This window comes from Phalacrocorax carbo, chromosome 21 (assembly GCF_963921805.1).
Source record: "Phalacrocorax carbo chromosome 21, bPhaCar2.1, whole genome shotgun sequence".
NCBI lineage: Eukaryota > Metazoa > Chordata > Aves > Suliformes > Phalacrocoracidae > Phalacrocorax > Phalacrocorax carbo.
Window position 1 is genome coordinate 2,704,121 of NC_087533.1, and position 1,103,357 is coordinate 3,807,477.

Sequence of the window (1,103,357 nt, forward strand, 5' to 3'; positions counted from 1 at the left end):
CCCCGCACCGATGGGAAATGAGCTAATGACGCGGCTCCCCCGGGACAACGCCGTTTTTCCTGGCAGGCCGGGCACCGGCCCTGTCCAAAAAGTGCATTCCTGCTGTAGGTTGTTTGCACAATTTATTTATCACGTGGCGTTTCACGGGCTGGAGCATCCCTTGAGGGCTGAGTGCCCACATGGCCGGTACCTGCTCCCTGTGCCCGGACCCCAGAGGATTTCTGGGTCTAAAGGAGGAGGGTTTGTTCTCACCAGCCCCTTCCCACAGCACCTGAGAGCTGTGAAATGCTCACTGGGGGCTGGAGCAGTGAGGAGGTGCAATGTCACTGGTGGCTCCTGCGTTATTTTCCCCGCTGTATGTTTTCTGAACAAACAAAACCCCGGGGATGCAAACAAGCAGCAGGACCAGGGGCCGAGGCGCTCGTGTCCGACCGCAATAAAAAGGTGCTTTCGTTAATGCCGCGATGGGTTTGTAATTAAGTTAGCACGCTGCAACAAAGCGTGCCTCACCTCGCTCTACTCGCGGTACTTCTGCGGCAAGAAATGCTTTTTTGATCCTCTTTCCGGACAGCCTTTTGCTGGGGATGGACCACTTTGTCCCAGCGAGGATGCTGCAAATTATTGAGCACCATCTGCTGGCACCTTATTTATTCACTCACTATTTACATGTGTGTGACACGGGGTCTCCTTTTCCTAATTGACCCAGCTCTGCTTTGCTGAACAGCCGAGCAACCCCTCTCCGTCTGGCCTTGCTCGTCACCGTGCATCCCTGCACCGGGGCATCGTGGAGGCTTTTTGTGGGTGTCGTACAAGGGCGGTATCTAAAATATACGTAAAAGTTGGGGTAAGAAAAACTGATGGGCAGCACGTGCTGGGTAAAATGTTGCTCAGCAGAGGACTAAGGCAAAATCTCCCACCGAGGGCAGGACTTCACCCATAAACATGATCGTATTGGTGAGATCAGAGCCTAAATTCATTAAGTTGGTGGTGTCCCTTCCCGAGCGCGAGATTAAAACCAGGAGATTTTGCAGGTCTTTATTGGCAGGATTCAGGACTCCAGTTGAAAGGGACATAAAGCCGTTTCCTCCTGTATAAATCACCTGAATATTTTAGCTCGCTCCGAGGCCTAAAACAATGATTTCAGCCTCAAGTTTGCTGCTTGGTAATTCCTCCTGGCAGCTGGCTCCATCAATCTCCAGCACAGGCACGTAACTCAAGCCTCTGACAAGTGCTGATTTACGGCTTCGGCTAGTAAATCAGCAGAAAATCATCGTAGTGCTCACTAATATTTTTCCAAGCGGAGCCTTCTCACAAGCAAGGCAAAAGGTCCTGGGACCCAGCGCGGCAGCCCTCGCGCTCATTTTGGGAGACAAACTCCAGGCTGTTCTCACCCGTGTCCTAGGTCCGACAGGCAAGGCTCCCGCTGCCCCGGTGTCGCTGCAGAGGGGGCGTCCGAAACAAAGCCCTGCGACGTGGGGGGCAGAGATGCTGGGAAATGAATGCAAGAGTGTTTTCTGCTGCGGAGGCCGTCTGTGCATGCGTTAAGTTGGCGCTGCACCGCTCTGGGAGTGCAGAGTGGGTGGACGCAATATTATTTTAGGGATTTAAGCACGGGGTCGATGGTAGTGGTGGTCCTGAGGGCTCCCTTAAAGGCCAGGAGCGTGTCCTCTGGAGCGTGCGTAAATCCGTGCGAGATCCAGCTCCTATTGCAGAGGAAGCAGAGGGTAACGATGCCCTTTAGGTGAATTAACTGAGTGTGTAACGTTATACGGGATGACGCTGGAGCAGTTTAAATGAGCCAGGGCCTGCGTTTCCCAGCATGTACGTCTCTCCTGTGCGCTGTTCTGCTGGCAGTGCGGGAACGTGAAATTTTCCTGCCTTCAAAGCCCCTCTTGCAGTCTGGGCTGCGTGATCCAAGCCAAAGTGCAGCCCTAATCCATCATCCAAAAAAATGGGATGTTTGTATATTTGTGTAAAATGACAGATTGGAGAGACCCAGAGCTGGAAACCAGATGCTTTCCCAAGAAATTAAAAGGGCTAAGGATTTAGAAATGCGGGAACACAGAAAGAGCCTGTGAAGAAAACACCATGGCGGCTACTGTCTTTAAAAATACTAATCCTTGGCTTTCCGTGGGGCTGCTGGGCTGGAAATGGCAGCATCTCCACCAGCATCACAGGCTGTCTTTTATGGAGGAGACAAGGGAGATGAGATGACATGACCAAGGTCACACAGTAAGTCAGTGCCGCAGCGGAGAGCCGCAGCCAGTCATCCCCCTGGACCACGGGATGTTCTATTTCACTTCCTGACCATTTCACCATAAATAAGTCCTTAACGAGGCCAGTTCTGCCGGCAAGTTCAAAGAAACTGCAGAATTCAACAGCCGCCACCATTTAGAGCTCACTTGCTTTCAAAACTAATAGCCGTCGGTTAGGGGAGACGTCTGATGAACAAGTTTGTTTCTGTGAACAGCCTCTTCATTGCACAGTCCCACCGGTTCCTCCCCGTCGAAAGCAAAAGGAAAGGGCAGAAGGGCTGAAGCTCATCCTGAAGCCCTACCAAGCTATGAAAGCACGTGGTGATTTAGTTCCTGGCTTGGATTGCATTTTTTCTTTTTTTTTTTTTTTAATTTAATAGTTTGGGTTTGGTCATAAGCAGGAAAAGCTGAGCTCATTACAGCTGAAAATCCCCCGTGAGAGCCAGAGCCGTGAGATCTGATGTCAGGCTCGGGCTGTGCAGGTGGAAAGGAAACCTCCCATGTGAGCCCAAACAGGGTTGCTGTCGTCTTCCAGCATCTCATGGGCACAAGCCAAAGTCCTTCGAACCCTCTACTGAAAGCTACCCGAGGTGGATTCAGATCCACCCAGGCACTTCTGCAGGGCCTTAATAGACCTCAGACAGCCCCTGGGAGGAGAGGTGTCTCCCCACCGCTGCCCCACCTGCATGGGGCGCGTTAGGAAAAAGCATTTCCATCACTGATCCAGCAAGGGACGCGGCTCCGGCCATCGCTGGGGACGCGTTCGCGGTGGGGTGGCGGCTGAGAGCCAGGGCAGGGTGTTAACAGTTTGACGAAGCTGCTAAAAACGTGCACGGGAGGCTGGCACACAGGCTGAGGCTATAAAAATAAAGATCGGTCCCCAGGTGCTATCCAGGAACGGGGGAAATTGCTTTTTTCAAGGTGTTTTGGAAGAGCTGGGAAGCTTCTCAGCCATCGAGATGGGACCAGCTGCCAGCTCCCGGGTCCTGCCGGTCCACGGGCGCTGGAAAACCAGTAGGATTTGTTGCGCTGGCTTGTGCCGTGCACGTAAGAAGGGGTTTCTGCGCTGACGTGCCCGGCGGCGAAGCATTCCCTCTACAGCACAGGCTCTGGCTGTTGTTCCCGAAAGCCCATGCAAAGAATCCTGTTTCATTTTATACGCTGCGATTAGCCACGTGTACGGCGGGGTTGACCACCGGTATGCGTGGCAATGCCAGAAGTAAATGAAACTCCTCCCTGGGGAAAAGGGTCGGTTGCTTTTGGCTGCAAAATTTGCAAAATTTTCATTATTTTTTTCCAAAATGCCTCCTTGGAAAATGCCTCTGCGTTTCGATTCAAAGAAAAATAAGCCCATGCTTTTGATTGTGCAAGAGGAAAAAAAAAAAAAATCATTTGTATTTTCGAAAGCTGGATAATTTTAGCCAAAGATGGAGAACAGCATTTGAATAGGATCCATGGCCATTGGAAAGCCTTAAGAGAGTTTTGAAGAGTCTGCTGACAAGGGTGTATTAGCCTGTTGACACCTTTCAGATGCAATGAGTTGAGCTCACAGCTACAATACAAATAAGCAGTACCGAGGATGACAGGCAAGCCCTTGCAGCAATAGGTGCTGCGAAAGCTCGGATCCAGACGACCATCCCTGCACTGAACTGCTCGCGTGCTGGGATCGGGGTGCTTCTGCCTTATCCTGAGCTTGTCAACCGCCAAAATAAAGGTTGGAATAAAGCGATGGTGGGGGAAAAGAGCGTAAAAGGTAAAAGGGCAGAGAGAAACACTGTTTTTTACAATTTAATTTCCTTCTTTGAATGGGAGCTGCTTTAATAATATGCACAAGGAGTGAATAATACTTTAAAATATTCCCAGAGAATGAATAATATGTAATAATATTCACAAAGCATTTATTTGACTAATATTCCCCCCCGTGTTTTTGGACCGAGATCTAACAGCCCTGGATCTTAAAGGGGAGATCGGAGTTTGACTTCCTTGGGTCTGGATCAGGCCCCGAACACCTAACGAACCCGTGCTCAAGCGAGCATCACCAAAGGGTCAACCAATATACCTCCAGTAACGGTCGGGTCGCTTTTCCCCTGCTGAGCCACAAATAAATTACCCGCCAATAAATGGAACCAGAAGTGGCTCGGCCAGATGTTCCACCGGGACCCCAGGGAGTCGTGGTGCGGAAAGGGTAAAATGGGGGGCGGGGGTGGGGAAGGGGGGGGAAAAAAAGCCAATAAAAAATAAAATATTAACATCCCAAGCTCGTTTGCCGCCCGGTGCCTGCATCGCGCTCCCCTCCCCGGCCGCAGCAGCTGTGCCCGTGTTAACGGAGCGAGGTGCAATGCCCCAGCTGGGGGGACGTGCCAAAAGCAGGATATGGGAAAAGACTGTTTTCAAACACAGATGGATTAAAGCCTTTATTCCTTTCTAAATTACATTTTAAGGCTACTCCGGAGGTGTCGGCAGGACGTGTACAGGTTTGGTTCGGGTGAGTGTCCCCAGGGCATCCTCCTAACCCCGTCCAGAGTGACTCGGGTGGCCCTGGCGGGTCTCTGCCCTCCCCAGCCCACCCTTCCCCGTCCTCCTGTTGTTTGCAAACCACTTTCGGCAGCCATCGCAGCACCCAGTCCTTGGGCCCTGCGTCACCCCTAACTCCTCCAGGCCCGCTCCGTCCTGACTTCGGTGCTGCGGGCGTCAGCAAAGCAGCTCCCCTTCCCGGCGGTCGGACGCCCCCGGGGTTTGTCCCGTGGGTACCTGCTCAGCTCCAGCCTCCCATGGGAGAAACACGCAGGTTTAATGTCTCTGCACATCCTGCAAGGCTCTTCCAAAACACACAACCGCCTCTTGGAGCATTTTGTGTCCTTAACGGAGCTTCTTGAGTCAAAGAGTCGCTGTGAATTAACCACGAATTAAAAAGCTTGGTTACTTTGACAGCATAAATCAGGGCTAAACGCATGCAACGCGTACCTGGAGCCCCCTCTGCCCTGCTGGGGGTAGCACCCTGCAACCCCAGACCCAGACGGTGACCCCTCGGTGCAAGGTGCCAGCCTGCAACTAAAAAGAAACCCGTAGATGTGCCTTGCGTGAGACGCGCAGACCGATGCGCTGAGCAGCGTGGGTGGGAAGGGGTCTCAGCCTGACACTGCTGGGGTGTTTTGGTGGGCGGTTTGCCTGAGAAGGGGCGATCGATGGGCTCTTTGGGTACCTCGGTCGGCATCTACGCACGGGTGGGAGAGCCGGCAGAGGGACCTTGCCCTGAGCTGCAAGCCTCGGCGTGTGTCTCGGTGGGCAACGGGTCCGAACGCTCTGTAACCCACCAGAAAGTGGAGATTTACAAATAAAGCAGAAGGACCTTTTATTTTGTTTTGTTTTTCCAGCTGCAAAGAGAAAGAGAAGGGAACGTTCCCACAGAGGAAACACCGTATTTACTTTTTTTTAACCTTTTTTTTTTTTCTTTTTCTTTTTTATTGTGGTTGAGCTGAACTGTACCAAGTCACTTCAGCTCTCTCGAATGCAGGATTTTCTCACTTTCCGGTACAGTGCAGTTACCATGGAGAGGGCTGAGACGAGCCAAATGCAAAACATTGGAAACTACACCCAAACTCACCGCAGCCATATCAAACAGTTAATTAGAAAGACCGTCCATGTGTTTCCCATTCCCTGGAATGGTTTGAATCAATTGCCCCGTGATTTATCACCTGTTTTCTGTGCGAACGGTTCAGCTCTGCTCTCGTGCATGTGTTGGAAAGGGGATTTGTGCTGTACAGTGAAGGAGGGAAGGGAGATATTAAGGACTTCTAAAAAAAACCCCAACCCAATCATCAAATAACCAATTCTGCCCCTTCCCCCAGTATAAATCTCCCACTGGAATGATACGCTTTGGATCTTGATGGGATTTCTAGCCCTTGGCAAGAAGGAAAAAGGAGAGACAGCTTTTGCCTTGCTTTGATTTTGGAGAGTGGAAGATCATAGCGTGCCTGGCCATTCCCGGGGCTGTGTTATACTGTGCCCAGATGGAAATTCAGACCAGCGTGTGTCCCCGGGGCTGTTTCCTTTCCCACTGCACATGCAGTTGGGCGGCTGGGTGGGAAGTGGGGAGGGGACGGCTGCAGGGGAGGGGGAAGAAGAAGAAATCCAAACTTCCCACAAGATCTCCTCTCGACGTGCGAGGCTCTCCACCCACTAAGCGGTAACACCTCGTTGCACAGCGCGTCGGTGGCAGAGGCGCTTCGGTGACACGGCTTGTGGCTGGAAAGTCATTTGGAGATGGTCCTGCGCTGCCAGGTGGGGAGCGGAGTCCTTCCGTCTGTCCAGAGACATGGCTCTTCTCCAGCCTGCCCACGGCGAGGCGATGGCTGCGAATCCTCCTTCCCTGGGTGCCACCTCCTTTTGATGAACGCATTGGGGTGACCCCTCCGCTGCCCAGGCGTCCCATCGCCGCCACGGAAAGCGGGTGGCCAGCCAAGCGGGGTAACAGCGGCAGGTTGACGGGAAAGCACCCGGAGAGATTCATTGCTGAGCCTGCTGCGTCCTCCCCACGCGAGCTGGGGCTGCAGCCCCGCCGTACCTCCGTCCCCCATCGCGAGCCACGGGGGGGAAAAACCACCCCTCGGCCTCGCCTAGCGTGCAAGTGCTTCGAAGATGGGTTGGTTCCTCCCACGGGGACAGCCCTAGCATCCAAAAGCAGCAAAAGATGTCTTGGAGGAGATCCCTCTGTGTTTCAGCCCTTTCCAAAGCAAGCTGACGTGGTTTTCTCTCTGCCATCTCCTTCGCGTCCCAAGCTGCCAAGTGGCACCTCTGCGGGTGGGTTTGCGAGCCGCGATCACCCGAGATGAACGCGGCGCTATCAGAGTCAGCCATTCCCCTGCATCCGTGCTCCGGTGAAGTCTTCTGGCCGCGATGTGTAGGGCTGATTGGAAATCCTGCACGTTTATCTAACCCATCCCCCAAAGCAGCTGTTGGCCTGAAAGGTGGCTGCTCCTCTCGCGATCCACATTCCACCTTTCCTGCCAAGACCGGGGGAGAGAGAGAATAAAAGTTGCTTTCCTATCATTAGCAGATGATTGAAAAACCTTGCAGCTCCCCCAGCCAAGTGTGAGAGATACCAGTCCCTTTAAGAGAGACCCAGAAGGGTTTGGCTGGGGGGCTTGGGGGTGAGGGACACACCTAAGAGGGCTGGAAACGGAGGTTTGTGGAGGATCCCACAGCGGAGAAGACGACAGAGAAAATCTCTATTCAAGGGGAAACTGAGGCAGCGACAAGAAGTGGAGGAGAAGCATGCCAAAACTGTCATTTACCCACACTCTACTCCCACAGTGAACATATAATGCACGGACTGGTTTAGCTTGAACTAAATTTACCTCTTTGTCGCTCTGATGGCAGCCAGTCTCGCTTCTGCCCTGATCCTGGCCACATAAGTGCTGGAAAATCCCTCTCTGGCACATGGGGGTATTTGCCCCATCTCTTCCAGTCATGCAGAGGTCTGGAGAAGGTCTCCTTCTTCAAAAGAAAAGGTCACGTCTGTGCCTCAGTTTCCCCTCTCACCGCAAAGGACATAGGCGGTGGCAGGGGACGCACGGGGCTGCCTGGGGGAGGCGTGAAGCAGTAACCCCCCCTCCGTGAAATGGCTGAAAGACCTGGTGGGACAGTTGGTTCTAGCTGGCGAGTTGCTCTTTGTATTGCCTGGGACCCTGCAATCTGCGAGGAAGGAAACTGGCCTCGAGCAGCAGGAAAAAAAGAGAAATTCCCCAGGGATTTCCAAAGGTTTTCCCACCCTGGGAAAAAATGGAAATGGTGTATGTGTGTCCTGAGATTGCTGCGACCCCTGGCACTACCCTAAACCCATGAGACCCCAGCCCCGGCGTGGCAGCTGTGCATCAGGGTCGAGATCCTGCAGGCAGCAGGGATGCTTTTGGTACAATCCTGCCAGATTTTGTGAATGTGCGTTGAGCTGAAGATACTTCTTGTTACCCCCCTCCCAGCTTTGCTGGAGCTGCTCCCTGGGAAGTGCTGTGCTGAGTTTCGTCTCAGCCCTGCAGCGGTGATCCTGCAAAACAGCAAAGAAACCACCGACGCCTCATTTCGGGGCTGTGGGATGCTCTCCCCAGCCTCAGGCTGTCAGCAAGAGCGAGCTCTGCTCACCGCTTCGGGCCCCTACGATGAAAACGGACCTGGTTTTTATGGCTGTGGATGGGCAGAGCTGCTCGTGGGAAGTTTCCCAGCAAAGCTGAGCAAAGAGCAGGAGGTTTTGTTGGGGAAAAGGAGGAGAGGGGCTCTGCTGAAGGCCCTGAAACCTCCCAGCAGGAGGGAAGAAAATGGCAGAGAGATTTGCAAGGCAAGAGGGAATGAGGCTTGCAAAGAGGAATGACCTCTGCAAAGTGCCCCGAGGAGAAGCAGCTTGGAAAGGAGGATCACAGCTACAGATGTGTGAGTGATGGATCCAAGATAATTCAGCTGGGACCCAGCTCAAATGGGCGGCTTTTCATCAGCGCATACGCTCCCTTCCACGACAGCTCCTCTTCAAACGCTCTGCTCCTATCTTTGTTTTCCAAATCCAGGCTCAAGTCACTGTTTGGTCGTTTTCCTTTCAAAAACGTGGCCGTGAAGTGTGTCGGCATTTAGGGTTTTTCCCAATGTGTGGGGGGGATGAAGCTGTGCATCAGGTTGCATTAAATTTAGTCGGTCTTACCTGTTTGGGTGAGCAGGTCTTTTAGGACTGTGACAGCGCTGCACGAAGCAAAGAGAAATCAGAGCTGCCCGAACTAGAAGCCTATACACGTCCCAGGGGTTCGCAGGGCTGGCAACAGGGTGTTTGTCACCCTTGCAACCTGCCAGGAGTAAGGAATATGGAGGAGCAGAGCCAGAATTTGCTTTGCAGGCATACGTATGCCTTATACAAAGGCAAAAAAACCCACCCCAATCTGCTTAAAAACATTAGGAGTTAAACCTGCTTGATCTGCAGGTCCCAGCGTGCCGCTGTGGCACGCGAAGGCTCTGCACAGGTGGGAGCGATGGTAGCGGGTGTTGGTGGCCAAAACGCCTGCGCTGTGAGATCCTGGACTCGAGCCTCGTGATCTCAGGCTGCAAAATAGCTTCGCTTAAGGGTAATCGTCCAGGTAAGCGCAGGGCACGCTACATCCTTGCTCCGGGCAAATGGCAGGAGGCAAGTTTCTCTGTTCGGAGTCTAGGTTACACTGCCTGTTCATTTATCAGGGAGACGCTGTGGTTTTTGCATTTTATTATATTTAATGGGGTATTATTTTTTTCTTACTGGCTGTTTGTTTGAGAAATTTCTCCCAGGGGAGCTTCTTTTGATCGCTCGGTTGCCAGACAGAATGACATCAGACAGACGCTCAGAGGAATGATAAAAAGGCAGAGCCTTATTTCTTAATAACACACTCTGGCAATACACAGAGCGAAGTTAAACACACTGGAGAGCACCAGGCCCTGATGCTGCTTGGGGTACGGGGCAGGGGTGAGAGGAAGAAGGCTGCTCTCCCCCAATTTCTGCACCAACACCCCCACATTAGCCAGGGACACTGCCAGGGTGTCCTATTCTTCATCAAAGCAAAGGAGAAGGGGCAGAAGAGGGTGCTAAGTCATGTAGGTTCTAACATCTTGCCCTGTCCTAATTACCCCTTATCGTTTCACAGGGAAGCTGTGCAAGTCCCCTCTACCCTGGTTTAACTTTCCATTTAATCCTTACACCCCACTGTAGCGCTGTTACTGACTTCTCCAGCGGCCACAGGCACCGACCCCACCAAAACGGTACCGCTTTAAGAAGCTCCGAGCCCTTATTTGCAAAGAGGAAATCCTGTGCCTTGAGCATCTCTCAGCCTCATCCCTTCATCCCTTACCCCCGTCCTGGCTGACGGAGGTTTAGCCAAGGATGTCCTCCTCAGAGGAGCGCTTGGCAGCTTGCTTGCCTTGCAGGAGCTGACTCCAGTTACAGGTGGGTGGGTTTCTGCCCTCCTCCTCGAAATCCACTTGCCCCCACTGTGAGCATTGCATCTTTCCTCCCCAACCCGTAATTATCTTGATGTTCCTCTCCCTAGCAAAGCAAAGGCTTGCTTGTGTTTCCAGATCAGTTCAGGCCGGAGTACAAGTACGTATTGAAGCATAACACGTGAGGTGTTGCTTACCTGTTTGTAATCATCTTTTTTCCCTGGAGCCAAGACGTACCTTCAAGAGGAACCGGTCTCTGCACGGCGTGGGGTGTTTTGCAGCTCCTGAGTCCAGGATTTCACAGCATTTCTACCAATTCCTACTGCTCTCTTCCTCATAGCAGCATCTAAAAGCAAAGAGTTTAAAGAGACGGTCAGATACTCCCTTTTGGAGACGGGCAGAAGACCAGAAAATAAGTGATCTAAAGTTCACGGTTGCCTCAATACCCAATTACAGACATTGCAGAAATCCGACAGTTCCCAGTCAGAGCCCCTACAAAATTTGAAACTAAACTGAAAGCCATCTAAAGCTGTAGTTACATCTGGCTTTCAGTTTCTTCTCACTGCCTTCTCTTTTCAAGTTGCTCATAAATTCTTTGGATAAAATTCCTTTTGGGCTAAAGTCTTCTATATTTGGACGTTCCTCAAAAGTACATTAAAAAAAAAATAATAGAAAAAATGAGGAAAGGGGTCTGGTAAATCACATATTTTGCATACAGAAATCCTGTCCTCCCCCTGCTTTCCCCAAATCCCTCTGCCCCTCGCTCTGGTCAGCCAGACCACACCAGTGTGCAAACTGGAATAACATGGCCAGTGAGCCGTGCGAGGCCAATGGATGTGGCGGGAGCGGGTGGAAGAGGGCTCGGATCTCCTTCCCGGCCCTTCCTCCCGGCGCTTTTGCAGAGAAACAGGCCAGATTATTTTCTTTACAGCTCCTCTCCCACGGTTGTTCCCTGCTCTGTGCCACCACGGGATGCAGTGCATAGAGGCAGGGGGATATGGGCTTTGCAGGCTGAGTAAGGAGGGGACAGAGTCTATAACAATTTTGAGACAGCATCAGCTAGAAGAAACCTCACCCTGAACTCCCATAATCATATACAGTCCCCAATATACATGTATTCCCCAACTAATACCCTGCGCCCTGACAGAGGTGGCATGTGAGAACGCTAAAACCTACGCATTCAGGGTGAATTTGTGCTCTCCCTGCTGTAAGAGGGAGGCTGAGATGGTTTCAGAACATGAGCCTTGTGCAAGATCCATCTGACAGCCTGGATATACCGGAGAGCTTCCCTTCCTCTCTGTTTCCTTGCTGTATGCTTATAACCATGCTTCATGGGGGACTGCTGAAGAGTAACCAGTAAATCAGGCTGTAAAACAATGTTTTCCCTCTCCTCTATTTTTTTTTTTTTAATGTACTGAATTATTCAGGAGCGGTAGGAAAATGCAGCGCAGCCAGCAGGAAGATCAAAGCAGGGATTGCCTGGGGTGGGAGCGCTCCCTTCACCCAGGAGCTGAGAACTTGCCCCGGGAACAGAGGGCCGGTTGTCAGCCCAACACAGGACATCATTTTCCATTCACCCTCCGTGACCATTGTCCGGACCACAGTGGCCATCCCCGGCCTCGGGCAAGACGGTGGTACCACGCTCGGGTGGGTGTCCTGCCCCGGGGAGGATGGCCCTGCAGACAAGAGATGCAGTGTGGTCGCTCCTGGGTCGGGGAGGAAGAGGATGCCTGTGTTAATTCAGACATACAGAGCGGGGTTTGTACGAGTCATGTATTTTCTGTTTTTATTTGTGTTGGTGCTTTCCTCCACGCTCAATTCCCACTCTTCTGGTCGAGCCTGCAGAACACGGACACAGCAGTTTAACATGTAACACACAAATACAGAATCTGAATAACTAAATCCAACAAAACCTAGTCCTTATAGATTTATCGGATCAAATTTGTCTTCCCGTTACTTCAAGGGCACCTGTAGGATTCGAGACCAGTGATATGAACCAGGATTTCTCCACCTGAGGACAAGTTTGGGAAGAGCCTTGATGTAATTTAGACAGCTTTGCCTCACTTAGATGACTTTGCCTCGTCTGCAGATGCCTTAAAAAACCTTGAAAATTGTGGGTTTGCCTCCCAGCTTTGGAGAGAGGGCAGGAAATGCTTTACCCCCTCGAGGATGCTCTCAGAGTAGGGATCCTGTATCCACACCCAGAACTGCCCTGAAAATTTAATTAAGGTCCTTAATACAGCACTTGTCTTCCTTGCCCCCTTCCAAGCCCTTCGACTCAAAGGTGAACACAGCTTTACTGCCGCCCACGAGCACACAGAGATGGCTTGACCCTGTGGTGTTAATAAATCTGGATCTGGGGAAAACAAAAAAACCTAAGGGGGGGGGGGGAAATCTCCAACCAGACCCCAGTCCCAATGCCTGGTATCTCATCCCCTGCTGTTAAAAACTGTCCGGCTCCAGCTGAGATGGACGCTGGGCTGCAGGCAACTGGCCTCATGCGAAACAGATGGACTTGAGAGGTCTTGGAAGAGCCGGCAGGGCTGGAGGCGTCCCTGGAAGAAGCGCTGTGGGGTGGGGAAGGGCAGCGAGAGGGTGGGACGGCAAAGGCTTCTTCCAGGAAAGAGCCAGCTGAGATTATTCCACACAGCTCGTCGTAATTTCCAATGAAAAGGGGCTTGGGAAGGCTGTGGTGAGAGACGGGCTTTCCTGGAAAGAGAGGGAGTCTGGGTGGCTGTAATCTGGACGACACGTGCACATCCCCTCTTTGCCCGTGTGAACCCCCTCTGCTTTCTCCCCCCGCTGCTTCCAAAAAGGTGGAAAGTTTCCACCCCCGCCTGCTCCAGTGCCTGTGGGCTTACGCTGCCCTCCAGCTCGACACCCCATGGGAACGGAGTCACTGGCCAAACTACCATCAGCTGGAAGAAACAGGCGCCCAGGTGCTGTGGGACAGCCCCCCGAAAGCAGACCTCGCACCCCCCACCCTGAAAGAGCCGGGCGAGCAAACACATACTCCCCAAAACCGCGGTTCCTGGGTCCGGCATTGCCCAGAAACATTGCCCAAGGGTTAGGCTATTAATAAAACGCAGCAATAATGCTTAACACGTGGACTGTGCCTTTTGCTGTCCAACTGCCTTTCCCGCATTAACCACCCAATTAACTGATAGGGGAAGGAAGTGGGGAACAGCTTTTCCAGTCGGAGCCACAACGCGAGATGAAGGACGCAGGATATATTCACCCAAATCTAAATTCGGCCCTTTTTCCTCTTGCCAAAACAAGCAAACAAACAAATATCTGAAAGCTCGGTGTAGCTTTTTATGGGACTATAAGCGATGGGGACAATGCTAATTTTATAACCCATCTGCAAGATCGCTTTGCTGGCAGCCTGCAGGGACGGGGATGGGAGCATCGGCTCCGACGGAGGACCTCTCGCTGATCCACATACACGGCTGCCCTTGCCCTGGGGACGCCGCGGGTGACGGGACACAGAACAATGGCCTGGGACGGAGCTGAAAGGTTTTGATAGCCGCTTACGTCGGGAATCAGCAACGCTCTTTCCCCTGGTGGCAAAGATTAAAGGAGGACTAAAGTTCAAGGAAAATGTGAGCCAGCATTGTACAATGCTGGCAAAAGGTCCCCTTTCGTGGAGAACGCTTTGAAAGCTTTGAGGATGTGGGCAAGAAGAAATGCGACCCCTTTTTTAGCTTTTTTTCCCTACTGCCGTGCCACTCCGGGAAGTCCAGGTGGATCTGCTGACCCTCCTGACGGCAGCCCCGCGATTTGTCGGTGCGAAGGGACGAGGCGAGGCGATGGGTTTGCTTTCTCTGGCAGCCCTGGCTGGCACACGACCTGCCCCGGGGACATGCAGCTCAGGAGAAACCAAGGCAAGAGGCTGTTCCCCACACATCCCACGCTTGAGATGCTGGTATAGTTTTGGGTTCCTTGGGTTTAGATAGAAAAAAGGGGCTTGTTTTCAGAGCAATATAGCACTCAACCAGAAATAGGGGTCCAGATCTCTTTGCAAATGGCCCTACATATCTACCTGCACCTCTGGGACCTAACCACCCATGGGTGCTTGGCCCTGTATCCCTGTCCTGGACTCGTTCCACCTAGCCTTCCCCCAGAGACCGTGAATATCTATTTTCTGAACCAAATCCATCTCAAACCCACCCTGCCGTTGCTAAGGGGGGGTTTGGGTTTCAGCTGCCAGAGAGATCACTGCCTACGCGTCCTGTGAGCTACTGGTGCCTTACAGACCCTCGTAGCGGGATGGAAGGCCCATGGTCCCCCTCTGTGAACCTCCCGGTTTGTGCTGGGTCACTCGATCCTGCGAAAGGGTTCGCAGCCCCGAGAGGGCAGCATGTCCTAGGTGGTTTAGGGGAGGACGGACCCGGAGCCCAGGCTAACCTCCCAGTGTCCACTGCAAGGAAACCTTGCAGAAACGAGACTTTCTCATAGGTTTTTTACAATTTCTTGCACACAGACCTCCATCCTGCCCCGCCGTCAGATCTCTGCAAGACCCCAAAACCATCCCACACCGACACACGCGCAGGCACGAGGTGCCACGGGTGAGCCCTCAGGTCTCAGCTCTTCCCCTCTCCCCGCTGCTGGAGTCAGCACAGCGCGCAAGCTGGGAGCCGCTGCCTCCGTGTGAGACGTGGAGCAGCCCCAGCCCGGCACCACGGCTGGACGGAGCCGGGGATGCTCACACCTGGGCATTGCACGCGATCCACGCCGCAGTGCCGAAGCACCCTGCCTCGTTTCCTTGTGGCGGCCCGGACCCGAAGCACGTCCAGTGATTGCAGCAAGGCTCTCCACCCCATGGAAAAATCACCCCTGGCAGGGTAGGCAAGAAGAAAGTAATGTGCCCAGCGTAGCTAGAATTAAGAAATTCCCTTCTCTCCCCACAGAGGCACAAGCCTCTGACATGCAAGACCGCTCGCTTGCGCCTACAGTTTCGCCACGGCTGGATGAAATCTAGGAGATAGGGTAGGAAAGCAGAGGCCTGGCTTTGATGTGCAACCACCGCCTGTCTCCTCTCTGTTATTCCTCCTCCCTTGTGCCAAGCCGCTATAATAGATGCTTCCTCTCTGCCCCCACGATTCGGGGGTCCCTGGGCAGATGAATTCATCACTCAGATAACTATCCACAGGCACGAAGCGGGGAAGGCCAAGGTAAACATGCATCCATCCATCAGCAGACACATGATGAAGCTCTCCCCCTCTTTGAAGGATTCACCCCGGGAGTTCAATCGCGAAGTGATGGCTGTAGCGAGGCGAGGTGGGAGGGAAGCCAGCGCTCACCAAGCCGGATCAGCCCTGCAAATCCCACGGAGCCGCAGAGGATGCTGCCAGCATCCCTGCCAACATGATTCACTGGGGAGGAGCACGGCCCACCTCTGAGGTGGTCCCAGCCTTTATCAGCCAAGCTGATCTTCTGCAAAAGTCACCGAGGGGAAGGCGTTGGTGCTGCACGGGCTGGTAGTTTTGGAAAGAAGGCAGCAAGGACAGCACAGATGCCATCAGCTCGTAGTCAGTGACCTTTTGGAACTGTAGGAAAAACAAAAATGGCATCCTTGTGGTTTAAAAAAATCCCCCAAAAGGCAAAAAAAAAGGAAAAGGAAAGCAAGACAAATTCCCATGAAGACAGCAAAGCCCTGAGCATGCCTTCACCGTGTCTTCCCATCTTGCCTTCCCACGGAGGCACGGATGGACCCTGGCTGATCTCCAAACCCCAGCTGGGCGAGCAGCAAAAACTTTCCAACGCAACAAACTGGCTGATCCGTGTGACACAGGGAGCCGCCTCCTGAGCAGAGGGGCACCGAGCAGGACGCTCCCTCCCTCCCCCAGCCCCATCGCAAAGGAGCCGGACTTTGTGGCGTGCTGGGCCAAGGGAGATAAAAGAGGTGCCATCACCATCCGGCACCGAGGGGCTTCTCTGGGGGATGCTGGGACTGAAGGGATGGGGTTTTTTTTGGCTAAGCTGGGAGGATGAGTCAGGCTCGGGGTTCACAGCCAGCCCAGAGGCAGATCGGGGTGGAAGGGGCTGGGCTGCCCGGTACCAGGCATTAGCAGAGGGAGAATGGGGCTGGTAACCACAACCCCACGCATGTGGCTCATGGCTCCCGACCGACCCTCCCGGCTGCTCTCATCAGGACTACTCTTAATCTTGATAAATCCATTTTTCCATAGGCTGTTAGCACATGACATGCCTCAAGGAGGACTCCTCTACCTCCCACCTCATACCAGTAAAGCTGCCTGGGTGCAAATCCCCCAGAGGGCTTCTCTACCTAGAGCTGTGTTGGTCCCTCTTGTGATAAGGGCAGCCTAAGCTGTGCGATACATTGGTCTTTGGAGGGTCAATCCTACAGGAACACAACTTTGAGACCTCTGTCTCTGTGGGATGTGGTGGGAGCTGGTCTGGGCTCAGCAGATACATCCACAGAGCAGCAAGGCCACGGGAGCAGTTGGCCAATGCCAACAGTGATACTGGGAGGGGAGCTCAGGCACTGGTTGGGAGAACAAGGATCAGACCATGACGGATCTGAAAATGTACCGTGTTTCCCTGGAGCTGTCAAGGCAAAGAAATTTATGTGCTGAGAGGGTGGTGGCAAAACAGAATAAGCTAAACAACAGGAGGGTGTCGCAGGTTCTCTCCAGGCTTTGGTCCACCCTTCAGTCCCACCCTTGGGTGGACTTGGGTCTCTTTGGATGGAGGACGCTGCAAGAGTAGAAATTTGGAGTGAAGTCAGGATCAAAGCCTTAAGAAGTTGTTTGCACTGGTCCTGTCTAAGAAATAGGTGCACAGTACATCATCTTCCTGTCACTGCTGTCCATTTTCCCCTTACCCTTTGCACATAACTTAGAGCTCTGCCCTGCGATTCTGTTGAGTTGGCTCCGATAATAAACCTAATTTATATCTGGTGGGAGCCCTGACTCTTCCCTCCCACCAACTCTGTGAGATACAAATGCTCTGCCTGTAAATGCTGATATAAGGGAAACGCGTTGCTTGCAGCGATCGCTCGATGCTGTTCCCATTGGCATGTGATATATCATGATTAACAGTCTCTCCTTCGTGATATTACTGGCCCCAACCCGTGATCTTGGGAAGAATTCAAAGTCTGGTTTATCAGCAAAAAAATAAGCTAGTTAAACTTAAAACAGCAAGACTCAGCTCAGGCTAGAGGATGATTTATTAAGAATTATGGACTTTGGAGACGGCGAGAGGGAAAGGAAGCCACAAACCCCACATACAGCCTGTAAAAGTTCCAGTTTATAATCTAACGCGAGTGACTGTACAGCTCAGGCTGAGAAATCATCTGGGATTCATCACAAGGTAGAGACAAGCAGCTGCAGCGAGTTCACGGACAGGAGCGTCGCTCCCGTGGGCACGACGCAGAACCCGGCTCCTCCTTTTGAGCCGCTCCTGTGCCCTCCCTGGGTACCCCCACCTGCTGCACTTCCCAGGCTCGGGGTACCGAGGGGGACATGGCGAAGCTCTGGGGCGCTTGGCCCATTTGGGCACAGCCTGGCTCTAACGGGACTTCACAGCATCCGCTGTTTCAGTTACGAGTAGCTGCAGTTCCCCGTTTGGGCAGCGCCCAGTTGTTCCCTGCTAAGTGGGCAGCAGTATTTCCTTTTGGCGTCTATTAATTTGTTAAAAGCAGGCACCTCCATTATGAATATGTATGTGAATATAAAGTCTCACCTAAAACCAGGCAAATGACCTGCAACAACACTTTACACTAAACCCAGGTTTTTTCACAACAGCAAAACAAAGCCTTGGAAATACAGTGGAAAGAAGGTATCACAAACAAGGGGTCATTTTCGCAAAGTCTTTTGATTTGGAGGAAACCGGCTTTTTCCACTACAAAGCCGTTACATCCCAAACCTTTGGCTCGCACTTACAGAAAGCACTGCAGGCATTATTAATGACCACTAAAATCTCAGGACCAAAGCATCCACGCTGACGCCTCCCTTTCTGCAGAAGGATTACATTCATTCATAAACCAGAAAAAAACCCAACCACATGCCAATCTGATACCATCGGCTGCTCTGAAAATCATTCAGGAAACAAAGTAGCGAGGCTGGATTTCTTAGCTTCAGCCGTATCATTCTCATTAAGGCCTTAAATTTTAATGCAGACCCTGGAAACAGGCGAAAACCTGAGGTTCCCTCAAGGGCAAAATCACAGCTCGGCTTTCAGAGGGGTCCCGATGAGAAGGAGACAGGTAAAATGTATTAACCAAACCAGAAACTATTATGGGAGCATTGATCAGGGGAAACCTTTCCTTCCCCGCTGAGTGCCCAAAAGGTGTTCTGCTGTAAAGGGGGTTACAGGAAAACGTGAGCGGTTGTGTGGGGATGGGAATGTGCTGTTAAAGGCAGGGCTTTAATTCCCACCAGGGCCAAAGCCTGGGAGAACAGCTGAGCACTGCTGCTGGCATTTAATATCCAACATCTGCATCCTTACTGCTTTGCCACACAAGAACCGAAGCCGTGGGATGGAGACAGATGCGGGTGGTAGCGGGTCCCATTGAGAAACCTCCCGTGTGTTGCTCCTGGAGGAGGCAGCTGCTCTTTGCAAGGGCTTCGGGGACTTGTTTTACCATTTTTTGGCAGCCAATTGCCAATCTGGGTGGAGGTTACCTTTACCAGTGCTTCCTCCCAAAGCTGTGAAAGCAGATATTGCTCGGCTTACTGGAGACATCCTACCTCTGGGATACCTCAAACCTGAAGTCAGCAGGGATGGGAAGCACCTGCCCGTCTGGAAAAGGGGGGGGCTGTCCCCCAGGAAGCAAAATCCTTCCTACCCGCCAGATCTGCTGCCTTTCGAGCTGTGAATGTTGGCAGAGACAGAGTTTGCTATCTCCTTCCCAGGAGAGCGGCGACAGCCCGGACCCTTGGCTTCCTCACGTTTGATCTGGAGCTGGCACCGGGGGAACCAGACGGGGTAGGCAGATAAGAGGGTTGAGTGCTGTGCTCGGGAGCAGTCATCTCCGGCCAGGAAGGCAGAGCGTCACGGACGAGTGGGAAGGGTTCGGGGACATTAAGGGCATAGGATAAACTCTCTCCTCCTCCCTGTGCCTTAGGGAACGGTGAGGGCATCCCGTCTCTGCCTCAATTTCTCCATCTCTGAAACAGGGATGGAGGAAACCCTTTTGCTTCTGAGGTTTTATCCCCAAAACAACAACCTGTCAGGAGACGCAGATAACCCAGACGCAGCGCCCTTGGTGTGCAGGGATGGCAGAAACCTGGGGGAAGAGCCCTCTGCTCCCCGGCTTGGTCCCCTGCTTGCTGGGACCCCGTGCAATGCCCCTTTCCTGTGATGGGGACCCCGTGATGAGCTGGTGAGGGCAAGGCAAGGTTTGCTCTCTGCAGCAGAGACGGCAAAGCCTCTCTGGGAAGCTCATTCCCCTCTGGCCCCCTAACCCGCTCCCTTAGCACGAGCTTGTGTTTGTGCATTCTTGTTTTATAGAGACAGAAAAGCCAACAAATATAAACTGAGCAAGCAGGGAAGCAAAACGAGCTGCTCTCAGGCCTCGCTGCCTGTAAAGATGGAGTTGCAAAAGGCAGGGTTAGCCCTGGGCGAGGGACCGGTGCCTGCGCAGCCCCTGCAGCATGAGGGTCTGCAAACCAGGGCTACCGTGCCGAGCTCGCGACACGCCAGACCCTGCGCACAGAGCATTTCTACACCCAGGAAAAGAGTTTACGTGTCCCTGTTTGGGGCTGGTTGGGTGCTCGGGGTCAGTACTGTGCCCACCCTCCATCCCAGCCGTCATCTGCAGCAGCAGAGCTTTTGCTGGGAGGACAGCCTGAACAGCAGACACAGGCAAACCAAGCAAGCGTCAGGGCTTTGAAGCGTTGCTCGCTGCAGCAGCTGCAAAGGGAGCAGAATGACAGCAAGCCTGCGTTTCCCCTCCGTCCCTCCCGTCTCTGAATGAGCCTGGGCAGGACGTTGGAGGACACTGTTTCCTCCACCGTTTTAATTTCTACAGCCAGGAATCAGCGGAGTCATGGGGCACCATGAACACCGTTGCTCCCTTGAAGTCGTAGCCAGGCTGGCGGAGCACAGAGGGGTCAAAGCGCCGCCCTCACTCGTTTTCTGCTGGGGTAACTCTAGTTATTTCCATCCAGCATTTATGCCACGCTGGCTGGGGGCTGCGCGTTTTGAACCCTGAGCACTAGGATGGTGTCTCCCAGACCTGCCCCCCGCCACCCCAAACTAGCAGGGACCGAGCTGGGAGGCTGAGGCACTTTCCCCCTTTGTGTCCCCGGCGTCTTCCCCGATTCAGCTGTCACCTGAATTTTCACCTCCAGCCCCAAACGCTTCTGAGACAGTCTGGTCCCTGCGAGCAATGGTGCGAGTCGGCCCTGGCCGGCCGCCAGCCCGACTGACCGCTTCATTTCCAAGTTATCCCCATCGACCCCCACGGTTTATGTAACTTCACTTCATGTGAAGTGGATCTACTTCCTTCTCCCCAGAGGATGAGATAAACAGTAAGGAGGCAGCTGCCGAGTGGCACGCAGCGAAACCGAGCCCAAACCCAAGGGACCTCGCGCTGCACCCCAGGACCTTCTTTGGACATTTAGACCAGCCCTGGGTTTTATTCCAAGTCCTCGTCTACCCTAAGGAAATATGCTTGCATCACTCTGACCCAGCCAGCACTCCGGTATAGACAGGTAAATAAATGACCAAAGCTAAGTAAACGTGCTGAACAAGAGTTCAGCAAGTGCAGACCGAAAAACAGACTCCTTTTTTTGCCTCCTCCTGTTTTAAAACTGGTCAGAGGACGTTGGCAAACTCTCTCCCCACGGCCAAAGAGCTGCACAACGTTTCTCTGGGACTTTCCTAAGAGGAAGCAGAGAACAGGCTTTGCTCCCTGTCACCACGCACTTTAACTCGAGTGGTTTGCACGAGAAATCACTTACACCTAAGAGAAACATTCAAACACCAGCCTGATGATCCTGAGCCGCAACCCCGTCTGAGGACATTAGACCCCACCCTTGGAAAGACCCAGATCTGAACGAAATCAGCACTGCAGTGAGAAATGGAAAACCACGGCATATTGATTTCTGCTGATGCCACATGATTTTGCTCTTCTTGTTCTTATCAGGCCAGAAAACCCAAGCTGAGTCTTGATAAAATTCTAGATAAATAAAAACCAGCTCCCCTGGGTTTAAACCTTATGACTCAGTGGCTTATGACTCCCTCCTTAGAGCTGAGCCTCTTACATCCCAAAACAGCGATTTGGGATCCCTCCTCACCCCTTCAATATTAATTTTTGCTTTTTTTTGGTGGCTATTCATCTCACATTCATAAAACACCCACCGCCGGGGCTCACGCAGGATTTGCAGTTGGGGGGGGCGGGATTCGGGTCAGCTGAATCCACTCAGAAAGAAAAGAAAAAAAAAAAAAGCCTGCCCCAGCCCCAAAATCTCTTCTTTCTCCTGCATTTCCAAGTAGAGGCCGGTGGGAAGCACGAGGCCTCAGCACCGCCGACCCCCGGGGCTCATCGGTCCCCGCGTCCCGCACGGAGCTGACATCAGTTCCTCTCGGTTTTATTGACGCGGTCCCAGCTCTGGCCTGATTTTTTAATTGCCTCGTAATTCCTGCAGCACTTAGAGTTTTTATAAGCCTCCTGCTTTCCCCAAGGTCAAGAACGAGTGCCCCCAGCTCCCCCGTTTTCTTAATCACCTAATGGCGAGTGAGCAGTAAAAGAGGAACGCGGATGCCATTTCCTTGCACCGACGGGGTACGCGTGCTGTGCGGGGCGCTGCAGTTTAAAGGAGGAAAAATTACTCATAATTTAAGTAGCTTTGTGGCCTTTCTTGCCTCTCCCATCTCTTGGTGCCAAGAGGTACCCAGAAAGGTGGAGGTGATGTTGGAAAATGACAGATATCTCGGATATCTGTTGGAAATGAGAGATATTCACACCCAAGGCTCCCATTTTGGGGAGGTTTTTGAACAATTTTTGCCAGGCGCTTTGGAAATGTCTTAGAGGGAGCTGGTAGCAATAAGAGGTGAGTTTAAACCTGTGCAGTTCACCAGGAGGAGTGGGCCTGGTGGACTGCCCGTGGGTGGTAGGAAGCAAGTGGGGTTTGGCTTGCTTTATGGCAATTAGGAACAGATCGAAACTATATGAGACCCTCTTAAGAAGGGTGTAAGGCCTGGTTTGAGTCCCAGCCAGGCGGGGTTTTCTGGGGAAGGTTTCTCATTAAAACAGCCACCATGCAACAAAACGGAGCACGGCTGAGCACAGCCAGCGCTGACGGAAGACAATCCCATCTCACACTAGTGATGTTCACATCGCACAAGAAGAAGCAAAAGTCTGTGTTCTGTTATCTGGGCAAGACAGAGAGAAGGTATTTTCCCCCCCAAGCAACGAGGAGGATCCCCTGGGAGGGCCCAGAGCCACCCCCTGCTCAGGGCAGAGAAATTCCTCTGCAGCAGACACCCAGCAGGCAGCAGCCCCAGGGAACGCGTTTGTGAACGGGAGATATAATATAACGTACGTTACTGGGTCACTCGGCCCTGTTTAGGTTGGCTGGGCGATGCGGAGTCAGCACACGTGCCAGGATCGCCCAGCTCGCAGCACGACCACGCTCCGCAGCGCTGGGAAAACTGGCATCCTCCCTGCAGAGCACTGCGCTGGGGGAAGCCGCAGGTTTCTCTGCCGTGAGCTATTTCAGCGACTGGTTTTGCAATGCAGCTCCTTAAAGGTGACGCGTGCCGTGCTGCACCCCCCCAGCCGAGGCTTTACAGAACAGGTGCCACAGGCAGGACGGTGGCTGGTTTTCAGAGGCACATCGAGACGGGCCAAAAGCGGCAGCGTTTGCAGAGATCTCTACGTCAGAGGTTATTACCTGGTGTTTGCTCAGCAGGGCGTAGATGTCTCTGCAAGACACTGTCCGTCAGCAGCTCAGCGACGGGAGAGTCAGCAGCCAACACGAGAGCCTGCACAGAGACAGATGCTGATTAATTTGATATGAAGCCAACACAGCAAACTGCTACAAATGGGTCTAACAGGCAAAGCCCGTGCTGGTTGCGGCATTTCACTCCAGCACCATGTCACCTCCTCCTGCTTTGGGCTCCTGTTCTCCCGTCGTTTGGGCAAGTGCAACCACGCCTGCAGATGCCCTCCCTGCATCAGCGGCGAGCGGTGGTCGCTGGAGAAGGGCGATGCCCAGGGGTGCCTGCACCAGCCCAGCTCCATCACCTGGATGGCAGCTGGAGGGAGGACGAGCAACACAACGTCTCCTATAAATACCGACTAAAGAAAGGCAGGTCCTTCTGAGCTGCCAGTCTAACCAGTTAGCCAGACTGGGATAATGGCTGGCCATGTGAATCCTCTGCTGGGACACTGGAGCTGCTGGCAACAGCTGATTGTGTTTGTTCAGATGAGAACAATTTTCCCCCGCTTGTGCTTTTGACAGACCCAACCTGGAGGCCTCCGAGCCCGCCTGCCAACAACAACAAGAGGGCGGGATGGGGACCATATCTATTTCCAGTTGAGCTGTCAGCTGGCCTTGGGGGCTGTTGGGTTCACTGGGCTGCCGACCGAACCAGCAGCCTCAGCCTCGAAAGGGCAGTGTGAAATCACACAGCCTCCAGCATGCTGCTGGACCCCCACCCTAATAAACCGCTTTAGAGCGGTGTCACCCCATCGCCGCGGTACCCGAGGCCACGGGGATGGACGGCGGGGGCTCAGCCAGGGACAGCATTTGCCATGGGGGAAGAGATGTCAGGGAAATTGCACATGCACAAATACACACAGGCAGGGGGTAATTTGGAGGTCTGGGCCTATTCGGAGGGGCCAAGTCCACTCTTCCCGTGAGAAAGTCAGACGGGAGCTTCCAATGAGCCCAGTTAAGTTCAGAAATACCTCTTTATCCCTAAGCAAGACCTCTGGTAACACTGGAAAGGGACACGGCTTCTCCTGACCCCTGCTTTCCCTGCGTACCAGGATGAACAGAAATAGCACGGGAGACAGGGACTGAAGCAGAGAGGTCCCAAACGGCCGCCCCCGTGCCCTGGGACAGGAGGCAGGGAGCCGCTTTCCTGCACCCGACTGTCCCCATCCCTTTCCAGGCCTCCCGGGAAGTGCCGAGAGCACTGCAGGCCGCCCGCGTGCGTCATCGCGGCGCTGCACCCCGAGAGCTGCTCTTACGGACACCCCGCTACGCCCTTCCCAAACCAAAGGCATGGACAGAGGGGGTTGCTCGTAAAACTCAGCCCGCACGCACCCTGAGCCCCTCCAGAGCCCGAAGGACTAAGTAGAGGAGACAGCCACATCAGACCCCGCGCTCACAGGCTATATGGTTTCGGGGTAACACCAGCTTCTCGCCGTTGTCCTATAACCCTACACCCAGGCAGCCCTATTGCAGTGCGGATCAACTCAAAGGTATCTAGTGTTGCTTGATTTCACGTGCTGGGGCTGAATAATTTCATTAGCATCTGAAGTGCCAACGAAGAAAACCCATTTCTAGCTCCGAGACTCACTGAGAAGCTCAGACGTATCCAAGAGTGAACAGAGAAGGAACAGGAGGAACAAAAATGAAATTAAAAAGGAAGTCCTTCGTGGTTTTTTAGCGAGTCCCTGGTGCTGGACAGGCAATTCATGATTTGTGGGTGCCTAGAGATGGAGAAGTGGAGACCATCTGAAAAGGGAGTGAATAAATAAGACTTTGTATGAGGTCTAGAGAGATAACTTGGAGGGAAGGAGAGCTAGACAGTGTTTTTCCAGCTGAATAGAGTTTTGCCAGACAGCATTTTGCAGTCATGTTTCAATTTGATGAAAACACCTATTCAGGATTATGAAAGCATTGCCTTTCAGGAGGGTTAGTGCCTTGTGCTGTGCCCTCGTTCCTCTCTCATATTCAGTCTTATTTGTTAGGACAAAAGGAAACATTTCTTGTTGCGAATATTTCTTTTTAGCTGAAATTCCAAACTTCTAAATTTAAAGGCGAACCTGACAGTGAGAAATTTTTGACTTTCTGACAGGATGGGAATTCCTTATTTCTTTAAGACCTTCTGCTGGCGGGCAGTCCTCAGGGGAGACCGAAGGATTGTGGTGCACCAGCTCTGGGACTCTCCTGCCTCAGTTTCCCCACGCACAAAGAAAGGATGAGGCTAGGCGTTGGGAAGGGGCGAACTCATCTTTGGCACACGCATCGCATCAGGGCTGCCGATCCCCTCCGGTTCCCTTCCAGATGGCCACGGAGATCCAGCCGGAGCCTCAAGCTGCTCGCTCCTGGCTGTGCAAATACCGAGGGGAGAGGGTCAGTGGAGGGCTTCCCCTTGGCTCTTGCAGACAGGCTCTTCCTTCTCACCAGACGTCTTGGCTGACGGCTCGCTGCTTCGCTGGCGGGAGGAGCGCCAGCTTTGTCTCCTGGCACATGCCGGCGGCGGTGATGGAGGGCGAGACGCGCGGCGATCGAAGGGAAGCCGGGCCGAGCCGGCAGCTCAGCCTCCCCTAAGTGCATCTCCAGCACGCGGCCGCCCGGACCGCGCCGCTGCCTCTGCCGACAGCTTTATTGCTGCTGCGGGCTGAAAGAGGTCCGTGGGGTGACCTGGCCCTGCACCATCCCTGCTCGACAGCTGCTCGGACAGGGAGAAGAGTTTCAAAGAGATGGGGGAAAAGTCTCCCAGAAAGCAGCTATGGAAATTGGGCCACCCTCAGGGAAGCTTCTGCTTGGTCTTCCTGCAGCGCAGAGGATGGCTGGCAGGAAAACCTCCCCAGATGAGGTTTTTCTAACAGGAAAGAAGAATCAAAAAAACCCCAGAGGTTTGCCAATGTCGCCCATCAGCTGCTTTCACCCCTTCCTGCACATTGCCTCCTAGCCCTGACCCAGGTCCTCCCACAGACAGTCTCACCCTCTCCCCCACAGCATTAGCCCAACCCAGTCTTGGATGGCCCCAGCCAACTTGGGGGGCCATTAATGCCCCCAGCCTGGAGCTACTGGCACAGCTCCGCTTCACTCAGCTCCCCCCTTCCCCCGGACCTTGTTCCTTCTGGGATTTTAGCAATGCAAAATAGATATTTCATTTTTTAGAGGTAAAGATAGCGTTTCGTGGAGGAAAAGGTCTGCATTGATGGACCTTGACTCAAGTCAAGCCAACCTTGACTGGCCTTAGTCAAAGCCTGGAATTCCCCCACCCACCCTTTTCTTTCCGCATTGCCCATAGCAACTCTTGGGCATCCTCGCTTGTGGCTGCAACCGCCTGCACCCTCCTCAGGCTCCTGGTACCCATCACACTTTGTGCCGTGAGCACCGTGGAGCATTTCAGATGGATCTTGGAGAAGATGCCAAGCCGTGTGGGGAAACATCTCACAGAAAGGGAGAGCCAGGGCTGCAGTGGAAACAGCCGTGTTGGATGGGATCACGGGGAGACGGGAAGGGGGTGGCAGGTCTCTCCAGCCATCCAAGCATCCCACCCACACACCGACATCTGCCGCCGTGGGGAGGTCAGGCACGGAAATAGCACCTGGTGATGAAAATATTTGGCCGTGCCAGCAGCCCAGGTAGCTGGTGGGTGCGACGAGCGCCGAGGCTGGGAAAGTTTATAAGGTGGGCTGCGGAAAACTGGCCGGCGGCTCCGCAGACAAAGCCTGCCTCCTTCCAAAACAAACAGCGCCTGCTCCAAGCACCAGCACGTGGGGCTGCGGGGCTCCCGGCCACCTCCGAGGCATGGCAGGGGTGCGAGGGAGACACTGCAAAGGGAGCTGGAAATAACTCCGTCCCTTAACTCTCGCTGCTCTGGCCGCTTCTGGGTTTTCAGCGCCGCTGGAGAAGGGTCCAGCGGGATCTTTCACTTGCACCCTCAGAAACAAGCCACCAGCCCAGAGCACCCACGCCCCTTCCCCCCATAGAAACGTGCATAGAACTAGTTTTAGGAAAACGCATTTAAAACTCCACGTCCGACACCAGTCGTGCTCAAGCGCTGAGCCCAGGACCCCTCTGCAGACCCCGAGGCCATCTCCCCATCCGCCACCTGCGGTCCCCGAGCCCTGACCCCGTCTCCCCACCCTCCCTCCGTGCGCAATTCACTCGTGGTGCCCGACGCAGCCCGGTCCCGATAAATGCCAGCACCCAGACGTGACCTAGGTGTGGAGGGTGGCGGTGGGCGATGGCCGAGGGCCAGCCGTGCTGCTATGAGATCGCCCACTGTTTTCTGCAAAGAATAGCCCCTTGTCCTGCCCCGACGGCTCCCCCTCGGCCAAGGGGGACGGGGGTAGTGGGGCAGCATGGTGTTGGGGACAAAAAGCATTAATTTGGAGACCCAGAGACAAAAGAGCTGCCAAAGGGGGTCAGACAGGGCTGTCCCAGCCCTTGGCCCGTACCCAGCGGTACCGGAGCGATGGCTCCACGCCAGGGTGCTGGCACCCCAAAAGGCAAAGGGCTGCTGCCCCTTCCCCGTGAAGCTTTGGTTATTCAGCACCGAGGGACACGGCGCGCAAGAGGCATGCTGGGGGACAGTGCCGAGGGGGTGACGGGGGAGCGAGGGGGTTCTCACACACATCTGCCTTTCGTTGGCTCGGCACGGAGCGGTTTATACGGGAGCGAGTCCTCCTGCTGCATGGCAGCATCTCACGCTAAGCAGGGGAGGCACCAGGCAGGCATTTGCTTCAAGCTGTGGCGAGGGTTTATTTTTCCAGCTAAGATAATTTAATTCAGTGGAAATTTTTCCCCTTCTCAACCTGCTTTCTCCTGTAACCAGCCCATCCTCGGGAATAGCTGGTCAGCTGGATGGAAACCAAGCTGGATGGCATGTCAAGTCAGAAGGCACATGAAAAGCCAGCCCAGGTTATGTCATTTATTTTCCAACTGAGCGGAGCTGGGGGGGTGCCTGTTTTCTTCTCACCACCAGAAACGTAAGGCCCCAAATGACATTGCTAATGGAATTTACTATTCCTGATGTCAGGGCAGACGCTCGGGAGGGGGTATGCGCTGCGCTATGAGCTACGCTGCGCATGCAGTAGCACGTATGCATGTGTTTGGTGCGCTTCTGCAAAGCTCCCGGTCTGCAGGGAAACACTGCTTCTGCTGCCGCACTGCACGCACGCACCGGAATAAGATATAATAGGTTTATTTCAGCAGAGCTCACCCAGATACCGAAGTTGTAAGCGGTGACGTAGCTTTATCCATGTTGTTTTGCTGCTCGCACAAGCTGAACAGATAGCAACGGCAAAGGTGGTGCGAGATGCGTTGAGCAATGCTGAAAATAAACAGGTAGCAAGTCCCCGGCTGGAGCGAAAGCCACTCACCTGCTAGGGTCTCAGCTAACCCCTCTCCCGGTGAAGGTCCTCCTACAGCAAGTGCAAGCACCAGCCGGGATCCTCGTGGGACGTGGAAGGGCCGGGCATCTGAGCTGAGCGCAAACGGAACAAAACTGAGCTGAACAAAATCTTACGGTTTTGTTAATATCTCCTGAGCAGCAGAAGTTAATGACCCTGTAGGAAAAAAAAAAAAATAGCTTGCAATTCTTTACAACAAGGCTGCCAGCTATACATTATATTTAATAGGACAGTTATTGTATGTTAAATACTGGCATGATTAAAAACATATTTATAAAGGATTAACAGCTCTGTAATGGCTACATGTCTGTTCCGAGGCTGTTAAATCTCCCAGAATATGTTTCTAATCATCTATACAATAACCATCTTAATAAATCAGAATTAGAGGCATATTCGGGTGAGCCTGGATTCCAGACTGCACCTGGTGGGGTTTTGTAGAGGGGAAGGGAGCGGGGAAAACAACCAACAGGCGTAAGAGGTTTGTAGAAAAAACCACAACCGCTGTTTGCGGAAACCCAGCGGCGCGTGAACACGGCGAGCATTTGGTGGGGACGCGCCGACTGTATCTGCAAGTGCCACCCCCCTGGATCACTGCTGACCACAGGTTCGCGGGACCAAGGGAAGGGGAGGCATCCCGCCCGCGAGCTCGACCACGCTGCCTCGCTGCTGCATTTCCCACCTGCTAAAAAACCAAGCGCTGCCAAGAGAGAAACCCCTCCGCAGCCCCCCCCAGGGCAGGAGAAACCCTTTGGGCTCCCAGGACGGAAGCACCCAGGACAGACTACTGCTGCCGCTGCTCCCAAACTTTTTCTTGCGCCTCTGTCCGGTGCGTTTCTCGCCCTGCATCGCAAGCTCCGGCTCCAGCCGCGCTCCTGGGGATGGATCTGGGGCAGCGGTGCCCCGCTGCTAGCAAAACGCCCAGGCGCAGCGAAGGCATTTAGCAAAAATAAACGCCGAGGCAGAGTTTGAAATGTTTATTTTCCAACTCCAGGCCATTCATCCAGTGACACCGCTCTGTTCCAGTGAGTCTCCCTCTGTTTATATCAGATGATTAATGAGACACAGATTGTCTTTAGCCCTGATGGATGTTGCAGTCACCAGGGGTAAGTATGACTTTGGGCCTGATCTTCCCCTTTCTCCTGCCACCTCTGGCGGCAGCCACCACGCCACCCTGACTGGCCTGCAGAACAGATTTTCTGCCCTTTTCATGCAATCAAACCCAAGATTTTATTACTTTCTTTTTTATGGCCTCTCCATCTACCCTCTGTAACCAGCCCTCTTTTAGCTGGAACCGCTGGTGACACGGGAACGGGGTCTGAGCTGCAGTGAGCTCGGAGAAAGCGAAGGGACAGGTCAAACAACAAGAAGGGAGCCAGAGAGGTAAGCAGAAGGCAACTTGGGTTTAGCCTGCCCAAAGCACTCTACTGAATTAGGGGAGGGAGATCCGCCAGGACGCATGCGGCGACGCTCAGGCGTGCCGCAACCACCGGCCACTATAACCAGTTGTAACAAACCAGCCTAAAACCAGCGTGGAGCCGTTTCCAGAGGACACAGGGCTGTCCCTGCTCCAGAAAACGCTACTTAGACCTTCAGCATCACCCACGTACTTTTTCCTTTTCCCTTTCCTTTTTACTGGGCTACTGACCTGCTCAGCCCACACCTTTCCTATGTGGCACCCATCACTGCACCGCCCATCTTCCTACAGAAGGAAGATCTCAGCTTTTCCCCCTTCAAGAAACTACTGTAAAACACTCCCAACAGTTTATTTCTAACAGGCTGACACGGCGCATGGAGAGGGACGGGTGAGCCAGGGCTGAAACCAGAGGCGCGGGGTCTAAACCAGAGGTTCGGTGGTTAATTAGCCCCGTAATTCTCATGGTGCATAGAGAGGGGGAAGCCGTAAGAAAGCACAGAACGTAAATTAATGAGCCCAATTAATAACAATAACAGCAAAGAAATCTTTGCGATGGCTAAATGGAGCTGGATTGAAACCAGCTTGAATGTATCATCGCAACAATGCCTTTGCATCCCCCCAAAGCATGGCTCGGGGCAGGAGCGGTTGACACATTTCTCCAGCACTCAAAGCTCAAATTGAAAAGCTGCCATTAACATTAAAAGGAAAAAATAGCTTTTTAAAAACTCCATACGTTTATATTCCACCCCCCCCCTCCCTTCCTTCCCTTCTTTCTGATTCACCCTTCTGATATTTTGCTTGGACTCCAGTCCTAATGCATTCGTCCTTCTTAGCACATTTTTGGGCTGCTTCCACCATTGTTCTTGGAAACTTTTTTTTTTAAAGGACATATATTTAGATATACAACCTGGTCTCCCACGTTAAAAAAACCCTACCTCAGGCTGGAAAGGGAAGCGCATACAGAAAGAGGGAATCGGCCGCCGGCCAAGGCGGCTGCCCAAGGCGGTGCGTGTGGCAGAAGGGATGCGCTACGGGGCCGTGCAAGCGCGTGCGAGGCGTGCATGCGGGTGGGGGGGTGTAGTTGTGCGCACGCGTGCGTGCAAGGGGTGCGCGGTAGCAGGGCCACGAGCTGGTGGTTACCTGGCTGTGGGTGACGGGGACCTCTCGGTGGCAGCAGAGGTGGTGGCATCGCCGGCGGGATGTTTGGCTGCGTGGGGCACTCAGGGCCTCCGTGTCCAGCACGGAAACGTCCCCCAAAAGCTTCGCCTGCACAAAGGGAGGGCTGGTGGCTGTGGATGTCCCCATGTCCTCATAGTCCCTGTCGGGGCTGGGAGCGGGGCTTCAACAGAGCATCACAGCTTCTAATCCTCCCTCTGCCCCTCGCTCCAGCCCCCAGCCCGGGTCAGGGGGATGTGAGCATTTCCTTAAATCATGCAACACACTCAAATATATTTGCAGCAAGGTTTTGGGGAATGGCTAGGGGTTGCACCGGCCGCAGTCACCCCACACCAGTCCCCGGCTGGAGGGGGCTCCGACCATCCAGTTTGCTACAGATAATCACACTTTGCCAATGGTGCGGGTGGGTTTGGACAGGCTGGTTTTAATAACCCACGAGCGCTCAGCCCGCACCCAAACATCTCATTTTGAAAAGGCAGGTTGGAGTCCAAGAAGCACTCGCAGGCTTTTCATAAACACACTTTAATAATCTTCATCAAGAATTTTAATACAGAGCGAGCTGCCTGCCAGGAAATGCATTTACACTGTCAGCTGCCGAGAGAAATAGCACTGCACCGCTGCTCAATACCAGAAACACCCTCTTTCCCCCCCTCCGAGCTTTTCCTCTCTTCCCTTTGCAGTGCCTAGGATATCGGAGGGGCTAAAAACGCTAGTGGGGAGCCAGGCAGCATCCTGTGGCATCCCTTGAATCGGGGTGCAGCCCCCTCGCCTTGCCGCACCGCACGCCCACCGTCATCCTACTCCCATCTCTTGCTGAGCCAGGCCCTTGGCTGGCCTCACGCTTCACCTCTCTTTTTTTTTTTTCATTTTTATTTTTGGGGGGTTTAAAGGCTGCAGCCAGCATCTTTCCTCCTCTCCTGTTAACCTGCCAAAGGTGCCACCGCGGGCTCTGCGTGGGGCGATGGCTAGAGAAAGGCTGGTATTTGGACTATGGGAATAACAGCGGAGTTTGCTAGCTATGGATACAGTTACAAAAGCTTTTATTTCACAGCAAAGATTAACGGGATCAGAAAACATTTCCTTGCTGGCCGCAGTATTAAACAATTACAGGGATTAGTCGAGGGCTTTACCATCCTCTGGCGCATCAGGTTTTGGTTTCTGCCAGAGGCAAAATACCCGATTTGATGTACTCCGAACCCAGAGGGCTGCTTATGGTGGGAATCGTATTTTACAGCCTTTTTCCCAACAGCTGAAAACACTCCGGCTGTAACCACCCTCCATATGCTGCTCCGAGACACATGCACACCCAGCTAAGCCAGCTCTCCCCACGTAGGGATGGATGTCCCCCCTCCGTGTCCCTACGCAACTGCCACCTGCATGGAAGGGCTCTGAGGCTGGAGGGGAGACCGGAGGAGGTTGGAAAAAATGCCCCAGGGTGGCTTCAGCATCAGCAACTCCTTCCACACGCTTCTTATCAAATCTTGTATTTCTGGCGGGGAGGATTTTTGAACACCAATTCCTGGCACGTCGGGCAGTTTGTCTATTTATAAGTCTGTTCCCAAGCGACTGACAAAAAGAAAGAACAAAAAAAAAACCCCCAAATCCAGTGAAATAAAATGATGAGATTAGAAATACACGTACCAGATGGCCTCTCTGAACCTCATTTAGCAGAGGTGGGGAATGCCAGCTTTCCAACAGGAATGGCACCGTCACCTCCGCCGCTTTCCCTGTCCTTGTGAAGTTCTTACCTTATTTATTTGCTTGAGATCAGAGAAGCTGGGGGAAGCCGCCCGGCAGAAATACCAGCCTTTTGCCAAGCGTTTTGAAGTTTCAGCACAAATTGCCTTTTACGGGCAGGGGTGCGGGGCGAAGAGGTAGAGAGAAGGTCATTTGGTCTTGAGGAAACCCCCCAAAATGCTTCGGAGAGCTGGAGGGGCCTTTTCATCTCGCAGGCAGCCGGCTGGGGAGGGGGGGGAAGGTACCGGATGGGTCTGGGGAAGCTGCGTTGGGAAGGATGGGTGGGAGGAAAGAGCCTGCACAGTTACTGCATGCCCAGGCTCCAGCTCTGTTAGTGCCAGGGCAATATAGGCTGTAAGATATCTTAATAATAAACAAACCTTAAAACCAGTATGAACATAAAAGATGCTACCCCCAAAAACCTCTCCAGAGCAGACGGAAATCTCCCACGGACTTTCTGAGTGGCAGGATCTGCCTCAGCTTATAGATACTTGTTATTCTCATTAAACGCCCTTCTTCAGCTCTTTAAGGCACCCACAAAAGTCGCTTCCACCTGCCCCAGGGCTCGCTCCTTTCCCCTGCCCGAGGGATGACACAGCTTTGGGGCAGTGTCCCTCTATCTCCATCTGCTCGCAGGCTGCTGAGAGCAAACTCAAGGCCATGGCACAGAGGCAGCAAGATCCCGCAGCAGCTCACGCTTGCAGGGAATGATAACCCCAGGCCTGGGAGGAAGAGAAATTTATAATAACCTTCATCATTGCCACAGGATTCTCTGGGCAATCGCTTGCAACCAGGAGCTTCCTTGGCTACGGGCACAGCATTTGTCCAGGCACACCCTGGCTTCTGGCTTCTCCCTGCACCAGAAGCATCCTTTTAAAAAAAAAAAAATTGAGCCCCGGAGCAATATATGAGCCAAAATCATGCACTGAGTGGCCATGGAGGAAATCCAGGTATCCTGGTGCCTCCCATTAAGCTTGGAGCAGCGGGCTGCACTGCCGCGGAGCCGCTGCTCCCCGGGGGCTCAGCTTTCCACCAGCCGGTAGAGTGAGATGTTGTACCTTGTTTATGTTTCTATGGTATTACCCTGCCTGCTGGCTCCCATCCGACAGCCCCCACCGGCTAAATCTCTGCGAGGTTAATTTCTAACATGAAAAACGGCCTCCCAAGAGCAAGTGCGGTTGATTTAAAATAATAAAAATGAAAATCTCAGATTTGATGACTAATCCCGGGAGACTAGCTTAAATTAGTGCTAACCAATCGGCCGCAAAAGACCAGAGGAAAATTCCTGCTGGACTTCTCTCCTCAGTCCACTCCCTGGCTTCATTTTCCATCCCCAGATCCTTCCAGCCTGCAAACATATACAGCGTTGCCTCGGCAACTCAGAGACGAGAGATATGTACATTTAAAAATGAGACAATCTCTTTCCTCGGCAATCGCCTGGAAGGTGGAAAATGTAAACCTATTCTAGTCTTAAAGCAACGTCAGCTTCCACCAGACACACTCACACCCCAGCCTGCCCCTGAACATGCCACCTCCAGCTCCCATGTGAACATAAATAACCAGCCTCTCGCGGGCATCCGTCCCGAGACGTTCCTGCTGTCTCATCCCGAGGGAGGATGCTCAGGACACGCAGACTCGCCAAGACACACACATTGCCCAAAGGGGTTTTCTCTCTTGCACGCGCAAACTGGCTTACTCCTCCATCTTCCAGGAGCCCGGGTTTATTTGTGAACCCTAGTTTAGAAGTAAGCGTGCTTTCAGTCTAGCCTGGACCAGATGGACTCTACTCAGCGGAGCTTTTACCGACACCATCCATCGGTGTCCCACCTGCGCTACGCTTGGTCTTTGAAAAGGTCCCGCATCTCAGGGCCTGCATGAAAAATAAACACGAAGTACACCAGGAGCTTAAAGCACAGTATCTATGCTGTATCCCCAGCCACCCCATTCTCGCCTTCAAATCCTGCCTCGAGTCCCTGCTGCTCTGCGCAGGGTCACCCTTTGCAGCCCACGGTCCCCTCGGAAGGGCAGCACGGCCAGCCGGGATGAGCCTGTCCCGCAGTAACGCAGGAGCGCAGGGACATGCGTATATCTCCCCCGTAGGCTGCCGCAGCCATCGCCACCAGCCCCTGGAGCCCCTCTTTGGTGCAGCACCCGCTCTCTCACCGCTTATTCCCCCTTAGCCTTGCGCAGAATGGATCCCGATACTGGAATTTTCATCTGCGTTATCAGCATTTTTTCCTCTCCAACCCCATACCCTAAGGGACCTGCCCGACCTGCAAGCAATTAAAAACACTGGGTCTCGTGAACTCCCTGCGATGTCTTGGCTGCAAAAGGACACGATGAAAAGACCAATTCCCCCGCACTCCACCTCGGCACCAGTCTCCGCTTCCCTACGAGCTTTGTTGCGAACTGTGGCTCTCGAAGCGCTCCTCACTCAGACGTTTCCCATCTGGAGCCAATCGCTTCATCGGTCCCCTCAACCGGCAGGATTCCTGCCGCACGGGCCTGATTGATTCAAGCCTGAACAACTTATCGCAAATAAGAGGAGGGCTGCAAACCACTGACAACAGCCGGCTGAAGAGGGCCGCTTGTGCATGCCATGGATACAACTGCCTTCCCTCCGGGCGTTTATGGCATCCTTCCCCGAGTCTACCCAACCAGAGCTGGGTCCCTGCGGCACTATTTCTTCCCTGCCCAGCCACACAGCGCTTTGACTGGTCTAATTCAGCGAGGGCAGTGTTTTGGGAAAGCCTGGGCAGACACTGCCCGCTAGCTGGTGATGCCCCAGTTGCAAAATAGTTGAGGAGTTTGTACCCAGGAGACATCCTTCTGCGGGGCTAGGAGGAGGATGGGAAACACCTTTCTCCTACTGCAGGTGAGAAGTCAGATGGAGTGGCCAGGGACATAGACTCAGCGGCTGCTGTCATGATGGAGCAATAAAGATAAAATCCCCTCCGCTATCCTACTACAGCTGAGCACGAGTCAAGCTGGAGGCTCTTGGGGAGCCGTTCCTTTGGCTCGGCCGCTAAGTCCTACGCCTGCCGCGCTATGAAAAGCTTAAAATGAAGTTGTGGTTCTTTCAAAAACTGTGCAGGCTTTGCCACAGGTCTCGGCGGAGCCAAGAAATCGCCCCTTGCTTCCAGTCCCACCACCACCTTTTCCAATAAAGCTCTTCTTCTGACACTTGTCCCATCAAACAAAGGATGCGCCTGTTAAAACCCACCCCGCCATGGCAGGGGCACAACCAGGTCCACTCCCCGGCTGCTCCGTCACTGCACCCCCGGATATTAAATAACCTCATCTCACGTCGAGATTGTCATTTGCAAAACTGGGACGGCAGCGTTACCTCCCGCCGCTGAGACATCGGGAAGCTTCCTTCGGGGGGTGACTTTGAAATGCAAAACTGGGCTAGCGGCACGTCATTACTCATAAAGACAAGGCGAAATACACTTTGCCAAAGTGCGAAAAATATTTATATCCAAATACAAAGCGTCTCTCAAATTTGCAATTCCCTGCACGCTCCGGAACCTGAGTCTTATTTGTGGAAACGGCTGCGAAGGTAAGCGGATTTCTTCCATTAAGATGTGCCAGTGTGGGGGTGCAGAGAAGACGAAGTGAAAAAGAAAAGGAAAGAAACAGAAAGGGTGAGATGATGTGATTTGATCTGCTTTTTAAAGCAATGACAGTTTCACTGAAAAGCCTCACAAACGGTAATGTGTAGGGTGGAGCAGGATTAAGATCATAAATAACTCCCAGAGAAGAAAAATGATGCCCTTTCACATGCTGGTAGCGTGTTATCTTTAAAGCCAAAAAAAAGGATAAAATAACTGTCTTCAAATATCACCACCTCTCATCCAGAAGGATTGTTTTTAACTTGTTTTACAGGGATTACTTTTTCTACAGCTGCAGCCCGGCCACCTCTGGGCTGGAATGCAGCAGTGGCTTTGCCACGCAGGACCGTGCTGCAGGAGGGGATGGGAGATTTATCCCATCGAAACGAGGAGCTGGCCTTGCAGGGGTTATGGATAACAACTTATCTGGAAGGGTAATTAAACATGGTGTCGAAACGCCGGCTGTGAGGCCAGCCTCTAATTAGCAGAGATGAGGGTGAGGCTTGACCCAGGGGCAGAGCATCTTCTGTGTTAGAAACCAAGCCGGGGCATGACTGGAGTAGGGATGCCAGACAGGGCACATGCTGGATCCTCCGAGCCCTGCTAGTCTTTTCCCCCCTCTGTATTTTTTGATAACTAAGCCTCCTGGGTTTCCGCCACAAGACCTGTTCCACCTCTGAACAAGCCTTTTCCCTTTAAAGATAAAGGCTTGAGATCCAAACCATCCACCCTACCCCAAAAGTGAGGCTTTCGCTGCCCCCAAAGGGGATGAATGCCAGACTCCCAGTGGAATTAGCCGCCTCGCTAAAGCGGTAGCTATCTTCTCACCGGTCGCACTGATGAAGGGCAGAGGTACTGTTCAGACCTATTGATCGATGGTTGGGAATGCAGACCCAGCACGGAGTTACAATGCAGGTGGAATCTGAGGTAGTCGGGATGCATTTCCTTAAATTGGAATTTAGGCAGGAGTCCAAAACTAACACCTCCCGCCTCCCCTCTCGCAAATAGTGCGGAGGGCTCTTTAACGACCACGAGTGGTCTAGGCCCGGGTTAATGTCTTATCCATAAGTTATTCAGTATTTCCTTTTAAAGACAAAATAGTTGGAATACCTCTCTTTCTCTCTTCAAATTGCAGTTGTGGCGGCTACAAAAAAAAAACCCCCGCAGCCTCTGCACTATTTCCATATGCGGCACCGAAGCTGGGAAGTGGCCGTTTCATGGGACTCCCACCTCTTGAATTTTTATGGGAACTCCAGCGTTATCACGTTTACAGCGGCGCTAATACCCGCAGAGATAAAAGCGGCCTCCTTGTTAGCATCAGAGCTTGGCGGGGCTGGGAAAAGAGGCTCCCCGGGACTGCTGGTCACGTCTCTGTGTATCCCGGGTAGGTTTTCAGAGTACGCGCATCTCCTGGTCCTTCCGCCGAGGTGACATCAGGGTGGGGGGATGACATCCAGGGCAGCTCCCCAGGGAGCGTGAGCTGCACCCGCCGCCCCAAACCACAGCCTGAGCGCTGGCCTCGAGGCAGCTGCGGTGATTGGATTTTGCACCGAAACAGCGTCCCATATATCGTCAGTGACCTGACTATATCCTGGCCCTGAACTCCCTGAAAACTGGGAAGGACTAACTGCAGGTCTGGATGCATCCAACATCTCCAGCCTGCTCAGGAAATTATATTTTCTTCCCATGGCAAAGCTTGATTAACATTCCCCCCCTCCTTCTTCCTTCAAGTTTTTCAGACCTTTATTGAAAAAATGAACACAGAAAAGCTTAAAAACATTTGTTTTCTGGCACCAGAGCTCCCCTTGGGATGCTAATTCCCACGTAATGGATCTCAGTGCTGGGGAGATACCGCTTTAGACACAGACAAATCGAACAGGCAGACTGAGCAATGCCCTTCGCAGCACAGAGCAGACGGGGTTCGGCCGGGATGATTACGAAGGGAATCTTTGCTAAGGCTTGAGGATACAGCCTAAAATTGTGGCTCTTTTTTGGCCCCCAAAGAGTAACATCTTTCCCAAGTGCCAAAGAGCCTTTAATCCTAACAGGATTTAGGGCTCAGGTTCTTAAGCAATTTGGAAACGCATCCCAGAAATGATTCTCACATATCAACTGCAAGGCTTTGTGCGTGACCTGGCATGGATTTAGGAAACACCACCGACCATCTCCTCCTCCTCTCTTGCAAGAATTATTTCACATGGATGCTTGCAGGTAACAGGGATTGGGTCTTTGCTTCGATGGTCCCAGTGCTACGGGGGCCCCCCTCTTTGATATGAGCTGCTAACGGCTCCTGTAATGTTACAGCCGCTACCGAGGAGCTGGAAAGGCCATTGACAGGAGAAGGTTTCCATCCATCCAGAGCGCAGATATCAACTACATTTTTGGAATAGCTCAAGCAACCGGCACTCCAGAGATATGTTGTTAGGGGGGGAAACAAATGACATGGGGTTTAACGTCCTGCGCCGCACTCAAGGCTATAAAACCTATATATATCCATACATGTGCATACACATATATATACATAAACATAAAACAAAGGAGATTCCATCCCTCTGGAAAAAGTGCTCACTAAGCCCAGTTCCCCTCTAAGCACTTGGTAAAAACATCAGGCACAAGGTTTGGCAAATTATAGCAAATAAGACTTCCCACAAATTCCTGACAGTGGCTTTTTTTCCCCTCTCTACAAAAGAGACCCATTTTCTGGTCCTTCTAACCTCATTGTTGTGAAGAGGGGAAAAAAAAATAACAGGCAGAGAGAAAAATGGGTACTCTGAAATGCCAGTCTCCATGATTTGCAGGGAGAACCTCTGCCTAATCCCTGCCTGCGCTGCCAGACACAGCTGAGCGCGCAAGCGGCACACGGCGAAGGTCCTTTGGCACCGGCTTGGAGCTCAGCTTCGCTGGAACAGGACAAACGTTTAAGGCACTGCGGAAATCAACCCCTGGTAAGGTAACAGGGATGTTTTAAAGCCGGTGGTTTCTCTACAGGCGTGCCGCGAGGGGGTTTGCAGGCAGCTAGGTGCTATGAGTGCACACATTAAGCAACCGTTCCTGTACCAAGGAGCACAAACGTAAGCCTCAGCCTTCCTCATTTACAGATGGGGAGCTAAAACACGAGGGAGATTCTTGCATCACTCCCTGGAGGAACCCCCGGTGCTAAATGCCGGGCTTTATGTTTTTGCTGCACTCAGCATTGGCCATAAACCCTCCCAGTTACAGCTTCAGGTGCAGTTGGAGCGACTCAGAAAGTACAGCCGCATGCTGTGCTTTAAGCCTCTGCTTGGGTTATTTACAAGTCACAGCATCCCTCTGACAAATGGTGGGGGGCACCAAGGGCTCAGAGGAAAAAAAATTGTCTGAAAGCACAGTATTTTCATGAATTTTCATGAAAGACGAACAAACGTTCATGTTGATGCGCATTTCTTTCTCGCCTGCCCTGCACATGTTTCCAATCTGCAGCAATACATGCGGATGGCACGTGGCAGCCTGGATGGGTCTCCTCCATCTCCCCCTCCTACGTGGCATTCCCGCAGGGATTTCCCACCCCAGGCTGGGCCGGGCAATTTGGCAGCGCTAGGACATACTGGTGTCACCTCACTTGTCCTTCCCCACCTCGCCCTGGTCTTGCCACGTTTTCCCGGGGTGGGGGAAAGGCTGCCAGCGGTGTGATGCAAACCTGCCGGGGCTTGGCACGAAGCAAACACGCTCCCCCACTTCTGCGACGCCTTCTGCGTGGGGACCAGCAAGGCTTTCGTGCACGCTACTGCTTCGGCTTGTTGGAGGATTATTGCAGATAACGTGGGGAAAAAAGCCTCAAGCCTGAGGGAGGGAAAGGACTCGCCCCGGGAGACGCGAGGCAGAGCTCTTTACAAAAGCCACATCCAATCCACAAAACCCCATTTCTTCCCCCAACCTCACCTTTTCTCAGGTTTTACTGCTGATGACTGTTACCGTGCTGGGACCTCGTCTTCTACAACACCCTCAAAGAGAATTTTTCCAAGGCAAAAAGAAACGAAACTACGCTCAAGTCACAGCCAAAACCCTTACCAACATGAGCCCCGCTGTTTCAGCCAGCAAATGCACCCAGGACGAGGGACGCCGAACAACTCTTCCAAGGCATTCACACCAAAAAAACGCACAAGGCGGCATTTTTCCCCTCCCTATTTTCACGTTTCTTGACAGGAATGGCAGCAGCTGCCGTGAAGGGAAAGGCCTGGGCTAGAGCTCTTTGATATGTTGGTAAGCTCTCCTAAATGCCCATTTGCGTTTGGATCGAGGATCTGGGTCACTTCATGGTCTGTCAAGAAATATATTTTGGTTTTGTGAAAAATGTCAGTGAAAGAAAAAACATTTCCTTTGATATTTCTCTTTAAAAGGTTTCAGGCTTCCTTTGAAAAGAATATGCCAGAACCTTGCAAGAGGGGAAATATCCAGTTTGGACATTTCCAACAGAAAACTTTTATGTGAAAACAGTATTTTTTTCCCCCCTAGGATCCCTCTCATCTTGTCTTCCCCCTCCCTCGGCTCGAACAGCAAATTGTTTCCATCCCCCGATTAACATGTACTCAGTCCAGATTAATTCCCTCATTCCTGCCAGGTGGAGCTTTAGTTTCGCTGCAGAAGCCAGTGGATCTAGAGGAAGGTCCCACAGTTCACTGAAGACATTTCACTGCTCTAATCCAGCGCCGAGCATTTATTGGCGCCAAAGGTACCTGTTGCTTTACCAAGTCACCTCCCTCTATTCTAGTCTAGTAAAGAGACGGATAATTATAAACCGATGATGGCACATCCTAGGATAGGCTCAGGCTCCCTGCTTCAGCGATACAACCTGCTTCTGAGCAAGGGTTACCGTGGGGCTGGCGGGGATGCTGATTTTAGATAATCTGGCAGGGAGGTGCTAATTCACAACAGTCTAAATTCAGCCAAAACGAAGCAGTTGCTCAAGTGAGGAGGTTGGGTGGGAAATACCTGGCCCAGCTCTCCCCCTTGCCTGACCCCAGCCAAGGATCTGAACACTGGGATGATTTTGCCTTGCACATTCGAGGCAGATGACTTGACCTGGAGGCTGCTCTGCGCAGGATCTCTCTCCCGCTGGCTGTTCGAGCTTTCCCACTTTGCACAAATAATGATGTATTCTTGGGGCTCTGTTGTCCTACGGAGCCCATGTTCAAGTCCCAGCTTTACTATCGTACTGCCTTCAAGAGCTTAATCTATAAAGGCGGGTCTGGAGAGGTGTAGAAGTTCCTGTGGCTCACAGAGATGGTCCAGGTTTAAGCTTGCGTCGCTTTACTTCTGGCCCAGGGACTCCCCCGCCCCCTCCCTGGACGCCTCGCAGCCGCGCAGCCACGTGAGGCTCCAAATCCTGCACCCTCCGTGGCATGTGCTGAGGTTTCTGCAGCCACCTTGGCTTTAAACCCCTGAGGGTTTAAAGGGAACAGGAACAGGGCAGGGAGCTCTTTCCGAAGGGTCTCTCCCATTTTCCGCCCTGCAACACGAAGCCGTGAGTCTCCTGCTTTTTTTTCTTGCTTGCACTCGTTGCCTCCTTCCCCAGTGCCCTTCTCCTACCTAAAGGTCACAGTCCTGCCTTATCTTAACATTTACAATTAAAAATAGTTGCTGTTATTGCTATATAACAACAATATACTGGTGTATAATAGCTTTTATAACCATTGCTATGCCTCAGCAGAGCTCGCATAGACCTAAGGAGGGTCTGCTCCAGCAGCCGAGTGTAGGGACAGAGATAAAGCAGCGGATGAGACGAGGGGACAGTGGCCATGGGCTGCTCCTCGGCCATGTCACCCCTGCTTCCCCACGGGGGAACGAGGAGCCCTCCCCTGCAAAGGGCTTCGGGCTCCCAGATGAATGGCACTATTGAGAAGCCCGTTACTAAACATATCGCCGGCTCCAAATCACTGCACAAATGATTTTTTTTTGAACCCTCCAGTCACCAGTAAAAGTTTCCCCTGTTTTCATCTTCCCAGCAGCTCCCAGCCACAGCAGAACGCTTTTCTGCTGCCAGCTTCTCCAGGAAAACAGGAAAGGCCAGAAAAATCACCCCAGAAATAGGTAGCGCGCTGCTCACGGCCACCCTCCGCCGGCACGGGGGTTTGCTGCCCCCATCGGCCACCCTGCGGGCACATCGCTGATGTTCGGAGACTGAAAAGGAGGAAGAAAGGCAGGCTGGACTTGTCATCTTGGCTACACCTGCATGCCGTTTCTGCCTGAAACATTTTCAGAGATCCGCAAATAGCGCAACAGACCGCGAGTTCACGCTGGTTTTGTAAATTGTTCCGAAAGGAAACAATTTTGAGAGAACAAAAATAGCCCCTTTGACTCTTTCAGATGACCTAGGGACAGGTTTGGTTTCTCTCACGCCTATGATTTTCCGATTCAAGCCGATTGCCGCTTCTAAATTTTCACCTTTTAAATTTAGCTGAAGGAAGCAGAATGGAAATGGGGGAAAAAGAATTCCCTACAGACCAAAGCGAGTCTTGATTCGATAAGAAACCCTTCAGATTTTTTTTACTAGCTGAGAAAAATCAACAGAATTATTTGGACTGAGCCACAAGCACTTTCTTAATTATTAAGCTTTTAGGAACTGCCTGTAAACCACATAAACCATTATTCACACAGGTCAGGCTTTGTATACCTGACCCGGGAAACCTCGCAGAGGGCAGAATTTAAGACTTCCTGAAAATTAAGTCAAGCCCCCCTTTTCAGAGGGGTCCTCACAGTCACCGGGCACTTGGGAAAAAGCTTTAAACTCAGCCTAAAAAGCTGCAGATGCCACGAGGGGGTTTGGTTTGGGATTCACTTGCACGAGAGCTTGATGGTTAACGAGATGACAGCATTAGCTCGAGTTTATAAGGCAGTGTTTAAGCTGTTTTCACGTAACGCTTGCACGTGTGGGAAGAGCAGATGGGCTGGGGACGGAGGTTTGGTCATCCTTGCTAGGCGTGATTTGGATGCAGGCGAGGCCATCGCTCGCCCTTCACGTCCAAGCCCGGGGTGTGGGAACTGGCAGCGGCGGAGGTCGAGAGGGGAAATTTGGGTGGACCCCACGCTGAAAAAGGTGGACGGGCAGCCTCCGCAGGGCTGACATCACCCCCACTTACGTGGGTTGGGGATGATTTAAAGCAGGCGTGGGGCTGGGTGGGCCTGGGTGCTAATTCGGTGGGCTGCTGCCTAGAGGAAGCCCGCCCGAAATTACGCCCTGGGGGGTTTGGGGCTGAAATATCATCGCAGCAGCCTCCAAAACAGCCCCGGAGCGAGCAAGCAGCGAGCCCGGGAGGTAAATAAAGCAAGGGGGTACTTATTGCAGCCACTGATCTCAGGGTCTTCCCCAAAATAGTTGGGAAATATCCAGTGCTCCACTTACTTAAAGGTAGCTCCTGTAACCAGGAGGTATTTTTTATTTTATTTTATTTTTTAACCATTACTGCCCTCAAAGTGGGTTTGTCTGACCAGAAAAGAAGCCAAAACATATAGGTGTGAGCAAGCTGGCTTCCCCCGGAGAAATAAGAGGGCAAACACAGAGCTCAAGCCTATAATTTGAGGAGAGCTTTTTTGCTCAACGTAACAGGCTTGTGGCCTCGGTGGTTAAAAGAGGAGAAGGAAAAAAAAATAACAAAGCAGAAGAAACTTGCAGTTTGGGTCAAAAGTAACTGACTTTTTGGAGAGCTTTCAGAAAAAAAGCCAAATATAAATGAAACAACTGCTTTGGGTCAACTTAATATTTTTTTTTCTGATTTAAAACAGTATTCTCTTTCACTTTGATTCATTCTTTTAATTTGGCAGCTTATTCTTTTCGTTCAGTAGAACATTTTATTCTCTTAGTTTGGTCAATTTTTGAAATTCCCCTATATAGAAAGAAGGGTCAAAAGGGTGTATTTTGAAAAATGTTGAAGCAAAACATTTCTACATCAAAAAAATGACCCCTTTCTGGCCTAAAGGTACCTGCCAAATTAGAGTGGTATTTATGAGTAATTTCTCCACATTTTTTAGTGAATTTACTATTTGTCAAGAAAAAGTTAACCTTACTCTAATGAGAGCACATATACATTGGGTTCACATAAACATACTTGGTGAGGAAGAAAAGGTATGGGAAAGATCTTCCACTTACTTTGCATTTGTTTCAGCATCTGGCCCTGCACAAATTAGGTGTAAAATAGAGGCGCACAGATAAAACAGAGACACAGACACCCCTCCCCGCCTCCCTTCCTATGTGTTTTTCTCCAGCAAGACCCACCCAGAAACATTTTCACTCCAAAGTCTCAGCTTCTGATGAAGGAAAAAATAATGGTGAAAACAACAACAGGGTCTAACTGTCAGTATTAAAAATCTAAGCATCTCCAGCTTCGAGATTTAATAAACCCCAAGTTTGCACGCTTGTCACCTCCAAATAACTCCGCGCAGCTGCGGAGGATGAGACCAGCCCGTGCTCCCTTGCACGGGAGAGCTGCAGACCCACGCTCCGGGGTGTAAAAGGGACCTTTCCGCTCCATTCCCATTCCCTGTACACCCACCCAAGTGCAAAGCACTTCTGGGGAGGCTCTGCTAGCGTTCACGGCCCAGGAATAGCCCACACCTCTTCAAACGAGCCCAAAGCCGCAGGGGATGCACGAGGCAAAGCCTCCAGCTCCCCAGGCTAGGATTTGCCCCTGGGATTTACAGGCACCTGTCTGAACAGTCCAGAAACAGACCCCAATGTTGGGGCAATCTGACATCCAGCGAAGGTGTTAAATGTAATTACAGGCTCTGATAACGCCCCGCTGTCCTGGAGCCCCCAAGCTCTGCTTTGCTCCGTGTTTCTTCTCCCGAGCTTCCTCTCTTCAGGCTGAACTACAAAAAATCCCTGCTAAGACAGCTTGAAAAATGTCCAATAAATCATTTTTCCAAGAGAAGACTGTGCTTTCATTTCAATGGAAAAAGCTCACAGAAAGCATCTGATGTCCTTGAAAGTGTTTGACTTCTTTTATTGGAAAATAAAAAGACCCAAACCTGAGAACTGAGAAATTCAATTTTGAACAGAGAACGATCAAGCTTTGGTCACCGATACCTCATTTCTTTTCCAACAAAAGTCAACATTTTCCTTCCCCCCCCCCCCCATCACAAATGAACGTTGTTCCTGGGCAGGGAACACATGGACCTTACCGTTGCATTTGGGTGTCTAAGTAAGATTGGAGGCACACAAAACTATGGTTTTCAACGGCCTGGACAAGGGTCTGAAAGCAATGCGTGAGCACGGCCACGTTTAAAGACCACCGGAGCCCATTCCAAGGCCAGTTTGTCTCCACAGAGACACAATCTGCCCCAGAACAACATTTTGGTGGTTGTGTTATTTGCAGGTGGTGAGGAGAGGGACCACCATGACCGTGTAGGCTGACATCAACATCTACCCCCAAGAGAGGCAGCTCTTTGAAGCTTTTTTGGGTTTATTCCACATCTTCTGCCTGCAGATCAGACCCAAAACAGAGCAGTTCCTCGCGAAGGAGGAAGGGCAAGACCTCTGTGCGTACAGAGATGCTGTGGGTACAAACAGACCCCGCGCTGCTCTCCAACTCCCTTGCTTTCACATTGACTAGTCCGTGATATAATATAAACACACAGCCTTTCCCCAAATCCTCCTTCCTAGCACTCTGTTGTTATGGGACGGGAGGCTATCTGCGCTAAGATTGATTAAACCCCCCACATTTGCAGGGTTAATGGCATAAAAAGCTTTAGATTCAGCTCTTCTGAAAGCAAATTTCCGTCTCCCCCACGCCCTGAAGCTCTCTCAGCTCAACCAGCCCTTCAGTCTCCCCTGAATAATTCATGTCGTTTCCCAAGGTTGTTGTTTTTCTTCTTTCTGTGAAGGCAGCCTGTGAATACACCTGCTTGTTCTTGATTTTGTTAATGAATAATCCTGAATTATCCATGAAATGCTAAATGGCACCATGACCTCATCAGGCATTAACCATGCATGAGACAAGCTTAGCAACAAGGCAAAACACAGCAGCCCAGGCTGGAGACCACTTCAGACAAAAATGGACTTTCTGAGTATTTAGGAAGGCAGGAAATAAAAATATATTTCCTGGCGATAAGGGCATCAGCACCAGGAGAGATAAAAGAGGCTTGGATGGGGCTGAGGCTGCGCGTGTAGCGCTTGGGGATTCCACTCCCACCCTGACGAGCTTCATCAGACTTGGTTAAATCCCATTTTTCTCTTCCATTCTTTTTTTTTTTTCCCCTTCTCCTTCCTCCTGCTTGTCCCATCTTCCCCATTTCTGGGCTGTCCGCTGCAGCAGAAGCATCTGCAGGATGAGAGTAACACTTTCAGTCGATGCTTCTTCAAGAGCATCGCGGGCAGAACAGTCTCCATGCAGGGACATTTTCCACTTCATTTAGAGTCAAGCAGCAGAGAAATTCTGATTACTGGTTTGGATATTGAGGAAAAAAAACAATTAAACACTTCAAAACCTTTCTTCTCCCTTTCCTTCCCCTGTTCCTAGTCTCGATTTCCCATGTTTTCACTGCAGGTTACACGGTTTCTCCCAGCTCCTTTGTGCACAGGCTCCCTGATGGGCTGAGGTTTCAATGCTCAACAGGGCGTACGGGGGGTTTCAGATCTGGCTGCAAGGAGCACCCAGCAAACAAGCGCTTGGACGTGGCAAACCCTGCCATTTATTCCCAATATAGACAGGATAGAAACATCTAACCTGCTCAGGTCTTTCCTTCTCACTGAACCCCCGACCCAAAGGACAAAGAGCACAAGAGAAAGGAGGAGTGGGGTGGCAATGCCCGGCATCTTTGCACGAGCGAAGGGACAGCCGTGCTGGGGAAGGAGGGCTGAGGCAGGGACCTGCAGGTGCAGGACCATTGTATTTCACCAGTAAGAAACCCATCGGCTCCTTAGCCCACCTGGCATCCCCCCAGAGACGGGTAAGTGTTTGCAAATGGGGAAACTGAGACACATGGTCACGGAGCAAGTCAGTACCAGAGCCAGGATCAGGATTTAGGAGGTCCCAGCATCCACAGCGGGGCTCAGCCCACCCAGCCTCCGGCAGCAGGCTTGGATTTCCTCTGCCAAAGCTCTGGGGTCTGAAAGGACCACCCCACCTGCTGTGGGGCACTAGTCTGCCCCAGCCCTCCATCCAAGGAGGTCCAACGATGTGCAACATAACCCACGGCAGCCCTGGGTGATACCAGGTGATAGACCACAGCATAGAGATGGCGCTGGGGAAACTGAGGCACTGAGGGAGACAGAGACTTGCCCAAGACCAGAAGCAAACCCTGCGGCCGGCTCGGGTGCTTCAACCGCAATAATCTGAGACTTCTTTTAATCACAAAACCATTTCTCCTCTCTGGCCCGGGAGCCTGGTGTGCTTCATTCCCATCCTGATCAAAGCCAGCATGAGCTGTAAAATAAGGATGGTTTAAACTTATCTAATCATCAGCTTTTCAGTCCCTAGACACACTGGAGCCAAAGGTTTGAGTCCCACCAGGATTCCCAACGTTGTTTTGCTTTAGGAGGTTCCCTTCTAATGAGAGCTTTAAACTCCAGCTCTGCAGCGGGGAGACGTTTCCTAAGAGGGAACAGAAAGGTAAGTAATTGCAGCCCAGCCCCGAATTGTCTCTTTTTCTGTACTGTTTGGAGGTCTATGATCTCCATCCTCTGCTCAACAGACGTCCTTACGCTCCAGGTCCAGGTTCTGCAAAGCTCTTCGTCATGTTTACAAGGGAAGAGGCTGCTCATTTCATATTCAAACAGGCCCCGATCCTGATATCCCGTGCCCCGCGTGCTGACCCAATGGCTTGCACAATACCTCTTGATCGTGAGGAAATGGAGTGATTAATGCTAAGCAAAACACTTTTGCAAGCTGTCATGAGAAAGAGATTGTGTTGAGGACAAGGGCTTAGCGAGTAACTTACCAACCTTGCTCGAGTTAACCTCACTCTACCAGTAAACCCTCGAACACAACCTGCTCTTTCTGGGCCGGGCATTAAGTCTGGTTTACAGCTGTGCTAGCAAAGCCCAAGCAAAATGCAGAAAGCTGGAGCAGCTCTTCCTGCTTTAAGCGTGGCCCTAAAGACTCAAGCGTGCATGTGGGCGCACAACAAGACACGCTCACAAACCAGTTAACCCCCCCTTTGCATTATTTTGATGCTGGGCTTACGGAGATACCTAGAGACAGACTCTGGGAGTGTTTTCCCGCTCCAGGACTTTGTCAAACAGCATCTGTGCTCAGAGCTGCTGACACACAAGCCAGCCCTGCCCTGGCATCCTTTGGACGAGCAGGGTGGCAGCAGCAACTCGTTGCACAGACCTAATCACGTCCAAGCACCAAAGTTCAGCAAAATGGGATGAGATAGTGGCTGTAAAACCCCCTTTTTCTTACCTTCTGCCTCTTCACTGTAGAGAGAAAGTCTTTTATTGCGTTTGTACATCAGCCTGCCCAGGGGGCTTTGGTCTCTTTGAAGTCTCCGGCTGATACTTCAGAGCCTCACTAAACTCTCGTTGATCAAGAATACAGTCAGAAGGGGGCAAAAAACTCCCACCCATCAGGATATTTTTTCCTCCAAAATATTTATTTTGTTATCCCCTTGCTTTTCTGGATGGCTCAGAAGAGCAGGAGTGAGATCAGAGTCTAACGCCATGTCTATTTAGCCAAACTGTTCTGCTTGCTATTTAGGGCTGCCATCTCACATTTTCTGCTGGAGCCAAATATTTATCACATCTGGAGTAACTACCTTGTGAAATACAGAGGTGGGAGGTTTGTTTTGCTTGTGGAAAAGGCTTTGAAGCGAAGTGCCTGCTTTGAAAGCCGAAGTCTAAAAGCCCACCAGAGGTAAGCGGTGGCGGTGGTTACAGCAGGATCTAAAAACATCCGCATTTTAGCTGGCGCTGAGGAAGCAAACACACAGACCCAGCACGTCTTAGACTACAGCAGCAAAGCTTAGCCCAGTTTCAAGCAAGGCAACTCATGCAAATGAACTCCACCTCGCTATAACACTACTAATACCCTCAAAATCCAGCCCAAAAGAGCAATACAAATAGCTTCAGCCAAAAATCATGTTTTCTTTTCCTTTGTTTTCAAGCCCTCCCCAAAAAGAAAGTCACAGCTGATTTTTTTTTCCATTGAACACCGAGATATTCTGCAAAAAACATCTCACATTTTCCAGCCAATTCAGAGCAACACTTGGTGCTAAAATGTACACAACCCATTTCACTGTAAAGTGGAATATTCAGGGAGCCAACTCTGCTGCAAAAAATCCTTATTGCTGGATCCTCTTCACCCCTGGCAAGGAGCTGATGAATTCGGGGAGGAATCTGGTTCTTTTTGTCCAGTATAAGACAGAGACGTCAGAAGGCACAGACACAGCAACTTCACAGCCCAGTTCTCAGCTGACAGCATCATTTCACTGATTTCAAAGCGTCCTCAGAGCTAGCAGAGAAATCACAGTCAGACCTGTGCTCGTACACGCCTGCGGGCGACACGCCGGGCTGACTTAGCTCAATGCATTTCCTCCGAATTATGTTCTTAAGTACAATCTTCTGTATTTAAAACACTGGAGACGCGGTCATCCGCTTCGAGTGGAAGTGGAGAGAACTGGGAATGATGTTAATTCCCAAAAGTAAATTGGAAAAAAAGAAAAAAAAAAAATAGCTGGAGAGTCGACGAAGGACCAAGACACAGGCCGGCCAGCCCGGATAGCAAGGGAAGCTGGAAGAGGGCAGCAAGGGCTGGCCGGGGACGCAGCTGGGACTGGGAGGATTACAAGGCTGTGGGAGAGGAGCAGAGGGAGTTCAAGGGGTCCAGGTCAGAGGGACATGTTAAGTGGATTTAAGGGAACAGAGTTGATGCAAGTCCCATACTTTGGGCTTGGAGGGAGGTCTGATTCATACCAACGCCGTCATTTTTCCAGGTCAGCCTAAGGTCTTTGAAAGCAGGCTGACCAGCAATCCTGTCGTGCCTTTTACCGACGGCCCTTTGGTGCAGGGACACCGGGCACAATCCAGAAGCAGGCGAGGTCTGAGCTTACCTGCACTGGACCATCTCCAAAGTCAGCTCCATCAACGCAAACAGAGCCTTGGAGATGCAACCGCAACACTGCGCCGCCAGGGAGGCGCAACCCGCTGCATTTATGGGCTGGATATTCCCGGGAAGGACTGGAGCTGATCGTTACAGGCTTGAAAGCCAGTTTGCAAGAGCAAGCTGTGCCAGGAAGACAGCACAAAATGGAAACTAACCCATCTAAGAAAGCAAACTGCAGAGCTCAGCGGTCACCGGGCGGCCAGGAGGATGTAGGGGTGGTAAAACAGTGGTGGGATAGGCTACGGTAATAGCTTTCCAATGGCTTGGGATTTTGTTGTAGGTTGTCCTGAGATTTTTCCAGCCAAACCCCTGCGCTTAATGTACTTCGGATATTTGTGCCCAGGTGTTATTGTTATTTTACCATGGTTTTATCATCATCTAATAAAGAGTGGGATTCCTTTTTGGCATCCTTCGCTCCTGCCTGCTCGCCTGAGTCCCAAAGCGACGCGGGGTCCCTGGCTCGCTTTCCATGCTCACTACTTGCTAAACGCAAGGACGACTGAGAGGTACCCGAGGCCAGACTCGCACCCCGATCCCGCAGAGACACACACAGCTCTCTGCATGCAAGCCACCCCCGTGATTTTGGTAGGCAGGGGTTAAGCAGCAGCAGCAAAGCTTTTATCTGACTATTCAAGGAGTTGCGGCCCCCACAATGAATTAAAGCTGCGTGGAAAAGGTCGGCTGTGTGCAATGCCCACCCATGGAGATACGACTGCAAGGTCGGGACCTAACATCGCATTGGGACAGGCTGCAACTGCTAGAGGCAGAGGCGGGAGAGAAGGAGCCTCCCTCCTTTGGATGCTGCACGGGGAATAGAGGGGAAGAGGCTCTCTTGCACTCAGTGGGCAGGATAGCAGGGCTAAAGCAGCCTCTCCCTCCTCCCAAATTACTATTGCAAGCAAGCCTTAAACAACATCGCAGCAACCTCAGCCGGTTTTCCTTCTTACCCTGCACCAACTACCCTCACCATGAAACAGGGGCTGTCTCCACTGCATCCCTCCCCCAAAGGATGCTCAAGCGCCCCTGGAATAACTCCACTCAGATGCAGGAAGATCCCAGGGCAGGGTCAGGCCTTCAGGGACTGCATCTTTTTCCCCACAACAGCTTGCAAATACTTGCTTGCAAGAAGTCTTAAAAGAAAAAAAAAAAAAGCAGCTGAATTCCAGTATATTCCATTACACCATATAGTCTCAGATTAAGGTTCCCAAGCATGCCTTTAATTTAAGCTTAATAAAGCTGTTATTGTCCAGTCATTAATGACTGCTTATTAAAAACATATTTATTACATATGGTGCTGAGAGATCTCACGGAGAGAGCCCGCGGCAACGATCCCTACCTCCACCCCGTAGCATTTAATGAGAGATACATGTGTACGGGGCTGTTAATTCACAGCAAGCATGTTTCTAATAAGCACTCGTGTCTCAGCTGAGGTAGCGGGCACACATACCTGTACGTGCACCGACACAAGAGGTAAATGAAAGGCAGATTTAGAAACTGTTTTGACAGCGTTAGCGGTTGCTTTGGGACGGGATGAAGACACGTTACAGTGTGACTCCCAGGAAAAGTCAGGTTTTGCCCTGTGTTAATAACGGTTTCAAACATTTCAGTACAGGCGATGGTTGGGGCAGTATGCGGGGAGGGTCCAAACCCCACTGCGCCCACCCTGCTTCCCTAATTAAAGACTGGGACTACAAGATTAAGTTCATTTTCAGGCCTAAGAGGCTGACAGACTCGGTGAGACCCAAAGATACATCAATATCAGGGAAAACATCCCGTGCAAACACCAGGTCTTTTGCTTTGCAGAGACCAAGGGTAAGAAATCACCTAATATTAATGCAAGGCAAGCTGGCATTGCTGAATTTTATGGATAGGATTTGCAGAAAACAAAAGCCTTCTACAACCCAGAAATTGAATTTTCAATTCCACATCTATAAAAACACAGAGATTCCTGATTTGCGCACCACACTCCCAATTATTCAAATATCAAGATCCTTAGCCACACTGCAGATAAGAAAAGTACACGAAGACGAAGAGGGAGGTGGGGTTACAAGGAATCTGCCGGGAATGGCATCCTGCCTTGGCACCCACCTCTCTGCTCTGGGTGCCCGAAACACCACGCAAACCCCAGGTCCCAAAAGGGACGGCTCCAGACCAGGAGAACTGCTCGGGATGGGGATTTACTGTGAATCTTACGGGTGCTCTGTGCCCAACGCGCTGCAGAACGCCTCGGGATCCACCAACCAGGCTAGCCACCAGCTTATGAGGAGGACATTCATCCCTTTTGGGGACTATTTACCCCACCAAATAACGATGTTTTGGATACATGAGGCATCGACTCCCATCTGCACCACTTTGCCCACCTCCCCAGAGCCACCCAGCCCTCTTGCCCGGGTTTATTTGCTCAGCTCAATGAGCCTTGCTGTGTCTGTCAGTGGGTTTTGGTTTTGTTTTGGGTTTCTTTTTCTTTTTTTTTTTTTTTTTTTTGAGGTCTGACTTTTGGAGCATTCAGAAACACTCCCCCTGCCCCCCTTCCCCTTTCTGTTTTCCCTCGAAGCAGCTTCGCCAGAGGTTGGGGGTAGGAGGGGAAACGCTGCCAGAAAAGCTCCTAACAACCCTCTTTGGAGACAGGGTTTATACACTCAGCTGTCCCTTGTAAACTAAGCCCTGTGTGAGATTTTTTCCCAAACCTTTCAATTCCCCCTCCTTGCCCTCACCCCTCCTGCTTTGCTCACGCTGCAACTATGCAGAAAAAAATACTTTGGTACAAGAATGTCCCTTTGTGCTGCAGGAGAGAGGGGGCAAGAGGAAAAATAAAACAATGCAGGCTGCAAAAAGGCAGGGAGGGAACATCTATATTGCCTTGGCTGTCCTTTCCTGGAGGGCTCTAGAGGGATTTTCTGGAAAAAAAAAAGGTCCCAACTCCAGACCCAGGTCCCCAGACCACAGCACAGCCAAAAACCTGTTGCTCACCACCATGGCAACATCACCACCACCACCTCCTTTAAGTGGAAGTGACAGCACGGAGGGTTTCTGCTGGGATCGTTTTCCTGCAGTGTGTGCACTGGGGGGTTCAAGTAATGCCTCAGTATGGACAAAGTTGGGGTCTACAGAAGGAGCAGACCTTGGTGGGCACTAATGATGCTGAGAGGGGGCAGGAAAGGGGAGCCCTGGGCAGATATTGCTTTTCCCTGGAAGCAGGGATGCTTCATTGGTGTTAATTGGGTGGAATCTCACTAGTTTTAGCTGCAGAGGGGACGTGGCCCACTTGCATCCCTTGCCAAGGCTTTCTGCGTGCACGGGGAGGAAAGAATACAGCCACCATCCCCACCGGACCTGATGTGGCCCAAACCCTGTGGAAAAGGGAAACACTAAGCCCTTTCTGGCTTGAAGCAGGATTAAAAAAAAAGAAAAGCACAATTTGCTCTGTTGTGGCCAAAGCGGATGTGTCAGCACAGCAAGTCTCCAGGGCGAAGGATTTCTGGCTCCAGCTGGGACTCATGGCGCAGAAAAGAGGGTCCTGGAAACATGTGTCCCTGCTGACCAGATGTGCGTTCTCTGGACACCCGGGAGAAGAAACTCCAGCTCATTCGAGCGAGCCGGGGAGCTGCTGTCCTCTCCCTGCCTTGCCAGCCCCAGGTGGGAGGAAGCGCAGGGGATGGCAGCAGGTGCCCCGCGGCAGCGAGGCCGTGCCGGCCGGCAGCACCAGGCATTACCCAGAGCATCCTTAGCACAGCCCGCATCCCCTCTCCCCGCGATGAGCTCAGGAACAGCTCAGGGCCAGGCGATGCTGTCCCAGGAGCCGTCACGCCATGAGAAGGCATCGCCGCTATCAAAGCAGGTGTGAGACTCCACGCTGGGGTCCTGCTGTCCTCCTGGCCGCTCGCTGACATTGGGGTGATGGATGAGCGCCGTTACTCCAGCTACGCTGCCTCTCCAGCATGGCCTGGGCCCCGAGCCCAAGAGTTTCGCTCCCTGAGTTAATGGAAATATTATACACATGGAGCTGGCCCCTTCCCAAAGACACTCCTGCCTTGCAGAGGGAGCCACTCCTCATGGCCCTCTGCTCTGCAGATGGATGCATTGGAGGGGACGGAGTGAAGCAGCAGCCAAGAGCCATTCGACAGGCAGCGGGACATGGCGAAGAGCACTTGGTCCGTCCTCCTCAGTGCAGGCTGTGTCTGTAAGGTAGGGGCAGGGAAACAACCTGCATCCCAGGAAGGCTCTTTCCAAAATGGTTGGGCAAGGAGGACGCCAGGGCTCACCCGTCACTTCAGGCAGGAGGTGCAAAAGCAGCGGCACTCATCTCTTCCCAGGTTGTCCTGCACTGAGGTGCCAACCAAGAGAGAGAAAAACCCCCTAACATTCCATGAGTCCAAGCTTTACGTGGTACAACGAGCCAAAACTCAAGCCAGAAGAGGTCAGAAGGAAATCTCTGCCATCAGAGCGTCCCTGACCGCTCCACCATGCCTGTGTCTGGTTTTAAACCACATGAAATGCACGGGCCTTCCGTCCCAGCTACGGAGTCCAAACCCGAGGAGGGTCTTGTTTTTATTAAGATGTTTTACATCTTTTATAACCTCTGCCAGCTGGACGGTTGCAGGTCTCAGGGCAATTATATGCATCATCTAAACATCATCTAAAAATGAAAGGACTTAATTTAATTAGGTTATTTAAATGACACGTTTGATGGAAAAAGCCAAGCAGACTTAACAGGGTATTTAATGCTCACGATAGTTTGCATGCATACAGAACATTATCTGAACGCCTTGGAAATTAACGGCAAGATTTCTGTTGATTTCAGAGGCTGCGGACCAGATGTCAGCAAAGAAATGATCAGAGAGATGATACAGGGAGCTGCCACCTGGAAAGCGTGGGCACCGCTGCCGCGCAGGAGGTTGCCAACGGGGAATTTTCACTTTGGTCAGGAGTCTGCGGTTTTTCTCCCCTACAGAAATAGTACCACTGTGAGTTTCACCAAATTGTTGTTGGTTTTTTCTCCTCCTGCTTTTTTCACCCCCCCGATTTCCTCTATGTGGAAAAGAAATTGGAAAGAGACTTTAAAATGGGAAAATTCCTTCCCTTCAGCAAAACCAAACCTAAAAGCACATCTGTTGTTGAAAAATAAGAAATCTGGTATTTTGTACCAAAACAAACAGAGGTCTAGTTCCGATTCTTTCAACTCCTACCTCCCAAATCTGAAAAGCCTAAACCAAAGTGCATATTTTAGGCTAATTTTAGAAGTGTGACAGAAAATACTTCCAATTTCATTAGCCTCTAAAAACTGCGCTCTGCAGGTGCCAAGGGCAGAAGACGCACAGGGCATCTGCCGACGGGAAGGTTCAATCTCAGGCATCACACTGACAAGCACAGCGTTGCACGGACAAGCTGCATTTAACCTTTTCAGATGGTATTGTATCCATCCTGCTGGAATACAGCTAGCCAAGCCAGCTTCTCTTTCTGCGTACGCAGGCGTAATCTGTGCTGAGATTTAAAAGCCAATTCCTATATGCCAGGCTCAATATTATCCCTCTGAAACACAGAGCAGCAACTGCAACAGAGAAACAAAGAGAAGACAGAATTGTTCTAAATGGCATCTTGAGAACCAGATAGGAAAGACACATCTGTAACACCTAAAAGGGAAGTTATTGGAAAATTTTCAGGTTTCATGAGCTGCGTAAAGTGTTTTAAAACATCTTTTTACTTTTTCCTAGCGGATGCTGCTTCTAACCGTTCCCAGTTTCTCATGGAGAATAAGAAACTAAGCTTTCATCTTTTTCCTAGTCGCAACCCAAAGTTATTACCATCAATAACGCAGCACCTAGAAGTCCTAGTGCTGGACCAAGACGCCTTCTGCTGCCTGGTGGGAAGGAACTGGCATCCCTCCGCGATGCCCCTCTCCTGCAGCCCCTTTGCCCGGGGCAGCGAGTTTTACATGGTGAGCAGCTCCTTTGCCTTTCCCTCGGCCCCTTCCAGCCCAGGAGGGCAGCCAAAAATGTCAGTGAGTCACCAGCAATGGAAAGACTTGTGCCGCTAAGCGCAGCTCCTGGCCCTGGCCCTTACAAGTGACACAACCATTTCGGCACTTGGCCCTCACTCTCTCTTTAATCTATAGCTCTATGGCCGCCGTCGCTTTGCTCCAGAGGTCTCTGTAATGTCGCATACGCACGCATCCCTTGGTCCCCTTCTCTCCCCACTGCAGCAGGACAAAATAGGCTGTGGGGCTGAAGGAAGAAAAACAGAGGTGCCTCTTGAAGCTGCAGGAGCTGGTCTTAAATCCCGACACTTTCTGTGACACGAAAAGCCTTGGGGGGGGAGGTGGGGGGGATTAAACCGAGCTAGGGAAAGTAGTAAAAGCCTCCCACTTGTCAGGAGGGTAGCAGGGAGCGTAGTGCCAGCCCTGGCAATTTCCTGGCCGTGGGCAGCCTACAGCTGTGGGACTGCCCTTTAAAATAGGTACGGAAGGCAGCGTGCTGGAGGCAGCCAAGAGCAAATGAAATGGGAAATCTTACACACTCATCGTCAGTAGGTAATCTGGGCAGACAGGGAGGGCTGCGGGCAGGGGAGGGAAAGGGCACAGGCATGGCAGCAGTGCTGGAGCTGCGACTCGTGGGGTGCAAACGCCCCCAGGAGGAGCCGTGGGTAGCGGGGGTGCCTTCGGCGCCTGATGGCTGCCGCGGGATTTGGACTGGAAGCACAGCTTAACGCTAATGGCAATGACATTACGACTCCTGGCACGCCACGTGCTCCCTGTACGACGTTTAGGCCCAGATGCTTACCCGTGCATCTTCTTATAAAAGATAATTTTCATTACCTTTCAGCACGCAGGCCTGGTCTGACACGCTACCCCACCTCACACTGCCTACTTTCCTGCGGTTTATTCCCTAACTCCACTTGTGCTGGCTTTAACCTCCAGTACTGGCTCTTCCTAGTCCATCTGTGAAAGCTCAGCATAATCTGTAAGGCCTGTGCGTTTACATGCAGCAGAGGTTTAAGCAAGGAGAAAGTGTTTCCAGCAGACTCGGGAGAGTTCAACACACCATTTCAAACCCAGCAGAATCCCAGGGAAACCTGTCCGTGGCACTTCGGGAGGTCTGTGAGGAGGAAAACAGCCCTGGAAAAAAAATAGGAGTCTGAGAAATTTACTGAGCTTGGCTTGGGACATGGTTGTGCATCAGAGCCGGGTGAATGAAGATCTCAGGAAAAGGTTGGTTTGGCTGAAGCCAAAACAAACTTTTTCCAAAAACGAATAAAGAAACCGAAAACCAGATCCACAAATAGCCTCAGTCCCTTCCCTGCTGTTTCCAAAACTGCACTTTTGGTGAATTAACTTTTTGGACCTCCTACAATGAAACAGCCACTGCCGAACACGGACGGAGGAACCAAGAGCACATTCAAATAAACACTCTCCTTGTGTATATTTGAATCTTTCATCATGTACTAAGTTTCTGTGTAGGGCTTTTATTTGTATTTGTAAACTTTGAGATAAAGGTACTTGGAGAGTTTACTTCTTTCTGATATCGCACATCCAAATAACCAGGGAGCACAAATCCCATACAGACCTGTTTACCTTTTCCCCCCATGTTTCTTACTTCAATATCCTCCTGCCCAAAACCACCGCCACCGAAGCAAACGAAGGGAATGGAACACAACCGACCTCGTTAGCACGATGCCTGTCTGCAAAAAGCTCAAGGATTCAATCTACAAAGTCAGCCAGAAGACCCCAGAAATGATTGCAGGATTGGCAGCAGCAAGAGATTAATCATGTTTAATGATACTTTACTTCCCCCCCCTTGAATTAATTTAGGTCTTCACAAGCCATTTGATTTCAAAACGGGTGAAGAAAACTGGCAGCAAGATCCACTACAAATGGGACTGCTGGGTTCGGTGTAAGCCCACGGTCATCGAATGCTACACCCATTTCCTCACATGCTGCAGAACATGCCGGCAGCCTGGCGGGGCATGGTGTTGGGACACAAGAAATCCCAAGCAATCACCAAATAGAGATGAGAGAAGGCAAAATATAGCCATCTAGCTTTGCACCGTGAAATGCAGGCTCAGAAAAAGACAGTCTGGAGATGCACATCAGCGTCTCCAAATTTTTCAGCCCAGCTTCCCCTGAAACGCAGACGTTACCAAAAGCATCCCAAGAATTATATCCAGTTATAATTTTACCTGTCAGCAGTGAAATAGGGCACTTGCTTTTTTTTTTTTTTTCATCCTGACAAACACTTACTGCAGAGAACAAAGTCTGAAAGCCGGTGCCCAAAACGCAGGATACGTGCAGACCTATTTCAAGCGCTTCTCACCAGGGAGAAGTGATTTCCACCACTTACACCTCACCCAGGCTCCTACCAGATGGGTTTTTAGGGGAAACCGAGGGGGTGCAGGCAACGCACAGCCTCCCTGACCAAAGGGGATGCCAAAGCCCCTCCTGTGATCGACTCCTCCTCTGTTTAATAACGGAACAAGAAAAAAAGAACACAGGGAAAAATAATAACCACGTTCCTTAAAAAAAAAAACTCCTCAAAGAGTTTCCTTGTGAATTATACGCACAGAAAATCATTTGTGTGGGCTCTTATTTTATCAAAACCATCCCACTTCCTATGTCAATAAAGGGCCATTACCGGTTACATGATATTTCTGGCTCGTAACTTGATGTCTTGCCCATATTTCTTTGCACTGGAATCAAAAATGTCTTGTCTGTGAAGTGCAGGTCAAGTAATCTGGGTTTTACAGTTGTTGGCAGCTCAGAGATTGGGTTTTTTTCCCTCCCCTCTTCACAATTGCTTGCTTTCTTAAACTAGTCAACATCTCTGCCCTTGGTTATCTCTTCTCTCCGGTAAAGTGAACACCCCTAGTGAAAACCCTGATATTACACACCATGCATCCAGGACAAGCCTCCCTTGATTGCGGCAGGAGCCGTGGGCATGGAAACCCACCCAGCCCTAAACACTTGCAGGTATTTTGGGCGACTGTCAGCAAGGAATACAACCAGGGACGCAGCAGGTTCCAAACACCTCGTACGAGGCTGAATCTAGGGGCTGATCCTGCTCCAAGAGACCACTTCCTTCCTCTTGAACACACAAACCAAGAGTAACTTCCCCCAAACTGGTGGCGTTACACTAGTGTAGGACCAACTGAGGAGGGGAAGGGATGCCCCGCTGCATCCCTGGCCCCAGGATTAGTTTTCTGACCACTTCAAGCTTTATGATAGCTTCAGATCCTGCGATAGCGGAGCTTTGCTGGCTCGCAGCAACAAACGGGGCTTTGTCAGGTTTTATTAATTGCACTGTAACTACCTCCGCGTTGATGTTTCTCTGTCTAGTGATTTCTTGGTCTCTGGGAGCTGCTGATATTGTGTCTCTCCTCTCGGGCTATTTGATATCATGATATATCTGATTCTCCTCAGCGCCTTTCTCTGCTTTCCCTGCTGATTGCGGTCCCTCCCATTGCCTTTGTAATTCTTTACCTCTGTGCACCAGCAGCGTAGAGGCTTCCTCCGACTTTCAACCAAAGCCAAAATTGTCCTTGTCCAGCTGGGTCTGCCATTAGTTTTATTTTAGTTTCACATCCGTCTCCCTCCGGCAGAGGGGGATGAGGCAGATGCTTTGCTGTGGGGCTCCAGCCAGGCTCCACACCCCCCTCCTTAGCTTAGGAAGCACCATAAGCAGGACCAGGTTATAAATTTCTCTAGATTGTTTTGAATCTGGAAGGGGGGGGGGAAGCACAGAATACCTGGGATGCTAGCTTTGCTGCCTCAGTTTACACTTTAAGGGAGAAATAAGGGCCCTTGTGTTTATTTCACAGCTCTCCAGAGGCTCTTCCAGTGCTACATTAAGTGAAAACAGATGAGCTGAATACACTAACCTCTTTGGGACACTGTCTCCAAACCTCTTGGAAGTCAACATCCTTGAAGGAGCATCCGATTCCCTGCAAGGTGAGGTTATTCCTAATGAATCTCTCCAGGGGAGCAAGAAAAAGGGGGTAGAATTTTTTGCTCATGCAACTGAAAATCCTGGAGATGGCTTTTGGCTGGGCCGTGCTAATAAATAAGGACTAATTTTTGAGAGCATAACTCATGCTGGTGGGAGATAAGAAAGGAATGCAAGTTCCCTCCGAGACCAGCCTAGGAGAGAGTTATCCTCTGAGATCAGAGGAGAAATCATCGAGTCAACAGCAGAGGCCAGTCACCAATAATAAATCCAGCCCTGGCAGAGCAGACCCCGAATCGGCGGAGCGAGGCACCGTCCCACCCAGCAGGCAGCAGGAAAGCAGGAGGCATGCCAAACTCTTGTCCCAGAGCAAGAGTTTGGTGTTTGCAACACAAACTCCATTTAAACAGCAGGCCGTTTATCTCGGTTATGAAACAAACGCATTCCTCCAAGGTGAGGCAAGGGCTCTGTGGATGGGAAACGGTGCTAGTCCTTCCAGTAGTGGTTTCAGGGGCACTCCTGTTTGGGGAACTCTCAGGGAGTCGGGCCCAAGTGGTTTAGAGCTGGAGAGTCTCCTAAGAAGGCCAGCACTTCTCTGCAACCGTAAGACAAGTGAGCCTCCTGGTTACCCTGCTCTTGCATGACTTCTCTGCCTGCATCTTGTTTATCTCCTTTACCAAGTGATGGGGGTTCAACCAGCATTTTGAGGAAGCGCACCACTACTTAGAGACCCTTATACTTCCCCTGAAGCGCTAGTCCTTTGCTCTCTTAGTTAAGCTTTTGCATTGATTCAGATTATTGTCCACCTTGGATCCTGGAGATGTCGGGTAACCTTTATCCCACCATCTCCAGACCTGCCTACATCACGCTACTGATGTACAGTCCCCATCCCTGATCACTCAGAAACCCTGGACAATGTGAATTAACCGTCTTGCCCTTTCCTTCAGGCACTGGCTGCCTAAATCTTCCCCTCTGACTTTCACCAGAGGAAGGTTTTCCCTGCTACTTGCCTTAGATGATACTGCAGTTCTGGCCTGCATGGCTAGTTTGTCCCACCCTATTCACTAATGACAAGGTGATTCTCAAGTACGTGGCTCAAGTATGTCCTGGCTCATATCCATGTGCCCAGTATTCATCCTGTAATGGAGAAGTTAATTTTTAGTTGGGAATCCTGACTGAAATTCTGTAATCTGAACAGCCTTGGGAAGTTCTTAGTGCCTGCCCTGACCCTTCCAAACCCAAATCTGGGTTTTAAAGGAATTTAGGTCTCCTAATCCCAGGTACACATTCAAAAACCTGCCAAATATGAAACCGCATCCAATCCATGGGTGTAACAAAAGCCAGTCTGCAAGGATGTTTCCCACTGCCCGTGCTTTTCCACAGCACCCCCGTTCCCGGTGTCCAGCAATTGCATATGCATCTCTCTCTCCTCATCGGTTGTGACATTTTTTTGGCAGCCAAGCCTTCGCCGCGGTGGGAGAAGTGGGCTGACAAAACTCCTAGGGCAGCCTGGTCCCTTCCTGCTGATTCAGGACACTCGCTGGTTTCACTCTTGCTGCTCTGTGCCTCGTAATGTCACTGCAGCCAGGTGACATCATGGTCAGGGATTATGAAATACCCTTCCCTGCTGGCCAGGCGGGGCACGACAGCAAAGAAACACACATTACGTGGATAGAAATAAATGACAACTACACTGCACAGCAGCAATCCTGCTCCTGGCACCGCTATAAATCCCACCAGCTACAGCAGAGCATCCTCACTCAACTGACACGTACAGACAGCCTCTGAGCACACCACTTTGGTACGGTATTGTAGAAAACAGCTTGTTCTTGCCTCTCACCTTTGCTATCAGGTGCAGTGTGGGTAGCAAAGCAGCGGCTTGTTAATGCTGGAGGGGCCAGCGGCTTGTCTTGTTGGATGCCTCTTTCTTGCTCTGCATGTTAGATGTTTGTCTCAGCTGCTTCTAGGATCCTGCCCAACATCTGATAAGGGCTTGTTGACACAGGACACTAAGGAATAGTCATCTGAATCCTCCCGGATTGTATTAGCTTAATGGTATCAAACTCCTGCGCAGGGTTACGTTCAAATCTTCATCTGCTCTGGGAAGCCTGGGGTCTACGCAGGCCTCCCACGTGCTCCGACTGTCTCACTTGGATTAACACCTTCGGTTAACTCAGAAAAACCTTTCTGAAAAGTTTTGGCACAGGCAAAGATCTTTGCTTCCTTTGCACCGCGTCAGAGAGAGCAGGACGCGCGAGGAGAGCGTTAACTGGGCATTACACCTCGTGCCCGGTGAGGCTCCCTCCCCAGCCGGATCCTCTCTGACGGGAGCGGGACCGAACGGCGGCAAAGCCAGAGAGTCAAGAAATCCCGACCTAAAATTGGATACCTGCCTACAAGGGAAGACAGCAGAAAGACAGTGCTGCTCCAGAGGGCTCACAGGTGTGCAGGGAGGAGACAACTGGGGGCTGAGTTTTCCTCCTGCTCCCCTACCGTGGCTGTACTGGGAGGGGGGGGAAAGGGACACCACGGAATCCTGAAAAGGGGAGCAGAAAAACCCAGCGCTTCCCCTCGGATCAGCCTGTGATGCTGGAGCGCTCGCTGCACCTGCTCTGTATTTATAGCTCGCTCTAGTGGGAAAAATTCAAGCAATGGGACTGTGGAGAAAGTGGGGTGGGAAAGTTTGATCTCAGCTATCTGACGCTGCATTTTTCTGCAAGCATATTAAATAAAATCTTCTCTATTAAACCAAAGCCACATTGCTGAAATCCTAAGGGGCTAATCCTGTTTCCTATCTAATCCCGCATCTCCCCAGTGCATCTTCTAACAGGCTGTCAGAGATGTGCTCTAAGTAAACGGAAGAACACGAAGAAAATTCACAGCAATCCTTTAGCCCACGTGTCTTAAGAAACATGAAAGGAAAGCTTCCTTGGAAGTGAGATATCTGGGGCTTTGCCGGAGCTTTTTACATACCAGAAGACATGTTGCTGTAAGACGGTTACCCAGTGTATCGTCAAATTGGCAGAGAGGGGCAATTCGGCCACAGCAGGCGCTGTGAAATCTGGTTCTGGAATAGGGACGCGTTTATTAACGAAGGTCACGGCACCTATGAAGCTAACAAACTGAGTTCCAGCATCAGCTTGCCCATTTACTGGTGGCCATACCCCCTGCTCAGCACACAGTAACTGCGATCGGCTCAGTAACACACTTGCAGGAACGGCAACTTGTTTCAGTAGAGACCGATTTCGGAGCAATGGGCTCTTCTTGGGACCTCAGATGCCAGCAGGGACTCTGTGGACAGATCTTGCAAGCCATCGGTCAGCACATCCCCACTGATCAGAAAAGTCACCTGCATCTTTTACTGTGGGCGCCGTGGCTCTCACTCTTAGAGTAAGAGGAATAACCTCATGCAAGAAGGGGAGGAATTCTTGGGACACACATCACTTAAAGCACACCTTGGGCTCGATGAACTGTCTTCCGAGTTTCAAATCCACCTTGTTAACTCCAGTGGGACCGTGCCAACACAAGTGAGGACCCAACTCGGCCCGTTACCTGGACTCCAGTGCCTCCAATGTCACTTTTTCCAAAGCCCCTTTTCCCCTTTCACCACCCTGCCGTAAAAAAAGACCTGCAAACACCCAACATAAAAAACCTGCTGGGAACACAGTGGGATTTGTAGCAGCAAACACTAGCCAAGGTGACAGAGACATCACCAAAAAGCTATGCAAAGAGCTTTATTTTTAAACCTTTGCCTTGGCTACCTATTAACTCCTTTTCTCCTGGGACGAGGCGCAGAGATTCCTCTAAGTTTGCAAAAAGCAACAGTCCTGATTCCTGCCTTTTAACCTTTACGATTTGTTTTCATCTCCAGGAGGGAGAACTGCACCCCCTGGACTCCATTTCAAGGCCCGGCTGTGTTAGTTTTGGACGGGTCCTGAGCCGTTTCATACTTTGCACTGGCACGGACTTGTTATACCAGCTGCTTAATAACAACACACCTGTATGCAAGCTGGGTCTGGGGGCTGCAAAGTAACCAAGCAGCGGTCTTAATTATTGCAGGGTGACACAGTGATGTCGGCATGACCTCATGGTTTACTTTAGCCGGATGATCTGATGCGATGAAGAGCACATGTTTTCTCAGCTGTCTGCGGCCCCTCCAGGAGACCGGACCGACCTGTGGGCTAAACCTCTGGTCTGGAGGTAGACACCTGTACGTAGGAGATGGAGCCTTCCACCCATCCTTAATGAAGTTGCATCTCTTCCCTGTTGATGTCTAATCAATTTCCCTCTTGGAAAGAATTACTGAGAGTGGTTTTGGGTTTGGTTTGGCTTTCAAAACTGATGAAAAGACCTTAATTCTCTCTTTTGGAAATCTGTGCCTTACAACGGCTGCCTACAACAGACCAGGAAGCTACAAACCCAATGGCATCCACATAAAGGCTGGGAAAACATCTCTGCGGCAAGCTGAAGGCTTGAGCAGGAAAATATGAGACACATTTACGTAATAATTATAACTCTCACTCGCACAGAACCTTTCAGCAGGGGATTAAAAAGCACTTTGCGAACATTATCAACCACAACTCTTCTATGAGGTAGGTATGATTCCTCCTTTCTCTATAGGAGAGGCCAAGGCAGAGAGAGGTGTTTTTCCAGCCCATATTTTCAGGAGGCAGCCTGCACACTCGGAGGCCTCGGTGCTCGGATGCTAAAAATGAAGCTGCAGGAGGCCTGAATCCCTGCTGGATTCAGGGCCTGCATTTCAGAGGTGACAGCTTGAGTTGTGGTGATCAAGCACCTCAGGAATCAGCTCTGAAATGTTTTGGGAAAGGCAACCGAGGGGCTCGTGCACTGAAGAGTAGCGGTCAGTTCTGCAAATAAGACTATATAAGAAACTTTTAAATTAGGACTAAAGTGCTGGAGTTGTAATTACCAAAGCTTGGGTATAAGCGCATTATTTCATCATTATTATTGTGCTACTAGAAGAAAACTAGCATTTTTTTTTTCAGTCTTCGTGCTTTAGGGAACAGCCAGATACATTGTGGAACACAGTCTACCCCAGCTTCATGTTTTGATTAATAGATTTTTGCTCTTCCCCCAAAAGCTAACCACTGAAGTAGAAGATACCAAGCCACAATTGACACAGAAAAACCTGGACTGAACCCATTTAAAATGCTCTGGAAGATCATCTCCTTCTTCTTCCCTTGCAAACAAGACTTAGACAGGACAACATGGAAACCAGGAGCTGCCAACAGGAGGGGAAGGAGCCACGGGCGCTCTCCCAGGCCATCTCCTAGAGCCACGGCCATCTCACGGCACCGGCGTCTGAAAAGGTCCGATCCAGGCCCTGGAGGAGTGTTTATTTACAGACCGCTCTTGGAAACCTTGAAAGGCCATGGGAAATCTGACATTAAGGCACGTTATGGCCAAGAGGAAAGGCGGCCCAGAGCTTGCTGCGAGGGTTAATTCACTAGCCCTGCTCCTAAGACAAAGATGTACAGGCCTCAATTATGCTACTCGCGTTTTAAGAGGGTTGTAAAACATATATTGCATTGGCAAGATAGTCAAAAGCACCCCTGGGACTTGTGCTCTGAAGTTCTTAAAGAGGCTTTACTTGATTTGATTTTTATTTTTTAGTTGGGTTTGGTGGGTTTTTTTTACTTATCTAATATATCTGCATTATGGCGAGGTATGCGCATAAGCTCTGGGAGGTTAAAGAGCGTCTATCTGTAAGTACTCTACCTATATAAATAGATCACTCCAGACCAGAGGGAGCATTTTCAAAATACCTGAGTATCTGTCACCTATCCCCACTGTCTGCCAGCACAGCGTAAGCTCCCAAGGCCCTAAAGCTGTGCCGAAATGAAGCTGGGGGCTCCCAACTCACCAGGTGCTTTTGAAAGCTTTGCTCTCGCCTATGCTGGCCTCGGAGCTTTTCCCCAATTTCAGCACAACTGCTCCTCAGGCATGCAAAGTAGCCTTAAAATGTGGCTGTATTCAGAAAAGTAACTGTATAAAAATGACACCTCATTACCACAAACATCTGCCCCGCATGTTTCTGGTGAGTCATATTCGCTCCGTTTACAGAGCAGAAACACAAACACATGTTTTTACTCCTCTGACCAACACGGTGCCAGTGCAACTCGGGAAAAGGAAAAGCCCGTGAGGGTCTCCGCTGCCTCGCGTTGTCATCACAAAACGGCCGGCTCCGCAGTCCACACGGTAACGAAACAGCAGCCTCCTTCCCCACACAACACCCTTCGCAAAATGCTCTTATTTCTCTTACAAGGAGGGAAACAGAGGCACTGGGGTCCAAAAGGGTTTTCTCAAGATCAAGAGCAGACTGATGAAAGAGCTTTTCGTAACATTGAAGTGCCAACGTCGGCAGCAACAGGGGTTGCAAAACTTCAGGTACTCTTGCTATGATCATCCCCTTCGTAAATTCGCAACCTCAAGGTATCACTGCTCTAGGCTTAATTGCGTGTTACTGCGTTAAGGCTAAGCGTGAATAAAACGCTGATGAGTGTTGGGAGCTGCTATTAGTGCCGTCTACTGAGCGGGGAAACCGAGGCACAAAGCCATGATGAGCAGCTGCCCACTGATTTAAGACAAGTTCAGAGCTCAATATAAAGAAGCATTGAGTAATGGTAAAATTCAAAGTGAAACTTATACACAGGCGCTTCTGCTTGAGCAGATGTGACCTTTTTGATTTAGATAAAACAGAAATACGATGAGTCTCACAATCCAAACTGCCTGACAAAACCCTGCTTTCCTGCACTGCGATGTGATTGAACAGGCTCTGACACTTCCCCAACTTGGGGAATGAATGATAATTGGTATCAGAAACCAAACTGAGTTCCCCATCTGCACCCCAGCAACTTCCAAAGGACTCTGGATAAGACATAGCAGCATAACCCAGAGCTTTTTGTAACAAAATGCTTTCTCCAGCCTTAATCTACACCATGGAGAGACCGAGGAGAGCAGGCTCAGCAGCACGCATTGCCTTCGTGGAAGCTGGGAGATCTGCAAGGGAAATGGACACTCAAGTTATGATTAATCCAGGCTGTTTCTAAACCTCTGTGCAACACAAAACTGAGGGCTAGGCCCAGACCTGCAGCAATTTAGGTATTACAGGTTGGACCCCACCTTGCAGCTGTGCCTCAGCAGTTGCTTGCTGATAGCATTCACGCTGCAGGGTTGCAGTAAAGCAGATGAGATATCCCCTGCTCGAATTTAACTGAGTAATATGAGATTATCCATCACTAAAATGCATCCAAAGCGTCTGCTTCAATCCTCAGATGGTTTTATCTTACAGTGCCAGGAGCCACAGCATCCTGGAAAAAGCTTTGAAGAATAAGCTTTGTTTCAACAAAATATTTGGGACCTGCAAAACAAGGCCCATACAGCAACAAGCACATCCTTAAACGCTCTGCTAAAAACAAGCCTTAAGTCACTTTCTAGAGCACCAGCACTACAGCATTTTGTCAGAGTTTAACATATCAGGTCAGCTAGTAGTTGTCTTTTAGAGGCAACACACCCCTGGTCCCCTCCAAACACCGTGCAAAGGCTCCAGTGCAGTTCCTGCCTCCCAGTTGCAACCAGACGCAGCATCAGCAAAAGGCAAGAGAGCTGGGACGGGGCAGTTTTTCAGGCTGAAAAGGACTGCAGCTGAAACTCAGAGGTTCTTCAGACCTGTACTTCATCACATGTTCCTCGTTTTGAGCCTTCCTAATTACGTACCCCCCTCCTCCACTTGCCATGGAGGGTGGTCACACAACCTCCGGGCTTTGATGGTATCCAGAGCCCATCCAAGATCATGCTTTGGCATCTACATACAGTCTATTCCAGCCAAAAATGGCATGCAGGGCACAAGCTCTGATTAGGAAAAGCTGTTGCACAATGAAATGCAGTTACAGGACAACTGGTGGATTCTGCCAGGAGGAGTTTGTTTGGGATTTTTTCAAAACAAAACTAAACCAGAAAAATGTGTGATTTTTATTGTTGGTGAAAGGTGCTGGATTTGCCCTCACACAGGAAGGACAGGATTGTGAAATGAGCTGGGGAGAACAGATTTCCCTATCTGATGAAGTTTTGCTGTACCCTGAATTTCTTCACATCTACATCACAGGAGCAAGAACTCAGAATTACCTTTTTTTTTTTTTTAAGGATTTTACATTAGCTTTGATAACAAAGTTATCAGCTTCTGACTGTAAATCAGAACATCCAACTTAAGAACTGTCAAAATTAAAGTGTTCATATTTCTCCCCATAGATTTTTTCAGTAGAAAACCCACATTTCCTACAGGAATTTTCAGGGGCTGAGAAACATTTAACTAAAATCCCTCAACAAGAGGCTAGTAACCAGCATGGTAAGCAAGCCTCAGTTGGGGTTGGATCCTAATTTTACATCTGCAGGAGTACTGTTGATGAAGACCCTCACCCTTGGCTGACACTGTCTTCCCAACTCTAATAGGGTAACGGCTGTGGTATTATCCCATAAACTGGTAAATAAGCCATTGGGGTTTCAAACACCCACCACCCTCCTAGTAAAAGGGCATCAGCTAACAAGTCATTTTTGGGAAACGGGAAGACGGAAGCAAACTTTTGCACTGATAGTGGTGGTAAAGGTGACGACTGAGAGGGAGGTGGGGTAAAGACAACCTCTGAACCCAACTCCTTTAGCTAAAGCCTCGCTGATTTCAACCTGAGAGTCTGCAACAGCAGCTTCAGCCGACAGCTCTAACAACTCACGGTACATGCATTTTAACTTGCTCTTCCATTACAGAGGCAAAAGAGCACGTAAGCAAATCCTGACCTACGGGAAAGAAAAAAGCCCATTCTGCTGGCTTTCAGCATGAATTCTGCAAGTCAGGGAAGCATCCCAGCTGCAGGGTCTCTGCAGTCCCTTCTCCAACACCCATCGTGTTGGTCAACCCGTGAGCAAGGATCTATGGTTTCAAAGCAAACACACAAAGCTGGGGTTGCTTTACACCAGTGGAGATTGTTCTCTCTGACATTTATCTTGGCCAGTGAAGAACTCGCACTCTTGATTAATTTTGTTTAGGGGAGCAGCAGTGAATTCCAGGCCACAGTGCTCCGATGCGTGGATGGAAACCATCACTGCTGAGTATGCAAGCGCTGCTAGGGAGTCGTCTTCAGAAAAGTCCCTGGAGCTGCTGAACCCTTCCCAGGGCACAGCCGGTTGCACCAACACTTTATCATTGCCCGACAAAAGCTGTGCCGCAAAGAACAGGGCTGGGAAAGAGTTTAGGCGGTGCCAGGATGCAATCGTTCCAAAGAACTCAGAAACCACAAAATAACTTCCCCAGTCATGTACAAAAACAATCATTTTGGAAGAACCTCCTGTGAGTACATATACTCATTTACACTCTGTTGTTATTATTATACATGTTATCCTCCATTGGTGATGAAATCCATATGTCTGCTTTTCCCCTTCGTTCTTTCTACATTACTATCTGAGGCTTTGATTTATTTCCTGGCTTTCTAAATTGATTATTCAGAGCCATATAGGAGGGAAAACGTGATACTAGAGACGCAGAGACAAAGTCATAAGCAAAAACAAAGGGCAAAAGAAAAAAAATGACCACAGTGCCAAGTATCACACATCTGTAGTGTCTCTCGACAGAGGTGGGGGAAAACATCGAGCTGTTCTCTGAAATGAAACAGACAGGGATTTATTGCAAAAACTACGGTAAACTAAACTTATTGGGCAAGGGTTAAGAAACTAAGGACCCAATCTTATAAACACTGAAGCACATACTTAACTTGATTTCAACATCAAAGACTACTCACGTGAGTAAAGTTATTGAGCATGTGTTTGCAGGGCATGAGGGGTTAGCGTTACAGTCATAAAAGTCTGAAAAGGCTGGGATAGAGAGCGCAAATAAGCAAGGATTAAAAATAACCAAAATAGAGAAAGCTGGCAAGGAAATCTTGGCAGCTAAAATAATAATAGTAAAAACCCCACATAAATTAAAACTGTTAACATTATATATGCAAGGGATCCTCAATCCGTTTGTTTGCCAGACTGAGCAATGAGATGGCCTTGCTGTTGGACCTTTGTTCTTTATCATCCCTCTTGTTGCACGTCTAATATTGGAGCCTTGTATATGAGAAAACAGCTTTATTTGCTTAAATCTTCTCACCCAAATAAGACAGCCTGCAGAGCAGGATCAGCACCGATGGTTGAATCTTCCCAGCAGGACCTTCTCTTCCTCAGTGTATTGCTTCTGCCGTAACAGTGCCTGATGCCAGTACGTAAATGGAGCACGATGTCGTGTAAAGCTAAATGACTCACGTACACAGCAAAAGCCAAGCTGCCCACCAGTCCCACTGCCTTTGCATCACCGGTAGAGCTCCTGCAGCTTCCCGTCATAGATGAGGGCCGTACACCAGCCCATCCCCAGCATCCTCAGCCTCAGGGTACACAATCACTGCAGTAAGAGCAGTACAGAGCAGTTCTAACCAAGCAAGCCTTAAGTGTTCCTGCAGGTACCACAACGCAGCCACCGTGGGCCACCTTACCCTCTGAGGGGCCAGTTGTCGTCTTCTAGAAAACCTCAAAGAAATAATACGTTGCAGAAAGCTTACTACGGTTCAAAAAATGCACTTTCAAATGGTGGACTCCTGCCTACTTCCAAACGGCTCTTGCTGGCAGGGAGGAAAAGGCTCACTCATGACTGCCCTTGTCCAACTTCTGCCAGCTCAGAACAGGAGTAACGCTTTGAAAGGTCAAGCTCGAGCTGGAAAAAGTTAGAGACAGCAAGAAAGCGAGGAAAAACCCACTTACCCACAACTTGCAAGTTTCCTGTGGGAAAATTAGAAAATTTTTTTTTTGTGGAAGGCTGTCAAAAAAGGGATTTTTCCCATAACTAACTTACTTTCAGGGGAAATGCTGGAGTTGCAGCCAGCTCTATTCTAAAGCTCTTAGGTTTCCAGTATTAGGCTTGGAATATAATAAAAATAAGCTTCTTTGGAAGAGCACTGGTATTTCTAACTCCTAATAGAGCTGATGTTCGGACCAGCATGAACAGCGATTAGTAGCTTTTAGAAAACGGTGCATGGGAGATACAGCAGCAGCACAGATTAAACATGACAGTAGGAGCTTCGGAGTACAGTTCAGCTTCCATTCCCTTCTCCAGGCTATTTCCTTCGCCATATTTCTCAGAGACAAATTATTAATTGTTCTCGGAGAGATGAGAAAGCTTTTGTGGGCGTCCGTCTCTGCTGTTCGACGTCCACTTAAAGCATGATCTACCAAGTTTTGGCTGAGGAGCTTCATCACTTTGCTTCTTCAGCCACCTCCACACCGCTCCCTCTGCTCAGCTGGAAGCACCCACCCGAACTAGTCAGCAGCCAGGTGTCCAAAGCAGCAACCCAACACGCAGGTCCCCTCTTAAGGGAAACGGTGGGAGCCGCTCACTGTTCTGGCTGCCGGCAGCAACCGCTCTCCTTAAATCAGCCCCCCACCTGCCTTGTTTAAACCTCCCCTGAAGTTTAAACCTCCCCTTGTTTCTTTACCCTGTTTCAGATTGGTGTAAGTTCCCACCAAGCCCACGTTGGGCTGGGAGAGCTCTGCTGCCGCCCCTTTGGAAGCAGAGGTGCACAAGAGGCAGCCTCTCCTGGTTATCACACATCAGCGGGTGCTGTTCCTGGGCCCAGCTTCTCCACCTACTCATTCTTAACAAGGCAGCAAGTCCCGTTTTAAGTATTTAAGGCAGTTAAGGGATGAAGTGCTCACAGCTCAGATACTAGAGGACAGTCCTTTCCATTGCTCCCACTAAAAATGAGCATCACACTAACAGAGCGGGGGTTGACTAGAGACCCCCATTTCCTGTATTTAAAGCAAAGCCACATCACTGTGCTAGGAATTTAATTGAGAAACTTGTTTAGAGGTTTGTTCCCACTGGAAAAAGCTAATAAAAATAAGCGGAAGAAAGCAAAGCTGGCCACAAAGAAGAAACGACCATCCCATAACACCGTGCCCCAGTAAAACCCAAGGCACGTTTGCTACAGCAGTCCATCCCAGGCAGCATCTAGGGACTAGATCAGCACAAACTACAGGCAACAAGGAATGCGATGCATTTTTATCCCCAACTTCTTCCAGCAACCATTAACTTCCTTCCTCTACTCTTGAACTGTCTGGGTTTTCAGCGTTTGGTACCATATCCCATACTCAGAGTTGGCAAGAAGATTAAAGAAGTCTGTAGCTCTTGTCTTCACAAAGCATTGCAAAGGGATCATGTCATGGCTAATCCCTCCCCCACCACCTATCACTTATTATTACAAGAAAACTAAATCGCCTTGGAACAAGGAAAGTCCTTTTTTTTCATCTTAAGATTGTCTCCGCTTACAATCTACAGCGTAACGTTAAACCTGTCTCTCTCCAGTAACGCTAACCCCGCCGGGCATCTGATCTCACCAGCGCAGAACCATCCCACCAGAGCCGCGGAAGCGCCGGCAGACAGAAATACAGGATCCAGACTTCGGCTCCATGGGACAGGGAGACTACCTCGAGCTCTGATAAGACACAGCAGAAGGAAGAAAGAGCCTTAGGGATTTCCAAGAGCCCGTGAAGCCTTACAGCTGGATGAGAGAGCACAAACGCAAGGCTCTTAGAGCTGAAGAGATATTGCAAAAGAATACATCTCTTCCCTTGGAGATACCATCTGGGCCAATAAACAGTAACCTGAGAGGGGCCGTGGTTAGTGAACTATGCTAAAGAACACCCTTGTACTGTCACCGAGACCTAGACCCACCCTTCTCCAATCATTTTCCCAGAAGTCTAACCTTTTTCCAGGCATTGCTTTATTTTTTGCGGAAAAGTTTGCTTGCCATTGCCCTGCAGATGGTTTGTTGCAATAGACTTTTGTACCCGCTCCAACGAGGGCATCCTCTCAGCTCCTTGATTAGTCACGGCCATTTGCAGACGCCCTGAATGAAACCCTGCAGGATCCTTTCGCTTCTTTAACCACGACAGGTATAAAGCAGTTGGTACTAGCCGCGTTGAAGTGAACTAACACTTACCAAGGGGAGACCCACGACTAGATTCAATGTAGGGGTAAACAGAGAGAACCTATTTGCCCCCCGTTGCAATGCAGAGGCGTGAGCAGATGCCAGGGACCCCAGCTTCCAGCCCTGTGGTCTGTCCAGCCTGGGAATACCAGTAAATTTTGCCTGCTCCATGGCTTCGTGCCACATATAAAAGTGATTGTGCTTCAGGGGCTGCGCTCTCTTCCCATAGACAAGCTGCCTCTGCACATTCCCAAACAAAGCATTACACTATGTGAAAAGAAGGCACAAGCCCTGCAAAGCCCATCCCGCTGGCTAAGACAGGAAATATCTCCCATCATCTCAGCTAATCCTCCACCAATACAATGAGAAATGATGTCCAACAGCCGCCAAAAGATTATTAAGTGAAGAACAAAAATACTGCACCGCCCATTGCAACAGAGCCAAAGGCAATAAAAGGGGAAATACAAACGGCAGCCAATGGCTGGAAGGAGAAGGGGGCGAGGAGAGGCAGCAAACAGCAGGCGATGCCTTCAGCGAAGCCCCGGTGTTGGAGTACAGGTGGTTCAAGGACATAACAGCTTAACCCCGGCTCCCCAGGAGGCCGTATCATCCTTTTCGCTGCACCAATGCGTCCTTTTTGCTGGAAAACAGGCTTACAGTCCTGACAACTTGACAAATACACAGGAGAGGGCAAGAGGACCAAAAGCCAATGCACTGTCACTAAAATGGAGCAGGCTTGAGCACGCTAAGGTGCCGGGTTCAAACCGGGTAGCCAGAAAGGTCTCCCTGGCTATGAAAGCCCAGGTAACACCACATTTCACAGCAACACGCCAGCTTGACGTTACATTTTGTGCATGCTTGAAAGCTTCTCCCCTTAGGTATGGCTAAAATGAAAGGACACATAGGCCATGGCTTGAGTCTACGGTATATCCCGAGACCTGCCTCCAGCTAACACAGAGCTTCCAGCAACAGGAGGCATCACTAGCAGTGTCCTACCAGCGCATCCTATCACGGAAACACTATTTTCCCCCCGTTTCTCAGCATACTTGACTAATAGATCGGGTTCAGCTGCAAAGATGCGACCAGAACGGCCACTTGCAAATGCTTTGCGAACCACTTCAGCAAGCTGACGCTGCTTACCTATTTCAGCACCAGGATATCAAGAGCTCTGGGTTACCTGGGATAATCGCACGTAGCCCCGCATTAGCATGCCAGCTACTCTTAGGAGCAGGGCGTTTGGATGCTCAGGACAACATTCTTGCAGTACCTCCTACTGCTCATCTCCTGGTGCTCGGGAAGGTCTGAAATTAAACAAGGCATTTGGACGGACAGCACTGAGGGAAACTTGGCGTCTGCTTCAATACCAGCCTCCAAAAAGCATTTCCTAGCTTGAATAACTTGTTTTTAAAGGCAGTATTCCTTGAGATTGTTTTGTTTTCTAACAAGTACATTTAAGGCAAATAGATTTAACTCTTGCAGAAGCAGCACAGAGAAGCCCCGTCCTTTGCTCCCTCTTGGAGAAAGTCTTCCACTTTTAGTGTTTGTACACACACAGTCCCATCATACTGCTGCCACGGGAAATCTTACTTGGGGGAGTTCATCAGGAAAAAAAATTATCCCACCACGAAAGTTTAGACTTTAGATTGATTTTTTCTTTCCACATGACAAGGAGAATAAAACCCTCTACTTCCACCCTCGAATTCACTTTCTCAGTTAAAAGCAGTGTTTTGAAGCTTTGCGTTCTATCTCACTAGAGAACATCCATAGTGGCAAGTCCACCCCTTCCATTGGGATCTTCCGTTTGACCTTCTCCACACACCAAACTTGCTCCCACCCTAGCCAGCAAACCCGACCCACCACCGACGGCCACGCCATCCCCACAGCCAAGGAGACTCATTAGCCGACAGCGCCGAGCGAAGCCAGGCAATGCGGTGCTTTAGCCTCTGTCACCTGCGTAGCTCCTAGTGGCAGGGAATATTTAAAAAAAATGAATTTTCTCCAGCCTACAGCTCGCAGACACCCCAGATAGCCTTGCACACCTGATGTTTCATCGGCTCTTCAATATCTCTGCTGGTTTTACACTTCTCTTGCTTTAGCCAGCAATTCTTCCACTGCCACAGAGCAGACCTCGGACTGGGACTGCGCGCCGTGCTCTGCGGCGGTCCGCAGCGACAGAGCAGCGCTGCTTGCCAATCCCAACAGCTGAAGCCAGACTTAATCCCCTGTATAGACAAAGGCCTGGGAAACAAACATAATTGGTTTTAATTTGTTGTTTGCTTACATTTTTGATAACACAGAGATCTTGGCACCCTGCAGAGCACAGCCTCTCCTTGGTGAGCTTTTCCTTGCTGTCTCTCGTTTCCATGCAGGGATATTAAGTGATCCCCTCACTCCAGGGAAACATTTCTTTCGTGTGCTTTGGAGCATGCTGACTCATTTCCTGCTTCACAACGCCACCGACCATTCACTTTCCTCCAAAACATTTGGGATCACCTATAGATAAGTTTGGGCTCAGATGCAGGGCAAGATAGTGTGGAGAAGTTAAGATCAGTGGAGCCTGCATAAACCACGCACTCCTGCCCTTAGTAGAGCCTAAATCTCAGCTCCCCAGGCTATTTTCACCCGCCCAGATCTGGGGGCAACCACGCATACTGCATTCAGTTCTGCAGTCAGATGCTCGCAGAAGTGTTTGGGGAGACCCAGGGACCGAATGTCCTTGAGCACGATAATTGCCTGGCTCTCATTTTCAGCAAGGCTGAGCTCCCAACGATTCTGGTCAGAGCTGCACGTTACTGAAAATTGGGCAGTTTCGTTACAGTTCAGCAAAACACAGGAAGATGCGATAAAGTCTGTGACTGGGCCCCCTCAGTGGCACCACAATTATGCTAATAACGGTAATAAAAAGAGGATGTTCCCTCCCAGAGAGGGAGGAGACAGCCAGACAAGACTGGAGCAAAGGTTTATCATTATCACTAGTTTCTGTGACTCAGAGGGGCTTAGCCAGAAGTCGCACACAGACTGCAACAGTGCTGGGAAGGGGTTCAGCATCCCAATTCCCACACCCGTATCTCCCACTTGCCATGCTTCAGCAGCCCTTCTCCCTACACCCTCCCCACCAGCGAGACCATCCAGGTTTGGAGACTAAAGCTACCTTTTAGAGGGGAGAGTCCTGCTGCTACTCAAGTTATTAAAAATGCCTCCATTTTCATAAATACCTGAGACGCTTGATATCAAAGCCTGGTTATGACAACTCCCGGGTCAAACACCTTAATTTCTGCACATACGACACTGCCAGTTGTTCTATGAGACAAAGTTAAAATCCTACGGGAACACTAAAGTGATTACAACAAAACTGAAACACCCAACACCTTCCAGGAAATCTTAAAGGTGTTTCCCTTAAACATACTCAACAAATCCTTTGCAACAGAGTGACCTATTGCAGTGTTTGGGTATTATTATTCCTATTATATTGCCAAACTTTCCACATGAGTAATACTGAGTAGGTGGCACAGAGGGAATGCACATATTTGCTTCTCATCAGGCTTGAGATCTGCCACAGGCTCCGAACTGGCAGAGTGAGGTAGGCAAACCCAATTCCCGCCTCCGCTGGGCCACTGGAAATCATCCGCCCTCCAACAACGTGCTAGCCCTGATGCTTTGGGTGCTACTGGGTAGCTTCATTGCTTGGGACCAGTCCGAGTTCAAACCCCACAGAACCGTATCCTCACCTAAGCGCTGCTGTTACTGTTCAACAGAATCATTTTCTCCTGGTGGTCTTGAAAAGAGGGTGGTTTCCAGGGGAGGTTGCTCCCTATTAAACTGTCAGAGTTGTTCCAGGCCTTGCAGCAGTGAAATCAAGTTTGCTATGTGGGGATGGCTTTTATTCAAAAGCCTGATGACTAGACAGACTCCTCATGCAGAAGCTTCAGCGGTTCAAAGCTCCCAGGGGAGTCAGGGGAGAGAGACAAGGTGCTGCCAGGCAGCACACACCGCTGTTATTCTCCATCGCTCCCTGCAGGCGCTTGTAAGTCTACGGAGAGCCTAAGATGCACATATTGCTGACTCTGACACCTAAGCGCGTAGGTACACGCAGCACACAAAGACAATCCCCCCATCACCCAGCCTACGCTGGCAACTCCTACAGGTGACAGCTGACAGCATGCTAATGGGGAGTTTGAAGGCTTGCAAGAGCCCTATTCATACATCCCAGCACGATACTTGTCTTTTTTTATTTGCAATACAAAACCACACGCGGTCCAGGCCTAGGTCAACGCCAAACCCTCCCAGGCAGAGCTGTTAGCTGGCCAGTCTTTCTTCCTCCGCTACTTATGCACCTGGTGATTTATGTGCAAGCCTCATCCATGACAAATTATATCCAGGGCTTGTTCCCCACCCAGAAGGGAGGGTGTTTCTCTCCACTGCGACAGTCACCCCGAATGCTAATCTCATCCTCCGGCAGGCTCGCAGCACCTCCCTGACTGGCAGCACTGACACACGTATTCCCTCTTCTATCATCCAGAACCTCAGGGATTATGAAACACTTTGGGTTTGAGTGGGGTTTTTTTCAGGCCTGGCAAAATCTCACTTAATAAAGCTTGCTGTTTTGGCAGCAAACCATTAACAACTGTTCTGTGTCTGGTTTTCTCCTGCTTGCATCTACCTTTTAGCAGCAGCCTCCAGTCTGTGTTTCCCAAACTAGAGGAAGGTCCGTAACACAGTGCCAATGACCTTCAAGTCAAAGGTATACAAGTTTACTCTTCCCTGTCCTCGTATCTGGTTACCCATTAGGAAAGACAATTAAATTACCTGTAGAGAATAAACCCCCAGTAACAGGCATTATTCCTTGGCATTTACTTGTTTTATTCTATGTCACAGCAAGCACTTATGCAAGTAAATATCAGGCAAACTGCTACAACAATTCAAACATTCGATTTCAGAAGAGTTTCTGGAGTCATCACAAGTAACACAGGTCACAGGGGTAGAGTTTCTTTGCACTGGTACTGCCACATGTTTATTTGCAGGATGCTCACAGGGCAGATTTATGTGAATTGGGCTCTATTGACGTTGAACTTGCCCAAAATGTCTAACTCTGGATCTATTAAACGGGCTAAACCCTGGGGCAGCAGGTATTCAATTAACGTGGAATCAGAAGAGACAACAAAAGCATGCATAGAAGCTCTGGGCATTTTGTTTCCAAACCCAAGCAGCTCACCTGTTGCACTAGAAGACTTCCAGTCTCTGCGTATGCCTGCAGAGAGAAAAACATCATTAGAGGAACCTGGAAGGCACCTCTGCTTATTATCGAGCAGTTATTGAGCTCCCGTTCTGGGAACAATTGCTTTTCACCTACAAAGATTGTCAGAAAAATACTTCCCACGTAGGATACGGTACTTCATTTCAAGAGATTCAGACCATGGCTGTGACAAAGCATAAGAAGTAGCACCAGAAGTGATCCAGCAGATGTTTCTCTGATATTTTTCCAGAGTGATGCTTGTCTTTAAGCAACCACCTATCACGCTTACAGAGCGGTCACTCTGCCCACCCATTTGGCCAGACAGTATCAGACACCAGTTAATATCCTACTTCCTATTTCACGCAGGAATCACTGAGTTTTCCATAACTAGAGACCTAAACACCCACATCATACCGTTTTGCCCACTTGCTCCCACTCCCTGTCTGTGGCCAATGATTTTTCTACATTCCACTTCTGTAAGTCTTCCCAGCACATTGCAGTAACAGCTAGGTCAAGCTCATACTCAGACATGCAATGACAGTTCCTCCAGTGGTTAGCCAAGCTCTTCATGTCCATGTGGTAGCAACTAAAGGAGGACTTCCATTCCGCAACTGTTTTGCTGTTGCTTCCCTGGCATACTGCTAAATCACTGTTCCTTTCTCCTCACCCTTTTATTTCCATGTTAGCAGAGTCTCCACGAGACTTCCCGGAGTACCCTCGGGGTTCGGCTGGTCGTCTCTTTGCCTACCCCTTTTACACGTGTGGACGCTTTCTCTCGCACCAGCAAGGCACACAGATCTCACCGCAGCGCATCCCAGCTAGCCTTTCTATACCTCCTGCCTCCACCCGATCATCGTCTTGCTGTGATCCGAGAGCCCGTTCTCCTGGAGCCATACGCACCCCACCACCCATCCGAACATCTCACAGAGGTTTCCTGAGCCTGGAGGTGAACGCACCTTCTGTCTTCCCACTGTGCCATATTCTTTACTGCAGAAAAGCTTCCTTGCCCCCCTGCCCTGTGCTACCTACAGTGCCTCACCTCACAACACTGGGATTCATTCCCCACCTGGAAACAGGGACAATTTCTGCATCGTTCTCTTTGGGATAAACACCTCAAGTAACTCTAAAGGAACAACCCCCCCCCGCCAACAACAAGAGTATTGGCTCAATGCAATAAATACAACCACAATTAGCCAAGCAGAAAGGGTATATCCACAGCTCCAAGGTATTGTAACCATATGAGCAGCCATTCTATATTTGAGAGAAAGCCACGGGATTTATTTGTATCATGCGATGATGAAATAGCTTCTAATCCAACAGTAACTAAGAAGGATGTTCAGCCACAGCTAGTAAATGAGGTATTTTGAAGTCAGCAAGCCCAGAGAACTTGTATTCGAGATTTAAAAGGGACCTGGCCAAGGAGTGCTTTGGATCATTAATGTTGACTTTTAATAAGGCTTTGGAACACTGAGGGCTGAAAGAAAGCTTGTGTTGTGCCAGAGGTTTAACAGGATAGAAACAGGATGACCCACATAATTATCCACCTGTGACCCTGACTCCTATCCCAGGTGAAATAATGGAACAGCTGTAAAAGAACTTCATTAATAAAGCATTAAAGGAGGGTAACAGCAAATGCCAACAGCCTGGCTTTATAGGAAGCAGATTTGTCACTAAGTTGAGAAATTTTTTTGGAGTTGAATATGTTCCTTAAGTTTGCAGGCTGGATGTAAAAAGAGTACAAAGTTTATACAGTTTAAAGCCAACTGAGGCCTTACAAAAACCTCAGCCTTCCTATCCCTGTATAGAAGGACTACCAAAACAGTTACAGAAACTCTGATGCAAGCCAGGAAATTGTGGGCTAAGATGGGCAAGCGATCCTTGAGTCTCCGCGTGCTGCAGAAAGGCACAACTGCATGAGCAAAGGGAAAGGAGCAGCCATCACAGGAATTTCCCTGCTCTGGAGCACAGATCATCATCACTCCCTGCTCTGGATTTCCTTGGCTCAACGCTTCCACCACTGAGAAGCCCATTGGCTTCTAATTAGTTTTGTCTTCAGTGCAACATCAACATGACGTTCATAAAAGCTTCATTTATTTGAAACCAAATCCATGAACTGAAGAGCAAGCGTGAATACCAGAGATGCTTCCAGGTACACACCAAAAGATGTGCCTCTGACGCTCAGAAATGGCAGCGAGAGCAGAACAATATCCTACTGGTAAGGGACTAATAAATTCATTACACATCATGAAGGCTTTGGGTCCTTGCCCAAGGGTAAGAGGAGAAATGTGGGGAGGAAAAAGTAAAGTTGCTGTTCGTGTCATCTTCCGGCATGAAGCAATGGGTGATGAACAGCCAAACTGCCTAACGCTTTTGGGTCCGAAATTACACAAAGGATGCGCTTCATCTCCAGCAACATCTCTGCCCTGCCTGAGGCTTAGCGGCAGCCCTCCTCCCTCGCCCCTTACTGGGAGGTCAGCTATGGTCTGACCTTTATGAAAAGGCCTGTTTTCCAACCCATGAGCCAAAAACTCTTCAGCCACAACCCTGTCATCTTCCCCTTGATTTATGTCGGCGTGGGAGCCCCTGCCAGCTCCAGGTGGAGCAGTGGCAAGTGAGGGAGAAGAGTCATTCTTTACTCTCAAATCATTAGCACACAGCTACACACATCAGATATCACTCCCACTCTGCCAAACAGCTGGGCTACCCTGGGCATCTCGGGGACAGACAGAGGGTCTGTGAACAATTTCAAAATCCCCCTGATGGTCATTGCTGAGCCTACATGACTTCATCCCAGTTACCGTTATGTTTTTGAGAGTCCAGAATAACATTAAATTTCCATATCTTGTGGTTTTTGGAGGGTGTGAATAAATTCTCTTGCTGTGAGTTATTTAGGTATCGGTAAACCCAACCCCGCAGTGATGAAGCCATTGAGCAACACAGAAGGCCCGTGACGGAGATGTGGCAGGCAACGACTCACCAGTATGACACATCTTGAGGTCCCAAGTGTCAAGTCAGAACCACCAAGAAGAATTGCAGATACTTTTTACGGTCATGATAGGTCTACTCAGAGAAGTTACCTAAACTCAGACCTTGTGAAACATGAATTTACCTTCCTTTCCTACATTTGGTTTCATACATTATACACAGGCCTGAATAGAAAATGCCAAGAGACAACAGACTTGTGCCCTTTCAGACCACCAGGAATCAAGCAAGCTCCCCAGATCCTTCAGAAAAATAGCTTGTTGGCATATCAACCAGAAAAGCTATGCCCTATGATCTCCCACCACCGCGCTGTCTCTTCTTAAAGATGTGTCTCAGCAGGGGCTTTGAAACGAAGTGCCATTTAGTCCGATGGTCGCTGAAAGTTAGGCGCAGCTCAGAAGGACTTACAGCTAGTATCTCACAGCCTTATTTGCCTGATGTTGCCTGCTTGAACTACAGAGCAGCTACAAGCTACTACTACCTGTTAGGCCCTGTCAATCAGAGGACAACAAAACATCCTCCGGAGAGCCAAAAATCAAAGCTGGTTTTGGTCTCACGTTTGATCCCACTCATCCCCGTGCTTGGGACTCCAGTTGCACATATTTTCACCAACTGATCCTTGTGAATTCTCAGGGTTGGAAGGAGCAGGGAGGGTACAATGAATGGTGTATCCCAAAGTCCGAATGCTTCCTGAAGGCCAACTCGTACCCATGGTGGTTAGGGCTGTTTCCTCCCTCACCTCTGAGCTTCCCTTCCTTCCTCCAAAGACATCTTGGTTTGGGGTTTTTTTTAGCTCCTCAGCTGAGCTAAAGCCCACAAAAACACATGAAAAGCCACCATTTTACTCAATGGATTTTTCAACTCCAGCTCAAGAGGAACAAGCCTCCTACATGAACAAGTGCAGAAAGAACAGGAGGATAAGGAGAAACCTCATTTAAGACTATACAAGGGGAAATTGCAAAAAATTACCTAAACCTTTAGGAACATATTTATATTTTGATTTCATGTAATATTACTTCCTGGTTTCCAGCACATATTCCCTGGGCGTCCCCTATCAAATATCAGGCAGTATTAAATCACTGATCCCTGATCCCCGTAGCTCTCAGAAAAACATCTGTACTAATTTGTTGGTTTTCCTTAACATGAGGGCCAGATGAACTCCTCCAGGGCTCAGCCAAGTGAGATCGCTGACAGATGCAGAATAGAAGTGCAAAGATTTTTCCTTTATTAAAAATAAGGTTCCACACTCCAAGCCCTGAGCTTGTCGCTTGCCAGAGTGATGAAATGACACGCGGCAACCTTGATCCAACACTGTTGTGGATACAAAAACAGGGTTCTTACCTAATGCTACTCCACGAGCAAATGATTTCTGACAGCACATCCAAATTGGCACGGGCCGACAAGGTGAGGGGTCTGGCAACTGGATACAGACCTTTTTTACTAGGGGTCTCTGAAATGTCTCAAAGGCATATAGTTATTTAAGTTCACTGACCTGTGAAGGCAACAAATTTGGCACCCTGCTCACCACTTGCAGGACCCCGACTCCATTTCTGACAAACTCTGCTGCAGCAGTTCAACACGAAGCCGCCTTCCTAACAGCGGAGGTAAGGCAGCTTCGTCCTTGCTGTTCACGACCAGGCACCTCAGTCCAAGTCACCAACGGCTGCTGCTGGAATAAACCGCAACGCCCCAGCGGGATAAGCTACCACCATCTTTGGTGGGCGATCCCTGACGCCTCCCAACTCCTTTCCACGCACATCCAGCAAGTCAAACTCATGCTAAAGGTGTACCAGGGAGTTTGCAGAAGCAAGCAGGAGTTAAGAGGGGCAAGCTGCAGCTTGCTCCTATCACCTTAGCCACGATGTTTTGCACCAACAGCCTCATACGCCCCAGCAAGGGGCTCACACAGGCTTTTATTAATGATCATGCAGTTGTTCACCTCAGCTACTTCAATTTTCAGCCACCACAATAAGCAGACCTAGCCATACTCCTATGATGCAGATGAAGCTGTGGTCCTCTTCTGCTTTTGCCCTGGCTTGGGGAAGGCACTGTACTCCAAAAACAGCTAATTGCAACTCAGCTGAACAGCTTTCCCTTGAATCGAGGAGTAATTTTCATAGGAAAAGCTCCCTTCCAAGTTCAGAAGAGCCCCGAGAGAAGGTGCTGCAGGCACACAACAGTACAAGACCTCGGTTTTCTCCCAGTCTGGTGGGCTTTGTGATTTGGATGCCTCTTTTGCAGAAGAGCTTGTACACTTCGTACAGGATGCTGAAGGGATACCGGAGGCTGGCCTTGCATTAAATATCTTAATCTAAGTGCTTAATCTAAGTGCTAGCTGGCTGCCAGGGAAAGACTTACTTGCACGTATAACCTCACGCATGTGTTGAGCCCCAAAAGACTCACCACAGAACTTGTCAGCACCACGTATCTCTGCACAGGAATGACTCACAGCCCTTTGCCAATGCTGGTGGTTCACCGTGGGCATTCCCCCCTCAGGAAATTCTCCTTGGCCACGACCCAGTCCAAATGCAAGAAAACCCCACAAAAACAGATCCTTCCACCAGAAGCCTGAGGAGGCATCCCAGCCAGGGGCATTGGTCAGCCCATTGACAGGCTGTATCTGCTTTCAATAAACTTTTATAGCCTGTCAATTCGCTGAATCCTACGCAGTAAAACTTGTGTCATTAAAAAAGTCTTGCAGTGCCAGTGTCTCTTTTTTTCCCTCTTTTTAATTTGAGGACAGCTGGGAGGGATTGACTCAAGGGCCAAGTTCATAAGATTTTTTTTTTTTTTGCGGGGGGGGGGGAAGAAATCACTTCAAATTACAACGGGAATTTTCAGAGCCTCCTTCTGGGGAGAGCAGCCATTTTCAAAAGTGACTTCATTTCCAGAGCTGGCTTACCTCCCAGCATTTGAACAAGCAAGGAAAGAAAAGTTCAGAAAGGAGATAGGTTTCAAGTTTGGCTTGATTGGTTTCAAGTTTAACAGTCTTAAACCGGCCTTTAAAGTTACAGGCAAATTCTAGGGTGGTTCAGCTTATGAGGCTGCCAGTCCTGAACTCCAGCTCACTGGCCAGAAGAGAAGATCCAGCACAGCACTGCTTTCAGTGGACATCTTAACGCATAAATCTGGCGCCAACAAGGAACCCAAAAGCCCTCACCTGGCAGATCCGTAGATTTAATCCTGCAAGGCTTTTGCGTGGACTTTTACAAGGGGCCAAGGTCTGAAGCCCGTGGTTTGCATCCTTCCCCTGGGATGCACCGTTGTGACCATCGTTAAGGGCCATATTCAGCCAGCTTAAATCCTTTTCAAGTCTCTGCACCTAGTGAAATGGGGAGCAAGGGACATTTAAGAGCAATTCAGACTCCAGTAAAGCACCAACTGGAGACACGGGGACCAAGGAGACTGTAGGGCAGTTAACAGTCTCTTTATTCCCTACCTTTAAGATGCAGATAACATTGTTTTCTTAACGAGCATGTTAGGAAGATAAATATGCTGCCAGTGGTTAACAGGCTCCATAGCTCTCAGGATATGCAGCCCAATTCCCAGTCCCACTGATGGCCGTTTAGGGTAGTTTTCACCCCAGCTGATGGTTGTTTGCAATGCCTGCTTATCAGGCAGAGTTTTCCTTGGGAGGAGCAGGGCTTTGATAAAGCTCCGGCAAAAACCTATGAGTAAGCAAGAGGAATTTTCCCTGCTCTGCATTGTTTGGACTGTCAGTCACCCCTCGCTTTGCTAGGAGTAATACATGAGCCTACGAGCAAGCTGTAAATACCATGTCCCAGCATGTGTCTAAGGGAGGGGGATTCACACATGGAGGGTGCAAACAGCTGGAGCTATAGACAGCTGTTCTCCACCACAGCACATTGACTGATGGGGTCTCTCGCCGAGATGTCAGCTTTTGCTAGTGTTTTAGGAAAGATAAGTCGCTAATGACCGCTGTTTAAATGATTCTTGGCAGGAAGAAAAACACAGAGGTCCTTTATGAAGAGTTGCTCTTTATCTGTCAGAACAGCAGCGCCAGTTAATTCTATTTTTTTTGTTTCCACGCTACGTCTTGTCTCTAGGGTGGGTTGGGGGATGCACGTGGGGAAGAACTGCTTTCCAAGTCTTCTAGACTAGATATTAATGTCTAAGACATGATGGACTGCCTGCTAGAGTCCCATGGCTGTATCTCCTAATATCACCTCCTCAATTAAGTGCTTTTGTTTCTGGTGAAAGGTAGGGGATTGACAGCAATCAGTCGGAGCAGCCACGGGAGAGGCAAGGAAAGCTGCTCTGGTCTGCCCTGACACAGAGGGACCAGCTCAGACTGACAACACTGCCTGGCGATCCATCCATCCATCCATGAAGGGTCATTTATACCGACGGGTGGCCTCTGGTCAGGCTGGTTTCCCACAGGACCCCCAGCAGCAGCTCTCTGGGGAGTTCTGCTAGCAGTCCTGGTGGCCAGAAAGCACGTTAAATAACATAATCCATGCCTATTCTCCAGGTGGCATCACAAGAAAAAGCAAATACAGCAAGCCACACGGCAGTGACAGAAAGCTTCCTCCAAACTGGCACGCCTTCAGAAGCCACTCAGTCTTGCTTTCCTCTTTTCCCTGCATGTCCCATACCGCTTTGGCCTTCAGCCTTCACAGCGCACAAGCTTTTTGCATGGCAGCAAACCTAAGTTGCACGCTTCCTGATCCAAAATAAGTACACAGAAGCTACGTTTGCCGGATCTCATCATAAGGAGCAGGGGAGGTTCCTACGAGGCCAGTGGCAAAGTTGCAGTGAAGGGGCACTGGGTGACTGCGCCCGGGAGAGCAGGTTCTGCAGAATGTGGGTCTAATCCCCTCCTGTGTGACCTCAAAAAGGTCACGCTTCTCCTCCTCAGCTGCACAGAGATGGATAGCCAGACTGCCCTACCAAGTGGTGAGAATTAACTAGTGCCTGTAAAGCACGTTGAGAGACTCGGATGACAGGTACTATATAACTGCAAACTCTATTATATCATTCCACCATCCCCTTTGCCAAAAACCTGCCTTTGCGGAAAAGATCCAGACACCAAATACATTATTAAGTGAGGATGTCTGACAGTAGTTCAGCTACGTAGAGATGTTAAATAGTAATAATAATGAAACAATACTCAGCATTTGAGGATGCTGTACATCTTCAAAGCACTCCACCAAAACATTAACTGATTATACCCAAAATAAATTGCTCGCAGCTGTTAGAGATCCATGAGGTATTCAGAAGAAAAGGAGCGAACATCATTCATCCTGGATCATACGGGAGACGCATGTGCTACAGTGTAATCAAGAGCTCAAAGGAAATAACTTGCAGGGAGTTCAGCTTTTAGTGCTCTTCTGCTATACACCTCAAAGCACGGTTTATTGTTAGAAAAAGCACAGAGGCCGGAGCTACCTCCTCTCAACCGCAGAAGAAAGTTGTGATAGAGCCAAAGCCTTATTCAAAGTTCAATGTCATACCATTAAAACTCCTATTTCAACTTAATCTTAGCAGAAATAGCTGCATGCCAGACAGCTTAAGGCATCTATGATGTTTATAGCCGCAACCAGGAGAACATAGATCTGGCCCTCTTGTAGTAAACACCGCTAGCTCATCCAACAACGCCTTTGCACTCATCCGTCTTGTCTTGAAGCGCGGACCTCACTACTGCAATTCCACGTTATGCTGAAGAATTAAGGCTACCTCCCCGCAGTCAGTTCACATCCGTGGCTTATAAAAGCATCACATCCCACTCCCCTGCCCACCTCTCCCACCCCCAAAGCAAGCAGCTGGGAAAAAACAACGTCAGGCGCACACCGAAGAGCTTGTTGCCGTAACTGCCTGGTAGTGCTCAGAACACCAGGGCACTCGCATCTAAATAAACCCAGGAGGAGTATTATTTCCACATACAATTATTGGCTGGCTTTCCAACACTTGAGCTAGTTCCTGGCCCGTTCCCTGCCAGAGCACAGCATCTGCCTGGGCAGATGCCTGGAAAGACACGAGCGGGGACCTGGCATCTGCAATAACCATTAAGGTATAAAAGGTTGTTTGTTCACAGAGCTGCAGACTTGCTCATTTACAGCGCACGGCTGAACGCTGCCATGGCCCAGCGTTTGCCACTGACCCGCTTTGTGGTTTGCCTACGTTCTCTCGCGGTCCCAAAGGGCAGAGCTCAGAAGAAAACAAGCCCTGAGAATCCCAAAAACAGCCACCAATTTAACACCCCTTTACCACAGCATTAAGCTTGGCGTCTTTAGTCTACCCCTTCCAAAAGGGAGGCAGCCCGCTCAGTGCGGCACGAACACCTGATCTCTCATCATCTCACCCCGATCATCTCTCATCGGGGCAGATGTGCCGCAGCACAGCGGTAGAGACAGGGTGGAGGGTGCCCCAGGCCCGGGCTGGAGTGGGCACAGAGCATCATCCTTGATAAAACCCGCGGCAACCAGCACAAATCAAAACCGAGAGGCCCAGCAGAACTTCATTTCAAGGGGTGAGGCTAGCAAAGGACAGAAGAGCAGTGTCACCACGGAAAGAGCAGGGAAGATGCGGGACAGGATAAACACACACCTGCCAACACCGCACAGGTCCAAGCCAGCAGCTTTCCAGATGCCAGTGGCTAAGAGGAAGGCAGAGCCGCCAACTTTGCGTCTGCACAGGACTGCAGCATGCTGCGAGGAGCTTGTATCAGAAATCGGGGAAGTCAAGGCTTGTCGGAAAGAGGAACAGCAGAGCAATAGTGAAGACACATTGACACAGGCTGCACCTAGAGGAAAGAAAAGCAGCCCCTCGTTTTCATGAGTATTAAAGCTCACAGCCTGCACAGTCTCACAGGAGCTTTGGTTTCAGCCTTCTCTGCCATTTGCACGCTGCATACTGGAGATCATCCTGCCACACATCATCAACATCTCCCAAGAATCCCGAGGCGACTGCGTTTAAAATCCAACCTCCAGTACCCTCCAGGAAAGCCGACATGCCCTTGGTAACAGAGACAGCAACCTATTTAAAGATGAGCTATTAAAAAGCAGTAGCCTGTGGTACTTTGCCAGACTCTTGGCTCTTGAGGAGAACACCATAACGCATTTCTCTGGTTTGCCCCCAGTTCGCAACACACTGACCCAGAAGCGGCAGTTTCTGCAGGCTAGGGGGTTTTGTTTTACAAACCCTATTTTAGTGGGGTGTCACTATGTCTATTGAGTGCTTTAGGCTCTACAAGACAGGAATCATGCCCTCACACTGTGCTACAACTTAACTGGGTATATACAGATTATTTTAAGGAAACACACACCCCGCATACCACATCAGCTTGAGATATACGAGGGCACGAGCATGAAATAGGGGCTGAAAAGCTCCTCCTGCCTTGCAATTGGTAGAAAATATCCTCATATCATCACGCAGTACATCAGCTCGAGATATTAGGCACGGTCTGATACCAAGGGACAGTGCTGCGCTGGCCAGAGGGATGCTGCGAGAGGCGCTGCGCATCTCGGTCAAAAGAAATATCTTTAGAGGCAGTTCTGTCGTTTAGGATCTGTAGCATAAAACATAAGGCAGGCTGCCAGCAAGGTTGCATTGCTGAAGTCTAAAAGCACAGCTTCAAACAGATCTCTGTGCGGGGCATCAGAGTGGAAAGAGCCGAGACCTGCTGCAAACCAGCACCAGAGTACGTTGGCAGAGCTACGTGCCGGCTCCCAGGGCAGGTGTGAGCCGTGCCCAGAGCCAAGCGCAGCAGCCATGGGTCGGACACAGGCTGGGCTTGAGGCGTTTCTTGTGACCGTCCCACACCAAGTGCTGCAGGAGGGTCCGTGAACCCACACGGTCAAGGGAGGGGAAACGTGGATGGGCAAAGCACACACAGCACCTGCTCGGGCTGTGCTTGGATCCAGTCAACAGTCAGCCTCTCACTTAAAAAAACCACACCACAAATACATTTCTCCCATCCAAGACTCTCTCCTTCCCCCTCTGAGCTCATTCATGGCTCAGGCTCCGGGACAGCTGCCGGGTTGCCAAGTCCCCCCAGCTCACTGAAGCACAGAGCAACACGATCAGGATGATAGCTGGGCCAGCTGTTAGAAATCACTGCAGGACTCAAAACAACTACAGAAAAGAGCAAGCAGGGGAAAAAAATAAACCAGCAGAAAGCCCCTTACTCCTTTTCCTCTGCCTGAACATTGTGGTCTCATTGTTACCACCATCCTTAAATCGCCAAGTAAGCCCTGGCCAAAATGACAGCTCATCAAGAATATTTTAAAAATACCCTGGGTGGGGACTGGGAGCCCAGGGAAACAGGGACCAAGGCAGTGGATTTTTTCACACCTAGGTGATGGTTTTGAATGCAGCTCAGGTCAATAGAAGTGACCTTGATCCTGACGGGGACCAGCGCCAGTGGACCCCAGTGGGAAGTCGCCCCCCTCCAGGCATCAGAAGAGCCCCACTGAAGTTCCCAGTACTGGGGGAAGGTGAGCTGCGTGCCTGCAGGACCTGCTGGTACAGGAGGGCTCCTCTACATTTCTACAGAGGCTCCACTTGTACGGAGTTGCCCAACTCAGCAACCTGCAAGCTTAACTCAAAGCCAGAAGCGCTCTCAACAAAAATTAAAGCCCCTTCTAATAACAGTGAGTTACTGTCTCCCACAACAAAATCCAAACTCATTTGGAAACACAATTCTGTTTAAATTAGAGCACATTAAAGCAGGCAACAATGCCCTTGTCTATGTTTATGGGAAGCATGTTGTCTTGCACAGTGGGCTACCAAATGTCCTCAACTGACACTAAACATCAGCAAAGGGACATTGAGAGGATGGAGAAGAGCAGGATGGCTGCTCCCTGAACACGTCGGGACGAGGAACAACACAAGCTCAGCAAGGAAGATGGGATTTTGAGATGCAAACATCCACAGGACCCCCACTGACAGCAGCTGGGCTGCAGCTGTCTTGCTCTCCCTGAGACAAGAAGGCAGGGGCAGCTGATTAAAGGCATCCGTGCCCAAGCACCCGGTCCTGCCTGAAATACCCCTCACCAAGGGCGGGCAGAGGCCTGTGCCTGCACGTCGGGGCGGGATGGGGCTCGGATGCTGTAAACCCTGGTGATGGTGGCAGAGGACCGCATGGGAAGCCAAGGAAGAGCAGCAGCGCTCAGGCAGTTAAAAACATAATATTTTCCCAGCATATCACCTTACTGCTTCTCCACAGCCTTTTAGGCAGGTCTTCCCAGCCCCTCTGTTTTTGACAGGCAGGATGGGGCCTTGCAGCTGATTTCAATTTTAAGCCATCACCCAGGGATAATGTTATTGTTCCACTTTCCCTCTGCTCTCTGGCTGGCAGGGGCTGTCTCAGTGGCAGCGCTAGGCCACTCTCCCTCTGCATCCCACTGCTTGCACAGGACCCAAGCCAAAACACAGAAGCCTGGCAGTTTCCCCTCAAGATTTGAGGTGCCTCTCCACCTCTGGGGTGGAAAGGGGGCCAGGCTAACGTGCTGCTCCATCTGCACGACCACTGCCAGCCCCACAGGTGACCAGCTATATCCTGATCATCAAGACTCTTAAGACATGTCTCCACACCTCCTTCATGCTGCGCTAGCTCCAGAGAAATAGCAGAGCCCCACTCTGTCAGCTCTATTTAGCTTTGCTGCAGACACATCTGATGAAGCAAAGCCAGAGGTTATGCTCCCCATTACAAAGCTGGAAATAAGGTTGCAAGAAAAAAACCCCAGAGCGGACACAGTTCTAGGCTGTGCCTGTCATCAAGATGCCTCCTGAGCTGTTTCCACCATCATCTCCCTAATGCACAGCTGTGTTTCAGTGCCAAGTGTTTCTCCAGAACAGAACCCTCCCCACCTTTGCTCCCCTCTTCAGGGCAGCATATTCACCCCGGTGTGTGGCCATCCAAAACACCCTGCCCCTCCTGGCTGGAAGTTAAGCAGAGTGTTTCATGGGGGAGAGCAAGGGGACTGCACCTCCGTTGTTCAAGAGGCTCTTGGCTTTTCAAAAGGAGCAATCATTGCACATGCACTTCAGCAAACCCATGGGCTCCCACGTCCTCTCAGCACATTAAGAAACAGCTGACTAGTTAGTTATTAGAGACTCTGGTCCAGATGAACTCCTCCCTTCCTGTCCTCTGCCTTCCAGAAAGCTGGTCTCTCCCTTTGGAGAAGTCTCTCACCTACAGCAAAGGCTCCAGCTAGGGAGCCCAAGGCTTCGTTGTTTTTGGTGAGAACAGGAGCCACTACAACCTCTCTCCTGCGATTGCTTTTCTTCACCGAGCCTCCTGCAGACGCATCCTGACAGCTTACTACCCTCCTTTCAGCCCCAGCTCCCTGCGCCGCTTCTTCCCATACCACAAGCTCACCCCCACTGCCTCCAGGTGCATGATACAAGCATGTTTCTGCCTAAACACTACTCCTGGGCAACTGGCTTCTTTCTCTTCCATTCCTTTATCCTCCGAGGCTTTGCTGCATGCACAGAAGACAGGACAGATGTACAGGCTGCTGCAGCCCAGGGTGCCCTGTGGGACAGTAATTGCAGGATGAGGTAAGGCAGAAGGAAGTGGGTGCTCTAGGCTGAAGGGAAGGACAGCTGTGGCTGTTCCCAGGATCTGGAGCAAGTCAATTGATAAATACCAGAGCTGGACCTGAAGGAAAGCTGGGCATTCACAGCCAAGAAAGCCTAACTGCTTTGGAAAAAGCCCTGGCCTTTGTTGCACAATCTCTAGGCAAGGCACTCACTGTACTTGCAGAGCAAGAGGCAAACTAGGGATAAGCATACGCACACCCCCTCACTCAGTCTTGCACAGCCCAAAATACAGCTCAGCACAGGCCTCCAGCTTCCCACCTACCAAAACACACGGCCTCCAAAAGCCAGCGCTGCAGCTTATCCTGTGCAGCTGCCCCCGGAGAACCTGGTGTAATAAGCAGCAAGATTTCAGCCTCCTTCGGTGCACAGAAAGTGAGAGGCACGCACCACCCGGCACAGCCAATGCCTGTCCCTCTCGGTGCCTGATGGCCTTTGAAACCTCAGGAGAGAGTCAACAGCAACAAAGACCTCGAGCATTCTTTCTAAAATACCATTAAATATACAACCAACTGCTAGGTCAACAAAAAACTACAAACCCTTTAATCTGAAGCCTCACAACATTCAGCAACAGCTTCTCTAGACGCTTGCAGCTGACAACTCATTCAAAGAAAACTCCATACGGTTCCCACTATCCCATAAGTTCATCCAAATCCTACCTTATCACACAAGCTGCAACTCAGATCCAGCCAGGACTTTCTGTGCTGCACCAAGCTGCCACATGGTAGCTCAGGATGCTCTGACTGTTACAGAAAGGACCTGGAAACAGAGAAAAAAAGAAAGGGGTAAGTCTTCAGAGAAATCAGGATATTACACACTCACATCCTCTTCACTAATCTTCAAGTCTTTAATTTCCTAGGTCCCTGCAAACTTCTTACCACAAACAGGACATCAACCATGCCAAGAGAGCCGCCTCTCTCAATCCTTCTCTGAAAAACTCAGGCTCAGCTGAGCCTGATTTATATAAACTCCTTGCCCTCCCGCCCCTGTGAGGACAGGTTAATGGGAGTCATGGGGGTGACCCCCCTCTCTTATGTAGGTGGGAGGATTTACTTTGTTAGCCCTCTTCTTTCTTGTTCCCAAAACAGCCACAGATGGCCCAGGGAACTGCCTTTTAGGTGCACTTTAAAGCTTCTGTGGCTGACTGATACTGGAAGGCTTAGGAAGCCCTGTATTTTTCCAATTTATCTAAAAAGCTTCACAGGGCTTAGAGAAAGCACAGGGCATTACTGTGCAAGAGATCTTATCCGAGTCACAGCCATGCACCTGGAAGCAGGCACCTAAACCACCTGCACAACGCACATACATTAGGCTTCCCTTCCTGTATGTGCCAACGCATCCACAAAATCACGTATCCATTTCATTTCAACCAAAAAGCACTGATGCGCACTTCCAGCTGCAGCCGCGGGATATAAACACAGCCTGCGTGTATACACACACGCATATGTATGCGCGCACACACACACAATACACGTGCACACCCTTGTGTGCAAATTATCTGTCTTCCGTTTGTATTTGGCTTGGCTGCACAGCCTGCTCTCCGTGGGCTCGGCCAGTAGATATCCAGGCTAAGATAAACACCAGACAGCTGCTGGGAGCCAGAGATATTTTGGTGATTAACAGCTGTGTGGGGCTATACAACAGAGACCCCCGCGATCCCTCCAGAACAGGCTGTTTCATTTCAGATTTCTGTTTGTCAGGCGAAAGCTGGAAGCGCTCAGAGGAGATTCTCTGCAAAAGGCGCAGGTGGGAAACCTGGCGTGGAGAAGCCGTTGCCCAAAATCCCATCCTTTCCCTGGCACGCCGGCCGCGGCAGCCTGCGTTGGCTTTGCCCGGCGCCTCTTGTGCGGCACTTGCAGCCACAACTGCAAAAACACGGTTGCGTACGGCAAGGTTTCTTGAATCCATGAAGAAATAGCAAAAAGCTTACAGGGAAGCCTCCCCTCACGGGATTTACAGTTTAACATAACCGAATACTTCAGAAGATGGTCCTGCAAGTGTTTCGCTTTGGGCCTTTTGCAAATGGGCTCTTCTCCGCTTAGTGCAGGCAGGCAGCGACAGCCTTGTAGGAAAGGAGAAGCTGGGAAAAGGAGACAGACCTGGGCTTTGGAATAAGAACGGGGCTGACACATGAAGACGACAAATATTATTACCCCTTCATACCAAGAGGGAAAGGGATGCATAGCGACTATAGCTGATAATTTCCAAAGAGCACAAGGAAATTCCCAGTCCGACTTTCCCCGTTAGAAAGGGGAGCTGCAGCCGCAGCGGGAATGCCGGGTGGAACTCCATCCCGAGCAGCAGCGGGGTCTCCGACGGCTCACACGCAACTGCGGAGCTAAAGACGTTTTGACGGAGAAAAGGGGCAAAAAGTGGGAAGTTGCTCACAATGCGACTATAAAAACAAAGCCTAGGGATTAGTTAATAATGTGTGGTCTGAGAAAACAAACACATCTCCCCATAAAGACCCTAGTTCAAATAAACTGGTGCTCTTGTCATTAAAACCCACCATCTGCATCTGTTTTCCACTGGGTCTAGTGTGAATTTTAAAGGGCCACTGCGTGGAGGAACAGTCCCCCAACGTCGTCCTTTGGGGCACTTCAAAATCCAGATGTGGCCGAAGGACACCGTGACTGGGACTCATCCCTGCATAGCATTTGTACTGAAACTAAACGTATATAGCTGGAAGTGCTAAAGCTTTTATGCTGGAAGCCTAAGTTGGAGCTGCTGAGTTACAGCAAAGGCTTCTTGTCTTCAAAACGATGAAGCCCGCAGACCCTAAAAAGCCAGCAAAGGTGGGTGTGTGGGAAGACGGCTGGTTGTGCCCAAGGTGATGCATGCCCCCTGGAGCCCTCCTCGTCCCCCTTTCCCGCTCTGCTCCCAGCTCCCTCCCTGCAGTGCAATAGGTAAAGCCCCAGACCTGAGAAAGCGGGTCTAGTACTGAAGTCCCCTGAGCTCGGTGGGGGAGTGGAGACCTCCCTGCCTCCGCTCAGGTCGCACTTTCATGCCTGATTGCAGCTCATCAAGGCCCAAAGTCTAATAATGAAACAACCGAGGCCGAGAGCTCCCTCTGACAGCTTAACTGATGGTTGTAATTAGGGACTAGCCCACACAGCTTTTCATTAGCACAGCACAAGACTTATTATGGCTGTTGTGGAGAGACTGTGCTTCACGTCCAGCAAAAAGGCATCAAGGCCCCCAACCTTCCTGGAAAAGGGGAGCAGAAAGGCTTGGTGCGAAGAAGGAGCTCTCTGTGCTCCTACGGACTCGTAAATGGCCATCAGCGCCCATTTTCAGTGCCGAGCGAAGTTTCATTTACATGGAGTTTGCATTCTGGATACAGCCAAGCACATTTTTATTTCACCGCGCGTGGCATATTCAGCATTTTTTAAACTTCTGCGGCATCCCGATTATTCCCCAGACATCGGTGACTGCAGGCAGTCTCTTGACTTCTCTCCAGACAATCTACATATCTCTGGAGGAGCCTGACCATCTCTTTCCTCAGCCCATGGGTCACTGCTTTTGGCTCTCATGCACTCACCGGCCTTCTCTGAGTACTGGCTCAGATCTCCCGCCGCACCTGTGGTGATGCCGGGTAGCTGGGGTGTCTACATCGCTTTCTCTGTTTTGCTTCCAGAAAAATTAGAAAATATTTTCGTACGCAGCAAAAGACTAACCATACTAAGAAATACCCTCATTTTCTAGATGAGAAGTAGAACAGAGTCCTCTGGGGTCCCTACTTTATTCCTCCCTTCTGGCTTTCCAAGCAGAACCTGCTGCTCTCTCCTGCACTGCAAACCAGATTTTGGTTTTTGTCAGTTTGATTCTGCAGCTTCAAGTTTTCTTACTCCTGGGCAATGTCTGCTCTTCTCAGAGCTGTTTTATAGAAGAACTTGTGATTGTAAATGGCAAAGTGAAGGAAAAGGAAGTAAACTGGCTATTGTGCCAGAATCACTCCTGGCACTCCTCCCATTTCTATGTTCTCTTACATTATAAAGCTGGAATAAATCAGAAGTGAGCAGTACACCGGTAAACTGGTGAAAGGGGAGCAGGAGCAGCACTCCAGTCCCTTGCACTGGTGTAAAAAGGTGTAGTCCCATGCAGGCAACAGTTATCCTGAATTACAAGTGGTGGGGAAGGAGAATAGACTTAGAGTGTTTATTAGCAGTCATAACCTTAATCAAATAACACTCAAGGATATGTAAAGAAATCTGTTCCACTGCAGCCTCCCAAGCCAAATAAAGGAGTAAATAGGACTTCTATCAAAAATCTCTTTTAAAACTCATGCACGTTGGGTTCTAAAAAATATATCCCAGTTTCCTGGGGAACAGCCAAAGCTCCAGAGGAGCCGCCCTAGGTCAAACCGGTGGCCTATCGCACCAAGCTTTCAGCCCCCTGCTGTAACCAGCCCCAGCGCACTGGAGAAAGGTGATGCCCCAGGACGAACCTGGCCGCTTGGGCAACGGTGTCCATGGAGGGAAGAGGATGCTCTCCCCAAAGCATCGGCCCTTTGCGTCTCATGGGGTCTTTGGGTGACCTTTGCCCCCCCAGAGCATCTCCTGGCTCAGAGATCTCGATCTACCCATTTCACTTTGCATAGAAGGAGCCTCATTCACTCCTTCTCCCCCATCTATGGGACTGCTTTAGTCAACATTTACATATTATGTAGAATTACATGGGAAAAAAAAGAAAAAACAGCAGAGAAACAGACTCTGTGTAATAGAGGTGCACGTAAATAATCACTGGCCTAATCCCCTTTGACAATGAGAGATATCCAACCAGAAAATGTTCACGTCTGTAACTCAACCTGAAATTTAAGCACAAGGAAGTGGTGTCAAAAGGGGACTTGGGTTCCCATAAAAGCCTCTCTACTTCCAGACCCTGGGCCCCCTAGCCAAAAAACCAGAGCAAACTTCCAGACATAACATCTGAGAAGTGCAGGCCTCACAAAGGGACTTGCTAACCTCTGCCAGAGAGACAACCACCAGGAAAACAAGCAGAGCGAAGCAAGCCTTCAAGCCCAGATGAAGTACCTGCCACCGAAGAGAGGCACGCTTTCCGTCAGAGACCTAGCAGCCTGTGGTACATTATCCCACGAGGGCTGGTGAAAGCCCTCTCAGGGGAGTCATTCAAAACCAGACTGGACAAAGCCCTGGAGAAGATTCGTGGCTGGAGTCTGTTCTCCACTCTCGTGCAACTCTGAAGTTTGATGCATGTCAGAAAAATCTAGCTCGGTGTAGGAAGAGGAGCCCCTGGGCAACAAGAGGTGGATTAAATAACCTAATTGTGGTTTCAGGTCTCTTGCTTGATCGCTTCTACCTCACTAAGGACACACAACACGTGAGGTCCACCAGCATCGCGTGGGCAGGACTGAAAATCTTCCTGAAAGCAGCACACATCAGCTGGGGAGCGGCGGGCACCTCCAAGGGAGCGGGTACTCATTTTTGTGTGAGGATGCTTGTGGTTAATGCCTCCTTTGCAGTCAATGAGGACGTTAAAGAAGAGAAGCAAGAAGAGCCAAATTCTGGGCTACTTTTACGAGCAGAGGGCCAGGTCAGGACCTGGCTTCTGGTTTTTTTCATGAAGGAAGGGAACCCCTAAGATGTCATCGTCTTTTCCAAGGCAAGCAGCTCGTCTGCTATATTCCCTGCCTTAAGTAACTGTGCCTTGCCTGCCCACACCTCAGCAGCTCCTCATGGACCGCCAGAGCACCACGCTGCCAGAAACCCAGATCATATTCTTCCAGCCACAAAGCGCCCAGGCAGGCACCTGCCAAGGGTGGGTGAGAGCCCACCCCCACCACAACGTCCCGTGGTCCATCAGAAAGAGTCCTCGCGGGGCAAGAGCCTCCCCTGATATTGCTCTAGGGGAATCTTGAACTTAAACAAGAGCTGTCTCCAAATCACACACAAATCTTTCCTCCAGCCTGGTTAAGCCACCGGACTAGGGACTGGCTGGGGATTGTGACCACTGTAACTCAACAATCAGGTCTCTCTGAGAGCAGGTAACTTGCTCATCTCAGTTTCTCCCATCATCTCGAACTGCATGGTCCCCCTGTAGCGCAAGACCCCTACCACAGGCGGGGGAACCACTGGAGCTTCAGCTTGTGCTCTCTTTGCCTCCATGCCCCTAACAGGTCCTGCCTGTGCTGCCTCCGGTCCGTAACGCTTTCACGCTGCACCCTCTGCCTGCACAGAAAGCAGCAACACCCTGATGAAGGAGAAATATTAAGGGGAAAGCATAGGGAAAACAGGCAGCCGGCTGCAGAGAGCAAAGCTGCTCAGTTGCAGGACTTCACAGTTTTCCCTCTTGCCATGAGTGGTGCTGGCTGCATTTCATCTTTCTTTACCCAGAGCCTCCAGACACAAGACTCCACTGGTATTAAATTCCCACTGCGTGCGACAGTATCCCTCCCCTGATACACTGGGGAGTTTCTCTTCGCTGGTTGGGAATTTTCCGATGAGATGGTTTCTCATCGGAAAATGCCGATACACTGAAATCAAAGCCCTTTGTGGGAATGTACCAGTTTCAGGGAATCTTTCATGGGAAAATATTCTTCGAACCCAGGGTGGAGCTTTCTGCCTGAGAAGCGTGAGCAAGGGCGCTCCGCATCCAGCATCCCCATCACCTGGCAAAGCCGGCATCCCCCTGGGATGGCGACACCAACACCCCTCTCTATTTTCTTCTCCCCACCCCTAGGGCCTCTCACCGTGAGGTTTGTGTTTCTGCAGAGCACGGTCATGAGACTTATATTACTTCTTATAAATGCTGTAACCCCCAGGGACACAGACCCTCCAGCCCTGTGGGCAGGACATTATCTCAGGCCACAGGGAAGGGCAAATCTGGATGCAAAGCCACGCTCGCCGGCACGTGTCTCTTCTAGATCACTTGCCTGCCAGCTTTGCCTGAGAAAAAACAAGCAGAGCCTTGGTTTCACCCTGAAGGAGGGCTGGAAATGGGCTCAAACTTGGGAGAAGTTCCCACCCGGGAGCTGGGCCGTGTCCTGCACAGAGCTCCGTCTTGCACTGCAGCGTGGTGGGATTCACCAGTGTCCCCCTGCCCACGGTGGCTTTCCCATGTCCCTCGCAGGCTCTGCGATGGCTGAGACAACAGCACCATCTTGTGCCTCAGCCTGGCCTGGGGAGAAAATTTGAGGGACAGCCCCGAAGCTCCCTCTCGCGGCTCCTGCAGCGATCAGGTCGCCCCATCCAGGAGCAGATGTTTCTCTGCCATTCCCTTGATGCGCACGGTTGAGAGTAGGTGCGAGTGCAAACCAGACCTTGCGGCTTCCCTGCTTCCCAAACCACAGCATTTCAGAGACACCGCTTCTGAGCATGGCAGGACACGGCAGGTTCGTGCCCCGTTTGACCCCAGACCATCCGCAGCCGCTGGGATCCGTGCGAGGACATTGCGCAGGCAAAGGTTTATCTTCTGGGCAGGCAAGTCTGGATTTGATAGCTCAGGCCTGCTGCTGCAGAACACGGCACATGATTTCAGGAGCCAACAGGTTTCACTGAATTTGTTCCCAAAAAAAAACCAACTGAAGGGCTGCGGTCCTCCAAGAGATGTTCAAAGCCAAGGGAGGTGGCTCCATCCGTGACCTGCAGCTGCAGCGTTGGGGCCCGTAAGCGCCAACCTTACAGGCAGTATAACTTGCGCTGCCAACTCCTTTGGCAGTTCAGGGTTGTTTCAGGAGGATGCTCACTGCAAACATGCTGTCGCGACGTTGACTGCGGCTGCAAGGCTTTCAACGCTTGTGGTTTCAAAGCTGGCACTTTTAACCAATTCGGCACAGAGCTGGCGGGGATTTGCTCATATAAAGCTGTCCCTAGTCCTTCCCAAGTGGTTTCTTCCCCTACTGCAACCGCTTTCTAATTTCACATTGTGATGAAATCGGGCCCTTCTGAAGTTCTCCCCCAGAATGGTCGAGGGGGCTGACAGATTGCAAAACCTCTTAGAGCCGTCTTATCTGCCAGTGCTTGTGCTGCACTCCAGGCTAAATACAGCTGCTGCCAAGCAGAAAAGATGAACTTTTTCTTAAGGACAACATGATCTACAGACCAAGCATAAGGAGCTTTTTAAAGGGTATTAGTAGCTTCAGATGTAGCTTTAGCTCCATCTTTGCCACCCAAGAAAGGCAATGACAAGGCAGTAAGTCCTGTTGCCTCACGCTAATCTTATATCTGGATGTTTCAGGGTGCCTGATCCGCATTCCTCTCTCTCACCTGCATAATTTTCCACTCAAGCCACAATAAAGACGTGCAGCTTTTGGCCCCGTTCCCCTCACTCCCTCCACGCAACCCCACTGTTTCATTCCTAACCACTGCGTGGCACAACCACCCTCAGCCCTTCTGCGTCCCCTGCCGCCCACGAGCACGGGGCCCTTGCCTACGCTGCTCTCCAACTTGACGGACATCCTTCGTCGAGGCTGCCCGCCAGGATCTCACCACGCTCGACTAGCGCGAGCTTAGCATTGCGGGTTAAGCCTGCCTTCCCGCGTCCCTCGTCACGCACGCCGACCTTTCCAGGGAATATCGCGCCTGACGGCGTGCCAGCCTTGTTGTTCGCTATCGATGAGATAATGTCTCTTAAATCTGGATCCCTGACACGAGGGCGTTCAACCCCCTTTTGCCTGCGGCTGCATTCCAATTTCAGGACAGAAATGATCAGGAGAAATATGAGAGGTTAGTGACATTCTTGGCTTGGAAATCGTCAGCCTGTCGTGGAAAGGAATGTGATCAAAAAGAGACATCGCTGGTGTTTATTTTCAAGCCCTTGATGTGTGATGCACTTTAATACACGCTGTTCTAATGCAGCTCTTGGGCTTCAGGTGAACCTTGCCGAAGGGGGTGGAGCAGGTTATTTTTGTTGGTGGAGCATATTGGGTCAAGAACAGCCCTTAAAAAGGATCGCAGCGCATCGTGCCTATTTATACCCTGGACGTTGTTTTCCTTGAGACAGGAGAGCCACGGGATGGACAGGCCCAGCATCCCGCTTTTCCATGCAGGTGGCGGCAGGAACGTTGCCAAATGCCATTTTGGGTTCCCGCCTCGAGGGATAGGGGGGTTTTCAGACAGTCCATAGAGGCTGCTTTGGGATAAAGCTCTCGAAACGTGCAAGGATATGTTTGTGCTGAAGTGTGTTGAAAATGACAGCCATAAGCGAGTTTGTTAGAATTCGCTTGCATGGACAAAAGCGAAAGCTTGATGGGGTGTACAGAGCCCAGAGCAGACTTGCTTCAATAAAAGCACATGCCTTTTGAGAAGGCAATGAAGTACAGTGCTGGGAAGGCTCTTTACCAGTCAGTCACGCTGGGCAAGCTCCTGCAGCTTCGTCTTCATGGCTTTGTCACAAAAGGAGCAACAAGAAGCAATCTCCATCCTCTCAGACTTGTTATTCACTTGTTTCAACAACCCTTTTTCTAGAGGAGCAACTTCCTCTCTCAAGGCCACGTCCCAAGTGGCACAAGAGGTAGTCTGGGTAAGACATAAAGCATGCTGTTTGTGTGCTGGTGCTTGCAGCACGTGCATGCTGGAGACCAGGGAGGAATCCAGGAATTTTTATTGGCCTAATCAGACAAAAATGTTGACGAGATCCCTACCGGCGCAGGAGCACGCTCCCATCGCACAAATTAATTCCTCCAGTGGCCCTGACTATACGGGCAGCAGATAGCATCAGAGCATCTGTCGAGAAGAGCAGATTACGGAGTGCTAATGCTTTAAAAGGCCTCAGTTCCCCCAGAGGCAGCAAAGACGAGCAAACTAGAGAATATGTTGCGGACAGACCATCCGACAGCGTTTTTGCAGTAAACAAGTCACAAGCGCTATCAGCCGTCGGATGGAGGGCGCTAGCTGTCGGCCAGCTGCGTCGCGAGCAGGGTGCCCTGCACCCCGTGCCAGCCAGACACAGAAAGGATGAGCCACCAACCTGACAACCTGATCTTAAGTAATACAAGCTCAGCTCACGTGGCTCGCTCTCGTCATCCTAGATTGCGATAGCTCCCGAGGCACCCAGAAACGGCAGCGGTTCTCCAGGGGAGACGGCTCGCAGCTGCCCTTATGGTGCTGGGCCCGTCACCGCCTTGCAGCTATCAAGTGAGGCTATTAAATATCAAGTACTTCCCACGAAGCTGACATTTCTAATCCCCACGCTGCCTTCCCTTTTCACACACTGGTGGCTGGGGCCTTTCCCCGCTGCGAGGGGCTTCCCCCCCCCCCCCCATTTCTCCAGTCTTATTGCTCCCTCCCACTCGCAGCTGAGAATTAAAAGACATAATAAAGAGCCCTTGAACCAGAGGGGGAGCGTCTGGGGGGGGGAAGGAAAAAAAGCAGGTCCCTTGTTTGAGCCCGGGATTCATCTGCCTCTCCCCGCGGAGATAAAGAGGCCCTTTCACCCCAGCAACCAGAAGGTTGAAGCTGGATATGTGCTTACTAGCGCGGCCGTGGCTGGGAGCTGCCAGCCTGGGGTCTGACGGCAGTGACATTTCTCCCTCAGATTAGACGGTACGGTGCAAAAACGTATTAGAGTTGCTGGGGAGACTGCCCCTTCATAAGGCTGCGCGCCTGGGAGCGAGCGGCTGTAGCTATGAAACCGGGCCACGGCGTGGCTTCAGCCCCTTTCTGCAGATTAAGGTTAATAAGAGCCTCCCCAGCCCGCCGTGCCCACCGCGCTATCCCAGCGGAGAGCAGACCGGACGGAGGTGGGAGCCCAGCGCCTCTAATATCCCCACCGGCGAGCGCGCTGTGCCCCCGCTTTTGTTCTCTGCTTCTGCCCAGTGATTTTCATTACAAATATCCTCTTATCATGCGCGCATGGGGGGGAGAGAAGGGGGAGACCGGGCCCACACAAAGAGAAAGAAAAGGCTGCTTGCTGGAAAACCAGTAATTACAGGGCTCGGGCTTTCCTTGCGGAGGATTCATACGGATTCGACATGGCAGTGTTTCACACGTACGGCCCCTCCGGGGGTGAGCTCCTGTTTTGATTTCATTATCGGCAAGCTGGGCTGCCAGGGTAACTTTTGCCCCGAAACGAGTTCCCAAAAGGGGACAGTTGCACTTCTTTTATTATTTGCTTTGAAAGCAATTTCGCTGCTGCCCCCAGAAGCCCCCGCCTTCGCTCGAGCGTGCGATGGGAGAGCACAAATGCCATGAGTTGGTTTGTCATCTCAGCGCTGCTGCAGCCAGTAAGTATGGGAAATTCTGGAAGTGGCCACCACCTATTTAGCTAAATCTGGAGGCGTTGAATCAACTCTTCAAACACCTCCTAAGCCCACGCACGACTCGTGAAGGACATGCTCTCAAGGTGCTTATAAAGAGATGTAAATTCTGTGTTTGTCCTTTTACAAGGGAGGTAAAACAGCCCATGTATAAATGGATCCAAGTAAAGCCTTACAGGACGGAAACTTGACCTTTCGTACTCATTTGCCGTAGGTATTGCGTGGTTTCCGTCAGTTCAAGCTCAACGGGTTAGCATAGCACCCAGAGCTTTGCAGCGCTGGGACGTCTGCGCAGCTCCGGCTCAGGTTATCAGCCCTATTGTACAGCTGGGTGAAGCGATGGCTCAGAACAACCGGGCCAAGATCACGCTGGAGGCCCAAGAGAAGAGGAGACCAACCTGCCTCCTCCCTGCTCAGAGAGCGCGTTCGCAACAGACACCTCTCCTGTTCGCTAACGCATCCTTGTGTATCGTATGTGAGCCCGGGAGGGGCCCTGTTCGGGGTAATTTTGCACCATTTTTCTGGGGAATGTATCTTGGGGCCAGTTTTTCACCTGCCCTGGTGCTTCGCCAAAAACTCTGGGACTTTTGTAGAACGCCTTGCAGCGGCCGGACTGATGCCGAGCGCCAGAAAAGGCTGTAGGAAAGATGTTTCTGCCATTAGCGCACGCACTTTTAGGCAAGGTACCCCGATCCTTTCTGTTTTTATGATGTGTACAAGACAAGGACCAGCACATCGACCCACTCTGCGATCTCAGAGGTGAGGTACAATCATTTGACGACAAATGCTAAGACATCCCGTCGTGGACAGAGCCCTCTAGTACCACAAGTCACTCCATTCCCAAAAGGCTCACAAACTCATCTACCCGCGCGCTTCTGCGCTCCCGGATCCATTATTCCTGGGCCGAATGCAAAGCGCGGAGTTGGACTGTAGCTTAGGTTTCAGGTAACCCCGATTTGCTACTAAAAAGGAGTCCCGGGTTTGCGTGCTCCTCGTAAAGGCGGGACCGTTTGCAAAACTCAGACCCGAGCCCTGCATTTGGTTTCCAAACGCGCTGAATTTTGCTCTGGTTCCGTCTCTTAAATTCCCGTCATCTTTTCATTCTTTCCTTATTTACTTGTTAATTTCCATGGGTCTTAATTTCCTGCACCCCGAGCCCCACTGAGACCAGCCTCTGCCTACATGGGATTGCACGCTACAGCCCTTCCCTCTTCAGGGAAAGGTCAGGAACGGAGGTTTAGTGTGCTGAGAAAGAAAGGCAGCAGCAGACAGACAGAGAGCACTCATAAAGATCTGGCTGTGAGCCTCTCTGAGAAAATATCAGGTTGGGGAGGCTATAATAGCTTTAATCTGCAGTACAAGGGGATTAAAAGACTCGTTCTCACAGGACAAAAAAGAAAGGAGCGGAGCGGAAGGAGCAGAACAAGGGGAGAATGAAGGCTGCAAGGGGAGGAAGGGAGAAAGTTAAAGAGCTCAACTATAAAGAGCATCGGGATTTAAAGAGCTCTGTCTCCTAGCGTAATAAATGTGAAGTGGCCTGTATGGAAAAGGGGCTTTAGCCAATGGCTTTGCTTTTGCTTTTTCACACTAAGCACACACACTTCAGCCTTCTTCAATCAAGGCGACTTGTTATGTTTGGCTTTGTTGATTTTCAGGGGCAAAGGAGTAGGAGGGGGAAACAGAAGGTTAATGAGGCTCTGCCAGATGCGACACTCGAGAGAAGCGGTGGGCATTATATTTTTTAAACAGTGGTTTATGGCCTTTGATCTTCACCCCTGCTGTCCCTCCCCCAGCACGTCCCTCAAACCCCCCTTGTCCTCGAGGGCCGTGGAAGAGCGAAGGGGCCTGGGAACAGGAAGGAAGCATGCCAAATTGCGGGACGCTTTCCTCAAGTAGTGCTTGAGCAACCTTTTCAGCTGCTCAGCAAGGCCAGGAGATGAAGAGAGCATAATTGAAAGGGTAAGGGAAGAAGAAGGCGACTTAAAATACGTTTCAAAGGGGAAAAAACATCCCAATGCATCAACTGCAGGAGATGTAAGGGCCAGCGAGCCACCAACACAGTCAAGTGAGCTGCGCTCCAAAAGGGAAACCAGGTGCTCAAAGCCAGCTTTTAGCATTGCCCACGTACGGCAGGAAGAAGGGTTTCTTAGGGCTGGCTGCTAAACCCACATCAAGGCAGGACTGCTCCGCTAGATTAGCAGGGAGGATTGGCCATATTTACATTAGGACACCGGCAATATTCTCCTCGAAGACAAGGGGACTCTTCCCCACCTGGAAGTAAGGACATACTTTAGTCTTCAAAAATCTTTGAAGCAATGGCAATACAGAAGGTAAGCCAACCACACCAGAGTCCCGAGCTTCCTCCCATTTATACACTCGCCAGCCTAAGACACCCTGAGAAGCGAGACGCGGGTTTCGAGCAGTCCACTGCATTAAACAGGACTGCAACATTTGCTCTGATCTTTTGTGTCATCCACCTTCCCAGCTCAGCAGGCTTACAAAAGTCAGGAGAGGTGCTCCAGGACAACACCAGGCACAGTCAAACGTCTAAGGCAAGTTGTCTCGACTATTTTAGCAGCTCAGCAAAGTGCTGGGGGCTGGAGAGTGCTCTGTGCACAAGTACTCAGAGAGGGGGGAAAAAAAAATAATAAAAAGACTTTGTAACATAATAAGCAAGTTCCAGACAGGAATTAGAGCATAGCATATCCAGTGGAGACTGGGGGCTGGAGTGGCATTAAGGAAGGTAGGAAGAATATAATTACCTGAGCTGGACTGTGGCCAGGATAATGGTATTAATTTATCTGAAGAAAGCCAGAAGTGCCACAAGCTGGATTTTACATTTAAATCCAGAAGATGGCAAATCACAGCACCCCGATTCTATTCTTCTAGCGTTCGGCTGGACGGAAGGGTCTCCTGATAGGTTTTCACCCCTAAGGCCTACCGCCTGTGGCCGCGATGGGAAAACTCACCTTCAGCTCCCTTTGGGAAGCCTGACGCCATCCCGGCACGCAGCCCTGTAGCTACCGATGCTCTGCTACAAGGCACACGTCACCGAGGCAATGCCTGCGCATCACAGGACAGAGAAAACATTATCCCACTCCCCATAACTCGACCGCAGGCAACAAAGCCACACTCAGCCACCAATACAGTCACAAACTCTCTCGAGCGTAGCCCCTGCTTCGATCTGGTATTAATTATCTACTGCTCTGCAGAGATAAATGCTTAATCCTCTGGCTGTTGACACTGGAAATGGACCAGCCTACCCTGGGGCGGATATTATGCAGGGGAGCTTGGCTTCAGCTAAGATCCCCACATCATGTGCTGTACAAACGTTCGCTGGCTTGTAGGTAATGGATTTCATAGGGTGTATGGGATCTTTCCGTAGCAGAGCTAATCCGGAATAACACATGACTCAAGCATTCATTGTATCAGGTTTTTCTTCCTCCTCTACTTTTTCTTCTTTGATGTAATATTTCAAATTTCATGTGGAATTTCTCATTTTCAGACATTCTCTATATCCTTATAGCTTACCAGCTCTCCTCCTCCAGGACCGATATCAAGCTGAACTTCCTAAGCAGCAGTGCCCAAGGGATGTGAAGATGAGATGGGTCTGCACAACCCCTGCTTCTCTGGGTGTCTTTCCTCCAGGAGAAAGGCCCAAGATCTCCACATTGCTTCTCTGGTTTCATGCTCCCTGGAAAGCCCAAATCAAGAAGTTCGCTTGTCAGGGAGGAAGAAGCAATGCTGATTCCACCGGAGATGGGAAAACTGATCTCATTTCTGACCAAGCTGCTAAGGGCTTTGGTCTTTCCCCTGTCTGAGCAGTCCCACTAATGCCACCGTGCGCCAGGCGGGGAAGCCAGTGTCCCAGATCCATTGCCACCAGCCCTGCTACCCCTGCCAGGCATTTTGGGGCACTTGGGGAGATGCCTGCTCCCACCTGGGCTTTCTTGCCTCTCCCCTACTTGCTCTTCCCTCCCAAGGGCTATCTTACAGGCAGTTTCTTGGCAAAGGCAAATTTTAAACTCAAACACAGAAACAAGTTTGAAACAGAGTATTATTGTACACAGAGTCAGAACGTAAGTCACAAGGTACTTGGGAGCACCCATTTGCTCCGCATTTAACCACAAAATACGTTTTCAAGACAGCGCTCTTCTATACAGACTTGAAAGGCTGCACCCACAGACAGCCAATACAGGGGTCCGAGCGCAGGGAGTCGGTACACGGGGGCAGCACTCGTTTATCCTGAAAACATGATCTAAAAAGAAGCTCTGGCTCGACACAAAACCTACTGTTTAGCTTACGGTGCTGCTTTGAAGCTCTGTACCACTGTGCTGCATGTCGTACATGCACACAAGCAGCCCCTGCTTCCAGTGAGCTTGCACTCTAACTAGCCAGTGCTGGGGGAAACCGAGGCGGGGAACAAAGTGCTTCCCTCAGTGCCAGACAGTCAGCAAGCGGTGGGCTGGGAGCAGATCACTGCGTCCAGTAGGACCTCGAGAGCTGAGCACCCGCCTGAAGCACGTGCTGCTCTGCACCTAATACGATGACAGAAGCATGCAACTTTTCCTTGAGATCAAATCTGGCTGCTCTCACCACCCGCCCTTTAGTAAGAGAGGGCTGACGCCTCCTATACAAATCCCTGCAAAAAAAGGGAGGTTGCTGGGAGTATTACACACACAGGGCAAGTTAAAGGGTTTTTTTGTTGGCCTTGTTTGTTTTATTAAAGAGTTTTTGGACTAAGACTGGAAATACTATCAACCCACTTGAATGCAGAAGTTTGCCTTTGACACCATCGCGCTCATTTTAATCTGAAAATTACAGTGAGGCAAAAAACTGGCATTAGAAAAAAGCTGAACTTCTACTGGATTTTGTATCCCTTAACAAGATACAGAGAGGGGCTTCTTGTTCCTATGCTGCTCCTGGGCAGCTTCACCCAGTGAGAATGGACTAAGACTCATGAAGGAGAAAATGGGAGTTTGAAGCCTAGCCAGTAAGTGCATGAGAAAGGGCTCTAGCAACCCTGGTTTCTGTTTTCCTCACTCTAAGAAAGTAAAGGGGGTTCTGGAGATTGAAACAAAGATCTTGCAATCCAGACGCCTGGGATCTGTTCCCAACTCTGCCACTGGCTTAAGAGCACACGCAAGTAAACCTACTTCATCCCTCTGCCCCAGCTCCTCTGGTGTACCCAGAGAGGAGATGTTGCTACTTTGCCAGGCAAGTCTGCAAAGTGCAGGCTTCGAGGTCCCTCCGTGAAAGGTGCAGAGGCTGCACAGACCAAGCAGTTGTCTGGTACAACCACGAGTCATTGTCGCACCACCCCAGCGAAGCCCCGGCTCGCAGGCTACGCTCCTCAGAGCCCGCCAGCGGAAACGGCAAAGCATTCCCATCAGGCCAAACGAATATTGAGTCATTCACATAATGCCAGAGGTCAGGGTTAAAGGCAGGGATGCTAGGGCTTCCCAGCAAAGGAGTAAGCTTGTCCTTCCAACTCCACATCGTGTCTGTAACAGTTGTGCCAGACCTTTGCCCTCATGTGGAGCTGGCAGCGCGCAGTTTGCAGTCCACCTCTGAACGATCCTTTTCAGCAAACAGTCTCTTAATGTTATCCCTAATCAAGGACAGATTACAGTCCTGGAGCTCCAAACACATAAAATCAATGAGGAAGCAATAGCACGCAAACACACCTAGAGCATCTGGGAAGCCACCAAGCACAACAGGACTATGATACATCATCCCTGGCCGATGGCTCCTTCTCCCGCTCCCCAGGACAGCTGATGCACTAAATGGAAGTAGTAGAGAGGGGAAAAAAAGGGGAAAAAGGAACCTGGCAGTGAAGGAGAGGGTGAAGTGGCCGCTCCAGGCTGATACTGGCTTGAGGCATATGGGAGTCCTGCTTCCCAACCTGCTGCTTGGCCACTTGGGATTATCCCATATGGGACACTCTCCGATGCTTTGCCTAATCTACTCTTAAGGAGTTTAGTGTAGATGCTCCCTTCTTTTCCAAGGAGGTGGCAAGTCTACCATCTCAAAAGTGCCATTAATGAGAAATGGCCCTGATAAACGATGCAGAACTGCTTTGCTTCGTTACGTTGGATTCTGCCTCGTCTTGGGATGTCCTTGGAGCTCCCTAAAAATACACTTGCTGGCAGCAAGCTAATCCTTCCCCGTACTTTCACACAACACCCCCACCAGAAACACAAAGCAGCACACACACCCCTTCTCCCCCCGAAACAGCACTGTTTGTCCATTATTAAGCAGCTGCCTCTGGAAAGAGCAGAATATGCTTCCAGTTGTACGCATGTTGGAGCTACGTGACCTTTTATCCAAACACGCCACAGAGTCTCCAGCTCCGAGAGACAGCATGGTGTATGAAATGCACCATTTGGTACTGTAACGTGGAAACTAGCTGTGATCCTGCCGCTCCCCTCTTGCGAGGTCTCCTCTCCTAAGCGCTTCAATCTGTAGAGAACACCAGGAGCAGCATTCCCTCGATCAGCAAAGTCCGGCACTGGTCAGTTCATATTTTTTTCCAGGAAATACACCAAAACGGGTCACCAAACTGGACTGTTGGTGCATATTCTCCGTGTCCATATTCTCCATGTCCATCTCCCCTGTCACAACTGACAGCTGGACAACTTAAGCTTGCAAAACCACTGAAGTCTTGGATGATCCGGAAAAGCAGCTGCCAATTCGACATGCCATTCTGTGCTGGGCGGCACTGGACATCGTGAGCTGACAAGCTTTCTGGAGCCCTCTGCACACAGCTGTTGCAATAGCAGGCATAGTAAACCAAAACATGGTGACAGTGCAATCAACACCAGAGCTAAGGTGGTGCTCTCAAGCCCATCGCTGCACTCTAACCTCCTGGCTGCCCACGACATGCGTCCGGTATTTGTCCCAGGCTCAGAGGTGCTCCCTCCTCTCCCAGAGCTTACTGTGACAAGCACTTTTGTGTGGAAGCTGATTTACATGCTGTGTGTCACATATTGGTCAGCTCCTTTTCTCCTGGGCCTCCCAAGTGACAGCCTCTGGGACTGAACCGTGACTCAGCAGGCAAAATACAAGGTAATCCTGAAGTCCAGCTAAGCTGCCATTCCCCTTTAGCCTGGGGATAGTTCTCTTTTCCAGGACCACAGCCTACCCTACTTGCATCCTGCTGTTCAGGCAGCAAAAGATGCCAGAACAAGACCACATCAGAGCAGTGGCGGCAGGAGGCAGCTTATCTTTGTCCCTAAGGCAGAACAGCAGCTTTGATTTCTGCACTGCTTTCGACCTCCCAGTTATCTGGGCTGTGGGGATGGGTCCCTGATGCTGACTGCAGGGCTATCACCACATCTCCACGCTCCATTCGCTCCCTGTGTTCCTTCTGGTAAAACAGATGGTGCAGCGTAGGCACAGGGCAGGCTGCTTAGAGAGCAGGGACAGCCATCCCTTCACCCATCCTGGAGAAATATCTATCAATGAGATACCCTCACATCAAGTCTCTGCACGCCAGTGTCAGGTGGAGCCTGAGGCCACAAAAGCAAATCTTGCGTGCTGGCTGCCTTCAGATGTTAGAGGTGTTCAGAAACACTGGGGCAAGACAACGGGGCTTGTGGGCAGCCTGCACATCCTTCTCAGGTTGTCCAGCTCAGCAGACGTCAGGCATCTTCATTCCAGGCTCTCCATCAGGTCAGCAATGGAACAGACACTACACGGCAGAAAAGCATCTTCAGCTCCTTACACTGGGTTTAATCCATCACCCAGCCAAAACAGAGAAGCCTGGAAGCTGCCTCATTTAGCACCGGCTGGAAAAATTCATTACAAGAAGCTCCCAGACATGTTCAGTAAATACTGAAAATCAAATCAACCCATGCCTGTGGCTGCTTCTCTCCTCCACTGCTGGCTACACCAGCCCCAGTTAATGTGCTGAAATGCCTGTCTTGTCCAGGCTGCTAGAGGCAGACGGCGCGACAGCTGCGGTCTCGAGCTCATCACTGGAGCCCTTCAGAACCAAGAACTCCAGCAGAATATCCAAGAGGCAGAAAACCAGGTGCCTGAAATGGAGAGAAGACAAAGCTTAGGCTGGTCAGGAGCACAGCGGAGCTGGGAGATCAGCTCCAGATACGCAGAAGCCAAAGCTCACACAAGGAAGAAGTATTCTGACTGCCATCAGGGAAAGGCAAGAGATCTTGTACTCTAGAAGAAATGTTTGAAGAGATGGTTCAGAGTTTTTTGCATCCCTGAAACCAGCGGGTGTTTGAAGCTGCCGAGCAGCCGAGAAAACACAAACGCATCTCCTGGAGTGAGGTGGCACAAGCGTTTCCCTGCAGTTATATCACAAAAACATCGCTTGCCAAATGCGCGGCGATGGGTATACAGAAAAACACTATCTACATATACATGCAGCTCCCTAAGCTCTTCTAAAAACAACAAACTAAATCAGGATTTGGTCTTATTTCCTCTGACAGTCCCCTGACATCCACAAACTAGGCAGGCCCAACAACATAATTAACAAGACTGACTCAATAATCTCCAGCCAGACCGAGGTCCGAGACATGCACCTTCATAATAAGCGAGCCAGATGCCCTTTGATGGGATAAGTCTAGGAAAATTGGCCAGATACATTCTGTGCTAAGAAGCCGGCAGCGTGAATCTCACGGCGAAGCCCTGAGCTTAGCTTACAGGCCCCACTGCAAAGGCTATCAGGGTAAAAAGACTATAACCCACGTACCTGTTTATCACAGGCTGGCCCAGGGACTCCAGTACCAGTTTCCAGCTCATCCGACATTTACTGGTTCCAAGGATTTCTTGGATCACATCTGTCAACGTCAGAGACAAAGCTTTATGAACTGCACGTTTCCAGGGTCAGTCTTCTGCTGGTGGGTACTAAATCAAAGTCTGAGCCCGAGGCATCCCATGCCCAACGTTACCATGAAAGAGAACAGCCAGGGACAGGACCGAATGCCAGGAAAGTGCTGCAGCCTGGAAGGGCATATACTGGCAGCGCTTTTTCATCCCCAAAGGATATGTGCTGGTTTTGGCTGGGATGGAGTGCATTTCTTCACAGTAGCCAGCGTGGGGCTGTGGTTTGGATTTGTGCTGGACAGAGCGTTGATAACCCAGGGATGTTTTGTTACTGCTGAGCAGTGCCTACGCAGAGCCAAGGCCTTTTCTGCTTCTCACCCCACCAGCGAGTGGGCTGGGGGCACAAGAAGCTGAGAGGGGGGCACAAGAAGCTGAGAGGGGGGCACAAGAAGCTGAGAGGGGGGCACAAGAAGCTGAGAGGGGGCACAGCTGACCCCAACTGACCCAGGGGATGTCCCACACCATATGGCATCATGCTCAACATATAAAGCTGGGGGAAGGAAGGAAGGAAGGGGGGGACGTTCAGAATGATGCCATTTGTCTTCCCAAGTCACCATTACAGGTGATGGAGCCCGGCTTTCCTGCTTCCTGCCTGCTGATGGGAAGCAGTGAATGAATTCCTTGGTTTGTTTTGCCTGCATGCACAGCTTTTGCTTCACCTGTTAAACTGTCTTTACCTCAACCCATGAGTTTTCTCACTTTTACCCTCCCAATTCTCTCCCCATCCCACCCAGGGGGAGTGAGCGGGTGGCTGCGTGGGGCTGAGTTGCCGGCTGGGTTAAACCATGACAGGATAGTAAGGGCCCCTCACTCTGCAGTGAGGAGTTAAAAGTTCAGACTGCACTCACATGGATTAGGCAACAGCTGCTTTAATGTCAAAGGTCCCCATGTCAAACTTCAAGAGAGGGAAAGCCAGTGCAGCTGGGCTCATGAGTTCAGTCCAGTGGAAAAGCCACTCTTTAGAGCGAGAAGCCCAAAGGCTTTGCCTTATGACTCTTCTCAGCAACGGTACCCTTTGGCAGCAGGCGGGAGCACAGCGCAGCACTGCCTTTCCTGGGCACCACCAGCACCAAGCACAGAGTACGTGGCCAGTCTGCATCTGAGAATCACCGAGACACGCGCCCTTTCTCTCTGAGCCACGCCACTTCCTGAATGCTTATACAAACTATCTAGAACTGGGAAACTGTGGTTTTTGCTTGCAGGAAGCCATTCAAACCTCAAAGGTCATGAATGTTTCCCAGTGCCTTGGCACGAACAGGCTCCATCTCTGTGTTTAACTGCATTTCCAGAGTTGCCAATGAACTGGAGGGTTCCCCAGCCTCCCCCACTTCTCCTTTCTCAAGGGCAGCTGACACATCTCTGGGGCACACTTACTAGGCAATATCTCCATCAGGCTCTGCAGGGCCTGCTCTGCTGCTGCTTTCTTCTGTTCCTCTGTCCTGGCTGGTTTAGGCACTGCTGGTAAAACTCCTCCAGGCCAGATGGACTCCTGCAGCAACTGGAGGTACTGGACCCAACGCTGGGTGCAGGTCAGGTTAACGACCTGGACTTCCAGCCACCTGTGGGTACAGAGAAAGAGAAAAAGGTCAGGAAGAGTCAGGCTTGGTACCAACTCAGGGGCTTTCTGCCGATCAGAGGCCCTGCAGGGGAAGACCAGCTTGCTGGGTAAGTTAACATACAGTTTCCAAGTCTTTATCTTAAACATTTTCACAAGTATTAATTAGCTGAGTTTCCCCTTGCACCAGGAATAGGTATATGTTCCCTATCTTATAAACAGAAGCACATATGCAAAGTCACAGGGGAAGAGCTCTTCATGGCTTTTATCGCCCTGCTGCCTGCAGAAATCAAATGAGTAACTGGTCCCTAAAGGGAGCACAGCTAAGGGATATGACTGGCCTTAACCTCCTAAGTTATGTCCATGCACAAGCAGACACAGAGCTGGAAGAACCATCAAAACTAGGGTTTTAACTCTAAAACAACCCCCATGACTGACTGGGAAGGACATGAGCAACCAGTGCTCCTCTCATCAGCCCCTCTGCTACCAAGAGTGTCCAGGGTATCTCGCCTGGAGACCAAAACGCATGCTCCCAGGATGGCAAGGCACAAATATCCTGCTGCTTTGCGCTCCTCTCAGCCCCTCTGCTTCCCTCCTGTCCAGCCCTGCTGCTCCGTCCACTGGTGGCAAGTAATGAAATTATCGCCGCTCCCATCCAAAACCCCGTGCTGCACATCTATTAAAAGGTGAGTTAGGTAGCTGCCAACAAAACTGCCGGTCAGCCCTCCCGCTGGGCCAAGACCCTGCCCTTTATACGGTAACAACCTGCAAATCCCGAGGCCGCGGGAATGCCGCTCCACATAAGGGCTCGGAGGCATTTGCAGCACGGGGAGATACATCCACACCACCCAAGTGCTGGCCAGGGAAAGCTCCTAAATCAATCATGCGGACCCTCTTTCCCAGACATGAAATCACTTCCCCGTGTAATAGCAAAAGCCACAGCCGTCAGTCAAAACTTGCCACTGCCTAAAAACTTTCCCCCCCCAAGGATAAGGAGAGGCCAGCGGATGGATCCCCAGTGCCACAGAGGCCAACAGGAGGGACCCCATCAATTTAGCAAGACTGGGACTCGGTGGTGCGGCACCGATGGCGATGGCCTGCTGCCGCCGTCCCCACCAGCGGGAGGCTCCGGAGGAAAGAGGGGAGCGTCGGCACGGGGTTGGGGTAAGGGGAAGGCTTTGGATTTTGCCAGTACTTCAAGAGTCCCAGAGGAGAGGAGTCCACAAGCAGGGCCAGGAGACCCGTTCCTCTTGGCAGCTGGTGTTCGTGCTTGCAATTCCGTCACCACTACGCCCCAACAGCTCATAGTACATCCAAGAGCATGGGCCCTGCCAAGGCAAACTTTATTTAACCTGCGCTCTGCCAGACTGTCTGCATTCTTCTCAGGCGAGGCATTCGGGCCAAGGGCGTCTTTCCCCACACAACCGGGACAACACAAGCACAGAGTCACGAATAGCAACACCTAAAGGTAACCAGCAGCAAAGGAACGGCAGGTAGCCATCGTCGGGGCCAGGGCTGCAACACGATGCTCCCTTCTTCAGCACGAAATGAGGTGCCTAGCTGCAGCTCTTTAATGATGCACACCTAGGAAATGCCAGCTGCAGAAGCAAAGACCATTAAGAAACCTGAAAACGAGCCTTGGTGCAGCAGTAAGGCCTGTCAATGTCTAAGGGCAAGGACTTACTGGAGCATACGCAATGCTCCTGGTGATCCCAGTAACAGCACTGGAAATGGGGAGACACGGCCTTTACGCTCGGCCTCGCCAGGGACCCCCAGTACTGATGTTGCTACAGGATAGTGCCAGAGATCCAAAGCACCTGCCGTAGAGGACAAAATGTCACAGCACAGTCTCGCCTGGGAAAAGGCCTTGTTTGAAATACAATTGCTTAAAAGGGTTTTTATCTCCAGCCATCAGTAGAGTTTAACACCCTGGATCATGTTAAACCCTCCAGCCATCCCCAACCAAATTAAAGTGTTGAACTGTGGCTCCTCTAGGGGCAAAAGCTTTCATTAACATGGTTTTTCATTAACATGTTTTCTTATACAACCTGCTTTCCTAATTGAGAAAACATTTGACAAGCAACAGAAGTTCAGAGGCTTGGAGACAGAGCTGCAAACAGTACAACCCTGCATCTAGGGAGGTCGGATTGAATGTTGACTTGAAATTCGTCTCAGCAAAAGTCACTCACCATCCTTTAAAAGGTTGCAGAAAGCAAAGAACAAGCTTTCTTTTTCTTTGGAATGCTCCTAAAATAGCAAAAACAATCAAGCAAATAGCGGGCAGAGTGAAAGCTGAACGTAGAGAGGATGGCACACGTTTCCAGACAGCTCAAGGGCAGACTGAGAACTGACGAATGCTGGAAGGCCCCGTACAAACAACCTACCATTTCTAGCTCATTTATTTCCATAAAGCCACCAGAACTAGGCAACAAGGCCTAGAAGCAACACCTATAAATCTGATCACATGTGCATGCATCGCGATTACGCGAGCGCTTGCAGGTCTTAGTTCCCACAGTTGCAAAACACTGCTGATGGATTTTTTTTTTTATTTATTTAGTCTGGCAGCTTGCTGCCTTCCACTTTGGGAAGCAAAGGGCAGGATCTGAGGACGGCTCCGTGTGTTTTGCTCCACCTGCGCTGATGCCTGCTACAGCTCCATGCAAGCTCCTGAGAAAAGCATACAAAAAAAAAGAAGAAACTAGACAGGAAAGAGGACACGAAAGAAGGAGAAACCAAAGCTGGGCGCAAATGGAAGGAAGACTAAAGCCACTGTGCTCTGGGTTCCCTTTTGCCAGTCTATCAGTGTGGGAACCCATCCCAAAAGCACTGGGAAGGGCAGAACTCTCAAGACTGGCCCATCTGGCTTAGCATCCTCCCCATGAGCGTGACTGGTGCTCTCAGATGCTCCAAAAGACAACATCAGAAAGAGAATAACCTGCCATGAAGAGTTTTCCTCCCTGCTCTCGCTTGCGCAGCCCACAGAGGGGCACGCATGAGCAACAGGTACGAAACAGCGAGGAGCAAAGTAACTCCTCAGCTCTCATGACTGTAGTTGCAACTCAGGGAGGGTCACACCAAGCTTCATTGACAAATGCTACCTGAGCAAAACCCATATTTCTATGGCAAATTGACCTTCCCATCGGGCAGGTTTGCTGCACCAGGATCGGGACTAACAGCCTGCACTTCTCACACAGGAACTGCAAATATGTGCTGGTCCAAAGTGGACCTTCGCCGGCAGATCACGAAGGATTTTTTGTACTATTAAAGAACTAAGCGTGCCACATTGAAAGCACACACACTCCTTCTCCCAGGTAGGAATAAATCCAGCAAGAAACACAAATAGACCTATCTCCTCTTTTTTTGGATGGCTGATGAGTTACTATTTCCGTTCTGCTATTTCATGAAGAAGTAGCCTTAATAAGAAAGAAAGAAAAACAAACCCATCACTGAACCATCTCCTTACACTTCAGCTGAGACCAGAAATAGATAGAAAGTGACCTCCTGGGCTCAGACGTTCAAATGCTTTGATAATGCCCAGTGCAAAGAGACAGACTGCAAAGGCTACGAAGTCCTGGACGTTAGTCTGGAGGTGCATAACTTGCCCATGCCGTAAGGGTCCTCTGATTGAAATAGCTGCTGATGGAGGAATGAAATCGCTGCTAAAAAAGAGCTGATTTAATGCTGTGGCTTAAGCTGGAACTCCAAAGTCAGCTGAAGGAGCCCATTAGGACAGGAACGGCAGAAATGCTGTGGGAATGAGAAACAAGGTCTGGGGGGTACATACCTTGGCCCTCCTCTGGCACCCAGAAGCAACAAGGGCTGCTAAGATGGAGGAGCCTACGGTAAAGACAGGCTGAGAAGTCAGGAACAGGCAAAACGCAGTTTTTTGTTTGTAAACCTAAGCCTGGGTTTACCTGGCTGCTGCGAGCTGGATGCACTCACTTAAGGGGACTACCCAGACGGTTCACCTGCAGAGAGAGCGAGATCAGCTCAGCAAGTAAAGGCTGGAAGGGTTGAATTTGCTCAGTCTGGAAAATAAAGGTGGACCAGGAATGGGCAAAAATATACGGTGCTCTCCAAATTTACAGACAGCTGCTAGAACATGGTAAACCTCTCCTTCTCTCATCCATCAAGGTTAGGATAAGAACTGCTAAGTTCACTTGAGCTGAGGAATGGTTGAGTTAAATATGCTGATTACCATTAAAATCTGAAGCAACAGCAATTGTGATTCCCCCAAAATTGGGGATTTTAAGGATTTAGACACACACAGCCTGGAGACCATGTTAGGAAGAAGACAAAGACAAGAAAGCCTCTACTAGTCTGCTTTAGCTTTATAAACACAAATAGCTCTATAAATATACATGAGCTGTACATAACAGTAGCAAGTCCAGCTCAACATCTACTGCCTTCCACCCCAGAACAAGGCCTCCGTTTCCCCGAGGTCAGTTAACACGGCATGGCTAACCAGAAGCTCAAAAAAGGCCCGTGAGACCAAGGTAGTGAAAAGGATTTAAAGGAAAAAGCAACATCTGGAAACGCACAAGGCATTCAAGCATCTGACTTAGGAAATCAAGAAAGGCTGGTACTTAAATCACCAGACCATCCCTCCCTTCGCAGTACTTGTCCCCCAAATTCCTCCCCAAACTGTGCCTCAAACCACAAGAATATCCTTAACTCGAGGGCTCAGAAAGAGCAACATTTCAATGCTTTGACTATAAAACATTTCTGAGCAAAGCTTGTAAAACCAAAGAAACAGCTGCAGCAGGCGCAGTTAGAAGAATGGAAAAACACAAATGGAGAGCTTTCGCCCCCGGGCTCGGCTTTTAGCACCTGCTACTTGAGCCCACGTCCACCTTCTCCGCACAGCGCCAGCAGAAACACGTGCAGCCGACTGCTGGCACGCTTGGCTCAAACACCTTCAGAGCAAACCCACACTTGTCCAGGCCATCGGTAAACCCTTCCCAGAGGAAGGAAACAGGAAAGAAAAGGGAAAGAAAAAGCCCTCCATAAATCAAAGAATATGAAGCATCCTGAGTCCTTTTAAACTTCTGGCCAAAGACACACACGTAAAAAGTAAACTATCCTTCTCGCCTTACTGGAAGTGTTCCTCTCCTGCCGCCCTATAAAACATTTAGAGTTGTATATGCGATGAACAATACGTCCTGTACCCCTGTCTGAGCACAGGGTAATGAAGTGTTTGACCAGCAGTGGCCCCGTGGCCAAGTGCCTTCCCCTCAGAGCATCTTGCCAGCCTCACACCTCCCAAGCACAGCTCCACTGAGGGCAGCTGCACCAAAGGAAGAAACAAACCAAGCCGCACGGAGTTCATGCCGGTAGCGTTTGCGTCCAACGTGTCCTGATCAGACTCACCCGTGCCAGCGTAGGGCAGTGGGGTTTTTCTACCTGCTTGAGCCAGGCAGTGAGAGGTGGAGGTGGCAGAAGCCCTGCGAGAAGCGGGTAGGCAGGACATTTTACCGTGGGGCAGAGAGAAGGAAAAACAGATCATCCCCTACTGCCTATAGGCACAAAACCACACCTTGGTGCTCGGATTTGGGGTACTGCTCTGTGCTGCTCCTTCCAAAACACACCTGCTGCAAAAAGAAACCGTGTAAACACAAAAGGCTCCAGCTCTTAAGTCTTCTCCATCCCCCCGGTGAATTAATCAAGCTGTGGTTTTTGCTTTTCTCAAGTTATATCTCCCTGCGATGCCATGGGGTTCAGAAAAGGGGGAGAAAGCTACGTGATTAAAAGCAAGCATCCCAAAACCCCCTTGATTTTTAACAAAGCATCTCAGCTTTCGATAACATCTTCATCAAGTATTTATTGAGCCAATTAAGCTCTCAGCGGTGCCCCAGGGAGAGGCCAGGCTGTCTCAGCCAGGTCCTGCTCAGAGCAGATTGCTTCATTAGCCCACTTCAGAATCAAAATACATAAAAACACCATTAACCCTTCACAAGCCAAGGAAAACCAAAACCAACCAGGAGATGTTATTTCCTCTCAATCCTTTTCTTCTTTGTCTCTTCTATTTGAAACAGGAAGTTGTTGGAGGGTTTTTTTTGTTGGTTTTTCTTTTGGCTTTTTTTAAATCTGGGAGAAAAGTTGGCCTGTATCTAATTGCTGAAATGGAGTCAAAAGAAAAGAGAGATGCAGTTAAAATAATGTTGCAATTGTTATCAAAGCACAGAGCGCTTGCTTCATTCTAGCGGCTGTTTTTGGAAGAACGCTGCTTCTAGAAGAGGAAAAAAATTTTGTTTGGGACAGAGATTCAAAGCCGGATCCAAAATTTCCAGGTGCTTGGAGACAACTGAATCGAGGCCCATTTCCAAGTTGATTTTTATTTACTTTACATACACACACAAAGACACACACAGCCCCGAAGATCGCTTTTGCTGACATACCACAGGCCCGCAAGTTCTACCGCTCCTTGCGGCTACAATACAAATAGCCAAATCCAGAGACGAGGAGGAAGGTGCCGTAAGGTTGGTCCCCCTACACGCAAACTCTGTTGCTGGCTTTTTGGCTGGGCTGCGGCACTTGCACCACCACGGGAGAGACAGGACCTTTGCTGCCACGTACCCGGGCCTGCCAGCCCAGCCCATCGATGTGCAGTTGCAAAGCTCCTTAACTAAACGTGCCCAAATCAACTCCCCCAAGTAACAAGCCGGAACAGCGAATGGATTTAGTTGCTCCAGCTGCACTGATGTTGCAGTTTTGGCAGCTCGCTTCTGCCAGCAAACCCAGAGGTGCTGCCCAAACCCGGCGTGGTAAGCTACCTGCCAGCTATGAAGCCAAAGGAAAGTGGGAGCAACCACGCTGGGATCAGCTTTAGCATGAACCTTCCTGGCTTCTCCTGGTGCCTGAAGAGCACAAGCCAACCCTCGGCTTTAATGTCTTTTTCAGAGATAATGCAGGGAGGGAACGGGGAGCCTCGGCAGCGACCGCCTGCCCGCATGAGGCCACATCCCACCCTGGGATACCCCCTACGCTGGGTGACACACGTACAGCCCAGCTTTGCGCCAACCCTCGGTGCAACCCAGCACTGAGACGGGGTCTGTCTCACCGCCTCGGCTGCCGGACACAGCCCCTGCAGAGCTCCAGGCGGTCAGGGCTGGGCAGAATTGCTTGCCCACAGGCAGTGCATTCCCAGCACACCCAGGGCTGCAGGTGCTTGGCTGCCCGAGCGGGACAGGGACGTTTAAGAGGGTCAGGCAACACTACATGCCGGTGGCACTTTCAAGTCAAGAGGATCAAGGAGGCTGCCAAGGGTCTCAGTTTTTGCCAGTTCTGTTGGCACAGAGATCAAGGAAGAAAGAAGAGAAAGAAAACAGAAAATAAACCACCCAGCAAGCAACTCCCTGAAGCTATGAGCTCCTTGACTCACACCAGCAGTTGCACAAGTGCCCGTGACACCTGGCCTGACATCGACAGGCTCCGGCACAGAGCCCTGAAGCCAAGATGCCAACCCCAGGCAGCCCAGGGTTGCACACAGGGGTAACCCCCAGTATCAGCCCACCCGAACCCACCTTGTGCAATGGTCGGGCGCCACGCGGCATCCCTGCCGAAGGAGGGATGGGGATGAGCCACAAGAGCAAGCTACAGCACCTTTTGGCCATCAGAGGTGTCCGGACTGCTGAAGGGACCTCAGGCTTGGCTGGACAGACCCTTTGTTGCTCCATTAAATTGACAACCTGGGGCCTTTGTCAATCACAGGCCGTGGATATTAGTCCAAGAAGTTTTCCACATGGTGGGTCTGGAAGCTGGGCGAGCCCCCAGTGTGAGGGCTAATGAAACCAGCCATCCTGCTGAACCGTTACCCCTCAACACACGCAGTGAAACAAGGATGGGGAGGACACGAAACCTGATGGCATGGAGAACTGAGAACGGACAGAGAAGGGGCCATGGCAATGCAACAGTTGCCCTGGAGACCAGAGGCCCCATTGCTGATGGTGGTTTTTCCCTCTGCAGGGAGCAACGGCCATAGCAGCCAGCTCTGAGGCTGCTTCAGGGGCCAGGGAGACGTACCCTGCTTCCCTCAGCCTTGCACCTCCGGTCAAAGGGGCACCGAATGTGCAGGACAGCGTTGGAAAGAACAAAATCTGGGGTAACCCACAGCCCTGCAGGCTCCACCTGCATGCACAGGATGCAGCACCGTTCACGTCAACCGCGTCCTCCCTGTACCCACCTCAGAGCATGGCATCGGCTTCCTTCACATGCTGTTGCCATAGCTTGCCCAGATCATTTCCAAAGGCTGCCTGCATCGAGGTGTTTGCTTTTTAGACCGGGACCTAGCCGAACTGTTTATCGAAACCTGAACAGACTGAACCCTCTGTCAAAATCTAGGCTGCAACAAGAATTCAGATGCTCCAGACCTACTGCCAATAGGATGAAGACTATTGTGCCTCTGTGGCCTTGCCCAGCTCTTGACCCCCAGCAAGGCTTGGCAAGATCTAGCACCCCAAATCAAAGACAACCCCTTGCTGCTGCAGGCTTCCCAGGACCGCTCAGCCCCATTTTAGTGTACGTGTTCAAAACCTGCCCAAGTGCCCCTCCTCTCCTCTGCTCCGACCCCAGGCCTCAGCTTCCCTCACCACAGCACCCAAGAGCCTGGCTCCCTGCAAGACCACAGCCCAAGACTCAGCTCAGGGATGGATCTGAGCTCAGACAGACTTTCCTTTCCCATGCAAGTTCAGCAGTGGCTGAAACCTTGGGAGAACCAGCTCAAGAGAGAACACCCTACAAGGAAAACAAGACAAAGCTAGCCAGACTCACAAGCTCTTCTAGTTCTAGTTCTCTTGGCAAGAAACCACTCTCATAAAAGCCTGACGGTCACCTGTAATCAGTCTCAAAGCATCCCTGGCTCTTCACCTACGTCTCACGCAAACTGGAACGTCAGCTCCCCAAATCCACCCGCTTTGCTGAGGAATGACGGGACAGGGGCCGAAGCCTGGAGGAGCACCACAGTGACCCAAAGAGAACACCAAGCCAAGCGGTGCTTGGCAAGGCAGGGATGCTTTGCATTTATTTTAACTCGTGCTTGGTGGAACATGACACCATCAAAGCTGCCTGCGTAGGTCCACACACTCCCTTTTATACACACAGGCGCTTCCGAGCCCCGACACGGGCTCTGCGCCCCAGCCCCACTCAGGTTACAGGGTGCAGACAGCTGGGGCGTGCCGAGACACCTTCTCTCCGCTCGGCGGTTTGCATTGCCACAATTTTCTGTTGTGATGCATGGGAAGGAGCTAGGAAAAGCACACGGACCTGGATCCACGTCTGAAATCCTCCCAGGTCCATCCCTGGGACCCTGGCAACTCTGCTGGGACTCACTCCAGAAGGGGAAGCAGATGGGGATGGGAGAACCTCAGCAGCCGCCGCCGAAGGGCACAGCGAGCTCATACCATCGGCTGTCACCGCGGCTCCGTGGCTGCCCCCGGCTTGTCGCAGTGCTGGCAGACCACTGACCTAGTGACCATCACACCACTGGGGACAGACTGAGGGCAGGGCGCGGGGTCACAGCCATGGCGCGGTTCGTGTATTTTTAATGCGGCTTTGACTCACAAGGCTCTAAAAAGCACACGGATTCTCCAAATGCTTTTTAAGCTCTTCCACCAAACACCCCCAGAGCCCAGAATAGCCCCACCTACTCCCCTTAGCAAACAGGTCCCTGTTGCAGCCTCCTCAGGAAAGAGAAGGGATCTGTGTTTCCAGCCCATGGGAGGGAAGCGAGCACCAGACAGAGGAGGGGTGCGGAGCCGGAGCGGGGCAGCAGGTTTGTTTACAGGCACGGACCCAGCACATGGAGAGGCTGCTGGAAGCAATCCTCGGCCCTGGGGTCGTCTTTACTCGCAGTGAGCCTCCCGGCCCCTCCACCCGCCTCTCCTTTCGGCTCCAAAAAAGGATCACTCCCTGTTACATAATGGGATGAGCGCTGCACGGATGCAGGCTTGCACACGCGACCTCCCTTTTACTTAACAATACCTTTTTCGGTCATACAGCCTTCCTCTCCCCGGCTGCCATTAAACTGACAGTCAGGAGAGACTGATAGCGCCTGGCTCCAGCTATTTCAGCTACAGAGAAGAGAGGAAAGAAGAGTGTGGTGGGATGCCCTGTGCAGAGAATGGCAAACAGAGAAAGGTAGGGAGGTCCCATAATCGGCAACAGCGCAGTCACCAGCGGTCACCTGATGTCACGTGGGGGATGCTGTGGGCACTGCAAACCCAAGGCAGAAAGTCCCCAAAGAAGAGGGGGACTGGCTCTCTAGAGAAGCTGGACCTCATTCTTGGTGTTTTTTCTGTTGATTCTTCTGCTCTGGGACGAGGCACACTCTGTGCAGAGCAGCAGTGATGCCCATGAAAGCAGCTGTGAGAAGGCTGCAGGAGCAACACGCTCCTCACCAAACAGAAGCTGGCAGAGGAGTATCCATCCAGCAGCAACCCCCTCCCTAACACGCAAAACACTGCTAGGAGACCTCCTTTCCACCACCTAACCCAGCCACTGACGGAAACAGAGGAGGACTTCATCTCATGGAGAGATGATTCCTACTCATACTTTGTGACCAGCAACAGTTAGAGGCAGGATGCGTGCCCATCTGCTGCCCCATGTTTGTCCGCCTGTCCTCAGAGGTGGGAACAACGATGCCTTGAATAGCACATGCTCCCAGAACAGCTTCTGGTATTTTCTCCACCTGTAAAGGGTACCCAGGCACAGTGCCAGCCTGAATGCCAGTGCCAGGGCTGTGCCAGGTCTGGCTGAGCAGTGATCAAGTTGCAAATACTTAAATGGAAGAGAAATGCCACCAAATTGATGCTGTGCCCCTGGATAGGCAGCAGGTCTGAGCTAGAGACTTCTCGATCTGCTCAGGACAGCAGTGGCCACGTGGGCCAGCTGCGAGTACAACGTGTCTCGGCCACCCTCTGCACGGCTCAGGGACAGGGTGTGATGGCAAGCCAGCACGGAGCTCCCCCCATTCCCAGCTCTCCTCCGCTGTGGAGGTAACTACATGCCTCATCTCGAGGGTCCGTCTTGGGCTTTATCTGAACTCTGCTCTTACACCAGATCACAGCTTTCACAACAGGCAGACACCGACGGCTCTCAGGGCGGTTCCTGCGCCTGCTGCACTATCCTGCTGAGCCCCAGCCCTCCACAAGGGCTCCCAGGATCACTAAAAGCCTGCCACCCTTGACTGGAGATAGGAGAACCTCCACCCTAACACTCCTCCGTCGCAGGAGACTGAAGCGCTGTCCCAAGCACAGCCCTCTGTGTTGGGGTGGCGACTATGGCAGCAGAAGCAGGGGAGGAAAGCGTTCCCCATAGCAATCCAAGAGCACCACCATCCTCCTGGCAATGGGCCAGTTAGCGCTGTGCAACTCCCTTCTCCTGCCACCTTCGCACCAGACCTGCGGATTCCTGACTGTCCCAGAACAGAGCCAGCGTCAGGATGTGGATTTCAGCACAGGCACGTACAGCTCCAGGGCCACAGGGTTAGCTCAAAAGGTTGTATTTGCACCCTGTCCTGATCACAACACCAAGGAATCATGGGACTTCCTGACACGACCTCCAGCCGAAGGTTTGCCTGCAGCACACGTGGGTTCACCCAGACCCGTTGAAGCGGAGCAGCTACAAGCACATTCACCCTCACGCTGCTCCGCTAGCACAACTTGCGCAGCTCCTCCACCTTCCAGAGCCAGGCACGTGCTGTGTGTATGACAGCTTCTCTAGTGGAAAATACCAATGCCACGTGTTGGTGCTGCAGGCTCCCCGGGTGACTGGGACACAGCTTATTAGGATGTGATGACATGCATATTCAAGCCCTCATGCTTCTGTGCTAACACAGAAGGATTGGGTTCCAGCTCATTCCCCAAGAGACCAGAGCCCATTTGGGAGAAATGGGAACAACACCCACCTCCTCCCACCCAAGGAAACAGACTTGCGAGTGATGGCCAGCAGCCCCAGACCTCAAAGTGCTCCAGCAACCTCTGCTGAGGGCAGCTTAAATTACCAGCTCAGTTCTGATGTGCTGCCCTGCACATTCTGACACTGGCTTTGAATGCCTGAGAGAGATGAAAGGGCGCAGGAGCGGAAAAAACACTGCTCTGAAGCTCCCCCTAGCCAAAGTCCTTCCAGGAAGCCTTTGCTTTTACTCTAAAGGATCACATCCTCAGCTAGTGATAGTCACCGACCTCACAAGAAAACAGAAATGCTTTCTTTTTGTGCCTTCCCATACAGAGGCACTGGCCTCAGAAAATCTTGGCAGGTACATACCAGCTGGAAAGGAATTCTTTCCCTAATATATCTGTGGGTCTCTGCCCAAGGCACAGGCACTACTGGCCCACCGCAGGTCAGAGAAGGGTGTATCAGTGAGAGCAAAGCTCCTGGGAGGCCGCATTCCAAGCTGTTACTTGTCAAGCTGCTGTTCCCTGTGCCTGTTTATTCTCCTTTTGTAGAAAGAGCAAGCTGAGCCCCTGGGCAGCGAGAGACCAGGAGGCCAGCAGAGGCCAGTCTCTCCCTGGAGAGCCATCGAGCTGGGCACTCCTGCCTTTTTATGAGGAAAGAAGCTTCCCATTCCCAGGGCTGAATCCCTTCTTTCCCCTGTTGTTAAAGGACAGGAGGCTGCCTGCTAGAATTATTTGCTGCTCACGGGGAAAACAGCTCCCGGTGCAAATCTCCGAGACCTTTACTCTACAGCCATGTGATGTCTTCCTCACAGCACCTTGTTGTCTGACACGACTGAAAGCATTTATCTGCATTCAGGCGAGAGCTCCGTTTTAGACTGTAACTCCAAAGGCAATGCTACCTCACAGAGCTGTGCGGTAGGTCACCGAAGCCTTACCTTTGAATGAGGGTCCCGAAGAGCAGGTGGAAGACCTTCTGGATGTTCTCCGTGCACAGCCAGCTCCAGTGATCCACCAGCAGCAGACGAAGCACGTCCAGGGCCAGGTCAGCCAAAGCTGTCTCAGAGTCTGCCAGGAGGAAGAGGAAGGTCAGATGAAGAAGCCAATTCGGCATGTAAGGAAACCTCGTGGAAAGCATAATCTGCAACTCTTTTCCCCAACAGCTCTCTTCTCCCCAGCCTAGCACCTTGTGCCACGCGCAGGTGACCTGCTGCAGCACGGCCTGGGGAGGCTGCCCTCCCAGGCTCCTGCCCTGATCACTCTCATTTCCACTGTCATCAAAGCAGCCCCAACCTCCCTACCAAGGGGCACAGCAGACCACAACGTGGCTGCTCCAAGTGCTTGCTTCCTTCTCAGTTAAGCTAGGAGATTCTCGAACCCTGTTCATGCATGGGGATAGCAGTGTGTCCAAAACAGGTGAGAAAGAAGGCAGTGACTGTGTCCAGGAGAAAGGTACATTGCTGAGGACTATTTTCCTATTCTTCACCAACACTTTCCCCTCTTCCAAACTGCGGTTTTCCAGGCACAAGGCTCCGGTTGGTGTCTGCAGGCTGCCATCGTGTGGCAGGTCCAAGCCTCAGCAGGAAGAGGGATGAACCACATCTGGATAAACCAGATACGTCAGTTCAGGCAGAAACCTGCACACATGCCCACATATCCCTGGTGACACAGACCTGGGACAGCAAAACCTCTCTCTGATCCTCAGGAGGATGTAAAAGCCTGCAGCATAAACACATTCTACTTGCTAGAGAATTACTTTTATGCTGCTTGGCCCCAAAGCGTTATAGGGGTTATGCAGAACAAGCTTATTAATGCACCACAAACCTGCCCGAGACAACCACGCCAGGGCCAGCGCCCCAACCTGAGGCTACTGCGTCGGCTCTGCCAGCAGAGCGAGCTCCTGTACAGCAGCTTCCCCTGCTCTGCTATTTCCTGATCTTTCAAACACTCTCTGCCTTCAGAGAGCCAACGAGACTGTTCAAACACAATTTACTCCTGGAGATAAAGAGGAGAGGGATTCTGGACCCCAGCACGTCTCCCTCCCTCCTCTTCCTCTCCCTGCTGCATAGGAGCTTGGACTAATTAACTCCAGGGCGTTTCACTTGGAAAAGACGGCGTGCGAGCGCGTTTGCCACCTCTTGCTCTGGGCCATGCACAAGTCACTCCTCGCTTGCTTTGCCCTTTGAGACTTGACTTCCCTGTGCAAAGACTGGAGCAGGTTGTTTAGCTTCACCATAACCTCACACAAAGAGCACTGTCAGCAAGCCCTGTTTATTCCTGTAGCATCCAAGTCCCCTTCCGCCGAGAGCTGCTGGCCAACCTCTTCCGAGAAGTCACCAGCGAGCAGATATGGACACTGGTTTCCTTTTCGGCCAGCTGCTCCCCAGACATTCATTCCCCTTACCCTGCCAGACCAGCCTGCCCTGTCTCGGCTCTGAAGCATCACAGACCTGCCGGCATGTGACATCATTTATGTTAAATTTCCTTAAGAGTTCAGCTAACTTGGCCTGCCTGTATCTCCCGTGCTCTGTGCAGAGCACTGGCCTCCAAGTCCCCAGCAGCCCCAAAACAACCGTGGGCATGTGTTCAAAGATTCTAGGCAAAGCTGGTAGCACAGGCTAGGTTTCAGAATACCAGACCCATCCTGTCACAAGCACGCGCTTTTAGGCAGAGCTTGCCAAACTTTAACCACTGGAGTGAAATTTTTGGAAAGTTCCTGCTGATACAGTTCAACTATTCCAAGAAAAAGACGAGAGAACATATTTTTGCTTGTGTTCAGGATAATCTTGTAACTGGCCTGAGAGGCTGTAGCACCCCTGCGCTTCAGAGGAGGGATCTATAATCAAAAAGGGAACATCACTCCTTGAACTAGGATTATTTATTTGCTATTCCCATAGAATCTATCCAAACTTAACTGAAGCTCAAAAGGTCCTCAGGTTAGCCTTGTATAGCCATATCAAGGCTAACCTGAGACTACCAAGAAACTCTAATTCGGCCAATTTTCAGTTTCTAAGAGCTTGATTTAACAATGGTGGCAGTTTAAACAGTGTGTCCTTAAGAAAATTCTTTGTGCAGTAACTGTGTTGAGTGGACTAAGGTGAAGATCTGCAGCGACACAACTGAGCCAAGACCCAATTTGCTTCCAATAGCAATAAAGAGCAGAGAAATCACCTAACAGGACTGGAAAAAAACCTCAGTTTGCCTTCCCTTTAATCAAAGTGCAACAGGCAGGAGATCAGGTCCTCATACTGAGGATCTTGCAAGCCACACCTGCAGATGTCGGAGCTGTGGCAGTGCCAAGGGAGATACAGTGAAGCACTGACAGAGGGGCAGAGCTCACCAGAGTCTGTGTCCGGATGTGCCCCCTGCTCCAATGCGCCCAGCCCGACCGTATACTCCCGCACGGAGCTTTCCTTAGTTTCTCTGCCTCCCTCGCCTTCAGGAGCTTTGGTGGGGACTGCCTCCAGCAGCTTCTCCTGCTTCTGGATGAAGGACTCCATAGAAGCCAGCGACAGGGTGCCAGAGACCTGTGAAAGCACCGGTGTATTAGTACCTCAGCGGTGAGCTGCATGCAGCCAGAGTGGAACAGATATACAAGATCTCCACTACCCAGACAGCCTCCCACCACTTGGTTTACACCTTGCTGTAGCCAACAGCACAGCTTGGGCTGCTTATTGCCTTTCTGCAAAGGCATGCGGAAACAAGGCTGCAGCAGCCACAACCACCCTGCACCTGGATTATTCCAAGCCAGCACCCAAACAGGGCAATGATTAGGATCATGAAAGGATTGCAAGAGGGATCTGAACTTACAGCGCTGCCCTCCCTGATAGAGTACACGATCCTGTCATGTGCTTCACTCACACTCAGCACTGGAGCAATTTTACTGGATGAGAACCTCAGCCTGGGCCTGAAGAGGAGAGACACAGCACAGTCAGGGCTTTTTCTCTGCAAGCTGTGGGTGATGAGTTTCCCCAGCCTCAGCCAAGAACCCGGACTACCTATCTTTCTCCAGTGTCACATCCAAGCTAAGAAGCCTGATTAGACCTAAAGTAGTTCAAAAAAGCATCTGCCCTCAGGATAACTGAGACGTGGCAGTAAAACGATGCAACAAAAGCATTAAAGCGCTTTTCCTCAACGACGCATGGGCCTAGCCAAGGCTTTCCAACATCCATCGCATACATACACCTTCTTCAGCAGGCACGTTACACATAAGCTTACATGCAGATGTAGGTGTTTCTGCTCAGCGAGGTGTGAGCGTTGCAGCATACACAGGAAAGCATAAAGAAAAGCCTCTGAGATTAAACATACTCAGCAGGATTGTGAAATCCAATAATAAACACACACACACAGAAAGGAGGATATGAAAGGGCGCTTGGAATTGTGGGACGAATTGTAAAATAGCCTGTTTATCATTAAGGAATGTCCTTTTCAGCCAAGACGCTTCAAAACTTGTACTTTTTTGGTTTGTCTTTTTGTCCAAAGCAGCTTTTTCTAGCAAAACATCACTTTTCTGGAAAAAAAAAAGCCATACTCGTGCAGAAATCATCTCTCTTTCTGTAAGGGAAGAATCACTGATGAGCACAATTGGGCTCCTCACTGCCAGCAACACCAAATAAACACTTGGTGTGCAACGTATGCACGATGACCTTAAGCACTACTCCTAAAGAAATATGCAAATGTTCGCTGGGCAAGACGGCGTGTCGCTGTGTGAAACACACGGGAGAGGCAGGAGTGAACCTTCAGGGAGACCACTTATAGCTGTGTTTTGCAGTGACTCACCACATGCCTAGGTCATGCACATGTTTCAGGGTAAAAAGCAATTCTCCAGGAGCATCGACACCTTTGCTGGCAAATGCCACCACTTCCCAGCTCCCTCAGGAGGAAACCCACCTTCTGTGAAAACCTGAGCATTCTTATTCCTTTATCCCGACAGGAACTCAAACACCCTTGCTTGGTACGTGAAAGAGAAAGCAATTCAGCTACAACAAAACAGCAACGTATAATCCACAGCAGGTGAAGCACCAACTCAGTCTTTCCCCACAATGGAGTCAGTTTATGTACGAAATTTATGCGTAAAGCACGGGGGAAGCTGAAGGAGCCCTTACTTGTTAGCCTTTTTCCCGTCTGTCTGAGATTTCCCATCCACTTCAGACTCGCTAAGATCCTCCGTGGGGCTCTGGGGCTCTGACCTGGGGAATGCCGTCTTCAAGGTGTCCACAATGGCATTGACAACGATCTGCAAAAGTCAGCAGCTCCGTGCAGGATTATTAAATATATTCCTACTCCTTGAATATGAATTAAGAGTTTTCAGACTAGCGCGCTCTCTGTTTTCCATTATGACCCCCAGGCTCTTTGAGACGGGCTCTGACTCTTCCTAGCTTTATGGCTTTCTGGGCAAGCTGAGACCAGCGACACAGACAGCGTTTGAGTTTTCTGGCTACTGCTACAGCAGCCAGCCGTATACGTAGACACTGAAGCCCAAGAGGCATGTCTACATGCAGCCAAAAGCGATTCAGATACCAGTTTCCCACTTGTCTACCTTGTCTATCCTGGAGACAACAAAGGGCTTCTTGACAAACGCGATCCTGGCGTCAGTGTTCAGGGCGAGGAACTCCTGCACCTCCTCACTGTTTGCAATCTCAGGGACTGCACACAATTGCTGCAAGGAAAGATGCAGCTTTAGGGGGTTTTTGGTGTCAATTTCCCAGCTTGAACATGTGAAGCACAGGTGGAAGAGATTTGACATGCGCCACCATCTGTCAGCACAGAGCTGACCTTAGCACTGCTTTCTCTCTCACAGGGGCACACAAGCAAGCACCTCACCTTCAAGAAAGATTCTAGCAGACTTTTTCTGGCTTCCACTTTATCGCTGTCCATGTTCCCAAATGGGAGATCAGGGAACAGTTTCTTTGGGCCTTTGATATCTACAAAGGAAACAAACCCATTAGCAAGCTTGAGAAAACTGGGACAGTTGTTTTAAAATCTTAATGCTCTCATGCTTTAGACCACCACTGCACACTTCCCAGCATCAGCCCGAGAAAATATGCCCTTCAAAGCAAGGTGGCTGAATCAGACCTTAAATCCATACAGAACTTGTGTTGTGCTGATACCGCGTCACCCGTGCCTTTAATGTTAAAGCAGCAAGAATACCGGTTTAGAACAAGGACTTTAGATCACACAAAAGCCCCAAAATTCTCAACAAAGCAGCTTTCCAGTCAAAACCCCAGATCTGTCAAAACCAAAGGATTACATGCTAAATTCAATGAAGTTTTATACATCAGTAGCATTAGAAGAAATGTTGTTTTCTTTTTTTAAAAAAGCTTACTTTCAACACATATTACTCTTCTTTCTTAGATGCAAACAAGGTGCTTGCAGACACCAGTGTTTCTATTCATTGCCAAAATGCAAAACTACACAAGCAAGTGTTGTGAGCTGAATGGCAACAGGATGTTTTGAAACACTGGAATTGTTGCTGAAAGAAATAAATTTCTCCTCTGCCAGCTCTGCACAGAACACGGACATGGGCATCACAAACAGCCCAGCATCCAGAGCTGCATAGGCAGGACAGGATACCCTTAGAGCAGAGGAGCACAGACTGGGGTGAGAGGGAGAAGTATTTTCTCAGGAAGCTAATGCAGGCACTGACTTTTCAGGAACTTGCGGAGCTCTGGTTTCTCCTCCAGTCTGGTCTGGAGGTTGAGGAACTCCCGGTAACGGCGGTTCACGGTGTGGTAAGCCATTTGCTGAAGGCTGCCCGCGCTCTCACTCTCCAGGGCCGTCTCATACTGAGGAGCAAGGCAACAGTTAATAATCCTTACAGACCCCAAAACAATCTCCCTGTGCTGTGATCCCTCTTGGCCCCGCAGTTGCCAGACCCCACAGAGGTCCCATGCAGCAGTTCCTCAGACTGACCCTTCCTGAGAAACAGGGGCTGCACAGCACACAACTCCCTCAAGATGAAGGTGAAAACAGGATACAAAAGACTCAACCAGCCCCACACGATCCTTGGACAAGAGTGGGAACCCCAAGAGTGGGAACCCCTATCCCACACCAGAATGTCTACAGGGAAAACACTGTGCCAGATATTCCCCTGCTCCCAGACGAAAGTTATTGCCAAACGACATGTGGCACAAATCCCCATCTCCCAACACCAGCCCGTGCTCCCACGGCAGGGCAGGGATCTTGGAAAAGGGGTGACTTTACCTTGACAGTGTACAGGGTGTAGGGGTGGAAGCCAGTCCCGCTGTGCTCTCGGGCAGTGATGGTCCCAGTTATCCGCAGGTTCTGGATGACGACCGGCCCGTCGGGGCTGCTGAGGGGCTCAAAGCTGAAGGTGCTGATGGAAGCCGTTGGGGAGGATGACAGCAAGGGCAGAGTCTGCCCTGGGTCTGGGGAGGTTTGTGATGGGCCCTCTGCTGCCCCCAGATCTTTCCCCAAGCTAGAGGGCCTCTGCGAAGAGGACTTTTTGAGCACAGCCAGGCTTTCCTCTTCCTTCTCAACTGCGGGGTCAATTTGGATGTCAGGGCAGGAGCTCAGTACAAAAGCAGAGGTGGGAAGGAGGCTGGCATCCAAGCTGGTAGCGATGCCCTCCTCCAGGTCACCCATACCATCCTCAGAAACAGCCGGTCCCTCCAGCACAGTGGAGGTGTCCTGGAGGGGTTCATCAAGGAACTCCCCTGCAGGTGATGGTGCCAGCAGGTCCATGTCCTGGCCTGCATCAGTTGCAGGGGACTCCAGCTCCAAACCCTCACAGGGGAAGAGGGAGCCCAGGGCTCGTGGGTGGAGGAAGGGCTCCTCTGTGTGACACAGCCTGCTTGTCCGGTCCTCTCCATCCTCACCAGCAGCACCCGCCTCTCGCCTGGGCACCTCTGCGGCCCTTGGGGAGGGGGACGGCCCAGCAGCGGCAGCGTCCGTCTGCACTGTGAAGGGCAAAGAATCAGGCACTGGGGGTACAGGGGGCGGCTCCTCACTCCGTAGCTTCTTGGAGAAAGCCCCGATGAGCAGCAGGTTGATCCAGTCAGGATCAGCCATCTTCCTGATGGCTGGCAGGAGCACGTTGCAGGTGACTAGCTCCACCACCACAAAGCGTCCCGTCCGCGTCTCCAGGTGGGGTGGGGGCACCAGTGCCCGCAGCAGCTTCTCCACAGCAGCCCGGGTATAGCCCACCTCAGCTGCTGGGCTGGAGAGGGCAGGGTGCGGCTCCATCAGCCGGCTGTACTCCTGCCACAGGGTCTGGCCACCCTCCGGATCGCCCTTCAGGGCCTCACGGGCCTGCAGGTAGCTCTGCAAGTGGTGGCCGCAGAGGAGAAGGAGGCGGTGGGCCAGGGCTTGCCGGTCCACTTGCCCCATCCGCTGCCTCAGCTCGGTAGCCAAGCCCATCATGGCCTTTTCCACCTCAGCCTCAAAGGCTGGCTCACTGCTGATGGTGCGGTACCAGGAGGCAACAAAGTCCCGCACCACTTTGCGGATGGTGCTGGCGATCTCCCTCTCCAGCCGCCCCTCAGCTGCCGGGCAGTGGGGCAGGGGCTGCAGGGAGCTGACAAAACGCTCCAGCCGGAGCCGCCGGCCAGGGGGACTGAGGGCCCGGGGGCCCAGCCAGCTGCCCAGCACCGCCAGCACCCCGCACAGCAACCCCAGTGCCCGCAGGTCGAGCAGCAGCTGCAGGGCCAGCAGCCAGCCCAGCGCGGCCACCAGCACCACCAGCGCCCGACGGAACCCTGATGGCCCCTGGGCTGGCATGGCGGGGCTGGCGGAGCCGCCCTGGGGCTCTGCTGGCTGCTGCTGCCTTGGTGGCTGGACAGCGGGGTTTGTCGAGGCTCAACCCGCTGGGGTCCTCACTGGGCACTGGGGCTCATCAGGGCTCAACCGAACGGGCTCCTTCACCGGGCACCGGAGCTCGTCGTTCCTCAGCTCAGCAGCGTCCTTAACAGGCACCAGGGCTCAACACACCGGGCTCCTTCACCGGGCACCGGGGCTCGTCAGGGCTCAACCGAACGGGCTCCTTCACCGGGCACCGGGGCTCGTCGTTCCTCAGCTCAGCAGCGTCCTTAACAGGCACCAGGGCTCAACACACCGGGCTCCTTCACCGGGCACCGGGGCTCGTCAGGGCCCAACCGAGCGGGTGCCTCACCGGGCACCGGAGCCCAACCGCCCTGTCCCCTCCCCGGGGTCTCCCCACAGCCCCCGGAGCTCACGCTGCTGCGGGGCACAGGGCCGTGCCCAGCCGGTACCGACACCCGGAGATCCCCCCGCCCCGCCGCACTCACCGCCCGGGGCCGACAACCACCGCCGCGGCAGGGCCTCGGGGGCACCGGCCGCCATTTCCGCCGCCGCTTCCGGTACCTCCCCCGCGGGGGAAGCGCCCCCCACCCCGCGCTTAGCGCCCCCTGGCGGGCGGGAGGGCCGGCGCCGCGAGAGCGCGCGGCAGTACCGTTAAGATTTAAAGATTCCAGAAAGTTTCCAGAAAGGTCCCCATCCCCCCCCCCGTGTTTTTTTTTTTTCCCCATGCTTTGGAAAAAAGGGTGCAGCCCCGCGGTGGCCTTGTCCTGTAGGTGTTAAAAGCGACTAGAGTTTATAGCAATTCTATATATTTTATTATCATTTTCTGAAAAAAAAAAAGCATCAAAATTACTTTGCGCGTGTGAAAAAAAGAGGGAAAGTTAGCATTTCTCCACGATTTCAAATAAAAAGGTGGTGTAAACAGGCAGTTCTGGTGCATTCGAGGTGCTGAGAGCTCTGGAAAACACCTGGCCTACGTTACCTCATGGAGCATTGCCAGCAAAAAAACCCAAAACAAAGAGACTAAAAACAAGGAAGAAAAATGCACTGGGGTCAAATAGGGATGGGAGGATCACCCCCAGCCTGCAGACAGGAATTAATCGGGAGCAAAGTGTGGTGATGGTGCCCACCTGTGGTGGGGCTGTGGGTACCAAAGGGGCTGGGGTGGGAACCTTTTGTTGTGGGTGGGTTCCTGCTTGCAATGTGGGGCTTGGTGGTGTGCTGGGAGGAGTTGGGGCTGAAACGTGTTTGCCATTGTGGAAAAAATACACCTGAATTTCTGCCTGTTGCAGCTGAGGAGGTGCAGAGTGCCTGGGGTCCCTGGTTTCTACATATGAGGGGCTCCCCAGAGACACCTGTGGAGCTGCTGGGGACAGCCCCCACGAGAGGAGACACGGGATGGTGGCAGGAATGAGCCCGCTCTGCAAAAAGGTCAGGATAATTTAAAAAATCCTCTTGAAGTCATGTCAGGAGGGGGGTGTGGGCAGGAGGCTTGGAGGGGTCCCCACTTTGTCATTGGCTGGATGCATCCAGATTCTGGAGATTGAAGGTTGTGGGAAGGTATTACTGCAAGGTCTGTTTGTCCCCAGTGATGATATTTGTGTTGTGTGGTTAAATAAAAGAAGGGATGTTTGGGGCTGATAAACTCCCTGGATGCAACATACAAAACGTGTTGGGGTTTTTCTGTTTCTCCTTCGTGTGTGGTTGTGGCTCTTGGGCTCATGTGAAAAGCAGAAAAAAACCCAAACCCCAGAATTGAGGAGGCAGGGGATGCTCCTGTGTGTGGGAGCTGGTGTTGGGTGGGATTCAGGTGCTGTAGATGGCCAGAATGAGGAGCGTGGGGTGAAATTTCTTCTCCCGGGTGAATAATTTTGCAGTATTATTGAAATTGCCCAAAATATGCCAGTTCTGAGAATGTCTTTTAGCTGTGTGTGGGTACTGCAGGAAGATTGGGTAGCAAGGAAAACTCGATTTAATTAAAATCCTTTAAAAAACCTATCCCTTTGGAAAAGACTCTTAAAGGGGATATTTGCAGCCTGAATCGCCTGGGAAGCAGGGGCGAGGTGCTGGTCTCGGGACTGGCTCGGTGAATCCCTGCCGTTGTTGCCCATCCAGGGGTATTTCTGGGGGCTGGAGCTGCTCGTGTGCAGGGTTGTGCTGTGCTCCTCGTCGCCTGGGTGCTCCCATCCCGGCTTTGGTGTGTTATGGCGTAAATACGTACATTAGACAAGCAGCAGTACCCGGTACCGTATGTTAGATGGGTACGGGTCAGTGAAGCAGGTCTGATATTTTTGGAAGTGAGCAACACGCAGGTCTTGCAAACTGTTGCTGCCTCCTAGGCATGCTCCAAAATACACGTGTGCAAGGCAGAGCTTGAGCTGTTGGCGTTAACAAAGCTGAAGAGCAGAGCCTGCCTTCTCCTGCTCCAGCGTTAGACCTCCAAGAGGTTCACAGCCTCCTCCTTCGCTGGAGCACACCACGCTTGCCGCGGGGCAGTTGAAGCCTCGTGCCTCAGTCTCCCCCTTGCCTCCATCTGCTCTGGTTCCTCTTCCCTCTTCAAGAGAGGTTTTGGGGAGAGGAGTTTCTGCAAGCTGTGGCGTGGGCTGGGCAGCCTGCCCTTACGTTAGGGTACCGGAGCTGGAGGATGCCAAGCTATCAGAGTGATGCCAAAGCATTTTAATCGTGATACCGGTGGTGACAAATGTCCCTGTTCCCCCACTGGCTTTTTTGCTGCGGGTGGGAGTGGGGTGGTCGGGTCCTCTGGCAGGTGCTAACTCTCAGTGCTATATAACTGTGTGGCGTAAAGGACCCGTGGGGAGCTGTTACTCCCGAGTTGGGCTAGGAAGCATGGCCAATTAGGAGATTAACGGGTACGAACCAGGAATCTGACAGCTTCTTATTAATGGATAAATCCAGAACAGAGTGCACAGCGCAGAGAGCCTTGCTGATCTCCACGAGGTAAGATGCTGTGTACAAACCAGCTCCCACCTGCCCTCGAGGATGAGGGTCCTCCCAAAATGGCTGATATTTGGGATAAAATCACCTGCCTGATATCCTTTGCCTTTCTCAAGCACCTGGCTTCATTTGGATCACAGATTTCCCTTTTTGCAAGCATGGGAGTGGCACAGGGAGAATTTCTGGGGTCCTTAAATATATACGTCCATCTTAGTTAAATAGTGCTTTGCTTAACAGGCCGCTCTTGGGAAGGGAGGTGTCTCTGCAGAGATGCTTTTATGAAAGTTACATCCACCTGGAAGCTTTAATGGGGGTGGATGTAACTGATGTAGGGAAAAATGAACTGGCTTGAGTGTGCTGTCTCCTAGAGCTCCTCCCAGGACAGTAAAACTCCCTCCTTCATCGTGGCTTCGATGCTGTGGCCTCCTGCTACTGAGGAGGGATAGCTGCTGCTGGCTGGGATCAGGAAAAATATCTCCAATTCCCTGTTTTGACAAAGCTTTCCTGTGTGGGAAATGACTTAAAGTGCCATTCCTCTTGCAGTTTGGATGCAGAAGAGGTGATGGCATGGCAAGGTGCTCTCAGAGCAAGTAGCTTCATCCCCAGGCTGATTTCCACTCCCTTTCCCTCCCCAAAAAAAAGGCAGGAACAGCTTGCTTGGATGGATGGGGAAGGGTGGTCACGTAAACCCCTTCCTTGGTCATTCCCCATAGCAAAACTGGGGCTGTTGCCTGTGTTGCTGTGCTGTTTGGAGGGCGAGTATCTTATGAGCAGCGCTTCAGTGGCCAGAGCTGCCTAAGTAACTGCGAATAAATGGACTTGTTCGTGAAAGTAGGGTCTTGGAGGTCAAGTATAGAAGATTTAGACACCCAGCTCCTCTTCTGTGGACTTGGAAAAGGGGAGTGTGAAGCTGTTGGGGTGAATTTTTGTGAGTCTAGCTTTGACATAAGCTGCAAAGCATCCCCAGCACAGCCCTGGAAGCCTGGTTATAAGGTCCTTTAGATGCCTACACTGAATACTGGTGTTTGGCAAGCTTCCCCTAGCTGCATCCCTCCTTGCCTAGGTATTGGAGCAGACTGGTTTCTTACATTTTACTTTGTGGGTGTTTTTCTTCATGTTCCCTGCTGCTTTGGGAAGCAGGGTTATTAATATGGAGACAGTCTGTACAATGTCTGGAACAAAAAGACCATGGTGGGACCCTAGTTGCTATAGAAATGTAGTAATTTGGAAGGTCCTTTGCCTCCTACGTGAGCCTTGAAGTGAACAAAGCAGCATGGTGTTGCTTTTCTGCAATGCTCCACTGGGTTTGAGCTTGGCTTTGCGCTTGCTGTCCTATGATGTTGATTTTGAAGGGGCTCTTGGGCCCTGGAAGCTATTCCTCATGCAAATATCCTGAAGCTGGGAGCCTTTCTGCTAGGGATGTTAGCTCTGATATACCTAGTTGGTTTAGCAGTGCAGGTCTGTCTGCCAGGGATTGCAAGGCAATAAAAGAGCTGTTGTCATGCTGAGATGCTCAGGAGTTGGCCAGCCCTTCCCGGTGCCAGTTCTGGACTGTGCAACCTGAAGATGTCCATGAGCATCACTTGTATCTCCTGGAGGGTCAGTGCTGGTAGATTAATTCCCTATGGAAATGCATCGGAGCAAGAGGGGAAGAGTCTCTTTGTAGCCAGTCCCGACCCTGGAGGGATCTTGAGGTGTGACCAGGTTGTCTGGGTTTGAGATGAATCCTGCACTGGAGAGGTGGGAAGGGGCAGGATGAGCGGTCCTGACACTGTCCAGGTATATGATTCCTCCTTAGAGGATCTCTGGTGCCCCATGGTTTGACAATCGTGAATCACCATTGCATCCAAGCATGTCTGCTGGACCGTGGCTTGGACACCTTGCAGACGTGAGCCACGCAGGGGTCAGATAATACCACATTATCATATCATATATCCCTGCTTAAACCCTGCACCCTCCCGCCCTGCTGGGAGGAAACATCTTGGCTGAATCCTCCACTTTGGTTGATTAACATACTCGTAGCTCATAAATCTAAGAAACTGGATTTGGGGAAGAACTTTCCTGCCTCCAGTAAAACTTGCCTTTAAATTATTTAACAAGCTTCTTAAGCAACTCAGCCATTTTGCATGGAATTTGTCAAGGCTCCATCAGCTATACGCAGTGCAATGTGACAGCCATACTTTTATTATGTGCAGCGTATTAATCTTGGAATAGTGCTATTTGTTTTCCTCTCTTGCTTTTATGGTGCTTAAAAGCATGTATCTTCTCCTGAAAATCAATAACTAAAGCTATGAATAATAAAAAACACTGCAGTGAATGGCTCATAGAGATCCTATGGATGTAAGTTGCAGCAGTAATGACTCTGTTTGCTATCCATTAAGTATGTGAACTCAGAAGAATTATGCAGATTATAATAGCTGTATCAACATAAGTATGTTTTGCTGATAGACTTTCCTGATTGGATCCACGGGATATAAGCCTGCTAATCCCCTGTGCAGAGTACCTGATTATATTAGAGTGCTCTGCAGATAGAAAGTTATGAAACAATTAAAAAAAAAAAAAAAGAGTTGGCCGGTGCGTGGGGTTTCTCAAAAGCACTCGGGCTGCAGCTGTATTTGGGTTTTTCTTGAGGCAGACGTGCATTTTCTTGGCATCTTTGGAAGCCAAGAGCCCGGCTCCAAGCCCTGGTGAAAATGCAGGCGTGGATGCTTTATGTACAATAAGTGAAATTTGCCCCGCGCTGAGCGGTAAATGTCAGCGCAGCTTTGCGTTGCAGCCACTCAGCCTGAGGCTCGAGCAGCGATTTGGTGCTGGGAGGGGACCTCAGCCGGCGCACGTGTGGCGTAGCCTTGGTAATTGCTCATCTAAGTGGCCAACTACCGTCACGCACGCTGCCGGCGTGTGTAGCTGCTAATTGCACGTGGATGTTAGATGCGTGCCTATGGACCTCTCTTGCTCACCTCCTCTCCCACAGCCTTCCAATTTGTTAGCTGAAGCTAATGATGGAGCTGCAGTGGGGGGGGGGGGGGGGGGGAAACCCCAACCTAAAACACCCCCCTGTAATTAAAAAAAATCAGCTTGCTGTGCACTCGACACGAGGTTGAATGTCGTGCAATTTTGCATGTAAAATTTTGCATGAAAGATCTGCTTATTAATATCACCTTGCTAATATAGCGTGTCACCTCAGTAGGTGACGGTATGCTCTCAGTAGATGGCTATGCTCTACAAAGTCTTCTCCACTCTTCTTTTACAATTCTTCAGCTTTCTTAAAGTTGGGGAAACTGAGGCTGTGCCACGGGGAAGCGATACATCTTGCTTGCATGGCTCATCCTTCCGAACTGTGCTGCTTCCCTGATGCTATACGGTGACCTAAATCAACCAAACCATTCCTGTGGTACACGGGATGCACAGCCATGTGTAACGTGTCGAAATCCCACATCCATGTGTCTAAATCTCCTTGGTCCTCTAACTTCTTGTGCTGCTGTGGGCTATTTGGTCGCAAGCCTCTGGTGCCTGACACCTTGGCTCCCCTCTCCCTTTTGCATCGATGTTTGGAGAGCCTCTGGCAGTTGCTGAAATGAGTGTAAAGGAGGTCGCTGTGTATTAGGACTCAGCAGAAAAAAGATCCCCCCAGTCAGTAGAGATGCATACAAAATTTGAAACATGATCTTTTTTTTTTCTTGAGGAAAGATGAAAGCACATTTCCACCAGAATATCTTCCAGCATCTCTGCTCCATGCTGAGTGATTGCCTGTGAGGTAGGAGAGAGCAGCATCTCTCCGGAGCTTTGGGTATCGCAGCAGGAACTCGTTTGCTCTGTGACCTGAGTGAGTCTGGGGCAGCGTTTGCAGCAGAGCTCGCTTGGCTGTTGGGAGAAATCAGGCCTGGGATGGACGGTTTCAGTTGTCCCTCGGTGCGGGTGAGGCTGGCAGCCAGCAGAAGTAGTAACGGGAGTGACATTTTTGACCTTGCTTCTGTCTCCTGGCCACCACTGGGCTTGAACTTTTTCCTGAAGTATGGCCAAAAAGGACGTTTAGGGCTGGCTGGTGCCTCAGGATCCACAGGACAAACATTTATAGCTTGAATCCCACCTGGGACGTGAATGCACTTAACTGTAGTCTCCAGGCTGTTGGGGGAACTATAAAGAAGGGTGCTGCATCTATATGAAAGCATCAGCCGTAGGGTTGGCCTCAACTCCCCAGTAGAGAGAAGAGCGGTGGTACGGTTTGGGTTAGCATGGGGAATTTATTATCCATGCTGGTTATTCTGTGGTTGGGGAACCCGTGCTGCTTTATGCCGCACAGACTGGGAAGCCGTCGCCTCGTGGAGCAGCAGCCTACCCTACACCGGCTAGCATCTCATTAGCAAATAAAATTGTTATTTTCGGGATAATGCTGGGAGTTAATGTGATGTGCGCATCACGAAACCCCAAACGTGCCGCATGCAGAATCGGGTGAGTTGCAGTGATGAATGTCATGCAAAACTCGGAGGCACTAATTGAAGGTGGTTTCAACAGAATATTCAATTAATGCTCTCTGCGTCGCAGACAGTCTGGAAAAGGCGCTGTTTTCTCCCGAGGATCTCTGTTACTGTGCAACAAACAGATGAAAATGAACCGTTTTACGGCCTTCTAATTGAAAGTCGATGCACTGGTTTTATTAAAATTTTCATGGTGGGGGGAACTGGATGCCTCAAGGGCCCAGTAATGGGATGAATAAGCTCCCTCTTCTCTGCTGCTTCGCATCCAGCCTCGGGCAGAAGCGTCTGAAAATAAATGCCTGAGATATCCCTTGTGGGATCTGTGGCCTCAGCATCTCTTCTTGTGCTCACAGAGCCATTTTATCTGTGTCCACTGCACCTTTGGCGCACCCTCGAGAGGAGCGAGGATCCCTGGGAAAAAACTGCTTTTATGGAACAAAGTAGGGGACAGCTGCGTGAGGAGAGTGGAAATGATTTTTCCCATCCCTCTCTGTGGGCAGAAAGCTAGGTTTCTTCTGACTTTGAGGCTTTTGCCCTTTTTCTTGGTGCCATCTTTCCAGGCACCAGGGAGCTGAAGCTTCTTAGGAGGAGGATGGAGAGGAGGAGGTTCTCTCCTCTGCCCTGTCACCTATCCAAGGCAGGCTGTGCCTTAAGGTGGGGAATGAAATAATTAAATGAACTTTTTTCCCCTCTAGTCTGGCCTCCTGTCAGCCTGCAGCAAACCCTGCTTCTCTGCATTTTCCAGCCTGTGTTTGGCTGCCTGCGTATCTGCATCTCTTCCCGGCCTGCCCGTGGAGTCATGGCAGCTCTTGAAAGCGTAGCTGGGAACGATTTGTTTCCTCCCTCCATCATTTTACCAGCTCCTCTGTTGCCTGATGTATCAATTCCCTAAGGTTATTGGTGTGAATTTGCTATATATATTAAGGAAAATGCCCAGACCAGTGTGGTGGTTGCTTCTGGCGCTGTCTGGGTGCTATGAGGCAGCAGAAGGACGATGGTCTCCGTGCAACTTCCAAAAAAACCAAAAACAATCTGTGTGTTTACTGGCTGATGCCTGGAAGCCGTTAGCTGAGGCCTTCCCTGCCGTTGCATATGGGTACTAATTTATGCTCTTGTGTCCAATGATGATTTAGCTATTTTAAAGCATTATTTACGATGAGTTCCTATACCCATTTTGCCATGGTGATAGTCTTGTGATAATGGGAATTTACAGTTCTTTCCTACAAGAGACCGTAAACCAACCGGCTGGATATTTTTTTTGTATTCCTACAGGCCTAATTTGTAACATAAAGCACTTAATAATTGTTATTAATGAACCTGCTGCGGTCGGTCTATAGACCCAGCTGGAAATCACATCTGCTATCAGATTTGCAGCAAACTCTTGCGAGTTGAGGGAGGCGCGAGCGGCCGACGTGGCCGGGAGGAGATGCTTCAGCTGGCCAAAAGAAGCGCCCGCCGGCTCAAGGGGAGCCGTGCTCAGACAGCACGGTTTTGGGGAGAAACATGGAAATCTTAAAATCTGAATGGCTGCTGGGTGAGGTAGGAGCATCGCAATAAAGAGGAGAAAAAAGGAACTGCAGGTTTCTTAGGGACAGGGTATTTGGGACAATTAAATGCTTGTTGATAAACGATTGCCAGGGACTTTAGTAAACATCCTCAGGGATTTTCATACCCATTCCTCACTTGAACGGAAAACAGCCAGGATACTTTACAGCCACCTAGTGATTTCTGACTGGTTCCAGTTTTGGTTATCCAACCTGGGATGGAAAGATGAAGAATGCTTCTCATTTTTCCCCACCTCTCCCACTGGGTCGTGTGTGACCTTGAGAAAGGCATTCAATCTCCAAGTGCCTCGGTTCCCGGCTGAAATAAGGCGATGTTGTAGTCCTCTGGGCTGCAGCCAAAATGGTGTAAAGATACAGGCAGCGCAAGCTGCTTTGGCAATGTCTTTTATTAAACCTTGCAAATCTGGCTCCCAGTAGTCCTTCCTGTTTATTTTGATTTTGGAATACTCACTGACTTGGGATAACGGCCTTGGATCTGGGTGGAGGCACCTCCATTACCGGCATAGAAACGACAAATTAGAATTTTTTTTTTTTTTGGAAGGCGTACAGCTGCTTTCAAGCAATGATGTCAGTAATTAGATGACTTCAGAGGGTTTAATCATCCAAGCATCCCCCAGCTAAGCCCTCATCTCCTGATTCACAGCCCTGTGCCTTGTCCACGGTGGTTGAAATGAGGTAATGCTTTGAAGTATCACGAGCGGATCTTTGCAAGGAGGATATTTTGCATAATTGGTTTCTGACAAGGCCTAAAATACTATTTAGAGTTACATGGCTGAGTGTTAATTTATGCCCGTACTCCTAAGCGTAACTTTGTTACATGAAAGTGTTATTTACAACGCGAGCTCAGATCTATTGTGTGTTGGTGATAGTGCCGTGATAATGGAGATATATAGCTCGTTGTGGCAAGAAGCTATAAAAGAAATGGGTAGATGTTTCTCTGCAGTTATGGACTTAATTTTTTAATGTGAGATATGGTAGTGATTGTAAGTGATGTGATCTGATAGTCGGTAGGAAGCACGATGGCAGGGAGCTTTTTCTTTTAATTTTTTTCTAATTTTTTTTTTTTTTGAGAAATAACTTTATTCTGGAAGATGCTTTTTAGCTCATGCTGAGTCTGATTGCTTCTACCAGCATTTTAAGTGACTTGAAATCAAAATAGTGGGTACTGACTTGTTGCTTCTCTTTGTTTCTCTTAAATATAATTCTCACATTTAATTAAAGCCTAAATCATATAAAAATTAATTCTATATATTTATGATGATAAAATTTAGCGTAGAAGTAAAAAACCCCTGTGTTTAGCTGTAGTCATTTTGGTGCTTCTTGACTGTTTAAAGCATTTCCACTTGGTGCAAAGGGTGACTCTAGCCTCATCCAAGGCATGCATTTTGAAATACATAGCTATTTTTATGCCCTTCCACCAGCGAAATTCTGTCTTCAGCTGTGAGTTTCGGTTACGGTGGCTTTGTTTTGAATGGGAGCAAAACGCTGTGTTTCCAAACTCCTTCAAAACATTACAGGCAAGAATTTATCTTGTTTTTGCATTAGCTTATTTACGTCTTACTTGACAAAGCGCAATGGGAAACAATTGAGGGAAAAGAAGTCTGAGGTTAAAGTTGTTTCAAAACAAAGAATGAAAATACCAGATTTTGAGGAGTATCAAAGCAGGATGATTCAAAGTTGTCGGATGTTATTTTTTTCCACCTCTTCTGTGAAATGAAATTTCTGCAGTAAAAGACCTGACTCTGCGGAGTGTTTCACTTCCAACAAATCTCATTTCTCTGACGGAAAGCTGTTCCATCCCAGCTTTTTCCAGTCAGACCTGCAAGTTACCCTTTTCTGGGCCAGATTTATTCCTTTGCTCAACATGTTTCCTTGTAATCGAGACGGCCCCAAAGCTCTGGGAAAGGAATCAAAACAGCTTCGGGTACTTCAAAGGGTGGAAGTCGCTCTAGCGCGTCGTGTTAGATATCCTGCGACAGCTAATCCAGCGTGTGATGTGACCCCTTTCCAGGTGTCCCTGCCTTCCTCAACGACCTTAAAAAGAGCCCTGGTAGACTGAACTCAACTTCTGCTTAAATCACCTGCCTATGATACTTTCCCTGTGAAAACGCAGGGGACTGGGGAATATGAAAGACACACGAGACAGATGAAATGAGAAACAAGGGGAAAGCAAGCAACATGCATGGGCAGGCAAGGTGTTAGCAAGATGGAAAGAGTAAAGGCTTTACTGCAAACAGTAAAAGCCAATATGAAGCTATCACGCTGGACATAAAGCTAACAATTTACCGACTGCCCTCTGGCAGTAAATCACGGTTGAGCTCAATCTGAATATAAGGAGTGCTGCTGTGTGGACTGCCTAGGCAGCTCGGGATGGGGGAGAGAAGATGTTTGCATGAGCAAGAAGGTCCATGTGCCCTTAGAGGAGAGTGTACGGGCCAAATGGGTGCAAAACTGAGGCTCATCTCGACTGGCTCTGTAAAAGGCAAATCATTGGCTTCATGGGACAGCCTGGAGAAGGCAGTGAGACTGCTTGCTCTTGGCTTCCCCACAGGCTTTTCTGCTTATTCATAATTTCCCGGGAGCTACTCGTGGGAGTAAAACTACATCTGTGCTTTAGTGTATTGAGGATTAGAGTAATGCCCCTGAGAAATGGAAGAAACCTATTGTTTAGCCTTGAAATATCATCCCAAAGTGATGCAGAGGATGCTTGTTAATATTCTCTCTGAAGGCTGTTCATGATGAGTCTTCACTTTTCACATTGCGTTTAAAAATTTCTTTAAACTGCTATCATTTAAAATCTTCTTAGCAATTATGGTTGTTTTTTAAAAAAAAACCCCTTAAAGAAAATCCCCAAGGTCAAAGCAGTCTCATCTTTATATGGTTTGCAATAAATTACTTCAAGTCTATTCATAGGATAGGGAAGACCTTTTTATGTAGAAAGGATCATTATAGAGTTGCCAGGTCGTTAATTACATTGGGTTCTTCCACTTGCTATGTGAGTCATTTCCATGAAGCAGCTAAGATCATGGTGAGAGATAATGCAGTAAAAATTACATTAAAATGCTTCAAATGTCCTTTCGCTCATATCTGTACATCAGTCAGAACGACAACTGATTCAGAAAGGGCACTGCCAATTTAAATCAATAAACTTTTACTGGTGTGGCTGTGGCCCGTATAGATATTTCGAGTCAAGGCAGGGGGCTGGTAGCATGCTCGTTGTTGATGCTCAGAAATATTAAACTTTAATAGACTCTCCAGTCCCATTCTGGCTGCCTGTCATGTTGGTGCAGATCCAGAGTCTCTCCGTCGCAGTCAGTGGAGGGGTGCAGGTGCGAGAGCAGAATCTGGCCCTCTGTGCCTTATTTACCACTCCAACCACCTGCTTTAGGAGATAAAGCAGCTGCTATCTTTCTAGCTTTAAATGTGACATTCAGCCAGTTAGATGCCTGGTCCCCTCATCACTTTAGATGCTTGTTGATTTTTCTTAAATGTCAGAAGAGCTTTTAAACTTCATTTGAATTCGGCTGCCAAGCTTTGGTGGCAGCGCTGTCACCTCCCGCGCGGCTCTCCCACGAGGGCTGTCTGCCGTGCGCGGGAGTCCTGTTGGCACACGGTTGTCTATTAAAACGTTGAGGTGGGGGGAAATTAGCCCTCGCCTTTACCTGCAGGGAGAAATTTTTGCTGCGATTTACCTCCCTTAACATTATCCCTTTTTGTAGGCACTGGCACATGGCTGGGGATGGGCTGTTCTCACCCCCTTTTCCTTCCATCCCGTGGTGGCCAGAGAGGGCACCAGTAGATAAGTGCAGCTTGGATTTTTTATAGTACTTGTTCTTAAAATGGTTGCCAAAATAAATATATTGCAAGGGAAACCTCAGCACATGTTGTCTACATTTTTCTCCTCGAGCTCTGTCGGACTAATTCAGTGGTGGGGGAACTGCCTTTGCTTTCAAGTTGAGGCATGCTGCTTCTCCGGGTCCATCTGCTCACCTCGGAGGTGATGGCTTCAGGAGGAAGAGGAGGCTTCACCTTCCAATCTTCCTTTCCAGAAGGATCCCTCGTGATGTGTATGGGGGGGAAAGAGTCAAAGGAAAGCTCTTTGAAGCTCTCGGCTCCGTCTCTGTCCGCTCTCTCTTCAGGTTAGTCTCCTCCTGAGAACCTGCACAGGCTCTCAGGAGGACACTATTTAATTCTGGTTGGTATAAGAAATACGTACCAGCTTGCCCAGGCAGATCCAAAAAGCAATGTCGGTCCGTGGAGCTGCAATGAATCCATTCTGGATTTGGCTCCCATGGGAAGGGTTGCATAAGGTGGCTTCACTTGAACGCAGGCAGGTCTCCTTCTGCCTCCACCAGCCCTGAGCAAGGTGTGTTGTGGCTGGGAAGGCAATCCATCCGAAGCCATGCTCTCCCAAGGTCTCTAAGCCCCAGTGGATTGCTGAACCCTCATTAGTGGGTCTATGAACCTAGAGGAGACCTTTCCTCTGCATGGAAAGGACCATTATCATCGTGAACGTGGCTATCTAGAAGAAATGACACTTTTTACTGAGGTCTTCAAAGCATTGAGCTGATCAGTAGCCGCTCTAAATCAGCGTTTCTTTTTAGGCTTAAAGGTTTCTATCAGCTGGAGATCATCTCAAAGCTGGAAAATGGTGGTTTTTCTAGGGCTGTGAAGACAGACACGTGGGCTGTGAGCCAGGGGAGGAGGAAGCAGCGCGGTGTATGGCCGCAGCGTACCGGGCACGACTCTTGTGCAGGTCAAGCAGCGTTTGCAGCAGCACCCAAGTGCCTGACCAGTGCTCTGCTCACCACTCTTGAAAGGGGCAGGGTGGCCGTGGGGCAGGCACAAATGCGCTGTGCCTAATCACAAGCTCAAAGCCTCCGCTATCAAACCTTCAGCTCTTCACAGTCTAATTACAACTTGCCTGGTGCATTGGTTACGATGAGCAATGAAGATATAATCGCTGCTGTTATTTGTCCTTCCCGGCTCCAGCTGTTAAAACAATTCCTCCTTCATAGCCCAGCCAATTTCATGGCTTTAATGTGTCCCCACCACTCCCAGCCCGCTCCCAAATCCCGTGCGTGAGGAGCGATGCACCAGAATCTCCATGAAAGCAGCCTATTTCCTGCATGAAGCCCGTGAAATTGGGGAAGATAATATTTTCAGAGCTGCTGGTACCCTGATTGCATGTTTGTTTGAAATGACAGTTTATGTTGTCTCTCTCTTTCATTAGGGAGGTTCAGCGATCGCGATGTTATTAACTAACAACAGCACTCACTGCATATAAACATGATTCCGCAGAGACACTCCAAGGAGCACTTGAAGGCAGAGGGGAGGGAGATGGAGAAGGAAGAGAGATGTGATGTTTCTTGCCTCTTCTTTTTTTTTTTTTTTTTCTTCCCCCCTTCCAGAGGAGGGAAGGTTTGGAAGAGATTTTTAACTAGATTAGAAGCTCAGAAGAGTTTCATTTTGTACAGAATCCCCTGATGGCGAATTAGAAGCGTAGCGCCGACTCTCCAGTGTGAGATGTCTGGCAGCTCCTGCGGCCCTGGGCTCTGCCAGGGCTCGAGGACTTCCAGCGTGTCGGGAAGTTGCTTTTTGCATGGACTGATGTGTTAAAGATGGGTCTGAAAAAAGCCCTTATATCTCCAAATGCTTGCTGCTGGCAGGGCGCAGGCTCTATTAGCCACTTATGCCCTGAGGGTGGGGAGATGAGGGTCCTTCTGTTCCCCCAGCAGATCCTTTCCAGTCCAAATCATCCTACAAAGGGGGATTAGCTGCACCTGGTGAGATCCAGTGCACCTCATTGCAGCTGTATGTACCTTCCAGTGTCCGTAGCATCTCCTGAAGCAGGCCTTGCTTCCCCCAGATAACCCCCCCACAGCTCCACCTCTGCACCAGGCGAATGCTGCCACTTAATGGATTATGACTCCATCCCAGGCAGTCGCTAGCCGAAGCCTCATCGCCAGCCCTGTGAAATCCCCTGTGACAGGGCTGCGTTGCGTGGCATCTGCGAGGAAAGCCGGGGCTGCAGGCTTGTCTTCTCTTGATGCAATTTAGAGATGGGAATCAGTCTGGTCTAATGAAAGTATTGCCTGGGGAGGAGGGACCTTTTAGATTTTATAGGTTAAGGACATTCTTGGATGCTGAGTTGCTGGAGTTCTCATGCACACAGGCTTCTGCATCTACAATACCCCACTCAAAGCACCAGCTAAATCTAGAAGCTGTAGCTTTCCAGGGGTGCCTCAAAAGCTCCCTGTCCCCCAAGTCTTGCTGTGCAACCTAGGGGCAATTGGCCTGTGAGAAGAGTGTCTTCCCTGGGCTCTGCTGGCACCATGGGCTCCATGATAAAAGAAATAATCACGTCTGGGGATTGAAGGCTGTTAGGATGAAACGAAGGTGTTCAGCTATGGCAATTGCCTTGGGAAATACCTGAGAGGCAGCAGAGTGGTAGGAGCTGTGTCTGTTACAACCTTTGCTGCAGTTGCTAAGAAAATAGAGGAGACTCTTATACTGTCAGGACTGGGGCTTGCTGGGGGGTTTTGCCCTTGTATCTCTTCTGTCCGTGTGATGGAGGAATGCGATGAATCAGTTTGGCGTGTGCATCAGCACCCAACCTGCATCGCGGATGTGCTGCTGATTTGCCATGCTGCTGGTGCTGCCTCTTATTAAACATAAATAGCTGTGAAATGGACTGTGGGGAGGAGGGGGGGTTATCTATCTCGAGGTATGGAGCTTGCTTTAAATGGAGCCAGCAAAGTTGCTTATAGCCAAGACTGCCCATTATAAGATCCCGTTTGCAGCAAGTTAACTCTCTGCCAAGCGATAATTGTTCAGGCTAAAAATTTCCATGCTGTAAGTCTGCCTCGGGCTATATGAAATTGTGGGAGAGGGGGTGGGTTTTGTCTGTTTTTTTTTTTTTTTTTTTTTTCTTTTAGAAAAAGGTAACTTCACAACGGAGCTGAAGAGATCCAGTCTCTCCATGAGATGGAGGCAGAGACTTGGAGTTAGGCAGGGGGATGCGAAGGTTGTGCAGAAGCTGAGATTCAGTGGTGGGTAAGAGCCAGGGAGAGGAGCAATGGGTCCAGTGAGAGATAACTGTCTATTTTCATTACTACTGACTCTCAAACAGGAGGCTCTACTCTGGGTCTAATAGCTGCTGTCTTGTTCATTCCCGTATGGGCTGGTTGGTTAATGTGGTTCTCCTGGCTAGATAGAGAAAATGTTCATGAGAGATTGTTAAAGGAGCTTGATTAAAGGTATAGCAATTTAGGAAATAGCAGAAGGCTTCTCATTCAGCCTTAATTTGGCCATTTGCATGGGTTTGTTCACTGTGATTGTTTTGAATGATGTAATTGGGTGTTATTTTCTCTATGGGAGCGCTTTATCTGTTGCAAGGAAGTGCTAGCTACAGCACAAACATCCCTCCCTGGGTTCTGGTTTGTCTCCGTCCTGCCTGCAGGAATAACTGTTGACAAGAAAAAGACAGGACAGGCTGGAGACATCCTTGGATGCTGGTTTCCAGCAACCTGCAGGTTAGGGACTTCCTGAGCTAGATGTGAGATTCAACTTCCTCTTCCAAAACCCTTTTATCCCTGAATTTGATCTCTTACTGACCTTGCCCGCACCTCTGCCTTTCACTGCACCCTGTTGCAAGAAGTTTGACGATCTAATTGTGCACGTGCACAGACACAGCACTTGCTTTAGTTTTGCACTGAAGCCTGCAAAAATCAGTGTCTGAACTTGAGACCTGCTCATCCCCCGTGACGCTAGTGGAGAGAAGCAGCAGCCTGCATCCTTTCCCCTCTCCCCCGGGAGGGATGCTGGGCTGCGGTGGTACCCGAGGCCCCCTCCCACAGGCGAGGCGGTGGGCTGGTGCTGCCGCAGTGGAGCTGGGTGGTGTGAATGCGTCCCTGCATGTGCCAGCTGATTAGAAAGCAGAAGAATGGCAAGAGAAAATGAAAATGGGAAGGAGCTTGACAGCCCATGGAGAGGTATTTCAGCTGCAACACAAAACATTTGGTGGTAATTATAGAATAACCTTCATTTAAATGCAAATAAGCCTGTAATTAAGATAAGGGCTCTGTCATTTGCCAGTATTCCTCCTTCCCTCCCTTGCCAGCCATGGGTTTTGAGATGTTCCCCATCTCACTGTGGCACTGCCTGTTTGTCCGAGGGCTCCTATGGCGAGGGATGCTGAGATAAGCAATAAAGGAAACAACTTCTGCTGTACTTTGAGCCCATCCCAGCCAAGCAGAGGAGTCTGAGATGGGACCGCTTGTCCTACTTGGACCCTGTGGCTGAAAGCCTCACTCCAAATGCTTCTCAACTCTCCAACGCTTGGATTTGGGCTGTGCGTGGGTATTGCTGAGGTGCAGATCACCTCCACAGGCCACGCTGGAGTCAGCGCTGGGGTTGTGATGCTCAGCAAAGGCTGCAGGAGCAGAGTTCCTCTGCCATGTCCTGCTGTGCCGGGGGAGAGCTTGGGGGAAGAGCTTGGAGCCTGATTCAAGCCAAGGCCAGGGCGATCCACAGTTCCCATTGCAAGTGAGGTGCAAGCAGCATCGTGGAGAGCTTTGCTTGTAGCTAGGTCTTTCAAGAGACTGGCCTTCACTGGGAGAGAAAGATGTTACCCTTGGCCTCATCCAAGACACTAAGAACCAGGGAAAGACAAGCTGGTAGGGTGAGTGGGAGTGAATGTGTACATCACACAGAGCTGGTGGACAGGGTGTAATAATGTCAGAACACCGTTTTGATACTCTATCCTGGAAGCATCAGTGTCCCAGCGCTGAAAAATCACAGATGATGACTTGTAGTGCTGGGAAAAAATGGTGAGGCTCCATCCTGCCATTGAGTGCTGGGAGTGCTTTCCCAGGCAGCAGCTGGGCTTGCACTGGGTCTCCTTGCTGGGGAGGGAAACTGGAGCGCTGGAAACAGCCGTTGCTGGAAAGGTTAGCCAGCAACCTTTGCTTAAACTGTCTCAATCTGTATGAAATGTTATCTCTCTGCCTGACTAAAGATATGTGAGCCGAGGGAGCGGAGATGCTCCCAGATTGTATTTATCTAGCCCTTTGAAAGGGCGTTTGAGGAATTAACTCAGCAGCTTAGGAGAACTTTAATGTTTCGATAAGTGGCTGGTGCCGCGTCTCCGCCTGCCGCAGCGTGACACCTGCAATGGGACACCTCCGAAGCAGATGTGGCCTGGTAAAGTGGAGACAAACTCCTCATCCCAGTTGTGCAAAAGCTGCCGAACTCCCCAGTAGCACTGGTGCTCCTTCCTTCCCGGGCTCTTCCCTTCCCATCCCGCTGGGAGCAGGCACTGCTCAGCGCTGGGAGCAGGCGATGCTCTGGCTGTATCGGCTTCCCCCAACCCATCTACGTTGCAGATTCCCCTGAAAATGATCCCTGGTATGTTCATTCCCTTTTTCTTATCCTGCCTTCTCCAGGGCCTCCTGCAGGTGTTGGGGGAGGAGGAAAGGCAGGCTTGACCCCATTGTGGTGGAAGTGGAGGCAACTCCAGTCTGCTTTAGGAACAGGGTCTGGGGTGCTTTCTTGGGATGATGGTGGGCTTTGGGAGCTTAGACCTTGCAGCATCAAGGTCCTGTTCAGAGGCTTCTGGGGGTGGAGACAGAAAGGCAACTAGAAGCAGTTGGAATAGGCGGTGGTGTAGATGATTTCTTCTGGACTTCAGTAATGTATTTACAGGGGGAGAGGAGAAGACCTTGTCATGTCTAAGATGAAATGGTAAAGAAGCCATGTTCCTCTTAAGTGGAATTTGCTTAAGTGGGATTTGCTCCTGAGGCAGCTGAGCGAGGCGGGGTGGGAGAGGCTGGAGAGGGTCAGAAACTTCCAGCTTGCTGGCCTGGATGATTGCTGTGCTCCCAGCAAGCTCCAACCAGTCTCCATCCGGAGAGAGAGCGTGGGGGAGTGTAAAGGTGCAATTAAAGAGCAAGACAGATCAGCAGGCCCTCGGGCTGCTTAGGAAACAGTCCAAAGGAGGGGAAAAAGGAAAGAGCAATTTACTGGTGAAAGAGTTCTTGAATATACAAAGAATATGTCAATATAACTCTGCTTTTAATATTTGATACTGGCCTATGAATAATTCACCAAAATGTACAGCCAACATGGTGACCTCTGAAGCGATGTTGTGTGCGCCAGGGGAGCAGAGAGTGCGCGGATTTGGGATAAATGCTTTATAATGGTAAAGGGGACAAAGAAGCCCCAGGGGAATCCGTAGAGGAAGAGTCCCAGTGCTATCACAAGTTGGCAGACAGTGCCCATGCGGGCACCCGTGCCTGAGCACCCACCGGCGAGGGAAGTGGGGGCTGGGTGGGTGGTGGTGACACCTCACCTTGGCCCAAGCTGCCTGGCTTGCCAGAAATTCAGCGCTTCGGGCTCTTCTAGGGCACCCGAAGTTGTGCATTGCTGTTGCATCCCCAAAGGAGTGAGAAGCTGAAGCAGCTCAGCCCTTTGGTCCCCTGTAGGTGCAAAGGAAGGGACAGGACTACAGCTAGAAGCCGGACTTGTTGCTCGGCGAGGCCAAGCTCCTCAGCTGAGATGCCTGTGCTTGGGATCCTCCCAGAGACAGAAAGGACCCTCCATCAGTTTTTCTGTAAGGTGGAGCTAATGCTCCTTCCCTCTCTTTAGGCTGGCAGATGGATCTGCTCACGAACGCTGGCGAGGAGCCTTTAGCATGGTGTTGGACATGGCAGGGGAGCCCTGCTCCCCCGGGGAGGCGCTGCCAGCAGTGCTGGGGGGAGGTTCCCATCATTAGCTGTCTGATTGCACTCCCAGGCTGAGTGGAGGTCTCAGTGTTGGGCTCCTGATGCTTTATTGATTACTGCCAGTTGTAACACTTCATTTTCTCCATTTCCTCCAAATCCAAGGAGCTGATGGATTTCTTCTTCCTCCTGTCCCCTCTGAAATCACTTTGAAGGTTTATTTGTGATTTCCTATGCATTAAGTCTGTATTGAAGTTGAAAAAAAGGGTCGTGAAAGGCCTCGACCCAGTGCCTGCCTGCAGAGGGGATGCAGGCAGGCTCTGCCCGCACTGCCGGGGGTCCGCAGCCACCTCCCCTGGGGTGGGCAGGGGGGATATTTGGTTCTGTACGGTTTGCAGCAGGAAGGCTGTGGGTTCGTGCTCCCTGTTAGTGCATGAGGGCTGCAACCCCATCCCCATGTCCCTCACCCATGCCAAACTAGCAAAGGAAGCCGCCGTCCCCCATGCTGTGCAGCACAGCAGAGGGCAGCAAGCCCCTGCTAAGCCAGCCCGTCCTGGTCTCCCCCCCTTTGCATTGCCCCTATTGCTACAATAGTTCATGTGCTACAAACAGGCCCAATTACAGTATTGATCTCCTACACGCTGGGAGCTGATGGTAGGTCCCTCCCCAGCTGGCTTGGTAAACAGAGCTCTCCATCAGCAGGCACTTCATGAATGTCACAGAGCAACTTTCTCATCATCCCCCCGCGGCCGCAGCAGGCAGAGTGCTGTAAGGAAAAGGCAAACCATCCTGCAAGGAGCAGGAAGGAGTTGTGTGACTCCTTCCTCAGCCGCTGTGCGTGATTCATGGTCCTAAAACTGGATTTGTTTACTAGAAAAAATGCATGTGGGGGCCTGCAAGCAGCAGGGGGACGATGGTGTCCCATTTATGCTATGGGTTGGTGACTTGCAATGGTACTTTATGGGGCTTCCCATTTTCCATGGGTTACTTAAATGCTAAGAAAAGTGAGTGGTGCCCACCAGAGAAACCCTTCTTGGAGAGGTGGGAGAGCTGGTCCTTGCTCTGGTTCAGGAGGAAATGTGCTCAGGTTTTCCTGTAATGCAGTCAGCCTGTGGCTGGGGGTGTGAAAAGGGGATGTGGCCCATGGCCCAAGTTGGGGGATCCAGCTTTTTTTTTTGCCTTGCATCATGTACCCCAAAATGAAATAATTTCCTCTGTCCTAAAGGGTTTGATCACCATGAAACTCATGTTTTGGTGAGGAGGGGGAGGAACACTGAAAGTTGGTTTGGTTTGCTCTATCCCAGTCTTTATTGCTTTCAGGACTGAGCCAAAATAATCTGTGACCTGCAAAGCCCTGGTGGCAGGGCAGGCCCTTGAGGGTGGGTGAACAGAATATCCTTCCTGGAGCGCTTGACCTTGAGTAGACGTGACTAGGCAAGTGTGATATGTAGTGATGGGCCATGGGTGGATGAGACCTGCATTTCTTTTTCCTGGCTGGTAATGCAGTGTACTGCATGGAAGGCCTTTTATATATATATATATGGGGCATATTAAATTGCCAAGCCCCTAACTGGAAAGCCCCTTGTGCACTTGGGAGCTGGACCACAGCTCAGGAGGGTGCTGTTCTCTCTGCAAGCCCAGGGCGAGTGACTTTTCTCATTTTACCTGCTCACCCTGTGCTGCTGATATGGGGTGGGGGGGCGGAAATGGGTGCAATGTTTGCCTTGGAGCAGTTTCCTTGTACAGGTGGTCCTGTGGGAAAACTGCCTCCCTGCTCTGTCCCCTTGCAAGGGACGCTGTGCTGAGCGAGTGGTGGTTTTGGAGGCAGTGGCTGAGCTCCGGTGGAGCTGATCGCATAGCACTGACTAGGCATAGCCAACAAAAGCCACGTCCATTAAGAAATGAAGTAGAGGGTATTGTTTTCACTGACTCCAGGTGGAAATACTGTGGAAGGGCATGGGGACATCCTCCTCTCATCGGGGTGAGATGCTTGAAGAATCGAGAGGAGGATGCCCCTGGGTCCACGTGCTGCTGGAAGCAACCTCGCGTTCCTGAGCTGTTAATACCCGATAACCGAGTGTTTGCGCACAAGGTGGTAAGGACACACGGACAGGAAAGCCCTTGGTTTTGGCTTCTGGGTGTGCTCCTACATCAGCTGAACTAAGTGGTCCCCAGGCAGGCCATGCAGTCCTGCTTGAACACGGCATCCTCATCTGGAATGGGTTGAGTTGACCTTAGCTTGACTCCTGGTATGTGTCTCATTTAAGTTATTACTAAGAAACTGTGGGAAAACTGTCACAGTAGGTGTGAGATGAAGTGGGTGACATTGTGTATTCACATCTACTTGATAATGAGGTCCCGCTCAAGCTCCTTTGGGGTAGGAGCGTGCCGGCAGTCTTAAAGCATATCGTTTCCTGCCTACCAAGGGGTGCAGAAGACTCTGCTCTGGCTTTGCAGGCTGCTTGAGTAATGACAATAAAAGCAAAGGCAAGCCAACAGGACAGCTCTCTTTTCTTTTTTTTTGGGGGAAGGGATTCACCAGGAAGCAAGCAAGAAGGATTTAAGACCCCATTTGTATTCGTCCAGTGTTGCAATTTGCAGCCAAATCCTGAGAGTTGGATGCCGAGAGAGAAATCCATAGTTGCCATAACAACCAACAAACTATAATTAGTCAAAGACTTGAGGAGAGGGGTCCAAAGAACAAATGGAAAAAGGAGCCGCTCTTCGAGGGATGCTGATAGAGATCAGAAAGGCTGGTCACAAGCGTGTTACGGGAGAACTAATCTCTCCAGAAGCCGTTCAGTCTTTAGACCCCCAGTGGAGTTGTTTGAAGCTATATAAACTCTTGGATTTTCTGATTTTTTTCACTTCTAGAGGACAGAAGGATTAGAAACACCCCATGCGTTGAGGCTGTCGCTTTTGAGGCGTGATTGGGTTGCACTGGCGGAGCCGTGTAGGCTGATAAAGGGGTTGCAGAGTTTTTTCTTGACCTGGAGAGGTGCAGTGTAAGATGTGAGGAAGAGCAGAGCTTGAGGAACCGGGCCGAGCTGCAGAAAGGACTCCCTTAGCTTGGCAGACAGATGAAGAGTGAAGGTTTGATGCTGCCAAGTAACCAAAACGCGTGTTCTTCCACTGCGAGACAGACAAAACTCGCTGTAGCACAAGCAGCAAAGCTCCGTGTTATTTCAAGCAGTTGGTTGAATGCATGCTAGAATAGTTGAAAGGGAGTGTGTGTGGGTAGAGGAGGAAGGCACAGCCCACCTTCTGCCCGCTGAACCTGCAGCCGTGCATGCAGCAAAGTGCATCCCACCCTCTTGCACAGGGCTGTTTGCCAGAGGGACGTGGCTGTAGCCCCTTTCTCTTTGCTTCCCATGGGCACCGTAAGCGGCTGCTGGCCTGCCCAGGGAGGCTGGAGGTCCTGGGGTCATTGGTGCTTGTGTTTGGTGTTCCCTGCTCTGAGTCTCTGCTCGGTCCTCCTCGGTGTGATCAGGGCGATGGGGATCCCGTTCTCGCTGGCTCCTTCAGTGGCACGAGCCTCCTGCTGAAACTGGGTTTAGTATCCTAGTTTAACTGGGGTCTGGCAGGGCTGGTGGGCTCCCTTTGCGCTGCTCTGCTCTCCTACCGCAGGTTCCTGGAGCCTAAAAACTGCACTTTTTTTTTTCTCTCCCCTAAGAACCTCTGCTCCTCTCCAGTTATGCTCATTTGGGACTTTGCTGCTGTTAAGATTGAAAATTGTTACCGAAGTTACACGAAGCAGTAGCAGAAACAGCTTTTAACAGCGGGAAACAATCCTGTGGCAATTTAGGTCAGGATTGGCAGAAAAGTCCTTTCATGGACCCTGGGACAGAAATCCCCAGTTGTTTTGGTTTTTTTTTTTTCCTTTTGGTCTTATTTGCAGCCTGGCCTGGTACGAGCTGTTCTGCGATTTGGTGTCCCAGTTCCGCAAAGGGAGCGCCGGCAGTAAAACCACGTGGAGTGTGGGGAAAAGAGAATTAGTTCAATCGCGACCCCGGGCAGCGCTGCCCCAGCTCCCTGCCCTCTTACCCCTTTGCATGCTCGTTTCTGAGGAGGCTGTTCTCATGTATGCAGGGGCAAGAGCAAGGCAGGCAGCATCCACGTGGAAAAAGTCATGCTAGCATGAAAAACTACCCATGGAACCCCTCACAGACAATATAGAACAAAAAAATATATTATAATATGTCTGGAATACAATAGAAGCAAAATCTCCTGGCAGCAAACATTCATGCACTTGACTGCCAAGAAAAAAGGACCTTACAGAAGATGAGACATGAAAGGGATCCCTGCACAAAAACTAAAAGTCGGAACACAATAGTATATATTTCAGGCATATGAAAAGGAAGTGCGACAGCAATACTAAGGAGACAAGATACTCCAACAGAACCGGGAGCCAAGGAGAGAAGAAACTCAATCAGCAGTGACACAGGAGGCTTGGAGAAGGCAGCTCTTTGAATGGATCGGAGTCCTTTAAAAAAAAAAAAAAAAAAGAGAGCAATCCTGCTTTTACTTTAATTTTTTTTCCCTGGGAATTAATCTTTCTCCATTTTTCTTGGCTTGTACAGCAACAAGGGAGCACATGAATAATACATTGCCAAGACCACAAAGATAGCAGGTGCTGTATGCACGGGAACTCACAGCATCGATAAAAACATTACGTTGTACAAGAATTATGCTGCTGGCTTTTGGCGGCGGCAAGGGGTGTGCAGGGGAAACTGGAGGTCTGCTGCTGGGTGGGCTCCTCGGGGGAGACCGGAGCATGTAGAGGAGTGGAGCAAGATGGGGTTGGGTCCAGAGCGGCGCAGCAGCTCATGCTTGCTTCTAAGCTGGGTGGGTGCCTATCAAAAATAGGCTGCTTTCTGTCAAACAAGATTTTCAGCGACTCCTATTGCGGTCCTAAGGATTTCGCATCTGTGCGGGGCTTGCTGTGGTGCCAGCAGGAGCCTTTCCAATGCAAAAGGCGCTGGCGTTGCTCATGTGGGTGCTGGGGTACCACCGACAGTGCTGCGAGGGAGGGATGCTCGGAGAGAAATCCCCAAGCTGCTTCCTCGCTGTCATCCCGGCGACAAGGAGGGAATTCCCCGCTGGGTGTCTTGCACACCTCTCCTCTGTCAAACCCTAGCAAGACTTCCCACCTCGCCTTAGAACAATTTTATTTTTGGTGTGCGTATATTTTCAAAAGGGACTATTTTCATCCCTCTAGAGTGACTTGAGCTGGTGCTTCAAGGGGAAGAACCTATCGCTGAGCTAAAACTGCAGGAGTTGTCAGTGCCTTGACTCTCCTGGTCAAGCAAGTTGGTGCCAAAGCAGTACAAGAGCTGATTATTTTTTTTTTTAAATTAAATATTCAGATACAGTTGAAGGGCTGAAGTCTGGAGTTTTTCTGTCCTTGAAAGGTACGAGAGCCCAGAGGCAGAGACTGGGGCTTTCCAACAGTTTGATGGCTCTATGTGAAGCAAAATTCCTTTTTAATAGGTTGTTCTCTCTACCCGAGATCAGAGAGCTCGCCTTTCCCCTCACTCATTCCCAGCAAGGCCCTGCTGACTGCACTTCAAGCACATACATTATTTTTAATGATGTCCTGTAACAAGAAGCCTCCTGCCATCATCCCGTTTAGATCTGGATCCTATAAAGCATGGCTCAGAAAATCTGAAGTGCTGAAACACCTTAGGAAGGGACAAAAACCTCTACCAGGCATTACCATGCTGTGGCAGCGCCGGTGCCACAGCCCTGATGCCACAGCCAAAGGCTGGGAGTGGGCATCGATTCAACTACCTGTGATTTCCCCAATCAAGCATCATTTTGGACCCCAGAGGGCAGCAAGGGAGATTTTTTGGTCTGACCCAGCATGGCTCTGTTGATGCTACTTGCCCTAAAGCAGGCGTTTGGCTGAAAACTCCAGGCCTTCAGAAACAAAATACTTGGTTCAGAGTAGCCTTTTATTATTATTTTTCATTTGTTTTGCAAGGAGTGAGTCTTCAGAAAGAGAACCCTGGTGCTTATTTTAGTTGAATTTACCCCGCAGTGCAGGAGAGGGATAGGTAAGGATGAAAGGATCCCCTTCCCGGGCCAGAAATTCTCAATAGCTAGAGCTAAATGCAGCGTCTCTCCAGCGATGGGCTGGCCGGGGCTATAATCTTACACAGCTCGCGCTGAGGATGAGTCTGCAGAAATGTGAGAGACTGGCAAAGGCAAGCACAGCTTCTAGGAGCATCCCGTCCCCGGGGACGTGCGGGGAAGGTCCCCGTCTGCCAGCTGGTAGCGGGCTCTTCCCACGCTGGAGGGCAGCCGGGAGGACGAGGGGCTCGAGGAGGATGGCACCTTGTTCATTTGCCTGGCTGTTACTTTGTTTACCTGTCCTAATGCTTTTTTATGGGGCTGCCATAAAAAACACTCATTAGACAGTGTTGATTTTCATTAATGTTGATTCACCAAAACCTTAATCAATCTTCTGTGACCAACGACCCGGTTCCCGAGGGAGAACAAAGCTGTTGAACAAATTAGCCTTACAGATTGGAGGCAGAGCTTGCAGATGCGACAGCCTGGGTACCAAAGCGGGCGGTGTGTGGATTCATGTAACATGCCCAGGAACAATGGCACTCAGCTGCCTTTTTTTTCCTTTTTTCCTTTTTTTTTTTTTTTTTTTTTTGCAATTTACATTTTGACTGAAGCGTGCTGGCAAGGCAGCTCAGCCCTTCTCTTGTTTCGCCTTCCCTGTTACGAGCCCTGTCGTTTGCAGGCGCGGGGAGACGGAACAAGGAGAGTTGTTAATGGACTCAGCCGAAACGCAGCCGCTCTCCCTTTGCTACCAGGCTCCGCCGCAAAGTCCTGGCGCGGCCGCCAAGCCCCTCATCTCTCGGTGCCGTGGTGCTTTGCCCTTAATGATGAGTGCAGTGCTTTTCCACCTCCTGGGGGGCTGAGAGGGTATAACCGCATCAACTGGAGAGGGGTTGGTTTTGCAGCGATAGGTTGTTAAAAACAGCCGGCATCAAAGTGTACTCTTCATCTCTGCTAGACCAAACTGCTTGTGGCGTGCTCACTGGGAGAGGAGCGTAGATGCTTCAAGTGTTTTCCATGCCGGGAGGGGATATCCTCATGCTGTACCCAGGGAGGGGATGAGATGCTGCTAAACACATCTAGGAGGACTGATCTGGACCCCATGCTCTGGGGCGGGGGTCTGCAGCATCCCTCCTGGCAGAAAGAGATGGCACTCAGTCACGGGGAGCTGGGGAGGATGCGCTGTCCCGCTCCCCCTCTCTGACACCAAACCGGTGGGGCTCGGAGGCTCTGCAACTCGTTCCTCGTGCTCCTCGGGGGGTTGCAGACCCACCGACTCATTTCACACCAGCTGCTGCCCGGCCATCAGGTTAGTAATGACTTTCCTTCTCCCTCCCGGGCTGGATTTGAATGGCTGGTCCAGAGGTGAAAGGCCCCCGTTCCCATTACCGATCCAATTTCCTGGACTTTTACCGGGTAGATAGGAATTGCCGGAGCGGAACAGCCTGATGGGCCATCGAGCCCAGTGTCTCCTCTCTGACAGCAGCTTGTGTTTGGTGTGTAATTAAAAGCCTTTGTACTATTTGACTTGTAATTTAATATCACACTGCCACATACGTGTCTCATTCAAGAAAAAATAGGCCCTGACATGTGCAGAGATGAAGACGAGCTCCCTTTCTCACATCCTGCATCCGCGGGGCCGGCTCTGCGTCCATGCTGCGCATCACTCGCTGTGCACGGGCAGGGACTCGGCGCCCTGAGTGTGTTACGTGTGAGATTCGGCACGCTAGCGGGGATGTTTCCCTTTGGCATAGGGGAAAAATCTGGGGAGAGCGGACTTTGCAGGGAGCAGTGCTGTGGCTGGTGCTGGGGGAGTTGCTCGGTGATTTATTGGGTTCTGCTGCAAACACTGAGATTAAAGGAAGTGCCTTAAATGGTCCTTAAAAGCTGGCTTTGGTAGAAGAGATGAGCCCGTATGATTACACCCTGCCTGCCTCGGCACGGGCTCGCTTGAGCCCCTCTCGGCTGACATTGCTGCCTGACTTTGCGCTGGAGCAGATAAGGAGAGCGCACAGCCCTATCCATCAGCTCTGCTGTGAGGGCAGGACGGGGAGCGGGCGGCAGTACCGCATCAAGCCGCGCTCAGAGGGTTTGCTGCCACATGCGTGCCGACTCCCTTAGCTAACAGAGGAGTTGGGTTGCTCTGCCGTGCAGCGATAGCCTCCTGGGAGACAGCAATCTCTGCGCTGTGGGTAACGCGATGCTGCTCCATATGTATGTGCTCGGTGAGGTGCTTTTCCTGTAGCTTGCCCTCGCTCTGTTGACGGGCTGGTGGCCACCCGCGCCGGAGCGGCTGTCAGTGGTGGGAATTGCACATCCAAAAATGGGTACGGGGCCAAGAAGGTGCTGCTTGGGTCAGAATGAGACAAGGTGGGTGCAGAGGACTGGATGCAGAAGCCTCTGAAAGAAAGCTTTACCGGTCTCACATCACTCTGCTGTTGATCAGAGCAGGGAGAACCTCTGAAACTCAATTTTAGTGGGACTGAGTTGACGCTGAAAACCTTGCGCTGGCCATTTTGCAAGGGTAAAGCTCACCTCAGCGGGAGTTGCTCGGTGAGTGTTTGCATCGGCACCAGGGCTGGCCAAGCCTGTCTCCATAGGAAGGGGTCTACTTAAGACTGATTAATTTGCCCACCTGAGAGCTGTTCCATCTAACTGACTGAACCTACAAGAAAACAAACCCAGGCTGATCAATAGAGAAATAATTTTGCAAATTGTGGGCATAAATCATTCCCGATTGGCGTGTGCTCACGTTTGTTAATGAATAAACCAAACTGCATCAATTCTCTATATTAAAATACAATTGTTTCATCTATTATTACTTTAGACAGGTGGTGTGAGGAGGGGGACAGCGGCTGCTCACCTACAGCATGTTTCTGTGCTGAGATATCATCGGGGAAGCGCTGGTTCTGCTGTGTGCATCGCACAACTGGCTGCACCGTGCCTGTGGTCCGTGTGTGTCCTGGGGAGCAACTCCTTTTGGGAAGCCCTATGCCCAGCCACCCAAGTGTTGTCAGGTATTAATTAGCCTTGTTGCTGTGGTGTTTCTATCTGCAAGGAGGAGATAAAGGAGCCGGGTGCCTGCGCTGGTGTTTTGCGTCACCCATTGCTCACGCTGCAGTTGCTCAGCCCCTGGGATGGGAGCCCCGTGGGCTTTTCCAGCCCCGATATCGGGTGCTGGGTACTTCAGGTGGCTGGTCCCGCTGCTCGCTTCCCTCCAGGAGATCTCCCTTCGTGGTCTGTGTGTTTTGTTGCTGTCAGAGCTGGAACAGGCCAGCCGGGCAATTGATGCCTTGCTCTGTCCTTGGGCCTTTCCCATCATCAAACAGTGGTGATTTTCTCCCTGTAAAGTGCTTTCAGGTCTGGAAGGGCTCTGATCTGCATCTGGGCATCCAAACCACTGACCTGCTTGGAGGTGAAAAGCAATTTTCTATTCCCTCAACAATGGGAAAAGGATCAGGGCTGCTTTGTGTCCTGATTTACAGCCTTTCTGGCCAGGAGGAGAGTTGCTCTGGGTCATTTGCCTCTTGCTATATGTGATAACTGCCTTTGAGAGCTGTGCAGGCGCCCTAAGTGTCTGTTTAGGGAGCCCCATCTTTTTATTGATTTTTTTGAGTAGTACAAATGAACAAATAACAGTGCAACAATAAAAATGGGGGGATAAATAATCTGCTATTTGGCACACTCAGCTGAACGGGGCTGAGCGAAACGCAATGCAGACGCGTGTGCCCAGAGAAGGTCAAGTTTTTAAATCTAAACTGGAGCTAAGTAAAATATTGGCTAACTAACTGGATTCCAAAGCTCATAAAATGTTGATAGTGCTGAATGTCGGCTGGAATATATCGCCTCATCTTTTAGACAGGGAGCCGGTGCTTTCCTTGATCTTCCCTCCCTGGGGAAATTCTCCTCGGGAGCAGAAGGGAGCCTGTCAAGTGGCTTGTTTTCCTTCGTGTTGGCAGGGCAGAGCTGGAAAGGTCACTTGGGTTAAGAGCAGCAGCGAAAGCTAAGCTACAAGCAGTGCTTGCAGTCACTGTGCTTTGATTTCTTAAGCTGAGCCGTGGGCTGAGGTGGTTGCGGATGATGCCTGGGAGAAGCGCTCTGGGCTCAGACCCTGGCCGAGCATTTCCCCGCTGGTGTTGAGCGTAAGGAGAGGGGGTTTGGGTGCAGGCGGTGGGAAGGTGTGTGCATGTCTCCTTAGGTGGTCCCTGGTGTCCTTCTGCAATGCGGGAGAGCACCCTTGGAGTTCATGTCTTAGACTTTTGTCTGGCATAGACTTACCATGAGGATGGATGTTGTTCCAGATGAGATCTTCTGCTAGGTCACCTTATGACTTAATAAATCTGAGGGTTCAGGCCAAGGAAGAAACCACTTGTGCTCCCCCTTTTCCACCCGAGCAGTGCCCGCCAGCTCCTGGGGAAGGGCAGGTTGGTACCCAGGGGACCCGCCGCTCACTTGGCTGCTGAAGCAGTGTTGGATGCACAGGCTTCAAACTGCAGAGCCTGCAAAGCTTCTGGCTGAGAGGCCTGTACCAAGCTGCTCCTGCAGTACAGAAAATAATAGTGCCTACCACAAAGAGGTGTTGGGGAGACAAGTCAGTTAATGTTCGTGCAATGCTTTGAAACGGGGAGGCTTTTGAAGTCGGCATTCGGTTCTTTTGCTTTTCTTTCTTCTTTGTTCCCTTCAATGCTCTGTAAGGAGTGTGGCTCAGTGGTGTGCTGGTATCAAGGTTTGATGGCCTCTTGCTCCCTGGGAGAATTACGTTCTCCCTCGATGGCTTCACTTCAAGGCAGTGTGTTCAATTGGTATTCTCTGTATGGCATTTGCTCTTGCACATAGTGCATTTTTATTCAAATAACGGTATTGATTGCTGAAAATGTAATGGAGAAAATAAATGAAAACAAATAAACACAGAAGATTTGTACTAAACTTTTTCAAGGTCTGGTTCTGAAAGTCAAGGAACCGTCTGTGTCCTCTGTAGCAGGAGTGACTGGCGATGCAGCTGGTGTATCCTTTATTAGACTTTAGTTGCAGGATGCCTGTGGCAGCAAAGGGGTATAAATATGTGAATGGTTGGGGCAGGCACCTGCTTGTAAATACCAATCACAACTGTATGTGGTCTACCCCAGCAATGAAGATGTCCTGGCACATACACCTAGCAAATGGGGTATTGCACCAGCTCAGGTCACGGGAGAGGAGATGGACTGCTGCATCTCCGTGCCAGGGAGCTTTGGATGGTCTGCTTGGCTTGGTTTGGCCAGGCTTTTACCTTGCAATAGCCTTGAAAGGTCTAGGCTTGCGTGTTGGGTCATGGCCCATCTTCTGTCATTTATTGACTTACAGGCTGGCACAACAGCTCTGCTTTTGTATTTGGTGCCAGGAATATCATCAATAGATTGAAGCATCATACCCATCTCATACCAGTTGAAGATGATGACTCCAGCATTGAGCAGAAGTACAGCTTTAAAAATCACTCTTTCCTCCCTAGAACAGACATTTCACTGATATTTCTTGCTCCTTTGAGAGTTTTGTGGTGGGGAGGGACTCACATTTTGTGTTAGAAATATTTCCAGGCCTTGTGGTTGATTTGAAGGCAAAAGGCATCGTCTGCAACAGTTGGAAGGACTAATTTTAAACTTCTTTTTTTTTAAAACTAGCCCATTGTTAGGGGGGTGTTTAAAGGTGAGTTGCTTCAGCAATACTATATTTTTGCACCCAAAGGGTAGGACTTCCTTCCTTCTTGTTGTGGTTTAACCCCAGCCAGCAACTAAGCCCCCTCGAGCTGCTCGCTCACTCATGCTCTGGTGGGATGGGGAAGAGAATTGGAAGAGTAGAAGTGAGAAAACTCATGGGTTGAGATAGAGACAGTTTAATAGGTAAAGGAAAAGCCAGCATGCAAGCAAAGCAAGCCAAGGAATTCATTCACTCCTTCCCTAGCCAAAACCAGCACATTCTCCACTCCCTAATGCCTACATTTACATCACGTTCAGGGGTCACGCTATCCAATACATCCTCGTTACCTACCACCACCCGTTCCATCCTTTGATACAATACACGGATATCATTCCCCTAGTCTATAGACCACCCCTGTGAAATGACTGTAAAATGTCCACTCAGTTCATTCAGTCCACGACTTTGGGCTCCGCCTGCTACGGTGGTCGCTCAGGGCAGGAGAGGTGGAGTCGCGTGGAGTTTCTGGGCACCGAAGCCAGCTCAGGCCGTGTCACTGCTGCACTTGCACTGCTTCTTGTAAGGCTTGTCCGCCAGTGGTTCAGGTGGTTTCAGCTACAGTAATTCCCATAATATGCAACTCAAATCCTGGGCTACAACAGTTTAAAGGTATCTCCATTACAATCTCCACCCCTGGTCCCTTTGGACCAGACCGTTGGGTTCAACGTTGGAATGAACTCCTCCCCTTGCCCCTGCTCCAGCTTGGGCTTATCCACAGACTGCAGTCCTTTAAGGTTGTACCTGTTCCAGGTAGAGCCTTACCTATGAGCCACAGTCTCTCCAGGGCCGTTACCTGCTGCAGCAAAGACTTACCCACAGCCACAGTCACTTCGAGGTGTACCTTCTCCAATGTGGACTTATCCTTGGGTCACAGCTCCCTCAGAGGTACACCTGATGTGGCACAGACATAACCACGGCCACTTCGAGATGTACCTGCTCTGGCATGGCCTTATCCACAGCTTGCTTTGGGGTGTCCTGCTCCCACATGGACTCATCCGCAGGTCACAGTCCCTTCGACTCGAGTTCACACTGGAGTTCCAGCCTGCCCGGTGCAGCAGCGATGCCCTGGCCATCTGCCAGCCCCGGCGCTTGGCCGTCGCCGTTATCAGAGTGTTCCCAGGCCCGGCACAGTCAGATGATCAGCAGCACAGCAAACAGCGAAAGCAAAAAGCAGCCGCTAACGAGCACTAGACTCTAATATACAGTAAGGCAAGCAAACCCCATGGCATGAGCAGGAGCCAGCCCATTAATAGTGCTGTTGAGCTAACAGCTATAAATTCAATCTAGCACATTCCCATCAAATATGTCGCTATCTCGAACCCTCTGTGTCCCACGTTGGGTGCCGAAAAGGACTGTCGTGGTTTAACCCCAGCCGGCAACTCAGCCCCACAGAGCTGCTCACTCACTCCTGCCCCGGTGGGATGGGGGAAGGAATCAGAAGGGTAAAAGTGAGAAAACTTGGGGGTTGAGATAAAGACAGCTTGGTAGGTAAAGCAAAATCCATAAGGAATTAATCACTCCTTCCCACGGGCAGGCAGGGGCTCAGCCACGTCCAGGAAAGCCGGGCTCCATCACCTGTAATGGTGACTTGGGAAGGCAAACGCCATCACTCTAAATGTCCCCCCCTTCCTTCCTTCCTTCCTTCCTTCCCCCAGCTTTATATGTTGAGCATGATGCCATATGGTGTGGGGCATCCCCTGGGTCAGTTGGGGTCACTGTCCCGACTGTGCCCCCTCCCAACCCACTCGCTGGTGGGGTGAGAAGCAGAAAAGGCCTTGGCTCTGTGTAGGCACTGCTCAGCAGTAACAAAACATCCCTGGGTTATCAACACTGTTTTTAGCACAAATCCCATCTGCAGCCCCACACTAGCTACTATAGAGAAAATTAATTCTATCCCAGCTGAGACCAGCACACCTGTTTATACTGGACTGAACATTTTTAGGTTAAAAAAAGCAACCAAAGAAACAAAAGTGTAGTATCTACCTGAAAGCACCAGCTGGGTTCAGGGATGCCCTTTCCCAGCTTTTGGTGCAGAAAGGCTGCCGGGGTGCAGCGTTGGGTCAGCACAGCCAGCGAGGAGCAAATGCTCCGAAATCACACTCCAACCCTTCCTCTAACCTGTTCCTATCCATGGGGGACCATTCTCTTCCCCCATCAGATGGTCTTCAGATGGTCTAGGTGGGCTTTTTACCAGGGCCTTGTGCATGGCTTCTGCAAGGGTTTGCATGGCAGCATGCGAATGATGGAGTGTGCTGGGGGAGCCGGCTGGTTCCAGCCTGACAAGATAATGAACTGCCAATAAAGCTTGGGAGAAAGGGAAATCCATGATAAATCCACCTCTCATGCGCTGTGGAGGAGATGGATAAACTCCCTCTCTCCTCCTGACAGTGGGATTTTTCTCTCTCGTGCCCGCCGCAAGAGGCACGGCGAGGATGCTGCTCCCGCCGCTGCCCCTCGCTGCCCTCCTCCGGCGCGGACAGACAGACGGACAGACACGCTGGGGTATGTGCATCATCACACTGTGTTGCATCGTGTTCTCCTGGAGGGCTGTGCGTGGTTAGGGACAACAGAGCCGTCCCCCGGCAGCGCCGTGTCCCTTCGTAGGGCTGTGTCTCCCTTCGGCGTTGCTAAGGGACCGTCAAACCCTTGTGCTCGATGGGGGACAAGTCATTGTGAGGCTCTTGGGCTCCTGTTCCCCTCCTTTGGAGTGTGTGTGCGTGGTCCTTCCCCCTCTCCCCTCACTGCGCAGTGGCTGAAGCTGCTTCCCCAGCTGGATCCCATCAGGTCTAAATGTAATCCCTGCTCCCAAATCCAGATCCTGCTGTTCCCGTTTCTTCCACTGCTCTCTTCGTGGAGATGTGATGTAGTCTTAAATTTTCTCTGAAATCAGTGAAATGCATGTGCTGGTGAGATAAACTGGGGTCAGTTGGGACGTTTGGAGGTGGAGAGCTGGGCGATTTTGGGTGCGGGTCGCTCACTGCATGGGCTGTGCCGGCAGTGCATTAGCAGAGAAGCAGGGCAGGACATGAGGTGCATCAGAAAAGCAATTTAGCGCGTGGGCCACAGACTGGAATAACGAGGGCGGTGGCGGGTCAGCGTTGGGGTGCGTCGCTGGAGCTGAGCAGCCCCCAGAATAGTGCCATTAGGGGTGTCCTGAAAGCGTGACGGAGCCGTGCCGCCTGCCCGGGCGGGGGTCAGGCCAGCTCTCAGCTTTTCCTGGCGTCGCCCAGCGGCTCGGAAGAGGTTGGCCTTTTATTTTCATTGTACTCATTCTCCCAACTCTTTTTTCCATGTCTGATTAATAAATCATGAAGTTTGCCCAAGACTGCCTCCGTCCCCACCCAAATACAAACATTCCCCATCACTGCCACCTTGCAACTAGCAAAGCTGCTCCCTCTGACAATCAATTACCCTCCGGAGATGAAATTATTGTTTAATAGCTTTTGGAACAGGCTCCTGCTCTGACATTCTTCACAATCAATAATGCATCAGCGGGGACAAAAGAAATTACCTGCCTCCTGCTAAGTGAAAGAGTCCATTTGTATTCTGCACGGCCCCTTCACGCCCACTGAGCCGGCAGCCACGGGTGGATCGCGCCGACGGCACGGAGGGCGGCCGCCTCCCGGCTGAGCTCCAGCAAACTTTGCTAAAACTTCATCGTCGGCGCTCTTATTAGCAGGGCTGAGTGTGAGAGCCAGGATGAGGTGATGGGGGATGCCTAGGGATGGGGTGCAGGTGAGGGTATGGTTTGGGACAGGCTTTCCGTAAGATAAGTTTTAGATTTAGGTTGTGCCTTGTTGAAAATACAGCTGGGGTGGAAAGCCTCGCTGCTGGACTGATGAGGGCATCCATGGTGTGGAGTTAATGCATCGGGGCAGGGTGAGGGGTGGGTGCTGGGAGGGCAGGGCTCTGGAGGCACTGGGAGGGCTGGAGGGAGAGAGAGGACCGTGGCGGGGGAGCCGAGGAGGTGGTAGGTATCCCCGAGCAGCGGTATTAATCCTGGCCAAGGTTGCCTTGCAGGCATCCTCTCCCCGTGGGGATCGCTGCTCACCATGGTGGTAGTTTGGTCCTTACCTCCAATACGGCAGGAAGCTGCTTTGGTCTTTGCTCAAAGCTAAGAGGGCAAAGCGTCCTCCGAGGGTTAGCTCTGATCTATCTAACTCATCTCCTGAGATGTGGTATGATATCAGTGTGTCCCTGCAAAGGGATCGGCGTGATCGATGCATCTGCAATGTGAGCAGCGTGTCTCTTAATGTGTCTGCAACACGGTGTGTCTGCAGCCGGGCCTCCGGGTTATTCAAGGTCCTCGGTGGGGGGGACCGCGGGGTCCAGCGTGTGTTGCCGCAGCATTAGGGAACCGTGCTGCATCCCAGCAATCCCAAACCAGTTGTTACAGCAAGCTGGGTGTCTGCAGAGAAAGTTTTGCTTTCTCTGCATATAAATCTTCAGATAAAAAGCAGAAATACTCAATAGACAGAGGATGGTCCTGGTGCTGCTTCCCTTAACGTGACTTTCAAGGTACCAGGTCTCCAGCAGCATCAGTCTCCCAGCGTATGCCCTGGCCTGTGCCCCCAAGGATCTCACAGTGATTAGGTAGCATTATTTCATTTTAAGTGGCCGTCCCAATTAGGGATGAAGTGGCCAGCCTCATCAGCTCAGCACCTTGAACACCGCTTGCGTTAGAGCCACTTGATTGCTATTGTTTGTTTTCCCACCTCAGCTGCTGCTTTACCCTAAGCATAACCGTGGGAGCCGGGATCGAGTGTGCTGGGCAGGCTGCCAAGGGTCCCGCTGCCCGCGGTGCTCTGAGCGAGGCGAGTCCCTGCTAGGGGATTCTGGAGCGGGGAAAAAGCCCCCAGTTCCCCCACTGTTTCTTCTATTGCTTGAAAAAGAACATCTTTGATAGGGAGCCTGTTTCCACAAAGAGTTTGAGGATTTGGCAGCCTCTAGGGCTTCCCAGGACACAATCTGGCTCCCACTGGGAGACGGTGTATGATCAAAAGCACTTAAATTCTCAATTTCCCCTGCCAGGCACTGGTGTTGGCTCATAGTGGGGCTCTTTGCTGCTGGTTTCAGCACACGGGCACCTTTTCTTGCGTATATTATATAAGGTATAAGCCCTGAAGAGATCCGGGATCCCTCTCGGGGCCGGCACTCTTTAATCTCTTTGTAAATAACTCGGATGCAGGACTGGAAGGAATACTAATTAAGTTTGCTGATGACACAAAATTGGGAGGAGCTGGTGACACTCCCAAGGGCAGCGAGACCCTGCAGGGGGATCTGGGCAGGCCGCAGAGCTGGGCAGTCACCAGCCGCATGGAGTTTAACAAGGGCAAGTGCTGGGTGTTGCCCCTGGGGTGCGGCCGCCCTGGCTGTACGGACACCCGGGGCGTGAGGGGCTGGGGAGCAGCTCTGCAGGGACCCGGGGGGCTCTGGCCGATGGCAGGCTGAACACGAGCCCCCAGCGTGCCCTGGCACCAAGGGGGCCAGCCGTGCCCTGGGGGGCACCGAGCCCTGCATCGCAGCCGGGCGAGGGGGGGATTGTCCCGCTCTGCCCCGCGTTGGGCGCCGCAGGACATTGAGGGTATAAAGCTACTGGAGAGTGTCCCGAGGAGGTCACGGAGCTGGGGAAGGGTTTAGAGGGGAAACCGTACGGGGAGCGGCTGAAGCCCCTGGGGTTGTTCAGCTGGAGCAGAGGAGGCCGAGGGGAGCCTCATGGCGCTCTGCAGCCCCCTCCCAAGGGCAGGAGGAGGGGCAGGGCTGGTCTCTGCTCTCTGGTGCCCAACGCCAGGCCCCGAGGGAACGGCAGGGAGATGTGCCAGTGGAGGGTGAGGCTGGGCATTAGGAGAAGGTCCTTCCCCTAGAGGGTGGTGGAGCCCTGGCACAGGCCCCCCAGGGAGGCATCACGGCACCAGCCTGGCGATGTTCCAGAAGCACTTGGCCAAGGCCCCCAGAGACACGGTGTGAATTTGGGGTGTCCTGTGCAGGGACGGGAGCTGGGCTCGATGGTGTCTGTGGGTGCCTCCCAGCTCAGGGCTTTCTGTGATTCTAAGAGCACCTTGTGCAGCATCAGTGCTGCGTGGTCCTGAGTAACACCACGCTTCTGCACGGGGAGGATTGCGCAGCAAACTGGGGTTTTTTGGGGGACCCCGAATGGGCTCCTTGCTGGAGGTGGGTTGAGCAAAGGGGTTCGCCTCCCCGTTCAGCTCCAAACGCGTTGCTTCGAGGGGTATCTCGTGGTTTTGGGGCTTGCTGGTGATCAGCCCTTGCTCTGTGATTCCCGGGTGGCAGCAGGGGGATGTCGAGCGAGGAGTGAGCAAACACCAAGGCTGGAAAAGGGGACAGAAGGTAACGAGAGAGGCAAACGGCGTTCACACTGGCACCGTGTTTAGCTGTAATCTAACATGACTTTCCCCTCTGTTGGCAAAGGGGCGCACATGATGTTAACATTCATTATCATGTCATATTCGATTGACTGCCAGAACGCATTACGCTTTCTCCCGTAACGCGTTGAACACTGACAAAACCCATTCGCTCGCTCCGCAAAGGTCTGCGCCTCTGAATCGTCGCAGCGTGCCGGGAAGGTGGAAGGCCATCGATACAAACGTAATGAGTGTCGTTCCCGGGCGGAGGGCTCCCCCCCGCCGCCACTTGCGACGGGAGTTCCCGCTCGGATAGGATGCAGCTGTGCGAGACGGCTCCTTTGCAAAAATAAATGCATAAAAATAATAATAAAAAGAATGAAAAGATAGGGTGCTGCAGGAGAGAGAAGGCTCTGGGTGTGTGCGTGCGTGAGTGTGCTACCGGACTATGATTAGCGTGGAGCAAGGCGGGAGGGTGATGCGGCAGTTTGACTCCTGAGGCTCGGGAATGGGGGATGTCAACTGCTGCCCTGCTGTGAAATCCTGCCTGCAATCCGGGAGGAGACCCTGCGTTTCGGAGCAAGCTCCGCTCAGGGTTTAGCCCCTGGGTTATCACCTCTGTGCCCCAAGCGGGGAGCAGGCGCTTGCAAAGGGAAGCAAAACCCCGTTTGCTCCCTGTGCAATAGCCGCTAGGGAGCAAAACTCCTTTTCTTCCCCTGGGTCAAATTTAAACCCGGCAAAGGGGAGCACACCCCTGGAGTTTGCTGCGCAAATGTTATCACCAGGTGCCTTATGCGGATATACACATATATGCTTCCACAGCATGTGAGTACCTAGCGGCGACTCCTGCACCGTGCCTGCCTATACTTCTCCCTCCGGTTGTGCCTTCCACCCGTGGCACCTACGGGCTCGGGTTTGGTCTCCAGATGGTCCGTGCAGCAGATATGCAGAAAGCCCAAAACCTCCAGAATCCCCTCCGGTGTTCCCCCCAGTGCAGCCCGATAAAATAACCACCTTTGCCCTGTTTTCTCCCAGGCTGAGGTTTCTACAACTCTACAAACTTTGTCCAAACTCGCTATTGATTGACTCGGTGATTAAGCTGTTGAATCAGCGCTGCCATATTTGTAGTGTCTAACTGTCATTTTTCTCCCAAGATCTTAAATGGATTTTTAACTGTCAGCTATATCCTGCATATTTGCTCCTAATAATCAATATTGATTTTCTCGTAATACCATCCATCTAGATGCCATGCCTTATTTGCTGTAAGATTAGAATCTCGATGAGCTTATAAAATAAAGCACATATTTTCCTCATGCGTCTGCACACGTGCATATGCAGAAATACCATGTTAAGATAATTACCTTGCTCTGCTGGTAAAAAAATTGAGTCATGCCCTGGAGTTGCCAAAAAATTATCCATCTCTGGGTACTTTGCTCTTGCTTTAAGGTGACTTGTCATTAACATGAGGGGATAGAGACCTTGGCCTGGGGATGCTGCTGCCCGTAGGCAGGGAGCTGGTCAGGGATGCAAGTCCTGGCTGCTGTCGTTGTGGTCTTCTTGTGTGTGTGATCCCGTCCGGGGAAGATGTTGGCTGTTAGACTGCAAGTCCAGGCTTCTAAAATAAGGATTTTCTTCCGTGAAGGGACTAGTTGGCATAATGATCGTCTCTGATATTGAAGCCTGCTGGAAGTTAGTGTTTCTAAGTGGGTTTTTTTTGTATTTTTTTTCCTGCAGCGGGCACTGGTGTGGTGTTAGAAACCATGAAACTGGATTTACTGGTTGTGCTTAATCCCCCGGTGCCTTGGGGCAGGCCAAGAATGAAACTCTTCTGCTAAGCAATGAATACAAGACAGTAACGCTATCCCAAATATGTGGGTACTATGTTCTGCATGGCATTACCTGCCTAAGCAATACATGACGTTCTTATGTTGGTGGGGTTTTTGGGGTGGGTTTTTTGAGGCTTATCAGTGATTTCAGTCAGAGTATGGTAGGATTTGACTGGAGATAAGGTCCTGTTTCCTAAGCAGAAAAAGATTTTCTATAAGGAGATGCAACAGAGATAATGTTAAAACAAAAGATGATGGAACGTGACTAAAAATGTGCCTAGGTAAATACAGGGTTTTACCCAAACTGGTGGAAGAAAAAAGTCGATTCTTCCCATTTTTGACAGAGGACTGCCAGATAAGATGCTTCAAATCGGCTTATTGAATTATAAAACACCGACATTTCGAAGCAGAACACTTGGCTTTGAAGTGAAATGCTGAGATTTTTCATTCTGACATTTCCCAATTTATATTTTTGGTAACTTTCTGCACACCTGGTAAAAGTGAGATTGGGGGAAAAAGAAAATGCAAGGCATTAAAAAACCCTCCTGAATCACTGAATGGGTAAAAACGCCATTCTCTAGATAATTCGCATTAAAACCAAGCTGTTTGGTTTCTGCTTCATCTCTCCATCACTGTTCATAATTGTGTCTCAAAGTACCTACAGGCCTAATCTTTTTTTACCAAGTGTGGCAAAGATCCCATTGACTTTTGCATCTCTGAACCATTGGAGGGACTTTAACAAACATGAAGATTTTTCTCTTCTTTTCACTCAAAACTTCCTGATTATTAAAATTAACTCCCGGGGCGGGGAGGGAAGGGGGAAATCTCTTTTGCTTTGTGATGGTTTCATATTCTCTTTTTTGGTGGTGTAAAAATATTGTCTCCTTTTGGGTTTGCTGCGAGGGGGATTTCTGAGAGAAAACTTGATTAATACTCTCTATTCCACACAATTCGGTTTGGAGTTAAGCAGGATAATAAAGTTGTTGCTCTTGCCAGAAATAGCTGTTGCAGGAGAGACAGAGTTGAATTGCTTTGGTTCATGTTGGATTTTTCTAGTTCCCTGACGTTCGTCTGGGATGGAGGGAGCAGAGCACAAAATGGGGTCACCACAGAGCCTGGAAAGTATTTGAGGGAGGAAAACAGATTGGAGATCTCTCTGATTCCTTCAAGCAGTCCATTTGTGTGTGCTGGTTTCAAAAGCTCTTCCGGCAGAGGATGTGCAGCTGTTTCCCATAGGGCACGTTTGGACTCAGTCTTTCCCTGATGCTCGCTCCTCATCACCCCCTCTATGGGCTCTTGGCCATGGGATGGGATTTGTCTCCCCCATTTTTGCTACAGCGATGCTTTCTGCAGCAACCCAAAGAGGGGAATGGGCATGGAGAGAAGGCTCAGGGTTGTAATATGCACCAAAAAGTACCTTAAAAAAAAAAAAGAGAAGAATAACTAAAGCTAAGGAGAGAAGGAAAATTCAACATCAAAAGAAATGAAAATGCAGTGACAGACAAAGTGAAGTTCTGCTTCTCAAGCGTCTTTTGTGGTGCGCTCTGCACATCCCGCTTGGATTTTCTCTTGGTTTTGGGGGCTGGAGGAAGGGGGAGAAAGCTGCAGCTGAGCAAAGCTGTGCCAAGGATGCTTCGTATGGTAATAACCCCTCCTGAGAGTCCCTGAGCACCGTGCACATGAAAGCCCTGCCCCTGGCACTGCTGATTATACAGCTTCTAATTGTCTCCCATGTCTGCTCACAACATAAATACTGGAGAAGAGAGAAACCTAGATGCTGTTTGCTGCGCTGGCCAAGCCAGCCAAGCTCCTAAAACAACCCCCATAGCATTTGGGAAGGAAGAGTCGGGTACGAGCGAGGCACGGGTCCCTCCCACGTGGGGGTGGGTGGGTGGGCTGAGCACAGCTCTGGGCTATCGGCGGTGATGCTGAAGATCCCCCTGGCTCGGTGCCTGCGGGGAGAGGGACGCGTGTTTGGGTTAGTTTTGGGTAAAGCTTCAGCTTAGCCACATGTGCTCAATAAAGCTTTTAGTTCAATACCTCCTTAATGCTAAGCCTCAGTGTATTAACTCAAGACTTCCCTGCAATCGGGGCATAAACATACGCAAGCTCTTACCGCAAAGAAAATATTGGATATTTCCTCAATATAAGATAAAAGTGGGAGATATCTTCTCTCCTTCTGCCTATTGTCACACAGTCAAAGTGCCCATTTCTCCGACCTTTTTTGGTCCCAGGAGGACCAGCATCGTCCCGGGGGTGACGAGGAGGGGGATATCCCTGTTGCTGCGTTGCCCTCCCTTGCTCTGAGGGTCCGTTTGCAAAAGCCTAGCCAGACGCTCAGCTCCGCATGACAAATATTTCAGGCGAGTGTTGTTCTCGCGTCCTGTGCGTTTGCAAAGGAGCAATTCATCAGAGCGATTTTTATCCTCATTAAGGCAAATTAAGCCCACAAAGCTGGCAACAGAAGGGGAGAGAGGAAAAAAAAAAAAAGTAAAAAAAATTGGTGTTCATGAAATATTTATTAAAACCAGTCATTGTAATAAATATTTGAAACCTGGTTATTAATGTTAAATCATATCATTGACAAGTGCGTGTTTCACATCGTCTGTTCTGCTAATTGGGTGCAGGGGTCGGCAGACCCGTCGCGCCGCGGGGTCAGCCGGCGCTGGGCGCCTGGTGCCGATGGCGATGCTTTGCTTTCAGAGGGTGAGGGCGAAGCCTAAAAGGCAGTAGATGATAGAAATAAGTGGAAGGAGAGCGAGCCCAAGGGCTTGCTGCAAGTGGTGTGGCTCCTCCGCACCCGTGTCCCCCGCGCGCGCCCCGATCGTAACCCAAACGCCTCCGCCTGAGAGCTGATGATTATTTTCCAATACGGTATGAGAACCTTGGTTCACCAACGGGGCGAGATAATTATCGCGAGGAGGCGTAAAATAAGGGCTTGTGCTATAAACCGCCCGTCTCTACGCGATGCAAAACAAGAAAATAAATCTCCAAACTGGGATAATAACACAGGCAGTAAAATCAATATTGATTATTAGAAGAGGGGGCAGGAGGCAGTAAAACTCGCTGTGGGGAAAAGGTAAGATTATTGTGGATAGCCGCTGTTGAATTGATGAACTGCGTGGGGGGACGAGGGCTTTTCCCGGGGGACGCGCCTGCGGTTTGGCTCTTTATTGGGACCTTTGTCTTGATGCGCGAGTCTGTAAAGGATGATGGGGTAGAGGAAGGGGCTGCGTTTGACCTGGGAGGCTCACAGTGGGTCTGGGGTGACTCCTCCTGTACCGTGGGATGGGCCAGCCCTCAGATGGGGCTGGCAGCAGCCAGGTGAGACTTTTCAGAGGGAGCCCTGCAGAGGGGAAGCCCAAACATTTGGCTATTTTGCATCTTTTTCCCCAAGCTGTCGATGTCTGGGAAAAAATAATTTTAAAAAAACACATAAAAGTGTCAATTATTAACAGAAGCAGTCTTTGGTTCAGCTGACCTTTTGTTTGAAACATCCTTTATATTTATTAGAAAACTGAAAAGCAATAAAAGCTTGAAATGGAAGCGAAACGCTTCGTTAAATCACAAACCTGATTCCCATCTTTCTCCCCTTTCTTGCAATAGCTGCTGGAGTTCGAGGTGCCTCGTAGTTGGCGCTCGTGGACGTGAATGCGCTGCCTCGAACGGGTAGGGTAGAGGCATGGACATCCTTTGCTTTTCTTGCATACCTACCCCTGCCTTACTGTAGGGCCTTTGGCAAGAAATGCCTCTCTCTGCCTCAGTTTCCCTGCCTTGGAGGTGGTTATTTAATGCATAATTATTCAGAGACTGGTGGTAATTACTTAATGCAGAGACTAGTGGGACCATAAAGCATGCCAAGCAGCCGGACAGGCACCCAGGAGCCGCAGGTGCGGAGCTCCTGGCTCCACATCAGCCTGGTCCCGCTCATCCTTTGCAGATACCGGGTTGGGGAAGGAGGATCCTGCTGCCGTTTCGGCTCAGCTCAGCCTCCTCCCAGCGCAGGTGGACCCGCGGTGGCTCTGCTCCATCCAGTCCCCTTTGCAAAACACATTTTATTCATGCCAGCCCTCCAATCTGAGTGGTAGCAGTTATTTTTTTAAAAATATTTGAAGCGAGCAAATAAATAAATGGTAATTTAGTCATGGACCCAACCCAGCCTCCCATAAAAGCTGATGTAGACCAGATTTACAGCACCGTGCTGAGATGCTTTTATGTGAAACAGAGCTTCAGAGGGGAAGCCATCTATCAGGCAAGGAGCTGGAGTGAATGAGATTTAAAAGGCAGCTTCCTTTTGTTCCCTAATAGGTTGGACACTTCGGTGTGAAAGTGGGGGAGGCGGGAAGGGGAAAATCAGAAGGTGTTAGGAGTGACATTTATAATGGCAACACTGCGCACCTATTTTGATAATAGGCTTTAAACATTTAAGAAGGTGAATCCTCTTATTTCCTGTGTTTATTTTCTCCATTGCTGTAAATTTATCAGTCGGGGTCGACTCTGCTGCAAGCTGTGAGGAACCTGATGCCAAATGAAAGACCCTGGATCCTCGTTAGTGCAAGGCACCTGTAATTTCCCAGGTTGCAAATCTCCTGTGTTAATTTGAGTTTCCTTTTTTAAACTTAGCGATCGCTGCCGAGTGGCCATGGGCAGCTTTCCTCCTCTCCCGCACCTCTGCTCTCCTCTGGGTACTTGGCTGGGGCTAGGAGGCGAGATCCCTTGGCTCAGTGCGTCTGGCACCAGCACCTTGCAGGACTGATGCTCTCATCATCTCTATATCTGGAGGCAGGGGCTGGCCGGTGGCCACCTTCCTCACCTCTTGGGTAGCCAACCTTGGGCTGAAATCCCTGTGCTGGTGAGCCGAGGTGGGGCTAGACATCCCCCCAACCTCCAAATTTACCAGTAAAGCCCCTTCTCCTGCCTTTTAGCTGGGAATCAGGGAGCTATAGCGTCATTTTCCTCAAAACTAATTTTCCCCTGGGAAAACCAGGCCGTTGCCCTGCCTCATTTTTGGGCTGAGGTTGGGGCAACACTCGTCCCCCCATTCCTGAAGCCGCTGCTGCTCCCTTCCACACGTGCAAAGGTGATTTGCAATGTCATTTGCACTTGCTACAGGCTTTTTCCTCTGGAGGAGTACAGGCCAGTAATTCCAGTCTGCCAAAGAGAGGGGGAAAAAAAATCATTAGCTTTAATCTTTGTGAAGGGAAGAGCAGGTGAGGGAACAAAGAAATGGGGAAAGCAGAAAAAGAAAAGGGTGGACGAGAGGGTGTGGAAGGAAGGTTGGTGCGTGGAGAGATCAGATGGGAGAGACGGCTTTCAAGGGCATAGACGTGAGGAAGAGGACAAAGGGCTGAAGGCAGGGGCTGACGGTGTGCGGGGAGGCAGAGCACCAAGCGGGAGCCCCCCGGGACCTCTCGTTTTGGGGGATCCCAGTGCCACCCACATGGGCGCCACCTCCCCGCTGGGTCCAACCGTGGCTCTTGCTGCCCTGTCTGCGCGCCCAGGTCCGTCCTTTGCTGCGGCACGTCCCCTCCTGGGTGGCACAGCATCCCCCCCTCTCCTCGCCCCTGGGCAGCCCTTGGTCCGTGCTTCCGCTGGCTCCTTCCCAGCGCCAACAGGATCCAAACGCAGCGGTCACGAGCATCGCTGGTGACTCAGACAGACCTGTTATAAAGCTGTCCGTAGGCTGTAATTCTCTAAAAAGCCTGGGCTCAAGCTGGGGCTATTTATCTCTCATCCCCTGGTAGAGCCAGGGGTTGGGGAGGGAAAAAAAGGAGCGGGCGTTGCGGGAAGCTGGGATCCTGCAGAAATTGGAGGCTGCGGCTGTGGCTGATGGGATTTTGTGCTTTTCCCAGCAGCGATACGCCACGAACAGAGCATCTTGCTTTGCTGTCAGCCCTCGGGATGGTCCGAGCAGAGCTGGGTCCCTCTGGTCCCTCCCTCCACAGACCTGGTGTTCAAGCGAAAACAAAGCCTGCTTAAACATGAGCATCGTTCCCGTGTGCCCCTCCCCAGGGAAGGGATGGGAAAACCAACGTTTCTATCGGCTGTCACGTAACATCTAAGGCACGGCCGGAAGGTGCTCGGGTGCTTCTGCGATAAGCATGTTACAGGGGACTCTATTAAGGGGAAGGCGTACAAGATCAGCTGGGAAAATAAGTTGTCCCTACAATGCAATATCCAGGTGATTCAGATTGACACAAATCAGCCCCCTGAATGAGAAAACAGTTTCTAAAAAAGACAAAAGGCTTTTTGGTTTAGATTTGAAATGACTCCGCAGCGCAGGTGGCTGGTTTCTCCATGCTGGCTAACAGGTAAGAAGAGAAAACAAGAAGGTGGTGGAAATGCAGTGTTTCGGGGTGATCAGAGGCTATTCCCCACTGCCCCCTTCGGTTTCCCCAATCTCTCCACTTCGCCATAGGCCAGAAAATATTGTTTTTGCAGGAGGACTGGAAGGGTTGTCTGGTTCGGGACATCTCTGTCCTGAGACCAGGGTCTCTGACGGGGAAGCAATTCCCCATTCAGCTCAGAGGTGCAGGCTGGAGCGACGTCTGGAGCAAGCGCTGGCTGAACGTTTATAGGATATGATTTCAACTATTATTATAACTATCCTGTATTGCATCGTCTAATAAAGACATCAATTTAAACCTCTTACAAGTGGCAATTACCTAATAAAATGCAGTAAGGATCTTCCAACTTGGCAGTAAAATTAGCATTACTGGGTTTTAATTAATAGCCCAAGCTTGAATGGCTCTTCTATGTCCTACGCAAGAGGAATGGCTGCATGATCGTGCATGCAGACAGGACAAGATTAGGAAAAAGAAGGTGATTAGCCCCGAAAGGGATCCGTGCCCAAGAGACAGATGGGTGCTGGAGGCGTTGAGCGGCGGAGGGGACGTGTGGGGCCCAGTTTACGGTACTGGAGCGAGCGGTGGGAGTGCTGTGCTCTCTCTGTGGGTCATTTGCTCCTGATGCCACTTCGCCGCGGATCGAGCAGCAACGCCGTTGGCATCGCAGCCCTGTCACACGAGAAATCCATGCGAGAGCCCAAAAGCTCCTTGCAACTGAGCCAGCGGCTTAGGGCTCTTTGCAAAACACTTGTTTGAAGAGCCGCAGGGCTTTACCATCACCCCTTCTCCCCCGCCAAGGCTGACATCGTGCTCTTCCACTTATTTTCCCCAGATTTGCCCACTATCGCGCAGCTCTCATCCGGGCTGGATGCCAGCAGGGTCCCTTCCCTGCCGGAGCAGAGCTCAGCCGCAGCGGCGACGCTGCCTCCGGGGAGCTGGGTGAGATCTCCCGTGCCGTCACAGCGGCACGCACAGACAATATTTGATCCAGTGTAAAACGGGCTGCTACAAAGTCAACCTGTCAAAACCCACCGAACAAATTTGAAATGGCAGGGTGACTTTATACCTCGCCGGCGCTTTGTATCGTGTAACTGCAGGATTTTTGATGTGGTACAAGAAGCCCTAGAGCTAGGCTGACTTGCGCTGTTAAACCCTGGTCCTCCCTGTCCTTTTTCCTCGCTCCCCATCCCGTTTTCCCCTGCAAATTAGTAGCTCGTGGCTAGCCGGCAAGCTGCCTGGTGGAAGCAAATGGCAGGGGGGACGCTGCGCTGATGGAAGGAAGGACCCCCAGCGCGTTTCTCAGGGGGGTGGCTCCATCAGATGGAGAAATCGCAACGCTCTGGCAAGATTGCTTTTCTGGGGTGGGAGGAGAGAGAGCGCGCAATCTGCCTGCAAATGTGCATGTTGGAGAAGGGAAAATCAAACTGCTGCGTTTAGCAAAGCCAATTTCCTCTCGGACCGGGAGGCGGCAGGGCGAGGGAATCGGTAGCTCGGATTGGTGCTTTCTGAGCTAATTGTATTGACAAAATAATGAAAGTATTTGTATGCACTTGCTCTTGTTGTATATAAATAATAGCAAATAGAAATCCACACTTTTTTTTTTTTTTTTTTTGGGTATTGCTATTCTCAGGCAATTTGGAGCTGGGAAATGCTGGGAATTCACTGTGCTGGCGGGTCAGCAGGAGACTTCATCTCCCACCGTACTCCTGCCCTCGCTGCCCAGGGACGAGCAGGGGGCCGGAGGGATGGGGTTTAGTCCCACCTGTGCCACCGACACGCCTCGTGGCCCCGCAAAACTCCCACGCCATCTGTTTTCTCCCCCGATGCCCCTTAATTTAAAGGGTGGCTTTTGATTAAGGAGCACGAGCTGGGTGGATGCGTTGGCTCTGAGGCAGAGCCCTGGCGCGGCGGCGAGCGGCTTCCCAAGCCCTCGGGATCTGTGCAAGCGCAGGGCTGGTTTCTAGCAGAGCTGAACGAAATGCCATCCCGAAACACATGGTTCCCGTACCCACAGCAGCTGCGCGCCTTCCCTCTGTCAGAAAACCTGGCCGCTTCTGCTGAGTGTGTACTCCACTGTGATTGGGGGGTTTTTTTTGAGGGGTGGTGTATTTTTTCTCTCTTTTTTTCTTTTTTTTTCAGCAAATCTGCTCCTTTAGCCCATTTCTAGTGCAGCGTGGGAATCCCTTCCCTTCGGCTTCCCCTGTTTTGTAGGGTGGTTCATAACACCCTTGTGTGGGAGCGTGATGATGGAGAGCGGTGCTGCGTGAAGAGTAATTGCTCATTGTGCTTGCTGATCCCAGATCTGGGATCGAGCTGCCAATATTCAGGCAGTTTGGAGGCGGGGATGGATCCTGCATCTATTTGTGGTCGGTTCGGGGCTGCTCATTGCTTGCAATGTGGTAGCATATGGAGCTGCAGGTGTAGCTCTGTGGGGCAGAGCCTGGCATCTTCTGCTCGTTCAGGGTTGCGGAGCCCAGACCTGAGACTTCTGGGTGCTGTTGCAGGATGAGACAAGGGATCTGCTCCAGGAAAGCCTTGCAGCCGCTTGAACGAGGGGGTTACTGCGAGTGTCTCTGCTTTGCTGATAGAGGGATGGAGAAGAGGAGCTAAATGACCTGTGCTACTGCTTTCCAGACACCTTTTCAGTCTTCTTTGCAAGTCCTTGGCTCCTTCATCCTCTGCCAGTGCTATGCAGGAGGGAGCCCTGCTGCTGCGAACAGCCCTTTCAGTATTTCCAGCCACCCTCACTGCCCAGCTTATCCAGGGCAGCGCTGGCAGAGGAGGGACCGATAACTTTGGAGACAGTAAAGAGAAGCCAGGAGCCCTTCATAAAGTGTCACTGATGTGGAAATACAGGATCAAATGAGTAGCAATTCGTGTGTCACCGCATGACAGAACAAAACCCTCTACCGAGGAATTAAAGCCATAAATATCCTACAGGGCCCCTTCCTGCTAACATGTTCCTGACATCTGGAGTGGCAGCCCACTGGAACCTATCTGCTGTCAAAGAGCTGTTGCAATTAAGTCATGAATGCAGAGGGGAGAAGGGGGAAAACAATTTTTTAAATGACTTGGCAGGTGATGGAAAACCAAAATACCCTTTTCCATTAACGCGAGCAAATTTACCTTAAAAGGAACTGGGTTAGAGACTAAGTAAGTTAATTGCTGGAGTCATTCAGTCAGTTTTCGGTCTCCTTGGGGCCAGCGCGGGAGCGATGGAGGGTCTATGGTTGGGTTCCCACCTAGGTCTATGCTGCTGCAATATTTAACACTTTCTCAGGCTTCTGTGCTCCACCGCGGCTTGATGGGCACACAGCGGTGTGGAAATGCAGCCGTGGCCAGCCATGGGGAGGGAGGTGAGGGTTTTAGTGAGGGTCTGCTGGGGTTTGCTGTGCCAGGCAGGAGCTCTTGGGGTTCTGGCTGTGGGGGGTACTGCCTGCTGCTCCCATCGTGTGGCAAAGGATGGGGAGGGACTAAGGAGATCTGCTGGGTCTGGATGATGTTGGCTGGGACTAGAGAGGAAAAGGGTATGGGGGTGGTGACCTGTGGTGCAATTAGCTTGAGTCGTGCCCTTAGGAAGCTGGAGGAGCATGTCCCTGCATCCCGGGCTCTCCAGGAGCCTGGTGGGTGCAAACAGCCAAGGCCCAGGGATCCCCCTCTGGGTGAGCATTGCCCCCCGTCCTTGCTCCAGGGGTGAGCTGAGGCTTGCAGATGAGAAGGGCCACATGGGGGTCACCGTGCTGTAATACCTGCCCCAAAATTGCCGTTCTCCTCAAAGTCAGCAGGTTTTTTTCTCTGCCAGCCTAAGGAGGTGCTATGCAGTCCCTTGCAGATGGTCCCACCCTGCTGTCCCTCCTGCACTGCAGCGTTTCAGATGCCTCAACCTGGCATTGGCCACAGCATCCATACAAACCTTTACCGCCCTGCAGAGCATCACGAACGCGGTCCCGTGCAAGCGGGGCGTGCGAGGCTGCCCCGGCCTGTCCGTCTGTCCCGGCCATTGGCAAATGCTGCAGCAATGGTGCCTGCAAAGCCTCATTTGAATTCTGTGTGGCTGCTCGGTGCCATCCTGCTCGGCCGCCTTTCGGTGCTCTTCGCAGAGGTGGGACTGCGCTCGATGCGATTTGCATTTCTGGAGTTTACAGGAGGTGTCACGAGGCAGATATACTGGCAAGCTGTGTCTCGCAGAGAATTTATTTTGTCGAGGTTTTGCTCCCTCCTTTCCAATCTGGCCGGCTTGATTTCGATTAAAGCATCTAGCTGCTCCGCTAGATTATAAGACACCAAACCCAACAGCAGGCTTTGTGTTGGGCTCATTTTTTCCTCTTCCCTGCCCTGCCGTTTGGCTCATCTCCAAAGGCCCAGCCGTTCTGAGACTGCCCTGTATGTGTCTTCGCTGGAAATTTTTCTCACTGGCCATCTAAAAATCAGGAAGCAGAATTGATCCCGTATGCCTCAGATGACCAGGCTGAGCTCAGAAATAATGAATCGCAGTTAATCAGAGGCCGAGAAGTTCAAAAGTGCTTCTGCCGTGACTCGTTCTCTTCATCTTATTTAAGGTACCTGTGAATGGACCCAGCTTTCAGAAGGGAAGTGCCCGGCCCTGCCTGAAGATCGGTCCTTTTCAGATACTGAAGAGGCTGTTTGAAAGTTGCCGGTCACTTTTGGCTGCAGTTTGCTAAACATTCAATTATTCCACCGGCAGCCTGGTCTTGATCAAACTGTTCTCCTTAATTTTTTGCCCCCCATAATTTGCACGAACAGGGAGAAATAGGACGTAAGCTGAATAACCTGCGGCAAGCGGTTGGAGCCGCTCTCCTGTTCCCTCCCTTTTGCTTTAAAAGCGATGATATTTTCTCCCCAGCTCTGTCTGATTCAGCACGTGCTCTCAAGGGCTGTTTTGGGAGGGTTGGGGTTTCTTGTATCTGAAATCAGCACAAGGGCTGGGGCTCCACGTGGAGAGGAGTGTCGATTTTGCTGTCCTCCAGTGGTTGGGTCCGTCTCGCAAAGGCAGGGGAGAAGCCTGTCCTTTCTCCTCGAGGGAACTCCTTCCCTGCTGCCCTGCAGGCAGCGGCGGAGAGCTGATGCACTTTGGGCATTTCCATATGCTTTAAAGATGGGAAAATTGCAGCTTTAAAGAAGTTTCTTGTGATTTTGTAGGAGGAAAGGGACTGGAACAGCCCCGACTGAGTCCTGCCATGCACGCAGGTGGCACGGGAGGGCTGAGCGAGGAGCAGGGGTGGGAGAAGAGGAGCGGCGCGCTTTCTTGCGGGCTCTAGCCAGCAAGGCAATTGCAGGCTCGCTGCAGCGGTTTCAAGGGTAATGCCTCCATTACGCAGCATCCAAGCTGTTCCTCGCCGCGTGCACCTGACCGCGGGTCCATCTCTAAGCTCAAAACACCCACCAAAACCAGGCAAGACTTTGCCTCCTCTTCACACTGCACCTCGCAGAGCCTGTGCTGGAGCATCAGCCAGGTTGCCCGGGCTACTTGGCCACCCTCTTCTATTATTCTGGGTAAATAATGTTTAATTTCTCACTCAGAGTGAACGGCTGCTGAGTCCATGTGGTAATTTCAGGCCAGCTTGCAGTGTCGGGGAGTTTAACTCTCCAATTTGGCCTGCAGCGACGCTGGGTAAATTGCTCACAGCAACTAGTTTATTCACCCCCAAACACGGTTTTGTGCTGACCCAAGCGGTCTACTCAGCACATGTTTTCAGCCAGGAAAAAAGAAATTAAAAAAAGAGGCAAATTGTTTCCAAATGGTGCGTGTTTTCTATACAGCCAGCTACACAGACCTGGGGTTTTTTTTGTTTTTTTTTTAGGGGATGGTGAAAGAAAAAAGCCATCTGAAAGCAGCGTATTGCAGTTGGTTCAACTGTTCCAGTTATGTTTTCAGCCCTAGAAACACATGTACATATTTTTAATTGACCCATTATGTTGGTGGCTTGTTCTTTTGGGTTTTATCAGGAGGCCAAACATTCTGTATTTCTTCCCTGTGTGGGAAAACTGAGGGGAAAGCGCTAAAATAGGAACTACCTTATTTTGCACGTGCTATCGGAGAACCCTTTAGATTGATTTTAGATTTAGACCTGCATGATGCAGGGTCCCTAGGCATCCTGATGTTTTCTTTCAGTATGAAGAACAACTGGCTTTTAAGGAGTAGCTTAACCCTTTCCTTCAGCCCCAAAGATGGAGGTCCCTCCCTGCTCCAGCTGTTTTCCAGCTGTTTTCTGGACAAGACCCCCCCTTCACCCTCTCAAGGTCACTGCAGCAATGGCATTGAATGCTTTTCTTCCCCAGGAGCCAGCTTTGGATGGCTGTTTTGCTACGTAAAGCTGAAGGACATCTCTGTTCCCCCCCTCTAAGCCCTCCTGGCTTGTATCACTCACCCGTTAGGCTGCTCGGGAGATTGGGAACTGGCAGCTCCCTAACGAGAAAGGACCTGGAAATGCAGAGCATGGGGACTGCGGTGTCTTGGCAGAGTTGTCTGGGCATGTTTATTGCACAGAGTCTGATTATTTATAGACAGCTCTGCAAGTCTTTCGCTACGTCTTACTAAGCAGACCTGATGTTTCCTCTGAGAAGGGCTGCTCAGACGAGAGCTGGAGCCGGCCACACGCCGCTGCCCAGGGCACCTCCTGCAAAATCCCACCTCTGGGCACGTGCTTTTAGTGCTGGGGTGGCACCGCTCTGCGAGGGGCAGCCGGCACGTCTGGTCACCCCCTAAAACATCTAAGGGCCACAGCAGCCGGCACTGGTGGCCTTTCCCATGCCGAGACATCAAAAATGCATGCCAAAGGCTGCGACCCCAGCTCCTAGACATCGCTCTCCATCCTGGGGCCATGCTTCGGCTTTAACCACTGCTCCGTGAATTTATCTATGGCAGTCTGAGCCTGGGGGGCTGCCCCTCAGCATGGGGGGGGCTGCCTGAGAAGTGCTTGCATCTGCTCCCCTGAGTCTGGGTGTCTTAGAGCAAACGGGCTCCCCAGAGAGAGGTGGCTGCAGAGATGAGGCACTTTGGAATGGGTGAAACGCTGCGGCAACAGTTATGATTAAAAAAGAAGAACGTTGTTGATGGTTTTGTCTTATTTAATGCTGACATCCTGAGGTCAAACTGTTCCTCTCCAAGGAAAGCACAGCAACATTAGTCAAACACAGAAACCTCTAGCTTTGTCGTTTTGCTGCATGATTTATAAGCCACAGGGGTAAAAAGAAGTTTTTCTCTGAAAATACTAGGGAATATTTTGATCCTTTAGTTTCCTTGTTGTGTCCCCTTGCTCATTTTACCTTCAGTTTTATGACATCAAAGCGCTGGAGTTCAGCTCTCCTGGTACCCGTTTGCAGGATTCGGTGTCCTACCGCAGCTGGCCGCTAGCTCTTGCCAACCGTACAGCAGTAATACATCACATAGGCACCATCCCACGTCCCTCTAGGTTTCTTTAAATGAGTACCTCCTGTTCAAAATAGATGGTAAAATACTAGTAATGTATATAACGTGTTGCGTCATCTGCCACAGGAGCAAGAAATCCATCTTCAAGCCACTTGGCAAAGACTGGCATGAGCTTTGTTGGTGCTCAGCTGAAATCCAGGTCTCTGCATCCTGGTCCCAGCATGGGGACAGAGGATTACTTTTCCAGCCCTGAGCCCCTCCGTGTTGTTAGGGAAATGTCAGGTTTCCCTCCCCTTGCCTGTGACCACAAAAAGGGTGTTTAAGGGACTGGGCGGTTATTGCCGCTCTTGACTGGTCCTTGCATTTCGGCTCGGAGACCAAATGGCACCGCGTGAACTGCTGATCAGGTCAAAAAGTAAAACTCCCTTTTCGTAACGATTTCAAAGTGATGGAGGGCTTTGTTTCATTTTGCATTTGCAGCTCTAATGTATTCTTCCCCCTACACTCCCACCCACTCCTCACACTCAACCCCAGACTTTCTACTCACTTGGCTATCAGTGTCACTTATGAAACATGTCTTTCCTTGAAAATCCAGCTTTTCATCAATTAAACATTTTTGACAGCTTTTCTGAAACAAATCCTCTTTAAAAAAATATTCAAAAAACCCCTCTTCACTTTCATGCTAAGTTTTGGTGGTTTTACCTTAAAAGACTCCAGCAGCCCTACTGGGAAGGGGGCCGGGTGATGCCAGCTTGGACAGCAGGATTTTGGGGCAGCTTTGGGCTGCTCCCATGGGTGCTGTGGGGCACAGGCCCCTGCCTGTAGCTTGTCACCATTGCTGTTAATCGAGTGCCACTTAGTGCTTGTGCAAATCACTGGCAGGGCTGGGATGGAGGCGTGTGTGCTGGGGGTTTCTTTTGCGCAGGGCATTGCTGGTATGTCCTCAGGTCCCCCGCTGGCTCATTTGCAGGATGTTTTATTTCTCCTGCTCTTGCCTCACCTTCCTTCCTCCCCTAAAAACCCACCCATCCTTCCCACATAGCCAAACCTCTCCCCATCCCCTGCTGCGAGCCTGGGTCGGCGCATCCCTGTCACTCCTCCTGTGCTGGTCTGCCTGGTTGGGGTCTGGCTTTCTCCCAGTCCAGCCCAGCTTGCTGCTGGCCGCTTTTTGCAGTGACTTCGAAGCACAGACAGATAAAATGTGACTGCATCGTTTGTAACGAGAGGCACGCTTCTGGATCCACGCTCCCACGGTGTGAACCTCGTGCAGCACGGGCTGCAGGCTGCGCAAGGTGTTCCCTGCCTTGGCTCTGATCAGGTGGTGAGCTGCTTGTTCTTGGAAGAGCAGGTAAATCTCTCGCTTAATCACCTTTATCCTCTTCTGCTGCCTGAGTTGAGTCCTTCAGCGTGACAGAAGAGTCTGTGATCTGAAATCAGTCTCTCTCTCGCGCATCCCCTCTGGTGGTTCTTCTCCTTGCTTGTATTTACAGCACCCCGCGGTTGGGGAGCAGGGGCTGAGCGTCGCAACCCAAACACGCCAAGCGCCTTATAAACCGGAACTACAGCAATCGCGTCCTCTTGGCGTAAAGCAGAAAAACTAGCAATAGATTTGCAAATCTAACCTCTGCGGCCAACTTTGCCCAGACCTTGCCCTTTTGCCTCAGAATAGGTCCCATATGTTTTATCTTCTATAAATGTGGTTTAAGACAGCCTGTGCCCTTTCCATTTGCTGAAAATACTTCTCTCTTTCATACACCCTTCTCTTCCCAACTGAATCGGATTTAATTTTCTTGCCTAGTGGCACTTTGAGGCCCCTAATGAACAGAAGGTCCCATCCCTTAATGCCAGTCATACAAAATTGGTTTTGTGGGCATACAAATGCTTAAATGATGAGACTGAACTGGCAGGACATGATGGCTTTGCAATGACTTGCAGACTCCTTTAATTAAGGTGAACATGTTTAGCTGGAAAAAAGCACAGTCCATGAAAGTATGCTAAGCATGTTGATTTAATTGGCAATTACTGAATTTAAAGTAAGCATTCAAGTGTAGCCAAACCCCTTGTAAGACAAAGTCTTAGCCCAAAGTCCTCCAAGGCAAGCACCAAGAAAATGAGGCAGTGAGAGATTAAATGCCTTGCCCAAGGTTGTGTGGAAGGAGGTGCCAGAGCTGGGAACTGAGCTGGTTTTTGCTGGAGCAGGCAGTCCTGTGGGTGGCTGTCCTCTGCAGCATCACTCGCGTCCGGGGAGCTTTCTCCTCTCTCCCCATCGAACCGTGCTGCTCCAGCAGCGTCGTAGAGCCCGAGGAGGCTTTTTTTAACATACATTTCTCTTGTAAGTTGGCTTTAATGACTTGGTGTTATTCCCTTTCCCCTTTTGGGTGGTGTTGGGAGCAGCATCGAGCAGCTGGCGTGAGGCTTGCGGTCAGGCTGAATCTGTCTTCTGTGCTACTGGCCCAAAACGGTCTCATGCCGTCTTTCCCCTCCGAATGCATCGGTGTTTCGGTTCTGAGGCTGTGTCTGCGACAGCCACAAACCAGCATACCAAATCCCGGCCCCCTTAACCTTAGAGGAGCTTTGCTTTTTTCGTTAGCAGCGGGTGCAGAATTATAATTATGCTCATTAGGGGTGTTTACGCTCCCCACTATTTTCGAGCAACCTTCTGCATTAAACATCCCTTACAAAGCGGGCGCTGCGGGCGGGGAGAGCTGACAGTCGCTTCCATTCCCTATGACACAGTAACCTGCCTCCTCCCCGCGGCGCCGGGAGCCCGGGCGCGGATGCGATGCCGTGGCACCGAGCGCGTTCGGAGGGACAACGTGTAAGGAGAGAGGCTGCACGCAGCCAAGCCGGGACAGCGAGCACCAGCCAAGGACCGACAGAGCTCAGGGGCGCTGGCCAGAAAGTGGCATTTGTGCTTTTTATTCAAATAGGGACATTTCTGCTATAAAAATGACTTATTTGTGAGTTCTCTTGAGGTTTTCCCACAAGCTCGCTCCAAGCTGCCCTTTGGGGAGGGAACGTTTCAGTAGGAAGTTTTCAGGGAACCCCAGAGCTGTTACGCTGAACACTTTATTTGCTGCAAAGGATTATTTAAATCATACTTTTGTAGCAGGGAAACGTGCACCTTGCAGCCAAGCATCCGAGACACCCAGTGCATCCCTGAGCTTTGCAGAGGAGGAAAACTCCCTCCTGTAACAGGTGCCCTTTACTTTGAACAGCAGCGATGGTTTCTGGGACTGCCTTAACGCTTGCTAAAGTAAATATAAAGCCTTGCCAACATGCCCAGGCACAGATCAGCCCCTGCGCGGCTGCTCCTCTGCACGCCACCGCCGACAGCACCCATTATGGTTCTGCATTTCTGACCTTCCCAGCTGAACTTCACTGGAGGAAACGCGGAGAAATCAATTAAATCCAGCACCGTTTAGATTTGTTTTCCTGCGCCTCCGAACAGCAATAAGCCGCGGCGCAGCTGGGGGAAGGTTTTTGCATTTTGAAGCGTTGCATCCTGTATCTGGACAGAGTGGGAGCTGCAGATAGTAGCAAGCCGCGAACATAGACCAGGCTTACGCAGGGACAGGGATGATAGAAAAGGCTTCTCCAACGTAGCTACTTCTGCAGTTAGCTATTTGGGACCTAAAGGAGCAGGAGGTTCTGTGCAAAGTGCTGACCTATAGAGGCGATGGTGCCACGCGTGTGAAAACCGGCTGGAAGCCAGGCAGGCGTGCAAGGAGGGGCAGGGGGCTTTGGGCAGAGGTGGAGGGGCTTCCAGCCCGGCGAGGAGGCGTGCCAGGGAACGGGGCCAGAAATACAGGGAACGGGGCCAAGGCAGGGTTATTACAATTCCTTGGGGGATTGATTTGCCAGCTACTAAAGCAAAAGCAAGCAGCACCCTGAAATGGAGACTAGCTATTTTGCAGCAATTAGCTGTCACTGCCGGCTGCTGCTTTTGGAGGGGAGCCAAGGGCAAGCCGAGGGGCAGGGGAGGCGAGTGGCCACGTTGGTTTGGGGTGGGCTGCTTGCACCCCTCGCTGGGGGTGTCCATTGGGCCCTCATGCCATGAGGCTGGATGCGTGCGTCGTTTGGAGAGTTTAGAGGTTGTTGCTGTCCTCCAGAGTGCCTCGTGGCCAGGAGCTGCTGTAGGATGCTGCAAGACGTGATTTTAGGTCCTTGTGGGCCACTTATGGGGGTCCCCAAATTAATAAATTGGAGTCTGCTTGGTGAGGCTGTGGGCATCACGGTGCGGGAAGGGATGCTGGAGGGCTGTCTGCAAGGGTTCAGCCCTCTCCGAAGCCCCTACAAACAGGGCTTCCAGCAAGCAAGGAGTTAAATGGACACATGTATTGCTGTGAACACCTGTACCAACTGCCTGGTGTTAGCTATATATGTGCCACTTAAGTTTTGACACGACGACTGTGCATATGGCACATGCAGGAAGGCGTATGTGCTTTGCAAATACCTGCCGGGATGCCGGCGCTGTGCTGCGGGAGAGGGAAGCGCGGGACGAGTCCGTTGATGGGGGTGGGAGGATGATGGCAGGAGTCTCTTCTTTTTACAGAAAGTGAAAAACCAATCCTTGACCTTTAAAGGAGTTTATGAATTCCTGGCTTAGGGATCGATGGGCATTGATTTTTGTGTGTCTGCGTGGGCTCGCTGTGTACACTATCAGGTGATGAAAGCTGAGTTTTGCTGAGTCTGGAGCAGGCGGAAGCAGGCGATGTCTCTGCCAAGTTGCCAGGAGTGAAAACATTATTTTTTCCTCTTTTCTCCCTGCCTTTTTCTCCGTGGCAGCCGTCTGTCAGGGGGGTCAAGGTCACCTGGGGGTGCTGTGTTTGGTATTTCAGTGACATTACACCTCCTGCCTCCTCCACGGAGGCTCTCCACCACACTGCAGAGCATCCAGCAGATGCTCCTTCCACCCTCTGTGTCCCACAGACCTGCCTGGGGATGCTGCCGTCTATCTCACCTCATTATTTAAAGACTTTGCAAGAGGGGGAAGCTGCCGGCTTCTGTCCCGGGGTGCAGCACCACTGGCTGTCCTCCCGAATCATTCAGGACGGGGCCATGCCTGCTTGCTCGTGGGGGTGATTTTTGGCATCGTGCAGGCACGGCTGCGTTGTGGTGGTGGAGGAGAGGACAGAAAGCTGATCCTGGGCACGTGTCGACATTGCAGAGACGTGGTGGCAGTCGGGGTCATCACATTTGCGTTAACCCTTGGATGACGTGCCCAAGGCCAGGCTAGCGGAGGAGGTGGGAGCCCAAATTCTGGTGATGGCTGCCTGGGTAGCAGCAATCAAAGATTTCCCATTTCTGCCCCAATAAAACAGCAGTTTTCTCCATGACTGCAGACTGAAGTTAGCTTAATGAATTAAAACTCCGCGTGGCTTGACCTCGGAGGTGTGACGTTCCTCCTTGTGAATGAGGATTTAAGGGAGGAGATACGCCGGCAACCCGTTTCCCGACCTGCTCCCACGAGATGTGTGAGCAGGAGCAAGGCCCTCCTGTGCACATTTCTATATATATTTGGTGTATATTCATGTCCGCCCACCGATCTCCCGAGACGAAGCCGTGTGAGCTGACAGCTGCAGAGGAGCCAAGAGGTGCTGGGGGTGGGATGGGAACAGAAGGCTCTGAAGCCTGCTCAGCTGCTACGGGCTGGGGAGGGGAGCAAGGAAACAGAAAGGCTGACGTGTTTCAACTCACAAGTGTTGAAGAAGGCATGGCACGAAATATCAGTACCCAACAGCACAGGCCTGAGTCGAGTCTCTGGCATAGCATAAGGATAATTGCTGTTTTCTGCAGCAAGCCCCAGTTCTTACTGGGACTGTGCTGGGGCTTGGCACAGACGGGTTTCAAGAGCTATTTTCCCATTCCATAAAGTGTGGGAAAATAAAGTGACGAGGCTTGCTCTTGTAATGGGGAAACTGAGGCACAGAGAGAGAAGTAACCCAGGGAGTCTGCAGCAGAGCCAGGAAACAAAATCAGGCCCATCTCAAGGCGTTTTTCAGAAGATCCATCTTTTTCCCTGGCATCGCCTCCCTTGGCATAGTTTCCACATCTTTGATCTGCAGTGAAACTTGGTAGGAAGCATATTTACCGCTGCCGTCGTAAAATCTACCTTTATTAACTGGTAGCGTAATGGGGTGCCAGAAACGTCCTGAAACGTTTCAGCTTTTCTTGGTTTTAGCCATCTTTGATACCTATGGTGGATCCATAGTGAAATGCAGAGGCTCCCCAGCCTCGTCCCTGACCATTTTCCTTTACCGTGGCGCGTACGACAAGAAGAAGATGCTTTCCTGTCCTCTGGTGGTTTTCTCACCGCATCCGCAGACCCTGGCTAATGCACGCTCCAGAACTCGGCGTTGGCAGTGTCGTGCCAGATCTTCCCTTGCAAAAAAACCGCCGACTCCCCTGAACCCTAGAGCTGCCAGACCCGACGTGGTGGGAAAGGGGCAGAAGGAGCAAGTGGACTGGGAGATGGGAGGTGGGTCCTGCTGCCACCGGGGGTTTTATTCCCCGCCTCAGGACCCTGCTGGTCTGGGCAGGATCTGACGATCTGCAGGGTGGGAGCTGCGAGGGAAAACAACCCGCCTGGTCGGCGCTGATTCTGACGCCACTTTTATTTAATCCGACAATTTCTCCAGCCTCTCCTACTGTCTTTTCTAATGTATTCTTATTTGTTTGATCTCCTACAAACTTCCCCTCTCTGATCTTCTGATGAAATAATAAATCTGGGGCCCTTGAAGACACTTCGCGGCAGGAGAGTCTAAACGAAAACCCTTTTAAGCATTTAGAGTTTTTTAATGTGACAATCCCCTCCTGCAAGGGTACCGTATATACTGGATTGCTCGTGGCTGCTCCCTGTGAAATACAGGGTCATAAAACCTTGCTATTTCCAAGGCTGGATCGGCGTCCCTGTCTGTGGAAACACAAGGATGTGGAATATCCTCCTGCCACATGGCTTAACAGCTGATGAGCAATGCAGAGGATGCTGGTACTTACCTTTGGAAAGATGTGCATCTGTATCGGGGGTGAGATAGGTATGAGGCAGACTCACTGTACGTACAGCATGATGGGGAGGAAAGAGGAGTTTGAGGGAAGATATTGCTTATTTTTGTTCCTTAAACTGCTTTAAAAGATTTAAAAAAACCCCAACAGCATGGGTAGGAATGGTTGTTGTGATACCTGACTGGTGAATTAAAGGAATAGGGGTAATTACGGGCAGCTCTACTCGCTATAAATAGCGATAACAACCTTTGTACAAGCTGCGGTCTGATCTGTTTGCAATCCTCGTGACTCCAGTTATAAGGCAGGAATTAATTAAAACCAACAGCCTGGGAACTGCAGGCAAGTTGGATCCAGGTCCTGAGTTTTACTGGGAGCTCCTTAATGGCACAAAAGCTCTCGGAGTACCCACAGATGACACCAAAGTCTGCTTTTATTTGACTTGAGACATTAGAAAGTGCCCGAGTATAAACTGGTCGGCTGCTACGAGAACGCCGAGCGCTCGGTGTCCTGCCGCAGAGCTTCCTCCTGCCTGCGGTGTGACGGAGAGCACCTCTGCCCTGGATTGAAATGGAGTTTAAATGATGCTGTTAAAGAGACGGCTCTGTGCTGCTCCGCCGAGGCTGCCGGAGCAGTGATCATTAGAGCTGCCAAGCGGTGACCCCGGCTCGAGCGTTTTCCAGCACTCGGGCACGGATGCTCTGCAAAGCCTCTCCTGAGCCCCCTGCGCTGAGCCTGCAGCGATTTGTGAGGTCTATGCAACTTCCCTGCAAAACCTGAGCTTTTCCTTCCAGCTGTTCCTAGAGGCACAACCTGGGAATGGCTGTCTTTTGGCTTAATATTAATATTTCAGGAGCGTCGTGCTGTGCTGCCCTTGCGGTTTTCTCCTTATACCACCTCTGAGAAGCAAAGCAGCCATCCCCCTTGCTATTGCAAAGGTAAATGCTGCATTGTGTCTTGCACGGTCAGGCACTGCTGCTGAAATCAGAGGGCTCTGGAAGACGCAGTGCCATCGTGTGGCTTTTCTCCTGGCCCTTGCTTCCAAGGCAGGGATAGAGGCTTGGCGTCCCCACGCAGCTCCTCGGAGCTGGCCCCGGGATGTATTCCCCATCTCTTATTTCTTTACAGTGTGTAATGATATTTAGTCCGTTTAGTTGTTTTGGCTGCTGCTGCTCCTCATTGCATTGGATCCCTCAGTCCGCCCTGTCTGATTACATCCGTGTCCGGAGCCCCCTAATCGCGTTTGCTGGCATTTAGGTTTCGCTGAGGAGGAGGGCAGGTCTGGGGGAAGCCAGCAGCAAAAAAGCATCTAGTGCAGGGAAACGACGCAGCCCTGATGCGGGTTGTGTGTTTTTGCAGGGCAGAACCACGTTTAGGGAACCTCTGGAGCATGAAGCTGCGTGCCGTGGCAGCCCACGGCAGGTCCTGGGTCTGTGGTGCTCCGGTACTGTGGGATTTTGAGCTGCTGGGCACCTGGAGGGTAGCAGTAGACTTTCAGAGCACATCTTAGCTCTGAAATGGTGAGTTTGCTCTGCACCGAGCTAGTGCTGTTGGGTATCAGCCCCCCTAGGTGTGCACCCAGAAGCCATACCCAAAATGTCTTCAGCCCTACGCGCGATGCCCTGCAGAATGATCATGTGCTGTAAAGGCAGCCACAAAGCCCTCCGAGCTGTAGGGAGACGTCCTGCTGCCCTCTCTGCGGTAAAGGGAGGGGAGTAGCTCCATCAGCTCTGGTGACGTGGTCATACAGGTAGAAACACCACCAGGTGGCTTTGGGAAATCTGTCGTGTGCCAGCTCTAGACCGTGAGCCATGCAGGACTCATGGTAACCTCTGCAAGGCCCTGCAAGGAGCCGTCCTCTTGCCTGGAAGGTGGTACAGCCCAAAGGTGCATAAAAATTGCAAATCCTTCATTTCTAGCCAAGGGGATGTACCTTTCCCTCCTCCCGCCTTGGGGCGGAGACGGTAATTCCCTTTCTGGTGTGCTAATGGACGTCACTAAGTGCTTTGCAAAAGCATGCATGGCTGCAGAAGCGCCAAGCGCTGTCATTATTCACGTCCCAGTGGCATCGCGAAACTTCGGTCAAGAGCAAGAGCAATACTTCGTGTCGGGTTTTGCACGCGGGCTGGCTGCAGCGCTGCATAGAGAAAAAGGGGGAGGCAACGGAGATGGAGAAAATGCCTTTCCCAAGGTCACTGAAGGAGACAACAGTCCAGGTATTTTATTTCCAGGACCGATAGCCTTTCCTTGTGCTTCTTTTTATCGTCGTAGTTCTCCTTTTTTTTCCCCTTTTCTAATGTTGGCACCTGCTGTTTCGATCCCATCCGTCGCAAGTGTTCGGGCAGTCAAACACCCGGATTGGCTAAACATCCTTAAGTGATTTTAAAATGAGGGGAAGAACAGGAGCTAGGAGGAAAATAATGAAGTTGGTGGCTCTGAATCTTAAGCAGTCGCTTTGGTCGGGGCTGCGTGGTGCACACAGAGGAACTCACCCCTTTGCGAAGCCTGCCAGCCAATTGGCGGTTCCCTCAAGCCAAGCTGCTTTATAATTAAGTGATAATTGTTTTTGCTGGGGAGCACACAAGAAAGATAAACAGCTTGAAGAATCAATAAGCATCAAGGTCATAGGCTGAGTTATTTACTGAATCATCTGCAATTTATCTCCCAACTTTTCTGTACAGAAGAAAACAGTGACTATTTCACAGAGGGTTTAGAAGTACTGGCGTGAGCATCGTTACTTCAAAGCAAAACATTGCCATTTTGGTGGCTTTGCTGGGAAAACCTTCTGGATTAACCAAGGAGGATTTGGGGGCGAACTGCCAAGGTGCTATAGAGTTATCCACGCACATGCATCCACACGTCCACTTGCTCTCTTACGTTGGTTTAACCAAATCGATGTGAAGCCCTGTCTGGACACTTACTTCTCATTATCTTAAATTTGTCCTTAATTGACGTAGGCCAGACCGTGGTGAGCTGGGTTTCAGCTGAGCTGCGAGCAGCCCCTCGCATCCGCGGATGTGAATTGCTTTGGAGCTGAACTCTTGCTCGGCAGAGGCCGGCATGCAGGGCCGGGCAATCGATGAGCACGGCAGAGGGGCGGAGGGAGCAGGAGGACCTGCGGAGATCGACAGCGACGGGTCCTTTTCTGCTAGCGACGGCTGAAAGCGGCCTCCCCGTGCGAGGGCTGTGTGGTGGTCCCTCAGCCCTCGGCTTGGTCTGGTTGCAAATGGGTGGTTATATGCATGCTACCCTAAACGGAGAGACGGCTCCTGCAGGGTAATTAATGCATCGATGCCTGCAGGTGACAGGTTTGTTGTCTCCGCCTTTGTGGTATTTCATGCAGGCTTTGCCGGAGACCCTCCGCGTGTTCTCCAATCCCTGAAATAACAACTACGGAGTGCTTTCCACTGGGGGACCTCAAGTCTTTTTAGTATCCCTCTTTTACTTATAAGCCAGTAGAGGGGACCCAACGGGGGATTTAACTCGCTCAGAGTTATCTACTGAGCCAGCAGCAGAGCGGAGACCCCAGCTCCCAGCCCAGCACATTATCCACCGGGAAGCACCATCCCCTTGCACTGTGGTCTAAAGGGGATGTTCAATTTATACAGCCTCAAGTGAAGTGCAGGAAAGACTTTTCCCTGGGTAGCGACATGCGTTATCCTCATTCCCTTACATGAGATCCAAATAATAGTGAGCCGCAGGACTGCTAAAGGATTAAACAGCCCAGATATAGGACCCATATTTCCAGCACTCTGGTGCCTTGAGTGCTCGGGTGGTAGAACATCTCTATTGAAAACATTTCCCCTCTGCCGAGGTCTGGGAGGAAGGCGTTGCATGCCGCTTCGCCTACGGCAGCACCACGCTGCCGGCTGGCCCCAAAATAGATTAATGAGATCAAAATCAATCTGGCAGCTCGCTTGCTGGCGCGGGAGGGCTTTTGCCAGCGCCGTGGCTGAGAGCAGCTCTCCTGCCATGGTAATCTCTTCATGCTGGATTCCACCTCCCCGCGTCGCCCTGTATTGATTAAGTAATGTCACTGCTAGGCTTGTTCTAGATAAAGTACCTTTGTGGATGGCAAAGGGCCGGGTGGATACAGGTCCTCCTGGCTGTCGCGGTGGCAGGGAGGTTTGTGACAGGGGGTTTCTGGAAGAGCCTGAGCCCGATCTGCTCCTCTCTGATCTCTGAGCTTCGGTCTGCTGTGGGGCCTCGCTCCGTGGCTTCCCCACTCTCCTCCGCACGGGCTCCCTGCATTGCCCTCAGAGACGCTGCTCTGGCTTTTAGCATCCCTAATTTCTTACCAGCTTTCCTAGCTCTTCCCCCTGTTCTCCGTAAGAGCATCTCTCCCCCTTTTTCAGTCTCCTGCTTTGTAATACCCTGACGGTCTCCATCGTTTTGCTCCCCCTCCGACCTGCAGCGCCATTAGTCTCCCTTACGTGGCTGCCAAAGCATCCTCCTGTTTCTCCATCCTGATTTTCTGTGAGCAAAAGCACTGGAGCAGGTACTCAGAGCCTGCTGTGCTCGTTTCCCCGTGGCGTTGGAGCTGAATTTAAACGAAGGCTGGAGAAGGCCGGCTCAGTGAGCTAACGGGTCCCCAGCGCTTGGGGATGGAAGTGGCAGGAGCTGGCACATTAGCAGGGATTACACAGCTCGTGCCTGTGTCCAGTCCTCTGCATCCAGCCTGGCCAGCAGAGCAGATTTATGGCATCAATTTTTTATGTCTCTACTAGCTGCCTTGTGTAGTAGCATTTCAGACAAGGTCCATGGTCCCCTTGGACTTAGGGGAATGATATTGCATTTATCCCATAGTCTGCCCGGTCTCTGTTTCGAGATGCTTCCCATGCCATGGAGTTCACGGGTTCAAGTAACCATCAGAACGATATTACGTGGCTATCTCTGATGGGAAAAAGTAGGGCCGCTTGACCCAGAGGTCCCTTCCAGTCCCCTGTACAACTCTCTTTTGTTCATCTCTTTTCTCTAACGTAGACCCGGCGAGCCACGCCACGACCCCCTTTCCTGCGCATCTGCGCTTCGTGCCACCAGATGCTTTCTAAGTACCGTGCCTGTTATCTTGGGTTCCTTTATCTAATGAATTTATCATATCAAGGAAGCAATTCACACACCTCCTTCACTCGCAGCAAAGGCTGAAGAGCATTACCCATCATGCTAGCGTCCGAAATTACAACTTGGCATAGATCAATCCCGGCTTTTGAAATCCATTTAAATGGATGTAGCGATCTCCAGCAAGTGAGACTCGAGAGAAGAGATGCTGTGTTAATCTGTAATGAAACAAGAACTAACCCTGAAGGGAAAGACAGGCCAGGGTGAATGGGGCTCTTGTTGGAATGAGCATTTCCCGCGATGTTCTCATTCTCTTTCCATTTTTGCTATATACCCTCTATTTTTCTCTATCCTTTCTTTCTATGCATCGCCTTTTTCCTTTGGAGATGCTCTATATAATGATCCCATCACTTGAGTTTTCCTGAACAGAAACAAGCTCTTTCTTTTATTTCGTTTGCTCACGACCCTAAGAAATTTTAAATGGAGATGGTGTTAGTGAAAAGCAAGCTGTAAGCGTGAAGATGACAACCTTATATTATATTTATAAAGTCTGCCTTTAGATGAGCTTGAATATACTTCCTGTACTTCTGGAAAGAAACTTTTGAAATTACTCTCCCGCATTACGATTAATTTAATTTCTTAAAGTTGAAGTGTTTGCAAAGTCAAAACGTGCTTCCATTCGCTGTGTCTCTGTGTCATAAACTTCTCTGCTTTACAACACAAATTAAGTTGTTTTGAAGCTGGAGACTGAAATTTTCAGAAAATGCCTAGAGCACTTTGATTAGAGCTGGTTGAAAAAATTTTCTAATGAATCGGTTTTCAAAATGATTCACCAAAATCAAATCATTTCATGGGGCCATCATCATTTTCTCATTTAAAATTCCATCAAAATGTTTTATTTCAATGAAGCCAAATCCCTTTGGTTCAACTGATCATTCCACGTGTAGCCTATGTCGCTGTTTGTAGTAGGAAATGGTATTACAAGAGGAAAACAAAGCCTTTGAGATTGTTGTGATATTGCTGAGGTCAACTTTTTTTTAAAAAAAATATGTTTTGGGGAGGCAGGAAACTTGCTTTTTCTCATTAATGAAGAAAACAATGCAGGAAGGAATTTCCCAAGGACAGAAATGTGGTGGCTGCTCCAGCGGTGGGCCGGGTGCCTATTTCTGTTGAGATCTCTCCTAGCACTGGCCCCATCCACCCAACGCTTTCCCATCTCTCCTGTATCGGAGGAGCTCAGCTGTCGCCACAACTCATAAATCAAAATTTGGTCTGCAGTGTAGCCGGGTCGAGATTGCTTTGAAGATTAATTCCTTTGAAAGATTAGGGGTGAGAGCAGGATTAGGACCTTTCTCACCCCTTGAAATGGCAGCAGAGATGTGAAATGTCTCGAGGTCTGAAGGAAATGGCAGGGCTGGATGGTTGCGGACGTGGTTGTGGTTGTGTCTGGGGAGGGCTCGCCTGGCGTGGTGGGGCAGCGGGTCTCCAGCGAGCCGGGGTTATGTTGAGTGGTGGGTCGCCATAAGCCACGCGTGCATACCCAGCATCCTGGTCTCCATCTGCTCTTGAGGAACATGCTTCCGTTGGAAATTTGGGAATTGCACCCTGGAGGCTGCGCTCTCCCGGATCCTGTCCCCGTATTGATCCATACGTTTCTCAGGGCAGTCGCACGTGTCCCTACAGTGCTTTCCCACGTCTCTGTTGCACTTTGGTTGAAGCCCATGAACGTGGTGCCACCGGTTTTGCACCACAGTCTCTCCGTTTGCAACAGCAATCGCTAGTTCTCTTTAAATGTAGAATATTCTGGGGTATAGTCTGCATGATAGGACTCCAACCGAGGTCAAACCTTCCTGTGCTGGTTGTTGAAAAAATGAAGGAATCATCCACGCCTTGATGAGTTTCTTGTCTAGTAGGTGATCAAAGCACGGAGGAAGGTGCGGGAGGTATTGCAACCCTATAATGTATGCTGCAAAACAGTGCTGGGCTGACTCACAGAGAAGCCACCATCCGAATAAAAGACTTCCCCAGCCTCTTCAGAGCTCAGCCTCGCTGCTAAGCTCCCGCTGTGTGCAAACCCCGCTCTCGTACATCCCTCATGCCCGTGCCCTTGGCGTTTGCTAGTTTCCCCCATTTTTTTGCATGATACAGGGGCAGCAGAGTGGAGGTGAGAGCCCCATCCCTGAGGGCCTCTCCCAGTACTGCTTCCAGTGGACCTTGACACCCCTGTGCTGCAAAATCCCACGAGCATGCTGGGCTGGCTGGCCAGGAAGCTTTTCAATTTCCCGGTGCTGGCAGTTGCAGCGCAGGGTTGGGATTTAGGGCTTGGCCCAGCCATTTCTCCTGCCTGCTTGCCAATTAATCCCCTGCCGAGTAAATACATTCCCTACGCTTTATCATCGTGCAAAGAGTCTTAAAGACAAACAGAAAAGCAAGAAGGAAACAAAACAAGCCACCCGCCAATAAATTAAATGCACCAAGGAAAACACAGAAAAGACCAAGCAAACCCCAAGCAGCCCCTTCCTCCAAGTTAATTAATTGGAGCCCTGTTTGAGGACAAGCACCCTCTTAAATCCCCCATTGCTGAATGCAATTTTCTCAGTACAATCACTCAGCGTCCCTGACGGACAGGAGCCCAATCACTTCTCGACAGAAGGCAAGTGGTGCTGCAGCGCTGGAGTGAAAATAATAGATTTTTAACACTCTACTGCAAGGCTTGTAAATACCCAACGAGAAACAATCCCCCCACCAGCCACCGCTCTGTCCCTCCGAGGAGGCCGCCACTGACGGGAGGTGTTGCTGGGCTTCAGCTGGTGTTTCCTACAACCGGAGGCAAGGCGGTGGTTCTCCTCCCGCCGGTGCTTGCGGCGGGTGCGGGCACCCGCAGATGGCTGGGCAGCGGGATGCGTTGTGCTATTTCATGCCGAGGCAAAGACCATGCTGCTGCCCCCTGCCCGTCCCTGGGGTGGGAGGGCAACCTCTTGGGGTGCGCACCATGCCGAAAGGCTGGGAAGGAGAAAAGCTGGATGGGAGTTGTGTACGTCCAAGCAAACGGCCGGAGTAAAACCCCGGGAGGCATTTCGTATAGCTCCGAGCGGCTTTTAGCTGTTAAATTGCCGCCTGCGTCCTTGACTATGAACCAGCCCCGAAGATTTTGGTGGCTGTATAGGCAGCGCTGGCCAGCCGGCGTGGGTCGCCCAGGTCAGCGCTATTAAAGGCCTAATTCTCAGGCACGAGGCTAAAGACTTAACTATGTTTATAATATCAGTGAGAACCCATGTCAAATCCATTGTTGCATGATGTGACCAAATCCATTACTGCTCACATGGAAATCAATTACTGCACATTAGGGAACATTTAACACTTGAGCCTTTTCCGCCGTGTTGTTTGCACGGTGTAGCTGGAGGAATCGTTATCTGCCACTCTGGAAATGGATTTTCTTTTGTTTTTTTTTAAAAATATCTGTAACAAATGTGCACAGGTACGAAACAAAACACATGCAAAAGCGCTTGGCTAATGGCGAGGGGCTGCAGCAGAGCCCGTGGAGGATGGGGGTGATGGGTGGTGCACGAGCCGCAATTACTGCTGCCAGCGCTTACCCCAAATGAGCGGGAATAAATGTTTTCCTCTGCCATGTTCACACATACTCCTCTGTCTGATGTTTCTGTCTCTCAGAGCCACCTCTCCCACACAGGCAGCAGCCATCCACGTGTTCATTGGCCCACTCTTCAGCATTTCTTTTCTCTTTTCTGTGTATTTAACCAAAAAACCCCTGACAAACAGACAACCCTGCACGTTCATGCTGGTGTTGCAGGGGACTGAGTAGGAAAACCATGTGTTGGGACATATTTTGGTGGCAGTAGGTGGGGGAGAGCCTGTGTTTGGTGGTGCTTGGGGAGCTTTGGCTTCCCCTTCCTCCTTAAAGCACTCGCGTCCTGATGTTTGCAAGGGCTGAGAAGGGATCTGAGGACAGGGATAGACAAAAGCAACGCGTAACAGCGGGGAAGGAGAATCCCCCTCCTGCGTAACGGGATCGGACAGAGCTCTTTCCCACCCTGGAGCATCCCTTCCCATGTCAGGGGTGGGGGGGTAGGGGGCCCCTGAAGCATCTCTCCCGCCGCAGCAGCCCTGTGCACCCCTGTCCTTGCACAACTCTCCCAAACGCTCAGCCCCACGTCAGCTTTTCCCTTTCTACGCCTGCTTGCGCATCCCACCTTTCCCCCGGCGCTAATGCGCTCGCTTAGCAGGCGCTCGCCACCTTTCTTCTCCCGCGCACACCCTCGCACACGCACGGAGATGAAGGAAATGGATGAAGGTTAATTTTTTTGGTCCTTCTCATAATGACTCATCCATAACGATTTCTATTGGTTATATTTCCTTGTGTGACAGAAACAATTTACTGCATTCCTGCAAAGCCTATTTTCTCTGCATGATCTGCTTGTGTGGAGGTTTGGGGAAGTAATTTACAGATTTTTGCCTCAAAATAGCTTACAAAGACAAAAGAGGCCTGTTGACACCTAGGTGCGCTCCTCGTGAGCTAGGGAAACGGGATAAAACAGCTTAAAAATAAAAACACTTTATTATAGTCACTCAAAGTCAAATTCAACATCACACACCGTGATCAAAAGCTCCTTTTGCCGGTAGGGACTCGGGGAGGCTCAGGGCTTCTCCGAGGATCGCTTTCACTTTGGGCTTGGGTTGTAGGAGGATCCTTGGTGACATAAATCAGCAGGACCTGATTTATGGGGTTTGGGATGCTCCTTATGGATCGGGCCCTATATATTCTGCTATAGGGGAATGCCAGCCACAGGGCTGCCGTGGGTCGTGAGAGCACAGCGATCCGCAGCCTCCGTCGGGTACGATTTCTGTGTGTCTCGCTGTAGGATTGGGGCCAGAAGCCTGGGAAGAAGCAGGGGGTCGTGAAACAACATATTTTGGCAGAACCCAGCTTTTTTTCCGTGTCAGGGCCCACCGACCCTGCCATAACCCACCTGCCTCGCCAGGCTGCTGCCTGCGCTTGCAGATCTCTCCCTGCTCCGTGACCCATAAGCTCTAAGATAATGACTATTCAGGGTAATTTGCTCTGGCAAATGCTTCTGCTAATGTGCTCGATGCTCTGGGATGGATAGCTCTGTTATTTCTTGGGTGTCCACTACTCCAGGACCTAATCCCCCCTCCCTGCTTGTTTCTGCTGCCCCACGAGCTCAACATCTCCTGTGCCTAGCAGGGCATGGGAATCACCTGTGGCCGATTCAAATGGAAGCAGTGGGGGGGCGTTTCATGTTTGCTTCTCCATCTGCTCGTGCACTTGGCCTTGAATTTAGTTAGTGGGCACGGTGGCAGAAAGGTGAGCGCTGCCATCCGCTGTGAAAGCAGGCAGGGTTTTGCCTTCTCCTGCAGTCCCTGATGTAGATAACAACCCCCCGGGCTGGGAGCAAAGGCCACTGTCACGCCAGAAGCTGCACGGGGCTGGAGGCAGGTCGATGTGCCAGGTGCTGGGCACCTCGGCCTGGCTTGGGGGGGATAAATTAGGGAGGGCGAGAGGAGGGGGACAAGTTTCTCTGCCACAGAGCTGGGATGCACTGACAGTCACGGCTGGAGTCCAAAGGATGCGGTGCATTTGGAACCTGGGAGCCGGAGCAAGAGCTTTTGGCGTGAGCCTGTGCTGGTTTAGCTCGAGATAGGGATCACAGAAAGAATCACCTGGCCGAAACTTTGCACCTGGCACCCACACTGGATCTAATCTGGATGCTGCAACTGGTCTGTCAGTGATACCTTCCTCCCAATTGTTTGGGATTTACTGGGAACTATTAGTGGCCTTTTTGCTGTCCCTTATCTCCACGCTCTGTTTTTGGGGAAAGAAAATGCTAGTTTTGTGTCTTATTTGGTGCTGGGAAACCTAAACCAGCCATTTTTCTTAACATGTGCTGCTTTAACACACGATGCTCTTAGGAGAATCGCAAGCTAGTTGCAGGTGTCAAGGTCAGGACAAGCATTGACCCTGTCTCTACATGCCACTTAAAATGATCCACCACTCTTCAGCCTAACCTAGGGGTGCGTTTTGGAGGCAGAAGGATAAAGGGGCTGTGTGTCAGCAAGGCGGTAGGGGCTGGCACAGCCCCTCTCTGTCCCACTGCATCCCACAGGGCTCCCCATCAAATACCGTGCCTGGAGGTGGATGAAAACCAACGTTTGGCTTTTGCTTGGACCCCCCATGTTTTTGCGTAAGGTGTTGGTGTTGTGCCCCAAAAAATGGATGAAGACAAACGGTAGAGCTGTGATGCTCGAGGGAAGCGCTTGTGCTGCTGGCACTGCTCTCCCTGTGCCCTGGAGAGCCTGAGCCAGGGACTTGTGCGCGGTACCTGCCTCCTTCCAGCATCCGAGTGCCCCTCGGTGTCCCCTCGCAGTGCAGCAGCGTGATGCTGGGCTGTGGGAGGGGGTCAGGGGAGTCACCGATCCGGGCGTGGGGAAAGGCAGGCGCTTGTGTGTGGGAGCGGGTCAGCCGGTAACGCCGGCGGCAGCAAACACTGGCTCTTTATCCGCCTCCTGCCCTGCAAAACATAAGCCCTCTTGTTGCTGCTCATCGCACTCGCAGCAGCGCCCGGGGAGCGGGCTCGAGTGCTGCTGCAGGCTCGGGCCAAAGGCTATCGTTAACCGAGCCGTCAACGGGCCCTTTGTGCAGGGAGCAAAGGCAGAAGGCTGCGACATGAAGCCCTCTGCGTGCTTTGGGTGACCAAATACGACGTGGCTTTGTCACATCAGCCCCCACTGCAGAGCAGGGTCTGGAGGGACTTGGTTGTACCGAGTGCCTGCAGCCCTGGTTGTGTTTGGTGCTGAGCAAAACTAGGAAGAGAGAGAAGCAGCATCCTCACTCTCCATCTCTCCCCAACATCACGTTTCACCTCCTTTTGCTTCCTTGCCTGCGCGTGGTCCTGGGAGCTGCCTTGGGGAAGGCTTGGGGCTGCTTTCGCAGCGCCTGTGGATGTTGTCCTCCCTGCCCGAGGGCTGCAGAGCTGGGTTTGACCATCTCCAGGAACCTCCTGGAGTTGAGAAAAGGTGGTGCTTCTCCCTCTGAGAGCAATGGAGGAGAGCGCATCGAGGTTTTAACCCCTCCTTGGTGAAAGGCATGCTGAGGGACAAACGCCGGTCCCCATGAGGGGCGAGAGGAGGGGGGAGGCGGCTGCTGCAGACAGGCAGTAGGGCAGCTTCACGCTTTGCTGTGGCTGTGCTGGTGAGCCCGATTACAGCCCCGCTCTGCTCATGCACCTCTGGCCATCGCGTGTCCTCATCGGCTCTGGCTGCTGCGTCTCTCGTCGGTGCCCCAAGAGCACCGGTGAGCGTGTGACGGTCTGTACCAGCACGTGCAAATAAGCTCCATCCCTTTGAAGGCAGGGAGCTGTTGGCAGTAGGTACCACCAAGCGAGCACAAGCGGTGGCAGCGGTTGCCGCCGGACCCGGGTTGAGGTCTGAAAGCAAGCCCGGTTTGGACTCAAGGATAACGTCCAGTGGGCTGGTTGCTGTGCTACTTTCTCATTTTCTGAGGGAAACTTATTTGAGGTGCTGCACGTTGGCCCAGCCCAATTAAATCCATTGCAGGCAATTAGGGAGCATAATTGGCTGATTGGATTTGGGAGGCATAAGGCCACAAGTCACCTTTCTGCTGGTGTGTTCTGCATCCGATGGGCCTGAGGGCAGGGCTCCTGGAGTAAATCTACTGAGCTGGGGTCCGTTCCTAAATCCAAAAGAACTGTCTGATGCAACCCTCCTCCCCTAGAAAAGTGATAAATTCTGAAAAGTCATTATCAGAGCTATTTGGACCCAACTTTCCTCGTGCAGTATCAGGGGGTGATTGATCATAATTTTGCCCATTTTGAGTTTTTAGACCATCCTTCCAGCACAGATGCAAAATTCTCACCTGAAACTTTTGCAATCAAAAACTCCGCCTTTTGAAAACATAAAGCGAGTTCCCTGGATGCTGAACACGTTTGCTGCAAATGCAGTTCAAGCACATTTCTATTCAGGGCCCTTTTAAAAAAAATCACACATAAATCTGGAGGCTCTCTCCTTCCTCGAGCCATCCTGACCCACTGGGAAGATTCGCTTTGGTCCCAAATGACACCAGACTCAGAGCAGGTATAAACTTCACCTCTGCGCTCTTGTGCTCATTCCCTTGAAGCGTTCAGGGAAGGATTTAAGGGACGCACACACCTTTTGCAGGTTTGCTGGCAAAAGGCTGATTTTCTCCCCAATTTAGGCAGCTTTGATGATGTTCAAGGGTCTGCGTTTAATCTCCTTTTTTTTTTTTTTATTCCTATGCCTGTTGCAACAGGGCAGAACCCTGAACTGCCAGCATGCAGAGCAGGTAGCAGGGATCTTGCATAACCGAGCCCCAAAAGAGCAGCCTCGGCCGGCGAGGCTTCTTTCTGTGCTAATTTGAAATGAGGTGAGCGATGGCAAATTGAGTTTCAAGGGCAGCAGAGACAACTTGTCAATTTAGCCTCGGCTCCTCTCTGTCGGTGCAATCCTTAGGAGCTGGATCTGAAGCTTGTTTACGGCAGTGGATATAATAGCTGCAATCCCCCAGGTAGATTAAGCAATTTCTTCATTTAGGACTCTCAAAACTCTATGACATTTTGAGGGATTTTTCTTGACCTTGCGAAGGGCAAGTGCCGCCTTTCCCCTGCCACCCTCGTGACTTTTTCTAATGACTCCAGGTGGAAAAACAGAGCTTGTCAGGATGGGAATTGCCACGGGATTGGGTTTGTTGGGGAGGTGTGGGTCTGAGCCGTGCTGGAGCGCAGGGAAGGCTTCCCATCTCCTTTGTTGGGTTTTAGTGAGCATAGTCCCAGCTGGGGATGCTGCTCTTTGCTGAGGGGTGGGTCAGCAAGTCCTGCCCTCTCTGTGTGCCTCAGTTTCCCTGTCTTAAACCACCCTTTGTTTAAAAAAAAAAACAAATAAAACCACTTAGAGATTTACTGGCGACATGCGTTGGGCAAAAGGAAGGAAAGACTATTTGCTCCCACTGTAGCATCCGAAATCAAACAGCTGCTTTGTGAATATAAGCGTAGCCCCAGTCTTAGCAGTGAAGCACTTAAAGCATCAGATAACGAAGCACTGGGGGAGACATCGAGGCAGCGGCAGCGTCGGGGAGAAGAGGCGTCAGCCAGCTGCGAAGGCCGTTCCTCCGATGCAATTTCAGGAAGCCCCAACCTGTCGCTTCAGTCTAAAGCCCGAGTTTGTGCTTGTTGAGCAAAAGGGCTCTCCTGACCCCCTCGGTGCTAACGCCTGGTCCGCAGAGGGGATAAGCAGCTAAACCTGGAAGCAGCCGCTCACGTACTAATTTCTTGCAAGGTCTACGCGCTATCGAGGGCTGGAGCCTGGTTGCAATGTGAGCTGTAGACGGTGTTGTCTTAGCTCCTCCCGCGCGAGGAGGCAGCTGAGAGCTGCTGTGGGGTTTTGCGGGGGGACTTGCAGGGCGCCCAATGGAGCAGAGACCTGCAGAAATCTCAGCAGCGCTTGAGCGGGCAACACATTCGCTTCCTGCAGGGTTCAGTGGGGAATAGGCGCCTCTGGCTTGTGCCATGTGAGAATCCCACCAGGCAACCGATCTGCATCTTTAGGTACCTAAACGCCTTTGCAAATCTGTCTCTCGGTAGCTGCCAGATGGGATTAGAGCAATAGCACATCCAGCCCAGGACCCTGGCCGCAGCTGCAGGCACCCCTGCGTGCCCAGGGAAAGGGGGAAGGAGAGTTTGCCCTGGAGCAGGCAGAGGAGGTCAGGGTAAGGGGTGAATTGCCATGGGCAGTGGCATCGCTGGGGAAAATGGGCAATGAGGAGTCTCTGCCTGGATGCTGAAACTCCTCGAGCAGAGAAAAAAGCAAATGGAACTTTTACAATTTTAAGGAAAAAAAGCCCAGTAGCAACCTGAAAGCTTTCAAGGCAGGGGAGCGGTTGGTGACATCCCTGCTTACCTCCCCGCTCCGCTTGCAGCTGATACGCTGTCTGATTAAGTCTCACTAGCACGAATGTTCACAGCTGCATGTAGGACATGGAAAGAGCCTAATGACTGCTCGAGCTGGCGTAATTCCTAAGTAGGTATGGCATGTGGTTGCTCTGTAAAGGATTTTGGGACTGACAGTCTGTGAAAAGTGATAGAGGAGAGAAATGCCAGAGCGGGGAATTAAACACATGCACAGATTAAATGAACTCAGTACTGACAAAGCAGGACTGCTCTGGTATTGCCTGAGCCTGGCTTGGGCTCACAGGGCCGGGGAGCAGCGGGTGTTTTGGGGTGCTTGCATGGAAAGCGGGCGAGGACGGTGTGTGGGTGGGAGGGGATGTGCAGGGTGAGCCCTGGGTCCACCCGATCCTCATCTTTTGGTGATGCTTCCTGGGGTTTCTTGCATGCTCTGGACATTTCCACGTGGGGCACGGACCCGTCGGCTGCCTGCTGCAGACGCCAAGCAGCAGCTTGCCTCCTAACAGCTTTCTGTGCCTTCTGAGCCAATATTTAGGGTAGAAAGTTGCAGGATCCATCCCCCCAGCCTTTGGCCCGGGGCTGTCTCGCCATACAAATGCTTGCTTGGGGGAACTGTGTCTTGTAAACCTGCTTCCCTGCCCATCTTAGCCTCTCCTGCTGTCCTACCAGCCCTCCCTCCTCTCCACACACGCAACCTCTCCCCAGGTTTTCATTACGATAATTAGGGAATTAAAATAATTTTCAATATTTTTAAACCAAATGATGAACTCGCGGGCTGCTTTTGCTACTGCCATATTGCTAAGTGTCTTAATAGGCCTATTTCCTATTTAAATATACTTTGTATGTCATTGCTCAGATGGTCAATGTGCAACAGCCACAATAACCATTCCTGGTTGTGCAGTGAGAGTAAGTGACCAGTTTGTGGAAGCCTAATAAAAGAAATTATCAGCGTTTTGGAACAGAAATAAATACCTGGCAGGGACTGTGTAGCTTAGGAGGACAGTAAGTGGATGCGGTGATATTTTAGCATCAGGACACCGATTGAAATGCAAATGAAAACGGGGTCCTCCAGGCTGTGCCTGCCCTTGGGGGGGCTGGCTGGGTCATTTGTTCCTTGTCCCCCCGTTGGCAACGCAGGTGCACGGGGAAATGAGCAGCAAACGGGACGTCAGCAGGGAAAAGCTTGCGTGCTCTGAAGATGGGATCTTAAGTTCCTATTTTGGGGCAGGATGCTGCTCCGGGCTCTTGGGCCCTTGGAAAAACCTCTCACCGGCTTCAACGAGCTCCTAAAGCTTGCTGAAAAGCAGGAGGTTGGTTTGCTCTGTGACTCCTGGGTGCTCCAAAGGGCGAGCAGGAGCCCAGCCTGGCTCTTAACCCGCATGAAAGGGGCGTGGGTAGGTTTGCTCTCAGCTGGAGCAGGCTTTCTTCCATCCCTCCCTTTAAGGCTGTCAGGGCTCTGATGAAGCAAATGAAATCAGTAGTTGGGGGGGGGTGGGGTGCGTGTGCAAAAAAAAAGCCAGACCCCAAAAGAAGTCAAAGGTATCACAATAAAGCGTAAAGTGTTGGAATAAATATTATTAGAACACCTTCGGCAGCAATAAAAAGATTAATTTGCTATTGCAGGAAAGAAAAAAAAACCAACAATGTGTTTATGCTAAAAATTGCTGCCAAGAATTGCTTTTCATCTAGTGCATTCTATTTTATTGCTTTTTTGCCTTTTCGCCCTCCCTTTCTTCCCCCATCTCTCGGAGATATCTGTACTGCTGTAGGTGATCGTGAAGGTCTGATCTATTGGTAGGATATCCCTCAAACATCTCACACGCATCTCCCCAGGGCCCTGTGACTCGGGATTTTACTTTATTTTCCTCTTTATTTCTATTTTTTTGCCATTTTTTTTTTCCACCCTGAAGAAACTGATTTGCCACCGGCTGCTCTAAGAGGGTTATGCATACTAGACTGGCAACATCTGATGTATGGCCACATTTGGAGCCACAGACTACACCAGCCTTAATAACATTCTTCTTTACAAAGTGCTTACTGTTAAATATTTATGAGGCGATACAAGAGCAACCACTGCCATCGTCCACGAGCGCACGAGCATCCCTCCTCCCTGCGGTTTAATGGGCCTGTGTTTTGGAAGGCAGGTGGGCAGCCTCCTCTTTATTATTCCTACATAGCTCTGGGCTCGCCGAGCCTCGACCTGCCCTCGCTAATCGCATTTTCAGTGGCTGACTATTGGGCATTATAGATTTACTCGGGGCAAGGGACTGTGTGCGGAGTCAGAGGGCTGTGGTTTTTAAGTCCTCTTAACTGTTCCAGCCTGGCGTGGGTCCAGGGGATGTGACTTTTGTTGATGTGCAGAGGATGGAGGCTCGTGGCGAGCACTTGGCTGTGGAGCGGGAAGAGTTGAACTGAGATGAGGTCCTGTTACGAGATGCTTTTTTAAAAATATATTCTCAATTTAAGGTCAAACTCTTCGTCTTATCTCAGCCCCCACCAACCCCTGGGAGGTCTCCAAGGCTTTTTACGCTTCCAGTTTGGCTCTTGTCCCACCCATAAGTCTTTTAGCGGCTCCAAGTGCCAGTTAGGTGCTGCCAAAGAGTGGCTGAAGGGACAGAGGTGGCTTTTTTCTGCCCGTGGGGAGGATAAAAGCACCGCTGCCGCTGGCTAATGTTGCCTTTCCTTTGGTTTGGGAGGGTTTATTTTGACAGTCGCGGATCCTGGCTCTGCTCTCCGCGGTGGGAATGTATCACTGCCGGCAATTCTAGCGTTACTTACACGCGGCATCATTAAAGCATGTATTGTATCCCAAGGGGAGATGGTCTAAGCTCAACATTTCCAATTGTTTTAAAGTTATCTGATTTTATCGGAGCGATAACGATCTACAAATTGCGCTAGTCATCTCCGAAAGCGGGCTTTCCTGTAACGTCCTCTTTGCGTCGGCTGCTGGGGAATTGTTTTAATAAGCATAACTAGCTCTTATTAGCATTTCCACCCGTGGGTTTGGAGCTTTGTTGATGGAGGAGGTGGCTTCACCCATCGCCTTGCAGAGAGGGAAAGGGAGGCGCAGCCGGTGAAGCCCGCTGTCCGGGACGCTGCCGGAGCACCAGGCTGCCTCGAGGCGCGTTGGCACTTCTGCCGGAGGTGCCAGCCAAGCTCCCGAAAACCCTCACGAGCGTGTGAAAACGCACAGAGAGGCTTTAACTCCTTCAAACGTTGCCTGTTTAATTTTTAACCTCGGGAAGGGGGTTTTGGTTCGGCGCCAGGCTGACTTTCCAGTTGGCGCTCCCTTATTTTTTTTATTATCTGAACACTGAAACGTGAAACTACACGTTTGTAGCCTCCAATTCAGCCTAAAGTGATAACGCCGCGCGACTGAAAGGCTCTTTACTCCCGTAACTTCGGTTTGACGATGGGGAAAGAGCTCTATACCCGGTCACGGTGGCAGAGCAGTGTTTCTGTACAGCCCAGCACTGCAAGCCAAGGTGCCTTTAATAAAGAAATGAGATTACGGCAAGGAGGCTTTTAGGGTAGACAGATTGGGGTGATTCTCTAGCTTGCTGCTTGCTACCTATTAATTCAGGCAATGGGCTGGATCATAACAATTTACGGGGAATGCTGGATGCGGGGTGTCGCTGCCACCCCCTTATCTCTCCCTCATGGCAAGCAGAAGTGGTCCCTCGGGATTGCCCGTGCTCAGACGAGACGCAAAATGCAGTCAGGGCCGTGCAGTCCCCGCTCCTGGGCTATTTAATGTGAAATTGTGCCTTTAATCTTCCCAGAGGAAGTTTTTAACCCTTATAAGAGAGCATAAGGCAACTGCTGTCAAAGGCCAATGAACAAGGGCCATGCCTTTATGTACTCTCATGATTTTTATGATTACCTGAGGACGTTTGGGGCATGGAAGACTTAGCACGTATATATTTATTTATTTCCTTGGTGTATCTGTATGGATGGTGCATACACGGCATGTGTGTGTGGCAACTCGGTGCCACGGGGTTGACTGCGCTAGAAACCTCCTCTGCCTCCCAATGCTTATATTACCGTGGCAGGGGCACAGTGAGTGACAACCGGGGGACGTCTGGGTGGGTGCAGAGGGGAGAAGGGACGAAGGACCAAGGCCTGAGATTGAACAATTTGACAGGACACTGGTGCTGGAAATGTCACCTGGGCTGACAGTCGCTGCTGTAGGCTTGAAACTATCCCAAACATTAGATTGCTTGTTGCTGCCGGGTGAGCCCCCAGGACGTGTGTGTTGAGCTGTAAGTGGGACACATAATATTACTAATAATTTCACAGACAGCTCTGTTCATTTCTGAAGTGAGAGGAGACACTTGTGCTATTCCGCCTGGCTCTCTTTATGGTATAATCTCCCATTGAGATTCAAGGCACAGCTTCGCTAATTAAAATGATGAATGCCGGAGGAAGGCTTTGGGTTTGGGTCTGGATATTTTTTTAGGGTTTTTTTTTCCCCTTCTTCTGGTAGGTCTAGCTGGTATCTGCACACACAGAGACTGCTTCAGGCAGAGGATATTCGCTCGCTGGATGAGTACCCAATATAGATAGAAACGCTTCCGTTCCCACACACGAATACTGGATGAAAGATAGCCGAGCCCCGCTGAAAGCTCACGCACGCCTGGGTTTTGTGTCGGTGCACGCAGCCGTTGTGGCATCTTGCGCTGTGCTTTTTGGAGCCAGCTCTGTGCAACGCGAGAGCTGCCGTCCCGCAGCAGCGATCTCGCCTGCCTGTAAGGAAGGTGCTGAGCTGAGCTTTGACGGGGCCGGGTGGCTTCGTGGGTTGAGCATCCTTCCCAAGGCGAGATGCTGCTCTCCTGGGGACACCAGCCTCGGGATGTGGCGGGGTTTAGGGCCGCTGCTGAGCTGGGGTAGCTGTAGGGCTGCTGGCACGATGCGCTGGAGCTCCTGCGGAGAGCAGGACACCCCTCCGCTGCTGTCCTGTGCTCCCCTGTGTGTTTTAAAGAGCTGCCGTCCCACTCCCTGCTGGAAGCCATGACGTTTTGGGTTTTGTAAGTGAAGCTAGAGCTATAACTTGCCTCGTCCCTGCCCCGGGGGCAGAAAAGGAGCATGGGAAGCAACCGCTTACCTTCCCAAAGCGCTGCGGGGGGCTTTGCTTTCGGTTGCCCACCAACACTTTTCTACTTTAAATGCCCTGTGTTTTAATTATTAAAAAGACAGGCTAAATTAAGATATCTGACGGGCTCTCTTCTCCTGTAATTAAAGCCTTTTTTTTGGAGTACAGCCTTGAGTACAGTCATGGAGGCACTCGAGAGCAGTGTTTCCATGCGGTGGGAAGATCTGGGAGCAGATGTGTACTCCGGCGGGTTGCGAGCGAAGGGAGGGAATGAGCAGCAGCGCATCAGGGTGGTTTGTGGGGGGGATTGAAATGTCTGTGTCACGTGCTGCCACCAGAGCAGAGCTTTAAATAGGAGCACTCTGTAAGGTGCTTGCATAACCCATGTGCTAACATTAGCCACTGCACAGGGCAGGGAGGCTACGTGGGGAAAAGGGGCTCATCTAGAGAAAGCAGGATTATTTTTCTCGGTGGGTTTCGGGTTTTGCCCCTTCTTCTTTCCCCTGTTACATCCTTGTTGCTCTCCCCATGTTTCTAAACAAGAGGATGGGTATGATGGTCAGGTTGGACATGCCCCCGAGGGTTATGCCTACAAAGGATGGCAGGAGGCTGCCACATCCCTGTGGTGCTGGAGGGCTTGCCAAGACAGCCCCGTGTGTGCACAGCCAAGGGGCTGCCCCGGGCGTTCACTGTTGTTTCTCCTCCTGACAAAGCGGCTCTTGTCCAAGCGCTGGCTCTCAGCTGGAGCATCCCATAGCCCGTGTCGGAGGCATCCCAGGGCTGTGCAACTCTCCCCCCCAGCCCCAAGGGATGGACAGAGCTGCCTCCGGCTCCCTGGCCAGTTTTGCCTGCCCTGGGAGAGGTTTGCATTCAGCTCCTCCCTTCTCCAGGACAGCAAGGGCTGGAAGGGTTCGCTGATTTAAGAGTAAAGCAGAAAGAAAATCATACCTGGGCTAGAGGGAAAAGATCGCACTTGGGATCGCTCTATCAGTGCCTGCTTACCAGCGCGTCCTCTGAGCGTGCAAGGAACAGCCTTGGGAAAGGGGTGACATGCATTGCCCCAGGGTCCCAGCCCCTTCTCTGAGCCCAGGGAGCAGAGGGGGTGAGCGTATTGCCCTGTGGAAGCTGGCTTCCCAGCTCAGGAGCTCCTCCCTTGCATCGTCTGAATTGCATCCGAGCGGGCAGCAGCCCTGCACGTGCTTTTCTGCTCAGCCCCTCTTCAATTCTGTAAAACCCTGGAAATGGTGAACTTGGATCCTCCATGTGCTGTCACCTAGGTGTCCCCTTGGGACGCAGCTGAGCGGGGGGAGGTGTCATCCCTACGCACTTGGGAACGTGCAAGCAGATAGTTTCCAGCTTAGGTCTAATTTCCATCAGTCTTCTGCTGGCGATTTTTGCAGCTAGCTCTTCTGCCTGTGATCCAAACAGCTGTGCTTGTGGGGGCATGGAAAGGCATGAAAATCTTCAGGCAGATGCTCTAACTTGAACTGCTCTTTAATTCGGATGATTTAAATGGAAATTATGAGAGCTTACTGCGGGATGAGTCCAGCCGCTCCGCAGCAGTTGAGCGCTGTGCATTTTATGATTTGAGCTTTTGCAGGACTGGATTAGTTTGTTTTCATTTCTCCTCTTGCCTGCTGATCATCCAACTGTCTCAGTGCTTGGGTGAGATGCAAAGATGCTTAGAAATACCAATAATAATTAAAAATAACAGGCAGTGGAACCAAAGCTGCAGCCTGCAGTTTGGCTAGCGGCCATTGGAAGCAGCTCAGTCCTGAGGCACAGAGATAGGACCTGCGTGAAAACCTCGTGTCCTGGAGGCTCTGGGTGAGTGCGGTGGGGTTTCGATGGACAGCAGCCCCCAACCCTTTCTCTAACTCTCCCCGGAGCGTGTGTTTTAAGACGTGTAAGACACATTTCCTATCTACATGGAGTCACTCGGCTCCCGCGTCCCACCCTCTGAATCCACCTGGCTTTCTGCCCACAAGATTATGTTATATAAAACACCCCTAAATGCAGTGTCTGGGAAAGTGCCTTTATGTTTTAATTTCCAAATAGGCAGGCAAAATTGAGTGCTCTGATTGGCATCTGCAATCAGAGCCCCATTCAGCGGGAGCTGTGAAGGGAGCTGATTGCAGCGAGCGCTGCTCTGACCTTCTGGGGCCTCTGCTGCTGCCTCTGCTTCATTAACAGGATAAATATTTTTCCAGAAACAACATTTCTGAGCTGCCAGGAGTCATGACAGGGATGGGGACTATTCTATGGCATGGTCTGCGTCGAGGCAGCTCTCACACACTCTACGGCTTAAGATTTGGGGGATAAACAGGTATTTTTAGCAGGCTGGTGCTGCTGCCTGGGACATGGCTGGGGACACCTGGGCTCCGTTCCCGCAGTGCCACCGAGTGGCACAGTGTGATCCTCCCTCCTTCCGTGCTTGCCTTTCCTCAGCAGCTTTCCTCCCTCCTTTTATACCGAGCTCGTGAGTGATGCAGAACAAGGACCCTATTTTGGGATGTTTTGTCTAATGGAGCCTCGATACGGTCCCAGCGCCTTGGGATGACGTCCAGGCACTTATAGCGGGGATGATGGTAACGGGACAGTAAAGAGCAGCTGGAGATCTGTGTCCCAGGAGCACCTCAGGGACTTGGGCATTGCTGATAACCCCCAACCCTGTGCTGTGACGGTGCTGCAGTGCCTACGAGTTGGTACAGCATCAAATGCCACAGAGCGCCAGAGCCTGGTACTCTGATAACAGCATCTGCGGCATCAGCTGAGCCCCACCAGTGAGTTACAGCCTGGTCTCTGCTCCAGGGGCCTCTTAGCATCCTGCAGCCGGTAATAGATGTTTTTAATTCTCAGGGAATTATTGAACAAACATCAGGGAAATATGTTTTACAGTCCAGAGTTGGCTCTGAGCATCGTTAACATTGTTATTGGAGACGAGGCGGATGATTTAAGCAGGGACCTCTGACAAAGATGTACACCTGTCCATGAATAAAAGGCTGCAATTTAATACCCACGCTGTTAATTAAGAAGAGGATGAGGGTCAAGTGTGGTGCCCATTTCAAAGGTCTCCCAAGGCGGGCAGGCAAGGTCGCAGCACCGATGCCTCCTTCGCTGTTCCTTGGCATGCTGAGCGGGCATCGGCTGCGAGAACGGGGGTCTCGTAAGGGCTCGCAAGTGTCGGGCACCTCATGTCTGCTGTGGTCTGATGCCACGTAATCTCAGCACAGAGCCAGGCGGTGCGGCGATGGAAATGAGCAGATGCTGCCAGCTTAAAGAGCGGGAGCGCATCCGCCTCCTATCAGAGCAGAGCAAACTGCCCTTCTGGCCAGGCGCTGACAGCCGTCAGCATCCGCGGCTCCGGCTGGAGCGGGGAAAGGCTGGCGCGTCCCTCCATCGCACGCCAGTGCCTTGGCGGCGACAGCTTCCCCCCGACCTGCCAGCCTGCCCCGGCGCTGGGGTTTTGGGGTTTCATCGGTTCGTTTTGCTTTGAGCAAAAGACACCCCGTCGCCCCGCAGCGGTGAGCTGGTGAGCCCCTGCACCAGAGATGGCTCAAGTCACCTCACCAGTGCTTCTGTAAATGTATTTAGCTTTGCACAAGTGAGGGGCAAACGCAGCCAGCTGTGACTCGGGCACCCACGTCCCTTTGCAGAGATCCTAAACCCGAGCGGTTGCATCCACTTCGGAAACGCAGCGCTGCCTGCAAGCGCTCAGGCCAGTGCGTACCCTGGCCGTTAAGAAGAAACTACTCGCTTTAAGGGTGGCATTGCGTGGTTGCATGTCATTGCTCCTTGCTCTGGAGCTGGTCGGGGCTTTGCTAGGCACGAGTGCAACGAGATGATTACATCTCCCAAGCGATGGATCCCCGCTGGCCCTGGCTGCTGTTGCAGATGCAGCAGCACCAGAAATGTTGTGTTTGTATCAGTTGGGTGTGTTCGGTATAAATTGTCGTAACCCACGTGCCAGGGCCCTCCGCAGCAAGTGCTCCAACAGCCAAATGATGCCAGAGCAATGTCCCTGTGAGCTGAATTCAGAGAGAACGGTGAAGCAGGGAATTGCATCTTCACACTGCCGTGGGCTGAGATGGTAAAGGGAGAACTTGTGCAACAGACTCAGGGCCGTGGCTGGGGAAGAAGCTCCGTTTCGCCTCCCTGTACGTCCTCCCTTGGTCTGCTGAGGTTCCTCCTGGTGTGCTAGGGCTTTCAAAGACTCATCTGGGCTGCTTGAACGCACCTCCCTCGGTCACAGCGGGCACACACCAAGGTATGGTATGTCCTGCTCATCCCCAGACTTCCCCAGTTAACATCTTTGCTAGTGACTGAAAAGGTTGATTAAAAAGCCAGTGCTAAAACCACGATAATCCTAGGAGGGCTTCAGAAGCTGAAATCTTGTATTTTGGCTGTCAGTGAGCTCTAGAAATGCTGGTAAACACTGATTGGGCTTCATTTGGATGCAGAGATGAGCCTATGGGAGATTCTGGAGAAGCAGAGCTTGTTTGCATGCATGTTTAAGTGCACAGGCGTAGTGGTACACATGTCGGCGTACAGTTTGGTTCACTTCACTTGCATCCTGCGTAGGCAGCCATGCAAGGAAATTACTTCTGCATCGGTTGTGTTCCTCTATTACAATAAAGCACCAGCAGCTGGTGAGCTCCTACCGCTCCTCGTCTGCCTCCCCTCGGACCAAACATCATCTATTCTCCAGCCTAACTTCTCTCTCCTCCACCCACACATCTCAGATTGGTTTTGGTCTCCTACCCTACAGCTCTCCTACTGCCCCTAGTTCCCAGGAGAGGAGGGTGATGCAAATGCACGGTGGTGAGATGCTGGGTTTTGATTAGGAGAAGGGCTCTGTCCTGCTGCCTGCAGCATCTATGTTTCCTTCTCGTGTGAATGACTCGGGTGCCCATCTTGCATGCAGCCGCGTAGCTTGGAAAGTCTCTGGCAAGCTCTTTGCAGCTGGATTTCTGGGGAAGCGGCTCCCGTGGGGCTCTGCACGAGTCTGTGATACTTTTAAGCGGCTTCAACCAAATCGCGCCCAAAGGTAGAGGGTTTGGTGTAGGCAGCTTGGAGGGGAGGGGAGAAACCACCCAGTGAAAGCCGTGTGGGAGGAGAGGCAGCGGCCTGAGCTCATCCTTTACTAGAGCCTTGGAGGGTCCCCAGATGAGTGTATTGTTATGAATTCCCCGATGGTGGGAAAAAACTTTGATCAGAGCTTGCACCTCATTAGACATCAGAGAATTGAGCCGTGAGACACCGATCCATAGGCAGCCAGGCTTCATTAGTTTTACTGCTCATGGGACCGCCTGTTTAAGGAACATGTAGATGCTACAAAATTGACTTTTGTTTTTAATTATTTTTATGAGGGCTTTGCCGTCGTCCCCCCCTACCCTTATTTTGCCCAGAGGGCTCTAGCGAGATCTTTACAGCAGGCTTTGGGCGGCTGAAATCGGTATGTTTTGCTTCATCAAAGCAAGCCAAAAGTTTTTAGTTGAATATTAATGTGGGTATCCATCTGCCTGTGTCCAAGGGACCTTATTTTGGATGATGGGTCCCATGCGCCAGGTTCCCAGCTCGAGCTCCTGATCCCGTGCCACATGTCCCTCTTTCCCCTGATGCTGCATTGCAAGAGCTGAATCCCAACCTGTGCCGAGCTGCTGTTTCGATTCAGCCCAAAAAGCCCAAGTCAAACACCGCAGTTGAAGAACGCCAGGCAGCAGAAATGTCAAAAAGAAACATTTCGACATTTCCCAACCGAACCTTTTCAGAACTTGCTGAAAATAAATAGATGGAAAAGGCAGAGGGACTTGTCAGCGCTGTTTTGGGGGCAAGCAAACAGATCTCAGAGCAGCAGAAGTCCCCGCGGGGTGGAAATCCGCGCTGGCATTAGCTCTTAAGGCAGAACCGGCTGCAGTTCGGGGCCGGGTTTGGGGAGTTTTGCATGACGGGGTTGCATGAGCTGAGCTGCCTGGTTTCTGTGCTCAGCGCTGCCCTGCCCGTGGCTTCAGGGGAGCCTCTGCCTGAGCATCCCTTTCTGCAGAGCAAGGCTAAGGACAGCCCTGAGCATGGAAGGCGCGTCCGTGAGCGTAATTCCTGTAAAACACCTCGGTTGAAAGATGTGGAGGAAGATAAATGGGACTCTGAAAAGCCCGACTTGCGCCATTCTCCTTCTCAGCTGTGCTCTGAGAAGAGAAGCGGCAAAACACAGAAGCCCCACGTGCTACAGACGGACCCCACAGCTGAGGGGAAGGAATTACTCACTCGCGGAGCGCGTTCCAGTCAAGATCACAGCTCAGTGAGAAAATAGAAGCAGACAAGGTAGTCCTGCTATTGCCTCCAACCTACTCGATACAGAAATGGAGAAGAAAAGCTGAGTGCAGAGCAAATGAGAGAGACATTTGCCTCCTTGTGTGCAGGCTGACAAGAACCGGGGATGGACGAATTCATCGCAGGTTCTCTGTTGAGTGGAGGGGGGGAATAGGAAGCCATCCAAGCTGATTAGTGAGAGGTCTCTCAAAGAGACAGGCTGGCTGGATTTAATTCCCTAGTCAGCATTCCCAGTACATTGATCTCCTCCTAAGTAGGAGGGAGGGGGAGCAGAGAAGAGGGGTGGTGGGGAGGGGGGAGAGGAGAGAAAAATAGGTTAGGAGGTGGTGAGAGAATGAAGGCAGAGGGAGAAAAATGAGGAGTGGAGGAAATGAGGAGGGAAACGGCAGGGATGCAGGGGTGGCAGGGATGCAGAACCAGCCTTGGTTATGTTCCAGCCGTGCCATCAGCCATCGCCAGAGCTGCCACATGTGACGGAGGCGTTACTGGTGAACGATGAGGCAATCCAGCTTGGCTCTCCTCAGCTCGGTCCTCCTCGCCCATGGTGGGGATGGAGCAGCCCTCTGTCACGCTGCCGGCCGTGGCTGGGGAAGGGCAGGGGTTGCAGGAGCAGTTGGACACGCTCCTGAACTGTCTGGGTGGGGAAGGAGGATGATCACTTGCTTACAGATGTCATCCAGAGCATGGAGCAAATGCAGGTAGCTTTATCATCCGATACCTTCTGCAACACTGGGGCCGGAGATGAGAGAGATTAAGTCTTTGCAAGACAGGATCCCCCACTTGCAACAAGCATGAAGCTTTAATTTCTAGCCCCAGCTGGTTGTGAGATATTGGGCATTAAAAGCACATTATTCTGATTACTGTCTTACTTCTTTTTCCACTTTTATTCCTCACTTGGATTCCAGCTTGATTTTAGTGTGTACTCCCTCAAGATCCACCAGTGCCAGAAGTCAGTGCCATATACCATTCGAAAGCTCAGCCTCCCAGCTTTCAGATGGTATAATTAAAGCATTAATCTCTTACTCCAGCAGTCTGTAAGACAGCAGCTGCTAAAAAACCACAGGAGGACTGCTAGAAAAAGGTGCTTTGCTTCCAGGATAACTGCAACGACTTTTAGGGTCAGCAAACATCCTCTCGTGCTGGGGAGGGTCCAGGGGCAAGAACAGTACTGGCCTTTGAAACTAGAGGCTGCTGTTGAGTCTCAGATCTGCTCCTTTCTAAACAGTTGCAACCTGCCATAGGGCAAAACACATTTGAATCTCTTCACGCTTTGCTGAGCTTGGATTGGGCTGGTGGCTTCTTGCATCCAAACCTGCTTCGCTGTAGTTGAAAGACCTTTGGGAAATGCAGCCTTGAGCGTGGCGTTGCTGGGAGAGACGGTGCCGTGCGAGTCAAGGATCCGTAGCGATGCTGTTGGATGCAGTGTCAAAATTTGTTGGGCTTTTTCTTGATGTGGGAACATTGATTATTTTTAATTTTTTTAATCATCTTTATGGGAGCCCCGTTCATTGTTTTTTTTTTTTTTTTTTTTCTAAGATGCTGTTGCAAGTAGCTGGACTTAATCTCTGTGAGGAATACTAATCTCGGGCAATATTGAGCCCTAGGAGAGAGAGGGCTCTGATACCCCGTGTGGGAGCTCTGCAGTAAGGGACGGCTCCCTGCTGTTTGGCTGCAGCAGGACTAAAAAGGAGGTACTGGAGCGTGACTTTCCGGAGATTACTGCTCACCTGTGAGGCCGGGGATGTTTGTTGCCACTTGACAGAAAGGTGACAGTGAGTGTTTAAACACCGAGAATTGGCTTCAGAAGTTCCCCAGCCCCACAAGACCCCCAAGGGAACCTGAATCCCTTTTCTCTCCTGTTCCTTTGGCATCCAGCTGCACGGGGCAAAAACCTGCAAGGTACAAGGGGAGGTCTGAGATCTTGACTCACCTCTGCAAAGGTCCAGTTTTGGGCTTGTGTAGATGTGGAAAGCTGAGCAACCTGTGGAGAAACGATACCCCGGAGCTTGTGGAGACGCCCTGTTCGCTTGCGGGCTGGGGTGGCACCGTGCCCCAGGTAGCAGGACCTGTGGCTGCCCACAGCAGTCCTTGGAGAGGAGAGAAGCCTGTGTTCATCTCAAAACACAAGCGATGAGCTCTGTTAGCGGGACAACAGACTCCTGCCAAGGTGCTGTGGCCTCTGAACCCAAGGAGGGTTTCTCTTCATCAGGGTGTGAGCTGCCAACGATTTTCATAGCTTGATTAACGCTCTTCAGACCGATTTCCATTGGCTGCTGCAGAGGAGCAGGAGAAGATGGATGTTTTCCATTACTTGATGTAATGACTGTGAGGCAGCCTAATGAAACCTTTACAACCAAAGTTTACAGAGAGCCTGCAAACAGTGATCAATAGCCAAGCCGGAGCTCCAGTGCATAGATTAGTGGGGGCCATGCTGCAGGAGACCAGCGGGGAGAGACGGCAGATGGAGTCGGGAGCGCTGGAGCAGGGAAAGGAGGGAAGGAGGAGAGATGTCTTGGGTGTGAGATGGGATTTGTAGGGAGGGGAGGTGGGAGTCGGTGGGTTTTGCTGCTCCCACAACACATGTCTACTTTGTTCAGCTCTCCAGTGCAACGCCCCTGGCTTTTCCGTTCCCTCTGGGGAAAAATCATTGCACCTCCAGGTTCTGAATTGCCTGCAGATCTCTCGTGCCACCTTCCTTTGGCTGCAGTACCCTCAAGGAAGAAGGAAGGAGCACAAAATCTGTGGGAACTGGTAAAAATTTCTCCCAGAAGAAATGAGTCTAGGTCTGCACTGAAAAAAAAATAAAAGGAAAATAAACCTCTTAGCCACATCCAGGAGCCACTTTAAGCTCCTTGCTGCCCACGAAACCCAGGGGGACTGTGGGCAAAAGCAAGACCTGACCCAGGCTGTTCCATGGCTTGGATGAGCTGTTGCATCAGTCTCCTCTACGTACTGGCTTAGCAAATGCTGCTGGGTGAAAAATTAGTGCAGCACAGGCAGTTCTAATTGACTCGCCTGTTGGTAGATGGAAAACAACCCTGGGAAAGCGACCTCAGTGTACACTTAGGGCCACCTCCGCATACATGGCTGCAACACGACGCTGGAAACTTGCTTTACGAACCTGGACTTCATTACACTGAGAGCAGGGAAGTGTGTTCCCAGCTGAAGAGAGGTTAGTCTGTAATTTTCAGCTGAGTGAACAGGTCGGGCAGGGTGTCAGCAAGACAGCATCTGTGTTAAGCAGGAGATGTCCTAGCTTTTGCTTGTTACAGAAGACAACTTCTTCAGGCTCAGATCTTCTCCCTCGCAGCTGGTGGCTCCCACCTGCGGGAGCCGTGGTGTTGGGAGGGAGGGACGTGGTGCCGTCAGCATCGCCAGGCGCAGGCAGTAATGGGATCCACCTGCTAGCACACAATGCTGGAGGGATAAAAAATGCTCCATTGTGCCTCTGGAATAGCTGCAATTAACAAAAACTGAACAGCCAAGGGCTGGATTCATCTCACGGAGGCTGTGGGAGACAGCTTGAAACGTACCCACGAGCACTGATCGGGGTCTCAAGCCTAATTAGCCCTCAGGAGGCACCCCGTTAGGATGCAAGACTGACGCGGTGTGAGCTCCAGGCAGGTCTTTCCCGCACAGGAGCACGGTGAGCCGCTGCGAGGAAGGGCTGAACGCCGCCCTCGAGATGCTGTCAACGTGCAGCTATAGCAAAAAGGGCACGTGGGCAGTATCAGAGCCTCTGCTGTGCTGGGCAAAGCCATTGCTGTGCTACCTGCTGCTGAAATGCTGCAAAAAGCCATCCCCAGCCCTGAAGATGGGCTCGGGCTGTCTAGACTAGATCACTAAGCTGTCTTGAATGTGATTATCTGCAATTTTGCTGGCAGGCTGTAAGCAGAGGGGCTCACGTCCACACCCCAGGACATGACTGCTCTGAGCTCGGGATGGAGGAGATGCCTCCAGACCACGCACGCTTTCATCCCTCTCGATTAACAGCAGCCAAGTCTGTGAGTCCAGATGTGGCACAACTGTATCCAGGCAGGTCTCTGTGCTCCTGGGAAACGGTGCTGATGTCAGGCAGGGCCCCTGGGGTTGTACCGAGGAACGCTGCGGGTTATATATATTTCATAGGGACAGAGCAGTAGATTATGGCTCTGGACCTGTGTTTTATTCATGACTCAGCCATTTCCCCATCTATAAAATGAAGATAATGATACATTCTTCCTTTAGAAAGAGCTTGTCGTCTCCAAGTGTGCTAAAAACTCTGGCAACAATGCACGTTAATTGAACATTTTCACTTTCTCGAGTTCCAAGAGAAAGTTTTCAGGGAGGATAATTCTTATTTTATCTGTATTTAATACTGTGAGGTGCACGGCAGAGTAAAGACGGTTGCATCTAGGACAGGAGGAGAAGGGAAGAGGAGAAAGGATCATTTGGGTCCACTCTGTTGTGGCATTGGGGCTCAATGTGCTGAGCAAGCACTTGTAAATCAAGCCAGCAAAAATTAAAGGCCACGGTAGCAGGTTGGATTAATCTGTTCTGACTTCCACATCTAAAAGTTAGATGTCAACGTTGGGGCTGGTCGCCTCGGGCTCCCTCCTAGTCGGTGGAGAGAAATAGGCATCTCCAGAGGCCATTTATCTCCTCCCAGACAGGCTGGCTGGATGAATTGCCCTCTGGAGGTGCTGGTCTCTCTCCATTGACAAAGGGAGCTCTGGGTATATCTTATTTATTTATATTAAAAATGGGGGGGGGGGGGCAGATGAAGGTGAATCCTGCCTCTTGGGACTGAAAGGAGGCAGATCCGCAGCTGTACAGGGTCTTTGGGTGCTCTCAGTATTTGGTGCGAGGCTATACCTAAAGCAAGGGGATAACCAGCATTGTAGGCATTGCCCCATCCCGTGCCTTTTGCATGCCGAGAAGTGTTTCCCCACTGATTCTCCCGACCGAGGGTGGAGTTTCTTTTGGCATTACATTCAGCTTACACTTCATGGCTCGGCATAAAAACTGGACAGACGCCCTGCAAGCGTTTGCTGCGTAGCTGCACCTCACACGTACAGGCACAGGACCCTCGAACTACTAGTCGTCAGGAATATCAGCGAGCAAATAACACAGGTTCAACTAGCAAAGATTTGCATGTAGACACTAGAGCGATGGGCAACATTATAAAGCCATAAAATGGAGAAAATGGAAATACCAGGCTCCTAACTACCAAACCCCCAAGCTCTGTGAGTTTTGTCTTCCTGAAAGCTATTCCAGGGATGTCAGAAACAAACTATGTACTTCCACAGTCTCTCGTGTCCTCCTTCTGTATTTCAAATGAATAATAGAGAAAGGAATCATTTTATTTAAAGAGAATGTGTTGAACGGAGTTTGCTTTAAAAAAAAAAAATGCACACAAAAAAAGCACCGCGGCACTCGTCCCTGATTGCTATTATAAAAGAAAACTTCCCTTTTTCATTTATTATTGAAGTAAATTAGGTTGATTGTCAGAAACTTGCGCGTCGGGTAAAAACGTTGCCATTGTGAGTGGTGGTGAGATGAATGCATTTAATTTACCCCTTCGGTACGTTCAGCAGGCGGCCGTGAGCGGCTCCGGCTCTCGGCTCCCCTGCCTCCACCCGGCAAGGCGATTGCCAAGTTTCCTAGGGGATTTTCCATGGTGGGATCTTGTCTCTTCACAGGGGCATCTTGTCCCCCTGCCCTAGGGCTGGGTAGGGAAAAAGAGGACAAAGAGACATGTTGGTTTCTTCCCTCCTCCCGCTGACAGCGTGCCATAGCAGCCAAGTGCTCGCCTGGTTTTTTCGGAGCCAGAAAGCTGCCTGAAAGCTGCTCAGAACAGGCAGGAGTCAGGTGTCGCTTCCAGATTGCCTTGGCCTGCGGTTTCCTCCGTCGGAGCCGCTGCCCGTGGGGGAGCAAGGCTGCATCCCCGGGCAAAGGATGAATCGGCAGCCGGAGGGGGAGGCAGGTGGGCTGGGTTTTGGGAGGCTTGCCGGGGCTTTGCTGGGTACCACGGGTGTGTAACGGCGCTCTATCAGAGAGACAAAAGTATTCCGGTGCCGCCGGGGGCAGCCTGTGACTTCATTGGAAGTCAAGCTGCGGATAAACACTTTTCAGCTTGGGACAAGGCACGACAGATCTGTTGGTAGCCCTCCAAAAGCACCGTTTCTGATCTTGCTTGGATCAGAGGGATGCTGCTGACTTCAGGCCCGCATCCAGCTCTTCCATGGGCAAATGCAGCCCCCTCCTAGCTTGCGATGGAGAAGGCATCACTCCTGTCTCCCTCCACTGCTTCCAGGTGCCAGGAACAAGTCAAGAGAGTGTTCGCCTCTTGGAAATCAGAGCGGTGGGATGCCATCAAATGTGCTGCAGGAGTGCGTGGGCTGTGAGCGGAGCTTCTGGTGGGGACAGTGCAAGCACTAGTGTGCCTGAGGCAGGGAAGGGTGTTCATCAGCCAGGGTTAATGGGGCTGATAGAGAGGGAAGACGCCGCCGTTGAGATTTCAGCCCCAGCGCACGGTGAAGGAGCCATTGAATTTCACGTTATTGCTTGTTCACTGCTCGCGCTGTGCAGGCCAGCCAGGCAAGGGCTAAATCTCTGCATTTCCACTCGCTGCACACCTTGAGTGCGTGCACATCCATGTCTGGGTCAGCGGCGGTGGAGGCTGAGATAGGTGGAAAATTCCTGGGGGAAGCCCAGCTCAGGAGAAGGCACAGGTTGAACCGTGCGCTTTGCTGCTAAATACTGGTGGTGCTGGGAAATCCTCCGCTGGAAGAGCAAATGAACCCAGAACAAATGAAGGGCAACATCTTGAAGCGGAAAGGGAGAGAAGAAGGGTTGCAACCAGGTCTGTGCTAGAAGCGGTTGCTGATATAAATCAGCGGTGAAGGGAAATCTTAAGAGGAGGGTGATGCTGTGTTCGTATGTGTTAGCTTAACTCGCAGGTGAGGACCACGCGCCGTTCCTGTGTGTTTGTGCTTAATTTGAGTGTTGGAAGCTCCCCTCTCCCACTACTGTGACCATGCAACGTGGCCTGGGTGCCGTCCTCCACCCCGTAGTCGTGCCTTTAGGCTGTGCAGGAGCCCCGGGTGGTTTTTGGGTGGTGCACAGAGCAGTAACCACGAGGTGAGCTACATAAAGCTCCGGTGACTTCTGGTAATCACGGAGCATGAGAGCTCAGGGCAAGAGCAAATGAAGGGCATCATCTTGGAGAGGAAAAGCAGAAAGAAGGAGCCACAGCAGACCTTGGCACTCAAACTGTTTGCCGTTATAATATTGCTGGCTGGAAGCATGATTTCTCCCTCTGCCAGTAGGTCTATGTACACAAAACTTTCACCGTGGTTGCAATTACACCGCTCTAAAGTGTTTTTCTGTCATTACTTGTTCTGCCCAAGGAGCAGGACAGCCTGTCCCGGTAACCTGTCCACACCGTATAGCACAGGGACACTTGTACACAAACAGTATTTGGGTGCCTGACAAAGCCAGGACAGCTGCTTGGGTCCATTTATTTCTTGTTTGTATTTGCAAAATCGGAGCCAGAAGCAACTTCCCGAGAATAACCTCTCCAGCCACCTTTTTTTGGTTTATTCTCACCAAAAATCGACTGCAAATGGGCAGGAGGAGAAGGCAAAGGGGGAGAAGGTTTGGTCGAACCTTTCCCACATTTCATCGTGTTTTGGCTGAGCCTGAATTTCAGGCAACGCGCGGGCAGGAGATTGTGACAGCAGAAACATAGTGAGCAGCTTCAATGACAAACTTTGGGTTTTGATTTCAGGGTTGGCCGCGCAGGATTGTGCTTCCCAAGATCAATTGAGGATCAGCTGCAGCAGCGCAATGAATTTAGGGCCAGAAGGGACTTTTAGATCACATAAACAGGCCCCGGAAAGTCATTAGATACCTTTTTTTCTGAGCCTAGGATTTCGTGTTTGTCGAACATAAATCTTCCAAAAAGGTGTTCAGGGTTGATTTAAGGATCTCGGGAGATGCTGAATCCAGGACTGCTATTGGTAGTGGATTTTAAAGGTTAATCACCCTTGCTGCTAAACATTTGTGCTGTATTTAATTTGTCTGTCTTTAACTTTTGGTTGTTGGCTATTGCTCTGTCTTTCCCTGCTAGGGGAAATCGCCTGGCATTTTCTCCTTTGATCAAACCGGGCCTTCCCCTTCTCCCCTCCCCCAGACTAAAGAATTTCTCAATGTCCTTCAGCTCAGCTGTTTTTTATCACCCAGTTTGCCCTCATAGCCCTTCCACTTTTCCCTAGCTTCCTTTTTTTAGTCTGAATATTAGAAGAAAAAAAAAATATCAGAAGGGCCCTGCAAAACTGAGGGGTGATTTTAAAAGCCAGCAGGATTCAGGGGATGGGAGAAGGTAAGGTCTGTGTCGTGCTCCTCCACAGCAGAAATAGTGCTGCTGAGCTCAGGGGGAGCCTGGCTACTGCTGTGCTTGGGCCAGAAACAGGGGGAAAAGCTTTGTGTTTTAAAAAAATGTAATAGATTTTAAATTGCACTTCCTTTAATGAATGAGTCACCCAATTACCACAGCCTGAACACCTGTGCCTGAGATTTGAAGTCTCCAGAGAGACTTTCACTTTTAACAATATTTATTATGATGAGTGTTATCGCATTAGACGGAAACGGCAGAGGAGGGGGGCTGCGGTCACGGGCAGCACCGGGGCAGCGGTGGGTTTTCTTCCCCGCAGATGCTCCAACGCCGCAGCGGTGTCACGCGTGGCATGAATTTCCAAGCGTGCATCGCCCGGTGATGTCCCCAAAGCACTTTGTCCCTTTCCACCTTGCTAAACCCTTGCCCTTACCTTGCTCTTAAAGGGAGAACAGGAGCATGCTTTGCCCAAAACTCTGCATGTTGTGGGTAGGCTGATTCCCCAGGTGGCTCAGGACCATCCAGGTGGGGAAAATTTGCCTTGAGCCGCTACCTGGAGACACCAAGGGATCTTTTTTTTTTTTTTGGCTTAACAAGTGGGAAAAACCTCAAGGAGCAACAGCCATGCAGCTACATCTGGTTTAATGCCTGCAAAGTTGTGCAGTCACCAGGGAAAGGGGCTGAAGAAACCCGTATCTGCAGCAGAAACACAGAGAAAGCAGGGGCTTGTCTGCTCAGCCGTTGGAGCTGCTGCTCCCTCATGGCTGAAAAAGCCTGTGGAGTTTATCAATAACCACAAACCACCTGAGCCTGATGCGGCTCGTTGTGCTGTGAGCTGCAATGCCTGTGATGCTGCTGAGGAATTGGGCTTTGCCTTGCCCCTGGGACTGATTAATTGCCTCGCAGGTGGAAGGTGTTTGGGGGCCACCTCCTCCTTGGATAAAAGGCAGGCAGGCAGGCAGGCAGGAAGATGGTTTGGGTGGACACACATCTCTTTGAGAGGAGTGGGTGCTGTCTGGCAGGAGAAATAACTTCATTTTTGGTGTCCTGGGCTGTGCTCAGGAGCTTTGCCAGCAGGTGAGTTTGGCCTCTCCTTCCTATCTGCTGTCTGGAGACCTGGTTCTTGCAAAATGGGAGGGGGCTTTTAGGCATTAACCCCTCTCCTCGTGGCAGCTTGCTTTTTGAAGGTTCAGCCAGACCTGGTGGAGTTGGTAGCATGCACTTTGCACTGGTTATCATCCATCTGCTCTCCCCCTTCAGGTCAAGGGATAGCTCAAGAGATGCTTTTGACTGTGCTCACGTGTGTGGACAGGCTGCTAGCCCGGGAGGTAACAGGCTCTCCGGCTTGAGCTATTGGGTGTGCGGCCAGGGGTCTAGGGTGAAGCGAGAAAGGATGGGGAAGGTGAATGTGCAAGAGGCAAATGCTCTTTGCTCCCCATGCCCTGCTAATTTTGAAGCATGTCCAAGGCTGTGCTTTCTCCTGGGGCACCCCTGCAGAGCACAGAGGCTACCCGTGTCCTCTGTCTATGTGCCACACCAGAGAACCTTCCCTGGAGCAAATTAATGTTGCATCCTTTAAGGGAGCAGGGAAGGGGCTGTGCCGTGCTGTGCCACCCTCTCCTCACCCACCGTGAGCAGCGAGAGAAGGCAAAGACAGGTCCCAGCTGGAAAAACCGGCTGTGTCTTAGATGTAAAACTGCTGGGGGTGTTGGTGGGGAAGACGTGGCTTTGCAGCAGCCGGTGCAAGGAAGCCGGGTGCCGGTCAGGGTCAGAAAACCCACGCCACGGAGGTGCGGGGGCCGAGACGGCTCAATTTTGACATCTCTTGTAAACCAGCGGATGATTTGAGAAAAGGATTGCATAGCATCTTGCCCGGTAATTTCACATCCCTCCCACTCCAGCTTCGACCGGGTCAGGGCCAAAAGCCCGCTGCGTGGGGACGGGCGAGCTGTGGCGGAGCACAGCCCCGGCAGTGGGCTGCAGCCGCGCCGGCTGTATGGAGACAGAGGTATAATTATCCCAGCTCCTGTCGCTCTTCGTGCTCTGCCAACACTTCTGCAGGCCAGAGGGCTGAACTGATGTATTTATGCACCTTCCCCTGCCTGTGTTTAAACAGCACCTTGGAAAATGCAGTAAAGAAGCCGCAACTCTTTTCAGTGTCCTCTAGGGGTTTTAATTTATTTTTATTGTGTTGGATGCTTGTTTCATTGTGGGTTTTTTTAGTTGGTTGGGTGTTTTTTTTCCCCCCCAGTGCTGGAAGTTGGCTTTACTGCAGAGCAGAGGTGCTGCAGAGAGGCTACTGAATTGCAGAGTGTTAATAGGTATGATAAGCCAAGTTAGCACGGAGGGATGTGGTAGAGCTGTCAATAAGCCATGGGGTTACTTTAGCTTCATGTTTAATAGAGAGTCTGCATTTTTCCTCATAGTTTTATGGGTTTGGGCCCCTGTTTTCACCGGGGCAGAGCCTGAATTCCCTGCTCTGTTAATTTGCACAGTCAGGCGCTTCTCTTGCATCCTTGTGTACAGGTCCTGGTGCTGGCTGAGGATGCTCCGTGCTTGAGGACAGTGTTGCCCCCCTCCCAGAAAAAAACAACCCAGAAATTGCTGTGGAGTTTATGTTTTCCAGCTCAGGATTGGACTGTGCAACGGGGAAGGCTTCTGTGTGTCTCCTTAGGCCATTTTGTTATGCTGATTAAAAAAATTGTCTAGAAACGGTTTCATTTGCTCCCCCAGTAACTAAACTAGCAAGAAACAGTTGAATTCTCTGCACCTTGTGTGAATGAGCATCCTCTTCTTGTTGCAGGCAGGGCCAGCCTGGCTTGCAGACACGTCGACTCTCCTGGCCGTGCCGGACTGCTGCATCACCTCGAGGAGGAGACACCTCCAAGGTACCCTAGACTGTTGATTATGGTTTTTTTTTTTCCCTGATTACAAGATGATACGTGTCTGAAGGGTGTAAATCTGTTTTTTAAAGCATTGAAGGTGCTTTATGCTGCGTCTGTGATGTGTGAAGTTGCCCACATGGTGAGTTTTTGGGAGCGTGGTTTCACCTGACTGGCGTTCAGTAACCCTGCTTAATCCAGAACTGGAAGCTTTTGAAAGTGATTTTGCAAGCCTGGAGATGTTTCAAGCTTATGAGGCTTTTGACCCGTCTCATTTATGCTCGCCTCTTGCATTGCTAAGGGAGAAGCTTAGAAATGTGAATTATGTGAAATACGGTGTGAAATCTTTTGAGATATCTAAGTCGTGTGCGTATACACATTGGCGCTTCCATCTCCTTAAGACTTCATCTCTCCTTCCTCAGTCGATCCATGTCTGGTTACATTATGCCGCAGCAGCTGGGGGTAGAGTGGGTGGGAGCAGGTGAAGGACGTGGATTTATGCTCCCCATCTCCCCTCCCCAGCGGCATCCTGCCCCTCTTTCTGCTTTCCTTTCCTCGCTCCCCAGGACCCAAATGCAACGTCCTCATTCGTAATCCTGACTCAGACGTGGGGATGGTGGGAACAACCTCCAGCAGCCTGGGGGCTGGGTATTTCTGAGGCTTATGTGGTTTTTTGATCTTTTTTCTTTCTGTCCTATTTTGTAAAGCTGAGAGCCGTGCTAGAAAACATCTATTAGGCTGAGAAATTAATACTTCTTCCTAAATATAAGTTTCCAGAATCTACCTGGTTTTCATACAAGGGTTGTGTGCTTTTCTTAGTACTTTTCCTAGCAGATGTTTTGCTGTTGCAAAGCTCAGACTTGTTGGTCGCGCTCTGGACCTCTCCTTTGCTGCACAGCCATTTTATATGTCCTTTGGTCTTGCTGAAGAAAGAAGAAAGTTGAAAGTTAAGTGGAGGCCTGGGGGTGCGGGTGGGCTGTGCATCGTCTTTCCCAGGATATTAATGAAAAAACCCAGAACTTCAAAGCTTTTGCAAGTTGCAGCTGATAAAGGGCGGCCCTCTAGGTGCTGGCTCTCCAAGTGCCATCCCACCTCGGTGTCTGTCATCCCAGCGGCTGCTCCGGTCCAGCGCCGGCATCCCGCAGCACCGCTGCAGTGCCCGCGGTGAGATCTGAGGGCAGGGGCCATCTTTCTTCCTCCCATGGCATCAAAGCTGTGTGAGAGCCCCTTCCTGAGGCTGCTGCAGTTGAAAGGGAAGGAGGAAGGAAAAGGTAAGGAAAGAGGGAAAGAAAGAGAGGCAATGAGCAAGGTGGTTTGAACAACCTTAATGATCCCAGGCTTTCCCAATTGTGCAGTGATGCCGTGTATTTGCCACCGGATTTCATCCCAAACACCCTAAACTGAACATAAAGCGCTGTTTAATAAACACCAGTCGGCATTTCATTTCCCTGAATGTTCTGGAGGCAACTGCTAATTATTCCAGTGATTCCACTGTAATTACTCGGAACCCACTATTCACAGATTCCTCCATTGACTTCTATATCCGTACACGCGCATGCTGAAATATGTATATATTTTGGTGTCCTATTGAAAATTCAATAGGATCCAATTTCAGTTGCTATTGCCTTCCCCCCGTGCCTCCCCTCTCCAATTTGCCGATGCTACAGCTGCACGATGGAGAAGAAAGGATGCAGCGTCTAGCACGGACGTAAACAGCGACGTCCAACTGAAATGGGGAGAGAAAAATTACTTCCTTGTACTCTGCGCTCTTGACAAGAGCTGGTTCTTTCTTTTCTTTTTTCTTTTTTTTCACCCCCTTCCCTTCTTTTTCTACCACGTTCAATTTTCTGACTCTGCCGGGCAGGTTGCAGAACTAATCTTGAACATGCTTTGAGCCTACTGTATAACACCACAAGCCTTTAAAGATTGGGGTGGGGGAAGAAGGAAGAGGAGCATGCAGGGAATGCAATTAGTTTGGGGCAGCGGGACGAGTGGGAGAAGCTAAAATTGCAAATGCTGGTTATTTGGGGAAAACGAATCTCATTCCTCCCAGGGCTGGCTTACCTGGGTGTTTTGGGTAGCTGGAGAGTGGGAGACGTGAATTAGATGGGGGGGGGGGGAAAATCCCTAGACAGTCTGCAGGGTCTCAAAAGGCACTTTCATCACAAAAAGTGTGTTGTAACATGCACATTTATTTTACCCTGTGCCTTTGTTTGGAGTACAAAGGCTCTCATGTTCCAGGCATGCCAAGGATTGACCAGTAACCAGAGGCTGGGCTGGATTCAGAGGTGTTGCATCGGCTCTTGAAAGTAAAATAGGTGCTGGGTGTGTTTGAACGCTGCAGTAAAGGCTTCACCTCTGCTGTGCTGAGGATGGCCCTTCCAGAATTGAGAATGTTTGTCAATAAATAGTATCTGGTGGCTTTCCGTGTGTTCCCAGGTGCTGGCGAGTTTGCTCAAGGATCTCACCTGTGACATCAAGGTGGCTGCAGGCTTCTTGATTGCCCTCAAGGCAAACTGGTGTGCTGGGTCGCCTGCTGAGCCCTGGCCATCTGGCTGTGACTGCTAGCTTCAGAGGGGCCGGAGCTGTGCAAGTGTCTTCACCCCCAAAATCAGTATCCTGTTGTCAGTTTTGAAAAGGTGGTTAGAAATGTAAAAATCGGAGAGCTCTGGGAGCAGGTATTTTAAAACCAGTGTGTCTTGCAACATCATCTAGGACTCAGCTGGCTGAGTCTTTGTCTTTGCTCTCCAAGTCCCGGAGAAGGTGGTAGAGAGCCTGATGAGGGAAAAAAAAAAGAAGAGAAACATAGGGATGTGCCAGGGCTGTGTCACCCTCAAGCCCAGAAGCATGCACAAGGTAGTAAACATCCTCTATCTCCTCGAGCCATCTGTTTGCAGAGTCTCTGCCCATGTAACAGTGCCACTTCCCTGGGTGTACTTGTTGCCTTCTTGTAATCCGTAGGTAAATAGACATCTAATCAACTGGAAAGCAGGGAGCGGCGGCAGCGAGCCGCGATAAGAGTCCTGTTGGGACGGGGACGAACAGCAGCATGTACTCTGGCGGGTGGGATGCTGGAAGATGTCCCTGCAAAATACTTGGAATAAGGGGGAATCTGATTTGTTCGGGGGGAAAGGAATAAATTAAGGGGATAGTGGCCGTTGAGCACCTCCAGGGACTCTTAGCACCTTGTCTGGTCAAACCCTGTTTTGCTTCTGGGTCGCAACGTGCTTGAAATTGGGAGAGTATTATTCTCCAGGTAATGCAGATAACGGGTCCGTGTGCTCTGAGCGAGGGCATGGTTTGCAAGCTGTGTGCAGGGACGCCGGTCACTGCTCCCTCCGAGTTTGCAGCTTTGAGGAGGAGTTCAAGGAGTTTGGGGCTCACAGAGTGCCTCACACTTGGGCAGGTGTTTTGCCTGGCTGAGCCAGCTCCTTCTCCACTTACCCTTTCTTTGTGCTTCTTCCGCTGTGAAGATCACGTTGCCCCTCGGTGTGTAATTTGCCATCAGTTCAATTTTGATGGGAAGCAAGGTGCGCTCAGCACTGGAGCTGCTCTTTGCTGGGATTTTTTTATCTCTGAAGGGTTCCTTGCCACGTGCCGCACTGGGGCTGCTGCTTTGGAGAGGCTGGTGTGCGTCAGGCATTGCAGAGCAGAGCTGAAAGCTGGCCCAGCAAGGGGCACCTGTTTTTGGGAGGGCGTCGTGGGGCATTCGGAGCTGGGGTGGTGCCCCAGTGCCCTTTAGTACATGGCATTACCGTGTTTAATGTACTCGGCGCTAATCTTTCTCTAAACAGAAGCGATCTTGCTGAGTTCAGCACTGAAGGAGCAATAACCAATGAAGGAGATGAGATTAAGAAAACTCACAAGAATTAAATGTGCTAGAAAGGGCTGGGGAAGTGCCAGGGGCACTGCAGTAAATGACCTCCCTGGGAATCGAGGACAAATAAAATCCATGCCCAGCCTCTCTCCTCCCAGGCGCCTTATGCCGATGCCTAAGCCCTCCCCTCCCTGGTGTGACCATAGATGTTGCTTTCAGGGTTATTTTTTGCACTGGAGTACAACAAATCCTCTGTGCTATGGGGCCGAGACGAGGATCCGTGTCGCTGCATTCAGAAAAACTAACCTCTCGAGCTCAAGGAGAGCTGCTTCAGTTGGCAGTAGCATTAGGTGCTTTATTCTGTCTGGAACAGCCTTGAGAGGGCAAACAAAACCTCTGTGCTGTGGCTCTTGTTTCCAGAGGCTCTCTGCAGGCAGGGCTGCCGGCGAGCGTGGCTTTTTTTCCTGCGAGCCAGAGACGGAGCCCAAAATTTGCCCAAATGTCATCAGACTGGGATGAAAATGGGGTGCAGCAACCCAGGTGAATCAGCCGTCCCGGTCTGAGCTCTGCTGGGCTCGGTGGGGATGTAGGAAAGTCTTCTGCTCAACTTGCTGTTTGTGGGGCTTTCACCTGAAATGAGGTGGAGGAGGTGGGAGTGGTAGGGTTTGGTTTTGTTTTTTGTTTTTTTTTTTTTTTCCCCCCGCCTGAAAGCATTGGGGGTGGGAAATGTCTCAGTGGTGGGCTGGGTGGAGGTCTTCCTACCCCCCCCGTGGGTTTGCTCGCCACCAGCGTGGTACCCGCGGCCACTCGGCAGCGTGAGGATGTCCTTCACGGAGCCTGGGCATCTCAAAACGTCTCGAGAGCAGCCGCTGCCTCGAATCCCTACCCCTAGTGCCGCATAGGCTCGGAGGCTGTGAGGATGACTTTGCAGTGATATATTTACTACAATTACCATCTCTCTTCCCAGAGGAGGAAAAAATAGATGAATATGTTTTGAAGGTGTCATGGAGTGAAAGCAAGAGAGGAGCTTGAGCCTGAACTTATGAATAACTTATAGGCTTCCTCTCTTCTTGAAGTCACTCCATTTGGGCTTATCTTTCTCACCCGTAGGAGGTGTAATTAAAGGAGCAAAGCCAGGCATCCGTGCGCACAGCGGCTGCCTGTGGGCACTCGTCTGTCTGGCTCCGTGTGTCCCATGCACGCAAGGGCACGGCAGTGCCAGAACGCCCTTGTATGCAGACGTGAGCCGGGGTACGCGTTGAGCTGTGGTTTTACAAGTTCCCCCCTCGGTTCCGATCCCTCGTGAAGGGAAGGGGTATTTTGCAGGTATCTCTGATATTTTTAGGATAGCTGGTGGAAGCGTTCCCTCAACTCTCCTCTTGCACTGGTGAAACCAGAAGCAGAAGTCACCTAGGAAGGGGAAACACTGCAAGAGGAAGCAGGCAAACCCTGCAACCCTTACTTAAGATTTGGGAGGTTTTTGTTCAGGTCTTGACATGGCTGGAAACTCCCTCCGTGACCTCATGCGTTGAGTTAGCCTTTCCGAGCCTTGTATTTCTAGCCATAAAATGGGGAGTAATTTCCTCTTGTCTCAACACCCTTTTCTGCTTTCTCTATTTTGACTTTAAGAGCTCAAGGGAGGGATTGGTGGCTTTTTTTTTTTACCCGGTGTACATACAGAGTCTAACATAATGGAACCGGGATCTTATCAAAGGCTTGTGAATGCTATTGTAATGCATATAGTAATTATAGGTATGTATATGTAAGGATGATGAAAAAAAATCCAATGAAACATGGCATTTCCCTCTGGAAAAATGTTAGCGGAATAAAACCACGCCTGGGAGTATGTCAGTTCCAGCAAAAAATGTCTATTAAAAATTATGCAGTGCTGTTCAGCAAGGTCACAACGCTCCTTTTAGAGCCAGTTAGAGGTTTCCTTTCAAAGCAGCATGTCACTTTTTTTTTCTCCCCCTGCAGACTTTTAGCTAAGGTGTTGTATTTTGGCCTTCTGTTCGGATCTGGGCTGTGGGGGGGGGGGGGGAATCTCATCTAAAATTTTGCAGAAATTTCTGCCAAACGGGGCCTTCTGTGGCTCAGTACACGTGGAGGCATGGTTTCCCTGTTCAACACCATATATATGTGTGATTTCCAATGAATAACTTCTTCCCCCCGTCCCCCTATCTCGGGAGTGCAGCCCCGCTATCTGTATGTTCACATCAGCCCGGCACATAGATATGTATGAGTGTAATGGATATTAGGCATTTATTGCAAGGCATTCTGTTGAACATCACCTGCTGTTCAACATGAAAAGTTGATGTTCCACAAAGCCACAAGCCAAAGGCTCCTTAAGAGCTGTTCTGGTGCATCGGGTAAATATACGTGCTCGGAACAAGTGCTGTGTGAATTAATAATGCATAGAGCAAATCTGTAAGAAGAGCAGCTACTGCGTAGGGCCTTCTTATAAACTGCTCTCTCTGCTTAGGCAAATAGACAGGGAAGTTGTGTTGGGTTTTTTTTTAAGCATAACGGGGAGGTAATAAACCAAACTAACCTAAATAACTGCTTCCAGCTGCTGGAGGTACGGTACCTGCCTCGGCAGCCGGGGTCAAATCTAGAAGCGTTGTGAAAGGTGATAAAAATTGCGATGTAGCAGCTTGCGTTATCACGGGTAACTTGTGTTGGTGGGGAAGTGGAGGGGATGGGATGACGTGATGGCGCTAGGAATCCTTATCCCTTACCCCAGTCCGTCACCAAGCATCTCCCCATCCAAAATGTATCAGCTGGAGGTCGCCGGGGCAGGGGCGGATGTGTGCGTTGCTCCGACCCGGAGGAACAGCTCAAGCCCTAACATCACTGGGTGGGTAGGACCATGTATTCAATACCTCAGAGCCTGTATTTTTTTCCTGAGAAACATCCCGCTGACCGAGTGGGAGCAGGGACTCCCTACGCAGCCCGGGACTGGATCGTTAGCAGTACCATTGCTGTTAGCTCTCCCCATCCTAACGCGCTGGGAGGTTGTGCGGACACTAGTAGGCTGTAGGCTGCTCTGGTGGTACCATAAACTGGCAGTGGAGAGCTCTGGATCAGTCGGACCTCCTCGAAGTGTTCGGTTTGAACCAAGCCTTGGGGGAGGAAGAGGAAGGAGAGCTGAAACCTCCCTGCATCAGGCCGCAGCTTTATACCAGCTGGTGTTTTGGCAAGACCCCCATGAATATTACCGGATGATGGGTTTTTTGGGGGAAACCCGAGGATGGTGAGATGCACCGCCCCGGTTAGGGACAGCGTCACCCTTTGGCTGGCCAGTGGAGGGACGTGCAGGCACCTGAGGGGGCTGTTGGGGACATCCAACCAGAGCTGCCGATCCCTCCCCAGCTGCCAACTTTTGACGTGTGGATCGTTATTGCCAGACCTGTCGATGGGACTTTGGGAGAGGGACTGGTGCCTGTGGTTTGTCGCCATCCTTCAGCAGAACGGCTGGCCCAGATCTGACTCGGAGAGTCTCTCTGGGCGGCAGTGATAGAGAGGAGAGAGAGAACCACAGCTGTTTTTTTTTTCCAAGAGTTTGCAGCCAAATCTTCTTCTGAATTGCAAAGTGAACAGCTCAGATTTTGGAACCCTCTGAGGAGGAATAAATACAAAAAGCCAAGATACCTTTTTTTTTTTGCTTCATCATTTTTCTGCCTATAATGTTGTTTTAAGGGGCTGTGAGTCACCTCGAGCAACAAAATGAGACATCCTCTACCCCTGATGAAAATAATGAATATTTAACAAGATATTATTTATTGGGGCTGTGTAAAATAGGGGCCTGGGTTCAGTACCTCTAATATTCTCCATATTGGACAAAAGGGCTTAATAAAATGAGGTCTTGAGGACCTTGTGTGGGCATGTCGGTGTCATGCTCTTGCCATTGGGTTGTGGTATGGACAGATGGGGTGGGTTTAGGTATCTGGAGTTGGAGGAAGGTCTGTCTTGTTTCCATTGTTGTGAAATAAGCACCAGAAACTGGCGTGTGGAGCGGAGTTTAAGTAATGGGAGCACATTTGAACCTAAGCAGGGTGCAAGCGGCCTGGGTGCTGCTCAGAGGGGTAGGTGGTCTTGGTGTGAGGCATCTGGTGAGTGTGGTTACAGCACAAAAAAGCTTTGGTCTGGAATAAAAGTAGATTCATGCTACAAATTGAAGAGTTATTACCTAAAAATTTGCCTTTGGAGCAATTTTCTATATGGGAATTAGCATTATAGGAGGAATCGGCTTGTTCAGCCAGTGCTGGGGTGGACACCAGCCCCCTGAAAGCTGAGGCAGGTGCTGTGGGTGCTCCTCTTTGGGCTGGGTGGGGGGGGGGCGGTTCTCCCTCCCATCATCACGCAGGTGGTGAAACTGAGTCACGGCACCTCTGAAGTCACCCAAGGGGCGTGTGGGTGTGTGTCACCCCGGGGTGGGGGGGTGTCACCCAAGGGGGGTGTGGGGGGGTGTCACCCAAGGGGGGTGTGGGGGGGCGTCACCCCCCGTTCCCCGGCGGGGAGGGGCAGTGGCGGGCTGGGGGCGGCGGGGGAAGGGGGGTGCGGATGCCGGTGCGGGGGGGCCCCCGCAGCCAATGAGTGCGGCGCGGGGGAGGGCTGCCTGCGCGGCCGGCGGCGTGTTGCAGCCGGGCGGCGTGTGCGGGCCGGAGCGGCGGGGACAGCAGCGCCTGTCCCTCGCACCTTGCCACCCCTTCCGACCCCCCCTTCCCCCCCCCCCTTTTTTTTTTCCTTTTAATTTTTGTGGGTTTTTTCCCTCCCCCACCCTGCGGTGCATTATTATTTTTTCCCTTCCTTCCCTCCCCCCCCCCTTCCCCAACCCTTTCCTGCGCTTTGCTCCGGGAAAACGCTGGATTTTAAACCTCTCCCCGCCAGGCAGTGAGCGGGGAAGGAGGGGGAGGGAGGAAAAAAAAAAAAAAAAACCCAAACCACGCAACCGGCGGTGAAACATGGCCCAGGCGAAAATGCACCACCCCGTCTCTTGGGTGATCTTCGCCGGGATGGCCGCTCTCCTCCTCTCCCAAGGTAGGGCCGGGCGGGGATGCTGCGGGGGATGCGGGCGGGGAAAGGGGGGCGGCCCCACGGCAGCACCCTCCGGGGCGGGGGGGGAGAAGATGGGGAGCCCCCAGAGCAGGGGCAGAGCTGGGAGAGGGTCCCCAGCCTGCTGCTAAGTTGCGGGGGGGGGGGGGGCGGTGTGAGGATGCGGGTATGGCACGGCGGTATATCCCAATTGGCGCTGCGTCCCCGGGCTTTAGGGGAACTTATCCCATGGCGCAGCAAACCCCACCCCCCCCCCCCCCCCCCCAATGCTGATTTTATTTTTTGGGGGGGGATCCGGTGCAGAGGGACTCTGCCGTCTCAACTAAGTTCCCGCAGGAGCAATATATCCAACAGGCTGGGGGCGGGGAGGGGGGTGTTGGAGCCCCCCCCCCCCCCCCCCCTTTGCGTTGCCGGACCCGCCTGCAAGGTCGTCCCAAAAACTCGGTGCAGCCCCCGGGGTCCTGCTCGCCCCCCGCCGGGCTGGGGAGTTGGGAAGTCCTTGTCCAGCCTGTCCCGGGCGAGCACGGCTTCCTCCCCCTCATCCCCAAAAGGGGATGGTGCTTTGGCGAGGGCGGGGGTTGTGGAAAAGCGGGGGGGAGAGCAGAAAGCGAGGGGAGAAAAGGTAGGGGGGGAGGAGGAGGAGGCAGGAGCCAGCCCCATCTGGCCGGGAGCACCGAGCCTGTCAGCTCGCGTTAGGCTCCTCGCAGCCATCTGGAGGGGCTGTGGGAGCGGGGGTACCGCCGTGGGAGGGGAGGAGGGGGCCGCATCCTGCACCCCGGGGCTCCTCCTGCGCCGGAGCGCCCGCCGAGCCGGGGCTGCGGGGGGAGAAGCGCCCGGGGGGCTGCATTGCACCGAGCCCGCCACCATCGCGGGTGGTACCCGGGGCTGTGGCGGCGAGGGCTGGATGGATGCGCCCCCTTCCACCGCTGTGCTGCCCCCGGTGCCCACCCAGGGATGGGGTTTGGGTACCTGCGTGTCTAAATCAGCCTTGCCTGGGGTGTCTCCCCCCCACCCCCCCTGCCTTCAACCGAGGTGCTCTGCAGCAGGGCTCCAGTGGGGCGTGAAACCCCATCCTGCGTGGGGCAGGGGGCTGCCCGAGCCGGGGGAGATGGCCAGCCGCCATCTCCGCTCAAACTTCTTTCTCCTGGGCAAGCTGGGCCCGCTCTTGCAGAGAGCCACCCCTGCTGTATCGACCGGCGCGGGCTGCTTAGCATGCACATCACACGCCAAGGCATTTCTCCTCTTCGCCTTCCTCCCTCTCTCTCCCTCCTCAAGCTTGCTCCTTCTCCCTGGGTTGCTGCTTCCCGCTCGCGCTGCGCGGGATGCTGGCGTCCCTGCAGCCCTGGCTCCCGAGGGGGGCTTCCTGGGGGTGGGAGCCCTGGCCCCCTCTGCCAGGAGCCCAGGTGGGGCGCTGGGGGGCGAAGCTGCCCTTCCCCGCCTCGTTTCTCCTGTCCAGAATTTGTGGGTTTTTTAATTTTTGTATTTGATGCTTGCTTTTTGCTCGTGGCTTGGCTTCCCTGCAGTCTTACTCCCTGCCTCTGGTCATCTCTCATGCTTTTCCCTGCTCCCAGCAAAGCTTACAGATCAGAAAGTAGTTGTGCTTCCCCCCCCCCCCCCCCCCCCTTTATTTATTTATTTTTATTCTCCTTGGCAGCAGAGCGGTGGGGAAGAATGCGCTGCCTCCCCCGAGTCCCCTCTTTGCAAGGAGTCTGATGTGGGTGCCAAAGTCCCTGAGTCACTGCTGGGGCGGGGGGAAGCAGGGAGCCGTGCTGCGCCGTGGTCCGGGGGGACCCAGGGCAGAGCTGGGGGGTCCTGGGCAAAGTATCGCACAGGGCAGCGTTCGGCAGCAAAAAGTTTGGGCCTTTTTTGGGCTGGGAGATGTTGCGTGCGCAGGGTTGTTGGAGGGAAGGAGTCCCCTGGGGAGGTTTTCTTGCATAACCGTGTTTGAAAGAGTTGTTCAAAATCCAGCAAAAATCATTTTGCTTTTCAGTAAAATCTTTCTAAGAGGGTTTTGAGAAATCGGGGGTCATTCAGCCCCAGAGGTAACGTATAGGTATGCATCCATTGCCACATATCAGCAGTATGGTGCTGCTGCTTCATGAACTCTAATATTCAAAGTGTTTTCTTTAATTTCTAACTTCTCTCTCACTTGGCACACAAAAGTGGAGCTGGCTTCTGTTTGAAAATGCAAAAATTATTGTCATGCAGGAAAACTGTGTTTTGCACAAATCTACTACAAATAGCTCAAGAGATCTGTGCTGCCCTCTGCAGCAGTTTATCAATACTCCAGGTCATTTACCTATTTACAGCCAAACAAACAATAAGAAAAGTGGTTTGTGAGTATGCTTGAGAGTAAAGTGGAGCGTGAAGTGGGATAATTCCGAAGTGCTTGACCGTCTGCCTTTGTGCAAACACCCATAGATCCTCCAAGTTTTGCAGATTTGCTGTTGGTTTTGGGGAAACGTACCCCCAAAAAGGGGGGGTTCTTGAGCGTCGTGTCCTTTAGGAAGGAGCCCTTTGAGCCTTGAAACGCCCAGCCTGGCTTTGTGCACGGCGCTGCCGCCGTTCCCAAGGGAGCTGCTGACTGCCGGGTGTTGGTGCTCGAGGGCAAGGTCGGGGCGCTTGCTTGGATGCTGCATCTCCATGGGAATGAGATGCAGGCGCCCATCGCATCGGCACGTGGGAAGGGCAGGGCCGGCCAGAGGCTGGGGAAAGGAGCTGGGAAGAGGGAGGCTACGGAGGGCTGGGACAGCCCTGGGTGTTGGGAAACGAGTGGCTGTTTGGCAGCACAGCTCCCGTTGTGGCCGCTCTATCTCTTCTGTAGGATTTTTAAACAGCGACAACAAATATCTACAGCATGATTAAGGACCCAGCAGCAGCGTTTTCCCTCTTTCCATGTTTCAAAGTAGAGGGGTGGTCTTGTGCGTGCCCGGTGTCCCTGACTCGCACCCACCGGGGTTTCTTGAGGAAAAGGAGGGCTTGCGCAGAAAACCCACCCCAGCACGTGGGAGTGGAAGAGAGAAGAAAACTCTTCGCTCAACCATGTGTAAAAGGATTAACCAGGCTAAAAGGTCATAGAAGATTTAGCTGGGCCTTTAGCATCAGTAAGCCAAGAATTATGGGAATTTGATTTATAAATTAGCATAAAGACCTTATTCTAATAAGCATACAAGCTGAAATAGGTATGTAAAATAATAGCATATGTCAACATCGTACGCGGAGCGTTCCTCATCCGAAAGAATTCCTCGCTCCGTCGATGTGGCTGGGTTGCAGATAACTCCCAAACCGAAGCACGGGCTCCGCTCGCGTGCGATGGAAAGGCTGGATCTGGCCCAGAGAGGGGCCAGCTGCCTCCCCTCGGGAAAGGCAGGATTTGGGAGCGTGGGTCGGAGCCGCGCGTCCCAGGAGGACTTTTTCTCAGCAGAGGCGGGAGGGGAGACCTTGTGCGAGAGGGTAATTGCGCTAATGAATGTGTATAAGAAAAATTACGTGTATCGACATCTCTCTGTGAATACCCGGATTTATTGTTCCCCGGGGGAAATATTAGATGTGGCTTCGTGGTGGTTAATAGTTACCGTGCAGGTCAATAAAATGTGATATTCACCCCAACAGCAGAAAATAGCTATTTAATAGGTAATAACAGTAATAATCAATACCTACATGATTAGATAACCCAGTTATATGTAGTACATAAAAGGAGGGGAATGCGCTCTGGTTCCTCAATGGCCTGATTTGGAGCATTGCTGAACATCTGTCATTCTTGTTGATTTTTAGCCGCAGCTGTAAGCAGGTATCCAGCACCTCTGGAAATCAGGCCACCGCATGGGATTAATTGGGACATTTTTAAGACCTGGGGAAAATAAACAGGAACACAGGCAGACCTTTGCCATTGGAAGGATGCTTTTGAAAGCAGGCTGCGTTGCGTGAAAACGTGGGATGGTACCTAAAATGCTGGGTTGGCGCTTGGGACCTCGGCTTGGTCGGTGGCTTTGCCGTGGGCGCTCTGCGGAGCGTTGCACGTGGGGTTTTGCATGCGCTGGGGTACCGCTGCTGCCCTGGGAGCATCCCTCCGCTGCTGTGGTTGTGCAGCGGTGGGCTGGCAGGATATAGCGGGGAGTAAACTTGTGGTTGCTCTACACGCTGCGTGTATGGAGAGATCTCTATCAAAAAGGTTGTCATCTGTAATGAGGTGCCTTACGGCGCGCCGCGATGGGGAGCGCGTGCTGGGGTTGGCTCATGCTGGAGCTAAAACAGCTTGACGAGCCCCGGTTGTGGTACGGAGGTGTGCGAGGTCCCGTGCACGCGTTTCGGGACGTGTAGCTGCTTGCTGTTCTTAAAATGCAGGCGGGAAGAAGGCGGCTGCGCTTATCTACAGCGGGGATACACAAGGAGGCAGTGAAGGCTGCACAGCCAAGGAGGTATGGGACTGGTCTTTTGTCCCCACGTTTGGGATGGGACTCGCGAACTGGTCAAGAGGAGATGAATATGAGCTTGATAAAGCAGAGAAGATCAGGTGGTAGCTGTGAGCTTGGGGAAAAAACCTCCCCTGGTAAAACTAAACTTCTGAAGCATCATAGGGCCCTATGTTTATGAGACTTGGTGGTGCTGGGTGCTCTGGAGTCTGCAACCAGTTTTGGGACGACCTAGTGCTTAGGAGAAACTGCTTCTTTATCCGTGTAGACATTTTGACCGTCGTAGTAACCCTGGCTTATGCTTTTTTGGTCTTCCTCATGTGCCAACCCTGCCTTGCAATTGAGACAAGTGCATTCCATATTGCAAGTGTCTGCTTCAAGAATTACTCTTGCTGCTTTTGTTTAAAAATATCCATGTTTGTGATCTCCCCCATTTTATTTTTTTCCCCTATGGGGAAAAATTGATCAGTTGGCAGATGTAGGTCAAGTTGGCTAGCAGGGCTTGCTATTTTCTGTGATAAAACTGGGGTGGAGGTGGAGGGGGAGAGCTCACCAGCCTGCTTCCCAGGCAACCTGCAGTCGGACGGCGAAGGTGGGCTCCAGCCTTCCTCTGCAGCCTGCGAAGCGCCGTGTGGGGAGTGTCTTGCTGGCCATGGGAACCGGGGAAAAAAAACCCTCTTTTGAATCTGTCTTTCCTTCCCAAATGTCAATAGTGGCAGGAAAGAGAAAAATTTTCTTTGCTTGTTCCCCAGTAGAAGGGACGAGTTACTAGAGGAGAGCTTTAGAGAGGGTAAATATTATTTTTTTCCTTTTTTCCAGTGTTACTCATAGCGGTCCTTTGATGTGCAGTAGCAAAACTCCCACTAGACTCAGTGGGACCCAAACACAATCCGTCTCAGATGTTCATGGCAAAGGCTTGGAGCTTCGACTTGGACTTGGAGTTGAGCCCTTGTTTTCAAATAGGGGCCAAAATGAGCAAAGTGCCAGATTTTGGGATTCTGTAGTAGAAGTCCAAGCCTTGCTGCCATCTCCCATCTTCAGCCAGTGTCCTGCACCTCCACACGTGGGTCTTTCTATGCCTTTAGCAGCTTTTTTTGGGGGGAGACCAACTTGCAAAGGATGAGCTGTTTGTCACTGCATCTCCTGGGGGACCCTGATCCCACCTGGGGCACCCTAATCCTGGGGGGCCTCCAGCCCTTTGCTGGGTGCTGGTGCATCCTCTGGACATCGCCCACACCACGCTCCCAGCACGTTTGGACCTGTGGCTGCTAGCCCAGAGGAGCTGGCCACCTCCCTCCTCCTTCCAGAAGCGCGTACCTTGCTCTGAGTTAATAATAAATCAGAGGTGCTGCCTTCACCGTGCTCTGTTATCTCCCGCCAAGAAGGATATCATGGATTTCTGATGCGTTTACAGTTAATATGTCCAATACTGAAAGCTGTTGTAAATTAATTGACCCCTTGACCCCCTTGTCCCATTGACTGTTCCCACTAAAGACAGTGTTCGGTTCTTGGCATCCTCCCCCCTCTGCTTTCCCTTCCTCCAGCTCTTCCACCTCACGCATGCTTTGCTTACTAATCAGGGGGAGCCGAAAAAGGCCCTCTGAGCAGGGCTTCACGCAGCCGAGGAGCCGCGGCTCCGAAATGCTTTGTAGGAGCCGTGCGGGGAAGCCAGGATCCCGGCGACCCAACGTGCATAAATTACGGGTGGTTGGAGCATTTCCTTTAAAGCACTGGGGAGGCGGTGATGGAAGCTGGCACGGCATCCTCCGCCTTCCCACGGGGACGGGGGCAGAGCGATGCAGCTGCTGCCAGGCTAAAAAGTCACGGTGCAGCACTGAGGACCTTCTGGAGGCGGGTGGACCTCCATCAGCGGGGTGCAAAGGTGCTCAGCACCTTGCATGAGGGCACCTCTATATATCTAGGGAGCTACGGCTCGTGCCAAGCGCTTACTTTTGGAGCTGTGGTGGGTCTGGCTTGCAGGGAGGATGGGAGCGGGTGCTCGGCAGGGGTTTGGGGGGAAAGGAGCAGGAAAAGATGCTGGGAACCTGGAGGTCCTGGACTGGGACGTGGGTCCTGAGTTCGCATCCTTTCCTCATCCTGCAGCGATTTGGCCTCATTGCACGGTCCTTCCCTCTCCTCGCTTGGCCACGCGCTCCATAAGGATACCAGCCATCTTTCCCCTCTTGTGTCTGGTCTAGCTGGATTTGCCTTAAAACGTTTTTTTTTCCCCCCGCTATGTAATTGTACATCACTGAGCATAGGGAAACCCTGATTTACCTTGGAAAGGAGCTTGCGCGGCTGGTTTGTGTCCTCCCGTGACTCGCGATGGGAGACAGCAGCTGCTAAGAAGTAGAAAATGCCACAGGAAACTGTGTAATGTTAGAAACGCAGCAGAGCGGGGTGTTTTTATTTACTCCAAAGAGGAATAAAATAGAGCAATCGCAAATTCCCAGTGAAAGTAAATTCTGGGGAAAATAGGGATTGATCTTGAAGTATTTTTGTTCTGATTCGGAGCTTGCGGAAGCCTTATATGTACAAAGTAGTGAAGGGATTTCAAACAAAAGAGATCCGAAGGCTGTGTTCCGGCGGTATCAAAAGAGCCTGGAGTCTCGAGCCTTGTTACTTTTGGTTTTTTTTAATTGTTATTTCTTCGAAACAGATCCTCTGCTAATGTTTTGATTTTGCCAGAAACGGCATTCTTGATTTAAAGAACGGGTTTGAAAGCCAAATCTGACCCGCCTCGTTGGAAGCGTGACAAGCACTTGAAGCAGAGCAAGGTTCATTAATACTGTAATATTATCTCGCCGTTTTAAGTGGGTGTTCCCCCCCCCCCCTTTGTAGGAGTTATCTGGTGAAAAGCACTAACTTCCTGGGTTGGTTTGGCTGTTTTCTAGCTTTGTTCCTTTTCTGCAGGACAGATGGTATTGATAGATCCGAGGGGGCCTGCATTAGACTTTTTTTTTTCTCAAAGTCAATCCCCAAAGCCCGCGCCGGGGTTTTGATAGCGGGCCAAGGCACGGGAGAGTGGCAGGGCTGGCTGGCAAGAGGTGAATTTGGATTTAGCATGAGTGACATCTCTCTTAATGACGAAGCCCTTTCTGGAACGAGGCTGGCGGGGAGCGGGATCCATTAGAGGCCGGGGTAGCGGCAAAGCCAAAGCCGCCTTGTCATTGAAGACAACATTTAAAAATTTGTATTATTTATTGTTTACTTTTTGTGCCCGTCAACACTTCCCATTGTACGTTTTGGGCTTCAAAACCTGACATCACATTAGAGCCAGCTCCAAAGCCCCCAAATAATGCATAAACTATGATTATTCCTTCTGATCCGGTTGTGTTTATGTAAATGGCTGGAAAAGCGGTTTTCAGCTTATTTCAGAAGCTTAAGGGATTCATACCAAGCCTATTATTGAAAAAATCAGAAAGTGAAAAGCAACTTCTGAGACAAGGAATTAGCAACTCAATGGCAGCGAGCGTACGGCTGGCTGTACGGGATCCGGCGGCATCGCAGCCCGGAATTCCCCCGGGATTGTAAAACTCAACGCGTGGCAACAGGTTGTCGGGCTTTGCAGGGAGGGGGGACTTGAAGGAGGTTTGCACTTGATCCAGAGGGGCCAGCGTGTGGGGTGGGAGGCTGGAGAGGGAGCTGGGGTGCAAAACCGCTGGTGGGGGTCAGGTTTTTTGGCTGATGCTCCTTGCGCACCATCGCTGGCGGCAAAAGCCACCAGCCGCTTGGCTGGTCACCCTGGCTCTGTGTCCCTGGGGCTGGGGGTCCCCTCTGTGTCCCCAGCGTGGCTCTTCCCGCTGAGTGCAAGCCTTTTCCCTCTGTCCCAGGAGAGATGGGAACAGATTGAAATCCTCTTTGGGGCGCTGGCCCCTTCCAGCCGGCCCCGCAGCATCTCATCCCTCTTCTCCTGCCGCTTTTTTTTCCCCTGGTTCAGTCCCTTTCCCCCTTCCTTATGTTAATTTCCCACCTGAGCACCAAGTACTTTATAAATAGCAAATCTGAAATGAATTTCCTAGCAGCAATCATTATCTCCCTCGACAGCCATTAAACATTCACACAAGCAGAGCAAAATGACAAAGGGGATTGATTTTTACAGTATGTCGGGGGGAGGTAGGAGAAAGGAAATATGTTGACAGGGCTTTCCCCCCCCTTTCTACTCTCCCTTCCATTCCAGATCCTCTGTCTTGAGGAATTCAAAATCACCCAGCGACTCCTTTTTGAGATCAAGTTGGAAAGGGGTGGGAGAAGCAAAGTTGGAAATAAATTAAAAAGGGAAAAAAAAAAAACAATCCCTATTCCCTGCTTCAGCCTCTACGAGCTTCTCTCCGATCTGTCGGCTGCATGCGGCTGGTAAACATGAAGTTAGTTACGCGGCCCCGGCTGTTGAGATGAATATGTCAGAGTTAATGCCTCCGAAGATGGAGGGGTAGGGTGGGGGGGCCCAATCTCCGCAGCCTTCTCAGCAGAATAAATGTGTTGATGCAATAGTTGGGAGCTGGCGAGCTGCTGCTGTACGAGGCACTGTAGCTGAAAATTTAACTTTGATTTCAATTTTCATATTTGTCAGCAATAATTAGATTCAAGAAATGTTTTTGCCGCTGTTCTAAAATACTAATAAGTAGGAGCCTTTGTAGTATGGCTAATGGAGTCTTTTTTTTCCTAGTGGGCTAGAAAAATTCCATTAAAGGGAAAAGTCATACTATATTACCATGCTTCAACATGCATTGACTTTGCTGCCACAGGAATATCTGTGCTGGGAGACAGCGGTCCTCGCGTGGAGCTGCGGGGACGGTGCCTGGGAATGGGGCTGGTGTCCCACGGTCCTGATCTGATGGGGCTTCCAGGGGAGGGGCTGCTGGAGGGGCCCCCCCTGCCCCACACCTGGCTGGGGGCGGCTGGAGGCTTTCAAAGCGCTCGTGAGATGATACTGCAGTGGTAGCCTGGCTCTCATCCAGCCTGCTCGCTTTAGCAGTTATTTTTGGTTTTGGAAGTTCCCGTGGGGTTTAAAGCCTTTAGGTCAATTAGGGGTCTCCCCTCGCTGGCTCTGCCAAAGGCAGAAGGCCCCTTCTCCCCCCTCCCCACCCTGCTGCCTGGATTTCCCTGATGGCATGCGCCAGGTTTTATCCCAGAGCAGCGCCGGAAAGGAAAGCGATATTAAATTTGCTGGCGATATGCACAGCAAATGGGGGAAGCTCTAAGTTGTGTCATTCTCAAGTTACTTCAGCCTATTAAGCAAACAAAAGCACTCGTGGAGTGAGAAATGGAAATGGCCAATGCGGCCCGATTAATCCTGGATGTACAATTCCATTAATAAGCCAGCTTTTAATAGGTGGCTCTTTCCAGGAGCTGCTGGGCCTAAGAATTGATGTATTCACTGTAATTGTATTGCAACTAATAGGATATGAAGAAAATTGTATGGAGAACCTGTTCCTTCGCCACCGTTTTCCAATCGGTTGAAATAATGCTTCCCCTGGAAGAGCCCAGTAAGGTAATGATACTTACATCTAAATAGAAACAGGAATATTTTTAATTTTAGTGGAGGTGACTCTGGCTTCTGCTTTTCCTTCGCCACAGAGCAGGCAGAAGCTGAAACAGCAGTCTGCTGATGTGCTGGAGAAAATAGGGATCCCAACCCCAATGGAAACGCTTTGCGGCTGGATACTGGGGCTGCTGTCCCAGGCTAGGCAATGGGATGCCGCGGCAGAGAGCTACACCGAGCCTCTTGAGAGCGAAGGGGGGATGTTTCTGGGTGCTGAGGCACGGGGCTGCCCCTCCGGTGTCTCACCCGGAGCATTTTGTTCTCTTCATTGGCAGCGAGAGGGGCCTTCACCCTCCGCAGTCGATGCGATTCACTGGGAGAGCTCATTAATGAGCCCGAGGTTCTCACTCCATTCATCCTCTGTGTTTATTCAGAACCACGATCCCAGGGCTCTGACAGTTTGCTGATATTCTCTTTGCAATGAACTCCTGTTTTCATACCCCTGCGAAAACTCGCCTCCTGCCTTGTGGAGCAAACGTACCTTTGTGGCTGCGGCTCGGGGTCCCCGAGGTATTCAGAAAGGGATTTGGGCTTTTATCGGCGAGCGTCTCGGCGATGCCGTTGGTACGGCGCTGCAAATCCCAGGCAGGCTGGGTGGATCAGCGCGTCCGAGGTAACGCACAGCGCTGCCCCGGGATGCAGATCTGCGTAACGTCGACGCAGTTGCGGAATAATTCAATCATACAGTTAACGTTTCCTTCCTTTTAATGTGCAAGAGCTGACTGATTCAAAAATCCAGGCCCCTGATTATTGCAGCCATTGCTTTGCTAATGGGCTGGGGGATTTGGAGAAGTTTGCAGCTACTGTTCGTCTGTTCATCACCGAAGGCCGCTGGTTCGGGGTTGTTTGTTTTTTACTCCTCCTCCCTATTTGTATGCATGCTCTGACCCTTCTTTGGTAGCAGGCTGGAGAGTAAATATAAAGGGGGGGGGGGGGGGGGAAAAGGAGGGGAAAAAGAAAAAGCCAAGGCACAGTTCAGCTCAAATCCCTGAGGAAACAGATGTGATTGCCTTACAGAAATGGCTCCAATAAGGCCAGAAAGGAATATTGCTTTTATAGCTTTTGGGATATAAAACATTTAGAAAATGCGGTTGACTGGCAGGGCCTAATTTATCATTTGCCCATTCCTCTCCCTCCCTCCATCCTCGCATCCACCCAAACATGGAAGCGTGCTCGGACGGACTCGCTTCCACTTTCTTGCTTTCCGCCTCTGTCCCGCACGTAGCGCGTGCAAAGCCGCGCTTCCTTGCACGCCGAGCTGCGTGCGTGCACACGCAGGCACGTGTTCCCCTGCGCTCCTGCCTCCTTGTCCCTCCACCTGTGTCATGGATTTATCATCATTCTGCTAAGCACTCGAACTCCTGTGGCTATTTATAATTAATGCTCAGAAACCTGCCAATCCATTTAATGACACTAGGAGGTCACGGCCTCCCTTATAGCTTCCCATTAATCATCATTAGAACAGTTCTGGGTTTTTTACATTCTTTTTAAATGTTAATTCACCTTTATAATGCTCCTTTCAGCTTTGACTGTAAAGGGAGACTCTGTAGTGACTCCAGACTGTCTTGCAAGTGTGTGCAGGTGAAAGGCGCAGTGGGACAATTGCACTTGATAAAGTCTCTTGGATGTCTCCCGCTGGAATGAATTACACTCACAGACTCTGCGAGATGGGATTTCTTCACTGCCCTCTGCTGCCTGCTCCTCGCAGTGATGCTGGCACGGCTTCCCTCCCTCCTGGCTCCGTCTCTCGGGTACCACCGAGCCCCTCGTGATCACTCCCTACCCGCAGAGACCCACGCGCTGCTGGCAGCCGTGCAGCAAGCAGTTCCCGGAGGGGAATAAGCTCATCGATGCTGGTGCAGAGCTTGAAAGGGCCACGTGTGCTCTGCCAGGTTGCGCTTGGGCACGTCTTTGCTGGGTAAACTTGCTTTGACATAAGGCGGGCTCATGCGTAGCTTGGTTTTATGGGGTTCTGGTTGTTACATCCCCTTGGCACCTTGGTCTGGGCGGAGCGTCAAACTCGTCCCTGGTGAGGGGTAACAAAAATCCCAGTTCCCAGAGAGCAGGGCTGCTCGCAGCCGTGGTTCCTCGTCCTCTTCTTTCCTGCTGCCGCCCTGGAAGCAGGAAACCCCCAGTCCTTCCCCTGCATCCCAAAGCACCTGCTGTCATCGTCACAGCCCCACGTCCTCCGGGAGCCGATGCGACGGCACAGCAGAGGGGGCTTAGCAGAGACGTCAGGCAGCAGCTTGGAGGAAGGAAAGCTCCGGGTGCAATCTGGTAGCTTTTGGCAAGCAACAGCTTTTCTTAAATAGCCCTCTCCTGGCTTGCTGTCAGAAGTAATCGTCCCCTGTCTGAATTCAATCTGTGCTCGTCATTAATGGAACGGGCCCGAAGCGGTGCGTGCCCGATCCGGGTTCTGGGTTTGATCCTTTCGGGGGGGTCCCCGGCGTGGTGGCGCGTGGCTTCGCGGCGGAGGCTTGCTGCAGCGCGTGGGGTCCCGTGAGCTGCTTCTCTGACAGAGCTCCTGGAGAGTTTTCATGGCCCTGGTTAATAAACCTGCAAAGCATCCCACGGTGCTTGCTTCACGATTGCTCAGCGAGATGGGGCGAGGCAGCCCCGACATCCATCCCCTTTGGTGGGAGGCAGCGCACGTAGGCTTGGGGTGGGCGAAGGTTCGTGCTGGCCCCTCTTCTCAGGTGAAACAGGATTGCTCCTTTGGGGAGTTCTGGTCTTGGTGAGAGCCGAGCCCAGCCCCGTTTCTCTGAGTAAATACGCCAGCAGCATTTGGCTTAATGAACTGTGGCTTTTAATAAATGGCTCTTATCTCGCTGAAGTGCTGCTAAATTGTCAGGATTTAAAATTAGCCTAATAGATTTGCGGGCGATGTTTTATTCACTGGTTAGTTGGAAAGAGACAGAGAGAGGGGGAGAGATGGCTCCGCCCAATTCTCCCTGAATTATACAAGAGTTATTTATTTGTTTGGGCCGAAGGGGAAATGTTCTGGATTAATGTGCGATGCCTCAGCACCTGACTTAATGAGAATTTAGAGACCTATCCCAAACTGATAGTCTCCAATTAATCACTTGGTGGCCCCTCTGCTTCGCTGTCTCCGGAATATATTTTTTTCAAAGTGGTAGTTGGGCTGTGGTACCCGCTGCTGCGTGCCTCGAGAGGGGGGATGAGGATGGAGTGCTGTGGTGGCTTACGGGACCACTTCTTGCAGCTCTGCCCCGTGTCGACGTTGAAGTAGAGCCCGTACATCTCTATACCGCATGCGTACCTGCGCACCTCGTATTCTTCCGCACAAAGTTGAGCTGGTCCTTGCTCGGCTTCTGATACGTCCAGTGAACTTGCACGAGCCTCTTGGCAGCGCAGAGCCGGTTACGACCCTGTCGGCAGTTGGGAGACGTTTGGAGAGTCAAGACAGGACGGTGTTTTATAATAGAGTAATATGAGTTCTGGTCGGGATGAAAGATGCCAGGGAAATGTCAATCACTATCATTATCCTAACAAACTGCTGTACCTGCAGAGAGGATAATAATAATATTTAGCAATTATATAGCACCTAACAAGCTCAAACAGCAGCTAATTAAATCTCCCAAGACTTCCTTTGGGTGGGTGTTTTCCCAAGAGCACGGACTGGCTTCTGCCCAGAGCATTCTGTGCGAAGTTAAACGCGATTCTCCGCCATTTCACGGGTAAGGAAAGGTAGCGATCCTGCCGAAAATCCTCAGTAAGGGCGAGCCTGGGCTCGGGAGCAGGCTTGCAGCGGGCAGTCTTGGCACTGCATTGTGCCTTTGGCTCCGTTTGCAAGAGCGCTGTGGGGCCTTAACCAAATGACCCAGATGGCCAAAGGTGGTCGGATGCCGAATGCCTTGATGAGCTCGTTGCTTGTCCTTTCTGAAGTCGGGGAGAGTTTGGGTGCTGGGCACCTGAATGAGGACCCCACCAGCATCCCTCGGAGACGCAGAGGTGGTGGTACAGATGATTTGCGGTGCTGGATGGTCAGCAGTGTGTCTTCTCCCTTGTCCTTCTGGCTTTCTGGGCTGTTCCCCCCAGGTTCATCATTCCCCTGCCCAACCTGCATCCCTCTTGTCTGAGCTGCACCCTGAGAAAGCTTTCTAGAAGGTGATATTTCTCAACCAACATCCCAGGTTTGGCCTGAGCATCCAAGATCACAGCAACTGAATGTAAGATGTTCAACTTTTCCCCATTTGTGGTGTTCTCACCTTGCCCTTTCTGGAAAGCAGCAGGTGAAACGATATGGGGCTGCGCGGATCCAGCCGGGATCCTCGACCCGCGCCCAGCGGTGCTGCTGCTCCAGCCCGGTGAGGCAGCGGTCTCCCTGTGACTTTGTGAAGGTCAGCGTTTGTGTCTGAAGTGGGGCTGGTCGTAGCAATGCGTGATGCACAGTGTCAGCCATAAAGGAAATATTGTATATAAAAGATAAGTTTTCTCCTTTCTTGTGGCAGAGGAACAAGGCGCCGAGTTCATTTAGCATTCATAAAGTCTTGCTTTGGAAACGCCTTTAAGTACTGCTGAGGGAGACTTGAAGGAGCGTGTTTGAGAGTCAAATGCACATCTCCTTGGGCTCTCCTTTCATCTGCTTTAAAAAACACAATCTTTTTTTTTAATCTTTTTTTCCCCCTCTGTAAAAATACTAATCTTCTCCAACAGCAGCAGACACCCAGGGTGCAGGCGCTCAGCAATTAGTTCAGTGAACAGAATAAGCGAGGAGCAGAGGGAAGGGGAGACTCAGCCAAGTACCGGGAGGCCAGCGAAATGCAGCCTGCTAATTAGGAGGCAGCACAGCGCTGCACGGGGGGACGGCGCCGGGGTAATTCAGGTGCTAAGTCACGATGCGTGTCGTCTTCCCGGGTGGCAACGTGCTCGCCGGGATGCTGGGTTGACCTTTGGCAGAGAGGCGCGCCTAGCAGGGAATTTGGGTCTTGGTCTGGATCCGAAACCGAGTGGTGGAAGAGCCCAGGGAGGCTGAGGTGAGGATGAAGCGTGCGATCTGGCTAGATTTACAACCTAGCAAGCGTATTCCCAACTCCAAGCTGTCCACGAGCTTCTGTTGGGAGAAACACATGGAGCTTTTGGCCTGAGTCCCCTCTGGACTCTGAGCCAACGTGGGGAGAGGAGTGGCCATCCTCCAGAGGCAGGGCTTTCCCCGCAGAGAGTCATCGTGTTGGCTTTCATGTTGGCGTGGAAATTCAATGGGTGGTTCCTGTTATCGTGGGAGGAGCTGAGACAGAAGGATCAAGCGTGGAGAGGAAAGCAAGCAACAAGTGGTGTCGTCATCCAACCTTCTTCAGATTGTGAAGAGCCAGCTTCACGAGAAGTGTCGGAAGGGCAGAAGTTCCGCTCAGCCCCTTCTTTTGGCTGCAACTTTTCTCGTCCTTGAGACCTCTCTCCTCTGCCCTTCGCTTGAGGGAAGGGAATTTATTGCAATGAAATATGTTGTCTTGTGGCTTTTTATGAAAACAGCACATGTCGCTGCCCCTATTTCCTGGAGCCAAAGGATGTGGCTGGATTTCAAAAAGGAAAGGACTAGATGATTTCATTATTGCTAACAACTGTTCTCACCAAGATAAGGGCAGTCTAATCACATTCCCTGTGCAGAAGTACCAAGGGAACCAAAAGGGAACATTTCCATACGGTTTTCTGCATTGTCTTCTGTGTTTTGGTCGTCTTTGGTACCGTAGAGTGCCAGAAGCAGGCTGTGAGGCTAAATGGGCTTGGGGGGGGGCATCAAGGCAGCCCTACATGGGGGACTGTTATGGTTATCAGGGCCCTGGTGTCCCAGACTGGAGATGCTCTGCCGGCAGCAGCCGTCATCCAATTTGATGCATGGATTTATTTCCATTGACCGCCTGCGGTCAGGGCTTGAGCTCCACTGTCCTAAACTCCTTGAGCAGAGCCTGAGCCAAAGATGGAGGCTCAGCCCTGAGCAGAGGGGTGGTCTTTCAACCTTGTTTTTGATTTGTACATCCCCCAGAAGAAAGGTGCCACCCCTGCATAGAAAAAAAAATAAATAAAAATCAGAGCTTGCTGCCACTAGGTTTGCTTTTCTTAATTACGGGTTGCAGACTCCCTCTGCAGATACCCCTGAGAACCGATCCATAGCTGAAAATTACCTCCACAGCGAGCACGCTCCATCTTGTAGTGCCACGAGGTGATGCTGGCCGTAGCGCAACCCAGGTAGAGCCGGTTCGGCTCATAACTGCCTGCCCAAGGGAAGGTGAGGCCTGGGGAAGAGTAAAGCCAAGGGGTGGATGGGGCACGTTTTGGCTCTGCCCTCTAACGTGCTCTTCCTCTGCCTGCGTGGAGCTGAGCTGCCACGTGTCCCCACTGAAAAGCTTCGTGTCTCTAGGCTTTGATTTGCCTTGTAGCAAGAGAGAACATTATTGTCTTGTCCTTTAATGATCTGAGGACGGAATATTTTTCACACCAACTTATTTATCTCAGTAGCCCCGATTCTGTTCTTGTGCTGCTGGCTGGTGTAAAAATCAGTGCAAGTGAGGGGATGAAGTAACTCAGTCTTCCTCGTCACCCTCTCCCTGTTCGTGTGCCCTTGGTGCTTAGGAGCTCCGTAAAGGCACTAATTGCTCGGTCCCGTTAGCACAGTCGGTGAGGAGCCGTCATTGGGCGAGCAAAGTGGGGTGCGCTCTCGTGGAGCAGAGGGTCACCGATTCGGGTCCCAGCAGCGACCACCCAAAGAGGAAAAGATGACTTATAATTACATTCGTAATTGAAAGTGATTAATGGTAGCAAAAGAACTTCGAGCGATTTCTTGTAATTAAATACTAATTTTAATTCCTTTGCAGTGCTGAGCACCATATTTGCTTTACTGGTGATATTTATGGCTGTGCCTTAACACAGTTTAATATCTTAAAAATACATGCTAAGTGATTAACGTTTTTTGTAACTGGGTAAACAAGTAAATATCAATTAATTTGTTTACTTTGTGTCTGCAATTAGTGATGATTATTTCGTATTTTTGAGGCTCTCTATTCTGGAGGATTTGTGGCTTTGAGTGGAAGCAGGGGAACCCTTGATTGTTTCCAAGCCAGGGGAGTTGTGGTCTCTGCTCCAGGCTGCCCTAGCTGCAGGGAAAAAAAAAGCTAGGAGAAGGTGGCCGTGATCACACCTGCGCTGGTTTAGGCTCAGAGGACACCATGGCCGGGTTTTGAGCCTGCTGGCAGTGAAGCCTCTTAGGAGGGCTCGGTGCAAGAAGGGAGTTGTCTGCGCATGGCAGACGCTCGCTGGCTGTTGCTTGGTCTTGAACCGAAGTATCATGAAATCAGCTGCTTTTGCCAGGTTTTTGCTGTCTGTAAGTGACACCTTTCAAACTCAGCTGCTGCTTGCGGTGCTGCGTGCCAAGGGATGCTCAGGGCTTCCCTCCCTCCCTCTCTCCTCGGTCCAGCTGCCAACCTCATCTCCTCCCCACCGCTCCTCGGAGAAGGCGCTTCCCCTGCCGATGCATGCCGTAGCCTTGGCTGGACCTTTGGGGATATATTTGCAGAATTTAATACTTCATCCTTAAATAAATACAATGACAACATTGGTTTTGAAATTTGACGTGGCAAACAGGGCACGCCCCCGCTGATTGGCGTGGTTTGGGGTTTGACCGTGGACAGGGAGCTGACGGGTGCCCTTTTGCGTGGCTGTACCTGTGTGCAAGCGTCGGGGGCCACAGAAGCGGGCAGGATTCCCACCCTGGGAAGCGTGGGGTATGGCAGAGACCTGCCAGTGCCTGGGGAGAGCCGCAGTGATCTGCTCTAACGGAAAATATCATTGAAGCTGGGTTTGGCATGGGCGATGAACAGCTGTATGGCTTTCTTTCAAGCACTATAGGATGAGTGTTATATGCCTAGATGTGCTCATGTCCTTCCTGCACCTTGATAAAGTTGTTTTCGGATGAACCAGGCTGGGAATCTGTTTTCCGAAAACTTGGTCCTGCTCACATAGCAACACACTGGGCCAGAAAGCACTTGATGGAAATCATGTCTCTTCCTCACCAGTTCCTTGATTCCTTGCTAATGCTTTTCATTCCCTCTTGCTGCTTGAGAGAGCTGATCGTCTGATTAAATTAAGACAGACACAAAAGCAGCTGGCCTGCCAAAGCCTAGGATTTTATTAAAAATAATATTGTTTACAGAGTTCTCTCCTTTTATGGCGCATATAAAACAGTGTGTTCCACCCGAGCAGCCGGCAGGCTCGCTGCAATTTACCCGGGAAGAGGGAAGAGATGGAAAGACATTAAACCTTGTCTTGATGGGGAGTAGGGAGGGCATAGAGGAAAGTGAGGTTGGGGATAAGAGATGGAGCGTAGCTGAGACAGCAAATGAGAGGGAAGGAAACGCAAGGAAAAAAAGGAAGGGTGGTTCCCTTTTCCCCACCTCCCCTTGTCCCCTTGCATACCCGTGCTGAAATGAAGCATTCCAAAAGGAAGAGAGATCATGGAAAACAAGAGAAACTAGGCCAGAGAGCTTCAGCTGGGGACCCAACCTCCACCTGAGCGAGGAGGAGAGCTGCTTGCCCCCCTTGCAATATTCAGGGGCCCTTCCTGGGCTATCTGTGCAGGTGGAAAGGCTCCTCTCCTCTGTTCTTGGGTCGTTTGAGGTCTTGCAGATGGTTTTGCGAGCCCTCGGGCAGTGGGGCAAGTCAGTACTGGAAGATGCTGGAAGCACTGGCTCCGGTGCACCCAAGCACTCCAACCTACCAAGACCTCACCAAAGAGTCCTTGTGGTTTGTAAATAAAATTTATTTGTAATTTATTTCCACTTCAGGGGTCTGCCGGGGGCAAAGGGAAGGGAACGGCGTACAGCGGTGGGTCACGGCACGTAAAGTGAGGGGAGATGAAGAGGTTTTTCCAAGGTCACAGGAGGAGCTTGACATAGTACCTGAACTTGCACCAGGGCCCCCACCTCCAGCCCACCCTTGTGCTGGCTAAAATGGGTTTCGTGGCTTGCTTTGGGAGGCTCGGAGGAGCCTTGCTAATGCCCCGCCGCAGGAGTGCCCTGTCTCTGCTTTGCTTTTCCCTCTTCCTTCTGTGTCGTCTTCTGTTTGTTTGTTTGATTTGGTTCCAAATAATTAATTGTAAAAACCCATGGCTAATGGTTTGAAAGAAGGATGGATGGGTACTTTAATTAACTTGTGAAAGGATTATACACTTACATTTTCAGTCTCCCTGACCCCAGCCGAAGTAACAAGGCTTGAACATCCCCACGTCTGGGGGGAGCCAAGCGCCGCTGAACATGAAAGCGGGCTGGGGAGGGGGGATCAGCTGGAAATCCCCCGGCGAAGCCCCTCAGGCTGAACTGGGAAAACGCAACTGGGATCCTGACTGTAGTTCCTATGCTCAGCACAGCGAGCACCTTCTCACAGCTGTTCACGTGCTGGTTTTGCCACCTTAAGGGGTTCGGTGCAGGTGAGGGAGGTGTCCCATGAGTTGTACAGAGACTTTAGGGATTGAATAGACTCGAGACATAATTTGGGCTAATACGTGTGAAATTTGGACTGAACATGAGCCGTCTGCCCCTTCTTTATAAGGTGGTTATCATACAAGCTTACAAGGTCTAGAGAGAAGAGTTGCCATCTTACTTTCTACCCTAAACCAGGCAAAATTCAGTCTTTGAGCTGGGTTGGAAATAAGCTCAGCCCACCATTCCTGGGGAGCTGAAACTGCCACTGCTCCCCGGTGCAGGAGGGTTTCTGCAAAGCCAGGAGGCGAAGGGGTTGCTAGACAGAAGAGGGGTCTTGGCGGAGGTGGCCCCTTGGTAGCCTGTAGGCACGCTGAAGCTTGATGGGTGTCAAAGCCTGTATCGATTCCTCAATCTGAATCGCTGAGTAAGACCCTGAGAAGATCTTTGAAGGAAAGCACTGACCTCCCACCGTCCTCCCAGCCCTTCCACGCACCGTCCCTCCCAGCGCATCCCCAAAGCTAACTCCTCCCGATGACCTCTCTGCTTTTTAGGACAGGGCTAAGAGGCGAAAGGTCTCTCCTGCATGGACATTTTCATGAGCAAATAAAATTGAGAGCTGATTCCAGCACGATTGGTGAGGGAGCAGGACTTTCGCAGCTCCTCTGCTGCATGGTTTGGGAAGCTGGGACCAGGCTGTGTCAAATAACTTTGAGTGAGTCAAAAGCACTTTGAATATCTATGAGAGGGAGGGGGCCTCTGAGTCACCGGGCAATTTCCCATCCATCCCAGTGCAAAACACTCCAGGTGGGAGCTTCAGCATTGCTGCTTAAAACAAGGCTGATTGGGCTGTTTCTGTCATGGAAAATGCATGAGAAAAAATGAATTTCCATGCTGTATTTTGGATCAAAAGCCATTTTTACTCTAAACAAGGCCTTTTTGGCCTTTTTTCAGTAATGGTATCTGCCCCTGGAATCCTCCACACTTATCAGTCCCCCAGCAAGCTGCTCTGTTTGATTGTTAATCTGCCTTATTATGTTTTTAAATGCACTTTAATATTTTAGTTTTAGTGACTTTTTTTTTTTTAAGGCCAAGTTCTAGCTTCTGAAGTGCGTACCTCTCTTTTACTTCAATGGCAGCCTTTCACGTTTATCCGGAGGCATAACATGGTCCTTACACTGTTTGAAATTAGATGCACTGATTAGAGCATCTCTCAGCCACTGCCGCCGTTCTGCACCTCAAAGGACGGCTCAGAGAAGAGGCTGGAAGTTGGAGCTGGGAGTATTTATGCGCTCAGCATGTCATTTCTTGGGACTTCACGCCTGTTGTAGCTCTCTTCAAGTGACCTGGAAATAGATGTCTGCTTGTAGGTCATGAAATGTCTCGGTGGTGGTGTTGATGCGTTTGGTAGGAGGTCTGTGATGCGTGTGGGTCACGCCGGTGTGGATACATGTGATTAAGCCAGAGAGGAGAGATGAACACACAGGGTCAATTGGAGTTCTTGCGTTTGTCCTGTCTTTTGGGTTGTTTTTTTATTTTTTTTTTTAAAGCAAGAATGGTGAAATACTGAGCAAGTCACTAAAAATTGTTGCACCTGATATTCTAGGTTGAGTGTGCTTCTGGCTCAGGTATTTAATGTTTTCAGTTCTCGCTGAAGCCAGCAGCAACCTCAGATCTGCTGTGCATGCTCGGAGGTGCTCAGCACCCATTGCAATAGGGTGCAAGCCTTGCAGAGCGCTGTCTGACAGGCAGAAATGCGTGCCTGGAGCGCTGTCTGAAGCCTGGTTAGGCTGCTGCTCTGATTGTAATTGCTCCTTGGAGAAACCTCCCTTTGCTTAACAAGAGTTAAGTATTGAGTTAAGCATTTTGTTAAGGGAATGCATTCGGTTGTTTTGCGGTGGGTTTTTTTACTTATTATTCCTCCCACCTCAGTGTGGTCTTGGGGAAATGGTTCGTGCCATAGGGAGGAGGCACGATGGAGGGGACAGATGTTGCAGATCTGGGTTTGAGCTGATGGCGATGCTACCTGGAGGCGCAGGATCCGCGCGGGGCTTGGCAGAGGAGCAATCACAAGTTCTAGCAATGACACACTTTGCTTTTAGAAACACCTTTTCTTCTCTAAATGCTTTCTCACAGGGGGTGAAACTTTAATGTCAGCACTTCAGACAGGGAAACTGAGCTCTGCAGAGGAAGGAGGATGTGTTTCACGGAGCTGGCTGGCTTCGGGAGGCACCAGTCCCATCCACCTTGGGCGATGGGGCTTGTCTGGGAGGTAGGGCTGTGCCCAGAGGTCTGACCTGGGGTCTGCTCGCCTTGGGGCAAATGGTGGGATCTAAGTTAGCTTGGAAACAGGTGCTGACCCACCACAATAACCTTTCAGCCTTCAGATCTTTGCAAAACAGATAAAAGTCCATCTTTACTTTGAGGCGCAGGCTTAAAATGAGGGTGATAAAAACACTGTGGTGCTCGGGGATATGGAAATATGTTGGATATCTCTATCGAATTCAAGCCAGCAGCCACCCTGCTCTTAATGACCAGCCCTTGCAGTCTCTCCAGGTAGGAGTAATATTTGTCTGAATTGGTTTAGCTTCTTCAGTTTCTATAGTTGGACAGAAAACCTGGTCTGATTGAATTGCCTCGGGAAATTTTCAGTGCTTCTGTCAGTCTGCGCCTGAGACTTAGCTGTCATTTTTGGCTGAGCGTTTTCAGTCCTGCCCTTGTCAGAACCCTTGGGTGGTGTGAGAGAGGGGACAAACGAGCAATGGGATAGTCACCCATGATGTGCTGAGACGGGTGGGATGCCTCCCTAGTCAAAGCCAACTTTATTACATGGACAGTGGTAGCACCGTGTCCAAATACCCTGTAAAGGGGGACAAGGGCTGGGGGCGAGTAGGGAGGAAAGACTATGATAACTTTATCCAGCGAAGCGGGTTGTCCCTGGAAATAGAACATGAATAAGTAATCTGGATAAATAATGGAGCTGTCTGAACTGTAACAATAAAGAATAAAAGTGCTGAGTGTGGCTTGCTGTGATTTGTGGGGTCACTCTGTCTGGATGGTGGAGCCCTTGGTCCCACTGGTGAGCAGGTGCTTGCAGACGGATCTCATTGACATTGCAGAGGTTGCCAGTACGGCGGTCACTGGCCAGCGGGTGGAAATGGTTTCGTGGTCCAGTCCGTTGTTACGCTGCCGCAATACGTTTGTGAAACCTGAAAGCTTGCTGCGTCTTAGTCTGCTGCTGAATAACCTCTGTAGGATCACAAAACCATAGGGCTAGGTGGGATCCCAGCTGATGTCACCCTGGAGCGGAGCTGGGCGCATGTGGGACATCCTTCATGGGCAGCTGAGCTGCTCTTTGGTGATGGAGGTTCTTCCTGGAGACCCTCTGCAAGGGTTTCATGAGCATGAATGGAAGTCATTCCAAGTACCCAACCAAAATCTTCTCTGCAGCAAATTAGGCTGTTTTCTTCTTCTGCCTCTTTGAAGGGATGTGGCAAATAATTATTCACCACTTCCTTCATGTGATATTTATGTATGGGAAGAGTGTTGTCATGTCTTACTCAATCTTTTATTTTAGTGACAAAGCAAACCCCAGCGCCTTTCATCTTTCTCTAGAGTTGTCTGCATCTCTCACCAATTTCATTGCTATTCCATGGACTCAGCCCCCCCCCATCCGCGACTCGGACGTGCAATCAATTGCGTCGCACCGGTTAAAGATGTGCATCTTGCACTGTGGCAAACGCAGCTTCGATTGATCTGAAAAGAAAGGGAACCTCCACCTGCGGGTTCGGCGGAGGAAGACGCCGCCGGTTAGCGCAGGTCAGCGGGTGGGTGCGAAGGGGTCAGCCGCCGCGACTTAACCTTTGGCTTTCTGAAAGCGTGACATCCACATGGGGATGAAGTACTGCAGCTGAGGCCTTGAATTAAACCAAGTAGAGCAAAACAATTCTCCTTTGTCCTTCTTAAAACACTCATGTTATCATAAGGTTTGCCATCTTTTGTAGCCTGGTCGATTCCTTTGTAGCTTGTGGTCTGCTGTAACACCCTGGTCCTCTTCTGCACATGGTTTCCTAGCCGGTCTGCCTCGTTTTTATCCCTGCATTTGATTTTTCCTCCCGAAGTGTATCGCATCGCGCTTGTCCATACCGGATTTCCTATTGCTCGTTCCGGAGGTGATTTGAGATTCTGGTCCTACCCTCGCAGCCCTCCCAGCCCCTCTCCTCCTAGCTTGGCGTCATCTGCAAATTTTAATAAGCATGCTCCTGGATCCGTAATGCAAGCTGTTAAATGCAAATGTTGGAGAGAGCGGGGCTCGGGACAGGCCCCAGAGGAATCCCACTGTAGGTTGCCCTCTTAGCTTGGTCGTAAATAATAGATAAGAGCTCTTTGAGAGTGCTTTGTCAACAGGCTGTTATCCTTCCTCCCCTCTGCCCCCAGCCTCAGCGATTACACCAGACCGTGTTTCCTCAACTTTCCTCGGCAGGTGCCGTGTGGGACTGGCATCAGAAGCCTTATTAAAGTCAAGGCATATCATGTCTACAGCTTTCCTCTTATCCACCAAGCCTAGTTATCCTGTCAAGGTGGAAATTAGGTTGGTTTGACATGATCTGTTCTTGACAAACTCATGTTGGTGGTGGTTGTGGTTTTTTTTTTCTCCTCACTTTATTAAATTCCCGGGACTTACAAGCTGTGATAGTTTCATCGTTTGTTTTAGTAGCTTCCTGGTGATTGAAGATGAGCTGATTGCCTACAGCTCCCGGCTTTTTTTTCTTAAAGATATGAAGATTTCTTGCCCTTTCTGCTGGCCTCCACAGGCTCCCAAAGAGCAGCGCTGGTGGCTCAGGGATGATTCTGCCTGATTTTTCAGCGCACTCAGGAGAGTTTCCTCAGTCTCAGCCAGCTTATTTTTTGTTAACCCTCTTCTTTCCCTCCCCGCTCTGGCGTGAATGCCCAGGTCCCTGTTACCGTGTATTTTGGAGCTCTCTGCTTACCATATACCTTCCTTTATACAGATACAATCACACAGGGCAGTGAGGTCTCTGCTGCGTGCTTTTCTCTCCTGCTTGGTAACGGACCTAACCTTCCTTTTCTTCTTCCTTTGAACACATCCAAGAGCGTTTTGGTTCTCCTCTCGCATCCCTTGCTAATTGAAACTTGTTTGGCATGTTAGTGCTGCTGACTTTATCCCTGTATGCTATTGCAATTCTGTTATACCCATCCCTAGTTATGAGCCCTTGTTTCCATATTTTTTTTTCCTGTGGTTCCTTCTTTATTTCTAGGTCATTGAATGGCTCCTGATTCAGCCATAGCAGCCTCTTACTATGCTTCCTATCTTCCCTTTGCATGGGGATAGCCTGCTATTGTGCATGTAATATAGTCTCTTTCAGTAACTGCCAGCTTTCCCCTTCTTTGTACCTTAGATTATTTTCCCAGGAGACTCCATCTACCAGCTTCCTGAATTTGCTGAAGTCTGGCTTTTGAAGTCTGTTATCCTTATTCTGCGGCTTGCTTTCTATCGGGTTGTGAACTCTATCATTTCATCAGCACTCTCACCCAAATTACCTTCCCCCTTAAAGCCTGCAGTCCGTCTTTACTAGGCACACCCCAGTCTCAGGCTTTTCCCTGCACCTTCCCAAACACCGAGTTCCCTTGAACTTAACAGGGGCTCGATGGACCGTGTCCTGCCACATTGTGCTTGTGCTTTAAAGTACTGTGCGTCCTTCTGTCTGTCCCTCGGTCCTTGCTTTGGTAAGGGCTGGCCAGGGATGGAGCACCCATGCCCTCGGCTCTCATCCGCTCCGTGCTCTCCCTGCCTCACGCTCGCACGTGGCCGTTTTGGGTTGGGAGCTCTCCCGGTTGTGTCCTGCTCCAGCTGAGAGCATCGGGCACTTTGCAGCCACCGCCTCGGCTGCTTGTCCAAACCACGTGGCGCCCGTCTGCGTGTGTCCAGCACCCTGAGGGAAGGACTGGCTTACTTCTCTGCTGCTGGTTGTGCTGGCAGAGCCTGCTGCATCAATGCCCCGTGCTGTGAGGCTCTGGTGGCCGTGGCAGACCCCGCAGGGCTGTGATGGAGCACTGGGCATGCTTCGTGTCACCGAGCCGGTGACTGTCATAGAGGCTGAGAAGGCAAAAATAGCTTAGACTTGACTCTGAATTTTAAGGCAGCAGACTTGGGTGAAGCGAATCCCATCCTCCATAACAAAGATATGTGGGGCCAGTTTGGCAAAGACCTTTACATGTCAATAAAGCAATTCCGCAGAGCCCACAAATCTTGGTGGGGAGCTGACGGGGACTGCAGTGCGGAGCGAGCTGCCTGACTCCGGAGCAACGGCTCTGTCTTGGAGCAGCCTCTGGCAGAGATGAGACCCGCGAAGTAGACGTGGTTGCAAGCCAAGGGGTCGTAGCAGGGTGCACTGATGGGTGCTAGAGCAGATCTGTCTGCTTGAGTGGTTTCTGTGGAGATAGTGGGAGGGATCCCCCTTTTCCATGGGCTTGGGGTAGCTTTTTTTGAAAGCAGGCAACGCCAAGCTGTGGCAGCTCAAGTATGGCTCGTACAGAGCTTGGATGCACGCGTGGTTATGGTGCAGAGTGGCCTGACGGTGTCAAAAGACACCCAGCAAACTCTGGGGTTGCAACAACACAGCCAGTCTGAAGTAGCTCAGGAAAACAGTCCTATTCACTTCAAGTCTAGGGTGAGAATAAGGGCAGGATTTGCCCCTCCAGCAGTGCCCGAGAAACCTCAACTGCTTATGCTTTGCTTGTGCAAAATGCTGGCACCACCCACGGCAGACTTAAACCCTGCGGAGACCCCTGGCTGGCTCGTGTGTCAGGTTGGTGTTAAACATGGGGATTTCAGGGCTGAGCCTCCCCCCAGCTGCTCTCTGTCCGGGTGGAGCACGGGAGCCTAACGCCCGGTTAGCCACGCACAGTGGGTGCAATTTGGCACCTCCTCGGAGGTCGCAGCGGGGGCTGTGCGTGCCGCAGCGGCGTCCCAGCATGCCGACACGGCACGGTGGCAGGGATGCACGCGGGCTCGTTGACAGACGCCTTCCCAAAACAGGCTCTTGTGTCCTCAGCCCGCCCTCGGGGATGTGTCACGGGCGCCCAGCCGCTGACAGCTGGATGTGCTGCTGCAGAGGAGGCACCAATGCACAGGCTTGGAGCTATGCTGCAGTAGAAAATATATCCCCTCTGCGCACAAAAGATCGGGCAGACATGCCATGGGGTGGTTTGGCCGTGCCTGGATCCTGCAAAGCCAGCCAGGACCTCTCCCCCCTGCGCACGGGGTCAGAGAGATGCAGTCCTTCTCAGTAGCCCATGAGGCTATTAAATTTAATGTGTTGATGTCCAGAAATTATCATATTTGGGAAACACTCACTAATCTCTGTCTGCCTCCCTGGCTTTTACTGTCTTCCCTTCTTATGAGCCCCCCCTCTGCTGCGACTCTTGCTCCTGGTTCATGTCATCGTCTTTCCACCCAAGTTTTGTCTCCCACCCCTTTTTCCCTCCCGCTTTGCTCCCGCTGCACCTCTGCACCCAGGGAAGCTCTTTGCAAAGTCTGCGTCCCAGAGCCCATCGACTGCAAACTGAGAGGTAGGGGTAGAACTTCTGAAATACATCTGGATTTTATTGGTGGTTGTTTTTATTGCTTTGTGAGGCTGCAAGAGCAGAAGGTTGATAGCTTGTTAGTTCTGGCTGCGGGCAGGTGACAGGCAGAGGGCTGGCGAGCACCTCTCTGCACCTCAGCCTGATGCCCAGCATTGCCCGCTGTTTTTGGCATGGGGATGCTCTTCCACACCACCGGCTGTGCTCCACTGATGGCACCTTGTCCCCAGCATATACCACAGGGAATGGTCCCTCCTTGCCGCTGCTGCTCGGCTGCTAACCCTGCAGCCCTCCGCCGTAGCTCCAACCCAGCGTGCGCGCCCTACTGCAAATACACAGCGTCTCCTCGCCTCCCCTGTATCCAGGCCCTGAATGAGCCTGGATTTATTCCTATCCCATCACATATACAGTGAATTTTCCCTGCTCCAACGGGGCAGCGTGGGGAAGGGGAGAAGGCTTACTCTTGCGCGGCTGGGGCTCCTGCCAGCTTGCAACCGCACTGGGCACATCCCTTCCCTGGAAGTTTCCCAACTGCTAAACACGCTGATTTGTAGAAGTTGAGCAAAATAGGCTTCTTAACTTAACGAGTAAACTAATTTGTCAGGCGGGTGCTGTTCTGTTTCCCTCCGCAGTGCAGGTCCTCTCTGCCAGCGCTGCACATCTTGACACGGCGGTTACTGTACGGTTGGGAATAGCTGGGCCCCATCACCAGGGCTGTCATTTGGCACCAAGGCTCTTTCCACACAAAGACTTTTGTTTAATAAAGCATAAGACTGAACAGTTTGCTCTCACTTGTAGGTTCTGAAATATGCATTTAATTTAGGCTTAATGGGGAAATTATTGTATATAAAATGAAATGCCTGCGATGACTCTCCAGGACGGAGCTTCTGCGGGATGAGAGCCATTGGGACAAGTGAAGCTGGAAGATGTTGGGGATGAGGGATGCTGAGGGCTAGACCTGGAGTGATGAGGATGGACCTGCAGGGCAGGAGGGAAGGACGCCTGCGGTGACCGGGATGGCCGTGCCATCCCATTCCTAGGATGGGAATGGCTGCAGGAAAGGAGAGCAGAGAGCTGTCTAGAGGAATGACTTGAATCTTCCGAGCACTTTTAGGTATAGGCAAGTTTCCTCGTGTAAATGAGCCTCACCAGCATCAGCAGAGCTATTGCACGGGCACCGGCCTCCCTGGCGCGTGCGGTCTGCGGGCCGCAGAGGAGGAGGTCTGGACCCAGCTGCATCGGAGAAGCTCTGACGGCGCTTGTCGGGCGTGCAGAGCTGCGGCAGGGAGTCAGCGCAGGGCTCTGTGGTGCAGAAGGTAAATGCCTATTTTCAGGAATGCATGGGAGGAATAGCAGGCAAAGAATTTGGAGATCTTTAGCCGAAGGTGGGCGTTAATAGCCAGGCGGTTTGTTCCCCCCGTACCTCGACTTGGAGCACACCATAGCTGTGGAAAGGCACAAAGGATCTCAGTGGCTGCTTGTGATTCTAAGCAGGACTGGATTATTTCAGGTATTTAGGTATTTATTTTGATAATTTGGCAAATACAGCAGCATGCCTGGGGCTGCAATGGTCTGTAAGGAAAGAGTCTGGCTAGCTGAGGAATAGCTTTCGATGAAAGGGCCTAAAGATGCAAGCTCCATCCATCCCCTCCAGTTACGTGGTTGGAGCAGTGGGGACGAGTTCAAAGCCGCTGCACAAATAAACTCTAATAGCTTTCCTCTTGCATTTATGTTATTAGGGGGTTCGTTTGACTGGCATTATGATGATAAATGAAAAACGCTTTGCACCATTACGTCGGGCGCTAATGCGTAGTGGGAAGAATTTCTACTCGTTTAAAAAAAAAGAAGGCGGCAGTGGGGAATGCAATGGGTTCGTGCAGCGGCTCTGAGCTATTTGCATGCAGCACGAACCTTGCACGCGTGCCCCGTCGCCCCTCTGCTCTTGCTGCGTTGGGGCAGGGGGAACTGTAAGGAGGGCCATTGCATGGAAGTAATCCTCTGAAGGGTCGCTATTGCTTTGTAATGAATAAATAAACGTATCCACAGCACGGGGCTCAGCGTTGCTCCTGGCTGGTAGGTTGCACTCCCTTTTGCACTGCATCCCGCCTCATCCCTGCAGGGTTTGGGATGCCACCTTCGTCCCCAGGTAAGGAACCAGGAGCAATAGTTTTAGGGTGAGGCATGTGCTGGGCCCCCAAAAGCTCGTGTCGGAGTCTGCAGTCACCCTTGGAAGCCAGAGGAGGAGTTTGACAGTCCAAAGGCTTTCCTTCGGTTTTAAAGCCATGGAGCAAATTGAGTTCAGAGGGTCACTGTTACTCCCAGCTGCTGCGACAGAAATCCCTAATGCACCGTATGCCAGCTTTCTCCAAAGCCTCGGCTGCTTTTTTATGAGGCACTGTCACTCTATTATCTGTCTCTGAGTTGGTCTTTAGCTCTTTAACCTCATGAGAAGGGAGGGAAAAGGAACCTTGGGAAGGCAGGGGGGAAAGAGAGAGAAAACAGGACGCTCTCCAGAGCAGCTTTTCATCCTTGGCCACGGAGCCGTAACTGGGTGCTTGGTGAGAGCCTCCCTTGAAAGGGGCAGGTTTGAAAGGGTCCCGGGGCGGGAGGGAGAAGGGGTTCGCCATGTCCTTTGGCAGGGGAGGCGGGTGCAGGGGGTTGGAGCTGATCAGAGACACCGGCATCAAACAGGGACCCGCCGCCCTCGGTGACGGTGTGCTGCCACCCCTTTTGGTCCCCTCCCCGGTGTGGCCTTGGAGGCAGGCGGGGAAGGGATGAGGGTGGGGATGCTGGTGGCAGGTAAGGCTCGGAGGGGATGAGCCCCAGCCTGCAGCGGAGGAGGAGGAGGGCTCAACACTGGGCTGAGGGCTGTGCCACAGGGTAGGTGCTGGCCAGGATGCATCACCCATGGGTGCTCAGGTGCTGCCGCTGTCGTTAGGGGTTGTGGGTCCCTAGTGCAAGCTGGCAGGAGCTGCAGCTGGGGAGGAAAGGATGGGGCAGAGAGGTGGGTTCCTCAGTGTTCCTGCCCAACAGTTCAGGGCTGTAGCAAGAGGGGTGGTGGGATGCCAGCATCGCCCCGCTGCTCTGAGCTGCCACTGCTGCTTTGCAGAGGGAAACTGAGGCAGAGAGGTTAGGTGCCAAACCCTAGTTTGCAACCATAAGCTAAATGGGAAGAAGAGGGGGAGCAGTGGAGGGGCTACGAATTCACCCGCCTTCCCACTCCTCCTAGCAGTGTTTTGCTGCTCCTGGCCAGCTGCTTGGCAGGCCCTGTGCACTGTGGCACAAGGCAGGGCTTTTGCTCGGCGCTCTCTCCTGCATGCTAAACACGCCGTCTCCCTGCAGGATCCTGCAGCCTTCTGCACTGCTCTGCTGCAGAGGGGGTGGGGAGATGGCTTTCGTCTTCTAGCACAGCAGCAGGCGGATGGCAGGGAGGGGGAAAGCAGCAAGACAGAGCCCTCCTCCCTCGGACACACGTTCCTGTGGGTCCGTTCTCCCCCAGAATGATCCCAGCTTGCGCGCAGCGAGCGCCCGACCCGAGCTGCTCTGTGCCGGTGTGCCGCCGCTGCATGTTAACAGCAGCTGCTTTCCCTCTTGCACACTTGCTCTACAGGGATGTTCAACCCCGAGCATCATGTTGCTGCCCACCCCACAGGTTTCTGGCTGCCTTTCCGCTCCCTGGCGTGTCTGCAGGTGGCGATGTCCTGGATTGGGGTTTGCAGACGCCAGTTCTTTGCTTGACCTACAGCACCAGTTGCCGGTGCTGCAGGATAAGGTGGTGCTGACGTTGCCTCCTGACCAGGGTGCTGAGGCCACCCATGGCATCTAACCATGGGTGCATGGGGTCTTCTCTGCACACCCGAGTTGCAGTTGGTCCTGCATCACTCAGAGAGTTTCCAAGAGAAGTTTGGAAGGAAACAAAGCAGTTCCTAGATTTCTCAGGGACCACATTTTTATTCGTTGAGTGAGGTCCTCTATTGAGCTTGTTGGGAATCCATTGGGTTTGGTCTCATCTCTGGGAGCACAACCCCCTTTTTTTCTTCCATTCATGGTCGTATCAATTTTTTTTCAAAATCCGAAAGCAGGCCCTTGGACTGGATCTCATTCCTCCGCCGCCTCCTCCAAACCAACTCGGAGATGGCTTTCAGCCAGGGCCGGGAGCTGCTCGCTGTGAGCCAGGGACGGCTCGGTCTGTGTGTGCTCTGGGGCTGAGCTCTGGGGCTGAGCTCTGGGGCTGTGGTGGCCTCTGCTCTGCCGAGGTTCGCGTTGGCTGAACGGCAGGGGAAATGAGCTGCTGAAAGGATGCGTGGCTGGGGGAGGAAAGGGGATGAAGGCTTTTGTCTTGCAAGAAGCCTTCAGGAGAGCAAGGCTTGGCAGGCGTGGGAGAGTTGGGAAGGAGGGGAGCGATGGGGTGGTGTGTTTGGGAGGAGATTAAGGCTCTTGGCTGATTTACAGGGTGGAAAGAAATGGGCAGCTGCATGGGGGAATAGCCAGGGCAAGGTGCCTGGGAGAGATCTGTAAGTCTGGAGGCCTGCAAGGACCCTTGAGCAGTGAGACACGCTGGTGTCCGCGCAGGATTGGATCTCTGCATCCCCTGATAAACTCCCGCAGCCATTGCCTCTGGTTACCGGTAAAGGTGATGTTGCACAGGGCTCTGCAGGGCACGGGGACACGGAGAGGCTTGTGGTCTTCAAAAGCATGTCCCTGGTATTTCCATAATGCTCCATATTTTTAAGCCAGAAATTGCACTTTCTCCTCCTTTCTAATAATTCCTTCTCTTCAGGGCTGAAATGAAGCACTGAGAGAGGTAGAGGACACCAAAAATGGAATTTAAAAATAATAAAAAAGTTTTTATTCATGCCTAACAAAGAAACCACTATGGAAATGTGTCTCCTGTTTGGGGGAAAAAAGACATTTTTGAATGGGGTGAGGGTAGAGAAGGAAAGAGAGATCACATAAAAATTTCCACCGGCTCCAGTAATGAGATTAAGGGAGCTGCCAGATGAAACCATCTGCCTAATCTTTTACCCAGAGCCACTCTGTTCCCAGCTTCCATCCAAGGATGGGACCAAAGCCACCTTCTGCCATGGACTGGCCTGACAGAAGATGCTTTGGTGCCCGTGTCCCCGCAGCCAGGGAAGGACCACTCTCCGGACCGAGCTCTTTGCTGCCAGGCGCAGCGACGAGCGCCTGAGGAGGAGGGGGAAAGAAAAAGGAGAAGGAAAAAAAAAGAAGAAGAAAAAAAAAAAGGCACTCATAAAAAAGACAGTTTGACATTTTCTTGACTGTTTTGAAATTTTCCTAGCACAACAAGCTGTTTATCCGCCACTCCAGCTCTTATTGAATTAAAGTGTGGAGGGGGTGTTAGGAAGAAATCAATTCGTGCTCCATATGCTGCTCTGCCGAGCAACGTGGCTCTCTGCACACTATGGAATATGTAGGGAAGGGTGGGGGAAGGAGAGATAAATCCATCAGCTAACAAGATAAGTGCCTTGTTCCTCCATCTGTTACTGCTGTGTCCTTATCTGGGATTGCGGTGTGGCAGCAGCGATACATCTTGTGTCAGGTATTATATTCCAAATTCATATGAATGAATTTTCCTGCTCGCAACAGTCCATGATCCACCCGCAAGCCCCGCCGTGGGCGCAGGGTTTGCTGCGGAGCGGCTGCGTCCTGCAGGCTTGTCCTCACCCGGCTCCTCTTTTGCTGTTGTAATTTGTGACTTGAAAGGGATCAAGTAGGCACAGCACCGGCTCGGCGAGGGGATGGCACAGCCGGGAGGAGGACCTGGACGCTATCCAGCCTTGGGATGCCGACAGTGCGGACATGTGCTTTACAGACAGGAAAATCAGCCTGGGAATTAAATGCGTGTTTAGAGGTGGCAGGAGGAACAAGAACTTCTCAGGTCTTTGCTTTTCTGCTAAGCCTCTTTGGCTGGTGTATCGCAATTAGCTGCAGCAGCTCTGGGGCGTGGAGGCTGCGGTCCAGCCCGCGTTAGGGTGGGTGGCAGGGAGAGAGGCAGAGCCAAAGCGCAGTTCATATCGTCCTTAGAAAGGGGTTTTTCAGAGGCATCAACTTCCCCTCCTGACGGATGAGCCAGATTTCTGTGTTGGACCAGCTAGCCAAGTTTTGGGAGCAGAAGCTGGATGAGATGAATCCCTGCCCTGCTGAGCAACCTTGGGGAGCTCATTTAGCTGTACATGCCTGAACTCCTAATGCCCAGCTGCAAACCGACTTCAAACGCATCTGGCTGCGAAAGCGCCCAATTTCTAGATGGTGCCTGTGTTTAAAATCAATTTAGCTCTGGACTGGCCTCAAGACCTGTACTGGATTCGGTGGCTCGATATGCAATGAGCCAGGCTCTTCAGAGCTGGGAGCTGCCCTCAAAGTCTAGTCTTAAGGCTAATCCAAAGCTGTCCTCGCCAGATCGCTGGCGTACTCATAATTGACTGTACAAACAAAAGCTACCGAGGAATTTTATGGGTGGTCTTCAAAACTCTGGTCTCTGTGTAACCAGATCCCTGCCTGAAGTCTTGGTTGTTACAACTACCTAGTCAGCTCGGTGTCTGCAAAGCTTTCTGCAGCTTGGAGGTATAAATCAAAGTCTGGCCGGGATGCAAGGAGGCTTGTAACATCCACAGCGTCCTTGTGGAGCCATGCAGCGGGGTGAACGGCAATATCGGCGTTTGCTGCTGTGTTGTTTCGAACGCACTCGTGTCTGCTGTCGTGCCAGCTTTTCCTGGAGAGGACACTGTAGAGATACCGAAAGTTTAGACAGGGAGTAGGAATGCATCTAAGTCATCCCTAACCGGCCATACTCGACAGAGTCTCTCTTGACCTGCAACCCCTTGGGTTGCGCTGGAGGACCTGCCGCTGCCGAGCAGATGAATTAAGTCTGTACGGGCTCGCAGGCGGCTTCGCAGAGGGTTTTCCTTCTGCCTCTCGGCTCTGGAAATGTGAATTTCCTGGCTGGGCTTATTGCACAGCGAGGCTAGAGGCAGGGGAGGCTGGAGGTGGGGGAAGCCAGAGCGAGGCTGGTGAAGGTAAGAGCCGAATCCGAACCATTGCTGGGACCAAGACTGTTTGGAGCTGGCTGATTCATTTTGGGCCTGCTGTTAGTCTAGGCTTGTATTTGCTAGCGGAAGGCACAGGCTGTGGCACCGTTCCCAAAGCCAAGAATTTAGAAACCTGTTTTTAGAAGTAAAGTCTAATTTGGAGTTAAAGCACAGAAATTGCTAATAGGCTTCTGGAACTAAACTGTGGCTGGGCCCTTATTTTCCGCTTCTCGTAGTGTGTGAGTCTCCTTTGAGTAACAAAGGAGTAACTTAGGGCTGGGCGAGAGACGGTAAGAGGATTCAGTCCATCACCAGAACCTTCGGAAAGAGAGATGCTGCCATTAAGTACCTGGCTCCTAAGTGTCCCTTTTGCCTGGGTCTGGGGTTTAGGAAGAATTCGGCCCCCCTGAGTACATGGCAGATGTTCAAATGTGTGTAGTTTGGGGGCTGCTTGTTGGGGTGAGCCAGCAGGTGATGAAGTTGTGTTTCTGCTGCTTAGGATATCAGTCCCAGGGCGCAGAGGGATGCGGGAGTTGGAGCAGCAATAAAAGCAGGAGCTGTGTCTCTTTTTCTGGTGGCCTGTCCCTCGCCTTTCGTGCCCGCACGCCTCGGCTGCAGAATAAAAGGAATAAAATCGGGGGCACTTATCTTTGCTGGCGTGAGCATCAGGGTAAAGAGCAAATTTCACGTGTGGAGTAGTAAAAAGTTTCAGGGAAGGGTAGGGAGCAGGACCACGAGCTCAGCTCGCCCTGGGTTTCATCAGAGCGCGGGAGGCACGGTTTGATCTTGAAACATCCTTTCTGAACCCGCGCTCGAGCTGAAAAGGGAGAGAGGTGCCCGCGCGAGAAGCGGGAGCGCATCATCTCTGCCCTGCCTGCAGGAATCGGCGCTGGGACAAAACCCAGCCTCAAAAGCGAGGGCTGTGAAAACCAGGTGTGCCGAAGCCAGAGAGGATCTTTTTTTCCTCATTGCCCACCTTCTTGTTCTCGAATAAAGATGCTATTTTTATTTCCCTTCTGTTTAGCCCCGATGGGCTTAACCCATCTCTGCAGAGGCACAGAAATCCCAGCTCTAATTTCAATTAAGAGCGCTCCTTTTGATTGCAGCCCAGGCTGGGGTTTGGGATCTATTCCTAATCCCTATATTAGCACTGATTCATCTCTTCCATGAGTATTATCATCAGCGGCCCTTAGGGAAGGGAGGGGAGGGATCTTTCGGGAGGATAAATACCATTTGTTTGTGTTTGTATCAGCTTCCACGCCGCATCCTGATTACATCCCGCATTTTGACACAACAATTATTATTAATTTCCCGGCGCCTGCGTTTGGATTCTCGCCGACACAAAGGGAAGATGACGGATAATGTCAGGCTCGGTAATTGGGTGGGGGAGGGATGGAGAAGAGGGGTTGGGGGGGGCGCAGATGGGATATTATTAGATTGCCATTCTCATTGCGGAGCGGGGAAGGTATTTCTCAGCAGATGTTGGCACCGGCTCTTTATCCGCACGTTAACGCTGGTGGAGCAATTGTCTGGGATGCGCTCGGCTCCCTCACCCCTGCCCCTCTTTGCCCCCTTCCACATGGAAATCCCTTCAGCTCTTTATTGCGGGAATTGGCTTTTCCGGAGGGCCCCGACGGTTGCCTTCTGCTCAGGCGCCGCCGTCTTTGCAATTAACTTTGCAAAGGTGAGCCCCGGCCGGTGAAGAAGGCAGCCACGGTGCTGCAGGAGGGCTTTTCTCTGCAAGCAAGGGTTTTGGAGAAGCCCTGGTGGGTTTGAGTCCCTTCAGTGTTGGAGCGTAAAGAGTTGGTGCCCGTTGCAGAGGAGCAGGAGCTCCTGTGACTTGCCGAGCGCCGCTGCAGGCAGAGCCAAGACGGGAACCTGCCAGTCCTGCCTCGTTTCAGAGACGTGGTCCTTGACCTAACGCATCGGATGCTTGGCTGGGGCAAAGGCGGCAGCTAATGCGCGGCAAGGTTGATGGAGAAACATTGCTGGTGAAGAAAGCAGAGCAGGACATGTGCCCCGGTGCTCCTCTGTCCTTGCTGCTGGGGATTTTTGATAACTGCCAGCTTTTTCCCTTTAACCGGTCATCATAGGAGAATTGCAGCAAGGCTGGGGCATCGACCGCAGCCCAGGTGCTTTAAAATCTAGGAAAATACCCAGGAAATCCCGTGTTTAACAGCCAGCGTGCAGAGGCTCCCTTCTTCTCCCGGATCTTGCATCTCTCTTGCATCACTGGCTGCGTTGTACCTGGTGGCACGCGAAGCAGGAAGGGAAGGTCTCCTGCCCTTCCCACGTCTCGGCGTCGTCTCGCCCCTCCTGCAGTGTTTGTGCTTGTGAAGCGCTGGTGGTTCTTCCCCTGCTCTCCCCAGGAGGAAGGAGGTTTGAGTTCAAGCTGGGAAAATAATAAATAAATCAAAGGAACTAACTGTGATTCAGTGAACATTGATTTCTGAGGTTGCTTGTGAATCACAGAGAGATGCTTGCAATGGAGGAGAGGAGGAAGAGGTGGGCCTTTGAACCTTTGGGAAAGCCTTCCTCCTCTTTAGTATAAATCTGTGCAGGGTGGGTGATTTGCTGGAATATCTCCTCCTCAGCACAGATACCAAAGGTGGTGATGGATTTGCTCTGGTGGCTCGTGCACAGGGATGGCAGGGGGCCCACAGCTTTGGGGGCCTTTAGCAATGAGATTCCCTGGCTCTGGCTGGAGCACGGCAGGGATCTGGGGGGTGAGAGGAAACGCTGCTGCTGCCCGACCCTTGCTGGGGTTGAAAAGTGCCTTCGCCGCCACGCTTAGAGCAGCAGCACAAGGTCAAGCTGCATCTGTGCCCGAGAGGACCAAGCGCATTGACCTTGTAACTTGTAAAATCATTCAGAAGAGGTGTGGGGGTGGCTTTTGTTCTCAGCGTCTGAGCTTTGGCTGTGCCTGGCATCCACTGCACAAGCTGTCCCCCTGTGCTAGCCCCTCGCCTAGACCCTGGTGTCAGCATCTTGCGGCGATGGGGCAGGAGTAATGCTCTTTCTTTTAGATTTGTGGTTCTTTTGCTAGCCATGCCCTCCTTGGACGTAGCCGAATCCTTTTCCTTCTGCTCCCTTTGCGTAGGGTCCTGCCCATCCCAAGCCCTTTCCCTTCAGCGTGTCCCAGAGCTGAGCCCCGGCTCCCCTTCGTCTCTCCTACAGGGCTGGCAGCCGCAGAGGTTTTCCTTATAGGGCAGGATGACAGGATCATGGTGTACCTCCAAGTCGGTCAGGATTTCTCATGCTGATGAGCTGGGCCTTCTCGGTCATCCTGCAAAACGTTTAACCCCCGAGGCACCACTGCCAGGGCTGCCAGGTTTCACGCAGAGGGACGTCTGGTGCATCGCAGTGATGTCAAGGCCGTGTGATGCCAAGAGCTGCGTTGCTTGGAGGTTGCACCTGACCGCTGGAGGGGTCACATGCATACGTCCATATGCTGAGCTGTCGTGCTTTGAGCAGTAGGTCACGCGTAGGGCTCCTGATCTTGGTGGGGCCAGAGCTGGAATTGCAAGGGAAGATCCTGGTCCTGGCTCCAAGTTGGAGTCCTGCCCATGGATAGAAGCAGAGGGTGCTTTTGAAAGCTTTTTATTGAAATAGAGCTGCTTTCCCGCTGCTCTGGCCAACGCACAAAGCTGGGCCTGCCGTAGCAGCCGGCTTTGCCTCCACCAGCGATGCAGAAGGTGCTTTGCAACGAGCCGAGCAGCTGGGCTTGGCTTGTAGAAGCAGGGCAAAGCTGTGCTGGGGAAAGAGAGCCTGGTCTGCAGAGACTGGAAAAATAATTGGGAGATTTGTTTGGGTTTTGCCCCTTCCGGTAGCTTGCGAGGGAGAGCGAGCTGGGCTGTGAGGGGCTGGAAGCCTCTCCTGGGTGTAGTTGTGAAGCATTTACTTATGGGTTGGAATGGGCATGGCTTGACACTGCTAGAAAAAGTGATGGGTTTGATGCGTTGCTTTGAAATTGGGCCAAATAACAATCTCTGGAACTAGCTGTTGAAATTAAAGACCATGTATGCATCATGATATTTAGTCTTTTTGGAAGCAAGACAAGCTGGAAGGGCAAGAAAGGCTAAGTTAGGCAGGGGTGGTGCAGCGCGGTCCCACGCCAGCCTGACTGCGCGCTAGGGCCTGGGGGATGAGGAGCATCTTGGTCCCTGCTGCAGACCAGCCGTGTGATCCTGGCCAAGCCCCTGCTCCTTGTTTTCCCTCTCAAACTTTGATCTTTTCTCTTCAGCCTTTAAGCTTTTCCAGCCGTGGATTTGTATGTTCAATATCCAGCACCACTCCTGCGGTGCTGCTGGGGGTGAGCATAATGGCAATTGCAAGGCAGGGAATTATCAGAGACGTTATCAGCACAGTCAAACCCAAACTTTGCAGCTTTTCCCACTCGCCCCTGAAGCAGGATCGACTTTCTGTGTGGCGTGACCTGTAGGTGCTGGGGCCAGGCCGTCGGGTCATCTCATCTAATAGCAAATCTTTTGTCCTTAGAACAATAAATCGAACGTTTCATTCCCCCTCTTGCATCTTTTTATGTCCATTTGCACATTGAAATCTCTTCAGCTGACTCCTGCCAGTCTTTACAAAGAGCTTTTGCTGCTTCAGATGTTTCAAAGATTGAAGGGTAGCCCATCAACTGGAGAGCTTTCCTTGTAAGCAGCTCCGGCTCTGCGGAAGGCGGTGGGAGGGAGGTGAATGTATTTGGAAGAAATGGGAAATGGAGGCAGAAAGAGAAGGGGTTTTGTACCCTGTTCTCCTGGGGGAAGCATTTTTATCTCTAAATCTGTGTAATTGATGCCCAGATACTCTGATGATGAGTGCCTTAGAAATGCATCTGCAATAATAATCTAATATCGTTTGTTAGAGCTCGGAGGAAATCTAATAATACTGATGCTTTGCCTAATAGAGCTCCTTTCATCCCAGGATAAAGTGCAAGGAGTTTGAGACAGAAAAGACCAATTTTAGGTCGTGCAGTTCATCTCCCTTCCAATGCAAAGTCTTGAGGTATTTTACAGACATTAAATAATTAAAGAGCAGTTATGGTCAGACAGGCAACTAGGTGAAGAAAGCAGCAGCTGCTGAGCGCACAGCCCAGCTCCCCGGGTGAGCTGCCAGCGCCGGTCGCTGCGAGGAGGGGAGCCGGGAGCTCGCCGGGGTTGCACGCTCCGATGCCGCTCCCGCAGCGAGGTGTGAGCCAGGAGCACTGGGTTTTGCTGGGACCTTTGTTGGTCGTGTGCTGGTCCAGACTCTGAGCCGTGCTGGGGGTGGAGGTGGTGCCTGGCTCAGGCGATCCTGCCCAGCCCAGCTGGGTGCCGCTGCTGCCACGCTGGTTAATGACGATGACTGTTCTGCGACATCATCCCTGCTAGATGGGGATTTATCAGTGGCCTTAGGATTGTCCTCTGGGGCAGAGGGGCAGCTTGATGCGTATAGGAGCCTTTTTGCTGACTGTCCACGTGAGCGATGGAGGGTGGCGATGGCTGACGGAGCTTGCCTGAGCTGGAAGCCAAGGTGTCGCTCCTGCAGGAGCAGCTCCAAAGAGGAGCTGCAACCCGAACTTCCAGTTCACCGGCAGCTTCTGGTGGTAATAGTAGCAGAAGAATCTCCTTCGGTTTCTGACAGTTGTAATCACTTTGTGTCAGTTGGTTATTTTTTGAAAGAAAGTGTGTAAAGGCCTGGGTTTATGTCTGCAAGTGCTGCTTTTTGGCTTTGCTCGGCGCGGGAGCGGGACCAGCCCCGGATTTGGGTCCCTCCATCGCCAATCCCCTGCTCTTCCCCGCCTTGGTTGCTCACCGCTGAGAAGCAATGCCATGGAGGGTCTCACTCCCTCTTTGTGCAATAATTCCCCTAATTGCCCGTGGTCCGGGCAGGATCTGGTCCATGGGGCTCCCCCTGCCCCTGGGGCTCAGCGGGGAGAGCAGCTCCTGCTGCAGCCGGGGGAGGCAGAGGCAGCGGGGGCTCCCACGGGGCTGCGGCCGCTGTCAGTTTTAGCACGTTGTACCTCCACATTCCCCAGGACAAGGGCGGTAGGAGGGTGGGATTTGGGGATTTGCAGAATTAATGGCATCTGCAGTGAGGTACCTGGCTCCTGCGGCTCATGCGGAGTGGAGCTGGCAGTGAGGGGGAATCACCTGTGACCGTTCCTCGGATCTGCCCTCCTGTAAATAATCATAAATGAAAACGTCAAGCCCAAAGCTCCTAATGCCGGGCTAAAGGAGAGGGGGTAAGCGGAGGGAAATGTGTTTGTGTGGGAGGGCGAGAGATGGAGGGAGTGATGGAGGAAGGCGGTCAGTCCGTGATGGAGATGTAAACCCTGGGCAGGGAGGGCTGGAGCCGACCTCGTCCACAGGTGATGGGCTGGGGGGAGATCCCAGGAAGATGTTTATGATCGAGCGTGGGACTCTGCGGGGACGGGAAGGTGTGCGCCGTGGGGCGGCTGGGCGGTACATCCACCTCGGGATGGGGTCCCTGGGACCAGGGTCCCAGCTTCAGGCCAGCTCCCGCTCCCAGGAGTCAGCCTCGGAGAGGGGATTTTTGTAGTTAAACACCCAGAGTTTAACCCAGAGAGAAACACACAGTGTGGAGGGATGGCTGCTCCTCTTCCCCCAGCCAAGGCTCCGCCACCTCCTCTGAAAAGTCAGTCTCCTGGTCCTTTGCCTCTCTGCTGAGAGTGCTAATTAGAGGGCCAATTAGTGTTCAAGGTCAATTTGATTTGCACACTCATTCCACTAGGAATTGGAGGGAGCCCGTCTCCTCATTTTGCACAGCAGACGCTGCGGTGACGGGGGGTCACCACCGAGCCAGGCTGAATCGGAGCGGGGGAGCGGGAGGTGAGACGGCTGCTCCCTCTCCGTCGCCACCCCGGCAGCCTGGCGATGCGCCGCGCACATCTGGGCTGCTGCTGCGCACATCTGTGCAGCACTCACGTGGCTGACGGGAAGCGGCAGGTATCGGCGTGCTGCGAGGAGCGGACCTCTGCCACCGCGCATCAGCGTTTGCTAATGGAGCGGAGCTCAGAAGCACTCAAATAGCAGGGAAAATAAAAGATTTGGGAAGCTCAGAGAGGTGATAGCGAAATGAAAGAGGAGTGGAGAAATGAAGGGTTTGGAATTGTTTAATTTATACCTGAACCCCAGAGGCTGCGGTTGTGCTGGAGAGGATAGCAGTAGGGTGAGGAGCAGGTGTCAAACAGCCTGCGCACGCAGCCCTCAGTTCCTCGTGCCGAATCCTGCTCCAGCCCCATCAGCAACCCGGACAGGAGCGCTTTGTCTTGGCCGGGAGCTCTGATGGCACTTGGGGGTGCAGTGTCCCCTCCAGGAGTTCCTGCGGGCAGGGATAAGCCTGGCAGCCCCTGTGCAGCACGGCTGGGTGTTGCACCATCCCAGCTGACCTGCAAATTTGGCTTTTTTGGGTATGGGACAGGTAGCAGCGCTCGCTTTCCACGACTGCCCCAAGTGCAAGGGCACAGCAAAGGCACAAGAAAACACATTCTCGTGGTTCTCCCCCAGACTCGAGTTTTCTGTCTGGGTTTGGCGGTGGATAAGGTGCGTAGGCTGCCCTGCGGTACTGATGTCAGTGCACAGAAACTGGGGGTTGCCCCTCTGCACAGCCAGCGTGCTGACAGTCCCCCCCACCCCTGCCATCAGGATTTCTGGGCACGAAACAAGGAGCAGACGGAGCAGGAACCTGCACGGCAGCTGTTGCCTGCACCCAGCCACGAGCACCCTGCCCACCCAGCTGCCCCATCCCCGCACACACACGCACACCCCCTCCCCAAAACCTCATGGGTGCAGAAACACCCATACGGCATGCGGGAAGGTCTGGGTATGTGCCCCAGCAGATGCAGGCACGTCCGCAGTCTCCTCGGCCCGCGCCTGCCTTCCCCACAGCCAAAGCTGGCCGTGTGAAACCTGTGCTGGGGGCATCCGCTTGATACCAGCTCCAGTCCAAAGCCGATGAGAAATGCACAGACTGGCAGTGCCGGACTGCATACTAATGGTGCGAGAGCTCGCAGGGAGCAGGGAAGAGAAAGGGAAGGAGCCAGACTGCAGCTCCTGGCTACCCGCGATTGATTTATTACCAGGTTTGCTGATGAATGTGTGAGAAACGCTATTGGTGATAAAGCAGAAAGCCCATAATTAAAGTAACAGCTTTCAGTTTTTAAGCACCGCTTGTGTGTTTTCTTCTCCCTGACAAATTTTGTGTCTCTGTGCTGCTCGGCAGCATCACCCCCACCCACCATCCCGCACCGAAGCTGCCTTTCGGCTCCAGGCTGGAGGTGCTGGCAATTGGCGAGGGGCAGGTTACGGCGTGATTTGGTCAGCTGGTTTGGAGAAGGAATATGGGATTTTGGAGACGTGGGCTTTGCCATGTCATGTACACCTGTGCTGTGCATCGGGGAAATTCCCCCCGCTGCCCTTGGCAGAGCGCTGCAGAGGGACTAGGCAGGATTTGGGGGGATACAGGGCACTGGTGCTCTTACCCCACACGGGCATCGGGATTTTACTTTAAATCACTGCTGCACGCTGGTAGAAAGTGCTCAGCGCCTTCATTATAAGTAGTTGTCTGTGTTTTGTGGGCTGCCATGGTTTGCTCCTGCCCAGACCAGGAGTTTGCTCCTTTCTCCTGTCGGTGCATGCGTGTGTCGTGGCATGTGCAGGTCCGGCACAGCCCAGCGGGCTCGGCGGCCTGAGCACTCCTCATCTGCTCCAGCGCCGAGTCGCTGTGGCTGGCTCAGAGCATCTTTCCCAGCACTAACCCACTCGAGCCCCTCTCCGGGGCTGCCGCCGTGTGGGAGAAGGGGACCCGCCGCTTTGCAGGGCATGGATCTGGTGCTCCGCGGCAAAATATCTGGTGCCTGCGGGTGGTAAATTGAGCAGAGAGGCACCCCAGGCCCTGCGAGTGAGGGGCTGTGATGGATGGGCCGGCAGATAGAAGGATACCTGCGGTGAGGGATGGGGGGGTGGAAGGGGAGAGGAGGTGAGCGCTCTGCTGATGACAGATGGACAGACGGGGAGGTGTGTGTGTAGATATATTTGTGTATATATATGAAGGTAGGTAGGAAAAGGGTCTCTCTGATGAGAGATAGATTGGGAAAGATGGATGGATGGGATATTTATAGTGATGGCTAGGTAGATAGAGCTGGATATGTGTTGATGAATAGGTGGATGATGGATAGAGGGCAAGGATTGTGAGAGCTGGTGAGCTAAAGGGTATATACGGTGCTAGATAGATTAGATAGAAGGATATATGTGATGATAGGGAGATGGTATAAGCAGCAGCCTCTGAGTCCCCAGCAATGCTGCTGCTTTTAGCTACTCTGAGCTGCGGTGTAATCTCATTTTGCCCTGGTAAATTCCTTATCAAGGCAGCTTTTTTAAATGAAATCCCCTTAAAAGAAATGAAAAAAAGAATGAACAGATCACAACCGGCAGCACTCCCCGGCTCCTCCGCCGACAGCCGCTGACCGGGGCTGGCTGTTTCCATGATTACAGATTAACGGATGCTCTGCAGCAGCCCCAAGTTTTTCCCAGCATCTGTGGCGGGGTCTGCCCGGGTGCCGGCGGGGAGATGCCGTCCCTTGGCTGCCTCCTCCGTCCCCGGTTCGGGGAAGCCTTTCTGTCCTCGGGCAACCTCGCCGTGTCCCCACGGTGTCGTAGGCTCATAAGGCATCGATGCGTGTGACTCCGGTGCTGGCTCGTGGGGGATGTGGGTGTCTCTCCGGGCTCAGCTCCGGCGCTCGCATGTTTTGGCAAGCCCTGGTGCGATTCCGGGCATTCGCCAAGAGGAGGGCTGGGAGACGAATGTTGGCTCCTTTCCCTCTCCCTGCCTCCTCCTGCAAACATCTGAGGAGCCCCGGGGACAGATTGTGCACGGAGGAGACCGAACTTCCAGCCTGCAGGATTAGGGCTGCGCGCCGGTGGTTTTTCCTTATCCCTGAGCAGGCAGACAGACTCGGCAGACGTGCGAAAGTCTGTCGTTCCTCTGTGCCGATAGCAATTAAGATGTGCTAATGGGTTCAGACGAGCCCCTAAAAAATGTGGATGTTTCGCTGAGCCTTCTGGAAGCTTTCGCTCATCTGCAAACATTTCTGCTGGTGGGAGACGAAAGCTTTCCGCGGCAAGTCCTAGCACAAACACGCCTTCTGCGGTGGCATGCGGAGTGACCCTCTTCATCTCACGCGTGGTATGGAAGGTCGGGGAGCCCTTGAGATGTTTTCTCAGCATCCCCAAAGAGGTTTGACCTCAGCCTGCTTTTGAAAGCTGCGGGATGCTATTTTACCCGTCACTCTGTGCTTGGTTTTCTGCTGGGCAAGGACACGGGAGAGAGACAGGAGTGCTGGACCTACCGCAGGCTTTGCCTCTGCTTTACTGCAGTGAAGTGATTCCCATGGCAGCTGGGCGCTATTTTTAAAGGGTTTGGTGGAAAATACAGCCCAGACCTGGCTGGCTTTGCTGTCTCAGGTTGCTGATGACAAGGAAGGTAATTAGGCACTCTCTGGCTCTTAGCTTCACCCAAGAGCTGGCTGGGGGGGTGGTTTCATCTGGTGATGCTCAGCACAGCAGCTGGGGAGTCCTGGCAGATAGCGCAGGACCTGGAGCCACGGGCGTTGCAGGGAAAGGCTGTAGTTGATGTTTCCTGGCTGGTGGTCACTGATGCTGGATGCAGGGTCTGTGGATCCACTGTTTTCATTGGAACTGAAAATACTTCCCAATATTTTTTTACTATTTTATGTGAGCAGTGTGGTTGTGCTCCTGGACGGGGAGCTGGCAAAGCACCTCTGCTGCAAGCGAGTCGTATCCCACCTCCCTGGTGAACACCCTGCTCAAAAAGAAAAAATAAAAAAAGCTGTTACGCTGTTGCTTGGTTTATTTTACGTGGTGGAGGGGTGCGGGAAACGCTGAGCAGAACTAAAGTGCCCACGCTGGGATTTCCTCTGCTATTCCTCCATACAAACAGCCTTGCAAACTAAACCTGCTCGGCCAGACGCATGTGGATCGGAGCGTGAAGGCTTTGCGTAGCGTCGGCTGCAACCCTCGGCCAGAGTCTTGCATTTTATTTCGGTGGAGGGGCTCAACCCTCCAGCACCCACAGCCGCGCGCTGGGGAGAGGAAGGAGAAACGACAAGTCTGTTACTGGTGGGGAGCTGGGGTGCGGTGGTGTAGCAGGGGTGTAGCATCACCTGCAGCGCCTTGCTGGGCTGTTACGTGGTTCTGGATGCTCCGTGGAGGGGTTTTGAGCTGGCACAGAGGTTTCTGCCCAAGGACTTGCTGGTAGCCAGGTAAATGAGTCACGACTTGCTGTGCCTTCACGCGTCACCAGTGGAAATAAAAGGATGCAGGGGAATGAGGTTGGCTCCGGCGGAGGGTGCATGGCGCTCCCGGGACCCCCATCCTACACGGACTGTGCCTGGGGGTGCTAGCCCGAATCCAGCCCCTCACCCAGCAGGGTGGGTGAAGCCTCTGCCTTAATCAACACACAGTAATGATGCTCAAATAGGCAATGCCAAGAAAGTGGGATGGGGTGGGAATGTAGATCCAGAGGGCCCAGAGCCTTTCTTTGATGCTCCATCGATTGGAAACGTCAGGGGACGCTTCAAGAGCTCGAGGGGAGGCAAATATCAGGTGGAAACAGAGACAGGATTGCTTAGGAGGGGAAACTTTCCATGCCAGTGGGCAGGTGGTGTGATGTCCTTTGTACTAAGTTTTCAGCCCCTGATGGTAAACACTTAGCTAACCTTATTATTATTTTTATACGCTTATAGTTTGCTTCAGTGATCTGAAACAAAAGCTGTGGTTTTCCGCTACGCTTAATGGGAACTATTTGAATTTCTTTGAATTTTTTTTTTTTTCCCCTTCCGCTTTGCAAAATGCCCGTGCTCCTTACGGAGACGCGGGCTGTGCTCCAGGCATCCCTCTCCACGGAGTGCTGCCTGCCTGCTGCCTGCCCGCCGTGGCGCGGCCCCTTCCAGCCAGCTCCTCGCAGCCTTTTGATTGATTGATCGGCGTGGCAGTCTAATAAGCGATAACAGCACATATGACAAACTAAACAACCGTCTAATGAATTGATTGACATCCGAAGGATTTGACTTGATGCACAACCCCAGTCACAGATAAGGTTAATGAGGGAGAAATTAAAATGTAGCTCAATGGGTAATGAATACAGCATGTGCCTTGTTGTAACACATGCCAGATCCATCACTCTGAATCAAGCGATGGTAGCAATTTCTAAATTATTTATTGCGCCCCCTCATCCTCCTGTCTCAAGGGAAGAGGGACTCGGACTGGCTTTTGTACTTTTTTTGTATGTATATAACTGTATCCATCTATCTGTGCATTGTGAGGATCCATAGCCAAAGAAAATTGCTTTGAGTTTTGCAATTTTCATGTTGGGTTTTTTTTGTAAACTCAATAGCAAAAAATACAACAATCCAGAACCTGTCATGCCATTTGAATCATAATAGCTACAAATTCACTCCCCTGAATAAATGGAGAGGCTTATTTATCAAATATATACAAGATGTCTGTCTGGTTGTTAACACACAGAGGTATGAGTAGGCAGAGGAAATCGAGAAAGTTTACATATTCACTGCTATCTCCAGGGACCTTTCCTTTCCTCCTACTTATTCCCTCTCCCCTCCCCCAGTCGCATCTCCAACTTGCTTTGACTTGCTCAGGTTTTCTTTATTTCTTTTCCCCCTTTAAATACTTCTGGCTGACAAAACTTGGGCTGTCGGAAGTGATCAAGAGATGAAGTTGCCAAGGAAGGGGAGAGAGATCCGCGTGGAGCTTCCATCTCCCCATGCAGGCTAGCCAGGAGGAGCGCCAGGGACTGTCAGTCTGCCGGAGACGTTGCTTATCACGTGCATTTGTTTCCACTTTAGGAAAGGGGAAGCAAGATTCACTAGAAGTGGGTCTATACTGGTTTTCAAAGGTCATCCTCAGGGCCAGATGCAGATGGAGAAAGAAGCAGCCAACAAGCATCACACGGGCGCCCTATATTATTATTTATTCCTGAGCTGGGGTATGTGGAGCCAGGACTAGGTGAGGTGTTGCCCCAAAAGGCGGTGAGGAGTCGACAGGGACTGGGCAAACACTCATTTAGGTTTGTGCCTTCTTGTGAAGCTGCTGTCGGTGAGAGGGTGTTTGCCGCCCACGTCGGCGGCGTTGGATGCTGCACGCCTGGGAAATTATCCCTGACGTGCCTTGATCCGGGCGAGCTGTGAAGTCCTTGGCACTGAGCCGAGCTCTTCCCACGAGCCTGGCGAAGCCTGCCCTGTTCCGGGAGGGTAAAGCCACTTCTCCTCCTGCTTTGTGCCCCGTCAGCAGCTAATGAGTTCATTTTCGACCTCAGCATCCTTTCCCTGATCGGGAGGCAGGGACAGAAAGGACCCAGGTAGCATGACTTCATCGCAGATGGAGCGAGACTGGGCAGCTAGAGGGGAGGGGGGGAGGAATTCATCTCTTTGCTTATTAAGTGCAGCTGGGTCTGAAGCCATTCAGAGGAAATGGCTGTGGATCCCCCCCCGTGCCATTCTTCAAAAATAGAGCCATTCTCCTCCAAGCACTCTTCCAGGATTCATTTGAAACCCCCCATTGTACTTCGGCGGCTATTGGGTTTGGAACGCAGGAGTTGGCGGCTATTAAGAGGTCTGCTCCTGCCACAGGTGTCCTTTGGAGACAGTGCTTCTCTATTACGGTGCAGCAGGTAGATGCCACCACCCGGCATCGGGGAGGCCGGGAGAAGCAATCTTAGCAAGGCGCCGGTGTTTCAATTAACTGGCAAGACAGCCAACATTTCAGCACCTGTACATCTCTCTCCCTAGCAGCCGGGATGTATTGTATTATAAATAACAATAAGCAGGCCCAGTCAAAGGCTGTAATTGAATCTCTTCATTTTGCTGACTCGGGCGAAAAAGCCCCTTTGAGTGAATTACAACGCGCGTGTATATAATTTGGGCGATGCGTAAAGGTAACACGCTCGGTGTAATTGAAGTACGCATCCCTCCCAGTCGGTGTCACTGCCCTCGGGGCACCCAGGAGCTGCTTTGATGGTCTTACCGTGGGGAGCATCGCTCCAAAGCTTTCCCTTCCCCTGAAGGGCGGGCACCGGCGACTGAGCTTTTGAGACCTGTTGAAGAGGAAAGGCAAATTCCCTCCTCTTCTTGCGGCGTGGCACTCAGACCCCAGCTCCTTTCCCTCCTGTCCCTGGTGGCCTTGCCTCCCTTGCGATGGGAGGTGAGATGGCCCCCCGCCTGGGCCAGCGGTGGGAGCAGCAAAAGCTGCAAAGCCACAGGATTGCTCCTTGCAAAGGGGTCAGGAGCGGCGTCCTGCAGCTGCATCTCACCTGTACAGGTGTCTCAGGGTGTCTCAGGTGCATCACCCTGGTACGGGTGTATCTGTAGTGGTCCCTTGGGTACAAATGTCCGCAGATGGTGTTCATCAACCTGCCTCACAGGCTTTTACTGGGCTCGGGGATGAGTATTGTCCCTGGTGGTCCTCATCCCCTGCGCCCGGCAGGGAGGGACCCCACCTGGGGTGCAGGAGCACCCCCCTGCCGTGCTCGCCCGATGGCAAGAGGCTGAACCCTTGCTTTGACGGTGTGGAGGCATTGCACGGAGCAGTCCGGTGAGTGGGGATTCGCAGCTCCTCCATCCTCTTCCAGCTTTTCCTTGTAGCGGTACTGCAGCCTCCTTCCCGTGTTGCACAGCAGTTCCCCAGTCCCCAAAATCCTCATTTTTGTCATCACGGAGACCCCCTGCCTGCTCGCGAGCTCCTGGGAGGTGCCCATCATGTGCACCCCAGCTGTGAGCCCAGTGTTAAGAAAGTTTTATGGATTTAGGGGAATACTAGATTCCTTTTGTGGCTGAAATCGAGTTGCGCAGATGATGTCGCCGTACAGGAATGAGCAGTTCCGTCATCCTTCTCTTTGAGTAGTAGCCAAGGATGCCTTTTGGCTAACGGAGAGAGCCAAAAGTTGATGCCTTCCAGACTTTCAGTTCTCTTCCATCTCTTGAGCCTGGCTGCAACACTGATGCTCAGCATGCACCCTCCTCCTCTTTCCCCTCCGATCCAATCCAGACATCTCCTGAAGGCCGGCACATTTTTCAGCCCAAATTTTGCGCTGACAGAATACATTATATCTGCATCGAGGCGGAATATCTAGTGAAGAGGAGCTGGTGGGGGGAGCACAGTGAAATGAGGTTTTGCTCCGCCGCAAGAGCACGGGGTTAAATTGGCAGCTGCAGCCAGTCGCTCTTGGTCCCCGCTTGCTCCCTCTGTGCTGTTTCAGGTTTTCTTGGAGGTTCGTGTTGAGAACGTGCTCCACCTTTTTTTCTTTTTTGTCTCTAGAATCCACTTTGTATGCCACTTGCTTATTTATTTATTTATTATTATCTTAAACATCCATTATTTAGAAACTGCTGGAGCCTGGAAACCAATTTCCGTGCTTATTTCAAAGAGTTTGTGGTGTTTAGGTGCTTATGTACAGGCTATTACATGAACTGACCACGGGGAAACAGAGCCTAGCAGGGCTGGGTGCCCCACGGGGAGGGGTGGCAGACCCCCGGCGGGCAGGCGTGGGGAGAAATCTGGGATAACTCTCGCTCGATGGACATCTGTACCTCGGGCTGACTGGAGGATGAAAATTAGTGTGGCTTTTAGCACAGGGTCCTGTGCCGGGGGAGGGGTGGGAGCCCAGATCCCTCCCACCCCCCAAAATGGGTTTGTGGTGGGAAGCGATGCCTCTGGGCATCCTCACTCCTGGGGTGCTGGGCTCCTTCCCCGGGTGGGGGTGTGGATCCAGCAAGTGTCCTTTGCTGTTCTTGGCTTTGCAGGGCTCAGCGTGTAAAGCAGCGGATCCCTGAGGATGCCTTAAGCTACTCAAGGGATTAGGCAGGGTTATGAGCAATCCCAGGACGTAGGAGCTGTCAAGGCAGTTTGCAGCCAACCTCCTCCTCTCCTCTGGCCAAGTAAAGGAGTGGAGGGGCATTTTCATCTCGGTTTTGTCGTTCGTGGGTTGAGGAAGCCCCAGGTGCCGGAGGATTCCCTCTTCCCAACAAACTGTGCTGATCACATTTAGGGTCAGGGAGCTGGTGGGAGGGAAATCCAGGATTGAGGGATTGAGTTCATCCCTCTTGTAAGCCAGTCAAAGTCAGCGGAGTCACGGCAAGAGCGGGGCTGGCCTGGTGCGTTCGCGGCCCAAGAGCAATCCCTAAATGCTATTGACTTAGCGTAACCCTCTGCTGAGCTGGCTGGCAGTCGTGCCGAGCTCCGGCGTGGGTGTCCGAGTCGCAAGGATCCCTCAGCACACCCCAGCGCAGGCGGGGGGCCCCTGGGCCACTTGGGTGCCCTGGTTTGGAGGCGAGGGAGCACCGCAGAAGTCACCATCGCGAGGGCGTGCGGACAAAGGGAAGAGCTGTCCCAGCAGGGCGTGATCCTTTTACCCTGTGTTAAGCCGTGAGTCTTTCATCCTGAGACATCAAAAGGGCTGAAAAAGATCAGGCAGTGGCATTATCTCTGCTTTTTGCAAACAGGGAAACCGAGGTAGCAGAGCAGAGACGGGGTGAAACAGTCCCTGCCCGCCCTGGGTGCTCCAACCCCTTTCAAAACCTCCCAGGGTGCCAGCGTATACAGCCCTGGGGTTTGCAAAGTGTTTTATCTGCGGGGCTCCTCTCCCAGTGCCCTTTATTAAAACCACAATGTAATTATTGAACTCCTGAGCAAATCTGGGGAGCGCTGTAGGGCATTGCAGCAATTCCTCCTCGGCGCCCATGCTGGCACTCCTCCCCGGGAGACGCCCGCTGAGCGTCCCTGACCTAAATTTGATGAGTACCTTGACATGAGCGTGTTGGGCCAGCTCGGTTTTGCGTGGCGCGTGCTGTAGCCCAAACCTGGAGGCTTTACAAGCAGCCACACAGCAAATCCATCCATGTCGGAGCTCCTGGAGCCACAGCGGTCAGCCCCTTTTACAGGCAGCAAAACTGAGGCCTAGTAAAGGCCCTCTCCAAGCGGCTACCATCCTCATCCTCGCAAAACAAAGTTAAGGCTAAAATCTGAGCCATGCTATCGATGGGTGCTGCTGGTGGGAGGCAGGCGGCAGCGGTGTTGGAATTTTCTCCGCGTCGCTGCGAGTTAATTCATTCCAGTAAATCATCCAAAATAATTTGTGGCGAATATCAATTTTCTGTGTGAACTTCTCGCTGGCTGCACAGAAGTATCTTCTGCCGACACGGCTCCCTAATTCTGCTGATCTGAGACAACAAAGCAGCTGGGGAATAAACAGGAGGCAAGCTGGAGTCCCCAGGGCTGCCGGCACGAGGGAGGTGCCAGGGCTGAAACGCGCTCGCGGGTAAAACCCAGCGAACGCAAGCGATGATTAAAGGCTAATTTGCTGTCTGTGTAGTGTTAAGTGCCCCCTTTTCCTAACGAGCAGAAGGCACTGCCAGCCACATTCTCCTTTGCTGCCTCTCTTTTTTATTTACCTTTTCAATTATTTTAGTGCTTTTCCAGCCATCGATAATGAGTGCATCTCCTGAGCTGGGACTGCTGAGCCCAACTCTGAGCCGGGCTGGTGGCAGAGGATACGTCTTCTGTGCTAGGAAAGACTTTTACAGGCAGCAAATGTCTCCAAAAAATGCCCAGCCTGCTCCACCTGTCTCGCGATGGATTTCAGCCCACAAGCGCCAGTGCTGGCTGTCGCTGGGCCGACCTTTCTCCCCACCAGCTGGTAGAGCAGAGCTGTCCCGGAGCCAACGGCAAGGCTGTACGGGAGCTGTGTCACCCCAGGATGGCGGCTGCAGGGTGAGGGAAGACTACCCGTTAGCATCTGAACCACCATCTGTCCCCCCAAAAAAAATTTTGGGGAAGAGTTTTGGATTGGTTTGGTTGTTTTTAAGGATGGTATTTCATGGTCTGTCCTTCCGAGGTGTAACACGAGTGGCGTGGGATCCTGGGCGTGCACGCACAGGGTGATCCTGGGTGCGGGATGCTCTGATGGAGCCACCCAAGAGGCACGTGTGCTGCTGCTGCACCCTAATCCCAGCTTTTTGGAAGCACAGTTGTTTCTGCAGCTTCCCCGTGCCCTCCTGTCGCCTAGAGCACAGGTGTGAGCTGAGGATGGGTCCAGGGATGGGGAATCGAGGGGACACCAAGCACCCCGTAACGCCGCGTTGCTGATGATCAGCAGGGCGTCGTGGCAGCCGGTGCCGCCAGCACTGGGGCACAGAGGTTTGCCTGAGCACGGCAGCGCTTTCAGGGCTGTGATGGATTAGTCCCTGGCTACACCGTGGCTGTGTTCGCACCGGGGATTGGAAAACCCATTTTGGTGTTTTGGCTTTTGTTCCTACTGAGATGGGAGCAGGTTTGGGGAGAGCTGGGATGAAGGGAACCCCTTTTCCCACCTGTTGTCACGGAGAGGATTTGCCAGGTGGGAGCTTACCAAGAGGAGCTGTAAAGGAGAGAAAGGAGGAGTAATTTCCCCACTAGCAAGGTCTGATGCAACTTATCTCCATATTGCAAATGTTTTTAGTGTCACTTCTCAGCGGGTCTCTCGCCCTGGTTTATCTGCTGAGGGTACGAGCGCCTTCCTCTCCTCACCTGCAGGAGCCAGTGGCGTTGCGGTTTGCATCCCAGGGGGAAGGAAAATTGCTCCTTGCTGATGCTCCCTGTGGATCAGGCAGCTCGAGCACCCTCTCCCACCCCGACCAGGCGAGGCAGCTTGCATTACCGGCGTGCACTGATGACGGGTGCCCGCCAGAAGCGCAGCCCTCCAGGGAGCTCGGCCCAAAATAGATCTGGGGCACCCATTTGCAACCGGTGCTAGGATTGCACATGGGCTCCCAGTGGGGGAAGCGGCCCTGATTAAAAGAACTATTTATAAAGAGCCTGGATGCAGGAGAGGAAGAGGTGATAATTAGCTGGTGGCGGCGGCTGCGCTGCAAGCTGGGGCTCGGGGTGGGTACCTGCACAAACAGGCAGATCGGTGCTCCCGGGGCAAACGTGGCCAGGATGGGGGAAGGAATAACTCCTTTCTCCTTCGCCTCTCTCCAAGAGGCCCCGCTGATTAATGTGATTTTATTATTGCAGTTTTATTTTCATAGTTGCATTATCCACTCCTTGTTCCTGGCGGTGGGAGCACTAAGGGCGTCGAGGGCTGGTTGGGAATTGTGTCTGTTCTTGTGGCAAAGGGGATTCATCAGCAATGGTTTGGGTGATGTTTTCCACCAAGAAGAGTTTGTTTGTTTGTTTGCTTATTTGCTTTTCAGATGGCTGTGAGACAGAATGAATTTTTCATGCAGAAAATCTTCAAGTGTGTTATTGTTTGAAAAATTGGCTTTAAGTACATGTGTGTATATGTGCATATAGGAAAAAAGTGGCGCTCTTCAGTCATCTCCACTTATTTATTTATTTCTTTGATGTATTGTGCAGATTTATTTAATTGATGGCAGCACCTAGAGTGTGTTAGGCACTTCATAAGCTCTCCCAAAGGCTGGGCTTTGGGTTTGCTTCAGCGGCACGCAGCCTAAGGACAGACAGACGCGGCGGTAGAGGTCAGCCGAAGGGGAAAAGCCGTAGACGATTTATGTACGAGCTAAATCTCTTCCCACTGAGCTGCCGAGAGCCGATACCTGCAGCCTCTGGGGGGCTAGATTAGCTCCCTGTCACCTCCCCAGAGTGGATTTGGTTTTTATATATATATGTGTGTTTGTGTGTGGGGGTGTATTTCTCTTTCATTTGGCTGGGATAAAAATTGCTGAGTCAAAGATTCATTTTCTTAGTGAGCCCGTTGGAAGGCAGATAAAGGGGACGATGGTGCTAGGAAGGGCTATAAATAATGCATAGAGCACAGGAGCAGCCCGAGCAGCCCTCTGCTTACGAATAAAAGATTTCTCAATAACATATTACCCTGTTTACTATCCCCAATGCTGTCACTTCTTTGCTCACCTGAGGCTAACACCTATTGCTCATCGAAATAAATAAATAAACAAGCCTAATAAAGCCTCTAGATATCACTAGTCCTGCCTGATCCTACTGTTGCAGCCCTTGTAATGCTCTGCTTGGCATAGTATCCTGGGTTTAACGCTTCTGAAAGTCACCGTGCTCAAGGTGATGTGAGGACAGGGGGGAAAATGTGCCTGGTTATCCTTCTGCCTGTCTTTCTGCCTGTCCCCCAAGGCTTTAAATGCCACCTTCCCACCCTTTCCCTTCGTCTTTGGGATAAGTTCACCTAAATACAAAATAGGCCCGCCTGTGTGCGTGGCTGTACCAAGCTGGAACGCCAAATCCAAGGCAGCCGAGGATACGGAGGAGGTTCAGATGTAGCTGAAGTTGGGTCTTCAGCCACAAGGGTTGTGATGCACAGAAATGCATCATAGGATCTGCTCCTGCTCCATATCATTGATCAAATTACGTTCAACCACTCGTTTCAAGGTCCAGCCCTTCGTGCCCTGAGCCACTCTGATGTTGAAGATGACTTGGAAAGGCTCGCTGGTGGGGAGGGTGAAAGCCCAAGGCTTCCCGGTGGCTCAGCAGCCCGCCTGAAGCACAGTTCAGTCTTGGCTGCTCTGCACGAAGCACTCGCCTGCTCGGGGTTGTAACTGGCTCCGGCAACGCCGTGGAGCAATGAGGACTTGTGTGGGCTCAGTCCCGAGCTCTCAGTGATGCTCTGCGGAGGTTTGAGTGAGCCCCGACATAAAGGGAACGGGGGTGTTATCAAGCTGGCAAGGGCTCGTGGGGGCTTTTTCATGGAGTCCCAAGCCACGGGGGGCTTCAAAGGCCCTTTGAGCTGCCTGTTCATACAAGCCTCAGCCCTCAAAGCGAAATGCCGAACAAAACTGTTGCATTTCATCTAATTCCCATCAAGTCTCGATGCTGAGCCATAAATAGGTCCCAGGCTGGTGCAGGGGATTCGGGTGGATAAACAGAGCTGCTGTCCCACCTGTCTCCTGGTGTACGGACAGGACACCGTGAGCAAAACCGAAAAGCAGCAAATGTCAAACAGATGAAAGAAAAATCTTTCTTCTCCCCCTTTTTTTTTTTTTTTGGCCTTCTTGCAAAATACACTGTCGCTTCTGAAGTTTCTCACCTTTTTTTCCTTGGTCTTTGGCCTCAGATTCATTGTCACGAGCCACCTTTGAAACCAAAAGTAAAGCTGTGGGAGGGCGGGCGGGAAGGACACATTTCATGGCCAACCTGGACAACCTTGGAGCGTTCGGAGGAGCTCTGAGTCATCCCGCTTCAGGGCACTGGGCAACCTCTCATTAGGGAGGGTCAGGAAGGGAGGTTGGCTTGGGAAGGGTAGCCCATGAGTGCCATCTTCAGGATTGTCGTTACCTTTTTTTCCAAAGTTATAACGAGCAGGTTGGGTGCTGTTACTGCAGTTGGCTGCTGATTTGAGCATGCTAAAAATCCGGAGTGGCTGTTTACCCTAGTCTTCCTCCCCAGCTCTTGCTGAGGCCGTGCATGCTGTGGGTAATACCTCTTTGGTGACGTTTCTTTGGGTATCATTGCGCTGCACTGCACTTAATTGCCTGATTCAACATTTTCAAGGGTATTTGGAGGAAATGTGGATGGTTCGTTGACTGGTATTTGAAGGAAGCGGAGAATTTAATTAAAAAACATGAGGGAAAATTAGTAGTAAAGGAGACTGATTGCAAGGCTTGACAGAGGGAGGATTTCGGTACGGCAGCCCAGCCGGCGCAGGCAGGGGGACTGGGAAGTGCTGGCTCCCTGCTCCATCCCAGTCCTCTGCCCTTGGGGAAAATAATAACAAGGGGAAATGGGGTGGGGGGGTGGGGAAAATAGCTGTTTTTTATTGTTGCTTGTGATTTTTACATATATTTTGCAGATTGCACAGCCTGCTTTTTTGGTTTGTGTGGTTTCTTTTTTTTTCTTTTTTTTTTTTTCCCCTCCCTGTCTGCTCTGTTTAATGCAAACGGCACCTTCTCACTGATTGCAATCACACGCTGATTGAGAGAGGCTTGCTCTGCCTGGGCTGGGGAGGGAAGGAGGGAGCTTTAACCCTTTCTCTTGCCTCCTCTTGTCCCTTCTTGCTAGCTCTCTTCTTCCTCGCTTTCTACCCTTGCTCTGTGACTCGAACGCCCACTCCCAAAAGGCTTTCTGCTTATATATGCACAAGGCGGTCCACAGCTCTAATAGTGAATTTATTTTAATAAGCGAAGGCTTTGAAATAGATACAAACCTGCCCGCTTCAGGGCACGGGCCCAGCTCTAGCTAATGTGATTAGGAAGAAACTTTTCTTGCAGAGAAATCATCGCCTATCTGCCTGCTGCAGACCGGTGCCCCGGGAGGCAGGGAGCAGCGGTCACCGCGGGAGGCGGATGACTCTGCTCGGCGGATCATTGTCTGTTCTGTCCCGGTTCTTGTATCCTCCTCATCAGCTCAGCGTCGCGGCTCCTTCCTATGGTGCATTAAACAACACCCAGCCCATATGGCCCCCTTGCTCTTACCCGCTCCTTGCGGGCAGATTAATGGATGCCGTGGGAAGCCGCCTTGCAACTAATGCGCACGCTTTGTGGCGTGCGCGTGTGGACCGGCACGGCTCTGCGCTCCCGGGGGACCGGGGCTGGATCCAGGAACCGGGGTTACTGGTATATAAAGAGCATTTTGGAGAGCGGTTGCTTTGGAAGTGGCTTTGCACAACCGCTGCTGGAGCCGTCCGGGCTTTTTGCAAACTCCCACCCTGTGAAAACTTGTAAAGGCTCTTAAACCTCCGTAATCCTTAACGCAGCGGACACAAACGTTTTTCACGGTGGAGACGCGCAGGCTGTGGGCACGGCATGGGAGTTTGATGAGTACAATAGCTGCTTGCTTGGGTTTATGCCTGTCAGCTGTGATCTTGGATCTAGATCCCACGTGTTGCCTTGGGGCTTGCGTTGCGGCACGCCGAGATCTGGCAGGCACCCGGTGCAATGAATCTCCTCAAAAAAATAACACTCCACCAGGGAACTGGGATGCGGTGATTGCCCCCGTTTTGTTACAGAATGCCTGTGGTTTGGGTGGGGGAGCTCGAAGCTGCAAGGACACGCTGCATGGGGCTCCTGACTGCGCTTCTCAAGGGTTAATGGCTTCATGACGAGCAACGTCGCCTGGTTTTTGTGCGTCATGCTAAAATATGAGCAAAGGTGGTCCTGATCCCTTCTTGCAGGTGTCTGGGGCTGCGATTCCGCTCAGCGAGGCCAGGCACGTGCATCCCGAAATTCAGCTGTGCCGGTTCCGCCCCCTTCTCTTGCTCTGCGATAAAGGCGCCGTAAGAGATAGGGAGTCGAGCGCTTCACAGGCGCAGCGATGCCTGCACCGAGGTCGGGAGCAAATATGGTCCACGGGCTGATAAGTTACCTGTGAAGGCAATGACTTCGGGGATTGGATTGCGTTGCCCAACTCGGTTACGTCTAGATAACACCATGGTTTAAGACATCGATCATTTCAAAGGAACCTGCAGAGGGATTTTAATGCCTCGCAAATTGCTTTTCCTTCTATTCAATTTACATTCACGATTGCACAGAGCATATTTAGGAGCTTTCCAAACCACCACAAACAATGACAAATCTCCCCTGAAATGTTCTCCTGTTGCAGTAAATTTGACCTGACAAAAGAGAGGGAGAAACTTCAGCCTCCTTCTGCACCGTAAGGGCCTCTTAACCCTGCAGCAAGCTGAGGCTTGGGCTCGCCAGCTCTGTACCTGCTGCCCTCCCTAGTGAGCGCAGGGGAATGTTTTGCTGCGATGCTACAGCATCCTAGGGCTGTGTTGGGATGCGCTGCCAGGACGCATGAGACACGCATGAGAAAAGTCACTGATCCTGAAATCACATGCCTGTAGAAAGCCTTATTAATGGAGCTGCAGTCTCTCAAATTAAAGGGCTGCTGGCTTGGATCCATAGAGAGGGGCTCTTCTACAGGTAGTAGCGAGTCTTTAAGCAGGTTTTTCCAGGGATGCTGGCCGTGGCATGGGGTACGAGAGGTGCCTCTGGATTGACATGCGTTTCTCGCTGTTAGGCGGGCTCAATAGCACTGCCAGCCCCGTCGCTGCCTCTCCAGTCCTGCCCGGCCCACTGCCTGAATGGGATTCTCGCTAACTGAAATGTAATCAATACGGCGGTGATTGGTTTGCTCGCGAGAGAGGATCCCTTGCTGCTGCCGGAGGGACGGGCTGCGCTGCGATCTGGGGAAACACACAAGTCTGTGGCCTCACCTGGGCATCTTGGCCATGCTATTTTGGGATTCCCAAGCTGTCCCAGCACGGCTGGGTCTGATCCTCGTGGTTTAGGACATAGAATGTGCTTTAAACCTTTGATCCTTACGCGCCCAGTGACCTCTTTGCTCCCATACCTATAGGTTTGGTGTAGGTGTCTTTCCTGTGGCTCCCAGTGGGATCGGTGGTGGGGAGAGGGCTGGAAGAGGAGTGCAAATGCCAGGAGGAGGGAAGGACATTTTTGCCAGGGAGCCTCCGGGGCTCGCTTCACCCCGGCGTGGCTTTTTCCCATGCTGCCCCAGCCATCAAGCAGTGGCCAGGCAAACATGTCTCTCGCCTGTGTTATTATAGCATTAAAGATGTTAATTTTGGCTGGCTGTCTTCCTGCCCTGCCTCTGCGTATTCGTGAGCACGTATTGTCCCTCCGCTGCCGTGGACAGCCAGGAGGAGCTGCCGTCAAGGCCCGCAGCGGGTGCGCTCTTACCTGCTGGTTACTGGGGGCTTTGATAGCCCGTGCAGAGATGCAATGGGTTTGCTCCGAAACTCTCTTTGGGTTTTTCCAGGAGCATCTGTTGCCCCAAAGGAAGCCTGCGAGCCCCCATGGCTCCTGCTTGCTCAGGGGCACCTGGGTGACCCCACAAAGCACCCCTAAGCTTCTGCAATGAGTTTCCCAAATGGAAATCTGAAGATCGCAAAGAGGCCAGCTGAGCTCCTTGTTCACCACGGCCAAGACATCCGAGTGAAGCATCTCGCTGCGTGAATGTCCTCTGATTTGCTATCTGACGCCTGCCACAGCATCGCTTGCTCTGATAGAGCCGGAGATTTCAACTGGAAAATGTCAACTAGCCTTGGACGGATTAAGCCCAGGAGTTTTGGCATTGTTCCTGGCACCTTTTTATCTCGTTCCTCCATGAAGCTACGATCCCAGGAATGACCATGCTCGAGGGGAAAGAAGCAATCAAATGTGGCAAGGACTAAAGCTCCTAGAACAGAACAAAACCTATTTGCCAAGGCCCCAAGTGTGGACAGGCTTCCCCAGTCCTTTCATTTCGCTGTGCTTCTGTTTGGGGATGGTGTGCTTGGCTCTCGCTCTGATTTTCCTGCGCTTTGGGGGTCTGAGATAAAGCCTTTTGGTATTACTCATCTGTCCCGGGAGCCTGGGAAGGGTTCTGAGGCTGTGGTGGTGTTTCTGCTTTCCAGCTAGAGGTAGACGCGGTGCTGCAGGCTCTCTATGTGGGGCTTTTAAGCTGGTATCTAACATTGCTGCATGCATCTCTGTCCCGGCTCTGCACCTCATTCCCGCTTTTTATAGCCATGCAATAGCTGAGCACAAAGCTAGTCTGTCCCGTGGGCCCTCTTGCCCTAAGATGGCTCCAGAAAGCTGCAGCCCCATTATCGTTCTTGATTTAATCCTGGCTTTTGCGTTACAGTCTGAAAATCCTCGTGGCTATTAGGGCACATCACATCAGGGGTTTGGAGACGCATGTTCAAGCCTTGCTCTGGGCTCATGCTGAAGCACTCCCACGGCTGTCACAACCACGGAGGCGTGCTGGGATGCTCGGGCAGCGGGAGAGGACTTGCTGCATTGCTCCCCTCTGCGCTATCAGCCGCCGAAGCCGGTGAGCGGCAGGGCTTTGGCTGAGGAGCGAGATGGCGTAGGTTGGGGTAGCTGGGAGAGTTGCTGCAGTCAGCTGTATGTGTGCTGAGCCGTGGGGCAGAGCTGGCTGGGATGCTCTTGAAGGAGCTGCTGAACTGCCAGGAGTCACAAAGCAACATGGGAAAGGAAACATCAGCGAGCACCGGGTTGTGGTCGGATGCTGGGCTTCGATTCGCGATGGTTGGGAAGCTGCTGCGCGAGCAGCTCGGCTGCATCCCAGAGCACTGGGATGGCTGGGGTGAAGGTACTAGGGCAGGAGCCCATCTCCAGCAGTGCAATGTGTCACGCTCAATCTGACTGACCTCTGAAGCTCATCTTTCCCAGATGGTTGGGATACCCAGAGAAAATAAAGTGGTTTCATGCCGGCATCTTCCCCCAAGTGCTGTGGCTAGACTGAGAGGTAAATCTGAGGCTCCTTAGTCTGGAGGAACTTGACCCATGAGCATGGGAGCAGCAGGGCCCTCTCCTGGCTGGGCAGGCTGCTGCCTCCAGCACCTCTGTGTGAATGTGGGGTCGTCCTGTGCAGGGCCAGGGGTTGGACTTGATGATCCTTGGGGGTCCCTTCCAACTCTGTGACATTCTGTGACATTTTCTTCACATCTTTGATCTGCTCGTAATGCTTTTAGGGGCTCAACCCCTTTCCCTTGTGTAGCCCTAAAAGCCACAGAGGAATTCTGATTTTTTTTCAAGTCTCTGCTGCCTTGTCCATCCGAACCCAAGTTGACACTATGAAAAATACCATGATTATATTTCCTTCCTCTGCCTTGCCCCTTCAGAGCCAGCCCTCTTGTTGAATTAGTGGACGCACCACGGCTGATCATTTGTCTTTTGTGTTTCTCGAGCACCGCTGGTATATCTGCTGGGGTGAAGCTGCAGCGTCCTCTCTGCAAAGGGCTCTGGCCCTGCTTAGGCCTTGAGGGGGTCCCCGAGGCGTCACCCAGCTGGTGGTGACAGTGACACGGCGTCGCTGTGCCGGCTGGCAGGGAGAGCCAGCACTGGGCGCTCTCCATCCCTCTCTCTCTCCTCTCCTCTCCTGCCTGGAGCTTGCCAGTTTGCATTGCATAGGAGGAAATGGGAAAGTCATAAATCAATCTCGAGTGTTTCTCTTCTCTTTAGGGGAAAAATAATAACCCCAAACAAAACAAGCTTGCAGTCGGGAGAAAGGAATTCCTAATGACAAACTTACTTCAGCTAGGACACCAGGGGCTTCAGCAATATGAGATTAAACCTGCTGTGCTGAGACTCTATTACTCCATATATTACTGTGTGCTGCTGGACTGATGGTTCTCGCAGGCGGAAATATAACCCTTTGAAATGTCAAGGCACATAATAAAGAGACCTAGCAGGGGAGGCTGGATGGCTCCGGGGATTGATAAAGCCTTTACAGTGCTGGCTGTGCTGCGAGGAGGGGTGGGTGCCTGGTGGAGCTCCCACGCTTTGCTGGCCCTTTTGTTAGGTGGCTCAAAGGGAGAGGTGGCATGGGAGAAATTCTCCTGCAACAACCCTGTCTGGCCAAGTTTGCTTTGAAAATAAAGCAGGGACCTCAAAATGAAGGCTTGGATGAATAGTCGACTCCTGCAGTCCTCAGCTGTAAGCGTTTGTCCCTGGGGTGGCTGTCACAGACAGTATGGGGAGGAAAGCTCTTAATACCTCCCGCATCCTCTTTGTGTTGCAAATCTCTCATGGATGGACCGTTTCCCTGGGAGCCCGACTGGGTCTCCTGAGTTTGTATAAGACCTTGCTGTAAATCTCTTGAGAAGGGTCTTGCTAATGCCTGGTGCATACAGCCATTTCAAGATGAAGGTAGGAGCGAATGGGATCATCATCGAGGACCCCTTAGCAAATCCCTAAGGATTAGGAAAAGCATTTGTTCATCGGCTGGTGGATCCGTAATGCCTATTTTTGGGAATGGGCATGAGGAGCAGGAGCTGCTGGAGGAGCCGATGCTGGTGGGTCTGTGCCTGCTGTTCCTATGAGTCCCGCTTGCCTCAGCCGTGCAGCACAGAGCTCCCTGATCCCCCCAAAAATGCTGGTCCGCAGCTGTAAACCATGAACCTTCCCATCTCTCCATGGCTGCTGTGGGCTCGTTAAGGCGAGAAGAGGGGGCATAAATCTCATGGAACTCATGAACTATTTACAGCTGTGCTGAGCAAGCAGTCTGCAATTATTTATTTATTCTCCCCAGCCAGGCTGCACTTGTGAGCCCAGGGAGTGGGGAAGGCTGCCAGGGCTGCCCACATCCAGCCCCACACTGTCTTCTCGGTCCTGGGGAGACACGGGGCTCCCTGTGGGCAGGCAAGTCCCCCGGAGACCCTGGAGCACGTATGTCCTGGGAGCATCTCCTGTTTGTGTCTTGGGAAGGAAATAAACCCCAACCCTCCCTTGTGCTGAGTGTATGTTCAGCCCTGCTGCGGCTGGGCACCCTTGTGCCCAAGGCCACAAAAAGGAGGAAAAACATATTGCAGAAGCGGACAGCATTTTGCACGGCAAGGAGATGTGTTGGAGGAGCCTGTTGCATGTGAAACATATCTGCAGCTGGTTTGGGGTGTCAGGGAGTGTGCTGGTGTGAGCACACGCAAGCAGTTCTGCTCAGGCACATGGGTAAGGGCTGGAAGACAAATTATTTTGGTTTGCATGAAAGTTGCTTCCCCTCTTTGGACTCTACTTCCCTGTCTGTAAAATGGGCTTTCGGCTCAGGGGAGCGTGCGGTAAGCGAAGGTGATGAAGGCTTGTCACATGCCCTCTGCCTAAGCTCCTACTTCCTCGTGCAGATGATGAAGACATGCAGTGTCTCTAGGGAACGGAGTAATTTTGTTAGCTTGAAACTCAAAGCCTGTCCTTGAGGCGCTGAAAGTTTAATGTTCAACCCCTGCTCTGGTCCTTTCGGGAGGGATTGCCCATTGGTGCTGCTCCGTCCTCTTACTTTTATTAAATAGCCTTTTTTCCCTGCAGCATCCCCAGACAATCAATAGATATTTGAGTGATCATTACAATAATTATGCAGCTGCTTGTGTTTTGTGAAAATGAGTCTCTAAAATGGTCAGGAGGTGAGACAGGCTCCGTTAGGTCATACCCGCAGCACCCTGCGTTGCACGTGGATGTGTACGAGAGGCAGCACCAGCCCCTTTCTCCTTCCTGCCACGTCTCTGTGGTGCAGCACCAGCCGTGAATCTTCCCCCCCCCCCCAGTATTTGGGCTGAAGGAGGGGAATGGTGCAAAGAAGAAGAAATGGCCGCTTTCCTCTCCCCTGGAAGCGCTGGTGCCTGCTTACGGGCACTCCTGTTGCTTCAACGGTTTTTTTTCATCGTGGGGCTTATGGGCCAAGGACATTTCTCGCCTGCAGCTTTATATCTGTCAGTTTGATCAGCAAATGGGGGAGAGGGCCATAAAACTGTGGAGGCTGAGTCCTAGCCCCTTTAATCCCGCCAGGAGGGCTGGCGTTATTTCTCCGCCGGGAGTGCTAATAGGATTCTAATACGCTGGCAAATGGGATTTTTTACAACTGCCATCCTGCAGTTACTGAGACGGTGCGTCACCAGGACAGCCCTATAAATTCTCCTGGAGATGGAGGGGGCTGGTGGCCTGGGAGGGGGAACAGTGCCCACCACCACCCACGGCATCCCTCGCTGAGGATGCTTCTGTGGGGTCTGCCGGCTCCCCCATCGCTGCTTTCTGCGCCCTGGGGGCATCGCCGCAGCTTGGCTGGGCTCAGTGTTGCTGGGCAATATGTGCTGGTGGTTGGGCTGATGGCGCAGGGGTGGCTTGGCTGTTTCTAGTAGTCTTGTAGGGTTGGTATCTGGCACTGTGGGCTTCCTCTCCTTGCTCCCTCCTTGCACACGTGTGCCAGGACTAACCATCTCTGTGACTGCTTTCAGCAAGCAAAGCAATGAGTTGGGTGCCCAGTGGCCTTGAAGGGATTAATAAGCCCTAATAAATGTGGGGGAGGTGCTGGCAGGACCCATTTGTTCCTCCCCTCCATTGCCAGCCCCTGGGTGGGTCTCCTCTGTCCCCGGGGCTCTGCATCGCTGCCATCAGCCTTGGCTAGGGCGGCTGGGGAGGTCGCATCCAGCTCCGGTGCCGGGGCCCGCGGCAGTGGGACCGTTAAGTCTGTGGCATCACAGGATGGGGGTTTCTCAGCAGTGCCAGCACCGTGCGTGGTTGCTGCAGGGTGGCCGTGCACAGAGCACCCGCCCCGGACTGGGAAACCCCTGGGTATAGCAGGGCTCATCTTCAGGGCCCTATTCCCTCCCTTGCTTTCATGCATATGGAAATGATGATGAAGTTGTAGGACTCATTGGTAGGAGGGTGATGCATTTATGGCCTTGCCATACATCCTTCAGCTAGCTCAGGGACGGCAGAATGGGCAGTACCCATGGGCGCAAACGAATCCGACTCCATTTGAGCATCACTTGGGCACCCACGGGGCACGCATGGAACCGCACTTCATCCCTTCCTCAGCGGGCAGCACCCGACTCGAGTGCCAAAGCCATAAATATTGTATTACTGTATCCAATCTCAGCTCCGGATTGATTTTTCTCCAGCCCTGATTGAGGAAAGCCAGGAAGATCGGATTATTTTCCAGGGCAATCACAGGTTGATGGGTCCTTGCAGCTGCTTCCACACTTTTTGACATCAGTAAATAAGCAGCTCCCCACACTCTTCTCTGAGTAGCACCTATTTCCTCGGGATGTCCGCTGGGGTTTTGTCGTACTTAGCTGCAAATTGGTACAGGAGACTGGCCCGACCCTTCTTGTTTTACAGCAGTATAGGCATGTATGCTTTATCTTATCTATTATCACCTCTGCCCGGTAGCTAACAAGGTCCCCCATCTACCTCTCTTGCAAGTCCTATTAGTCATCACATTTTCACAGCTGCCCAAAAGTCCCAACCTGACGTCAGGCATCCCCGTGCTAGGTGCACAAGCAGATTGCACGGGGCAGACCTGCCCCACAGATAATAAAGCAGCTATCTTTATTCCCATTTTGCAGACAGCTGAGCCAAGGGGAAATGCATGGCCTAAGTTAATAAAAGCTTGCGGAAGAATCCCCCATGATTTATCCAAGGTTATAAAGAAAGTCTGAGCTTTGAAAAGCGATCTCAAGAGCGCTAAACAGAAATTTGCCTATCTGTAAACAGCTCGCTCCAGGTTTCCAAATCACTGCTTCAGGAATGCAACCAAAGCAGCAGAGTTTCTTCCCCAGTTACAAAAAATATTTTGAATAGAAAAGTTCTGCATGTGAGTCGGCACCAGAGAACGAGATCGTGTTGTGCAATAAATAGGTGAAGGCAGGAAAATGTCACATTTTATGGAGGCATAATTTGTGACGAGAGAATATCTTATCCTAGACTAACTGATACGTTTGGGCAAAAATAAGACAACAGCAAGCCAGCTTTTGCACAGAGTAGCAGCTGCAAGAGGAGGCGGAGAGGGAGGAGGCGGGTGTCCCTGGTAGGGACATCGCAGGTACCTCTGCAGCAAGGACATGGGAACAACACGGGGAAGGGCTCCTGAGCTGCCACCGGCTACGGCAGAGAGTTAATGCAAAATGGGTACCATCTGCTGCCCTTCAGCATTTGCTTCCCGTGCTGTTCGGTCCTGCCCGCGCACATCTGTGCGAGGAAGGGGTGTCGAGAGGGCTGCTGGGGGGGCAGCAACCCTTGTGCTTACCAGGCGGCGTTTTAGCTCAGGCTGCTCCAAATTCAGCAAATTCCAAGCTTTTCTCAGCTCAGACCAGTGGCTGCAGCTTCCCGTGCTCCTGAAGCGCTGGAGCTGGGCTCGAATCGATGCGAAGTCTCACAGGCTGTGATGGGGACGGGTGAGATGTCCTTTCCTGGACCAAGGTGCTCTGCAAAGCTGCTTCCTGGGCTGCATCTCCCCCTGCTCCCTTCTTCCCAGTGAAGCCAGTGGAGATATGTTCCTTGGACAAATGATTCCTATTCTGCCACCCTTCTTTTTAGTCTTCAGAGTGAGACTTTCTAAGAAATCATCTGGTATCGTGGCTCTTGGCTTCCTGACTCTCATCAGCTAAACACCACCCTTTCCCAAGATGCTAAATTAAAGCAAAAAGAAAATCAACACCTGAGCTACGCCGGCAGCTCGGTGTAAACAACCCGGCACCTGCTGCGTTAATAGCACGGAGGAGAAGCGATGCCGGGGGCTTCAAACGCTGCCGAGCTGTCGGTCGGAGAGCTTCGGCTGCCGGGCGTTCATGCAGACTCCCCGGCTGGCCGGGTTTTGCAAAGCGGCGGTGCTCCTCACGCACCCCTCGCCGCTTCTCGCACCGTGCTGACGTGGGGGCAAGGCGATGGGATGCTCAGCTTGAATTTTGGGCCCGTGGGGGTAATCCTGGCTGAACCCGTTGCAAGCTTTAAACGATGTGTGTCTGTGTTTTGGTAGGTCCTACCCTCCGTGTGCTTTCAGGGGGTATATCCCACTCGGTGCCCACGCGATGGGCACAAGTCACTCTGTCTTCACGTGCTTTGTTTTCTCTCTCAGTGAAGAAGAAATACCAATATGAAGGTATTATCCTCTTTTCCGTATCCAGCGTCCTTTCCTAGCAGCCATCTGCTCCTGTGTCTCTGAACATCACCCAGCGTAGCAGGGTCCCGCCTGGGGGGAGAGCTGTGGTTTCTGCCTTCGTAGAAATTAAATAGTTATATCAATACCGCAGAAACTGTTCTGTTCGCTGAATTAGTCTTTCTTCTTTTGCATATGACCGAGTGGAAGGTCTCCTTATGACAGGTCTAGAGAGCGGAGTTTTCTGTCTCGTGGTGAAGATAATACCTCCCTGTTGGGAAGTCCCCACGTTCAGCTTGTGCGTGGAGAATTTCCACGTTCCTCCCTCCAACCCCCAGATTATCTCCATCCCCCTGCCCAAATCTGCCAGGGCGATGCATCTGCATATGCTTGCGTTTGCAACGCTACAGCAGTGTGCTTGCAGCCTCATTTTCCCCCAAGGACTGTGCCTCAAGGGGCAGGCAGGGATCAGGGTTGCGGAGGCCAGCTGCTGCAGGCTCTCCCCGGGGCTTAGCTTTATTTCTCTCATCCCTCTTTTCCCTCGAGCTTTGGGGGGGAAGCGTTGTTTCCCCTTGCAGGGCCAGCGGCGTCGCAGCGATGCCATGCGGCGCAAGGACCGACGCCTGTTTCATTGCCGGTCTCTGGGGGAACTGACCGCAAGAGGAGCAGGGAAGGGGTAAAGAGTGTGAGAGGCAGCAGCACGGAGAAGGGAGGTGGGTTTTTTCCCTGCCTTGCCCCCCGAGCTGGCTGTGGCCAAATCCTTTGGCTCACCGAGGAGTCGGGGGATAGAGGATCTGGGCTTTGGCAAGGAAGAAACTCATCTTCCAGTGCAGCAATGCGCACGGGGTGGGTCCTGGAAGGGGTTTTCCACCTCCTGAAGCATCTGGCGCTGGCCGCTGCTGGCAACGTATCCCAGAGCGATGGGATTTCAGCGGAGGCATCCGTTTCTGCAGCTAGGGAGCAAATAATAGCAACAAACAGCTCAGCGATGGGGGCAAGCAAGACAGAAGAAACGTGAATACTTGGCTTGGAGAGGACCGTTTCATTCCTGTCCATGCCAAAATAGCATCCTCCTTTCTAGGACCCTCCTTTCCCATCAAGAATGAAAATTAGGTTGTAGAGATGATCTTTGGGTTTTCTTTGTTAGAGGGGTTTGTATGGCAGGAGGAGAGTGAAAACATGGAACTGTCTATGCTCTCCTTGAACCTTAACATATTTTTTTCATTAAATAATGTTATATTAAAGAATTTCTATTGGTTTTTTACTAATACTTTTTTTAAATGCATGCTGGATAGTTGAGCTTGGAAGAGCCTGAAGCTCTGTACCCCGTACCGAGGATACGGTGGGTATGAAAGCCGCGCGTGGCCAAGCCTTGTTAGGAGCTGAAAACCATCTACTTGACAGGAAATGGAGAATAAGACAAATAGATCAATTTTCAGTGCAGCAAAAGCTGAACAGTAGAGGGCCTCAAATTTCCTCTGGGGTCTAATGTTGTTTAACTTATTTCTTAATGGCCTGAAACACGGGGTGACCGGGGCTGTGGCCTTTGACTACAAGAGAAATATAAAGTTGCCCTAATAATGGAGCACTTGGAGTTACAAAAAGGAATTGGATAAATCAGATTGCAGTTTTTTGTGTGGCAGCAGCCGTGCCCTCCTGGAGAGGTAAATATCGGTATTAAATAAGGGGAAGGGAAAAACAGGGCAAATTCGCTGTATATGAAGAATTTATTCCAGGGAGAGAAATAGTGGGTGGGCGATGCTCTACCCATGGGATTTCACGGTGAGCCGCGCGTCCCCGGGGCTTGCAGAGGAGCAGCTCCGAACCGCGGAGCTGGCAAAAGATGGGCAAGTTTCTGGGCTCAGCAGAGATGTGAGGAAATTAAAAGGCTGAGGAGATGGGTTCTGTGTGCAATTTTACGGCGAGGAAAAGCTCTCGGTTAGTCACTGGCAGGAAATAGCGAATATCTGCCTGCTAACAAATGGTGCTGATGTCCTTAGTCACGCTGGGTGGAAGTGACCCGATGCAAAATAGTTATAGATTTCTTGTGCTGCTGGACATATGGCTAGACTGGTATGTAAGCGCTGCTTTCGCAGCCTGTGGGCTGCAGCTGTAAATGGAAAGAAATGCTGACACAAAGATGTTTCTGGAGATTCCCCACCATTTCTGAGAAAATAAAAATTTAAAAAAACCCACCAAACCTACTTTTGCAATGCAATAGTTTAAAAAAAAGAACCCTAAAGTGAATTTAAATACTTAATAAGAATAAATATTTTGACTTAAAGGTGACTTTTTTCTCCCCACAACCATTTCACGAAGCCAGCAGAGGCTCAGCCGGACCCGCTGGGGCATTTCTTGGTGCACAGCCCCGCCTCACCCTGCCCAAGGCTTGTCCAAACCTGATGCTCCCGTGGTTCACGTCCCATCCGCTGTCCCGCGGGCTGGCGTGAGCCCTTGGCACGTCGCACGCACGCTGGCCCTTAGGGGAAGCAACAGCATCACCAAACCTTGCAGACCACCTGTGTCGCAGACGCTGTTGCTGCCTGAAGTTCTTGCTCTGTGAATTCGCTCTGTGGAAAGGAGCTGTAGGGGACCGTGATTTATGTTCCCTGCAGCAAGCGTTTGGGCCCGTGTCCTCCTAGATTTGGGTGATTTGGGACATTTCACCTGTCATTTAAACTTCTGAAGTTGTTGCACTTGGGCAGAGCAAACTTCAATGAATGGTGAGAGGGGAAAAAGAAATTAAATCTAGTAGGTTTGTGTTTTTCTTTCCCTGTCAACAGCTTGTTGAATATTCTCCCTCATCAGGAAGTGGGAATAAAGTTCACGGCGTCGGGAGCATAATCGAGCAAATGGCCTTTGCGCCATTTGCTCGATTATGCTCCCGACGCCGTGAACTTTTATCAAGTGCCTCTGTTCTGCTTGGGCATTTAATCACCCACAAAAGCCATTTATTGCCTCGTATACTCCTCTTCTATGAACATTAGCCCTTAAATACCTGGCATAATTAAAGGTGAAGCTGCAGCGCTGTGCTCCGTCTCCTGCCCATGGAAGGGTAACAGATGAGGTGGGAGTTCTGGCGGAGTTCAAGGTGAGAGCCGTAAAGCCCATTTTCTGCATGTGTCAGGGACATTATTTTAGGAATGTCTAATTCTGCTGGCGAAAATTGAGGCTGGCTCAAATAATAATTCACGCTTAATGAACTTAGAGTTATAGCCCCAGCTCTGCGATTCCCTCTGTGCCTGGCGCGGTCGATTGGCCTTGTCAGATGTTTAAAGGATGGTGAAGAAATGACAAAAAGGATTTGATGGAATTAGGCGGAATTCCCCCCCAAACCTATTTCTTTGTGTTTAGATCCCTGTCTGGGAAGAGAGAGAGAAATTCGCCGCAGCTTTGGCTGTAATCCAGTCGGCTCCTTGATCGGGACTTTTCAGGGCTTTAACCTTGTGCATTCTTCTTGCAGCTCAGCTCTTCAAAAGGCTCGTGCCCTTTCTTTATGTGAGGGGGAAAAAACATAAAGTATTGATGAAGGGTTAACACCCGGCGCTGTGTGTAGGTAGCAAATTTAAATACTTGTCTGTCACATTCCTTGACACATCCTCAGCTGCCCAACAATCAGACGTTCAAAGGCTTGATCATTAATGCAGTTATCCTTGTAACACCCCTTTGATAGTAAATTAATGGGCTGTGGTATGTAGAACATCAGCCTATTGCTAGTGCTGGGTCTATACACTAGCAAGATGTATCCCAGGGAAATATTCACCCTCTGATGGGTTTGAGGAATGGAGGCAATTGACCTAAAGCCATGCCTCGATTTATTGCCAGGAGGAAGCTACGTGTGAGTCTACCCCAAACTCAAACTCTCTGTCCCAGCTGCTGGTTAAATACCGACTAGGTGACCGTCTTGCTTCACGCGCGAGGGATCGAGGCATCATCTGCTGATGGGTAGAGGTGTGTGTCTGTACGAGTTGTCCCATGACGGGTGAAACCTTGGTGCTAAGGTAGCTGAAGATCTCCCCAGCAAGGTGCTGAACCAGCTAGTGGGGTGTTTCACGTGAATTAAAGGAAATATGTTTTTTTTTGGTGGTGGCGGTACATTAGCTGAACCGCTGGCTGTTTGCTCGGCGCTTGTTCCTGCCCCCCGAAAGCCCTCCCGTGGAGGTAGTGACCTGCTGAGGAGAAACGGCTGTGGCGCTGGGCTGCCGGCGCTGCTCGGGAAGGCAGGTAGACCCGCCGCAGATTGCATGTCGGGCTTGGCCGGCAGTGCGGGCGAGGGTGACCTGGGTGCATCTGGCGGCCGGGCGCCGCGGCCCCGGCGTCACCGGAGGCTCTTCCCAAGGTTGCAGCAGACCTTGGGTGAAGGAGGGGTTTGCATCGGGCTGGGGCGAGGGGGGATCATCAAGACCCCAATAGTCACACCTCTGTCATCCACCCCTCTGCTTCCCGAGCGCACCTCCCGCTGAGCCCCCCAGCGCTTCCTAGAAGGGGGGGTTTTTCTCACTGTAGAAAACACTAGGCATCTGTATAAACAATTGTAATAAGCCGCTGTTGTAGTAATTGTGTTTGTAGAGCGAAGCAAAAAGGCTCAGTTTACCCCTCTGCTGTCTGGAAATGATTCCTCCAGGTTATGTGCAAAGCATTTTTTCAGTGTACTGATTTCATTCAGGGGAAAAAAAAAGGTACTATTACAATGACATATTCTTCCCCAATGGTAACTTTATCCCCGCTTCTGGCTCAGTGCAGAATCATAATTCATTTTGTCACAAGGATAGCAAATAAATAATAAGAATAAATTGAGCAGATTATCTCATCTTTAAGCTATGCCCAGCATTCATCAAATCCATGCCAAGAAGCAAGACTTATCTGCAGTCAAATTGATCCTACAAGAACACCTACCTTAAGCTCCATTAGTGTACCTCGGAGCCGCTCACCCATCTCCCCGGTCCTCGGCTGCTTAAAATGACGAGTCATTAAAGTGACACACATTCCCAAAGTGTCTTTCTTATAAAAGGTCTAGTGAAAACGTATGTGTTGCTATTTCTCGCCATTGATTTTTACTGAAAGGACCAAAACGTACAAAAGCTAAATTCGACTCGGTAGAAGTTTGCTACTCACGCTGCAGAGGCAAAAACATCCATTTCTTCTCTCACTTCAATGGGGTTTTAATAACAGATGCTGCGGGGAATTTCCACAGGAGTAAGGTCTCATTACTCTTAGAGGAGATGCTACTGTACATTTACTGGTGTACTGCAAAGTGTTATTAATAATTAACGTGGAACTACGCCGAATAAACCTACTGCAGTCCTACTAATTGGTAAACAGACATGTATTTCACTTGGAGTATATGAAAAGTATTGCCACTTTCAGTGGGATGATTCACTTGTATAAATTTAAGCTTATAAATAATGGTTTAAAGGGTTGAGGCTTGCTTTTATTTATTTCACAGCGCTCTAAGAACAGTAGGTGCATCATATGAATAAAGGTGAGATTAGTTGCCCTAGAAAATATTGACTCTGAAGCCTCACCTAAACTAAAACTGGAACTGAAGGAACTAACTTTGTTAGCGAGTAACAATTATTTCACTGGAAGCCTGTGTGTTCAATTGAAATAACGATCACCGAACCTACTCTAAGCCCCCTTCCAAGTTATTGCAAAGTAGCACACGTTGAATGCAAAATCAGGTTGTTAATTTGCAGGCGTGCTCTCGAGGTGCGTGTAACGAAGGTCTTGCCGACAGCACGAGACTTGTCTCCCTGTATGGTTTAATATGAATTTAACCTGATATATTTAAGCTGGAAAACACGCAAGGGCGAATGGCTCCACTTCAGCTTGACTTGATTGGGAACATATTTAGGATTAAACTGGAACAAACCCTTTTTAAACTGAAATAGATTCGCACTCACAAGAGTGTTTGCCCCCATTTAGGTGTGTTGGTTTAATAACTGGCTTTTGCTAAAAGGCACAGGCTCCTGCTTAGCTCCACACCCCCTATTATTCCCTCCGGATGGATGCCAGGAGCATTTTCTGCCTCAGGTTTGAGTTACCCTTGTGCAAAGGGAGCACAAGCTGGACACAAAACCATTACCCGGTCGCGGGAAAAACGCGCTGGCGTGGGTTTCGTGCAGCAGGAACAACGAGCCGAGGCGAAAGCTAACGTGGCAGCGGCGCCAAAGTGGGAAACGTTAAGAGGGGTGGACTTGCAAAATATTCGGGTTTGCAGCAGGTACGGCAAAAAGTTACGCTGCGAGTCAAAAAGGCAAGCTGCCAGCATGGTGGCACGCAACATTTCAAGACTATATATAAATATCTGACCTATTTCTTATGGATAGCACAATAAGGACTCGATCAAAACCCCATTGAATTCTGCAGGAGCCTTTCCATTGACTTCAATGGCTTTTGGATTGGCCCCTATAAATGGCTCTTGAGGAGAAGATAGTGGTGCATTTGCCTGACTATTTTTATAATGTGTTTGATCACTCACTTGGTGATTTTTTAAACTTTAGCCGTTCGCAATGGGGAGCTAGTGCAAATTACAATGTTCGATGTCCAAAGAAACGTCTCTTGAAATTGAACTGAGACTCATAAAACAGATAAATGTGTTGGCATCCCATGGCCGCTGAAATGAAAGGAGAGCATTAACACTCATTAAAAGGGACAAGTCAGTGCCACGCTTCCAGTGACCCTGTCACAGGAACACGAGGGGTTTGTCATTTTATTTTTCAGTTCTTCCAGCTTTCGGACTGGCGTGGGGCTTGTGGGATCAGTGGGCCAGCTTGTCCCCTGTCCTCTTTCTGAAAAATGGGAGCCTGGGGAAGGTGCGAGAAGCTTCTCGGGTTGCGGCTGCAGAGTAACATCCCACTTAGAGAAGTTTCTTTCTGGCCCTGAAGCACAAGGGCTTGTTTTATTCTGCCGTGGAGCTATGCAAGTTCTCGTTGCTTATAAAAGTCCTCCATCCTTTTGCTTCCATTTTAAGCTCTTCTTTTTAACGATACCCGGTGACAGGGAGGTTAATTATGCCTTGCAGAAAAAGGGGTCTCATTTCCTATCTTTGCATGGTGTTGCCTGTTGAATTTCGTGGAGGGGTTCTTCTCTGTCTCCTCTCTGACAACTGGGAAGTACTAAGCAGCGGGTTTGGTGGAAGGCTTTTCCATCACCAGTTACAGTGAAATCAAGGGATCTGGTAAGGTTGCTTCTCCTGGAGCTTTTGCAGGGTGTCACCAATGGGTATCATTTTCACAGGCTGGAATATTGTATTCTAGCCGTGTCTTTTTGTCTTATAGAATCATCATAGAATGGGTTGGGTTGGAAGGGACCTTAAAGCTCATCGAGTTCCAACCCCCAGCCATAGGCAGGGACACCTTCCACTAGACCAGGTTGCTCAAAGCCCCGTCCAGCCTGGCCTTGAGCACTTCCAGGGATGGGGCATCCACAGCTGCTCTGGGGAGCCTGTTCCAGTGTCTCACCACCCTCGTACTAAAGGATTTCTTCTTTATATCTAATCTAAACCTACCCTCTTTAGTTTTAAAGCCATTACCCTTTGGCCTGTCGCTACGGGCCCTTGTAAAAAGTCCCTCTCCAGCTTCCTTGTAGGCCCCCTTCAGGTCCTGGAAGGCTGCCATAAGGTCTCTCTGGAGCCTTCTCTTCTCCAGGCTGGGCTGAACAACCCCAACTCTCTCAGCCTGTCTTCATAGGAGAGATGTTCCAGCCCTCTGATGATCTTCATGGCCCTCCTCTGGATCTTCTCCAACAGGTCCGTGTTGGGGGCCCCAGAGCTGAATGCCGGCGTGGTCTCACGAGAGAGGCAGAATCCCCTCCCTCGACCTGCTGGCCACGCTGCTTTTGATGCAGCCCAGGACAGGGTTGGCTTTCTGGGCTGCAGGTGCACGTTGCTGGGTCGTATTGAGCTCCTCGTCAACCAACACCCCCAAATTGCCCTCCTCCGGGATGCTCTCAATCCGTTCTCCACCCAGCCTGTATTTGTGCTTCGGATCACCCCGACCCACGTGCAAGACCTTGCACTGGGCCGTGTTGAACCTCATGAGGTTCGTGTGGGCCCATATAATAAAAAACATTGGAATCAAAGTGAGAGCATTCAGCGAGGTCAGGAGGCTGTTCCTGGGAATATTCTGTGATGTGAAGGAAGTCCACAGTTTCAGAGTTTTGCCCCAGATTTCAAAGTCTTAGTATTTCTTATAAAAGGGAATTTACGTGTTTTGCCTTTTTTTTCCAGGGAGTAAAGAAGTCTGGCTTTACCCTATTGTATCATGCTCATCTAGACAGTAATATTCAATCTTTGTCAAACCTAGAAATTTTCGACTGAAGGCACAAAGCATTTGAGAAATATTATGTGCATAGATTGCTTTATATGATAATAATGGAGTTTGTTGGGTGTTTTTTTTCTTTTTTAAAAGCCTTTTGTGGATGTCTTGGAAGCAGTCAGTGGATTAGGTATAGAAAACCGGCTTGAGGGTTACTCATCACGTCTCAGCCAAATTGCTGGGTTTTTCAAGGACGCCCGCTTAGTCTGTCATCCTTGCTTTTTTTCAGAGGGATACAGCATTGGCTTTTGGTCTCAGCATTTGGCAGTTGGTTTCAAGGAAGAGACGATGAGTTTCAGTTGGAATAAGGTGGCTGAGGCTCCCGCCCCACCTGCGACTGGAGGTCACCTTCTCAATGTCCCCACCCGTCCCAGGGCTTGTCATTTAAATCTTTGCTTCCCGCTTCGATCCTGCCAACGATAATCCCCCCTTCAGTATGCGGAAGGGGCGAGTCTGGGACGGCCGCCTCCCCCGTGCCTGCTGTGGTGAACATGACCAAGGAATTTATTTAATTTCTCCTCCATGTCCTTACGCTCTAATTGCTCCCCAGCAGACCAGCTTCGTTGGAAAGCTTCCTGCTGTCGACATTCAGGGATTCAGCTGGTTTGTGGAGGTTGTGGGTCGGATGGGAAAATCCCAGGGTGCTCTCTCTGGTCTGACCTTGCTCGCCACCCAGCAGGGAGACCCTCCTGGACGTGGGAGCGGTGCCTGTCCTGACCCCCTTTCCCTTGCAAATATGCTATTTTTCCTGGGCCGCGGTGTATTTTTCTGCTATTTACTGAGCTTTAAAGCCTCAATTTTCTCAGCAAATCCAACCTTTCTGTAGCTTAAGACAAACAGGGGAAACTTCTCCATCAGACCTATGTGAGTTTATGTCTGTATTTGTCTTCTAAAAATCACTGATGGATCCAAAAAGCAGTGCCTGACCCAACAAGCAGGTCTGGCTGAACCCTGCCCCCCACCCCCCCGCCCCATTTATAGGCTGCTTTAGGTAAAGATATTCAAATGATGCTTCTAGATCTTGCGAAAGGCTGGGATTATTTTGACCACGAGGAATTTCAGTGACTGTGCTTATGTATTTTATGCAGCGGTTGGTTGCCCGGATGCTCTTTGGAGAGAGCTTCTCCTTTCCAGGATTTGATATTGCTGCATTTTGCCACTCGATGCTGGAATGGGCTGTTAGAATGGACTGACCAGAGACTTGGGGTGTTTCTTTTTGGTTTTTAATTAAAATTAACTAATTAAGACTAATATACTTAACTCAGTTTGATGGGTGAATAGCGATTTGTCAAAGATCTGATCCATGCAGCTGAACAGGGAATTAAACTGGTTTTATACTCTTTTTAAACTAGGTGGGAGAATTATGTCCTATGCTTAACTTTTAACTCTCTCTGACCTGCTGAAGAGCAGGATCTCATGTTTCTGCGTGATGCATGATGTTGGTGCCATCCTGGAGGGCGATAAAGTGCTGCTGAGCCTGGTGCTTGCGTGTCCTCAGGAAACGTCCCCGTCTGTCCCCCGGTCCCTCCTGCGCAGGGTCCCAGGGTCTGGTCTGGTGCAGATCCTCCTCCGTTAGCCACAGCAGGAATTTCTCACTCATTGAAACGCGCTATTTTTTTTGCCTGAAGGAGAACTGAAAATTAAGCGAACTGATCTGTTTAAACCTTTATAAATACGTGTTTTATATCTGCTTAATGTGAGCTGGAATTTATGAGCCGTTAAGTGATGCTAGATCGTTTTTATAAGAATAGAGAAGTCTGGTGGGAAAACTTCCTCCTGGGACATAATCTCATATTATTATTTTTTTTAAGAGAGAGAGAGATTTAATATGTTATAGTTGACGTTTTCAGTGACACTGGAATATTTCCTACGCGGGAGCTTTCACAAGTGCTTTATAAATCTTTAAGGGTTTAAGTTAGTGAAATCTTTATGGCGACGGTAAGGATTAAGCCTCCTCTGCACATGAGGAAACTGAGGCACAGCCACAGAGACCGGCAGAGCCAGAGATGAGGCCCATGAGTCCTGCTCTTGGTTTATGGTAGTCCAGCCACTTAACGGCTTTCCCCTAAATGACAAGACAACGCTGTGCTTTGCATTTCCCCATTTTTTTTTTTTTCTGTTTGCCTTTAGTGTGGTTTTGCAGGCATTGGTGCAAGCAGAGCACGTGCTGCATCTTCCTGGCAGCCCCCCGGGTCCCTGTCCTCTGCCCCACTTTCCTCCCACTAGGTTTTTCCTTTTTGTTTAATTTTTTCCTTGCCCCCCTTTTTCCGTTCTTGCCCCCCTTTTTCCTTTTCCCTCCTTTTCCATTTTTCCCCCATTTTCCTTTTCCTGCCCCTTTCCTTTTCCCACTCTTTTCCCCCCTTTTTCCTTTTTCCCCCTTTTTCCTTTTTCCCCCTTTTTCCTTTCCCCCCTTTTTCCTTTTCCCCCCTTTTTCCTTTTCCCCCCTTTTTCCTTCCCCCCCCTTTTTCCTTTTTCCCCCCCTTTTTCCTTTCCCCCCTTTTTCCTTTTTCCCCCTTTTTCCTTTTTCCCCCTTTTTCCTTTTCCCCCCTTTTCCTTTTTCCCCCCTTTTTCCTTTTTCCCCCCTTTTTCCTTTTTTCCCCATTATCCTTTTTCCCCACATTATCCTTTTTTTCTCCCATTATCTTTTTTCCCCATTATCCTTTTCCCCCCCATTATCCTTTTTCCCCCATTATCCTTTTTCCCCCCCTTTTTCCTTTTTTCCCCCTTTTTCCTTTTTTCCCATTATCCTTTTTCCCCACATTATGCTTTTTTCTGCCATTATCCTTTTCCCCCCTTTTTCCTTTTTTCCCCATTATCCTTTTCCCCCCATTATCCTGTTTCCCCCCCATTATCCTTTTTTCCCCATTATCCTTTTTTCCCCCATTATCCTTTTTTTCCCCCATTATCCTTTTTCCCCCCCTTTTTCCTTTTGCCCCCCTTTTTCCTTTTTTCCCCATTATCCTTTTTTCCCCATTATCCTTTTTTCCCCCCTTTTTCCTTTTTTTCTTTTTTTCCTCCTTGCTGCTTTGCCATGTCTGAAAGAAGCCATTGATCTCTCCGCTCCCGCCTCCCGCTCCCTTTGCTGCTGGGATTCAGGGCTCGGATGCTCTCGGAGCCTCTCGGCGCCGGCGGCGCGGCACCGACCCTTCGCCTCGGAGCCCTGCGGTGGAGCCCTGCTGCTGCAAGGGCAGAGACTCGCCAGTCGCAGGGCTCGGTGGGGCACAGGCCAGCCCAGGGAGCGACTCAGCTGTTGTATGTGACGTAGAGATTTTAGCCTTGGCAACTTTGGGGGTGGCACTGCTGCTTTGGGGAATGAAGAGCTTTCTGCTTCCTGCAGCTGCTGCTGAAATGAGATTTTTTTTCTCTCTCTCTCTTTTATGTGAAAAACATCAGTGAAATCCCTCTGTTGCCCTTGCAGTTTGCCTCTAACATTTTGAGTGTTTCTGAAAGAGCCCCAAACATTTTTGATATGAAACGTCAATATTTTTCCTTCTTTCCTAAACCTGCATTTTGAGGAGAATACAGATTGACGGGTGGGGGATGGATGGACGGACAGGGGAGATGCCACAGTTTTCATCTTATTGGGTAGCTTCTTCCCATCAAAAGAACTAACTGGGTGCTGAGTTATTTTTCCAGCTCCAGCCCCATTTTCTCCCCTTCCCAGGAATGCCTCGGAGGTCATTAGCCGGCTGAGGCTGGGAGGTAAATCCCAGAGCAGGGGTTGCATTTTCACTGAGCAGATGCAGGTCGGAGGCTCCCTGGCACTGCCGACAAAGCGTGCACCGTACCAGCGGTGTCCCTGTCCCCGTCTCCAGCTGTATTTATCATTCAGATCCTGTTCTGGGTTCATATTTGGTCCCTGGCCTGCAGCTGGCGCAGGGCATTGAGGCTTGCATCCCAGCTTCCTCCTGCCTGCAGCTAATTAGGTTCAGCAGAGCCTCATTAGGATCTGCTCCAGACCAGGGTTTTCACCCTTTCCCCGGGGGAGGCTCGGATGGAGGAGTCGGGATGTGGCCCGTGAGGGTTGAGTGTTGCAGTTGGGAGGTCTCGCTGCGTCCTGCCCCCCATTTTAGGGGTGCTGGGGGATGGCAGCAGCCCAGCAGGATGCTCATGCCAGCACCTATCGGGGGTGGAACTGAGAATTACCAATAACCCCATGGCGGAGCCGGGCTATCTCGGACTATCGTCAACCGATTGTCGCGTTGCTTATGAATAATTAAAAAAAAAAAAAAAGGAGGGAGGCAGAGAGAGCTGAAAAAATAATCTTTTTACATTTTAATCTGAGCAGTTTTCAAGCGGTTTGATAAGGCGGGTTGTAGAAATGTCAGCTTCTCCTTATCTCTAATTGACTTAAAGTAGAAGCAGGCTTTAATCCTTGCATGCAGAGGAGCTTCTGATGGGGAGATGAGGGCAATTGATTTCTGCCTTTTTAATTAACAGTCTGGCTGCTTTTAAAAACAATAGGGAAGAGAGAAGGGAAGGGGCAAAGCACGTGGTGACGTTTGGAGCTGGCTGCGTGGGCTGGGTGATGGGCAGGTGCTTGGTGGGATCTTGGGGAAGCTCGAGGTGCTGCCCAGTTCCCAGACGCAGGTCGGATGGCCCCAGTTCAAGAGGGGAATTGCTTCCCGTGTCTCTGGGCAGAGGAGGTGGGGACTGGGGCTCTGGGGATTCCCACAGCGCCATTGCATGAAGCAGACGGTGAGGGTTAGGGTTATCGGTCCGGCTGTGCCACGCTTCCCTGAGCCGAGGGATTGGGCGTGCTGGCTCATCTTGGGCTGCGGGAATCGATGGAGGGTGCCAGGCTGTCCTGGGGCACGTCCCGCGCCCACCGCATCGGGGCGAACCCAGAGGTGGACGGCGAGGGGGCTGTGGTCCCCGCCGTCCCCTCCTGCCTTCATGCAAAGAAACTCCCTGAGCACGAAACCCACGTCCTGGAGCTGCTGCGATGAGCAGGACCCTGTTTTCGGTAGGGATGGGGCAAAATCAGCCCCTTGGATGCCTGCCCTTTGCAAGCTTTCCTCTTGCCTCCTGGCCTTGCTCTAGCTCTACTCGCCTCCAGCCCACGCACAGACAAGCGCATGCACACACGCGTGGGATGCATTGTGGCATCAGGATAGATAGACAGCACTTTCCGCATGGGCGGCCGTGCTGGGTCCCTGACGTCACCCAAGTGAGCTCCAGGGAGTCGTCAACCTCCTGCAAACCCCAGAGTTTGCTGGACCCCACTGGGCGGGACGTCAGCGGCACGAAGGGATGCGAGTTTTCTGCTGATGTGGCTCTTCCAGCCGGTTTCTGGGTGGGCAAGCAGCACAGATGTGCCAACGATAATGGCTTTCGCAGTGGTGGGAGCTCGCTGCTGTGACTGTTATGGCTCCATTTGCTGTCCTGCTGCAATACACTTACACTTGTCCGCTTAAGTGTCAGCCACGCAGCAGAGAGGGTTGTTTATGCAGCACTTAGTAACATCTACGGGGTAATGGGCTGTGCAGAAGACCCTGGGATAATTGGTAAAATGTCTGGAAGTGGATTAGCTGTGTGTCTGGGTGGCAGATATTTGGAAATATATGCGTACGTTCAATCTTTAAATACATATTAGGCTAAACTCCTGTTTCTCCCAGGGATTGCGGAGGTGGGGTTAATGTTGTGTGAATGAAAAGGGTTAAAATCTCGTATCTCTGGGCGAAGCTAGGAGAGGCAGTGCTGGGTACCACGAGGGGCTGCATGCCGCTGGTGAGTCCCTGCGTGGTGGGATGATGGGGTGGGGGTGGACCAGCCTCTTCTGGGATGACCCCCCCCATATCACTGTGGCTAAAGAGCTGCCGAGACGGGGTGGTTGTGGCTTGAAAGAGAGCGGGGAGATGCGGGAGGCAGCCACGGGAGCATCCCGGGAACAGGCAGCTCCGCGCTGCCTGCAGCTTGTTTGCACTTTGCTCAGGCTCTTGGTGGACGAGGTCAGGCCCGTTATCTGTCTGCAGTGCCCCAGCTCCCCTGGGCTTTTTCCTGCCCTTTTGCATTTGTCAAGCTTCTTTTTTTTCTTTTTTTTTTTTTTTATACATTATTTTCTTCCAAGCAGCCAGCTCTCTGCTGGCAGGAGATAGAGAAATAAGTAAACTTGCCCGCCCAGGGACGCGAGCCACTCCGTACCGTGCCGAGCAGGAGGTGGTCGCTTCCAGATGTGGGTTTTCAGGCCAACGCGAGCGCCGCAGCTCTGCACAGACGCCGGGGGCGCACAGCCCCGTCTGCCTGTGGGCCCCAGCCCGCCAAACCCTCCCACCGCTCATTATATTCCAGGCGCTTTCAATGAATTGTTTAACGAGCTTCCTGCGAGGCCGAGCAGGCGAGAGAAGCGCGGAGCTTGGAGAGGAGATGGAGAAACGGGGGAATGCTTTTGATTTGCAAAGAGCAGTCCTGAGCAGGAGGGGAGTCGGAGCTGGAGCATCCTTCCTGACGGTGTGGCATGGAAACAGGGCTTAAAAACAGAGACTGGCCCTGTCCTCGCTGGGGTTTTTAGCCCAGGGCGCAGCATTGCAGGACCCACGTTGTAGCACTGTGCAAAGGCGTTGCAAACCCCAAAGGGGTTGGCAGCTAGTCCTAGCAATGTGTTTTCCCTGTGGTTTATAGGTATCAGTTTTTCCGCTTTTAAAGCTACCTAATAATTCATAATTTCTTAATACCGTGTGCTGTCTCTCTCCTTCTGACAAATCAATTTGTTACGGGTTATATCTGCTGCTGAACCGTGATGAGGAGGAAAAGGAAGAACACTGTTTTCTCTCCGCTTTTCACATTCCCTTTCATATCCTAAGGGTTATCAAGTCAGCCACCAAAATGCCACAACCTACTGTGACGGGTATTTAAAGGAAAAAAAAAAAAAGAAAAACAACCCAGCAACAAAGTAATTCGGTAGCAGAAACTCTAAAACACATCTGAAATGATGAAGCGAGGTGCAAGTCCTTCTTCCCCGTGTACAGATGTAATAGAAAAGCATTATCCTTGTGTGAGCCGCTAATATGTCCTGATGGAAGGAGCCTGCAATTCAATTTATATCGTGCGGTTCCAAATAAATATGAAAATGCTGCCAAATCTGCCCAGATAAATCTTTGCCAACTCCAGCATAGTCTGCAAGGGAAAATGAATAGGGGAACAAGCATAAGGGCAAAGGTGTAGACACCCAGGGTACAACAGCCGGACGGGTTGGAGGCTTCACTCCAAATTTCCAAAGAGATTTGCCAGACCGCAAGGTTTCCTTAGAAGTTAGTGGAGTTTAGACTCGGAATTGTGTGGAAAAATGGGAATTAGACCTCTAAAATCACCTAGGTCCTTCGGGAAGTGTTGTCCTCGCGGTGCTGTAGGTAGGCACGCAGTTCCCATGCCCAAAGCCCGGCGCGGGTGCAAATAGATACAGCTCCGGCGGCTTCATCGATTTCACGTCATGATCCGGCCGGAGGGGCTTTTTCTTCAGCCAGCCTGAGATTTTTGCAGCTTTGTGGTTCAGTATAATTAACCTCTGGGAGGAATTAAAGGGGTCTTGAGGGAGAAAAGTGAGATCTGAAGTTTAAATAACAATTTAGTTTCAGTGCAATTAAAAATAAGCTGCTTTGTGATTACCGGGGCGGCTGCTTACACGGAGAGGTGGGGAGGGTGGTTTGGGGCGCGTTTACCCGGTGTAAACGGGAGCTCTGAGGAGGAGATAAAGGTAGTGGTGGGCAAGGAGAGGGCAGGAGGCTGAGTAAGGACTAAATCTGATCCTTGAGCTGCAAGGAATAAATCCGGGTTGCACGAAAAAGTAGTTTCACATAGAACTCAGCGATGCAGGTGCTTGCTTCTTCCGAGGATCTCGAGAGCATCATTGTCACCCTTTGTATGCAGATTTGGACAGATCCAGGCTCCAAGTCCTTACAATAAAAAAGCCTAAGCCAGAACTCACTCTAGAAAATCAAATATTGTGCATGTTGGGTGCCAAGACCCTCTTGAAACCGAGTGGTATCCATGGCCATTTGTGAATCCCATGCGATTCCTTTAATTGCTTTATTTTCACTCCTCTGATTGCATCTCGCCATACAGAATTTGAAGGCAGGAGAAACTGAAGCAAACAGAAATAGTTTTGTGCAAATGAAATGCTCCAGTTGCCCGGCAGCGAAACGTTCGGAGAAAACTTCAAATCGCTTCGGGTCTGATTTTTGAAATGCAGCCAAACTTTTTACAAATTTGAAGAAAATTAAGGTTTTTATGCCATCTTCAGATGGGGTGAGGCTTTGCTGTTAGACACACACTAAGGAACAGCCCTGAAATAGCTTTTTGGGGGTTTTGGCCATCTCCACGCTGGCGGGAAGGAACAACAGAGACCTTGGGGAAATGATAGAGCAAGAAATATGAGTGGTCCAAGGCAATGCCATTTTAACCAGGGTTTAGCTGGCCCGTGGAAAATATTGGTAGCAGTTGAAGGGGAGAATTGAATGAAGCTTCAAACCTACCAGCTAGCGACGGGGTGGGTTTGTGGAGGTGCGGATGCTCCGCCACATCCCCCCGTGCACCCACCTGCCACCTCTCTCCCCCCCGCATCCCCGCCGGTGATGGACCGGCAATAACACGAATTAATCAAAGCCCAGTGAAGGAATAAACCTGCTCGTTTCCTTACGAAGCCGTGCTGTACTTTGTTGGCATGAGACGCTGGAGTCCCTGTTTTTGTTGGTTTCACAGGTTTCCATATTTATTACTTGTTTTGTGCTGCGGGGGGGAAGAACGTTTTGCAATTGGAAATTTCAGCGGAGGATGCGAGGGTTTGGAGATGCCTGGGCTGCTCCTGGCATCTTTAGGGTGGCGGCAGCGTTTGTTGCTGGGTAATTAAATACAGTCTGTTAGGGTGATGTTTTGGGTTTGCTTTATTTATTTTTTCCTTCGTGGTTGTGTGTTTAGCTCCTTGCTTGGGCATAAAGCCCTGAAGCACAAATGCAGCCTCTGCTTTGTTTTGGGGGGATGTGCGCGCGGGAATAGAGTGGTTTGGAAATGTTTAGGTTCCTTGCATTTGAAGGGTACCAACCATGAGTGGACGAGGTGTTTTGGAGAAGAGGAGAAGCAAAAGTGAGCCTAGACTTTCTTAGCTAAACTCCCAAGGGTTCTCGTAAATATGACTATGTGCCTTTAGCCCTGCGAGCTCTGTGCAGGACTGCGGCACACACCCTGCCGCCGCTGCTTTGGTTCCTGTGTTGACGGTGACCTTTGCATGAAATAAATATGCTGGATTTATGGGAAGCTTGAAAATTTTAGTTTTAGACCAGAAGGCAAGTAGAGAATGCGGCAGGAGAGGTCTCCAGGCCAGACCCTCTCTAAAAGTATATGAAAACTGGAAATCTGATTATTTTTTTTTTTTTTTTCAAGTGGCAATTTTGTGCATTAAATAATGCTCCATTGGGGGGAGGTGGCACCTCTGGGTAACTTTTGTGGTCCCTTCAAGCTTCTCCTCTAAAATTATCAGCAAGGACTGATACAGGCCAGAAATGACAATTATATTTTATTTTGGAAGATATTGAGACTTGCTATAATTTCCCTGCGATTTCCCTCTCTTTTTTTCACTGCAAGACATAAATAAATGAAGAACAGAGAACAAACCAACCCCCCGGAACTGCTTCAGGTGGAAATTACAAAGGATTTTTTAAATGCCTTTCTCTTCTAAATTTTATTTCTTTTTTTTCTTAAGGAGAATTTGATCCAAATAGTCTCCAGAGAAGTAGTTATTTTGTACAGAAACCCAGTTTGCATTTCCAAAATGCACTCAGAAGAAATGTTACCAGATTCTACCAGCTATTGCTGATTTTTATTTCCTATGGGAATGAGCATCTTATTTGTCTTTTAATTTCTCCGAGCTCACTTAGCGGTTAGTTTCGGACCCAGGCTTATTGCCGTGATCATTTCCGCAGCAGTTTGCACCCGTTTCTACACGGAATAGTCGGTGTCTGCCCTCGCAGGCAGCTTGGGCAATCGTGGTAGTCCCGTTCCTCGAACAGAGCTTTGCAGCTGAAGCTGAGACCGAGTCTTCTGGGCGCTGCAGTTGCCCAAATAATAAATATTATTAGCAGAAATCAAGAGTACTGGGTAATTGGTCAGTGACATACTTTGCGTTTGGAACCCTTGTGCCGCTGCGATAGACTTGTTCTTTTCCTTTATTGACCCTTGATTAAATTTTTGTAACAATTACAGACCAATAATAGGCAGCTATTGATTTCCATGGAGGTGAGTATCATGATTTACCGACGGGAGAGTGGAAGCTATTGACTCCGACGAGAATAATAGCTGGTATTGAGCAGAGGGGTTGCTCATCGAGGCACGCTTGTTTCCATGCCTGGTTTAATGTCTCTCCAGCCTCAGGATTGACAGATCATAGAAATACGGAGCCTTGGTGTGTCTGTCTGCCCGGTGCCGGCGATTTCCGTCTGGTGGGTTATCAAATGCGCGTTGAGACTGGAAATCTAATGTATATCTACATTAGAACCGCTTTTGTGGGAATTGAACCTTTTCTTGGCAAAATCCCACTTTGGTGAGTTCCCAAATTGTCACAGAAGTTGGGACCTGCCAAAAATCCCTGCAGTGGTTCCTTTTGGTGTTTTTCAAGTCAGCTCTTGCGTTGAATTCAGCTCTTCTGTTCAGGAAGTGGTTTGTGCTTTTCTCCAAGATCTTTCACTTTCTGTTGCGTTTGGGAAGAAAAAGTGCTTGTGCGCTCGCTTTTCATCTCAAAAACTCTCATAAGATCCCACTCTTGTGCTTATCACCTTTTCAAATTGAGGCAGCGCGTGTCATCCCGGCCACTTGAAATTAAAAGGTACTTTGAAATAGTGCCTTTAACGGCATCGTAAGGATAATAGGCAACTTGAAATCGGCTGCTTCATCTCTGAAATGACAAGAACCTGCTGCTTGAACCGCTGATCTGTATCTGCAGATGATGCTATCTCCTCCATCACCCGAGTGGATGTGCCAATAGGTGGCAATCTCTCCACGCACACGGATGGGGCGGGTGGCACCTCTCCTCGCACATACATCATCCCCGGTTTGCCGGGCGTTGTGCAATGGGAGCAGGCGCTACCGTGGGGATTGTGTGTGCGCTGACGTGCTGGGTCTCACATGGAGGGAAAGAGGAGGGGAAAAAAGGGATTTCATCCTGGTTTATGATGCTGCTTTAGGACTCCTTGTAAAGTTTGGTGGCTTTGCTGGGAGGGTGGGATGGAGGAGGAGGGCAAACCAACCTCCCTGTCCCTTTAAGAGCCTACGCTGGTGTGATGGGATCCTTGATCTTGCAACTGCATAAATCACAGGCAGCCAGTTCAAGTCAATTCATATTTTTGCAGTTCGTTAGCAGCTCGGGAGGAAATTGCATTTATTATAATTGCCTCTAATTGCACCAGATTAGTGATTACAATTATTGATGGTGGCTGATTATTCATTAGGCTTCAAATCAATTCCCCTGCTTCATCATTACCCAAAACAGTAACTCTGATGAAGAGAGAGAGGGGTCTGGAGGAGTCCACGTCCACGCTCCTGCCGGGGAGCCCGCCTGCCTCCAGAAGTCATGTGAAATCAGCACTCGAAGCTGATTAGTGCCTTAAACACGATGGGAGAGTTCGTTAGCCAGGGCTTGGGATGCCTTTGGTGGCCGGGAGCTGAATTAAGTTAGATCTTCTCTGCACGGCTGGTGCTCCTCCTGTCTCGGGTGGCTTCCTTAGCGGGGCTGGCTCTCTTTTGCACCGTGATTGAGGTTCGTGGAAAAGTTGCAGTAAGTCGTGCAGGATCTTGAAGTGATTTGAGGTCCCGATACCACCCTCCGAGGCAGGAGGGCAGTTGGAAGAAGTGAGGCGAGGGGAGCGGCTCCCCCACAGCAGCCCCCAGTTTCCCGCGGCGGCAGCCCTGAGCACGCAGCCCCAGGTGCAGGCAGCCAGCCACCTGCGCCGCCTCCGAGAGATGCCTAATTGTCACGAAAGCTGCCTGACTCGCATAATAACCGGCGCTTCGGGTCGAACGCGTCCCCGAGCAGCCCCGCGCCAGCCTGTTTGGATATTCAGCTAAGATGCTGCGTGATGCAGAAGTCCGGGCTTTGGAAGCGCGTTGCAATCCTCGCTGTGCGGCCCGTTTCTCACCGCCCTCTCTTCAAGCGGGCGCCCAGGCTGCAGATGGGGCAGCTGCTTATCTTGGCGGGGCTGCACTGCCTCCCTACCCGGATAGGCATGGCTCTGAGAAGCCAAAGCTAGTCAGGCTGAGGCCCAGGAGCTTGTTCTAGGTTGGCAGCTGTGCGGTTGCTTCGGCTGGTATGGGTGGTGTTGGCTCTGGCTGGAGGTGCTGCTGCTCACGGGTCTGACCCATCAGACTGTGCTCTTCCTCCATCTGCAGCTGAAGGTTGCGTCAAAACCCCAAGCTGTCCCAGTGGCAATTGGCTCCTCTGTAAATCTTAATTATATATTGCGCTGACTGGTGGGTGCTAATATTGGATATGATATTGCAGAGCTTGAACAGGTTCTCAGAAGCGATGGGTGGGTCAGGAGCCCTCCATGTGCTGGGGTCAGCTGCCAACCATCCCTCCTGCTGCCCCGTAAAGCCAAGATCCTTGTTATCTTCCTGACGGGGGGACCAAGGGACGACCTCAGTCCCTGAAGCAACACCAGTCGTTGGCCTCTCTCCAGCGATGGAGCCCCTTTGCAGGAGTCAAGGGGACTGCGTGCAAAAATTATGCCCATCAGGCAGGATTAGGATCTGTAGTTGAGCAGGACATGCAGGTCCCAGATGTCTTATTAAAGGCCAGTTATTATCTACGTTTTTCCCCCATTGACCCTAGTTCTGCTGCTGTGCTCAAACATTGCTAGGAAAAAAGAATCATTAAAAAAAAAAAAAAAGGGGGGGGGGGCAGGGGTGGAAAAGAGAGGTTGGTTCTGTTCATTAATCTCACCCATTCCTGTCGTCGGGAGGAGCGAGGCCTGAAGGCTCAATTAGCCTTGGTGGCTGCGGCTCGGTGACACATGACAGCTTCCATCGCTTTCTTCCCGGAGACTTTCCCTCCCCACGTCTGTCTCCAGCTGTTGATCCCCCACAGGCGGCCCTGTCGAGGCTTTGCAGGGGGAGGCGAGGCGGGAGGCACTGGTGCGATACGGGCATTGCCTCCTGCACCCGGACGGGTGAGGATGGGGGCATGGTTGGAGGTGACGGGCAGGAGCCGGCTCTGCTGGGCGAGATGGGGTCAACGGTGCCTGTTCTCTTCAAAGGCAGGACTTGGGACCGCTGCAAGGTCTGTAGGGATTTTTTTTTTTTTTTAATCTGTTTTTTTTTAATCTGAAAGTGGAAGGATCAGGACTTGTGGGTCCCCATCCTGCCCTTGCAATGCGAGTCCTTGATGCGGGTGGGTTGGAGCCTGGCGTCGTGCTGTCAGCATCTGTCTGGTGTGTCTGTCACCCACCAAGGCGTGGAAGGTTTTACACAGGTGATGGATCAGGGAGGTGGGGTGGACATCTCGCCTCTCACTGCCAGTGTCCCACTTGGAGAGATATAAATCTGGGTCCTCTGGACCTCCTGCAGTGCTAGCAATCGTGTTTGGCCTGGGGGCGGTAAGTTCAGATTGCAGTGCTAATGCAGCTAATATCTCCTGCTGGGGCTGAGGTAGAGCTTGCTATGTTTTGTGCGTGTCCTAGCAGCATTGCTAAAATACTCGAGCATGCCAGAAACGATATGAACAGGCACCAGCGCCCCACCATCTCTCCTGACACCCACTTGCAGCAGGTGGGTGAGCAGCAGGAGAGGGCTGGATGCGCACTACGAGCTCGTCGTGGCTTGTGACTGCTTCCCCAAATGCCCGCCGACTCCCACCTCCTCGGTTGTCCTCCGCACCTCTCCTGGGCTCAGCAGGACTGAGCAGCGTCTAGTCATTTCGGAAGTTTCTACCTCTTGCATTGCGTCTAACGTGGCTGGCCTGTTTGTGCCTCTCTCTGGTTTTCCTCCTAATTTGCCTGAGAATACGCTCAGGAGTGATTTGTTTTGGTGATTGCTCCCAGAAAAGAGTTATTCTTTCATCCTGCTATTTCAGATAGCTATGAGCATCTCAAGCCCTCAATTATTTTGCAGTTTACATTCAGCAGGTATCGCCACAGCAAAATTCAGACGCTCGGATTCCTCTCCCAGGGTCTGTAAGAGTCCGGCCTGTGCAGTGCCCTTACACAGCACTTTGCAATCGGCTGTAGGATTTTGGTAATGCCGTGGAGAGATCTCCTCTTCCACTGAGGTGGAAACAACTCAAAACCATGGACCTAAAGCAGTTTTCCAGGTCAGAAAGGTGTTGCTAAAGGGAAAAGACACTTCAGTATTTTCAAATCTCCTGATTTTTGGGGCTAGACTCCTGCTGGAGGTTTGGGATCAACAATACCGTGAGCATCTTCCACAGGTTTGCACGGAATTACTTGCCATTAATATGGATTTACAGGAAGCGAGTTTTGAGCATGTCCCTGAAAACTTTAACTTGCAAAAGTAAAGAAGAAATTAGATACCAGTAGGGAACAAAAATGGCATCATCAGAGCCTTTCTAGTAGAGCGACACAGCTTGAACTTGACTAATGAGCCAAAGAGTTTAAAAATAGATATATATAGAGAGATATATATATCACCTTTGTAACTTTGAAGTATTGGCAGTTGGATATCTTTGGGTTTTTGGCTGGTCTGCAAACACACAATTTGGCGTGATGTTTGATGTCCACTATTTACTCCATGTTTTCTCCATCTTCCTGCTTATATCTTATATCTTCCTGCTAGAAGCTCCTCTCCCTCTTGTGATACTGTCCAGTGCTCAGAAGTGGTGCTCAGTTCCTCCCAGGGGTACCTGTGACCTCGGTGATGGGAGAGGGATCGCCCCCTCCCCGTAATGCTGAGTCAGCACTCTTGAGGAAGTTGAATAAGGAGATCCACAGGCTTTTGGGGAACTGGGATTCTCATTTTGGGGTAGAAAGATCTTTACCTGCAAATAAAAGAAATTAGAAAGTGAGCTAACAAGCTGAAATTGTTATATCCGAGAAGTGTGCTGGAGAATTAGCCTGCTTACGGGCAGTGTCCGTGCCAGACGCGAACCCTAAGAGAGGAATGTAATCCCTGCCTCCTTCCCCTCTTGCCAAAATGCTCCGAGGGACTTTTCAGGCGATTTACAGCTGACTTAGGAGATCAATCTCTCCCAGCAGATGGGAGGGAACTCATCTTGGGGTTTTGAAGCAAACACAGTTAAATCTTCTTTTCCCAGCTGAGCTGCTTGTCTTTGGAATGGCAGGAGGGCTCGAGGCTGGGAGCTCTTCCCCACTTCTGCCACGGGGCCCGTGGAGTCACCTTCGCCACAGGTCTCCAAACCGTGCGTGGCTTCACTGGGGGGGACGGGTTTTGTAGGGACCACGTATGGAAAGGGGGCTCCTGCAGCCCCATTGCCACATGCACTATTGCCACTGTTTTTCGGGCAAAAACACAAAATGCAGTGACTTCTCTGGGCGTGCACAGCAGAGCCCAGAGGGGAACCTGCTCATGGGAGTCCAAGCCTGATGGGCTTACTGCTAAGCCATTGCTTCTCTGTCGTTTTCGGACCACTTTCCCTTGCATTTCCTTGATGGTTCAGAGTAAAGTTACTTGGAATTGTCATGGAAACGAGCTCTGATGCAGGGCCGGGTTGTAGCATGTGACGCAGAGCCACCTGACCCTTGCCTGCCTCTGATTTCCCCGTTTGCCCCGATATCCTGAGTCCGAAACCGCCCCAGTGCTGCCGTCGTGCTCTCGCAAACTGGCTGTCTGAGGAAGGATGCTCAGCGCGGGGTGAAAAGCGGTGGGTCGCTTGTAACTGCTGCGGGAGGGCCTGGCTTTCTGGTGGCCTTCCTGTGGGCTGAATTCACAGTAGGTGGTTCCCCCACCCCAAATTCCCTCTGTCCCAGGCACAAGAGAAATTTCTGAATAAGTGGAAGTTGTCAGAAAAAATACCCTGTGTCAGAAATGGGGAAGTATCCATATCAAATTGTATCTGAGGCAGAAATGCTCCGTTTTGACTAATGCTGCAGGGGGAAAATCGAAATGAAACACTTGGAGTTTATTGAAGAGATGAGAATTGTCAGTTTTGCCTTTTTTTCTTTTATTTTTGATGCCATCACTTGGGTTTTGGGAAGCACTTCTATTTAATAGCATGAGCATTTTCTGTACATGCGTATGTGTTCAGTTTGGGGTTGTGTTTTATGGTTTGGAGCAGTGAAGGGGGTCCTGAGGCTGCTTTTGTCTGGCAAAGGCAAGGTTTCCAGTGAGCTGCTTTCTGGCTATGCTGGGAGATGGTTATTGCAGGAGTGCTGGCTTTGTGAAGGGTAAAAAGGCAGGATCTGCGGATATTTATTCCCAGCTCTGCCACCGGGACAGCCAGACCCCATGGGTGTCAAGGAAGGTGCTCCGTACCTCCGTTTCCCCTTTCAACATCTCTTCTCCTTAGCATTAACACCGCCTGAGCCATGCAGCATGTTCCTGGGGCACAGCCCAAGAGGGAGGGAGCAGTTTGGGGGATGGAAGGGTTCAGAAATAACTTTTGCTTGGTGCCCAAATCCCCGATACGACCGAAAGCACTTCGGAAAGGTCCCAGATGCTCACAGGGAAGCGGGCTGCTCAGCCGAGCGGGACGGAGAGGCGGATGATACAGCGATGCGGTGCTGGAGAACGACAGCCTTGTCATGCTGACTTATGATGGATGAGGAAAAAACCTATTTCTCATCGGCGGTGGGAAGATGTGAAGTGTAAAGAAGGGTGCGCCAGGAGTCTCTGGGCGATTCATCTTGTGTTGGGCACGCTCCTGGAATCGGCAGAGTTGAGAGAGAGTGTGCGCCAGCAAAGCCAAAAGGCACAAAAGGGAAAAAAAGAGGAGGGGCTGGAGAGGAAATTCATTATGTGAAGGATAATCTCACCGGGAAATATCAAAATGTCAGCAGCACCCCAGATAGGGATAGAGGAGAAAAATTAACTGGGGGCATTTGTCAGCTGTTAAACCAGGCGTGGATTTGGAGCAGAGAGGCTGGATGCCGAGGCGACGGCTGCCGGAGCGGTGCGGGACGGGAGGCCTTACGGAGCGGGGCAGAAGGGGACCCGACCCCCCCAGAGCGGGGGGATGCTGGCCTCTGCCGGAGCCGGCGGCCTTGTGGGGCGGTGTCTGCTCGCTGCCCTCGCTCTGCCGTGTGCCGTGCAGCTCTGAGCTTGGCTTTTTCATGCAGGGAAGAAAAAATTACCACTCTCCTACTCCCCCAAGAGCTACTTTTCACCCCTCGGGAATTACTGTGAGTCTCAAGATTTTTTTTTAATTGCAAAAGACGGTGCCTCTCTGCTCCTAGAGCAAGGGCCGGTGACCTCCTGGCTTGGCCACTGGTTCTGGCCCCATTAAAGCGGCGTGGAGCCCCGTTAGCCACAGCGGAGAGCTGAGGGGACGAGCGGTCTGCCAGATGTGTGCCATTATTTGCACAGCTGGAAATGGCCTGACTGCAGCCTGTGTGAGAGCCTCATTTCATCCTTGGCCCTGAGAGTACCACTTTCCAGCAAAGGAGCTGAGCTCCCATCTGGACTGCAATAGCTGTTCGAAAGAAAGTTGAGACCGAGCACTGCCAGAAGATGAAAACCTTGATTTTCTTCCTGGCCGGGATACTTGGGGGGGGTTTAGTGTTTTATCTCATCCTAAAGAGATGTTACATGCTGTGTGGTAGGAGCACAGCACCGAGCTGCCCTCAGCATCCCTGTGGGAGCTGGGGAAGGGTCTGCACTCAGGGATGCTCCCCATGCCTTGTTTTCCATTTGGCAAATCTAAAAGGCGGTTTTGCTTCGAGAAATCTCCTGGGTCAGGTGGCAGCAGTAAATAGCCGAGGCATTTAGAAATGATTGAGCCATTATTTCAAAGTGTCACCAAGCCTGCTGCCCCAGCAGCGCGTCTGGCAGCACTTTCTGCTCAGTATGCACATAGCACAGAGAGAAAGTTTAATAGCTGGAGTCCCAGGGCACAGTATTTGGTATAACAGTTGGGGCTTGACACCAGATAAAAATCCCCTATTAAAGAAATCAGGTTAATTTACTGTGTGAAATGAACCAACTTAAACTGCTCCCAAATAGACAATATATTGTACTTTTTCAGTGGGAGCGAAAAATTGTTGGAAGCCTCCGTAGCAGCCTGTTGGTCTCCTCCCCGTGCCGATCCCGGGCTGTGACGGCGGCTCCCTGCCTTCACGTGCCTCTCTGCCGGGCCACGGGGTGAAGCCCTTCCTCGGCAGGGGCTGGGCGATGCGGAAACCCTACGGACGGGAGCACTCGGCGTCTCGGAGCTGCTCTCTAACGGGCTCTGCAGCACCCGGCGAGCTGCTAGGGCTGACCCGGGAGCTTTTAGAGAGGAGTTCGCGTGTGCCTGAAACCAAATCCATGCTGATGTCCAGGAAGAGGTTGAAAAACTCTATATTATTGTTCTTATTTTTTGTGGTGGTCAGGAGCATGCAAAGCTCAGGGCCCTGGGAGGAGACCCCTGCGCTGGGCCGCATGCAGACTGTGCGGGGACCCAGCATGAAGCGAGGGAGAGGTGGGGAAAGCTCTGGGTGCAAGACGTCAGCTGCTCTGCTGTAAAGTGCCTGGGTACCACGTAGGGCCCCAGTCAGCTCTGAAAAATGGGCTTGCAATGCTGATGGGGCTTGCAGCAGGCTGCCTGCTGGTGGGCAGCTCCCTGGGGGAGTGCCGGGCATAGCTCTGAGAAAGCTGGAGGAGCAGGGCCGCTTGCTGTGACCACTGAGGGACCCCTGGGATCGCAGCTCTGCTGCCCTTCGAGGCGGGGGGCTGCATCCTGGGGACCCGTGGTGCAAACCCTTTGGTTTGGGACTTGCAGGAGTGGGTGGGGGATGAGGCACAGCCCGCTCTGCATCGGGGTGTCTGGCTCCGCGCCTCGTTTTCTCCATCTTCCCACCCTGCAAGGACGCTGTTTCCACCTGCGTTGACTGAAACCTCTTCTCCAGCTTGGGGCTGGAAGAGCCTGCCTGTATTTGTGTCCTTTGGCAGAGATAAGCCCCAAATGACTTCTCGTATCGATCCTCACCATAAGCAACGCAGGGAACCAGAGGTGTAAGTGCCACTCTTTTTCTCCGCTGCTCTGTTAAGTGAGATTTCTCTTGCTGAATCCTGAAAGGAAAAGACAGTCTCCTCCGCAACCGGAGACCCTCTTCTCCTTCCCGCCCCAGGAAACCGTGATACAACTTGAAACCGATTAATAATACACAAAGGGATGATGTGGTTGGGCAAAGTGCGGCGGTTTCCTCGGCTAGCTTGTGTTATGCTTTTATTAAGCTGCGATCTAAAGCAAAGGAGAGGGAGTGATTTTATAGCCTGCAGCGTCTTGTTTGCAGTTTATTTTCCAAAGATGCTCGGTAGAATATCAATTGCCTGCGATGAGAAATCCCGGCAGGTGCTGCCTTGAACAGAGGAGGCTGCACAAGTCGGCGCAGTCCCTCCTGGCATTGATGTGCTGGTGCAGGCAGGACTCGAGCCGCTGCTCGGTGCCACGCTCCGACCTGGTGTAACGTGGGCTGCCACGGGATGGAGATGGACCTTGGGGCTGGGGAGAGGCCTTCAGGGTGGGCAGAGGGCTGGAAGGGCAGGGGATGCAGGCAAAGACCCCCTGCCTGTGCTGTTCCTGTGCCTGCAGACCCCTAAATCCAGAGGTTTTAGTGGAAGCACAGATGTTCAGCCCTGCATGTCCAGGTTTCAATGGCATCGCTCATTAGCCCTTGTAGGGAGCGGTGCAGCGGCTGGGGTTTGGACAGGGGACAAGGAAACAGCCCGTGTGTCAGATGGCAGAGAAGGGCAAAAGGAAAGGAAAACCAAAAAGGGAGTCGGAGAAGCGCGGTGACTTGCCCAAAGTCACGCCGCAGCACGTGGGGAGGCAGCCAGGTGCCTGGCTGCTCTCTCAGCCCGGTGACCTGCCTGCTAGATTGTGCTACGCGAAGTAAAAGCATCTTTACCCTCCCTCATGGGGATGTATCGAGGACAGCTCACGGTTATTGGCGTGTTTCCTAGCCGCTGTGGGGAAAGCAGCTGAATTCCTGAATACAAGGCAGGAAAAAAAGGGGTAAAAAGAAGCTAGGCAGGGGTTTTGCTTTAAGAAAATAATAGTCTCTGGTTCTTTGCCATGCTCTGAACCCTCCACGATCCCTTTGAGCCCCCTTAAATGCCAGATGATGGAGGGTGCAGACAGACTCCCGCCATCAAGCTGAAGCTCTCCGAGAGCCACAAAGCCCAATCAGCAGGAGAGGAACAATCGAGGCGCTGGCGGTCTCGGAGCTCTTCTGCTGATGAAGAGCGGGGTCCGGACAAATTTGGAATAAGAAATCAGCCACTGAGGAGGAACACCTAGTGACCTAGCTGGGGAGAAGAGGCAAAAAGTTCTTATCTATTACTTCTATGTCTTCTCAGAGCATCTTTAATCATATCCCGCATCATCTTCATCAGAGGGAGGGTGGTAATCAAGGCAGCTGGCTGGGGATCATGCTGTTTCTATACGCTGCCAAGGCTGTTCTTTTTGGGGTAGTCATGAGAATAGCTCTGGAGCATGGGGAATGCTTTTGGGATGTGTTTGGCCTTTTTTTTTATTTTTTTGTAGCCACTTAGGAGTTGGCTCATATTGTGCTAAGGACAGGCATTGAGACGCTCTTGCACGGGGAGCTAACGAAAGACAAATGCAATGTAGTCTCTTATTTATTTTTTTTTCTCCTGCCTTCTTTCTTTATAGTGGTAAAATGATAGAATTTCATGCAGTCAATTGAGGCTATTGAGTTGTTTTGCCACTAAAGTGCTGGAGCATTGACTGTATAGATTCACAGTGTCCCCTCGGAATAACATCCCTTTTAACAATGTGCCATCAAGGGAGAGCTGTGCAGGCTTTAAAAGGTTTTCCAGGGTAGTATTTCTCTCTTTCTCTCGCTCTCTCTCTCCACTCGATGCACTGAAATAAGACCTGAAGCAAGTTTCAAGTGAAGCAGGAGGCCCTGAGCCGTGGCCAGGAGGGAATCGGTTGTGCCTGTGCCCTGCTTTATGTCAAGACACCAAGTCCCAGCTTTGCTCGGGGTTGGGGCCAGCTGGAATGCTTGTCTCTTCCTTGCTGGGTCCATCAGACCAACTCGCTTGGCTCCTCCAGGACTCCTGGGGGGATAGCTGATGCTTGGTAGTTACAGTAAAAGTAAGGGATAAATGGAAAGCAAACACAAGGTTTGGAGGGAAAGGACACCAGTGAAGAAACCATGTTTTCTCTGAGTTCCTGTGATTTCCCCCTCTCTGGGAGTGCTTGCCCTCACTTTCTGTTAGCTCTTGTCTGCAGCTCCTCTAGGAGAAACCTTGCTTGAATTGAGCAGCAAAGGGATGTGCCAGGTCCGTGATTCATGGGCTGAAATCCCACCATGGTCCTTATCTGGCTGTGGTTCAGTGGTGGCGTTGGTCTTTGTTCTCCGTAGGCAATTAAAATGAGATTTCCTCCAAAAGAGAAGAGTAGCTTTGCTGCGCATCGCTTGGTGTAGTCCTCGTGACTCTCACCGCTCTTGGACGTGCGTGGAGGGCTTCAGGTGGGGCTGGCCTCGCTGCGCAGACCCCTGTGGGGTTCAGTGCCTTGGGGGATAATAAGTCCCTCTGTGTGAGATGACCTGCAGCCCAAAAAGGGCTCAGGAGGTGCCATCCAGGGGGAGCATCAGCCTCCTGGGTACCTGCTGGGCCCCCGGCCTTATTCAGTGGGGCAGATACCCTGGGGAAGCACGGTGCCCGTGGCCCCACGCATGTTATTGGAGCATCTCCCCGCTGCGCCGCGCCTCCTACCAGCCCATCTGTAATGCAGATCTCTCCGTGTGTCCTTGCCGCATTAGCCCTGCTGCTGATCAGGCTGTGGCTGTGATATTTATGAAACCCAGCTTTCCAAATTTCGGCTTGTTTTAACCTTCAGTCCTCGGTTTCCTGGCTCTTCGGTGTGTGCTCTTTTAATAACTGTAACCCATCTGATAATGTTGTTATAAATTAATGATCTGTTTACAACCTTAACTCTGTTTTAATGAAGACTTTTTTTTGTTGAGGAAAATAAAAGCTGCTGTAATTATACCTCGTAACTGCAGGGTTTTATAGCCGGTGAACTCATCCAACAAGCAATTTCGATTAGTTTATCCAGGCAAATATTCTGGTGTTGATTTCATATATATAAAAAACACACAGCTACTTCCGTGAGCAGCAGAAATAATTATTCCTGGATCCCTGTGCGTCTGTGTCTCGAGAGCGAACTCGTGCTAGATTTTCTGATGTCTAAGAAAAGTTGAATTCACAGTCCTGCCTTTCTCTCGGTAAGAGCATTAATAGTATCTTCCATCTGACTAGCTTCCTATTTTCCCCAAACTTGTATCTTGGAGATAAATGTGTCCTTTTATCAGATTTTATTGAAATGGGTTATAAGGTTTAGAAATCACTAGAGATGGAGAAAGGAAACAGCCGGGCAGGCACTGCTGGCGTGCAAGCCTCATTTCCTCAGGAAACCAGGCTGAAAATACTTCGGGTGCCATTAAAAAGTTGGAGCTGCTGGTGAGTGTCATTTAAGGGTAAAGCTTGCGAGATACTTGGAAGCTGTTTTCCAAGTGCTTAGTTCAGTCTGCGTATTCCAAAGTGCTCAGCCTGGACAGTTGGACAACTTCCACAATTTCCAAGGAACGCAACAGCCAACTTCTTGAGCACCCTGGAAAATTGAACTATTTCTTTTGGTACCTACATAGAGCCAGATCCACAAGATCATTCTGAAGATTTTGGCCATCACAGACGCTGGTACCTTCATTTCATTTTGCCAGGGACTTCCCGTTGTCCTGAGGTTCACCAGCGAGCCTTTGCTTTCCACTAGCTGAGGTTGAACCCAATTGCCAGAACATGTATGGCAAGGCAAAAGGTGGAGAGGAAAGGCAGCGGGTTGGGATTTGGGAGACCCCAATTTTGCGTGGCCGTCAGTGCAGTGCTTTCGGCAGAGGTGCAGAGGTGACTGCAGTTGGGTGTGTTCGCTTGGGAGCATCTGTTGCTGCATGTCCAGAAATGGCTATGGGATTGGGAAAACCAGGTTAGTCTTCCACGCGGATGCTGCTATGGAAGGGTGCGCAAGGATGGCGATCCCACCATCTGAGGAGGCTTCCAGGAAGGACATGGACCTGTTGGAGCAGGTCCAGAGGAGGCTACAAAAATGATCCGAGGGCTGGAGCACCTCTGCTATAAAGAAAGGCTGAGAGAGTTGGGGTTGTTCAGCCTAGAGAAGAGAAGGCTGCGGGGAGACCTTATTGCACCCTTCTAGTACTTAAAGGGGGGCTATAGGAAAGATGGAGACAACCTCTTTAGCAAGGCCTGTTGTGACAGGACAAGGGGTGATGGTTTTAAACTAAAGGAAGGTAGATTTAGACTGGATATTAGGAAAAAATTTTTACTATTAGGGTGGTGAAATGCTGGAACAGTTCCCCAGAGAGGTTGTGGAGGCCTCATCCCTGGAAACATTCAAGGTGAGGCAGGACGGGGCTCTGAGCAACCTGATCTGGTTGAAGACGTCCCTGCTCACTGCAGCAGGGGTGGACTAGATGGCCTCTAATGGTGCCTTCCAACCCAAACCATGCTATGATTCTTTCCCCCATCCCTGAGGCACACCTTCCGCTATCTGCCTGGAAATCCTCCCCCAAGCAACCGCTCCTTTCTCCCAGCCCTGCTGCGGATGGACGCGGGGAGGCTGTGAGCTTCCCGGCCGTCCTGGGCACCTCTGCTGCTCGCCGATGCCACTGACACTGGGGATTGCGCTCGCCCTGGTCTACAGCGCTCCCATCCTGCCTCAGCCCTGCTCCCCTGTTGCTTCACCCCCCGTGCCACCGTTGGCCATGGACCTTGCTTTCTCCCTGCCCTGGCTGGAGCTGCTCGTCTTCTCAGTTTTCTGCTCACGTTAGATTTGTGAGTTTAAAAATAACCAGCGCTGGGCATGAAATATGAATTCTGCCTAATGAGGACATCGGGGAATCGGTGCCACTGCGCCCATAGTCGCTCCATTTCACACCTGGCATAAAATATGCAGGTTTTCTGCCTCAGCAGCGGGTTTTGCAGGCCTGGTGGTGGCGCCTACCTGGTGATTCTTTGGGCACCTCCCTCCTTGTCTGCAGGGTGTAGAAAGAGATGAGTTGTTTGGAGTTTTTGCTTGTTTTAGTTGGGTGGTTTTGGGCGGTAGGACCCTGGCTCTGCCTTCTGGGTTCTCAGTGTTCCCATGATATCAGTAACAGTAGTAGGAGAATAGAATAGAATAGAATAGAATAGAATAGAATAGAATAGAATAGAATAGAATAGAATAGAATAGAATAGAATAGAATAGAATAGAATAGAATGAGAATTTTGCTTTCCTGGAGGCTGTCTGGAGAGGACCCTGGTGCGGGGATGTGCTCTCGCGGCTGGCACGCTGGCCTCAGCTCATCGAGCTGCCTCCTTGCCCTGCCATCAATTCCTCCAATTCCAGCCCTCTGTTGCAACAAAAAGTTGGTCAAAAGCATTTCTTGCCCCTGAAAATCCATTACTGCCCCATCACTGTCCTTTTTTCATGGTTGCTTTTGGCTTTTTTGGGGGTTTTGTTGGATTTTTGTGGGGGAGTTTTGTTTGGTTGGTGGTTTTTTTTTGTTTTGTGGTTTGTTGGTTGGTTTTGGGGTTTTTTTTCCTATTTCTGGGTCCAATGGGGCTGTTTTCCCGCACTGATTACAAGCAGTTATCAGAGAAATATTTTGCCAAGTGTCAGCCTGCAGCCACCTGAGGCTTCAGGGCTGAGAGTTATCAGTATTTGAACTGGTATGAAATAGGATCCTGGCCACAACTGGCGCAGCATCCTTCCTTGTGTCCTTGCGATGGGCAGGAGAGATAATCTAATTAAAGATACTGAGCATGGATGGAGGAATTGGGGTTCGGATCTGAATTTGGGCAGCCCTTGGTGGCTTGCTCCGTGAATTCGATTTCTCCGGGTGTGGGATAAGGTCCCCAGATGCTCAACCAGGACCATGCGTCGTGGTACCAAAGCTGCTTTTAGATCTATCATCGTGTTTTTAAATTCTTTCTCCCTTTTTCTAAATGCAGAGCTTCAGGCAGTGTTTTCCTACCATTTTATTTTACTTTTTTTTTTTTAATTAATTCCCACACGGTGTTGGTATCTGAACCTTGGGGATGGGAGCGGGAACGTCATGGGAAATCTGTGCCTTAATTTTCTATGTCTTCATTTTATTTTTTTTTTTCTTCCTATCTCCACCAAGAATCTGCATAAACCGCTCCTCCACGTATCATTTATTCATACGTATTTTAGCAAGAGAGGCTCTGCCTTGCGACGGAGATATCATTTGCAAAATAATAAGGTCCCTGTTGCTGCAAAAAGAGCACCCCCACTCTTCCCCCAAGAGGTCATTCCCTCTAAATTATAAATCTTTTTAACCATTACCTGTGGGTATACATGAGCACAGCACTTAGATTAATTCCAGGTCTTCTTCCTTGTCGCCTCCTTTGCTTTTTTTTTTTTTTTTTTTTTTTTTTTTAACTTACACATAAACCATTCAGCTCTCTTGAATGTCAGATCTGTATTCCTAATTGGTTTGCATCAAAGGATCTCTTTGCCTTCAGCTGCTGAGGTCCCTGCATTGTGAAGGGACGTAAGTCATAGATATCATCAGATAATTAAGCCGGTATTAGGTGTCGGGAAGTGGTGCTTCCCTCTCTGATCCCCTCCTGTGCCGTACGCAGCATCGCAAACACCCGGCAAAGCCCCAGCACACGCTTGTCCCCTCGACTGGGGAGGGAGGGGGTGGAGGCATCGGTGCTACCAAGGAGGTGAAAAAGGGCATTATTTTGCTTTATGGGATCTTTCCTGCAGCAGGTCACCTTGCACACACAGGGGGAGAGCGGGGCACTGGTGTTTTGGTGTGCAAAAGGCTTTGTTTTGGGCATCCTAACCAGCAGGACACGGTGCAGACCCTCACAGAAGGCACCCATGGGAACCTGGGATGCAAAGCTGGCTTTACATCCCTTCTCCCAAAGGCAAGACCGCAGACCCAGCCCTGAGCCCTAATTTGGATCCGCCCTGCCGGAGACAAGGGAGCCCTGCTGGCTTACGCCGGCAGTGAATCCCTCCCTATGCTTACGGCGCGTCGGGGAAGGATGCTTTTATGGGACATCTCCCTGGAGCCCACCCAATTGGCCTCTTCCCGCTCCCTAAACTTTGGACTTTGTTCCCTGCATCTGCCTCGAAAACCACCTGAGGCTGAGCCAGCTGCATCCCAGAAGCTGCTCCCGTGGCCGCTCTTATGGACGGGAAATTATTAATAACCCAAGGTGTAATTATATATGTCTTAAGCCTCGCTCGGGCTCCGCCGACATCTTTCAAGAGGAGGGAGGAGGGGTTTCAGGGAGACACCTTGCTGTTTAATAAATAAAAGAAGAGGTTCATAAATTGTCTGGCAAGCACATTCCTCACATAGAAATGTTACGGAATAACACAGGATGAATAATAGAAAAGGTTATTGAAAAATTCATAATTTCCAAGCGCCAGTGAAGGCCAGGCTTCCATGCCGTTTATTTGCCAGTAGAAAAGTGATTAAAATATATATTATTGTCCCGTCTATAGGAAAATCTATTATTAAGTGGATACTAGTACGACATTTGAAAAATCCATTTCATTCCATTTAGTGGTGGGAGGTGGGAGCGGAAGGGGGGGGTCTTTCTCCTGCTTTCATGGAGGAAGGTTTTACAGGCGTTTTAGTCAGGCCTTTGGAAAAACAGCAAAAAAATAAAAAGGGGGAGGGTTTAATTACGGCCCCTTGCCTCTCAGCAGTGCCATTTGTTCTGCATTTTCATGCCTTTTGCATTAAAAATGCAATGAGATTCCTTCACCTTTATTTATTACTTTAATTGCCGAGAAGGGGAACCGAGGACGGACGGCGGCTTTGCTCTGGGTGGGGGGGACGGCAGATTTTCTCCGTGGGCCACTTGGGTGATGGGTGCGTTTCTGCCAAGGTTTTTGGTGCTTTTCAGAGGTTCTCATTATCTCACTGGACATCAGGTCAACCTCGGAGGCCTGCACGCAGATGGGGCTTTCCTGCCTGCAGGTTGTGCAGGTGGGGCCGGTGACATTCAGGTCATCGCACTGCTCATCCCTCTTGTTTTTAGGTGCTTTGCAATAGCTTTATAAACAATGAGTCTGTGCACAGGTAGTGCTCACAGACCTGTCCTGAGCATTGGCTTGGGAAGCTGGAGGATTTGGGGTTTTGGGGGGGGGTGCTGGGTTTGTTTCTTGGGCTTGATCCCTCTCCTAACCCATCCAGGCAACCCAGCTGTGCAAAGCCGGGTGGGAAATCATGCCAAGAAGCTTTCTTGACAAAATGCCAGGATTTTGATCAAAATGCCACAATGGTTGGGACTGAAAATAGCTCCGAGTTATCCTCGGTCTTGTCCTCTTGAACAAGTTGGTGAGTGTCTCCCCCCCAAGCGAGCCGCACCCCTGCTGCGTGTTGAGGGCGGGCGTTTTGGGGATGGGAGCCTGGGATGCAGGGGTCTCTGGGCAGACACCCAGGGCAAACCGGTGTGTAAACTTGTGTTGCACCCACGGGATCCGGTTCCCACAGAACTCCGTAGAAAAAACACCTTTCCGTAGATGAAAGATACATCATCCAGCAGATCTGTTTGGGATATTTGGGCTTTTTCTCCAAAAGCTGACCTAGGAGATGGGCCTTTGGGCAGGGAAGCTGTGCCATGCATAGCCAGAAGCCCCTACCCCTCAGGGAATACATTTTATATACTGCCTGTTTACACTGCATTTATCTGGGGATTTAAAGGGAAGAGCCAGACCCTCTGCTCTGTTAATGTCAGTGGGGTTTCATCATTCCACATCAGCCTGGATCCATCCCCCAGAAGAGAGGTGGACGCTTTTCTTCCCCCGTTCCATGCCTTAGATCTTGAGCAGTGTCTATATTTGCCACGTTAATGACTCGGAGCCTATCTCCAGCTCCTCTTTAGTTTTATTCATAGATCCCATCTGGGACTGTCGGAAATAGAAAGGCAAAACCTGCAAAGGAGCCATGTGGCAGGAGGGGACACGAGGCAAATAGTTGCTTCTAAAAAGAAAACAACGGTTGGGATTGACTTAAACTATTCAATCTGGAAGGATTTGCGACGTATCTTCAATTAAAATAATTTAAAAGCCAGAGCCCTCTTTTTTTTTTTTGTGGTTTTTAATGAAACGTTTTGATTTTGAGGGAATGTCCAAAATTTAGCAAGGCCTTGTGCAGCTCCAAAAAGCAGCTGACGTCGTTCATCTCTGGAGGTACCTCCATCCGTCCTTCCCTTGCGTGGCAATCCTCAGACCCTGCCTCTCAAATTAGATACCTGAAAGTACATAAAACCCAGCTCTCCTGCCTGCGTCGCAGCAGCGGCGTGCCTGAAATGTAGCGGTGTTCATTGTGTAGAGCTCTTTAAATCTGCATGGAAAATCGGGTTGGGAGGACAGGAATATAAAGATCTCACTGCAAAGGAGAACTTAATGTACCCAGAAGCCCTTGATAGACTGCCTGATACCCGGCAGTCGCAGCCGGATGGGCAGCCTTTTCCTCTCCTGCCTAGAAAATATGTCTCTGAGCAGGAGAGGAGACTGTGCTCAGGAAAAATGGCAATATTTGGCAGCAGGGGGCTGCAGCTCAGTGTTCACCCTGGAATTGTGAAGGATGGAGGGGGATTAGGTGGGGAAGGAGCGCGGGCAGGCGTCCAGGCAGAGGGACGACAGCGGGCCTGTAGTGTGTGCGGGGCTCCGTGGTCAGCATGGCAAATTGCTGGCCACAACTTCTGCGATCAGCTATCTCTCCTTTTTTATTTATTTGTCTTTTCTCCCCTGCTCTTGCAATCTGGAGCTAAGCTAGCCTCTTTCTCTAGCTCTCCCTCCCCAGCCCCAGTACCCATCTTGGACGATCTAAATTAAAATCTGTTATCATTTCCCGGATAATCCCCTTTGATGCCCTGAATACAGCAGAATCTGTCCTGCTTCAACCTTGCATGTAAGTGCTGATAGCTTTTGAACAGCTAAATGGCTTTGTATATCTCATACAAATGTCTGTCTCATCCAGGAGCTGGCAAGCACGGTGCAGTCGGCTGGGGAAGCTTTATGAGTTACAAGTGGAATTACTTCGGAGAGATGCTAAGGAGGCCAAACCTTTCAGTACACGTTCCCTTGGCATCTTCTGTCTGGCAGGGACGGGGCTTGCATTGTCTTAGCCTCTCGGAGCAGCTAATTGGCATCGCGGTGCTGATGCAATTGAGGCTTTGCTGTGTGCAGCTCGCTGTGCTGGCACAAATCTACCGCTCTTTGCTTGCCTGGGCCACAGGTTTGTCCCAAACTGAGCCCCTGGGGAGCTTTGCGTTCAGGAGAGCTCATGCACAGACTTTGTTCATGGACTTTGTGCAGAGCCGAGGCTGAAATGAGTGTTTGTGCATCTCTGCCAGCCTCTGTTCAGCCCGGCTCCTGGTGCAGTTGATGTACCCGGCTCGGGTACCAGTGCTTGTTCTCCCAGTAGAGCTGATGCTTGTGTTCCAGAGTCGCATCCCCAGCGTGTTTGGCTCTGGTGGAACCATGTGTCCCTTTCCACGCTGGCTTTTCTCATCTGGAATGGGGTTGAGGCAGCTCTCCAGACCCTCACTCCTCTGCCTGCCTTCCCTGGGGAGGTGGTTTGTGCTCGGTTGAGCTGAGAGATGTCCTTAGCATTAAACCTGCCCATCTCACCACCGCCTCTCGGGCTGCCTTCCTCACAGAGGAGGTAGGAGGAGATGGAGCCTTGCAGAGGGGAGCTTTCCCCGACGGGAGTGCATTGCAAATCGGCAGATCAGGGCGGGCGTTGGGAGGTAGCAGGCTGCCAGTGCCCCCAGCACATCCCAGGCCTGCAAGCGTGCCTGTCACCTGCTGCAAAATGCAGAGTGTAGCACAAAAACTAATTGCCTGCCTAAAATACAAGCCTCTCCATCTGGGAGAGCAGTCTGAGGAGCAGCCAAGAATCGCTGTAGCTGGTGACGTCTTCGGGCCCCTTCTGAGAACCTGGTGAGATCTATCGGCATCTGGGGAAAGCAGGGGGAGAAAAATCCGTGAGAAGCTGGAAATAGTTTAGTAATGGCCCGATGACTTGAGCTGATGTGGCAGGGTACAGCTGTGACTGAGAAGCATCTTTACAGCTCTTAGCCCCAGGTGACGGGATATGAAAATGCAGCCCCCTGCTTGAGGAGCTGTGCTTAGCAGAAAGGCCAGAGGAGAGAAGCTTAAGGGGGAAGGAGCCAAAGGGAAAGAGAGGCAGGGTTTTATTTTTAAAAGAAAAAAAAACCCAAACCCAACCATTTTGGTTGAAATCTCTTCTCTCTCTACCTTGCCACCCCCAGCTCCCTCAGCCGCCCCCCAGCACACTTGTGCTCCAGACCCTGCCCCAGCCCCGCTGCCCTTCTCTGGACACGCTCCAGCCCCTCAAGGCCCTTCTTGTCCCGAGAGGCCCAAACCTGAGCCCAGCATTCGAGGTGGGGCCTCACCAGGGCCGAGCACAGGGGCCCCATCCCTGCCCGGCCCCTGCTGGCCACACCAGTGCTGACACAAGCCCGGGGGCTGGTGGCCTCCTTGGCCACCCGGGCACTGCTGGCTCATGCCCAGCCGGCTGTCAGCCCGCACCCCCAGGGCCTTCTCCGCCGGGCACTTCCCAGCCCCTCTGCCCCAGGCCTGGGGCGTTGCCTGGGGTGGGGGGTGACCCAAGGGCAGGACCCGGCACTGGGCCTTGTTAAACCTCATACAGTTGGACTCAGCCCATCGATCCAGCCTGTCCAGGTCCCTCTGCAGAGCCCTCCTGCCCTCGAGCACATCAACATGTAGCAAATGTGTCTGCATCTCTTGGTTAAATTATGGGAGCATCGGTGGTGGGCGCTGGGCCGGGCAGGGGGCTGCCGGGGGGGCGAGTTTGCTGCGGTGTGGATGGGAGCGGGTAAGGGGGGGGCTGTGTTTCCGCAGGTCGATAGGCTTGTGATTCGCTCGGCAAGGAGAGGGCAGGAGCACACCGCGCAGCCAGCACCAGCTGCATTCATTTCTCAAAGCTGCCTGCTGCGCAGGAACTCATCTGCCAAACCGGCCGGAGAGCCTGCAAAGAGCAGCTAAGTGGACTTAACCTTCCACCCCTGCTTGTGCTTCCTCAGCAAAAAAAAGAAAAAACCAAACAAACTGATCTTGCTGAGCAGGAGCTTTATCTGAACTAAGGGCTAGGGGAAAGCAGGCAGCTGGGCTGCGGTACGCTTTTGGCTCAGAGCAGGCAGCCCTGGCTCCTCCAAGCATCCAGTGTCCCCCTGGAAAGGGGGATTAATGCTTTATTGCTCCTTCTTTCTCTCCAAAGGCTCTGAAATCTCCCAGCTGTGCCAGAGGGAGCTTCCCCTGAGAGGGGAAACCCAGAAGCTGGATGTAAGAGAGGTGTCACAGCTGGTGGGGTGCTTCCAAGGCTGGGGCAGGAGCTGACCTTGCCGTGTCAGACCGGAGCTATTCCCTGGGCTTGGCTGGATCACGGCACAGGTCTGCCACAGGATCTGGCTCTGGATGGCACCGCTCTGCCTCCCTTCTGGGGGATGATGATTTTCCCCTTCGGGCAGATGCTCGTGGCTGGGGACAGCAGCTGGTGCGTGAGCGTCTGCGGGAAGAGCGGGGCTGGATGCAGCCCGTCCTGTAGCATCCCTCTGCAGAGGTGGGTTGGGATGGCAGAGCCGCGGGCACGGTGCGCGCATTGCCCCGCTGCCGAGAGGCAGATGCGCGTGTCCTTGTGGCTGGTGACTCGGGTCCATCGGTGGCTTCTGCCAGTGATGCTGCAGGTGCCCGTGGGCAAGGTCAGCGCTTCCCAGGGCTCTGCCTCGGCTCCTCCCCACTGCAGGGCTGGGATCTTGCGGGCGAACACGGTGGTGGGTATTTTCAGGCTTAGGGATCAAAGCTGGTCACTGTTGTGATGGTTGGGGGGTGTGAGGGAGAGCAATTCCTTGCCTGGGGTGTGAGGATGCTGGGGACAGAGATTGAAGCCTGAGCCCCAAAACAGGCAGCATCCTGATGCCGCTGCGTTTCAGGGGCTGATGCCAATGGGTTGGGTCGGATACTGGTGTGCTGAGCTGCTTCCATCCTCTGCGTCCTCTGGTGTGGCCTTTCCGCTGACGGAGCAGATTTGCTCCCCGCTCTCTCCCCTGCCCCTTTCCCCATATTGAATCCAGAAGAAAAGAGAAAGCACTCACACCCCCCTTAATGAACTCAGCATTAATCGCTTGTGTCAAATCCTTGTGCTAACAAGCTAACGAAATCAAACAGGCCTCCCCGGGGAGAGCCAGGGAGTCAACACACATCCATTAAAATGGTAATTTTGTATTTTTCACCAAGGCATTTGTCACCTCTTGCCCTTGTGCACTCGTTAGTGCCTTGGCCTTTAAATTATAAGGTTTTTTTTTTTTTAAAAAAAAGAAAACCAAAACAAAAAAAAACCACCCCCAAAACCCAAACCACAAACCCAGCCTTCTTCAGCCTTTTTCCCTTCTTCCTCCTCATTCTGGGAGAAGCTGAGCTGTGCGCAGGGGAGCGTGTCTGCCTATAGACCATTATTTTGGCTTCAGTAATGGAAAGCGCCTGTTGCTTCAGAGACAACCGCTTTTCTCCTGGGGGATTGGGAAACTGATCCCACCCCCTCCAAAAAAAAAAGTAACTTGTGAGCATTTTGCTTGAATCCAAGTGGTAATTTAAGGTCACCCGTTTTTCGTGGGCTTGTAATAGTTTCTTGCTTGTGAGGTTTCTGCGGACCGCTGGGAAATCATAGAAATATTTGCAAATCCCAGGGGATTTTGCAAATGTTGTCTGTGGTGTGCTGAATGCAGGAGGTAGGGGCTGGCTGCTGTTTGCTGCTCCCGTTATACAAAGTTAGTTAGCAGGGAAGCGTGCTGAAGGAGCAAGCTTTTATTAGGCAGCCAGAGAAGGTGGACGAACCCAGCGTTCCTTCACCAGGGCTCAATCAGATCTGGCTTTTCAGCACAAAAGCTGCTTTTTCCAACTGCCTCAGCTGCTCTAATAGAAGATATCACTTCTCCCCTGCAAACCTCGCTGCTTCATCACAGCTATGGTGGGAAGGCTGTTAAAATTGCCATGCATGCAGCAGAAACAAGGACTTATTGAAATGCAGCATCTCGAGAGCAGCCCAGGAGAGGAGGCGCTGCCCTGACAGGCAGGAGCCAAAGCGCTGCCGCTCGGGCTTTGCACGGGTTAGGGAAGGCCAGTTTGCTGCCCAAGTGCTTCGGTTTCCCCATCAGTAAAACAAGAACAAGGAAATATCCTTCCTGGTGAGATCTGCATATGGAAAATGCCACAGGAGGGCCTGCAGATCGCTGTTGTGTCGGAGATGCTGAAAACCAATGTGGTTTTAAATCAAAATAGCCCTTGCTCGCTGTGAAATAGTCATGAGCACAAGGTAGGGCCTGGGTTTGGTACGGGGGTCTCCTTCGCCTTTTCCAGTGTGGGTAGCTGCTCAGTTAAGTGACGGGTTCCCTGTGACTAAAGTTGCTCAGTGCCCGGCCTCTGCTGAAGTGGGGAGGGTTTTGTGGTGAACCTGCAGCTCTTTGAGGCGGGGGCTCTCTCATCTCTCAGCTGTGAGCACAATTAAATACACCTTAACGACGCGTCAGGCGGTGTGGGGATGCGAGCACGATGGCAGCATTTCCCTGTGGAGCCTGCCATGTAGAATACAATGAATAATCATGCCTGTCCTCCTCTCCCCACACGGAAATATTCCAATAAATAAATAAAGTAAATGACATTTTTCCATTTCATTAAATTTTTCCTCCTTTTTTTTTTTTTTCTCCCTTTCTATCTTTCATCAAAGCTCTCCCTCTGGTGAGCAATTTCCAGGCAGCGTGGCACGTAGTGGCTCAGAGGAGAGGATCTGCCATAGTTGATGCGTCTCTCATCTTCTCGTCGTCCCATTTTCCGGGACGAGGGGGACTGGTGGTTCTCCTCCCCGGACTGGTTTTGCTTGCCGTGATCCAGCCGCCCACCACGCTCTCCTGGAGCTGCTGCCACTTGCACCCACGAGCTTCTGCCTGGCTGATAGGGGAGGAAGCCCCGTGTGGTTAGGAGGGGCTTGATTTTACTTATTTAATGTTAAAATGGGGCCAGGGAGTGGGTTTCAGTGCGGGGATGGCTGTAAAAGTGCAGGAGCCAAGGAGGGTTATGTGTGCGTGCACCGTGGCAATGCCATGGGCATTCTGCAGGGCTGTGGAATCAGGATTAATGGCTCCAGCATCCTTCAAGCAAACTGTATCTCAGAGCGCTTTCTAGAGTTAAATGACACAAGACGGTGGGTAATATATGGTGTAAATCGCAAGAAAACAGCAGCACAAAGCTATGGCAGGGGGAATAAATTAAAGCCTTCCGTCACAAAGCCAATAACGGGGAAAGGGGGAGTGGAGAGGTGGAAACAAGGGAGAGGGATATTTATTTTCAGATGAGGTATGAAAGCAGTGGAGAATCAATGACTAGAACATATAGCATCTCATGCGTATCACCAATATATACACAGCCCTTGCTGCCAGCCCCGGCCAGATGCTCGGGGGGGAGCTGAGGGTGCCCGGTTTCATCAGCCAGTGTTAAAAGTGATGCAGCGTGTGCCTGGCTCATGGCACCAGGCTCCTGTGCTGAGGTTTCTCCCCTTTTGGGCTTTTTTTGGGGGGTGTTTTTATAATTTCGTCTTTTCAGAGGTGCTGACAGCTTTTGAAATACCCCTCCTTAAAGTGTCTCAAGCTGGGTCCATCTTCCTTCCTCTTAGTTGGCCCTTCAAGGCCAGTCGTGTCTGGTCTCACCCAGCAGATGCTGTGAACCTCATGTAGAAAACTGGATTTAGCCTCACACCTTCCCCAAACCTCCCGGAGGAGGAAAGTATCATGCGTCAGGCTGGTAATGGGATACTAAAGGTGAATTTTTACAACATAATTGAGGTAGCAGCATGGTTGTAGTGAATCTGTAGAGCCTAAATCACTTGGGAAAGCAAGGCATGAGTGCCCCACCCCCTGCAATGCCAGGATGTCGGCAGTTTTAATTTATATGATCTATTCAAGGTGGTATAGTGGAGCGGGATGAGTTCCTGGTGAAGAAGCAGCATCTTTTCCAAGCCTGCTTTTATCAAGGAGGGGATGGGGGGGGGGGGCAGCAAGGGGAGGAAGATCCCTCGTGCACCTTGTTCGACAAGTTTGCAAACCAGGGAGCAGGTTTGCAGGCGTCCTCACGTCCCTGGCTGTGCCGGGGAAATCTGTCTGCTGCTCCCCGGCTCCCCGCTCGCTCCTTCTGATAAGGTAATGAGATGCAAGTCTTTGGTGTGTTTGACAAGCTGCTGTCCTACAGCGCGAGAGCCGAGAGTGCTCAGAGGCTGGGAGAGGAGATTAATTAATGCTAAAAGACACAGTTTGATGTGGCAATGAAATTTCGATTATAATAATCTCTAATTATCTTGTAGCACAAGTGCCTCGGCTCTCCCAGGTGTCTTCCCCAGTTTGAAATTGTTATTTGTCAGCATCGGAGAGAGGAGCCGGTGCAGGGGGTGCACGTGTGGTCCCTCGGGATGAGGAGCCCGTCTTCTGCCAGGGCTGTCCCTTAGCAGGGACGTCTGTCTGCCTCCGTGGACCCCGTCAGTACGCGCTGTCCCAAATCAGGCTAAAATGGGGGAATTTGGGTCTTTAACGTGCTTTCCATAGGGTGTAATTTTCGGAGCGTAGGGAGCCAATCTGAGGTCTGTGCAGCTGTTTTGTGGCACTTCCACTTTGCCTTTCCAAAGCGTGTCATTCAAACACCTGGTGCCTCATGTTTTTTATTTTTTTTTCTGAAGGATTTTTCTCAAAATCAACTCCATTCCCAGGGAAAAGGTTGGTCTTGACAAAATGACCCTTTGCCCAGGAATGCCATTTCCTTCAGCAGGCTTCTAGGTGCTTTATTGCCTATCCTCCAGGCTCAGCAAGCTTTAAAGTCCTCCTCTTCCTCTCCCATCAGCCTGAGCCTTTCTACCCTAATGTCTTCACTGTGAAACTGTGACCTGTCTCCTCCCAGAGGGACCGTGTGGCCTTTCGCAGAGGGCCCCGTGAGCGGGGCTGGACAGTCATGCTCCGTGCGCTGAATAGCAGATGGACGCGTTAGCATCTCTAGGAGCAGGAATAATTGGCTGCTGCGCTCGGTGAGGGTTGTAAGGGGGTCTGTGCTGCTCCAAATAATATTTATCTATTTAAAATGGTCTCAGGAGAGGCAGCATCCTGTTTTTGAAGTCGCTGCCCCTGTGGTGTGCTCGCCATACAGAGTCTTAATTTACCCGGTGCTTCTTGGGGTTGCGGAGGCAGGAGGCATCCTTTAGCCACCATCCTCCTCCAGCCCTGCAAAGCCTGGCTGGGGTGCCCTCCTCCCCAGGGGCTGCAGCAGGGTGGGGGAAGGCAGGGTGCATCACCGAGCCCGGGGTGGGGAAGGGGTGCAGCGTGTTTCTGGCCATCATGACCTGTTGCATATCGTTGGTCAAAGCATCTTTGCACTTGCTAAGACGCAGAAGCATGGGGGGAAAGCGGCCAGCTGCAAGTGAAGCAGCTTTCCCGAAGCCCTCCCCACGCCTTCACCCTTATGGGTGATGGAAAGTCGCCCTCTGGTCCCTCACTGCCCTCTGATGCGTCTCTGCTGCAAGGGGGCAGCTCCAAGCCCCCCAAAGCTGCAAACAACAAGCCTGCTGCATCCCACCCTTGCACTTCTGCATCTACAGAGAGAGGGGAAGGGAAAACAACATAAACCACACACACACACAAAAAAATCCCTGCGTGCGTTGTTGTGAGTCGCAGATCTGTTTGTAAATGAGCTTGGGGGCTCGCCGGGTAAAAAAGGGGATGCTTTGTAAATCCTATTTCACTTCACCAATGAGCTGAGAAACTCTTGGATAATGGGTTATGAGTTGTAGATCTGTTTGACTGCATTGTTGCAAAATGGGAATTGTTTTGCAACATAGATTCTTAATCACTGAGGCATCTATGATTGAATGCGTCGAAAATTGGTTGAAATTGAAAGTTAACTATACTGCAGACGGCTTATTCTTGTGTATAATTGAAAATAAATTCTAATAACTCTTCTTGAAAAGGGCTGCCAGGAGGAAAATTCCAACCTTGTCCTGTCCTCAGCCCCCGCCTCCAAACCCACAAACCCTGTCCCCTCCCATCTGATCCTTCTCTTCTCCATCCCGTGCAGCTGGGAAATAAAATCCAATCTCTGCATGTCACTCCCTGCATCATCAGCTGTAAAATATATAACTTGCAAATAGTTCCTGTCGTAGTGCCCGGGGATGGGAGCGGTAGAAGGAACGGGAGGAGGTGGTTGGTTGTGCAACATGTGATTGCACCGTGGGGTAAGGTGCAAGAATAAAATGTCAGCAAAGCGAGCGTCAAACCTTCTTGCAGCCTCTTGCATGGGCAGCTGCAAATTTGCAGGAGCTGAGGGCATGGCCACTCATAGCCTAAAAGCATTTCCTTTGGTGTGTGACCAAGCACGGAGGTGCCTGGCCATCGCCGAGGCATCTGCTCTGGGCGCAAATGAATTACTCCTCGGTTTGCCCATGGAGGTGATGAAGAGATCAGGGTCTTGCTGGCCAAATATTTCTGTTCTTCTCTGGAGCGTTTTGCAGCGTTCACGGGATGGTTAACGGCGGAGAGGAGGTCAGCTGCAACTCCTACATGCTCTCTCGTAATTCAAGATCCAAGGGATGTCCTATGGAATTGAAAATTAACAGAATTAAGCCTGATGCAGGGGAATTTTATATCCTTAATAAAATTTAAGTATGGATGCAATTGCCCTGAGACACCTGCTGCCCCAGGTTATTATGGAGGCTGAGAGTTTAGCAGACCTCAGGAAGAATTGACTGCTCTGGAGAATAACGTCATCTGGCGTGGTACGGTGCGGGGGAGAAATCTCTGACAACGTGGTTCCGACAGTACTCAAGGGATAGCAACGGCTGACTCAGGTCTCAGTGCACTATACGGTCTTCTGGGACGTCTTTCTACATTGACTAGACCTCTGCTACCCCCATGCCAGGTGACTCCTCCATCCTCGTCCCACCTGTGTGCCTGCTGTCCCTGAGGACTGCAACGTAACCGTTGCCTTGCCGTTTCCCCTCCAGCCACCTCCACGGCTGGGCTCCTCGTGCTCTGGGAGTTTTGGGGTTTGAGAGATGATGATGTACAAAAGGTCCTGCCTCACCATTTTATGCAGATCACAGGGGTGAGAATCAAATGGTACCTTGCTTTTTGCAAGCTTGCGGCAGTCTGCTGGGGTTATTGTTCGTGGGACGAGAGGTCAGCGTTGCTTGACAAAGAGAAGGGACTTCTTTTTTTCTTGCAGGGCTCTGCACTGTGCTCGAGCTATTTTTATTCCTTTTTCCACCCTCGTGATGGGATGAGGCAGTCAATACGGTGCTTTCATGGCCTCGTTTCAGAGAGGGCTTTGCAGAAGTTGAAGAGATGAGTTATTATTAAGTCCTCGTCGTGCTAAAGCTGCTTTGAAGCCACACCTGGACCCGCTCGCGATCTAAGCCTGGACCACCAAAGAAGAGAGGGCATGGCGGTACCCAGGGATGGGGAACAAAAAAAGAAAAGCTTTTTTTGTGTGTGTTGACTCTCCTTTGGTTGCTTGGGGAAAGCAGGTTGGGCTCTCTTCTGTGCTGCCCAGAAAACTTTGGGCAATGCTACCTCCTTCTGGAAGAGTACCATGACTTTTATAGGGGATAATACCTGTTTAAAGTTGGGTTAACTATGGAGTCCTTCATCATTACTTAAAGTTATCATCAAAATTTGGCATTTGACATCTTTTGGGAAAGCGCCAGCAGTGAAATAAAGCAAGCAGTAGACCGAAACTCAGCCTGAGCTTAGCGACATTTTTGCTTGTATCAGAAAAGTTGCACAAAATCAAGTAAATTGATTTTAAATCAATTTATTTAAAATGGTCCAAACTCCTAATACAGACAGAACTAGTTTAACCTTTGCTTAAATTGATTTAGTTTGCAACAGTAAATTACCGAGTGAGACTGAACTGATTTAATGGAGGGTTAAGCCTGTTTAAGTGTGTCCATTTTTGGGGTTTTCATTGGCTCAGAGAGCGAGGATGGCCCAGTCATCGGGAGCTTGTGGGGGACTCGGGAAGCCTGATTTTTCTTTCTTGCTCTGCCACAGATGTTGGCAAGTGCCCCTCTCTGGGCCTCGGTTTCCTACATGTGATGGGGGATTATAAAGTTTTCCTGTTTTGTAGGAACGTTGTTGCCTTGGGACCTCGGTGGTGAGAAGTGGACGCCCGAGGGGTTGTCGGTCCTGAAAGAAATGGCTACTTCTTTACTAAATCAAGTTAAAAGCAGTTATAAAGTAGCTGCAAACAATTGTAATTTGAGTTGGTCAGGCTGAGCCAGGGCCATATTTTGGTTTGCAGGGTGGAAAAATGTACATTTTTCTAACACGAGCTCTAAAACCCACCCTGACTCACTGCCAGCATCCCTCCTCCGCCCATCCAACCCTGTATTTGAGGACGTGTTTGAGCATCTCCTCCAGGATGGGGGAGGGCTGCGTGTTCCGCAGTCGTGCACCTTTTGTTCTGACATTTGTCTTTTGGTGCTTTTCAAAGAGATGGAGGGATGAGCTGGGGCTGCACCAGCTTAAGCTGGCTCCTCCAAGGCTCGCCACTGCTGAGATCTGGCGGAGAGTTTAATGTTAAGGTGGTTTTCCCGTATGCCGGAGCAGCTCAGACCTTGGTCTTTGGGAGCGGAGGAGCCTCTGTCCACCTGAACAAGTGTTTTTCAGTGGATAGTAAATTCGCCATGTTGCTTGTCTGGGAGTGATGTGATTTGAATTAATCAAAATGCTCAACTGCAGGAGGAAAAAAAAAAAAATAGGGTCTAGATTGATGGAAGAAATGGAGTGGTGATAACTGTGTTTTAATCCAGTAGCTGAGGGCTTAGAGCGGCCGCCTGGGAATCAATCCTCCGCTTTGCCTGGGGAATTTGGGCCCGCAGCTCGCCGGGAAGCACTGAAGGACATTGGCGGATGGGAGGTGCTGGGCTGCCCTCCTGCTTGGAGCTCTCTGCTTTGTATACCAATAGGTATTTATTAATTAGGAATCCAAGTGGCTCCCTCGTTCAGAGGTTAGGCTACTCGCTAGGGAAGCTCTGGTCCCTATTCTCATTAAGGTTTAATTATACAAAGTAAAATATCATCAAGAGGAGGGAGAGAGTCCCCCTGAATGCTATATGAGGGGTGGCTGGCCATATGTCGGTGAGCGGGAGATGGACACGTCTTGGGGTCCCTATGGATGGGGGAAGCTGAATGGCTCCATCTGGGGCAGAGGGTCTTGGGCAAAGGGGGGTGCCTTTTGACTTCTCCCCTTTGAAGAGCTGCGGTGTGAATTTGGGGTATCCAGCCTGCAGCAGCGGTGGGTGTAGGAGAGCGCTAATGCCACGGAGGTCGGTCGGCGCCCAAGCAAATCCAGGTATTGCCGTGGAATGAATGGCAGAGGATCCGAGGCTGCTGTTAACTTAAATACCCATCTGTGTGCATCCTAGAAGCCTATAAATTTCAAGGGATAATTAGTAGCTGCCATACAGAAAGCAATGGGGTGCTAACCACTTTCACTCGAGTTTTGGAGCATCTTCTGCCTAGGCAGTGGAGCCGTGGGGAGGAAGGACAGCGTTGCCCCTCCTTGGACCCACCGGAGGGTCCGACACCAGCTCAGCCACTTGCACAGGGGGCTCGTCCCTGGGTGGGGGGGATTTAGGGCATGGGAGGACTTGGGGTGTGGCGTGTACATGGATGGCTTCATTTTGAATTGGAGAAATGGTGCTCGGTGAGTGAAAGCGTCTCACCTCCCTGTCCGAGGTCACCCCAAGCTCTTGCTGCCTACAGCCCTTGCCTCTGCCGCATCTCCAGGTCCTTTACCGTGGCAGGCACCTTGATCCTGGCTTTTACAGTGTGAAACTGAGGCAAGGAGCTAGACAGTTGTTTTACTACCAAGATAAAGACATCTTTCTTAATTTCTTGCTGCTCCAGGCACCGGACTGCAGCTTTTTGTTCCTGGGGTGGCTGCGGACAGGGCAGAGTCAGACGGGCATCATGGGCTCGGCCTCGCCGCGAGGAAGGGAGGCTTTAATGAGTTCATGTTTTGGAAGCGCTCTCGACTCTTCAGGTGAAAGTTGCTCTCCAGGAGAAGTGCAAAGAGCGCTGATTTGCATTCTTATTGCTGGCAATATCCATAGGGAGAGAATGTCAGAACAGCTGTTATGTCAAATTACCTTCCTCCAGTAACAGGGGATTTTATCTGTCATCTCGTGGAGGGCAGAGGCATTTGCACCCCTTGGGGGAAGCCTGGTTGTGCATATTTTTTGTATCTGCTGCTTTGCGAAATGACTTAGCCTAGCCCGGCGCGGTGCAGGAGAGGCCCTGGGCGAGCAGCTGAGCGAGATGGGCAGCAGGTTGAGGGATGGAGTGGAGCAAAGGGGACGGGGCGGGGGCTGGGGGGCAGCCCAGGACGATGCCCAGGTCCTTGACCAGCCTGGGCTGTCGTAGCAGCTCAGTCTGTCCTGTGTCATGAAACGTTTATTACAGGCTTTCGATATAATTTCTTAATTAACTCAAGCGATGGCTTTATTTCTTGCAACTCATTTCCAAAGGCTTAATTTTATTTCTACACAAAATTAATATTTTATTTTTTTTCTGCTCAGAAGTAGTACCCGTGACCATGCAAGGGGGAAGAGGAGGAAGCTGAGCCAGCATGGCTTCTCGCACCAAAATGTTTTTGCTGCTGTCTGTGTTTTCCTAAGCAGCCATCAAGTTCTAGTGACCATTTGCAGGGAGGAAAAAATAAAAATAAAACCAAGCCTGGATCAAGATCATTAAAAGGCTCCATCTGGACTGAATTAAGGATGGGCGATGGCAGCAGGACTTGGCCCTGTCTGGTCTCTGCTGTGCCCATTGCAGCCAGGGGACAGCCAGCCAGACTATTTTTATATTTAGGCAAGGTCTGGGGGCTCACAAGAGCCTCCAGATGTCCTTTGTGCCTCTTGGCTGTTTGGGCAGTAAAACCTTGCAGTGGCGGCGGGGTGCTGAGCACGGGTTTGGTGCATCTGGACTCTCTGTGCCTGCGTGTGCAGGGCTGGCTCTGGGGCAGGGATTGCCCTTTGGTTTCATGCTCCTGCAACGCAAGGGCTGCGATCCAGGGCAGGGCTGCTGAATAGCAAAATGAGGTGCTGATGGTCTCACCCCCCGCCTTATCCTGCCGCGAGCCCCCCATGCAGCCCTGCCCTCCCCTGCTGCTAACGGGGCACACAGAGCTCGGGCTGGTTTCATGCGTGGGGACCCATCGTAAAGCTCCAGCCTGGGAGCGGAGGTTCAGTCCCAACAGCGATGAGTGGTGCCTCAGTTTCCCCTTCCTTGAAGTCGTGCTGATGCGTTTTCTTAGGTGCTTTGAAACATATCAGGGCCCTTAGGAGAGCAAGGTACTTCTGCTGGAGTCCACGTGAAAGGCTCCAGGCTCTTGAGCCTCTTGCTCGGACAGCAGCTTGGAGCAGCTCTAAGCCAAGTCGCATCTGATGGGGAATCTCTCCCTTCCCCTGCCGCTAATCCCATGTGCGCAGTCCAGCCCTAAGCTGCTCAGTGGCATTAGGTTTCTAAATAAGCTTCAGATGGGATGGGGCACCCCTGGGGGAGGGCCACAAATAGAGCTGGGCGTCCCCAGACGGGTGAGCCAGAGAGCCCCGAAATAGCCACAGCCCGGGTCAGATGGGTTCGATGTCCACGGCTTCCATTTCAAACACTTTGGGATTAAATCACCTCCCCTAAATCCCAGCCTGTGGCCAAGCCTGGGAGCTGGGACTGAGTCCTGCAAGGGCTGGGACATCCAGGCTCTGCTCGACATTGCCTGCGTCCCTGCTGGCGGTACCCCAGGGATGTGACTGTGCCCTGCGCCCCCGGGTCAGGTGGTGTTAAATGTTCTGTGTTATTAATTGTAGTGCCTGGATCAGACTTGCAAGCTTTGATGCATAATTCCTTTGCTGTGCTATTGTTCCCGTGCTCCGAACATAAAGAGTCTAGGGCGAGTTAAGCGCTGGAAGTGAGGCAGAGGGACACTGGGAGTTATTAAATCTCTGTAGTCTTTCACAGGCTCCATAATTCATAATCCTGAAACGCACAGGCTGATAATTGCCCTAATCACTGGAGAAACATGGCCAAAATGTACTGAAATAAGCCATAAAACTCATTACAAGATAACAAGATTCTATCTATTCTCGAAGGTCGCGTTAAAGCTCGGCAGGTCAGGGAGTTAATCACCTCCTCCAGCAGAAGCAAGGCCGATAAGCGGCGGCGTGGGGCGCGTGCCCGCAGCCTGCCTCTGCCCGGGTCTCGCCTGCCCCTCGCCCCGTGGCACCCGCCCTGGGGTGGAGAGGGACGCAGAAGGGATGGGGTGCAGGTGGGCTGGGGAAGCTGGCGTGTGGTTGCTGACATTTGGCTCAGTATTTGCCCTGGGGAGACCAGGGACAGGGCTGGGGGGACTGAGTTTTCCCTTCTTGTCCAGAGAAGCAGCAGCCTTTCCAGAGCGGTGATGCTTCCCTCACCGTCTGCTGCAGCCCAGCGCTCCTGTAGGACCCGTGTCCCATTTTCTGCTACTTTCCACGAGCAACCAAGCCTTGGTAAAACACAGTTTCAGGGAGGGATCCCTCCGCAAAATTTTTTGGCAGGGTGTGATGCCGTGCGCCCTGTTTTCCAGGGGATGGATAGTTCAGTTGCTTTCCTCTCCTCCGTTGCTCCTGGTGCGTATCGGCTTTGCTCCAACCCAGGTCCGTGCTACGTTATTTGTGTCCTGGCTGCTGAAATGTTGCCTGGGGGGGGACCCACTTCAGCTCCTATTTGGGTAATGGTCCCCACAGGGGGATCTCTTTGAGCCAGGTGACGGACTCTGCGCTTATGCCCCTCGGAAGCAGCTGCAGGTGCTCCTGTGCCAGGGGATGGCCGTGTGCTGGCACCACCAGCAACCGCATCCCCGCTGGATTTGTAGTGATGGATACCAGGCGCACAGCTAATCCATAATCCTCGGTAAATGCTGCTGATGAGTCAGTGCTCATTTAACATGAAATAGCCCTCCTGTGAAATCCATCTCCTCGGATTTAGCAGAGCTGCTTGTTGACTAAATATTAATTGGTTATTAAAAGTATCGGTGAGGGGGAAGAAATTATAAGTTTCCCCAGAGCTGTGGCTCATTCTGCCTCCCCTGCGCCTGCCCTTTCGTGCCCTCTGTACACGGGGACCCTTGCTTCTTCTGTGCCTGAGCCCTCCTTGCTCAGATTTGTTATCCTCCTTTTATTTACCTCTCTTAGCCTTGAAGAAATTGCAGGGAAGCGAACCGAGGTCCCCTCGTACTGATACTAGCAACACCTCCGCGCATCCCTCCTTCTCTGACCTAATCCTCCTTCCTTTTTCCTTCTTTTTTTCGTGAACTTTTAAAAGACAATTCGTTTTTCCCTCTCCCCTGCCTCAGGGGAGATAAATGCAACAAGAGTAAGGGTTGGTACATGTGATACTGGGGAGCAAGAGGGGCTGGGAGGAGGGAGAGGGGTGGTGGGATAGGAAAGTGTCTTCTGATGTCTTCCAGATCACACCAAATCCTGCTGTAGCTGTGGATGGGGCTGCTGGAGGGAGCTGTGGGTCTGATGGGAAGCTGTGAGCGTGGGGACTATGGGAGCTGTGCCTCCCCCTCCATTGTGCTATAGCTGCAGGACAGAGGCTTTCAAGCCTCGAAGGGGCTGAGGACCAAAGCATCTCCTCTCCTGGTGCTTGGGCGGCGGGGGGGTGAAGTGAAGAAGACCCTGGGGTTGTTTACAGATGTTAGGAAAGAAGGTTGTTGCTTGAAGATTAGCAATAATACTCCCTAAGGGACGTAGCGTCCCTCCACGTTGCTGCTTGGGGAGGATCCATTTGTTTTGCTGTGGCTGGAATTGAGCATTTTGAGCAGAGATTTGGGAGAACTATGTGCACCCAATGCGAACTTCGGTTGCTTATCGGGAGGGCGGTCAGTGGCAACCTGGCTCTGCGCTTGGTGCCAGCCTGAGCGGACCCACCACAGCATTCGCGGTGATTTGCAGTGATTTTCTTGTGGACAAGCTGTCGGGTGGGATTTTAAACGGGAAAATCATGTCAGTTGGGAAAACACATCCCTTTTTTTCAGTAAGAAATGAATAAAATGAATGCTTTTTGTGTGCTTGCACGGACCTGTGTCCTGCTGGGTGACAGGAGCAACAGTTTAAAGCTGTCATGCATTTTTCTGTCCCCTAATCCTCCCTCCTGTTCCATGAGAGATGGCGGAGAGCCCCATGGGTCCTGCAAATGAAGGTCCCCACAGGTGCAGAACGTGTTGCTTTGCCCAGTGTGAAAAATCAATAAATATGCTTGCTGCAAAAAAACCCACAATACACAGGAAAACTTGCTACAGAGCGGCGAGGAGGGAGAGCAAGAGCTCCTCTCAAAGGAATTACTTGTTTGAGAGGGAAACCCTAGAAAACCAATAATAAAGCCAAGCACTTTGCTGGGGAAGTAGAATAGCATCAGACTGGGGATGCTGCGGGCACCCTGCGGGAGGACACGTGCCTGGTGAAAAGGTTTTGCCTCTCGCTCTGGGTTTTCCAGAAGCGTTTTTCTCATGTTTCCACTCAAGCTTTGCAGCCGTGAGTGGAGCCGCTCAATGAAAAGGGGTTGGTCAATGAGAAGGGGCTGCGGTCCCTCTCTGCATTCCTGGAGCATCCCTGCAGCCGGGCTGTGGGGATGCTGGGCACCTTCCCCGGCTTCGGCGGGACTCTGTCCCCATCTAGCGATGGCTGCGCCGTGGCTGGCACTGCCGCAGCCTCAGCTAGCCCAGGAGGGCTCCGTGCTTTTTTTGCTTGATTGCTCCCACGCAATGGGAAGAAGCTAAACTTGACCCCTGCCTGCTCGGGGCTGCCTTCACCTCCCTGCCCGGCAGCACCGAGCGCTCGCCAGGCAGCACGGGGGAGGAGAGTTCATCCCACCGCAGGAACGTCTGCTGTTAACGCTAAAATTGGGAGAAACCCCATGAGTTGAAGGGGATGAGGAGCAGCCAGGCTGTCACCACTCCTGGTTTTATGGTGGTGTTTGAAAAAGCAACTGGTAATTCATTAGAGCGGGCTTTGTTTGCCCTGCTCCGGGCTGAGGCGGCAGAGCAATTAGGGCATCCTCTAAGCAGGTATCGACCACGGGTCTTTGCAGGAAAGAGGAGGAGAGGGGTTTATATCTCACGTACCCACTAAAGCGAGGCGCGGGACCAGCAGGCAGGGTTGGGGTGTCAGGCGTTCGTGCGTCTGGCGAGGGGGGGAGGAGGGAGGTGAGGACGGAGCTCCGGCAGCCGACCGTGGCCTTGCGACCGCAGGTGACGGAGCGCCCGTGCTCCAGCCTCCCGTTACGAATGGGGGGACCACCGGACCATGTCAGTCTGGCGGTTTGCAATAAAACCCCACCGCCCATCACAAGCACAGTGAATTAAGCCAGTCTCAAGGATTTCTTTTGTGCACGTGTTACTCTCGGTAGCAGCCATTGACTCTGCCCAGGAGCGGGCAGGTACCAGGGTCGGTGTGTTTGCAAACAGCAGACAGGAGGCCGGGGTGGGCTTTTGCAGCAGGACGTACTCTCCTCCTGCCAGAGCATCCTGCATGCCCCATCTGTCGCGCTGCTGCTTCGGCATGCGCCCTGCCTGCGTGCAGGCAATCACTGTCACCGCTGTCAGCGCCGGCAGCCCGCGCCCCTGCCTGCTGAACGGCGGGGCAGGCAGGCAGCAGGCAGGCTCGGAGAGGCATATGGATGGGTGCAGGCGGTTCTACATCTGTTCCTCCCATCAGCTCCCTGCAGGAGCCTGCGCTGCCACGTTAGCGCGATGCTCAGCCTGAACGAATAACCCCCACGTCGTCAGCAGGTCTTAAATATACCCCCAAACTTCCCATTCAGGCAGCACACGTGGCTGCAGATGCTTTGCAAAGGGATGAGGTGGGATGAGGCCAAATTTCTCCCCCCTTCTGGTTAGAACAAGTGAGACTGTACATCGCATTTGTACACGTTTGAGGTTTTCAATACGTAGCTCGTATACCAGCAATAAGTGCGCTGTAAAAGCGGGCAGGTGGATGGATGGAGATGGTAAAACTTCTCTTTAATAATAAAAATCTCTTTTTGTACTAAGCTTTCCTTAGCATTAGGGCCTGTTAGGCTGCAGGCAGCACTGTAAAAGATGAGGTAGGATCCTTTTGCTTGAATTGTTCAGGAAAGAGCTGGTAAAAGCCCCGCGTGGGTCAGTCCTGAGCTGCAGGAGGAGCGGGAAGGCTTCTCAGATTCCCCTTGTTCTTGGATTTCCCATCCCTTAAATGGGGACAATCGGTTGGGAAGCGCCGCGGCATGCAAAGGCGGAGGCCATCGAAGCGCTCAGCTTCGGTGCATTGAGACGAACTCCTCCGCGTCACCTCCCCACCACCATTTCTCCCCCTTTATTTGTTATTTTGCTTTTCCCCAGCTCTTTCCTTAGAGGGGAAGCAGCTACGTGCACACGTGCGTGTGTGCACGCGTGTGCCTGCGTGTGGCAGGGGGAGGTGGGCATCGGCGCAGCGAGGAGCGAAGAAAGCCATAATGGATAGAAAACTGGACTCAAGGAAACACTTTGAAAGTAGATAGTCCTTTAAAAGGGGGGAAAAAAGAGGAAGGGAAGTGGGAGGAAAATGTCTTTCAATTTTTGCCGTTTCAAAGCTTCAGGCTGACCTGATTTCAAAGAATGCGTATGGAATACTTTCCCTTTTTCTTCTCTTTTTTTTCCCCCTAATAGGTAAGTGACATTTGATTCTACTCATCCCTATGGCAAAGTTGGATTTTTGTTTCTTTTTTTTAAAGTGGGGGGGATAAGACGTGCAGGAAAGGAGCCGTACAGGCACAGCGGCCGGTGGCGCCGGGAGAGAGGGATCAGAAAGCTGCGCAGGTAGGTGGCTCCGAGCGGGGACCGCCGCCGACCCGGGGAAGGGGCACAGCCCTCGGGGGACACGCAGCCACCGTGGCTGTCACAAAATCCTCCGTTGTGTCCAGTTCTGAGAAAAATCATTGGGAAGAGCTTCAGGAGGGGCCTTCCCGGCAGCCCTTGGGAAGCAGAGGGAGATGCTGGTGGGCAGGAAAAGCACGTGCCTTGGGGTCAGGAGCGTGGGCACGGGGCTCACCCCACATTTCTGGGTGGTGCCGTGGGTTTTTGATGGGCTGGATGTGTTGATGGTCAAGTGTATGGATGTGGCGGCTCGCTGATGCTTTCGCAGCCTGCTGCTTGTTCATCCCTTTTATTAACCATGTTGGGTGTAGCAACACTTTTGGTGCGCTGGAGTAGGGGAAAAACACGAGATACACGGAAATTACTCCAATTAGCACAAAGAAATACTATCTTAGCTCCTGGACTAAGTACTGCAATGAAACTAGGCATCTCCTTGCCTTTCTGCGCATCCCCCTCAGCCCCAAAAGCTCCTAGGGCAGGGCTGATGGGGCAAACCTCGCGCTCGCGTTTCTGGGCTGCAGGCAACGCGGGAACCGCGCCACGTGAATATCTGGGATGGTTTAGTGGGAGCTGGTGGGTTTGCTGATGGTTTGCGGTAGGAATGAGGTAATTTCTTGGGGGCCTTTCCAGACTGATTTTCTGCGAGCGTGCTGACTTCTGAAAATCTGGCCTTGCAAGGCAAACCTAAATTACAGCAGTAAATGCCCTGGGCACCGTCCAGGAATGGGTGGGAAAGAATTATTGTTTCCTGCCCTGCTTTGCTCTGCGGCAAGTTATCTTTATAACCAAGTGTATATGAGCAGGACAGGGTATTGCTGAGCGGGTATGCGGCTGCAGGGCTTATCTGGAAGTCTAGCAAGAAAAAAAAATAGCTGTAAACAACAGTGAAAAATCCTACCTAAGCCAACAGCAGCACGTTCTTTCTCTCCCGGCATCCCCGTGGAGCCCAGACGAGTGTGGAACAGCGTGTTGTAACCCTTGTTGTCAGCTCTTTCTTTATTTTTCATCTCTCTTTCCACTTCTCATCAACCAAGTTGACCGCCACGTCGCGATCCCTCTTGCTTGCGCTCATGCCAATGCTCCAAGCAACCGGCTGTGCGGCTGGGTTATTCCAAAGCCCGGCTCCAGCTGAGCTGCTGGTAGGGGAAAGGCAGGGAAGTCTGCATTTTTGGACTTGAAATTGAAGGCAGGGCTGAGAAAAGAGGCTGATAGAGAATAAATATGGGCTGTGGAGTCCTCAGGTCTGTACTGAAGTTGTTTTGCTGTCCGTGCGATCCCACCCCCGGACTGCACGGCTCCCTGGGGCTCTCCAGGATAACTGATCTTCATTAGCAGCTTGCTGTGGGGGGAATATTTTTTAAAGCATATCCTCATTTGCCAGCTGCTTATTTTCTTTACCAAAAGGAAGTCTGGAGCCCTTCTCCAAGAGCGTAGCATTTTGCTGCTCTAGCGTGGGGGTGTTAGGAGGAGCAGGGATGGAGGCGTGGGGATACTTTGGAGGAGACAAGGTGTGTGCAGTGGGGGTGAAGCATGTTCCTGCAAACAGATAATTAATTTGTATTAGAAGCACAAATTGAACCTTTATTTTTTGGGCTCGGAGGAAGAAAGGTCTGAAAAAAGTCAGTGTTTTGATCTTCCATTTTGAACTTCGGTGTTCTTTTTCCCCCCACCCAAATTTGCTGAATAAAAGGGAAAATAGAAAGTAAATGGCTTAAAACCCACTTTGCTCCAAGAAAATAATTTTCCCTTTGCTTTGATGTTTTGTTTCAGGGAGGGGGAGGGAGCTGATGTGTAGGCACGATGTTTGCTTTATCGGGCGACACTTGAGATCTCATCCCTGCGGTACCCGGCCTGCGGCGCTGGCCTGCGGGACCCGAGATAGATGTGAAACACCCCCAAGGGGAGCCGAACTGAGAGGCAAAACACAAAGTGTGTTTGAGGCAAATATTTGGACAATCTCAAGGCTTTGTTTAAACGAAGCGTCAACTGTTAATAGCTGATCCCGCAGGGAAAAGCGGATCCTCCTGCCGTGCGCAGATTAGAGCGGGAGAACGTTGCCGATGGGGGGACGGCAAAGGCGAAGCGGTCCCAAGCTCTTGAGTTTCTGCTCAGATCCCACTTGGAAAAGCCACAAATCGAGCAATTTCTTCCCCAAAAACATGAGCTCGTGCATCCCCTCGCTGTGGTTTGGCGTTGGGAATATAACACGTGCCCTGCGGCGCTGGGGCAGGGACTGCGAGGGATGGGTTTGGGGCGGCGCTGGAGGGAGGATTTCTTGTATGGTTTAACAAGTGAGCTTAATGAGATCGTGGGAATATAGGGGCTGGGAGACTGGTGCAGCGCTGAGGCTGTTCCCTCGCCCCTCCAGCCCCGTTATCAGACTTCAGAGGAATTAGGAAGCAGCACTATATAGATTTAAATAATTTTTCCTTTGATCTTGCTTGTCCTTGTGCCTCTCCCGTTCACACCCGTTTTTGATCTCTCTTGTAAAGTGTTTACATCCCACAATAATTGTAATTACCTGTAGGAAACCCAGGAATATGCTGCCAAAGCTGGGTAAATCAATGGGCTTTTAACCCTTCCCGTGCTGAGCTGACAGCAGATGCCTGAGCACACTCCCCGTTGCGTTGCCCTGCTGATCCTGGCTTTGCTGTATTAAATGTGTTAAATACTGCAGGTGTTAAACTCATTCCTCAGGTTTTAGCACACGTGAGGGGGGACTAAAATAGCTTTTTCTCCTTCTTTTCCCCTAATTTTTCCCCTAATTCCCCCTGCCTGTCCCTGTACCTCTACCTTATGCCCCCAAAGCAAAGGCTGAAAGCAGTTCCTCCTCGGCCGGCTGCTTGGGGCTGTATAAATGTAAGAGAAGAGCCCGTGCCGTGCTTTGGAGACTGCAGCTGGTAAGAAGAGGGTCTTGATCAAGAGCCAAGGAGAAAAAAAATGGACTTGCTGCTTTTAATACCTTCCCGCTCCACACACTAGTGCCACCGAGTGTTCGCAGGTTTTTGCTGGTTGATGGGGGCAGCTCGGCTGTGGTGGGACCACGCGGGGTCCAGGTGCTGCCTATCGATCCCATCCGTTCCCGTCAGCAACTCTTATCCTTTCTCATTTGGGATCAATTTCCCCTCTTCCTTGGCCATCCCTTTATTTCTTTGCTGCTCCGGGCCAGCTCCTTGTGGCTTTTTGGGGATGCCCGGCTGGAAATGCCACCGTGAGCACGACAGTGAGTGACAGCAGCGATGCAGAAATGGCTAATTGTGAAATACGGAGCTGTAACTCCATCACACCGAGGTGGTAAATCCCCAATAGCGAAGTGTATTACAGGTGTTGGTGGAAAGGGGCTGGGCTCAGCAGGACCTGGCGGAGGTCTGCTTTGCTCCAGCTCCAGCCAAGTTAGGGGTAGCCGGTTCCCTGCCTCCCTTAAGCGCACCCAATGCGAGAAATTCAACTGCAGCCCGCTGCAGAGAGCCTTGTGCTCACAAGCCAACATTGCCCAGGCCATAAAAACGCTTTAAGGCTAAAGCCCCAGCCGATGAGCCATCCCTGTATGTGTCTGCCGCTGCAGAGACGCGATGGGCTCAGCGACGCACGATGCCTTCTCCCCCCCAGGCGAGAGGGAAAGCACGGGGGAAGCACGGAGCACCGCAACAGGTCGTGTTTCCTCCCTCCCCTTTTAATCCCTGATTTCGGACTAACACCGACCCAGAAAGGGAGAGAAGAGGAATTAAATTAACGAACACAATTTCTCCCTGTCATTGAACTCTGACTAATGAGTCTATTTCTGGGTAATAAGAAGGAGCAGGAAGTGACAAGGCACTGTAATGAATTAGTGGCCCAGAACCTCGTTAGTCAGAATAATCTTTCCATGAAATATAAACGATGCAAACATTAATTATGAAGCCGCTGCAGAAATGCATTTTGTTATTTGGCATCTCAAGACATCTCTCCAAGTTATTACTGGAGTGAGGTGCTTTAGGGAGGGCCAAAATAATAAAAAAAAAGAGATATTATAGAAAGAAGAGGTGATAATATGTTGGTCTCCAAGCAGGATCACTGTTGCGAGGTGACGCATAAGCCGAGCAGCAGGGTGATTTCCAGGGGACATCACAGATTTCCAGGGGTGTCCCTCCCTGCTTGCATTAATCATCTCTCTTGCCGTGGTGCCTGCGGGTGCCTGCCAGCCCGGAGCCCCATGCCAGGCGCTGTGCAAACCCGTGGGCATGAGGGAAGGCCAATTCAAAGACACGCGTCCTAGGAGGGTTTAAAAAAATAGTAGTAATAAAAAAATAGTTGGGTGTAGGATCCGGATTATTCATCTATGCTGCTCGGCAAACGGGGGTTGCAGAGTTTTGGCTGCAAGGGTTTTAGCGAGCTCGTTCTGTCCGTAGCTTGGTCATTAATGCTTTCTGAAAAGGATGGCTTAAAACTGGGGCAGGTACATCCCTGTGAGCCACAGTCATGCCTCAGATTGCTCTGGAGGTAATGGCACAGCAGCAGGCTGGATTTTAAGGCGGGGCGGGGGGAAGAAGCAAGAACATCTTAAAAAAAAATTATATAGATATATGTATATGTACGTCTGTGTATCTCATGAGGGAATAAGGAGAATCATTCCACCCCCACTCTCCATTCCAGCTACTGGCTGCTCCCACCTCCACTGTATTAGCGCGGCTTGTCCTAATTTCCTTCTTTGTTGTTTTTATTCCCGACGTATTCCAGCTCTGCTTGCAAATTTCAAAGAGGCAGCGCCCGGTGTTTGGTCGCGGCGGCGGCTCTGCCTTCCAGGTGCAATTACTTTGCAACACAACTTTATTTTGTGCGGTGTCTTTCATACCGAGCAGCTGGGGAAAACGCGTTGTGGGGTCTCGCAGGGTTGGGGGGAAGGCAAGGGAGGGGTGGAAGGAGATGTTCTGCGCTGTCAGTATCTGCATCGCGTTTTTATTCGGCAGCCCAAGCAATGTCACCTTGTCGTCCCCCCCCGGTGCTGATGCCAGGGTGGGTGGGATGGATCTGGCGGACATGAGGTTCTTCTGGGACTCTGCTTCCCTCCGATGCTCTCCCTCTGATGTCTTAAGGTCCCTTGGAGGACCTTAAGGCTGTGTCACTTGTGACCAGATTTAGTACTGATGCCCTGGGCGGGTTTTATCCAAGAAGCAGAACAAGTCACATACTCGCACAGATGCTTTTGTAAATCCTGCTGTGCATTTCCAAGATTATGTAAGTGTTATTTTACAAACCCTTCTCGTCGCCTCCCTGGATCAGAGATCGCTGTCTGTTAATGGGAAGTAGCAGTGGTACGTTGCCTTTGCAGAGGGTTGCGAGGATACAGGCATCTGTAATTACAAGGTGCTCAGAAAGAGCCGTAATGTGGCCAGCTACGTATTGTGGCAATGCAAAGACTTCATAATAATATCTGTGCTGCTTCTAAGAGCCTGTCTCCAAACGCATTCGTACCGCTCCAGCTGCATTGCTCTGAGATGGGTCTAGTTAACGCAGTACAAGTCTAATAGCCTCTGTGTAGCTGTGCTGCCGAGAGGGTGTTTCTGGGTCTGGGTGAGAGTCAGTCACGCCAATTTAAGATGTCTTTATGCTCCTCCCCATCCCTGGGGTCCGTGTCCAACCTACTTAACTCCTGGGGCTGGGTACAGGGTGGGGATGGAGAGGTGGAAGCCCTCGCTGGCCGTCCTGGTTAGCCTGGCCCTGCCTGAGCCAGGCGTTTGCCTGCAGCAAACCTAAGAGCAAGAGCATTAGTGCACCTGTCTTTCCCTGGAAGCATAAGCAAACGCGCTCAACTTTGGATTGCGAAAGGTTAAGAGCAGTCAGTTATTGCAGCTCTGCCTCGTCCACAGAGCCCGCGTCCGAGCCCTTAAATCTTTTCTGAATCTCAGCCTGGAATCCATTTTCTTCAAGGTATTGTAGTGCTAGGCTTCCACTGATGCCAGAGGGTGGCAGTTGCCTAAAAGCTCTGAAAAATCTTTGGTGGGGTCCTTCTCCTGCCCATAAGGATGTAAAAGGAAAGCAATGAGGGGCAGGAGGTGTGGGGATGCAGTGGCATCAGCCCCAGTGCTGAGCTGGGACCTGCTGGGTAGCTATATGGGGACAGATATTTGTTCCCCTGGTAGCTGGGAGAGATGCTATCTGTGCCTGCTAAGGCTTGCTTCATGTTTCTGCCCTGCCCTGGCACCTCCTTGCCCCCAGGAGGCCAAGGGAAGTGGGTGGGAAGGATCAATGAGTGATCATGGCTCATAGTGAGCCCTCAATGACAGCGTGAAATTACTTTAGGCTCCCAGTAATCATCACCATCGTCATCAGTATTGTCTCAAGGAGGGGAGAGAGACAAGAAATAACCCCGACCTTGCCTTTTTCAAATGTTGTTATTGTTTTCCATCAATTGCTAGCCGGTTGTGCCGGTACTTGAGTTAAAGGAAGAGAGAAACAAACTGGAAATAAGCTGAGAAATCGTGCTAAAACACTTCTAGCCAGAGCTAAAGAACTCTGGTGCCTGGATAATTAAGGAGCCCAGCAAGCCCCCTACGCATCAGGTTATTGTGTTTCTGCCTCAGGTGCTCTTCTGCATTTTCAAAGTGCACAGGAATGGATCAAACGGGATTTACTCCTTTCTGCAAGGGCTGGCTGACAAGCCAGGATTACGCTCTGTGAAAGCATCTGATGAGGAATGAAATGAGACATTGCAAAAAGCGGTCTTTGGAAAATACAGCGAAGCAGGTGGGAGGGGAAGGGAAGGGAAGCAGCAAATGGGGATGTCATCCCGGCTTCCCAGCCGGGTGGCTCCTTGGGTGGCACGGGGATGGGAATGGTGACCCACGCTCCCACCACCCAGGGCTGGCTGGGATGTTGTATCAAGGAACATTGAGGTTTTGGTTGTGCTTGATTTTCAGAGGGGGCTTGAACCTGAATTTCCCGGAAGGGGTCCTAACCTGCTGGGTGGGCTGGTGTCTTCTCTCCTAATATTCCTGCCACCACTTTCTGCCTCTTTGAGACCTTCTCCAAAGCCCTTTGAGTCCAATAAAGCAATCTTGTATTTTGGTGGGTTGAGGACACATACGATAGAAAAAGGGGAGCCCTTAACTCTAACAAGCCACGCTGAACCCCAGGGGGGGATGCCACAGCTGGAAGGGGCGTTTCTGTAAGGAGCATCGTTATGGCCCAACAATCCTGTCCTAATGAAGAGCATAACCACGGCGCCCTGGGGAAGCTTGCATCCCATTTCCCCTCCTGCTGCCTACCAAAGGGTAACAATTTAATGTCTGGATAGGGCTGGAGATGAGCTCCTTGCCTTGGTGGGACTCAGCCTAGGGGCGAGACCTGGAAGGGGGGCTGCAGCCCTCCCAGCTGGGCTTTCTGTGCCGGTGCAGGCTCTTGAAGCGCTCGTGCGCTGCCACTTGTCTTTTGCAAGCGGTTGTTGCTCTGGAAGCTTGACATCCCCATCAGGGGATTGTGTTTAACCCCCTTCTCGTCTCCTTTTTATCCCCCACCCCAGTTTCTGGCCCCCCCTCCCGGCGTGGCGATAGATGGCTGACGTGCCATGAGGCAGAGCCGAGTACATGTGCGGGGAGCACAGCCTCTGGGAGATAATTGACTTCGGAAGTGCTTTGTATGAGATCTGGGAAGAAAACAAGTGAAAATATGTTATTTTACAACCTTGATACTCCTGACCTCATTGGAAATAAATATACACATAACAGCCTGGAGAAATCAGATGCTGCATTTAATGGAGAGGCAGGGATGGGAGTGCGGGGCTGTGGTGGCCTCGCACGGCTCTGCCGGGTACTACAAGGCTCCGCTACCAAGAGAGATGCCTGGGAGGATGTGCGGGGTGCTGGGTTATCCGAAGGCAGAAGGGGAGCAAGCCCCCTTTTCCCCATCTTCCTCCCCAGCTGCAGCCTGGGGCTCTGGCGCGATGCTCTTGGTCCTGGCGCGGAGGTGGGTGTGCTCCGCTGTGCTCTGTGTTCGGAGGGAGCTCGGACCCGGGTGGGCTGCAGGACCTGAAGCAAAGCTCCCTCATACTCCATGGTCCAGCTGCGGTTGCATCCCCAGAATACAAAGTTTTGGCATTGACACCCTGGTGCACCCAAATCCCCTGGCCCAGGGGGGTGTTATGGGTTCGGGGGGGTGTGTGATGCTGTGCTCCCCACCAAGACCACAGCCTGCCAGGGGGACCAGGGCACCTTGGCTGCCCCTGCCTTCCCGGGGTCCCTCTCTGCCATCTGTGCCAGCGTCGTTAAAGGTGTGAATTAGTGCTTGTCGTGCGGCGCTACTTAAAGGTAATGAAGTTTACTTGGCTGAGTAAATTACCAGCTCTCTTTAAATGGCCCTTTTTTCCCTTCATTGCTATGCAGATGTATGCTAATGCGATGGTCTCCAAACACAACTTTGATGACCTTCTAATTTTTATTTATTTATTTACTTGACGAAGCAGTTTCGGCTGGCAGTTAATTTAATTATCGTCCCCATTTCAGAGCTGGCCTGGCAGGCAGGGGAGAGGAGCTGGGGCTGCTGCGAGGCTCTGGTGAAGGAGATGGGGGGCTCCTTGGGGGCGGGGGGTGGTTTGGCAGGTCTGGACCACCCAGGGGTGTGTTTGGGGAGCAACTCTGCACCGGTGGGGTTTATTGCATTCAGTGGCGCAGATCTTGGCGTCTCTGGGGTTGTGCAAAAGGAGGGTGCCGAAAAAAAGCTTAATATAGGGAAATCTTTGCATCTAGGCTGAACAGGGGCACTGCAGGGAGCATCTCCTGCAGGCAGAGACAGCCTGTGCTGCGCTGCGCTGCCTGCCGTCCCCTGGCCGAGCAGCTGCTGTGAATTCATTATCTCAGTGTGCGGAGCAGCTCCGGGGACAGGCCAGCCCCAGGGACAGGGACTGCGAATGAAGCAGTATCGCCTCCTCCTGCAAAGTGTCTGCCTTGCTGTAATGAATCGCAGCCCAGGAGGAGCACCTCCGACATCTCCGGTGATATATCTGGAATTTCTCTCCTGCAAGGGAACGTGTGGCACAGCAGTAATCAGGAGCTGTCTTGGGAAAACTGGGGCTTGGACGTGCAGGCAGTGACCGAGTGCCTGTCGATAGGTTTGAGAGGGGGCAGCTTCCCAAATCCCCCTCTCCTGCTGGACATCCCCTCTTTTTACCCCATCAGTCCTTTACTTTCACGCTGCTTTGCCACATCCTGTTCCCCAAACCCCTGCAACCTTCTCCCGGCCGCAGAGCATCCCTCCTCCTTCCCTCCATCCCTGTGCCTGCACTGTATCGGCGGCAGGCAGCATGCCGCCGGTGCCCCGGGGCGCCCAGGCACGCCAGCTCCAGCTGCTGCTGTTTAGGTATAAGTGTTTACATTTGTTTATCGCAAAGACGCCCCTGAGATTTCCCCGCTCATCCGCAAGCAGGGCCGGAGTGCTTAGCGAGGAAAGCCATGAAAGGCGTTCGTCAGCAAAAACACCCCCAAGAACCAGCCCCCGCCTGCGTCCTCTGCTTGTAGGTGCATGGAGTGGGGCTGGGTGCCTGGGCTGGGGCTGTGGGAGGTGCTGGGACCCCCCAGCCAGGGCCAGGGGGGGACCTGGCACCTGTCCGCACTTTTTAGGTGCTCTTGGAGCGGGACCAGGCACCGCCAGCCATCCTCCCTTCCCTTGGCTGTGTGGTTTGCTTGAGGTGCTCATCTTGCAACTACCACTCCCTGAGCCTGGTGTAAGGAGAATAATAATAATAATATTAATAACGAGAATAATGCGCTGGCTGCGGGACTGCAGCCTCTCCCGCCCATTTGTTCCGCCTGGTTAGAGGCTAATGTGAAACCCAGGGGAGGGCACTGCGGCCAAAAGGAGCCTCCCACCACCGTCCTCTGCCCTCGCAGATCCGAAGCGAGCCCAGGCAGGGAGCCGAGCAGCTCTGCGCATGCAGGTGTATGTCACAGGTCGCCGACGTGTCGCTCTTGGCCAGGGAAGAGCCTCAAAGCCCGCGAGAAGTGGGGAGTGTTGCTTCTGACCCTTGCGTGGGTGCAAAGTGTGATGTCCATGGGGTACAGAGCCACGGGGCTGAGTCTGGAGGGGTCTGTCGATGTCCGTGTGGATGTACTGAAGTTCTCCTGCTCTGAAGAGGATGAGCTACCCAAGCCCCTCTTACTACATGCTGTTCAAGGCCTCCATTCTCTGCCCAGTAAATGTAAGCAGCCCCGTGCCAGGCGGGCAGAGAGCACTGGAGAGGAGGCTGCACGCTTCTCCCCAGCCTCTCATCTCCCCGTTTTGTCCTCGGCCAGGAACTGAGCAGCACAAAGCCATTTTGGTGAGTGCCTGGTCCCCCTCCAGCCCTGGGCTGGGCCAGAGCCGGGATGCTGCCAGCAGGGAGGGAGTTCAAACTTTTATTGGCGTATTCATGTCCTCCGATTGACTGATAAACTGGCTCCTCATTATGTTTTTGTGTTCTACTCGTCTTTTTAATTAGCCTAAGGGCCTCATTAGCAGCAGCAGCAATGACTCTGTGATCAGCCTTGCCTGGCATCCAACCTGCATAATGTCACACAGGCTCCACGCAGAGGAGTTACCTGCGAACGGGGCAGAGCCACTGCGGAAAGCCGCCCTCCTCCTCGCCGGACCCCTCTCCCCAAGGGTGGAGGCATGGGGATGGTCCTGGAGGTGGATGGGGAGCGGCGGTGTTGGCTTCGTGGGGTGATGCTGCACAAAAAGAGGATGCAAGTGTCGAAATGCTGCCCAGGGCTTCTGGATCCTCTGCTTTGCTCTTCTCCGAGTTCATATGGGATGGCTGTTTCATGCCTCAGTTTCCCTGCCCTTGTATCGAGTCCCTTCCCCTCCTCCTGCCCTCAGATAGGTGGAGGCTGAGGGTCCCTCAGGGCGCTGAAAGGCTGCAAACTGTCCCAGTCCTGGGGAATGGGGACCTCAACTTCTGCACCCGGCTTAGCTGGAGGAAGCCAAAGCCTCCGGCGCCGTGTAGCAGCCAGGCAAGGCACTGCTCCGGCAGCCAGCTGGTGCCCCCTTGCTCTGCCTGTGCCATCAGGCAGCCAATTAGCAAGAAATTAATATTGTGATTAGCAAATATTATGATTTTCTATCTGAATCTGTAATAAGCTGATTATTCACTCGTGAGCAGCAGCCGCTGCCAGTAGATGCCGCTGCCTTTCCCCCGCGGTGCCGGTACAGGGCAGCATCCCGGGCCAGGGGCCTCATCCTGCCCAGGATGCGGGGAAGCCACCCCGTGGCTCGCGGGACTCCAGGAGAGCGGCGGAGAGCAGGGTGCAGCCATCCGCTCCATCCCCAGCAAGGGCCGTGCCTGGAGGGAAGCGGGCAAGCTGCAGGAGCGTGCAAGGGCTGCGGCTTGTCAGCAGATGGCAATGCCCTCCTGCAGCACCGCAAAGCAGCCCGGTGGCACTTTGGGGACCCCAGGGTCTGCTGGAGACCACCTTCTCCAGGTAGCCCTGCCCTGCCCGGGCGCTGCTGGCAACTCGTGAAGCAGCTGAGCACCCCACAGCGCTTTGCCGTGGGGAGAAACGGGCTCAGCGCGGCGGGCTGGGCTCCGATGTGTTGTTTTCTGCCTGATGTGGTTTCTGCTGCAGCTCTGGGGCTGTGCTTTCCTGCTCAACTTGGAGCATTTGCTGTGCTCCTCCCCAGAGGGGGTCGCAGGAAAGGCTCGCTGTGCTTTCCGTATCGATTTAAATGCTCTATCGTTTTTGAGTTAGCAAATGTCCGGGCTGATGTGAGGCGTGCTGGTGGATATCAAAATCTGCTTTTCCCTTGCACGGTCTGTTGGGGAGGGGTATATATTGCAGGCCTCATGGAAAGCATCATGCTTTCAGGCATGATCCTTCAAGAAGGCATCGGCAAACTTTCCTGCCGTAAGATTCCCAGCATACCGATGATGTATGAAAATAGATAATTTTCTCTGCGTTGTTCAAGCGAGTTTTCCTCCCTCCATACTGCTCTTTTTTTGGTTGGGGAAACCGAGGCACTCACAGTGGTTCCTCAAAGCCAAGGAGAAGAGGGCAGCACCGTGGGCATGGGGAAAGCAGCAGCAGAAAGCAAGATTTCAGGTACTAAAACCAGTGTGTCCTCCCCGTACCTTTCCTTTGCTCATCTGGGACTGCTCAGTTCTGTTCTCTGCATCCACATGCAAAAATTACTCCTTAAAAATGGCTCAAACGTGAGCATTTATGACCATCTCCAGGGCTTCAGGTGCACAGGGATTGGGTCTGAACCGCCTCAGGGTCTGGTTTCCATCCCGGGCAGTTCTGTACATGTGAAATAATCCGTATTTTCGCCCGTCTCTCGGTGGAAGAGGATGCGGGATCGCTTTTCAGTGGAGAGCTGAGCACTAGATGGCGAAAACGAGCCGTGGAAAAGCCCGTGGTCCTCACCCTGCCATCCTCCCGGCTCTCACCCTATCTCTCTCCTGAAGACTTGGGGGGGAAAAAAAGAGATAAGTTTGGAGAACGCGATTTTTCTGAGCGTGGCTGCGGCGTGGAGCTGCAACTCTTCCCTGACCTTGAGCGTCCTCAGTCCGGGACGCGATGCCTGTGCAGGTGGTTCTGCTCTTCTCCTCGTTCCTTTGCTCTGCGATACCCCCGGATCGGCGGCTTGCAGCAAAGCCCCACTGTCCCCGCTTGCATAGGTCGCAGCAGGTGGGTGCAGGCGTGGCATGGTGCAGGGCTCTGAGGCCGGACAGAACTCATTGCTGGAGTGGGAGCTGGGAGCAACGAGTACCTGGTTCGAGAAGGCGTGGCGGGAATTTTTCTCCAGTGGTCAGAAGATTTAGTGCTCAAACTATGCAAGAGAGATGGAAGGGTTAGAGGGGGGAAGCCGGAGGAGAAGGTCCTGCAGCAGGCTGGGCACGGAGCTGGGCACAGCCTTGTCCTGGGCTCCTGTAACGCTCCATGGGGGAAATCATTGCGCCTCTCATGGGGATCGTCCCCTCCCTGCCTGTCCCGGGGTGTCTACACCGTGTCTCCAGGTTGGACCTTCGGAGGTTTCCCATTTATGGGTGTGGGTCACTCCTGCCAGCGCCACATCGCCTCCGCCCCATGCAGACACGCTGAGCGTCCTTGTACACACAGCAAGGCAGCATCATCTCCTCTCCTCCTTCCTCTTCCTCTCCCATCCAGCACTTGTGTCGCAGGGTTTTGGGGCTCCTGAGCCCAGGCAGGCCCGTCGCTGCCTCCAGGGCTCTCCCCTCCGTGTCGGGGAGCGGCTGGCTGCCTGTGCTGGGCAGAGCCCTTCCCGGCTCTGCACGCCGTGGGCAGAGCGGGCTCCCGCTGGTCAGCCATTTGTTTGCTTTCCTGCCATCAGGCTATGCCGAGCCGAAATTACTTCTCATCCGAGCAGCTTCGCCACACGTGTGTTTACGACCTGTGCCTAAGGCGTGTTCCCTCCCGTCGAGAGTTGGCCGGGGCTCTTGCAGCTGCTTTTCCTCCCGATGCCAAGTCTGTAAGGAGTTTGCTGCATGCTAAACCACGACAATCCATCCCAGCGGGGAGCAGAGGCAGAAGCGCCGGCTCAGGGAGGGCCTTATGGCCGTCTGTTTGTCTGTCGGCACACGTAGCCGCCCTTCTCCGCAGTCTCTTCCTAGTGCCGATAGCCCTGATGCTCCCATCTGCCCTGGGGCCGTGGAAGGAAAGGGGTGAAGTCATTGCATGCCGCGGAGCCAAGAGGCATTGGTGGCTTTTTGGATGGGAGCTCAGGGGAGCCGACATCTTCTCCAGAGCAAGACGTGGGATGGCTGCATGAGTTTTAGGGGGAAAGAAACAAGAGTGGGTGCAGTGAGGGGTCCTGCGGTACATGAAATTGGGATAGGAGAGGTGCTGTGGTGCTGCAGAGGAAATGCGTCCTCTCTTTGAAGCATTCTCTTATCCAGCGAATTTATTTTCTGCTGTAGGTTTGCCACAATCTGGAATTTAGAATTGAGAATTCCAACTGTCTCTCCTTTTTTTTTTTTTTTTTAATGAAAATTTTCTTCTCTGGTGGTTTCAGTGAAAATCTGCAAAATAAGGATCTAAACCACCCTGAAAGCTCAGCAGTTTGTAAATGCATTAAACCCCCCTCCCGCAGCATAACGGGGCAGGTGACTGTGGGGTTGGCGACGCTGCAGGAGCGACACGGAGCAGCCAGGCGAACAAAAGCCAACCCGATGGGGACGTGGGTTCTCGTATCCAGGCTGAGTTAGAGACACCAGCTCTGTAATCACTGGCAAAAAGGAGATTAAGAAGGGGCTTCATTGAGGGCTTACACGTTTCTGAAGGGAATTGAGTGGATTGATGCCACGAGGCTCTTTGAGCTAGTGTCAGATTAGAGGAACAAGTGGGCATCAATTTAAGCAAGACGCTGCAAAGCAGGACACTAAAGGAATTTGGGTGAATATACATATATTTAAAATATTTTCCTATGTGCTGTGATTAGTTCATCTAAGTCATTGACTACCCAAGGCAGCAGTCGGAGTAATCACTGCAAATGACTTTAAAATGAAGCCAAGCTGGTAATTTGGGATAACAAATGTCATGTCAGGAAAGCGGTCACTTGGCTCGGTGGTGCTGGAGCTTTGCAAAGGTTGTCGGGACCCTGTGTTCACCCAGTGTGCAGGGAGGAAGAGTAGGAGATAACGGCGGGCTGTTTCGTGGCTGTGGGGAGCTGACGATGCGGAGGATGTTGGGCCATGCTAACAGTGTGCTACCCAGCTCTGCGTGGCTGCTGCCTCGGGGTTAATGCTCTCTGAGTGCTCTTTTTGGGTCGGTTTGTGGGTGCTAAGGAACCTTTACTTAGAGAGGAAGCAGTAGACTGTGCAGAGAGCCAAGGAGGAGCTGAGGAAGTCAACCGAAAAAACAAGATGATTTAGCTTGCCATCGGTATGCTTCAGAGTTAACATCTGTCGGTGTGAATGCGTGATAAGACATCCAGCTTGTCTGCAGTGCTTAGGACCAAATCTCTGCTGTCTGTACTATAATTCAGAGCAAGTGCAGACCTTTCCTGAAGGGAGGGACCATTTTTGCATGTTTGTGAAGTGCACAGCAGGGCCCTGATTTCAGCTGTTATCTCTGGGGCTCGCTGGAACAATAACAGTGTCTGAAAGCGTGGAGTTTTGTCATGACTATTTTTACAGAGTCTTTTCTAGTTGCGTTTGAATTTCTTTTTTTTTTTTTTTTTTTTTATATTGAAGTTGTTCTGCGAATAAATTTAACGCAGACAAAAACCACAGCCAGCCCCCTGGAAAGTGTCACCTTCACAGTGACGCCGACCGTGGCACTGACAAAATCGCCTGTCGGGGTGACGCGCTGGCAGATGGCAACCTCCGCTGGGACGGAGCAAACGAGCAACTAGAAATCCTGCAAAGAAACAGCCAAAATAACCCCCAATCCACCCAGTAATGAGCGTGAGGGCTGTGTCTGCTGGGAGAAATGGGTAAGGAACCGCTGCCGTAGGAGGGTCTGGGTGTAACGGGCTGCCTTGCACCCTCCCAGCCGACATTTCCCAAGTCTCCGCTAAGCCCAACCACCTTCCAGCCAAAGACAAAGCTGGAAGTAGCCTGGGAGTGTTTTTTCTTCCTTTTCTTCCCCTTCTTTTTCTTCTTCCTCCGCCCCCCCCAAGGCTCTTGCCTGCCTGTGACTCCAGCAGACATCTGTCTAATGAATGTGAAGGCATTTATACTGGCCAAAGTGAAATGTATGAGGCTGATCGCCTTCATCTTATTACCGCTAATGGGAGCCCGCGTAGATAAATCCTCATGGATCCTGATGGAAACTTACCTTTAAATATCTGCTGTTCAGTGTGAAATATGGTAATGCTGAGTCCAGGGGAAGGGGGAGACACGCTATTGCCTGCTGCAAACCACAGGGCTTAATTTGCTCCTGTGGGGATTTTAAGAACGTTCCTGGTAAGCTGCGGTCGCAGAGGAGGAGACGGCAGCTCCGGGCTTGGTTTTTGGGAGATGAGGGTTCAACGGCTGCCTTTGTGGGTGATCAGGGCTTGGGCGTCCCTTGGCTTGACCCTGCAGCCACGTGGGGCTGGTGTCCCAGGGCTGGGTCACAGGCGCTTCAGCCCCCGCTGTGCTGATCTGAGTGGGACAGCGGGGCAGGTGAAGCCACCATCTCACCCTCCCGATGTCTCTGATCCCTCCTTGACACTGGGCACAGACGGCAGCAAGACCATGCCCTCTGTGGATGGCAAAGGGGGAAGCCCTGTCCCAGGGCTGTCAGAGCTACATCCCTCTTGGTATTCCCCCCCCAATAAGCCCTGAAATCACTGCCTAATTAAATAGCAAATGGCTAATAAGCACATGCCTAGGACTAAGGTTTAATAAGGCAGTAATAGGTACTGTGTATTTTACATGTGTACCCAGCCTTAGGTGGTAAACCTCAGCCCAGGTGCTCTTTAAATAATCAATAGTTATTTATTAAACATGGTGCAGCTATCCAGCTAAATTTAAATTAAAGGCCTAGCTGAGAGATGAGCTTGGATTTAAAGTATTAAAGCGTTAGCGGTCTAGCACAGCATGCACTGGAATCCTAAAACTGCTTATCTTAACGCGCCCGCGTTCCTGCACGCCTTCCCGCACCGTGCCCAGCTGCCTGCTCGGGCAGCCCAGCGGCGTCACAGGGCTGGGACGCCCATCCCCGTGGCCTCCCGGCTCCCCAGGGGCAGCTCGGTGTCTCGGTCTCTGGGGTGCCCAGCAGCTGCCGGGGGAATAGCAGGGAATAGAGGGAAGCAAAACACTGCCATTTAATTCGAGCGAGCTCCCTGTTTGCTCTGTAAATACCATCGGAGGTTAATGTTTTTAAAAGTTTTGGGCTGGCTTCTTTCCCTCTGGCACATGAAAACCCGAATCAGAGCTCTCCTGGTGCTGCTGCTTCACACCAGAGTCCTTGCCTCCTCGGTGCGGGGCTTGCTCGCACGACCTGGGGTGTGTAAGCCACGTGCAAAAGCCCTCTTATCTCTTTGGGCTTTGTCAAATGGGCGATGCCCAGCGACCTGCAGGAGCGATGGGGCAAAATACCCCAATTAGGGCAGCAAATTGCACCCCTGGGGTGGGTAACACATGCTCAGGGCATGCAACGTTGGTATAAACGCAGCTCTCAGCATCACCTTTCCGTACCTTGTCTTCACTTTCCAGCCTTTGAGACGTTCGCTTATTTTTATATTTCTTTCTGAAGGGGGGTGGTCTGTCTTGCTGGCACTTGAACCAGATGCTTTCTGATACCTGGGGACTTGCAAACCTCTCCCCACGGAGCAGCTCTCCTCTGGGTTTTGTCTTCACCGCTTAGGTGGCCGGCAGAGCTGGTTCCCAGCAAGTTGTCTGCGCCTAGAAGCAGCCCGCTGTGTGTCAGTAACTTTGCTGCAGTTGGTTCAGCATTCCTTGAGGAAAAAAAAAGAGGAGGAAAAAGAAAAAAAAAAAAAGTGCCTTAACTGCTGCTGTTTATCCCTCTTATTTTCTGTTCATTTTATGCAGCTTCAAACACAGCCGACACTCACCCGGGTCCATTAATGGAAAATAAAGGTCAGGGCTGGAGGCACCGAGCGCTGCCGTCCCTGGCTCCCGCGCGGTGTGCGGCGTGCGTGCGAGGGCCGCAATCTTTTCAATTTTCTTTCTGATCTGGTGGAAGCGATCGGAAGCTGAATTGGCCCCGAGTGCCAGCAGCAGCAGCGCTCGCTCCGTGAGAGCACCCGGCGCGGCAGCTCCCAGCCGAGGGACGGCGACGGGACCGGGCCGGATGGCTCCTCGTCACCCCTCGGTCCAGGCTGGATGTTTAGCTGTGTTTTCTCCTGGGATGAACAGAGCGGGTAAATTTAAGAGCCAGTCGCAGCTCATGGCTCTGTTTCAGGGATCTGGGATGATGTTGTCCCAAAACCTCACTTGTCAGGCACTGTCACGGGCTGCCCAGAGAGGTGGGGGAGTCACCATCCCTGGGGTATTTAAAAGACATGTAGACGTGGCACTTCAGGGCACGGTTTAGGAGACCTGGTGGTGTTGGGTTGGCAGTTGGACTTGATGATCCTAGAGGTCTTTTCCAACCTTAATGATTCTATGATTGTCCCAAAGTAGTGCTATTAACCTTCTCCTTAAGGGAGATTTACTGGTGTTAAGGGCTAAACCAAGCTGAAGGTTATCTGCTGATGTGCTGGTGGTTTAAAGGTAGGTCCCTTCGCTTCCCCGGAGCATGCCAGGAGCTGTGGTCGGCTGAAATATGGCCGGTGAGCGGCGTGAGTTGCCGTACCGCACGGGGGTAGGGTCTGGGACTGAGGCTCCTGGGCTCCGTCCCCTCCATCTTGGTGGGAAGCATGGCTGACAAAGAGGCGCTCTGCTTTTGTCAGGGTGATCCGTAGGGCTCGTTGCCCTGGTCGGGTGCTCTCCAGGGAGTCTGAGGCAATGAGGCCCTCTCATCCTCCAGGAGATACCCATAGCGATGAGTTGTTATGCAAGGATGGGCTCTCGTCCCTTCGCACTTTGCTGGTGCTTTGGTGAACGGATCCCACCTCTTCGCACAAAATTAGGGAACCCTCTATGTACCCTTTGGGCTTTGCCCAGCCTGCATTGTTTCTTTTACTGCCTTATTCTTCTTTCTTTTTCCTCCTGACATTTGCCTCTAGGCCCGTTGCAGAGCAGCTGCAGAAATGGCTCTGCTCTTGCACCGGGTGGCCTCGGGGCTGCGTGCGGGGCCTGGGGCTCCAGCAGCCCCCCAGCGGTGCTCCTACGCCTTCCTCTGCCTCTCACACCTCACGTAGCTCTTCGCTTTATTGCCTTTGACGTGTAAACCGGACCAAAGAGCCAACCCCAAATAAAAAAGTCAATAGCAACAGGTTAACAGGAGCTGGTGACAGCAGGCTGTAGCAAACCTGGGTGGGCAGCAGACCTTTATAGAGCTGGGGGTTTTCCCCACCAGCCTGTCACTTACCCAAGGCAGCCAAAAAGCTGGGTTTTTTTCTTATCTTGCCTTTGTTTGTGGCTTTTTCTCCTGGTTTTAGCAATGTGTGAAGACAGCTCTTGCCTCTCTTTCATGCATAGCCACCATGTGCCGTCTCTATCAGGCAGCAGCTTGTGCCAAGCACCCTTCCCCAGCGTGGCAGCACGGCTCTGACCGGCACTCCCCTGACTTCCCAGCTCTCTCAGTCACTTTGTGATGTCTCTACGTGACAAACTCCTCCTTGCCACTGCCCTCAGGCTCTGCCTTACAGCTGTGAGAGAGGCTTGGGGGAAAGGGGAGCTGCTTTTTGAGGTCGGATACAAACTCCATCACGCTTTAATCCTTCCAAGGCATCCACCCGTCAAGGCTTCCCTGTGGTCAGGTTGCTTCTGCTTTCTTGCATCTCCCTGTCTGCTTATCTCCCAGCTGCTCCTTGCACGAGCTGTGATGACCACCCCTGCTTGGAGACCCAGCTCCAAGGAGCATCTCTGGGACCTCCCCGTGGGTGGTGAGCCCCAGGGCGGTGGGCAACGCGCTTTAGGACCAGCACATCCTCCTGTTTGTGTTTCAAAGCACTGGTGGAGTGAGACTGGGATTTTTGCCAGAGTCTTGCTAGAGGGAAAGTTTTCTCTGGCTCAGTTCACATGATGAAGGAATTTTTTTTTTCCCCCCTCTGCTTTATTCTGATACCTTTTTAACAGGATCAGCTAACTAAGCAGATAGAGTATACCAGTTCACAGGCCCCTAGAGGTGAAAAGCCACAGCAGATTAAAGTATTTTTTGTGATTTCCAGAGCAGCTGTATTTTATATACTGACCCTGTTTTGCTGATCCTATTAAGAGGTATCGTGAAACACAGCACCTCATGGCTATACGTGTTTGGCTTTCTGTAAGCAGGGTTTTTTTCGGTCTTGTTTCATTTTGGGGGATCTCGTGCCTTGCCTCAGTTCCTGACTAACCTGACCCCCAGGCATAAGGTCTCTCCTTGGGCTGGAAGGGGATTTCCATTAACCCAGGACCAAATTCCCAGAAGGTCCTTTGAGAAACCTCATCCCCCACATCTTGAAGGTCACCCTCTGCTCTTCTGGAGTGGCTGATGGTCTGTTTGGAGAGGGGGAGCTGTGACAGTGCAGGGGCCAGGCTGGGAATTTCTTATTTCTATTAATCCCTGTATGGGATGCAGATGCTGTGGGCGAGGCTGGGGGACGTGTTCTCCTCCCTTTACCAACTCTCCCATTTCTGGAGGGGGGTTGTAGCCTCATTACACCCTACCAGTGGCCCCCCAGGCGCATTACTGCTCCTCCCAGCACATCTCCATTCCTCTTCTGTTTCCATTGCAGCCCTTGGTCCAGGGACTGTGCAGAGATTTTGGGAGTCAGCATGACCCGGCGATGAGAGTCATGGACTTCCCTCCTCCCCACCCCCTCCTTCTTGCAGTGCTGAAAAACCCAACTACTGATCTGAATATTTAAAACCAGCCCTCCTGCGAAGCCCTGGACCCAAGCACCCCTGAGCTACATGTCAGATCCAAAGGAGCCTGTCCAGGGACCCCCTCTCATGCTAATGAATAAGGACAGTAATTAATGATCATCATTATTTGTGTTGAGGTCTATGAGCGCTGTCACCGCTGACTGCGCTGGCAATTACAAAGGCTGCTCCCGCATTACGCTGGCCAGTGGGAGAGGAGGAGGAGGAGTGACCGCGATGCTCGGGGCTGGCCAACCCAAAAGTACCCCTCGGCATCACCCTGCCAGGCACGAGAGTGACCGGCAGCAGGTCCCCGTGGTGCTCCAGCCACCTCACCATCCTCCTCCTCCTCCTCCTCCTCCTCCTCCTGGTATCAATCAGCCCAGCAGAGCCTGCTTCCCCAGATGGGTCTCACTTTCTGTTCCATCTCATTTGACACTTCATCAGCTGTAGACGGCAGAGACACATGTCAGCTCCTGAGATCCATCCCCTACCTGCCAAAAGGCTTGTGCTCCTTGGCAAGAAATGTGATTAGTCTGGTTCACGGCAGAGATTTCTCTCGGCGTTATCGTGGGGGAGGCAATCGCAGCCCCCATCCAGTTTTCTTCCCCTTCCCCAGCCCAGCAAAGGTTTGTCTCTTATTCTGGCCCAATGTAGAGGTCACACAGAGCTCTCCGTGCTCGCTAAGCCGATTTGTGCGTGCGCATTGGGACGCTGGTGCCGTTCCTATACAAAGAGGCTGTGCCTCTGGTGCAGGATGCAGATGTGAAGGGCTGCGCTCGTTATTCGCTGGGTTAAGCGCAAGCTGCTACTCGCTGTGCAAAAATACCAGCAGCATACGTACGCTCGTGGTCCAAAGAGAGGGAAACCCCTTTTCTTCCTATGTGAAAGCACCCTGAGCATGGAGATCTCTCCTGGAAGCTTTGAAGCCCACTCGGTGCAGAGGGAGAGGCTGGGCAGCAGACGGCTGCCGGCAGATGCAGCCGTACCACGCCAGCAGCCTCGTACCTTCCCATTTCATCCTTCCAAATTCTCTAGCAGCCAGGGAGATGCTGAGCCGCCCCGCAGACTCCCCCAGAGATCCTTCTGCTCATCCCTCTCCGTAGCCGGTCCCCACCCACGTGTCCCTGCTGCTGTCTCGGTGGCACCGCTGATGGGGAGGTCCCTCTGTATTTCTCTGCGTTTCGGAGGCTTTCTGCATGTGTGTCGGTGTCCCATAAAGAGTAACAACAGGCGTTATGTTTTGAGGCCGTTTGAAGAGAGAATGTAAAACCTGATAGGTAAAAATATGCTTCTCCATGTGAGTTCCTTCAGAAATTAAACACAGCCTGGCTTTCAGCGGTGCCTGCGTGGGTTTGCCGACTCCCCTTTCCATGGGGCCGGTGCTCCTGGGGGCTCGACTCTCCCCCATGGAGCTGGGGTGCAATTCCTGAACCCTATGGCAACCTGCTCAAACCAGGGGGAAGACATTGTCTCTGGAGTCGTTGGCAGGTGGAGAAGCTAAAGGAAGTGAGGATTTAAGAGCCTCGATTCCTCCCGTTGCGCACTGGGGCTGTGACTTGTGATAATGCCCCTAGGCACCGACTGTAATGCACGTAATAAATTAAAACCAAAAATGTGATTACTTTGTTGCTTGGAAGACAAATGCATGTGCCTGGGGAGTAACAAAGCATGTTTGATTTGTTGTTGTTTTTACTATGTTTACTATTATTATAACTTATTCCAAATTATTCCAGCTTGAAACGGAGAGGAGGCCGTAGCTTGCAAACCTCCTCGGAGGAGTGGGTTTGGGGAAGGAGGCAAATCCTATAAAGCCGAGTGATGTGGCACGGAAAGGTCTTGATTGTCTGGATGCCGGTGGGGGAATTGGGAAGGTCTCGGATAATGGAGGGAGTTGAATGGAGCTGGTACACATCAGCTGGGTTATTTACATTCGCACGGCGCTGGGGACTGGCGCGGAGAACAAAGGCGCGATAGGGGCGAGTGCTTCGCAATCAAAATGGGTCAGGCAGAGTCATCACCCCCCTTTCTGGGATGCAGAAAGCTGAGGTGGAGCCTTGCTGGATGCCTGCTCACCCTGGGTAAGCTTCAGCTCGGAGATGAGTCCTTGACTTTGGGTCCGGCTTCCTTCTCCATCCCTCGCACCACGCAGCATCGCCCGGGGGGCAACGCTCTCCCGAGACCCTACAAGGCTCCCATGGGGACGACTAAAGGAGGATCTGCTCTTAGTTTTCTTCCCTGTAGGAGCAGAAATTTCCAATGAAAGCCCCATCTCCCATCATTCCTGACTAGGGAAAAAAGAAATGGAGCTTCTAATACCCATCTCCACAGGAGTCTCTAATGCTAAAGAGCTTAGAGGGAGCACTCATGACTTTGAGAAGAGTAAAAGCCTCCCTTGTCCCCTAAGCGGTGTCCGGCTCAGTGAGCCAATACGCTCTGATAACATGGCAGATGGGTATTTCTAGCATTTGTTTTGATGATGAAAGTGTACATTGTGCTCAAAGATGCCCCCAGGACACATTGTTCTCTGGATAAAGTGATGAAAATTAAAACTAAGTTTCCTAGGTCAAAGGGACGCTCGTTAAACCGTTCAGGCCTAAGAGGAAAAAGAAGGGGGGGAAAAAAGCCCAGCTAACAAAACCCAATCCTTTCCTTAAAGGAAAGTGCCTCTGGGGGAGCCGTGCGGGATGCGGGAGCTGTTTGTTGTTTGCCTGCGCTGGTTTTGGACGATGATCTCGGTGCATCAGGTACCGTGCACATGGTCCCCTGTTAGGGAGCAGGGCTGGGGCTGGGATGCTGGAGGGGCAGAAAACTCTGGGGTAGCTCTTGTTTTAGGGTTGTGTCCAGTGCCCTCGTGCCAGCCAGGAAAATGCAAAGCGTGGGGTTTAATCTAGGGGAGAACACGTCAGGACGCGGTTCGCTGCAGCAACAGGCAGTGGGAAGCTGGGGATGTGCCGGTCGGTAGGGCTAATGGTGGGAGAAGGACTGCAGGAATGGGACCACAGACTGTCCCACTGTAAGGCTACTGATGCGTGCTGCTCTCTGCTTTGCAAAAAAAAAAAAACCAAACAACCAAAGAAGGGGCAGCTGAAGGAAAATGCAGATTTCACATAGGTTTGGGTCCAAGCAGGGACTACGCGTGCTCCTTGCGCGGCTGCTGGGCTTTTGTCGTCTGCTTTCTAACCCCCTCGCTGTTCAAGAGCAAGCCCTGAACCCCTAAAGGACCGCGTTTCCCTTGGTGAACGGGAAAACTCCACGTTGCAGAGAGGGAAATGCCAATCAGTGGGAGCGAGGAGCAGCGTGTGGCCTCTGCGAGCTGCAGGAAAAGCAACACAGCTATTCAGAGCAGCTCGGGCGGCTCAGGGAAGGAGTTTGGGTTTAGTGGTTAGATGGGAAAAGTGGTCTTGGATTCTTTTATAACCACATTATTGAGACAGCAGGGGCTAATTGTTTCCCTTCTTTGTTGCCCCAGTTTCTCCAGTTATTCAAAATGGGGCTGATTTTTACCTGCTGCCTAATGGAGGTGTGAGCGAAGCTCGGTTTGTTCTTGCCAAGTGCTTGGGCACCCCTGAAAAAGCGATGCCACGGAAAGGCAGAGTACTTTTTGGACTCAGTAGCAGAGTATTAGACACATCAGCTATTGTATTTTGGCTCTACACAGTTGTTACCCCATTTACGAATATGCAAATCCAGCCAGGCCACCCACCAAATAATCATACCTCGTTATTCACAATGTTTAAGGGATCAGTTAAGAAGAACTGAGTGTTGGAAGCGACCTCTCTCCCCTCCCTCTCTCCCAGAAACAACGCCAAACCAACAGTCCCTGTGCTTATTTTTCCATGTGTCTATTTTTATGCGATATAAGCCGTGCTGTGTATCTCTGACTGCTTTTCCCCTTGTTTGTTATTTGATTTGCCCTCCAGAGATCAGCAAAGAGCGTCAAATGTCATTTTAGCTCTACCCTCCAGATCAAGGGAGAAGATTAATAGATGAGGGCTTTTATTGTGTGGGTACGTGTGCGTGCGCGCGGGGGTGTGGAGCTCTCTCTTCCTAGAAGTTTTCTGCCTGGAATTGAATTTGGGACTCTCTGCCCCAGAGTCGAGCACCACACTCCTCCTCTCTCCCTGCAAAAACCCATCAGAGATATTAATCCACTCGGTGGCACGACGTGCCCTGGGGCCACGGGGTTTTTTCGTCCTTTCCTCCATCCTCCACCAACCCCCATTTATTTTCTGTCATTAAACGGTCTCCTTTTGATCCGGCGATTAATTTCCAGACGAACCCAGAAAGTACAGAAGCCTGCACGGGCGCGCGCATCCGCGAGCAGGAGGCGGTTTGGTGGCACCAGCTGTAATTACGCTGCGGATCGAGCAGGCTTCTGCTACATCCCTGAACCACAGCGGGCACCAAACGCAACAGGTGTTTGTAGGATTAAGCTGGTCTATGGGAAAAAAAATATATGAATGATGAATGCGTGTGTGTGTGTGTGTGTATATATATTTTTTTTTTAGTTCCCCCACCCCCTTTCTCTGCAAAATTTTTCCTCTGGGGAGCGGCAGGGCTTTTGTTTAGGAGCAGCATACCTTTCCCCGTGAGGCATGTTTTCAGCGCACGGAGCTTGCTCCCACCCGCTGCCCAAGCGAAGCCCGTTTTCCTGACGCCCCGGCTGATAGGGAGTCCTGCTGTAATCCCAACTTTCTGTTTTGCTTTGAAGGAAGGCTCTATTCAGGGTGGTTAAGCACAAAAGCTCGAAAAGGCAGATGCTGAGGGCTTAAAAACCAGGAGCAAAGAGAACAAAAAATAGGAAAAAGGCTGCAAGTGCATCTTTTTTTAATCCCCTTGTATTTTAAGGGCTGTGTTCACCTAATGAGGGATGCCTGGGGGCAGGGCAGCCCTTCAGACAAGCAGCGAGACATGCGTGATGGGAAGAGGTGAGAGCTGGAGTTCATTAATGCATCTCCTTAACGGCAGGTCCTGCCTCGGTTTCCCTTTTTCTGCTGTTACCTGCGGCGTGGGGGCGAGCGCCGGGGAAGGGTCTGGGGACCGCGCACGGCCTTGGGCGATGCTGGGGGCCCAAAGAGGCGTCAGGATGGGGGATGCAACCCGAATGCAGGCGTTTTTAAAAAAAAAACACACCCATCCTTTCCACTTGACTTTAAAGTGGATTTATTTGTAATTCACTCTCCGTGTACGTACTATTAAGGATTTGGGCTCTCGGAGGTTTTTCTTGTTTAAGATGTATTACTTTTTTTTTTTAAAAGGGAGCACGTGAGGGGAAAAAGCAGCGAAGTTCACCTTTAAGGATTTATTATCGTTCCTCTAGAGCAGGTATTTACTAGGGGTATTTCTCCGAGGAAATGACTGTCGATTATAAAAAATAAAATAAAATAATAAAAAAACCCCACCCTCTCTCCTGAAGCCAGTAACCTTGCAGAGTGATGGATTGTCTTGCTGAAAGTGGAGTTAGGGAGAAATAGAGAAGGAGAGGAAGAAATGTAGATACCGTAGTATACTCCAGGGGGTCGGGAAAGGGATATGAATTATTAAGTAAAATTAATAATTGAAATAATTAACAGCTGCAAGAGATTTTTGTCCATCCTCCACATAATAGGGTAGCAATGTTTAGTATCAAGCTGTAGTAACCACTAGTAATTTGATGTTAATTAATTCGTTGGCTCAGCATTCCAAGCATTTATGGGTGTTTTCTTTCCTTATAAATATATTAATAAGTCTAAATAATTCTACAAAGTAATTTCGAAAATAAAAAAAAAGAAAGTCCTAGCAAATGGCAAGTCATTTATTTTTGATCAGTAATTAAAATGGCTTTTTCTCCCCATGAATGTACATCAGAGGAAAATGGCTTTGTTCTGAGGAGCTTCTAATTTTTATTCTTCTTCCTCTGATACGAATCGATAACGTTTGCTGTTTGGGGCCAGGCCGCTGTGCTGTCGGCGTCGTGATTCTTTTTTTCATTGCAGGCTTTTTTGGAGTTTACTGCTGGGTCTCCTAAAGACCAGAGGTTTTCCCTCCCCTGGCCCCACAGCTCTGACCCCCGTGGGTAATTTAGGAGGGGCTGAAGCAAAGGCTCCAAAAGACGTAGCTCAGTGATGGTGGCTTGTACTGGGGGCAGATAGATTTGGAGGTGCCGGATAGGTGGGTGATGGCGGTGGTTAGGAGGAGCTGAGCCCTGCTGGAAGCCCTGCGGGGACGTCCATCCCCCTCCCTGCGATACGGAGGCAGATAAACGGGGGCGTGACGGGGTTTATTGCAAACCCGAGCGCTCTGCAACGGGGTTGGAGGTGCAGGATGCAAATGGTTGTGGGGGTTGTGGGAGGGTGCAGCACTGCTCTGCTGACCTGCACCTCCCTCTCTGGTGGGGGTAGAACCCCAAATGTCCCTGCTTTGAACGGTGATGGTGTCAGACCCTTGTCCCCAGGCTCTGGTGTCCCTTGCTCACGTGCATCTCGCGCTATTTGGTGTGGTGGCGTTGCTCTTTGCTGATGGCTCAGGAAAGGGATGGTCTGGATGAAGTCCTCTTGGGTTGTTGAAGCTCTGCAACTTCTCAGGGAGCCCTCACCGCTGGTAAGAGCGGCGCCAGCAGTGCTGAGCCCATGGCCCAGGTAACGGCAAGCACTGTGGCTGGTTATCTCCACGGGTGAGGCTGTGCTAGGTCAGATGCAGGTTGTAAGGACCTTCCCACGGGACCAAACACTGCCATACCTCGCTGAGCGGAGAGGAAAATTGGGGTGCATAGGGGAAGGTGGGGTACAGGGGGAGGCTGGTAACAGGAGGTGAAAGAAGACCAGTGATACAGGGAACTTTTTTGCTGGGCTGGACTCAGAAGCATCATCACCCTTCTGGGTTTGTATGGGGCTATGGACTAAAAAAGGCATTTCCTACACAACAACAGAGAAGGGGTTTTCTATGGGCTGGCGGCACCAAATTCAGTCCCAGGCCATGCTGCTGGATGCAAATTCCCTTTCAAAGCTGAGGCAGTAGAGGCTGTGCCCTCTGAGCCGTGCTTTGCTTTCCACCTGGGGAAACTGAGGCCACACCAACATATGGGTGAAAAAGGCTCAGGGCTCCAGACAGTGTTACTTCAGCACTGGATTGGGGTCTGGGAGCCCGGTGGGTTGGGATGCTCAGCGTTTGGGATGCTTGGAGTGGGGCTGTGTGCTGGCCACGGGGTCTGTTGGATGAGAAATGGCATCGCTGCCCTCGGGGAGCGCCAGCATCTTATCTGCAGGCGGCAGCGGCGGTGCCTCCCTTTGCCAAAGCTCAGCAGAAATAGCGGGGCAGGGAAGGGACTAATTCCCGTCCTCATCAGCAGATGGGGGCGAGATGTATTTCTGGCCCAGCTGGTGGGAGAGGAGGTTGCAGGGCGTTATGGATATCCAGGCCGGTTTTGTGCTGGGTAGCAGGGGCAATTTAGGTGCTGAGCTGGAGGGATGGAGGAGAGCGCTTCAGGAGGTGGAGCGAAAGGTGGGAAATACTACTTCTTTCCCCCCATCCTCGCTTCTCACAAGCGCTGTGGGAGCTGCGAGGCGCCTGGCAGCAGGGACCGACTGCTCCTGCCCCAGGGAGCGAAGGAGCCTTGAAAGTTTGAAGGTAAACTGATGGGGCTCGGCTATAGCAGCAGACTTCTGCGTGTTTCTCCCACTCGGGGGTTTGCCCTATATTTAATTTTTTTTCCTGACTGCTTTAGTGACTCTGTAAACGTTGCAGAGTTTTTGTGTATTTTTTTTTTCCCCTTCCTGCTAGATGAAGTGGGTTTAGTTTTTATTGAATCAGTTTCCTCCGAGGATAGAGGTTGCGAGTGGATAAAACCTCTTTCAATCCCATAAAAATGCCGTCAGGGGATTCACTTAAATTTATTTAATCCTGTGCACTTTATCGTGGTCACTTCATCATGGCAGGTAAGTGGATGCTAATGGATCCCTTCTTTTCATGGCCTGCAGCCTCCTGGAATTAGATCCCCCAGCTGCAAATCTCTCGTTTGTGGTTGGCATTTTATCTTCTTTCTTTTATTTGATTAGTTGGGGGGGGAGAGCGGAGAGGCAGGGCGCTCATTTCAGGGTATTAAGGCCAGGAGAGCTTGTTGCTCTAATCTAGTCTGACCTTCTGGGTAGCACCAGCCAAAATTTCACCCGGAGGAGATGCTCTGCGAATGTCAGGACATGAAATCCTCCCTCCACCCCTCCCATCCGAGCCCAGTGAGCTGGGATCGCTCGGTCCAGGGTTGCATTGCCAAAGAATAAGGGAAGCTTGTGCTCTCCTTTGCCTCGGCGATGAGTCAGAGTTGATGTGAATATGCCTCTTCTGATGGCCTGATTCACTATCCCCCAACCTGACAAGCCCTTTTCATTGAAACGTTCAACTTCATTGTCACTAAACCATTTTCTTTTATAAAGTCGAAGTGTTTGGATGCTTTCAGGTGAAGGTTGTTGAATTGCCTGCTCCATTAATGCTTTTAAAACAGGGAAATTTTTCCTTTTGCTGTCACAATTCGGCTTTTTTTCTTTTCTTTTTTTTTTTTTTGTGACCTGCTTCGGTATTTAGTTTTGGCTGCTAAATCCGAAGCACTTGTCCTGTCTGACCTCTGAACTTCAGCCTGTGTTTGTCTGCTCGGGCCCAAGGCTGTGGGATGCTGCCCCCGTCACCGTGTGGTCCTGGCCCCCCTCGAAGCTCCAGCACCTTGGCTTAGAGAGGCAGAGCCGCGTGGGCTGTCCCTCGTGATGCTCTCGAATCCTTTCCCACAGCAAAAATATATCTGTCCAGGTTTAGCATCATGCCAGCGATGACATGTGGAGCTCGGATGGAAATTCAGACCAACTTAGGCTTCGGTGAACCAAAGAGCTTCAGGCTTTGTGCATCGGGGTATCACCGTGTTGTCCCCAAGGGCAGCAGGAGGGACTTCTGCCCTTTGCAAATCTGTCCCAGAGCACTGAAAGGCAACCTCAGGTAGTAGCTGAATGTGTTGCAAGGTCTTATCTCTAGCAAAACCTTAGCTGGGGGCTATAACGGAGAGTTTCCTGAGAGCAAATTAGCCTTTCACAGTACCAAGCATCAAAATTGGGTCCTAACTCCAGAATACTCTGCAAAGGAAAAAGCAAAGCCTGACGTGGGGAAAATTAATCTGGCAAGACGCTAGTCATCAGTAACATGGGAGGAGCGGTGTGTGCTGATCCCCGAAGGGATTTATTGCCTCTTGGAAGGGATCCCCCGCACGCCAGAGCATCCCCTGGCACGCACTCTCCTCCCCGTGCCTCCCCGGGCAGGGGAAGGCTGGTGTCAGAGTGTTAATGAAAAAACTAAATAACTCTTGAAATGCAAAGCCATCGGTTGAAAAAACAGAGGCTGATTTTGAATTATTAAGGAGCCCTATCGCTGCTTGCTGCCGAGAGAGGGGAAGGGAGGGGATATTGGTGCTTGGGAAGTCCAATTATTTCTGAACTGCAGACAGTCTTATTAACTTGGGCAGAAAATTAATTAGTCTAATTAGAAAACCTCATTGGAATTTGGTGAGGAGTTACTGGGGGAGATGATAGTGGTGGTGGGGAGTTGGGGAGTGACAACAGCCGTGCGAGGGAGAGGACGGAGGGAAACGCGAGCGACGGGGGAGCTGGTCAGATTAATGGGAGCAAAGGAAGCCTGGGAAGAGGTGGGAGAGAAGCGGGAGGATTTGGGTTTTTCAGGCGTAACGGTCTAAATTTGGCTATTATTTTTTTAAACATGAATGTTCCTATACGTGCACATTCATATATATATTATATATATACACATATGCTATATATATATTTTATATATAGAATATAATGCAGAGGAGATTTATCGGAAGGTTTCTGTGGGTGGCTGTATTTATTTCTGATACGCCAGTCCGTCAGCACGGGGTTTTGTTAGAAAGTGCTGGGTGGGTGGTTTTTTTTTATCTTCACGGATTTATGAAGTCCTTAAAACATCTGTTCCGTCCTGATTCCGCAGTCCTTTAGCGGCTCGGGGAGAGAGAGGGATGTTCCTCGGCGGAGCTGTCTCGCTGCGTGCGGTTTGGATAGAGACACGTTTGCTGAGTGTTGATAGCAGTGATGGAGGAAGGGAGCCGGATCCCTCCTCGGAAGGGATGGGGTGAAGAAAATTCGTCCTGGTGGTCCAGGCTTGATGCCGGTGATGGGACGAGAGACGCTGCAGCATGGGAGGGGACGATCGGGATTTGGGGTTATTGGGCTTTTTGAAGGAGAGCTGTAGGAATTCAGTAAGAAATCAGCCTTTTACTCCTTTCCTCCTGTGAGCCGTTGGTTACAAAAACGAGCATGCTTTCACCGTGCACCACGTAGGCGGGAGATAAACACTTGATTCATGACCTTTTTGACTCAAGAGTATTAAAGCCGGAGATGGGCAAAGGCCCTGATCTAGGAGGCAGTCTCCCCAGGCCATCGCAAAACCCAGCAGCCAACCTTCTAGTATTGAAACAGCTCCAAAAAAAGTACGATAAAACACAGATTTGGATGAACCCGAGCGCTACGGCGTTTGGGATCTCAATCTGATCTTTGGGCCGCTGCTTTCCCAAGCTGAACCCACGCGCAGGCGTAACATCCATCCTACCGGTAGCAGGGGCTATGCCTATATTTGCAGCTCAACTGCCTGCGAGTCCACCCCTCCGCGGGACGGCACCGCGTCCCCCCAGCCACAGCCCCCGGCCGAAAGCTGCCGCCCGTAGGTGACATTGCGGGCTTTCGCGGCGGCTGAGCCAACTCTCCAGCCTCGCAGGCTGCACGGCCCCCGGGTTTTCCCCAGTGCCTTTGCTCTGCTGGCTTTTCTGCCTGTTACTGAAATAACCTGTCAAGCTGAAGCTAATAATGAGCCATAAGTCAGATTCTCTCTGGTAGGTTGCCCTGGGTGTCTATCACAATCTTTAGGGGTGACCCAATTATGGTAATTGGCCAATCTTGCTACTGGTGTTTTGAAAAGAATTGCCAAACAAAGGAGGAGAACTAAAAGCTCCCTGGAAATTCGCAGAAAACCCAAATATAGCGTTTTCGGGGCCCCTTTTGGCATGAGGTGCCTTTCATATTAACGTCTTCAGTCTGCCCTGCTCCGATCCCTGCCGAGAACAGCAAAATAAAACCCCAAATGCAGCGGATCGCGCGGGTGATGCTCCATCCGAGCGGAGCATCACTTACCCCGTCCCCGGGATAGCTAGTGACCCAGAGATACAGCTGTTTGCCCAGCTCCATGCCCAAGACTACACGTTTAGAGCAATAGTTTCACTCCCACTCGGTCATAAGACCCTGATTTTGCAAGAATATCTCAGATTATTCAAGGGCGGACCCAAGGGGGAAGGGAGGAGGAGTGATTTCTTTTCTGCCCGGCTGTGTACGACATGTACCTCCAGTTAGTCAGAGCGAGATAAAGGGAATAAAGACAATTTTAGCCCCATCCTTGCTCCTTTCCATCCCCCACCACCCACCTTCTCTTTCCCTACACACTGGCCTTGTGTAGTGCACCGGTATTATTTCTGCATCAGAATAATAATAATAATACAGAGAGAACATACTGTTATGACTGCTGTGACCTCCTGCCCAGCGTGCTCTGCTGAAACGCTGCTGGAATTGCAACTTGGCAGCGATCTTCTTAGTGAAGGATCGCTTCTGGCTAATCTATAATTTACAAAACACACTCAGATTCATTTTTATGGGGTGTTTTGATACGATGCTATTTAAAAATCGGAAAGAAACGACGCACCTTTTGAAAGGTTGCTCCCGATTCCTCTTGCTCTTTTTTTGCGGGGGGCGGGAGGGATGTTATTTTTCTTGCTGTTACCATCTGAGCAGAGAAAGGGAAGTTCTCGCTACCGCAGCTTTCTGGCCTATTCCCTGTAGTGCCGGGGCCAGAGCCTTGTGTTGCACCTACGCCTTCAGCACCCAAGCTAGCTGTGCTCACTGCGACCTCTGTGTGCTCCTGTCGGCTTCCCCCCTCCCCTTGGCTTGTGATACATATTTAGAAGCAGGAAAACGAAGCGTTTATTCCACCCTCTGCTTTTGCTCAGGAAGGCCGGGCAGGGAGGGAGAGGAGGGCCCCCGTGACACCCCCCCAGGTGATGCTTGGACTTTCCGCTGGTACCTGCTGCAGCCTCTTAGGACTGGAGTGCTGAAATGTCCTCGCGGAGCAGGGCATAGAAAGCTCCTGATATACCAAATATGAGTTTCTGCTGGCGGTAGGGTGGCTCGGCACGGAGGGCAGAGCCTTTTTGGGCGGACCAAGTCTTGCTTCTCAGGTGGCAGTGCTTCTCCCAAGTGTTTTACTGCCTGCAGGCTCCTCTACTCTTCCGTATGCTGTTTTATGGTGCCCCTTTCTGACTAATGCAAATCCCATCCGGCATATATTAGCAGGAAGGGCATCGTTAGCAGGAAGAGCAGCGCTGTAAGAAACCAACCATGAATCTTCTCGGGCTCACAGGGCTCTGTGAATAGCACAGGAGGGATTAAATATGTTCGTCTTTATAGTCCAAAGGGAAGGGAAGAGGTTTCTCATCAGACCCCGGCTGCAGCGTGTCCGTGGTATGATGATGTAGCTATAATTAACCTCCTCCCCGATGGAGACTGAGCTGCTTTTCAATCACCCATGAGTTGCCCAGCACGGGAAGGCAGTGTCTTGAGCAGGAAAAGCTTCATATCTGCTGATAAATAGAGGCCATGATCTTCAGCAACCAGGTACTTGAATGCAGGGAGCGTCGGCAGACCTTGTGCTCATTTATATCAGCGTGCAGGCTGAAGTAGGTAGTGTTTTATGCCTGCCTTCATCCATGCAAATGGGGAACGCCAGCCCGCTGGCAAGGAGATCTGCGCTCTTTGAGAGATCTATGGGAAATAGCTTAACTTTTCTGACATTTCCATGCAGTCCCAAAGAGCTTTAGCTGTTATTTTATTAAAACCTCGAGGATAGAGTTGGACAAACCACTTTCTGCCACCCCTCCCCCCCAAAAAAAGATACTTGTTAATGCAGCTGGGTGGGGGATCTCCCACCAGGTGGGTTGCAGGGAGATGCACGATGGGGAGGCAAGGATTCACACGTAGAGCAGATTGATGAGCCCTCAGTCACCTACAGTGGGATAGATGGATGCAGCAGGGGGGTTGATGCTAAAAAACGGGCTGAGGTGCCCCAAACCTCTTGAGGAAGGTGGATTGCGGAGCGAGAAGGTGGTCTGGAAGGCAAGACGGAGCGACGTGCCGGCTGGTAGGGGCTGGCAGGACGGGACGTTGGGCTCCACGTCCTTGGGGATGCCGTGATCCCAATTACCGGGTTAAGAGGCATCAAGCTCAGCGCGATGTCTGAGGAGGAGTAAACCAGGCTCTGGGGAGGAGCACGTGAGTGAGGAGTGTTAAACAGAACAAAACTGATAATGAATGCTGCTGTTACAGCACCTGTCACAACTGCTCAGGAGTTTAATACTGTGCAATTTCAGAAGAGAGAAACATCTTTCCGTGATGATTTCTTTTTTTTTTTTTTTTTAAAGAGGAAAAATATTCCTCAGTCTCAATGCTTATCTTCCATTTTAGCCTTTTTTTTTTTTTTAACCCTTTTATAAAGGTGAGGGAACTGAGCCAGCCTATTGCACAGGCAGGTCGGGAGCGAGGGCTGGTGTGGGTTACTGCAGCGTCGCTCCATCTCCTACCCAATCGCCTCAGTAAGGAACTGTGCAATCTTATTTTAAGAAGCCCACATAGCCACAACTTGCTGCACAGTTAATATTTAGGTCAGCAGAATCTAATTCCTTTTAAAATCATAATATTATCATGGTAATTGCAAATGTTTTCATTAGGCGCTTGCACTTGGGAGCCTGGCACATGTCTGCAAAGGGTTTTTGTTTCTCGCTCGGGTGTCCTGGCTGCTAAGCAATAGCAAGAAATACTTTGTCCCCCTTTACTCTCCACCTTCAAAACCCAACTGCTCTTCCCTGGGGCAACCAGCTACGCATCATCCTCCAGACACTCCTACAGCCCCGTACGATGACCAGGGATTGCAAAGGACCTTGGTAAATGCCACCACAGCGCTCAGTCCCAGTGCGATATGGATTATTTTCCTTTTCTTATGCGCTACCTGCCTTCAAACAGGCCTTGCACCAAAGGCTGAGTGAGCACCTGGGGAGCTGGGGATTTGCAGCCATACCCCGCGAGCATCCGAGCACGGGCAAGGAGAGACGGGAGAGGTGTTGCCAGGCTGTCATTTTACTGTCGCATTTCTGCCGCGCTTTAAATTCACCGGCAGAGCGAATTAGCTTTCCTTAAGTGAGTTATTGTGTCTCAAAGTCAGGGCTCTGCTTCCCGAGAATAAAACAAAACTCTCTGGAGATCCGGTCTTAATACCACCTGCCTGGAAGTCCTGATAGGGGACTTAATGCCGAAATGAATATTCATCCTTTGCGGTGGGAATTCTGATCCCGCTCCCCATCTCATGGGGGATTACAGCCCTCTCCCGGCGGGGTGGTGTGGAGAAAGCTTGCTTTGAGATGGGGAGCAGAGGAGGGGCTGTCTGTCCCCAAATATCCGTGTCCCAGGGCTGTAATGCTGCAAGCTGTAGTCCTGATTTTCAGGCCAGATGCTGACTTGAGTTGGGACAGGGCAGAAAAAGCGAGGCCACCTTCCCCCTGAGCTTGCTTCTTTCAAGTCTAAAGACCCCGGACTGGAAGATAACGCCATGCTGCTGCTCGCAGTCATCCGTCTGTCCGTCTGCAATGCCTGCATGAGCATCTCAGGCGCGTTGCACGGTCGCGCCAGGAGTGACCAGCCGCAAATGCCCGTGCTGTGCAGGAATTGACCCTGCAGCTGGGACTACTAGTGAGAAAACCGCAGGAACCAGATCCCAGATAACAGAGCTCCTCGCAGCTCAGTTGTCCCTAGCCGGGGCTGAAGAAAGCTCTGCCAATCCCTGCCGCAGCCCGCAAGAGATAGCTGGACTTCGTTATGCCTTGTTTAAATAACATTTTTGTTTCTACAGTGGCTAATCTCTCCAATTCCCCTAATGTGTTGCTGCTCGGCGATATCCACCAGGGATAATTGGGACGGTGCCGGGACGTGGGGCATCTCCCACCCCCTCGCCAGCGCTGGAGGATTTTGAGTGCAATTTTGTCTCACTCATCAAACGGCAGCTTTCCTCGCCAAAATCACAACCTGTGCAAACTCTGCCCTAATCAAATCTATCAAGCCCCAATTTAGAAGCCTAGCTGCTGTCTGTTTATCAGGGAAATGGACTCGAAATTGGCCCCTTTAATGGAAACCCGGCTCTCGCACAAGTGTTTGAATTAATGGCAGTGCCTGCTGCGAGCCGGCAAGTTGGGCATTTGATTCCAGTTACAGGAAATTGCCATAATTTCTGCTCCATGCTCATCTCAAGTGACACTAAGCATCTATCTTTTTTTATTTTTCCTTATTTATGTATTTTGGGAGAGGAGGATGGCATTGTACGTGGGCGCTTTTCCCCACCTGAAGCAGCTGAGGGGTTGTCTTGTTATCATGGCAACCCTTGCTTAGCAGCAGACCTTTTGTACACTGAAAAAGGGAGAGAGAAAGGAGGTCTGGAGGAAGAAAAGGATGGTTTGGAGGAAGAAAAGGATGCAAATAAGATTGTAAAGGCTGCTTTCAGAAATGGGACCGTTGATGCGTGGCTGTTGGGTACTGCCTGCAGCTGCTGTGCTTCTCTGGTATAACCAAGCTAGGAGAACGGAGGGGTAGCCCAGGGGATGTCCGTTTGCTGGGGCTGGACCTCCGAGGAGGTCCTCGGAGTGCCATCCCTACAGAGCATCCCTCCTCCTGGTTCCTCAGAGCCATCCTGCCAGGCAGCGAGGGTGCCTGCTCCTGGCAGAGCTCCTCACCCCACAGCAGGCAGGCATCTCCTTGGGTGACCTCCTGGAGAAGCAGCGCTCGCATGCGCATCTTTGCGGAGGGAGAACGGCTTCTTAATTTAGACGCCTGAATATAAAAGTATGTAAATATCCCACCCTGTGCTTCAGATGCTGCGGGTCTGAACTGTTTGCTTTAGCCGTGCCTGAAGGTCATGCCCATCCCCCTGGATGCTCAATTGGGTTTGGTGCTCTTTTTGTTCCTCCCCTTCTCCTTTCCTCTGGCAAAGGTTACACGGGGAGAATGAGCAGCCGGGGGCTCGGGGCTCTGTTCCCGGCTGTAAAACAGGGAAAATATTGAAACCAAGGGAGGGATGCGAAGATGAATGCGCAGATTTCACGAAGCATTTAACACTGTCATGAGAAACACCAGAGAAAGGCTGAGGAGGAGGTGAATAATTTTGTCTTGGGAGCGGGTTTGAACAGTGTAAAATAAATAAGGCCTGGAGCCACCCGAGCAACGAGGACCCCTGCCGAAGCCTGCGCTGGGACGGGGATGTGCCAAGAGCTGTAATTCACGCCTGCCCCGATGTTCGAGCACTCGACTCATTGACCCTCGCGCTGGTCGCTCAGCGTGTCCTGGGGTTTCTCTGCAATGCAAAGCAGAGGGATGAGCTGAAATCTCTGGGCGCGGGATGCGTCTTTGGGTGTTCAATGACTGCGACGCCAGAAGATGGAGGGGGATCCCGCATCTCCCGGCACAGGGGGAGCACTGCTGCTGGCTTTTTCCTTTTCGCCCTTGGGTGCCTCTCTCTGTAGCAGGCTCTATCTGTAAGACCCAAACAAGAGAAGTGAGCTTCCTTCTCCACCCCTTTAGAATTATTTATCTAGCTGTTGCTTTGCCTGGGTTCAGCACGGCGTAGGATGACTTACATCTGCTCAAGTTAGGATCCTTTTATTTTTAACCAGACCTGGCCCTAAGTCATGCAGTACTCCTTGGCAGAGCCGTAAATTTTCAGAGGCAGCCTGGCAGCCAGCAAGCGGGGCGCGGACACGGGGAGGAACGAGTTTTTGGGTGTATGGAGGGGATGAAGAGCTGTTGGCATCTGCTTCCACGGAGGCAAGGGGCTGTGGGGAGGGATGTGGGCAATCGTGACGGTGGCCCAAAGGCCCCAAAGCACTTGCTTGGGCTGTTTGTGTAGGAAAATTGGATGAGGTGGTTCTCTTTTCTCCCTGAAGGAATATTGTTTTAAGAAATGTTGGCAGGATGGCAGTATAGGACAGCAAATAAAATGCGGAGGAGTATAGCCTACAGGTGTGTGTTGTGAAATCTGTAAATAAGGCTTAAAAAAGAAAGAAAAAAACCATGATATGCAGCTGCAGAGTTCCCAAATTGGCTAAGGCGGTGCATACATCGGTGTTAGCTGCGTGCCAGTGCTGCCAGGTCCCAGTGGCTCAGCCCTGCCTTCCCCAGGCAGAGGTGGTGTAGGAAGGAGGGAAGAGGGACCTGCTCCTGTTTTCTCCAGGGAAAACCAGGGGAAAAACCACCACTGTGGGTTTGGTGGTGCCTTAATAGAGTTGGCACCTGTGGGGGAAGAGATGGTTTGTGGGTTTGGGGCATCTGCTTTGTTTTTCTGCTGGTGTGTAAGTACTGGTGAGCCCTTTTGGGGCACGCAGGTAACCCTTTTTCTGGAATAATGTGCCTCTCCTTTGTCCCGGGGGATCTGCCAGCAAGTCTGCACGAGGTCTTCGCCCTTGTGTGGGTGCATGCATCTGTAAGGGTGTCTTCCATCACTGTTTTTTACCACTAAACCCCACGTTTAAGCAGCAATGGACGCTGGGGCCGAACGCTGCTGTGCACATGGGAGGAGAAACCCAAGGGTATCGTTAATGCCTCGGCATCCATCGCCAGCCAGCAGCCTGATTCGGGCCGTGCTCCCTAGGACGAAGGTTGCAGCTATCTCTTTCTGCCCCCTCTTTGCCAGCCAGCATCGTCCTATGATCCTGACTGACCTCCTTAAAAGGGATCAACTGGGTAAAATGAAGAGATGAAGAGTAGAGGGAGGAGCCGGGGAGGGGGAGGAGGAGGAATGAAATTAGGAGCAGATATTAATAACCATGTTAAATATTTATCTGACCTCCTTTCACATGATCCTTTTTAATGGTGACCCAAAAAGCTGATGCGCTAATATTCACTCTGACTCTCCTTTCTGCCTCTCTGTCAGAGGCTTTGGGTTTGAGCAGGGGAAAAACCTTCCTTCTCACCTGCCCTGGGAGGAGATGCTGGGCTATGGGAGAGTCCCGAAGGAGCCTCAATTAAAAAGTGACACTGCTGATGAAGGGGATTGTGATGGGAGTAAATGTCCTTTGGGGAAAGACAAATAAAATTCAGAAATACGAAGCGATGGATCGAAGGGGCGGGACAAAAGTGAAAATATCCCGTGGGAATTGTAGCGGATTTGTCTGGCAGTCACCAGCACCGCCGCACATCTCCCGGCCCGTTTCTGGCACGGATCGGCTTCAAAGGTGGGACCCTGAGCCGAACCACACGAGCTCCTGAGTCTTCTGTGGGCCTGGGGCTTCTCCATCTGTCCGGGCAATGCTGCTGGGGGTTTTTTTGCACTCCAAACCCTTTTCTGCAGTGAAGAGTTCCTCGGGTCTCTTCTGTCCCACGTAAAAATACAAAACCAATAAAGTTTATTTGGAAAGACAGCCTCTAATTAGACATTTGCTGGAGACACAGGTGCTAACCATGTAGTTCTGCTTTAGTATTGCCCATTCCCATCCGACTGAAGGATTTGTGGTTTTTGCTTAATTTTGATTTTTTTTTTTCTTTGTTTAAGCAGACCTGTTCTGAATGGCTCCCGGCATTTTGAGCTATCCCTGTGGGTGACGTTGCTACCTTTACTGGGCTGAGATCTCAGGGGCCGAGAAGCATTACCAGCTCAGTGAATTACGGGCGATGTACAAGTCATTAGCGAAGGCCTGTGAATTTCTGACCGGTTTTCCTTCCCTGTGCCTGAAAACATTTTGTGTTTGAGGGCAGAAATATGTGCCGTGGTCTGACCCGTAGCTGAAGATGAGAGTGGGAAAGTGCACAAGAGCGGCGGGGTTTCGGCAGTGGCTGCGGTTAAGTTCTCCGAGGCAGGTCTGAGCTGGGGTGCAGGGGAAGACCAGCAACAACTTAGTGTAATTTTAATGCAGGGAGCTCCTTCGTGTCTTTCTGATCACATATTTGCTGCTTTTCCATTCATCCCGTCAGTTTCCTTCTCCTGAATTGCAGGAGCATCGACTGTGCATCCAAACTGGTCCGTGCTTTCCATCAAATTGCCTTTTGTTGCTGAAGTGCCTGCTGTGCTTTCTCTCTTGTTTTGGTGGCTCCAAGCCCATAAGAAGCCCTTGAGAACCCACGTGAAATATCCTCTCATATTATAATATTTACCTCTTTAAAGGAAACTGAATTCATTAGAAGCGGGACCGAATACAGTGGGATCTTGCTAATCTCACCACCATCAGCCCCCTGGGACGACACCCTTTCAGTTGGCTTGACTAGATCCTCTGATATGTGATTTGTATTTTCAATTTAAGCATCAGTGAAGTCGTAGCATTGCCTCAGTTTCCCCTTTGCAGGGAGCTGGCGGCACTTACCCAGCTCTGTAAAGTGCATCGGAGATCTAAACCTGGTGACTCCCTTGCTCCGACAGCCTGAAGGTTGGGGAAACAACAAGCGTTCTAATAGCACGGCGCTTTTTGGGGGGTTAAATTAATGGAATTAGGGACAAAAGGTGGCATTGGAGCCCAGTATGAGAGCACAGTGTGGCACAGGACTGTATTTTTCCAGCAGGATGGCGCTTTCCAGGCCCTGTTACAGGAGTGTGACTTTAAAAATTAATTGCATTTATTTTTTCGGAGAAAACACCCCATGTTTTTTGCGCCTCTGAGCTTGTCCTGGATGGAGAGTGCTGCTGAGAGTCTTTTGCGAAGTCCCTATCGCCACCGCCGCCAGCAAAACAGAAATGCGTTTAATCTTACTAAATGTAATCTTGTTGTAGAACAGGAAATTCTCCGCTGGTCAGAGAGGATATTAAGATGCCTGCTCTGAAAAGTGTTTGAAATTATCATCATTAATCTGGAAATGATTATTGCTTAGTTCAAGCTGAGTAACGTGAAAAATAAAGTTAACCTGAAGTGTATATGGTGAAAAGTAAATTGGATTTTTAAAAAGCCCTCGTTGTCCTAATGGAAGATAAGATTAATAGCACGGCTTAGGAATTTAGAAAAAGTGCGGATTTCCAAAATTTAAAAGCAACTGGCATTTAAGATGTTCGGAAACCGCCCAGTCGGGGAGGTTTCTGTCTGGTGCTCACCCAGCAGCGGCTCTGTGAGAAATCAGATCTCTGTAAATTGTACGAAGAGCACCCCAAATCACTCCTCACCCAGAAAATAACTGGTCACCCAGATAAAACGCTTCGTGGGTTTTCTTAGTGCGGGTAATACGTGTGTTCTCCAGCTCCATTAAACGTAGTGATGTTTTAACCCAGGGCGAGCAGGGGAAGGCACTGTTGCAAGGTGTTGAGTGCAATTACCCTCGGGCCCTTTTGCAACCACCGGGCTCGTTGCAATGAGGAAACATCAACGTTAACAGTCTCTTCTCTTTTGCGTCTCCGGTTCAGCACGACGCGAGGCTGAACGGGGTGCGTTGCAGCTGGCAGGCAGGCTCAGGCAAGGGTGCAGATGTGTGAACTGGACTGCAGGCGCTTGATTTCATCTAAATTAGTGTAAGAGGGGACCTGAGCCTCTCTGATGAGGAAAGCCAAGTCGTCCAGGTCTGACCTCCAATAGAGGCGTGTTAACGCAGAGTAGTTGGGAATCCCTATCTGTGGACCCGGGGATTCCTCCACAATCCCTCTCTGAAGGTTTCTGGCACTAATATAGCCTTTTCGCCATCATCTTTGACCGGGTTTGGGTTATGGATGTGTCCTCGTGTCTGAGCTGGAGCCACGCTCTCGTCCTCGCAATGGGAGCCGCAGTTGTTGACTTGTGTTTCGGAGCTGAGCCAGCGCCTGGCAGATGGAGAAAGGCACATGATGAAAAGGAAGGCTTGGGGGTGAAGTTTTTTTCCTTCTGTTTTGAGCAGAGAGATTTGAGATAATCTCTGATATTCCCCTCTTGCTGTCAGTCCTGTCTCAAGTTTGTTGCTGTGAACTCTCCCTGGTCTATTTTTTTTTTTCTTGTTTTCTCTCTGATTTGGATCTGAGAGCGATGTCTCCTCCTGACACCCACTGATCTCTGATAGCACCGCACTAATAAATCCTGGGTTTCTTTTGCCTCCTTGATCCCCACTGAGGCTCCCATCTTGCATGGGCCTGATACCCAGGCCCATGGGGCTGGCAAACTCTTGTCCCCACACAAGCCCCAGAGCCCGTGCTTGCACTGATAGAAGGTTAATGCCGATGGGGTTTCACAACTTTTTGATTTATTGTCTTTCGGCATTCATCACTCTTTTCTTTAAATTAAAACTCCCTCCAGATGGGGTCTCTGACACAGATTTATTGATCTGCAATAAAACCTCCCTCATAACCTGTACAGCTGCCCATTCATCTTTCAGTGAAGGAGGGATCGTTTCTCTGTGGATGTCCCAAGAACGAAAGCGAGCTGCTAACTTTTTCCCTCTTCTGCCTGTCTTGTTTCCCTCACGATTCCCATGCCTCATCTCAGGTGGTTTGCAAGGCACTCGCTGGGAACGACATCATCTCTGAGCTGGCCCTCGTGCACCTTCTATCTTCAGGTGCCCAGAGGGTGACGTGGTGGCAAAAAGGCCAGCGGGAAAGGTCCCAAGTGATGGGAAAGCCGTAGGAGTCTATTTTAGATACTGCAAGTCCTAATGAGGCTTCTATCCCCGAATGCCGTGGGGGTGTGCAGAGGGAGGGCATAGTGGCAATAAGTTATGGCTTCTCTGGTGCAAAAACCAGCTATAATTAGATGCTTAAAGAAATTCTAGCAAGATAAGTTGGCTGGAAGCTGTAATGATCATCTTGTTTGTGACTTCTCGCTTTCACTTATGGGCTTTTTTTGTTTCCACAAATGGTTCAATTTCCTAACCTCAGATGGAGGAACCCATCTGATAACGTTGTCTTTGTTGGTGATGTGATTTTGCTCAAGTTTGGTTTTTTTAGCGATGCGATCGCACCTTCCAAAATGCTTTCAATCTTGGGCTGGAGTTACTAGCAAAATCAGTTGTTCTGAGAAGCGCCTTTTTCCAATGACAGAAGAACGAGCGTGTGTGCGTGATACAAAATATGATGTGGAAATATTGAGTTTCTGCAGTTTCAGGCAGATTGATGGAAAATGAATCACCAGAACAGATTCTGATGTCTAGACTTGCCCAGTTAAACTCTTCTTCCTGAGTTCCCCACCGCAGGAAGATGAAAATGAAGTGGAAGGCCAAAAGGTAGCCTGAAGCTAACCTCTCTAACTTGCATTTGTGTTGTGAAGCCTGGTCCCTGGCTTGATAGACCCGGTACCTAACGTTGTCAGGAATCACGCAGTGTCACTCGCTCTTCGGGAAGCAAATGGGATTAGGGAAGGATCAGTCGTTCCGACAATTGAGACGGGCTTTTTTTAGGCGCCTCAAAGCACAATGCTGCATGAAGCAGGATTATGGTATGCCTGACCGAAGTCACCTGATGCATTGAATGTACATAAAGATGCCTCCATGTGCACATCTGTCAGACGTTGGCTCAGCACATGAAGGATGACTTTGTGTTGACCCACGTACATCCACCCAGGTCACAGTCATTCCCAAGAATGTCTCTTCTGACGCTGTACCTAAACGCCAGAGATGGCCAAAGCTGCGCCAGCGGCTTCTTTGAAGGACGTGGGGGCAGGTGGAGCTGCGGGAGAAATGTACCTGCTGGCAGAAAGGTGAATGAATGGATGAGGTGGCCCAGAAATGGTGGAGACCCAAGAGCTGGACTGGGGGAGCGAGCAGTGCCCATGGGTAACTCGGGATGAGTGCCAGCCTGGGTGGGGGCGATGAGGGGAGGATGGGCGAGCGTTGAGTCAGAAGGGAAGGCATCATCATTTATCACCATAATCAGGAAGCCAGGCTGAGAAGGTTTTAATCACTGTGCACAGAGCTGGAATGCAGAGCAAGTTTATGGTTTACAGTGAGCGGACTGACACAGCTGATTGATGTCAAATATGTCATGATGTATATTGTAAAGCCAGGAGATTTAATGGCGTAACTCCATGGTAGTCTTGGAAGTGAGGCGCTGCAGAGCAGGGAGTGATGGATGGGCTCATTTACATGTAAAATTGCCGATGGCATTGACAGCGCTGGTATGCAGAGGGAAGATAAGAGGGAGACAGTGAGATTCAGTCTGACCCTGGTATTGAAATATTAAAATACAGCTGTAGGATCATCTGGACTTTGCAAACTGAATATATGTCTGTGTGTATTTGAGCATATATATACACTCGTGCTTATGGTTATAATTATGTGCACAGTATGCCTTTGCAAAGCAGGCAGCTCCATGTAGTATTATCAACTCTTGGCTCGGGCAGAAATAGTTTTGCTACTCCTACATCCTCGGGGAGATGAACTCCCGGCGAATCCAGTTATTGCTCAGCTTCGGAGGAGCCTTGGTGCCGGTGCTTCTGGGGGTAGCATTGCAGAGCAGAGGCAGCCGGGTTCATGCTGGCAACTGGGCTCAGAGGAGCTTGCTCCAGGAAAGCAGAGGCTGGTAGCCCGGGGCTCAGCATGTCCCATGGCACGAGGCTGGGTTTCCAGCTCCACTGCACCATTAACCCAGATTTCAGCGCACTCCCGTCGTCGCCGCTACGTGTCAGGAGCAGGACTGGTGTAGAAGTTGCCCTTGTGGCTCAGGATCTCCCTTCTAATTTTGGTTAACTCAGGGGGAGGATGGGGGGAAAAAAAAGAAAAGAAACAGGAAAAATTTGGCTGCTGAGGTGATACAAACTGAACGTGGCAGAGCAGAGAGCTTAGCCTAAATAAACTGTCGAAGGAGGTTTTGTTTTCATTATGCCTGCTGCAAGCCCTTAAAATTCCTGGTTGTGCTTTGTAAAGTGATGCTCAACTTCCTTCTCCAGGATAACGTCGCTAAGATTTGGTGAGCGGCTTGTAGGGAGCCTGGGGAAGGTCATTAGGAGAAGCAAGCCTTTTGCTTCTGGGTGCAACTGCACCGCCGCTGGAAAGCCTGGAAGGGGTGCAGGAGTCCAAGAGGTTGAAGGTCCATGTTTAGGATGGTTTTATAAGGATTTAACTCGCCTGCAAACCTCTCCAGCTAAAAACCTATCTGCTGTTCCCCAGCTCAGGCAGCATACCTTTCTCTGGTGCAAATGACTCCATTGAAGCAGATGGCTTGGGCTTGGGCTAAGTCATCCCGGTTATCTCTTGCAGAAACTTTGAGGGCTGAGAAGCGAGGGAAGAGGAAAATCTCTCTCTGCAGCAGCTTAGGCTGGCTCGGGGCAGGATCTGGGAGCAGCTTGCCGAGGGGACGGGTGGGAAAGAGGAGGTTATAAAAGGCCCTTGCTCCATAATGAGGGTTACTTACATGGCATTTACCTTCATCCACTTGGTCCCTGTCGCCTTTGATCCCATCCCTCATCTCAGCCTACTTGACAGTCAGCAGAAGGGCCTAAATTGGGATGTTTTTCAGAGGCAGGTTGACTAAGCACCAACTGAGCTGACCTTGATATAAACTCTTAAGAGGCTTTGCAGGGGATTAAGTGACTGTATTTTAATCTTGCCTTTTTTCGTGGGGATGTGTCGTGGGTCCCAGCACGCTGCCTGGGGCTGCAGGTTCGCTCTCCCTCCCTGTCCCTGGCCGCTGATGCTCCCGGGACAGATGGACTGAGTATTTCCAGGAATTAACTTGAATTGCTCTTTCCTTAAATGAAAAGCCTAATATTAAAACCATCCTTGCAAAGGACTTTTTTTTTTTTTTAATTTATGAGCTTCTCTGTCATCTTTGGAGACAATGTATAAATTATAGAATAGCCATATATCTGAGCCAGAGTTGGAGGCAAAGGGTGCTCTGTTAGGGAGAGCGGTCATGGGGGTGAGGGGAAAAGGATTTAGGCTTTTTTTTGACTTTCTGAGCTCATTTTGTTTCTCATCCCAAATCCTTGGAAGACAGTGTGAGTCCCATTTTTCCATTAACTCTCACAAGCTCTGGAGGAGAGAGCCCTTTTCTGAGCAGAAATAGGGATTGCAATACCACATCAGCGTAGCGTCCTATCTCCAAAAGCTGCCAGTGGCAGATGCTCAGGAAAAAAGTAATAGAGAGTTACACTGGAGTAATAAATTTTATCTGGGAAGCTGTGATGGGGGCTGTGCAAACAATTATGCCAAACCAGTCCTTGCCCAGATGGGTTCCTGAGATAAAATAGAGGGTCACCAGTATTTGAAATGTCGTCGCCCGTGGGAGAAGTGAAAGGGTCATCTCTGTCCCTGTATAGCCCCAAGTGTTAAGAAATGACAGGGAATAAAGAGGTGTTGATGCTGGTTTCTTATTTTCTTGCAATTCCCCTGCGTGGCTCCTTGAATCTGTCTCCAGGGCAAGAGCATTGGTGAAATCGCTGGAAGCACCTCATACAACATCAGTCCTGAAAAATGGAGATTTTTGTGGACTTAGGCCCTGCAGGGTGGGGTCTGTCAAGCATGGTTGCTTGCAGGAGCTCTGTAGCCATCCCCTCACTCTCTCCTGTACCTTCCTCCAGGTTTCATGTGGTACAAAATGCACCTGGGGCTGCCCTAACCCTTACGGATGCTCTGGGATTGCAGCTGCAATTTGCTCCTTTTTAGAGGGTCTGGTTGTGTCAAAGCCACTTCAGGTCTAGCTGCCCCCCGTGGGAAACGTGCATTTGTAGCAGAAGCTGCCTGAGGCTTGGGCCACGCGTCCCCTCCTGCAGCCTGCACCCCAGCTTGTGGCAGGCAGAGATCTTCCCAGCTGGCTCAGCTATTCTGCAGTTGGTCTCCTGGTGCCCACCAGAAAGGGTTGTGCTTCTCCACCGTGTCCTTGGCTCGTGCCACGTTAGCTGCCAGACCATCCTTTTTAAGAAAAAGAGACTGATGGGGTTTAAATCGTGTTTTGGTGCAAGACTGCCTCGATTTAGCCCGAGCAAGAGCTGGAGTTTGAAGTTTTTCAGTGAATCAAACAAGAGATCAGAGATGTTTAGGGGGGACCTGGCGCAGCCTGCTGATGGCGGTGTGTTTGGCCGGGTACCAGCCCAGCATCTCCAGTCCTGCAGAGCGGGGCAGGGAGGATGCCAGGGGGCTGGTCCCTGCCGTGGGGAGCAGCGCCCATCCTGAGAGCGTGCTCAGCCCTCGCTGGGGTTTGCTCCAGGCTCGTGATGTTGCATTTCGGCATGTTGCATTCAAGATGTCATGATTTAACCATCCTTCAGGTGCTGCTGCCCTTTGGCAGCTTCTGGCAACAGGGAAGGGTGACTGTCCCGAGTGTGCAGGGACCCCCCACCGCCTGTCCCCTAGGAAATGCCTCCTCTGGGGACCCGATCCCCCCCTAGCTTCATCTCAGCTCCCCCTTCTGCCCTCCGGCACGTCCCGGTGGCAGCCAGCTGCCCCGCCATCCCTTACCCACGAAGTTGAGGCCACTATTTTTTTTGTTTATTTTAATTATCATCTTTCTCACTGGCTCAGCGCTCCCGCAAGGGAGACGGCGTCCGCGTTAATGGGATTATGCGTGCTGTTTGCTGATGTGTACATGTTTGCAACTTCCTCTCCCTTTGAATTTCACCCAGATAATTGATTTCTGTCTCTTCCTTGGCACTTGCTTTTGCGGCGCGGGGTGTTATTAGTCCCCTTTTATTTCATTGCTGGGCGACGAAGCCTTTACAAGGCAGCCCGAGCAAAAACAATTGTTGAATCTCTTGCTTTCTTTAGGAACTAACCGGGGATTGCAGGTGGCTTGAAGCCCTCCGAGAGGCGTACTAGCATCAGTGATGGCTTGGGAGCAAAGTGGCTCCTTCCTACCGCAAGAGGTTGGGTGGGTTATCCAGGTCTCCGTTGCTGGTCATCCACCTAAGTTGACTCTGGCTGTCTCTTGTCCATCTGTCTGTCCCAAGATGCTGGGAGTTGAGGGACAAAAATCCTTCCCTGTTTTGCACGTGGGGAGCTGGGGGTGGGCTGAGATTCGTGGCGCTGGCGTGGACTCCCCTTCTGCCATGGTTGGTCAGGAGGTCATCATGGAAGGTGGTTCGTTGTCCTTAAGCTGGGACACCAGGCTTTCCAGGAGAGTTTCAGAGGAGCACTTAGGCAGAAGTAACAAATAAAGGGAAAATTAAAGCATTTTGCAATGTTTTAAAATAGAATTGGGTTTTTTTTAAGGAAAAAAAGTTATTTTCTGGCTCAAAATGAATAATTGAAGCATAGCTGAATTTTTCATTGAGTTAATAAGTAAAAATGGTTGGAACTTAAAGATCGCGTTGACTTTGGCCCAATTTTTACTTGAGTTTAAATAATTTGAGAACTTTGGTTTCTGAATTTTTAGGGCTTCTTCCCCCCTCCTTCCCTTCACTGGAAAGGGCAAAATTTTTATAGAGCAGGAACAGTTATTTTCTGCCCAGCTTTTTTCAGACTGCAGAGATTTCCAGAAGAACATCCTGTCTAATGTCACACAAGCACTCTGAGCATGGAGACGAAATTTAGGTTGTTGAGCTAAAGAATAGCTCAACTCCGTGGAAAATAAATACAAATGAGTCTTAACTACCTAAATTCCCCCTTGCTCCATTGTCTGGGCAGAAGTAGGATGTGCTCCCCGAAAACGCAGGGAACTGGCTCCTCTCTCTGCCCTTCTGGCTCTTGGCTTTGTTTTTCTTCTATTTGCTTAATTTCTCATTTTCTCTTCCTATTGTCTTTTCTCTTTTCCCTACTTTTCATTTATTTTCTCTTCTCTCACTGCCTATTTTCTGTTTGATTTCTGTTTTTTTCTTCCCTCCTTCACTAGCCTAGAATGTGGCTAGCATGAATGAGTGATTTCTAGAAGGAATAAAATTGTTTAAGGAGGGGGAAAAAAAGCAACAACATTTTCTGTGCATCGCTGTGTAAAATGTACAATAATAAAGCAGAACCACACTAAATGAATTATGGTAAAAAACCCAAATTACCAACATGTCAAATACTATTAGCACTCAGATTTGTAGAAAGAATGTGTGCACAGAGGGAGCTTTTCTTATTTTTTCTTTTCCTTCCCCCGCCTCCTCTGTAAAGCAAATGCCAACCACTCGTAACAGCTGGTTTTGGTGCCTTGAATGAATAACTGATAAAAAAGAAGAAAAGCAAGACACATTCCCCAGAACCATTTTTCATGATGTCAGGGTATCAAGGTAATGTGTTACTCGCAGGAACTTCAGATGTGTTCCTATATGTGAGTGAAAGTCTCATTTCCTTTGACGGGATTAATGATCGCTTGTTCCACTGGAGAAGGGAGATGGAAGACAATCAAAACCAAGAGGGCCAAGAAAGAGAAATTCTGTCAAGGAATTGATTTGCTGGCATGGAATAGCAAATCATGGAAGGACAGCTTTAATAAGAGGACTTCCTAAAGGACCGGGTGTCTTTGAGCATCCTCGAGGCCTGTACTTATAGCTGGTGCAGTTCGCAATTAGTTGGGTGGCCCCGACTATCATTGGAAGAGACCGCCGTGGCTGCTCTTGTTCAATAGCCCAAACAGCTGAGCTGGAGCACCTCAGGGGGGATATTTTCCTCATCCAAAGCGTTTTTTATTTTATTAATGAAAACTGCTCATGCGATTATTATGGATATTTTTACTTGTGTGGTTGAGTTTGGAAGGATGAGTTCAGCCAAGAGATGAAAACATTCTGAGTTCGACCAACAAAACCACATGTCCACGTTCTCAGTGTTTGCTCCTGGGTGAGTTCTCTGAAGAGCAAAAGGACGGAGCGTGACTCCGTCTCTCTTTTGTTGAAGCTGCTCCATTTTGTATGAATAAATATTTGTTGGGCCAGCAGAGATTTCATAGCCCATCAGCTAGGGCACTCAGCCGGGATGGAGGAGATGTGTGTTCAGGTCCCTGTTCCAATGTGGTTTTAATTATTTATCTGCAGCAGAATGGCTCAGGGAAGAGACCGAGAGAAAGAGCCAGAGGCCAAGTCTGTAGCCTGATAGCTGAGAGATTTACTTGCCAAGAGAGGCTGTAGTTTTTTGTTACTGCAGATAACTGCCTTTTTTAGGGTTCAAGTGGGTTTTCTGCTCTAGGTCTGAGCCGAAAGGCTGTACCGGATTTTAGAGATGGCTCCTGATAAATGGGGCTGGTTTGGGGACGATGACTGCGGGGTGTTTGTATTTCTCTACATGGGAATTTTCCAAGGTCTAGGAAAGGTGGTGGTTCTTTGACGTGTCCAGTGTTTTCCGGGGTGGGATGACTCTTTCCCTTCACGTGTTATCTGTTGGACCTCTGTGCTCCCTTGCTCCTCAGATGCCTTCTACCAGTTTCCCTCCTCAAAGAACAACTTGCACAACCCATATTAGGTCTGTCCAGGCAAACATACACCCAGCTTCCCAACCAACACTGCAGAAGAGGGCATGATTCGTGCAGGGATACTGGAACATTTCTTTGAAGAGCTTTCCTCCTAGTCTAGCTGCTAGAGCTGCCACAAAGCTCGTCTGAGGTAGCTGCCAAGTTGTGTGTGTCCTGGACCAAAGGTCTGCGAAGAGTTCACTTTATTCTAGATATAGGCATTTAGCTTAAAGTGAGTTAATTAGCAGCTGAATTAAAATGAAAGGAGAAGTTCTAGTCTAACGGACCCATGACTTGCAGAGGTTTCTTCCGTCCGTGCTTTCCCAGAAGGGCTAGGACTTTGGAGATGTCGCGTAGCTTGTGACGAAGACACACTCTGAAGCCTGCACGTGTCCAGCAGTCAGACTCTCATCCTCTGCTATTAAATGAGAAGAGAAAGTCACCCTCTCTGACCTTCCACTGGGCAGATCGTACACCGAAGGAAAGCTGAAGCTCCTTGACAGAAAGGCCGTGAAGCAAATTAAACGATACTTTGAGACTAATTCTTTACCGATTTGCAAAGGTACGCTCCCCCCACTCCAAAATATCTGGGATACTTTTAACTAATTACCCAAATCAAAACAATTGCCTCAACTAGAAAATGTTTTAGCAAACACATTAGTTAGGCATCTTCTTATTAGGCAGTGGTTAATAAGAAATAATGCATTAATTGTGCAGTTAGTAATGGTAGGTTCCAGCCTTCCCAAACCTTTGCGTGGATTCAGTACGTGAATGAGAGCAGCTTCACGGTGTAGGCTTCATCTAAATTTGGAGGGAGTTTAGGCTCAACTTCAGGTTGAAACGTACCCTGGCTTAGAGTGGGGGGACTAGATCGGGTGATCTCCAGAGGGCTCTTTTGACCTAAAAGGTGCCCCTGGGGGAGATGTTCCTTGTGTCCTCGTCATGTTGCTTGGGATTTTTTCTTCACAGTCAGTGGAAGGAGGTCTCTTAGCAGCTGTGAGAAGTTGATCTTTCTTATTACCATGCTTTGGTTTCCTCTCTTTAAGTGCTGGACTGCTGAGGAGTGCCAGAATGAAAGCATTGAGATGGTCGATGGGAGCGAGAGAGGCATCCTAGCCAAGGCATGGGTACCACTTCCCAGTGATGATGTCCTTGATGGCTTAGGAGCCCCAGAGGTGACGGTGACTTTATCCAGCGACCTTTGTCTTGTTGTAGCAGCCCACCTCAATGTATGAACGTGTGCTCCTGCCAGGGTGCTTACAATGGAGGAAGCTTGAGGAAGGCCACGTGTATAGGGCTGCATTTTATATTAAACAAAAATAAATTCCCTCTAACGTGAGTTTTTCAGACAGGTTGTCCTAATATATTAACTTCTGTCTGTGTTTTGAATAGTCAATTTCACGGTGAAATGAGTTCTTAATAATATATTTACCACCTGGGAGAAATCTCCCAGCCATCTGGAAAGGAGTGGGGATTTAGTGCCTCCAAATGGAGATTGGTTTTTTATTTATTTATTTCACCCATGTTTCCTCTCCTCCCAGAGGATGCTTTGGGTCTGAGCTGACCATTGCAGCAGGTTTTTGGGTCTTTTGCCCCATCTCTTTCTGGCGTGGAGGTGTCAAGAAGCATGTGGAGGTTCTCCGCAGCTTCCCAGGCTGGAGACCGGTGTTAAGGCAGCGTGGGGACGTGTCCCCATCACCAACCCCAGGCTAGGATGGCTTCTGTCCTGGGCACTGAGGGGCTGGTTTGGAGGAAGAGGAGTTTTGCTCGTAGGTGCTGGCAAAGCCTTACTCTTTAGATGGAGATGTCAGTGATGCATGGCCTAAATCCAGGCTGGTTTGTGTAATACATCTTTTGAACTCTAGTAAAACGGAAGCCAGATGCAAACCAAGCTATCCCTTGATTACATGGGGAAAATGGTAAATTCATCATCACTTGAAGTCTTTTAAGCAAGACTGATTGTCCCTCTAAAACCTATACGTTGCATCAGCAAGAAGTTATCGGGTTTGATAGTGTTTGCCTGAGTGCAGGGGAATAATCCTCCTGTTCGCTACAGGGCTTACAGAGTGAAATTGTGTGGTGTGGCATCTTCAGGCTGTCAGATTTGATTGTCTCTTCTGGCCTTTGACATTGTGGATTGATGGAAACTCATCATGGCCTTTTTCTTGTGTCCTTACGTAGCTTCCCTGTGTGCTAAAACCTCATCTTTTATATCGCTGGAGTATGAAATTCCCCCATGCCTCAATATTCACGCAAGTCCCTGCAGGAGAAGAGGAATCTGGTGGCTCCAGAGCTTGAAAAGCATTAAATTTCTTTGCAAAAGTGATAGCATTTAGCATATCCTGATCCTCTGCTTTAATACTCTGCACAGGTCGCTCGTGTGACACTAAATGAAGCTCTCTGCTGTGGAGTTTTGCACAACCCACGTGCGGCGCTATCAGAATTTCCCTGGACGCGTTTGCACGTGTCATTGCAGGGGGGGAAGCTCAGCAGCCCTGCTGTCCGAACGATCTCTTTGCTGTCTAAGTAATCTGCGCTGTGGAAATGCGCGTCATCTGGTGAATTTTGGCTGCCAAAATCTTCTCGTTGGGAATGGTGGGAAAGCCAGGAATATAAGGCTCTGAAGTGGTGGGGGCAGCAGGGTTAGCACTCGCCCGTCTCTCCGTAGTACCTGCTCACGTAGCCTCTAATGCCGTCGCATATACAAGCGAATGTGGTGTACGAGGCCCTTCCCGACGATGTCGTAAATCTCCTTTGCGTTTTTCCTGGGATAAATGAGTACAAGCAGGAAAACAGGTCTCAACCTGCCATTTTCTGCTGCTCGACTCACCCCTTTGCAGGCTGTAAAAGGTAGGGGGGGAAGGGTCAAAGGTCCCCTTTGACTGAGGTTGAAAGCAATAAGGTTTTGTTTATCCGTCCTATTTATCCCATCCATTTCAGCTGTACGTGGCAGGGGATGCCTCTAGCAATGCACCCCTTTGAACTCTACAGTCTCTAATTTGGTGCAGACGCCCAGCTGCTCCTGAAATATGTATGGGGCAGGAAAGAAGAGAGCCCTTTTAGGAGCTACATTTTACAACAGGTTGCACCAAACCCCTGGATTTAGCTCTCCTTGAACTTGTAGTTGGCAATAATTGAAGACCAGATTTTGCAGCTGCTGTTCTGACATGATATTGCTGCCGGGTGTTATGAAAACCACTAGAGCTAGAAACCAGCGCTATATACTCTTCTTGGAGTTTTAGCTCTCAAACATATGAAGCATCAATCTCTAGCTAGCGGCTCATGAGCTATCAGCTCCTACAATCAAGTGGAAAAGAGTATTTCAAAAGTGCTTAGTTACTGGAACAGTACAAATGCTTTCTGGACCAGTAAATGCTTCCATGTATCGGTCCCGGACCATGATTAGGAAGATAAAAAGCTGGTCCCTGAGAAGGTACGCTGCCTGGCTGCTCCTGTTGCAGAAATGTCAAAATAAACAGGAGGATGAGGAAGGGCGCAGGGCCTCCGGGATCAGTTAGGTCGTCCTATGGGGCTGCTTCCAGGTGTGTTGGGGCACGGTGATTTTATTTTTATTCTCCCTAGTGGCAAATAAGTAATTTTTCTCTTTTGATCTTATAACGTGAAATCTTTGTTCTTGAATCTGTGAATAGGCTGATTCCATAGCCCTCATCATAAGGGTTTATTTTCAAGGCTTAGGATATCTCAGACTGCACCTGAAATTTTTTGAGACATGGAGGAGCTTTGCAGGGGGGCGTGGGGCAGACATACTCTCGGGTGTAGCTAGAGAGCATAAAAAGTTTATTACTCCCTAGCTGATGTTGCCAGCACCATAGCTGGGCTATCTTGATTGACCAAATGAGCGTGACCCGTGTGCTTGTGTGCAAAGGCAGTGTCGGTGTGGCTTGAGCTGTAGCCCAGCTCTATCTGCCCAGCCTCTAGAAAGCCACCATGCGGTCCTACGTTGAGGAAGCATTCCTGCAAGCATTGCTTTTATGCACTCAAGCACCTCTCGTACGCTTTGTTTGTGGTATTGCCATTGAAACTACCAGTTACACCAAGCCGCTGCTGTGATTTTACCTGTTATAATGAGAACTGTGGGCTTGAAGCCACCAGGATGGTGCTTTGGGGGGGGTGGGTATTGTTGCTGTCTGTTTAAACAAGAGCTGGGTACCAGGTCTGCTTTTGAACATTGCATTTTGTATGTACGGTAAAGACCACATTTTATTGCATTGCTGGCTATTTGGCGGCTGTGCTATTTTCTTGCATAACTGTGGTGTTCAAGGACAAATACACTCGTAGGCTTTTGCTTTTAAAAAAGTTTGGCAGCTGCAGCTTGGGCAAAGAGAGCCTTTGCTTGCTGGCAGGTGAGCGATGGTGTAGGGCTGGATTCGGTGGAAGGAGCAAGAGAAACTCCTCCGGGGACTCGTTTCCTACCAACGGTTTGGGATCCACTGCCTCAACCTTGCCCCTGAAACGACCCCCCAGTCGCAGGCACCGTCGGGGTTGAATTTCCACGTGTGACGTCACTGTGCATTAGCTTGATTTATCTTGAAATGATGTAAAAGGTCGGGATGTTTTAAATTGAAACCATCTCCATTCACAGTCCATTTTCCATCAGCCGTTTTACTGGTGATGTGACATGATATCAATAACAATGAGGTTTCTTGCTGCCTGCTATAGTTGTTTATGGAAAGGAGTTTCAGAAAACATATTATTATAGAGAATAATGGATGGGCTGTAGGGAGACAAGGAAATAATTGCATTGAGGGGGCTTGAAAACATCATAAAGCCAAGAATGGAGTTTGGTTGGGCTCTCATGTCACAAGGTCCCTAGGACTAAACTAATTCTCCATAAATCTGTGCAGCCCATTTAGGCTTACGGGTTTTCTCCTATTCTATTCTCTTGTCTGCTAGATTTTCCCCCTCTCAACTCTTTTCTTTGGAAGAAATACCACAGAGGAGATTGAAGCGAATAAAACCCACCCAATCCACAATTATGGTGATTAATTATCCATTTGCATTTTGTTAGCACCTCTGGATTCTCTGTCAGGGGGCTGAGAATCATCCAAGCACAGAATAGAAAAAGACGCGTCCTTTTTCCAAGAGTCCCAAGCTTTGTTTAAAAAGAAGAATAAATAAATCTTAAAAAATAAAAACAACTAACAAATTAAAAAAGAAAGAAAAGAAGCTGCTACAGAGTTGACATCCAGATCAGAAACATTGCCGGCATCTCTGGCTGCTAAAACCACCTGCCTTTTGCTCTGGTTTGAATTTTCGCCGCTGTTGGGAAGAGCCGAAGCTTTTAAAGCAGTTCATTTATAAGCAGAGCCAGTTTGAAGTAGGTTGTAAAAAATAAGCCTCTTCCTCTCAGGTGCTGGGGTGGGAGGGTGATGAGAGGGCAGGATGACAGCCTCGCTGTGCCTCTTCCAGGGGATGGTGAGATCCAACCACGCGTGAAGTTGGAGGGAGTTGGGTCCTTCCCCGGCCGCTCCTGCCTGCCGAAGCTGCCCGCGGGGGGAACCGCCGGCTCAGCAGGTGCCCGGAGAAACGCAGGGGAGGGCAAACATCTTCCTAAAGTTGAATATTTCCCCTCCAGTCGTCTTCTCGTTGGAAATTTCAAATTGATATATCACAAAAGACCCATTGACTGCCTGTTTCACAGAGAAATTTTCCCTCTATTTTCCAGTCAATCATTCCACCCCGGCCCTGTAATTTTTATTTGCATTACATCAGCGCGGGGGGAAACTCAGAAAAATCAGGACTTTGACCAGTTCTTTCAGAGGTTGGATGAAAGGGCCTTTTCTGCCTCGGCTTGGGCGGGGGGGGGCGGGTTGTTTGTTCAGATTTCCAGGGTCTGGGGATAAAAAAAAACAACCCGGCCTGGAAGCATGGCATTATAATTGTCGTAGGATTAAATCAGTGGGAGCTGGTTACAATTCCATGGGCTTCCTGGGTTCCGGGTCAAAGTCAGGAGGGATGGGACAATTTACATTCGCCCGTCGTGCTGGTTGCGTCATGTTTCAGCCCCATTTTGTCCGGCGTTTGTGGGGTTTGGCGCGATAAGGGCTCGTGCTGGTTACGCTCCGCGAGAGCTGCTGAAGCCTGTGATGGCTTTCCAGGGGGGTCTGCGCACCTACACTGCTCCGAAAGATTCCCTCCGGTGGGAATCGCTCCGCGCAGTCGTCTAACCTCATTGGTGCTCTGCGCTAATGCTGGGTGAATAATGGCTTTTTAAATTATTTTTCACAGCTTCCTTGGTGGCCAGAGCGAAGAAATAACATTGGCTTGGGGTCACCTCGGAGAAAAGTAGGGAGGTTTTTTTTTATTAATGACATAAAACCAGTGTTTCTGTCAAATCATAATGAAACAGTTTATGCAAACCTGAAAATAAACCCATACGCTTCACTTACATAGCCTTTTTTTAACCTTTATATAAATGTCAATTTTTTGGAATGACAATGACATTTCAAGTGAGAGATTGAAATGTAACACACAAGAAACATCACCGTGAGATGTTTTGACTTCTCTTCAGCTCCCTCCTCTCCCCATTCTATTTATTTTCTGTGAAAACCGTTCGCTAAACCTGACTTGAATCCACAGATAGTTTCGGTTCCTGAGAATGACATTTTCTAGCAAACACGCCGTCGGTCGAAAACAACAACAACAACAAAAAAACCCTGCAGGCCTCGCTCAGCCGCTGGTGCCAGCCCCAGCCCCACGGGCTTCGGCGGGTCTTATTGCTTAGAAGCAGCTGGGCTGGGAAAATCCTGCCTGAGCGACACGAGGGTCTTTTGACCCCTCCCTGGCACGCAGGCTTTTTGCTTCTCCCTTTTTGCAGCCCACAAATTTCACGTTTCTGACCAAATACTGAGCTTCGGTGGCTCTCTGCAGGGTTGGAGGAGAGCGTTTCAGGGCTTGGTCGCCATCCTAGCTGATGCAATGCATTGACCGGGCTTTTCTGCAATCGAAAGCCGGATCCAAAGCCAGAAAGCGGAGTGTATTTATCGCGTCTCGGTGGCACCGAAGAAAAGCTATGCGTTAGCGTCGTTAGTGCCGGTCTCCCCGTGGATTAACAGAGATGAGGGTCAGCCAAGTGGCATCCGCAGCCTTACGCGAGATGAGTCGGTAGCAGGACCAAGATGCAGGCTCTGACTCAGGAGAGCAATGAAGTGCAAACCTTGAGTACTTCATCAGTCAGGCTATCGCTTAACTGCTGGCTTACACATCAGTCTGTGCCCACGTGCCTTCCTGAGTCACTGTCTAGGAAGGGAAAAACGCTGCTCCTCAACGTCTCCGTCCCAAGTGTCCTCCTTCACCCCCTGCTTTTTTCCTGCCGTGGACCGTGTTGTGAAATAAAAGCTTTACTTTGCTTTCAGTCATTGGAAGGAGGGGATAAACCAAGTCTTTGCAGCGCTGGTTTTCTTCTGTTTCGCCCCAAACACTGCACAGTTTTTCTGCCGACCTGGGGAACTGGCTGCTGCGGGAGGGTTGGGGGAGCAAGGATGCCCCCGTCCCCCGCTGCCGTGCGGGTCGGTAACGCAGGGCAGGGTGAAACCACGCCGCTCGCTGTGTCCGGTGCGAGCACTCAACCTTATTTACAGCAGGAGAAAATTAACGGCAGTCAGCTTTCGAAGGCAGATTATTTCATTATCATTGTAATTGGTACTTATAATTAGTTGTTACTCTGGTGTGTGATGTGCCCTGAGCGCTGTGGCTGCAAAGTGCAGGAGCAAAAAGGAAAGGTTATTTTTTTTTTTTTCTTTTATTAATTATGATTGCTGTTTATTTTGCTGGATATTTACGCACTTGCTATTTCAATCAAATAACCTCAGCGTGTTTTGCTTTGCAGTAGGCAGATGGTAGGGCTTTGCCTGGCGTGGCTCCGGTTCAGATCCGGCTCTGCCTCCTGCCCTTCGGTCAGTCATGCCTCTCTTCACCCACAAGCAAATTAGGAACACCTCTGCCTGCTTTGCTCCATGCTCGGGCCAGGCATTGTGGGAAAACTTGCTGCTGGTGTTATTGAATGGCTGCAAAGCCTTGGGTGGGGATTCGGGGAGGCACCACCGCTTTCCCCTGCGGGAGCAGGTGAGGGGGGACCCCGGCACCGCCATAAGCCCAGGCATCTTGCTAGAGGACAGAGGCCTCTTGTCAAAGCCAAATCATCCTGGAAAGCCCCCAGATATTTGCAGGCTGCCTGCTCCGAGTCAGGCAAAGGGCCTTCTTTGTGGTGCGTCAGCCTTTCCACTGCTGAAACAATAAATGGCCTTATCCTCGTTAGCTGACGCAACCTAACAAAGCGCCATTGATTTTGGTAGGTGCTTCATCAGTGACGGGGATGCGAGGGATGGGGTTTGTGACCCCACCGGCTTTTCCAGGCATCCGCATACATGCGGTTGGGTTTTAATGAGCGCTTTGGGCCGCGAAGTGGGTCAGCGCTTTTATCTGCTCTGGCTTGGCCCCCTCCCACCGCTCCCTCCTGCAGCAGAGACCCGAGGAACTCGCCACACGGTGGCACGAGCTGCTGCATCCCCGGGGCTGGTCCTGGCTGCGGATGGAGGGAGGGGCGGCCGCGGCGGAGGGGGTCCTGCTGGGACGCGGGGCTGTAACCTGCTGATGCGGCTCCCCACGGATCCGTGAGCTTTGTGCAAATGGCAGTCGTGATGCGCTTTGAAGCTTGAAACCTTGAGCACTTCAAACAGGCAGAGGACAGGCAGATGATGTATGGGAAATTAACATCTAACAGGGCTAAAAATTGTTCTCAATGTCGCCCTAACTCCCCTGCCCAGCTGAGCTCTATTTACTTTCATCCCATCCAGAGCATTTAGCACAAAGAGACCCCTTACACCCTTAATTTTCTAAAACACAAAGCCTTCCATTTCACTGCATCCAGCTGAAACGTTCCCCTTTTCTCTCTCATTTTTCTGGCTCTCTTTTGAAACCCTCCTCTCCCTCGCCGCAGCCTCTCAGGGGAGGAACAGAAACCAGCAAAGTTTGGAAAGGAGAGCAGGTCGGTAACCCTTTTTTGGCCGGTTTGGTGCAGGGAGGGCGGCAAGAGGCATCCTGCGCCCCTGCTTTGTGCATCAGCCTTGGTGTGAGCAAAGACCTGCCGACACAACAGGCACGTTTAGCACCGGTCAGTGCACAGCGGAGGATTTGTAACTGGAAATCGGGATGCTTGAAATCTCATTTATGTCACAGTAGGGGGAAAGCAACCGAGAGCTGCCTCTCTGCCACGGCATAGAGCACAGCATCCCAGCGGAGCTCTCCATAAGGTGAGGGAGGATGGTTTCAACATCAGGGCACCGGCCTGAGCCCAGGGGTAGCTGGGTTCAGCCCTGCCCTGTCCCAGGCTCTCAGCAGCACGTTGCTCGTCCACCTCTGCGGTTTACACCCTGTCTCCTCATCGGTGGCGAGGGGATGAGTTCGGGGAGGATTTCTGCACGCCGGGTGGGAACGGTGTGGGCTGGAGCGAGGCCGGCACTTCATACCCCACCCTTGCGTGGACAGGGAGTGCCTGGGATTATCAGGGCTGGGTGGAAAATAAAATACCCACCAGAAAACAAGCGATGTTTCAAAATACCGCCAAGCAGATTTTCCCAGGCTGATTTGCTGACCCTTGTTTCTGGGCTGGTGCAAAAACCACCAAAGGGAAAATACTGACAGGTTGGAGCTGGGTGTTTTGGGATGGTGTCCTGGGGGCACCCCTGTGCCGAGCCGTGACCAGGGCTGTGATAATTGTGTTGCCTCCGGTGGGGCTGAGAGCCGGCTGCCTGGGTTGGCTTTGAGAGGTGGCTGCAAAGCAGGCTGGTGCTGGGAGGCAGAGCCCGTGCCGGGGCATCAGGCCCCCATACTACGGCGTGATCCTTGCGAGAGCTGCGTCCCATCGAGCACCTTCTCCGTACACACACGTAACGCTGCCGGGGCTGGCGTGCTGGGGTTGCAAAACAGGGAAGGGTGGGATCGTCTGTGCCGTGCAGGCTTCCTGGCGTCCAGCTTTGCCCCGGGGCCTTTGATTGCTGCAATTTTATTAATGTAGATCTAAGAGAGCTCGCAGAGGTGTGTGGGTGCACAGCACGCACGTGCCGCTCCCTCCTCCCGGTGCCACAGAGCCCGGCTGCTGCTGCAAACGGGGCTTGGGCTGGGGGCGCTGACCCTGACAGGGGACCTCTTCTCTGCTAGAAGCACCCAGAGGATGGAAAAGAGCCACTGGTGCAAGGGCTGGGGGTTTTCTAAACACCTCCTGGGTATACGCGTGGGGCGATTGGAGTGCTTGGAACCTCCGCGTGCCATATGGGGTAGCACCGCAGTACGTTTGGGTCCCACACGTGCTCTGAGAGCACCAGACCAGAGTTGCAGGGGAGTTCAGGACATGGCTTTGTAGCGTGGTGCCTACCTGTGGTGCTCTTCCTCTGCACTGGAGTGGAATTTATAGGTTTTCACCTTTTGCTGCTTCTCAGCAGGCCCTGGAGAGCCCCTGCTAGCGACGCTGGAGGTCTGATGTCCTCTTGGACGTGAGCTGGGATGTGTCACTGACCTGCCTCCCCCAGCCTCCACAGGGACAGCTTACATCTGACCCAAAAGGGGGTCTGTAAGCAGGTGCAGATGCCGGGCTCGTGTCCCTGGCCGTGGCATCCACAGCAAGGCAGCGCCGAGCCCGACATCTGTCAGTCGTTGCAGATCCATATTTCCCTATGAGGCAGCAGGAACCAGCGGCTCGCGAGCCGTTCCCACAAAGCTGGGATGTCTTCCATTGCCGGAGGGCCTGATCCTCAGCTGGTGTAAGCTGGCACCGTGTCACCGAGCAAATGGGCCAGCTGCTCGGTCGGTGGATGTTGGTGCCCATCCCCGAGAAGCCAAGCCCGCTGCACCGCTCTGCAGCTGAGGGCCAGTTTGAACTGCTCTCCTCTCTCTCCCTCCTACTCTTTTCCTCACTTCTCCCTTTTAATTCTCTCCCCGTCTGTTCATCCCTCTCCCCTTCTGTTCATCCTTCTCTATTCTCAAGCCATCCTTCTTTTTCTCCATGAAGAAAGCTAAAGGGAGGAAGCGGGAGGAAAGGAGAAAAGCGGTTCGACTCAATAGGTTTTTCCAATAACCTTCCCTAAAGTCTCACCAGGTTATATTATGCTCTAATAGACTTTAAGCCAATCTGCCTAATGCCACTGCAAAGGTCAATTAAATTCACCCTAAAAAATTTACTCCTGGCTCATTATACATTTGGAAAATGAATTAGAAGCACAAGCTGCCCCAGAGGTTTCTGATATTTTGCTAATGAACATGTCTCCTAATGGAACAAAAAGAAAACCACCACCAGAAAAAAAAAAACACACCCAAACCAACAACTTTAAAGGACTGTTTTGCTGCTCTGTTGGAGAGGGTAGTGTAGAGCTGAGCATCTCCTGATCTAGGAGAGGAGGAGGGGTGGGTGATGCCATGTCTCAGTGAGGTTGTTTACACCCGGCCGAGGAATTTGTTAAGTCTGACTCTCAACCAAGCATTTGGGCAAGATCTTGGACCTTGCGTCCATGCCCGGCCCTGTTTGCAGGGTGCTGTGGGTGGCTTGGCTTCACGTTCCCATCAAGGCAGCATCGACATTGATTACTCGCTCTGGGACTTCCCGGGCCGGTCGCGACCGCGCGGCACAGGCTCGGCATGCTTGCGGCCCACCCGTGGAGTAATTGCGCCGCGCCTGTAGGGACTGGCAGGCAGCACGCCAGCAGAAAAGGAGGCAAAATTAATCAAGGGAATGATTAATTGCAAATTGTGACCCAGGTTGCTGTAAGTGACAAGTTTTGAGGGATTTTCAGGCTGAAGATGCTCAACGTGAAATGCCTTTAAGGAGCCCGAGAGGTTTTTTGTTTCGGGTTTTTCTTGAGAGAGTGGTTGAGAGGGCTCTTTAAATCCCTGTACCTTTGAGCTCTCAGAGTCACTTAGTGCTCATCAGATTTTCATCCTCTTCTCTAACGTGCAGATCCAGCCAGGTGCAGGACAGAAATAAATGCAAACGTGCTCGCTAGTCCTTTGAGCACCCAGCTGTGGTGACATGAGAAACTGCTCCCAGTAATGCCCAGGAATGTGTTGATTTTGAATCAATGTTAATATTGCCTAGGTTTGTGTTACTGGGTTTTTGATTTTGGACTGGGTTTTGGATTTTGGACCGGTTTTTGGATTTTGGACTGGGTTTTGAATTTGAAATTGGATTTCCTGTCCTGGAAATGGAGTTCTGTGGTGGGGAGATGGAGGGGGGTCAGCTGGTTCCGTTCGCAGTGCGCCTCTCCAAAAGGTTGGCTAGATGAGACTATAAACCGGGGAGAACCAACAAAGGTACCTGGAAACGAAAAGAGGTGAATCACGGCCAATAAAAGCACAAGTGTGATTTTGTCAAAATGGTCACATTCCCATGGGAAGTTTGAATTTTGATAAAACAGCATTTCTGACCAAACGTCCCACATCCTTCCCACCTGCACAGGGGTTAAATGACCCGGGATGGTTCGCCGATCGTCTCTTGGGGCTGAACGTGTGCCTTCCACCGGTGTCAAGATGCCATTAGTGATAAATACATGGGCTGGGTTTCAACACAACCAGGCTTAGTCGCTTAAATTGTAGGTGTCAGGTCTAACCTGCTCACCTGTGCTCCTCCCAGGGCGGACAGTTCATCCCCTCCTGAAGCAGCTGGCTAAAGGATGTGGGATACCTGGACCCGGTCTCCCTCCCCTTGGCTAGATGGGAAGCCTAGTCTAAATACCGTAATCCGAAACAGGTTGCAACTCCAGTCTGAGCTGCTGCCTTTTTCCAAGAAGCTGCCGGGAGTTTTCTTGCAGATATTTTTTTGGCAAGGGGAAAAGCTTCAGGGAAACTAAGAGACTGGGCATAACTCCCTTCAGTTTGTCTTTAATTACAGCTAGGGAAGAGGTGGTAATTACAACACACCCTTCCCTTGCAAAGATTCTCAGGTGAAATCAGTGCTCGGAAATATGCATACTAATCAGGAGAGCGGTTTTTGCCAGGGTTGCTGTTGTGTTGGTTGGGATTGAGCAGAGCGAGGCTGCCCAGATGGCAAACAGGATCGTGTCTGGCAGAGGCGGCTTTGCAGAGCGGCTAGGACAGGGAAAGCTGTTCTCTCCCTCTTGCTACGGGTATTAGGCGGGAGCTGGGGACAGCGGTATGGTGCTTGCAATGTCAATTATTAGCGTGTTTAGTAAATTACCTAGTAAATTGGCCCTTAAAATTTCCAACTGCGTGTCCTCTCTTGCACTCCAAGCCTGCAGCTGAGTTGTTTACACTCTTTCAGCAGGGAAGATGGATCAGCTCTGTCTCAGCTTCTGGATGTCTTGCAGAGAGGAGCCTGAGCTGATCCTGCATGCCGCTGCCGGGCTGGGAGGTGGAGGGAGGGTCGTGCCCACAAGCTCGGGGGCCCTCACCCTGCTCCAGGTTAAAGCCGAAGCAGCCGTGACGGGGAAGGGCGGACCCCAGGAGCCCGTGTGTCCTTGCCATACGCACGTGTCTGCAGGTTCCCAGCAGGTTCGCTGCTGCTTGCGTGTGCGAGCGCATCTCCCGCGGTTCGCCTGATTGCCTTCCCTCTGTGGGCTTTTTCTTGGCAAGGGCTGTGCCTGGTGCGGCGAAGAACCGCTGGCACGGGGTGGGTGCGCTTGTCCTCCTTTTCTCACAACAGCAGGATGGGGGAGTGACTGGTAAAACAGAAAGGCAGGTATCCACGCGACAGGGAGGGAAAAGGATGCTCTGCCCACTGCCTGAGATGGGCGAGCCAGCGCTGGAGAGACTTGGCCATGGTCTGCTCCAAAAGCCAACTTGAGGAACTTACCTTCCTCAGTATCTCTACCTGTGGCTAATTAAATAGCTGAGTGTCAGTGTGAATGAGCCTTAGGGACGCTTCCCAGCAAGGATAACCCTTCTGATGGGGCTTTGTCCCTTGCTAGACTCATTTCAAAGCTCTGGGGGAGTGCGATGAGGGTGATAACAGGTCTGCTCAGCAGAAAAGCTGGTCCCAGGGGCTTTTGGGCTAAAGCCACTCAAGGTCTGCCCTTGAGACTTCCCCTTTGGGGTCAGAAGGGCATTGAAATGAAGGTTTGGTGAGGACAGATCCTAGTCCAGACACCCTTCCTCCCCCTTCTCCCCTGTTCTGCTAGCTGGGATGTGCATGGTCTGTTTTCCATCACAAGGCCTATTTTTCCTTCTGTGCATTTCCAACTCTCCTTTTGCCTTTTCATGTGTACTGTAAAGGTCAGCCTATATCTTGAACATGCTTTAAATTTGCACAGAGAGCAGGGGGCAGGAGGAGAGGGGAGGGTAGTGCTGCAGCAGCTCCAGTCCTTGCAGAGGGAGGTTTACTGCTTTTTTTTGCTGCTTCTATGAATGGATAGGATACAGGACCATACTAAGGCCCCCAGACCCACCTGGAACCCGAGTAAACAGCCTTTTCTTAGCAGAAATCCCCCAAAGCACTGAGTGATTGCATTGTGACCCCACAGGCTGTCGCCAGTCGCTGTCCCTCCGCCAGCTTCAGCTTATTGGGGCTGCATCAGCCTCGTCCTTCCTCTCTCCCCAGGGAGGATGCTCACCTCCGCCAGCCCGCTGCTGTCAGCTGAACCGCGTGCCCTCTCCTCCTCCGAGCCCCACCGCGCCGGGCAGCACGCACCCGACCCGCTCCCCCTTCCCGCTGCCCACCCGCCGCATCCTGCATCCCTTGCACTTTTCCCGGGAGCGCGGGGGGATGCCTCGGCGCAGGTTGGCAGGCGCAGCGCCGTGCCCCCTCTTGTCTTCGCGTCAGGCCCTTACCTTGCCTGTCAGCCGCTACCTCCTCTCACCAGGACCTAATGCCGCTTCGTTTCTGTTTTAATTTTGCTGCGGTTTCGCGACAGCCACAGCTAGGTCAGGAGTTACAGAAAGGTTATTAGTGAGTGATGGGTATCGACATCCTTAACAGTGCCCTGACCCCATCAGTCTCGCTCTGTTCTTCTTTTTCCTCACACTTGCCCTGTTTGGTTTTTTGTAATTGGCCTGTTTCATGCATAAAGCTTGCTTCATCAGAATTTTTTTACCCGAAGCTGCGGCTGACAAAGTAGGGAGGGAAGCGCTGGTTTGCCCTGCCTGAGTATAGGCATTAAGGGTTGTTTTCATCTTCGGATTATTTTGCTATCCCAGAAACCTCGTGTGCTACTTTTTCTCCCTTTGTTTCCCTGATCTGCCAGTACAGCTTTGTAAATGCCCACCTGGATTGTCTTGCCTGCGTCCGGGACTGCCGTAGCACTGGAGGCTCTCACAACCAACCAGCTCCCCTCACCCAGGGGCCAGTCTGCATGCTGGAGGCTCAGCATCAGGAATAAACTCATCCTTGCTCCCAACCCCCAGCCCGGCTCTTTGCCTGGTGGGTGCCCTCTGCAAAACGCCGCTCCGCGAGGCGGGGAGCGTGCCCAGCGACGTGCGCTGGGCTGTGAAGTCCCAGCGCGACAGTTCAGGTGCAGCCTGTGATGCGCGGGAGGAGTTCGGGAGGGCAAAGCAGCATTTCTGCACAGTAATTTAAAAAAAAATAGATATATCCTTACTTAATAGGCGTCGATGCTATTTCCTAGTGCTTTCCCCTGGTCGAGGCACACTGCAGAGCCCAGCTCAGTGGGGTCCCCTCCACGGTGCACCTCGTAAGCCCCAGCCACTTCAGTGCCAGGGCCACGGTGACTAGCTGCTCCCGATGGGCAGATAAATACGGGCCAGCAGCTCCCAGACCTGGCAGCCTATCATTGCTTCATCTGGAAGGATATAAACATTCACACAGGCTATTTGGAAATACGGCAAAGCTCATTTTAAGCGTGTCTTATCTCCCCATTGAGAAGCTCCTGTGGCTTAGCAAGGGTGGGTTTGCCTCCCTCCCGCAGCTTGCCCGCGTCTCTGCTCCCCCTCGCAGCGCTCCCCTTCCCTCGATCCCGCGATAAGCTGGCGTGACGTTATCAGATGCTTCAGCAGTAAAACTCTCTGCACGCAAACTTTTTTTGCTTTATTGTTGCATCCATAAAACTGGCTGGGAAAACTGCTGAAGCAGTAACCCTGCTCGGTTTTAAAGGCAGCTGCAAATCAGCCCCACTCTCTGGTGCAGTACTGAGCCGTTTTTACGAGCCCTAATTAAACAGGATCTGCCCTGTGGTCTACCTTCCACCCAGCCTATCTGAGAGATGGGATTTAACTGCTGGGGTAATGGTTCTGCATCCGTGGGCTTTGGTTTCCCTGCAAATAAACTGCAGTAGGATAGTGAACGGATTAAGGTGAATGGAAACAGCCCATGCAAAGCTATATGTCACATGTGTTTCTGCAAGGGTCGTAGCTGAAAAATGCAGGTTGGGGACCAAGTCAAGCAATTCTAGGGTTGGAGAAGGAACGTCGAATGCTCTTTTATGACTCTCAAAAATGGCAAGGCTCGCTTATTTTGGAATGAGCACCTCTAGGACATGGCAGGGCTATCGAGGCTCTTGGGTACTGCTGCCTGCAAAATATCAAGGCTGTCTATCTGCTTGTTTGCCCACGGGAAACTTCTCAGGGTTTGCTTCTCCTGACATTTCTTCGTGATGGCAGGAGGTACAGCTCGGTCCCTCTGCATGTCCCTCTGCCCTGGGATGATGAGGGAAGGGGAAATATCAGCTACAAGAGAAGCATCGCCATCCTGCCGGGGCGGCGAGGGGAAGCGCTGGTGACTGACACTGCACAATTTATCTGAACCCTTGAGTCTTTCCAAGAAAGCAATTTCTTTGATATTTCTCTTGGCATTTGAAGGAGGGGGAAAGGTAGTATTTCCCACATATGTTCACTGTTTTCGTCCTTCCCTTCCTCGAAGCGACGCTGATTTCTCGCTCTGCAGAAGTCAGCAGCATCTTGTAACCCCTAAACAGGGTGTGGAGAGAGGTGGAGAGGAGAAGCGGTGCCTGGGAGGGTGCAAGTGTCTGGTGCGCCTGAGGAAGGCAGCGTGGGGACCCCGTCATCGTGTTTGCCTGGGCAGGAGCATCTGTAGCGGTATCCGTAAGGACACCGGGGAGTTTCACGGCACGGCAAGCTGCCTGGCAAGAGGCTCCTTCCAGGCAACTCTGTGCACCCAAAGCTGGGCTCCCACAGACGTGACATCCACAAGCAACAGTGAAATATCAGCAGCATCATGGCTGAGCTTAAATCTTTACTGAGTCTCCATTTTTCTTTCTTTAAACGCTTACAGAATAAATGGAATTTATAATCAGAAACCATAAAATCTCTGATTTATGGTTCATCTTGATGACAATATTTAATAACTCGTGTATATTTTATTACATCTTTTTAATGCCCTGTTGTGGAATTTTACTTAGGCATTTCGCCCTCTATATCAACCTGTCGCAGCACAGATGGGCTGACTTTTTTGCTTTGGGCTGACGACGGAGCCAAACGTGCTCCGGGCTGTGCCTTCCCAGGGCTGCCGTCAGTCTGTCCAAGCGGTCTCCAAAAGCGGGGCTGGAAGTCCAGCCGTGGTCCGGCTTCTTCCAAGAGCTGCTTCCCAGATTGCAGATCCAATGTGTTTCCTTGCCCAGGCAGCTCTTTTCCAACATCCCTAGCCAAGTTATGGTGCAAACGGGGAGAGAAATTCAGCTGGAGGGCCTCTCTTCCCTCCTCAAGGACTTTTTGCTTGGAAATGCGTATCTATTTAGGTTATCGCTCAAGTGCATTCTCCTCTGGAGAGCACTCCCTGCCTTTCTGGGACCATTAGTGCAAATTAGCTGATGCATCTGATCAGCCCCCAGCCTGCTGCACCCAGGGTACCAATCGTCTTCTCGGCACTTGCACGGGGAGGGGAAGCTCAGAGCGCCGTAGCTGTGTTCTGGCTTTGTCGAAAAGCAGCAGCTCCCTCCCTCCCAGCTGGCTTTTATAGGCGGCTGCTTCCCAGCCCTGTGCTGCTGGATGCGGAGAAAGGAGAGGGGGCTGGAGGGGATGGGCGGCACCTCGGGGTGGATGTGTCTTGAGAGTCTGGACGTGAGAGTGGGTCGCGTGTTGGGCACCGGCAGCGTGTTTTGCACACTCAGCCCGTGCCGGCGTGGGGACAGGTCACATCGCTCTTGATCTGCTCTGGGCTGGCTCTAGAGGGGACCAGAGGCTCGGGGCCACATCGCTGAGCCTGGCAAGTGAGCTGGGAGCAACGGGTAACATCCATATTCTTCCCGCAGAGCGTGGTCCAGCGGTTTGATTTTCTTGCATCCCCAAGAAGGATGATGCCACAGCAAGCAGCCGGCTGCCCAAGCAAGCCGGGGTGAGGGGCTGGGGCCGGAGCTGTGAGCACACCGGGTCCAGAGCTGGCAGGCACCCCTAGGAACTTGTTCAGCACGTCTGTGAGACGCTGGCCGTGCTGACAGTTGCTGCCCATCCATGCGGCGCTCCCCCCCGCTCCCCTCGCCTTGCTGCTCTTGGCAGGAGCCAGGCCGGCAGAGCAGCCAGGTGGAGAGGAGGAAACGGGGCGAGACGGCTCGCTGGCATGCCCGGCCGTGCGCAGGCAGGGCTGCCCGCACGCAGCCCCCGCGTGCTGCAGGGGGGCCGGCAAAGCCTCCCCCAGGCTCCCCGCAGCCATCTGCACTGCTGGGCAGCGGCCAAGGGTCCCGAGCTGGCTGGGGGGGTCTGCGGGGACCAGGGCGACCTGGGGACAGCAGGAGAGTCTGCAGGCATGAGCGTGACGGGAAGAGGGGAGAGGGTGGAAAGCAGCATCTCATCAGGCTCATCATATTTCGGTGCAGCAGGGTCCGGCTCTTTTTTGGGTGCGATGGGACTGGGGTTTCAGGTGCTTTTTGGGGGTTTCATGTTGGGGCTGCAGGCAAGGACAGGGGCTGTCCTCCTTGAACGCTATCCTCCTTTCTGGAGCAAACAATTTTAAGACAAGCTAACGCTGGGTGAGGGTAATTTCTTTCCAAGTCCCCAAAAAATCAATGACCTGAGAGAAGCTGGCCATTAACCAAGCGACGCCGGCGGGGCCGGACTGAATTGCACCTGCAGGCTTTCTCTCCCGATTGCAACGGCGATGGGCTCGGTAGGGCCGTGCCCATTTATTAAGTGAAGGAGCGCTTGCAGAGCGATGCTACTGCTGAGGGTGTTGTTCCCTGCCCAGGACAGGTGACCCAGTGCTGCCTCTCGAGCCAGGAGCACTGCAACTGCTTGGCTCTTGCACAGAGAGGGCAGAAACACCGACTACCTGATTTACATGCACTTCTGTGCATCCACTGCTCTGCTGGACAAGCAGGTGCTGATGATTTCTTTTTCCACCAGAAAATTTCAGCCTCCTTCACAATGTTTTGACAGTCTTTCGGTGTGGTTTTTTGGGTGTTTTTTTTTGTTGTTTTTTTTTTTTTGTGGGGCTCAAACAGTTTTGCAGGGAACTCGGAGGGTTAGATGAAATGTTTGTGCTGGGAAATCAGCCATCTTCAAAAGGGCTCCTGTTCCCTTGCAAAACATTTGCAGAGTTTTCATCTATGCATTTTGGCTCCTCTGATACGAGGCAGGAATCGTCCTGGGAATTGTCTTCCCATTGGTTATTCTGCTGTCTCTGCTCCTGCCTTGCCTCTGCTAGGAAATAGAAAAAGGCAGAAATGAGAATAACTCCAACCAACCACCACCAGGAAAACATTGTCTGCGCTGCGGGTCTCGTTGGGCTTGGTTGGTTCTGGTCTAAACAAGGTCATCGATCCCAAACAAAAACCTGCCTGATGTTAGTTCAATGGCCGAGGTCTCAGATTACAGGGGCTTGGAGGAATTTTTGCCATCCCTGACTGCAAAGCAATTTCCCTAAATTTCCCTTCCTGGCTGCATATAATTTTAAAAAATGTATTTATTTATTTAAGACCATGACCAAAAAGGACCCAAACCTCTGTCGCTGCCTGGGGGAGCAGGATAATTCCTGCACAGATATGGGGGGGTGGGGGGAAATCACTGGCAGAATACAACTCCTTCCGTGGTAGTCAATAGCGAAGCCGGGGAGGTGGCTTCCCCAGGCATGCACATCGTAAGGCTGTGCTGCCGGGCTCTGATGCTGAATTATAGTCTAGCAAAGCAGAAGCCTCCTGAGGAGGTGGGAAGTGATCACAGCCTATAAATACCTTCCAGCCGATGTTCAAAATGAAGAAAGGGAATTATTCATGGTCTCCAAAGGTGGTAGGACAAGAAGCAGTGGCCTGGAGCTAAGGAAGTGAAAGTTTTTCTGCCTGGCCATTAAGAGAGTGCCCTGCAGTCGAGCAAGCGGGCAGCCGGGAGAGTCCCCGGGGAGGGAGCGCAGGCGCCGGCCGGCAGCATGGGAGATGAGATGTTAATGGGGATGATGAAGGGAAGGATCTTTAGAGAATGCGAGAGGTCAACCCGTTGACCCAAGCCAGTTCTCTCCTGGCCCTATAGTCTATACGGTGCCATGATGAATTCCACTTACCCTACTTTACTGCGGGCACTTTATAGCTTGACTTAATGGCTAGGAAATCTCTTCACTTGACTGCTCCCCTCAAGACAAGAAGGCTGTCTGTGATCCTCGGGTTTAAGCAACAATTCACTGTCTGCGGAGGGATGATGCCTTTCTATTAGCTTCCCTCTCAGAGCACGGACTCTTGAGGTCCTGGCTCTTCTTTGCCACCGATTTTTCCCTTTCTGGCCTCGCTCCAGCCCTCCCGCCTTGCGGATTTGCACAAAAGAGGGTGCCGTGCCCCCTTTTGATATCGGCCAGGAGAGCAGAAATCAGCCACCAAATGTGCAGAGGATGTTGCTGGCAGCAGATGCTCGCAATGCTACCAGCCCTCCTGTTTTTACTGCAGGTCTCGTAGGTCTCATCAGACTTGATGCTTTTCTTAATGTTACTGGCATCGTGCGATTGCGCAGGAATCTGGGCTTTCGTTTAGCAGCAGGTTTGAGATGCTAGGGTTGCAGAAAAAAGCACGGAAACATGACTGGAACGTGGAGGCTAATAAAACTGGCCCATCTTAATTATGGCCGTTTTTATTCTAGATGTCAAAATGAAGGTTGGGGGGGGGGGGTCTAACTTGGAGCGGTGGAGGTATGGAGGAGCTCCGAGGATGGGTTTTTAAGGGGTTTGTTTGGTGCTGTGCGGGCTTGGGTTGTGGTGATGGAGGGAGAATCCTGTACTGGAGGGCTGGAAAGGAGCTGGGGAGGTGCGAAGCATGGGGAGCTTCAACTCGCTCTTCCCTGGAGGGGAGCTGGCCGTGCTGGTTGCTTTTATTTAAGAAAATCAGTGATAGGCAAGGGAAGGACAGCATTTGAAGCGGTGCCGAGGCTGGATGGCTGTGTCCCCAGGCTGGGACGAGCAGCGCGTCCAGGAGCGATGCCCCAGGGTGGGGACGAGTGGGTGCTGGCAGCATCCTTCCAGCTTGCCTCAAGGCTGCGCTCCCCAAGGAGCCTCCACCTTCCCGGGGACTGAGGAGTGTATAAATGCCACAGGAATGTGTGTCCCTTTTCAGAGGCTGTTACGGTAAATTGTTAGCAGGCGAAGGCACAGCAGAGGAACTGTCGCCATCGGCAGCTTTTTGTTAATCTGATCTGAAGGGTCCCCTTGTGAATGCGTCTGGAGCGGTCCCCGCTCTCCCTGCGAATGCAAATTGCAGCGTGCAAGCTTTTGTCAGGTTAGAGGTAGACAAGGGAGGCCGATGCATGAGAGGTTTCCGTGTCTCCACCCAGGCAGGGTGCTTCCCCGCTTTCACGTTTGCATCTTGTTGCTTTACCCCCCTTCGCTGATTCCCAGATGCACGTCAGGGCACGGCAAGTAAGGATGGGCAAAGCCACCTTTGAAACTCTGCCTGCGGATCTTCCACTGAAGCACATTTCCCCCCCCCACCCCACCCCGCCGAAAGTGCCTTTATTGCAAAACTCACATGGTTTCTTGGAACAATATCCATTTTTCCAGATAAATTGATTTTCTGTTGGGAAAAACCTGAATCTAGGTGGTGGCTGGCTGCCTGTAAGGAGCTCAGCGGTTTGGCTGTCTGATGGCTAAGCCAGGAGGAGTTGTCCTTGCTGGCCAGGGAGACCTGCTGGGAAGCAGGGGCAGCCCCCCCAAGCCCACCTGGAAGGCAACTTGCCACGCTGTCTCCCATCTAAAGGGAGTTTGTGAAACCCAGGTGACTTCCAGGAGCTGGGAGCTAGCTGAAATGCCCTTCTTGCAGTAGCTGAAATGGGACTTCCACAGTGGGGAAAAAAAATCCATTCCATGGAAATTTTACTTTTTGGGAATTTCTGCTGGGATGGGGAAGTTAGGGGATAATTTTTTTTTCATTTTAAAAATATATATATTTGACTTTCAGTGGATTTCCATTTTCTAGTCAGCTCTGTGTGAGATGCCGTTTCTGCAGGCAGCGTACGACTTTTTTCCCCCGCAGGAAACTTTGTAATATCAATTTAATTTTGACTCTCACAACTGCATCTATTCTGTGGGGAACCTGCTCTACGGCCTCGCCGAGAAAGTGTTTCCTCTTAGCTGCGAGTTCATTTTCCAGTTTAAAAACATCATTCAGTTCATTCCTAATGAAAGATATAATCAACTTTCAGGCTTCATGGCTTAGCTGAACCCTTAATGGAGATGGGGAAGTCATTGCTGCAGTAGCTCAGCCCTCATTTCCCACGGCAGGTGGGAACCTCGCAAAGGATGGGTTTTACTGGGTGAAACTGCACTCAGAGGGACTAGAGCCGGTCCACGTGGATGCAACTCCAGGAGGATGTGGTCTTGCATCCCGCAGGGATTTGCCCTCCTCTGTAATTGGGGTGATGCTGTGCTCCACAAATTCTGCATAGCTTCTGCAGAAGTAGATGATAAAGAATTTGGCCCAGCTAGACTTAAAACAAAGAAAAAGGAGGGGGGGGAAAAAAAACCCAAACCTAAAAAAAAACCCAGCAAAAGCACAGTTTGTGTCCCATCTGATTGTATTTTCATGCCCACACGTCTGCTCTGCATAAATGTTTTTGGAGCACTGGGGGAATAGTCTCTTGTTGCAATGACATGCTGTGCAACAGAAAGGGTTTGGTTTATTCGGAGACCTTGCTGAATTACACCACGGAGACCGTACCGCACGTCCCCTCCTGTGCCTGCATCTTCGCCTCCGCCGCCTCGCGAGGAAATGGAAATACGAATGCAAATAGCACCAGGCAAATAAGATCTGGTGGAGATACGGAGCAGAAGGAGACCTGTAAGTCACATCAGGTCTGTCTGCCTGGCTGGGACTGGGCTGCGTTGAGTAACCCGAGTTAGTTTTAAATAAGCTTGTGCAGCACCGGAGGCCCAAACGGGACCGGATGGAGCCAGGTGGAAGTTAATAAGATGAATATTTACCCTTGTGGTGGAGGAGCCCGGTGCTGGTCTGGGTGTAGGCAAACCCTGGAAATGTGCAGGCTGAGCTCGATGGGCAAAAATCCTGTTGACTTGAAAGGCGGAAAGTCATGGCAGCATCCAGAAAACTCTGGTGGTTTCTGGAAAGGTGGCTCACGGTTGGCATGTTGAGGGGCTGCTGCTCCTGAGCTGCCGGAGCCTGTCCCCTCTTTGGGGTGGCCTCATGAGCTAGCAGATGGCTTGTCCCTCCGTCGCTGTGTCAGAGGAGAGCGGACCATTGCCACCACGCGAGGGTGCTGCTAGAAAAAATGCCCTAAGGATGACAGCGTGCTCAGACGTGACACGGGGCAGGGGAAGGGGCTGCAGGGGCAAAATCATCCCTGTAGCTGAGGCTGGGGGCTTGCTCTCTGTGATGGGCTCTTAGGTTTCCCTTCCACTCATTCACTGGAGAATGAAGAACCAAACTTTCAGAAATGGAGAAATAAACAAAAGCTCCAAGTCCTCCTCCCCCAAAACCAGATGAGCCAACAGAAAATTTTAATTTAAATGTTTGGGTACAAATTACCTGACAATCCAAGCAGAGAGGCATTTTGAACCAGCACTCAAGCTTTTCGTTCAGAAAATATTGAAGCATCTCGACCTGACAGTTTCAGAACTCACCCATAAAGCTTCTGAAGTGAAAAATTAATCCCAAGTAACCTCTTTTTCTGCTTTTCAAAAGCAGATTGGCTTTTGATGAATGCTTATACCTCCTCGATAGATCCCAGTCAACCAAGCCCAGCTCTTCCCCCTTGCCTGGCCCGAATCCCTGAAGCATCGGAGGGTCAGCGTGCCCGTGGGGCTGGTCTGGTTGTTAGCGGTGTGTCCGGACACCTGTAGATTTCCAATCCAACCTCCTCTCCTTCTGCTGCCCGTGTCAATCTGTGTCCGTCCTTCCTTCTTGCAACATACAGGTGTCTTTTTTTCTGCTGCCTTTTATCCCTCTGAATCTACTTTATGGGATTAGGCATGAAATGGAGGGTTGTAGCACATAATAGCGGGGCTGTAATTACCTTACAAATACAGTGTAATTACACCGTGGTAAGGCTGTTGAATAACCTCATCACCACCCACGAGTCCCTGTAACTGGAATTTCTCTACGTTTCAGCTATAAAGTTACCTACATCTCCGCAATTGTGGCTTTGGCCTCCTGGTCACTGTGGCTGTGTGTTTTTTGCGCTCAGCGGCACCACCGATCCTGCATTTACACTAATTAATTTGCAGCCCCGGCGCTAGCCTTGGCGTTGTATGAGCGTGGTGAAAATTGCAGGTGTGGAAGGCGTAGCTGCTGTGTAATCGTCCCGCGATTGCTGGGTAATTGCACGCCTTGTGCTGTTAGCGTGTAACCGCGTTAAAGTTTCTGGTGGGACCTCCTCTGGGTCTCTTGGCGCGGGTTCGGTTGGGCAGACAGAGCCGAGCCGCAGCAGATCCCTCCAGCCAGGCGCAGACCTCCTTCGATTAAATGCTGTGAAACAGCAGTTTGCCCAATCCATCCTGCTCGTGGCTTCGAGCCCATCAGCCCAGCCTGGACGTGGTTTAGTGGCACCACTCAGGAAACTTCGTGTGCGGCTCGATGAGCAACCTGAAGCTAATTGTTGACCCCCTCGTGCGTCTCCATCCCCCCACTCCGTTAAGGCAAGCCTAGCCATTTCCCTGCCTTTTGGAGCTGGTTGAGATACACAGATGACGAGCGCTGTAACATAATGGATTTTTATTATTATTAAGCTCCCAGTGACTCTTTCCCTGTCAGTGTTAATAGGGCTAATGAAATGTCCCCACCGCTCACGGGAGCTGGGAGGACAATTTGGTCCGGTTCTCTGTAGCATTTGGAAGAGGCGAAATGCTGGTTGTTGTTATTTATTACAGATCTGGTTTACTTAGTGCTGTGTTTATTGAGTCTGTCTCCCACTCGCAAATGCCGAATACAGTTCCCAGCGCTGCTCCCGGTGCCAGGGATCCTTCCTGCCGCTGCTGAGCTGCCTGTGAGTTGCCAGCTGGACTTGTTGTGGACTCCAGCTCAGGACAGTGGGCCAGGTTCCTCCCTGGTGTAACATCATTGACTTTAATTAAGCTACGCCAGGGAGAAATTTGGCCCGCTTCGTTTGCTAGCTGTGCACTGATGCCAGTCAAAAGGCACGGCGGGTGCCAGCAAGGGCTTTGACAACCCAATTTCAGCGTAGGACAAAAGTCCCTGAATCTTTGTTTGGTTTGGGGCACCAGTGTCTGCTGATGGGGAGAGAAGGGGAAATCAAGCGATGTGCTCATTGCAGGGCTTCACATCTCACGGTATTCCAGGTTTTGTCTCCCTGTCCTCTTCTCTCACTACCTGAGGTATACAGGGAAAAAACAGGCAGTGTATCCTTAAATAATATGAGGACTGTCTCGAAGCTGAAGAGCTGCTGCTCTCAGGCCCTCTGGACCAGACCCAATTTGCTCATTACATCCTTGTAATTGGCGTCAGAGACGTGAGCTTAGAAGCAAAGCCTTGTTTCCTGGTGGCAAAGTTTACCCGGCGACAGGCACCAGCCTCACCACCGCATCCCCGCGCAGGGCAATTTCGGGAGAGCTCCGTCTCTCCTTAACGCATCCCTCGCAGGGTGCTGAGTGCTGCAGCCCCGGCATCGCCCGGCTTGGTGACAGTCGCTCCCGCAACACCACCTCGGCCACCGCCCGCCGGGCAGGCGCTGGACCCCTCCATCATCCGGGCTGCGCTTCCCCATCGCCGCCCGATCGCTGCCCGGAGGCGGCCGCTTCCCGGGGAGATAATTCAGTTCCCCCGTTCAAAGCGGAGTTAAAGTTTCTGTGCTGCCAGATCTGGGGCCGAGTTTTAAGAGCGTCTGTATTTTCTCTTGTACCGTCTGAAGCGAGGCACATCCAAGGCTCGCAGCCCTTGGCTTTCATCCGACTCACCGCAGGCATTTGTGAACTGGTCTCCTCTGAATCGGCTCTCCCATTTTAATATTTCCTGGGGTGTTTTAGAGAGTGGCTTTTGCTCTTTAAATGCAGGGGCATTTTTAGAAATATGTATATAATTAAGTCTAAATGCAACAAAGTTGTGGCCTTTAGCACATGCCCCTCTCAGCCTGCTGAGAAGGGCAGCGTGTGATGTGATGAGATGGTGCTGTTGCGTGCAGAGGGGTATATCTGAGGCTCAGACGCATGGAGGTTTGCATCTTCCACCACCTCCTCTGCCGAGCTTAAAGAGCTGCCACCCTGCTTGCTTCCCTGCTGGCACTGGGGCCTCCTTCCCAAAGGCTCGAGGTCCTTCTGTACCCGTGTCTGCACATCCCGGGTTATCTGAGGGCACGGGGCGCAGAGAGCAGCGGGTTTGATGAGAGCAGGGATGCGCAGGGAAAAGCTGTGGTGCAAACAGTTGGAAGCTGATAACTTGCAGTCATGGTTTTGCCAGGAGGAAAAGAAAAAAAAAGAAAAACAACCCAAAAAACCCTGTAAATTCACTTTGTTTTGATATTCAAATACTCCTTTCCGTGTGGTGTGTGTGCTAATGTGTACCATGGTGTTATGGCATTATCAGAACAAAATATTCAGATGATTCCTAACAGAATTTGTGTTTCACAAGCTGCTTGGAAACAGAAGCGTAGCATTTGGAGCCTGTTTCTTCCAGGGGGTAATAGCTGGCCCTGAGCTGATCTGCAGGGCTGGATTTTGGTGCGTGGGATCCGGGTGACTTCTCCCAGCAGGCAGGGACAGGGCTCCAGAAATCCCTGCGAGAAAGGGGCACAGTGCAAATGCCCGTCCCCAGCACGGAATGAGCTCCCTAAATAAAGGTCAGGAGGAGCCCCCAGCCTCTCCTGCCCTTGGTCCCTCTTCCACACGTGCTGACCGGCTGTGGCAAAGATGCAGCGGGACGTGCAAGGCTGTTTTGAAATGGCAGCTGTGCTTCTGCTCTGCTAAAGGCAGAACAGAACCCGTGTCAGCATCCCAGCCCATCTTTCCCCTCTGCTCTCCTACCGGCACCATTGGCTCCACGCCTGGATTCCTCAGCTGAGAACTGGGTCGAGGCTCTTAGGCCTACATTCCCACCAAAGTGAGCAGCAAATCAATGCAGGCCTAATAAAAGATGATTGGAAATTGCTAATAGGAGTGTGGGAGGGCAGCCCTGCTTCCCGGAGCCAGGATGAGTATGGATTTTCTCGCGCTAGGGACTGTAAACACTTCTGAATTCCCTGGGGAGTGCCGGATGCTCATCTTCTCCCTTTGTCCTGTTGTTCTCCTGCATCCTTCAAAAAGGAACCTGGTAATGGTAATTAGCTAGATTTATTAGCCTGGTGGCGGCAGGGAGGGCTCAGCCTGCTGGCAGGGGTGTGAAAGTGTGAGCTGGGGCAGGGTGCGTGGTGGGGGTAAGGAGCCTCTTGGTGAAAGCACGCAAGGTCATCCCTGCTTCTGCCCTGGCCAGAGTTTGGTCCCCATCCCACAGTACATGTGGAGAGGCAGGGGGATAAATTGGGTCAGGGAGTGGGGGCACAGACTGGAAAGGCTCTCGCTGCCTTGGTGCTGGGCTTCAATTTTGGCTCCTGATAGCTGCTCGTGCAAGGCTTGTGTTATTTATGGGCTCACATCTCCCCCCCCTCTCCCTTCGGCAGCGTCGTGCCAGCAGCCACGGTCCCAGCGCCCCGCAGCCTCCCGATCACCAATAGATCACCACTGATAAACACGCTCCTCTGCTCTGTATTCGGTAGCTGAACCCCATCCTGCCCTGCATGTTGGTGGTGCTGGGGAATGATGTATGAAATCCAGGTCGGTTTGATTCATACGAGTTGTGTTCACCTTGCAGAACAGGCTGTCACAAAAAATAATAAACCTCCTTGTTTTAATGCCCGGAGAGGCTGTTGGACGGGTGGCAGGATGGGTTTAGATCCTCTTCCAAGGAAAGAGTCACTTTTGAGAAAGACTGATTGCGAGCCACGGGATGGCTGCACAAACGGTAAATAATAATTAGAGCCGTGTCTGGAGGCTGTGGTGGGGAGCAAGGTCCCGTCACGCTACGCACAGCACTGATGCTCTGAAAGGGACGATCCCTGACCCACGGTCCGTCAGGTCTAAATGGATGTTGCAAAGAGCAGGGGGTTGCCAGCGAGCGGTGAAGCGACATGTCCCTCGTCACCCAGGAGGAAAGGTGGCAGGGTCCTAGCTGCTGCGGCTTGCCAGCTAGTTCGTGCAAGGATGCTGACCAGGATGGCTGCAGTTTATCATCGCTTACGTTCAAGGGAGCTTTGCCAGGAGATGCAAAACCCTGCTGGGCAACTGCTCACCCCTTGATGTATATAGTCCGTCACTTGGTCCCTTGGAATTTTTATCGTGGTGTAGCATAGCCCTTCCTTGGCTCGCACCAGCTTTCAGGAGGTGTTTTCTTTGGAGTAAACGCACCAGCCCGGGATGTCCAGTGATTAGTTTCTCTCTGTAGCCTCATATCCCTCCTCTTTGGGCAGCAGCTGGCGTCACGATGCCCATCTCTGCTTGGCATCAGACCTGCCTGGTGCCCTCAGCCTGACCCGGGCTCGGCCTCTTGCTCCTTCCCCCTTGGGACACGATGCCCGAAGCCCCGTCCTCCCCCGCGCCCTGCAGCTGCCCGTGCATGCGCATGGCACCGAGGCAAAAAGTATTAATGGGGGGAAAAGTTAACCACATTTACTGAACTGCGAGAAAGGTTGGTTTTATATCCCTTTATTGGAATATAAAGACAGCTTTTATAACCTTTTAAAGGGGCATAAAAGCAGCTTGGAGACTAGAAAGCTCGCTCTCGTTGAAGGCAGGCAAAAAGAGAGGGGGAAGGGAGGAGAGCAAACATCTGCTACGTCCTGAGGTTGGAAACAACTGGGGTGGTGGTGGATGGGGCCGCTGGGACCCCAGGTCCGAGCTGGTTGTGGTGTTGCCCTCCTCGGGGAGGTTTGGAGCCCTTGCTGCCGTTAGCCGTGCCAGCTCTGGGCTTTGACTGTTCCTCCTCTCAGCGACCTCAAAGCCAGTTCTTCTGACCTCTCCTGGGAGGGGTGGGCGTCGTACTTAATGAGCTAACCTCTTTTATTTCATTTTTCTCCCCGGTCCTCTGTGAATACGTACTGCGATGGCTTCGTTCCTCCTGGAACGAGGGAGGAGGGAGTCTGTAGAGGTCTCGCTTTGAGGCTGGAGGGAAAGGTTTGCTCTGCAGACTGCTCCAGCCTCACCCGTGACACCCGACCTCTCCCGTGGGCCTGCGGGAGTCCAAGGTGGACCAGCTCACAAACTTGGTGGCCCCGGGCAATGTCGATTAATCTGGGAGCCGTTCGCAGAGCGACGGGAAGGTGCGGTTCCAGCTGGCTTGAGCACAGCTCGCAGCAGCAAGGAGCGGGAGGACCTGGGCAGCTGGCGTGTGACATCCCGAGGTCTGGGGCTGGCACGCTCAGGACCAGTGCTTGCTCTTGTCCCCCACCCCCCAGCATTTTGGGGCAAGTGCAGGGATGTGTTGCAAACCCCCTCCTCCATGGCAGGGGATTCGCTGCCTCCTTGCTCATCCCAACCAGCGGGTCCGTCTGCTGGTTGGGATGCGGTTGAAAGCAGCATCTTCAAAGCCAGGAGGAAGCTCCTTCCACCTCTTCCTGGGCTCCTGGACAGTGGTCCGAAAGTGTTTGGTGTTCTAGGCGGTTACAGCCCAGCCACCTCGTGCTAGCACGCTCCTCCCGAGACGGAGACGGGCTTTCTCCATCCGGTGAGGGAGATGTGCCTTTTTCCTTCCCTTGTTCACGCAGTGGTTGGTCTGATGCGACATTAAAAGAGGAGAGTGACCTTTACATGGGTCTCCAGCTCAGGGGAGGGCAGAGCTGAGCCCCCATCTGCAGCAAAGCACATTTTGAATATGGATAGGTTGTGAGTCTCGGTTATCCCCATGCCATCTCCCAAATAATAAGCTTCCAGAGATAATGCTGTAGGGCCGTAAAGAGGATGGGAATGGGAGCAGCTGCTTCTAATTTTGCTTCATGGGGAGGGAGGTGATGCTGAGAGCACCCCGCATTCTCTGCACATATTTTTCATCATTATAGGCAGAAATGCCAGAGTGGTGACAGATATTAATGCAGTTCACGCCGGGAGAAAATCTTCTTTCCATCAGACTCAATGTGCAGCAAGAGGGCAGTGCCATTTGCAACCCTAGGGAGGATATGTTTGAAAGGTGATGTGTTTTTTACTCAGGAAGTTTTATTCCAAGACAAAGTTCAGTTTGGAGAAAGGGCACCTGAAACCGTCCTGCTGGGGGCTGCGGGATCACTCCCCACCCACAGCCCGGACCTGAGCAAAGGTGCGTTTGCAGCAGTGCCCGGAATTAATTTGGATTTCGGTGTAACTCAAATTACCCTCCGCTGGCTCTGCAGTGGCTGCATGTCACCACAGGGATGTCATGGTCCTGGGTGTCGGTTTTTGTGACCTGGGGTCCCAGCCTGCCCCCAGCCCCGACCCGCGGCGATGCTGTGAGGTTTGCAGACTTACTCTGCAGAGGGCTGCACTTCCTCGCGCCCCTCAGCCTCCTTTTATTTGCTTATCCCACTAAATATTCATCAGTAACATTTAAGACAAAGGAAAGAGATAATTACAAGGGGAGAGTTTTTTTGCAGTATTAAAGGTTAACAGAATTCTTGGCATTTGTGCCTTGTCGATCTCCATGTAATTATGCTCATTTCCCAGAATTCAGAGGCGACTGTGCCTGTTAACGCTCAAAGATGGTACCCCGGGAATTAAATTTATGAGATCATTTCTCAAAATCTTCAGATTCAAACCAAGCATCTTGCTTAATGGCATGACTATTATTAATATTATTCTTGGATGCATAGCGCCGCAAGGGTCGGAGGACCGGTGACAAAACTCAAATTGATACAGGCAGACAGCAGCGCGCCCGGCTTTTGTTCCTGAGGAGCGCTCGAGTAATTTGGCAGCCTCGGTGCCTTGGGAAATGAGGCTGAAGGTTGGCAGAAGACGGGCCCTGCAGAGGTGCAGGTGTTCAGGTTTGAGGTACATCTGAAGGAGCCCCTTCTTGGCTGTGGCTGGTCGGGAGTCGGAAAGCAAAGCTTGCCTCTCACCAGCCTGTTTTTGAAGGCGTGTGATCCACGTCCAAAGCCAGCTGCGGGCAAGAGGCAAATCAATGTGTCCGGGAGAGTCTGATTTTCAAAGATAGCGAACACCTGGCAGTGGGCTGGGGTTTCACTGAGAGCCACTGAGCATGCTCGGTGGTTTCAAAAGAGGGATTTCAGGGGCTCTGCTCTGATTATCTGCTTTTGATTGAACTTCATGGTCTTAAGGTATCTACGCCCCTCCTGGTACCTGCCCCACCTGCTTTGCACGGACCGAGCAGCTTTCTGGTAGGAAAGGGCTTAGCTGGTGAAAAAGAGGTGAAGGAGGGGTGGATGTGGTGATGGGCCAGCGTCAGCCAGGGATATGCTTCCCCCGGGGTTTAGGGTGCGTGCGCCGATGTCCAGATGGGCTGGGGAAGGTTTGGCTTGGTATGTCTTGTTTAGGACCATCTTTGCTCCCCGGGAGAGGCCACAGCAGCTCTTAGAGCTGCTCTTCCAAAGCGTTATCCAACGCAGAGCTCATGAATGCCCCCAGACTGTGGGCAGAAGTTCGGGGGAGAGAAACTCATGTGTTTGCATTTAAGGTAGCCGTGCTGGAGCTCCCAGATATCTGCGGTGGGACCCGAGGCACGGCTGGCTTTGCTTTTCAGCCTATTCAGGTTTTTTTTTTTGCTCTTCCCGTGCGCACTTATTCCTGTTAAAAGGCAGAGTGGATTGAGTTGTGGAGCACTGGGTTAATGTCATACGCTTATAAAATGCTATTAGATGGCTAATGGCATGGTTTTATCCCATGTCGTCAGCTGTGTCTGGCACCTGATTCATCCCAATCCAACTCTGCTGTGGAGGCAGCGCACGCGTATAGGATGCCTTTTGGGGCGTTAATATAGCAACATGACAACAATGCAACTAGAAACAGATTTATATAAAACCAATATTGATTTGAACCAAGAATCAATCCCTCCTCATAACTTCCACTGTGCCAGCGTGGCTCAGTATCTCCTCGACACTTTTTTTTAACTCCCTGTATAGATGTTTAATATTAAGGCTGCACGTATGGAGGTGTCACTTCATAAATACTCGTGTTGTGTTGGCTGGGCTGTTGAAAAAGGTTGAAACTCTGAGAACTGGGGGGGAAAGGAGTAATCCCGAGGGAAAAGCCAGGCCTTGGGGACCGCTATGCATCCCTTCCTTCCTGAGCTCGTGTCCAAGCTGCGGCACTGCCTGGCCCATCCGTAATGTACATCAGAGCATCCTCAGGCATGCTGTCATATAGCTCTGCGTATGTAAGGGATGGCAGTGCTATGGGGTACTTTGGCAGCTAGTGATGGGGTCTTCCTCCTGGCCGTGCCACCTTCCTCTTCCTCAGGAGGCACTTCTGGGTTACCTCTTGAGGCGTTGTAGGGAGGTGAATCCTTTGCTGGCTTTGGCTTTGAACCGTGAAATCAGGGCAGGCTTTTGCAACCTTTCACGGGGTGTCTGGTCCTGCAGCACAGCGAGCGCCAGGCGGTGCCGCTCAGCCAGGGGTGCCCTGGAAGGAGTTAACTAGTGCTTGAAAAAAATCCCCAGCCTCTGAGAACCGAGCGACAAACCCAAGCCCGGCAGTTTTTTAAAGGGCAAACAAAATGTTCCTTTTTACGGCGAGGCGCCTGGTGCAAAGTGCAGGCAGGGCAGGCAGCAGGGTGGCGGATCCCGGCGTGGCTTTAGGGGAAGGCTCCCAAAAGCACACTTTATTCGAATTTAATAGGACGGTTACTGTAAGTTGGTATAAATGCTAGTTAAATATTAACGGCATCTTTAGCGGGGATTAATGGGGTCTCCTGCGTTGTTTTTAAAGACCATGAAGAAGGTGCTGGTAGTCACTGCCTGCCTTCAGTGCAAGGGACGGAGGGCCGAGTGCCCGTGACGATGCTCTTTGCATTCAGAAAACTGGCCTAGAAACGTCCCCAGTCGGGCAATTTTTCCAGCTCGGTGCAGGAATGCCTTTGGGGCGAGAAGGGCTCAAAATGGCTCCAGCCAAGTAAGGCTCTCGATCATTGTATCTTAATTGGGGCCACCGTTAACGAGGGGATAAATGAGTCAGCGTGGTGAGCTGAGCCGGAGCCCACGTCCTTTGTGTCTGCCGTGAATGGTTGTAGGCATTGAGGGCTCAGAGTTATTCAGGAAAAGCTCCTCCGGACTCGTGTGTCATTCACCTGACTAATGCCAAGAAAATTAAGCACTTTTTTGCAACTCCGGGCTTATTGGAGAATAATGTGGTATGTGATAGCACGAATGGGGTTATGAAATCATGTTTTCATTTTGAAGGAACGAGAATGGCTCGAGCATAAATTATGCTTCTGATCATATTTGGCAATTTCAGATTAAAAATAAATTTCCACTTTGGGGTTATAGATTGCCATCTATCAGCTTCCTGAAAAGGAAAAAAGGAATTAAAAGAAAAATCTGGCCGTACAAATTGCCTTGCTATGACCTACTTATTGAAAGTGATTTTTTTTCTCCCCAGGAATGGAGTCTTTCGGTGTGAGGAGATGTAGTATTGTATGTATATAAGTTTGCAGGCAGGTATATAGGCACGGGTTGTATGGGAGGATCTATCGGCCGTCCCTGCAAGCAGCTACATGCAAAACAGGTGCTGGAATTCTGCTAGATATGTCTGAGAAAGCCAAAAAAAAAAAAAAAAGCGGCAATCGTATTGTTTTACTTGATAGAGGAACCTTAACTGCAATTTTGCATCTGGTTATCAGCCTTCGGGACTGCTTGAATCTGCAGATTAGACGCTTAGGCTTGCTTTTGCGTAAAAAGCCTGAGATTGGGGCGGCGTTTGCTGGAAGGCTCCCGGGCCTTGCAGAAGGAGCCAGGGTCCCTCGCAGCCAGCTGTGGGAAATGCTGGCCCAGGCCAAACACTGCGGTTCTTCCCTGGGGGCATTTCTGGGGACCGATTTGCTTAAAATCTTAAAATGAAAGCCCCAGCTGGCTGGCAGGAAGGCCCACGTGAGCCAAGGACAGAAAGAAGATAACGGGAGTCGCTGTGAACTGGCATTGCCACCTTCTCACAATTGCCACCAATCTCTTTCTAGAAAATTGAGTAAATATCTGCTGAAAATGGTTTTGCTTGGCTGACAAACTGCCGGGCTTGCAGTCGCTGCCCTCTGCTCTGCCTGCAAGACTCCCTCTCCCTGGCTATCGCCTCTCTGATTGCTCCAACAGAGATGCTCTTCTGCAAAGCAAACCCACAGGCTCTTGCTCCTTCTAACCCCTTCCCCGTCCCTGGTTTGGGCATCCTCCCTGCCAGCTGCCATCTCCCCAGGGGAAATCCTTCCCCCGCCTCCATCCGTGCCGCTGCTCCTCTTGCCACCGCAGTGCCGAGCAATGCCAGCCCTCGCTTCCCTGCCCGCGCTGCTCGTGCTACCCTGTTTGTGGTCTCTGCCAGGAGAGGGGGGCCTTTAGCCTTGCTGGAAAGAAGGAGGTTGAGGAAATAGATACGGAGATAAATATACACCTGGAGTGTGCCTGTGCTTTGCTCGTTGTGTTTGTCTCCTGCCTGTTGCTTGCAAGGGAGAAAAAAAAAACAAACCCGACTTTTATCTAAGTAGGAAGAAAGGGAAGAAGCTGAAAGCAAGAGGCTGTGTTTCGCACTCGGATAGGTGCTGCTTTGCGAGTGGCTTAGCCCATGTACGGCAGACTCTTCTTCTGCTGTGGTCAAAAACCAATGAAGGAAAAAAGACTCTCTCATCCCCAGAGGAAGCTACAAAGCTCTCTTTCTCTTGCTGCTGAACCTTCACAGCTGGACTCAGTTGCTGGCTCCTCTGCTGCTGGAGCAACTGAATTATTTAAAGGAATCTTGATTTCGTTTTCTCTTTGCTGTTTTCGTGCATTGTGTTTATTGTCTATAGATATTTTTATAGTCTGAAGCAATTACAGCTGTCAGAAAAGAGACGAGCTGTGACAGGCTGATTTATATGGACATTGTATGTATGCAAGAGAGGCAGAGCTGGAGACGGGGAGATAGCCCAGGGATTCTGCTGGGCTTTAGTATGCAGGAGCCGGCGATATTGGATTTAAATTCCTTGGGATTTTCAACCAATGCTGATGATCTCTTAACAGTGGGCCAAATTCAGCCCTCGTGAGGGCTGAAGCTGCTCAGCAGCTCACGTTCTGCCCCAGCCTCGCACACTTTCAGCATAGGCGGGTGCTTTCTCTTGTGATTTAAGATGCTCCTGGCAATCTGGGCTGTGTTAAAAGGTTAACTGGCTGTGGTTATTGGAATCCCTTTGGTTTTGCTGACTCAGGAGATGGTCTCTGCCCATCCAAAGGAGCAGCCTCACAAAGAGAGCGGGCTCTTGCATGATGAGCCTGGCGATGGCTCGTAGGTCCTGCGCGCAAGGGTGTTCCCCAGCAGCGAATAGGTAGCACGGCGGGGTCCCCATCCTGCCAGGGGTGCTTGGATGCTGCAGCAATGAGCAAAAGCAGTGTCTCTTTTTTGTCTTCGCTGACTTGCGCACACCCAGTGCAATGCCATGACCCTGTACGGGGAGTTCCACGCTACCGCCCATGGTCTCGCTTTTTGCAGTCGGCTTTCAGAGACCCCTCCCATGTAATCTGTGGGCCCAAAGAGGGTCTGCTAAAGGCAGGCGTTTACCCCTCCCCTTCCAGACCGACCAGGAGAGGAGTGAACTGCGGAGATTAAACTCCTCCTGCCAAGAGCCGGGGAAAGCTGCTGTCTCCTCTGGGGAAAAGTAGGGCTCGAGGCAGCATGTCACACCAGTGCTAAATTCAAGGAGCAGAGCCTTCAGAAGAGGAAGAAGTAGAGTGACTTGCAAAGCAATCCCCTTCTCATATGACCTATCAGCACGCACAATAATAATAAAGCTTTATTTGATTGAGTGTTTCCTCTGCCCGGCACAGCTCATAATGTTTGGGAGATTAAATAGCACAGTTAGTGAATTAAGCAGTAGTTTACAGGGGATTCGGAGACTCCAGGGATTAGTAACGGGCTATGGATCCTTTCACATCTAGGTCACCAGTTGGAATCCAGCACAGGTTGGCAGCGATTTCAGGGAAGAAGAAAAAAAAATTGGTGCCGTGTAATAGCTGCAGAGCACACGGTGGGGAATGGAGGGAGGGAGGACTTTGGATAAGGTCCCGTGTCGCGGAGAAGTCACTGGGGACGGCGGGTGGAGGAGGCCTGGTTTCCCCTAACGCTGGGCTGCCGTGGCTCTGGGGGGGGGCTTCCAGGGGCGCAGCGCCCCGAAAGCTGTGGCTTGGCTGCTCACTCAGCGTTTGCTCGGTGGCTCCAGGACTTCGTGCTCTGAGGATGGCTCCCCGGCACCTTTTACCAGCATGAAACTGTGCCTGGAAATATTAATGTGTTTAGCCGCTAGCGGAGGAAAGGAGGAATTACTAGGCATAAGCAAATGTGATATTTGTTAAATTATGAGCTGATAAAAAAGTACGCGGGGACCGTGCTCACGTCTGGGGTGGAATTTGCCACTTAAGCTCATGCTGTGCGTCTGCGAGGCTCAGAGGACCAGGAGGGCACACTCCTGCCTCTCCTCGTCACCACCTGCCTTCTTGGGGGGGGTGTGTGGAATTGTCCCGTGCCTCAGTTTCCCCTCCTGAGTAGTGGCTTTGCCACTGGGGAAGGGGATGGTGCAGAGGTAGAGGAGGGCAAATGTTAGAGGTAGTCCGGTGCTGGCTGCTGGGTGCAGGTAAGCATGCCGGGGAAGCGAGGGGAAAGAGGGGGGGTCCTGACATGCCGTCCCCCGAGGAGCGCGGTGCGGCAGGGGTTAAAGGCTGGCGTGTGAAGTGTGCGCCGCCGTTCCGCTCCCCACTGGTGGGTGTGCGGTGGGTGTTGCGGGGTGCTCCGGTGCGTGCGGGAGTGCGGGAGCCAAAGTGCCGGTCAGTGATGGAGCCGCTGCCATGACAACCCCGGGAAGTCATCCTGCGCGCCGCCCAGGGATGCTGCCGGCCAGCCGCGCCGGCGGGGCTGGGATGCTGCTGCCGCCGCCTCGCCCGCTTCCCCGCGCCCTGTTCTCCCTCCGCTGAGGGCAGCTGGGGGCTCCGGCACCCCGCGATCCTGACATCCCCGCGTTCTGCATCCCGCCGCCCTGACATCCCTCCCATCCGACATCCCGCCATCCTGCATCCCGCCTGGACCAGCCCGCCTTCGGGACCCGGCAGCAGGGCTGGAGGAGAGGAACTGCCGGGCATCTCGGACGCCTTTGCCCGCTGTGCCTTTTTGCATCTGGACCCGTTTGCTAGCTTGCTCCGGGGGTGGTTTTTTGTTTTTTCCTGGTTTTTGGACTGCCCTCGCTCCGCGCTGCGGAGGGGAGCTGCCAACTCGGGACAAGTGTGCGGGGCGGGAGCGGGGCGCAGCCGGGCGGCTCCCCCGGTGCCTCCTCGCCCAAGTGAGCCTCGGACTGCTTCCCGGGAAGAGCCGGCTCGCCCAGCGTCCAGCACCTTTGCCACTTCTCCTCCTCCTCTTCCTCCTCCCCCCCGGCCCTCCCGTCCTCCTCCCTCACCCAAGGATACTGGGGACTCCCTCCGGATGCCGCTCGGCAGGCTCAGTGCTCGCAGGCTGCCTTGCCGGGGGCTCTCCTGATCTCCGTGGAGCTCCGCATCGCTCGCCCCGGTGGTTTTGCTCCCCCCCGTCCCCCCACACACGCACCCCCTCCCTCCTCCCCCCCCCTCCCCAGTCCCCCTTTTCGCTCCCGGTGGCCTTGTCGGGTGTGTTTTTTGCCTGTTGGAAAAGTCCCTGCTGCCCAGGATGGGGGTCGGTGGGTGCTTAGCCCTGCCCTGGAGGTGCCTAGTCGTCCTCTGTCTCAGGCTGCTCTTCCTTGTGCCCGCAGGAGTGCCCGTGCGCAGCGGAGATGCCACCTTCCCCAAAGCTATGGACAACGTGACTGTGCGGCAAGGGGAGAGCGCCACGCTCAGGTAGGAGCAGCTGGATTTCTGCCTTGGGGGGCACGGGGGGGTCCTGCTGTGTGGGGAGGGCAGCCGGTGCATTTGGGGACGTGACTCAGTTTCCCCAAGGGGGCTGCATCATGTCGACCGGTGGTGCAGGACAGGCGCCGGGCAGCAAGCGAGAGGGAGATGTGGGTGCCAGGGGACCGGGCTTTGGCTCGGCCCCCCTAGTCACCGCTGGGAAAGTTACTGGGGGATATCAAAAGGGGAGTGCAATTCCCTCTTGGCCCCCTGCCCTGCACCGGTGTGAGGCACGGGCACGGCTCCTGCTGTCGGTAGTCATGGCTCAGGCAATTTGGCTGCGTTTGGTGGGGGTAAACATCGCTCTGCTCCTGGGGTGCGGTGCCGGGGGTGCCTTCGTGCCTGTCAGACCAGCCTGGGGAAAGGGGGAGCTGTCGACCGCCCAGTGGTGTTTTGTGCCTCTTCCCCATGCCCAGATCTGCTGGGATGAGGGGGGTGCAGGATGGTGGCTGGCTCCGGGTGGTGGATGCTGCCCTCCTTAAAAATCCCCTTGCTGGGAAGGCAGGGGGTTGGTGCTACCTGCCAGCGTTAACTCTTTGGGGTGGGGGGAAATGTGGAGCTGGGCGTTGCACCGGGGTCCTGTCACCTGCAGCAGCAATCTGAGGGGTGCAGGGGCTGCCAAGAAAACCATAATTTTGCTCGGCATAACTTCTGGGACATCTTATGCATCCCTGTCCTCGCGGCAGATGGGTGCAGTCATCCCAGAAGAGATCCTGGCGAGGACGTTTGATAGGGACATTAAAAATAAAAAGCCAGGTTTTAATTGCAGCGCTGGGAAGCCGCGCTTGCAACTCCGGTGTGCTGGGGAGTGACTTTCCTCCGCCGGCGCGTTGCATAGGTGACTCGAACATCTGCGGGGCCAGCTGGGTGTGTGCGGTGAAAGCCGCACTCCTGCTTTACGCCAGCGAGTGGAGCAGGGCCAAGCCAGGGCAGAAAAATAAAAAAAAACATACCTAAGGAGGAATTTCAGCCAGGTCTTTTCTCCAAGCACTGGGAAGACTTAAACTATGGCTTGGTTTGGCCCCCTGGAAACGTGAACCCCCTCCCCGTGTCTTTCCTGCAACTCAGCTGTTTGCAGCCGAGCATCTTTCCCCCCCCCTCCCCAGCCCTTGCACGTTCCCAGGAGGAAGGGAGGGAGCTGTGTTGTGGCGGTCCCTCTGGATTTGTCTTGCGTCATGGCACGACTGGGCAAAGAGGCTTGAAAATAGGTGGCCGGGGGTGGAGGATGGGGTGTTTGCTTAAGAATTTGCCCCACTGAGCTGGGCTGAAAAGAAAAAGTAGAGCTTTTCCTCTCCTGAATTGCTGGGCTCTCCCAAGCACCAAAAATCCTACAGTTCTTCCCCGGGGGGGGGGGGAGGGGGGGTATCAAACAGGGAGGGGTTTGGGTTACTGGAGGTCTGGGCAGCAAAATACACAGGAGAGTGGCAGCAGCAGGGTGGTACGGGCACGGGTGCTGTGCAAACTTACTGGAAGGAGGTAAATTGCTCCAGCTGTAGTGGGGGCCTGCAAAAGGTTTCTGGCACAGGGTTTGCAGCGCAGACCATGCCGGTGGTGTGCCCCGGCACTGGCTGCTCACCCCGTGTCGTGGAGAACAAAGGGATGCTGGGGTGAGTCAGCAGGAGGGATGCTTTTCTTCTGTCCGTGAGGCCTGGAGGGAAGAGGGACAGATCCTGCCCTTGGGAGGTGGCCCTGGAGAGGGGGGGCAGCGGCTTGTCATTGCCCCAGAGCTGCCGTACGCATCCCAGTGCAGCTGGGGAGCCTGTCTGGTGGCAAGGGGTGTCCGTGTCCCTGTGCAGGCAGCTGGCCCGTACTAGCGTGCCCCAGGAGACGGGCACATGGGCTTTGTGGTATGCAAACTGTGGCGATGATATTCCTGCTGTGCCAGTGATATTCCTGCTGTCCCGCCCCTGGAGTGGGCATTGCTCTTGGAATTAATGGCTCGCTGCTGCTGCTGCCAGCCCAGTGCGCTGGTTTGGTAGCCAGAGAGGTGGAGGACTGTGTTTTGCACTGGCATTTTGGGGTATTTTCTTTCTGGTTTGAGGTGGGAGCGGTTAGTTAGTCCGGCAGGCAGCGGTACACTGCTGCATCCCGCAGTAGGTCCCGGTCCCTGCAGCCATGCTGCACCGTGGCAGGAGCCGAGAGGAGAGCACGTGAAAAAACACACATTTCCAGAGAAGGAAATCAAGGAAGCGTGAATATTCCTGCCTGCTCCCCTCCTAGCCCCAGCCCGGCTCCCGGCGTAGCCATCGATCTGTTGTGGAGGAGTTAACTTGTTCAGAATAGCAATGCCGCTCAGAAAGGCTTCGGCGGACCCCGCCGCTGCTCCCGGCCACCTCCTGCCCAGCACACAGGCAGCAGCCCTTCCCTCTCCCCAGCCCTGCCAGGGTGGCAGTCAGGGAAGGGTACATGGGAAGGGAAAGTATAGGGTCCCCTCTTTTCCTATGCGTTTCCATGTGGGATGAGAGGATGGTGAGTCGCAGCCAAGGATTTGGAAGGATGGAGACGTTTCTAGAGGTCCCTTCTTTTTCACCGCTGACAAAAGGGAGAGCAAGCTAAGAACTTAGCAGCAGAAGTTGCTGCTTCTCTGAAGTGCTCGGGAAGTCCTGTCCCCCCGAGGGAGAGGGCTTGGCTGTTGGAAATAGGTTATTTTATCTGGGGTGGCGGGGCGCCGAGAACCCCAAGCTGCTGTCGAGCAGCGGCGCCCTGCCAAGGAGGCTCGTTTCAGCTCCATCCCCGCCACCCCTCTGAGCAGAGCTAATTCAGCACTGGAGAAAGACACTGGATTGACGGCTGCGAGGAGACTCCCCCATTGTAAAGGGCGCAGGCTTTGCTCCGTGCAAACCCAGCTACCGTAAATCTACTGTTAGGAGTCAGTTTAGGATCAGAGTCGCCAGAGATGCTCAGATATTTCTTTCTGTCTCGTGACGTCTGCTGGAGGGCTACAGTCATGTGTCTTGCTTTGGTAACAGCACTTCAGATCACTGTATTAAATTTAAATCTAGGGTTAGACCATGGGATAGAGCGACCGTCTGGGATAGGAGGGGCAGATTTTACTCCTGGAGGCAGCAAAACCTGCAGGAATAGGAAAAGGGTTTGTGGGCGTTGGGTCCAACAGCTTGGTGTTTTTATTGGTGCACGCTCTAGTCCCTGAGCTGGGGCTGCTCCTGCTCTTGGGGTTGTACCAAGGGCTCGCGTGTGTGACAAGCTGGGTCGGAGCTGTCTTTCTTGCTGGCTCTTGCAAGGGCACATCGTGAGGATGAGGCTGGTCTGCATCCCCTCCCACCACGTGCGGACAGCATCTGCCCTCACCGGCAGCGAGTGCTTCGTGCTGGAGAAGACCTGTGCTGAACTTTCATCCAGCATTTGAACCACATCCAGGCGTTGCTGAGACCTTTGGAGCCGTTCTCTCGGCCCCAAAACAAATGGCTTGATTATAATTTCACTTTAATTGGCATCAGTCAGCGCTTTCCACGGCGAGGCTCTGACGATCCCACCAGCATGCCCAGGCACTCGCGTGGTATCCCCCCGAATTCGCCGGTGCCCCAGGCAGATGGCGTGCAGATCTGGCTGTAGGACGGGGGCCACTTCTCTGTACGTTTCCTCTGGTTTTCTTGGCAGGGTGACGCAATTCTGTTCGTTGTTCCCCCTTTCATTCTAACGCTAAAATTCAAATCTGAGTTTAATATGAGTCAAATCTTTGTTTTTAACCCTGATGTTTCCTGTGGTTTTCACTTGGGCTTTGAAAAGGGCCATGCTCTTTGCCGCTAAGCTCTACCATGGTTTACCTAAGCCTGTTTTGCAAATTTATTTTGCCCCTGTTGTGCTCTTGAAATAATTTTGGAGAAATAATAAGTTGGCTGCGAAACAAAACAAAATTAAGCGTGTTTGTTTGACAGATGCAAACAGAAAGTGCTTGTTTGCTAAGCAGCAAAGAATCTTTCTCAGAAATGGTTTTGCTGCAAATCTTTGCTGCCTCTTTATCCACGGGAATTTGCCTTTTCATGTTGTTATGGTGTAATATGAAAAATAGGGCCGGTCGCTGATGGATAGCAGCGTGGTGTGTTCCAGCATGCTGCGTTCCCTTGGGTCCTGGGGGATGCTGTGCGTCTCCCCCCTATTCCGTGGCAGGGCTGCTTCTGCCGGGACTTGAGCGATGGCTATTCTCAGCTGAGGTTTTGGGCAGCTGCCTTTGTGGTTTGCACTCGATGAGTGCAGAAAGCCTGCTGGGGGGCAGGGGAACCCACTCTGGGCTCTCTGTCCCTGACAAAGTGGCGCTCGCCACCACCGTAGCCTCAGGGCTGAGCGATGGGGGGCTCGCAGGGCACTCTTGGCACCCGGCTGGGCTCCTGGTGTGAATAAAGCAAGCAAGACAGGGCAGAAGCTGTTCATGAAAGGGTCCAGCCGTGATTGCTAAGGCTTGTTTGGAAGCTGCACAGCTCTGTCTGTTTTGCTCGAGGCTCCCCACTCCCACCACACCCTTCACGGGTGGTAGGAGCTGCGATAACCCCAGCGAGGGGCATGGCTTCTCCAGCCCTTTCCCACATGCTGTCAACCCCATGGACGCCCTGAGTCATGCGCTGCTCATCGCAGACGTCCCATCTCCTGCCCTGCTTGCCCAACACACCCCATCCTTGCACAACCGCCAAGCTCCTTATTACCGAATTGGCACGCATCTCCCTCCCCAGGGCTCAGGCCTGTGGCAAGCTGCTCCCGTGAAATACTCACCCCGTTCTGACGGCCTCCGAGCTCAGTACCCGGTATTTTTTGTCCTGCTACAATTATTTATTTCAGAGCCTCAGCCAGCAGAGAGCGAAGCTCCTGTTTTTTTCCCTGTCCACTTCCCAAGCCCAGACCAGGGGGACATAGCCTGGAGTCCAAGGTGTAATTCCTTTGCTGTCGTTGGTTACTGAGCGCATGGGCTTGGTTAGGACCAGCCCCAGCAGTCCCGCAGGCCTGGGGTGAGGATGGAGACTCATACACTAACAACCAAGGTTTATCCTCCTGACTCCAGCACGCTCCCCTTCTCCTTCAAACCTCTCTCCTTTTTGTTCCTGAGGGTTAGGGCATAAATTCAGGGCTGTGGTGACCCCTCTTGTATTAAGGTGAAGGAAGGGGAGAGCATGTTTTTCTGTACCTGTGCCCTTACTCAGGAAATCAGTGGAAATATGAGCAGTTCTGAGGGTTAGGACTTGAGTTTCTGTTCCCATCGGTGCGTGGTGCCACTTCACCCCTGCCCCTCTCGTCCTCCCATGACTGCTGGGTTCTCCTTTCTGGCCAGGATTTCGTTTCCATGTTCCTGGAGATCCTCCATCAGAGGGGCTGCAGAAGCCCCGAGCGGTGCCCACGTGCGATGCTCGCGGCTGTTTGTAGCTTGCGAGTCGATTGCTTTGCTTGCGATGGCATGTTTTTGAAAGAGGAGTTTATTGCTAAAGTGACATGTCAGCAAATCTTCGCCACCTCTCTCCCATCTCAGAGATGGAATCAGCTTAAAGTGGGGAAAAAAATTGTCATATGCATGGATTTTTTTTTTTTTCCCTGAGTGCAATTTCCATCTGAGATGAGACAAGCTCCTGATTGCTGTGCCAGAGGAGGGTTTCCCTTTATAGCTCTCCCAGTAGGGCTGCTGCCTTTAGTTCACTGGAGCTGTCTGGGCTGGGGTCTCCTAGGGGATAAGCATGCCTTTCTGGAGCTGTCATCTCCATCACAGGGTTAAGCATCTCCGATCTACCAGCTCTGGAAAGATTTAAGTCCAACAGACTTGTATCCTGCTCCTCTGGGATGGGAAGGGCTGATGAGGAGGAAGAAAGATGAGGAAGAAGGGAGGTCAGAGCGGCCTTGCATGTGACTGCTGGTCAGTGAAGAGTTGCTGGGGTGGCTAAGCTGGGGTTATGAAATGGAGGTTCCATTCTTAGCCCTGCTATCGACTCCTTATGTGATGTTAGGTGCCCTCCTAGGTCCTATAAATGTGTATATTCGTGTGCGGCAATTGCAACGCTTCCTTTCTCTAGCTCCGTGAGTCATCTGCTTGCGTTGCAGTCTTTTTGCAGCAGGATGTATCCCTCTGTAAGGAAAACGCAAAGAGTGTCCTACTGGAGGGCACCATGGATGTCCACCAGTGTCCTGCCCTTGCTTGGAGTTTAAAGGGGCTACCGTGAGCGTTTTCCAGTTGGAGGTGCCAGGGAATTGTCATGGCAGGGGTATATGGTGTAGGGTTGTGGTACTGCAGGGCTGCTTGGTTGCTGGATGACCATTAGGTAGGACCTGAAGCAAAATCAGGGGTTGGGGCCAGCAAAAGCAGTGCCATCCCCAACTGTGGGACTACCCATAGCCCCAAACTCTGCTGAGAAGATGCTCTCATCATGACTGTGAGCTAATCTAAGCCTCGACGCTTGTGGGTGACAGTCCAAGAGGTGGCAACCGGCCTCACGTCTCGCTTCCTCATCTCTTGGCCACCCTGATGTGCCGTCCCTGTGCTGCCCCGCTCCACCTTGGCCCAGTCCTTTGCAGCAACGAGCACGCCACTTCTTGGCACTGCATGTTGTGAACTGGCAGCTCCATGCGTGTGTTAGCAAGAGGTGGGCTGGGGATGTGGGTCTTCTCCAGCTTGCCTAAATCATTGTCTGTTCTGTTGGCTTCACTGGAGTTACTCCAACTTACGCTGTTGGAAAAATGCTCCTCTTTGTCTAGCAGAGTTGTTCTTTCCTCCTCCCAGACCCACCCAAACCTGCCAGTCTGTGCTCAGACACCCTTATTTTCCTTTAGGAGAAAAAGGGAAAATCAGGAAGGAACTAATCTACAACCGTATCAGTGGGAGAACGGGCTAATAGAAATTGTAATGAGACTACAGAGCCAAACAAACAAGCAAATGGGAAAATGCAATTCCACCAATGCAATAGAGAGATTTATGCCGACAAAGGGGCTGATCCAGTGCTCATTAATGTCACCACAAGTCGTTATCCTAACTGTAATGGACTGTGGATCAGGTTGGAAGATGGCGTTTTAGTCTTGCTACAATATGCAAACTGTTAACGGGTTGTGCGTGGAATAGCAATGCAGAAGAAGCCCTCTCCTACCAGAAAGAGCTTGCTCGTCGTTGCATGCGGCGCCCTTGCAAAGCAAATGGGAAATACCTTCTGCTCTCCTTAGGTTTAATTTTCGGAGGTGCAAGGCTGTGAAGGAGCCAAGTCTGAGACTTGGGCTTAGCCGTCTGGATGCTGCAGCATCTGCTGAAATGCCAAACGCGTCTTAATCATTAGTATATTAAAAAATCTTGCTTTAAATAAGGATTCTTCAGCTGGCGGTGAGTGGTGTTGGCTCTCACCACCAGCAGTCATGCTGGGAAGCAGTCATTAGTTTATACGCAAAGTGAAGAGGCAGAAGAGCAGATGGGTGGGTACGGAAAGGCTGAAGGCAAACTTGGCTTTGCAGCTGGATTCTCCCCTGGAAAAGCCAGTGTCAGTGAGACGGAGACAAGGTCTGGAGAGCTGAGCCTGGTCTGAAGGTGGGGACACCTTTGGGGAGAGTGCTGAATAGGAAAGGACACCAAGGGTCAAACAGGAGACGTGCGAGTCCAGCTCTGCATGTCAATGAGGACAGAGTAAATAAGGAATAAAACCACCTTCCAACATGAGCAGCTGGTGAAATATCACAGGTTTGTTTTTTTTTTTTTTCCCAGAGATCGGAGATTTTGACCGGCTCTGCGCCTGCAACCATAAATGGCTCTGACACCTGCGTCTGTTTTATCAGACACATGCAGAGCCCCGGACACGATCCAAACGTTCATTACTTTGGATTTTTGAGTCTGATTTGGGTTTTTTTCCTTTTTTTTTTTTAATCTTCCCTCCATGGTAGAATCATTATTTTCCCAGCTTCACATCCTCTGTCCGGCAAAACCACTGTTTCAGACTTACGGTTCTTACACATCTCTAATAAGAAGCATGATAGAAAGCTGTCAAGAAAACCAAATTCTCAAAGGTATGAAAGAAGAGCAGGGCAGCTCCAGGTTCAGAGCTGCTTCCGAATCTCAGGGTGGTTTGGACCTGCAGATAGGCCAAGCACTAATACCTGAGGGTATATTTGGGTTCTTACCCTTAAGTCCTCCAAATTCAGTGAATTATAGCTGTAGGGTTTATTCCAGGATAATCTTTATTATCTTACATCCCTGTTCTTCTCTTATAGTCCAGTGGAAAGCTTTTGAGGAGTTCAAAGGAAGAGTGACCTAGGTGAAAACTTGAGTATTTTGCAAGTCTCTAAAGGCTTGGTGCTTTTCTTGCAATGCAGTTCAGCGGGAGCTAGGCGAGCACCTGCTTCTCATACTTTCATTCAAAAATTTCAGGCTTGTACTATCCGTTACATAAGAAACTAATATTTTTTATTATTTCTGAAACAGGCCTTTTTACTAAACGATCTGTTTCTTTCTTGCGTACCTTGACTGGAAAATATTTACCTCAGAATTTCCTTATGGGAAAAGGGCAGGTTTGGGTTTGGTTGGAAAAATAGTATTTCTTTCTTTTAATCTGAGTTTGAGTTCATTGAAGCATCTTGTCAAATTTTACAGGAAACGCTCTGATTAAGCTAAAGCGAGATTTTGGGTTTAAAAGTGTCTTATAGGAAATAGTGTGATTTTGATTTCACTCAGTCTCAGAAGGGAGGGATTTCTGGATGCACAGAGTTTCCCTTTAGCTGAAAAAAAAAGATCTTTCCATGCTCATCTCTGAACCGCTTTACATCTTGGAGTCAATTTTTCCGTCATACTTCATCCCTCCTATTTTATCCTTCTAGTTGGAGGAGCTGTTCTGCTTTGAATCGAACAAAGTTGATGTTGAATATATGTTTTCCGAGGCCGCATTTCAGGCTGGCCAACGCACGTCATGACCCTGTTTGCTCAGCAAACTTGCACAGTGTGAGAGTCAGGGCAAAACGCGGCAGCGCTGGGAGGGAGCGGTTTGGAGGTGCTCTGATGGTGTGTGTGTTATGTGATGTGATTTAGTCCTCTACAAACACGAGGATCAGGAGGTATCCATTAGCCTTGACTTGTGTACTCGTGAAATTAAAGGAAGCTTCTTCCCTCTCTAGGTGCTTATACCCTGTGGCAGGGTAGGACACGGTCAGAAGGAAGGTCAAAATCCTGTCTTGGGTTGTTATTGCTTAGTCATGGAGGTGGTTGGTTGAGGGAGATGCCTTCACTGGTGCATGTCAGCTGGGTCTCCTAAATTTTTCTGGTTGTCCTTGGCTCGTGGAGGACAGCAGCTGCAATTTCCTTGCTGGTTTCAAGCCAGCAGCTTGCAGACATTGTTTAGAGAGACATGTGGCCCTTCACCTCAGATACCTCTGTGTGTCTGAAACCAGCATGCCAGACGTTTTTGGCCATTCAGAGGTCCGCTTGGTGACCTCCATCCATTCAAGTGGCACTGCCCTAAGTTGTCTCAACAGACGGCCAAGGCCTGAAGAGAACGCAGGGTGATAAATACCCTCTTGGTCCTTCTAGAAAAGACTGAAGGCTTGATGGCAGTGCATTGGGTAGGAGAAACTTCACCCACCCTGCTGGGGCCGACCCTCCGGGGCCGGTGGGGGTTGCAGCACGAGCCGCTTGCAGGGGCAGTGGGAAGGGAAGGTGCAGAGCGATGTCCTGAGCACGAGGGGTTTGCAGCCCGCGGTGGAAAGGGAGGCTGAAACCCCGCGGGGTGCGGAGAGGCACCGCGGGGCTGCCGAATTAGTGCGATGGGGAGATGTCAGCTCTTCCTCTCAGCTTCCCTTTGCAGTGCCAACTGTCAGTAATTTAACTAACGTTTTGTAAATAAATGTGGCATTCGGACAGCTGTCACTGCGCCTGTTATAAACACTCCTTTTGTCACTAAAAGCTGGCAGTACCGCTCCGTTTCCCCTGCAAATGCAGCTACCACTGCCAGTTAGCTCCTGAAGCCAGGGCTGTCAAAGAATCGCATGCCGGCCGGTGGCTGGGAGACTGTGGCTTCGCGCAGGGAGCCCAGCGAGGCATTGCCAGGGCCTGGTGCGAAGGCAGCTTTTGCAGCTCGAAAATAAATAAATGGCCTGATCAGTGAGCAAGAAAACCGATTTGAATGTGGCCGTAGCGCTGGTAGGTTCCCAGTGAGGATGCCGGGCGCTCCAGCTGCCACGCCGGTGGTGGCACCGGTTCCTCTGCCATCTTGTCCCAGCGCCGTGGGAAGCACAGGTGGGATGAGATGGAGAGTCCAGCCAGACCTGGGCTTTGATGCTCCAAGGGAGCAATTTGGCACTGGCACCGCAAATGCTTTTCGCTTTGGAGCATGGGCTTCTCATGCATCAGGCTTCGGTTTTGGTAAATTCGGTCTCTCTGGGACTGGGTTGGATTTGAGTGGAGAGATCTGTCCTTTGAGCTCATCAGTTTTGCTCAGCGTGCTTGTCCTATTAGGAGCATATTCAAACCCTTCAGGCAGTCTGGATGCTTCTCTCCTCCTAACGAACCAAACTGGAGAGGGGATGCTGTTGTCTTTCTCCTGGCTGGGAAGCCTCAGTCCTGTGCTGCTTTTGCTCCTTTCATCTTTCAGGGACTCTTGCAGCTCCAAACAACCCTCCCTTGGCCCACAGCGCTCCTCTCCCAGCATCGGGTGGTATAACTTTCAGCAGTCAGCACCTATAGTCTTGCCGTGCTGCACTGATGTGTGATGCAGGCAGTATAGACATCAGCACATGACATCTCTCTCTCTAAGCTGCTGTAAAATTAGCCTCATCTCAAGTGGCAGAAAATGATCATATCCTCGCTTGAGGGCGATGAAGAATATTCCTGAGTCACTGCTAGCGATGAAACAGGCAGAAAATCCAGAGTGATACACAACTGCCCACTCAGTTTTAATCGCCGAGACCATTTGCTGCTGCAGAGCCTTAAGACGCAGCTTCCTCCTCCTCTCCCTCCCTTTCATCCATCACTCCCCTTAGTGATCCCAGCAGGGGCAGAGCAATTTCCCGTCCCGCTGGCGAGGCTGCAGGCTATGAGCATCTCGTGCTGCTTCACCGTTCCCCTGGGAGGAGAGGAGAGGAGGTCAAAACCTCCTTTTCTTAAAGCAAGCAGAGGAAAAAGATGGAGCCTGCCCTCCTCAGTTCTCCTCTTTCAAGGCTGCGATCCTGCAGCCTGGGAAAAATTCTCCTCCAAGCTCACCCTCATCTCTACACATTTTCCCTGCTGCCTCCAAAGTAGCTGCTGTGTCCACAAGGACATTTCCTTCCACGTTTCTCCCCCGTCAGCTTTAGTTCAAAGCTATCTCCCCGGATTTCTATGTCTTGGATAAAGCCACCCTCTTCCCTACAACTGCCAGCTCTGTGCTTGGGAAACCTCTTGCCAAATTTGCTGGTGACTAAGGCCAAAGAAACCCTTCAAACACCGACGATCAGAAGCAAAGAGCTGTAACGCTTCCCTTCCTTACATATGCTCCCAGGCAGCATGTTAGTGCTAAGGACTCCTCGAGGGGGCTTCCTGCAAGCCCTGCCCTGCCAGCGTCCCCCCCAAATTCAGATGGAAGCCCCCCATGCTCCGGGTGCAGGCTGAAGGGTTTGTAAAACTCCGGCAAGATTCACACCAGTCCTTCAGCTTGGGAATCGCTTCCTTCCTCTGGTCGTCCATGTGGCTCAATCATCGCCGACGTGGTTCAACATCATTTTGGGGGAAAACCATAACAATCTTCCAGTTTGTGCAGGCGCTTGAATAAATGCAGGCGTTTGGATGAACGGTCTCTTTCCTCCAGTCACGGCTTGTCAGTATTTATCCCTTAACCTGATTTTTAGATGTTCTCTATCCTGCAGATTTGCCGGGATATGCTATTCACACAAAACTCTCCTGGTGTCAGACTTCTGCTAGGATAGCTTAATAGCTCCTACCAGCCTGCGAGGGGAATACGCAGGACTGGCAACAGTACAGACGCGCAGGCAGAAATGTGTCAAAGCAGGGGTTTTGCCAGCGTCAAAAATATTGCAGGAGCTCACTCTCCCACGATGGAGATTGCTGTACCAGTGGAAGTTTTCTGCACCGGTTGGCCAAATCTGGGCAAGTTTCCGTGAATCCCGCTCTCCTCTCTGTAATCCCCGGCAGCTTTGCACGCCGTGCATTTATTTGTCAGCACAAGCAGGTGTAGAGCTGCAGGACATGGGCTGAGCATCTCGCTTTGGTGGTTATTCCAGCGTACAGCCGCTTTATTCTCACGTCAGGCAGCACGATCAGCACTCCTCCTCAGCTTAATTTCCTTTTTGCTCATCTCTTCCCCAAAAAGTGGAGTCTGGATGGCGCCTTTTGGGTTAGGTTCAGCAGGAGCCCAGGAGCCAAGTATCAAAATGAATAGATGGGTGGTAATTTGGGGGTTTTGCGTGTTATAACCAACCACCCCCGAGAGCATGCTTGCATTCTGCACACGCCAGCCGTCATCACACACAGAGACCGAATTTGTGTGTATGTGTGTATATTTATATACCTTGTGAACGGCTAATGAACGAAGACAGATATAGTACACGGGGAGAGTAATTCGTGCTGATACCTGTCGAGAGAGGCAGGATTCAGGGATAAAGCCAGTGGGGGCCCGTGCAGATATGGCAGCCGTGCCCGGGAAAAGCGGTACCTTGGCAAAGCAGCGGCGGGGGCTGCTTTGAGAAGAGGTGGGGGGACAAGCCCATGAGTAAATGCTCTAATCTTTTCTCTGGGTGGTGCCAACTGCTGCTTGTTTCTCCTGCTGTGAGTCTGAAACGGCCCCGCTAACCTCTGGCAAAAACAGGAGGATAACAAGGGAGGGAAGGCTGACTTTGCTGCAATTATTTTTTTTTTTCCTGGCTTGGGAGGGAAGAAATAAAGTTGGATTTCAAGTGGGGTTGTTGCAGTAATGGAGGGAAATGAGAAATGCTCTTCAGCTGCCTTCTCCTTCCTCGTGTCCCCATAAATAACCCTTCTTGCTCAGAGACAGCTCGGCTCTTACTTAGAGGAGAGAGCTGGGTTTTGGCTGTAATTTTTTTGCCGCAGCTCAGGGGCCCCTTTCCCATCCCTGCCTGCAGTGCAGCTCGTCGGAGCCGGCTCCCCCCTGGGGCTGCTCTCCGAGAAAGCGGTTCCTCTTCTGCCGTGGGCTCTGGTTTGCGGGGACCCCCTGCGGCGGGCAGGGCTGCTCCCCGGCGGCCGTGCCTCGTGGGCACGGACATCGTTGCTGGCACCTTCCCCTCTTTACCGCCGTGCTGCTGATGCCAAGGAGGTCCCAAGCAGCGGTGCTACCTTGGTGTCACTCCTGGCTTCCCTGAGTCCCGGCTTCCTTCAGTCAAATGCCAACGACGAGTGAAGTGTGAGCCTTTGTGGGGATGGACAGCAGCAACCCCAGGTGCCTGCTCCTTGGGAAACAGCCAAAAACTGCTTAAAATGCCAGGATATTCCATGATCCTTCCATGACCGCCCTCTTTTAAGAAAAGTATGTCCAGCCATGCGATAGCTTGGCTCCAGCAGTGAAGTGTTGTGCTGTGGGCGAGGCAGAGCTTGCAAACTGCGTCTGGGGGCCGAGGGACAAAAACTATCGCTGGAGGGATGTTTCTCGATATCTATGGGATGCTCCTCTAAGGATTTTTGGCCGGGTTTTGCGTGCATTTTAGCCACCCTCTCTCTAGCTCGCTTGCCTAGAAGTCGTTCGGAGCTTCTTTGTGAGCTCGTGGAAGCAAGGTACGGGCAACCTCCCTTCCTCTCTGCGGCCCTTTCCCCCTTCACCGTTTCTGCTAACTTTGTCAATCAGCTGGCTGATTTCGGTCAGGTTTTACAGAGGGCTGGTTGTTAATGTTTCTACAACTTCCATGAAGGTCGGCAGGTAGAGGTTGAGAGACCTCGTTAGTCCTCTGAAATAACGACAGAATTAATTCAATTCTTGTATGAGACACATGAGAATCCACGTGGGTATTGGCTGTATGCAAAACTCGAGGGAAGAGGGAGCTCCCGCCTGAGCTCGCGTCATTTAAGACTAAAATGTGTAGGAAACCACGCATCCTCCATGGTATATGTATATACTCATTAAAGGCAGCAAGGGGTCCAGGTGGGGAGGGGTTGAGCGTTCCAGATTGCATGTAAGGAAAACCGTGACGATGATGGTGCTTTGATGGAGACAGCCTGCCAGTCCTGGCGTCAAGGAGAAGAGACAAAAGCTCAGGGTTTCGTTCATAATGCAGCTGATATCAAATGAGGGATGCTGCACTTTGCTTGCCTGAGTCGGAAGACTGCAACAGCTGGTCGCTGTGGCATTGCTGAAACCGGCTGGCTCACCCTTCCCTTCAGTTAAAAGAAAAATAAAGGCAAAAAAAAAAAAAGCACTACAGCAATGACAAAAAAAAAAAAAAAAAAAAAAGCCAGTAACTCGTTTTCCAGAAGTTCCTAATGCTGCAACAGGCAAAGCACTGGAGATAAAAGAAATAAAAAAGCAGGGGAAAGAGGAGAAAATGCATTTATGAGCTCTCAAACTAACAGCATGCAACTCTCATATTATTTTTCCTCCTTAGCCTTTGAAACAGAACAACGGCCCGGAGCCTTCTCGGCAGATGGACAATGTGCGTGCCTTAACCACTTAACAGCCATTAGCCTAATTTCACGTACTGGAGCCAAATTAAATAATAAGTAAGAGGCTATGAAAAGCTGGTTTGGAGGCTGCGTTACTGCCTTTCACTTGATAACCTTCTCATAAACAGATGCTTTCTCTCTACCCTATTAACCTTGTCTGAGAGCAGGGAGGGGGGCTTTGGTGAAGCAAATAAGCCAGACCTTGGTGGGGAGGGGGGAGGCGAGCCGGAGGGGCCAGATGTGGGGGTCCTCCGTATTTCGGAGGCTCCTCTTGTTTTTCTCCCTTGATGCCCCGGCTGTGGAGGAGTCGCTGAGCAAGAGCCCGTTCTGCGGTTGCGTCCAGGTCATTTTAATGTGCCAAATGATTCATCTTGATCAGCGAGCCCATCTGTACCTGCTGGGCGAGGCTGCGCCACCCGGAGCTGATTTTGTGGACAAATCTGTTTTACTTGGAGGAAAGGGGAGATGGTGCTGATAGACACGAAAGGGGCGGTGGCCCCGTGGCTCGATGCCTAATCCCTCCCCGTTTTTGGCTCAGGCAGGGCATGGGGGGCTGCGGCGTCCTCCATCCTGGGTGTACCACTAGCTCGCCCTTTCAGATGAAGTCATTTTGCTGCTCTTTGCCTCTTCCCCCCCTGCGTTGGAATAGGAACAATAGTACTTGGCTAAGCTTTGGGAATTTGTGAGTATTAATGAGTTTGCAAAATGCATTTGACATTCCTTTGGTGATGGGAGGGTGAGGCGTTTGCAGGTATGTGCAGGTGGTGCGTATTTTTTGTGTGTTGTTTTTTTTTTCTGCTAAAGATTTGGAGGTGGCTGCCTTTTTTCAGCGCCAACCTCCCCACCACTAACTAATGCTCTGTGCTTTGCATCTCGACTTTGGGCCTTTTTAAGTTTTCAGGGGATTATAGATGACCGTGGAGCTATTTTTAGTGAAAGGTTTTATTTATTAAAAAGCCATCTTCCTTCATTAAAAAGATACATTGATGGGAAATAGATGAGCAGCTCTATTAACGGCGTGTAGCGTGCCATGCAAGCCTTATGCCGCCAAGATGATGTGCTGCATGCCCTCCTTTGATGCAAGGAATGTCTTTTTGTGGAGCCACCCCAAATTTGGTGCGTGAACCATCCCCTCGCCCCAGCTGCAGGGTCTAAGGCCCTGGGATAGATGTGAGAAGGTTTGCTCTGGGTGCAAGGTTTCCAGCAGCTCCTTGGGGCCGGCAGCGATTTGACTTTCCTTCCTTGTTGGTTTTCCTCCTCCTCCTAAGTTGTCACGCAGGCTCTGCTTTCATATGCAAAACCCGTCCTCTGACTGGCACGGAAGCTGGTAAAGCCGGGTTTCTTACAAGTTTGCTTCATTTTGGTCCAAGTAGGAGTAAATGACTTGCCGCCTGCGGCGGGGACGTTTGGAAAGGCTTTGTGCTGTGTGGATTCTCTGAGGTTCAGATGAGGATGAATCTCATTTTTATGTGGCCTTTCTGTCCGTGGGGCACTCGCAGAGTCCCTCTTCTGTACCTGGCTGCCTATCTGTACTAGACTTGCAGGTACTTAATGTCTTTGAGCCATCTGTTCCTCTGTCAAATTTAGTTTAAATTGGCCAAAGGCTTCACAAATTATTGGGGAAGATTGCTAGACAGAGGCACACAGGCAAAGAGCACGATTGCATAAGCTCATTCCAGTAGGAGTCAAAGATAAAAATATATCGGGGTATGTTATTTGGAGACAAGGCAGCTGGGAAGATGGGATCCACATCCAACCTTTCCCCAGTACCAGAGATATTAGGCTTGGCTCTGGTTTTTGGTACTGTAGAAAGCTCCCCCGTGGAGATCGACTTTGCTTTGGGTAGGGTGAGCTGCCTTATTTTTTCTGTCTTGTACCGAGTGGCTTTCCATCCAAAACGGCCCCCGTTCCCCCTCTCCTGTTCCGAGGCGCTGACCCTTACGCCGAGACGCTGCAGCTGTACTTTCAGGCAGCTGTTTGTTGAAGAACTCCTCCTCCAAGTGAGGGATGTGGGTGTTTGCTTGGCGGTGGCTTGTAGCATCGCTGGCGCTGCACGGGCAAGCACGCCGCTTGGCCAGTTAGTCGCGAGCTTCCCTTGCTGGAGGGAAGGAAACGGGAGGGTCGTATGCGGGTAAGAAGGTCAAGCGAGCAGGAGTCCCAGGTCGCCATCTCCCCCAGTCGAGTCTGAATGGGCTGAGCTTTCTGCTCGATGTGCTGGGATGTGCCTCCCGCAGACTTTCTCAAGAGCCTGTCTCTGGTTTTGATGCTCTCAGTGCAGTATTTCTTAGGCTGATGTAGCTTTGGGAGCGCTGGCACTTTCTTCCGTGAGCTCTCCTCCGGGTGTTGGCTGGATGCGGTCCTCCTGAGTGCAAAATCCTGAGCGGGCGCCAGGCGGGATTGCCCATGTAAAATGGCTAGGGGGATCCTGCTGGGGACCACGGGGGAGCAAGAACCCTGCGGAGAGGCTTCGTGCTCTTGGGATGGATGGAGTAAGCAGCTCCTCCTGCGTGTGCTGCGCATTCCCACTGTGAGCACCGGCTAACCCGAAGCCCGCGCGGCATCGTCAGGCGTTGGCCAGCGGAGCTCGATGTGCTCCTGTCACTCACTGCTTCACCTGCGAGTATGTTTTAAAATAAGGATGTTCCCAGACAGATAGGTCTTAGCTTTGGGCATCCAGAAATTAGGTGCCTGATTTAAGCAGGTCTTGGGAAGAGAGGGGGGAGCAGCCCATCTCCCAGAGTCCTGTCTCTTGTCATTGGACACAGGGGGACACAGACGACCAGCGCCGTCTGAGGTGGGATGAAACGCATCTTTTAGAAGAGAGGAAAAGCAAAGAAACCTGCAAAACCCCCCTCAAAGACTGGGTTGCTCTCGATCCATTAACATTTCTGTAGGAGCCTAGTAAAGCACGAGCAATCTGGGTTACTTGCTCCTGTAACTGCAGGTGTCCGAGATGATGGATGTCTGCATCTGAGCGTGTTGTCTAGTCCCCCTTTGTAGTAGTTGGAGAGCAATGGGTGATTTTAGGGTGCAATTCATCCCAGTCTAAGGCAGATGTCTAAAATAGGTCAGACAGATTGTGTCCTAGCATTGCCTTTTTCTCTCCATTTGCTATAAAATGGGGTCCAAATGGCTAGCTTGCATGTCAAGGTGATAAATCCCAACCCAAGTGTTTAGAAGAAGCCATAGGATCAAAATAGGAAATATCTGACATTGATCAGGGTGTGGTTTTAGAGCCAGGAGAGGGTGTTAAACTGCAGAAATGCACCTGATACTTCACCAAGCAGAAATTGGGGAAGAAACAGGGTTTTTTGGTGATTTTTTGGGGGGATCCTGAGTCCATTTGCATCTAATTCCTCTAAACTCTGGGAGACTTAGCTAAGCAATTCTGCATGCGGCTTGTCATTAGGTACCTCACCCAGCAACCTGCAAGTTCATTAGTATTCTTTTTAGTGCTAACGAAATGTCCGAGCTGCATCTTTTCTGCATGAGAGGCTAAAACGCCTTAGCAGTTAAGGGAAAAATCAGACTCCAGCACTATGGAGACCACCTAGAGCGGGCCCCTTCTGCCAGCGAAGCGCTGCTTGTGTCAGCGTGGCAACAACAAAAAAAACCCCAGAAACCCAAAAGTGGTTGGAAGAGAATTTTATCTTTATAATTGCATCTGCAACGGGGCCTCTGCCAACGTGGCAGTTTGAGCTGAGGATCTTCCCACCCCAGCACAGCCGTCGCTGCAGAAATCCATAGGCATAAACATCTGCGGGTAAAGAGACAGTGTTGAGGGTTAGGCGAGGGCTGCTCCGCTTTCTCCTGCCCCTGTAGGAACCTATAGGGCTGCTCGGCTCTGCTTTGTGTGTCGGGTAACCGGGGTGCGAACTCCTTTTCTGGCTGGGGTGGTGGGTGCCAAAAGGTGAGGCAGCACGAGGGCCGTGGCTGTGCCCTGCCTGCCTAAGAGACTCTTATTGATTTTTATTTTCTTCAATGGAAACAGAACTGACATCCATTAACCAGCCTCCCGGCCTCTCCAGAGCAAGGGATGGAGGCAGCAAAGGCTTTATTGCTAATTTTTTCTCTTAGGCTTGTGTGTTTCTCTCCCACTGCTCTTTGCTAATGCTCAGCAGCTCCGGCTGCGGCCCAGGAGATGTAGAGGGCTTTGAGAGGGGAGCAGAAGAAAGGTGAGGTGGAAATGAAGCTCCCCTAATCTGACTTATCCCCAGTGTGTATCTGCGTTTCGGGAGGCCCCCTACTTATTTAACCAGCTTAGACGTCCACAGATAGCTCTGTGAAATAGCTGTGGGGAAGATGGATGGGAGAAGCTGTCTCTTCTGGCTTTATTCAGCGGCTCTGATGCTTTCGCTGCTGCTCTGCAAAGCTCTCCCTTAGGGATGGAGCATGGCCAGGCTGTGAATAGTGGGGTACGGAGTGAGCTCTTGGGGGTGCTAGCAGGCGCTGGGAAACGGGGCGCTGCCCTGCTAAAGGCCTCCAGACAAAGAGGTTTCTTTCCTCTCTGTCCCGGTTTTGTTTGAGGGAGGGGCTGCCAGGGCTGGAGGTGAGAGATGAGGGGGCCTGAGGCTGGGGGGGGGCAGCAAGGGGCAGGATCTCGCTGCAGAGGTGCCCGAGGTGCTGGTGGCTTCTCACCAGCTTTGTCTTCATCCTTCCCGTCCACCACCTGACCGCCCACCACCCCCGGGAATTATCCCAAATTTCTGTGCAGTTCTTCAAGGAAAAAAAAAACAACCAACCTTTTTCCTTTCTCAGGATCTGTGGCAGGTAGAAGAGAGCAAAACCCATTTATGGTTGAAAATGGACTTTTTAAATTAAAGTTTTGCAAAATAAATAATATATATTTAACGCTGTATATCTATATATGACGTAGATTTATGAAGCTTATGTATATTTTATATATACACATTTGATGTTAGTGATTTAATGTCTTCTCAATTCTCAGCAGAATATTTTGCTCGGTGTTTTGTTTATTTACTTTTTTTCCCCCCTTACTTTTGGTGCCGTTGTTTCTCTTCACTAGCTGTCACTGTGCAGCTCTTCAATAACCGTGCTTTGTATTCAGTTGCAGAGTTTTCTTTGGGGGGTTGGTTTTTAATATACTGTTTATGAAGAAGCCTGATTTTTGGGAACGATCTACGTTTGCAGCAGAACGTTTCTGCAGCGAAAGGGAAGGTCTCAGAAAAACAAAGGCACGTACAAACAAGAGGGGGAAAAAAACCGATTATTGGGCCTTTTTGGACAGTGAATACTGCAGAAATACCTTTGACATTTTCCCAGACTTATTAGGCAGGTCCCGAGCTGACTCTGGTACCCACTTTCCAAATGCATCTGCCTGGACTGGACCTCAGCTGCTGATTTAATGGCAAACCTCTTGTTGCTAGCACCATTCCCTGCTGGAAAAGCAGCCTCTGTTCGGGTTTTTAATGAAGGAGTTGTTAATGCTGTGGTGGGTGTAAAGGTTCCTGCCTTTATTAGGGAAGGACAGGAGCTCCCTCATTCCCTCACCCATCCCCACGTGCTTGAAAGATGCTCGCAGTCCCCATGCACGCCGTGCATCGGCCCCACTCCCGTTCTGGATGCTGGCACAAGCTAATTAACTTGATCAAAGCATCTCTCCTGTAGATCAGGATCCTTGTCAGGATGCTGTGTCCTTGGCTTTCTGGGTGGTGGGTTTTGTTGTTCATCTCGCCCTCGCAGCTGCTTCATCAACTTGGTGGGACACGCTGTTGTAGCCAGCACAGGGCTGATGGGAGCACTGGGATCGTATGAAAAATTCAGATTCGGGAAGTGGAAGCACTGGGAGCTGTGGGCTTCACGCTTGATTGCTTTCCTGATTGGTAGTATAAAAAAAAAATGCATTAGAGAAAGAATGTTGGATTTAAAGAGTGCCTGGATGCTGACACCATCTCTGTTTGTTTTCCTTCCTTTGGCAGAAACCTTGTAAAATTTTTATGAAGCATTAATGGATCAGAGATTTTTTTTTTTCCAGCAAATTTTACGAGGTGAAGGTAGCCCCTCCAAGTCCAGCCTGGTTTAACACTCCTGAGAAACGTAGCTTTGGGGTAGTCCCTTGAGCCGTGGGAAGGGAGGGCAGGGCTCATTCCCATCCCCGTGTGGGCAGTGGCATTGTGGTGGTTGGCCCTGGGAGGGCAGGAAACCGCTGGGAAGGGTGGGCAGGAGGCGCAGGATGTGTTGAAGAAGTGGAGGGATGCAAATGTGGATATTGAGCTCAGTGTCGTAAACTAGCCCTGAACCTGAGAACACTTGAGATTCGCCTCCTGATTCGCGGTGAAGAATGTGTCACGGTTAGCGAGGGTCAGGAGGAGGAAGAGTGAAACGGGGCATCCCAACCATCCTCGCCTGGCTCTCCCCGAGCACGCTGGCAATGCGCTCGCAGGCAATAACTGGGTCAGAAGTGATGGATAAGAGGTTTCTTTCTTTTCTTTTTCATTTTGTTTAAATCTTCTCTGTTGAATGCTGTCGTCCTCCTTTGAAGGAGGAAGTCCACTCTGGCATCGGAGTGAAAACTCAGAGGTTGTGGTTTCTCTGTCCAGCTCTGCCAGGGATTTCCAGGCAGGGCTGGTGGCAGAGAGCTTATTTTACAACAGTGCTTCAAGCAGCATCCCTTCAAGAGTTAGCTGGGTAAGGGGAGCAAACAAGCCCTGGCAGCAGCCCTGCAGAAAAGCATGGAAAACATCCAGCTCCGAGGAGCTTAATGGGAAGTTATTAGCCTGAATATCCTCCTTATTGTGGAGGCTGGGCTGCCTTATCATCCTGACAGCCCTGAGTAATTGATGTCCCTTCAGAAGAAAGCCGAGCTGAGGTTTTGTGGTTGGGTTGGGAGCCTTTGCTCTGCTCGACCTTTCCCTTGAGGAGCAGCTGGGCACCGTAACGCCATCGGTGCAGCTCCGGGAGCTGGGCACGGAGCAGCGGCCGGGAGCGAGGAGCTGTGGGCAGGGAGGGGTAGCAGAGGATGGGCAGAGGGCAACTGAGGACACCGATGGCTCGTGGGGGCATTCAGAGCTGGGGTCGGCATTTGGTCCTGCATCGAAGCCTGTGCTCAAGTCCTGTGGCAGAGGCAGGGGGGAGCGTTTTGGCATCGCTAGTGATTGCTCAGGCTGGGGGGGCAGCCCACGGGGCTTGCTTACTTTGCTAAATCAATACTCCGATGGAGCTCGCCGCCTCGGGAAATTTAGAGCCTGGCCAAGGATGAGTTGACTACGAGTTAAAGAACATCTGCGGTTACCACAGGTAATGGGATGTAAACCTGCCGCTATGAGCAACGTGGTGCCGAGAACATCTGTAAAGGGCTGGCGGGGGGCTGCTTCAGCGGATTCTTAGGAATTTTTTTCAAAGAAAGTTTCACGGGCTGCTACAGAAATGGTCAAGATTTGCGTCTGCGTTCTGGTAAGGCTTTCACGGGCATAGCGCTTACTTTGGTGGCAGGAATGAAAAATAAGTCAAATGCCTCAGATATTAACTCTTTCTGTGCTGGTCCCCGTATGGCTTCTCGTTAGACTACCCTGTCTCGTATTTTTTCCTTGAACTTTCTTGAAATATGCAGTAGCAATCAAGGCAATTAACTGTAATTGCAGAGAGACTACCTTGCGAAGGCGGGACGTAGAAAGAGGCAGGTAATTACAATGAGTTATAAATGGATGGTTATTTACATCAGGAGTGATGCACAGGGATTTAGTTATCGGAAGTGTGAACTGGTGGTTGCAGCAAAGGACAGTTGTCTGGGGTCATTCCTCCAAGACCCTTGCGTGCCTAGGCTCCCCTCTGGTGCTCAGCTTCTGCCTCTGTAACACGGGCAATACGTATTCACCATCTCGGGATCATTAGCGAGCTGTTAGGGTCTGTAAGAGTGCTCCGCTAACTTCAAATAAAATGCAAAAGGTTATTTAATTAGGCACATATCTGAAGAGACACGGACTTTTTAAGGCAAGCTGTTAAATCTGATTTCCGACTTGAGCGGTGCCTTGCCGGCGTCCTGCTGGCTGTCGGCGGTAGCCTGCTGCTGCGCGGCTCAGGGTGGGCTGGCGGCGAGGAGCTGCGCTCTCCTGACCGAGCAGCACCCCGAGTTGACCCGTGCTGCTGACCTGACCGGTGGCTTTCTCCTGGTTGCAGTGTCCTTGACCCCTCGTAACTGTAGAGGAGTTCCCTTCCTCATATATGGGAAGAAAATATGCCTTTTAGGTCGTCTTTCCTCATGGGGAATTCATGGGGCAGAAAGATGTGAACTACCAATCCATTGCTACGTCTGCTCTAGGCAGGGTAATGCATGGTATAAGGGCCAGCCACGTGTGCTGTGCTTTTCTCGGGTTGACAGAAACCTCAAGTTACCCTGCTGCCACTTCTCTCTGGAGGAGCACTTTGTAGACATCATGCTCTACTCTGAAATGATTTTTTTTAAACTAGATTTGAAAACGCTGTTATGAATAAAGGAGGACGCCTTTCCCGTAGTAGCGACAGGCGTCCTGAGAGAGCAGCCATTAAGGCAAGCAGCTTGGAGGAGCGGTGTCGTTGGTCTCATTTCAGGAGACAAGGTACTTTGGTGGCAGGACATCTTGTGAGTTGTGTAGATTTCCTGGCCCTGGCCTCCCCAGAGAGGCTTAAAACTTTTAGTGCCCTCTTGCTTGTACTTAGCAACGAAGAGATTTCAATTATTTAAAGATACAGGAAGACATGAAAGCCATTAGGAAGGGACCTGGTGCCCCCCGGAGATATTGCAGTCTTCTCCATGCTTCCCCTGGACAGCTCGCAGGGCTGTCTGCAGTCACCAGCGCTGATGCAGGGGAGAGGAGGCGTGTGGGATGAAGCAAAGACGATAACTACCTTGGCCTAAAGTTGGAGCTGGTTTTCAAGTGGCCCCAAAGTTCTGTCATGGAATTGGTTGGCTGGGTGCAATGAGGGGCAGCTTGCAGCTTGGCGTGGACCCCAAAAAAGGGAGACTAGCAAAGCCCACGCAAAGCAGGGTGATCCCAAAGGAGGAGACCAGGCAGAGGGTCGGTAGCCAGCCCTGCTGCTCCAGCTCTAGGTTATGTGCAGAGAGTCAAGACGTTGGATCCCTTGCGTTCGTCGTTCCTCCACTAGACATAGGACTTGATTCCCGAGGACAGTCAGTTCAGCGCCTTCAGGGATGCGATACGCAGCGAGGGTCGTCTTTTCAGCAGCTTCTTGAAGGAGGATTGAGCCTGTGCGATACGCACACGCGCACCAGAAGGAGATAGTCTCAGCTGAACGCGTTTCTCGTGCTTCATTGACACGTCATCCTAGTAAGAGCCTGAATTTATGTGACGCCTGTTCAACTGCAGAGGAATCTCAGACCTTGTGCGAAGCAAGGCATTAGATACTGTCAGGTTTGTATAGGCAAATGCGGAGCTGCGATGTGCTCGGAAATGATTCATACTCTGTCTTACATGTTGAAATCCCTTTTAACAAGACAGACAGCAGGTCAGGACGATGTTAGCCTTCCCTTCTGCAGGTCTTGTGGAGTTTGTTTCTGTTCCTGTAGCTCCTAGCTATGATCAGAAGGGACTATAGCCTAGGCTTGGCACGCCTTCCCCTCTGCTGCCTGGTGACTCGCATTGGGGAAACAAGACCTAAACCTAGCACCTTCTCGGTCACCAGGTCCTGCTGACAAAAAAGGGCTTCGTTGCCTGTGACACAGCTCCATCTGTGACACACCATTCTGCATTTTCCTGTGATTAAGGCTAATGAGGGAGATTTCAACTACATGGCTTCTTTTTATTCTTATTTTATTTTATTTTTTTTATATAAGGTGGGGCTGGCTTAAAGGGAGGTCTTCTAGGAAGCTGTTTCATACCCAGAGGGGAATTTCTGATCGGAGAGAGATCCCGCTGGTTTATGATGAGATTAACCTCACCTACTTCAGCACTATAAAACCTAGTCATGTAATCAGCCTCTGCAGGGATTGTAGAGGAGCAAGCAGCTCATCTTTGGAAAGGTAGCTGTGATAGTTTAGAGATGCCCTCTTTGGACAGTGAAGAAAAAGTAGGCTGCTAGCTTGGGTGCTAAGGGCTCCTAGGGCTAGGCAAGGTGAAGTCCTTCCCAGCCCCCCTGTGTAGCATGGATTTAAGGGGGATCTGAGCACAAGGAAATGCTAGCTCAGACGGCTGGGGGAGTTTCGGGCAGGCTGCCTTCCAGCCGGACCGCAGGAAAGCCTGGCTGCTGCGGCAGAGCTTGCTGTATCTTGTGTCGAAGCTGTAATTAGCTCAATCACAAAGCTGGCGTCTGTGATTTAAAACTCTACATTAATACGTGTTCTCCACGGAGCACGTCAGGTTTGTTCTTCTCGTGAGCATGGCGGCAGGTCACACTGCTGCAATAAGCTCCGTTGTTTAGACAAGAGTAAACCCAAAGTTTTTGATGGCTTACCACGTTCCAGAGAGTTGTTTTTGTATTTCTGCTGGCAAAGGAGGCAGTTTTAGTGTCTTCCAGATTTTGCCATTGTTCATTTCTAAATTATTCCTTCGTGTCTTTCTGTTGGCTGTCGTAAATTGCCATGTAGTTGGCATCAGGTTGTTAAATACTGGGGCTTTCACCCCAGAAGTGGCTGTGTTTCGCTGATGGAGAAAGGAAGCCACTTGTTTATTAGCTTGTGTTGTTGGATCCGTCGTGATGGAAGGTGATGCACAAAGAGCAAATGGGTTTAATTACAATTTTAACTGTAGCTAAGGTATCGTTGTCAGGATGGTACAGAGCAGGCAGGGATCTCCCCGGCTGGGCTGAGGACAGGTGAAGCGGGTACGGTGGGTGACCAGCAGGTCTTCCCCAATCGCAGAGTCTCCTCTTCACGCAGAGCGAGTGCATTTGATTTATTACAACTGTGACTGAAAATAGTACTGGAGCAGTAGGAGAATTAAGAACATGCGTGGCATGTATATGATACAGAATAACTAATCTTTCCTGACATTTACTGTCAGTCATGGGTAAGGAGAAGATAACTAACTCTGCCTCTCATGTTCTGTGGTCTACAGTCTTCAGTCATGAAGATAAATGTCAGGCATCAGCTGTCCTTTAGTACAGCTGTATTCCAGCAGGCAGCAACGTTTCAACAAATCTTATGCTGGAAGGAGAATCTTCGTGGAGCCTGGATAACATGTCCAAAATCCTGTGGACTTTGTGTGAAAAGGTTTTGGTTCCAAAAGAGAGGAACCCAAAGCGTCCCCTGCACCAGGAGCTGCTGCGGTGGCCTTGGTGGCCGCGGTGCTGTTCCCATGAGCCAGATGGAGTTTGGAGGAAGCCCTTGTGCTGCTCTGATTTCCGTGAAGTGTTTATGTCCTACATAGATCAGCCTTTGTAGTCAGTTGGACGTGGGATCTTCCTTCTTGTGGCAGCCGGGAATGCAAGTTCCACATGCTTTTTTACTGAAGGAGTATTAATGCCCTTTTAGGCCATCTGAGATCATTTCCCCATTCATACCAGAGCTCTTAAGTTATCTGGGGGAAAGAGAAAGCATGGAAAAAAAATTGACAGAAATGGCTTTTGATTTTTGAGTGTGCCATTTGAAATGAGGGGGGGCAAACACACAGTCCGTGTCGTTTTACATTGAACTGCTTAATTCGGAGTTATTTTGGAAGGAGCATTAGGTGGAGGAGGTTCAGGTTCAGCCACCATGGTGGGAAAAATATTTTGTGGCTAGTCTGAAGGGATTTGTTTTTCTTCTATAGGGGGTGAAGGAAGCATCTACCCAACTGTATACTCCATGCAAAAAGAGCCAGAGTAAGGACACTGAGGACCAGAGGGGACAGAAACAGGGATGTGGCCCCACTTAATGGCACAGGGAAGGAGCACGGCTGCTTTGCACGCCTGGGCATTTTGGAGAACTGCTTATTGACATTTACAAACACTGTTTCCCTCATAGAGGTGCCTACAAGGGCAGAGTTAGCATTACTGTTATTAATAATAAATAACAGTAGTACGGTAAAATGTGTACTTATGTATCCTGTGTCGTTCAGTGCATCTCCCCGTACTTCACAGAGGAAAAATTCTAAGCACATATGAGAAGACTAAATATGAGACAGGGAGGCAGGGACTCGTAGGGAGATGAGATGAAGATCAGGAGGTTGATCTTTTTCCTCTTCTTGTCCTTTTTCTTCTTGGCTTATCTATTATAATTATATCGTTCTCAGTTAACCGGTATCCGGGAACTATTTAGGGCTCACCGAGGGTTGGTCATTTCTGCATGCAGAATAAGTCCAGGGTGGGTGAAAACATGGAAGAAAAGGTCATGTAACATTCCTGTCATACCAAATCTGCTGGCGAGGGGGGAGAGAGCGGGGCTCGCATTGCGAGCTACAAATAGAGCTGTTAGCGTGCCATCAGATAGCTGCTGGACATCGATAGCGGTTTATCAATGGGATAAAGATAAATGTGAAGATAAGAGAGTCAGTTTTGCCTTCAAATCCACTTGCAGTTACCAAAAGGGTTTGTATTCATGTTGATTTCTTCATTCTGCTCCTGTGGTAAATGCCAAGTCTTGAAATCTTATTTATGGTGAAGCTAATGAAAAAATGTCCAACAGAGCCAGCGCTTCACCCAAAGGATATGAAGATCTTCTGTGCTGTCTTAATTAAGTGAGGTAACAGGGAGACTTTTGACGCCACCTGACAGTGTTTGCGTGGCTAATTCCCTCCAGCATTGAATTAAAAATTAGGCGCATTTAATAAGCGGGGTTAGGTGCCCCCGAGTTACGCTTTCAGCAAGATGCACTTAAGCTCAGTCTTTCTGCCTGTTTTTGAAAGTCTGACTCATATTTCCCAGCACTTCTCGGCAGCTGTGAGGGCATGAAACTTTTTTAGATGGGAGATAAGATTCTTGCTGTTATCACATGATTCAGGGAGCTGGCGCTTTAAGGGAAAGGGTGCTAAAAATATCCAGAATTGGTGACAAGATAGTAGCAATTTTGGCTTTTTGTACCGTGAAGGGCTGGTTGCCAACTCTACAGAATGGAGTCGAGGGCTTCGTTCTGCAGCATGGCTCTGAAATGTCATTACCCCCACGACAATTTGGGGGTTAAAAAAAGAAGGGGGAAATGATAAGGAGGAGAAAAGATGGAATGAAAGTGAGAGGAAATAATGAGAAGAACGGGAAAGGGTAAATATTGCAAATTATTTTAAAAAGGGGGCAAAGGAAGCAGGGCTTGAACTAGTGCTGCATGGGCTAGAGTGGTGTTGGAGGAAGGCAAAAGCAGAGAGACAGAGCGAGAAGCACAATGACTTTAATTTGTAGGCAGACACTGTTAAGAGAGAGATTGGGGGAAGAAAAACAAGGTGATTTGGGTTTTCTTATTCATTACTCACCATAAAAGGCCCAGACTGTGTTGCCAGTGGCTTTAAAATCCGGGACCCCATTAAACCTTCCTTGATAGTAACTCAGCACTTGGAAACAGAGTTAAAGAAGGAGCAAATATGTGCAGGCAGGAGGGACGGGGGATGGGGGAGCAGCTGAACTGAGGGGGGACTCAGGGCAAAGACCTCGCCTTTCTTCTGGCAGCGCTTTTGGGGGATCAAACGACTCAGGCTGCGTGTTTGCCTGGAGAAGCCTGATGGGGCTGGCAGCGTCCCGGTACCCCCTTGCGAGGGAATCGCCCCGGCTGCTGCTCCCCAGCAAAGGGCGCTGCCCCCTATTCCCAGGCATTAAATCGGGATTTATGCCTGCTGCTCACAAACCAGCTGCAACTCCGGGGAGGCTGCGCTGAATGCGAGATGAGATGGGAGAGATCAGCAGATAAATGCGATGGATAAAACCAGCAGCAAAAGGTTCTTTGGATTAAGTCCCGTTATGATAAATAGCAGGCATGTGACTGTCTCGTTGGAGGTTCACACCAGGGTAAGGAGAGGCACTGGCTGTGCTGGGCGGCCGCTTTGCAGCGAGGCAAGGTCAGAGCTGGGCAGTCCCCAGGTGGGACTGGGAGAGCACTGGGGGAAAACGGCTAATTTCCCACCCTTTTGCCTCCAGCATCACCGATGCTGGCCCTGGCCCTCATACAGGTCCCCCCAGGGACTCTCCTTCCCCGTGCGCCACTTCAAGCGCCTCGCTGCCAAACTGCAAGCCCTGCCCCGCGTCCAGCTCGGGGGAGAGTTGTAATTAAAAGAGCTGTTCCCTGAGACCCAACGACTTATTGATTTTTTGTGTGTGTCTGTGCGGGTGTGCGCTTCTTTCTCCTCAGGGGAAATAGAAGAAACCATTCATTTCTGAGTGAGACTAGGACGTGCCATGCCACATCCTTTGCTCCCTTTGACACGCGCGGAGTGGTGCAGCAGGGCGAGGAAATAGCTCTCTCGGGAGATGCTCACCGTGTAGCCGAGGGTGATCTCAACCCTCCAAGGATTTCCCTTCCCTGCTGGAGTTTTGGTTCAGAAAGGCAGTGGCCGAAATAGAGAGATGCCTGCTCGACACCTAGGATCTCCGGGCAGGGAGCCATGGGTTTGGGGAGCCTCTGTAGCCCTAACAGAGATGTTGCTTGGTTGGGAAAGGGGGAGAAGGAGACAGGGATGCTCTCTCCCTGTTTGAGCATCCCTCCTCTAAGCCAACCCGGAAAAAATGGAGAGGCACAGGGAGCTGCTGCGGTTTGCTGCGGTTCATGAAGTGGGTAATCAGCCCTTTTTATGAAGTCCCGACTCCAACCTCTTTGAATTTCACCCCATGTTCTCCCTGTTGCAGAATAGAAACGGCTGATAAAGGTCTTATCTGGTTGCTGTGCTTGAGGGAATTGGCGCTGCTGGAGGAGCGTGGCTGTGACCAAAGCCTCGCTGGGGATGCAGCGTGCTGAGCACGGCAGGGGGATGGAGGCCAGAGCAGGGGCAGAGCGCGAGGGGACAGCCGGAGAGGCGTTGCTGAAGTAGCCAGGAGGGTTAGTGCAAAGAAATGCTTTTTGGGGCGAGCTGCTTTCCCTATGGAGTTTGGGAATTGCCTCCTGTAGATGCACGCCTTTGCCTCTCCCAGAAGGTTGTGGTGAGTTTGCAGATCGCTCCTCTCTTTGCTCTAAAAGGAAGGTGACAAAATGCAAGATTAACCCGAAGAAATACGTGGCTCTGTCATTGCTTTCACTTCCTAATGGAAATACAGAGGATCCGGCGTAGTAACTAATCAGTCAGCGGAGGAGTAAGATGGTTAATGTGGCAAAAATACTCATCTCAGTGACTTGTCTGGGAGGGACTAGACAGCTTCACGCTTAGTTATCGATATGAGAAGTGGAAAGAGATACTGGCAGCTTTGCCATTTCTGCGATGAGGAGAACATCAGCGTGGGTGGATCTGGGCATTTGGATCCCTGAAAAAAACGCTGTCGCAGAATAAAGAGATCCTCGGGACCTCTCCCTCCTTATAATTGTAAGGAGGACGAAAAGAAATGCTCCAGTCCACAAGGTCTCACCCTAAATCAGAAATTTCTGAAGGGGCTGAAAGGAGAGGAAGGAATCTCATTAGGCGCCGTTTGGAAGCTTAATTTCAGGCGAGCGTGCCAAAGCGCTGGTTGCCCCTCGGATAGGAAGCGTTAGCAAGCTCCGACGGCAGCTTTCCGCGTCCAGAGCCGAACACCCTCCGCGAATATCTTTAAGTATTATTTGAGGATTTGGCCTCTGGAACTGGGCAAGCTCGTAAATCCAGATATCGTTGTACTTGGCAAGAGCATCGCGCTCCTTGCGGAGAGGAAGGCTTTGTCCTTTGCTAAAGCTTGAACAAACTTCCATTAAGAATTAAGCAGAGTCCTCTGCATTTCAGCAGTCCCTCGCAGCAATCTCGGATGGCTTCGTTTGCGTTTGCCCTGCTTAGCTCATGGACATCTGCAGAGCATCCATTTTCCTAGAAAGCTTTGCGTCCATCTGCTCTATCGACTTTGGTAATGGAGTTAAGACCCCCTTGCTTCCTGAGCCAGGGCACAAAGATTATCCCTCTAATATAATTCAAGGAAACCCCTCAGCTCCCAGCTGGCTCAGGCAGTTGCTGGGTGATAGAATTAGCTCCAGAAACAAAAAACTGGTCAATCTGCTGGAGATAGAGGGCCTGCCGTTGGAGACGAATCTGGAACAGCACTTTACACAGCTCGGCCAAAGTTTTTCTCATTTTCTCTTGATTTTGAGGCTGAATGAGCTTTTTTCACTGTGGATACTGGGGTTTTGCAGAGAGGTCTGGGGAGGTGAACTCCAGTTCATGGAGTCGGTCCTCCAACTGGATCGACGCAGAGGCGATCTCTGTGCCTCGCTTTAGGCATAAAACCTTCTCTGCTTTTCCATCACCTGTCTTGTGGTTTCAGACGTTGTGGGGATGGGGCTCGGGAAAACCCCGGGTATTTGAGCGTTGAGCAGCGAGGGGGGTGCAAATGGACGGCATCCCCTTCCCAAAGCCTCTCCTGCAGCTCCAAGCAATGCTGGCTGAAAGCTTCCCATCGTGTCTTTGGCATAGAAAATTTTCCATGGAGACTTTATTTTTCCTCTTTAAGGGCAAATTTTGCTTTGTAAGAAATGGCCTCAAAAAAAAAAACCAACCCAAAACAAAACCAAAAAGGAAATACAAAACCATGGAGACAAAAGAAAAAGATATTGATTTTTAGTTTGGATCCTTCCAGAGAGGAGACTATGCAATCATGCAGTCCCTGTCTGTCTGCCATACCCGCTCCTTCCCTTCTGTAGTTTTTGAGCCCTTTGGCCAATTTCTACCCACTTTCACAGAAGGAAAGAGGTCTCAGAGATATTAAATTTCTTCTAAACTTCATTAAAATAGGTGGCTGGGTAGAAGGGACCGGCTATTACAGCAGCCCCATGAGACTGGGGCTCCGGCATATGCAGAGCCTTTGTTAGACATCAAACGGTACCTGAGGAGAAAGACTTTCTGTATAAGCAATTTCAGGAAAAAAACCCTCTTTGACCGGCTCTTGCACCTTAGCAGCCGCCGGGGAACCTGGCTGTAGGGCCCTTGAAGGCCGTGTTACATTTGTTCCACTGACTGTGGATGGCTTGTTCATTCAGAAATGAACTTGTAAGTCCTCGAAATAGGTCACGAGCGGGATGGAAGAAGCGAATGGGCCTTGTTCGGTCGTCTCGGCACCAGAATAAATTTCAGCCGTGGAGATGCGGCCGATTTCTCCCCTCCCCGGCACGCTCTGCTTTCTTGCTTGGCTAAAACTGCTGAGTTCCAAATCGGGAATTGGTTCCGAGCAGAGCCCCGCGCGCCCGGCGGGGAGAAGGATGCGGAGGGGTGGGAGGACGCAGCCGGGAAGGCCAACCAAAAGCTCTGTATTATTAAGATTTTTAGATATACAGTTTTGATAAAAGCTTGCAAGTAGCAAATTTGCTATCAAGCCTAATGTAGCATGGCAGATTTTGTCTGAGCTAGCAAAGGATCACATTTGCAGCTCCTCTGAGGCGGGGAAGTGGGCTCAATAGGCTATTTTCCACATCCTTGCTCTGTTCCTAAAAAAAGGGAGAGGGGAGAGGGAAGGGAAAATAAAGACAATTCCTCTTTTTTCACTTTACCCTGATTTTGCATGCGTTGGCTATAGATGTTAATAGCCAATAACCTGCATGCTAAATGCAGGCTTTGCCATGGGATTTGTTTTCTTGCTGGGTATGCAAAGTTGCTTAGGAACACTTACAGACGGATTGCAGCATTTTGGCAAGTGTGGCGTGTTACCGATCTGTTGGCATTTTCATTTCAACCCTTGTTTAGCGGAATTAATACCTCTGCGTCTTTCTGCACCGTGCTGAAGCTGCAAGGCTGCTGAGGCCGTGACGGAAGGCAGAAATAGTGTGTTCTGAAATATCCGTCAGAAGTTGGTTTTGTTCTTTGTTAGCGATATACATCAGGAACTGGGTAAATCAGCTTGGATTAAAAAGTATTTATTCCTAAAACCAAAGTTTTCGGAGAGAGACGGTTGGCTCAGCGGTCGCACTAGTCCCACTGTCACCCAGGGGAGAAGCTGAGATAGGTATTGTCACTGGAGCCCCATGAAACTACTCCTACCGGATTACGGAGTCACCCAGTTTCAGCTCAGCGAGTTTGGGCGGGTTGTTCGCACGCTGGCCATGGCTTTCCCGAACCCGGTTTGTATTCAGCCGGTCTCACTGGCCAGTCATTTCTGTGTTCGCCGTTCACTGCGAAATGCTGGAAAGCCACCGCCGGGGCACCAGCTCAGGCTGTACGCTGCTGGGTGTGTGACCCAGGCGGGGATGGGTCTCCTCACTTACCTTCTCAGAGCAATGAAACAGATATTTAGATGTGGCAGGTAGGAAGCCTGGAAGTTTTCCTGTGCAGGTATACTAGCATTTTTCTCATGCATGAAGCTACCCTTCTTATTTTGGGAGACCGTGGCATATTTTCTTGCTCAGGAGAGCATGGGGAGATGGCTTATTTTTTGATGGGATCAGGCATGTGTTTTGTTAATGCCTTCTGCGATGTGCTACCGGTTTTATTTGCACCATTTGCTGCAATTCTGTGGCTTAGTGACCCAATGTGCTTCTGCCCTGGCTCACAGCGCCAAACCCAAGCATCCTGCAACCTCTGGCTGTGTCCCTGGATCTTGTATTATCCTTTTTGCTCTTCGTTCCTTTCCCCCATTTCTGTTTGGCATTTTGTACCTTGTACAGTTTATTAATGCTCCTTTGTCACTGCCTGCCTGATGGGTTTTCTTTCTGCTTTCCTGCAGCATCCCTAATCTTACAGTCTTGGCTTCATTTAAGAGGCGGGGGGGGGAACAAAACCCTGCTGCTTCTGCTAAATCGAGTGGTGTTTGTGTTGGGAAATAAGTGTGAGATGCCATCAAACTCACTTATTCTGGAGATTGGCTAGGTTCACATCCCGGCTGCTTGCAAATCGCATTTTGTGGAGCCAGGGAGCTCATCGCTCGGCAGCGCGTCTCCGGTGGCCCGTGCCCTGTCCCTGGCAGAAGGGCAGCTGCTTATTTTTCCCAACCTTTTAGGCAAACCGTGGGTTTTGCGCGTTCAAGGGAGATGATAAACCTCTGCGGTGCTGCCCCTCATCCCACGCCCTCCTCGGCAGCACCCCAGCACCCGCTGCGGCGGAGCTGAGCGGGGGTGACGTTCCCCAGGGCTTCCCTGCATTGTACCAACAGGTCTTGTAAATGTACAGGACCATTTAGGCTTTTAAGACATCTGAGGCCACTTTTCATCGCAGGCTAGGCTGCTGCACAGTTTTACAGGGTCATAAAAGCCCTGACAGGAGTCATAAAAGCCTCCAATTGCACTGCACAAACCCGTGGAGTATATTTTAAGGGCCCCTGAGTTTTCATTTTGCTGCTTTTATGGGAACTCATAAAAGCCTCGATGAGCACAGCCCCTGATTGGCTCCTCAGCACGGAGGTAGTTAAAATTACAGCCACCGACAAATTGTTCCAGTCTAAATAAATCAGGGCTTTGCATGTAGTATGAGAGGAGCCCCGCTCCCCCTGGCTAGCCAGGCTGCGTGCAGGCAGGGACACGCGTGCGCTCCTCGTGCATTTATCCGCGGTGCCCGTGCGGGACCGGTGCAAACTCCCCTCCATCCCCGTGACCTGCGTGCTCTGCCGTCCTTACGGGCACGTCTCGGTTGTCCTGCTGCGCGACATGATGCATCCTGCAGAGCTTTCTGCTGGGCTGTAGGTACCGCTGCCTACGCGCTCGCTTTCCTTGGGCATGGTTTTCTGCTGCATCACTCATCTTACCTTACGCACGCAGGCGCTTAGCCCGTCCGTGCTCCCACCAAAGGCACGCGGAGGTACCCAGTCAGCCCAGCACTCCGCTGCCCTGTAGCCCTTTGGCATCCCTCCTGTCCCCCGTGCCCCAGGCTGAAACCCCGGTGGTGTTACGGGGCTGTCTCTGCTTTCTCTGCACAAACAGATGCTAGACTGGCTGTCACCGAGGCGGGGACAGCCCCCGGTGCACGGCAGCGGTTGCAACGAGAGCCGCTGGGGTTTGGCAGGGTTTTTTTGGCTAAATTGTATTTCCATTGAGCAATGTCAGTTTGTCAAAAGGGAAATATTTCACAGAAATAGCTTGTTGTGGCTTTCTTTTTTTTTTAACGTTACCTAGCTAGACGGAAATAAATAAGAGTGGTTGAAATTCAAATGTGATGTTTGGGAACTACAGAATCAGACTTCTTGGCGTGGTGCGACCTGAAAATGGGGGCGCTCGGGGTGGGCCCTGCCTGCCCTCGCTGCCTGGGGCAGGGAAATGTTTCTCGGTGCTGGGCGTCTCGTCTGCCCAGCTGCCGCGATGAAGCAGTTGTGAGCGAGAGGGACGCGGTGAAGGTCAGTGCAGCAGGAGGAGGGAGGCAAAGCACGTGTGCCTGGAGCCATGGAGTGGTTGCGGCAGCGAGGCGAGGGTCTGGCTTTGCAATGGAAACTTCCTCGGCTGTTGTCCTCTTCTCTGCGCCGTGCAAGGTGGTGATGGTTGAGGCCGGGTCTTGGCTGCTGGGTGTGCACGGTGCTGCTCACCCCGAGCCCTTCCCTGCCTCTCATTTCTACAGGCAACGGCTTCTCAGCAGCCAGAGCTTTCAGTTGGGATGTTTCTAGCCTTCCCCATAGCTGATCCTCACCAGAAGGGCGAAAACCCAACACCAGTGCCTCCCTATTGCTACAACCACCCCTTTTCCCCTGGCCAGGTGCCCAGGGCATCGCCCACCGTGCCAGCCCCTTGCTTGGCGTGGTCTCCAGGAGCCGTGGTGCCTCCCAGGGGCCATACAAGCAAAGCCAGGCCCAAGGGGCCAGGCTCAGGTCCCGTGTCCCCACGGAGAGGGACCAGCAATACCTCAGCTGTGTGACCTTCCAGCCTGGAGTCTGTTTGTCACAGCTTGGGAAAGAACGGAAGCGATCAGAAAGGTTCTCTTTGCTCTGCAAAGATAAATGTATCTTATTTCTGTCTTGCTGTAGCTTTATATAGTAATTATATCAACTACAGCTGATCAAAGCATTTGTTAAAGAGAAAACTATCTCTCCTTTGCTTTTGTTACTGTTTGCAGCCAATTTGACAGGCTTTATATCTCCGACTACATTTTCTTTTATTTTCCACGCTTGATTTCTCTTTTTCTCTTCCTTCCCCCTTGTTGGCACCTGGCACATAGATGTATCTCCCCCCTCTCCCCCCCCCCCTCCTTCCCCCTCTCTCCATCTGGCTTAATAAAAATGTTTTTTAAGCCATCCCAGGGACTCGGGAGCGAATAACAGCAGTGGTGCGAGTGATCAGTCTACCTGTGCCTCTTGCTCCGGCCGAGCAGGGCGGTGCAAGCGGGGCAGGACAGCGAGCGGAGCAGCTCCCCTCCCACCTCTCCTCCCCTGGTTTCCAATTTTCCGCTGTCATTGTTTCTTCAGGTGTGTGTAAGGGTTTAACCTGTCACCTCCGAGCGCTTTTGGTGAGACCGGCACAAATGGGCTGCCCTTTTGCGCGAGCCACATCCCACAAATCCCATAAAGCACATCTTTGCTGCTGCTTTAATACAATTATTTTTTTAGGGTTCCTTTTTCCCCTGTTGGCTTTCCGTCTTTCTTTAATCTCATTTAAAAACCTCTCGCTCCTCCAATGTCTGTGCTTCTTTCTTTCTGTCTCTCCGTTATTGGCTTTATGGCCAAATGCTTTAATTTATTTGCCATACAATCTCTCTTTACCACCGTTCTGGGGATACAAATTCTTTGAAAGACGTTGCAATAATATCAATGCCTGGCACATCTGTTTGTCAGCGCGCAACTTTTCCAGCTCGGCCGCTCAGGGACGGGTGGGGGAAGGTACCTTCCTCTGCTTGAGCATCTGGGGAGATGGACTGTAATCCCTGACCTAAAACTTAGCCGGGATCTGGGGCTCCTAAGACGAAATGTACCGAACAGTCCCTCCTTCCCCCAATATTAGCACCGCGGTATTTGTACCAGCCAAACCGAATTGCACCCTGATGCCGGTTAGTAACTACTTCGCTCCCTGCACAGGAAAAGGTTGGTACCAGCCCCTGGGGGAAGAGTTCTGGACTCGTGTTTCTGGTCCAAACTGGGGAACTTGGGTCCAAACTGTTAGGGGTGGCTGTGAATCTCTGTGTCGTGGTGGTGATTTGGCTCTAGCCCTGTTGACGAGGGCGCTGCACTGGTAGGTGCAGCTCCATCGATAGCGGTGCAAAGCCATTGCTTTGCATGAAGAATGCACCAACCACGGGGACAGCAGCTATCGCTGTACCCATTGCTCAGCTGGGAACAGGGCTGCAGAGGGGCAAAACATCACGGCTGGGCTGCACAGGGTCTGCAGCAGACTCGAAGCTGATTTATTTCTGGTGATGCCTTTTAGCAGAGAGAAACCAGCTGCCTTGGGCTAGGCTGGGGGTTAGACACCAGCTTGCCTTGGGCTAGGCTGGGTGTAGCGCTGTTAAAATCACCTCCGCGGTTCTGCCAGCCAGCAATTGCCTCCCCCGTGGTGTTTTTAGCTTTGCTTATCAACGCACTTCATAACTTCTAATGTACATTGATTGCTGTCTATTTTTCCTTTTATTTTTGCATTATGCTTGATTGCTGCTTTAGCAATAAGAATAGGGCTTTTAGCCAAAATTGTCTTTTTTGGATTGTGGAGTCCTGACTTTTTGGCTCTCTAAATAAGTTTTGTGTTACGAGCCCACATTTCTCTGTTGACATTTTTCCTTCCAGCCAATTTCTCCCATAATTTTCCTCAGCGTTGGAAATGAGTCCTTTTGAAGCACTGAGTATATGTATTACTGATCAGGGCAAGCCTTTATTATCCGTTGTGAATGTAATCAGGTCCTCATCACTAGTTTCTTGATAATCACTGAGCACCAGTTCAGTCATTAATTTCATCTTTATCCATCATGTCTTCTTTCCACGTTATTTGCTAAATAGGTTGGACGTGATTGCGACACTCAGCATCTGAGCTTGTAACTCTTTGCTTTCTTAATGTGTTTACATTGTCAGTGTAATGCTGTCCCCGGCACTCAGGTCTGTGGTATTTTACTATGAAGGATGCTCAGCCAAGTACAGTTAGCCTGCATGGAGGAGATGAATACTCCTTTGTTAGACGATCACCATTGACGGTCTTTAGACCCTGATGTTTCAATACTGCCTGCCTGTGAGCTCTAATTTATTATCTCCCCAAATCAAGCTTCTCAGGACTGAGCTGTTTATCTTTCCCCTCATTTGCAGCACGGTGCTCGTGTAGAAATTCATCCAGGCTTGTAGCTTCACTTGATGGTCCGTGCCTGCTTGGACCAGCACTGCTCGTGTCAGTAGCAATCCTTATGTATCCAATGGGTCTAAGAGCTCTAGAAGCAGGAAGCTCAACGGATTATAGCAAAGGCTTTGACGAGCCAGTCATTCCCATCACTCGGTAACGCCAATAATATCACCTTTCTTCTTGTCAAAGGGATTTTCCAGTCCCTGCTGCCTCTTAGGAACTCCTGTGGCACAAACGGATGGAGAAGCAGCAGGTAAAGGGCTCCTTTGGGCGGTATTTCCCAAGAAGGGCTGCGTTCGCTCACCGAGCAGCCTTTGGGTTTGTGCCCTGCTTGCATCTTTTTAAGCCTTCCCCTTGCATCGGAAGCCGAACGCCGCTCCGGGGTGCTCAGATCTGTGATATTTTATGAGGAAAGTTGCTGCCCGGCAGTGAGCTGCATCATGCCCGCAGGGTTGCAAGGCAGCTGGTGGGAACCTTGGGGTCGCGGCTCGCTCCTGTCACCCGGGGAAGGCAGGGACAGCCCCAGCCCTGACGCATCGTGGGGTGTCGTCTGGTGGTCTGTGTGCGCCTCTCATCGCCATTAGCAGGGATACGGGGAAGCTTGTTTAGCGGGGTATCCTCAACAGATTAACACACCCTATTGATTGCTGGGGCTTAGTGTTGCCATGCTCTTAACTTCTGGTACCCAAACCAGCTTTCTTACCCCTACTCTTGGACCCCTGTCTTCAGGTACTTCATTGCGCCAATTAGAGAGACTTTCAGTGTCTTTCGAGCAGGGTTTTCAGAGCTCCTCTGAATTCTGCCAGGAGAAAGATAAGGCTACGGGCATTAAAAAAACCCAGACTTCCAGTTGCTGCTGATCCTCGCACTGCTCTAAAATGAGCCAAGGGATGACAGGGGCCTCGGGGCAGAAGGCATGGTGACTTGCAGGATTGAGCCGAGTCCTGGTGACACCTCTGCCGCCCTCCTCCTCCCCCGGCGATGTGCTGCTGCTAGCTTTCTTTACCTGACAAGCCTCCTTGCTCCCTTCTGGCCACTTCTGTCTCACGCCGTTACTCGGTCTCGGGTGTTTAGACACCTAGTATAAGGAATGTGACTACCCTCAATTGCATCAGATTGATAAAAATTAAAAAAACAAATGCAAAAAGGACCACAGACCGGTTTTCCCCGGTGATGGGGGTTTGGAACAGATTTCCCCAGAAGCTGGTTATTTGATATCTCTTGCTGTGTCCTGCCCAGCTGGTGGTGGCTGCCCACGGGCAGAGGCAGGCCCACGCGGTGGCAATCACCCTGCTTTGGGGGGGTGGCCAGTTTTGTGTCTCCCCGTTCTGCTTGGTGCATCGCATTTTGGTCTCAGGGGAGGTAGCTGAGGGTGTCATCGTTGTACAGGTGATGACAGCACAGGAGATGAAGCACCAGCTCTGGTGCTGGCTGCTTTTCTGCACTGGGCTGCTGATGGAGACCACGAAGGGATGCGCTGTGAATTTTGGGAAATGTTGTTCCGTTGCCACTGGACCAACTCTGCGCTCAGGACAAAATTGACTTGACCGCAATGTGGAGCTGTAAGCGTGGGTTGTTGGGAGTAAGGAGGTCCTCTGAGCCCCGTCAGGGATCAGCAGAGAGCATCTCCACGAGGAGCTCGTCCCAACCTATGTCACACATTCGAGAGAATGAGCAGGACGCGTGATACGGGAGGACCTTAGATGCTGCCGTTGATGTAAACAACGTGCTGCTAGAAATCCCGGCTGGAAAGCCAAATCCCACCTTTTAGGAGGCATCGCTGCTGGGTGGTGGTTGCAGCATAGGTAAAAAGCCCAATTCCCTGCTTGCTAAAGCAGCAGTTAGGCGTGTTGTCAGTCAATCCAAAAACAAGCAACAAATCTCCAGCTGGATTTTAAAATTCTTGATCGTGTCCTCCTCTCTCTTAATGCACGTCTCATTCGGCGGTCATCTCTCCTCATTCTCGCTCATAGTTTCAACTTTCCTTTCTCCAGAGGTGTCAGCCCCTCTGGATAATGTACCCTGACAGCTTCTCTTACTAGAGCTTTCAGCATCGGTGTGCAGGGCTCTGTGGAAATGGAAAAAAAATCCACCTTGTAAGTGCTTTTATAGTCTGAAAACAAACTGCATCGAACAACCAGCCCTAGCACCTCCTGCCACCCCCAAAGCTGAGCAAAACCTCGAGAAGCTGAAAAAAACATATGGTGCCTGAGCTTTGGGATTTTTCTTCTCTTTTCCCTCCTTCTCTTTTCCCCTACAGTTGTGAAAAATGAAGGGTGCGGGAGATATTTTACCGAGAGAAAATTGGGTAGTCTCTTGGGGAAGTGGTGAGAAGCGGGGAGGTGCGATAGCATCTGCTTAGTCTCATTTCTCAACCACCCCAAGTCCCTCAGCCCTCCCGGGGCAGAAAAATGGGCTGGAGAGCCGGGAGACCCTCATGCTCCCTGCACGGGCACGGATCCTGTGCTGGGATGAGGCACCTGTGTTAAAAGCACACTGAGATGCCTGGTGTGCGTCTCAGCTTTGCCAAATCCCCATCATTTCTACAAAGAATAAAGACACGCTTTCGAAAATCCCCAGGTTTTCTGCTGCTCTCTTTTCTTCCCCCCCCCTCCTTCTTCCTCCCGCTTTCTCTCCCCCATCTCCCTCCGCATCCAGCGCTCCTTGCTGCCATCCACCTCTTTGCTGTACGCACGCAGAGAGGGTCCTTGGTGTTGTCTGCACCCCTTTTGGTTTTTAATTTTGGTTTTAATTAAGCGTGATTGAAGGCAACATAACGATTTGTAAGGGGCAGCGTCCCGCGGTGGGATGCTGGGGCAGGGATGCAGAGCTGGGTCGTGCCCGTGCCGCCGGGGAAGGAGCTGGGTATGTTCCATTTCTTTTTATGCTTTATAATTTCATCTATTGTTTTAGGATAATATAATTTACTTTGGTTTTAATACAAGGGCTGCATAAGCTACCATCTATAATATTTTGTGGACCCTGACATAAATTTCCATTATGGCGCTTTTAAAAATTCTCTTTATTGCCCTGAACATTCCCGGCACGCTGAAAATTTGGGGCGTTTTCCCCCCTGCTTTGTGAATTCACTAGATTTATGCCTGACAGGAGTCTTTTTGGAGGGTGGTGCTTGGAGGCAGAGAGCACCTTTTTTATCTCAGCTGTACAGTGGAGCTCATGTCCCTCGTAGGGGCTCCCTGGCCACCTCAGCGTGAGTAAGCAGAGTCCTGCTGGGACTACGCAGCCATGAAAAACACCAGGATTCAAAGCTGGAAAAGCTTTTATGAAATATGTGTGTCTGTGTCTCCTTACCCTGCCCCAAAAATCAAAATATTTCCCACAAGTACTCTTCTTTTATCAGAACAGGGCTTTCCTAGAAGGGACCTTTTTATTCTGCTCAGTGTTTGTGCAGTGTCTAGCCTCGCAAGATCCCATTCTCCATGTGTTCATAGGCATCCTTCTAATAACCATGATTAATAATGAATGACGACCATTAAATCACTTTAAATATCTATGAGCAGCGTGATGGAGACCCCTTGCTTCCCGGCAGTGGTAATGCCGTCCAGGTGCGGCTAAGCACATTGCTCTCTTGTGCCATGGCCACAGAAGGGGGGACCCTGTAGAGGACTGGAGTAATGTTTCTGGTTGTTGCTTTATTTAACAGTAATGCCTGGAAATATGGGGTGTGAATTAGGAGAGAGATTCCCGCTTCGGCTCTAAGGGTCGGGGGCGCATTAGGTTATCGCGGTGCCGCCGGAGATTTTGTGAGGCAGCAGCTGCTCTGCCTTTGCAGGCTTCAGCTGGGCAAAGCTCGCTTTATGGCAGCTTTATGCCTGGAGAGCGGGTTTCCTGCGGGCAGAAATAATCCAGATTATAGGGACATGCTGTGCCTGTGCAAGGTGGCAAACAACCATCCAGGAAAGCCTCTGTGCCCATGAGCTTTGTATTTGATTAGGGGCTGTGCTGTGTCAGGGCTAGAATACATCCCTTGCCATAGACCCCATCTCCCGCTCTGATGATGGACCATCTCTCTATGGCAGGATCCAAGTGATGCTTTAGCCCAGTCCGGTTGAGCCTGTATCACCTCTGTCTCTGCTCCAACAAAGTTGGGCCATGCTTTCAGGCTTTACCCCATAACTCTGCCCATATCGATGGCAACAGGAGGAAGGACAGCCGCCAGCAGAGCTGTTAGGACCGCTCAAAGGTTAGAGCAACCACGTGGGACATGTGTCCCGTTTCTTCTCCCCCGGGCTGGTGAGGCTGCCACCCCCATGAGGCGGGACGAGGTGCCTCCCAACCCTCACCAAGATGCACCCGTCGTAAAACAAAACAAACGCTCCCTTATTGTACCCATGCCAACCCTGCGTTAGCCAAGCACAAACAAGAAAAGAATGTGTTCTTCTCGGCTGCCGGGAAGCCAGCACCGCTCACTCACGTGGCTGAAGATAGCGGCCGGGATTTTCCACTGCCCTGCACCTTGTCCTTCTCACTCCTGTCATCACGCTCGTTTGGTCTTAGCATCCCGCTGAAGTTCAAAGGAGGCTTTAGAAGACGAGGCACAAATGGTGCCCAGATGCTTAACTCGCGGTGGCTTTCAGAGGTGTCTCCGTGTCAGGCGCGCCCGGGGGAACAGCCGAATGACTGCATGAGGCGGGAGATGGTAATAATAAGAAGCTGTTGTTTCTAGATGCTCAGTGGAGTAGAATGAAACGAAAAGCCTGTCCCGCTGTGATGAATTCCCCTGGTCATCATTTCTGACCACAAGCGGTAGCTGAAGTGGGGCAGAAGGAGGAACGCTGAAGCATACTTAGGTAACGGTGAGCGAAGGGCAGGAGTATAGGAGAGGAGCGGAGAAATTATTTAAGATACAATCATTAAAGCAATGGGAGGGGGGGAGCAAATTTTTTGCTTTTTGCTTCACTTGCAATATTGGAAATTGGAAAAAATTCATTTTGGATCAAGCTGGAATGAAACCTTAATAACTGACGGTTGAAGGAAAAGAAGGGCATTGGTGCTAGGTTGCCTGTTCCTCATTCGGTGAGAACTGAGAAGAGCTTTGCTCAAGCATTTTCATAGCGCAACAGGCCGGAAGGCGGAGAGAGCAGCCAAGTCCTTTGAGATCGTGCCTGGAGCACTCTGTTCCTAGCAATGCTCTCAGCCTGGAAAGCCAGGGGGAAGAGCACCTCCTCTTGCCTCTCCCCAGGTTTTGGGCAGCACCCTGAGGCAGAGGAGGCCCCTGGGACGTGCCTTGGCAGGGAGAGCATCGCTGGCGTCCCTGCTCCATTGGTGGTGGGCTCCCCTTCCTCGTGCTGCGTAGCCGGGCTTCTGCATCTGGCTTTTTCCTTCCTTCTCCCCTGCCACGGCGGCAGAATTCCTAGCGACAACTGTCCCTCTTTTCTGGACTGCTCTTTTAAGGGGTGAAGCTGCTACAGTCTCCTGAAAAGCACGTGATGCTTCTTCCCGTGCCCTGGCAAAGGCGATACTGCAGGCTCTGGACAAGTGCTTTTATAGTCTTTTAACATTTCCAGAGCCACTCTTGGAGGGCCGTTAAGACCTTCGGCTGGTGATAATTGGATTTGTAAGACAGTGCAACATGTGATAAAGTGCTCTTGTTGGACAGGATCCCAGTTTTCTTCTATCATTCCTATTAATGTGATAAATGTCGCTGTCTCAGCTGATAGGGCCGTGTTGGATAATAAGATTGGTATCAGCTTTGATTTCTCCAGCTCAGTTCTGCATCAGGGCTTAGCAAGAGCAGGCAGAGAGAGACCTGGTAGAGGTGCCCATCGGTAGGGCAGGGGATATAAGCCTTCACTCCGTGCCATCTCCTAGCTGGCAGGGCAGAAGATGAGGAGATGGGTCCAAGGCAGTTGCCGCAAGCCTTCAAGCCGCTCAGCATGGAGCGGATAAGGAAGGTGGCCTTGGAGGAGCTGGAGCAGAGGTTTGGATGTGTCAGGCAATGAAACATCTCCTAATTAAAGCTGATGGCAAACAAATGCAGGAGTCTGAGTACAGCTGGAAAGCACAAGTCCAATTTGGAACTGAGCAGCTGTGAAATTGGGCCCATCGACCACAGCTGGGGCTGGAGGAGTAGAAGTGGGGAGTATGGCTGGATGAGGGGGGAAATCAGGGCTGGGAGGAAGTCCTTATGGCTCTAGGTATTATTATTTCTCCCGATATGTCTTGACTTCCTATAGTCTGTAGGAGGTCCTACGTATTCTGCTCCTTGGGAGTTATATAGCGAACTGGGTCCTGGGCTATGGATGAGTAGATGGAGAGGTGGCACTTTGGTAGCCCAAAGTTCTCCATCTTCTCTGCAACGGTGGTGGTAGCCAAAACGGGCAACAGCTTTCCTGACACGTAGGCTGTGCTCCAAGGCATTGCGCTGAGGCAGGAAAAGGGGGACAGGGCGGGTTTTTTTTCCATGTCAAACTCCAATTTGTCTGAGAAGTAATGGTTACTCTTGTTCTTTGTGTGACTATATGAGAGATTTCCTTTCAAATCAAATAGTCTTCTAGCTGGAGATGTTTTTTCCCTTGTCCTTCTCCTTGTGTCTCTCCCCTTCATTCCTCTGAATATGTGTTGTGCTTTACTGTGGCTATTCCTTGGGGACGGGATGTGTGTACTGGGGAGGATGCTTAATAATGCTGCAGTAGCAATCCGTGCTGTGGTGGAGCAGTAAATAGTTATGACATTCTGCTCATGGTTTTTTGTAGAACCCATGCTTTTTCTTGCTAAACGAATGCCAAATTGAGCCTCCTGCCTCTACAAGGATTGTTTGAAGAGGCAGCTGGAAGCATCAGCCTTTGAAATTAGGTGGCAAACTGAGCCATTGTCCATTTCTGCTTAATATTTTGTGCAAAATGAGCGCAGCGGGAGGAGAGTGCAGTGAGGGTGCTGTGCCCAGCCTCCTGCCTGCCCCTTGCAGAGCCCTTAGCCCTGCTGCAAGCCACATATGGGGACAGAGAGCTGCTCGAGGTCCTTAAAACATTTCTGGGGCTTGGCATGGAGGCAGCCAGCGGACAGAGGCGCCGTCGTTAAACACCCTCCGTGTACAAAGTCAGCTGCATGGACTTTGTTAGCATGCGAGCAGAAATCCTGGTGGAAGCACAGGGAGACTACTGCAGCGATCATCCCCAGCATTATTATCCTCAGGTACCCTGACTTAGAGACCAGCTGTTTGCTGCACTCAAAGGGAAAGAGGAGCACACACTGTTCAAACAACCAGGCAAAGTACCCTGGGCCTGCTGAGTCCCAGTTTTGTAAATGTTATTTCCAATCTTCATTGACTTCCCGGCGTGTCCTTTCCACTAGCTCTGATTGCCTGCCTCTCCCGCTTTGGGAAGCTGGGGTTTTGTCCTCATCGCTGATTGCTCTGATCTACGCAAAAAAGGGGAGGCCAGCAGGCAGCAACAAAGAAAAATCAAAATTAAGAGTAGTAATAATAATAATAATAATAAAAAAAGTCCCAAGCCCTAAATGATCTGCTCTGTTTGTACCATCCACAGCTTGGAAGTGATGCACTTGAGCACTCCAACCGAAGCTGAGCGGGCTTCAGAGAGCAAAAACTGCAGCAAACTGCCCCGGTTCTGGGGTTTTGGAGGCAAAACTGTGGCTTGCGGTTTGCTTTAGTACTAGGAGAAACCTGGTGAGCCTTGTAAAAGCCACGAGAGCTGCTAGGGAGAACTGAGATGTTTGGGGTTTGACAGCATCAGCATGTCCTGACGTGCGTTGTGGCAGGAGATAAAAAGACAGCGAGGAGGAAGCTTTGCCCCTTCCTCCTTTTCTTGTTGAAGGTGCATCCCTTAGATATACATCTGCTCACGGGCGGGTTTCAGCGGTCCCACATTAGCGGTCCTGCGCCGTCACGACAGGGCAACCAGAAGGGTTGGGAGTTGGGTTGTGCGTTGGGTTTTGCTTGGTTGTGTTTGGACCTGGCTGCGAGCGGGCAGGGCAGGGCAGGCGGCATCAGCATCAGCCCCAGGGAGTGCCTCGTGCTGCCGCCGAGCAGAACTGACCCCGGGTCTCTTATCGCCACAGGGCCTTATCTCCACCGGGTGTGCTCCGCTCATTCCTCACTGTCAGCCGTGGCAGTTTTTGCTTGGGGAACGAGTGTCAAGTATACCCCAGAAATGTGCTCTGCAAGGACGAGAGATCCCAGAGCTGAATCAAAAAGCAGCTGCTTCCTTATTACACCTGGCCTTGTACCCAGCGAGTCCATCATCATGTTGTCGGGGACTCTGACACTTCGTGTAGCACAGAAATCCTGCCGGGTATAATCAGTGTTAGACGAGCAAAGGGATCCTGCCCTGCTTTCCCGGAGAGACGGTATCGCGGGGTAACGATTTCCAGCTGCTAGATAAAGGCCCGGCAGAGGAGAGATGCTTCGGGGCTGCGAAGCCCCTCTGCCACTCGCCGGATCTTTGCAGGTGTTGCTCCCACCCATCAGTATTTGCACCCGCTTCCACTCGCCCGCTGCATCGACTCGCTGTGTTTTGCAAGGCTGCAAACGCCCGGCGTCCCTGCGGGGGGCCGCGTCTCAGGGCGTGCGTGTACCCGGCTTTGTGGCCTGGCCGCGTAAGCGCCAACCCTCTATTTCAAGTGTTCTGAGGTCTAGTGTGGTTTATTGCAGCCCCAGAGCAAAGGAGCACTCCTTCATGTAGCACTTTATGTGCCACAGTGCATTTTTTAAAATAATAATAATTATTATTATTATTAAACGTAGGATTTTTAATCTTGAGAGAACGGATATTTATAATTTGCCACCTGGGGCTTGGTAATTAATATTTGTGTAGAGCTCTCAGCGATGTCTTGGATGTGAAATGTATTACATAAATAAAGACCATCTTGCAAGCAGCAGGGGAAGAGGGCAATTTTTTTTTAAAATAAAAGGTTTCTGCGATGTTCGTAGGAATAGGTGAAGCTGTGAAGTGCCTTAAAGTCCCCGGCACCCAAAGGGGCCGTGGGGAAAAGCTGTCTGGGATGCTGCGTGCATAGGTCAGAGGCTCCCATCGCTCCGGGCCGGCAGACTTTTCAATCTGGAGGCTGTTCACCGCACGTGAAATGAATTTGTGTTCTTACACCGGTTCCTAGCAGACCATAAAATATGATGCACTCACGGGGTCTTTGGCTGCTTGTACGGAAAGACCGGTGATTAAATGGGCCGTGGAGATTGAGCTGCGGTGGAGGTGCTGCAGCGAGGGTGCCGTTGCCGCCGGGATGCTGGCGTGGCTAATGGGTGCCTTTTCCCCATCCTTCGCCCCTTCGAGCTGCGGAGGGGCCGCAACCCGCCCTGCAAATCCGTAAGGGGAGACGGGGTGCTGCGGAGGAGCACCCTTCCGACACCATCCCTGCACCTTTGGGGTCGTCTGGGAGGTCAGGGCCGTGAACCCCGCTGTCCCTACCAAATTTCCACGCTTTTTAGGTCAAATCGTCCGGGTGGCACCAGGAATGAGCATGCGTGGGAAAGGCCGGCCGGCCCTTGCGAGGTCACCAGCACCAGGTAGCTTGGGGGGGCATTAGAGGTCCTGGGTGCCTAGAGGTGGCTAAAATACTTTTCAGCAAAAAAATGTGCTTATTCAGAGTTTGACTTTAAAAGAAACACACCAAAAATAATGGAAAAAATGTGAGAAATAGTTGCACACCCCACCCCAATACCCTGCATGTCTTTGCACACAGGAGCTGCTCGTGGAGGGGTTAAAAACTTCCATCCTGTAGATCCCATTACAGGTTTTCATGAGAATATTCACTTCCATGGAAAAGGGAGGTCTGGGTCTGCTGGAAGTATTACTGACCTAAGCTCAGGCCAGCAATTTTGGGTTGGAAAAGGGAAAAAATGATCTAGAAAAACTTGTTTCGTTCTCCAGAAAAGCATCTGGATTTTTGTTTCAATGACCCTTTTTTGCTTAAAAAAAAAAAAAAATAAATAACGTAGCAAACTTGTTATTAAGGTTAAACAAACACGCTACCTAAAGAGTGAGAACCTGACAATGAAACAAAACCTTTATTTTCTGGTTGAACAAAATATTTAATTTGACCCAAACAATTTTTCACCTGATTTTTCACTTCTGTCATAAAATCAATTTCCTGCATAGCTCTGTTCTCCCACGCTGCCAGCGTGATGGGGTTGGGGAATCCTTTTCGCCTTTCCTTTCTTTGTGTTATTTTTTTCCTCTCCCTCCCTTTTTTCTCCTTTTCTCTTGGGTTTTTTTGGGGGTTTATATTTGCTTGTTTTGGGGGTTTGTTTTTTTTTTTTTCCTCTTCCACCTTTTTTTTTCTTCACCCTTTTTTTTTTTAATTCTTCCTTTCCTACTTTTCCTCTTTGTCTGGATTTTTCCCCCTTCTTTTCCTTTCTTCTTTTCCTGTCCTCCTCTCTTTGAACCTCTTTGAACCACACTAATTATAACGTAGCTCTTATGTAACTAATATGTGCAGGTAATATTGTGATTATATATAGAGAGCCATATGGTCCTGTGCAGTCACTTTCAGTGTTGTTAAACTGCTGAAGCGGATAAACTCCATGTCCGTGCACAAAGTAATTGCACAAAACTAATTTGTGTTTGCAAACAGAACTGAAATTAAGTATGTAAATAAGCAGAGCTGCAGACTAAATATTATAGTAGGGAAGGAGGGGGGTTGGGAGGAGAAAGTGGAAACAACTTCATAACTGCAAAGTACAATCAGTGCATGAGATGGAAATGGTAAGTGTTTATAATGTGCAGAGAGCTAATGCTGTGAACAACTGTTAGAGGGTTTCAGGCTATAAATCCTGCGTGTCTCTGCTTCCCTAGCCCTGCCTCCAGCTGCAGCACCAGCTCCGTCATTCAGGGGGGAATATATATATGTTATAATTTAATGTTTTTGCTGGGAAATAGACATAGTTTAACCCCGTGTCATTCGTTTAGAGACTCTATTTTACTTAAAAACTTTTAAAAAGGAACATTTTATAGCCTAGGGTGAGCAGCGTGAATAATGGATGCAGGCACATGCTTCTGCCACACATAAATTGGGTTTGAGCGTGCTACATTTGGGGTCAGGCAGCAACTCTCTCCCACCCAACAGGCAGAGCCCCCCATGCCTGTGGGGCTACGAGCTGTACACCCCACCCCACCCCGACCTTGGGAAGAGGCTGCTTTCTACGCTGGGGGCTGCTGCTTGGGTATGAGCCGCTGTGTCCAGCGGTAGCCAGGTAGCGTGGGCTCCGCAAGGACGTGTCCCACGGGGATGCGGGTGGCTTTTTTGCAGTGCTGTCAGCGGGGAGATTCGTGCACGGGGCTGCGTTCGTTGCCTGTGCACCTCCCAGCAAGCGGAGTATTCGCAGCAGGCGGGCGCTTTGCACCCGCCCGAAATGCATCGGCGTGCCTGAGCGGGTCCCAAGCCATCCTTTGTGCCGTGGCCCCGAAGCCAGCAGAAGCGATGCCGGCTGCTGCAGAGAAGCTCTGCTGGGTCCCTCAGCCTCCCAGCCAGCAATGGGAAGGTTCCCTCTACTGGCAAACGCCAGGCTCTGGCCCCTGAAAAGCACTCGGTAATTATACTGAGCCGCTGGAAAGCCAGAGAAAGGGTTTAATTGCAGAAGCGCTTGGGAAAATGTCACTGAGCGTACACACACGTGATATCCTGTATTTACCAGGAGAAAAGGTGCTAGCAATCCTGGCTGCTATTTATAACCCTGATAAAGACTTGTTTTGGGACCGGAGGAAGAGCTCAGCTTCTCCCTACAAGTTTTTGCCTCTTCTACAATTAGCGCCGCGTTTGGCTCCCTGAGATGGGTGCTTGCAGGTGACTGTGAAATGGGTTGAAATCTGCCGGCGGAGGCACGCTGCGCGAGTGCAGTGTCATTATTACCGCTATCATCATTAATGGTGATGTCCTTGTCGTGAAATTGGTGGATTTCAGCTCTGTTAGAAACCGGAGAGCATAAAAAAAGCTACCAAGAAAATAAAGCGGAATGGCTGTTTACCAGATGGATAAGGGGCAGAATTGCTTGAGGGATATTATGACTCCTTGTTTTCAAGATGGTGCAAAAGCACAAGGTAAAATAGATACATTAATTGATAAATAAATAAATACTTCTCGAAAACAGATGGGTCCCCTTGAGCCCAAAGCCATCTCTCTTTGTTTCTTTTCCAAGCTCGTACTTGAGAACAGCGTACGAGTTGTGCACAACACGCACACACGCTCTCCTCTGCCGCAGTGTCTTGTCGGTGCACGGTTTGAACCGGGTGGTTTTGCCCACGGGTAATACATCTGAACCGGCTACAAGTTGCCAAATTTCTCTTTGTCGTATGGGGAAGATACCCCTGCAGCAGCCTGCCTGCTTCTGCTTGGGTTTCCTTGCCCTGCAGCGAAACTCTGCTCGTCTCTGCAAACAGGGTGCGATTCTGCAGCTCGGGGGGGAACCGCGGTGCCGTTCCCCAAAGCTCTGCCGTGTGTAATGGGCTTTCGCAGACCTTCTGCGGCGCGATCTGTTAGTGGGAACAGCCCGTTTGATGTTTCATTTCTAGGATGTATGGCTCGCCGCTCTGGGTCATCTCTCAAGCTCCTGTCTCCCTTGCAGTGAATCAGCAGGGAGGGCTGGGACGGCGGCCAGGGCACCTGCAGGAGCTTTTCTGAGCTCTCCGGGCGGGGGCACTGGCCGTTTCCCAGCAGCAGATATGGGGGTTTCACCTAACCCTGCGCACGCTTTGGCTCGGGAAGGTTTATCTTTCAGCGGGCGTGAGGTTAGGTGGCTCTCCGGTGTGGTAGCTCTGGGAGAAACCAGAGGAGGGTCTGGTCCTGTTGAAGCTTGCCAAGCATCCTCAGGTTTCGCTGCTAAACGGGAGCTCTTGTGCAAAAGCCACAAAGGCAGAGCTCGTGCCTGACCTTTGGTGTCGCTCTGAATTGCTGCACGTCGCCCAGGCTGAAGTTTGGCTTTGGCTTGGCTGAATTCAGGGAACTCGTTGCAGGTTTGCTGCTGTAAGACGGGGATCAGACTTCTCGTCTTGACCTAAGCTGAACCCCATCCTGCAGTAGGCAAGGCTTTGGGTTCGGTAAATGGGAAGGTAAAATTTCCAGAGCTGCTGTGAGGCTGATTTCTACCCTTAGCCGTGATCATTTTGTTCTGTTGTTGTGCAAATGTTTTAAAAATAACTAGAGAGAAAAAAAAAAATGCAAGTGCAGGGGGAAAGCACTGATAAACACAGCCTGAAGTGCTGTTACAGGCAGACTTTAGAGCCTGAAATCACCTCAAATGTATTCTGAATTACCTTGAGCATATTTAGACAGATCTATTTTTCATTGCAGGACATTAATGTACTGACTTGGAGGATTTTTTTTTCCTCTGCACAAACATTTCTGTCGCATGCTGTGAGGAAGGAGTAATAACCCTTCTTAGCACCAGGACAAGAAGAAAGACATTGCGAGGGAATGGCTGGGGAGATAGTTGGGGGCATGGCTGCGACGGGGGGGTTATATTTTGCTGTGCAAACCAAGGCAAGCTGGAGCTTCGGAGCTGACCTGGGCTCTGGAGCCTTCTCCGGTGAGGCTGAGAGTCGATTTTCTTACCTGTCTTGTACCGTTTGCGAGGCTGTCATGCTCCGTGCAATATTTGTATCCCTAAAGGTTTGTGAATTCCTGCGATCTCCTTTCCGCAGGTTAGGATTCGCAGCGCAGATTGTATGTATTAATATTAATAGTGACAAATGAGCTTTTTCTCCCAGGCTCTGTGCTATTAGGGCACCCTCCTCTGCCAGGCAGGGGCTCTATGCAGATCTCAAGATGAATTAAATAGGAGCTTGAGCATCGTGTCTCCCAAATCCTGGTTTTGCAGCTGAATGAGCAGGCTGAGGTTGCAGCCCCTCCAGCTCTTGCTGCGTCCGGCCGTGGGAGGACATGGGAATGGAGATGCTCTGCAGGGTTGGATGGAGGAAGAGAAGGTTGCTGGGAAAAGAAACAGTGCAGCTGGTGTCCCGGGGATGGGTGGGAAGGTCTGTCTGAACAGCAGGTGAGGGGCAAGAGGAGCAGCGTGGCAGATGTTGAGGGGCTGGCCCAGGCAGGTTTTAGGAGAGGAGGAAGCAAAGGCATGCGGGCGAGACGGGCTTCTCCATCGAGCAGCTCCTCCCTGCGCAGCCTCCTGCCAGGCTGGCTCTGCCGTGCCGGGAGGAGCTTTGCAGGGAGGTGGAAAGGAGGAAGACTTCTCCCGCTTCGTTTGGTAGCTGCAGCTCCCGGGCTTTGCTGGAGCCACTCGAGGGAGGGGATGGAGCCAAAGACTTCTGGCTTCTGGCGTTTCCAGGAGTAGCCTTGAAGGAGACAAGCCTGAAGGGGTATCTCCCTCCTCCTCTATGACTGGCTCGCTGCCTGCCTGGAGTAACTGTAAACCTTCCCTGTGTCTTTATGATTAATGACTGAGGCAAAGAAACACCACGGCTGCTGCTCAGCTCCCGTGGTCAGCAGCCTCCCACCCATGCTGTGTCCGACCCCGGGGAGAGCAGCCTTTCCTCAGACACGGGGCCTGGGGTTACCCTTGGACAATATCCTTGGAAACCCAGCAGCCTATCTCGAGGCAAATACCCCTCTGGATAGCTGGGAGTTAGATGTTGCCCTTTCCAGCAAGGACTTAGGTGTGAAATCAGAGCAGCTCCTGCAGATGCCCTCTGGGCAAAGGCTGTAGCTGGGGGCGAATGCCATGGGAAATGGCTTGGCGCATCCGTGCTGCCTCCAGCACCAGGCAGGTGTCCAAGCAGATGACTTTACAGCAGCGAAGGGCTGGTAACTGAATGAAACGGGGCAGAAAAAATGTGAAATCTCTCCTACTTTTTCCTCTTCCTCTGTTGCTGCTCCCCCTCCTGTTCCCGAGGTCATACTGCATTTCCGTACTCCCTCGCCTGTGGCATGGCTGTGTCCTGCAGTCCTTCATGTAAATGCTTGGTTTCTGTTTGTGGAGAGGTAAGAGGTACAGTATCGATGATAAAAGTGTGGGATTTTCCCCTCATCTAGATACTTTCCGAATTAGGAAGGAAGATGGAGACGTAGAGCAATAGGTTTTGGAGATGTAGAGCAATAGGTTTTGGAGATGTAGAGCAATAGGTTTAGTCTTCTGCTAAAAAAACCTCCTAAATGTAGAGTCTTCCTGCAAGTATAATTTAAAGAACGAATGGCAAGTAAAAGATTTTCCCATCTTTTAATCAGTGGCTTTGCTCACTGGCCAAAAGTCAGGCTGCTGGTTGGTTCCAGCCCCAAATGAGATTTGTCGACCTCGCATTGCCCTTAGCTCCAGCGCTGCCGTGCATGAACGTCCGAGGGAGCTCTGTCCGACCCTCATCCCCCTGTGGAGCCACAGCCACTGCAGGGCTAACGGGGTACTCTGAGCACGATAACGGTTAGCTGAAGAGGCTGTTGGGTGGGGATCCACCTCCCTGGCTTTGGGACCCCTGATCTGAAACAGGTCTGCAAATAAGTTTGTGGATGAAGTCAAAAACGAAACAAAACAAAAAAAATAATAGATTTCTCTCTTTTTTTTTTTTTTTTTTTAAGTCAATAAAGCCTTGGTTGACAGAGAGGAATGTGCCCTTAATCTGGTGACCTTGGTGCAGTTATCAGTGCTGTCGGAGATCTTTATTGCTTCCATCACACTTGCCGGGGATGAAGTTTTACTTGTGTTGGTGGCGTGACTGCTCACGACGTGACTCGTCTGGGTGCCTGGGGGGGGGGGACGAGTCGCCGAAAAGGTCTTTGGGAGCAAGGCAGTGGTTTTGCAGCTATTTCAGACACTCTAGTGCTGCAGCAGCATCCTTGCTGCATCCTCCAGCCCCTTGGTCCCCCTTGCAACCCCTGGGGATGCCTCTGTGCCTCACAGACCCTCCTCTCTTCACCCACGGTGGCATGGGGCAAATGAGGTCAACTGGACCAGAAGGGTTTGTGGACCAGTCCGTCCCTTGAGCATTGAGTGGTCCAGTTTTCCTGAGGCAGAAGGATGGAGAACTTGAAGTCGTAGGATAGAAGGAGAGCGATAGTTGAAGGAGTTTCTCCTGACCATGCATTTTCCCCAGCCCCCCTGGTTTCCCATGTGGGAACTGGCCTCTAGTTGTTCCTGCCTAAAGAAGGCAACGATTTGCAAAGTAAAAGGCAAAGAAAGCGGCAGTGTCAGGAAGACAAAAGGGAACATTAAAAACCCACCAGCTCCTCCAGAAGGAAGCAGTGTGGTCTAAAGAAGGACCCTTGAAAAATATAAGGCATGAGTCCGAAGGAAGGAAAAAGGGAGCATGCCAAATTCCCCTCTAATCCCCTCGACAACAGCCAGATATAATGGGTTGCCAGACTTTCCCCAGAGCTTGTTTTGCTTTGGTCCGGAGATTTTTGCAAACTCTGGCATGATGGGAATTTTAATCAGGGCTAGGGCCTTATTCATGGTGGTGTTTATAAATCTGAGTGGAGGAGAAGGTCCAGATTTTGCCCTTAAAAAAAAAAACAAACAACCAGACAACAAAACAAAACACACAACCAAAAAAACAACAACAACAAAAAAAAGCACACCGGAAAAAAAAAAAGTGCTGCTCCAGAGGGGAAGCTTACAAGCTGTTCCCATCCTCATTCTGTCCTGGCTGATGGAAAATCACCAGCGCTTGCCTCATGTAAATGGCACTTTATCCACTGGAAATGTGAATGCTGTCACCAGGGCCCAGGTCTGTCAAGCTTATCAGCTGAGCTAGTGAGACGGAGAGATGCACCCAGTCCTGTTCACGCCAGGAGAGTGATAGATAATAACATTTTGAGGGGAGGAAAGGCAGTGAGGCTGATGGACGGGAATTAAGGTGCCCTGTGGAAGTCCATCGCTTATTCACTCCTAGTTTCATATTCAGGGGAAATGGCGTTTGCTTTCCGGTTAGTTTTCTTTCTTCCTTTCATGCTTTTTAAAAGTCAACCCAGCAGAATTAATTCTCTTCTCCCCTCGCTCCCATCTCTGCATGTGTCACTCCTCATTTGCCTGTAATAGGGTCTGGCAGATTTACATTTGGGGCTTTGGGTGCTGAGAAAAAGAGGGATATTTCCGTAGACAAAGCAAGTAGCGGCGTGGGAGCAGGGGATGCCCAAGGAGGCATCTGCAATGGGAGGCATGAATCCTCCTCCAGAGGTGCTGCTCAGGCGGAGGTGTTCGTGCTTGAAGATATGAGGGATTGTCACCCTGGCCGTACCATGCTGGAAGCCAGAAATCTGGTGATGGAGTTACTGCTGAGGGCTTTGAAGGCAACAGCACGGAGGTGGGCTGGAAAGAAGCTCTGGGGGGCTTAAGGAGGTGTTTTCCCAGCCCTAAAAAAGGGTGTATGGGAGGAAAGGGAGCCTGGAGGTGGGTCATTGCAAAAGAGGGCAGCTGGGCAATGAAGCCCAGAGAGAGAGAGGTGCGAAAGTTGCTTTTGTGGGAACTAATCGTTACCTTGGCGTCAACGCGCGGACAAAACGGTTTCCAGTCTGCTGGGGAAAAGGCCACCAGGAGGAAGAACGGAACCACACGGCTCTGTTCCCATGCAGGGAGAGCCGTGGGATCTCTCCTTAACTAGCGCTGTGCCCCAGCCCTCTGAGGGATTATTAATGCAGATCAGAGCTGTTTTCCATATGTATGATCCTGAAATATCTTCTTCCAGAGTGAACCTTAAGCACGAGCGCTATAATGTAATGAGTTAAACTGCTTGTTCGCAGTTCCACTAAAAGCAAATGGACTGGGAATTTGTTTTAAAAACTGGACAGAGCTTTATCGGCCAATTAATCAGGATGTATAATGGATAAATTAAAGGGCAGAGTCAAGCGAGGCTGCCAAATAAAAACCAATAAAGTGCAATCTACAAATGGACATGACATTATGGGATGCCGCACAACAGAAGCAGAGAGGGGAAAACGGCGCACGGCCTCAGGCCTGATGTGCGTGTCAGGCTCCCCAGGTCCCCTTGGCTTCCCAGCCCAAATCTTGGAGGGCAGCCCTCCTTGTGCGGGTACTTGCCCTTCAAGGCGCGAGAAGTGTTGCTGCTTGAAGGGTATCACCAATTCCCCGTGTAAACTGGAAGCTGAACGAGCCACTGGCTGGGTGTGAGGCTGCTGGAGGTTTGGGAGCCTTTGCTGAAATTCAGGTTAATTTTGTGGGCCCAGGGGGGGAATTTTGCTGTGCCCACGGGACCAGCTTTTTGCGTTTTTTATTCTTGACAGTGCTGGAAATAGCAACACTTGGGGTCCCTGGACATTACAAAACTACTCCACTGCTTTTATGGGCAGAGCTGGTTCTTCCAAGGAGCTTAGGCAGGGGGCTAAAAGGAAGAGCTGGCAATCGTAGAAATGAGTTGGAAGAGCTAATTTCCTCCCAAGCTGTGCAAACTCTCCACAGTTGATCAGACACTCGAGCGACGCGTGGAGCTGCGTGCGGCTCCCTCGGCAGCGCAGACCCCCTCCGGCTGCGCCCGGCCCCGGGGAGGTGTTGGGAGCAGCAGCTGGTAGATTTATGATCCTCCTCCTCCCTACACGCCTCCACGGATGGGGAATTTTTTCCCCAACAAATAAACCCAAGCAGTAAATTGTCTTTGCAGGTAGGGCTGGGGGCTCGGCTGCGGGACGGGGGGTGCTTTCCTTCCAGGCTGAGCTCCCCGGCTGTGCTCACGCTGCACAGCCAAGTTGCATCTGTCCCCTAGGTTTAAAAAAAAAGCCCTACTTTGCTTGTTAGCTGCCATGCAGTACTTCTCAAGAGCATAAAAATCATCCTACTTCCTTGGGCTTTGCATCAAGCTAGTCATAAAATCGGGCTGCCAGCGCTGGCTGGGAGCTCTCCCCGCCAGGTGAGCGCGGCTCCGCTGTGCTTCCTGGGAAAGCGAGGCTGCATCTGCTTCTCGTGCAGCGGGTATCGTCTCATAGCACAAGCCGGGGCCACTTCCAGGTCACTTGGCACATCACAAGTGTTTGATGCATCCTCTGAAGGGACAACAAAGGTGTGAACCTGTCAGGAAGCAAAAACACAAATAACAAGAAATAGATTTTTAGTTGATTTTTTTTTTGTATTTTTTTAATTTTTATTTTTAAGTGCAAGTGTAAAAAAAAAAATCAAAGCGCTTCTTTTGGACCCTCACAAGCAGGGTAACAGCAGCATCAAGGCACTGCGGGCAAGGAGGGAAAAATATTTAAATGGTTTGAAGCAATATTTAGTTTACTGAGAGACAGATCTGATGGAGAGGAGAGCACTGGCCATACCTTTTCTTTGGGAGCTTTGGATGCCAGACTGATCCCGCCGTGCATCTTCTGCGGCACTGCTCCCTGCAGAGAAACTTCCATAAGGAAATCTTCTAGTTGAGAGACGAGGCCAAATCCTGACGAACATATTGTTTGTGAGCAAACACCAACAGCTAGCTTCTCAGCTGCTGCGAACGGCAAAGCCATGTGGTGACTTCCACTGAGCTATAGCAACTCCTTGCTTGTCTTTATATGCATCAGCTATTAACACGCTGCTCCTGACGATGCCGGTGCGGGTTGAGCCGGTGCTGTATCTGTGGGGTGCCGATGGAGCCGAGGGTCAGACCGGCAAAGACTTTCCCTAGTCCCCTAAGGCTCATATCTTGTTTGGAAAATCCCCTTGGGTGCCTGTCTGCTCCTCCAGGGCCTTAAATACTTGTGCCAACCCCCCTGTCTCTGTCTTGCCCCCCAAACCACAGGGAATCTAAGCTAAGTAGGGATTTCAGAGTGCATTCGGAGGATCCAGACTTCCCACCCCAGGCACGGATAAATGCTCCTGGTTTCCCTCGTAGGGCGTCAGGGGCTGAGCGTGATCTCAGGAGAGGAGGATGAGCCACAGTCTCTCTGCACCCCAGCACCAGCCGTCCCCATCGTCCCTTTTGCTACTGCAAGCAGCGAGGTTGTGGTGTCGTGGTTTTGGGGGCAGGTGGCAGCGTGAGGGGGGAGCTGGGCTGCCTTTGGGATTGCGGCGGCGTGGCAGGAAGGGGAGCTGCTGGCACCCCCGTCTTGCAAAGGCACGTGGCGCTGGTCCTCTGCCTGCACGCAGGCAGAGCAGCAGCACGTTCTGCTCTCCTTTCCTGCCACGGGCTGCAAAGAGGTTCCTAAGGGGTCCTTAAAAGCATCTCCTGCTTTTCCTGGAGGTGCTCCGAGAGCAGGGCAAGCTGTGGGCTACATCCTGATGGATGCGGAGCACCCGCACCTCCCTGAGCATCAACCCCCACCGACAGCCTCAGTGCTGAGCTTGCCTGAATAGGGGCTCTCAGGATTAGTCACCCCGACTGGCTCCGCTTCCAGAGGCTCAGAATCAAAGAGGATTTGCCCAGCGATAGAGCAAATCTTAAACAGCACATTTGTTTACTTGCAAATCACGACCGCTTCTGTGTGCCCAGGCCAAGCTTTGCATCACGTTTGCGGGCAGCAGGGGCCAAGGGAACTTGCTCAGCAAGCATCCAGCCCTGTTGGGTTCAAATATCCTCCTCATTAAGCACAGGGAGAAGCAAAGCGCAGAAAGGCGTTGGGTGCTGTTGCATCTTCCACCGTTCCCGGCAGAAGATGCTCTTTGCAAGAGATGCCGTTTGCAAGAGATGCTCATTGCCCGTCTGCATCCATCTGCTGCGGAAGGAATAGCTCCTCGTCTGCTCTAGAGGAGCTTTCCTCCATGCAGTCTCTTGCTGGAGCCTCTGCCGCAGGGTGGGCGAGCCGACGGCTGCAGCGGCAGGGAGAGCAGCGTGGGAGAGGGTTGGAGCCTAGCAAATCTGGGCATGTTTTCTTCTTTTGGACAAATAGCTTATTCTCTGAAAATTCAGTTGTGGGTCGGCCAGCGCCATCTGTGAAGCCCTGCCAAATCTGGTGAAGAGTTTCAGCCAAGACAGAAAGAAAGAAAAGGAAAAATTAAAAAGCCTGGATAACGTCCATTTTCAAAACCACTTTTCAAAACAAACATTTCACGTCTTTCTTTCCAAATTACGTTTTCTGTAGACATTTGCCTGTTTAATAATATATCTTTTTAAGGGGATTGGAGAAGACGACCTCACGTACTTAAGTTATTTGACTTGTTGCTTCTGTGTGAGAAATATTTTTGCTCCCTGGTCACAAAGCTACGGGAAAAGCAGATCCAGTCTGCTCAGGGACCTGTTTGGTGCTCGCACGGTGGCTAATGCAACCTGGCTCTGTCCATGGCAGCGTCGACACGCTGCCACCGAGTCCGTGTCGGTGGGAGGGCTTAAGGACTGGCTTCTCTGGAGAAGGGAGACGGCCTCTGAGTGCAAACGGCCCGATGTCTGCTCTGGGTCTTCAGCTGAAAATTGAAATTGGGAGCTGTGGGTTGCAAAAGTGACTGGGTTTGATATTTGAGAAGGAGCTGGCTTCAGTGGAAGAGCTGAGCTTGTGTTTCCACTTGTCCCTTCAATACCGCCTCTTCCCTGGTATCTCCTCTTCCTCAATAGTCTTGGTTTCCCATCGGCATTTCAGCAAGAGCCGTGAGCCCCAGTGCAGTGTTGCTAATCCTTTCTCACCATTGGAGTTTAACAGGGACAAGAGGATAGCTGGGAGTGGTTGCCAACACCTGGGGCCACGTTCTCGTGACTGTAAATGGGCAGAATCAGGTAATAATTTCAGCTGGATGAGCCTTCTTGGACATGATCTGGTTAAACCCCCTGCTGATGTGGAAGTCAGGTCCATAGCGCCGGCGTCAGTTTGCCTCGTACTTTTAAAACTGCTCTACCTGCGAACCAGAGGGCGTTCCAGTAAAATGTGCCTCCAGGCCAGTGAGTACAAGGAGGCCTTGGAGTCGTCAGCTTGCTAGAGCCGTTTATTGGGCTAAATATGCCATTGATTTGTTTGGGCTGCATTCTGACTGTGTGGGCTTTGTAAGTCAATACAGCTCCAGTCCTACTCTCTACACTCGGTAATTGCTTGGTAGTGGATTATATTTAGAAAGAGCAATGCTGTGTGTGTGTGTACGTGAACAGCAGGCGATGGGAGGGCCATCACCAGGAGGAGAGCAGGGCGAGGGCTTGATGAGGTGTGGCACAGGTTGGAGAGCGGAGGGAGAAGGGTACCGCGCTTCCAAGTTGCTTGAGGAAGGTGAGGGAGAGACGTAGTTGTGTCCGCGTTGCTCCTGCCGGTCATGTCTGTGAGTCTGTGCTCTCTGGATATTACAAGATACACCAGCTGCAAATCTGTCCCACCTTGGTTGTGCCCTTGGAGGGCATCATCTATCCCTCTGATAGTCTTCGGCGCTGGCAGGAGAGCAGCGGTGCCTGGTAGAGGAGACCCTGCCTGGGAACGAAGAGCTCCGGGCTCTGTCTCCACTTGCCTTCCCTTCCCTCTGTGGTGCAATGCAGGGCGTGATGGGGTTTAGTCCCCAGCTTGGGTGTTGTCCCGCTCCCCAGTGCAAATCCACTCCCAGCATCGTGCTTAGCAGCGCTGTAGCTGATGCAATATATGACTGTACACTTACAAGTGACGATGCTCACCCCCCCAGTAAAATGTTATTGGTGACAAAGGGGTTAAACAGCAGCCTGCTGGAGCCAAGGGCATGGTCAAGTGGGGTTTGTTTTTCTTTTCCCTTTTCTCTTAAGAAAACGTCTCTGAAAGCAGACAATTGTATATAGTCAATTTTTTCCCTATAGGAATGTGGAGTTTTCATCAGGCACCTGCGAGTCCTCCTGGCCAGCACAATGCAGAGCTCCCCAACCCTGTTCAAAACTGAGGCAGAAGTATTTAAGAGGTCCGTTTCTCAGTGAGAAATCAAATATTGCTTCAAAAATAATTCTCCACGTAACTTCACTGAACAACAGGCACACAGGCAGGTTATTACTTGCATCCCCTATGTTTTTCATAGCTAATCATGAGAGTAACCTTGGCGCCCCTGATTGCAGGCGAGGTCTGCATTGATTTCACAGGGAGCCTCTCCTGCACCTTAATCCCGAGCCTGCGGGCTCCCAGCCGGCCCCCCCCAAAGCCAAGCCATCTTCCCACCAGCAAACACGCCGCACGCGTGTTTCGACACAGCGCAGCGGAGCCCTCGGTGCCAATCAAGGCGCATTCATGGGGCCGTTGCGCGGCGGTGCGGGGTCTCCTTGCTCTCTCCGGCAACGTGCAATTAGTACATATTTAGAATAACAGATTCCTGCCTCACAGGAGGGGTGTATTCGAGGCCATTTCTGCCGCTGGCGGGAAGGAGGGGTTTCCATGGGTGCTTTTTGGGGGCAAAGGGACACCTGAGCAGGCAGGTTATTCCTTTTGTGCTCGTCGCCCGCTGTGTTCAAGTAGATTTGCAAGTCCGGCTGCTGATCTGGGAGCTTTACCTCTGCCCTCAACATGCAGGGGCTTGTAAGAGCAGGAGGTGATCTTTGCATTTTAAATGCCTTCCCCGCTCCGTTCACGCTATGTGGAGAGCTTCGCGATGGGGCTTGGGCAGACGAGGCTCTTGTCCCGCTCAGACGCCGATTTACAGAGCTCTGCGTCTGCATTTATTATTTTTTTTTTTTTAAATACTGGTACTTATTAGCTGCCTTCCATCTAGTGTCACTGTCACTTCCACGTCCGCCGCCGATTGCTGAGGAATAAATACAATTAAAAAATGAAATGAATCAGCATCTCCGTAGGATGGAGAGAAAGAAAAAGCAGAGCGTGTGCTGCCTCTCCCCCCCTTGCTGGGCCTGCTGCATCCCTTTGCCATCTGAATCTATTCCCCCAGCAGCTTTTATTCTATCTTTGCTGGTGCCGGAGCACAAATAAAGTATGTAACAAGAGTCTTTCAGGACCATTAGAAACACAGAGGGAAGTAGTCAATGTTAGCCAAAGGAAGCCAGCAAAGGATGAAACCGTCAGGGTTGAGGAAAAGCCATTTCCAGGCAGGGAGGAGGTGCTAATTAAATTAAATTTGAGATTTCTGCCACTCATTCCTGAGCAAATCTGAAAAGAAGGTAATAAAAATAATTTTAAAAAGAACCCCAAATCAAACAACAAAACGAAACCAACCCCCCAAAGCAGGTGGGGAGGGGGGGATGCTGACTGCCTGGTTTGCTGCAGTTATCCGCCCGGCGCCTCTACCCCAGTGCGTGCGTTTCTGCATCTGCCGGAGCCCTTTGGAGATGCCTTCCCTTTGATGCTGTGATTGATTCCCCTGAGGGACAGGCGAGCGCTACCTGGGGAAGCAATTTATGATTATTTTTAGCTTTTCAAGCACCGAGGGGGATTCCACAGGCAGGGCTCGAGACCTGCCTGCTTTAACCCCTTGCAGCCCACCCCATCCCCGGCACGGCGCATTTGGTGGGAGGATGTCAAAAATGAGGAAAACGGGATAGTTTTTATGAAGTTAGGGATTCTTATAGCTAATTCTTCTCGTGCTGAGCAGCCGTGAACCGTGAGGAATCGCAGTGTATTTGCAGGCAGCGGTGCTGCCCTGAGAGAGGGCTCAGAGGCACCGATGCAAAGCAGGTGGCGGCGGGAATGGAGGAGATATGATCTTCCAGAGGGCAGATTGTTTAGAAAAGCCAGGAGTTGAGGTTGGAAGTGGCGCTTGCGTTGATGGCAGTATCCAGAAAAAAAAAAAAAAGAATTTTGAGTTCAGCTCGCAAACAAAACGTTTCAAAATGTCACTGGATTTAAGATCTGGGAAAATATTCTGACTGGATTTCACTCTTTTGCCTCGACAAAATCAAAGTAGTCTTCTTGTTTGCTTTTGAGCTTTCAGATTTACGGCTGATATAAAGCAAATGTAAAGGAAAGGTTGCAGCGAAAGACTGTTTTAAACACAAGAGTTTTGAATTAAAGACCAGAACAAAAAGGCGGGTGAATTGGCGTGTTCATGGAAATACATTGGTGCTTCTCCATTTGCAAAACCAGGATTGAACAAAAATAGCGCTTTCTGCAGAGCATCTCGTCCATCCCTAATAATGAGGTGGGCAGAGAGGGAGCCAGAGCTCCTGGGTGCTTTTCCAAACTCTGGGAAAAGCTTGGGCTTGGGCCAGAGCTTCTGGATGGGCTTTTGGGGCTCTCGGCAGCCAGCGGACACGATTCCCCATCGCCTGGTGTGATGGAGGAGCGCCACGGGTGAACGGACCAGGCTGGCAGGGGAGATGCCCGGCTCCAGCCCCCCCGCGCTGCTTTGCTGCCCCCTCCCAAAGCAACCCCACCGCTCCGTCTCGCCTCGGGATGGATTTTTCCCATCCTCCGGGGTTGGCCTTTGTCATGGCGAGCTCACTTACGGCGTGAGCGAAGGCACTCTAATTGGCGGGGAATCGGTCCTGAAATGTCACGGAAAGATTTATCTCGCAGCTCAGCCTCTCCAGGTACTAATTGTGCTATAGGCCCTTGGATAATGGCTTCTGGAAAAAATAATCCCATGCTCTCCTGCGCTCTCTCCCCTCCCTCTCCTCCCTTCTTTTCCCCTTTTTATTCTCCAAACCCTTGGTGGATCCTGGGAGGCTTCGGGAGGGGTGAGTTCTAGCGGTGTCTGCTGCCCGCCCTGAAGGGAGAGGTAATTCTTTCCGCAGCAAAAAGTGGGAGCGGGTTTAGTGGGCGTGGGGAATAATAGAAGATGTCATTGCGGATGTGACTTAGGGATGGGATGCAGCTTTTCAGTGTTGCCGGCACAGGGAAACTTCTGGATGGATTAGAAGCGCGCCTGTGTGGCTGCTGGGGGACAGCCTAGCAAGCGCCCTGCCGTGGGGCACGGAGCTTTGCAGCCCTGGCAAGGGGAGAAACCACAAATTTCCTCCCCCCGAGAAAGAAAAAAGCTCATTTAGCCCCCCCCGAGTCGCAGTAGGTCGCGGGAACGAGCCACCCCTGCTGGTTTTGAGCTACCCAGTCCCACCTAGCCAGCCGCGTTTCTGTAGTCCTGAGCAAGGTAGCCCTGATGGAGGTCACTGTATGTAATCAATGATATGTTTTTGTCAAACAGGACAAGTTTTTTTTTCCTTCCCCAACTGAAACAACAATATTGATCTTCCTGGTCAGTTACATAAAGACCATCTGCATTAATCTGATTTAATGGGGATTTAGCTGGCACGGGAGTGAACCTGTTACTGTTCTAATCTCATTTCAGCAACACACTGCTGCTTTTTTTAATACTGTTTTCCTTTCCCCCATCTCTGCTGTCCCAGTCTATTTGGATCAGGCTTTTCCTGGCCTTTACTTGATTTTGCTGCTTTTCCATGGTGGTTTTTTCTTTTTTCTGGGGGTGTGCTCGCTGGCGGCTCAGCCATCCCAACCCACCCGCAGGGCTCCCAGCAGCCCCCAAACCCGCTGCTTTTAGGTTTGCATCCCAAAATTTGCACCATGTCCACTTATTTCTCCCTTATTTACACACGGTCTGGTGGCATCCCTGGGTGCTCCTGCACAAAGAGGAGAAGCCTGCAACTGCTGTGGGCATGTAAGCCCTGCGGTGCCGACCTCTCCTGCCCCCAGCCCTTTCCCAGAAGCTGCTGGACCACGTGTTGAGGTCTCAATATTCAGCCCCTGCTGCTGTACCCCCAGAGGCGAGGGCGGACTGGCAAAGCCAGGGCTTGCACTGGGACTGCACCACCAGATTGCCTGATTATCGGTGCTGCAGCAAAGCCGGGAGGCCTGATGGGTTTTCTCACCTCCAGATGGTGAATACTGTGAAAAGTACATGAGTGTCAGGGGAGGGAAGATCAAACACCATATTTTTGGCGCTTCTGCTGGAGGCTGGGGAGTTGCTAGGACCGAGCAGCGAGAGGCAAATTAAAACCTTGCATTAATTCCATTAACTATGATCATCATCTCACCAGGGATGAATTTAACCGTTCACCATTAGTAGTATTATAGACAAAAAGTTGCGTCAAAGGTGCCCATGCAACATTAACTTGACTCCATCGCGGAGATGCGTTGTGATCCTGCCTGCGTGTGCGCCTTCCCTCTCGAGCCTTCCCCGTGTTGCTTTGACTGCGTGGTGGACCCGCAGGCCCTCCACCCCTTCTCCTGCTGCCTCCCCGGGCAGCTGAGCGAGGGAGGTGTTAAAAGGCAACGTAAGGCACCAGTTTAATTTGCCAAGCGACTGGCTCTGCCGTCGCGCGGAGCCAGCTGTGCCATTAGTGCCTGCACAGCTGGACTGCTGTGCTCGTGGCAGGCAGGGCTGCTCTCCTTGATCTTGCTGTTGAACCAAGTGCAAATACATCATAAACACACACTTCCCATTTGTAGCTCAACTTTCTGTTTCGAAGTTGGCGGCGGGTGGGAACTTCGGGGGGGTTTGGTCTTTGCCCAGCTCAGTTTTTGTGCCAGGGGAGGCTGGTATGTTTTGTACAAGCTGATACCAGCTTTCTGCTGTCTGCTCTTAGCTCTTCCTTCAGTCCTTCTCCTCTGGAGGGGTGGGCAGGACTGCTGGTTATTTCAAAATTCATCTGTAAGGTAGAGGCAGGCTTTTCCCACCTTGCAAAGACACCGAGGCGCTGGCCCAGAGGGTGCATCCACCCCATGGCTGCAGCGGTCCCCAGGCCTGCGCTGGGAACCCCATAATGTGAGACCTCCTCCAAGCCAGGAGGCACCATGCAGCTGTGGTTTCTGACCCCTGCTAGAGCTGGTCCGTGCTCAAAACATCGTACAAGACTATGCCTGGTGCTTCCCTGCTCTCCAGCACTTGCCTGGTCTCCCATGGCAGGTATTTGGGCGAAGGAGGTTCCCCTGCCTAGCCAGGAGCTGGTAGATTTGCGACCATCTTCTCTTTCTTGGGTTCAGTTTTATTTTAATCCTTGGTTTCCCTATTTCCCTGGAAACATCGCAGAGGAGGGAGAGCCGGGTGACCAGGGCGGCTGTGGGAGCATTTCGTGCTGCTCCTTGGGGATGTCGGGGGGTGGGGTGGGGTGTCCACAGCACCAGTTCTGGGGCTGGGACACCTGAGCAAGAGGTTATTTGCAACTTTTAGCAATTAGGGAACCTCTGGAATGACAGCTTCAGCTGATGGGTAGAAGAGGGGAGAGAGAGGTGCAAAATCAGCTGGATAAGTTCCAGTGAAGGAGAAAAAGCTCAGAAGGAGCTTCCTCCTGGTTCTAGTGCAGGGAAGCTGGGTTTCTTCTGTTGAACCAGCAGAAGTTGCTGCCTTTTTTTTCCCTCTGGCCATCTACAATGTCCCCCTTGTCCATCCCCCTTGCCCACGTGCTCTCTGTGTGTCACGGGGGCTTGTTTCGGGTACCCGTTTCTCGCTGTGGCCAGCTGCAGGGGGCTGGTGGAGCAGGATTCGGGTCCATCCTACCCCAGGTTGGATGTAAATCTTCCTCGGATCCACCTGGGGTCTCTTCTGTCCCCTCTGGGGTATCTCGGAGCCATCACCACTTGCTGCACAGCCCATGCTAAGTCCAGCCTGGCTCCGTCAGCTGGGTCCTCACTGCCCGGGTGGGCTTGTCATCATTGCAAGGTCAGAAGCCTTGGGGCCATGCTGGGACACGTCCGTCACCGGCCACATCCCCTTCTTTGGCTTTACATCCATCCTTTGTGCCCTGCATCCGCAGACATCTGCGGCTCAGGGTTTGCAGGCAAAAGCGATAACCTGGACAAGCCCAGGGCTCTGAGGTGGCACAGGCAGCAGGAGAGGAGGGCGATGGGGCTGGAAGCACAAAGATCAGCAGCTTTTTTCCTCCGTGCCCCATGGCTTTGAGGTCAGAGGGAGCTTGTCGCTGCTGGGCGAGGCAGCTCTCTGCAGCAGGGCGCATAACTTGTCGGGGAGCACCGGCGACTTACAAGGTTGCAGCGGGTAATTTTTCCTTCTCTTTTGCATGGATTACACTTGTTCTGTGCTTGGCCTTTTCAGCAGGGAGAGCAGTTTGGATACACATTACCTACACAGCAAACTGTGCTCTAATTGGCCCAAAATTGGTCCCAAAATGTCATGGAAAGATTTATTTCCCAGTGCAGCCTCTCCAGGTACTAATTTTTCTATGGGCCGCCAGATAATGGCTCCAGTGCACAATAGCTCAGAGTCCCTAATCAGGATACAGAGCTGTAATTGGGTTGAAGGGATTTAAAATCATTAAAGCCACATTCAAGGGGAATAAAAAAGGAACCCCCACCTTTCTTTTCTCCCCTCACCCCCCCAAGACAGAGTGACTGTGTTTAATGAGCAGCTCCTGGCATATCACTTACGATATTCTAGTAATTGTGTCAGCAGCAGAGCAGCCCAAGGGGAGGTTACTGAGGATCCAGAAGTGTGAAAGTCTCAGATCCTAGCATTTTGGTGATTTTTCTGGTCTGGCACCCAGCCCTGCGTTGCAATGCGCCCGGTTCTGTCTCTCTCGGTACTGCTGGATTGGAGCATCCTCCAGCCTTGGCAGCAGCTATCCTTGGGTAGAGCGAGGTCAAGGTTGTTACCCCCATTTTACGGGTGGTTCTGGGTCCACACTGGTGTTTTGGTGTCAAGAAATTGGTGAGAACTGGTAAAAAGTGGTGGTTCTGCAGTGGGTGACAGTTAACAGGTAGGAAGCTGAGCAAAGGTCTCCTACACTGAGCAGAGCAAAATTGTTTGTTTTTGCTTTGATTTGCTTTGATTTTTCCCTGCTTCGTGCTTTTACTTGTTGCATTTCTTTCCTTTCACATCAGGCCATTTCTCCCGTGTTTTGATACCTTTTGAATTCCAGACCTGGCCCTCCAAAGCTCTTGCAAACCCACCAGCTCGGTGTCACCCAGCCCTTGTAAAACGTGCGTCGTCTCTGATAGTTGGCGAAAACGGGGATGGCTGCTGGCGCCAGGCAAGCCCTGGCAGAGCCCGGCTTGACGTGCCCCGCTTTGACAGCGCGCTGCCGAGAGCTGCCTTCGCTCGCGGCCGAGATGGTGTCAGAGCATACGCGCAAAAACGAGAAGTTTTGTGTGGGTCAAATGAAACATTTTGCATGACCCTGCAGGATTTTACTTTTTTTAGTGTGGTTTTTTTAATCCCTGGGATTCTTTTTTTCCTGGTGACTCAGAGCAAGGGGGCCAGCGCGGCTCAGCTTTTGTCTTTTAAGCGTCACAGCCGCGGCGCCGATGAGTTAACGCAGTTATCTGGCGTACTACAACTTCAGGTATTAATTTCCCCTAAGCCGCGCGGTACACCGCTGCACCCTCGACTCCTCTGGAAGGATCATGGGGAAGGTGACGTCAAGAGACTCACCGACGGTGGGGAAAATATGATGTCCAGGTTTAATCGGCAATGATTGTTTTGTCTTCTGTACAAAAGCAGCAAATCCCCAGAAGCTGGTCAGGAGCACAGCTGTTTATGGCGAACAGAAGCTGCTGCTTATCTCCTTGTAGCAACCTGTCTCCAGGAGATCACGGCTTAATTAACTCGCGTGTTATCGAGAGTGAAATTGTACAGACATTGTTAAAAAAAAAAATTAAAAAAAAAGAAATAAGAAGAGATAAAGTAGGAAAGAAGGAGGTGACCTGGGAGCCAAGTGGAGTGAACCCTATAGAGAGCCAAGGCACGTGGCTGCTGGAGGCGGCGGGTGAATTTGCATGTGATGGATGAGCCGTGCTGCCCGGGCAGGGGGAGCGATTCCCCGGGCCCAGGCGTGGTGGAGAGCAGCGCTGGGCTTGCCCCAAAACACCTGCGAGGGTTTCAACCGGAGGGGGTTTGCAGCTGAGCTCTGCTGCTCGGTGAAGGGGCCGCAGTGCCCGGCTGGGAGTTGGAGCCTCCCGGGCAACCTGCACATCAGCACGGGGGCTCTCACACCTCGTCCAGGCTCTTTGAAGGGCAAGCAGGCTGTGCTGCTGGTGCTGCCCTCTCTCCCCCGTTGATTTGGAGAAGGGCAACAGCCCTCAGCCTCAGGTTTCGTAGAATAGATCGGTTATTTTCTGTCTGACCGCTGTTTGTAGACCGAGCGGCCACTTGGAATCGGTGGGAGGGGGGAGCCGAGTCCTTTCTGAAGACGCTCTGCGCTGGGCAAAGCTGAGCTCCTAGAACCAAAGCTTGTTTAAAAAGCCGGGTCAGACAGCCTCATCGCTGGCTTCAGCAAGCTTCCTATCAGTCCCCGGCGCGGGGGCGGCTGGCCGTGCGTTCTCCCCGGCGGCTCGCCCCCGGAGTGGCCTTGCACGGGCAGGGCAGGCGGGACGGGGGCTTGGCCCCAGGGCGGCCCCCGCGCAGCAGGCAGTGCCCGTGCGACGGGGGCAGCAGCACCCCCCGGGCGAGGGCTGGGCAGCGAAGCCCGCGCCTCCCCGCCGCCGCAAGGCACGGCCGCGGCCTGCGGATCTTCCCACGGATGTAATGAAAGGTATTGCTGAAGGAAATTGCCAAGTAGCGTTTCGGTGAGGGATGCGGAGTCACTTAGAGCGCGTGCAGAGGGGAATTTGACAGCCTTTCCTATTCATCGCTCAAAGTGCTCCGCAGATCAAAGCCAGAGAGACAATAATACGTTTTGAACTAAGAACATTAATTTGTATCCAGAGCATTTTAATAAATAATTTTTTAAAAATCCAGTTCAGCCCTGTCATCTAAAGCCAATTCCATTTAATATCCAGCCCTTCGACTGACAGATTTTTAACACCGTAATTAGCATGTATGGCTCTTAAAAGCCTTTGCCGGTATCTCAGGCCTTCTCTGCATTACAGCATCTTCTCTCCCCTCCTCCTGGCCCCCTTTTACAATGTTGTTATTCCATTTGTAGTTGTTTATTGTGCCCGCTGAGACAGATTAAAGACAGGAAGGAGCCGGAGAGTTGTTCGTAGGGGCTCCTGTGCGGTACGGAGTAAGCACGGCGCAGCTCACGGATTCAAAACCCGGAGCCTTGCTTTTAAAACCACGTACCTGAAGAGTGGAGGTGGTTTCTGAAGAGTTTCACTGTTGCTTTGTTGGATCTTTTTTGTTTGATTTGGAGTTCTTTTTGGTGGGGTTTGTGTTGGGGTTTTTTTTTGGAAGGGGAAGGAAGAGGGAGGAGTGCAAAGGCTTTTTCCTTAATGAAAGCCGAGGTTCTTGTATAACCACATACAACTGAGAGCTGGAGTTTAAAAGGAAAATAAGAGAGGTTATGAAATACTTGGTCATATTGTAAGGTTTGGCAGCACCGAGAAGTATCCTCGTGTGCTATTGCATAGAACAAAGCTCCGCGTGCTCCATCCGAGGATGAAAGCGGGTCCAGCAGAAGGCAAACACAGCACAGTCCCCTTATTTCCTCTTCCCAGTCTTTAAGTGGGATGTAAATTGTATATACTGCAGGCGTGCTTAGATCTGAGTCTCCTTCCTCCAGCAGAAATTGCCGGTGAGCGGCAGAGACGTTTGCCAGTTCCCATTTGTGTGCGTGATCTGATACACAGAAGGAGCGTGATTTTGTTTTCCTAAGGCACCGGAGTGTGAGCGAGGGGCAACCAGACCTTGTCCAGAGAAACGGAGAAGCCAAATGCTTTCTTCTAGTGATTTTGTTCCACTTCACTGTTGGCTAAGGATTGGTCCAAAGCAAAATCCCAGCTCTGAACAAAAGCCTGAAAGCCCAACCCGCTCCCAGACTGCGGCTGCTGCTTATCTCAGCCGCGATAGGAATCAAACCTGGAAACCTGCATCTCTCCTCTGTCGCGGGACTGACCTTTGGAGTGTAATTGCCCTGTCCTGCAGAGGTGTAAGCCTCAGGGGCATTCGCCCATCTCTCAAATCTGCGAGCATTTCTCTGCTGGAAGACTAACACTTAATGCTTTGCAGCAAGCACCGTATAGCTAACAATCTTGCCAGGTGCCGGGGAGCTGGGCGGGCGTTATCCTTTGCCTTTTGCCACAGGGTGAAAATCAAAGCGAGGAGAGCCCAGTGCCTGGCTTTCAGGCAAAGCAACGCCATGCCCTGCTTTGCCATTCGAGGCTTGCTCGTGCAGACCCACGTTACGCGAGTAGCTGGTGGGGACGGCGTTGAAGGCAGCATACGTGCGCCTGCACCGATTTGGGGTGCTCACCTGCACCCCGCAGGCATGCCCTACGAAGCGCTCCCCTCCTGGCAGCAAGCACATGGTGGGTCAGGGTGATCAGGCTCCCAAAACCCGTGGTAGACACCCAGCCCCTCCAGCAGCTACAGGTGCTCACGACGTAGCTTCTCGCCGCTCCTAAGCACAGCGGAGCCAGTTTGGACTGCAAAGACCCACTGTTCCGCTGGGCTCTGGGCTGCCCGTAGCTTACACAACGCAAATTTGCAGAAGACCGGAGCAAAGCGCTTGCTCCGACTCGTTATTCCTACCGTGGCACCTCAGCAGCAGATGCTTTGCGGGGGGACGCTGCCCCGTCGCCCAGCCGCGGTGCGGGGCCACCCGCCCCGGCGTGCCGCAGCAGCCCTGCCAGCTGACGGCTTTGACAGGATGACGGGCTTTGGCACCTTCCCTTCACCAGCTTGGAGCTGGCCCACGGCGTGCCTGCCGGGTCTGCAGGGGCTTGTAATAAAGTTTAGGGCTTGCGCCTGGCTTATTGTTGGCACTCGCCACTTCTTCTCGCTGCTCCGGCGGTATTTCTTGTCCCTGGCTCGTGGCTGGCTCGCAGCTGCAGCGTGCTAACCTTCACCCTGATGGGAGTAATTATTCTGCGAGCCCCAGAAGTTGGTGTAGAGTTCAAGCCGTGCTGCAATTTGCTTGCAGAGCGAGGCTAAAATCCTTCCCTCCTCTCTGCTTTTCACGATACAGATTGCGTTTAGTCGCTGGGTTTGGTGCCTGCTTTGCAGGAGGCAGCTGCGGTTCCTTGTAGTCTTTTGTTTTCAGTTTGCCTTTTTGGAGATAAATACTAACATGAGGAGCAACGGGCGAGCTCTTCTTTGTAAAGCCTCGCTTTCCTTGCTTTCTGGAGCCCCTGCAAAATGTCAAGCGCTCTTTTCCTGCGTCCTAAGTGCAACCACTTACCCAGGTTCCTGGTATTTTGGGAGTAAATCCATTTACTAGCGAGTAGGCTGAGAAGGAGACTGGATGCCTGTTTCTCACTGTTTGCTCTGCGCCAGTCTGGAGCCCTTGGAAAACTGGACTCTCAGACCTACAAGGAGTTATCTGCAATTGCAGATTGCAAAAATCGGCGCTTTCTGATGCGGTAACCCACCAACCGGCTATGAAAGTTGAGCAGGACGAGGAAAGTTCAGGCTGTTCCGTAATGTGAACAAGGCAATGGCATTTACATTGGAGATATCCGGGACTCAGGATCTGGGATTAGTGTCAGCTCTCATGTGGCAAGCTAAATTAGGAATGCAGAGGCTGTCTCTGTTTATGATACGGGGTTGTTAGGTGCTTCAGGTACTGTCATTCTTATTTAAGGATATATTTAAGGATTAACAGTAAGAAGTCCAGCATTAGCAGGAGAGAAATGAATGTTAGTGAGCTTAGGCTTGGAGGGCTTATTTTTGATCATCATCATGTGAGCTGCTTTAGGAGAGATGAGCTCCAAGATGGGGAGGGAGATTCTTGTATTTTTGCAGGAAAAGAAAACCTTTTGCAAGTTTAAATAGAGATCAGAACTTAGCAACAATGACGGCTGCATGGGTAAAGCCGCGTAACTCCCCGAAGCTGGTGTCTTTGCCGGGCTGAGGATCTGGCTCACAGCATCCAGCCTATTTTTAGGCTCTCTTTAATTTTTTTTTTTCCCTCTCTTGCAGAATATGCACCATCAAACAATGTCCACAGATTTCTTTGTTCTTTGAAATCATTCACTGCTTTTAATTGGCAACCTTTCTCTTTCGCCTTGATCACAGTTGACTGCAAGTAGGTTACATTTGCGATGCGTACTGGCTTCGAGAAGTTATCTCTTGACGCTGCTCTTTTTGACTGGGTGCGGGCACAAAGATTTTCTTGCTGCAAAATATTTTCTTACATGTAAACTCCCCGTTTCACTTTCCCTGGCTTTGATATCTGCTGCCCACAAGCACTGGCACCGGTGAAAAGCTGTTGAAGATTCACAGCTCTCCTCATCTCGGGATTAGAAAGGCTCCTCTTAAAACAGAAATGGGCACAAAGTGTGTTTCTTTTGTGTGATGAGTTTAGTCGGTTCTGATGGCTGAGGAGCAGAAAGAGGGGGGGTCTCACCGTGCTTTCATCTCTGTTTTAAGGAGTAGTTTAAAATGTGCATCCCGGGCTCCTGCCTTTGATGTCTCCACAATTCTTGTCTGTTTGGACTTTGTTTTTACATTATTAATTGTAAAGATGATAATTGTAAGGTCCAGCCTGTCCTTTGGGGTGAGTCTGGGGATGCTGGGGGGTGCCCTCCTACCCTCTGTGTCTGAGCCCCTTGCAGAACCCGTGCTGGCTGCTGCGGTGGGGACCGCGCAGCTCTGGTCCAGCACTCCTCGGGTGCAAGAGAAGGGGGTGGCTGGGCTGAAGGCGGGGGACAGAAGCCGAAAGGGCGCAGACTTTTGCGTTAAGAGCCGGTGCTGGAGCGGACCGCCTGCCGGGTGGACGCGTCTGCTGCTTGACCAAGCTGGGCGACTGGTGAGTCTCCATTACTTATGCGCTCCCTGAAGCTGAGACAATTGCTGTTATCCCAGATAATATTGCGTGACCTACATTTTTACTTGAAAGCCTCCAGCAGATAATTACTTTGAATTTCGATTTACAAACAAACACATTCATATTCTAGTTTTTAAAATAGGGGATGGAAGCAAGCCCTTCAACAGATTAAATCCCCACCTCTCCCTGCCAGTCTCTGCTTTCGCCCTGTTCCTCTGACTTCTGGAGCAGGCAGGGGAGAAGGAGTGGATTTCCTGGGCTGGGTGAAGGAGGAGGGTTTGGATGTAATGAGGCTGTTGGGTGTTTTCCTGGAAAACTGCAGGAGCCTCAGTGCTTGGGAGATTTGGGCCATCTGGATAAATAGGGTCAAGCTCCACGTTGGCAGTGATGAGGCCGGGGCAGCTTGGCCTCGCCAGAGGAGCTGGGGAGAGGAGCAGATCGGTGCATAAAAACACCTAGCAGAAGGCATGCCCCTTCCCTTCCTTGGCTCTCCCGGCACGGTCGGCGTTGCCGCTGCTTCTCCTCCTCCTCCTCACCGTCCATCTGCCTGCCCATCCGCTTGGCGTGGACGCATCCGAAGGCGCGGGAGGCAGCGTTGGCCGTGGGTCAACGCATGGGACTTGGCATGCGCGTGCGGGAAGGGGGTCGTTAGTCATGAAAAGGGTCGGGTGTTAATTAGGAGTCATGGGGAAAAGAGGACCGTGGCTTGCTGACACGTCGGCTCTCCCGGAGAGGAGAGACGCAGCTGGGCTGCATCCTGCTCTGGGCTCCGGGAGATGGATGCATGTTCCTGGTGGAGAGCTCAGACCCCGTCTGCACTGGTGCAGCGGGTGGCAGCTTTCCCCGTAAGGTCTGCGGTGGTTGTGGCACTGGAAACACCTCATCATCTGCCTTTCTCCACGCACCTCGGGGCTTTCTGTTGCTGGAGGTGGAAAACGCAGAAAGCTGTCATGGTCATAATGCTTATACAAAATCCCGGCGTCCTCATTCAGTCATTTGTTGTCCGAGCTTTCCCCTGTATTTTGACTTGGCCTCCAGGCTCTTTTATTTCACAGCGTGAAACCGTGTGTGCAGGTCTGAAGGTGGGGTTTTTTGTCGGTTTATTTTTTTGCTTTTAAGAGAAAGAGTGAACGGTAAAACTGCCAGAGCTGCATCTCTGGGAGATGCATCCTTTGCCTGAACCAGGTGGTCCCTTCCTACCCATCCCTCTTGCTCTTGCATTCAGCAGCGTTAGCTCGGTGCGGTCGTGGGTTGGATCTTTGGAGTGTGTTTTTATAGGCAGATCTCGCAACACAAGTGGCTGCGCCTGGGACTGGATCCAAAACTGATGGGAAAAAAAGGGAAAAAAAAAAAAAAAGCCTGCCCTTCTGCCTTATGCAACCCCCCCCAACACACCTAGCTGTACAGTACGGCTCCGCGTGGGTAATTTTCATTCCGCTCCAAGCTGATGTGTGTACGCCTCGAAGCAAGACAATTGCTACCCTTTGTCATTTCCTTTATGGCAAAAAAAAATAAATAAAAAAATCCAGTCAAACTTCATCGGGATGAGACCAATAGAGTTCTGTGGAAATTAGTGTGAAATCCTCTAAAAAGGGTAAACAAAGAGATGTCCCCGGTGGGATCCCACGGGCGAGTTCCGCCGTGCCGTGGGAAGGTTTTCATTCTCCGGTTGCTTTGGTAGCGCTTGCCCATAAGGTGTTATCCTAAGCGATGCCACTTCAGGTGCTATTTTTATTCAGGAAAATGTCAAATCCTTTCTCGGAACTTAGTTACTTGTTGTCTTGGTAATTTCTTGCAGAAACAAGATCTATAAAAATCCCCTATTTCCTTGGCACTAGGCTTTTCTCATCTATTTTGGATGTAAATATTTTTTAGAATCAGAAAAAAAATACATGGGAGCCACTTTAATAGGACACGAGCCGGGTAATTTCTCCCCCAGAATGGCTTTTGTAGGGTTTCTTGAGGCACAGATGTAAGCGGGGAAGTAGCTGTGTGCACTTATATTTATGATACTGGCCTAGTGCCCTTTGAATAGGAGCCCTTGTATGCCGAGATCATATCAGACCCTGTTCTTCCTTCATGCACTCTTTCCTAATCTGAAACCCAGCTCTCTGGGAGCTGGAAATCCCGGAGTTTGGGGATATTTTCATTTTGCATTGAGGGTGGTGGCGGGGGGGGATCTACAGACATATGCTTTTTTGTTTTTTGTCTCCTTGAAATTTCTGGCAAAGTTGACGTTTTCAACAGCAAATAATCGCTTCGGGAATAAATCATTTCCAAAGTCGAGCTGTTGTGAGTTGTTTGCAAATGAAAAAAAGAAAAAAAAAAAAAATCATATGGTGCCTCTGATAACACTGAGATAATCCACTCCTCCTTCTGCGCTGGGGGGAGGTTGGGGTTGCTTCGTGCAATACCTCAGCCAGCTCCAGAGAGGAGATTTCTGCTCCTGCCTGGCGGGTTCCTGCCGAGGGTGGCCGGCTCTGCCCTGTCCTAGCGGGGTTGGAAGCCCCAGGCCGTCGTGGTGGCCGCTTTGGTGGTGATGGAGGAGGAAGAGCAGAGCCCCGCTCTCGCCGTGATCGGTGTTGAGACCTGGGTCCCCGCAAGGCGCAAGTGGAGCAGGTGCTTTGAGGAAGACAGGGGCTGGTTTTGGGGTGCTCATGCCATCATTCAGGCTACTGGGCTCTAATGCATTTTAAATGGGATGCAAGGGAAAAGCAAGGCGGGAGCTGCATGGCCCTTCTTGGGAGGGAGGGAGATGATGAGCGGTGTCTCTCCAATCACAACAAGATCCCCAGAGTCCAAAAGGAGCAAGGCTTGGGTACAAATGCCGGAGCTGCCCTAATAAAACATTTACTGGGGTTTGGAGACCTATTCGCTCCAACACGGCACATACATATTAAATGATCAAAGTTTCCATGCCTTCGGAGGAGCCGACTGCTAATCTAATGCAACCCTTGGGCTTTGCTCACCACTAACTCTGCATGAAAGCAAACGGCAGCTCTGTTTTCCTATTTCAAAGATTTCCGAGCTAAGCTGGGTGGGTCACAGTTCAGGAAGCAATAGGATCCGGCCTCTTAAAGGCTGTGGCAAGGAGGGGCTTGGGGAGGTGGGTTAGGAGTTGAGGATGGATTGGTCTCTTGGTCTCCATCTCTCAAGTCCTGTCCATCTCTCACTGTGCTGCAGGCTATCTCAGCGCTGCTGTGGTCTCTCCCCTTCATCCTTCATCCCTTCATCCTCCTCTTACTCTTGCTCCTCCCCTCCCTAAATCACTCTGTGCCGCATCCCGTTGCCTGACCCGCAAAGGGCTCCGCTGGCTTTTCACATCCCAGCTTGAGTCGCAAAGCGCTGCCAGTGGATTAAAAACAAAGCAAAGGGGAAAAAACCATAAACCAATCCCACCCTCTTTGGATTTATAAACTAAGCACACTTGAGCTGGAAGGTGCCGAGGAGAAAACACAAAGCCCCTGGGGTGCTGTTTTTCAAAGCAATGCAACCCTTTATTTGACTGCCTAGACTTGTTTTAGCTATGCAGGGAAGTGAGCAGGTAAAAAGCCTGCTGGGGCTGCTCTTGCAGAGGTGCTGGGCTCCCTCAGGCAGCTGCTGGTGCTGAGCCGGCTCAGCACCTCTGCAAACCACCAGCTTATCCCATCGCCTCCTGCTTTTGCAGAGCAAATACTTCACCTACTGGTTCTCAGTGCTCCAGTGGTTTGGGACTGATGGGTTTGGCTTTCCACTTGGTTACAACCTCTTTTCTGCTTCTCGAGCATCTCCCATGTCTTTCATGTAATTCTTTAACTAGTTTCCATTTACTGACGGGCCCTTTCTTTCAAGGTACTTGAATCTGTTTGATCATCAGCAAATTTCTCTTTCTGTTCCTCTGATAAAAAATTAAATCTGGGCACTTTTTGAAGGCTTCCTCCTCACCTCCCTTTCTCTTTCTCCTTCCATGCTCGGTGGGGAGTCAGCCGCTTTCTAGGAAAATAAAATAAATAAAAATTAGAGTTCAAAGGGTGACATCTCCTCATAAAAAGACGAAGAGGGTGAGGAGAAGGAAAAGAAACCCCACCATATATTCTTACAGATGTGACATCAAACCGGGAAACTACAAAGGAGGTGTTTTTCAAAGCGTCGCACAAGGACTGAGTTGGTTCAGTGGGAAACGGGCAACCAGAGTCTCTCCCGGTGCTTTGAAAGCGTGGCCCCGAGCCACCGCAACCCTCTTGTTTTAGCTGGAGTGCGGGTGCTTCTCCACCTGCCAAACACATCCCGCAGTCAGCTGTGGGGAGCAGAGGATGCTGCGGTCCCCGCCTCGCCGCGGCGGGCTGGGTCACTCGTGAAAGGTGGGTGATGGGAATGGACTCGGGAGATGAGGGTGAGACGGTGGAAGAGGTCGGGGCTGTGGGAGCCCGCTCGGTGATGACTGTTCACCTCTGTCCTTGCCTCACCTTGGCACCTCCATCCAGCACAGAGGCATCTCTCTCCTTGCTCGCTGCAGAGGAGCCTTTGGGAAACAAGCATGCTGGGAGACAGAGTAGGAAAAAGCCATGGAGAGGCTGTTAGGAAGGGATGCTGCCCAGGGCAGGACAGCAGAGCCGGGGGACGTCAGCCCCTCCCGCGTCTCAGTGATGATCCCCGTCATTCGGGGTGTGGGGATGGACAGCATGAGCCGCCAGCCCTGCCGAAAGCTGCCCGTGGCTGGGGCTGCGTCGGGGCAGGGCTCAGGCACGGGGTGACCTCGGGTTTCCCACCCAGCCTGGAAGCGCGTTGGGGAAAACACCCGTGTGTTCGTCCTCGTGATGCCGCGGAGCTGCTGGAGCAGCAGTGTGGTCTGTGGGTCTGCTCTCGCAGCTGAGCAGCATCTGGGAAGTCCTGCGGGGTGGCAGATGTGTTAGCAGCACGCTGATTCCTCCTCTGAATCCTGATTATCTGATTCCTCGCCATACCCCCGTGGGGCCCCACAACTTATTTCACCCCGTCCAAACCCACCGGCGCCTTGGCTCCCCTTTTGCAGCTGCAGCCTCCCAGCACAGGGAGGGTTGTGGGTCAGTACCTGGGCACAGCTGAGGCTGAGATATCATGTTGGTGGGGAGGTGGACACCTCACCCACCGCCCTGGCACCTGTCAAACAAGCTACGGTGGGGCTTGGAGTAGCCATGGTGTCCCCCAGGGGTCTCATCCAGCCCAGCGTCTGTGCATAAAGGGTCCAGCGTGTCGGCGGTAGTGCTGTAGCTTCGGGTTGACGCTTGGTCTTTCAGCTGGCTTCCTAGAGGCAAAGGCTGTCGGGCTCAAGCAGCAGCAGTTGTATCGCATTCATTGAAATAAAGGGAGTTCCCAAATGTGTGTGAAACCCCTTGGCTGGCCCAGTACAAAGGGAGCAGCATCACGGTGAGCAAGTCATGTCCAAAGCGAGCTCACCTCCAGGCTTGCGTGTGTCCAGGGTCAGCAGGGCGTCTCTGCTGCGGGCAGAACACCCGTGGGTGCAGAGGCCAGCCCCACGCTATCCAAGCCTGGATTTCACATCAATGTTTTCAGGGGAACTCATATCAGTTAGGCAAAAAATGACCAGCGCTAAGTCTCAGAGCTCTTAGCATGCAGAGGCTTTCCCCCAGCTCTGGGCAGGTCACTGTGGGGCTGCAGAAGGCTTTAGGAGGTTGAAAAATGTTTCAGACGATAGTTTTTCCTCTATCGCTTCATCAGCTTCTGCACCTTTCCTGAGTTATCCTCAGCGCAAACTCCTTCCCAAAGATTTTCTCCAACAAAACTACCTCACCAGCCTCATCCCGTCGCTTCCATTGGTGCTCCTGGAGCATCCTACTTTCTGATGTGGGACACGAGTGCCTGGGGACCCCCTGCCGCAGCCCATGGCTGTGATGTCCGAGTGCTTCCAGCAGTGGCACGGACACCTGCCCGATGCAGCTGATTTCTTTTGGGGAGGGAGAACTGCAATTAATATCTTCTCGTCTGTATTGCTTTTTGTTGGAAGCCTTTTGCTTCTGAGATGCTCATCCAAATACCTGTTGTCTAACATGTCTCTGGTGGTAGGCCAGCACTTGGTGGGAGCTTCCTTGCTTTGCAGCTGATGGAGCTCGGGCTTGCACGATGGAGCTTCGTGCTGAAGTCTGGGGGCTGGTTGTCTCCCTGTGAATCGGTCCCATGCTCCTGCTCCGTCTGCCTCTGCGTCACCTTGGATTAATTACAGTACAATGCAATATACATTTATATGGTGTCTGCACAAGTGTCTCAGGGCCCTTTGCTATCTGAAAAATCTAATTAAGGTGCAGCCTCCAACATGAATGCTTATCACCGAACTGTGTTCAGCGAGACAGAGGCGGCATGCCTCCACGGCTCAACCAGGAGCTGAATCCACACTCTCGTCGCGTTATTAATTACTCGAAGCTTGGTGTCCGAGACGCCGATCGATACCGTGGGCCTGGCTTGATAGTGAGCGTGAGGGAGCAGAAGATAACCATCAGCTAGAAACCTGGCGGAGGCTGTTCTCGGCCTGGGAGGAGGAGTAGTCGCTTTGCAGAGACACGTGCGGTAGCAGCACATGTTTACCAGCAACTTTGACACTGGAAGGTTACTTACTTGGTGCAGAAAGATGTCGGCGATATCGAATTTTGGCCTGGGGAAGGTCCTGCCTTGGGGACCAGGCTGGTGATGAGCACAGCATCGTTCTGCAAGGTTTGCTGCAAAACTTATTTGGCCTTTTTAGTTGGGTCTCACGAGCGGCACCAGCTGTTGGGAATGTTGGGAAGGGAGGGAGGGAGCGCCACAACTGCAATGAAAGCGTAAATAACCGGGGGAAAAGGGAAAGGAAACGTGAAGTGGCCCTTTAAATATGAGCCTCCAGAGCCCGGAGCCCAACTAGTGTTCCCTCAAGTATTCAAATGAGATTGCAGCATCAGATTGGTATGCATTAGGCTGGTCTCAATGAAAATTAACATGTAATTGCTTCAAATGAAGTAAGTGAGGAGGTAATCTGTTCTTAAATTGGATTCGCAGGATTTTGTGGTACCATAATGCAGCTGTGAAATGAAATATATTTTAAGGATGATGTCCTCAAGGGGAGAGGGGAGAAAAGGGGGGGGTCTGTACTGGGAAGGGTCCTTCCCATCCCTTCCTCTCTCATTTTCACTCTCATTAGTGCCATTTTATAAATGGGGAGAGGGTATTGGTGCCAGTGGCGTGGCTGGGGAAGGTCCCGTTGCTTTTTGGCTCCATCACATTTCCTTCCTTGTCATCCCTCTTGTCCTTCCCTTTTCCCTCCCCTGGTTCTCCGCTTTCCTTGCTGCCCCAGTGACCCTCCGGCACCTTCTCTCAGGGACAGGTCCCCATCCCATCGTGATGGGAGGTCACAAGATGGGGCGCTTGAACTTTGTTCATGTGGCAGATAACCCTCTGGTTATGTGATGGGGACGATCTGGCTACGTGGTGGGTTTTGAGTGCCTGGAAGAAGCCGCATAGGTTCTTGCTAGGGGGCTGGTTTCTATGAGGAGATAGATGTCGGAGCAAGAGGCACGGGTTACCTTCTTGTCTCAGTCTCTTGTGACCTTGGATGGGGAAAGCCCTCTCCCCGCCACCCCCCGAGGGGTGCTGCAGAGATTTGGGATTCATCCCCAAATACTTGGGATGCCCTGCTCCTCCTGTGCAGTCTTGTGTTGCCTGGACCCGCCCCTTTCTTGTAATTTTAAGGGTTTGCACATCGTCCTCTTTCTGTCCATCTCTGCCCATCTGCCAGCAGAAGCAATATGCGTTTGGGTGTTGCGATGAAGTTGCAGTTAAAAGCACAAGGAAGAACTGGTGTAGGAAGGTGATATGATATCCTTCTCAGACTCCAGAAATACAGATAGTGCGTAGCAGAATATGTTTGCTACAGGTAGAGCTGTTGGTCAGCCGTGGCCAGTACCAGTGCAAGCTCCCCCCCATCTCCCCATCACAGCCCTGCGTTGCAGTGTCCTGGGCTACTGGGGAGCTCCGCCAGTGCTTTGAAAACCTGATGCCGGACCTTGTGCTCTCCCTGGGTTGATTTCCCTGTGTTGTCCCCATCAGTGCCCTTCAGCCCTCTGTTTGCAGCACTTTTTGCTCCCTGCTCCTCCTGTCCTGCTGCCTCTTGACCCACAGCATCCTTTAGCGTCCAGCTCCTGCTCCCTCCTCGCTCCTCTCCGCAGTGCTGGCAGAAAGCGCTCGCCCCTCGCTGTTCCTATTTTGTGCCTCAACTTCTAAGGAAAAACCACTTTAGTGATAATTTCCCACTTGTAATAAGTTAAGTGCATCGCTTCCTTTCGAATACATTTTCAGTGCAGTTAAGCTCAGCAGTCCCTTGCCTGTGTGCTTAGTTAAACGCGCTCCTTCGCAGACCGTTGGGGTGGATGGCATCGCTTTATTCCTGGGCCATTAGTGTCAATTGCGCAAAGCAGACCCAGGATTTATTCGGGGGCACAGCTCATAATTGAGCAAGTTCAGTGCCGGGGATCGGCGCTAACTGCCGGGAGTGCAGCCTGGAGGAACTTCCCCGCTGGGCTGGAGGAGGCGAGCGGGAGCTGCCGGGGGCGGTCTGAGAAGGATGGGGAGTTGGGGTGTCTAGAGTGGCTCACCCTGGGGCTTGCAGGTGGTAAAGGAGCATTTTTCTAGAGAAAAGTCTATAGCAAGGAGAGATCCCTCCCAGTTTTTGGAGGCAGAGAGAGGAGGCTTCTTCTCCACGCCTCCTCAGATGAGGACGCTTTATTTTACAGGGTTTAAACTGCTCTGTAACACTTGAGGGGAGAGGATGAGATCATTATGGAGTTATTTTCTTCTCATGGCGTTTCCCACGCCTCCTTTTGAAGCCTCTCAAGACGGCGTGCAGGCAGCTGCCAGAGCCTGGACCTGGTCTGGGGTGGTGGTCTCCCTGCAGAAGGGAGGACCCTTTCGTAGGCAACCCTGGAAGACCACCAGGCAAGGGGTGACTCGCGCCCAGGGCCGTTTGCCGGCTGGCAGCCAGGAGCCCTTCAAACAATTACTTGGGCTGAGAGAATGTGAAAAGGGGGAAGATCAGGAGGAACAAAACATCCCTCGAGCTCAGCGCAGGATCCCGGCGCTGCAGGAGCTCCCCAGTGGGGTGACATTTCATTAGTAAACCGGCCGTGTCGCTGCGCAGCTGCCTACAGGCGGTTTGGTGCTGGCGTCGCCCCCGCTCCCCGGTACCATTAGCACTTTTGGAGGGCACCCAAGCAGATGGGCCGGGAACACGCTCCGGTGCCGCTCCGCGGGTTCTGCTGCAGGGGTGGGAGCCCAGGTTAAGGAGACGTTTCCTCGACGCATGGTCTCGGAGCGGCTGCCCTCATTGATGTTTTGTGGCACGCTCCGAGACGCTGAGATGGAAGATGCTATAGATGTGCAGAGCCCTGTTGTTAGCAGAGACAATAGGAGGATAAATAGAAAGGCTGGATGAGCTGAGCACGGGAGCAGGGGACTTGGAAAGGTGCTAGTGCACTGCTGCATTGCAGAGAGATAAAGACTTTTCCAGACGAGCCATCCCTGCCTGCTGCATCGCAACCTGCCTGCTTTGCACCAGACCTCAGGGCCGGCGCAGGGGTCTCCCGAGGCCGGCGGGGTGTTGGGTGCATGCAGAGGTGCTGGTGTGACTCGTCGCTGCTCCGTGCCCTGCCTGGTGCTCGCTCGGCAGGCTGCAAAGTGGGAGCTCCGGCTCTTTTTGCAGCCCTTCCTTCCTCCCCAGTCTGGTTTCCTCCTGTTTCCTTGGCGTTTGCCAATAAGCTCGTCTAAGGCAGCATACTGGGAGTTGTTTGCAGCTCTGCAAATCCTGGGCAACGAACCAAGGCGGATCTTTTCGAGCCCTGTATATTATTATTAATGTAATTAGTGTGAATCATTTGCATGTATAAACTTTCAATTGAGGAGATCAGGTACTTTACAAACATGCGTTAACTCGCCCTCCCTGGCAAGGACGCGCCAAATATCTTTAAAGCTTTGCAGGGGGCAGAAGTGAAGGGCAGGGACTTGCAAGGAACTTGCTGCAGGTTGAAGCATGAGCTGGTGGGAAAGGCAGGACCTCCCGGTCCAGAGCCCTGACTCCCTCTGCAACCAGCGAGATGAAACTCTGTCTGGGCAGGGAAGGGAAGGGGAAGCACAAAGGGTTTTTATTTTCCACTTCTGAGAGCTGCTTTTGACCAGCTCAGCATGATTTTGAAGAGGCACTGGGGCAGCAGCTGATCTGAGGGCACCTCCTCACCCCGCAGCCTTTGGAGATGCTCCGGCTGCTGCAGGGAGGGGACTGGAGGTAGGCGCCAGCCCCAGCGGGGTCCCCCCTTTCCTGCCGGACCCTGCTGCCGAGTTAATCATTCGGTCAGCTCCTGCCTGGCGGGCAGCAGGCTCCCCGTGCAGGGAAGTGGTTTCTCAGCCCTGACAGCCGTGCTGTGCTGTGAACAAGTCCTCAGGCTACGTCTTCGGTGGTGTCACATCAGGGTGAGCTCAAGGGATGCCCTCCAGCTGATCTTGCAGTTGAGGGCGAGGGTGGTTGGGGTGGTCCTGGGGCGCAGGTGAGGATGGATGTGCCAAGAATCCCGCCGCTGTGCCAATCACACAGGCATGCAGACCCCAGTGGGGATGAGCCTTGAGCCCCTGTTAGAGCCGCCTGGATGAGCAGCTGGGGCTTCCCACAGGCCACGACCAAACCTATGGACCATTTTAATCCCATAGTCCATCTGCCACCGCGAACGTCCCCTGCTTAGCCCTCCACCGAGCCTGTTACCTGCGTGGGTTTGCACGTCAAGCCTAGTCATCGAAGCTCGATGGACGGAGCTGGGTCTCCCTACTGCTGCCCCGTTTGCAGAGGGGTCAGCGGGACGGGATTATTGCTGGAGGTGCACGTGCCATTTGCCACGTGTGGCGCTGAGCACGCCTGCTCTCGGTGGGCGCGCAGCGCGTGCATGCAACACCCACAAACAAATGCAGTATGTCTGCGCCAGCCTTGTCTGTCGGGCTGGTGCGTGGCGTGTAGGGTAGCGTTGCACGTCGGTGCCTCTGTGAGCATACGGCGCTGCAGCCAGCGTGTGTAAGCATACGCAGTCTATATGTGCACGGAAACTGAGCAGATGCTGTAAATCCTGCTGAAGGAGGTCTGGATTGGTAGAAATTGCTAGTGCGTGACTTAACACAATACAGCGGAGTAAGGAGAGGGAAACCAGTCTGAGTTGTGGCAATGGGGGTTTTGGATTAATATTTATTAGTAAAAAGGCTTCCAGGCCACCTTTTCCATGATAACCATACCCTGGGTTGTCCATGGTGTGTGTATCTTAGCCTACAGGACCGCGGGCAGCACGTGTCCCAAGGAGACACGGCACAATCTTTTGCTCAGAAATTGATGGCCAAACTTCTATTGCCATTGGAGCATAAACATTGCAGAAAAGTCTATGAGAGCGGTGGGACCGTGCCTGAATGGGATTGAGTTGTTCACAGCCCGGCCTTTAATTAATCCTAATAAATAACAATAAAATGTGATAATCACAGAAATAAATCTGAAATGTGAAGCTCCTGCCTCTGGCGGCCGTCTAGTTTAGTTGATCATTTATAGCACAGCTGATGGTGCAGAGGCTGGAAGATGCTACCTGGGACGTGAGACGCTGGGGACAAGGGCCTGGAGCAGCTTGTCTCCTCGCCCAGCTTCAGTGGGAGGCTTCTGCACCCAGTTCTAAACTAAACCCCAGGTTAGTTCCTGCAAACTGGTTTCTAGCTTGGTCTAGCCCATAGCAGAGACAAAACGCTGCTGGTGTGGAAGGGATTGCTTCAAAATCCAGAGGTGTCTGGGAGTTGCTGGTTTATACTGGGAAGAAAAAGACATCTAGGGATGGTTGATGGTGGGTCAGTGCTGTGGCACGACGAGTGTGAAACTCCATCAGGTGGCCTGGATTTGCAAAGGGGGTTGCTCTAGGGTGGGCACACAGTGAAAATTAGGTGGTGGTGGAAGGAAAAGCGAGGCGAGGGGGGTGTTGAGTGCAGGGGGGCGGGTCAGCTTGGTCACAGCCCCATGATGGGCCACCAAATTTGCTGGGGTGAGCCAGGCTTAGCCCCAGCCCTGCCTCCCTGCGATGGAGCTTGTACCCTGATAATTGCCATGAAAGCGGCAATCAGGTTGGTAATTTTCGCTGTGCTCTTTTCAGTTCTAATTAACATTATTCATTTCTTGTGTGTCCTGCTGGGTTGAGACAATCTGTGCTCTCCAGCCCAGCCCTCTGGAACACCAGCGATCTGCATAAGAGGCAACAAAAAAGTGTTGTGTGCCAATTACTACACTTCAGTAATTAAAAACCTCCTTCCCCCCACTGCCGGGCCACCTCCTCTCCCGTCATTTTCTGTGTGCAAACTCGCGAAAGCAAAGAGAGAAATTCAGGAGGGCATGTCATTGCTGGCGTGTGCCATCTGTGTCTGCACCGAACATGCAAGGAGGTACCGGGGGCTGTATGCAGCACAGGCGGGATCAGTGGTCAGGGCGTTCAGCTTTGGCACCCTGTTGCTTATCTATTCTTGGTACCGGATTGTGGAGGCTGCAGTTTGGTCGTGGGCTCTTTGGTGGCAGGTCTGTGTCTGCAAAGCAGCCTGCTCCCCTCTGGCAAGGGCTGTTTTGTCCCCACTGAGGGCTTGTTGGCATTTTCAGCCCTGACCATCTTTGTGCTTGTGTTACCTAAGGTGGCAGAAACCTGATGGCGATGCTCTCCCCCGTCCAGTTTCCATCTCCAGCTGCTGTCCTTGCAGCCGGGCGGGCAGTTGGCTGCCCCCTTGCACCCCTTGTGTGGGGTGCGGAGGGTGCAGGCACGAGGACTTGGGCTGTACGAGCTCAGCCCCTCAGGCTGCGGGAATGCCGGCTGGTCTGGGGGAGAGCGGCCAGCCCCAATGGACCAGCTTGCTTGCAGAGGGTGGATAGCAAAGTCAAGGACCTTCGGGTTGCAGAGATGCTGACGGGTCTGGAAAGGGCAGCACCAGCCTGCGCCTGTATCCCCTTTACATCCACTGTGCATCATTGCCCAGGGAGCATGGGACAAGGGCATGAACGAGCAGGCTGCGGCGAGTGGGGAAGATGCATGCCCGCAGCTCTCGCCTTTGGTTGGTGCACACAGCTCTCTTAAAATGCCCAAACGCCGTCGCTTGTGGTCATTTTGAGGTGTCCTCAGTGGCAGCAGGGATCAAAGGGTCTGAAGCGGCGTGAGGAGCTACATCTCTCTGCAAACCCTCACTACCAAGCCCCAGGATGATGCAGCAGCGGCGTGTTAGCAGCGTTTCCACTTCTCAGAGAAGAAACCCTGGGGCTTGGGACTCTGGTTTGAAAGGAGAGAGGGAGCAGTATCATCTCCTCCTTGTGTTGACGAGACAGCAGGTTTTTCATCTTCCTGAAGGAGAAGGCCTTGCCTTCCAAGCAGGAATGTAACAAGGATTAAGGATCTTGAAAGAGAAAATTACCTCATTTGTGCTTAATTATTTTTACATCTTCTTTTTGGAGGCAAGCGCTGTTTTCCGGCACCCCGGGGACCTCTCTTTCCCCTCCCTCCCTGGCACATCGTGGGGCGAGAGGGAGGGTGAGAGCCTACAGCAAGGTGGAGGAAGCATCTCTGGGCTTTGCAGCTTGCCAGGAGTGGAAAGGGGGGAGGCTGCCGGCTCGGCGGTGGCTTTGCTCTCCACCTGTGCTTGGAGGCCGGCTTCCTGGCCAAAGCCAAAGGCTTTCCGCTCGGCTGCCTGCATGCGGGAGAGGAGGGCTTCCCATCCCTGCGCCGGGCTTGCGGAGAGAGGAGCTGCTGGAGGAGGGAAGGGGGAGCAGATGGAGGGGCTGGGAGAGCATTGGGTGGCTGCGGCGAGCCCCAGCCGCGGGGACCCCGACCGGTGGTTGTGCGAGGAGGAGCGGGGTTGGCACGGTGGTTGGAAGGAGCTCGGGTAGGAGCGCAACCCGCCGGCCCCTAAATAGCATGCTATATCCAGAGGTCAAAGTGTGTCTTTCCCGGGAGCTGTTTCTGTGCTGTATTTTATATATATTGGCTTGCGAGCTTTAAGAGGTAGGGAAGAAAATAAAATAACAACTTTAAGCTTGCCGATCCTAGGGACAGAAAAGCATGTCTAGGTGATAAGAAGAGATTGTGACCAGGTGCTGTGAAGGGCAAAAGCACTTATTTCACTGTTGTCTCATGCATTACCTGAGCCCGGTTGCTGTTCAAAAGCACTTAAATGCCCATATGATAGAGGGAATGCTTGGATTACACACTGTCTGGCTCCATTATTATCCAGGGATCTCCAAGCTGACGCATTTCACAAAAAAAAAAAAACCAAAACCCACCACTGGCATGGAGGAGGAGAGAGGAAATATATAGTTTTAGTTCGGCCTGTGTACAGGTCCTCAGGGATAATCTCTGCAGAAGGGACCGGTCTGAGAAATTCTGGCTTCTCTTCGCCCAGTCCTTCCCCTTGATCCGGCTTTGGCAGTGAGGGTGGGCACCCTCTGCTTGTGCGGAGGGGCTGCTTGCTGCAGCTGCAGGAGCCCGTTGTGTGGCACTGCGATGGGCAGGCCGGAGCCGAGCATCAAACATCCACCTGCGTTTTATTCGAACCCCATAGGTCTAAGCTACCAGCATAGTTGTGGTCCAGAGTACAATATACTAAAACCATCCTCTGGGAAGAAATCTCAAGTTTTTGTTCAACTTGAGCAACTAAACTCTCAGGTTTTGCTCAAGTTGTAATGCAGCTGAGAGCAAGAGCTGAGTTCTTGGTGTTCAGCCCAGGCTGAATCTATTGCTTTTTTTATGTAGATAATAAAAGTCTGCTCACATTTAATTTATTATTATCGTAATATCATTATGGAACAGCAGTAAAATTGTTTAATTTATTGGATGTTTTTCACACCAGAGAGGGAGGATGGTGCAGTTGCTTGGGTACTTGCCTAGCAAATCAGCAGGGGACTCCAGGGCTGCGGACTCCCCATCTCACCTTGGGCACATCACCTCGTGGGGATCTGTCATCCCTAGCCTCCAAATATGTGTTGAGGCTGAAAGGGTTGTTTAGGCTTCTCCTGTAATCACCGGGGCCAAAGAGATACCTCCAAAAAAAGGCTAGATTAGATGAGACAGCTTGTCCCCAGGTGGGTACCGGTGTCTTTGCTGGCATCAGTAGCAGGCACGGGAAGGGAAGCAGCCCACCAGCGAGGAGACAGACGGGCAGATGCATGGAGAACGGCTGTAGATGGCCGCGTGAATCTCAGCGAGGACTCGAGCTGTCTTGCAGGTTGCTTTCATTATCTCTGCGTACTCGGTGACTCTGCCCAAGTGGGCTCACCCTGAGAAACAATCCCTAAAGCAGCAGGATAAGTCCCTGACAGACCACATTCCACAGATATATTCAGCCTTGCTATTAACTCCCCTGCTACCGTGCTCTGGCATATATAGCCCATTAAGCCCCTTGCATTCATTGAGGTTACCCCGTGCGAGACCTCCCAGAGGCTGCCGCGCTCTTTTTCGGTGCCTCCAAAGTTAATTTGCTTCCCAGCCACCGCACAAGTAATGAAGTAGATTGCGGAGAATATAAACAGTGGATCTTAGGCTGAGTGGTTTTATGCAGGGACATTATCCTCCGTCGCTGGCATCTAGCAAAGCGCAGCTCCGTAATCCCAAACTTGCTCAGAGAGAAGCGGGGTTTTAGCTGGCTTGGGAGGCTGCAGGTTTCTGCTGCCTAGGGAAGGGGTTGGACAGCAGGCAGCCTCCAGGCCCTCTGCTCTTTGCTCATCTGGAGACGATTCATTGACATGGAGGATTCAAACCTTGCTTGGGAATGTGGGGATGGAGGGTTACAGGGCTGGCGGAGACCTTTGGAGAGGAGCAAGACTGGCCCCTGTTATGTGGGCAGCTAAATGATCTCCTTCAGGAGCAAGGTCTTGTCTAGGTTTGCGCCGTGTTGTCTTCTGGGCGGGGGCAGGGGTTCAGCTTCCTAATGAGGCTGGAAATAGAAGATTTCTGCCTCCAAAACATTACTTGATAGGTGAAATGCTCGGTTGGCGTAAGCGAGGGAGATGCAGCGATGCAGATGATGGGTAGGGAAGGAAGAGCTGACAGAAGGGACAAATGGTAGGAAACTCAAGGTTTCTCTTTAGAGGTGTGTCAGAGCTGGCTTTCTCCTGAGATAAATTTTCCTCGCTCCTCTGTGAAGCAGCACGAGCTGCTTTCCCAGCGCCGCTTTGCATTTCTTCGCCTGGCTGCAGGGACATGAAGGTCTGTGGAGAGAATGACAAGTGATGGGTTTGGGCAGGAGGTAGCAAGCTGCATCCCCCAAAAATATTGAGGTTTGGGCTCAGGATGGAGGTTTTGGCTCATCTCTGGTTGTCTCCAAGCTTGCAAAGATGCAAATGGGAACAGAGGGGAAAAAGGTCCTTTGGTGGCTGGTGCCGGGTGGCTCTGACCTTTCTGCATCTGAACTCGTTGTGAAGCTCTTAGGTCAATGTCTGGAGCCACCGTTTTAGATGGATATCGGTGCCCTGAGTGCCACAGGTGAAGTGCTGACATTGCCCTCTTTGGACACCGAAAGCACTTGGTTTCTGAAACTGCTGCTGGCAGCAAAGCTAAAAATAGTGCCAGGAGGACCAGGAGGGGCTGGGGAAGGGAGGGCAGAGTGCCCAAGGGAAGCACCGATGGGTCACCTCTCTGCCTCTCCGCAGGTGCTCCGTGGATAACCGAGTCACCCGAGTGGCCTGGCTGAACCGCAGCAGCATCCTCTATGCCGGCAATGACAAGTGGTGCTTGGACCCTCGGGTGGTGCTCTTGGCCAACACCAAAACCCAGTACAGCATCCAGATCCAAGATGTGAATGTGTACGATGAGGGCCCCTACACCTGCTCCGTGCAGACAGACAATCACCCCAAGACATCGCGTGTCCATCTCATCGTGCAAGGTAAGAGGAAGGGAATTCGTAGAGCGGTTGGGCTTGGCGCTTTGATTTCTGTTCCTCCCTTTTGCCCTGGTGTCTTCTCCTCCCATTGCTCCTACGCTGAGCATGTAAGACAACTTGGTAGAGGCTGATCGACAGGCTTGGGGAGTCCCAGTGAAGCTGGGCAGTGCGTTTATCCAACTTTCCTGGAGTAGCCATGGGGCTCTGATACAGGCAGCTCTGCCTCCCGAAGCAGTCACTGGCAAACCCGTGTTGCTGTTTGTTGTGGTGGTTGTATTTTGATGGGGTTTTTTTGTTTTGTTTTCCATGCTGGAGGCAATGCTTGAAGTAAAACTTGTGTTGGGGGAAAAAAGAGAACCGGCAGATTTGTGTACTTTGCGGGGGTGTGTGTATGCCTAGCAACAATATGTGTTTGCGTGTTGAAACTCTGTACTTCTGTGAGGAGGAGGAGGAGGAGGAGGAGGAGGAAGGCCGGCGTGGCGTGGTGGAGCGCTTGCGGTGGCCAAGCAAGCGCTCGCCGGCGCACGAGCGCGCCCCGCCGAGGCTGCACGCTCCTCCGTGGGGTGCACGCGTGCGCTCGTCAGCCGGCGTGCAAGCACACGCGGGCTCTCGAGAGGGGACGTACAAGCGTGGCCGCCCGCGACGGTCAAGCAGATGGACGTTCACGCAAGTCCCTGCTGTGGGACTTGGTGGGGACGTGTGCTGGGCAAGGGGAGCCTGCGTGGTGGGACGTGCGGGGCCCGCTGCGCTCTTAGGGAGGCAGCCTTGGGGAATATTAATGGAAAATTTCTAATCCCCTGCTAGCAACCTTTTTTCCTTCTTCTTCTGTGATTTGGCGAGGAGCCCTTTTAGCATGACACACCAGCTTGAGTATTGGAATCTCGTCTCGGGCTAATTTTCGAATGCTGATGGGTGTATTGATTTGGAAACAAGCTGGGTTAAAAAGGCATTGGTCTTGTACACAGAGTCGGGTTGAGCTAATCCGTCGTCGATATGCCAGGCCTGAGCGTTATTGACAGCCTAATGAATAGAAGGGGGGAAAAAAACCTAAACCCAGGGCCTTTATTTTCCCCCCTCCCTCTCTTTCCGTTTTCTCTTTCCTCTTCAAGCAATCAAGCAAGCTAAACAGAGCTGGACTTTCTCCATCTCCATTAACCGTGGAGAGAAAGCGGATGCATTGCCAGCCCAGGTCCTTGCTGTTTATCTTGCAATCTGTTAATACCTGCCTGAGTTTCTTAAGCCAAAGTCGATCACCCGCAAGTTCTGAAGTCGCTATCAGGCGCTGGGGTGATGCAGGACAATTTCTATCAGCTCTCTTCTGATTCCTGTTTCCTGACCTAAATTTCCCATATCACCAGACATCCAGGTCCATCCCTCCTGTGTCTTGCTATATCATTAGGAAGAGATGTTTGGGTACTGAAGGAATAGGTCATATCTTAACTCTTTGCAGCAGTACAGTTAAGTCCTGGAGGATTCAGTGATGGGCTCAGTCCTATAACGTGCTGAACACCCTCACCGCTGCCAGCAGAAATACCCGCTCTCAGGAGCAGAGCCCCTCATTTCAAGAGCTATTGCTTGGCTCACCCAGCCCTTTCTCGGGTGGAAGGTGGCAAGAGCATAATGTGCAGCAGCACGCTGGAGCAGGACATGAAGTGAATATCATGTCCAATTAAAGCAAAGCCTGCCTTAATGACCCTGATTAAAATTTGGCTGGGGTGCCAGGATTAACTCTCCTGCCTTGGAAAATGGGCCCAATAAATACACAAGCTGGTATAATCCTGTCCTAAACGACATTCAGCTTGTGGGAAAGCAGTGCTTACCGCTCCCTCCCAGGAGAACAGGGTGTCCGAGCACCCGATTTCAGGGATGTGCCGAGCACGTGGCTGTGGGACCTCTGACCCCTTCCCGCAGCCTGACAGGAGAGGAGAAGTGGTGAGAGGAGGTGGGAAATGGGGTCTCCCCTTTTACACAGGGTTAGTCCAGGTGCAGCCAGAAACAGGGAGATGTGCAGGTTGCTCTAAGCAGTTCCTGACTTTCCCCTTGCTGCATCAGGAAAGGGCCTGGGGGCACAGCTCTGGAGGCAGGAGCACTCCAGCCTCTCAGGATGCAATTAAATTGTGCCCCGGGCCAGGCTGCACTCTCCAAAGGGACTGGCTGTGGGGGGCAAGGAGCTCTGCGATGTCAGCAGCCTGCTGCTCCCCCAGGCAGGCGTGATGGGTGGGTATCGGCCAGGGTCCAAGCACCCTCAGGCCACGCAAGGCATCCCTCCCTCTCCCTGAGTTTAGGGGATATCGCTGGGAAACGGCCACGGATGGAGTGAGGGAGGAGCTGGGGCATCCCTGGTGTCCGCCAAGAGCTGCTGGAGGAAGTGGTGCTGTGGGGGGAAAGAGCAAAAAACAGAAGAGGGACAGGGGTGGGAGAAGCAGCCTCCTTTAGGGTATTCGGGTGGGGGATGGTTCCCCAAGGCAGTGGGAGAGAATCAACTAGAAACCACCAGGAGCCAAGGATGTCCACGCTGCAGCAAGGGAAGTGCTGCACATTTATTTCTAGGTTGACTGTATTGGTGGCTGAGATCCCAAAATAGGTGGGTAGAAGGCACCTCAAGATCTAATTTAGCCCGTCCCCCTGCAACGAGGCAGAGACTGGCAAACACGTGTGAAGGCTATTCTTGAAAATCTTTAACAAAGCAGGTTCTTCAGTCTCCCCAGACGATCTATTCTACTGCTTCGCTACCTTTATAATTAGAAAATGTATAGCTAATATCTAACTTAAACCTTCTTTGTTGGAAACGAAGTGGAGTTTTTCTCAGCCTATCCCCAGTGGATGTGGGGAACAATTGATCAGTGTCCTCTTTGTAACAACCTTTAGCTTTTGGGAAGGTTGTTATCGTGTTGCCCCTCAGCCACCTTCTTTCTGAAATGATGCAAGGCCCCTTTCTCCCACCTTTCCTTGTCGGTCAGGCTTTCAGAAACACTTGTCAGTCTTGAAATCCTGCTACAAAAGGCAAAAGGTGACTGCTGCCGATCCAGGAATAGCAGGTTGGTGCGTCTCTCCTTCCCGCTGCCGGTGAGCCTCTGCGCTCATGTGGGACAAATGAGCCCAGGAACGAGACAACAGACCCTTGGCATTGAATGCTTCAAAGTTCCGACCTGCTGTTTCGGGGACTGCTTTAAACGGGGTCAGGCTGAGCGTTGGCGATGCCAAGTTGACGTGAGCCAACAGCATAGCTGCAAAAGGTACAAGGAGGTTCTTTGCACCCGGGTCTCCCCAGGAAAGAAGATCCCAGACTACAGCTGGACCTAAAATGAACAGCTCAGGGAGCGCCCGTGACATCTGCAGTGTCTGGAAGGTGGTCCCTGCCTGTCCCGCTCGCTCAGCCCTCATTTCTTCTTAGGAGGAGTTGCCATAAGACCAGACGAAGCACGGGGAAGCAGCACTGCCCATGTTTGCAGGAGTTTGCTTTGGACCCTTGGGCAGAGAGAGGCATTTCTGGGTGAAAATCCCAAAGAGGCAGAAGCCAGGGAAGCCCCATTTGCAGTAGGCAAGCTCTGAACTTGGAGGGAGGCAGAAACCCAGAGCAAGAAAGAGGACTTGGGCCCCATTGACCTCTGAGGAGTGATGCTTTCCCTTCCTCTCCTCTCCTGTATCCCACTCTGGTTTCCCTAGCAAGTCCCGCTTCTTGCCCCCGCAGCAGCATCTCAGGCGCAGCCTCCCCCTTCTCCCTGCTCCCGTAGGACACTTCAGCTGTTTAAGCTGTTCTCCAGGTTTCTGGGTTTAAAAGAGAGCAGGGAGGGAGGAGGAGGAGGAGGATGGTGTCTGGAAGGCTCTTATTTGTATTGATAATAAGCCGTCTCCAATGCGTGTCTGCAAAACACTCCCACTCCCTTGTAAGATGCATTAAGGAAAGTTGGCCTTATCTCAGCGCGGGAAATGGACTTGGGGAAGGAGGCACGGTGCCTGCCGGAGTTTAATCTCACTTAGGCACACAAATTTGCATGATAGAAAATGGTGGAATTTTAGTGCTTAGAAAGAAAGGAAGAAAGAAGGAAGGAAAAAAAAAAATAAAGGCAGGCAACTAGGGGATATTAGGCTTTCTCGCTTCTTTATCAGTTTCCCTGGCCCTATCTGGCTCTTTCTGTTGTCACTGGAGCAACTAATCACCCCTCCCCTTTTGTTTGGTGTAAATGAGTTTTCCCACTCCTTCCAGGGCCTGGGTTAATCTGCAAATCCCTGCCTTTGTTTGGGAGTTAATTACCTGCTCGCTGGAGTCGGGGGGCTGCCCCGGTGGCGGGGGGCACACGTGGCGTGCCGGTGGCACCTTCGCCCCGCGCCAGGGCCGCCCCGGGAGCACCGCTGCCAAGGTGTGTGCCGGTGAGATAAAGCTGCCGGTGGGGCTGCGGCGCCCGAGCCGGCTTTGTTTCAAGAGCCGAACTCTGCCCAATTAATTTTCCTTTGATGCCATAAGCTCCTTTCGCTCGTGGGAGAATAAGGATGACTTTTGGAGGCCGCTTTGCTGCCTTGCGCCGGGGCGCACGGGGGACGCCTGCCCCGCCGAGCGGAGGGGCTGAGGTGCACGTGGCAGCGTAGGCTGGGAGGAAGGATCAGTCCCTGCAGTCGTCATCACTGTTGTCCAAAGGCCTCAAGAGGGTTTGCAGGGACAACAGAGTCGATGGAAATGCATTGCTTGCGCCTGGTTATTTTTTTTAGCTGGAGATGCTCAGAGCCTTCCTGACCACCCTCTGGCCAGGAGCTCTGGCACTGCTGGCGGAGCCGGGGACTCCAGCCGGGTGCCCGTGGGGCTGAGCCTGTGCCCTGCACCACCAAAGCCACCAGTGCTGGGGGTGAGGAGGGACAGAGGGATTTGCCCAGGGCTGTTTGGTAACTCAGTGACAGCGATGGTGTGCAGATGTTGGTTTTTTATGTAGCCGTGGGCTGGAGTTACATGCTGGATAGGATGCTGCCCAACAGAAGCCACAGGAGCTGCTTCTGGCATTGGTTTTTTCTGGTGTGCCCATGCCTTTCCCCTCTGAGAGCAGCTGTTCCTTCTACAAGCAAAAGCAGGTTTAGATAATGCCTTCTAAAAGGCATGTAGAGAGCTAGGAGAGCCTCCCCAAAGTGGTGGAGGGGGGGAAACTGGCGGCATGGAATCGAAATCCTCCCTCGCTTCGCCTGTGCGGCTCCTTTGACTGATGCATTCCTTCCCTGTCACTCTTTTGTTGCTAATCACCGTCCGCCCATCAAAGCATCTTTTCCTTTTGTATCAGGGCTGTGGTTGAGGATTGAAGGTCTCCCACATGCTCTTTCATGCTGTCCTAGTTGTTGGCTTTGTATCTGCGTTTTGCTCTGCTCCCTGGGAGGATCCCCTCCTTTCTGCTGCCCCCGCATCCATTGCTGCCCCCGCATCTCTCCATCTCCCTCCCAAAGCTAGCAGCCCTCGCTTCTCAGAGGGGACCCATCGGCCCAGTGGGTGGATTTAGCGTGCCCACCCGTGCTCCCTCGCGGCGTGGCCGTGGCTGGCCAGGCTCCCTCCGGCCTCCCCCAAGTCACTTGACCTCTTTGCAAATCAATTTAACATCTGTGAGGCAGAGATAATAATTGTCACCTACTTCACAGGGGGGTTGATGAGGATTAATTCATTAATGTCGACAGAGGTCTTTGAAGATGGAATGCGCTATCTGAGAGCTAAACGTTATTATTAATTAGCAATTATATCGTGGGGTGGGAGGGGGGGAAAAGCAGAGGCTCCAGAGCCCGCACTGGAAGCACTTGCTCCGGGCTCACACGCCTGCCCTTGCTGCAGCTTCGGGCTGCCCCAGTTACGTGCCCGCGCCGCTGCTGGAGGGAGCCAGGCGTGCCGCATCCCGCCAGGGACGTGTCCCACTCGTGCTGCGGCACGTCCTCCTTCCCGGAGCGTGTGGGTGAGCCCCGCTGGTGCAGGGGGAGTAAAGGGTGGGAGGGACGGGGAGGTGAACACCGCTTGACTGTGTTTATCGCTCTCCTCGTTACGAAGAGAGCAAGTCGGTAGTGGAGAAGTAGCGGTGAAGGGAAGGCATCCTCCATGCTTGCCTGGCACCCCAGCAGTGCTGGCGGGCCAGGCACCACCAGACCCATGGGAGGATGTGTCCTGTTCCCAAGGAGAAATAATTGGCAGGAGAATGGAGCCGAGGGGAAGGAAGAACTTGTGATTCATAGGACGCGCAGACCGTTTCCATTTCCGTCATGTTTTTCTTTTCGCGTAGATCAGGGCTGTGGGTAATTTCTCTGTTTTTCTCCCCCGTTGAACTGCTAACGCTGTAATCCGGTGTGGTGCGGGGCTCCCCCAAGCAGTGCTGGCACAAACCCTTTGCGGTCCCCACCGGCTGCACCGTGCCCTGGTGCTGGGACCACACATCGATGCCTGCTGGGGCCATTTCCACCTCCGACACCCCCGTGGCTCTGCTATTTCCATCCTCCCGAGCCGCAGCTGTGTGCATTTTTGTGGCGGCAAGGCAAGCTCGGTGTAACTCTCCTCGCTACTCCCTCAGAGACGCGCAGAGCTGCGGAGGTTGCCCTCCGATCACCCCTCTTCTAGAAAACAAGAGCCTTACTCCTCTTTGAGCCTTTCTGAGCGTGCGAGCTCCCGGCAGCCCCGCTGACCTGTCCTCTCTAAAGGCTTTCAGGGAGAGGTCGCCCGCCTCACCCGGAGCCATTCAGCAGCGACTCCGCTAATCCCTTCTGCGGAGCGGGTGAAACCCGGAGGCCAGCGGCACGCCTCGCCGACAGCTTTCCAAGCGGGGCTGGAGAAGGAATAGAGTTGTCTGCAGGTCTGGTGCTCGCCCCCCGCACGGCTGGTCCCTCGCCTTCCCCAAGGACCCCGCCAGCCGAAGGGGTGGCGCGGCAGCACCCACGCCTCCGGGCTGCGCGTCGGGCATCTCCCCGCCGCTGCGGGCGTTTCCAAAGTACCGTCGTTCGGGGTGATAAAGCCGGTGGTGGTTTAATGAGGTCACTGCAGTTTAATGTTACTGCAGTAATCTCTTTTGTTTTACTACATTAAAATATTTGTGGTGGAACGGTTGGACCACTGTAATGTGATATCGCTACCTTAATGTTATTGTTGCCACGGTAACGCTAATGGCGGCTCAATAACATTATTGCAATTTAATCTTACGACAATAAAATTAAGGGTAGAACAGTGAGACCTCAACAATGTAATGTTACTACAGTAACAGCATTGTTATCGTAATCGTGGGAGCAGAGTCAACTCGTTGTAGTGTAACATTGGTACCAGCGCTTTATTGTTACTATAGTAACACGGAGCATCTGCCGAAAGCCGCGGCAGGGGATGAATGGGAGGAGACGTCGCTGGCGTGCCGGTACTACAGCTACCCCGGCTTGTCAGCACAGGAAGGTCACGCCAGTATAAAGTCACCTTATTTGCCTAATTCTACAATTGTGGTGTTTTTGTCGGGGCCTTTCTTCTCCCTCCGTTGCCGGAGATCTTTGGAGCGGGTCTGTTGTTTTAGTGGCAGTAACTCTGCAGGGAAGGATTTAAAGCACTGCCTCCATCTAGTTCCAGATCCTTCTGCCCGGCGTTTTATAGCATGTGGCTGTTATGGAGCAATAACGTTTTATATTTATATGTCATCTTTCATCGTGAAGGATCCCAGCACAAGCTACAAATTATTGCCGTGCTGCAGGGCCAGGCAAGGCAACCCGGTGCGCGCTGCGTGCGAGAGGAGGGGGTTTCATCCAAGGGCACCGGAGCTTGCTTTGCTGCCCCGGTGAGAGCAGAGCACCGATACCTGTGCAAGGGAGAGTCTCCTTTGTTTAGAGGACTTGTCCACAGTCCCCAAACTTGTGAGGCGGGGCAGGGGGTCTTTGTGCATCCCAAGCCGCGCACCCCAGGCAGCACCCGCCATCACCTGGGTGGGCACGGGGAAAACTCTCCCCCCTTCCCAGGTGCCAGCGCAGCTTGTGTCAGGGTCAGACAGGTTTAGCGCAGGCGGTGGGGTAGGGAGACAGGGAGGACTGCTGCGAAAGACATTTATTATTGCAATGCTGGTCGTCGCACGGTTCGCTCCGCAGCTCAGCATCGGGCATCGGTGGTTGGTGCGGCCGCCGACATGGGAGAGGTGGGGTCGAGTTTGGCTCAAACAAGCGGTGTCCTGCCTGGGGCTGCGGGGTTGAACATCTGGAGCCCAGGCTTGCCCGTTCAGCCTGGTTTCTTGGGGCGCACCCCAAATCTGGCACATGCTGGGAGGCAACTCGTACGCGTTGGCAAAGCGCGGCTGCTGCGGTAGCTGTTGGCTTGCACAAGGCGCAGGTGACATCTCTGTGCCACACACAGGCTCGCTGCAGTTTTCTCCAGCCTCCAGGGGAGGGAGTCAGAGCTGCCGATCTGTCCCCAGCATCTCGGCCGCATCCCTGCCGCATCCCTCCTCGTTCCCAGGGATGCACGCTCACCGCGCCTGCCAGCCGGCTTTGATGCCCTGGATGCTCTCTTGCACCCCTGAACCACCTATGCCACCTCCTCTCCTGCTTGGAGGCTGGATTTATCCACTGCTTTGAGTCCCTGCTCTCCCTCCTGGCTTGTCAGGAGATCTTCATCCCTTGACAGCTCTTCTCCGTGCATTTGAAACGTGAATTTGGGTGCGCTGCTGCCTGCCTGCCCACGTTCTGCAAGCCCAGCCTCCAGCCCTAGCACAAATCTGGGCCTGTTCAGCGAGGCAGCTGCTCGGCTCCTCTTGTGCATCAGCATTTGATCTCTCTCCATGGGTATTTGGACTCTGACCACTGCAGTAATTCCTTGTTTGTCCTTTAATAAAAGACCCGTGAGCCCCCTTGACACCTGAGCTGGAATTGGTGGGACCTGGGGCCTCCTGTGTGCCAGCTCTTTGTGGCAATCTGGTACTGCATCCATCCTGCCAAACCAGCTCCTCTGGGAGTTATGTGTTTGGAAACACGAGTAGCGGCTCATCTCCCATTCAGTGTTTTTCTCCATCATTTGCTTTATTAAATATTGATTTTCTGTTGCATTATTAAACCTTAAGTCCTGAGCATAAATTCAGAGTTGATACTTTAATCTGGCTCTTCTTTTTGGCCTTTAGAGCTGATTTTTCTGGCCAGTCCCCCCAGAGGCAAATCCAGACATGAAAACCTGTTGCAGAGGCTCTCGGAGTCAGAGGGCAGGAGCAGAGGGCTCTGCCCAAGGGAGTTTGGTCTTTTTGGTGGAGCCTTTGCCATCGAAGGTGGCGTGCATGGGGATCCTGGCTTGCAGTCCTGCACAGACCACGGGTAAAAGGAGCTTGGGGAGGCATTGGCCAAGCTTTCCAGGGAAGTTTGTACGTTATTGGCAGGGGGAAGGATATAGCCCGCTTTTTTTTTGGTAGTATAGAGAAATTGCAATCTGAGAGGGGAATTTAGTCTGGAGCCACTGCGTGGGCAGAGTGGCTCCACGTGCCCCGCTCTGTTTGCTCCCTAGGGTTTTTGCTGCCTTGCTCTGCCAAAATTGCCATGCTCAGGAGCAGTGCTCTCTGCCAGGGAAGGGAGCCGCAGATGGTGATATCTTGTCCTAAATGCATCCCTTAAAACGCAGCTCCTGGGCGATGCTGTACAAAGCTGTGTTTTTCTAGCGTGCAAATCCCCAGTGAAACCAGAAGCTGGCCTCGGCCAGAACTCCAGGCAAAGCCAGAGAGATGCGGGAGGTGGGACTGCCGCCAGCGCCAAGCTCCAGAAAGCCACCGGCCAGGCGGAGGCGGTGCAGGTGGCCACCGGCACGTCCCCGATAGCCAACGTGGGTCGCGTTGACCCGCACCGGCTGGACCCCGCTCGCCTCCCTTTCCCTATCAGAGAGCTGCATGCAGCCAGCCGCTGCCAAAGCCTCGCGCTGCCAGCAACCAGGTGTCTGAACATGTTTCCAGGGCCAAGATAGCTCCGCGGCCAAAAGGGAGGAGGGGAGAGCAGTGTGGCAGCGCTGGCAGGTTCAGGAGGATAAAAAAAAGGAGGGGGGGGGGGGGGGAAGAGAAGGAGGGGGAGCCTTGCAAATGGGTTTTGGACACCCATCCAAACAGGGCATGCTGGGCGGCACGACACCCGCGCCTGGCAGCCAGTGCTGAGCAGTGATTTAAAACCAGGCTCCCAGCGGCAGGGAAAGAGGCAGAGGGGGAAGCAGATGTGAACACAATGCTGGAGATAAAGGAGAAGCCAAGGGAACAGCTGCCGAAGAGCCGGCCTGGCCCTTCTGCCTCTCGCGGCAGGCACCGAGTGCTAGAAAACCTCCAGCAAATATCCACGAGCTTAAGAATGGGCTGGAGGGGGTCACTGAGCCTGTGGGAGAACGGAGGGGAGGACCAGGGGGAAAACATGGTGTTTTCTGCTCTGGTTTTGCTTTGGTCTTGAAGGAGAGGTTGAAGCTTGTAAAAGGGGAGTTGAACACAAACGTTGGGAGAGTTGTGATCTCATTTTACCCTTTTCCTGTCTGGTCTGGTCTGGTGCTACAATGGGGGAGAAAGAGATTTGGAAAAGGAGAAGGGGGAGGAAAACTGGGAAGTGGAGAACAAAAAGGCAAGGACCTTCGGACAAGACGTGGAAATGCGGTCTTGAAATATTTCTGGTTTGGGTTTTCTGGGTATGGCCTGTTGTTTGCTTGAGAAGCTGGTGGTGTGGGATAGCAGTGAGTCCCCTCTGCCCCATCCCTCAGAAACGAGGTGGCTCGCTTCATTAGTGCAGGGAGGGATCCCTGGAAGAACCCTACAACATAACCCCACCGGGTGCAGGCGAGAGGACAGGGAGGTCTCGTTGCTCTAGGTGGACCCACGTACTCATTTTTCAAGCCCGGGCTGCTGGTCCCACCACGCCAGCAGTAGAGATGCCCAGAGGGTTCAGCTCTGGGCTCCTCGCTCTTGGTAGCATCTAGTGTAAGACTGGGGTGAGGCAGTGGAGGCGGCAGACCCCGTCCTGGCTTGCTGTCCTACGTGAGATGAGATGAACAGGTCTCAATCCACCCCCATCGCTGCCAAAGCCTCCCCATCACCGAGCCCTCGCAGCGAATGGGCTCCCCACTTTATACCCAGGGCTGTCCTTGCCCGGACCCGCTTCGAGACGAGGGGTCAACAGAGATGTCTCTTCATGGTTTGCCCTCCTTGTAATCCCTCCTCCTCCCAGCCAGTCCGAGAGCTTCAGCCTTTGATCCTCCTCCTCTTTTGCAAACACTTCTCTCCACTCATGGAATTAAATCTCTCTCGCAGTGTTTTCCTTCCCTAGCTTTTCGTTTTGGCCGAGTCTGTCTGAAATATTATTTTTTTTTTTCCGCTCCTTCAGCAGCAGGGCTATATAATTGATGGCCTCGCCAAGCTTTCCGAGCTGAACATTAAACCCTTCCTGCCTTGGCTCTGACCAGAGTTCATTACTTTCTGAAAAGCTTCGTTGTCTGTTTGTGCTCAGATGATTGTTGTTGTGGAGGGGAGGATGTTGTCAGCAGAGAGAGGGGAGGAGGGGCTGGATTTGGCCAGGACTGCTTTGTAATCAAATCCTGCTCTCTTTCTTTTTAGCAAATTTTTGAGTAGAAAAGGCCTCTTTTAGCAAAATTGAAATACCGGCACCCTCCCGAAGGCAGGAGTACAAAACTCAGGCCCCTAATTAACATGCAGCAAAAGGTTGTCTCGCTCCTGGGGGCTGTAGGAAAGCGCTGCTTTGCAAATTGCCTGCGAGAGCGATGCTCAGCCCCAGGCAGATGGGAGCAGGGGGCTGCTCCGATTGCCACAGGCTTAATACCCGGGGTTCTTGGCGAACCTGTCGTGGTCCTCCCTCCCAGGCTTTTGCATCCCGGGAGCTGCCCTGGGAAGGGCGAGCCCCGTGCAGTGCTGGCAGAGTCCCTCCGGCACCGTGATCTCCTTATTCTGGTGCTGGGGGTCACTGGGCGTGTATGTTTTTGCAGGATGCTAATTGTTTTCTGCGTCTTTCGGCTTTGGCTGGCAAGACGAAGCAGAAGTGCTGTCTCTGGTTTGCCCTATGCCGATGCTTCTTCTGGCTCCCCGTCTACCTCCGTGGTTTTTCAGCACTTAAAACACAGCAAGGCTGAGGTGATTACAAGGATTGGAGATGCAGTGACACTTCCCTGCCAACAAGTAATTGATTTATTAAAGACATTACAATACATTCATGGTGTAGCGTAAGAGTTTCCTTTGAACTCGCTTGAAAATCCAAAGGGATTGTGCCTGTTTGCAAGTACCGCAGGCAGAATAAATCTGAGCTCCCCCATCGCCTCCCCCCTCCGCGCCACTGCAATTTCATTTCCCTTTGACTGGTGCGAGTAAATATCACAGCTCGACAACTCCAGTCCAGTGACTGGTGTGATCCAATTTAATAGCATTTAAAAATTCAAAGTGATTGTTAGCCAAATGGAAATGTAAGATTTCATACCCAGCCTGCCTTGGGGAGGAAAGGAAGAATGAGGGAGGGTGCAGGGGATGTAGACAAATGGACTAGATAAAAAATAATGGAAAGTAACTTAATTAAAGAGGCTCGAGCCAAGTTAAGAACAGTAATGATATTGAATCGAGAATCACAGGTTTTAAAAATGAAAGGGAAAGAAAGGAAAGGAAACTGTGGATAAAGAGCCTCCAAAATGATTAAATGGGAGGAGAAGGAGGCATAGGAAGGAAGGGGTAAAAGTGGTCCTTCCATGAAAAGCAGGAGCACATGGGGAATAGACGGTGCCGTTGATGAGGCTGGGCATTAGAAAGACAAATAGGGAAATTAAAAGATGCTCTTGGGGGCAATAACTCCCTGTGGCTTTTCCTGCGTTCTCAGAGGCACCAGGGTGGCCAAGAAGGCTCGAGGGCTTCCTTTAGGAGGAACGGGAAGTGTAGGAGCAGTCCTAACGGAAAAGGAGAACAGCCCCCGCATACTCCAGGCACACCGATATCCCTGCCTTGCGGTAGCATCGCTCCCTCCTTTCCCCTTGCTTTTAACTCTGTCGAACATTGCCTATTTGGGTTGAAATTTGGTAATGAAATTTTAATTGCCCCGCTGCGTACACGGATACCCTGCTCTGCTCTCTACCGCCTGGTGACTAATTTTTAACCGCAGTGCTCTCATCTCGTGCGGCCCATTGGAAATACCTGCGGGGAAGGCATTGTCCTCGGGGAGCGTGAGCTGGGGAGGGGAACTGAGGCAGCAGAGACCAACCCTGCCTCTACCCTTGCTGACTTTGAAAGCTAAACCTTGCGGCGCTAAGACTGCTCTTTTAAGGACGTTTCAAAGTGTGGGAAGGACGGTGTGCATCATCACACGGTCTCTGGCTTGTTGGTGTTTGCTCTCCTGCTTGCTTCTGGCAGTTTTGGCCAAGCCTTGGGTTGATCCCCTGGGCTTGAGGCAGTTGGCGTGTTGGGTCAGGGTGGGTGCTACCAAGGTGCCTCGTCGACCCTTGGGTGCGCAGTAGGGTGCAGGACCAGAGGTACTCCACGGGAGGAGCGAGGAAGGTTGAGGGAGCCCCTGGAGCCCAGGGAGGAGAGCCTGCAAGAGCAGGGCTGTGTAAAGAAATTACTAAGGGGACGAAGGAGTGGACCAGGGCAGCTTTGGGAAGGTAGATCTGCCTCTGCCGGAGTGATGGATGGCTTCACAAGTGTTATGTGAAGAGATGTGTCCCCATGGGGACAGGAGGGGCGGCAGCATCTGGAGGCATAAATCGCCTCACCTGCTGTTAATTTTGAACTGCTGGGCCTTGCTGACCTCCCGCTTCATAAGCAGATGAACAAAGGGTCTGGTCACAAGGAGCAGCCTCCAGACCACCTAATCAGAGAATAATAGGGCTGTGCTCCCTGCCTGATCCATTAATTTTTCACCAGAGCCAAAGGTGATCACAGGAAGAAGCCCAAGCAGAAGTAAAGGCTCTGACTGGAGCATGAGGAGGCACCTTCAAGAGCTGGAGCCCGGTAGTGCAGAAAGCTTGGGAAGGACGGGAAGAAAGGGGCGGTTTGGGGACAAACGGTGATGGCAACAGCACCTGTGTTGTTAGAGACTGTTTGCATCCAGCCCTGCTCCCTGCACCAATGAGGGCATCTCTCCGCGCATCCATCTCTTGCTCCCCATTGCACCCCTCCCCTAAGCTGGATGCCGGCGTGGTGCCTAAAGGTAGTTTGCAAGGAGTGGTGCCTGGGAGGGCTGAGGATGCAGCCTGCATCCATCTGCTGTCTCCTTTTTCACGTGTTCATTGAGAATCCCATGGGGCAAAGGCTGATTTATTGTGTCTTGTCGGTACAGCCCCTAGTGCAGTGCGGTCTGAGGGTGTCAAAGATGTCATAGGGGAGCTTGGGAGGAGAGGAGGGATGTAAATAGACGAATAGAAGTGAAAAGGACATAGACTCAGAAGACACAAATAGGTTTCACTCCCAATTTAATCAAAACTTGGGGCTTTCACTCGGTTCCACATTAACGCCACGAATCTCGATGGTTTTTGAAGTAAAACCTTCAGGCGGCCGGCGCAGTATTTTGGGGAGCGGCGCTCATCCTCCTGCAAGGGCGGGCAAGCTGCCACGCTCTCCCTGGGCACGGGCTGCACGGCTCCTCGAATTAGATTAGTGTCAGTGTGGAAAGTGTAATCATAAACACTTACTTTGCGCTCGAGTCGGGGGAGAGGGAGCACGAGTGCGAGAGCGCGGAGATAAGAACAAATATGCAAGAGCATAGTGTGTTTTTAATGGAAGGGAGATTTATTTCTCTCTGTGTCTTTTTAAGCCTCTAGATAGATCATAAAAAAGCCCAACCCAACCCACACACAACCTGTCTGCCTGAAATAGCCGAAATGTAATTTAAAGAGCATCATTTTAACTAATACTTCACTTCAGAGACACCTGCCCTGTATTCATTGGAGATGCAGGCTGCATTAGAGCATCTGATTTATCTTCGGAAAGGATGTTTGAGCTCCTTTGTTCCTGCTGGGTCCCTTTTGACGAGCAAAGTGGCGCAGGGCTGGTTCGGTGTGCTCTGCCCTCTGCGTGATGCTCCCTTCTTGTGGACGGAGGGCTGGGGGGGCACAGGGAGAGCCCCCCAACTGTCTGGCAGCAGGACCTGCACAGTCGGTGCGGGACATGGCCCTTTGCCCTCTGGCTGGTTTTGGGGAAAGGAGCTGAGGTCTCAGGCCGAGTTTAGCAGGGCCGCGTGCGCTGATGAGGAATATTGTGTAAACTTGCTCCTCGTTGGTACAGGAGACTCCAGGTTGACTGGGAAGTTCCATTTGCAGGAACGTCCACTCGGGATGCATGCCCTAAACTAGATCTGTGCATCTTGGCTTATGTGAGCCCTAGCTACACAAAGGACGTGCCTAGTAGGGCTGTCCCTACGCAGAAATCTCCCCATCTACAGTTCCTGTGACCGTAGGCTCTGGGTATCTTATAATCTCTTATGCTGTTGTCTTCATAATAAGCATGCGAGGAAGAGAAATACTTGTCATTGTGTTGGTAGAGAGATGAGACCCAAAGAGGCAAAGCGTTTTGCCTGGGACTCCTCTGGAGCAGGGAGTGGTGCAAGCATCAAGCCGTCGTTCTCTGAAGCTTATTGACCCGCAGCAAGGAGGCTTTTCTAACGTTTAAAAAAAAAAAAAAGGAAATTCCACAAATCATTATTTTCTCCTGGAATGTGACCCAGTGGAAGAGAGAATCTGGTGTTGTCCTGCATCCCTGAGGAGATGGGAGTGCAGGGAACGGTCCCAGACAGCCTGGAGATCCGGGGCAGCTTGCTTCTGCTGGGAGACAGCTATTGAGGACGAGGGAGTGTGTGGACGAGCAGGAGGAAAGACAGGGAGAAGAGAGCTATTGTCAAATCCCTAGCTCGCCCTTTCTGATCTGAAGTTCACTTGTAATATTTTTCTCGACTCGGGTTGCTAATGCGTTTTGTTCTCCAGAGTGCGCGTGGCCCGACTTCCCGCGCAGCCTTTAATTAGTTTCTGGATGATGACATCTCCGCTGAGAATCATCTCGTCGTGTCCCTCCGATCTCAGGGGGAGATAAAGGAATCTAATAAAGACATTCAGCATTTCTAGGTGATGGGTTTGACAAGCTTTGTATTAACAAGAAGTCGCCTTCAAACTTTCTCGGGTGCCCTCGGCACGCTGGGGCTCATCCCCACGCAGGGGCGTTTCCCAGGGGGTCTGACGGAGCTTCCACCGGCGCCTGGTGGGATGAGAGGGGCAGAGCTGGGGACCCTGCATCCCCGAGCAGGGTGAGGTGGAGTTGCTGTCAGTTTGATGGTCACCGTGGAGGTAGCTGTGAGAGAGGCTGTTGTGCTTTGAGGAGAGGTGTCAATAATGCTGGAAAGATGATGCAGGTGTCTTAAGGTTTTGAGATCCTTCAATTTTCTGCCTTTTATGAGGCGTTGCTTGACTTGCAGGGGGCAATCCCAGGTGGCTTGGGGTGCAAAACTGGAAACGAGATCCTTGCTGCACGTGGCGTGCATGGAGCTGAAAATGAGGTCTGTCTAGACAGGGAGCGGAACATCGAACGGCCCTTGCTCCCTCTGCATTTCTTCATGGTTAGCAATGCAAAAACTATTCTGACGTCTTTATGGGGTTCTTTGGGTTTTTGGGTGTTGTGGGTTTCAGATGTAGATCCTTTCAGAGCCCTGAAAGCAGGGGAGCAGATCTAGCCAGGCAGCACCCTGTCCCCTTAGGGTACCGGCAGCCTGGATCCAGGTTGGTGAGCTGGACCCATCCAGAAGTCAGGAAAACATCCTTGTTCTGGGGACCCGAGTTTCCTTTCGTGCCATGTTTATTCTGGCACATGCCTTGTTGACTGTGGTACGAGTATCGCTGATTTATACTGTCGTAAGTGGAATCAGATTGGGCTCCCTTTTGGCACTTAGCTATAAAGTTTGTCTGCAGAAACCCTGCTGCTTATGCGGTGAATTATACCCGCGTTCACAAATACTTTACTAATGAATGATTGGAAACGTCTTGTTTTCCCCCTCCTCCTCTGACTTATTACGATGCCGTGCCGTATAACCTGCTGCAGAGACGGGCGTAAAAAATTCTGTGTCCTCCAAGCTCGGGAGAGCGTTGCTGCAACAGGAGCCGTTATCTACTTGGGAAATCATTTAGACACTTCTCGGTGCCGTATGACACATCTCATTACGCCTTGCCTTAAAATGAGCAATTGCCATTAGTTATTTATTAATTGCATATTAAGGTCGTTACGTATGTCCTCTTCATTTTCAGGCTGCTTTCTTCACGTCTTTGGCCGCCGCCAGGTTTGCGCAGAGAGAGAGCTCGGCCCCTTGGCAAAGCCGAGCCGAACCCGGCACGCCGGCGGGTGGTAATTGTGCAAACCCAGGGCAGAGGCAGCCCCAGGGGGCAGGATCGGCTCCTGTGGTTGTAAGGATTTTGTACGCAAGCCTACGCGGCCGAGCAGCGTAGCTGGAACAGGCTCTGAGGCTGTGTTTGTCCGTCCTCGCACACCGTGGACTTCAGTACGGCTCCCGAGCTGTGTTGATATGATGGAAGGATGAAGCCCTCTCTGCTTTTCTCTTAATTATGGTTGTGTTAGAGTGGCACAAACTGGTTGAAAAGTCCTTTACAATGCACCTGTAATTGGAGGCACAGGTATCTCGGTTTGCTCTCTGCCTTAACAAGCAGAAAGGGTTTGAACACAGAAGAGGGAGAAGGCACGATGGAGGTGCCTGGCACTGCGGCAGCCGGAGCACCGCACGTTTTCCCAGCCCAGCAGCTGCTGCCAGAGAAGTGGGAACCGCTCTGGGTGCAACCTGGAGGAGCTGTATGGGGGGCCCGATACTGGGGTCCCTCCTGGCACCCAGTCCCAGCTGGCCTTTGTGGACCCCTCCATGGTCGGCATGGGAGCGTGGGCTCCATTTGACTCGTAGCATCGCCGCGAGCAGGGCTGGGGCACCCAGCGCTCTCGCTCGCCGAATCCCAGAGGCAGGACCCATGGTAGCAGCGCTCTGTAAAACACGGGGGGAAGTCTGTGGGTGACAGCGGCGAGAGGCTGTTATTAAAAGCAGGAGCAGCAGCAGCCTGATGTTCAGGAAGCTGCCAGCGCACATCACAGATCGCCTGCAGAACGCAGGTCTGAATCTCCCTCTTTTTCTTTCTTCGAGATGCTTTTGTATTTGTTCTTTGTTGTTCCCTTTGATCTGGAGCAGATGTTGCTCATGCAGAAAGATGGAGGTTTGCATGTTTTATGAGGGGAAAGCAAGGCGCTGCTAGGCTTACCGGGAGAGCCCGCTCACCCGCAGGCTGCTGCTGGGGGCTGCCGGTCCCGCGCAGCGCAGGGCGCTTTGCTGGGGCAAGCACCCGCTCCGCCCAGCTCCCCCACGAGAAGGGGTTTTCAGGTCTGGAAGGGTGACACGTGTATTTCTGCACTACTTGCTTGGCTCCCAAAACTGGGTAGAAAGGAGGTGGTGACGGCAAAAATACGGAATTACTCCTTGAAGGCACCCACCTTGGCGAGGCTCGTCTGAGGTCCCCTTCCCTGTCTCTGGTGGAGATGTTGCTCCAGATCCACGCTCCCCTAATACTCAGGGATCCCCCTGCCTCTTGCCTGATGCGTGGCTGAAATTTGGGGTGCCTGGGAAGCCCAGTTGTGCCAAGGGCCGCGGCAGGGACACGGTGTTGGGGAGAGGAAAGCAGCTGCGTGGCCATTGCATGCAGGGAAGACGAATGGGGAGGTAGCGGTGATAGGAGATGGCAGGGCCAAGGGGTACATACATGGGATGCGTGAGCTTTTGCACCTGCGTTGGCTCTGGGAAGGGTGTTTGGAGGCAAAGGCATAGCAGGGATATAGTCAGTGCCAGTGGCAGGAGGGTGTCTGTGCGCCAGTGAATATATCTGTGTAGGCAAGCGCATATGCTTGGATCCATAAAGACATATATCACCTGACTGAACATCCTTGAACGTGTAACGCGCCATATGGTTTGGTTAAATATTTAAGCAACTGCTTTCTGTCCCCGGGACTCTGTGTGCGCGAGGGGGCACCAAGTCCGGGCAAACTGGGGGCACGGCCTGGGCACCTGCGGAGGGCTGCAGCAGCTGAGAGCAGCCCAGAGACCTTTCCCATCATCATGGCAAGGATAGGGGGAGAGAAGAAGTAGTCGGATCGATAAAACACCAGCCCGTCCCTGGGGAAATCTGCGCTGTGTAACTGGAGCAGCTTGGCCAACACTGCCATGTTTAATCACTTCTGAGCAAGAGAGATGCTGAACACAAAAGGACTGCCCGCAAGGAGAGGGTTCCCGCCTGGGAAGCCTGCATTTATTTAGCTTTATTTATTTATTCATTCCCATAGGGGCACAGCTCCATCTGTGTCCCATGTTCAACATAAGAAATTTCTCCTCTGCCCCATTGCTGCAGCAATGCCAACTGACGGTGAAAGCGTTTCAGTGCAGAGGGAATGCGAGCACTGGTGACCATTAAATAATATTAAATATATACTTGTGATCATTTATTAAGTTTTCCCTCCCTAGTGTGGTAAAAGCCTAACAACATACCTGTTCAGTCTGCAGAAAGGCATTTTAAATAGTTCGTGTGGTTAATTATTCAAACGTTTAATTAGCATACAATAACTGTCGTGTTAAATCCTACCACTGCACATTTAATTTAAGGGTTAGCTAACGACTTCGCTGACGTTGTTGTTGCTCTGGTTTACTTCCCAGCCATCCCTGCCTCATCTCGTCCCCGATGGGCTGCAGTAAATTGTCTCTCCCCGAGCGTGTCCAAAGCTCACCAGGGGCACGGTGGGCTTTTTCCCCGGCGCACGAGCGGCTCGAGCTGCTTTTACACTTGTCATAGAGAGCTGCAAAGTGTCCCATTGCCCGGCAACACGATCACCTCTCCTCCTCTGCCTGGTCTGAGCAAAATTTAAATCCCCTGCTGTATTGCTGAGGAGGAGGATGTAACGCCTGTGGTTTTGGAAATCCAAGTTTAATTTGTTTTAATTACGTTTTAGAATCTGGTCAGTGGATTTGATTACAGATTCTTGTTTCTCGCCCGGGCGGGTGCAAATCCACGTGCGTGGTACCAGAATCACAGTGCAAAGCCTGACTTGATGGTTTTTTAAGTCTCGGTGAGCTCTGCAAAACAAGCTGAATTGGGTTGATGTGGATTCAGGAGTTAAGTACATCAGAAAGCTTTCTTTGTGATTTAGCGAGCATCGCATTGAAGATGATAGATATTGCTCTAGTTTTGTCAGGACTTACATCTGGAAGCTATTGCTTCTTCCCGGGTGATGGCGGGCAATTCACTGCACCTCCGCTTGTCTCTTTCCACCTCTCTGAAACGGCAACGATAATACCTCCTTGGCCTATTTTTGCTGGCCAGACCGTAAGCTCAGTCTTTTCAAAGCGCACATGGGTTTCCTGGCTGGTACTCCCAGCCGCGCCAGGAACACGGCGGGGCAATTGTAGCGCCGCTGTAATGAATTGCATCTCCTCAATGGACTACCTGGCTACTGGCAGAGCATCTCCCAGCTCCATGCGGGCAGGTGGTCCCAGGAGGCATGTGCCGTCCCCTTATGCTGGGCTTAATGACACTGATGCATATTAATATTTCTTTTGGGTGGCATCTTCATGCCCTCCACTGTCCTGCCTCAGAGCCCCCACTGTTCTGGGAGCGTCTGATCCACAGTTGTCCTCCGGTGCATGATTAGCAGATTAGCTGTCGTGCCCAGAGCAGCAAAAAAATGAACTCCCAGAAGCCCTTCAAAACAGAGAATAATTCATTACCCACCTTGATTTCCACTTAAAATGTACTTTAACTACACTTCCAACTACAAACCCTAAATCACCCTCATGTTCACAAAAAATCTATCATTTTTTATTTTATTGCACGGCACTGGCATGACATAATCCCTTCCAGAGCGTCTTGGAGTGCTTTACGGATCAATAAATTACTTACCTGCACAGCAGAGGCAATGCGTGCAAGGCCATTGCAGTCATTCCAGCTCGGCGCAGCCCCGGCTCGGTGGGGAGAGGCGGGGCAGGGGTGCTCGGGAGTGGGGTCCAAACCAGGGATAGGGGTGTTGCAGTGGTCTTGGGCTGCAGCTTCAAGCGGGTCGATGAATGGGGCTCGCCCAGGGAGGGCGGAAGGAGCAGGATGCTTTGCAAGTGATTTGTGACTCTCCTGCAAAGCACCGCAGTGGGGTGCCAATCCGCTGCTAGGCTCCGGAGAATGGCCTGAAAAAAAATAAACCGAGGAAGGTGATGGTCTTTATTATGTTCTGCAAGTGCAGGCTGATAACAGCAGCCGATCGTTTTTCACATACTGAAGCCCTGCCGTAGAGCTTGTAGAAACCCCAGCCCTCCCTGGCTGCCGCATCGCGTCCTCCGCTCGTGCAGCAGCAGGGGCCGAGCGCTCCCTGCTTGCTCCTCATCCCTTCCCCTTCTCAGCCCCCCTTCTTATCCCCCCCCCCCCCAACCTTCTGTGTGCCCTCTCTTTGGGTCTGGGCCCCGTGTATCTGACCTGCTCCCGAGTGTTCGTGACGGCCACAATGCAGCCGGATGGTTTTCATCCCGATCGGATTTCCCTTCCTTTGCACAGTGGTAAACCTTAGAGGCTCCTTGGAAGACTTCTTGTCTTAATCCCCAGCTCCTCTTGGTGCTTTTCTGGTTGCAAGGGTGTGACAGAGAGCCTGCACAGCTGCAGAAAGACCTGCAAGCCATGTGCATGCTTTGGGTGCTCTTGTTGCACCAGGAGCGACTGCTGCCTTTGGGGGAGTTTGAAGGGGGTGGGCGGCGTTTTCTCGGTAAGGTGCAGCTCTGCTGGGAAGGGTTCGTCATGGCTGGGAGGACAGGATGAGTACTGCAAGTGGGGTGGGGAAGAAGTACCATCTCACACACCATGGAGGTGTTGAGGAGAAGCTGTCCTGAGCCTCCCTAAAGTGACTGAATCCCCTCTAGCTACACTTTCTTCCTGCTTCAACCCTGTCTTCCCTGCCTGCCCTTTCCCCTGTGTGTTCCTGTCAAGTCAGATGAGACTGATGGGCTACTGCATAGCATGTCGAGGTGGCGGGAGGAAGGCAACTCAGCCTCCTTCTCCCGCATTTTGAGATTTGAGTTGGAGCAGAACCGATTGCGTTTTCATTTCCCTCTTTATGTCATTGCAGTGTCTCCGAAAATCACCGAGATCTCTTCTGACATCTCCATCAACGAGGGCGGCAACGTCAGCCTCACCTGCATAGCCACGGGCAGGCCAGACCCAACAATCACCTGGAGACACATCTCGCCCAAAGGTAAGACCCACGTGGTACCAGAAATATTCTGGGAAGGGTGCAGCTCCATTTGGAGGTGGCTGGGGAGCTCTCGTTGCCTGGTTCGCGTGGTACTTCTGTTGGAAAGAGGCGGTGACATGCATGGAAAGGACGTGATTTCAGGTAGGAGTTGGTGACTCTAGTGGAGGAACATCCATCTTGGCAGTCTGGGAGAGGAGCTTATGGTTTTGCTCGTGTGGAGGACTGGAAGTCGGTACCAGGTGGAGCTTGTCGTGCTTAGGGATTGAATGGGTTTGTCCGGCCCTATTTTGAAAAGTTTTCAGGGAATTCTCACACGTTGCTTCAAAGGAAGACTGTAAATAGTGCAAATGAGCAGGAAAACACACAGAGCATTAATTGGTGGCCTTGTTAATCGGTAAGCAAAACCTGAGCAGAACTGTGTGGGTGTGACTGCTGGGAAGCAAATTTCCATACGTGCCCATTTGGGAGCATATGATTTCAAAACCATTCCCAGCTGCTTTTTGGCATTTACTTTGCATTTTACTGCCCTGTCATTCCCAGGTGGCTGCGAGTTTCTCACCGGTGAGCTGCGGGGTGAGATCTGGGGGCTTTGGGTGGGACGAGCCACCTGGCCAAGAGGCAGTTCCTGGCTCTGATCCTCTGATCCCATCTAAGCACTTCGGTTTGACCTCAGTCATTTTTCCCCTGAGGTTTGACCAACGTGGGCTGTTGTCTGGGTCACTTGCCTCAAGTTCTCCACAGGGATGGCCCAGCCAGGCTGTCCGGCAGCCGAAGGAGAGAACACGGCGGCGGCAGTGATGGATGGCGCCGCGTCTGCTCTCTCTGTTCAGCTGCCTGACGATGGCTGCGGTGTCTCGGTGCAGCTCCATTGATTTTTTGCTATTTGTCTGCGCTGTAGCAAACTGCTGGGCCAGATCCATCACTCTCCATAGCCCAGACAGAGAGCGAGCTGAGTCGGCAGCATCTCAGCCCCTTCCCTTGACAGGAGCCTCTGTAAAAACCGTTCTCCCCAAGGTGCACATGTTGACTTACCCACCTCAGGTGGTCGTGCCTCTGAGAGGGTGGCCTTTGGTCAGGGTCTGTGCATGGATGAGTGGCGAAACGCAGGGCCCAGATCCATGTGCTCCTCGCCGGCCCCGAGGGCCTTTCCATGGCATCGAAGTAGCTGTCACTGTATCTGTCACCATCAGGCAGCATTTATGGTTGAGGCAGTCCATGTGCTCCCACCTTGAAGCCTTTTTTTCTTTCTCCTCTCCCCCTTGTCTACCCTGACAATGTCTTTTTGTCTCGCTTGAGCTCCTCGCTGCCTGTTTTTCACACGCAACTTGTTTTCCCCGCAGCCCGGCTCTCCTTCCTGCATCCCCTCCTGCTCCCCCAGGACGCTCCTCTCCCACTCCCGTGCCCCTCGCTGCCTTCTCCCGCACGCCATCCATCCTCTCCTAACCAGGCTCCCGGCTTATGATGACTCTGTCTTTCGCAAGGGCTATTTTCAGTGTTTGCTGCCATCCAGCAGGTTTCTTTCCCCAGGGAATCTTTACCTGCGCTTGAACCAGATGTTTCCATTTTACTTAGGACTTAGCTGCTATGGAAACTGAGGATGCACCAGGAGAGGAAGAGTGAGCTAATCAGAAATTACCTGTGGCGCTGTGTAATTTGCAGCAGCAGCTCTTACCTGATTTTGGCCATGATTAGGCATTCTGCTTTCAAAACTCAAAGGGAACAAATGATCACAGAGATTTACTTGAGTCTGGCCTCCCGCTGATGGAGGGTGCTGAGTCCAGAGGTGGCCCGAGACAACTTCTACCCGTCTCCATAGGCAGCTCCTCTGTTTCTCTCTCTGGGTCTGCCAAGCCACCAAGGGGGACCTCTACTTCTCCATTTTGCATTCCGCACACATAGGAGAGGCGAGGATTGGAAGCGTGGGCACTGGAATAAGAGCCAGGGCAGGTGCACAGAGGTGCCACAGCAGATGCCGAGATGGTAACCCTTTCCCTAGTAGGATAAACTCTAATTTGGAGAGCCAGGAGCAAGCGGGGACACAAAGCTAGCTGCCAGCCCCCCTCTCAGGTGTAGGTTTGCCTCGCTGCTCATCCCCGGGGAAGTCTCGAGCGAGCCGCCTCCTGTTCCTTCTCACCATCTTTCTCCGTCTCGCTTGGAGTGGTGGAGGAAAGGGACCAGGGAGAATTAGTTAAGGGAAAGCTGGTGCATAATTTAAGGGTTTACAGAGCGGATGGGTAAGCGGCTCTCACCGATGTCGCTGGGGAGAGGCTTTGATAGTGCTGTCTGTGCCAGGCACGGGCAGGCCAGTAGCTGAAGGAGCCGGTCCCCATGCTTACGCCGGCGAGTGCTCCTCTGTGCAAAGGCACTTCACGGGCTTTATTATTTTCTTGGCAGCTGTAAGCCTACTATGCAGCTCTTGGTGGGAAACGGAGCAAATAAGAGTGTTTGCTCACCGGGGGAGCGTGCGGTCGGGTCCTTCAGAGGGTTTACACCGAAAGCAGCCCAGCTTCCCGGTCACTGATCTCACTCGAGACCCTCTTCCAGGCACTCCCGGCTCGCTGGACCGCTCGGCTCTTTTCTCTCCCATGCATTGCTCTGGTCCGGTGCGATACGTGTTTAGCGGCTTGGTCTGGTAAGCTCTGCTGAATTTTCGTGTCTGCAGTTGTTGCCATGTTATGGGAGCCGTTAAGCCTGTTTTTGAGGCTCTGTTTGGTTTGGGGGCTGGAAGAGCTCCCTGCAGCTGGGAGCATTTTCCCTGTATAACTCAAGAGCTGAGTGACCCTGAGCAAAAGAGTTTTCCGCTAGTGAATCGCATGAGTTCTGGTCCTGTCGGTGCCTTCATCACCGCTCAGAGCCTTGTGCAGTGGCTGGCCCTACCTGCGCCCATCCTCATCCTCCTGCCATGAGCAAAAGCAGGATGCTGGCTCTGGAGAAAGGACTCGCGAACCCGTTACCAGTCCAGCCAATATGTGTTACAGCCTATCTTCTGTCTCTCTGCCTCACCCCTCTCTGTCCTTTTTTATTTCTTCTCCCAGTAATGCTGTACTAACCCGCAGGAACTCCTAATAATGCAGCTGAACAGGTTGAGGTGGAAAAAGAAGGGGAGCTGGTTTAGTAACACCTTCTCCTGCCTCGGCGGAGGAGGCTTAACGGCACTGGGGCTCTGCCCTGGGCTGGGGCTTCAAACTGCAGCTCACCAAAACCATACTGGGAAGCCGAGCTCTGGCATGCGAATGGCTCCATCCCCCCTTGGCACCTCGGTACTGCCAAGACCATTAGGATGGCAGTCAAGAGAGACATCCTCAGCAGAGTGAAGGGAGGGAGGAGGGCAAAGAGGGAAAGAAGGATGTAGATAACCGTGGTCAGGATATAACACCCAGCATGAAGGCAGCAGCACCTTTCCAGACGATATGTAGGTTGTGCAGGGGACTTGGACGCTGGCGGCTGAAAGGCGGCGTTGTGTGTGCCCATGCACATTCGTGTTTGCACCCATGGGTGCCGAGCATGTTTGTTTCGAAGTCTTTGGATGTATTATGGTCCTCAGCCTTGCGGTGCCGATGCCATCTGTAAACTGCGGCGAGGTCTTCTAGGTAACAGTCTGGTTTTGGCCACTCAGGTGTTTCCATAGTTACTGGGCTCTTTATTTATTTTTTGGGGGTAACTGATGTTGTCATGGCGATTGCCATGTTGTCAGGTTGCTTTTCATCTCTCAGCAGATGCAGGCTGCACGTTCTTGGCTAGGAAAAAGCGCGGCGTCCCGAGCTGCCGGGCACAGGGCAACGCCAAAGCGCGCGGAGCGAGCGGCACCGCGTTGAGCTAACCGGGGGATATTTATCCATGCTGCAGACACGAGACTCGTCGTGCCTCCCTTAAGCCTGGGAAATGCGCTGAGGAATTGCAGTGAGGGTTCTCCCAGGAGGAATGAGGGCTCGGCAGCCTCTGTCCAGGAGAAGCAGGCATGGCTTAGCAGCAATGATAACGAGGGCTCTGTGGTTAGACGGCAAGCAGGGTTATTCTGCCGTGACAGGGCCAGGGACACGAGGAAAGGGTGTAAAAACTAGGTGCGTGCATGCAGATACCTTTGCCTGGCCAACACCGGTCTGCCTTGCACGGGCGTCCTGAGCCAGAGGCTGCATCCAAGTCGTCATCCTTAACGACCCTTGATGGACTTTTCTGCCATGGTTTTGTCTAATTGCTTTTTGATTATTGCTGTAGTATGATGGATTCTGGTGTAAGGCTTAAGACAGAGGCTGCCAGGGTAGGAAAACATTACGCTTTGGCTTGATGGTGTATTTACTCTTAAGAGGTCTGATCGAGAGGTCTTTATAGTGGGAATCCCTCATTAATCTCAGGATTAGGCTCGGCGCTGAAAGCTAGATCCCGTGTGGAGCCAGAGTCCTGAGCTGAGTCTGAGCTGTGATTTGTGGGGTAGGTGCTGCCTGGGTGCTTCGCAAGGCAGAGGCACGAGACAGGGGAGATGCTCGGGGGGTCCCGATGTTGCCGCGGCCCAGATATCCTCACCAATCAGTCCGTTTAACCTCTGTGGCCCTCCACGTCCTCCCTGGAAAAGGTACAACAGCAGTCCCTTGTCTCCCAGGACCGATGAGAGGATAAATACATTCAAGACGTGAGGCACTCAGACGCAGTAGTAATCACAGCTCGGATATGCACTTAAGATAGATGAGACACAGTGGCCTAATGTGGCAGAGGTCTCATGAGATCATCTGTCTATACATCAGCAGCAAACCAGCGAAGGGACTCTGGGAGAAGTCCGGTATATTTGGATATATTGATTCTCTCTGACTCTCGGGGGGGCTTAAAACAAGAGGACAAGCAACTGCAAAAAAAAAAAAATCCAGCTTGAAGAGTTACTTGTCCCTGGGAAGGGAACACGTCCTCCCCTCTCGGAAGTTTGTCCATTAAGCACATCATCTGCTCGCCTTCATCTTTCCAGGATCCTTTCTGGACAGGAGGCAGGGGATATTTGTGGATCGGACATGAGATCTGGAGCCCGGCTGGGAGGCATCAAGAAAAGGGGGATCCACTTGGGTGGGAAAATCTCCGCCTGCTTCTGTGCTGCCTTGTCCCTCACAGTGATCAGCTCAGCATCCCGCAACGTTGCTCCCTTTAACCCTGCCTCAAGCCGCCTAATTGACTTTAGACCAGAAAGTTGTGCTCTCTGATGGTCCTTTTAACAGGGAAATCTCTCTTGGAGTGAGCAGATGGTTTGTGTAAGGCTGTTTCTGTGTTCATCCCAGGTCTCGTGTTTCTGCACTGTCTCTTGTCTCCTGTTGAGGGTTCAGGTGGTTTTGGAGGAGGCCAAGCGCCCGCCTCACCTCTTTTCTTGGTGTTTAGGCAGCAGGGAGGTTTGTCCGCATTGCCTCGAGCAGAACACAAACAAAAAACCAACCAAAGCTTGTAGTGCCTTGCAGAAACGCTGTCTTTGAGCCCATCTTGAGGACAAAGGACTGGGGGAGATGACGTGTGAGCCAACACAAGTGGTGTCTCGAAGGAGGGCCGCGAGTCCTCCTACCGTGGCTGTATGATGGAGCGCGGAGCCAACCCTGAGCTGCAGCGTTGGGTTGGTCACTGTGCCATATGTGACGTCCCACCTCACCTCATTGCACGCATCCCCCCGGTCTCATGGTGGCCAAGTATCTCCCGGAGGCTCATCCGACTCATTCGGTGGCCGAACACCTCGTCCTCCTTCCAGGAGGCAGTTGCAGGCCTGGGCTCCAGCTAAATTAACTGAAGCATTTCAACCGGCTCCAATCCTGTCGGCAGCTCAACCGTCCCCTTGTTTACTGTTGAAATAATTACTGCTTTGCCATAATATTAGCTCTGAGCCGTGACTCCATTACCATTATCGCCGGAATATTACCCATTTATTATCTCCCAGCAACCCTGGAAGATGAACACTAGGCTTCAGAGACCAATTGTTTTACAACAGACAGGATCTTGGTGTGCATTGTTTAATGAGGTAAACTACATTATAGCCGGCATTAATTTGGCTGCGGTGCACTCCACTAAATCATTGTTAACCTGTAAATCTGCCACCGGTTTTGATATGCGCTTAATCAGTGCATGCCGGACAGATCGGCCGGGAAAAGGGTCACCAGTGGCCTGGCTCCATTTGCATCGCGTGGGGTGCAAATAAATCGGTTGCAGTGCTCTTGGAGAAGGAAGACACTGAGATGGACGCTAGTTTTGTGCACGGTTGTGGTGAAGGAGGAGCTGGCGGCTGGCATTGCCAGGGGTCGCTTGCGAAGCATGGGGACGTGCGCTGCGACCAGCAACGGGATCCCACCAGGAGCAGGGTGAATATTTAGCCCCTTGAGCGCCAGCAGTTTCCCCATCGGCTCCCATGGGAGCAGGATCTGGCCCAGCAGGAGCCAGCATCCAGCAGCATCGCATCATGGGCTCTAGAGTTTGCTTTCCTCGAGGAGTGACTTAAACACAGCTAGCGTGCCAAGTGCTTGGTTGTGGGTAGCTTCTTTTAGCATTTCCCTTCCGCTGACGTGCCCTGCTTCCTCCTGCTTTTTTCGAAGCAATGGGAGATTATGTACTTGTACATGTATATATATAAAGTAATATTTTTGATTCCCCACATGGTGGAAATGAACTCTCTGAGCTGATTTGTTTGCATATTTGGCATAGCTGCCTTTAAAATATGCATCTCGGTACGAAAATAACAAGACCCCTACCAGCTACAAATGAGATAATGTCTTTCCCTTAAGAAAAGGAGGGGAGGGGAAAAAAAAAACCCGCTCTCCTTCAGCACATTCCCTAAACATAGCTTTGCAATGTCACGCTTTCCCTCCTCGCCAGAGGCAGAGCGTGCTCAACCCCTTATCTCAGCCCGGGGAAGCAGGTGGGCCCGTCGTTCTCGTGCAGCAGCGGCGCTGCCGGTTGCTGCCCTACTGGGGGGCAAAAGCAGGCAGCTCCGCCTGCACCCCCATGTTTCATCCTCCTTCTCGTCCCGACGGTTGCTGGCTACCTTTCCTGCAAGGGCGAGAGCCGCCGCGGTGTTACAAACGTTCCCGAAGGGTGCTGCTGCCGTGCCTGGCGTGAGGGAGTTGGCACCCCGTACAAAGCGGTGTTAATAAGGAAATCAGAGATTTATTTTTCTGGCTCCCGAGCCGACATTTGCATGACAATCTCATCAGCCCTGCATGCGCGAAGCGGCGGCAGGACCAGGTTAGGGCAGCGGGGAAGTTTCTATTTGCTCCCGTGGCCTGCGATAACACCCTCGCCACCCCCCGCCCGAGCATCCCACCCTCGGCTTTGTGCAGAGACGGCGATTTTCACACCGCCGGCAGCATCATCCCATGCTGGTGGCTTTTCTCCGTCCCCAGCAGTCCCTCGGCTGAGAACGGGTTATGTTAGTTATTTCTTTGGCGTGGTGGGACGAGGCAGACAAAACCCAACACGCCGCCGGCTTGCTGGATTTTCTGTCTCTTCTTCAGCGCTGAGCACGGCTCCCTCCTTCCCCAGTAAATGCGTGGCTTTGTGTCAGCGGCTCGCTCCCTGCCTGGGACTCGCCTTTCATTCAGCTGGCGTGGGGAAGAGCAAGGGACGGGAGTGTCTGAGATTTGAGAGATCTCCACACAAATTAAAACCTTTTATCAGCCCCTAATAGCTGTGCAAACTAATTATATTTGGGCCAAACTTTGCCAGAGACTCCCCCGAGGTATTATTATAAAAATCTGAGCTGTGGAAATGCGTCCCCATTCTGTCAACACCGGGTCGCTTCAGCTATAGAAAACTCAGCTCCGGCTCATTTTAGCTCCCGTGATGTGCTTTGCATAAGCTGCCGCAGTTGTTTTCGGGGAGGAGAGAGCCCGGCTGGGCTGCCTCACACATGGCCCAGGTCTGCCGAGCCAAGGGCAGGGCTGGGTGCGGGGGGAATAGCACCGAAATGTTTATTTGCCCGAGCCCTGCTTAGCCCGGCTCGGTCTGCGCTGCTCTCCCGCAGCCATCGGCACGGCCTCGGGGCTGCGGATGTGCGAGAGGGGTGCCTCCATCCCTGGAGGGTGACGTGACAAGGGCCGGGAAGGACACCCGGAGAAGTGATGGAGATGCTCAAGCCCCAGCAGGCAGGCGATGGGAATGAGCAGAGGGAGGAAGCTCAGTTCTGCCACGAGGCTGATCATGGATGGTTTTCCTGTTGCCGGCACCTTGCTGGGGGGATTCTGATGGCGTTGGAGCTGATTTCCCTCAAAATTTGTTCCTTTCCTTTTCCCTGGTGTCGCCCTTTGCTCCCTTCCTTCCCTTGTAACATCGGCTCCGCTCACCAGCCTTGCACGGGGCAGGGCACTGAGGCCAAAGACATCTCCCGCATTCGCCTGCCCGCACCGTCCATCGGCGGAGGCAGCACGAGGACACGCTTCCAGCCAAACTCCTGCCCTTGCCATGGTTGCCCTGGTAGGAAGGAGGTTTTTGCCCCCTGCTGCCGTTCCCCTGCCGCCCTTGCACTCTTCCTCGGCGCAGATTGCCGGCTAATGGGGTGGAGCTAGCGTGAGCACTCTCTATTAATGGAGCAGAATATAAACAGAATAAAGCCTTCATTTCCCGGGCTGTGATTTCATTATTAATATACTTTACAGTTCACAGGTTGTTCATTTGCTTCCGTGTTTTCTCAGCTGGTGTAATCTGTGGCGCAGAGTGAGAAGAGTCATAAAATTTCCATTTCCAGTTGAATGTGCGTCCAATTCGCCGTGAAATGTTTCTCTCTGTCGTGAATATTAAGTGCCCAAGGAGTCAGTAGCCGCAGGATTAGGCAGGGCAGGTTGCCAGCCCCTCTCCGCATCCCGGGGGGTGCAGAGATACGTGGCTGAAGAGGAGGAAAGGTGGCAAGGCGAGGTTTAGGGAGCAAGAGGAGGACTGTGTGGCAGAGGGGGAAAGGGGGAGAAGAGAGAAACTATGCAAAATTTGCTGGAGGGAAAGGGAGTAAAGTTGGAGAGTGGCAAAGAAACTGGCAGCAAGGAGGGATGTGGTGGGCAAAGGATGCTCCGACGGAGCAGACCTGCGCTCCACCTCCTCGTTTCCCTGTCCCATGGCCTTGATTCTTGGCAGGGAAGATGCTGCACCAGTGTCTGCTCCAGCTTGTAAATCAGTTGTTGGTGTCTGTGCTTGGCTGGTGCCGTGGGCTTCGGGGCTGTGCCCTTCCCTTAGCCTAAACGTGGGTAGAAAGAGAGTTTCCTTGTCTCTGGTGAGGCTGAGAAACGCTGCTGCGCTTGTACAGCTCGGGGTAACGTGGCCAGCAGGAAAAGCGGGGAGGTTTGTTGTGTATTTAGTGTATTCTTCAATGGTTTGTAGCAAATGGAGCGGTTGCTCTGGGGCAGGCGGTGCTGCCACGAGGCTGGGCAGGCAGACTGCACCAGGGCTGGTGGTGCCACGGAGAGGTGCCCACAGCTGCAGTGCCGCTGGCAGCGGGCACATCTGGCGGCACAGCTGGCACCTTGCTGCAGCTGGAGGCGGTGAGGGATGTGCGCCCTGGTTAGCCCTCCCCTGCCCACCACCCTGTCCTTGCAATAGCGGTGCCTGATGTGGTGTCACTGCTGGGGGAAGAGGACAAAAAGCCAAATCCCAGTGGCGTGCCCAGGCCGTGGGGATAACTCGGGCACTGCCCGGAGCTGATGGCACCGTTTCTTTCCGACTCTTTGCTGAAATGACTTCTGCCACTGCATTCCTCGCTGCAGGGGAAGAAAATGCCTCTTCCTTTCCCATCTTCTCTCGGTCAAGTCAAGATAATAATAGTCTTTTTCTGATCCCCTGAACTTTCCCATCTGCTTGGTAAAACAATGGCAATTCTTTTTCCTTCTGGTCTCTCTCCTTCTGTCTTCCTCTCTTTTATTTTTATCCTCCTACAGTATAATTTAAAGCCAGAGCAATGCCGTAGCCCATGGGTTTTCCCCCTTCCTGTGATACGCTGCTGTTATTTAAAATGGCTTTTCCCTTGCAGAGCAATGCCTCTTGCTACACTCCCAGCACCTGTAGCGGGGCCAATACCTTCACAGGAGGCCTGGAGAGGGGATAATGGGCTTGAGAGATGGGACCCAGCCCAGCCTCCAGTCTCCCTGTTCCCAGTCCCTCCCAGTGCCCAGAGACCAGCATCACCCATCCCTGCAATTCCTGGCACGGCCCATGGCTCCCCGTCTCCACGGCATCCTCGCCAGCCCCCCGTGCTCCCCAGCCATGCCGAGCCCATCCATCTCGCCGCCCGTGCATTTCCCCCAGCTTCTCTCAGTAAGCTGCAATATTGCGAATGATCCTCCAGAAATGGAGACATCAGTGCCATAAAACACGAGGGACAGAGCAAGGCCACTGGGCTGGAAAATAGCGTGTCTGAAAAAATAAAGGCGGACTAAAGATGATGGAGGGGAGACAGCGAGCTTCACCCTGCCGTGATTCGGACGGCTCCGGGGGTTGAAGACAGTTTGGGGAGTCCCAGGGGAAGAGGAGGGAAAGAAAATACACTCAGTTTGCAGAAATCCATGTCTGGGCTTGCCAGGAGCTCTGTGCAGGGGTACGCGGGAGAAGGGAAAGTTTCCCACATCCCCATAACTTCTTGCCAGCACTGGGGATGGATTTAGCCGGCACTTGATGCTTATTTTTTTCACTCTAATGCCATTATACCACTCGCTTCCCATCCTAGGGATATTTTCTTAATGCGGCTGAAATACAGCTTAACTGAGGTTACAGCCATTTAACGCCTTGGATTGCAATTGCTTCTTAAGAGCTTGTCCTACGGAGAAAGCCTTTGGGTTTAAATCTGCAGCCAGAAGGACCCTGCGGTCCTGGCCGCCAGCGGCTGTTTTTCAGACAAATCCGGAGGAAAGCAGGGCTCCTCGAGTTTGGCTGGGGACGGGGATGCTTTTGCCTGCAGAGCAATGCCGGTTGCATGCAGGAGCACGTGGCTGGGAGGGGATGTGGTGGATCTCACCACCAGTATCCCCGCTGGGTATTTTTTTTGGGGGTGCTTTGCGAGAGTCCTGCAAATAGCGGGCAGGACCACCTCACCTCATTTCTTGGTGTTATCTCTCCTCGCCAAGCCTTTTGCACCACAGCTTCTCCTAGAGACAGCGAGAAAGCTGCCAGAAATGGGATGGACTCCAGGAAAGCCGAGTTGCAACAGGATTTAATCGAGGAGCAGCACTCCCGTAAACAGGATGCGTGTGTTTGAGCGATTTTCTCTGGCAGCATCTGTCACCCTCCAACATCTTGGTATCATTGCAGCAAATTATTTAAACACTACCCACCGTACCCCATCTGTCAGGCAGCCCCTCCGCGCGTATGGGGCCCTTACCTTGCCGCCTCTCCAAAGGAACTCACCGGCAAAGGCTGAGAGCCAAACAACAGGACAAATTAAATCAAAAGCACAGCTTCGGCACCCAGGGGGAAAATGCACATCAGCTTTGACTTATTGCATGGCGCACGCTTGCAAGAGAGAAGCAACGGCTTTTGTCACTGCAAGGGGCCATGAAAAATGAATTAGGGCCGCTGCTGGGAGAGGGCACGCAGGAGAATCTTCCATTCTGGCGATGCTGTCCTCTCTCACCTTGCAAGTGGCAACCGGGGAAGAAATCGCGGGGAGGAAGAAAGAGTAAGGAAAGAAAGGAGAGGGCACTTCTTGTTGGGTGGCTCGCTGGGGTCTGGCTCTATGATGTGCGGGAGGGAGCATGGGAGGAAGAGCGGCTCGGGTGCCCTGAGAGCAGCATCGGTGCTCAAGCGGGAGTACGGAGCTGCCAGGAGATGCTGTCTCATCAGTAACTCTCTGGAGAGGGCTTGGCTCCGTGGGAGCCTCGATATTTGGTTCTCATGTGCCTTTTGCGTGCCTTTTGCGTGCCTTCCTGCAAGGAGGCAGAAAAGCTGCGTGGGAAGCGTCGCGGTGCCCGTCGCAGCCTCTGCCGAACGCTTCCTCCGGTGCCACCATGAGGGCCACCACCTCGCCCTCCGAGCAGGTGGACCCCAGGGGCCGAGGAGGATGATGTCTGACTCTGTGCTTGTGAATATTGCATGCCTATCGTTAAGCAGCCCTCTAATGAGCTACAGCACCCATCTTTGCTACAGGTCTGACACCTCTTAGGTGCTTTGCGAACTGCAACTGTTGCTAATTTGCTCTAAAAGGGTGGCCCTTGCTGCCTGGATCTTTTTTTTCCTGGGGCTCGGTGGCCTCTCCCAGCACCCCAGGAGGAGGCAGGGGCTGGGGAGGCCAAGGACGGTTGCTGCCAGTTTGCCGAGCCCTGAGCTGCCTCCGAGCTAGCCTGACTCTCCCATGTGCCGCAACAAAAGGGCTCATTCTTCATTCGACTCGTTTGTTCCTGAGTTAGAGCCCTGTTCAAGGGTGGTTGGTCCCCGAGTTGTGTTGTTTTGTTTCTTTAAATATTAATTTCCATAAACTACTTCTTGCAAACAAAAGGTTTAATGCTTCTCTTTTATTCCCGGTAACAAATAAGTTGTCTGAGGCGCGCAAACATCCCAGCAGCAGCGAGCCGTGCGCGTGCAGCAGCTGCCTGACGGCGACAAACTGCGTTTAAGTACAAATCGCGGTGCGCAGGGGATGGGGGAGAAGCATCCCCGAGGGATCACGGGCACCGTGGCAACGTCCTCCCAGAGATGCTTGCCCGGAGAGGGAGGGCAGCGAGCCCGGCCGGCACCGGGAAGCCCCCGTGTAGCCCGGGATTCCAATCTTTTGCATGGAGGCGTTCCTGACATACCTTTTTGAGATGGAAGATTTGGGAGCCGAAGGCCGGGAAGCACAATAGAAGATAGACTGCTTGTACCTCATTGTCTGGAGAATAGATGGGCTGCAGGCTCCTGGAGAATAGGAGCTGCCACTCAGGCGGCTTTAATAGAACGGGCGGCAGATAGATTTCAATAAAAGAAATGAGTATAAATATTGTTAGCGGAGAAGAGAGGAAAAGTGAAAAAGATCTTGTTCGACGAGTCACAGTGGGAAACTTTCAAGGACTTATAAGCTAAAAACTCTGCACAATGGTGCTATAATGGGTGGCTTGACAGACTCGGCTGCGCTGTGCAGCACCGGGGAGGCGAGCGGACCAGGCCGGCACCCCCGGCGTGCTGCGGCACGGCTTTGCAGGAGGTCCGGCCCGGGACGCAGGGTACGGTGGCAAGGTGGCTGTGCCGGGGGAGCCCACTCACGTTTTGGCTCCCCGTGCCTTGCTTTGGGTGTCCGTGGTGTGGATGGCGAATATAGGCTGCAGGCTGTGCATGTAGGCTGTGCATATAGGCTGAGCGACCAGGAGCAGGAGATGTGGTGGCATCTGGAGGGTCTCTGCAAGTTGTATGTCCCAGTGATTAGTGAGACGTGTTGCATGTACCCACTTAAATATTTAAGTAGTTGTAGGACATGTGACCCCAAGCGTGGTCTTGGAGCTGACTGTACAATCACTGAGCAAATGCAGCCACAAAGGTGGGCCCTGTCTCAGATCTAGCTCTGTGTAGCACAAGAAGTCAAAGAAAATGTCTTCCCTGGCAGCAGAGAGTGGAGGTTTGGCAGCAGGATGCAGAGCTGCAGCCTTCTTGATGGCTCCCGGTTGGTGGTTGCATTCAGAGGGCACCTGTGGAAATAAATCCCTGTGTCCTGTCCCTGTGCTCGCGGGCAACCAGAGATGGAGCTTTCAGAAACGTTCACCTCTGCTCATATCAGCCCAAAATCATGCCCAGGAGGCTCCTTTATTGCATCTCAAGGAGAAACGCGAGGCACTATTGGCTCCCCGTTGCACCCAAAATAGTTGCGAGGAGAAGAGAAGCCGCGGTGCCGCATGGCCGTGCACGACGAGAGGCTCCCGCAGCCCAGGGGAGGAGGGGATGCTGATACCAGTGCAGGAGAAGGACTTTATGGCAAGCATGGACGCATCTCTCAGCTTGCACCTGCCCGCGGTGCGTTGGGAGCCCCCGGCGCAGCGGTCAGCACCGGCCACCCCTCTCCCTCGCAGCCTGAGCCACCGCGCACGAGGGCACGGAGGAAAAATGGCTGTGAGTTCTGCCAAATCCAGATTAATGAAGGGTACGAGCAGGTGAAATGATGTTTCCCCTCTCTTTGGCGACACCAGGAAAAATTGGTGATGGTCGCTGCCCCTGGGGTGTGAGGATGGGGAGGGACCCCAGGTCGCGGCAGCGATGGGGAGCTACTGCAAAGTCCTGAGTGCCGCGCAAAAGCCAGGCAGCCAGAGCACCATCCCCTGGGGCTTCGCACAACATCAGGCCACGGAAACGTGCTAATTAACATGGAAAAATGTGTAAGAGGAGAGATTTCTGTCCTTGTTGTTGGGGAAACTTCAAAATAGGAGAGACTCGGCCCCGTGTAAGCATGATGCAGTCTTTGTGTGCCTGTTTCTGGGGGTACGGTCCTTCTGAAGGCTTGTGAAGAATGAAGATACAGGGTTCATCCCCCATATCTGCCGTACGCTGGTCGTGTAGGTGCGCTTCCTAAAGGCATCGCTCCTCTAAGGGGGGGTCGCAGGTGGAAACGGCTGGAGCTTGTGAAACAGGGATGTAATATTTGCGAGAGGAGGAGAGGAGCGTGCCATGCTTGCCTGGGTCGATAGGGTAATCTTAAAAAAATCATTTTTTTAATGATTGAGCTGGATGATTTCCAGCAGGTTAATTACCCCCAATCTTTCTCTGCTGGAGCGTGGCAGCGTTAAGCTGGCACGGGGGAGTTGGAAAGAGGGGGTGCACAGAGGGAAAGCTGCCCTAACCAGTGTCATTTGCCTGATCAAAAGAAAAAAGGAAAGGGAATTTTTGAACTGCCTGAACTTCGTTCTGTATGGGTTAATTAAGCAGTCAGGAGTGGGTAATACTGATTAATAAGAGGTGAAGCAGGTGCTTCCCCCACCTTCGGCCAGGGTGTGCGCTGGAGGCAGCCTTAGCTCTTCTTTACCCACACCAGCAGGGCTGTTCTGCCTGCTTTGAGAGCCCGCATTCGGGGTGATTCCTTCCCCCACCGCCTTCCCTGCACACCGGGAGCCGAGCTGCCCGTGCGATGCTACTAAATCACCCGCCCTGCACTTGTCCACCCGCTGCCACAGCAGAGGAGAGGTAAAGTGGGTCTCAGGCGCCAACAATTCGCTCTTATTACCTTTGTGTGTTTTATTTATTTACTATAAACTGTTATAGGGCGGTCATCACTACCGCGCTGGAGTGACGCTTGGAATATATGACTCCCGGCCTCAGCGCGTCACTTGGAGTCTGTGCGATGTTAATTTTTATTGCCAGAAGTAGCCATAAATTGATAGTTCACAATCGCTGTAGGGACTGTAATTAACTAGTTACTATTTCACCTCCAAAAGGAGCAATGTTTCACGCTCTTACTTTTACTTATCTGGAATCAGCTGCTGTCAACATCCGCTGAGGCCCCTATAAAGATTTATAGACCTTGGAGGTAAATATTGACTAATGGGCAGCTTGGCTTAATGTTCACCTTGAAGGACAATAAATTGTGCTATTGATTGAAGTGAGATGTCAATATCTGCATTGTTGTAAACATTTTAATAAAATTATCTCCATAAAATATTCTCCTTCTCCGGCCGATCCTGGCTAGTAGGATCGGTGCCCGGCAAACGCAGCGGCACGCCGTAGCAGGCAGGGTAACGCCCCGGGACCGGCACTGGGGCTTTGGGCATCCAGAGATCAAACCCATCACGGGATGGCTGCTGAGGTTGTGCCTTTGAGCTTTAGAGGTGGAAATCTCACAGCCCCGGATGGCTGGCCTTGATCCGAGGTGCTGGGGTTGGCGTGGGCACGTGGCAGCGGGGAAGGTATGCCGTTGCTGCTGGGCGCCGCATGCCGTGCGGTGGGCGTGATGTGGCTCGGGGCAGGGAGCGCTCCGTTGGGGTTGCGGTCCTCAGGAGCAAGCACGGTGCACGGAAGCAATGCCGGTAGCCGTGCCGCTCGCCTCGCTCGGCACACCACGGGTCGCTGGCAGGACACAGCGGCACAGAGCTGCGCCGCAGTCCCGGTTCAGCAAAGATTTTTTTAGTGGCATCGCGGGCAGCGTTCAGCCTAAGCGATGTGTCCTAGAGACCTGAACATGGCTGCAGTGGCAAGCCAGGGGACAGTGGCACGTAATTAATTTGGGAACATGTGTTCGCTTTCCAGTGAGTTATTACCTTGTCAGAGGCTCAATGGAAGCAAACGGGTAGGAGGAGGCAGAAGGGGGATGAGTCGGACTGGGAAAACGAGGAGAGGCGAGGGAAGGAGAAAGGCAGGGAGGAAGGAGTAGGGATGCACGAGGCATCCGCCTGCACCTCACCGCACCCACGCTGGGCAGGACCCCAAGCGCAGCTTTGCCGTGTGTTGGGTTTGCCAGGGTGCTCCGTGCCAGACCAGGATCTCACCCCCCCGCCTCTCCCCACCGCCGTGACGGCCAAGCTCCCCGGCGCTCCGGCTTCGCAACGCGCGGCACCGACCGCTGCCTTGTTGGTGGCAATCTCTCTCGTGTACCCACAGTGGCTTATCTGCGCCATGCAAGAGACGTTGTTCGGTTACCTGTACCTCTGTATTTTGGGCTGCTCGCTGCCATCTCTGGCCGGAGGCTCCCAGATGCCACACCGAACGCTGCCGAGCTCCCCGGCTCTGCTCGTGATGTGGGTTATTTGTTATGCGTCGAGTCTCTCTTGGCTATTTTGCAGCTCTGGGCTGAGTTTTCCCCCTTGCTCCTTTGTGCTTGTGCTTCTTCTTCGCTGAGGTTTTTTTTTTATGGAGGTCTGCAGAGTTGCAGACCACGTCCTAAATAGTGCGTGGTGGTCTGTGCACAGGCTCCCGCTCGCGGAGCAGGTGGATTCAAGCTCTGGTTTTCCATCTCCCCGGCTCGCACTGGGTCAGTTCATCATCCTCGGCCGATGAGCAAGGATTATGCTTTTGCCTAGTCTGTGGCTGTTCCATTTCTGGCCTGTATTATAGTATTAGTATTAATAATAATAACGATGGGTGCTGGCTGTGCTGGTTTTCTAGCTCCTGAGGAGATGAGAGCTCTCCCATTAATTCCTGCAATCTTTCAGCTCCTAATTGTGCTCAAGCAGAGACAGCCTTTAAAAGTTCCCACCATCAATTTAGGCAGAGCAGGGCTGGTACACCTCGGGGAGCTCCTGGAGCCGCGGGCCCCTGGGCCAGCCCTGCCCCGAGCATCCCCGAGCTCCGGGTGCTTTCGGAGGCAGGAACCACAGCAGTTGGGTGCCCATTGCATTGCTCTAGCTCCAGTCTTGGGCGAGCGGTGGGAGCAATCCCAAAGGGCCTGATATGTGCAAGACTGGTTGGATAAATAACCCCATCCAAAACCTCGTCCTAAGCCCAGGGAGCTAAGTGTCACTTAAAGCAGCATCTGTGTCACCATGCAGCCTGGTGAGTAGATAAATGTCCCTTCTGCACCCCCACCGGCCCTGAGGGGACCCCAGCAGCCGTGGTGACATGGGCACCCTGCTGCTTTCTATAAAGCCAGGTCTGCACTTACAGATTGTGTTTGCCTAACCCCAGCCCTGCTCCTCCTGTCCTGTAGATTTGTTTTTCCATTCCTGGCAGTCACTCACGAATGAGATTTGTCCAACTATCAACAACACTTCCCATTATAAATAGGCAAAAATGCAGAGGCCAGGGAGCTGAGCTGTTCGGCAATTACTCTCCGTCCGTGCCTTCGCCCCTTGGCCGACGCGGGTGCCGGCGCGATCTGGCAGCGCAGGCAGCAGCAAAGCGGCTTTACGGACCCGTTTTTCCTTCAAAGCCCCTTGTGCAGGAGGGGATGGGGGACGCGGCGGGTGTCCCGGTCGCCTGGTGTCACCCGTTTCGCCAGCCTTTGGGGCAGGGAGCCCTCATGTCACCTTATTCCTTGAGGTGTGGTAGCTGGCACTACTGAGGCAGGATCTGGCCAGGGCCTCAAGCAGGGACAGTCTTCCATCATCGTTACCCAAGGATGAGTACTACCAGATCGTGCTCAGGGCAAAAGCAGGTGTCAGCTCCGGTGCAGAGCATCCCGTTTCGGTCCAGGGCGCGCTCTGCGTGTCAGGGTCAATGGGCTGTAGCCGAAATGCAGTGGGTGCCAACGTGAAGCGTGCCAGACCCTGAAATCCTGAACTCTTCACGCTCTGCCTCTCCGTCGGCCGATTACCACGCACGTACCTCAGACTTCACTGCTACGCCGGCACAGAGGAAGCCTTCATCTCTCAATTTCCTGAGCTTTTGCAGGTGGAAAGCTGACCCTCGCAGTTACTTTAATGAAGTCTTTTGCTGGGTAATGAAATGCACTCGAGCTGCTTTGCTCCCAGATCAAACCAGGGACGCACGCTACAGCTCGGCTACGGCGAGAGCTAATTCTTGCCGTGCGCGAGCCGGCTCCGGCGCGCTCGGGGAAGAGCCTTTGGTTAGTTAGGAAGCGGAGTGTTATCTGAGCCTTTGCACAAACCGGAGTCAGATTTGCGTGCGGAGCATCTGAAGGACACCGGCTGTGTCGTTATTTTATCAGCAGGCAGCGCTGTGCTACAGAGAAGCTGATTCTAGGTCAGCCATGAAAGAAATATTCCCCCCCCCCCGCCTTTTTTTGCAGCCCGTAGTGCTGCAGGCCCACTGGATGTAACGCTGCAATTTGTGTGTCTCTGAAGGATATTGATTTTGGGGTAACACCTTCATATCTTGCCCTTCAGTTGTGCTAAGTACTGATGAGCTCAGCGGTTTTGACTGTGAGCTGCTCGGGTGGGAATTTGGGCGCGGGTGGATATCAGCAATTCATCACGGCGGGCTGCACGGGAAAACTCGCTTCAAGCCTTTCCGAAGCTCGCAGGGCAGTGCGGGGCCGCTTTCCCTATTGGGTCAGCCCGGGGTGGTGGGATGGCTGCGTGCGTGCACACAGGGACCCCGGTTCAGCCGCCGGGCGCGCGAGCGAGCAGCGGATGTGCAAAGTCCCGGGGTCACCGTGCGGAGGCGGCTGCCACGAGGTCTGGTGCAGGGGTGAGAGCCAAGGTGTGATTTCATTACGGCTGAGCCTATTTGTGCTAGTTTGAGCTGACAATAGCGGCACCTGGGATTGCAGCAGCAGGTTCCCAGCGGGTACCCAGGGTGCTCGCCGCTGTCGAGCTGTGCGGGGGCGTTACAGAAATTGCATCGGTGCCGGCTCCGGGCCCCGCATCCAAACCCCCGCGTAGCTGTGCTTTCACATCGGCCGCCTCGGTAAGCGGTGGCGTGTGACCACGCTCGCTATTTATGTACCGCGGGAAGAGATGCTCTAAAAGTATCAGCCGGTGGGATGCAGGCGGGGTGTGCCCCGACGGGAGCCTCCCGCGTGTGTACTTCCCATGCATTTGTTAGGAGCAAGACGCTGCGGTTGACCGGTCAAGCGTTGCAAGCCATGGCCCGTCGGGTCGCGCTACCGCAGGCACCGCGGTAGCTGGGTGGGAAGTGAGGGCGAGCGTGGGATCGCCCGGCTCCGCTGGCCGAGCTCGATGCATCCCCCGGGGACCGGGGACCTGAGCTTGGCCTCTCTGCCATTGGCACTCACTCCCAGAAACAGCTGTCCAGAGCTAATTTATTTCCTAATGCTGCAGCAATGTTAATTTATAAATTACACTGGTAATTCGAGCTATTATTAATTTCAGATGGTGTAGGGCAAGCCTAATTAAAATATGACACCAATTGCCACACATATGTACCAAGGACTACCGTTTAAAATTTATAGGAATATTAAGTGTGACACTGGTCTCGGAGATGCTTCGCGCAGTAATTACAGCGTCTCGGCTGCGGGAGATCCGATGGGGAGATGTAAACAAAAGGAAGGGAGCAGTTGTCCCCGTTCAGGGGCTGTCGAAAACCCGCTTGTGCTGTTCGTTTGGGGGCGAGCGATGTTTTTCCGGGACGTTCAGTGGATGTGTCCTAATTGCTGAGTTTCTTTATTTACCTCTGCATTTGTTGTAACGCCGTGATCTCCATCAACGCGGAGACTATCGCGGCCCAACACCTGCGCCTCGCCAGCCGAGCGCCGCGGGTTTCCAGGAGCGCTTCAAAGCGAAGCGGGCTCTCGGAAGGAAGCGGGGGGCCATAAGACGCCAGACAAAAGGAACGGCTGCCGATCGCATCTGCCTGGCTTTGAGCGAAACCAGGAGCTGCGGTGCGGCCCGGGCGGGGGAGAGGAGGGCGAGCGCGGCCCCCACCCCCATGGGTACCGCAGAAATGAGCCTGGAGCGGCACAGGGACAAAGCGATTCAGCTGAAGGGAGGTGTTGGCACCACAATTAACGGGGATAAACTGGCTGTGAATTAATTGAAACTGAAAAATTGGAGAGGGGTGTCTATGTAGAGCTGGGGGAGCCTGGGGGTCACCCAGGAGGAGGGTGTGGTGGGATGCGCCGATGCCAAAGAGAGATGATTTCAGGTTATTCCAGCAGCGTGCGGGTTTGGGGAGGACCGCTTTGCCCATCCTGCGCGTGCTGGGAACATTATCTCCAGTACTTGCAGACACGTTTCTGGCAGGGGTTTTCTTGGCGTGGCGAGGTACAGGCACCTGGGCATGCCAGGAGCCGGGACTTGTGGGGTGGGTGTCCTCAGGCAGCGTGACACGGTCGCAGATGGTGACCGGCCGGTGGGCACAGGTTTGCCATGCCTCCCCATCGCTCACAGCCCTCTCCCTCTGCCCCTGCAGCCGTGGGCTTCATCAGCGAGGATGAGTACCTGGAGATCACGGGCATCACGCGGGAGCAGTCGGGCGAGTACGAGTGCAGCGCCTCCAACGACGTGGCAGCGCCCGTCGTCCAGCGAGTCAAAGTCACCGTCAACTGTGAGTAGCCTGGGGGCTGTCGGGGAGCGGGGTCGCAGTGGGTCACCCTGCAGCCCCACGAGGGGATGGGAATCCGGCGGTGGGAAGCGAGGCAAACCCATCCTGTGGGCCCCAGAGCTGAGACAGGCAGCGGCAGTTTTCTGAGCAGGTGGTGTTTTGCCCTTTTTTCCCCACTTCTTCTCGAGCTCCGTTTTTTTCTACCACCTCCCCCTCAGCTGTCTCCATCAACCTGGGTTTTCCGCCCATGGTGAGATGCTGTGCTGATAACCTCCGGGGAGAGGAGAGAAGTGAGCAGTAAATAGGAATTTTTTTTTTCCTTCAGCAAAAAATGCAAGAGAGAAAGAAAGAAATAGAGCGAGGAAGAAAGCAGCACCATTTGTGCTCAAAGGCAGAGGTGAAGACCCTCCTAAACACCTCTCTGGCCACCCATGCAGCTGCATGGGGTTGGCACAGGGTTGCACATGGTTCCTGAGAGTTGTGGGGCTCTGGTCCTCGGAGAAGCCCGTGCTAGGCTGCAGTGTGGGGTCCCCCATCTGCCCAAAACCCCCTGGACAGATGTGGCAGGACTTAGGCACGGGCTCAGAGATGGTTTAGACTCCTTTCTAAATGCGGGGAAAGAAAAGGGAGCTTGAGGAGCAAGAGGAGAGGGCAGGAGGCCCGCGGCTGCCGGGCACTGAACCCAGGCTCCCATCCTCCCCGCAGACCCGCCGTACATCTCGGACGCGAAGAGCACCGGGGTGCCGGTGGGGCAGAAGGGCATCCTGCTGTGCGAAGCCTCCGCCGTCCCCTCTGCTGACTTCCAGTGGTACAAAGATGACAAGCGGTAAGAGCCCGGGTGGGGGGCAAAACCGGGAGGGCACGCACCGACCCCGTGCAAGCTGTGCCCAGTGGCGGCAGCTTCGGCGTTCGCTAGCCGGGCCCGTCTCGGCGATGGGGCCGTGGTAACCGGTGGAATCCGTGATAACCCTTGGCTCAACCTGGGTTTGGATGTAGAGGTAGCAGCAGCTCGTGCTTGTCGGGGGCTAATCCGGGCATCTCAGCAGGCGGCCGGTGTCCACGGCACCCGCCGCTCACAGCAGGAGCTGCCGCCGCTCGGTATCTATTAAAAGCAGGCCAGGGCTTTATATTTAACTCAGCGCTGTCTGCGCAGTGGAAAATAGATAAGGGGCATTTGAGGGGGGTGATTTTTACAGGAGCCTCTGTCAGACAGGTTTTGGCCTCCATCGGGGTGGGCAGCGCGGGCCGGCTTGCTGCTGCCTGTTTCTCCGGTTTACGGTCTCACGGTAAATCCCCGACTGGGTGAAGCATAATGGCCAAGAGCGATATTGGCAGTGCAAATCCAAGTACTTAGGAGCGGATGAAATCCCTGTCATCTTTTTAAATGCTTTGGCCAGAAGGCAGCATCAGCCTCTTGCTCTTGGAAAAGCAGAAGAAATGTGGTGTCGGTCGAGAAACAGGTTTTACTACACCGCAGAGATGGCCTGCGCAGAACTGGGGTGAAAGTCACCCTTTTAGGTCAACCGGCAGCTCAAGTTGTCCTGCCAAAGCAGCAGCACAGGGCCATGGGTAGGGGTGAGGGGAGGAGCAGTGCAGCCGGCGGGGGTAGGGTCCCACTCCAGAGCAAACGTCTCTCTCTGACCCCAGGCAAAGCTTTTTTAACCCATTTTTGCATTGCTTCTCCCTGGGAAGCCCAGAGGGGCCATGGTGCATCCAAACACAGGACAAGCCACAAAGGAAACTAATAAGGAGGCATGTTTTGGCCAAAAAAGATGCTGCAGGAGCTGGAGGGGAGGCTGGGGCCGCCTGCCTAGGCTGTTTTGGGAGGAAAGGAGCAGGCAGAGTGTATAAAGCGGTGGATGTTTGCGTGGCAGATGAAAGGCTTCGCTCAGAAGTAGGTCAGATCACGAGGGCCCGGGAAGCAGCGGCAGGAGCGTGCTCAGCCCGCCCGGATCGGCAGTCGGGGCCCGTCAGGGGTGATAAGGGGTGATAATGGGGAGCCGGCACCTCCCGGGTGGAATTAGCAAGTAAAAGAGCCGCAGGAGTGAAGCGGGAGGGGGCACCGGTTCAGGGATGTCAAGGCACTTGGTTAAGGCTTCACTGTTTGTGATGGCTGAGAAGTGCTCCCCGCTACGCGGCGCAGAGCCCACCACGGTGCCGGCATTTGGGTCCACCAAAGGGGTCTGCAGGGCCGCGTCTGCTGCCTGAGCATGCTGCCAGCCCGCTCAGGGGCATGCGGGGAGCTGCCGGGGGTCAGGGAAGGGGAAGGTGAGAGAAGGCATCCCACAGAGATGGGAAGAGGGAAGCCGGGCTCTTCTGCTGCGAGGGAAGGAGCCTTTCCCAGATACCTCCCTGGGCGTGTGGGCATCCCTCCCTTTGCATGGCCCCAAAGCCATCCCCTTCAGCAGTGACTCTGCATCTGCGAGGATGCCTGTAGACATCATGGGGACGGTGTGGGCTGGCAGCTGAGGGACGAGACCCAGCAGAGCAGCGTCCGTCTCCCATATCTCTCCCAATACCTTCCCTTCTCCCTCTCCATGCCTGATCTTTCCCTTAAGCTTCACATCCCTGCTCTCAGGCAGGACCAGGTGGATAGTGGGTCATGGAAAATGGTGGGTACTTTTCCTCCCGATGCCATCCCCGTGACACTTCTCCTTCTGCCTTTCTCCCAGGCTGGCTGAAGGACAGAAAGGACTGAAGGTGGAGAACAAAGCCTTCTTCTCCAGACTGACTTTCTTCAATGTCTCCGAGCAGGACTACGGCAACTACACCTGCGTAGCCTCCAACCAGCTAGGAAACACCAACGCCAGCATGATCCTCTACGGTGAGTAGCGCCGAGGGGCCACGGCTTAACAGTGAGACCACCAATGTGGGAAGGGTCTCACTTGTCTTTTGGGGGAGATGTGCATTCGCTGCTAATCCTTTCTGCCCCAGCACGTGGGTTGGGGATTGTGGTGAGCCCAGGGAACGTGTGAAAGCCTCCAAACCTAACTCCTGACTTGAGTGCCATGTCTGGCACTGCCAAGAGGTGTTTGGTGCCATGTTTGGGGTCTGCCATTGATGCAAAGTTAGGACTCGGCTGTGGGTTTCCACCTACTCGCTCTGAGGAATACCTAAGAGTCTCTGTTTCAGGGCACCCTCCTGTGTTGATTGGTGGGAGATGGTGCTCAGGGTCATCGTGGCAAACCTGCGGGACCATGCCGCAGGCTGCCGTGCAGTGCACCCTATGCCCACCCAAGAATAAATGGCCCCCGTGGCTCTACCACCTTCCAGGTCATGTTTTCTGCTCCTGCCAAGCAAATATATTCTTACTGATGGTGGCAGAGAGCGGCGGGAAGGTGCAGAAGGCGGGGAGAGGGAGCAGTTTTGTACCCTCGTCCTGGGGGCTGTTTTCTCTGCGTGCCAGAGCTGTGATGAGAGGGATGCATCCATCTGACACCGCTCGTGGCCGGGAAGGGCTGTAATTGCTTGGTGTGTTTGTTAAGCCTCTTCAGGCAGTGGCAGAGCCACAGCAGGGGGCTGCACTCCCCAGATCCCTCTCACAGCCACCGAGAGCCGGAGATGGGCAGCAGACCTCATCCCCGGCCACTGCCGTGAGAATATTTCCCTGCCAGGGATATGGGGTGGGCGCCCCTCACTGCTGAACCATATGGGAGAAGAGGGACGTGGGGACCTCCATCCTCTCCCAACATCACCCCAACATTGTCTTCCTCCTTGCCACCCTCCCTCTGACAGTCCCACCCTGTGGCAAGCGCTGACTGTGGGTGACATGAAAACTGGCCCGGGGTAAGCGAACCGCGGAGCGGCGCGGAGGTTGGCAGTAATCACCGCTAAGAGAGTTTGATGGAAAGCGCTGGTTTCCTACAGCCTCAAGCTATCCTGGTATTGCAAACCCTTTCCTAGTGTGTACAAAGGGTTTAGTTAAACCCACAGAAACCATGCAGGAGACCCCTGCTTCTGTAGGAGAGACAGGGCTGGAGCGCAGCAGGGTCCCGGTGGGGCCAAACGTGGGGGCTTGGCCCGCTTGTAGGCGTGCGATGGTTGCAAGAAGTGGAAGGAAAAACCCAATAAAAGGAAGGAAGCGTTGCAGGGTAGGAGGAAGGGTCTCCTTGCCGCTGTCCTCCTGCGTATCTTTGCAGAAGGCAATGCCCATCTCGTCTCTTCCTTCCATCATCGTGTACGTGCATGGGAAGCTTTTCTGGTTCAGCGTGAGCGGGTGCGGTGACTGGTTTGGGGGGGCTCAGTAGGTGTTTCTGTGGTGTTTGTCACCCTTTTGCAGTGGCCATGCAGTGTGTTGTGTCGCTCCCCCCACACCAAAGCAGCGCACCCTTTTTTTCCTCCTGGCTAGTTTTGTTCTCCCTGGAAGGGGGATAATGTGTTGGCAACCAGCTGTCATCATTCCAGGCATCTCCGGTGCTGGTGTCTTTGCAAACTCGTAAATAATCCGTCGCCGTGTAATTTTTCTCTTCCACTGTTTTCTCCCTGAGCGCACAAGCTCAAGCAGCGTGCGCCGGGCGACTTGCAAGGCTCTGTGCCGCAAAGCACTGTCTTTCCTTTGCCTTGTCTTTTCCTCACCTCTTGTTATTGTATGTCTGGAGGGGAGTGGAGAGGGAGACGAGCCTTCCTCGTCCCCAGGCCCCTCGGTGGGGTGGCTCAGGGCTAGGAGGCTGGGTGATTAGCATTGCAGAGCACACTGGGATAGCGGGCAGTCTTGAAGTATGTGTCAGGTTGTTTAGTGTGTCGTTGCAGCACGGTTGAGACCTTGGGAAACAATGTCTGCTTCTCACTATCCTTGGGCAGGGACTGGACGTGATTCGGGGGAGCCCCAGGCCAGGGAAGCGGTTTCTCTGGGGAGAGCGGAGGATGCCGGGGGTGCCATTGCAGGAAGGGCTCATCCTCACCTGCTGTCGGTATCAGCAGTTGCATCGGGTTCCCCTGAGCTGCGGCAGAGGAGTTATCCCGTCTCGGATGTAGAGCTAACCTTGGATGTTAATGAGCCTAACAACCATTTGTTCCCCAAAAAAGTCCATGCTGTAAGTGATGAACATTGGCGCCTTTACCTGCCCATATTGGCTCTCTTCCCCACCAGGCTTCCTGGTAATCGGTATCCCCAATAACCTGGTAATCAGTATCCCAAACAACCCCATTTTTCAGGGAGACAGACACCTTTGTGTCCATCAGAGGCAGCCCTGGCCCAGGCCTGTCCTTAGGGTGGCTGTACCAAACGCCCGGTGTAGCCTGGGTTTACGTGTACGCGCTCAGCCTCGATGCTGTAGGCTCCCTATGGGTTTATGGGGTTGAAATCTTAAGTAGCATAGGACCTCGCTCTGGCATCCGCAGATGGAGCCTGGATAAAAAGCCCCCCCAGATTAAAGACAGCTCCCTGCTGACAGCTTTGAGAGCTGTCAGGTAGTTGGTTTCTAACCCATGAGCGATGTTTTGCATGACTCATGCCGTATAGCAGCGTCGGGCGGGACACAGTGAAGCACGCTGCCGAAGTCTAAGCCTATTTCATGATCCCCCTCAGCTTTGTCGGCCTGACTGTGACTCCCACCAGGGAATGAAATCGGAGTCCTTTGACCAGCCGTAATTTCCATAAAGCCACATTGATTAAATGATCCTTTCAGTCTTTATTAATTGAGTCCCCTGGAGGGGAAATGGTTCCCCACGGCCCCCCCAATCCACAGCAGACTCGAGGGGACCGTGATGCACAGGGGTCCCCCATCTCCTGGCGCAGGGGTCCCCGGCACCATCGGGAACAGCCCCCCCCGTTATTAGCAGCAGCACGGGTGGCCCTGCGCGCCGCTATCGGGCGTCATCGGGCCGAGCGCGCTGGTCCCTAAGCAACCGGATCTTCGGTCCAGCGATTAATGTGCCTTTATTTATCGTAATGAAAGATTAGAGGGACGTGGCATGCGATGGCTGCGCAACCTCCTGCACGAGAAACATCTCACTCGTGCGGTTTTGGGGGCCAATTTTGTGCGTACCCCCTTTTCCTGCGGCTGAGTGAGTGTTTGGGGGTTCCCCTCCCCAGATGGAGGTTTAATCCCTGCGGGTACCATGACATGAGCCTTTCTGGGGCTGCGTGACAGAGGCTAATGTAGCGTACATCTTTTAATCCTTTTTTTAATCTAATTTTTCAAGGAGGTCAACTCCTGCTTTATTTAACATGTAGCACTTGTTATTATAGGCCTGCTGCCTCATTCAGCGGCTCATTTGGTGCTGTCTGTGATGTGATGGAGTGCTCGGTGAAACCACATCATTTTGTGGAGTTCGGGGGGGGGAAAAAAGCCCTCTGCCTCTCCCTCATCGCGCGGTCCATGTCGCTTCCCAGAGGCTGGTGTCAGGCGAAAAATCCATTTGGGATGTCGCAGGGTTACTCAGAGGGATGGGCCCCGAATCCATACTGGAGTGGAACAGAGCCAAACCCCCAGAATCACCCAAATGGGAGCCCTTGAGCTCTGCTTTTTGCTTGGGGGTGCGACTTCAGACTTTGCCAGGCCCCTGCCCCAGGTTTGGGGTCCCGCAGGTGGCTCGTCTCAGCTCATGTAGTACTCTTCCCGGACAGGGCGAGTGTGGCCCCAGAGGACCAGGGCACGATTCGGGCAGCACTTGCTACCCCATCTGCTTGTTTTTCCCGTCCCCAGGTCAAGGGCAGGCTGAGCGAAACGTCTCGAGCCTATGCTTTCCATTGCCCTTTTGCCTTAACTTTCGCTTGTTCTTTAATTTTTAGAAGAGACAACTACCGCTCTGACACCCTGGAAAGGTCAGTAATTTGGGGCCCCTGCAATGCCAGCGCTCCCCCTGCTCCATTTCCCCGTGGGCCCCTCCAGCTCCCGCCCCACATTGTCCCGGGGGGAGCCGTGGCACCCGCTGCCTCGACCTCCCGCCCCACCACCCCACCACTCCCGCTGGTATAGCAATGAAATAGGGCTTTCTTGCTGTTGTCTAGCTGCCCTCCCATGCTGCCTCCTCCCCGCCAGCCTACTGTGCCCGTCCGGTGGTGGTCTGTGCCCTCTGCATGCCTTGTCCCCTCACCGCGCTCCCCCGCTCCCGCGCTCCCTCCCCATCGCCGCTGCGCTCTCCTGTCACCAGGGCGAAAGCAGGGATGTCTCTGTCGTCCGCTTTCCCCATTTTGATGTGTAAATGAGCCTTGTGGCAGGTCCTTCCTCCTCTGGGATGCTCCTAGTGCCTTTTTTCCGGGATGAGGTAGGGGTGGCGAGGCGTCCGGTCCTCTTCTTGGCGTTATTTGTGGCCGGCACTCTCCTATGCAATCTTACCCGGCCAGCTGGCTTGGTGTCATCTTGATTCTGGGGCTCCACAGCCAGGTGGCTTCATTTGTGATGCACTGAGTGGCCAGCCCTCGGGATGACTCGTAGATGTTGGGAGGGCTATGGAGGTAGCTGTTGCATCTCCAGATCTGCCCTTGCGCATGGCTTCCCAGCCAATGCCAAGATTTGGGGCTAAGTGGGAGGCGTTGCGAGGTGTCTGTGAGTGTGTCGGAAGAGTGCTACTGGCAGGAGACCAAGTGGTTAGTGGTTCTCAGTGCCCCCGTCGGGCTTTGAAGCGAGGGGATGAGTCCTGGGGTTTCAAAAGCACAGGTTGATCAGACCTTGTGAGCAGCCCCGCTCCAAGAGCGCACCAGCCTGGATGCCTTCCTGACATCTTTTCCCAGCCTAGTGTATCCCTGGGTCAACTGTTTGGGGTGTTTTGGTGAAAGCCACTGGGTCAGACATTCTCCACATCCTATCCCATGGTGAGCTATGAGCTCCTCACCCCCTGTGATCCCCAAAGGCATGGATGGTCTTGGATCTTCTTGACCACCTTCCTCAACCCATCTTGTTCTTCTTGAGAAGGTCCGGGCCCCTGGGCAGAGCCTGTTGTCAGTGGTGAGGCCCACACCAGCTCTGGGGAGGTGCAAAACACCGAGTCTTGAGTGTAGTGCTGGTGGTGGTGTCTCTGTGGGGCGGGCAGGTGGTGATTGTGCCCCCCAAGGAAGACCATGGGGTGGTCACCCCCGTGCCTGGCCGAGTGTGGGCAGTGGTGGGCAAAAGCTATCATCTCCCCTACAAGTGTGGCTGGGAACTTGGACGGATTTTGGAGGAGGGGTTGGAGGAGGTCGGTTGGCGGCAACGAGCAGGGGATGGTCTTGGGATGGGGACTCGGGGCTGAAGCGGGACCACGGCGGGGTGTGTCCCAAAGATGGGGTTGGCTGGTGCCGTGTTCTCAAGGACGGCGTGGGTGGATTGGGGTGGCCCGGGGAGCTCTTGCACGGGGCAATGCCACCATGCGCAATAGCACCGGGGGCCCAGACGGTGTGGGTTTGTTGGGTTTGTTTGCTTGCTTGATGGGTTTTGTTGGCGTCGTGGCTAACCAAGCCGGCGTTCCTCTCCCTTGCCGCAGGCCCCGGCGCAGTGCACGACGGCAACAACGGCGCGTGGCGGCGAGGCGCCTGCGCGTGGCTGCTGGCCCTCCCGCTCGCCCAGCTCGTCCGCCAGTTTTGACCCAAGAGCCGGCCCGCGGAGCAGCGGTGGCGACGACCACGGCCAGCGAGCGCAAGCAGAAAGGAGAGGAAGAAAAAGAAGAAGTGTTCACCGTTTCCGAAAATAATCATAAGAATTGAGAGAGTATCCGGCCAGGCCACCTGGGGGAGGGGGATTGAGGAAAAACACGCAAAAAACCGCAACGGGAATTTGGAAAGGAGAGAGAGGGAAAAAAAAAAAATAATCCAAGGCTTCCTGCTGAAGATGCAACGCGACTGAGTCTTATTCTTTTCCCCCTATTTTATTTTTCTTTTTGCCTCCCACCCCTTTTTCCCCCCCGGTTTCGCCGTTCTCTGCCGCGGGCCAGTGCGGAGGATGGGCGGGGCCGTCGGGGCGTGGCGCTCCCCCCCACCCCTGTCCCCTTCGCCACCCCCGCCCGCCAGCCCCCTCCCACGGGGACCCCTCTGTCCGGAGTTGTTCTTTGCCGAGATTTCCCCGTCTTCTCATGGACCGTGCCGCCATTTGTGTTCCAGAATATATATATATATATCCACGTATACATATATATATATATATATATATATAGATCTTCAACAGTTACCACGCCACCACGAACGGAAAGGGAGGAAGGAGACCGGCGTCGAGCCACGCGTTCATCGTACCACCCGCGGACATCGTGAATGATAAGAGATTCTGAGTCATGGTTAATTTTATTAATTATATTTTCTGATACGAGCCTAGAACTCTTAGTTCCTAAAAAACAGAAATGCAAAAAAGAGGGGAGAAAAAAAAAAAAAAAAGAGAATGAGAAAGAAACAAATCCAGAAAGGAGAGGGGGAGCAAGCGGAGAGAAGAGATTGGTTCGCCGAGTGCTGCGCACCCGAGGAAGCGACCGGCCAAGGAGGTTTGCGAGCTCGGCGAGTCAGCATGGAGGAGGAGGAGGAGGAGGAGTCCCGCACCAAACCCCCCCCGAAACCGGCCCAAAAAGCGGTCGTCCGAACAGTTCCTGCCAAGGGCACGGGCGCCGCTTGCCGCGCATCTAGGCGGAGGGAGACGCTGAATCTTTTTATGGGATATATATATACAGTATATATAAATATACATATATATATATAAATTTTTTTTTTGTTAGCGTTCTAGCCACGGTTCCCAGCAGGGTCCTTCCGCTGCCATTACTGCATGCTGTATATGGAGTTAGGTGTGTATCGGTCCTCAACGAGACGAGCGTCTCGGTCCACGCGTCCCCGAATCCCCTCGCCTTTCCGTCCTCGTGTCGCCGGCGTGCCGGGGACGAAGGGCCGCGGGGGGCCGGGGCCCCTCTCCGTCGCCTTTCACCGCGCGGCCCCGGCCCCTTTGCGGCGGAGTAAAGCGAACCGAGGGACAGAGGGAGATCTATATAGCTCAGTTTTCTATTTTTTTATATATATATATATGTATGTATATGTGTGTGTGTGCGCGTGCGTGTGTGTGTGTATATATATATAAAAAAAAGGAAAAGAAGGCGAAGCGATCGGCGGGGGCGGCCGAGCCGTCGGCCGAGGCGCGGGACCAGTCGACTCGCGGTACGTTTCGGCGGGGAGTCTCCCCCCGCGGTCGGTTTTCCTCCTTCGGTTTCCTTTCCTTCCCCGTGGCCGACGGCGGGCGGGGGGCGTGCGGGGGGCCCGGGCGCGGGCGGGCGGGCGGCGAGGGGGCTCTCTCTGCCTATCCATTAAAACGATTGTTCCATGTGGCCGCTCCGTCTGGTTGTGGTGCTCATTGCCGCGGGGGGCCGGGGCCGCCCTGCGCCCGCCCCCGCCCCCGCGCCGGTGGGGACAGGGAGGGACGGAGGGAGGGATGCCGGGAGAGGGATGCCGGGTGGGAGCACCGAATCATTGCCCCGGGCCGGGAGAGCGTCGGAGAGACGGTGCCCGGAACTCGCCGGCGAGCCCCCGCGGGATGCTGTCGCAAGGTAAGGCTTTGGTGAGTAGACGGGGAGGGCGTGGGGCGCAGCTCTGCCCTATTCCCACCACGCAGGATCCCGCTCAGGACCCCGAAAGGTTTCCGTGTAGCCCTTTGCCCCGGCGGCGCGACGTTGCGGGGGATGCTCGCGGAGCGGCCGAAGCCAGTCCCGCGGGAAGGAGAGACGGAGCAATGCGAGGTGGGTGTAGGAAACCGGGTGCCCCCGTGCAAAGCTGAGTACGGGTGAAGCACGGCGGGACGGAGCCACGTGTCTGGGTGCAGGTGTAACCTGACGGCCCACACGGGGCCAGGTGTGCGTCGGGGCTTGTCTGGGCTGGTGTTTTGGGGTTTTGGGCTGATTTGCAGAAGGTTCCTCGGTGTGTTTGGTCCTCGGCCTCAACTGTAGCCTCCAGGCCACGGGCTTCCTCAAGGAGTCTGGCATGTTTTTGTAGGATTAGAAGCTGGTCGGTAGCGATGGCAGAATTGGTTTTGGGGGGATTTTGTGTTTGGTTGGTTTTTTTTCTTTCTTTTTTTTCTTCGCCCTATGTTTGTGCAGCTCAAGAAATGGGCACGTAAAACGGGGAGAGAGCAAAAGGGATGGCGAGGTGTTGCTTTGTGGTGTGACGTGTGGCAGCTGAGGGATACCGCTGCCGGGAAAGGGAAGGCCGTGCCCTTACGGCTTCACGGCACATCCCAAGTGAGGGACGGGGGACAGGACGGCTGGGCGCGAGCAGCTTTCTGCATCGCAGGGTCAGGATGGCACAGGAGGAGGTGGCTGGCCAGCCCAGCCCCGTGGGGGTGTGCTGAGCTGGCACTCCCGGCCCCCGTGGTTTATAGGAGAGTGTGTTGCGGCCACCTTTGTCCTTGGCAGCAGATATCCCTCTCCCAGGGAAAAAAAAAATGGTGTGGGGTCTTAGGAGTCCCAGGCAGGGATGGTCATGGTAGAAGAAGCTTGGCACCCGGATGCTCGGTGACGTGGGGAAGGGTGTGACCCGGCACCCAAGGGTGGGTATGGAGGTACCGGGGTTCACTCTCTCACCCTTTAATGTCAAATTTTGTGGTGCTCTAGGTGAGGTCGCAAAGGGCGTCAGGTGGCAGGGTTTGAGGGACAGAGAGCAAGTTAAAGAGGGAGAGGCTGGTTGATGGATGCATTTATGTATGTATTTATTGACACGTGTCTTGTTGGGAGGGGGAAGGATGGATGTCATGGATGTAACAACTGTGGTCCTTGTTCTTAGACACAGGCTGGGTGCTGCCAAGGGCCATGGAGGAAACCCCTCCTCGACCCGGGAAGGGGCCGTGTCGCCTCCCCCAGTGCTCGACGCTCATATAAAAGGGGGTGATGTAGGTGAGGTGTTGGGCCATGCCGTGAGCTGGGGCATTCGGGCGTCTGTAGGGGTTTCTCACTTTCATTAGTGAGAATGCTAATGCCAGGGACTGCGTGCAAGAGGCGAGCGCTCCTTCATGGCACCTGTAGTTATATTGTACCAGTCCTGGCTCCCATGTGGGGTTTTATTTTGAAAGTGGCTCAAAACAGAGGGTTTCCCACAATGGGTGCCCACACTCGCCTTGCTGCAGGGAATATCGGGGAAGGCTTCTTGTCTGGGGCCCCAGCACTGATGCAAAAGGGAGCGTGGAGGTTAGGATGTAGCTCATCCCATGCTCGAGGTTGGGAGGCTTTCTGCCAGCCCAGAGAGCCGCGGGGTGCCGGGGCAGCATGGGGCAGGCGGGCAGCTCTCCCCTCCCAGACCCATCCCAGGAAGGCTGGTGGGTTTTTGGGAAGTGCTTACCTTTCTGCCAGGGTCACCTGAGGGGGACAGCAGAGACAGTCCTGATGTCTGGAGCTGCGGTAGTTTGTAGTGGTCCCGGGATGGAGCCGTTTGCTTGGCCGACTGCTGCGCACAAGCACCCGCCGTCAGCAGGAAAGCAGTTTGCTGCAGAATTTGGGGATAAACTCTCAGGACCAGGCTTTTCATCTGTGTGTCAGGGAAGGCAGAGAGAGGCCTGCTCCCTCCGAGGGGATTGCACCCCCCCGATGCATCTGGCATCGTCCTGCAGCCCCTAGTCCCCCCACTCCCCCTGTGGTTGCCCCAGGTGCCCCCAGAGGCGTTCCCATCCTGCGACATACAGCTGAGGGGCATCAGCCTTGGGATCTCCTTAGGGAAATGGGCTCTTATCCTGAGCGTGACTCGGTGGCCACGCAAGCTCTGTTGGTGGCACAGCAGCAAGGGGACCAGGCACCCGGAGACGCTCAGGCAACGGCCGTCCCTGGCTCACACCTGAGCTGGCTGGCGAGACGTGGGTCTCGGCGCTTGGCAGCAGCCGGCCCCACGTTAGCGGCGCTTGTTGAATGGTTTTTATTTCTTTTTTCCCCAGTTGATGGGGTAGAAAAGTGCGGCGTCCCCAGGGGGGCACGGGGTACAGCGTAACACCTCAGCCCGGCGGTTTAAAGGCGAGATGGTAGCTGGGCCGGGAAGATGCTGAGGATCGTGGCTGCGTCTCCTCCTGGTCTTCACCATCTTTGTCCTTTGAGGAAGACATTTTGTCCATGTCACATGCCGTGAGATCGTGATAGAAGCAAACCACCCTTAGGAGCGTGTCGCCTGCAGATGCGTCCCTTGCCATGGCGGGGGGGGGGTAGGTTTAGTTGTCAGAGCGTTGTTACAAGACGATGGAGGAGATGCTGGGAGCAGCTTGGTCACTGGAAGGAGGCCCCCAGTCATGCCGCTTCTGCTGAATGTAGGTGAGCGATGAAAGCAAAGCCGGTCCTTACCGTGCAGGGGGTCGTCAACAGGTACGTGCTCATCGGCGGCCAAGGGATGGAGGCAGGCGGGACCTGGGACCCATCGGCGGAGCCGCAAGGCTGGTTCCAGGGGAGGCGGGAGATGGGGCAAGGGACGGCCCGACCAGCAGCGGGCCCCCAGTTGGGGAGCTTGAAGTGTCGCTGTCTCAGGGAGATCAAAAGATGCTCCAACTAAGCGTTGGGTGAGGCTGCAGGAGCGCTGGAGGTCGCGGGCGCTCAGGAGCCCACCCGGCTCAGCGCAGTGGGCACCATGTCCCTCCCCGGGCCACACGGGGGTCCGCGAAGCAAAGCCCTGAAGGTACAAAGTTCGTCAAACTTTATTGATACACTGCACAATCACAACCATCTCTTATTCTTGCCGAATTAGAAAAGGTTACAACTACAATGTAACATGCACAAATCTCAGGTAGTATAGCCACCCTTGGAATACAACGATCGACGGAAACTCAAGACTGGACGTCGCGGCCGTCGGCAGGAGACACCTGGGAGCCGCGCTCCCCCTGCCCCGGGCGCCTGGCTGCCCCCCGAGCGTCCGAACGCGGAGAGCAGCGGTCGCGAAGGGGTCCGCTGCCCAGCCGAGCCGCAGCGGGGCCGGCCGCGACAGCCAACACGGTCCTCACAATGGCACGTTACACGGCACGAGAAAGTCGAGCGCCGTCCTGGCGGAGAAGGACAGGGGAGCCGACCCAGCCCAGGGAGGAGAAGAATGGAGGGGCATGGGGAGGGGGGGGATGGCCCCGGCTCTGCCAGCCTCGGTGCACGTCGCGGCGTCTCACTGCTCTTGCCTCCGCCCTCTGATACGCCACAGCCTCTGGCCCCGCGTGTCTGGGGCTAGTTCAGATCTTCTGCCATCAGGAGAGAGAAATGTGGCGCTGGGAGGCGGTGGGGACGGGCCACCGCGGGGAGGCGCGGACAGGGAAAGGCGCCGGGGTATCTCCCGCACCTCAATGGTATTTTTGGAGCGGGTGCATGGGGAAGGACGTGCCAGCTGAAGATGGTGGTGTCCCCGCTCTGCGATGGGCCGTGGGCTAGGACCGGGATTGCCGCCGGCGGAGCAGCAGAGCAGCACCGCAGGGACCGCGGGACGCGGACTCGCCCGGTCAGTGCCGTGCCGTGCCAGATCCCTGCCCATCAGGTAAGCCAGCGTGTTGGGCCAGCGCCGGAGCAGCCCCCCTGCCTCGGGCCAGTGGGTTTTGCCAATCATCATCAGCCATGGTACATGTTGAACATCCAGTGAGATATTTTTTTCTTGTAGCTGTTGCTTTTGTTTGTTGCAACAGCCTTGGTGCGGGGCCCTTGGTGCGGGTCCTGGGCAGCCCATGAGAGCAGGGACAAGGCGGGGTCGCGCTGCATAGGCGATGGGGAAGCAGCACGACCCAGCCTGGATGTCAGGGTTTTGTTTTTTTTAATATCATCTTGCGTGCTGAGGCACATCAGCCCGGCTTCCTCGCAGCCACAGAAAGTGGGATGGCGGGTAAGGAGGGTTCAGCAGCAGCAGAGGGTGCGTGGGAAAGTTGGCGTGTGCAGGGCCATTGCTTTTAAGCCACCTTGGTTATGGAGGGAGAAGGCAGAGGCAAGGCGCGGGGAGGCATTGGGTCAGGACAGGAGGATGCTTTGTGTGCTTGCTCAGCGGGTCGCTGTAGAGTTGTGTCCCTGCCGGAGGCGTCTGGTGCCGCATGTGACTTTTCAGGCGCAGAATGGGCGCGTCCATCCCCAGACAGCAGCCCCAAGGCATTCCGGGTTGGCTACAAGGCTCGGGGCTTCTGCCACACACCCAGAGAGGGGGGGCCACAGCACAGGGCACTGTGGGGTGCGTGGGCTCCTACGCATGGCAGCCAGATGGCTGCTGTCATGGGCAGCAGGGACGGGGGTGGAGGCAGAGGTTCCCAGGATGGCTGGAGGAAGCAGAGAGTCTGGATGCAGCCAGTTTGTCGCTGATGGCATGTCGCAGCAAGGCGGAGCGGCAAGCAGTGAGGGACATAGGCGCTGTCCTTATCCCTGCCGTGCCAGCACAATGAATCCATGGAGCCTGAGCCACCTCTGCAGGGTCAAACACACCAGCGCCTCCTCGGTCAGGGGTTTGCAGCGTGTGTTGCAGCTGGGGGGGGAGGTGAGGGGTGTCCACGGTTCTTCCGTCCCTCAGGGAGGCAGAGACACTCAGCGGGATGGTATGGGGAGGCCACGCTGGGAGATGAGCCGCGGAACAGCCGCTGTGCCAACCTCGAGGCTGGGCGTACGTGGTCCCATCCCCTCTGGGCACCTGCAGATGGGCGGGAGCGTCGGAGCTGTAGGAAAAGGGCTTTGTCACCTGGTGTTTTGCTGTGCTGTTTAGTGCCTCCGCCCAGTGCCGGTGGTGCTGTGCTTTTGAGGCGCAGGTTGGAAAACAAGCCCAGAGGAACCTCCCCGACACGTGCTGGCAGCGCATCAGGGTGAGCATGGTGGGGCAGGTCCTGCCATCAGCGGGGCAGCAGCGGAGCGGGCAGGGTCCGGAGCAAGGACGGGTGCTGTCCTGGTGCGCTGGGGCAGTCGGAAGGCTCTAGTCCCTGCGAGGGCCAGCGGCGGTCCCCCAAGGCTCATTTTCCTGGGAGAGCAGCCTCGCGCCCTCGGGAAGGTGAGGAGGTTTGGGAGGAGCGGGGCGGTTTATGATGTTAGCAGGAGATGTTTGACCCTTGAAGGATAACTGGTTGCATCGGGTGACCCCCTTGGAAAAGGCTTCAGGGAGTGGGCAGGGCCCAGGAGCAGAGGCGAGGCCAGGCGGTGGGGGCCAGCGCCATCAGGGCTTTGGTGGCAACAGCTGACATTCAGGACCGAGAGGGCTGAAGGCAGAGCCGGGGGGCTTCAACAGTGGGGTCTTTTTGGGCATAGGTGGCTTAGCAAGATGACGAGACGGACATCCCCGGTGACAGCTCTGGGTGGCGCCCACCCCGGTGGCTCCACACCCCCCTGCGTCGGGGACGAGGTGGCTGCGGGGAGCCCCGTCCGTGCCGGACCGCGTCCCCGGGGTGATGGTGGCGGGTGACAGTCTGGTGGCACGTGGTGGGATCTGTACAGCGTAACCAGCGGCGAGAACGATCCCGGCACGCGGGAGATGCGGCCATCCTCGGACGCTCGGCGCCGCCGCCCGTCCTCCAGCGCATCGCCCGGCCGACGGCGAGGAGTCCCCGGGCGGCGTGGCAGGCTGAGCCCGCGGCGGGGGAGAGGCGCGGCGGGGGCCTCCCGGGACCCTCCGCTCCCTTATCAAAAGTCGAGGAGGAGGCGAACGAGGAGGGCGGCCCAGAGGCAGAGGCTGGCGGCCAGCCGGGACGCCGCGTTGCCACCGTCATGCACCGCTCCGGGCCCTGTGCAGGAGAGAAGGGCAAGACAAGGGACAGCGTTAGGGCTTGCAGCAAGTGTCAGCAGCCGTTTTGTTGCATGAAGGTCAATGCCCTCCTCATCATCCCTGTGCAGCCCCATCCCGCCCCGCTGTGCTGGGCAGCCAGGTGCTGCGGTCCCCTCCCAGGCAGGCACGCTGCTTTTGCCTATTGTTTGATGAGCATGGCCGGTGTGGGGTCCAGGTGGTCTCGAGGAGGTAGGCAAGGAGCTCAAGGGACAGTTAGGGGTGATACGGTCCTTGTTTGAGGAGGACGATGCCCCGGGCAGGTGCCAGTCCAGCCCCACCACACTTGGAGGGCACAGTCCTTGGGGGATGCCGTGCAGCAGCAGGTCAGGGAGGGATCAGGCCCCACAGGTAGGAGCAGCCATGCCCCACATCCCTGCTGGGAAATGAGGGTCCCCGAGCCAGCAGGAGCTGAGCAGGGCTCCACATGAGGACACAGTTTTGTCCGCCTTCTGGGTACAGGCACGTCCTTAGCAGGGGCACGAGGGAGATGCTGGTGAGGCAGGGAGGGGTGTGGAGGGCGGGTGAGGCAGGGGATGCCAGGGAGCGTGCAGAAGGAGGCCAGAGGGAATGTGGCATCTCGCTTTTTTTTGGGTGGGACTAGCCCTTCTGCCCATGGCGTACAGGAGTCACGGGGGAGGTAGTGATGGCTGAGGAGGCCCATGAGGATGAGCGGGTAGATTAAGGGGTTCAGCATGCTGGGGATACATCAGGGCGAGGAGCATGCCCTGGGAGAACCCCAGCGCCTTGTGCCTTCAGGGTGTTTTGGTTTTTTTTTTAACTTCTGGGCAGCAGACTTAGTTGCCTAGATGTCATGCTTGCATGTAGGTTGCCACAGGTCTGCCCATGGCACAGGACAGGGAGGGCTGGCACGGGACTGAGCCTCTCCAAGACCTGCTGGCTGACGGTGGGGCGAGGAGGTGGCACCATCTTGGGGGCCGTGGGGCTTTGGGGTGCCAGGAGGGGCACAGCCAGCGCTATCGCAGTGGGCTGATGAGGGGCTTGTTCCTGCTAGGTGTGTAGGACAGCCAGGGGAGCGGTGGCGAAGCTGAGCAGCCGGATGCCCTTACCCGGGGCAGAGCGGCGAGGACGAGCGGTGAGGGAGGCTGCCGGGATGCCCGTCGTGCAGAGGAAGCCTGCGTTTTGGCCAGCACGTCTAGGCCCGCGGACGAGATCCGAGCGACAGCGACATGCCACTGGGAGAGGCTGGGTGTGCATGCAGGTGGTGGGTCGGGGCGCGGGACACAAGTGCAACTTCACAGTCAGCAAGATGCAAATGGCCACGGGAGAGCTGCTGGGGACGGAGGGGGTTGGAGACCTCGGTACTTGGCAGCTGGCAATAAAGGCGCAACGATGCAGGAGACAGCAGCATCTGGGTGCGTGGAGCTTCAGGTACGTGGGGATGTTTTAGGGCTGTGGGGTGTGGGGGGATGGTCCTTGGCAGGCAGGCCAGGTGAGGAAGAGGAGGAGGAGAAAGAGGATATGGGCAGGCGGCCATCAGGTTATGCATTTGGAGGGGAGGGTTGTTGCATCTTGTTGGCTGAGGGCTTTTTTTTGTAGGGATTTGGGTTGTTGAGCGCATGAGGGTGACGGTCAGGCTCAGAGCAGCCAGCCAGGCACAGCGAGGGAAGCGGGGACGGCTGCCCAGCAGTCTGTCGAGGGGCAGGCAGGGGGCCCGGAGGAGACCTATGCCTGTGGAGAGGGTAGGAGGAGACGACAAGGGCTGGAGGGTTAGGGACAGAGTGGGGCTGTGGCGCTGGGCAGGGACCGGGGCGTCCGGCAGCTCCCCAGCCATGCTGCGAGCCTAAGACGCCCAGCAAGGAAGCTTGGTAGACAGATGCTGAGAGGGAGGCAGAGAGAGCGTGGTTTTTCTGGCCAGGTAGATCAGTAGCTGGTCTAAAGAAATGAATAGCCAGCCGTAGAGGGAGACAGTGTTATGGCCTTAGAAGGCTGGGAGGGCTGGAGGGATGAGGTCCAGCAAAGAGCAACTAAGAGGCAAGAAGACACCATGGTGTACAGATTGCCAGCTGGGATGTCGGTTGTTCCATAGGCACTTAGGAGAAATGTCTGGATCGGTAGCCCTTGGCCTTATGGGAGATTTCAACTTCCCAGATGTCAACTGGGACTACCCTACCGCTGTGATCAGCAGGCCTTGGAAAGGCTTGAAGTTTGTAGGCGAGAACTTCTCGTCACAAGTACTCAGGGAGCCAACTAGGGAAGGCGCCCTCCTAGGCTGTCTCTTTGTACTAGCTAGAGAAGGGCTCGTGGGACACATGATGGCGGGTGAGCGTCTTGTCCATGGGTGTCATGAAATGAGAGGGTTTAAAATGTTCAGCATCATGAGAAAAAAAAAAATGGGCAGTGGCGTTTGCCCCCTCCATGGACTTCAGGAAAGCAAACTTTAAGCTATTCAGGGAGCTGTTGTTTAGCAGAATGTGCTTTCGAGTGGCCAAGGACTTTGTGTTGATCTAGTTAGGAGGAGGAGGATGAGGGGCAACCTAACAGCACTCTGCTGCTTCCGGAGGAGGGGAAGCAGAGAGGGGAGGTGTTGAGCTCTTCTCCGTGGGATCCAGGGACGGGATGCATGGGAATGGCTCGAGGATGTGTGGGGGAAGGTTTAGACTGAACATGAGGAAGCATTTCTTTAGTGAGAGGATGATCAAACCCCAGAACAGGCTTCCTAGAGAGGGGGTTGATAACCTGTGCCTGTCACTATTTAAGAGGCATTAAGCCAATGCCCTTAATAACATGCTTTAACTTGGTCAGACACGGCAGTGGTCGGGCAGTTGGACCAGCTGATCTTTGTAGGGCCCTTCCAATGGAAATAGTCTATTCTGGTGTATTCTACTTGGGGAGAGGGAGAGGCCCAGGTGTGCCAAGGCACGCAGCGGGGCTCTTGGGCACCACATTAGGCAGGTGGGAAGAGATGGGTAGGTAGGGTAGGGGATGGGTAGGTAGATGGTTGGGTGGTGGAATGGGCAGAGAGTGAGCAGGGCAGGACAGTCAGCAGAGAGAAGGCAAGGGCAGGAGCACATCCCCACGGGAGATGGGTGGCTGAGCAGCAGGGATTTCTTCCAACGATGCTGGGTGGCCGGCAGGCCGGCTCAGAAGCTGGGTAGGTAGACAGCTGGGTGGGGTGCTGTGAAGAGGTAGCCGGAGAGGTGGCTTGGCCGACTAACGGATAGCCAGGCAGGGCTAGCATCCCCCAGACAGCGAGGAGGAAGGACGGCTCGGTCGGTGGGGGTCCGTCCAGAGACCCAGCCATCGCAGCAGGTGGGCAGGGACATAGCCACCCATTGGGACAGGCACAGGTTGGTGGGTAGGCAGAACAGGAGGCTGGGCAGTGGCCGCAGGCAGGCAAGGAGCACACGTGTGAGGGCTGGAGGGTGTGCCGGGGAGGCAGCAGGATGGGCAGAGGGAAGCCTAGGAGGGTGGGTACCACAGGCTGAGCGAGGGACGGAGACCGAGAGGTGGGAAGACCGTCAGCATGGTGCAGAGAGGCGGGTAGGATGGGACCCCTGCGGCATCACAAGGTAGATCGGCAGGCAGGTGGGTTGGTAGAGGAGCAGAGCAAGAAGTAGCAAGGCGGGCAGCCAGGGAAACAGGAGGTCAGGCAGGCACAGATCAAGCATGAGATGAGGTCTTTTGCTGTCTCCCTGCCTGCCTCTGCATCTCATTCTGTCCCCAGTTTTCCCTCTTGATCCCTGTTTGTCTCTCTTAGCATCCCAGTTGTTCCCATTCCATGTCGCCCCGTCTCTGTGCCCCCCTCTATGTCTGTCTGTCTCCCTCTGCAGCCATGTCTCCTTGCGTCTGCCTGTGCCACTCACTGTCTGTCCCTCTCCTTCCATCCCTGTGCATTTCTGCCATCTTCTGTGTCCTCTTCTCTTCCCCTGCCTGTGTTTTACAGTGTCTTCCCCTGTCCTCACTTCTGTCTTCCTGTCCGTCTTTCCATCCAGCTCGACCCCTCACCCTCCTGGGTGTCTCTCAGCCTTTACGCCTCTGTTTCCCTCCTGGCATGGTTCTCTGCCTGTCTCTGTTTGCCTTATTCCCTCCATCCTCATCTCTCTCTGTCCGTGGGCACCCCTCTTGCCCTGACTCCCCTCATTGGCGTTGGTCTCCCTCGACAACCCTCCATCTCCCCCAGCACCCATATGTCCAGGTCAGTCTCCTGATGCCACCCCATCCCCATGTCATCCCAGGGCCTTGGCATCCCTCCGTCCACAGCCGCCCCCCCCCCCCCCGCCCCGATCCTTTCCCTCCATGTCTGCCTCAGCCTCTCCTCCTGCCTCCACATCTCCCTCTGGGTCTTGGACTTTCTGTCCTTCAGGGCATCTCATTCAGTCTGCCTCGGTGCTGGGGTCCCTTTGTCAGTCTTGGCCCTCCACCTGCCCCCCCACTCCGTGTCCCTGTTTGTCCCTCGTCCCCTTTCTCAGTGTCCAGGTCCATCCTCATCTGTGCCTCTGCCTCCCCCCCCCATCTCTCTCAGTGCCTGCCTGCCCGTTCCTCTGTTGGTCCCCTCCTTACTTTTTTTTTTTGCATCTCCCTTATTTTTGCTGCCTCTCTGTGGGTGTGTCTTTGTGTCTCCCTGTCTCATAGTTTCTGCCTGTATTTGTCCCTGAGTCCCCCTCTCTCTCTGTGGGGGGTCTCATGGTCCATCTCCACCTTGGTCTGCACCCCTCTCTCCATTCCCACGCCTCTGCACCACCACCCCCCGCTCTTTCTCTGGCCCCATTACTCTTTCCGTGTCTCTCCCTCCTCATGGTCTTCCTTTCCCCATATCCCTTTCTCTCCTCCCCCCCCCCATTACCGTTGTTGCGTGTCCCTCGTTCCCCCGTCTCTGCCTCAGTCCCTTTCTGTCACCCTCTGTGCATGCCCCCCCTCTGCCTTTGTCTCTCTCCGTCTCTGGCGATGGCTGGTTTATGTGCTCTCCGTGCGCCGCTGTCTAGGCAGCCAGCCTGCACGTGCTCACCATGTCTCTCCCTCTTTGTCCTGGTCCCTTCTTGTCCCTCCCCTCATCCCTCTCCCCACATCTCCCTCTCCCCGCCCCGTTTGCCTCCACTTCACCTCCTGCTCCCTGACTCTCTGTCCACCTCCCTATTTTTTCCCTCTGCTGGTGTGCATCACTGTCCATCTCCCCCCACCTCCCGTGTCTCTGTCCCTCTCTCTGTCACTCATGTTGCCTCCCTATCTCCCACTGCCTCCCTGTCCGTCCCATCTCTTCTTATCTCTCTCTCTGCATCTCTCCCTCTGTCTGTCTCTATGGCATTTGTCTGTGTGCACCCACCTTGCCTCCCTCCAGATCTCTGTCTCAGTGCAGCTTCATCCCCCCCGTCTCTCTGAGTCCTTATCTCTGTCCGTTTCTGTCCCTGTCTGCATCTGTCTGTCCCCAGGTGTCTCTGACGGTCTCGCTCTGCCAGTCCCCATCTCTATCCCTCCTTGTCTTGGCCTCCTTCTCTGTTCCACCACCACCTGCCCCTGCACCTCTGCTCTCCCTCTCTGTCATCTGCATCTCCCCTTCCTTGGTCATTCCCCCGCCTAGTTCCCTGTCCTGTTGTGTCTCCCTCCATGTCTGTCTCTTGTTGTCTGTCTGTCCACCCCTGAGTCCCTCCTGTCGCCTCTCTGGTTTTGGCCTCCTGGTATCTCCTCCTCTTTGATGTCACCTTCTCCCCCTCTCTCTGAGTGTCTCCGGGGCTTTTGACCTGTCTCTAGCTCTGCCTGGGTGTCTCAGTGGCTCAGCGTGTTTCCCTTTGGTGCAGCCTCCCTCTTTTGGAGCCCTGCCTCTCTGATTCTGGTCACTTTGGGGTCTCCATCTGGGCCGCCCTCCGTGTGTTTCCCTCTTTCTTGGCCTTTCCCTGCCCCTCGTTATTGGTATCCTATGCCTGTGTCCTGCACTCCCCTTCCCTTTATCTGTGTCCCCCTCTCTGTTCCGTCCCCCAGATGTGTCTCCTTCCTTTTCTTTTATTTCCTTTCTACTTAATTTGCTTTTATTTCCTTTATTTTGCATCCCTCCCTCTGTCTTCTACCCTCTCTGCCTGTGGATGCTGGTCTCCCCCCTTTCTGTCTCTTTCCCTGCATCCCTCTGCCCCCATGTCCCTGCTTCGCCTCCTGCCCCTCGGTGTCCCCCCATCTCCCTCCCCAGCCCTCCCCTCGGTGCTCTCCCTTGCTGTGTCCACTGCTGCATCTCTTTCTGGTGGTCGTCTCGGTCTCCCTGCGTCTTCCCTGCTCGCCGTCTCTCCACGCTGTACGTCTCCCCTCTCTCGCTCTGCCTCCCGGCTGCGTCCTTCGGGGTGCGCGCCCCTTGTGCCACGTCTCACTCCCGCGGCTGTCAATGCTGGTTTTACTGCCCACCCCACTCTCCATCCCTCCGTGTGCCACCCCAGACCCAGGTCTCCCCTCCAGCCTTCCCCACCCTCCCTCCCTGCTGTGTGCGCATCTCCCTAGCTGTGCCTGTGGGTCTCCCTCTTTCCTTGCCCCTTTCTATCCGCTGTGTGAGGTCTCACCTCCTTCACCTCCTCTCCCCCTCGCCGTCGCTCTCTGTCTCCCTCTCCCCTGTCACCTGTCCTCCTTTCTCCGTCTCTTGCGCAGCTCCCTCTGCCTCACAGTCTCCCTTTCCTCTCTCTAAGTGTGCCTGCCTTGCTCTGCGTGACTCCCTGCGGCTCCCTTTCTGTCTCTCTCTGCCTCCCACCACCTCCCCATGCACATGTTTTTTTCCTTTTCTCTGGCTGCGTCACTCCTTATAGCTCTCTGTCTGTCCCTCTCTGCAGCCTGTCACTCTGTCGGTCGTGTCCACACGTCCAGGTCTCCATCCCCATCTCTCGGAGTCCTAGTCCGCATCGTGCCATCACCCCCTTTTCTTGGCAGCTCTGACATTTGTCTGGAGGGCTCTCTTTCATTGTAGTTGCTACGGTCTGGGTTTCTCGATCGCTCCCTGTCCTGGTCCCTCCACCCGCATCTCATCCTCTCTCGGTCTCCATCTTGGTGCCCCCCCCTCTTTTCACATCTGTGCCTCTCTCCCCCTTCACCTCTCCCTCTTTTGGCATGTCTCTGTCTATCTCTCTGTCCCCGTATCTCTTTCTGTCTCTCTGCGCCCATGCCTCTCTGGGCCTCTCCCTGCATCTTTCTCCCCGTCTCTCTGTGGTGTGGTCACTCCATCTCCCTCTTCCTCCACCTCTGTCTGTGTCTTGCTGTCTCTCCCCCTCTCTTAGCCCTCTGCCTCTCTGGGTCTTCCTCCCTCTCTGTGCCTGGCCCCCTCTGCTCATCCACCCGCCCCGTCTCTCCCTCCCTCCCGCTCCCTCTCTGGTTCTCTCTGTGCCACCCGTTCCGTCTCTCCGCCCCTGTGACTGCATCTCTCTCTGCATCCCTCCCTCTGTCACGCTCTCTGCAGGTGGCTCTGCTCCTCTGGAGCTTGCTCTAACTTTGGCACGGCTTCTGGCTGAGGGCCCCCACTCCTTGCCCTGCAAAATGCTCTCTGTGTTCGCTCCATCCCTGGTTGCTGGTTACTGGTGGGTTGCAGCCACCCAGCTCCCTCACCAGCCCTGACAGGCACCTCTGCTGGGGGGAGGGGGTTGCCCTCCTGACAGAGGTTGAGGACACCTCAGGGCAAAGGAGCACCCTGACACCAAGAAACAAGCCCAAGGTGGACACAGACCGCAACCACAGGATCAGAAGAAAGATCAGACCGAGAACGACAAAGAGGGGACAAGGGCAGAGCAGAGGAACAGAGTGCCAGGAGGAGACGTAGATGAGCAGGGTGGACAACAGCGAGAGCAAACGTGACAGAGATGACATTGCAGACAATGGAGATGGCCGACACGAGACGGGCAGAGCGAGGGAGAAGTCCATGGCTAGAGCGGGGATGGGAAAAAAAGGCAAGGCATGAAATGCCTGGACAAGGAAGATGCTGACAAACGCAGGCAGACACCAACCAAGACAGATGCCTTCCGACCAGACCCTGCCACAGGAACGACCGCCAAGGGGTGCCAAGACAGCAGTGCCAAGTCATTGCTGGAAACGGCGCCGCAAACCGCTCCGCCAGCAAACGACACGGACCCACCGTGGGACCCTGATGGCTGTGCAGCCCCACGCAGCTAAACGCCTGCAGATGCCTGCTAGCGCACGTGTGAGCACACCCGCAGAGCTCAACCCGTTCAGCTAGGGCGAGGCAAACACCCACGCATCACACACTGCTGAAGACTGGCACAGCCACACCGAGAGAAGCCGCTAGGGCCTCCCCGCACCTACCACAGCACCCAGAGACGGCCGCCTGAAGCAAAACCTCCAGAGATGGACAGGCGCCAATGCACGCACACGCGCCGGGACCAACCTGCACGCTCGCACAACAGGAACAGGCTGAGATGCAGCGAGACGACCGCAGGGAGACAGACAGACAACACACACAACCAGGAGACTCGCAGGCAGCACGCGAGATGCAAGCGCGGGTGCTCCGCCCCACCACGGACCCAGAGGGTACACACGCGCGCCTACAGAGACACCCAGAGACCGACAAAGCAAGCAAGACCGAGAGCGCGCCCCATCAGCACGCCGAAGCCATGCACAGACACACCACGGGACAGACACACGGCTAGAAAGAGGCGGTGCCTGACGTGCTGGGAGAAGTGGACGTGCGTAGCGCGAGAGGTGCTATGGCAGGGGTTGAGACCCATAACTGCTGACCCACAGCAATACACTGACAGACAAACAGAAGCAGGGATGACCGGCTACCCTGCTGAAGACGCATAGCCCTACATGGACACCATCCCAAGACACCATCTGCAACCAGGTCAAGGACCAGGAGACAGAGGGAGAGAGGAAAGACAACTACTGCAGGAGGCAGAGTGGGCCATGGAAGCTGACGGGGGGGGGACACAGACGGACACCCTGCGACTCCACGCCGTAGCCATGCTCTCCCGCACAGAGCGCAGACACACACAGGTCACGGCCATGCTGCACGCCCATGCCCCGACACAAGCAGTCCAAAGAACCCGTGCCGACCCCGAGACAGCCACATCAACACACCCTGGTGGAGACACGCCGATGGGCACCTACAACACCCCCATGGCCACCGATGCCACGGCACGGGCTGGGAGAGACGATGCCAAGGGCTCGCCAGCCGAGGGCTCTGCAACCTGTGCGGCCACTCGGCTCCAGGATGCGCCAAGCCCTCCCCGTGGGCCGCGCGGGATCCTGCCCTTCCCTGCACGAATCAAAGCCGGGCTCCCTCACGCTGCGCAAAGACAGACAGCCCCCACAATGTGGGTCAGCCCCTGCATGCTGACACGCGACTGTGTGTTTACTGAAATAAAGGCAGTTGTTTTCCTGACATAAGTTATTTATCGTTCTCCAGCGCAGCTCCTGCAATTATACCCTCCCAGTTAGTGACAACACAGGGTCCTCGCGCGGTGCCCGTGCCCTCTCTGTCCCAACATGGGGCAACGTGAGCAGGGAATGGGGGGCTTTGGGTTCGACACCCCCCCACCTACAAGGCCACAGCACACACCAGACCAGGACTAAAGAAAACGCAGGCCAGACAGATTACACCGGACCAGACCACGATGGATAGACCCGCCTAGGGTCCGAGACCTTCCATGGATGATTGAGAGGGAAGCCGGCCTAACTTCCACTGGCTCCCTCTGTACCCCGGGATGAATCCTGGCTGGACCCATGGCATAACAGGCATTCCACCTGTACAACCAGTCCCTTAAGAGCTCGGGGTCCGTGACAGGAAAGGCGGCCCTCCAACAGGTCTATCGTTACTAGTAGGGTTATTACAGACACAAAAACCAAACCGTGCCCTGCCTCTTCTTTTTCTTTGTCCCTATTTGTCGGGTGGCCAACGTGTACCACTCCTCTGTTTCCTTCGCCCTCCTCTTGCTTTTCCCATATTTCAACAAGCCTTTCTTGCTCGCTGTCTCAATGCTGGCTTCCCCTCTCAACCAGCTTTGGGCTTCTGCTGTTTCTCTTCTGCCTAAGCGAACCGCAGCTCCATAGTATCCCTGCAAACCCTGACCTCTCTACCAGAGCCGCTCCCGGTTCTTTTTCCACCCCAATGCAGAGACACGTTCCCCACTCGGCCAAGCTGCCCTTCCGCTGGGCTGACGTTTCACCCAACGGGATGGCCCGTGCCTGCGCCATCAAAGGCTGGTCCTTAAAACCGAACCGGTGCTCGTGGACCCCCCCCCAAGCCCTCAAACACACATTCCCGGGACCGCTATTTGCCACCTCCTGGGGCAGCTGACACTTTGCCCTCTCAACACCCACAGCAGCCACTCTATTTGCATTTATTCTCAATATGCCCCCCCCAAGCTTTCTGACCCTTCTGTTTCATGACCACCGCCATCACCGAGCTGGCCGCCTACGCTTGCATCATCTCCCGCGAGTCCTTCATGCACCTTTGACTTCCCCGGTAAGCCTTCCTCACGCAACCCTGCTTCCCAGGGAAGGGCTCGATGCCTGCCCAGGACAGTGCTGAAGGCATGCCTCCCTCGGCTTGGCTGGTGGGCACAGCGATCCTTCATCCATTCCGCTGTCTTTCTCCTCTCCACCCTCTCAATTCTCTTCCCCACCCCACTGAGGAGGACACAGGAGGGAGGGAAGGCACGAGAGACCAAGCAGCGGCGTGGGGCTTTGCTGCCTGACAAGGTTACACCCCGACACCATGCAGCTATGTGCCATGGGACACCCATGCCTCCTGGACCCCTCCTCTCCAACCCACGTACACCCCTGACACTCCAGACAGCCCCCACCAAGAGCTGACTGCTCCTCCCGGCTCTCTCACACCACGCAGAGGACCAGAGAGCTCCTCCAGACATAGATCACCTTCTCCGACCCCCTCTGCTCTGCTCAGGTCGAGCCTCTCCCATGCTACGCCACCAGCCCCTTCGCCCGACCCCACTCCATGTCACCGCAGGACAATGCCTCGACCTCCCACCACGATTCTCCCACCATTCCACCCAAGCCCTCCTCTACAGCTACCCCACGCCCCCTGCCCTCAAACATGCATGCATACCCTCCTCTTTCTTCACAAGGAGTAACACTGGGCTCTCTTGGGCACTGCCCCTACTGGGAAAAGCCACTAGCCCAATGACAAGTGACAGTCCCTTCTCCCGACTGCTCCATACCCCATCTAGCACACACCCCCCAAAACAGCTACAATGACCCACAACCCCCCCCCCACAAGCCTCCTCCCCCTTGCCAAGCCCCTGCGATGCACCCGTGCCAAAACAAGGTGCCCAAAGTGCCAGGCTTGCCAAAGCCCCGCAGCTAAAGCCAAAGCTGGGCACCACACCCCAGGTCACCAAGCACTCTCCACGGCACGACACGGCCCGTGAGACTGCACGTCTGGGAAGGCCAAGGGGCATGCCTCGGCAGCACAACGCCCTCAAGAGGTGCCCACCAGTCCCCAGGCAGCTGTGGGGACAGGGGTAGCCCCATCTCATCCAAGATGTGCACCTCCCCACCACCATTGCATGACACTTTGCCCCCACTGTCCGCCCTGATGCTGCCAAAGTCCCTGCCAGCATGGATGCTCTCTGCTCACTCTCCACACCTCCTCGAGCCTGCCACCCACCCAGCTCCATCCTCTCCCTCGTGCTGGAGCGGAGGGCTGGCTCCTGCCGGCCACCCTTGGCCCACGACAGACCCTTGGCTGGCCAGATTGCCACACGGACACACCACAGGAACATGCCACAGCTAAACATCACCTTCCTCAACGACAGCTGTTGAGTCCACCATTCCTCAAACCCCTTCCCGCCCTCACTGCCCGGCTCACCCAGGCACCACGGGCACCCGACACGAACTGCCCTGCCACAGCCCTCAGCGCCGCCCAGCCCGCCGCTGCCAATACAACACGACAACCGCCGGTAGTCCTGCCACTACACCACCCAGGAGAAAAACCCAGCCCGTGCGTGCGAAGCGTGCGCTCACCTCTCCTGGGCCCCCTCCTCGGCCCTGCGCTCCAGCGATGCTGCGGCTCGGCCAGGAGCCTCTTCCCCAGCCGTGCCTCCGCAAAGGCGAACGGCTGCCTGCCTCTGCTGCGCGCCCCTAAACACCCATGAGCCCGCAAGCGCCATGCCCGCCACCCGCTGCCACCCAGCTGTGCGTGTCTGCTCGGGCCGATGCAGATCTCATCATCTGAGGCATCCTCTCTGCGGGACCTCACTGCTCGGGGCTCGCGCCGGTCGGCACCTCGGCAGGCTGGCAACATTAAATACAGCCAGCTCCGCTCTGTCGCTGGCCACCTTGCCTCCTCCTCTTCTCCCTCCTCCTCCTCTCTATACCTTGCTGCAAAAAAACAGGGCACCTACCGTACAGGATGATGCTGGCGTTGGTGTTGCCCAGCTTGTTTGTGGCCACACACGTGTAGTTGCCGTAGTCCTTCTCCGAGACGTTGAAGAAGGTCAGCGTCGACAGGCGGCCCTTGCTCTCGATCCGCACGCCCTCCAGCCCATTCGCTAACCTGCGGTGAAACACGTCGGCGCTCTGCGACATATCCTGGCCCCTTCCCCAGCGTCCCTTCCCTTCCCAGCAGCCAAGATCAATATACACCCATACCAGACTCCCAGTGTCCCATCAAGACGAGCCCTTTGCCCCACCATGCTGCCCAAAAGCATGCCATGCTCGCCACCCATGGGATAAGCCCCGCCTGACCCGCGTGGCCCGCATTCACCCCCCATGAGCCACTGGGAGAAACAACCCCAAGACCCCCTTGATCCCTCAGACCCACCAAAATGAGGCGATCTCAGCCTTCCTCTGCACAAGGTCCTCAGCCACCGCCAGCCCCCTCTACCTCCTCACCCTCCAGCCCCAAGGCTGGTGTGATTGCCCCCCCTCCCCACATCCCAGTCTCCCCCCCGCTTCCACAGCCCCTTACCTGGTGTCCTCCTTGAACCACTGGAACTCTGCCACGGGCACGGCCGAAGCCTCGCACTGCAGGATGCCCTTCTGGCCCACCGAGGCGCCCGTGTTCTTGGCGTTCGAGATGTACGGCGGGTCTGCAGAGACGCCGTGCCACGTCACGCTGGGCCGTGCGCACCCGCCCCGCCACAATTCCCCCATCCCTTGCACTCACAGTTGACGGTGACTTTGACTTTCCGCACGTCCGGGACGGCCACGTCGTTGACGGCGCTGCACTCGTACTCCCCGGACTGCTCCCGCGTGATGCCCGTGATCTCCAGGTACTCGTCCTCGCTCACAAAGCCCTGCCCTGGGAGACATCCCAAATGCGTGGCACCATCACCCTTCACCCAGGAAACCTGGAACAGCCCTTACCAAGCATCCTCACCCGCATTCCAGGATGCACCAAAGGGCCAGCACCTCCACAACAGACACTAGCAAACCATGGACCGCTTTTGTGCCACCCTGGCCACCTACAACCGTCCATCCCACGTGGGCTGGGTGAGACCCTTCCTCGGACCCGGGTGGCCCATCCACCAAGCCCCAAGCGAGGTCTCACCTTTCCCGGAGAGGTGTCGCCACGTGACGGTGGGCTCCGGTCTCCCGAAGGCCAGGCACATGAGAGTCACGCTGCTGCCCTCGTTCACGGTGATGTCCGACGAGATGTTGACGATCTGGGGGGGAACTGCAAGACACAAGAATCATAGAATCATTAAGGCTGGAAAAGACCTCTAGCATCACCAAGTAGTCCAACCATCAACCCAAGGCTACCATGCCTCCATGTACCACGTCTACGTGTTTTTTTATCCCCAGGGATGGTGACTCCCCCACCTCTCTGGGTAGCCTGTTCCAATGTCTGACCACTCTTGCAGTGAAGAGATTTTTTCCTAATACCCAACGTAAACCTCCCCTGACACAGCTTGAGGCCGTTTCCTCTCATTTTATCACTACTAACTTGGGAGAAGAAGAGAAGAGAAGAGCAGAGGCACCATCAATACATCAGCTCACCAGGCTTCATCAGCACGGGAAGCCCCAGCACTGGATATCAGCATTCGCCCCATCGCCCTGTTCGGTCGCTGACCCTGCATCTCCAAATCGGCATCTCGGACTGGAGCCGAGCACGGCGCCGGGGTCCACTCACCAGTCCTCTGTACCGGGCGGGGGCTGGAAACGCCGGCCTCCCCCCTCCGCCGCAGCCAAGACCCCGATAACCGGCTCTCATTACAGCCCGCGACAAGGCTCATATTTTAGCATATTTATTAAAGCTGTTTAAATTACTGAGCGTCTGCTCCATTCAATACCGGCCACAGTGATTTATATTACTCTATCCCCAGATACTCCATCTAATATATAAGTTGGCAATCTCCGCACCCATAAATATCCCCGGCCCTGGCAAAAAGCAATTAAAGCCCACTCACCGACACCGCTTCCTGGTGCTCCCGGCCGCCCGATGCGTCCCCCGAAGGGGTCCGCACCTTGGGGAGTGAATGAGGCCATACAAAATGACCCTCCCAAAACTAACCACTGCTCCTACAATGCAAGAAAGGATGCCCCACGCCCCCTCCCTGAGCGCACGACGTGCTGAGAGCCCCAGCTCACACGGCATTGCATGACCAACCCTCGCACCGCGGGCTCTCCCGTGGCGCTGGGATGCCGGGATGATCGCCTGAAAGCCACTGCGGCCGACACCAGCACCGCCTGCAAGGGGACCTGAGGGCTGCCCGGCTCTCCTCTTGCCCCCAGGGACCGTCCCTGCCCTGCTGGGGCTGCCACATCATTGTCCAAACTGACCAGGGTGGGTAAGGACAGAGGGACACCTGGTGGGGCACTGGAGGGGATGCGACAACAACCCCTGAGGAGCCCGGTCTAAGCTGCCCGGGCCCAGAGCCTCTCCAGGGTTAGAAAAACCAACACCCCAAGCAAGCCTTTTGCTCGCAGGCAGCCTCCCGGGTGCAAGGAGAGGACAGGCTTTCCCACGCCCGCTCTCCCCACCGCCTCCTTCCCCGGCACGGAAGAGGCGGCACGGCAGGACGAGCGCGGCAAAGACGCAGCGCCGTCTCCATGGCCTGATGGGCCCCGCAAGGTACTAAATTTCCCAGCAACTTGACACATTAATATAGAAGTACAGTCTGTCACAGCAGAGGGAGATTGTCTGAGTCCTTCAGGGGAAAGCGGCAATCCGAAAATGAAAAGCGTGTGCTGGAATACGTAGTTAAAGCTCGGAGAGAAGGTGGCTGGCTCCGACAGCGTGGCCTCGATGAGCTCTGCTGCGGGAAGGCTGCTGACGGCCCCTTCTCACTCAGACAAGATGACCTTATCCCCTATTACCGGCAGCCTTGCACCTCTCCCTTCCACTGAAACCACCTCCACCAGGTACCAGGAAAATCTAAATCCAACAGCAGCGTCCCCGACATGCCTTCCCACACCTGGGCATCTGCTGCCCGCTCACGAGACTCCCCAGGAGCAGGTTTGGTCCGAGATGTCACCATTAGGAGATGCTGAGACTGTGGGAGGCCTCCCCCAGCTCCAGATGGTGGCGGGGACACGGAGCAACGACCGCGGGAGATGTCTGTCTCTCCCTCGATTGCTCTTACCTACATAAGCCATGGAGTGGGATGAGAGCGACAGAACAGGGTGCAGAGTGCCCGCAAAAGCACGGCCATCGCGCTATCCCTGCTGCCGCTCACCCTGCCCGCACCCCTCCCGGTGCTCCTCCGCGCTGAACCCCTGCTCGACGCTTCACACTACCTGAGGGCCACGTGAGGCGAGATTACAGGGGGAAAAAACCCCGAACACTGTGCAGACATTACCTGCCCCTCACAGCTCCCGGTACAGACTAATGCTTGCAGGCGAGCACGCTGCCAGAGGAAGGTGGGCACCTCCAGGGCAGCTAATGCCAACTCCAAACACACGCTCGGAGCTCCTCTCCCTCCCTGCGATGCCTCGCTGGGGAGAGGGTGACAAAAGGGGCGCTGAGCAGAGCTGGGACTGCTCTCTTGACCCCAGGTGCCTGACTTTGCCCCGGTCTGGACCGGTGCCCCGGCTGCCGGGGGCTTCCCGCCCTCCCTGAGCCGGCACTGCAGCGTTCGGCTCCGCACCCCAGCAAAGAGCTACAACTAAATAAAAAGAGAACAACGTACGTCCAAGGAGGCGGAGGCGATCTGCATCCCCCGGCAGATATTTTATCTGCTGCGCAGGAGGCAAAATTAGCTCCGCACACCTTTCCTTGCACTGCACCTGCTCTGATCTTGTATTTCTTGCATCGCCTTCCCCATCCCACCTCCTGCGTGCAGCCCTGCTGAGGTCAGACCGTGGGCACCTTGACAGGCCAGACTGATCACAGATGGACAGATGGACTAGACAGCACCCCAGCTATAGATCCACATGGTGCCAGCACAAGGATGCTCACAGAGCCTTGCTCTGTCAAGGCTGTCCCTCAGGATGATCACCGTCTGACTGTCCTCCAGCAACACACCCCTAAGAAAGGCCACACTCTCCCAACCTGACAAGGGGGTCACGCATGCAAGGGGCAAGCCGGAGCCTGCCGGAACATCCTCGCCCTCCCCAGCTCATGGCCAGCATCCCTTTCCCATCCCCTGAGTCCCAGACCACAAGTACAAGGTGACATGCAGAAACCACTGCTCTGGTCACAGATGCAGACCTGTCTCGCACAGAAATACTTTCACTCCTGTGCAAAAAATACCACTACCAATAACCACTACAGCCCCAGTGCTCCCGTTCAGCAAACACCGAGCCACACGACTACACATGTCAACCCTAAAGCCCTTCCCTTAGCAAAGGATGCCGACGCAGCAGGCAGACATGCCGGCAGGTCTGGCAGGGGAGAACGGCACCTCCAGAACATCCCAGCATGGCCCCGAAGCCGCAGGGGCCAGGGAAGCGTCGCCGTGCCGTGACCCTAATCCGATCAGAAACACCCCCGCGAGGCAGCAGGGATGTGTGGCGGAGGGACGCCGTGGGGAGCGATCGTTGCCTACGAGGTTACCAGGACTCGGAGAAGGACATCTAAGGACCTTGATTGCATTTCTATAGATCCCACCAGCCGGGCTGCCGAGGACGGCGTCTCAAGGGCGCGCCGGCTTTGCCTTGGGGGAACTTAATCCCGTGGTGGGAGCGGGCGGGAGCTGGGCCCGCACGGGGATGTGGCCGGGACCGGGGCATCAGCCGGCAGGATGAGTCTGGCGACAAACACGAAGATGCAGATAAAGCCAACCTGCAGCCATGAGGCGGGTACGGCCAAGGCACGTGCACGGCTGCCCTGACAAGTGTGTCCCACCAGATCTGCCGTGTCTCAAGAGGGGACAGCTTGGGATCACTGTCCAAATGTTCTATCTCCCTCCCGTAGAGCCCTCCCGGTCCCCAAAGGGTCAGATAGCTCTGCTAATACTTCGTGGCCCACCAGCATGACTACAGATGCTGTTCCTAGTCGTTTATCTGTCAGCGTCACCCTTTCCCTGGATTGCCTTTGTTTCTTTACATTTACCTCCCCTGCCCTACATCCTCTACACAGCAAGTATCCAGGAGTTAACGACAGCCTCTCTTACTACACACAGAAGACAAGAAACGAACGCCGGGTGAACATACTAACCGACGGAGAATTGGCGAGAACGGGATGTCACTCGGCCGGGAAGACGGAGCGACGGTGCCTGCTCTGCCCTTCGCTGCGTTAACGCTTCCTCATGCACATAATATATTTCATGACAGCTTGCTCCTGCGAGCAGCTCCCCTTAGCCCTCACGCACGTCACTACACGCCTGATCGTACAAGAGCTAAGGAAAAAGGGTGAGACGCTCCTCGATTGCTCGAGAGCAATGATGGGGAGAGGCCCCCCCACCCCAAATTAAGCAGCTCTCGGCAGCCGTTGGGACAGGACGTGGATTCCCAGGGGGTTGCTGGGGTTGCACCGTGGATGGATGCAGCCACTGATCCCTGTGGGGGTCCCCCCCGGCCCCCCGACTGCTCGCTGGGTGGTGGGGCAAGATGCTCACCTTCTGGAGCTCTGGGGGGAAAAGCAACGCAGCGGCACACGGTCCCTGTCCCCCCTTGTTCTTAGTCCTGCCCTCCTTGTAGAAAACTACAACTACAAGTGAATTGAACACAGAATAAATCCCAAGGAAGCGAGGAGCGGCATGTCATGCGGTCTCGCTGGAGCGGCGAGCAGCCCACGGAGGATTTCATCGACTGTGTGTAATATTAATCACAGGTAAGTTAATGTATAATGTTTGGTAGGCCAAAAAATACATTTGCACTGTAATTTCTTGTTTGTTGGGAAAGCTGGCGAGAGAAATTGAATGTGAAAGCGATGCCGCTAAATTCAATAACAATAAGCCTGTGATTTATCTCCTTCCTTTATCGCTCAAGACCCGAATCGCCTGATTCACACTCTCCATCGGGCCCGGGCGTGTGCTGGTTTCTGCCACCATTCCCAGGGACCCTGAGACACCATGCCTGCCCTCCATCCCCAGCTGGGGGCTGCAAATAGCCCGTTGGGGTTGGCCGCGGCATCACGCCGCGGTGACGCTGCCGTGTCCTGGCATGCTACGTGCCATACTAGGGATGTGCCTTGCAAGCACGGCCAAGCAATTCCTTAGGACTCTCCCAAGCACCACCGGCCCTGGCACTGGCTTCACCCGCGCTGCTGCTCCGTGGCCGGCAGGTCTGGGGACGAAAGAGACTGGAGAGCTCAGATCTTGTGAGCCGCTACCAGACACCCAAGCGTGAGGAGGGCTGGACGCTGCCTTGCCCGCGGAGGTGCGGGTCCTGCGCCGGCGGGGACGCCTCTTCCCTGCTAAACCATGCGGGAAGAGACAGCGCATCGGTAACGGCTGCGCGATCACTGACTACACGTGACGCTGACACACGCGACCGCGTGCAGGCTGACTCATCCCCCGGCCGCTCCTTAGTGCCGATCCCTACCGGAGGCGCTCGCCGTCGCGGCCCCGGACTATTTTTAGCTGCCAGATCATTACTGCTGCATGCCTCGGAGCGAGCGGAGAGCCTGTGCGAGTGCCACGGCTGACACAGGCGGCTAATGTCCCTCCTCCACGTCGTTAGCTCCTAATCCATTAAAAGAGACCTCTTCCCACACCTTTGATAAAGTGAGTTGATAGATGGATACCTACAGGCTCTTCAGCGCTCCTGCCCTGGCACCTCGCCACCCCTTGTCAGACACCTCCTGTTTTGAGGAGATGCAGCGTTCACGCTGCTCCTTCGCGTCTCCAGCTGCAGCACGGGCTCGTGCCCTCCGACGGGTGATGCTGTCACCGCTGGGGATGGGGTCGGATGCCTGCCGGCGCTCACGGCGCCTCCCTCCCCGGCACTGCCTACAGCCCCACGCGCCTCCAGCTCTGTGTGATCCTCCTCGCCACAGGCGGGATGGAGCTGTCGGAGGTGTCACCGCACAAGGACTCATTAGCGTATGGGAAGTCAGCACAAAGAAGGCAAATATGCCGAAAGCTCACATTTTGCCTGTGCTTTCCACCTCCTTCGCAGATGAGAAGCGCGGCGGGGCAGCGCCAGCGGCCTCCGCCCGGTCCCAGCGTGCGTGCTGAAGGCACCACAATACAAGATCTTCCCGAGAACAGCTCGTTTTTGGGGCAGATGCCCTTAAAGAAGAGATGCAGGCATGCACCCACGAGCCAGCTTCCAGCTGGGGAGAACCCGCTGGCAGAAATGGATGTGTTTCCCTGCCCCCAACTCTTTGGATTTGGGGCGCAAGGGCAGCTGCAGTAACCCTGTGCAAACACACCTCGACGTCCCCTCTCGCCTGCGAGGGAAGCGATGGGGCACAAGGAGGCAACAGCAGGACTTTTAACAAAGGGTTCCTCCTCGCCTGCGAAGATTATCATCTCTGATCGACCCCATTCTGATGACAGCCCAATCCGAGAGGCTCGTCAGAGTTGATTTTATCGAGATAATGGATTAAGAACATCTGACAGCTACAGTCAACAGAATGATGTTTGTCAAATTTCCCAGCCAAGCCAGCGGCATGCCACGCCACAGCCTCACGTGCTCTACAGGTGCTTCGTTTCGGGGGAAATCTTCCCTTTTCCTTCTCTGGGTCTCCCTTTTCACAGTCATCCCCCGGTATAACCCCCTTTATTGTGATTCTTTTACAGGAAAGGAGCATAACACACATATTTCAAACGCATCCTCTCTGCCATGGAGGCAAGATTTTCCGGCCCCGCTGATATTCCCCCAGGGACGGCATCTCTCCCCCTGCCTGTCTTTCTGCACACCATTTGAGTGCAGCTGAAGAGGGAGAAAAGAAAAAATAACCCACCCAAACTGACCTCCCTGCAGTTGCCTTTGGAGCTGTCACACAGGACCGCATAGTTCATCCTCCTCCCGCAGGACCGGACTGCGATGCCGTGAGGCCCGTTGGCATTAGAAGCAAAGGGATCGACAAGCCGGCATGGACCCTTCTGTCCCAGTGAAGGCAAAATCCGGCCATGCCAGGGACCGACTGCTAACGAGACATCACACAAATGAGACGGGGGCATTGATCATCCCGTGCGAGGCGGCATCTCCCGACCGCTTGCCGCGCACCCTTTTTCTCCAGGTTTGCGCCTCGAGACAGGGAAAGCAATAAAACCAAAACTCAGAGTGTTATACCTACTGTGTAACCACCTGTCAGTAAATTTATGAACAATTAGGAAGTAAGAGTGCTTCCCAGGGAGCTATTTGTGCACTAAAACGTTCTTTCTCTTCAGAAATATAATGGGGAAACAACTTCTCCAGTTCTCCCCCCTCTTCCCTATTTTTGGTTTTTGCAGTAATTAATCAGCTGCCGCCGCACTTCTGTTCCATCAGCTCCCGGTCCCCGCGGCACGTCCCGATGCCTCCGACGGCCCTGCTCCCTCTGGCTCCTTTTCGCTGATTTTAAGAAGCCTCGAGAACGGGAGCCTGAGGTTGCTGTCTGGGTGCTCCTCGTCCCATCCCTCCTCTGTAATCCCATCCGGATTTCAGGTTAGCACTTCATGCCAGCCACTTTAAGGACAGTAGCTGTTCCCACCTTGGCAGTGCATGCTGTTTTCCTCCTGCCAGTCGAGCTTTTCCTCTTTCCAGACCTCCCCCCTCTCCACGCCCTCGCTCCTTCATTACTTTTTCATTTCTCCCCTTCACTGGCTCTCACTTTTTTTGATGCTTGGTGCTTTTCTGTGTGCACACGTTTCCTTCTCTCTTCCCTTTGTTCTACAAGTCTCTGGGCTTTTGTTCTTGCCTTTTTGTTTTGTTTTGTTTTGTTTTTCGTTCGTGCTTCGGTTGCTTCTTTCTTCGATCATTGCTATTCCTTCCAGATGCTCTCTGGGCATGCCTCATCTTTGAATTCGCCGCCACATCGCTGCCGGTCGCTGCTGCATCTCTCCCACTGGGCTCTCTTCACTCTCTTGCCCATCCTCTGTTTCTCTGGGGAGGCAGGAAGGGCTAGGTGGGGATCTGGTTATTCCTTCTGAGCCTTCTCCCCTCCCAGGACACCAGCCTACATTGCTTTTCACGGGCACTCCTTTCCCTCCATGGGAACACAACCCTCTATGCCAGACAAGACTCGGTGGACGTCAAGGATGACCCTGGTCCGGTCACCTCCCGCTGCCACGAGAGCTGCCACATTCCCAGATGGCCCTGCTTGGTGCCAGCTGCACCATCCCTGACCAGCACCACAACTTACACACCCTCAAGCATCCTGTCGTTACCCTTAACAGGCTCACGATAGAAAAACAGAGGGGCATACTAATGAAAATCCATCAAGACCCCTGGGCGAGCCTCTGGTGCAGTCCTGGATAGCAGAATAGCACGGCGCCTTGACGGACGATGCCCCCCTGCTCCCACTCCCACGAGACACCGTCAGCTCCAGGGCAGAAGCAAGCTCTGCTCCTGGTCCTGCAAACACATGCCAGGGCTGAATGCTGCATCCCAACCTGCTTCTGCCGCGGAAGAAAACAAAGCATTTCCTCGCGAGCAATGACACCTGGCAGAGCATCGCCAGGCCAGGGTCTCCTCTCCTGTTTGCAGGCACCACGAACGCACTTGTTCCCCGGCTACCTGATGGGGAGTCCTGCGTGAGACCTGTGGGCACGGAGAGCAGGCGCACCGAGTAGCAGCGCTGATGCAAAGCCCTGGCGGAGGGACGCTTACAAATCGCCCAAGGTTTTGACCGCCCAACGAGGCTTTTGCTTCCCGAAGCAGTGGCTTTCAAAGGCCCCCTGCCTCAGAATGAAAAAAACCCCCCGTGCTCCTCCCCAGCATCTCGCCCCGACCCTTCCTAGCAGAGCGTGTGCTAGTTGATTTTCCCTCTGTGCTTGCCTGCAGTTGCTTTTTGTCCCTCTTGCACCATTCAGCTAAATAAACTGCTCTGCCTGGGTTGGGCCCCTTTCCTTCCCTGCCTGCTCACATACCCCCAGAGAAGGAAGTGTGAAACATTTCTTTAAACACCATGGACATGATGTGTTTTGGGCTCTCGCTCCTGCTGGGAAGGTGTCTTTCCAGCCAAAGTGATTTATTTTTTTTTTTCCCATTTCCTCTGAACAGCCCTTTGATTTCCTTTTTATTTCCCTGCACTCCATCCCCATCACTTCGAGCCTGACCTCTGGGAGAGTTTTGGGCTTCAATTAACTGTTCTGCTCATCCCCGCTGGTACGATTACCCCGGTGTGGTGTGGGTAAACCCGGGCCAAGCCTCCGAGCAGAGTCATCGGCAAAACACTTGATTAGACCCAGAGGTGTGGCAAAGGGGAAGACGTGCTTGGATACAGCACCCATCCAAACACCACCGGCCCCTTTGCCACCCGACCTCACGAGCAGCTTCAATGCTGCGAGGCGAGAAACACATGCGAGGGAGTCTCCTCCACCCGCGGCCATGCCACCCCGGCTGGAGATCTCAGCCACCGCCCGGTAATATTTGTGCACTTGTTCCAAAAATGCCAAGAAATTAGCTTGGGCAGGTACGGAGGACCCGTACTGAGCCCTCAGCCTTTCAAGGCCTCGGTGCGAGGAGCTGCATTCCTCCTGGGACACCCTCCCGGGACACCCTCCCGCCGCTGCCGGCAGGACGGAGGGCAGCCAACCCCCAGGGACCGTACCATAACGAGTGGCCCGCACAGGACGGGCAGGTGATGGACGCTTTGCTTTGGGCACCACGTGTTACTTGGCAAGACAGAGGTGTGCCCCTCTGCCATTCCTGCAAGCCCTTAATTCAAGGTGTACGTCAAATCTTGCCAGTCCAGCACGCTACATGAAGCAACAGACATTTTACATCACATTTACTGCGCACCATCTCTTTTCCTTACTATCATCTTGCTTCTTAAGGAGACAAAAATAGCCCAAACCACCCGGTAAGGGAGAAGTATCCCAAGCGCAGGTGAATCTCCCAGGCAGGGAGGCGAGCCTGCTCTGGAGGTCGCAGCCTGCATCCCTGCTTCTCGCCCTTTCCCCTCTCCAGGCTGAGCTGCATCGGCTTCTGTGCACCTCATACACGCCCCTTACACCAAACTCGCCACCATCTAACTACTAAGCACTTAATATATATGCACTTTCTACCGTTAGAACCTATTATCAGGTCTTTCCTATGACCACCAAAGAAGGCTGAGCCGCTCCCCTCGCCTCACCGTGCAGCCTCCTGGTAAGGTTTTAATAAGTATCGCAGTCTCCGCTCCTGCCTGGATCTCAAAGATAGCATGATAAAAGCAAGCTTAACCGCGGCCGTTGTGAAATCTGTGGTGCCGGCAGGAGCCTGGAGCACAGTCTGCGTCGGGGAAGCTCAGCGGAGCACGGGGCAGGGGAGGGTTGCCCTTTCAGATACTCCAAGAGCCAGTTGTTATCGGGAAGAAGGGAAAAATAAAGACTCAATTTGCTGAAGAGTACGCCTGCGTGAGTGCCGCTTTGAGAGGCGGCAGATGAGACAAGGGACACAGGACTGGCTCCAAGAGAGCATCCTTATGTGCATTTAGAAAACCAACTGCACGACCACAAGCTCACTACCGCAAACGAGGGCCATGGTCCTTTGAAACCCGCCCTGGCTCCTGGGGTGAGGAAAGCAGCACGATGCGGAGACGGGAAAATGGATTGCACCGACCAGAAACTAACAGTAACAGTGCCGACAGCTGGGAGAGGTTTTAATGAAAAATCTATGGCGAGTGGGATTAAGGCAGTACAGAGGAGGGTTCTCTAAATAAATCAGAAACAGAGGACATCTGAAGAATACCAAAGCCCACTATTAGGGAGCGATGGCCAGTATCGACGTTCGCTGCTGAGATCTCCAGACGGGCACGCGGATCCCAAAGCGACGCCGCGCTGCGCCTCTTCGGCACCTACGCCCTCTCCACAGCCGCTGCTCCGAGGACACCAGGCTTGCTCTTTCCCAGGGCACCGACTGCAAAAGCCACGGCCTCGACCAAAACGCTGACCCCGAGCGCTGCTTTTCAGACTGAAATAAACCCCGTGTACCGAAACGGCCCGCGCCAAGGAGGCACGGCCGAGCCCTGGCTACAATCTACCACGTTCCTTGCGCTGAAACCATTTTGCGGCACGATGTGGTGAGGTCTCCCGGCTCATGCCTGCAGGCTTGCACCTCCCGGGAGCCGCGGTGGGCTTTGCGGGGAGCCGTACCCAGAGGCAGGAGGGCTGACCCCGGGTCCAGCCCCACGACATCCTCTGCTCAAGCTGTTTATGGCAAGAGGAGGGTGAGGCGACTCGTCTTCTTCTTATACGAGATTAAATGCCAGTTCTCTCTACATTTGCAACGCTCCCCACGAGATGCCAGCATGCCACGAGCACCGCGCATGCCCCTGAAAGCAGCCGTCCCATTGTCACGAGGTAGCCCTGAAAAAATGGGAAAATAGAGACAAAAAAACCCCTCTGGCTTCCTTCCATCTACGCTCTTATAAACCCTTGTTAACGGCTGTTGCAATGAACCAATCCAAGAGACATATTAATAACGACATTAAGAGACACATTTACTGTTGACTGCGACTCCCTGGCAGATTTATCACCGGGTTGCTAGGAGGGAAAGCCAGGCCCTGCAGTAGCACAATTAAAACCCAATTGAATACGGGGACAAAGAATCAATACTCTATCTGGCCAACTTTTAGTTTTGCAAAATACAAATATAAATTAATTGACCTGAACACGGTTGCTAACTGGCCATTACTGCCTGCTCGCTGGCCAGCTGGCACGGGCGAGGCGTGACGCCAGGACGTGCGTAGCCATCCCCTGTGGTGCTCCCGCTCGTGCCGTTGGGGTGGCTGCCTCCTTGGCGAAGGAGGACCCCAAATCTTGGTTTTAAGCCAATATCTAAGGCCAGGAAAGAACAGAAACAGGATTTCATTCCTTCCCTGCAAAGCGTGTGCTCCGCTTGCAGCCAGGACCGAATGCATCCTTGGAAAGCTGCTCCCTTCCTCCCAGCACAGAACAAAGGGTGTTACTCACCCTTGTAGAAAACTGGCTCTTCCCTGGCATGCAAGCATGGAGGCTAAGCCGACGGGCATCAGCACCTGGTCCTAGCCACAGGAAAGCACGTTTTAGTCACTGGCTGTGCTGGAGGTGAAATGAGAGCAGAGCAAGGAAGGATTTGCTTTTCTGGACACCACCATCAACAGGACAGCAAGGTGGCATCTACAGCTGGGTTTTCTTGGCACAACAACTTAGGCAAACTGCGTGGCTTAGGCTTAGCAGATTAACAGAGAAAGACAGAAACTTCTGAGCGTGGTCTACTTGAGCTCAGCCTGTGCAACCATATATCCCCAGCTCCTCTCAGGCTTCCTTGCAGCTGCAGAGATGCAACGCAGCTGACAACCACAGTCATTGCTGCGGTGGGAGCAATTCAACACGGCTTGCTCACACCAGAGGACAACTTTTCCCAGCACATTTAGGAACACCTCGCCACCGGACCATCACTCTGGCTGCAACCCATCCCTTGCCTTCGCCCTCCCAAGCCCGGCAAGCGCCTGCATCACAGGCCCGCTCCCAAGCAGGGGTGGGTGCTGAGCTCCGCCGCCCGTTTGCTTGATTTCATTAGGTGCAAAGCACTCAGATACTTCACCAGTGTTGACTGGATGGATTAGCATGATTAGAGAGCAGACAGGATAAACAGATTAAACTTCGCAGATGGACAGCTCGCACACCACTCAAAAAGGGGGAGAGGCCCTGCAAAAGAGGATGGAGGGGATGCTCCCAGCCATCCTCTGCTCCCCACTTCCCGAGGCGGGCGGTGCCCAGTGCTCCCCACAGGCTCCCGTCGAGACCTGGCAGGAAAACCGCTTGGATAGGTGGCCGCAATCAAACCCTGCCTCCTCCAAATGAGAAGGATACATAAACACGTACGTATCTGCGCTGGGGGCTTCTCGGAGACATGTCGAGGCTGAGAAATTTTTCAGATTTGCTCATTGCAAAATCAATACCCATCAGCTGTTTGAAATTAAAGGAAAGATTAGGTCCTGGTTTTATACATGCTTTATTGTATTCCGAGAGCTTTCTACTCAGCTGGATAAATCTTCTTTAAGAGGATTAGGAAACTTTCATTATCTTTATCTAACCTGAACTAACACTAACTCTGAAAAATTAATCTAGAGACCGGACAAAAGCCAGTAGCCGGTGCAAAGCCGCAAGGATTCGGAGGTGGCATCCACTGGAGAGCTACGGGCACCTCTGATCTGCCAGAGCCTGTATCGCCCCATCAGAGCATCCTCAGGATCGCTGCTTTGCAACCCATCAGCACCTGCTACGCCGACACGCTCGCCTACGAAGCCCTGTGCCAACAGCCCTTCGCAGCTCCACAGCGACTTCAACAAGCTCACGTGCTCTGCCCTCACTCCCAAAACCAGGGAGCCTCGTGCTGTTGGAGCCCACTCCTCCACAGCGCTTTGCTTTCGGCTCTCCCAAAGCATCTTCAGATGCGTGCCCGAGCACGATGCAGTGCTCCGCGACCAGCAGGAATGGATTAAATTCACAGCAGTGACAGGCAAGTGGGGGGAAGGAGGAGGAGGCCAGTCCCTATTTCAGTTCCCTGGTGCCCTCTGTTCCACGTGATGACCCTACAACCCAGCAAGGCTGAGATGACACAAACCCATCTCCTCCGCGTCATGGTAGGCAGTTGTCAACACCCCAAGTAGCTCAACCCTCAGAGCAACAGATGTCGGTCTGATCCCTACATCTCCATTGCCAAAAAGGCCTCCAAACTCTCACAAACCCAAACACCTTTCCATATCAAACGGTCGGTTTGGCAACAGCACGTTAAGACCTACCTTGGACGATGAGATGGACACGCGAAGTCTTGGGGTGATTGTCTGTCTGCACGGAGCAGGTGTAGGGGCCCTCATCGTAGACATCCACGTTTTGTATCTTGATGCTGTACTGGGTCTTGGTGTTGGAGAGGATGACCACGCGGTTGTCTATAGACCACTTGTCATTGCCGGCGTACAGGATGGTGCTGCGGTTCAACCACGCTACCCGCGTGACCCTGTCATCCACGGTACACCTGCGAAGGGAGGGACAGAGGGTCAAAAATGTGGGGGCACAAGTATCCCGGCTCTCAAAAGGGGATGGGAGCTGCGGCGCTGGCATGGAGAGGGTGTTTGCCACGCCTGGGCTACCCTGCTGCCATGTCCCGCGTCCCCCATCACCTGAGATTTCACAGAAACAGCAGTTTCACCGGAAAAAAACCTTCCTTTTTCTTTCATACAGAGCTGGGGAGCTGCAGACAAAAATCCCATTACGCTTGACCTCCGCAAGCCACGCAGACTTTCCGCGCCCCACCGCACGCCCATCTCTGCCGTCCCCCCCTCACCGCACATGGAGAATTTTGGATGAAGCTGTAAAATTTGCTGACAGTTTGGTTTGTCGGCGCAGCCCTCGAGCCATCCCCGGGGCGATATACACACCCGCTGCCGGGGAAGAGGGGCCGTGGCACACTCATGGGGAGAGGGGGAGAAACAGCCGGAGATGGTGAAGCCAGCACGCCGGGAAGAGAAGGGAACATTTGGATAAGCAGCTGTAAATCCTACAAGTGCCTTGAAAACACAACACGGTCGTTTCCATTATTTATTTCCTGCCTGGTTCCCACCCTCCCCGCTCCAGGATGCGCCAGGGCTCGGCAGCTCCGGTCCACGGCGCTGACTTACACTTGGCAAAGAACTGGGGGGTGGGGGAGGGAATTAAAATGTTCCCAGACAACATGGCTTTTTCATTCCGTTTGATAGATTTCTCTCGATCTATTTACTTGTGGCCTCCTCTGCCGCGGCGCCCACAGCAAAACCGCCAAACATTTGGCTAAATTAAGAGCCTGGCATTTCTCGGGAGCTTCGCCTTTCCCACCCGAGGACCGCGGTAGGGCAGCTTTCTCTCAGTGGGAAAGCAAACCTAGGTGCAAGCTTGTGCCGGCGGCGGCAGCGCTGCCGCAGCTTTGTACAGCCGAGATTTTCGGCAACAGGCACCTACAGTCAATCAAGAAACTCGTGCAAGTCCCTCTCCACGTGCCTGTAAATTCAGAGGCGGGCTGGCAGGCTGTCTCTGTCCTCGCCCCAGCCGCGGCAGCTCTCCTGCAGAGGCTTTGGAGGTGTTATATGCCTCCCTTGCTGGGACTGCAGAGCGTCACCTCGATCGAGATTATTAATCGGGCAGCGGGAAGGGGCGATACTTGGCATGTTTGAGGGTCCCCCCGGGCGCTCGGTTCGGAGGAACGAGCCATATATCCTCCCGCAAACAAGTAATTTTCCCCTTGCAGGAGCTGTACGTCTCCGCCAGCCACATCGCGTACGGACGCTGGGAAAGACAGATGGCCCTCCGCGCCTGCCGCGGCACTGCCGGCACGCCGGGAGCCTGCCCAGGCATCGGACGTGCCCTGGTGCCTGCAGCAGCACCGGCTCCGCGCCGCCAGACCGCGGCGGCCTCGTGCTGGCGGACGGCATCGCCCTTGTCGGGAAGCCTTCGTTCAAATTAACTGGGGGAGAGCTACACACAGCCGAGTTAAGTTCAGCCCTGGGGGATTCCAGTCTAGTGGACTATTACTGCTGTCTCACTTCTTTATAATGAATAATAAAGAGATACTTACACATGGCTTCTGTAAATTATTCATTGCGTGCACTGAAAAATCAGGGCAGCAATATGTAAAACAGACAACTTGCATGTCTGCGCTCATATAAATATCCACACTACAGCCCTGTAAGGTACTCTAGGGTCCCCTCATTAGGGGTGAAGCACAAGGACTAGGGTTTGAAGTGACAGGGACGAGGAGCTCGTGCCCTCACCGGGCACGTTTGACCACCGCTGCCTGGCCTCGGCTGGCGCATACCGGCTGCGCTTCCCGGGGAGATCTGGGGCCGGTCCGGGACCCCTGAGGACTGGGGTCACCTGTTCTGTGTTTACAGCTCACATTTATGGCTCAGAGCCGCACCTGCACAAGAGCACAGGGATGCCCATAATATTGGCGGACGTGCTTATGTGAGGAAAAGCAAGGACAGCATCGCTCTCCCCTGCCCATAGCGCCTGGTGACCGGTACCACCCTCAGAGCAAATGGGCAGGAGCAACTTGGAGAACCCTTCTTCTGGCAAATTCATGCCAAGAGCAAGGAGGCAAAGGCTCCTTCTCCCCATTCCTCGAGCTTACTCTTCAGTTGATGCCACTCGACAGCTAATTTGGGGCCAAGTCCCTCCAGCTCTGCTTGATTAGCATCGTGCTCCTCTCCGCTGGAGCCCGGGCTGTCTCTTGCAGCTGCAGGCAGGAAGGGACCAGCCAAACCTCCCCCTTTCAAAGAGCCAGCCCTCCTGCACCCTAGCAATATGTCAGAGCAGCCTCCAGCAGAAAAGCCACTGTCCATCAGCTGCCACAGAGAGCACAGCATTTCCAGAGGCACTTTCTCTCCCGACCTCACCTTCCCACTGTGAGTTTTCCCACACCCGGGGTATCGGCGCTTCAGAGGCAAAGACTGACTGACACCCCGACGTGAGGAGCGCCCCAGCAGCTCCTTTACCTGGCTTGGAAACAGATCTCCATTAGCTGCTAAGCTGCCCGCGCTCCCTCATCTACTGAGCCGTCTTTGCTTTACCTATTTCCAATTGACCAGGATTATGATAATGTCTCCAGTAAGCAAACAGGTAAAGAGACTTCTGCAAAGTGTTTAGATAAAGCAGACAAGCTCTGACAAAGCCGCATAATAAAACGGGCCAGGAGGTTTTTCCCTTGAAGGGATCTAATTAAGAACAAAGACAAACCCCCATTAACAGTCTCCTGAAGGCGCCGTATCCATCTCCAGAAGAAACCCTGCCTTAGGAGTCTGGAAGGGACAAAAGAAAATAAAGCACCTGTCAGACGGGAGGAAAATAAACCCATCCTGGCTCCGTGGTTCACCTGGAGAAAACCTGTCATTGAGGCAGGGGGAATATCTTGGGACCAATATTGTCAGCCCAAACGCAAGCCTAAGACACCCGCCTCGTCCCGGCTCCCCCACGCAGCCCTTCTTGGTGCAACGTGACCCGTCCCATCTGCTCCTCCATCTCCGCATCCCACTTAGACCGTCGCTGCCTTGGAGCAGAGGCTTTTCACCACCTGCAGCCCTTCAGCCACCTCCCACCACGACCGCTCTCCACCAGAGCAGCTTGCTGGGGAGCCTCGGGTGCTGAGCTTCGTCCAAGCTCCGGCCCCCGCAGCGCTCACACTGATACACGTGGCTTCTTGGGCAATGAACCTGAACGCGGCAGCGCGAGAAGATGCATGAGGGAGGGAGCTGGGGGCAGCGGTGCTGCGCTACTTCCCCTCTAATTGCCCCTATTCCTCATCCTTAAATGCTAATTTTGAAGTTTGCCGAGGAATTATTTCACTTAGCGTCAACAATACAGATAACTCCGCCGATGCACTCTTTGTGTCCAGTGCCACAAACTGACCATCTCCCTCCTCCCAGACCTATTAGGAGAGACCCCCACGTCGCTCCCGCAGCAGGCTCCTGCCCGGCCCCATCAATGACACTGGCAGTGCTTCTCCTGCGTGTGGGATGTGACATAACACCCGCCGCTTTCCTCCCGCGCCTTTCCCCGTCCCCATCGCGGACCCTTCCTGCGCTGCTGGCTTGGCCGAGCACGAGGGGGAAGCCTGGGGCTGCACACGCAGTGTGAGGCTGGGTCTGCCCTCAAATCCTGCCCCGTGGTGAGGGAAATACCATGTCCAAGGTCTCAGCACACAAGTTTTCTGGCACTAGTTTGGAGGGATAAATGGCTCACAAAGAGTTGGAGGGCTAAAGCAAGTCTTGCAAACCACTCTCTGTGAGTGCCAAGTGTCCCAATGGATGGGATGCTTGGGACCCCAAAATGTTGATGTGCACCCCAAGAAGTCCAGGTGACCAGTTCACACCCGCAGAGCTGGGACTGCCGGTCCCTGACCAAGCCCAGAGGCTGGGAGGAGATGCTTGTCTTTGGATCAGCCCAAACCCCTCCCATTCCCATATGCAAACCAGCAATGCTCTACTTTGAAGTACTTCTACGGCCCTTCAACACCAAACTGCTTTTCTCTCCTGTAGGCAACGTGTCTCGTCAAAATGACAAATGGAGGTGCCAAGACCAGTCGCAAACTGGCTGCCTGACCCAGTTTTCGGCAGCTAAAATAGCTCACCCTGATCGGGAGCGAAGCCCCTCGACAGCAACAGGGTGGTGCTTCACCCTGGGAAGTTGCCAACCACGAGTACCTGTCACTGGGGCAGAGCAAACACCCCGGCACCCTTCCCTTTGAGAAGAAATTGTTAATCACATTTGCTGAGGACTCCTAATGGGATTTCTTTGCTTCCAGCTCTCGCCCGGCTACAGAGTTAACGGGCTCCGAACGCCTTTTATTCCGAGCGGCTGGAGCAAAGGCAGAGGAGATTTATTTGTAATCATCGGAAATAAACACACTTCCTCAGAAGTAAACACAAAAGAACAGAACCTGGCTGGGCTCCCGCTTCGTTAAAGATGCAAATTAGAAGCAGGCCATCAAAATGCGGCGGCTCCTCTAATCCTCTCCCAACAATGTAAACCGTCAAATTAGCCACGGGTACAATGGCATCTGCGGCGTGTGACGGCGGGTCTCGCACAATAGCTCCCCGAGGGCAGGACTGCGCCGCCTGGGTTTCCGTCACTGTCATCCCTGGTATTTATTCTTGGTGCGGAGGGCGGGAGGCACTTTGTCTTCATTCCTGATCCCTTCTGCTGGCACCCTGTCTCCTCTCTGAGGTATCACTTCTCCCACCTCTCCCATCCATCCTGGGGCCTGGACGCGGGGTGAGCGGCCCGACAGCATCCCCACACCGCTCCAGCACCCCGAGGATGGAGGGGACCCGGGATGCGCCCTTTGGCATCGCCCAGCACGACCACCTCCCACCCAGCCCTCGCCACCCGTGCGGCAAGTCGCGACCTGTCGCCGCACCCGTGTCCCCCGTGGGAAAACAAAGAGCGTGGGACGCGCGGGGAGCTCGGCCAGACTCAACCGTTCCCCTTTTCCCTGAAAGCTCCCTCCCCCTGCACCATAAGCCAGTCACCCCAAATGCCTCCCGCAAAGCCGCACACCACCGGCTCTCACCCTCTGCAAGCTTCATTGCCGGGCCCTCCGCTACGGTGCTGCTCGGATTCCCCAAGCGTTCCCAGTGCTGTTCAGCCAAGCTCCAGCAAACCCTTCCCCATGAACCGCCCCCTCCCCAGGGCCCTCTGAGGGCTATGGGACCCTCCTGCCCTCCCCAGGGACTCGGGGCTCATCGGGGAGGGTTTCTCCCCACTGGTTCCCCTGCGGTGGAAGTTTGCCCGCCTGCTACCGAGCACCAGAATAGAAGCTGCTCCCCGTGAAAAATCAAAGCCCAAATTGATACATTAGAGGTTGCTAAATATAAAATATCCATCTGCAAAGATAATAAGCCTGTGAGGGCAGGGGCTGTCGAGTTGCTCCATTTCAGATAGTTTAATGGTGTTTTGGTCCATGACTGCAGCTCCCAGACATTAGAATAATAACAAGATGATGAGGAGGGCGGGAGCTGTCTGCACGAGGCATCAGAAGTCAAGACTTAGCGCTCGCCGTGCAGCCCCTGAGGGGGGCCGAGCCGCACAAAGCACCACCGGCTGGTTTGCACCCAGCGTCCGCAGGGCTTTGCGTGGCCGCTGCGACGACCCAGGGGATGCGAAGTTTGAGCCCAACGCCGGGCTGGTGCCAAGCTCGAGCCGACGCTGACTTGGGGAGGGGGTCTACACCCGAAAGGGCTTGCCCTTTGCCTGCGGGGTGCAGGAAACCTTGGAGCCAGGTACCACCCTGGGCAGCACAGCACGGTGCTAACACCAACGCAGGCAGAGCTGCGCTGCAGATGGCTTAGAAACAGGCCCTGGTTTGCACAAGGAAGGGATGAGCAGCGAGGTGAGCGGCTGCACGGTACCCCCGCTGCTGCTAAGGGACCACATCTTCTTCCCAGAGCCGTTCACAGGATTTTCTGAACTAATGCTCCACATCGAGCAAATCCAGAGACCGCAGTCGGCTCTGTTAGAGCGAGCTCGGCTTTCCCTTTCGTTCCTACAGCCCTTCTTTCACTCCTCATTGCTTTTACTTCCAGCTTGCAGGGACTCACGCCGCCCTGACAACATCATCAGCAAGGGGAAGGATGGCGTGATGGGGTCGGGTGCTCAGGCACACTCTGCTCCCGGCTCCCGCTTGATTTTCCCACCACGAGTCCCTTGTTTCTGACACGACAACACATCCCTATCCTGATGACTCAGGATCTGCTCAGAACCCCTCTGCACCCCCCCGGGAAGTCCAACACTGCCTTCAGCGAGCTCCGGATCAGGGCTGTACCTGAGCCCTTTCCTGCAGGGAGCCATCATGACCCTGCCCTGCACAAAGCTGGCTGCTCTCCCTGCCCCGTGCAAGTCACAGCCATTGCAATTCGCTCTGAAACGCAACAGAAATAACAGCAACGCTCTCTGCCCTCAGGACAGCGCCAGGTTTGCCAACAGCCCCCAGTTCCCCACGCAGCTGCGGTCTGGCCGTGTCCAGGCATCGGGATGCACCCCCAGTGCAGCAGGGAAGGTCAGAAGGCATCTGCCTAAGCCCCGATGGCCAACAGCTGTTATTAGCTTAAGAGAAATCTTCATAAGGAAATATGAGGAGGCAGCAAAAGGAATAAAGCAGCAGGCCTTTGAATAGAGCAAATCAATGGGGATGTTTATAGAGCAGGTGGTACTTAAATGTTACCATCAGAGTCAGTCGATGCTGGCGGCCACACCTGATCTCCCGAACAGATGAAAATGAAGGCACCGAGCAGGGGCAGCCAGTCCAGGGAAACCGCGGGCACGGGAAGAAGTGCAGCCCAAAACAGTACCTGACACAGCCGGGCACCAATTTCCAACTTGCTGGTGGCCACTGGGCCATCCTGCGGTCTGAAGAAGGCTGGGACATTTTTCCAGCTCCTGCCCAAAGAGACGACCAACATCCACCCGCATTTACCATCAAGGCATCGCTACTCATCCTAGGAAACATCGGCAGAGAGCTGACTTCTCACCAGGAAAGCCAAATTCCCCTCTACCTTACACTGGGGCTGTGCCCTATGTCCCAGCAGGGAAGAAAAGACCCACGAGAGACGCCCACCAACACCACCGCCACATGCGAGGGTGCTGATTAAGGGACACGATCTGGCAAACCCCCCTGCTTGCGGCACGCCGGCATCAGCAGAGCCCTGTGCCTCAATCAACGCCCGTGTATGAATTCAATCAGTGCTAATCTAACACAATGCAGCACCTGCGCCCCGGCTGATTTCTAATGTTCTTCAATCAAAAGGAGGAGAAGAAACGCGGAGTTTATTGCCGGCGGTGCTAGCAGACCCGAACAGTCGAGAACCTGGAGTCTTCTACACCTGCGGTGGGGTTCTGGGGTTGGGTTTTTCCCTTCCTATTGCTTTTTTCTTTTTTTTTTTAATCCACCTTCCCAGGCAGGGAGAGACAGGAATAACTGTTCTGCTGACACAGTTAGCCACGTAGTTAAGTACCGGTAATTAACGCGTGGCAATACAAGGCTCTGACCGCTATGATTCAGCCATCCTGATGGGACTGGCAACTGTCTCCGTCTTGGCCAGGCAAGGGGGCTGCTTCCAACCTGGGAGAGAGCAGCCACAGCTCCGGTAGCATCCCGCAGTCGCAAAAGAAGAAAGAATGTCGGCAGCCTGATTAAAACACGGGCCAAGGCGCCTCTGTGACAGAAGCAGCTTCTACACAACCGGAGCAAACCGATTGTACGTCTGGCTTGCAAGGAGGGAAAGTTGGTCTGAAGCAGCCCCAGCGCCGGGCAGGGCGGTAACACAGCAAGGGGGGTGGCAGAGGGGCGTTGGGTGACAACCCTGAAACGGGTCCCTGGGGGAAACGACGGCACGTAGGGCGCTTTGCATGGCAGCCCGGCCAGGTCTCCACTGCACATGGACCTCTCGGTCGGTCGGTCTGACCGCAGCACCCTCCCCGAGAGGAGTCAGGGGAGAAACAAACCTCTTCTCCCAACCCCCTGTTAATTACGACCAAAAATAAATTTGTCATGAGACGCCCGCTTCTATCTCTGCGGCTCTTAAGGGTAATGGAGAGGTTTCAGTCTTTGGAGGATAAGTCTCAGGCTCTTGGCTGCTTGCCCGGGAGGATTATTTTACATCAGGTTGAGTTCTGTAGTAATTATCTTCAAAACAGCTGGACTGCTGGATAAACTCGCTGTATCTTAATGCACAATACAAGAGCAAATACGGAGAATTAAACTGCAATTTCAGACGGGCCTGACAGATAGGTGGGAAAAAAAACACTCGCCGGTGCTTCGGAGGCCGAGGCTCAGGGCTCCTCGCACGTCACAGGTGGGGAGGCATTTTCTCATATGAAATCAATTCAAACTTCCCCGGAGACAGAGCAGAGGGGGAAAGGAGATTCCAGATGAAGATGTTTCACCCGCAAGCTCTCAGTGGAGGAAAAATAAGCACCATTTTCCTGACCCTCACAGCTGAAAAATGAAGCTGTGTTTGATTCTGGCTTGGTCTTTCGCACAGCCCCAAGCCTTTGATAAAAGCCCAAACTTTCTAGGCACTCAGCTCCACGCTGCACCCTTCGCTGCGGTGCCGGCGGGCAGCCGTGCAGGGAAGGGCGAGGGGAAAATCAGCTCCCTCCACCCGCACCCCTCACGCCTGGACATCGCTTCCAGTGCCTCCCATATCCCATCCCAGCAGGACGGAGGGGCCGACAGACAGACAAACCGGACAGCTGGCCCAGAGACAACCACTCTCACCCCAGTCACTGGGGGGAACTAAAAGGAAAAAATTAGCTTTCTTCAGGATGGAGCGGCCACAAGATTTAGCATGTGAAATCCCCGCAGGCAGGACTAAAAACCTCTAAAAAAAGGGAAATTCTGCCAATAGAGGGTGAAGCCATATTTCACGGCGAACGCCGTGAAGCGCTCCTGCCAAACGCGCGATCTGCAAATGACCTGGGTAAGCCATCAGCCCGAGAATATAATTGCCAATTTGCAGAAATTTCACCAGCAATTAGGCAAAATAAAATAACCCACCAGAGGAAATCCTCTGCTCGCCGCTCCTGCGCCTCCGCTGACCTCTTCGCCTTCCTCCCGCCGTTCCAGCGCTGGGATGAGGGCAGGATGCTTCATGCAGCGGGCACTAAGGAGCCAGACGACAGCCCCACGGCACCCTCAGATGAAGAAGTCATCACCAGAGCAAGGTGACAACAGCCACCCCTGTGCAGGAGCCAGCTGAAGACCCCTCCTTCTCCCACCAGAACCCCCTCTCCGAGCATCATCGAGGGCCGGGTCCGCGCGAAACCGGCCGGCGCCGGGTGCCTGAACCCGGGAACCCCGCAGGGCATCCACGCGGCCGAACAGCTTCATGCAATTAGGGGGTTTATTTGTTTGAGTTGTACGTGAATATACCAAATTACATTATCAGATCATAGTCCTGCTTCTGATTTATTCCTTCTTTGTTCTTCAAGTCTTCGTACATCTAAGCAATTAACCTCTCAAAGAGCTGGAGAACACATAATTATCCTCATTTGTCTAAACGTCACCAAGATGGCTGCCTTTCAATTAACCTTCTGGGAATGGAGGGAAGTTGGAGTGATACAGTGATCATTTCCAACTTCAGCGTAGGCTTTTTTTTTTTCCCTTAAAGTAATTTAATTGAAATATTCAGATGATAAAATATAGCCAGATAACTGTTACTGCAGGTAACGGGATCAAGAGGGGGCTTGCAATCGAAAACGAAGTCAAATGAGGTACAGTAATATTATATCAATACGTGGCACTTCCATCTAAAAATATCAAGGCACTTTGTGCTTATTAATGAAGGGATCTTTTCGCACTCCCCTGCCGGGGCTGCGGGCTAAGACCTACATCACTCTTATATGTCACTGCCTGCCGATGGGGAAACTGAGGCAGGGGACGAGCTCTGGTGCCTGGGAGGGCAGAGCTGGTCCCTGCGTGGCTGGGACTGCAACCGGCTTCTCTGAGAGACGATGCTCATGAAGCAGAGAGGAGGTGTTTCTCCTGCCCCGAGAGAAGGTGGCTCCATACCAAAGTTCGCACGGGAGATGCGGTCACGGCCAAGCTGCTTTTGCTTTTGTTTATTTTAATAATAGCCCCCGTTTTGCTAAGATAGCATCTGCCACGCCGAGCGAGCGAGGGATTAGTTTCCACCCATTGCCTTGCTAATAAGTATGCATTGCTTCCACCAGAAAGTGCCAGGTCAAACTTTGCACCCGCATTAAATAAGACACCAATGTCGTCTGGCGCACACAAATATTATTTATACACACCCCCACGCACAAATATATACAGAAAATAAACAAGCAAACTCCGAAGTTCATCGCGTCTCCTCCTTGACAAGCGTGGCTTCTCAATTCCTTGCAGCGCCACGGCTCGGCTCCCAGCGTGAAATCGAGACCTCCAAAAAGCAATTTCGGCTCCCGCAGCTCGCCGAGCCCCGCCGTCTGCCTCCCGCCCCGGCGGAGCGGAGGTGGCCGCGGCAGGGCAAGCGCTCGCCCTCCCTGCAAACTCGGCGGGTTGGGAGAGGCCAAGACGGAGCTCCTCCACGACGGGAAGCCAAGGGACCGAGAGATGGGGATGCACAGCACCCACTCCCCGCGTCCTTCCCTCCCAGCCTCACGCGCAGACTGGCATTGATACATCAGCGCCGAGCCGCCGCTCTGCTGACCAGTGCGGATGAGCAGGGAGGAAAGGACGTGGGAAAGGGAGAGGGTCCCTCTTAGGGACTCCATAAAACCACGTCTCTCCCAGAGCATTCATCTGGAGAGATGAAGTGAGGATAACACAATAGCCACTGAGTTTATTCTCGGCACAGGCTGACGGCGACATAATTAAAATGCAAGCCAGAGTCAAGGTACCTATCGATAAATCTTTGCTTTTGGCTCTTAGGCTTGACAGGAAGCCTATACCTGGCGCGGGGAGTTCAGACCGAGGGGGAGGCACGGATAAAGGCTCTGCTTTATGGACGGCCATTTTAATGTTTCGTTTGAGTAATGGGCCTTGCAAATTAGCACCCCGGCGGCCTGAAATACATATTTTTCCAAGGACATACAGGCTCCCGATCCGACAGGTGATGTGGGCAAACAGTCCCCGAGGGGAGCTGCGATCTCGGTGCTTCGCGGCTGTAGTCATATTTTATCGCAGCCGGGATGACGAAGAAGAAAGCAGAGAGCTCGGGGGGGAGATCCAAAGGCTGGGGGAGGAAATGGAGCAGAAAACGACTCTGTGCGAGACCAGCGAGGGGCTGATGAGCAGCGGCAGCGGTGGCAGGGAGCGGCCAGGCAGCCTCTGGAGGGCACGACGCTGCACCGGCACGGCACATCTCAGCCCTTGCCCCGCCTGGGAGCCCGGCGGCCACCCGAGCAGCACCCATGCAGACACACCAGGGCACGTCTGCAGCACGCACCTCTCCTCACACGATCAAAACTATGGATTTCTGGCTCTTGCCAGAGCTTGTCTGAGCATCTGGTGCTGGCCTGAATATTCGGAGAGGCCGGAGGCGCCTCCGACGCTGCAGTTTCACTGGGGAGAAGGGGGGGTGCCTCAGTTGCATGGAAAGCAAACCTGCAGCCAGGGGCTGCCCGATGGGGGTCCGGCTCCTCCGGCACAAATGTGGCAGGAAAGATCCCCAACATCCCTGCATTAATTCATAGAGGACTGTCAAGAGAGCACTGGAGAAATATGTGAGGCTGAACACGAGGGGGAGCTCGGGCCAGAACGTGTAGAGGAGCAGCGAGCAGAAAGTGGAGCCTACCCTCTCATCCCTTCTCCCCGTCCCTCCCTTTTTGCCTTCATCTGTCTCCCTCTTCTCCTACCTTGCTCTCTTCCTTCCCCTCCACCCTCCCCACACTGCCAGGCACATAATTCACCTGGCCATCACCTTCCCGCACCAGCACGGGCCATGCTGCATCTCCATAAAACCGTACAGAGGGAAAAGGTGCTCGAGCACCAGGAGGATACATTTGAGCTGCCCCCAAACGCACGTCACTCTGCACAGCATCTTCCCCACCTTGCGCTGGTGCCGCTGCACGGAGCTGCATGCCTGGCCAGGCACGGATTCATGGCAGGGCTGAGCACATGCTTGCAAATTGCTCTGAACCTCTAATGATGAGCTGGACACCTGTAATTCTCCTCCTCATTGACCCCACAGCCTCCTGCAAGAGGCACGAGGCGACATCTCCCCCTCCCAGCACACATCCCTTTGCCCTGCCCCTCCTTACCAGCAGAGCAGTTAAGGCATGGAGATGAGCACAGTCTCTGCAGAGCCAAAACGCAGCAGGTTCAGGGCACAAGACCCTGCCGGGCCCCCAGGAACCCGCTGCCACCTCCCCATCCCTGAGCTGCCACCTTAGGGACGTTATCTGGATTTCACTGTAAGAGACGGGTGGGCAGCCTCAAAATCAGGCTCAGAGCCCAGGGCTGGAGTTTGCGTCCTCGTTGCCAGCTCTCGTGGCCATTAGCTCAGGTCCAAAGTGTCTGAACAGGGTTTGGAAGCAGGCTGAGCTGGTGGGACCTCACCAAGACCCAAGCTCTGCCAAAGTCCCCTGCACAGCATCAATGCCACATCGGGGGACCAGGAGACCGACTCCTGTTCTTGGTGGGGCACGAACCAGAGCCCTGAACGACCCCACGCCCACAGCACGACCTGCTGCATCTCCTGGATGACTTCACCCCGCCCTGCCAAGTTTCAGCCATCCAGGATGCGATGCGGAGAGACAGCTATGAACCTGCCGGGAGAGGCAGGAGTTTCGGAGCGGCACATCTAGCACTCCCAAGGCGCTCTGGAGGCACGGCACAAAGCCCACATACCAGCCACCGGCCCGTGCTTTTCCAGCCGGCGAGACGCTTCGGGGCAGAGGGGAAGGAGCAGCCTTACGGAGGCACCACACATGCTTCTCTATCCGCACCAAGATGCTGCTGTTTTATACACCAGCACCTCCCTCCAGGCCCAAGAGGTTCGACTGCAGCTCGCTGAGGCGAGTGCAATGATTTCCACCTCTCTCTGGAAGTGCGGGGCCGAGCTCTCGGCAACCTCAGCCACCCAGGGGCATTCCATTTCATTTATAGCCACCCAAAAGCTACAAAGGGTGGCCAGAGCCACCCCAGGCAGTTAATCCACGGTCCTGTCGCCACTCGAAGGACCTGAGTAAGGGAAGCTGAGAGCTGTTCTGGGAAATTCCTGCGGCTTTTTTACCCGTAATGCTGAAAAAGGGGGATGGTGATGCCAACTATTTCTGCCACCCGCCTGCGCGCGCCCGCCCACACCTACGGAGCGGGGAGACGGAGGACTGGGCCAAGGTGCACAGAAATCATTTTCTCCTGGCAAAGCTGCCGACTCAAGGAGAAACATAAAACCCTCGATGAAGGGCTTGTCTAGTTTATTATAACATCGGCTTTAATTTATGCGCCTGCCTTTTATGATTGTTCTCTATCACTGTTCCTGGAGCTTATTTATAGAGGGCCATTAGCACAGAGAGCAAGCCCTGATGAGTGAGCATTTGCAGGGGACTGGGGATATAAACCAAGATGAGGAGGCGGCGAGCTCTCGCATGGGGCTGCGGCGAGTCCTCTCGCCGAAAGCCGAGGATAATCTGATCTCGGAGTGCGATACGACTTTATTTCACGTGGCTCTCTTCGGGCAGGCTGCAGCCTCCTTCACATGCACTTTGCTAAATTCCCTAGCCCCAGACAAACTCAGTGCTACACCACCGCAGCTTGAACGGGGGGGAGGTAGACCTTCAGATCTGACCACCCATAGCAAGCACAAATTGGGTAGGGACACGGGGAAAAGCCCCTTGATGGTGCAAAAGGAGAGCTGACGCTCATCCCCGCTTGCACCCCCGCCCCGGCATCGCAGCCCCGTGCCCGTCTCATCCTTTTCCACCTAAAGCAAAACACGTTGGGGGCTGCGCAGACACCCCGTGACACGCAGGGGACGGGGGGAAAACTTCACGCCACAAAATGATTCCCATTTACAAACCTCGCTCTCCGAACTCCAGTGCAACCCGGACAGGCGATCCTATGCCGGTAATTAAAACCGCACCCACCAAAAATGACAGGTTAATTACAGGTGCGGGCAGGGTCCAGCCCACCCCCGAAACACATTGACGTGCCTCGAAAAATGCATTGGTTAAAACCACAGCTAAGCGGGTAGGTGGGTCTGTTGGCAGACAGAGACGATGTAAAATGAATTCGTACGATCAAAGCCTTCCCATACAGTTCGCAGGTAATTTGTGACGAGAACAAAAGCTTTAAATTCATCCACTAAATTATTCACTACAAATCGTCCTCTCGGCTCCTGCGCTTGTGTCCTTCAAGCCGTTCTAGGTGGTGATTACGTCCCCTCGGCGCACGGGGAGGCCTCGGGGAAGCGGACGTGGGAAAGACGGAGCCGCCGATCCGACACCGGCGGTTTGATTTACAGGGAGAAGTGGGGAGAGGAGACAGCCACCCTGAGGAAAAAAGAAACTTCAAGCTCTAACCATCCCATCAAGGGGGTTTCTGGGCTCTTTATGGGGGTGGTTTTTTTTCTTTCTTTTTCTGCAACAAGCTCCCACTGCAGGCAGAATAGATGTTGCTAAATTATTTTGGAATATGCTGACAATGCCCTGCTTGGCCAACCGAAGCCTCATAAATCATTCCTCTTCCCCCCTACCCCCTTTCCCATTCTTGATCTCTCTTTCAAGCGGGATAACGCCAGCTCGCCGGGGAGCCCAGCGCCCTGGCACTGCGAGGCACGTGTCTGGTGGGCACCGCCGAGACACGCTGCCGGAGCCAGACCCGCTGCCGAGGGGTCGCGACGGGGAGAGACGAATGGCCCCAGGAAGGAGCCGCTCAGGCTGCTGATGAGGTTGCTCCCTCCCAGCGACCAGTTTCTGAGCTCACCTCGGTGCAAAGCAGCCCTACGGCAGCCCGTAGCTGAGTGGTGCCAAGGAGCCGCCTCGCCGGCGTTGGAGCCGGGTGTCGCTCCAGCTCACCACCCCGTACCGATTTGCCAGCAGGCAGCTCAGCGCTTGTTGCTCTGCTGCCCTTCCTCCCGAGTCCCTCCGTATGGGTATAGCGCATGAATTAAGGTTCATCAGGGGCTTCTGGAAGAGCCGGGCTCACATCAGGCATGGGACAACCTATTTTTTCCAGCTCTACAGTCAGCTGGAGCACAACTGGTTACCCTCCCTCTACTACCAACAGGCTTTGGCTGCAGAAACCAACTCCATACCCAACTCGGATGGGATGGGAGATGCGGTTGCATCCAGGTGCCGGATGCTCAAACAACACTCCTGATGGAGCTGCTGACGAGGACCAAGTTCCCCTCTTCTCGGGCTCCCTCCAAAGCAGGGGGAGATGCTTGTGAAGGACCTGGCAGGGCAGAGCATGCCAGCAGTGGCCCAGAGCAGAGGGAGAGCAGGCTGGAGAGAGGAAAGACCTGCACGGAGGAGACACGGAGCTCGATTGGCATTTGTGCCATAGCTGGATGGGCTGAGTGGCCTGGGGCTGTCAGCCTGGCTCCTTGCACCGCGACTAAAATCACACTTTTCTCTAAAAACCCCAAAGCCGTATTCGAAGGCAGAGACACCAGTCAGGACTGATGGGGAGAAGAGCACTTTGGACCACGAACCACAGCGCGGCAGAGGCGCAGTCATTTTCTAATACCTGAAGTGACATTTCGCGAGTCCCTCACACTCAGCTGTGACACCGACAATGTCATAATAGGGATATGAGCGCTGCGCATCTCTGCGCTGGGCCGGTACCCATCACTCAGCTGTGATGGATAGGCGGCGGGCTTGGGAAGCCGCTGACAAGAAGGATCAGCGAGCAGCTCTATTTGTGGCTCTGGGCAAAGACTAAACCCATTCCCTCCCTGGCTCGCAACAGCTCGCAGAAGGCAGGTTGCTGTCTTCCACGGCTTGGCTGTGAGCTGGCCCAGGAGGTCTCAGCCAGGCATCTCAGACGGGGTGGCAGGATGAGGGCAGAGTCCCCTGAGGTCACCCTGGAGAGCCCCAGGCGTGAGGGAGCCCCGTCATCCATCAGTGCTCGGGGGTGATGGATGCGCACGGGGCTGCAGGACAGGGCTCGGGGTACCAGGGGCAGAGCTGGGGTCCCCCAGCAGCACACCATCACTCCTCTCCCCCTTCACGCCCACCAACACAAGCGCGATTTTGCTTGGTTTTTTTAATCAATACCCTTCTGTCCTCCCCAGGAAAACAGTAAAAAACCAAAAAGCAATAAAAGCCTCACCAGCCACCCTTGCCTCTCCAGAGCCTGAGCTTTATGACACTGTAGCTATTTATCGCTCGCTGTGTTTTGCAAATACCAGATGTGACGCTCATCCTGAACAGCCTAGTTTAAGTCCCCTTGGTTATTCCGTCGATGAAGCTGCTATTTTAGACAAGGCAGATGCGAAAGAAAAACAAAACCTAAAGAGGAAGGCGGGGGGAAAAAGCCCGCCAAGCACCGCAACGGTGACAAAAATCCATAGCGAGGCATTCATCTTTGGTTTTTAACCTGGAGGAAGGTGAAAAAGCAAAATAGGACTGCAAGCGCCCGTGGACCATGGGTCCCAGCAGCCCTGCGGGGCTGGACGGGAGCTGCTGATGGGCAGGGAGCTGCCGGGAGCTCTGCCAACGCTGCCACCAGCACCGGGCACAGGGCTGGGGATGACCCAGCGGGCAAGGGTCGTCTGCACATCACCACCTCTCCCACGCCAGCCTCTTTGCTGGGAGAAGCGGCTGGCGACGTGCACGCACGTCCCCCTCCGGCGCTTCTCCGCCGCATGTTGGCACAGCGCATTTGGGCCGCCCAGCTGCAATTCCGATGTCTTCCATTGGGATCTCTGCTGGCGTCAAACTGCCTTCGTAGCAGACCACCCGTACCAGCGGGGCCCAACGTACCCAATATTTCATCCCCAGTGTCCCGGAAGGGCTAAGGAACATGCGGACGCGCTCCATAAACCCACCATTAGAGATCCCCTGATGGAGATGGATTATAATTTGCAAATGATTAAAACACAATTAACAGCAGTAGGGAGGTACTCGAAGCTCTGCAAAGGAGCCGTGCAAATGAGGAGTTACCAGGACCTTCGGTGTCCTAAGCACCTGTCAATTCTTGGTTGAAACAAGTGCATTAGCCTTGTCCAATATCCATCTAACCTTTCCACTCTCCCTTGCTCTGTTTCCCTGGCAACCATTTAAAAGTGCTGGAAAAAGGCACAGCTGCTTTCAGAAAAAAGAAAAGGAAGGGGGGAAAAAAAAAGGCAATATGGTCTTTTAAGGCGCGTGTGTGCTCATTCGCTCTTTTCCCCCCCCTTCTCTCGGTCTCTCCTTTAGGTGCCTGCGTTTTCTCTGCCCCGCTCGGCTCCGACTCCGAGCGCTCGGCACGAGCTGCCGCACTTGGAGGGCAACGAGCAAGGTGGGGATGGCCGTGCCACCCTGCTTTCCCCAGGCACAGCTGCATGCACCATGAGCCGCTGCAGAAAACCACTCGGGACTACAGAGGAGAGCAAACCCAGGAGCTGGCTTGAGCATAGGATGCTGCTGAAAGGGGGAATGCTGCCGCAAAACATCCCATTCCTACAGCACTTGAGCCGGGGGAGCTCAGCGTGCCCCGTGCTCCCTGCCTGGCACGTCGCGGCAGAGAGCCGTGCACGACCTGCACAGCTCTCCGGAGCCGTACAAGCACAAAACTTGGTATTTCATGGCGCTCCCTGTCACTCTTTGAGCAAAACAGCAGTTAACAAAGGTCAAAACTTGAGGCTGTCACTAAACCCTCTGCTGCCGCCTGCTAAAGAGGGTTATTTTTCCCCCCGCTCCCGCCTGCCTGGACATCATCTCCTAGCACATCCGCACCAACGAGAGTGGCATTTGTCCTGACGCCTTTGGGAGCTGAGCTCCAAAGGGTAGAAGGAAAATGGTAACAAGAGCAGCCGTCATAAGAGCCGGAGAGGGGGAGGACAGGTCCCGAAGCCTGTCACCGCCGCGCTCTCCCATCTCTGCAAGCAAATGCCAGAGCAGGGCTGGAAATGCATCCTCTTCCCCGGGGGTGACCCAGCACCTGGAGCAGCCTGCTTCGGGTGAGGAGGACGGGGTCGAAGAGGGAAAGATGAGTTTTCCGGGTGTTTCAGGAGCCGTCACATAGGATGGAGCTGGAGAAGCAGCCAGAGAAAGAGCGGCAGAGGCAGGACGGGAGCACCCATGACCCCCTGATGAACCCTTCGGTGCTTCGTGGTATGCTGCCTTGGTGAGGAAGGTGAAACGTCAAAGCTGTTCGGTCCTGCAAAGTGCTGGAGATCTCCTTAGTGGGGAAGGATGCCGCGCTTGCGGGACTGAGCACAAACCTTCCTCTTCATCGGCGAGGCCCCGGGGGAGCGCAGCCCCAGGGGACGGCTCCACAGGCAATCAAGCCTCATCAGCTCCGCTGCTCGCCGAACGGCTCCGTCTACACACCGATCGGCTGCTCTGCGTACCGGCCCGGCTACCGACAGGCACAGGAATTGCTAATAACCCCGCATCCCCTCCGCTTCGCAGCGTGTCCCTGCCCAGCACCACACGCGCGTGGGGCCACCCCGATCACCCGCAGATACGACCTCAGGCAGCACCAAAAGCAGCGGCAGGGGCTGAGGACCACCTGGGGGGGCGAGGAGCAGAAATGGGTTGCAGCGGTGCGGGGAAGAGCTGGGTTGAGTTAATTAATTGTGTGGTTTGAAGCGCACCGCTGCCGCTTTGCTCTCGGTGTCTTAAACGGGGTGTAGGGGGAAAAAACAATCCATTAAACAACACACACCGGGGGAAAAAAAAAAAACCCAAAACAAAGGAAAAAACCACCCTAATCTAATGTTCCACAAACACCGGGCACCCAAACAGCAGATCTTTGTCAGGAACCTCAGTTCCAAGAACCACTTACAGGCTTTCATCAACACATTATAATATTAATCAAGGCTCATAATGCAGAGTGATTTGCATGCCAACAAATATATTTACACTGTAAATTGTTTGTTGAGAAGCCTCAGAGAAATATGCAATTCACTGCTATTGAACTTGGGTAGCGAGGGAAAAAAAAAATAAAAGTACAAACTCCCTGTAGAGTTGGTTCCTTCTGGTTTTGGCAACACAACTCATTAGCATGCAGTCTCATTTCCGCGCGGGCTTTTGCTCGCAGCCATTTAGCTGGATCACAGCAGTCGGAGATAGAAGGGCTTATTAAGGCCCTCGTAGCTAAATCCAGGCCACTGTCTCCTCAACGGAGGAGATGCAGCCTCTGGTAAACCTGTCCAGCACTAGCCAATGAGAGAAAGTATGATGACTGTCGCCCACGGGGGGACTCTGTTCAACCCTTGGAGCAACGCCGGGCTGTTTATGTAGCCCCAGGGTTTCTACTTCCCCGGCACGACGCAGGGCTGCTGGGATGAATCAAAGCTGAGCGACCCCGGAGAAGTCCCGCTCCCATGGCGGGGAGGATGGCCACGGCACAGGGAGGCGATGGGCAGAGCTCCCAAGGCACGCAGCCCCCGCCTGAAGTCAGCTGAAAAGCCTGGGGATGGGCGGTATCACAAGGACCGTGGCAGCACGTGGGAGGTGACTGCGTGCTCCTGGGTCCTCCTGCATCTCCCTGCCAACAGAGAAGGCCACTCGGAGAGGCAAGTTGGTTCAGACCCCAGGATTTGGGGGTTTGACCCACACCGACAAGCCCTTACCAGGGCACTGCGTGGAGAGGCCAAGACAGGCATCTCTTGCCAGCACAGTTTAACCACACAATCTGTATCTCCAGCTGCTGAGGGAGAGGGCAAGATGGGAGGCCACGCGACCGGGAAGCAGCAAGAGAACTCAGACACAGGGTTTTCGCCCCTCTTGCATGGTTCGCACGCTCACACCGCGTTACTCATCCCAAGGGATCTTCCCCTCCTTTCTCTCCGGCTGCTTTGCCCCCTCCTGTCCCTGTTCTTCCCACCGCAGCATGCAGGACCTGCCCGATCTGCCAGCCGGGTGTAAATGAGCGTCTGCCGCGCTCCCCGTCCAGCCTCCCCCCTCGCCACCTGCCTGGGGCTCTGGGGCTGGAAAGGATGATTAGCAAAGGTGTTAGAGGAGAATTAAATGGAGTATTCTGTGGTGCCTCTCTAAGCTGCTGAAGAGCCGATTAGCAGGAGGCATTGATCTCCTGGTTCAGAGATCTTCTAAAGAGTGAGGTGGAAAAATAATGGGAGGGAGGAGGGGGAAAGCTAATTAACACTTCCAGGGTAGCAAGCTCTCCATGTGGAGCTGATATTAATAGACTTGATAGAAGGTGCCCTGGTCAGCAGAGTAAGCGGTGTTTGTTCACCCAGTGGGTGTTCTTGTGCGGCGAGGGGGGAGCCGAGCGGGAAGGAGCTGGGGGACAGGACCAGCACGGAGGGAGGAGAGGTGACAGCTAGCAGCAAGGCACCCCATCTCAGGTGACCACCATCCCCACCGGGTTAGGACCAGACCTTAGCATCGCGCCGCAGGCTGTTCTCGCACAGATGCCTCTGGCCACGGCTGCTACCTTTGCTCCGGCTTTGTAAGATCGAAACACACAGAGAAGCAGGAAGCTGAAGACACGTCCCCTGCTTCTCAGCTAGTTATCCTGCCCCCCGGCTAGCGGCTAGTTCGGGATGACACTAATGTTATGTTAGCTCACACACGGAGCGCTCCTTACAAACCCGCCGTGCGGCCAGGGCTTCACCCCCGTGAAGAACAGGGAAATGATCTGGAAGCACAGGAAGGATTTCGGCGGAGCAGTGAAAATCACAGGAATAAACTTTCAGGGTCCATCAGGTAGTTTGATCTGTTTACATTTAATACTCCATTTCTCTGTGCGTGCAAAGTGCAAGCCCCTAATCCCTGCTCAGTAATTACCAACGTTAGAGGAACAGAGCACAGGCTTAACCATTCATGCTAGCTAATGCATACACAACCATTTCCCCAACCCTCTCCGCACCACAACCTTAAGGAGAGGCAGATGCCTTCAAGCTCTCTGCTCGTGATGATTGCCCTACAAAAACCTCAGGGAAGGAGAAAGAGGTTGGTTGGGGGGGCGAAGGGCCGTTTTCTTTGATAAAATCATAAAGAGCATCCTACAGAGGAAGAATCTCCGAGACATAAATGTCAGGTTTATGAACAATTGAGCTGCTCTATGCTTGCCCAAAATTGCTCTTTAAGGTCAGCGCTGTAAGTGTTCCCTTGGGTAAGCGGACTGCGGGACGCGTGCCGAGCGGGGAACGGCGCTCGCCCGTCACCAAAGCGGGACCGCGACACAGCGCTGCGGTGAGGAGCCGCGGCCCGGAGGCGTGGCTGCCCTCACGATCCCAAACATGCACAGGTGCCGCCTTTTGGGGAAAAGCCTTGGGAACAGAGAGAGCGTCGCTGCCTCCAGCCCGCCGCTGCACAGCCCTGCGCTGGCGCTCAGGGAAAGCAACGACTCCGCTCTCAGAAGCACAGATTTATCTGTGCAGCCACAGCACTCGGGCCGCTCGCGCCAAGGCACTTCACTTAGGTCTCAAAGTGCACGGGACGCACACATACCCTTCCCCCAACCGAGGGCTGGGGTCCCTCGTTGCCCTGAGAGGGCACCCTCTGTGGAAATGAGTCTTATTTCGGCAGCTGACGGACAGAAGACCGGGAGCCCACGGGGGAGCCAAGGGAGAGCCCCAGACTCTTTGGAGAAAACAATGGGCTGGGCGTGCTCCAGGGGCACATAAATCTTGAGGAAAGACCAGCCAGATTCGGCTTATCCAGCTTAGCAAATGGGCTGGTTATGGGCAGAGGGGCCAGAGGCAGCGGAGGGGTGAGCCATCAATAATGCCAAGAAGCCGCTTCAGACTGATGTGAGAATGAGAAATCCTGGCAGAAGCCATAAATCCTCCAGCGCGCCCTCGGGTGCGAGCAAGGCTCCCGCTCGACACCCAACTTCACGACAACACAGGCAGGGTCACCCGGCTTGCCCTGAACCAGGCATGGTGACAGGAGGACTGAGCCCATAGCCACAGACCCCAGGATGCCTCTACTCCTCCTGCCCGCCCTCCAGGGAGGATATGTCATGAGGGGACCCAGAGGGTGCTGAAAAGCAGCTCAGGGCATAAATCAGAGCATGAAGGAGCCGCGGAACTGATCTTGCAAAGGTTACAGCAAAGAGCCTTGATAAAAAGCAGGAAGGATGAGCGCTAATGCAAGTTGTTTTATATTCCTCCAGGTTGTTACGACAGGGCCTTGATGGGCCATATGGTCTTGTCTTGACCCTTAAATCATCTTATGCCCTTCTAACAGCAGTGATCGCTGTTGCTGGCTTCCATTCCTTGTTATTCTTGGCACTGGGAGACCGGGATTGCGAGGCAGCTCAACCCTGTAATGAGATGCATCAGATGGAGACCATATGGAAGGAGCATCCAACTTTAACCTTGAGGGCTACTTGGAAAAGGACCTTCAGCCAGCAAAAGCTGCCTTCCTGCCGACAAACAGCCCTCTCTTGAATGCTCCCTGCAACATACCGGGGTCTTGGGAGCCGTCAGCCTCCGAAGAGCTCAGCACTAAGCCTCCCGTGCTTGAGATCTACAGGACGGGTTGTCCATCTGCTCTCTGCCGAGCCACCGTGTCCTCACGTGGTGGGAAAGTGGTTGAGCGGGGCCAGAAAAGCAACCGCAGGCACTCGGGGGAAGCGGGGCAGCAGACAGCCAGGCAGGTCGCAGCCAGAATAAATCAATTATCCAACGTTTCTCATCCAGAAAGGCAGGAGGGAACTTGGAGGAAGAGCCAGTTCCGATCGGGGAGCTGCAGGGGATGGCTGTCCGCTGGCATTTTGGACCTTTTTTGCTGTTCCCCTCACCTCTTGCTCCCAATTTCCATTCACTAATAGCCAATCCTTTGCATTTCCATATTCCCATCTATTTAAGGGCTCTCTGCGCATCTGACAGATATTGCTGACTAATCTTGCCCGGCCAACCCGAAGGAGATAAACTTTGCCGTTAGTGGAAAACTCATTTTCCAAATGACTCCGAGGCTTCTGCCTTTGTTTCCAACCCAATTAGGAAAGAAACCCATAAAAATGGAAAAAAAAAAAATCTTCACACCACAAGTTTCTGAGACGAGAACCTGCTCTGGGTGGATCAAAATATTTCCCATCAGTGTGGTCTTGCTTCTGGGGGTAAAAAAGCAGAAGGGATTTGTGCCACCAGCTTTAGGACCCCAATTTCACGGAGCAAAGCCCCGAAGCACCTCTAAGTCTGCACTGAAAGCCTAGGAAAATCTGTTACTTCAACCATTTGCTTAAGTGCTTTTCTCAATTGTGCCTTTGTTCTTTCCATTTTTTAATTAAGACCGAAAGGCCAAGGCTGTAAAAAGAGACATTGGGAAGAGGGAAACTTCATCTGAATGGAAATTGAGAAGCCAAATCCTCGGAAAGCATTTCAAAAGCCCACCTTAAACGATTTTCTTTGTTGTCCAGTGGGTTAAACACCTCATTGGAGCTGGGATATCTGTCTTGAAATGCCTCTGCAGATCTCCCCAAAGGCCATTCCCGATAGCACGGCTGTGCACAGGCATTTATTTTAGCAAAGAGCTTGTACCCGGGCTGAACAGGAGTGGGACGCAAGAGGAGGGCGCAAGGGAGAGCCGTACACGCTGCCGACGCCTTCGCTGCCTCTCAAAAAGCCAGGGTTTCGCTGACAAAGAAATCCTAACCAGCCTAAGTACATCTCCGCAGCCTGACCCCAGACGCTGCTTGAAATTATTCGAGAAGGATCAGGCAAATCGTTTCATATAAAACACCCTCCTGAGACACACCGAGAACAAAGATTCATTAAAAAAAAATAAAAAAGAGCGGCACTTAGGCACAGAGAGGCCGTGATGGAAATAGCAACCCGAAAGGGCTCCGGGAGGGCGAGCTTTTCTTCCCGCCGAGGATGACCGGAGGGCACAGCGCGAGCTGTGCAAGCTGCGCAGTCAGCTCTGCCGATGGCAAACGTCACCGTCTCCAGGTGGAAGGATTTATTCCCAGCCACAGACCTCTGCTGTCCAGCCAGGCTGGCTAGCATGAATCATCCGCACACCCGATCTTAATTTAACGTCTGTCCGTCCATCACGCCGAAGCAGATGCCAATGGATGCCGAGGCCCCAGGGCGGGCTCGGGCTCGCCATCCACACAGCATCCCTAGGAGAAACCCAGCAGGCTCAGAGAAGGTCCCGAAAGGCAACACTTCCCAGATCCTTCTCAAAAAAAAAGTAAATCTACAAACTCTTAACTTCCCTGGATGGGGTTGGAGAGCGAACAAGATGAGGGCGGTGTCAGATGACTTTGCTCCCACCCCTGGACTCACAGAATTATAACTTCCTATTGTGCCCTTTATAAATCTATCAGGCGCTGTGCCAGATCACCCAAGTTGGCTTCTCAGGGAAGGAAAAGCCTCTCCCTGTACAGCCAGCCAGCTCATAATTGTCCACTCAAGAAGATTTAAGCTTTTCTCTGAAGCGCCTAATGCTGGTCAAGACCTCAAAACATGGACACATGGGGGAGAAGCTATTTTGGCGAGAAGGGCTGATATCGCTTGCTAGGAGAAGGGCAAACTGGGGGTAGAGGACACGAGACAGAGAGAAAAGCCGCAGCTTCAGAGCAAATCCCTAATTCCTGACCCAGATTCTCCACTGCACGGTCACCTCTTGATGCTCTCCAGGCCAAAACCGGGTCGAGAACAGTTGCAAAGCTCCTCACACCCGCTCTCTGGCCCCAGGAAGCCTCCCGGGGCAGCGCAAAGAGGCTAGGGCTTTGCAGCCTTTGCTGCCTGTGTTTCCCTCCCCGCTGCCAGCATCCCCATCCCCACGAGCCCCACGCGGGATGAAGGTGCCTTCGACGAGCGCGGGATGCAGTGCTGGTAACACCGAGCCACACAGGGAGCGTGCGAGCCACCCCGCTGTGTTATTAATACATGAACTTTGCCACCGCCCTCCCACGCTGCCTGCTGATTTTTATTCCATATTGCATAATTAATCTGTCAACATTCTGTGACGAGGTATAAATATTAATAATACGATCACACAGTTGGCTGTTCCTTTTAAAATTCAAACTCTGCGAAGATAAATCGTGCACTTAATCTTAGCAAGCTTTGAAGAGTGTATTAAAGAGGAAGAAAAAAAAATAATAATAATAAAAAAAAGAGGATACATTCGATTTTGCAACAGGATTGCCTCTTTTACCTGGATGTGCCCTCCCTTTATCTCTGCCTCTCCCCTTTGCGCTCTCCCTCGCAGATGCGAGTGCGATAGTAGCACCTGCTCCGAGGTTTGGCTGCGCGGACGTTGCGGGAGCGACAGCGGGGAGAGGCGGTGGGGGAAACACAACCGGCGCGCAAGGTCTCCCTCCCCAGCCAAAGCGAGGACCAAAGCACGGGGCTCTGCGGTGGGACACCAGCTGCTCCCAGGGCAGACGCTCCTTTGCCGGGTTAAGTCCTCCCAAGAGCCCTGCACAGATTCAGCTAAGAAAAAAACCTAGAAAGGGCTTTAAAAATCCCACCAAGCAATGTCCGAAGGGTAAAGAATAGGGGGAAGAGCTTTGCAGCTGCTTTCAATGCCACCCCAAATACCAGAGCTGGACGTTAAGGCTGCTGTGACCAGGTGAGCCTATAGGACTGGGAAGCTCGAAGCACAACCAACTTCACAAACACCTTTAAAAACACAACTTGAGATGCCCCGATGCAGCTCGACCCTTTGGAAAGTGTCAGTCTTGAAACACACGAGACATCCAAGGCAGCACGCACAGATTTCGAGCGCTTTGCCACGCGTGCATCCTCACAGACCCTTCCCTAGACGGAAGGATGCTGAACCTCCTGCCTGAAGGAAGCCTGTGGTACAGTTTTGCAGCAGACTTCTCCGAGATGGCGCTCGGGATGAGCACCTACCAGTGCCTCTGTGGCTCCCAGCTCAGACTGGTAAGCTCTGTATGCAGAAAGCTCCCCATAGCCCTTGCAGCAGCAATTTTCCTGTTTGTTCTGGGCTGCAAGACCTCAGTAACTCTTGCTCCCCGCCAAGGCCTGCCACCCCACGACTTCTGCTCAGTGCTACTTTCCACAAATCATTCATCTCCAGTCGAGAGGTTGCCTGTTCCTGAGCTTTTTCTGCTCCCCGAAACAAAAAACTGCCCTCTGCCCGTAATGTACTTAACACCTTGTGAGACACGGCGGGTCCTTTCTTCTCCGTGCCCATTTTGTCCCAGCTCAGGCGCTCTGTCTAACCCCGGTTTTGTTTCTAAAAGAGGAGGACAAAGAGGAAAAATCATAGCACCCACCCGCCTCTGCAATACCAATAAGGCAAAGCGATGGCAAACTCTTCCCTCTACACTCCAGTCACTTTGTTTTACAGAGTACTGAAATGAAAGGGATACTTTAGATTAAAAGATTTGTTTAATGGTCTGATTAATTCATTCCAAACAGACAGAGACTGTTCTGAGGATCTCTGTTAGCTCTTAACCTTTCCAGCTTGGGTTTTTTTTGTGTATAAGCGAGGATGTGTTTTAATTTAATATTCAGCGCCTGCTGCGCTCTCTCTGGGTTGGATCACATGGCTTTTCTTCTTCACATGGAGAGGGGACCAAATGCTTCTTAAAATAAACGGAGAGAAGCTGGTAAACAAGGAGGGCGAAAGCGGGAGGGCTCACCTGATGGCCCGCACGCGCCACGGGCAATTACCCCATTCACCCTGGTTCAGTTCACAAAATTAATTACCACTGAACGCTGCTGGTCCATATTATTTATGAGCTAACGAGCAGGAGAAGCTGCAACTCCAAAGGCAAGCGCACCAGGCAGCCAGAGGCAAGTTTCCAGCCCCCGGGGAGGGAGAGGACCCCAACCCCCTGATCCCAACAAGATGCCTCGCAGAGCCAGGAATGGGGCTGGGACTTTGAGCGCAGAGGTTTCGGGGAGGAGAGCTCACCTGCAGGGATGGCGGGACGTGAGAAGAAGCTGTGATATTGCTCCTAGGTTTTTGGAGAGCTGGATCAAAGAGCAAGGGGTCTGGTCAGTGCCCCATGCCTGGTCTTCATGGGCTCTGTATAGCAGCTACACCTGCACGCTGCAGGACAGAAGGTCCTCGGGCCACCGTGGTGCCCGGGCGCCCTTGGATGCACACAGGGCGGCACGGCCAGGATGCTACCATTCATAAAAGCAACAGGGTCCTGCTGCCCTCAGCTGCACCAACGCCCCTCGTGCTTTCTACTCCTCCAAAGAGACCTGAGGGATGACCAAGGTCAGGAGTGGGCACACTCCACGACAAGAGGGATGGTTTCCAGGATCAGCACGCAGGGTAGATGGCAAAAGCCATCTCTGTAGCGGCTGCCACTGTCGTGCGGAAATTCAGGGAGGCCTATCATGTCATACCTGTCTCCTGCAGGCTTTGAGCCGTTTCCCTTTCCCTCTCTTCTCTCAAGCTACGAAGACAGATCCCTCCTCCAGCTAAAACACAAGGCCACTTTGTCAGGGGGAGAAGGCACAGTGACAAACAGGCGCATTAGCATGGCGGGCAAGCGTGAAGCGCTCGCTCCGAGCCCTGGATCAGACGAGCACAACGTCTTGCCTTCGCCGCCGCCGCCGCCGCCCCTGGCCGGCCCACCACCCCGCAGCCCCGGGCTCGGGTAGGGTACCCACAGCGCAGCATCGCCCCAGGGGAAAGCAAGGTGGGCAGAGCGACGGGGGGACGATCCCCAGGCACTGCTCACGCAGCAGGCTGGGAGGAGAGAGAGAGGCATTTAATTTCTGCCTGATGTGCTATCACTTACGCAAGATCACAGCTTCTGCTCTTGCTTTCACTCTTCCCCCTCCTCTAGGACTGCGGGGAAATATCACCACTCACTTCAAGTGAGGCAGAAAGTTCAGCCGTGGCATCTGCTAAGAGTACTCCACGTCTAGTGCTCATCTCTTATGCGAGCCTCTACCGCAGGCTGCTCCGTGCCCCGCCAGCTCCCCAGCCGGGGAGGCGGCACGAAGGCACCCTAACGCGTTCGCGCCCCGGGGACGGCAAGCGAAGGGTAATTAGAGCCTCCGTTAAGGCAAAGGGGGCTGATTTCGGGTTGCATGGACAACCTTCGACCAGACAGGTCGGGACTGCTCAGCTTGGCAACGCCAGCCCTCTTTCAGCCCAGGCATTTGCTCAGAGCTCCCCTGAACGCGGTGTTATTTCCATGTCCAGCCTACCACGCGTGCCACAATTAATTCTGTTTAATTGGTCTATCTTTGCCTGTTTCACGGACAGTCCACCAGTCCAGATGCTACGTTATGCTCCCCATACCAATTCTGACATCCACAAATGAAACAAAAGCCAAAATAGCAGCTGCCCAGCCAGAAAATCATTTTAACTTTATTCATCTGTTTATTATTTTTCACCCCATACGCTCAGATTGGGTTTTTTTCCATTTTGCTGGTTAACAAGCTGGGGGAGGGGGAAATCATATTCTAGAGTTTTTGCTTCTATACGCCTTTTCCTCTTTTTTTAGCACAGAACAGATGTTTCACACGTCAGTGTCTCTCTTGACAAAGGCGGCCTTTTTCTGTTGGGGAAAAGACGCTCCGAAGGAAATTTTCCTCCGAGCTCTAGTCCCAGATTTCTTCAGCTTTCCTGGGGCTCTTCCTGTGCCTCCAGCTAGAGCACAAGAGAGAGCGTGTCCTCCGGGCTATCCCAGCACACCAGTCTGTCTCGAGCAGTCACCCAGCCTTGCACATTGCCTTCAGGGCGGTTTCTATAAAAATGGCACAATAATGGAAATTGCCATTAACGGGAGTAAAAAACCTTCATTAACTTCAACTGTAACTGTAGTATAAGGTAAAAGGAGTCCACGATTAAAGACACAATGCAGCGTCAGACCTATAGGAGGATATAACCCCACTGAAACCCTATGGAAAAATCCGCATTTAGACTCACTGAAGGCACAAAGCCCAAGTGCCAGCTAGCGACTGCAGCCACTAGCTGGCCATCACAGCCTTGACACGGGGCAAGGAGAAAGGAGGTCCCTTCAGCTATCGCTTCGAAGAGCCATCGCAGTCAAAACGGTACAAGCCCCAGCCTCGGAGCCAGGACATCTGGCTATTTTTTGGTTTGCCGTAGCTACGGCGCTTGTTTTCTCCCCATGCCTCAATTGACTCGTATGAAAAATGAGGATGATAATAGCCAGCTAACGGTGGCAGCCTTTGAAATATTACCTCTGCTAAAACAGGTGAGCTGTCTCAGCTTACAGAAGAGACCCTGCTAGCATTGCCAGAGACTGATTTTTTTCTTTTTTTTCTGGCCTTAACAATAAATCACCAGCTCATCTCTGCTCTGTGATAGTCAGGGAATCAGGGTAGTGGTCAGCTAGCCGTGCTTTGGCAAATCCCCCCGCAAGCCTTAATTGCTGAGTAGTGCAGCATGGGAGAGGGTGGAGAGGACCGGGGCTCACTCTGCCTCTTCCTCCAGCTTCCCTAGGTGAGGAAGACGTTATGCTTGAAAAGAAAAGCAAATAAACCTCTCGCTACAGAAGACCACCAAAGGAGCACACCTCAGGGGTATGAGGGGGCTTCAAAACTGTGGGGTCTGTTCTTGCTCAAGCCAGCAGCACAGACTGATCTGGCAAGTATGAAAGTACGGCTAAGACGACGTGTTCGGCCAAGAGTCCCAAGCACAAAACTCCAGGAGCATTTTCGAATGGAGCAATCCCTGCCTCGCTCCGTGCCCGAAACCTGGCGCATCGGATCCGCACCTCCTCCAGAGCTGCCCGCGATCGATGCTGGCACCAACCCCTTCCGCAGGACGAGATAATGTGCATTATTTGCTAAAATAAGTTTGACATTAATTAGCAGGAATCTCGCTGGCAAAGACTCACACTGTGCAGCAGATGTGATGAGGGCTCACAGCTCCTTCCCTCCCCGCCGGGTGGATGGGGGGGAAGAGCTGGAGTCGCCGAGTTTGTGTAACGCATCCAGGAAGACTGCGTCAAGAGGGACTGTCACCACCAGTGCCAAGCCAAGACGTCCTCCCAGCAGCAGGCTGGATGCGTTTTAAAAGAGACAGGCTGGGAAAGAGGCAGATGCCACCCCTGATAGACAAGGCAAAGGCGGGGGATGGCTGGCGGCGGGGGTCTCCGTTCCCCCTGGGAAATGGTGGCCTGGGACATGGTTATTTGCCTTCGTCCCGAAAGTGGGTAGTGAGTGATCAAAGCACTCGTCTGAAAGTGCTTGTTCTCTCCAGAACATCAGCTTCAGGTCCAAGCCAGGCAGCTCAATCCCTCATCCTCTGTGCTCGATAAACTCTGGTCCATAAAATTTATTGCATGCTTCTAGATGACAACTGCAGGAAAAAAAAAACCCCAATGCTGGAGTCGCATCTCGTGTAGACAGCCTTTACAGATGGCATTGCCACGGCTGATTTACATGAGACAAGAGGCAGGCCAAACCTGAACGCCGTGAAAAATCCCATACCTGGGCATGAAGAAACACCTTCCTCTCCGCGGCCCCATCTTGGTTGCACGCCTGTTTGTGACAAGGGCCCTACTCCACAGGTCAGCTGCAGAATCCTGGGGAAAGCTACAGCACATCCAGGGACTTCAGAGAACAGGAGCTTGCTTGCAGCCACCGGCACCAGGCTGTACGTTACTACATAACCCACATCCATCCATCCGTACGTGTGAATCGTACGTAACGGACACAGGGCAGCTGGAGGACAGCGATGGCAGAAAACCTCTCTCCAAGCCCAGGAACCTGCAGGACCTGCTGCTACATTTCCTATATTGACCATGAAAGGGAGTGCAGTCCTCCTGCGTTACACACCGAGCAAAGCCAAGAGGATGGTCAGCCCCGGGGAAAGCGTATGGTCCCTCCGCGTCCAGGGAAGGGGAGGTAAGGGAGATGCTGCTGACGGTATGAGACAGAATAAAACCGAGCATCTACCAACCCTGAGAAAAGGGCAAGGGCTCGAGACGACTGGGATGTCTGCAGCATGGGATGAGGCTCGGACAGGTCTAGAGTGCCCGGGGGAGCAGGGAGCAAAACAGTGAGGGCTGCAGAAGGTCAGCACTGAAGGATGCAGGACCGATGTACTGTGAGACGCAGTCCCTTCCCTCTCATCTGCACCAAACTCACCGTGACCACAGAAGCGAGGGCTGTGTGAGCCAAGCAACGTCTCTGCCACGCTCCGTCCTCTCCTGAAAGCTTATTAACTCACAACAGGGGAGAAACACTGCAACATCAAAGTTCAAAGCAGATAAGATAAAGATAAGAGATTCACGCAGGTACCTATGTGACCTGCTGACCACAAAGCGGTCTCCGGCAGGCTGCGTGGGAGTCAGGGTGGCGGTGGCCTCCCGAATCCATCCTCACCCTTTCCTTCTCCATGGCGGAGGGGCTCAGGGGCTGGGAGAGGGGGGAGGCAGAAGGAGGAGGGGAAAAATAAGGAAAAAAAACCAGAACAGGCCACACGATGGTGAATGGAGTGGAGAGGTTTCTGAAGGAGCCACGTTTGTCACATTAAAGTGAGTAAAAGGCAGGCGCGGGCGCTTCCCTGCCTGTCAAGTGCGTTTGTCTCCGGTCCCGGGAATTTTCATTATTCATTATTCGCCCGGCGTGGACAGCAACAGGAGCGCAAGGCTCTGTCTAATCCCCACCTGATAATGTATTTCTGATAAGCATGACGGAGCTGACGCTACCGACCGGATTCACATTTCCAGCCGATAAAGTGCCATTTACACGAGGCAGGCGCCGCGAATTCAGATCGGGGAGATAAGGAGAGGTGCAGGCCGATGGGTCCCAAGGGCACGAGGGAAGAGCAGTGACGTGGGTCTGGGGACAGAGGCGACATCCGTGCCGCTGCCTTGCCATCCACTGGCAAGGATGCACGTATGTAATTAATATTACACGTGACCCAACTGAGGACAAATCAGCGGCAAAGACACGGGAAGAGTCTTGGGTTGATCCTTGGCTCATCCAGCCTGGGTCTCCCCTTTATGGGAGTTTAGAACAGCAGAGGCCAAAAAAACCCACCCCGAGACACAATTCAGAGCTCCAGAAGCGCATCGCGCTTGGAGAGGGATCTAATTCAGCAGCTGCCTAAGGTCCATGTCCACTAGCAATTATCATGCCTCGGATCAACCTCATTGACTCCAATACTACCACGGTACAAAGCTACAGCAATGGGCCATTAATATTTATCAGGCTTCATATGAGGAAAAATGGCTTGTATGATATGTTCTGTGTAATTTATGTCATGTATTTTAACAGTGGGTCATGGCAGAAGCCAGATAACAATAACCTTGTCAACTAGCAGGATTTATAGCCCGGTTAAGATACATATAAAGGTACCCATATTATTGCAAGCTGTAAGTATTTCAAGTGTGAAAACTCTAAAGAAAAGGTATAGGTACCAGAGGGCTAAAACCACGGCTATGAGAGCGAGCGAGTGAGAGCACGCGCATGCATTTAGGCCAGGTATGCATATGGAAAAAGTTCTTGATGCAACCATCTCACGGGAGGAAAAAGGAGATGATCCATTGTTTTCAACGTTTCAAACTAGACTGGATGGAGGACTAAATATTACGTATGGTAGAGAGGAGCTTACACGCTAGCAAGGGGATAGAATAAAATACAGCCCCGCTATGAAAAGCGGCAACAGGAAGATGACACCGCCTTTCCATCCTAGTCCATGAGGCAGTTCCTTATACGTATTTGGAGCCGGATCTGCTGATTTTGGGTGACACAGAGAAGCTCGTAATGCTTTCTGCTCCTGCCAGCCCCGCAGAGCCGAAGCAGCCAGGAAAGAGGGAGCCGGAGCTTCCTCTGACTGCCGCGTGATGAACAGCGTTATTGCCATCCGGAGCACCGGCTCTGCAATCCCACGAGAGACAAGGAGCCTGCGTGGGCATGGATGAGGACAATATTTTGGCTGGAAGAGCCCAGCTGGACTGTTAGACCCCAGCCTGAGCTAGTATAAAATCTCTTTTTTCCTCATCAAGAGCCGAACGAAACGCAAACCCGCTAAGGATCCAGGAGGATGGCGTGTGAATATCGGACTCAGCCAGCCTGGCAGATGGGGAACACGCCTGAAGAGCCCAAGATTCAGCTGCTAACAACGTCGGTCATTACAAGAGCACACACCAGCACATCGGGTCTCAGCCTGAAGCCAAGAGATGTACACGGATTTACCCGTGCTGAGGCTCTAGCCTTTCTGCGCCTATCACCCAACGACCTTTTTGGATCTGGGATCTCCGTGCAAATACCAAGGACCAGCTCCTCCAGCAGAAGGGGAGCTAAGACTAGCCGGTCCCAGAAGACAGGAGCATCCCTGCAGTCTCGCGGAGCTCACAGCAGCTGGAGGGCAGTGGGAGAAGCACATAACATAACTCCCTCCACGCAGTGATCAAAACTTTGCAACAGCAGCTCTTTAACAGCTTCCCTCGCTAACAAGCTGCTCTTGTTTTCATGTTTTGGAATGGCTTAATCCTGTATATGATAACATCCCCAACAAGCAAGTGCATTAAACTGTGACAGCTTTTCACTGACCTAAGCAATTGCATTGTGCAAACGCCATTAGCGTCTCTCTCTTCTTCATCTAATCCCCCCATCCCCTCCCTCTGCCTTTTCCCCGGCCAGTAAGAGCTATGCTCAATACCTCTATTAAATTACCCTTAGAAATACGCTCCTCAAAGAAAATCAATGCACATGTGTTTTAACACTTGTCACAAATAGATCAACTGGGCAATCAAACATATATTATCCCACCCGAGGTTTAAATAAATAAACAGGCCACGTGTTGATGGCGTGCTCCCACGGCTACTGCACCTCCCGGGCTGCTGCCGTGCCCAGCGCTGCTCTCCGCTCCATCTAAATCTGCTCCAACAGCGATGTTGCATGTACAACGCTGCTATGAAAAAGGCACAAGGGGGAAGGGTCAAGCCCCAGTGCCCCAACGCTCACCGCCCCCGGTTTCACGGCGACGCTAACGTACACCCTGCGAGGGTCGGGAGCGTGCAATGGCCTGGCACCGGCGCAGCCAGCGCTCCCTGGTTGCGGCATCAGGCTGTTGCACAGCCTCACTTGGCTTGTTTTGCAAACCTTTCCCCCCTCCCCGTTCGCTTCCTGACGCTATTACTTACTGCTCCGGGTGCCAGTGGGACGACTCTCCCCGGGAGCACGTCTCGGCGTCTGTATATAAAGGGCCATCACTGATGGTTTGTATGGGGAACATGCACACAGGTCTAAAGTGCCTGATAAATACACCGTGAGCCTTGAAATCTGTTCCTACTTTGAAGACGTTTGCTGTGACTATTTTTACTTCGGCATCATTTTCTCTCTTCCCCCCCCCTCCTCTTTTTTCCTTGGTCAAATCAGGACAGAGAGGGATTTCTTGCCGACTAATTAAAGCCCCACACATTAATGAACTCCCAACACTTTACTGCCTCAGAGTGTCTGCAGCCCCACAGGAAATTAATAAGAGCTTTAATCACGAAGAGACTTGAAAGGTCAGTGCCTGCTATGGGTCTCCAAACACAGAAGGCAACAGAATCATATCATATTTTAAAAACATCCCGCTGAGAAGCCATGGGGCTGAGGACAGAGACAAAATAACAAGCAGAGAATGAGAGGTGCGGCTGCCGTCACGAGGCGAGGGACAAGCAGGACAGGGGAGGCTGTAATCACACGCTCTGCCTTTGTCTTCTATTTAATCTGCCCTACCTTTTTTATTTCTTTCTCCCCCCCCCAGTGCAAGGCCAGATTACACGTGATCAATCTGCTTGAGAGTAACCCTTTACCGACCTACCTGACGGCTCATCTCGTGACCTTCCTCTCCATCTCCCTGCTAAACGAGCTCTCCCCAGTTTTCCCTTCCCACCTATTTGCATGCATCTTTCTAAAGCTCCTTTCAAGATATTAGGAGGTACGTAGATAAATTGATATTGTAAGTAGATGCTCCAGATGGACCAATTACTGAATTAATCCATAATACCTACCTGGCTACAGCAGCTAGTTATTTACAGCAGTCACCAAAGCACATGCATAATCTTTTCATTCCTCAGCACAGTATCAAAGCGCAGCACTGCAAGCACCAGCTCTGCGATGTATTTTTAGCCCAGCCTGGGTGAAACTCCAGCGCTTGAGATGCTCCTTGAGCTGAAGCCCAAGTAGAGGCACAAACTCGCTGCAAGCGAGCGCTTCTGGGGCCAGACAGCACGGCCCCACTTAGCAAATGGACTTGGGTGACGCTTCCACATGCCTATTCCTGGTACAACCCTCAGCCCATCAAGGGTTTTACTATCCACTCCAACAAGAGCGCCTAGGGAAGCTATCTGTAGGTCCAGACCTGGTCTGGATGTAGAAAGTTGTCCACAGTGCAGAAGACTGATGTTCAACAGCACGAGTCGGGAAAGCCTCAACCTTCCCAACGTGGCCAGCCAAACGAAGCTGAAGCCCCTGGGCTGTTCACCTGAGGACCCTCAAAGGGAACATGCACGAGAAGAACGTTACTGTGGTGAGCTTTGCATCTGCACGCAGCTCCTCCTCGCCTTCCCAAACCCCTCTCAGAGGCTCCAGCAGCTCTTCCCTCTCCTCCCGCTCTCCCCAATTTTTCTGACCTCTGAACCTCCAACGATGCAACTTCCTACGTGATTGATTGTAAAAGCTCCAGCTACTCTAATCACAGATCAATGGCCTGCTCCGTGGAGAGAAAAGCATCCTCAGTGGTGTTTATCATCCCTGCAAACTTCTGCCGTCCTCCTCTTGCTCCTCTACCTCTTTAACCCCTTGCTGCCTGCAGTCTCCAGTTGCTCTCGCATCGGGCGCTCCTCGGGACGGGCTGAGGGAAGTAATTCCCCCAGGACACACAAACGACTACTCCCAGCACCCTCACCAGAACATTTTTCTCCATAAACCTCTGGTCCTCCCTTGATCAGAAGCCTTTTTGCCCCTTGTCTTCCCCAACCTCCACAAGCTGGTTACAATCCCAACACCAAGAAGGAATGAGGCCAGAAATGAGTTCAAGCAGAAACCAAACTTCCCTGCAAGCTGTAAGGAGGGCCAGAAGAGCAGGATATTTGGCCACCCAAAGCGAGCATCCAGACTTAAGTGCTGAGTCCAGCTTAGCCATGGACCAAAACGAGCTCCTGCAAGGCTCATACCCAAAAGCGAGGGATCAGACTTAAGACATCAGCGGCTCCAGCCCAACCTCCAGAGCATGTTCAGAGCACTTTACGCCCCAGAGGCCTTTCCATCTTTAGGTTTACAAGCTAAATCCCGAGCGGGAAGGAGCCCCCAGCACTACTACCAAGGCTGAAACAAAGACTTGGCAATGCATAGCCCAGGAGAAAACCCAGCGTTGCTGCAATGGCATCAGATACACACTTCACACGCCCTCCCGCTTGCAGGCACACAGCAAGCGCCTCTTCCCTCGAGTTCAAAGACTCTTCCCTTTGGGCAGGTTATAATTGAACACCGTGACGTTACCCACACCAGCCTCTCTCGGAGATGCGGCGCCGGACGAGACCCATCATCGCTCCCTTTTCTCTCCGGCAATTCCTCAGCCTCATTTTGACTTGCAGTTCCTTATCCCCTCTTGGGATTTGGCCCCATCTACAGAGATAATTGGAAACACACCCTCCATGTCTTCCTCCTGTCAGAAGCCAGCTGTCTGATGCTTTAAAGGCAATCTCTCTGTTTTCCTCCCCCCGTTCCCCATGAAAGCCTCTGCTGAGATCCTGGCGAGACGAGTCCCAAATAACTCATCCTCTGCAGGCCAGCCTCAGCTCCCCCTTTAATTCCTAGCCAGATTTCAGTGCTTTAGAAAGCGGTGCGAGAAATCACCATCAAAGCAATAATACGATTACAGTCCCTCAACAGCCATAGCTTAGGATGCAATAACTGCACCCATCGCTCACCTCTGGCTTTGGCCTCGCCACAGTCCATCCTCCTCCATGCGACCCCCGGCCCCACACCACCTGCTGTCCCCCCAATCCCCGCTCTTGCTATCTTTCTGGTTATATTATATTACGTGCCAGCTGCACCAGGAGAGGGAAGGAGCACCCAAACACATGGGAGACGCAGACAGCAAACTTTCCCGGCGAGAGCTGGTCCACCCGCAGCGAGCATCCCTCCCTCCCTGTGACAACGGATGTCTTCCCTTTGCCGCCAGCAGCACCGACGTTGGCCTCCTGAAGAACTGGGTTATATATATATATACACACACACACAGAGATACATATATATATCTAAAAAGAAGAACGACCCGCTTAATGAGCTCTGATACCCTCCTTGTAAAGAGTGGGAAATTATCTGCGAGTCTAGGAATATCTTCATTAAAAATGCATTTAGCTGTGGAGCGCTCCGAAAGAGAGACCTGTAATACATGAAAGATTAGCCCCAGATTGCTGATTGGGCTCTTTCACATCGTTATGGTAATTAGGCTCGCACAGCCTGTTGTGCTGACTCCGACACTTTGCCGGGCTTGCCTTTGTCTGGGATTTAAGGTGGATTTTCCCCCTGCTCCTCACCCCTTCTCCCTCCCCACCAATTCCTCCCTCTCGGCTCCGCGGTCCCCGGCCGAGGAGCGGGCGCTACCTCGGCTTATCAACATGCAAAGTGCCACGATCTGATTTTCACCCGCGCGCCCCGGCTGCCTTTGCCAACCCCGGCCCTGCCTCGCACGGAGGAGAAAGAAGAAATTAATGGTAATTATGAGGTGTGAGTGGGTATTATAGCTCTCGATCTGATTGCCACTGAAACCAAATAAAAATGCAACTTAATCAGCCGATTATTAAAGCGGGGAATAAACAAACGGCGATGCGCTGCCCCGCTCCCCTGCCTGCAGACTGGGGGGAGCCCGGCCAGGTCATGATGCCTCCGGCAGACAAACCTTGCTCCATTCTGGTTGGGTTTGGGGGGGTTTTTTTGCCCCCCTCGATATCACTTGAAAGGGGAATCCTGCTCAGCCCGCCAGCCTGCAAAGATGGAGTGGGAAAGGTGCGATTCAGGTGAGGTGTGAGAGGAAAGGAGAATGCTCAGAAGGTTTCCAGGGAGGACCTTGGCTAATGATTGCAGTTTTCAACAAGTCTCATGGCTCACCCCTCGTTGTGAAGCACTGCTTTAGCTTTCCTGAGCTGCTGAACCCGCTCCGCAGAGCACACGGCTGCAGACCTCATCTGAACAGCAGCAGAAACGCTAAGGGAAGGCATGCAGCTGCCTGTGAGCCACTTGTTTAACCTCGACGAAGGAAAAGGGCTGTTTCGTGGCACGCAACCCGCGAGGCAGTGAAGCCGGCAGCGTGCCATATCGCTGCTCGGGAGTCGCTGCATCTTACTCCCCTGAGCCAGAGCGAACAGCAAGATAGCTGTTCCCTACGGTCTTAACTCAGAATCCACTCCCCAGAAGGTCCCTCAATGCTTCCCAGCTCCTCAGACTCAACCAAGACCTTTATTAAAACAGATCCAAATCAGGACAGCAGCACCTCCTGGGTAGCAGAGGTTTCCAAAACCTCTACTTGCCACCAGCTGCTGAAGCACCTCTGGGACAGAGAGGGATTTTAGATGCAGCGGCCAAATGCAGCCAACCTAGAAAGCAGGGAGCGCATCCAACTAAAAGCCCATCCCATCCAGCAACACAAATAACGAGGCGCTGCCTTCCTCCCTCCTAAAGCAGGTCCGGGCTTCTCCGCTGCCGCCATCCTGGGTGATAACGCTTCTCTGATGACCCCGAGCTGGTGCCAGCCCGTATCGTCGCTCACTAATCTCAGCCACGAAGCCCTCTAGCCCCGCTGCTCACCCTCTTATCTCTCGCTCCCCTATCTGCCCACCTCAGATTTCAGCTGGCGTTTGCCTAATCCGACTCCGAGCCCAGGGGATCTTGGCAGAGCCACTGGCCTTGTATTAACCTTATGGCACTGAGGCAGGTTTGGAGACTTTCCAGATGTGATCTGAGCCTCTGACTCAGAATAATAATAGACAGGAACGATCATAAATTAATCTTCTCATCCATCTCTCCCTTCCTCATACATGTATTGATGTGTTTCTATAGCCGCTCCGCATCCTCCCTCCGCTCTATTCATCCATCTATCCCCTGGCATGTCCTTTAATTACATACCCATTAGGTTTCCTCTTTCCTGGCACCACATTTTATCCCCTCTCTGATTGTGGTGGGGAATACGCTTTAACCCTGCAACAGATCACGGAGGAAGAGTTTAGGGAAGCATCCACGCACAGGAGGGTGCCGAGCTCCACGCTCCCCAGGGAGGTCTCAAGAAATCGCTTCTTGGAGGCAAAAAAAGCTTCTGATTAAGTGGAGGGGCTGTTGTGGCAGCTGTAAGCTGGACACCTACCCTAGGGGTCCCTAGGTTGCCCATCTGCTTCAAACCAGCCCCAGGCATGGGAGAAAGCCAAGCCACGGCTACCGTGAGGACTGCAGCTTTGGGAACCCACCCTGTCCCGCCTTCATCCCCTGCCCCTTTTCTGCAAAAAAAATCCGAAATCTTTTTGCAAAGCCCCCATGTTCTCCAAGGCCTGGCAAAATAAGGCACATCGAGCAAGGAAGATGCAATGGAGATTGTTGCTTATACTAGGTAGCAGGGGCTTGCAGAGAGGGGCCGGGGCTGCCCGGAGCTGCACTATCCCTGCACGGTTTTGGGAAACCATGGTAGGTGCTGACACGGCGTCTGCCTTCAGAGCAGATAAAACTTTTTTTCAGATCTCAGCCCCCGGAGCCAGCGTTTGTGTCCAAAAAGCACAGCAGAGGCTCTCTGCGAACAACACCACTGCCACAAATAAACCCAAGCACCAGCAGGATGACAGCTGTAATGAACCAGTGCATACGTCCCACTTGGAGGTTTCGGAGAGGCTGTTCAGCTGCTGATGACTGATGACATTTGGATTTCAGCGAGACAGTTTTCACAGGAAATCTGCAGAGCAGCAGGTTTGAAGACACCCCCTCCGCTTCCCCTAGTAATTGCTTAATAAGCATCGTATCGCAGCAGCCTCGTTTGCTGCGCGCGCGCCTAGCGGTGAGGGACAACGCCACGCCGGGGAGCCCGTGTTTGCAGACTCATGAAAGGACCTCGTGAAACTGCCTGTCCCGGTCTCCGCCGTCGAGCTGTGCCCATCCCATCCCCACCACATATTTGCCTACGTTGCTCTTAAAAGCCCCCAGCAGCGAAACGCACCGATGTCTCTTGCTATCCTCGCCCAGCGCTTTCCAGTGCTTGCTACCGGAGAGATTGCTATTCCCAAATATCTAACCTTGATCTTCCCTACTGCAAATTAATCCGATTCCTTCCTGTTCTGTCTCGCAGTGGACACGGAGAGCAATCGATCGGTGTCGTTTCTGTAACAACTTCTGACATATTGGAAAAACTGCGATCGCATCTCCCTGCTCTGCCTTTGGGCCCTGCAGACGGCACTCGGAGGTTTGCCGGGAGCTCTGCTCGGCCCCGCACAGAATTCCCAGCCCTGCTCAGCAGGGAGAGGAGCTGGTCTGCAGATCTGCTCCACCCCTCTCCTATTTCTCTGAGAGTTAAATCAGGGGGCTGAAGTCCCCGAGGCTGAAGGACACAGGGTGGGGAAGGACGTGGGAACGAATATCCAACAGACCAGTGGTCATTTCTAGCTCGGGCAATAAAAAGACTTCAAAAAGCAGCATCCAAGCCTTGTTCCTTGGATGCGTGCATAGATGTGTCTCCTTCCACCCTTTCATTTCTCCCACCAAATGCCCCACGAGTGGGTGCCCCAGTCCCGGGCTGCTGCCTCCTCCCGGGAGGGTCTGTGCCCGAGCCGGCTCCTCGGGCTGCGTGCCATCCCAGTATCCGTGCCACTGCAGCGATGGGGATGTCAAAACAAGAGCGAGCGGCTCCGTCAGGAGCGCTGCTATTTATGCCCCGCGGGACCGGTGAGCACCAGCAGCGAGGGAGAGCACAATGGCGAGCGGCAGGAACTTGATTACCGAGGGGTATTTTTAGAGTGTGCGGGAGGTGCACGTGAATCCTCCACCCCCTTCTCTTCCTTCCCCAAACCCTGATGGCAGCGCTGGCTAAGAACACGCCGATGCTGCCCCGTGCCTCGTGCCTGCAGCCGGCGTTAGACCCCTGCCTGACAACTCACTTGTGCTCCCAACAGCAAATGAGTAAATCGCTGCAATTACACTCAAAAAGCCACGTCCCCGTCCTTCCTCCCACCCCTCTGCGCACATGCCCACATCTTGCAAAACAAAGTAATGGGTGGCAATTGAAATGCTTACACAGTTAATGGTACCTCCCTCTCGACTGGCAGAGCTGGAGCCAACGTACCGCACCGGCGGGTGCTGCTCCTTTAGCTGGCAGCGGGAGCCACAGCTGGGTGCGTGCGTGGGAACCCAGCTAGAAACCATCTCAGCAAAGGGGAGGCATCAGCTTTTATAAACCCACAGGTGACAGGCCGGCCTTCCATCGCGGCTTAATCACAAGCAGACAGGAGCTGCTATTTGCAGGCACATTAACACAGCTGTGTCAACTTCTAGGTGAATCAGCTTTGCTTCATCAGACACATCAACAGACTCAGCACTGCCATCTCCTCTCCTGCTCAGATTTATTTTAATTGCACGCTGCAAATAGCATTTTCTCTCATTTTCCTACCCACATCCATCTGGAAATATCTCTCAGATCTTCTACTCTTGTGTTCCTGACTTTTTTAGCACTCCCCGCTCCTCTTTCCCACCTCGCTCTGTTCCAGATCCGGGCTCAGGTTTGCAGAAGGGACCAGTGAGTCAGAAACGAGAAGAGTCTGGGTCACAGCAGCTACATTTTCAAAGACCAGAGGATCTAAAAGCCAGGCCCTTTCTGACCGAGACCTCAAAAATTGTCTCTCCAAAGGCACAAGCGTCCAAGCCTCACCCTTCCCATCGCCTGCGCTGGACCCAAAGGATGGGTGCCAGCGCCCGTGGAGTTTCAGAGCCTACCTCGTTCCCCCCTAAACATCTCAGCTCCACGTTAAAGATGCTGGAAACCCAGTAGCTTATATCTGTACGGAAAGATGCTAGCCCAGCATCTCTGAAAACCAGGCTGTCTTCCAGGACGTAAAGTGGGTACAGGCACGGAGGAGCTATGGAGGGAACAACTCCACAGCTACCCAGGTATAACCAGGCAGGTCAAAACCTTCCCAAAGGGGTTCGTGTACCTCGGCCACCCTAGGAAAGATGTCTGACAGCACTCGGCCCCCCTTGAATCCATCAGCTCTTCCAACCTCCCCTCGGACGCGCAAAAGCCATTTCAGACTTGTCCTTGGACACCTCTTACACGCGGCAAATTAATACCAGCAATCAATCATTAATCAGAGCTCTCCTCCAGCTACCAGGGAAGGGGGCTGAAGCAGGCCAGGCTCCGCTCCCATTTATGTCAGACAAATGCAAGCCCGTGGAGCGACTCCAGATCTACACGGCGCAACAGACAGCAAAAACAGGGCTCGGCACTCAATCACGCGGCACCCGAAGCCAAGCACAGCAGTCAGCAGCCCAGCATCTGGGCTATATTTGACTGGCTCCAGCAAGAACGCTATTAGCAAAGAGAAAAGGGAAGAAAAAGTGCACCAGTGGTTAGTCACCCACCCGGCCTCGCTAAGAGAATGTAATCGTTAGATACGGCTTTTCCCATTATAGTTCGTTAATGACTTGCCATTGTCCTCCCGAACATGTGAGGAGGGAAGCATGGAGGACAGAATCTCTCTGGCTGATTGCAGAGGTGTCCTGGACTCGCCACACAAAACCCTCAGTCGTAATTAAAAGCTGCTTTTTCCCATTTCGTACAAAGGCAGGTTGGCAATTAAATCCCTTCTGTCAAGAACTGCCTTTTCCCTTACATATATACACATATAGACGTAGGTAGATTTTAAATGCAATTATTTGCAAAATAAGAAACGGCCTCACTCTGCAGGCATTTAAAAAGGACTCCCATCATTCCAGAGTGCGTAAATATTCTTTTAATGTCCTTAATGCAGCCATCCAGCTTCATCCAACTGCTGCAGGGCTATTTCTTCCGTGCTTAGAGCCACGGCTGGACTGACACCCATGCCCACCCTGAATTACGGGAGCTGTAATCCACGCGCCCAACCGAGGCTACTAACCCGCTTATTTTAATTATCCGTGACACCAGCTATAGATATGTACTGTGAAACTCACGATCTTGTGATTTCTAGCAGCTCTCTTCAGGGACCACGCAACACATTACTGCCACAGACAACAGACCTGCTCATAAACTGCTCTGCCTGCATGTGCTGAGAGGAGAGCCTTGGCTTTTATGGGCGATGCCACCTCCCAACTATTTGTAGCTACTGTAAAAACCATGCGGCAGCCGCCTGGAAATGGGCAGAAGAGCAATTTGGGGCAGATTTGAGAGCCAACATCTCTGATCGCGTAGAGGGCTGCAGCCTGCTGGGGAGCGCAGGAGGAATCGCCAGCAAGGCTCTGCTCCGGCCGCGGAGCAGGCGATGCGCACATCGGACGCCCAGCTCATCCCACCCTTGCGCATCTCCGGCACGTCGGCGGGGTTTTGCCCGTTCGCCCCTGCCACGAGGAGCTCCGGCAGCACCAACACCCTGTGTAACCCCCATGCCTTAGCGCGCCTCGGTCCCTGCAGACTCCTAGAAGCAGCCTGCCATGGCTGCCTTTAATAACTTTGCAATCAGGTTTAAATTGCCACTGCAAAAGGTTTATAAAAGTTTGTGTTGCCTGCTAATTAAATCCATACAAATGCCGGCTCGGCATTAATTTACTGTAAAATTAGCGTGAGGCTACAGTGGGTTATTTGCAAGAAACTTGCCCACGCTGATCTACCAGCCAGGAGCAGCTGACCTTGGGAATTATCTCCCCAAACCCTCCCTGCCACAGATCAGACGCAGCTATTCTTCGAGGCACCACATGCAAATATTGTTGCTTTTCAATTATTTGGTGACTGATCCGACGGCTCGGAGACAGCGGCTAATTAAAATCTAATTGAAATAAAATAATTTCCAATTCTGCTGCCTTTCATTGCCTCTCGGAGCAAAGGTTCCTTGTCTCGCGGACTGGCTGTCCTCGGACCCGTGTGTCCCTTGGCTCTGCAAATAGCCCACGTGCCATCCTGCTCTCTGCCGGGGTGTTTGCAACGGGGCCGCTGCGGATGCGGGCCGGGATACCTCCCCACGGCGTGAAGGTGGTGGGGCGACAAGGGAGGTCTCGAGGAGGGGAAATAAATATGAAGCAAAATGAGGAAGGTAAAGCGGATGGGAAGGAGAGGTATGGAGAAGGGGAGGGAGAGGAGAGAAGAGGGGACACATCCTGGGCAGAAGAGGGAAGCCAGCCCCAGCCCTGCCCGTCTCCCTACGGACATCGGCGAGGCTCCTCTTCTCCCGGAGCACGCACCCAGCCTGCTCCAGCTCGGAAGCACGCGGACCAAGCAACAGCTGAGCACGGAGGGCAAATACGCCCTTGGGTCCACTCTGGAGGCTCAGCCACACTGGTTGTGCTTGATCTGCTTCCATGGGAAGGTATCACGGTACCAGCAGGAATTAGCACGACGGCAACGCTGGCAGAGCTTAATCCTACAAGGCTGAGCCAAGGGACCCCCTCCGGCCACACAGCGGGGTGGGCAAGGAGCAAGTGGCTGCACAAACCGCCTCTGTCTCACCCTGAAAAGCGAGGGGGGAAAAGAAATCATCTGCATAATTCAAGCAGAGGTGGCAGAAATGGCTTCCCGATATAGCTGCGTCTCAGCCACCAAATATAGAACTGGACACACTGTATAAAACCCAATTACTGCTGTGAAAACCTCTCTCAGACATACACACTTGAGACTGTATTAACTCCAGCAACACAGTATATCTTGTCAGGCCAATACAGTTCTTGACACTGAAACTGAAGGGAGGGAGAGCGTCTATGGGTACACGGGGACCAGGGATAGAGAGCCACAGGAAGCAAAGGATACAAGAGAAGCAGCTGATTTTAACAAGCCAGTTTAATTTGCCTGACACATTTGCCCTAATATTTTTCTCTTTTTTTGTCCCCTCAATGACTTTACAGCTCAGCAGAAGTAATCATAATAATAAAAAAAGAAGCCAACCAGGGTTATAAATAAAATGAGACACAAAGAACGAAAGAAGCGCACACGGTGTTTAGAGGCAGCTAAGCCACCACGCCGAGGTCTTTGAAGAGAAGTCCTCCTGCGCGCCCTCTCGGTTGTTCTGCATTTATCCCTTTGGGGTCAGATCGGATGCTCTATCTCGAGCCGGTCGCTCAGCACCGGGCCACACGCAAGCAGCAGCACGAGAGCATCCCTTGGTGATGCCCGAAAGCATGGGGATGGGGAGGCGCTGCGGCCAACCCCCCCTTTTTGGGGTGCAGAGGTGATGGAGAGGCACAGGGGGGATCGGGGGGCTGTTGCAACCCTTTGTTCAAGTGGAAGGAAAGCTGCCAGCGTGCCTTCCCCTCCCGGTCCCTTGTGTCCCCACATTTGCTGCATCCTCCCCATCCTCGGGCAGCATCTCTGGGCACAGCTCCCCCGGAGACGCCCGCTGCAAGTCCCTCTCCCTGGCAGTACTGCTTGCAGCTGGCTCCCACCTGAAGGGCTCGGCTAACAAAGTCAGCTGCTCCTCGAGTTTCACTTGAGCGAAGTGTTCTTCATTATTAATCCTCACACGAGGTTGCAGAGGATCACATTGATCAAATGATATCTGCATTAGCAGGAACACAGCAGAGCTGTCACTACATTACGCAGCTCTTTCTCCCTCTCAATATTCACGGTAGCTTAAGGGCTAAACAAACTTGGTTGGAGGAAGGAAGGGAGAGTGGAAACCTTTTGCCTCCACCACGCGATTAACAGCGGGCTGTCGGAAACGGCAGCGATGTTTGGCAGCTCGAGGCTGGGGAAGCCGTGTGGGGTTGGGATACCTGCGAGGCAGAAGCACCAGCTCAGAGCCAGCCCTAGCCAGGAAGATGCTGCCCAGCATCGACGACACACCCGCTCGTGCTGGACATGAGTCCAACAGCAGCAACTTGCTCCAATTCCTAAGACCAGAGACAGCTCCTAGAAAACAAATTTCCTTCTCTGAGCTCAGGCGAGACCCCGATGGTCGGGGGAAGATGCTAGGGTTGGGGATGGGGACTACGGATACCACCACTGCTGTGCTTCTGCAAGGCATGCACAGCACCGCGGGGAAAAGGTGTTGGGAGACTCAAACTGCTAAATATATGGGGGAAAAAATATCTCAGCTTTGGACTCATTCATCCCCGCACGGCCTTTTTCCCGGCACCCATCGGTGGCCCATTAACGTGCCACAAGCTAGGGGCGGACGGAGGGAAGGTCCCCTCGCGCTGCCGAGGTGGCCTGGCCCTCGGGACAGAGATCTGCACGGGTTCCTCCTTGTGCAAACCGGTCCATGACCAAGTGGGGAGCAAGGGGCGGGGAGCGGGGACGGCGGCACCCGGCTGCACGCCTTGCACAAAAATGCCTGTAGCAAGTTAATTAAAAAACAAAGAAAAAACACGGGGGTGGGGGTGGGGGGAACGTAAGGATTTGCACCGGGACACGACGAGGTCCAGCTCTGCACATCGGAGCATTGGCAAAATCCTCCCCATCCCCTCGTGCTCTTGGGGGAAGATGATGGTTCTTCATATTAATGGTAAGTGTCAGCGTATCAATTTCAGACTCTCCGAGAGTTGAGATGAAACACGTGCCAAGGTCAGGGCTGGAAGGCTTAAGTGTATCTATTGTCATCCGCATAATAGCATACGGATTCATTTCTATCATTTTTATCTCTCTTCTTTTTTAATAATCCTATAGCGAGGATATAATTCTCTATTAATACATTATAGAAGAAGCTTAATAGAAAAAAGCGGGGTGCTGCCTTTTTTTTCCCTGACTTACAAGCGGCGCATACAGAAAGCCGGGGTTTGAGGTTGTCTGTTCTCTATTTTTTTAACTGAAGAAATGTTTTCGATAGTTGACTTGCTGCTTCTTTTTTCACACTACCTCAGACAAAACAGGAATATAGAGCTCTGTCTCCTGGAGAGGCTCATTAGAGGTCCCCCAAAATTGGAGGTTTACTGAGCCTTCATTTCACGGTGCAGAGTTTAACAAGGACATCTCTCTTACAAGATTGTCTCCAAAAAAAAAATCATTAAAAAAGGAGGTGACAACAAAATCCACCCCCAAAAGTGGGTTTTCAAACAATCACCTATCCCTCATCCTCCTAAGAAATCATGTCTCAAACAACATAATCCTAACAAGTTCTCCAGATGTCCTCCGAGCCTTCCAGAAAATAGAAGACAGACATATCTTGAATTTTTAATGTGAAAAACAGTCGGAAAAGTAAGAAAGCAAACAAACAGGAAAAAAAACCCAAACAAAAATGAAGCTTTTTCGTCCTCCTATATATGTAAATCTCATCTCCCATAGATTCCAGCGTCTGGTTTTTCCTACTCTTAAATCTCAGCGTAGCTACTGTAAGGGAAACTACAGCAAACAACTCTGGAGCCGGTGTTACAAGGTCTGCTTCGGGAGGGAACGAGCTTGCTCCCCATCCATGCCATACCCACCAGCACACAAAGAAACGCTTGCGCACCCAGTTCTTGGGAGGGTGAGCCTGGGCTTTGCCTGGACAAGCCAGTCGCTGTCTGCAAAACCCCTGACGTGCCACGGTCAATGCTGGCTTCCTGGTGTCAACTCAACTGGTTGACTGTAGTCAGAAAGGGGCCTCCAACCATCACCTTGCCAAAGAAGATTGGTTTAATGGCATCCTGAGATGCAAGTGGAGCAACGTGGAAGAGAAAGCAAGGGGTGCAACTGCTGGACAGCTGAAGAGCACTGACCAAGACTGGCAACGCTGTTTGCTCCTCCCAGCATGGCTAAGGAACAACCTACCCACGTGGCATGGTGCTGGCTGGACCTGTTGTTTCTCATTAGGAGCCCGGCTTCCCTCCAGTCACTGCCATCAAGCAGGCTGTCACCTGCCAGTCACATTGCATGCAGCCCTAAAACATCACATTGTTTTAACCGGCTGCTGGCAGCTAGAAATGCCTCCTGAAGCAGATGAGGTGGGACACAGCCATGAGGGACCAAGACAGAGATGGCAGAGTCCTTGCACTGATGCCAAGCCTGACATGGGGGAGTGCTGTCCCCCATCACCATGCCGCAAGGCACTTATATACTTGTACGGAGGCAGCAGGGACATCCACCTCCCCTCCACGAAGATCCCCTCTCCCAAGGTATTCTCCTATGACTTATAGCTACTCCAGTGGAAAAGCCTTGCACTATATTCCCACCAACACAGCCTTTACTCCAGACCCATCTCCTCTTGTTTAAAATATGATGATAAGGGTAAACGGCTTCCAACTCACTGACATCCAAAGCCCAGAGCAAGGAGATAAACGTTAACACTTCCAGAAAGCTGTAGCAATAGAGAAATTACGGCCAGCTCCTCTGCGGCTCCAAAGATCTGGCTGAATTCATTCTGGGGCCTCTTGCTATTCCCAGCAGAGCACCACGCAAGAGCTGGATGAAGCCCAGAGGTCCACGCTCTCACTTCATTTACTAAGAAGCCAAAGATATCCAGAAACTCAGTATTTTCAGCATAGTTAAAAAAAAAAAAAGGAAGAAAGAAAAGCCACCCTTCTATTCATAGCACGGCTCAAGAGGATACAAGTTGTAATGCTGAGTGAAAGCATCCTTGGACGACAGCCCCTGGATCCCCGCTGTGCACAGCAGGGCTGAGGCTCAGGGAAGCCGCTGCAGAGAAACAGGATTCAACCTCTGCCCAAACCACACACTGAATCCAAATGCCAAAACATCCCGGGGTTCACAAGCAGTGGTATGGTGAACACAGGCTCATCTAAAATGCTTTTAATCTTTGCTCCCAAAAGAGCAGCCTCCTCCCGTGGGATTTCTATGGGAAAAGAAAGAGCTGCAGGTACGCAAGGAGGGAAAGAGAAGAGAAGGATAAAAAAAAACCACCCCAAAGTATTTTCCCATCCTCAGAAGTAAAAGTTTTTGGCAAAAGCCTGCCCCACCAAGGCTTGCTGCCCCCGAGCTGTTGCTTCGCCGTGGCCGGGCGGTACACGCTCACCAGCTCCCTCGGGAGGGACGTTGATCTCACTGTCGCATTAAAGCCGTACCAGCGCTCACCGTGTTGAATTAGTGCCGGTAGATTTCTCTGACTAGAACATGTTAGAAATCACAGTTGGGTTACAAGAATCAATTAGGGCCAGATGGGGGTGCGGAGAAGTTAAACAATTTGCCTTATTGTAAGATTTGGCGCTACGGCAAAGGGTTCTTTACATTTTCATTTAGATTTAAAAATCACTCAAGTGCACCCTCTGTATAATTCAATCGAGGAACGGAAGGGAAACTACCAAGCGGGTAAGAGATATATTGTTCTTCTCCAGAAGATAGAAGTGTTAAAAAAAAAAAAAACCAGAGAGGATTAGAGCACAGATCCTCAGCAGGGGGAAATCTGCTCAGGGGCACCGAAGCCGATGCGGCACCATCAGTTTACAGCAGCAGCATGGGAATCCAGAGGAGGTAAGAGCATGTCCTCTCCCATCAACCCTGGCTCCGTTTGGCCATCGGTGGGAATTCAAGCCAGACATTTTGCAGGGCAGGGTTTATGGGGACCGATATTGAGTCACCACCCCATCCCCAGCCAGCACGGGAAGCCAGTCACCTTCCCATTGATGGGACAAGGACCCACGCACACTGACTCCCAGCAGAGCCGGGAACTGGTAATGAAACCTAGCCAAGGTTAGTCAGGGGAAAAAATAATACTCGCTAATATGCAGCACACCTCCACTGCCGCAATAAAGACGAGATTGAATTGCAGAACGTGGCTGCGGGTCTTGTTTCTATACGTTTCAATGTTGTGCTCCAACAGGTCGGAATATTGTTAGCAATTCCGTCTGCAGAGGAGACATTGCTGAGCTGGGTAAAACATGTGGCAAATTTCTTTCTGCACTCATCTTGAATCAGGTGAAGGCATTTGATGATATAGGCTCGGGGGTTATTTGCATTATGGGATTCCCAACACTCCTGAAATGGTTAGGAGCGCTATGTAAATCACCCAGAGGGGAAGCTTTCGACAAACGTCTCAGCTGATGGAACAACTTTAATCTCAAACCTGGCTACTTTTCCAATTACCTTGTACGTCTTTTGCCACCAACTGCTTCGTAAGGGAAATCCAGCCTTTACGGGGGATCCCTGAGTCGTTACGTTAGAAGAAGGAAAAGGGCAAAGATCCCCTTCAGTTCTCCATCTGTGTGCGTGGGCTGACGTGACGCGCCTTCTTCAGACAAGAGGAAAGGTTAAACGGAGCCCCTGTTGGAGAGGAAAGCCGGCAGGCTTAGAGCCAAGACCTGCAAAGGAATCTGAGAGCCAGGGACCCAAAGCCCACTGAAAGTCAAAGGACGATGAACATCTAAGCCCAGAAGACTGTTCTGAACAGTCTAAATGGAAATAAGCCCAGGCACTTTCACGCCTAGGCTTGCCCGCTCTAAGAGCACCAAATGCAGAGGGAGAAGCAGCTGGGATCCATCCCGCTTCTCTCCCCTTCCCCCTAGACATGATGTGAAGGCAATACAAGGCTGCAAGGGATCAGCAGAAGAAACAGCAGCACTGGAGGGCAGGAAAAGGAGGAAAAGGGGGGCCGAGAAAGGAAGCTCCGTGCCTCAGACCGCCCGTCTTTTTCGGAACCCGGCTTGAATTTGCACCTACCCAGCATCACTCAAGACCGTCACATTTTCCTTTCTGCCTTTCCTCGCCTCCTCCCTGCGTCGCGTGAGGCTGGGACTGTGAAGCACGACAACTTCTCCAAGAGAAGTCCCTTTCCTGGTCATGGGTGACTCTTCCTGGGAAGCAGCGGGTCATTTAAGCATGCAATCTCAGAACAAATGACGCTGTTTAAAGGAAGAGGAACAACACTAGAGACTCCTCTCCAGCTGGTTTTTAGAAGCAACTTCATTTCTGTTGCGTGTTGACCGTTGCCGAGCTGCTCCTGAGCTCGCTGCACTGGAACGTCCATGTCTCCCTTCAGATACACCTTGATTAATTTTGCTTCATTTATTATTTAAGCCTAGTATCTTCATGTAAAATATTGAAGACCTGACTCATCCGTTATTATTAAGCCCTACCATGCACCCTAGGAGGCTCTGCGATCTCCGTAGCCTTTGATCCGCTAGAAGAGAACAAACTCATCTCAATCCCTCGGCAAATATGAGGGATTGCTGAAGGGATGGTGTCAGCATCATGCTCCCTCTTACCTCGGCTGCCATACCGCCTCGCCATGGAAAACACTCTTAAAGGCTAATTCACTTTCCAACATCTACACGGCTCATTTGCTGCTCTCCCCTCTCCCCCTTCGTTTCTCCGCAGCTGGCATTGAAGCCGGTCGGCTCCCCGTAATCCCCGCTCACAGATATAAATGGAGTGAGCCGGGAGCTGCGACTATGGCCAATTAGCCGGCGGCTCCGCCGGCAAGGCCACGTGGAAATCCCGCTCGCCCATGGGGGCTGAGCCAAAAGACAACGCGGGGAAGGCCACAGAGACAGCGTCTCTCATTTGAGATGCTTTCAAAGTGGTGATGGGCCATTGTATGGGGTTTTTTCCCCCCTACCGGAGTCCCAGTTGGCTCCCATCATTTTCAGCCCAACCTTGCGTTTCTTTTACATTGCTGACTCATTTCAGAGGCAGAGGTAGAAACAGCCTTTTTAAGCCTAGCCTTGGGAAGCTGGAGATGGGAGGAATGCAGCTTCACGCCAATCCCATTCCCAGCTTGTTTTCGGGATGCAGAGGGACCACAGTGGTCACTCCTATCTCTAAGGAAGGCATCCCCTAGCTTCCCTTCCCGGGCACTGGTGCTTGCCAGCTTAAAAGCCGGGCAATCAAACCATGCCTGGCAGTGGCTAAGCTTCGGAGGAATTTACATCTGAATTTCACAGCTTGGGTCCAACTCTGTAGCTGGCTGAATGGAAACAGAAAACGTAGTGAACGCTTCCCTCCTTTGAGTGTGGATCTGCACCCCAAGATGAAAGTCCGTGGCTAAAATTCATGCCTTCTTCAAAGGCATGAGCACAACTCAAAGGCAATAAACCCAGGAAGGGGAAAAGAATGAAAATATTTCCATGGCAAAAGACAAGGCCGTGCATTCCTATGGCTCTCAGTACTTTGAAACATGATGGAGCACACAGTCAACTACAGGTCACCACAGAAGTCAAGTTCATGTCTTGAAATCAATCCCAGCTGACGGAAAGGGAAATTCGAAGCGATAACACACCACTACTTGTGGCCGCACTTAGGCAAAACCCCAGCCGAGCACCTTGCATTGCATGCTCAGGGTAGCGCTGAGCTCAGCTATCTACAGCCCCTTCCAAGTCAGGTACCTCGTGCAGGTTCGCGTTCAAAGCTCCCACCATAGCCGACAAAGAGCAATGGCCAACCCCAGCCATAGAATGGTTTGGGTTGGAAGGGACCTTTAAATGAGCACCCTTGCTTTAGACAACTTTTTAGGGTGCAATGAATCACCCTCTTGAGAGATCCAATGACCGCCAAGACCTTCAACAGCTCTCACTAGATTTTCAGTTGACAAATAAAAGCCGACCTTGTCTCCCCGTGGTTTGGGGAGGAGAGTCGCCGCCGCCGGAGCCCAGCCCCGCTGACAAGCTCACACCAAATCCGACACGGAGCAAATTACACATCTGTAAATATCAAAGGCAAGTTGTTTTGCAAGAAGTTCAGCACCCTGGGTTTGCCTTTTCTTTTTTCTCCCCCTCCCCTCTTTTTAAGCTTTGTCAATACCGACTGTGCTTTTCTTCCTGGAAACTGTATAATGATGAGAGAAACTGTTTATTTTTCTCTTTAAAGGGATGAAGTATTTTTCACCGATATTTTACATGTCTGTAAAAACGATTTACGGGATTGAGTGGACAGGTCACACGATGCCCTTTGCCTGCTCGAGGGAAGGGGGGAAAAAAGGTCACTCCAGGGTGAGATTTCAAGAGCTTCTTTGCTTCTCAAAGGCTTTTGTGTGAAATACCATTCCCCTGCCTTTTTGGCAGGGGAAAAGAGAATGGGACTTTAAGCACTTGTCAGCATGGGCTCATCTCAAGAAAAAACATGGTGCAAGACAAATATAATTGCGTTCGTTAAGGGACTAAAGCAGGCAGACAGAAGGAAGGCAGTGGATGCGGTTTGCTTTGGTGTCAGCTAATCCTCTGCGTCGGAGGCTGTGTGCAGGCACGGCAGCCCCGGCAAGGAGAGCAGGGGGCAGTAACAAACACACCCGTCGTGCCTCTAAGATGCTGCTACAACTACAAACCAATGGAGGTAATAAGACAGAAGCACTCCCAATAAAAGGCAGGTCAGATCTCACAACAAGTAACTAGCGCAGTGGTTTTTTCCACTCTGTCATAGAAAGGCAGCCAAGTTCTAGAGGGCATCCAAAGGAAGCAACAAGCATCGTGATGGGGGAAAGGATGGAAGGTATCACATGAGGGTCCACAGCTGATCCTGCGACTGAGGAGCACCTATGTGACCCTCTCTTCCTCCACCACTTTTGCTTCACCTCCTGTCTACTCCAAAAGAAACCACCGCATCTGATCGGCCACATAAGCCAGAGATGGCTGGAAGGAATAGATTTCCTCCCTTCTTTATCTCTCCTTTTTCTTTCTTGGATTTATGACAGAGAGCTGAAAACCCAAAGCCTCTATTCCTGGAAGAGCGGCGCTGGCTGGGAAGCCCTGCGGCTGGCAAATGCACGAGGCAATTAACCCCCGTGCCTGCAGAAAGGGAAGGAGGAGGACTGCCTGCAAACTGCACGGCGAAGGGAAGCAGAGCCCGGGTCCCCCGCATCCCCCTCCCGCTGCCGTGGGGCACAGCCAGCCGGGGGACCGGGGACATTACCTCCCCGGGAGACAACACTGGGGGCCGTAGGAGCTGCCATACGAGCTGGGGCCTGGATCCTCCAAAGTATTTAGGCAGTCAAATATCTTGCAGGTCCTGAGCCCCTCGGAGCCTTCTCATGCCTGAATCCACGGTCCCGTACCACGATGCGAACCAAAGCCCCACAGCACCTAGCAAGATCAGCCGCTAATTAAACCATTCCCTCGACAGCTTGCAAGTTAGTTATGGCTCATTATCCTCACTTAACCGACTGGAGAAACTGAGGAAGGAGAGAGATTAAAGGATTTGCTAAATCTCCGGCAGCAGTCAGTGGCAGAGGCAAACCCAGAGCTCATAAACATTATAAATCCCCCACCTCAGGGCTCCCAACCCCACACATCCCTCCACTTGCTGTTTTTACTACTCGCATGCAAAAAGCAAAGCCTGGGGAGCACCTTGCTCAAGAGCTCACGTCTGGAGGGCAGGTATAAAAAGGAGAGGATGCTGAAAACCAAAAGACCATAAAGCCTGCCTCTCCAAACACACAGCCACAGGAGAGGTTACCCAGCCCAAGCTACCGCACTTGACCGCGATGCTGAAAACGAAGCCGGTGCCCTTTTAGTGCCCCCCACGACTGCCAGCAGGATCTTGGAGGAGCTAAAAACAGCCCAATTTTCTCCAAGTGAGCCAATAAATCAGCCGCAGGAAGGGCTGGTGAAGCGGAGGGCCCCGGGGAGAGGCTGCAAAGCTCGGCGAGGGAGAGGGAGAGGATGCTGAGAGGGAAGGAGGAGGGCTTGGGAGAGAGAAGCAGCGACAAATTTAACAGGAATAAAGGAGACAGGAGAGCGGAGGAAGGAAAGGGAGCTTTAGAAAAGAGGAAGAGATTGACAGAGTGAAACAAAGATGGAGGAGAGGCAGAGGGGAGAAAGAGGGAGACAAGAATAAAGGAGAAAAGCAGAAGAAGGAGGGAACGGGGAGAGAGAGGAGGTGGTGGTGAGCTGGGGAAAATTAAAACTGCGACAGCAATTTAGCAGCAGAGTTTTATCTTTGAGTTTAATGGGGAAAGCCAACCCCCTGCTTAAGGAAGGTGGACTTCTCTCTCTCCCTCTCTCTGCAGCACGGCCACTGAGGAAGGAAATAGCAGAATCGGGCCCACCCCCTCCTACCAGCAGCATTACCATTCATTAAAGATGGGATATTGCCTGCTCCCCCCTCCCTGTTCCTCTGCTGCACTGGATTATATCCTCATTACCCCCTCAACGACAGTTTGCCAGTCATCGTGTGGTGGTTATTATTATTCTTGAAGACAAACTCCAGCAGTTCCCACTCCCTCGACAGAAAATCCCTGCCTCCCATATCCTGCCCCACCATGGGGAAGGATCTTTTTTTCCAAGGGGGGGTGGAAAAAAAGACCATTTCAAGTGCAGCTCTTTTTTTTTTTTTTTTAACCTCTGTTTCCTTGGGTTCTGTTCCTTATTTCACTGCAGATGGGCTTGGTTTAGAAACAAACAGGATTTGCTGTGATGCCAGTAACTTCCACCTCCCAAGGAAAAACAAAAACCCAGCAGAGCAGGTGGGAAGCCGGGACGCGGGGCTGTACAGCCCTTGTTCTGCAAGAGCAGCTCCGCGCCTCCATCCACCCCATCCCTCCACACATCGTGTCCTGAGGTCTGCAAATTGGGCAGCCAGGAAAGCAAAGCAGGCAAGCGGAAAGAATGCATTAGACCTTAGGTCTGAGACTCCCTTTACCCGCATGTTTTTATCTGGGAAGAGAAACCATGCCTCCGCATGGAGAGCACATCTGCCAAAAAACAAGGGGGCCCTGTAAAACCCAGTTTATGGACCCCAAAGCCCAAGGAGATGCCGTGAAAGGGATGGAAGGGAACGTTCATTTCCAGCTCTTCTGGGATCCCTGGTGATGCCTCCAGTGCTCGCACCAAGATGTGATGCCGGGGAAGAGGAGCGCTGTGCCAGCAGGCACGGCTGCCCACGGACACATGGCTTTGGGGCTCGCGGAGGGATGCCGACCCGCAGAGCCCTAGCAGACAGGTTTTTGGGGGGTTTTCAGCCCTGGATGTGGCAGTACACAGCTACGAGCTCTGCCCATGCTGAAACCGAGAGGGTATTTATGGGTGCACCGGCGCCCTCAGGATCACAGACAGCCCAACTGCAAGGGAGCTCACCTGGACAGAGATACGGAGCCAGGGAAAGACACGCTAGCACCAAGAGAACCCACCCAAACGGGATCAATATCTCCTGATAAAGGCTTCCTTCCTAGAAGCCTTAAACCCCACAGCCCTCCCTAAGGCAACATCTCGCCACAGACACGAAGCAGCGATTTGAGGGCAGATGTAGCATCTTTCACCACTTGACCTCCCCAGTATCTCGGCAAAGCAAAAAGATCCCTCCGGAGATGGAAAATTGGGGGCATCCAGCTTGTCTCCATAACAGTATCGGGCAGAGCTGGTGCTGGAAGCGCCATTCCTCAGAGCTTCACCTTGCAAATAAATAGCTCTGAATTGCAGCCAGAAGCAACGGGATCTTTCAAAGACATTATCTGGAAGCAGTCAGTAGAATGCACCTAAAGTCTCATTAATCATCCCGCCGCTTACAGTACTTCTTAATGGCTTTTATGGTTTATCCTTTGAACGCCAACAAAGAGTGCGATTTCTCCTGGCTTATTCTATTAAACAGAAATCAATATCTAATACAAATGTGCCGACGGTGGGATATTTGGAAAGGCCGAGGAGGCACCTGTCGGGCCTTTTCTCCTCTCCTCTTTGATGTGGGCAGCACGAGGTGCAGGCTCTCTGAGGGGCAGGGATCTGCTAATCGTGGCTCCTCGCTTTGCAAAGCCAGTCCTAATCAGGAGAGAGGCTGTGGGCTGCGGTGCCCCTGGGGGGGGCGGCTCTGGGCTTGCACAGACTCTCTGAAATCACGTACGGTGACATCTCTTCACCGGTGCTCAAAGCCAAGGAGGCAAGTGCGGCAAGTGCACGGGAGAGAGAAAATAATAAAGAGGGGCAGGAGTGGGGTAGGGCAATTTTCATCTCTCTATAAGGACTCTTGTGGATTTGAGCAATGGTTGCAAGGCAGCTGAATCAACACTAAGCACAGGTATAAATAAGCTTCTAGGAGCTCAGAAGGCAAAGCTTGTTATTAATTTTTGGAGCTTGAGAGGCAGGCAGGTAGAGGAGGCTTCAGGTCTTTCTCTCCCTCTTGGTCCCTTGGAAATGGGACTAGATGGTGGAAAGGAGAGGGGCAAGAGGGGATTTGTTTTACTGAATTAGCTGGGAAATGAATGCAGCTTTAGGACAGGAATGGTCCTTTATCAGCGATGCTTTTCAGCCCAGCTCGTGCCTAACTGGGGCCCCAACTCACCATCCCAAAGGTACCACCACAGGAGCCAGGAGAGGCCGAGCAGCCACACAGCTGAATCAGCTTTGGGGTTTAGCCTGCATTACACAGGGCCGGCTCCTACACTTGCAGGAAACAGGACCCGAAATGGCTACAAAGAACAGCATTAACCACCTCAGAAACCAATTCCAAGATCCTAATGGAAAATGAAATTTGTATTTGTTAAAAGCCACTTAAAAGGTTTGGAACCTTCGTTTTATACATCGCTTGGAAACATGCTGCTAAGTAATTTGCAATTTACCAGGTCTAAACAGTTAAGAAAATCCTTCCTGAAAACACCAGAGGCAAATCACATCACTCCAGAAATGAGCTCCTTCATCCAGAGTCTTCAAGGGTACCAACCGGCTCACGGCGCCAGAGGAGAGACAAGGCTCAGCCCATCCCACCACCACTTTAATACACACCCAATACCCCAGAGCACGTGGGAATAACAGAGAGGGGGGTGGGTGTAGGTCTCTTTGGAGCCACCGCCCTCTGAAGCCGACGCCCCACACCTCTACATCCTTGCACATCCCAAGCCTGACCCATCCGTGCGCCGCCGCGACCGGGAGCAAGCAGGCTCAGAGCCCAGAAGCATCGCAGAGGCACCGAAGTCCCCTCACCCCACTCGCTGCCTTCCCAAGGGTCCACCGACACCCAGCTCCAAATGCTCCCCTACTCGAACGATGCCAGCAAAACGATCCAGGGGAGATCAGAGCCGGAGAGGGCGAAAGATGGGGCAACGGCCAGCCCCGGCACCACACACTTCCATTAGCCCCCCATGTCAGTACTGGCGGCACCCTTCTGCAGCACCCGACGGTATTATTTAGCACGGGCGATTGCGCTCGCTTCCTTCTTCCCCTTCAGAAAGTTTCTCTTTGGGGAGGAGGAAAAAAAAAAAAACAACAGAAAAGGAACCGAACAGTTACGGATGCTCGCGGCACTTAGCTACACTTAGCAACCCTGAGCCTGCCAGAAACATCCTCACACAAGTGACGCTTCCAGAATTAACTCCCAGCTCTCGGCACGCTTGAAAAGAAAAAGAAAAAAGGAGAGAAGCACGCTAAGCCCCTTAAATGGCAACACTTGGTTGTGCTTCAGCACTGGTTCACACTCGGCTGCTGTTATCCGAGAGGAGACGGCAACCAAACACCGAATGCAGACCGGCCGGGGCACGGCTTCCGACCTGCCGTGCATCACCTTCGCAAGCTGCTGCCGAAAGCGTTTCAGTGTCTGGGGAGCCTATCCTGGCCCGGGCGCGAGGCTGTAGCTGCTGGCCGGCCTTGCGTCTAGGTCCTGGAGCCTAACCCACGGGGAAATCACACAGCAGTACAAAGTTGCACGCAAAAAAGCATCAGGAGAAGAAACGGGGTGGAAGCATGTGTGGGAACATCCCTGGCTGCGGCGCTGGCGAGTAAAGCCCTCCTGGCATCAACTGCCCCGGCGCGGACCAGAATAAGGGGTGCTTGCAGGGGGCTGCGGCAGCGCACGCGGCCTCAGTGCGTGCGTCCCTGGCTCGGGCTGGGCAGGGGGCTGCCCTGCGCTAGCTCCCGGGAGAGGAGCGAGGAATCGCCTGCTCATCTGCCTCCGAACAAATAAAGGGAGGCGATGAAAAGAAAATGTCATTTCTCTGGCAATGCAACAAAAGGTCATTACTTCCCTCACCCTGCCGCCCCCCCTTCCCAGGGAAGGGCATCTCCGGTTTAAATAATGAAAGCTGTCGGGATTGTTCTTGCACCTATCTGGATCTTTTTATTTATTTCTTTGGCTCCCGCTCCGCCAGCCCATACATCACCACAGGCCTATCTGCGGCATCAGAGTCCTTCCAGAGACACTCCTGCTCCCGCCACCCCAACTCCGAGGCAGATCCCGCAGCCAAAGCAAACATCTCTCCTCTGAACTGAAATGTATTTTAATAATTTAAAGCTTTACGGGTCCTTTTTGGTTGCGTGGTAAATTATTCACAAATTTCACAATGACAACGCCACCACCGCCCACCTGCGCGCACGCGGAGCAGGTGCACCTACACAAAGAGAGACGCTCTTTACAACTTCTGAGATGCTAAATCATGTCAACGAGAAGGGATGAAAGACGGAGGGAGGACGCCAGCCTCAAAAAATCACATCCTCCGCTGTTTCTCTCAAATAGATAAACGCTCCGGGAGAGTTTCACGGGGCATACGATGATAGGAGACATTTTTGTGGTACACAGGTGTGAAAAAGGGAGACAGGAGGGAGAATAAAACCTGAGAACGCTTCACTCGGGCAGCAGCAGCGAAGGCAGGTGCCTTTTTATCCCCAGCTGCACGGAGCCGAGAGGAGCAGAAGGGAATTGCCGAGCAGCTGAGGCGGCTCAGATCCCAACCAGGATCTCACCCTATAATGTGAGAAAGCCTCCAGCAGCGAGTCAGCTCTGCTCCTCCACCAGACAGGTATTACACTTGCACCAACTCATCACTTGGTTTTCAAAACTTGGGTGTGCGATGCCTGGCTTCTGCTGCCAGCCTAAGATGGGGCTGACTGTACGCAGCTAGATTCACCCGCGCCAGACAAAGATGTTTTGGGTTGGGTTGGGGTTTCTTTTCCAGACAAACTGAAAGCAGGAGACTGTCAGAGCACCTACGACATATGTTCGTTTGCTGTCAGAAACATGGAGAAAAAGACCATCTCCTAAAGAAGTCTGGTAAACTAAGGGCAAAACCTGCCCCCCCGAGCCCAGCCTGAACAAAACCGGAGCAGAGAGCGCAATCCTCAATGACATGAAAATTACAGGGATTATTATTATTATTATTAACTCCCAGATCAGGAGTTACAACTTCGTGGCTTATCTGGGAATCACCTATGTACGCATACGCACGCACGGTTCATATTCGTAGGAACTGCCCCCAGCTCTCGTGGCCCCCCGTTTTCATATCACACGGTGCACCCTTAATTTCCCCGCATCAAAGACCTGCTCAAAAGCCAGCAGCACCCGTTGCAATTTTGAACCCCTCAAGCTCCGAGGCTGCTCTGAACGGCATATGCTGAAAAGGTGGTTCATAAACAAAATCGAAAGAATTCTAATCCGCTGATAAACACAGGTGGGTTTTTTGTTGCTTTTGCTTGATGCCGGTGAGGATTTATTGACAGCTTGCCAAAGGAGCTCTTACACACCTTCTCCAGCATTTAATTCCTTCTGAGCTCATGACGTTTCATCCCATGGAGCCTGGCTACAGGAGGACCTCTCCGGTGCCCTGCTAACAGCGAGCCTGGGGGCTTATTTTGCCCATCAGATCCCACTGGGAGATCCTTGGGATGCCCTGGGAAGGGGAATGGTGATGACAGCTCAACACCGGGGCCCCGTGGGGCTTTTCAGACACCCCTGGGGGTAATGCTGCTGCTCAGCATTGCCCCCCTCTCCATGCTTACAGGGCACTGCTCTCCAGCTTTGCCAGGAGGACAGCAGGGGAGAGACGATGCTCGTGGATGAGGTAACAACAACCGGGATTTATCACCCAACACACTGGGAAGAAAAGCCAGGCCGAACTCAGCTGAGCACAGAGGTTTTGCCTCTGCCTGGGCTTGCAAGGGACACGACCTTTCTGAAAACTCTGGTTATTTATTTTGATAACCCTTTTGTTGGGATAAACGCTTTGCTCTCACCACAGCCCCAAGGTCACCGGAGTTAATGAGGAGGGGAGAAAGGCCAAGTGAATGGGATTTGTCCTTTGCGACGGAATGCATTAGTGGCGGAGAGGTGAAATGAGGGGGCTGGACTCCATCTCCTCTGCTTTTTACTTGAAAAAAGCCAACAACAGCAACACACAGCTGCAAAACAAGTCTCTCTCTACGTCTTCCTTACTCTTTTCTCTGATTCCCATTACTCTCCTGGCTGCTCTCCTTCACTCTTCCCTAACTAACATCATCACCTCCATACTCCAACCCTTTATTCACAACCCACAACCCGATGGAAAGAGGACAGTAGGCTCGTGCCCACACGCTGGATCCTCACGTGAAACACCCCCAAGGTAGCACCGTCCTGCCTTGCCCAAGGACCCCACACCATTTTACAGACCCTAAAATCGGGCTCACAACTGCCCTTCGAGCAGAGCAAAGGGGTGGGGGCGGGGGGGGAAGCCACCTACACCTCCCTGCTCAGATACAGCCATTTTGGTGCAGAGATCTGCAAGAAGAATATTAAGCTTGGTCTGAATGCAGCAGCCTCGCTCAAGATTTATGAAGGATGAAGGAAGGAAGATTCTGAGGCAAAGCATCATCTCAAAAATAACTGCCGAGTCCTAGCGGGTATAAAAGATCTGTCCATAAACCAGTTTGCCATCACCAGTCAATAAAAACACAAGCAGCGGGAGGAGGCAGCGATAGCCGCTGTCCCTTGCCCTGCACCTTGCGGCCGCACACACAGGCGTGGAAAGCAAGCGCGTTTTCTGCCTTGCTCTGAAGAGCCGCCCCCGCCCCAGAGTCTCCAGGTGAGCACAGTTACACCCGTTTCGATGCACGGAGCAGAGGTCCAGGAGCAGGCTGAGGCCCAGGACCAGGGCGTTTAGGGGAGAAGGATGGAGGCACACCCACAAAATCCAGCTCGCGCGTGGGGTCAGCGCCAAACCAGTGTGCTGGTACCTACCAGGTGTCCAGGAGGACCCTGTTTTTCCTCTGCCATCTAACGCTAACGCTTCGGCCGCCTTCTGAGACACGGAGGAGAGGAGGACCTGATGCCACTCGACCCCCTGGGACCCTCCCAGCCGCAGGCGGCAGACAGGCAGAGCTGCCCAAGGCATGGGAAGAGCATCTTTGATGAGGTGCACCAAGCTGAAGGCAGTTGGGAAGCAGATCAGTACGTTGCTGTGATAAAGCCTGTCTTTAAAGGAGGTTGGTGGCTTTTCTTTCTTTTCTGCTTTTTTGGGGGTTTATTTTTTTTTTAAGCCTGCCCCATACAAAGAAAAAATATCTCGGTTGTTAAAAGATGAAGGAAACTTCTCTCTCCACCTTTCCTATCACAGGCAGCCCAGACACTCCTAGAAACTTCTACCTGCCAGCCCCGGGAAACCTTCACATTTGATTTCCCCGTACCGTACGCTCAAAGAGGGGGCATCCCTGGGAGAGCGGGGAGGCGACGCCAGTCCAGCCGCCAAGGGCTGACAGCAGCAGAGCGCGAAGCGCCAAAGCTGGAAAGGATCTGTCAGAGTTATCCAGGCTCTCATCCAGCTGGGGCAGGCCTGTTCCTTTGCTGTATTCTCCAGTGCTCTATCAAGTCAAGTTTTAAATAGCTCAGATGATGGAGTGGACTGTGTAGGCTTCAAGATCTCTCCAGCAGGAGGATTCCTTCCCCTGCAAAATCATTTATTGCCTAGTGGTACATCTCATCTCAGCTTTTGCCCCACTTCAGCCTCTCCTCACCTTCCAACCTGATGGACAAATGGACCTGTCTTCCTGTGGCACCCTTCAGCAAACACCTTTACCCATCAAAGCACGGGGACCACCCCAGGCACTACCAAGCCAGCCCAAGGCAGGAGACCCAGGGAGGCAGGAGACCCAGGGAGGCAGGAGACCCAGGGAGGCAGGAGACCCAGGGAGGCAGGAGACCCAGGGAGGCAGGAGACCCAGGGAGGCAGGAGACCCAGGGAGGCAGGAGACCCAGGGAGGCAGGAGACCCAGGGAGGCAGGAGACCCAGGGAGGCAGGAGACCCAGGGAGGCAGGAGACCCAGGGAGGCAGGAGACCCAGGGAGGCAGGAGACCCAGGGAGGCAGGAGACCCAGGGAGGCAGGAGACCCAGGGAGGCAGGAGCAGCAGTGACGTGGGGAGACGAAACCCTTCCCCCCCAAAACCCAGCCATAAAGTAAATTATTTGGGTACCTTCTCTGCTATAACCCGCCAACGAAGGGGAACACACCGAGATATTAGTCGGGTTGATTTACAGCCAGCAAGAAATGCACCCGACCAAGCACACTGGCCAGGCGCTTGCTTACCTCTTCTCTCTGGTTTTGGTTTGATTTTTCCCCCTCCCTTAACCTTCTGCCTGAAAAAAGCCTTGTCACCCCTTCTCGTTACTAATCATTCATATCAACCTCGCAGAAAGCACTCTGGGGCCACTTGACTGTTAACAGGGCACTAAATGCAAGGTGGAGGAGGCTGTATTAATATCTAATAAGAGTGATAGATGATGTGAACCGCTCAGGCACTCCAACTCAGGTACTCATGTCAGGTACTGGAGCTAATTTAAAATAATAATAATAACAACAATAATAACAACAGCAGCAGCAGCTGCCTTCATTTTCCAAGTCAATTGATTCCTCAGCAGGAATGCCATCTTGACAGATTTATTTTGATCGAATTGTCTAATTGAATACAGTTCTTGTTTCCCTTCACTTTGTGACCTTTCACGCCTGGGAAATAAATGCAATTTGGAGAATTATTCCTCAGCAGCAAACTCAGCTCCTCCAGGGCTGGGGTGGCTGCTTTGTCTCTCCAACTTGCCAACAAAACACTGTCAAAAGGGGCATCCGGTCCTGGGTGCCATCCCAGTATTTCTTTTCCACTTCCATGATAAAAAAAAAAAAAAGAGGTTAAATAAAGGGAAAAAAAAAAATATGGGCGGTTTGCAAGAAGCACAACCAAATGTACTTGCTGTTGGGCAGATTTTACTGTCTGCCTGTTCGGGTCCTCAGTGTTTGCTGCTCTGGGGCTTATTCCAGTTTAATGGAAGAAGTTTTCCTCCTAGTTCTGTGATGCTACTGGAATAAGATGTACCATCTCCTTCCCTTCATCCAGCAGAGGCACAGGCTTCAACCATCACCAGCCCTTCATTCAGCTTCACCTCCTCCCCAGGCCCTGCCAAGCACATCCCCGGCTCTTGCCCGGGATGCTCTGGTGTGCCAGACACGAGGCGACGCTTCCCATAAATTTCACAGGAATGAGTCTCAAAGATTAAAAATAACTAAGCCGTGTCCCTCGCAGACAAATGCGCTGTCTGCGCGCCAAGAGAGGTCCTGGTGCGAAGAGTTGCAGCTGAATCTTTTATAATAATATCAATCAATATTAAAAATGTATGCCCTGCTCAATTTTTAAAGCGTCTTAAATTAATCTTTAAACACAACTATTTTGCTTAAACCAAAGGCTTTTGGTAGCCTGAGAATGGTATTTCCATCTGTTCCCCCGGGTTTGTGCCAGGTATCTAGAAGAGGTCTAATAAGTAAGTAAATAATATACATCCAGCACAATTCCCTAGAACCACGAAAGGGGGGGAAAAGCAAAATCTACTAAGTTCATTATTGACTTAGCAGCAAAAACGTCTTCATCTGTACAGCATTATAGGCCTTATCAACAATATTAAAATAGCTAAATCTGCTGGGTTTAGGCTGGATAACGAATACGGCTGCTACCCCTGGAGACTAGGGCAGTGCAGAAGAGAGGGATGGGGGTGAAGGGAAGCTACGGGGCCATAGCAAAGTTGGACTGAACCCATCCGATCCTCTCCAACACATGCCCATGCCTAAAGCAACACGGCAAAATTTGGACGATACCCCCACCCACCATGGGCTGCCCCATGGCTGGCAGCACCACGAGAGCCACTCAGCCAAGCAGCGAGCTTCCCGGTGACAGTGTCTCTAATATATTCAGGGGAACGTGGCATTTCTGACGGCAAGACTTCTGCCTCACTTGCCGTTTAATGTTAAGAGGCTTGTACAGTCAGCAGCGTTTAAAGAGTAATGACTGTTTTCATGGTAAATGCTCTGTTAAATAACCCAGGATTATTGTGTTGTGTTATTGCATATATAAAATGGCATTTCAAAAAATAATAATTGTTTTAGAGCTAATTGATGTTTTTAACCAGCTCCGTGCATGGAATTTTTATTTGGTGGAGGGACAGTCTGCTGTCAGGAAGACAGCGATAAAGGCAGGGAGGCTTCGACCCGGCAAATTCACTTGCAGGGTCTGCCTGGTTTTCGTCAGGTTCACGTGCTACTTCTGGCCAAGCAACGGAGAAAGTTCAAGCCATCTGCTCTAAAATGCAAAAGGGAGGGAGCCAGGGCCAGGGCAAAACCCCGCTGCAGCCGCTGGCATGCATCCCTGCACCCCACGCCATGCACCCAGCCACTCCTGCCCAGCACCGGGAGCATCCCTTGGCCACGCACGGTCAACAAGACACCGGCAGCGCTCCCACCTCCGCCCTTAGGAGGAAATTTGCAGAGCAAGATGCTCTCAACCCCCCCGGTTTTGGTCAGTTATCCAGGTGGTGGCACTTCAGAGCCACCAAAAACTCCCCGGAGATGACACGTCCCCCTCCCCGTCCCCAAGCTTTATTTCTGCAGACAGCGAAGGAGAACCGCCCTAGTGCTAGCAGCGGAGGGCTGATGAATCACCGGTGAGCAATCCTGCCGCGGGAGTTTAACCGTGATCCTTCCAGAAGGGATTTGGACGGTTCAGCTCCTTCCCCGCACCCACCTCCCACAAAGCCACACTCCTCGCCACGTCCCCGGGGACACAGCCGCGAGGCCAGACACAGCCACCACCGCATCCACCATCATCTCTGGGAGCCTCCTGCTCGTCACACAGTTATTTTGGCATCTACCAGCATCCCAGCGCAGCGCTCCCCTGCCGAGCTCTGCACCGAGGGAGCTCAAGCACAAAAACTTAGCAACTGCAAGGCTGCCGAGAGCCCAAACTCCCTGTTTACACTCCTTGCGGTCTGTGGGCATTTCAGTCTGCAATCAAAGAGTAGAGAAGTACTCCTGGCTTTCAAACCTGGAGCCTTTGAGCTCCTCTGACAGCAGCAGCCTCGCTGACCCTTGTCTGGGGGCTTGCAGGGCACTCAAGCAGTCAGAAGCACTGGCGGAGTCCTGAAGCTTTACAGAAGCAGTGACTTTTGGGATGTGAAGTTAATCACGCAAGTGAGAGTCTCAGAGTTGCCGGAAGGGAGAGCGGCGCCATCAGAGACCGCAGTTAAAAGTCTCAACCATCTCCTAAGATCTCCGTGTCCAGACACGAGCCCGGTGCCGGCGCGCTCAGATCACAGGGCGAGAGCGGGGGGCTGTTACGCAGCTCCCAGAGGGGACCCGCTGGGTCGCTGGGTCTCGTCCCTCACAGTCAGGCAGCCGATTAACCCAAAAGGGTCCACAGCATCTCTCCTCCACGTACCAGCACACCACAAACCTCACAACAGCTTATAACAAACCGGAGACCTGTAGTGCAGAGGCCAAAAGCCACCAGCTCCAAATCATCACAAGAAAGGAGAGGAGATGAAAGCTATCGCCGTGCCCTGGACCCTCGCAGCAGCAGGGAATGGGTAAAAGGAAAACGTTTAAGTGAAGCTTGCAACGAGGTTTGTGGATGGGCAGGGAGGGAAACTCCTCCAGCACGGGAAGGACGGCACAAAAATAATTGGAGTATGAAACCTAAGGGAAGACTGCCGGACCAGGAGAGTTCGAGACCACAAGCCTGCTGGTTTGAAGTCGCTCCTCACCTTAGAAGTCATTGCCACGCCTGTCTCTGCCAAAAGAACTGCCTCATGCCGTCACTCGGGGGGACCCCGTGGTCTTTCCCAGACCCGGCAGCTTCAGGCTGGCCAAACTCACCCATCGCTGCCCTGCAATGAGAGCTGCCACCTTCTGCTGCAGCCTTTGCCATCCCCCAGAGACAAGTTTGACCTGATACTCTAGGAGACTGCACCCCGCTTGAGGATTCACGGAGAGGTGACAAGAGCAGCCTCCTTTCTTAGCATCGCCCCGTGCACCGCACGCATCCCGTGATGTTACAGCAGCTGCACAGCCCACGAGATGCTGGCTAAACCCAGCTCTGAGCGCTCGAACAGTGTGAGCAACATCGCCGGCTGCACACACAGACTCCATAAAACAAGATACAGAGGTGACATCCCGAGGTCAAAACCTTCTCACCTCCCATTTTCTCCCAACCCCATCCTCTCCAAAAGCCAGAGCAATCTGCCCCCTGCTCCTCTCAAGGACAGGGCAACTCTCCAGTTCTCTCTTTTCCTCTTCAAAGGGAGCTTTTTCCAGGTCCTGAGGCTCTGTCTCAATCCTCTTCCTTCCTTGGAGGCATCTGGACCCCAGGAGGACACTGCCCTAATGGGCTACATCTCATTACTGCAACCGCAATGTCAAACCCTGTCTCTCTATCCCTTCAGCATCTGTCTCCACGGTATCCAAGTGCCTCAGATGACAAGAAAAGTCCCTTTGTGTGTTTTCCCAACCCTTGGCTGTACAAGTACCATTTAATCAAGCTCAGTAATGAAGCCAGGAATGAGCCCAAACAGGCTGTTCTGCCACAGGCAGGATCAGCGCAGCCTTTGAATGAGAGATGGGGGCTGATCCTGCTACCCGCAGGTGACAAAGGGGGCAGGAGCAGCAACGGGGCCAGGCACCTCTGCGATGCTCCGAAAGGTCCGAGCAGCCTCAAAGCTCCAAAGAGCCCACCGTGGGTGCACTTCAGCTGTAACATGTGTGGTAAATCCCAAAGCTGTCCCCTACACATTAACGCCATGGAGTATTTATTCCTCCTAGGTTCGCAGGCTCTAGTTTGACCCTCAGTAAAAGCAGCACGCTCCACCTCAGGACCCCAAGAACATATTTAGGGCACAAAGTCTGCACTTTTGAGCGTACCCCTGCCCGGCACCGCAAGCCCAAGCGCTGCTGCCTGCTCCCGAGCTCACTTCTGAACGCAATGCCTGCTCTCCAGGCTTGGGTTTATCCCTCTCTCCTGGACATTCCTCACACGGATGCTTTACCATGTGTCTTAATTAGCACCTTCCCTCCAGCCTGCCCAGTTTCTCTTGCTTACAGGATTTTTAAAATGACTCCCACATTTTGTAAACCACACCATCAGGAGATGCATCTCCCTCACGTGCCATCCCTGCCAGGGGTCCTGCCCCCCGGGCATCCCTTGGATGCTTCACGGGGAGCCGCGCACCCGCCAGCACAGAGTGATGGAAGGCGTTTGGGACACACAGCTTTCCTAAAACCCCTTCTTCTGGTCAGAGCTCTCTCCATGTCTGCTGTCGTACCACCAGCTCCCACCCACAGCATTAAACCAGTCGCGGCTTTTCCTTCTCCCTTCAAACCTGCAAGACCTGGAAACGCGACTATATGAAGATCTCACCTTGCCAAGAGCTAACGTGCACGTGTACAGCTGTAGGAGCACCGTTAAAAGTTTGCAACCACAATCTGAGATCATCTTAGGAAAAAAACAAAAACCACAAAGCAAATAAAAGGCACCTCGAATCCAAAAACGTAAGTAAATTAATCAAAAGACGTGACCTTCGCTCGCCACCTCATGGTCTGGGGCTCGACCCTCCTCTTTCGAGTGGTGAACCTCCACTATTACTAGTAGGGAATTACTATTTCCCACTAACTGAGAGGAAGGAGAAACACGGTTGCGGCCAAGCCGCTGCTTGCAGCCCGTGCTGCGCTGGTGCAAATGACTGCAAATAACCTTTATTTCTTGGAAAAGCACGCTCAGGAGCCTGCTGCAGAGACCCAAGACATAAAAACCACTGTAAGCTATTCTGGGCAGGGACTACCTCTCTGCTATACGCTTGCACAGTGCCTGTCGCAGCCTCTAGGCCCTACTACAGTATAAATAATACTAATTCCTCACTCAGCAATACAATGAAACACTTGCTTGGTACTAAAAATTGTTTAAAATTCATACCTACATTGGGAAATTATTCAGTAAACTGTAATTACTTATCAAAAGCAATGATGATATTTTTAAGGAGAGGGAGTGCCCATAAATACAGAGCCATAAATAAACTGCTACTCAGTAGCACAAATTAATTTGTATTTAATTGCTAGAAATTGCTATCAATTACTAAACATTCCTTGCAGAATAGGCAAATTCTTTTAAGAACAATTTCAATTGCTAATTGGAAGTCTCCTTTTTTCTTCCCCCACCTTCTTTCTCATCCCAGCTCCTGCCAAGCACAGGAGACATCCATCTCAGTGGGAAGGGCTCTGCACTTTGCAGGTCCTGGGCTTCTGGGGGGCACAGGAAGACCCATGAGGAACCCAAAAGCTGCTCAGGCTTCAAGATGTTTCACCACCTTTGGTAAAACCCTGAGAGTAGCAGGAAAACTGGTGGCGAGAAACCTCCCCTGACAGAGCAAGGAAGGCGATTCCTTGTAAAGGACTGAAAGGAGGGAGCTCGGAGCTGGAAGTTACATATCCATGGTGCACCCAGGGAGAGAAACACCTCCCAGGGACCATCCCCCTCCCCTGTACGTGGGGCAGAACTGCTCAGCTACAGCAGAGCCGTGCCAGGCCCTTCGGGGAGCCTCCCTGCGCTGCATTGCCCCTCTCCGGAGCGCTGACCCTGCCCTCCGTCAGAGGCAGGGGAGGCTGCAGCGATGCTCTCGCGTGTGCCGTGCAGCACGCTGGGCTGCCGCCTCCCCCGGCCTCCATGCCGAACAGCCCCGCTATCGCTTCTGATTCATTTTCTGGTGTTTTCTGCTTTGCTGTCGGCATAACATCCTATCAGCACAGTTAATTACATCCACGCTGAGTGTGAAGGACAGGCCGATTCTCGCAAAGAGCCGCAGGCCGTGCAATCCATCCCGCCGCTCTCACAAAACAGCTTCCACGTTTGCTGACAAACTGCAGCAAGGCGCTTCCGAGGGAGCTCTTCCACACACCGCCGGCCTTGGGGGCCGCTCTCACCCCCACATCCCCCCGATCTCCACCCAGCATCCCTGATGCAAGGTTACGCTGATGGCCACGAACATCTCCCCAGTCCTCATTGCCCAAACAGAAACTCCCCAGAAAGTTAGCTGGCGGCACAAAATGTGGGAGGAACATTTGCACACGGTGGCTGGGCAGACCTCTGCTTGCACAGAAAGCACCCTGCTCCCCACCAAAGCCCCATCCTCCGAGGTGGAGGCACAAGTCTATCTGTGGGTGAGAGGGGCTCGGAAGCAGGGGAGGGTGCTGGGAAGAGTTTGCTTGTGTCTACAGCTTGAGTAAAGAGGGACCCAGGGTCTCCGGGACTGTCAATCTGACTTCGAGGCATCACTCCATCACCGGTCCCCCCAGGACCGGGCTGACAGTCACAGGGAGGCATGTGCCAGCCATGACAAGCAAAGCAAATGACACGCACGTCTCCTGCTTACAATAACAGCCCTTCCGTGTCTAATCCATCATATTTGATGCAGATCTCTTACCCTGAAGTGTTGTCAATGAGGATTTAATTTAGTGCTAATTAGACAAATATTGCATGTTAAACACCCATTGATTATTAAGAGACAGTAAGCGCAGTTTAGCTCTGCAGTGTGCATGGACACGCTGTATTATATCTGGGATGAGGCTGGTAAATGTCGTGCTGTTTCTAATCATCAGCTAGTAATTAACGTCCAATAACTTGTATCTTGGTTTATCATTATAGATTTAGGAAGGCAGTAATAGTACTGTATGCTAATTAAATATCAATTGATTATTTAAGGCATATAAAGATTTTGCAGCTAGGTAATAGATATACACAGTTGTTAAACTTTAATAACCATCACACAGCATTCTCTTGTACTATTAAGTTAGAGTTTAATGAAAAAGAGCGTTGCTCCTCAAGATAACTTTTGGATGGGATTTTCAAAAGTGCTCGGCGACAGGCAAGCCCCTACCCACGGATCAGCGTCCTCTGACTATGGGGAACAGGAACAAGAACAAGAGACAGGAAATTTGGAGCCCCTGCTTTTTAACTGAGGCAATCACAGTCCAAAGGTGAGATGCCCAAGGCCGTAGCGAGAGGCAGTGGCAGAGCCCAAGGTGCTCCTAAACTTCCCCTCTGACATTTTGCATCTCAGCTTCCCCCTCACTCCACGCAAACCCCTGAGAAACAGGGACAAATTACCAATTCCCTGCCAGAAAAAGAACCTTTCAGACCCAAGCCCGGCACCTGCTGGCATCCCACCAGCCTGCAGGGCAGCCTCATCCAAAAACCTGATCAGAAGAGACACGCGCAAGAAGCTGAAGTCTGGAGCGATCTCCCTCTAAATAATAACCGGAAAGGAATCAATAGATGTCAAGTGGCATTGCAGAAACCCACCAAGCCCTGCCGCCCCCGCTCGCTCCCCATAGCTGCCTCTGCCCCCCAGGACGTCCACGTGCTCCTCAGACGGGGTCCGACCCCGTGCCCAGCACCAGTGATCTGGGAGGGTTGGGAGGACCAGACTCCTTCCCACGTGGGAGGAAAAGAAAGATGAGAGACAGAAACCCTGCATCTGAAAGGGAAAAGATAAATGGCTTCTGAAGGGAAATAACCTGCTGGACTCAGTGGGTTTGGCAGCACCCCGCTAAGTGCAGCATCAGTCTTGAAAACCAGCTGCAAGCTCAGCAATCGCAGGACAAAGCACGGGTTTCAGACAGCGAGGACGAGCAGATGTCAGAGCTCCTTCCCGGAGGGAGCCCGTGGCCAGGACCGCGCTGTCTCAGCCACCCTCGATGGCTCCTGGCAAGGGGCGGTGGGCTAGGAGAGGGCTGGTGACGGGATTCAGCTGGGAGCCAGCATCGTGGACCCGGCCTTGGGGCATCACCAAGATGCAGCGTAATCCCTGCTCCGGGTCCAAACGGAAGCGGCCACGGTAGAAACGCACCCGCACCCTCACAGCTCAGGCGCAGAGCAAGGTGCGGCCAACGGGGAGAAAGCCAGCACCTTTTAGTAGAGGGAGCTGCTTCCCGCAGACAGGCTGGCCCCATCACTGATTTACCAGGCAATAAAAGCAAAATCAGGGAAAACACTCCAAGTGCACCTCTGAGAGTCTGCAGCCTCAGTTACAGAGTCTGGGCAGGCCCCAGCTGCCTCTTAAAACCTTCTCTTGTGCATAATGGGTCTGCACGTTGGCCGGGGAAGGGGTCGGTGTGCTCTGCCGAGGGCTGGCTGGCTCTGCAGCGGGTGCCAGAGCACGAAATCCTCTGCAAGAAGGGGCGGAGGAGTACGGCTGCTCAGGACCACGGTACAAAAAGGCGGCAGAAGGCAGCAGGACAAGGCCAGCCGCCATCCTGCAGCGGGCTGGCAATCCCCAATGTCTGGAAGGAAAGCCAACCCCAAACCTTACAGACCAGCAAATATGCTCCAGACCTTCTCGCATGGGGCGCCATCAGATGGAGTACATAACGAGGCATCAGCGACTACACGTTGCTACTTCAAAAGCATTCAAAGTCCTCGGTGGCATCCCAAAACGCCGGCCCAGCAGCACAACTTTGATACAGACACACTTGCACACCAGGAATCCTGTGCAAGGAAATTTAGTACATAAAGACGGTCCCCAAGCCCTTCATGCAAATCCAGCAGGACATCATCAACCAGCTGCAGCCTGAAACTGCTGTAAGGGTAGCTCTTGCTATCAGTCGGGTAAAGAGCCCATACTGGGCTGGGTCTCGGAAGCAGGGGAGCACCTTTCAGCAGCCAGCCCGTTTCCTCATGGCCTGTGCCGGATGGTGGTTCCCACCTTAGGTTTCCCATCAGCTCGCAGGGCAGTAGCTACAGCCTTGCCTGGGTCACCACCGGAGGCACCTCCTGCTTGGCCCCTACCCACGAGACTTGTCACACTGTCATACAGGGAATATTAGATGAGTCTGACAATTTCTCCTTGACAAATCTCCAGTGGCTCTGGCACAGCTTCTTGTCCTTCCCTAGCTGATCACAGAATTTTTCCTTGATGTTTGCTCCAGAGCTTTCTCAGGATGGAAGGCAAGCAATTCCTAGAACCGTTTCTCCTCCCTTTTCCACAGCAGACACTGAATTTGCCCTTCCCCGTGGTCTGGAGCATCCCCTGCCCTCTCGGATGAGCAGCAGCATCCTGACATAGCTCCAGCCAGTTCCCTGCAGAGCCAAGTGGGAACAGCATCGGCCCAGGCAATTTATATGGGAACCCCAGCAAGAGAGTAGAGCAGACCAGAGGAGGAGCAGAGAGCGAGAGAAACCCCTCTTAAATAGTTTTACAGCGGAGTTTACCGGTGCTGCGGCAGACAACAAAGAGAAACGTCAAGAGCAATGAGACAAGGCAGGGGAGGCATCGCAGCAGATAAAGGATTCTTCAGGTATGAGACAAAACCAGCTTTGGAAACCTCGCCGAAGTGAGTTTAAAGTCTCCAGAGGATATCAATTGAGAGTCTGTCACTTGGTGTCAGGATAACTTTCTGGACAGCTCTTGGAGCTTGTTAAGCTCTCGCTTGGGGTGCATTTGAGCTCTGGTGGCAGTGCTGTCTGCTAGCACGAGCAAGGAAATGGGAGATGAAAAAGACCTGCCGAGTCCACGCAGCTTCTCCGTTTTCCCTCCAACGTCCCCTGCCATGACCTGCAACACGCCCAGCGGCGATGGGCTCCGGCAGCTCACCTCGTGTTGCTCAAAGACACGCTCCCTCGGGGAGGGGATGTCTCTAAGCAGGGGCAACACCCCGAAACTGGGCTCCTCCTGCCCCGAAACAGGGGCTGTCACGTCCAGGAGTTTGTGAGCACAGGATGGGAAACGCAGGATGAGATGCAATGGCCTGTGTAATGCAGGTGGTCAAAGCAGACGGTCGTAACGCTGTCTCGGCATTGCAATCTATGGCTCTGGGAAGAAACTAGCCGCTTCCCCCACAGCAATCATTTCATCAAAAGCCCTGCAAGACTCCCGCTGTTCCCGCTAGCCCTGGATCCCTAACTTTAATTAAGTCCAAACAGCTTTCTCGCAAGAACAAGGGAGGAGAGGGTGACTCAGACAGCGATGGGACCAGCCAGTGTAATTATCATACAGTTAAGAATATTAATTAAAACCAGCCCTCCCCCCGTTTAAAAAGAAAAAAAAAAAGCCAAACTAATCAATTCCACTTAAAGGAATATATGGGGATAAGGACCAAGAGCAGGGAGGGTGACAGAGAGAGAGGTGGGATGCAACGTGAATGCTAACAGCTTCCCACCGTAGCTGCTGCCGCAGTAAGCCCCAGGCCTGGCTGCTTCCAACAGTTACTTCGAGTCTCCTTGGAAATGGGCTCAATCTTTTCTTCTACCTGCTGCTGCATCAGAGCAACTCCTGTAATCGCACAAAGGACTTTAAATCTCTGCTTTAACTGCCTTGATTGAATTAAATGCAACAACACGGTAAAGCAGCCTCTTCATTTAAGGCATAAGCATGGAGTCTTTCTCCTCTGCTAACGGCGCTCTCCCTCTTTCTGAAATGATGAGTTGCTCATGGGTTATGCTCTTTAAGAAAGAAAAAAAAAGTCATCTGATAAAGTGGGTTATAAAACCAGTGGTGGTAATAAACGGAGAGCAAGGAGCCTGATGCAAAGCCAGCAGAGAAGGCAGAAACCGCTGTAGGGATGCAATATCTGAACCGTGATTAATACATGGCCACGGGTGCCGGTGGAAGAGGCACAGCGCAGGGTGCCGCTCGCTGCGCTGAACCCGCGACGCAGGGGACACCGAGAGCAGCGCTGCGCCCCAGAGGGGGCCTCACCCGGGCGGCAGAGGGGAGGGTATCCATGAAGGATGATGAGCGGCTGGCTCCACGTGTCAAAGCCGAGGGAGGAGAGGTGCCTGGTAGCACGACACCCTCTCGACTGCGGTCACCATGCGGGACAGAGCGGGGGCTGCGACCGAGGAGCAGAAGGGGACGAAGCCAAGCACCGACGTGACGCGATGGCTACAGCCTTGCGGTGACTGATTATCCTCCAACAAATCTACTCTCCCCTGACCGGGAGCTGCAGGGAAAAGGCACCTCGTGTGCCTGGGGAAAGGGGAGGCTTGGGGAAAACTCAGCATGCAGACGCACTGCAGAAAAGGGCTCAGAGTGGAGGAAAAAATTATAAGGGGAGATGTTCTCTGCCAGAGCATGACTCTGGTGCCCCCCAACTCCTACCCACAGGCGTAACTGCCCGAAATACGCTGGGCCACGTCACTCCAAGCCAGACCTGCGAGGACCAACACAACCACAGACTCATCATGAAGGGTGAAGAGCTCAGCTCCCATCTCTCCTTTGAAAAACACCCCACGCTCACCCTCCTTTCTTGGGACTTCCTTGCCTCTCTGCAAAATAGGGATAACAGCAGCATGCTCCCGTGGCTCTTACAAGCCGCAACACAGAGCGGGATGTGTTACCAGAAGGTGCCCTGGGAGCAAAAACCATTTCTTTTTATCAACCTCCATTATCATCACATTAATGTCACCTCCACTCACAGGATGAATGCTCAGGTGGCCCAGGAAGCACTCCTGGCTCGTTCCTGCCCCTCCACGGGAGCAGGGCGGCCTGCCAGCAAACGCCCACGAGAATTACGGCCGGGTTCCTGGGTGCAGACGTGGTTATCGGTTCCTTTTTATGAGCCTTCATTGTTATTACCACCTATTTCTTTTTACATTTCTGCCAAAATACAAAACATTAATCTGCCTCACTCCCTGCAGGCAAAACATGGGTAATTGGATTTATATGGGTTAGAAATTTGTTAGATTTTTTTATATATATATACATACACACAGACACACACACATGCAGAGAAAATATAAACAAATAAGAGGTGGGGGGACGCCTGGGACGTTGCCCAGGTGTTGGGTACCAGCAAGCTGGCTCAGGCCAAAGCCCGCCGCATCTCAGCTCCCCACAGCTGGCACATCCCCGTGGTCCGGCCGGCTGCGCTGACTGCTGGGCTCTGATTTACGAACTCATCCGCAGAGCTTAACTTCACGCCATGGGGTTTAGCAGTTGTGGCTTTTTCTTTGCTTCATCCTTTCAACCGCTCTATTTTCCCCTTTACTCATTCCCTTCTTGCTCCTGCTACTTTTTTTTTTCCCTCCTGACTTTTCTGTCTCGTCTTCCCCTTTCTCCCTCCTGCCTTCCCATTCCTCTCCAGCTCCAGCCAGGAGGTGACACCGCACACAAGTCTTGGTACACCAAGAGAAGAAGCAGCAAGACGCGTTGTGCGACAGCTCCACGGCTTTCCCACCTGAACCCCGCCTGCACTGAAGATGGCACAAAGCGCCTTATCGGAGTCAGCCCAACTTCCTGATCTGATCCTGCTCCACAACAGTTGTTCTTCTCGTTATCCTCCCCCTCCGTGGAAAAGCAGGCTTTGAGATCCATTTGTATCCTGAGGAACAAGTCCATCAAGTGAGTATAGTCATGGAAACAACTCATTTTAAGCAAACCGTGGGAAATATTCATAGGAAAACAGAAATACAATATGTGAGTATTTTGCACTAAAGATCCGACCTTGAAGGGTTCTGTCTGTCAGGGAAGACAAGACCCACGCATCAAATCAAACCTGCAGTGAACAACCCATTACAGGCTAAGAATTGTTGGCAGGGGCTGTGGGGGAATTGTTTTTCTCATTTAAAGAAAAAAAAGAAGAAGAAGAAAAGAAGAACATCCTAACCCTCAAAGGCTGCTCACAAGGACGGAAGAAGAAGTGATAGTCACCAAATCAGATATTCCTTATGAACTGTCTGCTCGGCTGCAGTATCTAAAGATTATCACTTAAAACAATATGTCCAGCTGTTGTAAAAAGCATCCGCGGTTTAGGGCTGAGAAACACAAGGAGGAGGCAAACTGTGAGAGCAGTCAAAGGAACAGAGGAACTCTTTGGAAACTGGGAATGTGAAAGACAGTCATTGTGCCCCGGTTTCATTTTGCAGCATTAACACCTAATCCTTTCCTAGAAACAAAGACCCGAGCTCCTGGAGCAGCACGCATGATCCAGGGGAAGGACAGCTATTACCGCTCGCAATCCCGGGGAGTTTATTATGCTTGCAAAAAGATCTCGTGTACCCTACAGCGAAAGGATTACTAGCAGTTCAGTCTCATCTCCTGGAGCTGAATATCACCACTTGTAACTATTTCTGGCTAGTAGAGCTCAAAAACGTAACGTGGGGGGTTGGCTTTTTGCTAGGCAGAGGGACCTTCCCAGGGCTTGCATCCTGGCCCTTGGAGAGGTGACGGCGAGTGACTCCTCCTCCCGCTGCAGAGCTGGACCAGCTCGCTACGCTCTCAAAAACAGGCTTTTCTGAAGCAAAACCCCAGTGCCCTGGTTACAATCTCCGTGTCAGCAGGGCTTTAGCTCTCTGGTGCTCGAGTCCGGTCCTACGCTCACAGCAAAGCCTCTCTTGCCTTTACGGCACTGGCTCGGCGGGAGAGGCTTTGGCACAAGCAGCAGCCAAAGCCTCGCCAGCTGAGGGTGAACTCCCCAAAGCCAGCCCCAAATCTCCCCCTCGCCCCCTCCCGTGCAGGGGACAATCAGCCTCTCCCCGTGCAACCCAACCAGGCACCCCACGCAAACCAGCAAGCCCTACCCCGACCCGAGACGGAGACTGAGATTCATCCCGCAGCAAGGACGCCAGGACTTGAAACTCCCTCCAGCCTCTCTTCCCCTGATGGGGACCGGCGCTGGGGGGGCTGCGAGGCTGCTCCAGCCCCACCACGGCGGGAAGGGGGCACGACCAGGGAGATTGGGCACCAGCCGCAGCACCTGCACCTCGGCAGCGGCGTTTGCCTTCGTGCAGCGGGCTGGGGCGGAGGGAGCCCTCCTGCAACCCCCCGACCTTTCTCCAACCACCCTTCCAATGGCTGCGATATTACAGTGAAATTAGCGGGCACTGTAATTATAACTATCAGGAGCAGATAAGACAAGTTAAATACCAGCTACCTAGGGAGAAATTATTATGCCAGCCAGGAGGATCCAAATGCCAGAATCCGTGGCTGTAATTTCACTGAGTCGCCAATTACAGCTCTGCCACGCAGCGAGCTCTACCTTGGAAACGGCAGGTATATATTTAGCTGCTTCAGAAAACTTTTTGGGTAGGAGGGGGAGGGAGGGGGCAGCGATGGAGCAAGTCCTCGCTAATCCGCTCTTCGCTAATCCCCACGCTTTTAGCATTTGCACACAAAGCGCGGCAACTCTCTTCCCACTTCTCAGCAAGGATTCAACAGCGGAGACGTGGCTGCATTAACGCTTCTCTTCTCTGCCGGTTGCACGTTGGCGGGTCAGTGTCACAACCTCCATTAACAAATAGGTAAACTGAGGGCTGGTGGTTTGACCGAGAAAGAGGCAAAAAAATATATCTGATTTCCCGACTTCCCAGACCTATGCCCAGAGATTGCGGTCCTGCCATCCGCTCCTGCTGGTTGTATTTTACTGAGGCCTCATCGAGCGCTGTGAAATAGACTGTGGTAGATTATTATACCAAGGAAAAAAAAAAAAAAGAGCAGCATTGTCAGAAATAATTAAAACTATAATGGCAAAAATAAATGGAAGAACGGCAGCTCGTGATGTTTTATTCTGGCTTTTTATTTTTAATTAGAATTGTTCTCATATTCGCTAATTGACAAAATACAGCCAGTCACAGAGCCTTGGATGCAAATGAGCAAAGCTACCCTGGTCTTTTGGTCTCCCTCACGGACAAGCAATGAGGGAGGCCACAGGCTCACCGGAAACCAACAGAAATCTGGAGGGGGGTGTGACTTGAAAATCTACCTTTAAATACGGGGAGAAGGCATCTGTGCGTTACTTAGAGAAAAACCTAGATATACGTGCCGAACGCTTCTCGTACAAGCCGGCACCACCTGCGAACAGTCATTTCTTCTAACCGTTGCTGACAAACAACTGCTGTTGGCTCCATTTTACAGACGGGGAAACTGAGGCAGAAAGCAACAGAGGGGCCTCCTCGAGTCCTGGTGTCCCTGCGGCGACCGCCAAGGAGAAAACCCGGCGCACCCCGCCTCCCAGCTGCTCCCTCCAACCACTGAAACACACTCTCTTTGTCTTAAAAAAAAAAAGCCAATATTTCTTAAATACAGACAAAACTATAAAGCCTTAAAATTCTGAGCAGCTGTTGTTTTATGTCTTTATGAACTGTACTGATGCCTGTTATAAAAGGTCGGTTTGCTGGCGGCACAAGCAATACGATCGCGTTGACTATACATCCCCATTTTAACACCGCTTGAATATTTGCCACAGCAGCGGCGTTACCGGCAGTTCATCTGCTGCCTTTGCACTCCCTCTGCGACGGTGAAGATGCTTCCACCGCTGCGGCGCAGCGGGGGTACAACACAACCCAAGGCTTCTAGCCGGGGTCAGCCCACTGGGATTGCTAACCATGCTGGGGACCTGCCAGCGATGCCCCCACGGCAACCTAGGGGATGGATGCCCGTGCCCCGCGGCTCGCAGGGCACGCATCCAAGAAGCATCGTGCGCAGAAAGCTGAGAGTCGGTGGCACTCTTCCCAAAAGCAAAGACTTAATCCATGTTTCCGCACCAAATCCCAGCTGGGAAATTAAAAAGCGACCTGCTTCAACCTCCCTGTCCATTACTAGTGCGCTCCTTGTTCCGTTTCGTGTCCCAAACCGGTGCGTAACACGGGTTACTGCTGCCATCTAAACACCTGCACCGCTCCACGGCAGAAGGTTCTGTATTTGAGTCAGGTAAGAGGCAGTTTTATTTCCTTCAATAGTACACAGAGAATTTGCAAACTGCCTTGAGGTCCCGGCGGACAAAAGGTGCATGACTATTACAGGAATTGTTTGTTCTTACAATAAAAAGCAGTGAATTATCAACAATCTCTGCTTAAAACAGGGGAATCACTTGCTGCTGATCTAAGATGACCTAGAAGTTGCCTGTAGATGGAGCCTTGGTTTCTGCAAGGGTTACGCTGAGCCTCCCTTGGAAAAAGGGCGGAGAGATGGAAATGGAAGTACCCAAAATCCAATACAGGAAAACCACAACCAGCCTGAAAAGGCTCCGGGTTTCCTCCGCTGCTAGCATGCGGTTCTGCTCTCTCACGTCTCCTTTCTGCAAGGCAATGTGTGGTTAAAGAGCTGATCTTGGAAAGCGAAGAGCTTCCATCAGCCCTGCCGAAGCCAGGGAGACTCGCAGGCTCAGCCCAACTCATGACCAGACAGCAGCCCTGTACGAAGTAGGGTGGGAGAGGACCTGGCCCCTCCAGACCCAGCAGGGCTGCAGCTAGTTCTGCAAACGCAATGAGCTGGAATTACAGTCTCAGATTCTCAAGGCCCAATTCCTCAGCTGTCTGTGGTTTGAGCCCCAAGAGAAGTGCCGTTCTGCAGGGAGGACAGCGGAGGACACCACATCTGCTCCTACTATGGATGCACAGATTATTTGCCAGGAGAGAAACCAATCGAGGACCCCACGCTAGACATCTACCACACGGAAAGACTGCCCGGGGCAGTTTCCCCTTCCTGGCTCTCTGTGGGGTATTGCAGCCCGCAGATAAATACCAGCCACATCCTCGAGGCGCTCCACGGTCGGGCTGCGGAGTGCAATGCCTTGCCCACCTCCAGACCCCAAGGGAAGACAGAAAGGAGAAGGGAGGGGGTGAGAGCATGGAAAAGATGCACCGGAGAGCCTAGGCAAGAGAAGATGCCAAGGGGGGAAATGGGTTGAGAAGAAGTGCTTTTGGGGCAGGGGCTTCTTCTAAGCGCCAGCACCCGGAGTCCCACCGACGGATGCAGAGTTTCTTACATGAGGGCTAAAATACACCCACCGCTCCAGGGCTGGCTGCTTCACAAACATCCCCTCTCACAAACAGCACAGAAAAGAGGCCAGAAGCTTAAAAAAAAAATAAAAAAGGAGATCCAAGTCAGCCCTCTGCTGGCAGCAGGCTCGGCGGGTGCCGGAGCTGCGGGGGCTCCCCGGGGAAGGGGCTCAGCCCCCCGCACAGCTCGCCCACAGCCATCCTGCTCTGACCTCCACGAGCGCTGCCCTGGAGAGCCCCAAAACCCCACGCTTCACTGAGGAGACAAATTCAGAAAGCGAGGAAAAGAGCACAAAGGCCAAAGCCATCTCTCTGGGGGATTGTCTTCTTTAAACTGCCTTGCTCGCTCCAGCTCAGGTTAATCATCGCTGTAGTTCAGTTCTGAAGAGCACAAGGAAACGTGCCCTCTGTCCTCCTGCTGTGCCACGGCCCCCAGTTATGTGGGGCGATGACAAGCGCATCCCAACCTGTCCCTGGCTGGGACCGAGGAATAGGGATGCTCCCGGCACAGGCAGCATCCTAAAGTCGGGCAGGCTCCGTGCCAGGAGGCAGGCAGACCAGCGACCAACGCCTCTCTCAGCAGCACACACCTCGAGCCGGAGCCCGTTTCCAACCACCACGTTATGCACCGAACATTTCCCCTCTACAAAGACCACGCCAGCCACAAAAAGCCTGCCTGACCCTCCCCATGCAAGCAGAGCACCCTCTGCTCAAACCGACACAAGCTCCTCATCCCTGTGGCGGCTCAGCTGCTAACGGAGAGCACGACACGCTCGGCTTGCTTATGCCAACCCTTATGCCTGGCTTTGGGAAGAGCAGCTGCTCTCTGCTGCAGCCCTCTTACTCCAGGTCGGAGCGAGGGAGCAGCCAGCCTCGCACGGGGGCACGCACTGCTCGCTATTGCGGAGAAAGCGGCAGACTAACTCCTCCAGACTCACGTCCCGCCATCCCCATGCTTCCTCAAGTCCCAGGGTTGCTTCTCCAGCTGGATTAACCAGCTCGGGTCCTCCCTGGGCTGCGTGAAGCACGCGCGGCACGACCCGAAGCCCCAGACGCGAGAGCTGACTCCCCACCGCCCTCCGAACAAGTCTGGGCTGCTCTCTGCTCATCTGGCCACGCTGCTGCGACGTCTATCGAGAGCTGCTATCCTACACGGGTAATGCACCATGTACACCTGTAACTCGTTCAGGGAATGAAAAGGGATGCTCTGCTGTAGCGCGCAGCACAGAAGCGGCCCATCTGCATATAAGCTGCCTGCATTTCTCCTACAGCAAACAGCGTAAGGTAAAGCATCCATCAGAATTCATAAGACGCACCCCTGGAGTAAAAGATTGATTTGATATTAACAGATTCGTGCAGAGACTATAAAGTGATCAAGGCGAAACACTGACACCTCGGAGGCATCGCAGCCCTGGAAACCCGCTGGCAATGCAGGCTGGCATCGGCGCAGGCAGTGCGGACCCCCCCCTCCCCTCCCACACAGGCACACGCACGGAGACAACTTTGGGAGCGCCAGGCAGCGCTAACTCACTGTCTGCCACCTAAAGCCCCTTTGTCAGCTCCTCACCTGGCACCCGCAGCCCCCCGCCAGCCCCGACGGGAGGTTGCCAGCCCCACGCTGCAGCCCGCTCCCCGCCGCTCCGCACCGGCACGTCAGTCCCCCCCAAACCGCTCCGCCGGGGTGTCCCCCGCCACGATGGGGACGAGCCCCTGGGACAACATGCAAAGCCTCCAGCTGGTTCCAGGACCCTCCGGCAGCCCTGCTCGACGCACAGCATCCCCCGAGAGCCGCAGCCCAGACCCCCCCGTGCCCCCCAAGGCAGAAATCCAGCTGCTCCTACCTGAGCGTGGCGCTCTCCCCTTGCCGCACAGTCACGTTGTCCATAGCTTTGGGGAAGGTGGCATCTCCGCTGCGCACGGGCACTCCTGCGGGCACAAGGAAGAGCAGCCTGAGACAGAGGACGACTAGGCACCTCCAGGGCAGGGCTAAGCACCCACCGACCCCCATCCTGGGCAGCAGGGACTTTTCCAACAGGCAAAAAACACCCGACAAGGCCACCGGGAGCGAAAAGGGGGACTGGGGAGGGGGGGGGAGGAGGGAGGGGGTGCGTGTGTGGGGGGACGGGGGGGAGCAAAACCACCGGGGCGAGCGATGCGGAGCTCCACGGAGATCAGGAGAGCCCCCGGCAAGGCAGCCTGCGAGCACTGAGCCTGCCGAGCGGCATCCGGAGGGAGTCCCCAGTATCCTTGGGTGAGGGAGGAGGACGGGAGGGCCGGGGGGGAGGAGGAAGAGGAGGAGAGAAGGTGCAGAGCAAGAGATGAAGGTCACAGATGTGTGTCTGCTCGAGACGCTACTTTAAGATTCAGTTGGGCACGCGCTGCGGAGATCTGGCATCAAAAGTTTATAACCCAAGGAGGAAATGTAAGTGTCTCTGGCAGGAAAGGGAGGGCAGCCATAAAAATGGGCTGGGGAGAGCAAAATGGGCTTGGAGTTGGGCTGTTTGCTGGCTGTTGCTCTTTCGTTTAAATAATAGAGGTAAAAGGAAAACGAAGACAAAAAAAAAAAAAACACCCAGAAGCTCCCCAAAATGCCGATTCTGTCGCAAGATCGAAACTTCCCCGCGGAGCTGCAGGCGATGTCCCCACCGGCCGGACGCGAGGCAGAGCCAGCGATGCTCCTCGGCTCCGCAAAGTGGTTCTCCAGAGCACTCCCCACACCCCACCCCAACCCCGCCGGGGGTTCGGGGCGGGAGGCTGCTCTCCCAGCTCCGGCTTAGCCAAAAAGCGGGGAGAACAGGGCGCGGGGAAGCGGGCGAGGTGGCGGCGGCAGCATCCCAGCCCCGCCGGCGCGGCTGGCCGGCAGCATCCCTGGGCGGCGCGCAGGATGACTTCCCGGGGTTGTCATGGCAGCGGCTCCATCACTGACCGGCACTTTGGCTCCCGCACACACCGAGCACCCCGCAACACCCCTCGGTGGGGCGCGGAACGGCGGCGCACACTTCACACGCCAGCCTTTAACCCCTGCCGCACCGCGCTCCCGGTGCGCAGAGGGACCGAGGCTCCCACTAACCAAGGAGACCCCACACACGCACCTTTAACCATTCCACCCCCGGCTGCGGAGGGGACTTTTCTCTTGCAACACACACTGTGCAGCCTCCCGCTCACCACGCAGCCCCCAAAGAGCAGCAGGGTGCTGGCTCCCTTGCCCGCCCCAACCAGTTTTGCTGCATCTTTCTCTGCATCCACCTGTTGATGCTCTGCGTGCAGGGCTGGGACCGCTTTCTCCCCTGCGCCTGGGCAGCAGGGAGCAGAGGGGGGCTGGGAGCCTGCCTGCAAGGCAGGGCAGTGAGAACCGGCATCCTGCCGCCACGCGTTTGCCCCGCGGGATTGTGTGAGGCTGGAAGGGAGCTCCAGGGGATCGCCCTGCCCTGTCCCTGCTGTCCCCACTCCCTGACACAGAAATCACTGCAGTAGGAAGCCTGAGGGCTTCCCACCCCACCGCCTACAACAGGGCAGTGCCTGAGATCAGCAACAAATCTCCTTCTTTGGAGACACCCAGAGACCACCATTTACCTCTTCAAAGAGTAGCTGAAGGCACCAAGACCTCGGTGACCATGCAGACACATCTGTGTCTGTGCCTACAAAAGAAAACCAACTTCACGCTGCCATGTCCCCACGGCGTGTTAAACAGCTCCTCATGTCCAAGCCAACACAGGCTGGACGTCGGTTGGGTGCCTTCCTCCAAAGGGCATCCACCTCTTCTACTGAATATATCACGGGGAACCTGCCCCGTCCAGGGGCCAGGGCTGGAGCGTAATGACCAGTGAGAGAGTTTTAGCTATTCTGGGACACCGACCTCATCCAGAGACCCAAACACAGCTGCTAAAACTGACAAAGAGGTTTTGCAAGGGTTTTTCAGTGATCCCAAGCCCAACCGGCAGCACAGCATGTCCGTCGAATATGGCAGTGGGACGCAGCGACCCGAAGCACACCGCTAGCCACGGGCTAGCACTGCAGAGATACGTGCTGGCTCCCGGTACCAGCTATGGCTGCAGGCACCAGAGGGATGCTCACTGCAGCTTGGATAAATAGGACAGCCTAAGAGCCGAGGGAAGCACTGAGAAAAGCAGTTTCCATCAGAAAGCTCTTCAGCTGCTGAGAAGTTGGCTTAACCCCGAACATGCAGGTTGGCTGCTTCAATGCCAGGCACCCTTCGGGAGGGAAGGACGGAGAGGAAGGACACCCCATCTCCTTCCCGGTCTGCTCCCGCCCTGACACAGAGGAACCATGCCTGCTGGCAGGGAGGGAGCAGCAGCAGAAAGGAGTCAGCACAAGCCCGCTGCAGCTCCCCACCAGCGAGACAGCCCAGCCCCAGGCACTGCTGAGCCTCGTCCAGCAGCAGGATGAGCTCCAGGTGGGAGGACGCTGCAGGGACCAGAAGCTCTGCTGGGTAGGATGATGTTTACCCCTTGGGATAAGAAGCTGTAGACATAGAGTGCGCGTAGCAGAAAGCCTGCCAGAGCTGGTGAAATTCAGGAAAGGGGAGATTTAAAGGGGGAAAAAAAGCCTGTCTGCCTCAGAAAGACCCTCTGAGGCGGCTGGAGAGATGCGGCTACATGAACAGATGTAAAAGCAGGGCAAAAATGGATAGACAGATAGCTAAACTGGCTGCTACAGACCTCTGGGCACAGGTAAGCATATATGGGGCATCGGGGAGGGGAAAGAGGGGGCTGGAAAGGGAATGTTGTTAAACTTATTTATGTAACAGAAACCTGCCTAAATGGATACAGACCCAATAGCCTGGAACAGCCATGCAGGGGACCGCAGGCAGTATGTCTCAATCACGCTCACCTCGGGGGCCACTTTGGGCATCTGACAGTGGGTGCAGGCAGCCAGAGCAGCCTCTCCTGCACCGGCCTTCTGGTCCACCCCATCGCAAGTATCTCCCAGTGCCACCACTCTGGGTTAACGTGACCTCCAGAGTGAGAGCACTGGCATCAAATGAAGGGAGCAAGCTGGGACACGGGGGAGAAAAGGGCAAGGGAAAAAGGATTTGAAATCCAGAAGGCCACAAAATCCAGATGCAAACACAAAGCCAGCAGACACGAAAGCAGAGTCACTTTTGTACCAAGACAGTTTGCAGACCTGAGGTTGCACGGCATAGTCATGCGGGTGGCTTCAGTTCAGGTCCATGTCTAAAAATATCGCCTAGCCAAGAGGGACTCAAAGGCTGGCACAGGCCCTGGGGGCACCAGGCATATGGCAGTGGCGGATCCTGCTCCTCACAGTGATGGTAACAAGCCCTGACCTTCTCTCATCATCCCTGAGGCTCAGAAGGGAACTGAGACTGCAAGGACGAGCGCCTCCACCTCCCCGTCTCTCACCTCCCAGCCGATTGTCAATCTCAGCTTTTATTAGCGGTGCAGTTTGGCCTCCATCTCCTTTGGAGACTTCTCCCCGGTCGCCCTAATCAGGAGCTTGCAAATGTCAAGAGTACAGGCCTGGAGTAATTAGTGAGGGACCAGAGCCCGGGGGCCACGGAGCGGCTCGGCGGCAGTGCTGCCCTGGCACCGCGCTGGGAGCAGCCTGCAGCGCCGGGACCTACGGCCAGCTGCCCCGGATTTTATTCTCCAGCCTCACTGCTGCTCCTCGATTTCCCCCCCCCCCTTCTCCACACAGCTCAGGGCATGCTGAGATGCTCCCTGTGCAGCAGGGAGCGAGTTCAGCTCCCCTGAGATCAGCTGCAGCGAGGGATGGGGGGACTCCAATGACACTGGGGCCCCATGCACTTGGCCAGCAAGCATCACCTTCCCCTCTCACAAGCACCCTGTGGGACACTTCCTCTTCCAAAAGAGCTCCAAAGAGTGTTTCTAATGCCTTTTAAACAAGACGGATATTCACAGCCTGTGGCCTTCCCACAAGCACCCTCCCTGGGTAGGGGAACGCCATGAGGCACGGACACAGATGCATCAGCGAGGTGTCCCTCACCCCGGGACAGCAACTTCTCCCACGGTGGGCACAACGAACCACCACGTTCCTGTCAGAGGGGAAAGCACAGTCCTCAGCAGGCAAAGAAAACTAAATCTTAAGGCAAAGATAATGGGAAATAGCCTTTTCTTTTTTTTTTTTTTTTTTTTCTTCTGAGGTGAACTTTGGTGTCTCTAAGCTATCCAGCTTTGTTCACAACTAAAGGGGTTAATGCTGCACCCAGGAAAGCAAAAACCCAGCAGAGCTGTAGGGGAGAGCAGTCCTTGGAGGACCTGGGCTTGTTTAATCAAAGAGCTAATCCTTGCTCCCAGGGATTCGCCCTGCAGCACTGGTGGCAAGTTCTCCAGATCTCCTCCTGGAAACCCCAGACAGGCTTTTTTCAAAGACGCCGGCTCCTCTCCAGCCCCCAGCTTGCAGACAGCTGCTCGGCGCTTCCGAAAACAGGGCTCTTTTAAGGCATCTCTCTCCCGGGAGACGTGAAATTTCTAATCCTGAGCATCTTGGCCACACTCTCTGGCCAAGATGTATGTAACACCTCCATGGCAAATAGAGAGCGCTGTGACTTGTTGGTATCCTGCTACGTACAGATGGCGTCTGGGCTCGGGGCTATAAGATTTTTAACTAATATCTTTCTGCACTATTATCCCCTCCTCCCTTTTCTCCCACCTCCTCTTTCTCTCCCTCCTTCTCTCCATCTGTCCCTACCCCTTCTCTTCTCCACCTTTTCTCTTGCACACTTGCAGCTGCTAATTTTTAGCCAGCATATTTGGCAATCCATCCCGACACCTCTTCCCCCACACCCCACCGCCCTGCTTCTTGCTTTTCCCGTTTGCTGCCGAATATTCTCATTTCTTTCCCCGAAAGCAAGAGCACGCACAGAGCGCGCCGGGCACGGGCCGGGGGAGCACGCCCACCCCGTGCGAAGTAGCGCAGCAGGGAGAATCACATCTCACAGTCCCGGGGAAAAGCGGAGCAGCCACCGGTGTGTGGAAGGTGGGGGACAGCAAAGCATCACCCCCTCCTTCCCAGGATGAAAGCCTTAGGAAAGCCGCTCACAGCTGCACTGACCGCTGCCCCTGTCACCCCCGCCTCTCTCCGGCACAATTTATTTATCCCACTTAATTTTTCCAGTTGTTTTATCTTGTTTTATCTTCGCACTAAATCAGGCTCTCTCCGCAAACTGAACTTTTATTTTCCGTGCTGTTACATTTAATGTATTTTATCGCATGAATTTAGCAAAAAAAAAAAAAACACAACTGCTGAGGTAATTGTGAAAAAAAGCAGCCTATTCTTCAAATTGATTGCGGTGCTTGAGCTTGCCTGGGCAGAAAATGCAAACTCAAGACTCATGGCCCTCGCTAACACCCGACTGCTGGACTGGTTTAGCAGTCGTTGCCCAGGTAGCCCCTCCGACACCGTCCTCGTGCCCTAAACACAAGCACAAATCCTCCCCACTTCCATAAAATCCTTCCAAGAACACGCAAACCCAGCCTGGGGTCATGGCAACAGCGCGGCGAGGCAGGTCATGGTTCAGGAGGACCCGAAACACCCGCTCAGCTGCACAGCGATGGCTGTGGATTTTAACGGGATTACTTTACACTTAATGCTCAGCATGCAGCTACAATCCCTGGCTGAACCGGAGACATATGGCACGCTTAAACCCCGTGTAAACCTGAAAACTGAAATTCAAAAAAGAGACAGCTCTGAAGACACCCACCTTGCAGAGTTAAAAACAGCCTCCCTCGTTACACCAAATGTTAAAGAAAAAAAAAAGAAAAAACAACTCTGAAAACACCCTGTGCGCTGCTCGGGCAAAGCTCGAAGGGGCTGGGACACCCCGGTACAGCAGAACCGCGCGGAGCCGTCACAACATCACCTGAAAGGCTTGAAAGGTGAGGATTTCATTCTCCAGCATTATTTCTGACAACGACCCAGGGGTTTTTTAAATTATTCCTTTCTCCTAAGGAAAGCAAAATGTTACGGTTTTCTTTGCTGTGCCAAGACGTTTGTTTGTTTCCATTCCTGTTGGCATTTGGTGCGTTTGGGCAAGTTTTCAACTCCCATGTGGTCTTTCCCCTAAAACCCGACTCTCGAGGGAAAGGGTGGGGGGGACGATTACAGGCATGCGACCTTTTGCTTCGTTGCCAAAACATTTCCATATCAAAACACACCAAAGTTCAGCCTGCTTCACTGAGGGCATTTTTTTAACAAAAATAGAAAAAATAAATTGCCAACTGATTGCCAAACAGCACAACCAAACCCCCACTGCACCGCATAGTCCCTGCTGGCATCTGCCAAAGAGATGCTTCCAGGAGCCCGTTCCCAAATTTCCCACAAGCCTGGGAAGCAGAGGGAAAAATCAGACTGGGGCCAAAAGGAGGGGATTGGAGCATTAGAGAAGAGAAAGAAAGTGCAGGGTGGAGGAGTACCTTCAGCTGGCCTTCCTCAGGGTGGCTGGAGCCCTGGTCCAAGGAGGGGTGTCCGCAGTGACCCCACTCCAGGCAAGGCAGGGGGGACCGGAGGGGAGCTACAGCCCGTGCTGACCCACAGGGACAAGCGAGGAGGGCTCAAAGGCTACACACCTGCAAGCACACCCCATTAAGGCAAATTTATCTGGGGGCGGGGAGAGGACACAGGTAGTCCTTGCCTTCCCCTTAATCACAGGCTGCAGGCAGATGATTTGCAGCACATGGGAGGCTCCAGCCTCACAGCACCTGTGGGAAGGGGGAGGGAGGCAGCCCGTCGCCACCTCTGCATGGCTTTGCCCCTGCGCAGGATGAGGTCAAACCCCCTTTGGATAGTGAGCAGCAATTAAAAGCCTCCCTGCATCAATACCACCCCAAAGGACACGGGTTTTCCATAGCGGGGTTGCTCAAGGGGACCTGAATATGTTACGGGTACCTGTGCATGCGTTAGGGGCGCGCTGCGGGTCGAGGGCTGCTGGGGGCAGCCACCGTGCATGGGGGCAGGGCTGTAGGGGAGGCTGCTGGGGACAGAGCCCACGCCTCCCCCCAGACCAGGGCAGGCAGGTTTGAGGTTGCAAAACTCCCCATCTTGCTCTGGACCCTGATCTGCAGGGGAGAGGGGAAAAGGTGCTCCATCCACCCGTGGCCCGAAGTCCTATTTAGAGGGAAAGGAGGTTACAAACAGCTGCTGTAACCAGGGCAGCAGCACTGCACGCTCCCACAGGCTCTCATCCATTCAGAGCATGGCCAAGCACGGGGCAGCACGACGGCTCCACCTCCCCCCACTGCCACCTCGAAGGACACCCCATAGCCCCACCGCAAGCGCAGGGGATGGGAGCCTATTAGGGCGCTGCCGGTGATGAGCGGGTGCTGATGGAGCCACGGCATAGCATGCTGCATGTACCCCACCTTCCCAGCCCCAGAGATTGGGGGGTGCCCCAAAACACCTACGTAGCTTTTCTGCAGAGGGAGGGGCGCAGCTATTTTGCCTGGCTGCACACACCCACCGTGTCCAAGGAAGCAGGACCGTAAGTCTATCACATGTGCTCGCCCTGAAAAAGCCATGGGCCATACATGCACTTGGGTCCTCACCACGATGATCGTCTCGGGTTCACCCCAAACCCAACAAATGAGCCTGACTCAGCGCCGGGAGGCGGAGGTCTGAGTTTGGCAAAAGCCACAGCAAATATTCAAGTGCCACAAGCTGAACCTGAAGCACAGATGAAGAGGGAAGAGAGGGAGCAACCAGGAGGCGGCCATGCCCAGGATGGTGGTCTCCAACCGAGGACACTGGTCACCATGGGGTCCAAGGGGGCAGGAGCACGGACAGACCTGAAGGCATCTCTGAGATGGAGGAGTTAAAGATGTGCAGATGGGAATGAGCTCTGACAGCGGGGGAGCCAGGCTGGGTTTGACATGGTTTCGCCATCGTTAGTACCATGCTCACGTACCATCTAATGACTTCTCACTGGGATAAGGTGTGGAGGCACAATCACGTTCCCAAATTAGTCTAGGAGCAGGAGAAACGCCCAAAAAGAGGATCATGACCACAAATGGCTCGGCGTTGCTAAGCCTGGACACGTAATGTGCATTTGAGTCTCAGCAGCCATTACAGACTAGGAATGGAAAGCAGGACCTAGGATTTACTCCTGTGTCTACCAGGGTCTCACCCTGACCACGGGCAAGGCAGGGAGAATCTCGGAGCCCCTCAGCTTCCTCCTCCTGCGAAGCGGAGCAGGAACATTTCTTCCCTCTCCTGGGAGCATTACAAGGCTCATTTCATAGACGCTTGCAAAGTGTTTTGCAAGCTCTTAACTGAATGAATAAAAGAACAAATAAATAGATAGCACATAGCTCTGTTTATCCTATTTCTAAATATGAAGCCATCACATAGCCTCTGGGCTTATTTACAAAATACAGAGACGTAGAAATGATCAGAGCACAGTTGTGCCACCTACGCTGGATGCTGGAAGAGGGAAACACCACGCTCTTGGCTGTCCTGGGAGGCTCAGAAATGGGGCTCCCAGCACACATTCAGAAGGTGAAAGACAGGAAAATCATTTCTGGCCACTCTCCCCAGTATGCACGGATATTTTTCACACCTGGATGACACGAGAGCCGCCCACCTTGGGGCTGGCTGGGCCCGTGCTCGGAGGCAGGAGGACCAGTCGTGCCCCAGCACTGGGCTGAGCAGCAAACCCATCCCATGCAATGCCGGCGCGACTGGCTGCAAGCGCCGGTGCCCTGCTCAGCCCCGCTCTGACGCAGGGCAGCAGGGTTTGCCAGCCCAGACCAAACCTCAGACCTGCCTCAGGATCAGCAGAGTGGCCGAGACAGCAAGATTTAAAGGTAAAGAGAGAGGGAGGGAAGGAGAGAGAGAAAAATATGCCTGGCTAATTACGTAGAGATGAGTGGGAGCTTGAAAACCTCTATTCCCCCGCAAGCAATGGCTTGTGCCCTGCAGCACGAGCGCTGAAGCACTGCACTTCGTGCTCCGCCTGCCCACCATGCACCCCTCATCCCCTCCAACCTGCTCTTCTCCTTCCAGGCAAGATGGTCCCCAATGGCCCCGTGGCTCTCACCACGGAGCAACAGACCCCTCGCCCCACGTGCCATCACGCCAGGCGAGCCCAGGAGCCTACCTCTGCCTCGACACACTCATTTTTGCACCTACAGCTGCACCCACTCTCCCAAGGCAACCACGCCAACGCACACGAGTCCTAGAGCACCTCGCTGGCGGGGCAGCCGGCTCTCAGGCTCCCGGCTCCTGCCTGTCGGAAGAGGCAGGAGGGCTGGGAGCAGGGGGGAGCCAAGCGGGGTCTCTGCAGAACTGGGGGAGGAAGACGCCCCTGTTCCCCCTCCTTGCCCCCGCACGCTCGTCACTGTGGTGCTGCTGGGCAGGTCTGGCAGCCGTGTTAAGCAGGTGAAGGTCTAAACGTTTACCCTCAGCCTGTCTGAACTATCCGAGCTTCATGGGCTGCAGGTCCCAGGAGAACTAAAAATTCTCAGCGTTTTCAGTCTTTCCTCTCTGCGGCCAGCGCGGATGATGTTTTTTCACCTTTGAAATCCTCGCTTCTGGGGCTGAAGCGAGGTTAAAAAACAGGTGAGGGAAGGATCTCGGTTTCTGCGAGCTTTGGAAGGCTTCCCTGGGAGTTTGATTTGAGCTGTGGGTAAGTGCCAGCGCAGGTCCCACGCTATCTGAACCAGCGGATCTGCTCCGTGTGTGCCTCGCTGCTGATTTCTTCCCAGTGGTACTGGGCACGAGACAAATACGCAAGTTGCAAAGCTGGGGTAGGGATGTGAACATCTCCATCTTCCTAGGTCAGTTTTAATTCATCTTTTAGGGTCAGCCTGATCTGAGCCACTCACTTCTGACTCCAACCCAATTCTCTTCAAAGCCCGTGTCTCTCTGGATTCTGGGGTTAAAATCTAGGTTTACGGCAAACAAAACTAAGCATGCTTTATGAGCAAGAGTAACCTTGGGGGAGGGTTTGACTGCAGTTTCAAAGACTGAGCAAGGTTTCTGTACACAGCACTGACTCAGTTCTGCTCACTGTCAGCAATCCCTGCTATATCCAGGTTGCTGACAACCTGACAATCTCCGGTACCGCAGTAAGGAAACAACCTGCAAGCTGAAAAGCCAGTTATCCTATTTTGCAGAGAGAATAATGAGGGTGGAAAAGACAAAGGCACCCAAATACCTTTGAGGAAATAAGAGACCTGCTCAAGGCCACCCTGGAAGCTCAGGGTCCTGCCAGGGTGCACCATTCCCCATGGACGCACGGCCTTTGGAGCATCCCAGGGTGCCACCGGGAGCTGGATCCTCCACCCACAAATAGCCCTGAGGCTCTTTCCACCACATTCGGAGCAAAGCTCCTTTTACCCCACCAATTCAACCAAGGACACATCGCTGCAAAATCACGACCGTTCCCAGAACAGCGGGCACCAGTTCCCAAACCGTCTCCCCAGGCTCGGCGTGGTCGGTGCAAGACACCGTGGTCACCCTGCCCGGGGCTATTCACCCCCAGGTAAGAGCATCAGAGAGCACGATGAGCTCCATCGCTCGCTCGCCCAGCCTGCGTCTCCTCACGTGCGTTGTTATTAAAGCCGGCATTTGTCATGTTAAGCAGCTGTTCTAACATAAAGCAAAACTGTCAAGAAAAATATGAGCATTGCAGATGGGTGGCATTTTCTTCCTAACTGCTTTATTTTTATTTATTTGTGGTTTTTTCCCCTCCCATCTCCTTCACCCTTTAAAACTACCCCTGCTATTGCGGCTGGCTCTGCAAGCCACCATCCTGATAAGCAGCCGCTTGCTCACTTCTTGTGGACCTCGCAGGCTCTCCTATTCATTGTTGTTTCTCTGTCGCTACAAATTGGCACTTCTAAAGAGATTTCCAGGCCAAGTATTAACCCCCTCTGGAGCCCAGCCACATAAACACACACGTTATTTGTCAAACGAGAGGAAGGCAGTCAAGTTGTAGGGAAATTTAAGTGACTTGTCTGAAACGGCACCAAGGAGCGAAGGCGGAGGAGCAGAGACAGCCATCCCTAACTGCCACAGGACCTTCTCTCTGCCTTCCAGCCCCCGACTGCAGCCGAAACCCTGAAATCCTCCATCTGCCCGATAAATCAGCAAACGCAGGCTCCCTTTCAGAGCTAGAAATGGGACCCAGGAGCCCTGACATCACACGGCCATATTTAAGCACAAAAACTGGTTTCCTGCCGTTGCAAATTCCGGTCCAAACTCCTTTTAGGAAAAGGTTTATAGAGGTTTTATTTATTGTCAACTCCTGGATGATAAAATGAGGCCACTACAAGTCCTATTTATTTCCCACCCCTGCAGAAACCAGAGGGGCTGAGATGTGAAACAAATGAAGGGCTCCAGGACTGACCCTGGGCTCGTGCTGGTTTGCAGACCGCTGGGTGATTATTTTATAATAGCTGATAGCATCTGTGATTTAATGCAGCTGTTAGAAATTAGCAAGGACTCCATCGAAAGCATCCCAGTCACTCACGATAACAGGCTAATAAATCATTCCCCCAGTGCTCCATGGCATTTATGGTTCTATTTTAGAGATGCAAAGCATAGATCCGGCTGCTCTCCTGGATTTATTTTTATTTATACTTTTAATAATGCAATTAAATAAATAAATTTAGGATGTTGTGTCTCTGTTGCCAAAAACGGCACCAATGAGATCTTCCCCTGCATGACTTCCCTTCGTTATTTTCTCCCCACTAGCCAATTAAACGGAAAACAAATGGCTCCAAGGCTCCTCCAAGATATTGTTTCCTACGCATGGGGTGAAGACCTCACGCCACTGAGATCCAGGGGAGGCAGGAAGGGAGAGGGGGGAGAGAGGGAAAAGCTGGGGTGGCTTTCACTCTCCTCGCCATCCCAATTTCCTCCCATCTCACCGCAGTCCTGAGTATCTCGATGCTATATTTCATGGAGGCAGTATGCGAACGCGCCCAGTCTTCCATCGGCCACCAAACCCAGCTTTATTATTTTCACTTGGGGCATTCCCTACACTCCTGAAGAGAGTTGAAAAGCAGCAGCTTCCCCCGTATCTACCCGTTGTGGCTGCAACCTGGGCACTTAAACCCCCGCCTTGAAACGGGATGCCAGATGCAGGAGGAGGAGGAGGGTCTCATGAGGCCGGCCGGGCACGTCTTCCTCCACTGAGCCACATCACAGTGTGGCACACCCTGCCCTGTCTGTGTCCCTCCAAATAAAACCAAGGGAATTGCATTTGCTGCCTGGGATGATGTGCCTGGCCCAGACATCCTGCTCCGGAGAGAATGGCCAAGGGAGGTCGAGCACCACCGTGTGAGCTCCAAAACCTTCCTCCTCCCTTGCTTGTGCCTTGCAGCACGAGAGAAGCACCACACTTTGCAGTGTCCCAGGCGGCTCCGCGAACCTCACAAGAGATGCACTGAGGAGCAACGCACCCCCCACTCTGTGCACCATCACTCCGGTGAGCCCAGGAACCTGCCTCTGCCTCGACACGAGGATTTTTGCACCTACACATGTGCCCGCTCTCCTGAGGCAACCCACCAACGCACGTGAGCCTTCAAAACATGGGACAGCTCTCAGCTCCTGCCTGCAGCGCCTGCTGGAAGAGGCAGGAGGGCTGGGAGCAGCGGGGAGCCGAACGGGGTCTTTGCAGAATTGAGGAGGAAAACGCCCCCGTTCCCCACCCTTGCACGCCTTTGCACCTCTCCTGCTTTCTCCCCCGAAACGAGCTCCCCGCACCCAGCAGGTCCTGGAACACCAGGCGCCACAGATGGAGAGCTTCAGGGCCACAGCTGATTTCAAAGGGCTTCTCTGCAAGGTTTCACCGGGCTCGCTTTGCACGCCGCCGGGGAGAGGCCAGGTGCACCCCGCTCGGCCGCTTCAAAGCGAGAGAGACAAAGACCGGGCAGCAGAACTGGGGCTGGAGCTGTCCTGATTTACTCCCAGGAGAGGTTCGCACCGGGTTATGTTTGAGCTTTTGCGAATTTCCCGTTTTCTGTTTTGTTTTGTTTAAATCTCATCCTGTAACCTCTCACACGGCCGGTTTGCATTCTCGCAGGCAGCCTGACAAACACGGACGTCCCTGGATGCCTTTCAAGGTCAGCTTCACTTGCAGACCTGACCCATCCCGAGCTGGCTGTGCAGCCCACCTGCACCCTGCATCGAGGCAGGGAGCAAGCACCCCGGTGCCTCGCCTCAACGCTACCAACCTCCCCGCTCTCCCGCATTGCAACCCGCCAAAATAAAATCAATTATTTAAAAAAGAGACTATTGCTTTTCCTTCATCTAAGAATATTTTCAATTAGTAAGGAGAAGGAACCAATTTATTTCTCAGCCATGCATTAAACTCTGGTGTTAGTGAGTTTAGAGTACGCCAACACCCAATAAAGCCTTTACAGACTTCACTGGAGCTGAATCAGATCTCTGCTGGGTCCATTTAAAATGCTCTAAGCATTTTCATCATATCCATACTTTTAAGTAGAGTTACAGTCAGAAAAATTACTCTGCATACCCGACCCCAGAGATTTCATATTTCTTCTCCTGCGGTGACAGCTCCTGACCAGATCTGCTTAATTTACAAGCTGGGAGATAGGGTTGCTTCCCCTCCACACACCTAAAACTGCCAGCCCTGCAAATTCCTCTGGAATGGAAACACTCGCCTCCCCTCGCCAGCTCTGCCGCCTCAGCGCAGGATGTACGGCCCTGGGCACGGCTCCCGAGCCACGAGCGGTGGGAGAGGGAAACCCATCTGGCTCCCGATGCCGGAGGCGAAGCGCTGGGTGCTCTCGCCGCCCGCATGCGGCACAGAAGCGGGGAGGTCGCGCGGATGCCCCGCAATAAGATGGAGATTACCCGTGAAGCACCAGTTGAAAGCCACCATGTCTAGTCGTGGAGGTTTTTTTAATTATAGGAACTGATTTTTTGCAATTACCGTTTCATATAATGGAATCTATCATTAAAGCAATGGGTTCAACTTCTCTGATCTTTTCCCATTTAAATAAAGACGGGTAGAGAAAGCTCTGGGAATTGGCACCACCCACCAGCCCGGCATCTCTAACTCAGACTGCGAATGCAATCAGGTCAGCCAGGACAGAGCTGTTACCGGCATATTCACAGCTCCCAGCGGAGTGAAAACAAACAGAGCTGCTCCCTGGTGCCCCAAGCAGGGAGCCGCTGGGTGTGCTGAGAAGGGAAGGGCGCAGAGCACACAGCTTGGGACCTCAGGGCACCTTGTCTTTGCTCCCCCAGGAAGGCTTTTAGGTGCACACATCTCCCACGGATGGAGAAGGAGTTGCAAGTCCAATACCCCATCCAGAGTCTTTCCTGCCATTCCCAGTGTTGCCAGCAGCCTGCTGCCACCCTCCACCGTGCTCAGAGCAAAGCACGGTCCCCAGCCCGACACTGAACCTCTCCAGATGTCCCTCCCAGCCAACACAGACGCGCTTAGGCGACAGCAAAACCCCATCAGTGCCTTCTTAAAAGAACCAAGTCCAGCCAGGTATTCCCATGGGTACATCCAGGTCTAATCCTGCATCCTAGCTCCAAGACAAAGTCCCATTGCCCTCTGCCAAAGCTACTTGGTACCAATTATTCCCTTCCTTACCCCAAATCCTCCTTTTAGCATGCAAGAAACTGGAAAAGCCTTGATCTCAAAAGAAAACAGAGGGCTTCAGTAAGCACTTTTAGCGATACTTTAATAATAAAAATTCTAATTAAATTTTTCCATGTTTAAATACATTTGTCATGTATTTTCATTAATAACATTCTGTGCTGTCTTTAATTTGATAATCTCCTCGCCCTCTGCAACCAACCTCCTCCAAATACGCCGGCATCACTGGCACGCCAGCCGCACAGAGAGCTGAACAACTCTCCCAAGGCCACAGTGCACATCGGTGGCAGGGGTCCGCAGACCCCTGCTGCGATCGGTACGAGACAGAGCGGGAAATGCTACTGAGAGGGCAACCTAGAAATGGGCCTTCTTGGCAGGCCCAGGAGCCCACGTTACGCCGAGCCTCCGGCAAGCGGGGGAGTGGGAACATTTCTTTTTTGCCGGGACAGCTACAGTCAAAGCAGGTGAAGAAGCAGGAGGAGAGCGGCCATGAGAGGCAGTTCTCGGAAAACAACCTCTTTTCAAGGCTGTTGGCACATTGAAGACAAGCCGCTCAACTTTCCAATGTCTTAAGCATCTACTGAGCCCCAGCTCTTCTTGCTAACGGGGAAGACAAAAGCGGGAAACAAGAAACGACCCAAGATATGCCTCAATCTGTTCTGACTTCTGATACTGTCTTTAGAGAGGGCAAAAATCCTGGCTCTGAAGACTAATTCAAGCTACTGGTTGATCGCTGCCTGGAGCTGACTGGTATTTAGTAGCTGGGCAGAGCTCTTCTGCAGTTTTGTATTTATTTTATTAATATTATTATTATTATTTTTAACCGTGGAATCATTTTATTAATATTAATAAACCCGCAGAAAGTGCTAATTTCCTCCATCATTCTCCTAATTACCTCTATTGAATTGTGAGGATCATCTGCATGAATAATGACTCCCCATGCATTTGCTTCGCTGTTCCGTCTCTGTTCAGCAAAGAAATCGGCAAGAGCTGGATCCTGCACCCGCAGATGGGAGGGGAGGATCTTTGAAACCACCACCAGATGCCTTCTGCGTTGGCAGCAGCAACTAACGGACTCTCCTCCAGCCTCCAAAGCCTGGCAGGGGTCACCAGATTCATTTTGCAGCTCCTAGGTCAGGTGGAGGAGGTTATGCCACAGCGACAGCTACTCCCAAAGCAGGGTGTGCAAAGCAGTCTTCCCAGAAAAGATCAAGAACAGACAGGTCTTTTATTTATTTCTTTTTGTTGTTGTTGCTGATGACAAGGTGTTTTTCCTTCCGAAGTCATCTATAAGGTCCTGACACCTCGGGCAGCACGGGAATGCTCTGGAAACACCCCAATCGGTGGCGTTTAGCACAAAAACCTAGGAAGACTCGTCCGTGTCACCTCCATGGCTCCTTCACGGGAGCCCCTGCTGCGCTGGTTCTGCAAGGTGAGCCAGGAGGAGAAGGGACACCAGCACATCTCTACAGCGTGTGGCTCCGGCACGGCCTGGCGCTAACAGCTGCGCGGCACCCTCTGGCTTGCTAGGGGACTGTAAGTCTTTAAAAGATGTATGATGTTCTTGGATGGGATCCATTCCCCTGCAGCTCCCACACGCCAACAGGCTTGCACAAACGCAGAGGTGTGCCAGCACACGGCAGCCTGACGCTGAAATCTCTGTGATGGATGCTCTGCAGGACCTAGCAACCTCTGCTCCCACTGCCGGACGTCTTGCTAGGGAGAAAATCTGAAGCATGAAGGAGACCTCCATAAACATCGCTGCTCTTATCATGGAAAAGCAGCTCCGACCAGCTGCTTGCTCAGGCAGAGGGAAAAGATGGGACGTTTCTGACTCCCCCACCCCATTTCACTTGCTGTGAGCAAGCGAATACTCAATTTAGGGGACACCCAGACTTGCCGCCCTTCAACCACGTCCCTAAGCGGCAAGGTGGCCACAGGCTGCCTCTTTGCCTCCTCTGGCAAGGGGATAGGACACACACCAGTGTTTTCCTTCATTGTCAGCGGCGTGGCGGGGAGAGAGAGGGAGGGTAGGTTAGCAAGGCTCTCACTTCACAGGAGAGGCTGCCTGGATCATATTTGTATTCATTTTCATGAACTCCCCATAAAAGTCACTAATAGAACACAATCTGCTAATTAAATTTCACTCAGGAAAGCATTTTCACCTTAGATTAGCAGTGTCCTTGCACATTTTTTGCTACTAATGTACTAATAACATCTTATTTATCTTATAAATGAATTCTGTTAGACTTATCATTAAATTTGAGATATTAACACGCTCAAATGAACCCAATGTGAAAGGAGGGGAATAATTCCAAGGGGATGGAAACCACGAGTCCATTTCCCTTCTTTTTTACTGCCAGGAAAGAAAGGCAGCAGGCTGACAGCTCAGGGGAGCAATGTCCTGCCTTTAACTGCTGCAGAGGTGCAAGCGAGGGCAAGGAGCCCTCAAAGGCCCCCAGGCCTCGCTGCCGGGGACGTGCTACCCAAGCAAAGGGCATGCACAGCTCCTGCAACCCCAGGACTTCTTCGTGGGGAGGTCTATATTGAGTGGTTTCGTGCCACAGAGCACAGAGGACTGAGACGCCTCTCGCCCCACCCTTGCTCATCCCATCGGGGTCGCACCTACAGACCTGCACTAGAACTCAGGGGTCCCGGTTTCCCAAGGACTTGCGCTCCCCCCCCAAGAGATGCCCCATGAGGGCGTGCAAATCGGCTGGAGAGGCCAGCTGCCGCACCTGCTTCCCCGAACGGGGCCTGGATTTAAAATATTTGTCCAAGGGAGGGAGGAGGTGGGGGAGAGGCGTTCTTGATCATGAATCTTGGCAGGATGCAGCTGCTGTCTGTGCTTCCCCGCGACTGGCTAGAAGATGGATAATGGAGAGGAGGCCAGGCTGCAACATTTAAATCCAGATCTGCTTTCGCACGCTGCTGAAAATCCTCCCCTTCTAGAGCTGTGTTTTCTGACTGCACATCCTCAAACCTTCCTTGCACCCCAGCTCCACAGGAGATGCATCACCGTCCTCCTGAACATCACATAAGGGCCTGATGCCAGCCACCGACAGCTCAGCACGCACCGAGCTGTGCCTCAAAGAAGGGAATATGTTGTTGTATCCGGCTTTTCATTCTGCTGAGGCTTTTTGTCCCAAATCAGGGTTTAGTCTTTACACAGACTGGATCAAATCCCTCCCTGGCTGAGCAAAACAAGAGCAATGACTGTTTCCTCCTCGGTACCTTCGCACATAGCCCTACGGTGCTTAATAGCCAACTTCGCAGAAGAAAACAACATCCAACCACCTCTATTCTGACAGCGGCGTTTTCTCCCCCTCTCTGAAGATCCAGTACTTTCCCACTTGTAATTGGATGAGGCAACATTGACATCCAGTGGCCGATTAGATTAATCGCAGCAGAGCCAGAGTATTCTCTCTGGGGACGGAGCAAGGGCTGGCAGTGCAGTCTGAGCTGCAACGGGCAGAAACGCCAGCATCCCACCGCTGTCCCTCCTCTGCCACCACCACAAACCAGGGGAAACTGCATTTCAGGGCTTCACTATTCCCAAATCCTCCTCCATGCTGGAAGACACGATGGCCCCACCAGCATAAATCAGCATCTCCAACTGGAGATGCAGTATTTTACACCAGTTGGCTCCCTTATTTTGTGTCTGGGTCTTTTGGGAAGCCCAAGTGCTTCACAGGGTGCAAGCCAGCATGCACAGGCTGCCAGTGAGCTGCCGGGCTGTATTTTACCCATAGACACAGGCCTTGAGTCTGTTATAAACCCTACAGGCACCAGCCATGGCTACTTTTCCACCGCTCCCTACCTGCTTGCACGTTCCTTGCAGGACACCCGCTGCCCCAGCAACAGCACTGCTCCCCGGCCAGGACAGCCCCTAGGTGCCTTTGCACCTTGGATTTTTCCCAGTGCTTCACCAGCACCCGGTATGACACTTCACAGAGATGGGGACACGTTGCCTTACCAAACACGGGTCCATTCTGCAAGGGACCAGCCTCTCCTCGGGCATTTATGCCATTGCCTACTCCCGCATGCAGCCAAAACCTCCCAGTTCAGCATCTGCCCGTCCGTTTGCAGCTCACACCTTCTGCCCATCACCCGATCCCGCCAGCTCTCGGTTGCCTTTTAGCCGTGCAGCACCGTGGCACGGGGCCCGTTTTGGGTAACTTCACTTCTTTTCATGCCCAAAACGCCTTCCAGATGCAAGCTACAGCTGGACGCCTGTGAGGTCCAGGTGAGTTTCTGTATTCCCCGCTTACAGACAACGAAACTGAGGCACCAGGAGAGGAGGGAGACCGAGGCGGAAGGGGGACGGCTGTAAATCCATGCCGTCAGAGCCTGCATTCAGACCATTTTTGCCAACTACAGAACAATTTGCATGCCTACAGGGGCAGTTAGATGCTCTTCCCTCCCCAGACAGCTGTAAAAAACAGTGGCTTCCCCTCCTCAAATCTGCTTTAAAGGTTCTCTAGTTTCTGCGGGATTTTAATTTTATTTTAAAAAATACTAAGGCAGATTACATGCTATGCAATTAAATATTGATTGGGAATTCTCCCCCAGTATGTTTCCCCTCCATCTCTCTGCCTCCACCGGGAGATGTCAAGTTCTGTTTCCTAAGCTGTCCCCATCCAGTGATTACGTTCATTAGGACACCAGCCTTGTGGTTAAAAGTACTTTCTTTGCTGCTGTACATTTAATTAGACAACTCTTTCCTAGAAATTATTTATAGCCAAGCTTGGGAGCTATTGTTAGTCCGAATGTAAATAAGATTCAAAAGGGAAATCCCAGGGCACCCCTGTGGCTGGTGAGCCGCTCGCTTCAATCCATTAGCACTGGTCCCAGCGCCCCTGCTTAGCACAGGCTTCCAGGGGCTTTATGGCTGCAACTTGTGCTATTTAACAAAATAATAAAGCAAGCCAGGCTAGGCACGGGTTTCCAACTCAACCTTTGATGCACAGGAGCATTTTCCCTCCCATCAGTGCAGGGAGCTGGGAAACCCCCCAGCTTGCAGAAAGACGGGGACGTGGCTGGAGGAGGGCGGCAGGCAGCCTTTCCGTTTCGGTGGGAAAAATACCAACTTTAACAAAAGCAATATACATCTTTGCAAAGCCATCTGAGAACACCTGAGCAGCGTTTCGTGTTGGTTTAACGAGGCTGGCTTTGGAAACGGGCCTAGGAAGGACACAGAGTGAGCCCGGTGGTCTCGAAGCCCTTTGCACTGAGTCCGTGACGAGCTACAGCACCGTAGCTTCCGAGGGAAAAGCACGCACGTCGGCCTGATCCTCACCGAAGCGACCAGACCAGCTCATAAACACAACCGCCGCCTCCAGGTGAGATGTTCGTCCAAGCCCCAGTCCTCTTCCTGAGCCGCTTTTGCAAGCAGCATGGTTGAACGACCAAATACCTCTGTTTTCAACCCAAATTAAGCCCTGGGCTGGAGAGACGCACCCTTCCTCTGCCCCACAAGACATTTGCTGGGAGCATTTGCTAACCACCGCATCCAACGTGCAGCGACAGGGCGGTCGAGTCTGGATGCTTCCCCCTCCTGCCGGCCCCGCGCTGGCAAACCAACCGCGCCTCGTTTGACGGATGATTCACGGGGTTAATCTTGCATTTTCACACCTTTGGTTGTCCTCCTGGCATCCGAGGGAGGGGAAAAACGCACTCAAGTGGCATTATTTAGCAGAACAGCACTCAGCGGCTCAGAAATAGCTGTTCCACGCAGGGAGCAGCAGCGAGGCCATGCGCGTGAAGCGGCCGATAATGCAAGAAAAATGGTAAATCTCTAAAATCTACAAATAGTGAGGAACAACGGGCTGGAGGTGGCCGCACCGGGAGCGCCCGCCGGCACCGCGCAAGCCGGCAGCATCCACGTGGCTCTGCTGGGACCGGGAGAAAATGCAAAATTAAACGCCAAAAGCTCGGCTGCCAGTTTTGATTTCGGCTGCCACCGTGCCCGGCTCCCCGGCGCCGCGAAGCCGCCTGCGCGAGGTGTCCCAGCCCTGACGGTGACGGTGCCAGCAAGCCTGCCATCACCGCTGCCAAGCCCAGGCAGAAGCCATCACCGTTCTGGAGGGTAATACCATGGGGAGCTCTATTATTTTAAACATATAATTGATTCTAATTCATCACTTATCGCACGGTGACAGATTTTTATATAGTTTATTATCTCAGTCGCAGCACGGGGGCCCGGCGGGGCTGGCTCCTATTGTTCAGCATTTCCTGCTCCTGCCTCATCTCTAGCTGCTCCCGTTATCTGTCTGATTAAGTTAGGGATTCTGGTATCTCAGGGTCCCCAGGTAACTGTCAGCGCTCATATCCTCCCCTTGCAGGATTAAAGCAGCCTTGATGCACCTCTCCTCCTTGACCCGCCTGTCACACGCGGTCTCCGTGCTTAGCCGGTGATTTGGGGACCGCAGCGATAGCCATCGCTCCCCCCTGCTGCCAGGTGCTCGCCAGCAACTCCGGGGAAGGCCCCGAGGACCGGGGTACAGCAGCACCAGCCCCTTTGGACCCCACAGGATGCCAACGCGAGCCCTGCCTCCCTCCCTCCCTCCCCCCGCAGCGGCATCCCTCCCCTCCCAGCACCTCCGCCGTGGGACGGGACCGTGGAAAAGCGGCAAAAAAAGTGACGGTACCCAAAATCGCCCTGTTTAGCGCAGGGATGTGCAAACAACCCATCGCTTTCCCACCCGAAAACAACTCAGCCCAGATCGGCAGGGGCCGGGTGCTGCCCGGAGAGCCCAACTCCTCCTCCCTAGCAGTATGGGATCGTAGCTAAAATGGGTCGATTTGGAGAATTTCCATTTCACAAGGTGCTTTCAACTTCTCCACACTTTGTTTTTGATCGGTTTTGGAACAACAACAACAACAAAATAGAAGAGAGCCCGCACACTTTTCTCCAACGAGCTCAGCGACTCCAAAAATGCCAGAAACTAGAATTTTCTTTCGACACTTTAAAGGGTCACTTTGCAATTTCAGTATTTCATTTCAGCATTTTAGATTATTCGGAATTATTTCTACAACATTTCACGATGCTAAATGCAACGCTGAGCATCACGCAGCACAGCTACAAGGATGTCATTATGTGACATAACATAATGATTGAAATGTTTTACAATTTGATCCTATTTTAAAATCATTAAGGGCTGCTGCTTCTTCGTTCTGATTGAAACATCTTGGTTTTGGTTTTTTTTTTCCTAGATCAAAGCGTGTCGTGTTCAAAATGTAAGGAAACAGTTTGACATTGTTCAAAAATGGCGTCAAAACCAGTTTTTACAACACAAACAGCAGAGACTTTCATCTCGGTGTCAAACTGCTTCATTACAACAACAAACACGAGGCACTTTTATCTGAAAACTAGGATGTTTGAGTTGACTTTAAGTAGCAGCTGCCCTTAATTATTTTAAAAACAAAAGGAAACGTTGCAAATATTAATCTGCCGCGGCGCAGGTGACGTCTCATAGAAATGTATGAATAATAAAAACAAACAGCCAAACACAGCCAAATTCAAACAAAACTTTAAAACGGCAAAATTCCTGGCGATTTTTCCGCCAAGGAGACGGGTGCAAGGGAGGTCTATGCCGCCACACCGCGCAGCGGGGACGCTGGCATGGCGCCTGCGCGCTGCAAGCCCTCTGTCAGCCATCGCCAGTCCAGCAAGTAATTGCAGACCAGGTTTGACATAAAAAACAACAGCCCTGACCCGAACAGCCAGTTTTTCCCTGGCAAACACGCCCGGCAGGCTCGCGAAGGGCTTTTTGTTTGGGGGGAAACGAAAAGCTGGCTTCTGGCTTGGACTCGATGTCCTGGGCTGTGGCATCCCCACGTCCCCTCGCTGCGTCGAACAGGAGGCGAGGGATGCTCTGTACAGCTCAGGGGTGGCTAACATCACCCAGATAGACCTTGACAGGCTTCTATTTGATAAGAACTACTGGCAAAGTCTCATTTAAGCCCAGCTTGGCAAGCTGCGGTTAGGACGGCTCTGCTCTCTGGACTAGGCACCCTACCCCTCTCCTATTTTGAGGGCCAAAGAGCCACAAGAGGTATTTTCTCTTGCCTGGCTTTCTGTCCAGAAGGAACATCAGCTCTGTAGGTTTGGGACCATCACGTGTTTTTGCACACAGAACACAGCGCCAAGGCAGCTCAATTCATAGAATCAAGGAATGCCCTGAGCTGGAAGGGACCCGCAGGGATCATCAGGTCCAACTCCCGTCCCTGCACAGGACACCCCAAATTCACACCGTGTCTCCGAGGGCCTCGGCCAAGTGCTTCTTGAATATTGCCAGGCTGGTGCCGTGACTTGGTGACATGGACATGAATTGGTCGACCCCTTGAAACTGTAGGAAGCAAACAAATGGCAACAAAACCAAACTTTTATATGACTTAGGCTAAACAAAATTATTTCTTCCAAACACACACGCTTGCAGGCTGCATCAGGCAGCATCGATTCAGATGGGATCAGAGAGACCCAGAGGGGACCACTCCGAAACAGAGCGAGTTAAAAGCACTGCCCGACCAGATTAATTCCCATTAGCAGCACCGGCTTGGGGGAACATGACACTTTTTTCCTTCCTTTGGGTGCCTGCTCGCAGCAGCGGGTCCCAGCACAGCGGTGGCAGGCGACCAGTGGCACGCTCAGGCTCGCAGCGCTGGCCCAGCACGATGCTGGCGTTCCCCCGAGCCCTGCATCCGTGCCACGTCCCTGGAAACCAAAACCCTCCGCTCTTGGAAGCGTAGAAGAGGCCCTTGAGGTGCTGTTCCCCACGCGGCTGAATATTTCTGAGCTGGACTGGGGCCGGGCTCCCAATTGCAAAAAGGAGAGCACTCGTTTCCCCGCCAGCTATTGCCTTTGCTGCTGACATTTTGCTCGGTGCCTGATGAGCTTCCTCCCCCACTTCCCCTAGGAATGACACCGCTGTTATCTCCGCTGCATCTAAAGCACACACAGACTCAGTTTAGGGACAGTTAATTTCCAATTCTTTCCAGATGGGTTGGAATAATATCCCCAGGTGGTAAATACATTATTAAGAAGGCAGTTTGGTGTGAAATTGGCTATTAAAATATAGATAAAGTTTAATATATTGAGCTCCTTGTCAGAAAAATCACTTTAGAGGGAGCTTATTATTTGTTTGATATTAAAAGAGTCACAGCTCCGCTCCAAGTGACAAATGGGGAGGGGGAGGAAATGCCACCAGTAATGAACAAAAGCTTTTTAACATTTAAATTTAGGTTTCCGCTCAACGCCCCATGCTGTTCTGGGCACGCACGCCCAGCAGATCTATCGGCCGCTCCTCAGGCGCCAGCGGCCGGGGGTGCCGGCATCCCGCGCCCATCCCAAACCCTGGCCGTGCCGCCGCTGGAGCAACAGGCTTCTCCTTCCCCTTTGGGGGAAGTTCAACGCAAGCCGCCTCCGCGCTCTGCTCCGCGTCGCCTTACTCTCCGGGGCATTTAGGAGCACAAATCATAAAGGAATAACTCAGAGGAAAAAGCAACCTCACAGCCTCCCCAGCGGTACGCAAACCCCACGCGGGATGCTCTGACTGCGTGCTGAGGGCAAGCCTCCCCTCTCGCCCGAGCTCTGTCCCATTGCTACGGCTCAGAAAGCGAAAAAGTTTCACAGCAAGTCCAAACTAAAGCTTTGGGATCCGCTTCCCGCGCGACCGGCACGTCCAGGGCAGCAGCACCCCTGCCCGGGTGGGATCCACAAAGGATAATGATACAGGATAGCACCGGTGCGATTCGGCGCTAACCAGAAGGCAAGAGACAAGCTGCGCCTTCCCGCTGCTCCGGGAAGGCTCGAGTTAGTTCTCCTATTACTAAGACTTCATTAGTTTTACAAACTATACTACAGAACATTTACTAGCGGGCTATGAAGAATCATAAATAATTAAAATTAAATTACACTTGTCAAGGAAATGAACGAACCGCTTCTCCGCGATGCATTATCCTCCCGCACTTACTTATTTTTAAATCGCTTGCTTATGAACTTCGCAGGTTTTTATAGATGGGGTTAGAACAATATGCTCGTTGGACAAAAAACAAAACACCACCGACCTGATTTTTACCCCACTTAGCCACAAAGCAGAAGAAAGCACAATTTACATCAATGGTGCTGCGGTGCCATGCACCCACATTTGAGATCAGCAGTGGTGTTAAAAGCACTATTAATCAGCATTATTATTATCTGGCAATTAGCAAACTTCAATAATTGGCACTTATTAGATCTTCCACTTGATGAGAATTTACTGTCAGAAGCCTTTGAGGGGAGGCACAATAACAGTGGAAAACATCTTAACTAATTAATTAAGCCTCACAACAGCCCCAGAAACCTTATGAAAATAAAAAAAAAAGGAGGGGAGAAAAGGCATTTTGTTACTGTCAGAGTTCGTGTTAAGGCTCCTTACCCCTGAATTAAGAGATTGCTCTGGGCTAGCAGATGGCACCTTCGCACCAGCGCCCTGTGCAGAAACCGGGCTCCTCACCTACATCCTTCCGCCTTTGGCTTGTACCTATTTATTCCTTTTTTCGTTCTCCTGCCTCCCAGCACCTCCTAAAAGTCCCTTCCACAAGTCAACACCCCTCCGGGGTGCAAGCCTCTCTCCGGGACCGAGGGAACCGGGGCCTGCATCCCCTTTTATCTCCCATTTCTGTTCGCTCTTCAGATTCTAACGGTTTTGATGTTTTATTAACAGTCCTGGTCTGTTCGAGGGAGTTGGAGACCTCCTGTCATTTGGGATTGACAGCAGAAGAGCGGGCAGGGAGGAGAAGGAACAAGCAGAGCCGCAGGTAGGGCTCTGCAAGCCCAGCTCCGCTGCTGAGCTTCCACCGATGCCTCAGTTTACCCCTTTGCCATGGAAATCACCCGGCTTTCAAGCTTCATTAATACCTGTAATGGGATTGGAAGTTTCTGGGAAGAAAGGTAGGAGAGGAGTGCATGGTATTAATTAGTTAGTCAATAGTTAATTCCTTCAATATTTGAAAAACAAAACAATCCCTGAAAACCACCACGCACAGATTTACATTCCCAGGGTTGCACACACTGGTCCTGGCACTTCATTGCACCAGAAGCTGCTTTTATTTGGGGGCTTTTTTTGTCTTTCCCCTATAACACAAGAAAATGGCCCAGCAAAGCATGCGAGCAGCTCCTTAAGTAACCCTACTCCTCATCCCAGCATTGGAGAAGATAGCAAACGTGCAGCAGGCAGCATACTGTGGATATGCAAGGGGAGGCCCAGCCACACCGCGTGCTGCCCCTTGGAGAAAGGCGGAGTACAAGCAATAGCAGGTAAATCTATTTATCTTGCACACTGCAGCGAGGATGGCAGGGAGACCCCAGGGACCATCGAAACCCCTCAAAGACAGCCACAGCCTGGCACCAGAGCTAGGACGAGCTGGTGGCAATGCCATACTGGGGTTCGCCACCTTTCTCCATCCAAAGGATGCTGGAAGAGAGGAGACCCCAGCTGGCCAGCACATCCCCTGACCACCACAAGCCTTCGGTAGCAGAAGAGCCAAGTCTCATCTGCAGTCTCCTCCACACCACGCTGATTAGCCAAGCACCAGCCCCGAGCTGCAGCTGCTCCTCCAAAGAAAACTCCCACCCCTCCGTGCCATCTCCTCCTCGTTCCTCTCCCCTGGCAGCCAGACGCATGCAATTATCCGCCGAGCCTGGCTCCCCGGCCCTCCCGCTCTGCCCGGCGCCTCCGCCCCCGGCTCCCCGCGCCGGAGAAGTTTGCAGCGAGTGCGGCGAGTGCCTCCGCTAGTGGAGGAGGAGGATCAAGGTTGCTGATGCTCCTTTCAAAGGAGACCTGGAGAGGTTTGGAGGAGAGGCGGGGCTGCCTGCAGGTTTCCCCAGAACATCTTATTAGAGTCACTTTCACACATCAGTTGAAAGCTGGCTGACAATGTCCTTTCTTTAACAAAGCAAATATTGTATAAATTAATAGCCCTTCAGGGAAAGACAGATGCAAGCGCTTCCCATCGCAGCCCCAACAGCCAACTTTCCGCAACCTGCTCTTGCAGCCTACCAAGAGCAAACTGCTGGCAGGCTGGGGAGGTGACGCAAGGAGAAACCCTCCACCTTTGGCACGACACACAAGCAGAGATCCCTGGAGGCCAGACACACCCCAACACCTCCACGGAGGAGGCTGCAGAAAGCAAAGCAAGCATTGAATCCTGATTGCTCGCCACCGCCGCATTCCTGAGGCAAGCCCAAGGATCTCTCGTATATCGCCATCAATATTTCAGCGCACACGTTTGTAATTTATGAAGGTAAAATGATGCTTCTGCGAAAGCCGTCACATATGCGGCTCTCCTGCTTGCAAATCTGAGGGCTGCTCCCAGTTGCAGCAAGTCGCAGGTGCAGAAGGCCTGCGGAGAGGAGATAGGCTGCGGTCTTTGTTCAAAAAGGCCACGAGGCACCTCGATTTGAAAGGGATGAGAAGCGCTACCAACCTGGCTGCCTCTGCCTGCCACTCATTCCGGTGGGTACGGCCCCCGGGGCGCAGCGGTGAGGATGCTGGGCTGGGACGTCCCACGGGCGAGCTGCTAAGCACAACCAGAGGTAGCTTGGTTTCTAACCTTCCGGTCCGATTTGTGTTAAGATGGAGCTTAAAATCCTCATTAAGAGGCTCAAGCTTGGCTCTGTGGGGTTTTGGTGATGGGGTCGTTGACCATGAAGTGCCTTGGCTTTGCTGCACCAGCCCGGGAACCTGTGAACAGCCCAGCCCGCCTGTTTCCTCCTGGACCTCTAAGAAACACATCCCCTGCTGTCCCCCGCTCCTTATCAGAGAGAGAAGATGCTGGCAACCGCTTTCTTCTTTGTCCAAACCACCGCGGAAAGGCCTGAGAGCAGAAGGAGCTCCGTTCAGCCCAACCAGCCACTTTTTAACTGCAACAGCCTCCCAGAGGTGCAGCCCTTGTGGGCTTCGCACCGTGCTCCTAGAAATATTCACGGAGCTGGCGCTTGTTTCTCTCCCTTCCCTTTGCTGTCTATTCCCTTTTATCATTTCTAAAAACCCTGAACTCCCTCCTCCATCCATCCCTGCAAAGCAGCTCCCTCTGTGAGTACCCTCACCAGAGCCCCGCAGTTGATTTAACCTCTGTTATCTCTGCGATTAGCCCCACCATGGAGCAGATAGTTGGCTCTTATCAGCCCATTAAAGAGCCAAAGAATGCTGTTACCAGTTTTTTATCTGCAAAACGCACACAAAGCCCCGCTGATTATTCTATTAATTTGTTAATGAACCTGTCTTGCCAGACAGACTCTCATCCCTTTACAAAGTCGGGGTAGGGAATTTTAATCTTCCTAGGGGTTCAGACCCTGGGCTCACAAGGTTTTTCAGCTCCAGAGTTCTGTAGAATCTAAAACAAAAAGTTCACCCCCGTTATCAGCTGCCAAACGCATCTCCAAGTGTTCCAGAAACCGCTCCTGCGTGGTGCTGCTGCTGCTAAACACGGACAGGGAGCAGCCCTGAAAGCAAGCACCAAGGCATGCCTTGCTGCACGAATCCCCTCCACAAGTAGCACCAGGCCCACAGCTCTGCAGCCATCCGCTGCGTTGCCGAGTTGAAAAATCAGTGGGTGGTTTGAGAAGTTGGTGGGTACCAGCCCCTTGAGCCCTACGGGCCAGGCTTCAAGGAGTGCCAAGCACCCAAACTAACTCCAAACCTTAAATTACCCGGTCAGGAGTGCCAGAGAGAGCCCACGCTGCCAGCACCACGGGTGTTGGATCCACCTCCGGCTGGGGATACTCCTACGGGTTCTGCTTCTAATGAAAGACAGAGCTGGCACCCAAGAGCACAAAGGGAGTGAAGTCAAAGCAGCGGCCTTGAACCTGACAAGGCAGGTCTCTCTCCCTGCCAAGGTTGGCTCTAAATCTTCCGATTGACTCAGAAATAATGAGATATTAAAAATAATGAATTTGAGGTTGTGTTCATTGACCCTCTGAGCCGCTGAGATTTGCAAGTGCATGCTCTCTTGCTATGCAGGAGACTTACCGAGGTACCTTAATACTTCCCAATCTTTAATATATTTACTTTTGCAACACCCCTGTGCAGAAGCAATGTTATTATGACCGCGGAGGGGTGCCGAGAGCCTGGGATGACACAGAAAGACAGCAGCAAAATGAGCGATTCAGCCCAAATCTTCTAAATCCAGGGCTGGTGCTCCAACCACCAGCCTACTCATCCTCTCCCTCCCCTAACATTCACTCAAGGCTTCTAACTGGGGAAGGGATGAAGAAAAGACCAATATAACCAGAAAAGCATGGTGGACCTGTCAGGACCGGGCTCTGCTGTGTTCCTGTCTTGCAGAATACATTTGGCTCCTTGGCCCACCTCTCTTCCCCTCATCCTGGGGAAAAAAAAACAACCCAGCTGGTTTTCAGTTATTTTTAGGCAAGGATAGCTGGATGCTTAAGTACTTCTAAAGCTGCCAATTGCACAACAAATTAAATGCATAACCCTGGAGCACTCAGAGGATGAATACATTACGGACAAAAGAAACATGTAATCACACCCACACACAGCTTTGTTTACTTTGCATTCATACATGACTCTGTTGTCACCTCCATCCCTGACTCCTAATGATAAAAGACAAAAGGCAGAAAATTCCTGCTCAAACCCCCAAAGTCTCCATCTGATATGCACAAATGCAATTTGTCTCAAAGCCTCCCGAGGCCCCCGATGGCAGGGAGATGCATACAGAAGGAGCTGCAGGTAGGGCCCAGCTCACCGAAGGGGAAGTGCTGCCGAGTCTGGAGCAGGAGCTGAGCCCAAGCATCGCTCCGTCGCATCGCAGCCCTGTCCAAGAATTCGGGACCAGGCTTCCTTGACGCTCAGGCAGTCACATGTCTGGAAGCAAACGACATCCCATGGACATTCAAGAGCTGCCACTATTCCTACAGGAGCCCTTCCTATTTATCATGCCAAGCAATGCGAGGTATTTGTATTCACACTTCTGGGTTTCAGCCATACTCTCCAAATCAGCCGGCCTGAACCAAGGTTTGATCTGAAAACCAGGATTGATGCAACACGAGAGTTTCAAAGCCACGTTGCCTTCATTAGATCAACCACTCAAAGCCTCCTCATCATTCATCCTTGTCTCCTCTGAAAAGAGTAACCTCATTTATTTTTGATGCCTCACCCCAAGTTTCCCCTGATACATCCCCAATTCCAAGGCAGACTCAAAGTTTCTTTTAACCAAAGCATTTAAAACCAAAGCAACCACAGCACCTGGCAGGGCATGAACCAGCTGGCCTGCAGGTCCACTCCATCTGTTGCTGGCAACGCTTTCCAGGTCAAAGCACGTTTTCATTGCACAGAGCAGAGACGACTCGTGCTGTAAGGGGGCCAGAGGATCTCTACATTAAAGATCATGAGCATGAAAGCACAGGGGCCATGGCTGAAAGGAAAGGGTGACTTGTGGGGGACAGGCAGGCCTCCAAAGAGGCAAAAATAGCCATTTTGAACCCAAGCACACACTCCCACAGATTCTCAGAACAGCCTGGGAAAGTCTGCCTAGGGGGTAATACTGCAGGAAGACCAAGCTCCACACAGCCCAATGTCAGGACATTTATTCTTGAATCTCTCAGATTCTCACACCCTAAACAAGGTATTCTGAACCCCTCCCTAAGGCAAAGGCCACAGTAAGTCCCCGCTGGCCACATGCTCTTGGTTCAATTCTGGAGACTGATTTAACAGGAGACACACCAGGATCACAGAATCGTAGAATTGTTGGGGTTGGAAGGGACCTTTAAAAGTCATCTAGTCCAACCCCTGCTGGATGCTGCTGATGGTCAGCTGTAACCACCCTGAGCAAGGCAGTCCCGCGAGCATCTTACCCATTAGATCCAGCGCTGACCTCTCCGAGCCCGCCACACTGCTGGAAAAACAGGCACCCTTCGAATGACAGCTTTTTACTACCACTGAGTCCATTTATAGCACGGCTTGCCAGACATTTTGTCATTTATTTTTTTTTCCACCACTACAAGGTAACGCTCCTAGCATGAAGACAAACCCACCGGTGCATAGTTTGTCAGCTCGATGGCTTCCTACAGCACTGAGCACAACTTGGCGTCAGCTCCTGACTACGGTCCTAAGCACAACGACAGCAATAAATATCAGTAACAGCACGCGAAATGGAGCCGAGCCGGAACACGCTGGGGGGGAAAAAAGTCTGGAAAGGAGTTATTCTGCCTTCTGCAGCCTGGCAGAGGGAAGCAAACCTCCAGCCCCCAAGCCTCGCGTTATGGGGTAGCCTGCTCTTCCCCAGAGCATCCCAGCGTATCCAGGCTTCCTCACCCCAAAGGACTTCTTACAGCCCAGGATCCTCCCAGTAGGCACCGTCGCCTTCTTCCCTGCCCACACCTTTCTGTCTAACCAGTGCTTGGTATTTGAGTCTAAAGGTTAATTAAGTGTGGCTGCAAGAATGAAAGGCCACAATCAATTACTGCGCCTGCGTGTCCATTTGAGTCAATTTTTAATCACGGTGATTTGGTATTTTGGAAGGCATGGGGTAAGCAGAAGGGCGAAATTCTCTTTCTTCCTCTCTTTTTGAAAGATATTTATTCGAGCTGGATAATTCCCCTGTCTCCAGGCAGACAGCATGCCTTGCCCTGGCACCCGCCACCTTCTCTCACCTTCCCTTTGTTTCTGTGCAGCGCTCCAGAAGAAGGAAGCTGGCAGAGATGGGGGAACGCAACAAAAACTGGCTTCGATACGTTCCCACCGCAGCTTTCCAGACCTGCTGTCTGTCCCGAGTCCCCCGGCTTTTACCCGACCCGCGGCTGGAGGGACTGGGAATGGACCCTGCACACTCAGGTGGAGCAGCACATATGCACGTGTCCCCAGACCCTCATCCAGCATCTCTTTCAATCCCTGCCCAAAACTGGTTGGCTCCAAGATATATACCTTGGGATCCCCCAAAAGGCATGGGGCTGCCCACCCACCGCCTCACCCAGATAAAAGCCCTCCCAGCGCTCTCCAGGCAGCATCCCCGGCGTACCCCCCCTCACACGTACACCGTATGCGCGCAAGCCCTCCGAACATGACCCATCCACATCCCCCCTCAGACACTCATTGCAACCACACCAACTCTCATCCCTTAACGTACACCCGCCACCCCGAAGGCAACACGCTCACCCACCCCCCAACAAGCTCCCTTTGCCTGTTGTAATAATTAACTATTTAAAATTCAACCAGTGCTAATCGCAGCGGTCCGGGCTGTGTTCTCATTACCCAGGATCAATTCCTGTTTAATATTCACCTCCAGGGGCGGATGTGGCTGGAATGAGTTGCTGATTTCTCTTTCGCTACGCCAAAGCTAATGAGTGGCTCCTGCTATTGTAGTACAGTCACTCTCCTGTAATCAGTCAAAATAACAAGCAACAGCACCTTCCAGGGATGCAGAGTCTTCTACATAAATATACATAGACAGTCAGCCACGCCAATGGACTTCACATCTCAATGAGCTATGGCCAAGGCGCAGCCCCAGCTGTGGGAGAGGGGACAAGCCCACAGCCCGGGAATCTGCTCTCATCCTTATGGGGCATCACGGCCATTTATAAGGGCTCATCCACATCTGCAAGCTCCTCTGGATTCAGGGCGTGGACAGCTATCCCTGCATTCACGCACACACCCCCAGCACAAAGATGCTGCTTGACCCTTGCCAGTTTCAGCAGATGCATTAGCCCACCGTAAGAACGATCTGCAAAGTCATTCCCGAATAACTCCACATGTGATGTGCAGCACATGCCACGCGGTTACTCACAGCCCCGGGAGTCAATCTTCAAACCTCTCTCCATGGAAGAAGACAAAGCTCTCACAAAATAGTAGCAGGGAAAAACCACCCTGCCTGCTCCCTCCGAGGCATTTGCTAACAGATCTTGCATGGGATGTGATTAATTTCCATCTCCCTCCTCTCCCACCCCAGCAAAAAATGGAGATGTTTGCTACTCCCTTGGCTTTTGTAAGCACTGGGGGAAAGCTAAAACCCACTCCTCTGGGGAAAGCAGCCTAACGCGCCGAGCTGGCGGGGCCGTCATCAGATAACAGCGCGAGCAGGGTAACTGGCCTCACGCGTGGGGGCGGGCACCTGAATCAGCACGCAAAAAAGCCCTCCTAGGGCTGGCCCCCATTGAAGGGATGAATTGGTGAGACAGAGAGCACGGAGGAAGAGAGCGGATCTTCTTAGCAAGGCTGTAAACACGTCACCCGCGCGTCGGCCGGCTCCTCCACGTGGAGATGCCAGTGGTGCATCGTCCAGGGACGCGTGGGGGGAAGCGAGTGTCATTTCTCATCAGCCCTCATGTGGACAGGTCACAGGACAGCAGGAAAACGGGAGCTGGCAGGAATCTTCATCAAATGACCAGACGAGCTTATTTTTGTTCCTTAGCAGCAATTAAGGGCAGAAAATTAAACTCGCATCTTCACAGCAGGCAGTTGTCACCTCAGTGGGTGGCAGCACGCTCCTCGCTCAGCTGCAGCGCGGTGGTTAATGGCAAGGAGCAGGCCAGGCGACACTCGTCCCCCGCCAGCACCGTGGGGACGGGACTGACCTTGCCCTTGGGGAAACCTCCAAAGGGAGGTGGAGAAACACCCGCTAGGCTCTGCCCAGCTTTAGCGACGGCACTATTGATGGAGCAAAGGGAAATCGTCTACCTGGTGCGCGTCCATCACCTCCCAACAGCTCACGGGGGAGGAGAAAAACCACAGATGCCTCAAGGCAGTTTGCCCACCGAAAATCAATAACTAGTATTAAAAAATGGATCCAGTTCCCATTGGAACAGACTGCTCAGGGCTCTGCCATAATTCTGCAGAACAGTCAATATTTACTGTAAGTGTCTCAAATAAAGATTGAGCTTCGATTTAGTAAGATCGTTATTGTGCGTTAATAATATGCCAATTGATTATTAAACATATTTTCCAAGGGTATGAAAAATAGGCTAGGAGATGAAAGGGCATCTGACGCAGGAACATGATGTTAACTAGGGAACCTAATTGCGCAGAGCTGCATTAGCCAAATTATCTTTCTGTCGTTAGGAAACATTTTATAAAGGCATTAAAATGCTACAGATAGAGGAACGATACATGAACATTCAAAGGAGTCGGGCAAGAGGACAAATTGCATCCTGACGATGCACTGCCCGTGTCTGCTTCTCCCTCTGCACGCCGGCGCCTCCGGAGGACCCACCGCTTCAAGCCCGCGCTAACGGCTCTCCCTGCCTCAAAAGCTAAAGGCGAAAGGCTGGGAGCAGATCAAAAACCCTTACGGATGGCCTCAATGCCACCTGCTCCGAGCCCCTGGATCCCACGGTGCGTTTCTGCCGTCAGAGCACCCGCCAGAGCGTCGCGGGGTTCAAAGTGACACTTGGCTGGAGCGCTGAACAAGGCTTTTTGCCGTCTGAGGATTTTCACAACGTGTCCACAAATGTCGCTTCAAGTAACACTTGTGGCTCAGCAGTCAATTCTCACTTTGAAAATACAGGGAAACGTCAATTTGTGCGTGCTTTCCTCCTAGTCTAAATCGTACTCCTCTTGCTGAAAAAATAGCATAACCGACGGATTTTTTTTCTTATCCTTTTTTGACAAGTTCTTGATGAAATGTAAATGATTTTCAACTTTGATCTTTATGCTTCCTGGCTCTTTCTGACTATGTTTCTTCCTTAACAATTTGACTTGAGCTTTCTCCCGAAATAAGGCTCTGTCCTCCCATCTGCATCACGCAAATTACTGAGCAGTCCGGTGCAATAGCTCAGAACAGGCCACTCTCTTCCCTAGCAATAGAAATTATTTCCATTTGGAGTAATATATCCCCCTGCTCCTGCTCAATGGATTGCTGCTCACCAGGCATTCAAATTTTGTTCATCGTATGCCGCAGGGCAATTTTGAATGCACCAAAGCCCAGGCTGCTCAGCCACGGGATGCTGATCGGATTTGTGTGAGAAACAGGGGCTGCCCGAGCAAAAGGAGGACTGGGATCTACGGTCTCCCACCCTCCCTGAGGCCTGTGGAGGTTTAGGTGGAAGGACTTCGTTCGGAGCTACCCAACACGCGTGGTACAAACTGGCAGCACTGGGAACCTGCAGAGCTGGGCTTTGCACTTCTCTGCACATACACAACTTTGGCTCCACACTGAGTAAACTCATTATGTTTGGGCTACTGGGCACATTTTACATACAGTTGATAAAAAAAACCCACAAAGCCGCTACAAACTATTTAAAAAAAAAAATTAAGAAAAGGAGGAATTAAAATGGAATTCAGACCCAAAGCACATGACGGAGCGCTGGGTTTCATGCCTGCGTGCCCCATACTATGCCTGATCACAGCGCATCCCCCGCCTCGGCAGCAAGGCCGGCGCTCTCCACGTCTGGGTTTGATCCTGGCCTCTGGGCGGCGAAGGCTGGATAATTCATGCGCTCTCAGAGGCAGCAAGAGGAGAAAGGTATAAGTTGCCTACAGGCTTCCCACCCCTCCCCTCCTGAGATGCCTCTGCCTGGGGCCGGTGCAAGACTTTCTACTTTCTGCTCTAAAAAATGGGCTTTTCTGTGTCTGTTGTACGGGGCATCTCGCAGGGACCCTGCCGCCGGTCCACCCTGGCTCACCAAGCCCCGCCGGAGCAGGGCGCGGTGGCACAGCTGATAAAGCCACCTCCGCAGCCCCCAGTGCTCTCCCAGCAGTTGTCTGCCTATCTATTTATCTAAATCTGTGAATCCTGGAAATCCTTGGTGCTCTGTCGGTACCTTTCATCGGAGGGTTTCACAGCATTTGCCAGACATGAAGCGAACAAGCCCCCCGGCTCCCCTTGGTGGGGGGTAAGCAAGACTAAGATTAATCCCAGTTCAGGAAACTAAGGCCTGAGAGGTGAAAAGAAGGGGGCGGGGGGGGGAAGCAATGCAAGAAATCACAGTGGGTCCCCAGTGCCTTTGATTTGCCTTCCTTTTGTTCAGCTATCATGCTCAGACCCTGAAACACAGCCACAAGTCCCAGCACTGCCCTGATCACCTCCCAGTTGAACAGAGACCTCAACCCTAACTCTGCTCCCCCGAGACCAGGCTCCTCGCCAGCATTTTCCCATCCAGGGAGGCTTGGGAGAGATACAGCCATGATGAGCTCTCCAGAGACGCATGAACCTGTTCACAGAATATGACTTTTTTTGCGGTGTTTGATGGAGAGGGAAAGTTCCCCTCGGAAGACACGGCTCTGCGGCAGCCACCGCCACTGCCGGAGGGAAGGTGACGGATAGGGTGGCAGATAGCTCTCCGTTTACCTCTCCTGCCTGCCTGCCTGCTGCTGGAATGAAGATAATCTATGAGCAGTAGCGTGCATCAGCACCGCTTTCTCCCCTGTATAAATCAGGAGGGTGAAGCGTATTGAAGGCAGCGCTCCCCGAGCCTTCCTCCTGCCTGCCCGCAGCATTATCCATCTGGTGCTGAAGGTCAAAGAAGCCTCCGAGGACAGGATAATCACTACAGAGAAGAGGGTTGCGCTCCATCACTTGCAGGGTGGAGACAACACGAGCCATGCAAAGGGTGCAGATACCCTTCCTTCCCACCCCTGCTTCTACCCGGGCTGAGCTTGGCCGTCAGCCATCCCGGTGGGACCGGGCATCAAGAGGTTCTTGGAAGTGTTGCTTGCAAGGGTTGGGTGGGCTTGTCAGCTCGCCTGCTCTCTACTGTGCCCCTGTCTTGATGTGCAGCCCTTGACCAGGAGGAGCAGAAGTGGTTTCATGCATCCTTTCAAGAGAAAGGAGCCTCCAGGAGCAAGGCTACTCATCAGCAAGTACAGGCAGCTGCCCATCTGAGAAACAATTCTACTTCCCAGGCAAGAGGAGGTGAGGAATAAGGCATGAGTAGGAACACTTCCAAGGCCCTAAGGAAGAGCTTCAGTAGCATGAAGATCACTACTGATGTCTGTCTAGGACCACTGTCTCCACACCCATGGAGGGACCCTCGGAGCTGGGCAGAGGGGATAAAACCCAACCCAAGCGGACTGAGGACATCCTGTGATGCTAGTCTCGGAGACTGATTTATCAGCCCTGTTGACACAGATGATAACCTCATCCTTCTTTCTGACACGGCCCTGATGGAAGAGGAGGTCAGAGGGTGTTTAACAGGCCCTGAGGTGCAACCGACTGCCGAGGTGGGGGAGGAGAGCCCGGCAGCCCATCGGACAGCCTCCTCCCGACTCCCCACCCCGAGGCGAGCCTGGCCCTCATCCACTGTAAAGCTCCTTCCCGCGTCCCTTCTAGAAACTTGGCAACGTCTTAATTTATCTGCTGCACAACTTAATTAAAGTCAGTGCCAGAAACGAGCTGATCGAATCATCAGATCCACCCCGGATCCGTCTCTCCTCACTCCAGCACAGCCGCTGCCCAAAGCACCCGGCTCCTTCGCCAGCCCTGCGCTCAGGGTTTCCTTTGATTCATGTTTTTCCTAGACAAGAGCGACTTATTCCTTCCTTGCTTCCCTCTGCGCCACTTTGCAAGCCAACGGTGCAGAGCTGCTCCTGCACACCTGGCAGAGGAGTGCACGCAAAAGCAGCCCCGTGCCCCCTTCTCGGGAAATCAGATCTTTCCTCCAGCTGGTAAAGGAGTGCTTGTTTTAGCACAGTGGGTTTGCAGCCCCACCAGGAGAAGGCGGCCAGAGGAAATCCAGGCTTGGTACTTCTGGCATTTGTCTCTGCCAGTCAAAAGCCATAATTGGTCCCCGCTTTAGGGAAGAAAAAGAAATAACCTACCTCCAAAAACACCTCTCCAATCAATAAGCATTTGTCCTTTGCATCTGTGGCACGGTGGCTTTGGGCTCCCTGGGGCTGCTGCCAGCCTATTTTTCTTCTCCTTTCTCTGGCCCATCACTTAAGCTAGGTGCTGAGCTTCACCTCTGGACCCTCTCTCTCCCCCAAGCCGATCAATAACTAACCCTCTGCTAACGACCTTTCCATCCCTCTGGAGGAGCAGATCCGTCAGAGAGCAGGGATGAGCCAGGAGCTTGCTCATCCCTTCTTGGACAGTGACTAATTGCTGCCATTAGATGCAGAATTACAGACAAAGAATGAAGGCAGGGAAACGACTGACCCTATGTTTAATGCAACCGATGTCCAAGTGTCCACTGCTGCTGCAATGCCGGGAGAATCGTAATGCAGCAGGGAGGAGAAAGTCCTCTCCTGGCCATCACGGGGCCAGCCAGGCTTCCCAGCTGCATGCCTGAGCCGGGTGAGTTATTCCTCACTGGAGAGAAAGATGTTGCTGGTAGCAGCGAAGTTTTCCCCTCACAAAACGACCTCTCTCACTCAGACTGAATATCTAAGACTAGTTAAAAATCTCCTGCAGAGCAACAGTGTGTGTTCCTCTCCTCCTCAGATCCATTTTGAACATCTCCAGCACAGTTCGGAGCATGAACAATACCTTCCCCCTGTAGCTGAACCGCTCGCTTAATCACCAAGAGGCACATTGCAAAGAATGAGGAGAAATGCATGAAATCACCATTCTGCATTAAAAAAAAATAAGTAAATACCCACAACAGTTTCAGCCAGCCCCTTTCCACATCGCGGCCGCTCTCCAGGTGTCCCTGAGCCCCAACGCATCCCCAGCCTGGCCCTCACACCGGCGCTGGTGTCGGACACCCTCCCCGACGGGGCTGCTGGAGCTCGTGACACACCAAGGGCAAACAGGCAGGTGTTTTTGACTTGTAAATGGAGAAAGCTGGCTCGGAAAGTCACTGGAAGAGAATAAACAAGCAAATCCCACCAGTGTGGAAAGCAGGGGGAGCTTTTTGTTGCTGCTGTCGTCATCGCTGTTGTTTTCCTCCCCGAAAACCCCAGGCCAGACTACCCCTTTTTGTAAAGCACCTCTCTGATATGGAAAATTTCAGCAGCTTCCCGTGCACAGCCGAAGCAACATATTCCCATCTCAGCTTTGCCTGCCTGTCTTTACGCATCTGATTGAGCCTGAAGATCTGCACTTCTGCCAATTGCAGCTTTGCTTTGGACTCCAAGTCAAGTTTCTATATGCAGGTCTCTGTCGCGGGGGGGATTTTGAAGCCCTGAACTGTCAGGCACGGAGTGAAACAGTCATCGCAATTATTCTGAGCTGGATCAAGCCCAGCCGAAAAGCAGCAGGCACCTCTCCACCCGCTCCTCTTGGTTTTAGACCACGAGTTTACTGAAGAATCAGTGCAAATTGTATAGCTGAGCATCAGGATCCTACTTAGCTCAAAGGAGCTTGGTAACATACTGACGGCAGCGTCCCTGCCTTGCCTTTCTATATACCTTGGTCGTCACAGGCAGCAGGAGCGGAGGTGGGCAGACGGATGCCTCGCACGACCCCTCGCTCCAGCAACATCCCTCTGGGTTTGTCAGGCTCAGGCCCCCACGGGACCGCGACCCCCAGAGCAGCCACCACTGTGTCCTGACACCGGCTACACCCCGGGGCTGGCAGGCACAGGGCAGTTCGGCTCCGTGACAGAGCCAGAAGAGGAGCTACCTTTGGGATTTGCAGTCAGCACCGGATGGCTATCACGTCTTTGTTAGGATAAGAAATGACTGGTCATTGGAGTCAAAGCAATTAAGAAGAGCGATTACCATAACACGCCACATCCTTCTTCCCTCTCTGCTGTCTTGCTTAATTTCCTGACTCCACGCCTCTCCGAGGAAAGCTCGCACGGAGCTTCTCACACAGCGCTTTTAACCCCGCTGGGTTTTTTGCCCCATCTCATCAGGAGGGGCTGGGTCCGCAGCCGCCAGCCTGCACTCCCCTCCCTGCCTCCCACGCTCCTCCGGCGGCAGCACTTTAACCGCGCCACGGGATGATTTACTGAATTAAAAAGAAAAAAGAAAGTCCCTAGCATTGAATCTTTCCTCCAGGTGCGGTAAATATTCATCGGTGCCTCACCTCCTCCACGGCCAGCCCCGCCACCACGCACGGTGGCATCACTCCTGCCTAGAGCCCTGTTCTAATAAGGCAGAAGCAAGGATGTGAAGTGCCATATTTTTGGGTTTTGGGTTTTTTTTTTTCCAAAGACATCAAGTGTCCCTTGTGGGAGAGGAATGCAGGACACATTTGCTAAATATACACACCCGGACCTTTCTCCGTAGCAGCGTCATCGGCCGCAGACAGGGACGAGAGATACAATTGCCCAGACAAATAGAGATGAGGCAGACGGACATACCAAGAGCAGGAGAAAAATGTGGATTTAAAGCATAATTCATCTAGAAAGACTTCCAAGTGCCTTGTGAATAGAGCAAAACTTTGCAGAATCATGCTCTGAAGTGCACCCACTCCATGCTCACATTTATCAGCGTGCCCAGCAGAATACTAAACCTGACTAAAAAGCCAAGCTAAAATTATCTCGGGGCGAGGGAAGCAAAGCACCAGACCTCCTTGCAGTCACTCGCCTTGCACCAGCAGCTAAACAGCCACGAAGAGCAGGACCCGCATCCACCACGACCCTTCGCCCCGTCCGCACTGGGAGCGGGATGAGCATCGCCGTCCTGCATCCTTCGTGATGGACCATCCGGCTCAGGAGCTGTCTTCCCAGAGACAGCGCAAATCTGCCCGGCAAACCCAGCTCCTGGGGACTTCTTTCCCCTTGTCCCACCTGTAGTCACTGCTCCACGGGTAGAAACCAGCGATTTCATCTCAAAGGCCGTCTTTGGGTGTCATTTTGGCACCTGTCACAAGACAGAGTGGCATAGGTGCCATGGAAGCGTGCCCATGAATAGCCCTGGGCTCTGCCCAGGATCTCCTTCTAGCAGGAGCTAATCCTGGTGGTGACGGCTCTGAAGATATACGAGCAGGTGAAGGATGCTGAAGCAAAACAGTTGCTATCTATCCTGGGAAGCCCGAGCTGCTTCTCTCCCAACCACCCTATTGCTATTCACCGTCGGATCGCACAGAGCGAGGTTTATTCTCTGCTTGATTGGCACGCGCTTAATTAATGTTAATGGAGCACTCACATCACGATCAAGGAGAGACTCTGAACCCCAAAGTATACTAAATCTAAAGAATTACAGCAGAATTCATGGCCTAATTACAGTGTATTGTTGAAATACCACTTAAATATAGTGATTATTAAAAGCATATTATTGATTGGGGTTTAACTGCTATGTAAATAAATCTAGTTGAGGAAAACTGAGCTACAAATTCATTACCCAGCCGTAAATCCTCAATAAATATTTTTTCACGAATCGGTTGTTGTTTATTATACAATAAATGTCTTATTAAGTCAAAATTAATTGCGTATTTGGGGAAACTTCATCGAAGGCTCCCTCCCTCCGCCGCCACACGGGCGCTTTGCCAGGCGTCCTTTTAATATCCCCCTTCCCGGCTACCTGTGCCCCCCGGGACCGGCGGGGAGCAGGTGCCGCGCATGCCTCGTGCCAAAGCAAACCCAACCGGCACGGCATCGGAAAAGATGCGGTCCTGCCACCGCCGCCTGGGGCTCGGCTGCCTGCGATCCTTGGCAATTAGCAAAACGCATCAGCTGCCTCCTCCTCCCCCAGCCCGAGCACCCCGGTTCTCACGGGGGGACCCCCCTCTTTTTTCCCCGCAATGTGTCAAGAGCGCTCGTGAAGTGGACGGCCCTCACAAAACAAAGCCCACTGGGTCTTCGGGAACCAGAAGACCTCCCCCAGCGGAGATGGTCAAATAAAGTAAACACTTTAAGCCAGAAACAATGAAATTTTAATGAATTTCCCATTTTTTTTCCACAACTACAAGCACTGAGGCTCCATAGCTGGGTGATTTTCATAGGTCCCAGCAGCTAAGAAAGAAAGAATATGAATTCCTCTTTGGGCATGAACTATCATGATGAATAATAAATAAAATAAAAAGCAGCAATATTTTGCATCTACCAAGAGCTTTTCATCTGTAGAGCTCAAAATGATTTACAACAAAAAGTAAGTGTTAGAGGTGTTAGGAAAGCAGAATTTCCTTCCTCTGGGAAATCTCAGTAGTTCAACATTTGTTTTCATCTTGAGATAGGGTGAGAAGTTGAAAGGTTTTTCTGGAATCATCAGTTCCACAACACTGAAATTCAGAAACGGGGGCTTTTTCCTTTGTTTCATCAGGCCGGTGCGTTGTACCAAACCGCATTTGCAATGTTTTGATGTGCCAATTTCAAACAAAATATCTTAGTTTGGATTTTCCCCAGGAAAGTAGAAAAAAAAAAAAAAAGAAGAAGTGGCGCATAATAGATGCTCCTGTTTCCAGCCCCTTCCTACCATCGCAAATGCAAATCTCAGTGCAGCCCAGATTGCTTTTGGAAAATACTTTTGTCCACAAAATCCACCCAGCTCCAGGATCCCTCAAGTCCATTTTACAGACGAGGAAACCGGACGGTCACAGAGGCAGGACCAAACTCCTGCGGAGAAGGAGACTAAAAATAATTGTTCCCATCCTCTTCTGGCCTCTCTGTCACGGAAGGCAAGAGGAAGAATTGCTGCCTGTGCTGCGTTTTGTCCTGAACAACAAAGGCAGATGGAGAATTGAGTTGGGTTTATGCACAACAACGCCAGGACAGGAAAGGCTGAATCCATCTACTGGAGAAAAACTAATGCTCTCATTAGAAAACTTAATTATTTACATCAGCCTCCAGTTATTTTCCCTGAAATACATTTCATTCCTCACTTCAGAGCAATTGCTCTTCGCAAACCTACGGCGCGCTCGGCGCGCGCTCCCCATCTCCGCAGCCTCGCAGGTGACCGGCGGCCTCGCCAGCGACTCTGTGGCATGAATTTCCTCTCCATGATCCCTCCTATCCCAGGGGAATCGATATCCCCCTCGTCCCTAACGCTCGGTGCCTCAAACAAACCACACGCCTCCCTTTCTGCCTCCTGGAGGCGTTCGCAAAAGGTGGGTGCGGCGCAGAAGGAAACGAGACGGCCACAGGACAGGATCATATATATTTTCCTTGACGTACTATTTATCGGAAACACATCAGTAGCTATTCCCAAGCTCCTGATGGAGAATTGATTGCTAAGTCATAAAACTAAATTGTGATGCTCGTAAGAAGAATAAACATGGGAGCCGGTGGAGGGGGACCACAGCGGGGGGCACGCACAGAGGGTGATGAGCTGCAGGACCGGCTGACTCGGTATCTGCTGACGGCCTCCAGGGACCTGGGAGTCAACAGGATCAATTGGATCAATGCTGAGCTTTCCCCAAGATCCCAGAAATCCCTAAATAACCAAGCCCTTTTTTGACACCGTCAAAATGGAAAGGGCCAAGAGGTCTACCAAAGGTGCCCGTGGCATGAAGGCAGGAGGGCCCTGTCCAGGTGCACCCATCACCCTCCCCGGCAGCAGCAACACACGCAGCTGAAAACATGAAAGCCAAGGAGGAAACCGCTTTTTGCCTCCACTTTCCTGGCTGCCCGAAGGGTTGTGCACGTTTTGCCCTATCCTCCGCGAGATGCGCGGCCCAATTACACAGCAATCAATTTTGGGAGCACTGAGGAGATAATGGAGTGATAAGAAACAGCCACTGTGGATTTGTCAATAGCAAATCATGTCAAACCAACTTAATTTCCTTTTTTGACGGTGTAATTGGTCTCATGGATTGGCACGGGAGGAGCAGCAGATGCGATATACCTTGACTTCATTAAAGTGCCTGACACCATCCCGCGTGACATCCTTAGGAGTGAAATTGGGAAGAAAGCTTGGGGTGGAAATGTCATCACCTGAACCGACGTAGGGAATAGCTGCTGAGCATTTCCCCATCGCCGGGGAGGGCATCTCAAATGGCTTCCCCTTTCTGTCTGCCCTGGGCCAGAGCCTATTCGTGTTATATTTCAGCAGTGATGGGGATAATAAAGCAGAAAGTGTCTGAGGTCTTGCGGAGAGGAGCCTGGACTGGAAGGAGATGGGGTCGCTCCAGCAGCGAGGCTCAAAATTCAAAATATTTGTGAAAAGTTAGACAAACAGCCCCCCCCCCCCCCCCCCCCCCCCCAAAAAAAAAAAAAAAAGATCAGTGAGATGAAATTCAATAAAGACAACTGCAAAGTAATACACCGAGGATGAAGAAATCAAGCGCCAGATAGACAGCGGTACTGCAGCGCAGGGTGTGCCAATAGACGGTCAATCACCAGGTAAATACAAGCCGACCATCGCAGGGCTGCAAGGAGCTGGGGGGGCAGGAGAAGCAGGGAGGGTCCAGTTTGGGATGCCAGTTCCCAAGGAAGACCATAGGGCTAGCAGGAATGAGTTACCTTGGGAGAACATGGATTATTCTTTAATTTATTCTAAAAACCTCCAAGAAAAGATATTCTTGACCCTGTATTAGTGAGATGGTGGCCAATCTCTTGATCATCAGAAAAATCCAAGAGGCGTGTTCTCTGCTGCCTTACAGCATGTCAGAAACCACGAGAAAGCTGCGTTCTCCCTTTAACAAGGTCTCTATAAATCCATCACGGCAGCTGGTTAGGAAACACCCGCATGTTTAAAAGCTGCTTTTATTGCTAAATGCCACCAAAGCATTGCTACAAGATAGCAACAGGTGGAGAAAGGGTCTGACTAAGGGTTAGACAAAGTTTGGGCCGATATTTTCAAAGTCAGCTATGAGACAGATGTCCTGTTCTTATTAAAATTAATGGAAACTGGGCATCCCAATCTCCCAGGTGACTTTGGCAATCTCATCCTCGCTTCCCATTTGCTGCCCAGAGCCTACACCGCCACCTCCCTCCTCCCACCCCGGAGCCACTGAGAGGAACAGGGTTATGAAAAACAACATTTGCACTGGAATAAATTAATTTTTTTTTTTCCCTTAAATCTCACACTCATCTCCCTCCCTCCTGTTCCCTCTGTAATTTACATACATACAACTAATTGCACAACAGGAAACAAAGACGGGGAGGAGAGATGAAAGCTCAGATCCCGTGCAATAGGGAGCACTCCCAGGATGGATGGGGCACCCTCTCCTGCCCCAGCGGCCCCCCCATGCACAGCAGCCACCTGCAGAGCTAATAACTCTGCTAAGGGCATTCATCCTCTGCCTGCAAAGCAAATCGCACTTGCCGGCCCTGACAGCTCCAGCCCCGGGGAATCGCATCAACTGCAAGCCCAGGAAATGTGCACAGATTACAGCCAATGTTATTCAGAAGCAAGTTAGATCCCCACCATCCAGACCAGCTAATATGCTGGTAAAAAATGGACTGGGCAGGAGGAATTTCTGACACAGCTCTTCATAACCAGGAGGAAAGTGAACTGAGAAGAGGAGCAGTAAACAAAATGATACGCTTCTGCTGCGCCACATGCCCAGAGGCACTAAAATATTCTCCACCTTGGTTAAGCTGGATGCTATGAGACTCCCGGTCCAGCTGTGCTGCCATGGATGCTCAGGGCTTCACATACAGCTCTGGGGCGATGCCAGGCATCCCGCACAGCCAGGCTGCCCCATGTCACCTAAGCTGGGTGGCTGCGTGGACTGGAGGAAATATTCAGGCAAGCCCTCTAGGACCCTCTGCCTAAAGATACCTGCCAGCTGGTGCCGCCCATCTAGCCGTTAAAAGCCACGCTGCGCACCCACTGCTAAGAAAAGTGTGTTAAATGCACCTAGAAGGACCGCAGACCTTCCCACCTGGGGCAGAAGAGGCAGGTCGCTTTGGGGCATGCGTCTGAAAGCACTGCCCGCCCCGTCCCCATCGCACCAGGGCTGCTGGAGGACGCCGAGTGAGCACTCTTGCACGCCTTTCTTCTCCCCAGCCCTCCCCTTCCCACGGTGCAATATTAAGCTACCTGGAGACTGGCAAATGTAGCCCGTTGGTGATCTGCTCAAGCCCAGGCTCAGCAAAGAGGCGTGAAGCTCCCAGCAGAGCTGAGAGCAGGAGTAAACCTCTCCCATGCATTAATCATAGCTATGCTGGGTGCCGGCTTGGTTTTGAAAGCAGCAGGACAGAGAGAAGGGACTGATGGACTGAAAATCAGCTCTCCACTTCACCAGAGATTTCTTCCTTCTGCAGTTCCTCTGCATCCTCTCATTTCCTAACACATCTCTCCTGACCCAGGGTCAAGACACCCCTAGCCGATGGCAGCCCCTAAGAAACAGAAAAGCTGCCAAAAGCCGATGATTTCCTCCCCTTCCCTTCCCAACCGTCCCGAGATTGCAGCGAGAGGGAGAGAATGAATCACCCAGCGGGGACAGCAGCGCCCAGGTACGGCGAGGGGGAGGCGGCGGGGAGCGAGCCTGCGTGTCACCCGCAGAAGAAACATCCTTGTGGGACTAAATTGCATTCAATATAATAAACTATCATCTTGAAACGAGTGCTCCAATTGAGTTTTGATGTAAACACTAATATTTTCTCCACTCCGCTATTCTCTTCCAGGGAGATCTCATGTATATTTCACTATGTGTCCTACCTACTATTGCTCTCATACATCAAAGGGTTCGAGGACAAGGAGCCTGATTTTGAAAACATTATTCTTTTAAAGATTTATTCGCTCATCTTGACCACCTCTTCTGCTGAAAGGGAGAAGCTCTCCATAAATTATTTTAGCGTCCTATGTAAAACACGCACGTTTACGCCGTCCTCAGCTTTGTAAACTTAGCAAGAAGTGAGACCCTCTGGCCCTTCTCCTTCCTGGTTCACGCTCTTCTGAGACCCTGCCCTGCCCTCTCCACGCCAGACTACTCCAGTCACCATCCCGGTGCCATCCCATCATGATCCCAAACAGCAAGAAGCTGAGGGACAGATATCCTAAGTGACTTGCCCAAGGCCATATGGGGAACACGTGGCAGAGGAGGGGTCTCCAGACACCTTGATGTCCCACCTTGCGCTTCTGCCCAGCTAAAACCAGTCCTGGGGCTCAGCCTAACACAAGCAGGGCACAAACACCTCTAAACCCCGCTCAGAGCTCTCCGCGACAGCAGTGTGCATCGGAGTCCATACGCCTGCCCTGAAAAGTGTCAGCTCTAACCAGTCCAGACAGACATATGTCAGGAGAGATGAAGTATTCATATCCTCGTTTTGTAGCCGGAGAGCCTGACTTGCACAGGGTCACAACGGACAGCTGCAAGAAACATTAAAAACTTTCAGAAGGAGGAATAATACACGGCTCTTTAAGGAACAGCACATGCAAAATTAACCGCCTATTCCCTCTGCCCCCTTCCGTGGCAGATGATGGGAGGCACTAGAAGGAAGCTACGTTTATTTAAAATTAAATAAAAGAAGCTACTTTTGGCATGCAAGATCCAACGCACCTGGGGGACTCCTTGCTTCGGGGCACTGCCAACAAAACAGGAGTAACAAAGTTAAGAAAGCAATTAAGAAACTGCTGCAGACACTCGTTGGGAGGCCGGCTCTTGAGCAAAGCCACCGCGGACGCACTTCCGAGAGCAGATCTCACCCCTGCTTCTGCCACCCCACGACCGTGGGAAACCACTTGTCTCCAAGCTGGCCCAGCCTGCAGCACCTCGGAGCCTGGACGTGCCCCTTCAGCCTCAGCTTCTGACCTGAAGATGGGAGGAAACACCCGCTGCCTTGTCCACCCTGGCTCCGTGGCTTGGAGAACAGCTGGTGCAAGGGGAGGAGGATGTCCCCGGGGTCTCCAGACCCCGCAGCAATCGGGGAGCTGAGAGCTACAGTCTCAACATCCAACGGAGCAGCTCCTTCTCTTTACAGCACCCCTGGGGTCAAGTTTAACACTGCCCTGGTCGCAGGACAGGCACTGCCAGCCTTTCACCGCGTACGGGATGGGGGAAAACTACAGCAGCGCTACAGAGGGTGCTGGGGACCACGTGGACCTGTGGAAACGAGCGACGATGCAGCTGCTTCTCCGTCTGCCGTGGAGTTTTGTCAGCACCGTGTGGAAGAGCTGCAGCATTGCAGGCTGCTCCCGGCTCCTCGCCACGCAGCCCCCCGCACACACCCCCACGCTCCCGGCTCTGGCGTCTGGCTGTGAAACTCCCTTTGGTCCCCGCTCAGTGAAAAGCAACGCTTGGCACCCCCGCCACAGGCTCGCCAGCATGCACGGTGCCAGGATGCACAAGGTGCACAAGGGTGCACAGAGCGCACGAGGATGCACAAGGTGTGCAAGGGTGCACAGAGCGCACGAGGATGCACAAGGTGTGCAAGGGTGCACAGAGCGCACAAGGATGCACAAGGTGTGCAAGGATGCACAGAGCGCACGAGGATGCACGTGGTGTACGAGGATGCACAGAGCACACGAGGATGCACATAGTGCACGAGGATGCACGAGGTGTGCAAGGATGCAGATAGTGCACGAGGATGCATGAGGTGTGCAAGGATGCACAGAGCGCACGAGGATGCACAAGGTGTGCAAGGGTGCACAGAGCGCACAAGGATGCACAAGGTGTGCAAGGGTGCACAGAGCGCACGAGGATGCGCATAGTGCACGAGGATGCACGAGGTGTACAAGGGTGCACAGAGCGCACAAGGATGCACAAGGTGTGCAAGGATGCACAGAGCGCACGAGGATGCACGTGGTGTATGAGGATGCACAGAGCACACGAGGATGCACATAGTGCACGAGGATGCACGAGGTGTACGAGGATGCACAGAGCACACGAGGATGCACGAGGTGTGCAAGGATGCACATAGTGCACGAGGATGCACGAGGTGTGCAAGGATGCACAGAGCGCCGAGGATGCACGTGGTGTATGAGGGTGCACAAGGTGTACAAGGGTGCACAAGGACGCACATAGTGCGCGAGGATGCACGAGGTGTACGAGGATGCACAAGGATACACATAGCGCACGAGGATGCACAAGGTGTAAAAGGATGCACAAGGAGCACGAGGATGCAGAAGGTGTGCAAGGGTGCACATAGTGCACAAGGATGCACAAGGTGTACGAGGGTGCACAAGGACGCACGAGGATGCACACAGTGCATGAGGATGCACAAGGGTGCAGAGTGCACGAGGATGCGGAAGGTGCACGAGGATACGGAAGGTGCATGAGGATGCACAAGGATGTACATAGTGCACAAGGGTGCACCAGGATGCACAAGGTATATGAGGGTGCGCATAGTGCACGAGGATGCAGAAGGCGTGTGAGGATGCACAAGGTCTGCAAGGATGCACAAGGCATACGAGGGTGCACACAGTGCACGAGGATGCACGAGGATGCACGAGGATGCACAGCTGCCTGCAAGGTGCAGGCATGAAGCTGGGGGATGTCAGAGGGGCTGCGCAGGGGCCACGCAAGCAAAGCAGGGGCTGCGAATAACGCCCTGCCCTGAAGGCCACTCTCTGTCTTAAATTACCCACCACAGGCTGCACGGAGTGTTCTGCCTCTGCAGCCCCCGCTCCGCAGTGACTCGAGGATATCTGGAGGCTGGAAGAAGGCTGGATCTTGACATTTTCAGTCTGGCCTTGGAGAAAATTGCAGAACACTGACTTGGAGCAAACACCGGGTATCCAGCAACCATCCCTCTGCGGGCCTGGTCCGCGGCTGCAGGGAATTTCCTAGTCCCTTTCAAAAGTCTCTCCCTCTCTCCTCAGCCCAGCTGCTTTCCCGCAGCGCAGAAGCCCGAATGCGAAGTAAAAACGTTCAAAGGCTTCAAAAAACCCTCTGACTGGGGCAGGCCTGGAGGCACTCTTGCTCCCATCCCCACTCACACTCGCTCCAGGTCTCCCCCCAGACCACCCCGGTCCCTCGTGCTGTTTTAACGGGGGTGCGCGCTCCGACCCCAGACCCGAGCAAACCCAGGGGAGGAAACGTACCATCCACCGCACGACCTACGCACAGTGTGTGTGCAGCTGCTCCCTCCCCAAATGATCACCCCAAGAGCCAGAAGCGGCGAGTATTGCCCCAAAAGCCAATTTTCAAGGCATCGGCACGAAGGCGTGTCCATATTGAGGCAAAGGATTTGGAGAACCATGAATATTCCCAAGATTTGGAGCCGTCTCTTCTGCAGCAAGGGAAAAACAAAATAAAAACACACCTCAGAGTAAGCAGAAAGCTGGGACTAGCCAAACCCAAGCCCACACCAGGCTTAAATCCACTGGGGCGTAACTGTCCATCACCATCCCTTCGGCTCAGCAAGAGGAGAGCAACACCCTGAAACGATCCCTGCTCCTCTGGCAGGGTTTTCCTAGGGAAAACTATGAAAGCTGCAAAGCCAGAAAACCAAAACCCACAAAAACCTGAAGTAATACAAATTGGTTTTTTACCTTTTGGCGCTGTTCCCCCATTGCTCCAAATGAAAGCCGAACACCAGCAAGGAGCAGGGCCTCCCCTTTCACCCCAAACGGAGCGAGGGTGGCAGGTGTTTACCACCGGTTGCCTGCAGTGCAACGCGGGGATGGGTTTGCTTTTCGTTCCCTGTCAGATGGCCTCAAATCAGGATTTCCTGATCACCAGTTCACAGTTCCAGAAAGAAACCTGCGCTTACGTTTTTGCTACACAGGACACTGAGAAACGGAAGGGTATTTCTGGCTCAGCAGAGGCCCAACGGTAGCTGAAATATCAAGCACATCTGACTTGCATGATTTTCCATTGATTAAGATGACAAAGTTGGGCCAAAATCTTAGAGAGACAGATTACAGAGCGCTGATGCCATCTAATCTAAGCCTCAGTTCACTAGCTTTAGGCCTAAATCCTAGCTTAGTCTGGAAATGATCCGTGCTTCCTTGGTTATCTCTACCAACTCAGGGAATAAGCAGTCATGTAAAACCACATGCTGAAAGATGCTAAGGAATTAATGAATAATAATAATAATAATAAAAAAATACCATAGGGCCTCCCAACTTCGGAGCTGTTCCTTAGGAAAAGAAAGGCGGTGGAGGGGAGATGCTGGGTCTGGTGGATGATGCTGGTGTCCCTCCCCAGGGCCACCCAACCCCTGCTGCTGGCAGAGCCCCCCCCACCAAACACTACCCAGCCTTTGCCTCCAGCAAGGCACAGCTGCAAAAAATAGGCAACAAATCCAGCTGCCGGCGCGGAGGGGATCGAAGCCATAAACTCCTTGGAACAAAAGTCACAGAACTCTCTTTCCCAGGACCTCCGCGAGAGCCGGGGCAGGAGAAGGCTGGCGGGATGCAAAGCATCCCACCGCCCTCCGAGCGCCGCGGGAGCGTGCGGCAGCCCACGGCGGCCAGGTAACACCGCACCGCGAGCCCCCCTGCACCGCCGCAGTGCCGGAGGGAGCTGTTTAGCTGAGGGTCTCACCCCTGTATCAACAATAAATACATCTGCAATAAATATGCAAAGTTGTAACTGATTTGCATTGACATTTGGACTGGGGGAGGGAGCTGAGGGGAGAGAGAAATAAAGTCCATTATAGCGCAGAGTAATTTAGGATATTACCACCGGCATCTGAATTACAAATCTACCTCTCATTACTGGTATGTTAACCGGGAAAGGCAGCTTCTCAACAACATGCAAGGCAGAGTTTATTAGCATGAATTTGCATAATAATTAGCTCTGCAGCAAGCAAAGGCTGTTGTGCCTTTCAAAAAGCCAACTTTCAATGTCAATATCCAGCCCCGGTTTGGCTCCCGCCCTCGGGCCCTCCGGCAGCGAAAGCCGCCACGGGCGCTCGGCATCCGGCTGCCATCTCCCTGGTGCTGCTGCCTGCATCGGGGACCCACGGGGCTCCTGCCTCGTCCCGAGAGCAGGTCTGGGGCGCTGGGAGATGCCGGAGAGCTCCTGGGACGTGTCTTAGGCAAGCTAACTTCATTGTGCAGACACCTTCTGCGCCGCCCGCGCAGCTTCTGCGTTGCACGGCGAGTTTCCTTCCCCGGTGCGTTAGCAGAGTCGGTGGCTGACGCCTCCGAAGGGCCCCCAGAGCCCCGCTCAGAGCAGCCCCGCGCCATTCAGGGCTGCTCCGTGTCCCCCCTCCCCGCAACGCTAAATCTGCCGCGAACTCACCTCTCCCCCTCCCGCACCCCCTCCTGCCAACTAAGCCGTTAGACAACACGATTCCCGTAACACCATGTAGAGACAGGAGTTTTTTACCAAACAATGCCACGATGAAGAAAAGAATGTGGTAATATAGGGAATTATATTTATTCTCCATCTACCCAAGCCCCCACAGCTATGACGCTGGACTGTATGGATCGATACTCTCCAGCCTGGCAGTTTCCAGGTGGGGTTGTGCCAATAACAGACTCTTCACTAGCCAAAATGGAAAAATAAAGGCAAACCCATGAGGTTATTTTAGTCTTTTTGCTGAAACTACAAGTTTCATCTTCTAGGGCTCTATCTGTAAATCCATATATATAGTTTTTTGCAGGTGCATTTCAAATGCAAATATCTCAATTTGAACAAGACAAACAAAACGCACTTACTTGCTGCTTGGAAGGAGGCTCTATTTTGTTTCTCCAAATGTTTTCTTTGATTTTTTTTTTTTCACAGCTTTTTCAGCAAAGAGTCTTGCCTAGGAAAACTCACCGCCTCCAACCCTGAGTGCTGCGGGCAGCTTCCCTTACCTTGAAGGCTCCAAAACTTCTGTTTCAAGAACTTTTCAGGGCACCCCAAACACATCCCTGCATTCGAGGAGATGCTTAATAGGATTTCTGCCCCGGGAGGTGGTGCAGGGAGTCACAAATCTGTTTGCAAGGCAGCTGCCGATGGCAGCAAAGCCGTCTGCACCCGGGCAGCCGGTGACAACTGGCATGTGCCTTGTGCCACAGCGAGAGCTGCTCGAGAGGAACCGGAGCCTCTCAGTGTCAAGTGTTAATTGCTACGTGCGGAGCTACCCCAGCCCGCTGCTTCCTTGCACAGGAGGGTGGGAGGCTCCTGCCTAACCCCTCGGGCTCCCAGAGACGGGGCACAGGGTTCCCAACAGAAACCCACCCGAGCTCGCACTCATGGTGCCCAGGGCTGCTTTACAAAGGATAGAGCTGCTGTTGTTGCTCTTTTAAATACAACGTGCCTCGATTTCCCCTAACAGGGTATTATTCCCAGGCAGGGACCGAGCTGATCGTTTCCAGACAGCAGCATCTCAGTGTCAGCTGGAACTCAGCTGTTTCCAACACAGGAAAAACGAAACGCATCACCCAGCTAAGTCTCAGACCTGCCATCTCCAGGCCTTCAGCTGCAAGTCCCGCTCTTCGCAGCCTCTCCCCACCACGACGCATGTGACTCCTGGCCAGCAAGAGCTACTACACGCTGGCTTTTCCTTTCAGCGTCTCACAGCACTAGAAATACTCTTTTAACCCACCACCTCCGGGTGTCGTCGTCTCCAGGAGCAGCAGCCTTCTAGAGGATAAAACTTAATTAAGGGGTGCAGTAACTCCTTGTTCTTTAGTGCTGTAAACTCTGGGTCCTACATACCCCCCAAAACCATACCTCAAAAGGAACAGCCTCTTAATTATATTACTTGCAGTTATTATTGCAGACAAGTGTTAAATAAGCTGGTATAAATGGAGTCTGAGCAACAGCAAACCAACCTCAGCACCTCTGCATGTCCTGAACCAGACCGACCCCTACTTCCCCAGGGAGTAAGGTGCCCTTCTGAACCCTTCAACATCATCTCAGTTAGGCAGCTTCAGAAGTCCCTGCCCTTGAAACACGGGGGGGGTATAGGGGGTGGGGGGGGAGGAGGAGAATGTGGTCCAGATCCTGAGAGGGCAGAATAAGGCAGCTGGGAAAGAGACTGCCAGCATTTCCCTGGGCATCCCAGGAGGTGGGAAGCGTGCAGGTGCCTGCTGTGCCGGCTCCAGACCGACGCGAGATGGTGCTGCTTCCCCAGGCACGGGGAGGGATGCTGCCGGGCCGGGATGCCGATAGGCAGGGATGCCGATAGGCAGGGATGCTGCCGGGCCGGGATGCCGATAGGCAGGGATGCCGATAGGCAGGGATGCTGCCGGGCCGGGATGCCGATAGGCAGGGATGCAGATAGGCAAGGATGCTGCCGGGACGGGATGCCGATAGGCAAGGATGCTGCCAGGCAGGGATGCTGCTGGGCTGGGATGCTGCAAGACCACGCTCCTTGCTGCCCCTCATACTCTTGCACTGCACAAAGCAAGGGGCACATGCGGGAAAGGGAGAGGGCTGGGAAGGGGTGGCACAGCCAAAGAGCTGGCAGGGACCGGTACAAATGCAGCTCCTGGTTTCAGCTCATTTAAAGTCTGTTCATAGAAATAGAGAAAGATTGTTAAATAACTCTATTCCAAAGCACTCTCCACCTCAATTAAGAAATTTGTAGTTGAAGACGGATATCTTAAGTTCAGGGAAAAAATGTCTGCTTAAAAATTGAACAAGTGAAAAGATATCATAAACCAGCTAAACACTATTTTTTTGTCCAAGTCAGACATTTGTTCCCAATTTGGACTTTTAATGAAAAGTTGGAGAAGCGTTTCCTAATTTTTGATGAAATTCTATTACAAAAGACATTTCCATGCACTTCCCATGCATGTTTTTCCTTTTGGAGCTGAGGATCCTGCAGAGCTCGTCAGCAATCTGGCGCCCGTGTGTGCCACCCCATGATAACAAACCCAGGCAGGGACATGGGGGGGGCAAAGGGGGGAATAAGCATTTAGAAGATGATTCTGCAGTGAATTTAAAAGGAGTTATCAGCTGCTGCTGGGTAAATCAGCTTGGCGAAGATAAGAACCAGAACAAATATTTATTCCAAATTTACACTGACCCAAACCTGAGCGCTTGAGGGTTGAATAATTTCGGTGAACTGTATATTTTTGTCAAGTCATTGCCTGGGCTTCTTGCATGGGTTGAAAGAGATTTAGCTGGGAAGGATAAATCCTGGCTGCTCGTATACTGTTGTCAGAAGGATGGGATGGAAACACAGATAGAAACACTGATAGATGGCAATAAAAATGATCTTTATAGTGTTTCAGCCTGTGCTGTTTCACGATGGCAAAACCAGACCAAGATTTCTCCAAGTGATTTTGAACCCTGCTTTGTTCAAAGGGCTCATCCGGCAAAAAAAGGGTCCCAAATTTTCAGAAAGCTCTTCACGACTGCTCGTGTGCAGGACCCCGCTCAGAGAAGGACCCAAATCCCCACCCCTTATCCGAAGTCTCAGCTCAGCAACTCAATATCAGGTCACCCAGGAAATCTGGCTGAGCTTTTTACCAGACGGGCTAATTTGGAGATGCTTAAAGACATTCCTCAGACCCCTCCTGGCTTGCCTGCCCTGCCTAAAGAGAGAACCAGACTTGTCACCTGCACATCTGGCTAAGCAGGGCCCACATCTGCACCTGCAGGCTGTGCTATTCAGCCCCAGGCGTTGGCCGGCAGCAGGTGGCAACCGCCGAGGTTTGAGGCTGCGTCTGAAGGAGAGCACCTTCCCCCCATTGCCACGCCAATCATCGCTCCCCAGGACAGGCAACCGGTGCAGGCAGGGCCCTCTTCTGCCTGCAGGGATCCAGCTGCTGATGCAGTCCTTGCCATCGCAGACACCGATTTGCAAGCTGTACCTGACACAAGGCACAGAAACACCCAGCTCTCGGATCCTGCCCCGCTACCGTTGCTCTTTTCCCTTCGCAGTCCACGTGGGAGCCCCTTTTTTCAGGGGGAAATTTTACCTGTTCTATCTACCGCTTCGTCCTCGCAGGAATAAGAGCACAGGCGCGGCACGACACGAACGAGCAGAAGCCAAGTATATATAAACAGTGGAGAGCACGACGTAAAGGTTATTTGTGCCTGCAGGCTGCTTTGGGATCCTGCGAAATACGGAGGTCTCGGGCTGACTCACAATAGACAGAAAGTTCCTGCAACGCTAAAAGACTGCAGCTTTTTAAAGTCCCTGAGCAGTGCAGGCGTTCAAGGTGCTACCAAAAACAAGCGCAAGGAGGTAGGGCTAGTGGTGCCATGTTATTCAGCAGCTCCCATCCCTTCCTTGTGCTGGACAACAGCCCGATCGCAACCTCTACTCAAGCAAACATCCCCCCCCCCGCCTTGCTGAGATTTCTTGTCGCAGTAAACACGGGGCAAAAGCGGGTGAAGACACAAAAATTGGCATCGACGTGATGTTTTGCGCTTACAAATTCTTTATAGGCACTAGTTCAAAGAACATCCTAAGAGTTACCCACATTTTATGGCTAGGGAAAATGGAGCCACGGAAGTTAGGCGACTCATTCAAAGCCGCAGAGGGTGCAGATAGGAGAGCCAGGACTAGAGCTGAGGAAGCAGCAGAGGTGTCCTCCTCCCACCCCGTGGATAACAGCAGGAAACTTGCCGGTCCTATAAGCACAAAGCAAAAATAACACAGAAACAGGCAAACCTCGCAGGAACAAAGTACAGTTGTGTGGGGTCCGGTTTGTGGGACAGGAGAACAAGGGGGAAACACGGGCTTGGGATCCACGAGGAGCCTGTTCAACTTGGCGCCAACACCGCCTCCTCCGGGTGACCTTGGGCAAGTCACCTTCATCCCTCTGCAACCGGCCGACGGACGGATGGGGAGAAACATGTCCCCTTCAATAATTTTCATCAGTCTCACCTCTCGTACAGGCAGGAACTGCCTCTTACCGCCTGCTTGTGGACAACCCAGATTAATGAGGCAACCCTGGAAGGTACCAGAATACGCTACAACAAAGAGCAAAAAAGCACCGCAATTTCTTTACGTTTTCAATCCACCTTTAGATTTCGGGGAGGAACTAACAACGTTCCCTTAATACCAGAAGGTCTTGTTAAAGGGAAGGCAACTGAGAGAGAGGCGATGAGTTACAATTGGACTCACAAAGCTGGCACAAAGCAGCAGCGGGAGCGTGCGTTTGCATGTATATAAATACATCTCTGTGTGTGTGTATACACGCACGCGGACTTTGGATGAGCGGGGAGGGGGTGGGGCACATAAACTTGGGGAGAGATAAAAATCAAATAAAACCCCACAAAAAATTAACAAGGGGAGAAAGCGTTTTACTCAAACAAAGAAAGTAATTTTGCAGCCACCGATTTCCCCCCCCCACCTCTCTTTTTTTAATTTTATTTTTTTTTTAAAGTCACCATTGTGCGGAACCGTGTTCCTTTTCAAGATTTCAGATGTTGTTGTGTTCAAACGAATCCCATTTTGTCACAATCAATGACTCTCCCCGCTCTTTATTACCTCCAGCCCTTCGGAGCAGGCAGCGCCGCTGGCAGCCCTCCAAGCCCCAGGCAGGCAAGGCGGCGGAGCCCGCGCCCCTCCAAAACGCGCCGCGGAGGGAAGCTGGAGAATGTCACCTACACCTGGGTAATTTTTAATTTTCTTTCTTTTCCCTATACTGTTAAATTACCTCCAGCTTATTTGTCTGGCTAGAGGTTAATGAAACACTAATGATGTTAATGAGCCTTTCATGCTGCAAGTTTTTTCAAGAAAGAGATATAATAGCTGTTTTCCTTCCCTTTTAATCTTTTTCATCATTCGGGAGTTGCAGGGCCAAAGCAATTAGCGACTCAGGCGGCTCCGTCTCCCCTCCCGGTCACAACCCAGTGGGGCAAAGAGAAGAAACCTATCAAACCCCCTTCACGTGTCCACAGGTGAGGAGCTCGTGGGCTGATGCAACACGCTGCTTTAGCCAGAAGGCAAAATGCTATTTGGGGGAAAAACAGGGGGAATTAACAATCTGGAGCTGTCGGGAATGGTGAAGTGTCACCATTAGCCGTGTGCCGTTTGTTAGAGAAGGCGACAAGATAGGTGAACTTCGAAAGGCATGGGGAGGCTTGGGGAGGGCTCCAGCAGCCAGAGGGTTGCTGGACACCTTCCCCCACAAAACCGCTCAGCAGAGAAACCCACCCCATTTCGGTTTTCATCCTGGTGAGCTCTGATTTCAGGTGCGTGACATCCCTCTGGGCCACAGCCAGCTAAAAATCAGCCTTTTCCTCCTAGCTCATTTTGTTTAAATACAGAAAGGGGGGAGGGGAGGGACAGGGGGGTGAGACACAGCAAGAGAAAAACTAAAAGATTCAGAGAAATGGCTGCTCAGGAAACCGCTCTACAACCCGCTCGTCTCCACCCTGCTGCCTCAGATACCAGGAAGGATTTCTTTATCGCTGCTTAATCCCCTCAACACAACCACACGGTAAAGAAACCCACTGTTCTCAGCCCATTTTACAGATGGCTGGTCCCGCACTGAGCAAGGAGGACACGAGCCGGGGGTCCCCCTCGCCGGGGCCGAGCCCCCCGCTGCCACCGCACTCCTCGGCGTGCCGGGGGGTGATGCTGCCTCCGCTTTTCTTGATGGATGCATCGGTGCCAAAGGGCACGCAACTAAATTACCAGCTGGCACTTACAAGGAGCGAGGGCTCTGGCTTGTGCTTCCATTAGAGGGTATCTATCTGCATTTAAAGCTGTGGCGCTCTGATAAGGAGAAGGGAGGAAGCTAGAGAGACCTCAAAAAATTGCCTGGACGAACTCCGAGATAAGACTTTTCAGACAGACAAAAAAGCCTGTCCTGATTTATAGAGCTTCGTCCGTCCTTGACAGTACCTCTGGAGCTCCTGATCTCGGCTGTAAAAAAGAAAGTTCCATCAGAAATGTATGTTCTGCCCCCAAACTATTTATCCAGACAACCTGTCAACCTACCACAGCCAGATCCTCTCTTGACACGGACAAGGCAGCAACACAATCGGCCGCCTTTTATTTTTACCCTCTCCTCTCCCCTGTTCTTACTAATCACGGATGCTTTGTCCGCTCAATAATAAAGATCCTGGCTGCCTCAGTTTCCATTTTTTTGTTATCGTGCCTTTCAGCCGGCATGTTTATTTATGGCTGCTACAAAGCGCTTTCACAGAAAGATGCCATTAGGCTGGAACGATGGTCCCTTGACATTGAGATCAGAATCTGCACAGACGCCACGCAACAACTCATCTTTATGTTTGCCTACTTGTCTTAATTCCTTTTCTTTTATTATTATTATTATTATTATTATTTCCACTGCAAAGGCTGCCAGGGAGGGAGAGGCAAAGGGGTACTTGCAGCACAAAGACATGAAGCAGCTCCGACTGAGGCCACAGATGGTATGGGCTGGCTTGGCTAATTCTGCCCTCTTTCAGGGCAGCTGTTGGCACGCACGCTCTTAACAAGCCCATTAAGAAAATAGGACCCCAGCCTGACAAGGGCACGGTAATGGATTTATTCCCGCTCACGAGGTGGAGACAGCTCTACTGAATGCCATGGCAGGAGCTTCTGCAGCGGAGGTGGAAACCTGGGGAACGACTGACTTTCCGGGGGGCAGGGTGCACAGCGGCGCCCGCTTGCCCCCTGTCGAGCCTGGGGAGGGCACTGCCGGGGAGCAGGGCACCGTAGCTGCGGGTTAAGACCTCAAATCCAGCCAAACCCACACAGACGTTGTGCTCAGCCTGCACTGATGGGTTCACCGGGTCTCTCTGCTCACAAAGCCTGACTTGTCACCGAAAAAGAGGAGTAGCCACTCATTGCGATATCGTAACAGCCACACGACGGTGGCTTTAACATGCTCTCCGGAGCCCCTACGACCCCAGCAAGCCCTGCTCCTTCTCCCTTCCCCTTGAAACTCCTCGCAGACCTCACGCGTGACCACAGGACGCGGCACAGCTCTCCGAAGGCATGCGAACACCCATGAGGTCTTCTCAATCTGCTTAGCAGATAAGAAGGGGGGAAAAACCCAACCCTGCTGCATAGGAGCCCGCTGGCTCCTCCTCTTCCCAGCCCTCATCCACGCTGGAAGGGGGGCCCTGGGACACAGGACACGCTCCCTTTCCAGCGCCACCCCCCCAAACGACGGCATGCCCTGCCCGCCACGCTCACGCGAGATGCTGGGGCAGACAAAGGGAGGTTTTTGTATGATCTGGCATCTCTTTCAGCTGTTAGCCAAGGCGCGTCCTTCCCGGGCATCGGCTCTCTAATTAGTTCTATTGGTTTCAACAGTTCGGCGGGCTCGGTGAATGTAATATTTAACACCCTAGAGGGAAGCCTTTCACGCCGATGCCTCTTTCATCATCTCTGCCCATCTGGTGCTCACTTTAAGCTCACAGAGCACCACCTGCTTGGAAAACAATGAACTCGTGTGGTTCCCCGGCTCCTCCAGACCAGCCGGACCCCCCGGGAAAGGCACGTGGGAGCAAGGCACCCCACGGCAGCAAGCCTCGACGTGCGTGTCGTGTTCGTTCAAAAAAACAATTATTATTGCGTGTTTATACCGCTGCCCATCAAGGATGCCAATTGAAAGGGAGCAACGCAATTTTTCCCTCCCTGACTTGCTCCAGAAGGGCTCATGAAATGCACACCATGACCGCAGGGACGGGGAACCAGGCGAGCAGATGCACTCGTGCTCCCTCCTTTCTCAACGGCTACAGCCTCACCATCGCCATCCTTCTCAGATTAATCAGGGATGAAGGATGGATAGCTGGGTAAGGGCAGTTAGCAGAGCAAGGCGTGAAAGCATCAGCGGTGCAACTCCACGAGAGCAACAGGTAGCGGGTGTCGCCCGCGTGTTACGGTGACGCCCAGGAGCAGGGTGTCGGGACACCCGCTGCAGCGAGCGATGCGATGTGGCCACGGACATCTGCACCGTTACAGCCTCCCTAACGGGTCTGAGCCGAAATGGGAATTGAGCCCATAAAAACCATTTGCTTTCTGCAGCCACAGCACCACGGCTGACGTTCGGAGACATCACTGCGTCTGGAAATGATTAGATTCCTTCCAGTGACTGACACCTGCTAATAACCTGGAAGATGGGTAGAGGATACTCACATTGTCATCTCCAGCTATCTACAACTTCATTTTCCATCATCTTTGTCACTCAAGGACAGCAGCAAAGGATATTATTGCTACTGGTATTGTTATTGTTATTATTTAAGCCATACAGCCACAAATCTGCAGGTATCTGGGCTGGTCTGGGCGGACGCATTACGCCGGTAGATCCTCCTTCAGATCGGAGGGAAATTTATTGCGAGGATTGTGTATAATGTATTTTTCTATTAAATTAAAATAAGCTTCCCTTTACAAAGTTCAGCATGTTAACCGGCAGCTGGAAGGACGGTGATTTTAACCTCACGCTTGGCCACAGAGTCAGCCGCACGGGGAAGATGGATGGATGGATGCTCGCTCTCAGGGAGATACAATAATCTCCTCTGTTCGCAATGCTGAGCTGTATTTCTGGGCCTCCTGCCTCTCCACATAAAGCCTATTAGCCACTCATCAGTGCTAAAAAAAAAAAAATAAATAAATACGCCAGTGCACAACAGTGCCAAGGGCAGGGAAGTTAAAGGACATTATAACTCTTTAATTACATCAGTCTTGGAAAGAAGAGAGCTGTCATTCCCTCCTTCTTCCCTCCAGGGAACACTTGGTATCTACCTTGGCCAGAACCCCCTCAGGAAAGTTGTCACAACATATGTCTTTCCTGTGATTCGTGCCAGGGGTGGGTTTAGTCCTGTATTAAATATTCCCCACCCACTATTTACCGTGCTTGCATACACACACAGACACACACAAACATGCCTTTCATCTCCTGCCTTGAAAGGAGGCGGGGGGGTGGTGGTGGTGGGGGTGGGTGGGAAAAAACCTTAGTTAAGCTTTCAAGATAAGAGAGTCACGTGCAAGTCACCGGCTTTAGCCTGCAGGGAGGATTTTCTTCTGAGAGCGCCTTAAGGAGGGTTGCAACATGTGATTGCAAAGAAATAACCCCCCGAAGGGCTGAGCCCCGTGCCCCTGGGGACAGCCACCGAGATCGACACTGGTTAAATACGAGCAGTCACTGCGCCACGCGCAGCCCACCGTGTACCGCCCTGAGATGCCGGGGATGCGGAGAGCCGTCAAAGAGCGTCCCGAGAGCTCAGCCGTTTCTCAAATAAGCATGTTCTAAAATATATTTCTCCCTGACAAAAACATCCTTTGTAGAAATGAAAACAGTTGTCAAAAACCCATCGCCCACCTCCTGAAAGATCCCATTATACTTCTGTATTGAACTTCCTTTTTATCAAGAAAGTTATTGAAATAGTGATGGAAACAGCCAATAGAGCTTTCGATTAAAAATGCATCACAGCGTTTTGTGATTTAAAAGCAAACAAACACGGAAAGCAAAAGCAAACAAACACGAAAAAGCAACATGCAATGTTAATGCGCACGTGAGCGGGGTTTGATTTCTATTTGCTGTTTGTTGTCAAACATTTTCGACTATCAATTCGTTATGAAAACCGGGCCAGGAAGCCGGAGCCCAATCCGCACGTCCCAGTGCCAGTCGGGGGAGGCTCAAGCGAGCGCCACCGCTCCCACAAGGACACACAGCTCGGCTCGCGGAGCGTGGCCACCGCTGGCAACCACGGTTTCCCCGCCGAGCAGCAGGCTGCGGGGCGGTTTCCGCAGGGTCTGGTTTGGCTGCCTGGAAGAGCAGTCAGCGATCATCCTTTCACCCCTTTGAACCAACGCCAGAGACCCATGGGGCTGCTGCCCTTCGACAGCTCCGTGGTCACCTTGGAGGCAAGACCATCGCTCTGTGTTGTCAGAGCCACATCACGATGCCCGAGACACCTTTTGCAGCGGTCTCTGGCGCTGAAGGACACACCACTGGAGATGGGGCAGCTCCCACTAGGGCTCTGCAAAGGGAGAGGATGGGGAGGTCCCTGGGTCAGCCCCACATCCTTCGCTTCTGCTGAATTCTCCAAAGCCCTTGCAAGCACCAACATTTGCTCCAAAATAAAGAAAGGAAAAAAAAAAAAGAAAGAAAGAAAGAAGAAGAAACCGTCCAAGCCGAGGCGGGTGAATAAGGAGATATGACAGAGTCAGGAGGCAATGGCCCAAGGGACCCATTAACAAGATTCCTCCCACACAACCTCCAGGAGCCCAGACCATCAATAAAACCCGCTCTCCTCCCCAGCCAGCCTTGCGTGGCTCTGAACTTTCCGGCTACAGGCTGCAGATTGGATTCTTCCGTCATCACCATAAAAACAGATGAATTGTCCACGGCTGAGGGACCTGTGATAAGACAGGACCCTTTAGGCAAGAAGGCACACTTCATAAAACCAGCGCTGCCTTTCGGCAAGGGCTGGCCTTGTGCGGCCGGGGTGGGCGCCTGGTCCCACTCGCTGCAGCAAACTCTCCCCTATGCTTTTCATACCAAAAAAAGAGGGGCTGATGATCACCTGCCCTCTTGAAACCCAGCAGCTTAATGTGGCTACCTACTGACACAGCACATCCCAGGGCGACGCCTGCATCGCGTGCTGCCTCCACCCCTCCCTTGCCAGGGTGAGCAAGGAGCCTCCTCACCCCAAATCTCTTGGGACCAGCTACGGACCCTGCCCTGCTCTTTGCTGCAGGAGCCTAAAGCCATTTCACCTCTAGTTCTTCCACTTTAGCAGCAGGCAGCTAGTCCTGTGTGGGCTGGGAAGGGTGCACGAGCCACCCCGGTCACGGGTGACGCATCTCCTGCCTGTGAGCTCCGGTCCCAGGAGGTGCAACAAAGCATCGCCCTGCTCGCACCCACACAGCGACGGTGGGGCACCCCTGCCAAACTGGGGTTGGTGCCAGTGACACCCCAAACGGGACATTTCTCTCTTCCCACAACTCTGGAACAAATAGGGGACCCCAGTAGCATTTGCTGGAAACCACAATCCTAGGCAGGATAGCCATGAAGAAAGTCTTTGAAAACCAGCAAGAACAGAGCAGATAGAGCCCGGGCTTTGCAACGAAAGCATTTCTTCCTGGTTTGTTTTGCTTTGCATTCTCATTGCCAGGTTCATTATCAGGGCCCTTATTCCTGCACATGCTTCCCATTTTTCTCCCTCCTATCTCGCTGCGTCCAACGCAGCAGCCTGTATTAGTTTATGTTAACAAGCTGTGGCAGCAGTAATCCTGGCCTCTCCGGCTCCACTGCCTGTTTTGCTGACCAGGCACACTGTCTCTGCTACCCGAGAGCTCCCACCTCGGCGTGGTTCCTGGTCCCCTAAGCCTTCCTCCACCTCAAACCCAAGCATCCCTGCAGGAATTACACTGGAATATACCCCCGGGCCAAACGCCGTGACCGCACGCCGCTGGTCGGCGAGGGAGCGCAAGTTGCAAAAACATGTTGTCTGCCCCTGCAGAGCGCCACACGAACGGCAAAGCTTGTTTTCCCCCCAAAATAGAGACTTTTCTTCTCTGCCAGCGTGCTGCAGAAACAAGCATCACCCCGTGGCCCCTGCGTGACGGGGGCTCTCCGTGTGCCGTGCAGCACCTGCTCCCGCTGCCGGCAGGGCAGGGGGACTCGCTGCCCTCTCCTTCCCACCCCACCCCTGCAATCTGACAGCCTGCATTTGTCTTTTCAGCTTTGGCTTCCTCCTTGGCCCAGGCTGACAGCAAACAGCGCTTGGAAAAAGAAGAGGAGGAAGGGGGTAAAAAAAATAAAAATCAAAGGCAGGCACAAGGCAACTGCTGTGGCGGAGGGGGCGAGGAACAGAGAGAGATTTCAATCACTGCTCCGCTCCAAGGGCACGGCGGCACGACTGAACTGCCCAGTGTGTCCGGGAGGGAAAGGGAAGGTGAAAGGCAGGGGAGCTTGGCCACCGCCCTGAAAGCAGGGTGCCTGGGCTCAGCCCTTCTGCCAAGGCACCACCTCTTGCCGATGGCACAAGTTCGCTCTTCATCACATCAAAGCCCGTCTTCCCACGCAAGCTCAGCTAGCAGGGGCTGGATGCTGGACCCTCTTTACCTTCCCTCCCTTCCCAAGCATGAGCAAAATCAGACCGCCTGAGGCAATAACATAAACCTCGGTGCTACCGCTCCAGCCCAGTGCCGCACAAAGCCTCGTGCCACGGCACCAAGACACCATTCGGAGCCCCGCTGTGCTAATGGCGGGTCTGGTTTTAGTGCAAGTGTTTAACGAGCGGCGCGTGTGCTGCTGATTAACAGTGTGGCTCTCCAAAGCCAAAGAAGAAAAGAAATTCAGTGTAAGATTGCAAACAATTACTCCTTTTAGATAATCACTGTTTTACAGTCCAGACGCATGCATAAACATTGCATAACGCTGGGGCTCAGCACATAATTGTCAGATATTATTCAAACCAAGTCACTACTTTATTGGCAAGAGCTGTGAGCTTGTCACATCTCAGGGTCAGCGACTGGACTGTCAGGGAAAGCTCAGGTAACGCAAGCAGCGGATCAGCCGTTCCCTGCGCTGCTCAGCCCCGACCTTTGCAAAGCGATCTCGCGTTCGCAAGCCAGAAGAGGCACGAGCCTGCGCGGAGCAGCGTTTGCCTGTGGATGCAGGGCCGGGGAAGCGAGGCAGCGCGCAGCCGGCTCTCTGGGGCAGTATTTGCGGCCGAAGCCCTCGCGGTGCAGTCGTGAGGCCGTTTGCAGGGGCACAGAGACACACAAGAGCTGCCAGAGCCTGCTCGCCCGCAGACGGACGCCTGCGCATCATGAGGAAGATGCTCCTGGAAGAGGGCTGTGCTCAAGGCGCCTGGGGGCTGAGCTCCAGCCACACGCCACTTTGGACAGGTCTCCTTCCCTTTCTCAGCCGGAGCTGTTTTGTTTGCAAACCATCTGCTCGGCGCCCCACCGCGCCGGCAGCAGCGAGGGGGCCCAGATGGACGGATTCCTTGATAATTCTTTAAAACGAAGCACCCCAGCACAACAGCACCATATGCCGAAGGGCCGGCCAGCTCGGAGAGCTGTCACACGACCCTCCTTCCTTGGCTGTGCCGTGCAGGCAGCGTGCCATGCAGGCAACGTGCTGCCCGGACCCCGGCGTGCTCCCTCACCTGCCGGGAGCTTGCAAGCAGTTCCAGGGGCCGCTTTGTCTCTGCCGAAGGCCAAGCGGCCAGAAGGAGATTCAGGCTCCTGGGAGGTCTCCAGCTAGCACACCGTGCACACCAGGTCCCCATCTCCTTGAGCTTCCCAAGACAGAATATGGGGTAAGAAGAGGCAGGTGGAGAAGATGAAGCTGCTGCCTTTGCAGAGTTACTTTTTGGCCCCAGTGCACACCTAGTCTAAATGCAGACACCTGTACAATTACTCTGCAGGACCACCAGGGCTGGACTTGGCTCAGAGCATCTCACGGACGAGCTCAGTGGCACAGGAGAAAGCCAGCTGCTGATGGGCAATAAACCCCTGCCTAGAAGCGCAGCTTCCTCCCGCCACGAAAGCTCGGCTTCACCTCCAAAGGCTCACATGTCCCAGTTCACGTCTCTGGCACTCTGAGAGACTTTCACATTAGAAGGAAAAGGCAGCCTGCGATTCCTGCACCGTCACAGGACCTGGGGCTTTAAGGATAAAAAAAAACCCACCTTGCAAAACCCAGGCCACAATCAGATGAATTTTGATACAAGCTGCAGTGAAGGATGGCTCTGTGGGATTTCAGATAAATAGAGGCACAAAGGCTGGTGAGATTGGACTGACACCTTTCACGCTATGCTTTCCTGCCCCTATGCCTTGAATATCAAATCCTCCCCGGCACCAGCAGCCCTGAACCCCAAGCTCCGGAGATCTGGGTGGAAGGGACTGATTCCCAGGGGGAGATAACAGGAGCTCCCCAAAGCCTCTGCTGTTTATAAGGTGGGGATGCAGGAGCAAGGGAAACCCCTTACCGAGCAGTTTGCGTTACCCAGGATCCCTGCCGTGGTCCCACACTGTGGTCCCAGCACAGGACACTGCTCTCACCCAGCTCGTGAGCAGGCAGGAGTTGCTGTAACAAATAATGGGGCTTCAGTAACCTGACGGCCCAGCTCTGAGCTGCCAGCATCACCCCTGGACACTAATCTCAATAAAGATCTGCAGTGAGCGTCAGTAAGGAAAGAGATTACATCGGCTTCGAGAGAGAGAGTGTGAAAAAAGGAGTTGGAGCGAAGAAAAAATGCTTTAGAGCATGAACGGCCACCAGGTACCTGCATGCAGCTCGGCAGGGTCTGCAGGAACATGCTGCTTCCCCGGAGGCCCAGGGGATTGCCCGAGCTGGAGGACAGCACAGGATGAGCAAGAGATTTGGTGGGGTTCAGGGCATCCTCCCTCTGCCTTTAGCCCTCTGCCTGGCTGGCCTGAAGGGGCCAGAGATGGAGCTCGGGGTGATGGAGGAGGACCTCCCATGCCAACGCCTCCTAAGCTCCTCAAGACATCAGACTCACATCTCATCTGGCGTGCGGTAGACGAGTGCTTTTGTTAACACAAATCACACCTGCTGCCTCCAGTAAAGCCTGAACCAGGGCCCACAGCTGAAGGAAAGTAACTGTGAATGTTGCTAACTTTATCATCTGACAAGACACACGTGAAAAGATTCTCTTTTGCTAATGAAACGCTGGAGCGGCGCTGAGCTGAGGCGGGACAAAGCGCCCGGCCAGCTGGTAATGAAGAACAATAAATAGCGCACAAAATCAGCCCCGAGTTCCTTTCAGCAGTCCTTGATCAAGCAGCGCCCTGCAGATAATGAAAACCTTGCTCTATTGTATCCATGCAAATCACACGTGCCGCTTGAAAGCACGTGCATTAATAACTTATCTGTTGGGCCAATAAGAAAAAAAAATATCACGTTATCTTGCCCCCCTCACCATTAGAGCAGCTCTGAAGTGCATTCATTCACCTCCTGAGGTGCTCGCAGCTCCCGGCTCTGCTCCCGAGTACCACATTTGCCACCATCCCTGATGGCTGCTCTCCCGGACAGATGGACGCCGGACCCATCCCAGAGGCAAGCGGCGAGTGAAAGGGCACAGGACCAGGTCTGAAGCCTTTAGGGGTAACTACCACGCTGCTGCCTTGGGGGAGTTCTGAGTATCAAGAAACCCAGGGTACACCCTGAAAGCAGAGGGGTCCGGCAGCCCTCCTGCCGCCTGTGTTTCTTTAAGGCCAGCTAGTGAAGGGTACCGTTATCCAGCCGGAATTGCACGGGGGAGCTCAGGTAAGCAGACTGTAATTACCCGAGCTGGCACGCCGCCGCATCCGGCAGAGGTAGAAATGCACCTTGGGAGGAGGAAAAGGAGGGAGAGAAGAGCAGAAGAGGAGCGATGGCTACGCAGGGCGCTCTGCTGCTCCCTGCCCACACGCCCCGGGGGGATGCGGGGAGCACGAAGGAGCTGCTGACTGTGCGGCACTGCCCTCCTCCTCCTCCTCGCAGCTGGGGGGCAGGAGCAAAATCCCTTAGGAAATGCAGGGAGAGAGTTTCAAAAGCGCACCGAGAGCAGGTAGGAGCCGCGGTCTGGTTGCCCGGCATCCTCGGGCAGAGATGGCCAACAGCTCAGGCGCTTGGAGGAGGAAACAGGGAAATTCACGCTCATGCTAAAGCCACAGCTTTGCAGTCAGGCACATCGTGCCTGGCTTTTGGTAAGCAACCAGAAAGAAGGATTTGTATGACTGACCTGGAGCCAAGCAGCAGTAATCTCCTTCCAGCCCAACTAACTCCCATGTCAGCCCCACTCCTCCAGAAATAGCTTATAAGAAATTTGCCCAAGCAAACGCCCGCGAGCGCGCGTCCTTGATTTGTTCTGCTCTGGCCTGTCTCTCGCTGGCACCCACACCTCCAAATCCTGTAGAGATGAACCTCTCCATCCCGCCATGCCCAAGGTGAGAGACCTGCAAACCTGCGCCCGCACAGCGTCGCTTGAGCGCGGCAGGGGCGTGAGAGCAGCACTGCCTCCCGTCCTGCCCCGGCCGGCACCCCGACCTCGAGCGGCGAGGCACGACTTCTCCCTTTCTCTTTTTGCTTTGTTTGATAATTTGACTTTTCTCTGCTCTGCCTTGTAATCAGAGTGGCAATGAATTACAGCAAGGGTGGTTCTGCTCATTTCAGATGTCAGAGCCTGCAGTAATTGCGGCACCCACTTGAATTTATGTCAACGGGAAGAAGCCTTTGTATGGAAGAGAGCTCACCCTGCCAGTGCTGAGCCTGGGAGAGCCTTCGCTCATCATCTGTGGGGTCTTGCTCCTGCCCTCCCGCCAGGCTTACGGGCAGCACGCTGCTGAGCAAAGCTGCCCTTCAACGGGGAACGTGTTCCCCAGCTCGGTCCTGCTCCGGGAGCCCATCCAAAAAGCACAGCAGCCCTGGCCACCCTGTCCTGCCTGCCTGCAGAGGCTCTCCACACCCTGCATGCCTTAAACCAAAAAAGCAGATGCTGCTTCTGCACCCAGACTCCTGAAATCTTCCAGAACAACTTCAGCACCCACTTTCCCCACCCTCTCCTCTCACAGAGACAGCCTCAGCTCAGCATTTCAAGACACATGAACATTCGCCTCTGCAGCGATGTGCCAGGAGGGGGAAGGAAGCTGGCAGGAGAGCAGAAGTCTTCCCAACTGCGGGAAATTTTGCTCTCCAGGTGGGAGCTTTGCCCATCTGCAGCAGCAACGGGTATGGCAGGGACCAGGCATGGGAGCACAGCATCCCACAGGTGGGACTTCTGCGCCGGTGCTTTGCCACAGCTGCTGCTCCGAGCCCAAGGGCACCCAGCTGCTGGAAGCGCTCCGACGGAGCTGCCAGCAGCTCGTTATCCTGCAGCAGCAGGGCCCGGGCTGGGAAAAAGGGTTCTGAAGCAAGATGGTCCAAGAGTTTCCCAGGAGGTCGCCTCCCCCCTGGCACCCCTCCCTCTTCAAGCAGAGTGATGCTGGAGGGGACCGGGTGCAGGAAGAGGATGAAAAGCCTTATTAGCATCCCGGCCACGCAAAAGGTTTTGCAAGTGCCAATCTCTGAGTGGCAACACCCCCGATGCCAGCTCTGCCCGGGAGCCACCAAAGGCTTCGCAATGTCACACTGTGCGCTGTCACCCGGCCAGAGGCTCCTCGTACAACAACAAAACACCCTTTTCGTCCCCAGTACAGGTCCAAGGGGACCCGCGGGGCAGCCGGACCCTTCCGCAGCACTGGAGCCTGCTCGGCCCCTGCGTTTCCCAGGAGTGGGCCCGGAGGGGTGGCTGCACACGGGTGGGAGCCCCGCAGGCAGCAGCAGGACAGGGCTCACCTGCACCCTGGCACCCTGGCACGGTGGCAGAGGTGATCCCTTGCAGGTCCCTTGCCTCCTCCTGTATGTGGGAAGGATGCAACCATTTAAATCCAGCTGCAAGGGTGGGTAGAGGAGGATGGGGAGAAGCAGCAGAAGCCTCACGGGTCAGGCAGAGTTTTCAGCCGCCCGAGTGTCACATCTGCTATCGTAGTGCCTCCCCTTTCCCTGGCCTCTCCAGAGAGCTCCCTTCCACACTGCAAACAGGAAGCTATTTCTGAGGAGCAGTGTAGGTTAGAAAAAAAAGGAGAAAAAAAAAAAAGCCAAAACCCACAATACCAAAAACAAACATTGCAGAAGACAGAACACATCAAATATTAAAGGAATCAAACTCCTCCTGTCAGCAAGGAGGACACAGAAACTGTTCCCAGATGTGGCAGGGCTGTCACCTTCTCTTATCAACTCGGCTTCAAACAGCTTGTCAGAGGGATGTTCGCGCTTTCGGGGTCCCTAACCCCAGCGCCTCTCCCACCCTCCGCTCCCTTGGAGGGCCAGATCCTTCACTGGTGTAAATCAGCCTGGAGCTGCTGCAGGGAGAGCTCTCCTGACTGCTCACGCAGGCTCACGGCAGATTTCACAGGCAGCAGCGAGTGCTGGTCACTAAAGAGGAACGGGGGTGACAAATTCCCAGAGGGGGCAATCCCCAAAACGTTTCAGCTCACGGGGAGGGCACAGCGTCCCTCAGGGGAGGGCAGAGCATCCTTCACGCCCCAGGCACCCGTTCTGGTGTGCACCGGAGGAGACCTCCTGGAGGGAGATGCTCTCACCCACAGGGTGCACCCAAGCGACTGCAGCCCATGGGCAACCCACAGCGGGGCAGGGACACCAAGGGACGGCGGACACAAGCCATTTTGCTCGTGACCTCCGTCTCCTGCACTGCCCTTCCCCTTGCTGGAGGAACGGGGATAGACTGGGTGTAACCCACGGTGAAAACACGGGCAACTGGGATTTGGAAATAGGGAAGGAAAGGCGTTTGGCTTAAAAAGCCCCTTCTTGTGGTAGTACCCCACGGGCGAAAGGTACGTGGGTATTTTGCTCACTCTAGGGGCAGGGTTGTCCTCCGAGGAGCAGGATTTAGACTCCTACTGGGGAAGCAGGAGGTGCGACAGCTGGATCACGCTTGAAAAGCAGCCCCTTCCTCCGTGTATCCATCCCAGGCAGCTCCCACCTCTCCAGCCCGTGCGGCTCCAGGCACAGCAGCAGGTCAGAGGCTGGATCCTGCCCGCCACCACCCCGGCACAGGCACACACGCAGAGCAAGAGAGCAGCCCCGGGCTCTCCATCCCCTCCCACGCCGTCCCTGGCACCTTGCGCCACGGCTGCAATGTCCTTGATAAGAGGTGGCACACCCCGGCCATAAAGCAGCCCTTGTTCTGTAAGCGGGGAAGAAAATGAGCTGTCTGGGACTGGTCCCAGGAGTTGGACCATTTCTCCAAGCACCTCATCTCACCTTCCCAGGGCAAATATTAAACATCCTGGTCCCAGCTGCCTGGAAACAGGCGCTCTCATGTAGGGCACTCTTCTATCTGGACGTAAAACAGCCATGCAATGCCCCGTAGGCACGCTGCCCTTGGCTCCCAGCGATGCTAACTCTGCATCTCAGGGCCATCTCCAACCACGCATAATTACATTCACAGTCCAGATTCAGCACTTCGGTATTTTGCATTGCTACCTGAGATTCGACCTCCGAACCTGGACTTTCCAAGCGCATGAACTTCATCTTTGCTCACGGTTGATGCCAGGAATATTAAAAAAAAAACCAAATATAACCAACAGCAGGCTTTGCGAGGTGGCGGCGTGCCAGGTTCATCTGTCTCCAAACTTACTCAAAGTTTTGTGAAATCCCTCCCTGCCTCTCCCTGCAGCACACAATCTGCCTCCCCGTCCTCCCAGACGCCCCCCATAGACCTCTCCGACCTTCCCCCCTCCACAACCATCGCCCCCACAGCACAAAGCTGCCCGAGGGTGCAAAACAAAGAGCTGTTGGATTGAACCATCCTCGGCAGGGCACTGTCTGTGCCTCGCCTCGCCCCACGGCCTCCGCCTGTGCCGCCACCTTCCATTGCGGCAGCAAGCTGCTAATGGCCCGGCGCAGAGATGGTATTGGCTTTCCCATCAAAAAGCAGCTTTGCAGCCATTTCCCCACGTCTCTGCTGAGCGGCGGCGGGTCCCACTTAGCAGCGACGTGAGCAGACGCTGGGGGAACCACGGCCTGGGAGCTCCTTCCAGCGCTCGTTTAGGCACATTAAATATTCAATAACCCCCAGAATAAACACACACAAGATCTCACGGCCCTCTGAGGCTCCCCGGCAACACGGGTTCAAGCAGGGATCTCATCAGCTCAGGGATGCAGCGCCAGGATGGGGTGAGAGGTGCTGACAAGGACAAGGAGAACCAGCTTTTCCCTGCCCCAGCATTGGCAATACCCCAAACCCCAAGCCATGGGCTTTGTCAAGTGTCCAACAAACAATTTGCAGAGCATCCAACACCCCCATGCCCAACGCAGTGCTTCAAAACAGCTCTTCTGAGGGCAACCCCAACCCCGAGCGGCTGAGCACGAGGGGGTGCCCACCGGCAGAGCCAGCCCCAGGACCTCCCTCCCACCCTCTACATCCCCTATTTTAACTTCTTCCACAGCACAGAGCGATCTCCTCTCTAATCAAAGGAGTGCCAACGTGGTAATGCTAGTAAATTGTAATTAATTTTTCCCCTAATTGATGCGTGGGAATATCCAGGACCCTCATTCTCCTGCCTTCAATTCCTTTATAAATATATGATTTGACAGGTTAATTTGAAAGTAAAAGTTTGGTTCTTTACAGCAATCCAAGCAGAAGCCCCAGAACACAGCCTGCTGTCTCGCTACGTGAGGCGTAATGAAAAGGGTTGAAGTTAGGTTACAGTCGTCGTCATCATCATCATCTTTTTAATTTCACTAATTTAATTTCAGTGTCGTCCCCCCCCCCCTTCTCGGAAGATAATAAAAGCTTCATTTCACAGTCCAGGAAATTTGGCAGCGAAAGGTGATAGACAGCCAAGGAACGACGGGAAAGACATATAAGAAGGGCGCGCTTCCTTCAAAGTTAAAACACGGTGCTCAGCAGCCCGGAGAAGGGCAGAGGAGGGCACGCAGGACACGGCGGCATTAAGAAACATCTTTCCCAAGGTGACAAAGTGAAATCAGGCAACGCTAATGACGGTGCTTGGTGCCAGAGGGTGCAAAAGCACCCTGCACCGGCAGGTCAACACGCCGACAGCTCGCTTCATCGCGATCTGCTGCAGAAGCACCGGGTCACCTTCCAGGAGCTTTAATGAGCTTGTGGGCGCCGTCTTGCCGACGCTAGGCTCTTTTGGGTTGAAACCCATCGAGTCTGAGACTATTTTCACTACCGGCCACGGCACCAAGGGAGCGCTCGGCCCTGCTGCCCCCCAGCGCTGCCCCTCGCAGAGCCCCAGGGTCCTTGCACACAAATGCAAGCTGCTCCCGAGGTCAGCAGGGAAAACATCTCAAACGCAATCACACGAAAGATCTCAAAATCTTTCTTGGCTTGTTCCTAATTAGAAAACAACCATCAAAACCAACCCTTTTAGTAAGAATAAACGACCCGTTTTGATATATTTAACCTTTCTAATGAGAATTTGCATTGAAAGATCCCCTTCCCCGCTTCTTGCATGAGCATCAGCGCTGTTTCCCCTTTGACAGCCCGCTCCCCGCAATCTCCTCGGGGCTCCAGCCTGCAGCTTCGGGTCTGGCATCGAGTCAGTCTCCAAGCGCCGTCCCCGTCCCCTGCACCCCTCAGCACCAGAGGAGAGAGGCTCCTCGCCTGGCCGTTCCCACGAGGGTTACGATAAAAGCTCAAGGAGCTGGGGGAAGAATGGACTAAAATCGCCCCAGACATTCACCAGGGGAATTGCAAAGGATAGAGAGATAAATAAATGTGAGTCTTCGATGAGGATGACTGGCAGAGAGTCGAACTTCAATGCCAGCTGCCGGGGATATTTACTGGAAGCAGATCTGGACTAAGCCGAGCATATGGGAATACTGTTCCTCCAGAATCAACACCAGTGCTGTCTCACGCCAAGCTGCGTTTTAGGACTTAGGGGACTTTTTGGTGGAAATTTGCAGGAAAATGTGATGGGGAACGTGAAAAATATGCTTAGATTTATGTCCCCATCCGGCCAAAACGATGTTCAAGCAGCGCATTTTGCAAAACCCCTGCTCCCATTTGCTGTTTTCTAACTGTGTCTCTCCCTCCCGGTCACAAACTGCCCTTTTCATCCATGTAGCCAATTGCAGTGGCAAAACACCAACAAAATCAACCAACAACAAAAGCAGGCAAAGAGGCCTTTCTTGTCCCTTTTGGAATAATTCAGAGATTTGGTGGAGTTCCAGGAAACGAGACAAAAATATCAATTTTCAGTTCCAAGGGCAGCTGATCTGATCCCTGTCCATGCCTACACCCAAAAAAATACTTGTATTTTTTGGTGCTGATCGCCTGAATTCAGGGTGGGGGAACCGCTCAGCCCTGCTGCATCAGTGAGGAGAGGGGAAGTTTTCCGAGCCCTGGAGAGATGCAGCAGGGACCTGGTTTTCCTATCACATGCATCTTCCTCTCCCTCCTGCCGTCTCTCATAAAGGGGAGAGATGTCAACTGACAATTTCTCAGCAAGAAAAAAAAAAGAAAAAGAGAAGAAAAAGAGGGTCTGTATCTACTTTAGGTTATATTTTTATTGCCAGCCTTTTCTGTAACATTTGCTCTGATTACCAGATTAATCACCAGATTGCAGAGCCCATTAAATAAAATCAAGTCGGACAGTTGAGGTGTTCCAAGAGCGACGTCTCTCGGTGCATATCCCAGCCTGCTTCTCCCTTGTCCTTTCTCTCTCTGTCACTCAGCTCAAGAGAAAGACCTCTCCCCAACCAGGACAGAAAGGGAATCACAGCATTTCCCTCTCTCCTGGGGACCTGGACCATTGGGAAACACCAGCGCTGCTGTACCCCGGCCCCCCAGCATCACCCCAGCCCCTGTCCAAGCTCTATTTCCCAACCCCGCACATCATCAATTAGGGTGACGGACAGCACAAACAGGGGAAGATACGTTTCACAAGCCTTGGCTCAGGTCTCTGTAAATGAGTGCTGTAGATCTCCCCTTCTCCTAATGCCACCTGTCAAAGCCTCCACTCTTCCCAGGAAGAGGATCCTGCATCAAAGCACAGTTAAATGGGGTGTAAATGCCTCTTTCATGCACAGAAAATGGGCTGGTTGGCAGTAATAGGGGGAACTGTAAATGCTGTCAGCGGCTACATTTTGTTTATTGATTTACACCATGTAATGGGATGACTCGATTTGAATCATATACGCAGGTGTCATGTCCCATTCATCGCCATCGGATTTAATAAGAGAAACTTCGCGCCGCTGAGCTCGGCTGCGCGGTGGGGCACAGAAACTCCCGAGGGCCCACGTGGATCCTGAACCCCTCGGGTTTGTGAGCTCACCAGCAGAGCCGGAGTTAGGAGGTTGGCAGCCTGGGGCTGGAGCCAGCCATCCCATACATATAGCCCTTGTGATGCTTGCTACAGCACGGGGGGCAGGTTTTGTGCTTGCTTTAATTCTAGGCTGTGTAATTTCTTGCTAGGCATGCACAGATTGACTCACCTGCCACCATGAAACACCTTCCAAAATCAGCCATCTCTGCTGGTACAACCCAAGCTTGCCGGCCGCACGGCCCCTCCAGCCCTCCACATTTGCACAGCCTCCCCGAAGCCCCGGAGGCCCCAGCACCAAGGGAGGACGGAAAGGATGAAGCTCCCCCATGCCTAACCTCTACCTACGCCATCCAAATCCCAGGCTGAGTTTGTCCTAACACAGAAAACCCAAGGGATTTCTTGTTTCTGCATCGCCTGTCTCTCAAACGACACAGAGGAATTAAATCCCATTGCTTAATTTCTGCAGCATCTGCCAGGCTTCACCCCCCCAACCCCCAAAAATAAGGAATCCAATCAAGAACCTCTGAGCGTATCACCCCAGTGGTTACGATGCCAATTAGGAGAGAGTCAACCATTCAAATGGCCAAGCAAAACAAGGCAAATGACAAGTAATTCAAACCCTGCTGGGCACTCTCCGACCGAAGGCAGGCTGCCGCGTTGCAGCGAGCTGCGGCAGTCGCTAATTAGTAACTGCTCAGAAGCCTGCAAATAGCCTTAAAATCACACTCCAGGTAGAGCGGTGCAAGTTATACAGCAACGGGGCGTTAGGTTTATCCCCGCTCCCATCGCCTAAGGGTTCGGAGCCACCTTCATTCCCCAGACGGGGGGACACAGAGGCAGGGCAAGCTGATGTGTCCCATGCAAACGTGTGGCGGGGGCAAGAACAGCACATCCCGTGTCCTCGGACTGCAGACATCCCTTCCCGCTCCCAGACCTTCAAAGCAACCCAGAGATGCCTCTGTGGAAGGAGCAGAGTCACTCCTGAGTACAGCAGTGACACGACTCGGCACCCCAGCCCTGAGCCCCCTTTCCTTTCACTGCTCCCTTCCTCGCCAAGCGAGGAGAGGCAGGCCAGGACGGCATCGTCTCCATTTTTTCAGGTCACGCTTCCCCTTGAAACACCATCACTCGGAGCAATGAAGCTGTCACTTTTTGTATTTTTAGTTTTTCAAACCTTATATTTCATTCCACCGCCAGCTGCTGAAAAGGACGAGCAAAAGGCCAGAGCAGGGAGCAAAAAATCAATACACTGCAGGAAGACAGAAGATCTGTTTCTATTCTTCATCCCTGACGCCGGCTACCCAGGGAACATCACTGCAAACAAGGCTATGGGCTACTGCCCTCCTGCTGAAGCTGATACCTCTTGGTTCCCCACCCCAGCCACCGCACAGGGGGACACTCACTGCCAGGGAAGAGGCTGGCTCCTTGGCAAATGCTTTTCCGACATGGAATTAAAGAAGGTGAACAAGTCCTACATGGACAGCAGGCAAACAAGGCAGCCTTCAGGTAGGTAGCACCTTACTCATTTCTCTCCAAAACCCTCTCCTCACATGCTCCATGGACACTCTACATTTATCCTCAGGTTCCCCCTCTAACTCATCCCACACAAAATATGCGTTTCTATTTTGCATGCCACCCACAGCCCCTCCCTTCCCTGCTCATCAGTAATCGCACCCCAACTTTCTGCTCTCCGCTTGTCCAAAGCGCTCAATTTTCACCCAATCCCTTTATCTTCTCTTGCTCCCTTCCGCATGGGGAGTGAGGCCCCCATAAATATCTCCAAAGCCGCCTCGGCATCACGCTCCTTCAAGCTGCCCTGGCTCCTCTGCGAACGCAAGGAATGAGACGGCGCCTGTGCTCAGCGCACTTCACGCTCCGACGACCCGCTGCCTTGTACTGCGTGCAGACGTATTGGACGCGTCCAGACAAATCATGCTCCCCTCTACAAGCACGATAAGGGAGCCAGTAGCTACAGGAGCTCTCGGGTTGAAATAGAAATGAAGGAATTGGGATCCCGGAGAGCAGAAACATCTGTCAGAAGAGAAACCAGAGCCTCTCACAAACCAGCCCAACCTGAAGGGGTTGGAAAGACCTTTCTGCAGCAGCCTGGGGGAAGCCGGTCACAGGAAGGCGCTAGCAGGGGCTTTCCTGGTGGCACTGAGGGGGCAGAGGATGAACAAGATGCAGGACTAAAGGCCCTCTCCTGTTCTAGGCATCGCTCTTTCAAGAGCTATGCAATGCATCTAAAATGCCTAGAAATTGAGCTTATACAGCACTTGAAGAGGTGAAGTCCTGAGGAACAACGTGTTGTGATGGCTAGTATTAGCCCAGCTGGTAACACCATCCATCCATCCGTCCGTCCGTCCATCTACCCACTCACTCTTCCCATAGGGGCCCCTTCTCAGCAGTAGCCTCTGTATAAATCAGGGGGCGAGGAATAAGCATGGAGCATAGGAACTGCAGAAGCAGCAGCACTGCAGTCATAAATCAGGATCTAATTCAATCTTGTGAGATGCCTCGTTTGATTAATTTATGTCAGCATTTTCCGTTCCATCAGCGGCTGCTGTCCCTCCCTGCGTCGCCTCTGCCTCCCGCTCTCCTCCGCAGCCCCACGCCGGACAAGCCGGCAGGCTCCAGGCGGGAGGGCTGGCCAAGAAGGGATGCAGCCAGGCTCTGCTGTCTGCCCTGCCCTGCCGCAGCAGGTATCCGTGGGACCAAGCCTGAGCTCACGTCCTTGGCCGAAGCCTTCAGACCATGGACACGGTGGCTGCATCCATCTGCCACCCCCAGACCAGTGGATGGCAGGGCCACCAAATTCCTCGGGAGATGGACCTGTTTGATAGAAGAAACTTTTTCTAATCCCTTCACAAGATGGCAGAGACTGCCTCTCTGATCTTGGCCTTTTCCCATGTATCGCTCTCACTGGTAGCATCCAGCACCACTACACGAAGAAAATCTGTCCTTTAAAATGCGGGGTTTTTTTTTTGTTGTTTTTCACAGCTGGAAAACTGAACATCTGTTGCAACCATAAAATAAAGATGGACCTCATTGAAAACCCACATACTGCATCTGAGCCTGAGTTTCCTGAGGGAAGGAAATTACTGAACTAAATGAACGTGGAGCAGGGATTAAAAAAAAATAAAACCCATGCTAGATGTCCCTGCTGAATCTCCCGATAACGAGATTCTGATCAAGAGCTGCATATATTAACTGGTATCTCAAGACAAGAGGGTATAGGATTAACATCCACACTGACCCCAGCAGCCTCGGACAGCCCAGCCTTGCCTGGAAAGCGCACGTCCTGAGAGCACGTTACACATCCCGAATTCCTCTCTGCACCGCTCATTTATTTAGTAAGGAGGTAAGAGACAGTGAGATTGGTACTTGGGCCATCTGTCTGAGATCTCCCTCCTCCCTTCCTGCACAAAATTAGCGAGAGCCTGCAAGAAGCAACAGCACATGTCTAATCCAGCCCTGCAGATTGCTGGAGCCATCTTTTGGGCTTGGCTTACGGAGGGGTAAACTCTGTAACGAGGGTTTAAAAAAAAAAATCAGCAGGTCAGAGGTGCAGACAGCCCAGCCACCGAGGCAGGGGCACTGCGTCCTTCTGAGCAAGCGGTGGATGCCGCTCTTGCTCCCGGAGAGCACTGCCCTCCGCCAAAGCCCGGGGCCAAGAGTTAACACAGGCACTCAGAGAGCTTAACCCGGTACGGCTTGCTTAGCATCAAAGGGAGCTCAGATAAAGCTGCCCCTGAGATGCAATGCCTTGTTTCCCAGCAGCCAAAACTTGGCAAAGATCAGTGCCAGGCCCCGGGACTCAGGCTTAGCGCTCCCCCAAGGGCTGGCAGGGCTTTGCCGGGGCACTGAAAGATCAAGCTGCCCTGACACCGCAGCGGCAGAAAGCAGAGTGTTAAAAACACGCCTGCTGAACCCGAGGAGCTCTGGGCATCTCCGTCCAAGCACCAGAAGGCTGCAAACAGTGGGGGCTGCAGGTTGACATGCTGCCCAAGCAGCTTCTTGCTGGCACTTTGCAGCTCGTGCGATGGAGAAGGTGGCAAGATGGCTTGGTGGCCCGGGGACAGCTGTGCCTGCTGGGTCTTTGTGTTTAGGAAGAAGAAAGTGGTTTCACCCACGTGCTCCGTCCCTCAACAGAGCAACGGAGAGGCCCAGCTAGGGACGCTGTGTCAGGCTGCCACGCTCTGCTGTCAGCCCGAGAGCCAAACCACGCTCACGGCCCTTCACTAAAGAGGCACCGGTGTGATGGAGCTGTTCTTACATCTCTCCTCCTCCGCTCCCAGAGAGCCAATGCTGCGCGATGCCCAGCCAAACACTGGCTCTATATTCAACTACCAGCCTGAGGATAAGGCTGTCTGCGCATGTAGCTAACAAAGATGCAGCTGTACCACCCCATCTGCTTTCCTCAGCCCTCACCCCGCTCCAGAAGATGTGGGTTATAAGGAGAGAAGCAATTCTAGGGGGAAAGCACCACCCTTCTCTTTTCACCTCCCAGCTCAAGGCAAACCGACGCCTCGGTTTTGCTGGTCTGGTCCCACGCCCTCCTGCATCAACCTCTTCGCTCTTTGCATCTGCTCCTGCCAGCTTTAGCCTTCTCCTGCCGGCACATCGCCCTGGGACTCGGCTCCCACCGGCACCCCGCGGTGAGCCGGCCCCATCGCCCTCTGCCAGGCAGCGGAGAAGGCTCCCCGCCGGCTCCTCTTCAGATGAAACTCCACTCAACCAATTTGTATTCGTAGCAGCGGCAACTTACAAGGCTTGGAGTGATTTCAGAACATCTTCACTGGCAATTTCCTCAAAGGTCGGTCTTCAAACGGCGACAAACCTGCCTTGATCTTCTCCGCTGAGCAGCGGGAGACAGGCCGAGCCTGTCCTCTTAATTGGTGTTACTCTCCCATTATTTCCAGGCTGGTAGAAATCCTGCAGACTCCCTTTCTGGCTGGTGGGCAGAATGGGATTTCCTTGGGACTTAGCAGAAAGCAGTACTCTGAGTCAGTGATATCTCAGTACATACCTCCCCAGGGAAGGAACCTGCAGCCAAAGGCTTACAGGCAGTGTCATTTCACGCCTGCCTTGAACTGCAGCAGAGATGCTCTCTGCCACTCCGCAGCAAGCCAAGGGATGCAGCATCTTCATCAGCCTCCACCGTACAGATTGGGAATGCCACCCAATATTCAAGACGGAAGCGGGACTATCGCACCCATACAGGGTCAGGGCGTGCTCTCAGATGACGGTAATTTCTCAGAAACTCAGCTGGCTTTCATATATATTATTCAAATGTCAGCCTCAGCTAAAAGCCGTTCCAGTGGCCAAGGCGGGTAACTCCGTGCATGCTGCAGATCACAGCTGGAATGTCCCCATCGCTTCCCAGGCTCACACACGACAACATCAGCGCCTAACAGCTACCATCAATAACTGTGAACGTGCCTCGGCACGACCGGTCCCCGAGTGCTGGCACTGCTTCTTCCAGAGGCGAGGAAAACTGCTATAGGACCCTATCGGTAAGCTGGCTGCAGTAGCCAGGAGCCCAAAGCATGGGTCTGCTTGCCTCCCAGTCCAGCCCCCTGGAAAGGAAAAGCCTTCAAGTTTGAGCAAAATCACGGGCAAGGAAAATCCCTTCTGTTACCAAACCATCAGTGTTAAGCTAGAGTTATGTCTGCACAGGCAGCACGGACAAAATGGAAGCAGGTTTCCAAAGGTTGCACTATTTATACCGAAAGCTCAGCCAAGTTTGAGACAGACCTCTTCATTTTAAATCAACATAATATTTATGATAGATCACAAAAGATTATGGGCCAGAACCTCGGCCGGTGTAAATCAGCGCAACTCTATGCACCAGCACTTGACCTAGCTGAGGACCCAGTTCTGGCTGTCAGCTTTTAAAAGTCTGTTTTTCTTCAGCAATGGTTTATGCTACAGAGCTTTTGCTAGCCAAGTCCAGGCAAGAAAAACCCAGATACGGGGAGAGACAGAGCCCTGTGCACACAGTCAAGGCTGTAGGACAGTCTCTGTGAGGAGGATGAGTATTTGAGAGCTCCTGGCCTGGAATGGTCTGGGAACTCATGAATCAGCAAAAAAGAAGGTAAATTTTAAGAGTAGTTGGTGCAATGGATCAAGAAATTTTCCCCTTGTGGACTCTGCCATCCCCATAGAGTTCAACGACGGGGGAGTGGGAGTGCAACTCCACTTGACTCTCCATTTCTGGTGGAGCCTGAGCACAAAAGCATTCCATTTAAAGCAGCCTTGATTTCATAACTGCGTGTCAAGTGTGCGCAGATACTGCCTAGAGTGAATAGGAGAACACAGCCCCTGATATTTTTTTTTTGTTCTAGAGATGCCAAGTGCAGGAGGATTCGACAGCCCTCTGCCCGTTCCCCAGCCACCCCGTCCGCCCTAAGCTGCCTCCCGCTAGATTTGGGAGGCTACCTGCAAGACAGAGTTTGCGTATCTTGGCCTCAACAATCTCTAGAGTTGTTTATGCTGTTCCTGTGTCTCCTGTTGCCTTCGTGCCCTTGAGACAGGGAATTTATGAGGTCCACCCAATCATCCTCGCGTAACCCTAAGTACTGCTAATCTTCACGTAGTGAAGAGCAATTAAGAGCAGGACGCTTCGCTTCCACAGGCCTGTAACTGTGCGTTAGCCAACAGCTCGCTACGAAAAGACAACGTGATGGGTATCAACAACATATTACTTATTAAACACCTAATACGGCTTTAAGGGTTCTGTTTACTGAAGAGTGTTAATCTTAATGAAAACAATATTTGAGGCAGACTGGCAGAATAATTCTCTAGCCTTTTATCCCGGGATCGCAGAATACAGAAAGAGTAATTGATCCTCACAGCATCTCTGTGGGTATTACACCTTTTTAAAAGGGTAAACAGAGGCACAGAGAGGTTAAGTGGTTTGTACAAAGTGCATTTGCTTCTCTGAAAGCCTTGGTAGCGCAGTCCCCAAGCCCTCAGGAAACGCACGGAAGCGTGTCTCTAACAAGAGAGGTCTGTGGCTTTTTATCACACTTGTCTCCAGCAAGCCTGGTTTGAGCTCTGCGACGACGGAGGAGCAGAAATAGCGCTTCACAGAAATTAGAGATGGACGGGACCCGTAAGGAAGGTCATCGTTACGTTAGAAGAGATAAAAACGCGTCGGGGGTCTAAACCCTTATGCTTTATCCTTCCCAGGCAAATGAACATATTAGGCTCTGTGCACCTCTCTCTGAGGTATCTGGTACCGGGAGCCATCGGGTACACCCAACTGGACCAGTATCCTTGATGCTCAGGGGTGCCAGAGCACCTAAGGCACTCAGGTACCCCAGGGCACCAGCACCACCCCTGCTGCCTGGACCAAGGACCATGGGCGTAGGCAGTGCTGATGGGGAAGGGAGGGAGAAGGGCCGGAGCTCCCTTAGCCCAGAAAAATCATTTTGCTCTCCTTTACAGACAGCCCTTTCAGCCCTGCCAAGGCAGGAGAGGGTGTAAAAGAGGAGGCACAACAGAGTATGGGAAACACCGCCCTGTGGCATGTTCTCCAAGTAATTTTCCAGCACTAAGACTTCACAGGCTGCCTCTAGAGTGGGAGAGATGTCAAGGTTCATAATATTTTCCTATTCTTCAAGAGAAATACTTTTTACCATCCTGGAGCCTTCATTATCGCTACTTGGGTCCACCTCATAAAATTCATAAATCTTTCCCAAAATATCCCCCAGCCAGAAAAGCATAGGTTAGTCTAAATTCTAAAGCCATGCACAGACCCTTAATGACAAGCTCCTGATAACAAAGGCTCTCAGGTGTCAATCTATCAATCCGTGGACCGCTGAAAAACACCTTAAGTAAAGGCGAGGAGACACACAGAGACAGAGCTGAATCACCAATTTCATCACGATAATCACGGTCCAGACGCATTCGCATTTGCGTAAGATTATTTGATTTCCCCCAGCACTAAAAGACCTTTTATTACACACCAACAGCACCACAATTACAGCCCTGGATGGGAAGGAAAGCCATCCAAATTAATACTGCTCGTGACTTCATCTCGCCGTGTCAGCGGGGACCCTCGGGGAGCCCCTTCGCACCCAGCGGGCAGGTCTGACGTGCCTGCACCACGTCACTAAGACGACAAGATGACACCTACATACCTAAGCCTATATCTCGATATACCAGTCTACACGCATACGTACATACATCCGTGCATGTGTATATATGTACATATGTACACGGCTCTTTGGCGGTGGTTTAATCTCACCCAGGTATTCTCCTGGCCTCGGAAGGATTTATTTTTTTTGATCACACCGTAGTGCCTTAGCAGGCGCTCACGCGTCTGCAGAGCAAACCTGCATATTTAAAAGGCCTTTATCTGCTTTAGTGGAACTCTTGTCCCCCCAGGCCACAAGTACAACCAGGCAAAACAAGAAAAAGACCCCAAACCCAGCATTTAAAATGGGTGTATGGAGCGGAGGTCTGGCGAATCTGGATGTTTCCAATATCAATATCTCGGGAGATGGAGACTGAAACAAATTGTTCTTACCCCAGAGTAATTTCACAAGATTTTATCCACACACTTTCTACCACCGAAAATGATTTTCTGCCATGCCTGCAGGTATCACCAGAGCACTGTCTCAGCTGCTGCAAGTCTTGCAACTTAAGAGGGGAACTGTGGACAGTGAAGTCACGTCCATCTGGATTTAGCTACCACAGTCTGGGAAATGCATCCTCCTGCACCCACAGAGCTGACAACCTGGCAGCATCACCTATTAGCCTGATGCCGAGCAGGCTGCCATCTAACCGGCTGCAGCTCGGGGGTCTATCGGCTAGGAGAGAGGAGGGGAAAGTAGAGACAGCAGCGTGGGGATTGATGCACAGCAGGTGCAAACGAAAGCAAGCAGCAGAGTATTTACATGTGCACAGCCTGGTTAACAGCCTTGCAGCCTGCGCCGATCTGCCCCGGCTCCTGAGGATATATACCTCCGTCAACACAGGCTCAGCCAGCCTCGCTGGGAAATGAATTCCCATCCCTTCGCTAATGCAGCAGGAAGTCTCAATAAGTGCTTTCCACGCACTTCGGACTTGTTTACGCGCAATTCCTGTACTAGCTGTACTGGCTCAGCAAGAAACACCACAGCCCAATCCAATGGATATAGTTATTCTGCCATAAAGGCGCTGCGTCAGGGATAGCTTGTTTGCACATGCATAGAGAAACACGCCAGGCAGCCCTGCCCGCCTGCGGGCAGCAGCGAGGGCTATCCATCATTAGGAAGTCCAGGAATGAGCCTGGACAGGCTCCAGTGGGAAAAGAGCAGGTACGCGTCGCCTAGGTTTGCAACCCCAGGGGATGCCCGAAAGACGGCGCAGTCCCAGCGAGGACCCCCGCTTTTTCTCAGCCCTCGCTGCAACGCAAAGCTCCCAGCAGCTTGCCGGTGCGATGCGGGCACCTGCAGCCCCCTCCCTGCCCGCACAGCACCCCCAGCGCGAAGGCTGCCTCTGCCCCCTTCCCTCCGCGCACGCTCCCCTGTCGCTCAGCCTGCCGCGGAGAGGCAGGCAGCGGCGTCCCTCCCGCTGGATGTATTTTGCTGAGGAACTTGTAGGGCTTGTCTGGCTAATGAAAAGCTGCTTTGGATCCCCCTTTGGGCTTTTCAGGAAGGATTAGCAAGGTTTCTCCAAAGCAGACACGGCAAGACAGTGTGTTTCTCTAAATACATCAGGGACTTCTCCGGCGCTCGGCTTTGGCAGGGGCTAAGCGCGGCTGTCTCGCAACTTGTCTCCTTGCTTGGGTATACAAATAGGAAGGTGCTGTCAGGCATCGATACGGTGCTGCTGGGCCTTTCCCTCTCTAGGGTGCCTGCACAAATCCAGCCCAGGCTAATAGCAAGTGAAAGCTGTTACCTGCTGACAGCTCTGCCGAGGTCTAGCCATGCACACTCAAACCAAGGTGGGCTGCGGAGAAGCTTCCCTGCAGAAGATGCTGACCCTCGCACGGCTGACACCCAGGCTGGCAGCCCCCGCAGGGAGGTCAGCAGAGCCCAGATAATCCACTGCGCTCCACAGAGCCACCATCTCATCCACCTACACGTTGCCATGCTGCAGGACTCAGGAAGGGTCACCCCAGCTAACGGCTAGGGAGCAGAAACGCTGGCTTTACTTGCCATCTTCTCGACCTGCTACCCATCATCCACGGTCTTTTGCTCAAACCCTGCCACAAAATGAGGTGACTTGCCCACGGTCAAGCAGCAAAGCCCTGGCAGAGCTGGGGCCAAGGCTGACCTCCAGCTCTGTGAGCTCCTTGAGACAGCAGGTCTTCAGGGGGCCGCTGCAAAGTCCTAAAACTGGTACTGGTCCCACTGATCCTCTTGGCCCCAGACAGGCTTGCAGCTGGCTTGTATTTCCCATATGGAGACACTGGGGCAAGTGATTAGCTGTCTCAACGACCCTTACATGAAGCTGCTGTTGGCAGGGGTAATTGAATGTTATCCCAGTAAAACAAGGGGAACAAGATGTGATATCTCAAAATAGGCTACACACAGACCATTCATCCTTCCCTCTGGGGACCCAGCTTTGTTTGAGCAAGATTATGAACTCCCCTTCAGTAGAGCTTCATCACTTGCACATATTTCCCATTGGCCATGGGCAGGCAGGATCAATAAAGATATAATCCGAGAGACAGCTGCAAATACAAAAGTTCCTAATGAATTCCCGACCAGCCAGCCAGCCCAACCACGCATCCTGTCAGCTGGGAATTTGTGCAAAACCATCACTCCGACACACTTAAAATTTCCCTGTGGAGGGCAGGGCCAGAAGCAAGGTAGTGTTGGATGGCTCCCAGTCCATCTCGGAGTCCGGCGGTATCCCCGGAGCAATTACTCCACCAGACATCACCACCTCTGACCGAGGGAGAGGCAGGAGGCAGAGGAAAGTATATTTAAAGAAAGGACTATGGAAACGACATGGAAGGGTGGCCCTGGGGACCCGGCAAGAAAGGAAAGCTGATGTGTGTATAATAAGGATGAGGCGGTAGCCCAGATCATTTCCTCCGGCAAAGCTAACTCACAGGCTGTACCTCTGGTACCACCCTGGCTTTCCATTTCTTCCTTTCCTTTTCCTAACTCCTCCTTCTAAATGCAATTTAGTTTCTCTAAAAGTACATATTGTCCCATCATCTAAACAGTTTTACTAGTCAGATGTAGCAAGAAAAAAAATCCACCCGGATTTATGCGTTCTTAAATTGTACTGGACAAACCAATATCTCTACTGTAGATAAAAGTTGCACTGAAGGGGACAGCTAGAGCTTTATTTCACAATCGCATCCTCCGTTAAGCCACAATCTTCCATAGCTGCTAATAAGTTAAAAGCCAGTCAGCCCCAATTCACTGTTATTCTGGCAAAACACATTTACTAGTGGTTTTCCAGGTTTTTGTAAAACCTTTTGGAAAACACATAACAAAACTTGCTAAGCCATCCGAGGGATCTCGGGTATTAAATCCCCCTTCAAACAAAGCACACGCCCACACTCCTGGGTAGGTCAGTAAATCCCAGTTAAACTGTCCTGACTTTGTATTAAGCCCATCGCTCCCCCAGAGTACCCAGTGTATCTACTACCACTATTTAGCTGAAAAACTCCTCCAAACGATAGAGATCTGTCATTTTCAAAAGCTAAAGCAACAAGATGCTTATCCCGGCTTCCCAGAAGTCATTTTTGCGCACATGGAGAACCACAGACGCTTCCTTCTATGAAAAGCCCTGAACAGTCACGTCCCTCACCTACGCGCACGACAGCCAAAGAGGGGAAACTCTTCCCTGATGGGACAGTGTTGCTACTTCTGATCAAAGAAACCTGCTTAATGGACTGCCAAATAGCAGCTTTAGTCAACAAAAGGGTCCGCTCGGTGGCAGACTGATATACAGTATATATGCATAAATATAGAGGGAGACACAGTGCAATTACAGGGGTCTGCCAGGAGCAAGAGTAAGTACAGGGGAATTTGAGCAAAACCCTGCAGATAAGGGTCCAAGGATCTTTAATTTTACTTACCATGAGCACAAGAAAGCATCTCCCGACAGCATTAGTTCAAGGCGGGGCAGATAAAAATGCAAGCTGTCTCGCATTTTCCCATGTAACACAGAGGTTAAGTAGGATGTGTATGGCCTCCAGCCCACCAGCAAACCCACGGGGCTGGGGCTGTGGGCAATGATGGGGTTTGCAGCTCTTTGCTTGCCAGGCCCTTCCTAACCCGCCAGCAAAGCCTGGAGTCAAGCCTCAGAGAGTAAATGCTCCGCTCAGTAGAGGTAATTTGGATGCCCGAGATACTCGGATCATACAGCAGGCTTTGCTACCAGTCCTGCTTCCCCAAAAGTTTACAAATGATGTTACTGATGGCAATGGATCACCGGAATCAATAAGTGCTCTGCTGCAGTTTGTATTGAGCTAATAAAAACACTCAGCACAAGGCGCCGGCCCTGCTTGCAAACACTTTGCTCTAATTGACTTCAGCGGCTCCTTGGTTAAATGGTGCCAGGATTAGAAGAGCAGGAGGTCACGTTAGCAGGGGCGCTGAGGTCCTGAGGCTGGTATGCCAGCTTCAGACCAAAGGGCCAGGGAGAAGATCAATTCTAAAATAGCACGAATTATCTGCCGTTTCCTAGTACCATCCCCCCCAGGCTCCCTGCAAACTTCATTAACGTTTATTTGCCAAGGTAGGTGAAGGATTTCCCAGCTCTGGCCAGTGGGCATCACTCCTCCCTGCAGTAAGGACACAGAGCTGTTCAGAGACCTGCCACAGGCCTTTTATACGTACGTGATGGGAAGGATTCAAGTGGCAGGACAGGACGCTTTGAAATCAAACACCTTCTGTTCTATTATAGGTGTTGCTGTGATTTTTTTGAATGGCCACAGTGTGCCTGCAGTGAGAGCTCGTGTACCTAGCAGTACTCAATTTAGCTGTATGAATAGGATTAATTACCGAGCGATTAAATGACTTGCTCAAAGTCAAAATGAATCAGTGGCAGTGCCAGAAAAATAGCCCAGCAGTCCTGGCTCCCGGTCCTTCACACCTGACATCAGATCACACCACTCCGGTCGCCTGCTTGGTTGATATTTATTGACTTAATTGCATACGACCATCAGTCTCCCTGCCCTGGGTCACAAGACTCGAGCAAAGCGAAGCACCGAGCATCCAAAGCAAAACGAGGCTCACCCGGTTGAAAAGGCTGCTTTGTCATTCGCTCCTCTCCAAAGTTAGCTGTCAAGAGCATCTGGGCATTTGGCTGGATCGCTCCCTGATATATGAGAAGCATGTTGAACATGTGCTGCCTGCAGTTGGTACAAGGTTCTTTGTCAACCCAAGCATTGCCTAAGTGCCCATAATAGGGAACAGGTTGCCCAACAGTTCCTCCTCCCTGATATTGATTATGGGGATATAATACTCCACAGAGCAGCAGCAGCTGTCTTTCACCGGCTGGATATTACGCATAATAAAGCACTGCAAGTTCCTTCTCTCGTGCAGTTATTACTTGGTGCACCACAACAACTCCTGTAAACAAGCTGTGTTGGCTCAGGCTTGCCGCAGGCGTCTCTCACTCAAAACAAGCACACAGCCGGGCTCAGGTGTGTGCCGCAGGGACTCGGAGGGTGATAGCCCATCAAGTCCGGTGTCCTGGATGATCCCCAGGGATTTGGAGGAACAATCGGGAAGCTGTATAAAAGCATCTGTATGTCCGAAAAGGCAAGGGGAACGGGCAAGATCCCTCACTCATCCTCATCATACTTATGGTAACAACATATACAACCAACAATGCGGTCACCGGCATCACAGCAATCGAATCGACTCCCCTGTTATGTGAGACCGGCACCCCATCCACTCCCCTCCGGTTTTGAAACCTATGAAACTCTTAATGCCCACGAACACGCGCGCTTCGATTTGACTTAGGCAAGCTCTTGGTTTTAGTCTTACGAACAGGGACCGCTGCACGTGCGCAGCACAGAGCAAAAAACAAGCGGAGGGTTTCAGCGTGGTTCTTCCCTGCCTTATTCCAGTACGCTCCTTCTCCTTACAAAGCACGCTACATGTATTACAGCAACAGCTGGAACGAGAGGCTTTTGTGCAAAGTTCAATACACACACAGAGGAACAAAATCTTTTACCAAACCTGCCTGCAATCAGAGAAGAAGAGTGAGCAAAATGACGCACTGCTGGGGAAGAGAGCAGCAGACTGTAAAACGATTTGCTGAAGGTCACGCAGTCAGGGCTGCAACAGAGCAGGGATGAGTCCTGCATCCCAGGTCAATTCCTTAGCCACACCACTTTCTAGCTCCCATATACATTTGGTTTTAGAGCTTTTTGTGTTCCTTCCCGCAGGCTGCAGGGCAGGTCCTCCCAAACCTCCCTCCCCGCAGGGGATGGCTCTGCCTGCACAGCACCAGCCTGAGGCTGACACCTTCAAGCAAATGAAACCAGGAGAGTATGAACAGAAACGCTTGGGCACTTTTAACCATCTCTGCTGCTCCAATTTTTTATTGTGAAAACTATTTGTTAATAAACACGACCTGCCTCAGGAAGCCAACGAGTCAACGTGTGCTGCCACGAGCTGGCGTATCCCACGGGAAGACCCTGTGTCCCTACATCTCCAGCTACGCGGACTTAACCCTTCCTAACTGCCCTTATGCCCGTGTTTGCCCCTGGATGAAACCAGCTCTGAGCCACGGCTCATTTTTCCAGGCTGTCACTCACCGCGTTGCTCATTACAGGGAAATGAACTCCGCTCCCAAGCGTCCGGGGGACAGAGAGTAATTGGGTTCTGTGCAGCCTTTTCACTTAATTTACTCAAGTTGTATTTATTTCTCACAGAATTAGGTTTTAGTGGCTGATGGACAAGACATCAGAAAAAGACAGAGGCAAATGGATGGGATAATAAACTTGGATAGAGAAAAATGATGTCTCTCTGTCTATCCTTTTTTCTTTTCCTGTCATCACCGCTCTTGCATCCTTTTACTAAGGAACATGCAGGGCTGCCGCTAAAAAGCTCTACTTCATCACCATGTGGCTTTGTGAAAGGTAACCTTATTATCTAAGTTCATCCCAATATGGAAAAAAGGATATTCAGTGTGGGTTAAAACATGCCAGCAGAACAATCTGCTGAATTTAATGAAATCAAAACATTTGCAAGAACCTATTGATTGTGTTGACATTTTCAGTGAAGAATTATCAAAATGTTATTTTTGATAAGGTTGAAGTACTTCATTTCAACATATTATAATTATATCTGATATCCTTATGGAGAAAAATTCTGAATATAATATAAAAGTCAGAAGAAACTGCCTCAACTTGCCAAAAATGAACCGTGCTAACTAACATCAGGGCTTCAGAAGAGTTTCTCATGCTGACACTCGGGGCAAAGCAAGACCCCAAAACCGAGAAGCCCATCCCCTGCCACCTGCTTTTAAAACCTCTTCCAGAAGCACAGTCCAGCTCCAGAAAGGAGGGGAATGTCATGGGCTGATTAATCCCCATTATCTCTGCCCCCGCAGGCAGGGACCAGCTTTGACAGGCTCAACATCAGCGTCCCGCATCTCTGATGGCCACAACACCCCGTTGTGCGTGATCCTGCGATGTCAAATCCCTTCTCTGAGTTCTTACGGGATCTGAAGAGCGGCCGCCAGCAAACCTGGTGCCGCCACCTCCTTGGTTTGCTCTGAGAAAGGCCACGGGATGGCACCGAGGGCAAAAAGCAGAGGAAGAGCACACACGGCTTCTCCTCACCCCGTGGCACCATAAATTATGCAGCTGTCTTCATCCATTATTCAGCATAATTTATTTTGAACATTTAGATCAGCAGTTTGTGTGAGGACAAAAAAAAATAGAAGTGGAGGGGAAAGGGGGGAAAAAAAAGGAATTAAGTGAAGGAGAGAGGGAAGCGCTGGAATGGACGGTCTGGTCATTAATCACAGACGGGCAGCGAGATGACAGGATGAGAAGGAGCAGCTGGAAAGCCACTTAAATAATAACAGGAGCTCAAATTCTCCTGGCATTGAGGAACAGAGGGTGAATGAAAAGCCCTATGCATATGCTGTTTTAAAGCTATTAACAGCTTTAGCCCCTCTTCCTCCCAAAGCCCAGAGCCCCTTGCATGCTCAACAGAGAGCAGGGCTGCAAAAGCAGGGTTGATCAGCAAACAGCTTCCCCTCGCTTGCAACGCCTCCAGCACCCACCTCCTGCAAACACCCGGGTAAATAAAGCCTGCAGATGGCCACGGGGTGCGTCCATCCAAAGGATGCTTTCCCCAAAAAATTAAGGGCAGCCCTACAGGGGTGGGGGAGGACACCCACACACACCAGCCACCCCGAGCTCGCCAGCCAGCCCAGCTTTCTGAATTACAAATGCTTTCTAATACATAAGTTTCAATGCATATTAGCATATTACTCCACGACTAATAAATTGAAGGAAATAGCGGCTTGCCCAGCAGACATACCCCAAGCTTGAGACTGGTGAATTCAATGAATAAATTGCTTACATGAATTTTTTGCTCAAATGGAACATGGACAGCACCGCTCAAGAGCGGCTGCACCAAGGCCGCAGCGTTATCAGCGGCTCCGATGTACCCTGGGGCAAGAGGGAAAATCGTGATCAAGATAAGCTAGGCCAAGTTGTTGCCCCGAAATACCACTTACTGCAAAGAGGAGGTGCCCTTGGTTTGCAGAAGCCTTCCTCTGCCAAGGAACTGGCAGGTTCCCTTGCAGGCACCTTCGTCTGCATCTGAAGGGACTTCTCGGGCATCAATTCCCTGTCCTTTGGTGAGCAAGGAGTTACCATACCCTGGTGCTGCAAGATCCTCGTGCAGCAGCAAGTTATGGACTCGGGTTAGGGGTGTTTGAAAAAATCACAGGGGGTTGCAGGAGCATATACAGAGAAAATGCAAGCTATTCTCTGAAAGAAATCAATAAAAGTTTTGTTCTGTGCCTTTCAAATCTGCAGGGGACCATCGGATCCAGCTAGGAAGAGCAAGTTTTGTTTGCAGCTGAAAGAAAATTGTTTCTATTGTCAAATTATCATGCCACCTGAGGTGCTCGCTAAAAACCAGAAATACCCACAAATTCCTTTCCCATCACCACACGTGTTGGAAACACACTGAAAAAGCAGATGATTCGCACGGTAACCGCTCGCATCCCAAGTCGGCACAGCGGGACCGCGTCCCAGCCAAGCACAGCGGCAGCAGGACGGCCGCTAAGCTCGGTGTGAGCCCGGCCAGCTCCGGGAAAGCCACCAGCGTGTTGAGCAGAAGGCAATTTAGTCCACGCACGCCCCTCCGCTCCCATTTTTTCTGGAAAGGCAACGCGCGGGATGGGGAAGGGATTGGCACGCTCCAAGAGCCTTGCCCGAGCAAGCAAACACCGAAATGGGAAGGGGGAAGCTCCAAGTTTCGATAACTCCGCAGCTGCTCTGCTGTCAGGGTTGGCACCGCCAGCATTGCCGGAGCACAAGAGCAACGACCCGAGCAGCGAGCCTGCCCGCGCTAGGGCTGTAGCTCCTCTCCTGATGGCAGCGATTTACCTGGCTGTGCAAACGCTGATGGAGAGGGGAGGGCAGGAGGAAGGAAGGTGGGGAGTGCGGTAGCCAGACTGCTTCATGCACCCCACCAGGGTGGGGCCATCGATGGGACCCGGATGGACGCGTTAATATCTTGGGGCGACTCATTACAGCGCCTGCCTGGGAAGGGCACTCGCCTTCTGGTTGAGCCATTTTTCAAGTTGTCACCGTTGCTTTCACAAAGAGTTACCAATGTCTCCTTCTCTCTGAGTAACCCCGGAGGAGAAGATGCTGATGGTGTTTCACTGGACCGGAACATTAGAGCTAGAAACCGTTTACCTTCAGGGGAGACACAGCACAGAGCACCACTACCACTCAGGATTTAAATACTGCACTCAAAATCTCTATCATTCCTCTCACCCTGATGCTCTGTCGGGTTCATCAGTGCTCGGTTTGCAATGAGACATGCTTCATCCCCACACCTCACCTACTCTTATTCCTCCTCACTCCTTGGGAAACTCAATACAACCTAAGCTGACTTTCAAAGCTTTAATGGGACCAGATGGTTCCATAAAATATAAATGCAGTGATAAAAATACCAACATACCTCCCAGCGATGAACTTTGGATCTACCCTGGCTAGGAAAGATTCAATTGAGCTGCGTTGAACCGGCAAGCTTGCCGCCTTCCTCCTGCAGATGGGCCCATAAACTCTCTCTGTGCCTTTCATCTGCCTCAAGAGCAATGCCAGAGGTCTCTCCGCTTCTTTATGGTCCTCCAGGCCCTTCTGAAGGTCTGGTCTGCTAACCAGCTAATGTGCCGTCCGGTTCCTCCTCAAAGAGGTGTTATAAAGAGCGGGAAGCTATACCAGGTTTCTCATAAATGGCACATTACCAAATGGTTTCATTTGCTGCTGTAGAAAATTTTGGGCAACACAGAATAGACTAGATCCTTTCATGTCACTTAAAGATACCAGGAAACTTTCATAGATTGAAAACTAAATTAAGACTAAAATCACCGCACAATTTCACTTGGTAATTTTTGCTGGCATGGAAATGATCGCTCCTTGCTTTGGTAGTGAACAGATAATTCCAGACTTCAAAGGCTTATTTCAGCATTAAGTAAACTTGTTAAATTAGTGGTTTGAAAGTTGTAATAAACTACCTAGATGAACATGACATGGCAAACAGCACGGCTTTTGAAAAATAAAGTCACACCTCTCTAATCTATTAGAGCTCTTTGAGGAAGGCAACAATGCGTTCAGGAAAAGCAGGTATAATGTATTGGATCTTCAGAAATGTCTTAATTAATAATAACCAATACTCCTGAAGAAGCAGCAGGCTACAAGGACGCAAACCACCTTCCTGCAGATGCCTGCTAAAGGGATGTCATTTGAACACGGAATTTGGAGCATCAGGTACACAAACGAGACAGCAGCTGGAGAAGAGAAGGAGCTTGTCAAAAGCCATACAAAGCAGGGGGGTGGGAGAGTAAAAAAATGAATGCCAGACCTCCTGAGTCACGCTCTCCCACCCCTGCATCAGGCAGATCCCAAGCACGACACCGACACTGCAAGGAGGACACAAGACAGCACGCCCGTGGGCTGGATCCAACCCAGCCCCCTGTCCCAGAGCTCCTGCAGGGTTTGCACCGCCTGCGCTACGCCTTCACCCTTGCACCTCCAAGAAGCCGGAGCTCTCCTTACCCACCCCGGGTAAACCCACGCTGTGCATGACACCTCCTACCACGGCAAAAACACCCCCCGAGGCCGCCGGGCAGCCGCATGGGGGCAACAACAAGGGCGGCGAACGGACAGAGAGGTGGGAAGGAAAGCCAGGAATAACGGAAAAGATGAGGAGTTGATGGCAGATTAAATCAGCCAAGCTGGGGTGAAGTTTTAAATGGCATGGGGAAAAAAGGTGTCAAGTTTGAAGCATTTATGATACAAATGCTATTCATTTTAGTCAGGCGGAGAGGACTGTGGGAAATTCAACATTATCTAACGCAGGCAATTAAGAAAACAATGACAGCTGAAATTTAATACAGACAAGTACAAGGTAATGCCTATCAAAAGCAACATTTCCAACAACTCATACACACTGATGGATTCTAATTTAATTGTAACCGTTCAGGGAAAGAAAAAAAAAAAACACTACACATCACTCTGGACAACTTAACAAAAACATCTGATCAACAGAGAGCAGTGGGCAAGAAAGCAAGACTTAGTGAGAAAGGGAGAGGGAACAATAACTGAAAACATTGTGATGCCATCACCATGGAAGAAAACATTCTCACCTTCCAGCATCATCTTCAGCACCGGCTAGACAGCTGTATATACAAGGGATAGGAAGAAAAGGCAAAAAAGTCTGATCCTAAACACATTTCCATACCAGATCAAAAAATTGGGGGTGTATCATTCAAGAGGAGGATTAGAAAGGAGAAAAAGAGATGGCAGAACAAAAAAACCCAAGGCTAAGTGGTGCCTTTTATTCATCCTCCTGTAATGAAAAGTACATATTCACTGACACTGACAGCCAACAAATTTGGAAGCAATAGACAACAGCTCAGCAGAAATGCCCAAGCCGCTCCGGGAGCCCTTGCCACGAGCCACCAGCGATGCACAGAGATTATCAGGTTTTGCAGTAGCATGAGACGCGAGCGCAAATATTGAAGCCCAAAGACCCGCTTGTAGGACAAAAACCTATTAGGATCTGAATGGAGGCCAAAGCAAAACCCCTGGGAGTCTTTCCCATCTGTGGTTTTGGGCAGCCTGGTGTTTATTTAACGACAACTCCTTGTAGAGGTCCGAGGCCAGTTACCAATGGCCCGGAGTTAGGAAAGAAAATGTTCCCTTCGTCGTCCCTTGGGAGGCCTTTTTCCCTTAGCTCACGAGGAAGCCAAGCATCAGAGGCGTTCCCGCAACCACTGCCGCCGGAGGCAAACCAAGCGATGCTGACGACGACGCAAGTGCTTTGCATGGCGGATTTACTTGGGAAGGGCGTAAATCGGAGCGAACGACGCGGCCTTTTGCAGGGAAGCACGCTCCTCGTGGCGTGCGGGAGAGGAACGGCCGGCGGTGGCAATAGCAAGGCTCAGCAGCATGAGGCACTAGTGATTCAGCTTTGACAGACAGCAAAGGGGAAAAAAAAAAAAGGTGCCGCTGGCCTGATCTGACCCGGAGGGAGACATGACACAGCTTAAAAGGGACTGGGTTATTCAGTGCCATTTATAGGACGGCTGCACGGGCAGATTAATAAGGTCAGCATCTCGGCTGTGGAGTCCAAAGAGCTGGCGGGAGGATGAGCAGGACCCACGGGGAGAGGGCGTTACAGGGACCCTCCCTTCCATCCCTCTAACACACCAGACCGGGGGAAAAAAACACTTTCCTTTTCCAGTAGGGCACTTTATTAATTCCTAAAGTGTTGACAACCTCAGTCAGGAGGCAGGGAGAAGGGGAGGCAGCTCGGCGCGTGTTTACGGGGACCTGCGATCCACAGCCACGGTCTGCCACTGTTCATAACCAGGGGTGGATGTGAAGGGCAATCTGAGCACATTTGCAAACAGATTTAATAATAAGGGGCTGTCTGCCTCGATGTGTCAAGCTATCTGCAAGTGCTGCAAAAGAATATCATCAAGTGTGACATAATGCAAAGCAGGATAAGGTCATTTGCTTTGCTTTCCTCTGTTTTAAAGCATCAGAAAGAGTCTTTTCAAAATACAGCTTTCACAGAAACATGACCGCCTGCCTGAGGAACGGCTCGAGATCCAGCGTTTGATATTCAAAATTAATCCCAGGAGGACGAGGAGCAATACGTTCCCTTTCCCTTCATCCATTTCCAGGCAGGAGATGTGTCTCCTGCATTAACTCAGCTCTCCCCCTCCTCCCTTATCCCCCGACCAGGTTTTCTTCACAGGCTCAGAGTTCGTCTCTCTCTCTTTTTTTTTTCCTCCTGAACCATTGATCTAAATGAGGGGTCTGATCCCACGCTCCTCCTTCAACAGGGATTTTCAGCTGAGTGATACCTTCACGAGGGAAATCTTAGATTTTTATCATCTCCGCAAAGCCAAACACCACAAGTTTGCAGCGAAAACCACTCAAGGTGAAATTAAGATAACTAGGGATTCCTGCAGCTTTCACCTTCGGGAAGAAACAGAAACAAACCCGAGAAGGGTTTGTTGTTAATGACAACTCCAAAAAGTCATTTAACTCAGATCTATTTAGGATTTAAATTGGGATCACTGCAACACAGGCAAGCAAAAACCTTGCGTGCGGGGAATGTTTCCAAACACAATGTCTTGGCTTTGCCTTTTGCACTGCGGCGACTTTCCAAGCTGCTCTTTCCCCGCAAAGCGCGCTGCTTCTCTCCTCCCAGGCACTGCCCACCATCCCCCAGTGCTGTCCCCGCAGATGCCCCATAACGTGCCTCCCTCCGACACTCTCCAGTCCTAAACCACCACTCGGGTGCCCAAAATAGAGTTGCTGAGTGTGGCTGGATGCTCTTAGCACAGCTGGATGCTCCTAGCACAGCTGGATGCTCCTAGTGCATCCCAGTGCCCTGCCACGGGAATACACAAGCACATGCCACAGCGAGGCCGCAGGGAAGAGCTGCCTTTAGGGAGGGAAGTTAACTTTGCAAACTACAAATGCTCCTTATGAAATGAGGCGTAAGAAATGGAGCCCTGGTGACGACATCTCAAGACGTGTAAACATCTGGTAACGGTTATCGCTAGGGACACCCAGTAACTCACCCGGCGTTGACGGCAGCAGAGATGCTCAGGGAAGTGTCGAGGATGCATAGCTAAGAGGCAAGGCTGTCTACCACTTGCAGAAGTGGGCATGGGAAGTCACGACACACAAACCCGAGCTTTCTCACCACCACAGCATGGTGGCGGGGAAGTCCTGCTGAGGACACGTCGGGGTCTCTTGCAGCTGTATGTGAGGCGCGGTGCAGGAGCACAGATGCACGGCAGCATCAGAGCCATCAAGGGAAAGGGCAGACTGGGTCCAGATGAAGACTCATCAAGTTTCTCGTTGTTATCTAACCCTTTGCTAACTCCTAACATTATCAATAACTGCTGTGCAAAGCTGAACTGAAAAGAAAGCAGAAAAAAAATACCCCCAAGCAAGCTGATATTCCAGGAGAAAAACCTTCCTCCTCCCAAGACAGCAGCACTGCCGCTGAGCTCTCAGCTGAAATCTGCCTTTGGTGACTGACTTTAAAAGCTTCCAGCTGAAGAAAGGCCTCGAGCCACCAGCACAGCCCTTGGCCCAGCAGCATCCAGAAGGATGTCTGCACCCCCCTGGTCAGGCTGCAGAACACCATCACAGCTCTTGGGTTTCAGCCCACAGGGCCAGCAAGCTCACAAGCAGCACCTGGACGGGCCGGATCCTGACCCAAAACCAGCAAAACCCTGAGGAAGCTTTGGGAAGCAAACGTCATCTAGCGTGGCTCCTGCCCCTGGTCAGCGCAACCCAAGGGTTCGTAGCAGCTGGCGCCACGGCCACCAAACCGAACAGCTGAACTCGCTGAGGCAGAAGGACACAGACCCATGTCCAGGCTGAAGAATGGTTTCAGTGATACGGGAAGGTTTGCTGTGCACATGGCCCGATGGCTCAGGGTAACTAGGAGCGGACAGCCAGGGTCATTCACCGTTCAGCATCCACCGGCTCCCCCCCAAATTCAGTGCTCACCGTGAAGGTGAGTCACCCTGCAAGGGGACGCGGGGGCAAGGCGTACCCACGGGCTGTCCGTGGCCACCCGAGCTCGCTGTTCACACCCAAAGCAAAGGCCCCTGACCTCCCCTCCTTCGTCTCCTTGCACGGCACTGGAAAATAAGCGCAGTCCCTCCCGCACGCCGAATCCACCCCACGCCTGTGCTTCCCAAAGGTCCTCCAACGTTACAGCTGTCCCAGCTGGTGTCTGGGCTCTGTTTAGCTCTGCCGAGGAGACCTATCCTTCTTAACAAGCATGTTAACATAACATACAAAACCCTCCAGCTCTCAAATTTCTCAGGAGCCCCAGAGGAGTACAGGAAATTCTTCTTAATTACAACGTGCGTGTTAAATAAGGACACCAGAAAGCAGCTTTTTAAAATACCTGGAAAAGGTGGTGAAGACATCACCACTGCTCCTGTTTGGGTTTAAAGGGTGGCCACCACATCTAAGGGCTGCATAAACCCCAGGGTTTCAAAGGGGCTGGTGTTACGGCAAGGCCACCAAGACTCCCATCCGAGGGGGCTTCAAACGCAGCGGGAAACTTGAAGCTGTGGCTGAAGAGAGATGCGCGATGCTGCAGGAGAAGCAGCGCCCGACACGAAGTTGAATCTAAATAATTACAAGCAAGTTACTCTTTCTTTAACCACAGACCGAGCCCTTGAAAAACTAGTTGCACAGCCACTGAAGCCCTTGGCTCGTTTGTCACCCGGTGAGTAATCACTCGCCGTCACAGGGGTTTAACCCTGCCGCAGGAGACGGTGGCTCTGTCACTCCCGGCAGCGACAGGGCGCCAAGCGGGACGGCCGTGTGGGGATGTGTCTGTGCAGATCCACACCTAATTCCTGCAAAAGTGGCTTTTTCTGGAAAACACGGGTGTGTGCACGTCCCTGTGTCCACATCCCTACCTCACACCTGTCCGGCTGGTGGGATGCTCACCGTGACCTGGACAGGTCCAGCCCTGCTCCTCCCTGGAGCGCTGCCACTTAGAATTTGCTAAGTCCAGTTAATGAATTCCCTCCAATGCCTATTCACAGCACATTTGTGCTCCCCCTCTGCCAGCGCTCTTGCCAGTCAGTTGGCTGTTGGGAACTTGCCTCAAATCTGGGGGATCGTGCCAAGAAAGCCCATTTCGGCTTCACGGTCACGAACGCTCACGCCAGGAGCGCAGCTTAACGTTGCATTCACCACGGAGGGAGCAATCACAGCCTGCCTGGGTCTCTGTCTGTGGCAGGAGAACAAGAATATGACACATCATCCATTTTTTTATCAGGTCATTTTATGGCTACAAAAGTCTCTGCTCCCAAGCAACTACCTACAAACAAGCTACAGATCAAGTCTCACTAGCAAAAATTACCCAGCTGCAGCAACCAGCTCTGAAGAAACCACGGTCCATCCACCAGTGGAAGAAAAATAAGCAGGGAAGGTGAATTATTTGTCCAGACAATCACCCAGCCCTTCTCATGTTCTCCACCACTGATACCCATGTACAGCTAACACGCAAGCAAACAAGGGTAATTCAGATATCTGCTCTGTCGACATTAAATATGCTTGTTCCTGAGACACTTCTTTTCATCCCCAGGATGTCTCAACATCTGAGCGTGGTAATTCCCTAGTGATTAACTTCTTTATTTATTTAAAAAGAGTAGAGAGGTTTTCACAAGCGCGACTGTCACTCGGCATCTCTCACCGACAGCGAGACGGGGATGATGCACGACAAACGCTCCGCGCCAACGGTGGGTGTCTCCTCCGGAGGGAGGTATCCCCTGACTGGGGCACTGTCTGGGGGTGTCTTGCAACCACTGACTGCAGAAACAGCTCCCAGCTAAATGACACTCAGTGTCGGGGCTCTTCCCCTCCCTCCCAACACACACCAAAAAGATACAAGAGTATTACAGTGCGCTGGACACAGCCCGTGTGCATGCAGGAAGGATGGGGCACAAGCCGGTGGCGGTGATACACAGCGAGCCCACAGAGCATCCGCCGGAGACAACACCCCACCGACTCCCTGGGAAAGCACCCGCTGGCAGCCGGCGTGAGAGGCAGCTCAGCACAGAAGAGAAAAACCTTTAAACGCTGATAGAAATGCCACAGAGGCAACGGTAAGGCTTTGCAGCTGGTTTCCCCGCCTTCCCAGAGGGCAGCCAGGGCTTCTCCTAGAGAGAAAGAGGCGAAATGAGAAATGCTCCTGCTTAAAATGAATAAAATATGTCACTCCTGATCTTGTAGCTATTAAATCACTGGCTATACAATTACTTAATTATGTAGCAGCAAAAGGGGGGGGAGAGGGGGGGAAGATGGTATTTTTCCTCCTGAAAACTTCAATTTGCTACCTCAAGAAAATAATTACTCGATTCAAACATTAAATAATTGAGACATTCATTAGTAGTCCTATTGTATGATTAGCACAAGGAAGGTACCATTTAAAGACTGAGAAATTGATTCACCAGGGAAAACGAAAGCCAGGCTTAATGGGCTAAATGAGAGCACGGCTTCGAGGGCTGGCCGGAGCAGCGGAGGACAGGGGCAGGTCGCCACCACGCCTGGCTGGCTGCAGCCACCAGGACTTTCCCCCACGGTGGCCCACGGGAGCACGGCTGGGGCTGGCAGTGCCTCCGACCCGAAGCATTCCCAGAGCTCCCGGCACTGGATTCAGACAGGGTGTTGCATCCCGGGGGCGGAGCAGGTGTTTGCAGCCCGATGCAAAGCCCCACCAGCTTCTGCCTCTGAGTAGGTAGGTACACACGGTCTTCTGGTCTGCACGTCAATACTCCCATGGCGTGACCAGAGCCAGGATTTGTGTGCTGACTTGCAATGCACAAACACACAGGACCCCTTCCCATGGGTGCTACCTCTGCGTAACACAGCCCAGGTTGCACAGGTCTCACCAGAAAGCCCTGACCTCCCCTCAGACACATCCCTTAGCACCTTCATCCACCGCCACAGAGAAAAAAGGCTGCTGGTTCCAGCAACCCTGACCTGAGCTACACCTCAACATGAACCTTGTGCAAACTCACTGCTGCTGCAATAAGCAGATGCCAAGTAATCTGACGCAGGAGACGGGAAGCAGGAGCCCTTTATCCCTCTAGATGCACTCGAGCGATTTACAGTGTCTGCAAAAAACCACAAAACCCCTGTTGCAAACGTGCTCCTGCTCAGCATGAGGTGGGGAGAAAGCCAGGCAGGGTGGGCAGGGGACAGCAGCTCTCATAAAAGAGAGAGGGCAAGGGCAGCACCGAAGAGAAAGCAATTACAAGCAATTATTGGCAGAGGCTGCCATGTGGAAACACTCTCATTGTTTAAAATTTGACCCACTGCGAATATCTTTCTTAAAATGGTTCTTGCCTTATCCTCGCGGATCTAAATAGCATTCTCCACACTTGGCTGCTCTAAGGAAGCCAGAGCAGCTCGCAGCAGCAGCCGGTGAACGCTGGGGGTTTTTGGTTGGTCGCTATTTCCCTCCCGACCCACCTCACGGGGTCGCAAGGATAACCGGAGGCACATCACTGCCTGAAATCCAGGCAAAACACTCCTGCTCCATGCCACCCACTCCCCTAGCGGGGCCACGTTCGCACCACGCAGCGCGGCGTGCCTCCCGGCAGCACTGTCGGGGAAAAGGCCGCGGTCAGGACCGGCATCCCTCGGCTCTTCCCACGGAGGAGACACGTGGGAGGGGGAGAGCGCAGAGCAAGCTGAGCGGCTGCAAAAGCCCCTGACTGTATGACAGTCAGCTGCAATCCTTCAGCCCTGTTTATTCCCCTTTAACAAGCACAGAAACCGGAGAGCTTGAAGTCCTAAACAAATTATTTATCCCCAATTTAAGTCTGGAGTTGAAAACCACAAAGAGACAGCTTTGAACTGAGCGTTTTTATAACTTAGATCATGAGATTGCTACTGTTATGAGCTGACACCTTGCAAATACATTCTTTTTCTTGGAAAATGCCATTACGTATACAAAACCAGGATTTCCCAGTGAGGGAGAGCCTTGTCTTCCTCTCACTTTGAGGAATTCAAAACCCCACCTTTCACCAAAGATTCGGGTTCCTCCCAAGAGCGTATAAGGCAGCTCAGAGACTCCTCAGGTGGAGCGCGAGCTCCTGTGGCTGCCTTAGCAACCCTCCCCAAAGCTGCCTCAATACCATCTCCGAGCAGTGCCACCGGCACGAGAGGGGCGAGATAGCGCAGTGCGGGGCCCTGTCGAACCGAAACGGCTGAGGAACAAAAGTGGCCGTGTTAATCTCGTCTCCGTTAAAATATAATAATGGATCAAAGTTTGCCAAATAGAAAAGAACAAAATCAGCAGAGAATTACTTTAATTATTACCTTCAAGCTTTCAAGCTTGCAAAAAAAAAAAAAAAAAAAAAAAAGGGTATTAAAACCAAGAGCGCACGCGAAAGAAAAACTATAAAGGAAGTACTTGACAGTGCCCCTTTAATTAAACTGCTCTGAAGATCATTAGCAATGGACCTTTGGAATTTAAAGCCAATTACAGTCTAAACACAAAAGTTACTTGCTCGCCAAGAAGCTTACGCAACCTCTTTCAGAAATGGGCTTGGTACGCAGGGAAGAGCTTTTCCTCTGCGGAGCACTTTTATGCGAGCTGGGCAACTCAGCAGAGAGAGATGCAAAAAAAAAGGAGCGAGAGGATTCCCCCCCATTGGGCTGCAACGTCAGGAGCAACTCCTAGCTCCGGAACAAGCTTCCCATCACAGCGTTTCCAAATGCGGCTCTCCACCGCTCACCAGCCCAGAAAGGTAGAGGAAATCATTCCCTGTGCAACTGCAACGAAAGCTGGCGAGCTCTGGCATCTCCGGGGATGCAGCTCTACCGACGGCAAGACCTGGGATAGTGCAAAACAGCGGGACATGCCCTGGCTCCCGCGCATCCCTCCAACAGGCAGAAGGATGTAGTTACGAACAGGATAACAGAGGAAAAACAGCAGCCCTGCTCCCTGGGGCCAAGGGCAGCCTGCCTGCCTGCTTTTTGCCTTTGAAGGATCCTTCCGTTTCCACAAGGCTTAGATCAGGCCCTGATTACAGTGCAGCAAGACCCTGCAGTTTCTCTTCTGGACAAAAGAATATATGACCGCGATGACAGGAGACGGCGGCTGTTCGCATGGAAACAGTTCTCCCCGAGCCGTGCTGGCACAACGGGGCAAATCCTGCCGCGCCGGTGTTTCTGCTCTGCCACGGGGTTTGGAGGGAAAGAGTGAACAGACGGCACGTGGAACGATTCACCCCCAAAAGTCACAGACCACAGAAGGGCCAAAACCATCCCTGGGATAATCCGTGATGTGCACGGGGCCCGTGGCAGCTCTGGAAATGAGAGAGAGGATCCCAACCTCATGTATTAGGGGGTAGGGAGGGGAGCAGGAGGCAAAGACTTTGTTCTTTGGTGCCCAAGGCTTCCTGTCATTAAAGTAAAACAATAATTAAGGATCAACAATCACTCTTCTATTCTCTCACACCTTTCATCCTTATGGAAAAATCCTACAGACATGTTACAGACCGCGTGACTGCCTGACTTTCAAAGCAAAACGGGGAAACGTCTCCCTGTCACAGCATTTGGTGGGACAGCGACAACGAACCCAACAGAAATATTCATTGCCATATGTTCCAGGAACGATTTCCACAGACGTTCATTAGAATCATCGCCACGAAACTCTACAGGACTTTTCTGCAAGGGAAGCAGCAGTTGCTAATTAAACTGCAGACGTCACCCGGAGCGAGGATGGTGAGGCTCGATATCTCCAGTTGAAAGACCGAGAAAGGGGAGAGTGATGGAGCGTGCTGCAATACCCAGCTCTGCCCCTAGCTGTAACCCCAGCTCTTCCCTCCCTTTCGAAAAACAGGATTTCTGAGGGACAATAATGATTTCTACGAGCTCCGCACATTTACAGCTTTTGGTAAACAAACCAGAGCATGGAGAAGCTCTCTTGCACAACTTCTGCTCATGTAAAGTTACTCAAATAAAACTCAAAGAGTGAAAAAAAAAAAATAAAGAAGCAAAGCATCAACCCTATAATTAGAATAAAAGTGCCCAGAAGTTGGAGAAGCCAAGGCTGGCACCTTCCCTCATGATATTTAATATTAACATTTCCATTGGATTTGTTTATTACCTGAATGTCTCGAGGGGCTTGTGTATGGCAGAGTTGAGGAGCTTTGCTCCTCTCCGTGATCTGGTCTGTGCTTCCCTCAGCTCTGGTCTCCAGCAGACGGGACTGCTGCTGGCCAGGAGCTGCTCCGGGGAAGCGACAGGAAAGCAGAGGCAGCCAGCAGCGGGCAACCCCAGGTCTGAAGGCTTGAAAAAACTTCTCCAGACAACCTGAGTGGGAAATCAAGCCCAAAATTGGGAGGCGGCTGGACCTAGGGATGCACGAGAGCCTTTGGAGCTGGAAGAACCAACTCACGATGGAAAACAGAATTGTTATTCTGGAGTTGCGGGCTTAATACAAACTCTCAGAGCCTGAAACAGCAAGTCAGAAGGGAATTAGAAGTGGGCTGATGGCTTTTCCAGGCAATTTCTTCCATCCTTAGCCAGACTCCCAGAGGGGTAGCGCAAATGAGAAACACAGCAAGAGGAGGAGGATGGAGCCAACATCACTGCTTAGACATGATGACTGAGTCTGTCATCTTGCAGCTTCCAGGCTCCCTCCAGGGTCCACCACACGCCTCTTCTACCTACTTTGAAGCACACTTTGCTCTTCTCAGTCCTAGAAAGGAGCACAACCCCCAGACGGGAGAACCGTTGGGCTTCATTTCCACATTGCTCCTGACTTGCTGCAGAATTTCGGGCTCTGCCTTGCTTTCCCCATGAATAAAAGAGCTACAGGAAACCTCAGCAAATTGTTCTGAGACCCTCAGGAGGAAAGAACGTCACAAATGCCGCTTTTAATAATTTAATCCTTGCAGTCCCGCGGTTATCCCACTCAGGGATCTCCCCACGGAGCCAGCCGAACACGTGTGCAAGAGGGCTGCAGAATACAGTCATTTTGAGAAGATGGATAGACAGGCAAAAAGACAGGTCTTGACAGCAAGCAGAACATTTCAAAGACTCTCAGCTGTTCAGTAGTCATCCATCATCCGCTGCAAACACCAGCAAGCCAGGGCTGTATAATCACAAGAAAGTTTTCAACATCTGCGTTCACCTACGCAGAGCCCTAAATCGCATCTCTTGGGCTGGGGCCCCAAATCTGCCTCATGGCCACGGTAACGTCCCAGGGACATCACCTTGAATTTCGTATGCCGAGAGCGAAACGACGTTATTCTCTAATACACATACATGTACCTATTATGCATTTCAGGTGCACTTCTCCAAGTGTTCATCGCCAGGCACCAAGGATTGCACACAAAATAAGGTAAGTGCTGGAACAAACGTGCCAAGCTTTTTTAATGGGGAAACTGAGGCAGGCTAAGAGCAAAGTGACCTGCCCAGTGTCCTGACACTGAAACCCATGTCTTATATCCACACTCTGGCCACCTAGTCAGTAGATCACACTGCTTTTTTTTCCCCTCTGACCCCAGCCAAGAAAGTAATTTGGTTTTTTTTTTAAACCCAGGCTGAGCAGATGCCCTTTTTGGGAGACCCCACTGGTGGCTGTGATTAAGTGCCTTTCCCTCCCGGCACTGCAGGCAGCGCAGAGCAAAGCCTTGCGATGCTGATGAGCAAACAAAAACCTGGGTTTTGTTCTCTCCCTCCACCTAACGAAGCACAGGATCACTCAAGGATGTTCGTTGGTTTTAATCAATACGGAGAGAAAATGGTCATGTTTGTTCCCTTCCGAGAGAGGAAAACATCCCCTTTCTGCTAAGTCAAAGGAGCAAGCTGGAGAGCGAACTCCTCAAGGGAAGAACCATGTTTCCAAATTCCTAACTCCAAAATAAAGGGGAAAGTAATGAAAAATACTCTTTTTTCCCCCCCCCCTTTCTTTTTATCTGCAGTGCAGCAGCACTTAGCACTTACAGTCTCCCAACCTGCAATTTCCCAAGTAACACCCAAGAGAAACCACTAGTGGGGTTGTCCTAACCCCAGCCCTGATGGGACCCGTGTGCCCTGGGGTCCAGAGAGCCTCTGCTCGGGGCAGCTCGTCACCCGTACGGACAAGGGGACATAAAGTGACTTTGGCAGTGGTGAGCTGGGGATCCCTTCCCTTCCTACCTTTACAAACACCATCCAAAGGCAGCTTCTTGCCTGAAGCTCTCCAAAAAGATCAAGGGCATGGGGAAGGAAAGCTTGGGGAAGGCGGGCAGCCAGAAACACCCTGGGGTAACCCCCAGCACGGGCATGCCCGGAGGGTGAGCATGCCTGGGGGACAAGCCCTGAGGCTGTGCTGGGGGAAGCAGCAGTCCCTGCACGAGGCACCCCTCCTGGGGAGGGAGGGAGGCGTGAAGCCACAGGCAAAACCACCCCAGCGGCTCCTGCCAAGCCTTGGCCTCTTTCTGCAACCAAACAAGCCCTCACCTCCCAGCAGAGCTTTCAGTGGGACGAACCGAAGCCCCCCAGGCCACCCGCAGCCCTGCCGCCCACGCTACCTGCGTGCACAGAGCTGTTTCTGCACCTTCGCCGCAGCACCCATGCAAACCCTCCGGCCCCGCTCCATGAAAAGAGGGGGATGCAACTTTGGCTTTAAGGAATGAACAGGAAGGGAACAGAAGGGCCTGGCAGGCAGGCAAGGGTTTGGGATTTGCAATCTGGATAATCCATCTGAAATTCAGAAAGCAGCTAGGAGAACGGAAGGAGGAAGGGGGGAAAAAAAGTGATGAATAAAATAAAGAGGAGCACAAATCTGCCTGCAGCCGTTCCTAGAAGCAGTTTTACCTCCAGCACTCCAACAGATCTGGGAGCTTCCCTAGTAACTAGTAATAGGTTCCTGGGAGCCAGGGGATAGTTAGGTTATTTGGGTACTCATCCCCAAACACACAGCCTACCCGCAGGCAGCGGGAGGGGGTCAGGCCAAGGATTTTAATCCTGCTTTGGTGCTCCCTTTCAGGGCAGGGGTCTGCAGAGCCATGCTCCAGGGGACTGACCAACCCCACTAACCTGTGACACCCACACCCCCACACCCCCAGCTCCTGCACACCCCAAAAAACCCTGCGTTCAATCCCAGCCCTCCCTTGCTGGCCGAGGAGGGAGAGCGCAGAGGCAGGGGAAGGGAATGGGAATGCAAGGAGACGCAGCAAGAGACCAGCTAACAGATCCCCGCGTCTCATTTAAAGAGGATGAATCTGCAGCACAGGCGTGGCATGAAAATAGAGAAAAAGCACATCAGCACAAGAAATCTCTAACAGATGGGACTGCAAGCCTACAAGAAAAGACAGGGATGGAAGCTGGTAAATGCATGTACAGCAAAACCTTGGCTTTTGCTCTTCTTCCCAGTACAAGAAACTCAGAACAAATATTAGATGCACTGCTTTTCTAAACACCTTTCCCAGGAGTTAGACACAGTGGAGGCTGGAGGAATTCAGAGCAATTTCCCACACGCGTGCTACTGTCGAGGCTCCAAACAGCGCACTTAAAATGGACACCCCAGCTGGAATTTACTGTCTGCAGAGACAGCACAATTACCTGTCTTTGTCTTCCTCCTCTGCTGCAGAGAGGAGGAGGAAGGAGAAGGCGAAGCAGCCAGTTCCCCGGGGTGCCCGCGTGCCTCCGAGGTGGGATCTCCTCGAGATGCTGAAGACGAAGCTGGGGCAAAGGCTGCTTTAGCTGACACTGTTCAGCTTGAAAACAGGGGCCACCCGAGCCATCGGGATACCTGAGCCCGACAGCGCTGGAAGCTTTCCATCAATCCAAAACCCATAATTTTTTAGGGGCATTATTAAAATCACAAAAGCCGTTGCCTCCCTGCGTACCTTATGCACACAGATGCTCCGGCTGCGCCCCAGCTTCAGGATAAAAAGCCCAGCACTGTTGTGCAGCTCAAGAGGAGGTTGGCAGAGGGCTTTAAGACTTAGAGACATACTTAAGCACAAGTTGGTCGCTCTCCCCCCCTCCCGTTAGCGCAGCGGCACGGCTGACCCCTCTGTCTGGGTGTATTCAAACTGCGGCAGGAGCTGCTAAGCTGCATTCCTCCAAAACCAGGGCTCAGAGCAGCACTTGGTACCCACCCCAGCAGGTACAACCCATCCGACACAAGCCGAAGGATGGGCTCTGCGCTCCACGGGGGGCCGCTGCCATTAGAAGAGAAGATGCCTTGAACCAGGCGACAGCAATAACTCAGCCGAGGCTTAAAAGCAAGTCTGGTGGCCAAGCCGGGGCTGGAAAGGCAGAGTTTCTCCTCCCAGCCCACCAAGCCAGCAAGGCACGACATGCTCCCTTTGTACTTTTAAAGGAGGAGGTGATAGCAGAGCGGAGACTTAAGAGGGGAAAGCTCTGCAGTGCAATACGGCTTTTAAAACGCGATAATTAAGTGAGCATCTTTTGATGATGCCTGCGAGGGGTGCTTCCCAGTACACCAAGGTTAGGTAGCTATTAGAAGTGGTTTTGTTTTCCCTGGGAGATGGGCCTGTTAAGCTGTTGGCATCTCTTCTACGGAAAAGATAACTGATCTCCTCAGATCACAGTATATTCAAGTTCACAATTAATTTAGATAACTCCAGACAAGCTGGGTTATTAGAAAAAAAAAAAATTAAGAGAAATCTGGAGATTAAGACTTATAAATCTGCAGGCATTAGGGAGAATTGAATTCTTTCTTATATGGATGTAAAATCAAGTCTTTTTTATATGATTCAATTATAGATTGATGGGAAGGCTCAGAAACGCGGATTAATGATCTTTTCTTAAAGGAAAAATTATATAAGAAAAAATAAAGAGAGAGTCATATAACAGAAAGAATTACTACTCCCCAAACCATGATTAAGGTTTAGTAGGTTGTGTTCAGAACAGCGTAAAAGGGAATTTGTGGATTCCCAACCACATTAAGCGGGTGTAAAAGGAGGTAAAGTAAGCAGCATGGTGCAGTAAATTATCGGCCCCGCAGCATGGCAAAGGTGGGGGAAACACACCTGCAGGTGCACGGGACCTGCAACGAGCCAGGTCAGAGGAGCCGGTGATTTCACACTGGGAAGGAAGACATGCTTTAAGGGACCCTGGAGCCCTCCGAACCATCTAGGAGAGTTTTACAGACGTGGGGTGACTGCAATGATGGCGACGGAGCTGGACTCCCACAATTTATGCCAGCCAGGGAGGCGGACATCAGCTCTTCCTAGCAAAGGGAAAACTGTTCAGACAGGGTCTGAATGGTAGGGGCACAGTACAAAATAGTCCTGACATTAATACGCCACGGCATCTTGCTCAGCCCAGCCGCTTTCAAACTTTATCCCAGCATAACTATTTGAAAATAGATGCAGTGCTCTTCCTACCCAAAACGCCACTCCAGCCCCCGTACCCAGAGCTTTTCTTGCACTCCTGATACTTCAGTCCCCAGCCTTTAAAAAGAAAAGGATAACACCACAGGGTTAACACAAAAATAAGCATCTTCAAAAGCCGCAAGGCGCTCAGGCACTATGGTAATAGGGGGCATCCGAGTACCTTAGATAATGTAGCTCCAAGTGAATATTTCTCTAATGCGAAGTCCAAGCCCTACTCAGTGTGAATTAGCAGCCAAGCACATTGTTAGCGAAGCTATTGTTTATCGCTTTGTCCGAAAAGAAAGCACTATCTAGGTCACTCATTACAGGGGAGAGCTGTGTATAAGAATGCAGCCTGGGTGCCATCCGTGCTATGGAAATGAAGGCAATAAATGCGAGAAGAATAGCGGCGAAGGAGGTGAGACGCGCTGGCGAGCGGCTCCGGGAGGATTGCATTGAAGGGGGAAGGCGGCGTAGCCCGAGCTCCTGCGCCGCGACACTGAAATCTAATTCACACCTCCTCGCTGACTGCCTTTCGGTTCACAAGCACGGGGGGGGGGAAAAAAGCGGAGGGGACACCAGGGCTTGTTTTTAAAGCTTGCCTCCGAAGGTGAAAAAAAAAAAATCATCCTCAGCCGGGAAATGGGAATTTGCAATAAAATAAATAAATGTATAGTTAAATAAATCAGAGGCCCGTGGCCGATTCCCACGTTCGGCATGGGGCCGGGGCTCTGCGCAAAACAATTGAAGGAAAATGGATTCCAGCAGGAGAAAGAACAACTTCCCTCACTTCGGAAAGACATCTTTCTGATGAGACAAAACCTTTCCTTCACTCGGTACGGAGCAGAGTTAAAGGCCAAGGCAGTATTTAAGCTCGCAATTAATTTCCAGTCATTTCGGAAGGCTGTGATCAGTTAACATTTCGACGGCGGCAGTTTCACACAACACGTGCCTCGAGCACCAGGCGGGGACAGAGGTGCTACCAGGGCATGCAGGAACACGGAGTTACACCCTGACCTCTGCAAAGGTGGAGGAAGAGAGCTACGAAACCCAGGTCACTGGGGCTGGGATGAACTTCAGCAGGGTTTTCTACTGAGTTCTGGGGATTTGGAGTTTTTTTTCCCTTCCTATTTGCCATTGCTATGGGCAAATCTGTTGTCTTTAATCGCAGGGAGCTTGCTCTAGCACTTTGCTCCCCAAACGCCCATGCAGCCTACTGCTCTCCACCCCTACTTCCATTAATTGATTTATATGGATCCTCTTGTCAAAGAAGACTGAGAAATCCAAACCCTGAAGACAGTCACGAATTTTAGAAGCCAAAGATTTTGTGAAGTGGTAACGGCCAGTGGGAGTCGAGAAACGTTATTGCTTCGCCTCATGGTTTGAAAATTAAGGGTCTTGGGTTGAATCAAAGTTTCTCTCTCCTTCTAATAAGATGACAGCCCAGACCATTTGACTGACTGCTGAGACACCAACTCCTCGCTGGCTATTACTCAAGTGCTCGGAATTTAATCTCAAATGGCTGTTATTGGATTTTCGCTTGGACTAGCTGGCTGACGGGCACAATAAGAGAAGCCAGGCCCTATGCACCCATGCAGCCCCCCAGCTTCTGGAGTTTGAAAACATGCTGCTATGCAATAGTTTTGGAGGAGCTTTTGCTCCGGCACCTTCTAGGAGGGAACAAGCATGGCTCAGGAGGAAAGAAAAACGCTGGTTATAATTTGTTCAAGACAGGGCTGCTTCTCCGTGCGCTGCTTCCTCCACACAGAGGTATTAATTGTAAGCAACAGCAAGGAACTGTGCAAGAAGTGATCCCTCCAGATGTGTTTAAGCTCACGGCGAGGCAAGGCAATTCTCCAATGTACACACGTATCTCGGAAGGGTAAATGTTTCCCAGCTTCTACTGGCATCTTCATGTCATTTACACAGCGCCGTCAATCACTGCTCTCCCAAGAAGGGGAGCAGTGTAAACTCATGTTTAATGCCAGATTTACACACATTTCTATTCGCCAGTAAATGAGACCCTTACATATGTTGTGTCAATTGATTTTTATAGTCTTCGCTTTGTGCACGTTTGCACAGGGGAAGTGCAAAGGAATGCAGGCATTTAAAACTGGACCTGGCTCCTGGCCTCTATGCATCACCCCATCAAGAGGCTCATCCTGACCTTTACCTTGTGGCATTAAATTTCTCCCGGCCATGGACCTTCTCAACTTTATCAGCTGATCCCATCTCTGCTATGCAAACCTTTCTCCCTGACCCGTTCCCCGCCGCAGAGGGGGATATATCTGTGTCCTGCGCTTCACGTACAGACCGAAACCCAGAATCTGCCCTAAACTTCTCCTGTGGGGTTTGCGGCCTCGCTCAGGCTCAGGCACACCTTAGGCCACGTCAGGATAACACTCGGACCTGCACCACCCCTTAGCACGGGGCTAGTTGCACTTCGCTGAGGGCAGGTGCATGCTGGCCAGCACAACCACGGTGCAGGATGCTGCCCGCCCCTGCAACGGCGCCAACGCAGCCAGCGTTCAGCCGACAAATTGATTTGCCATCCTTTTAAGAAAGTCCTTCTCGTTGCGCCTTGCCAACATAAAGTAACCTTCCTCACTGAAATTATCCTTTGTAAATACCCCCCAAGGAGTTAGCAATTCCCTTCTCCAAGATGACTCATCCTCCTACACCACGGACCATCAGAAGAGCAATCACGCTGGTGTGTCAGTCGCTGCAGAGACGGTGCTCCTCTCTCCGAAACAGCCCCCGAGAGTGGTTATGGGCATAGCTCTACCTGCTCCCCGCAGCAGCATCTACGCACCATGCCCGTGGCCACGCTGCTCCTGTCCTCGCCTTTGAGCAAGCTGCCTCGTGAGGCTGCCTCTTTGCTCGGCGCAGGGCTCAAGCGGTGCCCCGAGATGCCACCCGCACGCAGCAGATGATCTGCGGGAAGCGTTTCGCTAATGCTCCTATGACCTGGGTGCTTTGCCTTCATCAAAATGCACAGCAGCACCTTCCAAAGCTGGAGAAAAGGAAGATGATCCTTTCAGGGGTGGCTTTTCACGCTCCCCCCCGCCGCCAAGCAGAGCCTTCTCTCCGTAATTGACGGCTCCAGCCCGCGTGTTGGCGGAGCTCCACCACCAGCGAGGCAGAGGCAACAACCTCCAAGAGCAAAGCCCGGGATTTCAGCAGAGCCAATGCTCCACACCACCCAGGCCACACCACAAAAAGCCAGACTGCGGATGCGAGAGGCAGCAGAGCCATTCAAACCGGCCACGGGCAGTTTAACAGAAACAGAGCTTCAATCCAACATTAATTTGCAGCATCCTGGGCTGGGCACTTCAGATAAGCAGCGCCGGAGCCAGAGAGACGACAAAGAAAAGCTTGCGTCCGTGGCACATCCGTGCGTCCCCACGACACCCTGCCTGTGGTCTGCTGTTCGACTGCTGACGACCTGGATAACACAATAGCAGCACGCCAAGGTGTCTTCGCAGGCAGACCCCTTTTCCAAATCCCCAGGGAATTTTTTTTTTTTCCCCTTCCCGCAGGGCTTAAAGCCTCATCCTGCTTCAGTTATTCTGAAAGGGAATTTAGTGCCTCGCCATAAATTACACGAGCATTGGACATATGCATCATTTATGCACAAATCACTGTTCCCTAGAACAAAGCGAGTATCAGCCTCCTGACAAAACACTTTTTAGTAGGATTGGCAAATGAATAAAACCTCCCAATGAATACCGACACGCTGATGAAAAAGTCCTACTGATTTTAATAGAAAATGATCATTTTCCTATAGGGTTTTTTTTTTGAACCATCTTGTTGAATTTAATGGAGATTTTCTATTCTGGTCCACAATTATGCAAGAGTTAAAATACCTCCAGAGACAAGGAGATTATCTATTACATTCTATAGGATTGCAGAGTAATTTCCATAGAATCCTGTTATGTTTCTAGAGAGCCTGACAAATTTAATCCCTATTGAACTTTACAGGGACTTTTCCATAAGGGGCAAATACGCGCTGACATCTGTTAGCTGCAAAATCAGTAACGCTCAGAAAATAGAGGCCTTACACACCATCGCTGTACTCAAAATGGTCGAAAGATGTCTTGAACAAGCAGCTTAATGGGGAAAATGCATTAAATTGGTGTCACATGGCTGCATTAGTACGGCTGTGTTGCAACATTTCTTTTATACACAATGTCATTTATACAACCAACACTTTACAAATTGCATTTGCTACCAGTGTGCCCTTGATCTCCTCATCCCATGCTGGGACTTTTCTGTATCAGCATAGAAAGAGCGAGAGCAATCTAAATTGAGGGAAAAAATGCCACTTTAAAGCGTGGAGTTGGTGATGTATCTGTGCACATTCCTCTGCCCTAATGTTACTAATAAATGCATCGACTCCAAATCTCTCTCTCATTGAACTCTAGTGCAGAGCTGGAAGAAGGGCCGCACTTCTCTTTCATGTGCAGTACTAAAGAAAAAAAAGCATTCAGCTGAGCTATCTGGAGACTGAAGTCTTTTAAATTTAACCATCAGGTAGTTTTAACAAGGACAAAACAAGCAGGGACAGCCTAAGGTTTCCTACACCAACACACCAATTTGTCCTAGACTGGTTCGGGGAACAAATTAAGAGACACGAGAGCCCCCATGGGTCCTTTCTCACCTTTCCTTGTGCAAACTGGTGTCAAACACGATGTACACTTGCAACCTGCCTGCATCAGTATCACCCACTCGCCCCTTAGAGCCAGTTATGCCTCAAGAGCCCAAGACTCGCTGCAGGAGGTCCTAATTTTGGATGCATCACCTCTGCAGAGTTGCTCTGGTTCTTGCCTAGCCATTCCCACACCCCCCAAATACCTTTTTGGAAGTTGTGGGAGCTTTAAGCTCACCCTGGATAAAACAGAGCTTGAGTGCCCCTAAGCCAGGCTGAACCCCCTGCTTTGTGACGATGTACCTAAAGAAATACCAGCCCCAGCAGCGATTGCGGTAAGCCCTTGTAATAACGTCGTAGCAATAGTGACAGTGTAGTAATAGCCAAATTAACCTTCAAATTATACAGCTGACATGGACAAACATCCTAAAACAATATAAGAGGCCTCTTCGGGAGGGAGGGCACCAGCAATATGGACCTAACACCCCTGGCAAGAGTGCGGCAGCAGTGGAGCTGAGGGGACCAAGCCAAAACTGGGCACCCAGAGCCACAGTGTTTGAGGACGCTGCAGACATACCCATGGCAACAAGAAGAACAAGCACCTCCATATGTCTCCCCAACTGCATTTCCTTTCCAAAGAAAAGGACAACGCGGTAACTGAGCACAGCAGTAAAAAATACGGCTTTAGTATTTTATCATTTGCCAAATGCTAGCGGGGTGTGGACAGTGGGTGCAGGGAAGGCTGTGGATTGGTTTTGCTTTTTGCCTTCTTCTGAGCTATCTGCAGAGGAATAAAGTCCTTGGTGATGACAGGACAACTTTTTTTTTTTTGTTTGGCTAGTTAATGCCCAGAGACCCCTCCAAAGTGAGCGCAGACCATGAAGGAGACGCAAGGCATTTCTGGTATGGCAAAAATCAATATATATGTCTGTCTGGGTACATCTCACGCCCACGCCTCTTCACACACGCACTTTAATCAACCCGTGTTTCTGGAAACCAAACCCAGCTTCAACAAATACAGACTCATAAAGGTGTCTGATGTCCTTTTTAAGACCACATTACAGAGCATGCCACTACACACGAAGAGAAAGCCTCACCGACTCTTCAGTCCTAAGCATTGTAAGATTGAAAACTGGGAGAAATGAGGGAGGCTCGTATTTCTAATATCCAAAAGGAAGCAATACGATACAGCCTTTGATCCAAGCAGGCAGCTGTGGGTTTTCACACACACAGAGCTCATGGGGAGAAGAAAAAACACGGCTATGGAGAATGAAGAACAAGCCAAGCAGATACCAGACCTTGGCACTTAAAACAGAGGCTCAAAGGCAAGTCTCTAAAGAAGCATTTAGGAGTCAAACAACAGGGTGGGATCTTCAAAAGGGCTCCACTTGGGTCTGAGCCAGCTCCCATCAACCCCACGGGCAAAACCCCCACTGACACCGTGGTCAGAGACAGGTCATCGAGAAGCCCTTCCGTAGATACCATCAGGTGGCACAGCCCATAAACCCAAATCTGCACACAAACACTACCTGCATCAACCTTGGCCAGCTAAAATGCTTTCAAGCTGGATGACAGGTACACCCATGGGCCAGAGAGAGGATTTGTCCAGAGATGGACTCTAGAAAAGGCTGGGAACTACATCCTTACAGTCAGGATGGACCAAGCCTTCTTGCACACCTTGTCACCAAGTGGTCACATCTCTTAAAGAAGAGGGTGGAGATAATCTATGTGGCAACCGCTTTCCAAGCAAAGCATGGAAGAAACGCTCACGTCTCTGAAAGGTGGGGAATGACTCCTGGGACATGAGCCATCCAAGGTTAATGGAAATAGATGGTTACACAAAAGGACACGCTTATTCCCTACTAACCCGCCACAAAGCCAGGCTTAGCCCACTGACCTCCTTCCAGCCTACCGATCTCCTTCCAGCCGTGCATAAAATTAGGCAGCTACTCCTAAAATTTCATGGTATAAAATAAAGGCGATAAAAATAATCACTACTATTATAACGGCCTAGCCAGGCGCTAGGTGGGTAGCCCAGTACCTAGTGCAGCTCGAGAAGGGCAGAAGCAATGGTAAGAGGGATGGGTGCCCGCTAACTCCTGCGCCGGAGTTCATGACAGCCAAGCTGTTGTCCACCCTTCACTTCTCATGTCCTCACACCACAAAACGTGGTCGTGGTGGCTGGCATGTCACCAGGGACAGTCATCCTCTCTCGTGAGCTGACGCGCCACCAGCAGCATGGCAGGACGGCACAACGACACAGAGAGATCCGGCTCGTCAGGGCTAGCAGCGTTTTAACGAGGGCCTCATGCTGGGTAAGATCCCGATGCCTCGTGAATGGGAGTCCCACGGCACACTCCCAGCAACCCCGCATCTATTCTATAAGAAACTCCTTGCAATATTTCATTCAGCGCAAAATCAAGTATGGAGGCTTTGTAGCACAGGGCAAGGGACATCTTGTCCCTAGCGCCGCACTTCAAATACCCATCGCTCAGTGCCATTTCATCCCAAGGCTTAGGAAGGTCCACACAAGACAGAAGGAGCCATCAGCAGAATCTGGCTTTATTAATAATATCGTGACACTGATGCGACAGGCTCCAGGTAGCCTAAGAAAAAGCTTTCCAAAGTGATGGCTTCCCCAGAGAGCCCGCGGACAGGGCTGAGAGCAGGCTTGCTCCTCCAGTGACCACGGCAGCCCTCTAGCCCAACGTTGAGCTGGCCACTCCGTTATCCACTGCTGGGGCAAAACATCACCGTAAGGGAAAGTTCGGCAGGAGAAAGCTTTGCTTTGCTTTAAATTCCTCCCTCCCCCATGGCGCGCCATGGGTCTGCCCGGGGCCGTGGTGGTTTGGAGGCGCGGCATCACCGGGGCGGTGATTTGCAGTCTGCTCAGATGCAGCTGTAGATCACTTGGGAGAATGAACCTACAGTTTTATAAACTATTTATTAGCCCTGTCCTGTAGCGCTACATCAATATGGCCATCGGTGAAGCAAGGCAGGAGCTATAAAAATACCATCTATCCAAAATAAGCTTCATAAAATCAAACAGAGGCCAGTACCGCCTAGGATGGGATTGTGGTATGACATATAAAGGGCCTCTCAATCTTTGAGATAGACCATTAAAATCCTCAAGCCCTTTTGGTTCACAGAAGTCTAAAACAAAAGGGGAGAAATAATGACACCTTTTCTGGCGGAGCAGGAGAAGGCAGCACGGTAGTTGTGCAGTATCATTTGTTTCCACAGAAGTCAGATTACTCCTTTCTCCCAGCAAAACAACAACCAGGACCAAATAAAAGAAAAATAAATAAATAAAATAAAAGCTTCTATTCCTCTACCTTCCTCACCCACAAGCTGCTTTTCCACAGGCAAAAAGTTTCTCCTCCCTCTGCCAGCAGTGCTGTATTCTGCTTTGCACAGGAGAGGCGATGCAGAGGGTGGCGGGGGGGAGAGGCACGGCTGAAGCACACCGATATCCCGGCCGGCGCGCCCCTCCAGTTCCCCGAGGCAGCGGGGTAAGGCAGAAGGCAGGTCAATACACTGTCGGAGACGATGATTAACATTTCCAGCCAGTGCTCCCTCAAACTGCCTCTAAAACACGTCTTAATAAACTGCATTGCAAATAGCCTTGTATTTCTACCTCGCTGCATCTGCCAGGGCGAGATAATACACCGACCTGAGAAAAAATGACATGCCGCCGAGCGCTATACGACACGGCGAAACCTTGCTCAGCGTGTCGCTCCCGGCCCCGGGCAGCTCACGCCGCCGGCCAGCAGCAGCCGGGACGCGGGCATCTCGCCCAGGCTGTCCGGGGCTCTGTACGAAACCCGGGGTGCGCTTCCAGCAAAGAAAATACCGGCTTGCGTGGGGTTTGGGGCTAAAAGGGCTTGAGGGAGAAAACCACTCTGAACTGCTATTGACTGTGAAAATCACTGTACAATGGAAATATTTGAAAGCTACACACGTGATAGTTGTTTTTGCAGAGGCAGGCGCCGTTCTTTAAAAGGTCAGAAGGAGGTGAGAGCGAGTTTAAGCATCATTTTCCTACAAACACAGCACTGAAGCTTTGCAAAACTTCACTCAGTGCCTCCCCCGGGGAACCCCCCCAGCCCAGCCCAATCGCACCCACCCCACCTTTGGCGTGGACAAATTCCCTGAGTTTATATGATGGCGACAGGCTCCGTGACAGTTCGCAGCATTGCTGAAGGACCTGGCCGGATCAAGCACAGCGCGTCTCAGCATCACCGTTCTGGGGGGTTTTGAACCTCCGCTTTCCCGCACCGCGATGCTCAACCCCGCGCAGGAGACGGGCAGCGCTGCCAATCCAAATCGCAACTCAGCTCCTCAAAGCAGGGAGCTGTAAATGAAGCTCGCACGCCTTCACGCCTGTCCCCTGCAGTATCCGCCCTCTTCAGTAACATCAGAAGAGAGAAAACAGCTTGGGTTGGACATGGGGCAGGGAAAAAGAAATAAAAGATTTGGGTTTACCTGCGGAGGAACCTCCAGTTGGGCAAGGATATTTTACATCCCCCACTCTGGACCTTCAAGTACTTCAACATTAAGCAAATGCCACTTACCTATGAGGGGAAAAGAGAAACAAAAAGAAAAGTTAAAGTTCACCAAGTACTATAACACTATGCATTTTAAAAGCAACGGAATCTGTAATTCACTCTTAGACCAGAGGAAACAAAAAGGGAAAAACTCAAGTTTTAAATGCACTTTGGTAAAGGTCAGCTTGAGTGGCACCTGGTTACAGAAGCCATCCTGCAGGCTGTTGTTTACTTATTTATTTCTCACAGTCTCATTTAGCTGCTTTTTCCACCCCGCTATCCAGGCCTGCAGAAAAGGAGGATGCAATTTCAGAGGCAAGAGCCACCTCTTCCCATTGCAGAACTGAAATCAACACAGAGGGCTGCTTCCTGTTCTTTCTTACATAGTTTTTTTTCTTAACAGCAATATTGTACATCCTAGGCCAAGGTATAGCATGCTTTCTGTCTCTGCAGTCCCAAAGAGGTGGTTCCATCAAGTTATTTCCAACACCAGCGCCCTGGTGCTCACTCCCTGCTCGACCTGCCCCACCGCCTGCGGAGGAGCACCTGCACCCACAGCCACGAGCAGGATCCGTGTTTCCCAAGCTTTATCTGCAGCAATTCCGGCCAAGACCACAGCCACAGGACAAACACAAGCAGCTTTTCATCTTATGCTTTCAGAAGGACCAGCTTGACCTTCTCTAGGACAAAGAGACATTCCACCCTTGCCAATCCCCATCAAAAAATCTGCATCATAGATACTAAGGTATTATAAATATTAGAATAGAATATAGATATATAAAAAATAGATATTAAAGTATCCCTCCTAGCTAGGTGGGAAGCCCCTCCATTTCTTTCCCAAGCATCTGGGAACATGGAAAACTGAGCGAGAGGGCGGCTGTACCCATCCGGCCGTTGCTCCATAGGCTGTTGTAGGAATTGAGGATGACGTGACGGGGCATGTCTCGCTAATGCACAACTGTGTGTACTCTAAATTACTTAAAGGGTGCCTGGGGCTACAGACAGATGCTGCTAAAACATTCAATTGAATAAATAAATGGAAGGTAGCAGAGAGGGGAGAGGAGGGATGCAATGGAAGAGCGACTGGCGGAGTTGTGTGCCAAGGTGTTAAAAAAACTCCCACAGAGCTGCCTAAACCTCTTCTGAGACTCCAGTGCTACGTGTTTCAGATGCTGAGAAGATTGAACTAATAAAAAAGAAATGAGAGAACTGTCACTGCAGATTACTTGGTATTTATTCCAAAATCTGCTCATTATAGAAATTTGCAAGACAAATGGGTTTTTAGCAGGAAATGGCAGCTTTTCCTTAAGTGCATAACAAGGAGCAGAATTGGTCGGGAGCTGAATCTTTCTCTCCCTTTTTAGCTACTCCAGCGCCAAGTCTTACCAACCACCGGAGAAATACTCGCGAGGCTGAAAACCTCCCCCCCTTTTTTTTTTTTTTCAACATTCTCCACCAGCCTCTTCATAATCCTATAAGAAACTATGATTAAGAAATATTTGAAGCAAGAAAAGCTCATTTGGCCTAGAGAGTTTCTAGGCGGCGAGATCTTCTCTTGCTCCTCAACAGCATGCAAACGGTATTGCTAACTCTCCGGATCCTTCCTTCCTCGCAGGGAAAGCCCTTCACGAAGAAGAGTATTTGTGGTCAGGTTTTAATCCCCCTGCCTTGATAAATGTTTAATTCCTGGGCCTGCCTTCGCATCCGAATATAGACTGGAGGTGGTTTGCATTCTGCCGTATCCGAGTGCTTCTAATGACATTTTGGCTTCTTTCCCAGTTAATTCCAAGTGCCCGAAACCCAAGCATCTCCCCTCTCCCCCTCCCCATCATGGATACACACACGGATATTTGACTGATAATATACAAAGCCATAATATGCGGTTTTAAAAGAAGTCTCTGCAGCGAAGGCTCAAGAAGGAAGAAGAAGAAGGGGGAAAATATGCCTTGAAATATTACAGAGTAGGAGCTGTCAAGTTGAAAAAGCTTCTACAAGGTTTTCAATGCCATAACTGTGTTATTTAGCTGGGGATGAGAATTTTCAGACACACATCAACGGAAAAAAGGGGTTTCGGGAGGGGAAAAAAAAAAAAAAAAGAGAGAGGCGGCCTGTCTTATTTGCAGCTCTCCTTTGTTGGAAAGCAATTACAGCCTTACTCAATTTATGACCCAGAATGCACCCTAATCTACTTGTAAATGCGTCTTATTCACCACACAGCACTTTCAGATACAGCCAGGGTAAATAAACGGGAGATTGTTCCTACCTACGTTGCGGCACAACTGTTAATTGTAACGCCCCATGAAACTTAATTATGCAAAGCAGAGTGGCGACACTGCAGCCATTAATGAGATGTTTGATTCAAGAATAATTTGTTGTTTGGAGCCTCGGACTTGTTTTGCCTGTCCATTCCCCTGTGCCGCACTAATTCTGAATTCGTGCTTATTTTAACAGGGTGGCAGTGGGGCACAAAATGGCTCGGCTGAGGGACGAGGCGACGGGAGAGCTCCCGCTTGGGATCGCTCTTTGCAAGCATGCGGCGAGGTCCCACCGTATGGGTTTCTTGCACTGCAACAGTCCTGAGATCAGCCTGCCTTCCCAGCAGAGCAGGGGCAAGCCAACGATGGGACATGCAGCGTTCAACCAGGTAAAACGCTGGGGATGCTACTGAGCGCTTTTAGACACAGGAGTGTCTAGAAAAAGGAGGACTTGGCTGTTTCCAGACCCCAGAAATCCTATAGCCACGACGGGATGTACGCAGGCACAGATCCCATCCACTCCCTGCGCGTACAAACACCCATGCTTTGCTTCCAGCTCCTTTCCGATGACTGAATCTGAGCTGTCATGTTGCCTGCCTGTAAGTAGCATTCTAGAAACCACAAATTAAAGAACAGAAGAGGATGAAGAGAGAAAGAAAAAGATGATGGCTTGGTACAAGAACTTGTAGCACACCCCCTGATATGGCACGAGATAGACAGAGGTACACGCTGTTGGGTGGAGACCTTCCCTGCTGCTCTGAGACTTTCTCCCTAAACGGGGAAAGGAGATTGGTAGTCAGACCGGAGTCTATTATTTAAGCCTCTGGTTATTGATAGAAACACACTATCTTTTTAAATTTACAAGCAAGAAATTCAATTTCACCCATTTACAACAGCACGAGATGTTTGCTCATATCTGCCGTGGAGATACCACCGCCTTTCTCCTCTCCACTCTCTCCCAACCTCTGGCCGCAGAAATCCTCCCCCTCCAAGACCATGTTTCAGCTTTCCACTCGTTCTTCTTTCCGGTGACACCCACTCCTTCTAACTCAGCCTGAGCACTGACCACTTCTCCAGCTGCCTCCATTAATACCTGTGATCAGGCAGCTCTGGAGACAACGGCCACCCCCAGACTGTGAATCAACAGGATTTCTTCCCCTGTATGCATGCTGGTTTTAGCAGGGATCGAGCTAATTTTCTTCACAGTAGCTAGTATGTGGCTGTGGTTTGGGTTTGTGCTGGAAACAGTGATGATAACAGAGATTTTTTAGAGATGTTCAGAGTGATGGCATTTGCCTTCCCAAGTCACCATTACACGTGATGGAGCCCGTCTTCCCTGGAGATGGCTGAGCCCCTGCCTGCCCGTGGGAAGCAGTGAATGAATTCCTTGTTTTGCTTTGCGTGCGTGGCTTTTGCTTCAGCTATTAAACTGTCTTTATCTCAACTCATGAGTTTTCTCATTTTTACCCTTCTGATTGTCCCTTCCATCCCCTTGCAGGGAGGCTGAGCAAGCAGCTGTGTGTGGCTTAGCTGCTGGCCGGGGTTAAGCCATGACAGCATGGCAAAAGGAGGGAGAAAGGGTACTTTATCTCTGATATATCTGCAGTTGATAGGAAAAAACATCATTGGTCTACTGTGACTGTCTAGTTTTTTTCTTAAATGCAACTCTTAAAATAGCAAGTCATGAAGAGGGTCCTAGACATATTCAAGGCCCTTGGGAACGAGCCCATCATGACTACACGTTTGCAGCGTGCGATATTGATGGCAACCAAGATAGAGAGTAACTCACAATCCGGCACACCGAATCCCGCCGACGCCTCTAATAAGATCTGGACAGATGACAAGGCACTCAACTGTGCCCCGGCAAGGTCATTACAGAGCATTAATAAAGGCGTCTTATTATGAACATATCATTCAGCAATATTGCGTTTCCCACCTTCGCTGTTAAGAGGCGATGAAAGCAGTAGTCCCTCACATCCCAGACCTGCAGGGTTTGGGTTTTGCTGCTGCAGCCAGCCAAGCTAAATACGGCCTGGGGAATCAAGCCGCCCCATGCAAAACCCCAGAGTCAAGCCAGTCTTCCTAAGAAACACTAATCTTTCTTAAGTCCAGCTATGTGCATCAAACCAGCTTCTAACAGTCTCCTTTGCCTTGCCTTGTCTGGCCCCCTTACAGCCCAAGCTAGCTTTTCCTCTGAAAACACTGCTCCCACCAAAGCAGCAGCCAGTCCTGCTCGCCTCTGCCACAGCATCCAGCAACTCTGCTCCCTCTCTTTTCATCTTACACAGAGCAGAAGGTTTGATCCTCCACCCATCACCTTTTTCCCCAATGTATTTTGCAGCCTGACCAGTGAGAACCAGCTCCACCAGAAATTCACACCTGGCTCTGCTAAAACCCTGAGCGAATTCATGCCAATCCCACTGAATGGTTTTTTTGGCTTCTAGAAAAATAAAAACCATGCCTGGAGAAGGGGATGATATTTTTTCAAAACATTTTGGTTTGGGTTTTTTTTTTTTCTACTGTCTGATATTTCATTTCGGGTGTTACTTTGATTTTATAGAAAAAATCAAAACCAATCTGACCCCAATTGTTCAGAAGTGCCATGAAAAAAATATATCTGATATTCACAGAGCTCTGGTCCTGTTGCCCTAATTCTCACCTTCTCTTATTCTGTAATTTCCTTCTTTGTAACATGGTGACTAGAGCTGTGTACAGTGTCTCAGACGTGCACTCAGCAAAGGCTGAGATATTATTGTTGATTTATACGGGCTGGATCTGCTTAGGGAGCGGTGATTTACTTTGCTGTGTTTTCACAATGCTGCTATCTCTTTGGAGACAGATATCGCCCTCATCTTCCCCATATCCAAGCGCCTGGTGCTAAGCACTCGGTCACAGATTGCTAAAACACTTCCACATCTTCCCTCTTCTCTCAAGCTTTGTTTCAAGGAAGGTCATTACCACGTTTTTGCTCCCTAATGCTTTAACAGCCCAATTACGAGACACAGCAGCACTTCAGTAGGTGCTGGCCAGAGCATGCCCTTATCCCTGGAAAGCAATTCTCCCTCAGACTTAAATATGGACCCAATTTTATACCTCACTTGTCTCCACGATGGAACAGGTCAGGAATTTTTCTTCCCAGCTTTATCTCGTATTGCAACTCTGTCTTTTGTTGGTCCCCCTCTCTTGATGCTGCGAAACAAGCAGACCTCGCACGCAGAAGTCTACGGGCCTCCAAAGATATTTTTCTCCTACGTAAGCAGACAAGGCCAAGCCTCAGGCGAACCCATAGTGAGCAACCCCGCGCCCAAAGTCCAGCTAAGAGACCATGCCAGGAGGGACCATGCTACTCCCTGGGCTGTTTTTGCAAGGACAGCTTGCTTGGAGAGCTCTGCCTGCAAAAGGCTCCTTGGAGACAGAAAGAGGAATGGGAACGACAGATACAGCAGAACCTGACCATAAATACCTACTAAAGGGACCGGTTACAGCTTTGCCTTCTGCAGCGTTTTTATACATACATATATCAGTAAACACCTCAATAGACTGAGTTTTCTGTACAACGCCTTTTGCTCACTATTTTGCAGGCGCAGATATATCAGGGTAACATCAGGCTTTTAAAAATGCCCAGCAAAAGTCGCTTGTTGGTCACAAGCTGGTTTCCAGCAGTTGGAGAACGACAGAGCAGGTTCCGTGTGCCACTTTGCCCCCGTGACAAAAGCCATCTCCACCCAGCTCCCATACACCGTAACACACAAGCACTTCTCAGACTAACATTTCTGCAGCAATTCTCCAAAACAGGGGAATCGAGACACTTTCCACGCCGGAGCCATGGAGCAGGTCCCCTACGGAGCGAGTCTCCCACGCCCCGCTCGGATGCAGGATTTGGAGGATCGCCGCTTTGGTTTGCATCTCCCTTTTCGTCCTCCCTCTGCCTCTGTTTCCCCTGCTGCAGGAAATCTCGAACACCAGCTCCCTAACAGAGATACTGAGAACCTTAACAACTGAGCAGCGTTTTAAGAGCCTTTGAATGAGCGATGTTATGTCGGTACAATGGTTCACGCCAAACAATAACGTGTTCTCGCTCTCGGTGCCAGCTCCCGCGATGACTGTTCTCAGCACAACTGTCAACTCAACTCCCATTGAAGGATCTTTATTATTAGCGATGAGCTGAGAAGGAGGGTGAATGCAGCTTGATTTTGCAGCTCCAGCAGTTAGGGAAAAGAATAAATCTTGTAAACCTGTAATCGATGTTGAAACGACGGAGTAAGAATAAATGTGGGATCCCATCAGGTGAAATCCTGCTTTAAAGTCCCTGTTTTCCCTTGCTGCTCCCTACATTTCTCCTGCGAGAGGCGCACAGGATAGACACCAGCTCCGCTCCGCTCCTCTCCTCTCCCACAGCCCTTACTCTATAATTTGTACCATTTATATCCCCAAACAACTTCCTACACACTTTGTAAACTCTAATATGCTCTTAAGGAGTTTTACGCAGTTGCTCTCTGATGCTCATAAGTATAAAATCTTTCAGTGACGGTCGCAAAAGGCGAGATCAAATGACAGGTTGATTTAGTGTAGCTCTTACTAACAGCTTGCAGAAATTAGAAGTAAATAGAAGGTCAAACAGCTCACAAGCAATCTGACATTGGCAAATGTGGCTTAGTTAGGCTCCTCCAGTAATAAAGAACAACCGCGCCTTTCCTTCACCTGACTGCTCAGCAGAAGTAGAAAGGTCATTACCAGCTAAAGATAGTCCAAGAATAACACTCTAAACCTTTATTATTTTTAACAAGACATGGTATTTTAAGTAGTGCCTGTGCAATAAACTGGCAGCATGCTACAGTGACTGGAAATGGCTCAAAATAATAAAAAAACCCCCACAACTGAAATTGGAAACACAATATGTAACCATCCATGGTTCTTAAAGCTGTGTCAGTTAAGCAAAAACTATGCCTGGGCATAAGTGAGCATGAAATTCAATATAAACATCCCTGCTCATACCAGGCACCAGTAGTAGAGAAACAGAAAAAATAGATATAAAATGCTGAAGTGAAATATACAATGAGCTTTGTATAAATAACCAATAAAGAAACAAGAAGATTTAAAAAAAAACAAAAACAAACAAGCTGTCCTCATGATATATAGAATTGGTGGGAATGAACCCATTCTGCAATTGTCTGACTTCAGATACTTTGGGGATGTTGATTACGCCTTAATTCTCTTTCATCAAAAATAGAAGTAATTAGGGACAAAATAATTCCAGTAAATGTCAACTGCCTAAGACTCAGGAAAATCAAAAGAGGCGAAGTCATACAAACGTTTTGAAGGGAATAATTAATGAATTATGTGCTCCAAACAATTATTATTTTTTTTAAAAGTATCCCTAATGTAAACTAACCAGATGCCCTGGATGAAGAGGGTGAGAAATTGCCTTGACAGGCCACTAATTCCCTGGCTGCAGATCCCTTCTGTGAAGTGGGGATTAGCAAAATAAATAAATAAACAAACAAATGAAAGCAAATGCAAGAGGCACAACGCGGCTCAAAAAGCCAGAGAGGGCCGTGGCGATTACTTCAAGCGAGTGCAACCATAAATGTATTTCTGAAACGGTTCCTATTTGAACAACGGTTCAAATATTTCAGATGGGAAAACCATGTCCCTGGATTTTAAGACCCCCACTAGCACTGCAAAGCGCCCAGCCCTCCCAAGCTCCTCGTTTAGAGCTGCGGTTTCCATTCAGGGTCCGTGTTCCCAAAACAGTGACGTGTCACTAAGGCCAGGTCAGCTCCCAAGTTCTCTGCACCTCGGTTTCCCATCTGCCTGACGGGAATAACACCACCGACCCATTTAACCGAGACGTGAGCGCAGCAGAAACACTGAGATGCGACATTACGCCCACCCACGCTCCCCCACGCCAGCTCCGTTATTCAGCAGAAACACAGACAGACCAGCAGCCAGGCCAGAGGAAACCTCCTCTCCTGCTGGATGAAGGGTGGGCAACAGCACCTGGCGAACCTCAGTTCTGCTCCCGATTCTCTTTTACAAGTGTTGGGGCATCAGCAGCCGCTGCCTTCGCTTTCCCCCCCGCTGGGAAAACTCCCCAAGCCCCTGCCATCCCACCAGGAAACGTTGCTGGACACCGTATGTGGGCTCTTCTCCAAGTTCTCTCCTCTGCTGGGACCCAGAAGTCCTGCGCACGAGGTGGAAGGTGCAGGGGATCACATCCCCAAGGTGCAAAAGACTCCCACAGCAACCACATTGCGTGCAGATGCTAAAAACCCCGAGCAAGATTACCAAAATGGCTGTGAAATGATGATGTTCCTCACCTGGAAGCTGAGTTCAAGCCCAGTGTGGGCTTTGCCAGCCGCCACCTTCTCTGCTGCCCTCCTCTACCTCCATGAAGCGGGAAGGAGAGGGGCTGACCCGCAACTCACCACACTTTCCCTAAGCTGCGAGCAACTCATCATCATGCCAACCTGGTAATTTCCCAAATGCATCCCAACCAGCCACGCCACAGGTAATCAGAGCCCACAGTCATCAGTGACTGAGGAGGGTTGGCAGCGAGCCGCAGCGCGGGCTCTGGACCTGCCCTGGGAAATTATGGGACCACGTGGGTCACACCAGCTCATCTCCAGATGAATGGCGTCGTCAAAGGTTGGACTGGCAACACAGCAGAAATTTTAGCTAGAGACTGGGCCACGCAGGCCAGCTGGGTAGGAAATAAAGAAAATCAGAAGTGTCCATGCAAGGTCTAGACATTCACAAGCCATCTAGATAATTTTACAGCAGTTTTTCCCTGCTTTCCTCCCGTTGCAAACCCCAAATAAGGTTAAACCAAGGGGTTCAAATGCTTGAAGACCTTCCACGACGCAGAATAAAACCAGTGAGGGTCACCCCTATGCCAACCTCCAGCTAGGGTGGAGGGAGAGGGCCACCGAAGAGCCAGAGGCAACCAGAGAAGGGCAGAAATAACTCCCTGGCTAAGTGAAGGATGCAGCCCCACGCCACTTTTGTCATCTTTCTCCATTCAGCACTGGCAGACGAGCTCCTTGGTCGCAGCAGAAGACCGGGGCCGCGGAGAGTAATTCTGAGCCGTCTCTGCCAGCAACCCATATTTGTTGCTCCCTTGAGTGGCTGCCTCAGACAGGCTTGGCTGTATTTTAGACCTGACATTACGCAGCAGGCAGTGAAAACTGGATTCTCATTAACTTCGCCAAGATGGGAGCAGCTCCTGAAACCGTTCTAGCATTCGGTGTGTGTCATTTAGCAAGACACAGGGCTGTGATGTGTCCCTCTCACTGTTTGGCTTTTCCCTTTGCCTCTGGTTTTATTTTTACGCGGTGACATTTGGAAGAGAAAGCCGTTGAATGTGGCGGTATTGGACACTCAATTCATTCCTGCTCTCTTGCTGTCACTTAGCAGAAAACATTCAGAAATTTAATATTTGATCTCGCTCCATCCTCCTCCTTCCCTTTGATCACCTCCTTTCTGCGCCTCCATCACTCTTCGGACAAAGATGCTGAATAAATAGGAGAGAGAGGCCGAGGAAGGAGCTCTGCACCGGATCCAAGACAAAGGCACAAATCTGATTTACAATTACTTGCTACCCGTGATTTTGGCAGAGATGTTGAGAGGTTTGTGTACTTCATGTTATCTCAGGCCAAACTTCCCGGAGAGGGACTCTCGGCTGGTTAACAGGGAGTTAAACAAGGTGTAATAGAGGCAAATAGTTAACAGTTATCGGATTGCCGAATACTTGGCCAGTGAGTCAGGGCTCGGCTTATAACCGTGGTGTGTAACCACCAGTGGCATCATCTACTGATGATTTATACCAATCTACTACTAATATCTGCAATATGTTTCTAACATCTGCTAACCACTTATTAACTCTATACAGACTCCTGAAGAGCTATCAATAAATGTAACTTTAATATGAAGGATGACCCCATTGCTAACATCAGAACAGAAGGAGAGATCTCATTCGGTCAACTTTTCTAGCTGGGCTGCTTCTCTCTGCCAGAAATCTCATGAGAGCATCAGGCAGGATGGGAGCAGTGCGCTCAAGGTCAGAGAGTCCCTAACCAGCCCTGTCCTTGGGACGGACCGCAAAGCGCCTGCCCCAAACTTCAAGGCAGTAACGTGCATTAGGCTGCACATTCCTCTTATCTCCTCCGTGGCCACTACACAGCTGATATTCAACTTCCAACCATAAAAAAAATAAAAGTTCATAACGAGATCAAGTGCAGTGACCTCATTCTGCATGCGGCAGCTTTACAGTAGATATTCTTCTCTCTCTGTATGCGAGGTGAAAAGCGTGTATTTAGGGAAGGCACCACAGCGAGAGCCGTGGGGAAGGACAGCACAGGAGTCAGATTTCTTTCACCCAAAGGGAGTCATCCTCCTTCCCCACACCCTGCTCACCTGCACGCCCTGCTGCCTTCTCCTTGGCTTTGCTGCTGGCACCCTGGCCGTTCGCAGATCGCTGTCACAATGCCCTAACACCTTGCATCATGGTGTGCTAGCATCACGCGTCACAACGCGCTAGCATTGCAGGTGGCTCCCCTTGCATGCTCGCAGGACGCTCCCCATTATATAGACAGGGGAAACTGAGGCAGGCCGGTTCGCAGCGGCCAGGTTTCCACCGCCTTTGGTAGCTGCGCTCTGTTCCCAGCTCAGCTCTCAAGGTCAGACCGTGTGCGTCAGCAGCATTCACACATCCCGCAGGGACGGAGCCAGATCGCAAGCCAACGCCCAACTCCTCCACCCGCTTCAGAGTCACACGCAATCTGCCAGCCAACTGATTTGGATTCAAGCAGAAGTTCGAGTCCCAAACTAACACAACTGTGCCCCAGCGTCGCGTCCAGAGGGGACCCTATGCCAGCTTACCAAGAGAGGACGCCCCACTTGCCCATCATTACTCCTTCCAAAATAAATAGCTTTATTGTCACGCAGTTGTTTAATTGGCCCAAAACGAGCTACTCTTATGGAAAAACCCAGCCTGCGCCGTGGCCTGTGCCACCGTCCCGCGCTCCACGAAGAGGCTGCGGGTCTGTCGCCGTTTCAAGAGTCACTTTTTGCATCCCAGCCATTCAACAGGACTCTGCCAACCTCTACCACCTGTTCTGCTTTCCCAGCTTTGGCCTCCGCTGCTACGGCCCTCGGTAGTCAAAAAACGCCCTGGCATCGCATGGATCCTTCCAGCGAGCAACGGGGTTTACAGCCTCCGCCGCGGCACCATCAGGCACGGCTGGCTGCAATGTTAACGCATCGCCATACCGCCACGTGGAGTAATGGACATTGCAGCACAAAATTAACGGTGCATCTGCTCCTCGCTGCAGACGCCGGAGAGAGTGGGCTGTAATTTCGTCTCCGATCCCCCAAATAATGTTGTTGTCGTGCTGTAATCTTGGCAATCAATGTAACAGCTGAACAGATCGTTTCGGCTGAAATATTTGCTAAACACACTAAGACCTTGAAACCACACCTCAGCGTGTGCGTATTGTGTATGGAATTACATACTGAACTAAATAAGGACTGGAGGGGGGGAGAGATTTGCCAGCCAATTAAAACACAAAAACAAGAAGGAAAAAAAAAAACACACAACAAAAACAAAACAAAAAACCCTGCCGTGTTTATCTCCAGCACCTTTCACCAGCAACATCTTACTGCCTCTAAACCAGAAAAAACAAAGCTTTAAGCACGGTTTCAAGCATACCGCCATCCAAGGCGTATCAACCCAAATGTGCATGCAAGGCTTTCAGAAGTGGAATTTAATAGTCACAGAAATCAATTGGCCAAACCAGCTGTACACATATTAACCTCCCGACGTCCCTCTGACTGAGTGCTGCCTTTACTCATCTCGCTATAAATAGGCTAAGCCACAAGATGTTTTTATTTGGGGAATTTAGCGAGAGTTGCTTTTTTATTTCTCTTTTCAACCTGCTTGAAATGCCAGCTTGGGAAAAAAAAGCAGCAGATCTAGTGAACACAAAGCCTCAGGAGGCCAGGTTATACTCGGCCACGCTACCGACCAGCTGCATGCCCTTCTGCAAGTCATGGCATGCTAGTACTTCCCTTCTTCCCCTCCAAGAGTTGCTTTTATTTGAACTAAGCTTTCCAAAAGAAAGGCTGCGTCTGCCTATGCACGCATACAACAGCTACGCTGCAGGACCCTGACTTTGGCTGGGGTCTCCAGGCGTTAACATAACATCTACAAGCGTACAAGGTTCCATCACGCTGACTGGTTCAAAATCACACTGAATTTCACAACCGGTCAACACCACCATCGTTGCAATGGCCAAGCATACCACTGAAATAACACAAGGTCTTTGGCGAGAAGAAAGAAAAGTTGGTCCTTTTTGTTCAAACTCTTGTGCTTCCAAGGTTTTGATTTCTTCGAACGCTACAAAGCATTTGTAAAAATTAGTGCAGGCATCTGATATAGATCAAATTTGACAGGCCCACGGTAAGTTACACTTCTGATCGCAACATCCATCACAGCACTGAGCTATTTATCAACAATTGATCAAAACAAAGAGAGAGAACAAAACCTTTCATTTCAGTAATTGATACCTCAGGACTTACAAGACCAAGCCCACCACCACCATCCCCACCTCCTAAAGACTGCAGGTTGCTCAGCTGACCCCCAAGACATTTACCTGAAGCACCTTGCTAGATGTGGATCTTCAGGAGACCTGACACCAAAGAAAGAGTAAAACCATCTCATGGACCTGCTCAAGAAATGACCCTTCCTCCCCCATAACCCTGCAATGCTCTCTTGCAAAACCCTTGATCACCTTAATATAACAGGTAAAATGGTGAAGTTGGAAGATCAGAGATGTTGCTGATGGAAGTGGGGTCTGGGACTCTGGATAAGAGGGGTCATCCTGCTGCTCTGCCCCAGCCTCCCGGCAAGGCCTTGGGCACTCCTTGGTCTCAGCTCACCCACAGGGTCTGGATCTCCTTCAGGGGTGCTTTGGAGAAAGCACATTTGCAAGCCTGGGGAGCCAAGATATGACAGCAAAAGGGGCAAAATCCTTTCAGTGAGACCCAAGCAGCCTTTTAATCCTCCCAGCCCTGCCAGATCACAGCTGCTGAATCACAGCGCTCTTGACTTGAACTCAAAAGAGAGAGTTTGGGGTCACTGGGCACCTCCGCAGTGACCTGTCAGGCTCAATTCCTTGGCTGTAACATCCCGTCCATTTCTAAACATCTCATTCAATGGGGTTTCAACCATCTGCACTGCACAGGGACTAGTATCTTGCCCAGGCTCCAGATTTGGCTTGCATAAAACTGGCAGTATCCAACGAGCGAAGCCAAGAGGACAACGGCTTGAAGCCAGGAGAGCCACACGGCACAAACACCACCTCCACCGGTGCAGTTATCCCGGCACCCACGAGACCACGAGCTTTCCTCCTGAAGGGAGATGAGGGAACCACTTTGCACGTCTTTATCACGCTGCAGACTCTAATCCGGCAGCAAGAGCCAACCTGGCTCGCCTGGATCCCTCATGAAGATGCAAGCCTGCCAACCTGCTGAGAAGCGAGCGGCTGCCAGCACTCCCAGCCTTGGCAGCTCTCCCAAGGTGGAAAAGCAATGGGCTTTCCCTGGAGGCACGAGGCAGACAAAGGAAGAATCGCGCTTCCTACAAGACACACATGGCCCTTGCCAGGGGACACGTGTCCCCAGCAATTCCCCGTCTCAGCGCACGACTCCAGGGGAGCCAGTTCGCGACCTCGTTGCAGCCACATGGAAGCCGCATGTGCCGAACATGGAAAGAAAAAAACCACTGTTTTCCTTTTAAAAAAAAAAAATTAATTTAGTAATTTTCCGCACATTTGCTAATTACTCATCAGCTTTTCTAATGAAGGTGCTGTGCTGGGCACTGGGAGAGCAGGGGAGTTTCTGCTAAAATCAAACGTTGAGTAAGTGCTGTGTTTACCAAGGGATAGGCAGCTTCAAAGCTTTCCCTTCCACTTAGATTTTAAGCACTTCTACAAAAGAGCATTGATTTTGGGTTAAATTGGCTGATTTTATTCATAGCTGGTTCATATGGTGTATTCAAAAGACAAATTGTACGAGACTGCAAGCTATGGATCAGCTCTGATAATTCAGAGTCCTCTTTCCTCTTTTTTTCTTTTTTTTTTTTGTTCTAAATATTTTCCATGCTTATAATTTGCTATTATTTGGCCCCTGCCTGGACAGAAGAGGCATTTTCACAGTATGGGAGCTTCTCTTTGAAGGGAGGGTATTATATTTTAATGCCAATTACAACAGAAGAGCTCTTGAATAGGAAATAGCCTATTTGGGGAGGGGATGTGTGTTTTGTTCATATACATTATATTTATGCAGATAGTTTATTGACTCCAATTTAGTTTAAATATATAATAAACATGTGTATCAAGCACTAAACACTTGTGACAAAGATCAGCTCTAATCCCTCAGGTGCACTGCTGTAGCTGTTAAGAGAAGCGCTATATGCATTCTCTTTAAATATATAACATGCCAGGAACGTTTAAGGCTATGGCACGTCAGGCACAAGGCAGCAAGCCCGGGAGAGCCAGCGATGCTGCGGGGGGTGCCTTTGGATGTGGAGGAGGGAGGGTCAGCTTCTGCCACCCCAGCGCAAGTCACTCTAAAGGTCCCACAATATGCTGCCAGGCTGATGTCAGCATATCCCCTGCCCTGCCAGAGCCGGCCAGCTGCAAACAGCTGGATGCAAACCGAAGCACGGGCACGACGCCTTACCCCAACCAAACCGCGGTGCGAGGCTGCCCGACCACCGGGGCTCGGTTTCCTCACACCGAAAAAGGGGGATGCTAGAAGCCACCGGTGAGAGGAATTCAAGGGGAAATTGTTCACAAAATATATCCGAGGATATAAGATATAAGCTGCTAAATTAACGTCCGCGTCATCGCTTATAACCCCATTAACGTTCGTTATGCGGCACGTTTCCTCGCAGCAGCAACATACACCTGAAACGGCAGCATCCCTCCATCCCCATGTCATGAAAGGCTGCAAGACCCATTTTTTTTAACTAGGAGGAAAAGAAACCTAAACTGTCAAACTTTTCTCTAAAAAAACAAAGGTTTGGTGACCCCAAAACATTTCCTGCATTGAACCCACGGGATTGTTTTGAGGAAGAGGAAGAAATTAACAACTTCAAAGATGCTGAAGCACAAAAACGTGCAGAGCATTTGGTTCAAAAGCCCATCACAGAGTTTCCTTCTGTTTTATTTAAACCCTTTGGGAATATATTTAAATAGATGAAATCAAAACAAAAGAGTGGGGTTTGCAGGGGGGAGGGCTGTGCTTCCCCCACCCCTTTTTTTTTTTTAAAAGGAATTTTGCCATCCAGCAAATGAGTAGAAAAATGCACTATTCACCGAGCTCTGCTCAATGTGCAGAATAATAATGATAATAAATAAATAAAAGGAGAAAGAGGGTATGAATCTGAACGCATAATGAGAGCCTGGTGGTGATGAACTGAGGGGGATGCAGGACAAACCACCACTGAGAACTGGTGTAGGCAACAGGCCCCGGCGCCGCGCCAGCACGCGCGCTCCCCGACGGGTGCTGAGGAATTGGGAACAGCTCCCGCAGCGGCGGGCGATCCAGATTAGCATTTCCAATGAACCTATTCATGTCACACCCCTCTCCGAACGCAGAGGCTTGAAAAGAGGACGAAAAGGGCACAGACTGCAGAGCTCGAGGTCAGGGATGCTGCTCCTTTAGCCGAGTTTCATACTGATCTGATATTACAGAAGGAGATAGCTCAAAAAAAAATGAAAAAGCATCCCAAATCTCTCAGCACCCCAAGTATAATTAGATTCTCAGCAGCCAACCACTACAACTAGCTACCTTACACAAGGGCTACAACACTTGAGCAGGAGACAGGATTTGGACTGACCTAGGAGCATCTACACTTTCTTTTTCCCGTGAAGTCAAACTCTCGAGCATCTTCTTTTCCCCAAATCCCACAACCACTTTTCGAACCATCTCGGCACCTGCTGCCACAGTTTGCAGACAGAGAAAGCGCAGATGCCAGGCACGTCTCAAAAGCAGGCTCTTCTGTTATCATTTCAGGGCATCCGATGCCACTAATTGATACACGGTAATACTCTCATTTACTCAGCAGCAAGCTGAAGCGTTGATAATTGATGGATTGGTTTGCCTTTGATGATCTGCAAAATTAAAAGCCCCAACCCTGCAAGATACTGAGTACCCCACATGAGAGCCTGCAATCTCTCAGGTCCCCGCTGCAGTTGAGCAGAAGGAAAAGGCTCTCAGGACCAGCAGGATCGGACCTTAATTCAACAGCCCCCATGACTGTGTGTAACTGCATCTATTAATATGGGTTTAATTGTGGGTTTATATTTTATTATTGTCAGATGAAATGAAATTAGGAGGAAGGAGTTGCTGGTCCTCCGGGGAGCATCTACACTTCCAGCCCCAGAGGGCTTTAACTTCTGGGAGAGGGCAAATAGGCACCAACAATTTCAGCAAGACATCTCTCGCTGCTCCTTTTTGATTAAAAGGTTTGCTGAAAAAAAAAAAAACCAACAACACACCCCACAAAGCCAAGGGGGCTGCAGGCACTGCACTGTACTCTGCCAGACTTTGCAAGGGCTTCCTCTCCTACCCCGTTTCACTATGCTTTCCTGAGAGAAGATGCTTCATTCCAGCCCAGCCTTCCCAGGACACGGCTTGGAGAACATCGAGGGAAGCGCACACAAAGCTGTCTCGCAAGCCAGTTGCCGCGTATTTTTCTCCCAGCACATTCAGCAAGCTGAACAGTTAGTTGTTGAGAAGGGGAGAATATCTGGCCACGCTAACGTTAATTAAGATAGGATTTCTCTTGCGATTTTTACAGATTTCTGACCCAACGTTGCCCACATGTCAGCAACATCAGATTCACGAGGTCAAGGAGACGTATGCTTGAAGGATGACAGTTGTATGGCTCCTCTCAGAGTTGCACTGTCAGTCAATCCATACTTTCTCTCAATATATTATTGCTCCTTCAGAAATGACTCCCCCATTTGCAAGCGATGATTAGCACTCTAATCTTGGCATAATTACTCCTGCCTCTCAATTCACACAAAAAAAGCAAAGAGAGGGGAAGAGCGATGAGGAGTCAATATCCCACCGTCACGCCACCGCTTCAGAGCCAGCTGCCTTAGAGACAAGTCACGACGGCAGTCCTGTCCAACCCCTTGTGAACGATGTCACGAGGAACTGAAGAGGACGCTGCCATCTGCATATATCCACCTCATTACTGTCTCACCAGCTCAAGTCGCCGTGGCTTACCGTGTTTTAAGGCGCAGCAAGGTCATTGCTACCAAAGTTCTCCTATTCACGTCCCAGCATTTGTTCTAGCTTATTTCTATCTAGATTCTCATATTATTGCCATTAAATTATGATAATTTAAGCATCCTGCATTCTGGGCAAAGCAGACAGAGATGCCCAGTCAGGATGCCTGCCAGAAACATGGGCTGGCTGCACCTTCTGAGTATCTCTTCATTATCTCTTTCTCTTTCTAATGGGGAAAGGTCTGAGCTCAGGTGAGTGCTCCCTGCTCTCTCCTATTTGATTCAATTCTACGGCTCATGAAATATGCTCCCACTTCCTTTGAAGGACAAATAAAATGAAACAGACTCTTGGAAGGAGACAAACGACGGGGGATACTGGTGAAGACATAATTCAAGAGACTTTGGGAAAGTCAGATGGTGATTTTGAAAGGTACACAAGGAATTCATCTAGGAATGGAATGAACAGGAAATAAGTCGATTAATTCACTGAAACACCGTGTGACTGGAAGTCTGCTGCAAGGACTGCCCAGGGCAGGCTGAAGGGCACTATGGAGCAGAGGGACCCCACTTTTTCAAGGAAGGGCTGAAAGGTGGATTTGCCATGCATACAGTGGGGATGTGGAACCGGAACGGCACTGAGGTGAGGGGCACAAGCCACCAGGATCCACCCCTTCTTCTCCTTTTGGTGAGCCTCCGTTTTGGGTCTGAAGGGAGATGCCTTGGGTGGTCGTAGCTGCTGGCACCACATCCACTTGCCTAACAGCAACTACAAAGGACTATGACATGTCTTCAACGCCCTCCAGGTAGCTGATGCAGGAAAAAAGGGATCTCTATGGGGTAGGAAAAAACGGCTGGACGCTTAGCAGCATGGGTGCTGCAAGGCTGACGGGAGAAGTCAAAATAAATTTGGCAGAGAGGTAGGTGGACAGGTCGAGAGTCTTGAGGGCAGCTGCTGTGAGCAACCATCCCCCATGGAAAAGTCCTCCACGTGCATTAAGTGAAGACCATCACTGGGGGGAGGAAAAAGCAATACCTGGGGTCAACATTGGCCAATGCTTGTCCCTAGAGACCCCCGGACTCTCCCTCAGGCCAGAAGTGAGATACCTCCGGCAGCACAGAGCAGCAGACCTTGCCAAACATTTTAGTGGAGACCACTTTAACTACCCTTTGTTTATTCTTCAAGGTTATCCACGGCCCCAGCAGGGACCGCAGAGGACATCTATCTAAAGCACCGACTGAAGCCGGAGGTAGTTAAATACGAGAGGCCTCCCATTGTCAGCGTTGTAACTCTGTTTTGGCAGCAAGCTCCAGCAGAGCAGAAGAGGGAAGATTTGATTTTAATCACACAGATTTCAGGTTTTATTTTGCTCATTAAAATTTCTGATAAGGATTTAGTCTGACATTATGCAGTATTTTGGAAGAGGATGTGTGACGGTGGGGGGGATGGAGAGGACTGCATTTCCTCGTGATGAGAAGATCTTTCTGTCTCCCCATGACAGACACAAGGATATGAGCAGGTGGTATTTCAAAGGGAAAGGATTTGGAGGGAAGAGGGGAGCAGGAGGGAATCATCCACACCAAATCAAGGATCTAAGCCTTGGATTATGGAGGGAAAAAAGGTCCAAAGTCTGAGATTGTGCACCCCATTTCAGAGCCACCTCCTAGAAGTCACAGATCAGATATTCTCCTAATGCAGTTTTAGGCCTCATCAGAAGGAAGTGAGCATCTCACCTGGCAGAACAGAACCAGAGACTTCCAGAGCCTCCCAACCACACCACATCCCTTAAGAAATTGCTCCAGAAATGGGCTGGCACTCACAGCTGTCTCCTGGCAAGGGGAAAAATGACAGAGCATGGGAAATGAAATCACCATGATTTTGATCCCTTCTGGAGCATCCTTAGATACTTCGGTGAAGAGGAAGGGTAAGATCTTGGACAGGGGAGGGAGCAATTCACCATTGCCCAAGAGTCCTTTGTTAGCTTGTTGATTAGAAACCAGCAAATGCAGGCAATTTGCCTCCTATTTCTTCAGCTAGCTTTACACAAATACTACTCTAACACCTACTAAGTGTTATTCATCAAGAACAAGAAGCCTGCATGAACCCAACATCACCTGAGCAAGAGAATAAATTAACAAACGGTGAGCTTCACCTGGGCTAGCTATTGCCAAGCATTCGAATTTGTACCCATAAACACAGAAGCATTTTGAAACAAGATGGATTTCTTTGTCCCTAGGGGATGTGGTGTTGTTCTTTTTAAAAGAACAACCCAGTTCCGCAGTGTGAATTGCACAGATGATGGGATGAGCTTTTAACTGCGGTTCCCTGCGTGCTCTCAGTCTGTGTACCCACCATCTAGAAGCCAGGCCGGAGATCTGGGGAAGGAACAGAAAGCTGTGAAACAGATTGAAACAAAAATCTATGAAATACCCAGTAATTCCCACCCAACCAAGAGCAGCCAGAACAACAGTTACTCAACCAAACATTTCAAGCATATCTGAAGGGCTTGTGCCAGCAAAGGATCACAAAGGTTCCTGGTGCATTTACCCCAGCACCCAGAGCAATAAAATACCGCTGCGAAAGGCTTTGGCACTGCCAGGCACCCCACAGAGGCATCATTCTGCAGCCAGTGCCCCCTTGGACCTCCCCTCAACAGCGACTGTGCCACAGTCGTGTGCAAGGCGCTGCAATTACCGTGCTCAGAAGACAAAGAAAATAATGCAAGGGAAATAATTCGTGTATTTTAAACTTATTTTAATAGAAATCAGTAGCTGGGAGTGAGCATGCATCCTGAGTGCAGTCAGCTCTCAGGGGCCCAGAAATTCATCCTGGGTGCCAGCATGGGAACCGCTTCATTTACTGCGGTGGCTGAAATGCACAACTGCCCAGTGCTGGATCTGGCCTTCCCACCGTGTGCCGTGCTGCTGGCGGCGAGTCCCCACACCCCACCTCAGCGGCTGCCGTAACACCCCGGGCAGCAGAAAGGGCCTGGTGCTCCTCATTCACCAGGGACCCACCCATCAGGTGGCCCCTGGGGTGCTTCAAGCCCCCCCCAGTAACCATTGAGGGAATCGGTTCCAAGTGAAAAATCAATGACAAGGCTTGGGCCGAGACCCAGCTTGCCCCAGCAGGCATGGCACACCGTGGGGGGACACAGATATGGCGGGGGGAAGCAACCTACGTCGCACGCATGGATCCTGCTCAGGACCCACACCGTGAGCAGGACCCTGGAGCCACCGCAGAGTCACCTCCACCAGCGGCGAGGGCATCTCCTCTCAGGTGTTACAACTCATTTATTAGATCTTTCCTCTCTTTTCTCCCCCACCTTCCACTGTCTTTATTATCTTTTTTTTTTTTCTTTTTCAACCAAAGGGAAAAGAAAGAAAAGGAAATATCTCCGCCACAATAGCGTGTCAGGCTCCTATCATTTTCAAACCCTCCTCTCCCCTCCCTTTCAACTCTCCTTACTTAGTAGAGAATTTTCCTTCATTAAAATTAAGCCTCATTTCAGGCTCATCTTCTTTTCTCTCTCTCCTTTTTTCCAAATTGAATGGAACGTGATCTCCATCAACCTGGCCTCCCCTCCCTCTCCTCTCGCTTTCATAACCAAACCTTCCTCACCATGAAAAAAATTACCCTATCAGCCATCCTCCCCGTCCTCTCCTCTCGCTACTCCTCTGCAGGCAAATCAGCCCCACTGAAGGCGACTGCACGATTCTCCCCTTCCCACTCCCCCCACACCTACCACTTTCAGCTCATTCACTTTAATTGGGAGGTATTTTCTCCCACATAATGGAATGAGACCTTCTCCCCTCCTTATTTTCTCGCCACCGTTTCTACCTGCCTTAATACGCCTGCTTTCTCTCCTGGAAAATAGCAGGAGTGGATCTGGGGGGACCCCTTCCATTAACCCGTACCCTGCAAGAGTCGCTAAGAGGCTCGGCCCGCGTGAGCCTTGGCATCCCCTTGCAGGAGAAGCGACCAGACGGTGTTAACGGGGCTTGCGGCTCCCCTCCGCGTTCCCAAAAACGCGTGGCACGACTGGATGGTTAACAACTGCTTGCAACTGCCTTCAAAGACATCTCGGAGAGGGTGCCTGACACTGTCTGCACGTCCAGCCTGGCCAGACAGACAGACTGCCCCTCTGCTCCGCGGCGGAGGCTCAGCGGGGACTTGCCGATTTCTCCTGCCTTTGCTCTTCTTCCCTCCCTCTTCCCAACACCACTTTCTCTTCCTTGCTCAAGCTTTTCCTCTACCAAAAAACGTATTTAACATTCTCTGATGCTCAAGGCCAGCCGGCTCATTAGCTCTGCTACACCTGGATCAGGATCTGGAGACAAATTGCTGCTTCATTATAGGAGCTGAGGCTCTAATCCTTTTTTTTTTTTTTTCAGGCTGTTTAACTTGTAAGGACAACAGATGGATACAGGGCTGCATAATGCAGACTCCTTAAGATCCATCACACAGGCTTGGAAGTGCAAAAACACAAGGCTGAGGAATGTGAAACTAGAACAGATCTTACAGTGGTCACCTTAAATTAGGCACAAGAAGAAAATGCGCCGAGACTAGAACCGGACCAAAACTGCCAACTTGTTTTGCTGAAGATTAGAGGAAAACCAAGCTTTTTTCCTCCACATCCCACAAAGTCATTTAAGTTTTTTGCTTCTCTCTCCTGAGTGAAAAAGAACAAGCAAAAAAGTCCTGCAAAAAATTAGCTAAGAAATGAACACTATTCTACTTTATTTTAGTTACGAAGGGACGGTGTGCAAAAGTCACAGCCTGAAAAACATCAGGTTTTGCTTTCTGATTTTTCACAAAGACAACTTAAAACCCTGAACTATGCAAAAACTTCTGGCAAATATGTTCATTTTGGACACAAAAAGACTTTCTGGTGGGAGGGGAAAAAAAATTTCAAGATCTGTTCTAGCTTAGACAACATCCAGCACAATCTTCCCTGCAACATCTCAGACAAGAGCTGAACTCAGCTGCAGAGATCTCACGCGGTGGCGGAGGCTCTCTGCTCCCTGTGCCCCCCAGATGTGCAGAGCAGCACATCTGCTGACCCTGCCAAGCCAGCTGCTCGCTTTCACCTGTGAAGAGCCTCAGAGACCTGGAGGTGACTGTCCGGGCGCTTTGATCCACCAAAAGTGCACGCAGATACCTATAGGGTGAGTACGGTACCTATAGGGAGCCCTGCCCCCCGCCCATGCCTAACCCTCGCAAAACCCGGCACCCCCAGCCTCCGCTAAGCCAGACCGCAGCAGCCAGCGCAGGACACGCTGCAAACACCCTCTCCTTACAAGACTGGGGAAAGGTGCCACGTAGGTTGACTGAATTTCTGAATCATCAGCCGTCGAGAGGCGTTTTCACTCCTCCATCAGTTTAACTTCTACCTACCAGCAGCAGAAGGTGACTGCTGACGACCCGGGAGCGCTCATTTTCCCCCACTGAATGCAATTGTTTAGATGACAAGCCTGTGAATGCTGCAATTTCTCAGGTCTTCAAGCACTTAATTCATCTCGGAGGTGATACTGAAATGGCGAGGCTGGCATTTACCCTGGTACTACCAGCTTCTCCTGAAGGAGCCTTTGCTCCAGCCAAGCCCTGGGGCTCCCCAAGCAAATCAGTGCCCGGCTGGCAGGTGCCCTGCCTCGGGGCGATGCCCTCCCCTTGCTGGAGCACATACTGGGGACATTCGCACCCTCGGGGGACGGCTCCTGGGATACCAGCAAGCCTTGGACACCACGCTGCTCACACAGGGACAGGCAACCATCCTTCCCAAGGCCAGGAATGCCCCCCGGACCACCCCACCTTTGCAGAGGGAACCTTGGACGCCCTCCCCAACACGCTGCGGCTTTAGGGATTTGCCCGGACAATGGCAGGACAGCAGCTCCTACCCAGGGGCAGGCAGATGAATAGGCACAAGGCTCGCTATTTAACACACACAATAAAGCATCCCGGCTGCCGGCATGTACGTTCACTCGGCATTTGTTCACGTTTCCCGCTTTTTGGACTCTCTCCTGGTCCCTCTCACAGCTTGGAGGCAATAACTTGCCTTCTTATCTGACCCAGAAGGACAGCCAGCTGTCAGCACACAAACACGGCCTTTGTTTATCCTTAAATGAAAGCTCAGTTAATTAAAACCAGAAATCACTTTCTCTTATCTGCAGCCTCTGGCCTATGTGTGGCGGGCAGGAGGCTCCCCGGCCACGCTCACCCCCCCGGGCTGCACACAACAGCCCCGACACATGCTGTCCCGATAACCCTGCCGGCGCCTGTTGCATCCTTCCTCTGGGACGTGTTCCTGGGAGGTGGGAATTTGCAGGGCAGCCAAGAGCATCTCCGCACTCCCGGGCAGGTTAACGCTGCTCAGCGCTTTCCCATTCCCTGCAGAGCCTTCGGCTTATGTGCAATGAGTTTAACGGTCTCAGGGCTCTGGGTTTGCAACCCAGGGGTGATAAAGCTGACACCAGGAGACCACGTTGCCACAAATGCCACCTCACAGCCTGCCACAGCATTTTGCTCAGCCCCATGCAAAGATGTCACCCTCTTCTTGACAGCAGCCTGCCCCTCGCAGCCGCCGGAGCTGGCAGCAAACAGGCAAGAGCCCCCGTCACCGAGGCAGGGGGGCTGCTGCCCGCGTCCAGCCCCCACCGCTGCCACGGCGTGCTGGAAGCCCTCGCCGGCAGCAATCACGGTTATGCAAGGCAACAGCTTGATAGAGTGCCGGTTCTGCATGCTGAAAATTGAAAGTGATCGACTTCCACCTTGCGCATAAGGCAGAGAAAATCACATTGAACTCATTGAGAGGCTTCAACAGCAGAAAGATTGATCAACTTGATGAGAAGTGACTCTCTCTCTCTGCCGTCCTCCTTCCCCCCGCCCTCCTCTCCTGTTGATACCAGTTTCGGCACAAACAAGGCAGCCAAGGGCCGGGAAAGGAGCCCGCTTTCTGCTAGCCGGGGAGCACGGGGGATGCGGGGCTGGGATGCTGCTGGTACCCGGTTCCCTGCCTGGAATGGCCCTTCTCCCAGTCCACAGGGAGCCTCTTCCAGAGCCCACCCAGGATTCTTGGCAAAGCCTCTCTGATGGGCAGGGCACTGGTTTGGCCAACACACAGCTCTTGCCTTAGCGGCACAAATAACTCAGCAATGCGGGCTCCAAATGGGTCACCAGGGGACAGTGGTGCATCCCACCCTGTGCATAGACGGTACCAAACCAGCCATGCCTTAAACCAGTAGGGTTATTCCCATCCCTAACACAGAGCTACCCTCATGCCATCACACAGCAGCCCTGCCAATCTCACCGCAACAATCCAGTAAAAGCAGCAGCAAAGCTTATTATCCATCCCAGGGCCAAGTCTCTGCCAGACAGGGAGGGTGCAACAGTTCAAGCTGTACTAAACTGCAAAGCACATTCGGTTACTGACACTAATGTACCTGGATATCGCACAAAAATGGAGCTAGTGGCTGCATCTCACTCTGGGGAGATGAGGAGGATGCCCGGGGTAGGGGGACCGGCATCGCCTGCCCCCACCTCCCTCTGGCCGGCTGCCCACACGCAGGCTGCTCCCTCCTTCCCCTTTCGCCTCGCCTGGCACTCGTCACTTTGCCATTTACGTGTGTCACACCAAAAATATTTTTCATTAAGCGGAAATTGAATTTCGTTAATTAAAGCAAAAGAAATCAATTAACCTTATCAGCAAAGAGGAGCCATTTGAAACGGAATAAGGAAAAGGCTTCTCCCCCTCTCACCCCGAGCCTTCCCTCGACGCTCAGAGCTGTGCACGGGCAGCACACCGCAGGCTGCAAACAGCGCGATGAGGGACTGCGTGGAAGGTGGGGAACCGCTGACGACAGGAATCAGCGAGGAAAGGGATTTCAAAGCAATTAACACCCCCAAGATTTACCATCACGTTGACAAGCTCTCAGAGTAGCCATCACTCAAACGTAAGGATTCAATTAAATTTTTTTTTTTCTCCTCTCCCCCCAACTCCCCCGGTGGCTTTGCACTGAGCAGCAGAATGAATCTGGTGAGGATGGAAGATTTAAAATCAAACAGAGCAGGGTTATTTTCAAGGAGATAAAAGCATAGTTTCAGTGTCCCCCCCCAACCACCAACGTTTGTTTTTTCTTCCTTTGCTGTACGCCTCATTGGCACAGCTCAGAAATGCAGCCGCTTTATAACTACCCCTGGATATTTGTATGTGCTTATTTTCTTCTACATCTTGCAGAACCTTAATCCCAGACTCAAGTCTCATAGGGAAAGGCCTGTTAGTCTGTGATGCTTAGTCCATGCCAACTGATGGCATGGCCCCAGCAAAGGAACTGGCATTGACTCGGCCAGAAGACCCGTCCCTAGCAGAGGTGGTGATGTGAGACCGGGGATCCCGGGGCACCCCGGCTCGGGCACACTTTTAACCCGATCAGGACCATTAGTCAACATATTGCATGGGTTTTATCCAGCCACATGGGACAGGCTTTATTTCCAGCTCCAACTCACTCCCAGAGTGAGTTGAGTCTGTGGGAGCCTGTGCTTTACAGCACAACCCTCTGCAAAGGGCTAGGTGGGAACGAGGAAAGCTTATGACTTGCTTCCCATGGGCAAGGGTGCTCCAGAGGAGAGCGGATATTCAGGCTGCTGGTGGAAATCTGGTCTGAGCATGGGTTTCTCTTCCAACCCAGGCAGAAGAACTCAGCTCCTCACTGCTTCAGGTTGTCTCTTGGGGTGAATGTTTCCACCCATAGCTGTTCTGGCCAATCTTCTCTACCTCTAAAAGCCTAATCTGAAGGAGTCCTTTAATATCTCAGTCTCTCTATGCAATAAAAACATCACAATAATAATAGCTCCTGCTGAGCACCCTTAATCTGTAGAGATCCAGGCACTTTAGAAAGGAGCAAAGCAATTATATTGAGGGGACAGAGGAGAAAAGAACAGGGACACAGGAAAATATAGGGATTTGCAGAAGGAAATCAGCAACCCAGGCAGCACACAGCCCCAGTCTCTCAAACCTCCTTCCGAAGCGGAGTTTGCAGCCTGGAAAGCAAAGGTACGGCACCCGAAAAGCAGCCAGGCTGCAGAGGTGGGTGAGTCAGAGCAGTCCCCGAAGGGGGCAGATGCTGAGAGCAGGGAAAGGGAAGCAGGTGAAATCCTCCCTGATTTCTCCTGTGGCCCTGAAAACAGTGCTCTCCTCTTTCAGGCAGGAAAAAAGAAACCAAGGTGAGCCCCCGCAAATTCACAGCCCCCAGGTGAGCATGGAGTCGTCCCTTGCCACCACCTCCCAGAGCCTCTGATCTTCCCCAAACCCAACCTCCTCCAGGCACCATCCCTCGCACACACCCCAAACCGCTGCCATCCAGGGGAGGCCCCCCAGGGATACCCAGCTCAGAGAAACCTTTCAATTATTCTTCATGTCCCCCCTCCCAAAGTGCCAGCTGGCTGCAGAGACCCTCAGGTATCTGGGGAGTGGGTTAGAAAGACCAACCATTGAGGCAAGGAGCCAGAAAACCTCCACACTGTCCCGAAATTCCTTACTGCAGGCTCTTCACCCTACTCCCTGCCCTGCTCTGAGCTGCCCCTATTGAATACCCAGCAGCCATCTCCCTCCTGTATGCAAATAATGAACTAATCACATGCAGCTGGGCAAATTAGCACTACCCCAGGGAGCACACACTCAAGGAGGTCAACCATTGAAGAGTAAGCACCCACTTTCTCCCAGATGGTGGACAAACACCCCCTTGTGCTCTCTGTCAGTCAGGGAAAGACCATACCCATTCCTGGCAGTTATCAATTTTGGCAGCAAACTCTACAACACCTCTGCCTAATGAATCAGGTGGCTCCATGCACACCCTGAGCCCAAGGATTAAAGGAGGAGATGGAGGTGATCCCCAGGTGATTCAGTTTTTTCCACACACTAGGATGCTCACATCTAGCAGAGATGATGTTCGTCCTGGGACCAGGAGGACCAGCAGACCAGGAAAGCCCAAGAGTTCGCAGTGAGGCTTTCCTGTAGGCATCTCATCAGTATGAGGAATGCTGCTTTGGGTCCAGGGCCAAAACAACACGTGTTTTCAGCAGCGCAGACAAAAGTAGGGAAGAAAAAGATGCAAATGTCTCCGGAACGTGCCCAGCAGCCTTTTGTGCGACCACATTAGAATACAATAGTGACTAAAAAAGACTCAACAGAATAAACACTGCACTTATAATAGGCCTCAGAGAGAGAAAGAGATTTAATGGCAACATATTAAATATAAATCAACACAAAAGGTAACTGGGAAGGGAAGAGATATACCAACTCAGGGATTATAGCACAAAGCTGTAATATTTACTCACGAGATTAAGGCACTTACAGGAAATGAAATATTGTCCTTTCGTAATAATTCAATCCCTCACCTTTATCCAGGAGGATTGGACATATCAAGTTATTTTAGAGATGCAGGCATAAATTCACACCTATTATTAGTGGAGGGATATGGATCTGGCATCTGCATCTCTCACGGCTGCTCCACAAGGACTCAGTGCTTTCCAGGAGAAACTCATCCTGGAGCAACCAAACACTTCAGAGCTGCAAGCAGCCCCTGCCTACACGTCCATACTGACACCCAGCAGCACCAGAGCTGCCGTGACCAGAGATTTTGGACTGCTTGGACAAACCAGAAGATGATTGCTGAGCACTTCAGGGGGGATCTTTCCTCCCCACAGCTCCTAACCATCCAACGCGTCCTGGGGTCTACGGACCTGCTGGCCCACCAGCTGCTCTCCTGGGCAGTTGGGTCTGGAGGATGCTAAGGGCTAAGACTAAGACTGCCCCCATGTCCTTGTGGGGTAGGTGAACACCATCACCTCAATTCTCAGTGCCTCAGTTTCCACATCTGCAGCCTGGGCACTTTTCCCTGCTGCATAAGAAGATTTGGGGCTAATTAGCCGAAAAACGCTTGAGGAATGCGATATCATCACCACATATATGTTACCTCCCAGTTTACCGTATTTTTTTTTCAGGCAAAAATAGATTTTAACAACTCAATTTGATTTCCAGGTGCCAGGCAGAGCCGGCAGGCAATAAAAAAGGCAATCTTCTGATTTCTCAACTGCAAACCTTTTCCTAAACTAGATACCTCAGCTACTTGTACGGCCCCAATCAGCAAAGCATCTTTAGCACCTCACAATCTTTAATAGACTTGTCCTCCGCAAACCCCTTGTGAGGCAGGAAAGTGCTATTATCTCCTTTATACAGGCAGGGAACAACGGCTAGAAATAGTCTGCCCATGGCGTTGTCTCGTTGCATTGGAGACCTGCCCACAAAAACCTTAAATTAAGCAGGACACTGCCAGGCAACTAGCCTGAGCTGCCGCAGCCAGGCTGAACTGCTCCTCGCCTGGCTTTTGCAGCCTGCGGAGGACTTGGTGCTGCCAAACCTAAGCACTTCCTGATGGCTGAAAGAGCTAGTTTAAAGTTAAAAAAAAAAACAACCCACAACACAAACAAAACAAACAAAACCCAAAACAAACAAAGAAAACAACTGCACAAACAAGAAAAATCCCCACCAAAAAAAAAAAGAAAGGAAAAAAAAAAAGAAAAAAAGGGGGAGGGGAAGAAAAAGGTTGCCTAAAGTCAGACAAGAAGCCTTTACCATCATTTAGCCAGAAACCAGGGAGGCAGGAAAGACAAACCTCCCCGCAGTGCTGTCTCCTAGATGTGCTGGAGAGCCTGGTCAGCACAGCACAGCTCACGTCTTGGAGAAACATCCCTTTTCCTGCATTATTTCTTTTAATAGCCAGCTGCTGGTAGAGAGAAGTGCTGCTGCTGCATGCTCAGGGGAGCGAGCCCAGCCTGGGTAACGGGAGCGTTAGGAGAGCTGCTGGTATAGCAACGCTGCGTGCACTAAAATCAGCCTCCAGTTAAAAGCTCCCAGGTTAATTCTGGCTAACGATCAACACGCCACCGCAACAGCCTCTTCAGATGCCACGGCCCTGGGTGTCCCCCCGGCGCGGCTAACCCAGAGCATCGCACAGCACTGAAGTGGTTAATGCCATTTCGAGTGCATGGGGAAGCTGATAGACACAGTCCCACTCTGCTCTTTATTTAATAATAATTATCTGGATAGTAAACGCGACCCTGCTGTTTTGCTCACTTAAATTTTTCTGTTTCCCCAGCTATGGCAGTGTCACTTCTCCCGAGGCAGCCTCCCCCACTTGGCAGAGTTAAATTGCATTCTGATTCTATTAAATGGTACTAAATGTCTTCGAAATCAAAGAGCAAATATAATTTAAGTGCCATTTGGGTCTTCCCACAGGTTCTCAGCTGTTCACTCAGCAACCAACCTGTAGAAAGCTGCCTGGTGACAGGGGTATAGTTTAAAAGGAAGCACACAGCCAGTATATACAATACAATTCCCTTCCACAACACATCCTTTATGCAAACTCACAATGCACCGTGGTTACAGCTTAAAACAATACGACTGCTATAATAAGAAGAGAGGAGGAGGAGGAGGGGAGAGCTAAGACAAGCACTGCAGCCAGGGCAGGAGGGCTGGGAACAGCGGTGTGCATCGTGGCATTGGGATGGGGTGCGTGCCCGTGCCAGGGAAAGGGAGGCTGAAGAAAAGCAGAAATCCTTGCAAATCTCACCTGGATCCAGGTCTCAGCACCAAACACAACCCAAAGATGCTGCACACACCAAAGCCCCAGGAGCCCGCAGACCAAAGTGCACAAAAACACCACCTGTCATGGCAGGACTCAGGGTGGAAAGCTTTCGGCAGGGATGGGATGCATGCGGCCCTTCTGGGGAGAGCCCAAAGGAGATCCCGGGGGGAACCCAGGGGAAGCAGCGGTTGGCAGGCAGGGAAGAAAGAGGAGAGAAATGACTTCTCTAGCAAGGAAGAAACTGTAAGCAGAAAGTTAAGCTGATAGAGAAACCTTAAGGTGTCGGTAATGTCTTGCAATTTCAAGGCTGTTTTTTAAGGGCAGGGGGTCAGCAGAAGCAAAAAGCACTTAATTAAGGTTTTCAGAAACACCAATTGACTTGAGGTACTTTCCTACTCCCAGCAACTAACAACCAGGCATGCTTAAAGGCAAAGCGCGGCGCAGAGAGAGGCGGGCTCCTTTAGCGGCCACTGGGTACCAACACGGGAAAGATCTCACCCAAGCTCTTGGCACGGTGAACCAACTCTGCTGGCTCCCGCCGAGCCAGAGCTCACCTGAAAATGAGCAAAGCTGCAGCCAGCGCGCCTCTGCGAAGCGAGGAGGCAGCCTGCCAGCCGACAAAGTTGCTCCTTAGCTCCCGCTGAGGAGAGAAACGGTCCCGGGTGCAGCGCTGGCAACGGCACAGAGGGCAGGGCTGAGCCCCAGCCGTCGCATCCCCCCAGCCAGAGGGGAGGGAAGAAATATGCCTGTCTCCAGTCTAGCGAACAACAAAATAACAGCCCCTCCGTGCTGGATTCTGGCAAGTGGTTTCCCTCTCTCCCCGTTTCCCCACTGCTGCCGTATTATTGATGGACCCTGCTGGCTCCATCAACGCCCACCCTCTGCCTCCACCACCCCACCCGACACCCAGGGCACGATCACAAACGTAAGGGTGCTAAAAAGGTGGATGCATAACACGGAGCACGATTCTAGCGTCAGCAAAGAAGGTTCGGAGTTGTCCAGACCAGCGGCAGAGGTGCAGGAGGACCCGCTCTTCAGCTCCCTCAGCTTGAAGCCACAAATAGTTCAGGCCTTTGCTCTCCCTTGAGCTGGTGGAAGTGACTAATTGTATTTTGAGAGAGAAGAAAATCATCACTCGAATCATCTGCACCAACTCCAATAATAGCTGATCTTCCTGCAATGATCTGCCACGCAGCACTAAAGCAGCCGCCTAAGCCTCATTAGGCAGCAAGTGGTGTGCAAAGACGCTGTAAGGTCAGAGTCCAAGGTTGTGCCCTGCCAGGACACAGCTCCCTCCTCGAGCCACATAAGCATCCCCTAAAACCACCCCGAGCTGCCAGCGAACGGTGCCTATTTGCAGCTAGACAAGCGCTTACGCAGAGAAGGCATGAGACAAACATCTCGGCAGCTCAAATGCCATTCGGTGCATACGGGAGCAGGCAGATAACAGCTCTCCAAAAAATACTCCTTGCTGCTGAAGAGGTAGCTCCAATGTGCAGCTTTGGAGGCTAGAAATGAAGATTTTTGCGGTGGCTCTAAGGACATGGCATCAGCTGTCAGACTCTCCCCCCATGAGCTTGCTGCTCCAGGGTTTGGGGAGAGCCACGGAGGGAGCAGCACAATTTCGGCGGGGTGCAGCCGATGGGGCTGCCTCTCCCTGCAAGCCCCAGCAAAACAACCAGCGCTCGGCCAGCGTCGCCAGCACCTCGAGGACAGCAGATCCTGATCCTTGATGGTTTTTCCAAGCATTTAACCCCACACTTGGAGACACTCAGGTGCTGCTGGCCAGCTTGAGAAGCAGGCAGGGGTGTGCTAAGGAAACTACGGGGTCAGCAGGGATGGATGCACTGCTGCTCCGTCGCGGGAGAGCAGCCCCAAGTGCCAGGGATGCTGCTTTGGCCTGGGACACTGCTCTGAGTAACAGCACGGGAAACAACCCTTAGATATTAGACTACTAACAGGCACCCAAGGCATTTAGCAGGTGTCACCATCCTCCCCCGCTTCCCCACCACGCAGCCCAGCCGCACGAGGAACCGCAGACCCGTTTTTAAGCCTGCGTCGCTCCCCCATAGCGAGAGCAGCCGAGGGTTTTTAAACATGCAACACCACCTGGCCAGACTGGGCTGTGCTACAGAGCCGCTCAGATCAAAAGATCTTCAGCTCAGAAGATTAAATGGCTCCGGGGATGGGTAATAGGATGCAGAGCTTTTCACCTCTAGGTGGCTGGCCCGATTTCTAAGTCGGGAACAGGCAAAAACCCCGATGCTGCCGCAGCGGAGGAAGCAGCCGGCTTCGCTCCAGCTCCTGGCGCTCAGCTGTTCCCTTCTGGGGGAGGAACAACAAAACTCCAGCTAGGCTGGCACCGCTTCATCACATTAACCAACCTCAGGGACTCAGGGTGGGCCGAGGCCACGGGTCCCACCCCACTGCATAGCCGCCGAGGAGAGGGTATTTGCAGAACAGGGGACATTTTGGAGGGAAAGGCTGGCCCGAAGCCCGCGCCTGGGGCAAAAAGGGATGTCCTCTGCGTGGCGCAGGAGGACTTGCCTATCGAGGGATGCTCCAACCCTCTCCGTGCAGCCAGGAGGTCCCCGCACGGCACGCACGCCTCTGGGAAAGAGCGCGGCACGCTGAATTCGCGCCTCGGCTCCCTCCCCGATGATTCGCGAGCCCAAAATTCTTGGCTGGGCTGGCAATCTGGCACTTTCTGCCGGTGCCGACTGCACGTTTGGGGAACGGCGTTAAAAATATCTCGCATGCCCGCACCCTCACCGTCAAGACTCCCACGGGCACGCTTTCATCTGTGCCCCCTTTGCTCTGCCTGCTGCGGGGAGGGGTGCCGCAATGCAGGCAGTCGCTGTGCCGCCTTCCCATCTGATTTGCAAGGAGAGGTGGGCAACAGATGGAAAGAGCGCTTCATCTCTTTCTCCATTTTTAACCCCGCTGCACGCGGCTGGGAAGCCGTTGTTGGGGGAAGAAGGCGGCACTTTCAAGAAACCCACCTTCAAACCATCGTTGCAGCGCTCGCAGATATCTTTAACTCGCAGAACAGAGGGGAGGAGCAGCAGGACTGTATCTGCAGACTGGATCCAACGGTGCGGACGAGAGAGGACTTTTAAGTCTCTCATCATCTTGCGGATGATCCGTCTGTTGTCATGAGTATGATATCATATCATATGATATCATATCATGATATGATACTATACCCTGTACCAAATGTTTCTGTCTTACTGAGGTTAAGCCATCACCTCCATTCCCTGGAGTACACCAAGGATGGGGCAATTCCTCGGGAGCTGATTAAAGCCAGCTTCAAAGTTTAAGGGTAGGAGCCCAAAGACAGCTCTCAGCTGGTCCCTCCATTCAGATTTCACTCAAATAGGAAGAAGATTCCCTTCCAAAGCTCCACCAAGGGTAATCTCATCCAGCTTTTGCTTTCTAAGCATTAGGTGTCCAGCTGAGCAAATCCTCCACGTTTTCTCTCAACAGAAAGATGCAAAAAGCGAGCAGTGACTCTTGGGTCACCCATGCCTCTCCAGTGACTACGGAGGAACCTAGGCAGCTACCATGGACTGGACTTTTAGGGGGCTAAATCCAGGTGCCATGAAGCTAACCCTAAGTCCTTAGAGAAACCATGTTTGCAAAGGGGTCCTCCAAACGATGCCTTTATAACCGATATGATTACACCTGCCTGAATTTGCAAGCAGTGATTTACGAGGTGGGGGGGGGGGGAAACAGTTTGACTGGGCTAAAGCCTGCTGAGCTGCAGCAGATGGCTTGCTGCAAGAGCGGGGAAGGAGGAGAGAGATCTCTACGCAGTTACGAAAGGTTGCCTCCTCTTCTTAGTCTGCTCCTTCCCCACCTCCTTCCCCACACTCCTCCTCTCCGAGACAGAGAGAAATATGCGGGAAATATGCCGGTGAAATCCCACACAAGGCGCTACTTGACTGATTTCTCTAAGTTACTTCACTCCCATCCAATTTATCCTAACTTTGCAAGCGAACCGTGGCCCGCTGAGAGCAAACTTGGCCGGCTTGTCAGCGTTCGAATCACGTAAGACTTGCCCTGCTGCACCTCAGCAAGGGCTCACCGAGTTCTTCGAGGAGACCTCACGCAGCTCGGCAGCGCAAGGTGAAACCGAGTGGCTACAAAGCAGCATGGATCAAACCCAACAGAAATATTTGTACCAAGCTCCGTGAAGTGAAACCGCCAAGCTTCTCACGGCTTTAATTATGACTGGCAACCTTCCACCGTATTAATAAAACCCGTGTTTCTATGGCACCTTTCATCCCACAGGTCCCTGAAGTCAAAGCCCTTCGCAGATGCGGTGGGAGCGCATGCGGAGGGCGCCGGGATGCAGCCGCCCGCGGAGCACGACCCTCCGGCCTCCGAGGCGGCGAGCGATGCAGCCGGCTCCGTCCCGCTCCCGCATTGCAGGGGCACACGGCGGGACCGGCTCCGCTATCGCCGGGCTGACGTACGCCGCTTCAGGCGTGTTTTACCAGGCCCAAGGCAGAAGGTAACAGCTGAAATCGGAAGATGAGCGGCATTATTCTCCAGATCTGATCTCCTGACTTGGGTCTTTCTAGTGACTCGTTTCACATGCGGTTTATTTTCCCATTTAAATATATACTGCTTTTCAGTTTGGTTTTTTTTAACATCCCTGAGCTTTCTCCCTTTGGAGGAGGAACCTGCCCCCCTTGCCCCGGTTTGTTCTCCACGCTGCCCTGCCTGCTAGCGGGAGGCGATATATATGGAGGGCAACATCCTTGGCGTTCGAATACCCACACATCTGCCTTCTTCCCTGCTGCACTGAAGCTCTTCCCAGTGGCAACAAGCTGCGAAAGGGGACCGTGAAAAGATACAGGGAAGCCATCCCCTCAGTGCACCCATCCATGCCTTTTCTCAAGGTCACCTGCAGTCATTTGACACATTTTCTCCAGTTGACTCACTGGCAGCCAAAGCTTCGTTTAAGCGACAGCGCAGCCTTTCCAGGAAGGAAACAATTTCCTTGATGGCGAAGGAACAGAATTATCCATTTGGAAAAACGACGCCTCGTCAAGCTTGACACGTACAACAAAGGCAGCCGTCCTCCGAGACTGACGGAGGCACAGCAGGCGAGACGAGCGGAATCCCACAAAACATCATTTGGAGGTATAAAATATTCACCATAAATTGCAATGCCGCTCGGGACCCGGAATTCAAAGAGTGGAGAAGAAAGCGGAGCCTCGGCAATGGCGCTTAGCTCCTGAGCTCAACTTTCTCCCAAAGCCCCGAGGAGGGATGGGAGGCCGGACACAACGCTCCAGCAGTGATCATCTGCCTCCCATCCGGTGCTTTTAATCAGCATCTCCCCCAGTATTTCACCACGAATATTAATGTCTTTAGCCCCGTTTTACTAGGCAGAGAAATAAAAGATGTTCTACAGAACAGCTGCCTCTCAGGCATCTGAGCCCAGATCTCTAGCCGTTAGGCAACACTTCCAAGAGATAAAGCATTAGATGAGGAGGCAGAAGACTTCCACAAAGTCCCAAAGGAAAGAAGCAAGGAAACATCCTCTTATAGGTGGGGAAATTGCTGTGTATTGAACTCGAAGCTGCTTTAACGGGGAGATCAGAGCAGTGCTTGGTACCAGGGGTGGAGCCAGCTACCTGCACCCCCCGAGCTGAAGGTCAGACCGGCTATTCCGCAGCGTGGGTTGAGCGACCAGCCACCCCGTTACCAGGGAGTTACGTTTCCAGTCTGTATTTGCCCAGCACCCTGCACGAGTGACGGGGAGGGACTTCATCCGCCGCTCAGCACACAAACTCCTCATCTGCTTCCCGACTTCTTTTTTTCCTTTCTTTTTATTTCTTCCTTTGTCTCCTACCAGATGCCCAAATTTCCCGCAGAAGGTGAACGCTTCCCATGGAAATTTCACTTTTGACGAGAACCCAACTTTCTGTCAAAAAAACTCTTCCCCTGTAAAATTTTCCACCAACTCTAATAAGTAACACTAACACTTGGATCTGAACCGCCCCTGGCTTGGTTTTATTGTTTGCAAACCCTGCTGGAGGCTTTGCCCACCTGCAGTCATTATTTCATTGCTTTGTTCCTGGCTGTCAAACTTCATCTCTTTTTTTTAACCTTAACACCATATGTTTCCTAATGAAAAACGTCTCCATATTCACACCTGAAATTAGAGTCTTGTGTGAGTGCTCTTTCACAGAGCCCTCACGGAATTTCACTCCAAGGCTCAAGGAAAAAGAAAAGGCGAGAGAGGGGCCTTAAGGAAGAGAGAAGACCCTTTTCTTCTCATCTGCCTACGACTGTTCAGCAGAAGCTGCCCTTTGCCAGAGGTCCAGGGTTAGCTTTATGGAAAATGCAAATTTCAAAAAGGGGAGAAGAAAAGGGCTTGGGCATCGCTCACCGCAGCCGCAAGAGCCGCCTGGGCTTTTCCCCTCCGAGAGCGGGGTGAGAAAGGTCAGCAAGGCTGCCTTTTCTAAGCTGAGGAACTCTTTAGCTGTAAAAAGGTGCCCAAGAGCCTCTTCATCTCGCCTCTTTTTGGAGATGACCTTGCTGTCCGAGAAGATTCCCCTACAATATTTCATATACCGACTGCCCTTGTCTTTCTGAAAAGCAGTTATCATCACGCAGCCTTAGCAGAACCCAGTGCCCAGGTAAGCCTCTTTCAACGCGGATGATGCCCGCGCAGGCAGCTCTCCCTGGGCCTCCTTGGTGGTGGGTACCACGCGCGAGGCACCTCTGCAAAAAGCCCCTCCGAGGGACACCCAGGTACAGACAGGGCAACGCCACGGCTCGCTGCCAACGACCCCGCTCGGCGGCATGCCATGTCCTCAACACCGCTGAGGGCTCGCGCTAAGGATGGGAATTTCCAGGAAATTCAGAAGTTTCCAAGCAAATCCGACAAGCTTTTGCAGGAGAACTTGGAAAAGCGGACAGCACATTGCTTGCAATCAGAGCTTAAAGAACCTGCAGGCGCGGGCATGAGAATAAAATGGACGATTCTTTTATTTGTTGTGCGGACAGCCGAGCGGGACGTGGCACCAAGCGCAGGCTGGGGAGCGGGGCTGCGGACGCCTCTGCACCCCTGCTCGGCACACGTGGCGAGGAAGGAGCCCGTCGCGGTGTCGGAAACACGCTCTCCATCAGCCTGGGCTCGGCTGCAAGTCACCTCCTCAGCCCCTGCTCCTGCCAGCGACGCTTCGGAGGCCAGGCTGATGGGGCTGTCAGCAAGGCTTTCTCTTACTCCGAGCAACAACTTAATGAGCCAGTGCACTGCGTGTTCAATTAAACCGTGCTTTGCATACTTGTCGTTCTTGAGTCTTGGGAAACCGAGCCGAGCTGGAAGGAAGACACCTGCGGGCACCCAGGGCTCCAGCGATCCCCCGCGGCACAGGGTGCACCCAGCCCTAGCACCCGAATCATTCACAGCACCTCACCCTGGCCCCAAAAATACTTTGCAAAGGACATGGGGGGCCAGAGCCTGCCCTGTCCTATGCCAACAGCGGGGCCAGTTACTGCACCTACCCCACAACATTCCCTGCCAGGAACAGGTAATCCCAGGGCTTGACAGAAAACGCCAGCAGGGCAATCAGGATTGCATCCTCCCATTTCCTCAAAACCAGCGGGCAGTAATGAGAAAGAGAAAGAGATGCCGAGAAGGAAGGAAAAAAACTTGACAGCAGCACTCCTGGATGTAAAACAGAAAAGCGAGTTGCTGCAGAGGAATTTCTGGAGGTATTTAAGTCCTGGATGAGGTCCTGCAAGACACATTTCTGTTTTGACAAGGAGGATGTGCAAGGTGGGAAACTATTATGTTTTTATCACACTGATTTCAAAGCCTCAAGCGGAGGTCAGCGAGCGGCGCCCGGTGCGATTCCCGCAGCCCCCGCGGGGCGCAGGCACCCCTCACTTCCCACCGCCACGTTTCCACCAACAGCCCACGAAGGCTTCTCACAAAAACTGCTGCTACGACGTCAAGGATAGAGAAAGAACAGGTTGGAAATGCATTTTGTTTACGTGTGGGCAGCAAGTCTAGGGAAAAAATTTAAGACGTTAGGAGATGTTTTGAGCCCCCTTTCCCCTCCTCCATCCACTTAAAAGCAATCAGGCATTTTCCTTCCCAGCTTATCTTCTGACAAGAAGTCAGATTGCTTTTCTTGCCTCCCCCTCAACACCTAGAAACTTGAAAGCTGGGGGGAGACCCAAGTAAAGGAGCAGGGCACCCTCAGTTTGGGTGCAGAGCTCTCCAGCCCTGCTGAGGCTGCACCAAGCCTGAGCTGCTCTCCTGTCACACTGGAGGAAAGGACGGAGCCAGAAAAAAAAAAAAAGAAAATAAAAAATAAAAGGAGGACTGAAAATTGGATCCATTTATTTTACTTCAACCTTCACCAATAGCTGCTGGTTATTTACCATTATCTCTCCTTGCAGTGCTGGTGTTGAGCCGGGCTACCCTCCGCAGGCTGCTAACAGCCTATGATTAGCAAGTAGCGCAGCACTCGCTGCAAAACTAGGCAGCGGCCAGCCCGAGAGAGATCCTCCGTGCCAGAGACAGACAAACAGCCTCCCGCGAGGGGGAAGGGGGAGCGGAGGGGAACAAGAGAGCCATGCAACGTGCTGAGATCACGCTGGCGCACAGAGGGATGAATCCTCCCTCCCAGAGACCCCAGTCAAGCCGCCGCAGCCTGGCAAGGATAACCCGAGCACCCGCTGCTCCCACCTTGCACCCGCTGCTATAAATTTGGAGACACCAAGTGTAAGTATCACCCCCTTGGAAGGGCTTTTGCCAAGGCGGAGCTGCTTCTCTGCTGCACACCACAGGGACGAGGACACGTAGTTCACATAAAGGGTATTGCTGCATATGTCAACTAGCTCATGTGTTTTATTTGCCTTAGATAGTATTTGTTTGGCCAGGGCAGGAGGGGACACACACAGCATCTTCTGTTTTATGAGAATATATTGCCTCTTGAGAAGAGTTTTAACTAGCTTGTACCATCAGCCGTGGATGAAGGAGCACTGGAAACGACCCGCTGCACCGCATTTCACAATTAATCTACGATTTCCTAGTTAGCTTTCAACAGCAGGGCAACGCACTTCACTATTAACCCCAAGTTCCCAGAGGCAGGCACGATGTTTCCAAACCCATTCCCATGAAAACACCCCTCCTGCCGAGAAGTGGAAAGAAAAGAGAGAAAGCTTGGATGGGTCCCCCTACAGAAATGTGCCCATCACTTCCACCTGTCTATGCCAAAGGCAGGCGATGCTGTTCAGCACAAATAAATTAGACTGGGAGTAACGCGTGCCCCCAAAGCTGCAAGCTCAGGCGCTGCGAAAGCAAATCCAACCGGATGAGTTAAGGGGGAGCAAAGACAAGGGGCTGCTGTTCAGGTCCGCCTTGGCTTGGTCTTGTTTTTCAAGCAATCCCTGGCCTCTGCCTCCAAATTAGCATAACACTCCTAAAGCCAGGCTCTTCCCCTGGTGAGGAGCCAGCTGGGGATGTCCTGTATCTTAAACCAGATGCAAAACGTACCTGCTGCGCCCCTTCACCGCTGCAAACCCTCCCTCGAGCCCCATTTGCTGCAGCCTCGGAGGGCACGCTGGCTGCTCCAGCAGCAACCTATCACCCTCCCGCCTGTCTCGGGCAGGTCAGTGCTCTGTCACCCTTCCTACCCATCCCACAAAGCAGAGGGCTCTGGAGGGAGCTGCGGGTGTCTTCCTAGATTTATGGCCTCTTTATTTATTTCTATTGATTTTTAAAAACTCTTTTTAAAGGGAAAAAAAATACTCAGTGTCTCCTGATCCCTGGAGGCCTGGCAGCGATTAGTACTTAATGTATCCGCTATTGCTCCGTGCACCTGGGGACACCCAAGCACCGCGCAGACATCCAAACTGGGGCAAACCCCCCGCCCCAGCAAGCTCCGGCTTTCTGAAGGTGAGCATCCAGCGCGGGACCACACCGTGCCCATCCCCACGGATGCCAGGGCACCGCAGCCAGTGGGTCCTGCGCAAGCTCCTGACTTTCCCTGTAGCTCCTGAAAGCCCCTCAGAAACCCTCTTCCTTAAGCTTAAAGCTTACCAGTTACGACAGCCCTGCTGGGGTTCAGAGTAAGTTGTTGCAATGATTAATTACCCTCTCTTCAAAAACTGGATGCCACTTCTATTGTAAATGAGTCCAGCTTCACCTTTCAACACTGGATCCTGATACACTCTTTGCTTCTAGATTAAAGGCTTGTCTATTTTCAGCAACTTCTGCCCGCTGAGAAACATGTAGACCACAACCAAATCACCTCTTAACCTCCCTTTGACAAACTAACCAGGCAGAGACGCTTCCCTCGCGCTCCAAAGCGAGACTTACATGCCTCAATTTACCCACACGTTTTGTTTTCAACTTTCTGTGGGTTTTTTTTTTCCTCCCATCCTCCTTTGAAAAATGCTCTCCGGAGCTGCATGCAGCCTCTCTGTAAAGGTCTTGCTCATAAACGTAACACCACCTCCAAACACTCGCTATTCTTCACGTGCTCCCAGAGACACTTCTTGCCCAAAGGAGTTCCTATTTATAATGAAAGAGCGACACAGGCTGAAAGAAAATAAGGATTATTATTCCTGTTGTCTAGATGAAGGAACTGAAGCACAGAGATGAAGTGATTTGCCTAAGGTCACGCGGAGTTTGAGGAGCTGCCTGTGCCTTTCCATGCCAATAGTTATTTAGCAATAAGAGTATCAATAGATGGCAATTAAGAACACGGTTCAGCTCCTAGATCTTGCTGCTCTGATGATACTCCTGGCAGCTTTCTAGCCTTCACTGCACTGACAGCAGGATTTCACTGCATGGGTATACAAGCTCCCCGGGATGAGAGGCTGCTCATGGGGCCTCCCATTGCAGAGAAGAAAGAAAAGACCCTGCTCAAGCACCCAGACCAAGGGCAAAGCCAGATTTCCCACCGGCCCCAGAGCCAGCTGTCCCAACAGCCCCGGCATCTGGAAACACTCAGGCTGAGGTCCAACAGCCGCCTGAATCCTCGCTCTGAAAGGGTTCGCTGCAAATCCTTGCCTGTGCCCTGTCTGACAGCACACCGAAGGCAGGGTACCTTTGCGCACCAAAAGCCTTTGAAAAGAACGTTGTGATTCTTCCTGCGCTCTTCAAAATGGAAACAGGCCTGTTTCCCTCCCTGGGTTTGCAAAGCCGGTTACGTGACTTTGGCTGGGAAGTCCTCTGCAATCCTCCCTGACCACCCCGCCTCCAGCAGAGACGCCTGTGTTTTTATGTGCCATCTTCCCGGTGACTCAGGGAAGATTGAAAAGGGTTGGCTTTTTTTTTTTTTTTTTTTTTAATTCCTACCCAACATCTAGCTCCCCCCCGCAAAGCTTCCAGTGGCCAAACATGATGGAGCAGCGTGACAGCCAGCGGAGATGGCAGCCTCCTCCAGCTGGGTGCTGAATTAGCAGTACTACATTCAGCTCCTGGCAGGATGCTTCCGATAGCCTCGGAGATTAACGCAGCCTTCGTAAGCGATTTTTTTTCATGCTGCCAAGTACCCATGGCCAATATGGTTCTCCTCACTTCTTTTGACACAGTCCCACTTCATTCTCCTAAGGCAGCCAGAGGAGATGAAGAGAGATCCCGAGAAGCGGCATCACTTGGCTTACTCCTCTCTGGCAAGCTGACATGAAGAGATCCCACTTGCTAAACAGTTAAAAAGAAAATGGTCCAGCACATCACATCAAAATTACACTTTGATTAACTTTGGATTGTTTTTCTCTCCCCCTTTTGTCTTTTTTTTTTTTCTTTTCCTATTTTCTCTCCTGGCATCAAGAACCAAATTGAGATGCAGGTGAATTCATTTTCATAAACTACCAGTTCCCATCAAATTTATCTAATCCATCTCTCTACAAAATCCCTTAAGCAGAAGATCTTGCTCCCACTCTGCCTTCCACAGCTGTGTAAGCCTCGCAGAGCTAGCAGAAATACCAAGCGTGGGTGGCACTGCAAGTTCCCAGCTCTCTCTAGATGTGAATATCACTGAGCTTACACGTCCTCGCCGTTCCATCTAAAACATATGGCTTTAATGTATCACCAGTCACTTCCCATCAAGATCAAAGTTTAAATATATCCGCGGACTAGGACAGGAACAGCAGGTGCTGCTCGTGGGTCTGGACCGAGGGACCTGGCTCAGCAGCATGAGGGGGCTGAGCTGGGATGGAGAGGAGATGCTCCACGGCTGGAGCACAGCTGCAGGAAGAAGCCAGGGATGGACAGAGGAACTGGTGGTTGGGAAGGGGGTTGAGCCAACTGCTGCCCCAGTAACAAGCACCCCTCGGTCCCCATCCCTCCACAGATATCCCCCAGAGATGCCTACGTCCGACTGGGAGCATCCCAAGTAGCACAGCGAGCTGATGCAGGCAACAACCCACAGCTCTGCACCCGAGCTAAACACTCACAGACCACACCGTTAAGCAGGGCAGAAAGTCAGCCAGCCCTGCCTTGAATTTCACGCTGGCTTTTCCACAACCCTTAGTTTGCACCAGTCCTACCTCCACCACCACAGGACTCAGCCTGCCAGGCAAGGTGTTTGGCAGCGAGCAGGATTAGGGCTGGGGAGGGAGGTGAGCTGAGGAGGGAGAAGGAGTCATGTCGGTTATTAAAGCATCACCCAAATTTATTTATCAGGACCACACACAAAAGTATGGGCTGCAGATTGAACGCATTTCATGGCAAGTGTTTCCCAAAGCCACTGGGAGCTGGAGGGCTCATCAGAGAATCTTAATTGGTTTCCTCTTTAAAAAAAACCCAAATGCATAAATTAAAGCAAAATAATAAGCTTAACACAGCAAGACAACACTGCAAAGCAACTTTCTGCAAATCTTCTCCCCCAGGACGGGGCCGGCAGGAGCAGAGGAAGCCACAGCAGGCAGGGAGCTCCCCCTCCCCGGGGCTGGGGCGAGCAGGGCTAAGGGGGACCCAGAGGAAGGCAGGAGCCTGACTACAAGGAGGACACACAGAGGGATAGAACTGGGTCTGCTACAACCTCCGTGTTGCTGGCGTTGATGGCTCGCTCCTCCCAGACTGGCCTCCTTACGCTCATCTTTCATCTCCCCCTTCTCCTTTTATTATCTCCTCTGCAGCAGAGGCACACGCTTGCTCTTGGTAACTTGGTTTCTCCTCACCTTGTAGACGGCTCTGCCCTTTCATCGTGGCCTCCAGAGGCTCGAGCAAATGTCAGAGTCTTGCCCGTGGCTCCCTTGGACCAGGCAATGCCAGCAAGGCAAAAATCAAAGCAAGGAGATGATGCTCGGCCTGCAGTTCCGATGCCCATCTCAAGCCGCAGCCTGACGTCTCCCAGGCTGCCGCAGGGCCCAGCCAGCCCTCGGTGGGTGATGAACCTCGGTGGGATCAACCAGATCAAAGGCGGGCGATGGACCTCTCACACTTGGCATTCAACTGACAGCCAAAACTACAACTCCAAGTCCAGTTTCCCTACTTCAGATGAAGCTTCCCCTGCTCCCCGACATACTTAAGTTTCATCCTGACAATATTACCAAGGTCTCCGGTGAATTAAATCTTCTTTATAAGAGCTCAGTGACACTATTTCCTAAGTTACATGGCAAGAATCTGATGGGTGAAATGAGAATAAGAGCCAGTCCCGGTCTCTGCCAATGTAGCGAGATTTAATAAAGAAAAGACAAACCAAACCAGACTTTGCTTCTTTCACTCTCGCTTTTTCCCTCCCAAAACTAGATTATTTATATTTTAATTAAAGTGAGCTCAATGTAACTCTAAGTGAGTTTGGCCACAGAGCGCTGTCTCCGCTCGGGCTGGAAGATAAACAAGCTGAAATACTCTCTGCGTGGCCCTTCTCCGAGAAACACAAGGATCATGCTCGCAATTCATCTTAAACCATCGCAAGATGATGCCCATTAGAGGGGAGAGAATGGGTGTTAATGAGATGAAGCGTGAGAATGGGGGGAAAATGAATAAAAGCAACAGCACGAATAGCACATGAGAGGCAAATGAAATAATTACTCTGCTCACCATTGTTACAACAACACAATAAATTTAATGTAATTCCTAAAGGCCAACCAGTTTTCTTTCTTACTTGCTGCTTCTTTCTTTCTCCCCCTTGTTTTTTTAAGTTCCTTTTTACAGTTTCAGAATTATGCTTTAATTAGCATAACATTTAAATTAGTGAATGGAATCTTAATTAGCTGAGGAAATAGACTTTTGTTGGAGTGGTTGCTAAAACAAATAAATCCTCTTCCTCTTTCAAGAGCCATTTGCTTATGGCACATTTAATAGCCTAGTGTACCATAAACAATTTGAGACAAGGATAAGTAATTAAATTAGAAAACACTCCGGCAGAAGTACCCCAGTCTGGCCTTCTCGGAGCTACAAGAGAATAATGCAAACCTTCCTTCATCAGGAGGAAGTGTCCACCCCAGGTCTGTTCATTTATTGTTTGCAGAACTCCAGGTGCCCAACGTTTCAGTTTCAATATCGGCGCCCCAGCGGTGGTTGATCCCTGACCCAACGCACTCAAGCCTGAAGGAGGGCTCTCGCAGGAACCCAAGGAAAGGGTGGCAGAAAGTTCAACCAAAAAGAAGAATCCAGAAACTGCGCTTTGTCCTGTAGGAGTCCCTTGCTGGAGAGGAAGCCCGCAGTGACGCGGGTCTGGGTGCAGTGGGGAAGGGTGGGACAGGAGCCACAGGTTGCAATGGCAAGGCAAATCCCTACCAGAAACTTTTTCAGCTGCTGCGTTTGAGGGACAATGGCTAAGACACAAGAGACCCAGGTCAGGGACCACCTTATCCACAGAATCATAGAATGATTTGGGTTGGAAGGGACCTTTAGAGGCTACCTAGTCCAACCCCGCTGCAGTGAGCAGGGACATCTTTGACTAGATCAGGTTGCTCAGAGCCCCGTCCTGCCTCACCTTGAATTTATCTAGAGATGGGGCATCTACCACCAATCTGGGCAACCTCTTTGATATCAGTTTGATCTAGCTCTGTTCCTAGCCTGGTCCCTCTCTCCTGGGTAGGAAACATCTCCCCAGGCTTTAGCCGCCTACAAGCCAGGCATCTAGCCTCAGCACTGCTGAAGAGGGACCAGCACTCATCTCACCCATCCTGAAAACCTATTTCATGACAAGAAAAATGCCCTCCCCTCCTCCTGTGCCAAACAAGTCTCAAGGCAGGTAGCTCAGGCTACAGCATCCATATTTTGCCTTCCTCACTACAAAACGCAATACGCTTTTCCTGCCCCTAAAAAGGTAGGCTCCTTTTGTTGATATTTAGATGCAAGGCTTGCGGATGAAACAGGCAAGACAGACGGCGCCATGCAACACCCCCACACGAACTCCCAGCAGAAGTCCTGGGCACCCTTCGGAGGACACACTTCAAGGTCCTCAGCAGAAGAGGCAAGGCGCACAGCGTGAGTCAGTCTGCACCGGGTGCTTCATAAGCTACATAATCCAAGGATGCAACAAAAATAATAGTCTTTAATCTCCTGCGTTCCCAGCTTTTAAAGATAAGCAGCGACATTCACAGTCAACGGAGGTGGGAAATAGCAAGACCTAGGGGAGGACATACTCCTATGTCTTCCTCTGCCTTGCAGAGGCCTGGAAGACCATGGCACCCAAAGCATCTTGCGGCTAACAAGCAAAGCCCTGGGTGGCCCTGCACATGGGATTGCCTCTCCCCAGCATCCTTCTCCTACCCCTTCTCCAACACAACCCCGGCAGCCAAAGACAGAGCGTTTCCAGCAGCAGGGCCTCTCTATCCCGCTCCGGCCAGGCAACTGCAGAGAGCAATAAAAGTTTAATGGCTCCCAGCGGGTCGATTCAGAAAGAATGAAAACGCTATAAATCCAGCATAGTGCTTATGTGGAGCTTAAAAACAAACTGCTCCAATCACACTTAGCGAAGTCGTCCAGTCTTCACAGAAGAAGGGGATGAAAAGGAAAGATTTAACCTTAGCCATGCCTTGGGCAGCATTCAGGTTGGGCAGAAAAAAAAAAATAGCATTTGGGCTCACTGGGAAGATTTTCTTGGCTTCGCCTCTACTTAGGGTGATGTAAACCCATGTACACGCATCCCTCACACAAGGGCTCACACTCAAAGGCATCACCAGGACTCACCAAGCAGGCAGAGAAATTCGCTAGGGATCAGGCAAAACACACCTCCTTGCTTTCCAGGCAAATTAGCCACGCTGAGAAGCCCCTATTAAAAGCTTTACTACATGAAAGTTTCCCCACGCAAACCTATGCCATTGCCACTGCCTCATTTCTCCTCTAGGTGCGTTATAATCGCCAAGGATTTTCAGTAACAGCTTCTTTCAAGGAAGATGTTCTGTTACAGGTCTAACTCATTCCCGGACGCCTCTCTCTCTCCATCTTATCTCTCTTTCTTCCCTGCTTCACTACACAGCTGCGGACTATGGTGCCAGCTTCTCGGGAGGATGGGAAAAGCAAAACTCCTTGTATAATTACCATCTCCCGTAGCAAAAAATGCCTTCAGAGCCATGCCTCTCCAAATGAGGCAGAGGTGCACCACAGACCTATACATCTTGTGTCCACTTGCTCTTTTGTGCTAATAAAGCAAGGGATGTAGATGGCTTCAAATAACAATTAGCCTCTGCTCTCCGGTGGGGAAAAAAGGTCGTACCTGAGAGAGGAGCCAAACCCCACCTTTTTCCACCCACATTCTCCTTCTCCAGCAGCAGTGGCAGTGCTGGCCTCTGGGTTCACAAGGTTTTTTTCACTCCTTACCAAGCTGCTCTGTCCTCAGCAGAGAGAGCCAACAGGTGGCAAGGGGAGGCCAACAGGAGCAGCATTTCACAAGTACACCGACACACACCTTCACCTGACCTCAGTGGCAGGGTGACTGCAGAGCCTCCAGGTCGCGTGGAAAACCCACGCCCTGGGCTACACAACCCGCTACACATCCTGAGCTGACCGAATCTTCTGCCACGAATAAATTATCCGGGGAATTCAGGCTCTTCCGCGTTTGAAAACTGGTCATAACCTAATCTTTGCTTTCCCTTTCGTAGGCATCCATCATCAGCACCCACAGCAGAGTGCAGCCAAGCCATCCCACACTGCCAGCTCCCATGAAATATTTGCTCTACCTGCAGTGAAGGGTTGCCAAGATAAGTCAGGTGATCTTTGCTTCTAATCTCTGAGCGTTTGTCTTAAATATGAAGAGGGTGTTTTGATACTGCTGGGCTAAGGACATCCAGCCTAAGAGCAGGCTACCCTCCAGCATCTCCCATCTACAGCTTCTCTTTGGGGACGCGAGCACCCACAAACCAATAATGCTTCATTTTTAACAGAAAACCCTCTTTAATGTTTTTACCCACCACTCTAAAGCCCAGAAAGCTCCTGAGATACCACACATGGCCACAACATTACAACACGTGAACACCCCTATGCCAGAGAGCAACGTTCTTGCCCCAGAGATTAATCGTTCATATAGCAGTGACTCTAATTACCAAAATTGTGTCTACATTGCAGTCACAGAAGCTGAGCTGGCTTAAAATAAGCTATGCTCTCATCCCAGATAACACTTTTCATAGATACATATACACACACCAGAAAAAAAAAAGCCCAAACCAAAGCAGCAACAACAAAAAAACCCAATCAAAAACCAACCAAACAACCAGAAAAAGATACTCCCTTCTGGTAAAATACCAAGTGGTAGCCAAATGACATACAGCAACCTCTAAACGTTTCTCTTTAGGACAGTCCCAGCCTTCCCCTGCTTTGCTGGGCAGGGCAGGGGATGCTCAGGACACAAGACAGGATGCAGAAAGAAGCTAGGATGCTGCAGCAGAGCAAAATACGCTGGAGCTGGAGGGACAGGATCTCTGATGGAGACCAAGGCAAAACCCTACCCAACGCCTTCATTCCTTTCACAACAAACCAACTCGGGTTTGGGGTGGTTTTTTTTTAACTAGGTTTCAGCCCCCTGGAACCCAGACACCCAAAAAAGGCCCAGCTTCATCCTCTAAGCCATTACTTCAGCAATATTTATAGCTTTCCAAGAACAAACAAACCTATCACGCCGAAGCCTTCACGTTAATGGCACAGCCTCGGGATAGATGACTTTGGGGAAATCACTGCGGCAAGCGCTGAATGATGATGGATGGTGGAGGACAGGGGGGAAAAGGAAAGAAAAACCAGCAGTCTGCAGAAACAGGGGGACAATTTGCCAACTTGAGCAGAGTCACACCTCCTTGCTCCAGTGACAAATTTGCTCCATTAAGCCTATAAACCATACTTTGCCATCACCGCGCTGCAAAGTACAGGCTTGCACTCAGTAATGGGCCTCTCAAGGCAAATGTATGCCCAAAACAAACACTTTCCAAAATGCCTAATAACTTCTTTTCTTCCACCACATGTAAAAAGCACCCAGCTGCAGTCAAACCTGAACTCAGACCTCTGTGTTTCTTCTCCCTGCTGCAAACCTCCATTAAAAAAAGCCCCATCTCCCTCTGCCACGTCCCCGGGCTGCACCAACGCTTCTGGGCTTCCCAGCACACAGCGCAGCCCTTTAATGCTCAGCACTGAGTGTTTTCTTTACTACACTGCATTTATTTAATGAAAAGCAAAGGGCTAGCAGAGCTGATGGGAGTCAGGGCTCCTCTCGGACCACTGGTCTCCAGACAAGCGCCTTTTCCCCACGCACCTAATTTCCCCCTGCTGAACGCCGAGGGTGCCAACACCGCTGTGCCTCGCAGGCGAGCGGCGAGGATTAACCCGCCTCGAGATCCACTGATGGGAAGATGCTGCCGGTAGGTGAAAACGCGATTCCCTCGGACATAAACTCTGACGTCCTAATCTTAATCCTTGGCCACAACGGGAGCATTGCCTTGGGATCTCACCCCATGTTATTAAAGCACTCCAGATGGTTTTGATGGAGAGGAGACATTCATTGCCGTACCCCAGACGCCGAGCTGACATCTCAGCGGCTGCGGGAACATCACAGAGAAAATCAGTTCCCCACCAGAGTGTTTGTGCAGCAAGGGGGAACTCGTGAACTGAAGCAGAAAATCCTCCAAGACTGCTCTAGACTAATAATTGCCCAAACACTGGGTGGTAGCGAAAAAAACCCCACCAACCCACAAAGCAATGCCTGGCTTTGAAACCCTCCCTTCTCCGAGCCACGGGACGCGGTGTCCAGCAACAAATTAAATGCCAACAGAGCCGTCTCGCTCAGCCCAGGCACCCTGCGGGCAAGCGAGATGAGCTTGCTCCAGCTCTCCAGTGCTTGCTCCTCTCCAGCCCCCCCGTGCATCCATCCGCACTGCCTCTCCCCCGTCCCGACCACCCTTTCCTTCGCCTCCCTTCCTCCAGGCTTTGAATTCCCCCCCTTTCCACGGGCTCTGCCTCCCTCTCCTCCCCTTGCAGCAGCTGCACAGAGGGACAGAGCCCACGTATGCTTTGTGGTTATTTACAGGCACTTCTCCCTCTCTCTGCCGCTCGCTATCAGCACGCCGGAGGGGGCAAGGCCACCCAGAGCCTGCCTCGGACTAGAAAGCCAAGCAGGTTGCTCGTGTCACCCAGGTGCCTTTGCACGGGTCAGAGGCAGGAGGGCTGGGCGAGAAGCAAACCTCGCAGCCTCCGAGGAGGCGTTACAGGATGCTCCCTACCCCAAGCTGAGGCAGGATGCCGGGAAGCGTCCCGCTTCCCAACGCGCAGCCCAATTCGGAATGGAAGGAAGGGCTGCCACCCCCCATCCACGCCCTGCGCTGACCTGGGAAGAGAGGTGTCACCGCGGCAGCCCCGGCGACATCGCATCACGAGCGAGCAGAGAGCCCGGCCGTGAGCAAGGGGAAAGTGGCCAGCGGAGACCAGATGAAGGGGAAAGCCAGGCACCGGCACGGGGGAGCGGGCAGGCTGCCCTCGAGGCGGGGAGCGGGTGGTCACAGCAGCCTAACCTTCAATCACCACAAGGCAGCAGTGCTTGGCTGCGAGCAAAATAAAAGAGATCACTGCGGCCTTTTAAAGAGCAATATAATCTCGTGTTATTACCATACAGAGCGGCACACGGAGAGGCTCGGCACAGCAGGAGAGTTATGAGGAGTTTGGCTGCTCCGGAAAGCACAGGCCGGTGCTTTTTGAACCGTGCTGGCAGAGCATCCCTCCGTGGTATTGCTGCCCAGCACCCGTGCCCTCGCCCACCACCCGCCCCTCACCGGGCACGGGCAGCCCCTGCAAGCCAGCGAAGGGTTTTTCCATAGATGAAGCTAATGAGGCAGATCATCTGCTGATGTTCCTTGGCAAAACACTGCAGAGCTTTCGCTGATTTACACCACCAGAGAGCCCTACCCTAGACATTAATTATCATTCTGGGTTTTGGGCATGCTTGATGACTTTGGTTTTCCCTCCTCCATGTGCTGGATGGTTTCCCCCTCCACATCAGCGAGGCTGGAGCTGGTCCATCCTGCCAGCTCCTGCCAGCACAGATGATGGCACAAACTCCACAAAGGGAGAAAAATAATAACCGGGACTGAATGACTTGGCAGAGCGGTGCCAGAGCCACATTCTGTCTCTCTCCTTCACATGGGAGATGAATAAGGACTTTTGGGGGATCGCTAGAGTGTGGAACAAATAGATGCTTTGCTAGCTAAGGAACTCTGCCTGGAGGGCTGCAGATGGAGGGGGGCGGCAAGAACATCACTTGAAAAGGCAAGTAAGAGTTAGAAGGCATTATTTGGTTAAATGAAGCTCATCTCCAGCCAAGAGCTCCTGTCTGAGCCAAGCTCTCCCAAGGTTTCCACCTGCTGTGAAACCTTCTGAGCCACTAGGTTTTTGCCATACCAAAGGCCATCAGAAATAATGCTTAACCGGTGATGCTTTCCCGACTACAATAACACAAGTCACAGCGCTTCTGGAAAATTGTTGTCCTTGTTCCCATGAGACGCCTTCCCCTTTGAGAAGACCTGGGGCTTGCAGGACTCCACGCTCAAGCGTACACCTCTCAACACTACAGCCTTCATGGGCAAGGCACCGTCCCACCATCTGGCAGTCGGGTATCCAGCACCAAGGAGGCCAAACCCTCATTTTTGGGGTCCTCTAGCTTCCAGTGCAGCCCAAATGAAGACTAATGACGGTCCCACCCCTCCACAGCATACAAGAGCATCTTCTCCTTGAAGGGCAATGGTATGAAGATGCAGACAAGAGAGGGCAACACCACTTAAACCTCGGCTTCCTCTGCAAGTCAAGCCCACGTCTGACCCGGTGGCGAGAGGACAGCTCAGCTGATGATAAGGAAAATAGCAGACCAGGCAAATTTAGTCAGACTGCATTATGGGAGACCAGTGGTCCCCAGGTTCTCCACAGAGAAGAAGTATAGTCAGGAGTCTGCGGTGAGCTGTTCCAATGAGAGGCAATAATTGAATTTGTTTTCATTTAATTTGAAGGGCCTTTAATTAAAAGCCAAGCCTGTGTGTGCAGAGAGATAAAGCTGAGCACGTGGAGACCGGGGGTAATTTGGGTGCTGAATGCAATAATTAATTGTAAACGTGGAGGTCAGGAGACAGGCTCTATCTCCCTGCAATCAGCGCGCCATGCCGGCCAGCCGAACGGAATGGGCTCACAAGCGCCGGAAACGCTTAAGTGATTTTTGAAGCCTTAATAGCAATTATAGAGCAGCGTAGAGGTTAATTTGCAGAGTTCATTAATCAGAGAAATAAACACGTCAGCGATCGCCACGGAGAGGGGAAGCGGAGGAGCCTGCCTCTGAGATGGAGAAGGCCAACCCCGGCACCGATGCTAACTGGGGAACCGGTGACAGCAATTTGCATCTTCAACTCAGGGTGAACCCTGGCTTTTCACACCGAACCACTAGCTGTTAAACCCTCAGCCACTCACCCTGGGGCTCCTGCTAGCCAGAGCTAAATATTCCCCAGCTCCACGAGGTGTTAACTGGATAGCAAAACCACATCGCTCTCCAGCTGGTAACTCCGGTCCTCTCAGTCCTCCTACTCCCCTGCAATCTCAGCTTCTCATGGATTATTATTATTATTATTGAGAAGCTGAGAAGATTCTCAGCTTCTCAATAATACTGGCCACCAGCCCTGAAGTTACAACTGTCACCCTCAAACTGAGAACTCACCCCACAGCCGGTAACACAGGCATCCTGAAGCCCAACCCCCCCGGGAGCATCACCTCCCCAGAGCTTGAAACAAAGAGATAATACAGCACCTTCAATGACGAGACATGCGAGGAAACAGAGTGCCTATTAAGGTGCAACACTTAGAAATAAAGAAAATGGCTTGAATCCTATTAGGTATTAATGAAGTTAACCGACATGAGGCTTCCTGGCCATGCATGGTGAGAAATAGTGGTGCTTCGTGGTGGAAATACCTCGGGAGCGAGGTGAGCATAGCCCCAGCCTGCAGCAGAACCGAAAGGGGCAGAGGGATATGGTTGCTGCTTCACGTGGCTTGGACCGCAAGGAGCCAAAGGGGGCTGGCATCAGCCAGTGCCGAGCAGCAAGAGCAAGCGGGGACCAGGAAAGCTTCGGCAGGAGCCTGTTATAAAAGGAGAGCGCTTTCAAGATGAGGCTGGAGTCCTCCAACAGCTCTCTGCGTTCATCAGGCTCTCCTGACTCATCCTTCCCTTTCAGCCTGAGGACAGGTGATAGAATGGGGTGAGGCTTCAGGGAGGTGCAGCGATGCTCCACGCCGCCGGCCCCGCTCTCCGGGGAGGTCTCTGGAGGAGCTGGGTGGCCCCTTCCCAGGCTGGCGGCTCCTCCTGTACCTGCTGCTGGGGGACCGGTGGGAAGGGAGCTGCAGAGGATGCGCATACATGGAAAGGCGTTTAAGGGAGCGGAGCACTAATAGCTTTTTCTCAGGCTGGTAATTGCTCCCTGGAGAAAGGCTGTACATTGCACTGGGTTTTTTCCCTCCTTCCTTCCCCACAGTCTATTTCAGGAACTGGTTTCTGATGCTTTTTTTAAAGGCATGGTTGTACAAGACCTGTGCTTTCAAGGCAATGGGCAAAAAGAGTCCAAACCCAGCACAGACAGGTGTTGTCTTGCCAATCTTCTCTTTGGCCTAGTACAATTAACTGTAGCCAATCAGCCCAGCCGTTGCCTTGGCTCTTCTGCCACTTCAGGCACTGTTATCCCTGCGACCTCCACGTGGGAAATGAGTTTTACAAACCTCAACACGCTTCAGGGATTTGTTTTTACAGCACCACCTGTGTTCTTCAAAATATTGAAGAGTACCTATGACACTAAGCAAGGAGAAGTGCCAAGCTCAGCACCTGGGACGCAATAATCCCCCCCACTGGTACAGGCGAGGAAGGGATCAGCTGAGCAGGAGAGCTGCTGAGAAGGACCTGGGGGTTGCAGTGCACCTCAGGTAGAAGATGAGGAGCCGCCACTATGAAAAAGGCTAACGAAGCACCAGCCTACGACGGCAGGAGCACGGGCAGCAAATCCAAGGAAGCCACCATTCCCCTCTGACTGGCACCAGAGGGGAATCAATAACCAGCACACACACGTGTCACTGTGGCCGCGGTCGTCTCCTGCCCTTCCTGCACGCTCTTAACAGGAGTCCTATAACATTACCGATGGGCAGCTTAAAGCATCTCCTCTGCGTCAATCTCCGCCTTCACTAACTCCAAGTCCGGGGACTTGGCCAGGATCAGCGTTAACTTTTCCGCCTGCTAGAACTGTGCTTAATTAAACATTTTAATTAAAATCCACAAGAGTGATTGCCCCTGTCATGCTCTGAAGGGAAGGCTAATAAAGTCCCTTTTATGCAGTCCAATGAGCGGCCCAAGGACATGCTGCAGGGCAGCAGTTTTGGGTGGCAGCCGGAGGAAGTGTCTGCAAGGAACCAGGTCCTTACCTGCACCCGAGCAGCAAAAGCCGGAGAAGAGCCAGCGCCTGGCACGGATGCAAAACCCAGACACTTGGAAGCTTGGCACGGAGACAAGAGGATGCAAACCACCCAGCAAGGTGGCAACGCTCGCTGGGGCTCATTTCAAAGGATTTAGACCTCAGGCCTTTGAAAAGACCTTCAAGAAAGTGCTTTCACACCTCACGCAACCTCAGTTAGCATCAGGGCTGGTGGTACACATCAAGCCCACCTTGCACCAGCTCCATCCAGCCCCTCTTTTCCTCTACACCTCTTTCCCCACGGCCTCCTCCTGCTCCCCATCCAAGCGCCGGAGGGTCTGGGGTGGCTCCGAGGATGCTCTTTGCGCTCACCCTGATTGCAAGCGAAGTGTTTGAGCAGGATTTCAAAAGTTTTCTCCCTCGGTGCCCGTCAAGAACAAACAAAGTATTTGTTGTTGGTGGAGTAAAAAATTCATCAAAATAAAATAAAATCAAATCAGGAGCAGAAATGTACACATCTACATTTGAGTAAGTGGGGAAGAGAACACACTCGGAAACTTTTTGATCAGAGCAGAAGAGTCTCAAATCCTGGCAGAGAAAATGTATTCATAATTTATTAAAAAATAATTTATAATTTATTTTAAAATTCACCAGACTTTTTTTTTTTTTGCCTCCCTTCTGACAAACAAGATTTTCTGTAATTCCCAAGAAGGACAACCAGCAGAACAATATATCTGAAGGCTCCTCTCTGCTTTCGGAGGTTGGGGACACGAAAAGACACAGCATCGGTGCCAGAGACAACCCCGCTGTGTCCCTGCTGCCCTAAACCCCCCCGCAGATCCTTCTGCATCCCAGAGACCCCTCCCTTCCACAGGGGCTTTACAGACCCGAAGTGGGACCCCGCCGGTACCCCGGCGGGCAGGAGCATCGCAGCCGCCTCCCCGGGTGCCGGTGGGTACCACCGCCTCGCTGCGCCCACCCAGCACTGAACCCTGGCTCCGACAGGTGAAAAAAAGGAGCCAGGGCAGAAAGCTGTGGCTCTGAACCCTCCTGCTGTACTCTTTATCCAGGAAGATTATGAGGTTTACTGCTGCTTCTCCATTATCCTAAATAAAGCAGCCTTTCAAAATTGCTTCAGACATATTAGATCATGTACTTTTTACACTTCCAGAGACACTGGTTATAATATCTTTTTAACAACACTAGGCAGAATCTATTTTCTTCTTCCACTGAGCTGAAAAATACTGTTTTCTCAAGGAAGAAGAAAAAGGAGGAGGGAAAAAAAGCTATTGATTTTGTTTAGGGTCAGAATAAAATATCATTGGAGTGGGTGTTGAAATCCTCAGCCACGAATTATTTCCAAAGTGACAGTTTGGGCTGTGAAGATTTTTCTTGTGAAATAAAACAAAGTAAATGAAACATTGTCGTCTTCTTCTATAGGTATACATTTGAGGCTTCCACCAGCTCCAGCTGGTTCCTGCTGGGTATATTTAGCATTTCAATCTATTCCCTTCCCACTCCCAACCCTGCTGGAGTCGATGCGCAGCCAGGACTAAACCCCGCTGCCCACCCAGAGTCACGCCACACCACGAGGCAGAGAGAAATGCTGCTGGTGGGATCCGGAGGCCCAAGCCTCAAAACCACGACTACCAACACAAGTTGCCCCCCCTCCAATGCCCGAGGGATGCTGTCGGCTCTCCGTACGACCCTGCCCCTCTGCTGTGCAGAGGAGAGGACGGTACCTGGCACGCCGCGATGCAGCATCCCTGTGGCCAGGACAGGCTCCTCTCAGGCTGCTTTTGAAGGCGTAACACCACCAGGGACCCCCAACCCCGCAGCTCTCAGCTAGGTTTCACTTCTCCAAAGAAACAGAAAATTAACTCCCATTTATATGCACAGTCCACTTCCCTCTAATCCATCCACCTATCTCTGCTCTTCTGCTGTACAAGAGATGAGTATTGGCTTTAAATACAATAATTTTTTATAAATAAAGAACAGGCACACTTTTGAAAGGGAAACCAGATGTCTGCCTCCCTCCTCTGTGCTCTCCGCTCCTCAGCGATGGAAACACGCCACTAGAATGAGGAGAACCACGGGTCCCTGCCTTCCTCCCTCAATTTTATTTTATTTATTTAGATTTATGCAAATGCCAAAAAAGGTCACCTACCCATATGCTCTCAATGCCCTTGATGTAACTTCAAAATGCATCACAAAGACGTCCTGTGCACCGCAGTATAACCCAGTATCGCACACCACCGGGAAGGCAGGTAACAGGAAAGCCAAAAATCCTCCCCTACTGCCAACAGATACGCTCCATCCCCTGGCAAGCACCCGCACACACCCGCACATTTTAGCTTCCATCAGCTCTTTCCCTTCCCCATCACCTTCTGTTCAGGGAAGCCGCAGCCTTTTTCCCCCGCACATCTGCTACTCGGCTCAGCATCTGCCCCCCAGCAGTCACTCCGCGACCCCCCCTCTGCGGCTTTGGGCAGAGCACCATCCGGGAGCCGCTCGTGCCGCAGGCTGCCGTGCCGCGCCGCAGCCGGAGGGACCATCCGGACCCTGCCGCCGCGTCAGGCCCCTGGCTCTTCTCCGTGCTTCTGAGCGTGGTGGGCTTAGGAATCTCTTGGTTTCGCAGAGCCAGCATAAGGTAGAAATAACAGAAGCGCTGCAAAAGCATGAAAAAATTCAGCTCAAAGTCTGACTTCACGGCACTGCCAAACTGGTCTCATGGTTCTGCCATGTCCAAAGCAGGCCAAGGTATCCCCAAGCACACGGAGGCTGTTGTGATACCAGGGGATGGTCTGGACCGTGCTCCGGCTCAGGACACTGCACCCACCAACACGGCCACAGCCACCAGCCAGCCCAAAAGCCCAGCAACATTTTAGGTAGGAAAGACCTGCCCACGATTCAAGGTGCCGCGAGGATGTGTACTTTTAACTCCTGAACCACCTGGAGCTCAACCTTCAACCAGGAGCAGAGGTCCCAGCTGCCAGCACCTGCCTTCAGGATGCCACAGGAATTCTCCACAGCAACTCTTCACGGTTCCCGGCCACCGCTCCCCTGGGAACATGCGCAAAGAGTGAACTAATGAGTCTATTAGACTTAATTAAGCTAATGTGAAATTATTTACTTAATCTGGGAAGATCTTATGATGGCGAGAAATCCCCACGGAAAAAAAGCATACAGCTGCCTCACGCGGTCTAGTGAAAAGCTCACGAGCAACCGGTTGCTGAGATGCTCGACTGCACGGCAGCAGGGGCTCAGCTGAGCCCCTCCTGCAACCGGCTTTGGACCACATCACCAGCTCAAGGCACCTGGCTGATGCTCCAACGCGTGCCGACATCACCAGGAAAACCAGCCAGGAAGCCCCGGCTGTGTTTCACCTTCATTTTCCAGATGCACATCTGTGCACATCTGTCCCCGGCCAGCAAATCCATCCAAGTCTGGCACCCGGGTGGGAAAAGTTTTCAGAAGTGGTTGTCCCCTCTCCCTCCCACGGGCAGAGAGCACCCCTCATCCCCCAGCACCGCGCCCAGGCTGCGCCTCGTGGCAGCGGGCAAGAGCTCCGAGCAAAGGCTGCAGAGAGGAAAGGGGATTTTGCTTCGCACATTTTGCTCGCTTATTTTTTTCCTCCTTAATGCAAAAGCTTAACGCTTACTTTGAATTCTTAATACGACTGAGTTCTTTTTGCCACTTATTTTGTTTTGTCATGCACTACATACAATTACACATCTCTAATCCGCAAATCCTCCCCCCGACACCAGGACACGTGCCAAGCCTTTACTTTCCACAGCCACCGCATTAAAGGCCTTTCGAGACGAGCTCACATCACGGAGTGGTGGGATGCCCTTGCGACACCCACAGCCGCAATGCTCTGGTCCAGGAACGGCCAGCCGGAGTGGCTCAGCTGGAAGCCCCCATCCCCGAGGACCGGCACCCTTGATGGCGACCCCCCATGTCTTGCCCTGCGCTGAGGAGGGGTCTCCAGCCCCGGCATCCCAGCCGGGAGCCCTCGCTGGGACTAAGACCTGGAGAAGGAGCCTCTCTCCATCCCAGCTGCAAGGAGCTCAGCTCAGCATCTCTCAGACAGAAATCACATTTCACAAATCTCCCACAATGAATCAACTCACCAGTCAGATATTAGCTCAGCAAAAACTGGCAGGCAAATGATCTAATTAATAATCAGCACTATCAGTAGTTCCTGCTTTTCTCAGGCAGCCAAGTAGGCGAGAGCTTCTCTGCAAATGGGAGGCACGGCTCCCTGGGAACGAGATGTAATTATTGCCACAAGGTCAGACAGTGACAGCGATGGGCGCCCTGCTCACGGTCACCATTTCGGGCCACCTGCTAGGGGACACCGAAGGTTTGGTGTCTGGGAGGCGGCGGCTCCCCAGGGACAGCAGAACTGGCTCAGACCTTGGTTTCCCATCCACGAGTGTTTCCACCACCATGCAGGGAAAGCGGAGCTAAAGGCTACCCCACCGCTTGCCACCTCGTGCCTGCGAGCACCAACCCCTCATCCAAGCCCTGGAGGGTGGTACCAAGGTCCTTCTTGCACCCCAGCACTGCATGGCTGCTGCCCCATGGCAGAGGGGTCAGCAGGAGCGTTTCGTACAGAGGTACGACCGGCCGGGGAGGGTGCGAGCAAGGGCAAGAGCTGCCCTCAATGCACAAGGCTTCACCATCGCCTCGGAACCTCTCCCAGCCCCACTCAGGAAACTAAGGAGGAAATAAGAGAGACATCAATTTCCAGAGCTCAGCGCCAAAATCCGGCCTTCGCCTTTGAAAGCGTAATTTATTCAAGCTGCTTTATTATTGCAGAGCCCAGCATAGATGGGGGATTATGGAGGGGTCACAGCTGGAGCAATAACAATAATAATAAAAAATAGTTAAGTTGGGAGAGTATCTCATGCAGGTTCATCATGCATCAGGGAGACGCCTTTTTTCGAGCTGAGGTGTTTTAAAGCAAACGAAGAAGAGCATCCCGCCACCAACTTAACACAGAAGTGGCATCAAATGAACCTTTGGGGGAGCAACGGGGATGGGAGCTTCACACCCCCTCTGTTTGTGAACCCAATTAGGCATATGTTGAGGAAAGGGTGTATGTATATTAGATTTTAATTAAGCAGTGTTAATTATAATCTATGAGATGTGCTTACTGCTTATCTGATAATTATGAGAAAGCCAATTTGGCTGCTGGCTTGTGACTAATTAAGTGGAATTAGTAATGATAATTATAGATTTAATTTTTGTTTGCCTTTATTGGCAATGGGGGGAAACCGGCTTCGAGGGCTCGGTGGGGTGGGCCAGGAAAGGGTAGGAAAAACCATGGGAAAAGGTCACCGCGCCAGGGATTTGGCCCAAAGGACGAGGACCCGCCCGGGATTTCCCAGCAAGAGCGGATTTTCTGTGGAAAAAAACAATCTGGAGTTAAAAAAGAAAGTTCTGTGGCAACTGCTTGATGCAAACAAACTTCTGCTGAAAGGCAGCAGTTTCGTGGAGCGGTTGGGCTGTGTTTTCGCACGGGCTGCTGCGGTCTCGAAAAGAAACTTGAAAATCTGGGCAATTAGGGGAGTTTGGCTTTTCCAGCCCACAGAGAGAAATTCCCCAGGGTTGTCCTCCCTTCCTCCCACACCTGCCACCACCCCGACTCCTGCTCACAGCCTGCCAGGAAGAAAAAGCCGATTTTTGAACACATCTGACTTATTTTTCCCAGCGTAACTGATAGGCTATAAAATAAACATCAAATACTGCAGAAAGCTGCCCAAGCCCTGGGAACGGGACATGTATATTTTCCCGCATGCCCACAGGTTGCTAGTGCTGCCTGGCTGCAAGCCTCCTTGAAATACACGTCTTCCTCCCGCATTTAGTATGCGCCGTGGTCACAGGCTGCCAAAGCGGCCCAAAACAATATAGGATGGCAAAGCTTTTGTAAAAGGCAAAGAATAAAAACACAAGGAAAGGGGGGAGAAAACTAAATATATTGCAGCTGGATTTTTAAAAGGCCCAGATAAACTCGCAGCTGCACGACACCACGTGGAGCTACGCAAGCTAAGCTAATGATAATTAAATCTCCTGCTGCAGGGGTGAACAGCAATTTCGCGCTAGGCCTGATGCCCGGGATGAGAGCTACCCTGGGAAAAGCCGCAGCGGCGGTGCGGGGCCGGAGGGTCGGACCACGGAGCCGCTCCGTTCGCTTCCCAGGCGGAGCACCGGGGATGCTCTGCCCAGCTCCTTCCTGCAAACCGCATCTCTAATCTCCAACACCAAGCTAAATAATACATGACAATCTCGGGTATAAATTACAGGCGGCAGCGGAGGGGAGACAATGCAGGCTGAATGCATTAAGGTAACAGCTCTGCTGCAGCCTGACTCATTTGCAAGACCCCGCTGCATAGGGGGGGTCCCCGCCGAGGCACCCCCAGGTCACGGCGGGGCAAGCTCTGCGAGGACGGCTCGGCGCAGGGCTCAGCTCCAGGGAAAGGCGCCTGACCTGACTGCAAAGTTGCTTTTCGCATCCAAAGCCAGGGTGTACCTGGGAAGCAGCCTCGGGGAAGCGACTGCGGGGCCAAAGCTTTGCGCACTGGCCGAGTCCCCCTCGCTGACCAAAATAGATGCTTCACCCACCTACTGCACAGCTAAATTTGGTCGCCAGCCCCCCAGATCAATGAACGCAGCACAAGGCCGTCAGCCAGATCTCTTGTGTCACCCCAGCAAACCTTCACCGCGGCAGGCAGGGACGCAGCCCTGCCAGGAGCCTGCCCTCACACCTCCCGAGGAAGATGATGGTACGGAGGTGATACTGCTTTCTGCCTGGCTGCTGGAGCAAGCAGACGTGAGACAAAACCCGAGTCCTGGCCACTTGTGAGCATTAAAGATTATTTCCCAGACAGGCTAGCGCGCCGAGGTCTGCGGCGGCTGGTTAGTAGGAGCAGCACAAGACATGAAATGACAGCAAACTCATGATTTCCTTTTTTTTTTTTCCATCTCAGCACCGACTCAAAAATAGGCCTATTTATAAAGGGAAAAGTCCCCCATGGGGCACACATTTTCAGACAAAAAAAAAACAAAACCCAGGATCAGCCTGAACTGACCCAAACACAGACTCGGATGGACAAGATGTGTCTTCATTCCCAACGATGCTCAAGGTTTGTGCGGCCACGCGCCCCCCTTACAAAATCCCTCTGTGGTTTCCACCTGGAGCTGCGATCCAGCAGCGCATCAGGATCCGTCGTAACAGAGCATCACATTGAAGTGTATTTGCTGAATCATTCATTCAGGCTCCTGTACTTAATTTCTCCACGATACGTGTAATACCTTCGCTCCCTATCCCACAGAGCTGTGGGATTCCTTGGGAGGAGAGTGCAAACGGCTTCAGTTCTGACCTCATGCTCAGCTCTGCAAGGAAATCATTTGTCTGGATTTCCCTGATGAGTGCCAAGGTAAGAGAGGTCAGCGGCTGGCCCTAGAGAGGGAAGTAATAGTTTAGAGATGACCCAGCTCCACGCCGGGAGTGTTTGGAGGCTGAGATCTCTTGTTGAACAACCCGTGGCTGGCAAAGGATGAATTGCCGGGTGCTACCTACCCCTCTGAAATGAGGAGAAATGGGGTTTTAAGAGAATAATGCTTCATAATACTAGGCATGCTGCTGGATAAGAAAAAGGCAAGGCAGAAGCCAGGAGCTGTTAAAAGCTACAGCTTGTAATTTCATTGCACCTTCTCTACTCACTAAATGACTTTCAGTCAGAGCATCTCTTCCATCCAACCCAAAAAGGACCTGAAGGGCGAGCTGATTGCATTGATCGTGCATGCATTTTCCCGGCAGGGAAAGTGGCCCAGTCCCTCGCTGCTTCCGTCCAAAGTACTCCACTTACTTATTACGGGAATATCGCCAGAGACTCCAGGGCCAGGGAGCGGGACGCTACAGGGAATTCATTGCGCTCTCAGTGCTAGGAACATTAAGAGAGGATGCAGAGCAGGGGGTATGGCAGCGGCTCGGCTCAGCCTTCTCCCCATCACAGCCCCTGGCAGCCTATCACTCCTGCTATGAGTTTTGACAGCCCCGTGGGATCTTTCTCACAGGGCTGTTGTTAACCCTTATGTATGGGCTCGCCTGCAGGGAAGGCAGCGCAGATCTGCTGAGACAGACTGCCTTCGCACAGGTCCTGCCTGCCCCCCAGGCGACGCTCAGCCCTGCCACCACCTCCCTTACACCGCTTACCCCTTACACGGGCATCCTTCTCTTCCTCCCCAAGCAAGAAACTCCCTCTCCGTCCCACCTAGATCCCTACACCCTGCTGTGACGCTGCTCAGGCATCCAGCCCCTGAGCCAAACCATCTCCTTTGCTGCTCCCAGGTCCCCGCCACTGCGGAGCCCCCCTGGTGTACCCATCCCTAAAACCCTGCCTCTCCTTCCCGAGGGAAGAGCATAAACCACTGTGGGAAGCACTGCCAGGCTTGCTATGGAACAGCAGCTCGTCCCAGTAAGGCCAGCACTGCCACAGGGACACGCTGGCCGGACAGCACCGCTGCCATCGCCTAGCCTAAACCAGCCACAGCACAGGGCTAGCTGCAGAAACGACGGGCCTGAGCCCAAACTCGGCTTCAAACCCCAAAAGGGGGAGCAAAAGGCTGAGCGCAAGGGTCTGTGCCCAGCTGGCACGCTCTTCGCCTTCAGCCACCCAGTCGTCCCCCTGCCCCCGGGACGGCACACGTGTCCCGCAGGCGGGGAGGGAAGGGGACATCCCGGAGCAGCACCAGCCCCCCGCTCCGCTGCCGCCTCCGGAGGCGGCCATGACAGGCAGGAGACGGGGCGGGCTGGCAGCCTCACAGCAGCGCTGCCCGTGCCGGCGGAGACCGAGGCCGGGATACCTGGCTTTGCTAATTGACCCCCGAGGAAATCACCTGCCGACACAGCCGCGCGCTCCTTTAAGCGAGCCGCTTCCACCTCTCCCCGCAAGAGGCTGAGCCGTGCCTTGCCGTAGTGTCTTCGAAGGAGAAGGCTATCAGCTCAAAACAGCTGAGACCTTTAGCTCAAATCCATTAATCCTCTTTATTAAACCCGGGTCACCTCTGAGTCCTGGCAAATTAACCAGCATCTCCCCACTGCAAGTACATCAAGAGGAAACGCGCTGTACAGTGCCTGTAATTTTCATGGACCAGGGCTCTGGGGTCAGAGGGCTTCCCGGGCTCCATTCTCTGCCTTTGTCAATTTAAAAGGGAACATCGGCTTGCTCTTGTATAAATTACAAGAGAAGCAGAGCGGGGGCCCGGGGCGGCCGTAGGGCGCTCTGCCGGCTGCAGCCGTGCCCGTGGCTCCTCTCCTGCCCGAGGGTGGGAGCAGGGGACAGCCAGGCCACAAGCACCGAGTCCCCTGGGGGAAAAAAACTGGGGTTGGGGAACATCCTCCAAGAACACCCTCCGAACAGCTGGGCAGCCAGGGTACTGCACTTGGCACCCTCCAAGGCTACCTTGGCCACGTGCCTTCTCGCTGCTTCTAATAAATGGCACGTCCCCGGTGCCAGCCCAGCTGGGGAGCGAGAGAAAGAGACTGGAAGGGCTTAGCTCCAGCTCAGAAGTGGGTGGAAAATTGTTCCCTTGTTGCCTGAAATTTCACCATTTGAAACGTCTCCCCCTTTCTGCGCTATCCTGTTGGAGCCACTCTACTCTGAATACTCACCAAGCCAGCACCAAAGCGAGAGCGGCTCTATTTCTGAAGAGTCAAGGACACTTAGCTGGGCTGGGGAAGACCTAGGGCCAAATCCCTTTTAAACACTAATTATACACCCAGTAGAAGGGCTCCAAAAGAGAAAGCCAGCCCAGCCTGGCCTGGGGAAGAGAGGCTCTGTAGGCTGAGGGATAAGGGCAGAGCAGGGGCTAGAGGTCACAGCATTCCCTTCCCGGGATGGATCTTTTCCTGCTCCTAGAAACAGCACCCTCAAGACAAGCGAACTTTCCAGAGCCAAGCAAAGAGTGCTCACGCATTCTCTGAGTGAAGAAATAGGCATTTTTCAAGGTGGTGGTGGGGAAACGCGCGAAAATTTCCAGGCGGCTCTGTAAAAGCTAAAAGCATCACATCTATTCCCCTAAGACAACTCCATACCATGGCACTTCCCAGCACACTCCCCAGCCATAGCTCTACCACAGGGCTATAAATCCATCAGCTTTGGCTGAAGTTGCTCTGGTTTTACACGAGCTTAAGCCAGCAGAGACTGAGCCTGGGGAACCATGATCCAAACACCAGGATGATCACCCTTAACTCAGTCTGACAGCACTGGGGGTTTTCCACCCGGGTTTGAGTTACAGGTAGGATTACTGCACAGTATCTTAAATCTCCTAGTCCTCGGCTTGTATCACAGCTTTAGTTTTTTTATTAAAAATATCATTTCTTGCTGTATTTAATCATCGTAAGGTCATTTCTGTGACAGTTGTCAGCATCCTAGCCAAGGAACCAGAGAGGCAGAGCCCCGTCCTGCTGACCAGATAAAAGGAGGAGATGCTGGGTTTCATTTCCTTGTTTTCAATTGAGAGGTGCCCACCTCGGTGTGCAGATTAAGGTGTGGGTGGGCCGATGTCAGCCCCCTGCGGGCTGAGATGGGAAGCTGCCGCTCGCTCTGCTCATCAGGAGCCCCGAGGAGAGAAATTGCATAGTTCTCCCCGCGGCCCTCTGCCCACCTCGAACCAATTTCTACTCCTTTTAATTCAATTCAGCTCCTCCTGACCTTGGCTGGCTGGAGTTGCAGAGTTTCTCTCAACAGATAGCACCAATTACAGAGGTGTGAAAATGGAAGGCTTTCAATTCGGAGAACAAACCCAAGAAACTGGGACTTTATTGAACTGAGAAACAGGGGGTGGGAAAGGGGGAGCAGGCAGGGGCACAGGCTCAGAAATATTGCCTGAGCTCACCCTAGAAACCAAATGCTTTGGCTGTTCCCTCCGCGGGAGAAGGTGAAGGCTCCTCCTGGGCAGCGGGGCTGCCCCAGGGTCCGGGACGGTGAACGCTGCGAGGGGCGCACGTAGAGATGCACAGAGCCAACGGCACCTAGGGGTGCAAAACCCATCCACTGCACCCCTGGCATCACGCCTCTCTTCGTTAGCAGCTGCAAGCCGGCGCTTTCACGTGCATTCCTCAACGGGCTAATTTCACACCCCTGAAATCAGATCTGACACAAACTGAGTTTGCTTCCCCTTGGTGGACCCGGGCTGGATTGAATCTGCAGCATCTGCAGCCCGATCCATACCATTAGGCACAGTGGCACCTCCATCCACACCACTTTTTTAGCATAACACTGCTTTCTGTCCTCCCACGAAGCTATTGCCAGCCAAGGACTGCTGGGCCAAGCCTCCAGAAAGCCGCTCTCCAAGCGCCAGCGTGAGCTCGGTTAGATCTGGGTAGGAGGGCTCTGGCAGGATCGCTTAGCTGACTGCCTCGGCAGAGAGATCAACACGCAGGCAGTCTTTATAAAAACTGCCTTCCTACTGCACAGTGTAACCTGTGATGATCAGAGAGTCCCCAGACAAAAGCAGGGGATGTTCAGTTCACGGGAAGGAGGCAGAGACAAGCACCTCCCTGGGCTGAGCTGACTGAAGCTCTTTGCCCAACATGCCCCAGAAAAATTAAAAATAAAGCAAGAAGTTCTGGATGCCTGGGATAGAAAACATCGAGCGGCAAAAGGGGTTAATCTCACAAGAAGCAGCACCACCAAGCATGGTCTCCCAACAGCTCTGGATACTTCCACCTATTTCATGGGCTGGAAGGATGCAGAAGAGCCTCCCCAAGACCTGAAAACTCCCCTTTTCCAGCCCTGTCACTTCATCTCCATCAGCTCAGTGCCCACGTACCAACCAAGCCCAGAGCATCCCTTCGATCCAGATGTGACCCTTCCTCGATGAGGACAACCTCATGCCACAAAGCTTCGCCTTCCAGACCGATGCCCAACGAGCTAACAGGTCCCCCCCAGCTGGCTTTTGGGCAACCGCCGGGCCGGCTGGCACATCCAAGCAGGCTCGGCATCCCCTTTTGGAGGCATCTTCCCAAGCCTCGGAGCTGGGGCGGCCACCAGAATGAAGTAGCGGCTCACTTGGGCCTCTCTCTCAAGAATTGCCGTGACTCGGCAGGGCTCCCAACAGCCCGGAGACGTGTGGTTTTAAAGCCAGTGTACAACACCTCCCGTATCTCCAGCCAAGCTGCGACCGCGGCTCCCCGTGACGCCAGCCCATAAATCCTCCAACCCGGTAAACAGTCGAATTACAGCTCCCCGCCATTGCTTAGCTGCTTTTGACACTAATTGCTCTGCGGAGTGTGTGCAACTGGCAACACCTTATTAAAAGTGAAATATATTATACTGTCCACTTATTGCTACTTTATAAAGATAAAGTATCCCGCGGATACGGAAAGGCTGGCAAAGGTATCCGCTCTCGGCCTCGGAGCGGCCGGCAGATGCTGCAGCGCACAAAGCAGGCGCAGGGCAGGCATCGCCGGGACAAACGCGTGCTCCCCGTTAAACTGCAAAGAGCTTTTCCATTTAGAGCCCACAGACTGACTGAAGAGCATGCTTGAGAATTTATTCTTTGCTCACCTCCCTGTTTCACCTCGGAGATCATCGCTCTCAGACCCCGGGGGAAGGCAGGCAGAGGCGAGACGTGAAAGGGTGGGGGGATCAAGCACGTGCTGCCTTCCCACCACCTTTGAGAGGAGCAGAGGGCGTCCCTCGACTCGCAAAGCCAGACTAAGTGTCTTGCTAATTGTGAATACCTCCAGACATCGCCGCCTTAAGCGTGGTTCAGCCAGTGACACTAATCGGGGCATCAGTGGCTGCGACGGTCACGTACATGCAAGCCCAGAGCCCCACGATGCTCCTGCTCCACAGCAGCACAGCACGGGGATTTTAGGACCCAATGTATTGATCTCACAGTCTTTCTCCTGTTATTCTCAAATGAAAAAACCGAAATCCACTGTTTCACAAGGAAAAAACGTGCAGAAACCTCCACTTTGGATTTGGAGCTACAGCAAGGACGCATCTTTTAACACATGTCTGCACATGCCTCAGGCAAGTCATTTTCCCCTCTTTATTCCTTGGCTTCCCTGTCTGCAAAACCAGGCACAATGAAATTTCTCCTCTTCGTGGAGTGTTTTAAGATCTACTGGAAACAACCACTACGCGAGAGTAAGACCTGATACCACCGCGCTTCAGTAATAAATGTTTCGATCCAGTCCCTCAGGCCTCTTCTCACCAGGTAATTTTGGGAGAATTTTTGTTTTTGTTTTGAGTTGATAGGCTATTTGTGGTTGGGAACACGACAGGCAGCAGAAGACAGGAGGAAGGCAGGCGCAGGGGATGGCATCAAAGGCACTTCAGCAGCCTGCGGTGCTCACAAAGAGATGGTGTGCGGGAGGACATGGAAAACCACCCGCATGGGGGGAAAAAAAACAGCTCCTGAGGACTGATTTTCAGCCAAATGGAGATATTCCTCATGCACATCACAAAAGTCATTACATCTACCTCCCTCCTGTACTGTGGAGAGTACACATGCTATCATTTACCACTTATTGGTCATTTCCCATGGGCAGAGACAACAGACCCATCTCCCATCAGCTCTGAGGACCGCGGGGCACAGAAACACGGTCTGCATCGCGCTTTGATTCCTGGAGGAGATGGCACGTCCTAAGCAACAAATCTGAAACATCCAGACTCTTTGGTTCAACAAGTTCAAATCCAAGCAGGATCAATACCTTCTCACTCCTGAGGTATCAGCAGGTAATTGAGTAGCATGCAGTGATGAGCAACCTAGTTTGCTCAGAAGCTGCAAACTTTAATCTTCATCCACTCCTGGTACATAGAATGGAGAGGAGGAACAGATCAAAGGAAAGCAGACCAAATTCTGCTGCCTTTGGACCCAGATTGCAGAAAAAAGGACTCATTCTTAAGCAAAATGCCTTGGGCTTCTAAGGTTCAACGACTTGAGAGGACTCAAGTACAACACAACACAGAGAAGTTGCCATCTCGCCAGCATAGCCACCTGCAAGCCCAGCACCACCTCCCTTGGGTTTTAGGCTGCTCCTGACACCCCAGCGTTGCGCCAGAGCCCCCTCCGATTTCACACCGCAGCATTTGACCCCCTCGACCTCTGCAAACGCCTACGTCCACTTTCAGCTCACGGACCCCCTACCCCAGCCCCCGCCCCGCTGTCCCATTTCCAACCCTGTAGCATTTCAGCAAAGGGGTTCGCGAGTGCCCCCACCACTTCGTCCCGTGGCCCCAGCCCTGCCGCCGGCTCCAGTGAGAGCGAGGAGATGCTGGTCCACGCTTTGCACCTGCCTATAGCAAGTTGCCACCCCAGCCACGGAAAGGAGAGATGGCAAGGTAGACGGATGGACAGAGAGAGAGAGAAAAGCACCACGGGCAGCAGAATGACCTATTTGACAGATTTCCCTGCCGATCAAAGCTAACTTTGCTTAGAGGTTTTGACATCTGATTAATTATGTTGCGCTGGCTCGCCTCAAAAGGTTGCGTTTCCGGCAGCCCTCGCTTTTCATCCTGGCAGCGTTTGGCGGCCGAGCCCGCACCCCTGGTGCCAGCAGAGGAGGGGACGGCGGCTTTGCCAAACGTCCTGGCCCGTCCCTGGGAGGCAGGAGATAAGGAGGGCGAGGGACGGCCGGGGACAGAGCCCCTTTGTCTGCGGTGCCTTTTGTCGCGGGCAGATAGGAGGCGGCTGCCTCGCACTGACATTTCGGTGACCAAATTAAAATGCGCCGCCATGGAGACTAAATGTCATTAGCCTCATTAGAAGTGATCGTATTAAAATAAACAACTAAAAAAAAAAATTAAAGTGGAAATTAGCCAACGCTGTTAAATAAAATAAACTGGCAGATCCGGCAGGGACTGTGCAGCTGATCCCAACGGCGACTGTCTGGACCGCTGAGCTGGGAAGGGGCACGGTGGGAGCAGCTAAGGTCTCCACGGGCTCTGCTGACACCCAGGAATGTGCCAAGACAGGTCCAGCCGTGATGTGGCCCCAGACGCAGCTGCCTGTTTGGGATAAGTCTGTGGGGTCTTTTGGGCTTCATTTCCCGACAGTTTCAGGACGCTCTGCACAGGCTGGCTTTAAGGACCCCGATGCCCGTGTCCCCTGGGGCTGGCGCTGCAGGCAGCACCCTGCCACGGCCGCCGCCAGCAGCTGCACCACGAAGGATGCTCTAACAGGGACAGGGCTTTTTTTAGCAGCATCCAGGTTTCTCTCGGATGCTTCCCATTCGATCACCGGGCAACACCAACCGCGTTTCGTTTATGCGCTGTGACAGGACTGCCACACAAGGTGGAAGGCTTGGTGAAAGAAGTGGTGGTTTGTCCTTGCTAAGAGAGGAATTTTTCCTCTAACCCCTCTTGCTATGCAAACGCCATTTCCTTTGGGGCGGGAGAAGTCATCAGAAGGCCCTTGCAAGATCCTGCTTATGACAGAGCAGATTTGAAAGCCCAGAGATCTCCTTCCCCCTCCTTCCCTTCTGTCAAAAATTATAATCATCATTTTCCAGCTTGCTGAACAATCAAAGTGTGGCCTATATTTGCTGGAGCTCCTTCCACACGCTGTATGCATAGCAACAAGTCCAGGAAACAAAAGCCAGAAGTAAACAGTTGGGCAAGAGGAGGCGACGGGCTGGCAGGTGGACAGCAGAGGAACGCTGCTCGGAGAGCACGTCGTGGGGCTCAGGCAGCCTGGTCCACCCCAGTCTCACCAGTTTGGGGCAGCTCTGAGGGGCCGAAGCCCCACGTGAAGACCTCTTCTTCCATGCTCTGCAAGGAGCGTGGGGAAGGAATGTGCCTGGGCAATTTGGTTAGTGGAAAGGGTAATGTTCCTGCTCTACCAGAAGGAAGCCCAAGCCCTCCTGCTGCAGGCTCAGCTGGTCGTCTCGAGGCTGAGGCGCCGTGAGGAACTCACCAACGGGTGAGCCACGAGGGACAAAGCTGCATCAAGCACAGGTAAACCCAGCTTGTTCCCCGAGAAGTTTGCATCCTCTACATAAAACCTCACCAGTGCACCAGCCCTGGCCAACACAAAGGACACCCGCCGTGATTTTGCTGTCCAGTCTGAGGCGACGAGGTCCTGTCCCAGCATCCCATCCTGAAGCATGGAGCTGGCAGGAAGGTTTGCCAGGCTACCCCTTCCCCGCGGTCTGCAGCCCGCTTCAGTCTTCAGAGCTGTCAATCCAGCACTTTTCACTAGCGCTGAATTCACAGAAAAGTAAATCCAAAAATAACTCTTCTTTTTCCCCCTTCCTTGCCTCATCTCACACGTGTTCAGCGCACACATGACTCTGCCGCACAGGCAACAGGTCCAGCTTCCCCAAAAGGGCTCCTCCCAAGGAGGCTGCTCTCAACACCGATGGGTCTCTGCAGCTAGCTGAGCCTTGGTGCCCAAGGCTGACGTGTCCACCTGGGAAGCTCAGCCCATGGAGACAGATCCAGGACATGAGACCCACGAGAATCACCAAGTCCCCTTTCCAGAAAGCCCCTGAAGCCACAATCTCTGCTTTCTGTGACCGTGCAACCACTCCCTGCTTCAGATGATCCTGAAGAGACATCTCTGCAAAACACTCTTCCCTGGCCCTGCCAGCAGAAGCCCACCACCTCCACGCAACTCAAACCAATGCCCCAAACCACTGCCCTCTGAGCCTAAGCCGGGACTAGAGGGAGAGCCCACCAGCTCCAAGGTCCTGCTCAGCTGGACCCCACAGTACCTGGGCTGACGCTACCATCGGTTCACAAGGGCGATGCATCCCATGCCATTCCTACCTCTCTAGACCTAGCAAGTCACCTCGCTTGGTCACCCTTCAAGGGTGATAACGCAGTCCTAGAGCTTCTGAGAAGCAGGCAGGAAAGCATTTCTTTCCTCTGAGCATGAAATGAAGAGGAGTTCCCTGGAAAAACCCACCCACTGAGCAGCAAGTGTCAAAGCCACCTCTGTATGTGCTGTTGCCGCATTGGTAATTTTAAGTACCATGCCTTCATTAGGGAAAAGGAGAGATGACTGGGAGGCAAGGCGATTTGCAGCAGAGCTGCAAAAACTATTTTTAAGTTTAAACAAAAAGGAGAAGTGTGACAGCTGAGATCATTCGCCACCCTGCACAAGCCAGCAGCCGAGAGCATCTCATCGGATGCTCAGGCCAGAAGGTAAGAAGGGATGGGGACCGGTGTGCGGCTTTGCCTAACTGGGGATGGGAAAAGGATACGACTGCAAAGCCCAGGCTGGCCACAGGGTCATAGAGGATGCTACATAAAAAACCCCACAAGTTTTCCCCTTTTCCTGCCTGGCTGCAGCAATGGAACCTTCCCAGGCACCCGTTTCCCCACGAGCACGGCGGGGTTCGTCGCAGCGCCCCGGCAGCCTCCTTCCCCGCTCCTCACCCAGCGACTTTGGTTTCTAACCAAGCAGAGCACAAACTTCAAATTGCATATTCAAGTGTAAAAAACGAACACAGCTGTTTATGCAGCTTGAAATTCGCCATAACCAAATATTCAAGCCTTTGGGGAAGATTTTCAAAGCCACTGGTTAAGGTACCCAGCTCCCATCAGTGCCTTTGAAACATCTCTCCTTTTTCAGTTTTCACAGGGATTCGCACCAGCAAAAGCTCCTCCACACGGCCGTCTGCAACTAGTGAACGCACAAAGGAGACGCTGTCAAAGAGAAGCTGCTGGAAAACGCGAAGCAAGGTTCACCACTTTGGAAAGCAGCCACCGGAGCCACCGGCCCCGAAACCCACAGCCCCCAGAGCAAATTGTTCTGGAAACCTGTGTCGCAGGGATTTGCACGGAGCAAAAGCTGCGTGTGCCCGTTCCCCCGTCACACTCCCTCCCCACGTCCTTTGGAGAGGAGAGCAAGCACTGCTCCTGCTCCCCCCTAGCAGAAAGAAAACATCCTCCAAAAGACCAACACCACCTTCCTCCCTGTCCCAGGAGCCGGAGGAATCAACCTCCAACAGGGAAACTACAGCCCAAGCCTCAGGCAGAGGAAGACCAGGCAGTGTTTTGGGGCTGCTGCCTGCCAGTGCATGCTCCCCATCCTGCTGGGACATCTTTCTTCCCCAGCATCTCCAACTGATGGAGGATTGATGGCTACAGTGCCTTATCCGCTACAATCCCCAGCCTTTGGGAGAGCACAGAAAATCCCTTTAAGTCCCTCTCACTCATATTGAAATGACAGTAAAGCAGAACTAATGTGCTCCAGGTACTTATTCTTGGGCGTAGTGGCAAGGATCAGCAGCCCTCCACTAGTCTGGCATCCCCCACTGGTGCGATGGCCACGTCACAGGCGGTGGTGGCAGCGGACAAAGCACACCCCCATGGCAGGGGCTCTGTACTAGGAAGGGATGGAAAGGTGTTTTTAACTCCTGCAATGTCTGTTTCTTAACATTAGACTGGATTTACAACCACTACCAAAGCCATGCTGCCCAAGCGAGGATGAGAGAGGGGAGGTAAGGGGTTGCACAGCCAGACCCTGGGGGGATGCAGAAAGCAGGTCCTGGTTGCAGGGGGTCACGGCAGAGCACTGGGGGGGACTCTCCAGGCTCTGCAAGCTTTATCTTGACCCCAGTGCCCAGGAGCAGTGAAAAACAGGATCATCCATCTCACCCTGCACTGCCAGACTTCTGACCTCTGAAAGGAGCTGCTGCCATGACAAGTCATTTCACCAAGCCAGCAAAAGCAGCAATATAAGTGTCTGAGGAAGCTGATGTGCATTGATTTTTGCCACCTGTAGAGCCATGATGTCACGCTGTAACTGCAGATTAGCCAAATAGACTCCCTCCCTCCTGCCCCAAATTATTCTCCAGTGCATCACAGCCCACCCCGGGACATCTCAAAACAGCAGCACCCAAAATGCCCAGCAGTTCAAAGCATTTGCCAACGGCTTGACAATTAAATTACGCACTCCACCTCCCCATCCTGTAGTGCTGGGCTCATTAAAAATCCTCAGCATCCTCCCCATCAGAAGGAGCCCACCTCAGAGAGCAACCGATGGCCAGGAACCTGCCTCCCCCCAGGCACCAGATGACAACAGCATTAAGCCATCGAAATTATTTTGGATGGAAACTTGTCTTACAAAGAAATGAAAAGCTGCAGAGTAAGACGCTATCTGTGACCAGAGGGGTCAGGGTTTCATTATTGCATTAACCTTTTGTGTCTTTAGATTCCACAAGAGTAAATTGGTAACGAGACAACATGAGCCCCGATGGGAAAAACGCATCTTTCTTAACAAAAGTAATGGGGGGGGTTTGGGGGGGTGGGGGGGGAGGGGAGAACAGAGGAAGGAGTGAGAGAAAGAGGAAAAAACTGACAAATAAGCTATTACAGCTAATAACAACTTTGCGATGCTATTTTCTGCAGGAGCCTTCAAGTTGTGATGTTTCCCTTCACTCTAATTACACCTTCTAAAAGCAGGTTCCCTTCTCATTTTAACCACCCCGTGCGAAACTCCCGCAGGATTCAGATAAAAATGGAGAGGGGAAGAGTTTGCACTTCACAAACAGCCTCTGCATATCCCAGGGGAGCGTCACCTGCATAAAACACGTGGGATTATGCTTGCAAATAATAAACAGCCAAAAAAAAAGAAATCCACTCTGGGAAGGTGCAGGCTCCAAGGGTTGGTAAGGACCATTCGACCTCCTTCTGCACCAGGTGCCATCCAGGGAGGCTTTGCCAACATGACTTGCGTTACAGCCCACAGCTGTGAAACCACGACTGAAATCAGTGCTGCGGCCAGGCTGGGCAGAGAAGGAAAACATCCAGCCTCTGCAAGCCATGCAAAAATAAAAACGAGAGGAGATGTTCAAATCCTGTGCTTTGAGGCAGAAAGTGGTTGGTGTGGAGGCAGGAAGGCAAAGCACCAAGCAGCCGGCCCAGCACACTGGAATATTTCCCTTCCTCTAATCCAGGCAGCAGCTTTCAGCTTGATGGATTAACGGCTGAGCCCAGCTGGGAAAAGTCCTGGGCTGGTTTGGCTCGGGGGACATTCAGAGCCAAAGCAGATACTGCTGCTTAACAGAAATAAGAAGGGAAAGCTACAACCGCATAAGTGTGGATCAAGAAACCTCTCCCAGGCTACCGGGGGACTTAAGTGCACAGGCCTTTTCCTTCCCTGGCACATACAGATGTCAGAGCTAGCTCAGGCCTTGGGCCAAACAGCCACGTCCCAGGGAAACTGCAGCAGGGCGCCAGCACCCCACAGATGCTCCGTGCCAGGTCTCTGCCAGCTCCTGCAGCTTAAGGACACCTTGATGACAGCCCATCAAGTGCCACACGTCCTCCCATTTGACCTGCACGGCTGCCTTGCATCCGTTTCTTTGCAATTTTGACCCAGAGGAACCTCATCTAGCAAGAGGGTGAAAGAGCCGACTCTCTGCTCGGCACAGCGTTGGCGAGGCGAGCTGCCCCCGCGCCAGGCACACCTGCCGTATCTCGCTCAAGACAATATTTTCAATTGAAAAACCCCTTGCATTTGGCAAAGGCGGGCAGCTCAGGCAGCCGCGGCATCCTTCCCCCGCTCGCGTGCTCCACGATAGGTGCACCATTTTGGTGTAAGGCACTGCGGAAGGGCTGGAGGCACTGCCACCGGAGGTCCTTCATCGGTGCTCCCCAGCCAGCCAACACGCGCCCCGGGGGCTAATGCACATCACCCCTCCCAGTAAACCCACAGAGCACCAGTGGGACCCAGCCCCGTTCCAGGGGCTCCTGTACCTGCTGACCGCTCGGGCTGCAGCGTGGCACCGCTCTGCCACGGGACCCCGGGATGCGGACGGGCCCGCGGAATGAGCCTCTACGAGCAAGTTTTAGCCTGAGTCCCCTCATATTCATCACAGCTGTGGGAAGAGCTGTTTTCCAGCTGTGACACAGCTAACCTCTCCCCCGCCAGCATCATCCTCTTCCCACACACGCCAGCCCTGCACAGCAAAGCGCTGTAACTAAACCATGGAAAGCTGCTGAAATTAGAGCCGTGCCTCTTCCCTGCCCTCCCAAGCCCAACATAATTCTCGCTGACAGTCATGAAAAACACATGTTGGGTTAAGATCGGATCTGAGACTCAACACCCAGTCCCCATCTGCTTGCACAGGGACCCTAATTTTTTCAGCTGCTAAAAGGGCACATCATTGTCCAAAAAATGCTGGTGACTTACACACACACACACACACACCCCCGCAGCTCTGCTGTCCGCCCCCATCGCTCCCTCCCCGCAGACGCAGCGCAGGGCTGTGCTCGCTGCCCCACCACGACCCACCCGCCGAGCATCAGCACTGAGCCAGCACTGGATCCAAACCCAGCATCTCCCCCCTCATCTTCCCCTGGAGAGCCACAGGGACGAGGCCAACCCGCATTTTGGGAGCCACCTGCTCGGCTCGTGCAGGTTGCGGCACCCTCACCGCAGCCTGGCATGGTCCCCCTGGGGGGCACGGATTGGGGGGTTCGTTTTCACTTTGCAAAAGGGAGCGAGGCACCTGAGCTTGCCTGGCAGGAATCAGGGAAGCAGGGATGGGGGGGAGCACAGGGAATAGCGCGACAGCTCGGGAGAGAGGGAGGGCACAGGAGGTGCCCAACTTTGAAGGGCAAAAAGCTCCGTGACCCCATCATTTACAGCCAGAGGTTGCCCGAGGGGACAGACTCTGCCCAGCCGGGGGGCTGCCAGGCAGTCCTGGCCACCGCCGCCACAGGTGCCAGCACCGCTGGGTGCCCACCCTGGGGGGGGCCAACCCTGCCGCGGGCGACAGGCACGGCCGTTTGAACCTCGCTGGCTGGTAGCACTTGGCGATTCCCTGCTGCAGAGCAACTCGCCGCCTGCCTGCATGTGTGCGTTCGTGCGCAATGTGCATGAAGTCCGGGTCCCCCGCGCGCACACCGCTTGGCTTTCCCACCACGCGAGCCGATGCCATCCCATCCCCTGGAGAAAAAGCTTTTTGCACTACCTGGGATGAAGAGCAGGGCAGTTGTGGCCGTGAAGACGATCCAGCAGGCAGGATGGTACATCTTGGAGCTGCGGTAGACTAGCGGCTGATTTGCTTGCTGCTTGCTGCTGCCGCCGCTGCTTTCGTCTGCGTTGAATTCTGAGCAGGTTTAAATCCAATGTTTGCAGAGGGAGGGAGACTGAGTTAGTGAGCTAGAGAGAGAGAGAGACGGGAGCCGGCAGTCAGTGTCTCTGATTTTCCCTTGCACACGCACGCACACACGCACACACACAACTAGCAGAAGGAGCACCAGGCTCAGTGCGTGCACCGGGGAAAGCAGACCTCCTACCAGGCACCCATTGGTTCGAGATGCTGACTGACACAAGCACACTCGCTCTTCTGCGGGTCTCACCCTGCAACCAGGGAGTTAAATGCGGGCACCGACCCCCCGAGCATCCCTCCCAGCACCAGCTGGCAGCGGTACCCAGGATGGAGGGAGCAGCCCGGCGCAGGGACAGGCACCGTCCACTGACTCCTCGTGCACCAGCCGCCTGCAAACGGGCTCGGAAAATTTTTGCCCCCAGGCTGGAGCTGGCCAGTGGGGCAGCCCCGGGCTTCAGCCCCTTGGCTCGCCCCTGCTTCTTCGCAGGCTCTGCTCCCCTCCCGGGGAAGCCACCGGCAGCTCTGCCTACTGCCAAGAGAGGCAAACCGGCGAGCAATACAAGCTTTTTAGCATGAGTGGGTGTTTTTCGCACAAAATCTCTGAGACCGAGAAGCAATCTCCTCTGCATCCCAACCAGAGCTGTATTTTTTCCCCTCAGCGGTCTCGCAGAGCCCCAGAAGGATGCTGAGCCCAGGGTACATGCTCCCGCAGGCCCCCTACCCAATACCATCCCGTTCCCACTGAGGCCAAGGAGCGTTTCTTCAGGCTCTCTAACGCAATCCTCTCTTCCCAGGTGCCACAGTTTCCCCCTGATCCCTGCTTTTGCCCAGACCCCCCTTAGCACATTCCCACACCCCTGCCAAGCCCCAGAGATCCCCAGCACGGGGCATCAGACCCGGCTCTCCACCTCTCTGCCGGCTGCCCCTGCCACGTGCCCCCTCCCACGGATCAAAGCATTTGCCAGCTAGGGCTCGAGTGTGCTGCATTGCCAAACAAAAAGGTTGCAAAGATAAGTTTCCCAAAGAAATAGCACTTATATTTGACATGTTCTAAACAAAAAAAATGTTTCTTAGTTTACAGTCATTGCAGCTTCGTTAAAAATAAATTGTAAGCATTTTTCAATGCTTACAGACAAACTAGAATGTTTAGTTTTGCTCAAAACAACCTCTTTCCTCACTAACTCAGGGCTAAAGGTCTCTTTTTGTGTTCCAAGTCAGCCAAAGCGCACTTTTAGGCCAATACTTTGGAATTCCAGCTATCAACCTGCCGTGGCCTTTTGCCACCAGTGGTCACAAACTCCTCCACCCCCCCCAACCCCTGTCCCAGGGCTTCACCCTGCTCCTCGCCTTAGTCTCTGTGCTCATCTGCCTGGGCATCCTGTCATCGCCCCGGCCCCACAGGGCACATCAGTTCCCTGGACTCTTCTCCCTTGAGACTCCTTTTGGCACTAAACTCATCACCTCAGGGAGTTCCTGGAAAACAGATGCTCCGCATCGGCTGCGCACGACTGCTGCAAGGACGATGCACCCACAAACACCCGGCTGCAAACATGAATTCTCCCAAGCTGCTACAGAGCCAGGGCTGGAGCCCTCCAGCGCCTCTCTGCCACCAAACACCTCGCATCCAAACCCAGACACAAAACCCCAATTATTTCCTCCCCTGCTGTCTTTCTTCCCCAGGTTTCTCACACCCACTTGTTGCAGCTCGGCACAGACTAATCACGGAGATGACAACCGCGTCCCCCTCCACGCACGCACCTCTTATCTCGCATTATTTTTGTACAAAGCCATGCCAGGAGGAGCAGGAACGATGCTTTTGGTGTGCAAAGCCACGTCCATCATGCTCTTGAAGGGGTACCCTCACCCAGCAAGGGATGGGAGCCGTGCACGCATCGCCGGGACAAACTTTCTCTGGCTTTTAGCCATTAATCTCTATTCATTTTCTACTCTGCATGAAGAAACCACAAGTTTTTAAAAGCTTTTAACTCAAGGATATTCCCACATTATCTGCTGAAGGCATCCCATCTCCAGGAGCATGCCAAAGGAAACGCGCCCAGGGACTTCTTCCTTTTAATAAGAGTAAAGTTACGTTGTTCGCAATAACCGTGACCTCTGAAAGAGCTAAATCATCGCCCTGAGTTAAAAACTACGAGCCTAGTGTCTCGCTCAGCCCCAGATGAGGATGGTGGTATTTCTGTCCTGAATTTCCCTTTAATTGACACCCAAACAGCTGACGTCAAGCAAATTTATCCCTTGCTTCACCAGCGCTTTGGGAAACCAGCAAGGAGGCATTTGGGATTTCCCAGGGCCGCGAGGCGCGTGCCTGCATCCTACACGGACAGCCCAGGACAGGGACATCTGTCCCCGGAGGAGACTGCGCTGCTCCAGGGCTCAGCCGAGTGCTCCGACTCGAGTCGACTCGGGCTCTCAGCCCACCCAAGGCAAAAAGAAATTATTGTTATCCTGGAGGAACTAAAGGAAATGAACAAAGAAATCATTTCTAATTAACAGAAATGTTTGATGGGCTCAGAACAAACATGTTGCTCCGCTTTCAAAACCTGCACTGGAAAGCTATATTTGGGCAAATTTCAAAACAACATATTCTTATTTTTTTTCCTCCCACCATATTTCTCCCGTATGTTTTTTTTTTTTTTCACCTGGCAGTGACTATTACCCAAATCCAGCACACACTTAGCAGGTCTCCTTCCATCTATTTTGGCCAATTAGGCTGGCACCCAAATTGCCGAGCGCAGCTCTGAGTATGACCTCGGCCCAGACCTTCAGCGCTTCGACGCCTTTGCTTTCCCATCTGCAAAATGGGAACAAGTGCGCTTCGGTCAGGCAAACTAATCTGTCACATCTCACAAGCTCTGCAGGACTGAACAGGGCACTGGCCTGTTTCATTTGTTTGATTTTCAAGACACACACAAAAAAAATTATAAATATGTATTTAGCTTTTCTGGGATATTTGGGGTTGGTTGTTTTTTGATATCAAGCAGAGAATCTAAAATGCATATTTAATTTTGACAGGCAGCACCCGATCTGTGAGGAGACATTCTGGTCCACTGGGCACATTTAAACATGATTTTTGTGCGTATTTGGTTTTTTTTTTTTTCTCCAAAGCTGTCTCCATGCATATTCACATCTGGGACCGGTCTAGTCTCTGGGGTAATTAACCCTTACGTTTTCAATGAGGCAGAGATTCCCTGGCCCTCTCCTTGCACGGCCAGGGAAGGGGGAGCTGAGCACCCCGAAAGCAGGGGCGCAGGGTGCGAGGCCGCAGAGCCCAGCAGCTCAGCAGCAGGCAGCCGTGCCAGGGCTGCAGGTAATGCAGCGGCATCGGGACCTTTCGCCATCCCACCTCCCAGCCCCAGGACTGTGGCATGACCTCCCACGCTGCGTGACCGGCCATCGCTTCAAAGCCTTTCCCTGCAAACCAGGGAGGAAGGGCGAGGAGGAGCGGCTCAGCAGCCCAGCTCCCTCCACGGATGCTCCACCACGACACCCGGCCGCGCATCGCCAGGACCCAGGCATCAAAGCAGGCTCCACCAGGCTGATCCCAGCCCCTGAACGTGACCCAGGGCCCTCGAAGAAGCAAGCCGAAGCCGAGTCCTGCACGACCGCAGGACCACATGCCGCAGAGCACCGTCTCTCTCTGCCGACCACCAGGTCCACCGGGACCATTGCCCTCGCCGCTGCCGCCTGCCCGCTCTCCTTCCCAACCCCAGCCAAACGCAGCGTTTGCACCCGCTTCCACAAATCACCCTTCCCAGCCCAGGCCAAGGTAATCTCCAGCCCCTCCAAGCCTCTCCGCCAGGCTGCCAAGACCCCCAGTGCCCCCTTACTGGGTTTCTGCTCTCCTCAGGGGGCTGAGCTGCTGGGGGAGCAAAGCAGGAGCGCTGGGGTGGGGAGCCAGGGATGCAAAAGTCTCTGGGGAAATAGCATCCAAAAACCTGCGTGCCTGGGGGCTTTCCATCGCCCACCCGCCGCAGGCAGGGGCCCGGCGGGAGCCTTCACCTCCGCCTCCCTCCCTCCTCCGCCTCCCTTCCTCCTTCCTGTCCCCTGCTGCCCCCCCTCCTCTCCCTCTGTGTGTTTGTGTCTCCGCCTGAATGAAAGGCTACCCTTTTCTCCTTGACATCTTGTTAGAATGTGAATACAACATCTATTGATTTGCATTTCATGCAAGGAAAGAAAAAAAAAGTAGCTTTTTTTAAAAAAAAAAAAAAAGCCTCTGAACTCAGGGCTACTACAGGACTAAACAGAAGATGCAGGCAAAGACAGCCTGAGCTGCCTGCCCCCAGCACCCCCCCAGCATGGCTCAGACCTGTTCTCGAAGCCTCAGCCACCCTCGGCTCCCCGCACAGACCCTGGGGAGCACAGGGACCTGCCCCATCACCTCGCAGACCACAGGAACTCCATTCATCCCCGGGGACGGGTCCTCGTCAGGCAGATGGATCACGCTCCCCAAATGCTTCTGCATCCCTACAGCCATTGCCAAGGGCAAACGCAGCGAGGTGCCCGGGGCAGCTCTGTGGGGAAGGCAAACCCAGAGCAATCAGGCTGGGCAAGGTGACTAAATTAGCAGCACAAGCAAAGGGAGAAGCAGGCTGGTGCTCGGGAGGTGATGCAGCAACCAGCACCGCTCACTTCTTGAAGCAGCCGCTCCCGAGGTTTGCGGTAACCTGCAGGCAAACTCCTTTCCCGCAGGTGCCCAGCCACGGAGACAGAGACACCAACTCTCCTGCAGGCCCTGCCTGGGGGAGAGCATCCCGCTCCTCAAAACCAGGGCAAGCAAACCCAGCAAGCGGGGATGCCCCGGGGAGAGAAACCCCGAGCCGCGGCGCAGGAGAAGGGTCCTGGCACGTGTGGATGAAGGCGAGCAGCTCTCCAGCCCCTACTGCAGTGGGGTGCTGGGAGGATTAATTAGTGTTTGTAAAGCACTTTGAAGATAAAGGCGGCCGCGGGAGAGCTCATAACTGGGAGCGAGATGGAGATGGGGACTGGGGAACCCAGTTACGGCAGGGTTTCTTATCTGGCGCGCAAGCTGCAGCCCTGGCTGGGCGAACACCGGGCGGGTTCAGATGAAAGGTAGAATGGGAAAATTTCCACAGCGTGAAAAAAAGAAAAATCAAGCGTGTGCTGCTTGGGAAAAATGAGCGAGAGAGAGATGAAAAGATGGGATCTAAGTCTCTAAAAGCTGGAGAGATCTGCTATTGATTCTGGCTTGAGAAGAAGGGGCCTGAACAAGAGCTGGTGTGTTGTTAAGTGCACTTATCTCCTCTTGCTAGATGGCAGAACAGGGCCAGATGGACAGGGTACTAATTCCCGTCAAGACTCATTACCAGCCGCGTGCTGGATGAGGTACCTCCAAAGACGTGGTATGAGCAGCAGCAAATGTGGCAGCACCCCAAGGCCAAGAACCCTACAACATCCCCAGGCAACATTTTCCAATGCTGGACCACCCTTACCATAAAAAAAAACCCAAGAATTTCTCGTATTGTAGAATCATAGAATCATTAAGGTTGGAAAATACCCTTAAGATCATCGAGTCCAACCGCTAACCTGTCACTGCCTATTTGTGATTCCATTTGTGCCCATTGCCTCTTGCCCTCTCTGGACACCCCTGAGAAGAGTGTGGCCCCTGTGCATGTGTGTTCCCATCCACCCTGCCGAAACACCCAGCCTCCAGAGCGCCCCATCTCCTGGGAGAAACCCTGGTGGGAAAGAAGATGGTGGGAAAAGCCAACGATGGAGTTTGCTCCCCTCCTCAGCTGTCAGGAGGATGGGCCTGCTCCAGAGAGTGATGAAACGCAAGATACCCTCACACAAATCTTTGATCATAGTAATTATCCGTTGTCATCGTGTACAAAACATTATCTCCAGGCAGACATCAAGCTCCTTCCGTACCACCCCCTCCTCTCCGTGCACCCACCGCTGCGGGCTCCCCCATCAGCTCTGAACGCACACTCACCAGCACCGGGGCAGGATTCCCTTCTCCCATCGACAGGTCAAGAAAGGAGACTTTTGTCTCCCTAGCTTTGATCAAAATGACTGAATGTCAGGGAAAGGGGGGGGAGAAAAGAAAACAGGGCAGAAACAATACATCCTGATCCGTAAGCAGGAGACGGTTCAAGGATAAATCAGGCATCGCTTACTGGCTGTGTGCTTCTGGGGTTTCTCTTTTTTTTTTTTTTTTGTTTAAAGAAAGAGAGAGAAAGAAAACATTTTTTTAAGCTTTGCTCCCTTTCATTTTTCTCTGAGTTCAGTGGCTTTCCTCGTCAAGCCTCTGTAGCTCAGGTAAGAACAGAGGGCTCCAGATTAAAGAGAAACACAGCAGCAAGCAGAAAGCCGTCGAGATAACAGAGAGGACAAAGTCGGAAAAGACAAAGAAGGGAAGTCTGCTTTCTGCGATATTTCCACTTTTGGCTTTTACGTAGATTAGTCTAGAAATGGGGACCAAGCTGCATGTTTCAGGCTCCAGTCCCAACTCTCTAGGCCTGGACGTGGGGATAGAGGACAACGAACTGCATCAGGAGCCCTCATCTCAGCAGCAGGGCTCAGCGTGTCCAGGGCCCTCACAGACACCTAATATACCCTAGATTTTTATAGATACCTAGGTGGGTGGACAGACAGACAGCAAGCTAGACTGACAGCTCTAAATACCTCTCTGCACAAGCGTGGGTAGCAACCAAGCATAGTGCCTCCTGCCAGAGCATCTCACGTGCCGGTGAAAAACCCAGCCGTGCAGCTCGCCCCAGCCCTCACTCCTCTACCACGAGCCACAGTTTTGGGAGGAGGACTTGGTTTTGTCACTCCCGATCCCAACACAGGTCCACCAGCTGCTGCCCCCAGCATCACCCACCTAGGCAAGGCTCCTGCAGCCGTCATGAGGCGCAGAGCTCCCTCTCCTCGCTAGGCTGTGAGGTGTCCAACCCCAACGCTTCTCCTCGGGACCACAACCGACCTGCAAACTGGGAGGGGATTTGCCCGGAGCCAGCCCCCCCACTGCAAAGCCAGGCACCCTGCAGACCGAGGGCTCGGCAGGGTCCACGTCTCCTTTGCAAACAACTCCAGCAGTGACATACTCCCGGGGTCCCATCGGGCTCTGCTAGGAAACCTTCCCTGCTGTCTTGTTTATAGATCTATTCTTAGCTCAACTTTGAGTCATTGCAGAAACAGCAAGGAGCCTTTCATCCCATGACCCTGAAGCACCTTAAAGAATATGAGCTGAGCCTCACGGAGAGGAAATATTGTCCTCTCTGTTAGACAGAGGGGTCACAACCGACGTATGAGGCCAGGAAGACAGGCAGCGGGCCAGCGAGCGGAACAGGGAACAGCAAACACGCAGGAGAGGCTTTAGATGTGCACAAGGCAAAAGGCAGCCCACAGGCAGCACGGGTGAGAGAAGAGCACGAGGGGCATTGGAAATTGGCTGAATGAGGGGGCTCAAAGGGCTGAGAGCAGCGGCACAAAGTCCAGCTGGAGACCCGTCACTTCTGCTGTGGCCCGGGAATGAGGGAGGTGGTCCTTCCTCTCAACTGCAAACCTCCTCAGGGACCGTTCCGGTGGTCAGTCTGCTCCAGGTAGCACCCAGGAGCCCACTGTCTTCTGCTTAAGGCACTGGGAGGTGGGAAATATGTGAGCAAGACCCAATTTTCAAGCAGGAACAGCAGAGGGGAGGCTGAGTGGTCCCTAAATCTGTGCAAGTAGCCCCATGCTTGGGATGCTTCAAGGGCAAGGGACCTCCTGGAGGATGTGATGAAGCCACCAAATCACTGTGTTCTCACTCTGCTCCTGGGTGAAAAACAGTGTTTCCTGTGGGCTTCTGAGTTTTTTTTCTTAGGGGGGGTTGTAGGGTTTTTTGGGGTTTGGGTTTTGGTTTTTGTTTTGGGTTTTTTTCCCAGTCATGCTGAAATGGTGACCGCCCAGCTGCAGGGGCAGTCCTGCCCCAGGGGCATGATGAGGACACCTCCATTAAAGAGAGGAGATGCTCATCGCCGCATCGCACCCCTAACTCGAGGAGGGAGAGCAGGTGCCGGGAGAGGGGGCACTGCACCCTCGCGCAGCACAGAAAGTATTTTCCATATGCTGCCTGATCAGTTATACGTTTCTTAAAATGCTATTGCACAGATATTTCAGAGGCATCATGTAGTACCATCTGTTATGTTATATATTGCACCGAGCCCGGCCAATTTTGAGATACTGTAATTTTATCTCCTCCATTTCATATGCGGCACAGGCATTTTGCAATGCAAGTTGACGGGGAATGGGAATTTGCAGAGGGATGGAGCGCAAGTAAATCAAAAGGCAAGGCCCAAAAATGAGCGGCAACGGCAGCTCCCACCCAGCCCAGAAACCAGAGGTGAGTTTTGGGGCTGCACCTGGACATTTTGGTCAACCACCTCGCAGCAACGCCTGCACCGCCCGTGACAGAGCGTGCCTCTCGGTCTCTCCCGCTGCATCCCTGCCTCCGGCAGCAACGCCGCAGGGTGGAGAGACGCCTCCGGCATCTCACAGATGTCCTTTTCCCTGCCTCCCCCAGCTTTTCCAGGCAGCACCATGGTCCCCTCATTCCCCATCGCACCGATGAGCCATGCTGCGGCACGTCTCGCTGTGCAAACTCAACGTCCTCCAGCAAGGGATGCTGCGAGGAGGGCGGCTCCGTGCCGGCGTTATCCCCTCCGTTACTAGATTTTTCCAGGGAGCAGCGGCAGCAAGAGGAGCTGTCGGTGGAGCTAATTATTCTGCACCTCAGCCCCATTTGAGAGCCCACCAGCAAAAACCATCTCTGCCTTGTGGGGTGAGCAGCGATGGGCCCCGACAAGCATCATTAAGGTGAAACTCTCTGCCCGAGTTATCCACGTGGATAATTCTGTGCTGTAAGAACACGGGAAAGACCAGAGGCCAAAAAAAACCTTGAGGTTATTGCAAAAAAATAAATTAAGCACATGGGAAGAAAGCCCTGTCCCCTAAGATAAAAAGTTGCAAACTTTTGACTTTTAAAGTGAGTGCTCCCAACTCATAGGTCAGATACCGACACCACTTTTCTCAACTCTTTCACAAGTGCCAGAGAAGCTTGGTGCTGCTCTGCTCAATTTATTCCGATTTCATTAGGAAAAGAGACATTAAAAATGCCGAAACCTTCAGATTTCCTGTGTTTTGCTGGCTCCCTCCTCTGGCACTTGGAAATATTTTTATTTTGTAATGGGTTTGGCCATGAAGTAAATGGAAATACATCCGGCGTCCTCCTTGGACCTGCTCTGCAAGACAAGCAAGTCTTGCTCTGACTCCTCCTAACGTCAGAGACTTTGTTTTATTACCCGTGCTACAACAATTAAAAGGAAAAGGAGAATTCACCAGAAATACTACCCTTGCTACTGTCTAATATTAAAGGAAGTAGTCAAATAGACTTTAAGAAAAGCAACGGCAAGCAGAATTAGCAGCATCTGAGCACATCCACGGTGCAGCGCTGACAACAACTGAAGAGGAAGATGTGAGGACCCCACGGCCTCAGGTATTTCCTACCCAGAAGGAGTTCTCCCTGGCCATCATGAATAAGGCAATGCCTTACGTCTGGAAGCCCCAGGGCTCATTTTTCCCACAGGCAGAGGCACCCACCCGGGGCCATGGCAAGCCCAGGAGGCTGTGCTGCCGTTCCCCCACCCCTCCTGCGCAGCCCGTGGCCACACAGCAAAGAGGAGTTTGCAGTGGGGTTGGATTTTGTGGCTTTTTCTGTTTTTCAATAAAGATATGACCATCTCCTATGGAGGTCTGGCACCATCTTCACAAAGGTTTTGGTGCCAGGCAGAGATTTCTGCTTTCAGTTGCCTTTTTTTCCCCCCCCCTCCTTTATTCATTAATAAGGATTTATATCTCAGGTTTGTGTGCATTTAATATTCTTCCCAGCACTTCAGTTTCGCATTTGAAAAGGACACTTCAAGGGCTTTTTAAACATTATTTCGTTATTGTTCACAAAACACTTCTGACGGAAAACAGCATTTCCATTCTGTTTTAAAACTTGTAAACAACCTTTCCCCTTTATAAAGAAATAAAGTATGTTTACCCATCTACCAAATACTAGCAAGCTGAGAGCTACAGGGAGCCTGTTAACTCTGGGAGCTTGGGGTGGTAGGTGTTCAAAAATAATAAATAGTAATGCTTGCTTCTCCATCTTTCCTCTAAAGTTTCAAGGACTCTTGACACTGCCGCCCAACTCAAGCATGCAAAACAGCCAGCCAGCTTGTCAAGCCTGACGTTTTTCTTTGCAGTCAGAGAAGCCAAAAGACTTGGGACCTGGCTCGCTTCACCCCCCAGCTTTCCCGCTTACACCACAAAAAGCTGCTTGGGTCAACCAGCACCAGCTGGCAGGACTGGGAGGGATCGTATCTCCATGCATTTCCATGCAACGCCAGGGGAAAGATCCACGCTTTGCAAAAGAGAGCTGGAAAATCCGAGCCACGGTTGAGGCACCCATATAAAAGAAGGGGTTTTTTTATTAAAAATAAGCTTAGTTTAAGGAGATGCATCCCTCTTGCATGTGCATGCAGCACACTGCACCCAAATAACCTAACCGAGAGCTCTCTGCTATGGGGCACAAAATCTAAGCAGATCCCATAATGACAGCAGGAGCAACCTCTGGCCCCTGAAGGAACCGGAGGTCTCATAGCAAGCACGTTATCTTCCGGCCATGGTCCCTGCCCCAGAGGTAAAGCTGAGCCAGCCCTCCAGGGTGGGGGTGGATAAGGAAAAGGAGACGTTCAAAGCCAAAGGAGGGAAGCGGTGACCAGCTGCCACTCCAAGGCAGTGCAAAATCACTAGACCCGCTCAAGTGCTGCTCCCTCCTTCCCCAGGCACACAGCACTTCGCATCTGGAGGGTTCCTCCTGCACGTCTGTCATTGCCCATGCTCATAGAATCATAGAATGGGTTGGGTTGGAAGGGACCTTAAAGCTCATCGAGTTCCAACCCCCAGCCATAGGCAGGGACACCTTCCACTAGACCAGGTTGCTCAAAGCCCCGTCCAGCCTGGCCTTGAGCACTTCCAGGGATGGGGCATCCACAGCTGCTCTGGGGAGCCTGTTCCAGTGTCTCACCACCCTCATAGTGAAGTTCTCCCTTATATCTAATCTAAACCTACCCTCTTTCAGTTCAAAGCCATTATGCTTTGTCCTATCACTACATGCCCTTGTAAAAAGTCCCTCTCCAGCTTTCTTTTAGGCCCCCTTCAGGTACTGCAAGGCTGCTACAAAGCCTCCCCAGTTCCTTCTCCAGGCTGAACAACGCCAAGTCTCTCTGCTCCAGCCCTCTGGTCACCTTCGTGACCCTCCTCTGGACCCTCCAACAGGTCCACGTGCTTTGTATGTTGGGGCCCCAGAGCAGCTGGGAATACCCAGCCAGCTACAAGCTACATATTGACAGGGTATATTATTAAACAAATAGACCTACTCAAGCATTCAATATTGACAACTTGGAGAAGGGTAAACAACAAGGCCTGGGGGACAGGGGTTTCATCCAAATTAGATAAGCACGTATGCAACCGATGCACTGGATATGGCCCTTTGCTCATGTCCTAAGCACCAGCTGGGAGACAAGAAAGGAAAGGAAAACCCTGGAGAGCCAAGGAAGCAAAATCCCTGCATGGGAACAATGCCTTGACAGAACATTTGTTTTTCTGGTTCTGTTCCCGTCTGGTCAAGTAACTTGAAAATTCAATACTGTGCATGGAGAACTGGGGCAAGGGAGGAGCTGAAAGGCAATGTATTCCTCTGGGGACGATCAGTCACAGAAGAAAAGCTGCCAAATCACCATTGTGCTGCCCAAGTGTGTTAATGGGTGGGATTAGAGAAGTCCTTCTGGGGATCAGAGAAAAACTCTCCCCCAGGAGCACGCTGCCTTCAACTCCCAAAGTCCCAGAGGACTCCTTTTGCAGCAGCTCCCACAAATATTTTCTTTGGGGGGGTCACAATCCCCTGAGTCTCATTAAGGAACTTGAAAGAAAACAAAACTTAATTTGAGGGAACCACACTTCATCCGTTTTCAAGTCAAAATTACTCACAGATGCCAACATCGCGTTATTTGGATGCAAGCCTTGGGCCTCAATTTCTAACCACCCCCTCCCCAAAAGGTATTCATTGGTGCATCACCGCCACCCCTGCGCTGTAATTAAACTGGAAATTATCATTCAGGTTTCAGCTCTCACGCGGGCAATAGCATTCATCTCTCTGATATCAACCCATAAAAAAATAATAACTACAACCGAAGCTTGCTGGAGAAAATCAGCTTTACAAGTCATCTGGTTTGGATCACAAGAGATCAAAACCAAGAGTGGCAGTAGCCTTGCAGCTCATGGCCCCCGGTAATAGGAACTCGCCTATTTCATGAACTCAGAAAGCAATCCAAAGGAGAATCATTCTTTATAATTGTTTTTCAACTTCTCCTCCAGCTGGAGGAATAATGACTGCACAATTCTCCTAACAACATGATCATAATCTATCAGTTCTATGAACTATAGAATGAACCCAAAGAGATAATTGGTGCAGGCACTGAATGATAAACATGTCAAGATTATGATTTCTTTGCTTAAAAATGAAACGAAGATATGATTGGAAAGGCCATGCTTGGAGAGTATGAGCAATATTCCCATGCTCCATCATCTAAATTAGTTTATAATTTGCATACACTTGTATTCTTAGGCATTGTTCGAAGGTAGGGGAGCTGTAAAACATTAAGATCCAAATATCATCAGACTTTGTCCTTCAACAGCACCTTCCCAGTCAAGATCCCGACGTGCGTCAGAAGGTCCCATTAGCCCGACAAGCAGATGCGGAGGGAAGCGTGGAGGTGCAGCTCTGCCAGGGAGTCTCAGGAGGGTTTATTACCTCCTTTCCACGGGGGTTTACAACCCCAGAGATTTGCTTTGAGTGCAAGGTTTGTACACGCGCCAGTGGCAAGCTCAGCAGCAGTGAATTTTAGTTTTGTGCCTTCCCGTCTGCCGTTTCCCGACGCTCCCAGAAGGATGACAAACCCAGGCTGACATTTGGCTCAAAAGAACACCTAAACCACAGCAAAATTCACCTAACTTCCAGTTTTGTTACAAGTGCTATTTTCACAGCCCTTTGAGCTTAGCAGACCACAGTGCTTCATTGGGCTAAGCGTGAGACGAAAATACCAGCCAACCCAAACCGTATTCACATGCTAAAGTGGTCTCTGCCTCTGCTTCTTCAGCTGCACCCTCCTTCATTTTTCAGCAGCAATACAAATGAAAAAGGGATGGGGGGGAAAAAAAGGTAGAAATAACCCACCACTCAAAAGATGCTGCAAAAACTCGGTGTGTTTTTTCTCCCAGTACCTGGGGAGGGGATATTTGGGAAAAGCCAGGGGCTCCAGGTCTGATGCACACCCTCATCCTGTGCAAAGATGCCCCAGCTCCCATGAAAGCCCCCGTCTCCCCCTGCCCACAGCACCCTTTGCAGCCCACAGGGACTCCCTGGGGAGCACCACGTGGAAACGGAGACTGCTGAACCATGAAAGAGCAAATACAGGTCCCTCTGCCTGTGACTGTTCCTGTCACTGCTCAGAAACCCCCCGGGGCTCGCTGGAAGCGCGGGGGGCAGGAGAAGCAGCCGGCCTCGCCGCTTGCTCCATATGGCACCCATTAGCCTGTTGCTCAGATGGGACCGACAGCGTGTGGCGAAAGCCAGCTGCCGGCGAGCCGTACTTGGAGGCAACGCTTCACCCAGGCAGCTCTTGGTACGGGCAGGGCAAAGAGGATGAGGAGGAAGGAGAAAGGACCGAGGTCCTGCATCCTCCGCCAGCCCCAAAAGCACGGGTGGGCTTTGCTGCAGCCCCTCCAACGGGTCCTCCCAAGAGCTTTGCAAACCGCTGCGCAGGGAGCGGAGTCTTGCCCAAAACCCAGGGTGCAGCAGCGTGCACAGAGACAAGGGATGGGGTCGCCGGGATGGGAACTGCAGAAAGGGACATTTCTGCTCTCCACATGGACCCTGCAGGAGGTAGAAGCAAAGGGGGGAAAACCAGTAAAGGAAGCCAGAAGGATAAAAGCACCGATTTCATCCTTTCTCTGCTAAAACAGAAAGTCCCTTAAAGCAAGTCTACTGAATTAAAGAGGAAACCCTAGAGAGCCTCCATGTTCATGAACAAATTCAATTTGCCATCTCATTTTGAGCTTCTAAAAGCCAAAGTTCTCTAAATAACAGGCAAAGACTCACAGCCCGCCTCCAGCCCTTGGACAGGGCATCAGGCTCCTCGGGATGCTCGAGCAAGCCAGGTACTCACCCCATCACAGTGCCCCAGTCCTGGTGACCAGACCCTGTGTCGCAGGAGTCGCTTGCCAAACCCACAGCCGGGACAGGAAGGGCATTTGCATTAATTTTTCCTGTGGCATTATTTTTTATCGCTTGTATTTACCCCCTCCTTGCTTTGTGCTGCTTAATCCAGCATCGCAGCAACACAGCCACTCCGGGGCAGGCCGGCGGCTGCACAGGCACCGCTCCCTCGCCCACTGCCTGCCAACAAAACAAGCCCACCGTTTGAATAAAAGCAAATTAAAATCCAGTTTGAATGGAGACCCTGAACAGCAGCCCGCGGCCGAAGCTACCCGCACCTTTGCTTTCTCTATGAGATACAATCTGCCACCAGCACTTCTATGTGACCCTGCGGGGACGGACGATTTGGCCCGGCTCCTGCTTGCAGAAGCCCGGGGCTCTGCACACCGAGGGCGGCGGGACCTGCGCGGGTTTCTAATGCAGCCGCGGCACAGGGAAAGGAGCTCCGCCGCATCTTGGGCACCGGAGCCATGGGATGCTTGCTGAGGCTCATCCTGCATCGCGCCTGCCCTCACTGCTCTTTCAGTTCACGCTGGGAGCGGGCGAGAAGCAAACCCAGACCAACACGCGTCTGGTTTTGCAGATCCCACCAAGCCGAGCCCCCGTCAGCGCCGAGGTTTCCAGCTCACGCAGCAGACACTGAGCAGAAGGGACAACCCTTGGGCAGCCGAGGCCAAGCCGACCTGATTGCATCCCTCCCTCCCTCCCCGAAACATCGTCACTCAAGCCTCAGGAGCGGTATTAGAGGCTCCGTGATTTTTACTGTGTTTTAATGTGCGCTGCGTCCCTCGCACGCTGGGAACGCAGACAGCACAGCCCTGCCTCAGTGCTCGGGAGCCAGCGCTGAAGCACACTAGAAACTGGAGCCAATTGAATTATGTGCTGCAAGTCATTTGTTCAAGAAACACCGACATTCTTGTCAAACTATTCACTATTCCTTTTTTTTTTTTTCCCTTTTTAAAAATTTTCTGTCTCTGTAGATCATTGGATAACATTCAGGAAACGATCGGGATGATTTTCTTTTCTTTCCCCATCATCGCCATCAAATGAAGTTATTTGTGAATACATCTGCTGGAAACCGAACCAAACCAAACATGACAAGTCTATTTTCACCGTTGGCGAGGCGAAGTTGCAGGCGCCGAGGTATGCACAGCCCCACGCGTCATGCCTGCGTGCCACGCCAGCAAGGCATCCGCAAGCAGCGTGGGGAGAGGGGTGGCCGCAGGGTGACTGCAAGAGGAGCCGGGGTGGATTTTTACACTGGGGGAAGGTTGCATGGTAATACTCTAACGACAGAAGGTTAAGCCTTCCCACTGCAGGGAAAGTGATAATACGCAGGGAAAAGGTGGCCACGTTGATAACATATAGGGGGTTTTGGAGTTGCATTATCCCAGTGCAACCTATTACTAAGTCATTAGCAGCAAAGTAATATTCTAGTAGTTAACAATTTGACTAATAAGCCTCTGTGGCAAAGGCAAAAGCTAAGACAAAAGGCGCTGTGTGAACCGGCGATTTGTCCTGACAATAAACCCCTGAATCAGAGGTAACCGCGTAGCGTTGCTGTGGGAAGCATCTCCTTCCAGGGGGCCACAGGGGCTCCTGCAGTCTACCTGCTTCTTGGCAGCAACCATTTATATCTGCGCCGCAAACCTCCAGAGGTTACAGAAGATGAAATCCTTCATTAAGCACATCCCAGAGCCCAGGTACAGCCTCTACCACCTTCTCCCAGCCAAGCTGCACGGGTCCTTCCCTCTCCCCACCGCGGCTGGAGGTCCTTGCTGGAGAGCTGGTCCAAGAGCCAGCAGAGAGGCTCCTGGACTTCAGACTTCAGAGCCAAAGCCTGAGGTTTTACAGGGCGGGGAGACACAGAGCCAGCAGCAAGGTACACGGCCCGGGATGGGGACTGGGAGCCAAACGCTCCGACTCGTGCAGCCGCCATGCTCATCATGGCCCTTTCTGGATTTAAAATTTGATGCTTATGAAATCTCTTCCCAAGAGGACGCCTGGAATAAATTGTCATCTGATAATAGCTACCAGGTGGCGAGGGAAGAAGAAAGCAGACATGCACAGAATGTTTTGACTTCAAACTCATGTGGATTGTCAGAGAGGGAGTGTATTTTGTATCCCTTCCTCATCCCTGCCTCCCCCTCACCATTTTCACCCCTTCATGGATTTTTTTAATTTTTTTTTTTTTTTCCTTCTTTTTTCAAGTGGAAGGCAAACTCCCTGGGGCAGGGGCTGAGAGCCAGAGGCAGAGCCCAGAGCAAATCCCTACCGCTTTTCAAAGGGCCAGGGGTGGCCAAGCTGGGGTCACCGTGCCAGCTCCCCATCTACTCTCTAATTAAGCAAGCAGATGAAGAAAGCCTCCACAGACACCCTTGCTCCTCTCGCCTTCTCCCATCGTCCCTACCCCCTGGCTTACCCATCTGCCCCTTCTTGCTCCAGTCCTCACTCCCCATCATACCTGTAACCTTTCCCATTAACACCTGCCCAGGCAGGGAAAACCCTTCCTGAGCTCAAAGCATCTGATTTTAATCAATTTGCCACAGAGCCTGCCTCAGCCTCAGGCGAGGAGCAGGCACAAAACTCCCTCCCTGTCCAGGATGACATTTCCAGGGCAGGGCAGCAAAGAGCATCCCTCTCACGAGCTTCAGAGGATGGTAAAAGGCAACCCCATACTTCCCTGCTTGCATTTGGGGAACGCACATCCCTTTCTTTCTATTCCAGGAACTTTACGCTTGCTCTCTTGAAGCCTGTGAACACACACAGATTACATCTTGTTCTTAGCAGGAAGGGATATTGGCTTGGAAAATATAAAAACTGCCGCTGAGCCCACAGCACCTCTTCTCACAAAACAAAGACAGGGGTTGAATCAAAGAAGAGATACTTTACTACACAGATGAGCCAAGGAAATTAGCTTCTGTAACGAAGAGGTCAGCACGGAGAGCAAGAAGAAACTTTTAAATAGCATTTTGAAACTTTAGAGCTGTTTGCTGCAATGCACGTGGCCTGGGAGGGACAGCGGCCGCAGCGGGGGCTGGCAGGAGAGCAGAGCTGCTCGGCCACCCTGTGTGAGAGGGGACGCACAACTGAGGGTACCGACAAGTAACAGCCAGGGGAGCATCAGCCAGTCACCTGCACAAGTGGCCAGATCTGCTCAGGTCCAGAAACCATGCGGGCACGTCCAGCGTGCACCAACATCTCTGGCGGGTGCTGCTGGACTGGGTCAGGATGACTTTTTTAGGTGCCCAAAGGAGGGTGTTGCATCCCTACCTGCACTCCCCGGCTGCTCCCGCTGCCCTGGGCAGATCCAAAAGCCAGCCTTGCCTCTGCCGCTCTGCCTCAACAGTTCGATTCCTGCTCCAGACATGACTCAAGGAAAAAGAAAGTGGCCACAGGCAAGCACTAATGATGACTGCCAATATAATGACACACATAATACAGTCAGCTCCATTGCAAATGTAATTGCAATCATAATGCAATCAATACCGATGGAAACACCATATTTATACAGGGCCTTTCATCACTCACATGTAATGCAGTCAGTGCCAGTGCAAATATGCCAGCGTCTGAAATAAAATATTTGCCATACATCTCATGTACATGCAGACCAAACACTGCATTCGGGAGAACCCTGCGATGCTGAAGGCTTCGGGAGGTTTCTGGGTGCCTTATGAACTCATTAAAGAAACAAAAAAATCCCAAGTCTGGTTATGCTTTGGAAAATAAAAAACCCGACATTCACATTCAATTCTCCTTCGCTTAAGTCACAGTTTCCACATTGTTCTCCCTGTCAGTTCTCCGCCCCGGCATATTGCTGTGGTCAGGCAGTCGTTAACCTCCTGATGGGGAGAAAACAGGGAAAAATCTCCCGTCTGCTGGTCGGGGCAGCCTCCGAATTCTCCACCCAAGCGCTGCACCAGAGCCATGTAGTCCTGCTCCTTCCAGCAACGCCAACGGGACCGAGCCGCACCGTTAGCTGCCAACATCCCTGTCAATGCCGGTGTGGCTGGTCCCGTTAAGGTGTGCCCGTGTGGGGGTTCAGCGGCCCCTGGACAAGGCGCTGAAGGACTTTGCCCTTACATTTAGGATAACACAGCGCTCCTGAGGCTCGTACAGCCCGGCAGAGCTGGGAGAGCAGGGAAAGCCTTCCTGCCCTCGCTCGCCATCCCATCTGCCCTCTGAATCTGATCCAGACAGTCCATCACGGGTCTTGACACATTTAATGTCTCAGTAAAGAAAAACACGATGTGTTGATGCTCCTGTAAAGCTCTGACAACTGACAGCCTAATGGCTCCTTATTTTTTCCCAGCTGCAGTTTAGAAAATGAAATAAATTTAGCTCCTTAAGCAGGCTGGCTGCTCCACAAGTAACGTGTTTGCTGCGCTCCCAGGCACTGGTGCTGAGCTGCGGGACCAGGGAGAAAGGGTGGCCGACGGAAAGGACAGCACGAGGCGCAGAAGCGGACCGAAGAGTTGTTTGCTACACATTTACCCATCCAAACCCACCCGGTGTGCCCCTTGCTCCCCTCCCCCTTTGTCGGACCCAAGAGTCAGGACCCAAAACTCCAGCTGTGGTTGATGCTGCTGTCTTACCCTGGACGGGGTGGATGGGGCGACAGGACCACCCCGGTGACATCCACAGCAGGGAGGACCTGGTGCTCCTCGGCACATCAGACCTCTCTGCTGGGCAGTAAAAGCCGGGAGACACAGGCAAAGCTTAGAAGTCCCCTTCTGCTGGTGGCTGCAGTGCATTAAGCAGCGCTGCTGTAATTAGGCTAAAGCACTGTGCGGCCACCAGGCTGAGAAAGCATGATTGAAAGCCTTTCACGGGGAAACGGCCAGGTCCTTGTGGAGCACACACCAGCCATTACTCACCAGCGGCTCGCCCAGACGAGTTAGTGAGCCTCGAGCCAGCAGACTGGAAACTTCTTCTCCAAAATATTTCTAAGGCCATGAGTGATGAAGGTCGGACAGGGCTGGAGATGAAGCTCTCATCTCACCATGAAGCCTCTGGAGAGCAGGAGGGGAGGCTCGGGAGTGGGGATAGCACATGGGGTCCAGCACCCGCTTCTCGGGCCGCCTGTGCCAATGGAGGAACCTCCCCATTTCCCGGCACCTGGGATGCAACCCCACACCTGATGAGGAGGAGGAGGAGGAGGGATGGGGGTGGCAGGAGCCTGCTGCCTCTCTCCCCCCACCTGTGACAGCCACGGTGGGACACAATATCATGTCCAAACCATCAAAGAGCTGGCAACCCCAGGCAGGGAGCTGCATCCCTCTAAATGATGCCAGACACTGAAGACGACAGACCCTCCCTGATCATAATAATGTGGCACTTTCAGATTTAGCTAAAAACCTTCTCTCTTTCTTCTTGCCCCACTAATGAACTCCTCTTAGGCAATTTTCCCCTCTGCCCATGAAGACATGCCACCCACTACCACTGCTCCTGCTGGGTGGTGGTAGCAGGTGCTGCTAGATCCCATCAGCCTGTATCAGTGAGCAAAAAGCACCAGTGGACAAACACCCTGTGGCTTGCAGGGTCACCACCAACCCCCACCCAGCCTGGAGGCTCAGGAGGCTCTTAAAATCACAGCTCCCCACCGGAGGGGAAAGCTGAGCAAAGGGACAGGACGGTGGCAAAGCCAACAAAGACGGATGGGAGGGTATGGTGACAGAAGTACCCACTGGCACTGTCAGCTCCGGGCTCACCAGCTCATAAACAAACTCATCTACACCAGCCTGGGCACAAACAGCCCCTCCGATAAATGCAGAGGAGAGCTTCGCCCCAGCAAACGTAGCCCCTGCATCAGCACCGGCAAACAGACCGTCTCCCACCACCACCCGAGCCCCGCTGCATCCCCGCACAGCCCAGCCGGAGCGCGGGGCGGGGGCTGCAGCCCCGTCACACACCCACAGAATCCTCGCGGCAAGAGGGAAAGCTCGCACGAAGCCGCTCCGAGCAGCCTCCCCGTGCTCGCACCCCAGCTGGAGCCCGGGGGGCCCGGCCCACCCGCATCCCCCCTGCACGCAGCCCTCCCCGGCACAGCGTGGCACACAGACTGTTCCTTTCAGCACTCTTCTCATCCCAAATTCCCTGCTCTCCCCCCCCTCCCTTGCTGCCAGAGGCTATTTTTCTCCTGATCCAGGCCAGCTTCAAAACCAGGGCTACTGCAGCATCTCTTTGCAGGTGGCATCTCTCCAGAGATGCATTCCCACTGAGTAAATACCCATCCCTAGGATGACCCCGTTTCTTTTTTGAAGCATTCAGGAGGCAGAAAAAGGAGAAGGGAAACATTGTGCAGGCCACTCTAAGACAAAAGACACTGAGATTTTCCAAGAGCATGTCGAAGGCAGGAAGGAAGAAGGAGCGCTAACTGCAGGAGGACTGGTGATGGCCAAAGGGATGGGAAGCAGCAGAGGAGAAATGAGGGGAGCTCCAATGCATCAGGAGCATCGGGGCAAGGAGACAAGCAACCTCATTTCCCCGGCTCTGCTACAGATGAGTTATCTCAGCTTGAGAATGTTGTTTCATTTCACTGCACCACCTCTCTCCCCCCAGAACACCTGCTGCTTCAAGAAAGGCACATTCAGGAAAGCGAGAGGGAATGGCGAGAAGGCAGAGGAGAGCAAAGCAGCAAACTGATGCTCGATAGTTGCCAGGAGCCAGCGAAGGGGCCAGTCTCCCTCAGAGCATGGCAAGACACATGGAGCGATGAAGCCGCCAAGAAGTTGTAATCAGGACTAATAGTTTGAGGTTCTTAATATTCCTGCAATCCAATAAATCAATGGCGCTAAATACAAGTGCGGGAAGGTGAGCACCAGATTGACAGGACAAATTAGGCTCAGCTGCGGCAAGAAATTTCTCAAACAGTTCGTTCCGTCTGAGCTCACAGCGAGCTCATAAACAAGGCGTATGGCGAGGGCGCTGCGAGAGACATCCCTGGGGCGAGCCACGCTTCCTCGCCGGGCACCCCTCCTGGCATCCCGGCTGCCGGCCCAGTCCCAGGGTCCTTGCTGTGCTCTGGGAAGTGAGATCAGCCCCACCATCACCACCCCTTGGCACTCCAGGTGTTGCACAAACATTAACTAGCTGCTCACCTTGCTGCTCCCGGGGCACCGGGAGGATTTGCGCGGTGCTTCCCCTGTTGCTTTACAGGTGCGTATAAACCACCATTCAAGTGCCGGGAATTTTTATTAGAGTCAAGGGCTGGGATTTACACTAGGATTAGTACCCTAAAACAGAGCTGCTGCTACCCAGAGTGAAGACAGTCACTCCTCCTCTGACCTTATTGAATATCCCCAGAAAGACTATTGTATTCTGGGGGAAAATGGGGATGCATAACCTTCACAACAGGAGAAAAGGAATAAGGCAGTCTAGCTCTATCAAATCCTTTAGAAGGTACCTTGCAATTACAGGAGATCTAGACCAGACCTTAAACAAGTGCTACATCTATAACCTCAGTCAAGTTATAAATCATGCCTATGGACTAAATGACCCAAACATGTTCAGCATCCGCTTTCTGGGTTCGGGACCCAAGACGCCACACAGACACTGCCGATCAAATTTATCTTATTCCATGCTCAAGTCAAACTTAATGCAGCCCAGAAATGTGTTAGCAGCAGGAAAAATTGGGCGCACGGCTACGTATCCATGCGCTCGTCCCTGTGCTGGGCAGTGGGTCATCTGCAGAGAAGCTGGCACACTCAGCCCAGACATCTCCGTCTTCCGTTCTATCCTTCAGGAAATGAGATGACCAGACTAAATATACCAGTCTCTGTATGCCTTGTCATATGGAACTTTTCCAGGTCCTTAAATCATTCTTGTCTCCATATGACAAGGGATTGGAAGGGCTGAGATTATTTGTCTTAAAAAGGAGACAAATAGGAAGCCTTATGATAAATGTATATGAATTAATGAATGAGAGAGACAAAGTACATCTGGTATTTCTATCCTCCCTGCCTTGCAACACAAGAAGTCCCCTTTGATTCTGCTGAAATAGTGACAAATTCCAAACTGATGAAAAGAAACAGTTTCCCCAACCAGCCTATGAAATCTGTTGAAGCTAAGAGCTCGGAAGGTTTCAGAGACATTTATATCAATAACATGGCTATCCAGAGCTAATGGTTAATGCTAATGAAAAGGAGATAATGAGTTTAAGCCCCTCTCTAATGACTGCATTGGGTTGAATGTAAGTCATGGCATTTAGCCAGCAATTCCAACCTGAAAAAGCTCTAATTCAGATGTTATTTGCAAGTTAGGTTTGGCATGGATTTACTGGGAGAGGTGGGGCTCCCCCAACTCTTCTAAACCTGCCTGTGATTCGGGGCCCATCTCACAGCCCTAGCCTAGGCTGAGCTCTGCTGTAGGCACCTTCCCTATGAATTCATGCAGATCTTCCTAGGAAATGTTTGCGCTTCTCCTCCTCACGTCCCTCCCAAGAAAAAGAGTGCAGGGAGGTCTGGAAAGCTTGTTTTATCGTATAACAGCTATTAGTCCACACTAGGGTTGCACTCTGAAGCTCTCTAGTTCTTATTATTCCCTGTTAAAGCTCATTTATATTCCTTACCCCTGAGTTACCAGTACAGGAGGGTGCCACTGCTCTGTTTTTCCTGGGAATCATTCCTTTGTCTTTGGTCTCTCACTATTATGATAGTTATCGATATCAAAAGCAGTGCCCAGAAACTTCACATGAGAGGCAAACCTCGATTAAGTACATATTTTAAGAGACACTCCCTGCCCTAGAAAGCACAGTCTAAGCAGACTGCACAGATACAAGAGGAAAAGCAAGATTTGAAACCACCCCCAAGGTCACAGAAGGAGTCTGCAGCGCAACCAAGGAAAAAAACAGGGCCCGTCCATCAGCCCCGCCTGAAAGTCAACCCTCCTCCTATTTTCACGCCACCCACAGCTGAAAATGTAGTGTGCTCTTTCTGCATGTGCTGTGATGGCAACCAAGCCTGGCCCATGACATCTTCCTTCTTAAAACTCAGGGTCTGGACATGCATTTTGCAAGGACCTCATCCTCCTCCATTTACTTCCCACCACGTTCTTCATGCCTGGCAAAGACCTCTGCATGTGACAGCATCTCCGCCTGACCAAGACATTAAGGCCATAATATTAAGGCCAGATCTCCAGTGGGTCCTGATTATAGGTTGGGGATGTCAATAGACCAAGTTAACAGAGGGACAGAGTCCCCCCACGGGTAGCTCACAGCACCGAAGGCAGGAGCCTCCCTTTCTCCGCTGACACAACTTGGGACTTTTTTAGATAACTAAACTCAGATGGTGTGAAAAACCTCCAGCACCTCTAAGCTCTAAATCACAATCCAAGAACTACTTGAGCAGAATGGCATTTCCCTACACAAATATGTTGCAAAACACTCTGCACATCTGTCCTGGACATCAACAGTGGCAATGATGACCGTAAAAGGTTCGAACATAGCAGAATGTTCTTTACTCAGGAGTGTAACCTGCTCGTTACTAAGTGCTATATAATGCCAAGCTCCTGCTGTAAAAGGCTCTTCAGAAATGACAACATAAAGAATAATGGTCTCCAAAGCAGGACTCGGGTGAAACTTGACAGTTAAAGCCAGGAGAATTTTATATCAAAATCCTGCAAGTTTCACAGGAACATAACACAAAGCCATAAATCACATTGGCTTTGCTTACAAGGTTGGTGGAACTCAGGAAATATAAAACCCCAAAACTTTTGATGAACATCCCAAGTCCTGAGCTTGTTATACGGTTCTGCGCAACTGTTTTTCAAACACTGTTTACCAACACAACCTCAAATGATTCACTGGCTTCTCCTGAGTACAAGGTAAATATTACTCAAAATAATAAAGATACAACCACAGACGGTGCAACATTTTGGTGGCACAAAGAGGATATGTCTCGTGATGCCAAAGGAATGAGCCCTCTGACTGTTGTAGCAGTCCAATATCGCGGTGTCTGAGCTCGGGGGAGACAACTCCCACACTCGGCCCCTGTGCCCCAAAGCAGGGACAGAACCATTCCTCACAACCGCCTTATGGGCTCCAGCATGGAAACGATGAGCAAAGTGCTCAAATACTAAATAAAGACCATTAAAAAAACTACGCAAAAAAGGAACAGGGTTACTGGAAGCACTCAGAGGCGACTATTGTCCAACAAACCACCAGCACTTTCCACCATGTTCTCCAGCTGAAGTCTCCTACCTGGCCCTGAAGAGCACAACACTGCATGGCCCAACAGTCTAGTCCAACCCTTGCTAGACATTTTATGGGAACGTGTATATTAGCAAACAAAATCTAACGCAAAAATAAAGTTGGAGAGGAGTTTTAGTGGTTTCATTTAGGCTGTGTTGCTTCCACTCACCATGGGTTATCGATCTCTCCGGAGGAGAGTCAGCAGCTATAGCTGACACGCCGTCCCTCAGCCAGGGGTAATATATGACCCTGTTGGGAACCACAGTTAACTGATGAACCCATCTGGCAGGGGAGCTGGAGAAGTGATTGATTCACTCTCCATCCTGGTACTTAGACTTTTCACCCTCAACAGGCCACGAAGCCTCGTTCATCATCTTCATCAATCAAATGGGTAAATATCATTAAATCTGCAGGCCACAGGCAGCATCATTTATATTTTTTTGGCCCTTTTATTTTGTTTGTTTCAAAAGTTCGCCACCTCCTCTCCCCACATCCCTTACTGAAAAACAGTGCTTCCACCTGTCAGGGATTTGGGGAGGTAAAATGGAGAAGTTGAACCCTTATAAGATGGGACGGTGCCAGGCTTTGGCTTCCTCATCTCTCCCAGGTCACTGGGGATGCTCAGAGGAACAGAGTATTCCCAAATACTCCAGAGATGCCGGGCTCCATACAGCATCGGGGCTGGCTGTTTTGGTTCAGCTCATGATACCTGCACGCTACTGAACACATCAAGGGAGTTTTGCTCCCAGGTTGACCCAGGGCACAGCGTTTAAACACACCAAAGCACCACCACGCAGGATTCGGCACAAATCGGGGCAATACCTCAGAATTCAGTGGAGCAATAAGGACCTACCTACACTGTTCATATGGCCCATAACTTCCCAAGGACAGCACTCTGCTGTACAGGAATTTCCAGTTTATCACGACTGTTTACTTAAGCACTGACTCATCCCTTAATGTGCTTTTTCAAAGTCTATTTTTTTCAAAGCACATAGCCTGTTTAACAGCACACATCGACTCTGCCAACCAAAGTATATGTAGAAAAGGGACACAAAGCCCGTTAGAAAGCACAGGCAGGTTTGAGGCCATCCTGCAGCAAGCTGCCATTTCATCCTGGCAGGCTCCCTCCCGTCCCAGAGCCGTGCAAGCCCGTCCTCTGCTTAGCCGAGCACTCTGACAAGAGCGCAGTCAAGGATGGATGGATGGACGGACAACTGCCGACAAGTTTGCCGCCTTCTCTCCCAGCAAGACAGTCCATTAGAAAAGATAAAAAGAAAAAAAAAAGAAAAATGCAGTAGAAAACACTAGACAAAATCATCTGACTCAGGGAAATTTAAGGTGAGTTCAGAAAAGCCTGGAGCGAACATCCCCCTCTAACACAACCGAAAGAGCCATGTGAAGGAACAGATGCAGCAGCCAGCCCGTAAATTAAATCACCGAAGAAAGGTTGGAAGAGCCAAATGAAATCTCCCCTCCTGCCATTACTTCCGAGGCAGAGAAAGGGCCAGGCATGCCGAAGGAGGGCCAGCGCCGCAGCAATGGATAGGCAGACGAATCATTTCATTAGCCTTAATTGCCATTTCAATACCGTACCCATGTCTCCACATAAGCCTTCATTTTGTGCAAAGTTGTCAGTTCATGTCCTGAATGGGCCAGGCTTGTTATCAGCAAGCCGTTTACAGCCCCTGGGCTGTGCATTAATTAAAAAGGCTTTGTGCTGAGGCTCATTCATTAGCACACTGCTCCTTTAATCACTGCCTCTTCAGCCACCAGGACAATCTATAAATCTCCTCAAATATGAAATAATGAAGTGGAATGGTTCAATTTATTACAATGTAATAAGTCAGGATAATGGGGGGGTGGACAGGGTGGCACCGGAGCTGTCTCCTTGCCCAGTCTTCCCATCTCATTACTGACAGCGACCATGAACGAGAGGAGAGAAGGGATGTAGGCAAGGACAGTGAATGCACGGGACAGGGATCTTCCCATCTCCTGCCCTCCCACCCACCCAAAGGCCTGCTTGCCATGGGTGATAGAGGATGATGCTGAAAGCCAGACACGGTTTCTTGGCCTCGAGAGGAGAAGTAAGTTTTGCCCTGAAGAGGATCCGAAGATTTTGCTCCTTGATGTGGGAGCAGCTACCAGCTTCCACTCAGCAGTGTGGTGAAAGTCCTCCCACTTTGCATCTCCATTTTCCCATCTGCATCCCCATTTCCCCACTTCTCCTTCCTTAGACCTTTTTCCATCATTCCTGGAAAGGTCCAGGTTGAGATGCATAGGCAAGCAGCAAGGAGCAGATGCTCCAGGGGACATCAACAAGCTACAAAATCCACATATTAACTCAGCACAAAGCTTCTGTTTCTCCTCTCATGGCTCATCTCCCAGCAGCTGGGCTCTCAAGTCAAGCTGCCAAATAAAATATGACTGTACATATCGGGTTAATTAACAAAGGGAGAAGGGCAAAAACTAGCCTGGCTTTGCATTTCCTAAATGCATGCACCAAGGTCACCTAACTAGCGAGGGGAGGCCAAACATGAATTCTTCTCTTCATGAAAATTCGGGACTGAAGATGCTGAGGGAAGAAACAGAACTTCCAGCTATTTTAGAAAAGCAGCCACGGCTTCCAAAGAAAGTGCAAAACGAAAACTGCCCATACAAAAGTTAACAAAAGCTAATCGTGTTCTTGCATAAAAGGGAAGCATTTAGAGAAAAGCAAGATTTGTAAAGAACATTGTGGTGTCTTTTGAAAAATTACTTTTTTTCCTGTCAAAAGATACCTAATAAGAAGTACCCAGTCCACGCTATAACAGCTCTACAATTTGCTACTTTATTTTCAATGCTCTCCCTATTCAGTCTTAGAAAGTCTTGAATTCTTATGCACTAACAGTTGTATAATTAATGTGCCTATTAATATAATTAATACTGTATGTTGATTTATCCAAGTCAAAATTTATTCACAGGAAAGTCAGTTATGAAAAATTGGCTCTAAGAAAAAAAATTAAATCATCAAAATATCCCATTTCAACATTTTGTTTAAAATTGAAATCTGTCTTAAAGTCTTTCTTCACTCCCAAGCCTAGATTAGCATCATTCCGGGTTTTTTCAGATGGAGTATGCGAGCAGATGCAAGCTATAAACTTGCACCTTTTAACTGACCCAGCCTAACTTTGGCGGGAGGGGGTGCCCTGGCCCATGAAAACACTCAAGGTTTTGACGTTTTGTTCCCATTCATTATCAGAAGTGCCTTCAAAATGGTGTTACAGGACGGGAAAATTATTTCTTCCCCTGCATTAGAAAGGACCGATTGTACACCCTGTTCAAACCCAGGGATCTTTAATGCTAGCAATCTGCTAAGTGCTAATTTGTCAACATGATACCTTTCATCTCCAAGGCTCCCAAAACACTTCATTTGCTCGAGAGTCACTTGTCCCACCACAATAAGATTTCTGATCATCCATACAGTGCCTCAGGCAGGAGGTTTGGGTTCCTCTTCCCCTCCAAGAAGGGCTCCTCCAGACGATGGGTGACCAATTACTACTCAAGTCAACAAATTAACCCTGTCCCTGGCTACTGCATGAGTTTCAAGGTGCTTTTTAGAGGGAACAGCACGCCAGGGTCTTTACCATCAGAAAACGCTATTATAAGGATCTTCAAAAAAGCTCATTACTACAAAGCTATGAGCATTCAATCCCATTAATAAAACACATCAGTATGTAATTATAATATTAGGCACTTAAATTGCAGTTTTCATCTGCAGCTCTCAAAGTGTTTTACCATAGTAAATTAAGTCGTCCCCCCCTAATTTGGGCTGGTCAGAGTTTTCCATTTGAAGCTTTTTCCTCAAGGAGAATTTGATTTTGTGATCGAAAAGTAAACTGCAAAAAGCATCTGTTCTTCCTCACAATGTTCATTTCCTTCTGCAGAGGGGTATGCAGGGGGGAAAACTCACCCAAAATCTATTAAAACGCTGTGGGGACGAAGAGTCGAAATGCTGCCAAGAGAGGAATTGCCGTGAATCTATAAACTTTTTGGTGGCAGCAAAATTGTTTTTACTGCAACTAGGAGGCGTTTGCACATCCCCCCTCCCCGCACCGTACGGCTCGCACCGTAATAGCGGCGACAAGCAAGACAAAAATGCCTCATTAGGGGAGCAAACCCACTCCAAGACCCATTCTCTGTCTCCAAAGGACTCCCCAAACCTTCCTTCCACAAGCTTTTGCGGGGGGAGGTGTGTCAAGTTGGCACCTCCTTCCTAAGATCTGCACCCTGGTTTTGGACCGACGGGGATAAAGCCAGGCTTATTGCAAGCTGAGAGCGTCACCGGGGCACGGCTGGCCCTGAGTAGATGGAGGATGACAGCTGCTCCTCTGGAGTCACGCCTTGGCCCACGCTGGAACAAATACGCTTCCAGCAGGCAACAAAGCTGAGTAAATCAGAGACGACAATAAAAGTATCGAGGAAATTCTCCATCTGGGAGACAGAGCGCACCCGGCACACGAGGTTCAGCTTTAATTTGTGAGGAGACCTGCGCGCTCGAGAGGTTATCGCATGAATACCAGCGTAAATGATATCACCATGGGCACCAAACAGGCAGCTCGCTCGCAAACCTATTAACTGGCAAACACCAATCTTCGGTAATTCCAGCTATTAAAAACAACTTAAAGAGAAATCAGATCTCGTTCCGCAGAGAGCGCGGGGGTCTCAATACTATTTTTAAAGTTTTCCCGCATTCATTTGTGTTAACAGCCTATGACTTTTGTACGTTCAGCTGCTGTGCTGCTTCCAGGTTTATTAAATTTACAACCAGAGTGACAAGATGGTTTGTTATTTTTCCCCAAAGATCCCCTAGAAGAAAGGCAAAGTGTCTCGGGCATCACTCCAAGCTAGGAAACCGCTGGGGTCCAGAAGACCCGTTCCCCAAGACCTTACGACAAACCAGAGAGATGCTGCTCCATGCACATATTTATTCATATTTCAATATATTTATTCTATATGTGGTACCCCTGCAAACACAAGCATCTTTAGACACTCGCGTCTCTCCAGGCTCATTGACAAAAGCGAACGGATTAAATAATTAAACGCAATATGCCAGTGCAGTGGGGAAGGATTAACCTACCCACCAGTAAGGGATAAATACCACAGCAGCATCCACCTTCAGGCGCTAGCAAGTATCTTTGGCACTTGCATCCCCATTCCTCCCGCTGCCCAAACCCCTCTTATTCACCAACTATTTATTCCCATGGCTCCCCTCTGAAGAAGGGGCTTGGTTTTGATGTCTCAGAGGTGCAGACTGGAAAGATTGCTGAAAACACAATGGAAAATATGTATATTTTCCCCTACTGATGACTGAAAGCTCTTTTTCCCCCTGAAACTGCTTTTCAATCAGCTCTCACTAAAATTAAACCCTTTTCGTTGCATCTGGGGAGCATTTTAGGGCCCGTCCTCACCCGTGTTTGATGGCCAGCCAGCTCACGGGATGATGGCATCTCCAGGTTTCACTTGGAGCTTGTGTGTTACATGTGAAGGGAGATTCTCCCTCGTCGCAGGGAAGAGGATTAAATGGTGTTCATCACAGACTGGCGCAGACGCTCCCTGTGATGGCTGCGTGAAACCCCATTAAATCCATCCCGTTTTTTACGAGGCATGAGAAAGGAGAAGAAAGGACATGCCAGGCACAAACTACCAACACCTATTGTGCATCGCGATGGGCGAAGAGGCTAGGCTACGGGGAGGTTTTTCTTTTGGCACTTATTGTCTTCTAAACTCTGCAATCTATACAATATCTATGTTTGTAATCACTTGAAAATTTTCAATTAAATGTAAAAAACCAGAAACAAGTAAATCTATTGTCTCTTTTGACTGTTTTATTGATTAAAATGGATGCCTGAGCTGCGGCCACTGAACCATGAAAAGCAATCTGTCTTGGATGGGTAAGAGATCGTTAGGAAATCATTGTGCTGAGGCAAGAATAACTGTGCGTGTACACACACACGTGCACACACGCGTGGTGTATGGGCAAGGATACCTACATGCTACCAGGGAATAGGCCACCTGCAATGCAAAAATAAATTTGTTTATATGTATTTTAATATCAAGTTTGGAGCAATCTGAGGTGCTAGCCTGTCACAAGACCTCTTCTCATTTTCTAAGTTTCATCATTTCTCTTGGCAGTAAAACTTTGTTGTTCCAGTTGCTGTGGAGTTTAAAAGAAAAAAAAAAAAAAACCCAAAACATGAGGTGGGAGAAGAAAAACCTCAAGGTCTGTCATTTGTTACAAGCTCCACGAGCAAGGAAACCACTTGCTGGGTCATCAGGAGATTTTCAAGGTGGTGACAAGGAGATTCTCCAGCTGATGTCTCACCTTCCCCTTTCATCCCTGTCCTTTCAGGGGGAAGTGGAGGACATTAACGAGTACTAGACATCACCAGGAAGACTTAGCTTTGCAAAGCCTGGCTGGTTTGGGCGTAAGTTAACCTCCAGCAAGGCAAAGGAGGGAAGAAGCTTCCCACATGAAGCTTTCGCCATGGGTGCTCACTTAAGGATTCCTGGACTGCAGAGGAGATATCTAATATTGGCTCTTAACAGCTACAGGAACAGATGGAGAACGCTTTGGTCTGCGCTGACGATACTCCTCTTCTTAAGCAAGACTATCCTGGTATCACCTCTATTTTATCTGAGCACCTCAAGTTGAAGCTTAAATTAACAAAACATCGGGGTTTTTTGCTGTAACCCATCACCATCCCACACGCTAAAAGCCCTGGGGAGTTCAGCTCTGAATTCTTAGCTTTTGCAAGAAGATGATCTTATCTGCTGAAGCCAGCCTCTGGCCTGCTCATCCCTAGGTATCCTGGATCCACACATCCAGCCAAGGGAAGAGCCCTAGACAGAGGTCAGGTTCGGCAAGCCCTGCTGCAAAGTGCTAATAACCGGGATGCTCGCCCTCCCAAACAGGAACAGATTGAAACTACTTTCAAAAATCCACTTTCTAGCAGATTTTTGTAGGCTGGGACCGCGGCCCCAGCAGAGAGGCATCCTCGTCTTAGCAGTGGAAAGACCGTCAGCAGCTGCCCCGCCAGCCGGCATCTCCAGGAGAGACGGGGATGCGGGCAGGAGCGTTCGGCATTGACTGAGCAAGACTGGAAGGCTGGGAGTATTCGTCAGAGCAGCATTACTAATGAATTTAGCGCTAAAACAAGCTGTCATTTAGGAATGAGGGGATACCCACCTCCCCACACACTCGTCCGTGGTGTTTGTTAACAGGGAAGAAGGAGGCACAACAGCAGATTCAGCCTGACTCATGCAGTCTGCACTTTTATCGGGTGCTTCCCGCCCTTAAAAGTGCAAACACCACATGCCAATGAGAAGGGGTGTTTGGGAAACGCTGCTCCCCACCATTTCTATTCTATTTATTTGGGTGTGGTGCAAACTGTGAGCCCATGACTACATCTCACGCTCCAGGCAGCTGCTGCCAGGGGGTCAGGACAGGGATGCTCACACAGATGCTGCGCAGCAGCCAGGTGATTTAGAAAGAGCCTCCCAACAATAAAAATTTTATTATTGCTTTGATTTTTAAAAAAATACCCAAACAAACATACATTTTGGAAGAGGATAAAGTTTCGAGTCCCTGAACTGGCTGGGACGAGAAAGGCATTGCCAGGCTTGACAGGGCAGATTAGTCCTGCCATCACCACGTCCACCTTCGCCATGAAGTATCACCTAAAACCAGCAGCAAACGCAAGCAAACTGGAGGTGATCTACAGAGCCCCAGACACTGCTATAGGGTTGAGGACCATGCAAACATGTACCCAAGAGGAGGCACTGAAGGAGTTAGCATCTCTCAGATCTTTTAATATATTTTCCCTAATTAAGCTGTTCAATTCGCCAGCTTAAATAGCTGCCAATAGTTGCTACAAATTGATTTATCTTTTGATGAAGGTAAAATTTGCTGGAAAAAATGAGAGGCAAGCAACGTATGGGTTTGGGGGGATTAAATTACTTTGTCTTGTGTTAAGATTCAAACACATTCTGGAGGCAGGATGAGTCTTTTACAAGTAAATTGTTTTTAGACTATACATTCATTTCTATGTAAACAGAAGCATACTAATTTACACATCCACCTACAATACCTGCTAGATAACAGAAGTGTATCGTTAAAAGCCAGATGAGATCCCGAGCTCTCTGTGGGCACACACACACACACAAATAAAAAGCAATCATCCTGCAACCCACCCGGGGTGGGGGAAGGCTTCTGGAAACACAGGCAATCCATCCATAATAGATATGGCCTAAAGCAGTCTCTACTTGAAGGGTCACGAACAACTCTCACGGTGGAGGTCAAGTCTTGAAAACTGCATTTCAATTCCCAAACCATCACCGCCTGCGAGCTGCGGTCCCCTTGTATGGCACAAGCTTAGGGTTTACCACCACCGCTTCATTATTTTGTAGGGCTTTTTACTCATCAGTAAGAAATAAAAGGTGAAAAGGGATAAATATTGAGAGTAAATCACAGCTCGCCTGACCAGACCAGGAAATAGCAGCAGCCAGCCCAGGATAATTTGCTTGATCTCAAATGAGAAGTTTCCCCGGTGGGATTGGACATCATAACCCTGCTAAGTAAGAGAGGCGAGACAGGGAGTTGGCCTCTGCAGCTCCAATATCGCAACGCACGGGGCTACGAGCACCGGTGTCCCCGCAAATACAGATCCTTCTCCTTTTCCCAGCAAAAGCCGGGCTCATCTCACTTCTACAGCAGAAGTGAAATTTGTCCGTGCGCTTGCTTGCTCAGAAACAGCTTCTTCACTTCAGATCATCCCCGGCATCGGCTTCTCCAGAGAGGGAGGTAAAGAGAGTTCAGAGCGAGGGATGTGGCAATAGCCATGGGGTGTTTGCATTTATTAGCTGCGATTCTCTGCATCCACTATATCAGCTATTTTGGACATAGGCGTTTTCTACACAAGCACACGCCAGACATCTGAAAGTGGATAATTTGCCCAGACAGGCAGTAAATACGTCCCATCTCATGCTTCCTCCTAGAATAATGTGCTATCCTGTGTCACCTGCCATGTAAATCACCACCTTGCAATTTATCCTAAGCTACATTTCAACCTGTTCTGGACCAACCAGAAAAAGAAAACAGCAGAAGGTCCAGCAACCCCTTCTGCCGCAGCTGAACATGGATGCTTCTTCCCTGGCCAATATTTGGAATTTATCGCACAGAAGACATCTACTGAATTTATGGCTTCCCAGCTGAATTTCTAACTCTTAGATTTAGAGGAGTCCTAGATTTTCTTCGAGATACACAAAAGGCATTTACATAAGTTTTTGTGCAACATCAGAAGCTCATTCCTTCAGTCTGCTTCTCTCTCACCATATGAGCCTCCAACAGCCACCCAGCACGGGGCTACCGCAACTCAACAAGTTAGAGGTGGACGAGAAAAACCTCATGAATCGCATGAGAAATTACATGCCTGCAATTCCACCCCCCCGGCATTTTTTTTTTATTTAGATCTTCTCACAAAACCGGAGTCAAGTAGAAAATTTGGGCTGACAGTACTGTCTGGGCTGCAGCCTTCCAAAGGAACAAGAGAAAAACAACATTTTCCTCCCAAAACGTGAGCCCACAAGTAAACGGAAAAACCCCCATGGGAACTTTCCACCAGGAAAACAAGATCTTTTCCCAACCCTCCATTTGAAAAAAACTTTGTTGCCAACAGAAATTCCTCAGCCCAGCCGGGCTTGTCGAAAAGGTCGGGTTTAAGCAGATATTTAGGCATCTTGCAGCCTGAGCTGGCCTGGGGGAGCACGGTCCTGGGAGGACCCCTCTAATCTGTGTCCTCTCTGGCTGCAGAGAGAAAAAGCCTCCTGTGCATCTCTGTCTTCTCAATTTTGTGTTCAAAACACTTGAGAATCTCTTTTGTTCCTTGACTGTCTCCCTTAAGCCTTTCCTCAGTCATTATTCAATATTTGGTTTTGTGACTACATTATTTAACTTGGCGGAGCGTTTTGGGACGCAGCTTGCATAAAAGGCTCTATTTTTAAGAATCGGAGGGGATCGTCGTGCAAGCAGGGAGGAGACAGCGCTGACAACAAAGAGGAGACCAAAGCTTCACCCATCAAAAAAAACTCTCCGGGGAAAGTAGGCTGGCAGTCACAAAATCGTCATTCAGGGGAATAAATCACCAAAGCAAACTCCAATGTCAGTAATTTTGCGACGCAGAAAATTGATTCGTACTTTACAATCAAGGAGCGCCTTCCTCGATAATGTATGCTCGGCATTTTAACATAATTATTTGCGCAACAGTTTTAACATTTGCAGCCTTCTCCGGCTGTCAACCTGGAAGTAGCAAAAAAAAAAATAAAATTTTAAAATACTCTTCTTCAGAGACAGGATTAAAGGAAAAAAAAAAAAATCAATCTCTGAGCAACCTCCTTTGTATTTTGTTGTGACAAGCCTGAATTTAAACAGCCTGTGAAGTCAAAACAACAGGAGAAATATCAATACACATTAATTTAATCAAGAAACACAATTCTGCCACGCCAGGCCAAATTCGGCTTTATTTCCGCCATGGCTTCCGCGGGAGCTGCTAACACCCCGCTGCCTGCCCAACCCACCCGCGGTGGCCAAGGGTCTTCTCAAAGCCTCCGAGCCCCCTCTCCATTTGCATGCCTTCCCACGCGCAAATCAAAATTCCTGGCGAGGCAGCACCCCGCTATCGCGTCCCCATCTCTCCTCCCAAGAAAGGGTCCTTTTGCTGGCAAACACACCCCGGCTGGCCGTCCCGCTGCGTCCTTATTGTCTACCAGGGAGCTTTGAAAGGACAGGCAGATAAAAGGGTAAACATGTTAACAAAAAACTATCTCCGCCGCACTTGACTTCGTCGAATCCTGCGCGCCCAGCGCGACACTTTGAAACAAGAATCTCATTAAGAAAGGGAGAGTTGAAAGGATGAGCCCCGGCATACCAAATGCAGAAATCAGATGTACTTGACCTTTCAAATGAATGTACATTTTCTGACTGACTGTTCGTGTCAGAGTAATTCAAACAGGCACCTGATAATCCTCTTAAAAGACTAAAATTTGGATACTGGATTGAGCACAATGAGCGTGATCTGCGGGTGGTCTTGTCTCTTCGCTCGGTCCTGCCCTTGCCCCCAATTTCCTGAGGCACCTTGAAGTCGTCTTCCCTCCCTGGGTGCTTTCATGTCCCCCTGCACGCACAGAAGACGTTTCAAGTCCAGGATTCATTAACAAGGTAGCGTCTTCTGTGCTGGCACGGCTGGAAACCAAAATCTGATGCTCCTTAACACAAATTGGGTAATAAAACACTTTGGATGGAAAATATGTGCCCCAATAGCAAGGTACAAGAGTGAGACCCCCTCCAGCTTCATGCAGACAGGCTCCAGCCGTTTTGACCCCATGCACGAGTCAAAGGACTGTGAACCCCACTTGGGTCCTGCGTCTTGTATATCAACATACAGCACGCACGCAGGCTTGCTGAGGAAGGGAAACCCTACCATTAAGCTATAAGGACCAGAAAGCCCAGTGGCTCCACGGGGAGACATTCACATGGTGACTGGCTGCAAATGCAGAGGTTCACCAAGCTCAGAGGGTACTAATTACTGGCCAAAGACGGTGGTAAACAAACACAGAGAGCAACGGGATTTTTCCATGGACAATGTTGCTGGAAAGGTCACCGCAACAAGATCAATTCCCTGGGTGTCTGCCTGGACCACCCCCCCCTTTACAGACTGCGGACATCTCAGAGACCCTGGTGAGATCTAGCTGCTTGCCTTGCTCTACAGTTCAGTTTCCACCAACAACTTCTGGGCTTTGTTTACCACGTGCTTAAAAGAGAGGCACAGACACTGCCAAGCCTTTGAGATCGCACGCCCTGGGGAGTCCACATCCCTACAAACACTGGAGGGAAACGGGATTTGGTGTTAATGGCCTGCATCTCTGAACGACCACACAGAGGGACCATGCAGCGACTAATAACGAGTTTCTTTTGAGGAACACCAAAAATCAACAGCTTAGCATTTCTAGTGGAGCCCAGCGGCGTTTGCTGGCCAGTAAGGAAGCTGGAAATACACCAGCCTCCTCCTGATGTTGCAGTAACGTCAGCCCCAGCCACGCACGGTGCATCCGCACGCACGCTGCTGTCTCCTGCTCGTGCCGCATGGGGCTCGCAGCCATTGCCATGCAGGACAGGTACCGCATGGCTTTGCATCCTCTGGCGAGGCCTCCCCTTCCTCCTCCCTCTGAGCTCCCCGGCATGTAATATTAATTGGCTAATATTTGTTTAGATCGTTCCTGACACTTCGCCTTTCGATTCGCGCTGCAGCGCATCAGGAGCTCTGGCGTGGATTGCTGGAGGAGCATTGCGTTTGCTGGGGGGATGGAGGACACGGTGGCCAGCCAGGGAGGAGGGCGACTGCTCCCCAGTCAGCCCCCAAACCCCCAGGAGAGTCTGCAAATAAATCCCACGGACAAGTCAAATGCAAGGGGATGAGGCAGCTCGTTTCACAAGGCGATGGGCTCAAGCACGCTGCCCGTGCTGTGACCGCTCGGGGGAGATTCGTCACCCTGTCCCAGCCCTCCTGAGCTCCAGGTAATGGAGCTCATTTTGTGGATTCCCGTACAAAGCCCCAAGGAACCACAAGTTCCTATTCAGAGCCAGCACCAGGGTCCGTCCCCCAGCAAGCTGAGCCCTCCTGTTTCCAAGCACCCATCACCGCAGCATCTGGGCTCTGTCCCTGAAAGGATTTCTGTTTACCCGATGGCCTCTGAAGGCCACCCAAGAGCAGCGTGGGGCTCTGCAGACCTTGTAGCCCCGTGAGCAGGTCAAGACACAGCAGGCGTCACCAGCAGAAGCGAGCACCTCCTCTCTGGCAGGGACTCGTCCCTCTGCCCCCCTGGACGAGGCTCTCGTGCTCGCCTCACCTCCGAGCCCCACACCATCCCCAGGCCAGGCAGCCCCCTCCGGGTGCGGACCCACAGCGGCACATGCTGGCAGCCGTGTCCCCGCTGCCTGCTGACGCACAGGCATGTTTTTCTCACTCGGCCTCCCTTCTCTCAACACCTCCTAACAGCTCATGAATTTTATAAACTAAACTCATTGTAACCAAACCATGAAATTGCAAATTTAACTCTGTCAACAAACAAAGCCTTGGCGGGGAGCTGGCGATGCCTGAGGCAGGGCTGCTGTGCTGCCTGGCCACCCAGCAAGGGGGGGGCTCCTCCGAGGGATACTGTGCCCTGCTCCGTCCCCCATGGCCATGGGGCAACGACACAGACCGGGTTGCGAAGGCTGCTGGAGCATCACAACCCGTGCAGCATCGCAGCCTGTGCAACATCACAACTTACACCCAGAGCTCTCGGCAGTGCCAGCCATTCCCATCATCCCTCCCCTTCGTGGCCATCCTCACCACGGACCCAAGAGGCAGCGCAAAGCCTCAGCAGCCCCAAAACGCCCGGGGTGAAGCCCTCCCTGCCCAGCTGCAAGGGCTCTGCCGCAGCTCCCACGCCTAGCCAAGCCTGGCTCCCGCCTGCCCCTCGGCTGGCAGCACTGCACACCGTGTCCATGTCCAGCGCGGCTGGGAGAGCCCTCGTTAAGTTAATGGAGTGCTAATTCACTGGCAGATCGAGGGGAGGGACTGGAGGGGATGCTTCATTTGCTCAGTGGAAGTGGGCCATTAAAAGGAAGGGTGGGGGGTTTGGGGATGGGGTGGGCTGCCAGGCTGCTTGAGGGATGGAGAGAGGTCTCCCTGGGGACAGCTGGGGCTACACAAACCGTTTTTAACGGCGTGAAGCAGCCTTTGGCCCAGGGAGGGTGGGAACAAACTGCATTGTTGGAACAAACTGCCTCGTTGCTGCCTCCACCGAGGAGGATGGCTGAACACCACCAAAAGCAACCTTCTCCCCGTTGCCCTCACCATCTTCAGGGTTCGGCTGTTGCAGCCCTCCCAGAACAGCCACCCAAGCCAACCCTCTGGGTTGTCACAACGCCGAACGCCCAAAAGCACCTGCACCAGGTCGGACAAGGGCAGTGATACCCGCTAACGCGTGGCATGTCCGCACCGGGCTCCTGCCAACATACAAATGCCACCTCCCTCCAAATAAGCATGTTGCCAGAGTGTTTCTATGGCAACAAGCATCTCCAACATAGCCAGCACCGAGACTCCGGCACCGCTCTGATGACACGGGAGGCCATGGTCCCGCTGGCTCTCCTTGCTCTGCAGCTCCAGGCAAGACTCCCAGGGCAGAGCTCAGCCGTCAAGGGGCTTCCAAACCAACTTACCGCTCCTCACCCAGGGTGGTCACAGCATCGTCACAACCCGCATGGGTATCCCTCGGTCTCCAGACAAGAGCACGTGTGGGAAGGACACAGAATCCCTGCCGGGGATGCCACCCATCCCGCAGCCCCGAGCCGCCAGCTTGCAGCCGGCACCAGCAGCCCTGCAAGCTCCCACCCTCGAGAGCAGCCGCAGGGCCAGGGTCATCAGTCACAGAGCCATGCTATAGGCAGCCTTAAATCCCAGGCCTACCTTCCCATCGATCTCCTCAGCTCCGTGAAATTAAGAAAAACGCAAGACAAACACAAGCAAATGTACCCGAGCAGGCTGCCTATGAGGCAACCGAATAGGAACAATTCCCCCGAGCAAGGCTCGGGGAGCTGGCAGGCAGTGCCTAGCTGAAAAAAAACCAAGCCCCAATTCCAAACACAACACCAATCTTAGCTTAAACATCGCCCTTGGACCCCCAAGGCGGGGGGCCCGCAGCCCCCGGCACTGCCGGCGTCCGCAGCCCTTCTGCTGCTACATTGGAGGCTGCAGCAGGCAGGAGAGGGGATGGGGCTAGCAAAGACCTACACCAGTACTACACAGAGTAAATTTGTCCTGAATGGTGGCAAGAAATGACACAGAAGGCTTGAAAGGTCTCTCTCCCCCACAAAAAACAACACTCCCCAGAGCAGGCCTGTGCTTTAAGCATGAAATGTGGCCGGACAACTCAACACAACATCATTAGTGTCTGTTTTCGACAAGTGTCTCTATTCCACCCATCCTTCTTTCTCTCTCCCCTGCTTTTTAACTGTCACTTTAAAGTCTTTCCTGTCCAACCGTGCACTGTGAAAGAACCTCTTTTTTTTAAAAAAAGAAAAAGGAACGAGAAAAAAGGTATTTAAAATCTTTAAATCCAGTTCTCCGGTCTCTGACCCCCTGAAGATTCCTGCGCAGCAAATAAGGTGCTTAGCTGCCCTCCTTAAAAAGATTTAATCTACCATATTTCCAGAGCTTGCATGATTAAACCCTACCTCTAATTCTGTTTTCAGAGCCACAGCTGAATCTCTGCTTAAAGGAAAGCGGCACGGGCGCCTTGCCTCCCGACTCCCTCATGTGCAGGGGAGCGGAGCATGGTCCACGAGGGTGTGGGGGAGGTAGCAAGGCAGCTCCGAGCATCCCTGGCTCCTTGTGCTTCCTGACCAGAGATGGAAATACCCCTTGTAATGTAGCCTTCAAGCACGATTGAGCCTCCTTATGAGCAGCTCTGAAGGAAGAAAGAGGGGAGGTAGTGAGGCACGCAGGGTATCTGCTGACGGGCTTAGAAGTTCACACCCGTGGCAGCGGGGAGAGAGCCAGCCTCAGACTAGCAAGGAGAGGAAACCCAAACATCATCTGGGAGAGGCAAGGCAGGACAGAGCCAGCACCGGCCTGAAAACCTGGTATGAGAGCACCCGAGCAAGAGGCTTGGGGGTCACACCACGTATCTCCAAGATGAGATGCTCCCCATTCCAGCAGAGGACTCGATCCAAGTAGGGGGCATGCTGGAAGGGAGAAGTTACTTCTGGACCCCGGTGAATTCGTTACACGCTAATCACTTATTTACCCACAGCGACACATTGTCAACCATCTATACCAGGCAGCGTCCTACAGGAGAGAGCGACAACCGCCCTGCCCCGAGGGTCCTCATCCCACGTCAGGAGGGGACGGAGGGTTAGCAATGGGACTGCGAAATAAACCCCTCACTGCTGCAAATAAAACTGGCTGCAGACAAACAGGGGCGATGTCCCTGCGTTTCTCTGGTTTATGGTATGCACAGAGTTCGTTAAGAGTCTGCGCTAATAAGGTGATGTGTTTATTGAAAGTCTGGGAGAAATCGACTTTCCAATGAGACACAGCGCAGCGACCTTCACCCGCTAATAATCTGGAGGGAGCTCAAGGCCGGCTCTCCAACACACCCAGCAAGCAGCAAACATGTCCCAGCGTGAGATGGAGACAAATCTCCGAGGAGCGAGGCACTGCAACAGCCAAGGACAAGGTAATCAAGGTAAAGAATGCTGTGGCTCTCACCAGCATCAGGAGATTTGGGACTGGGATTGACGAGAAAACATCCCCTGACACTTCTATTGGTGAATTTTTGCTGAAATTCCACAGGCAAACTCTACCACGGCAAGTTTCAAACCTTCCCCATCCCCTTGTTCGACAGAGACTTTTTTGCTGCCAAAACCTATTTATTTCTTGCAAATCTCTATGAGCTACTGCTCGCGAATAGAAATGCTTCTATCAAAAACTGTTCGCAAAAATTTTAAAACAAGTATTTTCAGGGGGAGGCAAGTTGCCTTCTGTGAGAAAACCACATATAATGCCCCTCTGGAGTATTTTTGCTTCAGAAAAAAACCCAAACCAAAACCCCAAAAGAAAACGTATTTTAGGAATGTCAGCCTATGAGATGGGAATAAAATGCTTAACACCAACATTTCTGAGCTTGGTTTCAAATGATGGCAGACATCCCCCTCGGACCAGCTGCCCCTCCCGGAGGACCGGGCCTGCGGGGGGACCCCCGCAACCCACCCCACGGCGGGGGGCTGCACCAGGGCTGCAGAGCGCTCACTGCCCGGCCAAAAAATGCCGTGGGGAGGAGCGAGCGTGCCCGGGAGCACGCAAAGCCAGCCGCCGAGGCGCACCGGGTCATTTATCTTGATTTCTCTTAGCAACACCGGCGAAGGCTAGAAAACATCGGCTTCGTTTTCTGGTTTAGAATTTAGTGCGAGGCAAAAGCGAGGAGCACCGTGAGGGCGGTGAGAGGGGCTGCAGCAGCCCAGCGCTTCCCCAGGACCACCCTGCACCCCAAACCCACCGGGAAGGGGACCCCCCCGCACCGCCTCCCCCAGGACATCGCTGCTATGAGTTTCCCAAACCAGGCGACAACACGAAGGGGTTTCAGGCTGAATCTCAGCCCAGGCAGCGCCCGCTCCCTGCAAGCTGCGGCGTTTGCACCAGCGTCTGAAGGCTGCTGCGCATGTATCGGCTTTGGATGGCTAATTACTGCCATCTCCTCTTGGGGTTAAAACGCAACCCCTGAATTAAAGGCAAGCCCGTTGTCCTTTATGAAAGCCTTAATGTACATGTCACTTCGCTTTGGAAATGGCTGCATCTGTTATATTTGGATTGCTCTGGAAAAAAAAAAAACCAAACAAACCCAACAACTCCCTAATGCCAATCAATCTCCTCACCCCGGTAAACACTTCCATGCAGAAGAGAAAAAGCATCTCCGGTCCCTACCACCAGAGATGCAAAGGGCAATGATATGGCTGGATAAATGAACAGGTAGATGTACTTTCATTAAAATCACCACATTTAAATTACTCACAGATGAGATTGAAGACATGAGGTTAAAAACTTAATTGACTAAATCAACTGAGACGCCGAGGGCTGATTATATCATTTAAAATAAATGTAATATTGGCCATCAAACTGCACAATATATTATTACATATCAAAAGCCATTATTCAAGAAGCACAAACAATATCCTCCCAAAGCCCCCGTGGATTTAAGAGCATCGCCCTCCCCTGTTTTCTTTGATTGTTTTTCTTCTTCCACAGCCCAGGCTGGAAAAGAAAAGCAGGCTCTGTCCTGCAACTGCCCGAAATCTCACGTAGGAATAAAACTCCCCCTGGCTGCTCTCTCATCACAGACTGTACCCACCCTGGGCAGTCACCAGGTTTTAAGGCTAGAAGGAGGCCAGGCGCAGCCACCCTGCCCGACCTCATGTGCAATTTGGGCTGTACCCTCCCATTTCTGCATCACGCCACTAACAGTGCACGTCACCCAGGTTTTTCCCAGGAAAATCTTAACACCGGTACTCGGAATGGCAGAAAGCCCTCTCCTCTCACCATAAATCATCCCTTTCAAAACCCTTTGGGCTATCCAGGCTCTCTCCGCTTCCAGTTTCACGCTTGGGCTTTGTTTCTGCAAGCCACCAGCAGCCCCAGCGCTGGAGCTGGCGGCTGCCACCAGCCTCGTGCCCATGCCAAGGGACGGGAGCTCAGTCCCCACTTCGGCATCTCGGGGAGGAGACACCCTAGACACGTGGTGTCTCTACTTGCTAAAGCTCATCCCCACCATCCACCCAGAGGTATAAACATTATTTTCTGCCTTACCCCATCACGCTCTGAATGAGTATTAGCCAAAAGCCTGAAAACCCTTCAGAGGACAAGCCTGTTCCATGGAAATCCAGTTCAGCTTGCAAATGATTTCCTCACCCTGACTGGGAGCTCATTTCAGCCTGGCAGTTACCAACTATGGATGGCTCCAGTGGCCCCCAAACCCAGGCGGCAGTGCCACAAGGAGCTGCTTGCTCCGCACCCGCAAACCTTGCCCCCATCATCTCCTTCTGCTCCCCAACGATGGGCAGGAGCAAGGACCAAACCCCAGCCAACAGCATCACCACCAAACCCCACACAAATGCAGGCAGGGGAAGGTGGGGCGTAACCCCACAAGCCTCAATATAACATTAAAAACATGCAAATCATCCCCTAGGCTCTCAATTACACCGATTACATTACAGTTATAAGCAGTGCCATCAAGGGTTTCTCAAAACCCACTGTTCTTAAAGGATCTGTCAGGGAGAGGCTCCTCTACCGCAGGAAGAGCACATTAGTATGCGCGCACCATGCACACGGAGGAGCATGCCGGCTCCCGGTGCACGCAGCCCGGCTGGGAAGCAGCCTGGCAAAAAGCAGGGCTCTCCCGGCTGCTCACTTTGCCGGGGCTGGCAGGCGGCGACGCCGTCCCTCACCGCCCTTCCCGCATCCCTCTGCTTACGGAGGAGCCAGGCGTGCAATTCAGTTCGCTGTTCCCGTAGGTCCCGGGCAGATGGGTTGCATCAACTGGGCTCTTGCCCAGCGTCCGGCGTCCCAAGGGATTGCTCGTGCAACCGGGTGCCTGCAAGAGCTCACCCAGCTGCCAGGACGAGCTTCTCCCAGGGACCTGCAGCGCGGAGGGAGGACGACATGGAGCAGGGGGATGTGTCAGAGCAGGAAAGCTCCTCACCACGTGTGCTCCCCAAAAGCACGGTGCAATCTGTGTTAATCAAAGTGAGGACAAGGTGCCCCCTCTCCCGGACCCCCTGGCAGCCTGGGTATCAGGGGTGAGGGCCCTGACGTGGTGCTGGGAGCTCTGGCGCAGCTGCAGCCCCACGCAGCCAGCAGAACATCTGACCAGCTTTTAGGACATGAAGCACGTTGCCCGCCCCACGGAGCATGCCCCGCAGGGGAGCTGCATTACAAAGCCATTTACTGAAAATAAAAAGCCAAAATACCCAACCAAATGCACCGTAATTGCAGGGTTTTCAGGCGCGAGGCTCTCTGACTCCACATACAAGTGCTGTGATAAACTAAGCTTCAGGAGCCCTAGCCAAAACCAGTCCTATGCGCTGCTTGGAACACCTCCCAAACACACTTAAATCCTACCTGCTCCTCTCCTCTCCTTCAGGAGGAGGGAGGCTGGTGGCAATAGGCAGCAGGAGGGAAGCCAGCCCAGCTGGGATGCTGCACATCTGGCTGCTGTCGAGCTCAGCCCACCAGGATCGCTCCTTTCCCCACGCTTGCGGGGTAGAACGGGCAGGAGGGCATCCTGCAGCATGCGAGCAAGGGTGCTGCCTCCCTGCCTGCTTCCCCCTACCTCACGGCAGGTTTTAAGCTGCTGGATGCTTACAAAGAGGAGCCAGGAGCCAGGCACGGGCAGGAGAGGCGTTAAGATTCCCGGCACGGCCCAGGAGGAGCCATCCCGAGCATCCCGCTGCAGAGCGAGCTAATCCTGCCAGGTTAATTCTCTTCCTCAGTTCATTCCAGTTTATTAAAGCCAGCAGGCACCCTGCAGAGGATTCATTACCTCTGTCACTTGAAGGCAAGGCTGAGCCTTAATGAGCCAAGAAACAGGGGAGCGATGCTCCCACCGCCCCCCACCCAGACAGCCGGGTCCTTCCTGGCATGGGGAAACCCACAGCCCCATTCCCACAGGCAGTGCTACAATAAACAAGAGGAACATGCAGGACTTCTGCAAGGTCCCAAGCTTCATCCAGACGTAATCTCCCTCCTGTTTCCTCATATATGCCTGCTCTCCCCAGCTCTCACCCCAGCCCAGCGCACACCCTACCCTGGCCTCCGAGTTTGCTTTGCTTTTATTTGCTGGGAATTACTGGCAGAGGGCAAAAGGAGATGAATTTTCAGCTAGGTGAGTGAGCACATTACCAGCCAGAGAGATGGCAGCTGCTGCAGTACATCTTCATCCCTTTAAATAGTTCCCTGCCTTCCCCCCACAGAGCCAGGCTGGCCGTGTAAAAGAGATCTCTCCTAATTAATCTACTCCTCTCCATCGCCGGTGAAACAGAGCCCGAGCTGGCAGATAAAATATTGCAGGAGCTAACAGAGGATAGCAGGCTTGGGTTAGCGAGGCAGAAAGCAAGTGGTGGACTTCAGCTGAAGGGGCACAATTATTTTACCACCATGCTATGCCTCTATTCCCAGACCTGTCTGGCATCTTCCAGCACCAGCCTGCCTTTTTCATCTGGGTTTTATCCCCCCCTCCCCGTTTTTCAGTCCAATCCCTTTCTTCTCACCGGGTGGCTATTTAATTTGTTGTATTCCATGCTTTCCCTTTCATGAGCAAAAAAAAACTTGCATCTGGCCTTTCTTATTTTCTCTCTCTCACTTCATTTCTAAAAATTCTGCTTTTTATGGGAAAAAGAAAAAAAAAAGAGATTGGGAGGGAGAATGCTGAAGGAGCCTGGAGATGAAAGCAGCTTTTACGTATAGTCACGAGAGTAAGGATGCAAAGAAGAGCAGAGAGAGCACCTGATGCCACTGGCACCATGATTTTGGCCATACAGGGGTGAGACGAGTCAGGCAGCAGCTTCCAGGGCTGTAGCAGAGCAAAAACATGCCCGAAAGCACAGCGCCGTCCAAAAGAGCTGGGAGAAAACCACACTGGGGATGCTGGGGAGTCACTCGCCTCCTGCACGGGGCTGGGCTGCTGTTCCCGCCTTACCCCACCACACACTGCCGTCTTCCCCATTGCTTTCCCCGGGTCATCATCTCCAAAGGCAGCTCTGTTCCACCTCCCCACACTGTCCCTGTGAAGCCCGCTTTGCTCTCAGGAGCAGCATTTTGGCCCCCCCACACCTTTACCACGGAGCAGCTCAGCAAACTCTGCCCCCCCCCCCCACCTCACCTATTTAAGCCCACGCAGGACTGCTCAAGGAGGAATATTATCTGCAAGAAACAGGATATCTAAAAAATCATCTTTGCTGGTGATCAGGGAAATTGAGACAACTAACAGGGCACAGGAGGGATGCAATCCCTCATTTAAACCTGAGCGAGGAATCTGGCTGCCAGATCAGGGCTCCGCTGATGAGCATATTTAAAAACCTGTCGCAAGGTTTGCAACGCACAGAGGGCCAAATTCACCCCAGGGTGAGACTCCTGGCTCCTCAGGGGGGTCACGCCACGTTTGGCTGTAGCAGAGGAGGGGGCACAGAGAATATTACCAGAGCTTGCCTCAGATGCAAGGCAAAAAACCCAGCCGTACATGACCCGACGCACCCACAGCACAGGCAGCTGTCCTCACCGGCACGGCTGGCAGGGCTGGCTGGCTTTCCCGGCCTCCGAAAGGTTCAGGATGCCATCAGGAAACACAAGGAGATGACAACTGGCTGTCAGCACCACCTGCACCTGGGAGGACCCGGAGGCTGCATGCCTGCCAGGATGCCCAAGGCAAACCTGCTCACTATCGAATGCTATTTTATCCTCGCTGGCTGCCCTTCATCCCCGCTCCCTTTTACCCTCTCTCCTCCCCCATCAGGCTTTAAAGAGCATCCTGCAGCTCCAGTGATAGTTCTCAATTACTGCAGGGGCAGGAGATGTTTGCTTTTAATAAGTCTTCCTGAAGAGCCCAGCAGTCATGTTTAAAGAGGGATGGATATCACAGTTCTGCCAGGCTGGGACCACTCAGAGGCGGCAGCATCGGCTCCCACTGCCGCGCCGGGGCCCGTGCACAGCTCCTCTGCTCCTGCACATCTCCTGGATCGCTTGGCCCCCTTTCCCTGCTCTCTCCCTTTGCTTTCTAGCCTGGGGCTCCCTCTGCCTGTCACCACGCCGTGCATGCTGTCCTCTGCCCCCACGGCCTCTCCAAACAGCATCGGGCTCTGTTTGCTGCTGGTGAGAGCCACGTTGCAGCCACTCACCATTCATGCCGTGGCAGGAGGATGGACCTTCTGCGAAGCTGAGGTCTCTCCCTGCCTGCCCGTCGGCGCTGGCTGGGGAGGGAGCGGGACAAGGCGAGCTCTGGTGCACAAGCTGCATGGGGAAATTCAGCGCTGCCAATGATGACCAGGGGCCAGACCGTATCTCCAAGCATCACCGGTACCTCCCCCTGGATCTATCCAGGCTCCTTCGCATGATGGAAGAAAAAGCAGCAGTTTCCCTCTGGGGATGGCATCACTAGTGGAGGAGTGGGAAGAGGATGCCAAATCCCTGTTGTGACCAATAAGCCCAACTAAGTGTTTCCTCTTGTCCTACCACCACCGCTCGCCCCCGAGGCACAGCTGCCCTGGAGAACAGCCCGTCCCAGGGAGCTGGTGATTACAGCTCGCTCGCTGCCCTCGAGGGAGAGCAGCTGCTTCTGCTCCCACCCGCAATTCCCAAATCCATCACCAGTACCCAGAGCACAGCGACAGGCACGTTGTAAGAAGACCGGGAGAAGGTTTCCCCATAGCTTGTGCCCAGCCAACCTCAGGTACCTCCTCCTGCCTTCTCCTTTCCCGCATTGAGTGTCTGCGGCCACTGCAAGCCTCCCCTGCAAGCCTCAGCCAGCTGCGAGCCCCAGCAAGGCAGTGGGCACACATCTCTTACTCCAAAGGCTCCCATCACTACAGGAATTTGTTGCCAGCTCAAGTTTTAAAAATACTGATGGCTGCATTATACACACCATATGAAAAAAAAAAAATCAGTAGTAACTATCTGGGTTTAAGTACAAGCTAATTGCAACCACCCAGAGCTTCCAGCAGGAGCACGGGCCCTGTGCAGATGACACATGCTGACATGTCAGCACTGCCAAGCGCAGGGGAATGACAGCATCCACGTTACCATGGCCCTGGAGGTTTTACAGGCTTTCCCACAGCAATGGTGCAAATAAAGCCCAAAACCTTTCTGAGCTCAGATTTGCCTTCCTGCTAAGCATGGAGTTTGTATTGCCAAGCTGGGATATGCTCTTTAACAGCTTCTCTTCCCAGGGAGACCATGCACGTTCCAGCAATAGGGGCCAGCTGGGCTTAAAGTTGCAAAGGCAAGAGCACTGCAAGAGTCCTGCCAGACCCCAGAAAAAAGGGAGGAACTGAGAAAAAACTCATCACTGCCCTATAAAGGGCTGCTATAACCTTGGCGAGGAAAGCCTACACAGGATGACAGACCCTCTACGTGCTAGGGGTGGGATGGCAGCAGCATTGCCAGTGAGCTTTGGCTCCAGATTTAACGTTCACGTGGGGCAGAGCAGGATGCAACTGTACAGCTGCGTGGCACAAAAGTGCCAAAAGTCTTTCACAAAGCTTTGGCAATGCTAGGGGAGCCCTGCCGCCCCACAACACCGCCCTGAACCCCCCCTCATCTCTAGACCAAGGCAGGAGCCTTACGCCAAGCCACGGGAAAAGCATGTTTCACCTTCATACAGATCCTGTGCTTCCCAGACGTGCAGCTCGGCTGCACCTGGATCCTTCTGCCTCCACCTCCACGCTCGCAGAGGAGCAAACCCTTTGCCCAAGCCTCAAGCTGCTCTCTCCAGCAGGAACCGATGAGCTCTGCTGAGCTGCATCGGCCCCTCATGCCTCGACCCCGAGCAGGCAGACGGGTGGAGAGAGCCCAAGAGCTGGGCGAAGCCAGGGACATTCACCTGCCCAGCCCGTGCGTGCGGCAGGAGCAGCCATCTGCTCCCCATCGGAGCCGGGCTGGAGCCAGCCCTGCCATCTGCAGCCCTCTTTAGCGACGCTCGGCTCTGCAGAGCCAGCCCTGCCTGCTTCCCAGCCCGAAAGGATGCTCCGCGTTGCAGGCAGAGCAGCCCAGGCAGCAAATCGAGGATGCTACCGTGCCCCTCACCCGGTCCCCCACCAGCACGGGGCTGGGCAGGGGAAGCATTGGCAGGGATGGCACTGAAGACACTGTTTGCCTAGTGCCATCATTTCCCCATGCCCAGAAGGCTGTAGTGTTATCTCCGCTGCTGCCATGCCGGCAGCTGCCCCTGCTCTGCATGCCGGCCCTCAGAGTCGGAGCATCCCCAGTGGGGATGATACCGATACCCAGCCCAGCTCCCTGTCACACCTCAGCAAGATAAAAATGGGACGGGAATCTGAAACTGCCTATCAGCCGGATCTGAAGTCCTCTGAAAGGGAGAGCATGATAAATTCACCCAGAGAATCACAGGCACAGAGTGCAGGGTGATGCTTTACCCTTTGCCGTACATACAGATTTATTAAACATTTAAAATTGCTACATAGATCTAAAGGGCCAGGTTAGTTATTTTTGCAAGGGCTGATCAATCACACGTGTACCCGAAGGATGCCAGGCCTTTAACTACTCATCTGATTATGCCTGCTGTACCTGCGCTGCTCCAGCCCCGGTGCTTAATATTTTATCCATACGGCTCCTAGGCAAAGCCGGAGTGGAGCCTGATCTGGCAAAGCAGAGACCTGCCTTTGGCTTTTTACCAGCTCCTACTCAAGGGCAGAGGTGGAAGGAAAGAAATAATTTCTCTTCTGCCCCCTGCCTCTCCTTTCAAAGCAGCAGATTTACTTTCAGTCATTGCCACCCTAAAAATACAGAGTTTTCGATCACCAACAGCAAAGCTGCCATGGTGTTTCAGCTGCCCGGGGAAGGGACGGCCAGGAGCTGCCTCCAGCGAGGGGCTGGCCCTGCAACTGGCGTGTGCGCTCAGCAGCGGGCACCTGCTTCTCCTTCAAACCATGTTTTAACAGCAGAATCGAGGCTTTTGGTGGCAAAATGGGGAAAGTGTTGGAAAGGCAGGGTTTTTTAGTCTATAAACTGCAAGGAAAATCTCACGCCGCCTCCCCAAGCTGGCTCCAGCCATGTGTTTAATCTCACCCCCGTCTTAACCCACCCACAAATGCCGCAAAGGCAGGACGATGACACAGCTACGGGCTGGGGGGGTGAGTCTGCGACAGGGCTCGGGGCCGTCCCGGCACTCCAGCATCCTCCAGGGCACATAAAAGAGCTGAGGATGCAGCAGCGAACGCCAGGGCTTCTCCAGCCCTGACACGCTGGGGACCACTGCTGCAGGGGGGCTGATTTGTCCCCTGGGAGGATGAAGATGCTCAGAACAGATGGGCTCACCCTGCATCCACCCTGGATTTTGCAGAAGACACGTAACCAGCTACTCTGCTAAGCAAAACCAAAGCGCCCGCAGGAGCCAGCACCACTAAACACACAAATCCCCGCCTGTTGCATCTTTTGGCATGCTCAAACCGGACCCAACCTCCTGGACCTGGTCCCCATCACTATCCCAACGGACCCGGGCAGAGGATGAGCGTCGAGGACGAGCGTGTGCCGCGCGGCTGGGAAAGCACCGGTGCTCCCCACGGAGCGCTCCGCACAGGACAGAGCAGCTTTTCATCTAAAGGCCGTATTATTCTGGCACGTCTCTTTTGTGCACCGGGGCTAATTGAATGGTGATGGCGGTACTAAGCAGCCCTCGTGATCCGAGACCGGAGCCGGCTGAATCTCTAAAATCGTGTAATTTTTTGCATGACTGAGTGTGCAGATGTAATAAAAAAAAAAAAAAAGAAAGAAAAGAAAAGAAAAGAAAAGAAGGGGGGGAAATCAGACCCTTACATAAATCTGCGATTGACAGCGATGAATGGTTGGAGTCAGCTGAGTTACAAAGTGGCCGGCGGGGAATTGTCCCCCTCTGACCACGCAGGGGACAAGCAGCATCCCCCGATCAAAGCTGGGGACCCCTCGGAGCCGAGGTTTTCTGTTGGACCCTCTTTGCCAAGGAGCAATTGGCTCATTAGCAGACCCACAGCTCATTAGGGAAATGAAAGACATGGCAATTACCCCTCCAACCATGCTACGCCAAGCGTGGATGTGGTCTGGCCGGGCGGGAAAGTGATGGGAAAGCGACTGGGGGAGAGGAAAGCTGAACCCAGGCGGCTGAGATCTTCCTCCACGCATGCCACAGGAAAAGCCCTCTGGAGCTCTGACAGACCAAGACGCCTCTTCTGAGAGCCAGAGGAGTATGCGCAAGCCCTGCTCCCTCCCTCCTTTGCCATTTAACTCTTCTCCATGCAGCTCCTTTCCAGGGCTCCCAGTACGGTCACGGCCACCACACTCAGCCCCGCAGTGCCCCGGGACACATCCCTTTGCCCCTCTGCATCTCAGGTGCTGCACGCACCAAGCAGAGGGGACAGCTCACCCAAGCTAGGGGAAGGACGGCTTCTGGCATCCAGAGCTCTATTTCTGCACCTGAACAAGTAACACGGGCAGAAATTCGCCCCCCGCAGCTCAGGTCACCCAGCCAAAACCCGACACTTAAACCCGCTGCTGAGCCTTTATACAACTGCGGGCGCAAAGCAAGCACGCAGGCATCGCAAGGGCACATCTAGGTAAGATTAATAAAGCCTGCGTAGGATTGACAAGGAAGAGGGCGAAGGGGAATAGCTGGCTATTATTACTATTCCAGGCACACCAGGTGCCCACATCGCCCGCATCGGGAGGAACAAAAAGAGTTTTCAGAAGAATCACAGTCAGTTAGCTAAAGATTTATGAATTTTATTCTTAGTGCGCTTTAATTGCACCTATAAATTAAAAATGAACTAATTCTGTACTGTGTAAAGTGACTGCATTCACCTAAAAAAATTGCACTTCAACTTTTAATTCCCCTTCAATTGCTCACGCGCACCAAGGTAGCGCCGCGCTGCGTGGCAACCTCGGATCAGGTGCTCTGGAAATTGCCGTCGCGATTTCATTCCACCTCGGCTGAGCGCATACATTTTTTAAAAGTTACTGCTGTGCCGTACAGAGCGACATTAATTGAGTGTTAACGAGCTGTCTGATCAGCTTCCCACTGTCCTTATTACTGGACGTCAGGGTCTCTGCAATGTCCCAATTAAAGAGAATCAAAGAATACTTAATACACGGTAAACTGGTTCCCAGCCACTTGAACTGATTAACCAGCTGTTCCCTTTATTTGGGTCCCCGTTAAACGATGCTGCGCAGTCTATATTGCCCAAGCAGCTCCTATATTCTGGGAAGGGGCACGGTTTAAATGGAGATTTCTAGGAGAGGCTGAGGGAAGCGGTTCAACTCAGGACAGCAGACTCAGTACCTTGCATTTCATCCCAAAACAGGATGGCGCAGAGGGATGGAACTGGGTTATTTTTAGGTATAATTCAAACCGGGCACCAAGAGTCACTAGTCATTTTGCAGTCCTGTTTTATTTAAGTGGCTCCAGCGATAAAGATAGAAAGAGAGGAAATAACTTGGTTCACTGAAGAAGAAATCCTCCCATCGTAATACCAACATCTTAATACCTCTCATCTTAACACCAACAGAAATAAAGGCCCTGCAAAAACCCATCGGCACTATAAGAACAGTTCAAAACACAAGGAAAGACCAGAAAAAACCTCCCTGTGTATCTACTCAGGGCTGGCAGGCTGCTTTGGCAAAAAAACAAAGTGCTTTCTGGTTTTGCATTCACCTTAGCTTGGATGGAAAGTACAAGTGCAAGAGATTCCCCAAGGAAAAGCACCCCAGGACCTGGCTGCACGCTTCCTCTCCCAGATATGGAAATACCCAGGGATGTACGATGTCTCCTAGCTTAGGTAGTGCTCCTTATCCTTCCTCCTCCCAGGTGGATTCATAGCCAGAAATTGCGCTGAGCAGCTCTGGGCCTGATGGTGACTCATCCTGGGGTTGCGGGGGGGGGCCGGGGAAGGAAACAGCTTCACGTAGCACCCGTCTTCCCATTGCATGATTCCCTTTGATACAAGCTCTCGCCCCGCCACCCCGAAAGGCTGGGAGCATCCCTCCCACCGGGAACACGCACAGCCCCGAGGGAGGCTGCAGAGCGGAGGCACTCGCAGCGTCCCACGACATCCTCCTTAACGCCAAGCCTGGGCTAGTCCAGCACAGCCGTCCCGCATCCCGCGCGAAAGCCGGGGGATGGGGACAGAGCAGGGAGTCCCCGCGGGAGTTTTCCAGCCGCAGGAGGGAAGATGCTACAGCTGTCTGCAGGCTCGGCGGTGACACCAGTTGAGATAAAAGAGAATTTAAGGTGCAGAGGAGAACTAAGCAGATCCTTGTAGATTGGAGCCGAACAAGATAAGGGAGCAATGATGAATATAGACGCATTACGCTAGGACAATTCAAAGCACATGCAATTTTGGCGGATGGGAAAAAGCGATAGTGCAACGTACTTACAGTCCCCGAGCGACTCGCGAAGCCCGCGGCCAAGGTTTCCCCGTGTCAGCCTCAGCCAGGCTCGGGCAGCCACGCTCGAGGGGGCAAGGAAAACAGACTTTCAGAAATCATCAGCATCTAACCTCAAGAGAGAAAGCCTACGCTTTACCAGCGGGGGCATTCCTCAAAGCTCAGGCAATAACATTTTTACTCGCTGCTTATTTTACAAAACATCAGTGGAGCACACCGCAATTATCAAAGCCTTCAGCTCCCCCCGCACCTAAATGGAACAGTCAAAGAAAATAGTCTAATTTGACAATTTCAGCCGGTTGAAATGATATGTGGAAGAGACATGGAAGAAGGAAGGCATATTATTCACTATTTGATAAATTATCCCCATTATATGGAAGGCAAATCCGAGCCTGGGAGATGCGCAGGGCTGCTGGGGACAGCAGGCGTGTTCTCGGCAGCCACCGAAGGGCATCACCGCTGCGCCGGGTGGAGAAACCCTCCTTCCCCGCTCAGCCCTCGCCCACAAAGCCGCAAGACAAAACCCAAGGAGAAGAGGGCAAATGGGTCCGAAACTCGTCACCCCTCCCTGCCCCCTCCGGGTACTCCGCTGCTCCTGGGAGCGGCCTCATCTCGACCACACTTTTCCCTGTTTTCCTCCTGTTTCCCCACTTGCCCGCCAATTCTCATCCTGGTGTGTTGTAACAGCCCCACGCAAGCACCATTCCAGGTACGGATGCTCGGCTCCTCCCAGCCCCAAATGATGCTGCAGAATGGCAGGGGATGGCACGCCCACCCCGAGGGGACACCCGTGCCACCTTCCCCCTCCCCAGAAGGGGTCCAGGAGCCACACGAACGCAGACACCCCCTCCTTGCGGTCCTGCACCCCAACCTGCCATTCCCATCGCTCCCGATCCACGCAAATATATTCATGAATTCCTTCAGAAAGTTCTCCCTGTGCTCGAGCGGGTGCTGCTTGTAATTGCTGGCGGCCAAAATCTGTTCTGTTTTTTCTGGCTGAGGTACCAGGCAATCATCAGCTGTAATTATTTCGAGTCTTGTTACAGATGGATCTCCGAGCTTTCAGTCTTAAACAGAATTCATTATTCAAATGCCAGCTCCAGCCTTCTGCGACGGGGTGGGCACGAGCGCTGCCGGCCCCCCGCAGCCGTCGCCAGCAACAAATGGTTGCGGGGAAGGCGAGGACGGCGGTGGGATCTGCTTGTCAAAGCCGCCCCGCTGCAGTTCCCCACCGTTCCCAGCCGGCACGCGTTCTGGCTCGGCTTCGGCACCGGGGGGGAACGTGGGAGCCAGAGAGGAGCGGGGCTGCGGGGAGCCAGGCACCTGGGTCCTGTTGCTGGCTGGGGTCAGCATCATCTGCGCCAGGTCCAGCAAACCTCCAGGCACCAGCTCTGCCCATTGCCGGGCTCGCTTTGGATACAGGACAGCACGAGAGAGGAGCCCCGGGGGCTCAGGAGTGACTCAAAGCACCGGGACACAGCGTTACTGGACCAAATGGTACAAGCAAAATCAAAAAGCAAGTCAATCTGAGCTTTTTTTTAGCCAAACCATTCATTTCAGCATTGTTTTCATTAAAAAAAAAAAACAACAAAAAAAACCCCACCAGTTTTGCTTACTGTACAATGACTTTCTGCTTTCAAAACAGACATCATTTATTATTTTAAAATGTAATGTAATAGAACACTTTTGAAATTTCAGAAGTCGAACATCCAGAGATCCTAAAAATATGCCAGGCAGAAAACATTCCCCTACTGAGGGGAAGCGCTTGCGAGGACCACGGCGGGCTCGGGGCAGGCAGGGCCATGGGCACGGTACCGGCGGCATCCAAGCACGAGCTACTTGGGGACCTGGCCACAAAAGCCCCATGGTGACACTCCAGGAACGACAATTTCACGCCGAGCCGGGCTGTATTTCGGCACAGCACACAGACCATCCCCCCGGGAATCAGGGTCCTCCCGACGCCGAGCGTTCAGGGGATGCAACGCATCACTGGGCACCCAAAAACCACAGCCCATCTTTTCCAGTTTGCTGATTGAGGCCACCCAATTCTCCCCAGGTATCTAATTTTTGGCTGCCTGTATTAACACCCCAGAAAACCCACCACGCTCATCAGACTAAATGGCTCCTCTCAGCGAGGGTTTGTAGCTCCTGCGAGCACTGCAGCCCCCCGGCACGGCTCCCTCTCCTCCCTCAGAGCTGGCAGCATCCATGCTCCCCTCCCTCCCCAGCATCCTTCCCTTAAACACATACGGTGCATTTGTCACCTTGCAGACAAGCGAACGCATACCTCCTGGCCTTTGCCTGTGCTGTTTGCACATTTGCTGTCTAAAAATATCCCTGAAATATTAACTAAAAAAAAAATCACTGCAAGTGTTTTAAACGTTTTTGGGTTCAGATCCTGAGCGTGCACATAGCAAAGGAGGGCTCTGCGTAAGGCGCTGCTGTGGAAGTTGCCTGTGACTTGCAATTCCCAGCTCCTCCGCCGGGTCCCTGGGGCATTACAGCAAAGCTCTCCCTCTCCAGCCCAAAAAGAGGCGCTTCCCTGCTTTTTAGGGTGCGATATGGATAAATCCCCGAATCCCCCGTAGCGCATCCCCTGGCCACGGCGGCGAGCAGCCCAGAGCCCTCTCTCAGGATTGCGCCCAGCCGGCACAGGAGCAGAAATGCACCTGGAATCGTATGGGCCTGCAAACATCTCGTTGCACGCGTTTCTCTGTGCACAGGAGCGAACCGAGCCACGCCGGCAGCAGGACGGGGCCGTGGGTTTGCTTGCAGGCATCCGCGCTGCGCCGGGCGGCGGAAGAAACTGCTTAGCAAAACTTCTGCAAGAACGAGCAAAGCTTTGCAGGGGAGAAGAACAAATCCTGACGCACGGGACGTGCAAGGAAAAGCCGAGGACCTGCTGCCCCCCTGCCCCAGCGATCCCGCCCCACTGATGCACAGGGAGAAGGCGTGATGCCAAGGAGCAGCAGCACCCACCGTGGCTGCACAGCACCAGTCCCGCTGCACACCTTGCCCTCCTCTGGTTTGTAATTCCCTCCTACAGAGCCGGGCCATCCCTCTCCTCCCTCCGTGGCCGTATGGATATTGGATTTATGACAACATCAAGATTTGCAGGGAAAGCATCTAATTTCCTTTCGAATTTTCAATTTTTGTGTCGGAAAAGTAAAAAGGGGTTGTTTCCTGGCTGCCTTCCAGGCCAGAGCAGGGGCAGTTTCCAATTCAAAAAGTCAGTATTTTCTGCAGGAAAATTCAATTTATTATTTTTTTTCTTTCTTTCTTTCAAAAAAAAAATTGGGTTTTGTCAAAGTTTTCCACAGGGAGGGGGAGAGGGACACTCGCAGCAGGCAGCAAAGTGTTGCTAATCCTATGCACATACAAAATGGAAACACCGCTTCCTGGTGGGATTCTGGTATTTTGTTTTTATAAAAATTTTAATCTCTGTATCCCTCCTGCTACTGTTTGTATTTTTTGTGTGTCTATTTGAAAAGCAAACAATATTGCCTGCTCCTGCGGCGCTCCGGGTTTGGTTTTGCTTTACACTTATTTATTTTGCTCAGCAGTTTAAATTATTAGTCCCTGACCCTGCAAATATCTTATTGCACGTGGATCTTTGTGCACACAAGCAAGACGTGCCGCAGGTTTGTTTGCAGGTGCGAGCAGAGCCCTCGACCCCGCTGTAGCTAAATGCATTTTAACCCGAAAGGAACGGACCCCACTGATAGCCCTCACCCCCTGCGCGAAGGCCAGTTGCAGCAGGCCCGAAGGTATCAGCTCCCCTTGAGTTTGGTGGTCAGGCTGGAAATGGGACGGCGGAGGGTCAGAGGTGGCTTCAGCACCTCTGGGCGAAGCTGGGGGCTGTTTCTGTGTCCCGGGAGCGCAGGGAAGGAAGGATGGGGGATGCTGACACCAGGGAAAAGAAGGGCGAATCCCCTCATGCTCCAGCCCCCCTTGCACCCTACGAGCCATTGCTGGCTTCAGGGACCAGACACAGAGGGGAAAAAAAAGTCTAATTTTCTTTCTTGAAGTGAAAACCTAAATAAAACAAGTCATTTCAGGAGTGCCAGAGCTAACGAACCCTGCTCTCCTCCAGATTTATTCCTGGTGGTCGAACAGCTCTCGTGCCTCAGGTACTCGGGGAGCAGAGCCCATGGGGTGATTTGGGGGAGCAGCTTCCCCCCGGGGGGGGTCACTGCCTGCGCTTTTGGGATGCCCCACACCTGGTAAAATTGGCATCAGTTCACAAGCAATACACAGCAGCAAGCTAAACCTAGGTTCAAACCACACCACTTATCTTCTCCTTCAATCCCTTTTTCTTTCTCCTTTTTAAACCTTCCCCGCAGAAGCAGACGGACCCGCTCCTCCCCACCCCCCAAAACCCAGTGTGACACCCCCATCACACAGCCCTGCCCCGCCAGGGGCAGCTCCAGGGCAGCTGCCAGGCCCTGCTCGCTGCAGGACATCGAATCGTAGCATGTCCTGAGTCGGAAGGGACCCACAAGGACCCTCAAGTCCAACTCCTGACACGCAGCACGCCTTGCTCACACACTTTCCACCCAGACCACCTGCACCGGGACCCCCTACTCAGGAACCCAGCCCCCTCCCTGCACCCTACAAACACCTCAGTATCAGCCAAACCAGCCAAAAATGGGGAGAAACCCCCTTCCCGGGCAGTAAATGGCAAATCCAGCCTCACTTACCCCCCGGAGCAATGAGGTTTCACATTCAGTGCACCCAAAACTGAGGGTAAGGGCAGCCCCCCGCTCCCCCGCAGGCAGCCCGGCCTCAGAAGCACCACACACACGTAGCCCTGCTCCCTCCTTCACGTGCACTTTGGGGGTACGCAGGCAACGAGGAGACCCTCTCTCCTGCAAGACGCGGCTGTGCTGCCTGCAGCCTCCATCCCCGGCTTCCCGCACAGCTGCCCCAAACCAAAGGGCCCAGCCCTCCCACATTACAGTGGTCAGCAGCTTCAGGGCCGGAACAGGGGGGCACGGAGCCCACCAAACCAAATCCTGCTTACACCAAACTCAGAAAGACTTATTTTTTCACTCTAAAAATTTGCTATTAACTTGTTATTCCTGCAGCCCCCAGCTGAGACGCGTGGGGAGCTCCCCAGGGGATCGGGCAATGCACCGGCACGCTCAGGGACATCCAGTGACATTAATCACAAGCACTACGCTTGCAGCGTATGGGGGGGTGATTTTGGGGAACACTTCTTGGTAACCCTTATTCCTAGCTAGCTCATTGGGGCACGAGGCACACACAGGGTAAGTGAAAGATATTTTCACTGGAGCCTTGCAGATGCTCTTAGGCACCTCACAGCAGTTTGGGGGGTGATTTGCACAACATGGCTCCTTCCCAGAGAGAGAAAAACACCAAAAATCCCCTTTACCAAAACAGCACAGTCAAGAGAAGGTTGTTGCACACAGCAACAATTGCATTTACCTATTAAATATCGCCCCTCTTTTATCGCAGCTAAGAAATTAAACCCAAAAAGAAAGAAAAACAGTACTCACCCCCAAGCTCCTCTGCACACTCAGGCTCTTCCACTCTGCAGTGCAAACTCCCCTGGGAGCTCAGCTCCCACAGGCTGCTGGGAGCCCCCAGCCCACCTGCAGCACCCACCCAGGTGCAGAGGGCTGAGGGAAACGACCCCAAACTCCCCGCAGCTGGGCAGCCCTAGGTGGAGCCCCTGTCCCTCTTGCTAGCAAGTTAAAAAAATGAATTGTGGTAAAAAAGCATGGAAATATCACCCCAAAACCCCTGTGAGGGATGAAAATGCAAAGAGCTTATCATACATTTGTTAGTGAGAGGCTTAGTTTTTTCACAAGCAAAGTGATAGGGCTGGGGAGGGGGGACACAGGTCTTGCACTTGTCCCGGCAACTGGGCTGCCCCTGCTGCTTGCAAGAAAAATAATTGCATTCCAGTAAAAAGCATGGGGGTGTCACCCCAAAGGAACCCCGAGAGCTGAAAATGCAAAGAGCTTATCCCTGAGTTTATCATCGATTTATTTTTAGTGAGAAGATTGGTTTTTTCACAAGAAAATAGGGCTAAAACACTTTTTCCTGCAGCAATTCCCCGCCAGGCAGCCGACAAAGGGTGCGAGCCCACCGTCCTGGCCAAACGTGGGGGTTTGGGGTGCTGGGGGGATCCCAAAGTCACAGGCTCAGCTATTGTAAAGCTGCTGTAAAATCACAACAAGAGGAGCACAGGGAAATGGGGCGACCCCTGCAACCGAGCCCTTTGGGAGGGAGAGGGGCTGGGGAGCAAAATTCACCCCCTCGCCCCCCCTGTATACAGTGGGTGCTGGGGCTGGGGGGTGCACACCCCACTGGGTCAGAGCCGGCCCCGAGGGGTGCTGCGGGCCCTGGGGAGCACACGCAGGGCCCCCACGCAGCCACCCTGCTTAAAACCTCGCCCAAAACCACACCAGCAGGGATGATTTTTTTATATTTTTTTTTGCCAGTTTGCAACACAGCCTTTGTGTGTCTCAGAAAAACAAAAGCCCCGAAGAAACGCAATTAAAATATTATAATTATTGGTGGTGGAGTATTTGCTTTTATCGGCTCCTATTTAAAAAGATGCAAATAAAGGTGATTTTAGCATTCCAGTCAGCCTGGCTCCCTCCTACAGGGATGGAAATATTTGGTTTAGTCAACTTTGTTGTGTTGATTTTCTAGTTCCCCTCTTATTTTTCCTTTTTTTTTATTATTATGAATATACTCAGACTCCTTCCCTGACAGCCGAGCCCCCATCCTTTGCTGCATCTTCTCCCCACGCTCGCCCCCAGCAGTGCCCCGCACCACGGGGGGACCCCCATCCTGGGGAGGGGGTGCACCGAGGTGAACCCCCCCGCCTCGCCTTGCCCGAAACAGCCGGGCTGGAGGGAAAGCAGGACCCAGCTGGGGGGTGCAGGGCTCACACTGGGACCTGCGCCGGGCTGGGGGAGACTGCTGGACCTGGTGGGGGGTTGCAGCTGAAGCAAGGCAAGGGCTCTGCTGGGGCAACTGTAAGCCGAGAGCACCCTCCTCTGGCTAAAACACGGCCCTGCTGCCCCGGGAGAGCGGGGAGGGGGCCCCCCAGCCCCGGCCCCCAGCCCCGAGCCCCAGCACCCCACACCCCACGGGGGACCGGACACCCCGGTGCAGGGTGCAGGGTGCTGGGCTCGCTCCCGCAGCGCGTCCCCCCGCTTCTTTGCTTTCAATCAGCGTTAGAGGGGATGAAGCAGGTGATGGAGAGCCCACCGAGAGCCCACGTCCCCGCGTGTCACCCCAGCTCCCCAGCAGTCCGGTGTTCCCTGCACAGCGGTCACTGGGCCAGGCCCCCGCACCGTGGAGCGCATCTCCCCCCCCCCCCCCCGCCGGGGGGGTCCCCTGGGGACAGGGCAGGTGGCACAGGACGGGGGGACAGGGGGGTAACCAGGGAGGTCCAGCCAAAACCAGCGGCGATGCTGCTTGCAGCACTGTGCTGGGCGTCCGGTTGTGCTGCGCCACGGCAAGATGTGATTAATCCAGATTATTTTGGCTGCGAGAGGGCAGGGAGCGATGCCACGCCGCCGTACGCCCTGGCTGGGGAGGGGATGGGTGCTTGGGGCTGGTGGGTGCTGGGGCGGGTCGGTGCTCTTATTGCCACATCTTTCAAAACCCAAATCGCTGTGGTTTGTGGAAGGACTGTTGTGGCGTGGGCCATGTAGGCTCAAAGCGGGGCAACATACGTGCTCTTTCTCACTGTTAGGGCTTGCTGTAGAGCCAAAACTTCTGCTGCAAATCAGGGCAATTGCCCTAGCATTTTTCTGAGCTCTCCTCTCCCTGCACCTCCTAACCCAGGTTGGACGAGTCACCCCCAGGCTTGCAGGAATGCAGACCCACCCTGCCCACCTCCCTTCCCCACCCAGCACTACCAGAAGGGTCCTGGGAGATCCCAAACTGGGCACTCACAACCCCTCGCTGGCACCCCCTATGTAAATGAAGTGGATTTCTGCAAGATTCTGGTGTTTGGAGCTCAAAAAGAAGAGAGAAAAATTAAACCCAGCATCAGCAAAAAGAAAGGCCTTTGTCCTTTATTACGCTCACAAAGCAGCTTCATCCCATGTCAGCCACCCCTCACAATACAGAACATAGCTACTGAGGCTAATTAACTCTCTAATTAAAGATTAGAGCACTGCTGCTGTTGTTTTTTCCCCACAGGGACAGTCTTAAATCCAATCTTGGTAAGTAAGTACTATACAAAGCCGTAGCGGTGGCTCTGGCCACTGGATTCGGGTTTGGAAAGGGCATTGCAAGGTACAGGGGACGGGCAGAGCTGGGCAGGACACGCTGCTTCTGACTTATTTCGGGAAAGCAGAGGGCAAAAGGCAGGGAAAAGAATTGTGTGGGTGGCAGGGGTCGATGGGGGTACACCCTGGCTGCATCATTCCCACCCTCGAGCTCTGGGTGCTGGTGCTGAGGCAGGACAGCTGGGTGAGGAGGGGGGGCAGGGGGATGTGATTAGGAATAATGTGTGAAATCAGCCCTTTTCCCTCCTCCTCCTCTCTCCAAGACCAAAAAAAAAAGTAAAAAAAGAACAGCATTTCATGAAGTTTCAGACAGTCAGGGGGAGTGGTGTGGATAAAACCCTGCAGAAAAGCAAGGCGGGGCAAAAGGAGAAGCGCAGCCTGGCTGCTGGGGGTCCCCAGCAGCCCCCTCCCATGCTCCCAGTGCTCTCCCAGCCCCTTCCTCCTTGCTCTCGCTCCCTGCCTCACCTCAGGGCAGTGCTGAGTAAGGATCTTGTCCCGCGTTATTAAGTTTACCTTGACCATAAAGCCCACAAGATTATAAAAATGCAAAACTGGCCATTTGCTCTTCGCCTCCTTCATCCTTCATTCTGCACTTCTGCTCAGATTCCAGAACAGCTGATTCATTTTCCCTGTTTCTAACCCATTTTGCTGCTGGGCTCTCATGCCAGAGGAGCTCAAGGAGGGGGATCTTTGCAGGAACAGCCAGCCTTGACCCCCAAGTTGGGGGAGCCCACACAAACCCCACGTTTCTCCTAAAGCTAGCACCTTATTGGGGCAGAAATACTGGGTTGAGAATGTTTTCCCAGGAGAAGCAGCCTGGCTCAAGCCCCTAGCAGCCATCCTAAGCCTCAGAGCAACAGGCTGATATAAATGAATCATATCAAGTCTTTCTTCTTTTTATTTCTCTGTTGTTTGCTCTTGTTGTGGAGAAATCTATATTTTAACCCTAATTGTCTCCCGGTGGTAATGATTAAGGCATGGCTGGGTGATTTGCATTACAAATGCCATAGGGCTTTTGGTCCAGCCCTGATGCATCGCAGGCTCGGTGTCCAAAGCCCATCAACACGCGCTTGTTTTTTGCCATGGTTTGTGAACGCCTCACTGGAGAGGCAAGCTGCTCACTCCTCCAAGTACTCTCCAGTTCACACTCCCCAGTAGAGAGGGGCAAGGCAGTTTTATTTCTCCCTTGGAGTAAGGGAATCAGCCTGGAGCTGCTTTCCTATCTCCTCCTCTCATTGACACAGCACAACAGCCTGGTGTGGGAGAAGGTGGTGGCTCAGACCACCCTCACTTGGCTTTGGACATAGTTTCAAGTATTTTCACAAGCTGGAATTACCTGTGGTAATTCAGAGGCTAAATTTCTACTTGGGGAACAATTACAGCTAACCCAGGGCAAGGTGATGTGCTTTTAGATCTGAGGAGGTGCTCTGCCAGACACACTCACCAAGCCGTGCCTGTCTTACACATTGCCTTCCCCTGAGAGCTGCGAGCGCATCACTCCAGCGGCGCCCTGTGTCTGCAGTCACCGCATGAAGGGGCGAGAAGATGTGCTGCAGGCAACGGCCCCAGGGGTTTAATGCTACCTCTCCTAACACATGAGGGATGGCTTTTACTGTGCAGATCTTCCCACCAGCTCTAAACTGAGCAGGAGGGCTGTTTTCTATACCAGGCTTAAGCTGGGACTATTCATCTTCGGGCTTCCCTCCCACGGAAAGAGGGCATTTGCAGGCACAGGGCTGGGGTTATGCGCTCTGCGTGGGGAGGTTGGGATGCTCCCCATGAGGTTTCTCGCCAATCCCCCAACCCATCATTCATCCCTCGTGTACGGGAAGCCCAGACACCCAGGAGGGGTGTGGGAGCAGCGATGCCAGCCGGCTAAAAGGCCTCCTAGTACCAGCTGCAAGAAGTCACCAGCTCTCACCTCCAGCTTCCCAGGGGTCTATAAGCCCAGCGGTGCCTGCATGCAGGTCTCAGCCTACATACACACAGCTGTGGTTAGTACAACCTCCACAGGAGGGGAAAACCCAAAATAGATTCTTTGCTTGGGGAATTTAAAAGTTATATTTGGAATTAAACACAATAGAACTAGATAATTACATAGCCAAAATACCTATATATAAAATATTTTATATGAAATCTGCATATTAAAAGAAATCCCATGAGAAATCACACAAAGCAGCAAAAAATTTGAGTGGAAACAAGTTTGTAAATAATGAATATGTATTAGAAAAAATGAAATATATTCACTTAGAAAGTAGAGTAGTTGCTAGGCTGGTAAATATCAGTCTATAAAGAGCAAATTGCAGTAGAGCCTTAGTTTATTTAGTCTTATGTGAGGTTTTGTGAAGGCTCAGTCCAACCCACTCAGCAGCTCCATAAATGGCATTTTCCATTATTGTTTTGCAGATTAAAAAACACAGGCTGCTAGTTGAGGAAGGACATTAACCTTCTTCTTTTATTACTTTTTATATAATGACATAACTGGTTTCATTATATTTTCAAACCTCAATGAAATGAGCAGTTTTACTGGGATTTACGCATTCCCCTGCAGCATGTGAAATTTAGCAGTGTTGTTATGGGTTATGAGACCCAGCACCAATGAAAAAAAAAAAAGAAGAGTCAAAGCAAGTGTAGCTCACATCTTTATTCATATTTTTCAAATAAAACCCCACAAAAACAGCCACATGAGAAAGGTTGGAAAACCAGCACGCACATACAAGAAAACATGTCTTGTGAGTTGGAATAGATTAAAGAAGGTGATGCAGATCCTGCTAGAAATCACCATTTGGAAGAGCAAAGAAAAACAAAATAGATGTCTCTTGACATTAAAAGCCGAAAACACGTCCCCACCTCAGATTAATTTTGGATCCCTTGCTTCCCCAGCAGGCAGGGCTGTTTCAAGCCCGCACCCCCAAGTCACGCTGCATCCCCAGCAGCGTTGCCCACTGCAGCCCCACGGCTGCCCTGACACCCCCCTCCCACAGCCACCCACAGGGCGGCTGAACCCAGCTTTCCCCAAAACCACCTAGTCCCACCCCATTCCCAGGAAGAAATATCCCCAGCACACACCTCAAGCAAGCCTTAAGGTTTGCTAAGAAGAAGGAAAAACAAATACATACGCATGTTTTAAATTACATGAGTTTTAGGCTATTTTATCATGCAGAGCGGGAACCAGCAGGGCAGCAGCATCCCCAGCACGGGACACACCACATCCCTCCTGCCTCCCAAGCTCTGCCTAGCAAACAAACACTTCCCAAAAGCTCTTTCCTTACCAGATACGAGCCAAAGCACCACAGCAGTAAAAACAGAACCCCCCACACAGAGCCATACCTAAGGGCATTGCTCTGAGTGTGCCTAATAAAGGCAAGGAGGAATTTCCCTCCCTGTTCCCCATCGAAGCTGATTAGTGTGAACCACTAACGAGCCTCTGCCAGCAGCTGGATTGGGTCTCTGCCTTTCGCTGCAATGGCAACGTCGCTGATTCAGGCCCCCCCAAATCCTAGTTGGGGAGAGGACAGTGAAGAAGTAGAGTCTCACCCCAAAACCTGGAGGAGAACAGCAGGGTGTAGGGTGTGGGGAGATTTGCCCCTCTCCTTCGGCACACGGCACCTCCCACACTGCAAAGTTTGCCCGAGCCCTAATCTCACTCTATCTTACCCCAAAAGAGAGAGCCTTTGGGGCCACAGAGAATAAAGGGGGGTGGTCTGGGGCATCACCGCAGCACTGGGCTCGCAGTTCGAGGTTTCATAAGGGGACAGAGAAGCGGTGTTTATTTCCATGGGAGGTGAACACACACGAGTGCCACCAGCCATAAGCGACCCCGGTGCAGCCTCTGGTCTCGGGTCCAAGCATTTGGACGGGCCGCCAGCCCCACAGGGAGCACGGTGGGAGCGTGGGCGCATCCCGCCAGGCCGCCCCGGCTGCCGGGATGGCTCCGTGCCTGCCGGGGGGGATGTGGGGCTGCGAGCTGGTGCCGAAAGCTTTCCTGACTCCAGGGCTCCGAAACAGTCTGGTGCTTGGCTTAATCAAAGCAAAGAGGTCTAAGCATCCAGAGCCCTGAAACAGGGAGGGGCAGAGGGCTTAATGGGGCTTTATTGATTGCATTTGAAATAAAATATTACAGTTAGCATGGAAATGAACTTCAGCCGGTTCCTCTTGCTGCCGGTAGCGCTGTGCAGAAGTGACAGCTCTGCCTACAAGCAGCCACGCATACATAGGCACATCTGGAAATCAAGCATCACTGGAGAAAGCAGGAGGCCGAGCCAAGCCCGTCTCGCGCTGCAGCAGTAAGAAACAGCCCGTCCTTGCTACCTGTGCAAAACGGGCGCTGCTGCCCGGGCTCCACGTGTTGCTGTTGGTGAACGTAAGGGCAGATCTGATATCCATAAATCAACATATTACTCATTTTCAAGCATTGCAGTCTGACAGCTGTTACATGAGCACATTGTTAGGAACTGTCAGGCAGTGATACATAGTGCCTTTTACAACATATGTTGACTTTTATCTAATGTTGTTCCATAATTAGCCCCAGGGAGCAGGAATCTGGGCAGCCGGCTGGCTGTGTGATCTCTGCTAACCTTTACTGCCAGGGGAGATGGGCAGAGCCGGGAGGGCTGCGAGTCGGGGACGGTTCGACAGATGCAGGAGGAGGCAGGCAGAGCGTGGATGTGAGTGGTACCCACAGCCTGCCACCCAGGGATGGAGTGGGTCCCGTTCCCTTCCCAGGTCCCTGAGAATTTTGGAGCCATCATAAGAGGTAAAATAAAGCCCCAAGGGGCTTGAGAACTTGCCTCCTGGATGGAGCCCTGAATTTCGAGCTCAAAATGGGGTCGTGGCGCTGGGGGTCTGGGCTGAGGAGGGGACCCGGGGTACTTCTCCCATGCGTGGAGGGAGGGGGAAGGCACGGGCAGGGGACGATTTACTGATGGGTATAGTAGGTAAATGAAGGAGCAGATGGTGGAGTTAATGAATGGAAAGGGTAGATGGATGGACAAAGAGACAACGGAGAAAACGCGATGACGGATGGCTGCACGTCCACCCGGATGAGGACGAACGTTCTGATGTCTCCTCACGCCTGCCTCTGGTTTAGGAGCCAGCAATTCCACCCATGGAGGAGCAGCTCTCATGGCAAGCTACCAGGAAAGCAGGGAGCAGGACCCCCTCCAGCCAAGCAGAGGAGGGCTCTGGTTCCTCTGTGGCAGCAAAGCCGTGCCCAGCATCTCCCCTTGGTCCAAAAGCGGCGCGATGAGCCTGCCTGAAGCAGGCAAAGCAGGGTAGATGCCAGCTCCCCAAACTGGCTGCAGATCCCTCTCTTGCATCCTGGGGATGTGACACTCTCACACACATGAAGACCCAGCAGCCTGCAGCCACCATCCCACTCATCCCTCTGCGGTCCAGGACACCCTTCAGGAGCATCCTTTCTGTCACCAAAAATTATTACTCCCTCTCTTTGAAATATTCTCAGGCTCTTGCTCCACCAAAACAAGCGTCAGGGTGCTCAGAAAATGTTGGTCTCTACAAAGCCGCGCTCAGTTTGTGGTTTCATCCCTCAAGTGGAGAAACCCAAAGGGACCGCTTGGCTGGGGCGGGGGACGCACACAGTCCGATTGCAGCAGCCTCCCAGCTGCCTGGGCTGTTTTCCCTTCCTCACTCCAGCTGCCCGAGCTTGAAAAACGGGAGAGGAAAATAAATCAATAAGACATGAAGATAAATATGCTTTTCAGTACTTGCATGTTGCAGCCGATTCCTCTGGACATGCCGTGGTGGCTGCATAATTCATAAAGTCGCCGGCGATATGCAAATGGTGCAGGTCCCGCCAGGCTGGCCCAGGCGGCCCCGCTCCCTCCTCGCCGGGAGGGACGCAGGAGGCAGCAAACGTGGCTGTGCCGAGAGGGCGAGCGGCACCGAGCCGCCCTCGTGCGCGGTGCTGCGCTGCAGAGACGGCGCCTGGGCGATGGGCTGGTTTGCAGGTTCGGCTCCCGTGGCTGCGATCCATCGCTTCCTGCTGAGCTGCAAATCACATCGTTTTGGGGGTCTAAAAGGAGAAAATATTCCCTCCCCCCGTTTACGTTCAGCCAGACCCTGCTCCGGTGCCCGGTGTCACCCCGCGAGGCCGTGGGGGTTTGGGTCTGGCTCACAAGGGGCTCCACACCCTGACACGCTGGTGGGGCACATCCAGCACAATGCTTGTCCCCACGCAGGCTGCCCTGGCTGCAGAAATCCTCCTGTTGGGGCCTGAAGCACTCACAGACCACAGGACCCCACCGGAGTGCAACCCAGGAGCAGCCCAAGGTCTGCAAGAGGCTGCAGACATGGCTCAGCCCACAAATGCCCATGGAAATTGCTCTCTGGGGAGTGAAAGCCTGTCAGCCCCACGGGCGAGCACAGACCTCTCCTGCTCAGCCACCAGCCATCTCCAAATCTTCAAGGCAACGCTTTACCTCCGCCCCACAAAAGCCATTTCCATTGATGTCTCAGAATAAACCCCAGCCAGAATTTAGGAAGCTCTTACGAAGCAACTGATAAAAAAAGCTATGCCCGTGTCTCATGCTCGCAGTCCATCAGCCAACTCGCCCGTAGCACAGCACCAAGCAGAGGGGGCAGAGGTGAGCTGCATGGCCCCCAGCCCTTCTCGCTGCGGGGTTACTGCTATTTTTCTGGAGAAATATATTTTTCCCGATTTTTTACGCTGTCCCCCCCTCACTCCGGACGAATGGAGGCTTCAGGGATGATCCAGCAAAAGATCTCTACAGGTATTGTGTGCTCATGAAACCAGGGGAATTTGTGCCACCGCATCAGGGACAAGACGACATCCCCCATTAGACATCACGCCCGTCCCAGGGAGGCCATGTCCTCCCCCCAGCCACCGCTGATGGGTTTGATCTGAGGGTCTGGGTTTTTAAAAAGGAGGATTTGCGAGGCATTTCCTTCCCATCTTTCAGGCAAACACAACAGTGAAGGAAAGCGCCGGGCTAAGACCTTGATGCAGCAGAAGGTCAAGAAAACATACACGCTTTTATGAGAGATTGGGGCAAACTTAGTTGCATCTTAAGCTACTAAAGGCTTATAAAAGCCTCAAAGAATAGACTGTGCACCTCAGAAAAACCTCCCGGGGCTTCGCTGAGAAAAGTCAATTTAAAGCTAGAGTGCAGCCTGCTTCAGTAGAGAGCCATGCTCTGCAAACAGCAAGCCTGGCCTGCCCAGAGAGGAGTGTCTGAGGGGGGAAAAGGGGGTCTGGGTCTCCCGCGCAGGGTAGCACCGAGCCGTGGGCCAGCTCTGCTCGCCCAGGAGCAGATGCCATCCTCTGTTATGTCCGGGAGCAATGGGTATTAATATAAAATGACACCAACTTCTCAGATGGAAAAAAGTACTATATTAGTCATCTTAGCATCATCAGGGACTTGTTTCAGGCAGCACATGGGAGCCAAGGAGCTGTCCCAGGGGTCGGCAGTGGCCTTGCTGGGGATGCTGGGGATGGTACCCTCCTTGCTCAGCCCCGGGCTGTTCCCAGCTGAGATTTTTCCCCCTCCCAGGGGCTGCTGACAGTCTTCCGTCGCCCCTGCCGTCCCTGATTTGCTGCTGTGTCCATTCCTCCTTCATCCTGACAGCAGTGCTTACCAGGAGTGGCTGCTTTTCCCAGATAAATAGCTTAATTAGCTTTCTATTGACTCAGGCAAACACACTCCTCAGGCAGCGGCTGGGAGAGGAGAGGCAATACAACCCCAGGGAGCAGATCCTGCACCCCAACAGCACAACAGGCTGCGCAGCGGGAAGGGCTACAAGCTGCCAGACTGGGGAGGTTAAACAGGTCTTTGCCCCATCTTGCTCTCTAGAATCTGCCGAGAAGGGCAGATACAGCCCCAGGAGGGGTTTCTGGTCCTCATGTGAGCATCCCTGTGAGCATCCCTCGAGCAAATTCCGTCCTGAATTCCCTGGGAGAAACACACAGAGGGTCAGACCATGGCAGGAGGACAAATGCAGGGTGGGGGAAATAAAATAATAGTAACAATAACAATAATTTTTAAAAAATCAAGCATCTGCTGGACAGCGAGGCTGGAAATTGAAGCGCAAACACCAAATATGTCTGCAAGACGCAGGGAATATTTTTAATTTTGGAAATTGGCAAAAGATTTGAGATAGCTGGAGAACAATCAGCGCTTCCCTTCATGCCTGGAGGAACCAACAAACTTTGCATAAACAATTTTTCTTCCCTCTGATCTGGAAAGCCTGCTACCGAGCAGCCAGAGAGGCCAGCACTGGTCCCCAGTGCCCTGCCCAGCTGCTGACTTGGAGAAAGCCAAACCCAGAAGGACCCCTCGAGAAATGACATTAATGTCCCAAGAGCAGCGGGAAGGGAGTAATGCAATGAAAGAGGGTTCGGCAGCATCCGCCCCGAGCTCAGCTTCTGATTTCTGGTCCTGGAACCCTGGGGTGCTTCCTAATCAACAGCCCTCAGTGTGGCCACCCTGAACCCCACGGGCAAACATATTTCCCTGCCAGTTAAACACCATCCACATGAAATGGGGGCCGGGGCGGGGGGGCAATTAAAAATAACAACTTCCCACAGGCAAGCCCCCGCAGACTGCGCTGCCCCAAGATGTGCACCGGCCCTGGACAGCACCGGCATATTAATGTGATGGAGGATGCTGTCCGCCTCGGCCGGGCACCAGCTCCAGCATAGGAAAGAGATACCAGGAGCTCAATTTGTGTTTGCCTGAGCCAAGGAGAAAATCTAATTAAACATGGCGTCGGGCTTGGAGGAGCTGGGGATGGGGCTGGAATATAAAGCGTGGCTGCTTCCCGCAGATCAGAGGGCAATATTAATAAACCCACGGAGGGGGACTGGCGGATCAGCTGGTAATATTGATAAATGTAAAGCAAAGACAAAGCAGCTGGGGAATATTGGATGGTAATGCTGATAAAAATGCAACGGGGACCGCCTCGACAGCAGGCTGCAGACAGCCCTGCTGTCCTGCACCGCAGCCACCTGCCTGCTTCCCCGGCAGTGGATGGCATGGGGCGTCCCAAGGAGCCCCGGAGCTTGGCAGGGAGTGAATTTCAGCCTGACAGGCTGCTACCCCCATTGCTGTGCCCCCAGACCTGCAGTCCCAGAGCAGCAGCGGCTGCTCTGCACGTCCCAGAGGCAGGTCGCAGTGGAGAGGAGCCATCGAGGCACAGGGCAGGGGCAGCACCTGGCACCTCCTGGGCAATGCGCCGGGGGTGCACAGGGGATGGGGACCAGGGACTGCAGTGACCAGGGGCTGCATAGGAGACCAAACTGGGGCAAGCTGGGGGCACACAGCACCGGAGATGCTCACTGGTTGCTCCGTCAGCTGCAGGGATGCAGTGCTGGAGCTGAAGGTGGAGCGGAGGGCAGGAGCAGTACGGAGGGGACGGCACAGCCTCCGCAGCTCTTTGCCTTCCCCAGTTACCTGCAGTGCTTCACCTGATCTCAAGCGTGAAAGATGAAAGTCTGTTTTCTCCCACCCTCGGTGAAAGAGAGGCTCCTGCATCATGGTGGGGCCAGAGGGAGATGGAAGAGGGAAAGCAGCCCATGACTCTTGCAGCAGGAGCGACGATCCTAGCTGACATCTTGCACAAGCCCTCTTGGAGCAAGGGAGCTGGCAGCGAAGGGACAGCTAGCACCTGATGCAGAAATCCAGCATAAAACTGCCTCTCGAGGCTGCAAGGGACCTCCCTCACCCGCTACCCAGCCCTGCACCGTGCTGTCCTGGGCACTACACAACTGCCATTTCCCAGCGAGGACAAGCAAGGCACAGGGAGACAGTCCCGGCCCCGATACAGCCTGCCAAGCCCCGGCTGCCCTGCTAGCTCAGACAAGAAAAGCTTGTGGGGGGGAAGCAGGGCAGGGCCCCTCGGAGCCTGCCTGGGGGCTCCCCAGCACTCAGCCCTGCCTATTTGCACAGCTCCCAGGGAAGGGATGTTGGCCACAAGTGACCCTGAGCACCCCTGAAGCCAGGGGACCGAGCTCCCACGGCCATGCAGCCACCACTCCCCCCCTCCAATGCTGCGCTGCTTCGAGCTACTCCTCCCCAGCAGCATATCTGAGCCAGGGGATCAGAAAGAGCCACTGAGTGCATTTTAAATAAAAGATTGCATCTTTCAGAGCTATTGGAGTGATGATTTAAACATGAAGTCAAAGCCAGTAATGGTGTTGTCAGAGCCATAGCGGTAACTCCAATCAATAATTCACTGACAGGCAGTAACTGTGCCTCCAGCCAGACCTACCCACAGCGGGCACGGTGCTTCCCACCGGGTGGGAGGTACATCCCCTCGCCTTGCTGCGGCCTCCTTTCTCCCTGCCAGCACAGCTGTGGCCCCCACCAGACTGGGAAAGAGCCAGGGGCCAGACCCAGAGCTCCAAAGGGGGAGGATGCTGCCTGGCTCTAGGGAACGGGAGGTGAAATAAATTTATTGCCTGAGGATGGTCGAAACGCTGGAAACGCCTTGGCTTGTTGGTGATTGCAGCCCAAGTCTTCCTCTCAGCTCCCGTGCCCTTGGAGAGAGCCCAAACCACCCCCAGAAAGGTTCAGCCCTCCCTGCCGGGCTTAAAAGCCCTGCCGAGGGACACCTGTGTGACCCCAGCCCCACCAGCACAGCTGAGCACACCCATGCTGGGGGTGCTGGGGGCTCACGGTGCTGTGCACACCAGCACACTCCTCCCCCACCCCAGCGAGCATCCCTCATCCCCGTGACACCCTCCAGCCCGTGACCCGCACACCCCTTGATGAGCTCCTGCAGCATCATTTAGCTACACAAATGCCTCGGTCACAGCCCACCAACCTTGTATTTGCCCACTCATTTCCCTCTAATGCAGCATGAATCAGTTCCCCCATAACACAGGATCCAGCGGCGGGGGGGATGGCCCCCTCACCTCACCCCTCCTCCTTCCCGCAGGGTTTCATCGAGCAAGGAGCAAAGCTGGGTTGGAGCACCTTAATGACTCCCGAGCAGCCCTGGGCTGGGCAGGCTGGGGAGGGGCAGCAGCCGGGCTCTGCCCACCCCTGCTGGGGTGCAGGGTGCCCCAGCACCCATGGCAGGAGGCTCCCTGGCCCCTGCACCGGTGGAGCAGAGATGTGCAGGGTAGGCGTAAGAATACCCGGGGCAAGCTGGGTAAGGGAAGGGGCTGCCCTCGACACCCAGTTTTGGGGAGCAGTGCATGGAGAAACGGGGCAGGATGTGCGAGTGGCCTTCGTCTGCCTCCTGTTCACGGATGGGGGACGCCCCAGAGCCGGTACCTCCGCCCCGAGCTGCGTCCCCAACACGCTGAGGGGTGCGAGGGCAGCGCACCTTCCCGCAGAGCCGCCCCTAAAAGCCATCATTGCAGAGAGGCTAAGGGGGGACTCCATGGGGATCCCAGCCCTGGGGGCGCAGCAGGGATGGCTCAAGGGAAAGGGGGCGGACAGACAGATGGACAGAAGCAGCCCCTCTATTCCAGTCCGGCGGGAGAGATACCCAGAGAGCAGCGATGCTGGAGGTGGTCGAGGAGGCCTCTTCTCCCTGCCTCCCTGCCTCCGCCAGCGCCGGCAGCTGCCGAGGCGGCACTGCCACCTCGTGGCACGGCCACCGGCAAAGCTGGGGACGGTGCGGCACCGCACACCGCACACCGCACACCCCCGGACGAGGCACATGCTCTGACGGTGTACACAGACTTTATTAGAAGCAGAGCCGCCGCTGGAAAAATCAGCACTGAAAATGTGGCAAAAAGCCTTCAAAGGCAGCCAGTAAAAGGGAGCGGAGAGTGGGTCAGCCTGGATAAGAGCGGGGTAGATAAAGGGAAGCTGTGGCAGCAGGTGGGGTGGGATCCCTGGCCTCAAAGGAGACAGCAAGGGACCCAGCTTGCTGCCCAGCCTCGCCCTGTGGATGGGGCTGGGGGTCTCTTACCTCCTAGTCCTCGCTCGACAGCAGGACTCGGGCTTCAGTGTCCATCTCAGTGTCCGGCTCGGTGTCCGGCTTGGCTTGGAGCGCCAGCTGGGACATGCTGGAGCAAGCCAAGGTTGGGGGGGGTGGGAGTGGGAACCCCTGCCCTGGGCAGGGGGGAAAGGGCTTTCTGCCAGGATCGACCAGCCCTTTCTCCTTGCAGGGGATGGGGGTTTGAAGCCCGTGGGGTTTAATTCCCAGGAGCAGGGTGAACGGCAGCCTGGGCTGCAGCCTGCCAAGGGCTGACAAGCCAGAGCACAAGGGGTGTTTAGGCAAGGGGAGCCCTGGGGAGTGTGGCAGCCGCCCAAAGGCTGTGCCGGGGGAAACTCACCGTTTTTCTATTTGCTCCAGCTCTTCCCGTGCCGCCTTGCCCCCTGACACGCTCAGCACAGAGCAGACCTGGGTTTGGCTGCAAGGACCGCACCGGTGCCCTCAGGCACTGCCGCCTCCACCGCGGAGCTCGCGAGCCCAGCACGGTGGCATGTCCCACCCCATCCCATGCCGGTCCTGATGGGTGCCATGGGGCCTTACCTCCGCCTCAAGGGCTGGGTCGTGGTCCTGTCCTCCAGGAAGGAGTGGCTGAGTGACCGTCCCAGTGGGTGTGCAACGAAAACCACATCATCCTGCCAAAAGCAGAGGGAGACGAGGTGTTCAGGGCCTTGGCAGGAGGAGCCACGGGGTGGGCAGACGCTGTTCAGGGCACAGGCACGAGGTGGCTGAAGCTGGGTCCCTCCATGGGTGCAAATGGGAAGGTTTCTCATCCGAGGGTGTGTTTAATCCCCAGGGGGCCCACCCAGCACCTCCCAGCTGCACCTTGCCGCGCTCCCAGACGCTGCCGTGGGGCACGGCCACGCTCAGCCCACGGATCCCAACCTGTGGGTGCGGCCCGCTCGCCGCCAGGCACGCCGGGGGAGCCGAGGCGGACTCGGCCCGCTGCGCCTCCGTGCCAGCCAGCGTCCAGCTGAAGAACGCGGAGGTCCTGTCTTCGACCTGCAAAGGCAGCAAATCCACCGTCAACCGCAGTGGGAGGACCATGCGTTGCATCCCGACCCACAACCCTGCTTTGCCGTCAAATCCTGGGAAAACCTCCCTGGATTTAAACCCCTGGCCCCCCTGGTTTAACATCGGCGTTTACACCCCTCAGCCTCACCTCCTGCAGCCACCGCTCCATCAGCGAGACCACTCCCACCTCTGCCGCAGGGATACCCTGGAAGAGAGGCAGTCGCTGAGCTCCTCGCCCCGGCCAGCAAACCTGCCGCAAAGCCCCCAGCACCGCCGGCAAAGCCCCTTCCCCACCCCTTACCACGGCACCAGCGGAGGGGAAGGGCGCACCGATGCCCTTCTGTGCCATGACGTACGCCAGCCACGTGGAAATGATCATCCTGGGCGCCGGCCGGTGGTACCACCGATGCCCCAAGCCCGGCGCATTATTGGGTCAGAGCCGGAACCGGTGTCGCGTCACCCACGTTCCAGCACCGGGTTCCAAGAGCAACAGGGCCAAGGGAGCTAGAGGAAGCAAATCCCGATTCAGGGCACCCACAGGTGCCAAGACCTTGGTCCTGGCTACGGGACAGAGGGATGCGGGGTGCAGCTTGCACAGGCTCTTTCGTAAGCCCTCCTAGAAGCGTGGCTGAACGGGACGGCAAAGGGCAAGAAAAGTTGCTGAAGGCTGGAGAGAACCCAGCAAGAAGCCCCGCATGGCTGCATACATCATGGAGACCCGGCTGGAGGACATACCTTGGGGCACCCCGAGGGACAGGGGGGGTCCCCCTTACACCCCATTGCACTGCATGGGATGCTCAGGGCAAAGAAAACCCCAGCATCTTCCCACCTCCCAGGGCAGAAGCATCCTCTCTGCAAACATCCCCGGAGCACCCCACCACCCCCCAACCTAAATCAATGACACCGACAAGTCAGTCTTTTTTTTTTTTAGCAAATGTTTATTTATATCAAAATACAAAACATTTCTGAAGCAGGGTAATGTTACATGAGGAGCAAGTTAATCGATTCCAAAACCCATCATTCTCCTACAGCATGGCTAGTTGTACGTAACATTGCAACACTGCCAGAATTTCTTATAGTGGGTACATTAACATAAAAAAACCAACCAAAAGTCAATCTATGAACATGCAATGTTACCGGCGATAAATTGTTAAGTACTCAGCAGGCCTTAAAATCCCAACAGGCAGAGACCGAGGGACCAGCTACTCCCAGTAAGGCAGGGCTTCAAACTCTCATTTCTTCCCATTTTTGTTGGCTTATTAGCATTTAACTCATTTACTGACAACAGTCCAACAGCCAAAGGGACCCAACTGTCTTGTAAGAGTGGGATTATTGCTTAGAGCTATCAAAGCAGACCCAGCTCCCAGCCGTCCCCAGGGAGGATGGGGAAGGGCAAGGACGGGGCTTGCAGGGCGAGAGCCAGGAGAGGGCTGCCTTGGCCAAGCGCTGCGTAGGTCGGGCTGAGCTGGAAGATGTAAAACCCCCCTGGCTGAGGGGGTTCAGCAGGTCGTTATCCCCTTAGAGGCGAGCTCCGAGTTGGCCCAGCCTCTGCCTGCAGTGGGGGGGGCCGGGAGGAGCGGGCAGCGCTCCCGGCGAGGTCTCGATTACCTGCCGAGGGCAGGCTAGCACCCAGTCGAAAGGAGAGTTTGGGGTGAGGGACCCCCACTTGTGCCCCTCGTCGCGCACCTGGGGAGCGATGCTGAAATTTGGCCTCCTCTCCCCAGGGTCCCGGGCCGGCTCCGGGCAGGAGCCCGGCCGTTCCCGGGGGTGCCAACGCCGAGCGCGCTGCCACCGGTCCCTCCTGCTGGCATTTTACCGGCCTTCGGAGCACCGAGGCCGAGAGCAACAATACAGATACAGAGAGATTATATAGAGCGCGGAATAAGTTTCGTATAAGGCTTTGGTACAGCACCATCATGTCAGATTTATTTGTAAATCGTTTACAGAAAAAAAAAGCTTACTGAAAAAATAGTGGTTTGTTTCTCTTTTTTTTTTTTCTTTTTATTTTATTATTTTGAGGAACATACCTGAAGTTCAAAAATTAACCCTCTAGTTGCCGTCTGGGCTCCCATCAAATGCTATTTTTGCTGTGTGCAATTTAGAAACGAAGTGACTCGAACCCAACTCCCACTAACCTGTTACACAGCCCGCCCGGCTCGCAGCAGCCGCCCACGCCGCCCGGCCAGGCAGCGGCCAACGCTTTGCAGTGCACAAGTCAGTAAAATCAACACCACAGAGATTCGGCAGCTACTCACTTTTTAGTAAAGATTAAAAAAAAAAAAATAAAAACAAGAAAGAGAAAAAAAGTCACAATGACAAACATTATGGAACCAGCGGTACTAAAGTTTCCTTTATTATTATTGTTATTAAAAAAAGTCAGTTCCACTGGTTACCATTGAAACAGCACCAAAGAGCACCCTAACGTGTGTTATACATCGTAATACTCGACATTCAAGAAATGGAAACGAGGTTGAATGGTCTAGTCTTTATATCCGTAGGCAAGAAATCCTTCTTAAAAAGAGGAAAAAGTTGTCCCACACAACCAGAGACCTGTTGGGTCCGGAAGAAAATCCTGCCTTAGGGGAAAACACTACGGAGTTAAGAGGGAATTAAATGAAGAGCTACCTGTGGAGGTCTATGAGGGTTCAGAGACTACAAACCTATCAAAGGGAATTTAAAAAGTCTGGGCTCCCCGAAAGAGCCAGGGATGCTCCCCTTGGGGATCCAGGGATGCTACCCCGGGAGCTGGTGTGCAGGTGTGACCTCCGCATGCCCAAAGGATGGCTCGAGAAACCTACGGCGACATAGGCGTTTCCAGGAGGATTTCTATAGGGGTTTCCCACAAGGGAAACGCGAAGGGACCACAGCCCGCACAGGCGTACGGAAGGTCCTGCATCCACCCAGGGCCACGGAAGCATCCTTTGCCTGCTCTCTGCTGGCCCCACGGGGAAAAAAAAGGAACAAAACACAATTGAGAAGTTTGGCCTTAAAGTGCGTGTGGGAGGGCAGGGAGTGGGTGCCGGCATCTCCCACGGAGCCGAAACCTCCCCGAGTGGAGAAAGGCTCTTCCCACCGCTCCCAAGAGCCAAGCAGGAAGAGCCTGGGAGGGGGCAGGAAGCAAATACCCCCCTGAAAAGCAAGCTCCCGCCGGCTGCGCGTGGCTGCGGCGATGGAGGAAGCGGGGTTGCGTGTACCAAAAAAAAAAATAAACAAACCCAAGGGAAGCAGGACGATGGTGTTGGCGTGGCCACCCCTTCACCCCCTGCGCCCGGGGAGGAGCGGCTCTTTATGTGTCTGTTTGGCATCCAGAGGGTTAACGGTACTGTGGAAAGTGTGCTTTGTAAACATTTTTTTTTTCCTCCTGTTTTTTTTCTGTAAGTGATTCCAGGGGAGATGGGGAAAGGAGAAAGCTGCCCGCCCCCCAGCCCACCCCCAGCAGTACCCCAAAGACCCACCGGCTGGGTGGGGGGCAAAGCAGCCCCCCAGCCCAGACACCAACCGGTGAGAAATCTCATCCCTTCTCTTTCTCCTCACATACTTTTTTTTAAACATATAAAATACTCAGTTATGTATTTACCGCTAATAAATGCAAGTTAGTCCCATCAAACATGCTTTGCTTCGATATCAAGAATTGGTGCTGAACAACTCTTGGCTTGATATTAGAAACATCCCCCCCCCAACCCACCCACCCGCCCCCGACGAAGAAGACAGAAATATCACGGAAAATACAGGTGACACCTACGGAGGACATGGTGCCGCTGCGAGGGGGCCAGCTCCCGGGCATTACATTCGTGCCTCAGCCGGTCGGGGACGCAGTGTGACAACCTGCCCGGCCCCGGAGGGATGGGAGCGCCCGGGGTCTGCACCACCATCCCCTGCCTCGCTGCAGGCACACCTGAGCCTAAAAACCAGCATCCAGGTCCCCCAAGGGCCACAGGACCCAGCCCGAGGGAGCCAGCAGCCCCCGCAGCACACCACTGCCCAAAGGCGATCCCCAGAACCTGCCCCAAGGAAGGCAGAGGGGATGGCTTGCCGCTCCCAGGCATCACCCAGCCCCGAAACTGGCTCTTCTCCCCCTCGCCGCCTGCGTGTGTGCGGGGAAAGGGAGCAGCGGGGCACGGCGGGTCCGTATTGCTTTGCAGGAAACACCCCGAGCACCCCCAGCACCTTCCCCACTGCGCCCGCTGCCCACCGAGCCGGGGCTCGATGCCGTTTCACCCACCGGGACGGGGAGAGCCCCGAATCCCACCCCAGTGCCCAACCAGGTATGCGGGGCAGCCTCCACGACACCAGTAAAACCCTGATGGTGGGAGATCTTTCGTTGGTTGTAGAGGTATTGATGTGCCTACGGAGAGGGCGCCCGCTCCAGCCGGGTGCGGGGGCCTGGGGGGACCCCACCACGGCCACGCAGGCGGCTCTGCGGCGCTCCGCAAACCGTACGGGGGTTTCATAAACCCTAAGGATTTATGAAGGTGGCGAGGACGGGTGGCCGACAGCACCCGGCGAGGTAGCGGCGTGGGGAGCTTGTCCCCGCAGCGTCCCCCCATTCTGTGCCACCACCACCGGCTTGCAACCGGCCTCATCCTTCCTGCTGAAAATAGCACCCTTGGAGCTGAAATTCCTCTTGTTTCTCTGAAAAAACCCAAGCAAGACACAGCCCTCGGTGGAAATACCACCGCCTCGCTGCAGCACCGGGCAAGCTTGCAGCAAATGGGGCGCCTGGGCTCATCCCCTCTCCCCGGGCTTTTTCCCTTTTCAATTTTTTTCCCCTAGTGAAACAGCAACGCAACAGCAAACAGCAGCAATGCCGAGCCGGCGGCAGGACAGCAGCCGGAGCCGGCGGATCCCCCTCGGATCCCCGCGAGCCCCCCCAGCCTTGCCCAGCCTTCCTCTCTCCCTCGCCACCATATTGCTCAAACAGCACTAGGCATGGATACAAAAATAAAACAGCTATGTGACTTAGAGATATATAATTTTTTTTATATATATTTGTATATATATTTTTGTCTATTTATAGGTGGATGGAGAAGCAGCGAAGCCGAAGCACAATATAATGTAAAAATACTCGCTCTGCTCCCGCTGTTCAGACTCTCCCCACCTCTGACAGCCTCTCTCATGCTGCACAGAAGTTTGACACCTATCACTATGGAATTATTTTAAATATTTATTCTCCCCCCCCCTTCTAAAATAGAAAGTAAATATATATTTGTTTAATTTTATATACAATGCAGTTTCAATACACCAATATCGTTTCTTTAGATAGAGATACTGGGGCTCATTTCTCAAGTCTTTTTTTTTATTTATTTTTAATGTAAGTGCTGGGGGGGAGTGGGTGGAAATCAGAGGAGCTTTCAGACCACAGGACTGCCTCGTCCCAGGAAGATGGGCACCCCGCCTCTGCAGCCCTCTTGGTCCCCTCTAACCTCAGGAGAGCAAGAATTAAAAGCCCCCCTGGGAGAGAAATTGTCATTCCGATGGTAAAGCAAAAATCTGGGCAAACTCTCCTCCCTGGGGGATGCCAGCCCCTCCATACCCCGTGTCCCGCCCCACTGCAACCAGTATAAAACCCCTTAGCTACCATTACAGCGCATGCTTTTGATGCCCGAGCCCCCTCAGCCTGGACCAGCCCATCTGCCCCCCCCCTCTCTTGCCCACCCCCTCCCTAGACACGGTCCTTCGTCCATCCATGCACGTATCAAAAGACAGCCAGAGCCCTGGGGATGCTCGTCGGCACACGTCCTGAGGTCACCCAGCATCACTGGGCAAGACGCCTATTGCCACACAATGACGAGGGACGGACAGCTTAGACGGCGCAAACCCGCCGGGCCAAAACACATATAAATAGGGAAAAAAATGAGGAAACACGGCACCCAGAGAGGGGAACAGGCTCCCACCTCCAGCCCCCTCCCAGAAACCAGCACCTCCGCACCGCTCCTCACTACGCGGGGATGCACAGATTGAGGGAAATTACGCTCAGCGCTAAGTTTTGTCTTGTGCTGGCACAGGAATTGCCAAGCCAGAGGTGCCATCGCTGCTTCCTCGGCCTCCAGTACTTGGCTCACGTGCTTCCCCAACAGATTTCAGTCATCTCTAATAGGAATGAATTGCACTTCCCAGCCGCTCCTCTGCAAACACAGGCAGAGAGGAGCAAAGATATTTAGCAAAAGAAAAAAAAACAAACCAAAAAAACAACTAAGCTGAAGGGGGACGTGGGAGAAAACATCCTGTTTTCTTTAAGGGTTACCTCGTGCCCAGGCAGCACGGGGATGGGCTCCCGGAGAGCAGCGGGCATCCAGCCTGAATTTGGCCACCCCTATGTCGTGAGTCACCGGACACTTTGCCGGTACGGGCTCCGGCATCACTGGTGAACGAATCCCCGCTATGCTTCAGACCCTAAAAGTCCTGCTAATGAGGTTTAAATAAGAAAAAAAAAAAAAAAAGACACTGTGAAGAACATCTTGTCCTGCTGAGGAGCCGCTGCTGGGACCGGCTGGCACGGCCGGCGCCGCGTTCCTCAGCCCAAGGGACAAATTTAGCCGTGTCTCGCTCATCCCTTCTGACTCATGCTTTTCTGGGAAGAACAGACGCAAAGCAAAAACGCTTTCACAGGAGTAACCGGAGAGCAGCATCTAGAGGGACTTCAGAGAAGGTTTTCTGCGTGGTGATGCTTTTTCTTTAAGCGATTGCACCAGGGATGAGGCAACGTGACGTCTGCTTCCCATGTCATGCCCCACGTGTGATGGACACGCAGAGGAAAGGACCTGTCACTCCCACTTCTCAGTATCCTGGGCCCAGCGGTGAGTCACGTACAAAGGAAAAAAAATGGGGGGGGAAATAATAATTTTAAAAAGTGATGCAGTTGTGTGGAGCAGGGATGCAGTGCAGGTCACACCTGCCGTGGGGCAGCTGTGCCTATCCATTCCCAAATCCCCCCCAGGCTCTGGCTGCCCCCAGCCCCTGCCCAGCTTTGCCCATCCCAAACCCCCCCCCTCCACCGCAGCTCTAAACACTCTCCCCTAGAGACAAACATACCCCCGACATGCAAATCTACTGGACTTCTGCATACCTATCTACCTTTGTCCTACGCTTCTTTATGTATTTATATCTCATATATACATTGCATTTCACCCCAGTTCTTTGAAAAGATTTCCTTCCTTCCACAAAAAGCATCGACTCTGCCAGCCCGGGGCTGCAGCGAGCCCACGCAGGACGTGTGGAAATCCCTGAAGGCAGCCGGCAGCTAGTCCAGCCTCGTGGAAAAATACCCCCAGCCAAGAACTACGGCTGAAACCAAACCAAAACTCAGAGACCTCCCAAATCTACATCACTGAAGCAGGAGGAGAAACCAAAACACCAGGCGAATTTTGTCCTAATGCAAACTGCAATATATGAGCAGCAACGTCTAAAATGCACGTTATCGTGCTCGGATGCCACAAGACATGACTAAGCCCTGCCAAGACTCTGCCTGGGCTGCTGAGCCCAAACCCTGAGCCCTCAACACCCCTGGAGGTAGGTACAGCAGAGCTGTTATTCCCTTTATATTGATACATCCAAACACTATCACCTCCAGCCTTCCCCCAAAGCAGGTGGCACCGAACCAGATGACAAGGAGACAAACACCAGATCAACAACCTGGAACCCACTGACGACCAAAACCAGCCTCCAGGTCATGAGTGGCCGACGCACGGCAGCAGCAGCGAGCATCCTACCCTCAGAAAACCATCGCCGGCTCACACAGACACTCCCCACGGCACTGGGAGCTCACGGGGACCACCCTGCTCGGAGGGCACCCACTCTGCTTGCGGGGCACCTACACACGCACCCGGCGAGGCTGCAAACCATGCCGGTGCCTCCCGCCAAGAGCTTCAGCCCAGGTTCATGCTACAGGTCTGTGGCAGAGCTGGGAAGTCCCTGGGACCCTCCAGCTCCCCCCATCCCACAAACCCATCGCTCCAAGTGCCCGTGGATGCAGTTAGTGGCAGGCACAGAAACAGGGCCCCACAAGCTCTACACGCTCTCTCGCCCCGCTTAACGCTAACTTGCATTTTCCTTCACATCAACATTGCAAAAATCAAAACATCAGCAGGTTTGCGCAACGTCACCTTAAAAACACGCATCCGATTGCTCAGCGGCTCCCGCTGGAAAAGCCTTTTCCCTGCCCCACCGCCTGCCTGCGGCCAGATGGCTGGGGTTTGATGGAGCGGGTGTGAGGGACGGCACCCCACGAGCACCCCGTCTTTCCGAGGGATCTCGGCGACGCCCCTGTACCTACCTCTCCGCATTACCTCCCCCAGCCTTGGGGCGGCTGAATCCTGCAACCCCCGCGGCGGCATGGAAACGGCGCTGGAGCGTCCCCACCACGGCCACCGCGGAGGCACCAGCAAGGACCACCCAAAGCTGGGCTGGTGCCCACCGTACTGACGCCTCGGCGGAGCCCAGGGACAAATATTCTTGTGATTCAGAGGCATTTTTGAACCGTGGCCCAGGGTTTTCTAAGGAACCTAATGAAACACATCACACTTGCACCGTACAAGGAGGAATCGTACGCTTAGTGGTAAAGCAAGAGCCTTCTACCTCAGACAAGCTTACAAAATAAGAGAGTTTGGCCCAGGAAGATAAAAAAAATCAAGATATATTTTGCAGCATGAAAGAAAAAAAAAAAAAAGAAGCAGCAGCAGCTGTGTTTGCAAACCACCAAAGCGGAACGGAGTTCAAACAGGGATGAAATGGCATCGTCTGACACAGCTTCGATGTCCCAGGTCCGCGGGGAGGAGAGAGGAGCGACACCCTGAAGGGCATGGAAACCAGAGGGCTGGGAGAAGCGCGGAGGTTGCCAAAGCAAGAGGCGAGCCCGTCTGCCAAAGCACGGCCCGAGTCTATCGGAAGGTAACTCGGTCTAGCGGGGAAAGGAGTTAAGGATGGTTTTAGGGAAGAGCCGCTTCCACGAGGCGCCCGGGCGGGATTTCCCACTCCAGCAGCGTGGCAGGTACACGGCTGAAAGAGAGAGGGCTGCAGCTCCAGCCTCTAAAGGTCGAAGACCATGAAAAGCAGGGGGCCCAGCGGCTCAAAACACCTGCAAAAGGAAAACAACTCTCAAAAGACTGACCCCAGCAAGCCGGCGCGCTCCGTCAACCTTCCCTGCACTCCAAGTCCTCTAGAGCTCCTTAAGACAGGACGGGGGCACGGTCCCGAGGTAGCGACCTCAAGAGCCTGAAGACAGCGCCTTGCCCGTACGAACGGGCGTCATAAATAGTTTGGAAAGCACTCAAATGAAAAAACAACCTTCTGTTAAGAGAGGTCGAGGCAACGAGAGCGAAAGGAAGAGCGAGTCAGCCGTGGCACGGCCAGCGCGAAGCCTCTGCGCCTCCCCCCAAGCGGGGCATCCCCCGGCCCCCGTCGTCACCTGTCCGTCGGGAGCAGCCCGGCTCGCCTCCGCACGGCGAGCGCCGCTGCCACGCCACACCGCTGAAGTTACCGGCGAGCTGAAGTTAGCCAGGCAGAGTTTTCCCCGCTGCCGCGCGGGCGAATGGCATTAAATCAATTCAGATCCGAGCGGGTTCTAGGGAAATCCCTAAAACACACTCAAATAAAAGAAATTCGCAGTCATACTGTCAGCAAAGTTGAATTCTCACTCTGAGAGTTGAGGGTCTTACGTCAGGTCACTCGTCACGTACTCAATAAAAAGCCCTGGTGCAGGCTGGAAAGAGAGGGGCATTTCTACGAGACCCTCCCTCCTTCCCAAGACAAACCTGCTCACGGTTTGAAGACCACCTACACAAAGTTGTTAAAGCTCGGAAATATCTCATTATCGATTTAGAGGATTCATTGTCGAGTGGTTCAAACCTAGGTCGGGGCTTTGAGATCGGAAAAAGACGCGGTGCTCCGCTTTTCGTGGTTGCAGGTTTCCGAGCATCCTGCTGGGAGAGGAAGCACAACCTCTAAAACCAGGTATTTCTGGGCAGAGCGATAAACAGGCTCCGACCTAAAAGCTCCCGGGGAGCGCGGCGTGGTCGGAGTGCTGTACCCCGACCGCCAGGCTGAGAGCTCACGTCTTTCTCCAAACATCTAAGCCCCTCGAGGTTCAACCAGCAGCAAGAACAATAACCAAGGCAAAGCAGAATTAAAGGCGAGATTGAGGAGAATCTCTTGGCAATTCTACCTGGGAATAAACAAAAGGTTTGTATGCAAATGGAGAGCCTGGGGCAAAAAACATGCCTACAGGCTCTTCGATTCTCCTGACGCTTCTTCTACAGCCTAAACCCACTCAAAGCAAGAATATCCACATGAAACACTCGGTATTTTATTCCCAGGCAGGCTGGAGGGTTTAGCACTTTACCGCAGAGGAAGAAGTGTGCAAACCTGGATGCAGCGGTTGATTTTACCACTTCAAAAAAAAAAAAGTATCTCTAAATATTTTAAAGGTAGGGATCACTTGGTATTAGCACTCAGCATTTACGTAGCACTTGCAGTCTGTAGGCGACCAAGTGCTTGTCCAAAGTGCTCAAATATGACTTATCCCCATTTTACAGATGGGAGAACTGAGGCACAGAGAGGTTGAGTGACTTGCCCAAGGCCACGCAGTCAGAGAGTGGAGGCAGAGCAGGAAAGCGAGCCCGGCCGTTCTTGGAACGGGCTACACCTTTCCTGCTAAAAAGAAGGCCTATGCAATCCAGAAAGCCACCGGCCACCAAACCTACCCTAAGTATTTTGAAAAGGAAATACATTCTGGTGAAGAGTTAGAACAGCATTACCGAGAGGGGAACAGCGGGTCTCCTCGGATGAGGCAAAGGGAGGGACACCACCCCGACGGGTGTCACAGCCTACGCGGCCGGGCTGGAGCCAGAGGAAGAAGGGGGGAAAAAAAAAACCAAACAAAAACAGTGAAACCAGCAGCAACGCATTTTAAGCTGACGCGAAATGCCGGTCTTAGCTTTGCGCCGTCGCTCCGAGAAGCCATCCGTCTCCATCTGCAGAGCTGGGGATTTTCCAGCCGCTCTCGCCTGGGCTCAGCATCTGCCGACGGAGGCTTTTGGGACCACGCAGCCAAACCCCCTTCGCTCGCACGCCTGCGGCGGCGTCTCCCCGTTTTGCAGTTATGAATAAAGATTACAAATGTTACTGCAGTAAGAAATCACATTACTACACAGCACTGAAGAACATTTGCCAGCGATATACGGAGCGTCAGGAAGAATTAATCAAAACCACCCTCATCAAAGCTGACACGCGCCACACTTTGGGGGAAAACACCCTTGGATGGAAACAGTCCCATACCTGCGTGCTCGCCCAGTGCTGAGTACATGTTAACAAGGTTCAAAATGCATTTGCACAGACAAATGGTGATTTCTCGTATCTCAGACCGATTCAAAGGCTTGGGGTCTTTCTGGTTTTCTCTTTCAGAGATAGGTAAGGGAAGATGTCATGGATGGTTTTGTTGCTGTTATCTTCACAGAAAAGGAGGCTGGGAAGGGGGAGGCAGGGAGATTTTCACAATTACGGCTTTCCTGGGATTATTTGGTCATGTTTTTATCATAATCAGATTCATGGGATTACCAGTTCCCGTCTGGGTTGTTAGTTTCTTGTCAATTAATTACACCCTGTGTCATTTAATTTCTTCTGGCGATTGAGGGCCAGCTGCCCAATTCCACACTTTCTCCCTAAACGCGCGCTGCAGAAGCAGATGTCAAAAGCTCCGTCTATGCCTTTTAAGCCTAGAGATCTTTTCCAAAACCGAGGTGCAACGCCCCCCCCCTTCCCACCCCACCGAAACCCGTCCGGGGTGGGGGGAGAAGCGGATCCAAGGAGCGCCCAAGCCCCAGACATCATCCCTTTTAACGCCCCCCGCCCGTCCCAGGGTCCCCCCAGCTCGTCCCCACCACGAGCTGCCGAACCCCGCCGGCAGCGGCAGCGGCGTAGGGGCGTCCCCCCTCTCCCGCTGCCTCCATCCCCCTGCGGCACGATGTCAGCTCCCTCCACCCACTCCTGTTTAACCTTCTCGGGCCGGCGCTAGGCTAAAGCAACGTGGCGTGCCCGCTGGTGTCATCGTGGTCCACGCTGTTGAGAATGGCTGTCTGGTCTTCGGGGAGCTGCCGGTGGCAGAGGTCGTCCTTCAGCGCCGAGAGGCGGGCGAAGGGGTCCTGACGAGGGTGTCTCTTCTTCTTGCGGAGGCAGACAGCTTCGTCAGGCCACAGTACCTGAGAGCTGGGAAGGTGCTGAACCTGGGAGGCAGAGCCGTCTGCGGGGGGAGAGAAGGCAGGTGGGACCAGAGCCGGCAGCTATCGGCAGCGCCGGCAGCAGGCAGAGCGCTTGGCGTGCTGTAAGAGGGAGGTTACGGCAAGCCTGGCCCAAACCTGGCAGCTGGGCGAGGAGGGAGCATCAGGACAAATAAATTAACACTCAAAAATAAAATCCAGAAGAAAATCCTTAAAGATGGGAGATGCATGGAAGGGAACTCAGTTTGGAGGCAGGGGAGGAGCAGGGGAGGGACAGCCCATGGGTGGGCAGCCCGAGAAGCCATCCCTTCAGGGGGGCATGGGCTCTGAGACCCCCCAGGCGCTGGAGCGGGCAGGGACCTGCCCAAGCTCTGCCCAGGGGGTGACACAGGGGATGCTGTTGGGGACTGCGGGTTCCTCGCACTCACTGGATTGTTTCCTGGATTTCGAGGAGCCCTTGGATGACTTTTTGGGCTTCTTTATCCGCTGGTATTTCAGAGCTTCGAGCCTCTCAGGTGCAGCAGCGTCCCCGGACGGAGATGGACGTTTTCTAGGAAGGAAAAGCAGACAGGTGCCATCAGCGCCTCTCAGCCGCGCTCGGGCCTCTGGACGTCCCCGGCGGGGGATCGGTCGACCCCAGCCAGCTCTGCCGTGGAAAAGGAAAAGGTGAGAAACCCAGGGCCGAGGGAGCGGGGCCAGCCAGGCGTGCCGGAGCGTGGGGCGGGAGCAAGCGAGGCGCCTGCGAGCACCGCTCCGCGGGGTCCCCGCCGTCCCCCTGCGTCTCCTCCGCCTTGCCGAGCGGTGCCACGAGCCTGGCCGGACCCGCCGGCAACGTCCGACGCCGGCGCCGCAAGAGAGCCGCCAGCACCCCAGCTCACCTGCCTGCCATGCCAGCACCGCTAAACAAAAAAGGACGGGGCAGATCCTATGTCCGATAAGGCATTTCTGGGAAGTGGTGGGAAACCCCTTGGGATGGAGAGAGAGGAAAAGACAGGCAGAAGCGGCACACCAGCACCGAGACGGGCACCATGAGCCACCTGGGGTGGACGACACCGGCGCCACAAACAGCAGGGAGGCAGGACCCTGCCCGGCCCTGCTCCCACAGCCAAAAAAAACAGGGGCCACACGACAGACAGGGACACGAAGGGCACACGCCGACACAGCGGGAGCGGTACCTCGTTCCCAGGGCCCTGCTGTAAGCGACAACAGAAACACAACAGCACAGGAGTGTCCACTCCTTAATACCGAGAGTTGGGTTTTCTTGCCCTGTAGGACAGGACATTGAGATGGAAACACGGACGAGGTTTTATTGCGAGGGACAAGGAGGGGATTTGCAAAGGGGTGTTTCCCGCAGGAGAGCCAGATGTTGTGATAGTTTTCCAGCTTTAGCCTCTGAGTAACTCTTCTACAAGCACCAGCTCAAGGTTAAGTGGTCTCCCCTTTGCAAAGGGTTGGGACCTTTTTGGTTTTATTTTTCCCCTCTATTTTCTTCACTGGACCTGTTTTTCCTGCCCAAGGAGTGGACAGTATGACTGCTGTAGAGAGCACAGCAGGAAAGGAAAACCTTTTCCTTACGAAAGCATCAGTCCAGCTCTCATCTATAACACATCACAGCATCCCCCCTTCTTGCTGCTTTCCCGTTTCCTTCCCCCTCTCTGTTTTACTTTCATGTCCCTCCAAGTTACACCAACACTTAATGCTGCAGAAGGAAAAAAGTCTGAGTCAAGGCAAGCAGAGGCCACAGATAATGACCTGGGATCAACTTGTGTCATTGCAGAGCAACCTGCACGCAAGGTGCCCAGAGATGAGAGGGGAAGCAATCCACAAAGCGCCTTTCATTGTGATAAAGCCAAGGCTCAAAGGCAGGCTCTGGAGAAAAAAGCCTGGAGATTTAAACCAGCGTGCCTCTTTCAAGCCTGTCCTACCCTTCAAAGGAGGAGATGACACTCTTCTGCTCTCACAACTCAGTCACTGGAGGTCAGCGACCAAACTTTTTCAGAACAGCGCTGAGGGCAACTCCTGCATCTTCAGGCGGCTGTGACTGGGGCAGGGTTCAGCAAACCCCACGAGCAGTCGGCTCTTCACAAGGCAGCAGGACGGGGAGACGGAGGAGCCGCCTCGACCACCTTCAAGGACGCTGCAGCAGCGCCTTCAGGCTCCCGCCTTGTCACCAAAACGCCGTGGCCAAACTCATCCACCTCGTTCCTGGTCTGTCAGTAAGGTGCGATCCATCCGGGGTTGCAAACACGCTGCCGGCACTGGCGGGAGCAGCAGGGAACGTGCGAGCACGTGGGCTCGAGCACAGAGCCCCAGCGCACCCAGGCTGCGGGACAAGAGCACATCCCCCTGCGGTGTGCACCAGAGATTGGAGCTTCTCATCTCCCTTGGGTTTCAGGTGGAGTCTTTCCAGCACTGAAGACACCCCGCAGGCTTTCCTCTGCGAGTCCCCACACATGCCACCGCTGCAGAGAGCACGGTGTGATAGCAACGCTTTACGACTGAGATCCCGAGCGGCTGCCCGATACTTCAGCTGGAGCGGCAGAGGCGAAGAGCTCCCAAGGGATTTTTTTCCCATGGGGAGCAGAAGGGGTTGTTTTTGAAGATGTGTGCGACTGCAGAACTTCTCGGTTCTGCTAGCAGCACTGAAGAGCACCAAGAGAAGTGTACTGTGAATTGATGAAGCAGCTGAGGCACAGCAGATGCAACGGAAACCCAAAGGCTGGGGTATAGAAAAGTCCCTTTTCATGTTTCCCATCGCAACAGAGACATCAAGGCGTGGATGCTCCTGGAAGAGGCTCTGTTCCAGCTCCCAGCAGAGCAGCACGCCAGCCAAAGATGAAGCACCTCATTAGACAAGCTAGTAGTCCTGCCGGCTGGATCCAAGCGAGAGCCTTCCTTCGTAGGAAAGACGAGGTTTACAAGCCTCTACACTTGCTGTGCTTAAACGCCTTCTTCCCAAGTGCAACCAGCCTCTTGTGCGAGAGGCTGCAGGCAGCGGCTCCGAGCTCTGCTGGGGCACTACCTGCTGCGCGGCACCAATGCTGACAGCGCCAGCTGCACCCCATGCACGCACCGGCTCCGAGTAAGACAACGGTGACCCAAAGGGCCAACAGCACGGGACTTCCCTGCAGTAATTCCTGCTTGAATGGTCAATTTTCCATTTTATAGCCATCAACAAGTATTAGCACAATAGTTACATTCATGTAGGTACTTGGCTAGTTGCACCCTTGACTACGCCAGCCCCAGTCCATCTCCCATGGAGCTCACATGCGCCAAGCCCTGAAGGCCGGCAGGCTTGGCAATCCTGTCACCATCCTGCCCGTCAGCATCTGTCTTCCACCGCCTGTTCCCGCTGCCCAGAGAACGTTGCTAAATATTATTAAAGCTCAACTTGTAAAAGGCTTTTCCTCTTTCCATTTTTTTTCCTTCTAAGAAGATGCTACTGTGGCATGTTGACAAAATTAGACAGATTTACGCAAGGGATTATGAGGAAATTGCCTGAAGCTCATTTCCACTAGTTCTCCGTAATTGGACTTGTATTTATACACACAAATATAAACAGCGAGCGCACTGAACCCACGTGTCACCATAAATACTGTCTGACCTCTGGCAAGGAAGAGATACAGTGGAGGACGAAACGATGCTACTCACCAGCCAAATTTTATCTGCTCTACCCACCCTGTATTTCTTCAAAGGACTCCAATTATTTCAAATTAATTTTCATTTTCAGCTCAGCCAAAAGCCTCTTCCTGCCCCCAGAGTTAGCATTTTGGGCAGCTGCCCACGCACAAGAGATATCTTGAACACCAACAGGCAAGAGGTTCAGGGAGGCGGGCAAATGTCTTCTAAAGACTTCAGTGTAGAGCCAAGCAAAGGAGCTTCAAGAAGCACACGTGAATTCCTGACGCAAGCCTTCTGTGAGATGCCACCAGCACCCGGCGCAGCAGTCTTCCTTGAGTCTTCAAAGGACAACCCTTCTGAACAAGCAAGGGTCTGAACTGCACAGGCAGAGAGGTACTGGAGAGGCCACAAACACACTGAGGGACCTGAGAGAGCCCCAGGACAGCAGGAGGTAGCTAGGGGAGAGGAGCTATCCAGCCCAACACGTGTCTCAGCTGCTCTTCTTCAAACGTCTTTCCACACATGAAGCGAAGATGTAAGGGCAAAGGCCCACTGAAAGCATCACGAACCTTTTTCCACCCAAAAGGGGGAACCCATGCAAAGGAAAGGGCTGGGAGATTCAAGGGCACAATACATGTATTTCACCTCATGGAGGTCTCACAGCACACATTCCCTGTCTCCTTGAGTCAAGACAGCGACATCCAGGAATAGTTTGGACATGTTAGAGCATCACTTGGACCAGTTAGAGCATCCACTTGGAGCAGAGTCCACCGTGCCTCAGCCACGGTGTCCTTCAACACTTCATCCTGTTCAGATGGAGAGCTCCATTTGCCTACACGGGGCTCCGTTTCAAGGTCAAGTCCTGCGCGATCCCATGAGATGTCCTGCAAGTTGGAATTCCCCTCTGCTCTGAGGCAGTGCTGGCTGCCGCCTCCGTCCCGGGATGCCATCGTGCATCGCTTGACATCCTTCAGCGCGAGAGGTGCTAGAGAAACACAGCGGTGACGGCCCCTCGTCCCAGAGCTGCTGCTGCTGCCAAGGCACCGCAATGAGGGAGGAAGGGGCTGGTCACAGCGGGGAGCACACCGGAGAAGGGGGTCCCTTCTACAGGTCTGCAGACACCACAACTCATCTACACAACGGACTTCACCACTTCACCATGCTGACGGGAGAGGAGTGGGGAGGAGAGAGGGCGAGGGAAAAGGGGGCGGACCGGAGAGGAAGAGGGGGATACAGTCACGGGGAAAGGGGGGAGAGAGGAAGATAAATGAAAAACAGGAGTGAGAAAATATAGAAGTAAATTAAAGAGACTGAAAAGAAAAAAATAATAATAATTAAGAACGAAAAGAAGAACGCACTCAGACAAGCGGACTCAACTTCTCCAAGCGGGAGGAGGCATGAAACACATGCAGAGGATCAGCACATGGACAGTCTTTAAAGGGGAACCTGTTTTCTTTCAAGCGGGGAGCGAGGGCTGCTCCTCCTCCCGCACGCCTGGCGCCGATGTCCCTTCGTCACTCAACGCTACGCCGCGGCCAAGCCCCCGAGCTCCTGGCGCCGGCAGCGCTGTCCCAGCAAGGGGGGGCCAGGACGGCCGCCCGGGGCAGGCTGCGGTGCCGAGGGGCGCAGGGGCTTGGTGCCTTGTCTGTGGTTTTTGGGTTTCCCTCTGCAGGGGGACGACAGCCCCCTCTTCCCCGTCAGGAGATGCATCACAGCATGCTGCATCCAGAGAGAAGATGATGGGAAAACTGCTCGTGCCGACTCAGTAACGGCATTATTTATCCCTGCTCACCAGTAAAAACTATCCAACCTTCACCCAGCGAAAGCGAAAGCCACCATGCTGCAGCCGCCGCTGAGCCTGCAAACAGCCTCTCCCTCTCCTCCTCTCAGCTTTTATTACTGCAGTACAGAAATCTGGCTCGTCTGGTATATAATCCCTGTGCTCCACATGCACTGACAATTTTATGACCCCAAATCATCAAGAAATTAGTTGGCTGTGCTCTTTACAGGATTCCTCGCTTATTAAAGTGAGATTTATTCTTCTGGCTTCCCCTTTTTGGGGATAATGACTCCAGAGCCGCTCCTGTGACTCCAACCCCCAGTAGCGTCTCAGAGCAGAACGCACGGCTGCTCCTCAGCAAACATTCTGCTGGGCGACGTGACCCTGCTCCTGAAACCCCATCAGCCCACGTACCCAGCACCGGAGACAGGAGCCAGCCAGGATCTGTGCAAGAGCCACACTCAACGCAGACATGAGCCTGGACTCACCTCTGCTGCACTAAAGGCATGTTCACCCGTGTCCCTAACGCTCCCGGGGAGGGGAAGCACCATGGAAAAATAGAGAAAACAGCCATGTCCTCGCCGAGGGCTTCCCCATTTCTTGAGAAGTCTGGCACGGCCCAGGTCTCACCAAGGCTTGGCGCTAGCTGTGCTCCTCACGGGATGCCCTGCTTTGGGACCAGCGGGGGAAAACAGAAGGCGGCGGCCAAGCACTCAGGAGCTTTGGAGGCTACAAGGCTCAAACTGGAAGGGTTTTGCCATGCCAAGAGAATGGCTCCTCCATCCCATACCTGCTCCCATCCCCATGACCTGACACTCCTACCTCCCCTCTCCTGCTTTCCCCACCTCAGGACAACCCTCCACATCCGCTGGGGGCATTTCCCTCTTCCGGAAACATCTACCTGATTTCTCTAGGCATCTAATCTCTCTCTTGTGAGGCTCTTTTCCAGTCCTACAAGGCTCCTTCAGCTGTTAGGAGAGCAGCGGCCAGGACCTTGGCTCATCCCATCCAAGGCAGCAAAGCTTAAGTTTTTGTAAGACCTGTCCCAGGGAAGCTTGGGCATGGCCAGGCCCTAGAAATGGTCCCATCTGCAAACCCACCTCTCCCTTCCACAACCAGCCAGACTGACCACCAAACGGGTCAGCAATACCACTGCTTGGGGTCAGGAATGACTATTATCCTGTCTGGCTTCCATGGTTTTAGTGACATTCTCTGCTTTTAAGGTCTGAGAACCATCTCCCAGCGACTCCGTCCCAGTTCCAGGGATGCCCATGGTCATCTAAGAAAACAGGCCCATGAAGGCAGCCCGAGAGTTAATTTCTTGGGAGAGTATTTCAAGTTCTGCTTAGGGCTGTTTAATTACAGCTGGGCCAGAAGTCGTCTTCAAGATGTCTCCAAGGAGTATTTCAGAGAGGGAGGGCTTTTACTATGACTATACTTGTGACTGGAAAGATAAAACACCTCACTGGCAGACTGAAACTATAATTACACTGCTGCCAACCATGCGGTCCATCTTGAAAGACAAACTTCTCCCATTTTCCATGATCAAGATGACTTGGGAAGAAGAAAACAGATCCAGGTGCTGATAGGAACAAAGTTCTGCACGTCCTGGACTACAACTGGAGACTGATTTTTGGACCCCCCCCTCCAAGAGCGCTGCCTGCAGCTGGTTGCAGGCAAGTTTTAACAGGCTCCAGGGGGTGGCCACGAGCTCCTCACGGTTTAGATCGGCTGGGACAACCCCACCTCAACACGCACCTCCCTAACACCGCACAACCCTCGCGCCATGCAAGCCCTGCCAGGGCTGAGGGTGCCATGTGTCGCCAAACCCAACCAAGACAGGAAGGGCGGCCATGGGGAGGCGGCAGCTTGGCTCATCCCAAACCCCAACATGAAGACACGGCTGCCGCCACCGGGCTCTCCAGCCCCGCCGCCTCCTTGAAGGCAGGGGAGCAGCAGCATGCTGCTGGGAGGGGAAACCCAAAAGCCACAGAGACTGTGCGTCCAGAGGTGTTTCCTAGTGTTTTCGGATTCCTTATTCCCCTTTAAAGGAAGAGATGGTATTGGAAAAGCCCCTTCCATGTCCCCTCTCATGCCCCGCTCCCGGCCACCCTCCACAGCGCCCACACCATCCTTTCGGACATGGATCACCCTTACCTATTGAGCTGAGGAGAAGCTTGTCTCGACAACACTGCCCAGATAGCTGAGATTAATCAAAAACAAAGCAGTTATCAACACCCGCAAGGAGCCGAGCTCCGCAACACATCAGCACGTCAACAACTCCAAAGGAAAAGGAGGGAAAGAAACCAAACTGAAACACAAACAAAACGAGGCTGGAGAAGAAAGGGGGAAAGAAACAGAAGAGAAAGGAAAAGAAAAGAAAACAATAATCAACAAAGCAAATGGATACACTGCGTAAAAGCACGGACAACAGTGCTGCTCTAACACGGATCTCTCCTGGAGCTGGGTCTCCTCGGGTGCCCTGGCTAGGAGACATGGACCTACGTCTACGTGCTTAATTGCATCGATCCGTAGCTGTGTTTTCCAGAGGCACACAAAAGTCATTTCAGGCTCGTTCAGCTCCTCTCCCTCCCCATCCTCTCGCCTGAGCCCTCCTTCCTTCCCCCTGCGCACCCCAGCCGTGCCACGCCGGAGGGGTTTTCTAGGGCCATTACGCTTCCAGGTACCAGAGGGCGGGAGTGAAATGCGGAGGGCGCTGCGGGGTGAAACGCTGCCTCCCCCCTCCCCGAAACACACGCCTCTTCTCCGTACGCCTCCGACCACGCCGGCTCCGCGAGGCTGGGTGCCCCGGCCCCCCGGCTCCTCTCTGCTGCAAGCCGGAGGCGGGGGTGGCTCGACCCCACCAGACAACAAGCCAAAAATGAAGCAAGACGAAAGGATGGGACGAAAGCACGGCTACGGGGTCTAAGGTGCTGTGAAAGACGGAAGGAAAGAGGAGAAATACAGAGAGAAAAAGAGAGAGAGAAAGAGAGACGCTTTTTGCCTGGAGCAACCCTGGTACCTGGAAAACCAGCCGCTACTGTCTAGTGCAGCCACATCCCTCTTTAGGGCAGGATCTGAGCGTGCCGGCAGCCTCCCGATCTCCGCTGGTGTTAGTTTATTTTTATTTTTCCTCCTCTCCTGACATGCTGCTGGTGTGGCTAAGTCCTTGAACTCTCCCTGCCCGCGTCCTGGGGCTGCAGCATCCCTTTTGCAGGTGGGGCGGTGACCGTGATAGCTGTTTCTGTCATGCATTAAAGCTCTCTAGACTCCGCGGGAAGGAAGAGGAGGAAGACAGAGGCGCGGCAGTCGCGGCCCTAATGTTCGAAGAAAGCCAAGAGCCAGCAGCTAGAAGAGGAAACAACTGCCAGTGACACCAGGACACTTACCTAGCGAGCCAAGTCTTTGCACACCTGGTAGACGGCCCGTATAGCCCGAGTCACGGCGCTCCCAGGTTCCCAAGGGAGCAGCCGGGGAGGAGGCAAGCGCGCTGCCGGCACCGGGAAGGTCTCCTGCCTAAAACCCAGCTCTCTTGGGCAGCGGCCATGCAACCCGCGGCACCAGCCTCTTCCTAGAAAGCCCGCGGGATGCCGTCTCCAAAAGGGATGCTGCAGCGCGCCCAGAGTGACCCTACGAGTTGGGATGGCGATGGCGGGGAGGGAGTCGGAGGGAGCGGGTGAGGCAGGGTGGGGGAAGCCGGGAGGGGGCCAGGGAGGCACCATGGGGCTCGTGCACTTACCCCGTGGTGGCTACCGTGGTGGATGTCGGCTCCGGTTGGAGAATCTCCTCGCCGGCCCTCCTCGGGGAGGGGATGTCTCCGAAAACATCCATGGTGTCCACAGGCAAGGAGGAGCCCTGGGAGCTGGAGTAGCCGGTGGCCAGGGAGGTGAAGGCGGTGGTAGGTCGGTAGCTAGGGCTGCCTCCCCGGCTGCTCGGCGCAGGGGATCCCGTCGACGGCGTGGACTTGCGGGAGAAGCTGACCGCCGCAGGGGGCTGCAGGGTGATCTCCGACACCTCCGCCTGCTGGATGAGCCCCGGCCGGGGCCGGGCGCGGGCAGTCAGCTCCGGGGAGCTGTTGCGGGAGCTGAGGGGGCTTTGGGTCAGAGGAGAAAGCCTTGAAGGTTGTAGCACCACCTGATGTAAACTGGGCTCAGCCCTCCTGACCTGCCGAGGGCTGGGCCGAGGTCGGGGTTGGGGCTCGTACCACCTGGTGTCCAGGCTGAATGTGCTTGTGCCGCTGGGGCCGACGGGCTCGGACGGTTCGTGGTAAGGCAACACGGGTATGCCCATACCTTGGCTGGTATGTCTTAGCTGCCCTTGACATCCCATGGGTTGCATAGGTTTGTCCTGCCACTTGGTGGTGGTGGGCACAGAGGATTGACCCCTGCCGGGTGACTTGCCGGTCCAGCTCTTTGGTGCCTCCAGGGGCAGGATGCCCGGGTAGGACGCGGGGACCACCTGGAGGGAGGAGGGGGGTGGCCCCCGAGGAAGGCAGCCGGTGGGCTGGGTGCCCTCGGCCGCCTCGCAGGGCTGGAGCTGGTGAGGGAACGGCGCGGGGGCCGGCTCCAGGCTGCCGAAGGGAAACTCAGCCCTGCCCCAGGGCTCGGGGGACCGGCCCCCCGTCGGGGTCTGGGCCAGGGGCAGCGTGCTGTTGGAGGCATTCTCCCCGTTCTCCTCGGGGATGGTGGGGTGTCCGAAGGGCCCCTCGGGGGGCAGTGGCGGGGAGGACATGACCGAGCTCAGCGGGCTGACTTCTGGCATGTAGAAGGGTGGTGGGTCCACCTCCCCGGGGCTGCTGCTGCTGAGGTAACCGTAAAACTGGTGGTGGAAAGCCCGGGGGGCCGGCGGACGGGCCTGGCCGGTGGCCTGCAGGGCGCCGGGACCCTCCAGTGCCCGGTGGAACCGGGGGCTGTATGCTGGTGGCTGAAGGTAGGACTCCTGGCTGGAGGAGAGAGGGGTGAGCTGGGCTTTCAGGGCGGTGACGGAGGCGGGGACGACAGGGTCGTCGTTCTCCTCGTCCGACTGCCTGAACTCGGGGTACATGTCCGTCTCCTCCACGAAGGGGAAGCCCTCGATCCGCCGTGTCTTCAGGGAGGGCTCCATCTCCGCCGGGTCCATGACAAAGCGTCCGTCCGGCCCGCGGCTGATGAGCTCGATGGGGGTGGTGGCCTCGGCTTCGGCCTCCGCCTTGGAGACGCTGTACTTCTTGCTGCTGATGGCTCGCTTGGTCTTCTTGTAAAGAGAGAGCTCTTTCTCCTTGGTGGGGCTCAGCATCCGCTTGGCCTGCGGGCCCTGGTCGTCAGAGGACTCCGAGGGGGGACGGAGCGTGCGGATGCTCTCGGGACTCACCTTGCCGGAAGACAACCTGGACCACAGGGGAGAAAAACCGAGAGGGGACAGTCACCCAGAGGGGAAACGAGGTCGTCTTGCCCAGAACCACTGCCAACCATATCTGGAAAAACAAAGCACTCCCAGCTCTCAGAAGAGGAACCGCTGGGGGGGCTAACGATGCGGAGCAGAGCTCGGCACACTCAGCATCCCCCCCAGAGCAGGCAGCTCACGCCAACACCTTGGAGCTTTGCAACAAGCCCCACAGCCCCAGCAGGACAAAAGACAAGATCCAGAGCTCACTTCCTACTCCTTCAAAAGTTCCCTATGTTCACCTGAGCTATCCATACCTGGGAAGGCCCCCTGAGAGGAGGGACGTCAGGCAAACGTTCCCTCCTGCAGAACACGGCATCTCGCTTGGAGATGCTGAGGGATCATTCCAAACCAACTTTTCCCCTGCTCTCAACACTCAGATTTAAGGCTGAGCACCTCAAAAGGCAGAGCACATCAGAATAGTTCTCTCATCCCTACCCAGAAAGCCTCATACAAACAGGTTTGCAGGGCAAAAGGTAGCAGATCCAACAGAGACGGTGCAGGCATGGTCATTTCAGTGCAGTGGGTGAACGAAAAAAAAAAGCAAGATTAAGATCCACCAGCACCAGGACATTCTGCAACAGTCCAGGAGCCAAAGCACGAGGCATCCACATCTCAGACTCCTGTGCTCCCCTCGGGAAGCTGCTCCCACTGATTAGCAGCTATCTGCTGCTAGGAGCTGTGGCTGGCGTAGCACCACAATCCACCACCTTTGGGCACATGTGGAAAGAGGCTTCAGCAAGGCACTCTTCATGGGAAAAGAAAAGATACAGGTGTAAGATTCTCCAAATTTCCCAAGAAAAAACAGAGCCAACAGAGTGTGACTGAAAAACTACACCAAGCTTGCACAAAAGACTCCGTACGCAGCAGGCTAACCCTTCTCCAAAGGAGCCCCTTCAAGCTGGGTGTGTAACTGAGTTCCACCAGTCAACTCCAGCTTTGGTCAACGTCCACAGATCCAACGGGGTCGTCTCTTAGCTTAAAGTTTGCTGCGTTTGCCCCTGCTGCTTTCTGCTCCAAAGCCCATTTGTCTCTTGTGAACCGCTGCGTTCCCACAAGTTCAGGGACCACCCGAAACAACGCATCAGAAGCAATCAAACAAGGTCAGACATTTCCATTTGAGCCTTGCAACAACTGTAGGAAGGAGGCACCTTGAAGACCCACAGCCTGGTGCCGCATCTAAGGCAGATACTTACGGGGACTCCAAACTCTTCCTGCAGTGGGTTATCGAGAGAGGAGGGTCTGGAAGAGAATAAAAAGGGGAAAGAAGAGAGAACGCTAAGGAGGCGCAACACGACAGAGACAAGACAAACTCAACATCAAGACAACAAAAGACACTCAACAAGAGGCCAAGGTTTCATTGCTCCAGTGCTTTAATGGTTGCTGACAACAAACAGCTCCCGTCACAGGGTCCTGCCCATCCTGCTGCCGCGGTCTCGCAGGCTAGAGGAGAAGGAGCCGATCCCCCTGCCCTCGCCGGCTCCCCAGCCGCCCTTCTCCCTACCGGCTGCTCCTGCACGGCGGCTGCAGTCCCAGCTTTCGGGAAGCAGACTGGCAGGGTCTCCTTTGCAGGGGTCTTCTCTAGCCTAGTGCGGCCATCGGGCACTGCCTGCTCCAGGTTGGGCACAGCTGGGCAGGAAGCAGCTGGAGAGCCCAGCTCCGGGGGGACCTCGAGGAGGTGAGCGGTCCCCCCCCATCCTTGGCCCAGAGGACAACCCAGCCCTAAACCCCCGGCTCTAGGAGTTATCACCACACGAGAGCACTCCCTCGGGAATCCCAGGCTAGTTTCTCTGTCGCCTCTTCACCCACCCTGCCTCTCCCGCTCCCGACCACGGGCGCTTTCAGGCACAGCCGAGGGATGAAGTCAGGGCTTCACCTGAGGACGCGCATGGACGGAAGAAGAGACAGACAGGGAAGAAGGTTACCATCACAACACAACCAGGGAGGAGAAATGAGGAGGAAGCGGGAGGGAGAAAGGATGCACACCAGGGACGGGCTTACCTTTCTTGCGCTTGAGCTTGCGTTTGCGTTGCTTGTTGACGAAGCAGGCGGCGAGTGTGCTGAAGAGGATGGCAGCAGCCAGGAAGCAGATGGTTGCAACGATGCCAGCCAGCACTGGGCGGGCTAGACCCTCGTCTGTCAGGTCAGGCTGAGGGAATACGTCTGGGGGGGAAAAACACAGCAATTAGGTGTTATGTACACACCCCTGCTTGCTGCCTTCCCTTGGGGACCTACCACAGAGTGAAGGCAACTGGTACCAGGAATGATAATCCCTAAGTAAAGGTCCTATTTCCAACCCAGCCAACCTGGGGAGAGCAGTCAGCACTGCTGCAGGCCAAGGGATTTAGTGACCTTGCACCAGGTAAACCTTTTTGTCTTAGCTGATGGGCCCCCAGGGAAAGAGTCTCTACACCACACAAATACACAGTTATGGACAAGTGGACACAACTGCACCAGACTTGCAGTTACCTCCTGGCCCAATAACCCGCTGCAGCTCAGGCTGTAGCAACATGAAGTATTTTCCCCTGTGCATCAGTGCAACATACTTCAGCTCTTCAACGAAAACTGGGCTCGAACCCTCATCACAGCCCTTCACTAACCACAAGCATGTCCGCACCAACAGCGGACCTCAGCTGGGGCCACCTGCAGAAGCAAACCCTGCACACACCAGCGCTCCTGCCGTGCACTCACATGCAGGGTCAGCGTGCATTCGCCTGCCGGGAGCATCGGCTTTAGGCCTGGGAGGGCAGCTGCCTGGGCCAGGGCACACGCACACCCCACGGGCGCTGCCAAACCCCATCAGAAAAACTGCGAGAGGAGCAAGGGCAGGCAAGCAGGCAGCCTCTCCGCACTGCGCCGGCACCACTTGGGGGCAGAGAGAGACCGCTGCATTCCTGCGCGCAGCGGAGCTGGGTGGCTCCTCGGCTTTTCCAGGAGAGCCATAAAAATCAGGGTTCGCCGCATCCCCATCTCCTCCTATAGCCTTTGCCATCCCCACCTCAATCAAGTACCCTCACCTGTCCCTTGCTCAAGGAGCATCCTCCGAGCTGGACCGGGGTGCAGGGTACGTGCACGAGCTGCAGCGTGTTGCAGCCTCCTGTTGCAAAGCTTTTTTCCCCTTGGACTCTGCACTGCAGTGCTACGTTTCCCTCCCTACACCTTTCGTTCCCATTTCCAGGCTGTGCAGTGCCCGGTCGGAGCTTTGTTCTCCAGACACCCTGCAGAGCCGAGATGCGGTGCTGCTCTGCACCAGCGGATGCCTGACAACACTGCGCTCTACGGGAAGGACTAAATGGGGCGGTTTGTCCTTGCCTGCTCGAAGTGCTGCTGGTCCGTTTGCATCCGGAGACAGCACGGGGCCAGCAGCATGCCCAGGACACTGATCGTAACCATGTGCCCATCAGCCCGGCTCACAGCCTGAGCATCTCAGGCAAAAGCACAAAACCAGCCCTCGCTGTTGTAAGCGAGCGGTGATGTGTGACCCTGAGCACTAGCTCAGGTACCTGCAGAACCCAGGGATGCTCCCCCACAGCAGCGGGTAGAAGAAGGAGCCACCCCTTACCTGTACTGGACACGCCAGCAACGTTGCTGGGTTCGCTGATGAGATCCTGCATGACCGCCAGGACCCGGAACTCGTACCAGGTGTCCTGAAACACCAAGCACATCCGTCAGGTCCCCTGCCGCAGCCTCCAACCTTGCCCAGCTCCTTGAAGACCCCAGCGCAGGGACCGAGCCACCCCAAAAGCTTCCCCAGAGCCGCAGCAGACTGCACAACACCAGAGGTATGGTGCGGGCAGCCCCTGCTTACCTGGGACAAGTCCTTGGCAAAAAACTCGTTCTCAGTCCCCAGGATGCCATCGTCCAAGATCTCCCACCTCTCCGCGATGCGGAACTCCATGATGTAGCGGTCAATGGGGAAGCTGTGGTTAGCGGGAGGAAGCCACGACAAGAGGACGCCTTGCTGTGTCCGGTTGGCTGTTAGGCACCTCGGTGGGGTAACCAACACCAGAGGCTCTGGAGTTGTTACAGGGAATGCTGGAGACAGAGCAGATGGGACACCTTTGAGACGGGAAGCGCAGGGGATGCTCTCCCACGCGCGCCCCGGCGGCGGCTGCCAGACCGCAGTGGCAGCTCCCACCTTCTGGGAGTTCAGGGCACATCTCAGGTGCGTGCGCTCTTATCTCAGAGATACAAAAGTGGCTTTCCAAAAAGCAGGGGACTAATGATGCAGTGACTCCAAGAAAAGGGGCACAGCATTAGAAAACCTCCTTCTTCCTCCCACCTCTGCCTGAGACAGCCCCAAGGCAGGTACCAGCGTGAGGCCCTTTCTGTTAGCTCTCGCTCCGAGCTGCACACAAGCGATTTTGTGCTCTATTAATACCTCCTAACCCCAGCTGAACTTAAGGAAGATCTGAAAGGAGACTGGTACAGTACAGCCTTCCCACAGCGTCTCTCAGGACAAGCTTTCAGGAGCCTCATGCATCCAGCAAAGTCTACAAGCTTCATCCAGGACCCTCCACGAACTAACTTCTACGTGGCTGGAGACTATCACTGCTCATAACCATCCCCGTCCCCAGCAGACGGGACACACGGACCAAGGCAAAGGGCCACTTCTCCCCACGGACCTCCTGAATTCCTTCCCCCCTCCTCCCCTTGAGCCCACAGAGGACCTACCTAGAGTGTTCACAGTGACCACCTCACTGAAGGAGCTGGTACCCAGCTTGTTTTGAGCCAATACACTGAACTGGTACGCAGTCTCCGGTTCCAAGGTATCCACCAGTAGCCAACTGGAACCAGCTGGCACAGGGAGAGATAGCCAGTCATGGGGGCCAAACTGGGCTCTCTTCATCCTGCCAAGAGAGAAGGGAGCATCCTCAGGGGAGGTGCCTTTGACAGGGAGGACAAAGAGGCAGCACTAACTTCTCGAGCGAAAATGGAGCTTTCCTGAGCGATGGTTTGGTTTGACAGCAGCGATGCGTATGGACACGGGGCAGCCACTCGCCACCCAAGAGCCGGCCGGGGGACGCCGCACACAAGGACTGCTGGGCATAGGGCACCATCCTGTTGCGCCACACCAGCATCCCCCTGGCTCATACGGGCACTGCCACCAACCTTCCCCTCTGCTATGCACCACCTGCACCCTCTGAGCAGAGTCAGGGACAACGGCAGTGCCAACAGCCCTGCTCTGAGGTTAACTCCATCAGATTCCCATAGGAAAAGTGGAAGCTGGCACATTTTTACTCTGGAGAGTGCTGCAAAGGGGATGGCTGGAGCAGAAGTGCCCTGTTCCCATTTCTACCTTGACAGCTCCCGAGCCAGAGCCAAGTTTTCCCTCAGCTGTAGCCCTGTACATGCGATCCCACAAGAGACATTTAACTAAATACCATTTTTGCCATATTTGCACAAGTCGGGGGCTGCCAGCACAGCCCAGGGCATGACTCAGGGTTTGGCAGTGCAGCAGAGGCACTTGTGGGGAGCGCAGGACACTGCTGGGGTCCAACCCACAAACCCAGGGTGGAAAAAAGCTCCCAGAACCATCCCAGTGCAATCCCAGCACACGTGAGCGTGCAAGCCACCTCCACAAGCCATAAGCCCACCAGGAAGCACCACAGTGAAAGAGCCCCACATCCCGCAGCAGCATCACCGTGCTGCAAGGATACTGCAAGTATGGGTGCTCATGTTAGAGAGATGCTCTAGGGACTCCCAGCCCTTGGCTGCAGGTTTTGTGGTGTCCGCAGAGGATTTGGGAAGGATTATTGCAGGCGGTCTATTCTGCAGAGGTAAGCAGGTATATCTGTAGCCACTAGCATACAGCCAGGTAAATCCACCGAGTAGGAAGAAAAAGATGGAGCAAAGACAAATAATGCTGCCCTAGAAGGAGCAAAAGGTGAGGCAGGAGAAGCAGCAGCAAGCTATGGAAACAAGCAAGTTGGCGGAGAGCCATGCATGTGCAGCGTGTCTCCACCAAACGGAGCGGCCGCGGGCAGGAAAGGCTCTGTATCACCACGGCTCCGGCTGGGACTACAGCTCCCAGGATCCCTCGCCGCTGCAGCAGAGGCATGGAGGGCAGCGGAGCGGCCCATCGCCCCGAGCAGGATTCCCTGCGGGATTTAGCCCCACCACCTTCGCACCCCTTCTCCCCAGCGCTGCTGCAGGCAGGCAGGCAACAGCAAGGGGCTGCGGGTGGGGAGCGTGGAGGGTAAATGCAGCACTAATCACTCCTGGGGACAGGAGATGGCCCTTGCCGAGGGAGAGCACATACACAAGCGGGATGCTGTGGTGGCCCTGGCCGCCCCTGGGGAGAGGGGTTTGCATTTCCAGCATCAACAACCGCAGGAGCGGGAGGAGAGCATGAACTCCACAAGAGGCAAAACCATGTTTTGCTTGAGCATCCCGTAGCTGCAGCAGGGAGGAAAACACACGGATGGCGAGCTATCCGGATGGCACTAGGTGCCCCAGCACCATCCCAGATCCCTGGTCCCAGGGAGCAGCACAGCCCCCGGGGCTCAAACCCTGCAGTCAGGACAAGACGGGTCTCTGCCTCCCTATCCCAGGTCCTCACAGCACCCTGTAAATTCCCTAAGGCAAGCTCGGTGCAAGCGCCCTTCCCTGCTGCTGGCTGCTCTCCCCGGTGTTGCGCCTGGAGGAGCCACAAGGAGGCAGGAACCCGGCAGTAGCTGCCACCTCCCTCCAAGGTGAGCCACATCTCCAGAGCACAGAGGTTTATCCTCTCCTTCCCAAGGACATTTTCATCAGAGCAAGGTCTGCACTGCCCTGCTCACTCTGCTCCTCCTTTCCATCTCCAGACAGACTGCCCAGCCCCACCCCGCAAGTGTCCAGCCTCAGGCTGGAGCAGAGCAGAAATCATTACAGGCAGCATCTACCCTATCTCCACTCTATCAGCAGTCTCCATCAGGGAAAATTAAGACAAGGAAGGGAAGAGAGTGAGAATGCTGCCAGCCCCAGAATTGGGAAGGGAAGGTCCCATCCCCTCCACGTCTGCAAGGCTGGCTCTTCAGAACAGGAAGACAAGAGCAAGTGCAGAGCCCCAAAAAATTTCCCAACCTTGCTGCAGCTACGTTTCACCCTCCCTTGCCCCAGGGGGAAAGCCGCAGGGCCGAGCCCAGCCCCACTGTGGGAAGGCAGGATGCACCCGCTGGCTTTGGGTACCGCAGGCTGGCACAGGAGCGATGGGAGCAGAGCCCCACGAAGCTCAGACCCAGCCAGCACCTCACAGTGGCTGCTTGTGAACTCAGCCGGGATTTAACAACCTCCAGGGAGCTGCGGAGCAAGGAGAGAACGTTTCTGCTTAGTCACAGCTCTTCCAGGACGCACTCTATAAAGGTTGCATTTTCCATCCTCTCCCTGGCTGTTAAGCTTCATAAACAGTTTATCTTGAAATTAGATGCCAGCGGCAAAGTTACATGAATGCAAAGCGTCTCCCTTACACCAGAAGCAGAACAAAACCTGCTGGGGCAGACGGAGGTACTGGCTAGCGTAGATGGGAGAGGAAACACGGGAACTACATGATCCCACCACCACCCATCTTCTCCAAGGGCACCGAGCCGGGCACGTCGCCCTCACCACCCTCCTCCCCCCCCCAGCTGCTCGAAGCTCGGGTCGGCTAGGAAGGAAAAGAAGCAGAGAGCAAAGCATGCCGGGATGACTCACAGAGGGCCGTACCAAACTGAGAAAGTCTGCTCGTATCCACCGTCGTAGCCGGGCTCCCAGGAGACGTTGGCTGAGGTCATGGCGGCCACAACGTGCACGCTGGTTGGGGCGTGAGGGCTTGTGCCTGCCGAGAGAGAAGGGTTCAAGGGGAGGAAGACCACGTGCTGGCCGGCAAAGGCAAGGGGGCTGGAAGGGGTCTGCTCCCAGCCGTGATTCAAGGGGACTCCTCTTGCAACAAGCAAAAGCCCCCTGGAATTTCTGCCAGAAATAGCAGGAGGACGGCTGTGTCCACAGGTGGCCAAAATAACAGCACAGAAAAAGGTAGTACCACTGGTAAATAAGATTTAAAGGAGACATTGCTTTTCACAGGAAGCATCCCCACCTCCTGCCTTGCCAACGCGGGGACCCTACCCAGGGACCCGCCACCGGCTGTCCCCGAGGACCTGTCCCCCTGCCCTGCCCGTACCTACGACGGTAAGGTGGGTGCTGGCAGTAATGCTTGCGACGACGTTGGTGGCGACGCACTCCCACTCGCCGTGGTCGTCCTTGCCGAGGGAGCGGATCTGCAGGGTGCCGCCGGGCAGCGTGTTGTGCTTGCTCCTGCTGGGCTTCCCTACCTTGGGCAAGGAGCGGGGGGAGCCGGGCAAAGAGAGAAAAAAACACGACTCAGAAGGGGGTTGCAGGGCAGGGAGAGGCGGCAGCGGGGTCACTAAGCTACCTGCGCGGCCCAGGGGACACCGCCGGCCACCGGCAAGGGATCTGGTCTCTCCGGTCGCGGCAAGGCAGCCGGTTCCCCCGTTTTCGAGAGGACCTGGCGGGGCAACGCGAGAGGCATGCGTCAGGGAGGCTGATGCTCAGCACTCACACACAAGCGGAAAACCCCATGACACTCGCACGGACACCGAGCCCTGAGACAGGGCTCAACCTCCAGCATCCAAAGCTGAAACCGCTGTGAGGAAGGTGCACCGGCCACCCCCGGCAAACACCCGCCCCGGCCAGGGCAAGGCACCGCCTGCCCCAGGAGGTGCCCAAACTGCCCCTCAGCCAGCAGAGAGGCAGGACCCTTCATATCAGAGGTTTGGGCAGCAAGGGCCCCGCAGGGATGCGGGAGGATGGCGTGCGTGGAGGTGCCCGGGAGCTCTCAAGCTGAGAGGAAAGATGGATCTTGTAACAACTCATGTCTACGCCCATCAGCCAGAGTTGTGCAAATCCCACGATGTCCTGAGTCCTCTTCAGTTGTTCTTCACGCAGGGGTCTCTGCTGATCCACACCGGGACCCACGGTTCGATGCCACGCAGGATGAGCAGAGGAGCAGACAGGCACATGGGGTTACCAGTGCCAAGCCCAAGTCTTCAGGATTCCTTCAGGAGACTGGTCAGAGCTGGTGGGCTGACGGGGAGCGAAGGAGTTCGCTTCTGCCACAGGGAAACCGAGCCCAGCCCAAGCCAGCCCCGACTGGAGACAGGGGGGATAAGCCCAGAGTCATGACATGAGGAGGACTGCCAGAAGGCACGAGAGGGGTTGAAAAGAAACCTGAATAAGAATGGGGGGAGGGAGGGAGAAAAATAAGATGGAGAAAAAGACTAAATGGCCAACAATTTTTAGGTAGATCACTTGGAACCTGCGCAAGTCATGGTCCTCCTTGTGCTGGCAAAAGGAACTCAAAGAGATCCAGCATCTCACAGCACAAGGACCGAGGAGGGTGCCCACTGGGCAACACAGGGACCCCGCTCACTCTCAGGAGCCCTAAGAAGGGGACAGGAGGCTTGGAGAGAAGATCCTGACAGGGGGACAAAGAGCCCAGGAGGTCCCTGCATGGTGGCTTTCCTATGGGAGCAGCAAAGGTGGGAAGCAAAGGGAAGGCTGGAGGGGGACTGGAAAGCCCAGGCTGTGCCACCACACCAGACCCTACCCTGCTCTACAGAAAGGGGTAAACTGAAACCATTATGTCTAGTACAGCGTCATTAAAACAGCTTCTTCCCAGGGTCTTCGAAGTCACAGGGCAGCAAAGCAGCTGCTGACTGGTCCAGCCCCTCACCGAAATGCAGCCAAGAGACACTCGGACACGCTTCAGTGGCCCAAGCCCTCCCGCCACGGGAGGTCCGTGCCTCAAGAACGGCATCACCGGGGCTGCCGCATCCTGCCGGTGACCACCTTGCAGGCAGGCTGAGGGTGTCGCGAGGGCAGCGCCGGCGAGGAAGAGGAGAGGGGCCGGGGTGGGGGCAGCGCTCAGCTTTGCGGACGCTGCCGTGGACAGTTTCATGGGATTAAGGTACTCGGTGGCCACAAGCCGGGCTTCCCCCACCCACCTGTGGGACAGGATGGCAGTGGCTCAGCCCAAAGCGAAGCAGCTGTACCTGCAGTTTGTTCTTACCGGGACAGAGTGTGGCTTCTCTGTCTGCAATATTCACCAAAAGCCAAAGGCACTGCAGATTTGTCTGGCAGGCCGGGTACCTTTCTCCAGGCGATGATGGGAAAAGGGTCTCCGGCAGCAGCGCAAGGAATCAACAGCTCCCTCCCTGCCTCCTGTCTGTATTCCCAGCCTGGTAGCACCGTGAAATAGGGGGGGTCCTGCAGCCAAGGGAAAAGGCAAGGAGCGTCAACCCACGCCAACCCCCGAGGCGCACGAGCAGCTCCCCACAACCAAAACCAGCCCTTTTCCAAAACAAATGAATCACTGGTTTGGGTAAGGTTTGAGACATTGCAAGGAAAGCCGTGGCAGAGAGCGTGCGCTAAGGAAGCTCTATGGTACACCAAATTATACACCCGGAGGGAAGTTTTCTCCAAAGAGCCACTGCACTAGGGCAACTGGTTTAAGTTTTAAGGAGGTAAACAGGAAAAAAAATCCTATCCGCATCAGACATCAACCAGATTTCATTGACTATGCAGCCGTCTTAGAGGATGTGCGTGCGTCTGATACACAAAGCGTTACCACGTGAACCTCAGCGAGGCACCATGAATCACCGCCGCTCGCAAGCGCAGGACTTTGTTCAGGGAAGGAAGAGGCAGCAGCTCCCACCCCAGCTGCAACGGGAACCGCACTGGGAGCCCAGCGTGCCTCGGGCTCCGCACGCAGCAAGAGCATGCAGAGCATCTCTAGAGCTCAAATCATCCATTTATTAATATACTCTGTGAACGCAAGCCCAGGTCAGCAGGGCTAAGCATTTTGTTGGCAAAAAGGGCATCCCAGGGACGTGTTTCCTCAAACCACCCTGGTCCGGCGCTGCCAAAGCCTTATTCTCATACAGGGGCTGTGGCCCAGCCTGTGCCAAGACCCGTGCCGCCACTCCCGTGGGGTATTCCCAGCTGCGCCTGGCAGGGTGCCCTCGGGGTTTGCCTGTCCTGGTGGGAAGCACACCTCCGACCGCAGCACAGACGCACCTTCGCCCTCGAGCCTCTGCTATTCCCCTCCCAGGATGCTTGCAAGGGCCCGCGTCTGCCTTTCTCAGCACAAGTAAGAGAAGGCTCAGAGCAAGACACAATAGGGTTTTGCTAAGCCAAGTCATGTAGGTGGAAAAGTGGACAAGTTTGGGGGCACAGAGCCCTTCTTCGGGTCACTTCATAAAGAAGCGCTCAGAAAAACAATGGAAAACCTCAATTTCTGCACAGAATTAACCACCATATAAGCAGCATGGAAAAAAAGACCTCCCCTGCAGCGCTGGGCTGAACAGGAAGGCAGAACAAGTGACGTGCACATTGCAAAATGCATATTAAAAAGCCTAAATACAGCGTAAGATGCCTCCTACAAAGCTCCTGTGCATTCACACCGCCTGGCCTGGGACTCCAGCGCCCCGCACAACCCCAGGAGCCCTTCTCAGCACGGGACCAGCCCACGGGATGACACAACCTGCCGGCTGCAGAGCAAGGATTTTAGCAGGCAAGTTACCTTCAGTACCAGTCGGGCAGGGGGAGACTGGCCCATCGTACCCAGGGCGTTATAAGGCACACAGGTGTAAGTGCCGAGAGCATCTTCGGTTGCCTCCTCTATCCGGATCGACCCGTCTTCCAGCAGGTTCCAGCCAGAATACTGCAGCAGTGAGAAAGAGGGAACTGACTTATCCTACACCCACCACAGCTTATTATTTTCCCTTCAGCCAAGCCCCCCACCTAAGCCCAGGGCAGCAGCCACGTCCCCAGGAGATGCCCAGTTCAATTCCCAGCATCCAAGCCAGCTCCTCGACTGCAGGGAGAGGAAACATGGGCAAGATCAGCCCATCCAAACGCAGCCCCCCCGGGGAGGGTTGCCCTGCTCTGTACGCTCCCAGCGACGCGCAGGATTATCTTGCCACTGCCCTGCTCCGCACACAGAGCCAGGCTTCTTCCAGTAGCCCGAAAGAGTTACCATCAGGATCTATCACTCCCTAAGTAAAACTCATCCTGGTGGCACCAAGGAGACAACTTCACCCGAGGGGCTGAGGGCACCAAGGGCCAGAAACCCACAGCAGCAACAGGTTTAAACAGAGCTAAAATTTCAGATCGTTAATATTTAAGCAAAAAATTTAAAATACTGAGCGTTTTCTTTAAATATTTAATGGCTAATATCCTTGCTCAGACTATCAAACTGTGATTATAGGAAGACAGAGACTTGTTAAAAAGGTCTTTTAACCATCAGCTGCCACTGGAAGAAAAAAAACCCAGGGCCATCAGGAGGTGACTTTAGAGGGCTGCCAGCAATAGGTCTGGGAGAATCAGACAGTGTGTCTGCAGGCGCCCTGGGCTCCACGCAAGAACCCAAATTATCCTGATTCCTTATCAGCTGCCCACAGCTGATAAGGAAAAGCAGCATCATCCCACCCACAGGGCTTCTCCTCTCCTGACAGTGGGCTGGGTGTTCACAGAGGACGCAGAGGTCCCAACCTCTCCGTGCCCCAACACGTCCCTCCCTGGGGGCTTCGCTACCTTCTCGATTCGCAGGGGACGTCCGTCTTTGTTCCACTTGACCAGAGTGACCGGGGGCTCTGCCTCGACCGGGCAGCGGATGTATCCGTGTATCCCGATGGGAACGTAGATGACGGGGGGCATGTTCACCACGCGGGCGGGATCTGGGAGAGCAGCACCACCACGTTAGCATAGGGAAGGAGCCTGTCTCTCCCCCATCACCTGGCTTCAGGGGATCTACATTGCTTTTATAATGAATTCCAAACCCAAACACCACCTTGGCTCCCACAGGCTTGCTACAACGCAAATCCACCGTAATACCTGGCGTTTCTGGGAGGCTTTTCTCAGGCCCAGGCTGTTCTTACCTGGGGCTCATTAGAAGCTGCAGTTAAGAAGAAACATGAAACATGCTCGCTCTCACATCCACACCGACTTGCACCCTGCTGAAGCCCAAGCTGCTCCGTCACAGCCAGCCTCGCAGGACACGCGCACGGTGCGGCGCACACCCAGCAAGCCACCCGCCTGCCCTGCGGCCCGGTTTTGCACGCCAGCCAGGAAGACTATTTCCACTCCCCTGCCTTAAAACACACCAACTGCAGCGACCAAGATGGGAGAAAGGATCCACGGCCGGCTGGGCTGCCGTGAGCCCTTTACCTCCTGTCTGTTTGTACTCGCAGCCCGTGCCTCATTGAGGCTGGGGCGCGTTGAGCATCAGCCACCTCCACCCTTTCCAACAGGATGCAAAAGCTTAAAATACATACCTAACCCCCCTGCGCTGCACCACCCACGCAGCGAGGCGTCTCGCAATCCTCCAGTCTAGAATGTGTCATTAACAGTGCTTCTAAGAGCTTTTTAATTAAGTGCGAGTGGGTTGGAGAGAATCTAGACTTTCTTTAATAAGAAGCTTTTTTTTAAAAAAGTTACTTTTAATAAGAAGAGCGAGTATTTCTACAATCTCGTCTAGACACCGGCAGCGCGAGGTTACGGGAAAATCCTGACGGGGCTTACGCTGAATTAAGGGATGAATGCTTTTTATGGGGTGCAGCAGCCCTGCACTGCTGATGCACAAACGCAAAGCTGGGGGTAAAGGTAAGGCGTTAAGGATGAAGGGATGGGAGACAACAAAAGCTACCGAGTTTGAGACCTCTGCTCCCTCCCTGCCTAAACACGTAACCCCAACTGCCCCCCGAGGCCGTGCGCCCCCAGCAATGGCACCGTAACCCAGATTGCCAAGCACTGCATATGGAACGGGCTTTACCCCCCCTCCGCTTGACTCCACCTCTTAGGAAATGTAATCAAGGGCTCTGGCGGCGTGGGAGAGGGTAATGGGATCGAGCCTTTCACTACTAGGTCACTGGCCAGGGGCCAGCCTGGCTCACTAATGACCCAGGGCCGTGTCCTCATCCGACGGCTGCTGCGGTGGGTGGGAGGAACGCCTCCCTCCCAAGGCATCAGCCCTGGTCCAGATGAGAAGGTTTGCTCGGGAGGAAAGAGGTTTGCAGCACAAGAAGCCGAGCGCACCTCCTCGCGCCGAAGCCTCGCAGGGCCGTCTGAACAGCAGATTGTCCAAACACTGTTTTTCCTGCTATTAGAGCTATTTTTAACAGCTTTCAGCCTTGACGAGTGGTCCTGGATTAGCAACAGGGCAGATTTAATGGCCTGAGGCCACATGCTTTCCCAAGAGCCACCCAGCTGGGCACATCCAAGCCCCGAATCACATCTCTGCCTGGGCACAGCACCAGTCACACCGTCCCCCTGGCCCTTCATCCGTCCCCACAGGGAAGCGACAGGACCTACAAGCCCTTCTCAGAGCAGCTCCCCGCCAGCACGGGGCTTCCCGCTAATCAGCACCGGGTCCTACAGGCAGCAGCTCTAAGGCAGCCTTCAAAACCCAAGTTGTGAGCTCGCTTTGCTCAAGCCTGTCTTTCATTATAAAATAAAACCGCTGCAGTCTTCTACGGCAGAGCAATATTGCAATTGCGAGCGGCAGCAGTTGAGGCCATTACTGTCAAATGCCACAGGACGCTGGTGGCACACTACCCATTACCGCCCGGGGAGCCCGAGAGAACAAGCGTGGGAAGCAACGCTCCTGCTACAGCCCCTTCTCCTCCGCTTGTTTAGATCAGTTACCGCCTGAAAAAAATATGACATGCAGAGCTACCGAGCTCACAGAAAAACCACGCCATGGGAACAAGTCCCCATAATAAATGCCGAAATACACAAGCAGGTGGTTGAGACACAGCCCCGATCCGGTGTTTCGCTGCCCGACACGATGCGGCCGATGAGGGCAGCATGCCGGCAGCGGCGGTGGGAAGATGCCCACCTAGTCAAAAACCACTTGAATCAAAGGCGGACACCGGTCCCAGCTGAGCAGTGCTACCCAGGGTGCTCAGGCTTTCTGCCTTCTCGCTGCCCACATCCTACAAGCACGTGGGGTGCGCTCAGCCTTTTGCTGAGGATGACTGCATGCGCCTCCAAGGGCTGCTGTCACATCGACCCGACCCTCTTAGTATCGTACTGGGATGACAGAGCCTGTGGGGCTGCCCCAGAGCGGGGTGTTATCCATCCCAGCCCCACCCCTCCCTCAGGACTGGGCCCCGCTGCCCGCACTCACACTGCACTGTCAGGTAGGCAGAGGCTGATGGCGAGCGGCCCAGGCTGTTGCTGGGGATACAGGTGTATTTTCCAGCATCCTCTGGCTTGACACGGAAAATGATCAGCGTCCCGTCGATCAGGATCCGCACCCTCAACTTCAGGTCGCTATGAGAGAAGAGGGGAGGAGGATCGCAAGGAGACCTGGGGGCAATGCCCACCCCGTCGGTGACCCCAGCACGATTTGGGAGCAGGAGGAGGAAGATATATCACCCCGCTGGATGCAAACTCACTTCTTGAAGTAGACGTTCTCCTCCTCCCAGTACCACAGGTAGGTGAGGTTCCCGGGGTACGCCTCGGCCTGGCAGGTGAAGAGCGCATCCTGGGAGATGTTGACCGTGATGTTCTCCGGAGGGGAAACGATGAAGGGAGGTCCTGGAGAAGGGAGAGGAACGTGTCACCCCCACCAGCACAGGTGTCCCCACAAAGGTTGCCCAGGCTCAGCTCCATCACAGCATCGTTGGATGGGAGCTGCTGGAGGGCTCCGGGGCAGAGCTGGCCCCGATCCTGCGGGATCACAGGGCACTGGGGCTCACCTCCAGGAGCATGGCAGCCCTGTTATTCCCAACCCTTTCCCTGATCTCTGCAGCTTTTGGGAGGGGGCCCTGCACCCGTGGCACACGGCTCTGCTTCTCCCAGGGCACACAAGTTCGCGCCTCCCCTCATCCTGAGCACATTTCCAGGATTGCATCACCCACAGGAAAAATCCAGGGGGAAAAGAGCAAACTGCGGGAAGCCAGCAGTGAGCGTCCCCAGCTCGCCGACGTGGTGAAAGCAGAGCAGAGGCCACCCCGCGCTCCTCTCTCCACCAGTAGCTGTTGACCTAATTAAAGACTTATTAAATAAAACAGGGAGCGGGAGGCCTGCCATGCATCACTGCTATCTGATGAGGCACTTTGTGACAGCCTCAATCTTTTCCCCACTTCCCAAACAAAACCGAGCCGCCACCGGGGCCTGGCTGTTCATCGGCACAGCCACTGCGGTGCCCCAGTTCAGCGGATTCCTCCATCCTGCAAACGGGATGCGGAGCCACGGGGCAGCCGGCACGATGCCGAGCCCGCAAGGCTTCAGGGCAGCACCCCAGCCCTGCAATCCACGGATTTCCATCCACAAAGCATCCTCCCAGCCCCTCCAGGGACGCCAGCAGCTGAGGACAAGCCGGAGGGGGTCAGGTGGAAGATCTCACCTTGAACAAGCAGGCGTGTGGTGTGCACAGCCTCCCCTTGGATGCTGTACGCCCGGCAGGTGTAGGCACCCCTGTCCTCCCGGCTGATGGAGAGCACCGTAAGGCTCCCGTCGCTCACCTGGGGACAACAAGGGAAGACCCTGGGCTGTGGGCAGGGACCCCTGGGTGGGATGCGCCCTAGCCCTGGCTCAGCGCCCTCCCCGCTTCCCATGGCGGAGAGCTGCTGACGCTTTTAGGGCTGGATAAGAAATGGGTTTCCCCGCTCTGCAAGACGTCGGATATTAATAAACCAACACACGCGTTTCTGCTCAACGCCAAGGGGAAGGGAAAAAAAAAAAAAGAAAATAACCCTCGCAATGTATTCATCTCCTGCAGAAGTGACTGGCAGGTGGCAGACTCCAAACCGCTCCTGCCAAGAGCCCCAGCACCACCGGCATTTCACAAGGAGCAGGATGCCTCGCCGGAGCATGCCCTGCTCCCGAGGGACCAGCTCCACTGCTGGGGTAGGATATGAGGGCGAGACCCCAGCTCGGCCACTGTCCTCCCTGTCGGGTGACCTCGCAGCTGCTCGAGGAGCGGGCGAATTTCCCCCTGGGGACACAGCCGAGGAGGGACAGGCGAGGGACCATCACCCCCAGGGTAGCATCTCCGCCATGCACAGGGAGCCCTGCTCCCAGCCAGGCTCCCCGCCCCTCTCGCCTTATTCTGCCTCATCCTTCTATTTCAATTAGTAACAAATGATTCCTAATTACTCTCATTAGTGCCTGCACTGATTCCAATGCCTGATTTACCAATTACAGCTCAGGGGGAATCTCTGCCCAGGAGTCTCCAGGATGCAAAAAGGGTCCTGGGAGAGGAACAAAACCCTCCCCTGCCCAAACCGCCCCACACCCCAGCCCCGCTGCATCCATCCCTGCCTGGGGACACTGCATCCCCAGGCTGCAGCCCCCACCCTATCTCTGGGACCTGGCGCAGCAACTGGCCCCCAGGACAAGAGTCCCCAGGGAACAGCAGGGAATGGGGCTGCCCTAAGCGCCGCAGGGTGCGGGGGGGTGTCTGTAGCCTGCACCCAGGGGCAGGCAGCGTTAGAGGCTGCCGCTCAGCGAAGATGGGGGGGGGAAATGGGCAGCTCGGCAAGAAGTGCTGAGAAAGCACGCCCGGCTCCAGGCACGGGAGAGCTGCCGCCACTGTGGTCCTGTCGATACCGTCCCCGTCAGCGGGGTGCCCGGGAGCCCCCGCAGCAGCCCCTGCCACCCACCTACCTGGTACTTGCCATTGGCACCCAAAAGGTCCCCCTCTCTTAGCCAGGTGACGATGGGCTTGGGGTTCCCGAACGCCATGCAGGTCAAGGTGACGCTGCTGCCTTCCTTCGCCTCTACGTACTGCGGCGGCGTCTCCGTGAAGGTGGGGGGAGCTGCGGGGCAGGGGAGACCACTGTGACCCCCGTTTCACCCGTGGCTGCTGTGGGTCTGGGGGGGCACTGGGACAGAGGGGAGGCTGCCACCAGCAAACGGGGAACACACCGCACATCCCCGCAGCAGGGCTGGGATCACCCCAAAGGTGAACGGGGCTGCAGGGACAGGGACAGCAGCGGCTGCCAGCTGTCCCCGGGGATGCCTGCCAAGGGCACCCCCTCCCCGATGCATGACACTCCAGCCCTCTCCTCCCCACCAGCTCCGGGACACGGCCCCCCATTGCACATTAACTTGCTATTGTCAAAACACGGGAAAACACCGCAGTGCAGATCGAAAGGCTCCTTCCTGATTAAAGAGGCTGGCAGGTTTACAGCCCGCCCCTAATTACCAGCAGTTGTTAAAGCCCACTTTTGAGGAAGACAGGTTGGCAATTTAATCTGCTTGGGAAAAAAAGAATTACATTTTGTTTCTGCCCAAATGATTTTTGTTTTCTCCTACGAAAGTTAAGCATTGTTAACGTGCTTGGGGAATGTTACAGCCTTCCCCCTGAAAGCAATTCCTCAGGCCGTGAGGATTATGGTTATTTTGTTATTAAGCCCCTGCGTACCCCATGCTGCACAAAACCCAAGAAGTGCCCCGTTTTGCAAAGGGAGTCGAGCCTGGGGGGGGACAGGGCACCTGGGGCACCGACGGCCACTTTCAGCCCCTCGGCCGGCAGTTTGCAGAACCCGTACACGTGGTGCAGGTGAAACAGGCCCGACCCTCCTCCTCCTCCTCTTGCCTCCCTCGGCCCTTCCTTCCCAAGCCCTCGGAGCTCGTGAGCAGGCAGGAGGAGGGCAGCCTCACCAGAAAGTGCGGCAGCATCTCACCCCCTTTATGCAGGCAGTGGGAAAGGAGGCAGCAGCAAGGCAGGGCACAGGCAGGGGCAGGGCTGGCGTGCTGCACGGCCCCACTTGCAAAGCTCCTGCTCACTAATTGGGCTCAATTAGGTGGCTCTTCTCCATGTGCAGCCCAGCCATCCCCCCGAAAGGTTAAATTAATTGCTCAAGGTCAGGCAAGAAGAGCTGCCGGTGCCCACATCTCCTTTCCAGCCACCCCACTGCAGCAGGAGAGGCACAGTCCTCACGCTGGGCTAAAAATAAAAGACCTCTCCTGATGTGGAGAATGACAATTTGCTAATTAGTTTAATATGCAGCCTTAATAAAATGAAAAAGTAATTTGAGTAAATCTGAATTTCAAGAAAACAAAGATTTGATTTTCTGATCTGTGTGTTAAGAGGAGATTTCGTCCCAGCCCCCTTTCTTGATGTCTCTCCTTTAAACAAGCTCCACATAATTAAACTGCAGAATCCCTAATAAAAGTTTGTCCCTTTTTAAGTCACGCCCTGGCTGGAGCAGTCAGCCTGGATAGCTCCAGGCTCATTCGTCTGCAAGGCGCAGATCCCATCAAGGTCCAGCGTCCATCAGAAATCAAAGGGGAACCCGTCTGGGCACTGCAGGCAGCCCCCCGGCGATGCCGCGGCCCCCCGCCCGCCCTGCCGCTGCTGCTCCCACCGTGCCCGGCTCACCGTTGACCGTGAGATGGACCCAGCTGCCGTTGTGGAAGGTGTCGTACTGCTGGTCCAGCATGAGCACTTTGCACTCGTACCAGCCCTGGTCCTCAGAGCGGACCTGCTCAATGCGCAGGGATGCTTTGTCGTGCAGGCTGGCCCGGCCTGCAGAGAGAGCACAGCCGTCAGCTCGGTGGCCCCCAGCCCTGCGTGATGGCCCCCCAGCACCGGACCAGACCCCCACGAGCGTTGCTACAGGGGACACCCCAGCCTGGTGCAGGCACCGAGCAGCTGCAGCAGCTCTGGGGCCAGGCAGAGCCCCACCATCCCCAGTTTTGGGGCTGGTTGAGCCTCACGGCACGGTGCTGCCGGTTGCAGCCGGCCAGCAACATGCTCGCCCATCTGGCGCGGTGCCTCGAGCGGCGTCTGCCCGCAGCGACGCCGGCCTTCTGCTCCCGGCCGGGGGCTGGCGGCCGAACAGCCGGCACGGAGGCGCGCCCCAAAGCCTTTCCCCAGTCTGGGAGTCTCCCAAAAATCAGGGTGGCCCTGGGCTGACCCTGTGTGCAGCTCAGGAAACCAGACCAGCAGCAAAGCAGCCTGAGCCTCCATGCTGGCACAGCGGCTAATGGGCTCTGGCATTGCTCAAGCATGAGCTGAGTTTGGCAGGGCTCAGCCCAGGCTCAGGTGCTGGCACCCTCCCTGCTGCAGGATTTCCCAGAGGAGCAAATCTGGGCAGAGGAAGCCTTGCAGAGCCTGAAAGCAGGGTAAGACTCAGGGAAGGTGGTCCCCAAGGAATGGCATATTAGAACGGGTCTGCCCCACCACGCCAACCCCATCAGGGCCAGACCCCAGCTCACAGACCCCACCAGAGGCCACCAGCCACGCGGGGCTGGCAGCACATTGGCAAGTGGCCAACATGGGCTCTGCAGCTCCAACCTGCCACCCCCACGTGGCCGCGGCTCCATCCCCGGAATCCCCCCAGCAGCTCCCCACAGGCTCACAGCTGCTCTGGGATGCAGCAGCAACCGCCGCCACCGCCACCCGTCACCCTGGGTTTCTCTGCCTCGCTTGCTCCCGTCCCACGCAGCCCAGCTGGCTTCCTAGCTTTGCTGCTTAATTAAAACCAACTGGGTGGAAAGCAAGCAATGAGAGGCAGAGCCCGCGCCGTTTCTGACGGAGGAGCGGATGGAGCAGCCGTACACCCCCGGCTGCGCCGCAGTCAGGACCTGGCACAAGACCCTTGTACCCCCTGAACTCACCGGCATACTCTGGGTCGACATGGGGAGGGTAAAACCCAAACTTGATGAAGATGGGGATGGGGACGCCGAACTTGAACCACTCCACGACATAGGGAGGGGGCTGCCCCGTGAGCGGGTGGATCACGTCGCATCCCAGGATCACGCTCTCGCCAGCGCGAGCGGTCACAAACTCGGGCTCCTCCCTCGAGCCGAGGGCACCTGTGAGGGGGAAAAGGAAGAAACTGTGGCTGATGCCGCCGCTGGACCCTGGCATCAGCGTTAGCCGGGGGACTGGGACCCCCGGGAGAGCCACAGCAGAGACTATGCCCGTCCCCAGCCGCCTGACTCCACCAAGGGCAGCCCCTCGGTCTCCCCTGCCCCAAAATCAAGGGGGGTTTCGCCAAGCCCCTCCACCCAGATTTGGGGCCACTCCAAGCCACCACAGGACTCAGGACAGTTGCCATCAGCACCCACTGCTCCAGAATGGCTTCCCACCCTCCGTGCCAGGGAAAGGGTGGTGCCCAGTGACCCTGCGGGGGGTTTTGGGAGCCCCTGCTCTCAGCAGCAGGCAGGCACAGAGCGCACCCAGTGCTGCTCCCCACCTAGCATCCCTGTGGCAAGGAAAAGGCTGTTTTCGCAGCCCCACATGTGCCCCAGCACCCTCCGGCCACTGGGACAGCGTGCAGGGACCACCGACCCACAGCTCTGGTGTGCCAGCCCAGGGATTCAGCCTTCCCACAGGAGCCATCCCAGGGTGGGCCAAGCCCCCGGAGCAGCAATGCTCCAGCCAAGCCTGCCCGTCCTTGGGCGTCCCCAAGAGCCCCAGGCCTGAAATCCGGCTGCGACCTGCACATCGAGTCTGGCACCCTGCTCCTCCTGCCCAGCCCCCGGCTGGGGTAATTAAACAGGGCTTTGGTCTCAGCCTCAGACGAAGGCACTGCTCCACCCCGGCTGTGCCTCCCCGCTCAGCTGCAGCCTGGCGTCATCCTGCTCTCGCCATCAGCAGCAAAGCTGCATCCTCAGCACAGCTTTCAGAAAGAGAGAGGGAAAACCCAGGGCTGGGGGGAGCCCCCAAAACTGCCAGCAGCAGGGTTCAGCCCCACATCTCGCTTCCCACCAAGGAAAGCCCCCCCACCCCACCCCCCCATTTTCCTGGCACACGCAGCCACCGCCTGCTCCAAGGGGGATGCTCGGGGAGGGATGCTTGGGGAAGCACGTTCCCACTCCTCCGCGCTGCTCCTCGGGGCCGCCGGTGATTGGCGGCGAGTGACATCACCGCTTCCCCGCCGCGGGAGCCGAGCATCACCAGCTATTTTTGGCTCCGGCACAAGCGCGTACTGGCGAGAGGCCCGTGCCGTGCCACCCCACGGGCTCACCGGCCGAGTGCCCCCATGGGAAGGGGAGAGGGCAGAGGTGGCTCTGGCGGCAGCCCCCGCCACAGCCAAAACCCCCTCCCCACTGCAAGGTGCAACACCGCAGAGGAGCGCAGCCCTATGGCCAACCGGGCATCCCCCATCCCCGCAGCACTGGCAAGCTGGGTGCTGGGGCTAGATGGTGGCTGTTTAACTGGGAGGGCTGGTTGGTGGCAGCAGGGAGGGCAATGCCAGGGCGCAAAGATGTGAGCCATCTGCAAGGAGCAGACGCTGCATTGCACGCCCGCTGCAGGAGTCCTGTACAACCATGTACCTGCCTGGACTCCATCTGGGCTGGGGGAATGCCGTGCACACATGTGTAATATGCACACGCATGCGTGCACCCCACTCCTGCTCCCCGCTTTGCACTGCCCTGATGACACACCTCCACCTCTCTGTGCCTCGCTATCACTGCATTGCTGATGAGCTCAGGCATTCGCACCCTGTCAGTGGGCACGGTCTCAGCTCTCCCCTGCCGCCCTTGCAAAATGCTGCAAAGACCCATCCCGACCCTGCTGTGCCCATCGGGGGGGTGCTCTGCTGCAGGGCTGGGAACCCCCCTCCCTGCCCACAGCCCCCCTGCACCGCTCACAGACAGCAGCTGTCACGTGCTGCTCAAGAGCATCCAAGGACGTGCACTTCCGCGGTCGCCTTGCCTGAGCAAGCGGGTCCCCAGCACCTCGCCACCTTCAAAGGGACAGTCCTGCTTTCCACCGGGTGCAGGGGATGGAGGGGGCAACACCCCAGCCCCTCCCCAAGCCCCCCACCTCCCCCAGCCCACCAGCTCCTTGGGTTCCAAGGTGGGATCTTAATTTTCAGCTCAACACCAAATGGAGCCTGGGATGCTGATGCTTGCTCAGCTGGAGAACACCGCCCAAGAGGCCACCCAGACGCCCAGGGGACGGGCACTGGGCGCGCTTGCAGCTGTACGGCGGGATCCCCTGACCGGCTCCCCAGCAAACCGGTGGGTGACGTCCTAGGGAGGGGACAAGCCAGCCGCTCCGCTGGACCCATGCCTGGCCAGGGCCACGCAGGCATAGGAAAATAGGTCAACCCCGGTGTCTGATCGCGAGGCCGGTGGGGAATTGCACGCACGGCTGAGCATCGCCTCCCCACGCGCGCAGCCGACTGGCAGCCACGGCGGCTAACCAGCCCCCAGCTCTCCCCAGCTGCCACCCGCCCCGCCACCGGCCCCCGTGTCCTCCTGTCCCCGCTTCCAGAGACAGCGGGGAGGCAGCAGGGAGATGTTTCACAGGATCCTCCTTGGGTCTCCCCAACTTCCCAACCCACTAACCCTACTCTCCCAGCCCCAGCCTGGTTTTGCTTCCAAGTCCCGGCTGCTGAAGGCACGTGAGCGATGGAGATTACAGCTCTCAATTCAAAGAAGCGTTCCTCACCCCCACATTTGTGGGGAAACGCTTGAAAACAACCCACAGATGCCAGAAGAAACAGAGAGCAAACAGACGGGGTATTTTTAAACCCACTTGCTTTTCCCAGCCAAGTTCAGAGGGGTTTCAAGGCTTATCCTGCAGTTTGGAAATAGGGTCAACATCAGGGAGCTGCAGTGGGGACATGAACCCCAAATCCCCCCTCGGTGTGGGAGCTCACGTGAAGCTGGAGGATGCCTCATAAAGAACAACAAGTAATCAACAGGCTTCGTCATCCAAGCAGATCCAGGAAAAATAAAAGCACGCCGCGTGCCAGGAGGCAAGAATACAAGATGCGGAGGTGGAGTTGAACGGCATCCCAAAGGGAGAGGAGGGAAGGCTGCCGCTGAGTAGAGACGGTGCCACCACGGGGCTCCCCGGGATGGTGATGCTGAGGCTGGGAAGACCCTCACCCGGGTCTGAGCATCCAGTTCCTCCCATCCTGAGAGCAGAGACCTAAGGTGACAGGGAACTTGGTGGACCTGCGGGTATCCAGTATCTCAGGTGCACTCACTGAAGCAGGACCCTTCCTGCAGATGCTCCATGAGAAGGAGGCAGCCATGGCAGAGCGAGTTTCCAAATGAAATAGCCCTGCACCTCGGGTCACAGTGGGCCACCAACCCCACGGCCAAGGGATGATGGCCAAGTGCCCAGGAAGGCTGTCCTGAGCAGCAGACACCCATGTCCTGGGGTCAGAGAGGGCATCCCATCCTGACCCCCACCCCATGCACTTGTCCCCATCCCTGTCCCTCCATGGGGATGGCCGAGGGAGCAGGCGCATGGCCCTGAGCCCGGGGACCACTTCTCCCTGCCGAGCGGAGACAAGATCTGCTCTGACACATCCCGCTCATATCGGTGGAGGCGGGATATGGCGGGAACCTCTGAGGACAAGGCCACCGGCGTGGCATATGGAGGCCAGCAGGGAAGGAGAGCAGGCAGGCAGCACCACGAAACAAGCAGGGCAGCAACCGCATCCTGGGTGGGGGGGACAGGGACCACCCACTGCAGGGACCCGGGCTGCCGAGCCGGTGCATGGGATGGGGGGAGAGCCGCCTGCCCCCCACCTCCCTACACCTGCAACAGCTCGGTGGGGGCTGCACACCCCACTGCAAGCTTGGTCCCCCCCTGCCTGCGTGGGGGGTACCAGCAGCTCCCCCCCAAAAGCATCCACCTCTCCCCTAGCAGGGGGCAGCCCTGGTGGCCAGGAGCACAGCCCTTGCCCCCTCCCCCAGCTGGAAAGCAGCATCTGGGCTTTCTGCGTGATTCCTGCGTTTTAAACCCGATTTTCCAGATGGATGGAGGGCGGTGCGCAGGTCAAGTGACATGCCTCAAGGTCATGTGGGGCCGGCAGAGGAGCAGGATTAGCTGCGAGGGGTGGCTCAGTGCCCCCATTCACGGCAAGATGGGGACTTCAAGCCCCATCCCTGGGGACAAGGGGTGCCCTGCGGGACCACCACCACCATCCCCACACAGGCAGGCAGCTGCCCTGGCACCCCCAGGGGAGCATGCATGCCCAAGGTGCTGCCCCACAGCAGCCCCCCACCTGCCACAGTGGGTCCCCACTCCCTGGGGGTGACACAGGTGGGACCATCCCCAGCTGGGGGGCAGCTTAGCGAGCACATGTCGGTGCTCAGAGGGGTGCAGAGATGGATCATGCAAGAAAACTACTTTCCCATGTTCACCCCAGTGTCCCCATTCCCCCCGGGGGTCCCCAGCATCCCCTCCTAAATGCCACCGGCCCAGAGTAGAGCATCCCTACATGCCGCACAGCAGCTGCCTCAGGGGAGCCACCATCTCCCAGCAACGACCAGCAGCTACCTGCACGCTCTCCACCAGCTCCCTCCCCACACCACAGGGCCGAGCGAGCAGCTGCTGTGGGAGGCTGGAGCCAAAACAGCTCCCAGGGGAGACCTCCTGCACCCGGGTGCTGCGCCCCCCAACCCAAGCCAGCGCACATCCAGACCCACATCACACCAGTACCCACAGACAGACTGCCCGCGTCGCCCTCCCCACGGAGCAGCGCGTACCACCCCGATGCCACCACAGTCCTCCGACTGGGAACTGGGATGCAGGCAGTGCTCTGAGCTGCCCGCCAGCAGCTCCTGAATCACGCTGTTCCTGGCTCAGGCAGCCCTCCCACCAACACCAGCCTCTCCATCGTGAAGCGGGAGGAAGCGAGTTGTTTTTCCAAAGGCCAGCTGGTCGCTCAGAGCTCCCTGTTCAGGAGATGCAGGGGAAGGGAGAGGGAAGGAGTCCTCCATCGGCATCGCACAGGGCTGGACCCGCTGCTTGCCCATCTCCAGGGCTTCTCTTCCAGCCTGAAGCAGCAACCTCCAAGACGGAGGACTGAAGGTGAATGGGAGCTAACCCTTCCTGCCACAGCTCCAGCGAGGAACTCACAGGGTCCACTCATCACCGGTGAAGCTGCATCTTCCAAACCAAAAGGCAACCGAGCCAGGAAAGCATCACCGCAACAACCCTCCGGCAAGCCAAGTCAACAACCACGATGCGCACGTCCCTCCCTGCCCAGCACGCTCCCGTCCAACAGGTCCAGAGGAGCAGAAATCCTCCAGGGAAGGATGGATACGGGAGCTGGGCCAGCCCCCTTGGCCAGTCCCGGTGCCAAACCGTCCCCTTGCCAGCAGAGAGTGGGCCAAAGCCACATGTGCCAAAGCCCACGGCTGCCGGTCCAAACCCCTCCATGGCCGAAGAGGCACCAGCCCTCGCGTGCACCAGCTCTGTGCCAGGAGCGAGTAGAGGACGCAACGCCGGCACCGACACGGCGAGCCGCTCCGATCAGCCAAGGTCAGCGCCGCGAGCGTCACCTGCTGCAGTGTCCGGGGGGACCTCTTTGACGGGAGCCCTCACCTGGGGCTGGCGAAGCCGAATCCTCCCTTCACAAACCGCGCCTGCCGGATCCATAAGCATCCCCGATCACTGCGCGGCACCGCGTCACGCTCGTGGGAGAGGGAGGAAAAGCCCCTCGGCGTCACGGCACTGCCAGAAACACCAGGAGGCCAGATCCCTCCTCTGACACCCACTCCCAGCACGGTCACGTCCTGGCTCTCCTCCCCCACGCCGTAGAGGGGATAACACACCCTCCTTCCCTCTCTGAGCCGATTAACGCCTGGAAAGCCCTCGGAGAGCCGGGCTAGGCAAGAGGGCTGCCTGGGGCCAGCACCGCTGCATCTCAGCCTGGCTCTGCGAGGAGGAGGCAGCAGCATGTGGAGGAAGGCCACGGCCATGGGAAAAGCCTCGGTGAGGGCACCAGTGCATAGCCAGCCCCAGCCTTGCTCCGAAGCCTTGTCCCCAGGTGATGCGGGGTGTCAAACCCCCCACGAGGGAGGAGACAGCGCTGGGGCCAAGGGGATGCAGCGGCCGGGGCGAGTCCGTGGGCTCCCATCCCCACGGCGGGGGCCACGCCAGCCCGCAGCGCCCCCTCGCCCGGTGCCTACCCACGCATTACTCACAGCGCGCTCATTCATCACGTACACACCGCTCCGTACGCGCAGCACCCCCACGCCTGGGGTCCCTGGCACCCACCCACCCAGGCATCGGTTCAGGAGCCCCATCCCCGTTGCTCCAGGGTATTGCGAAGTTCCCAGGCGCTGACCTCGCTGCTCTGCTCCTCTCCCAGGCAGAGAATCCCTCTACAAACCGCTGCTGCAAACCACCTCCTCGCCACGCCGCAGGATGCATTTCAGGCAGGCAGCAGCCGGCCGCGGCTCGGCAGCAAGAGGGGGCCCATCCTGACCCCTCCACCACCTCCAAGGAGCCGGCTGCCAGGCAGGGATGCCAAGGGACCGTGACGAGGCGCAGATGTCACCCCACGCGCTCGAGAGATGATGCGGCGGGGGCTGCGGTGTCCCGGGTGCCCCCTCCCAGCCCACCCGCGCCTGCCGAGGCTGTGTTCCCCCACGCCGCGGGGAGGGGAGCGGCGATGGCTGCCAGCCAGGCATCGCTTGCTGCCGGCAGCCACCGCATCCCCACGGGCAGGGCTCGGCGACACCCAGGGCGCAGCTCCCGGGTCCCATCCTGGGTAGGGACCACCGGGGTGCAGCGACCACCCCGTGCCCGGCGAAGTACAAGCGGCGGAGGCAGGAGATGGTGCTGCACCAGTGGCAGGCAGCCCCCCTTCCACCTGCAAGGATGGCTGGGGGGGATGCAGGGGTCTGGCAGCTGAACGAAAAGAAGCCAGAGCAGGAAAATCGGGGTTATTCCCCGCCGCTGTCTCCCTCCTGACCTTGGACAACCCTGTGCCTCAGTTTACCCCGGCGCAGCAGCCAGCCTGCAGTGGAGGAGGAAGGAGGGCAGCCTCCCCCGGGCAGCGGGGAGCAAAGTCACCCCCAAACCCGCAGCCAGGAGCACACGGGCACAGTCAGGGTGCTGCAGGGGAAGGCACCGAATCCTTTTGCGTTTCTCCTTGCCCAGCGGGGAAGGGCAAACGCTGCCTGCACCCCTCGGAGCTGCTGCCTGCTGCTTCCCCCAAGCTGGGAGAAGAAATGGGGGAGCGAGAATCGCTTGCCCGTCCCCTGCCTGCGCTCCGGTCCCGGCCGGGGGCCACGCTGCCCGCCTCTCCCCCCCGCACCCAGCCAGGCGCGCCCCTCGCAAGGACTCGCACCCATTGCCTTTTCCCAAAGGGAATTTCCAAGCCCCCGCGCGGAGACCCAAGCAGCGAGGCAGGACCTGCCGCACACCAGCACCAGGGGCCCGGCCGGGCGCTTTGCTACCACCTCCTGCGTCCTAAACTTCCCCGAGTTGCAACCGCTGCCCTCTGGGAGGTCACTGCAAAAACCGCTGAGCGCCTGGGGAAGATGCGCCGGGCGCTCCCAGCGCCCCCCCAGCAGCGGGGAATAAAGAAATAAGCAGCTCCTCGCTGCAGCAGCAGCAGCGCCCGGGGACACGGGCAACGCTCAGCCCCCCTGCACAGGCACCGGAGGGGATGCAAACCCCCTCTAGAACCGCAGCGCACCGCACCCCCGGGGCGTGCTTCCCCGCAGCCCCCCTCCCGCTGCAAGCTCCGGGACGTGCTGTCCGCGCCGGTGCAAGCTTCCCGGTGCACGCATCCCAGCCCGGTACACGCTTCCCGGTGCACGCATCCCAGCCCGGTACACGCTTCCCGGTGCACGCATCCCAGCCCGGTACACGCTTCCCGGTGCACGCATATTCCCCCCTCCCCGCCCCAGCCGGTACACCGAGATGGGGGGGCATGCAGAGGCGACCCCGCCGCCGCCCCGGAGAGCGCGGCGGATCCCTCCTGGAGCATCCCGGAGGAGGACGGCCCGCGGTCCCACTCACCTTGGACGGGCAACCCGCGGGCGCCGAGCACACTTGCTACCAAAGCGGCCACATACCAAATCATAGTACTACCGGCCCCCGGTGCGCAGCATCTTCCGCCCGCCGGGCGGCCCGGCCGGGGCGGGGCAGGGCTCCCCGGGCCGGGGCGAGGCTCCCCGGGCCGCCGCGGGGCTGGCCGGGCCGGAGGGGCGGCTCAGGGCCAGCCGCCGGCCGCCGCCGTTGCGCCCATGCCCGCGCCCATGCCGCCGCCGCGCTGCACCTGCCCTCCGCCGCACGGCGCGGGGCGCAGCCTAGCCTGCGCCCTTTAGCGGCTCGGTGCCGCCCCCGCCCGCCGCCTATTGGCCGCGCCCCGGCGGAGTGGGCGGTGATTGGCCGGCGGCGCGGCCCGGGCCCGTTTCAAGGTGGGTTGGCGCGTACGGGGTCCCTGCGCCGCAGTATCATGCGCACTGCCGGGAGCGGCGGGCGGTGCGGCGGCACGGCGCGGAGCGGAGCGGCTCGGCTCGGCTCGGCACGGGGTCACCTCCCGACCGGCTCTGCCACCCGCCCCGGAGCAGCGTCTCCTCCGGGTCCCCAGATGTGCCCCCTGCACTAGCGCAGCGTCACCTGTCCCCAGATGTGCCCCCTGCACCGACTCAGCATCACTGCCCTGCTCCCAGATGTGTCCCCTGCACCGGCTCAGTGTCACCTCCCTATCCCCAGATGTGCCCCCTGCACCGACTCAGCATCACTGCCCTGCTCCCAGATGTGTCCCCTGCACCGGCTCAGTGTCACCTCCCTATCCCCAGATGTGCCCCCTGCACCGACTCAGCATCACTGCCCTGCTCCCAGATGTGTCCCCTGCACCGGCTCAGTGTCACCTCCCTATCCCCAGATGTGCCCCCTGCACCGACTCAGCATCACTGCCCTGCTCCCAGATGTGTCTCCTGCACCGGCTCAGTGTCACCTCCCTATCCCCAGATGTGCCCCCCCCACCGACTCAGCATCACTGCCCTGCTCCCAGATGTGCTCCTTGCCCCAGCACAGCATCACCTCCCTATCCCCAGATGCGTCCCCTGCACCAGCACAGCATCACCTCCCTGTCCCCAGATCACAGAATCATTAAGGTTGGCAATGACCTCTAAAGTCATCAAGTCCAACCATCAACCCAACACCACCGTTCCTTCTAAACTATGTCCCGATGCGCCTCCCTGCCCTGGCACAGCGTCACCTCCCTGTCCCCAGCTCTGCCACCTGCTGCCATACACGCCCCTCTGACACCCCAGTGCCACTTTGCACCCACGCGGGGTCACCTCCGCACCATGGGACGAGCCACCTGTCCCCCCCACCAGCCTGACCAACATCAGCCGTGCCATCTGTCCCTGCCACTCTGCACCAGCTTGGGGTCACGTCCCTGCCACCTGCTTGGTGCCACTGCAACCTGGTACCCCGCATCAGCTCAGGGTAACGTACCTGCCACCATCTGTGCCCCCAGCAGAGGTTCAGTGTCATCACCCTGCATCAGCTGTGCCACCTGCCCCCTACACCCGCTTGCTGTCACTTCTGCCAGGATCCTGCACCGCTCACAGCCACCTCCTCGCCACCTGCCGCAGCTTGGTGTCACATTCACCTGCCACCCCACACCCAGCGCCAGGGCTCGGTGCCACTGCCACCCCTTGCACCAGCTGTACCACCTCCTCCTGCCACCCTGCACCACCTGTGTCACCTCCCCCTGCTCCTGCCCTATGCAGCTTGCCCCCATCCCTAAGCCCCTGCACCCTGCGACAGCTCCATGTCACCCTGTGTCCCCTGCCATGTCCCTGGCACAGCTTTATGCCCTGCTGAACTCACCCCTCTGTTTGAAGAGAGAACTGGGATTCATTCCAAAGGAAAATAGGTAGAAAACAGCAAGTCCCCCTGTGCTCTCCCGTTCCAGCCCACCTCTCCTCCCTGCAAAGACCTCTGGTGATGCCAGATGGGCAAACAGCCAGGCTTGCTCCCCGAGGAACATGCCAGCAAGAGAAACAGGCCACTGAACCTTCCTTGAGATGACAGGCAGCCTGGGAGGGGACAGGCTCGCACGGCAAGGGGGACATATTATTTTATCCCCAGCACTTGCCATCTTCCCATTGCCCACACCTTTGGGAGAGTACTTGGGGAGAGGTTTGGGCAGCTGCTGATCTTCCTACCTCTTCTTTCCATGCATGTCCTGGAAAGAGGCAAAAAAAACCCAACCCTTGTAGAGGATGCAGGCATTTGAGGAGCCCGAGAAGCATCCCACACCCTCTGCCCACAATTACACCCATGAAGGGTCGGGGCATCAGCACAGCCCTGGGCAGGAGGCGAGAGCCTGCAGGCAGCACGAGGCCCAGCAGAGAGCATCCCCCAGCCCAGTCCAAGCTCACGCGAGCTCCCGGGCAGTTTGCTTCCCTAGCAAAATCCAAGACCTCATAAAAACCTGACTCAGCTTTTAGTCCCGAGGTCTGAACTGAAAGCTTGCAAATCTGCAAGGTGGGTTGGCGGGGTTGGCAGAGCCAAGGATGACCCTTGCGTTGGGGCAGGGTTGCTCTTTATGCTGCTCTCCAGATCGCACGGATAGCCAGGACAGTGCAGCCTGTTTGCAGCCAAGGGAGGGCAAAGCCCCTTGGCCAGCACCCTCCCTGCTCCAGTCCTGCTGGCTTCAAAGCTCCCAAAAAATCCCAGCCATCGTCTTCTGCCTGCAAGGGAGCGAGCCCGAGGCTGGCAGAGCTCTGTCCACCCTCGCCCAGCCAGAGACAGTAGATATATTCTGGTTCAGCTGGAGTCCACGCTACCAGCCAGATCATCTTGTCTTTAGCTAGGTTTTGCCACAATTTCAAAGAGAAAAGAATAAGTAAGGGCATTGATGGCACCTATGCTAACACAGCCCAACCTGGGAGGCATCAGGAGCCCGTGGTAGATGGGGAGGACCCAGCGCCACTCCTGGCGCGTACCCCTCCGAGCCGAGTGCAGCTCGGCCCCACCAGCATCCCTCAAGAAACTGGAAATATGGGCTTGGGTTGGAGCACGGCTGCTGGTTCACACCCTTGTTTCTCCAGACTAATTTGCTGGTTTTATGAAATCCATTCCCCACTGTTTTCACACTTCTCTCCCTTCTCTATTTATAGCTGGGTTTATTTACATGAACAGGGCACTCTGTGTACTTTCACGTCAGTCTGCGGTGGCAGAGCCGGGAGCGGGCGAAGGCAGGAGGCAGCAAGGCAAGGCAAGAACCACCCAGGTCCTCGGCCACGGCTACCTCCTGCCCGCCACGTGGGAGGCAGGTGGGCAGCCCTCCCTGCCGAGATGGGAGCTGCCGGGGAATGAGCCAGAGCCGAACGAGCCACGCATGCCCCAGACCCACACATGCCCCGGAGCCGTCCCTGCAGGGCACAGCGAGGCAGCCCCCATGGCATGCAGGAGGCCCTGGAGCCATCCAGCAGGTGAATCCCTTCTCTTTCCAAGGGGAAGCAGCTCTGGCCGCAGCATTTTACTGGCCTGAGCCGTATCTGTCTTTCATGCTGCCAACCTGGGGATCCCTGTGGCCTTCATGGCTCAAAAGGCAATGGAAAGGAGAAAAAATTCATTGCAGACCAGGGCTCAGTAAGACTAGCTTTGCCCTCCGTCCCACCGCGCAGCCATGGAGAGCACAGCCTACCACGCACAGCTGAGTCATTGACAACTGCCCGGCGATAAATTTACCACTTTGCCTAACAAGAGGGATAAAAATGTTGCTTTTTGGGTTTTTTTGGAAAGCTCCGACAGATGAGGCAGGAGTCCTCGGATTAGTACAAGGAGAAGAGACTTGGGGGATGCAGCTCTCTCTGCGTGCAGGATCATCTGGGAGAGATGCAGCCCCAGTCGAGACCTGCTGCCAGCGCCTCGGGACTTGGCGCTCAGGATCAGGGGCAGAGATTTAGGTTTGGTTATCGACGCAAGAAAAGCAGGAATGAGCTACAAAGCCAGGCTGGAAATTCAGAGATTTCCAGCCCTCGGAGCAGAAAAGTTCTGGATCAGCCTTCACACGGGGCAGCAAAAATACCCCAGAAAGCCAAACCTGGGTAGGGTCCAGCTCTGGGGGATGGTTAAAGCACAGACCTCAGGGGAAGAGGCATGGGCTCGCTTTATGCAAGCCTTGGCAAGCCACGGCCCTGATGAACCTGACTGCTGGAGAGGGGCTGACCTGAAAACTGGGCTTCCAGGGGGTGCAGGTTGTTGCTGCACTCCTCCCGGCCCCTCGCCGCGCCCCAGCAGCAGCCAGCCCCAGAGCTGCCGGCGACCCAGCTGGGAGAGCAGGAGATCCGGGCTCAGCTGCCTCCTGCCTGGCCGCGGGATGCTCCATCCCACACGGGGCTGAGTCTCCCTGCACAAGTACATGATTATTCACAGCCTCCAGCATTTGCATGGTGGAGTCACGAGTCTCACAACACCTGATCTCCCGGGAGAGCTGCCTCCTGCACTTTGGGAGGCAACGGCCCACATTCGGAAAGTGGGACTCGGTGTCTCACAGCATCCCACATCACCCAGCTGTCACCTTCTCCCCACTCCGCACGGGGACCGGGAGAAGGGAGCCCACCCTGTCCCTGCCACCGTGGTGAAGAAGATGGCTTCAGGGCAGGAGCACACAGGAACCCTGAAAACTTGGGAGCTGAGCATGGAAATGCTGAGCCAGCCTGCAGCGTCGCTGTGTGCACAGTGAGCCTGCCACGGGAGAGACCAAAAAAGCCCCTCGACGGAGTCACTGAAGGACGAGCAGGCAGATGGACTCGGCTCACGCCGAGCTGGGGTTAAGCTCGTTCCCTCCCCGTCCCCTCTCCCATCACCGGTGGCTCATCACCAGCGCGTGACTCCAGCTGGCAAGCAAGAAGGAATATCCTGCCATGCCTTCCCGGCTCCACATCCAAGTCGTGGAATAATCCACCTGTGGTATTTCAGAAAAGACATACTAACTTCTGCGGAGAGGGGTCAGTTGAGTCACATTACCAACTTTTTCCTCCTGTTAGCAGGTCTCCAATGTAACTGATTACTCATCAGCCCACTAATAGACTCACTCACACAGCACTCCCTGGATCAAGCAGCAGCAATTGTCTCTCTTGTCTTACTAACCTCAAAGAAGGATCCGACTCTGGTAATGCGATACCCCATCCTTATCTCATCACCTACTTCTCCAGCCAAAATACATCTCACCGCAGTGCAGGGCATCCCCGTCCGAGCGCCGGCCAGGGAAAGCCACCACCATCGGGCTCAGCCTCGTGGCTCTGCTCCATGGGACCTTGGTGGGGGCAGATACAGCCCAGGCAGGGCGGGAGACCCTGGACCCACGGCAGCCACCTCCAGGCACCGTGGGCTGGGGTTTGCTCCCCCAAGCAAGGGGCAGCAAGGCACCACCGACCTCCCGGGGCACCCGTCTCACCCTTGGCATGAGGCAGATTGTCCCCGTGCTCGTGCCATAGCCCCCAGCCTACTGCCTCCTGGTGGGGCATGTCCCCCCCATCACTCCCAGGGTTGACGGCACTCATCCCCCACCAAAATAAGGATGCTGGAGTGTGCTCTGCTCAGTGCCACTAACTGCAGCCCCCTCCAGCCCAGCAGCACCGTGCTGCCGCTCCCACCCCCCCCACCCCACCCCCCCCCCGCAGCACCCCAGCACTGCCACCCACCCCATTACTCACTGGGCCTCTCTGGCACTGGGAACACACCTCCCCGCGTGGGGAGCATGGGCACAGCACGTGCTCCTGGGGGCTGGGGGACTTGTCATCGGCGCTGTCATCGCCATGAGTAACGACACTTTGTCTTGGCTTCCCCTAGCACGTCCCCAAAAAGCCGGGAGCGTGCATCTCTCCTTGAGAGGGGGGTGCAACAACCCCACAGCAGCTGCTCAGCTACCACCTCCCCTGCACCACGGGGAAACTGAGGCACGGTGCTTCGGCAGCATGCCTGCCCTGCCGGAGAGCTGAGCTCCGGGAGGGAGCTGGGCCACTTCAAACGTGCTACGGCAGGCTGGGGAGGAGAGGTGACTCACTGAAGGTCGGGCGGTGAGGCTGGCTCAGCACTGCGAGGCAGACGCTGCTGTCCCGGTGCTCCAACCTCTCGCCCTGGCATCCTTTCCAGCCCCTGCACATGCGGCATGTCATCAGCTGTGACACACTCTGCTGACGTCCCTGAATCATGTGGCATCAACCTTGCCGGTAATTACCGGCGGCAGGAGCTCTTCCCCCTTCCCTGTTCCCTGCTGCAGCTGGGCGTGCTGGTCTCCCCGGTCCCCCTGGCTGGAGCCCACCCAGCCCTGCATGGCTGCTGCCGAGGCAGCCCCTGCTGCATCCCCCATGCTCCAGCATGCAAGGTGCAGCCAGCCGGCACTGCTCCTCAGCGCACCCTGAACCAGGGGGCATCGAGGCTTGCTGGGGAGCTGCAGGCACCCCTAATTGCGGGGGCTGGCTAGCACATCGAGCCAAGACCCCCTGCACACGACGATTTCCCAAGCCCTGCTCCCCCAGAACCCTCGCAGGAGCCAGGCGGGGAGCACCAGGCTGCAGGACCCTCTACTTTGCAAGCACTGCCCTCCACCAAAACTCCCAGGCAGCAAGGGCATGCGCTGGCCCAGCTGCAGGAGGGGACAAGCCTGCTGGGGTCCCCTCCACAGCTGGATCCCACAGCACCCTGGGAGGAGGGTGAACAGGCTGGGCTCCAGGCTGGCGGAGGGCAGCGAAGGGGGTTGCAGCCCGCCCGGGGAGAGGGGGGGCCAGGCTTGGAAAGGGCTTTTACTGCCGGAGAGAAGGGCTCTCTTGTAATGTGCAAAGAGGCAGAGGAGGCTCAGAGCCGCCTTTGTTTGGAGAGGAGCAGACGGCGGCTGCGGGGGGCTGGAGCTGTGCACCTCCCTGCCCGCACTCATCCTCCCTCAAACCGAGCAGCCCTGGTGGGGGCTGAGGGGGTCTCTGGCTGGCCCCCGAGGACTGAGCAGCTGAGACCTTCCCCTGCAGGATCCCTTTCCTCACGGCCGTGCCAAGTAGCTCCCAGAAACCGTGGCATGGGGAGCAAACTGGGGGGAGGTTGCATGGAGGGGGGAAGCAGGCAAAGCCCAACCTGCTGGGGAGACGAGCTGTACACCTCTGACCCCAGCCCCCCGCTCCCCCCCTCCACTCCCTGCCCCATGGTGGTGGGCAGACCCTGACCTCCCACAAACAACCACCTGATGAGCAAAGAGCTACCTGCAACAGGATTACTGGAGGCCACGGCCCTCCAAGCTGTTCCTGCACATGCAGATGAGCCCAGAGAGAGTGAAAAGAGGCCGCGGTCCTTCCATGGGTCCCCTCCAGCTGCAGCCCAGATGCCAAAATGAAGGGCCTGAGGAAACAGTGTGCCCATTTCACATGCCATCCCAGCAGCACGCAGCCCAGGACCAGTGGGTCAGTCCTGCTGGAGGCTCCTGGCTGAGCATCCCGTGCCCCCAGGCTCAGGGCATTGCAACAACAGCCCAAAACCTTCCCAGGGTCAGGAGAGACCCAAGGGCTCAGGGGACGAAGGTGCCATGGCTGGGGTAGGGGAAATCCTCACCACAAAATCACAAAGGCAATAACACCAGCCTGCGGGTCCAGACACCCCCCAGGTCACCCCATCACAGCTCTGCCAGGGCACTCCCAGGGGTCACGAAGCTGTTAGGCATCACAAGGAGAGGTGGCAGCCCCCCAGGGCTCTGCTGGGACACAGGGGTCCTGCACCACCAGGACACATAGCTTCCAAGACTGTCCTTTCAATCAAGACTGGCGCAACTAGAGCGACGAGTTGGCTAGTCCTCAGCTTGCTGCTGAAGCCACCCCAGCGAGCCAGCCCGGCCGGGGAGCAGCACAGCGGCTGCCGGCATCGCTTCCCTGCAGCTGGGCTTGGCCGTGAGTCGGCTTCCCCTCCCTGCCAGGCAGCAATCAGCCCTGCATTCAGAGGGCTGCCGGGGAAGATGATTAGGCAGCGAGTCAGACCGCTTTGGGGACAAATGTGCAATCAGCCTCGGGGAGCACTCCTCACTCCCCCAGAGGGGCGGCGCAGCACCAGGGGATGTCCCAAAGCAGGGTGTGAGTGTGGGCAGCTTTGCTGACTCTCCTTCAGCCCCAAAAGCAAACCCCTCCAGGGATGCTCACCCACTCCTGCATCATCCTCCTGACCCGTGAGCTCCCAGCTGGGGCAGGAGGACCATGAAAAGGCAGCCCCATTTGCCCATCTTCATTGCTGAAAGGGCTGAGGATGATCCTGGGAGCAGAGCAGCTGGAAATCCTTGGCTCTGGCCTGTTTTTCCCTCATCAGACAGTAGCAGGACAGGGTTTGGAGCCCCAAGAGCCTGGACCGCTGGGCAGCTTGTGACTGATGTGTGCCCAAATCCCGCTCGGCTGCAAGAGCATCCCCAATAACAACCTGGGCAGCATGACAGCCACGCTTTGACCCACCAAATTCAGGGAGAGCCCCCTCTGCTGCCGCCCTGGCCCCGATGCCTGTGGATTTTATCCCCCAGAAAACAACCACCCTCGCCCTTTCCCCCCCCATCTCGGGCACTGGTGTGTCACTACTGCTGCACACTGACATTTCTTTCCCCGGATGCCACTTATTTATAGCATGCCTGACCTTTTCCCCAAGTTTATATCCTCCTTTCCCTTCCCTTCCACCCACCCAGTGCCAAAAACCACCCCCAGCTTTCTCCCAAGCCCGGCTGCGTGCAGACATCCCCCAAAGCCCAGCCAGGACACGGTTCTCCAGCATCCCCACAGACAGCACGGGAGGACAAAGCTGGGGGTGTCTGTCGGTCACAAGCCCCCTCCTTCCTTTTGCAAGGAACAGCTTCCAATTAAACCAGCTGCCCGGCTGCTCTTTGAAATCCAGATGGCCCCGTAATTCTTGCTGGGGAAGAGCAGAAAGGCCATTTCACTGCAGCCCCTCGTGAAGACAGAGCTGGAGAAAGCAGCAGGCTTGCTCTGTGTGGGTGGGATTTGCCAGCGAGTTGCAGGCAGGCTGGAAGGGCAAGGGAGAGCCAGGAAAGCTTCGGCACGTGAGCATTGAAGCCCAATTCAGGGCTTTTTGGTGCCGTTTCCTTAGGCTGTGAGGAAATTTTTCCTATTTCCCCTGCCAGCAGCAAGACCTGACTGCCTCCCAGATCCCCCATCACTTGCTCCTTAGGAAGTACACGGGGGGTCTCTGAGGTCCCCCACCTTGCAGGCACCTTCCAGCACCCTGCAGTTGCCTGATGTGGGGAAAATAATTTCCTGGTGCAGGAGATGATGCTCCAGCAGGGAGACAGAGGGGAAGCGTGCTAGGGAAAAATGCCTTTCTTTGCCAAGCTTCAGGAAGCCAGCCCTTAGCGGTGTAAACCCCTTTGCTCCTGCCAGCCTGGGGGGCTTTGGGTGCTGAAGGGCACCCTAGCTGCCGGGAAAGCGGGAGCTGGCCCCTCACCCTTCCTGCCATCCATCCCCCCCTCCCCAGGCGACGGGCTCCGGCGGCTGCCCCAGCACCCCAACCTCGCGGCAGCCAGCCCCACGCTGCCTCTGCTGCTCTAATTACTCTTCTCGCACCCAGCACTGGGCCCTCTGACCAAAGTACGATCGATTCTTCGCTCCAGCCCAATCGATGCCATTGACTGAGGCATCAGAAAGACAAATCTAGGCTCCCTGCCCCAGGAAGGCAGCGGTGGCCTCGGCAAGGGGGGGATGTCGCCACGTGTGGTAAGATGCAGGATGCACAGGGCTGCCTTCATTTGATGTTCTCCATCCCTGGAGCCTTACGGATAGGGCAAACGCCTTCGAGGACCTGAAAACACCAGCTCACTTGTTCTCTGGCCACTGGATACAAGACAACCAGCAGCAGGGACCGAGCTCCTGGACCACACAGACCCGACCAGCCAAAAATCCCAGCACCAAAGGATTTTCCTCCCAAAACCTCCTCCCCCTCTGCCCAGCTCCAGCTCCCATCCATAAGGGAAAGGATTTTTCTCTTAACCTGCTGAATCAGCAAATCCAGCCTGTAACTGCATCCCAGCCACCTGAATTAAGCAGCAATGATATTTAATAGCACAGGCAGCTGATGGACCTGCTGACCTGGGAAGGGGGAGAGCTCACCCAGCCAGCGGTCTGCCCTGCATGGGACATGGAGGATTTGGTCCTGCCCTCCCTGGCACAGGGATGAGCTGTCTTTCTCTATCCCAGCCCAGGGCTGTGTTCCCCAGTAGCCGCAGGCAAGGCTGCAGAGGGGAATAATTGAATCAGAGCCCTGACAAGGGATCGCTGGCTAAACCTCCCCCAGCCCAGCATTACACAGATGGGAAATAGAGGGGGAGCTGCCCCTGCTGCCCCCTCTCCTGCGCCTCCCAGGAGCAGATAATAGACCCCTCATGAAGAAATTACAAGGAATTTGCAGCCATCCCATCTAATCCACAGGGGAGACATCAGAATCCTACAAGGAGCATTTGGCTTCTGGGTACACAAGAGCTTAGAGACATGCAGAGGCATTAAAAACACACATGGGGATTAAGCTGGGAACTGGGAAGGGAGAGCACAGCTGGATGCCATAGGTGGCCACAGGAGATGCTTGGGGCTACCCAAGGGCTGTGGGTAAACAGGCTTTAGGCAACAACTCAGTGTCCCCAGTGCCCTGATCCAGTCTTGGAGCCCGAGGTGTCAAGGGCAGAGGTGGGAACCCACAAGATGCTGCAGGACCAGTGTGGTTTGACCATGGTGTGCAAGAGCGAGGTGCCATGGGGTTGGAGCATCAACACCCAAGCAGGCACCAAGCGCTGCAGCCCAGGCCTAAACCTGCAGGCAGGTCAGAGCAAGCCCCGAGCATCTCCCACGGCAGGTCTGTGCTGGTGGGGTCTTCCAAGGATAGACTTTGGCAACGTCCCTCATCATTTGGGATTTATTCTGATCATCTCTAATCCTCTTCCTTGATTGCTGAGACTCCCAATCTCATTAGCTGGACTACTCTGCGTTGTTATTTATGTTGGGGGTGTGTGTGTGTTTAAAATTGATATTAATCCCATCTTGATAATCTGGCATTTATTGACTTTTATTTTTAACCTCTCATTTTATCAAGATGAGCTGAGGCAGCTCCCTGCTTGTGGGGGAAGCCCCAGCCCTGCACACCCAGCAAACCCTCAGAGGTGTGACACGATGCTCCAGTAACACCAAATGCTCCCTAAAAGCTGGTTGACACCAGCCCTTGGAGGAGATGGTACCTCTGGCCTGCGCAGGCCATGAGCATCACCGGGGCACACGAGCTCCTGACGTACCAAGTGGCTCCAACCCGCAGTTGCTCTCCTTTAAACCCGTTATTATAATTTTTCTTAATTATCACAGAAAGAAGCAGCTTCCGCTTGGTGCGTTTGGGGACATCCATGCTCACAATTGCCTGATGAGGAAAGAACCATTAGCACCCCATCAAAATAGCTTCTCAAAAAATGAGCTTTGACAAAATTGTCACAGGAGAGGCAGGAGGAACGAGGGAGCCTGGTGCAATTGTACATCATTTTGACAGCTTGCATTAAGGCAACTTCAGGCACCTCTGGGAAATTACCTCCCCATTAAACAGAGCTCGCAGCAAGCGCGGTGCCTGTGGGGGGAGCTCAGCAGCGCGGCTCCCCGGGCAAAGCCGCCACCCGGGCAGGATTTGGCCTTGCTGGGGCAAACCAGGGCAAGAGGGTGCTCCGCGGGGTGCCCAACGCACAGGTTTGTGCATGGAAACTGAGGCTCTGTGCCTCAGTTTCCCCAAGCACAAAGTCCTCTTGGCTCCAAGGGCAAACGCAGCAGCAATGGCTGCTGATGTTGCTGCAACCTGGATTCTGAGAGAGGGATTTCCTCCAGCCCCAAGCTCCCTGCTCCTAGCCCATTTGCTCCCACAACACAGGAACAAGCCACCGCTTTGCTGCAGCTCAGAGTTAATGGCTGTTTACCCGCCTCCTCTCTAGACCCTTGGCCAAAAGTGAAATGCCAACAACTTTGGGAACAGCTCATGTTTAGCTTGGCAGGACGGCTATTGTTCCTATATTGCAAATGCATGTATCACACAGAAATGTTTTGAGCGAAAGCAAACTGCTCTCCCCAGTCTGCTACAGCAGCGGCAAGCACCATCTTACAGCTTGAGGCACGTCAGGGTGGGCTTTTCAGGGCGAAGCCACCTCCAAAGGCTCCCCAAATTATGGGGTGGGAGAAAACCAGCTGCAGCATCCAGCCTAACCCCATAGCAAACCCATCCCTCCATCCCCATCGAGCTGCTCTGGGCACATCTGAGCCCAAAGCTGGCGAGTTTGTCACGAAAGGTAGGAGAAATCTTGATGGAGCAGAGCCAGAGTCAAATGCCAGGATTGCACCGGCTCCATCAAGTGCCTCCAGATCCTCATGGGGACAAAACTAACACAGAGCCAGTGGTCCAAGGGAGAGGTGCGGGGATGAGGAGGGCAGCTCGGTGGCCTTGCTGTATTTTTAGCTCCAGGTTTTATTTAAGAGCCAACGGTTTAATAAGGAGGTTGTTTTAATTGGAACTCCAGTCACCAAGGAAAACACAAGGAAGGGGAGTAAATATATAAAAATAGTCATGTTTCTAAAGGTTCTGTGTTACCTGCCTAATTAAATGGAGTATTTTAATTACAAATCAAAGTTAGTGCCATTTTAAAAAAATAATGCACAGGCATTTTCCTTGATTTAAAGAGCAGCTGACACCCACTTGGAAAAAACAAATTTGGACCCACTTGTTCGCAATGGCACCAAAGCAGAATTGGAGAGACCCTGGGACAGGCCACAAGCACAGCAGGAACCAGGAGAGACAGGCACACAGTGGCACGGAGAGACGATGTGGAAAAGCAGCTCCATAAAGAAAATGAAGAGCTGAAGGGCATCACTTGGAAAACAGATGGATACTTTATGGCGGTGCCTGGTTAGCCTGGTGGGATGGCTTTCCATCAACCAGCAACACTGTCTGTGCCAGCATTGAAATAGGGCAGGTGGAATATGGTAATTCCCAAAATGTTGTGTGAAGAGCTGCTTCACTCCCCTGTCAGCCCCTCTTGTCAGGTGGATGCTTAGAGGAGCTGACAGAGCCCGGGAGGTTTGGGGTCAAAATCCCCCTGCGGCTCACTGGGCATCCCTCACCCATCATTCCTACCAGGGAAACCCATCGCTGGAGGTTCTGACTGTCCCCTGGACTCAGAACAGGTCAGCAGGAGGTCACCATCCTCCTGTCCAGGCATGAAGGAAGGTGGTGGTACTCAGAAGATGCTCCTCAAAGCCAGATGCTCCTAGCCAGGTCCTGGGGCAGAGCTAAGCAGCAGTCAGTAAAATACTGGAGAACTATAGACATTGAGACATGTGCACCAAGATGTCAACCACCTGGGCACATCTGATGAGCAAAAAGCCCCTTTCCTCTGTTGTTCCAGACATCCTCATTCCCTCAATGCTGGTATCAGGCATCACCTCCCCAGGCACCAGGTCCCCAGAGCTGAATCCTTTTTGGGGCTAGAAACACCCAAGGGCTTTTCAGCCTTCCTCCCCCACTACCTGACTGATGCACAGCCGTCACCGGTGGCTGCGTGACTGACAGCTCCCTACCTAGCGCTTCAAAACGTCTCCCCAGCAATTACCTCCACAAAAAGTTATTAAGAAACATCTTTGTCTGGAAGGGATTAGAATGGCACTCATTTTAAAATAAATTGGCATGAAGAACTATGTATATTGCAAAACAAAATGTGTTGCTTTTTAATATGTTTTTATAACCCAAACAAATTTGTTTCTCACACTCCCAGGCTGGAAAAAGGAGCCGTCCGACAGTTTAGGATTGCAGTTTGCAGTCAGCTCCGCCAAAGAATCTGTTGCAAAGCTGTCGCAGCAAATAAATGCTGTTTCCCTGCTGTGCTGCAGCTCTGCCGGCACTCTGGTCACCGCGCCGTAGCTTGCACGGCGGCCGCGGCTCCCGGCACCGCTGCAGGGCAGTGGGAAAGGCGAGCGGGAGCTCCGAGCCACGAGGAAAACAGCCGGGGAGCAGCAGCCGCACGTACCTGCGTCACCCCCCGCTGACAAGGACACGGTGGCCTTGCACAAGGCTTTGTGCAGATAGCACAGCCTCTGCAGGGACATTGCTCAGTCCCCCGGTCCTGCCTAATCTTGCTCTGCCGACTGCACCAAGCTCAACATGCCACGGCCTCGCCACGGCAGCCGGGTGCTGCCCGTGCCATGGTTTGGAGGAGAGAAACCCTTGGCTGATCTCCCCAATCCCATGTGCTCTTCATCCACCAGCATTTGCGTTTTCCTCCTGCCTCCCGGGCCCGACTCCTCATCAGCAAAAAGGGAGGAAAGAAATACACCAAATTATTAATTTTTTGTTTTTGTAATGGAAACAAATGTACAGCCCCAGCTCTTTGAACCCTTGCAGAGATGCAAAGGTGTTTGAATATACAAACGTCTCCCCGTTGGTGCACCGGGGCGATGCAGCACCAGGCACAGCCAGAGCAGCCCTGCAACATAAAGCCAAGGCAGGCTGGGCTGCAGGAAAACATCCGTGGGGATCCCCAGGGCCAGCCCCACCAGAGAGCAAGCCGTGGCGGTGAAATAACCCCCGTATCCTTGGTCAGCTGGGAAACACCCCCAGAACTGAGCATCCTTTGGGAAGTGGGGAAAGCAGAGCAATCCCCTCCCTGCGGCGGCACTGCCCCACACACCTTTCCTCCTCTAAAAGGTCCACTCATTACCTGCATTTTATCACCTGAGCAGCGAGACAGGGCCTGAGATGCTGCTCCCAAATTACCCGCACAGGCACCACAACAGCAGGACCAGAGGCTCCCGGCTGGTTGCCTGAGGGGCTCCAAAGAAATTAACCTCCTAGGTTAACTTAATATATAATAACCCCGCAGACAGCCGGAAAGCTGCCTGCAGCAGGCAGGGAGCCATTCCAGCCAGCCCACAGTGGGGGGGACTCCGGGAGCTCGCTCCGCTTTGTGCTCAGAGAATGGCTGATTCACGCTTTTTCCAGGCATCCCCTGCAAAACCTTGGACGAGGACAAAACTCAAAGCTGAGCGGGTGTCTTCCACAGCGTACCACGCTGGGTTTCCCTTCGGGAGGGATGCTGTGAGCCAAAACTGTGTATTTTTTTTGTAAAAACACAAGAGAAGGCCTTACTACTACTTAATTAAGGAGGAGCGAGTCCCCTGTGATAAATCAGCCCAGCCCCAGACACCTGCTGCTCCGACCCTCAGAGCCTGCTTATTTTTAGGCAGCACCAAAAAAGTCGAGTCTATTTTAACAGTGTCTTTTTGCTCTTAATTTTAAGTCCTTAATAGACGCAAAGCGCTGGATCAGGAAGTGGTGCAGACTCAGACAAGGAGCAGGAATCCCCCAACACAAGCTGGGTTAGATGCTAGGGGACAGGGAAAGGCAGTAAAAAAGCATCCTGAACATGGGAAAAAGTCAGGACAGTTTTCAGCCCGCTTTCTGCCTCAACAGGGACGCTGGGCAAGGAGTGGGAAGAGCAGCTGGGCACCCATGGGCCATCCTTGGTGGGGGGTGCATTCACACGGAGGACACCAAAAAGAGAGGGGAATGCAGACAGCAGGGGATGCCCCAAGGGACCGGCAGGGCAGGACGGACCAAACCAGGGCAAGCAGCACCTCATCCTGCCTCTGACTGCAGCCAGGTCTGGGAAAACCACCTCCCCATGCTGCCTGTCCTCCGGGCAGGGCCAGGGAGACAGAGACCTCAGCTGGCACCACACCCTGCCAGGAAACCTCTCAGGGCTGGGACAGAGGCACCGAGCCCCTTTTATATTTAATAGCTGTTCTTAGCTATTAACGTGTGCCTGCACCTTGCTTCGTAAGCACGTAGGGCCGTGCTCTCAGCACAGCCACCCTCGGAAAGAGCAGCCGGAGCCTCAGCACGGGACACGACGCAGCGCTCCAGGACTCCTTCCTGGGTGATGGCAATTGCACCTCAAGGCTGCCGGCTGGGAGCGGGAGCAAGGAGCCGAGGCAGAGCATGCATAATTTCAGCGCCGTTTGGCAGAGCTCAAAGAAGAAAATAATTCAAGCCCTCCAAAGCTCGCTGCAGCCAAGCACAGAAGGAGCAGGGGGGCTGCAGCCTGCTGTGAGGCACAGCTGTGATCCACCAGAAACCCCAAGGGGAAGCTTCCCTGCACCCTGCAGACACCCCAGGCATGCAGATCGGCTCTGGGGACAGAGCATGTTCTTTGCTCCATGGCCTCCATTTCATGTTGGGGCAGCGCAGCCCCCTCCCCATCACCCCACAACCCTTCTCAAACCACTGCTCGTTGCTCAGGCCCCCTCAAATATCCTTAGACTCTACCTGAAGCCACGCACGCACAGGGTTAAACAATAACATCGACGCTTTATTAATTTGCAAGGATAGAGCCAATTAACAGCACTTTGCTTCGAAAAATCCTAATTGGTTTTCCGCCGAATCTCCTACGGACACAGGTCTGTGCTCAGGTAACTCTTCGCACAAGCAGCACCGTGAGGGGATTAGAGCAGTGGGACACGCAGATGCCAGCGGATATTTATGACTGCTGCGAGATAAATAGCAAGGTGACGTGGGTGACGCTTATCCCCCAGCAGCGCTCCATCACCGCAGCCTTGCTGTACTGAAGGCATGATAATGGCTCCGAAATGTTTGGTGTGATGGATGCTGCGCGAGAGTGACAGTTGCTGGGGCAACCGGCTGCAGAGGTACCCAGCCCTCCCCTCGGACGGGCTGCCCCCTGCCCAGGCCAGGAGGGGACAAGCTCATCAGCAAGAGAGCAGCACTGAACTGAATATTTATGGGTAGCTGCAGTTTTAATTGCTTTGTAGGGGCTGCAGGTGCATTAACAGGAGCAATATTATAGGGATGTGCCAAGGGCTGCGAGTAAGGACCTCCCTCGCAGGGCTGCAGCAGGGTGCTGGGACCTGGGTCACCCAAATTCACTGCTTACTCTCAGCAAAATCATCTCCCCAGCCACTGCTGTAGCCCAGGGCACCGCAGCCAGGCAGCAGGACCTAGTGCCTGGCTGTGCCACAGGGCACCTGGGAACATGCCACCGCATCTCTCTGGATAATGAGGTTTTCCTCCCCAGGAGGAGGGAGCGCAGCACGCGTACGTTCGTTAGTGCCTGCAAAGCCACGTGGAGAGGCACGGCTGCAAGGACACCGCACGCACCCTGCGGAGAGGCGCTAGCGGGAGCTGTAATGTCAAACCCGCCAGAGGAGGTCTGGCCCAGCCCAAAATTACCCTTCACGTTGCACACCGAGCAACGCAAGCACGTTTTTCTGCCCATAACCCATGCCACAAACAAACAGGTCTCCCATAAACAGACCTGAGCAGCCACCTCATGCCCAGAGCCCCCTGAGCCACATCCCCCAGAGCTCAAGGCAGACCCCCTGCCCGAACCACTTCACACCATCTCAGGCACCTTGGAAAGCCGGGTGCTGCTGGGGGAAGGACCCGCTCCAGCAACTCTCCCTACCCCAAAGCACACAGCAAGGCCTGTTTCCCAGGGGAGGGGACAGCCCCATTGCAGCCAGCACCCTGCAAACGCAGCAAGCACACCCCCATCACGCAGCCTCACCATGCCACCGGTACCTGACCAGAAGAGCCACAGGATCACCAAGCCAGGCAGGAGCCGGGGCAGAGCAGTAGAGAAGCTGGGAGCTGCTCCTCTCCCCTATTTAAAGCTTCATGCTCTGCAGCTGCAGCCCCCAGGGGTTTGGGAGGCTCCAGGTGTTCCCTGTCAGGGCTGTTGTCGCTCCTGCATCCTTCCCCACCCTGCAGCCCCCTCCTGCTGGTAGGCATCCCCTCGGGAATGCTGTCCCCATGATCCATGGGAGCCCCTGTGCTCCTGAATCGGGGCAGCAACATGCTCCCCCACTTCCAACCCATATTGATTATTTTGCTCCATTAAGAAGCAGCATCTGTGGTGGCAAATCCGCCAGCAGCTCATCCCTCGCCCCTGCCTCCCCTCTCCAGCGCCCTTCCATTAGTGCCTCCATCCATCGCAGCATCAGCCTCACCAAGAGCTCCTTAAAAAAACCTTTAAGCCAGAAGCAAACCTCCGGGGGGGATGCCCACCGGAAAATCCCACACCGGTGTGATGCCGGCGCCTGCGCGGACACAGGCCCGTGTCCGACGGACTCCAAAAACACCCACAGCCCCAGTTGTGCTCTAACCACTTCCATGCAGTCTGGGGAACATCGCCGAGGGGGACGGGGGACTTGGGGATGTCCTTTGGAGAGCCACCTGGAGATACCTGGGGCAGGGGAGAGGTGTGCAGGAGGCTGTACACCCAGCCCCGGGCCGCGGTGTCCGGCTGTGGCCGCTCAACCCGCAGACCATCTTCCCAGGGACTTGGCAAAGCTCATCAGCCTCGCTGAAATCCCTCCCTGCAGGCTCGGGCTTGCCGGGAAAATGCACGCCAGCAGCCCTGGGAGCAGGCAGGGATGAAAGCAGGGCAATGACCCGTGGCCACGTGAGCCCCACCACCACAACCTGGCCCTGCTGCATCTCCTCCTTGGATTAATTCTCCAATTAGCCCCGGCAAAGCGGCCTGGGGAGAACTGGAGGCACCAGCATCCCCCCTGGCACTGGCAGAGCCCCCTGCCCCAGCATCCCCCCAGCATGGCAGTGACACAGTGGGGAGGAGGGGGCTGGAGAGGGGAGGTGGGCTGTCACCACTCAATGGAAAAAATGAGCCCCCCCACCCCCCTGCCCTCCTCCTCCTCCCCGGTCCTCCAGGTTGATGCGCGAAGAATAGACCCATTTGCTGGCGGGGCTGAGTAATGTGCTGAGCTGCTCCTCCCCGGCAGTGAGTAATCGCGCTTTTGTCTCCTTCGCCGGCGCGGTGTTAGCCAGGGACACGGTGCTCCCGGTGCGGCCTCGCGGCCGCCTCAGACCCCTGCCCCACACGGGACCCGGGGTGACGTCCCGGAGGTGACACCTCTTGGGTGACGCGTGGCGGTTTCACGCCATGCGATGCCACCTCTGCCCCCGGCGCCAGGGCAAGCTGTGCCCATCTGGGGACATCTGGGTGACATCTGGGTGGCATCATCCATCCGGGCTCCCTCTGGCTACAGGTGTCCCGGGTCAGCATGCCCATGGTGGAGGGGCACCCCGGGCTCCCCTCGCCACGCTGCTGGACCCCACGAAGTGGTAGGTCCGTGGAGAAACATCTCCCTGCTTGGTGCCATGGAAACACAGCTCCTGTGAAAAAAAAAAGTCTCCTTTTCTACCTGGCTTTTCCTCCTTCCCAAGAAAACACTGGGGGTGTGAAGGGTTTGACCCCAGCCATGATGGGTTATGCACAGCTCCTGCCTGCAGCTGTCCCCGGAGGGGAGTTTCTCTCCAGGTTGTCCCTCCCAGGGCACGTCTCACAGCACATGGGGCCAAGCTCCGAGGGATCCCAGAGCATCCCTCCCTCCCCGGTGCTGAGTCACTTGGTGCTGGAGGTACCCAGGCTGCAGTGGCAGCGCGGGGCTGGCAGATGGCAAGCCTCTCGCCTTGAAATTTGATTTTTTAAATTATTTTTGGCTGTTATTTCAGTCCGCGGCCCCCTCTCCCTCCCTTCCCCCTGCCGTGTCCCTTCACCAACTCCTCCTGGAGGAGAGGGAGAGGGCGGCTGTGGTGAGAACCAGGCTTTTGCACGGAGAGCGGAGCTTTCAGTGCCTCCCTGCAGCCCTTGGTGGTTTCCCTGTGGGACATCGCAGGCTGGCAGTGTCCCGCATGGGGCAGCACTGGCTGGTGCACCGGGGTCTGGCCAGCCCCAGAGCTTCCCACAGCACCAACACCGCTGCTGGCCGGGGCGAGTGATGCCAGTGTGCCCCATCTGAGGTCTACATGCTCCTCCTCCGCACATCAGATGGTGGCCCTGGGCATGGGGACATCCTGCAGTGCCCCGGTGAGGGGACAGGTCTTGGGAGCAGCGGCAAAGAGACAGAAGCCTGCCCCATCCCTGCCCGGCACTTTTGTGAAGGGCCATCAGCGGCATGAGTTTGCTGGGTCTCAGTCAGTTCCCGGCAGGCGAGTGACTGGTGCCACCAGACCAATGTGACAAGCAGCACGGCCAGCCGGAGGGACAACCCTCCCCAGGGCCCAGTCTGTTCTTCGCAGGGTCCCCGAGACCCCAGCGCCGCGGCGAGGAACGATGCCCCTGGCGCCGGCAGCCAGGTCCCGAATGTGGGTCATGGCCGCGAGCGGCGGCCCGATGCGCAGCCCCGCAGCCACCCGCCGGGGGTGACCAGCGCTAACGAGGAGCGTGGTGACGAGGCTCCGGGCCGCTCCTGCGGGGATCCGATTTCTCTTCCGCTCCCTTTGCCACGGCCGCGCGCAGCCGAGCCCGGGAGAAGCCTCTCCACGGCATTACGAGTTCAGCAGCTCAGCTGTGCCGGGGAAAGAGAAAGGAAAAAAAACACCCAGCGCGAGCAAGACAGACTATAAATAAAAGCTGGAGAAGTGGGAGGCAGCAGCCACAAGGGCTTTCTGAAGCAGCAAGAAAAGCAGGTGCACGTTGGCTCCGGCACTCGATGCCTTTGTGTTTCCCGAAGAAGCCCGGGTATCCCTAATAGCCGGGCTCCGGGTGGGAGCTCTGCGCTGACGGGGAGCAGGGCTGGGCTTCCCTCCCGCGCTGCTGGGAAGGCACAGCTGTCTGAAGAGCAAATACTGTGCAGAATGGATGGGAGCATCACCAGGCCTGGGGAGCGGAGGCAGCTGAGGAAGAGGAAGGAATGAAGGGGAACTGAAGGCTGCGAGGAGACTGCCCGCACAAACGCAGCCCCAGAGGCTTCAGGTTTAACGGGAGATGGGTGATCCTCTGGCTAAAGTTTGCTACTGGATTTAATGGTGGATGGAGGGAACCGCTGGAGCTCAAAGCATTGCAACCTTGGGTGCATCTGAGCCAGGAAGCCCACAAAAAGTGCCCGGGCAAGCACGCAGCCATGCGGGAGCGGCGGAGGGAGGCAAAGTGCTTGCCGCTGCCCAGGGGTCACCTGGAGCCACCGGGGATGGGGACCCCATCCTCCGACGGCGCCTGCCAGCATGTAAGGAGAGGAGGGAAGAGAGGAAGAGAAGGAGACAGATGGGTAGTGATAGAAACATAAGTTAACTCGAAGGAAGCGGATAAACAGCAGGCAGGGAGCAGATCCCAGCACATATGCTGCGCCGCAGCCAGCCAGGAGCAGGGAGGTTCCTCGCCGTCCCAGGTCCCCATCCCCGTGGAGGGGCCCAAGCCACGCAGGGAGGTCGGCAGCAGGGGGGGGTGAAGCCTCAAGGCTTGGAGCAAAAACCCAGGGGGTTTAGAAGGCAGGGCTTCTGGCAGGGAAGCAGAAGCGCAACCCAGAGCGGCTGGGACAAGAAACTCAGGTGCAGCTCACGGCCACGGGGCATTGTGGAAGCCAAAAGCAGAAGCCAGCCAAACCCACGGACGAAATGTCCCTGAGATGGACACGACTCCTGTCTGGGGAATCACGGACCAATTCCCTACAGCAGCCGGGGCGGCTTTGGCCAGGCAGAGAGGCTTCCCCCTTGCTGGCAGGGGCAGGGCAGGGCAGGCAGCTGGACTGGGGCCAGGCAAGCTCTCCTGCCTCAGTTTCCCCAGCCAGGAGAGGGGAGCGGAGCAGCCTGTGCAAACAGCTGGCAGGGCCCCAGCCGCACAGACCAAACACCGTTCACGGTGCCGGCACAGCGGGAGCTGCAGGTCACTGCTGAGGACTCGAGCAGCTGATGGGAAAGGGAATAAAGTCAAACGGAAGCCGAAGCAGGGAGGCTGAGACCCTCAAAAGTCCTTGAGCCCTGCAGCACAGCGCTGCCTGATGACTACTGGGTACCCCAGTGCCAGCACAGCATCTCTGGCTGCTCCGACCACCCTGCTGCGGCAGGAGGGGGATCTCGGTCACCCCGTGTTGCCCCCACTGCCCGTGGCAGTGCAGCGGGGGCCTCTGCTGAGGGGGCTCTCCGCTGCCGCAGCCCCCGACTCGCCCAGAATAATAATCAGGCAGAGGTGCGGAGCTGCTGAGAGCATCCCTCCAGCGACGTTTGGCCGGGTGCTAATGAGCCCCGGGCTCTCCGATCTGCTTGGTGAATGTCATGACCCAGAGTAATTGTTCAAAAAAGACACCCAAAGGCTGTTCATAAAAGAAAAAATAACCAAAACAAGCAAAAACCAAACCTGCAACCAGCCCCCCACAATAGCCAGCACGTCCCCGCTTGCATCCCAGCGCCGGCAGCCCGGAAAGCCCTGCCCGTTGCAGGAATGCGTGTCGGGGCGGCGGGCCAGCGAGCGCGATGGGCGCACACAGCCGCCCTTGTTCCCCCCGCTCCCCGGCGGAGGGTCAGCGCTGCCGGCCGTGCTCGCCGCACAAGGGGAAGCCTGTTCGGAGGCGCCCGCGCTCCCCGGCGGGATGCTAACGCCTCCCCAGCCGCTGCCAGCACCACCGGATGCTGCTGCGGGACCCCCGGGGCCCAGCGCCGCTCCGTGCCTCTCGCTGCCCGGGGGCTGCACCTTCCAGGGGCCGCACTCTCCCCTTGCGGGGGAAGCCGAGGCATCGGGGGCCAAGCGCTTCAAGGGACACGGCTGCTTCGGTGAGAGCTTTTTCGATGTGCTGGCACGGGGTATTGCAAGCAGGTGGCCTTCGCGTCTGCATCTGAGACCTTCCTCCCAAGAGCAGCCTTCCTCCTCCAAGCCTGCCGACATAAGCATTCTCCAGCCTTTTGGTTTCCAGGCCCTCCAGCAGCGCGTGGCTGGCCCTCGGGCGCTCTTGTAGCTGTCGCTCAGCCACTCGCTACCTTCACGCCGATTCAGTGTCCCCCACGCATCCTCCTGTTCGCGATGACCTTCGCAGGCCACCGCCACCAAGCGTCTTTGCACGCCCAGTGGTGTCCCACCAGGTCCTCCCCAGACCACACTGGTGCTGGGGTTGGGGAGCCTCCACCAGGGAGGGCTGCACCCCAGGGGTGCTCATGCCAGGACAGGTTCCCCACAGCCGCTGGCTCAACCGCACACTGGCACAGCCTCCCTACACCGGCTGGTGGGGCCATAATCCATTTACTGCGTGAAAGTACCTCCCCGTGCAGAGAGCAGATCCTGACCGTCCCGCGGACAAGGCGGCTCCTGCCCCTCCGCATCCCAGAGGAAGAGGAGGGGGCTGGAGGGTCTCCCTGCTCGCCAGCCAGAAAGGCAGGAGGAAAAGGAGAAAAGGGAGTGAAAGCAGATGGGAGATGACCACCCGCCGGGCGGCTGCTTTCCGGTCTCCAGGACTCCTGACCTAGTTATTAGACAGAGAGGTAAAGCATAAAGCAGAGATGGATGGGGGAAGAGCCCAGGCCCAGAGACGCAGGAATAAACAGGTGATGGACAAGTTAACCCAGGGCCAGGGAGCTTCCGAAACGATCCACGAGACGGACCCTGGCTCTGAGCCGCCGCAGCTCGTCCTGCCACGGGTCATGCCGAGCTGGCGAAGAGCCATGGCGACATTTCAAGAGCTGGGAGAAAACACCTTCTGACAAGAGACTTAAACTGCTGCACCCACGCAGCCGAGCGGAGATGTGGGGGCTGCAATACCCCCGGGAGCAGCGCTGCCCGCTGCGGGCACGTCGGTTCGCCAGGGAAAGGCAGCGCAAGGAGCAACGGCTGGGAGAGAAAACCAGGCAAGCTCAAATTAGAATTAATAAGGCACAAATTGTTAGAGGCAAGAGGGATTAGTGCGGGGAAGAGGCTGCCAAGGGGCACGGGGAGACAGGCACCTCCCTTGCTTTTCCGCTCAGCTCAGAGCTGCATCTCCTGTCCCAGCAGCAAAATGGGAGCCAGCCCTGGCCCTGCTTTATCCCAGCACGTTCAGAGGGGAAGCCTCTGCAGCATCCCCTGGGCTCCCCAGGGAGGGACAGCTGTGCCCCGGACCCGCCACAGCCTGCAGATGCCAAACCCAGGATCTGCACCACACCAACGTGTGTTTAGCGACGCCAGCAGCCAGATCCTGACCTATTCGGGGAGAAGCTCATTCACAGCAAGCAGATCAGCTCTATTCCCGGCTCCTGCCCCGTGCAGTGCTTGGAAAGCAGCTTGCAGCCTTGCCTGGCATGCTGAAGCCTGATTCCCAGCCCAGTGCAAGACAAGCACTGCAGCTTCACATGCTCAGGGATCTCTCCCTGCCGGGCAGGAGCAGCCGCAATCCCGAATGTCCATCTGGGCGTCCAGCGGCACGTGTCAGGAAGATGCTCTGCAGCGCTGCCCGCCTGTGCTGCCCCCTGCCCCGGACCACCAGGCCACCTTTGGAGACCAAGAGGTCACACAGAGGAGCCCACCGGCGTCCCTCGCCTTTTCAGCAGCCCCCAGCCCCGGCTGGGCAGGGTACCAGCCCCTACGCTGTGCGGCTGCGGAGGGGCGGCTGTGGCTGCGGCGGAGGTGGGAGCGATGACTCAGGAGATAATGAGGCAGATCAGAAGGAGGAGAGGAGCGGTGAGCGGACGTGGCGGGGAGGCAGCTGCGTCCTTCGGGCCTACACTCACTCCCCCCTTACGCAGAAATGCAGCTGGGGTGCAGGCACATGCGCCCCCGGCCGCTCTGACTCACCCGGGGGGTATGGCAGCACCAGGGTGGGGGGGTAATTTCACCCCCCCTGGGTACATCCATCCCTCCTCCTGCCAGGGATGGGGATGTCAGGGGCTGTCTGGCCAGGAGACGATGCCCCAGGAAGTGGGGCTGCATTTGGGGCATCATCAGGATGGTGCCTCTGAGGTCCCTTCACCCCCCACCCACTGCCCACCGCTCGGGCTCTCACTGCTGTGCCACCCCGCAGGGCGCCCACAGACCGGCCGCCCGGGCTTTGAGCGGTGCCTTTCATCCACAGGGCTCCTCCTGCTGCCAAACCTGCCGGTTCCCCAGCTCCCAACAGGTAAACAGCCCTTCCTGCCTGGGGAAACTGAGGCAGGGAGACACCAGACTTGCCTGAAGCTGCTGTTTGCGACAGAGCCAGGGAGGGACGCCAAGAGTCCTGGCTCCCATGTTCACCTTCATGCCAAGTTCATTTATAAAGTCATTTTCCCCTGCGTGCCCGTAGCAGAGCAGCGCCAGTCACCCGCGGGGTGGCCGACGTTTCTGGATCACCCCTTGCTGGCCCAGCCCGTTGGTGGCTTCACCCCGCACCCAGCACCAGAAGGCAGCAGCTTCTGCAGCTGAGAGCCGCCTCTGCCTCGCCGTGTGTCCCCAGGCACGGCACATCACGCTTCCCAGCCTCAGTTTCCCTTCTTGTCCAAGAGCATCCACCCGCTGCAGAGGCAGATCTGGCACTGTTGGGTGCCTCAGCTTCCCCCATGCCAGAGTTCAGCTTTGGGCCACCTCACCCCCGGCAGTGCTGGGAGCACCAGGGACCCTCCCCAGCGCGGCACAGCCGGGCCCCTCCGGCTCACAGCATCTTCCTTCCCCAGGAGCCGAGCCTTGGCAAAGGGAAGAAGCTGCTTATGCAGAACAAATGGAATCAATCAAAACAAAAGGCAGCGGGCCTGCTTCTATTTATTACCCATCCAAGGGTTTAAAACGCATCCACAGACATCCACAGCCATATGGAGAAGGGGAACCCACCAGGGCCACCCCAGTGGGCAAGGAAAGGCAGGCCAGCTGTGCCCACCGTGCTCTGACACGGGTACACGCCCCCGGCCGGCCGTTCGCCCTGCTCTGCCCCTGGGCTGCTCCGCCGAGCCCGAGAACAGGGTCTCGGGGACACCCCCAATCTCTCCCAGCGCTTCAGCCCTCTGCATCGCACCCCCAGCCCTTTCCTCGGGACTGCGCCCGTCCCCAGCCACCCACCGGTTAGCGAAGGTGCCACCGAGCAGCCTGGGTGCGTGGAGCCAAGGGGGATGAGATGCGGGGTGCTGGCGCCTGCCCAAAATAGCCGGGCTGGGTGCAGTGCAGCCCCTGCAACACCACCTCCACGGACACTGCAGGTGCTCGGGATCCACGCTGGAGGATCCAGCAGCAGGATCCAGCCCACGCTGCCGAGTGAATTGAATCTGTGCCTGCTTTCTCGGGGCTGCTGCTCCTGCTGACAGACTCCCGGAGCTCCAGGCAGCTTCTCGCCTCGGCACTATCAGCTCATGGAAGAGGTGATGCTGGAGGTACCTCTCCGCTCCCTTCCCAGCTGGGGCAGTGCTAGCGCTCTGGCATTGAAACAGAAGTTGGCAGCGGTGAGGAAGGCTGGCGAGAGACGGTTTATTAATGTGCTGAGGCAGCAGACAGGCAGCGGCACGTCAGGGCCTGCACGCCGGAGGGAGAAGCTGGCTCCTGGCAGATATGGGCAAGAGGACCTGCCGGGAAAAGGTGCCTTTGTGGCCAGGGGCTGCTGTGAAACACCGTGGATGCTCATCCTACATGGCTGACCTGACACTGAGACCGACTCATAGCTAACAGCAGACCTGGGCACAGTTGCCTGAAGGTCCTACTCCTCCGGCTGGCACCTACAGACAAGCCATGCTGGGGTGCAACTGCTCTTCTTCCCTATGCATGCCCAGGACATGCGCCAGGGCGTGCCTCAGTTTCCCCGTGCTGTCAGACATCGCCGTTGCTCTGCGACCCGGCCCCAGCGCGGCACCAGGACCTGCCGAGCCTGACCCACCTGCAGACCCTGGGACCTGACCGTTGCAGAGGTGGGGAAGGGCTGGCTCCGGCGGCTCCTGGCTCCAGCTCGCAGCCCCCCGCGAGGGCGTTGCGCCCCGGCCCGGCGTTCAGCCAGGCTGTGCATCGAGAGCGAAATGACGCCACGCTGCTGCTCGCTGCCAGCACGTGGGGCGCAGCCATGTGCTGCACAGCCATTACCCAGGCAATTAGGAGATGCCAGCTGGGCTTTGTAGTTATCAGAGAACAAACCAGGCCACGCATCTCCCCTCGGGCTTTCAGGCTTCTCCTTGGCCAAAGCTCAGCCCTTCCCACCTACATGGGGCTCCCTGTTGCATCCCTCCAGGGCCCTGATGCTGGACCAGACATGTTTCTGGGCTGACATGGGGTCCCAGGCACTTGGGTGGTGGTGGTTGTGGGTGTCTGTGTCTGGGGGGCAGCGGGCTGGCCAGTTTGCAAAGATTTTTGCCTCCAAAAGACAAAATCTGATAGGAATCAGGGTGGGGGCAGGCGGGGAGGGAGATGAGTTACTATTTTCTTTTTCCGATTTGATCTTATTAAAACTTCATTCAAAGAAATAGACTTCTCATCTCAAATCTCATGCAAGTTTCATGGCACTGCAGATGGCGGAGCGGGAAAATGCCCGTCGGAGAGTTTAATAACAGCATCTGGCCCTTAAACGAGTTCCTCACTGGGGAGGGCTGTGCCCGCTGGCTGGTGGCCCCACTGCCCGCTCGCTCCCATCCCTTAATCACTTTGCTCACGTTCTTCCTAGTTACATCTGCAGCACTCTCGTACTCATAAATCTGGTGCATCGGGGGGGATGCACCAGATGCAGGCAGCAAGCGCAGCCCGCTGCATCGCAGGCCATTAGGAGATCAGCTGGGCCGTGTCCTGCTGTCACCCCTCACCACACGCCGTGCCTCAGTTTCCCCCACTCTCCCGAGCAGGAGTCGCCCTGCTGCTCTGCTGGGAGGGGAGGCGGCGAGTGAAGCGGTGGCAGCATCGGGGGGACGCGGAGGTGGCATCGCCGAGGCCTCTCGCGGGACCTGGTTGTAAGCGTGCTGAGCGGTGCGGGTGCCTGGGTGCCTCAGACGTCTCCTGAGGACAGCGGAGGAGCCTCCCACCCCACAGCAGGAGGGGAGGCTGCCTCTGAGGCTCCGTGGGAGCAGTGACTAAACAGCATCCCCAATACAGTCATTAATAAACATTGATGCCGCCCGGGTGCCACTCGCCTCCGCGCCATGCGGAGCCCTGCTCAGCATTGCAGCGAGGTGCTGACTCATCACAGCTCGCAAGGAACAAGTTCCCCTCTGCTCCAGCCTCTCCCTCTGCCAGCCAAGCGGGAATGGGGCTCAGAGAGGCTGCGCAGAGGCCTCCTCTTCGTGCCTGGCTGCTGCGGCAGCCACAAACATCATTAGGCAGCTGCAAATCATCTGGTTTCCTACGTAATAGGGAAGCCCAGTGCATCCCCCAACTCATCCGCCCAGAGGTGGGTACGGAGATGCCAGGGTCTTCAGGGCTGTCCTGCTCTCAGGCCCTGGCTGTGCTACACAACCCCCCCATCCCAGCTGCGAATCTCGGGGTTACCTACCACAAACTGGCTCTCCACAGCCCAGCCGTGCTGCAGGGCAGGTCTGCGCCACGGCATCCTTGCACAGACGCAAAGACGGAGGGGTGTGGGGCCTTCAGACGGAGCCTGCCCGCAGGGATGGGGCGCAGCGGTACCCCGTGCCGGGCATCCGAAGCCGGTTCATCACTGGCTGCGAGGCAGGAGGCAAGCTGGGGGAGATGCTGAGCCCTGCCAGACACCCCTGCGGCCGCCTGGATAACAAACCCAGAGCCAGCTGCCGCTCTGCAGCCTGCGCACCCACACCTGCTGCATTTGTGCTGCAGGCGCCCAGGACCCCCACCCCAGCACCCAGGGGTGATGCTCTGTAGCCGGCGCCGCGTAGGAAGGCTGCAAAGCACCGACCTGCAGCTGCTGCCGACCCTCCCAGAGCCCAGGGGGCGTGGGGGGGGCTCAGCCCACCCCGAGCCCCCGGCCGGGCTCCCCCGGGACCCCCACCCTGCTCGGTGGGGCTTGGGGAGCGGCTCTGCGCCCGGATGCGAGCAGGGCAGCCGAGCCAGGAGCGTCTTGCCACAAGGGGGAACCCCTGGGCTGGAGAAATTCGTCCTGGAGATGCTTCACGGCTTCGCACCCGCAGCTCCTGTTTCCAGAGAGGGGTTTTTGGCCGGGGAAGGATGCTCTCCTTTCGCTCAGCTCGCTAGCAAGGAGCTTTGGCCCTCTTCTCTCGCCCCAAACTACCTGCAAGCACCTCCCGTCACCCCACAACTCACCCTGCCCCAGGGGTGGTGTGGCCCCATGGATACGTGCCCTGCCCCAGCTTTTGGTTCGTGGGATTGCTGTCTCTGACCTCCTCTGCCCAGCTGATCTGATCCGAGGGACGAGGGTCCGGCAGGACACCCGACGAGGGAGCAGGGCAAGGTTTCTTAGGCATCTCATCATACAACAAGAAAAAGCCACATATTCTGTGTGGGTGGATCAGTCAAGCAAGGACAGCTGGGCACTCGTATCATCACGGTGAAGGAAAGCCAACAGGATTTCCAGGAAAAATGTAGCTGGCCTGGCCCTGGTTGCCATCCCGCAGCACCCACACAGGCGTACCAGGAGCAGGCTTTGCACCCCGGCAGGGCTCACAGCACTCGGGAGGGACCCCGGGGTCCTCTGGTGGGGGAAGATAAGAGCCTCCGGAGCTGAGCACCCGTCTCCAGCCCTGTCATTCAACTTTATATCCCCAAAGGCTCTTGGTAGCCAGGCCAAGCTTCGTGGCCATTGCTCTCATGCATGGATGTGTATCTTCCCCTCCACCTCCCCGAAGGCTCAAACCGCCCTGCAGAAGAGCACGGTGTTTAGGTTGGCTTCGTGGCTCTCCAAACAACGGGGCAGTTCCAGGCTAAATCTCCCCGTGGTGCTTTTAGCAAGAAACCCACGGGAGTGTCTGTTTAGGTAAAAGTATCACACAAACTCCAGGCTGGGCAGGTTCCAGCGCTGAGCACAGCCGGGCAGAGCCTGGGCCGGCAGCCCAGCACCTGCGGGGTGCCCCCACTTGTGGGCTGCTCTCTGAGCACCCCAACCCTACTCCTGGGGCCCGGCTGGGAGCTGACGCATCGCTGACACACCGGCGACAGGGCGCCAAGCACGCCTGGAAGGGACCCGGGCCGTGCTTCATCACAGGGAGCAGCAGCACCAAGGGGGGAAGACAGGCCAACAGAGGTAATGAGAGCTACAGCAGGGTTGGGAAGTTGTCTATCCAAAACCCTGGAATGAAAAGATTTCCCTGTGGCTTTAATCTGGGACACCTTCAGGAGAAGCAAAAACATTCCTTGGAAGGCAAACTAACACTAATGTATTGGGAGAGGGGTAGGGGGTGCTGGGGAATTTGTCTGCCCCAAAAGGCCAGAGATGCTCGTACCGGGAGCAAGGGAGAGAAAGGCAGAGCAGGGAAAGGGGAAGAAAGATGCAAGGAGGATGGGGAACAGAGGCATGGACCTGGGTTAGAAATTATAAACTCGCAGCTAAACTGGGTTTATGTCAGCATGTATTACCCGAGAGTGACAGGAATGATGGGCTTGCTTATCTGCCATTTATAAGTGGCAAATTCTCCCTCCATCCTGTTTACTATGAATTAGCTGGCATATGTCTAATCGTCTTTGCAAGCACAACTCAACTGGCGGAGATTAAGGCCCTGCTTCTCCTCTGAACCAAGCACTGCACTTCACTGAAAAGCAGGAGGAGAGCGCTTTGTACCCAGCTGCTCACGGCCAGCAGGGACGAGGGTACGAAGGATGGCACTCAGCTACACGAAGCAAGTCCCCCTGTCCTCACAGGCCTCCAGAAACACAAAGCCCTAACGCAGCCAGGCCTCAGACCGAGAAGCCCCTGTGCCTACTAGCCGCCGAGGGAGCCTGGGCAGCTCACGGCATCAGACAAGCCCTCCTCTCTGCTTCAGCTCTCCAGGCAGGGGATGCCCATCACCTGGTTAACTCATCAGGTAGATGGGGATAAAGAAATAGCACTGACAGGTACCTGAGGGATCAAGAACCGAATTCCTGACTCCTCTCCAAGCAAGCTACTGCACTTGAGCACAGTTGCCAATCCAGAGCCTGACGCAGCAATGATTTCCATGGGAGTCATCAAGAGCTATTAAAGCCAGCTTTAGCTGGGGAGCCTAGCACTGTCTGCTGGAGACAAGCAGAGGAGAGCCAGGATGGCGAAACCCGAGGCACTTATTAAACAATAAAGCAGTGCAAGAGGCGTGTGGGTGCGTGGGGGGGTGTTTGCATGGCTAACTGCTCGCCCCAGGGCATGCGTTGTTCGGTGAGCAAGGTGCTGCTTGGGTGGTGGGAGACCCTTGGCTGACTCGTCGACTGCTAGTCAAGCATGTGAAAACAATCTTGGAGAGTTTCAAAAAATCAGCTTGTAGTCAAGACTGCTCCACCAGAGCAGCACGAGCCCTCGGAGCCAGAATAAACAGCGACTCAGGAAGAGAATGAGCAAAGGTGATTACAGGGGGATAGGTCTGCTGGGAGGCAGTGAGAGGCACTGCAAAAGCAGGCTGTTCTTGCCTGCACAGTGTGGATTTGAAGACCTGACTGCCCTCTTGCCATGGTGCTGAGGAACCGGACCGGCTCTTTCAGCCCTAGGGTATCGGCAGCCCGAGCGTAAGATCAGGACTGCGGGAGCCCCAAGCATTGCAGGACATCCACACTCTCCTTAAGCAAATGTCTTTCCCTCTTTGTCCCTTGGCTTCTTTCAAGAACAGCGATAAATTCAATACATCATCAGCTCTAGCAGTTATTAGCATGCCTGTGAGCCAGCATCTAGGTGGGAGCAGGAGAGAGGGGAAGCATCCCCTCTCCCCGACAGCCAAACCTTGCCTCCACACCCCAGGAAGAGGAAAAGGGAGTAGTATCGATCTCAGCACAGCCCTGGCCTGGGGGAAGCGGCGCTTGCTATTGCCAGCGACGCGTCCGGTAGCGTTAAGACCTGAGCCGGGTCACCAGCCTGCGCGCCCAATCTGCCGCTCTGCGAATTGGTGCCATCTCCCCGGCTCGCCTTGGCAAGGGAAGAGCGCAGTGTAACGTGATAATCACCAGCTGGCCTTGTAATCTGCAGCTCCAGTTTGCTGCGGGATGAGGCAGGAGAGAGAGGACTTGGCTGTGAACAGAGCTAAAGGAAATCTGCAGCACGGTGCGGGCGGCCCGAGGGGTGCTCGCTGCCTAATGGGTCAGCCAGATGCTGTTCGTCAAGGAGAGAAAAGGACCGCATGTCCCAACAACATGCGACGGCTCCCTCGCGCCTCTGTGCTGCGCTGGGGCTGCTGGTGGGATCACGGCATCCTGACCGGCTGCGGCTTAGGAGGATGCCAGGAGCCCGGTAGGCAGCGACGCTAGGGCAGCGCAGTGCTGGGAAGCCAGGGAGACCAGGTGCCTAGTTGGGAAACCTGGTTCGAGGCCATTTTAATGGCTATCGCTCTCTTCTCCATCCCTGGACCAGCACAGGGTAAGTGAGCTCGACTCGGGGATCCCCAGGGACACAGACCGCTGCAGGCTGTGTAACTGTACAGCCTGGGGACAGCTGCAGGGGGCTGTGAGCAGCCATCGGCAGTGGGCTGCAGGACGAGGAGGCAGCTGTGCCCATCTCTCGGGGGGGTCGGCTGGCTCCTCTAGATAGCTGCTATCCCACCGCGCTGCTGCGGACAGACCCCCGAGGAATGCAAGCCTTCCCCCACATCCCGCTCTCCCTGGAAACGCGCTGCTGGGAGGTGAAGGGCAGCGTATTTATTTAGCAGGAAGGTTTTTATGCACAGTCAGTTGCCAGCGCTTACTGCCTGCCCTGCTGACCACAGGAGTGAGAGCCCTTGTGCGCAAAATACCCAGAGAAAACTACCTCTAATTAGAGGGTAGAGTTAAAAATACCTATAGTCCATAAACAGAGGGAGGCAGACAGGGAAAAGGCAAATGCCAGTGTGACTGACGCCCCGGGAGGGAGACAAGATTAGGAGCGACTCAGCCTCACACACACAAATGATTCAAAATAGACGAGCATATGCCTGAGCAATGAACTAGGGAAAAATGATGGGACTGGTGTAGGAGTGGGGTCATGGTCTGTGACACCAGGGAATCAACAACTTGTCTAGACTACAGCAGACAAAAAAAGAGATGCTGTCTTAAGCTAGGAGCGAGAGGCACTGCAGCATGCGTGCATCCATAGAAAGCTGCCCTTAGCAGCAGAAACAGCACAGAAGAGGGAGGGATGCAGGCCAGACACCTGCGCCTATTCCCAGAGCTGCTGAGGATGATCTTGGGTAAATGGCATATCTGCCAAGTGCTTTGAGATCCTCAGATCAAAAGTGGTATGTATAAATAAGAGACTATCTTTTTATCTGCGGAGCCTAAAGTCGCTCTAGAAACTCTTCTAGACAAGGCAGGACTTGTCTAGGTAGGACTAGCAAGGTAGGACTCCTAATGTCCTACCCAGTTAGACCGAGAGGTTGCGTCCAGCCCCTGCAAAGGGGAAACAGCCTTGTTCAGCATCCACGTGAATGCCGTGGCCTCCTGCTCACCCGAGTGCAGCTCTGGAGAGACTTTCTGCCGGCTGATTCTGTCGCCCATTACCTACGTCACCTATGACCTTCCCTGTCACACACAGAGGTGGCTCTAGAGACACTTCAGATCACCTAACAAAATGCTGCCTGCTGGCATTTGTCCCCCCGAGCACACACAGTGGCACACAGCCCTCCTCTAACACGTAAAGAAGTTTCTCCTTCACACTGAACAAAGCGGGTTTCCTCCAGGGCTGCCGTCCTCCCGCCGGGGCAGCACAATCCCACCTCCGAGAGCAGCCAAACCCTTGCGCTGGCTGCCGTGCCTGCCAGGACCTCCTCCTCCTCCGCAGGACAGCAGACCAGCCTGTCATAATCACGGCGTCAAAGCTAAAGAGGTCTGGAGCGAACCTAATGGCCGGGACAGGTCCAGATGGACAGCCCTGGGGACTCAGACAGGCTGCTCCTCCGCACGCACGGTATGTCACAGCTCATTGGCAGAGTCCTTGGAGCCTCGGTGCTTCGGATAATAAGATTCCTGCCTGCCATGTGTATTGCTATTGAAAACTCATCGTGACAGGCACAGCCTGTTATTACAGGTTTGAGCAGCTTCTTCCCAGCAGGGCCTGAACCTCAGTTTGGGCCTCCAGGCACTACAAGCATCAAAAGGATATCCATTCTCTCTGAGTTGCCTTCAGCTGCTTTCAGATCCCAAATACTTTGTGTACAACACGCTCCATACAACCTTTAGAAATCCCTAAGGTGGTTTTTTTTCCAGTTTAGTCCTCGGTCACCTTCCCCCTGTTCTTACAAGTGCCAGGAGCGAGGCCCCGCTGCCTCATCCCGCGCCTCTCCGCTGCCACCACCACTGCTTGCGCTTGGGCTGGATCGTGCAGCACTTTGTCCTCCATCACTCCCCACCACAGGCCTTCGCTGGAGCTCGGGAGGGCTCCTTGGCAGGACACGTGCTCCCTCCCTCTCATCCTGCAGATTCCTCCTCTTGTTTTGAGCACGGCTGGGAAGCTCGTCAGAGAACAAAGAAATCATAGGAAGAGGCAGGTTTATGCTGCCCCTCATCATGCCTGAATACATCCCTGTGCTACACAGGGCTGCCTTTAGCACATATTTTATTCTAGTTACTTGTTTCAACATTAAATAATGAAATGGGAGCTCCATTTGTGTGTGAAAATCAATGTTTTACACTGCAGCGCTTTGCCATCCCGTTCTGACGGGCACTTCGGTTCTTGTAAAATATTTATTGTGACTCCTTTTGCTTGTTGAGATTCACATTTCGAATGGCTCCTCGGTGGCGGCGGCACATTAACAGGCAGAACCTTGGCATAATAAAACCATGGAGGCGGCGTAAAGAGCAGAGCTGGCACTAGCGCTATCTGCCCGGGGTAGGCAATCGGCACGTGCGTCCTGCGCAAGGACGTACATGCAAGATGATGCTCAAGGTTTCATGCCCTGGTGTTATCCGCTAAGGTCACACCTGCTTTGCCAGCTGACTCCCAACGCAGCCTCTGTCTGCGTTGATTATTCACAAACATACTCTCAATGCCCGCCCAGGCTAAGCTCCAGCAGCCTGGAGAGGGAAGTCAAGGCTTACAGGAGCCCCTCAGTACTGATCCAGCTCCCCTTGGAGTGGCCCAGATGGCTGGGCAAGCCAGTGCACCGCAGCACCGGCCACATGCTGCCCTCCCCGCACGGCTCTTCCCTAGTCCCGCCTGGACAGGCTGAGCCTGCTTCCCAGCGGGGTCCGTGCCCGGCAGTAGATGGAAAGCCCACAGCGCGGGGGTGCTGCAGACTGTTTGCAGGGCCACGTTTCACCAGGCCACATAACCATGACTTAAAAGGCCAGAAGTCGTGCATAAGAAACCCTCCCATACCTTCTTGTTTCCCTTTCTCAGCTCCACTCTTCCCTGATCAAGCTGCTGCAGGAAGTTAAAGATGAACCCGATGCCTCAGTGATGACACTTTTTTGCTGATTGTACTTGAAGGCGTCATATTTTACATCTGCAGTCACTTCAGTCCAAACAGACTATGTTATAACGACTCCTTACTCAACAGGGACCCAACCCAAAGATTGCCAGAGCCAGGTTTTAAGCCATGTAGTCTTATTAGGCGATTCCTTTCCCTTCATCCTCAGCGAAACATCCCATCTGGCTATTAGAATTGATGAGAATCTCTGTATTAATTTCACCAGGCTCAGATCAACCCTTTAAATCTACTCATTAGCATCCTCAGTTAGATCTGCTACATTACCAAGTTAAATACATTTTTACATCCCTTCCTTTCCAGCAGCTCTGCTGAGCTGGTTTACGGAACAGAGGAGAGCTCAGCTTTCGTTCCAGCTGCTTGATCTTCAACAGCATCTTAATTACATCCCCATCGCAAGCTACTGACAGTGACGCATGGACGGCCGCTAACCCCGGCTGACTCGCTGCACTGGGGGCGAGTGTCCGGCGCTGATAAGTTTCTTTGTGTAAATCAAAGTAAAAAAGGGTTCTGGGAGACTTGTGAGGACCAGGCAGCAGCTCGGGATGCCCTCTGTGCAAAGGCACTTTCCGGGGCGGAATCGCTCTGTGAGCCCGTGGCTGTCAGAAGCGGCTTGGCACGGCGTGAGGGCTCGGGGAGCTCCTCGAGAGAAGCGCTCTCCCCCCAGCTGGGTGCTTGTGTTTCTTGCTTCATTTAAGTTGGTTAAAAGTTTATAGGGAAATGCGGAGTTTGATGCGAGGCAGCTTCTCAGGGAAAATTTTTGCGAAGAAACTCCTCTTTTTAGGGGTTCTTATTAAACAGAGGGGAAAACACCCACTCTAGAGCAAAACTCGGACGGGTTTTGATAACCAAAACGTTGCCTTCGAGCTACTTTCCAGCGTTTTGCGGGCTCAAAACCGCGTAAAGTGTTCCCAGCCCCTTCCTCTCGGCGCATCCCCCCCCGCGGCGCCTACGGAAGGCTCCCACGGACGCAGCTTTTCGGTGGAGCGCCTCTCCCCACCCGCAGGGTGACACCTCCACGGGAAGCAAGCGGAGGGCCGGCGGGACGCCCCCGGCTTGGGGGCGGGGGGCACCCCCTCTCCCCACGCCGGCCCTCCCCGCCCGCGGACCGAGCCCTCCCGCTCCCGGCCGCCCCCCGCCGTGCCAGGCGCCGGGCTCCGCGCCTCCCCGCCCGGCTCCCCCCGCCCCCGGCCGCCCCCGCCGCCGCCCGGGCAGTGCGCAGGCTCGGCTCGGCTCCGCACACCCCATCATGGCGCTGCGGAGACCGGCGCGGCTCCGGCTCCTCCTGCCCCTGCTCCTGCCTCTGCTCGGTGAGTCCCGGCCACCGGAACGGCCGCCCGGGGCGGCGCGGGGATGCGGTACCCCTGCCCCGGCGGGGATGCGCTGCCCCGGCTCCCCGCCGGGGTGAGCCCCGTCCTGGTCCCGGAGGGGAGGGATGCGCTGCCCCGACCCTTGTCCCGGGGAAGGGAGGGATGTGCTTCCCCATCCTGTGTCCCGGGGAGGGACGCGCTTCCCCGACCCTTGGTCCCGGGGAAGGCAGGGATGCGCTGCCCCGACACTTGTGTCCCGGGGAGGGGAGGGATGTGCTTCCCCGTCCATGTGTCCCGGGGAGGAGAGGGATGCGCTGCCCCGATAGTTGTCCCGGGGAGGGGAGGGATGTGCTTCCCCATCCATGTGTCCCGGGGAGGGGAGGGATGCGCTGCCCCGACCCTTGTCCCGGGGAAGGGAGGGATGTGCTTCCCCATCCTGTGTCCCGGGGAGGGACGCGCTTCCCCGACCCTTGGTCCCGGGGAAGGCAGGGATGCGCTGCCCCGACACTTGTGTCCCGGGGAGGGGAGGGATGTGCTTCCCTGTCCATGTGTCCCGGGGAGGAGAGGGATGCGCTGCCCCGATAGTTGTCCCGGGGAGGGGAGGGATGTGCTTCCCCATCCATGTGTCCCGGGGAGGGGAGGGATGCGCTGCCCCGACCCTTGGTCCCAGGAAAGGGAGGGATGCGCTGCCCCGATACTTGTCCGGGGAAGGGGAGGGATGTGCTTCCCCATCCTTGTGTCCCGGGAAAGGGAGGGATGCGCCGCCCCAACCCTTGGTCCTGGGGAGAATGTCCCACCAGCCCCGCCGGCCGCAGTAAGGACTCCCCCGCCAGAGGCAGGGCGCTGCAGGGAGCAGAACACACGCACACACTCACAAGAGAAGGGGGTAAAGCAGCCCAAAACCCCGGCTCAGCAAGGAGCGGGTCCAGGGATGAGGGTGCCAGGAATGTGCAGCCTCGGCAGGCAGGCAGGGCGGACACTAGTGCCTATTCAAGACCAGGCACAGACGCCTATTGTTCCAGGGGCCCCGCATGAATGTTTGCAGTTTTAATTGCAAAAACATTTGCTAATTCCGCTCAGGAATGAATTTGGGCTCATTTGTTGTCTGGCTATTAATAGCAGGGGGGGATGAGGAGGGGGACAGCAGCCGGTGGGCTTGCATCGCCCTCCCCCAATCTGCCCAGACGGCAGAAGAAGAAAATGGGATGGAGTGGGGTTAGGGTGACGACTGGCAACTGATTACTGAAATACCGGTGGCTGTGCATGTGTGCACGCATGTGTAGACACACACATAACTGTTTTGGGTCAACTCAAGGCTGAAGTGTACTGAAATGCTTCAAACAGTTTATCTAAGGACAAAACAATTCTCCAATAACTCCACGTAACGTGTGGAGCCTCTTGGGCCTCAAATAAAGTGAGATTTGGGCACTATTTAGCAGAAAAGTGAGCGGAGGGGTGAGAAGATGACTCTGACACACATCTGCGATGAGGAGGTGGTTGTCACGCGCTCCAGGGTCTGTTGTTCACTTGCTTTACTGTGGCTTGTAGCAGGAACGGTTTCGGCAGAAGAAACTGGGAGTGCCTAATCCTGGAGCATGGCAAGGCCTTCCCGGTGCTAACTCTGCATTCGGATGCTCCCTTTGAATGAGAAAAATGACAGACTTAACACAACTTTTCCTTACAGATGGGCTGCAGGGTAGGAAGGTACCCCACTTCCCTCCTCTGTTACGTGAGCAACGCCCCAATATCCTGTTGAATCTGGCCTAAAAGGTAGCAAGACTAGAAATGAACTGCAGATACTTCTTTAGACATTGATACTGACATCTAGACATAGATATTTCTTGAGACAAAAGTTGTTAAAAACCAGCCAAACACCACTAGTTTCACACCTCTGCCTGAGAATATTTATCTGGCGAGTAAAACAAGTGGTAACAGGGTTTGTCCTCCATTTAAATACATCGGGTTCTGGCCAAATCAAAGCGCCTCATCCTGTACTGATTTCCAGCGGTTTTCAAATGTGGGGTCATAAGCCCAGAAGAGCGAGCAGGAGCAAGGCTGAGAATGAAAAAGTTTGTTCAGCTACACTTGACTTTACGTACTGGTGCATCCCGCTAAGTTAAGGTTAGGCTGTCAGCAGTACGTAAACTCAAATATTTGCTGAAGTCTGCAGGGTTGGTGCTGGGTAGTGGGGTGGGATGAGACCGTAAGGATGCGTTTGATGCCAGCTGACTGCTTGGGGGGAAAAAAACCAAAAGGCAAGAGAGGGAGCTGACAAAGCTAACAAGATGCTGAGGTGCTAAGCTGCAGAGCTCTGGCGTGCATGCTTCAGACTACGAGCGTGCTTTAGACTGTAAGGTGCTGCTCAGACTATAAGCACGGCGGAGCAGGGACTGCCTCCTCCTGCCGTGTGACTGCCGGCACGGGCCCTACTCTGAGCACGGCCTTAAAACATTGCCACGAAACAGGAGCCAGTGAAGCATGGAGTATTCAGTGCGTACCCAGCTCTAGGCACTAAAAGCATCTAAAGATTCTGCACATCAGGGAAATGCCATGGTCATAATTATACTAGCGGAAGTTATTGGCATCGGTGATGGAAAGTGGGGCTTACAAGTGACATCAGTGTTAACGTCCTACCTTCGGGCCTCTGTTGCAAGTTTCCCCATGGAAACGAACATTTGGATTTTGAGGATTTCACGTGCTGGACGGAGGGCAGAGCTGTGGAGCCCTTCCCAAAACTCCCAAGTATTTCCTGTTGAAAATAAAACGTGTTGATACCTTATAGTCCTTGATGGGGAGATCCGGCAAGTCCCTGGCACATTTCAGTTTTAAAGCTCTTCGTATTCAAATCTCCCTTTGATTTAATTCCGAGGTTTTGGTAGTATGTTGGATTTTGCAAAGGGCTTTTCAAAATCTACAGAGGAGAAGTTCTCATTTCCTTTTTTTTTTTTTTTTTTAAAAACGTATGAAGTCCATCTGTCCCAGCCACCAACAACTGTTCCGAGTCAGCTGTCAGTGCCAAAAACCACTCAGTGGGAATGTTGTTAGCTCTACTGCAGTTATAAGTCGCTTGTTGGTATTTTCTGACGGGAAGTACTTGCAGTATTGCTCTCTTTTCAACAAGCAGTAAAAAAAATCAGCTTGGAGGGCCATGCCAAAATCAGACACTTAATAACATCTTCAAAAAAATTCTTAGGAAGGGCTTGGTGTTCCTATTTGGGTAAGCAATATCTGGCATCACCACCAGAGAGTAGTTAGATGCACATCTACTTTACAGCTGTTGACAAAGAACGTGACACCAGCGCATTCCCTCTTGCTCTGAATACTTCTGAGAATTACGTGGTTACTGAAGCACGAGGAGATTCAAAGAGTAAAATGTGGGTTTTTTAGTGAGGAGAAGGAGCTGCGGACTGAGATGTTGCTCTGATCGTGAACTTTGGTTCTTTTACTGACCTGTTTATTTCCCTTGCACAAGTTGAATTCTGGGTCTCTTGGCCCGCTGCAACTGTTCTTCAATTATCCGTCCACACACTGAGGATTTGCGCCAGGGACACACGTTGAGTTGCCAAAAATCACCTAAACAAGTAAATAAAGCGGAATGAGCTTCTGCATTTAGCTTCACAAATAAGGGCAAAAGCTGCTCTACATAACGGCTGAGGGAGGGCCTGGTTTCTGAGCCTCCTGCCAGTTTGCCTCTAACTTTAGCCATCTCCAAAGGGTAAAACATTGGTTTGCCCCGACTTGCTCCTGCTTTCCTTGCAGCTTACTTAGATTATTATTTAAGTTTCTCTTGCAAATTGCGTTCACTGCTTTATCATCCTTTGCGATGAGTGTTTGTTGAAGCAGAACTGGCCTCCCGGTTGTATATTTAGAGCTAATGCTTCACAGTTAATTGCATCAAGCCCTGATGATCCGGAGAAGGTTCGTGAACTCCTTACAGAGCAGGCCTGGAGTGGTGGGAGGGAGTTAGCAAGGGGAAGGATTTCCACAGCCCTGAGTCCTCAAGAGTCCTTTTTCTGCAAAACAAGAGCGTGTATTGCTAACGTGCCCCTCAACAAGATAAAACAACCGCTCTATGTGTAAAAGCTGGTGGCCTGCTTTGAAACTGCTGTTTATATAAAAAGAGATTGATTCAAGATATAAAATTAATTAGGATAATTACATTCTCAATCTGGCTTCTCCATCGTACGAGCTGCACCATCTTTTTGCAATTGATAAGGGCTGTTTGCCTTCCCTCTGAACCCCTAGGGAGTATCATGTTTTTATGAGACACAGGATCAAAACCATATTCAACCACTAACCGTCAGTTCCACGTAGTGGAGGAGTAAGGGTGCGCACCGCCCAGCGAACCCCACTCCTTCGCTGAGTCAGGACACGGCCTCAGAACCAGTTAATGGCTTTAATTTCACTAATGAAGGTTCTGGACACAGTCTTAATTTTCACCCAAAGGGGCTGGATTGCCGTTTGGGTACAGTTCTGTCAATAGCTGCGCTTGGGGCAGAGGAAATACCTCCTGGGTCGCAGTTCTCAAACTCACATGCTGGAAATGAGAGTTTTAAGTTTCAGAAACACAATGAATGACATAAAAACTGGACCTTTTTTAATTTTTTGGCTGGAAAGCTCAGGTCTCTGTTTGCTTATGACCCTTCAGAGCGCTAACACCCTCAGTATTAACTTGAGATTAGAGGTATTGTTTGTTTGGAGAGTTTCATTCTTTAGTTTCTAGAGACCGAGCAGCAAAAGAGTACCTCCGCGGGGAACAGGACAGCAAGGCACGCCATGGACTTCACCACAACAGTGGCCCCAAGGATAACCAACCCCTCACAAACTTCTGCTTCTCATTTTAGATAAGCAGAGGTCAAGCAGCCTTCCTCTGGGGATAAACATCGGGGGAGGTGTATATTAAAGATGTTTCCTGTACAAGAATGGCCAGCTGAGGTTCTGTTATCACTTCTTCCTCAGCGGTCGCTAACTTTGATTGCCTTGCTGCATTTCATACTGTAAGAAAGCTTTGTGTGACTCCTGTGCAGAAGTTCAGCTGTCTAACACAGCTTGGGAGTGCAAAACCAAGACAGCTGCATGACTGAGCTGGTGCCCTGTTCCTACTAGAGCAGCATCCTAAGCCAGGCCTTCACGTTAATTAGGAAAAACACTAATATGCAAGAAGCGAGGCCTAGAGATGGTGCTTCTCTGCACTTCTGAAGCATCTTGTCAAAGCTCCTTCTCTGCTGGGTCGGGTATTGAAGGAAATCGCTTTTGGTGCAGGTTCCAAACCAGACAAAAGAGAAAAGAGCAGCAGATGCGGAAGCAAAATTTCTAAGTGGGAGTTGGCAAAATAAATAAATAAAAAATCACCCCTGCATTTTCCCCTGCTCCTGAGAGCACGTCTGGGTAGGATCCCCGTGAGCTCACCTGCGGACTGCTGAGAGCCGTCAAATGGGAGTCCAGTCAACATGGGCTTTAACTAATTAAAAAGAAAACCAGCCACATACATGCTGTAACCTGACAGCCCACAGGTACTTGAGATAAGCTAAAAAAAATTAATGGGAATTGTTCTGTCATGCAAGAACTACTTGTCAGTATAAATAATATAATGTATTGGGTTATGTAGTGCCCCTCGTGGGATGTTGCACAGGGCTTAACACAGAGACAGTTACAAGGGGAAATGAAGGTCTCAGAGCAGCAATAGATGAAGTAGATGAAGTAGATGAAATTAAATTGTGTTCAGATAATGCTCAAGGTTTTCTTTCTTTTTTTTTTTTTTTAAGTCATAAATCCCAGGGATTTCAGAGTTAAAGCCAGAACACACTCTAACCTACTCCCATCAATGTACCTGATGATTACAACACAAATGTAAGATCAGCGGGTTTTTAAGAGTCCTCTTAATTCGTTTGGGCAGAGCTGGCATGAGCCAGAGCTTTAAAGGAAGACACTGAGCTTTAAAACTGCAGCGTACCAGGGACTTACTGTATCTTTGGCATGTGGCTAAAAGGTTGCAGTTGACAATGTTCAGCCGTATGTCAAGATTTTTAATCGCACTATGAAAAATATAGTTCGGTGGCCTAGGTAGGATTTTCTGCTGAGCTGGAGAAATCCACTGAAATCTAAGGGGATTTGTTCCCATTACTAGGCTGTGTTTCTAACGCCCATGGCCTCTTCTGAAAATCCCTGCCTTAATAAACTTCGGGGCAACTCCTTATAAAAGTGGCCAGCATTTTACAGGTGGGATTTAAATTGGCGCATACTGGTTTAGACTCTGTTTTGGAGGGTGGAAGTATAATATTTCTGAAAATTCAGGACCGTTGAAAGTGTCCGACTTCCCTGCTCACTCCACCACCTGAGACACCCGATTCACTTGTCGTTTTTGACAGTCTTGTCCAGTATGTCTCAAGATGTATAACCATGGAGTCCTTAATGGTTCCTGAAGGAGCCCATAATATTCTACACATCCAAAGTCAGTCAGAATTTTTGTTTCATTAGCAATAAGGAAGAACCCTGGCAAACAATGCCATGAAAGAGAGCTGTTTTTGAGAAACCGGGCTTACCTTTTAACAGGGCCAGCACTGCTCTGCACAGCAGTCCTGCTTTTCATTCCCAGTTGAAAGGTTCTTGCCACTTTACATCTCTCCGGGGTGGCTGCGTGCTCTCTCAGGCCTGCTCGAGTGGAGTCGGTTGCACAGCTGAGGACTTAATGATTTTGTCTGCACATAAATGTACAAGGCTCTGCTTGATCTTTTAGGTCAAGATCAGCCAAGGAGGCAATATTTTGATTTTGCTAGGATGCTATCCTTGGAAAACAAAGGCCTTGATAGATGTTACTGCTTTTACCTGCATTACAGAGGCATGTACGGCTTCTGTTCACGGATCCGTGTCTCTTTGCTAGATGCTGTCAAAAAAAATAAAAATAAGTAAGAAAAACCTCACCATACCCATTTGTGTCCTGACTCAATGAAAGCTACCCGAAAGACTAATTCATCACACTTTGGGCTGCCATAAAGATGAGGAGCATTCCTTAGAGTATTGGATGATAATGGCTGCATGAGCAGCCCTTGAATCACAGCAGTGGACAGAACCAAGTGTCCATAGGCGAGACAGCCTCTACCACATACCCCGAGGATCCATTAAGGAGATTACTGCCTGCTAATGGACTTCCTCCTGAGGCGCTCTGGCTGCTAACACTCTCTCGAATGATTTCCGGGAGCTTACACAGTTAACGGCAGGGAAGGTGTTGCAAAGTCCTGCAGTTCTTGCCGCTCCTGTAAAAAAAATACCTTTTATCCCCTCAAAGGATCGTATCAACAGCTATTTTTAATACACACTTAAATCTTTGCTTTAATCTTTTTCTCCTGCATTGATCTCTGCAAAAGCCCAAAGATAAATATTTCTTTATACCCACCACGTTGTTTGGAGTTAGTTATTTTTAGAGCCTGGAAAACATCCGCTCTGTAGTAGTGAGGTCCTCTGCATCCAGTAACGTACCTTCGAAGGGGAAGTCCCGGCTCTGTGCACAGCAGCGACCTGTACCTCTGGGCCAGCCCTGGCTTCCCCGGCTGGTGGGAATCCCCCATTCTTGGAAGGGCGGGCCGTTTTTGTTGAGGTGTTTAGATACCAACAACCAAGGTGGAAGGAATAATACACAACCCCCTGTTAGCATAAATGACCCATGCTTTGCTGACAGGACTGGATAGACATGCTATGAAACGGGTTAGCTTCAACCAGCATGGATCTCCTTGTCGATCTCGTAGCTCCTATGGCAGAGGAGGTGCCGGTTTGTTTCGCTCTGTGGTCTTAGCTACTCTGCTGAGATTGCACATGGTGTACATCAATGGGGCCAGTCTGATTTCTCAGGGAGCAAGGAGGCAACGGCATATCTCATTTCTTGTGCACGAGCAAATAGCTATTAGTTGGATACAGCTTGGTCAATGCTGATGGAGTTGCCCTTGCACTGGCGATCTGGAGATGAAAGGCAGAGTGCCTTCTAATCGCCTCCTCTCATGGGTCCTCCCTCAGGCAGAACCGGCTATTTGAGTTGGTAAGCATCCTTATGTATCTGGTGTTTTCCCTTCATTTTGGCCAGTTTTCAACATCCCATAAATAACAGTGCAGTGTGGAGCTCTGCCTGCCAAAGCTGCCTTGTGCGTGCTGGAGGGGAGGTTAAACCAGGTACTAACTTCTTTCTTCTTCCATCAAAAATGCTCTGTTGGGCCTGGCCAACACACAGCTGTCCTCGCCCACAGGCACTGCATGTTCTCCCACACAACAGGGCAAGATAAGCCCTTTGAAGTCTGCGTTTGGGCTGGCAGCAGCTTCTAAGGCAATGCAGTGCCCTCCTCTCCCAGTTGCCAACTGCGCCTTGAGTTCTCCAAGTCAACAGCTGAGCTACGATCAGGGCTGATAAGTCCGCAGTGCTGGATCGCTGGGGCTGTGCCAGGGGATGGAGGGGACTCCAGATTCCAGTTCATTTGCGGTGCTCTGCGAGCACGGGAGGACTCCGGAGCTTTTTCCCAACGTTGCGCCGAGGCGTGCTCGTCGCCCGCCAGCAGCCCGCTGTTGGACAACAATAGCGATTGTTCTCCTCGCCCGGGGAGGCTCCTGGTGTTCTGCTGCAGGCTTCTTGATCCTCCTCTTTCTGCAAATATTTGGAACAGATCCTGTTTGGCCGTTCTGACCATTTGACTCAGCTATTAGATGACAAAGGAAGCTGGACTCTGGTTCACCCTGACAACAAGTAGCTCTGCAAAGAGGGGAGGTGAGGGTCAAATGCAGAGGGGAGGCAGCACGCTCTGTGGGAGAAGCACAGAGGAGGCGCAGAGACCTGGCCTCAACGGTTAGAGCCAGCGCTGGGTTGCACACAGCGGTTCTGTCTGCAGCACATAAGGGGGATCCCTAACCTTGGCTGTAACGCCGCACAGTCTTGAGGAGAGCATGGTTTTGGAGCTTCTTGTGCTCTAGTGACAAACGTGTTGTAATTCTGGCTGTTTAAATACTTCCCAAGAGCTTTTCAATTCCTGGCTCATCCTCGGTCACTTCTGAGACACACACGTCATACGTCTCACATCTGTCACTCAGCTTCACGTTCTGGATGTGAAGCAAAGTCTGTCTTTGCTGCAAAGGCTTCCTTCTTTTCCTCCCTCCCCGGTTCCCTTTGTGTATCTGTGCCCCTCATTGAGAAGCAGTAGCTCCTTCAAAGAAATGCGAGAGAGCCCATTTGCAGAATTTACAGCTGCTTCCTGAGAGTTGAGTGTCCTCCTCTTTAACAGCAAGCTGTTAAGCATGCTCTTAAGTGGGAAGATAAGTGGTGTTGCGATCCTTTCATCTTGTGGCTCAGAGCAGGCTGGAGATAACTGATAAGGGGATGACAGCACAGAAGATGCATGGGCACCTTTGGATTTAATTTCTACTTTGCAAGGCAGTCTTTAAAGCATATCTCTGGTGGGAACACAGGTTGGTAAAATAAAGCTGGTCCTTCCTTTCTCAGCATATGTCTTTTCCTCATGTCTCTGAGGCAGATCCTCTGTCTGTGCCAGCAGAGCCGGTGCAGAGTGAGCTAGGTTCTCCATTTCCGAGCCCTCCTTCTGGTGCTGACATTCGAGGGACTTGGCTTGAGTTGTCTCTAGACACTGTTTCGGCTGGTGATTTCATTTCCACATTTTTTTTTTTACAGCAGTTCTTTGCGGATTTGAGCTGTACTTTAAACAGGGCTGCATTTGCAGTATGGCTGTATCAGTCTTGCACATGATGGGCAAAGAAGCATTCCTCTGCAAGGATCGCTGTAGGAGAGCACACATCAGTGACAGCTTCACGTGGGTGGGAGTCTTCAGACCACTCTTTAACAGACTGTGCATTCAGTTCCAGAATTCCTGGTTTAGTCCCTCGTCTGCTGGCTGAAACAGGTGGCAAGCACATGCCTGTAAGGGTCTTTATTGGGGGTGGTCTCCAAGGTCAGCTGTATCCAGCCCACATTCCAGCTGAGTCCCTCTACCTCATCTTCTGGCCTGCCTGGCCCTGGGCCATCCAGCCCAGAGGTTCCTAACCATGGCACACACGCTGCTTGTCGAAAACAAACCACTTGAAAGTAGTGTGTCTGTGGCCCAAGCCTGTGCCGGCCTGCTGCATTTTCCTCCGAGGAAATGGGGAAAAGTCGTCGGGGCAGAACATGTCAAAAGCTCAACAAGGCCTCCGGGGCGCGCAGGCTGCCTGGCGCGGCAGAGAGCCGCTGCTCATCCCACGTCCGCACGAGGGGAGACGGCACCGGCACGGCTCCGCTACGTGGCAGGAGAGGCTGTCTCCGCGGTAGCAGGTACCACAGTCTCTTGGTAGCAATGGTTGCCGCGCAGACGAAGCTGGTGAGCTGCTGGGCACGCCAGGCCTAGGAACATAGGTAAACGTTGAGCTGTTTGAGTCAGAGTTAAAGCCTTTGGCAGGGTTTTGGCGCCGTTTGCAAGCAAGCATGATCCAGAGGAGACAATGCCTACTGCACTGAGAAGACCTAATCCAGGTGCTGCTGTTGAGGGGGCTTCAAAGGAGCCCTGGCTAACACCAGGCAGTTCCCAAGTGCCTACTCCTGTCTCTACTGTTGTGTTAAACAGACACTTCTGCTCCCAGCACTCTGTGTGGTGGCAAGTCTTGCAGATGAGGCTACAAACCTTCCCATAGCAAACCCCTGCCTACCTGCCTGGCAAGCCTCCCCTTCATCTGGGGAGCTGCTGCGTAGCTGAGCGGTGCTGGTTTTTCCACCCCAGAGCTCTTGCATCACAGCCCAAAGTGTGAACAGAGGCTGCAGCCTCCCTCTCAAATCAGCCCCCAGTGCATCTGCACCTCGCTGTTACTCAGCACTTTTCACTGACAGGGAATTAAGTAGGATTTCTAGGTCATTGTGAGCCTGTCAGGAGGAATCGTCTCCTGTAGACCTCATTATCAAGGCCCTTTCTGCAGTTCCAGACTTCAGAACAATTGCAGCCTGGTTCCCTAAACACTGACTAATGAGACAGAGCTGTTAGCAGCATTTTACTAAATAAAGGCTGTTTCTGCCTGAGACAGAATAAAGCCAGACTGGATTTTCTTAGCAGTCTCTCACACGGAAGGTATTTCAAAGGACCCTCATTAAAATAATGAGCTAGATGTTGCTCTTGTGGTGGCTGCTTAGGGTCAGCGCTTGATGCTACTGCCAGGTGCTTCCCCAAAGCAGTGACTTCAAGTAACTTGTGCTCAAGTGACCTAAAAATCTCTCCAGCTCCTTTGGTTTCAAGGTATCTTGAGCATTTACCTGAGCTCCTGTGACTTTGCCCTGCTCTGATAGCGACTTGATACCTCACGGTGGACAAACTGCTTGTAGCTCTCAGGGACCTCCATTTCCTTGGGTGCCACGGGAAGATATTTTTTGAGCTCTGGATTGTGGCATGGCTTTGGAAAGGTAAGGGACATGGCATCTGAGCAGGTGGGACAAGTGGGACTGCCATGTATGGTTGCTTTTCAAAGGAGCTGGAGATTTGCAGATTGCCAGTAGGTGATAGGTGAGATTTCTGCTTGTACCTGGACACTAAGCAGAAAGGACATAGCCCCCACCTGAGTAGTCTGAGGCCAGAAAACTTCTGTTGATGTTCCTGTAATGAGATTTTTCATCCTACCTCTCTTCCTCTTGTCAGAAGGGCCTGGATTAAAGATGAACTCTGAAGCATGATGAGATGGGTCTGACTGCCTCTGCCTGGAGCAGGCACAGGAGAGCTGGGGATTATTACCTGGCCAGTTTGCAGGTTTGTTTGAAGTGGTGCTTTGATGTGGCAATGGGAGTCGGTGGAAGGTAAACGGTGTCTAGACAGGTTTTTCTCACTCTCTGTTGTTGTCTCTGAAGCAGCAGAAACGGTGCCAAACAGGCTGAACAGCTCCAGGATGCGAGAAGCAGAGCTATTTCTAGAAAGATGGAACAATGGTTCTTCAGGAGAATCCAAGGCAGCTCTCTCTGAACTCTTGTCGAACCGCCTGCAGGTGGAACTGCTCCTCTCTGTGCACCACGCACTGCCTGGATCAGTTATTTGCAGCTAGATACTACTAAGAGCGAGCGAGGGGAAGTCCAAGAGGTGGCCAGTGTGTTTCCAGGTGAGCTGGCATGGCACAGAGGTACAGGAGAGGTCCATGAACCAGTGTGCTGGCCGGCAGGGCTGGGAATCCAGGAGGTCAGTCGATTTTGGCAGCATTCGGAGAGGGATCAGGATGGCTCCAGCAGTAGTCTGCTGAGAAAAGACTTTCTCAGTTTGGCTAGCTGGATGCTGCAAGGATTTGCCCAGCAGAGCTGGCCTGCGTGCCCAGTAACAACTGTAGCCAGTGGTTCAGCTACACTGGGAGGGAAAGAAAAGGCAGGCCGTGATCTAGAGAGACTTGTCGCTGGCTGGCAAGCTCTGCTCTCAGTGCTGTCTTGGCTCTGATGTGCCATCTCCCCCAGGCTGTTTGGGAGGGGAAGTGGAGACTGCATTCAAATGCCTATTGTCTGTCCTTCAGCTGGGAGCAGAGCCAGAAGAGAGAGAGGCTCCGGCAGCATCTGATACAGGGGGCAGATGTTAGGAGAAACATATTCATCCGTAAAACGCTGTCACTGGGATTTTCAAAGGAGCCTCAAACGTTAAGTGCCCATGTGTTGGGATGTGTACATGAAGGTCAGGAGTGAAATCCTGGGCTCCTGGGATTCCTGCTGGGCTCGGGGAAGCTTTCTGAAAGAAGCTCTCGCCACTGGGACGAACCCTCATGCAGCATCTGTGGGTTGTCCAGGTGACTGCTGTTCTCTGCCCCGTGGGTTTAACGGTAGCTGGGGAGAAGGGCAAGGCCACACAGTGCCAGATCTAATCTCTCGTGGGGGCCTTTAGAGGTGCGCGGTTGAGTTCAGTCAGGCTCCCCTCTCCTGTAGCCAGCTGCCGACTTGCACGAGCATGAGCTGAAAGCGGAGTATTCCCTGCCCCTGCCTGTCCTCTCCCTTCACCCCTGCCAAAGTAGGGCTCGGCCACAGGTTTCAAGCGGAGCTGGAAACTTGGCACTGAGGCGAGGAGCAGAAAAGAGCCCAGCTTGCTCTCCTCTGTCTGGGTTGGCTTCTGTACTGCTGTGGGGAGTACAAATATGTTCCCAATCTGTTTGCTTCGCTGACGTGACTCCAAGACACACAGGCAACAGATACACTGACCAAGAAGGGGCCATTGTTAGAGGGACCTTCTTGACTGTGGCTCTGCTGTAACCAACTGACCGCCGCTGCTCTCCAGCGCTGGACTGCAGCCTCCCCCATGCTTCATTCACAGGGTCCAGGGCGCTTGATCCTCCTGGGTCCCCCAGCTTTAACTGCGCATTAGCACAGACACGCCAGGGGTTCATTCCTGTTTTACTCAATTTGTCCATCTGTGTGCCCTGATCTGGCCTTTTGATTTACATGCCCATCTCTGGCAGGCAGGTATTAAGTCAAGCTGTAGATAAAAGAAGTTACAAGCGTTGCTTCCCTGTGAACCAGCCCAGACGTTCAGTGACACTTTGCTAATTGCACACAGGCAGATAGCCTGCTCTGGGTGGAGGCTGAGCTGCGAGGAGCCAGGGGAAGGGAGTGATGGACTGATGGACAGGTTAGCATTTTGGCTAAGGAGGAGTAAGGGCCCCAAGAGAACCAGAGAAGAGGAAGGGAGTTACCTCATTTGTTGCCAGCAGCCAAAGCAGGGTTGTCCCCTGAGAGGTATTTCCTTAAGCTTTATCCAGTCCGATTTTAGTTGCAACTTTTATGAACAATAAAGGCGTCCATGGTTTCCCTTGGAGGAACTGGAATGAATCCAAATAGATTTTAGTGCTGAGAAGCAGATCCTGTTATTAATGTCAGCCAAATCATTTCTTTATATCTCCTTCCCACCTCTTTTCCCATTCATACTCCTTAAAAGCCTGCAGGCAGCTATCAAGTCCAGTCCACCCTCTTCTTTAGGTGCTCCTGAAATTGCAGACCAGATTGCAGCCATCCCTGGCTTTCATGGTCTGTGAGAGCATTTAATATGCCTGCATCGGACTGGTGGGGGGACTGTCCCCCATGCCTCAGGAGAGGCCTGGCGGCGTGACGTGTACCCCCTAAACCTGGCAGGACAACGAGACAGATCTAAGCTGAACTGGGGACCAGCACATAGCCAGGAATGATCTTCCAACGCAGAGCAGCAACCCTCCTGCTGCTGGGCCTGTGTCTCTCTGGGAAAAGGGCCTCTGACCAGGACTCAACTGGGAGCATTTGGCTGAGAAAATTCTCTGCTAAAAATAGCAGCAGGAGATGCTTAAGGAGAAAAACAAGTCAGGGTCTGGGAGAAGTTAGTTCCCAGATATATGGCTAATTCAGCTCTCCTGGGACAAGCGATCTTTTAACCTCTTCGTGCCAAGGCTCATTTCTGCTGTATTAGACAAGCTTGCCTTGGTCAGGAATCCAGGTTAGGACAAGCCAGAATGGCTTTCATCCTCACTCTTTGCTCTGGCATAGCATTGCTTTCCTCCCTCTTCCCCTGTGCATTTATGCCAGCATATTTCAAACAGTGCTCTATATCAAGCTTTTTATCTGTCTGTGACTTCATTTGGGCTCCCTTTAATTCCCGATGTACTTCCTAAGAAAATAAACTCCATTGAGCCCTGCAGCACAACTCCCTCTGCAGGCTTGCAGCCTATGCTCAGGCTGATGTTAACAAGGTAAGTCTTTTCAGATCTGTTTGCGTGATTCAGGGCTGCCCCTAGAACAATATTCCCCCAACTCACATGTCTTCGGGCCTGCACGTGGCTCGTGCAGCCTTCTGCCGAATGCCTTTTTCCCTTGTAGATCTGCATCCTTTGTTCTGACAGATTCACTGCAAAGCTTCAAAGCTCCCCTACAGAAGACGGCCCCACCTCTCCAGCGTGGAATGACGGCAGTAGTTTCACAGGCTCTTGGTCGCACGCTCATGGGCAGATGTGAATGTTCCCTCAGTGCCTGCAGTCAGCCTCTTGCAATGTTCATTTCTACATGGTCTGTGCAACGCATTAGCTAGACAATTCCATTTAATACCCGAGGCTAGAATTATACACACACAAAAGACAAAAATGATACTGTAAAATTGGAAAAAATGTTCTTAAAAAGACAAAAATGATACTGTAAAATTGGAAAAAATGTTCTTAAAAAGAGAGCTGTTTTCAGCCTTGTCATAAATGATTTCTCTGTGTGCTTGCTCACGCCCTCTCCTGTTCCCTTCTCTAGCCTACTCTCAGCTCTTGGCTCGGATGACTACTGCTTTCTTCCCAACTCCCATTTTCCACAGGAAGATGACATGGTTGGTCTCTGATAAGCAGAACTTCAGATCTGCATTTTGTTGGTCAAGCTATAGGCTGGAGGGGAACAGAGGATCAAGAGATTAGAGTCACAGACAGAGGAATAGAGGATTATAGGCTAAAACCCTGCGAGTCACTGTATTGATGGTTGGGACACAGCCAGACACTAAAGACTATTGCAAAGCCTGGTGCTGATAGCATATCCGCTTATTTCCTGTCTTTGCATTTCAGGCAGCTTTTGATATATGTGTCCTCATCAGAAGCCAGGGTCAGGCAGGTACCGAGCATCCTAGCTCCTGTGGAAGTCAAATACCTGCTGAGATCAAGTCTGTGCGTTGGCTGGCGCTCAGCCTGGAAAACGTCACTTTGGCTTATGAGATTCTCAGCAATCCTTGAGTCAAATTCCCACACAAGACAAAAATAAAGGAACTTGCCCCTTTTCCCGTTACAGTTTGTTCTGTCTCCCTGATCCTGGCCATAGATCCCTGCCACGTCTCAGTGACCTGACTCTGCCCTGGAGACTTCCCTTAGCATCTGTCTGCTGCAATGACAGCCCTGCCAGGAGGAAGGGGCGAGGACGGGAGGAAGACCATTGCCCCTGGCTCTTATCACAGTTATCTGCTGGTTCCCTCCCACTTTGCACTAATTTGGTATCAGCATCTGCCACTTTTGGGAGGAAAGGGACTTGCTGAAGTGAGAAATAATGTAGGATGTGCCTGTATGGCAATTCTTGGGGCTGGCTAGGGAAACAATGGAAGGCAAGTGGGAATAGGCAGGAAGGGTTGGTTTCAAATCTGCCCTGTGCAAATATTGCCACTTCTCTTCACCGCTCACCATTTTTGTTCCTGGCCTCTGCTTCTGCTGTTGTAAGGCACTCTCATCCAGTAAACAGATCACAGAATGGTATATCCACTGCTGGCTGAGACAGCAAGATGTAAGATGGCTTACTCTTCCTGTGATTTCCCATTCCTCGGTTTTTTCCTCCAGTGAACTAAAACTGTACATCCTTACTGAATTGCAGGGGACACTGAATTTGAAGGGACTGAGGCTTAACTGATAAACGTACAGCACTTTAACAGATAAAAATGATCATGGGGGAACACTGCGTGTGAGCATCTCAGCAGACATCCAGGGGCACAGCTAGCTGTGTTCCTTGGGCTTTCGTGCCCTAAAGCAGAGGTGGGGCTGAGCTGACCTCCTGAGATCCCCTCATGTCTCATCTTCTGTGAATGCACTAATTTTCATGGTCCATATTGGCCGTGAGCCTGACCAGTTTGAAGATGTAATTATGCTGTCCATTTGTTAATGAAAATGGCAAGAACAGCGCTCGGTACAATGTGACTGTTTTGATACATTCCTAGCCAAGTGATCTGTAATTGTTTCCTTGTTGTCTTATTTCTCTTCTGGGTTTTGCCAAAGACTTGATGCAGACGTAATGAGAATCTCTCCTGCCTAATGGCCTTCCCTCAGAGCCACACAGCAAGGCCACCTGCCCCTGGTTTTCCCTCCTGGAGAGTCAGCGTAACATTGCAAACCCAAAGCATCTGTGTAAGGGACTTGACCTCAGAGGCCAGTAGCAAGGCAAAAGAAATGATCTGGGCAGGACTTAATCCCCCGGTTAGCGGTATCTAATGCAACGCAGAAGCTTTGTGCCCTATTCCTCGTTGCTTACCCAAGGAAAATGAGACTTTCAGTTCCGCCTCGCATTTCTGTCTTGGGAAGGGAGAGGCAACTCAGGAGTGCGAGGGCTGGTAATAACAGCCTCTTCTAGGCACAGCTTTCCCATTCATATGTCCTTTCTGTTCCCTCTCCATTACCCTTCATCCCAGATTCTGAGGGGCAAGTTCTAAGTCCTTCCACCCTTACTTTGAGTTGAAGATGGCCTGAAATTATATTACAGAAAGAGATGCAATCTGACACGCTGGAAACTCTCTACCCCTTGCTGCTTCCATGTTAATCTCTCTCAAGTATTAGGTATTAGTCATCCACCCAAGTATTGCTTCCTTCCTGCCTTGCACGTACGTTCAGTCCCTTCTGGGAGAAAAGCCAGAGACTGGGGTATGGGCTTGGGAAAACAGGAGAGCTAGGACCAGATTATGCACAGATTAAGATGTTGGGCAAGGCACGTACAGCCGCATCTGTAAAGTATTAGATGCACATCTTCCCCTTGATGTCAACAGCATGTAAATACCTTTACGGAGCTGGCTCTTGGCCTCTCGAGACACGTCTGTTCTGATGGGTGAAAATCTATTTCAATGAAATGGGATAAGTGTGCCAGGCCCTTCGACCTGGGAGCTTTCTCCCCAGGTTGCCAGCTATCGGCTCAGCTCTGGCTCTCTCCTAAAGCATCTGTGCTCCCTTAGGGAGAGTGGAGCATGAGAACCTATTGGTGGACTAGGTCCAAGCTCAACATGTCCAGCCGAGAGCTCAGGCTTATGCTAAGACTCTGAGTAAGCTTGAACTCTTCCTGTTCAGACAGCTTTGCAGCGTGGCTCATGATGCCTCCTCCTAGCACAGGCCTAAGGATCTGCGAAGTGGGTGGTGTGCAAATCTGATCTTGAGCATAGGCTGTCTCATCTTTGTGAAGTTGCAGAGATGTCTTAATATCTCATCTCTGAACAGACTGCAATGCCATAAGCAAAACAGCAACCAAAGATTGTGAAATTCTTACCTCCAGAGGCCCTTGTCAGATGGATATTTGAGGCAGCGTGTCTGCAGCTGCATCCCAACGTGACGAAACCAAAGTTTGGGAAACCAGAAAGGGCTGTGTGGTCTTCACAAGGCAACACCTACACATCCGTCCCTGCATGGGAGAGAGGAGGAATGTTTGTTGCAGGGTGAGACTGCTTTGCAGGGAGGTTTTTGTCTTAAGAGGGCTCTGTATCTCCTTGATAGGAACCTGTTTCACTACTGACTGTGGGTGTATAAGCTGTGTGTATACCAATGGCTTTGCTGTCTGATTAGGAGGTAGAACAGTAAATCCTCCTGTCCAAAATGGGAGGGGAAAAAAAAAAAAAGAGGAACAAAGATTGTTTGCTTGGCCTGGATGCTAATGGGCCACCTTCTCTGCAGCAAATACAGTCAGGTCTTTAATGTCCCAGCTGAAATCAGGAGGTTTAAACAGGTTAAAATTTCGTTCCAGAACTGTACGTACTCAATTTGCAGCCAGGCATCTCCTTGCCTTCTCTAGTGGTGAGCAGGAAAAGAGTGAATTAAGAGCAAAATCTGAAATTCTTACATCTTCAGGTGGACACAAATACTCAATGGTCTTCCACACAACTTTGTCCTGTTGGGTCCTGCTCCTGCCGAGACCACCAGAGACTCCTCTTATTATCACCATTTCAGAAGAAACGAGTGCCATCAGCTAGCTATGTAAAAGAGGAGAGAAGCAAAAGCCAGAACCATGTGGAACACCAAACACTGCTCTGTAACGTTGCATTTGCCTTCTCTAGGTTAGTTATGCTTCATGTTTCCTGCCCAGGCGGGCACATCTCCTCTGTTTGTAGGTGCCTATCAGAGAGTTGGCACCCTTTTAACTGAGCGGTACAAGCCATGCATCTAAAATAAGTCATGCTGTTTTATGATAGCTGGTAAAAATAAAGCCTTACTAGCACAAGCAGCTATAACAGCACAGAGAATTTACGACTGAGTGGGTTTTTTCCAGGGTGTGCTGGCCCCAGTCTGGTGATGGCCTTTTTATAACCGTTATCAGCTCCCACACAGACCAGGTCCATCTGTTACTTAATTTGAACCGAGACACTCCTAAGCTTTTGTTTGTTAATCTCTTGCTGCACATCTACATTGTTCTCTAGCAGGGCAGCCCACCCGTGAGTCAAGCTTGGCTTGCTGATCTCGGGCAGGCGCCATGGAAAACCAGAATAAAAGAAAGGCAGCAGCAATGTCTGGTCACTTGGCCAGCACGGTCCACCTGCCTGCTCCCTTGTACCAGCTTCAAGGGGCTTTTAACTTGCAACTTGGACGCCAGAGCAAACACAGCCAGCTCCTTGGACGGGAGGCAAGGGGAGAAAGTTAAGACTGAGTACTACAAAGCAAAATCCTACTGACTGCGTCTAATGGCATAGGCTGGGTTTGTCAAACAGACCTATATGAACTGACACTTAGAAAGGTAGTGAGACACCTAAAAATATAAGCGAGGATTAATAGGATGCCTAATTCCCACTGCAATTCAATAAGAATGAGGTGCGCTGTTCATTCCCTGCTCACACATTTATGCACCCTTTATAAATCCAGTCTTTATATATCACAAATGCATTTCAGTCCCTTAAGCTATTTCCAAAACCCAGCCAAGGGACAGCTGGACAAAAGAAAAAACCAAACCAAACCCAGACCATACCAGAGCCAGAGTAGGTTAGGTGTTTTTTGGTATCCCATTCCTTATGCCATGCCGTGTTGCCTATCCTTCACCACCTTGTCTACATGGGCACAAGTTGCATCACGGAGTCACAGTGACATGCACTGGGGATAGAGAGGAGGAACGATAAAGAGCCTGAAGCACTGAGATACAAAAGGATGGATATTTCAAGGTGCAGATGGTCGGATGTTTCTGAAAGTTAGGGCTTATGGTGATTTCCTCAAAATAAGCTGAGGACAGAAACCTGGCCCCCCCTCTTCCTTGTCTTATCCAGTCCAGCACTGTGTGGCTTCCTCTGCTCTTCCTCTGGAGATTTCTCACACATTTAACAGTTAGCTTCCTCCCTTCCACACACACACCCCACTTCTAAGGCAGGGACAGTCCTGGGGTCAGCTGGGCTGCCCTGAACAACAATGCTTGTCTCCTGCCTGCTGCTCTGACCACCTCTGCTCTACCCTCGTCACCATTTCTTTCACTGCAGCTCACAGTATCGAGGACGGATGCCCCAGGGGGCACCGCCAAACTGGCAGTCATAAATGCGCTGACATGCAGAGGGTTCAGCTAACACGTTCCTAACGCCTTACAATATATCACTCACTCTCACTCAGTCGCACTCCTGCTCCACAGACTAACCATCCAGAAAGCAAAGATGCTTAACAAGGCATGTGGTTTATAGCAGCATTCCCACATGGCTTACATGCATTCTGAATTGCAAATCAAGCAACGGCTTAGTGATGATGGACACCTCAAGCAAGGCATATTTTTGTTGCTTTAGCAGGCAGGTGCTTAAATACAGCTGCATGTTTTTGTACTGCTTGCGCCTGGCAGTGCATTAACTAAAATTACCGTATCAGATAACTGCAATATTGGCAAAGAAACATTGAACGACACTGCAGCATAGACTTTTGGCAGCAACTTATTTGAACTGTTTCCTGGTGATCCTTTTTACCTTGGCTATAGAACTTCAAGAATACTTCACCTCCTTTTCACATTTCTGCCTAGAGTTTTTAAACAGAGTCGAGATTGGGATGGAAGGAGATGGAAGGTCAGGCTTTACATTAGACGCGGTACAGAGATAGGAGATTTAACACAGTCTAGTTGTCTATAAAGCTGCTAGGTTTTTTTCCTGTAACTGTAGTTTTGGTGTAGCATTTTAAAACGATTCAGATAACATGAGTCACAGTAACAAGCATGGGCTGGATCTCTTTAGCTGAGAGAAGTGCCATAAGAATATGCTATAGACTTCACTGCCTTGCCCTGGATTCTATTTTGGAGAACTGATGGCATTTGGGATTCAACCATATGTCTGGCTGAGTCTGTAGCACATACAGATCTGGTAGGTATTCGGAGATGTAGCACATACAGATCTGGTAGGTGCGTCTGTTGTAGCATGCACGCTGCTCTGGGAAGGAATGCATGTCTGTGCCCGGCTGTTCTCCAAATCCTGGGTGCTGAGGCCTTTGAAGTGAGATTTACATAACACAAAACCTTTGCTGCTTATTTGCACTGGGCTGAAAGAGGCCTAAAGGAACATTTTTGGAATACTCTTTTTAAAAGGTGGCAGTCGCCGCTAATGATGATTTAACAGGCAAAACAAAGCAACCGGGTAAAGCGCGGTCACCAAAGAGGCAGCACTTGCCAACAGCAGGGAAATGTGACATAGCACAGATGCCCAGGCTCCCTCAACAGGAGAGTGCTAACAGCTGGGAAGCACTGGCCTGGTGCAGATTCCTCCAGCCCCGTGGAGACTGGTGAAGAAGGGAGATCCCAAAGTAACACTAAAAAGAGCTGTAATGGTGTTCCGCTCCTCCTCTGCAATCTGCGTGGTCTCTTGAGGTTTTTGTTTTGTTTTGCTCCCTGCAGAGCCGTAGCCGCCTCGTTATTTAGAACATGCTACTTGCAGTATTCTTCTGCCACACACAGAATAAATTTGCCTTAGCCATGATTTAAGCAGCCTCATTCATCTCTGCCCACAGTCAATACATGTAATAATGTCAGAACCTCTCACAGTCTCCAAGGACTCAGCTTCTGTCTAAAATTTATTGTCATCCTGCTTTGCGCCTGAGGGATAGACCTGAATCTCTTGTGTTTAGTGGGGGGGGGAAAGCCTGCTGCGAACAATTCCAGAGAAAGGAGATGGAGTTTGGTGGAGTCCCGCTGTCTTGGAAATGCTTCTAGACTCATAACTCCCTCAGAGTAACGCAACGTTGTGGCGTTACTATCTCCACCTTCAACTGAACTTATAGGGTAGCTACAGTAGATGTACTTCAGTAGGACTGTTACCACGCTATCTGCTTGATGGGACCTGATTTTTCTGGAAAAAAGATCTCATGTAAACAGGAACGTATAACAAAACACAAATCAGTGCGTCAAGCGTCCATGTGCCTGTCCCTCCCCATCTTTCCCTAGCGCTTACAAAAGGAAGATTTATAGGACAGTACAGACCAGATGGATGCTGTGCAAGCTGTCTTCTTCAGCTCCGCAGGTGCAGTGCAACTCTCTATAGTCATCTGCTGCTTCAGGTCTCAGAAGAAAGCTATCATTTGTAGAAGTGTCCTTGTAACACAGTTCCCCGATGAAGGAGGGTGCTGCCTCTGAAGAAAGCAGAGCCTATAACTTGCCCCCCTTTGAAAACTGAGGCAAACACATTATCAGGGCCACCTGCCCCGATCGGGAAGCCAATCAGATCCCCACAGTTAAGCTGAGGGCGTAGGCTTGGGCCCTCAAGAAAAGCTCTCTTGGTTCCAGCAGCAAGACTCTCACAGCAGAAGCGATCAAATCCTTGTTTGTATGAAGTGCCCCACAGTACTGTCAAAAATGTGTCCAAAGGTTTCAAAAGGATTTTCCCAAGATTGTTTCTTGTCCTCAGGTGATTAGCTACTTCCAGTGCGCTGGGGTTTTGCTGGGATCAGTGAAATCTGTTTATGCTCACGAGGAAGCAAAGCAAGGATCGCAGCCCCAGCCAGAACACCTGAAAGGATCAAAGGATGAACAGAGGGAAAGGAACATGGCAGCGTCTTGCGGCGTAATTACCTTTTTTCAAGGGGTAGGTCTGGAAGCACCAGGCCTGATGAAAATGGACTCCGCAGCGGACTCAAACAAATTACTGGTGGTTACTTAGACCACCCTCTGACTGAAAGAAACCAAGACTGGAGCACCTGCTTTGGCCTGCTGAGAACCAGCCCTGAAAATGGCATTCTCCTGGCTCTCCAAAGTAAAGCATAAATAGGCTGAAAGCGAAGTGCTCACTGCACTGCTCCGTTCCTCACTGCAGCTCTGATACATGAGACTTCTCCCAGATAGCTACCTTGTAGTCCAGAGCACTGTCATCTTAGTTCAATATTGGATTTCTCCCAAATGCTGCATGAACATCTCAAGTGCAGAAGGGGGTAGGGTGGGAAGGTCCTATTAAGAGCAGTTTTGGCTGGGCCAACTCTTAGCTTGATTCAGCCAGTGGCTTTTATGTGAGTAACAATTATTTTGTACACAAAGGCAGCTTCTAAACCGTGCCAAACTCCAGCTCTCCCCAGTTGTCTTTGGGGTATAAGCACCGAGTGCCAAGGCACCGAGGAAGGCATCAGCATTTAATGAATAATGAGGGATAAGAATCAGCAGGAAACATTTCAAAAATGCTGAAAGGATTTTAGGTGTTCAAGGCCCTTGAGGTTTCAGCGGGAAGGCCTTCGCAGCTCTTGGGTATTTCTGGGACTGCTGCCTTGTTACGCTGTCTGATCCACTCTGCCAGAGGAATTTTGCCCCTGCATCATCAGATTCTGTCTGTCCAAAAGCTTTCCACCCTGAAGGCCAGCACACAGGAATTTCCAACTGTCTGTCGTGATGCTGAAGATCCTTTCTTTCTCCACATCCCCCTTCAGCTGCCTTTTCTGCTTTCAATTCAGGTTTGTTACGACTTTTTTACACTGAGTAAAACAGTCTTAACCTTTAGATACATCCCTTCTTATGTCACTGAGGCACTGGTTTCCATCATCTTTAACTTGCTGTTTGATCGAATGCCCGGTGAAGTCAGTGGGCATCCTCCACTAGATTTCAGCCCCCCTGTAGCTGACTGTCTAGCACTGATTATAATATGTATCCTCCTCCTGTAAGGCAGGGCTTTGGAGCAGCCTGTGTTTTGCAGAACACCATACTCTGACCGAGAGGCGATGGGCTTTGCAACAACCAGAACGCCCGGTTCCAAAATCTCTTTTATGATGAAGGCATGGCTTGCCTCTGCTGTCTGATTCGCTTTCTTCCTACTGCGCCATGCTGGAAACTGCCCGCTTGTGTCCTCCTCCCTCAGGAGAGCAGTTTCTGAGCGTGGCTATCCAGGAGCACGTGAATGTTGTTCGTACCTGCCTGGGTGAAATGCACAGCAGAAAAGACAGGGAAGGCAGAGTTTTCAAAAGACAATAATACATTAAAGATGGAAAATTACTGTATTAACTGGAAACATTTTGGTGCTCAGAGCAAGAAGTACAGTAAAGGGAAATAGCTTGTGGTGTAGGGATGCCTTGCGGCGGTGCATGATCGAGCTTTTGTCCCAGCGTCAGCCTGGCTGGGACTCCACCCTAAGAGCTGAACTCCCGTTTTCCCCTGAATCGCAGTCCTTTCAAAATTTACTATCTTGCATTTTACAATACCATGCTGAGTCTTAAAATACTTTAAGATGTAATCAGCGTATGTTAGAGGCCTGGCACACTTCATCTTCCAGGAACTGACCAGACCTCTAGAGGTTGGTCTGCTTCCTGTCTTTTCCTTATCCAAAATTATCCTTATTCCAAAATTAATTTGCAAAATAATAAATTCACTCTTCCATTGTCAGAGTAAGAGTTCCTTTACCATCTAAATAATCATAAGGCGCAAGGAAACGGCTTGTGCTGGCACTGGTTTTGTGCCATTCTGTTAATCCTCCTCTTTAATTGCTACTTCTAACAATTATATTTTCCTGTATTTACACCATGACGCCTAAATAAACTTAGGCCTGCCGGACTGGCATTAGTAGCCAAGAATAAGTTTCATCTAGGGAAGTTAGTCCTTCTAGCCGGCTGAGAAGATTGCTCAGCAGGCAGCGTGTTTCTGGCTGGGTGACTTATGAGCTGTACTATTTCTTATTACCTCCTGTTTGTTTTTCCAGGCTGCAGGCTCTTGGCTGTGGAACTGACCTCCAGCAACACCAAGCCCGTGGTGCAGGAATTCCAGAGTGAGTGCTGCGGGGGCCCGCTGGCTGCCTGACACGACGGCTGCACTGCCCTCTGCCTGGGGATTTGCATCAGTCCAAACAACTGAGAAGAATTTTGCTTGTTGCTCATGATATCTGGTTTCTTGGGGGAGGCAGGACAACTGAGAGCCTGAGATTCAGAAAAGTGCTCAAGAATATGTCTCTATCTCTCCCTGGTTAGCAAAGCACTTGATTGAAATGGTTTATTGAAGTCCCCTGCAAGCCACCGGCATTGCAAAGTGTCTGCCTAAGTGCTTTTTTGAACCGGATCCCAAAAGGAGGAAAGGCAGTCGCCTCGCAATTAATATACTGAGAAGGGGGTCGGGAAATTTATGTTTTATCTTGGCCCTGCTACAGACATGCAGTGCGATACTGGTAAGCCACCTCTCGACCCTGCTGCGCTGCCTTCTTCTGTAGAGGAGACGGAGATGACAATGCCTGCTTCAAAGGGGAGTGGGCTTGCTGTATTTATCCCCAGGCATCGTGGTCCTCAGTACATTACCAGACACCACCCAGAGAGATTCTGCATCCCTGACTCACACTGTAGGCTCTGATTAGCAGCAAGACAGTGCTGTGGACTCACTCTGTCATAAGGTCTTGTTTGCCATAAGTTAGAGCCTGTAGAGAACAGCGTGTTCATTTCTGTCCGTAGTTGATATCTGCTCGGCTATTATTTTTGCTGGCCAAAATCCATCTTCCCCAATAGCTCCTGGAACCCAGCAGTGTTTCTGTTTGTGAGGCAGATGAAAGAGAAGGCTTTGCTTTGTGGGCAGCATCTCCTAATAAAACACTGTGCATGACTGCTTAAAGCAGAGCAAAAATACAGCTGCTTCCCATTAATCTATATTTCCTTTATTTCTCCTCCTAGGTGTTGAGCTGTCCTGCATTATTAAATCCACCGTAACACCAGATCCCAGAATCGAGTGGAAGAAAATCCGAGATGGCGAAACCTCTTACGTATTTTTTGACAATAAAATGCAGGGTATGGGCATTCATTGTTCTTAAACTTCCAAAACAGCCTCAGAAACACTACAACTGAGAACAAACAAGTCTGCAAAAGGCAGGAGCTCTGGCTGTCTTGCTGCTTTCTTCTGGAACTAGAGTTCAGCAGCCAAAGTGCAAGATGGAGAGAGAGCAGGATGTTCTTTGCTCTCTGCCCTCATTATTGACAGTTCACAGTAGGGAGCCAGAAAGAGCTGCAGTGAGATCCTGTGTAGGAGATGCTTCTTGGGTAAGAAAGCAAATGCTACAGCTTCCCTTCTCCAGCACCTGTTGGTCCTTGCTGGAGGGTGTCTGAGCTCTTGGGACCAGACACTGACCCCTCCTGTCTTTACATATGAAATCTAAGGGCTCCAGCCTGCACTTCAGAAGGGATCTCTGCCTTGAGCTGCCAGTGCTTACTGCGGAGGTAGCACAGTGCATTGCAGCATCCTGGGAGCATGGGATAGAAGCAGACTCTTTGGCTTGATGGTGAAACTCAAACACAGGACTGCCAGTAGGGCTTGACTCCATCTGGAATTGCTCCAACACTTTAGATGGGACCAGCAGCCACATCCAAATGAATCTTCCAAAGGAGACAAGACCTGAGGCTGTCTTGGAAGTCCAATTTTGCCACAGTTTTTGAGATTTGGGGTGGTGCTTTCCAAATTCATCCTCTTATATGGTTGGCAGCGTTGGTCTCCTTTGTGGTCACCGGTGAGAGGAAGGCTCTTCGCTTTAGAGAATCGAGTTCCTTTCAGGTGGTTCTCTTGACTCCAGGAAGAGTCCAAGATCAACCACTTAATTCAGATGCCTAAAGTTAGTCTGTATGACTACCCTGAAATTCTTCTCTCTTTTTTCCTCCTTATCAGGAGACTTTGCGACTCGTGCAGAAATTCTGAGCCGGACGTCACTGGTGATTAAAAACACCACCCGGATGGACACTGCCACATACCGCTGCGAAGTGGCAGCACCTTCTGATACTAAAACCATAGATGAGATTAATATCCAGCTTACAGTCCAAGGTATTACTTTAAACCCAGATACCTCTGCAAGCACTGCCAGCTAACAGAAGAGGCTGTGAGCCTCTCCAGAGTTGAAACTGTGGCACTTGACAGACACTGGAATTTGTCATTGAAAACCAGCTGGAAATAGTGGAAAGTTTTGATGCCTTTGTAGCACAGCCATCTTAGAAAGTATGTCAGAATTTGTTTGTTCTACTCAGCAGTGCCATTCACATGGTTTGTGTCTTTCCCACAGTGAAACCTATGACTCCTAGATGCACCGTGCCTAAAGCCGTACCTGTTGGCAAGACAGCCTCTCTTCACTGCCACGAGAACGAAGGCTACCCAAAGTCCACTTACAGCTGGTACCGCAACAGTGAACCTCTATCACCAGACACGAAATCAAATGCCAAATTCCAGAATTCCTCCTACACCTTGAACCCCACCACAGGCACTCTGGTAATGCCCTTACAGACCTGATGAAGACTTGTTTCGCTCAACAGGTTGTTTTTAAGGTCACTTGTAAAAGAAAAACATCATTGCATGGCTTTCAAGGAAGGTATAATTCGAGGAAGTTTAGGTGGTCTGGATGGCTTGGGAAAGGGAAGGTTAATGATGGAAGAAGATATTACCCTAGCTGTTTGGGTTTCATCACTGCCAATACCACGTGCCTTTTTAGAAAGAGGGAAGGAAGATGTCTCACAGCCCACCGTGAAGCCTGGGCAATGGAGCGTTGCTTATACGTGCTTATACCCTCACAGTGCCTTCTGTCGCTCACGTCCTGCTTTCCTCCTCACCAGGTTTTCCATGCAGTGCACAAAGGCGACACAGGCCGTTATTCCTGCATAGCGACAAACGATGCTGGCTTTGCCAAGTGTGAGGAGCAGGAGATGGAAGTCTGTGAGTGCCTCTACATACTTTTCGTCAATGCCGATTAATAGATGACCATAAATTGTCATCACTGCAGGGAAAGAAGGGGGACATCCTAGAGCGTTAAGTCTTTCCTGCTTTCTTATAGCCCCAAACACAGGAAGGAAATAAAATAATCTAGAAATTCAGGGAAGCATTAAAACACTGTTCAGATTCATAAAAAGTTTTAGCCTTGGAATCAGGGACTCACTAGCTCCCTGTGAATTGTTGGGTTTGCTTAAAATATTTAAGAGATGTCATTTTAGTGTATGCAAAGCTAGAACACTGCTACTGCCTTAAACAAATACCAGATGGTGGCTTCTCTCTTTGCCAGATGACCTCAATATTGGTGGGATAATTGGCGGAGTCCTGGTGGTCCTAGCAGTTTTGGTGCTCATCACTCTTGGTATCTGCTGCGCCTACAGAAGGGGTTACTTTGCAAACAGCAAAGAGAGCGGGGAAAGGTAAGCTGGGATTCAAAGTGTTCTTATACAAGCCCCTGCACGCACAGCCAGCATGAAGTAGCCTGAAGGGCGCCAGAAATTGGTGGCTAAAACGTATTTCAATGCCTGACTTGGACATATTTCTTCCTAGTTCTCTACCAAAGAGTACAGTTCTTTGAAGTACCCAATTCCCTGCTGTAAACCCTGCACCATGCCGAAGGTTTATTTGCCTAAGGAAGAATTTTGGTGTGGCTCCTCTTGTGCTTGCTACCAAGCCCAGAGGAGTGAGAGCTGTGCTCCGATATCCTCGTACTTTGCACGGGAAGGGGAGACCAGCACAATTAAGTGCCTACAGGTGTTTGTCCTGTAGGTTATGTGCCGTTGGCATAATGAGGTCTACAATTTGATGAACAGAGCTCACTGCGCAATTAGTTTAAAGCATAGAAAAGATATGCAGAAGAGTAGGCTCTCTGCAGGAAATCTTACTAGTTGTGAGGACCTAAATTTGGGATTAAAGCCAACCACTTCAGAGTGCACATTAAAATGTTAAAAACAACAGCATTAGCATCAGAAGCAAGCCTCGATATCCTTACAGACTCTGTAGAAGAGATAATATATGTAAAACCAAGATTCTCACCAGATTGAATTTTTCCATGTTAAATGTTGCTTTTCAGCAGAAGCCCTGTCTTTTTTTTTTTGTTTGGTTTGGTTTGTTTTTCAGAAAAAGCTCCAAATATCCTATTTAAATGCAGCTGGGGGTTGGCGTACACTGGACTTGACAGTCGTATATAAATTCTGAATTCCTGTGGGATTGTAAACGAGTGGCACTTCCTTATAACTAAGGAAAATGCTGAAGGCATCTGGCAGCGAAGGTTTAAAATGAACTTTATAATTGCCACAGGAAACAATGCAGGAGGCACGCAGAAAGGTGGCACACAGGGACCAGAGCAGGAGAGCCCAGAAAAGAATCAGTTCACCTCTTTGCAGAGTTAGTCTTGTGGAAGCATACAGCGATCTTTGTACCCTGTGCTGAAGGAGAGTTTAGAAAAAATCCCATTCATGATGAACGACGGACTAAGCACAGATCTATCATTTGAGCAATGAGCTGGGTTTCCCTCTGCTTGCTTTTCATTCGGCTGCTCTTCCTTGCTTTCATCTTTCTCAGCACCTCCCCTCCAAAATCCTGCAGTCTCCTTGTCCCAGAAATGAGATCTTTTCCTTTATTTCAGCTACAAGACTCCAGCAAAACCTGATGGTGTTAACTATATCCGGACAGATGATGAGGTAAGAAATGATTTGCATTTAACATCTCTCTGTTCAGGAGAGGAAGAGGGTGGGCAGAGGACTACTAGCTTTTTTAGGCCCTATAGACTTTCTTAGAGTGGGCACCACTCAGCAGCAAGGATGGAGAACAGAAAGAAAACAGAAGGGTGAAGGCTGAGTCATTTCCTTAGAAATGATGAACAGTTTAAGTTGCCTTAAATGACTGATGCCAAGAGCTATCAAACGCAGCTCTGCTCTGTCTCAGTTATCTCATGGCTTGACCCCGTTAGGATGAGTTTCAGTGGATTAAGTGGGCAGGCCACGATGCTTTTGCAAGAGAATTTGCATTTTGGGATTTGAATAGATCACTAAGCTTAAGATCAGAAAAAGCCTCTCCCTATTAGCAGAGATACTGAAGAGGGAACGAGAAGGTCCCCTGCCATGCCTTGGTACGTGGGGAGCACAGGAGGAGAAGGAGCAGCTGGCCAGGATGACGGGCGTCTCCCTCTCCTTAGCAGCTGGAAGGGGGTGCCACCTAGACCAAACGCTAGAAGCTGTGCAGATTGGATGTGCCTTGCACGGGCGTGCGCAGCCGGGGGCAGCAGGAACAGAGGGGTGCCTGGAAAAGCCTCTAGAGTCTTCCTTCATCCAGAACTGTTTTCTTGCAGGGTGACTTCAGACACAAGTCTTCATTTGTCATATAAGACACCAAAAGAATATTGCAAACCAGCAAAACCAAGTGTGAAAATACCTCCTCCAGGAACTCAAAGCGAGAGCAAAAGATGAATTAAGTGCGCTTGGAAGAGTTTGGAACACACAAGAACTCGATAGCTAGCTATCTGTGTATCTTTTTTTTCTTTGCCAAAGTTTAAAGTAACTCCTCACTGCCCAACTTGCGTCTCCCCTGCCTCCGGAGATACCAACAGGATCACCTAAACCTGTCCTTGGACAAAGGAAGCGTTTTAATTCTTCCCGAGAGACTGGGCTGGGGAAGTTTGTGGAATTGCCTTCTATTTGTGCTGCACGGACACAGCCACAATGTGCAGTCCAACCAGGGGAACGGCGTTAGGTAAATGTGTAGTAGACATTACTAGTAGAAATTACTAGGAGACAAAAAAGGTGCTGATACGGCAATAGGCGGACTTCAAAGAATAGGATTTATCCATGCAAGGGGGAGTCTTCCTCTCAGCAGCTTGTTGTCCAGGCCTGGCTGGTGACTTTTACACATTTGTGATTGTCTTGCGCTTTTGACTCTGACCGCTCAGGTGCAGAACGGGGTATCTGAACAGCCTACAGCGACAGATACCGATACAGTAAATGCAACTAATGTTCTCAGCCCTTCTGTAAACTTACTGAATTCTCCTTACTCCACTTAACATGAAATGTGGGCAGCATCAGGCCAGAAGGATTACTTCTGTTCACTGCTTTACAGAAAACCCATTGCATGCAGGTAACCCCTCATTCTAATCTGCACAAAGCAGGCTTGCCTCTTGCATCTTTTGGTGTTTTAAAGAGGTTTATAGTGGAGGCAGAGAACCTAGTGCTAAGACATCCCTTTCAGGAAAATTAAAGCCAAATACTTTCAGGGGCTAAGATTCCCATAAAAGGTACCGAGATGTCTTCAAGCTTTTTTACCTGCTCCATTTATTTTGTAAAAATCCCACATTCTAAAATTTTTGCAAAGATATATTTTGATTACTTCAGAAAAGGTAACATTTCTATTTAAAGTGTAAATATGTGATGCCAGCAGTATTTAAGTAACGTGGCTATTTTTTTACTTTTTAAGCTACAGAGAGGAGCTCAAACGTTGCTATAGTACGGCACTGTCAGAGCATATCGGTATTATTGCAAAGCATAACAAAAAGCTGCAGGTGGATCAGCATCTCTTTCCTCTTAAGCTAGCTTCAGCAATTTCCTTGTCACAAGAGGTCTTACCAGACACAGAACAGAGTCACTCAGGGATAGTTTTTGTAAATTTATGGCAGGAGCTATCAACATTTTTATATATAAAACTTACTTTTCTTGCCAGTGACCAACACTTTGTTTTTGTTGTTGCAAGAAATATCCAGGGATGGCTTTTGGATTCAGTTCCAACAAGGTGACAGAGTGACTTCAATGTCTGCTACCCCTCTGCAAGTTCCCTAAAGCACTAACGCAGTGTGACAGCTATGGCAACTGTACAGGTTCAAACTGCATAGCCAAGGCGACCGTTTCTGGAGTTGGGAAAGCAAAAGCTCGATACAAAAGCACTTTTGTAGTGTCAGTTGCAACTTTTCTCTAGATGGTAAAAGGAGAAAAAAAAAAAAAAAAAGAGAAAGAAACCTAGTTCTCTTACCTTTAGAGAGAATAATTGGAACCACGTGTTTCCCAGAAACATGTATGTTGACAGCGTTGGGTAATATAAGACTGCAAGATGTGGATGCAACACTAGAACTGTGCTGTGGTTTAAGAATTTTTTTTTTTTGATGTAGCATAATTTAGTGTTCTTGTATTTCCAATATGAATTGAGTTGTCTTAACTTTTCCTGTATACAGTATTTTGGATACTTGACTATTTGGACTGTCAGTGTTATTTTTTAGTGTTCTGCATTAATCTGCTTTGTTTCCTAGGGGCCTCGCTGGACATGCCATTGCTGCATTTGTTTTGCCTAAACAAAATGTTACCGCTTCTTTCGCTAACGAAAGTCAAAATAAGGACGGGGCAGCAACAGCCATACGTTCTCTGTGTAACTTGGACACTACCACGGCTCTCTGGCCACTAGATTGTGGTTACCTTCTTAAGACATGCTCCTCAACCAAGACACACAGTACTGTTCACTGGCTGCAGGCTGCCTCTAATCATTATGACAGTAGCGAGCGTAACATTCCTTTGCACCTTCTGTATATCCACTACTCCTCTTCTATGCTGCTTTTAGGATACCTATAATAAGGGAGAGAAAGAAAAGGTTTGAATCAGGGTAGCTCTGGGCACTATGGGAGCACAATCTGCAGTCTCACCATGAGCCAAAGGCAGCCTTCATGTGAAAAGCCAGCAAGCTAAGAATCAAGACTTATTTTTCAGTTCTAAAATGTGACAGTGGCATCTCTAACGAGAGGAGGGGAGGTAATCCTCACGGCTCGTGAGATCTGACTGATGAAATTCATTGTATCATTGTGAATAATATTCAGGTTTGTACTAATGTATTACGTTTAACTTTGCCAAGAATGTTTTACATAAATACCAAGCTATAAAGCATTCTTGTAGGGTTGTTTGTTTGGTTTTGGTTTGTTTTTGAACAGCCATAGTATTGGAGGCTTCTGTTTTCAGTTCAGTGAAATAAGGGGAAGTCTCTTCCGTCAGAGCACTCATTTACTTGTATTGGGTTGAAGGTTATAGAAAGTCCAAGGCAGGTTGCTGGTTATGTTTAGTCTTGGACATTTGTCTATCCCTGGTTCTTCTCTAGAGAAGGCACGTTAATGCTCACAGGGCTCATCTCAATGCTGCTTGAAGACAAAACAAAAACTAGAAGAGCACAGATTAGGAAATAAACTATTCCAATTTACCATTCCCAGTGGTTAAATAATAGCTTAAGGCAGGAGGGAAGGTACAAAATAAATGGATGTGGCCATAATTGACCATTGCTTAAGCCAAAGCCATTCCATACGTCCCCTGTTCCCAGGTTTTGACTCTGAGAATAAAGTTTAACCTCATTTGAAGGTTTCTCTGGATCTTCAAAACAGAATAGGGAAAGTGAGGGCAAATTATGGGATTCCAGTGCAGGAGGTAAGTGCCCCTGGCAGGGCTGTGGCAAAAGCACGCTCAGCCTCTTTGTCTCCACTTGTACAGAAAAGTCTACTCCGCTTTTGTTGCTCACGCCTGAATAAGACAAACCAGCATGAATAAAACAGATTCCATTTTCCAAGTGTCAATGAAATCTAGGGCGAGAGCTCTGTAATAGGAGTTAACAACGGGGAAACTTCAGTTAGGTTAACACGGCATCAGGGAGACTCAGGAACGGTCAGATTCCAGCATTTACAGGGCACATTTACGATAAACAAGTTATCT

The 1,103,357-nt window shown here is 52.5% G+C and overlaps 5 protein-coding genes and 3 long non-coding RNA genes across 33 annotated transcripts; 2 read left to right on the forward strand and 6 right to left on the reverse strand.

The window, feature by feature from the left end:
* Positions 1-4,662: 4,662 nt before the first annotated feature.
* LOC135316684 (uncharacterized) lies at positions 4,663-93,618 on the reverse strand. Of its 2 annotated transcripts, XR_010375923.1 has the most exons (7): positions 93,555-93,618; positions 92,908-93,007; positions 78,683-78,718; positions 28,465-28,650; positions 23,063-23,153; positions 7,613-10,542; positions 4,663-7,258 (listed from the first exon to the last, which is right to left on the reverse strand). It is a non-coding gene; the product is annotated as an uncharacterized LOC135316684 (long non-coding RNA). The 2 variants fall into 2 exon arrangements; XR_010375924.1 differs by lacking the exons at positions 78,683-78,718; positions 92,908-93,007; positions 93,555-93,618 and adding an exon at positions 75,752-75,843.
* Positions 93,619-107,502: 13,884 nt separating this feature from the next.
* Positions 107,503-135,102, reverse strand: SNX19 (sorting nexin 19). Of its 4 annotated transcripts, none has more exons than XM_064470900.1 (12): positions 135,026-135,101; positions 132,963-134,839; positions 132,406-132,544; positions 131,583-131,683; positions 131,299-131,418; positions 130,865-130,995; positions 129,570-129,666; positions 129,100-129,286; positions 126,698-126,827; positions 113,688-113,872; positions 112,180-112,267; positions 107,503-111,502 (listed from the first exon to the last, which is right to left on the reverse strand). In XM_064470900.1, the coding sequence occupies exons 2-12, from the start codon at positions 134,496-134,498 to the stop codon at positions 111,367-111,369; spliced, it is 2,850 nt and encodes a 949-aa protein (XP_064326970.1). In that variant the 5' UTR covers positions 134,499-134,839; positions 135,026-135,101; the 3' UTR covers positions 107,503-111,366. The 4 variants fall into 4 exon arrangements, 3 of the variants coding, with proteins under 3 accessions (XP_064326970.1, XP_064326972.1, XP_064326973.1); XM_064470902.1 differs by having other exon boundaries at positions 132,963-133,678; positions 135,026-135,090; XM_064470903.1 differs by lacking the exons at positions 132,406-132,544; positions 132,963-134,839 and having other exon boundaries at positions 135,026-135,087.
* Positions 135,103-241,018: 105,916 nt separating this feature from the next.
* On the forward strand, positions 241,019-595,727 carry LOC135316683 (protein CEPU-1). 5 transcript variants are annotated; one of them, XM_064470905.1, is made up of 9 exons: positions 241,019-241,555; positions 452,474-452,558; positions 542,375-542,607; positions 564,690-564,815; positions 585,462-585,596; positions 586,299-586,419; positions 588,266-588,417; positions 592,327-592,359; positions 593,997-595,727. In XM_064470905.1, the coding sequence occupies exons 1-9, from the start codon at positions 241,480-241,482 to the stop codon at positions 594,095-594,097; spliced, it is 1,062 nt and encodes a 353-aa protein (XP_064326975.1). In that variant the 5' UTR covers positions 241,019-241,479; the 3' UTR covers positions 594,098-595,727. The 5 variants fall into 5 exon arrangements, with proteins under 5 accessions (XP_064326975.1, XP_064326978.1, XP_064326977.1 ...); XM_064470908.1 differs by lacking the exon at positions 241,019-241,555 and adding an exon at positions 392,390-392,468; XM_064470907.1 differs by lacking the exon at positions 241,019-241,555 and adding an exon at positions 452,176-452,256.
* A 5,751-nt stretch (positions 595,728-601,478) lies between these two features.
* Positions 601,479-907,481, reverse strand: LOC104049120 (opioid-binding protein/cell adhesion molecule homolog). 7 transcript variants are annotated; one of them, XM_064470912.1, is made up of 9 exons: positions 907,372-907,481; positions 906,909-907,099; positions 712,139-712,223; positions 629,339-629,571; positions 615,644-615,769; positions 615,260-615,394; positions 615,062-615,182; positions 614,496-614,647; positions 601,479-602,155 (listed from the first exon to the last, which is right to left on the reverse strand). In XM_064470912.1, exons 2-9 carry the CDS (start codon positions 906,967-906,969, stop codon positions 602,055-602,057), a joined length of 1,014 nt encoding a protein of 337 aa, XP_064326982.1. In that variant the 5' UTR covers positions 906,970-907,099; positions 907,372-907,481; the 3' UTR covers positions 601,479-602,054. The 7 variants fall into 7 exon arrangements, with proteins under 7 accessions (XP_064326982.1, XP_064326981.1, XP_064326986.1 ...); XM_064470911.1 differs by lacking the exon at positions 907,372-907,481 and having other exon boundaries at positions 906,909-907,208; XM_064470916.1 differs by lacking the exons at positions 906,909-907,099; positions 907,372-907,481 and adding an exon at positions 759,334-759,415.
* A 73,055-nt stretch (positions 907,482-980,536) lies between these two features.
* On the reverse strand, positions 980,537-981,286 carry LOC135316657 (uncharacterized). The gene is made up of 3 exons (XR_010375897.1): positions 981,099-981,286; positions 980,899-980,976; positions 980,537-980,628 (listed from the first exon to the last, which is right to left on the reverse strand). It is a non-coding gene; the product is annotated as an uncharacterized LOC135316657 (long non-coding RNA).
* A 12,194-nt stretch (positions 981,287-993,480) lies between these two features.
* Positions 993,481-1,033,426, reverse strand: IGSF9B (immunoglobulin superfamily member 9B). Of its 2 annotated transcripts, none has more exons than XM_064470878.1 (21): positions 1,033,327-1,033,426; positions 1,025,211-1,025,408; positions 1,023,970-1,024,116; positions 1,022,250-1,022,401; positions 1,020,988-1,021,105; positions 1,020,035-1,020,176; positions 1,019,764-1,019,909; positions 1,017,171-1,017,313; positions 1,016,158-1,016,298; positions 1,014,726-1,014,842; positions 1,012,990-1,013,082; positions 1,012,738-1,012,888; positions 1,012,272-1,012,395; positions 1,009,275-1,009,450; positions 1,008,409-1,008,635; positions 1,008,163-1,008,247; positions 1,006,602-1,006,763; positions 1,005,797-1,005,842; positions 1,002,919-1,004,544; positions 994,207-994,328; positions 993,481-993,801 (listed from the first exon to the last, which is right to left on the reverse strand). In XM_064470878.1, the coding sequence occupies exons 1-21, from the start codon at positions 1,033,388-1,033,390 to the stop codon at positions 993,578-993,580; spliced, it is 4,404 nt and encodes a 1,467-aa protein (XP_064326948.1). In that variant the 5' UTR covers positions 1,033,391-1,033,426; the 3' UTR covers positions 993,481-993,577. The 2 variants fall into 2 exon arrangements, with proteins under 2 accessions (XP_064326948.1, XP_064326946.1); XM_064470876.1 differs by having other exon boundaries at positions 1,012,284-1,012,395; positions 1,033,327-1,033,393.
* Positions 1,033,427-1,069,676: 36,250 nt separating this feature from the next.
* JAM3 (junctional adhesion molecule 3) lies at positions 1,069,677-1,102,561 on the forward strand. Its single transcript, XM_064470960.1, has 9 exons — positions 1,069,677-1,069,835; positions 1,094,633-1,094,698; positions 1,095,585-1,095,698; positions 1,096,567-1,096,719; positions 1,096,955-1,097,157; positions 1,097,499-1,097,598; positions 1,097,942-1,098,071; positions 1,099,280-1,099,334; positions 1,099,982-1,102,561. The coding sequence occupies exons 1-9, from the start codon at positions 1,069,775-1,069,777 to the stop codon at positions 1,100,015-1,100,017; spliced, it is 918 nt and encodes a 305-aa protein (XP_064327030.1). The 5' UTR covers positions 1,069,677-1,069,774; the 3' UTR covers positions 1,100,018-1,102,561.
* Positions 1,071,140-1,097,423, reverse strand: LOC135316696 (uncharacterized). 11 transcript variants are annotated; one of them, XR_010375950.1, is made up of 10 exons: positions 1,088,365-1,091,897; positions 1,087,798-1,087,929; positions 1,084,581-1,084,872; positions 1,083,492-1,083,617; positions 1,077,039-1,077,088; positions 1,076,661-1,076,718; positions 1,076,378-1,076,519; positions 1,073,286-1,073,408; positions 1,072,470-1,072,584; positions 1,071,140-1,071,473 (listed from the first exon to the last, which is right to left on the reverse strand). It is a non-coding gene; the product is annotated as an uncharacterized LOC135316696 (long non-coding RNA). The 11 variants fall into 11 exon arrangements; XR_010375948.1 differs by having other exon boundaries at positions 1,076,378-1,076,533; XR_010375942.1 differs by lacking the exon at positions 1,077,039-1,077,088 and adding an exon at positions 1,091,944-1,094,236 and having other exon boundaries at positions 1,076,378-1,076,718; positions 1,088,365-1,088,494.
* Positions 1,102,562-1,103,357: the final 796 nt, after the last annotated feature.

Bases quoted from the DNA above. Each gene is read 5' to 3' on its own strand.
- SNX19 (XM_064470900.1), bottom strand. From the start codon at position 134,498: ATGCCAGCCCAGGGGCCATCAGGGTTCCGTCGGGCGCTGGTGGTGCTG. The intron at 132,545-132,962 runs GTAAAGTCACCC...CTTGCTCCTCAG, and splicing joins ACACCCTGTACACTGTCAAG to TATGAGACGGCCCTGGAGAG. The intron at 131,684-132,405 runs GTCAGTGCCTGC...TTTCCTTTGTAG, and splicing joins GCTCCGCAAGTTCCTGAAAA to ATATCAAAGGCCCAAAGAAA.
- LOC135316683 (XM_064470904.1), top strand. From the start codon at position 452,392: ATGGGGGTCGGTGGGTGCTTAGCCCTGCCCTGGAGGTGCCTAGTCGTC. The intron at 542,608-564,689 runs GTAAGAGGAAGG...ATGTCATTGCAG, and splicing joins TGTCCATCTCATCGTGCAAG to TGTCTCCGAAAATCACCGAG. The intron at 592,360-593,996 runs GTCAGTAATTTG...CCCTTGCCGCAG, and splicing joins CGCTCTGACACCCTGGAAAG to GCCCCGGCGCAGTGCACGAC.
- LOC104049120 (XM_064470909.1), bottom strand. From the start codon at position 757,725: ATGGGAGAGGTTTACTCCTGCTCTCAGCTCTGCTGGGAGCTTCACGCC. The intron at 615,395-615,643 runs GTGAGACCTCGC...GATGTCTCCCAG, and splicing joins GCGACACCTCTCCGGGAAAG to GGCAGGGCTTTGTGAGCGAG. The intron at 614,648-615,061 runs GTAAGGGGCTGT...GTTTCACCGCAG, and splicing joins TGGTTCAAGGAGGACACCAG to GTTAGCGAATGGGCTGGAGG.
- IGSF9B (XM_064470878.1), bottom strand. From the start codon at position 1,033,390: ATGATTTGGTATGTGGCCGCTTTGGTAGCAAGTGTGCTCGGCGCCCGC. The intron at 1,009,451-1,012,271 runs GTGAGTCATCCC...CTCTCTTGGCAG, and splicing joins TCAGTTTGGTACGGCCCTCT to GATGAAGAGAGCCCAGTTTG. The intron at 994,329-1,002,918 runs GTAAGTGCACGA...TTTCCTTCCTAG, and splicing joins ACCACGGTAGCCACCACGGG to AAAACGTCCATCTCCGTCCG.
- JAM3 (XM_064470960.1), top strand. From the start codon at position 1,069,775: ATGGCGCTGCGGAGACCGGCGCGGCTCCGGCTCCTCCTGCCCCTGCTC. The intron at 1,098,072-1,099,279 runs GTAAGCTGGGAT...CCTTTATTTCAG, and splicing joins AGCAAAGAGAGCGGGGAAAG to CTACAAGACTCCAGCAAAAC. The intron at 1,099,335-1,099,981 runs GTAAGAAATGAT...GTTTTCTTGCAG, and splicing joins ATATCCGGACAGATGATGAG to GGTGACTTCAGACACAAGTC.